This window comes from Struthio camelus, chromosome 2 (assembly GCF_040807025.1).
Source record: "Struthio camelus isolate bStrCam1 chromosome 2, bStrCam1.hap1, whole genome shotgun sequence".
Lineage (NCBI taxonomy): Eukaryota > Metazoa > Chordata > Aves > Struthioniformes > Struthionidae > Struthio > Struthio camelus.
The window spans coordinates 116,519,441-117,672,873 of NC_090943.1; the positions used below are offsets into that span (position 1 = coordinate 116,519,441).

The window sequence follows — 1,153,433 nt, forward strand, 5'->3', positions numbered from 1 at the left end:
AAAAATTCCCAAAGTGTCCAACTTACTTAAGTCTTTTACATGGGAAGAAAACCCATGAGATTTATGCTCCTAATTGCCTAAGCACGTAAAACTGTAGTTCTCGGTAGGTAACACGCATGGAGCACTCCTCACCTGTGTAGCTTAATACCAGGGGCAACTTCTTCAGCACCCCAGAATTGTGCCCTGTTGCCCCTTACTGCAGGGTTTAGTATTTTGAAAGCCACCAACTCAGTAAGAAAAAAGCATCTGCTGAGAAATGCCTTTGGGAGGAGGCTGTCCACTTGCACTCAGCTCTCTCATCTGCAGCCTAATCCCCAGGGATTACACCGGGGAAGGGGGCAGGAGGCGGATGAGCAGAGCACCTGGGCCCATGACATTTTTCTGTGTAAACCTATTCTAGGGCCTTACTGTAGGGATTAAAAAATCCAATTAAGGTATAAAAAAAACCCTCTAGGGGTTTAACAAGACAAAAGAAAATTTTCTATTGTTGGCTTTTAATAGGATTCCCATTGCACAGCCTAGCAGCAGAGTCTTCCCTGTTAGCACAGTATCCGCTTACATTGCTCTGCCAGACTTACTGCTATCCAAAGAGCTGTTTAAAACTCGGTAGTCAGGCTAGTTCTTTCCCCTTTTCTCATTCAGCCATCCATGCACTTGTAGCTGCTGCAGACACTGTTAAATTTGCCTTTCTATGACCTTCTCATCCCACATCTCAGCCATGACCCTGGGCAAGACTAGCTCAGGCACATGGGTGCTCGGTGTGCGAGCAAGCGTTTCTGCCACCATCCATCCGCAGGCCTCCTGCAGCTCTGAGCCGCCTTTGATAGCTGTAAAACCAGGTGCTCCTTAGCAGGTGCTTTGGGTTTGTGCAACCCCGGCCCTACCTTTCCCTCAAAATAGTTACTCCTTAGGGAAGCACTGTCTCTCTCCAGGCTCAGCAGCCCATTGAGAGATCCCTCACCTGTGACAGCCTGCCCAGACACTGAGCGCTGTAGAATCCGTCTTGCAAATTTTGCAGAGGACGCCAGGACTGATTGGAGCCTCTGCCTGGTGTTCGTACACCAGAGAAGAATGAATAACGATAGAAGAAGTCCTAGCCTGGCTTTGCTAGGAAAAGAAATGGACATTTTGAGAAACAGAGGCTGATTTTTTTTTTCTAGAGACACCTCTAGCAGGGCAGTTGTCTCTCTCATCCAGACTTTGAAGGCAGTATGTCTCATGCTCCTGCAAGATGGATAAAAAGATGATAAACAGGGAAGGGAAGCAGACTTTGCCTAAAGCAATTAAGCCTCTCCGGAAAGCCGGCTGGGCTATGTGAGGACTGAAGATATTAGCTGTCATTTCGCATGAAAATTATATGTACTCAACAGCTTAATATTACTCTAGCAGGTTACAGTGATTTACGTAACAGGAAGTCGAAATAAGGGAACCAGGAGGAAACAAAACACTGCCAGGGATATGGTACCTCTAAAGAGAGCAGGAGGAAGCTTGATGGCTGCAGATATGTGGGGCTGCAGGGGGAGATGTAAGGAGAGGAAGGATGGCACAAGCCCCACCCTTGGCCTGGCACAGAGGCGCAACGTAGATGTAGTGCTGCCCCAAATTCAGACAGCGGGTCCCATCCACTCCCGGGGCAAGAGATAGCACCCTGCTGGGCAGGGCAAGATGGCATAAAATCAGCGCGCGGGGCTGGGGAGCTGGGAGAGCTGGCTCGTCGGGGAGTCAGCCGTGGGCCCCAGTCCTTCACCTAATTACCGGCTGAGTACTAGGTAATATCCCAAGGCCATAAGCTCAGGCGCCACAAATCCCTGGGCGAAACCCAGCTATCTATTTCAGCCTCATCAGGCGAAGCTACGACAGACGTCTTCACATCCCTTTAAACTAATTTGTGTGGCAATCTTCGGGGCTGCTCTTGCCCTGATTATTCATGAGGCAATAATTCAGCAGCGCCACAGACACCGAGTGAGCCACAAACCTTCTGAACAGGCTTTTTATTCTGTCTTAGAAGCTTTTAAAATAACCTTAGCTGGACTACAGACCCATCATTTATTTTACAATTTATTTAAGTAATTATAGAGTGTGCTCGGCTAATGGGGGGGAAAAAAAATCTCTCAACTCCACCAGTAGCAATTTTAGAAGATAAAACCCTTGGTGTTTCCAAAGACCCAATAGAAACATATGATATTTCTTGAGGTCGCTGTATTTGCTAATTAGACTAGAAAGGAACTTATGTTTAATTAATGTGATTCTTTATAAGATCGTCTGCAGAATTTCTATTTGCACTTAACCCTCTCCTTCTTGCTGTGTGCTGGCTCACTCTTGTTTCTGTGATTTCCTGCTCTCTCATAAGCAGTTTACCCGGCAAACCACAGTCTGCTGCTTATCCTCAAATACCTTCTTATTTCAGGATGGCCAGCAGCTAATTCTTTGGGCTGGTGTATTTACTGATTTGAAAGGCAAACACCACTTTCTGCTAATAAGGCTACAAATCAGTCATCTGAATTTTCTTCTGCATCATTAAAAAAAAAAAATTACAGCTGTCACAAGGGACAGAAGAGTATTTTTACTCTGTGGTAGCTAGCACTGCATTTACAACTTCTTTAACTTACTTCATCTAGGAGAAATAGCTTTTAAGGGATCAGTATCCCCTCCCACCTGCCCTAGAAAACTGCTCCTGGCAATTATGGTTTTGAAAACAAACAAGGATGTTGCATTTGTGAGTTAAGGCTTCTTTAATAGTCATATTTGCTCTTCTTTGACCTTCTAAACAGTTGGGCATGTTCCTCCTTCTATTCTCAAACTGAAATTCTTGCAACCATTAAGTGAAGTGTTGCAGCTAGAACAAGCATTGGAAAAATAAGTAGGGTGGCCCCCACCTATCATTTTAAGTGTTCAAACTTGGTGCATCAACTTAACGCTCATGAAAAATGCTAACAGTGAGGCTTTGAAACAACTGTGAAGGCACTTAGTACATGATGCCATCATTGCTTCAGGAGCGGGACCAGACACTGCTTTTTTGGCTATGGTACCAGAGAACTATTGGACAACAGTACTTTGGTCACAGCTTATTTCAGTAAGTGGCAATTTTCACAGTGGTGACCTAGAGGCTGACATTTTGACATTGGGTTAATAGCCACTGTCCTAACTGACGTGGGAGAAATAAGACCTCTCCCAGCTTTCATTTGGGGGCTGACCCAACAGCTCAGGAGTTTGTTCTCATCCAAAAGCTGAATTAAACTTCCTAGAAAGCCAGCCATAGCGCAGCAGCACAGGATGTGAGGGAGCTTATCGCTCGCTAGCACTAATGAGAAAAGCTTCTAGGGAGCCCAGAGGGTGCTCTTAAATGACCGAGCTTAAGCAACAGGAAGTCAAACGGGAATGAGCCGGTTCAGCCACAGGATAACTAGTCAGACCAGTCCCAGGACTCCCAGAGAAAGCATGGGGCCAAACAGATGCTACCAGGCAAAATAACTCAAGAGCCTTCCACATCTTGGGGAGGTTTGGGTTCTCAGCTGCGTTTAGTGCTACATGTTAGCCACCAGCTTTACGCAAGCTCTGGTTTTACTGGATTCTGCGCACAATGCAGAAGAGACTTGGATTAACAGCTGCCACGCCATATTTTTGATATTATGTTTACCTGGCTTGTTTTCACTTACATGAATGACTGAGAGCCACAAGTCATAACACCTCAGAGGAGCCGCGAGGATAGGCCCTGCTACCTCTGTGAGCAAGCTGTTTTGCAGAGATCAGTTCAGGGAATTCAGAAATCTTCCCACGGCCTGATCGAGTGCCCGCAGGAGTCTGTGGAGCCCAGCATAATATATGCCTTGCCATTACTACTTTCATGTAAAGCGGCATTCTCCTTCCCTTATGAGTGAAGGGGGAGTTTGGGGGCTTTTTCCTCCAGTTAAAAGAACACGGGAACTCTGACTGGAAATAAAGATCATGAAGCAATCTAGCAGTTTTGTAAATACTGAGGGTTTTATTTCCACTTCACGTGGTCTCCAACAGACTCTTAAACAAGACCAGTTACAATTTAGTACGCCCAGAGATCGCAACATTTTTTCTCAAAACAAAGGAAGTTCTCAGTAAACACTGTACATAGCCAGTTGAACAGTTAACAATAATTTAAAAACTCTTTTTTGTATAGTCAATGCAAGAATACCAACAATAAAAGTACAGTACAGGTAAATTCACAACAATATTACAGTGAAACAGATTGACTCACATTTATGTGATGGTAGAAGTACAGTAGCAGTATATACATGCACTAAAGTGCTAGGACCCAGAGGCATGCAAGTCAAGTATTGTATGTGTATTTTACAGCTAACTCCATAAGACTTTCTGAGGCATTCTTTTTTTACATTTTTTTTCTTGAGTTTACCTGTATTCCCCTCCACCTTAATTAATAGAATTCTAGTGAACTAGCTTAATGGCTTTCTTCACTACTTAAAAGGTACTGCTTCCGACAGTCGAAGCATCTTTAAGAACCTTACCTTTAAAAACTCATAATACTGACATTAAAATAGAATAAAATTAACTTAAGACCCTAGTTTTACATGAAAAAAAAAAAAAACCTAAAAAAAACCCCAAATCAAAATCGAAAACATAACAGTGCAAATATAACCAAAAGGCAGTCGGTATTTGGAGAGAGCGCGAGCACATATTCAAATTCCCTTAAAACTTAATTTACATTTTATTTTAAATCTTACTTTATCTGTATATCATTTTTTACCTTTTTTTTGTTAATATACTGTATGTAGAAAAGATGGAGACAAAAATAGTTTTCTCGGCTATGAAAAAAATTAAGTTATTACAGGCACATTAACTGTTTCATTCTAGAAACGTCTCTGTTTCACAGGGTGGACATTCAGCAGCTGCGTTTGAGGACATTCGGTGACCTCCACCGCTCGATCCCCCCTCTCCGACAGAGACCGCAAGCGGCAGCGGCTCATTCCTGGGACGTGTCTGGCGGGCCTGCGGCACCAGCCGAGGTCTCCGCCGGTGGGTCGTTGCTTCTGCGCTCCTCGGGGGAAGTCAGATCTCCGGTAGACTGTGCCTGGGAGGCCGTGGGGGAATGTGAAGCCCATCGGGACGGCGGGCGCCGGTTCGCTGGTCTCTCCGGCCGGGAGAAGCAGGGTTCGAGGGACGGAGCGAGTGCAGAACAAGGTAGTTCCTTTGCAGCCAAGAGAGCAAAAAAGCGGTTAGTGACTTGTATTAGAGGCGTTTTGGATCTGCGGAGTATTCAGAAAAAAATCAGACTAAGCTAAGCGTCTGTCCTGTCACAGGACAGGCATGCAGCAAATGTATTTCTGTGTGTGGGCTCCGGATAGCTGCATATATGTCCATGATTTATGGAACGGATAAGAGAGAATGGAAGAAGGAGGTTTGGAATGAGCTGAAGTAGCTGACAAACTTCCATTTGCTAATATGCCTTGTGCTAGACAGGAGAAAAGCTGAAAAATATATTTGCATGACAACTGAGTAAAATCACATCGCTCTAAGTGCTGGCCTGGCATAAAAGTGCCCAATTCTGCATTTGCCAGAGATGTGAGAAGCAACCTCTGCCTCCTTTTGTCTGCTGCAGAGTTCAGACTGACATGTAGGAAAGACTTCCTCTCCTAGCAGGAGAATAACGCCTACAGCACTAGTTATGACCTCTAAATGGATTAAAGATGAGGCTTACCTACAAATTTCAACTTTTGGACCATCACTCCTGACTGTCAGCCGCTTGAGTCTGAATTACAGGAATCAGCGGTACAGCACATTAAGGAAGACGTTCACAGAAATCAAAGAAAACTGAAATTTTATTTCTCCACCAACTTTCCACTGTTCAGGATTGGTAGCCTGCCTGTGCAATTAGAAACAAACTGCGCTTGTGATTTTTCATCCTGGCACTAAGTTGATAATTGCTTCTAATATTTATGGACTTTGCTCATAGCACAGCTACACTTCATGCATTGCTTTGCTTGCTCGTTATATCAAGATGACTGATTGTGGGAGCGAGTCTGTCCTGTGATGCCAAAACAGAAAGTCTGAATTTCTCTGCCTACTTTAGAATTTATAAAAGCAAATCAGCTGAGTTTGTCAACCGACAGAAACGCATACACAGAGGAAAAGTCACTGGCGAGGACGAGAGAGTTGAATAAAAATAAGTCTTAAAACTAGAATGCAAATGATGATAGAGACTATAAAACATACAATGCAAAGGAAAAGCTCTGGTGCAGTGAACCGAAGGGAAACAAAGGGAGCAGTGGAACAATGCATAGGAAGAATTTAGTGTGGTTTCACACGGAGAAAGAGAAAAGTGACTAGGGATGGAGGATATCGGATTAGGTAACATGATATGACTGGCAGTGAACAAACAAGGTGATAGATATGCCATTGAATCTCTCAGTCGAATTGCGAGGATCAAACATGAATGTTACATGACATACCAAAGACACAGAGCTGAGGTACAAAAAATGCAGCGTATGGGGGGGGGTGAGGGGTGCGTGTTTTAGGGCAGAGGGCCTCGTCGGACTCGGGTAACTCCCCGCGCAGAGCTGACCGCAGCGCCTTCGGGTAATACGCCACCCGCGTGGCGACCAGAGGTCGCACATCACCGGGCTCAGGGCAGAGCCGTGCTCATCTGCCCTCAGCATTGCAGAGAGCAAGGAACGTGAGACGCGCTGGTGAGCGGCTGCAGGTCCTGCATGCACACAGCTACCTCCGTGCACCCTCCCTCGCCTCCCCCAAAACCTGCCCTGTAAACTTAAAAAATGACCGGCTGTAAAACAACAGTAAAGGCTACACTATAAACCAATGCTAACAAGGAGATTGAGCCTGTGTCCTCCTGACTTCGCCTTATCCCACTGGGCCCGGGGCAGCGTACGGCCTGCGAAAGCTGCCGCTACACTCAGCTTTGTTAAGGGAAATCCATACGCAGAACAAGACTTAAAGGCAGCGTGACGCGAGGAATTGAGGCTATGCGACTTTTGGTCCGGATCTTAGACTCTTTCTAAACAGCAGCCTTAAAATGATTATCTTTACAGCTCTGCTGCTTTCCGGCGGCTTTTTCCTAGTTTCACAGGCGTGAACGAGAGCCGGCGTGGCAACACTTATTTCCGCGGCCGTCTCCCAATTCAGAAAGGATCGCTACAGCGCTGCCCACGGGTCTCGGGCAGGGTTAAGCTCTTATCTGCGGCGCAGGCACGCGCCAGCGACGGCTGTCACGCCAGGGCAGAGAACCGACGGGCAGCGTAATCTTACAGCGGGCTGGCTGCCCAGTCCAGTTTGTCGTCCCCCCCCCCCCCCAACCCTACAGGCTGGTGCCTCCGAGGACGTCAAGGAAACGGAGCCGCGGAGAGGAAACTCTCCAGAACGGTTTTTGAAACCCCAGACGTCCTCACTTACCATATGCCAGGGCCATAGGTACCTAAGCCAGAAATGTTTAGCAAACTAGTATCTTTCGGGTGATTTAGTTTAATGGTTGCTTTTGGAGCGGGGAAGCACTTCTAAGCCTGGACGCTGACACCGGCAAAGATGATTTCAGCTTGAGCTGCTAGTTACTTCCTGGGCCAGGCCGTCCGGCACCACGGCTATGTCTACGTTAGCGGAGAAAACAGGCTGCTCCCTGGCTCGGAGGCGAAGCGGACCGACGCAGCCCACGGCTCCACGGCGTCTCCCCCCGCGCCGCGGAGCGCCCCAGCCGGCACTGGCCAAACCGGGCTGGGACCGGCTTCGCCACCCGCGGCGACCGCCGGCCCCGGGCTGCGGCTCGGGCCCCGCGCCCCCTCCCCAGCATCGCTGCCTGCCTTTACACGGGGGTCTTAAGTTTCGTCAATTCTTTCTCAGGTTCGAACCGACCCCTTCCTCCCCCCCAAATCCGCACGGCAAGTTGCCCTTGGCCGGGCCTGCTCCCGGCCCCCCGCCCCAGGGGCAGGCTGGGGGGGCCCGTCCTGCGCGCTCCCCACAGCGACGCGAGCGGGCAGCCGCCAGGCCCCGGCGGCTCGGGCCGTCGGGCGCCCCGGGGCGAGCGGGCCACTGGGGCCGGCCACCTCCCGTCGTTAACCCGCGCCGCGAGGGAAGCGACGACCGCTTTCGGAAAGGGCTGGAAACAAGGCGGAAAGGACTTACAGCAGTGAGGCAGGCAGGGTTAGAGTCCCCAGGGGGCAGTTAATAAGACAGTTTGGTTCTGGACAGAACAGACAGAAAAGAAAAAGAAAGCAAGTAGGTTGGAAAGAATTGTTTTAATCGAGTATTTTGCAAAGTGAAGGTTTCTTGTCGGCAAGGAAGTCTCCGGATGTTCCTACCCGTTCAGATCATGTTACCGCAGTACCACAGGGGAAACTAATAACGATAAAAAAAAGATAAGCCACCCAGCAGAAACAAATTTAGAAAAGAAAGAAGCAAACAAACCAACCCTTCCCAAACCTAGCAGAGTCTCAGAAGTGGACACGGCATTAAATCAACCCAAACGTTTCTATCCAGCAGAGAAAGCTGCCTTTTATCCTTTGCCAAGCCTGATTAGGGTCGGGGAGGGGGGTGGGGAAAGGCTACTGCGAAAGAGGAGTAAAGCTGTATTTTTTTCCTTTGTTTGATTTTGAGAAAGAATTTCTGCTCAGGAGATCCTTAAAAGGCCAAAAGGCCGCTAACGTTTTATGTTACGGAGATGCCCGTACGAAGCTTTGAGGGCAGCTACTTGCCTCTCCCTTCTTGCTCCTGTGTAACAGGCGCGCTGAAAGGGAGACGCAAACTGAAGTAAAAGCACTCGCTTTCTGCCACCGCCTTCTTCCCTTCTCTTTTCCCGTCTCCCCTCCAGCGCTGCCCGGCTCAGCTGCAAGCACGCAGCAGTTGCTCTGCCCGGGTGGCCAGAGGACACAGCAGCTCCCTTTCCCGTGGAGCCCCGCGGCCAGGCCTTTCACCGCGCTGTCTCCAGCAGGGGGTCTGGCCCCCACCGCCGTATAGCACTGTAACCTCTGTGATTTACACCCTTGCCGGCTACAGAAGAGGAACGTTCCTGCTGCTCTAACGTGGCCAGCTAGCTAAACCTAACCTGCCTTTTTAAGATAATATTTATACATTCTATGATATGCACGTGAGATAGTGGTTTAGCGAATTTGCAGGATAAGATATTACTAGGCTGCAGTGGGTGGATGTAAATTTGCTTGTAAGCAGCTCTGGGCAAGTTACAGTGAAAATATAGAGCTACTGTGAAAATGCATTGCTACTGTGTATGCATATATAGGCACACATACATATGTGTGTAAATATTTTTTATACATATATATATATGTATATACACATATATATATGAACTAGATTTTATATTTGCAGCAGGAAAATAAAAGGAAATTATGTAACTGGAACATCCAGATGCTCAAATTAGAGAAAAGCTGCCAACAGGTGCTCCAAGCAAGTTTAAAAGTCATGAATATGCGATGCCCTGACTGCAAGGAAAGGAAGGCTTTCTTGGGTATGGGGGTCGCTTGCATTGGCTGGAAACCAAGAGGGGAGAAAGGTGCCCAGCAAGGAGGAGCGGAGGGCAGCAGGGCAGCACTGGCTGGTGTGGCTCCGAGCGCAGCTTGCCTCCCCAGAGACCGGCACCCACTGCATCCACTGCCTCTTGCTTGCCACAAAATGTGCGAGGCGTAACTTGCACGTGGTGTAATTTGTGTGGTCAGTGTAATCCATAAATAACCCAAGGCACTTTCAGAGTCTAAACTTCTTTGCGGTTTTGTTTTCAGCACGAAATCCACACTCCCTACGTGCATCTTGTGGAGCAACACCTCAGCTACGAAAAGGTAAGCCCGTCATGTGGACGCCCTCCACCTTCCTTCTCCAGGCACCTTCTTAGGAAAGAAGAGGACCACCCTAAGTTCATAACCTGGGCAGCTAAACAACAGTCCAAACAACCGAGTGAGACTTACAAGGAGGAAAAAGCCTGAGCTCTGAGGTTTGGCACTCAAAAAATTAGGCAAAAGGTACTGAAAATTCACAAACAGAAGCAGTTTTCTACCATGCTGATAGTAAATGAGTTTTTGCTAAACAGCCTTGACACAAATCCCTCCATGCATCAAACTCTGGTACTGACGTTGGCTGCATTTTGCCAACAGCAATTTGCAATGATGTGGGATGACATCAGTTTACTTTACACTTGAAATTTGCTGAGACATTTAAAAGATGCAGGAGGAAATCAAGAGTTTTCAGTGATGCCTTGAAGGCAAAATTGAGGTGACGCTGTGAAGCATACCACATACTTTCTAATAAGGAATGGTAATGCATTCCCAATATTTCAAATTAAAGGCAAAATACAGAGATAGCTAGAAAGATCCAGATAAATGAAGCTTCTTTCCACTTTTATTTTTCTGAGTTTTAGGCACAAAGCCCACTGTCTTTCATTGTTATTTATAATACCCATGTGGTTTCTTTTTTATATATACAAACTTCCACATTTATTTCCTTTTAAACAGCATACAGGTAATATATCCTCAACTTTGGCTGCTCTGCTAGGAAAAACGATTATGCCCTCTGAGTAGTACCTACAAAAGAGGAGCAAATCATATCCATTTAGAACAGCCAACTAGTGAAAGGCAAACTGCAGAACAAAAGCCCCAGCGCCCAGGTTCCCAGAAAAGCCTCTCAACCCAAATGTTGACTGAGAAAATAGCTTTTGTCCCTTCCCTTGAGGCTTTCTGAGGCAGGAGCAGTAGGCGTGAACCCAGAGATGCTGTTGCTGCCCATCTCACCCCAGCAAGGCCAAGGCGGCATGCTGGGGATGAGCACCGCCAAAACACAGGGATGCCTGGGACGGACAGCATGACAGGCTCCCATTCCTACCCTGAGGAATATCGCTGATCAGCCCAAAAAACACCATTTCAAGGCTGTACCACAAAGAAAACAGGCACTGGTAAGCGCTGGCCATAGTTCAGCTCTCTCAGCGCTTTCCCAGACCAACTCTCTTTGGCACAAAGGTTCACTAGAAACAGGAGAGTTAGGCATTGACAGCTCAAAGAACTTTTGTCCATCATTACACCCTCTTTTTGGTCGATTTCTGTAGGATATTCCTATATCTGAGGATCTGACTCCCAATACTCAGGCATATCTGCTGTGACAGATGATAACTGTTAAACTTTCAACAGTACAGTAAAACATCAGTATAGATTTCCTGAGTATTAAATAGGTTTGTGCTTAGACTAGTTGATTCTTCTTATTATAATCACTATTATTTTGCAAGGTAGCAACAATCAATTCCAAATTTCATGCTGTTTAATCACATGTACAGACCAAAGTCAAGCTTATGCAGATACATCCAGAAAAGGTACGCTGAAGGCACTAAAGTTCTGGATCAGGGCATTGCAGTCACTATTTTTAACACAGCCTTGTTAATACAGAATTACCCATTTCTTGCATAGGAGAAACCGTCTACCTTTCCGTCCAGCACAAATACAGAAATTTACTCAGACCTAGGGTCCCTAGAACATCTGTTAATTTGAGATGTGTTTTGTGACAGAAACCCCTTATCCCCTGGCATTCAGTGGAGAACCATCTTTATCCGGTAAAGGATAAAGCTCTTCTGATAACTTTCCAGCCCAATAAGCTGTCAGGATAGAAATTCAGATTCCTTAACGAGTTCTTCAGTGACTAATCCAACAGTTTCGTGATTGGGACTCGCTGGCAGTACCATGACATGACTAGGATATTGTAAATACTCAGTAGGACTGCAAGACATCTCATAATGCATTTGTTCAAAGAAGGGTGCATTTAGCTATAGGAGGAAAAACAAACAAACTCATTACCTCTATGGACCCTGGTTCTACTTTGACAATATCTGCTGTGCTGTTGTCATTGCTAAGGTTTGGTGGGCTGTGTGAAGGTAGCCTTCTCTCTTCCTTTAAGGCATGCTCCAAAAGTTTCTTATTCAAGATCCTGGCAGCATTTTCTGCAAGTGTATACCCTGGAGGAGCAGATAAGTCCTGCCTGATACTTGTCACCTCAATCCCTTCTTCCTTTTGCGTCTCTGCCCCCAAACGGAGAGGACTGGGTGATCTGCCACGGGCATTTGTACACGGCTCCTGCACTGGGCCCAGTTCTGGTCTGGGTTCTGCTGACCTGGATCGGCTGCTAGACCTGGGGCATTTTTGGAAGGTCTCATGAAAGATGGGGCTATGGTCAATAATGTTGAACAAACTGGAGAGGCCATCATTGATGGTGGTATGGACTGGACTCTCCCTTGTAGTAGTTGATCTAGCCCAAGCGGACTCACTGAATCCTTTTTGAGGTGTACCAGGCAAAGTTCGGTTATTTGGCTGGTCTGATTTGGGAAGGATTTTCCTTTGCAACTTTGGAGAGCCGTATTTGGGGGAGCAGCATGTGCGTTCAAACTTAGCCTGGACCTTTTCAATAACAGGGGTCACTTGCCTGCTTCTTAGGCTTCTGGATGGTGAAGAGACAGGAGTGGATCCCCCCTTTGGTGTCAGACACTTGTGTGGACTGCTGGTGATACTGCGCAGGGTTTCTGTCTGCAAGCCAACACTGATCGTCTGGGTGGTCTGCGTCCCTGTCGTCCTCATCCCATTGGTTTGACAAGCTGTGTCCTTAAACTGAGGCTCTGTTGAGTTAGAGTTAGAGCGTATTGCATTTCGGACAGAGAAAGCGACCTCCTTCATATCGTCACTCATGTTTTTGGACATCTCCAAGCTGTGCAAGGGTGAGGCAAAGCCCACAGTAGTGCAAATAGGGCGTTCAATGGGATGAAGACCACTCTCCAGAAAATCCTTATGATGTTTAGCCAGGTCACAAGACCATCTTCCAAACATATCCGAGGAAGCACCTTTTGTCTCACCAACATTCCCCATAGCTTTGGTCATAGAATACAGGAAGTCTGGCTCAACCTGGTTTTTCCCTTCGCTGCCAGCTATCACTGAATTATCAAACCTACGGACAACTGGTGGGCTGTGAAAGACCCGAACCCCCATTTTTTCGGTTACACCATGACTCCTCGTTGGCTGCTTCTGGCAGTGCTCTGGGCTGGTCATGGTATTAGTTGTCATAGTGACACTGGTGGTGAGGTACCATGATGATGCCTGGAAGGGATCTGAAGCAGGGTCATTCCCAGCTTTCCCAATCTCTGTCCTTTCTGCCCAGGCTTCTGCAGGCTTCTCGGCAGCCCCACCCTGGTTCCTCGTGTTACTGTAATCCCAATTTTTATTGAACTCCTCGATGTATTTCAAATCATCAGGAGACAAGGGAGGGGTTATATCGTCTTTTCTGCTAGGTGAAGGCAAGTTTTTTTCTGGGAGAAATGGAGAAATATCCATCAAGCGCTGGAATTCTGACATGGAGGAAACAGACATCGCCCTGGAAAGGGAAGCACAAGAGTATTACTTTCGTGCAAACTCTCATAGAACTATTTCTTTTTCGGCAGAAAACTAACTCAGACAACCCTACTTTCACTAAGGACTTACATATGAAAGTACTTTAGCCCTCTCTTTAGCTAAGGTTTCCTTTTGTTGTTTTTTAAAAGCTGTAAAGTGGAAGCATTCCTGATGAGTCATTAAAAGTACCCAATAGTTTATTAATGGCTCTTAATTTACTATTTTCTCATGTATGGCAAATGTCTGCAATGTGCAGCAGTAAGATGCATTTCAGAAATATATTATTCATGGAAAATGAGACTTTATGACAATATGAGGTACACTTTTCAAAGCAAGTGCGGAGTATTTCTGACTTGCTGTGAAATCTGCAAGTTCACCCCCACTCCTGAGATTGCTCAGGCTGCACAGTTGGTGCACAGCGAGGTGAGACAGCCTAGATGCTATTATATTTAACTGGCTTGGTGAGCTGAGCTCATGCTCTAGTTCAGCAAAAGAGAATCTCTATGTGATTATGCTGGATTCTTGGCTTTCCCCACATTTTGCTAGTTTAAAAACATTCATCTGAGTTATCCTAATGCTTCACTGTAAGAAAAATCAAACAACAAAAGAATCTTTCTGAATGGGAACACTCAGAAATGTAAATAACTAGTTGTCAGAGTCAGCTCATTGAGGTAACTAAAGCTGGATGAGGATTCGGTAAGCAATGATTTTTATATAGAAATGTTCTGGAAGATACAATAAAATGATATTGTGAGTTTTTAATCAAGAGCGCCAGCTGCAGACTTTGGGCGCATCTACACTAGGGTTTTAGTTGAGATCAAGAGTGTGTTTTTGAAGTGAACCTTCTATTCATATGCTTTGGTTTGCATCGGGGGCAAGCTCAGAGAGCACAGACTGGATGGCTTTGGGATGAAAGTGAGCTGGAAGATGTTCTCAGAAGAACAACTAATGTGCTCTAGCTTCAAGTGGGCGTTCAGCCCAGGGCAGCAGAACAGAAACTGTCCAAAGCAGAATATCCCTGACATGCAAGGGGGGGTGTCAGGTCCTCAGCACCAATTGGTTTGCTTTACACATCGATGCCTATAGGTCTGCACTACTTGCTAACATACACGTAGCCTTCAATGTAAGTTGAAGCCTCAGGCACTTTCATACAGCTCAGTCTCTGTGCACCATAGCTGAATGTGGCCCAAGTTAATCAGAGAAGAACAGAAGCATACTGAGACAAATTAATCCCTGGATAAGTAAGTCCATTAATCTGGCTCACAAGCTGATGGGGAGATGGCACGGTTATGCCTCGGGTTTGTGGTTTGGGTGCAAGAATGCTGGAACTCTGGCCGCTGGGTATTGGCTATCTTTCCTGCAGTTTTACTCACCTTTGAAGATTTCCTTTGTGTGTTTCTTCTTCCTGAAGAAAAACAGAAACAAACAGGGGAAGTTATTTCTGAAGCTGTTCATGGCATTAGCTAGTGGGTATACTGTCATTTACTTCCAGGCAGTTCCACCAGGTATGTTCATCTCTAAAAAGCAGCTGACTTTCGCAGCGATAAGGAAACATAAGGTGCCTGTGGGAGTATTCTTCCCTTTAAACATAGGCAGGAAAACTGTCAGTCATCTCATCAGAACAACAGACTGCACAGAGAAAGAGCATGTCCCAAATCTAAAATAACCTTGAACTTTCATAGTCCCATGTTATCACAAATACAAGTAGAGCTGCAAAAAACTTTTTTCCACAAGTACAAAATATTTTGTTGGACCATATCTTTGTGAGTGAACTTGTTCTCTGGAGTTAATGTGCTTTATCATAGAGAGCTAGTTGTGCTGAAATAAGAGATAAAGCACGGTCCTCTGACATAAGATTTCACTATATGTTCTCTAGGAACCAACCAATGGTGCCAGTTGAAACTCATTAAACTAGCTATAATAAACGTGTGGGAAAACTATTACTTGTTTCATAGGGGGATTACCTACAGCTTGCTAGCAGCATTAAGATGTTGTTACGGCAATTATTTCCTGGTGACAATTCCCATAATGAGCTGCTTTTTTAAAAACAGATTCTCCTGAAGCAATTGCTCTGTAGTTATTGTTTAACTGTTTATTTATATTTCTAATAATATGTAGGAAATAACAAAATATGATAAGGAACAAAACAATAATTAGGACCAATTATTTTTATTTGACCCCATGAAATCAAGTACTTGACCAGCACAGAAGTGTGCTTCAGGCTGTGACTATTCAAAAAGAGTGCCTTTTCACTCAGCAAATATCTTTCCAGTATTTATGCAGAGTCAGAGATGAAAAAACAGGAGTGAACTGATTCTCCTTTCACTTACTCTGGTGTAAGTCTGGAATAACATTACTGGCTTCAATGGAGTTTCTACAGAGTAAATCTAATCCAAATGAATGAAGAATCAGGCTGAAGGATGGACTGATTTTTACTGTGGTTAGTACTGCAAAGCAAATACAGTAAAGAGGGATACTCAGTGGGGTTCAACTGCTTCTGTGCATCATCAGCAAAACTATTCATTAAACTCCAATCAGTTTCACTTGAGCAAAGCTGTGGAGGGTAAATGACTTTGCACAGGTTTCTCTAAAGCAGGCTTTGAAGGAAAGAAGCTATGCAAGTACCACCAAGGCCCTAATTTTGCTGGCAAAACTTTTGTTAATGGTGGTAATGTCTGAAAAAGGGAAAATATCTCCAGAGATCTCCATTCTTAAATATCAGAGTGAATTTAAAGTATAGAAAACAGCAGTCAAATCCTAACCAGTCAGTCAAACACAAAAACATAAATTCCTGACAAAGGGATCAACATTTTTCACTAAGCACCTGGGCTTGAATGAAATAATCAGCTGAGAAATAAGGAACAAGGAATCCTATATAGTCACCCATACATTCCTGCCACCGAAGGGAGGGAATGCTAACTGGAATACACACAATAGCTACAGGTACTTAAAATTTAAGAAAGGCAGTCTTATTTCTTGGCTCTCTCAATTTTTTTCTCTGCTTCCTTCCAGACAACCTGACTTTCCAATCCTTTAGCAAAGTAACGATGTTATATGTCTCAAAGAAAAGCTTAGGTCACATTTTCACAAGCTGAAGTGTTCAATTCAAGTCACGCTGGTGAAGCTCCTCTGCAAGGAGCTTGTGATCTGTCCTGTTGTCGAGCTTTTTCCCAGAGCAGTCAAACTTTCAAGCCTGAGTATATACATACATATTTGATGGGAAATTTTCTGCTTCCCTATTAGCTATGATTTGTATACCCAACCAGTATTTATCCACTCAGAGCATGAAGTAAGTGTCTAACTTGTGCACAAATCTGAACTTTCAGGCAAGAAGAAAGTTCTCAAAACTTGCAGCTGGAAAGCAACGAGCAACATGCTGCCTGCTTGATAAAAATCATAACTTCCAGAGTCCTTCTTGTTCTGTAACAGCCATTAACAGTCAAGGAACAACAGAAAACAAGGAAGACTGTAGCTCTCTGAAGCTTCAAAATGCTTTAATCTCACAGAAGCGATTAAACTGCACAGTGGTGGTGAACGTGAAGGATCTCACTGCCACGAACATAATATGCAAGTTGACAGGTTACTTTCTATCAGCCCATAGGGACTGGGGCCCCGGGTTTCATTCAGCACCAATGTAAACTCAGCTGTGAAGACCTGGATCCCGTGACAGTATGCATGCTTTGGTGCAGATTTTAGCAGCTTATAGATGGCATTAACTATGGCCTGACGGCACCTCTTAGTACCGTGTTTTGGAACTTACTAGCTTTTTATGGTGTAATCTGTAACTTTTCTGATGAAGGATAATTATATATTTTTTAAAATCTCATCTCACTGACTTGTGCTAATCTGTTTAGAAGGCAACCACTGTGGGACAATCAGAATTACCTCTCCACAGTACTTACAGTATTACTAGCAAAATAGAGCCCACATTTCTTCATATATATGTATATATTTACAACTGGAAGAACTTTAAGACCTTGTAATTCAATACGTTTTGTCATGTATACTTATCCATGAAACCCGCTTGAGACAAAGCAGAAGAGAACGTACTTCCGTTAAGTCTGTCAAGAATTTCTCCCGCTCCACTTGACGCGCCTGGTGCTCCTCACACTCGTCAGGGGAATCCAGAGACAGCGACTCCAGAAAGAGGTTTTCTGTGGCAGTGCACCTATCGCTCTCCTTCAGCTTTGACAGTGACCGATCATCAAACTGGATGGCATCTGAATCAGAGTAGGATCTTGCCCCCATCGGACGAGGCAAGTGAAGGTTCCCCTGGGTTGCAAACGGACGAAGGTTACTCTCCTTCTGGTCGCAAAGAAAACTGCCTCCTCTTCGTGGGCTCACTTCTTTCTGAAGCTGGCAAGGAGGGAAAATTAAAACAAACAGCAGGTATTTATGTAGACGATAGTATTCTGCATTTCTCTTCTGTAGGATTTAAGCTTTCTGTAGGAGAGAGACACGCGTGTCTTTGGGAGGCAAGTATGGCACGTGGGCTGAAATCACGGCTTAGTTCTAGGGCTGCCAGCTTTGCAGTACTGCAGACTCGAGTATGTCTCGAGGGCTTTGATGCTATCACTCATTGACTTTTGAGGGATTAAATATGTATACACATACACACCCACAGTTTTGCATATTTACATGTTTATGTATACATACACACAAACACATACACTATATATTTGTGTGTGTATATATATATATATATACACATATACACACATATGTATACACTCACACAAAAAGAATGCATCTACTTGTAATCTGATTTTTAAAGAAACAAGTCAGCGCTTACTATTATTTAAAAAAACAATCTTGATATGTGATCTTAAAGGAATACAAGTAGAACCTCAAGGAAGGGTTGGTTACTTGGAGCGTCTTCAAAACAAACACATTTTTCTTCTGGTCAGCAATATAAAGATTGCACTTTTACGTACATCACTCATCCTACATTCTTGTTTCCAGAGGTGGAAAATTCCACTTAACAAAAAACAAAGCCTTTGTTTTAAAAACTGTCTAGAACTAACGCATGGCTAGAAAGTTGGCTATTTGTACACAGCACTATTGTCAAAGAGATGAATTAGGCACACAAAGTATGTTTGAGGAAAATGCATATTTATAGAAGGACCATCAAAGTTATTAACTCTATACTTTGCAAAAGCAGAGTGAAGAGAGGGTAGGAGCATGAGTGAAATGGAACTACTGCCAATCTTAAAATTAGATTATGTGATCAACTTTCCTTTCAGTTGTAAGTACAACAAGATGGATGAAGTGAGTGATATTTTCAAACAATGTATGATAGGAAGAATCTGATACGTAATTCTGATGCTTTGCTAGAGCTGCCTGCTAAGGTCTTTACCAGGCCCAAGTAACAATAACCTACAAATGCCTATGTCATCCCCTAGGACCCTGAAGACTGAGGACCTACAAAAACATATTAATTAAATCTTCTTGGGTGTGTTTGAAAAAAAATAGACATCATATGGCTCAAAACCATTTTTAGTCAGGATGCAAATGACTGAATTTGCACTTGGGCTGCAGTCAGGGGATTTTTATTTGATTTAGGCCTGAAAAAACTGAATGCATCTTCAGTGTTTTACTCATTATTTACAAAATCTGAAACAGTCTGATTAAAAGAAGCTAATTTAAAGTATCCCATACATGCAGGGGCTGGAAGGTTTCTCAAGAGATCCTGGAGTCCTTTCTCCAGGATATGGGTGGGACCCAGAGCAAGGAAAATAATTGCATATATTCTGTATATGCAGTTCCAATTGCAAGCTCTTCTGGATTTTCACGAATCCTTATGATACGATGGTCTGGGAACCTTTATAAGAAAACAATAGTTTGTTGCTTACTCTCCAACTGTCAAAAAACTGACAGGCGAATAAAAAGGACAAATACCAGCCTAAATTTTAAGTGACTACTGATTCTGTGTCCTCATCCAATTATACCTATAAACACACAGCTTTTCATATAGGTAATTTCATGTGTTTAAATATCTGGCAGTGTGTTCCATGCAGAATTAGCTTTGGTAACATAGTAGAAGGGGAGTCTCTAAGGAAAAACAGTGACAGTGCACTTGGAAAGAATAAAACTTTGAGCTCTGTAAAAAGTAGGTCATCATGCTTTTTTTATATGTTAGTAGTATTCCCATAACCATCCAGAGTAAAGTATTTTATATATTTTATACATTGGTGTAAGCTTCCCTCTTATCATACATGTATTATTCAGGAACCGTGTGAAAGCAGACAGGAATAAAGCATTAGTATGAAACTTGGCACACAGGCTTCCATTATGTCTTAGACTCTGTTTTTCAAATATACACACTGGTGTAGTCTCTTCATCCTCTATGTATTTCCATACATGGAATACACACAGAAAAACACTGGGGAGAAGGACTTTAAAGATATACTAATTGCTTCCATCTAAAGCAGGGCATGAATGCAATCTGAGAGGATATTCCACTAAAAGCCTGCAAATATTTGGAAGCTTCCTGTCACACAGGGAAATGTTTGATTACAAGCAAAAATGGGGTTAGGAATTTTTGCAGGCAGACAGCCAAGTCTTCAAATGCTATTTCTTCTGATCATCCAGTCCTTTAAAAATAGCTCGATATCATATTTTTTATTTCCTTATCTATCACTAATACTGTAAACAACTCAGTTGTACAGTAAATATATAGCTGAACCCTAGAGGGTCCAGAATAATAACAAAAGGAATCAGTTCCAGGACTAGTTAATGGCTATTTTGTAGACTCTCCCAAGATGACACTGAGAGGTTACGTCAGGTTTAAAGAGAGTTAAAGGCTAGGTAACATTAACAGGGATTCCTCTCCCCCTCCCTTTACTGTCCCCAGTTCTCAGGGAAGAGAAAAGCAATTTTTAACCAGGTTAAATCCCTTAGGTTATTGAGGATACATCAAGGAGATGATAACATTTAAAAATACAGTTCACAGGGAAAGCAGCATAAACGTCCGAAGAGGTACTAGTGACTCTCCAAACAAAAGGTTGTGTCCATGTCCTTAATACACTGGGAAATTTTCTGACACCTATTTATTTCCCATTTTGCATGAAGAATCCCCAGGAGGTAGTTTTGTCACTGAACCTCAGCAATGAGAGACCAGCCCAGTCAAACCACGGAGAACTCAGCATCCTCTAGCTGTAAAACCTGGGAATCAGATGAGTCTGATGAACTGCTCGGCCACAAGGCCTCCTCGCTCATGTGCACTGACTGTCCTAACTCAGTCAATAAATGTCCCCACCACCATATTGGTCAGGCCTACACATTTAGCAGTGATTTTAGAAATATCCATAGAGTACATTTTCCTAAGTACTTCTCTGTAGATTTAAAAGCTATAGCTTCAACTGAGGTCTAGTCTTATGCTCAGCGTTTCCCATCTGGTGAGTTTTCCTTAGCTTCTTGTTGCAGCTCAAGCATGGGAATGTGAGGAACAGATAACAGACCCTTTTCAGAAACCAGTCATGGAATTTCACCAGCTTAACATGTGAAGCTACTTTGTACTTCATTCAAGTGTAATGCTCCCTAGAGAGCATGTACAAATCTGGTGCAATTCCATTTTTGATGTCCTAAGGACAGAAAGTAATCAGCTAATTGAGGAATCACAATTTTAGTTGTTTTTCTTCCTCCTCCAGGAATGCATGACTCAGAACTGAACAATGTTCAGTCAAAAACTGTGTATTAACTCTCCCTCATTAAACTTCTTTTTTATTTTTGTTAGGTTTCCAGCCAAAGAATAAATCCATTAGGTGTAATTTGGAACAACATTTTCAAATCAGGCTCTAATACTAAGCAGATGAAAGTGCAGATCAGCATGAAAAACAAATGGATAGGTATGCAATTATTAGATTTGCAAATGATAGCAGAGGTGTGCACAAAATTCATGTGACCAAGGTCAGAAGGGTCTTCTGAATATTCAGCACTGATAGCTGCTAATTTGTTACCAGTCAGGGCTCCTCACTATCATTCCCTGGGTTCCCTTGCTAGAGAAGAAGAATTCAGTTGAGGCTGAATAGTCACAGCAGCTGCATCTTTGGTGGCAATTCACGGATGAACAGACTTTTTTTGGCAGGAAGCTATATTTCAAACCTTGAATAACCCTGTGTGTGGGATTGAGTGTTTTAGCATGAAGAGATGCATATAAGCTTTCAAACAGAATGAATCAATGTGACCATCCCTGTCTGGGGTAACTGAAATGAAGCAGGAAATGGCCTTTAACCTCGAGCTGATTTCTCATAAACATTATCTTACATGGATTATGAGCATTTTCCTTTTATTCCCTTGTGTATGTAAACTGCTCTGTACCATGTGAAACACTAAGGTAGCCAAGGAATCAAAATTATTCCCGTGCTGATTCTTAATATAGTTTCTCAGCCTTGGTCTGAATATAGTCACGGTCCAAAGCTTAATGCATGCAGCCAGCCATCAGCCATGCCAAAACCACCCCTCACCTGCTCAATCCGTCTGAGCAGCTCCTTCTTTTGACGCTCCCATTCTCGCCGGTCTCTATCGAGCCTGTCCAGGAGCTCCACCTTTTCCCGATTCCAGTTCTTCTCGTTGTGCTGGATTTGCCAGCGGAGATCCATCACTACGCTATGACTCTCAGCCAGAAGCTTCTTGTGCTCCTCTCTTTCCCTTTTAAAAGCCCCCTTTGCATCAGAGGTGAGGCCTGTTTCTCCTGAGGCATTCTCATTCTTCCCTTCCAGCTGCCATCAAAATAAAACTTTTTAAGGACATCAAACTTTCTGAGGTGAAAGCCTATGTCTGACAAGCAATTTGAGTTAAAGGCGTAACTCCACAAAGATAATAGCAAAATTATGGCAATTCTTAGCTCCTAGTATCTCAACAAACAATCAAAGATGTTCAACTTACAAAAAGTTTTAAAATCAAAACAGTAAAAATCATAGTGAATCACTTTTCCAGTTCTACGAGGTCATGCTCTAAGGTATCAGTGTGAGCTGTCTGATGGATGCATTGGTACGGGCAATGAAGAAACATAGAGCTGAACTCCAGCCTCATCATTATCCCACCAGGATGAGGTCCCCCACCACTGCTCTGCCTTTGCCCTCTCATTCAATGCCTACGTAGGCTCAAGACAGTGCGCTCATCTTCTGAATATTTTTTGGCCAGAGCAATCCTCACCAGCAGCCTTATTGTACAGCTCCTCACAACTTCCAGCAAGAGAGGATGTTACCAGGAAAAAGAGACGTACCTAGATCATCCCCCCCATCTCTGCAGTTTCTGATTCTGGTAGAACTGATTTCTAAGGTGGCCAGGCAGTTAGTTGATGCTACCTTCCCTCTCTTCTTCTTTACTCTGTGTTCAGGGGTCAGTTCAACCAGACCAGAAGATCTGGCCTAAGGTCATAAGATCATGGGAAAATTCAGGCTGACGGGGTCTTGGGCGATCTCCAGCCCAAGCCTGGTTCAGAGCAGGGTCAGCTCTGAGGTCAGACCAGGTTGCTCTGAGCTCTATCCAGTCAGGTCCTGACAAAGCTCCGAGGAAGGAGACTGCACAGCCTGCTCTCCGGGCAACCTCGGCCACTGATGGACTGTTGTCAGGGTCAAAAGGTGCTCCACAGGTTTGTGTAAGTTCAAATGAGTGAAGAATTTATCCCTGAAACTTGACTTTTCGTTAACAACTCGATAGATGTGCGCGAGTGAGTCAGCAGAGGATATATCTCTGTACCCAGACTCCGCAAACAAATAGGAGTGAAAAGCAGTGAAAACTCATTTCTATCTCTGAGGCCAAAGCTTTCTTCAAAAATCAGAGGCAGCAGGTCTGCTGGGAAACACACTCCTTTAGCAGGAGAGAAGGACAACACCTTCAAACTGTCATATGTGGAAAAGAAGCCCAATCTGTCTGAGCAAGCGGAAGTTCAGACTTGACTCAGGAGAAATTAGTCTCTGGAACAAAATCCCCAAGTAAGTGGCAGAAAGCTCATTGCTTGAGTATTTTAAAATTGTAATGAGAGAACATCCTTCACAGCTACTTGTATTGACAGAGAGATCTCAAACACCTGCTTATTCTACCACTAATTTCTGAAGTCCTGTTATTTTAAAACCAACCAAAAAATCCATTATAAAAACATAGGTGCTTTTTTAAACCAAATTAAAAGGACATCATCTCTCTCCCTCCCTTAGCCTGGTTGTGCAGTGGAAATTTGTGGGGCCGGAACGATGCTGACAGCATCTGATGAGATTTGGACATATGACATTTTGTACAGACTCAGATGTTAGAGACTGATGGACATTTGTCTTTAACTATTCATACCTGTAAAATCTTCCTGAAGTTAGATTTGACAGCACTGGGATATTTCTGTCAGTATCTAACTCAATAACTCAAGCTGTCAGTAAACAAACAAAAAGGCAGGTACCAGACTAGGAGGAGAAGAAATAATATCAGCTATGTGGAAAATTTCAAAAACAGAGCAGAAATGTGAAGATTTTAAAAGAGTATTTTTAAGGTGGAATCAAGTATTAAGGATTAATGGATTAATGAATTATGGATTAATCAAACAAAATTAATTTTTTGCTCGAAAATTTTTTCTTAACTTTTCTTGGACTTGAGTCCCACCAAAGTTAGTGATAAAACTCCCACTGACTGAGCGGTAGTCGAGTTTAAGTGGGTGCCGGCAGCCAGACAGATGGAAGCCTGGGGACCACCATGAGGAGTCCCAAAATGACTTTGCTGCCCAACAACTGCAACTCCCACTAGGCCTTAGGGAGTAATGCAATATACCCTATTTCTACATTCCTTCTCTGTAAGGCAAGGGTAACGATTACCTATCTTGTATTATGGGATAAAATCCACTTGCACATAAGAAACACAAAACCAAGAAAGTCCGGACTGGCTCAGACTTTCAGAGCCAGATGTGGTGTCTTTGTGTTTAACATTCCTCAGTGAACTTTGCTTCCCTAGAGGTTGTTCCTGAGGCCTGAATCTCTCCCCGCTCCCCATACTCACAGCCGTGCATGTGAGGCTGTCCTGTGTGTGACTGCATGGCTCGGTTGGGCGCCCACGGTGTTGTCCTCAGCTGCTGGGGCAGCACGCCCCAGCAGAGGCCCCTCTCTGCTGCAGGTCCATTCCTGGAGACACTGCCCCTGAGTGTGGCTGCTCAAGAAGCCATCAAGCTTTGCTGTCCTCCTGCCCGCTACCCCAGCTCACAGCCTGCCCACGCTTCAGCTCAACAATAACCGCTGCCAGTTTCCAAACTCATTGCTAACTGAAGATAATGGCCTCCTGCTCTTTTTGATACATCTTCTTTCTATGCATCCACAGTTCCCCACTTCCCTAGTTTATGGTGCTGCTGGAGTCACAGTTGTTGCTGCAGCCAGGCTCAGCAATGCTGGCACTCATTCTTTCGGGTTTGCTTGCTTTGAGTTTACTATTCTGTAGTCCTGCCGGGTCACCCTTGCAGGTGTCTGCTGGTTTTACTAAGTAGCTGTAACACTAAATAATTATCTATACCAAGAGTGTCACTGCAGAGCTGAGATCAGCCCAAGCGTAAGGGACTCTAAAATGAAGTAAACTATACAGTTTCCTTACACCTTAGCCTGACAGAGGATTATTTAAGACTTGTTCTTTGCAATATAGGCTTGCCTTGCAATATAGGCAAGTCATCTTTCAAGGAGCATTAATGCTGCTGCAGACTTCCCGTCTTGCAATAGGAGCTCTTAGCAGAGGCTGCTGGAGCATCTGGAGTGCAGACTCAATCTTACACTTTTGCTGTCTCCTGGGGAATAATGCCATTTGCAGTAGTAGCTATGGCTAACACGTTAAGTTGCAAAGATATGCCAATGCCTGCAATAAATTCTTGACCTGCCCTGAAGCATGAAAATATCCTACAAAAATGAAAATCAACCTACAAAGCAAAAAATGCTCTGTTGCAATATCTACAACTTGTATAATTATCTTATAAAGCAAATTCCTTCTTCCCTTTTTTTTTTTGAATCTAAAAAAAATACAAAACAAATTGAACCTCAACAAGACATGCCTCTCTCCCCCCTTCCCAAAAACAGTGGGATTTTTCACTTGCCCAGCTGGAGGCTAAGTATTACTGGGATTCTTTACTGGCTGAGAGTCATCAGAATCCCATAGTTAGGAACAATCTCATTATTTCTTATCTTAAAAACAATGCCTTAGGATCCTTCTGCCAGAGCAGATGTATATGCACTTCTGACAGCCAAGATTTTTCTTTTTAATGATATACACTGTGTTAAATCCTAAAGCTCCAAAGCAGCAGGCAACAGTATATGATCTTCTCTGATATGCAGTGCTTTTTTAGCAGAAGAGTTTTCTTCTTTCCTCTTCTTTCTTTCTTTCCTACATAGAGAGTTCCAGCATCAAAACATAAAACCGTTGTCAGTAGCCATTAAGTAGGAGGTGACTCTCTCAAGGAAAACGCTCTAATTGACCTCCTGCTTCACAGAAAAACCGGCAAACAGCAGTAGTGAAGACAGTGGTGGAGATTAGGAAGGCCTCGATTCTCTACGGGCTTGTCAGGGGTTGGGCAGCTCTCTTCTGCCCCAGGGAGGCACTGCTCTCTTGCTGCCAAACAAACTAGCATCGCAAGAGGTCCTCTGCCCACTCCAACATGACACACTGGGCTATTTCAGGTTGTTGTTATCCCACACGTTGGCACAGAACAGCAAAGGCTGTTAACATGACTATAGGTAACGCTGATGTTTCACACGTCGTTCACTAGCTTCTCCCATATTGATTCTGAAATTGAACCTATAACAAAAACGCCCTGTATTTTGAATCGCTAATGCTAGGTTTTGTTAATTCATATTTCACATTTATAATATTTCTATTTTCTATTTTAATTTTATACCATATTTTGTTTTTACGTTGCTGCTTTGTAATTGTAAATTAATACTTGTAAACCAGTGGGACACTCGCAATGTTTGCACTATCCTATTTGATGGTCTAATGATTTATAAGGTATCTTTTTGCTGCCTCATTAGGCACATGTTTTTACTGTGAAATACAAATCTATTTTTGGGAATCTGCTAAGGAAGTCAGTTTCAGGTCTTAAATATTGGTGTTTTATTCTCTTCATTTGCTTCATGAAATAGAAAAAGTAACATCCACCACTCAGCAATTACCATGTATGACAAAGTATTACCAGCAGAACTGCACAACCGTAGAGATGGTGAAAAGAGCCTGACAAAAGCACCAGAAGGAAGGAGGCAGATCTCTCTTCTCCCGGGGGCAGGTATGGGAGCACTTGCCAAACACCAACCAAAGTGGCAGCCTGGGAGCGTATCGCCCATACAAACCTAAAGCATGCAAGCTCTAAATTGGCAGATTTCTCAAACTATCATTCTCTACGTTCTGTTCTTTGTTCCCATGTCTAGGTTAAGGAAAAACTGTTATCAAGGTTTTATTTTGCAAGGAGTGAAAATGGCGATTGCTTTTATTTTCTTTTTCAAGTGATTTGTTGTCTGGAAATTTGCGTGCACTAAGAAGCTATTGATCTGAATTGAGAATCTGAATCCACTGAGAGAAAATTCTGCTAAAATTAAAGCTTCTTCCGTCATTTGTGGAAATAAGCCTACAGTACCTGGACAGGGAAAGAGGTGTTCACATCTCAGCATTGTGCGTCACAGTGAGTCTCCTGGCAGTGCTCTGATGTTCTGTAAATCCTCCTAAATGTACCATTATCTCAGCAGCGAATATTATTATTATATTTATCTTTTGCAGAGATGCTCTGCAATTATGAATCTTTTCTACAGGATCCGAACATATTAATTCTCCTGCTCCTCCCCTCTTCAATGCGGTAAACTAAAGCTTTTATGCCATCAGCTTTGGAAACGAATCCATGTGGTTTTCTGCTGGTTTGTTTTCATATTGCCTCAGAAACAGCACGTTTTCTGTGAATGGCAGTTCACAACACTGCAGCACCTGGCGCCAGATTTTATATATACGTTTCTAATAGTAACTTATGGCTGGTAGCTAGAGCTTTCTCTTCAGTGGCGTACCATCCATCACCAACCAGCAACCTTGACTGCGTGGTTTAATAGTACATACTGATCTGGTGCTTCAGTATCATTAAATTACTTGTTTCTCTCCTATACATCAAATACTGCAGTTCTTATGTGCCAAGGCACAGTGATGAGCTAATTGTGAACATGCCAGCATCAAGACATTTTCTCTGCTGTAAATGCTAATGAATACAGACAGCCGCATGTCTCATTATCGCAGTTGATACATTACCAGGCAACTTTTATGATGAAATAAAACTAGAAGAGGTTCAGTTCCTTTGTCCTGATGTATATTATATAGTACCTGCTCCACGAATACTTGTAGTGGGGCAACTGAAATCTAAGAGGTACTCAAAGAGCAAAGCATTGCTCAGGCATCAGGGAGGCTTTCAGAAGCCAGGCTAAAATGGATAAATATAGTAGTTTACCTGACTGCAATAGATTTTCCTATTCCATTAAGTGACTCAGCCATTCTTTACCGGTATCAGGCGCTGGGGACACTACCTGCTCTAGGTGGCACTTCAGTTCAGTCATTTCCACCTCCCATGCCGCCTTGTCCAGCGCGTACTGCTGCTGGAGCCCATGACGCTCCCGCTCGTCGTCCCGCAGCTCCGAGCGGAAGTCATCCAGCAAGCCCTTCAGAGCATTTAAGAGTTTCCGATTTTCACTTGCCTGCCAGAACAAAGAAAAATAAACGTTGCAACTGTAATAACTTTAGCTTCCAACTTCATTTTTAGGAGGAAAAATACCCACATGTCCATTGCACGGAAAAGAAAGTGCCTGGGTTAAGTTTCACATGGGAAAACTAAAAATAGCAGTATCTTCTGTGTCCACTCTCTCTTGCTAGTCCTAGTTCCGAAGCACCCATAGAAGCCAAGGCTACTTAAAGCACACTGAAGAAAACACTAAGCATCTTTCTGGATTGAGGCCATCTGTAATAACTTCCCTTTTAATACTCTAATCCAAAGCTAGAGTATAAAGTCTGTCAGGTAGCTGTAAATCTCATACAGTCGTTGCTCAGCATCAAACCTCAAACGTGTGAAGTATTTATGAAGAAAAAGGATTCATTTTCAATGCTTTGACAAAGTTACTCTGGAAAACATTTGAAATTTTGAGCTGAGTATCTCTGCTAAAGGATTTCATCAGACTGGGCTTTACGTTTCTCCTCAGTCCTGTGCAGCGCCTCACAGACTAGCTTTGCAGCAGCATCCAGTTTAGTACCAAATTCAAAATGCCAGGTAAGGTACTTTCCCTCTTACAGAATACGATCAAAGAGCAAATCCCCACCAACATCTTGTTGAGAATGCTGTGGTCATATTTAAAATGTCCACTGTGCTAACCAGAAGTCAAGAAAGGAGTCAAATGAGAAGTTTAGCCCACAGCTGCCATCAGATCTTTGCAAGTACTGACAGACATGTATGTACACTTACTTAAATCACTAATGTTTTTTCTTAGTTTTGGCATTTACTTCCTTCAAACTCTCTAGAGACTTGCAAAATCTGTCATTTTTATGTTAAATACTGAAGAACATTTTTAAAAAGTTCATGTGGTATCAACACACAAACAAAAAGTTCCCTCCTACCTTTTTTGAAGTCCTTGAATTAGGAAACAGAACCGTGCAACATGGTTTATTTATCCAAAACCTCAATCAAATATTCTCAATGAGCCTCTCAAAGGAGAGCGGGAGTAGCTAGAGATTGTATCTCTAGCTAGAGATTGTATCTGATAAATTTTATTTTGAATAGAAAAGATTTAGGAAAATTATTATTGATTACCAGGCACAGCATGATCAGAAAAAGTGGGAAGACTTACTAAACAAATTCAGCATTTAATCACTTGACTCTCATAAATATGCTAGCTTTCTTGGGAAGGCCTAACTCAAATTATCTGGCTTGATTCTTGCATGATAGTCTAATTCTTTCTATTTTTCATTCATCTTTTCAAGTGGAGGTTTCCTGCAATTCCTCTTATCCGGTGTTTCATGAAGCAGCTAAGGGGAGACTTCTTTATAGCTAGGTCAAGTAAACAGAGGTACACAAACAAGTAAACAAGGGAAAAAGGACTCAGAGAGACAAGTTCAGATATATATTTAGAACTTGACAAAGTCAAGGTGTCCTGATTTGCCTCACTATAAAAACTTAAGTTGACGGATGTGAAATTCCCTCAAATTCAAGACTGTTCAGAAAAGGAGATTTGGATAGTTCCCCGCGAGGCCAGTAAGAATAATTTATTCTGTAGCCTAATTCCAAATTAAATGTAAAAATTAGGAGAGCAAGCCAGACCTGCTATGCTCTTTATATCTTATTATGCTTTCTTTAGGGGCTAGTTAAAAATTTCTTAATGATCCCTGAAGGCTCAGGGTATTTTCCCAACACACAGGCAACACACCGTAAATTCACAGAGCCACTAAATTTACTTATCTAGGACAAGTTACAGCACCATGGTTTCCTGACTTTTCCTGAGATCTGCTCAGTGTATTATGCTCAGCTCTGCTGGACAGACACGTATGGTGGTATATCAGTACTGCCATTGGGAACTGCAAGGTACCAGGAAAATGACCAAAACAACAGAGCGTCCCCCACAGGAAAGCTGCGTCCAGGAGGGCTGCCCCCCAGTGCGCCCCCTAAGTACCTCTGAAGCAGGGACTCAACATCTGATCCTTCAGACTTCAGTTCTGTGACTCAAGACTCAAGGAATCACAGAATCTAGAGCTCTAAAAAATTAATTATTTGGTGTTGGGCTAATTAAGGTGTACACCAAGGATACTTCCTTGTGCTGTTTTCAATGACAATAAATGCAGAATTTTGCACAGACAGCTTAGCTGACTCCATGTGCACGTCAGATCTTTGGCATCACTGAACCCACCTCACCAACTTTTGTAATCATTAGTCAGACATGCCGTTGCACCTCTTTCTTGGAAAAAAACAAACCAGCGTGGTCTACTTTTTCCAACCCATTTGGTTCATCAGCCAAAAAATGCTAGACACATAGGTAAATGACTGCAGGTGCTCACTGACTGATCTGTAATCTCTTTGGGCTAATGAAATGTGACGGTGTGCAATGTGAGGTTGTATAAGAAACACACCCACGGAAGCAGAATTAACTCCATTAACATTTAATGCCAATTAGCAGTAACCTACTGTGCAGCAGCATTCTCCATTATGCGCATACGATCACCTGCTTTTCAATATGTGATGAGATTTTATATGTTTCCACCGTGAATTTTCATTCTGCTGCCCAACTAAGGCTGGATTCTCCAAACAAGTCCCTTGCGTAGTAATTAGAGCAAGGTCTCTTTTGAAGATTTGTCCTTATTGTCACAAGGGGAGCTGCTGGGTGCTGAGTGCTTCAAAATCTGGCCTCACTCCCTTTGGAAAACCTTGACTCCAAGTGTCTATGGAGTGCTTTTATTCAAGAGGTGCATTCTGTGTTTTCTGGTATCCTGCATCAAACTCTTTCTCTGGCAAAGTAATCAACAGGCTCCACAAGGGAAAAGAGGCAGAAATAAAACCAAATGAAATAAAAGCAAGCGAATTCCCCCCTCCATAGCTTCCTCATTCCTGTGTATGCATTTTTTCAGCTTTAGCTGTAATATTAGGCTTTGTGAAGAAAGAAGCGATCAACTGGTACAGAGAGAAGCCAAGAGAACCTCACTGTAGGTTTGCAGCCTGCTGGGGTGAGGGCATATCTTATCTCTGGACATGTTACACCAATGTCACTGTATGAGACAAGTATCCCAGGTACTCCCCTCGGGCTTGCTGGGATTTTAATTAACTTGCCAATATAAATACAAGTTTCGTTACATTCTTCTAACTCCTGCAAAGAAGTCCCTTTTCCATGACTTTGTATTCACAGTCTGAAGTTGGAGAGGTCTGTGGGATTATTTTTCTGTTTTGCCAAACTGGAGTATTTTTAGAGAACAGACCTGGTACTTTTGAGACAATGCTCTTGGAAATACAACGCTTACATTTAGAAATTTTTTAGTGTTCTGCTGGTGAAACTGTCTAATAGCTTCTGCATAAGAGTAAGTCCCATAGGTACAAAACAATGATTGTTATGGTCTTCCTACTCCTCCCCGGGATGTTTTACTGAACACAGGCAAAAGAAATGGGGCATGGCTCTGACTCCCTGAACAGTCCCCCATGTAAGTAGCTGTCTCTTTAGTACCTTACCTGTCACTATAATTTAGGGCACAGAGGAACCTGATTGACTCACAACTGATCTAAGACAAGAGAACTGAAAAAGCAGTTTAAAGTCTCGTTGCACCCACATGTCAGGCTCTACAGGCAAATGAAACAACAGCTGACAACAAGTAAAAATTTAACGTAGCAAAGCTCAATTAAATTCCAGGACTTCAGAGTCTTTTCACAGTAAAACCCCAGAGATGTGAGCCTCCAGCTCTGGAAGTATTTGGGACCACAGCAACTGTTTGAAGCTTGGTTCTGCTTTTAATCGCAATTTTTCTTTTCTTTGAGAATGTCATTTAACAAGCTAGCCACAGTCTGGGATTACAAGCAGTTTAGTAGAGTAGTGAACTAAAGACACAAGGTCAAGAGCCTAAATAGCAAAAATTCTTTTTTAATGTGTGTTTTCTCTCTGTAGTCACAGATCTAGGAAAAAGTGAAGCTGGGTATTTGTGCAGATCATTTTAGTATATTTAGGCCTTAATTATTATTCCTTTAGGCTTTCTATTAAGCTAAGCTTTGAAAACAAATATATGAGCAAAAAAAAAAAAAAAACCACTCACCTCCCACAGCATGACACATGAGTGTATAGGTTCTTAATGCTTTTTCTATTGGACAGTGGATATGTCAACTCCTTTCTTTTTACTCCCCTGGTCCTACACCACCCAACAGGCATTTCACCCTTTCTACTCAACCAAACCAAAGCACTTCCTTTCTCCGCAGGCAGTTCTCCCTGCTGTGTCCACGCACATGTGCAACTGTTCACTTACAGCAAGCCCTCCTCTACTGCGCCACCAGCCTGACTTGCCTGCTTGTCTCCTGCCTGTGACCGGCCTTTCTTCTTGGCTCTTAAACCTTGCCACTGCCTTGCCCAGCCTTTTCTGCCATGCTCCCTGGTTATCAGCCAAGGGTCAGTGTTAAAAAATACAAGCCAGACCATTAAATATTAAAAATAAATGTGGGTTACTTTGAGTTACAGCAAGTCATTCCTTTTTTTCTGACCTAGTTATTTCAGTCACTTTTAGACCATCACAAATTTTCCTTCCTAATGTGAAACGAAGCTTAAACACTTTTAAGTGCTTACGCACTTCATCTTGGAGCTTGCCCGGCAGAAACAGCAACTCTGGGCTCTCCTGGGCAGGTGCGGTACTGGGAGACCTCTCCCAGCTACACCACTCACCTGAAATTCCCCACATACACAGTTTTTATTTCCGACTGAGAGCTTAAGGAACCTGCAGAAGACCCCAAAGATTCTGAGTGGTTTTTGGCACAGTCTGACCTGTCAGTAGTATAGAGGGAGGTGAATACTGCTGAGATCCATCACTTCAGGAAGGATGTGCTTTGGGTCTGCTGATGTTCACAGTACTTTTAGAGCTGGGATTTCACAAGCAAGCAGTTTTATTTTGCTCTAGTTTTGTTCAGTTAATGGATGCATTAACTAGTGTGTTTTCGGGACTGTATGTGAATGAAGCAGAGCTGAGGTTTATAGGAGAAAGTCTCTAATGTGCGTAGAGCAAGGACCAGTTTCTGTGACCTTAGTGAGAACCATACTAAGGTGCTGGAGGTCAGAGCCTGGCTCTGGCAGAGTCTTGAGCCTACTTCAATCCACCTCTCTGGCATAGGCCTGCAGAAGACACTTTGGATGCCCTGAATTTACCACAGGATCAGAATTAACCTACACTCAGGGTTCCTATTTCTATGTCAAAGAGTATGATAATCCTTCCTTCCCATTAACAACTACAAGCCCAGTAGCACCGAAAACCCTCTTCAACTACTTCAGCTACATGCCTGTCAATAAACATAGCACTTGTTGGAAGATTCAGGGCATTGTAACACAGAGTGAGCGGGTGAAACAAGTAACAATGCTTGAAATGAGAAATATTTAGCAAACTTGCTCACTCTTGCTGTGTTGAAATAACACTTTTTTTTCCTGGTTGGAAGGCAGGAAACCTATTTTACCTTCACAAATCCATTTGGGTGTCATGCACTATTTAACAGAAATATTTGCTCTATCAACAGGAGTCTGTTCCTATGGCTCATTTCTTTAAGAGAGACTAGCTGGAAATATTGCATTAGAACATCATGCAATGTTTATAAAAAAGAATTACATGCAATTCTGCTTACCATTGTTGCCACTTTAATTGAGATTAATCTCCAAGCAATGGTTATTTCTAAGAAGACATATTTTATTTGCATGTTCTAGGTCATTTTAAAGGATATATATGGAAAGTTAGCATAGGACAGAGGTTGTACAGAGATGATATATTGGTTTATATTTATTGTACTCATTTTAGATTAAATCGGTCTACAGACTGAATGCAGCAAAATGAAATGCTCAGGAGCATCTCTTCCACAGCCGCCTTCTGCCTCTACCAGAGAAAAGCTTGCTGAGAAGACAATGGTGATGGGTCTGGGATTGGTAAAGTATGTTCCTGAAAACAAAAGTGTCAGACCTCCCCCAGGATTAGTAACACTAGACCCTTTCCAAATGCTAAATTGATCAAATGAATACTACCTTTCTAGCGCACTCCATATGAAAACATAGCTAGAGATGGAGTTGTCAGCTAGTATTATTAAAAAGGAAAGCAAAAGAGCTAGTATTATTAAAAAGGAAACACGAGCTGAAAGTGGAATATGAAGTGGCATACAGACTGCTCTTCTTTCTCTACTATTTTGCACTCATACACAAATTATAACTGAAGTTGCACCTTGAACTAGAGAGGTAGGTTGCAAGAGAGCCTCTGTGTAACTCCCAGCTTTAGGATGGAGACTTTACTATAGGGTGGAGACTTCCTGTTGCCTACAGTGGATCTACTAGACCGCATGGACGATACGCACACAGACAGTCCCTAGTCCTGAGAATTTGGGGAATTCAAAAAGAGCTCGAGGAGAAGAACGGAAATGCAGACACACCCGCTATTCCCAGAGCCTGCAGTGAGTCCAGCAGCGTAATGCCGTTGTAGAGAGCACGTATTTGTCTGAGAGCTTTTGCTATAGAGGGGGCTCCAAGACAGGGGTCTGGACAGAGACTGTCCATAAGGCATAAGGCTACAAGAAATTTGTCACTGGATATGTGTTTTACCTAGATTTTTTGCTGCTTTCTACCTCCAATTGCAAATAATTCCATATAAAGGGGTGCTGTTATCTGAATATTTTCAATTTTAAAAATATAAGAAGATGCACCTGAAAAATTATGTTAGAAGCCTTAACCTTGTCCCCTTTGAATGTTTGTTATTATCATTATTTTTAGGATTGCTGGCATATTCAATGCATAAAGCAATGCAAAAGCATTGAAAAATTCAGTGTGAGGACATGTGGCAGTGATCAGTACCATATTTCATGTTAGTGGATTCTTGATATTACTCAGAGTACAAATGTACTTGTGTACAAATGATAGAAACTAAAAAAAAAAGGATAATACTTCAATTTGTTTCAGTCTGACCTGTTAGTTTCATACTGTTTTGTATTAAACTTTACCATACTGAGTTTTTGTAGCCTTTGAAAATATGTAAGTCGTCTGGTGGTGAAATCAAACTTCTGATTTGCTTGCTTTTATTGCATGCTGAATGTTAAATTCTCTGCACATTGCTCCGACACATAGAGGCAGGGCGGAGGAGACGTTAGGGAAAAGTCAGTACGAATTCTTTTAGGAATTTAAAAACAAGGTCCAGCAACAGGAAGGAACTTTGGCATTGTTTTCCCATCATCTCTAAGGGAATAATTAAGTACATGTGCCAGTTTCTTAAATTATTTAAAGGAAGTAAAATTACCTCTTCTTGCTAAAAGCTTGACAGTAGAATACAATAGATATGCACAGGCAAGAGAAGTATGTAAATTCTGCAAACCATCACATACTGATAGATGTTTCTGGGCAAATGGCCACAAGAGGAAATAGGATTTTTCACTGACAGTATCTGCCAACAGGAGAACAGTACTCACGTGGCTCCTGATTAAATATAAATCTAATGGATGAAATCCACTGTAATTGCTGTGTAGCTAGAACTGTTGTTATGAGCATGATTCCAGGTGATTTAACACAGCAGCAGAAGAAAATGCATCCCTTACAAAATCCACGTTTTCCATTCCCAGGACATGATATACAAGTGCCTTCTGGTACGGTACCTGCTTCTGCTGCTGCAGTAATTCTGCAGTCTGCAGCTGTGGTCTGTGATCAGTGCTCTCCGCGGTGGGACGCTGAGAATAATCTGTCAGTGCAAAAACAACATCCTCTTCCTCCTCTTCTTGCTCTGCATCCTCCACCTTTTGCTCAGACGGAAGGCCAAATTCGGGAAGGGCCTCAAGATGCTCAATCTAAAATGCACAAGATGGGACATGTCAATAGTCTTCCTGCATTTACCATAGGGAATTAGAAATCTACTGAAGGACTAAGGGAAAGGACTATTTTCTCCTGAGGTTTTCTGGCAGTGCTTTCTATTCTGTAGGCTACTGGGAACAGTCTTTCATATGACCATTGAGTGATACCATCTGACATGTTGCATATGAGAACACAATGCTGTGCAGGTCTGCAAAACAGGGGATCTAACTGTGGTAGCTATGCAGTTGAGGGGATGGATGTATGATCACCACGCACCATGATGGTTACAATCCATCATGCATTAATGAAAAACTATGAGACACTGCTGGTATTGTATGATAAGGATATGGAGACCAGAAAGTGCCCAAATCCATCACTTCATTCTTTCTACTGAATTAACAAAAACTCATGACACCAGTAATGACAGGAGATACACTGACTGTAAATTAACCAGTCAAAAAAATCCAAATAGTGGAAAATGAAAGCTATTTTGATATTAGAAAATGAATTAGCATATGCAGGAGCAAATTAGTACTGCTGAAGTAAAGCAGAAACAAATTATTTCTAAACAGCTATTCATCTCTTGTTTCTGACTCATATTGCCACAGCTGATAAAGATGTTCTTCCACCCTCTATTTGGCATATACAACATTGTAGTATTCTACCTAAGCATACTCCTACCAGACCTGAAAGGTTACTTGTTCTGCCAAATGCAGCAAACATTGAAAGACAGTAGGCACATAAATATCAGGAATACTGGAAAAAATTACTTAGGTGTTTTAGCACAATTTCAGAATTGCATGAACCTGCAAGGATACATCTATCCTTCCCAAGAATTTTGGGCAAAATGCCAGAACTGGCAAATAGATTTTTCTACCTAAACTTTCGTTAGGTAAGATTTCCAAAGCAACTGGTAATTCTGGATGTGGAGCTTGACACAGTGTAGCAGCACCTTCTTTCACAGGGCACTTCTGGAAATCATATCCCTGTTAAGATGTGCCAGCTTGGAGATTCCAGGCTGCTATGTACTTATGAAATTCCTGATCTTAATGTAGTTGCTGCTTGGAAAATCACCATGATGACTACTGGCATAGTGCTGCTGACGGTGATAGACGTGTGTGTGCAGAAAAAGAACAAACAAGAATGAATCACTGTAAGTTCTCACAAGAAGCTGTGTAATTCTCCCGCCAACACGAAAACAGAGCTTCCCTCCATCTATATTGCTGAAGGCTTTATAGGGAACACGTTGTACTCTCACTGGAGAAAAACGACAGCACTCAACTCGCCTAAACAGATTTGACTCCACCAGCTCACTAACGCATTTTTCTTTCCAAAAATTACTCAGGAGTCATATCTTAGAGACCTAATTAAATTTTCATTTACTATGAGAGGATTCTTCAGAACCAGATGTTTGTACTAGCTAAGGGTTTAGATTCAAAGAGAAGTGATCTGTAGCATAAAGATACCATGCAGAATATCCCTTAGCATAAGCTAACCTAAAAAAAGGCTTCATATTTTATTTTTATCCTTTTTAAACCCATGTATGATTATAAAGTTGCTGATGTGACATCATATTTAAAGTTGCCCTTAAAGAAGGGACATCTCACTACCTACATGGCTGGTGGCAGTGCTAGAAACCCCTTGCTTCCTGCAATTTCATTGGGGTAATGAGGTGGGCCAATTACCTCTAACATGTCCTCCCCTTCCTCCTCCATTCGCTTGCCTTGCCGCCAGTGTTTCAGCAGCCACTTCAGCTTGATATACAGGAGGAAGGTGTCCTGCTTGAAATGCCTGAGCTCTTGCTGCAGCAGGCTTTTCTCCTGGCTCCAGGCCTTCTCTTCCAGTTTGTTCTGCAACGTCAAGCTCTGCACTTCCAAATCTTTCCTTCGTAGGGTCTGCATATGCTCCTCCTCCAGCTTTAATGGAACGACAGACACAACGTCAACAGGGTCCTGTCCTGGGGGTCTCCAGCACTTGCACTTAGTTGGGGGAGACGCAGTGAAATCTGTAATTTGCAGCTATTGAGTTTGGCAAGGGTTCTAACTGTTGAGGAAATCAGAGGACCACAGCTGATAAACTTAGCTTAGATAATCATATCTGAGTTACCTGCTGTGGAAGTGGCCCTTTCATTTACTTTAAAGATGCATGAGAACTCTGATGCTATTTGAGCATTTTTCACTCCTCATGCTTTCTTTCCTCTCTTGATTTTGTCTCTGCAGTGTGTTCTCAGCACAGCCTAAACTGCTGCACATAACACACCTGCTAAACACATTTCCAGCCATTGTTACAAAGGTGGGAGCGCAACTACCCTTCAGACAACCAGGAGTATTACCCTCATCTCTTCCCTCCCCAGCCACATGCTCAGCCCTTCCTCCCGCTCCTTCTGGAAGCGCAACACTTCCCAAGGAACCACATCCAGTATCTCAGACACAACTACTGGACCTTCGTTTCTCACAGTCCATACTCGGAGGCATCTGAACAACTCACAATAAACACTTTCTCATTCTAATATTATTAGATAAGGGATGCACGCAGGAACTGAAGAGATAGCAATAGGCTGCAACTCTGCATTCACCATGTCTGAGTTTCAGTACAAGAAGCACCAGGAAAAGCTCATAGTTTGAAGCCCAAGTATAATTACAAGATGTTTTTACATAAGCCGTCCCGAAACATTATTCTTTAAATGTGACTTCTCTCTCAATACGTCAAAACCAAATAATGGCATGACTCTGGTCCAGTAACCCTTACACAAGTTAGTTGCACAACATCTCATATTCTACATGAATATTGTATTTCCACTTTAATCAAGCAGAGGTTCGTGCTGATGAAGAAAAGGCACATGGAAAAGGAGTACAGAGCCACTGTTTACAGATGCCAGTTTCTACTGTTTTCCATTCTGTTGCATTATTCACTTATGTAGAAGAACAGTCTCTATCTCTGCTTACCAACTCCACAGATGAAATCTATGAAAGCCTTAATAAATTAATGACCACAATAGCTTATACCATTGGCACATGCCCTGTGATGAACAACATTCACAAAGTTATGAAGAATACTTCAGAAATCCTTCTTCAGGAGCATGGGAAGGAAGCCCCAGCAATTAATACTGCTAATACATATTAGCTTGATTTTCACAGCAAAATTCAGATGCTTAGGAGATAGCCTACTCTTCCATGCTAGATAGTTTGCTAATGACTCTCCTGCCTTTAAATGATGTGCTCTGGCGTGATGCAAAGTTTCAGCATATATGTCACCATGCCTTTAAGAGCTAATGCATCTTTAACATTGACCTAGACAATCTGGAAGGTTTTTAGAACAAAATTTGTTAATGAATAATCCTTTAAGCAAGTATAAAAACCTGTAAATATATTCCTGATTAAATCAGAATTATTTACGAAAGTTACTTGCTTAAATGGGTTTACAATGCATCTTAAAGCAATCCGAAACAAAATTAGCCCAAAAATGGCCCAAAAAATATAGGCACAACTTCTGATAACACTCATGGGGATGGTACACTGCTAGCATGCATCAATTCAATGTCATTGAAGCTCACCAGAAGTGAAACAGTAAAAAAGGGGGTTCTTATAAATTTAATCGTTTACAGGGGAGACAAACAGATTTTGTGTTGATGCAGGTTTTTCCACTAAATGAACTTATGGTTAAATACAGCAAAGATCTATGAGTCATTTCCACCAGAAATCCTGGAAGATGATAAAAAAGGAGTAATATCAACAGGATGGGCACAATCTGGAAAAAATGAAGAATCCAGAAGATGCTTTTGTTCTTCTTTTTCCACTGGTTTTAAGTGTGAATAGTTAGCTTTGATTCCGCTGCGTTTTTTATTGTTTTACAAGCTGTTACGATCTAAGTCACTGTGGCCACAAATTCTTGCAGAATACCCTGGTGGAGGTAACTTCATAGAGTGTCATGCTTTTTCAATGGAGAGCTATTGCAAAAGAAAAGAATTTTAAGAGGCAGGCACAGTTTCCAGAAAGCATTCATGGCCAGGGCAACTAGGAAGGAAATCAATTTACTGGTTGCCTTCAAAAGCCTCCATGAGAAAGCTCCTATGGAGATCAACTTAAAATTAAAGCTATTTATGATAGAAAATGGGGTAATACCAGTTGGGCATAATGAGATTAGCTGGCACAAGGATAAATGCTTTATACCGTACAGCAATTATGCTGAATTTAGTCTACGAAGTAAATTTAAAAAGAAAACTTCAGTAAGGAGCTAAACAGCCTGCAAAAATTAGCAACAGATTTTGTTGCAGTAGGAGCCAGAGATCCCAGAACGATTGACTAATATGTTCCAGCCTTCAAAAAGGCTGGGGGAGCCCATGTAACAGAATATGATTTTTTTTCACTGATTATGAGCAAGAGGGATGGAAACATGGGGTACTCACAAATACAAAAAGATCCTGATTTGCATCTCACTCACGAGAGTGTAACAGCTCCTCTGCCTTCAGAGCAGTGTTGGATTATCTTTGGTTTAGGAGGGGGCAGAAGTGCCAAAATCGTGCTCCCAAAGAGCACAGCTCTTTCTGAGTTCACAGAGAGTCCGAGTTCACAGAGAATCGGTCTGTCTTACTCAGACTGGAGGCTGTCTGGTGGGAAACACCCCTTATCGCTTGATTTTTCCCTGCACAGCACAATCCCTGCCACAGTTTGAAAATGTTAGGAGCTATCCTGACATCCCAATGCAATGGCCTCTTTCTAAAATGGTCTACACCTAGGGGAGGACTAAGCTCCTCTCTAATGAACAGAGAAGCCAGATTCAAAGTGGCAGAACTGGTTTGAGTTTTCATTTCCTTAATTTCCAGATTCTTCATTTACTCAGATGAGTACAAACGCCAGGGCTTTTAGGACATGCGCTCCCACATTTCTGACAAATAAGATTATGGTCGACATGTTACGGCCACGAGTCTCTCCCAGCAGGTGGGTTACGTATTTACCTGGACGATCTTTTCTGTAAACTTTTCTTGCTCCTCTCGGTGAAGTCTCGTCTCCAGCTCAAGTTGAGCCTGAAGCTCCTGTATCGATACACTCTGTACAGGTAAAACATGGGAATCCCTGAGCTGATCAGCAGGACAAAGGATAGGTTTAGCGGAAAGTGGGTCTCGATAGTGTGAAAAAAGAATGGCAGGACAGACATCTGCACATCTCACAGTTATCAGCAATTCAAACCAAAGCACAATGTGCAAATACATAGCAATACCCTAAATATGTGTGGGAATTTCCTGTGTGGCTTCTTCTGAAAACTAAAGTCATGATGCTCATGTTACATGTTGCATATTCCCTTCAGGCCTCTGCTCTAGAATTGCACTTGAGTAGCTGAGACTGCTCACCACGAATGAAGTTTGCCAGATTAGCCCCTGTTTACAGGATTCTGTATTTGGTGGTGTATTTTTCTATGACAACCAAAGCTATAAAATTTTATATCTGCAGAAGGTATATCTAAAGTATGTATATTGCACCCAATTGTTTATCCATTTGCAATACTTCTGGCTAGACAGTTAATGGGATAGCATTTATTAAACTAACTAAGCACAAAAAGTCCCTTTCTTCAGATACAGAACAGCTCTCTGCACAAGTCAACTTTATTCTGCAATTTCTGCTCAAAACAATTACTCTACAAATGTCATGGCGATAAGCTACGTGTGGAAACATAGAATCTCAGTAACTATCTGTACCAAATGTACTTGAGAAAGGTTTTAATTTGGAATGCCAACCCTACAGACTCACCTGAGATCTAACTATACCTTTCCAATACCTCCTCTTCCAGGTGCACGCTATTTTAAACTTAATACTTTCAATTTTACATTCTGTATAGATTTGGCATCCCATACATTTTCCTGCTGGAAGTTACTTAATTCAAAAATAAAGACCCAAGAAGGCAAAGCCACAGACCTCATTATTTATACTTAATATAATTAACATTTATAATGTTAATTAATCATGTGGCATTTACATTCCTGGTCAGCACTTTCTATGGCCTTCATTTTGCTTCTGTTACATTCAAGCTAAGATTGATTAGTCTGTGGAAACGTGATGCTCAGCCAGACTTCTCTCCTCTTCACATGTACCAGCAGTGTGACAACAGAAAAAGCTACCGCACCAAACTGTTACTTCTCAGAGTAAAGATGCACTTAAAGAAGGCAACACTTCAGGCTTCAAAGTGTGCATAATCCCAAATTCTCTGTTGGCCAAGCTCCAGCACGCTCTAACCTCAGCAGCTGTGAGGATTTAACTTAGGTCATGGGACCACTCTCGCGGGCTGCCCCACCATGTCCCCTATGGCACCAGCCATGGTGCCTTCCCCTTCACCTGCATGCTCCTCCTGTGCCAGAGAGCAAAATCAGGTGCCATGGCAGGCCTGCAGGGGTACTTTTGGCTATTCAGAAAGTATTTGTGACTGGAACAGACGCTCCTCTCCTCCTCCAGGGCGAAGGAGATACGGCAGATGGACGCATCCCTTCGGCCACGCACAGGACTGTGCTCTCCTGAACAGTGAAAGCCATCGTATGTATACTTTCTGGGCCCTAAAAGCCTCTTTACTTCACACACACATTGTCTTGTGCATGTGTCTGTTTTGTACCTGAAAAAGTGACAGTTCTAGCCTTCTCAAATGTACACTGAAGGCGACCAAGAGTGAGTTATCACATCATCTGTCTTGCCTCTTTGTCTTGGGCATCAGTGTGTCTGTAGACATTTTTTATTGTACCAAGGCCAAAAGTCAGTCTCTCAAGTAATCAGAAAAAATGGTTTACAATGGGATTTGCCAAGTTTGCACAATCATTTGTAAATCAAGAGATAGTTCATGCTCAGGTATATCAACTTAGCTTTCTCATCCAACAAAGGAGAAACTACTTTCATCAGTAATTGCTGCACTCTTTTATCCTGGTCAGGCTTCCTTAAGAATATGGTATGCAAGAACTAATGTATGTAATTAATTCAAGTGTAATTTAAAAATGTGCATTCCTTTCTTTATGAATTCAAAATTAGCCAGAACCACACGAAGTCTATCTGGTGAAAACAGTTACAACACTTAACTGAACAACTTAATCTCATGTGCCTCAAGAAAAGGAAATAGGACAATTTATGTAAAAATGTATATATTGTCATTTAAAAATATATAGGCAGTATATCTGATCTTAATATAAACTCTCTTCACAGTCATATTATTACACATTTATGTAGTTGGAAACAATATTAGTCTTGGGATTCCTGAAATTGGAAGCTGAATCAAAGCAGCAAAAATAGCAGAAAAGGTCTGGGTTTTTCACTGTTCACTTCACACATCTATTTTCCAATGAACAATGATTTGCTAGATCTCTTGTTCTAAGGTAGACCAGTATTAATCTGGGGTATTAAATGGAGTTACATAGTTACAGGTGTACTGAGAATGCATTATGTCTCTGAAATTCGGACAAGAAAATAATGTTCTCAAGCAGTTCTCTTGATAAATCTGCAGCCCAAGCAAAGCCAAGTTTCAGGAAACTCAGGTGCTTGGACTGTGAAATTACTAGCAAGAGACTAAAAACATCAAGGCAGATACAGCATTAAAACCAGTTTAAACAATGCAATTTTTTTACCATTGCCTTGTCTATTTATGGAAGAAAGTAGCAGTTGATGCATGAATGCAGAGCTGCACACCTTTTTCCTTCCAACCTGAGGACTCTTCATAGCCTATAATTTCATATAATATAATTTCTGCTAGAAGCATTGGAATTAGTACTATTCAAATCAAGGGAGATCAGGCTGCTTACACTCCTAAGAGATTATTGCTAAATGACTGGATCTTAAATGAAGAACATGTAGAAAGTTATCATATTGAATTTGCATATGCAGTTGAGGTAGCTGATGCTGCATTCATGCACATCTCTGCGTCCATACTTGGAATCAGGCCCCTAACATACAATCAGCATGGTGCAGTCCGTTGCACAGCTGTGGCTTTCTTCTGGCAAACAGTGCTGCTACAAAACTGACACAACTGATATCCTGTTAACTACCATTCTTGGTTTGTCTTCTTTTTTCTCCTTAATGAACACACTGCAACAGGAACATAAAACACTGCACAAATACTTCATTCATCGGGATACCCTGAACGTGAGGGCCAACACACCACATACTAACACTACAGGAACAGACACAAACTCACTACAGGAGGACATGCAGACACAACGCAACGGGAACTACAGGCTAGGGCTAGCTCATCACAACGCTACAGAAACAACTGCACTTCATCTGCAGCGTGACGACTGAAAGTTTTCCACGAATCCTGATTATTGCATTTCCAAAGCTACTGCCACTCTTGTCGGCCAGCGACAAACCTTTGTACTGAGCCCTTTTCCTCTCACCTGTTTTCATTCCACAACAAGCTCATCCACGCCGGTGTCTTTACCTCAGGAGTATATTCAGTGAAAAGTCATCCACACAGTGGGGCTTCACTACACTTTACTTATTGCACCAACACCTTTCTGCTCCCTCTCAGCCTGCTGAAGGCTTCAGGTTACTTTCCTTGTCACAGAATCCTACACTTCTGTGAGGATGCATTTTGCATGAGCGTCATGCACTGTAAGACGTGGTTGCGTTCTATTTGTTTGTTTTCTCCATTTTAGCATAGCTAATTTAAATCTCAATTTGCCTGGAAACTTAATCAGTCTACATGTTAGAACTGTGAACATCAAATTTCAGAGAATCGCTGTCTTTAGCCTTTTTTTCAAGAGGGATTGAGTAAAACAAGGCCTGAGGAGGCAAGGTAGAAAGATGGTCTCCATCATCTGTGTGCAATTCCAGGGAAGTGAAAAATTAAACATTTTGTACCACTCATCTAATGCCATCATTATAATACTTTAATATTGTATATTAACAGTCTAAAACTGCTATAGTTGCTTATACTTGACAGCTGACTATTGCAAATTTAGGATGAATCAGGTTTGATGGGAACTTCCAATGCCTTTTGTATTACTTTTTACATATGATAGACATACAGCTAAATTCTCAAAGGCTGCTTCTGAAGATGTGCTCTTCTCCTTCCCTTAGAAAACAGATGATGTATGTTCCATTTGTCAGTGCACATCAGGCACAACCACTAGTGAGTTTATTTGTCTGTGCTTACACGAAGAGTCTCTGATTTTGTGAAAACACAGAACACTTTACTCCAAGTAGAAAAGAAAAAAAAAGTCCATCTCATTATATGGATAGTATACAGCATCCCACTGAGTCAGTTAGAACTTGGATACCCGGATTTATATCATAATGGGTCTTTCAAGCCATTATATTGTCAACCTTTATGGAATCTTGCATAGCAAGAAAGAATACGATTCATCAAAGTAAATTACTCTTGCTGCCTCTAATCTTGGTGGGAAGGAACACTGTCAGCACCAGTTTGTCTTTCCTCTTCCCACAGTTTTGAACTGGAGGCATAGTGGACACTAAGAAATACAACTTTTTACGTGGTGTCCATTTTTTTTCAGAATTAAGGAAACTCGCAATATATGAAACATTCACTGCTTCCTTTCTGGGAAGAGAAAATATTAAATCAATGCAAAAGAAAAGGATGTGGAAATTTTCAGCACATGGCTGGGAGCCGCTGCAAAAGCCATCCAGCTGAAAAGCTCTCAAATAGAATTACGAAAATTGCACAGAAGAAACACAGACACTCTAAAACCAGCTTAAACTAAAGTATTCAGACTAAAGACCAAACTTTACCTGATGTGTCCAAAATTGAACCATATAGACGATTTGATACAGATTCAAAGCAGGTAATAAAGTGACTTACCTAACTTGCACATCCCTGTATCTGGTTGGTTCACATTTAACCCAGAAATTAATTTACAGTAATAGAGCTGTTTTACATTTGTTATGGGCGTAATAAGTATGAAAAATGAACAAACAGATTATAGAATGGTCTAGAAGAAATTACTCTTTAGTGTCAGCTCTAGCTGCCTTCTTATTACTACATCTTATGGGAAATTTTATTTTTAAGACATTGCTCTCACCTTCCCTAACCTACCTCCTTTTATTTTAATTCTCTAGTGACAACTTACTCCTTATACATTAATTTACTTCACTGATCCCTACGTGTTCACTTCCCACAGCATGGGAGTGACGGAGATTTTGTGGCATTTCTGTACACAGAAATAAATGTGAAAATGTTTAAAAGCTGCGTGTGAAAATAATCACATTATCCAAATTTGAAATGCAAGGATGAACATATGTGCCTCGGGTGACATATGTTTATTCAGGTAAGCACAGAAGCAATACCCTGTGACTGAACAACCAGAACTAAGCAATGCAGCTAGATTTTAGAACATCTGGTATCAAATACTGCAACAAACAGTGTTTGATCATGTGAAAGAGTAAAATCTTTCTTCTCCAGAAGGGCTACTATCTCTGAAGAAAGAGGAAGAAATTCCTCTTTAAGGAAGAAATCCCTGCTTTAAGGAAGCTGCTTTTTGCTTATGGATATTCCATTGGTAGAAAGGATAAAATTCACCAGATGAAAATGTATTTATCCGTTTTCCACTGGTTTCCACTTGTTGCCATACTAATCCTTTGATCCATGACAGGCATTTGCTCCATAAAACATTGTGATACCTTTTTTAGTTCTTCCACGTCTTTTAGTTATGTCAGTTCTTGCTTGCTCACTCACTTTTTCTTTGGAGAGTAAAAAACGAATTCTCCCTCCCTCCCTAACCCCGCTCTGCTAAAATCATGAATAATGTATTGAATATCCACCCAAACTGGCTCCAACCTCCTGCAACAGCAGTTCAATGGCTTGTTTCAGCAAGAAAACAAAGCCCTGCTCTTAAGGCAATTTCAAGATATAATTTCCCTTGCACTGTGACTCTAACCCACCTCTTTAACATGCAAATACATTCTAATAATACTGTTGCACTAACAACTGCAGTGCAAAGACCAAACAAAGGCAGATGTTTACAGTTAGGCTACAGGGTAGTTTCAAGCACAAGTCAGTCTGCATTTATTGTATTTAATCAAACAATTAGGCTCCCGGGATGCTCATTTTAAAAATAGGAAAAAAATGGCTGAATGGAAACTGCTAAGCATTGCTTGGGAAACTTTTCATTTAAAATTCAGCTTGGAAGAAAATGGACTTAGAAAAATGGGTTTGCTGGCTTATAAAGAAACCATTTGCCTAACTGAAATGAAATATGTTCTTCTCACGCTGAAAGTCCTTACACAGTAAAAAGAACATCCATCAATATTGGATAGTGTGAATATTTTCACTTCATAAGTTAAAGCAGATAACAGCTTCCTTGTAGCCATCTCTGCTGAGGGAACGGAATGACTCGAGTTTTCATCTGAAATTTCTGTGGTAAGAAAAAGAACCCTATGGAATTTGAAAAATATATTTTTCTGCTCATTCATCTGGTACAAAAAATGGTAGTTTTTGCTAGTGCAATGTTTGAAATTAAAAAAGAAAAGAATGAGACAAATAACAAAAAATTATTTGGAAGAATCTTCTGCTTCACTTGGGCTTAATTGTGTCATTTTCAAACGGTTGCCTACCCGCTGAAATGTTTCAATGTAAAGCAATGTAATATGTTCTGCTGATTGCATAAACCTGATTGAAACAGAGATCTTAAACATCTTCTCCGTTTGGGCCATGAGCCCCATCCATGCTGACTTTTTGAGCACATCTGGAACTCATCTGGATACTGTCTACCTTTGGTTATAATTACTGGCTTGTTCACTGTCAGGCTATGGTGTGAAAGCTGTCCAACTCCTGTTTAAACACAATTTACTGCACACAGTTTACAAATCATCCCATCTTGGAAGAGGAAAGAAACAGGCTGTGCCAAAACTACCCAAATCCCCTGTCTTAATAAACAGAGGGCTCATAAATACAAGACATAATACAATAAAGAGGCTCATCTAAGGTAAGACGGAGTTAATAAAGACGACAACATTTAAACAAAAATACTGTAAACATCTGCTTTGGTCATTTTCTGACCTAATCTACAGTAATTATTGATCAGTCCAATTGCAAAAAGATCCATGCTGAACTGAGAGATTTCTCTATGAGATTTCTCATATTCCTGTTTTTCATGTGAGGAAGAAACACTTTACCTTTCAGTGAGAGACTTACTGTGTCCTGGATATATCAGATATCCTTTCTGAAGTTTATTAGTGCTGCTAAAAGTGAAAAGGTGGAAGAGAAGTTGCTGAACACATTAATTATTTTAACGCCACCAAAACTCTGTACTGTCAGGATAGTTTAAAACAAATGAAACAAAACTAGCAAGGAATTACCTGTGTTAAGATGATGGGCCACTCCCTCTCTCATATTCAATACAGAATTTATCTGCTTAGTACCAGCTACACTAAAGGTTTCTCTTCCTACTCCTGCTTTCTAATGCATATTATTGCTTAATTACAAATGCAGCTGTTTCAGCCAGCATTCTTCTTTTTCCAGACCATAGTAGTGATTTCAGATATACTAAGGCCTCTGTGTCTGTCTTTAGAATTAAAAACACATTTAAACTTGGCCCCCAGTAGAAGCTACTCTAACCACTAGAGTTTCACGGTGGATTTGGCTTGCCAGTGGCCAGCAGAAAAGTTTCTAAATGCACTAAGCTCACCTTTGCAGGCGACACACTAGAATTTGCTTTTTTCAGGACCTGTTGTGGTGTCTGGACAATCTATCTTCATGAGAAATCAGCTAAAGATATGTTTACAGAGGCTGATATGGCCTCTGCCTGGATGAAGGTTTAAATAAAAATTGATCAATGTTTTTGACAAATGAAAAAGTATTCAGCAGCCATAGCAATGGAGGATTGCGCTTTAAATGGGTATTTTTTGGAAGCTACAGGGTACCATGCTTCCTGATGAGAATTACCATGCATGTCAGCATCAAATTCTCTCCTGCGCAGACTACTGCCAGGCAAAATGCAGAGCAGAGAGAGGTCTCTATCTGTAGACTTTGCAGATTTAAAAAATCTGACGAGGTAAAATCTGGAGTCACACAGGTTATACCAGGGAATGAAACCTCTTCCAGAAATTTCTTCTTGTTATATTTAATTGTATGTGGTCCCTAAGCCACATTTTTTCACTAAGCAAGGCTACTGGGAGCAGGGTGATGTGTTCAAACTCAGGACCACATTTGGCTCCTAGGAAACTGCAGGGGGGAAGGAGGTCACCAGAATTTCACAGCAGGGGTGCTGCATTTTGTCCAATTTACTTCCCCAACCCCTGGCTTCTACTGCTCACATCCTGGCTACGGCAGCAGGAGGCAGTGAGTACGATGGGCTGCTCTGCTGACCTCTAGACTGAAACAGCCCTTGTCTCCTGGCCTGTAGAGTTTAATGTCTCCATCAGCTCTGCGGTGTGGGTCGGTGGTGGCTCGCTGGTGGTGAATCTCTTGCTCCTCTCCACGATCTCGTTTGAGCTGCCACTCCATCTGATCCCTCAGTTTGGACTGTTAGGTGCATGGGCGGTTCACAACAAAAAACAAAAGGACAGGAGGGAATAAAGAAAACAAAAATGGGTAAGGTAGACGACTGAAAAACTACAAGACAAAGAAAAGCGTGAACAGAAAAACCAACTTAAATACAGTGGCATAAGAAAGTGAAGAGAATAAAACCAAAATGAGGATGAGCAAAATGATGGGCTGAAACATCTGAAAAGCAAAAAAGAGAAAGAGAGGAAAAAAGAATGCAAACTCTGGTTATGGGGCGCATGCAATGAGGATGCATGAGTCAAACCAACAGCAAGCATACAAGTCATGAAGGATACGGGATACAAGGCTCTTCCTTCCTTACTTGTGCTGTGCAGAAAAGCCATATCCAGTGTGGCAGTTGTGGCAGCTTAGGCATGCGCCCATTGGCAACGCTTTAGGAAAGGCAGTCCTTCGCTGGCTACAGGGCTTCTCACTCGCTGCTCGGTTATGGGAGTGAGCTGTAAGCAGGCTTTTCAAAACATACCACTTAGAAAACTGTTTTGGTTGGGTTCTTTTGGCAAGGCTTTTGAGAACACGCCTGACCCCTTTTAAGAGAGAGCACAGTAAAGACCTCTACACATTTCTCAGCAAGGCTGCTAAATTACTTTCATTATAAAAAAAATTTTTTTTAATTAATCTCTTCTTTCATGGGGAAACACTGCTGTTGTTAGAAACAAAAAGAACACAGATCTCTACAGCACCAGTGGATTAGCCTTTTTGCCATGAGGAACCGCCTCTGAATCAAAGGAGTTGTGCAAACAAACAAAAGAAAAACCTATAAAGTGCTTGTTTAACATTACATATTTTAATAAATTGCAGATCTGAAATCATAACAAAGCAGTTGTGAAGAAAAATAGCTCTACAGTAAGTAGCAATGCCAGCAAGAAAGAGAAACGATAAACAGCAAGAAGGCAAACGAAGGGCTGACTTACCTGGAAGTCTGTGATTAACTCCTTTCCCAGATTACCAATGGGAGAGTCTCGAGACATGGACGTCATTGTGGATAGAAAACTGGAAGACTCTGTGAGATGGGGAAGAGGAGAGAGGTCCTCCATCTGCTCCTTAAGGCCCTCCCCAACGTGATCAACCTTCTCCAGGAAGGTCTGCAGCTCCTTGCGGAAAGCTTTCATCCTGGAGTTGATGGTGTCCAGGAGCTCCGGTTCATGTTTATCTTCTCCTCTTTCCTCATTGCTTTTGAAATCCTGCTCTGTGGATGGGCTGCCAGTTATATGCACCTTTGCATCATAAATCAAACTGTCTGTATCAGTGATAAGGCGGTCCACGGTCCTTTCAAGCCGCTCTGCCTCGCGTTTGATATTAACTAAAGACTCCGTGTCCTCTTTCACTCTCAAGAGCTCGGTGGAGCACAGGTCACTGACTTCGGACGGTTTTCCACTCCCGAAACCCGACGTCTTCTCATAAACTTCTTCTGAGTCACTTTCGCCCCCGATCGGTCCCTCTCTCTTCGGCTGAGGAGGGCGACCCTCTTCGCTGTCGCTTTCTTTCTTCCCAGCATCGCTGTCAGCATCGCTGTCTCTGGGGCTGGAAGTGCGCAGGCCCAGGTGAGAGGCAAGGTCGTAACGCTGCACGTTGGACATCAAGACCCTGTTCTCATACTGGAGTTTCATCACCTTCCCACTCAGCTCATTGATTTGCAACCTGGCTGATTTCAGCTCTTCTTGCAGGGGCCCGCCACACTTTGAAGCTGTGTCATCCAGCCAGCCGGGCTCCTGACCTGGCTCAAACTTGAATTTGCTCAGCTCGTTCGTTAGCTGTTTATTATGATCCTCAATTTCCGAGATCGACCGCCTCAACAGTTCTGCCTCTTCTTCCACAAACTGCAAGTGACGGCGCAGTTCTGTGGCCGACTCCACAGAGTCGCCGTACGGCGAGGTAGGAATGCTTGAAATGTGGTCCCGGCTAAGACACTCCTTTTCATACTGGCACCTCATGTCCTCCATCTCAGCTTTAATGCCCCTGTTCTCCACCTCCAGTTCCACTATTTTTCTGCCCAGTATGTTGGCTTCTTCTTCCACCAGTTTCAAGCGAAGCTTCAGCTCAGCCTCCCTGGTGCTAGGCGGGCCCCCGGCCTCCCCAGTTGGGAGGGGACTGTCCACATCACCATAGATGGACTTATATTTCTGGAGTTCCTGTTCCAGTTCATCCTTTTCTCTCCCCAGTTTGGCCATCTTCTTACGCATCAGCGCTGCTTCCTCTTTGGCAAATTGCAGCTGGCACTTCAAGTCAGCACTGTCCTCCTGCCAAGAATAATCCCCCCACAACAACAAAAAACAGTTACATTATAATAAAAGCATGGTCAGCTGTTAACATTCTCAAATTTTTGCTTCCCCACTCTCTGAGCTGTATCTGTTGTTATGCAGACAATACAGAGACAGAGCTGTGCAAGTACTCAGGTGACACATTTCATGGCTTGGTCCTGGTTAAGTTGGCAAAGCAGCTTGATCAGAGTTAAAAAAAAAAAAAGAAATCAGTGTGCCAGTACAAGTGCTCAGTGATGGAAGAGCGCAAGAGTGCCAGCACAAAGGCTTTTATTCTTCGCAGATACTGAGCAAATTTTGGGGAAAATACATATGACTCAAATGAAAGGGTGCCATGATTTGTTTGCATTTTCTTTTTCATTTATTTTTAATGATACTTTTGATAAAGTGCCTAGCTCGCTTTCTATTGGGATAGGAAGCACTGCTGTTGTTACTGCTGCTGGTATCATTTGGATGGAAAAGAACATGATCTCTCATTCTGGAAAGGACAACTGTTTAGAAGGGAGACTGGTGAAAACAAATTCTTTAAACTACGGTTACATCCAAATCCATCCTATGTGAAAATCTGAATTTTTCAATAAGCACCAGCCTATTAACTGAGAGAGTTTGATTTTTTTTTTTTTTTGCTGTTGGCAACTCTGAAATACTGCATCTCACAGAAATGAAAACTCCAGTGTGCATTGTGCTGACATAAGAGACAAGGTTAAGTAAATTCTAAGCTGATGAACAATTTCTTTGCATGAATCACTTTCATGAATTGTCATGGAGATACAGGCACTTGGCCTCGTAAGAGACACATTTATCAGCATTAGCGGTATAATGGAAGGCAGTCTTTGAAAGATGATCTCTTGAGACAGCAGATTTCATCATTGTTGTGAGGCCATGTGGACATATGTGCAATTATCTATGGAAACTTCATTTCAGTCTCTGTAGCACCATTATCTTCCACAAGCACCATTTTGTTACAGTTCCTAGTAACAGCAACCAAATCCAGGAGAAAACATGACTGATTTTAATTGTTTGCCCGGATCAGGGTATTAAAAATAAAAGATTTACAAAACTAATTAAAGCTCAGCAGTCTGAGGAAATGATTTAATTTCTAAAGTACACATCCTTAAACATTGCTAATGGTGTCTTTTATATTATCTCTAGATTAATCTCCCCCTATCCTATTTAAATATATAGCAATTATGTCTTAATTTCAGTTAATAATACCTAAACAGACAGAGAATTAATTGGTTGAATATTTCTGAACTCAGTCAGCTTTGCTACTGATTTTGCTTGGAGCAGGTTGTGGCTTTAAAATACTAAATAGTAAAAAAGTTATCTGTTTATGAAAATAACATGAAATAGGTAAACAGTAACGAAACTATATGCTAATAGGTGGTTGTCAGTCATCTCAGTGGTAACCAGGAGTACCTGAGTCAAACACAACTGCAATCAACTGAGTAACTAAAACTGTGGTCTTCCTGTTTCTGGCAACAGTAATCCGAGTTTTGTAACTACAATCCAGATACACGTAACCCACTAACAGTCAGAGTCCTGATAAGATGGGCTTTTTCCCCCCATCTCTTTCTCACATACACACACCCCCCTTTCACACTGTGAAGGCAAATACATTTGCAAGTTGCTTTTCTCTTTATTAACTGTAAATTAAGTTGGCTGATTAAAACCTGGCAAAACTGGATGCAGCTCCCACTGAAGTCACTCTGAAGGTCAGCTGCTTTGGCTGGATAAGGCTGTAAGATTAAATCATCGTCTTTGGTCAGGGCTGCACAATACACTACCTCCGTTTTTCCTATCATCAAGACTTAGTTTATCCCCACTGTTGTAGGTTTCACTCTTAAGGAAATGCACGGAATACCAGGAAGTTAAACCTAGATCAGTGCTGAAAATCAGAACTCGCAGGTGGGACAATTACTCCAGTTCCTTTATTTATCTGCTAACAGCTCGGAGAAAAAAAATGTGGCATCTTACATTTTCCTTATTCTGTCTTTGTAATCCAGTAGTCTTCATTGTGTTTGTTGTCTGCCTTTGGCTACAAGAGCCCGCCAATCAGGGTCACTGCACCTTATTTTTTGCACCTTATTTTTTGCAGGCAGTTGCATTCCCACACACATTGCAAAGGACAGCCTGCTCGCACACCTCCTCCTTGGCTGTGAGCATCAGGGGTCTCCTCCTCCCCACTGCTCACGGGAGGCTCCCGGCCTGACGCCGGCTGGATTTCAAGCAATAGAGGTAACAGTCACTAGGGCACACTCAAGACAACGCAACACACGTGGCAGCTTTCGAAGAGAACTGCAGGGCTTCAGTGGAGTCGGCCTCAGGCCCCGAATGCTTTTGTCCAGCATCGCTGCATAATACAAACTCAGTGCTTCTGGGCAGTCAGGGTGTTATTACAGCAGGAGAACAGCGCAGTTAACTATTCTTATAATGGCACCATTTTTTTGCTAGTTTTTGTGGGGAAAAAAAAAGGATCACATTTGTAAGTTTTTTTTTCTTTTTTCAAAAGCTGAAACAAATCAGATTTTTTTTCATTAAACGAACACAAGCCTCTTACAAAACAACAGAGCTGACAAATGTTAATCTCGCCTACTCAATACGGATTCTATTTTGGAAAGGTGAGAAAGCTAGAGATCTTCCCTGCTTCTCTGTCAGAGAACCGTGGCTACTGAAAAGCCCATTCCCTTGACAGCTTTTCCAAAGGAAAAGAATGGCCAGGAGAGATTTATCAGCAACACTTAAGCATGCCAGATGGGCAGGACTCCAACCTTCATGCATATATCCCTCTGAAACTTTGTGTACAAGAAATATCAGTGTTTTCTTGATCAGATGAAATCAAGTAGAAACAACAAGAGAGTAAGACATCTACATAGACAGTAGAGGCTTAAAAATATCAGGAAAACTAAGGAAAGGGAAAAATCACAGAAACTGAAAATAATTCATTATTAGTTAAACCACAAATAGAAAGGGAAGAAAAAAAAAAGATGGAGGATACAGTCTTTGCATCACTCTGGAGGGAGAAGAGGCTGGGATCTAAGGGCCCAAAGCTGCGCTCTGGCACAGCCCGATTGCATTTCACATCCAGTACAGGGACACTTTCCTGAAAGGTGTATGTATTGGCAGACTATACAGAAAGAGAAAAACTAACGATAGCGCAAAAATGTTCTATCCTTAATGGTGCTAGTCATGGACTTTAAGAGATCGTTAAGGGTAAATGGGAATTAATGATTACTGATACTGAGTATTTGCATGCCATAGCACCACAGCTCTGCATAGCACTTCAGAGGGATGTTAATGGAAAAAAGGCAAAAAGAAAAAAAATAGTGCCCTCCCTAAAGAGCCTACAGTCTAATTCAGGCAAATGTAGACTGTAGACATAAAGAAATGAAAGGGTAACTTAATTAATTATGCAATGTAAATGATGTGATGAGAATGAGGAGCTGATCAAAAACTCCCAAAGATGATATTTCTCTTCTGGCAAGAAGACACAAAGATAGATAGAGACCAACACCATCTCCTCTACCACCACCTGCTTGAGGGTACTGCCAGGCAGAAGATGGGTAAGCGTTTGGGGGTTGCAAGTCTGACAACGGAGCAGTATCACCAGCACCCAAGCACCTGGCGGATGCCAGTACTCCTACCTTGCGCTGGAGAACCACTTTTCTCTGTGTTTTGCCTCGTGCCTGGCATTTTCCAGGAAGCTCCACTTTGCAACTCTGCTGAATAAAAACTTTTTTCTTCAATAATACTAGAGCTGGATAGACACTACTAAGAATTCTGTTTTTACATTACTTTCAACACAACCAATTTTACACGTATTTACTCAGTGTGCCCTGCAATGGATGTGATGTTCCAGCTAATTTTCATGATGAGCTCCCAGTAAATAAAAACACTGCTCTTGCCATATTCTTGGAATATTTGGACGTATGCAGATGACACAGATTTACTGTTAGAATCTAAATTAGTGGTTACCTTTCATTCACAAAACATTTATGGGGATAGAAAAAAAAACAAAAAAAGGAGGAAAGGTTTTATCCTGTGGGCTTGAATAAGTCAAGCCCTCATTTACAAAGTTATTTAGCATCCAGCTTTAGGCATCGCGGCTGAGGAATTTAAATCACTTCAGGGTGGCTGTCCCAAAGAGCAGCATTTTGAACATCCTTGGCTAAGTCTGTCCTCATCGCTTTGTGACCCAGAACCCAGCGGTTGTTTGACCACGCTGGGCACCTGCTACGGGGCGCCCTGGTCCCAATCAGCTCCTTGCTCTGAACCAACACCCTGCTGTGGGGACAAGCTCTGGGCAATGTCCCGTAGCTGGGACTTGGCCAGCACCTACACCTACCAGCTAGGACATGTTGATATATAACGTTGTTTCTCAATCTTTCCTATCCTAAGGAATTTTTGAAGAAAATTCAAGAGCTGCCCAGTGCTGCCCTTCAATGGTTTTCATTTACAAACACAAATCCTTCGTTTGTCTGAGTTACAGTGTAAATGCTTTTTTACCCTGGGTGGTTTGTGGGATCGCTTTCTCCTGTTGCGCATGGTGCAGAGCTGTGCCAGGGCTCAGCTCTGAGCTACTCGGTTAATTTTCTTAAGTCATTTTTAAGGCTTCCCAAGGCAAACTATGGCTGCTTTTAATGTCTGGATTTGGCAGGAGAAAGCAAGCCCAAGGAATTCATCCTCTCTGCAGTTGTCTGCGTTTCCCAGAATGGGAAAGACAGTGCCGCCCACAGACCCCAGCGCACACATCCTGCCTTCATGTATGTTCATTTATAATTTGCATGTGTGCATGTATATATAGTTCATAAATGTATTTCCAAGACCATAGAAAAACAAAGTCTCTGACCTAACTGATGATTTAAATAAGTCTCTGTACCAGGCAAGGCACAAGGAAAGCAGAGCGCCCCTTTTTAAAGGCTGACGATGCTGCACGCGGGCCCACTCCGCAGGGCCGCTGGCTCTGCCTGCATCCCAGGTAAGCAGGACACAGCTCGCAGGCGTCACCGCAGCAAGCCTCTGCCTGCCCGCTCGCCCTTTCAGCTGCACACAGGGATCATACTAAGTGCAGCATGTTCTAATGACTTATGGTTATTATCACAAATCAATTGATTTTAAGAGTCCATCAGCTCAGAGGAAACCTGTAAGTCTTGGCATTAGGCTGGAGGAGAGGAGGTTCAACCTTGCTTTAATGAAGATATGATGTTACTCTTGGCTCCCTTCACCACAAAGCGAAACCCTATCCCTGGCTCTCTGTCTATAAACAGTAATGGTATGGATGCTGGGAAAGGCTTCAGCCCCTACTGTCAGCACAAAAAGCAGAGGAAACCAGGCAGACCGCTTTCCTGTGATGGTCCGGCCTATGGGATTTCAATAAAATCAGGGAGATAAAATCTCCGAAGGGAGGTGAAGTGGATAGCTTAGACTCTACCTGTGCAAGGGGAGGCAGATATTTGATGTCCACGTGTTGTTCACTGCACGGGAGGGAGAAAACCCTGGGCTGTGGCACCAGAAGTTACCGGGTGCTGTTTCCATGGGAGAACTGCATTTGCTGCCAAGACGTTCATTAGCACAAAATCTTTGGCACCACATATAAATTTAGCTGGTCCCTAAGCTATGATCCAATTACTTTGTGAGGCAAGGTGATTTTTTCTTGTAGAAAACCTGCAGCCTTAATCTACTGATACAAATACGACAAACCTGAGAAGCAGCATGGTTTAGAGATCAAATTTGTGTCCTAAATTGCTTCTGCATTATCTCTGGAAGGTCTCAGTAGAGTAAGGCCTACTTGCACTCTAGTTAATGTGTCTGACGGTCCCATAAATATCCATAAAAAGAAATTTTGAATTTTATCATGTGATTTTGCTCATAATTGCATGTTCTTGAAAACCATACCTGGGTAAATGCCTTTTTTTCTTTGTGCATTTCTCTGCTGCCTCTTCTCTTCAGGGAACTCTGAAATAAAAGCAAAGTTGTGCTATTGATAAGCTAAATGCAAAGTCTGCAAGTTTGAGATCACCATTATAAACTGATTGAGGAGAAAGGGACGATATTCTCCAGCGTAGCTGGCAATTTAATTTTTTGTATTAATCACTGAAAAAAAAGAGAGGATATTGCGCCTTTTCTGTGAATTTTTCACTGCACAAAACTTCCCCCCTTAAAAAAGATTGAAATTAGTTAAAAGTTCACAGCGGCAAAAAATCTCTTTTATTCTCCTCAACTTTCTTGTTGAACGGGGCAATGACTTATGTTTGATGAATCCAGGGCAGAAGTCCAAGAATGTTATTCACTGTGGATGTGAAAAACATTTGGGAAACCTCGGAGAAAAGCAATAAAGAAAAAGGGAAGGTCAAGTATGTTTAAGCCATGTGCATAACATTATAGTTTAATCCTTGCTAGCAAACACACTGAAGAGCCCAGATAAAGACCCAGTGAAAAAAACATTCTCCCTTTATTTCTGAATTTATTTTGTAAATGTGATGAGGTTAGCTTTGCAAATCTTTATATCACTTTACAAGCAGTTTTTTAAGACATGCATTTGAGACAGAAGTGACGTCATCACCACTGCTTAGCTTTCAGAAACCTCTCACCACTCAAACGAAAGAGGATTGTTGTTTTCCTTAGGAGCGGGAGGTGAAGCACAGCCGCAGGCTTACTAGGTTTTGCACCAACTCTCTCAGCCTTGCGTTTGAGGGCCAAGTTCAAACCAGCGTGAGCTGGATGTATTTGGATGAGGCATAAATTTGACCTTTGTAGGTTAAAGGGTGTAAACATCATATGGGGACAACAGACATTAGGCAAAAAAGGGGGACGCTAGAAACTATGGAGTAATTTGAATTAGCAGTGGGCTGTTTGCTTTGGTCATGCCCCAAAGTCTTCAGCTCTCCTAGAGCCTGCTCTCTATACACAGGAGAAGCGAATATCGGGCTCTGCCTCAACTTGCAGTTTCTTCCTTCTGCCAGCCGCAGATGCCTTTCACAGCGGTTTATTCCACCGCTGTCTACCACGGCCTTCAGTGGCTCGCAGCACGTTTGCTCAGAGAAAATATTTTGCGTGTTTACCACTCCAGCAAGAAACACGGCAGACTTCAGCAAACTCCGGAGGCCCTATTAATTTTTCAGTCCATAAAGGCAGACAAAGCCCGACGGATGACACCCCCTAACGATCAGTCTGACGCTGCGGCCTCTTCCGTTTACAGCGTGATTATATTATGGCAACCTGTATTTATATTTGCGGCACGAGGGCCGATTGCCAGCTGAGGCAAGCCTTGCGGTCGTTAGTGGCTTGCCCACAGACCAGCTGTCCTCCGGTCGGCGTGACGGAGGCGGCCGCAGTCTCCGCGGGGCGAAATCCTGCTCTCTGTAACCAGTGCTAAGCCCCTGCTGCGCGATGTGCTTACGGGACTTACTTGCCGTTCACAGCTCTTTAACGGAGGATGTAACCTGGTCCTCCTGAGACCAATTCGAAGAAGCCGGTACAGGCAAAGGTCCACAAAAGGTGAGCTGCAGCAGGGAGGAAGGGAAAGGAGGGAGAGGCACCCTGCTCATTAGCTACGTCCCCTCTCGCGCCTGGCCGCCAGCTGTCGCAAAACACAACGGGAACGCCGGGGGACACGCAAGGCGTACAAATCCAAGGAAAGCTTTCCGCGGCTTTGTGGTTTCTGACTATTAAGGTAGGCTTATTTCAGCTATGGAGCTACTGCAAATTATAATTGCGGCACGCTAAGACGAATCTCTCTTTCTGCTCTTTGTCACACGCAGTTAAGCAGTTAAAAGCCATTCATATGCGGCACCATATGCGCAAGACGTGCTACAGTTTATTTTTGTTAATCTGCTCTCTACTTTAATCCAGTGATTTCCTATAACTAATGAAGCTGAGTAAGAGAAATGTGTTTTTCTTCGTAAGGCAAATGTTTTCTTCTGGGTACTGAAACAGTTTAATGGAAAAGATTTTAAACACTGAAAACATCATCTGAAAACCTGTTGCACAAGCTTAGCCAGGATAAATATAGAGCTACTGTGTTTTCTTTTTTTTTTCCCTCAGCACAGCATTATTCTGGGGACAGATGTGATTGAAAGCAGGCACCAGTCAGAGTGGCATCAAGTCCCAGTGGGCAGGACGGGTCGCTGCAATTCAGGAGCTTCGGGACACCGTCCTGGACCTCATACTCCCTACTTCACCGTGTGACTTCAGGCAAGAGTAACTTCACAGAATCACAGAATGGTTGAGGTTGGAAGGGACCTCTGGAGATCATCTCGTCCCACCTTCCTGCTCAAGCAGGGTCCTCTAGAGTACATTGCCCAGGATCGCATCCAGGTCGGTTTTGAATATCTCCAGGGAAGGAGACTCCACCACCTCTCTGGGCAACCTGTTCCACCACTCTGTCACCCTCCCAGGAAAGAAGTTTTTCCTCAGGCTTAGATGGAACTTCCTGTGGTTCAGTTTCTGCCCGTTGCCTTTTTGTCCTGTCACTGGGCACCACGGAGAAGAGGCTGGCCTCATCCTCTTGACACCCTCCCTTCAGATACTTGTACACGTTGATCAGATCGCCTCTCAGTCTTCTCTTCTCCAGGCTGAACAGGCCCAGCTCTTGCAGCCTTTCAACAACTTGAGCAAGAGGATATTGCCTGGTTACTGCATTTAATTTGCAAGCTCTCAGAGTCAGGGCTGAGTTTACCAATTTCTGTGAGGGCCCTCAAAGCACTACTGTAACAAACCGCCAATCATGCCAGAAATGCAAAACCTCGCGCCAAATCCTAACCCACCTTTTGCTCTTATGTAGGCAAAACATTACATTTAGAAATATACAACTTGAGAAACTAGGTGAGATCAACACGTGGGCTCTGGCAGGCCACAGAAAGTGATAAAGCCATTGCTCAGCCATAAGAAATAATACAAGTTAAAGGTCAGGTAACAGAAATAGATCAGGTGATTGGAAAAATAACAGGTAGCAATCTGGCTTTGGAAGTTGCATGCTCCATTCCTCACTGAAAAAAATGGATTTTACAGATACAGACTAACAAGTTCTTAACATAACACAAAGATAGGGCCTCGCTTTAAGCATTTTCATACCGTTCTGTTTGCTTTGCACGAGAACAACCTGCTGACCAGCGTTCGGCTGAAGATTGCTCAGTATTGCCAGGATGCAGATATTGAGCTTCTAGGCTGAGTCTGTCCTCAGCCTAAGAGAAAGAATGTAAGATCTCTGGGGGTGGCCCATAGACCAAATATCAATGGACTACAGAGCAAAACCTCTCAAGCGTCAGAGCAGGACCAGAAATATAGGCATGACAATGAGGGACTACACGACCCATGATCTCAGCGACCTCCCCTACGCGAGAGAAAGATCTCCATTTCACCGCTCAGGGTCTAGGTTACACTCGTGTACGAAACACTAACTGACACAGTTGATGTTTTACCAGGTCTAAGGGCAGAGGGTGTGACTGCAAAAAGAAGCAGGTGGAATACACTACTAGGCTGAAGGTTCACATTTAAAATGGTACAATATAGGAGCATTTCCCTCTGATATGCAGGAAATTGCCATCAGAAGCCAATTTCAATTTATGCTAGAAGGAACATTTTTATACCATTTTTGTACTCAGGAGACCAACCAGAGTTGGCTAAAATGTCTTTCAAAGATGGCTAAACAAGTTTTTATTATTCCTTTGGTTAACAGTCTCTTAGGAAAGAGATTACTCAATGGAGAATTTATTTCATCACAGTTTCAATACAGTTTGGTTGTGATCACATCTCCTGGCTATGGAGAAGAGCTAATACACGGGGTCAGGAAACTGTGTGGCGTTGTAGCAGCTAAACTTCCAAAAAGATTGTTGGATGCAGTGATCACGGTACTAATGGCAGGAAGGGACACAACGATTTTCACTTTGTCTAGGAGCTCAGCAAGTAAAAGAAGAGATAAAGCGTGTCCTTCAGTGAAATCCATTTTTAACAAACTCGAGACGAGTCTTGCAATGTGAGGAATGAGAGCAGAAAGAGAGAATGAGATTACCAAGGTGGGGAACAGTAAGTAGCAGAGAATACACCGGAATTAGATGTCAAGGAAGACACTGAAATAAAGCCTGAATTAAGAGCAATTATAAATGTGAACACACAATATGTCCCAAGTTTTCATACTAAGAGGCAAGGATGAGACTAGAGATGCCCAAAGAAGGCATCTTTGCCTTCTCCAGTAGAGAAGGACTTGGAAAAAAGAGGAGAGAACCAGCTCCTAATAGCTGCCAGCCTGTCTTTTTATTCACTGCTACTAATAGGAGCAAGTCATTTTGGGTGCAGTCTGGCATCTGCCGGCAGGTGTGGGCTTGACATCGTATGTGCATCAAACTGAACCTGCGAAATCAAGGAGACAGCCATTGCAGTGACAGTGTTCGCAACTTAAGAGCAGAGAGGCTGGCTTAGAAAATCCAGCTCTGAAGGCAATTGCTGCTACTGTGGTGTGTGAGGAATTATGCCCAAGCATCACTATAGCTTATGAGCTGCATAAGTAACGTTCCCTGTGCAATGATGACTTGCGACTGATGGCTTGGAAATGGATTATCACATTTTTGGTTTGCATTCATTAGACAGCACTGCCTGTGAGAGATCTGACATTACTTAAAAATGCAAGAGTGACCAAAAACGCTTGCTCTAAATACACCAGCAGCTTAAACAGCCTGCTTTCATATTACTACTACCTCTAAAGCAAACAGTTTCAGAGTTGCACATGGGCATTTCACAGGGAAAGTTAACGTCTTGCTGGTTGTTAAGCACCCTCATGTTCAGCCATGAGCAAAACATCCAGAGGAACACTGTCTCTGCCTCACAGTACAAGCCTGATTCAAAAATCTTTCCAACAGACTGACTCTTTCATACCAGTTTTACTCCAAGGCACATCAGTGATTTAAATGAAGGTAGGTCTGCTTGGCACCAGAGTGGATCAGAAGAAAACCAGATTCACTTGTAACAGATGGTCAGAAGGTGGATTTATCCCCAAGTGATGTAAATCAGTGTTCGTTAACTGCATCACTAATCACTCTTCAGGAGCACGTCACAGGAAGTGTTTTTCTGGCACTGTGCAGGACAGCGTGGGAAGGTCATGGCAGAATATGACAAAACCAGGGGATCTCCTTGCTCCTTAACCAGCAAACTCCCCCTCTGCACAGATCTGGCTCCACTAGCCACTGCAGACAGTTTTCCCCCTAAACTTTTTGCAGCTTTCTACTTGCCAGATCCCAGCATTCGTGGGGTGCAAGATTCCCCTTTAGAGCCCTCTTCCCCGGCTTGCCCAGCCTGCTCAATAAAGACAAAACCTTTCGTGCAGAGATTTGTCGCTCTCAACTCACTAATGAATAAGCTCTTTTAACAAATGCACCACTGGAAGAACGCAAACCAGATGTGCTTCTTAGGTGGGAAAAAGGATATGTAGCTTTTGGCTATCGCACTGTAACTTTCTGAAAATTACTTCCTGCTTCTGTCACCCACCTACCTGGCGAAAAGGAAGCATTTCCCAATTCTTTTCCCTCTTTTTAATGGTAGGATATCCCTTCCTAAGGCCTGAGGTGTATCTAAAGACAAGGTATCCCACTGAAATTTTCTTTTGGTACCATCTGATACTTGTGTATTACAATGGCTGCTCAGTGGAAGCACGGCTGCAGATTTTTCCGTGTGGACTCTCATCTGAACCTATGGGATGGCTAATGGAACCGGGAGATACAATGAAATACTAATTGCTTTTCAATTGCTCTAGGCCCTTGAAAAAGATATCTCACCAAGCCCTGATAAAGCTGGCTTTGACGCAAGCGATCTGTATCTGCACTCATTCCCATGCGTGTTTCATTTACTAGAAACTTCGAAATACTGTGATATTCATCGTTCACGTGACCTAGGCAAAGCAAGCCGTGTCTGAAATATCACAAGCATTACAGTCCAGGATGAAAGCTATCCCTCGAGTGAAAAAGCAGCGAAGCACGCTAGCTTTCAGCACCAGCTTAAATTTCCCTAACGATTTGTTACTCCACTGTGCTAGGCTGATGAATAAGGGCTTTGCAAGAGCCTCTCTTTTTTTTTTTTTTTTTTTTTTGGCTCTTACTAACTCACACACAGCACCGGTTGTCTCTCACTCCTTCCCAGTGCCCTTCACGTCTGCGCTGACACTGCAGTCATATTAGCTGGATTGGTATTTACAAGTAATTGGGTCTGACAGACCTGGGAACACACTGCAGGGAAGGAAGCCACAGAGTTACACCTGCTTTCTGAAGACCTCCGAGGTGCGACTGCAGCTCTAATCAGAGGTGGATGGGAGACAGCTGGGCTGGGTCAGTGTTTGCTCACAACAGAGCACCGCACTTCCTATCTGGTCAGTGGAGGCTGACAAAGGGACCTAAAAGCAATATAATTGTTTTTACTAATGTAATACTTACTCAATAACCATTATAGTAATAACTGGTAAACAATCATAGCATGGTGCTGTAGTCACTGTTATTAACATAATATCTGAGATCCTGCAACAGACAGCCAAGGTCCTAAACTCTAACTGGTGTGTCATTGCAATGCTTCTGACCAAACACTTTATTTGCTTTTTAAGTTCAGTAAAACGTATTAAAAAAAGTCCCCTTGAGTGACATGGTGTTGAGACATAAAATGTCCAAACTACATGGCACATGTCATGATATAGAAAGAAAATTATACTATTCTGAGACCAGATTCCCTTTTTTTGGTTCCTTTACAGGTGAAGTAAACCAGAAAGAAGAGATTGCCATGAATAGCACTGCTTCTCTCCCCTCCTGCTAAACCAGTGATCCGATGCTGATGTGCCGAGAGGAAACATGGCCTTCCAAGCCTTTCATCCCTCTGCATATGCCGCTACTAAATGTGAATTCGCCATGCTGCACCTCTCCTCTAAACCCCGCATCGCTGACACACTTGCTACTCCTCGGTGTTGCACAGCTTCACGACCCGCCCCTGAAACAGAGGAGGAAATCAAAACCGCACACTCCTTACAAAAATACAAGACGGCGGTGACAGCAGCGCTGTCCAGCGGGATCTACCAGGCAGCTGCCGCCAGTCCTCTGCTCCTCCATCTCCCCGCAGCGCGGCGGCCGCGACGGTGCCGTGTGCCAGCCGGGGCTGCCCGCGCTCACCTCCACGCGGGCGCAGGGCTCGAGCGGCAGCGCCCCAAGTGCCCCCCCCAGCAGCTGAACCGGAGCCACCCAGCGCGGGGCACGGGCCGCATCGGCTCGCGCCTCTTTCGGAAAGGGCTTTCATTCACCAGGCAGGGCATAATCCCGGAGATATGCATTGCGCTGACACTGACTGAGCGCTGTAATTACCGTATTAGTATTAGATTGCAGTAGACAGCCCATGAAAAATGTGCTAGGCAGTATATATACCCAGAAGCAGAGCTGCCCTAAAACTGCTTACCAACAGTAATACTGCTTCTAGTCTGCCACGGAAACGTACGTAATGATACGTGTTTGATGCCTGTTGCTTTAGAGCAAGTGTCTGCACGCTGGAGTGGCAAGGAGCAAGCTGAGGAAGAAACAGCCCCAGGGAAGGCAGGTGTCCGGCCCCGGCCCCAGCCATGCCAGCTCACAGCTCTCTAAACAAAACACGGGGGCAAAATCACTGAGGATGAAACAGCTCAGAAGACTTTTTAAACTTTTTTTTTTTTTTTTGCTCTTGTGAGGACAGTTATTGCATCACCCTAGGCAAAGTAGGTAAGTGCCAGAGAAAGCAAGCCCCGTGAAATCACCCCGATATAGCTGCTCTGCCATCAGCGTCGCTCCACCTCAACGCTGCCAGCATCACTCAGTGCTGGCAGGGCAAACTGCATGAAAGCAGAAGGTGAAACATTCCCCTCTCCTCTCTGTTTTTGCTGAGAAGTGCTTTAAATCCTAAATCTTTCTTTAAGGAGTACCAAATGTCCTGCTGTCGTGTTACAGGCCTTTCAGGTGGGAGCTGCTGACCAGCAGCCGGCCAGGGCTGGGTTTATGAAATTGGACTGCAGCACAGGTAGTGCTCAGAGAGGGAATTATGAGTTTACGTTTCCAAAGGAAAGACAATACAAGAGCATTTTAGTGCTGATCAATGTACACACAGCATGGCATTTCCTGTAGCACAGTCACTCTATTATAGGCATAAACGTACTTTTTCCAGAAGAAGACTAAGAAGGCAGTATATGGTCAGAGATAGACACCTGTTCTCACAAGCAGAGGTAGAGCCCTTTCATTCTCTGCTCCTAAAATAAGTTAAAAAGGAACGCTACGTGGCTGTTGGTCCCTGTCTTTGAGCTGCACTTGAGAAAAAAACGTGGAGTTTTACAGTGATGAAGAGAAGCAGAGAGACGTGATTGGGACAGCACTGTTAAAGGAGAGGACGGAAGCAGAGTGCAGCCCCAAGCTTGTGCTAGGTCCCAAGGTTAATGCAGCAATTTACAGCACTAGGAGAGGGAGGAAATATACAGCTCTGAAATCTCTGCAATGTTTAGGATACGGGTGCAGGGAGCAAATCTCAAAGAATCTAAAAACTCCCTATTTTTTGAACTCTCTTTAGAGAGGAGGAAATTCAGAGTCGCAGAATGCCTGTGCTTCCAGCATTAATGAATTAATACCTACAGGACTGTTGCTGGGGAGCAGACAGAAAAATTTTCCATGAGCAGACAACTAAAAGCGCAAGCATTAGTGCCCCTAGATTAGAACAACCTGCAGTTCCTATAAAGTATTAAATGAAATTCTAAAGAAGCAGCGAGATTAAAGGTCAACTGAGATGATCCCCAACGAACATGCCCTAGATAGCCTTTGCAATCCTTGGCTGCCCATCTATTATTTCACAATTGCAAAGGCACTGTCCTCTGACTAAAGCTTTCTATTTTTCATATAGACAGAATACAAAGATGGCAAATTCATGCTAGTAGCTAGTGACATTTTTGAACCTCATATAATCTCTCCCTGTAACACACATTCCCATACATCATTCACACTTACAGGTGGTGTGTCACCCCAAAGATATACATATTCAGCAAGTCATGGGATCCACAGTTCAAGTACAGATAAAGTTAGTTCTGGTACAGCGACAAGGCTATCAACTTGTATGAAAGAAATTCAAGCTAGAATGAGCATTTGTAAATAAGAAACAGAGGAGCACAGGCCAAGATAAGCACAGGTGATAAGAAGCGGAGGCAGCTCCTGCAACCGCTGGGCTGCCCCACCAACCTGCTGGCAACCTATAGGACAGGTGGCTCCAGGAGCAGTGGATTTAAGAGGACCAGGTTTCCCAATGGACTCTGTGGGGCAAAGCTACTGCCATGGGCAAAAAGTGCTAGGCTCTCTAAGAGCCCAGTTTCAGCTGAGAATGGTCAGTAGGGTAAGAAATTATTAGTTAGGAGGGACAGTAAAACCGAAAAGGCCCCATTTACTGAGTGAAACTAGTCTATAAAAGTGTGTCAGGAGCAATGCTGACACCAACTCTATAAGATGAGTATAGCTTCACATGGACACACTTGGAAGGAAATATGACAAGCCCAAGCAGGAACATACTGCTTTAAATCAAAGCGCGCAAAAATGTTATGAAGCTGGCCGTGGAAGCTGACAGCAAATTAATTCTGTGTGAAGCAGTTTTCTGAGGATAACCTGATGTGGGCAGGTTTATAGCTTATCCTTCACCATTATTCCCGCTTCTGGGGTTGGGCTGTGATTGCCTGTGAGCACGATCCCATTGCCTGTGGCCCCAAGCCTTGCTTGACCCTGGGGAATGCTGCTTTCCGGAGGAACTGACCGAAGGAGGAATTTACTCCTTTAGATTGATTGGTTTTTAGCCCTCTCTAAATAGGTACTGCTAGGGATCTAAACTGCTGCACTTTGTTTGGATACAGCTTTGCTTATGAAACATGGCATTTTATCTATTTTTTCTCAGCAACGGGCAAAATAGAACAAAACAGAGAAAGCGGATGTCATATTCTCTTAACAATAGCAAAAACAAGACTAGTTTCACCAGTCTAGAAAACTCCATTATCCATTAGCCAAGGCAACAGTCTTTACTCAAGCAGTCTGCTGGTTATTGGGATACAAGACTAAGGGACTTGGATCATCCCTCTTCTGTTAAGCTCTTACATGAGGTAAAGATCAAAAAAAAGAAGAAGAAAAAGGAGTAGGACAGCTTTGCCTGGCCATGTGCTTTGTCTTCTCACTGTATTTTATTCCAGTACTTCTCTTTAGTGCAATTCAAAATATCCAAATCTCATCACTGCACTTGAGAATTTATTCTAGTAGTCCTAATAGGGGAGAATCTCTCATCTCTGACAACTTATCCTGCTCAACTCCTATTTATTTGCATTTTTCATACTTAAGCAGACACAAGAAGCCTAAAATGCAATAGAGATGCACACCTTTTTTAATACTATCATTCTGCCCACTTCTTGCATTCCCTTGTGTGGGTGAGCTGCGGGCTCAGCCAGGGCTGGCGTTCAGGAGCTTCTGCGTATGAAACCTTAAACCCTCCAGAAACTGCCAGCCCTGCAAAGGTCAGCACAGCTTTTGAGTAGCAAGGCAGCAAGCACAAGGGCACAGCGGCTGCACGGGGTGAGGTTACCTGGGCAACTTTTCTTCTCTATTTCCTAACCTTACGAGTGACTGAATTTGTAACCCCAGTCATGCTTTACACAGTATTTTTATATTTATGGTAATAAATGAAGAGTGACAGCGCTAGGTTTGAAGGGCTTTCTCTCAAAGGCTGTGAAGTTTTGCCCTTTCCTTCGTATTTTTATATACCTGCTATAAAATGTGCCTTTTGCTGAGAACATTTACATTTCAACAGTAAAATGGAAAAATCCCATCATAGCTCTCTGGATTGTGCTGCTGCACATCCAATCTCAAATGCAGAATGAAATATGGAATAGGTAAGTAGCTTTACAGACTTCACAAGTCCCCGGAAGCTGATGCCGGTTGGGGTGTCCTAAGGTTGTTAACTGTAGCCCAAAAGGCATAAATTCAAGACCTTATTGAGCTTATCGATCCTGTTTGCACAGCCTGTTGCTGTTGCAGCATAGCAAAGAGCAGGTCTCTGAAGATGATACAAGATTCAGCTTCTCAAATATAGTTTTCTGACTTTAGCTCCAAAGTCCTTCTAATCTCTGGGTACTTGAGATGCCAAGATACATCAGAACAGGAACTTCCTGACATGTTTTGTATCTGATTTGCCTACTACAAAGAATCTCTTCCTATGTAGAAAGCTTTGCAAAAATGCTCAGGAAGAGTAAAGTTGCAATGGCATGCCCCTGCTGGCGACTGCAGGCTGGGAAAATATTCTGGGGAAATACCTTTTTATTAGACTTATTGACACAGCAGAAGGAAAGGAGGCACTTTTACTATAAATCACCAGATGTAAGACAGGGATTTAACCATATATACATGACTAAATACCAGGTATTGCTATGAAATGTGCTTCTATGCCAAAATTGCACCACTTTAATGGGTTTTTTTAAAGGTTTTCTCATATTTCCGTTGACTTCAGTGAATCTTGGATTAGGGCGTCAGGAAGCATCAAGCTCTAGTTCTCTTTGAAACCAAAGCTTTTAGGAAACTGGATAGCATATTGCAGTTTTTGCAGAGAGGTGTTTAATGGTCCCTAATCCATGACTACTGCTGCTCTGCTGTGATTAAAAGTGAGGCAGCGGGAATGCCTGGTAAAAGGACACAATGAAGTCAAATCATGGGGCAAGAATACAAACCTTGGATTATTTTGTGAAGCTGGGGAAAAAAAAAAAACCCAGCAAGTGCAGATTTGTGAGAGGACTGCAAAAACTTTTAGCTTTTCCTTCACCCCTCAGCTGTGCTGAGCCCCAGCTGCAGCCGTGCGGCGCGGTGCTGGGGGCACCTGGGACGCTGCCCCAGAGGCCCGTAGGGATGGCTGCGCTCACCCGGGTGCCAGCCAGCACCGCTGCTCTTACGTTTTACTGAGGATCCTGCAGATCCTGCTGCTCTAGCAAAACAAAACAAAAGGAAAAAGTCCCGAACCATCTAGCTAAATAGCTTTTCTCTGCCACTGGCCAGGGCAACTGGTACTCTCCAGGCAATAACAAACGTGCCACTATTACTATAAAATAAAAGTGTCTGTCCACACTGGCGGATTACCTTTTCACCTAAAACATGGCAACTAACTGCAGAATAGGATTCATCCTAGCTTGGGTACGGAAGATTAATGACGGTGAATAATATATTTGCATGAGGGTGAATAGGGACAGCCCTGTGAAAGGACTGTCACAGATGTGGAATTTTTCTTTTACATCAGTATTTCTCAGACGACAGAATCTACGATGAGAAATTAATACAACTTTCACTCTTTTAATTAAAACGCTTATGAAAACTGTTTATTTTTGTCATTTAAGACATTGCTTGCTCTTTCTTTGTGTGTCCTAAGCCATCTGGAAAAAGCAGATTCTTACAGGCAAACTCCTTCTTTGCTGAGGGCTCACCCTCACCAGAGGATGGTACAGCATGAATGCTTAGAGTAAGGACAGGACTCGCTATTTGAAGGATTCCTAGAGAAAAACACTGATTAAAGAACTGCATCATTTGGCCCTGCATAAAGGCCAAGTAGTCACACTCGGAAGGAATCCCCTTCTGAAAATACAACCTCCTTCAGGTATTTCAGGTAGGACACCCAGAAAATGTGGACGTGCGACCACGAGTCAGTTGGCTTGTGCAAGTTTTGCTCAGATATGCTATGAAAAGCTACAAACAGAGGACAGTATCGTATTAGGACGTGCATGCAAGAAGCTGCCTTTTGCTGTTCAGAGGCCAGAGTTATGGGCTGCAGCAGACACGATGGGTTTGCAAGATTTCATTCCTGTGAAGCTCCTCACGCTCCTAAAGCAGCCTCACTAGAGCCAGCACACCTGGGTGCAAGCTCTGCCCTACGAGCGACAAGGAAGGGCAATAACACCGCTCTATGAGACTGATCTTCAAACGCAGCTCCTGGTTAGGGATGAAAATGAATTTTAAGTGATAACAGTTTTTCAGGAGCATCTTGAGAACAGGTGTGTTTCTATTCCGTTTTTAGAAACCTTGGTGTGCTTTTTTTTTTTTTTTTTTTGCTTTGAGAAATTGGAAGTCCCCGGACCCTTTCACCAGCTACTTGCTAAGACCTGGGCAATCCCTGAGGCCTAAAATGTTACCGGGAGGTAGAAAGTTCATAAAAACACAGACAATTAGTACCTGGTCTTGACTAAGGCATCACTTCCAACCCTCCCTTTTCTTTTTAGCCCTGCCCCACCACGTCAGGCTCCTGGGAGGGAGCACACGGGCTCTGCCTGCAGCCCCTGGGTGTCGTGCTGCGCCACGAGGAGCCGCGTATATGGGTGCCCGGGCCTTTTTTTGGGGGGTGCAGGGGGGAGGACTGCACTGAACAGGCTAGCGGTGCGCGCTCAGGACAGTTTTTCACAGGACTGTTAAAAACTCGCACGTGATCTGCAGTTTAAAAAAAAAAAAAAAAGAAAAAAAGAAAAAAAGGAGCTCAGCGAAACTCAGAAACTCCAGCTCCCCCCGCCAGGAGCTCAGGCACTCGTTCGGTCTCCAGCGCAGGCGCGCACGCTCGCCAGCGCGCGCCTGTCCACGCCGCCTGCGCGGCCCTCGCCGTCGCCGCAGGCAGTCCTACCTCGTCTCACCAGTGCCAACGCCAGAAAAACACTTACTGGCCGCCCTGAGCGACCCCCCCCGCCCCCGGTTTCCTAACTTGGCTTCAATATTTTCTCTTTATTTTACATCTAACCCAAGTATGAGTTTCCACAGAACTGTCACTTATGTGGGAAAACCTGAGAAAGCTCTTTGTGCTTTGAAGGAAACAAAGACACTTTAAGCAAAATTAGATCTAAAGCAAAGCAAAAGAAAACTCTAATTGAGATAATTATTTTTAATGACTTGGAACCGAACCTCATTTGGATGAGTCCTCTTCAGGCTTTGCCTATTCATTTCCCTGTCAATGTGAAAACGGCAGGTTTTGGCCAGTTTACCGTTATAATGAAAACCAAAATGAGAGCTTGTCGCAACCTTAAATTTTAAGAGGCATAAATAGTCAATTTTAATAGAAAGCATACACTTATCTGAAAACTCTTCCCCCTTTTAAAGTAATAATATTCCTCACACTTTTGGAACAATAAATGTTTGATTCTGTCTGGTGCTTTAAAAAGATCCTTTTCTTTTTTTTTTTTTAACCTTGCTTTCTGTCCCTAGGCTCCTGTACAGCATTATTTGTGCTCTGTAGCACTTGTTGCTACGCCTCCAGTAATGACTTGCAGATACTGCAAGATGAAATAAGGAAGGTCTACATGCCTTTCAAATGATCCAGCAGGAATTCTCTTTAAAAAGAAATTTTTTTAACACTATTCAGCACTACTGAGACATAAAATAAAAAACTCATTACCGCCAATAAGACAAAAGGAATAACAAAAAAGTAAAAAAAACAAAAAACCGAAATTCAATAATCATTTCTATTTCTGCATAGCAAGGTAACTACACAGCATTCCTCGCTTTTCAAGGGAACTTCAGGCCTAAAGGTTGTGCTGCATGTCCTAATGCAAGTGGTTCATTACTAGTCGCGAGGAGGCATCCCACTGACCTCACTTCAGTCGGCATGGCAGAATCACAGCCAATATTTATGCACACTTGTGGCATTTCATGCAGCTTCTCTGAATGACATATTTTCCCTTAGCCCTGCTTTTTCTTCTATTTAGGCACTTCTTTCTCTCCCCAACTTCTATGTTGCTTTTCCTTATAAGGGTGAATTTAACCGGCGAGCCTCTCTGCAAGCTCTCGTTTTACATAAAATTATGTAAAATCATAATTTTACAGTTTCCTCAAGGAATCCTAGAGGTATTTATTAAGACCCCAGGTTGAAATATTCAGTCACACAAAAAACCTGCAAGGGAATGACACTTGCAAACAAGAGCTGAAGGACTGAGCCCAGGGTAAGGGCCTGAGGGAATGGGAGAGTCTTCTAAAACTTTGCAATTACTGATTGCAAAAGTATGCTAAAAATACTCCAGGCTACCAGCTGATTGTACTTCTATTAAATGTTTCAAAAAGCAGCATTCAATGCTTTCCTTTGAACCAGCAGTTATTCCTCCAGTTTGTTTTTTTTTAATAGTGATCTCCATACAAGCCACAGGCACTGATTTTTCAGAGAATAATACAGCCTTAAATCTCAAAGTGTGGGATATTGGAAGTGATGCCAGGTGTCCCTCCACGCTGTATAGGGAAACTGGTGTCTCTGCCACTGCCACGGTATTAACACACTCCCAGCGCTGAACAGAACTTCTGGATATATTTCGCAGCAAGAAACTACACAGGGCCTAATGCAGGAATAAACTGCAGAAGCAGTATTTTCCTTCTGGCTGGGTTTTAACAATGAATGCAAATGCATATAGGCTTTTATAGTCTTTGAAAGTTTCTATTCAAATCTTTCCATTCAAAAGCCTTTTTTCCTCAACCACTGATCATGAAAACAGAACCTAAAAAACAACCGGTCCTTGTCTGAATCAATACTCCGGCTATAATTGTGCAATAGTGTCACCTAAGGGGTTACATTTTTGTTTGGCTATTCCATCCTTTTCTGGATGAAAACAGAATAATCGCAATGTAGAAAATCCTACCCTTTTGAGGTGTTGCTTAGGGAATGAACTTGAAAGTATCCAATCAGAGGGCTGCTCCAGACTGGAGATAGGCTGACGCTTTTAACTCTTCTGGCAATTTTTAACTTTGCAATTCTGTTTCCTTATGATGCCACCGCTGCCTTCCTATCTGTCAATGTGTCAAACCGCAGAGATTAGCTGAAACTTCAGAACCCACCGGGGTCTCTTTGTCCCTTCCCGCACTGCGCAGTGCTGCACATTACATCACCCCCCACAAAAAACTGGCAACAAAGTGGCCCAGAGCCCACAGAGCTGATACAAACTTGTTCAAACCACAAAAGTTTTAAACCCCTGCCATGCTCGGACATCTGCGCATGCGTGCCTGATCTCTGTGCACAGTTATAAAAACTTGCTAAATGAAGGAAAAACACGTTGGATTCTTTCCCTTCTTACTTACAATTGGATGCTTATGATGCAAACAGTCCCTAAAATACGTAGACTTTTCTGCAGAGCCTCAAACAGGCTGCACAGTCAGCAGAGGCTTCTCAGATATTTAGTCTGAAAGTTCAGTTGTAAAGGTCAGGCAGCCACACAGAAAAAGGAAGAAAAATGCACATTTTGGGGCTGAACACACAGATTATTCTGTGACAGAGGTCATGATTTAGACTTCTTCACAGCTCTGTTTCTACAGCTTTACAGACAGACGACCAGAAGCAGCAGATCCAAGTGCAGGTCTGGTAACCAAGAACTGCTGCATGCTAGTCACCACTTGAACGGTGATTTCCTGTGTCACCTAATTTCTGGATTGCACTTTGCCCACATAAATAACTCACAGGTCTGTTGCAAGGAATAAGTCTTTGCACTTTGAGTGTGAAAATATCTGCATATTATATGTAGAATAACAGCCATAGTTAAGGCCACTTGATTATTTCTCAGGCAACAGAAATTAAAAGATCAGCTGATAGCTACCATGCAATTATCTCACATCCCATTTAGAAAAACTCTCTCTATTAACCTCGACTAAAATCTATGCATAGTTAGGCACAACTTAAAAAGCAGACAGGTATTGCAAATAAATATACCTCGGATGATTTCACAGTTACACAAATAGGAGTCATAATTTATTCTTCATTTCTCTTTGATGTTCCCACACACTGAAAACACATGTCACTGCACATTACGGCAGCTATTCTGGAAATGAGCCAAATTCAGCATTAGTGTTAATAGGTGCAACCTGGCGTAAGCCCACCACGACGCAGCTGCTTCCAACAGAGACAGAGTCAGTTCAAAGCTCTGCCAAACTGGGAACGTAAGTAAGTAGTTTTATACCTTGATGATAAGCACGTGTAATTCTGCTCCCCTATTTAATTCTACACTGCTTTCCTGAATGGGAAGTGCTAAATCAAAGCAGGTTGTGCAGAGAAGAGAAAAGGTAAAATCACAGTAGAGGTAAGGAGATTCCCAGGAAAATCCAGTGGGCAGGTGTATAGCTCTGCAGCCCTACTTTTCAACAGCAGCCCTGCGGAGGAGCCTTTCTGATCTACCTATTAAAAGCTCTGACAAAAGACAAAGATCTTTAAATGACAGAAGCGTTTTGAGTTCGGTAAAAGAGGCTGTCGCTGGTAGGAAGACTCGTGCAGAGAAACAAGTATGCTGCGGTGGGGAAAGGGGCCTTTTCCCCCAGGGCAGGGATAAACTGGGCGCAGCAGAGCTGCAAAGGCTGAGGGTTGAGCCAGGGCAAGTGAACTGCGTGTTGCAGATTTGTGCCGGCGGATGACATCCTCGGCCACCTCTGCTTCTGGGCATGAGCCCAGAAAGGCTGCTTCGGGCAGGAGAATTTCGGGTCACGTTTATTAGTTACTACCAGAGGCTTCTCAAGAGCTTGCAGTGCCCAAATCCCAGTGGGATGGGCTGCGAGAGTTAAGCTCCCACCCCGAAAAGGTCCTGCCCTTCATCTGGAAATGGGTACCTGGGAAAAGTCCAGCCCAGGAGAGAAAAGGTCTGTGGTCTGGACATGAGCACTAGGCAAGATGCCAAGAAGGGGTCAGTTATAAGCTCAACCTAATGATAAAGGCAAGGGCAAGCAAGGGCAAGCGCAAGTGGAGAGAGGGGCATAACCACAATGAGAAATATCTGCCAGCAAGAGACAGTAATCACTTAAAATCAGTTTATAATTGAAAATAACACTCTGACCAACAATTAACTGGGCTACTTAGAGTTCCCCCACTGGCTGCTGATGATCTAGTCCGAACTAACCTTGATCTTCCACTCCACATCCTACCAGTTTTTCCCAAGCCGCTTCTAGAAAAGTGAGAGAGTTATTTATTCAGTTATGTCATTTGGTAGGGAAACGTACAGTCTCTGTTCTCTGCTGACATGTGTAACATGTCATGTAATCTCCACATCAGAAGAACAGCAAAACACTCTCCTGTTCTTATTTGCAGATGAAAGTCTGACACCCGTCCCACAATGGTCTGGGCCCTTGACGGTCTCGCTGGATTCCTGGGGATTTTCCACCTAAGGGCTCATTGACTAATCTCCATCAACATAATAGAAGGATGCCAGTTCCCTTTGCACTTTCCTGAACACTGTGCAATCACAGGATGCAATTTAAAGTTCCTAATGACCAGCAATCAGTTCCTCAGACACTGATCTCCTGAACAGTAGGGTGCTCAGCTACACAATAAAGCAAATGCGGGAGAGGGCATTTCAGGTGTCTATTGCTAATGAGCGAACCATCTGTCTGTCGTCTTGGTGAAAATTAGCTATTTATTCTAATATTTCCTTTTCCCCAAACAGTTTTTCTGCTGATGACCATAATATTTTAAAGCAATGTAATCTAATTTTAATGGCAGTAATTGTCAAAATTTAGGGGAAAAAAGCAATAAGCATAACTGTTGCTATCCTAGTAAACAGAAAAATTAAAAAAGTACCATGCCCATAAGGTAAAAAAGGTGCAAGCTGGTCAAGCCCATAAGTTCACCACAAACACGCCTAGCTGGTGATAATTACACTCGTTTAAATAAAACTGTGGCTACAGCTGTGAAATGAGTGACCAGTACTGAATTCTTTATATGGATCATTCTTCTATCACAAACAAAAAAAGGCATTGGATTAGAAAAATCAAAGGAAAAGCTCACTGTCGGCAAAGCCTATCATAAATACATAAACTGGGATGCATTATCCTTTGTCTCTCTCAATCAATTTATGGCTCTAAAAGGAACGAGTCCCTTTCAGGACAGCAAACTGTCCTTGAATGCCTGTAAATGTGAGCACTATTTTAGCAGAAAGGTAAGAAGAGGATATACACCCTAATCAAGTGGTCCATCCATCTTCCAGTATCATGTCTCCACTGCAGCTAACACCAGCTGCTCCAGAGGAGCGGGTAAGAAACCTCATGCTGAGTTATCAAAGGACAACCTGCCCAGGAGCGGAAGTCTCCTATTTATTATTACCAGCTACAGACTAGCTTCAGACCTCAACAGACCACAGAGGTCTGTGGTCCTCTCGAGACTTTCAAGACTGTCTTTTTTTCAAACAGTGCCACTACAACCCTAAATATTAGCCACCAGGCAATGCCTATGCACCTCTAGTAAATGTGAATATTCTGCAGTGTAAAAAAAATAGACTGTACTGACTTGCAAAATGTAGTCTGAAGTACATGCATGGTTTTGGATTTACAGTCCCTTTGATCTGCTGGCTCAAATCAGGAAGCACGGGCCAACTCAGACCTCAGAGGTGAAGTCAGGGAAGGCTGTTTCTTTGGATGGGAGGGTAGAACTTGATGGTCTCTCTCTAACCTCCTCCGAATAAATTTTAATCTCATCTGAGCCCAGACCTTTGTGCAGAGTTGTAAGCCAGTTGGTAAATGAAGAACACTGGATTTGACCTTACATTTGGACTTCCGAGGGGCAAACGTTTCCCCTAAATAAACAGGCTTTCCTGAGGAGCTTTGTCAGCAGCAGCATTTTCTGATGTCTAGGCTGAAATTCAGTTTGCAAGATTTACAGAGGCAAATAGAGAAAGGACAAATACACCTTGCTGTCATGAAGGGGGTCTCACAGGAACGTACAGCTCATAGCTAGATGCAGCCCCTACCCCTTCACACTGAGACCTTCCCACGGGCCTTTGAGATGTTGGTGTCACGCAACAAAAAGAGCGAGCCCAGAGCTTGTGCTAACCTAACTTTTCTGGGATGCAAGCTAGCTGTCAGGGATCAATAGCAGCAGTGCATAAAATCTAAAGGTAAAAATCAACATGGTACATGAGCTACACCTCTTTTAATAACTGTTGCTTAACAAGAGCATTTCCATGTACCAGGAAGTTGCATCTGACCCATATATAAGAAGGAAGAAGCTGGTCACCTCTGTTTTGTACGGCTGGGACAGTGTGCTAAAGCACTGCATAAAGTTAACAGTATCCCAAACTTTTCTTTAATAAAGCAACATAAAATACCTAAAGGGGAACTGCTAACAGTAGCAAAGCTGGCATGAACTTCTGTTCTCACAGTGAAGAACGCTTAAGTAACTCTTGTTTATTTTGCTGTTTTTCTAAAGCACCTTGAGTACGTCTACTTGTCTCTAAAGGCACTTTAGACAACTGTTCCAAAAAAGCTGCTTCACTGAAAGGGAATTTGAAAAAACATTTTGTTGATATTCCTCTGTTCTTCGCTACTGCAACCGAGTGTAAAGTTTGAAGAGATCTGGAAAAATGTTCTTCCTACACAGACATTTTTTTCCTTGTTATTGTCTTTCTGTGCACTGAAAATGCAGCTGAAGGTGTGAAACAGCTGCAATATTGAAAGCTATAAATATGTTACTTATGCAGTAGCACTATTGGGATGACTGGAGCACAGCGCTACACTTTTTTGAAAGGGAGATGTTTTCAGAGAGAACTGACAGAGCAGATTTTCCTGCTCCTCTAAGAAAAGAGAGTACTCCAGGTGCATGTGTTCATCAAATGAGAGAATACATATTTCTGGTTTTACAATCTAGTAGAGGAGGAAGAAGGCCTAACAAAATCTTCACAATACCCCAGAGTATGTCTCAGCAGCTCTCTTCAAAGTAGTTCCTTCTGGGGACGTTAAACAACATGCCAATTTGATTTTTTTTCACTAAATGATGAGCCCAAGCTGCATCGACAGCAGCGTGACCTGTGAGGGAGAAGGATTAAAGACACTCATAGTTACTCATGGGCCCCTGCCACCACATTGGCTAGTCTTATTTGATGTGAGAGCGACTGACCCAGGAATATGGAGGCAATTATTATAAAAAGGCTACGCTTCACAAAATGGAAAAATTAAAGAATAAAAATGAGGGTGTCAGGTTATCTGACTAAAGGCTATATCACAACAAACATAACAACCTGGAGAGGATTAGAGGAGCAATGATAGGTGGAGGAACCCAAGTAACCTAATAAGTGAAAACAGAGCACAAAAATTGGCTACTCCTACGAGCATCAAAGGAGAAGATCGGACCATTGTCCCTGCTGGGAATCCTATGAGACAGCTGACAGGAAGAAACTCTCTTTCTGGACTGCCATGCAAACTATGGGGCTATTGCCTGAAGGGACATAGGGATTATTATAGGATGCAGATGGAAGCAAATTTTAGGATGGTGTAAAACTTACCCAGTTTGCAGCTTGTCAGTTTAGGAAGATGAGATACCAAATTTTGCAGGCTCATCTGCTTAAAATGGGCAGGGAAAATACGTGTAGGGAAAAAGATGGTGTCACTAGACAGCCCTCATACTTATTCTCTCTTTCCACTTGACATGGTTTCTATATCTCCATGGATGAACCCACATGGGCATGAAATGCCCTACATCTGTATATTCTACACATCCTGCATCTGCATATTTTATTTATAGGGCTGAAAAAGGCAGCATAAGTACTTTTACCCCCCTATTACAGCCCTGACTAGCTGTGCTCAATTTCACCCAAGCAACTCCATTTTGACATTAACGTGCTGTAATTAGGTTCACCTATTTAGTGCCCACACAGCAAATGACCATCATGTAAGTTTTCAGGAACGAAAAGTCACTGAGAGAAAAAAAAAAGAGGCCGATATTGCATTCAATAAATGGAAATCACAGGCTTGTTTCCAAAATGTTGTACTGGAAATCCCACTCTGAAGGTTATGATTCTCTGGACAGGAACCAAACATAATCCAACAAAATCGCTTTAAATTATGAATGTTGAACACAAAAGGAGCCTGCTTACAAAGGGAATCAAGAATCGTTCCAGCGAGTCAGGAGGGTAGGTAGCTTCAAAGAACTAATTGAATCTCTCTTCCCATAACTCACCATCTTCAGCAGAATATGGTGAATCTCAAGGACTTTCATCTAACATGCAAGTACTACAATGTTCCCATCCAGGCCTGATTTAAAGCTCTTATATATAGCACCCAGGAGCTTTCTCTAAATCTGTGTACAAGTGCAGTCATTAACTGACAGCGGTATCTGAGACCTCTTCAGAAGCATCCTTGGTGTAAAAAGATCCTCCAAGCCCGGGCATTAGCAGAACGCACATTTCTCAGCAGCAACATGGCAAGGGTACACTTTTTGGTCATATGCAGAACTACAGTTACAACTTCAGACTGCCCTCATTTTTAAGCACTGTACTGACATAAAAATAGAAAGCCGCTTTGAAATCTGCGGCTCAGGTGAACAGAAAGGTCTGTAGGGCCTTGAAATGAGCTGAGCGTAAAAGGGATCAAGGGAAGCAGACTTAAAATAGCAAAGAAGAAATGCGAAGATACATATGACTAACATGTTCACACCTTGGCAAACTCCTGCCTCAAATAGCTGAGAGACTTCTCGAGGCAAGCGAGACTGTTCTGGTCAGGATTATATTGTGGATATTTCCACCTTAGCGAGTGTGATGTTCACTGGCATATAAGAGAAAAGTCATCCTGATAAGCATCTACGCTGTGTTACTCAGCTGTATGGGCTGAGCTGCACCTTCTGCTTCCTAGCAGGCCCTTGCAGAAACGCTGCATGCGCTTTAGACTTGGAATTATTTGTTTCTGTTCTTTTGGGACAAGGGTCTCCTTAATTTAGCTTTGAATTTTGGAAACGAAGCACAACAATTTGTCTAAACCACAACTGCATGACTGCTAATTTTAACATATGTGATACCTGCAAAACATTCTAGAAAATGCCTGCAACAATCTTTACCAGAACTCGAAAAGTAAATGAAAGAATCAAAGAGAGAAACCAAATATTTTTTAAGATACCATTGTCAATGTGCAGGAGGCCAACATGAAACTTCTTTGTTTCGAGTTGAACTTTATCATTCCTAAGCTACGAAATAAAGTCTATCACGGAGAACTATGCCGCAGCCACGTTATAGGGGAATAACTGGAAGACAGAGACTGCAAATGCTGCCAGCCTTTTCCCAGCTGGCAATATACACCCTGACTCACCTGCACGTAGGAGACCTGCCCACAGCCTGGTTCTACGCAGCAGCTTTGAGCAGAGCTTTATTACAATCACTATCAGTGTGTACCCATAAACAAGCACCTCTTCTCTGCATAAATCTGTTTTCACTTCACATTTATGTTTCAGTGCATGTCCCAGAAAAACATTCAAGGATTTATCATCACTAAAATTTCAGATATATTGCAGTCAATAGTTCAGAAAATTACTCATTAGCAGTCATAACAGTCATAACAGTTTATATAAGCCTTTTAAACTATAAAGTATTTATGAGAGAGGACCTGGCTTTTGCCTTTTCTGTGAAGTACTTCAGACATTTTAGGGCCTCATAAACCGACAAGAATACCCTTGCAATCAAGGAGTGCATCCTATGTACTCTAACACTGGGGCGAAAAAGAGGAAATTAAAGTCAGCATGTATCTGCCCCTCACTCACTCTGGCTTATTATCAGGTTTCCAATACTCCATTTCACTGGAGAATCCAGTTTTCTTTCAAACATAACTTGGGCAAAAAGTTCAAACAGCTCAAAATCTTAATTTTGAGGAAACATGCAATTCATAAAAATATTCAAAAAATATTCTTAAATGTTAATATTAAAAAATATTTCACCTTCAAGTGAAGGTCTTGGCAGGCATAAAGATGGCTTTTTTATGTTCTGAAACATAGCTCATTTATGAAAATCTTATGTGCAAAATGCATTCAAAAGGGCATTTTAAAATATGGAATAGTTAAAAGAAATTCAGGTAGCGAAACCTGGCCTCTTATAACGGTTACTCTAACAGGTAACGTGTTCCAGAAGAATTTGAGTTTACCTATCTCTACCTGGAATCGTAAAAGTGAAACACTTTTTCACTTCTCCTTTACATCGTACGTACACAGGGACAATCAGCTTCAAGTTAAAAATCTCTTTATTCTTTGCCTTCACCCTTTCCTAATGGAAAAAAAAAAGGAAATAATGGAAACATTGGCTTCCTTGCCACAGATCAGCAATAGCATGTCTGAGAGTGTTAAGCTTTTATACAATATTCCTTCTGTCTGCTACACACATTAACATTTATGATGGAAAATGTTAAAGACTTCCCAGCTCCAGTTGTTCAAGAACGTCTTGTTTAGCATCCACTGCATACTACAACAGATTTGCTGGAATATACACCAATTTCCTCTCTGCATTCTGGGATGACTACTTCATGCATTTGTGAAGGTCTAAAGGATGGACAGGCCAGCAAGAAAAGGTTGTATACAGCATGGCAGCTTCTCTCTGGTCAGCTCTCGCTTGAATTTCTCTGCTCCTCTTTAATCCACATCTCAGCATGCATCTAGAGACGACCATGCATAATTTCTCTGCCTAGAACTAGAACATGTTTACCCATTTTCCGCTCTCCCTGCACAGCATTCATTATAGCAGATACCCAGGGCATACATGCCACAGCCCACCGGGGACTAGCCTGTGTTCAGCGAAGTCACCTCACTCAAGATTTTATGAGGTACAAACGCAAATACCTTTTTAAGGACCTTCAAATCCTTCAGATACTTTTTTCCAAGCACTCAGTAGCAACCTACTGATCAAAAGAGCATGGGTGCTGATACCAGTAATTCTCCGCTATTTGATGTCCTTGAATATTGGGTCACCAGCCTGCAAAAAAGCTCAAACCTTCAATTTTTCTGCCTTTTGGAATTTTTTGGTAAAGACCCCACCACCCGACCTCTTCCACCTACCCCTTGAACTCTTGCTGAACACAAAGAGCATGAGCCTGAAGTAGCTGTATGAAGCACATCAGATTACTGAGGAAGAAGAAAACAATGTCTCGCTAATAAACTGAAGAATAGGATTGTTTGCAGGTAGTGACTAATCCCTCATTGTCTGACTCGATTTAAAAGGAGGGGTGTGGTAGGAAGCAAATACTTCTCCTAAAATAGCCTTCAAATCCCAGATGGTCCATGCCACTCACCACTCTTTCACACCTGCGAGCGAGGACACCTAAATCAATCCTACCCACAAAGGGGGCCAGCAAATTCATTTCAAGCCTGGCCTGGTTTCCAAGTTCCCAGGCAGTACAGAGAAAGTCAATTCCAGCCTGAGGTTGTGGACTTTTTGGGGTACAAACAGTAAGTACCCTGGCTCCAACTTCTTGTTCAGTAGATCCGAAGTGAGGGAAAAAGCTCAGAGCTGTTTTTGGAAAGGCCGCAGGAGTAATCCCAGGGGTCCCTGTGAGCTACTCAAGCCCATCAAGCCAAAGTGAACATATGCACAGCACACGCACCCAGCAGCGGGCAAGGAGGACACTCGCATCTCCTGTATGTTCACGGGACGTGATGCAAATATGTATCCACAAATGAGACAGCTGCAAAGAGGAGTCCACATTTTAAAGGTGCATCTTCTTTGACAAGGCAGCTGTCTTTAAAATTGTAGCAAAATACATGGATATTTAAATTAACCATGCACATTAAAATGACAAACCAACTCAGGGCCAACCAATGAAGTTAACTGTTTCTGAGGAGAGAAGAGGAATAAGGCTGGCAAGGAGTGTTCACTGTGAAGGGCTACCGCAAGACCAGCAGCTTGAGTAAAGTAGTTAAGCAGTGCTTTATTGATTGAACCGAGACAAAAATCACTTAATCCTGCTTATTCATCAGTTCTAGCCTATAAGGATATGGAAGAATACCACTGATCCTTCTCCCATGTGACTCAGAAGACAGTATGAAAAGCAGAGGGACAATTAATAAAAACGTAATAAAATCCAAAATCTTCTGGGTTAAATTTTCCAATTAGTACTGTGGCAGCATGGGATTAGTTCTTGCCCACTTCTCATTTCCTCCCCAGTTTATACATGTAGCACTTGTTTCACCTAATTACTTCCTTTCACTTTCTACTTGTATGAGAACAACTCCTCTGTGCCTTTATCACATTTAATACTCATGCTTTTCCTGCATTAGATCTGATAAATGTAAAGAGGGGCCTAATAAATTGCGTATAATCCCTGTCCAGAAGAGTTAGAAACTTGGATGGTATTTTTGCATACATTTCAATCATCAAGAAGAAGGATTACAAACATCTCCACATGGACTTCACCCCGTCGCTGGATTCTGCTCACTCCAATCTCACTGCAAAAAATGGTGCTGGCTGGGCTGCGCCAAGCTCTGTGGCACTGCGTCTGTTCCCGTCACCTCCCGGAGAAGGAGCCCAGGCTGAGCTTGGCATCAAATGCAGGGCACCGAGCGGCAGCTCTCCCACTACGCAACCTCGAGCCTAAATCTCCATGTGATCCTGCAGCCCACAAGCTCCACAGGTGGCTGCAGATCTGTTATGCAGCTGTTCCTTTGAGATACCTACCCACGCAAATCCTGTTTACTCCAACTTTGCATGGAAGCCACAGAGTAGCATATAATCCTATTTTACTATAGCCCAGATTAAGCTTTTACATCAGTGATGGCAGTTTAAACCTTGCTAAAAAAGCCTTGTTAAAATCATGTACCAACTAATCAGAAGTGTATCTTTCTAAGATACATCATCATACATACAAGAGACGATGGACAAGATTTGTTTAAAAATTGGGCTCTAGGACTTCCTAGAAATTATCTAAAATTATCTCTGCTTCAGTCACCATTAGGAGAAAATATTAAGACGACCTTAGTTTGGTTGAATTACTGATTATGTTTTCTTCTAGCAATTTCCATTTAAAAAACACCAACAGCAAGCAGTAAGATGATACCAGGTACTTAAACTTAATTTATTTTGCCAGAGAAAAATTACATTAGCGATTGCATTACTTGGATGTCCTATTTTTAATTAAAGTTCCTGAGGAGAAGATAACCATCAACTAAGAAAAGTGAGCCACGTCTGGAAGCTGTATTGAAAATAAAAAAAATCAGATGCCAGAACACTTAACAGAAATAGACATTTGACATTTGAACAAGGATTTCCAATAGCTCCGATGAAAGAAGAATTTGAACGTGGAGTTCCAGTCTAGGTCCAACTGAGATGTAACATACCTTCTGTTAGGGATTTGGGGCTGTGAAACTTCTCAGCTGCAATGAGTATTTTTTTTAGCAAGGTTATGCATATCAAACCAGGAGAGACATCTGTGCCTTCCCTTTGGGAAACAAGCTGGGGGTGATCACTGACAATACCCCAAACAGCTGCTCAAGATTAAGGTTCAGAAAATTCTGCAGGAAATCCCTCCAAGCTAATGGGACCTCAGGTAAATCTCCAAATTCTACATTCACTACATCCTAAATCCAGTGTTGTATTCATTCCTAAAACTCATGGTAATAGTTTTCCTTGTATTACAGATCTAGTTGCTCACTTCATCCAGACGCATGCCTAGTCTTTTTGACTCTCCCCTAAATCCTTGCCCTTAGTGATAATCATGCAGCAGTAAATTTCGCAGACTTGTTTACACTGCCCACAGAATAAGCTATTCTGTAATAGCTTCTGCCTCTGGCGACCCTCTCTGCAAGGGAATGGAAGAGGAAAGTAAGTGCTTTTGTAAAACACTGACAGCAGAACAACTTTTTCTGCAGTCAACACTGAAGAGAAATGATGGGGGATTAAAGATTGCTGTTAAAAGCTGTGATTTGAAGCGCTGTGAATGAAAGGAGACCCAAACAATGCAAAAACTCCTTCCCTCTCCCCCATTATAATTCCCATCTGAAAAACAAAATAAAACATAAAGCTGCATTCATATGTACCCCTGGACTAACTACTATAGCTGCACTTGAAGAATAAGTATTCACTACATACTAGCTGGGTCTCACAGCTCAATGACTATCCCTACTCTAGGGATCAGGAACAAAAAAAAAAAAGTTTAAAATAATTTTGTGCTTTACTTTGCCCCATCAGCAAGTCCAGGATAAATCATGCAAAGAATTCTATGATGTAATTTATTAACTTCTGTGAATTACAGTGAGACTGCCAAATTTGAAACATTCTGGTAGCCACAAATACACTACTAAATGCCAGTAAACATTTTGAAATATTTTCCTTTCCTTTTTGAAAGTAGACAAGAGCTACTCATACTGTAGGTAGTTATATCAGTTAAAAATTGGTTTAAGATTGCTGGAAACTCTTACATACACAACAACCCTTTGTATTCCTGATTTTTTTCTCAATTACTATTTTCTTTGTAGTACCTGTAATAGTAATAAATGGCAGTATTAATTTGTTTTCAATATGCTCTTTCTTCTTTATTAATTTACCTTTTCCTGCTGCTGTTCAAATCCCGTGAAACTCAGTGGAGAACGAGCTCAAGCCTGGCTGCATTAACAGAGTAGCTACCTCCTGCTTGAAATTAGTCTCAGACATTAGATAGGACTCCATGGGTTGGCTGAGCAGCAATTGGAAAGTGGCTATTCTCTGACACACCCACATATGAAAATAAGGCATCAATCTCTGTTTATGCCATCACAGGAAATGCTGTAAACATCATGAGATCATCACAGGGAATTCACTTTGCAAAAAGAGTAGGGAATGAATAATACAGACAGATGAATGCTTCCATGCAAACCAACCTCATACCAAAAAAGGGGGAGGTCTCTTCCAACCTCTGCTGCACCAAAGAACAAACAGCAATTGCAAAAGACAAACAGAGTGCTTGCATTTTGTTAAAGCTAGAAAGAAAATTCTATCTGCCCTCTGTTCATGCCAGCTGAAAGTGAATTTATGGCATAATTGAAATTACATTCCTTTTCTGCTACTCACTTGCTACTCATTATCTAAAGGAGCTGTTCTGTTTCTACAGTCCCACTCTTTGCACCAGCAGCCTCTAAAAATCTGGGCATTGTAATCCTTGTCCCCCTCCTGGTTCCCTTGCACAAAAACTCAGCAAACAATTGCAAGGCAAAAAACGGAGGTGACATACAATCCCAGATAGCTATTATATCTTCTGAGAATTAAAAACAGACTTTCATTGTTACGGGTGAATTTTCACTTTGAGTTTCACTCCCATGGCCCTTACTTCAGCAGCACATAATAAATGGTCTAAAAATACTTAAGAGCAGAAGCAGCCAGAAGAGGAGAAATGGCAATCTGCACCTGATACGTCTGTAAATAGTGCAAGTGCCCCATGCAGTACTCTCATGGCAAATCCCAACGCTGTTCTGTGAGCAGAGCATTTGCACATTGTTTTATTTCTCCCTGATGCTCAGCAAAGAAAGGGAAGGACACGTACTCGCTTCCGCTCCTTGTGGCAGATGAATGACGCGGCTGTTCTCCAGCGCAGAAGTTGGTGGGGTGGTTCCTGCCCTCACATGCGTTACTGTAAGAACAGACTACCTCCACCGACTATAGCAGAGGGTAGTAGATCTGTGCCAAGGACTACAATCTGTTCAGCAGAATTTTTTTTTTTTTTTTTTTTACTGTTATGAACAAACCTGATCCCCTGCTGAGATTTCAGGACTGGCAGTCGTGAAGTAAAGCTATCTAAACTAAACAAATTTACTTTGAAGGCCCTCTTGATCAAACAGTGAGCCCCCGATGCTGCTTTTCATAGAATTTTACAGAGCAGAAATGCCCTTTCAAACCTCGCTCATTCTCAGCCTCACCTAGTCCCCATTTTAGTCCATTACCTGTTGCCACAAAGCTGAAGCCCAGAGCAGCAGCAGTGGTACTGTGGCTGGGGAAAGGGGACTCTGGAGCTGCTGGTTCCCACCACACCATGTGGGCAGGAGTAGGCACTTCACCAGAAAATGTTAATGGGAGGTCTTAAAGTCAGAAATCCCTAGATAAATCCAGCCCTTAAGGAGAATATGCAACTGCGAGGTATTGAAACATGGCTATTTTACTTCGTCCTGTTCAATTTGCCTTATCAAACCTCATGCACCTGTTTTGCTATTGAACATTAATCTAAAATAATTGGTGCTTTGATACATGTGCGTTAATCTGAAGGATTCATGAGGTCTGTAAGAATAATCAGTCATTGGAGACAGAAAAAAATGCTTTTTTTAATAAAACAATCTGCGTCCAGAGATTGTCATTGTTTCCTCTGAAGGCAGGAACTGCCCTCACCGTGTAGCCAGCTCCTCTTTAAAAACTGCAAGCAGACAGCAATCTGACCTTTAACAGCTCCAGGGATCCTGTTCCCTTGGTAATTATGTAAGTACTGCCATTAGTTTCTCCGGTATTTAACATTCACATGAACTGAATGCTGAAGTTCTAGAAAACTTATCATGGATTGATTTTCCCCTTCCAAGTAGTAATCTGACATTTCACTTTACATTTCTTCATCAAATTACTACCCAAGTGCCTTTGAAACACACGCTCAGTCATGAAAAAAGTAGGTCTGCAGCAGAATAAATGAAACAAAGTAAAAAGCCAAAGAGCTATTACACCATGAATTTAAAAAAAAGAATTGCAGGTACCTATGGTTTGTTCATTTCTCGTCAAATCCTTTATCTCCTATCAAAGACCAAAGGATAAATTGTCCCTGATACGCATGCTATAGAGGCAGATTTTGACTGATCATACAGCCGAGCTACAGCAGCTAGGATGGCCGACAAAAAAAACCTAAATGCACGGTCATTATGATTTCATTATGGTAAATCTTTCATTTGAAAATCAGGGTCAGTATTTTAATGGGGAAAATAGAAACTCAATAAATCCTTAATGGTGCCTAGTTGCTTTTATAGCAACAGCGTTCCACAGTAAAAACAATTAGTCTTGCAAACGTTTGACTGCCAATCTAGTTTACGATTTTAAACCTTTATGAGGGAGAGCAGAATTTAAGAGGTAGAGGAGAAATATTACTATTAATGGTTTTGCTTGTAATGGCTTGATTATGGATAAAGCTATGAACGATTGCAACACCAGAAGCTCCTGGAAATTATGACTACATCAGAAGCATCCCAAGGCTTTCTCCTTCTCTTCCCCAGTTACAAGTCTTAAGAGTGGTTACAACCACATCCTTTTCTCCCAGCAGTCCCCGCTTGGGAGACAAGAGTAAAACGAGACTTTGGTGGTGGGTGATTTATCTGAACTATTTCCTCTCACAAGTACTTCAGCATTTCCGGAAATCTCATATTCTTTCCATTCTTGTCTTTGATGAGCAGCTGAGTAAAACTCAATTCCAGTGCCTCAGAGCAAGCGACAAAATGACCAAATGAGTAACCAAATAAGTTTCAGACTAGGAAGCGGATGGAAAAGAAGGCTTCAGTTTTAAAGAACAGATTGCAACACGATGCCACTGACCACCTCTGCATTCTAATTACCGCTCCCGTCCCCTTCAATTATGTCAGCCCCTGACCTGGAATAATGGTGCCAGGATCCAATCAACACCCACATTTACAACTAGTTAACAGAGTGTCGGCTTCAGTTGCGAAAGGACAGTAAATGCCTTTATTAGTAGCCAATCCCAGCCAAACTTGGCAAGCATTACCAGTCTTCATATACTGAGAACTAAACGCTGAGTGTTTCAGGGAACTGAACGTAACGTATGGAAAGTCCTTTGTTTTCTCCCTCTCTCTCGCTTTGTGTTTGCCAGGAAAAATCACGTAAAAATGTTGCCGAGATCTTTCCGTTAATACCAGAGTCTCTGAAGAAGTCTTGTACCAGTGAATATCACATCCGCAGCCCTGCTATTGCCATTACTGCTGGGCAAAGCATCAGTTCAGACAGAATCTGAAGCACGTGTGAAATGCTCATGCCAGTGGCGTTCATTCCCATAAACCTCTTCTTTCCTCTTGGAAAAAGTAACTTTCCCTTTGACCAAGAAATACACTGCCAGAACTTCTCCTAATCCTCTTGCAGTAAAGAAACAGTGCTGAAGTGGTTCACAGCGCATATTCACACTGACTTGGTAGGACACCCTTTTATGCAATGAAATACTTGTTTCTTCTTCCAACAACTTCATAGCAAGAAAGCATGTTCAATGAAACCCAACTGTGAGTGTGCTGTTGTTTAATCTTCCTGTACAGAACTGCAGAAGCTCCTTCTATCTTCCATTTTTTATTCCAAAGAATATATAACAAAATTGTCACATGTGGTTATTACTCTTACAACAGCAGTGGCAAAAAGAAGCAAGGGATATCTTTGAATTTGTGCTCCTTGATTTGCTATCTCCTCTGTGGCTGTGTGGACTGATGGACAATCCATTCAAACAAAATGGCACAAAACCCAGACCTTTCCCCAAGGGTGAAATCAGCACTCCGCAGGATGAAAAAAAATGACTTAATTATTCACTGACATGTTGTCTTTCATTTCCTCCAGTCTTTGCACCTACAGATTGCAGTCAAGACTAGAATAGAAGTGACAAATTATCTCAATAAGACTATGTTCTTGCAGTATTTTCAGAGAAATAGAGAGCAAGCGGAACAAGCAACAGCACAAAAAAAAAATCTTCCTGTTTTAAGATATCTGTGCTTGCCCGATGCCCTGAATAACAGGATCAAAGTCTTCTGACAGCAGCTGTAAAGTAACATTTCTGAATGGCATAGCTCAGCTCGGGGCGCTAGAGACTGCTGGCCCAGGGTGTGATTGAAGCCCTGCTCTTTATAGCTGCCCTTAACCTCCACAGCTGGTGTCCATACACTGGGAAGTTGGGGGTTCAACTTAGCATCTCAATTGGCAATATGCACAGAAAAAGTATGAGGTGAAGAAGAGAGGAACGGAACAAGAATGGAGCAAAGATGCAAGAATCCCACCAAAGAGGGAAGAGCAAAAGGGAAGGGAGGAAATTTTTTATTTATTCATTTTTCAGCAAACTAACCCTAATTTTTTGTCCCTTTTCTTTGTGAAGGTAACTCAGAAACTACAGAGTCACATACACTGACCTTAGCAGGACACGGTGAGGAACTTAAGGGTTACCCTTCCATATGGATAATTTTGGTGGATAATGGCCAAGTTACAAGAGCAATATTTCCAAAAGCAATAGATTCTCTCTCTCTTCCTCTCCGTGAGTCCTCAACCTGCTCCTTTGCACAGATTGAATTACAGTGCCATGGCAAAAAGGAGACTCTTGCGGTGTGGGCCTGAAGATTAACACTTTTTCTCATTAGTAAAAGATCACTCCCCAGATGTATCATCTTTTCCTCCCAACAAGTGATTTCCACCATTTCTCATCTCTGTAAGTAATTTAGGACCTATTTTTCCATCCATCCCCAGGCTAATATTGGAACCTTCCCCTACAGCTGCCCACACAGTTTGTGATAGCTATGGCAATATGGCAAATATCTACTGGTTTGGGAATAACCAACAAATTAATAAAGTCTTCATGAAAGATACAAGGCAATGGGAAACCAGGAGGATCAGACTCTGGATAACTGAAAGCAGAGATGAAAAAACAACCCTCAACTATTTTTGACAGAAAAATTTATCATACACAACAAAAAATGTTAAAGAGAAAAGCAACTTCAATGCTTCAGGAAACTACTAGGTGTAAACCTGCCTTAGAACTGTTTGTTATGTCATAAAAGACTTACTTTATTCCCTCCTTCATCCCTTCGAATTTTTTTGTTTTGACACCACTGAATCCAGGGAAAGGAATTTATTCTGAGCTGTGCACAAAGCACAAAGCAGTGATGAGGAGAGCTGCGTTCACCAATCTCCACACAAGACCCAGTTTCTTTCAGCACAGCTGACTGCAGCAAAAGCCTGCTGAAGAGATTGAACTGTTAACTATTTTGGAGTGATCCCTGAGAAACAGGCCTTAAATAGAGCAATACGTACATCTGGCAGTCTCAGATGGATCATGCTGCTCCTTCCGCCCACGTAGACATTATGCTGATGTCCCTAAATATCAACCCAACTTACCCTCTCCAGATGCAACTACTGTCACTGGAGCAAAAATTTAAAAAAAAAAAATCATATCCAGATAAGAATATCTTGCAAAACTTATGTTCCTTAGTCTCTGGCTTTCATCTTGCAACAAAATATATGGTAAAAAGAAGTGGAAATGTAGAAATAACAGGGACAGGCAGTGAGGTTTTTCTTAGGTTCAATGAACCACCGCATTCTCAATTACTGGTAGTAAAAGAAACTTCAGATTTTCTCACTTCAAGACACAAAACTAAAACCAAATCAAGTGAAGCCTTCAATGTGTATCCTGCCACAGAACAGAAACAGTCTCCTTCCTAGGCACTTCTTAATGGTTTGACTGTAGGAAAGGGGTGACAAAACGTGACAGCCTTGCAGAGCTCCCTGATGATCTAATTGCAAGCAAAATCCATGGGGAGCGGTAGGGTGCAAGCAAGTACATAAATTGCTTACATGTGAATTAGAAAGGGGCTGAAGTGCTACACATGTCACCACTTTGGCATTAGCAAGATGGGTGAATGTGTCCTCCTCTTTGGCACAAAAGAAAAAGGTTATTTGCAGAACACTGTAAAACAAGCTTATCAGAGGTGGCTCAAAGACTCCCCACTGTACAATCCTACTGAAAGTCCTTGTTGAATCCATTAGACTTTCAGCCTGGACAACAGTCGCGGCAATGAGTTCTGCCTAACTGTAAATACCTATACAAGCACTTCTCTGTTTTAAACCGCTACCTAGTAAATTCATCGGGCACCTTCTCACAAGGGGGTAGAAAACTTCTTTATGGATCAAGGCAAGGAATGACACACCACCAGGCTGGACAGTCTGACAAGCAGCGAGGTCTTCAGTGGAGGACCCAGGTTTACAGCACAGTGCCAGGTATACGCAAGTAGGAAAGCAGAATGCCGTAACATGCAGTAACGTAAAACTTGGCAAGACTATCAGATCTTACCCCCTCATTCATTTTCTGACAGCTTGAGTAGTGTGATGTTAATAATTCATTCGTTATCTGTGCAATAAGTTACATTCGCCTTTTAAAAATAGAGCTAGAGAAGCAAGTGTAAATATTTAATGTGCGAAGGGAAGTAATCGATTAACCCTTTCAAAGAAGGACAAAAATCAATGGCACTGACGTTTTCCACCTGTCTAAACATTCCTGGCCAGTACTGCCCCCAAGGTTGCCAATACACTGATGTGACATGTATTTATGTGTGCAACATCACCACAACAAAAGCTGCAGGCAATCTGGGAACTTTGGTAAGACAATATGCGTCTCACAAAACTCCTGCTCTCGCTCCGACAGACTGTCTCTTACTCTTTTCCATCTCACTAACCAGAGCTCCAGATGCTAGGATGAAATTACTGTAGATGTGATAGGAAAACAATTGGCATTTACTCGCTGTTAGCCAGCCAAAGCAAGGAACAAAAGCTGCATGTCACGGGGACAGCGTGACTGGGTTTGCCTCTGCTGCCAGCTTGCACTAAGCATCAAATGAACAGTGCTTTTTACAGGTTATGCCCTTTTTTATTCAGCTGGAGCTCCCTGACATGCCAGAGGCCAGATTCACTTATGATCCATGCTGGCTCCTCTGAGCCTGGCATCCGGGAAAAGGAGGAAAACGAGGGAGGGCAGGAAGCGAGATAACCTGAACATCTCTGAAAGAGATCCCATGGGGTACCCGTCTCCAGCAGCACAGTATGACATCTCCTGCATAAACAGTTGCCAAATGGTAGCTGTATTTCCCCAGAGAGTAGAAAGGTGAGGGATACACCTAAATTGAATTCCAGTATATGCTCAGCTAAGAATATTCCACCTTTAAAAGCTAGCTTATGCTCATAGAACAGGGGCGTACTGAGACAATTTGCTTGCCCCAGGACAAAGTCCTGCCTATAAGCTTGACAAGCAGATCAAATGGTATCATCCTCATCAGACTTCTGCCCCAAGTGAAACGTGATTTAGAATCGGGACAGGAAATCTCCACATTCTCTCTTTTTCCACAAAAAACAGTACTTGAGGATTTGCTACCCATTTTTTACAAGGGCTTGCTAAAAAAAAAAAAATCACTTTAATTATAATTTCGATAGTTTAGGGGAAAGAATCAAAAATAAGCCCCAATTTTTTCCATAAATGTTTTATACCAATGTCACAGTGACTACAGTTTGTTTGCATTGTCACTGCTGAAGCACACATGACACACAGCAGGATTATTTTTGGTAACTGGGTGGAGGATGGGGAGAAGGATACATAATCTGAGCTTCATGGAGGTTGTCTCCATACCAGTTTCACTACTGAAAGATTTCCACTAAATACTAACAAAAAATATGTGACGAACTTAGCATAGGGGAATTTCAGTTATTAAACAAAGAAGATTTCCTTATAACTAACTAGTATCTGGATAATGAAGCAGCTGTGCTATATCATTGTTCCTGCTGCAAATGCCAACACCTAAATGATATTTCTCTGTATGCAAAGGCCAACTGAGGTCCACCAAGCATTCAGGAGCAAGGCAGTGAACAGGGTGATTTAGAGGAAGCCCATCCTGGGAGTGAGATCAATTTGAGTAAGAGGATGGCAGGTTTTTTGCATGATGTAAAAATTTGAATCTGATCAGTAAAGTTACTGTTCCTTTCTCCCCCAAAACCTCAGTTGAAACATTATACAAGTATTTTTAAGCAGTGCCAAATGATTGCTGGCAACTGTGGACTTAGTAACAAATACCTAGAAAATAAGGACTAGCTAGAGCTTGGAGGGAACTTATTTGCCAAATCATAATTACAGATGCACATACTGCCTGGTGTGTGTGTGCACGTGTGGTACTTATGAACGTAAAAGAGAGGGGTATAAAACATTTTGAAAATTGTGCTTGGTCTTGTTGTTGTTGTTGAGATATATTTTTTAAACTTTTAAAAAGAAAAAAGGATAGTGCATTAGAAGTATGCTATAGTACAGTTACTTCAAAAAATGTTTCTTTTCACTGCAACTACTCCCTTTATGCTATATATTTCGCTTGAGTCAAATCCATTCCCCTGCCTTCCCTCTGCTCTATTTTTTGAACGGAATGTCCCACTATTTGTACCGCTCCTAAAATGACGTAATGATTACGAATCATTGCCTGTGCTTTAGGTACCAATTCATTATTTATCACAGTGCGAAAAAGGCACTGGAGACAAAATGATGCTTTCAGTACAACTTTCATGCAGTCAGTGGCTTTACTTCTGATTAGCGCAGAAGACTTCATTACCTACAGCTGTCACAAGCAGCAACTTCTAAACAGGGTTACTGAGTCAACATGATGATTTTAATCACCTTATTAATCAGGCCTTTTTAATGTTATTTGAATCTATACCTTATAAGTCTTCTCTTTGCCCTGTTTCTCAGCACATTCCCATTGGGTAAACTCACCAATAACAATAAATAGAAATCATCTGCAGAAATCAAAGAAACTTCACAGCTTACCCTGTTCCACCCTGGCAAGTAAGAGAATCTCACCAGAGAAATGACTGAAGAACATTATGTGCTACCTTCATAAACATGTGCAAAGTCCTAGCTAATGAAAACATAGGCAATATTTTCTACAAAGAAGTATATTTTCACTAAAGGAATAATTTCTCCACTAATTGTGTATTACCTTGGATCTCATCTATGTATTTACATTAGAGAGAAAAGAGGGGAGAAGTGATGTCAGACTGGCATAGTCATGTTTCACACACACTGCATATATTATGCCCTACTGAAAAGGTTCAAGGCAATGAAAATCAAACTGTCATGCTCAGTCCTAAGAAGTAGCCTCCAGATGTTATTTTGCTGTATTATATATATTTAGCTCTATGGCTAAATTTTTCTATCCAAAAATGCTCTCTACTTCTAGGGATGTTAAAAGTTTGAGTCATGCACATGTACCTTGAAGCAAAATTTATCTCTAAATAAGCCTGAAAGATATTTCAGCTCATCTCGTGTACTTCTATCTCGTGTACTACTTTTTGAAAGTATCTGAATGCAGCTTTTCACTCTGTTAAAAAGAGCAAACATCTTAACAACAAAAAAATTCCTTTGACTTTAAAGCAGCAGTTCTCAGACTGTGCCTCCAAAGCCAGGTGCTGTGGAGAGGACAGGGTAAGCCTAGGCACGACAGCATTGCCACTATCAAGCGAGCCTTGGATTAAAAAGCCTTGAGAGATGCCATTGCCCTTAAAAAGCCTATGGGTAACCTGTGAAATCCCTTTTACTGTTCATGTTGCTTTTTATCTCAATCTAAGCGTTCTAGAGAGATGTGCTGGAGACATTACTAAAAGTCAGTGGACCTGCACTTTGCTCAAATGGAAATGAATGGAAACACTTTTTCTTGCTTTCCCGTTTTGCCTCTGCCCTTCTTGTCCAGAACGCCAAGAGCCATAAGCTGCCGTAATGGTTCTCCACTAACTGCATGTGATTTCCTGAATGGATACACCCGAGCAGCACTTGTGCCCACAGCAGTCCCGACAACCTGGAGGGCCTGAAGCACAAATGATTTCGACTCAAGCTAGGACTTGGCCAAGAAAATCTTGGCATCACAGATATGTCAGAGGTCCTTCTGAAAGAGAGCGCAGCAGCTCCAGGTTGCTCCTCCCCGGTCCTTCTGCTTGCAGCAGCAGTAAGGGCAGACTGTCACCTGCTCCGTAGGGCTGTCCCACAGGCAACAAACGCCCCTTTCTTCCTAGTTACACAATTCTCATTCATTTCTTGCTAAACCATTTCAGAGCTCTCACATCAAATCTTCCCGCAGCTGCTACCCTGGTCCGTAATCCTCCCTGTCTTTGTCCTGCCTGGCCGGGTGTCCCTGCCTGGGCAGCCCCAATGCTGCCACGGCGATGTCCGTCTGTCTCTCCGCTGCCTCACGGCTCCAAGCCCACACAAAGCACAAGGGAAAACACACGCTCAGCAGCTGCAAATAACACCCCGACTCAGTCTCCTTGCAGAGAACAAAAGCAAGTCCTGTGCCTTTTCAGCACATTTATACAATAAATAGCAGAGGCGGTTTATTCTTACCCAGGTACTGAGTTTTAGAGAGAAGATTGCTCTGCGAGGTAGTACTTGCAGGGAAATTAATTATCACTGCATGTAAAGGCACCGACACCTTCCAAGCATGATTTCACTTATTTAAACTTACTCTAAATGTGTATCGTCTAGGCATGAAATAGCTTTGCTCAGCGACTGTCTCAAGCAGAAGGGGGAGGACAAAACTGTTCAAGCATTTACAAGAGTTAGGTGAAGTAAGGAAGGCATCCCATAAAGATGCCCTGGTCGCCCCAGGGAAACGATGCTTAGGATGGGTTAGCTGTTGTGCGAACGATGTTCGCATCTCCAAGTTGAGCCTCTGAGAAAAGATCTGTTCTGTAAATGCTCAGGAGAGACTTGCTAAGGGTTTCACATCAGTGCTGCTTGGCCCATCAGCGTTGGGCATGCTCCTTCCCCTCGCAGCTCCCATACGGCTGTCAGGTCCCACCGGCACCACAGGTCAGCTAAGAAGAATCTGTTTTGGGGGCTGCAAGGAGGGAACGGGGGTTTCCTTGCAATTGTCACTGGGGACACTTAATAGTGGGCACAGGCACTCAGGTTAAGGAGATCCCTCACAGGGGAACAGGTCTCTCCTGCGATTTAAGTAACATTAATTTTAAGTGTACAAAAACTTTATTTATCTATTATCTTGTTCAAATGTATAGAATTAATATTAAGCAATGTATATATTTGTTCACATGATTTTAAAGGAATTCAGCTGACTGAACTGGCAGAAATCACTGGCTAAATCACCTGGGGCCAAGGCACCTTTTCGAGCAATCACAGCCTGTTCTACAGGTGCAGAAAGAATATATTCTTTGCGAAATGTATTCAAACAGTTTGTTCACCATGAGAAAACCAACCAGGGGCTGACAAGGAAGCTTATCTTCTTTTTTTTAAACATATGAATAGAAACCATTCAGTGACCATCAGCCGTATTGTACACTGAGAAAGACAGGGACACAGTAGGAAAAATAATATATGATGATGTAATTAAAAGGCATATGATAACGAATAGGCACAAAGAGACATAATTACAGCTGCACAAACAACCTTAATTTTGAGTTGTCCTAATCTCTGAATAATTGATTTTGCATCCTTCTCTGGTTTGTTTTTTGACATTTCCATGATTTTCCCAATGAAAGGAAACTTTGGAAAGAGTTTTCTGAACACTGGCTGGCTGATCAAGTTGGATTCTTAATAAAGACCAATATTCCTCATGAGCTGAATTCGGAAATCAGGAAAGAACAGTACAAGAAAAAATGGTAGTTGAAGGGATGTTGCTGAGGGTAATCTGTTGGTGATGGTCTTTTATTTATTTATTCTTTTCTAGTAGCCTATTGATTCAAATGCCCATACTAATAACCTAGACAACAGGAGAAAACAGAAAGCGTTGGCAGTGGCACGTATACTTATCGAATCTGTGAGGGTACACAGCCTTTGCTGCTAAAGCTATAAGAAAGCAGCAGCTCTGGTAAGTCACAGAAAATCCTAGCAAATTCCTAGAAGGGACAGCTCTTAAGAACATCCCTATTTTGCAAAGGATTTACTACAAAGAAGTGTTCACAGCGGTAGGAAAATTCAGAAGCTCTATCGGAGAAAGAAATAAGCAGCTGCCACCAAAAAAAGGCATCAGAGGGAGGCTCGAAACCAGTTGAGAATTCCAGGGTAATAAAAAGGAAGAGTTGAAAAAGGGAAACTAAAAAGGTAGGTGAATATAACTCGGGCAGGGGGGAGGGAATTCAGTGAACCACAATGCAGTGGCAGTTAGAGAAGACCGAAGTGGAATAACTTGGTACAGTCAAAAAATACTCAGAGAAACATTATTACCCAGTGAAAGAAACTGCTTGGAAATAATCAGTGGAAGTATCTGAGGTAAGAGTAGTAGAGTGATGACATTAACAATTTTTGGAAAGAAAAGCACCATATTACCCTTTGGCTCAGTTGACTGAAAAAAACAAAGAAGAGTGGCATGATTAATCAAAGTGAATGCCAGGGTGCTGACGATATTTAGAGGAGAATGGGAACGGTATCTAACTGGAAAACATCAGAACTGGATAAAAACCAGCATTATTTGTTTAAAATCCTAATTAATCCATATCTTAGCTCAAAAGCCATCTATAGGAAACGCTGGGCACGCTTATTAAAATAAACTAAAAAAACCCAAACAAACAAAGGAAAGAGCTGGCATTACCTTAAAACCCTGCAACTGGCTCACCTATGATCTACAAGCTCCTTATTTGAATGATCAATAGGAAAATGAAAACCTTTTGATGATGGGGACTATCTGGCAGATACCAGAATAAAGTAAGAGAGTCTCTATACATGTTTTGGATAGATTTCATAAAAAGCTTATGACAGCAGGTCATGAAACTGGAATCCAGAAGCGTCTGGGAGTGGGAGTATATTAGCTACTGCACAGCAGTAGAATAGGAGATAAGAGCACTGTGAAGGACCTTGGCAGGTGACTTCTTGTCACCCTTCCTCTTTATTATAACTTTGTTTCTCTTATTTGCAATGCTGAAACATACCGAGAAATGCTATTTAGTGAATAAGGAGGAAAGCCTATCTCATATCTACTTAATGTGACAACTTGAAACTACATGGTCAGGAGAAGGTGCAAATTAATATCCCAGTTAAAACTGAAGCCTTTTGTGAAGGAGGTAAGAATTTTACTCAGACTGAATAAGCCTGCCTATATTTCACACGCACATGAACTTGCTGAAGGTATCACAGACGACAGAAACAGATACTGGGCTAAAAGAATGTATAACAGCACTGAACACTCTAAGCGTTCAGCAGTATCTTCAAAGGATTATGACAAAAAAAATGAAGACCGCTTTAAAGAAAGAGTATATTGAGAGATGTGTACAATTCTTAAAGATACTTCAGTATGCAAAATACATTAAAGGTAGTCAACACATATGCCATTCCACTGCAGTAAGAAATTGTACTTGAGGGAATTACATAGTAGGACAATGAAAGTTAGCAGTGAATTAAGTAATAAACATGAACTCAGATGTAGGAAAATCACGATGTTGATCAGTGGATGATAGAGGAAAAGGGCTGAGAATAGTCAAGGATATTATGGAAAAAAGAGCATATGATGACAGTAAACTGTACCAGAGCAAAAATACTGTCTAACTGGGTCTTGGGTGACGCTCCAGGACTAAATGGGGAAGATACTGCTTCTAAGTGTCAGCCTTCAGCTAGACAAGATGCACAGGCAGAGTGGATTGCTTAAAAGTCCTATGGACTTGGGGGCACTTTTTCTCCCGATATATGAAGGACTAGTTTTCCTATCAGCATGTTTATAATATATTCTTCTACAGCTTGATATGCATCAGACATTTTTAAAGAGAAATGACCTCTGGTAGTTATCTGAACACTTTTTGAGGCAAGAACATATTTTTCAGATTTTGTCACAACTTTGCAAACACATACTTATCCAACACATGTATCACCATGTTTCTCAAACTTTTGAAAATTTGACTTCCTTTTGACTCATCCATCTTTGTGCAACCTGCTGAGGATCTAAATCTCCATCTTCTAACCTACTGTGACCCTCTGAGATTTTTTCTGACCCCTGGAGAAACCACCACTCACACTACAAAAAAAACAGATTACAATCTATGTCCTGTGGTGCCTTTGGAGCATCTTATCTATCTGTCCATTTCTCCTTTCCCTAGTTCTCCTCCAGCCTTTGCCTCTTATGGGGAGAAGGTCTGCTTCCACAGCAAGGGTATGTTCACTTCACGTTGCACTATACTAGAGAAAAAGTTGAATTCGCTGGGCTTCCTGGCTCTGCTTGGCTGCAACAACGTAAGAAGCAGGACAAATTTAGCCTGGTGAGAGCCAGCCTGAGAATCCAGCACTGCTGGAGCATTTTCTTTGCCATTGCTCACCCACAACTTAATTCTCCAACTGTTTAATCCCAAAGACCATCAAGCAGTATCTAGTGAACTTGCATCATAATCAACAACGAACAAGACATTTACGCACAGTGCATGTCATAGTGTCTGTATATAGAAAACAGACTGTGTACCTTGTAACACAGTATCATATCTATTAAGCGTAGCATTCACAAATAACGTTGAGAAAACAAGAATAGCTAATACTTCATCCAGGCTTTCCTTCTATGTTGTATTTTAAAGTAATCTAAACTACCATAGCAACACTGATGCTTCACCAGCTGACATTTGTCCCATCGTTTACAGACTGCTCCAAAACTCTTGCATCGGACTCCTGCTCCTCATAACTCTCACGCACAGAGAAATTAGACAGCGGTTGTCCTTATTAAACTGAATCAGGGTTTGTGCCAGTTGACATGCAAGCATTGTTTGAAAGATTAAAATAACATACAATTGCACCAGCACTCTAAATCTCACCATGGCTCAGAGGATGGCTCATCATCTTTAAATGGCTCATCATATTTAAATATTCTGTCTCAATCTGGTTTAAAATGGAGCAGAGGCTCTGAGCTGCCAATCTGCTGTACTGTTCAGAGAAGAGAAATACCACCACAGACCAGGATACGGGCTCTGGCAAAGAGCTGCGTTTAGTACTTGGCTTTCCTTTGGTGTCCTCTACTCCTCAGCTCACTTGCTCCCAAGGATCATCGCTTCGTCCAGTATGACCAGGTGTCAGCTCCAATTGAAACAATCCTTTTTCTTAAGAGACAGCGCTTCTGCGCCGGGAGTGCAATGTTATTTATACATTACAGACCACATTCCTGCTGCCTAACTCATGCTGGTGGCTCCCACTGTCATCTGTCAAACCAGCGGCTCACCTATCTGAGCTAACCGTTTGGAGACGTGTTACGCAGATCATGTTTGAGTCTAAAATAGGTGGAATTCCCAGTCCGGGTAAAGGGGAGGGACTCAAACCAAAGAAAATTTTGCTCCAGTAGGAACAGAGGAGCTAGCTGCTAACGGGACGGAAGCAGTGTGAGGAGCACTGCACAAAACCACCGATAGCAATCAACTACCTGTCTATTGTTTCTAAATTCCTAACTCACTTGGTATAAATAACAAAGGTGAGGAGACCTTTTGGACAATTGCACAAGCAGTGTCAGTAGGCATTTCTTGTAAGAATTGGTCTAAGATGCTTGTGTATCAACCTTCCCTTCTAACCCGGGAACACAGTTCTGCATGACTTTCCTGATTATTGCTTACCTCTTTTAACTTGTCCAGCTCATTCTGTAGTGTCTGCTTGGATATTTCCACCTCAATGATTTGCTGGCGAAGGATTTCATTTTCATCTTCTGCTTTAACACGTTTCTCCTCCACGCTTTCCAGCTCGTGGTGCAGTCTGACAGAAACATCTTTGGCTACCTGGTCAAAACAGCACAAAAACATGAAGATGATATGAAATAGGAGGAGCAGCACCTACAGTAGGAAACATATTACAGCCCTAGATAGTGGGGAGATATTCAGTTCAATTATGAGACTGACTGTTGATGAAAGATTCCAAGTCTTTCAAATACCAAATGAATAGTGATTTCTAATAAAGAAATCCAAGATGAAAACCTCGTCGATTATCCCTCTCCACCTCCCTTTCCACGTTATGCTAAGGCATGGACAGCATGTGGAAACAAGCAGATACCAGGCCTGTACATCAAAGTCCCAGCATATCATGCTGATAAAACAGAGGATGAGGAATTGTGCTGTACAGCTGATAGGTCATTGATCAAAGCCACATCCAGGCAGCAGTCTCATCCACCAGAATTTGCTGCTGTAGCAGCAATCACAACCAGGCAAGAGTGATATGAAAGCACAGAAATACACGCTAGCTTAGGATTTCTGAGTCCAGCTTAACAAGAATGAGTATTTACTCCAAAAACATTCTGAAGGGTTATTCATCACTCAGAATGATGAATTACAACAATTCAGCAGAAACAAAGCAAACAAAGAAAACCAGTACCTCTTTCACTTGAATCTATGGACAAGGTGGACAAGTTTTTTTTTTTTTTTTTTTTTTACCAAATAATGTATCATTTTTATGATGATAAAGTTAACATTTGTTTTCTGCCACAAAAAAAAGAAATTGGGTCTGACATCTTGAAAAGCTTGATAACTTGATATGCCACTTTGATTTCCATTGCTGGGAACCAGTAATTCCAAATTCAGAAGGTTTTATGTTTTGCATTTTCAACTACAAAGTGCTTAATAATTCTAGCGGTTAGCAATCCTTGTCTACAGAAGTTATTTTCAAAACAGCTACAAGAAAGCAATATTCAGAAAGACAACAGCAGCAAAAGCTAGATAAAAATTATGCCTATACAAAGCTTAGCTTTGAAAGAAACATTTCTAAAAATATAAAACTGTTTCAGTATGAACAGAATTTTTTAATGGGAATTAGCAGTTTTATTCTCTTTTTGCCCCCTTAAATGTTATAAAAGTCCACTCCTGTATGAGGACCAAAAAGAGGAGCTCATTAGGAACTAAGAAATGCAACTTTGACTAGACTCTTTCAGATATTTGACTTAAGTAAAAAGTGAAAAGGAGGAAAGTAGAATAAATAGGGAATAGTGCATCAGGTTTTGTTGGTAGTTTGGGAATTCTAAGATTTTGAGTAACACAAGCAAAAAAAAACCCTTTAAATCTTTCAAATGCACAAATGCAACTAGACTGCATCTCTTTCATTTGACTCTAAGCACATACTTTTTACTCAATAACACATCTTTTCAGGCTAATAGGCTGAGTATTGTTTTTCTACCGCAGAATAAGGAAATTGGTCCTGACATTTTGAGAACTACCGTCGGTTTCGTATGTCGCCCTCGCTTCCATTACAGGGAACCAAACCACAGTCTACTGCCTTGCACTGTGACTGGGCACATGAATCTCTCACCTACCTTTAAATCTTGTTCCAAGCTCCTAATAAGCTCTCCATCCACTTGGCCTGTTTGTGCAACTTTCAAGCTTTTCTGCTCTGCTTTCCTGAGACGATACTGCAGAATGCGGCAGTTCTTGTTTGCTCGGTCCAGCTCTCGACGGAGCTCCTGCAGCTGGTAAACATCTTCCTCTAGATAACTGTCACGCATTTCTTCCATTTCAGCCCGAAGTTCATCCAGCTCATCCTGTGAAAAGTCAAAACAGTGCTCCATCATACCTCGAAATCTCACCCCTGGGAAAGAAAAGGAATCGTGCTCACTAGGATACTATACTAATGAAGTGATACAGATCGCAACATGCAGCTCCAGAAGGCATAGGAGCAGCAGTTTTAACCCAACATTAAATAATCATGCTGCACTAAATTAATCACAGAATCACAGAATGGTTGAGGTTGGAAGGGACCTCTGGAGATCATCTCGTCCCACCTTCCTGCTCAAGCAGGGTCCTCTAGAGTACATTGCCCAGGATCGCATCCAGGTGGGTTTTGAATATCTCCAGGGAAGGAGACTCCACTACCTCTCTGGGCAACCTGTTCCACCACTCTGTCACCCTCCCAGGAAAGAAGTTTTTCCTCAGGTTTAGATGAAACTTCCTGTGGTTCAGTTTCTGCCCGTTGCCTCTTGTCCTGTCACTGGGCACCACGGAGAAGAGGCTGGCCTCATCCTCTCGACACCCTCCCTTCAGATACTTGTACACGTTGATGAGATCCCCTCTCAGTCATCTCTTCTCCAGACTGAACAGGCCCAGCTCTCACAGCCTTTCTTCATAGGAGAGATGCTCCAGTCTCCTCATCATCTTTGTAGCCCTCCGCTGGACTCTCTCCAGTAGCGCCATGTCTCTCTTGTACTGGGGAGCCCAGAATTGGACACAGTACTCCAAATATGGCCTCCCCAGGGCTGAGGAGAGGAGCAGGATCACCTCCCTCCACCTGCTGGCAACACTCTGCCTAATGCACCCCAGGATCCCATTGGCCTTCTTGGCCACAAGGGCACATTGCTGGCTCATGCTTAATTTGTCCACCAGCACTCCCAGGTCCTTCTCGGCAGAGCTGCTTTCCAGCAGGTCAACCCCCAGCCTGGACTGCTGCCTGGGGTTATTCCTGCCTAGGTGCAGGACCCTGCACTTGCCTTTGTTGACCTTCAGGAGGTTCCTCTCCGCCCACCTCTCCAGCCTGTCCAGGTCCCTCTGACTGGCAGCACAGCCTTCTGGTGTGTCAGCCTCTCCCCCCAGTTCTGTATCATCAGCAAACTTGCTGAGGGTGCACTCTGTCCCTTCCTCCAGGTCATTGATGAATACACTGAACAAGACTGGACCCAGGACTGACCCCTGGGGGACACCGTTAGCTCCAATTAGACTCTGTGCCACTGATCACAACCCTCTGAGCTCGGCCATCCAGTCAGTTCTCAATCCACTCACCGTCCACTCATCTAATGCACACTTCCTGAGTTTACCTATGAGGATGAATTAATGAATACTTGTTACATTCCTTACAATCGCTTTGAGAATGAAAAACAGATCAGGGTTACCAGAATGCTCATCTGTCTCCTGAAACTGCTAACACCTTTATTTTAGCATCCCTAATTAAAATAAAAAGTGCATAATATTTTGTCACTCGCTCAACTGATTCCTTGTTTTATTTAGATTACAGCACACCTATTTAAAAAGTACCTCAACATCCCTAGTGATGTGCCTTTATAGCAATCAGCAATTCCTAAAGATGTAATTATCCCTTAAAAACTTTAACGAATCTGACATATGAACTTTCTGCCAAACACCCAACTGTTCCATACCAAAGCGCTGTCTTGTCTAAGCCCAGCAGCATGGACATGCTTAATAACAGATGGTTTGGGGGGCAAGAAAGTGGTTTTCAGCTGGGTGAACCCATGTGTGAAAGACAGAACGATGGTTGCAAAACAAAACCCTGTTGTGCCAGTGGGAATATAAAGTGGTCACTGCTTTTGGAGGATTGCGAACTGTCCCAATTCCTCATTATACCATGGGCAGCACATGCTCTCTAAAGTCAGATTTAAAGATTTACAGCTGAACAGGATAAGCTCTATCATTCCCGTTTGTTTAATCTGTTGAAGCTCCAGAGCTAAAACTCTTACAAAGGTCTTCCAAGCTCAGGAGTACAAGCCATTAAATTACTGTATGATGGCTCTGAGGAAATCGACAGCTCTATTAACTTTGAGCTAAGTTGAAAAAAGAAAAAAAGGGAACTCTGTCAGGAAAAAAGAACAAGGAGTAGAGTATTTTTCACCATCAAGCCCTGACCAAAATTTTTCTTTTTAATTTTAAGCATATTTCCTTATTTAAAGCTTATTTATAAATGAAATGAACTATTAATCTTTAAATGAGGCTATTTAAAATTTCATTTGATATTACAAAGACCACATTTCCTCCGGAAAGCGTAACTAAAATAAGGTACAAGCAAAGCTTGCGGTGGGGCTAGCTGCGCTGTTACCCCAGTTCAGATTTGTAACGGCCACTTGAAACACCAAGGATGGCTGGAGAGGATTTCACGTTTTTCTCAGGCGGCGAAGACGCCGCTGTGGAATTAGCGCCCTTGCCGTGTCCCCTGCGGGCTGGACCGCCTGCCCATGCCCCTGCGGCACAGCAGGGTGACCGCGCCGCCTGCACCAGCCCTGTCGTCCCCCCCAACCCTTCCCTGTCCCGTGGCCTAACTGGGTGGATGGTCGCTTTTCTCCCAATATTCAGCCTGCCTTCGCCTTGCTCCACCTCGAGCTTTAGCAACAAACAACCAGCAGGCTTTGTCCCCTGACACAAGCCTGGCCTCAAGAAGATGTGCCCGATTTCTAAGCGCGGTTATATTAGAATTGGAGTGTTGCTCCCACCCCAATCCCAGGTGCATATAAAAACTTCATTTTTTACGCAGTCATGCTCTAACCCAAGTTAGCTGAGCCAGCACAGATCAAATTGCAGCTGACCAGAAGGACCTGCTATTTCTAAAATGACCACTCTGAGCTCAGCAGTGAGGCTTTGCTCCCTCCAAGGTCTCTATATGACTCTCCCTTAAACGCTCAGAAAGGAGAGACGGGTTTTCTCACAATCCCACCATACTCATGTATATTCCCAGTGTGTTCAGATTTCTGCAGTGCTAAAACTGAGGGGCATCCTGCCCCGTAATCTCCCTGGGACAGCTATGAGCCAGGTGCTTGTGTGGAGGGAAAAGCTCAAGGGTTACTCCCAGGGGCTAGATCGCTCTCGAGCCTGGTACTGTCTGAAGAGGACTAATGGTTAAGGTACAGTAGCAGAAGACACCTCTGCAGCAATGACATGCTCATAAGTTGCAAATCCATTAATTAACCACAGGTAGCACACCGTGAGGAAGCAAACAAGCTCTGCAGACCAAGCTCAGCAGAATTCTTTCAAAGGGTAATTTATGGTCCAGGCCCTACGTACACCAGGTTAGGATACAGTCAAATGCTCAGGTCAGTTTAGAGCCAACGAACTGGTACAATTTTAAATGACTGATATTTTTAAAAAGGAAGATATAGCAACATACTCCTGAGCGAGTCGGGGAGGAAAGCTGTTTCTTTTTAATATACACACTCTTTCACTATGCTGCTTCACATTTGTAGGCAATTTCAAAATGCAAAGTAAAAAATTAACCATGGAGATGCAGAAGAAAAAGCCAAGGTTTTAGAAACCAGTTAGGGAATATCAGTGGCTTTTGAATCTATGAAAAAGAATACACTTTCATTTTAGCAGTACATTAAGTAGATATTTTGGCTCGAGGGGTGACTCTGAAAGTGCAAACTTCAGCTATCAGAGCCAGTATAGCCTGCTGAGATGAGCAGAAACAGCAGTTACTGCTTAGGGCCTTCAACAGACTCGGGAAGCCTCCTTCAGTTAGATTTAACCTCTATTAACTTGGTAATATCATCCTCAGAAACCTAATGTTAGATTAAGACTTTGGTTGTAAATTGAATATTTTGACACAAAATTCCACAACAAGGGAGAATATCTGTTACCACAAAATTGATGAGACTCAGTTTATAATCTTATGTTTACACCTCGAGAACTAAGCAACAATTTTAGTGGCTTTAAGTGGCCTGCAAAGAGTAATTATAATTTTATCGCTGACACCTCAAACTTTCTTCTTATCTAAACCTGTATCTGAAATTAGCAAACCTGACCAGTTTCTAAAGACAAATAATCCACTACAATATTTGGCTACACAAAGTACATACTATAACCCAAATTGGAAAGCGAAACTCTCACTATTTCAAACAACCCAGTCCCTTGAAGCTGTCATCCCACTGCAACGGCATATCTTCGAACCCGTTCAGGAGGCATGGGGGCTCCCCCAGCCTCACCAGTCACTCGGCCTCAGCAGGAGGCTTGAATCCAATCCCTTTCCTTCTACCAAAGAAGCTCCCAGAAAAGTTGCAAGAGTTGGCATGAATTACATTTCAACAGATGGGCATGTCTTTTACCTCCACTAAAACTTAAGTTTTCTCAATCTCCCTTAACAGCATAACCGTGAGTTTGCAGGTCTGTGATTTTTCTTATACTTGCTTCTGGTTTGGGTTATAAATGCACAATTTGTTTTTCTTCTGGTGCAATTTTACAGATAAATTAAAATTTAGGACACATTGAAGAAAACTGGTCTTTAAAATGACTCTTGTTTCTCTCCCAGATCCTTCTTTTTTCAATCTGGCTGACTAAATTGAGTTTCTTTTTCACTCTCATGCCCAAAAATGTTTATGCAGAAAGCAGAGTGTGTCCTGACCCCTCGTACATAGGAATACAGCAGACTTCTGATGAGTTTTAAAACAGGGCAACATACATCCAAACACATGGAGGGTACAAACAATTTTGACCGTATAAGGAACAGAAAACTAGTTGCACAGGCTGCACACAGCAATAGCCTGCTTTCTGTTGTAGTACTACGTTGCTTGAAACTTTTAATAGCATAATCTTTCCAGCCAAGAGAGAAAAAAAAAAAAAAAGGACAGATCATGCCTTTTTGAGTGGCAAGATGAAATCCTATTTTCATATAATAAAAAAAACAGGAGCAGGTCAAAGTTTTACCTCTAAAATTTCAAAATATAGGATAACTATACGTGGTTCAGATTTTGTATGACAGCATGCAGCTGTGGATACTGGCATTATCTTTTACTAGTCACAGTAAAGACGTAATCCTGCTCTGGACAGAGTACCCAAGAACGAAGGAAAAGATGCAGAGGCTTCTGGTTCTGCACAGTTTAGTCCCCTCTGTAGGAACTCGTCATTCTGCTACAGTCACTGAAACTTTGCATGAGCATCTGCTAAGCCATCACTGCTACGCTTACACCTACAAACCCAGGACAGCTCCAATTCCTGTTCTAAAGTGATATGTGCGTAAAAAAACAAAGGAAGCTAGGATAAAATCTGGGTTTTTTTTCCCACAGTTTTGGCGTGGGGCTATCCTGCAAAGCCACGGACAAGAGGCTGCGTAAAAGCAGGGCGTCAACACCTAGGACTCGCTCTTCCAGCTGCGACAGGCTACAAACCAGCACATGAATCAGTGCGCAGTGGAAACCCGGCATTGGCACGCAATGCAAAAACTGCCCAAAATGCAAGACAAGAATGAGAAAGAAACCTTTTCTTTTCCCAGTCGCCCCCCTGGCCTCGCAGCCTTCCCAGTGGGATCTCCTAGGCACAAACGCAGGACCAAAGAGGCTGGCTGGGAGGTCTGGCTACACACTCTAGCTGAAAGAGTTTTATTCAAAAGCCCGGAGAGGAAATGAATACCGAAAGTGAGGGTTTGCAGGATGATTTGCAGGCCTCACAACAGCCAGGGAGAAAAGACCCTGGGAAGTGGAAATTACAATTGAAACTATGATGGCCCAACTTACTACACTGGCAGTCCTATCACTTTGGAAGAAAATATGTCAGTCATTAGTTAAATCATGGGTAAGTGCAACAGAGACAAAACCTTAACAACTACCAAACTTGGGAGTTCACAAAAAAAAGAGTTGCTTTGGCTGTGAGGCAGTTGTAAATACTAGCTAAACTCAACCCCTGACTTCATTAAAATATATCGGTATTACTGTGAGTGAGAATAAAAGCTCTTTCTCTCAAGAGGTGTTGAGTTTCATACTGTGGACTTCAATTTTTTTAAAACCTAAGAGAGAGATCAGCATAGAGAGATCAGGCAATTAAACAAACAAGTAAGCAAGCAGGTTCTCCTCTGTGCATCTAAAAAAGGAAAGTTTGGTCCCTTCCTTAAACAGGGAGGTCCTGCTCCAAGATCCCATGGGGCAACGGAAATTGCAAGGCGAAGCGTAGCCATGAGCAGCTTAACTTCACCATACATTCTTGAAGAGGATGAAAGCCTCCTCTTGATTCCCTCTAATGTAATGGCAATTACGTTATTAACCTTGGTAAGATCCGCACCAGGCTGAAAGTTCTGGAAGAAAGAATATTGTTTAGGAAAAAGCTAAACTGCTTCCCTTCTGAGCATGGTGACATCTAGAAAGAAAAAAATGGAAGTGTTGGGATAAAGCAACTTTCTAACTGGCAGCTCTTTTTAGACTCGCGCTTGCGCTCCCGCTCCTGAGCCCAGCTGCTCGTGCTCTAAGGTGCTTGGCCCAAATGACTTCCCAAAGGCCAGCTAAATGGGGACAAATGGGGATCACTTTACCCTTAGGTCACCTCAGTTGAGAGGCCCAGCTCATCTGAGTTCACAGGGTGACTGCATGAACGCCGACGCACACTTAAATTTCTGCTCCATTTGCAGGATTCCCCAAGATTTTGGTGAAAAGCAACAGAATGAGGAATCAGGGTTTCCATGTCAATCTGCTAAGGCAAGGCAAATAGGCCAAAAAGGGAAAGCGTGTGTACTTCTTAAATTTCTGCACAGCCCAAATGCAGACCGATGGGGTAATTTCCTATCTTTACTGTGCAAATTGAAGACTTGCCTGTCAGAAGAGAAGCCATTATCCTATTAATACCTTTTATTGATGTCATACTTTTTTATTATTGATTTAATTTAAAATGAAATATAATTAAGGGTAAATTATAGGAATATGCCTTATTTGGGATTAAAAAAAAACCAAAATCCAGTCCTGCAGCTGTTATACTGGGTAACCCATACTCGCACAAACCGTTCCTGCAGAAATGATCAGGAATACTTGCACAACTGACTGGCTACGTGTCTACATCCACACAGGCAGTCTGGCTGGGAGCAGTAGTGAGGTTTCAAGGTAGATTGCCCTGCCCAGGCATTTGGTTCAGCCGCACGCTATGCGCAAACTGGATTCTTTTGGAAATAAAATAAATGGAGAATTACGTCCCAAGTGTGCACCAAATACACTCCAATGGAGACATACGGGCCTGAACTACTGATGAGTCCTCTGGACAACTTTGAACCACACGGATGATGGGGATGTTTCATTCAAGGAACCAGGCTAAATCTGGTCCAAAGTAAAGCCCCTGAACTGCATGTACATACAGAGGTAAAGGCCTCAGCACCAGCTGAGTCTAGACCAGCCCACTGATCTGCCCTTACTGAGCTAAATTACTGGGTAATGTAGAAACAGCTCTTAACTCGGCATGAATAAAAGATTAAAAACTGGACCTTAAACACGACTCAAAAGATGGAAATTTTAGGAACGACTGTTAGGGAGAAATTACATACAGAAAATAGCATAAGTGGTGGACGGACACTAAATTCTTTACTCTGAATCTACAATCATATGTAACGCCAAGCTGAAAGTTTTTAGGTTCCATTGAAACAACACATCAGTGTCCAGACGTTATATACTAGGCTCAGCAACATTGGCAAACTAGGAAGACAAAAACATACAAAATCAATAATTTGTATAGCCTTTAAGCAAGTACAAATAAAGGATGAAATGCAATTGTCTATGTAAAAAAGTAAGTATTTCTTAATTTATCCAGAAGGCATATATATAAAAATCTGCCACTACTTTTCTAAATAAAAGGTTACTTAGTATATACTAAATCAAATGAGAGGACACTGAGGAAGGAAGGAAGAGGAGAAGTTACAGTGGGTAATTGCTGCTGCACTAGGGTTAAATCAGCAGTTCTAGCTAGTCCTTGATAAGTCTAACAGTCATGAACTGGGGTTATGTAATCTTTGTTTTCATGTTTGGAATACCTCAAACTGTCTTTATGTAGGAGATGATGTTACTGCTACGGAATAAGCACATCCCCCGTATCACTTTACCCACTTTAGCAGAATTGCAGTAGGGATAAACGTGCTCTATACAGCTTTGGTTCAGAATAAAGAAACCACCAACCTTTTGGCCTTTTGCAAAATATGTTAATGAACTGAAAGTCCCTGGCCCCCTCATATTACTGTTTAGCTCTCAAACCAAAATACTTTAAAAGTCTCGCACCGATCTTCAAACGTTGTCTGCAGCTTGCATGCCTTTACCAGACTGAATGCTACTAGCACAAAATAAGGTGAGAAATCTCAAAAAAAAAAAATCACAAAGTCATAAGCACCTGTTTTTGTGGGGGCTGTTTTAAATTTGCAGGATAGGAGAGAGAGCCCAGTCTCTGGCAGCTTGTGTGTTTCACTCAAACATTAGTCCTATGAACTGTTTCAACCCGCTTCCTCTCCTGGAGCCGTTCAAATCGTTAAGTTATCGTCTGGCCGGTGCAACATTAATATCACGCACGCAGCACCGCAGACGGCGACTGTTGTGCGGTGCATTACACAGCCGGCCGGCTGCCGCACGGGGCCAGGGGGCCCGGTCGGTGCCAGCTGGGGCCCTTCTGCCGCCGTTCACCAACGTGGCATGTTGTGCCCACAGCTCACTGACCCCCCCGTCTGCAGCCGCGAGCTCTGCGCCGGGGGTTATTACCTCTCTTCTCTTCGCGACTAAATAGTTACTAGGTGGGGAAAGCAGCGTGTCCAAAAGAGCTGGGGGATATCCTCTGTTTTGCTAACCTCTGTAGCCCTCGCTGAATGAAAAAAAATTCGTCCCGTTGCATATGGCAAAGGATCTTTGGTGGAGCATCAGCGACGAGAAGCAACTTCCTGCGGGTTGATAGAAGAAATAAGGGTGCTACTTCTCATGAAATACGTGAATTCATCTGTTTAAAGGGAGCTGAGAAATAAAATATAACCTCATATGACATACACTGTCATTTTAAACAGAAACGAACATCGCTTAGATGCATCAGAGTGGAATAAAGGGACTGGAGCGGCCTCTTATTCAATTTATGCCCAGGGTACGTCACTGATAAAAATTAATATAGAATGAATAAAGACAAAGCAAGACAAGCAAGACAATCATCTAAGAAATCTAGGATATTTAAGAATATGTTTTTGTGCACTCTACACTGTAGCAGCACTTAGAGTACGTTGAACTTATACCAACACGCTCGCAAAGAAAACATCCAGTAAAGCAAAGCTAAGTAAATACCAGTTATATTTTAAGGCCAGTAAGAAGTGCTAGGCTTCACACAGAAGGGTTTTTTACATCGTGTCCACAAAGGACGTAAAGAGAAAAGGCGTGTGTCAAATTTTATTTCATGACTAAAATATCACTTCTGTTTCTGCTGACGTGTCTATTTAATTGAAGCAATCTGAATTAAACTTATGCCAAGACTCAGTAAGGATTTTTTCATTGTTAAAATTTGGGCCCTTTCTGTGAGGATCCTATGTCCTTTAGAGGGATCTGTACCCTGTAAAGAGCTTCTTTCAAAGCTTCCCAGGATTTGCATAAGGCATGATGCTTTTCCATGTGCTCCAGACTTAAAAGTAATCCTGAAAGAGTCATTTCTGTAGGCAGTATTTTGTTATTATAAACAAGACTGGATAGCAATAACTAAAACTTTATCTTCTACTAGAATTTACTGATGACCTTCTGGCTTCACAGAGTCAGCCACTGTGACACAGTTTCGTGTTGTTTGACCTCAAAAGGTACTTAATACCTTCTAAACGCTACTCTAGTATTCCAGCCTATCCGCAGAGGTAGCCAAAATAAGATTACATAGGAAATACACAAAAACGAAATCAAGAATGAAATGTCACAGAGGCAGTAAAAGAGAGACGTAACAATGTAAACACTGACCCTGGGGCACTTTATGTACACGCTTAACTTTACGGATAGTTGAGTAGTTCTGGGGCCAAAGCCTCATCTAGGGTAAAGCGACGGAGTCACTGGAGCTATGTAAGCTGGTAGCTTTATACCAGTTTGAGATCTGGCTCGTAGTATTTAGTCTTAAACATCTGCAGTATCAACAGTTTGCTCTGCAAAGGCTTCCATAGAGCACTCTGGGAGACTTTCTAGTACATTTTGAGTACAAATAAAGATAAACGATTACAGAGAAATGAACTAGAAGGGTTTCTACTAGTAACCCTCCAATTTCCAGTAATCTTTAGCACTAAGCAAGTCTGTGTGTACATATATGTATATACCCTATTCTATATCCTGTAACCTATCCTTAAAGTTATGTGCACCAATTGCAGCATTCCAGATACTGGGAGGGAAAAGGAGTAGTGAAAACTAGAAAATTCAGCATATGGATGTGCTCAAGAAATTAACAGCTTCTTTAGGGATTTACCTAATCATTTGCCTATTTACGGCTGAGAGCTGCCCTATTATTGCTTAACCACCTCTAGTTAAGAGAGAAACAAAGCCTTCACCAAAGCAGAGAAGAGCATTCGCAGAAAAACAAGGAACAAAGTTCCAAGTGAACAACTTACGCAGTGCTGTGGTTTTCATTTGCAGAAGGCTAGAGAAGTGTTTTTAGATGGGTTTACCTAGGAAAGGAAAGTTTCGGAATTACGCCCTTTGTTCTCCTGGGAAATTTTGAACCACGAGGCCCGTTCTAACCAGTCGGACAGAGCAGCAGAACCTCCAAACTGTATGAACACAGGTAGCCAAAGAGAGAGGATGTATGTATACATAGAGAGAGACATGTATTCACTCCTCTCAGACTTGTAGGTCTGAAAAAGTTACAGTTCAAACCAAAATAGAGCAGGGCTGGGACACAATGGCTAGAGGTGATGGAGACATCAAGGTGAAAGACTTGAAGACACTGTCACACAGGGCAAGAAATGAGAAATGACGCAGAATAAAGCTCGCTACCTAGGATCTGTCGATCAGGTCCTCTGGTCAGTACCAGGGGTCCAGTACCCTCACGGTGGCCTGTCCTAGACAACTCAGAGGAAGGGGCACGGAAACTCACAGTAGGCAGGTAACATTCTCCATAACATCAACCCCCCCCCCCTTTTTTTTTTTTTTTTTTTTTTTTTTTAAGTCTCCCATAATTAGAAACTACCTTGGACACGAAACAAGCAGCTTAACACATTCTTCATAATGGTCAGCTTCACCAAGTTCATCACCTGCTTCACAAAGTTAAGTACTGTAAGTCTGCAAACCCTGTCATCTGAAAGGATAGCCAGTTCCTCTTCTGGGTATTACTGGGCTTTTGACCCCAAAGACCAATGCAGTTTAACTATTTGTAAAAGCAATCCTTTAACAAGTCTGGATTTCATTACATGTCCCCTTGTTTCTCTCATGCAGAACAGAAGCTTCTGATAAAGGTTCTCTACGCTATTCATCTTTTTACTGACCTTTATTGCATTTCTCTAGTGCACTACAGAGTCTTCTATCCAATATGAATCTTGTAAGAGCTTTGCTATGCCCCAATAGTTTTTATTGCTCTAGTTCTGCATTATCCTTTTCTAGATGACCAGCACTGCCCACAGTATTCCAGTGCATATAATGGCTATGAATCTATAAAACATTATGATATTTTCTTTGCTTTTTTGCCATTCAGTTTCTAATGCAATCTAGTACTACCTGCAGTTGCACACTGAGCATTGCTCTTTCCACTGTGATGCTCCTGAGTTAAAACAACGCATTTAAAACCTAGAAAAGTATATATTCAGCCCTTTTTCTCTCTGAATGCTTTGAATTTTCAGTACTGAGATTTATTTCGCATCCTCTGCCTTCACTTTTTACCCATTCACCTCCCCTGATTAAGCTGCCTATGGAGTTCTGTCCAGTCTTTGCTGGACTTCACATCAAAAAAAAAATCTGTGTCATCTGAAAAATTTGCTGTATCATTGCTCACTCCTTATTCCAGTTCATGAAGCAGCACCAGACAGCACAGAACCTTGCAGCACCCCTGCTGTTAACCTTTTGCTATGCTGCACATCGTTTCTTGTCTCCTAGCCAAAACTGCTTAACAAGCCTAGTCTACCTCTTCGCCATCCTCCTTTCTCCCAAGGTTACGAAACTCCAGTCCTCACTAGAGCAAAAATCCCTTGGATGCCCATGGTCATTTTGCTTGAGAAGAAATGGTGTTTGTGATATTCAGAGAACAAAGATCGTCCTCACCAGCAGCAGAGTCAAATGGTACAGTATCTGTGGTTACATGATTATCTCAGTTTATTTTATTTATAGATCTTTATGGATGCAGCCTCTTTGCTGTGCCAAAAGATCATGTTGTAAGTACTAGTCCAACAAAAGGTTTCTGCAGGTCAGATCAGCTCAGAGCACTCCTGAATTTAGCTTTCCCGTTTTCTCAGAGGCTGAATGCACATATGTGTGCTTTTCTACCTGTACAACGATGCAAAGACTCCTTTTACGGCTGCTATTGTTACTTCGTTAGTACTTCACAATGAATGGCTTGGCTCTTCAGTGACAAAGTAACACGATAAACAGACAAGACGCTGTCCTCTTTCCGATATCAAATGAGTTGTTTTTTTTTTTTTCTTTCCTGTAAGGGTGATATTGAGGATAACAATTCCTGGAAAGCGAGGTCTCCGGTAACCAGCGGAGTGCTCACTCTGCTTCAGAAAGAGTTTGGGCATGGCTGAGGGATCACGCACCGCCCAGCCACAGCACTCTTACCGCACCCGTCGCGCCGGCCTCGCGTTCATCCAGCCTCTATAAATCAAGCCTTTTGCAGAGAAACACGACCACACGCCGAAGCCCCCTACCTGCCCCTGCGACGCCTTGCTACGGCCCCGCTCCGCGCCGACCTCCGCCCGCGCTGCCCGCAGCGGCCCCGACGGGCGCGAGTAAACCCGGCGGTCCGCGGCGCGGCCCCCCCACCCCCGCCCCAGACGGGCACCCCCGAGTCACCGCTGCCCCGGGCGGGGGGGGGGGTCTCGGCGGGTCTCACCTTGAGGTACTCGTTCTCCGAGCGCAGCTCCTCCATCTCCCGCTGCAGCTCCTCCTGGGCCGCCCGCGGCGGCTCGCCGCGGCCCGGCGCTCGCCCTCCGCCCGGCGCGGCGGCGGCGGCGGCCCCCGGGGGGGCGGGCAGCGGGGCCGCGGGGTCGCCGCGGGGGCCGCCGGGGGGCAGCGGGGCGCCGCGGCCGGGGCCGGCGGCGGGTCCGTGGCGGGGCGGCTCCCGCTCGCGGTCGCTGGAGCCGGTGCCGGACTCGGCGTCGCTGCTGGCGGCCGGGGCCAGGCGCTGCTCGTCGGAGAGCGGCTCGGAGGGGCAGTCGGAGAGGTCGGAGCTGCTGTCCGTGTGGCTGACGCGGGCCAGCGCCAGCGCCGCCGCCGCCGCATGGCCGCTGCCCGCCGCCGCGCCCCGCTTCGCCTTCCTGCCCTTGCCGGGCGGCGGGGCCGCCTCGCCGCCGGGCTGCCGCCCCCCGCCGCGGCCGCCGGGCCCGGGCTCCGGCCCGCGGGCCGCCCGCTTGGCGCAGGGGGCGGCTTTGGCGGCGGCCGCCCGCCCGGCAGCAGCGGCAGCAGCGGCGGCCGCCTTGGCCCCGGGGGCGGCGGGGCGGCGGGAGAGGCGGCCCTGCGCCGCCAGCAGCCCCGCGGCGTGAGGCGACGACGGCGGCGGTGGCGGCGGCTGCGCCCGGCCGGGGAGGCTGGGAGACTTGGGGGGCGCCGGCGGCGGCTTGGCGGAGGCGGCGCGGGCGTGCAGGTCCTTGAGGAAGGGTCTGGCGGGGGACGGGGCTCGGTTCAGCCGCTTCTTCTCGGCGTGCGGGTGGTGGTGGCTGGGCGGCGGCGGCCGCAGCGTGTCCCCGGGGCCGGGGCCGGGGCCGTTCAGCGCCTCCATGGCGCGGGCCGGGGGCGGCGGGGCGGCAGCGGCGGCCGCGGGGGCGCCCGGCTGCGGCGGCGGCGGCGGCAGCAGGAGCGGCGGTGCCCGCGGAGCCCGGTCGCAGCAGCACGAGCAGCCTCCTCCAGCCTCCCCGCTTGCTTTCTCATCACTTCTGCTTCTCCCAGCCACAGCCCTCACACTTTTCTTTCCCGATCCCCCTCGTCCTGCCCTCCCCCTCCTCCCCCTCGCTCCCTCTCTCCCGAGCACTGATTTGTTTCAATAAAACGAATCCCAGTCCCTCGGCGGCAGCTTCTCCTCCTCCCTCTCCCTCTCCTTCTCCTTCCCCTCCCGCTCCCCTCTCTGCCTGGCTCGCCTCGATGCAGCTCAAGTTGTGATGCAGCCCGAAAAAAAAAAAAAAAAAGAAAGAAAAAAAGAAAACGACTCCCTTTTCCCTCGAATCCGATGCAAAGGAGTCTTTCCCGGCTGCCTTCGCCTCCGCTCGCAAATCCTCGCTCAGCCCGCCGGCGCGGCTAACCCCATGGCTCCCCGGTCGGTGCCCGCGGCCCCGGCGCGGCGCGCCCCGGCCCCGGCCGCCGCCTCCGCCGGCTCCTGAAATAGCCCCGCCGCTGCCGGGGCCGCTCCGGCGCGGCGCTCCCCGCCTGTGCGCAGGATCCGCCCCCTCTGTCAGCCAGCCAAGCTGCTCTCGCTGCAAACTACTTTCCTCGAGCTCCCCGCATGCCGTGTTGTAGGGGCGCCTCTGCCAGTCACTTCCTATAAGGAAGCCTGATTTGGGGGTGGGAGGGGGCAACATCTTAATTTCCCAGCCATGAGCTGTATAGCGTTGCGTGTTGATTTTTTTTTCCCTTCCAAGCTAAGACTCCACGAAAACCCTCTCTCCAGAGATCTGCAGCAACAAAACAACAGTCACCGCATTATATCTTTGCTTAAGGCAGGCACAGGTTCACCCAGAGGCAGGGCTGAGTATCTGAGGGAATCAGCAAGTTCCTGGCTGTGGCTAAACTACAAAAGGCACGGACCTATCCTTCTGGAGCACAGGGATATGAAATTAAAGACCTTAAATTTGCGAAGCGTTCGAAGAACACATGAAAGGGAGGAGAGGCTAAAGCGTGGGAAAGAGGCACAGCCTAACTGGGTAACGCACAACGGCAACAGTCAGGGTGTTTCTGACTCCTCCACTCAAGCACAGTGAGACCTTGTACAAGCCACGGTGGCTCCCTGACGTTTATCTGTCAAAGAAAGATGGTAAATGCATGCTTGTCTCATAAAGTTATTGGGAGGCTTAATTCATCTGAGTCTGAACAGCAGTGATTGCGGCATGCTCTGGGCAAGTGCAGTCCAAGTGGGGGGTGGCGTGCCAGCACCCTTGGGCACACAGGGTCTCCCACCCTGCTCGTCTAGGTGCAAAGTATTACCCTGAAAGGCAAAAGCCCTTGGGACTGCTGAAGTCTGAGGGCACTAGATACCATTACAAAAACAGTCCAGGCGGGCTGAGGTAAGGTCAGCATCCGGCTCTGGGGAAAGGGTTTGAAACCTGGTCTCGGGGTGGCAGCCAGGTCCAATGCGCAGAGTCACCTGAAATGGGCCAGTCAGCTCGTCTGGGGAAGAACTGGGACGGCGCTGGTATCCTGGGACTTCTTGTCCTGGTAAACGAGAAGTTTTAGTGGGCAAAACTGATGTATCCTGCTGAAGAGCAACACAGATGCTACCCTATTAGTATGCAACAGGTAGTCATTATTTGTAAAAGCTATAGTGCTGAAAAATTATTCAAATCAGAACTGTATTACAGGTCTCCAGAAATTAAGAGCGGCTCCTCAGTACCTCCCTGGTTAACATGCCAGCCCCGTGAGCTTGCCTGATGACAGGGTTTCGGCAACCACCAGCCCTTCGGCGGCTCCCTGCATCCCGGGGGCAACGCTCAGTGCCTGACGCCTGCGAGGGCTCCAGCACTTTGGTTAAAGCCCCCGACCTGGGGCTGAAGAGCTGGGGGCGCATCCTGGGGTCACACATGTCCCCCACCGAGGGGTTGGCTGCCCCAAGAGAGTGGCATGGTCCTTCTACAAGTGGCTGGGGCAGGAGAGCAAACTCTGCCACAGAGCATGGAGAGATTTTCTTTTTTTCTCTTTAACAAATGTAGCTTCTGCTACAGCTTACAGTTTTCCCTGATTGGCACTGCTGCTGGTCAGTTAAGTTCCCTCATCCAAATGTTCTTTTTAGGTCACATGGCAAAGTATTTTTGAGCAGTGTGGCAAAGATTGCATTTGCTGCTGCCTGTCTGTACGTATAGTATAGATATGAGGCAGATTGTGTGGGGCCAACTCCTTTACCATTTATACAAAGTACTCTGAGGAAAGGAGAACACAACAAGCCTGCTGTCAAGCGTAAGCCACTTTTTCTCCCTCGGTGTACAGTACTAATAATTGATTGTTAATTGGATGAGAAGACCAGTCTATAGAAGCAATACGAAGCAGCTCTGCTAGACTTTTCTCTAGAAGAACAGCTTATAAAATATACACTATTGTTACATTTTAATGCCATGGCATTTCTGTCAGACTACTGCATGTATCAGTCTTTTCTGCTAAGCTGTTGTGTTCTTGGTTTGTTCGGCAACATACTATTGTGCGATTTGAGCAATCCTCCTTTTCTAAATTTCTGGAGTGAAAGAGATGATGGCTGCTGTATTTCATCTTAAGTAATATTAATTATTATACATGTCACCCTAGATGATAGATACAATAAAGGTTGTTTTACTCTAGTACGTTCACTCTCACTTGCTTTTTGTTGTAACCTTTAAGAACAGACAGGAATTCCAGCTTCACCTACTAGATTTTAAATGTTTCTAAGTCTTATGATGGAAGAGGAACTGCTCTGTCATAATTTATGAGTATTCTGTTTTGACATAGTTGCTCCATGAACACAAAAGTTCAATTCAAAAGGAAAATGAAAGGAAAAAGTATAGCTCAAGATAAGCCACTTTTCTACAAACAATAGTTGAGAGACAGTGCCACTGGAGGGGAAAAGACTTAGGAAGGTTGAGAAAAGAGCACATTCACAAAGGGCTGGGAATTATCTGGGGGAATTAATCTGTGACACTTGAGTGCCTGGCAGAGTCCAGTTTGCTTAGGTTACCTTGTAAATTTTACATTGTAAACACATGCATACAGATTGTTGTTGTTGTTGTTATTTTATGACCCTTTTTTCACTAAATGCTTTCTTTCAGCTACTAAATGCTTTATTTGTAAGGTGTCTTGTTATATCACTGTGCATTATGGGCCACAAGTTCCAAAAGACAAAGACAAGGAGGACCTCAACTCAGTCAGACTTACTGGGAAGGTGCCCAGAATCTACTTTCAGAATAACTAAAGGCCCAAGATCTGGCAGGGTGACCTTAGACTAGCAAGGGGACTGGCGATCAGATACCTCTATAAACATTTATCCTTGTATTCTGTATGTGTTCCTTTCACTGAAGTATACAGCAAGGTTTGTTATCCTTTGCATTCAGAGGCAGCATCAGTTCAACTAGGCATCATAGCAAGTGATTTATTTACATTGATACTCAAACAAAATCACATTCGAACTGGAAATGTAAAACAGGAAAACACACATTAGACTGAGACCAAAGCTCAGTCACACTAAGATCCCTTTATATTGCTCTAGCAGTATAAAGAGTTCAATAACAAAGAAATGCAGTATCAATAACCCTTGCTGGGCAGGTGCCTAGCTGGATACAGATGGCGAATTTTTGTGGTACGAGCCCAGCTGTAGTGTTTTGGCTGTGTTCCTCTGTCCTCTGCTATCTATGCAGTGCCATTTGGAGATCCTTAAAAAAGTGGTGTAACTGGGCATGGTGTGAGTGAGAATAATACCCTAATATGAAAGCTAAGTACATACCACAGAAATCTCTATTGGGCTAGGCAAATGCCCAGTAAGGAATACAGGTATCATATTTCTTATTTATTTATATCAAACCATTTCTCCCCTTACATAAAACTCACTAATGGTTCATGCAGGAGCATGCCACCACAGACTGCCTGTCACGCTTACCCTAATTCTCCTCTCCCATTCTTTTTATTTTGCTTCTAATGTCCAATTGTTGTTTCTTATCTTAAATTAGTCATACATCCCTGGTGGTGGAACAGTTTCTTACAGCCTTGTGCAGCTCTTAACATAATAGGACGTCTGGGTGGTGGTTGAATAATACAAATAATCAGACATAACACTTTTACAACAAATTTATTTTGGCAATGCCGATGTCCTTTGCCTGATACATGCAGACTTTTGATAACCAAGTTGTACTTGCACAAATAATTGTGAAAAGTAGATGCTAAGCCTGACTATTCAGATTAGCTACCAAACATTTTACAAAGCATAAGGCACAGTTTGGCAGTGTAGGGCTCCCTAAATTCCTTTCTAGGGCTGAGGCACAGGACAGTTTACAATTACTTAAGGAAGATGTGAAGAGGCTCAATCTAAATGTAAATTTTTCCCTCAGATGGCCCAGCTTACAATAACCTGAGCCTAAGCTGTTATTTTCTCCTATTTCAACGAGATCTATTTCAATGACCCCATAAGAACAGCCAGCTTATAATGACCAGGCTCAGAGTTAAAAGGGAGCACTGATCTTTATGGAGCAAAAACAAAACAGGAAATGTAGACACATCCATGTCTGCAGCCCGTATGGATAAAACAGCACATGTCCAATAATGATTCTATCATCATTCCCTCTTTATAAGTTGCAGATCATGAGGTGTAATTTCTTTGTGGCCACACAGTGCTCTGTGATTATACAGTCCTGGAGGGATCCTTACCAGGGCCAGCAGGTGTTACAGGAAAAAGCAACAACAACCATGCACACCTTCAATAGAAAAATGGATGACGTTTTAACGTTCATTAATCCGAGTTTTACACAAGCTCTCCCTCACCTGTTACCTCTTCATGGGGGATCCAGACCCCCAAAGTCCTATTCTAAGCTTCACTCCTGGTCCCAGGAGTTATAGCCAGACTGTGAGCGCTTGTTACTTATTTGCACAGAAGCCTACCATTGAAGCCCTCAGTTCTTAACCGGAGCCCCTGTCTGTGCTACAGTAACAGTGATACTAATGGCAACCATTCAATCAGGGAGTGGAAATAATGCTATGAGCTTGCTCCTATAAAAGACTAGGGTATCAGAGGAAGGCTACTGGGCACTGCGCGGCCACAGCTAACGCCTTTTGGCAGGGATCGCCCCCCCTCCCCCCAAAACGCAGCAGTAATCAACTCTGTTGAGAAAATAGCAGCCCGTCACCTCTAGCAGAGGGCTTGGGGGCAATGTGGCGGGACAGCAAGCGAAAGGTCTGACTGCAAAGCCCTCCCTAGCCTGAAGGGATTGAAGCCCAAACCCCAGAACTTGAAGCCCGAACGCCCAAATAGCCAGGGGCTGGCACCATTATCAGTCGCTGCTGCTGGAGCTGAGCCTTCGTGTGGATGCAAAACCTCCTGGGGCATGGACGGGAAGCAAACACGGCTTTCTTGCCCTTCTTGTTAGGGAAGGGCATGAGCCTCCCTATGCAAGCAGCAGCCAGCCCCCGTGGGTGAAGCAGCTCCCCTCCCATCTCTCCTCTCCCTCTTCAGCCAGCTCTGGGTTAGTCACCCCTGTCCCAGGCTGCACATTTGCCCTCCTGCATGGTTACATGCTGCTCCGGGAGCGGGGAATAGAGTCCCTGCCGTGGCGCAGACCCAGCTCCCACACACAGCGGGCAAGGGGGGGCTGCTCTGGTCACACAGCACTTGCTGCCCAAACGGCAGCTATTTCCTCTGCAAAAAGATAACAGCTTAGAGAGAGACATCCCGCGGGCTGGATCTGGGCTACCTGGTGCGCAATAACGAAAGGCTCTTTTGGTCAGGGCTCTCAAAACAGATTGGGGAGTTTGGCTTCAGTGACAGAGGTGACTGCCAGGCACGTCCTCTAAGCCTCAGGCTATTGTGTAGCACGCTAAAGGTGGGGAAGGAGGTGGTGATCCCACTGCCATCTCCTCCGGCAAGCTCAGTCCTTGACGTGCAGCAGAGTTGCTCCGACCCCTTGGAGGCCAAAGCTGCTGGGGGATCTGGGGAGAGGAACTAGCCACTAGTTGCTGACGGGGGGTGGGGGGGGTACGACACACCACGCTGAACACTGAAACCTTGTTAAGGGCAGGCATTTCCCAGTGCACATGGTCCTTTTCCTCACATGAGGAAATTTCAAAGGGTCAGAGTGTAAAGTCCAATGCTTCCAGCACCGGAAGGCAGGATTTTTCCAGTATGATGTCTCCCTGAGTGCCACAAAAGTTCATGGTGAGGTCTGACTTGGTGTGTTACCCACTTTTGCATCTCTCCATAGTACAGCCAGCTGTGGTATCCAATAGGGAACCTCACCCCACATTTAACTTATCATGCTATAGGTACTAAGCATCATCCATGGGTGTAAAGCACTAAGAAGCACATACCATGCTGCTAGAATTATTGCCTATTTCAGAGCCAAGCAAGGCAAACATGCAGCTTCCAATGTCAATGAATTTGTACTTTTCCTCCTCACAAACCACCCGTGACCTCCTGCATGCACACTTAAAAATCCATTGCGGCTCTGCATCATAGGTACAAGCGCCTAGGATCTTGTTATCAAAACAGGTAAGCTGAACTGTCTGTGGCATAGCGCTGTGTACTACTCATTCTCCAGCTCCCTGACTTCCAAGGGATTATATACTGCATTTCAACAAGTCTGCCTTTCAAACTAGAGTTGATATAGCTTCTTTGGTATTTCTGGTTAAGCCTTACCTGCTACAGGTGTAGCTCAATTCAGTTAAGCATTATTGTTTTCTTCTTCTTTGTTAACTGCACTAAATCACAGTCATGAAACATTTGATTGGTTTGAACTTCTGGAGTTTTGGTGATGTTGAGAAGGGAGCAACCAAGCAAGTAAAGAATCGTTGCGAATCAAAGGCTGCCTGTAATCAGACGAACCAAAAAGAGAAATAATGCATTCTGTCTGCCTTCATAGACACTAAAGAGTTCACACTGAAAGGTAGCATTAATTTATCAGCTATTCAGTGAGAAAAAAGAAAAACAGGTCATACACTTGTCACTGAAGACAGATGCTCTTCATAGATTCTAGCAGTTGAAACTGATATGCGTACTGGATATGTTGTTGTAAGTTATAGTTTGAAATTATCTCAACACCAGAAATATTTCACACGCTCATGAAACATGTATTTTAAAAGCCTAGGAGGCAGATTAATAAGATGACTGTTGGTTGGCAGTGTTAGTTTGGATATTCCGTAAGGGAAAGTGTCACTTTTACATTGAGCAAAACATCAGTTTTATAATATGATAAATTACACATTTCTAATGTACGGTTGGCCGAAGAAAGCTGCAGAAAATACCATATTCTGCACACAGACACCCCTCGGATAACTAACCAATATCCAAATATAGCAAACATTCAATAGGATTAACTTCCTAGATACATCCGTGCCAAATTTAGCAATTAAAGCTTCAGTATTTTTCCACAGTGTTTCATTCCCACTGAATTATTTCCTCTGACCTCTAGCACCTCTTCAGTTATTTTTTTCTGACCATGATTAAGGGAGGCAGTTCCCAGCAGAAAGTAAATCCAATTTTTTTTCCTTTCCACTTCAACTCCTCCTAAGATGCTGTGTCTCTGGGCAGATCTGCTGCATTCTTTACTTTGTCTTTTTTTTCAGTAATTTCAATTAATCTACCTCCAACCGATCCTAAATCTTTAGGACCTCAGGCTTTGGGATTGGTTTCCTTTGAAGATCTAGCTGGTTTTGAGTTAAGTCTGGTTTTGGAGACAGCTGCTCCCTAGTTCTTGTGTCTGTGAAAGTCCAAAACAATTGATTCTTACAAATACCCTGACTGTGATGGTTTAGGAGTAGCTTTGTCCTCAGCACATCTGCTGTTCTGTTAGGGTTCAGGGGAGCTGCCCGTGCAACTCTGCTTTCTCGACAGCGTTACCACGTGGAATTTCCCCTCGGACGCTCCCATCAGAATTTGGGGCACTTCACTGCATCCTCATGTCAAGCTCTCCACGATGTAGGACCGCGGAGGCAAAGCACATAGCTACATCCTGCAGTTTAGGCTCATCTGAGCCTAAATCAATGATTTTTAAGGAACATGCACACTCAACGCCCACCTGCCAGTGACTAAGTACTGAAAAATAAAAGCATGGAAGAAGCAGAAACCAATGAGTAGGAATGCATTATCCCCAAACAGAGAGAAGCACAAGCAAGTAATACTGGCTTCCATACTTCAGAGGGATGTTTGTAAATGGATCACTGTTTGCAGAGGAAAAGAGAGGACAAAGGCATACACGATTCACAGAAAGCCCAGTAGCAACGGCATATACACAGCTCCACGCTCTTCCAGCAAATAAGTTATTTACTTTAAATTGTGAATTCAAACAAATGCTGTCAGCACCTCCTGTTCAGAAGTCAAAGGATAAGCTTTGCTTTCTTCACTAACTTGTTATGTAGTTAACACAATTAAAATGATATTAACAATACTTGTAGTAAATTACAGCCTTTACCTGATCTGTAGCAACAATGCATGGTTTCCCTGCATCTGTAATAAATGTTTCAACAATGAATCTCTTCACTAAAATAGGGAGTTAAAGTCCATCAAAAATATCTTCAGATCAGCAACACATTTTTTACTGTACCATATCAAGAAAGAAGTGTCCTTAATACTGATGGAATAGCATTCTAAAAAAAACCTCCAAAATTAACTAATGATATAACTGTTATATCTTTTCTGAACTTTGAGATGTTCTGATTTCGCGCTGATTTGAACCAGTTAAATGTCATTTAGTGCTGGAAATGTCCACATTTTACAAAAAATAAGGTAAAATTTGATAGTTACTTAGTGCATCTTAGTTTGTAAGGTTCATTTCTGAAATATGCTGAAATGAGACAGTGCCCTGCCACTGCAGGAAAACCAGGTAGGAGGAAGACAAGTTTTGTATTTATCTTATATTCAATTTCTTGCCTGGCAGAGTGCAACTACAACCCTGAATATTTTCTGTTTATAATTGTGAGGTTATAGCATGGTGCTAGCAGTCATGTTAAACCTACTTGAATGCCTTACATGTGTATAATTATTCCAATATTCATACAAAGATCTTTTTACATTAAAAAAAAATAGAGTTCCTTGGACACTGTCTTGGTCTGGGAGTAATTATAAGTTCCCTGTGCTGTCTTTTTCATACTAACATTGCACTAGTAACTTCTCGAACTAATTTATCCTAACACGGAATAAGAACAAGCAAGCATTTGTCTCTAAAGGGTACTATGGCGATAGGTCCTTCAGGAGTGTTAGAGCTGCGGTAGGACTGAAAATGAGCCCCTTTTGCAGCGTGGGTTTGTGAGCTACACTGCTGCCACCCCGCTGCAGGGCGAGTTTGGTGGAGTCCAGAAGATGACTCAGCCTTAGCTGTATAGTAGACACTAATTAAAAATAGCATAATGAAACCAGAGAGACTTCCATAGAATGACTAATGCTTTTCTAATATGTCCAGGAGTTTATGAAATGCAAGGAAACAGCAATTGCAACTTATTTAAAATTTTCTGCAGCATTTTGATAAATCTGTCTTAGGAGCTGGTTGGAAATCCATCTTGTAATGAACTGAAAACTGACTACAAGGTAGGAAGTATGTAGGAATAATTGGTAAACACGGAAAGCAGTTAATAGTGGAAATTTGTCAAGGAGTATTACAATACAATTGCTATTTTCAAAAGATGATGTGACTGAGGATGCACCAAATTTGCTCAAGACGGACATGCTCTAGGAAAACCTTAACGAAATTAGCTAAGTGACCATTTTGTGAAAAATTTACATTAGATCCATGGAAGACAGTAGACTAGAGCTGAGTTAATAATTTAACTAAAAAGTATTCATCATTTTTAGCACCTGCATACATGTGCAAATTGCTAAAGATCCATCTATGGTTTTCCAAAATTCATTACTTATTTCAATTATTTTCTGTTCATAAATTGCTTATGTCTAGTTATGTCCACTTTAGCAAGTAGGACCTCAAAACACCTGCCCTGATTCCTGTTTCTGGATCGGTGGAATCTGGAAGCAGCAATGCACATTGATTTCTGTGCTCTTAACCCCAGAGTAACCTTCATTTATGCATTGATTAAATATGACAGAGATTTCTTAAAGTTTAGAATTAGCTAGACTAAGAAAAGTGAAAGAGAAATGTATGATAGAGTAGAAAATGACAAGACATGGAACATGAATCAGCCTTTCTTCTCTCTTCTGTTTCTTACCAGAGGGAAGTCCATAGCATTTTAAAAATTTAAGCTAAAACATATACCCTGCACCATGGCCTATAAGCAGCAAGGAAAGCTAAGCTAACAAACTTAAAGAAGATTTAGAAAATTACATGAGTAAAGACTGAATTGGGGGAATAGGTCATAATAAAAATGGTATTTTTGAAGTAAATTCATAGAAAGAATGTAGCGAAGCTCAGACAATTTGTAGAAGTCCAAATGATTGAACCAAGATCACTGTGGCAATTTTTTAGTGTAGTAATTTTATCAGGATTGTCAGGGAAGTTTTCAACAGTTAAGAATATAGCTTTAGTTTGCTTTAAAAAGGAACTATTCTGTGGGTTAAAAGTAAGAAAATTATGCTGGGCAACAGCCTTTAAAAAACCCAGCCATTAGGGCATCTTAAAATACGTGTGCTGAGAAAAATTTGGAGATGAGAAGTAGGTCAACCTTTCACCACTGTTCAAAGATCTGTACCGAACCTGATGGTTTTGGCACACATTACCAATAACTAGTTTTGGATTATAAGTCATGTTGCGCACCTAGATTTCTGTAGCTCTAGCATCACAGAACAAAGTGGAGAATTTGGGTAAAATAGGGAAAGAATCTCGGTGAGAGGAAAAAGAAAAGCAAGCTCACAAATCAAATCACCTTCCACAAATTAATAAAATTCCTTTAGATCTAGGACATACTTTCTATTACAATACGTTAGGAAAATTACCTCACTGCAGCCTGATAGTAACTTGCACTTATCTCTCTACTCATACTTCAGATGCCTTTTCCACGTGGACAAAAAGAACTACGAGAAAAAGGGGAGGAAGCTGGAAGGAGGTGGAGAAGACTGTGAGACACCATGGCCATGTCTAATACCCTCTGCCGGTTTCTCAGTGCATCATCGTAATAGACCCACCCAACACACTACAGGCCTTCGTCACACCAGGATTTTGTGTGTCTCTGCACTTCATGTTATCTGATAAAGGAGCCACTCAGCCCTTAAAGCCCAACACCGTTCCAAAGAGTGCCAGCATAATGTGGTATTTAATGAGGAACATTGTATTGCGTTGATTGTATTGCATTGATTTTAACAGCAGCAAGTTTATATTTGTGCCACTTCTCATTTTTAATTCATTGCTAGAAATGCATTCATTTTGTATCATTTACATCATACATAGAGCATTTCCTGCAAAAGGAACACTAAAACTCCATTATTTTTATATTTTTACCCTATTCTGTTTTAGTGTTACTCACTTCTGCCTTTTCCACACGAATCAATGTTGCTTCTCCCCCAAAACAGGCGTGTGGGACTCTTCAGACAAAGTGCTGGCATTAAAATTAGGGCACTTCCCTTTAGGAATAAACACTATACAATAATGTAAAGCATTACAGTATGACAGCCACCACTTAAAGAACAATACCTACCTGACTCACTCTTTTGCTGTCTGTCAACAGTAATGTATTCATACCTTGCAGTGCTCCTGCATGCCACACAACAAGTTGTGTTCTCATTTCTTTTGGACTCTTGCAGTAAGAATGTTCATTGCCACTCTCCAGAGAGATACATCAGTTTTTATAATACTTCTGTTCTCTGTTGAAGTGCAAGAAAATTCTTAAGCATCTATTAAGTTGGCAGTTTGTCATTATTTTTAAGCTCATCATCATTTATAACCTTAAAGCTCTGTTTAGTTGCTTTAATTGTAGATTCTGTACACTGTACTTTTTCTATTCAAGAAAAGAGTTTAAAATCTCAAGCAGAAAAGAGATTAATTGTATGTATATAATGTACTATTTTAACAAATTCTTCAAGTGATTAAAAAATATGAAATGAGTCCTGCAGCCTAGGCTAACACTTACTGCACTTACGGGACTGCATGAAAGAAATTAACACTCAGAATATAAAAAAAACCCTAATTTTTAGCTTGAAGTTTATCCTCCTTTACTACACTTTTCCTTAAGAATGCCCATGCCTTTGTTTATCTCTGTGTCCTGTCTCCTCGTCTCATCTAACTCTTGTTCATTCAGTGTATCAAAATCATGCTTGGCCTTTGGACCATGTTACTACTCTCTTCAAATCTTTCTTCTTGCCTGTAGCATAATTTTTAAGATCTTATCCTACCATCTTCATGGGTTTATCCCTCCTGCTTCTCTCCACACATGAAATACGAAGGTACTCAATTTCTGATTAGCGGTAGGAAAAATGCCAGAGGCCCACAGCTTGAGCCCACTATCTTTAAGTCTGCTGCTGGGTCAAGACAGAGATGTACGCTGCAAAGCTGCGTTGGGGAATATATTGTGTGTCTGATCTGTAGTAGAGAGGGACTGTGTAAACCACCTATTGAAACCTTGTTGTGATGGAAACTTGCAGAGCCACAAAATATACCATCAAAAAGAGACTAGAGAAGGAAGAGGTCTGAGAAGGAAGGGGAAAATGATGATTGCTGCTCAGTGAACTCAATACCCCAGTGTGCGATGAAACAACGTACGTGCCTTGGTACCAGGAAAACCTGGTCATGGGTGCTTGGCAGTGCTCTCCTATCTTACCTGCTCCAGAGCAAATAACGTGGATTATCCAACTCCCTTGCTTCAGCCGAGGCCTGTTACCAGTCACAGAACATCAGCACGCTCAGTGGAATATCCTACTTTGGTCACCTTTAATTTGTGTAATTAAGCTGGATGCCGCTGGCAGATCTCAGGCACACTGTAAAACAAACAGAGTAGCTCTAGCTCTGCTCTTCATTTCTTACCTCTTCACACAGCAGTGAATACCTTCCCTGGTTTCTCGTTCTCATATCCGCTCTCAGGTACCGCCGGCTTAGAAAACTCCTGCCTTGCCTTCGTACCTCATCAGCACAAACTTTGCTTCAGGCTCCTTGTCGCCAGAAACTCTGATCTATTCCAACAGGACAGCTATGCTCCAGCTACCGAGGGGACGGTGGTCACAGGTCCCCAGATAAAGTTGCATTTCATGGTGGACACAGAACATGGCTTCAATGTCTTCTTCTGTGTCAAAAGCTCCACGTTTTTGGCACTTGCCCTTTCAGAATTTTCAATAACATGTACTAATTAGCTGGATGTATAATTAATTAAATTCTAGGAAGCATAGCATTTGTATCAGTCTTTTTTCCTTCCTCTCAGGTTACCTTTAACAACGGAATAATGCATTCCCTTTTCATGTAATTAATCTTAATTTTATCATGTGCATGGGATATATTGGAAGAAATTAGGTTACAATTCTGCGAAGTTATTAATGGCCCTTCTAGCTAATCTCTGTGATTATATAGACTCCCGGCAGGTTCAGAACAACAGTGCAGGTGATTCTTCCGTGTGTCACTGCGATAGCAGAGCTAAGTCAGCTACTCGCTTCTCTACTGATAAGCTAATTGCCTGCAACGGTTCGGTGCACTGTAACGAGGGTGGCATTTTCTTTGGTGAATTACACTGTTGGGGGAGCCATTGCTACAAGCATAAAGACTAGGGCTCAGGTTCTCCTGATCTCACGTCTTATTTCAGTCCGGCTGTAACAGTCCCGCAGCCTCCGAGATCAACGGTAAAACCACAGGCCAGATTCACAGATTGTGTTTGAACTGCTTGGTTATGAATGCTCTGAATCCTTAAACTTCCGAATACAGGAAAAGTTCAGAGGATAATGTAAGCTGTAAACCCAACATTACTGGATGGCATGCTTTATTTTATATTCTTTGGCATCTTGGTGAATTTGCCCATCTGGGTTGTTACTTCGTGTTTATCTAACAAGTGATTATAAATAATGATATTCTTTTCCTTTTTTTCTCCGTGTTCAGATTTGAAGTTCAACATTTGGTAAATGAATAAAATTCTCCAAGCAAAACTATTTAGTATAAAGTTAAGAACTGGAGTCTGTATTGTCAGCTCCAGGCTACAACACACTTATAAAGTAAAGCCTTTTAAAGGATGCTAAACAATGCATTACAGAACTAAGCTTTTCAAATCAGGATATTCAGGATTAATGCTACATTTAAATCCAAACATCATGAAAGGAAAAAAAAAATGCAGTTCAGCATGTCTCCTCAGTTGTGACTGCCTTATACTAATGTTACGCAAGAATTTACACGAGGAAAAAAACCATCCCTTACTTCTGTCCTGTGGTGATGTCAGGAGGGAAAAAGATATTTTAAAACATTAGTTCATTTTTTAATTTTGTCTTTATCTAGCCGGACACCGTAAATACTAAAACACTGAAATCCAGCCTGTATGGTTATTGTCATCAGAGTGGAGAGCTCATTTTGTTTGGGGCCCTCAGTCATGTATTTTCTATTTTAGCACACACATTTCCCTGCATTAACATCCTAACCCCCACTTGTTGGGAGCTTGTAACTATTGAGATACTTAAATTCGTGACACTTTTGGAATAACCACAGCATATCTGTACTATAGTTTGCTCTTAAGTTTGTGACGGGTATTCTCGATGCTGACTCAGTCTTGAAGTTATTTGTATTTTGGGGCAAAAATGCTAAGATTACATTGCCAGTTGAGACTCTTGTGTCTACCGTCTACATAATAGATGTCTATTTTGTAAGCAGCCTAGGATAAGGACCATGTTTTATATGAAGCGAAGTGCATAACCAATGCCCTTATTTAGTAATAAACCACGGCCTCATTCCTTCCGACTGTAATGTCCAGTGGCAGATTGGGATTTATTGAAGAGAGCATGAGTGGTAACACAAGAACAGCTACTAAAACGCATTCAGGATTGCTGCCTTCCTTGCTGGGCATTGAGGACAGCAAGAAGCGAGCGCTGCAAGCTCCTGCGCGCCTTGGTAGTCGGTATGTATAACAGGCCCCTAGTTGCAGAGCAGCCCTGTGTCATTCAACCCTTCACCTTGCCAGGAAGAAACACTGCGGCACAAACGACAGCATTATCGCACCGCTTCTCCCATCGCTGCCCCGGGCTCCCATAGAAATATGCTGCCTGTGAAATTCACGTGCCAGGATATTATTTAAAGATTTATGGTTCCCGCCTCTTTGCTACAGTTCATCCTGCTGCTTTGTTTACTTGGCAGGAAGGGGGTGGGGAGGCCTGGATTATCCTCAAAACCCAGCAACAAAAGCCAGAAAAGCTCTGCCGTAGGCATTTAATAATCCACGTTTCAAGAGCATTACTAAATATGCCTGAATTATCTCCAGAAAATCTGGCATGTTTTAAAATAGCCATTCATAGAACTTGCAAAGCATTTCACCTCAAAACAGTTTTAAAATCAACAGTTTTGTTCTGATCCAGTATCTACTATGACATACCATAAGACAGTAGCAAAATAAAACAAAAACAGCAGGCTACCGAATTAGTAGAATTAGTTAATATTTAAACTCTCTAAAGTTTTGTGTTACAATCATCTACTTCACAACACCACAAATACTACACAGATAAAACTAATAAACCTGTACTAGAATCACTATGACGGACATACTGGCAAAAGGAGGGGGAAAATTCAGGTTTTTGGTCAAGTGAATAATTATCTTTCAATATGAAAGACCTTTACAATCGGAAGAAAAGTAAAGAATTTCCTTCTCTGAATACAACGTGGGAGAGAAGGATTTGGCTGTTTGTTTGTTTGTTTGTTTATTTATTACGGAGGGAAAAAAACCTAACTAGTCTTTTCTCATGTTATTAGATAAATATCATGCAATGGCTCAAAACACTAATTTGCTTAATTGCATTAGTCCACTCCCCTCCTGTTATGGGAATTCAAGCTTCAATGGCAAATTCAGCCTCCTAATGAGATTACAGTGTCCTTCTCCAAATGAGGCTGCAGGGTGGCAATAAGATGGGCCAGGGAGCCACACGTTTCCTTGGTGACTGGCTGAGTGGTTAACCCTGGTAAGAAAGGGTGGAGGGAAAAATCAGTTTGAGTGACAGTACTTCATCCTTTGAACTTCAGTTCACTGCTGAGCAAAGCAGAAATAGTGCCAAGCAATGACCATGGGGAAATTACCCTTGTTTTAATTTCCGTCTCTTCCAGCTGATGTTAGTAGAAGGGGGACAAAACAAAGGACCTCAAGCTCTGGTAAAGATCATTAAAATGAAACTGCTAGAAGAGTATAAAGCCATGGACATCACTATGCCATCTATTAAATATTATTTTAAGTTGAATGCAAATGTTTTTCTTTGTTATGCAGTTTGATACTATTATTATTATTCTACCTTTAATCCATTTTCTATAGCTTGATTCCTCTTTTATCCTCCTTTTGTAATGAAGGTGCCTTCTAGTCAGCTCCACCAGCTAATCAAATTGCTTTCTCTTCATTACTCATATTGAAGCTTTAGAGCCTAGGAAGGTAACTGAAATATATGGTCTTGACTTAAGTTCTGTGGAAGAGTTGAAACTATGCCAGAATCAAAGTGCATTGCTATGTTATTATTGCAGTCATATTGACAGCTGGTGATACCTTTCACATTAGGGGGTATTTAGCCACAAACAGGCTCAGTTAGTCTACACTAGTAAAATGTAGTTGTTTTTCATTCACTGCCTTCAATGAAAAAAACTGATAACCTTTTTTGCCGTTTGTCCAGTAAACTGTGTTAAGACAAATGTAGGGCAACATTAAAGAGATGAGAACGGAGAAAGACAAGAATTTGTTTGGTATATTACTTTTTTCCAAGGCAAGGATATTTCTGAGTCATAGGACATTGCCTATACACATTTAAGCACTCTGTAACCCATAAACATTGATCCTCTGAGCCCAGTTTAATTCACAGCAGTGCAAGCCTAGAGGACTTCCATTGGCACCAGTAAAGCTAGACTGTTGTGAAAAATGTTTGCAAAGGCAGAATTGCTCCCATTTTCACGAGACTGCTTATGTGAAGAAAGACGGGAGAAGCAGGCCTGTGCGAGAAGTTGAACTAAGGGCTCCAAACTCTACAGGAATCCAAAAGCGACAGCAAACTTACTTTGATCACCATGTACTACTAGTGGCTGGTTTGTCTCTCTGGCACTCTGCTGATGCCTGGGAGGGAGGCACTGCTGAACAGTGTCCTGGTGGCAAGAGGAAGAAGAAAAGGACAGTCCATCACAAAATGAAACCAACAGAAGCAGCTTCTACTACCTCTCGTACACACTAATTCAGCACAAATGAGAGTGCAATCAATTGCTTAAAGTTTTCCACTACTTTTAAATCTTAGGAAGCAAATGAAAATCATATTTTAAAGAGAGAAACTCAATTACGTTTCTTCAGAGCTAGTCGTTTGCCAAATAAGAAGTGGCAAGGCCAGGTCTACATTCCTTACCTCTCTCCTCACCTGCGAAGTTTTCTGACCTCTGTTGCTGACCTGTCAAATGCAAGATCCATCACAGTAGTATTTCTTCTGTTGTGGGTCAGGCTATGATGGCTCCTGGCAGACCATTTTGCCATAGCTGGTCACGAAGTTTAAAATAGAAAAATCAATGGGTTTTTCATTTTGGTTTTTGTTTTTGTCCTCCCTATGCTTTTGGGAAAGCCTGTAGCTCTTATAATCACTTCCCAACCCTGGTTGTCAAGATCTTCTATTTTAGAAGATAATCAAAGCCACCATTACAGCATGGTTAGGCATACCTGCTGCTGCTTTAATCTAGCTGGGTTCAGATTAAAGGTTTCTGTAACCTTTGCACTGCTGAAGTCACTTGCAATAAAGCTGTTGCAGCCCAGCCTTCAGGGGCCTCACTATCCTGCCAGCAAAGCTGGGCACTTGCTTGGAAGGGCCGTGCACGGGGAGAGCCTTTTCCCAACAGCGGCGACCACCCTGCCTCCCTGTGCTGGAAGCACACCTCGGATTGCCTCGAAGAAATACCTCCTTTCCTGTAGCACAGTTACCTGGATTGTCTGTAGTTAAGTCTTCAAAACACGACATTCTTTGGTCCTTCAGCCCCTTTATTAAACGCATAGCCAGTTTTGCTCATTAAGCTTTCATGGTTCCTTCAGGCCGACAGGTCAGCAGCAAACGCAGCAATTATTGTTGTGGCTGTTGGGCACGTCTACAGCTCCTTCTTTTCAGCTCTGGGGGTTTTTTTCTGATAAATTTTCCTTTTCTGCTTTCTTGAAGTTTCTTTGTTGTTTCTTATTTCTCTAGAGCCCAAGACATCCTGATGTACTTTTCAGAAAGTCCAGCAGTATAAGTAAGTTAACAGCTTAAGAAGTTAAAAGATTGGGAAGAAGGAGAGAGAGTCACGGTACCTTTTTTTACAGTATTTACCTTTGATATATAAATTAGAAGACCAGTCTCTCCAGACTCTCCTAAGAGTGAAAGAGATGACTCCTCCTGAGAATGATTTGATGTAGGAAACTAATTTAGGCATCCAGATTTAGATGAGTTAAGTATATGATGCGATGACTCCTTCCCACTCCTGTTCATTTTTCCACAACTCACATGGGTAGGAAATTCAGATGTATGTTACTATTTTTTTTGCCACATGATGTGACCTCTTATTTCTAATGAGAAGAGATTAACCTTTTGAAGTGTAAGGATGAAATTACACTCTCTTCAGGTTGAGACCCATGAGCTAATATAATCATGTATAGCCTAGGAAAGACCTATGCACACACCAGAATCCCGGATCTGAAATTTGTGTCTATAATGAGAAAAACAGAACCTGAGTTATTTAAAAGGGCTCAGGATCACAATCCCAATCCATTCTGATTTGGCCAAGACAGGGAATAGTTAGACAGAGAGTGAGGATGTGAACCCAGATGCAAACCCAGATCTCCACCCACTGTTTCTGTGGGAGAAAAGTCTTCTTCCAGCTAGGTTTGGACACTGGCTAATCCTGCAGTAACAAGAATTTTGATTGTCATGGAGAGGCCTAAGAATTAAAATGATACTTAAAATGCAGCACAGACACTATTTGGAACTGAGTTTTGGGTGTGTAACATACACTCATGACAGTGTTTGGCTGTACTATGTTCTGACCACAGCTGTAAGCACTCATTTAGCCATTCCCTTAGAAACATTCATCTCAGTTACGGAAATATTAGAATTGCTAGAAAATGACTACTAGTCATCAGGAGGGAGCACCTTCATCTGACCACATACTAAGAGAAGAATTATGGAATATGGGCAGTATTATCCGGAAATTTAAAAAGTAGGGGAGGGTAAAAAAAGGCCAAGTTAGACATTTGTTGTGTTGTGTTACCATAAAATAGGAATAAATGGGATAAAATGCTCTCATGATTCCAATCCTGAATTTGAGGAACTCCTTAATTATGGCTCTGTGCCAGCGATGAATGGTCAAGGACACTGCCCTTCTGGCAGCCAGCAACATTTTCAAAGTATTTGACAAGCACTTAGGTACTTGTGCATCCACAGGCAGGAATAAGAAGATATAATGTAATGGCATTAAATAGGTTTAACCCATGCAGAAAATACTTAGCTATATTAATCCATCTCCCTCCTGGGTCTGCTGTCTTGAGCACCAGATGGGATGCCAAGTTAAATATTATAATGCTGGAAAAGCAGGTGCTGCTACTGTTATTGACATAGCTTGAACAAAAGTCAAGGTATAGTTTCTTGTTCCACTACAAAGGTAGCCCTACGTATATATTTTAGAAACAACCGAAGTACGTACATTTGGATTATAGCTGAAAGATGCTTCCAGTCATATGCTAATAATTTTGTTGGCAAGATCTAGTCTACCTCCTTAAAATTGCCAACATTTTTTCCAACAGTTTTTCTCTTCCATTTCAATCTGTCCCCCTCTGTCTTCCTTTTTCTCCATCCCTTCTAATTCTTTTGTTCTCATGTCAGTAGTTTTCTTCCCACTCCAAATTGTTTGCTCTCTACTACTTTTATTCCACAGGATCTCCAGGGCTGCAGTGATCCAGGGGAACCTTCTCCTGACTGGTCTTCTGTTTCCTTCCCTATTTCACTGGAACATCCCTCTCACGCCTTATGCCTTTCCTCAGATTTATATCTCCCAGCCCCACACTCCCTAATCTTAATCTCTCCTCACTCACTGAAATCGCGTAACTGCCTTATGCCCTGACCTCCACTTCCTCTAGTGCTCAGGAGGCTCCTGTAAGCCCTGTCTTGTAGGTAAGAAGCATGCACAAGACTTTCGTGCTGCTTCTCTTTGGATCCTATCTGTGCCCTGCACTATGCTCAGCTATCATATTTGTGACAGGCAGGACACTTTGATGGTTCAGCTGGACCAGGAGCTCCGCTCCAGGGCTGTGAATGCAGTCATCATCCCCACTAATTGCAACAGCCTGACAATCCAAGTTTAACACTATGAGCACAATTTCGCCTTCTGGTACCTCATCAATAATTGCTTGTTCAGTCTTTCTCTCATCTCTTCTATTTTATGCTTGCTCACTTCCATTCTCTCATCTGAATTCAGTCTACTTGTGATATATTCATTTCCAGTCCCCATTTTATTTTTGTTTTCCCCTCAAGCAGTCCTCTAATTCTCTTACCTACAGCAAGAGTGGCCAAACGCACTGAGCAGTTAAAGTATGGATAAATGGTTACTAAGCTCTCAAGCCCTCGCTAGTGCAGTCTTCTCCTTTGCAGTATGGAGTTAAATGAGAAAGGGGACGTGCGAGGTCGTATGCTTGGGAGAAAGGCCACAGTACTAGCCACAGCTGAGACATACCCTCTAAGGAAGGGCTTTTAAGGGAGATCAGAGATCAGGCTGACCAGACGTGTCTCCTTTGCCAGAGGAGAAAAGGAACAGGTCCAGCTCCCTCCAGTCAGCCTTCCTTGAAGCCACTCATCGATAATGATGGGATGTAAGGGAGAAGGAAAGCACAGGCCACTGAACGCCCCAAGTGAAACAGGACAGAATTACTCTTAGCTGAATTACTATTTGGTATGCAACACTTAAGACAGGAGGTTTGACTGTCCCACGTCCCCATTCTCATTTGCATTCTCCATTCCATTCATTTTATTTACTCTTTCCTTTTGCCATATAGGAAAATAGGAATCTCAATACCTTATTAAAAGGGATACCGCTGTCAGAAAGACATTGCAGCAGCATAACCTCCTTTTCTCACTGCTTATATCCTGTTTCTCTCCTCAGGGCAGAGCTGGAACACGTTAGACTTTCTCTGAGACCAGTGACTCACAACAATTTTATGAATAACTGAAGCAAACAAACAAAAACCCCATTTTGATTTGATAGGAATTCACTTTCTAAGTGGTGGAGGATTAAAATTGTATGGCTGATTCAATTAATCAACTCTGATGTCTGTGTACCTTACTACATCAAGCTGAAAACTGATATACTTCAGGAGCTGCTTTTTGACCTCTTCAGAGGTGAGCAGGCACCCAGAGGCAACTGTCTGATTTTCACTTGGTACCCCACATAAGTCAGAACCTTCTTTTCAACCTTCTGTTTTGCAAACATTGATATTTACTTATTTTGAGTTGTGCAAAGCGTGGGATGTTATTGCAGAAAAACTGAAATTCTCTTTGTCCTACTGACCTAATTGCATGGGGTTTCCATTTATTGGAAGAAGAAATATTTACCTGGTCAGGATAGCTCACCATCCTCCTCTGGGTTCTATTAACAACAACATTTTCAATTTCAGCAGATGCCTAAACTTTCTTCAGGGGCTCAGAGTGGAGCCTAGCACAGCTGCAACAATTTCAATCTTTCTTATCCAAACACAATTTACCCTTTAGTATCATATGACCCAGGAGGACATAAAACTGAATTTACTCGTTAACCTTAGCTTCCTGAAACTGCATACTGCCCTGTGGACAGTCAGTAATAGTTCTGACCATGAGTAGCATGCAAATGTCACCAGGTGCTAGATACTGCTAAAAAGATAGTCCTGCCTGCCTACAAAAATCGCACGTGGAATGCAGACAGCAGCTAGAGTGAACAAGCATAAAGCAGTATGCACAGGGATTAAGGAGATGTAAAAGATCGGAATCACAGGAACACACACTTGGGATGACCACAATATTATGTTAGCTTAGGTTTACAGTTACAGTTAAGAGCATGCAATAACTACTCTTGCATTGAAAAGCATTTTCTGGGTGGATGGTTTCACCACAGATTCAAATTCCTCCTCCCACCTCCAAGCTTTTTGAAGTTTTAATTCAAGACGTTAGATGACGTTTTATTTAGTCTAGTACATCTTGTCCCAGAAAGAGGTAGCAAAAGAGACGTGACATTACAAATAAGGACTGGAGATAGCAAAAGCAGATTCAGCTTGAAGCGTGCTTGTCTTTCAACCTTACCTTCCAAATTTTTCTCTCCTATTGAATCATGAGTGTACACTTTTCCAGGCCTTTGGACAGTGTTTTTGCATTTTAAAGCTTGATCCAATATAAGTGCAGATGACCCAGGCCTCTTACAGTTTTATTTTCATATTTCATCGTGGCCCTGGCAGAATATCTCACAATTTGGTTTAGTGCATTTATTATGCAACTTAGTAATCCTCTCCCATATTTGTTTTGCTTGTTTTCCTTGTTGCAGTTCTTATTTGTCACTCTCTTTCTTTGCTAATAAAGCATTCTCGAGTATATACAAAATGCCACTTAAGAGCTGTAATCACCATTGTTATGATCCAATTTAGTATATGTCTACATTAGTGTTTTAACTCAGATCAGGATCATCTCCTCTTCCTGCACTTTGGTTCACGTTGCAGAATTGTGTTGGAGAAGGTGAAGTTGATTCCTTCAAGAGAAAACTAAACCAAACGATGGCCTTTAGGAGCACGATTAACAAATTCCAGCTGCTAACTGGCATTCAGTCCACAGGACCAGACCAGAACTAGTCCAACATATCTCATGCCCTAGCAAGGCCCAGTGTGGATTATCAGCACCAGTTCAGTTCTATAGATCTGCTCCTTTCGGGCCACAATACTTATTAACGTTGACATGGTATATACAATATACATAAGTATACACAAATTTGTTCTATTTTAGCTTTGTGATGCCTTGCCAGGGACCTGCAGAGGAGCTACAGGTACCTAGAGAAAACACTGATTTTTCACTAATATTTTGTGTTACAAATTATGTTGTCGCTTTAATGTGATGTTTGACTAAAGAGTAGTTGCCACATTCTCTTCTTCCTCCCAAGATCAGAGCAAGCCATGAATACAGCACTCCAGGACCTCTCAGCTCCTCAAGAACTTTTGAAGAGCAATTGTGAGCGCTAAAATAAGATTTCTGATTAATTTCCAAAAAGATTATCATCTCCCTAAGGCAATTCATGTATAATCTGATTTTTTCTAAGCTTATTAATATATTTTATTGCTTACTGATATATCTTCACACCTACATTCTAGTTTTCCTGGAGTAAGACTTCTCCGGGTGCGGGGAAGGATCTTGGGCATTTTGGATACCTTTCCTAGACATTTCTTCACTTTCATATTTTGAGACTACTTTGTTTACTGCTCACAGAGTCATTGGATTTTTTTTCCATCCTTCTGATAAAGGACTATTTCATTTCCTTTTTACACTAGATTTAACTAGTTTAAGTAAAGCTTTGATTTTAGACTGTTAAACCAATAACGGCTTGCCAGTTTTCACACAAAGCAGTGAAGCAAGTAGATTGTAGCCAGGATCCCAGATACAGGCTGTTTTGTACCTGAGAGGTACTAGGTTTTGTACCGAGAGGTTGAACTCGTCTTGGTATGACTGGAACTTTGGTTTAGCTTGACTAGTTGTAACGGTGTTTTTCCTAGCGATCAGATGGCTACTGCCCAAACTGTGTACTTTTGCTTATCTTACTATAATCATGTGATACAATAGTTTTTATAGTGACAACTGGTTATTCTGTGAATGAAGTACTTCAAACTTGAACATAATGATACAGCATACGCAGGCACAGTATGACAACAGTGGCCTCAGAACTGGGGACACTGGATGCAATTCAGACAAATACAGGCATGAGTTGCTCAGAGAGGCGGTTCAGGATAATACTAAGGACGCCAGTCTGTAAAGAACTCACCAGTGGTTGATTAAAGATATGCAGACTTTAGAGCTAGGCAAAACCAGTTTTAGCAATAACACAGAACAAAAAAAAAAATCTAGCAGTATCTAACATAGGTAAAACGCACTATATATAGTACACTCAGATGTAACATGTAGTTGCAGACCAGTGAAGAAAGAACAAAGTGTACAAGTGTATTAAAAAAGCACAAAAATAGCCCCAAGTGGAACCTAGACTGACGAGGTAGGCAACATCATTCCTCCTGACAAAGAGGAACCCACCATCAACACCCAGTATACGTGCACGTTTTATGCAACAATTAAAAAAAAATTATTTACTCATGAGATTTATTTTGTATTAATCAATCTGGACTGTGAAATTTTGTACCATTGTAACTGGATTAATCATAGTAACTGCTTATTGTACTCTAAATAAGACTGTTAAAATTTCAATTAGATTAACAGTAAGTTCTTGGCTTCACATACAAGGTGTGTTCCCCTTTTTCCCCATAACATGATCTTGAGTAACAAACTGATTCCCATGAATATTTTTTGTTGTTGTTATTTTGCATAGTTTATGTCTAGATGCACAGAGTCCAAAAGAACCTGCAAAGGTGAGCTATTTCGGGACAGATGTGCATCCAGAACAAAGCCAGTGGTGCAAGTTAAACAAACATAACAAACTTTAAACTTTTAAAATAGCAATATGGAGATTCTCACTGCTTTTAAGCTGACAGAAGTAGTGCAACCTACCTTTGCTTTCCTTTGAGTGGTGAGTTTACATATCTAGTGCAAGAATTATAGATTTTGTCTGCTTATCTGCTTATTAGGCTTCCTATCCCCCCATGCAAATTCCATTGAACAGAGTTCTCTAAGACACATCAGCCTGACATTGACAGTGGGTAAACTGGTAACTATTGTAATCAAAGAACAGAATGCATATAGAAAATTACTGGGAAACTATTAACATGATATCCAGCCATCATAGAGCACATGAACAGAGAGAACTAGTTGATATGATCTACATTTTACAAAAGGTATTTGATCACGTCCCTCACCAAAGGCTCTCAGAGATATTAAGATGCCACCGGATAAGAGAAAAGGTCCTCCTCTGGGTAAGTTACCAACTAAATTATAAAAAGCAAGCAGTAGCGTTGAGTGGCAAGTTTTCTGAAACGAACTGGGAAGTACGTGGAATTCTCACATATTCCTAAATGTTCCAGAAAAAGAATAAACCTGTGAAATGATAAAGTTTGTTAACAATGCCAAATAAAAGAAAAGCTCTGAAGGGAGTTCACAATAAAAGGCAATAAAAGGACAATGTCAACAAATACGGAATAACCCAGCTGAGGAAAACCAGTCCTAAACTTTCACAGCAAATGGTGGGCATTGAACTAGATATTAACATCCAGGAAAGAAATCTTGTTATTGATTATGACATGGAAATACCAGCTCAGTAGCAGTGAAACAAACAAACAGAATACTAGGCACTGTTAGGAGGACACTAAAGAGTGCTGTTATACTATTGTGTTAAGCTATGCCAACATCACATTTTGAATATTGCATGCAGTCCTTTCTAAGAGCCACAAATCATCTTCAGTAAATGCAAAAGTAAAATTATAAATAAAGAATAAATGCTTCATAACTATCTGCTGCAATCTACAGGATATTGGATTCTTCTGCTAGGCCTGGCCCTTACATAGACTGACGTGACAATTTGTTTCAAGAGCCTTGATCTAGCCTTGATCTCTGTAGTAGAACAGCATCTGTTGAACAGCATTTGTACAGAACTGGACCTCTGAAATATCTAGAATTAAACCCAAAACTTACCCTCTGTGATTTTAAGGAATACGCAATGCCTCCTGAAGGATGTTGTGCATACTGTGTCCAGAGTTGGAAGTAAAAAAATTTCACGCAAGGCTAGCTAATCAACTAATTACATAAAGAACAGATTTTAGCAGGCAATTCTAAGGTAAAATGTTGATATTTTGAGTCCTAGTAGAAATACAAGTAATAAATCACAGTCAGGGTTGTTTATATTTTGATTCATTTATTAGGAAAAGAAGGCAGCCCAGCTAGAGACTTCATAATTTCTGAAGAAATTGTAAAAGTGGGTCCTCAGGAAGTACAATTAAACAAATGGCAACTATGATACAGATCACTGAAAGTTACCTTAAAATATCCTTTTACCTCCAGAAAGGATATTTAAGCATACACAACTTTTTGCATGCAGGAAAAAGAGTGTCTATTTTTAAACCTTCAAATAATTGCTTCCTTGTATCAACATAACATGCTAGTACATTTCTTTGGTAATATTTTCAGTGTTCACAGCTATTCACCACTATTAAACTTTAAATTTCTGCTTTTGAAAAAAGAGAAGCTTTGGCAATATAAGTTTATTCAATAGGAAGAAATAAGAAACAATTCCTAATTCAACAGGACACATTACAGGCTTCTTTATTGGTGGCGCTCCCGCGACCCCTAATGGACAATTTACATTAGTGCACCCGCCCTTAAAGAAAATCGAAGTTACATCGTGAAAACTGGCAGTATTTAAAACTTCGTATACTGAACCTCTGGCACCTCGACTTCTCATTATGTAATATTCACATATAAACAGCCCACATTCAAGATAACTGCAATTATTTGGAAGTGACCTTCATACTCGGATCATGTGAAATGTTTTAAGCCAGAGGGAAGAGAAAGAACACACTATATTTAATGCACTTATTCTGACAACTAAGCTATGATAAAGTCAATTCCATTTTTTTTAAAGGAGAGTCAACTGATTTTTTTAATCTCTTTCCAAAAGAAGTGAAAAATATTACGGCCTAACTCAACATTTTGAATTGACCCACTTCTACAACTTTAAAAGGAATAGTTCTGTTCAGCACAATTGAGTCTTTTCTAAAGTTATTTCAAAGATCCAATAAATACATTATTGCTACCTTTTCTCCCACAAGTGCGACTGTACCTACCATTAACACGTCAATAAGCAGTCTTCATTACAGGGCAAAGATTCATTGCTTCAGTAAAACTACTACCTTTTCCACTGAACGAGGAACTACAAACATAATAATGGAGAACGAGGTTCATGCTGGTTGATGTCATTTCTTTTTTCTTTCGCAAACTACAGAAAACTCGTGCGAATGAGCTCTCCATATGGGGGAGAGATTAGGCTGGAAGTGGTCTGCATTCTATACTCTCCTTTGGAAAAAGTTCCTTCTTTACTAGCTTGGTTGTTCTATTCCACTTTTCCTACCTACTTTGTTTTTCTTCCCACCTCAAAAACGTAGCTGCTACAAATCTTCCTAACTCAGATTTTGACACAGGAAGGCAGAGGCACTGGGTGAAACGATTACAAAGCCGAGATGCTTGCACTGAGAGCTGGCAGAACAGCCCTATTTAGACAACACATAATACTAGTCCGATAAGATAACCATTGGCTTCCAGGCTAACTGGATTAACTAGAAATCCTTGCCCAAGTCAGAAAGACCTACTGAATTCCCTATCCTGTTTAAATCTAGCACTCTAAGTAGTGATCAGCTTACCACTTACCACTTTCACAAATAACAACGATAAAGGGGCAAATCAATCGAGATATTCATGTCTTTCCCCTCCTCTGCCAGAGGTTTCTGCCCTGTCAGTGAAGTGACATGAAGAACAGATGAAGCACTCAACACAAATGAGAGAATGCTGAAGTTGCCAGCAAGGGCACAAACACAAATTTGCTGTAGCAAGCTGCCATACCCTGGCCTTTAACTTCCTATCTTTTATTCCTGCTTCTGTTCTTCCCCATTCCTCAGTGGTACCGAACACTGAAATCATTTGTGTACCTCTGTTTTGAAGGAGCAGAGCATCTGGTGGAAGGGAGGCACGACTGCAGCTACACACCACCACACAGCACAATAGCAGCTGTGATAGCTGTTACTTAATACAAGGTATGCTGGTAAGCCAGGAGTTTTCAGCTTTTTCCATATCATGATTCAGTATTACAAAAGATAAAAAATGCTCGTCTTCCTACTTTCCTTCTGCTCATCTATGAAGAAGTGATTTGTTAATAAACCCGCTGGCTGAGCGTCCATTATAAACGGATATAAAACACTGCAGTCATGATCAAATATTTCATCAGTCTATTAACAGAAATGAACTTCAGTTTTGGTACAAGACACTGCAATCCACAGTGCTAACTGGACATACCACTGAAATCGTGCCATTTTAGGTATTAATGGATTTAATCCTAATCACACCAAAATCAGTGAAAACATTGTTCAACGGGCAGGATCTATCTGCCATTATTTCACGAGAGTCAAGAAACTGCTGCTACTTTGGAGCAGAGGTTGCTATCCTGCTTCTGACACTCCCGTGATTTATGCTTGCCATGTTTGCCTTCCAAAATACTGCTGTGTATTTTCTCCAGCATAAAGAAATTGGCAGGAACTAGAGGACCTCACAACATCTGACAAGTTCTAGTGGTACAGCACATTGGCTGTATTAGAAGGAAACAACCCCCCAGCACACACCCTGAAGACTGGAACAGGTTACTCCTAACCAGAATATCTCCTGAAGAAGGATGATCAGCTAACGCAAGTTAGAAAAGATTTAGAACTGTAACTAGCTTGCCTTTTTTCATCTTTTAATCTGCCAATGGTTGTGCAGGCCACTCACTCAAACAGTCCTTCATTAAAAGTTAACAAAGCTTGAGCTGACAGCTAAACTTGCATGCGAGGCAATGAAGCAAGAACAATAATTTTTTTTCTCTTGCACCTTCGCACATAACTGAACTTCGAGTCATGTAAAAGTTGTAGAGAAAAAGGTAGGAGGCAACACCCTCTTCAAGCTCCTATTACAATGGATGGAAAGCAAACAAGTTTCCTGAACTTTTTATGACTTCCAGTGAATAAGCAAATACATTTAAGCATTCTTACATAAATATGTCTTTGTCAAATACAATGACTTTTCATTTTTTGGTGCCAGAGACTGGGCTCCCAATCTACCTGTATACAAACAAACAGCACAGAATTACAAGAGGAAAGTTCATCTAAGTCAGGTTTCTTAAATTTTATTAAATTCAGAAACTTCAGGAAAAAAATTCACAAGTTTCTAAAGTACATGTAAAAACAAATCAGCTAAAATAAAGTGGTTGTCAAGTTAAAATTCATTTTCCATAATTTATCCGTCCTTGCTATTGCCCACAGTACTATCAGAAATCTTAAAAGTGCTTTAGAAATTGGTTTTAATTTACCAATATGATAGTAAACCATAAGTTTACCACGTAAAAAAGCAAACTGTTTAGGCACAAGGTGGCAGAAGACATAAGCACAAATATCAACCATGCTTCCTTAATTTGTTAGTTGAAAACAGTGTGCTAATTACCAATATGGTATTGTACTCAGAATGTCCAAGCTTGTTCAGTGAAATAAGGGCTCAAAAATCAATTTTATTTTTAATGTTAACAATTCTTTGTGTCTTTTTTCCTTCTAGAAAACAGAGAGAAGCTGCTTAAGTCAGTGGTATACCTTACTGGTCAGTACCAGTGTTTATGCTAGAACAGTGGCAAAAGTGACACAACGGGTTCCAGCACCAGAGAATGAAGAGTAAAGAAGCTGCAATCTGAAAAGACTGGTTCATATTTGTGTTCCCAGTGTAATCAATAGTTTTGCAACCACCTGCTAAGGTAGCATGACAGGCAGTCACATGCCATTTGAGGGTATCGGCTGGGCTAGGTCATCCCAAGAGGGCAGTGGTGCGAGCAAACAATGGATGTTGGCTGCTCTTCTGACTACACCTAGAGGAACTGTTACAATGAAAATCAAACCGTAAGAAAATTAGAGTAAAAGTTGTTCCATACAACAGACTTTACCTTTTATCCATCATTTGATGTTTGCCACTCTAATAACAGGTGCAGTTCCACTGTCATTCATAAATACAAAATTTTATTTGCACTTCATTAGTTTAGAAAGACCACAATGTTTTTCAATACCACAACATTCAGGACACACCAAGTTATTCAAATATGTAACTACCGATTTACCACAACTAAACTAAACAGTGCATTTTAATAAAAGATATACCAAAGATATAATTCACAAATTCATTATCAGACAAAAACCTAAACACAGTATATGCTTGATGGGAATAATTTCCACCATTAGGAAAAAAAACATTTTACCTTAAGTTCCCTCCCACCTCCCACCCTACAGATGTCCAGACAAATACACATATATATTCCTTAACACAGGAAAATGTATTATCTTAATTTTTTTTGTAAAGAATTTGTCTAGGACAGCAGCATTGCTTTCTGTATCTTCTTTTAGAGTTGAACACATCTCAATTTTTTATTGAATCTTAATGATTCCCGCAACCAAGTTTATGCTTAAGCAAAAAATTATATACGCAATTTCAGAGTGCAATCTTAAATTTGCACCAAATGGGATGTCTTAGTACACAAAGGGAGGGTTCAGCATTGAACAAAATAAATAAGAGACTGCCAGAAATTAAACTTAGCTTTTCAATAAATCCAGTCAGCAGAGGATGCTACAGCCAGAAGTGTTTTCACTACACTAAAAGGAAATATAATGCTGATTATGGAAGCTTTGTACATAAAGTCCTCTGTTTTAAAAAAATTCATCTTTAAAATAGTTAGCAAAGCACCATATACTTATCTTCATACCAGAAGAGCTTCTGCCTGCCTGTTTATAATAACAAGAACTATTACAACATTTATGTCAAGAATAGGTATAGATTCAATTTCCTCCTCCTCGACTGGAAGTGTGGTAGTTCCCCACAGACTGTACAATATTTATAACACTGGGGCAATAAATGAAATACAATTGTGAGGGAAAGGGGTAATAATTAAATGTTATAGCTGAATCCTACACAGGATTACATATTTGCATATTTACAAATTAGTGTGTAGCTCTGACTCAAATAACAAAGTGCAACAAGAAACTGCCAAATGATTGTAGTGCAGAGTAGTAAGGATACTTTCTTTTCCCTCCCACTCCTATTTTTCACTCTGTATGGAGTAACAAGTCAACAGCAACGGACATGTGGCCTTGGAGGAGGCAGTTCTGGTGGGATTTCTGGCTCTGGTTGCAGGGACAGGATACTGTTGGACAACTCATTTCTTATAACATCCAGTGGCATCTTAAAGAGAAAAAGAACCCTCTATAAACAATCATCTGCACAGAGCTCAGCACAAAAGGAGTTCAGTCAGCCAACACTAACATAGATCTTTCAGTTCTTACTAATAAAATACATTAGAGTAAGCTGTTTTAAGAATTTCTTTCAGGAACAAAAAGTTACAAAACAGTGCTGAAATAAAGCCACTTCCTAAACATACAAATTACAACAAAACATGGAGTAGAAGAGGAAAAGTTTCATTTAGAAGTTGTTTCCATATCAATTCATTGTCTGCATGTCTTCTGATATGCAGGAGTGACATGTATGAAAAGGAGAATGCAATTTATCTGATATGGCACAATTCTGAAACGAGGAACTCCCAAGATCTTAATCATACTTGAAAAGAAGTTGCTATGAGCAAATGGTTTATTCCTAGTCCATCATTTCCCGAACTAGAAATGGCCAATAATCTTCACCTATCTTTTAAACAGTATTTGGCACTTCTCAAAGAGTTATACATTGATTAGACAATTATTAGTAGGCTTTCACTGATTACATGCTTGAGATTCACCATGAAAAAAAATCCTTGGTGGTTTTAAAAAGTTATTGATGTTCACAACACTGTCTTTATTAGTTTGGTTCCAGGATTACATAAATGAAACTCTTCCAAAGGAATAACGCAAAGAGCATTTTAGTTTGCCGTCTCAAAAGTGCAAAGTAATTTTTCTATCAGTTTTAAGCAGTTTAAGACTGTGAACACAGAGCACAACAGACCAGAAACATCCAACTAGTCGACTCATTCATCACTGAAAGTGATTATAATATTGATGGCTTTCAGTAATAAACCACCCTGTGAAAACCTTCAACACATCAGGACTCCAGCTCAAAATTACAAAATGATACTTTTCAAATATGGCGACATAATGTCTCGCTCTAGATATGAAACGTATACTAATGAGTTAAAACATGAATCCAAGACCAAAACCAGCATCTGACAACTGAAAATGGAATCCAGAACTTCAGTTCTGGTATGCTGCTCTTACAGCTTGCACAGAGATTGCTCCTCCACTCTGATAGATCGAGTCAGTCAAGTTGCTGACAGCTTGCTTCCCTCCATAGATCTTAACTCGCATTCCAGTCTGACTCATTACAAAGCAGAGTTTTTTCCTTAAATAATCTGAGGCATACTCTGGAAATTATGGCTGCAGATGAAAGCAAGCAAGCGTGCAGTCAGCTCTGCTGTAAAGTGAAGTGGCGACAAATAGGAGCAGAAGTATAACAAATTCAACAGCCGTATTTATGAACTGGAGCATGAAGTAAAGTCCGGCTCACTATACATTAACTAAAAACTTAGCTGGATAGTGTGTACGTACAGTGTGTACCTTGGCTCTATATGTCCTCCCAACAGGTATCTGAAGCCATTCAGTATTTAAACACTGACCTTTTACATGGTCACAGAAACTACCACCTGAATGTTTTACCTTTTTCAGAATGTCATCAACAAGTTTTAGAAATATTTCATCCACGTTAAAATTATCCTTGGCACTGGCTTCACAGAACCGCATCCCAGTTATTTGCTGTGCAAACTGATGGAAGAGAAAATAAAAGCAGCAGATATACACTCCTTACAAAACTGTTAAAAACTTTTCCAAATCTATGACTTAACACTAATTCAGCTAATATTGAATCTCTAAGGTACAGCAAATAATGCCAGATATATTTAATTTTCACTTAAAATTGGTTGATCGGAAATGGCTTTCTGTCTGGCCTGCATTTTTGCAGACTTAAATCAGGTAGACTTATGTCTTCCATTGACATGGATTGGTGCAGACTGCCTAAGAATAAGATCTTTTCATAAGATTTAATCTCAATTAACAGTCCTATTAAAATGCAGAAAAGGAGACTACAGATGCAAGGATTAGCCTTGGTTCTCTAATAGCAAAGGTCTAACTATCAAAAGCATCATAGGTTGCTGAAGAAAAACTTCCACGTATGTCCACACCAACAGTGCCTGTTCAAGAGGGTGCTACAGAATCATGCTAAGCCATATTCTCTTTTGAATTTTCTTACCACTTCTGGAGTTAGAAGAAGAAAGGAGGAAAAAAGGTGAGCCAAGTAACCAAGCAGGGCTCTTGCCTACCCTAAAAAACAAATGTCTGGAAGAACAATCAAAAAGATGTCCAGCATGTCCTCCATTTGTGATCCAAGACTTCACTATATCCTCTTTCAGAGCCTCCTTGCCAAAAAGGGGTAATAAAGCATCACAGTGAATGAAGAAATTCCAGATGTATGGCAACCTAATACCTCTACTGATTTGGCTCTACTACATGTTTTCAGGCAACACGTCATAATTAGCATCTACTACAGCTTCTCATGGTAGCTTGCCCAGTATTACTCCCTGAACTCCATGTTCATAGATAGAGATGCTTTCTGATACTTGAAAGAGCCTGAAAATAGGAACACCTGAGATGAGCACAGCAACTTACCACTGAAGCATCTATTATACTGAAGATAAGGCTACACTTAAGTTTATCCTGAATAACAAGGTTGTTATACTGAATCAGATCAGGATTTATGCAGCTGTTGTAAAGCCTACGTTGAATCGCATACATGCCTGATGCTACAGTCCACTATAATCATAACTAGTACCATATGGTCCTCTATTGCTCCCATTCTGATTTCCATATAGGTTCAAAGACTCACAAATCCATCTTACAGCTGAAAGCCTACAGCTGTGAAGTGAATAATGGACAGCTCCACAACCTCTGTTCTTCATGCACTGGTATTTAACACTACTCTTTCCGGATTTCTTCTCTAACCCACCTGAGAAAGCAGCAATCAAATTCATCAGATGTTATTTAAGACTCGTTCCCTCTACGACGCACAGGCAAGCCAGCGTAAGGGTAAGAAAAACTTGAACCTCTGAAGCGGGCAGCCTTCACGAAAGGTTTCTGGCTGATGCCAGGCAGAAAAGAAGAATGGCACAACAGAACACTTTTCTATTCCCTACGCTACTGTGTACTGGGAGCCAATTATCACACTTTCAGTTTCTTTATTCTTTAGAGCAAAGACATACTGCTCCAGTAAGAAAGCATATACTTGCACATTCTGTACAAGTCAGTAAATACCACATGGATTTTGACAGAACACCACCATTCTCAATATGCTCCTTAGGTCTAACAGTCTGGACAAAAGTAGCCATGGACACAAAACACTGCTGGCAGCAATGCCGCAACAGTTTTGCTTCTAACAGTAACCAGATTTGAAAGAAAGGAAGCTTCTATTTACTTAGCTGATTCTGTAAGCTCTCAAGCTGAACTATAGTCATGTTTACAACTTGCATGAACTCAAATCTGGATTTGTCTCAAATATAAGTTAACTCACCTGAACACAATCTCCTTCTCTTACTATCCGCTAACAAGGATAACAATTGGATTACACCTGCTCTTACCTTTTCTCCCTGCTGTCGAGTAATCTCTCGATCAACTTCACAGTCCAGTTTATTTCCAACTAACAGAAGCTCTGCATCTTCTGAAGCATACTGCAATTAAAACTTTTAATTAACTAAACCTAGAAACATAAGATTTTGCAATGCCAATAAAATATCAAAAAGAATTGGGCGATTCAACTAGTAAAAAAGGAACCATACCTACACAGTTCATGTGTCAAAGTTTTTCTAAGCACTACTTTAAGAATTTTCCATTTCATTTTTTAAATTCCATTTTAAAAACATTACTTAAGAACTAATTGCTCCAGTTTACCTAAGAGTGAATATAATGGCTTAATTTCACAGACAGGAAAAAAAAAAATCTTTATTTTCCCCCCTGTGCACAGGTAAATGTGTAAGGTTAAGAGATCCACTGACACTTTAATTATGATAACTCTAGTTCATGGGAGCAGCAACAGACTGCAGCTTTGCATCAAAGCACATGAATGCTAAATCCCTACTAAATTTCACTGGATTATTTTAGCAGTCAGCAGTTTAGTAATCGTATCACAATCTGTTTAAAGCCTGACAGAGTCCCTTTGAGAAAACATTACTTCTTAAATAATTTGAAAGTAAGCCCCCCTCCCTCCCCCCCCAAAAAATGTAAAGGCCTACCTTATCGATCATTTTCATCCATTTTGGTAAATCATCAAAAGTCTCCTTCTTGGTGATATCATATACCAATATGATTCCCTTGGCACTTCTGTAATAAGCTGAGGTAATGCTGTTGAATCTCTCCTGACCTGCTGTGTCCCTAAGAAGCAGCAGCAAACATTGGCACAAATATTTCACCAATTCACAAAAGTACAGAGTAACTTTGTTTATATTTTAATAAAAACAAAACCACACTCATTAGACATTCACTATTGAACATTTCCTTCTGGGTATGTGAATTGCCAGCAAAACAAAATGGAACAGCAGTTTCAACTGTAAGCTTTCGTGTCAGAACTACTCATCCCATACTAACTTCACTAAGAAAGGCCACTGAACAGTTCTACATCTGTCTGAGAATGAAGCTGTCTAATGAGAACGTCTATCAGCAGATGAAGCTGGGTTTTTTTTGTTTGTTTGTTTTCCATAAAATAGCCCTGAAAAATGAGAACAGAAATGGAAACACACTGATCAGACTAAGACAGCTGGACATCCAACTGTATTATGAGCAAATGCATTGATCACCATGACTCGAGCTTTCAGAGCCTCGACCACAGCCATTAAACTATGGTTCTAAAACTAATGCAGGGCGTCATGGCAGAAGCTTATGAAAACAGTAAGCATCCACTATACAGTAGGGGTTGTGGAAGTACATATTTGGCTATCAGACTTGCATCTACTAACTTAAGATGTTCAAATAGCATTTCCATTCTAACTTTCAGCATGCTGGGTATTCACTTAGGGTGTATTCAAATGGGAGACTATTTTTCACTAATGATACCACTCTGTCTGTACTTGCAGTTTATATTCCAAAATAATTGAGACAGAAGGGTTATTTCTTACTGAACCATGAAAACTTGTAAACTGCTTTTAATCCTATCATCGAGCCTGCTTATGGAAGTTTAGATAGCAGGTGGATATCCTTTTTCTTAAAATGTGACTAGTATCATAACTGGAAAATAAGTTATACGGTGCTCCAATGAGATCAAGCATTAGTTGCTTCAGTTCAGCCCCCAGAATCAAAGGATAATTTTGAAATTTTACTATTAGAGCGAGTCAAAAGACAGACCAAAACTCTTTCCTCAGAGGGGAGAGAAGACAGTAAGTACACGCGTGTAGGGTCTCTCAGAATAAAAGTTCAAAAGGAACTCCAATCAGCAGTCACATTTTAGAGAAAAGAAGGATGAATTTGGGGATGAGGTTAACGATGGAGAGCTGAAACACTCTTTACCAAAAGAAAGAAGAAAAAAAAGGTCACGTGCACAAAATGCCACATTGATTGTCCTGAAGACTTCATTCTTTTAAAGAGTTTATGCACAAAGACAAGTAGTAGAATAAACTACCACAAACCTATCTTCATAAAATCTTTAGGGATCTTAAGCAAATAGGTTTATGAGTTAAGTACTTGATTTAACTTCCCTTTCTCCGGAAACTGTCACGGGTGTACTAGATAGCCTCAAATGTTTACTAGTGATTTTGCAGAATAAAGCACTGTCCACTAGAAACAGTTTTGAAATATCTGCTTCACAGTCTGTGGAAAAATATTGGCTAATACTTCACAGCAGGCCAGAAGTATTGTAACATGAGACATGGAGTAAGGAGGCAGGAAAGAATGAATTCCTATCACCTTCAATTCCTCTCACTATCACATTCACACACACCTTTGGGACCCACAGAAGGTGAAAACAAGAGTCTGTTTCAATAACGTTGAGCTCTAGTAATACTTAAGACTAATTTTAGAAAATTGACAGATTGCTTTCTTATCACTAGTGAAGCATTTTTATTAAAGAAATACAAGTCCTGGCAGCTGAAACTACATATATAAATATTACTCAAAACAACTAATTCTGTTTTCTCTTCTATTACTTCTTTGCTATGGTCGGATTTATTTTCTGGAAGATTCTTTGCAAGTTCATCATATGAAAAATTTACAAATTCCAGTATGAACCGTTGATTTTCCACATATGGATAACATTGCTTCAGGGCTCATGAACAGACTTCTCAAATTATCATCTTGAAGAACAGCCTCTGCTATCTGTTGCTAACCCAGTGACTGAATGTACTAGGGATAGGATCCCTTAGACTTCCATCGTTCTGAGCAGACATAGCTAGATGGCAGGTGGAAGGGCATAACTGATGTGGAAGAATGCATCAAATCTAGTTTTGGCCAGACTAATGGAAAAAGTTGTCTTTCTTGCTGGCGAGTATTCCCTCCCTTTTCTGTGCCCTTATCAGATCACAGAAAAAGAGAAGCTATTTCAGAGCGTCCTGACTGTGCCCACAGGTCAGCGTTAAGGAAGTTTACCAATTCCATCACAAAGAGCATACTTTTGAGTGCCAAATCACCCAGCACATACAAACAAAAAAACAAAGAGCGGAAATAAACACATTTAGGTATAACCACCCTCTCTGAAGAGGGAGCAATCAGCACATAAGATAAGCTTCTGTGGAAGTGATGGAGTCAACTATGCTGCACTACTCTCTGCTACTCTAGTTCTCTCCCACACCAGGTTTCCCTGAGCCTGCAGTGCCATATCCCCAAGTCTATCTGGTATATCAACCTCTTCTCGCCCCACAACACCCATGGGCTCTTCAGAGCTTCACAGTATCCCTGGCTGCTGCTGCTCCTCGCTGCTGCTGCACCCACAGTCTTGCACTCCCCTTGGCAAAGGTCCTTCACCCAAATACACCTTCACCTTGCTGGCTATATATAAGACACACCATGTCCTGGGGCTGGTTCAAAATACTTATGGCCAGCCGGGCTGCCCGCTACATGTGTTAAATGGCCAGATGGCCACTGACTGTCACCTGCCCATTGCGCTCATCCCAGTGGATTATGCCTGAATTTCTCTGCCTTGCTCTAAAACCCAGTCACTGATTTGCATACACTTTGCATAACCATTGCCTCTACTGCTGCATCAAATTTAAATGAAATCAGCTAACAGATTTTGGGATCCTAAGCATGATCTTATAGTGCTTGTTTCCTTAGAAAACTGGAGGAAAAAAAGCTGATTTTGCATCTTTAACAATATATTAACAGTGTATTACCCTTCAAATACTAAGGTGAAAATGGGAAAATTGCCTCTGAAATAAGTATTAATCAGAGGTGGACATGAGTTTAGAAAGCTATGCCAGGCTACCTAAACAAGCCGCAAGTCTGAGAAAAGTATCAAGATGACCTTATACACGGAGACTTCCAGATATCTCATTTTCTGCTTGGTGCCACCTTCTGTTTTATAAAAACATGCAGTAAATTCTTCCAATATTGAAGAAAAAGTGACACCCCCTAATGCAGAACTAAAATTAAAAGCATATCCACATTAAAATGGCTTTCATAAGATATCTGTCCTGTGCTGGAGCAATTCAGTTTGTTTTTCTATTCTCATCAATTTATTGCACTCCAGCAGCTGGAGTATTTTAGTAAGGACAGCTGTCAAAGAACCAACAGAAAGCAGGAATAAGAGATGAACATAATTTAACTGAATTAACACTATGCAGTTTCAGGAATGATACCAAGTGCTCCTAGTTCTTTATCTGCTCTGTTTGGAGTTAGCATAATAAATCTGTTCTTTTTTATTCAGACTCCAAAAGTCCAAACAATAAGTTACTGCAACTTGATCAATAATTTGGCATCACTTCAAGATGCAACAGAAGACCACTTTTTGAATGCTAAAAGCAGTTTTCCATTATTTATTTTTCAATAACTTATTTTAAACGGCAAAACTACCAGGCATACTACCAAACTATAATCACAAACACACAGCGTACAACTCCTTGATCATTTATCATTTGGAAAAAAAAAAAAAGTCTTGGCAAAAAGAAAAAGAAACCCTCCAAAACCCTTACTTGCCTTTGTTTTTCTACTTCAGTGAGAAACTAGACGTTACTCTAAAAACAAAAAACATTACACCAAACAGAAGCAAATAAAAAAAACCCACAAAACCCATTGTCAAATATTATTTAAACGTTGACTTGTGATAGTGTCACTATTTCAGACTGCATAAAATACAATACAAATACAGGCTGGTATGAATTAAAATAAGATTGGATTATTTTTGTTTTATATAAATGTGTCTATTTAAAAAAGTCGCTTGAAGCAAACACAAATAGACTCAAAACTATCTTTGGCTCTAAAGTTAAATTAATTTGTTTTGAATAGTGGTAAGTGGCCATAAAAAAAGGGAAATATTTTTAAATATAAATAAAAACACTGATTTAACACTTTTACATGCTCTGTGCTTGTATGGAACTTAAAATCAATAATTTGCAGTTATGGACAAGATTTTTTTTTGAATGTTTTAAATCATTCTAATTGAGTTTTTTCCTCCCATAAACATATACACTGAAATATAAACTGAAAATATTTGAATCAACATACTTCAGTATGAATACTGAATCATTTTTGAAATAAGTACTGAACAGCAGGAACTACATTTCGTTACGCTCCAGGACAGGGGGCCTTTTTTCAGATTATTCCTCATTTCAGAAATTTTCCAAAAGAAAAACTTCCCATTAGAAAATGCTGAGCCGACAAAATCAGAACCTCCTATGAGATGCACCAATTCTAATAAATTTCAGAAGCAAATCAGGCCATTTTCTTGCCAGGTCGCTGGCTTTCTTGGGCATTAAACCTGGGGAAGATATCAGAGAGTTCCTTTGGCTACCTGGCAGCAGCCCGAACACAGTGACATGGAGCCACGGCTTCCAGCAACCAGGTGCTGGGGTACTTCAGAGAGGAAGCCAGCATAGGCTGCCGCTTGCCTTAGTGAGGTCCCCAGATTACTCAGGGCACACTCATTTCCCTCTCAGATAGACACCCCCCTGTCCTTCTGAGCAGCTCTTGGCACTCCTATGCTCCAAAGCACAAAAGCATGTTTCTTATTATTCGGTCTAGTTTTCAAGCTTTGAAAAAACAGTAATTTACATATGCTTAGATTCACTTTGACATTTAAGCTATCTGATGGTTCTACTTTACTTTACCCTATTGCCTAAACTGTATACACATGTTACTTCTCACAAACAAACAAAAACACAAAAAAAACCTGAGCTTGTTTCATCCAAGAACTACAACAGAGCGAAGCAGGTTTATTTTTAACTATTTCTTCTGGCAGCCCAAGGGTCACTACTGCTGTTCCAGCTGGAACAGAGAAGATGGGACACTCTTCTACCCTCAGTGCTGCTCTACTATTTCATGTGCTAGGGAGCAGGAGTCTCTGACCAAAAGCCTAAGAAATAAGGGAAGAAGTACAGTAAGGTGACAGGGACCGGACAGGAACCAACAGACTAAGATCAAGAGCAGAGGCCTCTAAGATCTTTAGCATACTGTCTCCTACCGTAACGGGAATTCGGAAGCCAAGTCCAAATTGTATACTCCACTACTAATAGGTAGAGTTGTGAAACCTGCTTTCAAAAGGATGTTCTGCACACCTAGTTGATACATTCAAAATAGTCCTGCTATTTCTTCATAAATTCAAGTGGCAGAGGTCTGTGGAGAACACTCTGCTGATAAATTGTTAGCGGAGAGAGATGTCAAATGACCATAAAAATACTAAACTTTTTTTTAAGCCGCTCGTTTGGTTTTTGAAGTAGAATAATTAATTGACTGGAAAAGAAAAAAAAACTAGCACGCTTGGCACTTTGAAATGTGGCCTTAGTCATTTTAAGGCAATAGATATGCATAAACTTTAGAAATGATCAATTCACTGAATAATACAGGATTCTGCAGTACAGTGAATGCAATCAGGTAAAAACCACCAGGAAGTGCCAAGCATCTTAATTCTGTCTCTTGATCAGTATGAAAGCAGACTGAATTAGGATTACCTACGCGACTTAATTCTGCATTTTAAACTTCCAAGTGTTTGACTTTCTAAGTGGCTTTTATTTTTCAGTCTTTAACACTTGAAGCTACAACAAGTGTTTCCTAAAGATAACATACACACCATACCTCAAGAAACAACTTCAAATTAGTAAAAGGAGTGGTAATCTACTCTGCTTTTCAAAAAATTTACAACTATGCCAAGACAGTTTTAAGGGTCAACTATGAGAACAGCATTTTAACAGCAAATGTCCAAGAGAAAGTGATATTCAGGGGAAGGAAGTTTTATTCATGGATTTTAATACATTTTAAAATGCTCTGTCTTCACATTGTGTTTTGTCCATCATTTTAGCAGGGTTTTGCAGCAGAACAATGGTCACATTTTAGCAACCTATCAATTCTTATTTTAAAAAGTTTCCTATATCCTACTAGCATATTCTCAATATGTGGAAAATAATGGTTTAAACGTGTCTTTACCAACAAAACACCACTCCTATGAAATATTTATTCAACATTAGTAAGTGGTTTGATAAGCTTAGCACATTTCATAGTAAGAACTCATGTTAGGTGTACAGTAACATCTCCACATTAAAAATTTTTGTTACCTCTGTCAGCTTCAGTAGACCCTGGCTAACAATTGCTGGCTCAACTGCCAGTCTTGTGGTCACAGGTTTCCAAACAGGGACACATGATGGATGAAAACATGCCAGTAACATTCAAGTGTTAGGTGACGGATGATACCAAAGATGAAGCAGCAGTTAACTCAGAGGGAAGCAAGACAGACACATGGTGCGACAAACAGAGTTCATGGGGACCTGCCAAGAGGAGTTAGTAAGCTGAATTTACTGCATCCATGTAATTAAGAATGAGAAACCACCAGAAGTAACAAAGGCTATATTCAGAGCTTTTCTTCCCCCCCCCCCCCCCTTATGGCTTGTTAGCAGCTTTCACAGTTTAACTGCAACGTTCATTATGCGCTGTTAATAAACTGAAGCTAAGCTACTAGATAGTAGACTAAAAGACTAGAATAATGTATATTAATTTAGCTGGTTTATCCTCTCATAATAATGTTTATGCATTGTGCTATTCTACAAAACAAAGGAATGTGTAAGCTCAATAATTTCTAAACAGTAAATTGTATTAAACATTGACTTGGAGAATCATTACCAGGAAACACGTAATCTGCTCCAGAAAAGAAAAGCCTAGTTCAGACTTTAAGCTTTCCACAGTAGGACATCAGTACCTACTGTTAAGGAATACAGTCCTATCTGTATGAGATCATTTTACTCCTCAGTGCTGTTCAGAGGAGTGTAATTCACTTACAAGGGAATGTCATTAAAGACTAAAGTTTTTTAATATAGTTTGAAAGAAACAGCACTGCCTATACCAAACCTCAGACACGCAGTTTAGAAAATACTTCATGCTTACTTTTTAACTGCTGTTATAATGAATGTCAGTTTAAAATAGTCAAGAAAATAAAAACTAAAATACAATTTCTCTAGTGTCTTCTATTTAACTTGGTCACCCTTTTTTGTTTGTAGAACTTCTATGCTATTTCTTGCGTAGATGATTTCACTCTTTTAGAAAAAGGGCTTTGAGATCTGTGATGTATGAATATTTGAGTAATTACACTCATAAAGTGTAATTTATAAAAGTCCCTTTTATAAATCTATATCCTTCTTCTCATTTACCCTCACAAAAATCTAGCAGCTATTCATTTTTGCTTAAGTTATGTGGGAAAGGAAAAGAGGAGCAAAAGGATAAGAGCTAAACCAGCTTATAACAGTTAATAGTATTAGACAAGCATATTGATTCATGCTAGAACATAAAAGTTAAAACATACTGCTGGTTGCACATTTGTTTTACTTACCAGATTTGTAATCTAATTTTCTTTCCTCTTAGCTCTACTGTTTTGATTTTAAAATCAACACCTATAAATAAAATACAGCAAACAGAAAACGAGGAATAAGAAGCAAAAGTAACGAGGGTGTAATTACTTCTTTCTGTTTTTGGATAGGTATTTTTGTATCAACTTGCAACAGTCTGAAGCAGGAGGAGGGTTCACACCACTATGGGCCACCTCAGGAACACCACGGGGACTTGACAAGCATTATACAGTCTGTGAGCTGCCCTAATCGGTAGCATCACAACACAAACCCTCCACTTTGTGCAACATTTTCATCAGCAGGTAATACCAACATAATAGTAAAACAAGGGGGCATGACCCCTCCCCCCACCCCCTCCTTCACATATTCACAATTGTCACGGACGAGCCTGATCTACTCTCAACTGGCACAGATGCCCTGCGGCACAAAGCGATACCAACTTCTCCACATCAACTTTGCTCGTCTGTGAAGCAGGAACACCACTTATGTGATTCTCACGCTGGCCGTTTAGCATCTGCAAAGCACTTCAGTAGAAGAAAGTGAGGAACTGTGGTCGGGTTTACTGGGTTTGTCAGCACTGTCATTCTTAATTTTTCTGAATGTGTGTTAGCAAACCACTAGAGTGAGCGAGCACTCAATTTTTTTTAATTCCTGTTATACCTGTATGGTACTTTTTCCATCATCTCAAAACTTCGGCCACGTTTTGAATGTATGCTTAAATATCGCAAATAAAACCATAAAGACCTTCTCTAATACAGTCAGATCTTAAATTTATAAAAAAAATAATGCCAGCAAACAACACACAAGACATAGTACAGTCAAACCATACCTAGACTCAAAAGGATACTTCAACTACAAGCATGTTTAATGGTGTAAGTGTCCTGCGTATTATAGTATTTGTAGATTGTTAACCTGTTCATTTTACTATATGGTTGTACAAAGATTTTTGCTTCAGCTCTTCCTTCTGAATACCATCCCTTCTAACAGTGCTAAATCAAAAAGGAGGTAAAATAAAAAGACACAAAAGCACGGTTCAGACTAGTACACTTAAACTCACACAGAAGTGCACAAGCATACTGTATAGGAAACACTTTTGCTATTTCACATACAAGTGTATACCAAGGAAAAAGATGAGAGTGAATAGGGAGGGGTGAAAAAAATAATAAAAAAAAGAATTTTATTTTCTCTCACAAAAATTACACATACTTTTGCCAGTACCTTCCCTGGCTAAAAGTTAAGCGTCCCAAGTTTTTAACATTAGAATCAAGACTGGACTATAACTTCTACAGAAAGGATCAAATTTGGCCCTTATGTTAGCTTTTCAAAACTCCTGAAAAACTTAAGTAGAAAAAAGTACATTTTGGCACTCTGAAAATAAATTGACATTGTTGACTTGGCACTTATTGCAAAGTGGTTTTAAGGATAATTCACGTCATTAAAGTTGCTGGTATAAGACCAGCTAATTATATTTGCTTTGGATGAAGCAAAGTTGAATGATGGATGAAGTTTTAAAAAAAAAAAAAAGTTACATTTTAATAATGGGCATGCAAAAGATACCTTCAATTCTATTCTTAGTTTGCAAAGTAGACTGTCACTGTTTAGCTAGACTAAATATATGGCAGCATAGCTGATCTTCGTTCCCCCAGACAAAAATCTCTTCAAACAGCTTGGAGTTACACACTACATAGTGATAAGAATAATATTATATTTATTACATTTATCCTTATCCATGCCCTTAAAAGTGTCTAGCACACTTATTCACTAATTCTTAGAAAGCTATTCAACACATATGATGGTTATACTCTGCCTACCAAAACATATCCCATTTGTTTATCAGCAGTACAGGAACTGTACTACCTGGGCAATTCAGGAACTAAGGCAATAAAATTGCAGACTGCACAGTACAAGGCAGTTCAATGGAGAATTTCAAGTATTCGGATGCAAATTCAAAAAATATATTAGAATAATTAAAAATTCAGAATTTTTATTAATCCTAACTTTAAAAAAAATCTTTCCATATTGTTGAAAAACTATCTTCTGTAGGAGTGCAAAAGTGAAGAAAGCAAGAATGAGTGGTTATGCTCTACTATCCAAAATCTGGGAAGAAATAATATAAAAGCAGTGATTAAAAAAAATTAACAACGTGTTTTTCCCTTGTTAAATGCCTTTTCTTTAGATACTTCCATTTAAACTATAAAACGCAACTGTTCTAAAGGTCATAGCTTTGTCTACAAGAAGTCAGCAACTTTAATCTCTAAGGAGATAACTGTTAAAGCAGCATAAGAAATTGGTTTAAACCTCTCCCTTCCTCAAGGAAATCTGAACATAATTGCCCCCGCACCTCAACTCCAATTCCCAACCTTGTCATTGCCTCTCTACTAGATGATTTGTGATTCATCTACTAGATGATCTAGCCTACTAGATGATAGATGATTTGCGATTCATCTAAGAACTACAAAAACAAAAATCAAAACATCAACTTTTCACCTGCCACAAAAACATGAATAGAAAAAACAATCTATGACGCGTATACAGGTGGTACACTTGTCCTATGCTAACAATTATACTTGTAGAGGACAAAGTCAACAGAAATAATACATTTCTGCTGTGTAAAGAAAAAGCCCTGTTGTCACATGGAAGAAGAAAACTATAAATCAACTCTGATTTACAAAATTATACAATATAAATTATCATGGGAATTTCACATAAATTTCATCAACTCCATAAAAAAAAGATCTGTTCTATTTTTAACGTAGTGATTTATGCACTGCTGTCTTACACAAATCCAGAAGCAAGAAGTGTGATTTCTTTTCTTTTTTTTTAAGGAAAATAGAGAGCGAACTAGAGAGACAGAAGAAAAACAGTTCTAATAAATGAAATTTTAAATCCCAGACTTCATGGGACTAGTTGGCACAACCTAGGTGCTTAACTGAAGCAGAGCAAGAGCCTCCACATCAAAAAGACTGTTTCAAAGTAAATACCATGCCAATGGTGTTCTTATTTCAGAGGCAGAGCTTTCTACAGACTATCTTAGAGTCACTCTGGGAAGCTTTTCCCTGCTGCTAGACTTTGCAATGCACAAGGCAAAACAGCAACAGTTTTGGAGAAGTAGGATGTTCTACAGAACTGTTTTGACTTGTTTAACAGTTTTAAAGCAGATGGCTTGCCAAAACTAAGCAGAGGTTGTTCAACCGATTTTTATAATTAGTAATGCTCCGCAAGCATCAACACAATACCAAGCTTCATGTCTGCCAGTACTGAAGGCAAAAAATTGGCAACTTGTCCCTTGCACATGAAGAAATACATAAATTCCTATGCCTGTAAAGTTTCGTTACCACTACGTTTTACCACAGAACAGCCAGAGACTGTTGTTTTTATTTTACATACAGATTAGTAATTTAATAAAAACAACAACGAAACACAATCATTTGTTTTCAGTTTTAATTTTAAAAATCATTTCTTTCTCAAGTTAAAAAAATGTTAAATGATTTAGCCTAAGGTCAAGGAAAATATCTAAATGGGAAGTTTTGCTACCCATACAATTTCTTCAATAATTAAAAGCAAGAGGAAAAACATAGCATTCTCAAAAAATTGATCAGGGAATGAATACTTTCCACCACTACAGATAACACACACTTTTTGGTCTCACATCATACTGAGAGGCGGATAACTAGATCTTTCCATTCACAGATACTAAGCATAAAGAACAGCCTTATAAATTCTTCATAGCTGTAGGGGTAGAAATGCACTATTTGGACCAACTACTGAAATCTCCCACTTCAGCAAAATAGCTACAAACAGTTATTCTAAGCCCTCCTATTCAGCATAGGATAGTGAGAAGTATTTAAGTCCCCTGTTAGAAACAGGTGTGGGGTTTTTTTTTGTTTTTTTAAGGGTTTTTTTAGTGCTTTGTAATAGTCCAGTGTTGATGCCAGCAGTATTTGATTAGTTATTTAAAATCATTGGTTAAACAGGCTCTTAATTCATAGCTGCTCTAAGCAAAAAGTGTCTTTCTTAGTGTTGTTAGACCTAATTCTAAGGCCTGTTAAGTACAGGCAAACTGTCGGAATTCCTTCAAGTTTCACACTGTTTGTAATGAGAGTTGCAGTGCTTCCATAGTTACTTCTTTCTCACGGCAGATCCTACAACACAAGCATAGGCCAAGTTTATAAAGATTGTGCGCTAGTTCCATCTGCGTTGAACTCTGCCAGATGTTGCTCCCATCTTGAAACTGTATAGTTGTACCAGCAGTGTTCTGCTTGAACTAATAAACCCTTCAGAAGGCTGCATACACTGACAGACAGGGATTACTAGCCCTGGCATAATACCCTACTAGCACTGCTACGCAATACTCTCCCCACTGTGTGCACCCAGCTATGGCAAACATCCCCTAAACAGATGTCAACAATAGCTAATACAAACAAGCCACGTCAGCATCTTGTGTCCTTAATTATGCAAATACAACCCAGGACAGATTTATATATAGCTCAGTAAAACAGAGGAATCAATAATTACTGTTGACAATTCCATTTAATCTGAATAACACTTTTAAAAAGAAAGGATTTCAAAAGGCTCTTTTGCTGCTGCAACGCTGGCAAACCACTGCATACCAATCTGTGCTTCACCAAAGGAGCTACCAGGTATTAGCACTATTAAAATCAACTACTTGGATGCCTGACACTATTTAATTTGCATTTTAAAAGCCTACAGGCTAATTTATTCTCAACAAGAAATCAAATGTACACGTGCCAGAGGAGCCAACAGGTGCACGTGTTTTTAATTATTCTGAAGCATGTCCTTTGCCAGGTTGCAGCAATGTAAGGGGAACCAAAAGGCTTGTCATCAACCCCCCCCCCCCAAAAGAACAGATGATCTCGCTTCACGTATCAGCGTGACACGGACCAATGGCAATCGACACATTCAGTTTTCTTTAAAACGATTACACTCGCACTATCAGTAAAAGAAACAGAGATAGAAAGAATCCTGACAGTCTTTTCCCCTTTTGTGAATTCAAGTTGTGCATTTCGGATGTCAGATTTTGGCTCCCATTTTGGCAATGGGAGGCAAGGCCTCCTTCACAAACCAAAACACACATCCCATAAACACTCTGGGTTTGCAAGAACTAATGGAAAAAGATGATGTGCACAAAAATACATCTCTTAGTCTCTGGTTTGGTATTTATTAAGTGTTTCAAGTTATACAGATTCAGCATGCCCTATCACTTGAAACAGCAAAGGAGTTTTTGCTCCTCCCCCCCTTAAGGTGAACATATATATTAAAAAAGCAATTAAGTAGAGCACCACTTATTTGGCTTTTTGATGGCTTGTATGAGATAAGATTTTTAGTTAGGTAGTTTGAAAATTTTACATAAAGAGCATTGTTCTGTTAATAACATGAACTTCACATAAAAAATACAAATACAGGCACAGACACACACACACACATATATATGTATGTATTTTTTTCCTCCATGCAAAGGAGGACACCCATTACAACACATACTCAACTCAAAAGATGCTCTCTCCAGGAAACAATAAAGAGCTACTAGAATAAAAGGCAAGATGCAGTTTTTCTTAGAAGTATATTAAATATAAATGCAAGCAAACTGTCGGCACACCTTTCAAAAATAAACCCCTCTAAAACAAAGAGGACAGACACTCAAAATAGAAGTGCACTAATGAAGTTCTAGATAAGGGCACGTTAGTGAGAACGCCATATCTTCTCACTGAACCAAACCTGAGACTGTTCCAGACTACACCCCTGCCAGAGTCTAGCCCCGAACAGATTAAGTCATACGCATTTCTTACTCCACACAGGAATAAAAAAGTTACCTATTAAAGCACACACTGAAACACACAGAACTGCATCTACCTTCTCTTTTTAAAACTAAAGAAATTTGTTTAGAAATTAAAAAAAACTAGTTAAGAGACTTCTCTTATCACACATTTTGTATTTAGGTTTTCAATAAAAGACTGACCTAATTATTTATTTTGTTTAAGTGGCAGAAAAAGGAAGCGGAAATTGTTTTGCTGAAGGCACACAACAAGTGAGCTTCAGGAGGCCGAGATTTCCTGATTGCAAAGTTTAAGTAGAAGCTGGGAAAACCAATGCAAACAGAGCACACAAAAATAACTAACTAAAATCAATTCCAACAGACTAAATTTTCAGAGCCCTATTAGCTGTTCACATCACAGCAATTCAATCAGTGAAAAATAAATCGGAACATATTTAGAGAAACAAACTGTTTAAAAATGCAGAGACTGCATACTAAGTAACCATTAGAATTGGCATATAATTCAAAGGCTGTGACAGTTTGTTTAATTTGGACATCTTAACAGCGTTATGCTGACAAATTTCCTTGCTTCCCCTACAATCAATGACTGGGATCATGTGCTTCTTTAGGCAAGAACTCTCTGTTACTAGTTTGTACAGTGTCTAGTATAATAAAAGTCCTGGTCTGTAACTAAATATTAATTACAATACAAATACTTATGACTCTCGTATCCAAAAACTACTGAAGTCAACAAAAAGATGCTCAGTAGTTTTGATACCGATTTTTATCACCTTGTGGGGATGAGGGGAATAATGACTATATGGACACAACTCATACAACTACAAAAGGTACGTACGGGCAAAAAAGAAAAAGCTTACAAAAACTGTTTGGGAAAATAGATAAAACTTTTTTTTTTGAAGCTGTAAGACATGCAGTTAATTTTAAAAACTGCTAAGGGGGAAATACCTCTTTCAAGCCACACATTATAAATTCAAAGATTAAAAAAAGATTTGGGAGCGTTAAGTATTAGTCACACAGGAGCCAGTTTGGGGATCATTTTAAGAGGCAGGTAATGCAAGTTGTCCATAAAACTTTCGAGTGTAATTCTAGAATCATTAACATGCAGAAACTTGAGACTGCTTGCCTAAAATAAAAGTCTACATGTATCTGAACTGGCAACTGTGCTACAAACAAGAACGAAACAGACACATCACCAACAAAAAGAAAGGTAATATACGTACAATGGCTAGATTTTAAAGGTATAACGCATTTCTAGAAAACTGTCTGTGCTTTTTGGAAGTGCAACAATACAGTTTATAAAGTTTCCAGATGCTTGATACTTCCAAATGGAACGAAAATGGAGGAAACTATCATTTCTTTTCCTTTTCATTGACATTATGTGACAATTATAAAGCCTTTCACAAAATTTAAACTTTTGAAACTTTTTACAGTACTAAGTTCAAAGCATGGCCTCAAAATGTTGATAGACAGAATGAGGTTGAAGGGGAAAATGGATCAATAAGATTCTCTGGGGCGTTCTTGAAGAAAAGTATTTTTGAAACTCCTGATTACAAACTAAAATAAATAGCGAACTGTTGTTCTACAACTACCTGACATGAAGACTGAAGTTAATGAACTATACTGTCCAGATTTCAACCAAGCAGAATCTATTTCAAAATGAGTACTTAATTGAACAACTGAGTTTCCCACCCGTTGGGGTATCAGAAGAAATAAGCTGTAAAAATGCGGCTATATGTTCCTAAACAGCAGCAATCTTAAACAATAGAAAGGATTAATACTCCTAGTTGTTAAGGACAGCCTGGTGAAGATGCTTTGCAAAGATTTCAAGTGTTTTTCTGTGACGAAAGGCACTCTAAATTGTCTTCCATTTATTAATTAAAAAACACAAACATTCTGCAGAGAGCGCATGCACTACTTTAATCAAATGAAAATTTAAGTTCATAACTTCCACAAAGAAATACGAAAGTCCATAACTGAGAATCATATGCCCCCTACATTTTTTTTGTACTGCTTCTGACACTCTCAGCTGTTCACAGCCTGGACTGAGTTTGACAGCTGCATTCCACTCTCTTACAAACTAGCCTCCTCCATACTCGATTCCATCCAAGTGGGCTCTACATTTTGTTTGTTTTACTTGCCTGTTCTTGTTTATGTACTGACTATGGGCTATCAGTCTTTCAGACAGTCCCGCAGTGTTGACACAACTCAGTACCTGAATATCTCTATCAGGTCGTGATGATAGCTAGTTTACAAACAAAAGAAACAAAGTGAATTCCAAATTTACTCATGTGAACAACCCTGAACCCTGATAATTTTTATAATCTTCCTACTATGTTTTCCTATTTTAAAATATAAGTCTGTTCCCTTCTAAGAGCTCAAATGATTATATATGGAAAAAATTGCTGAGTACATCTAATGCAGTAAAACATGCTAAGTTAATGCATACTAGGCAAACATTTTTTTTTTGCAAGACTCTTTCAGTTGTTGTCACTTCTAATTGACACTAGAGATTGCAACACTGCTAAAAGTAGAAGGCAGTTTCTAGAGAACATAGGCTTCTGCTAAAGGTCCATTCCCTAAATTTATGATTACAGAACGGAAAACAAAGAATTCAAGTTAATGCACGCTCCCTGATTATCTTAAGATTTTTAGTAAAATTAAACTGCTTCCTGAGTGGGTTTTCAGTCTCCTGATCTCTAGTACTTATGGTTTGTCAAGTAACTGCAGCACCACATTAATAAAATATTTGTCAGTTTTATTTATGGTATTCAGCACTAGCTGAGAAAATAATATATAAGAGCAGACATTTTAACCCTCTGAACATGGAAAGATAAGAAGGGCTAATTTTCACCATAATACTTACTATCATTGATCAGAACTTTCTTCCTTTTTCTGTGCAGCAGCAAAGATTACTCAGCCTGAGCACAGAACTGATTTTGGGTATAAAGCAAATAAAAGACCATCTTATTGGTATATTGTCATGAAACAGTAAAGGAAGAGACAGCTATTTCCACCCTTTCTTCCCTTCCCCCAACCCCAGTACTAAATTTTCAACATCCTCTCATTGAAAGGAGAGGAAAAAAAAAAAAACTTTAAAGAAAAACTAAAATGGGTTATACTTGCAAGAAAGTGTCCATGTACACCGACAGAAAGGGTAACAAAAACAGATAAAAAGATGTAAGCTGCTTTTCCAGTTGATGCTTGATGCAGGTATTTTCTTGAAAATTTTACATAGATGATTCTTCATCTCAGATCACATCAAATTACTAAATTTGCTTTTTAAAATGTAAATTTTATTATGATTTACTGAAAAGTTATTTCTGAAATGGTTAATAAACCACATACCATGTTACACTGCTTGTGAGATTAAACACTGACTAAATCACTAAAAAAACTAAGGAGTGACATAAAGTAGCAATTTTGAAAAAAAATGATATTTTTAAAGTGAATAACCTATATCAGATGCTATAAACAAAGTTCAGTATTTCTATTATATTTCACATAATTACATTATTCAAAAGGCTTTTAGGAATGACACATAACATTCATGTTGTTAGTCTACATTTTTTCAGGACAAGCAGAATTAAGAAAGGGGTTGAATTGTGACAAATAAAAAAAAAGAGTATCTATATATATTTAAAAACAGAAGCTGCCTTACATAAGACTGCTCAGATAGAAATTAAGCCTGAAGTTTTCATCAAATAAACAGTAGGAATGGTGGAAGTTAAACATTTGCATGGATAGGCGTATCTTAAATATAATTGATAAGAAAAAGACTACTTGGAAGAAAGAGGCTACTGAGCTCTATGAATCAAATGAGTTTCCAACTTACATATCATTTCACAATAACACCAAAAAAGGCAAAACAAGGTCAAAGACCCTTTCTGTGAAGTCAGAAGCAATCTTCCACCACAGTGTGTTTGTATGCTCTCCATCTGGATCCCACAGGCTACAATTAGCCCAAAACAGATCACAATATTCTCATCCTGGTTCACAACAAAACTTCTCATTTACTAGCTTAGATGAATAGCTGTGCCTATGATTTCACTTGTAAACAGGACTGAAGGAAGCTTTAGTGTTCACTCCAAGAGGTAGCGTAGTTCCCTGTGAATAGCTACTAAAGGAGCCAGCAATGAGCCTGCATGGAGCACCTCAACTGCTCTTACATTACCAAGGGCAAATGCTGTCTCCTGGGATGCTTTCTTACACAAGAGAAAAAGTTTAAGGATAAAACTATGCCTCTGAAATAAGCCATCAAGTAAGAGTAAAGCAGAGGAGCTCAACTTTACTTGAAGGAGCAGGAGAGTCACAGCTCTTAGAAATGAGTCAGAGCAAGGCCTCAGGCTTGGGAGAGTGGGGGCCTCAGGGTCTGAGATTAAAACCAGGACAGAAATATAGTGCCTATGGCAAAATTAGATGGATGAGAAATAACACGTGAATTTTGTAGATCTGTCATGGAAGAAAAATCACAAAAAGATCTGGGAGGAGCTAAGATTTGGTGGATGTAGATAGGACAGATAAGTGTGGCACTGAGCAGTGATTGGAGAGAAGCTGGGAAGGGAAACTGGCTTTTGACAAGTAAGAGAACTCTGAGGAGAGAGAGGACAAGATAGCAGATTCTTCTTTTTAATTAACATACAAATTATAACATCATTATGGACATCTGATAAGACATATTTCTTTTGGGAGAACTACTTTTGGGAAAAAAAAAAAAAGTCAGGGGGGAAGAAGCAAAAGGCAAGCACTCTTCCTTCCACCATCTACCTTCAAACTTTCTCACACACACGACAAGGAGTATTTACTTTTTGTAAAGATAATTCTTTTTGATGCCTAATTTAATATACTTGTTTCTAATTGTCAAGAATCCTAAAAAATCTCCAAGTAGAAATCCTATATTAGTAGGGGCATCAAGGTCAGATAACAAATCATCAGTGGAGATCAATTTTTATTTTAAAAGAAAAGTATACATATTTTTGTGGACAAAGTTAGTATGATGCGCAATATCATCCCTGTGTTCTTCCATGAAAGAAGAGACATCACCTAAAGTACTAACAGCTTATTTGGATTTAACACCGGCATGAATAGTAGAGCAAGTTTAGATCACTGCACATTAAAAAAAAAAAAAAAAAGAAAGTTTCTTCCTCCAAACAAGTTATAACCTAATAGCAGGAACAAACATTCAAGCATACAAACTGTAAACAGCAACATCTATTTCTCAGTTGACACCAGTGCTCCAAATCAGTAAATATTTGAGCATATTGAGTATTCTCAGTACTATGTAAATAGCAGATTAAGTAGACGCAATATTCTATGCAACTAACTTAATGCCCAAAATAAATACATCAAAAGCATTTTAGATCAGCAGCACATCATGTGCTGCTATGAATATTGTGCTGAAATCTGCCAAGCTATTTTTGAACACTTTCAAAGAACTAGAGTATTTTGAGAAGAGACTGAAGACGTGTTGACTTGTTTTTGTTACAGAATTCTCTTTTCCAATCTGGCAACCTAGCCTTCGTAAATTAATATTAAAATACCTTCTTTTTTAATTGAATCTATGCCTCTTATTTTCAGCAGAAACACTCAATTTTTTCAGTGGCCTAGCATTGCTTATCCTAAATACTTGGGGCTAGGAAACAATCAATAGCTTCTAACAAGCCCTGGATATGCAATGTTTTTAACAATCACATTTGCAGTTCTTCGGCTATCAGAGAAGACCTCCAAGTAGCCTGTACATTTTCATATAAAAGATGAAGCTGTTAAACGTTGTTTTGTTTGGCCCACACTTCCAAAGCTAATAGCTTAAAAACAAAATAAAATTTATAAGGTTGAGACTGTTAATATCAAGGTAATATGTATTCTAACATTCTATTTAAAATACAGCTTTACAAATAGGTAGGCATGACAAATGTTAACGCTCTTTCAGTTACGTAGTCTTTCCAAGTATCTTAAGGTATATTCAGCTTACAGAATTTCCTCTGAAACTGAATCACTCACTGAGTTTTCAATAATGTTTCAAAACACATGCTTCATTTACCATTCTGGAAAACCCAGTAAACGGTCTGAGGGGAAGAGCTCTATGACTGGAACTACAGATCAAAGTCTGACCTCAGTTCATTTTGGAGTGTAGATTATTTTCAATCTACACAAAACGCAGAAAGTGGAGGTTATTCTTTGTTACTCTATAGTGCAAAAAAAGCAGGGTGCAACCTCTCAATCATGACTGCGAAAAGCTCTTTCATTTAGCAGTTAAGGGACCTCAGGGTATCTCAACAGCTCACAACTTTAGTCAGGGGACCTTGAAAGAATGCCATTACTGTCAAGTCTTTCTACACACACGTATTTTAGCACAAGCTGGTTTCCCTATGCTGATTTTATGTTGGCACACTTCATACTCAAACATTATGCAATCTTCTGTCTAGCAGCACAGCACCATTTATTTCCTATTTTTTTCTAAAATAAGGAAGTTTCTCTGCTTCAATCACTGTCTCACTGATGTAGCAAATCGGTTTTACTTACAAGGCACCAGACTGGAAGTCTGGACTAGAGTACCTCTCCGCACTTCTCAGGAGTTGCATCAGGATAGGGTTACAGAGAACAGTCCAACCTCGAAGGCACACTTTATGTAGGTCAACCCAAAGAAGATGCACATAACCTTAACACAACATACAGTCCTGGAGAACTTACGAAGAATACATTCCACTACTAGTTCTACTTCCTGAACTGTATCATACGTTTAATTAAACTATCACAGTCCACAGAAGCTGTCAGCATTTCTTCATTCTAACACATCACTTGAGGGCGATGCCTCTAACACACTATCTTTTAAACTTCTAAGAGGTTAGGTTATCGACTTCAAAACAAAATTGTACAGTCACTAACAGGCTGCTGCAAAGAAAAAACACAGTGCTACCAAATTTGCATTTTTAGAGAATCTAGGAAAGGATAAAAAAGCTTGCAAAATACATATGAAAACTAAAATAAGGGCAACTGTGTATTATTCTATCACTGAAAGATAGCTTTAGGTAGCAATAGCTCAGTTTCTAAAAAGCGGCATAATCGCTTTCCATCAGATGCTTTACATTTTGTTACTTTCCAAGCTACAATTAAGTGAAGCCCGTGTATTCTACAATGACACAGATTTAACAAGCGTCTTGTTGCAACACTCAGAGTCTGCATCAACGATAGGCCTGTAATAACAACATCGACTAACTAGCTTGTTTTCTTCCCTTTACACATTCATACATTGAAAGAGAGCAGGCATTAAGTTACCTCAACGACTTGTATGCCTGACTAAACCACAAAGGAGAAGCCATTCTGCAAAACCAGGAGGTTGCTCTGCAGTTTGTTGTATGATGAGGAGCAAAACATCCTGCACACTCAAGATGATACTCTTCAAGAAACAAGACAAGAACTTCCCTGGATCTAGTATCACAGAGGGTTTCTTGAGGAAGGCACAACAAGAAGTTGGAGTTAACCAGACTATGGTCTGGAACAGCATTTGAATGCCCACCAGCTATGCTGTATACACACTGCGCAAATTTTTAACTCCTGAAATACCAGCAAACACCTTGCATTCAACATCAAAGACTTCAAGATGCAACGATGTGCTCCAACAAATATTCCTGATGCTTTTTGCTGGCAATGATTTTTGTCCTCTGTTAATAAGAACGAAACAGGATACTGAACACCTTCTGAAAACCTGCAAAGATAACCAGGACCTCCGTAATCTCTTAATCAAGAGCCAGAAAGTTTGACACCACGGTCTCCCTTATCATAAACTCCATGAACTTCCCAGCTTGCGTTCCCATTACAAAGGGCAACTCCTGCGGCCAAACAACCCGCCCAGGACAACGCAGCCAAACGCAACACGCAGACAGGCGCAAGGCTGAAGAAGAGAACGCAAGGGGACTGCCATGTACCTGCTCTGAAGGTAACGAGGAATTAAAGCCCCACCTGGCACGCAGACGAGAGAGGCTCCCGAGGGGCATGCCCAGGGGACGTGCACGCAGGCGAGGAGGGGGCTGGCTCAAGAGGGAAAAAAAAACGAGGGAGAGGGGCCAACGCGGAAGGCCACCAAACCAACCCCCCCGCGTGTACGTGAGCCGCGTGCGGCGGGGCGGCACAGGCCGGGGAGCACCCGAGGCAGGGACCAACCACCCTTTCCCTCAGGAGGGCCGCGGGGGCTGGGGGGCGGCGCGGCCCGGCGGGCTCCCTTACCCACGGTGGACTTGCAGGCCTCGCAGAAGGTGTCGTCGGTGAAGCGCTCCATGAGGCTGGTCTTGCCCACCCCCCGCGAGCCGATGATGATCACCTGCAGCTTGAAGTCGGCGGGCCGCGGCGGTTGCTTCCTGCGGCGGGCCTGGCCCCCGGACAGGGCCGGTGACCCCGCCGCCGAGCCCGCCCCGAGGTCCAGCCCCCCCCCGCCGCCAGGGCCGCCGCCCCCCCCCGCCCTGCGCTGCTGCAGCCCCGAGCCCGGCTCCATCAGCGACGCATGCGGCGGCGCCGCGCGCGCGCGCCCTCCCCTCCCCTCCCCTCCCCTCCCCGCCCCTCTCCGCGACCGGCGCCGACGACTGCGAGGGAGAGGGCGAGGGCAGGGCAGCGAGGACGAGCGACGGCCGCCACCGGCTGCCTGCGCCCTGCCCCGACGCGAGGGGAACGGGAACCAACGGGAACGGGAACGGGAACTGCGCCGACGACCAGCGGCCCCGCGCCGCCGGCCGCGAGCGGCGCCCCCAACCTCGGGCCTGGCCGCGCAGCGCCCCCTGCAGCGCCGGAGCCGCGGCCCAGCGCCGCAGTGCCGGGGGCGGGGCGAGGGGAGGGGCCGGCCCCGCCCCAACGGTCCCAACGGTGCCGCCCCAACGGCCGCGGGGCGGGTTGGGGCGGCATCGGCTCCGCCGGCGGCTCGTGTCTGAGTCGGGGCGTGGGGCGGAAGCTGCGCGGCCCCGGCTCTGACAGCGGAGCCGCCCGCTGGGGTTTGGGCAGCGGGGCCGGGCGGGGGAGGGAAGCGCGGCGCCGCCTGCGCGGCCCCTTCAGAGGCGCCGGCGTGAGTCAGGCAGCGCAGCGCCTCGGGGCCCTGCTGCCGCCTGGCCGCCCTGGCGCGGGGGCTGTGTCCCCCCCCTCCCCCCCCCGGGCTGGCTGAGGCCGTGTTGTTCCGCTCACATTAAGCTGGTGTTATTCACGGTCGGCAGCCAGCCCGGTGCTGCTCCCTCAGCCTGCTCAGTCGGGCTTTGCCTGGCGGCAGTTGTCGCTGCCAGGACGGTGTGGCCTAGCGTGGGGTGACCCAGGCCGAACGCGTAATGCTGAGGTGGGAAAACAGCACATCAGGCTGGATGGAGGCCCTGCCTGTGTGTCAGAGCATGCGTGTTCCTGTTGTCGGCTGAGCACGGATTGCGTTACCAAGTCTAAACCTATTATCTGTACATGGGGATGGCGTGCTTCCTCCAGGGCTCGAACCTGTTTGTAACAAGAACCTACGCTGGTTTATTTGCTCAGTATGCAAATCCCAGGGAAAGCACCGAATGGGATTAGAGGAAGTAATACCATGTGAATGCAAATGATCAGTGTGAGTGTAGTTTCTGAGGAAATTTCTACCTCTCTAAGTATTCTAGACCTAGAGTTTATAGATTTTTCAAACATGGCCAGTGACTTTAAATCCCCATGTAAGATACAGTCCTGATTTTGGAGGTATGAAGAATTCACAGTTTTAACAGATCTACAGAGACGTAAACAGTTCCTCTGAGCAGAAGTAGAAGCATCCAAAACTAGGAGATATGTGGGACAATTTCGTCCTGTTTTCTAGACTGCATTTGTAAACTACAGAAAAATTAAGAAGGAAATGTGAAAGTGAGCTTTACCCTTAGGGAACCTTTGCCTTACAGGATTGCTGTACTCAAGAGCTAGTTTTCTTGAAGAAACGGCAGACGGTTTGACAGTAAGGCTAAGCTATCAAGAACAAAAAAAAAAGTAAGAGAACTAGCTTAACTTTTTTCTTATTTTTCACCACTTTTCATCACCAAAATAATTTGCAGTTCTGCAAGCAAGTAGAGTGCTTTAAACCTTAAAAAAATTAAAATATTTAACAGATCATTCCCAACACTTCTTGTGCGTTCCTCTTGCCCCACCCTCATTTTCGTGATTATCTGTAATGCTGTGAGTAGCTATGTGAAGGAGCAATCCATCACTGTGAGTTAATCTAGCAACTACCTAACAAGATAACTTTTTCATTCTTTTTTTTCCCCCCCCAGGGTCCTTCCCCCAGAGTCGCAACGTTCTCCAAAATCAGACGCTTGCTAAAACCCATCTGTAACTGAACGCTCAGCTCTTCTTAATTTGCACACACTGCGAGGTATTGCATAGTCTCTTTCCCCTCATTCACCATCAGTCATTAGAAACCCCCCTGTCCCACATATTACGTTATGTCCTACTAACTCATATTCAGAAATAATTCAAACAAATCTAGGTTGACCGCTCTTTCTGTAGCTGCACAAGACATTCAGCAACATCAATATTCATGTTCAGTTCCTCATGAAATGAACTGAACTGTGAATATCTTGTTTCAGTTGGGTAGCCTTGAGCGTTTTTTATTTTTTGAGCAGTTCTGTTTAGCAAGAAAGCTTTTTTCTGATTTTAATGAACAGTTACAGCGTACATTAAGTGAATACCTTTGTGCCTCCAATCTATCGTGTTTAGTAGTACTGTTGATTCCTCTCTGGCTATTTGGAGGGGCAGTCTCAGCAAACATACAGATTTTTCACGTTAGCTGGTTTATAACATAAAAACTTTTCCTTGAGCACCTGCTTTCACCTTTCTGGAACTGACGTGCATATTCAGCTACTGAGTATAGCAATAAGTCCTCTTTTGTCAAGATCAAACGCCAAACCTCAGGCAAAATAAGAAGCATCTGGACAGTCAGCGCTGCAGAAAATAGTTTGTCCTTCCTTCAACCATTTTAATACAAAACAGAGCAAGTACTTTCATAACAACTTTTGTTTTTTTCAGTAGCTGGGCTTGGATTTTCTTTAAAAACCAGACAATACTATCAGTAGCTGCTGATAGAAAACTTTTTTTCCATAGACTTTCGAAATAGTCTTCTGAATTCTGCTGTTTTATATCAAACAACGTCATTCATTGCTCTGAGTGTAACATTATTCCTTTTCTGAGGAATCAGATATGCCAGAATATTAGTTTGCTGGTGTTGGTTGCCATTTCTGGGTGACCTGATCGGCCTTTTAATCTCTCCGGCTGTGAGAGTTGGGAGGGAGTTGAAATCTTCGTCTAGATCTCTTCCTCTCCTACCCACACCAGAGAGTGCTTATTAGAGGAAAAGTCATTATCAAAAACATGGAAAGTGCATTCTTTGGCTGAGCTGGAAAGAGGTGACATTTAGCAATTGTAAAGTATGATCCATGGGATACGTGAATTAATCTGAATTAGGGTTAAACAGAACGCTAATTAGCTCAGTTCATCTCGGACAAGTTTCTCTAGCTTTTATAAGTTTTCAAAATGTATTTGATTTCAGGGTGAAAAAGGGCTGGGATCTGATCTGCACGCAGTTATAATGTGGATTGATTTGGCTGAGGGTATGATTTTTTTTTAAACCAAAATAGTTATACTGATACCATTCCTAGTGTTTTACCAGCATAAAGGGTGTATTGGTATAGTTCATATACCTTCCCTAAATGGGAACATGTATGTATGATGTATTAAGCATATGTGTATCAGTAGAAATCACATCTACACCAGAAGGATATAGTGATGTTACTACACAAATAAAAGTTTTTGTTAAAGCTGTACAACTTTTATGCATACCCAGGCCTACACTTCAAATCATTTTATGTACACAAATGAAATATCAACATGGAAAAGAAAACAATCAAAAACTAGCTTGAAACCAAATAAAGGCCTAGAAAGATATGGGATTTTGATTTCCTCATAATTGTTTGGTGAAAAAAATCAATATGTTAGTAGGTAGTACAATCTGAGTTGCATTGTTTTCATTACAAATCCAATTGATACTGGCCAGCAGAAAAAAGCTTGGGGGCAAAGCTCACAAGATTGGTACAGCAGCATGGTTGAAACAGAAAAAGAGCTTCTGACCTCTTAGAATGTAAAGAAATGAGCGCAAAAGGAGCCCCCAAGCCCCTGCTTTTCTTAATAGGCCGATGTATGGAAAAAACGTTGTTTTAATACATTTTCAAACTCTATACCATTCTTAATCTTATCTCAGTATTCCCATCCCCCTTCTAAGTCCAAGACCTGCTTAGTACAGGTAGTGTGTGTGTTCATGTTTATAAATATGAAATGAGACTTGCTCCAATTTGGTGAGCTGTTTGAAGCTGTCATCTTGTATCTGTACAGTTAGTTTCCACTTTACAGCTTTTCTCCTGTTACCTGTTATCCCCTAGGTCTAAGCTATTTTTTCATGCAGTTTATTCTGCCTTGCTGTATGTCTTTTACTCTTCCAGGTTTGATCCAGGTTGACTTTTTTCAGAAGAAATATTTAAAAGAAAAGACATTAAGAAGTATACTTTTTGGGGGGTGAGGGGGTGGGCAACAGGCTGGGGGAGGGGACAGGATTTATTGGTTAGATCAGCCTAAGTGGCTGTAAAAAGCAGTCTTTCTAAGCTTAAAGGATATTGATGGAAGATTGATGGAGAGCTCATCTCTTGCTGCTCAGCTGAATACAGCAACACAGTTAATTTAAAAGTCTCTTTATTCAATCTTTTTGTAACGTTTTCTGTGATACTTAGACTATGTCTGAACTGTGTCACTATTATTCATTTATCTTTTCAATATCCCTCTAAAGCACCATTTACCCATTTTGTAGATGGGAAACTGAGACCTTGATATTTGTGGTGTGTGTAATTTTGGATGGAAAAAATTAAGAAGATTATTTTAGGTGTAAAATCTTGAGGATTTCCTTCATAAAATGATTGGAACTTGCTGGTTTGGAAGGGGTGGCAGAAATATTTTTAAGACTATTGCAGCCAGACTGAATACAAGTTAGAACTGCAAACTTATATTTGCATGCCAACAGTTTAGAGTCTAAAAAGATTTAAACGTCCCCATTAGAGTGCATGGGAAACGTTATAGCACCTTCAGAAAGGAAATCTGAGAAATAGTAATCTTGAGCTATTCAACAAGAAAAGGTAAATATGTGGATAGAGCTAACGTGTCTTCCCTGCAGAGTTCAAAGCTTTAGACAGCTTCTTCAAGATCCATAATAAAATTCTGAGTTTCCCTCCCGGGTCTTAATCACTGGAGCCCTGGGTTGCACCTGCTCTACAGGGAGCACTATCTTTGGAAGTGGATGATGTGCGTTTGAATCCCTGGAGGTTGAGAATGGTGCTGAAACCTGATGTCCAACTTCCTCAGTGAACGATACACAGTGGTGATATGTAAGTGGAATTTATTCCTAATCTGATCAATGTGGAGATTCGTGATGTGTGTAGAGAATACAAATACTATATATGTTTACCAAAGAGGTGAATTTACTTTTTTTTGTTTACTGCTATGTTATCAATGTCTTTATCACTAACTTATTGTAGATAATGCAGATACAAGCACCAACCCTGTCAAGCCATGCTTTGTTCATTCTAAAAAGTACTTTGAATACCTACCTCCAGGAAAGCACGCTGGCCTCTAGCTCTATAGTGTATCTGACCAGGAGTAAGCGCTGTGACACCTAACTTATTTGTGCTAAGTGCTCTGTTGAAACAAAATTTGAGTGCTTAATAGACAATCTTTTATCAAATGTAAATAGACTCTGTGAGTTCTATACTGCAAGCTTTAATCTCAGGTTTTGTTAACTTCGTTTCTTCTGTTTCTACTCTGTAAGTTTGTGAAAAGATATCAACACTCTAGGTCTTTAAGCAACTTTTTTTTTCTGGAAATAAACAGTTGCCTCTTTTTTCCTACCTTCAGAACCTTCATCAAGTCTGAATATTTTTCTTTCATGGTCATCAAATATGATTCCCTTGTAAATGTGAGATATGCTTTGTAAGTGTTTTTTATTCTGACAAATAACCGCCCCTTTTATTATGCTCATTTTTCCAGACTTGAATATTTTACTTACTGTATAAGTGAATTGAAAGAAGACCATCAGAACCCATTCTCAGATTTGAAAGGAGAGCAGTTTTGAGTGATATCAAGCCATATTTTTGTGTCTTAATATCTTTTTTCCCTAAAAATTCAGTATTAGCATCGTGTCCATGTTGTTTTCATTTTTGACAAATTCCAAACATGCATGGGATATTTATCATCCAATTTCAACGTGTCGGACTGAATATGATTAAATCAAAGAAGAAAACAAACAAAAATTAGAAAATTTCCTGCTGTAAACAGCTCTGCAGATTCTTTATCGTACTATTGATTTTAAGCAGGTTTCCTCATTGATTTCAGTGGGGAGTTTGGTTAAAAATCAATAGTATGAGATGGCCTCTTGATGGTACCTTAAAATTGGTACAAAGGATTGTGGCGGGGGGAGGGACTTTCTACTAGTACCATTAGTGTGAGAGTTAGTGGGCTGCATTCTGATCACAGTCATTTCTGTTAAGTTTTCCTTTAACAGAGCATGCCCCACGCATGCAGAACAGTCTGTACACACGTAGTTCATACCTCTCTTTATGCGGGAGTGAACAGACAACACAGTTGCTTTCCACATCTTCCTGGAAGATGGATTTCTACACATGCAGGGACGCTTGGGAGAGCAGGAAGGAAGTAAGTAGGGAAGCTGGAAGGAAATAAGTAGTAATAAGACACAATTTAGACAAGGGGTAGGGAAGGCAGGCACTCACTTAGTCCCTATTTCTCACATAAATGCAGATGTAGAACGCCCAGTGCCCTTTAGCTATGTCCATGGATTTGCCACAGGAACTCAGTTTTGTTTTGTGGAGGCAAGCAGCTCCTCATCCCAATGCAAAGATCCCTTAGACTAATTTTTGCTGAATTCTCCCGTTCACAAAGAAGCATTTTCGTAAAGGAGCAGCATCTTTCTCTTCATTGGCTTCAGTGGAATGGGTTCATAGTTATAGAGTGGCTTCAGATCTGTCCTTAATTCTATAGTCAAGCTTTATATTCAGCTTTCCAATTATGTATATGTTTTAAAAGTAGCAAGTGACTCATTGTAAAAAAAATTGGCAGTTTTGAAAACTTCAGCACATGTCTAAGAAATATGAAGCGAAACTGCATCCATGCAAACATGTAAGCTGGCTTGTTCCAGATGAACAGTGGGACACAGTGAGGGAGGACAGAGAAGTCCATCCATGAGCAGTAAGTGGCTTGAATGACAGCCGCAGCCTCTATACCAATGCAATTTTCCCTCTTCTTCTGTTGGTCCACCCACATAATGGTCTTTCAGGTTAGCCAAAGCCGAAACAGAGATTGTAGTCATTAACATCTATGGAACTAGAATGGATTTATACTGGTGTATACTTTGTTTTTTTCTGGATCTCAGCTTGCAATAAACTTCAGAAGGGCACTCAAAAATGTGAAGAGTGGCTTTGTTGATGCAAGTATATTTACCTCAGTGCTATTTCTAGAAATGCTTCAAATAAAAATAATATATTTGCTATTGAAGTGAGAAACTTAGCAATCACAGATCAAAAAAAAATCTGCACATAAATGGATTTACAGGCAAATTCTTGGAAGAAAATTAAAGCTAATTATCATATAATTTCTGACTACTGTAATATGATAAAACATGAAACATACCTTTCAAGGTATGCAGTCTTACAGAACTCACATTGTTATAATAAGCGTAGTTCACAAAGGTAGCTCCTTTTCTTTTAATTCTATGTTTTTCATAGCTTGGGATTTTCCAAGCAATTCTGGAGAGCCATTTGTTGGATAGCTTTCAAATTCTTGATTCATTTCAATAGAAATGAGCTCTGATATTTGATAATCGACATTACTAATTATTACGATTAACTTGGAGACTTTGAATTTAAAATTGAAGGGTCAAAATTAGATGAAGGCATTCCAATACTTTACTCACAATAAAAGTAATAGAATTTTTGGAAAATCTGAAGTCATTATATGGGCTGGCTGCATTGTAAACAAAAGCTTTTAAAAACTCAGGATTTTGTTTTCTTTCTTACCTACATCTGAGAAATGAGGAAGAATAAATTCCATTCTGATGAAGATCTAGAAGTCAGATAAAGTCAGAAATTGAATGATTTCTTTCTCTCTCACACACACACACACACACACACACACACACACACACACATATACGTGTAGAGGAAAACTAACACTTGCTGCTAGTTCTTATGCATGACCACTAGGTGCTGCCTGGTCACTGTAGTATATAAAACCTACTCAGTCTCATAGTGAGAGGAGAGTATGTGAATTTTTCGTAGTATCAAACTGAATTTGCTTTCTAATGTAGTCTGTGGAAAAACTCGGAATAAAGCTAAAAATATGGTCGAGGGCTTATGTTCTGTAATTAGGGAAAGCATTTGTTCTACCACTTAATCTTGAACCCTCAATTACTGACATGATGAATAAAAAGGTATCAAGAAAATCCTGCAAAAAGCCCTTCCAATGTTTTAAGAAAGAAAAACACCCCCCCCCCCCTTTTCATATCCTGGCCTGACTGGCATAGAAGGGATTTACTGTTGGGTGATTACTGAAAATTGAAAAATGTAATTAAGGTTCACTTAAAAGTTTCTAATCTCACTTTAGCTCTGATGCTCATTAGCATCTTAAATGTGACATCCTTTGTTTTTTAAATAGCAAATGAAGAGCTGGGCTCTTAGAGTTAATACTCAATCCTTTCTAATATATTTCATTACCTGCTAATTCTGTATATGCAACTTCAGATTAAAGACAGGCAGGAATAGAAGAAGAAAGTTTTTCTGCAATGGTTATAATAGAAAGAAGTAACACAAATCTCTAACTTTAAACAAGCCTATCCATAATAGTTGTAATTATACTTAAGAATGAAATTCCAATGGCAATCACAACATGTGACAAACAAGATGAAACTCAAGGCTGCATGAAATGGCTCAGAAACCTTTGTGATTCTGCTGTGCTTAACAAACCTGTATTCTTATCTTCTAAAAGATGGACTAGGTTGAGAACGAATAAGAGACAAAAAATAGAAATAAAAGGCATGGATAGTGTGTCAATATTAGCGTGTTATGATAAATTAAACTCTTATTGAAATAAAACATAGTATGAAGAAAGCAGTGTTATCACCACTGTCTTCTTTCCTAGTGAAGAAGAGATGACATTTCATTCTGTCTTTAACTCAAAGAGAGCATTTTCTTCAGCAGCAAGAATATCAGGATGTGAAACTAATGTAGAAAGGCAGACTGACCATTACCACAAGTTTATGTAAATATTTAGTTTAGTGTTAGTTTAGTTTAGTTTATCAGGACATGCCGGTAGAGTGACCCTAAGGATGAAGCTGTACCCATATTGTTTTCAAGGTCTGGGAAAAAATACATATTTTAGTGCTTGAGTAAACAGTAAATACAGTTATTAGTAGCCTAAGTAAAGAGATTAACCACCTCTGCAAAAACCTGTCTATTAATGCTGCATGTAAAGATTGCCCTAAGGGCATATGTAATCATGTTACAGAATGCCTGAGGGAGTGGGATAACGGTGAGTATGGGTAAGATTCTGAAGCAAAATTTAGAGTCCAGAAAAAGCTGCGTGTTCAACTCTCAGTTTCCCCGCTCTTTAATAACAGTCTGGAAATTATATATCTCTGAATGTTTTAATCTAGAAAATGTAGCCTGAATCAAAACACACTCCATGTGAGATTTATCAGCTAGAAATCCCAGCTCCACTTAAGCTAGTGGGAGGTTGTTTTTTTCACCTCTGATTTCAGTATGGCGAGAATCCGTCCATCACTGCTTTGGCTGTGCTTTCACTTTAAGCACTGGATAATAAGTGCAGGCTGCGAGCCGTTGCGTGGAACAGGCAACACATTGCTGTCAATGTTTCCTAAACCTTGCCTTTCACAGCCGTAGCCAGGTCTGGGACCATACAGACACAGTGTTCGTTGCTGCAGATGTTCTCTCCATTTGCAGAGCAAGACTTGGCATCAACTATTCATATTGGCAGAGCTGAATGACATTTATACAAACGTGGATAAAAGAAAACTGCTCTGTAGTAAAAGTGGGGAGAGTTCAGACTGTGTATTCCATGCCACTGTTTCATTGTAATGCACATTTTGTTTCCTAGCACTAAAGATGAGTATGACCTAGGGAGGACTCAAGTTGTTTGCATCAGTTCCCTCTCAGGGGATTAGCCAGGAAAAAAAAAAAAGATTTAAATCGTATCTAGGATACTGAAGAAGTACTGGTGGCAGAGCCTACCCCAGGGAACAGTGACTGTCAGTGTGGTGTCAAAGCTTGAAAGTCCAAATTCCTGAAAACCTCTCAGTTAATTTGTTATTTTCAGTTACACAAGGCTAGCTTGACCAAAGGACCTCCTTACTGAACGACACTGTTCGGATATTAGCATGTAAGTGCCAGGCTTATGTATGATCACACTGTTGCCCATGTTACACGCTTTACACCTGTATATGTAGTGAAGCTGTCTTCTTTATGACAGTAATTGTAAGGTCACTGTAATGAACATCTAATTTTGTGGATGAACCAGAATATTTACTGTGGGTGAGAAAGAAGGGTATCTGCTAGTATCTTCTAAAATTAAATATATTTTATCAGTAATTCATATTGTGATAAGATCTTTTTGAAATGACATTAAATAACAGTAATTTTCAAGTGACTCTTGGAAATCTCAGGATATTCTAGTGAGGCTTTTCCAGCATTGTTCTAGAAAGAGTGAAGGGAATTGCTCAGCCGTCTATTTATTTGTTTAGATTGCATACAAATAGTTAGTTCTGTTAAAAATAAAATTGTAAACTTACACTGTCAGTCAACATCACTTCATGATTAGGAAACAACCTTGTGTTGCAAGACTTAAGAAATTCAAGACTTCAGTTGTATTAAATTTTATCAGAGAGAAATTTAATCGCTGGGTATCAATATTTGCACATGGAAAAAATAGCAGTCTGTCAGTGGGCCAAACCCAGCCCCTGGCCATGGCTAAGACTGCGCACCCGAATTAGGCATGCAGTGCAGCTGAGTGACTGAGGACCTGAATTTTGATCTTTGGGCTGTGAGGGAAAGAAATGGCACCTGTATCACTTGTGATATCCTGCGGTATTGCCTACACCATCTGCTGCAGTCTGCAGAGGCCATGCTGCTGGCTGAAGGTCAGTGCCACCTGTCTACCTTCTGCCCTCAGGCACAACCCTTCCTGTGAAACTAGGAGCGTTGATGACCATGGAGGTAACTTGCTTCAGCAAAGCATAAAGTAACATTCGATGCTGAGCCCCATACCGTGTTATTTCTGGAAAACAACTAATTCTTCTCCCGGTTCCACAATTCCTTCCTTTATCTCCAAAGACAAATTTGTTCATGAGAAAACTTCATCTCCCCACAATACTACTTGTGTAATGTGAAACGAAGGCTATCTAGGAGGTAAAAATAATCCAGCAGCCTGTGTGCATAGCTATGTTGGTTACTACCAACTCTTCGCAATGGAGCAAGCACTTATTTATGGGAGTGAAGAGCCAAGCGTCTCACTACCAACCTGTGAAGAAGAAACTATGTATACCATTACCATTAAGATATCATCTGCGTTATGTATACTTTCATATGCCTCAAGTATTTTGAGTTTCACTTAGAAAGGACCAGTTTGACAATTGAACAAATTAAAGTAGGATCCATTTCACCAAAAGACGGAGATTTTATATGGTTAATAGAGTAGGCCCTCTCACTTTGATTAACAAGCTGATCATCCCTCTATTGCTGACTTGCACGGAGCCTGCAACAAAGGGATTCTCTCTCCCCTCCAGTACTTCATACACTGGTGGAATGACCTACAATGTTCCTAAGCACAAATACAAGGCATCGCAGCCTTTCAGAATTTATGCTTTCCAAATGAAAGGGCTTAGCTTTGTAATTTTACGCACTAGAAAGGTAATTTTATGTATACTTGATATAGAACCCCTTTGTCCAAATAATCCTCTGAAACAAGGACATACAGATTGCTCAAATATGAATGATCATATTCTTGGGTTATTCAGAACGAGAAATACAAATATCCATTTTAAAGGACTGCTGTCTTTGCACCAGATCTACTTTTTCTATACAGGAGCCTGTTTCCTCTCCTACTCATTAGCCTGCAGGCAAGGCAGTTCTGTTGGACTTCGTTCCTTAAGCAGCAAACTAGTGCCTTCACCTTTCATGATCTTCCTTGACCTCTAGATCCTCCCTATAAAGCCTTTTTTTTTCCTTTTCTGTTTACCTTCAGTGGTTTTTGAGTGCTTCTTTCAGTAGGAAAAGCGCTAACAGGGTCTGTGGCGATCTATGCCTTCTACATTTTACAGAGTTTGAAAGAGAGTGCCTTTCTAATGGTACCCCATCTTCCTAGCTCCAATCAGAGTGGACTGTTCATTACTTGGTTAGAAGAAGCCTGAGCTAAAATTATTCAGTATTTTGAGAATCAGATCTCTCCCTTTCTGTCCAATCTATCCCAGAGCTACTTTTCTCTTCAGAGTTCCCCCTTGGCTGTACTTCTTTATGCTTTCCCTTCCTCATTTGATTCTTAAATGACCTTCGTCTTATGACTTTCTTTTTATGAAAGCCTACAGTCCACCTAGAAGAAATCTCAGATAAGATGAGCAAAGATTAACAAAAGAAGTCCTGCAGAGCCACTTGCACAACATTATGCTTTTTAAATCTAAATCTGATTTTTAAAGAAAAGATGTTAATTACTGTGTACTAGTCTAAGGACCTCTAATTACATATTCATTTTTACTGACTTAACTGATGGCAGAGGGTGGATCAGTAATGATCTCTGGCTACATAGTGCTTTTTTTCCTTTCGATGAAAGGACGAGAGATAATTATAGGACAAGAAAACAGTTATATGCATACAGAAAAAAATTTTAGTGTCTTATCTTGTACAAAGCTGCCAAGAGAAAACTTTCAATGTGTAGATTCATTTTAGTTTATAGAAAGACTTACTTTTTGTTTTTCCTCTAAACACTAGTTCTTCAGAGGCTGAGAATATTTTGCATGCTGCATTATTTAGTTATTTAGCCCCAGTGTGGATTTACATCTTATGGGAGGGAAAATCTGCCAAAATTCAAAGCACTTTCTGAAATGTTTTATTGACTCTATGTCAGGTGGTTCTAACCCTTTCAGTGAACCACAGATTTGAAAAACAGGAATTTTAAAGCCAGTATAAAATATTCCAACTACTGGAAACTCCTATGATCGGCAGCAATCCCAAATGACATTTCAACTTGTGCTTTTGCTATTTTTAAAGATCAATTTTTCTTATAGCTCCAGTGGCAATGGGTATTATTTGAATTTAAATGGTTTCCAGAATATTTAATAAGTCTTCTGACTGCAAAGAACTATACTTATCACATTAATAAAGCTAGACCATCTGCTTTCTGCCTTGATCAATACGTTAGTTGTTAAGGAAGGGATAAATCTGTGCTATAAATTGTAGCTATTTCTTTGCCCTCCAAGCCCTTTCAATTCAGTTTTTTAAAAAAGCAAAGAGAAATGTGTCCTCCTCCCCAGTCCTTAACAAATATTACTGTGACTCAGAAATGCAATTTGAGATTAGGTTATTTCCATTTCAAAAGGCCCTTTAAGAAGGACAGATATGTGGAAGATGCAAAGCCACTGGAGTCTTTGTGGACCACAATTTCTGAACTGTAATAGACTTTTGTTTTATTTATTATTAATAAGATGCACCACAAGATGGCTCTCTAACAACAAAAATACTCAAAAAAGCCAATGCTGGTTCTAAGAATAGTTGCTGAGTTCTGACTGGGAGCCAGTCTGCAGGCACAGACCTGCGTGTGGTGCTGTTGGAGCTGAGGAGAAGCAGCTTAGCCACCCTTACAGTGCCAAATGCATCACTGTTTTTTTTTCCTGGATGATGTTACTTGCTTGCAGGAGCAATTAGGATGTAACAGTGCTCACTCAGAAGTGTGACAGTAAATAGCCATGTCTTCCTGTGACAAGTTAATGGTGCATTTATTATGTAGAGGCTGTTTAGAGCGCAGGGTGCGATAGCACAAGAACTTGGTGGCATTGGTAGCTGAAGAATAATTTCAGAATAATTTGTTTCCAATTTAGAGTGAAAAAAAAATGAAGCATTTGCTCTTGGTTTGTACACTTTTGTTCTCTACTATCAGTTTGAAAGGAATATAAGCAAGTTCCAAACCTCTGTTTATTTACAGAAATGATGTACACAACTACTAGTTGACCAATGCCCCAGTTTGCTTGTTGGAAATGAAAACTTGCATAAGAGTGGGGAGAGAATACTCAGGTGGAAAATAGATAACCAGTAAAAATATCAACCACGACTTCTGTGCAGTAACAGTCTTAAGATATGCACAGTCAGAGGTGACTAGTAAAGGCTGATCTCCCAATAAACATGTATTCATCTTCCTAGGGATGAAGCACCAAACCTTTATATTCTTGTCCTTCATCTCCCAGGTTATTGTCAAAAAGTGGAACATCCCTCCCTGTCGCCAAAGCTGAGCACAAACTTCAGTTCTTTTGAAGAGTGCAGCCATTTTGGGGGGGAAACTTTGAGCAGCCTCCATAGTTCCAGCATGAGAGCCCATAGAGCCATTCTTGAGGTTTAATGCCCTGGACACCCAAAAGGTGAAGAGTCTAGTCTTACTAGTCTAGTTTAGTTGAACTCCCCTTGGAGTTTAAGTGCAAATTCAACAGGACACCAGAAGAAACACTCAGCATCTCAGACTGAATCCCCAGTTCTTGCTGTGTGGATATGAGCAAGGCCAGGGTCAGACACTTGGAAGTGAGAGGAAACGTCAGAAATTATCCTTAGTTGCTCATCATCATGGATGCTAGCTGCAATTCAGTAATTGCCAGCATGAGCACTTTTGTTCCGTGTGAGGAGAAAAACCATAAATTCGCCTGTTTGAGTTTGCCCTGAGATGGAGCAGAACTGCCCTTGTAGTCAGTTACCAGCTCTTAGGTAGGTACTATAAAGGTAGAGGTAAAGGTGCTATAGGCAAAAAAGCAGATTAGTTCAAACCATCTTCTGCAGCTTGCTCAGGCAGCACATCCTGAAACAAAGTGCTTGCATAGTCAGATGTAGCAAGGGTGTGATGCTAGAATCTGCTTTTCCTACCCTCCTAGCTGCCAGCTGTGACTTCAGTCCCGGTGCCTGGCTGCAACTGTGTGGAAAGGCTTAGTGAGTACCAATACATCAAAAGTAAACACAAATTTAATAGGTTAGTGGGTTTGCTGTGACTGAGCTTGGGATAGAGAGCTTAGTCACAACCCAGTGTTATTATGGCTCTGATAGAGACCACTTCACAGAAGCTTGTGGTGCTAGTAATGAAGTGTAAGAGGATTACTATTTTGGACAGAGATTTACATCTAGTCTTCCCAGCTCTAATAAGGAACGGTGCTAACCTGCCTAAAACCGGATCTAGACTTCCCCAAAGCTTAACAGGGTTCTGAATGGAGACTTTGATTCAGGCAAAGTATCTATAGATGTGCAGATCTGTGGAACCAGGTCTGCTCTTTAAGACTCTCTGGCACTCTGTACAGTTCCCTGTGGAGCAGTCCAGCAAAATTACCAGGATAAAAGCTCTGCCTTGCAGTTTCTCAGCCCTGTCCAGGTTTCTTCTAAAGGGCTCTTGCTGCCTGGGTGTCCTTTTTTGTTACTACCCTTTAGGTAAAGCGTCTTTCTCAGGGGTACCTGCACTGTTTTGCACTAAGGTAACAGTAAGTTGCAGCCAGTGCCAGCAGGGTTGTAGTTGTAACATGGCTATGGGTTGGTTGGTACGGGGAGGATGTGTTAGACGCTGAAATGGCTGGATTAAACTGCGAGCTGCATCTGTTTTCCACACATTATTTCGTGCTTACCACTCACGTAACACCCTGCTTGCTCCTTTCAGTGGGAGGGTAGTCCCAGTTACAGCTTGAAGTAAACTTAGTTTAATAAAAATGGCCCGCTCTAGGTGGTACTAGGACACAGAGGGTCCCTGGCCTTGCTGGGTGGACCAGTCAGATTGTCCCTTGGGACACAGTTACTTGGCTGTGAATGCCTCCAGACCTTCTCTCACCTGCATCCAGACAATGCCCCACCATTCACCTGGTGAGGATGGTTATCCCTCCTCAGGATCTGTGGCTGTTGTGGACTCAAGACTTTGCTGAAAGCTCAGCAGCTCTCGTAGCCGTATACCTACTGAAAGTAATTCAACAAACATGGAGAAGAAAAACAAGACTCTACGCTCCACCAGCCCTCTGCAAGACAGACTAGGTCTGCTTTTCCTTTCATTTGCACCTACATCCTTGGCACAATTTTCCGCCCTCACTGTTCTTTGGCAGGAGCTTCATCCACAGAGGATGCAGCGTCACCTGTGCAGCGGGTGGAAACACTGAAGCCTGGGCTGCATTTCTGCTTTCCTGGCTCAGAACTGGAGTAGCTGGCACAGCGGTGACAACGCTGCCGGTCCAGCAGGTCTAGCATTCGCAGCAATGCCAAAAAGAGTGCTCAAGCAAAGTGTGAATAGAAACAAGAAATTGGTGTCTCTAGTATGGGGATAAGACAAAAGAAAATATACACCCAGTTCCGCAGAAAACCCAATGGAGCACTTTATAACCAGCTGGATCTTTTACATGACATGTGGCACAAGTTGCACAAGGGCTTCCAGGCCCAGATGTAGCTGCAGTGGAAACAGTGGAAGCACAGTGGCTGCAGCAGCATCTTGTGACCTGGAGCAGGTGTGCTGCACTGGGCAGTGCCTTTGAGGAGCTACAGTCCTTTTAATCTCTCCCCTGTCCCTCTTTGATATATCCTAATATGGATTTTTCCATATACTGCAATACCTTCACAAGAACAAAGGGGTTTTTGATATCTAAAGGATAACAAGAAAGAACATGCTGAATATAAATTGCATATAAATTACATATGCTACCCTATTTATTTATATTTAACAATTTATTGTTGAAACTTAGAATGACAGAGGTAGATTGACCAGTTGGAACATGCCAGTATTGCTCTTTGGCAAGTGATGTTTTGTCACGGGACTGTCACATTATCATTACAGTTGGTGTGTCATGGAGACAACTGGGAAAAGATATAACTCAGTGGGAATCTCGTGATCTTATTGTAGGTTAAAACTCACAAATCTTTGCAGATTTAAATGTAGGAAAATGTCTTTCAAAAATTGAGTTGTGATTAAACTGATAGTTAATAATGAAAACAATAACAGTGCCTTGTAAATAGTGTAACAGTATACTCTGTGTGTGCTCAAAAGTTAGCAGTTTGAGTGAACTCAAAAGTTAGCAGTTTGAGTGAACTGAGTATAAATGAAAATAAAACCCAACAGGTGTTATCAGTGGGTTTCAAATTTATCACTACTCTACCGTGAAATTTCCAGTCTGTGACTCAAGTAATGATACTTTGAAGCCTTAAGTGATACAGCACAAAAGAGCAGCCAGTACAGAACACAGAAATGACACTCACGTGGACTCAACATGTAAGGCCACAATATGGAACAACAGGGAACAAAATTATGGAGATGCCCTCATTGCTTTCCAAGGTAATGTGGGATGGGAGGAGTAGACACCTCTTTGAGAAAAATATTCCCTTCTAAAAAAAATCTTACTTTTTGACTTAGACAGTAGTGAATAATATTCTTAAGGTATCAAAGCGTCAGCCAGTGTAGTATTTCATCTTGTGAGATCTGTCTCATTAATCCGTATGTCCCCCATGCCATACTAGGTTATGTGGGTGTATGTGGTTTTCTTAGATCTGGGAGTCTCCAGGAGGATGTCACACCGCTATTAGTGTCAGAAGAGACAACATTTTTTTCCTCCATGTGGGAAGCTTATGGTCCTAGGCAGCTGACAGGGCACCAGAAACCCTTCTTTTTTCATTTTTATAACTGAGGAGTGCCACCCATTGATTTCCTATTGGTGGATACAAAGACAGGCATAGGTAGCAGTTTAGACCTAGCTGGAACACCATGTTAAAGCCATTCCTGAAACCTGATGCTAGATGCGTCAGGAAGAGTGTCTTGCCCCGTTCTCCATTGTTGTGCCAAGGTTTTTTGGGTATTCTATTTAAAATCAATGCTCTGTCAAAATATAGTCAGTACATTCAATGTCTTGGAGATGTTTTCTACTGCGGATGTAACCATTAGCTTAGGAAGCAATCAATAGGTTAAAAAAAATCTGAAAAATCTCTTCATCTAGCAAGCATATCTTTCAGGCTTGTATGCTACAAAATACACTCATAGCAGCTCTTCTAGGGTTAGTCCTGTAAATATGAAGGTGCATGAGTTCCTTCGTGCAGATAAACTGCAGCAGACCTAATTCCCTGGAAGAAGTTACTCACATGCCTTAGTGCCTACAGGACTTGGAGGTTCTGTGTTTGCATGATACAGTTACAACTGCCAAGTTTAATGGTGTATAAGTGGTTAAATTCTTGCATGAAAGAGATTCCATAGTAGTGTAGTAGAAGTCTGTGCATTGGTCCAAGGGATTGTTTTCTACAAAATTCTGTACTAAATTACAATAATAATACTTTATTTGCTTAATGTCAAGCTGTCATCAATCCCATGCAAATTGTTAGCTTAGCAACAAAACACCATGTAATTGTCACTACAATTTTAAGCCTCAGCAGTCTTGATTTTCAAAATACTAGTTCATCAATAGACCATTGTAAAGATTTTAAGCTCCAACAGGACTGCAGTAAGAAAGCTCTTTATCTGTGATGTCAATAAGCTGAGTTGAGACAAGAAACTAGATTCATGAAAGTGATGAGTAAATATATATATTTTAACAGTAATGAATAAATGACAACCCTATTAATCATTTATCCACTCTCAGCTTTAACAAACAGTTCTAGTGATAACGACTAAATTTTGTTTGCATTAAAAAAGTAAACTGACACAGAGCTAAGATAGTTAAAAAGGGCCTAGTTCGATATTCATAAATGCTAGCTTTGTATAAGGAACCGTAGTTGGTAATTGCAACTAGGACTATTCATTTCGTTTTTTAAAAGTAGATACCTGGGAATGCCATTCAGTCATTACTCAGAATTACTTGTTATCTTTGATGAACTTAGTCTGTGCTTTCATCTGGTACCAGACCTCATGCTAATGCCAATCAAGAAAGTAAATATGCAGAGAAAAAAAAAATTGGGATGCAAATTTTAAATATGCATGGTGTCATTTTCATTCTGTTTCCAGTGAATCAGAGACTGCAGTGGCAGCACCTTCTTTGAAAGTGCTACCATTGGGACTAGAAGGGGTATCACTACTCTTAGAGAAATCCATCTCTATTGTTGTGACAAGAAATTTGCTGTAAAAGGGGATTTTTCCTATCCCTCAGTCCTTTTCATTTGTTCCCTTTCTTATACCAATTTCAAGCCACTCACCCATATCCTGCACATTAGAGCTGGTCGGAACACGCTATTCATTTATCTTACGGGAAGTAGGCTGCTTCACCAGTCGGATGTTTTGCAGAAAGGTATCAGTTTTCAGGGAGGCCTTTTCTGCGAAGGTTTGAAAAGGGAGAAGGAGAGCCCATGTCCCAGGACAGCGCTGTAACTGCCAGGAATCGCACACGCGCCAAATCAGAAACCTGGATTCTAGAAACAGGCATTTCAACACTGTTCCATTTTCATGCAAAGAACTGAAAAGGTTGGTTTTTATCCTGGTACAAAATAACAACAGCAGCAACAATAAATGTCACAACCTGAAGAACTGCCACAAAACAGAAATGTCATCCTCTGGTCAACTTCTGGATACATGTAGCTTGGAGACATAGCTCAGCATCTAAGACCAAAAAAAAAAAAAAGATGTAGCTGTTTTTCTGCGATCAGCTTTTGTTTTTCCTGTCATTGTAGCTAAAATACCTATTTAAAGTTTTCCTGTAGTACCTGTCCCCATCCCCTCTAAGTACTGCACAGGAAGTTTTCAAATACAGACATTCAATAAACAACAGCAACAACAAATAAGAATGTCACGGAGGCAATTATTCCTATTGTTGCCTTTGAAAAGCTCTCACTGAATCATTAAACATCCTCAGTTTTCTCTAACCCCAGTACATTTACCAGTGGGGAGATAAATGCTCTTTTGAAGTTATGGGTCATTTTTCAAAATGTTGCTTTCCTGCTATTTTCTGTTCTTTTTTCTCAAGATGACGCTACTCCATGGTGATGCTGGTTAGTACATTAGCTCCGTACCTCTGAAGAGCTGGATGAAGGATTTTTGGCCTTTCATACTTGTCCCTTGTATTTATTCAGTCATAAACTATAGCACAGTTACTATAAAAGCAGGAGGAAACGTAGGCCAGAACTGGAGCAGGCAGCACAGTGCGAGCTTGGAGAGGAGGATAACTGCAAGGGAAACAGTTGTTAATGCTAGCAGACCTGTTTAAACCTGAATTAGGTTGAGCTGTCGCTGAGGTCAATGCATTGTATCAGCTATACCATGGTGAAATGAGGACTTAACCCCACTTCTTCTGCTTTTTGAAGGTTTGGTGTCTTGCTGTTTAACAAGAAAATCACTGCTCTCACACCACCCTTGGAGAACGACTGACTAGGCAATCACCTTGAAGGATAGCTATTTGCATACAGTGTTGCGAATACTGGATTTCTGAACACAGGCTTCTGTTAACTTGTTCCTTCTATTTCAATAAAAGCACTTTAAAAAAAAAGATTTTTTTTTGGAATTGTTACACATTACAGTGAACGCAAATACATTCTTATAAAGGAATATAGTGCTAAAGCTTCTTATGTTAGGATCTGTCACTCAGTCTCAGTAGAACTTTATCCCCTTCATAAAGGCTTAAAATTTTCTACTAACATAAATATAAATCAGCACCTCGTTCTAAGTCACTGAAGTGGTAGTTTGTTTTTTTTTTTCCGCAAAAATCAGATGGGATCCAGTTGGCAAGCTTGCTATAAGTGCCTTAGTGGTCAGCCTAATCACCTTTAATCATTTCAAGCCCTGAGCTGTTCTGACATAAAAAAGGGAAAATCCAGGCATTGCTGTCCACACCTCCATGAGAAAAACTCTGTCCTGGGCTCAAAGCCCAGTGAAGGCAATGGCCTGGGAAACAGGGCCAGGGAGAATAATAAAAAAGTTCAGCCTAGCCTAGAAACGTTCTTCATCACTGAGGGGACTCTCACAAGGCTCAGGAGGATGCTTCTGTTGCCCTTTCAAGCATGTTTTAACCTAAACGGGAAGGTGCAGGGAAAGCAGAGGGATTAGACAGTGCCTCCTTATGTAGTGTGTAATTCTGACTGTGTAATTAAGCAGAGCAGAAAGCCTCAGAAAGCAAGTTTGGAGAAGCTGTCTGACAGGAAGAAGTGTGTGTGTTTGTGATGGCTTACTCCCAGGAAAGGGGCTCTCCATCTCTTTCCCACCAGGGCTTTAATACAGAAAGCCATAGCAAACATCAGGCCAGGCATCAACCTGTTCCGTGGTCTAACTGACCTCAGATTTCAAAAATAGTGTGCATAGCCCATTTTGCTATTTACACTTAAAAAAAAAAAAAAACACAGTTTCCTACTGAAGACTGGGGAGGTTAAATGAGATTTTTTTAACATCTCTGGAATTCCTGCTGGGCCGAGGTCTGTAGTCTGGAAGCAGGTGTTGATAGTGTCTCTGTATGACAAGGAGACAGCATACAGAAATCAAAATGATCGTTCAGCATGAATGTGATTTGTGACTGCAAACTCTGCGGCACCTATGACCCATCTCCAGTCTTGTCGCAATAACATGTAGAGGAAGATTTACTTTGGAAACAAAATGTTAACAGATCTTTTCAAGTGCAGTTTCCACCCTTTCGCTCAGCTGTCTCTAGTTATTATAACAGTAAGAGTTGAGAAGTAGATGCATTTGATTCTCCTCTCCCTCCTCTCTACTCCTCCAACTGTGTCAGTCTCTGGTCGCTGTGCCTGAGGTGCTCTTTGAGCTGACCGATGCCCAGAGAACCACTAGGAAACAGCTTCAGGGGCAGGCAGCAAAGGTAGTGTTAGAGACCACTTGTTTTCAGCCTTCTCTGTCCCGTCCAAGCAACACACAAGACATCCTTGACTCTCTGCATTAACAGAGAGTTAAGGTAGTCCATATAAAGCAAAGGTGCAGCTAAGTTAAAACATGTGACAATCAAAACATTCAGTAAAAAAAAAAAAAAAAGGGGGGGGGGGGAAAATAAGGCCAGTAAAATATCTGAGACTGGAGCATGGCTATCCCCAAGCTAACGCTGATCTGAGCTGATAAATCCACACTGAATGTGCCTGTGCCTCCTGCTTCTGGACACAGAGGAGTATCTCCGTAGAAGTGAGTTCCGATCTACGGCTCAAACAAGCTTGTTCACAAATAATCTAGAAGAGTGACTACAAGCAAGGTGTAGGACCTCTTTTCCACCTGCTTTTCAAGAAGAAGAGCAACAACCACAAGCCCCTGAAATCTGTCCTGTCCTCAGACTGAGTTTTGTAAAAAGCAATTAATAGTCAGACCCTCTTTCTTTACCTGCTGGGTAAACCAGACACATGGTGCCAAGCTGTCCTAGTCTTCATATCAGCAAAAGAAAAGAAAATTCCACACAATCCCTCAATTTTCTAATCCCTCACCCAGCAGGGTTCTAAAGCAAGATTAGAGTCCCAGGCTAATTTTTTTCCATATGCAAATGCTGCAATCAACTCTTGCTCTTTAACAGGAATCTAAACAGCAACCACCTCAACAACTATTTCAAACCTGCCACTGGAGTAACTGAGCTTGAAAATTATTAATCCCATGTTGCAGCTTCTCTATGAGCTCCAGAAAAGAGCAACCTATTATCCATGCTCAGCAACTAGCTACTGCAGGTTTTAGTTGCTCAGTGATCAGCAATGAATGACAGTACACACAATCACACCAGGTGAACACAATTTAAAGCTTGGATGTGAAATATCCCAGCTGCTTAATGCCCTGGCTGAGAAATAAAGGGCCGAGGACCACAAAAGATTCCAAATATTGCAGTTTGATAAACTGAAAACTAAAATTTACTAGTAATTCATTGCTTAATTGCATCATCAGTCTTTATGGTACTTTACTCACCTAGAAGATAAAACTGAAGAAGTTGCTTGACCAACATGTGTAAGAATATCAAATATGTTTGCAAGTTTTCACATTTATCCTGTCTTGGTACACTCCAGTTCTCAGTGAAAGGAAAAAAGAAATACTTCTTAAAAATATTCTTATTAAAAAACACTCTCTGCTAGTAGTTTGTTCGAAATACAAAAAGGCTTTACCATGGGGAATATTAAGTATTACTCTAGTGGGTTAAAAGCAAAATCTCTGCAGTGCTTTGTGGAAAGTATTCTGGGATAGCAGGAGATGGCAGAAAATTCAAGGGGATTTAGGTACAAAACCTTTGGGAGAGACAACAATGATAAGGATTCTTGCAACGATAGGACTAAAACCATCAGATTTCCCATGTTCTACAGGACAGCACCTGCCTTGAAATCTGAAGTCTACTAATTCCCACTGTGTTGCAGTAAAAAGATTGTAACAGTATTGTAAACCCTTGCTACCCACCACAGCTGTCAGAATACACCTTTTGGTGAGTCTAAAATCAAATTGTAGTTAATAATGGAATAGTGAGGGGAAAAGAACTCCATAAATGTCTGGGAGATGCAAAACCCTGAGAAATAATCTGTGCACCTGTATAAAGACCAAACTGTACCACTCAAGCTAGATTTTTTTGGGGATAGAATTACTGAATTAATAGATGATGGGAATGCAATCGATTAAACAGTTCTGAGCTTTCAGTAAGGTGTTTGATATTGTGTGTCACAAAATCTTGTGTGAAAAATGAATATCCATCTGGGATGGAAAAAACTGTCATGAGAGCTGAAGATTGAATCAAGGACTTAAGTAGAGGAAAAAAAGACGTGTAAAAAATAAACAACATGGCAAACCTGAAGAAGGTGTTTACTCTGGGCTTCCCAAATCCTGTGCTCATTTCACTTGTATTTCCTGCCCTATTAGGGAACTTGTTAATCAGAGGTGGAGTTGACAGTACACTAGGAGTTGTGAACACCTCAAGGAAGAAATAAATAATGCAGAAAGATTCAACAGTTAGAAATCTGAGTAGGAATTTGTAGGAAGATGGCTTTCCCCTCAGCATCAGATCTGCTAAGCGTAAATAACAAGCAAACCTCAAAAACCTGAACAACCCCAATACGCTGGGGAAAGGGGAAGGAAACAACTACGGCTGAAATGTTTAGTGGTGTGCCTAGAAGGAGCGGCATGGCAAGGCAGGCATGGGCTGTGGGGCAAGGAAAGAGAGGAAACCCTCTTGACCAGCCGGCCACCAGTTCAGCCCATTTTCTGGTCCAGCTGGGGACCCTCCAGGCTGTGGGTTTTGGGTCTCTTTCACAGCTTTCTTTATCTGACAGCCATGCCCTGCTTGTAAGGCTGAGAATCCAGCAGAGACCTGCAGAGATAGGAACTGAAGACAGAAAAAATTAGCAATCCAACTCACATAGCATAAAAAAAAAAGCTATTCTAAGAAGTATGCAGGACTGTTTCATATCATGTCACAGGAAGGTCCTGTCTGCAGAGTGCTGATGAAACTAGACTTCAAATACAGCTTTGCTGTACTCACATTTCCATGTCTTTTCAATAATAAATAGCATCCTCTTCCCACCTCTCAGGTAAGTTGCACCCTTCAAAAAGATTACTTCTTGACAACAAGCACACAGCTAGCCCAGATCCTCAGATAACCCAGGCAGGGTGCTACCCTGCTCTGTATCAGGGAAGGGAGTGAGGATCAGTTTCCATGTCACACCATATAAAAGGTCCCTTTGCTTAGCCCTTCCCTGCATATAGCCTTTGCTGCTGCTGAATTGAAGATATTTCATAGCTGTGCACATGACATCTGTGCTGCTGGCTTCCAAGCAATTACTAAACAGGGTAGGTAGGATTTTTTTCTTCGCATCTTGGAGAAAAACGAGGTGAAACAACCAAATTAAGGACTAGCGTGGGTCTGTGGCAAAGCCCAGGACAGACCCCTGAGCCTTTGATGCCATACACTGAGTGCCAACACCAGCTTCTTCTCACTTATTTTAAGCTTTTTTCCCTCTCTCCCCCATGATATTAACATTTAATCTGCAATTTGGTTGACTATAACCATTTGTAGCTCTGGAAAGTGCCTTTTATTCCTTTATAAGTGTTTTAGCAATTTATATTCTGAAAGTCTTGGACTTTTTGCAACTCATTTTTTCAGGTGTTTTTTAGATTTTTGAGCAAGTAGCAACTGTGAGTGATAGTAAAACCTTGCCACACAGAGAGATTAATTTTCTGCTGTTACAGAGATTAACGTTTCTCTTTTTGGACACAAAAGAAATCTCTTGGCTGATGACACTGGGATTTTTCCCAGTCCCCTTTGCTATGACACTGGGAGGGAATGGCTCCGGACTGCTATTCTCTTTCTTTCTCCACAATCGCTCGGCAGCTATTTGTAGGATCCTGAACAAGCCAAGAAGTTGTGCCAACTCTTGCTGAGAACTAGTGATCAGTTCTCATGCTGGGGGCAAAGGCTGTAGGAGCTGAGCCCTTCTGAGGGAAAGCTGACTTGTTAAATACCTGCAAGCTGGTGCCAAAACCAAAAAGGCAAACAGCCTTCGTGGGCAGCCGTGAGCTATGGGGGGTGGGAGCTCACTGCTAGTGGCCCTGGCCGTCAAGTGAAAACACCTGGGTTTGGAAGGAGCCACTGGGCCCTTTCTAAATAACCCCCCCACCCATCCCCAATAAAGCACAATTTCCTCTAATTTACCTCTTCTGGTTTTCAAATAAGCAAGTAATGTTGCACCTGCTAAGCAGCTAGAATTATGCAGCATCATAAATTAAGCTTTTTAATTTGCCAAAATTTCTGGCTTGTGCCGTTCATCATTCAGAGCCACCGTGGAGAGAGGCAGGAGTGGCGTTTCCAGCGCGAGAGAGGGGCCGTGCCCCCTCGCCCCGCAGCGCAGGAGGAGGGCACAGATGGCACTGGGCAGTCACTGTCAGCACCAGGAGAAGCTCACTGGGTGGATGGAGCATTAGTGAAGCCATTAACCCCCAGACACTTTAGTGTCACTGCTGTATTTTGTATCACAAACCCACTGCAGTGGCTGAGTAGAGGTCGGTGTCCTGCCCTTTGGGTCACCGTAATACAAAAATGAAGCCTGCTGCAGCACAGGCACTCAGGGCAGTGGGGAAAGCAGTGACGAGTGAGGTGCTTTGCTGCCGTCGGATACTCTGAAAAGATCTTAAAAACGGGGGCACAACGCTCATATTAAGGATGCTGTTCCAGCTGGCTACATTGGCATCAACTACAAACACGTTGCAATAGGGGGAGACAAAGTGTCCTTGTGAAGATGGGTAATTTTAACCTCTCTCCCCCTCTTTGACTCAAGGCTCAGAGCTACTTAACCTGTGAGATAAGCAATGAGAGAAGAGGCTGTTACTACAGATGATTTCACTGATAAAGACTGGCCTTTGAAGACTGATAATATTTAATATAGTGAATATCTGTGGGAAAAATAGTGATGACTCTGGGTTTTACATACAGGAGCAAGGTTGTGTTGGTACTTAGTACAAGCTTCCCAAAAACTAAATCGGAAATGTGAGCTTGTCTCAAATGTAGTCATTTCAGACTAAAATGAGGTGCCTGCAATTTTTTGCTGTGAAAATTTTCAGTGGGATTTCTCCAGTGCTTTTGTTTTAAGACCAAACTCTGAGCACTTTTCAGCATTTGGAGAGCTGTGGTGGTGGTGCGGCTCTCTTTCAAATGAGAAATAAAAACTTTTTTGTGGAATGGAATGGACGGGGTGGGAGGGGGAACATAATGTGGAAATACTATAGTGAAAAAAATAACTTCCTATTAAAGAAATACTTAAGTCACGTTTTTGAACGAACCTGTGAAGAGTTGTCTAGGCAGCAAGCACTACTAGTGAGGTAAACTAACATATGCAGTTGCCCTTTTCCCTTAGCAAAAAATACGTATCAGTACAGCTCTAGCTATATGCAGATGGGTGTAAGAACTGCATTTGGAGAACTGAACCCAAAAAGGGCAGCACTGCAAAGTCTGATGTAAGCAAGTAGTAGATGAGGGTAATTTGTGGTACTTTGCAGAGAGATAGAGTTTAATTTGGATGCTACCCTCTTCTTTCCATTAAACAGCTCTATAGCTGCTGGAAAAATGGGTTGGGAAGGAGCCAGGAAGAATAGCAGTGAATGGCATGAACCCTACAAAGGAAAAACCAGTGCATCAAGGAAATTACCACCGCAGGGTAGCACAGTGCAGCATTGCCTCTCTCCTGTCTGCTTTGCGAGGAGCCCTGAGCGCAGCCAGGAGGCAGGGGGCAGAGGGTGGGTTTGCGTGTGCTGGCCTGGCTGCTGCCGGCCTCCTGCCGTGAATCACTAAGAGCCTTCAGAGCAGCTGCAGCCTCTCTTGAGCTTTTTACCGCCCACTTGATAACACTGCTGTTACAACAGGGGAATATTGCCAGCGCTATGGCCCTGGGACTCCGGAGGGCCTGTGGAGCCGTGCGGAGGCTCCTGTGGAGCAGCATGTAATGTCCCGCGTGGGCTACAGCTGTATTTGCATTCTAGCGCTGGCTGAGGCGGCGCATGCCCTAAAATACTCACAATGAGCACTGGCTAGAAAGGTATCCTAAAAAGGCTATGGTTCCTAATAACGCAAGCTTGAGCCAGGCTGGAGCTATTTGCCAGTTGCTGTTGGCACTGGCTTGCCTCTCTGAGCCCTGGCTGGACAGCTTTGTCCCAGCGCTAACTTAGGGCTGTCAGGAAAGGAGTGAGCAGAGGAGCCACGGAGATTTAAAGATGCACGCGTATCAGATACTTGCATAGTGCATTCAAGGACGTAGCGCATTCACGTAGTGCATTCAGGCGCTAGCACTGCACTTCAGATCTCAATCTGGACAGGCCACAAAAGTTTTAACTTGCTGGGGTTTCTTCTTAGGGAAGACAAACTCTTAATCAAGTAAAATATGCACATTAACCATTTATTATTAAAAAACAATCTTCTACACTACATCCCTGTTGTTAGGGTTAAAAAACCACTTTGTTTAAAGTAAGAGTTGCTGTTCACGTCTCCTAAATTAAGGAATTGTCAGCTTCCAAACATAGGACTAGGGCTCAGAGACGGTAGGTGAGTGAGGAATCATGGTTTTCCAACCCCAGGTGTGAAAAATACAGGACCAAAATTAGGGAGGAAGTAAACTTAGAGATAGAAAGATACTACAGCCAAGTCATAGGTATTCAATGTTAACACTGGACATGGGAGAGTCACAATCTGTAAGTGCACTCATGTCCTGGGCGCGCTGGCACCGCCGAGACACTGCACGTTCCCTGTTAAGCTGCCGGCAGTGCACCCTGTATCCCCCAAATTAGTATGGGCTTGGTAGGCAGCTGGGCTGTAACTCTCAGCAATGCAAATGCATACAGTAGGTGGAAGAGGATGACTTATTTCAGCTTTTCTTTGGATGTGGGTGGCAATATAAAAATACAAGAAGCCGATCTAGTTGTTGGAAGGTAGATAAAGCTGTAAAATGATGACTCAAGAAGAGAGAAAAGGAGACACATGCATAGGCTTCATTGAGGGCATCACCATACACTTGAATTGATTTTGTGGGTCGGTTCAGCAGAGCAGTGCAATTAATTCCAAATCCTATGGCGAAACAAGCCCTTCCCAGTAAGTAGCAACCATTAAACATCTTCTGGAAGCTGAATCAAATAGCAAATAAGTGGAATGCACGTACTTCATCACCATGGGAAATGTATTCAGAGCTTCACACCTGTGAGTTATAACAAAAATATGCTAACATATACAGCAATAAGGTATGATTTGTGATGTTAATGACTTTCCCATATATACATTTACTGACAAAATATATTGCATAATTTATGAAATTGCTTTGGTGCTCAGAGCACAAATGATGCCTCCTGATTGGCTAAATTCAGTGCCATATGTTGTATATAAAATTTATACTCATCCAAGATATAAATTGTAAGGAAGCCTTAAGTACAATGATAAAATTATAAATGCATTTTCCGCCTGTTGAACACAGAATTTATATTTGTAATCTTATCTTAATTGTGTTGCAACAGTCAACTTGTCTTCTATTTTCACCCCAAAGGCTTTCTTCAAATACTCCCTTACTAGAAGAGGTTTTTGAAGCTCTACAACCAGACAACTAAATGAGTGCACAGAGCACAATGATTGGCTTGTGCAATCAGTATCATGTCCTGTGTGGTAATGTCATTCTTCCTTTTAGTTCATTCGATCTTGTGATGTGCTGCACTGAGAGATTTGCTTCCACTTCCATAGTGAACTCAGTAACTGGCAGTTTTGAGAAAACACTTCTATTCCAAAAAATTACATAAATGGGCAAAAGTTTGAAAGCTGGAATGAGCTGAAGTTATCCGGGGATTTTCATGCTCATTAATTGATAAGAGCATTTCAAATTTAATTTAAACTCTACATATATACTTTTATATATATGCGTGTGTGTGTATATATACATAAATAAATTTTAATATATAGTAGCTTAATTATTCAATTCTCCAATTATTAAAGTTATATTACCAGCTAGTGAACCTATCCAGCAGGCTTCAGTTCATCCTTCCCGACAGAATTTGTGTGTAAAATGTGTAAGAGAAGAGGAGAGGTGACGGTGGCCCTTATAACACCTTGTACACCTGTGGAGGGAGACAGACCCCTATGAAGATGCCTCATGCTGTGGCCGCATCTGCTGCTTTCTCTCCAAGGACTGTAGGAAAACAGTCTTGAGGAAGGCAGACTTCCAGCAGGCTCCTTGGTGAGGCGCTTATGATTCAAGTCTACTGAGCCAGAGCCTTGCAGTGTGTTTCAGTTGAAATATAGCTCTCTGACAATCCTGGTAGACACTGGCCAGGTTGGTCAAGTCTTTTTCTATTCTTTTCCAGACAGAAATGAAGATTCATTTAACTACTGCCAACTCTGTTAGCTGATTGATGGGCTTGGTGGCCTGGCTGAGCATTGCTCTGCAGGTTAGGACTCCCGAAAGCAGAAGCAACCCCCTGAGCCCTATGACCACTCTGGCACTTGTAGAACAAGCAATTTATCTGACCCGCTGCTGAATGTATTAATAATTGAAGTTAATTTGTCTGCTTGAATAATCTGGTGCCAAATCATGTAGCCATTTATCAGCTGTAGCAGGAAGATGCCTGACTGCCTTGAGAAGGTAACCAGCATAACCTCCGTACGTTTGACATAGCTGATTGTAGAAGATTACATTGCAATATTGTTCTGACTGCTTGGTTCCAAAGAGCACTTAGCAGCTTTATGTGCAAGGTTTGACCAAATTATATCTCAGTAGTCCAGATGAAGTGTAACAAATTAATTTACAATTGTACTAGCAGTACCAGTTGGAAGAGAGTGTCTTATTTTTTTTTAAGAGTCTCAGTTAAATAGAGGTCTCATGCTACAAGTATAGGTGTTGAAAGAGAGCACTTGCAGCAGAGATTTTGGGAGGGGAAAGAATGCTGTGTTTAAAAACACTGAAGGTAAACACTGTCCAAGCCAATAAAACTCTGTCCACTTCTACCAGATGAAGCTGTGCCCCAGGCTGTACGGCTGACAGACGTGATAGGATAGCAGAAAGAAGAGCAATGCTGTCAGCATGACTGAGAGTCTTAGCTGGAGAACAAACATTTGGCAAAGCTGTCTGTCAAAACAGACGCAGGATGACCACAAACTGATCCTTGAAGTATGTTTGGAGATTCAAAATACGAGTCAGAATAATTTGGCAAGAGAGTACATAGGCAATAGTGAGGAAGGAACAAATACAAGGAAAGGGAAGTACAATTTGACCAGTCAAATTGTGTCATTGGATAGAAACAAAGTACAGTTTAATATCTCAAAATCTTTTACTCAAATCAGTTACAACAGCACTCACTTACTGATCTTTTTGCCTGTCAAACTAGGGCATAGCTCCACATTAGGCAGCCCAGAGAAGACAGAAGGCAAGCTGATAGCAGTTTCCTCATTTATTGTTATTGAAAGAGATATGGATTTGTGCCTGTACTATTTTCTTGCTAGTTCTAGACAGAATCTGAATGGTACAGGGAGGCTGTAAGTGCTGGGATGTGAAGAATATCTAGTTTGGGGATTGGCTAGTGTTTTGCTTATATTCCACCAGGAGAAGGCCAGTGTAAGCACAAATTGAATCTAATGAAGCAAAAGAGCTGTAAGCCACTGGCAGATGTTTTTTAGTGGTGCTGCCTCTGAGGATTTGCTCAAAAGCTGATTGTTTTCAGATGGGAAATGTAAACATTCAAAATAAAAAGAAGATTATTCTTTTAAATTCTGCAAGAAAACAGAAGGGCATTTTTGAATCTATTGTACAGAAAGGAAAAGCCAAGGTGGGCAAGGCCCAGGGAGCAGACTTTCGAATGTTAGGTAAAACTATTTTTATTGCCATGAGGTCACTCTGAACTTGTATAACAAAGGGAGTAGCTGCAAAATTCTTTGGATAAATATATTTAGTGTCTTATGCTCCCACTTACGGAGAAGAGCAGGACTGAAGAACGTTAAAGCTGACATTAAGGCCAACATTTCATTGTTAACAAGAGACCACTGAGTCCTCTTAACTCAGCAGTTCATAAGGGGAACAACACTTTTTTCTCATCTGTATAATTATATATAAAAAAAAACCTTGCCACATGTCTTTTTTTTTTCCCCTGTTCTTAATTGGAATAGTCCAGTAGAGTTCAAAACATAAGGCTGTGACCTACCAATATAGCCAAACCTAGGTTGTTCCCTTTCCCTTCCTCTAATATCATTGGACCGTGTGATATCGAAACAAGGCTACATTTTATGTGATTTATAATACTGATGAAATTCCTGTATATGGCCAGCAAAGTTTGCTCTCCTTAAGTCTGGATGTGTGAGAGTTTCACGGGTGTTCACACTGAACTACACAGAATAAAGAACAGAGACTAGCAGATAACAAAGTCTTCAAGGACTTGCATCAAATTTCATCCCACTTCTCCTGTGGCAAGGCAGTAACTATATTTCACTCTCAAGACGTTTTATCCCCAGTAGGCTTTATATTATAGGTTGATTGTTACATACCATATAAATCAGAATTTCCGAGGGACACAGCAGCAGACTAGTCCTCTATGAGTTGAACTCAGCCTCTAAAGGTTACAAGTACAGAGAGTGACTTGAGACTGGATACAACCCAGCATCTCTTTGCAGGCTGTAATTACTAACGTGGTGTGTAATTTGAGTACTAAGTACGTGATCCATCATGGTGCTCTGCCTTCACTACAACTTAATTGTATTGCATTAACGTAAGCATTTGTAGGACAAGGAGTTTTGATGGCATCTACTCTGGCCTGGCAATAGTATTAATATATTTAGTGAAAATGAGAGTTATGCTTTAATTGTGGCCTCTGAGCACAACTTCACAAAAAAACCTGACTATTAGAAATACCAGAGGTACAAGTGAAAGTCTTCGAGCTGCTACTGAAAATACAACAGTAGAAAAGCTTCAGGAGTGAAAATACTATTGCTTGGAAAGACTGTCAGTGAACACGAGATATTAATCTCCCTTGACACACTCCCTTAGACAGGGTACAGCAGGCACCTCTCTCACTTGTCATTATCGAAGCTGATCTTCTTAAGCTTTTGTGCATTGAGTGCTACAGACAATCTTAAAAAAAAATGCCATGGTGATGTATTTAAAGACCCCTGAACCTCCTCCAGCCTCACATCTCCTTTTTACATATCAAGATGCATGTTACCCAGAAAGAACATCATGTCGATATGGTGAAGGGACTGGGATGGAGGCTCACAGCACAGGGTGCACACGATCCTGGGGTGAGAAGTAGGACTGTGGCCCCAGTAGGCAATGGGTCTTCTCTTAGGGTGCTGTGCTCAGCTAGAAGATTGAGACTTGAAAGCGGCATAGCGGATCACCTCTCCTGTGCTGTACCAGCCGGCTGTGGCGGGGCCAGGAGGAGCGGCATCCCTGCCCTGAGGAGGAGCGAGGAGCAGGAGAAAAGCACCGAGCAGCTGGAGGTGGCACCAACTTAGGGCTTAGAGCAGAAGACCATGTTTCAGGCTTACAGCAGGAGACCAGGCAAGTCTAAGGAAATCACCAGCGCAGAAGCTAGCTTTCCATCCTTCCACAGAAAAGTCTGCTTGGAAATAGCCAGCAGGGGTGAGGAAGGTGTTTTGCTGTTGGCATTTATTGCAGTTTGTGAGGAATTGACAAGCTTGGCTTTCAGAAGGTCCCTTCAGTTGAGGCGGGCTGGATGTGACAGGTGAGTGCCCGTGGCAACAGCAGGGGTGGTCGCAGTGGGCAGGCAGCATTCAGTCAAACCAAGCAGTGCAAGCCGTCTCCTATAGCGCCCTATGTACAGGCTCCCACAGAGACCGTGTGAATGACCGAGGCAGTGCTAATTCACACATGAGCTCACAGTGGGCTAATTTCTCCAGCGAGACAAGGTCTAGGCTATGAAAAACAACCAACAATAAATAAGCTCCAACAGAAACTGCATTATTTTTCACACGGTCTGATGGGCTTTAAATTCTTGTCACCGGTACCTTGTCAAAAAAAATGACACGGGTCATTGGCTTCCTTAATTAGCAGCAAAACAAAAGAACTACGTTGTGCATTTTTCTTTCCTTCCTAGTTTAATTTTTCTTTTACTAAAGCTGAGTGTCTGGCAATGAAAGTCAGACATGGGTTGCACTGGATTTTGTCATCAAATTGCTTTGAGTGAGGGACAGTTTTATTCAGTAGTGTTCCTCCAGTAATGGCCACAGAATCAGGCCCCAGTTTGGCTTGTCCTTGAGCACTGTTTTCTTTCTAGCCTGATATTTGACTCTGAGAACTTTTTTCTTGGACGCTCCAGTCAGATCCCCTTGAATTAGTAACAGTAAACATTTAAAAAAAGTGTAAAGCTGTATGTTCAACAAGGCTCTAAGTTGATAAAATAACTGTGAAAACAACAATAAAGATTAAATTGTGTGAACAAAAGAAAATCCAGCAACAGCATCATTGTGTTATAGCAAGCTGCCTACATAGCTCTCAGCTTCTGAAGGCAAATATGCAACTGCTTGGCAAAGTTACTCTGAGAGGCAGAGCTGCGAAATCACATTTGAATCAGAAAACGAACGTGGCTGCTAAACTTCAAGTGAACTTACAAATAAGAGCTGTAATCTTTCACTCTTTCTTTCATTTAGTCATCCTTGATGGGGGTTGGGGGCGGGGAGGAAATTCAAAACAGCCACACGTGAAAGGAGACTCAATTGTACCTTGTGCTTAAATGTCAGCAGCTCATACTGGTGTGAGCATTTTGGAGTGACTAATGCCAAGGGGCTTTAGGTTTGCTGCTACCCTTACTGCCTCTCCAGGACGCACCAAAGGAAGCTGACTGGAATAGCTACTTCTAGAAGTCTCAACTTATCCTTATTGCTGCCTCTTAAAGAAGAAAAAATCTATTTCTGTCTTGCTATCCTTTATCAACTGGCTAGTGTTGATTGAGAACAGAGATATACAGTAATCTTAAATCTGGGGGAACACTCACAAACAGTGAAACAAGAAGCAATTGTTACAGATACAGTAAAGATGAGCCCTAATCAGAAGAAGGAGAAAATCAAAAGGACAGTGCATGGATGCCGCGCGGCACCTTCAGATAAGATTAAGTCTTTGAAGCGTTTTGAGCCACGCTATGTTCAGCTTGGCGGGAAGTTCTGGTATTTTAATATAAATTGCATTTTCTATGCTTATCTTTTTATTCTTACTATGTGCAGTCCTTAAGCTTTAGGTTAGTACTCCGTGTAGCTACACTGCCAGTGATACACTCATTTTGCTGATAAAGAACCCAGGAAGCTGTGAGAAACACTGCTGTTAAAGAAAAGTTACTGCCAGAGATACAGATATCTGAACGTGATAACCTCTCTCGCTGTCACCGTTGCCACTGTTTCAGAAGAGCTTAGCAAAAATCATCCACCTCAAGTCACCGAGAGAAAATGAATTGGGCAATATATATGGTTAACCATTTAAAGTGGCTCTTTATTCATTTATGCTCTTCTCATATTACTGGGGATTGAAAAAAACATCTCTTCCTCTATTCCTCCTAAACTAAGATTGATGTGTCTGTAAGTTCTGAAACTATACTGGGCTTGTAACTGTATAGCTTTCTAGAAAAGAGAAGTTGGTTTATGAATACTTAAAACGGTTGTCACTGCTGTTTTCTTTTTGTTGTCTCCTGCACACTCCTGCTCTCCAAGAACCTTTCACAAGCTCCACGCTGCTCCTGGAGTGCCTGCCCTCCATCTGCACCGCTTCTTTCTCTTCCCTTCTGATTCCTTAGTTTTTGTTTATTCCTGACTCCTGAAATCCTCGTCTGTTTTTTCTTCTTGCCAAGATACTATTTTATCAAACTCTGCATTTCTCTATCATTTTTATTAACTGAGAGTTGTAGTATGGGAAGGAGGACATCAGAGTAGCTTACTCTGCTTTCTTTGGCTAGCTCCAATTTTAAGACATTATAGTTCACGGAATGCCTTTTGGGACAACATTATACTGGTTCTGTTATATACAGTTGACTACATCTATGTAAGAAGACTAAAAATCATTAGTCATATCAACAGCAAAACAGTAAGAAATATTGAACTCTCTCCTCCCCTGTCCCCTTCCATCCTCCATTCCCCCTAAATCCCACCAGTGCAAAGTATGTCTTGAACAGTACAGTATCTGTAATAGCATCTAGCAGACACTGAAAGTCTCTGTCCTTAAGAGAGATTGCTATGATTCTTACTGCATTTCAATAAATCACATTCACTTTTGGGATCACTTGGCTGGTATCATCTTCTCTCCTACCATTCCTTCAGGGCACTCAGCCATCTTACACTACTTGAACCCATCAGGAGAAACTGGACACACACATGCCTATTTCAAAGAATAGATGCCAGAAACTGGATTTTTAGCCTCCAGCAATTATTACAAAGAAGCATGGTATACCTGGTCTGTCAAGCTGTTTTTGATGAATATGATGTTTGAGGTTTTGATTTGTTTTTGTAACATTACGGCCTTCCTTCTCCAAATAAATCATATTCTGCAACAGGCTATGGTGCTATCAGGGTGGACCCGAGGACCATCATTCTTCTCAGGGCTGGGGTAGTTTTTCATAAGTTCTTTAGTACCTCTGCGCAATTTATAGCAATGGCCTGTAGCTGCCAGCTATGCTTTAATGCAATTTTCTTTTAAAAGAAATGCTTTTCAGCTGCAGAGGAAGCCAATCCTCTTGTCGTCAGATCTGAATTATGCAGTGGTTTTCAACTAGTAGTTGACAAGCTGTGAGTTATTCTAGCCAAGTTGGATCTTGTAGATTTAGAGGCTCTCAAAACATTTTGACTTTGATACATTTATATAGACACTGGCTGGATCTCAGACGGCTGGCACCTTCAAAGGATCTTTTTCCGAGCTGACATATCGTGCAGTTTGCCACTTCCTTGCACTGGGTTTCCCATATAGCTTTGGGAGGCTCCCTCTACCTGGGATGTCTCATTGATATTGATGGGTGAGAAGAAGATCTACAGTTCCAGGGGAGGGGGCAGCAAGCTGCTGCCTGCTCATTCACCTCACCTGCTGCTTCACTGCTGCACCTCCTGCGCTGTGTCCACGAGCAGGAGACAGCTCTCAGCCTGGGCAAACACTGGTGAGTGCTCCCGGGAAAGAGGAAACATCCACCCACTCCTTGGAAGCGAAGTACAACCATTTTCAGGACAGGGAACAGTTTTAATTATGGCAAACTGTCCACTGGCAGAACTGCTAACATTCCTCATAGGAGAACAGTTTTACTTACTTTAAAATCCCGCAGTCATTGCAGTATCAGTATTTTTAACACAAGGAATTAATTTATCGTCACAGAAGTCAGTCTTCCCAGAACAAATACACATTACCCTCATGTTGTAGCAGTGGGCAATAGGGCGAGTGACAGCGCATGGCCAAGGCTGTAGAGGGATGGTGTGACGCATTTGGATACTGCAAGCCCAACATCAGCCCTTCTGTCACAGAGGCGGGCAATTTTCAGATTCCCCATTTGTGCACGTGCATCTGTAAATACACAATTCACTACTTTTTACACGTAGGCATGGGACGTTTTGCTGTTGGCTAAATCGACACTAGGTCACACAACAAACAGACTTTGGAGGCAGCTCTCAGCATTTACAAGAACTGATCTGAAAAGAAGTTCAGTTAAAGGTACTTAGATGCCAAGCGATATTAAATTAAACGAGATTTTATCATGTATGTAATTATTTATTGAGCTGAGAATCCATACAAGGTAAACAAATGTTTACATTATCATACAGTAAGCATTTCCAGGGCTTAATAAAAATGATTGTCACTCACTGTGCTTCACAAAAAAATTCATTTTAATGAATAAATAATTTGATGAAATCAAAAAATATTTACAATATAAACAAATGAAAAAGCTTTGGATATATTAATCTGAGCATCCTGTATTTTGCATTTTCTAATTGTATTTCTATCAAGATCCTCTGAAATGGTACAAAGTGGATAGAAATTACAACTCAACAAAGTTAACATGATTTGGTACATGTGTTTCCATTAGTTCAGATAAGCTACATATGATTCATTTATTATGCACGTGTTGTTAGAATACAAATATAACTAAAATCATATATTATCAAAATGCCAGACAGCATTCTCCACAGAACAGAAATGTACACTAGGCCGTGACAATAACTGAGAATCACAGGCAACGAAATATAACAGAAAAGTACAAATTCCTTCATAAGAATATAATTGTGCTCTCTTATTTACCAGAGGACTATGCTGCTTCACCACATCAATGGCTATGTATGAATACAGTGTTCAACAACTGCCATGTGGTCTGGTGTATGTTCGTATGGGTGTCAAGCAGCGGCATTAGAGTGGAAAATGGGCAGTGCAAGCAGTTTTATAAACATCTTTTCGAGCTCTTAAAAAGAGCCAGTTATACAAAGCAGTATAAGCATAACAGTGAGAAGTCTTCATCTCATTTACATGGATATCATGAAACAACTTGCTTTGTTTGTGGTGGTGAGAGGAGGAACTTTGTCTGTGCTGTTTATGCCGTCAGCCAGAATTCAAGTATTCCAAAGCCACTTCATAGCAGAATTTGTATTGATCCTGAAAAATCAAAGGGAAACCACAAAGTCAGTTACTGAAGGATCTCAATTAAGGGGCTCAATACTTCTGGTCTGCTAACGTTATTTACTATCAGCTACGGTCAATGGGAACCAGTCTGCAAATCCAATTTATATTCAGATAAGAAAATCTTTATATTAACCAGACAATAGACGCTACATGCAGTAACTTATGCTACTGCTCATATTAGATATGTATTTAGCTACTCGTAGGAGAAAAATTGACTATGCATACAAAAATTGACTCGCAATCTTTCAGTCATCTGCCAAAAAGCTTTATCCGAACTGGAGTTACTGAAATTCCCCTCCAGAAATGTTTATCTTAAAATAAACCCAGTCTCTAGGACTTTCCAGTTCATAACTTTTATTTTAATCTTGCTCATGAACTCACTACATTTCAGACTAAGGGCTATTTACTGTTCCTCCTCTACATGTAGTTCAAACCCACACTGAAATACTGTGCTCCCTGAGTTAAACAGATACATTCAGGCCTGGATTCATTCCAATTAATTTTTGGCATTTAATGGCGAAGCCTAAATTAGACTCTTAGTACAGTTTGGATGATTCAGCTCTTCTGTTACCCAGGCTCTTCTGTTACCAAGTTTTCAGGTGCCAACTCTGTACTTCATATACGGGACTGCTGTGTTTATTTGCAGCTCCTTGGAAATGGGGCCAAGCCTAGGCAGATTCCCTCTCCCTGGCACACAGACACAGCTGACATCCTTCAGAGATGAAGAGTCAGGACTTCATTCCCTTCACATCCTCAGCAGGCCAAAAAGACCAATGCCTCTCACTGACCCTCACCTACTGTGCAACTGTAAACCATATGGTAACTGATGGATTAAGAATTTTTAAAGTCCCTCTTAAGTCCCCACATACCCTCTCTCATTTTCATTCTTACTATCAGCAATATTTAGCAATGCTACAAACCTTTAAATGAAACAGAAAAACTGAAAGAAATAGTAGGTGCAGGTCCCCTGAATCCAAGTGCTCTGGTTTCTAAAGACTCAGTTGGGAAATACCTACCAATTTTATGACCATTTCTGTCATTGAAATGCCTCTCTCTTATGCACTTTAATCAATTAATAAAACATAACTGAGCATGTAATGCTGCGTAGTAACAACAGAGTTAACTAGCTGACGGGACTCAGCCTTCACCTGAGCATCTCAAAGTAGAAAGCTTCCAACTGCACTTCACATATACTCTCCTTTTGACTGATGTGAATATTTCAAAAGAGTCAGTCTCTCGGCCCATTAAACCATACTTGTGGCTTTAGGTCACATTTTAGTTGAGAAGGCAGTGCACCTTAAAATTTAAGAGCCCAAATCAAACTATGACAATCAAAAAGCCAGAAAGAAGAATGGACAGTTTCTAAGTTCTTTTACTGGCAGCTGCCACTTTAAAATAAGTGTTAGGTGTTGATACTGCGTAAGTTAGGAGTGAGAAGTATATTAGGTTTTAAGATCCTGCAAGGTTCCATAAACTGCTTGTGTATTCTTCTGAATGGGAGATGAATAAAAAAGAAGAAAGAAAAGAAAGAAGTATTATATAAACTACTCCTTTTCTCCTTTTATTGCATGCATGTTTCTAAATATATGACAATCATTTTATTATTACATAACAGAGATCAAAATGAGATCAGCCACTCATCCGTTTCCATTTTTCCATGCTTACTTTATAGTGGTTTACTGATCCAGCAGAATAATTGTCATTTTTAGTAAAACCAACATCTGTCTTATGGAACAGACATTATTATTTCCCACGGTGTTCACTCATGTGTGTCCTTTGTACATTTTTATTATTCACTTGATGATGGATATTAAAAGTCTCTCTACGTTAACTAGCTTCAGAGAGGAATATTTATTTTTTCTGGGACACCCATTGGTAGATCCAAGAGCACGTATTACAAAACCCTTTGGACAAGCTGTAGTAGAGATTTTGTAACACCAGGCGCTACCTAAAGTGTCCTGATTCCCTTCTACCATGAAACAATTTGCATGGAAATTCCTTTGAACCCTTGCTAATTCAAATATTTGTTCACATGAAGTAGCAGACCAAGAGTGGAGAGATGTGATTCCACCTCTGCTCTGCCAGTGAATGATGTGGTATCTGATCTATCACTGCCTTAGTTCCCCTATCTGTAAAACAAGGAACACAATACTCATCGCCTTTTTAAGTGCTTTGAAATCTCCAAAGGAAAAGGCCTTACAGGATAGGCATTCTCAATACCTGCTCCAATTTACTGAAAGGTATTTTTACATACTAAAATAATACATTTAGTATTTAATTAAAAAAAAAAACAACTCTGCTTAAAAATGGATATAGCTGCCTGACAAATCTGTACTTGGACAACTGTCACAAACTGAAATTTATAGAGAGTATTTTCTTCAGTTGTACATCTTCACACTGGCGATTTTATTTCTTTAAAATAAACGAATGAGAGATCCGTGCATTCTGTGGACTTAAGCTCTGGGAGAACAGAGAACACCAGGACTGCCAAGTCTCTGTCCAAAGCTATATTATCTGAATGAGGGAGTAGCACATTTCTCTTCATATCCAGGAAAAAAAAAAGTATGGTTCTCAGCATGATGATTCCCCTCCTGAGAATATAAACCAGAGGCAGAGCAGCCAAATAAGCTGCTCCCTCCTATCACTGCAAAAGCTTGCTAGTTCTTCACTAATATGAAATTCAGTTTCACATTCCTGCCTCATGGCCCCATGGTGTTTGTTGCAAACTGCCTCCTTGTTTCACACAGCTGGCAACATCTGGCTTCTTTCCATCAGCCTGGCTACAGCCTGGCCTGAGGGAGAGCCTGGGACTTCACAGGTAAGCTAGCTGCAAGCACTGCGAGGGGGGCTGCGGCGGCAGCAGTTCTTCCATGAGATCCCATGTAGAGTAGACAAGATGTTGCAATACAACCGTCTCAGGGAACCCAACCTTGTTAAACCAGAGCTTGCAAAATTAGCTCAAATTCAGTTAGCATCCCTGAAACTGCCCAGATGCTGCTTTCTGCTGCTTACAACGCTAACTCAAATACAGCTGCTTCTCGAGCAGCCACCTCTGTGACAGGATGTTGTAAAACGGCATCTTTAGGGCCCAAGCTTCAGTACAGGGTAGCATGCTGCACCCAGCTCCAAATGCACAACTGCACACCCGAGTGTGAGAACCTGCCGCTTTAAGCTGTCCTGCAGCTCTTGTGGCACAGCAGCTGGCACTTCAGCAATTCTCCATTAAAAAAAAAAAAACACTCTCTAAGAAAATAATTGCACGTGGCCCCTTGTTTCTGAACTCCTTTAATCTTTCTGTGAGATAGAGCAACCATAATTAAATGCAATATTCTGGATGTCAAACTGAAATTCATGGCTTTGATAAATATTAGGCGATTAAGCTATTTATAAAATATATAATTTGAAAATCTGGCATTTCATTTTACATAACTATTATTTCTACCATGCAAGGGCTGCTCTCCACTTGGCTCAGCCTGCTAGAAAAGAAAATTAATAAGGACGTTCGGCTGAAAGTTTAAAACTCTTAAAAAATTCAAATGAACAGAGACAAAGTCTCCTTGGGAAGAAAGCAGTGTAAAAATACTCTTACAAGTGAAGTGACTTCATTATCCCCTTTGAAAATGACTTGCTTGCTTTGTGAACAACTCCCACTGCAAATCTTGGAAGTCTTACTGAGTCCTCTGAGAAAAAGGAACATTTTCTATTTAGTGATGCCGTTAAAATGCTCATACCAGAAGGTCCACCATGTTAGGCTTATTATTCCTCAGTGTCTTCACAGCATGGAATACATCAACAGCCCTCTGATGTCGAAGCATTTCACAAACAATACTGATTGCACAAAACGTCCCACTGCGGCCACCTCCATTCCTACAATAAAAGTGATGAAAAGGCTCTTTTACAATTGACTCTATGTTACAAGTTCTTCTAGCACCAGGAATCACTTCAGAAGGTACCAGTTCCAGTAGTGAGAAACCACAGAATATTAATAATGAAAGCTGTTGAACTCTAAGAGGAACATTGTTTTTAACTGGAATTAGCGGGTCAAATGAGCTTAAACCCATGACTCAGTGTCCAACAGGCTGAAAGCCTCAAGTGACTCAAACGGCCGACTTTTGCACCACTCTTTTTAGTGAACTCTTGAGATAGCACAAAGAGACTGATGAAAAAAGAACAAGGTATTTCTAGATTCAGCTCAACACCCCTTTGCACCGCTAGTGCACGGTGTACCGCCAGTGTAATGGGTATCAGGCCTGGAAATGCAAGACAGGAAGTGGGTCTTTTCATTTGTCTACAAGATATTTTGGTGGCTGCACTTTTAATGTGGCACTAGGAGGTGCTGAGATATTCCAGGAGGCAATACGCTCCCCCTGCAGCACCAGGCAGAGGGACTCGCTACTGAGGAAGGACTGCCTTTAAAAGTGTACATATGCCCTCTCCACCCACAGTTTCAGAGGATGAGAACCCAAAGTGACTTGCTAACAAAGAAGCCAGGCACAAATGTTCATATGCATGATCAAATATAGCACTTAACAATACTTTACCTTCGGTTATTTTTAATCTTTAAGAGAATCTCTTTCTTTCTGGAAACCCTATTATTTCTACAGCTATTCTAATCAGAATCTTTCGGCTGCACTTCACCAAAAATAATAAATCTTAGTAATTACCAGAGCGCAGACTAGTTAGGTAGCAGGTCTTTCAAGCCAGCTTCGCAAATGGTTGATTTTCAAAGGAAGCTACAATGTCGCACATCTGTCACATCCAGGCAGTATGAAAAGAATGCTCTCTTCTGCCAAAACATTGCCTGATATTGTGGGACTGTTTGAGAATTTTAATTAAAATAAAGTCATTTAAAAGGATTATATTAGAGCTTTTTCTTTCTTTAGTGCCTGGAAGTGACGCATGTGTGATGTTGTACAACTATTTAATATCATCAACCACCTCAGAGATAACAGTAATTTGCACTTCAAAAGGGTCTTTTCAGCTAAAGATCTCAAAACATTAATTAATCACATCACACAATGCTCCTTTGATGAAAGTATTATTATCCCCACACTACAGATGGGGAAACTGAAGAGCAAAGATTTGCAATGACTTGTTCAAGGTCAGTGATGGTGGGAATTATTAATACATGTAGATTTTCATCCTTAGTTCTAACTTTTATTAACTACAAACCAAACTTCAGGAAGTAACTGGGTATCCTGCTCTTAGGTCCCATTTCTGAAAGCACAGGCTAATGTGCGTATGTCTCTTCTCCATCATGGCAGTATCTTCAAGCAGGTGTATAGCAGAAGCAGGATATGACTTCAAGCACAGAAGGCTCAATCTCAAAAGCTCAGCTAATGCTGAGGGCAGACAGCAGATACAGTTATTAAGCCCTACCAAAAGGAGGATGGTGACTGACTGAATGAGGGCCTGTACCAGCGGAGCAAATGGGTCACAGGAGGAGAAAAAATTACACCATTATCAGAGAAAGGTAAGTCAATTAGAGGGTCATTGCAACTGGGTCATCACTCCTCGTTTACTTCTGTGATTTATGTTTGGAAGAGGAATCACACTCTCTAGTGCTACTTTTATTCTTCTTCTCATGAGCTATAGCTGACATACAATCCCAAACACAGAAATAAAGAGTACATTGTTCTGTTAGTATACATTTTTGATACACTCAAGGTAAGTACGAGCTTTTTCACTTGACAAGTCACAGGGCATCTTCATAAAATAGAGTAAATTTGCACCCATCATCTTCTTACAGAAACCTCACAGGTTCTCAGGGGTTTTAGCAAAACATAGAAAGGTAAACTTATTTAAAAAAATGATACAATTTCTTGAGTTTTCAAAGCTTTTGAATGAGGAGATGCAGTATTTATTCAGTTCCAAATTAGACAGTTATCTCTTCACTTCCTCATAAAGCTTTGAAAACCTGACACAAATTCTATGACAACAGCATTCCCTTACTCTCTCTCTTTCATTGTCAATACTTACAAACAATGTACAACTGTGCGCCCCTCTCCGCCGTTATACTCTTCCTGCCACTTCTCCACCTGGCGGATGAGCTTTAAGAAAGAGCGTTTCGAAACCGGAGTGTCTCTGTACATGGGCCATCCCAGAAACTGGAACTGCTGCACCATTCGATAGCCATCTTGGGGCTGCAGAGATTCAGGCAACAAGCAGGAAAAAGTAACAGCATTTTCTATGGCCTATTCAAATGGTGCATAATTTAGATACTTGCATCAACAAGGAAAGTTGTTCAGGCAGATCGCTGCTGATAAACTACTAATGTAATTTCAACTGCCCTTGAGGAGTTATGACTTTTAATTTCCGACAGAGTTATTAGAGTAAGAGGTTTTAAACAGAATGATATACAAATAGCCTGGAAGAGAGCAATGGTACAGCTGCAGGATCACGCAAATAATTAATTAATATCATAGCAGGAACTTGGTAGCAAAGAGAGAGCTGTAATACAATTTCAATTATATGACCGCTGCTTTTTCATACGCTTCAGCATTTTGCAGAATGTTTGCGTGCTTCTATCTCTTTTTAAAAGAAAGGTCAAAACTCCTCACGACATTTTGAAGCAGGAAACATTTCAAAAACCAAACGAAAGCCTCCAACTTCTCTAGCTTATAAAAAACGAACTAAATTTTATTTTATTGTGTGCTACTGAAGCAGTCAGAACCCCTCTGGTGAAATGTTACTGAACAGTTGCTTTATAGTGATTCAAAATAAAAAAGGGGTGTAGAACAAGTGTTAGTGGCAGAAAACTGCAGTCCTTTGAAAAGGGCGTAATAAATACACACATGAAAATGGTCGTAGTTTAGGATTTGCCACTTTCACTTCTGTGCAAAGTGGTGCATTTTAGTGCCACTTTAAAATGAGCAACACAGGGAAATGTTGACATTACATGTTTCCCTCTAGAGTAAGTGGTAATAGAGAGGACGTAAGATTAACAAGATAAAGGAATAAATCAAAGTGGATGCAACATTAGGTACATTCTAATTATTTATTATTTTATGTTGCGTAATTTTTTGGGACTGCAAGGCCTCCAAAACAATAAAGGAATATCTTGAGGCTTAAAATCTGCTTCCTTGCGCAGAAATTAGCATTCCAGGTATCTCTTTGGAAGTAGTTTTGGGCCTTTCTCTCTTTGTCCTCACAGTTACCAGACCTTGGGGCGGTTTCTGACTTTTTTGACCGAAGAGCACCGCATAGTTCTGGCTGTGGTTTGTCAGCAATACCATACCAGCGCAAAGGCTCTTACCATCCCAGTGGGAAGGGATGCGTCATCTGTGGCAGCATCGTTTTTTCCACTCAGTTTGAAAAAGATCTCTTCTAGTCTAGTTTACTCTTCTGCCAACTTCATGGGAGCATAAAAGCTAGGCATGAGAACCTGCTTGTCCTTATACACTGCTTACATGTATTAAAAAGTGTGATTAGTGGCATAGGATCTGCACTAAAAGCTTGGGTCTGGTACTGAAAAACATGCCTACTATTGGCCTTCTTTGCATAACACAGCACACACACACACACAAGATGGCTAATTTAAAACTGCTGAAAACAGCACTGATTTCAGCATTTCTTGACTACCCATACAATTTAGTGCATTTATTTCATTTGCATTTAACAAGCTTGACAAATGCATGCGGCTTTAAAACATCTTTTACTGTTCATTACACATACAAGGCCTTTTCCTCATCGATTATGGCATGACCCAGTATTTCACTGTTGCTTTCAAATAAAGAGGCTGAAAAATTAGAATTGTTTTATTTGAATTTAACTTCCTTTTTTTTTTTTTTTGTGACTTCAGTAGAGGCACCTCATTCACTGAGACAAAATTTTTTTGCAAATAACATCCTTACTCTGGCGGCATTATAAATTCGGAATATCCGGCTGATTATGTCTTCTTCTAAATCAGCTGATACGAACTCCACCTGGATAGGACCATGTCGGTGAACTCCATTTTCTGGCCAGTACTGAGGACACAACTATGGAAGACCAAAAGCAAAAAAGTGCACAGTTAATTACTTTGAGGTAAATGCTGTCTGAATAGACTTTTCTAGATTTTTCTTTGTGCTACACTTATTACTGAAGTTCTTACACAATGCCTTTATAAAATACACGGTGCACCATCCTCCACCAGTTTCAAGCCCCCTTCTTTCACTTGTATGGAGCATTTAAACAAATGCCTTTTCACCTAACTGAACCTAACTATCGCTTGCTGCTGCATTTGCTGTATTTGTATATGTATTTGTATTGCTTGCTCTGGTATTTGGAGTTAACACATTTCTGACGTTCGATGTCTATTCTGCAATATGTCATGACAGAACAGGGGAATGCCGTCAAACGGTACAACATTTAGGAGACAGAGTAAAGCCTAAGACCTAAGGCTTGGCAGCTTCAATTCTTCTGAGGCCGATAATAACTCAAGCTACATCGGAACGTATGCTTTATACTATACAGGGTGCATAAATTCTCAAAACTCAGCATTTAACTTTCTCATCTGTTTCACCCTTAACTGATGATATTGGCTAATATCAGCATTCCTTTACATTTTCAACAACTGCTCCATTTCATCTTATGAATGCCACTTGAAAATAGTAATTATGCTTTCTTTTGTGCTCAGAGAACATTACTTCTAGGTATCTAGAGATCACAAAGTAATATTAGCATTATTTTGACCAGTTTTAGTGTCTCATAAAATCATAGTGGCTTAATCCTGGAACCAATCATCATCTCTGTTAATACGCTAAAGAGTAAATCAAGCCTTTCCTGGAAAACTCTGCTTATCCATTTTTCCATAAAGACCCTAATGATTTCCAGGGATATCTAGAGCACTTCAAGGAGGTAGCTTTTGCAAGCATTCTCTGAAACTCATTACGGACCCAGGAAATTTCTGTTTGCTTGCAGGAGCATTGATCTCATATTTGGAACTTTATTTCATTCAGTGAAACAGCTGCGGTCTTCATTCTGCTGCATTGCTGCTGGTGATCCAGAGCTGAGCTGACAAATCACACTTTCCCCAGATGTTGTTTTGCATTTCTTATAACACTTTTTCTTCAACAAAGCTACTCAGAGATGACTACATTTTATAAAAACAGTCATTTACTACATCAGTAAAAAAGAGAACAGACTCTGATTTGCAGGAGTTCACTTTAACAAGTTAAAAACATAATTTCAAAGTAGGAAAATATATTCTCATTTATTTTAAAAAACCCACGCGGTTCAGTCTACTGAACAAATTACTTTCTAAGTATTGTCTAAATCTTACACCAATTTTTTTAATGAAATGCACTAGTGTATGGGATAGTAAAACACAATAAGAGACATGCATGTGCCAGTGCTCAGATCATTTCACCATATGCACAATTTAGTTTTGGTCTTTCAAATAGGTAGGAACACAGTTCTAATAGATCTTTGAAAAATGTGTAGATGATAAGCAGAGCTGTTTGCCAGAGCTGTTTCGGGAAGCCACAATTTTCAAGTTCCAAAGAAATCCAAAAGCGTTTTGCATGCATGTGAGGCTAGCGACTCTCCTTAAGTCAGAGTCACTGTGAAGGGTTGAATTTCATTTTCCAACAGAGCATAACAAGCCATATATATTGTAATATCTTTACAGAAATGTAAACACTTCATCTACACATAAATAATAATAACAGTAATTATTAATAAATCTGAATGTAATGCATGTTTTTAATAAACTCTACCCTCTCTCCACTTCTGTTTGCTCTGAGGGTTTTGAGATTTATTCCTAATGAAAAGATTGTTGCTCACATTAGAGGGAAAAGGTTTAACATCTTGCAGAGGCAGGTGTATTAACTGCATATCCCAATAGCTTTTAAAAGCCTGTGAGGCTAATAAATGCTTGAAATAGCCAAGCATTATTGTACATGCAAAACACAGACCACAAATTAAAAAAACTCTGTTCAGCAGTCCCTAACAGTCTGACTCCCCTGAGTCTTTCCTCATTCACTTAGAAAATAATCTTAGACTCATGAATAAAAGTTTTCTCTTTCATTTCTATTTTTCTCCCCATAGACAGTTAAGGGCTAGTGTTCAGAAATTCAATCTTTAAAATAGTGTGCAGAATTTCTAGACATTCCTTTGAAAGATAAAAGTGAAGATTATCATGCTTTTAAAAACAAATTCTTCACATTAAAAAAAAAAAAGGAAATATTTTTCTAGGTACAAACAGTACTCAACAAAGCTAAAAAGATTCTGAACATATCAAGAATAAATATGACATTGCTGTAAAAAATAACCACTACTCTTATCTGAACCAGTAATGAGCAAATATTTACATATTTGGAGTCGAGATTACCACCACGTTATGTCAGCACTGGGCTGGTGTAATTCATTGGAATAAAGGAAGTTATATCAGCATAAGAATGTGGAATTGCACAGTGGCAAGCTAGGCTCTAGGATGCTTAGTGATTAATGCTAGTGATTAAATTGTCAAACCAGTAGGTACAGTTTTCCATTTTTCTAAAGAACATGTACAGCATGAACAACTCTTTTGTAAGGTAATTACATCTCCCCATATGTTTCTTTGCCCTGTTTCCTCTTCTGAAGGATGCTCAGGCTCCATTCTTGTGCAATTCTTATCTCCTTGCTAACAACGTCATTTTGTGCCAAACGTGACAGATTTTCTTGCTGGGAACACCTATCTGGTAGTAAGCAGACCAAGGTCATTGACCTGTTTCAGGCAAGCAAATGAAAAGCTGTTGGCTTCTTTTTAGGATTTTTGGCTACCTCTGCTCTGTTTCAGATTTGAGTCAGAATTCTACAGCCAAAACATTCTGGTTTTGATCAGCTCTTCCCAAAGCATGTTTTCCTTCCAGAATAAATTATGCGGGGGGTTGGGGAGGGGGGCATGTATGTATGTGCATTATCATTTTGGTGGAGAACCTGCCGACGGACCTATTTGTTCCTCTTTCCTATGCATATCCGTAAGCTACAAATCAATTTTTTAGCGTGTTGGTGTTTAATGTTCTTTTATAAAACTAATTATGTCCTAAAGCAATTCTGAAGCGCACGTGCTGGAACGCTGAGGCACTAGCATTTCTCTGTTGAATGGAAGAGTTTTCTGGACTTACTTGTGCTGGATCCACATCATTCAGCATAACTATTGAAGTACAGTGATAGTCTAGGACCAGTCTCCAGAAATCTTTGACAGTGTTTGGTAAGGGATGCTGTGTAACTATAAAAGCTGAAGGTTGCTTGTAGCTCTGCAAAGCAGAAAAAAGAGATGGCAAGAGAAAAAAAATCAATTCAGCAAAATGCCAGTACTATGCCCAAAACATTAGAAGTAAAAGTATTATTCTTATTTTCTATATAATTCATACAATGTTTCAGCTCTTTCCTGAGATCTTGTATGTTTACAAGCTAATAAACTGTATTTGTGTAGAATGTAACTTCTGCAGGTTATATTTCTGAAACTTATTTTATGCCACAGACACAGAATAAAATCATCAGAGGTTTTTGCCTCTAATGGAACTCCTACAAAATTTTGAGCAACAGTTTTGTTTTGAGCTGTTAATGGCAGATTAATCTCGTCTGTCTGTACTTAGCTGCTAATTTGAATGATTCCTGTGTAAGGAAATATCTAGTTATTTTTCAGAAACACTGTTCAAATTCTGGTCTATCTGACAGCAGCGAGGATACCCAGGGGATAAATTTCCGTACTTTTTCTCTTTTTTTTTTTAATACCAGAGTACGTCATTGACAGAGCTGTTTGGTGGAAGTGTTGAGCTGTGGCTCTCATACTCGTTTTCACTTATGTCCTCCTGAGTGTCAAAGGCTAGTATGGGCCGTACTGTGGCAATTGCTGGGAGGGTTTGTCATTGCTTTCATTAAGGCAAGAAGGGGAGCCTCTACATGCCTTGAGCTGAAGTCCTTGCACCAGGACAGGGCTACGATCTAACCAGCTATGTGCATGTTTCTTTCCGAAAGAGTTGCTGAACACACCACAGAAGGTGAATCTAATTTAGCACAAGACCCCAGCTCTTTGTGTTGGTTTCAGCAAACCGTAACCAGCCGGTATCAGTGCTGCTGTTTTATCAGTCAGCTGCCTTCTGTCCTGCTGGTCCTGAACTGCTGCAAGTTACACGCAGATCAGAACTGCTGGAGGAGCTCTCTGTTACTCCCTGGCTTAGAGCAGTTGTTCTGGGGAAATCACCCTCAGCCTTATTCTGGTACTGAATATGGAAACTTTGCTTGAAGTGAGCTTTAAAGGCTTGCATGAGGCGACCTCACTGCAGCTTGGCAGCTTGACTGATGCAACTGCATAGGGTGAAATGCATCTGCTGGAGATGGGGAGCACAGACAGAGAACAAATGTCTGCATCTGCCCTTCAGCGCAGGGGCTATTGCCGAGCATACCTAAGATGTTCTGGGTGGAAAGGGTCCCACATCCCCTCCTCCCCTGAAGCCTTTTGGCTAGATACGCTTTTGGATCCAGCCCACTGTTTGTTTCAAGAGTAAAGACTCATGAGAAAGCAAGCAGTTTCAAAGCAAATACTGAGGCACTGACCTTTCTGAGCAGTACTTAATTTACAGAACAAAACCATACTGAACTCGGTGGGAAAGAAGACAGCATAATGGCAAGATTGTAAACTGCAGAACAAGGATGAAGCATTCTCATATGAACGCACCATTGACCTACTGTGTGAACCTAGAGAAGTCACTTAAACTTTTATTCTCACTTTCTCCATACGTATTAATAAAGACAACACACCTTTTCACAGGAGTGTTTTGAACTTAGGATTATATTAAGAAAATGCTTTGAGAAACTGGAAGGAAAGAAATGCCTAAAACTATTATAAACGATTATTACTCTAGCTTCACTTTTCAAAAAGGACATTTAAAATGTGTTAATTCATTTCTAACCTCTGTTTTCTTGTTGTTTATGTGTGTGTGACAACCGTAATTACTGTAGCTCTAAAGTGTCAAAGATAAGCTATAAATATCCACAGTCCGTAATGACGGTTTAAATGTTTTCTTACTGATATTCTACTAGCAGGATTAGAATTACCATAGATATATTAAAAAAAAAATTCACACACAAGTGAAGAGGAACCATTCATTCAAACAGAAATAAACAGAAAGACTGAAGTAATGGCTTGTGTACTATCTTGTACTGACAGACAATTTTTTTTTGTTAATTACTGTTCAAAATAGAAGCAAAGGGAGCTAAAATATTGCTGCAAACCTTATTATCCCATTTAACTGCCTTAGTGTCCTAATAGGTTACTCTTTTTATTTCCTAGGCCAGATGGTTAAAAATTCAACAGAAGAGAAATCGAGACATAATTAATTTATCAAGAGTCCCTGACTTGCTCTCTGAGCATGGCTTTGGAACCTTGGCTCTGACATAACGTATGTGAAATCCTAAATTTGCTTGGGAGTTTAAAGATTTTGTGCCATGTTTTTGGAAAATAAGCTAGAAGGATTTCAGCCCTCTTGTGCTGACTCCACTTTCTGGCACTGTTCAGTTCGGAGGGCAACTTATTCCCTTTTATTATTAATGATGTGGTGGAGACTTACATCCATCAGTGCAGCATTAATGTAGTTACTGCTCTCCCCATCTATCGTTATGAGGAAAGGCAGGCATCTGTCTGGTGGCAGAACATCCATACAGCGATTCTTTTCATGATTTCGTGGTAAAAGTGCTATGCTGCAGTCTTCCACACGCAGTGTTGGAGTCACCATATTTAAAGTCTTTCAAAAAGAATAAACAATACAAGAGAAGAATTAACTCAGGAGGGAAAGCATCCCAAAATATTTAAGAACAGATCAACTCAGGACACAGTTTCAGTGGGAATCAAGATGCAGAGAAATGAAAACCCATCACAGTCAGTAGGGTTGGGAAGCAAAACACCTGGAAGCACACACATCTGAAAAATAACCTCAAAGACAACTGCACTGTACTCCGCCTTCTGGAGAAAGGACAGCAGAAGTAATTGACATAGTATTTCCTTTGAGGAAAAAGAAGATTTTACGATTATCCCGTTGCACTCTTTTTGATTTAAAATAACTCAAAAGCAATTTGAGTTATCTTCTCTTTTTTGCAGTTTTTCCCTCAGAGGCCTGGTCCAAAATTCACATGATCATAAGCAAACGCTGAAGTAGAAGCCTTCAGCATAGCTGAACGAAGTACTAAGTTCTAAGTACTGGTAACCACAGCTTACCCTAAATTCCTCTTTGATCTGGCTGGAGTTAGTCTGAGGATCCAGTTTATTCATTTCATAGTAAACAGACCTAACTTGAGAAGCTGGAACAGATGTGTCCCCACAAAGACAGGCTTCCAGGATGGCATCATGGATGAATACATACTGTTCCTGGTAAGGCAATTAAAATAATTACTGATGTAGAGAGCATATTGCTTTTGGTAAATAAAAAATAACACATAAGGTTGGCCCTCTGATTCTCACTGACTTCACTGACACTGAACCAAGCCCAGACGAACAGTAGCAGTTCACAGAACTTTATCCCATACATAGAGAAATGAATAGAGAAGGACGGAGTCAAACTAGTTACAGTTACAAACAGCAGTGCAGTAAGCTCTCTGTAATAAAGCCCAGAATGTTTCTGGTTTCCTTACTCTGCACAGTTCTGTAGGTGCTATCACATAATCGGGCCTCAACATGTCACATCCCAGAACAGATCCTCATTCCGGAGGGGTAACACTCATGAGTTTCCTTTTTCTTAGAAACCATTGCAAGCATTAAGTGCAACACAACTACGCACTTGTTTGGGTAGCGGTTCTTCATGTTTCCATGTGGGTTATTTTCTGCGTATGATTCAATGAACTACTTTGTGGAGGGTGCCTACCACAAAGGGACTCTGGTCCTATGGGCTGGAATAATACCTTCTCTTGCAAAGCGTCTAGCAATATTGCAGTAGATTAACAGTACCTCAGTCTGCACCATGTTAACTCTCCGAGATCGAAGCTCCCTCACACAATTGTATATGTCTACAACGCCTTCTCTTTCTGCCATATCGAGCATGATGTCAATAACAATGAAGCACCCAGTTCTGCCAGCACCGGCGCTAAAGTAAGAGAAGAGCACAGTTACTGTTCAGCAGAGCCCTGGAAAATGTAAAGTGCATGGGTTCATCTTGCAGGTACTTGACCAGTGGGATCATTACTGAAATCAAGCTTTGCATTCAAGCACTTGCAGGATTTCAGACTCAGTTTGGCCATTCTTGTTTATATTTTAGGAAGCAAGCTACTGTGGGTAGAGCTCCAGTGGCTTCAGCCAGGTCCTGCCTATTGTGGGGACTATGCAGTGCAGCGGGAGCAAAATTGGGTTCTGAGTTTAGTGGAAAACACAGTGGAGAAACTCCCGTTCTGCCTACCTGCAGTGGACAACCAGAGGGCCAGCGTTTGGTGGGCTCTTGGATTTGACCTGCCGTACAAATCCCAGCAGGCCTGTCGCATGGTATGGTACACCGTGGTCTGGCCAGCCAGTGAAGTGAAATTGCCGAATTTCTCGGATCTCATGAGCACCTCTCTGTCAAAAAGACAAGGGTTGAAAAAGAACAAGTTGGAACGTGAAAAAAATTTGGAGAGCGGCATCACATGATTGTAACCTTAAAAGCCTGAGTCTTGCTGAAATGCTGCCAATACACCCATCTATACAGACCGTAGGAGAGCTTCCCAGTAGTTAGAAAGCAAGCTCAAACATTACATATCAGCTGGTTTCAAACTCTTACGGCAAAATTCAGTGGCTTAGCACTTGGCTGTTTAGAAACTTTTGGCGACAAGATGGACACGCATCTCTCTATTTAAGAACTAGGTTGCTTTGAAAACTCTGGCCTTAAGAGAGATGCTGTGATCACAAAACAGGTCAACAGCAAGGCCATGAACAGACAGCACAGATGAATTTTTTTTTCCCCACTGCTCTCCACAGGACTTTTGCTGCTGACTTCTGGGACCCAGAATTTCAGCATGATTTTCCTTATCTTTTGTCTCCTCATAGGTCCAAAAGAAACAGCTGAATAGTAAGAAACCTTTGTGCACCTCCAACCATATGGGCTGCATTTGTAGACTCCCTCCCCCCATGCCCACCTATCAGGTGATTTACTGCAGCCTGCAAGGGCATGGATATAGTGAGACAGGTACGAATGAGAAGCTGATTGAGTAAGTAATTTCCCATGCGACTTTCTGGAGCAGTCTGGATATTGAAAGTGTATATGCTAGGTATGATTTTCTTAGTGCTTGTAACTCCCCCTCCCTCTTTAAAATTGTAGCTGCCAGTATTTTATTCTCACCAGAAATCTACAGACCAGAGGCCATCATTTCATAAGCAAACAGCAATATTATGACATGTCATGTCTGGGTTGGACTATTAATAACTGATGGTTTACAGTTTTTCTTCTTAAAGATGTATTTCCTGTCTTGAGCTGGTTTGCCTAAAAAAGGTCTAACTCTTTGCATAATGAAGTAACATAAAATGTCCTAATGTATTGACAGCATGCAAGTCAAGAGAGTCAGAGATTTTCAATGGATGAGAAATTTTGGCCATGCATGTGCTATATGGCCAGAGGGAGCTACGGCCTCTCTTGGAGATCTGGTGCTCTGTTAGCCCAGATTGGGGGTCTGCCCATGCTCGTCTCTTGTTGAAACTATGATGCAAAAGGGCAGGCAAAGGAGAACAAGAGCGGGTGATATGCAACACTGGTATAGACTGAGGAGATCAGATCCTCCTAACAGAAATAACCTTCTATCCTAAAGAACAATTTTGAACCATATTGAAGCCCAGGAACAGATAAAGTGATTTTTATTTCCAGATACTGTAGCAAACACGTTCAAGTAAAATTTGGTCTCCGTACTCAGGAGATTTTAAAGTGTCTTAGTTAACAGATCCTTTTGCTAGTGTAAGCAAGGCCTCCAACTCTGTAAATAGCTGTGCGTGGGAGGGGCATCCATGTCACAAATACTTTTGTATGCCCATAACGCCTGCCCACATACAATCCCCCAAGAAACAAAGATCCCATATAAAAATGCAGTGCCATGACTGCACAAGCGGAGGCCTAAAATGAATGCCCCGCAAAAAACCCTCAAGCTGTAAACAGCCTCGATTATCAAGCAATTCACAAAATGCAAACTGCGCCTCCAAAATAACGTGCCCAGCTGTTGCACAGAGCGCAATACTTCCGATGTAACCTGGGGGCTAGTTTTGCAAATCCTGTCTATCATGCTGACTGTATTTTTGTCTGTCATTGTTGGTTATACTCCACTACTTAGAAAAGATTTTGCATAACGGGTACTTTTAGAATGAGTTTGCTTATTATACCTACAAAAGAACGATTTTCATGTCTGTAGCCTCCCTGCTGGTTTTTATACCCAAAATAGCAACACAACTGCATGAATCATAAAAGCGTATGTTCAGCTTGGAAAGACTGTATTTTTCACTTTTTCTTTCAGCTGAAACAAACAGAAAAAATGGTGTATGTTTCTAGCAATTCCTAGGATGTTAAAGAATCTAGGCCCTAATCCTACAAATACTTACAGTGCTGCTGTATGTTACTAATTCATCTGACGTAACAGTTGTATTGTAATTCCAAAGGAACTGCTTACGTGCACAAAGTAAAAAGTATATCGGAAGTGTTTTCCAGGATCAGAGTGCAATTTTCAATTCAATTTCCCTAGAGTTGTTCCCCTACTCCTCAAAAATCTCTAAACAGCCGTAAAAAAAGTCAATGAATTTATTCCCAAACAAATCAACTTCTAAATTTTATTTTAAGAGCAGATATGAGAATGATCATCTATAAATAGGCAGAGTCATAGAAAAGATGGTCAGAAGGGACCTCTGGGGGGCTCCAGTCCAACCTCCCACTCAGAGTGGGCTGATGCCCAGTTCAAACCTCTCAAGCTGCAACTTTTGGGCCTCTTTTTTTACCATCCACCACCAGCAAGAAGAATTTGGCACCACTGACTTTGTAAACGTCCTTAGAGTAGTTGCTGGCTGCCATTAGTTCCCCCTCACCCCTCTGCTTTCCCTTCTCTGCTGGACCACATAAGTCCAGCTCTCTAACCTCTCCTAGCAGGTCTTATGTCCTACAGCCTTAATCATCTCAGTAGTCATCTTTCTCCTTATTGAATTACTGGCCGAATTTTCAAGCCCCTTGGAACCAAGCCTTTACTGTTCAGTGTTTCAACACCAGGCTTAACTTAGTATTATCTGCAAACTTGGTCAGGATGCGCTCTGTCCCATAATGCAGCTTGTTAATGGAGGTGCTGAACAGTACCAGTCCCAGTAGATCAGAAATCTACACTTGAGAAAATTATAGTGCAAGAGATGTACAGACTTGACCTTTCAGTACTATCAGAACAGCTAAAAAATAAGGTAGATGGGGGTAAAAACAAATGTATTTTACTCAAACTACACTGACAGCGCTTTCAGAGGCTTACTGAAAAACCACCAACTATTAAAGAAGCAGTGACTAAATGAAATCTTTTCAGATGGAGATTTTTTTTAAAGCAATAAAATGTTTAGCGCCTTTTATCTCTATCTGTTTTAATGCACTTATTCAAGACAGTTTGGTTATGAGTAACTGTAAAATCCTCTAGGTCTTTTTTCCACTCCCAGTTAAGAAGTGGAAAGCTAACATCAAAGCATGGGCTTAAAATCTGCAGAATAGAAATCAACCAGTGTCTTATCTACTTCAAAGTGTAGCCATCCTTTCTCATCTGTTTATTAAAAATATCTAAATGGAAGGAAACAACAGGCTTGAATGAATTTGAAGTACAATATATGTCGTGGTATACCAGATACAATATTTCCTTTCATTCAAACTGTATAATTTTATTAACATTACACTCAGGCTGCTGTATTCATGCATATTTAACTACTGGATTGGAGAATAAAACAGGAAAAAAGATTAATTGCTTTGTTATTGTGGATGCATGTATACAGAGACCCTGTTGGGCCCTCTTTGCTGGTTTCATCTACCTAGGTTTTCATCTACTAGGATTCAAGAGCCTTTGATGCAAAAGATTATGTTCTTCAAGACCATAACTGAATACTATTTAATTTTAGAAAGAACTAGTATATCATAGGTATTACTGCCAAATAAAAGGTTGTTTTCTGAGCTAATTAGTTGAAGGTGTACTCATGTAGATACCGAGTGAACATTATTTTAGTGCGCATCTGGGAATCTTTGGTATTCCAAAGCGGCCCTTTCTTATTGTTTTGCAACTCAGAGCTACGTCCTGATACGTACAATTAAAACACTTCTGTCCTTTAGCAAGAATTCTGAATAAAACCCCTGAATTGACCCAAGATGCCTGATATACTTCAGCATTAACCCACCCTACTTGTTTTCACTTTCAGTAAGTACCTTGTTGTTTGTATGTTGTTCATATATTATAAGCTATTTGAGAAAGCTATGTGAGCTAGTAAACATCAAAAAAATAAATAGCATTTTTGTGATAAACAGCAATATAATATGCAGATTGGAACGCCCTATATAAAGAAAGATTCCCTATCGAAAGTGAAATTGTCTTGAAAAGAAAGATAGATGGGTTTGTTACACAAATGTTTCACTGCAAATCAGGAGTATACTGGACCAACAGATTCCAGTATTCACAATGACAGACTTCTGAGTAATAGCGCAAGCAGCCTCCGGTATAGACACAAAATGAACGTGGTAAACGTGAGATGAGAAAATAGCATGAATATGGTTTTCAGCTGATCGCTGGGAGGGAGACTTCGATTTCTCCTAGGCAAACAGTATCACTTCTAACTCAAGCTTGAGCCAGCGTCGGTGGAAGAGGGCAGAAAAGTATCTGCATTTAAAGAAAAACGCAATCTACCATAAGAGGGCGCCAGGTGATTACCCAAAAAGAGCTACCAAAAAACAGGCCGTCAGTCAACAAATTTAACTTTTCCATGTTGAATCTGTATATCAGTTACTTAGGCAGATATCATTATATTTAGAAAACTCAGTTTTGAAACTTACCTTTTCTACTGCAAATGTTCGAATCACATATTCAGCCAGGAGCTCTGTTTCTATTAGGGTAACTTTAATGTCTTTATATATCTCTGTGTCATCTGGCCAGTATTTGCAGCATTTGACCTTTTAAAAATACAAAAGAAATTAAGGTTTATTTATTGTAGAAGGTTCCTGCTGAATCCCTCCTGTATTTTTTGTAGTGATTTATGTTTAAAAATTCAATCATGCACAAAATAAGCATATTTTCTACATGTGCAAATGTTTTATGTTTAGAAGATATTAGTTTTTTTTTTTTTAAAGGCAGCTTTCTGAGTTGCAGGTGGTATTTGTGCTGCATTTAGCTAAGAAAGGCAAATTTGTACCTAGCACAGGGGTTATTTATACTGTGCATAAGCCAGTTACAATAACTGTTCATTTCCTGTGCTTTCTAGCTCAGGCTGTGTCCAGTGGGAGAAACTACCAAGTGAAGCTTTTTTCCCTAATCTCTACTCATTGACTTGTTTTAAAAATATCTTCCTATCTTCTTAAATTAAAATGTGTTTTTCGAACAGGAAGGATCTGCTCTAGTGTTACAAAAATATCTGTTTTTTCAGATTAACTTTTCAAAGGACCTACTGAGAGGTTAAATGGCAAAACTCAACACTTGAAGTCAGGAGATGAGTTTGATTTCTGGGCTTTAACTCTGTTCGCCTAGATGACCCCAAACACGAGATTCATCTCATTCAACTCAGACTAAGGTGGGCAGGACAAATGCCCTCTAGAGCTGCCTTTATCTCTGCTAGCCATGAAGCAATTCCAGGGGACTGCCGGAGCCTGGGTGTTTGCCTTGCAGATGGCTAAAGCTGGGTGAGATGGCTTCCTCTCCTCCTCAGGACGCTTCAGTCTGTACTTTCTTGGCAAGTTTACCCTGGGATATGGAGATAGAGAGAAGGTGGGTTCTGTGACCTCTCTTTCAGATTTTCTGAGCCCTGGTGTGCTCTAGATGGGACGGACTTCACAATGTGTAATGTATGCTGCAGGGAGGCATGCAGTATTATTCTGTTGTTTTTTTTTCAAGTGGGAGGCTGAGGAGATTGTATATTAGCATGCAGGTAACTAGACACACTTAAGACTTTTCACCTCCTTCCTGCCTGTGTGGACAAGGTGTGGGTGGGGAAGCTAACACATTAATTACATAGCCACATTTTATTCTGCTCTATTACGGTAATAGCTATGCTATCAGCGCTGCAACTGGCCATCGTCCAGTAGTGCAGTACGTGCTAGGAGTAGCATCTGTTATACATCTGCTATACGAGATGTTTTTCTCTCTTTCCTCCTTTCTCTCACTGAAGGAAAAATAAAAAACTGCTCTTTTAATACATGCAAGTGTACTGGTTTATCTAAAACTTAAAAAACCCACTTAAATGGGTTGCGTAAAAAAACACTTCAAATTTTGAATGGAAAGTTGATACAAAATTAAAAATATATTAAACTTCACAACTGTAAGAATATTTCTCAAGCCCATTATTATGCCAAAATATTTGGATTACTATTATGTCTAGTCTTGAGTAAGAGGTAAAAATGAAGTACATGTAGATAAGCATACAATGAAAACTGTAAAGCGCAATTCAACAGATTTTTTTATACAAACTCCAAATTTAACATATACAGCATTATGCAGAGAGTTGAACCTTGTCCTGTCAGGCAGAAGAAAATGTTTTCCTCAGAAGCTGTTTCTAGTGAAGCAGCCGATAATCACTAACAACCTCTGTCGGGACAGAAGATAGCTCTTTGCCACACTAAAGAGGTAACGTGCTGATAACAAGAGTTTGTCAGGGCATGGTCAATAGTTCAATAGTGACAACCTCTTCAAATTATGAACCAAAGGAAACTCTTCAGCAAGATAAAACTTAAATCTGAACTGAGAACTGAGTGAAGGTTTGGAAAAACACAGCCCCGTATCAGGATCTTCTGCAGCGAAAAGAGTATCCTTTTATCTTATTTCTCTATGCCTGTCTTCAGACCTAGTAACTGCATTAGTACTGGCTGAGAAGTCTTCTTTATGTTTTCCCTAACGTTTCATCTGGTGTTAAACACGCTTTCAGGTCAACTGGCAAAAAATAGGTCACACAGTCCCCTTCCACAGGAGGAGCCCTGAAGCAGGGGTGGCCAACAGTACTCCCAGCCCTTGGTGCTCCAGGACCAGGGGCCAAGTCTGGCAAAACTGCTCCCTCCACTATTGCACTGGCTGGGCGCTGACAGGGTGTCAGTGGGGATGAGATGGTTCCCAGCATGAACATCAGCCCTGCGCCCCTCTCTAGCTTACAGAGGAGCCATCCCAAAGGTTGCCTAAACCTCAGGATAGCTAGCAAACCTGTTGTCATCTCCCAAGCCTACCTGTTGGCTATAAGCAATGAACAACCATTTTAAAAGTGTTCAAAAGAGCTGCAAGCAGTTTAGTAGTTGCTATTATCTATTGTAGCATCTACTTGATATTCATTTAAATTGTATCTTGTTTGGATATGTTTCCAAAAAACCCTGTGATAAAGGCCATACGACACACACTGAAGGCTCATTGTTTTGTCTGTACTGTTAAAATAACCTAGGCTATTCACATCGTTCAAATCCCTCCTGCCAGCAAACTCATCCTTTACAGTCACTGCTGGGAACTCTCAGAAACAGGTTTTTCCTACCTATGACTAAGAGGAGTTTTTTCCTCTCCACGCAGAATAAGGCAATTCATACTGCTGGAGTGGCCCACTGACAACCTCGTCTCTGGAGCTAATTTCCTTTTCCTGCCTGTTCCCTTATCCTTTCCATAGGTGGACTCCGAGCCACACAAACACGGCCAGCACACGTATGGCGAGGGAAGCAACTGCAGCAGTGCTCCTCTTTGCAGCACAACTAGCGATCAGCACAGCTTTTGTAGCTAACTGTAGCCTTGTTTCTTTCTGATGGGTGCCTGCCATCCTCAAAACAGTGCCAGTTTAGTAAAATAAACAATTAGGGGGCAGAAAAAAAGGAAAAAAACCTAGCTGAATTAAATTGCTCAGCTTTGAAGGAAAACATGCCTGTTTCTATCTTGGTAAGTCTAGACAGTCTGGATTACAATAAGAACTAGGGACACTTAAAATGACCGATTTAGAAGAGCACAGTCCCCACCTTCTTTTGCCTCATCTGCCGGATTTACATCCCCTGTTTTTTTTTAAACCTTATTTAAGATGATCCAGTGGAATAATTCAGGAAGCATGGGAGGATGCGGCGCCGAAGTCATAGACCTTGGTGCCCCACGCAGCTCAGGCTCTCAGGGGCTTTCTCATTCCCTTGCACAAGGGATTTTGGGCACAGAGCAGGCTGGAGCTGAGCAGAAGCATCCATGACAACATAATTTCCTGAAAACTCTCCCTGCTGGAATAGGGATTGTAGCAGCTATGGGAATGGTGCCAGAGCTGCAGTCAGAGCCACAGACCAACACTAAATGACTCAGTCACTGGGAGAAAAAAAATTAAGCTCTTTTTTTTTAAATTCAGTTCTTTTCCTCCCTACTTTTGGCTCCTGTCCTGCAACGCTGCTGCACGTGCTGAGCTTATGCATGGGAACTCTATGGACTCTTGAATGAGCCAAAAGTTAAATAAAAGCTTAAAGACCAGTTTCTTATCTTCTCCAGGACCTCTCAAATAAATACAAAGGGGTCTGAAAGAGGGAAGTAAATTAAATAGTGTAAATGGAAATCACAATTATAAATGTTTATTGGATCAGGGCCTTTATTTGTGTAAGGAAAGACAATTGCAACAAAATAGAATATGTTTCTACTCATCTAACGTGAGAGAAACTGCCGGCAACATATGTTTGTCCAGTTTTTCTTTTTAGCACAGCTTTAGCTACTGTGTCTTGACGAATCTCTTTCCCTTTGTATAAACATTTGGTATGTATTTTACAAAAAAACTACAAACAGAAGGTTTAGCTAAATAATAGATACATGAATGTAGAACTGAATATTAAATGCACTAGAACTGTTTTTTCACACAGTTGCCATCATAACCATAAATTTCAGCCACAAAATAGAAAACATAATTTTGAAACCTCATCTAAGCAGAACTATAATTGAGAGTTTGTTCAGATACACCCCACATTTATATCCTAACATATTGCCAAAAAATACAGATGTTCATCACATGATGAGATAAAAGGGTGATTGCCAGAGACATAATGAAAATGCTCTGGTTTAATCTATTCATTCCAAGGTACACTGCCCAATTGTTCCATACATGCTTATTTTACTAATAATTTTAGAGATTTGGAGAAGATTATTATCTACTCCCCCCCCACCCCCCAAATAACACACAGCAAAATAGTCTAACGTGAGAAACTAAGAATTAACAATCAAAATGAAAAGTTGCACTTGATATTTCTAAATATAACAAACAATGCAGAAAGTAGATAGATAATGAACACAAATTGTGACTTCTGAGGCAGCGCATTTTAGCTATTTGGCAACGTGACACACCTAGCTAAAGGCAGTATGAGAGCCAGGACAGTAATTCACTTCCTTAGAGGTTTGGAATAGGAGGAATATTACAGAATTAATATGTGTGTTGGCTGTGCAATAGACTTTGTAGTTCCTACAGAACAGTTTAAATAACACTGATTATTCAGTGCGTCCAATTTGCTTTGATTCTGAAACATTCTTAGTAAAAGGTGATATAACTGGCTATGCACTGCATAGATCGTCGTTAATGAAGAACTGTATTATATATTCTAATTTAAAATTAATCCTGAACTAAGTAAGGATGGTAAGACAGACATAAATTTTGAAGTGAAATCTCTAGGATGTAAAATGAAAAAGCCAACTAAGCTCACCAGTGAAAACTTTTTACAGGTTTTAAAGGTATAACTAGGCTAACAATATATACTTTTATGTGACTGACTTGAAGTAAAAGAACATCCAATAATTGAAAGTACTTCTATTTAAATACTTCTGAAACAAAAAATATATTGTGATTAAGAACATTTCATTACTTATTAAAGCAATTTTTGACAGAACATAAAATCCAGTCTTTCTTTTTTTGCAAGTTACTCTCTTTCTTTCTTTGCCTTTGAGTAAGTCAGTTAATTGATCTATACCTCATTTTACACTTTTCTAAAAGAGGCACAGAGGAGTATTGAGAAATACAACATTTAAGACACTGCTTGGCACCATCAGATGGATGGATCTGTAGAAAGGCAACCAGCAGTCTTTCTGTTGTTCGCTGCTCCCATACAGGGAGAGAGCTCTGTGAATTTTATTAGCTCAGTCTAATTTCTTCCAGTGATGACTCAGAGCTGGTATCTGTCTCCATCTCCTGCTGCCCTACGTCGCCCTGAAGTAGCAATGTCAATCCAGAAGCGCAACCCTCGGCTGCTGGCTGGATGCCCTCTGATTCAACTTCTGCCCAGAACACTTGGCTTTCCGGACATGTCTGGTAGTAGCAATATACTACCTGTTTTTCACTCGAGGGAATCAGTGTGATCCCTTTGAAGAATCATGTATACTGCTGGCATGCCACCATCTGATAAAATTAAGCTAGCAGGCCAAATACATCATGTGGCCTCTGCAGGCATGTTTTGGCCATAAAATGAAATTATAGGTGGACTGCTTTAGGTGACCCAAGCTAAAGCTGGTGTAGTGTTCCTGCCTCCACTGTAAGTACAACAGAAGAATTTGGATTGCCTCTATTTCATTACTTACGTTTGGGCACTCGTTATTCAAAAAGTCTGTAAATTAGTCCACTTTAGTACAGCCCTGGAGGGGAAGGAAGGCTGAGCGCAGAGCACCGTTATCAAGAAGGGTGGTCCCAAGCCAAGAGGAAAGTCGGTATGATGGTTATGGGATTAGCTGGAGCTCCTCAAAGCCTGTCTTAATCCCTTGCACAACCGTGAAATCATGAGCATATTGCTCACATCCTGCGCTCTCATGGGACTGATATGCCTGCAACTGAGCAGAACAGCAGGCACATGGAAATTTGCTTCCGTTCCAAGAACAAAATCCTGCCGTTAGCTCAGCTCCAGAGCACTGCCAGGTCAGCTTTCTGGCTTCTGTCACCAAAACCTGCTTCTCTGAAGTTGGGCTAGAGAGCTCTACATGTTGCCCTACTGTGCTGGTACTTCCAGGGCCCTTCCTCCTTCACAGAGAGACTAAGTACACTAGACTACTGAGGAGAGCAGACCTGCAGCAGCGAAGCCATTTCGTTAGCCCAGGCATTTCCAAGAGGAACTTGAGCCTGTCTTTGCAAACTGCACTTTCACTTGCATTCAGCAACTTGGCAGCATTGTAGCAGCCAGCCATGGGTATCCTGGTATTTGTGTATGCTTAAACCTCTCTTATTTACTCCTCAAAGTGAATTATCTCAACTGGCTTAGTGAGTATTAAGATATTCATCTCAACTGATTAACATTCTCTGAAATATCAGATGTACTGGCAGCACGGGAATGCAACAAAACACCAAGAGATGAAAGCGCGTCTGCTTTGAGTTACATGGGACAGTGCTAAGGGCATGCAGGTTGATGTCCTGTTCAATGATGTGAGTATTGCTAATCTGTGGACATCTTTATTAAATGACTACAAAGAATCCTTCCTTCTCTTTCCTGAAGAACAACAGCCAATTTTTTTCCCTAAGGATTCCTCCCTCGCCACACATAATGGAATAAGGCCAACTTGTTATTTCTGGTTAGAAGTTTAGAAAGCTAAAATCTGTTTTGACTACTAAAAGGATGCCGTCATTCACTGACTTGCAAGATTAACGACAGTTTTAAATTACTGAATTTTTTCTTTTTCCTTGTTGATACTTTGTAAAACTACTGTATCTAACAAGAGATACTGAAACCAAAAGTAAAACAAAACAATAGAATATAATAGCCATATGCATAACATAAGCATAGTTCCAAGGCTTGCTGCATAAACACAATAAAGAATAGAATTATCTCTAGATGGGGAAGGATACTATTTATAGGTTTTAGAAGTTCAGGTTAGAATTACCTAGAGATAGAGAAGGGCTTAATACAGTAAACTTTTTCTCTCTGGTCTCTAAAATGTTGTTTCTTTCATTCAGAGAAGTTAAAATGAAACCTTTGTCACCGGTGTGCTTACAAACTCTTTGGCCTATCTCCTAAGGAGCACTAATGCCAATATCCTGAACTAATTCCAGTGTAGGTAATTTGGCTCATTACATTTAGAGGCAATTGCAATTAGATAAAGTGTTCTTCCATTTATACTAAACACAAATGTGCTGTTTGTGAGACTTGCTATAAGAGTTGTTCTGTTTCACCTCTGCCATACCTCTGTAATGGGTGAACTAAATCTTAAATACAACCTGAATTTACCTTCATTTGTTAGAGAGCTCTCGCTGAACAAAAGATTCTCAAACCTTGTAAAATGTGAGCTTCGTAATAGGCTTGCATTAAAAAAAAATCTGTTTTATTCTAAAAATAGGTGGCAAGTCCATTGGAAATTTCGTATAGAGGTAGTTGTTATGCTGCTGGAATTTCCTATGAAGTTTTTGTTTGGTTCTTTTAATAGATTTTCAATATGCAGTCTTTGGACAGGGCTTTATTTGGCAGTTTTTCCTGGATGTCTAATGCCTGTCTATAACAGATCAACAAGTGGGTTTGAAGAAGATCTGGCTCAACAGGAAGAGTTCGGGGTTTTGCTTTTTAAGGAAGCAGATTTATATCTGCTTTATAAATGTCCCTGGAACGCTAACCAAGGTGGCACATATGGAGCACCCAAGACCCAAGTGCCTGCACCTGCGACTGCTCAGGGCTCGCCCCACACAGACTCCTCTCTCAGAAGAATAGCTCTTTTCTGATGGGTTTTGTCTCACAACAGAGGATGTTTTTTAGGCAGCCAATGGTGAGGAGGGGTTTCCTCTCTGTCAGCTGCTACACTTTACCTCTGTACAGGTCTTCGTCTTCCCACCGTCATGTAGAACCCCATGCTTTTTTAAGCCTGAAAAATCAAAGCCATCAATACGTTTGTGGCAAAGCAGATGACAGCGCCATGTAGGTATCAACTGCAGGTCCGCTAAAACTAGCACAGGAAAAGCTAAGCCACCAACTTTATGCCTTATTTCTTCTTCCTCTGCACACATGCAGCGCTACTCTGGCCATTCAGTGAAGCCCAGCACAGAAGGATGCTTCTCACACTTCTGGTCACTCTTCTGCCACCCCCCGCCCTCACCCTTCCCCATGCAGCAGTGGCCCAAGCACGTCCTGCACTGAGCAGCTGTGCTGGCCCCTGGCAGGGAGAAGTCACGCAGCAGGACTGTGGGATGGCGATCAGGAGAGCAGCTCTCGTGGCAGTGAGAGGCTGTTTTAGTAACGCTAAGGTGTGCGTGCAGGAGCAGGGGCTATTTACCAGTGCCTGGCTGACCTTTGCTCTCCTGTTTGTGTCACATCTATTCTAGCATAGTCAAACTTTCCTCCTTTCAAACAAAGGGTCTTTTGTGTGCTCATTAACACTATTAGCACTGGCTATTTTCTAATTCCGGATAATAACTGCGGAACTCTAATTACTGTAATTATTATGCTTGTGGCATCAGGTCTTATTTTTTATAATTATATCTCCTGATTTTTTAAAAAATACTTTGTTATATTAAAAGCACGATAGACAATCATGTATCCTAGCAGTGCATTTATATGTCAACCACCTCCACTGAATTTCATCGGCGCATTTCAACATTTATTAATCAGATACTACTAAATTCCTCCTGCCTCAAGCAAAAACAAGGAGTGGGAGAGGAAGCGACTACTGACAGAATCTAATGACAAATGATGTGATATGCCAAGTTTGATTCTGCCAGCTAAGGATCAGTACCAGCCCAACAAGAGCGAAGATGGAGGCGACAGCTGGATGGCAAAATTGAACAGAAAACACTCTCAATCTTCCCGGTATACGTTTTTAAGGAGGAAAGAAATCTTCCAATGTGTGCAAACACTGAAATATTTCAAGAAGCAGCCCGAGATTTTGGCCAACACAAAAAGACCTCAATTCTGTTCCCATCGCTTTCAGCTGGAGGATCTAGCTAGTAGAGCAATCTCTTGGAGTGAGCAAGACATTTCTTGTGCCTGTTTTCTGATTACCCTGCTGTGTTAATTCTCTCAGGAAAAGATGTTGTCTGAAATTAAACTACTATTTTCAGTTGCTCTATCATTTATACATAGGAACATGGAGGCCTTTTGCATTAATATAATCCAAAATACACTATTTTGAAATTGCCCATTATCACACTGGTATATTTTAATGAATCTTGGTTTGGCTTTTTACTCTTTAGTCTGTGCTTTGGAAAATTCTGATTCTTGCACTAAGCTTTATGCATATTATACCTTTAATTACTTGTCATCCCCTTTTTGCAAACTTCATTACGAGTGGAAAGTTGTTAACCTCAGCATGAGGAGGACAGAGACTTTTTATCCTTGTCCCTCAAGGGCAGCTTATTTGTTTAGTTTTTTGTAAAAATTCTTAGGTCAACCTAGGCCAATCTTAAGTTAAAAACCACTTCATCATTTGTTATCAAAGAACTGTTCATGCAACTCAGCAATGATTTTTCTAAATGACTGTGAGATCTCATTTAGACTTTTAATAAACAGTCACATTCTAATGAGGTCTTCATAAAACTGACTAAATATGTTTAGAAATCATTAGCTTAAATTACCAGTACAAAAGTCTCCTTAGGGAGCCCTGCAGATTTTGTGATAAGACTTCTGGCAGATGGATTAGTATACCAGCACAAGTGAGTTCTGAATTTCCACACACGCAGTGTAAATGTGAGTGACTGGGTAACAGGCTACTAGATAAAGAGCTAAATGTCCCTCAGGTGGGTTCATTAAAGAGAGAAAACAATCAAAACACATTTCTGTGCCATTTAAATACCAGGTGCACAGCAGTCTGCAGATGCCAGAAACACTGACAAGGGTCCCTTGCTGGAACACACAAGAGCTTAAAGGGATGCATGGTTTTGACAAGTATGCCTCAGATAATGACAGATATTGGCAGATGTACCCAGACCCTGCTGGAGGGTAATGCCGGGGCTGAGTCATTTGCAGCAGGTGCTTGCGTTAGGGACAGCCTCGTAGTGGTTCCTCCGTCTGCAATTAAAATAGTCCTGACGCATCACGCTCCAGGGCAAAAAGCAAGTTCCTAGCACTGATTTAATGACTATCCAGCCAGTCCTGGTAAACAAATACACATACGCCCCCTCAATGATTAATTCATGAAGGACATACGTTCTGTGGCAAACATGTTAAATAGATATTCCTCCTTTCTGGAAATGTAAAGCTATTTTCCTGGCTCCTCGACATTCAGTGGGCAAGAGGGTTAAAAAAACCCCTCCAAAAATAAAACCCTGTAAACGTTATACCAGCAATAGCAATTGAAATAGAAAAACTCAAGGTCAGGAAGGTTACAAGATTTGTCTTGCAGGAGTGCTACCAAACGGCCCATTAAAATCATTACTAATCAAGGTGGCACAGAGCTTGTGTTAGGGGTTGTGGGACAGATGGTGTGTTTGCAATATGGCTCCTCCTCGCTGATGGCTGCAGCTCTGGGAGCGGGACACAAGCACCAGCAGAGGAGTGACTGCCTTGCTCCGCAGCTCGTTCAATCTCACTTCCATTAAAAGCTCATCTTAATTTCTCCTCCCGTATCTCAGCTATGTTGGCCTCCAGAGCAAGTGAGAACACAGTTGTTTCCACTCCTGTCAGGAACAACGAAGCTGCAGCCCTGTGTCCCGCTAGGACTCTTGCACCCTGAAGAAGCCTGCAGCATGGACAAACCGCTGCTGGCTGCTCGGGGGATGTGCTGTGTAAGTAAAGATTGCTGGGAGCTGTGGCTGCACCACGGGCACCAAGACTGCTGTCTCTCCTGGGTGATACCTGGCAGTTCACTCAAATTGATGCTTTCAAATACTGAAGTAAGCGGCTTCATGTAGCACACTGTTTTTGTTCTAAGGCTTATTTTACCATCCCCTGAAAACATCCCTTTTTAAAGTTGTGTGCTTGGGTACTTATGAATCTGTATAAAGCTTTAATGAAGAAGATTCCTGAAGAGCTTCCTATTCTTAAAAACACATCCATTTTGGATTGGTGCATGACCATCCAACTATTTCTACCCTCCTCTTCACTCTGGGGACTGAATTTTCAAAGTGACCTCCATGGCCTCTGCTCATCTCTGCAATTAGTTGTAGGTATGTTCCTGTAGCAGGTGTTGATTGCAGTCACAAATCCTGTCTTTTTGATATTTAAGAATAACACTGGCACCTGATCTGTTGGCATGCCTGAGCACAAAGGTATCTAAATGTTAGGATTTACATTAACAATTGACCACAGACATAAAAAAGAATAAATTGGATTGTAAAAGTGAACTTGTTAGAAAGGAGACAAGATCTGATACTTTGACTCACACTACCTAAATAGTGATCTCTCTCCTGATGCAAATGTCACAGGGCAGAGGCATATCAGCCACTCCAGCAGCATAAAATTAAAACCACGTCTCACAGTCATGTGGCTCACACCAAGATACATGCGCTTGACTCCTTATTTCAACGCTTCGATTTACAATAATTGCAGCAGCTGCAATAAAAGCAGGTTTTTTTTTTCATTTTAGCTGGGAGCTGGATGCCCAGAGCCCAAAAGAATTTTCCTGAAAAACATCCCAGATAAGATCTAAGACACCAGTGCATAGACCAAGCAGTAAATTAAAAGACTCAGTTATTGACTGTTGTGCCAAAGAAAGAAAACAGTTCCATTCAATACTTGCTGAAAGCAAAATTAGCCACAATGACTTGAGTAGAAGACCTACTTGAGAAGCTACCAAGCAAAGAAAGAAAAGTACATAGCATCAACCAGAGAACTCCAGCCTTCCCTTACTACTCAGCTCCTGAAGATGACCTCCTGGCCAACAAATTCAGTGTGCAAAAGGGTGGAGCTTTTTTTTTCTTTTTTAGGCCAGAGGGCTTACAGAAAGGAAAAAAAAACCAAGCAAATCAGGTTATTTAGATTAACGTACCATGAAGAAGGTGCAATTTCAAAGTTTAACCATTTTTTTCAGAAATCTGTTCCAGAATCACTCCAAATAAAACACCCCAAAAGATGATCATGTACATTGTCCTGTAACAACTCCATGGTTTCCCTTAATAGACATGCTATGACTAAGACTATAAACAAAGATACAGCACTTTCCCTCTTCGGCTGTCTTTGCAGGCTGCGTTGTACAGAATGCAGCTTTATCAGTTACTTTTTGCGTTGTGCTGATGCTATCGAAGCCAAGCATTCAAGGCATGTTTAAAAATAATTGATAATGAACCTCTTAGCAGAGGCAGCCATAAATATTTTATGTGCTAAACTCAGTATATATTGTTGGTCTGCTATTTAATTTCCAAGAGCACACACCTTGGAAGTCTTTCAAATCTCTTTAAGTACAAAAATCACTTACCCTTCCCACTTCTACGAGATTAGTAACCATGATGATGCTGGCTGTGTTTTCATGCCAAACCATCCTCCAGAAGTCATATATTGTCTCCTGCATTGGTCCTGAAACAATAAATCAAAGGAAAGGTTACTTTCTGAAACGTTCTCAGGACTGGAAGCTTGACTCTGGGGAACTTTGAGAGACCATGTCTATACACATATATTCATATCACTATCATCATATTTTTCATTTAGGGTCAATTTCTTTTCTTGTCATCCCACCTATCTGCATTTAAGTAACTTCCCCCTGAAATAGTGCTGTGAAAGAAAGTTAGTTCTCCAACATTCAGGTATTTATCTCCCTAATACCCAGAAGTGGAATTATAAAAAATGGAAAACATTACTCTTTCTCGTAACAATTGGATGATAACCTAGGGAAGGTGTATTTGGAATGAAATGAGCCTCAATGGACTGTGTGGCCTTTCCCGGTTTCTAATATTTTTCTTAGTATATACTACCCATCAAATTACCCCAACTTCTAAATCCTACTTCCTGAAGTGAAATAGAAGTTACAGTTTTTTGCTGCAGTAGATCACATTAGAAAATAGCAGGGAAAGTGGTAAAGTACCTTGGCATGACATGACAATGACGTCCTCTGCACAACTTCCTGAGAAGAATGATTCTGAACAAGCTGTGTGCTTTGTAGCCAGAAATACATGGTTTCCTCTAGTATTGTGCCAAAACTGGGAACATGGTCCACAGTAGCACAGGATATGTTAATGACAGAAGTGTAAAACGTTGCAAATAATCAAATCACTCTCCTATATGCTGGGTCCTGTCTATTTCTAGCCGCTTGTCTGTCATCACACACCCTGCGATGTTCAGTGTGCCAGCCCAATTTTAAACCACTGGCTGAAAATCACTGAGGCAAAAAGAATAAACAAATGTAAAAAATACTACTAATTACTATAAACCTAACATCCACAGTGAATCCATTAATGAACTGCCACACTTCAGTAAGCAATTAGTTGCTTACTTAGCGGAATGCCACAAATCATTTAATTGGAGGACAAATGGATAAATGTATTGGCCTAAATTCTCCTCCAACGAAGAACCCAACACTCTTAAAGCATTACAAAACCTTATAGTGACAAACTAGGGCAGTGTCCAACTGATAAACAAGTTCTGGTACTTTAAGCTCTTGAAAATATAATTTTTAAGATCATTTCAAATATAAAGAGGTTTTGAAAATAAAATTTTAACTCTGAAAGTCAAGCTCTTTGTGAGCAATGTAATACTGGTATTAAAGGCAAGTCAAACGCAACTTACTAGGCCAATAGCATCCCAATTACGACGTAATTTACTTAGAACTCAAGTTTAAGAAAACAGGCAGTCATGGTTTAAAACTTCTGTTTTCTAACTTCACTCTGATTTTCAGCAATTTCAAAGCATAACATTATCTACCCTAATGTGCATAAATTATTTTAAAAAGTTACCTATTCTCTCTCTTACTTTCTTTCTCTGCTTTTAAAAATGCTGCATACAGAGTTAAGTTTCACTGGCTTCCCTAAAGTCAGTGAACTTTTCTTTTACTTGTGTTGGTAATAGGAGAAAAAAAAAACATTCCAAATAATATATAGTTATGACTGTAAGAACACGAGAAATGTCAAGAGGTCTCTCAGTAGATTCCATGTGTGATTCCAACATTGGAGACCATTTTTTAAATTTAAAGCACAAAACAGCTGATGTTTTTGAGAGATTTCCTTCTGAAGTGTGACATATTTAAATCACTCTCTACCATCTGGGAACTTACAGTAAGTATTTCACTTTTATATAAATGTCCTTCATATGTTATACAGAATTTGTCCAGGTGCAATTTCAGATGTTACGATAAGATACTTAATGGACATTATACTGAGTATTTAATTTGCTTATGTTTTAATAACATAAGACTCAATACAGCTTTTTGAGCTATTAAAGTCACAAAACAGCATTAGAAAGGTCTTGGACCAACCTCTCCTACGGGGAAAAGGAAAGACTATTTTACTTATTGTAAGGTAATACTATCTCTGTATAGCTCATTCCTTCCTTTCCAACCTCAAATATCCAGCAAAATTATCACTCTTATCACCTTTGAAATAATGTAACTAATGATAGGAATACAGAGAGACAACTTTCCACAGAGTAATATCCTCAAAGGAGCTTGCAAGTTCATAAGATATACCAAGATATTTAAGCTTGATTACGGACAACCTCCCTCTCCAAAAAACCAGCAACATTGTTGCAACAAGAATCCTGATTTACAACCCGGTTTCACTTAGAAAATCTAAATGCCTCCACTGTATGCTGTCACCATGGGATTACGTGATGTTTCAACACTGTTCATCTGAGTATGTTTTCAGTAAACCTGCAGGGAAACATGAGACAAGATCCTTTGTCTACACAGCCCTATTTTCTTCCCCTTCCAAGAAGGCAGAACCCTTCAGAAACTGAAGTGGCAATGTATCAAGTTTCTTTATGCGTTTCATAAAGACACAGTTTTCTTTCCTACAGATTCACTTGAGATAGAAGATGGTTGGGCCCTACTTTGTAACAGTCAGATCTTTTTGACAGTTTTGGGATGACCTACAACAATTTTTTTCCTGAATTTATTTCCCCAGTCAGCATAATTTGTCTTGTGGTTTAAAGATTCCTATGTTTCAGATCCTGAAATCACAAATCACAATAGGGATCCTAAACCCTACTTCCTTCCTTAGGATTTTGAGTTTGAGTTTTGAGTTGAGAAAAAAAGATAAGAAATTATGACAAAAAGGAATCTTGAGAAAAAGTTCAGATAAGCAGCTGAACTCTCAGAAGTCTTCCAAGCTTGATTCCAAATGATCTTCTAGAAGAAATGTCCTATTCTACAGTGCTGAGTACACTCTTCTCAGTCTCACTAGCCAAAAGGTAAGATAATGATAATTTAAAATGCTTGACAGTATTTTCTGCTCTCTTTGACTATTTTAAAGCATCTTCTTGTTCTTCCTAGCCAATTCTTACAGCTTGCCTCCAAACTTCTTTCACATTCAGGACGCTGAAAGGAACACAACAACCAAAAACCTACCTTAAAGTCTCAGAAAGTAATTTTTTTCTACCTCATTTTTCTTTTCTTCTTGACATTTTTCAAATTATTTTCTGACATATGAATAAATTATTACTCTGCCACTTGTCTCCAGCCAGAATTGAAAAGCATTAGAGGCTAGGTAGGCTTGGAGGATTTATTGTCATGAAGAGCTGAACAATTTGATTCCTGAGATGCATGGTAGGGAGAGAAAGAGCCTACAATTGTTCTACGAATCAAGTTAACAGATGTGAACGCAACAGCCAAAAAGGTTATTCTAAGCAGCTGCCCCCTTGCAGGAGGAAAAGGTCTGACGAGAAGACACTGCACAGCCTACCAGTAAGCCCATGGCATACCCCAGTAGCTACACAATATAGTAGTTGGTATCAAAGTTTTCTGCTGTGAAAAACAAATCAACAATGTTTTGCAACCAGAAGGTGCAAAGCAGAGGAAAATAAGAAAAAAGACCTCAACCCTCTGAGCCCCAAGGTAATTAAATGCATTATTGAAAAAAATTCAAAAGAAATGATCAGTTGAGTATATCACAGCCATCAGATGTATTCACAAGCAGTTGTTAGCTGCTGCTCTGGGAATACAAACATATTAGGAAATGGAAAATCACACAGCTTTTAAAAATGGTTTAAACCCTTAAGAAGCTGTTTCTGTACACAGAACTTTCCAGATCCTCCATTTCTGATTGTTATTGTAACATCCAGTTTTAACAATCGGTATATCTACTGAGGTACGGGAACCATTTGAAAGTGATGAACTAATCTAGAATACAGGAGAAAGTGTACGGATCCAGGAAAGAAAGTAAACACACTAGGAAACAACTAAAACCTGAATCCCGATATGTCCCTAGCATCTATTCAGACTGGGGATTGTAAACCTACAAGTAATTTCTCATTTTCTAGAAAAGAAAACAGCTTAAATAATGAACAAAGTGCTTCTAAAATCTTCAGAAGACATGGTATTTGGTCTACCAGAGACCAAATTAAATGATAGATTTCGGAAACAGAATTGTGCAGAAAATGAACAGAGGTTCCCCAAGGACAGTGCATGGGCAGGAGCAGCCAGCGGCACGTGCTGACAGAGGCAGTGGCTTGACAGAATGCAAGACTCAAATCTTCAGCAGCAGAATAAATTGTGTCTTGAAAAGAACATGATACACCTTCCATCCAGTACTAGCTTCTATCCAGTATGAGGAAGGAGTTATGAAACAGTCCCCTCACCTACCGGGTACTACAGTTTCCAGAAGCAATGAGAACTGTGCTCCCCTTGTACTGAAGAAAAACTTGCTACAAGCACTGTGACTGCCTACAGCCTGCAGACTGAGGGACAACTAGCTAATATGCCTCCATGGAAGGTGCTGCATTTTAGCTCTTATTCTTTTATTACAATGTGGTCCCGTAAAAATGAGCTTGACATACTGTAAAATTTTTCTTGTTAACCAATAGAGTTACATGGCTAAAAAGGCAAAGAGCGATCGTTCCTTTTGCAAATGCATTGTCAAAAAGTGCCCATTATGTAGCAAAAAATGTTCAAAATACATATGAAAAACCAAAGATAAATAAACTAAAAATAATTATCAGTAGAAGAGAGTACAGGCTAATAGATGTTTACGTTCAAGAGTGTTCTTTTCCCTAATTAATCCTTTAAATGTAACAAACTGTTAGCAGGATGACTTATGGAGAATTCCACAGCAGGAAACAAAATTACAGGGTTACTAATGTTCTGCCAGTCCAGTGATCTGATTATCCACAAGCATGTGTTATTTGCTATTTTTTGTAAAAAACTGCAGTTAAATGTTATTTTAAGCTATAAAATTCACTGGCTGCAGACAAGGGAATACCTCTCTGAACTGCAATACATTTTTCCCCTACTCAGTGAGGCACCATGGCCAAATTTTATCTACAAGAATTACACGCATATCTTTAAATGATCAGGTTTTCGTGAGCATTCAGCTCTGTGAGCCTCCCATTTATCTCACTGGAAGTCCTCAAGTGGTCAGCAGCTCTAAAAACCTCAACACTTATTTGTATGACTAAGTGCAGACTAAAGAGTGTAAGATTAGGATTCACTTTTTCTTTTAAGCAAGTCAATTTAAAATAGCTAGCATACTATAAAGAAAACTGATAGATCTTGCCTATGCTCATTTAGCACTACCAAGATAAAAGCGCTAGCTCACTATTTATTTTATAATTGTATAGCCACTGCCATACAGCAGTACAGCTGTATACGGGCTCATGTGCATCCTCCCCAAATGAGCTAGTTTCTGAATGGAAGATGTTTTGTTTCAATCTGATCAGTTGCTCATAATCCAATTTGTCAAGACCAGTCTTTACCATATGCCTCCTAAATACATCCACCAGTATGTTTCACCCTTCCAGGAATTCTGAAGGTTTTAGTGCCTACACGGGGGTGAGTAAGTTCAGAACAAAGCTCCTTTATCAAAACTTTAAAAACTCAGGCAATGATCAAGTAGTCCTTCTGCAACAACCTTCTCTCCAAGTAGATTTGGATACTTATTTTCTACCATAAGATGTACACTTAAATTGATTTTAATTCCTTTTAAAGGCTTATACAAGAATATATTTTTACAGGGACAATATGTATGCTCATCTCCATACTGTGAGTAACTTCGAAGTCTGAGATAATACCATGATTGAGATATTACTAAAGCATAAGGGCCCACCACTCATCAATCGTTATCTAAATGCATACAGAGGAGTCTTTTATATCTTCAGGTGTCAACAAGACAATAATGAAAAAGAATCGGGTCATACAATCTGGATGCTTTTAATGCTTTAATTGAAGTCATCACAAGTCTGAGGACAAACTAAGACAGTAGAGAGGGCAAAAATGTACCCCAACGCAATGCACCTATTCACTTTCACTGAAGTCTCATATAGGCCTGTCACTGTAAGAATTATCATACTAAAAGGCAATAGTCATCAGTACTGGCAGAACCTGGCCATAAATGCTTCAGTGTTATTTATTAATTGCTGGTTCATAGCCGCCATACTTCACTATTAACTGTTATTTGTTGCTTCTGCACATCCCAGCTACAGACATTTTGTGCACTGAAGAATCTTAATGAAATTAAACAAACCCCTATAATGAGCTGAAGAAATACATTCTCGCTTTTATTTCATTTGATTTATACCGTTGATACAGACTATGATGGTATATGAAATGCACATTCTAATTTTAGCCTTAAGCATATTAATAATTATGTACTCTTAAATAGGGCTGTATTGTAATTATACAGTTATGCTGACCTTTCTCATAAAACTTTCCTAGAAATCTCTCTTGCCTTAGGAAAACACAAATAAACAAAGATGCTGATGAGCTTTTCACAAAGTCGGTACACATTAGGTATGTTAAGCCAGCAGGCAGCCTAAGCAAGGAAGCCTGAGGCAACGGCTAGTCTTATGTCAGGTAAGGAAAAAAATACCCTCAGTTTTAAACCTAATTTTAACTGCTTCCTCCAAGGAGCGAGATGCAGAGACGGAGCAGAGTGGTGCCAATTGCTTGCAGAGACTGTAATTAACTCACACTGAGGCAAGAAAAAACGCCATTTTATAGGTGACATTCTACCAGAACGTTATAATTCATGAACAAAAAATAATATTACTTTCAAACCAGACTTAAGAATATACTATCCACATTAAACACTTGCATAATCTATATTTGAAGTAATCTACAGTTAGTCCTCCTTTTTTTTTTTTTTCCGGCCTTTGCAAGGGTACTACCTTACAATGCAAAAAACAGAAAACAATATGCAACAACGCTATTCCACGGTAGGTCACCTCAGCTACACTCAAGCGGGTTAATCAGGACTGAGCTATGAACTTAAAACGGGTTTTTCATGATTTCTACCCTTAGATGGATTGCCAATAAGAAACAGATCTGACTGAATCTTGTTAGCTTGACATTTCAGGAAAACACTGCTTATAAAGCAAGTCGAAATGCTTTACTGGAATAAATCCTGGCCAATGCAGCTGCAGGAAACATAAATGCTTTCTGCTGTATCCTTCGTTAAGGAAAAACACAGCCGCCTCTTATTATTAGCCAAGGACAGCAGAGTGAATAATAATTGGCTGATTTTCAAGCACAAACTAAATCTTACCTGCTCCAAGCTAGCCAGTCAGCAAGCACTGCTGACTGCACATCAGTATATGTGAAAACTGGCTTTCACAAAATGAAATTTTCAAAGTGCTTTCAAGTCCCATTAGGTTTCAATGAGGCTCAGACTACTAAGTGACTGAGGTGCAGGCAGAAATTTTATCTATAGCTCCCACGAGACTGACCAATGCTTTGGCTGGACTTCTGTACCTCCTCCTCCTGTATTTATGGAAGGAGTCAGCACTACATGTTCCTCAGGATGATGAAAAGGAGGAGACTCTTCTCTAAATCCTCCATCTTTTTCCAAACAGAAAGAGACCGTAAAAACATTTGGCCTGTAATGTGGCCTTTACAACGTGTGGTAGCGATGACCCACAGCGTTATTGTTTTATGAAATATACGCAAATGTTTCATTGCTAGCTTATATTAAAAGCCCATTTTTAAGCTCCCAAATAATTGCATTTAAAGACGCTTAGAAAAATATATCCTTTGAACAAGGACAAAGATTATTATTGTAGAGATTTTTTCTTTAAAATTACTTAATTCACAAAACTAGATAATGAAGTTGAAAATAAATATAAGTAGTTATATATAAATATACAGACATATATATAGATATATATATATATAGATATAAAAAAAATTGGGTAGAGTTGGATCCTTTCCCTTGCTGGCATTTCCTCTGATCCCATTCTGCAGCGCTTCTGTGAATAGTCAAAAGTTTTACGGGAACGTGCTGTTTATTCTCTGGAATATCATATGACATTTTCTTTTAGTTACTGAGACAGAACAAACTAGGCTGGAATATCACACATCTCTACGCACTATTTGGTCTGTATTATGGTGCTGTCTAGAAATCCCAGGCAGGGAGTAGAGCTCCACTGTAATAGGAACTGTGTTACATATTAAATACATATGAGTATACAAAAGGTGCCCAGGACCCTCTGAGGCATAGTCTAACCACACCTGGAGAGACAACAGGAAGCAAGCTAGGGTTACAATGAACTGAAAAGGCTTGGTACGATATGCAGCAGCCAGGATATGCCAGTTCCCTAGCCATTTCAGAATATTCTTAACTGTCCTTGCTCCACATTTGTATTTCCATCATGTTCAGAAAAAAGCCATAGATGCACTTAAATATACTGTTAAATCTGAAACCAGACTTTATTTGTGCAGTCTTGGCAGCTGCTATTTAAGACATTTTTATAACACTACCGCTAATGCTACCAGCTAACTTTCCATCTAATAAAGTGTTACATACTTATTGATTGACATTTCTCCATGGCTAAATTTCCAATACTAGCTCAGTTTGTTCTGTATCAACAAAATAAAATGAAAATGTCATATGATTTTCCAACGAATAAATAGCACGTTCCCATAACACCTTTCGACTACTCACAGAAGCACTGCAGACTGGGAACAGAGGAAATGCCAGCAATAGAAATGATCCAGCTCTTTCCAAGGTTAGTCCGAGACCAGGCAGAGCTGAATGCAAAAGGCATAAAAGCCGTGTATACAGCATTACTGGCCACATATGTTGTCATTACGCCATTCAGGGAAGCTGCTTTTTCTGATCCGAACTGAGAAATAATTCAACTCCTTTTTAATGTTGTTCACCTAATACTTTTGAAAAACTCTTCCTTCCATGTAACACATACCCTGTAGGGCAGGGATATTAGTTTGTCCCTCTCATTAATGTTTTTCTCAATATGGACGATCCAGCCCAAATTTTGCATGACAGTAATAGGAAAAGACCATGTAGCACTCTCAGAGGTTGTGTAGGAAAACCCTGGTGAGGGTTATGGGGATACCTGAGTCAGTTTGGGGTCCTGAATGTCTACACTCTGCAGCTCAAATAAGTGCTTTATAGGAGCACGGCTCGGCAATAGCTTGCAGAGAGCGTTCTTCAGTTTTTTCTTCTTATGAAACAGGAACACTTTGAATAACTGAAACTCTAACAACAGGCCTTGGTGTCGTTCGTGCCAGCAGAATGTGCCAGCTACAGAGCAACAGAGCTTTGTAGTCTCATTTGCCCACGTGCCCTCTTTCTCTCTGTGCCCTACAGACCTTTAACTTAACAATTGTTAACTTAACAATTGTTTTAACAATAAAAGGCAAGCATGTCAGGAGAACAAAAGGGGGAGAACAGAGGGGGAGAACTGAGACATCAGTCCAAATTCGATCAGATCCAATAGAAACATGAGATTGCGCCTCCCCATCTGAGGTCAAAGCTCTGATCAGTGGATTATTCCAGGAGCCTTGAGCCCGCAGTTTGCCCAGGAACTCTGTCTTTGTCGGAGGAGTCCAACAGAAAGTTTCAGTTTTGCTGAAGCAATGTTTTCTGATAAAAAAGCTGTTTTCATTTCTTATTTGTATATTTTTCTCAATAAGAGTAATTTGCAACATAGAAATACGAATACTTATTAATCACTCATTCTAAATGGCCCATATGAGCTTGGGAAGACAAACAGATATGGAATTTGTTGTAAACAACATGCTGCCTGTAACACTTCCATCTTTAAAATTTTAGGTAATTGATTTGTTGGAGTAGGACCTTCATACTAACTTGTAATGCAGAATCAATTTGGACGATGGATGAGAATTTTAAGATCATTTTATCCCTCTCACAGATGGTTCCTTAGGGAATGGACAAAAGAACCTAATTAGTCTTTTCCGTTTCTTCTTTCTATTTTTGTGTTGAGTCAATCATATGCAGCATCAGGATATAATAAAATCATCACCATTCTTTTGCTCAAAAATATGAGTTCATTCTGGCTACTTGTATCTTTCCCCAAGGACCTCACTGTGAAGCAACGCTGCCCATACTTGTGAGTAAGATATTCAGAAGCTATATTTTTTGAACTTGTGCTAGAAGTTTAAATGGATTAGGGTGAACACTTTAGTCTGATGAAAAAATAAGATAATTTAGTCTACACTAAAACATAAGTAAAAACGCTAGTGAATCCAAATTTGTCATAATTCATTATCCTCATAGGTATCTCATGAGTGAGATATATCACTCACAACGTATTTTTCTATTCAAGCCTTGAGAATTTTGGTACATTAATTTCTTCCTCTGTCAGCCTCGCATTTATTAATATATTTCAAAAGTCAGGAAATATTCAGAATCAAACAAATTGATAAAGATACATGTGAATAACATTAACAGATATATGTGTATTGGATAATTTCCCTCTAATTTCAGGATAAATACAGTAAAAATGCAATCTACATGACAACAGATTCTCTCAGCACTATTGTCTATTGTTATTTTTGGGAGCACACTGGTTATTTCCACCACTTAAATTAGGAGAGGGTGACTTTACCCTTTTTATTCTATTTTTTGTTATATTTTATGGGGAACACAGTATTTGATGCGTAACGTAAATAAAGAAAGCCATTCTAACATATGGACTGGATATGTGCTTTATAGAGAAACAGTCAAATGAGCATACATGCAACAGAACAAGATTTAGTAGCAGCAGAGGGAATCTCCACAAAGTCTGCACCTGAATTTGCAACTGCATGGAAAAATATAGATGCATAAGGCAATAAATTAATCTAATAAGCTTGTATCTTTATTTCCAAGGCAGTGCTTTAAAATCACCCAGACTGTTACATGCATTGGGAAAGATTTCAATTGCCACAGAAAGATGTAGAATAGAGAAAAGATGAAAGGTTTCAAAGATTTGGGTATGGCCAAGAGACAAATATAAGCTGCCTACTTTGTTTTTGTATACATTCGTTTCTGGATACATTTGTTTCTGAAATACATTCTGTTTGTAAATGTGCTGCACCCTTGTTTTTCATGAAAATCAGAAGACAAAAAGCATTCTCACACCTGCTGCCAAGCTTCCTCCAGGCTGCTGAAGACTGGCTGGAAACCAGACTTGACAGAAAAAAAGATGCTTTGACTGTCTGATTACCCTGGCAACCTCCATTTCTCTGTTCCTTCTTCTGCCTTAGCATTAGGTGTCACTGTGATTGACAGGCATCTTAGCAATACTCCATCAAAAGTGTCCGTGTGCCTTCTCCATCAAGTCCAATTTACAGCTCACTCTTTACCGAGGACGGAAGCTCTATGATCAAAAATCAGCTTTTCAAAATTTGCTTCCCCCCGAAATACAGATATGTGAGGTACATTTGCAAAGGCTGATGTTTCATAAATCTTCCTTGGACAAAAAAAGGGATGGTAGTGCCTGACCTCAGTAATTAGGAGTCTGAGCGACAAATAAACCGAGAAATGGCGTGTTGAGAATGTTCTTTTTAACAAGTGTCTCTGGCTCACAAGGACAGCTTGCTCAACTCTTGAGTTTCAGGAAGATCATAAGTTACTTCTCTGCAGCACATATTTTATAGTCGTGTTTTAAAAATTAGGACAAATATTTCACTCTTCACAAAATCTTCTGTTTTCTGTAATACAGCCTAGAGGCGTTTCCTTTTGCCTAAATGATTCACTGTTTTGTCCACTTAGTGTAGTTTCTCATTTCTCTTGCTACTTAACTCTGACATGCAAAAGTCTTTCACAACTATTCTGGACTGACTTCACAACAGAGGTATTTAACCAATACCTTGTCTTTGAGACACAGATCTATAAATGCTCTGAAGATCTGCATGCCTGATTTCCTACTGCTCTTTCTTTGTGAGGAAGAGAGATTTGAAGGATTGCTTTTTCCTTCCCCGTGGCTTTGACAGTGGACTACAGAAAAATCATCAGTTTTTCAAAATGTTTCACAAACCACATTAGGAAACAAGTGAAAGAACGGCCTGCACAAGATGAGGAAACGTATATTAGCAAATAAATATTAAACAATTATTCAGTATCATTTTCATAGCTTGTTTGTAGTTTCAAAACATTCACAAATGTTTATCAAAGGCAGTGAAGGATTTTATGCAAAATGCAGCCCCCATATGTGAAGAATGTACGTGGCTCTGTCTAGTAATGGATCCATCAGCAACTTTCCTGTGATGCTCATGGCTCCAGTCCGTCTATTCACAAAGAGTTGGAGAAGTGACACACTGCAACATATCCTAAGCCACCTTCCTATCTTATCTTATCTATGCTAGCTCCGCACTTACAGCCTTCTACATTGAATGTAGAGCAACAGGGCATTTCATTCTGTATATGGGCAAAACTGCCACAGAGCTGATTAGGACAAAGACAGGAAAATACGGAAATCATGGAAACGTTGAACAGTCAACTCACAGAGTTAGCACTAAAATTCCCTATGATAAAAAAGGCAGAGTGAAATCCTGGTACTCTCAGGTACCACAGTGCGGTAACTGTTGACAAATGCTGACTTCTTGACAGTTACCGGTTTTCACTACACACTGCAATTTTTTTCTCCTTTAGGCCTCAACACTAGTAAAGCACCAACTTTTAAATATGTAGCCACCACAGAACTGAATGCCCGTCCCTCTTGAATGTTGGGTAGATTTTTTTAGACTTCAATAGGAAAAATAATAAATCTGGATTATTTTGCTGGGAATCAATGTTTGCTGGGAAATTACAGTAGAGAGAGCTTTGGTGAATTTGCCATGTGGCTTCCCAATATAATCTGGGGAAATCATTTCCAAATGTAAAGACTATATTATTCCTGTATGCATTTATGTGTGAGAAAAAAAGTAATTTTTGCCATTGTCATTTGCCACCGCTGCTGCCGACTAGGTTAAGGACATGTTTCAGAAGGACTTGCCTATTCAACAGAGTACTTAAGAACAGGTTTATCATCTCCTTCGCTGGAGACAGATGGCTTCAATCACCATTTCAGTGTCTTGACGATTAGGAAGTAAAGAACGGTATCAAACACAGTTGAATCTTCAAAATTAATACAGGTGGATAACATCCAGTCATCCCACATACACCAGGAAATCTGGCTGACTACCTTTTATTGTGCAAAAAAGACAACATGTATAAAGCTGAAAAACGTGCAAGACTATCTTGCTCTGTTGTTTTTCAGTTCTCTCTGCAATAATTTCAAATGCTAATTTCCATCTGGAGGCTAAAACCACGGCAGCAAAAGTTTCTTTGTAAAGATAAGCACGGAACTTCCACACTGCTGTAGTTCTGACAACTTTCCGCTACATAAAAACAAAAAACATGCCAAGAAAGTTAAGAGTATTATTATTCAAAGCGATACTTCTGTTTCAGATGCCTGAAAGGGAACTTTCAGTTGGGAAGAAAATGTATTTTTGTTTCTGAAAACCCTTATTAAAATGTTCACACAACATACACAGTAGTGTGTAGAAGAAAGACACGGATTTTGCAGAAAAGAGAAAGACAATGAAAGGGGTTATTACAGTGGCAGGTTTATGCTGCTGTAGTGCAGACCGTGTAAACATTTCCATTGTAAATATTTATTTCCAGAAGTTTATAATTCATACGTAAAAACTCCTCCTGCCTGAAACTTGACTTGATGTCTCCATAATCAGCAATATACGGTGTGAGAAAAGAAACAGTTTATCTGCTTTACCATTAGATATATAAAAAAGAGGGAGAAATACATGGGGCTTATTACATCTAAAGCTGCTTTATTTTCAAGAGTAACTTTTTACAGTCATTAAGATATGCTTTGAAGTACTTGCATAAAACACCTTAGATTAAGTTCCTCTATCTGCTGCAGGAAGCAGAGGGAATTGGTGAGTCTGACCCATGAGGAGTGCTCAAAAGTCAGAGATGCACAAATGAATGTACTTCATATACAATGACATGCAGTTTGCACGTGAGTATCTGCTGTTTAACACCTGACTGATCTGCTTGAAAACCAGCCCTGGTGGAAAAGGCAATGAGCCATGCTGCAGTGCTATATTAACATTCATTTGTCAGTCACAATATACACTTGCTGGTAGAGCAGTGGAAGAAGCATTACAAAACCTCTGCGAGAGACTTGCTAGAAGAAGCTAAGTCATAGCTCAGTTGCCTACATGAACTTGAAGGGCTAGAGAACAAGCAAATACACAGAAAGATTAATTTTTGCTACTTAGCAATCAGGGTGAGACATGCAAGATAAGAACTGTCAGCCGATAATAACAAAATCCAGCAGTGTGGGTGACACTAAGCACCGTACAGATATTTAATACAATGCCGTCACTAAAGGACCTAGGTAAAATTCATTGATTACCTAACTCCTGGAAACAAAGCTAGCTGCCGGTAAACGGAACAGCTCGTACCAACGCTCAATAGTCTGCTACGGAAGAATTTTAAAGAATTATATCTGTAGGAACAAGGATAAATAAAACAAAGCAGCAAGTTATAGATTGCACCAGCTTGTTGGTTCTCCATAACCCAAAGCGCTGGCTTGTGCCCAGGGATTCTTTTTTATTAAGGTGACTCAGGTGCGTGTCCCATCTGTTGATGTCAATTACAGTAGATCACCAAGTCTTTATTAGCTCTAAATCCAGTCTACCAGTTACATTATGCTTATCTCATAAAGGAAAAATTATGATAATATTTTCTAACTCAAATTGCACACTTTTAATGTATTATTCTTAAAATAGAAGCAAAATTTTGTTTTGATTATTAGTTGAAAGAGACTCCATTTGCTAAGTCTTTTAAAAAAATGTATCTCCTTCTTATTCAAAGGAGCAGCAGGATGCTATGAAAGCCAAGGTGGAAGATGCCAGTCTACATGTCAAAATCTGGTTAGTATGCAACATAGTAACACTTTAATAAACAGGTAATTATGCAACTCCCAGCTCTGTTAAAAGCAGATTGGTGGTCTATTACAAATTGATTAAATTTGCCACTTTTTCACTTCAAACAATTATATTTGCTCATTACCACTTGATATGTCGAATACACCTTAAGATGAACATAGGACAATTTAATATCAGTCATACTAACTCCTCAGAGATTGAAAACTGACTCATTGTAATGAGTCAGCAACTTTCCTGTGATGACGCATTGTAATGGTGTTTTCCTTCAAAGAACAATGGGCATGTGCGCAAAATTTGGGGTGCAGGTGAAGAGGGAGGATAGGAAAAGTTATTTAAAGACTGATGCAAAGTAGACATTAAGGGCATCAAACATGCAGCTTGAACTGCTGTGCTGCATTGACGTGCTTATACGTACCTACATGAAAATGTGTCCTAAAACAGAGTGAGACTTGGCTATAGGTGCAAGCCTTGACTCATGACAGGCTTACAAGGGAGGAAGACACACAGAAACATAGACTGTTTGGCACACAAAACAGATGCCTTTCTGTTTGCAGTTAACATGGAGCCTTGAAGGAGTTCTAGAGAGTATTCCTAGTTACTTTATCACTTTTGTGAAAGATACAGACGGGGACGGTTACTGGGACGGTTACTACCGTGCAAAGGCTTTGTCAGATGGCTGGGATACTGGAAAACAACACTCACTAGCCGTTACGCAGCTGCATCTATCAGGACATTTCAGACAACTTTCAAACACAGAGGAGTAATTTTAACCTTGTTCTACAGGTGGGAAAGCCTAGACAAAGGAAGGGAATGAAACTCACGATTCTTCATCAGGCCATGGACAGAGCCAGAGAGAGACCCCAAACCTCTTGAGATCAGTGCTTTGCTTTTTTTCCAAAATGGAGCTACAAAACCAACTGGCCTTAGAAATAAGATGTTAAAGATGTTATCCATCAAAAAACTCACAGCCGGATTAATTTTGAATTTGCAGCAAGCTGTCTGCCCATTTTTTAAAGGATTTTATTTTATTATTTGGAGAGTCCATTTCAGGCTCATTGCACTGTGGGAGCAGTTAGGCCTCCCCATGCGCTCTCAGATGCACCTACACAGAAGAAATGGATGAGACCGGCCCTAAGCAATGGCAGCTGGCACAGCCATACATCCTTTATGTCTTGGAAGATGATTTGTTTCTACTCCCCTTATTTTTCTCCTGGACTAGATACCTCTTGACATAATTTTAGAGAAAAACTGGGGCAAAAAAACTGTTGGGCTTGCTGGTGAATCCGGTACTTTGACTTTCAGTTCACTATCGCACCCAATATTTGGCTTTAAAGGCCCAAGGAATAAAATCCTCAAGCTTGGTATTTGCTACTCATATACTGATGGGTGAAAAAGCCATATGTGAAGTTGCCTCAGACAGCAATCTCCTGTGTATCCCAGGGAGCTGCCAGAAAGATCTTCTGGTTAATGTCTTGGAGAAAACAACTGTATTACAAACTGTAAATAAAATGCCAAATGTATCTGTGTATCTTTCCATTTTAGGATTCAAATAAAAGTGAAAAGCAATAGCACCATCAGCTAAAGGTTAAATCAAACAATCCATTTCTTCTCAGAAGAGGAGAGCGTAAAAGCCCAAAGTGAATCAAGCAAATACTCTCCTCTCATCCCAGTTTTCCTCTCTGGCTCATCTGTAAAAAGAGTGGTGGGTAGCAGAAGTGGAAGATGAAGCACATTTAAATGGCTCAGATTTGAACATCTCAAATTCTAAAATTCTAAAATCTACAGTGGTGAGGCAGTTTTAGAAATAAGCTGTGTCCTGCCCCACTGTTTATCTGATAGAAAGTAGCACCTCATCTGGGTGCCAACTGACATTAGTCAGAGAGCCAGAGAGCTGAAATTTAGAAAAGCAGTGATACACAGACTCCCACTGGTAAAAGTGGGGGCTGGTGGCTGCAGGCACTGGGTCAGTTAGGGGGAAATTTCAGTCACAGTAAGAGCTCTTATTTGACACGGCCAACTTTTTCTCTGTCTTGATAAAGTATCACTAAAAAGTATATATGCCCTCTAAATCCAATAAATACGTATTATTCTCAGTATATTAGTCTCAATACCCCAGCTGGTGCTCTTAAAAGACTGGGCACGCGTTGAAATAATGGAACTAGACAACTTCTTCAGATCTCCTGGCAAATCGAGGGAGCTCTGCTATAGATTACCTACTACAGAGAAGAATCCCTCCCAGCAGTGGAGGGGCAATCAAACTTTCACGCGTATGCTATGCAAATATAGGCAGGACACTGCCAAATTGTTCAATATTATGATTAACCAGCTGCAGAAGACTTATCTTTCTTGTCCGTTCCAGTTCTGAACTTGACCAAAAAATAAATAAGAACTGTGTCAAAACAGGCCAATTATGTCTCTGAAGACAAGCGAAAACTGAAAACTTATTTGTGTACTGACAAAAGGAAGAGGTTCTTGCAGCCTCTAGAAGACAGCCTGTAGAAATCTCTCTCCAGAGCCCCCTGAGAAATCCCTCTGCAAATATAATGTGATTTTGGGTCCTCTACTAAAACTTGCAAACTAAAATGTTTTGTAGTCTGAAGTCTAGTTGTCATTAATCAATAAGAAAACACATTTTCATGTCACCATTGTCCCCCTGAAAAGTTTACTGAGTTTATTATTACCCTGACATCTTTTTCATGAGTAAGGTATGGAGTGACTTCTGTCAAAAAAGGGCATATTTTGATTTTCCACCCAAAAAGCTATTTGAGTAAAAGGGTAAAGGACAACTTACATGACATACCTGAAAATCAGATAATGGCAGTTCAACTTGCTTGCTTTTATCTGATTGAATTTACTCTGCCATGGATATTGACTGTGGCAAAAATGCTTATTAAAGAGTATAAACTGTAATCCAAACAACTACTTAGTGTATAAAGCCTCTTAGGTAGACATAGCCAAAAAGAAAGGGTAACAAACTTACCTTGTGTAGCAATGTAGTGATTCGGCCTATGATAACCCTAAAACAAATGGGAAAAATTATAAGCAATGTGCACCTTGGCCATGTTGCTTTCAGTGAAATTTCATCTAAAGTAAAAATCACAACAATAAAGGCAACATATTAGATGCAAAAGTTGTTCTTTCCAGTGGGGGAAGGGTTAGGGAAAAGGGGAACAAGAAGCAAATGCATTTTTCTGCAAGATGCTTAAGTTCCAGCCTTGTACATCAGGGGACAGAGGTAATAAGTCCTGTAAGTCCCTTGTTTGCTCTGCTGAAAATGAACAGTATGAAATCTTCTCTAGCACTTGCAGCTAATAGCATCAGATGCTCATGGAGGCAGAGATATACCTCCAAGCTATTGCTACTGAGTGCGAAGCCAGTCCCTTTTTTAACAGTTAAAGAATGCTAGATTTGCATTCGGATGGGGGAAGTGTGGGAGGATGTCCACTCGGCCCTCTGTGATTAGTTTAAGAACTATTTCTGAACAGTAAAAGGGAGGGTAATTCCATGATTAAATGATTCGGTATGAATACTCTTGTTCATCTATAAATAGGAAGAACATAAAACAATTCTATGTTTCTCTAAAGAGAAGAGCTATTTAATCACAAGCTAGCTGTGCAATAAAGACTAATACTCTATGGATTCTTAACATTGAATAGGAAGCCAATAGGGAACAATACCATTTATACCGTATTTGACTTTCTAATGCGATGGGAATGTCACCAAAGGTTCAGATCACCAGATGCACCACTATGCTGATAAATCCAGTTACCAGTATTAAATTTTCAATACTGGTTAGGTTGCAGTGCCAGTCATCAAAAGTAAGAGTTTAAAGGTGTAGCTCACCATGGCAATTTCTTTACAAGGGAGCAAAAGGACCTGTGGAGATGCTGGGTAGGAAAGACTGAAAACAATTGAAGACACCTTGAATATTACAGAAAAGCTAACACGAATTACAGAATTTATTCCTTTATGTGCCACTGAAGCAAAATTTAGGAGTCTATGAACTGAGAAGCCTTTAGATAGCTGTAGAGCTGCATTTTTCCTCCTACAAGTTATCAAATATCCCTAGCTGCTTGGATTAAATGATTCAGCTTCACAGCACAATGAGGCATGGGGAAAAATACAGCACAACCCTTGCCTTTCCTCTTTTATCCAAGAAAATTTCATCGTGTTTGTGATGGTGCCATTCCCATATTAACATGTTTATTCTGACAACAAGGCAACTGTACTAATCATCGCATGCAAGAGAAACATCACAGCTGCTTCTGTAACAGAAAAACAAGCATTTCCAAAGGAAACCTGACTAGCAAGACTATTAACAAAAAATGCTGTGTTTTATGGATGAGTGTCTTTTGAAGATGACTGCAGCTCTCCATGCTTTGCACTGAAGCCATCTCCTGAGGATTACGGATGAAGGTGAGATTTTTTTCTCATTCATTGTTTCTTTCAGGGCCATATTCTCTCCGTCCTTTTGTATTTCCATAAGCAAAAAAGACTGCTATGAAGCTATCCTATAAGCATTTTAAATGAGACCATATGCTCCAAATCTTCCTTCCTCATTTATTGTAAAATTTTAGAGTCAAATCCAAATCAGAGCTCAGTGACATACTAATAGGCTAAAATGAGAACCATCAGTCCAAACAATTGTGTATGTTGGGGAAGTTTGGAAGTGAATTCAAATCTAACTCTTCAACATGAACTCTCTCTCTCCTTTTATGAGAGAAATTACTCCCTTCAGAGTGTAGTGAGAGTCCTAAACAAACATATTTCCACTTGTGCCTTTACCTCTTGGCAAACATGCTATTTTTTCAGGCAGTAAGGGACTAAAAAGCAATCTAAGCTTAACTTAATGGTTGTTGAACACGCTAATAAACATCAGTAGAAGGAGATATTTTCAGACTATTATTGCAACTGAAATAAGCCCACCTTTCTTGTACAGCTCTATTTCCTCCAAATTCTGAGAAAAATATCTGTTACCTTCTTTTCTCATATTGGGTGATTACATTTGAACCAAGAACTGTGACACCCTATTTCGAAGATATCACTACTGAACAAGAAATCTTTAGCAGACCTGTTTCTTATGAAGCAACAGTTGTTTTACTTAGCCTAACATCTAACGCTGCATGTAGATAATAAAATTATTACCTTTGTTATCCCTATTCTGGCTTTAGATAGTATTGCCTTTCTAATGGTTTTCAATTCTACTTTAGAATTCATTCTTTCAACCAAAACCACACCATCTCTTAAAGAATTTATTCTAATGTAAAACATTAAGTTAACATGATGCAGAATGAACAAAGAAGCCATCTTCAATAATTAAACAGCCTACATATTTAATGAAATGTCTTGCTTGCATTAGAAGTACTGGTTAACAGCTGCAGAATATACTTTGAAGGCGACTTAAAAGCGCAGAGATGACAAGAGATTGCAAATCTCTGCATTAGGCATTACAGAGTTTTGTCACATTAATATGCAAACAGCTTTCTTTTAAATGTGGAATGATGCCAAGTTGTTGACAGAAAGTGAAAATAACATTTTGCTAGTCCATATAAGCACCGGCAGGCAAAGTAGCCATACAGTGATACATGCAAGGTTTCAGTGTAGTGGTAGTTTGAGGAAATCACTCCTTTCATTTGCTTGCTTACTGACAAAAACTTTGAGGCTTTTTTTTTTTTCTGTTAGCGTACAGCTAGCCTCCTGTGACAGTACTTCCCAACAATGTCTAGCAGCTTATACTAACTATGATATCTATTACAAATTAAGAACAACATGCGAGAATAATAAGAGCTGCCTCTTTGATTGAACACAATGTTAATTTTGTTGACTATATCAATATACGCACATCAATATAATTTCCATTGATGTAATCGGAGTTTGTTTCTCCTTCAATGGGCTGCAGTCTCACTCGAGAATGATCGTCTGAAATCGCAACAATGGAAAGAAAAGAAAACAATTAAGGACACATTCAGTAACAAATCCTTCATTAAAATACTACTTTAGAGCCAAACTAAAATCTCAGTACTTTCCAGTTCCTCATTATACTGTCGTCCATGAAAACAATGTATCTACATTAAATCTTCATTTTAGTCATTCATAAGGCTTCCCAAATCCCCTCTGATTTTCAATTTGAATGCCTTAAGCATATCTAACATGCAATAATGTCTGTTTCTCTTCAACATCCCCCCTTTCGTCAATAACATAAATAACACTGAGTTGTCAAAGGTTAAGTCATTTGCAAGTGTTTCTGCCTATCCTCAAAATAAGCTGGAGTGGTTCTACAAGACTTACCGCCACTGTGCAGTTTCTGAAGGAAATTCATTATGTTTTCAATAAGAGAGAAAGCAAAATAAAATAAGGACAAAAACCAAGCAGTCAAATAGTGTGCTTGTCACTGAATTTTGCTCCACTATGGTGGTATATATATCCATCCAGGAATCCTACCAATTAGTAAGCACTTTCAACTCTATTTTCCAAATTCCAGTCCAAAACATCAGAGCATGAGTTAGGTGGTTGTCAGCTGCCTTGCTGTATTTAGGATGCTACAGCAGCGATTAAGGAGTGCTAGAGGCTAGATCCCTCTCATAAAAACTCTGTGGATGCTGGCAGGGCTTCTCCCGTGAGAATCTGAAACGTGCTTCTCCGGGTTCAAAGGTGACCAAACTTGATGGCTTTTCCAGAATGCTGCAGGAGCTGTTGATGAAACAGTGCTCTAGGGCAACTGGAGAGTATGGTTTCAAGGATGGAGGCATGATTGACAGCCACTTTCCTGATGCTTTATTTACAGGCTACCCTTGTTAATTAGATACCTGTGTATTACTGTCATTGACTGCTGCCTGCTGAGTTAATCTTACTTGCAGCTGACGAAGAGGCCTTAGCTTCCAACATTACTTAGTTGTAAATATAAGTAAGCATTAGAGCATCTGAAACTTGCATCCATGTTCTCAATGGCTAATATTTTTCAGCTTAACCCCCTGTAAAATTTAACAGATGAGTGAAATAACATGAAGCGGCCTAAAGATATGATCTCATCATAAGTAGCATAATATTTGCCCACGTCATGGGGGAAGAAGAGGGCAGCGTGTCCCATATCCCTGTCATTTATCAAGTGGTTCTTAAAATAATATCGTTTCAGAATGATAGGCTAAGAGCTCTTCGAATGGATAAGGAAGAAAGGAAGAGGCAAACTGTTGATTTCATTGCCTTTTATGCTCCAAAAATCAGGGACTATAAATCTCGGAGCCATTTATAGAGATGTGATCCTCCATTACATAAACTATGCTTGTCTGACCCTACCAAGCTACATTTATCCAAGTGCTGTGCTAGTCTCTGTTTAATTAAGCTGTTTATCAGTTTCTTCGGAACAGAGGTTAGGCTTACAGGCCCTTAATTCTTAAAATTCATCTTACATAAGAAACACTATATTAGGAACTTTCAAATCTTCAAACATAGTTGTCGCTTTTATCATTTTGGGATCTGATCCAACTTCTGCTGAAGTCAACAGATTCTAGAAGTCAGACCGGCTTGGACTCACGGTATATCTGCATCTGTGTCTCCATGATTTCATGCGCCATTTCCTTAAAAGCATCCTCACCAGAACAAGTCTACTGCTATCTTTCTTGAGTTACTTAGGGCAGGAGTCAGTTGTCTAAATGCAATCACTGAGTGCCACTTTACAAATCCCAGATTATATTGTATAGCCTTCAGCTGCCATGGCCGAAGGGTAGTCTCATGTGCGTATCATGTTATATTTGTTGGTCCTGCATAGGTATTCTGAGACTTCTGAACCCTGGCTTTGATAACTTGAACATCGATGAGTTCCACGTTTGGGCCACAAAAGCTTAAATTGCCTTAACAAGGCCCTAACGTATCTTAAAAATGTAACTTCTTGTTATTCATTTTAGACTGATACATTCAATGGAATACTACTACTCTTTCTTTACTATTTCTGTTATTTAATTATTTCCTTTACTTACTTCATTCTTTCCTTCCTTTTTTTTTGCTTCTGATTGGACAAAAGTGAACATGTAAATTCATGTCTATATCTTCATATCCCCTCTTTGCCCTTCTTTCTTCCCATGTGAATCTTTTCTAGTGCTACATTTGCATCTAAGTTTCAGGGAATTCTGGAGGTAACGGACTGTTCAATGCCCATTAATTTGCAGTGGAGCTGGAGAAACTCCCTTCGTTGATACCTTTGAAAACGCCAGTCGACTCCTTGCTGCATGGCAACATTCCTTAATTTGAAAAAATTCTTTAGTCAATCAAAAAATGTTACTGTGTGTATGCCTGTGCTTATGTCATATGGATTTTACCCTAAGAGGTACACATATACATAAACACATCCAACACACTGATTTTTAAATAGCCTTTAGGTTAATTGTCTAGATTTTTAGGGTGTTTTCTTCCTTTATACCTTAGCTTGCTCTTAACAATTTTTCTTGTAGCCTTTAAATAGACTCTTTTCAAGCTCATTGTTATTTTGATACCCCTCTATTTGGATATCAGATTTAATTCTGCACTGATCACTTACTTACACCTTCAAAATGAGTTATGCTAGAATCTATTTGACTTTGTAGATAATGACAATAGATAATGAATACAAGCATTTCATTCTCACTTCCCTCACGTTACATGCAACATGCATATATCAGTCTGCAGACTGCGATCTCTAATATGCGCTTTGAGTAGCTGGTTGATCAGCATGCCCAACCAATGACACTTTCTTGGGAGGTGCCTCGCTGAATTCTTTGCAAATTGGCGTTCTATAAAAGTCTCAGCTTAAATTTTTAGTTGTTTGTAAAAGCTGTGATCTATATTTTTATTTAGTCAGTGCTGAGTTAGGCAAAATACGTAAATAACCCTTCCTACCCCTAACTTACTTCAGGATCTCTCCTGAGGAAAAAGTAATAGGTTTTACCAAACCCACGCATAACCCTACACACAATTAGGACAGACACATAATTTTCTTAGGCAAAAAAGGTTCACTCAGCAGATTCACATCATTTCTAGCCCTTAACGAGAGAACAGAAAAAAGGGCATGTGTGTTCTGTACAGAAGGAATATATGTTATGTGAGTGACTGTACTGTGGCCATGATTCAGCTTGCTGATATAGCGGCTCACAACTTGTAGCCACCTTCGTACAGTGGGTAAGGCATGCTTGTAGCCAATTAAATGCACATCACTTGGGTAATGTAAAGTATGTTGCTATTTTGACAAGCTCCTGCAACGCTGGCAGCTTGGTGCTATTGTTTCAGTTCCCTCAGAAAGCAATAATGACTACAAGCAATAATGTAACCGTAGTGTCTAGGGGGAAACTTAAACGAAGAGGATAAATGGTCAGAAAAAAAATTACATTAAACTCTCCACAGAAAAAATATACATTTCATTATAATAGTTTACCCATAATTGGAGGTATCTAAGCCATCTGCACTATTTTTGATTCTTTAAATACAGCATAAAAAGGGAATTTACTAAAATAATTTCCAGCTAAAGCCAATACTTTTAACAAACTACCTGGGATAAATTTTCAAAAGTAGACCTCTAAAACTGTACTCTCAAACTCTGAGCCAAGCAACCATTTATCAGTAGAAAAATATGCAAAGTAATTAGACAGTTAACTACTCCATTTGCATACATCTATTCACCAGGTGACAAACTGAGGGCCGTTTTAGCCTCTCTCTTAAGACACTGCCCTTTATTCTAATGAGTTTTAATTTTAACTTATATTCTCTGTGTTTTCACAGCTACACAAATGGGGAGTTATTGATAACAACTCCATCCAACGCTTTCCTTTTGCTAAATACCGACGACATTAAAAGTAAATCGAGATCTAAATGATTAGAGTAACATTTGCCCTCTCAGTGAGCCTGCAGTATTACTTGTAATTGCCATTGATTTGTGTATCTAATATCTTTTACTTGCTTTCCTTTTGCTACTCGTCACTTCATTACCTCAGACATATAGCACTATTAGTCTTCTGTTTACTTCAACCGAAGGGAGTCAAAGTGACAGGCTGCGTATAACACGACATTAAAGAGGGGAGTGACAAAGCCAAACCCTGACTAAAACAGCAGCTCTATTGTCACAGTCTTAGACTGGAAATAAAATTTCACAAAGGAAAAATAAACATAAAAATCTTTGGTATTCTTATTTATGCCTTCAGGATTTTTACTTGCCTAACAATGATAGTAATCCAATATATTGCTATATTCTCACAAAACAAAAAGTTTGTTACGTATTAAAGATTGCTTGGCGGGAAACAACCGTGACCATGTGTAGTTAATTCACCTCCTTCTACCTATGCTCCAGCCCATCATGATATTCGCATTTCCCTAGTAGGCCTCATTTCCTTTTCTAGTAAGTGTCACAGTATGCGGCCCACATACACAGCAATGCAATCATGTCCAGCTTCAATCCGTTCAAAATGACGTGGCAGATATCATCCTCTTGCTCTTGCTCTGAGGCTCTTGCTCAGGCCTCTTGCTTAACTTGCCTCTGTGTCCACAAGCATTTCTTTCCACATCAAATAAGAGATCTCTTTTCTCTTCCTAGACTGTTTCAGCCCAACAGGGCCACAGTGGTATAAGGAACTATTCACAGCACCTACTGGAGGTTGCTAAGTTAGCAGTTGGTCTCTCTGAACTCCTGACACAACTACTGCAGAAAGGAGCTCCTGCAGTGCTGATTCAGAATCATTAAAATGGGCCTCACTTCTGACTCTTTTCTCTAAAAGAGCCGCCCTTTCCTCTGTCATGTCTATGTGGTTCACTGAGGATGAAGGAACCTAGATAGACCAGCGCATGGACAGGCAGCTACACTATACGCTGAAGTTAGGCAGTGTAAATAGTTACCACAAACTCCTTCCACGAGGCCCACCAAGCATTCAGGTAATTAGCACTATTCTTTCTCCTATGCTGTCCCGTGTACCTAGGGCTATAAATGATTTCTAAACTCCAGCAGTATCATTACGGATCCCTCCTCAAAGGCCATCTTCTGTCTTCATGTTTATAAAGTTTATGACAGTGATCGCTCACATGCAATGACTATGGCTTATACCTCTGCTCACATCTGCTTCATGGTTATCTGCCTAGCCCGTACATCCACTTATACTTCACATCTAAATCACTTAAGACTGTGAAGGAACAACCAGGGAAGGGATCATCTCCTACATATGCACTGGGAATTTACCCTTTATGTGCAACAATGCAAGCACATAAATAGCAATATAATTTCACTGAATTTGATATATTTGCTGCCCCAGTGTTCATGCACAGCATCTACTGCCACAGTGTTTGTCAATCTCATCGAGCGAATTTTAGGGGTTATTCACAAAACTATCATCCCCTGAAGCTCTTCATTACTATATCTAGTCTTCATGAAGCTTGGCATTTTTAAGTAAAACACAGTCATCCTGTTTTTTTCATTACAGTCTGTCTAAGGGTAAGAGGGCAAATCGGGATGTCTATCATTCTGTTTTCAGGGAATACCTAAGCAATATTGCCCAATCCTACAGTGTCCAGAACCCAAAGTCACGGTACTGATGAGATCATGGGTACTCTTCCACCAAGCTACCGTGAGCAGCCTGGGAGCTGGGTGCTGCTTAAAAAACAACATTCTCCATTAGCCAAATGTTGATGACAGGATGGAAGGTATACAGCAATCTAGGGGAGAAAATGCATTATATCTGACAGCCTTCTCAAAAAAATGTAATATCTTTCCTCACTTTTATTTTCTTAATTAGAGAAGAGGAATATGAGCCTGAGTGTGAGGCTGGTGGTCATTCTTATCAGCTGCTGAAAGGCAGTTAACACAGTGCACAATTATGCTGTCAACACTTACATGCAATGATATTCCCATATCTATTTTTCATTCTGTTCTCATCTTTCTTAGCTGAATCCCACGGTGCAGACTGTCCTTCAAAGAAACTCTAAAAAAAGGAAGGAAAGTAACATTAAGAAATGCATGCAGCAATAGTTACCATACAGAAAAACCACGGAGAGAGGTAAACAGTACTTACAGGTACTGCTGTTGAAGTGTCATTTAAATCATTTTTTTATAGAATACAAATGTGAGTTTCCTATTTAAATGGTATGCATGCATAGCTCCAAGTTTTATTGAAAACTTAACGCAAGATTATTTGTGTAACAGCAAGAAGAATATTTGCATGTGTAGTGATATGATAGTCAACCTTTCCAAAGTTGCATACCTGCAACGCTAAGAGTCCTTCATTTGTACTATCAAAATTCTCCTGATAGTTACATTCATATGAAGCTGAGTTTCATCATCATTGCTGGAGTTGTTCCAGTATTTGAGAGCAGAATTTCACATTGTACTAACAGTATATTTTTGACATACTCACAGCTTTCAGTTACCTCTTGGCAGATGACCATACATAAACCTACATGACCTAAACATAGACAGGCATTTTTAAAAATTTGGATTAAATCGACATGTATGTGACCTTTACCAAAAAAACTACGTATGACACGACTAAGATGATTATTTTGTCAGTGACTAAAAATGGGATTTTATGAAAGACATAGTCTAATGTTCAGTCAGCCTCTGTGCTGCATTTAATAAATTTAACACAAATAAGAAAGATGAAGGTGCTAAAAATATCTTTTTTCATTAATAAAATACACAGCCTGTCACAGGGGCAGCAAATAAGTTGTTATGCACTACCTGTCCTGTCTAGTCTGTGGTCCAGAACATTTGCTCAATCTTAATTTATACTGTGTATTTGTAAGTCATGTAATATAGATGCATTTTACCATTTCATATTGAAATACTAACCTTGGGTTTAAAATATTTTGTTGTCAAATCAACTAGTGGAATTCTATCATGAGGATGGCTGGTCTTAATTCTTGTTTTGATCTTTTTATTTCAATGCTCAGTAGATTTAATCCTGTGATTCAAGAGGGGCATGAAGGCACAATGCTCTACTATTTTGATAACAGAAGTCAAGAACAGTTAAATTCCCAAACTAAACAGGGAAAACCTAGTGAAGCTCGTCTCTTGCAAGACCTCTTCACATTCTGTGTGGTTTAAAGTAGACAACGCCCATGAAATGCACTACCGTTAGCGTCCTTTGCCCTCACCCTTAAAGTGCACTGTTTTTCAAACCCCCAGGATTTCCATTAGCAAACAGCATAAAAGTCAAAATAAACCCTTAATCTCTTGCTCGAGTCAGTGAAACATGGGGGCATTCAGTGTCTAAAATAAATTTTCTTTTAATCAACTTATGTTCAGTAGAGTGCTGATTTTCAGCTTATGATCTGAAGACCCCTGAGAATCCATGGAATCTAAGAGACCTGTAAGTGATCACTTAAGAAAAATAGGAGTGTTGTCAGAAGGCTTCAACTTGTTTGTCCTACAGCTCTCTACATCTCCTTTAGAATATTTTTAAAGGTTTGCAAATTGAAATGGTTAAGATGTATGCACACAAATAAGTCTCTTCTTAATCAGAGGGTACCATCATGGGGTACAGCTCTGAGAAATGCAAATTCCTAGCAGGATAGAGAAAGTGCAGCCTTGAAAACCTTAAGATGATTTACAGCTTTGTTGCTGCTCGTCAAAAGGGCACCAAATCATTACCTGAGACGGGACTAAAAATCTGCCAATGGTCTCTAAAGCAAGTATTCCAACTCCAGAGCGCTCTTGACCTAGGCTGGATGGGAATTCTTTTTGGTAAACATGACTACACTGAATAAGGAATTGCTATCCCTCGGTAAAGATGCTGATCTATGTCTGAGTTTCTTGCAAAGTTCACACTTATTCTTAGTCAACACTGAAAGATGAATAACTAATCACAGTTGCGAAACTGATATGTTCAGCAATGAAGTTCTGAAGGCAGAACAAAGAAGCTATTCATAACGTCTAGAACTTGTCCAGGTTATCTTCTTCAGGATTTTGCCTTTCAAACATCTAAACCACAGAAGAATTCTAGTTTTCTCACAGTCCTTCTGCTAAAGACTGGTTCATAGATTTGGTTCACAGATTTGATCGATAAGATACTGCCCAGCAAGTGGTTTGGAGTTTAATTCACTAAGCATTACATGTGCTATTACAGAGAAAGGGGTATTGCTGGTATAGCTTCCAGGTCTATTCCTTGAAATATGCAGGATCAAAACATACTCCTAGAGCCTTTCTCCTTCTCCCTGTGCCACTTTTCCAAAATTGCTTTAAACCAACCGATTAGAGTAAATCTCTGGAGACAAGTGGGAAACATTTGTACTGAATTGAATTCAGAGAAGACATACAATAGGCAATGTACTGGTTTGGGCAGCAGATCTACTCATCTCCTAAAGTATAGGTTCAATTTCTCCCACCTGCTTGGAACTTCTGGAAACAACGATAAGCTTAATGAGCCTTATAGATAAAATATCTTCTAATAATATATCTACAAACCAGATGTTTGTAGATAGAACTCTTATATTTCAAATCTCACACAATAATGAGAAATAGGAGACAGACTTAAGTTTCCAGCTACTGTATATTGACTTCACTTTCTTTTTTTAAAAAATAGATTGTAGAAAGAGAATTCCATACATATAATTTTCTTCAGTTTTTTATCAGTAAATCGGTGAATGAAAGACAACCTATGATAAAGAGAAAATAGACTTAATTTTGTAGATCCAGGGTTTTTTACTTCTTTTTGGGATGCACACAGGTATTTCAGTGAGCAGTGTACAGAAAAGGTAATTTGAAAGAAGAGGTATTACACTGTGAGAGCGTGAAAAGAAACCGTTATTGTAAAAAACAGCTGGTGTGTCATTTCCTAAATCCCCTATGTGCTACCATTACGCAAAATGCAACAGAACGATAATCTACAATGAATTATAAGGAGAAATCCCATTTGTCCCACAAGTAAAGAACAGAGCAGATACCTCATAACAGATGATCTTTCAAGATCTTTCCTAGCTTGTGGGAAATACAAGTTTCATTCCAGAAATTTTTTTAATGTCTTTCCTGATGTTATCACTCTCTGGGGACACTGCTGTACAGAAGTCCACACATTATCTTAGTTGCTATTCATTCCAGTTCATCCCTTAAAGTTTCTTAAAAGCATGGACTATAAGGAAGATACATGCTCCCAAGCAGCTTCATTCCACCACGTCTGACAAGGGTAATGGAGAACTTTAAATGAGTGTAGGACATTTCTCAAATCATTTAAAATACGCATTTCTTTAACTCAAATCACACAAGACCTTGGGTAGCCAGCCCCCACGATCTACTTGCAAAATGAAATACTTTTCAAACCAGCTGTTGTCACACCAGGCATTTCAGTATGCAATGCTGACTGTCCTTTTGCTATTAGAAAATATTTTAATAATCAAGATAAAAAAGTTTTTGAAAACCACTGAAATACACAGCACTGCTCTACTCACAGCATAAGAACTGGTCAACAATGCAGCAGCAGAATCATCTTAGGATGAATGTGAAGCTTTTGCTTGCTTTACCTCAACGCTGCAGTGGCTTCCATTAAAAATTAAATATTTGCCAAGGGCTAATTCACTCTGACCCTCAGACTAGAAAATAACAGCAATATCTCAAATAAGAGAGGGAGATAATCATTGCAAATACTGATTTTTTTTAATTATTTGCTTTTCTCATTTGAAATTCATAAGAACAGAAAATATTTGAAAGGGCCTATATAAAAGCACAGTTTGAAGAAGCTGGCATACCGGGAATAGGGTAAGGTCTTCAAGATACATTTTGTTGCTCTGTTGACTACCATTCCTGGCGACACACTTTCTATCCTATAGTTTCTCATGCTTCAAATTAAGGAGAGTAAAACTAATGCATCTTCGTAAGCACTTTAAGATCTACAGATGCAAAGTGTTATATGGAATAACTATTTTTATTATTAATCCAAAGCCAAGCGACTTTTTCAAAAACACTTCATTGTTGCTAGGTGACAACAGTGTAGTCTCCTATCGTGTCATTTACAGAATGCAAGCTCTCACAAGCAAAGAAATAAGAAGTTAAGGACATCATAAATATTGCTCTGCCTACATAATAAACAAACATATTATTTGCAGGTACAAAAAATGCGTATTTCACTGTGTAACAGTCTTAAGTCTAATCTTCGGATTTGTTTTTAAATGTATGACTTTTTATGATGCCAGTTTTGGTGCCTGATTTTCCTGAAGTGACACTAAGTTTCTCCATTGATCATATGACTTTTTCCATTGGCATTTCTTGATAATTAGATTAAGACACACTTTAACAAAATGTGTTATTTGACCTATTCAGCTATAAATGCCTCTGGACTTTTTAGAAACTAAATGCAGAGAATTACTTTCACTGTCTACTCTTGGCCAGAACACACAACTAATGTAGGCCCTTGTCTAAACTCAATTAGCTATTTAAGAAACTAAACTCTTTGAATCACACCAAAATTATATGCCTAAAGTGCCTTAAGCTGAATAGTGAAGAAATGTCACTAGTTTAACCTAATATATATCTATATCGCCCTTTACTACTGTTGGGTCCAGTTTATATGTGGAGGTTACAGATGGCAGAAATAATTTAACACATTTAATAAACTGTGAGTTAAGATCCCAGTGTTGTAGCAGACTTTCTTTGTATCTAACGGTAATAATGTGTTTATAGCCCCTTGTAAAATAAAAATACATTTTATTTTAAGCAATTCCATAAATATTTGGAGGACAAGGACCTTCAGGCTCATTTAATGAAAGGTGCAAGATTTATAAGGTCTGTAAATCTGCCAGTTCATTGGCTTTTCAAAATATTCAGAATCTGCAAAACTTCTAGCAGATGAGGGAGTTCTTGTTACTTAAAAAACATTACCTGGATTTTGAAAAAAAAAGTGAAATCATCACACTTATTTTGTTTATAACTAAAGACTTACTTAGACTCTTAAGGAATTGCAAAGGAACAGTCATGGATCATTATGTTACAGAAATCTGCAGAGAGGTCCAAACTATAGAACAACATTTTTAATCTTCTAGTCACTTTGAGGAAAGATTTTATCATTGAAAATGCATCACCTGCAAGTAATAGATCACCTGAAGAATTTGTGAGTAATGGTAAATGATTTCACTGATGGCAACCCACTGTATGCAAGCAACTCTTCATACTTCAGTCATTGTCTTGGTCACTGAAAGCATCTGTAGATGACAGCGGGCCACCAGAGAATATATTCACCATCAGCTTTTTCTTCTGTCAGCTTCAATCACTGAGAATTATGTCTAGTTTTCAAATAATGAAATTTAAAAAACATTTTACTATGCCTGCCCTTGAAAACTGTCTGTTGCAAGAGTCAATGTGAAAATCTATCATCTAATCAATGTAAACTGCCTTCAGCATTTATAAAGCACTTATCAATGCATTACTCTAACCCAGGTCTGAAAATGGAAGGAAAAAAAAACACACTAAAAAGACTGCTGCAAATAGAGTATACTGATGTCTTCTCCCAAACTTCCTCATTCTGTTTGGAATTTTCTGGAAAACTAGGCTGGCAGCTTCCATAAGGTTTTCTGAATGTGAGAGAAAAGGCACAAAACACCGTTAAAGAAGACAGAGTTATAGCACTAACTGCAGTGACCCTCTAACATTGTTTCTGGTTGTTGCTCCTTAACATGGTTGTATCTCCTTGAATTGATTAAAAAAGAAAATAAAACACAAAAAGAAATCTATGCATATGAGGAGAAGAACATATGAGAAGAGCAAAAATCTTCCTAGTCATCATAATTATTGCCTACATTAAATGCTGAAGAAATAGAAAGGAAGCTGACTACCTGCAGCACGGCTTATCAATTCAGACTTTGAAAAAAGGATGAAAAAACATGTTGTAAGATAAAACATAGTATTAATCCTCTCATTGCATTGGTGTGATCATTTTTCAGAGGCAAGATGCTTTCACTTAGCATATTGTCTAAATTGTATTTTTAAAGTCACAGACTTTGGTGTTCCCTTGACAGCTGACCAATCTAGTAAAGCTAGAGCTGCATAATGACATCATATTAAAATGATGAAACCGCTTTGGTATGCTATCTTTAATGACATAGATACTTGTAGCCGTTAGTGTCAGTTAATCCTGGCTGACGATAGTGATAGCATACGTAGATGAACTTTACTTAACCCTGCAGTGTAAGAGAATAGCTTAATTATAAGACTAGAGAAGTAACTTAAGTGTAAACAACCTGTCAGTCACTGTGGAAGTTGCGAAGGTGCTGAGCACCTTTATGATGAGCAGATCATGAGCACCAGCTAGTTGTTTGGCGCCAAGCGCATCTGAACGAGACAATCAAGAACGGCTATTCTCTACCCAGTCCAGACTGGTGCCTGGCGTCTCCTGGGGAGAGGGCCCAGGGACCCCCTGGCCCTGCACCAGGCCATGGGACTGTTTCTTCAACTTCTGGAGATGTCCAAGAGGACAAATAAGCTCATAGCTGAAGGAGGATGCATGGCACAGCTGGAACCGCTGCCCTGTCCCGTCTGACTTCCCTCCTGGACTGCGTCCCCTCTCCCACAGAAAAGGGAAATCACGTAATTCATAAAACTGTGCACATCTGTGATGAAAATGTTTTGGTATCTGAGTCCATTTAGTCTCTGCACTGTCACTTGGTCTTAAACCACAACAATATTGTAAAAGTAAGTGTCAAGGAGTTTTCTATAGTAATTAAGAGAGAATTATGCACTTCCCATATAAGTTTAGAACAAACATCTTTATGAGATATACTGATGTCATTTCTTATCCTGCTATCTAATACTGCTGTATCTAAAGTTCCCTTGTAAGATTCAACACCAGGAATGTAAGTTTCTATAGACTCTGTGGAGCGGCTTAAAAATTTGGTAGGTAACCTAAATTCTATACATTTTTTCTATACATCTGCATTCTACCTACTTAACTTTTAAGAACCTCATTAGTTTTATTCCTTTCAAATTCTTTAAGCCTTCCCTATAAAGAAAGATTTTAGAAATGTGGAGAAATGTGAATTAGTAAGAGGACTGCAGTAGAACATTCAATTAAAACTGTAATTTAGAAACTTATTCCCTGGCATACCAGTTAGCAATAACTTAACCTCATTAATTTTCCAGATTTATCTCCAGCAGAAAAATATAGTATGTTGTTCGGATTTTATGATCCTTTTTCATAGAAAGGACCCTCTGGGTACAACACAGGCACTTGCACTGTAACTAATGTACAGGATATATCATTTTCAATTTGTGTGTAAAAAAGATAAAGTTAGTCGCAAGCAGTACTTATTTCCTCTCATGCAAACAGATTTCCTGCTTTTGGAGGATTTAACAAATGGTCTTCATGTACAGCCTGTGAGATTTTCGTAAGCAATTCTCCCTGTTCCTCTTGAACTTTTCATTTTAACATAATACGTAATGAAAAGTTTTGTTCACAACTATCACACCTGACACATTTTCAAGAAAGCAATCAACTTGAGAAATACTCATGACTATAATAAATCTGTAAAACAATAAAATGAGCCAACAGAGGCTCCACTGAATACCAGCTACTTCTGTAGTTTGATAGGAAACCTCTTCTGGGGAAATACAGAAAGACACTGATCACCACACGGGCATTATCCATCCTTTTGTGAGCAAAATTATCCATTTCATTATTCAATAACTCTGCTATCTCCTAGCCTCCTCCCCAAGTTGTTTCAAAGGATGTAATTACATATGTCAGTTGTACACTATGCCCATAAAAGATGGTGCAGAGCTACTTTACTTCTTATTGAGAATTCCTACTTACCAAGACACAGATATTTACGCAGGAATTGCAGGATTCAAGGTTATACAGGGTGCACTAAATGTGTGGATAAAGCTTTTATGAAAGAATACTTTTCTAAGATTTTCAGAAGGGTAACATGTAAATAGCTCAAATGACTGGGACAAAAGGAAAATACTCAGCCTGATCACTGCGATATGGTTTGAATGAGGCGAAAAGGGGGAGGTACCTTACATACTGAATGAAGGCAGAGACATCAACCGTGAGGTAATGCAGGCATCCAAAGTGCCATTGCAAACATCTAATTATGACTTGTTCATCCTTTAGTTAGGGGACAAAACAAAACTCATTGACATTTTAATGGGCCTCTTTTGCCTTCATCTTTGAAAACCTACCTTCCTTACCTCTGACAAAGGAGTAGAGGTCCAAAGTACTCAGAAATGTTAACTGGCATCTGGATTCTAGAAAATCGTTTTAGATACCTAGAGCTAGCTCCTCCTCTGAGAATACTATTTTGGATATTTTTGTGCACTTTAAGTTCTAATTCCAAAAGAAAATCTGATAGAAAATTTAAATATTTCTTATGACTTTAGCCCATTTTTCCTCCTAAAGATTAGCACTATGATGTTTGATTTACTTTACAAATAATAAAAGCTTGCCTCAGGGAATGGTTTCACAGAGCTAATGAAATGTCATTAAAGGAGAACATAATGGTACAATGTGCTGTGAAAACAGTAGGCAAGAATTACTTTTTTTTTTTCCCCTACAGTAAAAAGAAGAGTTTGCAATTGGGTAAAAATACAGCCCCCCCCCCCCCCCAAACAAGAAAAAGAAACAACAACATTTTTAAACCATCATCAAAAGAAAAACAAAATAAATATGTGTTTTACTGTAGTAGTGAGCTTTGTGTTATAGTCATTATAACTTTTTGGTCACTCATGTTTTATATCGTTACTGATAAGAAGTACCCTGCTCATTGCCTACATACTCTATGTAATTCATAAAACAAGGCTTAAGCGTTCCAAGAAATTCTCTTTGAACTATATGGGAAATATATCAATTAATTTCCATGGCATTTGGACTGGATCAAAATTGTAGGCCGGGACACTACTCTTTAAGTTTGAGTAATTCTACTGTTTGAATGAGTACTATTTATTTAATATCTGTACATTTCTGTCATCTACTTGCTGAAGACTGTCTCTAATGAAAGGTGATCAACACTGACTTGGCGGTCACATAAGTTGATGAAAAAGGTGGCTTCTGATGTGTCTAGCTAAGCTAGGAATATTTTTTTCTTGATTTTACCTGCATAAATTATTTCAATTGAGAGAGATAGTCCGAGCTGAGCTCGGAATTCACAAAAACTTCTCGTCTTTACATTATCAGCTGACCAAAGCATAGGAAACACGATAACATCTTAAGATCCTCTGTGTAGACATGCTGTTTTTGATTAAGAATTACAGAAATTGGAAAAAATCTGGAGCGTTCCCTGGAATAACAGAAAACAACATGTGAAGAAAGGAAACAAAGGAAAGAAAAGGTGAATTTGAAAAGCAAACAAAACCTCTCCCATCTTCAGCCCAGTTGTAATGTCCATGCAGCTGATCTAATCTTTCCGAAATGATAAAACACCCCTCAGAGTCTGCTCACTAGGTGAGCCTCAAGGGCTTTTATGAGTCTTTCTAGGCCATTCCAGTTAATATAGTTTGGATAAAAGATAAGAAAGAAACAAAGCTCACATAATAAGATTTTAATTCTGCTAAGAGGAGACACTGACACCATAATAAACTACAAGATAAAAGACTGAGTACATTGGCCTGCACAGATGGAACACAGATCTTTTGCATACTGTTGTTTTTCCCAGTGGATAATACAGCACTTTTTAAGGGAAATAAGAGGACTATGGCAGGCTAAGGTAGAGAAGGGCATATTTGCAGAGCCCTTTCGAAAAATGACAGCACTTCATTGTGGTGGTTCATTACCTTTCTTGGTCTTCTCTACAGAAAACCTTGGAGCCTCGATGTCTGATTTCAGTCTTTGCTCATATATATGAAGACATTTATTCTTTCTTCTAGAATCGATCTTTTAGCTCAGCATTTTCCTTGCTCTTAAGAAAAGGATCTCTTTCTATCTACAGCTATGTGTCTACTTCCCAATTTGCCTGGCTTGCATCCAGTTCCAGTGACTACCATTCGCTGCACTCTTCTGCTTGGGGAAGAGTAGTAGTGGTCACACTAGAGCCACTGATGCTTCCATACTATTGGGAGTTCTTGCTGCTTCACTACATGAAACACTCGTCTCTGGCTTTAAAGGTAGGTCTTCTTTTCCCAAACATCCTTCCACAGGCTGTTACTCGGTGACCTCTTCCTGGAAGAATCATTTTCCCTTTTGAACAATGACACACTTCTTGGGAGGGAGTGGGAGAGGGAAGCTTTGAAAAAAAATGGTGTTTGTCCTAAAAAACTCCTTATCTCCCTCAGAAACTTCACTGCAAGTATCTTGCAGAGATGTATTAAAGAGTATGTAAAGATAATAAGCATAAAAGTAATAGTGGTACTAAGTGATGATGATGATAGGTGTTGCGATCCATTGTTAATTTAAGCATTTTTAGCATGCTCACCACATACTAACAGACAGCAGGGCTTCAATACAGCCTCAGCAATACTTATTAGAACAAATAGTGTCTGGTTAGACGGACTAATGAATAGCAGCAGCTCACCAATCTGAACAGTCCTATTTTGATACTTGAAATGCATATATGGCATTTTCTAATCCCAAGAGAGGTACCCCTGGAGCAATTTATCAACCATGCCTAAAACCAGTTTATTCAAATATATAATACATGGGATCATGGGCTACTGAAATGAGCCAGGCTCACCTAATGGATTAAGTGAGGTGGAAGTACTCTGTATTGCCTTAACAATGCTACACAGGAAGACTGTCACTTGAGGTCCCCTTCCAGATCACTAATCTGACAACAGGTATGTGATACTAGCATTTTGTCACTGTATCAGTAAAAACATAGAACACGCAAGTGACAGCTTCACAACAGTATGTATCCACAGTTGCTTTACTACAGACATTTGGATTGTCCAATTCTATTTCAATGTAACCAGCTAGAATACTCCTGATGTCTGGTAAAGAAAATCTGAAGAGCTGTTAGAAATTTTCCGAACCTATACTGACCATGTGAAATACAATGGAGACCTCTGACTGTCCCAGTGCAAATTTCTCTTCTTCCATATTGGGGGCCATTCAAACAGAATGCATACAAAGAATATACTCTGCAAGTATTGGACTACCTAACAGAAAAAAATCAATATCCAGCAATAGTGGTGGAGATGGCAATTCGAGTGCCATCAATTACTATAGGACAGATGTGCAACAAGGATGCCCCTCTCTTCTGTAGTTTGGTAGTGTTTTACATCTACTTTGCTATGTGCAAGTAACAGCATTGTACAGGAAAATAATGAACGAAACAAAACACATAGAGAAAACAAAAACCGCACAAAGAAGGGAAGAAAAGTACCCTTGGTTCATAGGACAATATTTTTCTTATACGAACAATATGATGAGGACATGACGATGAGTTGTTTATGGAGTACAGGAGCTAACCGTGTGGCTGAAAAATGACAAGTTTCATTTTATAATGCAGCCAGATTAAGAAAGCCAGCAAGAAACCTGACAAACAAATAAAGGGCAAGTCACAAAGAAAAAAAGTGCAAAATGTTGTTTACATTCATAGCTCTAAGAATAGCAAAATGAATAACAATAGTTCTGCATTTATATCATATGACATTAGGCCATGTTTTTTTTCCTGATGCAGGACTCTTGCAAACATGTCACCTAGTTAGTCTTTTGTTCAGTCCTGATCTTGCTTAGTATCAAAACAGTTCTTCAGTAATGAACAGTGAGGTTTAATGACTTGATGTATAATTCTGTTTTTTGCAATCTGCTTCTTCATTTTCTCTTTTGCATAAACTGAGCAAAATATAGCAATTTATTAGCTCTCCATGGACATTTCAAGATCTATATACATTGCAGACCTACATTTTTATTCTACATTTCCTTTCATTAGAACTCTGCACTCAAGCTAGATGGATTGAGGCAAGCCAACATTATAAAAGCTCTGCTGAATAGCAGCAGATGCCCTTATTCTCTGCATCCTTTCATAAAGCAAAACTTTTAAAAATTTGAATCTCTATGTAAATATTTCCCTTATAAGACAATACAAAGATCCCAGGCATCTGTCTCTCATTAAGCCAATTACTCGTTGTTTAAAATAATCTGTAAAGTCCATATTTATCAGATTTCTTATTAATGAAAGTATTGCTAGACTCCACAGGCCAAATTCTGCCAGGGGAACTAGGTGAAAGGTGAGCTAGATTGACAAGAGTGACTTGGCACTGAAGCACTGCAGTCCCGAGACTTGGTGGAAGTCCCAACTCTTGTGATAAACATCCAGTGACAAGGGAAGACCTACTGCTATGAGGCTGAGAGATGTAAGTTCAACAGGGACTAGACTTGCCAGCTGGAGTGCTAGGGAGAACACGGGCTATGAGCAAGTCCCTAATAGGACCGCCAGTATCAAATTTCAGGCATCAACGAAGCATCTGCTTCTATTGAGGGCCTTCAGAAATGGATACTTCTCTTGGAACTGGGTACTATGTCCCCATTTTTCTTAATGCTGAAGGTAGGAGTCATTTCAATGCAGATTTTGGTGCTATGATTATTCCTGATGGTTCAGCTGTTAGGACACCCTCCTGATACCAGTGATTCGCAGGATATGGATCACAGTATTTTTTAAAGTTTCAGACTAAATTTCAGACTAAATTTAGGTTTCACACTAAACGGCATCAAAACCAGGAAACATTCTGGAATTACCTAGGATAAGTTGCAAGAAAAGATTTGTCTTCCAAAATGAAATAGACTTCTGGGACATTGGGATGTCTCAGTAAACTTTTTCAGACTCAGTGAACCTGAAATTCAGGTTTTCTGCTATCCTTACAGTATCTCACTGCTAACAGCATTTAAGGTACCAGGAAAAAATTTTCAGTAGCCTTAGGTAGCCTGTACTTGGTGCAACTCTGCCCTGTAACATGTCGGTAGGCGCACTAGCTCCCTACCTAGCCGTAAGTCAACCTCTGTAAGCTGAGGCTTAGATCCACAAGAATCTGTTTTAAAGTATATCCAAGACAATACCCAAAATAAGCATGGTTTCCTTTTTTGTATTGAGCAGCTGGACTTGCAAGTTATCGTTCTCAGTATCTTCACTGTAGTCATCATAGATGGCATGTGAATGTACCATATCAGTTAAAATAGAAGTATTTGATTTGACACCAACGTCAGTTTTGGCACAAACCAAGGTAGCTTTTCTGTCTTTTATTAGAAGATGCGGAAACTTTTACAGACGTGGGCAGACCTGTATGGTGAAGCAAGTACTTTATTGCTTTAAGCATGTACATCTTCACCTTTTTAAAATGTCGTCTCCATTAGTGGCATTAACAACAATACTTTCCATCACATTTTTTTTTCTCCTTTTTCTGAGGAAGTAGAAAGCACAGCAGCCTTTTTTGCTTTTTTTTATATTATTGTATTGCTAATCTTGAGTACTCCAGCATTGGCTCCTCCATCTAAACAATCATGTGGATAGCACCATTTGAATCTTTTATGACACCATAAAAAAATCATGGTACTATTGAACTTCTAGATCAGTCAGTCAGGTTTCCAGAAACTCTGGGACTTATTATTCTCCTGCAAAAGTGGGGAACTAGGACACACCAACAGGTGACCTTACCCTCCCTCAATCCTGGAGATGCAGAATTCCCTGACCTCGTATTACCCCTTCCTACATCTGTTTCTGCACTATGCCCCCTAAATCAGTACATCTTCTCAAGCATTTTTCTGGGGGAAACAGAAGAGTGTTGCCAGCTGAAGGGAGCAAAGTAGGAACGTAATCCACTTCCTGCTCCTCACTTTTCCCTGTGTTAGAGAAAGGGAGCCACACACACACCCCGCTCTGCCCTTGCACTCAGAAGGAGGTGGCAGTAGCAGCGCATGGGTGAGAGACGCAGAGCAGGGAAGGGCTGGACCATGTAGGAAGACACAGAAATTGTAGCATACCTCATATTTTGGTATTTTTTGAAATCACACCTGTTGAGTATTGATACTTGTGGTATCAATAATTAGCTATCACTGTTCCACCCTATGTCAATGCTTTTAAGTACTCCTGTGATAGCTGTGGGACTACGGATGTTTTCACCTTATTCCCCTGTGGTGGTAAGCAGGTGAGAATTGGAGTCTCCACACCTAGGAGGGGATGGGCAAAAGGCAAAGTCCTATCTGCAGGGAAAGCTCCTGGCATTGGAGGGAGCATAACTGGGGAAGGAGAGTAAACATCCAGTAAGCACAAACAGAGCTCTGTCCGTGTGTAGTTAGGAAGACCAAGAGTTTACTAGTTTCGCTAGTTCCTTGGACCCTGGAATAGGACTAAAAAGATCTAACCTTATCCTTTTTGAAGACATTTAAGGTAATTCCACTGAAGCGTACCTAGGCTAAAAGATAACATACTCCTAGCTTTGTCAACAGGAAAGACGTTGTCTACCTAGTGAGGCCACTTTTACCTCAGCTAAGTGAAAAATCAATTTACAGGAGAATGACAGTGTTTTGGAAAAAAGATGGCAAAAAAAAAAAAAAAAACAAATACATAGTCTCAGTTGACAAGAAACTAAAAAAAAAAAATCCACAAAACTGTTCAACTTTATAGAAGCCCCGAATGCTGCAGATAGGATGGCCATTTTTAGCTTTGTGTGTCAGAGATACACATGTTCTCAGTAAAGAACAGTAAAACAAACACAAATGCTGTGCAAAGAACTGACAAATGGAGGGAAAATATGTCAATCTCTAATAAGATCTACAATTAAACATACAAAAAGTACGTACAATATATGTGACTTTTCCTTGAATTCAAACATTTTTGTATGTTCTACCTACTGTCAGTTCTATAGACTTGATTCACAATGTAGTCATCAAGAGGTAAAATTCAAGCTGGTGATGTTGTAAAAGAAGAGACAATGAAAAACTCAGTTGTAAAATTGAAATGTGTATAAAATGTCTAGCAAAGCAGCAAGACATCAAACTTGCTTAGATTTGAAAAGTCTGTCTCAGTACAAAACCAAAACAAATGCTTTTCAATGGTTTGGAAACTCACCCTATTTAATTTCACAATTCATATAACTGCCCCTTTTTGCTCTCCAAAAGGCAAGAAGTGCCTATACTACATTTAATGCCGCTAACTCTATACGCTGGAAGTAGAACCACTCTCTTGAAAGGGTCTAACTAATGTAAACAAGATTCTTTGCAGAATAACGCACTGCTCAGGATTTGACTCCAGGATTAGGCCTTAGCACGGCAGTTCCATGCATTTTAAATGTAAACCATTTCTGGTTTACAAACGTAAACCAGCTGTCTTTCTTTTTTTGTCTTCTCCTTTACAGAATCATCGTCCTGCATTTCACAGTCCAATAGCCAGACAGTGAATCAGGAGAAGAGCGGCTAAAGTAAAAGAAGCAAAATAGGATGCTAGCTAACTTAAAGAAGTCTTTATGTTCTTTGTAAATTAAAGTGATGTTAGGCCTAAAAAATTGACTACTGGTATGTAAAAAAACCCACCATTTCACATCACATTTTTTGCTTTGTATACACAGAAGCACTGATTTATTTTCCTCTTTTTTTATATCTGTTAACAGTCATACTGGGTCAAACCAGAGGTCCACACAGCCCATTATTTTTTCTGCGAGAGGGACTAGTAGCAGATGTTTACAAGAAAGTATGAAGACTAGAGCAAAGAGAGAGTGCATCTTTCCCCAGCATACCTTCCTAGCTTCCAGTAAACAACGGTTTTCCTGAGTAATCTCTTCCTCAGCCAGGGATTGCACACAGCCATTGTGTTTAATAATGAATTTGTCTAGCCCATTTTTGAACCCCTTTATAATTTTGGCCCCACAGCATCTTGAGGCAATGAGCTCCACAATGTAATTATGTGCTGTGTGAAAAAATATTTCCTTTTGTTCACTTTAAACCTGCTGCTTAATAGCTTTGTTGGATACTCCCGATTTCCTATGTTATAAGAAATAATGAAGTAACATTGCAGAAGGAACACTAATCTCTGGCATGGCTCAGAATATCCTAAGGGGATACTACAACAGTCAGGAATGAGTGATATTTCATCATCTTGGACATAAGGTAGAGACTTGGTATTGGAGCTGATAAGGTGGTTCTGACCCTCTCTAAGGACTTCCTTACTCATAGAAGCCGCATGTAGTTTCTTATGCCAACTTTACAGAAGCTGTGTAGTGGCACTGCTGTGCAGAGCAGAAAAGCTAGAGTTGAAGTGTGAGTGGCTGAACGACCAAAACCACAAACAGAAAATGCTTAGTATTACTGAAGTTGTACTTACTTTTTTACTTGTCCAACTTGACCAACAACACCAATGACAAATAGAAACAGCTCCAGATACAAACCAAAGCTAAGTGAAGAAAAGCTCAGCTGATATCAGAACCAAATGCAGAGAATGTTCTGAAATACTTTCCATGCAAACAATACACTAAACTACTCTGGTAGCGAATAACAGCTAACAGCGCTGCAAGAGCAACACTGGTACCATAATAGATAGAAAAACTCTTGTATATGCCCTCTTTCAAGATCAAAAAGCATATGTCTCAACTTGACAGTCATACTTCAGTTCAGAGGATCTTGGAAGGCCAAAAAAAATCTAAAAAGAGTTTTGCACTATAAGCTGTTGCCCATCTATTAAAATTACTTTCTTTCCTAACTGTTCGTGTGGGGTTGGAGGTGGCTGCTTTTAATACTCTTACCTGAGTAAGAGACAGAGGATCCAGCCCCAGCTTTTCAACATTTGCTATGTCATACTGGAATTTTGTGGCTGATGTGTCATCATTCTTGGTAAGGAAAAGCACAGGGATCACTCATGTGTAGGTGTTTCCTGTAAACAATCTGAATGGCAGTATTTTCTCATGTTGAAACTCTAAGCTCTGTAATACAGCCAAATATTTAAGCATCAAGGGCAAAGCACTCCTGTTGCCCTGACATGGATTAATCACACATTTAAACTTTACGCTTAATTCAGAAACCTACACTGCACTGCATGGAAGTTTCTATCTTCCCGGAGCAATTACTAGGAAATACTTAGAAGGGAAACTTTCTGGAGCCGTTGAGGGAAGACAGAGACAAAGATCTGTAATTGCTCTAAAAAGAGAAGAGTCTACTGCCTCCTGGTATTGCAAGCTAGCTTGGTTAGTGGAAGGCAGAGGACTTAACTTTTCCCACAGAAGTTCCTGGGCCAATCCAATCAGCATGTTGCACTGAAAAATCACTCCTGCTGGAAAAGGTTGATCATTTGCTCTGTTAACGGGATGACTACTAAAGCATTTGAGGAAATGTGCAAGAACAAGCTTGTGTTCCAGTCAGAAAAGTGCTTTAAAATATACACAAAGCCACAGGTTACATAAGAATACAAATACTCATTTTCTGAAAAATTTGCAATGGCTGTTTTAACTTTTTTAAAACAAATGCATTACAGGAAATTTATGCACAGTTTAGGTATGCTGTGGATAAACTGTTGCTAAATTAAAACTACTAATAGCTGAATTATGCTAATTTGATTTGAAAAGTGTTCCTCTAACTTCATAAACAGCCAAGAATAATGTTCTGGTCATGAAACCAGCAATGGACTAAAATGCCTAATTATTTGTAGTGAATAAATGCAATCCATAGAAAACACACAGAGTGTATTTATAATTAATAAAGAATAGATTATAATTACATTTAACATCATTTGCATAATTTAAAATGGAATAACTACGTGACTGATTTTTTATGTCTTTTTAAAGGGCACTAATAAAATATGAAGGAGGTAAGGAGGCTTATATGAGTAGGAAGTAATGAATAATATCTTGAGCATTAAAGCACAATATTTTATTCTGTGCACATAAATTGGACCAATTCATTTTTGCAGGTGCAACGGGAGAAGTATGGTACATCAGCAGTTTTCAAAAGTAAATAGTACGTTAACTGAAGAAGAGATTACGGATTCTGATCAAATATTCAATGTCCTATCATCTGAATAATTAAGAAGTCCATCCGGTGCAAATATACAGCATATAGCCTGCAATATTTCAAAAACTTTTCTTTCTTTCAAATCATACTCATAACTAGCATTTGGAAAGTTTAACCTACCATCTTAGAGTTGTGAGAATTCAAGCCATTTCTTCTGGAAACTCATGTTATGAATGAAATTAAGGTCAGTGGCCTCAATCAGTTTTCTACAGTGGGATTCAGTAGCCCATAAAGATGGGCTAAATTTGAACCTAAACCCCAATACCAAAAGATATAGAGCATGGATTTGATACTAGCCAAAGCATAATAGGAAAATCGCTCAGCAAAAATTACTTGTCTAGTGGATAATCAGAGTATAATATATTCTGAGAACTTTGCTTAGTACAGATTGACAATTGCTCAGTCCATGGCTTGCCAAAGGGGAAGAAAACTAGTCGGGCTGGAGAATAATGGGTGTGACAGATTTCACATGCTAAACTAGCCATGTGCCCTGTTGTTTATTAAAAGAATAATCATATGCACCTGTGTACATCCAAAACACTTGAGGAAGCAGTAAGATAGAAAAGGTTAACTCTTTCCACAAAAATAATTTTTTATATATATATATTAAAAAAACCCCATGCTAATTACTTGGAGTTATCAGACGTCGATACTAGATTTCAGAAGTTCTACTTGCTACCAAGGTGACAATAATCAGTGAAACTTGGAAGCTATTTCTGCTATTGCACCTATTTGGCATTGAACATACTGTCAAATCTTCCCTGAACAAATTAAGCAAGATTTGGCAAGGTATTCAGAGAATAAAGGATCCTACTGATGGAGTTGTAGGTCAGGAACAAGGGGGGCAAAATTAAAACAAGTTTTGAAAGACTGCTGTGGCTGCTGGACCCAAACTGGGAGAAAGAAACTTGCTGAAGAAAACTTAGTCTTTATTGCCATGAGAAAATGAAGGATTAAAGCCACACCCACACAACTGCATGCAATAGTTAAAATGCTTCCATTTCAATTGCATACTTATTAAGGATCAGAAATAACAGCAGAAGTGCTTATAATGTACTACTCCAAATGGCTTTTTGATGCTGAGGCCAGCTATGCTGAAATATGGAAGGAGTATCTTCTAAGCATGGAAGAGACTCTCAGAACAGCTTCAGGATGTTGGTAATTGACAGACAACAGCCCAGTTTGCAGAATCACTACTACAGGTTTTGTCTTCCTGCATAACACGATTACCGTAACATCCACTCGGACTGCCAGATTCAGTAGAGGCAGAGACCAATTAAAATAGCTGCCAGAACTGCTACATACCAACAAACTACATTCATATTTTTCACTCTAAAACAGTCTAAAAACAACTTGCGAAGCTGTCTCAAGACTTTTGAGTGGATCAACACAGATCAGCACTGACAGTCTCTGTTTTAAGTAGCACTGCCTAAAGGGATGTGATAGCCTTGGAAAATGCATGGGACAGGTACTAGGTGTTCCTCTTTAATTGTCGGGATAGGCTAAACTTTACTTTGCACACAAAATTCAGTCCAGTAAGCCCACATGAAGAACAATTTTGGGTGGTATTAGCTGTTCCCATTGGGTATACTTGCTGCCTGATGCCTGAGATATACCCAGTTGGGACTGTTCAGGCTACTGAGCGCAGGAGAACAGAAGGTCAAACCCAAGTAAATCACTGAGTGATCAGGACCAAAAGTAGCCACGTCACAGCATCAGCAAACAGATGCCTACCCCCTGAAGAGGGTAATCCTAAGGATATGGAAGCATTCTGGCATTTGCACCTCTGCAATTTGATTATTCAAACAGATAAAACCTGATGAAGCCATGATCTGACTAAATCTATAATCTGTTGTAAGAATAAATTCTAATTAAACTTGCTTAAACAGAAAACAACTTAAAAAGCTCTTCTTGCATATAGATACACTTTTATTTAAATTGCAGGAGAAGGCACTTAAGGAGAGCGGGACAAGGAAACAGTCAGATTTAGAAACTCCTTGGACACCTTGATCACTGGGCGGTTAGCCACATTGCAGCACAGGGCAGGAAGGCAGTGCCATACCAATGATTTAAGAACTCTGACATACTTTTCACCCGTTACTTGCATGCATCCAAGCTCTGCTCTGTTTTTGTTCTGTTAAGAACAAAAATTCACAGCCACTGAGGAGAGATTCAGATTTGCCCACGACTGGCTGAGAAGCCGACATACATTCAGCACACTGAAAGTCTTTCCTCTGAACTGAAGGAAAACCAGACAAAATCTTATCAACTGCCATCCAGCTAAAAATTGCTGAGAATCAATTCCTGCTGTTCCAGGACTGCAAGTCACCCATTCTGCTGGGAGACTTACTAAACATCTAAGGGGCTACTGCATGCACTGGCAAGTTGTGTCACTACTAACACAAGCTACCTATTAGTAAAGGCAGTTTCTGGTTTGGGGTGACTTTATTTTCTATTATTTGGTACTGATTTGGAGTACCTGAGCATTTCTGAATCAAAACATGCTTTTTGGACATAGCAGCTGCCCAGTTTTACAATTGCTTTTGACTTCCCTAGGTCAGATGTCCCCAGTGCCAAGGCTTCCAGCATCCATGAGTCTGCGACAAACCCTAGAGGGAATAAGTTCACCTGGGATTCACAGAAGGCTGTTGCAGATCTGGTGGTAATCTAAGGAAACTGGGGTGTTCTGTATAAAGTATTTTGAGAAAGGGGGAATACCTGTATAGCATAAGAAGCTTTATATCACCAGAAGCTGTGGCTGTCCTTCATTTTGTATGTGAAGGAACACTTCCGTTGCCTATAATGAGACCACTGCCACTTTCAAACATTAAAGATCAGACCTTAAGGATTCAACCGGGCATTCAGGTGACTGTTCTGAGCCTCACTTTAACAGATGAGATTCTACAAAAAGTAATAGCAATGATTTCTAAAGATGAGTATTTCCTACAATTTTCAGCACCATTTTCACAAGACAAATTCCTGCTATTTTACTTACGTTTCCATTTCTGTCATGTTTCTAATCTCTGATGAGTTTTCTCATTATTACAAAAATAAAAAGAGAAAAGAAAGAAAAACAAACAGTTGCCTGCTCTCAATCCTGGAGGACAAGGATGTTGTCCTTAGCGTATTTACACTGCTTACTAAAGGACCCATTCCCACCCTAATGTTCCAGAGTCTTTTTGCTTTCTTAGTAATTTGTGTCTTGCGGGAAAGAGAATAACCTGCACTGATTGTCGTATTGACTGTCTCGGCTGGTGCTGCAGAACATAAAATAAAATGAGGACAAAGGCACAATAAAAATGTACAGGTTGGAGGTGAAATAGGCCAGTTGCTGTCTGTGTGTCACAAGGAACACACAGAGAAAAAGCAGCACCGGCTGGGTCTTGTCAGTGTCTATATCAACCTAACATCAACAAAATACTTATGTTTTCCTACTATTTGCAAGATTTCACAGCAGGGCCCCAGAAGGACAGTACTTAGAAGGAAGTGTCATGCCAGCATGTTCGTCTTCCAACCAGAACCAAACAGAAAGAAAAGCTACGAGCGGAGGAGTGTGTTCGAGTGACAGAATTCTGTTTTGTTATGTATTTGCAAGAAAGCAGAAAGTGGGAACTATATCAGACTTCTGTCCTATGTCAGACAAGACATAAGACTAAGAGTGGTCTGGAGAAAATGAACCCCACGGTCAGCAAGTCTGGTAATCTTCCTCCAGGAAAAATCTCCTGCTTGCCTGCAGCACCTTCTGGAAGACTGAGGATCTGTGCTTCTGCTGTTTCTAAAGAGCTTTCTTTCTTGTTTTGTTTCTTAAAGCCATTTCCTATTTTCTCCACATATTTCACTGGCCAACAGTACACTGTGTGAAAAGCTCTTTGCTTTTATTGACTGTCAGCACGTCTACCTGTGTACCTTTTTGAAGTTCCATTTCAAGGAATATGTTTCTGTGAAGCCAGGATTTCTTTCATACCCCCATTTATTCTCAGTGCTCACCTCCAAATCCTCTTCAAATTGTTCATTTCTTTTTTACGATCACCTTTGACCACAATCCCCCAAGGTGTAAGTGAACACTGACCGTGACCAGATAACCTGTTTTAAAATACTGCTGCCCATCTATAATAGGTGCTAAGAAGTGCTAAAAAAATGAATTGGTTAACATACATTAGATAATATATTTCATGTTCCTGACCTTGATAGGCCCTCTGAGCCTGTAGCCACATAGGTATCCATCCATTTAACTGCTCTGATTTAGAGATTAATACAGTTACGTTGCTGCAACCTCTCAGAGTGGATGCCATACAGCATAAAAGGGGCATAATCAGTACAACTTATCTTGACAGCATATAACTTCACCGTATTTGGATTAGTACTGATTTAATGGTATCAGTATAAAATTATTCCCTGACTAAAAAGTTAAACTGCCACAAAACTCTGAGAAAGGAAGTGTGGGACAGGAAGGGAGAAGAGGGAAGAACAGAGAGAGGGAATAGGGGAAAAGGCCTTAATGTTAAAGCTACATGGAGGAACCTTTTTTAAACCTGGTTATTGACAGAGTCCTGCTAGTGACAGTAAGTGAGGCGGATCTGAGAAGGATACCATTTGCAAATCCTAGCTTTTCAAAGGAACCTTTGTTTCTGAAATAATGGAAGCTCAGAACTCCCTGTCATGGAACATAACGTGAAATTGATTTTCCAAGGCTTTAGCTACACCAAGTTGCACCGGTTTAATTAAAGGTGTGTTTTTAAATCAATTCAGTTAAACTAGTCCAAGCTCCTGTGTGGACACTCTGAAATCGATTTGAGACTGTCTTATGTCAACGAAGCTTAATTTGGCAAAGAATCAATTTACACTGAATAGGCACAAATTTTTGTTGATTCAAAGATCCAAAAATAGGGTTAAAAAAATCAATCCTATTTAAAATGGTAAGATTTTGACGATTTTATCTGTTTCTACCCTAGCTACACTAAGCTACGCTGAGCTCCAGTAGCCTAGTCCATGTCTTAAGGAAGGAGATGAAGTCGCTCTTTGGCAGCAACGTGCATAAGCCTTTTGACAGATACACATCTTTGTGAAAGACACCCTGTGAGTGTAGAGCACTGCAAAACTAGGAAGTCTAAAAGTAAAAGATGGCAGGTGTAATGAAAAAAAAAAGAGATGAATTGTAAAGATCACTTCTACTCTCCTTCCCTATGCCTTTTGTTTTTGTAATGCAGAAAGGAGATGAGCAAATTAGTGCTGAAAAGTGAAACTCCTGGCAGAGGGATCCGTCTTCCTCCATGATCAGTACCAGCTCTCTCATCCTTTCAAACTGGGGAGCAGACAAAATTATGCACAATTAGTGTAGGGGTGCTTGTGAAATCAGGCCAATGTTATTCTGTCAGTCTCACATTGCTGGGATCAAGCCAAAAATCTTTCGTTTCTTAAGGGTCTGGTGGAGGATTGAAAGGATTTTAAAGATCTGCTATGGACTAGCTGTGTGGAAACTTCCCTGAGTTTAAAGATGTCTGTGCAATCCCGTACAATCATTCACACTCCACTAGACGTAGATGAAGGTTTGCATTTGAGTCCACAGCTTACAAAAATGTATCTATGTTATTTCCACACTTGAGAAACACATAGGAAAATGGACAGTGCAGTGAACCTGTCATTTATATGATGCTAAGGACATGCCAGTATTTGCTCTCCTTCTACAGACACAGCTAGGCATAAAATCAAAATCTGTACAGCTTTATTTTAAATTGAGGGCCTAATCCTGCCCTAGAAAACAGGAATCTTCCTGCAGACCATTTCAGGAAGAGATTCAGGCTGTGGAATGTTTCCCTGCTAATAAGTCAGAATTTTCTGAGCTGATGAGTCAAAGACTTACTGCTCCTGACAGGGGAAAAAAAAAAAAAAAGGGCACAATCCTGTAAAGTAGCATATTCTTTCAAATTCTGGTATGTTGGAATCTGAGGACACTCAGTATCTTAAGGGGTAATCACACTGCAGAGTTGAGCAGCAAGTGATCAAGGACCAGCCTGCCCTTGTTTAAAGATGATTTTTCAACCTTTATCCGTCCTTTTGGTTGTTACCAAAAACTTCTGCATGAAGCCAGTAGGACTTAAAAACACACAGGCGTGCTCAGATTGTGCGCTGCAGCCTTAATTACTCTGAAGTGTGGCCCTAATTATTAAGTTTCATTTTAAAGCACTTATAACTATGCATGACAATAACTACTTTGTATCCTTTCACTCCTCTGAAGTGCTGCTAACAGGTAATGCGCTACTTCGCTTTCTGTTCAGTTCAACAGATTTATTTTCAGAGTGAATCCTGTGTGAATTTCTTCTGAATCAAAATGTTTCCCTGGTGAGACTATGTAATCCTGCTGTCTTGTTAGAGCAAAAATCATCTATGAAACTTCACTCACAACAAATCCCCTGCCAAACTATTTCTTCCTTTTCATTTGGACAGTTATCCTTCTGATAATTTATGAGCAAAAAGTTCTTCCATTGCCTCGTCCAACCTTGCAAAGAGGAAGGTATCAGTCTGACAGCAAGGTAAACAAAGAGCTCCTCAATCTTAGCAGTGCTAGAATATATTGGGCAGTTTTTCATTGCATTTAGAGGGAAAACAGTAAGACTGAGGTAGTTCAATGGAAAAAAACCCTCAAAGACATGGCTGGTTATGGTTCACTCTGATTATGAACAATTTCCAAATATAAAGAGGAGTTTCTCAGATGCAGCTGCGATATTTTAAGCCCCACTTCCCTGACATTATTAATACGTCGCACCCTGATGTATTGCATCCACTGGCATTAGTCATGACACCTACTGTCTGTAATGGGCTGCCATGCATCAGCTTGGTAAGCTTAAAATTAAGTGATTCTCCTGGAAATTGTTTCTCAGTAGCATCATTTGATCCGCTGTAGTTAAAAAGCCATGTCAGTGGTTCCATTATAAATTCCATTTTACAGTTGTCTTCCTGTTTTTTTTTAATGTAAGTTAATTGTAGCTTTCCTCCAGGCTTAATGCTGGTATAAAAGGTTTTGGCTGATGAACAAATCTTTTCCAAAGACAAGAATTTTCAGTTCTATCATTTTTAAATAACAGTGTCATAAAAAAATCACAGGAACAAACTTGTTTAAGTCAGCTGCACAAATGAAAGCTGACAAGTGATTAGCTCCTTCTGGGAATTAATTGTTTTCTACATTTTGAAGAAGAAATTGCCAGCAGTAACTTTAGAAGAGGCCTGAAGCATGGGCTTTGAAAGTCTAATACAACAAATACCAGTTTAAACAATTACGTATTTAAGCAATTGTTATAACATGGAGTTGGCATGACAAAGCACAGTAAACTCCAAAAATTCACCATCTTTTCTAAAAAGCAAGCAGCATGCACACTTGGAGAAACTCAACAATGTACTAGTAATGACTTCATCAGCTAAAGGGCCTACAATGGTGAACTCAAGCTTGATATATTGAGCCTCTAGGACAGTGCAGACCTGTGCATGCCCAGAGCAGAAATTGTTGCTTGCCCTACAGGGTGGAAGTAATATAAATGACTTTTGCAGGCTGTCCCTCTTCCTTTTTCTATCAGATGAAAGAAAGAGAAGTGATCTTTTTTGCTGGCTTCTACTTCGAGAAGGCAGAATTAAGATTGCAACTGTATTTTTGGCTTCTCACTGGCTATGTAAGAGTCACACCAGAGCAAGAGCCAGTTACACCTGTTCCTCTCGTTTCTCACTTCCTCGTTTTCACAGAAAGGTAACCGAGGATTGTACTCTGGGTTGGAGATGCAGTGCAATTTGCACAGGTCCCTCATTTGGATAAAAGGATGCTATAGCATACGGAGGCAAATGTAGCCTCCGGCAGATGTGGCCTGCTCTTGGAAATGGGGAGAAGGGCTGCTGGTGATCTTCATCGGCTTCCTAGGCCACGTGGTACAATACAGTTTTTTTAAATCTGATCTCATTATCTTGGATCACAGTCCATTTCATGTATTTAAATACAACAGGCTATTTTAGAGGTGAGAGCTTCCAGTCCACCTACACATCAGACCCTACAAGTTCTTATGCAGCGCATCTTTCTACCTAGGCAACTAAGAAACATCCCATGAATTCTCATACACTCCTAACAAAATTCAGACAATTTATAGTCCGACCCTGTGGAATAACACTGTGTATTTTTCCACTGTGATTTATAGTTTTATGCTACTTGTTTTTGGTTTCAAATCTATTGAGTTCTAATCTTGTGGGAAACTTTACTTGCTGTAGATATCCTATCCACATGTACCAGAATATCCTTGTATGTGAGAACCATTCACATGAATAAACCCTTTAAACTCTGAGCTAAAAGAGAGATAAAAATGGACATTCATTTTTATACCCTAACAATTAAAATATTGGACTGAAGAGATTTTAAAGGGTCTCAAAAAACTGCTCACTTTGGATAAGGAACACAGGCTGAGAAGTCCCTATTCATTCAACCATACAATTTGGAAGAGGAACAGACTGTTCTTGAGACTCTTCAGCATAAGTAAGCTTTTGAAGCCAGGCATAATACTAGCCTTAATTTTGGGCATGAGAGCAAGCATAAGCACAAGCAATTCGCTTGTGTTTTGCTTTTTCACTTTAGACAGACTGACTCATCTCGTAAGGAAGACAGGAACTGCAGCCCACTGTGCTGCATTCCTACAGTCTTTGCCAGGGTGTAGTGGTCATGACATTTAAAAATAAGATGGTAACAGGAAGGAACAGGTCACTGTAGCATGAAATGAAGAAACAGAAGCTGAATCAAAGAAAGAAAAAAGGAGACTGTACGTACCTATGAAAAATAATGAGGATTAAGAATAGCCTCCAGCTAATGAGAAAAGGTTTGGGCATCACAGGGCAGGTTTATAGCCCTATGGGCCTCTCCGAAGAGCTGCATACTTCCTCTCCAAGGTGAATACTATTATTCCAAGAAATACTGCTTGCAGAACATTGACTTCCAAACTAATATCTACCATGTTATGGGACAACTGTGATTAGATAATCTATGATGAAACACTTTGAAAAAAAGGCTACATTCTTCCGTAGTATGGCAAGTTCCAGGAGAAAGCTAGTGGACCTGCTTTTTCAATATACAGCTTTATGTAATTAGAATTAGGCAGAAATTTACCAGAAGTGTTTTTACTTCTCATTCTCCTTTCTGGCTCATTACTATCAGGGCCTTTGCTCACTCTAGAGATGATCCTTTCCATTCAGTATCTTCCCTCACAGGGCAACTGGCTTACCGGGTCAAGCAACTATTTTTTTCTGTTCTGTGGTATAGGTAGCAGACAGAAAACCAAGAGCACAGAAGACATAATAATCAGATCGTTAGACTTGACACTTACTTCATATTCCTCTTTGAATCCATAGCCTTCTGCACACTTCATCTGGGTGATGTGCTGCAGCAAGTCAGCTACACGGATGGCTGGATGAAGCTGTCCAGTCTGGTAGGGTACATCCACTGGATCTCGCTTCTTGTAAGTATGGGACTGGACCAGGCTGCTTGTGTCACTGACCATCGTGTGAGTTTCATCTAGGAAAAGAATATCTCATAATGTACTAGCTCATTTGCATTTATTAACAAAAATACAAAATACACAGATTTCTAGAGGAATGACAGAAATCTGACATCATCAATATTGCTTTCATCTGTGAAGACTATGCCAGATAAAGGTAAATCCATGGAGCAGTTTACACAGGGAAATTGCAAGACTGATTGGAATGAGGCAAAGTCCATGGTTCTACAATGGAAGCATTGCAGAGCAGTCCAAACTATAACATTGCTTTAAATAACACTAGCTGATTATAAACAAGCTCTAAATTAGGCATGTGGTTCTAAACTACACAGAAGTTTCATTCTGAAACTTCATCAAGTCCCACGGAATGAAACAGGACTTGTACTCTTCTTAGATTAGTGAACTGCTACGTTTTATGCTGCAAATTTAGAGCAAATGTTTGGAGTGAGCAAAATAAAAAGACGCACAAAATGGCTTATGGTTTCATCAAGCTAGGACTGCAATGGAAACGTAGATCTGATACAACATTTGAAAACCACCTACAGGAGGACAAATGCAAAGGGTCATCTGCTCAGGAAAGATGTCCTGACTGGCTGCTGAACATGCTTTAGGACCATGGTCTACCATGAGCCACCACTTGAGGCATGGAATGTTTAATGTCAACTAACATGCAAGCCAACAAACAAGAGAACCCAGTGGGTTGGTTAAAATTTGTACGAGACACATACTCTCCCAACCCTCCACATCTCTTCCGTGGGGCAAATGGGCAACTTACCATTGATTGGCACTTTTAAGAAGATACATATCAGGAGAAAAAAGAGGAGGAGAAAAAGGAAACAGGGCATAAGCAACAGTACTACATTAATAATTACAGGTAATTTTATGTTTGTAATTTAGTTTTTACAATAATGTGATTTCTTAAATGAGTCAGATCCTGATCTCAGTTTCACAGTATAAATTAAATTAAAACTACTGAAACCAAGTTATCTTATTGTGAGTTAATTCACACAGATGTAATTGAGATCAAAAATCATTCTTAGTAATTGATAGACGTGAAAATGCACTCTACTTAAGAAAGCAATATCACTTTCTTGCTGTTTAGATGGATTTTTTTATTTGTTCAGACTTGACAAGAGGAAAAACAACCCAAATTCTGAGGTTCAAGTATCATCATAAATATTTTTTATTTTTACTCAAATAACAATTTTAGATAGCTCAAAAAGTTTTTGATTTTTCACTGATATTGCAAAATGCTTTGACTTGGTCAAACTGCTCTTCATTGGCTGCACACTAACCACAGCAAGTGGTTCACAAAAGTAATATCTTTATAAAAAATTATTAGTTTTTAAAATATGTTGTACGAAAGGGAAATATTAAAATAGTATTTCCACTTTTATTAATTAAATATATTACAGCAGAAAGTTCCCCAAATTTGCTGTATAAAAAAGTCCAAGAATCTCATGCACACACCAAAATTGCTACCGCACCTCATTAAAGGTGAGATTCTGATCTTAGTTATACCACTGGAAATTGGTGTTGAGGCCATAAAGCTCAATGGATGATATTTCAAGAATTATTTCAGGTTCTCTCATTTCACAGTGATACGGAGATTTCTCAGATCTGGACCTCAGTGGTCATACAGTCTATACGAACTGTGCATTTAGATATAAACCAAAAACAACAGATAGCAATTTATGGGTATGGTATGGGCATTTCACTTCTTTTCCTACTGGCTTACTAACCTGATCCAATCCACAAGGAAATTGACTTTATCATTAGTCATTAAATTTGACATCCTGTCTAACGTGTGATAAAATTGTACTGTGAAGCACCTTGAGATGTATGGTATGAAACGTGGTATACAAGTGTAGGTACAGTATGTTGCTGCTGAAATGGCACCTGAAAACTACAAGGTGGCTAAGACACAAAAGACAAAAAAGTGTAAGAAATTGATTATGATTTTTCTGTGGTTTATTTCAATTTTAGAAGCAGGTTAGAAAATTTGTTGCTGTTTTTTCCTGCACAGAAACCTTTGCAACACAAATTGTCAGTAACTATTATAAATGCAAAGTTATGAGATATTAAGGTGTTGTGCTATGAAACTGGTAGTTATGAAACTGCTAGTAGGTAATTTCTGCAGTTATTCTACTCTCCACCTATTCACTGCCACAGAGTTCTACAATGCCTGTTAAATAACACATTTATTTACCAGTTATATGAACATATGGCATGGAAGATATCTGCAAATCCAGCTCAATATCTTATCTGGGATAGGAAACTTTTGTTTCTTCAATTTCAGAAATGTGCAAATCACTGCTGGACAAACATGACCTGCATGGATGCTACATTACTACAGATTTAGCCACTACTATGTAAAGCACTTGTTTAGCTCCCAGGTTTTCATCTAGGTTATTAGGCTAATCATGCAAGTTTTCTTTCAAACATATGAACACTTTCACATATCTAAAATTGAGGAGTCAGATTGTTGTCCGTTGTGTCTTGCATCACTGAAAGAGTTTATTGTTATCAGTTAGCTTTTTTCAATTGTCTAAGAATTTCCTAATTTTCATGAATACTCCAGAGATCTTGTTGTATCACATTTTGGAAAGGGCAGGTATATTGTGGCCTTTCTAGTAGTGCCTGATCTCCAAAACTAAACTCAACTATTCACCAGACCTGTTCCCTTCCCAGGAGGTCACAATGAAAGGTTTATTTGGTTCTGACTACAGGCTTAACCCTGTAGCTTAAAAAAAACTTCATTGGGCATTCAAAGACAGCAAGAGCAGATAATAATTGCAATAAAAATCCAGCATGTAAATAATGGAAAAAGATTTTTTTTTTTTGGTTAAAAGCTATATTCCTCTACTGACTGAAGCAGAGCTAATTTGATTAATCTCAGATGGAACACGAGTCCTATACAAATAATCATAGATAGCTTTCGGGAGATAAATGCTGTCTCAGTGGAACAGCAGTTATAAAAGGATACTCAACTTTTAACATATAAACAAACAAAAATATTTCTTTCCTTCACTGAAATAACTGAAAGACTTTCTGAGATGAGTAAGCATATTTTGCTGTATTAGACCATAAAGAACACATCCAGCTAATTCAAGATCTTACAGATTTAGTAAAGGAGATTTTCAGTGTGCATTTTTGTCTGACAGCTGAACTATTTGCTTGGAGATTACTTCTTGCGAAAAAAATCAAAAATTAATTTTAGCGTTATTACTGTATAGCAAAGGATCGAAAAAAATCTGAGAAACCATTAACTAAAATTAATAATCCAAACGTGAAATCTCAAAGTTTTTCTCCTGATAATAGTACTTTTCTCCTTGCCCACCCACAAGGTCAGAAAGAACATCTACTGAATGAAGCGTTGAATGAATGCTAAAGCACACAAAAAAAATCTTAACATCTCAGGCAGTTAAAAGGCGCTGCAAATTTCATTTGCATGCAGATTATTACATTGTTACAGTCACTACCATTACCTTCTCTCAGATTTATCTAATGTATAAAAATGCACAGGTTCCTTCTTAAAGTTATCACACTGAAATACACTTTGCTAATTATTCTTCCACAATAACAAGTTTGCAAAAAATCACCTTCCTAAACTTTTACTTCTTGTATGCTTCACATTACTTTTAAGTCCTTTTACCTTATAGTTTAAAGCTAGGAATCAGTTCAGATTCTTATATTCCATACAGTGATTTGAAGAAAAAGGAGGAGAATGAAAACTATGTATTGTAAAGATATCAATCACTGTAAAAAGAGTAAATAGACAGGCTTAACAGAGGGGTTTGAAATCTTGCTACAGTGCATTGTCTTATCTTTTTTTTTTTTTAAATCTCCCTGTTTACTTTACAGTTAGGATGGGAAGGAGGTCTAAATAAATACAAGCCACAATCCTGTTTGAGTTACTTAAGGCATTGAAAAAAAATGCAATAGTGCCTCATGTTTATTTTATTGTAACAGTCCTGGAATCACTCTCTTTTTGATATTGGACAATAGAAGGTTTTCCTAAATTCGCAATGAAAATGCAGAACATTTTAAACCTACAGCTCTAACATTTTATGTCATTCCTATGACACCTAATGCATAATAAACCATAATAAACCATTAAACCATATGACTATAAGTGTCATGTTATCATTTTGCTGTTCAAAATACGATTTCTCCTCTGAAACTCCACTTTGACAAGCATGTCAGGAACTGTGTGGTAGTTTGAGAAGAAATGATAGCTGGTAGATGGTCAAATCTTTGACTGTTTTTTTTTTTATCATGAGTAGTCTAACTAGGAAATGTTATTTTTAAGAAGTGACATCTTCAGTTCTGAGATAAAGTGGAAAAAATGAGGAAAACTATTTCAACTGCTAGGTTAATGAAATTCTTTTTTGTCACTCCAAATACATGCATAAACATTTCCCCACAAAAACACTTGTTAAAATTATTTCTCTTTTTTCTCCCCTGACTTGCACTCTGACAGTAGAAATTAAGTTTGATAATTGTCCTTAGCATTCTCAATGCAGACAAACGTACCCTCCCTGGAAGCATAAAACTACAACTTTTTGCATACTACTGTCTGTACCCCGAGAACTGTGACTTTCTAAATTACTTCAGCAATAAACTTTGATAAAGGGATAAATGTTCTCACCTAAAATTGCAGTTGGCACAAATGGATCTGTCATACATCATAAGCAGGTCAGTGCAGGAAAGGTAAAAAGAGAGAGAACAGTAAATGATTGATAAATGTTCCCCAGTTTTCTTGCAGAAAGCTGCTGTAATCAACTGGTTATATGTACTAAATATCTATGACAAGGTGCATTGAGATAGAATTATATACGCTTTGATTACGAAAGAGGTCCATTCAGGTATGAAACCAAGACAAAAAAATTGGTTACCTGGGTAATAAGAATTAGGCACTGTTGTGCTCAGTGTGTTAGTTTTCATTGTAAAGGAAGATGGTGAAGATACAGCTGTAAAGAGAAACAAAGCTAGTTAGAGGCAGTGAAGTGATATGCAGCTATTTAAGCTGGGTGATACGAGCGTATGGGATTGGCTTGGTTTCGAGCCTGTTCTGTTGCGTTTGCTGCACTGTCAAGACCTAGGGAAAACGAGGTGCCTCTAGCGAATAAAACGGCTCAGTGAATTTGATCAGCTCCCTAAAATGAAATGTCATCAGATAAAGCATTTTGATCAGCGATGACAAATGTTTCTTACACCACTAGATTAGACTGAATACTGATCCCTAATAAAGACAACACAATGACAACAGGTGCTTTTGACAGAAGCTTTGATCATTAGTAAATTTACCTAATAATACTGCAAATAACATATGGAAATATTTTACTTTAATTCTTTTTTTCTCTACTGTTTTTTGATTTGCTCAGACAGATACTATTATGCCTGTATATTATTCTTTGTTTAACAGTGGTTTTCAGGTAGTGATACACAGACCAATGCTGGCTTTGGTTTTTAATGTTTTAACCATTTGTAAAAGTTATAAGAAAACATAAGGAAACAAATTAAGCTCAGTTAGTTCCTTGGTATACAGAGATCACGTGAATTACCATTATAAGCATAGATACATTCGGCAGGTTAGAGAAAGTTAATCACAAAGTATTAGAGGATGTTCAGCCAAACAGTCATTAAAGGCTTTTGAGCAAAGCTTATTGTAAATTCAACCTTAGTTGCTGTAGGTTTGATTATCCATACAGCTGAAACTCAGACCAGTGAATGCAAGGTTATTCTGGATACCAAGAAGCAGACCACAGGAAAGAAAACAAAAAAGATGACAGGATCTGCTGGATGAGTCGGTCTAAGAGATTACCCCTGCTAGCTTTGATCCCTCTTTTTCTTCATTAACCTTCCAGGGCATTCAGTTGCCAGCCCCTTGTAAGACAGAACTGTTTTAAGCAATGCTGGCAGTTATCTATCCAACAGGTGAATATATCTTTCCTCTGATTATGTCTGCTGAAACACTAGGTGGAAAAGGCAGAGTGTTCTTCCTTTTGGATATGAATGCACAGACTGGTTGAGGTAAGGGCTGCCGCAGCTAACAAAACTGGCTAGATGCAGAATGTGACCAGGACAACAAACTTTAATAGGAGGTAGGAATCTCTTGAGAATAAGATCTTAAACAAAGATTATTCCTAAAGACTGTCAAACGGATTCTTCTGATGACTAGGTTTATTAACGGAAAGTTGGAATTAAAGGTTCTAGTCCTCAATTGGTATAAAATGTTTGTCCCACCAATTAAATTCAAGTTGTTTTAAAGTGGTTTACATGAAAAGAGGATATGGCCCCAGGAACTCATTGCACCCACACTGATTGTCGTGACCATTCAATAACACCATCGGAAAACTACATCATGATGACTGAAGATGAAGTCAAACCTCTTGATCTCTTCATAAAGTAAGCCATCTAATTAACTGCAACGGGATACTCTCACCAGAAAGGCAAGTCAGATTTTGAAAGATCTAATTCAAAGCAAGTTCGAAAGTGACTCAAATGCAAATTAACATTTGCAAATTCTGAGCCTAATGCTGCCGAGGGGGGTCTCATTGCATAAACCTCACAGAAGGTGTTTCTACAATTGAGCTCTTTAAAGATAAGTTCTTAAGCATATTATTAAAGAGCAGGAATTGGGCCCTTCCTTCTGTTAGTACTTCACACAAAATTCAATCTTTCAGAAATTCTGAAGCTGTTCAAAAACACTGGTATGTCCGAAAAACTGCAATTTGTTAATAATTACAAAAATAAAAAATGTTGTCTGAACATATTCATTCTTTTTTTGTTTCTAGCAAATACAAAAAAATACTGTAGTCCTAGTCTATGCTCAGTGCTAATCCCCAGACAGGAGCAAGGCTTTGACTCAGTCTAATACTGGAAATTTTATATCTCAAATTTTATTTATTTTCAGGAGAGACCCAAAAAAGACCCAGGATATTACAGTATCTCTTATGAAAATTGCAGACTGGATAATTCTACTGAGCTCTTACTTTACACAAGTAAGAGAAAGAGCATCATCTAGAATTGGAAATAATAAGACAATCAGATCACCACTATTAAGTTATGACATTCAAAAATAAATTTTACCTACAAAAAATGAAGTGAGAGGAGGAAGCAGCTGAAGGACTTGGGACTGCACAAGAGAGAGAGACTTTTTAACATAATAGAGACTGGGGAAAGGCAAAACTACAGCTGTTCCAGTAATGTCTTTGCTCCTCTACAGAAGAAAAGGACGGAGAGAAAAAAGCTCAATTATCCTTATTATTTTTAAAGCAGTCTATTCTTGATGTCTGACAGTCTTGCTCATTAGAATATACACTGTAATGTACTGCACAGTGGGATACTCTGGGTCCCATGGATTTTCCATGACTGAGTAATGAAGAATATTTTAAAAACCATTTGCACCCTCCTTCCACCTTACAAAAGAAAAGAAAAGGAAAGAAAAAAACTTACATCTCCCATTCAGATTGTGCGTGTCCATGAAAGAGAAAGCTTCATCACAGTTGGTGCCTTGCTCAGCGTAGCTTTTATCCATTGAATTCACCATCACTGTCATTTCCTGCCGTGTACTACTCAATGTCTCTTTCCGCTTTTTAGCCAATTTTCTTAAGAAATGTTGAGAAGAGAACAAAACAACAACAAAAAAACCAAAACCCAGTGAGCAAACATAGCCTTCACATTGTTTAGATCAGCATTATAACTTGTAGCTATATTATTAAATGACATATTTACAATTATTCCTGCTTTTCCAGAAACCTCTACTGATTTCACACGTCATTAAACAATAGCTGATAATCAAGGGGTAGTTGCCTATGCCCTGACCTACGTTGAACAGCACCTTAATCCTTGGGGATCACCACTGAACTAAACGGGAATATGACTCGTATGCTAAGGTGCTGTGAGTTACTGTATCAGAGACTAAACTTGATTAAATACTTTAATAAAAATGATAGGAGACAAAATTTCACTGCAGCTGACAAATCAGTAACAATTTTCACTTCACATACGTAAAACTGTTTGGAGCCGTTTCATTTAGATGACAAACACAGTTAATTGGTTTACATCGTACTATATACTATATGCCTGATCCCTACACATATTGCACAATAACGGGACTTCTAAACCGGCTTGCATTTAATAAAGATTATTTTCTGTCACCTTTGTCTTGATTTCAGTGGGGTTGGTCACAAGAGTTTATTTTCTATTCAGCATAAGTGGTCTAAATGTCAGAGATAAGATCTTGATTCTGATGTTCTTACTGTAATAGTGATTTACAAAGCTATAGGACTGCTTTGGACACATATACTTCTCTATTCCAGACCAGTCTCTTTCTATCTGAACTAAAATCTTACTCTGTCTCACCCACATTTAATCATGCTTAGCTACCATCTCAAAGTAACATGTCTAAGACAGAGCTCTTGATTTTTCCTTCAAGACCTGTGGGACATCCATGATTTCTGACAGTGGTGGGTTCCATGACCATTTCACTTCTCTCCCTGGCCTGCAATACTATTTGTCTTAGACTAAGCCTTTCTCTAAGTCCTTGCCTACAGCCTACATCTAAGTTTTCCAGATTCCTTCTGCATAACATCTTTAAGATATGAGTTTTGCACAGAAACAAGTGTGCCATAGACTTTCATCATCTCATATCTCAGTTAATTCAATACCTTTTCCTCTGGGAAAAACATAATGAACCAGCTCATATTCATCCAGAAAGGTCTTTCATATATCTTCAAATAAAACTTAGAGGAGCTTATTATCTCATCTATGCTTCCTTCCATTTGCTCTTTGCCTACTGTATCAAGCATAACCAACTCGTGCTAACTCTCAGTAGCTTTCTCTTTGTTAACTCTCATTCAGTAAGAAAAAAATTATTTCCACCACCGATCAAATAATTTGATACTAGCTGCCATTAGATTTTCAAACAAGCAGACGCGTGCTTCCCCTCATGCTGCCAGTAGTGCACGGGAAGAGCTTTCTGCAAATCTCCCTACAGATAGCTCACGATACTTCCTCAAACCACTGCCTACAGACACACTGGCCAAAGTACTTACACCACTGCCTACCATGCTGATCAGCACTGGCTCAGAGTCTCCTTGCACTCCCCATCCACCTACCCATTGCCTCTTATCTTACACTTAAATAATAAGCTATTTGGACAGGAGTCACGGTTGTGTTCTCTGTCTATGCAGTACTCAGCTCAGCTGCATCTTAGTCCATGACAAAAGCTCTAAAGGCCTTTGATACCAAAGTCTTCCTACGAATAGAAACAGTAATGAGTGTGGGGCATGGCACTGGATCAGTGCATACAAAGATATTAAGGGTCACATCTGGCCCTCAAATAACTGCTGGATTGCAGCTCTCTTCATGAGGCACGCTCACATGATCGTTATTAACAACCTGCCACAGTAACTGCAGCAGCTAGTAGTTTGTATCTCTTTGCTCATCCCAGCTCAGAAGTCACCTTTGTGAGCTTGAGCCACCATGAATACACTTTATATCGCAACTGAAACAGGGAAGAAGAGCCTTTATGGTCAATTAATACCACCTACTGAATGGTAATCACTTCTGACTGGGACTGTCCCACACTGAACATATAGGTGGGTAAAAAAAACCTCATCAATAAAGGCTCATTATTGGGGATTTCCAAATTTACTATTGATAATGTTACATTACAGCTAAGAAAGAATGCAAGATTTTTTTAAGGCAAACAATAACATGTCACATCCTTCCTGCACACGAAGTTTAACCAATGATTTTGTCATTCTTTTTATCTTTGGTGGACAGCAAAAACAATCTACACTAAACAAAGGTTTTGTTTCTGAGTTTTAATTTAATTTTAATTTAAAGAGGTCAAGTGGAGGAACTTAAAAAGTCCCTTTCTGAACAACACTGGCTTACTTTCTAGACTTGATAACAAAACCAATGCTTTATTACTTCCCGGTGTATAAAGCCAGAAGGGACCATCAGATAATCTCATTTGAGTTCCTGAACATCAAGCACAGCAGAATTCACCAAGTACCATAAGTAAAACAAAATATGTGTATCTTTCTCCAATCTCCCTCCTCCTTCATCCCTAATCATAATGAAAGAATAATATATTATTTAAAGTAGAATTTGAGGTACATCTATTTTTAGACATATCTCCTAATGTAGGAACAATTTAATGGAAGTCCTTTATAAGGATAGGCTTATCAAACCGATAACATGAAAATGATATATTTTTTTCCTCCTCATACCGCTAGTTCTAATAGCATAGACTAAGTCATGTATGGCTCCTCTTCTATTGATCCTCCTTAGCCCTAAGCAAAAGTACATAGAGTTACCTGTGATCTGCCAGCCACTGTGTAATTTCCAGTTAGCTGGCTGGGTTGTGAATCTAGAAACTGAACATTGGCAATGACAGCGGCCATGGAGTGATTACTGAAGCTTCATCCATAAGCTACGTATAGTATTTCTTTTTATTTCACAGCTGTGCAGGCCATAGGAAAATACTCCAGGACAATTCATCAGCAGAGCAACACTTCAGGAACATGCAGAAGTAGCATTTCCTCAAAACACTTCCCTCTGTCTCCAGTTCCACAACGGTACTGCAACATACTGATTGATCTTCATCTTCAGGCTACAGTCAGCAGCTTCTCTTTTACCAGTTATCACTCTATCTGCATCCTTTATGCTCCTCGTTATACTGCAGCATGCTGGCTTTAGAGTATAGTGACCTTCCTTCCCCCATCACTGGACCTGTGAATACTATCTCTACCTACAATTGCTGACAAGTGCACAAGCTCAGCACCTTCTTGTGTTTGAATAGTGTACTGGTGTATAGATAACGACTCCTCCTCAAAAGCTTTTTCAAGAAAAGTTACTAGGAGAATTGCTCTGAGCATCATTATAGTGATACTGATCCATATCTGAAAATCCTCAATATGGTGAAACATATGATTCCAGCCACCCAGTGGGATTACAAAAAAGGACATGTTCTGCAGGAGTATCTCAGGCTGTTACAAGGCTTATCCTTTATTTTACAGTGCTATTTGTATCCTTCCTCAGGAAAGCCAGAGCTCTTGCTTGCTACACCGACGACGTACGGCACACATTTCATAACAGGCCAGGTAATTTTCTTAAAAAAATTGTACTAACATTTTCTCATTTTCTTCATTTTTGGTTTTGATCCCATAATCAAGCTATAGCAGACTGTTTTTATGACAGTAACAACTGTACAGTACTTCTCAATCTGAATCTAATTCTGGAAATAGGCCTTGTGGGAAAACTTCAAATCTGAAACAACTGTTACAGGAAGAGAAAGATACCAGCCAGACTTTTGTACTGTGAACAAAAACACCCACTGGACTTAGCCAAGTAAACTTTAGCCGAATATAACATTTTTTACATCCCTTGTTTTCAGATATTGCTTAGTGCTAGAGTCTCTGCAACTCATCCATTCCTTGGATCTCTCAAACCCTGGGAGGCTCTAAACTGTTCAAGATTTAAGAAACACATAAAACCATGGTGCTTCACAACACCATCACCACTCATGCTCTCAGATTTGAAATAAATTTGGAAAAAAAAGAAAGAAATATCTGAGCATCTTCACTCATGGCAAAGACACTTCATATCTACTCTCTGATGTTTCCTCCCTCTTAAAGGAAAAGAGTGCTACAAGCAAAGGGGAAAACAAAACAAATGGAAGCTCCCATGATGATTATCTAGGAAGAAATTCTTTATGTAAGGAAAGCAAAAACGGCAAACAAACCACACAAAACAGTGGTACCACGAGGAAAGAGAATATGCTATACAAGTATCAACAAGACCTTATATTCGGAACAGCAATCTCAAGGCAAGCGAGGAACTGTTGCTATTTCAAGGTGTAAGAAATTGTGAAAAGTGACCTGGTACAATGGTAAAAATATGGTAAAATGTAGAGCAGATGACCATACAAACTTCCCCACAACTTTGTGTGTGATTTAGGGTATTCTTTACTCTGCTCAGTTACTGATGGTACTAAAACCAGGCTAAGAAGATAGTAAGCTAAGGCTGTATTTTTTCATTTCCTAAATTCACCACAGTCTGTCCTCATTTTAATAACCAGCATGAAATGCAAATGCTGCATTTTCTCCTGTACAGTCTGTTATAGCTGAAAGGATCGACCTACAAAACTCCTACAAACCTAACTCAACACCTTTCTCAAAATCCTTCTTCTTTGTGGTGTCTCCCCTAAGCCCACCAAAAAACCAAGCTGGCAACTGTTAAGATGCTGCTATATTATCATCCTCTGTTTGGTTCATTCTCTGTCCACCTACCTTTATATGTTTTCTCTCTTCTATTTGCACTCAATAACAAGCTCTTTGTGACCTGGAAGGCTTTTCCTTCTGTGTTTGTAAAGCACCAGGCATAACGGGCAATTACTGTAATTAAATAAATATAACAAAGGTAAAAGAAAAAACAACCTAAAGGGTGACTGGGGCTGACAACTTGAACAAACTCAAGCTCTGAAAGAAATGCGTCTTCTATCTTAGTTTAGGGAAAGTGAGAAAAGCACATTTATTTGAATGAAGTAAAAGCCCTCCCTGCTTCCAAATTCAATGATATTCCCATTTTATCTCAGTATGCCTCATTTCTCTCAAGCAAAGAAAGGGGAAGCAAGAAGTTGCTACTTTTCACATCTCCAGTAACATACCACTACAACCCAAATACCAATAAACAAGGTGAGACGGAATTTGTAACAGCACTGCTAAAAGAATTGTGCTGAATTTTTTCTTTTAATTATTTCAATGAACTAATGAACTTAAAATAAAATAGCTTCTTCTTAAATAGCTTAAATAGCTTAAATAGCTTCTTCTTAAAATAGCTTCTTCTTAAATACAGATTGTATCAAGTTTTACTGCTCTGTGGACAGGCTACATAACTGATTCTGATCAGGAAAGGAATTGGGGAATTTAATGCAAGATCCTTTCATAAATTAATAACTAGCTAAAAATACACAATACTAAGGGTAGGACTAAATTGCCATTTTTCACAGCAGAGATTCATTACTAGTGGCTATCCTCCAAGAATGCATTTTGGATCTATACTATTCACCACATACACAAATGATCTAGAAAAGAGGTGAACTGTGGACTCACAATATTTTCAGATAAGACACAATTTTTAACTGGTAGTAAAAATTAAAAATGAAGTTGAGAAGTTGCAAATTGATCTTGTGAGGCAGAATGACCACACATGCACTGAAGATGAAATTCAGTGGATGTGAGGTAATGCGTATAGGAAAAAAAAATCCTAACTATACTTACACAATGGTGGGTCTAAGTGAGATTGTAACAGCACAGAAAAGCAATCTGATAGTCACTGCTTCTCTGAAAACAACAGCTTAGTGCTATGCGTAGTTCTTATGGCAAAAAATGTTAGAAATGATTATGTAAGGAATAGACAACAAAAGAGAAAGCATCATTATGCAACTATCCATGGTTCAGACTTTGGACACTGTCTGCAGTTCTGCCATGTGCCTATCCCAAGAACAATTTCCTAGAACTTGAAAAGATATACAGAGAGCTGATGGTAAGATCAAAGGAACAGATCCTACCAGAAGAGAGAGTATATAGTACAAGGACTCCTCAGTTTAGAAAAGAAGGTTGAAGTAGGATTATAATTAAGGTATAAAAAATCATGAAAGGCAAGGAGAAGGTGAGCAATGAAAGAATAATCACTATTTCTCAACCATGTGAGAACCAGAGGGTATATCTATACATAAAGATTAGAAAAAAAATTTTTTCACACGACACAAATAAATTATGGAACACATTGCAACAGGACACTAGAGATACCAAACATAAAAATAGGTAAAAGAAAAATGTATTAAGATATCCACAGAATGCATTGCCCTATCATTGCTCTATTCCTATATTCTTTTAAGGGTCTACCACTTGCCACTGCCACACAAATGATATTAGACCTAGACTATTAATCAACATTTGATGCAATTTTCATTAAGATTGAGATTTGCCAATCTCAAGGCAACTGCCTGAAGAGGTTACGCAAGAAACAGAAAGTAAACACTTTATTTGTTTTCCTAAGACTTAGCATTAGCCACCTTTTTGCACTGTTTATACATTGTTTATGCTACTTACGATATACCAAGCAGGATTAATTAACCTAGAAATTAATTACTTCTCCCATTTATTTTTGGCTGTCTATGATATGCTGAAAAAAACACCTCATAATTACTTTTGGGGAAACATTCTAATCTCAAATCACCTAAAGAACATCAGTGACTCAGGGATACTCAGTGTAAAGACGTCATTTAATAAAGCCTCTCCACAAGAAGCATATAAGGAAGACTGCTAATGCAACTAACTCAGTCGCTGTTTATTGTATTTTTATATTTTATTTATTATGTTGTAATTATTTTTGCTTTAAAGACAAAACGATCCTTGTTAACTGTGATTGGTCTCCTGTCTTCATTATTGATTCCTCTAAGGCAAGGATAAAAATCCACTTTACAAAAAGTATGAGAACTAATCTGGGGTTCATATTTAGTCTACTGCCTCTGTTTTTGAATACACATTGGTAACTTTGGGCACAATTCTACACTGCATTAAGAAACTCAAAATTCTACTTTCTACTTTGAGATTAACCATTCAGGTCAGGGCATACTGTGAACCTCTGAACAACTCCTCATCTATAGTCTTTATATTACTTCTTATTGTTAGAAGGTCCTCTTAGAAAAAAAAGTTTTAGACACCTGAATATCTAATCCAATTCAACCAAAATGCCAAAGATTTTTAGGCATTACTCAACAGCTCTCATTATAAGTAACAAGTATTTTTATTCTGCTTTATATTGCTTAGCAAAGACCCCTTTCCGTCTCCCCTGAATGGACGGAGACAGAAATATGAAGCAATTGAAATCAAGTGAAGAAGGGACATAGAAATAATATGATAGCAGTGATAGTGAAGTTCTGCTCATAGCAAACTGACTTATGTTATTCAATTTCACTTTTATACACTTTATATTTAAATGTAATGTGCTCAAGAACGCAATTTCACAGTGACATTAAACTGTGTACTGTCAATACTATATCAGATAGGAAATAAAGTTAGGAGAAATATTTTTAAAAGCACTACGTTTTGCAGCAAGAACTAGTGAAAAGTTTCTAACATGCTTTACAAGTTTTCCCCACTTCAGGAAATCATTACTTCTGAAGACAACCATAGGGTACATAATTTTCAAGAAAATTAAAAAAAGAAAAAAGATAGGCAGGATCCTGCTGAACTGCGTTGGTCCTTGCTTAGGATCTCTTGGTATGCAAGCCTGTATTAGATTATGAATATATCCTTTTTCCTTACATGTCCAACATGTATTTTTTATGGCCATTAAAACAAAGCAAAGCTATATAACTATGGAAGACTGGTAAAGACTGTGAGGGTTTGACTATAGCCCATGGTGCATAAGCCCTTTTACTTGACTTTACAAAGGGATGATTTATTACACTTTACACTATACATTTTAGGTGCTTTCTCTTTGCTCTCTTTATCAATTTCCTTTGTCAAAGAAAGTGTGAATATTATTCATTTCATTTTTATCGTGCTCTTGCTTTCTTCGATAAAAACAAAAGATTTAACTTAAACAAAAACTTTAAAATCAAAAGATGCTGCCAGAATTTTGAATACAGTATTCCTGATACCATAGTGTTTCATTTTTTCCCCATATGCCACAGTGACATAGAAATATTTCATTAAAACCTAAATTACTATTGCGTAAGGGCACGCAAGTGAGCAGGAGTGAGTGGAAAGGAGTAGAAAAGGAAGATGAGTAAAAGGTGGGAATTCATTTGACTTACAGAGTTATAAGAATTGAGTGTAAAATGAGTACAGACTTTTAAATGAAGTTTGAGGTTAATGAAAATAGTTTTGATTTATACCAGCATAAACAACGACAATTTTGACTCTCTGTACTTGCCTTTTTACTGGTTGCATATGAGAGCTTTAGCCATCTTCAGAGGCCTAGTGACAAAGGATACAGAGAAGGCAGAGTTGCTGAACGCCTTCTTTGCTTCCGTCTTTACTGCTAAGGCCAGCCCTCAGCAATTCCTGACCCTGGAGACAAGACGGAAAGTCTGGAGAAAGGAAGATTCTCCCTTCATCGAGGGCGATCGGGTTAGAGATCATTTGGGCAAACCTGACATCCACAAGTCCATGGGCCCTGATGGGATGCACCCATCAGTGCTGAGGGAGCTGGCGGATGCCACTGCTAGGCCACTCTCCATCATCTTTGAAAGGTCCTGGAGAACAGGAGAGGTGCCTGAGGACTGGAAGAAAGCCAGTGCCACTCCAGTCTTCAAAAAGGGCAAGAAGGAGGAGCCAGGGAACTACAGGCCTGTCAGCCTCACCTCCATCCTTGGCAAGGTGATGGAACAGCTCCTCCTGAAGGTCATCACTAAGCATCTGGAGGACAAGAAGGTGATCAGGAGTAGTCAGCATGGATTCACCAAAGGGAAATCATGCTTGACCAACCTGATAGCCTTCTCTGATGGAATGACTGGCTAGGTAGATGAGGGCAGAGCAGTGGATGTTGTCGGCCTGGACTTCAGCAAGGCTTTTGACACTATCTCCCACCACATCCTCATAAGCAAGCTCTGGAAGTGTGGGTTAGATGAGTGCACGGTGAGTGGATTGAGAACTGGCTGGATGGCCGAGCTCAGAGGGTCGTGGTCAGTGGCAGAGAGTCTAAGTTGGAGGCCTGTAGCTAGCGGTGTCCCCCAGGGGTCAGTCCTGGGTCCAGTCTTGTTCAATGTATTCACGGATGACCTGGAGGAGGGGACAGAGGGCACCCTCAGCAAGTTTGCTGATGATACTAAACTGGGGGGAGTGGCTGACACACCAGAAGACTGTGCTGCCAATCAGAGGGACCTGGACAGGCCGGAGAGCTGGGCAGAGAGGAACCTCCTGAAGTTTCAACAAAGGCAAGTGCAGGGTCCTGCACCTCGGCAGGAATAACCCCAGGCAGCAGTCCAGGCTGGGGGTTGACCTGCTGGAAAGCAGCTCTGCAGAGAGAGGCCTGGGAGTGCTGGTGGACAAGTTGACCGTGAGCCAGCAATGCGCCCTTGTGGCCAAGAAGGCCAATGGTCTCCTGGGGTGCATTAGGCAGTGTGCTGCCAGCAGGTGGAGGGAGGTGATCCTGCCCCTCTCCTCAGCCCTGGGGAGGCCTCACCTGGAGTACTGTGTCCAGTTCTGGGCTCCCCAGTACAAGAGAGACATGGCGCTACTGGAGAGAGTCCAGCAGAGGGCTACAAAGATGATGAGGGGACTGGAGCATCTCTCCTATGAAGAAAGGCTGTGAGAGCTGGGACTGCTCTGCCTGGAGAAGAGATGACTGAGAGGAGATCTGATCAATGTGTACAAGTATCTGAAGGGAGGGTGTCAAGAGGATGGGGCCAGCCTCTTCTCAGTGGTGCCCAGTGACAGGGACAAGAGGCAACAGGCAGAAACTGAAACACAGGAAGTTTCATCTAAACCTGAGGAAAAACTTCTTTCCTGGGAGGGTGACAGAGTGGTGGAACAGGTTGCCCCGAGAGGTGGTGGAGTCTCCTTCCCTGGAGATATTCAAAACCCATCTGGATGCGATCCTGGGCAATGTACTCTAGAGGACCCTGCTTGAGCAGGAAGGTGGGACGAGATGATCTCCAGAGGTCCCTTCCAACCTCAACCATTCTGTGATTCTGTGATCTTTTTGCACTTTGTTGTTATTAGTAAATTATTTCATTAGAATCACATGAGATCAAAGTATAACGACAAAATTACTTGGCTACATCCAATTTTCAAAATATGAGTGGGAGCTCACAGGCTGAGATGTGGCATGGCTTAAGACATGATGAATCAGAAGAAAGAGAAAGAAAATACGGAGGGGAATGGGAAGAAAAGGAAAAGAGTGGAAAAATAAGGCACAGCTACAGCTACAGACATACTGCCAGATCATCTGTTCTTTCTTCTAAGGGTTCTTTCTCTGGTACTCAACGCATATTTGAAATTCGTTTACAGTGCCATAATTAAAAACTGTTCATTTGTTTCTTAACTTCTGCTTGCATGAACTCCTGCATCAGGTTATGTGCATTTCTGTAAGCGAGGGTTACAGAATTAAATCCAAGAACATCTGAGGTCAAAGGAGGCCTCACACTTTGCCAGCTTTTGTTTAATTGCTAATGCAGTGGGGGAACAGTGGTGACTGACTGACTCTCAAAAAGTAAACAAACTGGAGCTATGTGGTATATCAGATTAGCATAACAACATTTATTTGAAATGGGCTGATTCTTGTCTTAGGTCACAGAGAAAATTAATATGGTAGTCACAATTTAGTTCTTGTTTGTCCACCTAAGAAAATCTCAATGCATTTTAGTATGATTGACAAGCTATTCAGGAAAGGCCCTGGGCTACAACAGTAAAAAAGGAATTTGAGAAGCTTTGGCAGAACTATATGTTTGCAAAGCTCCTGGCAGTGCTATTTCTGGCTCAAGTCAGTCACTGGCCTTGGTCCTTAGAGAAATCTACCCATATGCTTACCCATAAATAAATAAATAAGTAAATAAAACAACCCAAAATGGGAAAGTAAAATAGTAATAAGATGTGAGCAGTGATAATTTTTCAAAATTTATCACAGAATCACAGAATGGCCAAGGTTGGAAGGGAATGAACACCTTCCCTTCAGTCATGGTGCAGAACCCGCTGAAGAGTGAGGCCCCATCTTCCAAATAACCGGAGCGGAGCTCGCTTTTGCAGAGGGATTGTTGCTGCCACCATTGGTCTCTGATGTGCTAGGAGTGCTTTTTCAGCTTTTGCTTGGGGAATAGAAGCCTTGGGCTTCATGGCTTCCTCAGGGGGCTCCAAAGTACCAGACCCCAAGCCAGAGAGGAACTAGAGTATTTGGCAATGGATTAACCTGAATGGAAGCTGTTCTACAGCAGAGAAAGGACTGGAGGCTGCCTGGGCCAGCAGATAAGCCCATATGGAAGTAATTATCTTTCAGTGCTACTGCACTCATGCGGAAAAGGGCTGAGCTCTGGTACTTGCTTGAAAGCCTATTCCTGCATTTCTGTTAAGTCTTAAACTGTAGAAAATACACATTAACTGCAGACTGTGCAAAAATGGCCGCCCTCCTGATTGACCCCTCTGGAGAAGACACAGGCGAGTGTATCAAATGGAGAGAAATATGCCCGCTTTGCTAACTGCTGCTAACCCTGCTCTGTGCAAGGAAAGATAGATGGTCTTATGGTGTGGAAAGCAGGGACCTGTAAAAGCTGGAAGCAGACAAGTGAGGGAAGGGGGGTGAGGGGGGAAATGAGTGGCATGTACCAGAAAATATCACTATAGGCTTTGCCCTTGGAGCAGACCAGCAACCCGGTCTCTCTTTCAGCTAACTGCCCTCCTCACTAAGCCAGTAAGTCATACCGTCTGGTCCAGTCAGTCTTGAATTACTCTCTGGAAAGCAGGGTTTAGTGAGTTCTCCCTATTAAGAACTATGTATAATCAGATGATTAGGACCCTCTGATAGGAAGGGAGATGAGCTTTTAAATATTACCCGACTGAGCAGAGAACTGAATCTGGATATTTCTCTTGACAGACTAGTCCTGGTGGAGGAGAGATTGAGAGAGCTGGTTTGTTTAGCCGGGAGAAGAGAAGGCTGAGAGGGGACCTTACTGCCGTTTTCAGCTACCTAATGGGAGTGTATAGAGAAGACAGATAGAACTAGATTCAGCATGCACAGTGAAAGGACAAGATACAATAGACACAAGTTGCAACTTGGGAAATTCCCATCAGATAACAGGCCAAAATGTTCACCACCAGGGTAGTCAAGCCCTGGAGCAGGTGTCCAGAGGGGCTGTGGGATCTCCACCCTTAGAGACATTCAGAACCCAAGTGCTTGTGCTCCTGAACAACTTCTATTTAGTTTGGCCATGGTTTGAGCAGGGAGCTAGAAAGGAGGAACTCTAAAGGTCCCTTCCAACCTAAATTATTCTATGATTCTCACGAAATGCTTTCGTAATAAGACTTTGCAAGCCACAGGAATTCAAAGGATTCAAAGGTTTGAACACAATCCTAAATTGTGCCCCTGTCTTTTCTTTAGAAGTCCTCCTTGTGAGGTCCACAGCCTAAACAGATAAGGGATAAAACTGAGAAACTTACATACAGACAAATAATTGAAGATAATGTTAGATTCAGAGTTTCTCTCTGGTTATTTATTTTATTCTTGTCACTTTTAATGCAACATGTACCAAACCACCTTCCTAATTTGAAGAACAAAGCTTGTACAGATGTTTTTGTCAATAGGGTTTTTTCACTGGAAAACTACTTTTATTAAAATTGACCAGCATCACAACAATGTGACCATTTTCCTTGAAAAAAGCTGAATGTTTTGATTTTCTAATGTAGTATCAATAACATGTATGTTTTCATTTTAATAAAGCTGAAATGTTCCATTATCCATTTTTCATTGTTTGAGTTGTATTAACTTCTGCTATGTTAATTGTATATAAATGTAATATGATACTAAATTATGTTACATGTTTTCTGCTATGTTATTTTAACTTTCTTGAAATGAAGTATTTGGAGTTTCTGAACAGATTCTTTTCTGAAATGTACGTTCATTGGAAAATTCCACACCTGACCTTTCCTTTTGATTGAGAACATTTTTTTCTTATGAAAAGAAATTTCATTTTCTTAGCTAACTCCATTAAAAACCAGTATATGAAAATTTACAAAAAGATCTGGACTTCCTCTTTTGTTAGCATGTATGTAATTTTACTTACCTACAGTTAATAAGAATAAATAAGAATACCTAGATTATTTTGTATGCAAATAAATACACATACATAATTTCATTTTAAGAGATAACACATAAAAGAAACAATTGAGAGGAATGAAAAATGTGTATGTCATATCAGGCTTACAAAGAGATGTATTTCCTTCATAGCATTATGCAGGGTGAGTATTAAAGATTGTGCACATGGTACAAGAATACCATATTTATAACATCTTATTTAAAAAATATATTTTGCATTTGACATTAGAAGAATCTTCCTCTTTGTCTGAACAGCTCTATTTTTTCTTCCTTTTCCCCATAGTATTATCATATGATCTGAATAAAGAAATAAACAGACAACACTGAGACCTACTCAGGAGGGGGTAGTGGTATGATGTTTAGTGCCAGACAACATAAACATGAAAGCTTTTCACAGAAAAACATTCGCGACAGATTTTGAAATTCTCTTCCTAAAACTAATTATCATTTTAGAAAAGGCTGGCTAATGATGAAAGAGGACACCTTCGTATCCCGAAGCTGTCAGTTTTAAGTATAGCCTCAAACTCCTAAGGTTGGTATGCACTGCAGGTGTCCAGATTTCCTTTGCTTTCATAAACCTAGACAGGAGGTGGTGTTACAGTGATGCATATTTGTTCTGGGATGATTTTCCCCACACCAAATTTTCACCACATTTTCAGAGGTGTTCTCAGTGTGAGGAATTGAAGAGCTATATGATAGATGCATCTATTATGGACTTGTGGTGCTTCATCATCCTCTTTGCCCACCACCTCACCTCTTTGAGATTTGCTGTGATATTCCAGACTCCTTAAGCGTTGTAAAACATGCATCCTTCTTTAGAAGTGATTCTGCCATGTAAGCAGTTCCTTCCACAAACACAAAACCCTATAACCACAGTGCACTATTACCTGAGGACCTGCTGGGTATGGGACAGGTGTTTTCTATACAGCAGTAAAATATCTTGGAGCTTTCACTATAGCGTTAGAAATCTGGTCTTCCAATTCCCAGTGGAGGAAGCAGATTCCAGCTTTCTATGCAGGTTCACTAGTTGCTTCTAGGCTTGCAGAGGCTCATGTTAATAGAAAGTAATAGTTACTGTGGCAGTTTTAAATATAGAGAATATTTTTCCCTCAAGGTGTTTAGATCGCTCCATAGATCTCTCTCTTTCACTGGATAGAAACTAAGGCATCTGGATTTATCAGTATAATAACTTAAAATACAGTCAAAAGAAATTGTTTAAAGCTCTCCAAAACACTCCAAACGGAATTCCCTTTAGCACATTTGGTACTTTAATATATATAGTGGTGGAATGCAAAAGCTAGAGCATAGGTTTTGATAGGCATAACCGATGTGACTTATTCATTGTTTGCTGCTCACTAGTAATCGAGTCAAAAGTGGTCAAAGGCTTTTTGCTGATGAAAAATTCCTTTGTATCGGTACACACGTTCAGCTAAACAGATAAGTATACTGTGCTAGGTACTGTGTAACTCCTGCAGCAGGACATACTTTTGCCTGTCTTGTGCATCTTGCCTTTTACGCAAGACAATGTTCCTTGCTCACTCTGACTTTCGAGTCACAGTCAGTCCTATACTTACCTCCTCACTTGATTAGAGGATTTTTGTCCCTCTCCCAGCACAGGGAACAGCCTGTACAACACGTACAGCTCGTGCTGGTAGTGAACATTCACAGACTCACATATGAATTTTTCTACACTATCTCTACCATGTGCCCTTCATGCAATTATTTCCTCAAATCCATTTTCCACCCTTCAGGACTTCTTCGTAATATTCAATGCATCTCAAAACACCCAACTGCATATGCTTTTAATCAGCCTTTTACAGAAGACTGTCTTCCCTCTCTTCCCCCAAAAGAGATCTATCTCACCAAAAGTCACTGACTAAAAACCCAGAATGGACAATAATCATGTAAGTCACGTAAGAAAGAAAACATCAGGACTCATGTTTCCCTAGGGGACCACTGAAATTGGGCCATGCCATTAGGGTGGTAAGAATAACTAGTGGGATGCCCTTAAGATACAGCCAGAGCGTAGCGTTCTTAGCAGTGCGCTAGTCCAGCAGAGCTCTGTGCTCGTCAGGGGGAAGGAAGGATGCTAAGCAGCAGCTCTTAAGCTGCATGTGGCTTGTAAACCATTCAAGTACAGCCAAAGCATGGCTACACCATGTAATTGGCAGTGGAACTGCGGTGCCAGCCAGACTGCTTGGTAACCCGAAGCGGTGACTGCAGGAGTAAGTGGTCCAGCTGAGACCTCATGAGGCTGACACCATTCAGTCACCCTAAGACGCAGCTGCATCCTCAGTCGCATCCTCTCTCACATGGAGTAAAGGGGCTGCTGGCAGAAACTGTCATCCTCCCCCTTTCTGAATAGTGAAGGAAGTTGTCCTGCCCCTGCTCTTTTCTTAGCAGGCGTGTTTACTTCAGGGGCTCTTTACACCACTGTAGGAAGGGTAGCTGATACCACGGTGGCTTCAGGTGAGACTACTTCAGATACATATATTTAAATCCTTCTGCTTCTAATTCTGGCAAACTTGAACACATATTAAAACCAAAGGCTTTCTAAAAGAGGTAAGAAGGGTGCCAGGGAAAACTTATCCAAATCTTTCTGCCGTAGTTTTGTCAGAAAAATCAGTGGTATGTCCAAGATAACAGTAACACTTGAAAAGACTGTTATTAATGATTGCGTAGGGACAAGGGACTTTTACTCAAAGCTTTGCCACCCACAAGCAATATGATAATCCAAAGACTGAGGAATCAAAACTTTCATATGGAACCACACTGCATGGATCTACCCTTCTATCACAGAAATGCACTTACAGAGAAGTGAACACCTTGTACTTTTCTTCAATTCAAATCCCAAGTTCTGTGAAAATACTTTTTTTTTAAAGAGAGTCAGTACCTTTTATCCCTGGGAAAGGAAAAATCTGAAGCTTTTGAATAGACCTTGCATGGTTACATTCCTTATGAGCAACCAGACTAAAAGCATAAATAATGTCCTAATCCTTTCCCTGCTAAAGATGTCCTTTGTAAATATACTACCTGTATTGTCATGGGTTGCTAGCAATTGCGATGTTTTTCAGATAGTAATAACCGCAAACAAGTAAAATGCTACTGCACCATATAAAATATCAGTTAGTTGAAATTCGCAATTATAATAATAGCTGATGTTCTCATAATATACAACCAAGTACTTCACGTATATTAAAATATTATAGTTTACATGAGCAATATGATACAGGTAAGTATACTGAGCTTTAGAGTTACACAGACCTGTCTGAAGTGATGCAGGGAGGCAGCAATGAAGCCAGAAACAGAGCTCGGGAAAAAGGCTTTCCTGCAGAAAATACTATAAGCTATTGTTTTGCGCTCCTCTAACAACAAGTGGTGACGAAATTTCTAAGATAAAACGTGGTGGATAAAATTAACTCTACAACTCACTATTTACAGAGAAAGGATGTGAATTGTGACAGATGCAAGGAAAATTGCTCTTCCTTTATTAGAAAAATAACAACAGAATTTGATGAGGAAGAAATCAGTACTGCTATTGCAAAACTGGCAGAGAGTAACATAAATGTGATTATGCATTCCTGAAGAATTTATGGTTAATAATACCCTTTTATGAGTTATTGAATCATATAGTGAGCACAGAACTATCTGCTAAAGCTCTACATGATTTGGAAGACGGTACCCTGACGGAGAGTCTTTCTCCATGTAACATACTGCAATTCAGGTCAGGAAATAGGTGTGAGAAGCAGTCCCATTAGCAGAAATCAGAGGGAGAGGTTAGTGGGATATTAACTTGCCAGACACTGTTAGCACCCAGTGATCTATGGATGCAGATATCCTATTCTCCTAAAAAAAATCAATGCAATCTGTTTTCATGGATATAAAAAAAATTCCAGGGAGTAGGAATGCTTCTATAATAGTACCATATTTGCTGTAGAAGGTATTTGATGTTATTTTTGCATGTTTTGGCACAAGTGTTTGTATATTCTCCACTGAATTCGGATGAGTAATCTATAGTATAGTCATTATGGATATTAAATTATAGAAAAGTAGCTGAAAATATCAATGGGGTTGCAACTGTTTTCTAAAGCTAAACAAGTAAATATGAATGCATAACTTCCGATATATCACTTTCATAAACTAGAAGAACATGGCAATCTCTCTTTAATGTCCTATTTGATTCAAAAGCTACCAGTTTTAAGGTGACATGTCAAGAAAATGTTTTGACTAGACTGGCATATCCCAGCCTATCTAGACATGTTGTTAAAAAGCTGCATCTTTCAAATACAATTACAAGAAGAGAAAGATTCCTTGCAGTTGGCTTCATTCAGTTCACAGAATCACAGAATCACAGAATGGTTTAGGTTGGAAGGGACCTCTGGAGATCATCTAGTCCAACCTCCCTGCTCAAGCAGGGTCACCTAGAGCATATTGCCCAGGATCACATCCAGATGGGTTTTGAATATCTCCAGCGAAGGAGACTCCACCACCTCTCTGGGCAACCTGTTCCAATGCTCTGTCACCCTCACAGTGAAGAAGTTCTTTCTCAGGTTCAGATGGAACTTCCTGTGGTTCAGTTTCTGCCCGTTGCCTCTTGTCCTGTTGCTGGGTACCACGGAGAAGAGGCTGGCCTCATCCTCTTGACACTCCCCCTTCAGATACTTGTACACATTGATGAGATCGCCATTCAGTTAGCTGAATGAAGACTTCAAGACGGTGAATTCCCCCTCCATCCTGAGAGCAAGGAGCGCTGCTTCTTTTAAGAAGCTAACAGATTTCCCGCTGCTAACTTGTGCAAGATAAAATGTAAAAACAAGATTTTACTATATATTTGAAGCTATTAGGCAATGGAATCCTCTTAATGAAAAGATTCTGTAAGTGCTGTGCCATGGGTAATTACAAAAGCTGTATAATAAACCTCATGTTACTGCATGGAGTGATACTAGCCTTCAGCTGGTGGTGATTTTTAACAGTCACTAGTAACATTTAAGACTATAAACACTGGATAAAAATTAAGGATTGTGCTGGTTTCTTCAATAACAAGAAAATAAATACATTTAAAGCATATGAATGGACATCTGTACAGTTCATTAAAAACATATGTTGTCTATTTACATAGTACATAGACTTCCTTTAAAATACTGTAATGGTAGGGTAGCTATATGCGGGTAATGCCCTTGTAAAACTATTTTAAAACTATTTTGAGACAGATAGATAGGTGAATTATGCGTCAACAGATACTTTAGGTTTCTTTAGATGAGAAGCAATGATATTTCCTCTAGTGCAACAGCTGCTTTCAGAAATTAGGTGAAGTTCCACAATCACTGTGTAGTTTTCCTATTCTAATGGATTTGCTGGTAACATTGAAAAGAATAGTTTACTCCACCATAAGCAGACAGAAATGTTTTCATAATTTGGAATATTTTTAACATAATGAAATAGTATATGTCTCTATCAAATTCAAGATAGAAATATATTAATATTGTGACTTTCATCTGATAAAAACCTCTTATCTCCCCCATTCAATCACAGCCCTTCAGCTTGTCTCTGCCTCTTCTTTGGTTTCCTTTTTTCTGCGATGATCTATGAAGTGTGCGTTCCTACACAATTTAAGGTCCCAACGCTATTTTTCCATTTTATTAATACTGCACCATTAACTTGCGGAGTTTTAAATATTTCCTAGCATTTTAGTAATAAAGCTTACAATGCTCCCTGTGAAATAAGTATGGTAAGGCGACAGGCAGAAACTACTTCACGCATCAGTGAAACAGATCTGGGAAGGAAGTTAGCCGAATTTTGACAGCAGTGCTATTCCTTACACAAGTTGAAACAGAAAATGGAGAAGATTATAGCACTCCTCTGACAGCAGAAAGGACTTCAGTAGGATGACTATTATTACCTACATGGAGAGCTGGTCCAGATAACGGAAGCTCTGCATTTTCAAACAAGTGTGTTCATTAGCAGAACAACTAACGAAGTCAAGCTTTCCATGGATCAGCGTCCTGTGTTCCTTAACTACTCTCACATTATTCCCAGCACTCCTTAGGGTCCCCAGCACCTGCTCCCCAACACTTCCTAGCTACCTCTCCTGTCTGTAAGACTAAGCAAGCAGCACCAGTTGCTAAGCAGCAATGAGCCTAAAAATGTGGTAAGATTTTAACAGTCTCCAAATATCTCCAAATATCTGTAACTTCCCTTTTTAATATGAACCCAAAAGATGAGCAGAACGCTCTTAGCACTGCACTGGGACAATGACTCAAAACAAACTTGTGGGTCCCAATTCAGCAAGGAATTTAAAGATAAGTTTAAATATAACTTAAGCTCTACAGAGGATTACATCTCAAAGTGCTGAACTTCAAGCAACCATGTAGTGACTAGGTTTATAGCACTTATGGACCACTGACAGGCTGGGAGCTATTCATGTCTTGCCATGGTTACTATTTTATCTCCTCAGTCCAATGGCCCTGTCTTCCCTCGCCTTGCCCACTTTTTTGTATTTAGTATTTTGCATCTCAGGTTCATTTGTGGCGAGACCTTCACTGATTTAGTGTTTGAACAGCACAATTTGGAATAGCTTGACTGAGGTCCTTAGATATTTCTTTATTGGAAATAGTAAATAAAAGTGGGCAAATATATCACAGTAGAATACAAGGCAAGTTCAGTGCCCTCTAGAGGAGTGCATCTCTCTGCAATGACCTCAAACTGAACCAGGAACACTAAGATGCTATATGATGTATCTTTACTTAATATTTAAATTAGATGGAAAGAATCTGATGCTAGTGACTTTAGTGGGACATAATCCTGCACAAAATTAAACATGTTTTAAGTTTGCTGAATTAAGGACAGACAAATGCATTGGCTCTGAATTGCTGAAGGTGATTAGGGGCCTTAAACAGAGAGGTGGGTGGACAAACATCAGTTACATTTTTATTTCAGTACTAGTCACAGCATTAACTTCTTTTCTAACTGCCTAATAAATCCATGACTGGCCTAGGAGCATCCTGTACTGGGGCTTCCCTGCCACTAAACTAGGATGTAAGAAAAAGGCAGAATAATTTCTGGTAATTGTATCTAAAGAACTAGTATGCATGCATAAGCACATCTGAATTATTTTGATCTGTTTCTCCGGAATAATGTGTTTTATTACTTGCAGGTACTGCCACACCACACAGCTTGAGTCATTAAGAAGCAGGAGGTAAAAATAAAAAAAACTCCGCTTAGCTTCTTCTTCAGTGTGTGCCATCATCACACTGCCTTTCTACCGGTTTTAGGAAGAAAAAAAAAAAAGGTGTAATAGTTAATCTATTGTTTATTCAAAACCACCAACAGAAGTTAATAGACAGTTATAAACTAATTGAGTGCGTCTGTAGCGCTATCTCCTCATTCATCTCGCTTATTCAATTTAGCTCTGTTAGTGTTCCATATGGTACAGTGCCCCCACTGCCTGCAACAGTCATTCATTGCAAAAAAAGCCCCTCTAACAACAGGAAGCTAATAGTTTAACTGTTCCTCTAAATTTGTTTGACAAAACTGACATTTAGTACGCCATGTCACGTTGCCAGTAATCTGCAATTTACCCTTAGGCTGGCAGTGGATGCTCATTTTATTTACCTCTCATAGTTAAAAGCGTAATTAATATTCCACTCTGAAACAAAGATTAGAGATTTGACAAACACTGCAATTTAAATTCTCCATTATAGCAAACATTAAAATCAAACATCTTCCACACGCCCCATTGCATAAAGGACACGTGTAGCTGTAATTTAACTTTTTAGTTTTTAATACCACAAACTAATTTCTGCTGTCAGTTTAATGAGCTGGAAAACACAAATCTTGTTGCTCTCTGTGTGCACAGGCTGGGACAGTTAAGACTGTAGAGAGCCTGAATCAGTTTGCCTCACAATGTTTCAGTCAAAATCCCCAGATTACTGTGAGATACTGGCATCTAAAAAAAGAAAAGACTTAAAGAGATTTTTTAACAGTAGGCTTCAATACTCAAAAGCTTCAAGAAAAAAAAAAATAACGTAACACCACAGCCGTTTTCTGAACTGCTGTAGCAATTGCTGAAAAATTCCAGAAATCACAGTCTGGCCTGCAACTTGTCCACAGGACCAAGCCCAGTGAAACCCTGCAAAGATTGCATAGGGAGGGCGCGTCCCACTTTTCAGCTTGTGACCTCTTTTGTCCTGCTCTACACTGAGCGGAGGGTAGGCAGTAGTTTAAATCATTTAATCGTTGGTTTAAGGCAGGAATGCTTTGCACTGATTCCTGTCCTGGGTCAGACTGAAGGCAGAGGGCTCGGCTGGGCTGTGCCTTGCCATCACCCCTTTCCCCTGCCTTCCCTGCTTCGAGGCTGAGCTGGCCCACTCCTCCTCCTCCTCACGCCTCTCCAACCTTCGTTTCAAGCCCACGCACCTTACGCATACAGCAAATTCGGAAACAAGCGCAGTGTTTCCTGCTGACAGCAGTTACGCTCAGGGTAAAACTTCCAGAGCGGGCTGCTTGGTGATGTTTGCGTTGCAGCTGATTAATTGTGCCAGATCCTGTGACAATAGGGCATATTATCAAACTGGCAAAGTAGAGGGAGCTCTCAGAGAAATAAATGACTGCGGTTTCAACTCATGCTAATTTCCATTGGAATTCCAGCTCCATAAATCCTCTGTGACTGATTAAAATTATTACCATGTAGAACACCTTTAGGCAACCACGCTGCCTCATTAAACATGGAAGCCTAGAATTATCTCCGCTGTAACAAATGTGTGTGTGAGCGTGCGTGTTTTGGAGACATACATCAGGAATTTTTTCTCTAAGCGATTTTCCTCACAGCAGCACTTAGAATGCCAAAAAAAGAGAGCACAAACTCAACAAAGAGGCCGCTGTTACTCCCTTCTCAATCCATCCTATGTAGTAACCCACTGACTCCTGACTCCTTCACAAGACTTCATTAGTCACTGCCAACTTCAATCTGCTTCAGTTATTTTACATTCAGCTCCCAAAGGAAAAGCACTCTCCCCACTGATCACAGGCTAAACTAAAGATAAGCGGGCTCATTTTATAACATATCAGGCTAACACGTCTCGAATCACACTAGCATCACAAACCAGGAAGAGAATCTGTGAATATTATTAACCCTGCCACAATGCTAAATAAGAGAGAGATGTACATTTCTAAAACTGGGTCTCCAAAACAGGCTGGAATTCAAATATTAGATGCAAGGAGGTTACTATGAGCATATTATTTCTCTCCTAAACTTCAGAGGATATTTTCTCTTTCATAATGTGTGTTTGTATATAAAAACTCTCTTAATAGTAGTATTACACTTCAAAGGAGTGCTGTTCTGCTGAGGTACAATCTGAGATCCTGTGAACAAATTATTGGAACGTCCCTGTTGAGAGCAAACATTTGAAAAGGTTATTGCATTTGAATGGAAAGTTATTTAGATTTTTATTTTATTCAAAATGAGTAGCAGTTTATGAAAATGTATACATCAGGAGATAATCAGCAGGGTCACAAAAGTCAGAATCACAGCTGTTGATAAAGGGAACATCATTATTCATAATGTAACAATTGCCATATTGGATTAGACCTGAGCTCAACTAGTCTAATACCCTGTTTCTGAAAATGGCCAGTGCCAGATGTTTTGTGGAAAATATAAGCGATATCATAAAAGGCAGATGTGAAATAAACTGTTCCTGAATGCCTAATGGGAAGTGATTCACTTTAATTTTGAAATATGAAGTTTTACACCCCTTCCAAAATGCTTCTAAGAAGCGTTTCAACTCATCATTTTAACAATTTTAACTCAGCATGGTCTTCAAATCCACTCAGATGTCCAACTCACCTTTGAATTTTACTATAATCTTAGCCCAAGCAGCACCCAGTGACAATGAGCTTCATAGTCTTATTATGTGTTATGATAAAGTATTCTCTTCTTTTTTATATTTAAAAGTTAATTCAAAAATCTGCTCCATTAGTGCTTCTATAGGCTGACTTATGGAGAATAAGAATTCCTGGTTCTATCCACCATTTGTTAATTTATTTACTTTTACTGTGCCTTTTTTATCCTTTTCCTTAAATGGCCAACGCTCAGTCTTTGAATTTCTGCTTTTTCTCTCTGTAATTATTTTCAAGGCCTGACTCTGAAACTTCTCTCCCTCTTCAAAACTCTTTCTCTGTTGATGCCTAGCCAAATTAAGAGCAATACTAGAGTTGTACAACTCTATTGCACAGTGGCCCCTTCTAGCCCAAATCCTTTCACTTCCTTATGAGATAGATTGATCGAAGTATAAACTCTTAAAAAGTCGGCTGAAAGCTTTTGTGTTTCTGAAACGGTCCAACAACAACAAGGGCTGGATTTTCTAATAGCAAATTAAGAGACGAACTTGCACTGCAGGCACTGCATATCTCTCCGAATCCTACGCAGCAATGCTTGACTCAACTCTGTTAGATTTTCATCTTCCAGGTAACTGGAAAGCCAAGACGGCCTTCAAGGAAAATTGAAGGGGCACAAACCATGTTGGTAGCCCTCGCATGCAATTAGTGTGCTCCACTGCCTCAGCATTACCATTGTGAGAGGAGGGAGGGCCTTCCTCCCTCGGGAGCTATAGAATGACACAAAATCCATTACATGCTCAGGACACCAAATTGTGCACACCTTCCCTATAAAGGGGAAAATGGGAAAGTTAGACCTTTATTTGAAAAAGCTAATAAACATGCAGGGAATGCCCACAGGTTTCTTACTTGTGTCAAAACTGAAGTCCAGTGTTTGCTTTCCTTAAGAGTCAGGGGCTTGTAAAGGTCTGCTGTATATCAGTGGTGGGCATGGAGATCACAAGGTTTGCTGTAAGCTAATCATCAGAGCTGCTTTGTCTGTTTGCCATGTGAAGTCTGCCCCAAGGGTTAGTCTAGCAGACTTCAAATAGGAAGACTACAGACGTTCTCATTTGGCTTCTCCATGAATTCCGTGGTGAGATTTGCCCTGCGTATCACGAAAATCACCTACAATTATTTTGCCTGGGCTTTGCATGGCCTTCCCTCTCCTTAAACTTCCTCCCTCTGACAATGCTAGAACAGGCTAGAGAAACAACACAGGATGTTTTTCCAGTCAGGAGTTATGTATAGCTTCAAGAGAGGAAGAGGAGAACAAATATATTGGATGCATTTACCAGTTGCTTTTTTCCCCCTCCCTACTTTTAAAAGGGAAATTAAATATACTACAACTGCTGTGGCAAAAGAACAGCAATCATTAAATCCCTGGCATTTTCATGCTCTTCTAAGTAGGTGACACACTCTAATCAAGAGACCTTTAACTTTGATGAGAATGGTCTTTGGAAGAGACAGAGACAAAAGAAACCGTGAATAAAACATCTCCTTTGAAGGTTCTGCTTGAAATGCTCCTATCTTTGAATGATGTCGAAGGTTTGTTTCACTGTTTGTGCTCTAAATGCTGAGATCATATTCATGAAGAACAGAGTAGTGGTTTCTACATAACAGAAGGTTATTCTTTTGCCTAATTTAAAGAACAGCAACAACAACAGATTGCATTATTTCCCGAGCCATCCAAGAAGTTCTTGACTGTAACTGTACCACTCCTTTGAGGTACAAACAACAGAAATCAGAGGGGTTCAAGAAATAATAAAATTCTTACTGACAGTATCTTTTTAGTCAAGTCTGTGGGAATCTACCATCAAAACATTTAGCATATTTTCAGACTGTGAGCCATTGGAAATGTTTTGCTAAAACTGACAAAACTAACTTAGATTTCTAATCTTTTGCCATAAAGCTTCTTCTCAAAGAAATGCAATTTTCTCAACAACGAAAATGTCACCTAATATAAATTCCACTTAGGAAATTGAAATTCATTATACACCTAAAATGAGACTATATCATATTATACAAAATATGCCAACATTATGTCCACAGATGACTGGATACGCAATTAAATATGAAAGCTAACTGAATAAACAGAAGAATTCATTTTTGGCAGTTTAGATCACAGCTAAAAATGTCTTTTTTTTGATGTGTCAAATTACTTTTCAATGTATGTATAATATCTGTCAGTGTGCGTGCATCTTTTTGCATCCCCAGGCTAGTGGTACAGGGCAAAATAATGTAATATGACTTTTTATATTCCGGTTGTATATCCTCTTAACCAACCTTTTCTGACTATAAACCCACATTATATGCAAATAGGATATGCCACAGTTAACTGACTTTACTATTATATATTTAATTTGACGATGCTCAGGGCTTCTTTTAAAATCTTTCACAGTGAACTAATTCATTCCATAAACTTAAATGTGCTCTAGGATAGTATTGCATTGCAAATTGTTTTTTGCTTCTCCAAAGTCCATTAAAAATAAACTTGTGAATCTGCTCTGCTATTGACATTTGGGGAGAATAACTGAGAATCTTACACTGGTAACTCTAATAACGTGAGTGTGTACAATACATGTAAATGTTCATCACATCTCCAGAATGTGTACCTCAAACCCTTTACGAGAAAATTTGCTTTTGTGCTCGCTGCAGTTTATTAAACTGTCCTCGCAATACTGCATTATTCATCAGGACCACTTATCAATCCATTTAAAATTTTAAGAAACTGAAAAAACCCTCTGTGTGCTCTCTCCTATTCCTTCCCAGAGAAGATGACTTACCAGTGTTAAGCGTCGGTGTGAAATGCCCATAAAGCTCTGAAGGGAGTGTTTATACTCCAGCATGATTAATTAAGACATTTATCACTGCAATAGGTAAGTCACAGTACTTATTTATTTTCCAAAAATTTTGGAACCCCTATGGTTTTTGTTGGTTTTATCTCAAAAGAATGGCAGAAATAGAGCACTGATATTACTTCAACATTTTCAGAGCTGATTTGTGTAATTTGTGTCTCAAAAATATTTCCTCTTTTTTGCTGTGGATGTATAATTGTACTGTACATCCATCAACAGTTTTGTCCCAAGAAGAGCACGGATTGAAGCTGTGCGGATTTTGGTGTACCCTTGAAATAAAAGATGCAATATAATTATATCGTATTACTGTACAACTATGAAACAATACAGTGGAAAAAAAAACTTGGGTGTAGATTTGCTGTAGAGAGAGAAACAGATGGCATATTTCATCAGAGGTCTCCTCCAGTGCCAACAAATTCTTTACTTCTAGGTGTTTTTAAAGTTCCTGTTCTTCTGTAGTTTTCTAAGGTGCCTGGCAGGTAGGTGAAAGTCAGAAAATTTGCAAAGCAGCTCTTGCCAGTAAAGTCCTATTAATGCACGCTGTGTTCAGGTTGTGTATATGCTGTGTGAATGTTTGCATGTCTGTGATGGATGAATCATTAGGTAGATAAAGCTCACTGACCAGTACAAAACTGTTGCGTCAACAAATTTAATTTCACTTTCTTCAGATAGTACCAAAATATACTTCCATGACAAATGACTACTCCTGTGACGGTCTGGTATATAGGGCTTTTACCACATGTTAGTCTTCTTTAACGGACTCTATATAGCAGTTCTTTGAACGCTACAACACACCCTCAGCGTTTGTGAACACTCATTGCATTTTGCTCTTTTGGCTAGAACACTGACCTAACTGACGAGCAAATTGAATAAACTGAAATCACTTAACAGGGCAATATTTTGGTCAACAGCAGCATGAAAACATTCCATAAAAGTGGCAGTATAATTATGAGCCGCCTCAGAAATTGCGTATCTTTTTAAAGTTTTCATACCATCTTTTTGATGGCTCTCTCCATTACTAGACCTGAGTATTACAGATCACAAAGAAGAATCTGAGGGAATATGAAGGAATAAAAGTAACACAGGATGGAACAATGTTGAAAAGACATATGTGGATTTATCGGCTGAAGACAATGTATGGATATGCAAGTGCCAATCCAATTACTGCTCCGAATTAGGCTCAGAGTTTTAGACAAGTTTTAAGTGAACTGCAGAAGAATGACCTTTCTTACCACAAGACCTTCCATTCCTTTACCCTTAACAGCACACTTCACTGATGCAGATATTAGGCTATGGGCCATCTCCTTTCATCTCTGAAACCTCCTCCACTTTCCCTTCCCCCTGCCAGGCCTCACCTCCCCAAAAACTGTTACTGACATTAAGGTATGCTCTTCCCTTTTTTCCACTGTTCTGTAGTCTGTAAGAAGTCATTGTGCTTTCAATACTAATCTTCTTTCTATTTATATATCAATAAAAAAAACCTTAGACTGCAGCATTTCACTAAACAACTTCAGGGATTTGAAAAAGAAAACAAGCCTATTTCACTTCAAAATGTCAAGATTTCAATTCACCCTACCATGCTATTCAGCGCACACAAAGAAGGGATAAAATATATCCCAAAGTGTAGTGAGTGACTACCAATCAAAAAATGTCACATTTAGGTAGACAGCTATTGATAAACCTCTGGGAAGAAGAGGAAGAGGTGGGTGCTAACAACCACAATTATACACATACACACCCCAAGAGAAGGAGAAAATATGTGACAATAAAGATTGCAAACTGTATACCTAGAATAAATACTAACTAGTACTAAAACAATAACAAAAATGAGTTTACTATCGGGCCTATTAGGCATCCTCGACAGAGTGATAGCATTTGTCTGTGTTCTGTTCCTTCAGAAACAGCAATAGCAGTTTAAATAAGTAGAGACTTGTTTGAAGATTTTGAAGGTTTCACCCCTTTCCCCCCCCCCCCCCTTCTTATATCCGGAAGACTGTCTCTATTCTAAAGAGATGATTGCAAAATAATCTGAGGAGGATACTTTCAACTTCAGTACCAGCCACCAGAATTCCTCTGTGTCTTTTTCTCCAATTTTCATGACAGTATGTTTACTAAGAACAAATTCATAGATGGTTAAGCTGAAAAGAATAAATCACTCCTAGACATGTAGTGAAAGTTGGATCTGAAAGCTAGTTTTTAAACTATTGGCAAGGAACTAAATGTGGAAAGACTGCATTTCAGCCATTAAAGGTATGTTTAATGTAATTTAGAATATTTAATTATTTACTTATTTATCACATCAACAACGCTAGCAGAAACTTTAGTTGTTTTAACGCTAAGATATTCTGATCACACAACATGTTTTCAGCACGTATATTGTACCATCCAGGGGTTTATTCTATTCTCGCTTGCATTGTATTGTAATGATTTCAGGCAGTTCAAAGGAGTAATCTGAATACTGTAAAGCACACAGAGAAATGCATGATTATTTTCTGCTGTCAAAATATCTACCTTTTACTTGGTTTTAGATTAGCTCAAGATTGCATACATACAGCCAAGAGAAGGAGAAAAGACTATTCAGAAGACTGCATGTCAGCTAAATTAACAAAGACGGAATCAGTGTGACTTGCTCCAACAAACAAGTTACGCCTTATTCTCCTTATCACTGTGAAATCTCTTTGTACGAGTCAAGGCCCAGAGCTGCATGAACCGTGACTACAGTCCCTGAGAACCCAGGGATCAAAGGACAACACTGCCAGCTAGCACACTTTGCCACCTCTTGGTCTCCTAGCTAGCAATTAATATGCACACTATGCATTGCTAAAAGATACTGATGATATGATTTTGTACTTTCTACTATTTAACTCCTTCCTCTTTCCACTGCCTCTGTCCTCAAGGTCCTCAGTTCACCTTAAACCATCTCCCAGTCCTCAGTATATTTATAATGCTTGCTAACTCACCAGCAAACTCCCTTAGCACACTTCTATTTTTTTTTCATATGATCAACAAGGGCAAAACAGCAAAGATCAGTCTCCAGACTGACACTGGAGAACCTCCAGAAGGAGGCTTTGCCATTAATACAACCATTACCATCTCTCCTTTAATCACCTTCTTACATGTCCTACAATTCCTATAATAATTTCTATCTTACTCAGCTTAACTAATACACTCCTAAATGGCACCACGCCACTTATTTTACTGAATTCCAGACAAACTGACCATCTAAGTTCTTGCTGTGTGTAAACCAATTAGATTTTGACACAAAAACGTTCTATTAATTTGGCATGACCGACCCTTGGAAAGTCTATTTTGCTTATGATTCCATCTCCATTTAACCCATGTTCAAATTCTGTTCTTCAAAATTTGTTCTAAAGCGTTGCATAAAAGATGAGCTGAGTCAGTAGCTGTCCATGCAGTTTTTTTCTTGAAGATGGGTGCTACATTTAGTATTCTCCCATCATACAGCACCACACTGACACAATTCTTGCTAGTGGACCTATAATTTCATGTAACAGTTCTTTAGAATTTGTGAAGGTGGATCATTTGTTCCCTCCAGCTGGGGTGCATTGAGGGTTTTGAGTTTTGCTTACACCTTACAGGGGTAATTTCAATTTCCATACCTTCATCCCCATCAGTCACTCTTTGCGACATGCATTTATCCCCATTTTAACCATGATTGTAAGATACAGAAATAGTCTGAGCTCAAGAAATCCCTCTGAGCATGGAGATAGGGTGGAAGCAGGATAGGAAGGGTAAATTAGAAATGGAGAGCAGCAGGTCCTGTGTCAAATGGCTTAACTGATTATACGTGCACCTTTGAAGATTTGCTCGGTGAGTTATCTAGTCTAATAACCTTAACTCAGAGTCAAAGGAAATTATTCTGTGAGGAATAATAATTGCGTTGATTTTGTGGTTTCCATCATTCCTTGGTCTGAGTAATGCTAAGAGGAAATGCAAATATCTTTCTACTGCTACTCTGATGTAGAATATCATATTCTCCCATTGTACAGAGGAACAGAAAGCCTGACTTGCCCCAGAAAACGCAGAAAGATTTTAGCAGAGCCAGAAATTTAACACTGGCTGTGCAAGCCTAGTGCCCCAGCTGGAAAATAGTCCTTTCTTCCCATCTGAAGTCCTAAAGTCGGTGCAAAGTTACAAGCCTACTGCTAATAGCAAGAATTTCTGGTAAAAGATGAGAGCTCATAATATGGAAACGACAGAAGAGGTAAAAGACCTGGATGTATTATTTACCACAGTATTATTATGAGCCGTCAATATGATACAGCCTTAAAAAAAGGAAATCCAATTCTAGGATGCATCAGGAAAGACATTTCCAGGAGAGAAGTATTAATGCCAGGGTAAAAGGCACTGGCAAGACCTCATCTGGACTCCTCCTTTGCCACTTTCAAGAAAAAATTAACTTATATTGGATCAGATGCAAAGAAAGTCTTCTGGGTTACAAAGAACAGAGATCTTATTTAACAGAGGAGAATTAAAAAAAAAAGCCACAAAAGAGGCACACGAGTTCCACATATAACTCAAGTTCAAATATGTGGACGTATTAAGTCTGCATAGAGTGAAGAAGGACTACATATCTGCCGTCTACAACTAACACCTCGGGGATTAAAAGAACTACATAATTAGAAACCAGTGCTGGCAGAAGAAAAATTGTCTATGAACGACATGTGCTGGAAATATTTCTGACTACTGAAGTAGTCCAAGTACGGACAAACCTTAAAAACTAAGGACACTTTAAAGTAGGTAAATTTACGGAAGCAATTTCATGACACAATTACCTGAGAAAATGATCAGATTTGATAAACCATCCAGTCCTAGACACCTATGTTCTTAGAAATTAATGTGCTGTGATAATCAATATAGCAGTGGCAATATTTTCATTCATGAGAATGTGCACACGGGTTTGTACTGATTTATGCAATTTGGCAAAGCATGATGCCTGCCTACAGAGACAGAATGTATGATTTTCTGTATGAGGAATTTTTGTGACTGGATAAATGGTGTGCTTATCTGTTCGAACTGAGACGGAGACCATTCTTTGGCTACTGCGCAAGCAGGTAAATCTGATGCATTTTAACTTCACTAAGTTTTTACATTCTTACAAGCTTTTTTTCGCTGGTTCACCCAGAAAGCAATCCCAAAGTGGGCCAAACCTTACAAACACACAACTAATAATAAGATAGTACTTAATAAAAGCGAAGAGGAGGTAGAATACAGATAACAGGTTAAGCATTTAGCCTGCTACTTAGATTTCACTCATTGTCACCAAAATTTACAGCAGAATTTAATTAAAACTAGAAAATGAGTGAAAAGAGTTTAGGTTAAACTGGGCTGCCCATCTTGATTAAATGGGATGGGATTCATTGAGCATGGGCAGATACTATTTACAGCTCTGTCATGTTACTTGCCTCCTATGATTTATTCCAAACAAAGGATACGTACTAAGAATTTAGTGAGGACAACCCTCTGTGACAGATTTCAACATAAACACATGATTGATTCGCAGACATGCAGTCCTCAGGTCAGTAGTAGGCGTAAACAAAATATGAATTGAGCAATGCTGATCATATATAAGGTTTCAATTTGCCCAAGTTCCTGTGCAAGGTTGTACTTAAATGCCCCTTCATCAACGGGCACCAGACATGCTGCGTGTTCCTGCATCAAATGAATGCCTTGCCTTGTCAGGACAAGAAGCTCTATTCTTAGAAAAGGTCATATAGCATCATATTAGAATATAATTTAGTATATTATTACCGTTAAATTTTTTTTTGTCTTACTTCCCCCCCCGCCCCCCCTCATTAAGAGCATAAAGCTGAGAATTGCAGATTTACAATCACCCCTGACTTTTAGTGAGAGCTCTCCACCCTCAGGTCTCCTGCAATACTGTTCCCTGAGATAAGCAAGCAAAGGGGGTTTGGTGATTTAGTAATACTGTAAAACAGAAACCCAAAACGGAGTCTAACCGTAACAGACTAGAGCTGCCCTCAAAAATCTGCTTCCCAAAGCTGAACGTTTCAAGTTTGGTTCTACTTTCAGGAGTCTTGTGCCCATGTTGACTGGCTACAGGGGTTTGGATGAGCATGATTTAGGCCTTGCATGATTAAGGTGGTTATTTTTTTCCAGGTATCAAGCAGAAAGCTCTCTTCTTACTTCCCAGGAGTACAGACTTTTACGTCTACTGACTTCATAGCGCACAAAGGGAATCACAGCTAAAGCTGTTCATAAAGGCTCTACCTCTAAAATATCTTATTTAAAAGTGTTTGATCAATACATTCTGGCTGTATTTTTCTGCTCTGGCAGTGGAAAATAGCCGTTAAATTTACTTAACTGGATAGTTAAGTCCAGTTAATGGCTGATTTGAATCTCCAAAGTATCCCAAAGCAGCTGGAGTGTACCAGTGAAATCTGGCCCTTACGGTTTTCTTTTAACAGAAACATTCTAATGAGGTTCGCCTATGTTGAAGTATACACATTTTTAACCTCAAGTCTATCTTAAAAGTATTTTAGGGGAATTACAGGATATTGATTTGGACTTGGAGAGCTGCAAAAAATAAAAACCTCAAAATAAAATAAAACTGCTCCTGTGAAGGCTTTATTCCAGTTAAGTTACACATTCTTTATTTTGAAAGTTAATTGTACAGCAGCTATCTCAATTTTTCAATGTATTATGTTCAATATTTTTTATCACTTTACACAAACTGCAGTAGCAAGCAATTATTTCTTACAGCTTTTGCAATTTAATTTTGAACAAAATATCAAGACCTGGTTTACGAAGTCTGGGGGCTCAGATGGAAAATGGAAAAAGGGCTTTCATGTACTCAGAGATATGCCTTTATAGATGATTTACTGAAAAATGTTGAGCTGAGTATTTTATTTTATTTTTAGTGCTGCTACGTTTAAAGGTCTTTAACGTGGCTCTTTAATTTAACAAGCTTACAGCAACTTAGGGGCAAATTGGGAAGACAGGTCAAGATGCAGAAAACCTGCAGCACAGCCTGGAAGACTGACCCTGAAAATACCTTTATGTGGGATGTCTGGTTACATAATGTATTGCCATGGAAGGGTCATTTGCAAATTAAAAGACTGAAAATGCTGATGTTACTCAAAACCGTATTAGCAGAATCACAAGACAGCATGTGGCCCAATTAATCTTATGAACTCAGCATTAACATATTACTAGAACACAATGTAAATTACACATTTATGAGCATATCAACTTCCAATGCAGAGCAAAATATGCCCTGGAGTACTTTTTGAGACTAATTTCCTCTACGCATAAAAATAAAGGTTTCAGAGCAGTGACCAGTAGTACCTTCAGGCTCAACAAGAAATAATGCGGTTATATTATTATCAGTTGCAATGAATGGCTGCTTCAAATTTCGGACTGTCTCCAGTTTCAGATTAAGGCTGCCAGAACAAAGCTTAAAAAATAAATGCATACACAAAGATTTATTTGCTATAAAATCTCCTTTCAGGACATACAGAATTCAACACATATCAGGCATCCATGTGTTGCAATAGTAACAGCTAAATATCTTTAAAGTACAATACAAATAACAGCAGACATACACTAAGGACCTGTAAAAATGATGGTTACTATTGGGTTAGGTACAAACAATATATGGACCACGTTTCCTGCCATGGTTGAATCATCTGTGATTTCTAATGTTGCCTAGGGGATCATTATTGCCTTTTCTACTTTTACTGAAGTTTTAAGTGAAATGTTGAGAAGATGGGTAACTAAGCATTGAATCAAAGGTTTATCAGGAGCAGAATTTGAGTCTGGGATCTTAGATCAGGCCTGATATAATCTTGATACAATATTCAGTACACTAGATCTTCCTTGCTCAGTTTATTCTGATAAAATGGTTTTCACTATTTTCTGATTCAAAGAGATAGATTTGTGTGCAACATACCTATTATTTGGGCAATAAGATACTGTAAAGTTAGCGTTCAGACTGGCTTTGAGCATAGACCAACTTGACCAGGTTCCAGGCCCTCACCTACAAAAGGCCACAAGATCCACCCAACAATATTCAATAAGCCTGACAATGAACATGTCAAACGTATTGTTTACTTTTAATGTGCATACCAACTGTGCTGCAGTGGACTTATTGCATCGGGAACAACCATGTTCTAGCTTTCCAAAATCATTTAGGCAGTCCTATCAACCATGAGATAATTTTCCCAGTGTCAGAGGGTCTGACACAATGTAGAGCTAGAAAGTTTTGTCTTGTCTTTATCCTAGTGTAAAGCTGGATGCCAGTACAACATCTATCAGCCACTTCCATCCAGGGCTGACACCAGCTACAGATGAAACAGGAGACTGAGAAACAGTTCTGGGGTCCTGGCTCCTTGCATCCACTCTGGGCATACCTTGAAACTATACTGAATTGCACCACTGTAATTCCCTTCACCCCTCATGACCTGATTTTCAGAGACAACAAACAAGGAATGATCTGGGTTCAGGGCCCAGATGTTCCCAGATGCATGTTCCTACCCATCAGTTAATACGTAGCCAGCATGATCTAATTTATTCTGGAGGAGAGCATTGACTCAACACAGACCCAGCACAGAAATGTAGGAATGCAAAGATGTTCTTTCCAGCATGCTTGCACAAGAGCTTTCTTTAATGTTCAATGAGGGCTTGGTGTACGGTTGTAACACAACTGATCGAGGTATCTAGATTTTCAGTGATTCGCCTAGTGAAAAAAACTTCCTGCAACTCAGCTGTAAACTGATGACGGTGCTCAGCAGCAATAACCGTCTCATAAACTAAACAGAAGAAGTAAAGGTTGAAGGTATTGTTTATGAGGGATAAACCTCAAAAAGTTCAGATATTCGAAAAGTAATTCAAATATTTGGAAGGTCATTCAGAATGCCAGAAACCTGTGAGGTTACTTCCTGCTTTCTCTATTTCTAAATATCCTAGGATGTTCTGCTAACAAAATACGTATCACAGATGCTCCTACCTTTTGTCTTTCCTGATGTACTGTGCCAGATTCTGAATGCTATCGAAGGCATTTCTGAGTATTCAGGACATTTTGCTAGAACAGACCCAGTGCTTTCAATAAGATGATATACGAGAGTCAGATGAGATAGCCTGTGAGGTCCCTTCCAACCTAAATTATTCAATGAATCCGTGTCTGTTTATCTATTGAGACTCCCAATGCTTGGAACAGCCTAAACTCATCACATACATGGCTATATGTAAATGAAGAATTCTAAAAAGACTTTTCAGGAGTTTCCTCTCTACAGGTCTGGATATTTAGTAGGAGCTTATAGACAGTTGGTACCTCTGTCCCAGGAAAGAAAAAAAAAAAGAACTAAGTCCACTTGCATTTCTGTTTACTACAACTATCCTCCTAAGACACACTTGTCTTGTTCTGACCAAGCTCAAAACAAAGATTTGTTAATGATGTAGTCAAAAACTAGTACAGTTCTACTGAGGAAAATCTGCTTTCCTTCAGAAACAGGACCTTTGTCTACCAGGGTTGGCGATGCACTCAAATACATGCAGTACAAACACACATCTATATTGGATAGAGGAAAATAAAGTGACCCTTTCTTTTAGTACCTAGGTCAAAATGAAGCATGTACTTGAACAGAAAAAAAAAGCATGACCAGCCTGGAATCTCTTAGTGCTCAAATATTATAAATGAGAGAAAACAATCTGAGTGTGGCAGCATTCTGCACCATATCACTCTAAGTACATGCCATTAGCACACTGCGGTGCAGGGAGAGCACCGTTTCTATAGAATAAACTTTTTGAAGAAAGTACCGCAATGATTCAGGCATGGAATGGAGCTGCGCATTGACTCTCATCAGAGGGAATACCTGGGAACACATCAGCTGCAGCAGTCCTACATCCTGCCTATGCTACTGCCAGACTGAATAGGCAATAAATCACCCCTCTGCTACGATCACAACAAATAAGACCTAATAAATATCCATTGCTACTTTAGACAAGCCAAAGAGCGCGCCTATTCATAAAAGAGCTTGCGTAGATCCAGACTTTCTTCTGGCATACTGTGCCCTTGTAGTTCATTATGGAATAGATTGAAAGCATCCTTCTTTGCAATGTTACTTGTTTATAGTTGACTGTTGTATTACATACGTGCATGAAACATTGTACATTCATTTATTTTGGAGGCTTTTTTTTGTGCTGTTTGCTGACATCCAACCCTCCAATAAAATATTGTATTAAAAATTCAGTTTCCACGTGGCTGTCATGAAAATATAGACATATTTGCTATGAAAATACCATTTATGTAACCGGTCTTCAAACAATTAACTGTTTTCCAAGCAACATAAAAATAATCTCTGTGAAAACATACTGCAGCCTGACCATATCACTAAGTATTGAGAACGTCTGTAAAGTGAAGTGAGGTGATTAGCAAACAGTAAGGGTAAGGAATAGGGACTCAGTACAGCTGGAAAATGAGATACAGCCACCTGACTTCAGAAATAGCCTTTTAACTGCCAACTATAAAATGAAAGTAAATATCAGGTGAGCATGAATTCACTGACAGTTATCAAAAGAAAAATGGTGTCAAAACAAGCCAGTAGTACAAAATTGTCATGGTAGGTTGCTTTTCTTAACAACTTGTTCAAGTTGGATTTGTCTTTTCTGCAATTTAATATGCCCTTCAAAAAGAAGGTCTGTTTCTGGCTAAAAGCAACCTACTGAAGATCTGGCTGAATATTATCTTCGTTTGCAGTTCTGATATGTTTATCTTAGACCTACTTGACATAATCGCATATGTGAGAATAATCGTTAGATGCCTGAAATAGGGCTGCATTTATCTGAATGGAGAAAAATGGAAGAACTTTCCTAAATAATAGTTAGGTGCAGTATTTTATAGTCCAGAATTTTCTGTCTCAGGAGTCGGTGCTCTTTTTGGATTTGGATGAAGATTGAGCATCGAGTGTAAGAACGGCAGCATCTGCAAGCCACACATATATTAAAAATGAACAAGAAGGCAAGCATTTAACTGCTGAAGGCTGTGGGGCACATTTGGCTCAAACATTTTTTTTTATGAATAGCAGACAGAGATACAGAACTCTGCTCTAGCTTTGTCTCTGATGTTCTTTGTGAGACTTCATTCATTTTACAATCCTCAACGGAATCTGTGATAGAAATGCAGCCTTTTATGCTGCTACATCAACTTAACTTGTGGAAGCTGATTCATATATCAGGCTTTTAACCTTATTATCATGTGTAACAAGGTAATGATATGAAAAATGCATTTTCCAAAAATGAACATCATCCTCAAGTGCAGGATCACTGAAAGGACTAACTAAAGTACAGTGCACTTTGCTTTCCTTGCGGCCATGCAGTGTTATTTACTTGAGAACTACTCATCTTTCTCACTCCTCATTAACTCATTTGCCACCTGAAAATGGCAGAAGAATATAATTTTGTACTGTTATCATTCCACAATGACATGAAAATGCCTTTCCTTTTGCATTCTCCATGCTGCCCAGAAATACAAAAAGATTTAGAGGTCTAGTTCAGTATAGAGTATCAGTATTCACATGCACATTTCTGGCAGAATTTGCTGCAAAATTATGGGTTGGTTTAATGCTACGGAATAGAAAAATGGCAGCTGCTGCCACCACAATGAAGGGTAGCAAAAATTCCAGCTGTGGATACGTACTCCCTCTTTCAGTGTCACACAAAAAGTGATATTTCCTGTGACTGTGTGTGTAAATGCAATGTGCAACTTTGGCTTGTTTCTCTCTAATCTCATGTGTTCAGCTACTTAACTTTCTTCAGGATTGAAAAAAAAAACATGCTCAATACACCACTCCCACAAACAAAAGTATCCATGGAATAATTAATGAAAGCTGTGTAATTTCTTTTTTCTATTTGTGAATCAACCCGTAATTTCAGTCTCTTCTGATTTCAGTACAAACATTTATTTTTAGCTTCAGAGATGAAAAGCTGACATGCTCAGTAAAGAGACATTCAAAAGAAATAAGGCACAGGAAAATTTTAATAACTATTAGATATAAGCATAAAAATGCCATCTGTATATAAACTCCAAGATGCATACAGGAAGAAAAAAAACCGCAGTTGACACATTTAAATGTCTATATTTCACTGATAAATTAGCTACTGCAGGAAAATTTCCAGTGTCAGTAATAAAAGAAAAGATATGACACTGTCTTGTAGTGGAGCTGGCTGGCTGGACCCCTTCCCTTAGATTTGAGAAGGCGGAAGGTAATAACAAAATGTCTCACTGCACTATGATATGGGCTAAAATACAGAGCTGCCATTTCAAATGTGGGCCCCCCTGAAGCTTCTGTGGACCTCAGCCACCTGCTTCTGCAAAGCTTTTCAAGTCATATGAATAAACAGGAACTTTTGGTACCATGGCAAGGCCCTAATGCATCAGAGGTCTCAGGTTCCTGCTTGCACCTGCCTCCGCTTCAACGACACCAGGAGGCTGCCTGTCTGGCACAGCTTTGGGAGAAGGTGTGAGGATACTGTGCCAAAGGGGAGAAGGATTCACGTTACTTTTCCTCCCACAGCATACCTTTACTGCTATATCACCAAGAATTTTAATCCATGGGGTATTAGCTAATTATTTCCCTGCTAAAATGGATAGTTGTGGGTGTTGTGCTGTGAGGGAAATTTGCCAGCAGCTGAGGTACCGTCAGCTGAGGACTTTCAATGCTTTTCCTTCTACTGAAAGAACTGCCTCAGTCTCACAGACATTTTCTTTCTCTGCTTTGCCTCCTGGGACTTGTATTTCCCTTAGCTGCAGGGTCCCAACCGTACCCAGTCAGCTCACAGCCTACCCTTCCGGGGCATGTTCTTCTCTTGACAAAGCACAGAGCTGTCTCCCAGCCTACGGCTAAACAGAAGAGCCTCGTGGTCTTGGTGCTCCTCGCCCCTGCACTCGGCTACCCACCCTGACAGGTGTCATGAAAAGACATGACACCTGGTGACATGAAAAGAGACCATCTGAAAGCCCAGGGGCCTTGCTTTCCTGGCATGGACTGGAGATATGTGTCATCTAAGATACTCAGGAAACTAGGGCCTATGGCAGCACCTGCCTGTCCTGCAATGGAGTTCTTGCAGAAGGGACGCTGTGGCTGAGGACATAACGGTCTGTCGCACTGGCCTTCCCAAAAGGTATCAAAACTTCAGCGGGACGGCATGGCGCTTTGGCTATTATCAGTTCACAGGCACCTGTCTCACGTCCCACTATGTGATGTGTGTACGCTGCTTCAGGTGTCTCCTGCAATAACGCTGGAAAGCTTTATTGTAAGTGTCTTATGTCTTGAGACTTCTAACAAGCACAATTAAAACTCTTGAGGCTCCCCAGCAGGGGTTTCCAAAATGTCTTCCCAAAAGGTAAGTGTTGAGTTACAAGGCAGCAATTTAAAGGACTGAATGTCTTGCTTCAAAAAAATTATACATGCAGATATTGCCTGAGCTAAAACCAGCATGAACAACAGAGAAGGGAATGCCTGTTCCAAGTGAAGTTGTAGCAGGCCATGCGCCTTTCTGCAGCAAAATTTTACTGCTTAGTCACATGGGCTTAAACCCACCAAAAGCCCATTTCAGAGCGAACATAACATGAACCGTAATGGAATCTGCAGTATTCCTACAATCACCTGCAAAAAAGGCTTATTAGAGAAAGTAACAGGACTAAATTAACAACCTTCATTTTGAAAAGCTGAGGTATACAGGCTATCATGAAAACACTGGCACTTAAAGGTTTAACAACCCAAATAAGTTTCAAATTCTATCCTTCAAAGCTTGATAAAAAGCTGCAGTTCACAACCAACACAGGGAAAAGACTCAAAGGAGGCACTTATTTACTGGTTCTTGGGACAAAAAGCTGAGGAGGTTTATTGTGCAGTCCACACGTACACGCACACCTACCGAGCTTCAGATTACAGCTTGCAAAGAGAACAGAGGTGTGAAATACCTGTCATTAGTACTCTGGCACTTCATTTCCTTCACTTCAGATACATCCTCAAATGATATAAAAATAGACTAGCATTACTTTCTGATGTGACTAAGGATCTTTAGTTTTGATCTACATACAACTGCATTAATAATAGATTAAGGGTTGCTATCAAAGCAAGATCACATGCTCCAGAAGGAAGAAACTACAAAGTACAGCTGTCAAATCACTCTCACTAGCTAAAGCAAGGGCAAACTAACCGTATCTGAACTTCTAGGACATTTGCTGGTCTATTCAACCTCTCCTTAACATTTCATTCCTGAACAATGACTTGCATGCGCCTGATACAAACTGGCATTCTCCTTCTTACTGACCTTGGATAGACATGGAAAGAGAAGATTTTCTCCTCAAAGGTACCACTGCAGGACAGAACGCAATAAAATAACAGCTTGCAGAGAGCGGGAGGGACTTTGGCATTAACGTTTTGTTAGTTGACAATGAAGAAGTAGCAAGTGAAATAGGTTTATTTAGTATCTAAATCCAGTTTCTCAAGGATTACTTGTTAGTGAATGAACGACGCCATTCCAAAAGGTGTAAATCCTGAATAATCCTTTAATTATTTCTTGTTTCTCTGTAAATATACTGCCCTTTTAAATATGCAACCTAGTCTGTCTGGCCTCTCAATATTTTAAAATAGTTGTTTTGGTCTACTGTCTGCTAAGTCTCTGACAGCAAAATAAGCAATTAAAAAAAAAACTTATCACTATCTTTCTTCAGATGGGCAAAGCAGTTCTGCCATAGCCTAATGTAACATCCGTAAGGTGGACGTTTTCCAAAGGCAAATTGAAACTGAGCACATGGAAGTTACTAAAATGACAACAAATGGCTAATATGCATGGAGATTCCTTTTGTCACAAACAGACGGGATTTGCATGAATATTTATGGAGAAGCTCACAACAGAAAAATCCTAGATGACTGGTACTCTGGAGGCCAGTGAGACGTGGGGAAAATAAAGACAGGCCAGCTTAACTTTGAACTTTTGGCAGCTAATCAGAAGTTACGAACCAGGACAACAAACTTTATTGCTGCATTCTCCTTCCTGCTTAGTCACTCCAACATACAGGCATTATTTGGCTTTCACATAATGAAAGACAGAATAGTTGTGCATTCAAGCAAATTCACAGTTCCTAGAATAACATCAAACGACTTTTATAGGGTATCACAACTTTCTGGACTGCTCCAGAAAAAGGAAAAGGTCTTGCGTGTCATTTCTATGGATTCACAAAATCCAAACCCTAAATTTAGTATTAGACAGAAACACGTAAACTATGATTTGGATTTCCTCACTCACATTAAAAAGGCCTCTAAGGAAGACAACTCATTCGACTATGAAAGTAGATATTTCATCATTCATGAGTAATCTTTTATTATTTCTAAGTGCAACTCACCGAGTATATACAGGGTTATGTATGAAACAGGTTTTCAGAAAAGTCCGAGAAGCTGCACATTTCAGTGACGTTCAAAATCACCCACCCATTTTGAAAATCACAAAATAAAGTGAACGTTACATGGAGCGAAGGAAACACGTGCACATTTCTAGTGATCTTAAAGGAACATAGCAGAGCTTTGTGGAGGCTACATCCGTATCTCCTTGATCTCATTGAGTCCATGGAGTTTCTACAGGCCATATTACAGTTCTTACATTTCCTCTCCATGGAGAAGCAGAACACAGCACTGCTGCTGATTATTTCCTTTCTGCTAGCTACTTTTATGATATGATTTTCTGTTTCTTCACAGAAAGAGTTTTGTTGGCTTCTGAGAAGGGTTTTGTCAGTACGCTCACTTTGTTTACAGCTGATACAAAGTATTTCAAACAGTATAGGACAAAAGACATTTTAAAAGCTTGTGTGGGGAGTTTGTGACATTCATGAGATCATTATAAAGGTATTTTCTTAAGATCTTTTGCATTTGACTAGGCACGGCAAACTAATTTCTAGCAACCTGCTCTGCATGATGCAAAACAAACTTTACTCTTGCATTTGACTAGGCAAGGAAAATCTAGACAGACATATACTGTGAAGATCCTACACTATAAGTTTAGCCTAATTTTTCATCAGACCCTGACTCTGGTAGGACACACACAGGAGAAAAAGACAGGAAAACTCAGCTCCCAAAATTCTGCATGAAAGGAAAAAAAACAGTATTAAGCCTATGGCCAAAAGTGCTAACCTATAGTCAGTATTTTTTAAGCCGCTAGACAATAACGTAGGGATCAGAAACACCTATGGGAGATTAAGTGATACAGAAAACAGCATTGCTCAGATGAGTCTGTTTACAACAGAATATCAAAACAGTGACAAATTCAACAGGCTAATGGTGAGATGAGCACTAGGACTACAGTGAGCATTTCTTGTGTTACTAAAAAGCAGCACAAATTAGAAGAAAAGGGAAAAATAAGTTATCATATTTGGATTCTGTATTAGTAATAATAACTTAGTATTCTATATTAACCCTGTATAAATAATCAGAATGGCAGTTACAAGCAGAGCCCACAGCCTGAAGTGACAGTACGATTAACCAAGAGTTGCATGTCTTCGAGTGCTTGTAGGGGACAGTAACCTTTTATTTATTGTTGAGGTTAACTTCCCTTTCTGAGGGTCATTGACTTGATCTTATTTGCTTGACTTACTGTTGGTCTTCTTTAATCATAGCAAAAATCCTTTGTAAGTAATGCCTGTGTGAATGCAGCTAATCTAATCATATGACCTTTTCCATCTTATTTTCACCCTACGGCTATTTGACTCCTTCCAATCAGACAGCAAATTATTAGACTGCAAGTGGTATAGTAGACTCAGTGATTTTGTTTATGCATTTCTGAAAATCATGAAATGCTAAATTACTGCATTATTACTATAGTACTGTTTTCACACCTTTATCCAAGAAGCCTACCACTGCAGTAGGTGGGTTTTAAATAATGATACTTAATTCTCAAATAGTAATCCTTACGCACAAGGGTTCAAGCAGTAAAGCTCAGATGTTGATTACTCCTGCTGTGAGAAAGCAGGCAGCTCTGCAGCCACTGAAGTGTCAAAGCAGCTACTGCCAGAGAAAACAGACTTTACACCTCTCCTGATGGTTCTGCAAGGGCTGCTCATAAGTAAACGTGTTTCTGCAAGTACAGGTGGTTAATCCTGTCTTAGCTGGTGATGTCTCCATTACTAATTTTCAAGGTACTAATTTTCAGACAACATATATTTTCAGGCAGTGCTGGCTCTCTATTTAGAAACATGGAAGACTGAATTTTGTCAAATCCAAGCAACGGCACAGGAAGCCTCAAGTACTTCCCTCCCTCATTATCAGACTACCCCTCTCATTATCAGACCTCCAACAGTCCTGGTATCATCCCTCTGCGGTAATTAAAAGCAATCTGAATTTAAGAAAGGAGGAGAATAAGGCACTAAAATGTTTAAGAGCCCTCATCAGTAAGTTAGTGGCATAAACTGGACCTCCTTGTTCCTAGACTCATGCTCTTCCTGTAACCTATTTTGAAGCTTATTTAAAAAGCAATTGTTATTATTAAATTTTTATGTCAGCATGAAGCCCACAGGAAAGAACTGAACATTAGGATTTCTGGAATGATGACTTCAAAGAGCCACCAAGTTACAGTCCGTGCTGGTGTGAAAAGTTTTGCAGAAATGTTAAGATTAGAAAAACTCTGAGAAAGCTGTTGCCTTGCAAGGCAGGCTTCCACTGAACAGCCAAATTTTCTCTCTGCCACCACAGCTCCACCAATGACCAGTTAACATCCCTTGCAGCAGTCATGGCAACATTTAGAAGTAATCAAAACCTGCTGCAATCAACTTTAATCAGCAATTATTGAGATCCGAAAGAGGGACGTAATCTTGCTGAAGTGATTTGATTACCTTCTTTGTCAGCACTATATCCCTCTTTTCCTTTAATGGCAAGAGGTACAACCTGGCTAGAGATAATTTTCAGAAGTCACTGTGTAGAATAAAAGAAAGTGCCTTATGAAATCAAATTAATATTCTATCCATGCATGCTTTGCAGCAATACATATTTATATGAAACACAGAAATACAGCTAATTCATTACACTATACAGGACAGTGATTTATTAGTTCTTTGCCATGCTTTGAGAAAATTTGGAATTTTAATCTCATATAGTTTGATTCTGCAGGATCTGGGCAATTCTATCCAGCTGAAAGTAGCACCTGCACCTGACCTCCCACAGACCACGTTTCTCCATTCAGCAGGCACGGAAAATATGGATTCCTATTCTTTAACCTTTAATTAGTACTTAGCTACATTATGCATGCTTAGGGCAAGACTAGCCATAAATGCTTCCAGGGGCCCTGTACGCTTACTAGCAACCCTGGCACGTAGACAGTATGTATTTCACCCAGAACGAGCAAGCAGAAAAATATGTAGCGGGGAGGGTTGGACAGCATATAATTAAACTTGTTTTGCATATTAGGTGAGCAACTAAAGTAGAAACCATTACTCTCTGTCTGCAAAGCAGCTCCCAAGGTTGTTACAGAGAGCCACAGAATATACATCTTGCAATGTTAAGTATATGCTGCAAATGACCACTGAGAAATAGGCTTCTTCTTATGGCTGAGACAGTCAAACATGGGACCAGATTCTGCAAGGTGCTGAAGTCAATGGGAATTAAGGGCATTCAGCACCTAACTGAATGCACACAAAATACCAGAATAGTCCTTGTTTCAGGCAATCAAATTTACATGGTTATGCTCATTTTGTTTTACTCATTTGATATAGGTTTTAACATTCCAAAATTTTAAAGCAGCAAAGCTTTCCACTGTCTAGTCAAATTACCAGATGTAAATACGACATTTTCTTTAAGGATATGCTTTTAGGGACCGTGCTGATTTCATTGCATTATACTATGGCGGAAAAATATATTTACAGTCTTAAAAATCTCATCTAATATGAAAGCAATCATACACCAAACAACTAAAGATTCAACTTCTACTGAATCTTTCTGTGGGAATATGTATGGTATTTCATCACTTTGTAAATGTGAATACACCTGCACGGACTAGCACTCACTAACGTAAACTATGAACATTTTTTGTGAACAATACTTTCTACTTCTAGGCTCCATGTCACTGAAGAGTCAACTAATAATGATGCTTATAAATTAATTTATTTCAGGTACAATATAACAACCATAATCAGCTATAAATCCTTTTGCCCTATTTGCATTTACTGAATTTGTCTTAATTATGCTGCTGCCTAATTATGAAGCTCAATCTAGAGGGGAACTCACAAGAACCAGTCATGCAGAAAGCTAAGGACAGCTTATTCCACTTCATGGATTTACAACTTTCTACTACTGCAAACTGGTTGGAACAGACTCCATTTGTGAGGTCACTAACATGTAAAGAGTGTCACACTGAAGACCCATGGCAATGACCTACCATGCTAATGAAAAGTGATATTGAGTTTACTAATTCAGATAAGGGTACACAGATTGCCTTTTCTCTAACACGCGAAGGCCTGTCACAGAAACAAATGCGTGGTCCTCGTTGCAATTAATTTGATTCTTGTTCTTTTAAAGCTTTACTTGTAGATTTAATTAAAGCCCTCATGCAGCAGACACTTTCAGGAAGTATCTATGTTTAATGCCTTTTTCTCTTAAATTAAAGAAACAAGTGAAGGCTATGATTCAGAGAGCAACTGGCAATCATAAAATGAAAAGCTACTCTTAACACAGGAAGCATAAGTAAATACACAGTACTGCGGGTGCTTGAGTATGCTTCTAATAATTAATGTTACATTGGAACTGCCATGGCAACATCATTTGCAATTGCTTAAGATAAAAACTTTCTTTTTTGGGTGCAAAATATTGCATAGTAGATTTCAACCTGGTGGTGAATATTTTTAAAGCCTTAGCAAAATCCAGCTTTAGATAAGCACACAGCTGAGGCAGCAAAAACAAAGCACTCTTCTCCCACAAAAATAAGAAATAATCCCAACACAAAAATTTATCACAAATACATTTAACTCAGCCTTTCCTTCATTTTAACACGTTAAATACGTCCACAGACTAACTATCCAAGCAACAGCCCTTCAGTAAATAAAAAGAAAAAAAGGAATTACAAAAAAAGTTTACCCAATAACAGGAAGATATTCTGAAGTTCTCAAGATTTGCCTCTACCTCTCTTCTACTGAAGCTGAGAAGAGCTGTCATGAAGTAAGGTTGGGGCAGCAGGTGTGACTTTGAAAAAACCATTCTAACATTTTAAGAATTCACTTTTTCACATATCTATTTTACCTTTATCTCATTCTGCAGCTATTCCACCACTTTCCCTTATGCTTGCCCACATTTTCTAAAATAGAAGGAAACCGTTTGCAATTTAAAGGCCTGGAGTGCCCCTGTAGAGTAATGCTCCAGGGGGCAGCTTGGAGGGCTCCAAATAACACCTCAGAAGACAAAGAAAAGGTGACTGCTTTTCCAGGCGGGCTGGGAAGAATCCACAGAAGTTTTGGTTTTCCCAGGGAGGCCTTAGTGAAGGGCCATGAACCCATCTGAAATGGGCTGAGGAAAAAGATGGTCGGGAGCGAGTGGAGTTAGAATGAATGACAAGGCAGCGGGCATTAAGCCCCAGGAGATAAAGCAGAGCACAGAGAGAGAATGAAAAGAAGGATATTTTACAGAAACATTTTTCAGGACAGGACAGACAACGCAGTATCTGTGGGAAAAAGAGGCTAGAGGAAAGGGAAGGAGGAGAGGAAGAAAAGAAAGAGCATAGATGAGAACAGAAAGGTCAGTAGAACAAGAAGGAAGGCCTCAGACCTGGAACTGAAGATTAGAAAAGAGAAAAAAGAAGAGAAAGAGAAAAAGAAGCTGGAAGGAAGACAACAAAGGTAGGATTTAAAGAGTATGTTAGATAAAGCCGTTTGTGGATAAAGCACTGGACAAGAACATTTCATCAGTGGGCAGTGTTCCAGCCTCAAAAGGGATTTACACTGCTTTGAATTTCAACAAAAGGGAGACCAAACTGCAGTACCTTAAAAAACAACAACAAAAAAAATTCCTGACTCCTGCTGGGAGCTCCTGCTGAGAGCCTGTATTAAGACTCTACATGCAACCAGAGTCAGCACCTTGTTCTATTTTTTTTTTCCTTAAGCATACATTAAGTACTCCCTGATGGTTTACTAACACCCCTATTTCCCCCCTCTTATTACTAACATCTCCTCTTTCCTTAATTTAAAATATTTTCTATAATCTGAAACTGGAGAATATTAAAAATGACTCTTTCCTCATTGGTGAGTAGAAAGTAAAGTTCCGCTACCAGTTACAGGTGGATACAACAGCTAAGGATCAGGACCTTATTCTATGAAGCATCATGAACATGACATTGTTACCTTAAAATCCGAGTAAATATGAAGCATTCAGTATTTCATTTGCCTTTCAAAACGTACTGTGAGCCATAAACCTAGTCACTTTGAAGGCCGTAATTCCAGTGACAACCACCAAATAGGACCATAAAATGCAAAACCACATTCGTCTATGCCTAAAGTATAATCAAATACACATTTTTAAGCAAAGGCTGTACATGTCTCTGTAGCCTAAACTGTTACTTGCTGCAGCCAACATGCAAATACTATTGCATCCTATATAAACACGTTGACCAGCTCCATACTGGCTGCTCTACTTTTTGCTGCTGACATCCCCATGCAGGAGGAAAAGCACACCATCATTTTGCAATGGCAGACTCCCGAGCGTGTAACAGCTCTAAACCACGTGTTCCTCCCATTCCCTTACAACGGTGATATGTATAGACTAGAAAAGGTTTTACTTTTCCTTTGGACAAGCCAGAGAGGCATCTCTAACTTGTGTCCACATGATCAGAGGAATCAGGGGGTGAGAAAGGAGAGAAATTAACTCCCTCTGCAGGTGCACTAAGCAAATGCTTAGCTACCTCTAAGCATTTGGTCCAATGTCTCACGTTAAGGGATCTCAGAGATTCATGGTTTGTGTGAGAAATCTCATCCGAAGTGGTACTGAGCTTCAGTTGCTGAAAAGAAAAATAGATTTGCTCCTTTACGTTCATCAGCTCAGTAGTGACAGGAGCTGGTAGCTTCTGGCATAAGCCTATAAAATTCTGCTCTACTCCAGCTACTACCTCTTCTTATTTGGATCACTGCTGCTGCCAGGTTGCACAGGAACTAACCAGAATTATGCAAGATTTTTCTGACAGTCCTGCAGATTTCTGTCTGTAGCTCAGTCTAGTATAATAGCAGTAATAATAATGAAACCTTTCTTGCATAGATGTAAATGAAATAGAGCTTTGATTCTAATATCTATGATAAGTCTTTCAAAATATTTTGTTTTGTAACAGGGCATTTGGGACAGATGAAACGCCAGGCTTTGTTTGATGCGTAAGCAGACGGCACAGGCCTTTCACTTTGCTTGCTTCCTTAGTTCTTGTGAGTCTCAGTTTCACAGCTGATGCAATCTTGCTGGCTACACTTTGCATTTGGGCCACTGCCTTGAAACTGAGAAGAACCCTGATCAGAGAGAATCCCTGCCCAGAGTCTCCCAAAGGGAGGTGGAGGGCCAGAGTGACCCAAGGAGGCAAAAGAAAGCAACTGAGATCTGCTTTCTCACCCTTCCATGTCAACGTCAGGCACTTCCCTGCAGGAAAACAATGGCCAAGAAAAATGACGGAAAGAAAAACCGGAAATGAATGATGCCTTTGGTCTGCTAGACACTACGGCTAGCAACTGTTCTTCCCTCCAGGGATCTTGAGGTGGCAGTGTAGACTTTAAAGGAGCTCAAGGAATACTGTAGGGAAGAAAGGAAATGAAAGGGAGAAGGAGAAGGAAAAGGAGCCAAGATGAGATATTTTCCTTGTGAAACAAAGAAAAAAATGGATAGATGCTACCTTGAGACAGTTTATCATTAATCTAGCTATAAACCCTGCCGATAGGGTTAAGAAAGGTATTTCAGTTGAAGCTGAAGTCTCCCACGGGATTCAGGGGTTGTATGACAGATTACAGACAAGAAGTTCAAACCAAAATATAATTACTCAGAGAAGCCAACGCAATACTAATGGATACGATGCCTCAGTGCCCTACACTGATGTCTCTCAACAGACAGGAACATCATATTACAGTTGTTCTTATTTGAGTAGTAGAAGGGATTAAACCTGTGGTATACTAGAGCAAAGAACTCCTAGGCTGGATTCACCATGTGATTTCTTCCACCTAGTTTCCTGTAATCATTTTTCTTCTGCAAGGCTGAGATATGTACAAAGCAACATCTACATCGTTCCTTGTAGTCCCACCCTTTGCAGACACCTTCTGGTGCTCGGTTCAATATTTCATTAAACCACTCTGAAAACTAACAGCTCAATTTATTACAAAAAACCCCCAGGCCTTTAGCAACATAAATTGTCAAGTGAGTTGTGGTCTTAATATGCAGTATAGCCTCTTTGCTGTTATGTGTTGCAGTATAGCCTATTTGCTCTGATTTACAGTCACACAAAGTGTCACGGCATGTTTTGGGCTTAGGAAGAGTTAAGTTTTCAGTGTCATTATCCCTCTCGTACAATAAACACTAATACTGAAATAGGGAAAAATTTCCGGGATCTTATCCTCAGCATCCCAGTGATGTACCTATCACTTTGGATATTTAAAATGATAGCAATTGAAATTTGTGTTTAGCTACCTACAATCGCAGAAATGCCGTAACAGGGTCAAAAAGGCAGAAATTGCACCTTTTACCCAAGGAAGATTCCATTTTAGCCTTAAGCAAAGTGAATGAAAATGATTCAGCTTATTATACCCTCTTTTAAAGTCTAATTCAACAGTGATGGTACTTTATGGCAAAATCACAGTGCTGCGGACTGTATGTGCATAATTGACTTGGGAACCAAATATTTAGGAAGCTACAAACAACGTCAACAGGCTAAGTGAAGAACGAATCCAATCCATGATTTTATAGAGATGATGGTCCATCCTGCTGAACTGGTGGCACTAACTGAACCAGAATCAATATGGGACAGTAATATAAATACTGAAATAGAGAGGTAACTTCTTTAACACACATATCCTCTCTCCCCCTCCAGGATGTATAGACTATATCCCAGTTTTATTTACAATAAAGTTAGTCTTTCAGGCTTACCCTACAAGAATATATGGAATCCACAACTTCTGAAAAAAATCTCGGAACTCAATTCAAATCCCTGTGTATTAGTTCAGAAGAACAAGACACAGCTTTTATCCATGCAGAAAGAACCAAGTCTAGGGACTGCCTAAGTATTTGTTTTTCCTCTAGTCGTATAAGTTTACATAGTAAATGTCTCCTGCCTTCAGCAAACGAGCAGTGTAAACTGAAACTGCTCCTTTAAGGAGTGGAAACCCCCAAACCCTCAACTCATCTGCAAATTAACTGCTTGACACTGAGGGAGCAAGGACTGTAACTGACCGTAATTGGGTGACCAGCATAGCAATCAATCACTTCTGATACCTCACCCTCACTCTCTCTGTAGTACACATTTATTTCAAAAACCCCAAACTTGCAGAATGTTACAGATTATGGTTTCTCACTCGATGCATCTGGGCTGATGTGGTCTTGAAAAGTCCGGGTACCTTCAGAAATGACTGTGGATTTCCTACTTGTAAGTATCGGAAAAATAACTTGGAGTGGGTATCTAAACATGCCTAGAAAAGATGAACTAAAGCATAGCTATTCCTCCACGTGAGTAACTTTGGTAATCTTATCTCTTGTAGCTCGAGAAAGGTATTTCATATAGGCAGGCCACTGCCCTGGGGTGTTGACAAAACTTCAGAAAGAGCTAATAAAGAAAAGGGATTTACTTACTGGTGGTCTGAGTGCTAAGGTTTATTTATGTTTTTTCTATGGAGAAATGGTAGGGAATGTATATATAAGCCTTGGCTACAAAGCAATACAATCAGATCCAAAAGAATCAGAAGGAACAAGGAATTAGCATAAGAAATAATGACTTCAGAAAGATTTTTAACAATAAGCATGTAGTGTATTTTAATTAAAAATAAAACTTTAGTTCTGAGATTACTTACTATCTCTGCACGGAAGTTAGATATTGTACCTCTGTTCTCAAAGCATGTGGCACATAGCCCACTAATGTATTTTTCAGCTATGGGGACTTACTAGAACACCTTCCTTGCTATTTGGGGCACTGCAGATTATCCAAAAATTTCAGTATTGGCATTACAGACTTTGCCAGATGCCACAGAACTCATGGGACATCCCCTAATCATTTGAGTCCAGCTTACATGACAATTACAGAAGCCCACGTTTATTGCGGGTTACATATTTCTATGATACGAGTCTATGTAACTATGCATATTTAAAGATTCAGAAGAGATCACAAGCTTAGTCTAACAGATCAAACATTTCAAACAGTTCAAATGCATTCATGTTTTCCTGTTCAGTGTGCCCTCTATCTGGAAAAAGCAAACTGATGGGCTTATTCTAGCTTCAGGAGCAATTGCAGTGGAGAATACAGAACTGCGTCTAACATCTCTAGCTATTTGCAAACCGATGCAGAGGTTTGACATGGGATGGGATGACTGCATATTTCCTAAAATTATCCCCAAGTCATTCTTAACAGTTTAAATACCATTGATCTTTTGCAAATGTTATTATTAAAAAATAATAAACCCCTCTGACTGTTAGGGTCTTTTGGAAAATCTGCTAAGCTTCTGCTTTCTGCCACAGGTACTAGGACAATCACAATGGGACTAGGGGAATGAGCTACAAGTTAAGCCTCGGTACAGAGATCCAAAAGCCAGCACTGAAAACGTGCTAGGGAAGAGAAAGACACAGAGATAACTAAACTTAGGATTAACTCCCAGGCTCCAAAGCTAAAGTTAAATACATAGTAAAAGAGCACTTCAACTGGGCCCCAAACTATCAAAAGCTTGCCCAAAAAGAGGGTATGTTTCTATTTGCATCAGGCAACAGGACCTCTAGTCCTATACAGTCCATTTTAGTAATTTTTCTACATTATTTTAGCATTCCTGAAAGAGATTTATGTACAGAGGGTGCATCTGTGATGCACTCCTATCCTAAGACACCAAACCAGATGACTACTGCTGGGATGGACAGTATCAGCTAGATTTGATAACATTAAGAGCCCAGTATGATTGATAGTTCTAGGAATACTGGGAAAAGAACTGTGTCACAATTCCCTGCTTTAGCACAACTTGAAATGACTTGTGATAAGACACAAAAATAGAATAACTAACTGCTGTGCAGCACCATTGTTGCATGAGTAAATTTCAATAATAATCCTACCATACCATTGAATTCAAATGACAGACAACAATAAAAGCTAACTGTGCAACTCTCTATTTTAACTGGGCATACATCTTACTCCTAGCAAAGTAATGAAGCCTTTTCTTGAAAGCAGCTTGTACAGTTACAATTTGCAACTATCTGCACCAGAATCTGAGGCTGAATCCTCAAGTAAAATGAATTCCCCAAATGCTCTACTGGGTGCACCATCTTGAACAAACTCAGACAGTATGAACACTCATTTTTTTTATCTGTCGCTGAGGTTTGCATGAATGCAGCTACGCTAGCTTCTAGCTAATGCTTAATGATCTCCAAAGGCAGACAAAGCCTCTGTCTAAATCTTGGTCAAAATGAAAATCTCAGACATAAAAGTAAACGGTCAGCACACTGGAGCTCACTCTCACCTGAACTACAGGCTCACCTAGTTCATCCACCAGTTACAAAATAAACTAGAACGTATTTTTCCTGCTCTGACCAATGTCACTGGGGTTTTGCCCATCAAAAAAGTGTCAGGAGAAAGCAAAGTTCTGTCAGCACTGGCTGCCATGCTGGGAACACTAGTCATTTCAAGTGCAGATTGTTAATGACATCGTCCCTATTCTGCCTTCTTTCCCACCTAGAATATGCTGCTAAATGAAAAGACCTGCTGCAGAGTTAATGAGCATTATGAAATTTGCTCTGATCTTAAGAACAAAAGAACTCATAGAGGACTGACTACCGCCAGACCAAAAAATCTGCTACCTGATTGAGGAGAAAGGTATAGACTACAACAGTTCTCAGGAAAGGGAGAGTGGGAGGAACGGCTCTGGCAGAGGCACTTAAGCCCATTAACAAGAAGTATAATTCCTAACAGCAGTACTCAAGTTCTTTTTTGTAACATCTCTGGACTGGCTAAGTAGCTAATACAAGACAAAATGGAATAGCTCTCTGCCAAATACGCACAGCTGTAGGTCCACCTCTGATGATTCATTTGCAGCTCAAGGCATCTGCCAATTTTTTCTTTTTTAATTTTAATTTAGGATGGCTCTAGAGGTGGCAGAGATTGCAGTCTACTAGGGAAAGGGAGCCCACAGCACATAAGGAAATCAGCACACAAGACAATGATAACTATTTTACTGCACAGATGCTTGGTTGGATGTCACAGCCTGCTTTTACAATGACTAATCAGTAAACTTAAATATGATACTCAGTATAGAAATGCTAAATTAGCAATGGCAGAGTATTTCAAATGATGCTTCTAAAAATACAGAATGTTTTATAATTCACACCAACTTCCTCAGCTAAAAATAAAATTGGAATAAGATCTGCATTCCTCTCAGATCTGTGTAACTCCACCAATTTCAGTGAAGTTGCATGGCACATAAACAGGTGGACAATTTGGTCCAAAATATTTGCTCATATCGCGGCCTGATTTTGTCTGCTCCTTTGTGGGAACTCACTTCCCTTTTTTCCCCAAACAAGGAGCAACATAATACATAGATTGCACAATTTCTTTTGGAAGAATTGATGTAGCCAAACTACAAAGCTACTACATTTGTGTCACACTAATGAAAAGATAGGTCTTTTCCGCAAGTCATTGTAAGAGCATCCCAAAGGGTCGGGAGAGCCCTATTTCGTCTACTATTAACGCTCTCTGTGACTGCAAAACTGGGAACAAAACTTGTTTATAAAGCTTATAGAAACTTTCAGTTGACATGTTTTCCATTGTCACTTGAAAAAGAGAAAAATTCAATATCTTTCAGTAATGAAAGGGTTTCACTTGATGTTTCCTTTTTTTCAATTTTGTTGTTTTGGCTTAGCCTTGAGACATGAATGATATTAGAATATTAATTTAAACAAATTTAGTAATTATGGCAACAACATGCTATATGACTTACTATATTATACTCCTCTGGCATTTTAAAAATAACATTTAAATGGTCTGAAACTGAATGTTTTTCTGAAGGGGCTATTTCATAGAAAATGTGGTCTTTTCGTTGCAGTCTGGAATAGAAACAACTTGTGAAATACTGTATCTATGGAAGAGATAATTTTTTCTGACCCTCACATTAATACAGTGCCTCAAATAACAGTTTAAAAAACTGCACTCTAAGTAAAGTGCCAAATATTGTAATATGAAATCTGAATTGCAAAGTAAATGAACAGTTCAAATATATTTAGAAGTCTTATGGAATATCACTAAGAGGTTTAAACTTTGGTTGTTTTGATTCATCTGAAGTATGTCTGCTTATAAGATTTTGAACTAGGAAAATATTTATCATTTTTTCTGTAAATTCTATAGAAGAATGTTTGGATATTTATTACACAGGTGATTTTTGCTGCTGGCCAATAAGATTAACAAGCTTCAATGCATCTCATTTTGCAATGAAACAAGACCCCTAACACTGAAAAACTATTATGGCTTCCTTGTACCTGGAAAGTGAGAAAAGGCAAAAGTCTCTGAAAGGGATTTGCTAAATTCACAGCAGAACTCTTCTCGTTCATCACCTGTTGACAGCAGTGAATGGAACTTTTGGGTAAATAACGAATCATATAATGGTACTACTAAGGACAGGATCAAAATGAAAACAATCTTTATTAAAAGTTACGTTTCATCTTGCCTTCATTTTTTGCCTGGGGTATTGGTGCTGTGTCCTTTTAAATCCATCCAGGTGATGATAACTCACATCATTTATACACAGTCTGTTTTAATGGAAAAGTAGTAATACGCACACAGCAACAAATGGAAGAACTTGTACATGTCTAACCCATGCTATATTTTCAGCAGAACTCAGAAAGAAACTGCTAAACAAGTTCTGAAAATTGTTACGAAAGCATGACAATTTCCTGTAGACATGATAGTGATATTTATGGTACCTACTACTTTTGAGTTAAGAAAATTCATAACATACCTACATTCAAAGGACTCTGATGCACAGTATAAGGCATTGTAACTAGCTATAAAACTAAGTATTTCTTTAAATTATTGACGGTGTTATCTTTATCTTGGTACAACTTTTTAAAAATTCAGTTTTCATAAAGGAATTTTCAATATTAGCATTCACTACTTATGCATGGAACAACATGGCAGAAAGTGTGTCTCTGATGACAAAGAAGTTACTTACAGGTAATAAGTGTAGGAGTGATAGCTTCTTCTGCCATGATGGTGGAAGGATTAAGCAGTGGTGGAAAAGATGAAATGGAAGGAAAGAAAAGCCAAATATTAATGTATGAAAAATCAAGATGAAACTGAGACCAGAGCTGGTGGCACAAATGAAAGGTAGCAAGAATGCATATTTGGGCATATCATGCAACGAGTCTGGCACAGACAGATGGCATATCCAATCTCCATAAAATTTTAAGCAATACACTATATAATGCATCTCCAACTGTTAAATTAAACCCGCTTAAGGTAAACCTACCAGCTAAGTAGTGACACTTAATGTATATATATATATATCTGCATATAATGCATACACAAACACCCCCAATTAAAGTGATAAAATACCTTTGATTTACATTTCATCTGGGTTAGGAAAGAGAATGTGGAATTTCTAATATGTTAGTAAGAACTTCAGTAATGAGGAACTTCAGAATGCATTAAGTAGCTTCTCTTCTTGTCGTAGTTCTGTAGAATTTTTGGATGACTCTTTTTTTACTTAAGGAAATCATATGTTAATTTATTCAGTCATTGACAAGACTAGAACTTGTTTCCAGAGGGGAAAATAAATGGCCACAGGGCAATATATTTCAGCTTTTTTAATATTCATTTAGTTTTTGAAGGAAAAATTACTTTGTGTCAGTAATTGTGTCCATATTTGTTATTACAACTGCCTTTAAGTTACTCTACCTTGAGTAAATTTCCCTTCTTCTCACACAAATAAAAAGGCTATACTTAATAATTAAAATTATTTGAGTGGCATTTCCCCATGTGGTAGAGGAAAAAATAAGAACTGATCCTGTATCCCTGTTATTTCTGTCAATGGGTTTGTCACAACAAGCAAGTTGGAGTCCCAGCATCACCATCCTTACAAATACAGGCCCAGCCAGTCCTTCCTGCCCCGCGTCCTGCACACCCAGAGCCTCCATCCAGACAGGCGCTGCATGAACACAAAGTGCACAGGCCCTCCAGCTAAGTTTTTCCGCTCTATTTCTCTCCCTCCTTCAGTTATGAGCCCACTGCAGGTAGGATTGCAACTGTCCGAAAGGGGCAGGTTCCAGCCTAAATGAATTCTATACACTGCCTCCAATTAAAAAGAGGCTTGAGATCTTAAAACATCTCTGAACATAACTTCAAGTAACATTCACGTGTTGGTAGATAAAAGACAAAGATAAAAGAAACTGTGTAGGCATTTATAATTTCTACAGCACATACATACAGCCCTTTGACTATAGAGGAAACATGTAAACAGGGCTTGCAAAGGACTATAACTAATGTTAACTTGCCTCTAGCTACATGCTTCAGGCATTCCTTTGAAAACCAGGCTTTCATCAAATTTTCTCTCTCATCTTCTTTGTGCGAAGATGCTGTTAGAAATATTTTCCAGATTTTATTCCCATTTTTGTGATGCAAACAGTATTGTTCAAACACAAGAGGCTAGATAGTGCATATTTAATTTTGTAGCACATCTGCAAAATGTACACCTGTTAAAACTGAGTTTTAGAAGATGGCTAAGAATAGAGTAAGGGGAAAGCTGCAGAAAGAGTGGCTCACTGACTGCACCAGCACAGTTCCCACTGCGCTCAGTAAGGGTGCTGGACTGGGTCCTAACCAAACGGATTGACTTACCTACTCTATTAGCAAGGGGTTGTTTTTGTATCTGGTTCAGTCACAATTTTATCTCCCTCAGCCTCTCTTTTCAGAATCACTCATTCTCTCGCTCTCATTCAGAATCTCATGACACTGCCAACCCTATTTCTTGCCATATGTTGCCACAATAGGGATTTAATGTAATTAGTATAAATGTTCTCATACTTCTAAAAGTTGTGTAGTAATTTGAGAAACAATAATAAATATAATTAATCAGTTAAGCACTGCTGGTACTTACATGCAGAATGCTGCTAGATATGTTATAGAGATGAATTATTCTGTATGAAAAAAATGCTGAAAATCCATGTTCTTTAATTTGTGACAATATGTCAAATTGAGTATTTGTATGAGATGAGAAAAATTAAAGGTCTCAAGCTTCGGTTATTTTCATATTGTTACAGCTGTGAGATTTTCCGTATGAAAATTCTTGAAAAAACAGCACTGTGGTTTTTGATTCTCAAGAACACCAGACACTGACAAAAAAACAGGTGAAAAGAATGAAATCTGAAACCTATAGGAAACAGAACACTTCAGACTTAGATCACACACAAAAGCATAATTCATGATTGGAAAGATTTAGCTTTGTTTTAGAAAGGTAGAAAAGTTCCATTTTATTTCCTACACAATGTATAGAAACACTGAAAAATTTCTGCTCTCTGAAAAATTTTTTCTGTAAAAGAGACTGACCTAAAGATTTTGGCCAATCGAGGACAAATTTTCATCTGTACAAGGAACCGTGCATGGCTCTCCAGTCACTTTCCACTAGAGATGCCATTTTATGCCAGTAAACTGATTCTTTTCCCAGCGAGAATGTGAAGCACTTTTATATCCCTCAGGACTGAAGACACACATAAATTTCATAAATACGACTTGTAGAATATGGCCTCACTATAAACTGTTATCAAAACCAATGCAGCTGGCCACAGGAGGTTTGTCCCACTAGCAGGGAAAACTTCTGGAGCTGTATAATTACACTGGAGTGATTTCTTTCATTGTCTCTCTTTTGTAGCTGTCCTACAGGGAAGGAAAAGGTTCAAGGGTGGCACCGGCAGAAGACTGGAGTTTTCCTTCAACCCTATTATTTCCAATTTCCATTCTAACTGCTTGAAATTGTTGGCAAAAGGTGTAAAATTGAACAGCCTGATTTATAATCAGGGAATTGTACCAGTGCAGTCCCAGCCCAGCTCCACTGATTACAAAAGCAGTCCTCATCCACTGCCAAGAATCAGGGTCTCTGACTTAAGAAGATGCCACAAATACATACTTGCGAAACTACTGGAAGGCTAAGGCATAGAGACAGCTGAAAACAGAAACTAAAGATATGCACAGGAAACAATCTTTCATGGAGAAATGCAACGATCATAAACTCCATTCTAAAACTGACGCAGAAGCCAATGTAACCAGATTTTAACAAATACTTGCTTACTGCGCTCCCACAGCAGCAGCAAGATGGTGGTCCAGAAAGAAATTGCTGTCCAAAGACATACACCCTCAAGCAAACCTTCCACCAATAAATCTGATTTCTCATCTTCTGCACCTTTTAAAAACTTAACTGAAATAAAAAAGAAAAGAAAAGAATAAAGCAGTAGGATTCTGATTTTTCAAAGTCTTGGTTTAACTGCTACTGCTTTTCCAAAGGTTGTGGAACAGTTCTCTCATTTTCACTGCTCTACTTTAAGTTGACCAAAAGGTGACCTTACTTGCTGCATTTTTTATTTTTTATTTTTTACAAAGTCTCATGAAGAATATCAAAGGCTGGTAGAGATCAAGGGCCTTACATGAGTTTTTATATTCAAGATCAGATTCAAAATCCACTGTACTGTGGAATAATTTTGTGGAAAGACGTGTTGGCTTCCGCTGGCTTTGTATTAACTCTTAAGTGAGAGATGCAGCTGAAAAGAGAACAGTGTACTGGCATTATTCTGACTTTACAGAGAAGGATAGTCTCATGGATATGGCCATACTGATATTAGGAATTGTCTAAAGGTTGCTAGTCCACGAGACATGAAATCTTTATGCAAGAATGTGGATGAATGGCTAAAGAAAAGATGGAACAGATTAAGAACTTGGAACAGCCTAGTGGGGAAAAAAAAAAAGCAAAGCACTAATGGTCTTACCCTGACCCGGGTGCCAGGCATACAAATCTGGGAGTCTGGTTTACCTTAGTCAAAGAGTGACTGTGCAAACACAACAGGTTTTAGTGTCTGTGCTACTTCTCTCCTCGTTACTGACTCCATACCATACACCAAGAGTTAGGTCACCTAATCTGTCTGTAACTCAGTTTGCAGTATAAGAATAACTATTTCAGAAGACCATTATATAGTGAAATTAATAATGATGCCTAATGACTAGTGATATTTGCAGAACCTGTCTACCTACAGCTTTGATAGTGAACATACCCAAAGTATATCTGTGCTGCACCCAAAACTTTGCTTTGAGAATTGGTCTTACCTTTTGGCTGTCCACTGAATTAAAACCCAAAGAGGTTGACCTGTGAAAATCATGTGCCTGGCACCAACCACACAAAGAATGGTTGCTGAACTCAGATGGCTATCCAACCCAAAGGAGTATGTTGGACAAAGGCTTGGTTATCACATACAGTGAAACTGCTTTCTGGTTCTCTTGACAGTGGAAAAGAATGGTTTGAGATGAAGTTAATGAGGCACTGTGAAGCCCCAGAGTTTACCGTAAGTTTAATCCACCAGTGAGATCTGGAGATCAGGTTAAAAAGGATCCATTTCAGTGAAAGAGTAAGAGATAGCGTATGCCTTGAGGTAGCAGCACGTGAATGAAATATTGCTGCAGCCAACTCCAACCAAGACAAATTTCAGCGTACATAGATTCAGCACGGTGAAACCTAACATTGTAGCCTGATGAAGCCACCCTTAATAGCACAGTGGGGAAAGCGGTTCTCACAGGAGAGGCGCCACAGAATTATAAAACGCTGCTTTATTTTTCAGTCAATTCTTTACTCAAGTAAAACTTCTGTTAAAGTAAATGAAATGAAATGAAATGATCAAGTGCAGTAGTCAAATGACACACTAGCTTGATAAGACTGTTCCATGAAGCAGCAGAGAAAGTATCATAAAACAGCACAAACACTACAGCTATACTAAGCTGGCAGGATGATTTACACATTTTCTTCAAACGTATAATGTATATACAGTAACTGAACCAAGGTGAAACCACAGAGGCTCTCAGCAGCATAGTGAATTAATGCACCAATAACAATCTACTGAATAATCGGTTCATCTTTTGCTTAAGTCATGAGTGTAATTGCATTCAAGACTTTCTGTGCTACAGCATCTGTGTTAGGGGTCTGGGACACAATATATCTATCTCCTGAAACTCTCATTAAAGCCTAGTCACATCCTGTTACACTGAAGAGCCACTCTTACTTTTTAATATTCGCCTCAACTCATTTTACGGTTTGCTTTGTTCAAGGCTGCGGCATGATTCTGGGACATGTTTAAAGAAGTTATTGGTATCATTCTTTCTGTACTACACAATAAAATTGTGTGTATTTGGTAACAGAGTTCCTGGACAGGGTTATTGTACTTTCAATACTTTCATCCTTGTCACAAGCAGATTTATTCCAAACCTCAAAGAAGATCACGCAATGCACTTTTTTTCTAAGAACACAATTACTATGAATCATAATTACTCTGCCGTCACGGACAGAAGGAATCAAGTACTCTTCTGCATTAACATCCATCCAAACACTTGGGATTTGAGCCTTCCTACCTCTAACAATTAGACTATCAAACAGCTTTTCCCTAGAGAAGGAAATGAGCCAGAATATTATCCGTTCAGCCACAGACCCTGACATCCTATTTAGTTTGAAAGTATTTGGACCTTCTGCTGCAATGCTCTCTGTGCAAGATTAAGAAGACCTTGTCTCCCTTAGATAAATATATTCTACCTTTGGCACAAATGATTAAGGAGAGGCTCAGAACTGGAAGAGAAAGGGTGATGAATACTGGTCAGGAATAATATGAAGTAGGCTTGACCAGACAGTGCAAGAAGCCTTCCTCACTGCATGCCAAGTGTTGTGACTGCCCTAGGGAGGAGTTTTGGAATTCAGCTGTTAAAACGGAAGAGGTGATTCATGCAAGGAATTAGAAGTGAGAAGAAAAAAAGTACTGCAAATCAGAACGATTTTAACTCTGCTACCCAGTAATTTATTGAGAAGATTTGGTTAGTGGGTCTATTTCATTGCCCCCGTCAGACTTAGCCTGGGGCTGAACTCTCAGTCTCTTCTGTATGGTGACTTTTGACTGCTTTTTCTACCTTTTGTCATGAACTAGCCCTTTGCTCTGGCCACAGCTCACCCTTCTCTGCACAGAGCCCTTCTAACTCCATTTATGGCCCCACTTCTTTCTTCAAGGAAAGCGAAAAGCAGCTATTTCTGTTGCCTGCCCTGAGGCACTGCCAGGCAGCTGCCTCCTTAGGCGTGCACCTCCTCTGTTTCAATTCTGGAAGAATTTCAGGCAGCTCAGGGGTTTGGACTATCTCACACCTGCCAAACTAGTTAATGTACAATTAAATCAGTAGACTGCAGATAATGTTGGGATGAGCAAAATCAGGCTGAGACTGCTCACATAGGAAGAAAAGGGAATAATGTAGGCTGAGCAAGGCTGAGAGGGGTTATGAGACAGTAAAGTGAGACTAGGTAGGAAGTACCAGATACAGAAGGAGAATTTGTGACTCAGCCCCTCTGCAAAGCTGACGTACATCCCCAGCCTCACCTCTAGAGCTGCAAAAGCTCACATCCCTTAGGATACCACCTAAAGCCTTGACTCTTATTTGCTAGTGAATTTTTCCCAATCTAGACTTAGTTGCTATCATCACAGTTTTTTTTTTTCTGATCCCTGTCACCTCTCCAGCTATGAGATATTTTATCCCTTTATTTTTTTCCTTTTACAATGTTGAGAGAAAGGCAACCAGGTTTAAGTCTGGCACTTCTGATGTTACAGTAGTTTTCAAATGATTTTAACAGCACAACAATCTCTACACATGTGTGTGGTGAACCAACATTTGGAAGCATTCAGCACCATTATAACACTTCCATTTGTTTTCAGGGAACGAAGTTTATGCCGAACAATACAGACAAATTACCTTAGCATACCAGTCGAGTTACTGTTTGAGTGAGGCATTCTTTTGTATTCAAGATGGGCAACTCAGATTTCTGCGGGAAATGAAACTATATCTAACTGTCACCTGACCTGCCGGATAGAGTGGAGACCCACCCTTTCAGGATTTGCAGATACTGTCCTATTATTAGAGCCCATCTTGCAGTACTAATGCACAAAGTGCTAGAATCATTAACCTTGAGCTGTTTTTCTTTTATCACAAAGCCACAAATATTAATTCATAGAAAATGCTGTGGCATTACAGAGAGATCGTGGTTTTATAAAATCACAACAAGGCTTTGGGGAGGTGGCGAGGAGCAGTATTTCCTAAACTCCACGGCAAAGGGCGCTGTGGTGGCTGGATACTTTTGCCAGCATCAAACTGCAAACTGCCAGGAGATGCTATGACATAAACATGTACACAGAAAATATCTACTAATTGCTCACCTCTTCTTCATTACCAGCACGACCCCCAGAAATATAATGACGAACAGCAAGATGCCTGCAATGACTCCAGCAATTTTAACAGTATGGTCGGTCTGCTTTTCAGGCTCTGGATCGGGTTTTCGAGTGGCAGCCCCTATGGAATCAGTAAATGTAAAAGAGGAGGGAGAAAAAGAATAAGGATGTTATTCTTCTGATTTTTATACCTTTAACCTATCAATGTAGTAAGTCTTATCCCAGGCCAACAGACATCAATGCTAGATCTTTTGAGAAAAAAAACTGCTTTCCTATGCAATGACAGAAACAGAATTGTTCGTATTATTCCATGCCATTTTGCTGAACCGCAACACGGGTTGGATACCAGAACCAGGTCTGACCTTTTTATAAGAGCCTCTTCCCAGAAGAAAATTTCTATATTTTTATTATCTGTTCTGGCTCCCTGTTGTTTCTGCCATTTAGAAACTTGCTAACAACACAATAACTGTCCTAAGCCTTTATCCAAATTTGATTTGCTGGAACATTTTCCTCAATTATTTTTCATAAATGAAGCCGTAATTCCATTACATATTAGCTTAAACACCTGGAAAAGTGAGATAAGCTCATTTACCATGCATTTTACCAGCAATTGTTTTTTTACACAATAGACTTTTTTTTTTGCCTTTGGAAATCTAAATCTAGGTCACATCTGGTAGGCAAAAAGACTCCTTCTAAGCAATTTATTCACAAAGTGGGAAGCAGCTGATGATCACACCACTGGCACCCACATTTAATATCTGTTTAAATGAGATAACCAGTGCCTTACAGCAGCTACTGTCTTAGCTTTTCCAGCCTCTCCATTAAAAAAAAAAACAAACATCATTTGTACTGTTTACTGTATAATGTGATGGAACGTCAAATCCATGTCTGATGAAATATCCAATTCCTCTACTAAATGAGTTCAGTATGAAAAATTTTAAGGAAGTAATATTCAATTCACAGACTGATTTTTTTTTTGGACCTCCATTTGTTTTAATCAAAATGTGGTAGTATTTATCATTTGAGGCACCATGCCTTAAAGTGGACACAGGGATTTATGTGTGACTTCCCTGCTACAGCCATTTTGGGAAGGAGGAAGGAAGAGTGAAATCTAAAACATAACATTTTAAGGCCATACTCTTCTCACTGTCTGGGTTCCAAAAAGGATTTTGAAAGCATCAAGTATATTTTACTTGTTTCTTCACTTCCTTTTTTGGGAAGAAAATAATTTACTGATCAATTTACATGCAGACATATTTTCTGAAAATTACAAGGAAAAAAATTCCAATGTTTCTTATCAACCATAACCGGCATTTTCAAAGAAGGCGAGTACTTCTCATCTCCAACAATTATACTTTTGGTCTGCACCTCTAAAAGACCTTACCACCATGAATGACAGGAAAACCTGGCAATTTGTACTGATGGCATAAAAGGTGCTAAGCTTTAATCAAAATATATCTGGAGCTAATTGTTCCATGTTCTTTGGAAAACCCTGGCCCCGGCACTTTTTTTGATTGATAAGCTACAGCAAATGACCTGCTTTCTGTCTCTGTGTCCAGCCCCACCACTGCACGCTCTGCAGTTATTTCCACGTCAATACATTATAATTCTGAACTAGTGAAATTCTTACTCCGTATGAGTAAAGGTAACAGAATCTGGGTCTGTATGTTCTGCTCTGCATATGCACAAAATTCTGCTATAAGCAGTTCTATTTTTATTTTCCTCGTCTCATACATAAATGATCTTTATAAGGAAACTCTTTATTACAGTAATCTGCACAGCACTCAAAAGTGTATGAGATATTTAGAAGATATCTAGAGCATCTCCATGCAGAAAGCAGCTGTTGAGTTGAACTTGGCAAACAGGAAGCAGTGAATCAAGTATGATGTAAACATTAAGAGACAATACAGACCCTGCTGTCCTGTTTTAAATCTAAAACCCAAGCAAGGAAGAATGCAAAGTTAACTGCAAGCAACATCTTTTCAAACAGATCTAGGACTGGTTCCTTACAGTCTTGTCTTCCTTATCTCCTTTGGGTCACCTTACTAAAACGCTACTTTAAAAAAAATTCTGCCTTATGGTTTCATTTCTTCCATTAAGGCTCCTAGAGCTAGCTCACTAGAACCATGACTGCTCAACATCAAAAATAAGTGACAGCAGCCTTGCTACACTTAATGTGTTTTATCTAACGTCATGTCTTTCTGTGACAGCACAGGGTCCTCACTTCGGTAGAACTGCTAGGGTTACACTATGCAGAGGAAAGAATATGAAAATCTTATTCAGAGTACATGTTTTCCATATGTCATGGGGCATAACTTTTACAGGATGTCTTCAACGATACCATGCACTACCCCCTTGGGAACCATGGGTAAGCTAGAGAATCCACCACTATTGCAAATCCTCCTGACAAATCCTACCCACAAGGAGAGATACAGAGTCTAACATGAGGACACTGACATTCCTATGCTACATTAGTAGTTTATCCAATCGAGGGATCATCTCAAATGGGCCAGAGAGAGGTGCAGATGATGCTACCCTGAGGTAAAAATGGAATAAAGCTTCCCACCATGACAGTTGCAATCTGATTCATTATAGAGATGGTCTTAAAATGGAAACGTGACGTTTTCATCTCTTTTAAAAACTGCTAGCATTACATGTTACAAAATCTAGATATTGACATTAACTCAATTCGTATTTGGTCGCATTCAATATCTCAGTCATTCCCTGCTTGAATGTGGCTCTCTTCAGAGTGTTAGTGGGTTCCCAGGCAAATTGGGGAAAATAAACAAATTCAACAAACAAATGCATTTGTTTATTTAATTTGCTACCTTTCAACTTTCTTGAGTGTTTCTTGAGTCTTGTAGTATTAGAAATTCCTGATCAATTTTCTTAATATTATCTAATATTGCTTACACTTTCAACATATCCCATGTCATGTTTAAATGCAACCAATCAGCATTATGTCAGTCTTTCGCATTTCCTAAATCTTTCTAGTAGCATTATCTGAATCTCCTGTTATACGGTACTTTTGCTGTGATGGGGCAATCAGTACTGGACCATATTCTAGCTGAGAACAAACAGTTTTTCTAAAATAGGATTTAAAAAAATTCTCTCTGTGGTATTCCACTCCCTTCTTTATTCCCCTTAACTTTCTGCTTGGTTTTATTTTGACACCAGATGGACACCGAACAGGTTGCCGACGCTTTGTTTACAGTGAAAGCTGCATCCCTGTATTCACTGTAGTGATTGATTAATTTTGAACCTTTTACGACTTGAAGGCAATTCAAATTTTCCTCCGCTGAACACTATGCGGCATTTATCAAAACTGAAATTTGAGTTTGTGCTGCTTGTTTATTCAGTATGGTTTTGTCCTGCTGAAATTTCTCACAGCCTTGTGTGAATTCTATTAATCTGAATCACCTAGTATCACATTCAAGAGCTGCTGCCTCAACATTCACTCTTCCATGTGTTTAATAAACAGATTGCATAGCATATAATGTTAACACTTTAAGTACATTAGCTATGATAAAAGTTGGTAGTTTATTTCTCTTCAGTTCCTGTCTGACATGCAGTTTTTGATCCAATGTAAAACGCTCCCTCTCCCCTCAGAACTACTTTTAAACTAACTTTTAACTCATGCCCACATGAACAATTTCACTGGCAGCGTGGAGAGAAAAGTAAACTGTGTCTGGGGATCCGAGCAGCCAGGGGAGTAGCTCTGAAATTCATTTTGCCCATTGAAAAACTGTATTGTCAACTTGTGCTTTTAATTTTATTTGTATCTTTTCAAGACAAATTTGGGAAATGACTGTTTTAAGTTTTAAAGAAAGGTTGGCATTTGGTTCTCTTTGACACACTACTGTACCAACACATTCTAAAAAAACTGAATGAAATGTAATCTTTCTATACAAAAAGCATTAATTGTACACTACTGTATCATGATATTACAGTTCTGGTATTTATTCTATTTATCACTGTTGATTCAACAAGTTTGTCATTTACAGTGATTTTTAAATATGTAGCTACAAGACTAGTGGTCTTGTGTATCTCCAGCAGACTATCTGTTTTTAATGACAGACTACATACCGTTGCCAACAGCTGAGCCACTGTATTTTCCTTACAATACTGGACCTAATGACTTATTGGTTTTTTGTTTGTTTTACTTCTAGACTTTTGGTTCCACTCTTGTATACAAGTGCCTGACCTTAAACCTTGCTGAACAACCTCTCTTCTGCTATCTTACTGAGCCTGTGTGGGGTAGTGGATTTAAAAGGATCAGGGCAAACTGGACAAATACATTGTGGTCCAACTCTGAGGTACAGAGGTCAGTAAAAAGTAGTGAGCGCAGGACAGCTCAAGGGAGCTGTGTAGGAAATGAAGGGACAGGGAAGTGTTTCCTGCCAGTTTGAAAAGGATTAAGGTGCTGACTTTGGAAAGTCCTAACTTGATGAGAACAAACCAGAGAGTTTCCTGCCAGGAGTGAAAAGCAGAGATACGCTCTCTACGTCTCAACAAACCCCAACATGACACAAAGCCCCGTGAAACAGGCTTCCTGCATTAAACTGAAAGACAGTAACGTTGCTTGGTTCCATACCCTTAGCTGCTTACATTTCTAATTAATCTCAGCCTTTTTAATTTCCCTTGTACGTATTTATTGCCCATTCTATGGGGCCTCGCCTACAGTTAGATTTCCAAATGTGAAATATCGTTTTTTTTCTTAACCTAGAAAAACTGCCATTCAGCTGGCCTGATTTATGTCTTTCCGTCATGGTTCTCCTTTTGTTCAGTACCTTACAAGACGCAGCGATTATCTTTGTAAGTAGGATCCATGAAATGCCTGTAGATTTTACTTCACTTATTTTTGACTCTCAGACCTTTTCATCTATCCTTTTCTTTATATTGAAATCTTCCTTTCTGAAGTTTAGTGATTACTCTGCCACTTTTCACCATCTTACCTCCTCTTCAGATTTTGAAGTGAATTCTATTCTAGTCATTAATATTTAGTGTCTGCTGCAATGTGAATTCTTGAATTATTTCATGCAGTGAAATTCCTACTTCTGTACCATTACTTAAAAGATAGGTTAAAAGAGAGGGTGAAAGGTAGAAGGTCTTAAAAGACAGGGTAAAAAATTCCTCTATCTTTGAAGAATTCCTAGTTCTTGGCCAGGATATACAGGTCCAGTGTTAATAGAGGCACAATTTGCCCTTTTAGGAAAATTGTTTTTCCATTTCCTTCAGCGGAAAAGGCAGAATACGTGCCATGCTACTGATCAAAATTGAAACCTTATAAACAATAATCTCCTGTGGATACTTCATGGATAGATCAGTTTAATTATTACTCAGTAAAATGGAAGCAAAGAGTATGGACTGAGTGAAATAAGCTAGCAAAATATCATTCTCTTAAACTACAAGCAAGCTTGTTTTCTTTTGATTTTCAAAACCAATGAGAATTTTCTGCAGTAACAGAAATGGAGCTCCACCAAATTAAACACAAACTCTCATTTTAAATTACCAAAGTTTGGACTTAATTTTGCAATGTTTATGAACTGCCTTCTAAAAAAAAGGTAGTTAGGTCATTGTATAGAAAAGACTGACTATTAAAATAGTTCCTGGGTCAACAGCTTGGAGCTGCTAGTCATATTTACAAAAAAAGGAATACAATAAAAGCTAGAACTACCAAAAACTAGCTATAGATTGTTTGTCTAAAGCAATCTTTATAAAATCCGGACATTTTTTCTCCTATTGTAGCCAATAAGTAATCCCTTCCTTTAATAAAGTAGATTGGTCTCACTTTATTTCCCTCACTCAAGGGTGATCACAGTTGCCTTTTTACTTCCTTTCTGGAGCTTTAAGTTCTGAAAAGGTACTTGCTTGATAAGTCACTCTCAAGCCTTTTCCAACTGAATTTCACTCATAGGTGGTCCAGCGACAGATGTAAAGGATAACTTTAAAAAGCTTTAAGGTAATAACACTGTTTGTTAGTTTAGCTTGTCTTAGTCTCTAGTAAAACTTACTTGTGCTGTTAGTAATCAGCCCATGATTTTTTTTATATTAGCTATTGACCTGTAGCACACAAAAACTAGCAACGTCTCATTGCTTCTCTCTAGAGCAAAGTAAATGATTACCCGTAAAACATTTCAGATTCTTCTGAGGCATGCAATCAAATTATTATGCGGGCAGTGTGATTTGACTATTATCACTTCTCAGCACCTACTTTTAATTTATTTCACATAGTGGGTCAGGAAAATGAAATGTTATACCCCTGTGTGACAGCTGCACTGTGATTAGGTGGCCAAATCATGCAAAATGGTACAAAATAGAACAGAGACACAGATGTGTGATGTTTCCTTTGAACATCCACCACCAGAGCCCTGTTGACCCTGCCATGAAGTACCAGGACTGAAAAGATCAGAGAACTTGGCTTTCAAGATTCTGACCATACCCTCCAAGGTCATCACAAATCACAGGAGTGAACGCAAAGGCTACTATCACTATTACTCTCTGTTATTTGCAGGACAGTAGTACCTAGAAGCCCCACTGTGCTAAGAGCAAAAACACGCAAAGCAATCTTTGCCCCCCAAACCATACTACTGAACAGAGAGAGGCTGTAACAGGCAGGTGTAGCAATCAAAAGTGGGAGAAGAAGACAAATACTCATAAGAAAATGCACTTAAAATACCCAAATAAAGGAACCCCTCTATCCTTCCTGCTCTTGTAGCTAGCTGGTATCACTCAGCATCTCCAGGAAGTATCACAGAAGAAACAGATCTTCAAGAGTGATTTGAGGGACATACTGTTTTCACGAACGACTTTGGTCAGAGTGTTCCAAGGATGGAAGGGAATAACATAAAGGTTCTCCTATGAAAAGCAGACAAAGAGGCGCCAAAAGTGAAAGGCTGGGATAAAAGATAATATGACCGAAAAAGAAAGTACACAAATAAATTGTTCCTGAAGAGTCTGTGAAAGGGAGCGCTCCAGAGAGGCAGGTCTTTCCTATGACTGTAAACTGATCAACAGGGATTTTAGCCCTTTATCACAGACTGCAAAGTACATCTGAATTGGACAGTGGTGGAAGGAAAATGTCCAGTTTTCCCCAGAAGTTCTTCCCCTGCATTTTCCCCCCTCATGACACCATTTTAAAGTCTGCAGCAGTATCACCACTGTTATGAAGAGACAAGCCAGTCTAAAATGCTTCCTATTTGAGTTTCCAGTTCATTCCAGATGCCAGGATTTGTGACTGCCTTGGAGAAGACCCAAAACACATACAGATTTGTAGATGAAATGAATTACCACCCTGGCTAGTCTGTTTACATTGTAAGTGACTGGCATTCAGTCCTCATCTGCTAGCCAGCATGTATTCTGCTAACGAAAGTGTTTGTTTTATTACTCCTGGTAGCACTCCAGCTAAGGGAGAAAGTTCTCCCTCCCCTTCATCATTCCAAGCTTTCAAATCAATGTTCCTATTTCTCCTTTGAAACTGTATTGCTTTTTTGTCCATATGGTGGAAGTTATGAGGTGTTCGTGGGCAAGGTATAATTTGTGACAGAAGGTGGTTTTGATCAGCATTTTTTTTTTCTCTCTCTATGCCTCGAAAATATTAATTTTTATAAATGCCTTGGCGCAAGGTCTGCTTTACTTCTCTTTTTATAGTATTTTCCCCTTTCTGTTTCCTGCCTTCTTTTGGAAGTGCTCATGTATAAATTGCTTTTTTCCATGGGGCAGGGATTATGTTTTCTTTCTATTTTGCTCAGCACCGAAGCCATTTGAGGGTTGAAATCAGTATATCCTGATGCTCCCTGCTATGACATGCTAGCTCTCACTAAATCTATTTTTTGAATGTCTGGGACACAGGGAAAACGGCACTCATATTTTAGCAGGAGAGCTTCTCCTCCATGATTTATGATCGTTGCTACAATACATATTGCCGCTTAGAGATCTTCCTCTCCGAAAAAAGAATTTTGTACTTCCACAAGACAACCAAGCTGATTTACTATGTTGTTTATTTGGTGTTTTTTAAACGCATGAAAAACCTGTCTTGTCAAATGATCTCTGCTAAGAAGGGATTATCAAAATAAGACTCCACTGTATAACAGTAATTATGAATTATTAATTTTGTTTGTGATATTCTTTACAAAAATGTAAATATGAGCGACACAATTGCATGAAAAGAAATGCAAAGAGCTACCTCACTGCTGAATACGCCTCATTTAGCTGACGATCAAGTGAACTGTATCTCTCACTGGTGGCTGCTTCATGTTAGTGCATGTGAACAAAAAGACTTTTTTTAACAAACAGCTGTATTTCTGGTTGTCAGGAATAATAATATTCGTTATAAAACATGCCTAAAACAAATAAAGCTTCTAGGCTGACACATATCTACCGGTCTCACAATGAACTTTTTTTTTTTATGGGATTTTAATCTGGGCTCCTGACACAGACACAGTTTTTCTGGAGGCTACATTAAAAAAAAAAAGAAAAGAAAAAGAAAGGCTTGCAAGAAAACAAGCAAGCATGCCTTGATAAACAGCTCTTTCTCTCCAGGAAAACAAATACTTTATAATAGCTCTTTTTCCCACTTCTCTCTTAATTAAGGAAATTTAACTAACTAGAATTCATAAAAATTCCCTCTCCAGTGGGCAAGCAATCAGTTGGAAGTCCCCACTTCTACTGAAAGAGAGACTTAAGTCTTGGCACTTCCAAAGCTCTAAGATCATTAAGGGATGTCTAAGCCATACTTAACAGCCTTCACCACATCCAGAAATTAATAACCAGTATAAAACACACAGAAATAATTTATTTTGTTCTTTGGGAAAAAAAATCTTAAGGAAGAAATATAAACATACTTTGCAACCTTCACTTTTCAAATTGCCTTAAAGGGTCCCACTTCATTTTATTTTATTTTAGGAGAAAAATCTAGTTACATATTTACAAAATCCCACTCCGTATGGAAGTGGCCAAAGCAGTAGCCACGATGGTGCGCATCACAGATCTCTACCTCAACAAAGGGAAAGGTCATGGCAGCACATGTGAAAAAAAGACCTTGTATCTGAAATAAATGTTAAAAGCCAACTACTATGTAAAGAAGAAACTGGACTTCCTAACAGAACTGGTATCTGATCACCCAAATGCAAAAGAGGTCAGTATGAATCCATGAACTCCAGCCATATACGATGGACTGCAGATGCAAATTCCCAAGGAGGAAGGGCACCTGGTGAGCAATGAAGCATACTTGCATCAAGTTAGCTGTATTCATTAAGGTCTCATATACGGAATACTGAGTGACACTAAAGGGGTAAAGTCTGAGAAAGAGGCACCAACAGGGGCTGGAACTGAACGTATCTCACAGTACTTTGACATGCAAGGCATGTTATTAACTGATGCTATTCTGTGCAAAAGAGGTCCCACCCGCAGCCACTGGAAGTGCAACAGCATCATGTAAGTCTGAGTTACACAGAGCACACTGGGACCTTTAAGTCTCCTAGAAGTCCTATATGTATAATGAACAACAAAGAGGGCCTAAAGCACCTGTGATAGCATAACCTCAAACCAACAGTACTCAGAGTAGAAGAGTGACTCTCAAGTTAGCTCTAAGGAAATGAAAGCAGTCGGTCCAGACTGATCCTGTCCATACCTAATCAATTTCTTAAGCAAGTGAGCATCACTTTCTAGTCACTCCTATTAAAGTAAGTGGCTAATTTATCATCTTCCTCATTATGTACAATTGAATTTCACCTATTGCTGAGGGAGACCTCTGGTTAACTCTCATGTTCTCAATACCATACCTACTCCTGAAACTATACTAGAAAATGTATAGTTATGTATTTCTTGCATACTTATACAAGAAAAATCAGACATCCTTGAAGGTTTATTTGAACTATCTTCTATAGACACAGATTGTTTGAAGTAAGTTTGCCAGTAGGTGGATTGTCACAGACAACAGAATATTTTTTAAGCTCAGGCTTTCTGCATGTTTCCTCAAAGTTCTGCCCTCTTTAGAGGAGACAGTAAGTGGTTTTTTTGCTAGTACTCAGTTAGCCTCCATCAGGCAGGTGACACATGAAGTTAGATCACAGTAGAGAAATGTTCCAACACTTCTGGTGCTGAGTTACTCAGGGTGAAACTCAACTATAGAACTAGACTTTCTTGGCACGGACACATGCAACTATGTCATTTTCTATCCACGAATGCAAGAGACCACCATCCAATATGGGAACTGATTAACATGCAAGCTGCAGGTAGGAAGCAGTAGAGCAAGATATTGTCTTCTGATGTTGCTGCTACTGGGGACCTAACTTCAGGAACACTAATGAACAGATCCAAACAGCAAGACCATGAAGGCTTAGTAACTTTGTTGTTCGGAAGAATATGAGGGGCAAGATGGACAATGTAGTACTGCAATCCCAGTTTTAAGGCTGTACATCAATACGTTTTTTGGTCTGCCTCATAGATGAGGCTGACATTCTTGATGATTTCCACTACCAGCTTCCCTCCCCACTTTATCCCTTAGGAAGGGTTCTTTGGGAACCTTACAAAAACAGTCGCTCTCTCTGAATTTACTTACTACTACTCACCACCAACCTGTTTTCTCAGAGGAAAGTGTAATGTGGCTCACCCTACTCAAAGAAGAATCAAACTATACATGTGATGATGCACATGGAAAAGTAAAAATGTATTTATGATAAACTTATAAAAAGTATAATAAGAGACCACCTCTTCAACCATGAAGACCCACTGTTTTGGGACAGAAAGTTTGGTTAGAGGAACTGGAAATGAGACGCAGCACAAAAAAGGCACAATAACTCCACAGAATTCTAAATCTGTCTTTATGCCAATACAGGGCCAGTACCGCTTTTGTTCACATTTCAGAAACATTTACAGTACTGCCAGTGAAAAAATTGGTCCAAACTGAGGCACGTTAGGTGAATGAAGAATCTAGTACAGGGACAAGAACAGACTTAGGCCTCTTCTGAATGCATAACTCATCATCAGTGACTTGCATTTCATTTTTCATATACTTCCTGCAGTTTGTAGGGGTTAAAGGAAAATCTCAAGACTGTCGTATTTGATTAAAAATGCCTTAAATAGTCATTTTTCTCTTCAGTTCTTTTCATATCACTTTTAATTATTGAAACATTTACTCAACAGAAGCTCCCTAATTCAATAACGGCATACTGCAACGTGCAAAATATGACCACTTTGCTTCAAAAACATTTCATGAATACTTTGTTTGATTTACACTTTTTCCTCTGTTTCCCTTTGAGTTTCAGAGCTGAACTCAAAAGAAGAAACAGAACGTAAAATTCCTGTATTTTCCCTGATCTTAGCGCAAAACCATGTAAGATAGCAACTTCCACACACTTTTACGCAAAACTATGACTCAGCTTTCATTTGCACGGGAATTTTCTATTTACACAGAAACTTCTTAGTGGTCAGCAATAACAGAAAATAAGATGAGGAAAAGGATATGAAAGTTCATAGTTTTGGTAAGATAAACACTTGAAAGTAGGCACACATATTTGAACGCCTCTCACAGGGCTCTAGGGTCACCTGTTCTTGCAGTCTAACTTCCATCACTGCAGAGAAGGACATTTCAGTATAATGTCTGGAGAAGGAGGTATGGAAATCCAAGCAACAATTATACTCATGGCTTTCAAAGTGCTCACATATTACTCCAAGCAGATAAATGCAGAGTATGTATTTATTAAAATTTCAGTTATTTCATGGACTCTAGAAACTGAGTGAATTGCTGCAACATTACTTCGCCCAAAGTTCTATCTTTTGATTTAAGTCAATGATATTACTCTGTTCCGTGGTACAGTGCTCTATTTAACCACAGCGCACCGCAACGCTAGTCTACGTATTCATATAGATGTAATCCACATAATATTGCATTACACATTTATTAAAATCCCTAGTGATAAAAACACCAGATTTTCAGTACCTCAGAACTACAGGTTATTTTACCCAAAGCAGGTCCCACATTTTCTTTCAAATTAAAATTCTAATTGCTTAGCATTTTATGAATACAGTCAATAACTACAGATGGGAAACAATGGAACTCACACTTTTTAAAGATACTAATTACATCTCTGAATTTCTCACTCTGCCCTTATCTCTCCTTAATTTTTCATTGTGGTACGTGCAAAACACGTTCAGCTTGGAACGTAACAATCAGAGGCATCATTTTTTATAATGAAATGCAGTAACAGACTTTGTCTGTACATGATACTGAGCCGTTCTCTAAAAAATTAATTAATGATCTTCTTGTTTTGTTTGGCATTTTCTGCTTCTCTGTAGATTGCTGAAGTTGAAATATTTTGGATGAGATGTGATACTGATCTGTGCCACACAGATGGCAGAGATTCCTCAAATTTGACAGTATTTACCCTGGTCAGTTCATTCGTGTTTTCATTGTTATGACTGGTTTTAATGCTTCCAATCCCCACAACGTCATTAAGAAAAAGTCAAAAAACCCAGCCAACCCAAAACCAACCCCAAAGAGCCTCATGGATATCCTTACATTAAGATGACAAATTGCTGAGCAAATGGATTATTTTTCAAGTCAGGATGAACAAAACAGATTAATCTTTAGTGGCTGAAGATAAATTTTGTTTCAGTCTCTTCACTAAAGAGATACTTGACAGTTTGTATCATATTTTTCTCTCAGCTGCGACTGGAACGCTCAGATTTCCAAATCAGTTAGTTGTGTGCTTGAGGGATGCAGCGCAGCTCCTGTGACCACTGACTATTAACTCAGTGGCACCTAGCTTTTGGACTCTTCCGAATAAAAGATGAACTCTGCTCTCCGCAGTGCAAAACCAAACTCACTAGGCTACTTAGTCCTTCCTCAAGGATAAGGACCGATTAATGCTTCCTTCCAGGTCATGGGACTTTCTCCAGCTGTTCCTGTCCCAGGTGTGCAGCGTTGCTGGCTCTGAGCGCGCCGTGACAGAGCACCTGAAAATCCACCAGCCACACGTATACTGGCTTGCCACAACTGCTGCCATGGCCCGCTGCAACTTCCCAACGCCCCTAATTACACAAGAGAGTTGCCAAGACCCCACTATCCCCAACCCATTCAAAGTAACAGCAGCTGACTGGGAGGAGGTTCTGAACCCTTGACTGGGGCCTCCGCATTTTCTGTAATGACTAGAGCACGTGCAAAACGAAGGCTGCCAATTTATTTTCAGAAAACCTTGCAGGAATTCTTACCACTGTAAAACACGAAATAGAGTTCTTAAACCACTAACAGAATCACATTGCTAACTCACTTCTAACCAATTCAGATGCTGTACTGTCTACAGCTGCAGAGTGTGTGTATTTATATTTTGGGTTGCTTATTTCAGCATTTGTGAATGGTTATCAGCATTATTATTAGGCCCTCTCTGTATAATTGTTGAACTTTAGCTCTTTCTCCAGGTGTTCTGTGGAAAATTTATTTATGTTTAAAATACTAGATGCTTTGGCTGCACTATTTTAAAAAGAGAAAACCTGACATTTGATTCTGTAAAGTACTAAAAAAAAAAAAAAAAAAAGGAAAAAAGGGAACACAGTAGCTCCCATGGCACTCCTGTATCCTCTTAACGTTTTCTTGTAACCATACTGTTTTTTAGACAAAACTGTCGTTGCAAAAATGACAAATATCATACATAAAAGAACAAAAAAGGGCAATAAATCACAAGTGACACTCCAGCACATTAAAATGCATTCAGCTGGTGTTGCAGAAAGTAGAAAGATTTCCCCTTGCTTTACATTCTGCCCAGCTGAACAGGGAGGATGAGAATCCTTGAAGAACCAGCACAACAAATATTGAGGCCACAACATAAGAATAGGCTAGAATTTCACTTTGGAGAGTCCAATCCATTCTTGCTCTGCTCTCCTTGTCACTTGACCTTGCAATAGCAATGTAATAAGGCTTTGACATTACACCATATAGGTGTTCACTCTCCCCTTGATGATTATGCTTAACTACCACGGATGTAAACATGTGGTACGGATGTGCTGTTCAGAAGTATTAAGAGATAAATAAACTCCTAATGTTTTGTTTGCATCCCACATTACTATCTGCACATAGCTGTATTATTACAGATAGTGCTGCAGCATCAACTAGGAAATTAGGGATTCTCAGGCACCCTAAACACTGCTTCAAGTTTCATCACGTCAGAATATATCTAAGCCAATGGTTCAGCATGGAGGAAAATGAACGTGAAGCTCCGTCCAGCCCTTGTTGCTACACCTCAAATGTATTACACTGTACAGGAGAGGCCATAGATACTGGAAAAGAAATAACTCAGTTCCATCCAACAAACTAGATAAATAGGAAAGTAGTCCTTCTCAAATTCACACTGCTATTTTTTGTGTTAATACACAGCGTTGTCAGTAAGAGAAAATCCCTTGACAGTAAAAAATTTCAATGAGGCTGCAATTTAAGCAATGATTTCAGTTGAATTTTTTCACTTTTACATTGGACTGGGTGAGAACAGAATCTGACCCAGACTATTGCAATAAATCTCATGTCTTGAATTTCACATCTGAAGATATCCACATAATTTATTATGCTGATAACTTCATAAGGGAGGAGATACCAACTGCGATTATTTTTATGTCTGCTCTTCACATGGTTATAAAATATGCTGCTCATCTAGACCTTAAGGTATGCAGGTAAAAATTCATTTGAGCTTTACGAATTTCACTACCTTTTAAAAAAAATTCTTCTCAATTCTTAAGTAACAATTATTCTACAAAACTTCTGACATATCTTGTTGTATTTGAATTGTACCAAGTATTTCATTTACGGAGACCGTACAATACAGAACTGATACTTCCAGCTGCATGTGTAATTAACATTGGGTAGTAAAAAGGGTGTTTTATGGAAATCAGTCTTAATAATATCTAGTAAAGTACTGGCTGCTCCACTAAATTACAAATGGAAATATTTTAATTTAAATATAAGTAGCTCAGACATATTTCAACAATCAAGAAAATGCCTGAAAGAACGAACATCCTAACCACAATTCCAAGCATGCTATTTTATCAGAATGCAGACAGAATAAAACAGATGAGGGCCAAGTGAATACCAAATATGGCCAATTTAAAACTAGTACACAAAGTGTCTCTTACAAAATAGTGAGGCAAACTGCAAATGCTTTCAGGTTCTCTCAAAAACATAGATTTGTTACTCTACTCTAAAGCCAAGATCATTCAGTCACTCATATTACCTCAGTGGTAACTATTTTATTTCATTCACTCACATAAGTGGTAAGTTTTTTGTTAATCACATAAATGATTTCAACCATACTGTAAAACTGTATTTGTTTACATAAACATGGAGATGCTGTCACGAGGATCTGACAGTATGCCTCCCATATACACAGTCTTTTCTTCTGGCTGACAGATGTAAGACAGATATTCTCCCTATCTGTTGGAGAATGTGGGTCCATTAGAGTGGATTTCAAGTTTTTGCAAGGTTATCACTGAAAATTAAACATAACCCCCAAAATCTGGGTTCCTGAGTTACTATGCTATTGAATCAGTGATAATAATGTATTCACTAACACTGACAAGATTTATTTGCTTATTTTGGCTTGTAAAAATCGAAATCACACAATTGCCTTTACAGCATGTTATACTGTACTATAACTTCAAGATAAATACATTGTATGCATTTAACTGCAACTGGTAGGAAAATTTCCCTTGCTAGAGGCTCCAAAGGAGTATTGAGCGGCTGTCAAGATATTTAAGGAGAATAGCAGCTAATCCTACAGCTGGAAGTCATCTTATTTTTGTACGAGGAGGACGGGGAAAGGAAGGACAAAGTGGAACTAATACTGAATGGTTTAGAAACTGCACCAGTAAGGACCAGGCTGCGCTGATGATGAGGGTGGGGGAACTAACTGGGAGTAGAATTAGCGCTGTCCTATCATGATCTTCTTGAAGAGGAAGACCTTTCCAAAACATTTATAATATTTAGGAGTGTGGCCAAGAGTTTACATTTTCATTATGCAAGCAGCAATTTTCCTCAACTTTGCCCCCAGGAAATAAGAAAATCCCAACCCTTCTTTTCTCACCTCTAATTATGTATCTCAAGTGCTAAAAGACAGAAGTTATTTCTTGGTCTTAGATCTGATTACTTTGGTGCTGAGCAAAGAAGTGAGGAAAAGGCATTAAATAGAACTAAACAGAAATAGAAAATTCTCTAGCTTTACTTAACAGTAACAGCTGTAAGCCTTGCAGGAACTGCAGTTGGCAACAGCCCTACGATTTCCACATAAAGGAGTCCTTTTACATTCAGAGTCTTTCCACAGTCTGGGAATCTGTAGCAGGAAAGCGTAGGCATAATGTGTATCCTTCCCTGTTCCCTCATGTCCAGTCCAGTCCCTGTCAATCTCCTTTAAGAAAATCTTTGGGTTCCTCACGGATGCAGCAGATACCATTATCGCCTTACTACCCTGGAGTGGGAGCGACTGCCTAAGGCCTCCCTGAACACGGTAAAAAATCTTCCCTTCCTGTTGCTGTCACGGGACGCACCACGTGGGCTGGTGAAAAGTTTCTTCACTTCCTATTACAATTGTGGCAACTGAGCCGGAAGGTATTCAAAGCTCCTGAGGAAGACGCTTCCTCCCTTTTGATCACATGGTCTTTCTAGCATGAAAAGAGGTTACAGAAATGATGAGGGGAATTCAGAGGGTTTGTAATACATTTCACATGTTAGACGATAGCCATGAATGTTGCTTGCTGGTATCACTTGGTATCTTCTCTTTCATTATACAATTTAGTTTCTGTTATAACAGAATTTTTAATAAAAGGAAATAAAAATCACAGATCTGACAGACAAGTAAAAGAGTGCCAATGCTATGAGCCACCAGTGAAAAAGCAACCAAATAAATTCTCAGCTGCCTATCACTACACTTTATTTCTGTTCTCTCTCAGTTAACTACTGTAGTCATTTCCCTCTTGCACAGGAGGTGTATCTGCATGAGTTCCTGTAGCTATCAAGTTTTGCATCAAAACACATAAAAAATAAGCTAAAAAAAAGAGAAGAAAAACATTTAGTTCTCCAAATGGAAAAATATATAAGCTTACTTGAATCCTGTGATAAAGAAATCAGAACTTGTTGAAGTTCAAGGATATGGAAGAGATGGTGTTTGCCTCTTCAAAGTTTTAACCTTAGCTGTGTTGTCAAGCAAAAAATAATTGAGCTATAGAAATGTATGCGAACTGTCCTTTTGCCGGAACAGTAACAAGAACAAGCTAGTGCTTCCTAGCATCGTCTAAACACATTATTTTGGTTAGTTCTTATGTTATTATATAATACATGCAATAATTTTGTCCTGACTGATGTGATAACTTGGGCATTATATATCACTTAGCTTTGTTTTTACAACACATATCACAGTGTAAAAAGCTATAGCAGACGAGTCACTAATCCTGTTATCTTAAGCTGAATCATTTAACCGTCTCTTAATGACTACAGCACTGTGGAGATGTTAAGCATCTGATCTCCTCCTTGCCCCTTACACATCCTGGTAGTAGCATTTAGATGCTTTCCAAGTAACTATGCCAGTATTCTTGATAAAGGTGATTATTTTATCACATGCTAAATGCTGATGGGACTAGGTCTAACTTCCCCTGTTACATATTCCAGCAAACTCACCTTAGATTCCAGAGAATTTAATGCACTTTTCATCTGTTTGAAAATAAAAAGGTTTCCAAATCCCTTACAAGCTTTATGAACCTGTTTATTTTCTGGCAAAATTAATTATTTCCCCAAGTTCACAAAGATTTCCTGCTACGTTTTGAACCGCCCTTCAAGCAACCCTCAGCCTAATCATTGTCTCACTTCTGTACTGAATTTATTTTGATAGTTAAATTTAAAAACTTTACAGCCTTGTTCATTTTCAAGTGTCACTTCCTAGGTCATTTTATTTTAAGGCTAGAACCCGTATCTGATGTAATTACAAGGGAATCAGTATTATTTCTTTATTTTAATTTTATGCATATTGAAATGCTGCTAGAAAATATGATCTTCCCAACATTCTGCAGTAAAAAAATCCATTAGTACAAGATTTTTATTCTAACTTACACATGCAACTCTTGAGCCTAAAATAAATTATCTAGATATCCTAGTGTCTTGAGCTAATAACACAGAAAAAAATAAGCAGGTCCACAGATATATATCTATATTCAAATCCTAATTGAATTTACAAATGGAGCAAGGCCAGATCTCTTCACAACATTAGGCTTGAAGGAGCATTCCACAGATCACACACACAATGGAGACATGCAGCGGAGTTGTACACACGTGGATGTGTGCTGAAGTTCTGGTGCCAAGCACACGATTTAACTTAATGGAGCTAAAGAAAAACTTATAAACAAAAATAAACTTTAACACAGAAAATTCTCTATGAGCAGAGAAGGGAGAAACTATGAGGGAAAAAGAGCCAAAGAAAATGAGACGAAAATGGGCATGATGACTTGTCTATACTTGAACATCTGACCTGTTAGTTGGTCGTCGCCTGCAGCAGGGGCGATGCGAATGTATGGTGTTGTAAGCTGAGTCACGATTATCGCAGCTAAGGCAAAGGAAGATTTCCAGGTCAGCATGCATGAGGGAAAAAAAAGCCAGACTGAAGCTAGGCCAGCAAGAAGAACCTTGGTCAATAGTTTATTGTCTGAACTTCTTACAAATGAAAAAAAGAAAAAAAAAAACCCACAAGTTCCTTTTCATCTTCAATTGTTAGTCTGGTTATTCTGTGATATTAATTAGCTTTTGTATGTGATTTTCATTCAGGAAGAGGAATCAAAGCACACTATTTGCATACAGTGATTTGAGGAAACCGGAGGCGGCTTGTCTTTGCTAGTCATAGCACTGGGCTTCCTAAGTGAAAGTAAACTGCTTATTCAGATTCTCTAACCTTAATTTCTCTGGGTAACTCATACTATTTTCCCTTTTCGTTTTCTTATTTCATCATATTACATTTTTCCTTTCTCTTGAATATAATCTTCATGTAGAATATTCTTGAACTAGTTAAGATATATTTTTCTTGTACCTATTTAGGTCTTTGTTTTGAAAATACAAACACTGCATGTATACTTAACTTCTAGCATACAAAAGATGACCTGTGACTGTTAATATGCTTTGAGTTATGTATGTATGTAACTGTTTGAGCTACAAGTTTTAAATAAGTTCGTATTTTCCTACTAAGATGAGAAAAAGCCAAAGAGCCTGAATTGTCTGTGCGCTTGAACTATTCTGACTTTTCAGTCAGAGCTGTAACAATCACTGACTGGCAACGGTAACTATTACCATAGCTCACATTACTGAAAGTTCATATTTCTTTGTTCGCCAGCAGTTGTATGATTGGTCTCTAAATGGTTAAACACACTATGATACATATATATTAAGGAATATAAAAAAAATTAAAAAGTCAGATCCAACATGATGCAGCTGGAGAATGACGCAAAGAAAAAATATTGGAAAACTAAGGACAAGATTATATGGAAGATCACTAATTTACAGAGAACAGCCTGGGTGCTATTAGAAATGTGGCAACGAGTAAGGAAAATAGATCATCTACCATCTGCAGACAATTAAACTGAAAACTGCTGCTGCATAATATATTGAAATATCCCTCTGCAACACTGAAATGCAGTGTTGATGGTAGCTGTTAGAGTACTGTTGCTATTGGATTTAAAATATTATAATATTCTTTTCTCTCTCATAATTAATGAAAGCCTCCCAATATTGCAGAATTAGAACAATAATGTCTCCCTCTTGAGAGCTAGGATCCTAGGAGATAACAAGATGTCTCTATCCAGACAGTGCTGTGAGTCATATCAGGAAATATAGTCTTAATATGAATCACAAAGTACCACAAAGTTGATAGTAATATACTTAAGAGGGTTTTGGGGATGTTTTCAACTATGTCTGCTGAGATTTTACAGTCATTTAGCTTGAAGAAAGAGTAGGTATATGAAAGCCATATTTCAAGCAAAATACAACAACCTTTATTACCGCTGGTATGAAAATATCTCCCTAATTTTTTGTTTGTTTGTTTGTTTATCTTGTCACAAAGACTGGGAGTGGAAACCCTGAAGTCTCCACATTTGTACATATACCAAATACTCACAGAGATCCTAGAAGCCTTTCTCTACAGAAAACTAAGATCAGAAAACTCTGCCCCATATGAATGCGGAGTCTGATCCCTTCTCCTAGTAGAGTCAGTGGCAAAGGTTCCCTTTGACTTCTGCAGAAACAGGACTAGATCTTTCAGGTATATAAAACCCAAAATTTCTGATTCTAAATTACAATTATATTCATTGCAATCAAGATTTTTATATGATCTCTAAAAAGTCACATGTAATAGAGGTTTTATTTGTAAAGATGTAATGGCCATAAAACAAGATCATTTTGTAAATGTTATCAAATTGAGGATGTTTAAAATGTACTTGATGGAATTATAAAGTAAGACCCAGCTACAGGCCCTACACTTGCCTTTGATCCACTAGCGGTAGGCCGTACTTTTCTAACAAGAAGCCTGTCGGCATCACCATACGCTACCCTATGCACTTTGGCTGTGATCCAACAACACAGTTTCATGTGCACCAGCTGAGCACATGCTTAAGAGTAAGAGCATGCCTTATCCTGTTGACTTCAACTGGAGTGGAAAGTGAAGAGCCTACTACGAAAGGGCTCTGCTGCGTCTGGGGCAAGAGCACTCTGTAACTTTATATTACACTTACTCTCTTATTTTTACAAAAAATAGAAAAGCATACAGTTGACCAAGGACTGAACGTTGAAGAGCTCAGTGACAAAGCAGGTCTCCAATGATCTCAACAAGGTCTCCGGGGCATCAACAACTTTTAGATAACCTGGAGTTGGGATAATTGAAGGAAAAAGAGCTTGTAAGTGATGTAGCTATGCTCATGTCAGGTGTTGAGCCCTGTCTGTTGGCCCAGAGTGCAGACTTCAAACTGGCTAACCTCATGCCCTTAACATGGACAACAAGTTGGCTCGGTCAAGATCAGTTGGCTCAGCAGAGCAGCTCAAAGGTTGCCTTGGACTATCTGGATCCTGGGAAGGGCTGCTGATGTGCTTGGTGCAACCCTCAGACTCTGGGGGAAGGGGACTACAGAAGCTTTCTGTGCTCAAGGAATCAAGGACCAACTGGACAGTTGGCTGCACTGGCACGTTTGTCTGTTTTACAAGGTATATTTTATGGCAAAGGCCTTCATCTAGTAACATCCTTATATTTCTGCTTAAGACAGAATAGTTCCAGTGTCCTCAGTGACATTACTCTATGTGCTCAAAATTAGGTACATAATTGAACTGATGAGGGTTTTAAAGTACATAGTTTCCCACATATGTATTACAGTCTAGAGTACCTCTACTAACTCACGTGGCCTACTCAGGGCTATAAATATTTTCAGGATCAAAGCTTAATTTAAAAAAAAGATTGCATCAGTTTTATATATGACGAATGGCCCAATGCACTTCCTCTTAGCTTTAAAAACCACTAAGCTTCAAATGTCAAGGATAACTAAGCCCAAAATAAAAACATTTCAGGAACGTTATTTGTATACCAAAACTAGATGTTGCAATGGAGAGTGTTTGCAACTTATCTATACAAAGTACGGTAATAATATAGACCAACACAATCAGCACATAATGCAGCTTAAGTAGCTAACTGTCTCATATCTGTATCATAGTCACAAAACACATTGGAAAACTGTGTTTATCTCTATGAGGTCAGCCATTGTGGTCAGAGTAGCCTTTGTGTCCTGGGATAACGGCAATGTGTACACTGTATTAGCTATTCAATGGTAGTGGTGGTGGTAGGGGAAGACTAAAGTCTCTTCTGCGCTGTTCGTTCAGGTGCCTTAGCAGACGGCCAGGGATGGAGTGAATGAGACAGTGTGATTCTGCCTTTCCTCACTGCAGCTGGGGTGACCCATGACCTACAGACATAACCATTTTTGCTATTTTTTCTAGCTTTTGTGGGAGAAGTCCAAAGAGGGCATGGCAGTCTCCTTTTCTCTTAAGTATCTCTGTTACATCTAAAGGGGGAAAAAAATCTGTACAGATAGGTGTGATTAATATAATCTTATTAAAATATGTCATATTTGAAAAATAGTATAGTTGTTTAAAAATGTAATAGAGTTATTAAGTTTATAAGCACAGTAATCAGTGCTCCATAGAAGCCTCTCAAGAAAGTTTTGCAACAAGGACTATAAATGCCATCTAGGACACCTCTTGTTTCAAAGTCTTCACAATAACGCCTCTCATCGTTTTACAGGCTTCATAAAGGTATTATGAAGTCTGAAATGTGCTTTCAAAAGAGAAATGTATGGAGATTTGTTTAAAATAAGAGCTGCGTTTCTCACATCTCCTTTGCCAAGCAGGTTACCTCAACCTAGCTTGTTGCTATGGAAGCTATTCCAGTCCATAAAGTCATCCTCACTTCTCAAATGAGAGAGTAAGATTTTTCTGTCAGTCAAGTAATTGAAACGGTTGAATCTCAACTATTGGTTTACAGTACAAATCTTCAAATAATTTAAAACTCATTATTCTAATCACCTATTATGATTTGTGAGGTAATGTAATCCACTGCTGGCGTCGCTGATGCTCCCAGAAAACAACATAGGATTTAAATTTAACTTGAAATCAATCTCTTCTACATTTTATCGGTTATTAGTGAAGATACAGAAAGTTTGCTATAGGAAGCAGTGAGTTAGTAACTTGGAAATAAAACTATTATTTCCTTCATTTTGGAAAAAAAATAAAACAGTTCAAATAGCCATAAAATTTGCCACATAAGGGATGGTCAGCCTTTTAGCAGAGACAACGATATGCTGACGTTTCAGCTACTTTTAAGAAATGAGATTCTCTTCTACCCTATCTAGATATAGTGGTGGTGGCTGAATTGTGAACTCTACATCTAATGGGTCAATGATGGGATCAGTTATGTTAAAGACAGTCACTATGAGATATGTGTGATCTTCCAAAAGGAACAGTGGTACAGGGCTGAAGAAATTTTTCTTTCGTACTCTTACCAGATGCCCAAATTGCAAGGTAGTATTAACTATTTCTACTCACAGAAGTATTTTCCTTCCTTTTCCTCTACTACAATCTCCAAATAACCATACTATCCCATCATTTATTTTTTAGGCCTTGAAGTTATCACCACCTACAGGTGCTAAAAGCTGAGACTACCAAGACAATCACAGACAAATCCTAGCCTTGGAAGTTAAATGTATCAGCAGTATGCTTTATCTTTCCTGCTTGGGGATCAGACCTATAACTAATGCTGTCTCCAGCATTTGTCTACAAACTTGTCTCACAAACAGTAGTATGATGTGCTGACATTCCAATACATAGCGCTGATCTGTACCATGAAAAGGAGCAGCCTGATTCCTCCACTTTTCTTTTATAAAGCAATTAAGATAAGATAATTGCTTATGAGTAAGTGTAATTTTTCATTACTGATGTCTGAGCAGCCAGTAGGCACTGTGCAATTGGCAATTTTACAACTTTACTATATATAAAAATGTCTGAAATATTTATTGAGATCATATAAAAACACTCAGAATATATTTAAAAAGTGTTCAAGTAGACAATTAATAATGAACAATAAATTTATGATTAAAAACAAACAAACAAACAAACAAACTTCCTAAATCTCAGCTAGAAATGCAAATGAACCATTTAAAATTCGATGTCAGGTTTAGTGATGCCTTTTAGTAATACAAACAGTTCTGGAAGTTTGTAAAGACCACGTGAAGGAAAGGTCAACAGACTGAAAAACAAAACACATGACACATTATGAACATACCTTTTGTGGCTACTCTGACGCAGTCAATTTTGGTTTCCTGTGTCAAATAAAGAGGAAAAAGGTCACATCTTCTGTTTCTAAACAAATTCAGTCATCTATGATTCTATTCTTAAAAGTACTGATAAGATGTGATGAAAGTGTTCATTAAGTGTGCCTCGTTACATATTTAACCGCTTCCTAACGAACTCCAATGTGATTTCATAGTATGGACAAACAAAACCTAATCTGCTAGGGTATCGAATATAAAAGTTTCTCTTAACATTACTCCAAAAGTAGAAAACATGTGAAAGATATTCACAAGAACACAGGAAAGTATTCAATGTTTTTCCTTTGGCACCTTAATGACCTTGAAAGATTTTTCTTCTTCTTACAGATAAGTATAGTTCTAAGCATCATGCCAGACAATTTAAGAAAGAAAAATAATCAATGGTGTTTCACATTTCTGCACTGTCAGTGCACTGTGAAAGGGGGATCATTATGGTATCTGGCAGAAAACACTTCCAGGCTGTCAGTGCAGACAGCCAAAGCTTATCAAGAATTGAAGGGCTCTGGGTAGGTCTGTCCAGGAAATGAAAAACAATTCCAGGAAGAATTAGCCCGATGAAACATGATCTGCAAAGGCCTTTTTACACACTTTTCTTTTCAGTTCCATCTACTTATTTTTCTTTCACCGTTTGCAGAACGGGGAAAAAAAGTTAGCTTCTAATTCAGTCAAGGCAAGCAAATGAGAGAATGGGAGTTCAAGCTGTTATAAACTAAGGTAATGGGATTGGACAGACCAAGACACATGTGCTGAAATTCAAAATCAAGTTTGGCTTAAACCTAACGAAAAGAACCACAACACTTTCCTCTTTAAACCAAGAAAACAAAACCAAAAAGAAAGAAAAAAAAGCTAGTCAAACAGACTTACTGGACAGCTTTTAGACGATAATAAGGCAGAATGGTAAATGTGCTACTCTGCCTACTGTCTATTGAGAAAATGTGCTGTTTTCCCCTCCTTATCTTGTAACCTTTAATCACTAAGCAATACTATGTTAGGAAAACTGTTATTTTTTTAAACTCCACGTGTTAAATTTCATGGCTACTTCATTTTCTCATTCACAACTAAATTGGGCATCTCACTGGTCAGTGCCATCATCTATTTACCTACTAATACAGCATAAAACCACACCTGTCGCTAGACTTACCCCGTTGGCTCTGCTAGCAGCTTGAAAATAGATGCTGTAGCTTTTATGAGGAAGAAGAGGAGTGTTCCAGAAACCACTGTAGGTTTTGTTATCACCAATAGTAAAAGGCTGAGCAGCTTGTAGACTGTTGGCTGGAATCTCTGCAGCAAAGTAGTACTGCGAATTCAAAAGGGAGGCGTTCTGGAAATGAATGGGCACTGGGTAGCACTTCAGGATTTCAGTTGTCTTTTTGGTTCTCCGCGGGCGCTCTTCTTCAACAACTATTTGATAGACACTAAGAGTTTAGAAAGAAAAGAATGAGAGAAAAATTAGGGTTATTTTAAGACTCAGGCACTCAATTTATTCTAAAACCAAAACAGCACATGAGTATTTACAGAAAAAAAGATGACTGTTAAAAGCAAAGGACACAGGAAGAAAACGCCATTTCAACATTCAGGTTGATGAATTTATTCACACTTGCTTTCAAATATTCTGCTTTAGAAAAAGTTAGCCAGACACACCACAGCTTTTTATATGGCAAATACATAGAGCACGTTCTTGTTTGAACTCTTGTACATAAAAAGGTTGCCTGATTAGGGCTAAGATGTAGCACAAATATTATTTCGTTTACAGATGTAAGTATAAAGCTATAGATTCCATCCTCCAATCTGTTTATCTTGTCTGAATGAAATGAGTGGTAAGATAAAAATGAATAAATAAACAAATTACAAACAGACAGGGAACAGTATTTGCTTAACTGTTGACATTCTAACTGTTTATAAAAGCACACACAGAGTAAATTACAGTCTTTTTAATATTTTGGTGCCATATTGACTGTTACTGAGCCAGAATTAAACACTTTTTGATGGCTGCTATTCTCACTCAGCAAAGTGCTTTTACACATCTTAGAGATAACCGTATGTTTAAATGTTCCTGCATTCTGCAAAGCAGTTCAGGTTGCACTTGTATTCTTTGCTGTACTGGGACCTACAGGAAACTGTCTATCCTCCTCCACTATAAAGGTACTATGGACATTCAAGCAGGAGGAAAGAAATTGCAATTTCTGCTGTATATGCAAACAGAGAAGTCTTTATACCCTTATAGTGGCTATAAAATCCTGAGTCAGCGCTTTCAAATTTGTGGAGTGGGAAGTCCATGTCTGCAAAGAGGGCACGTTTGCAAGTTTACTGCTTCACTGGGGACCAGTGATTCTTAGTTATATATTTGTCTCCTGGCATCTTGATTTCAGGTAAGCAAGTCAGTACGGGTAACTGATATTAAAGTGACAATGTGTTTACATTTTTGCATGTCATCAATATCTAGTAATAATTTATGGTATTTCAAGTCCTTAATTCTTAAAAAGCAGCAGTCTCTGTGTAGGATACGTTCCTTTAAGACGAAACAGCCACCCAGTCTTCTGGCATGTTTTCCTAGCTCTGCCATCTGTAGGGAGATCATTGGGTTTACAAAAAAACGTGCCCCAGGTACAGGGCCTCTGTGGGCCTCTGTGGTTCAGTTCAGACCAAACAGGGCTTACAAGCTCAGTCATATCACTGCATGACCAGGGTTATTCCCTATCAGACAGCAAATCACATCTCGACTCAAAAGAGTAAACTCCGTGCAGCTGCTGAGGCAGCTTGTGTCCAGCGCCCTTGTTCGCCTGCTGCAGCCCTGCCGGTCTCCAGCAGCTTTGAACGCAGGCCCAGAGCCCTCCAGCTCTTAAGATCTCAGGGGCCTTATGGCCTCAGCCCACCACCAGACTAACGTACTGCTTCTACACTCAAGCTGGCTTTGCACATTTGCACAGGTGACGCAGTGCTTGAACAAGCGCGCTCCCCTAAAACTGGAGGTACAGGGAAGCAGGTGGATTACTTTGTTTCTATTTCTGTCTGCGAGATCTCAGTTGCCAACACCCAGGTAATGACTATGGACAGAAAAATTCAAGCACTGCAATTATATTTTTATGATACTGCTAATAATGAACTTATAATTGCGCAGCCAGCAGTCAGAATCTCAGTCATACCCCAGGACTGCACAGTACTAGGGCAGGTCTGCACAGCCTTCACAGCTGAACATTACCAAGAGGCAGAAGAAAGCCTAATTCTTTGGTCCTTTTATTGCCTTTTTGTTCCTTTTATTGGTCCTTTTTTTGCCTATTGACCTAAGGCTCATCTGCAACAGGCCTAGCTCACCACATTTTTAAGAGCTAGTATCTCCAGCAGGAGACACTGCACTTTCTATGCTCACAAAAAATAACTGGAAAATGAACACTGAGAATGCTTAAAACATCTTCTTCTGCCTGAATTAGTCCTCCATCGGGGTGGAGATTAGTGTAACATTCAATCAGTTTAACACTTCAATTTAGGTATCGTCATGAAGATGTCTGTACGTCTATAAACTTCCATTACACTCAGTTGAGAGCTAGTCCATACAGGTAACAGACCTTTAAGACCTCCTCAGCTGACCAGTCAGGAGGTGTCTACTTTTGAGCAAGCTTAGTTGCTTCCTAGGCTCTGCTGGCTGTAATAACTAAAGGGTCAGCTCACTTGTAGACACTCACAAATGGACACCTTAATTTAAATAGTTTCATCTGAAGCCAAATCGCAATCAGAAATCTATGTACAAGCAAAATTTGGTACAGCCCGTGAGACAAACAGATGTCTCAAGTGCCCACCTGATGACCACAGTCTGCAAGTTCTGCAGCCCTGTACAAGGAAGTCTACAAACACAACAGAAAGATTTACATTAGTTGATTAATTCCATGCTGAACAGTAAATAAAGGTCAATACATTGCTACCTTTTTTGGTCCTATAAATATTGAACTGTAAAAACTAGCCATGAAAAATTTAAGCTAAAAATTAATCGCTGTCATTACGATCTTGTTTTTTCTCCTCCCAATCAATTTCTGATATGATTCTAGCAACTAATTTTCTAGAGCAGATCTACAATATAAATATTGCTTGAGAATCAAAATGGAGTATTGGAAAAAAGAGTAAAAAGTGATGTAAGCATCTATTTCTGCATGGTCGTGAATCTGGAGGCATCCGTCTAACACCACAGCAAGGAGAACCCCTGGCTTTCACTGAAGCCGGATGGATGGTAAACTCCAGCTTTGGACCGTCGGCAGAGTATCGTTACCTTTTTACTGAATCAGGAATGAATGAGGAATGAATCCTGCATCAGGAAGGGCATTGGACCAGGTTAAGTAGTATTATCTGTTTCAGTACTGGTTAAAACGGGCATTCTTTTCATTTTTCACTCAGTGATTACAGCTAAAAATTGTAGATATTTTAGAAACAAATCTGTCATTAAAATGCTCCTTTCCTCTTTCAAATTCATATCAGTTATACTACATGCACGAGTCCATGTATATTACACTTTAAACGCCTGCCATCTATTCATCTTCAGAAACATTAAAGAAAGAACTAAGTTGACTGGAGCAATTTCAAACTCAAAATGTCTTTTCATCCTTACTCCACAAGACAAATTAGATTTGCAAGCATCTAGACCTCAAATCTATTTGCTCTTTAATAATTTAAGCACTGAAAGGTCAAGCAGCTCTTTTCTCTTCCCCTTTATCAAAGTCCAAGTGCTAATGAAAAATAACTAAATCCTATCAGCTGCCCAATTTCCACACAGTGCTGTTTCTCTGATGTAAATTAACACATTATGAGCACCTGGGTCAATGGAAACCTGACAGAACTTTATGAGTGATACGTTTCACATTTGTATAAATGAGATCATCTTGCTAATGAATTTTACAAAATCACTCCAGTTACAATTATAATCCAAAAGCTTGCTCTAATTCTTACAGTTAAAATTGCTCTCTTGAATACGTAACAGCTGAATTGCCTGTGCTGAAAAGGGTTCAAGCTTAATGAATAGAGCCAGCACTGCGTCAGAACTCTATTATTCCTCTGGTGTATTAGTCGTATTTCCTGCTTGTTTAAAGTTGCGTTATTCCTTTTCCATACCTCTACATTTCAGAGAACAAAGTCTTCCTACCCGTAATCTGAAGAATAAAAGTAGAAGGTTCCAAAAGTATATTAGCTGTTGGTAGGACTTAAATTGAACTTTCTGAAGAAAAGAAATTTAATTTAGCTTTAATTCAAGTTATACTGGTCTACTATAGAATTCCAATGCCTTAGAAATTGAACACAAAATCTACTTTTAGACAGACTGAAACTTACTGTTGAATCAAGAAAGGATAACAGAGGAATTATTTTTAACTCAAGGTTCAACTATTTCAAATTTTGGGAGAAAAAAGGTGTTTGGGAAAAGCAGCATCTTTTAAACTGCTTTTTGTTTTAATAATTGCAAAATGGTTCCAAATTTAAATAATTGTGCAGAGGCACAGATAGAAACAGCATAAGGACTGTAATTTTAGGTTAGCAAGTAAACCTACGAGGCTTCTCTGATGCTTACTGAAATGGTCTCTCAATGCCTCCTAAACATATGAATTTGTTTTCAGACAAAGCCAAAAAAGATATAAAAGGAGAAGAAAATATTTTAACCCCATATTCAAAGATGCTAAGAATATTTAGACATTATACAAGTGAATCAAACATAATGCATTTCATAACAATTTAAAAGAAAACTTAAGTGTATATCTAAGCTTAAGTATATGAAATGATAGGTTTTTAGTAACCCATTTTTTGCTGAACCAGGACATTATTACACATTAGCAAGTGCAGTAAATCAAATTTTAACTAATCAAAGTCTTAATCAAAGAAACACAGTCATTTTCCAGAAGAGGCTACTTGGATATAAGCATGGACTTAAGAATTCTTAATACAAAAGTTCTTAAAATGTACAGTCTAGGTATACATCAATCAAAGCTCATGAATTTATAAATTCTATCTTCACCAAAAGTAACTCCAAACTGGAAACAAAGGGGGAACAAACTTGATTACTTCACCACTGAAATATCAGCCTAGTTTTTCGTCTTTTAGACAGTCTTGATGCTTCACTAAAATGGATGTAATTTGTTGAAGCCATCAGAAATTTTTATATTTATTTTATAGAAGAAAGACAGCCTAAGACTAAGGACCTGAATCTACACTAAGATTATCTGGACTTATTTGCTGGTCTTAGTACACACAACCGTTGTAAGTGACCCTATGCAAGTCAATTAAATTTTCTGTGCCTCAATTCTCCAGCTGTAAAATGAGAATGGGGAAGTTTCTTATCCCCTCTGGCCTGTTTTAACTCTTCAAAACTAAAAACTCTTCAAGATCTTCTCTTCTATTGTCCTTGAAAAAACTAGGTTTTTTTAATAGAAAAGGTACAAAGACTGCAAAGCTGTTAAGCTCCGCTAACACTTCTTCTGATCATCTGTAAACTCTTAGGCTATATTTGCAAATTGTGTGTTAACAGTGATGCTGCTGTAGAGCCTAATTTTAAATTTTCTGTTCTTTATAATATTCCCCTTTTTAGTCTTTTTTAAAATATATATAAGTGGAACATTTTATCTCTGTATCACTTGATTTGCATGACTGCTTTGTTTTAATGCCAACAGAATAAAACAACAGAATAACCCCGGAAATCTACATATCAACTGTTATTTCAGTTATTTATGCCTACAATCTTACTTTATCTGTATGCTAGAATCACTTCACCCTCTTCTTCTATTAAAATACTGAAGTTCCAATAGGTAGCAAGGCTAATAAATCCAAAAAAACACTTTGTTATCTCAGTTTCAAGTCCATTACTGAATTCATTTGTTTCCTCAAACTTTGAACAGTTCAGCAGGTCCCCACACTTTCACCAGTAAGTTATCTGGACAGTGAAAGTTCTTCTGTCAGGCTTGCTGGAGACAGTCCTGCCATTTAAGCCCCACGTTTTTTTAAAAATATCGGTTGCTTCATCCATGTTTTGCTATAACACCAAAACTTCACATATCTTTGCTTGCTATGTCTTACGTAACAAGTTTATTAATCACCATGGCTCCTTTAAAATAAATACTTATCTTTGTGAGACGCTTTTTGGCTATAATCTGCTAGCAACACAACTTCCTCAATCTCAGTTGTCAGAATAGAGCTCTGTTGTGATGTCTTGTCTCTGACATGTTCGCAACTCTTATCTATATGGAATAACTCTGGAAATTTTGATCTATTCCTTTCCTTACACCTATCCGTATGTTGCACTGGATTCTTGTAATCAATGCTGTAACTTAAAATTTTATACCAGAAATTATATGTAAACCATATCTTTCCAACAAAAAGAGGGAAATTACTCTTTAGGGAGAGGAATTAATAAATTAGGGTTAGCAGGTAAATGCGAGAAAGCTACTGGAAAATGTCACTGATTTTCCTTCTATCAAGCCAGGGCCTGTATATTTATCACAGGTGGCATTAACCTCAGGTGACAATGAAAATCCCTAATTTACTGGGTGTCTCAACATTATAGCTACTTAGGCTTCGCCATTGGATCAGCAGTTTTAGCAATACATAACCGATAATGATCAAAATATACTCTGGCTGCTGTCTTCTTCACTATACGTGTGAAGCCCGGGAACCAATTACACAATAGTCCTGCCCCTCCGACCAGTGTGGAATTTTGCAGATTTTGTTAAAGGGATAAGAAGAGATGTCTTTTGTTTGCATGTCAAATAGAGACCAGGGCTGTATTCACATCAGTTTTTATAGGCTGAAAGGACTGGGAACAAGCATTAATTGTTCCCGGGGTGGGGGGGATAGAGCCCTGCTGCCGAAGGGGTAGTCTGAAAGAACACAGAGTGGGTAGTTTATTTGGGAGGGGTGCCTCTTCTTGCCCGAGCAGTAAAAATTAAGCAATCTGTATAGGAGTGTGGATTTTTTTTTTTAAGAGAGAGAACTGGCATTGCCATGGGTGGGATAGGGAGAAGATCAAGGACTCCATGGGATCAAGGCCAGGGAGCTTCTAATTAGCAAAGGGACAGATGAGTATGCCTATTTATGACTGAGAAGCCTGTTCAAGGGAGCTCCCTCCCTTCAGAGTACTAGCAAGAACGTTTTATTTGGGGTATCACAGAGGCCTTTTAAGGTCTGTTCAGGAAGAATCCAACCTGACCTCCAATAGCTTCTAAAATGAGAAAAAATGAAATAACTGAAAAAAAACCCTTGCATAACATAAGTTTCAGAGATAAAAATACAGAACTTACAGTAAAAAGGAAACAAAATTCTATAACAACAATCCAAAACCGCAAATTAAGGTTTCTGTGGCAGTACCAGTAACAATGCAAGTATTGTGAAAGTAATATACTCAGATTTAATTTATACAATGAAAAACAGAAAAAAGAACGGGGAATGTTGCACATATTGTTGACAACACAGAAGCAATCAAAATTCTTGCAACTTAAGTGCTTGATATACCAGTGTTAAAGGTCTGTTCCTTTTTCTTTTGAGTGAAGGGACTCTTAAATTGGTAGAACTTTTTGTTTGCATGTTTACTTGAAGACAGGAAGTTTTATGTAAACAAAAACTTCCACAAGCTTTGATATGTTTCTAAGCCTGTGGGATAGTCCCTTCTTCTACTGTGCAGGAAAGGGAGCAAGACAAGAAATATTTGATGCTAATTACTTGCTGAAACTTGAACAGGATAATTCTACTTCCACAGCTGGCTTTATTTTCTGACTTTACAAGCCAAGAGATAATTCTGATTTGCTTTTCCAAGGCAGGCTCTGTCCTCGTTTTCAGAGACACTGTTACTGGCAACTGAAGCTTTCCAGCTCATGGGAAAAATCCTGGAGAAAGCCACACATCTTTCTGAATCAGACCTAGAGTGAACACAAGGCGGGGGCCTAATATAACCCAGTGCCTCCACTGCCATGCAAGGAGCCATATTTCTCAGATCAGTCAAGGCAGGAATACCTAAACAGCTGTAGAGGAGGAGACAAAAGACAGCTTAGGCTCAGCCCCTAGAGGTACTGCTAAATGTAAACTCTCAGGTGTTGTAATAAGCTTTATCTGCACAGAGCCAAGCCTGTTGGGGGATGGGATCTAGTTTTTAATGTAAAACTCTTAAGCCTCTTTATGACTGCCCAACTATTTCATGTGGACAGTCTCAAAGACTTAGAAGTTCCTATTTACAAAGGGGATCTTCTGGCAAAAAATACATCCAAGCAGAGCTCTCCTTACGGGATATCCCTACGGTTCTTGTATGGGGAGTATTATCTTACCAAAAGGCAAGGGTGTTTGCTCGTCCTTTCCTTTAAGGACATTTGCCAGGGGAGTAGGATAATACATTCCCTGGAGAAAGAAAACGCTTGTCACATGATACCTTAATTGCAGCACAGTCAGATGGGCTCTGAAAGTGGTAAGCACTGGCCACCCTAATCTATAAACAACATGGATTTAAATGCTTCTGCTAAATACAAAAGAAGTGATAAATGTCTCTTTTATTCCTAGGATATAAGGGAGACATCAAAGTCCCAGCTCCAAAAATTCTCAGAAGAAAATCTGCTAGAAACAAGTAGGAGGCAACTTCTGTCTTCTAATGGCCAGACTGGTGCCTGCTGGTCCTGATGACACAATGTATTTCCTTTTTTTCCTGGGTATGTGGATCCATTGTTTTAGAGAATATATGCACACTAACTTAGGGACAGAGAATGTCCAGCAGACCTTCAGCCTTGTAATCTTAGATAGTCAAGTATTTGCTTGCCATGAAATGTCTGCGAAATGAAGGAACTTATGATTTTCTGTATTTAAATTGCTGCACTGCCTAACGGCATAAACGCTGACTCAAAATGTAACTTTGTTTTGTAAGTGAATAAATTCAGAGAGAGAGAGACAGAGAGAGAAAGAAAAGCTTTTTAAGAAATTAACTTTGTAATCCTATATAAAGTATAAAAGATAGCAAACATAGATGTGTTAGTGGATAATCTGCATTAAAAACATATCGTACGCTGCTGGCCTGTAATTTCAACTTTCTCCAGTTAACTTTGATAAAAGTCTTCCCTTTGCCAAATCAATGAATTCAGTACATGTATTAACTTACACTTATTCACAGCAAGTATTAATTTACTATTAGAATAGTCTATTAAAGTTGGTAAGAATTGTTTGACAAACACGTATATGAATAGTGGCTAGATGTAAGGCCAACAATAACTGTGGCACCAGACACTGCTCTGCTATAATCAGGATTCACTGATTGGCAAGGGAATTAAAATGTTCTCTTAAAAAGCCCTAAAAACAAAACAAAAAAACTTTTGATAAATATTGATGAAAAAATATTTCTCTTTTCGCTGCGTGTACAGCCCCATGGTTAATTACTTTTGATTATTTAAATGCTGCCTAATTAGGATTTCCTTCAGAAAGCTAGCTACTACACACTGGTATACAAGCTTAAGAAACTGTATGTTAGAATTATGAAGAAAAGGATGGCAAGGATCCAGCTAAGTCTCCACACCTGTTACATACACCTGAAATTTCTCTATTCTAAAATAAAATAAAGTTATTCCTACCCACGCTGTCCAAGGGACTGACTATTAATATATATTGATGTCATCAATTTGATGAAGGACATTGTGTTAGTAACTCTTCACACTTAGAAATAATCATGTACTTCTACTTCTATTTCTTCTATAAATATATGTATATAGGTCACTTTGTCATTGTGAAGGTAAAGTTTTTAATTCTTATTTCTTCTGCTGAAAGGAAAAGATGTTCCAAAACATTGCAGACCACAAGAAAAACTATTATTAGAAACACTGTACTTTTTCTGAAACACTTATATCCTCTCTGTGACTTGTCCTCTCCATACTTGCAATGGCTTCATGTATTTGGCTGCTTTTCAAGGAAATATGCAGATTTTGTACATATTCTGTAGTCCTGTACCATAATAAAGCGAGTGCAAAACGAAAATAAAATTAAACATACCTATGACGGTACTATTTTATGCTGACTTCAAAGTAATTTTGTACTGGTACAGGGCAAAAGAACATACTCATAACTTGTCTCGGGTATTAGCCACATATTTGCTTGATGAGCAAAAGATATCTTATCTTGTAGATCTGCCCACACTGAACCAATGATATCTAGCTACTAAATACAGGCTGCAAGTGACAACCTAAGGAGGGCACCAGAGATTTCACAGTGTATTTTTCAGAAAAGGAAATACTTATATTAGCAATTAAATCATTATGTAATTAATAACAGGCAATCAATTAAATGATTATTAATTATCATGATTATATTATGAAATAACATCATACACTTTAATAAGATTTCTGGGGAAATTGCTTATCCAAGAATGACTGCTGTGAGATCTCTCTCTACTCATGATGACTTACTGAATTGCTCTATAAGTGTCTTCTGACTCTTGGCTTCTCCCATAAATAACTAACAATGGTATGCACAAGCTGATAGTCCTTCTAATAGCTATGTCGTCATTTTATTTTGGGCCTATAAAGCTTCTCCACTGATCTCTCTTTTATGTATAAGGGATGATAATGTTCCATTTACATTGATCAGGTAGTTGGGTTCTTTAAATGCCATTTGAAACAGAAGGTATTTGAAAGCCTTATAAATAGACTAAGATGCTACAAATTTTATGATGGGAAGTTTAGAACTTTTACCCAAGAACATGCCATAATCCCATCTGCATTCCACACATCATCTGTGATCACCAGCTCCCACCCTCAATCTGCTCAGTTCCTTTTAATATCTCCTAGCTTTCGGCTGGGAAAGAGGCAACACATGCTGTGGCTGCTTCTGAGCTACATATGGGCTTGCTGGTACAGGAGCTGTAGCTGTCTAGTGGCAGACCAAATGACACTAACTACTTCCACATGGATGCTAATTTGGGTCTTTCCTGGGTACCAAGAGATCCCAAACGACGGTTTTCTTAAGAGACCAAGATAAAATTAGGTGTGAACTTTACCTTAGTTATGTTCCAGAAAGTTTAATTCTCATCTTGGATATGTTATGTAGCACAAACAAGCCAAGGGCCACTTTCTCCATTCATTTTACCAGCGAGCAGGTTTTACTCCTACTCAGAGTAAAGGCTCAGTCCCTCTAGATATCAGAGGCTATTGATCTCTCTCTCCACAAGGCTTTATGCTCTGAATTTAAAGCACAAGCAGCATCACACGTAACTTAAACAGTGCTGGCCTAAACTGAGCTAACTGAGCTAAGGGTTTGGCTTATCCAGAGCTTTGAGACTGACCTCGCTACAGAGCAATATAAAATGGGATGCCTCCTACTTCCTTTGCAGTCTGCTCACCACATAACTTTAAAATGAATGAAAACCAGGGATGGATTGTGAGAATAAAGGAAAACATTCCACAAAGCCGCACCACATCTGTCTGGCGGACATGATGGAAGGAGTGGAAAAAAAGAAATAATCCTCACCTGACAATTACCTATACATATAGCTGCTTATTATGACACTAATCACAACTGCTGAGCTGTTCACAACCATTCATACATATTTTTCTCTCATAGGTAAATTTGACAGAGGAAAATGCTATTTCTCTTTATTTTCATTTTGCAGATAGGGATGGAGAAAGAATGAGACATTGACTTGGAGAAAGCTACATAGACTGTCTGCAGCTGAACCAGAAATAAAATCTCGATCTCACATCTTGCTCCAGGGCTGTATCTACTAGGCCATCCTTCCTATAGCAAGACGACTACAACTTCCAGAAATGAACTGTAAGTCCTTTCCTGGCCTTCTGAAGAGGCACAGCAGCTCTTCATCGCTACAACAGTGTAGCGGGGAAGATGGGCTTATTCAGCATCTGGGCTACCCTGCCGTGTACAAACAAAACAAAAAAACTTGTTACAGAGATGTATTTCTCTGAGGTTACTTCTGCTGATATAAATGACAGGAGTCCCTTTTATAAGTATGGAGCTGCTTCTACATTGTCCTGCTGGTGCTCTCATCTTGATTTTTCTCGAGCAATCCCCTATTCAAAGCAGGGTGGGAAGGAGGAAGGGGAAGGAGAGAGAGAGATTGCTGTAAATCCCTGCTGGAATAGGAATGTCAGTTAGTCTCAAATTCTGTGGGAGGTGCTTTTAATGAAAACTACCAATCATCAAAAGTTATTTAGTTTTAGGCAACATTTCTCTCCAAACTTGTTTACAGTTATTGATATGACAAGACTGTCTCCATCTTTCAAAATCCACATTAAGAACACTTTCTTTCCATCAGAAGAGTCTACAGTTATAAAACTAATCTCAGTAGGCAGTGCAGTGAAATGAATGCATTTTGGTTTATTCCAGCTTAAAGAACAAATAGCCTGAGCAAATAGCTCAGATTTTTACATCTGTCATGCTGTGGAGGTGTTCCTGCTTAGCAAAGCTCAGAGAACAGTATGAAACAGTATGAAAGTATAAAAAGCATCTGACCTAAACTGATCTTGTTCAAAAAATGTAATAATGAAAAAGAGATAATAGCTGGTATTGCACAGACCATTTTTGTTAGATGCCACATGTTTGATATAATAAATAGATCCACAGTGCTGAATATTCCATTCTTGTAACTTTAATTTCTCTTTGTCCTGGTTTGCTCAAGATAAGATCAGTCCTAAATTGCTTTGGAATATTAGCTGGGTACCACGAATGTATTTTGTATTCTCTCAGCCATAACTCATTACAAGAAACTTGCTTGGCATCAATAAGTCACTATCGCTTTTGTGTGTGTATATGTGTGTGCGAGAGTGTGTGGCTCAATACCCTGCTGCTAGGCTATTTAGCGATAAAATCTGATATAATAAAATATTAATTACAGCTGAAAGGTTGGGTGAGAAATATGAACTCAATTACAGTCCTATATTGTGAATAAAGGGCAGGGTGGAAAAATCCTTTAGTTATGGAGGTTTGGGATAATAAAAGAACAACTAGAACATTAGACTCAAGCTGAGCGCTCCCTAAAAGGCCACCTGTTATTAATCTTCACATCAGGCATAGAATTTCAAGTAAATTAGGTTGGGATGAAAGATTTTTTCTGCTGATCTTTCTTAACTAATCTAAAGATTTCTTTATCTGAGCAGTTCTTCTTTGATGTCACTGCAATTTAATAATTAAAAATTTGTAACAAGCACAAGGACACAGTAATCATAATTAAAGGTTAGCTATCATACACACTATGCAAAATGATCACCGTATATGGTATAAAATAGACAATATCTAGCAGTCATTTCTAAATGTTTTTGTTTCAGTCAGATAAGACTGCTTCTCAGAGCCAAGCTGAAGCAGATGTGAGCCTACCATCTTAGAAAGCCATTTTTTTCCCCCAAAAATACCAACAGCGCAATGTGATAGATTGGCAATGAGAGCAATGAGATAGTGGCATAGATTTTAAGGCTCTTTTTAACAAACATGTTTCTGTTCATCTGTTCAATCTACCTGAGTGTGGCATTCGGATGAATTACCAAGGACTTTACAAAATGCGACCAGACTGTAAACAAGCACAACTGTGAGAAGAAGTTAGTTCAAATCAAATAATATGACCTTGAAATCCTATGTGTAGTAGTGAATCATTAGAACAGAGCAATCTTATCTGTCATTGCAGGCTAAAATGTGCCATTATATCATAAAATAAGATTTTCATTGTCTGAAGAATTGAATCCTTGATGATTTAAGTTTTTAACAGTGTTTTCTGTTTCAATGAATTCTGCTGAAACTATGGTAATATTTTTGGTACCAGGCCAGAAAATATATTTTCAATTAATTTACATTTATGATACTTGGAACAATCCAGAGACCATTTCAAAGCTTTATAATCAGCTTTATGTTCTTCGCCTAATTTCTTTTTAAATAGAACACAGAAAAATGATAAGTTCATAAATACAAAGAGAAAAAAATATATCTTGGTTCAGCAAGCAAAGTGCTTTTATCAGCCAATATTACACTATTTAACTCACAAGTTTGCAGGTTGCCAAGGCCAATTCATAAAACAAGTGGAAAGCATGGAATAAGGAGTAAAATCATAGATTAGAAGAAACTAAAGAAAGCAAAATTGTCTAAAATCATTTAGCTGAGAAAGGAATGAAGTTAGAGAGGATCTGAATGAAATATTCAAAACTGAAAGCCATGGTAGAGCTGACTGATCCTTTCACTCTGTCTCAGAGAAAGAAAATATTGATGCACAGTGCTACTAATACACAATTTATTCAGGAAGAAATAAAAGGAGATTCTAGGAATCTGACCACATGCAGCCCAATACACAACCACTGGTGACATCATGCAGCTGATCTCAGAATAAGAAGTAGTATTTGGGAAAGTGTATGCCCGACTCTCTAATATTCCAAGAAAGCTCAGTAAAGCTTGCAAATCATAGGTCTGCTTCTGACCAGGCTGGAAAGATTCATTACAACACACTTTCAGCTCTGGCAAAGTCACCGATACGTGACCCGTCGGATTCTGGGGGGTTCCTTCCAGCTGTGCAAGCCAGGGTGAAAAGCAGAAACAAGCTAGTTATTTTCCTCAGCACAGAATATGATGCAATGCTATTCCCCAATCTTCACGATGGAGATAAGGAATAGACTTAGCAAAGTCAAAGAGATCAGTTTACTTGGATTCCTAAGAAAGTAGGAGAGAAAATCCCACGTAATAGGGAAGCTGCTAGTTCTTTAAATCTAAAGGGGATGAATGTGCTATGTTACAGAATCACAGAATCACAGAATGGTTGAGGTTGGAAGGGACCTCTGGAGATCATCTAGTCCAACCTCCCTGCTCAAGCAGGGTCACCTAGAGCATATTGCCCAGGATCACATCCAGATGGGTTTTGAATATCTCCAGGGAAGGAGACTCCACCACCTCTCGGGGCAACCTGTTGCAATGCTCTGTCACCCTCACAGTGAAGAACTTTTTTCTCAGGTTCAGATGGAACTTCCTGTGGTTCAGTTTCTGCCCGTTGCCTCTTGTCCTGTTGCTGGGCACCACGGAGAAGAGACTGGCCTCATCCTCTTGACACTCCCCCTTCAGATACTTGTACACACTGATGAGATCCCCTCTCAATCTTCTCTTCTCCAGGCTGAACAGGCCCAGCTCTTTAGATGTTCTTTAGATTAAATAATTTTCAGATTTGAGAATATCTTTAGGAAATACGATACTATGCTGCTATCCATCTACACTGTTCAGAGATGCTGGATGTCATATGACGAAACACTGTACTGGAATCAGAAAGGACTTAATAACAGAGTTAAGAGGCAGCTGTCATGCAAGAGCCTGCTCGACTCTTTTCTGCATTCATAGAAATCCAGGGCAACTTGCAAAGTACAGGTCTGTTCCTGAATAGCCGTCAAGGAAATTAGAAGCTACACAAAGATAAACTATAAGAATAATGAAAAAAGTATTTGGGAAATAAAATGAGAATAATACATAAATATATAAATAAAGAGAAATAGTCTTAAGGAGTAGGAAGATTTCCTCACATCTAAACTAAAACAGAAACGGTAAGATTCACTATTGCTCATTTTCCTGAACGCAACTTCCAGTTTTTTTTTTTTTATATTAGATGCTGCAAGTGCAAGACGCTGCATCCTAGATCAGTGGTTTTCACTCTGTGCTCTGCAAATTCCTAGGGGAATGCCCAGCTAGAAAAAGGTAAGAAAAAGAAACCTATGGCTTAGAGACATAAAATAACAATGCGCCTTCACTGGAATATTTTTAAGGTTTTAAAAATCTAAAAAAATTGAAAAAAAACCCAACAGACAGATGGGACAATGTTACTATAAAGCACTAAAACACTTCTGTTATGAAATAAAGATTATAAGTAAGCAATACTCTATGTCAATACTTTCCAGCAAAACATAAACGCTTGCAGTGATAGCACTACGCCTTGGAGACTGTGGAAGCTCTATGAATGTAACAACATCCACATGCCTAACTATGGGAAATGGCATAGCTCTTACTCATTTATCTCTGAATGCAAAATAGCACACACATGCAAATTAATCAAGGAGCTTGGGTATTGCACAGAAATGAAGAGGTACTATTTAGAGCAGGAGATCAGCTAATAGATTTATGATACAATGTTAGCGCTAAAACAGTGAGATCTTTTTATATTCCACAGAGCTGTGCACTGGAAACCTACCCCTGAATTGGGCTGGGGAATTAAGCAAATAGATGTATTGAAATGAGTAGTTTATAAATAGAGGGAGAATGCTTATTTTCTCCCTTCTTCAGGGATGCTCTGCAACCTGCTGGTTTATGTGTAGCACAGAAAAAAGAAATGTACTTGCTGAGACAGCTGAATGAATACACAAGCCAATTTCAACAGGTTTTTGATTCAAAGCTTGACAATTGTTTATTGCTCATTAAAGCACTCACAGAGGATACCAAGTTTTCCATCTATTCAACCAGGGGATACAACGTGGTGCCCTGAGAGACTAGCTCAAACAGATCTGCTCTGGTGGTTTAAGATGCGGTTTCTTTTGCCCTTTCTTCTTCTGCCAGATACTATGCCTTCATGAGAGACCTGGCAGAAAGGAGCACGTGCCTGTGCTTCAGTCGCTTACCGAAAAGTCTAGCGTTAATGCGTAAGCAGCCCAAGGACTAGAAACATCTTCTCCTGCCAGCTCTGCTATGGGATTGGTAACCTCTAATAGAAAGGCAGAACAGTCAAGTGAGAGGCAGTGATTTCTTAAATCATCACAACAAAATTCTTGTCTCTCCATGCTATCATCTCTTTCCACAACTAAAATGCAGTGGGTCCTGGTCCAGCAATTTGGAAATGGAGATTACTGCCTGTGTTCACTTCAGTCCTTTCTTCTCTACCAAAGAAGGCTCTGAAGGGCACTTTTAATCATCAGTGCAGAATGATGCAGGCAGATACAGAAAAATAGCCTGTTTTTGTGGCACTGTCCCCAGTTTCTCAGGGCTTCTGTGGATAAATACAGGGCTGACCTTCTATTCAGTGAAGGCATCTCTCTTCCTCCTCCCTCCACTGAGAATGATTCTGGTAGAATTAGGTGGCATAGAAACCCTGGCAGCATGACACCTTACAGCTCTTCCCACAGGAAATCTGGCCATAGATAAAAGATTCTGCACAGTTCAGGATTAGAACAGCTGTTAAATACAGATGAGATTCTTGCCTTGCGCTTCTACTGTCCTATGAGACTAATCTTGAAAACAGCTTCACCTCTAGATATGAGAAGACAGTTAATTTGTTCACCCTCATCTTATCTCCCCACGGTAAACTCTCCCTAAATTCAACATTTTTAGAATGCCTTAGACTTCTATCCTACCACTCTTTGAGATCGTTTTAAGCTGAGGCACTTATACTGCTCCTGACTCAACAGTTGCTAATTTCAGTTGTAGAGCCCAGTAAGTGACTCTAATGTTTCTTTATGTCATTTAATGTAATCCAGTTGAGCAGATTAGCTTTTACTTAGCAATGCTTTACAGTCTTGATGCCTGTTGTAAATGCCAGTGATTTCCCTTCCTGCCTAAATGAGCAGTATAACAGAAAGAAAGTTTTCATGTTAATGTTCAGTAAAATGAATAGTCCTTCAACATCACGTAAGGAAAATGGCAGTGTTTCACAGGGAACACATTCATAACTTTTCTTCCTCTTTCCATGTAGCATTCCCCTTTATTCTTTCACCTCCTTTAATACTTGTTTGCTTGGAACGCATCATCAAAGTGCTTTAGTACAACAACACATAAAACAGCTCAATCAAATATTATTTACACTGAGAGTTAGGAATTCCCTCAAATTACTTTGTCCACAGTTTGTCTCCCATGCATTTGTGTACTAGTAACAGAATCCTTGTTAATGCAGTCATTTATATGAGTTCTTTATTCACTAGCAAATACTAACCTTGCTCACAAAAAATAACTAATACTGAAAGAAAAAATTCTGAGGTCCATTACAGTATGAAAGTGTGCCATTGTTGAAGAATCTATGGAAAAAGCAATTAAAACAGTAGAGTTTACTTTCATGTCATAACTCAAATTAGGGAAAAAAAAAAAGTTGATTTTTGACTCCTTGATCTGTGTGACTCTCTTGACAAAGCTTGGGCTTTACTGGGGAATGACACGCAGACCAATAAAAAGAGATTTTTGGCATCACAGTGCCCTATGACTGGCTTTCACACAATATTACATCATATAATCACTTGAATACATTTATCAATCCACCACCTTTCTGACATTATATCTGTACCTGTTTCAGAGTTTCACTCCATCATTGGTTAGAGACTTCAAACTTGACCTGTTTATTTACATGTTCTTTTAACTTTATTGATAACTCTTCTAACTTCCCTCTCTGAAGTATATCCCTTGCATGCACTTTTAGGAGACAATTATATATTCTCTTAGCCTTAGTTGGCTACTCTAAACAAGTATAGTTCTTTCAGTCCCTTCACCTGTGACACAGGTTTGCCACTTCCCTAATTATTCATGCCCTAATGCTCTGCTGCTGTGGTGCTAGTATAAATTAGCATTTCTTCAACACTGGTAGATCACAAGTGTGCTCAGCAGTCCAACCGAGGTCCTGCCAGGGCTTTGTACAAGTGCATTTATAGCTCCGTACCTTTGTGGGAACCCTCCTCCCCTGCTGTGTATATTCAATTCCCCTTTTCCACAGCTGTGCCATGTTGTGATGATTCAGTCATATACCAAGCCAGCAATACACACTTACCTTTTTTCTCTTCCATTATTTCCAAAGATGAGCCTCTATCTTACAACATACATCTGTGTTATTAGCTCATCTATGCAGAACTTTGCATTGCATCCTATTTCTAGTAAGTTAACCCTTAAAGTTATCCAGTATTTTCTGTGCAACATTCCAATACATTGCTGTAGGATCTATTTTTACTGCAAAACAGATTATAATATGTTTTATTTATGTTTGGTGCATGTAAACAAAACATGCAGAATGCTCTTGGGTCACCTCTCATAGCAGACAATTCAATACTTCACAATACAGCACAATGAACATGTAGCTACATCACGGCCACTGGTGTAGAGCTTTCATGAGGCACTCAAAAATATTTAGCGAATTTAAACGCTTACGAAAGACAAGCAACTAAATCTCAAGAACCATCAAAAACATAAAGCATGTAACACGGCAAAGGCGGGGAAAGACTGATTTGTAACACTGCCAAGCCTTCAGCACTAGCAGAGTTCGAGTAGCTATGACTTCTAGGATGACCTGCATGGCTGGCCTGAATGAACTACCACTAAAAGCTATTATCAGCTGTCTACTTGGGTCCTCTCACTTTGGAACCTAACACTCAACAGCAAAAATACTGATGAGATTCAAACCTCCGGGAAAAAAGAAAAACTGTAGTGAGGTGATAAGCCACACTGTAAAGTCTTATCACACACTGACACCATAGATATGGGAAAGTGACACATGCATAATATAAGTAAGACCAATACTGAAAGCTTCCAGAGAGAGGGAGGTGTTGTATATGCCCGACAGCTCCTAACTACAATTTTACAGGAATTCCAAATGGGTCATTCAGCACAGTCACAAACTGCTAACTATGCTGATAACATACAGATACTGTGCGACAGTTCTTCAGAAAACGTAGAAACGTTGTGCTCCCAAATAGAGCTTTCTATTAGTTTACTGAAAATATAATAACACTTGAGAACAGGCTGGATGATTTGCTAAGACTTAGCTGCCTGAAGTCCACCTAACTGTTATACATATAACAGTAGATTAAACAGAGCAGCGGAACAATATCCTCCTCCCTGTTAAAAGGTTAGAATAGGCCCCAGCAGGGCTTTGGCATGAGCAGGCTATCACTCTCCCCAAAATTTCTGGAAATGGACCAGGGCCCATTCCCAGCTGGCAGTCTGCATGTGGCCATTCTGCCTTGCAGCTGAACAGGATGAACATGGACTGCTTTCAGCCACTTGGCCTCAGTGGCAGAGAACAGTACTGGGGTTACAAAATACACTGGTAAAAATACAGGCCCGAAGTCTGAACGTAAGTAGGCTCTCTGGAGTCTCTGGAGTAGGGTCTCTGGAGTGCTGAGTAGTCCTTCCTTGAAAAATGACCATGAAAAAATGACATAGCTCTGTTCCACGTGTAGTCAGAGACCAACTTGCTCGTTCTAATAAACAAATTTAACAAATTCATGTTTCATCAACGCTGACGGATGTTGGCACTCCAGCCCCAGAAAAACGTGGTATGAGTTTCAAGAGCTTCTCGTTTACCAAATAAACTGCTCCTGGACTTCAGCCTTCACCAGGGAGACCAGAAACACCCAAAGAGCCAAAGGACGTTACAGAACTGACCTGGCTCAATGAGATAATCATGCTGTCGGAATAAGAGGGAACAACAAAAGCACTACAGAGAAGACTGTCATAAGGAATTAGGCAAAGATACGGCCTCCACTGCATCCTACTTAAGGCCAGCATACTGAGAGAAGGTCAAAAAATGAAAATGTGGAGCCTTGTAACAATGCTGCAAATTTCTTAGTTGTCACTTTATATACAAGCCCATGAGAAAGTACTGGTGAGTTACAGAATGGAAAAATAATCTGTTCAGAGATATAGAATAATCTATTCTCTCTTCTATTCTTGAACTGCTCTAGCTCGCTTTATTTATCACATATTAATTTTTAGTAACCACATTGTTAAACGACAGATAACACTACGCGTTGGGTTCTCAGTGAGACAGATTACTACTCAAAGAAATCAAGAATCAATGTTACATTTACCCAGGGGCTGTGAGAGAAGTCGTGGTAAAAGTTATCATGGATATCTGTTAACAAGCCAGGAGGACACATGAAGCTGCACTGAGCGTGCCTAGGCAGCACGTACCATAAATTGTAACTCAAGTCACAGTAAAAATTCAAGGACAAGTTCTACTGCATAGCAAAAAAGAACAACAACATTTTACAGCATATGCAATTACTGGACTGTTCCCTCAATGAAATTGGGATTGACCCTTTTGCTGTAAATAAGTATATCTGTTGCTATAAAGAAGTGACCAATAAAACTCCATTCCCTCAGTATCACAGACATCCTCAAACAAGTTTACTGACTGCCTTACGGGCTGTAAAACAATAATCTGGAAATATAGTTTGCAGGCAAGAGCTGACCCTGCAATTCAACAATACAATTCAAGGCTTCATGTTTACAGACCCTAAAACAATATAAGGTATATTTGTGATAAGCAAATAAAAGGAGCGGATAGTAAGTTCTCTTCATGCTGTTTAGGTCTTACGGTCTCACAGTATTTCAAAAGGCTGTACTTAAACAAGACCGTTCAGAACACTAGTAAGTTAGTAATACTACTTGAACACGTTTAGTAACATTATTTCACCATAACCATTCCTTTAGCACAAATCCACCAAACATCTAGACTGTTTTCATCAGTGAACTCTTGAAAAGCAAAAAGTTCACTTTTCATGCATTAGGAAGCTTTCCAAACCTCTCCCTTCTCATGTATACTTTTGAGAGTTCTCTCCTCAGCTGTGTCTACATCAGATTTTCTTTTTTCTCATTACTGCATTACTACTCATGATATATGTCACTGGGAGTAGAAAGAAATTACAGTAACATGCTAGAATTACATAACACGCTAGGTAGGAATTGTAAGAGGTCAGAGCTAAAAATACAGATATTGTAATGCTTTTATTTGCATGTGCTGTTGCCATGTTTTTGCCCACACAGAAAGCAAAGATGTCTCTTATTGTGCAAATCAGTTTTCCCACATTTCAGAACTCATTTGCTCGCTTATCCTGAATTTATAATCATACTCATGATGCCTGCCTCCTTAATTTATGCATGGAAATTCATCCTGCTCTTTTACCAGGCATTACATAAACGTGGATTGAGATGTCTGTATCTCTTCTTCTCTGACAAGCGGGTTTCAACTTTTAGGCCCCGTCCTTAGTGTGGCATGTACTTGCAACAGCAATGAGAGTGTCCCATGGCCTCTTTAAGGAGATTACAGAAAATATCCTGAAGCTTCTGCATTCAAAGTCCTTGAAACCTTGCTGCTTCTTGGGTTCTAATGGTATCTGCCACTGCCTTCCAAACAACCTGGCAGTTTTTTCTGTAGATTTCTTGATTGCCCGTGAAACAATTTAGCGTGCTGGCCCGGCGAGTGTTGTGATGAAGACCGTAAGCTTCAAGGATAAGGGTAATTAGTGGCTTCTCTGGAAGGCTGTCAGTCAGATTGGAGGGTCCTGCACAAGATCTCTCAAGTTTCACAGATGACCCCTAAGATGTGTCTTTTTCCTTGGAATATGTGAGAGAGGGATGGTAAAGCAATTGCGACCTCTACTTCATGTGCAGTGCCTGGTGTTTCCAGTGGGGCACTGTTGCATTACATAAATCAGGAGTTTGTACTTTTCAGATGTGACAATCACAATTTAATCTACTCCTTCCCACTGCTACTCAGCGAGCAGGAGGTAGTTCTCTTCTCCCATTCATTTAAGGACCATTGCATTACCAGTGCAGCTGAAACAGTGAAGCCACAAACAGAATGAAATGCTACCAGAACTTTGGCTAAAGAGGTTTCTTTATGCTATAAATTGTCATATGAATCATACTGTTCTTACCCTAGGGTCCATATGCAGATAGCCCTAATTCCACGTGTGACAAATGAACCTAGTATTTACCAGATGCCTTCGAAGGTTTCGATTAGGCCAATAAGACATGCAGTTCTCAGAAGAATTTAGACCACCTGAACACATCATGAAGTGTTTACCTGATAAAGTAGTAGAAAGGCGTATACTGCTTTAGATAATACAAAGTTTGGAACTTCTGTGGCATTCTTCAGCTGTACTTCAAAATATCTTCAAAATATCAAAATATATTCAAAAATTAATATGGCTTTTTGGGCCGAAATACAGTATATATTACTTCACCATGGAAGAGGGATTAAAAGTAAGTTAAGTTTCAAAATCAAGCACTGCAGGTAAAGAAATGTCAGATTTATTTTCCTAGTAAAGCTGTTCTTTTTCTGGGGTACCCATTCTGTACGTTGAAGAAGACAGGCAAACTGATGATAAAGGGAATGCATTAAAGAGTACACAAACTGTATTCATCCTAGCATACTCTCATTTCTGTGGTGAATTTCAACTCCAATGATTTGTAGTTTATCTGCATGTGGTTTCCTTTGCATGTTTTCTTTAAGGTTCTTTTAAATTACACTACTTGCAATTGTGACAACCTCTCTATCTCCCTCCGATCCTGCCTGGGCTTTTCAGCACTGTAGCACAGGCTGCAGCCCCAGGAGCTGCAGGAATGACTCCATAAACTGCAGACAGGAACTACCCTGGCATCCTAAAGGGGCAATTGAGGACTTGATGCTAAGTACTGCATCCTGGAAATGACAAGCTGATATAACTAGCTCTGCTTGGCCCCTGTGCTGCAAAAAAGGAAAGGTCATCTCCTATCTACAAACCCACCCCAAAGACCAGAGAGGCAGAGTTCAGTCCGGACAGCCTTGGCTCGTTTCTTATCCTTCCTCCTCCTTCCGTCAGTGTGCTGGCTCTTGCCAGGTGCTCTTGCTGTTATCTGGGCCAAAACCTTTGGGATGTTTACACTTAGGGCTTTTTGAGGACGCGGCAAAGAAGAGCAGGAGAAGGCGGGTACGGTGACAGTATTTTGCTGATTACGCAACAGAGATAAAGAAATGACAACATTCAACCTTTACAGTGGCTAACCTGAACGGAAGTTTATCAGAAAAGGAAAATTTGCTTCTCCCTGCTGAAGTTAAAAGCTTGGAGCAAAATACAGGAAATTTTTCCAGGAAAGGTCACAGAAACCTTTTCTAATGGAATGAGGTGGAAAATCTACAGGGTCACTAGCAGTTCTTTCTAATGTAAATGAGCAACACAAAATAAATATACGCAATCACTGAGCATTACACTTTTCATTCCTGCATGTGAGTCAGATCTTTACAATAAATTAAGACTCCCCAGCCGAAGTAAATGGAATTGCACCGATCTACGTAACTGCAGACAATCTGGCCCCAGAGTCTTTTAAACTTTAGGCTAACTTCCATCGGGTAAGTACAAAGCAGAAAAGAAATTGCCTTGGAAAAGTGAGTTCCTCAATAAATGCTGAATAGCTCTTATATGAGCAATACTTATGATTGTATTTTTTATGAGATTTTTAAAAATCTATACTAACTTTTAGATATATATATCTCTGAAAAAAAAAGTGGTCAGTAACCACACACAAATATATATTATATATTATATATTATATAACAAATATAACACACACAATTTCCACATGGCCATCATTTTAAATTCAAAAAAGCCTAGTAAATTATAGACAGTCTAAAAATCAAAATAGCTTAGCCAACAGTTAAATAAGCAAATACACTCACTGTTACTGAATGCATTACTGCTCTAAACATATATAATTCCAAGATAATCTCCTTGAAATAAACACCACAGCAGCCATAAGACATGCTAGACCTGAAACTGAAGACAAAAGCGAGCAGTATTTGTTGTATCACAACTCTGACAAAATACATTTTAATCAAGTCCAGTTTTATGAATACTAAAGTAACCTGGAATGCCATTTGGCCTTCATGATTAATGTGTACTTTATCATTGTAAACAGAGCCTCCCGAACATTTCCGTTCTATCTACTTTTTGAAGTAACACTTGCAGAATCAACATCTCCCTTTCTCTGTTGCGGTTGTTGTGAGGGAATTCTAGATAAGGTACCAGATATCAGGACTTTTTTTTATATATTTGATTAGAGGGAAAAAAATTAATCACAGAAAAAATGCTGAATTTCGGAATTGGGTATATCTGAATTAGGTATCCTCGGGTATTAACTTTGCTGACTTGAATGGTAGAACTTGTATTGTTCTTACCCATCTCAGGAATTAAAGAATTTTATGTAATATGGCTGATGTGTTGATCAATAAAACAACAGCAATCATTTACACTGCAAGTTTAGTGCAAGTTCAAAAATCTGCATTATCCAAGCTGGTGGTTGTAAGAGAATCAATAGACAGGAATCTTCCTTAGTGGAGTGCATAAATGAACTATGACTAAACTTTCAACACTCAATGAATATAGATTAAGAAATCCGTATGCAGAATGTGTTCTGCAAGCTATGCAATGACAATATGCTTGAGGGCATAATGCACAGTAAAATGTTAAACGTATTAAGAAACTTTTACTTTAATTTTCACACTCTGCTTCACTCAGTATTTATATTGTGAGTTTGCAACCAGCATTCATTTTATTTTAAGATCTCTTGCAGAAGACTTTGCTACACTTGCTGCCATGTGTTCATCTGTTTCTGTCAGTTCTACAGTTTGATGTTTCTTTAAATCCCTCCTCCTATTTCTCTAAGCACTCATCCCCTTATTTTGCATACTTTAATCTCCAAACTAGCTCCTTTCTATTGCCACCAAAGTTTCTGATGTATCACTACTGCTATAGAAGTCAATCATCTTTGGTTCACGATGTAGATAAAAGGAATGAAACTGTTTTTTTATTTATGGTCTAAAATGTTTGTGTTTATACAATAATGACTCCAGCTAGCACAGTTTTAATCCAAATGCTTGAATTCAGAAGAACTGCACTACAGGTTTAGGAAATAAAGACAAACCTCAAATCATTTAATAAACCCATCCTGTTTCTAATCTAATCTGCTAAATCAGTTTCATTAAATCTGAGGTAATTGCTTTCTATTTTTTTCCCAGCTGGTTCAGACTTCCCCAGCACATCATACTGTTTTTTGAAAAACTTGCTGGAATGACCAATGGATTGGCACTTCTTAAAATCAAATATGTATATTAATTATTGTGTTTTATATATATATAGACACACACACACACACACACACACACACACACACAGAGATACAAGTGCGACAATATGTTGCATAAAACAGAAACTAATTCTATTAAACACGGAATATTCTAAAGAAACACAAGGAATATTTCATTCAGTTATTTATGAATATACCAGATCTATACTTCTCAAATCCACAGAAATTACCAAGAATGTCAGCATCAGAATGGAAATAGCTTATAGCCATTCACCACAGACACAAACTCTTCCGAACAGTAACAAAAGGATTAACCTCTACCGAGTCTACTTGATTTCTCAAAAACTAAAAAAAACCCCAAACCTCTGGAAAATCTGTATTTCTCTAATAGGTATTTTGATCTATTCCGGGTATTGAGCTCATGACTGGTTCTCATTCAGTCTAGCCATTCCTCTGTTTTCCTTTCTGAAAAGCGGGCATCTTCTATTCTAATCAGCATAAGACTTGCACAGTACTGTATGTGAAATAAACCACTGCAAACTGGAAACTCATTAGCAGATATTACATAACACTAAAGAATCAGAGCTACTGGTTTTCCATTTTTTCCCTCTGTTTCTGCTCTCATGGTCAATTAAATGCAAATACTTTATTAATCTTTCCGTCCATATTTTTTTAAATTGGCTAACTTACTAAAAGCTGATTATCCTAAATCTGTGAAGTAAACAAGAAGAGTGACTATTAAAGACATAGTAGCTCAGGATAAAAAATGTGATATGCCCTTGAACTTGTAACACTGAAATAAGCAATTACCTTAAAGAAGCCACCCACACAACAGAACTATGGCTTTGTTCCTTATCTTCAAAGAACAAGCCACTTGCATCTGGATCAAATCCTTTAAACAATACATGAGCACTCAACATCAAAGCACTTTCATTTTCCTCAGTTATTTAATTTAATTAGAGCTAATACAGACATGAATTTAGACACTGATTGCTGTGTAGAAAATCCTCAGAAAGTATGTTCAAGAAATTAATCAATTTGGTTTTAATTTTATAAAGATTTTCCCCCAGTACCTGACAGGAGCGCCTCTGCTCTGTGCAGGTTTCAGCAAGACTGTCACAGTGCTGTCAGTTTGATTCAAAGGTGTTTCGAGTTCATATGGTGGCATAGAGGGTGCTAGAATAAGAAAAGAAAAGAGGCAAAAATAATCATTATTTCTGTATTTTCTCTTTCAAGACCTATGTCTTTATTTGAGTAGATAAAGACTTTTGCAAAAATAAAGACCATAGTGTTAGTCTAGCATGCCTTCAGTTACAATTCAAGTATTGGACAACTGTTAAAGCACATCAGCAGAAAAACAAAGAAACACCAGTTCCTTGCCAATTTTAAGACATCCAAGAGATCTTTATAGGAGCAAGCTTTCAGAAAGCAGTGAGAATCCATGACTTGACAGTCAAACCCTTTTAGGTTATCACAAGAGGAGCACCTGAAAACCTACATGCCAAAGCGGCTGTAGTTTCTGAAAACGTGAGCCCAGCTTTCTCAGTATGTCTATGGTATCTGGGTACGCTCGCAGAACTTGCCATTTCCACAGTTTTTACTGGTGTTGTAATTGTCGTGGGGCTATGGTCCACCACAGACAGCACCTACAATAATGAGGCACGACTATCATCACGAGAGCTTATCTTACTTTGAAGCCACACTCAACAGCACCTTGGCAAACTGGGTCTTCATTATGGAATTACAGTTGTGACTGAAATGAATGATGCCTCAGTTATTGTCTTTCATTATTGTTACTTCTTTCGTTGTTACCATACGGTCACATTACTTATATTGGATGGAAGAGTGCTCAGTTAATTGGTTGACCAATAGTCTGTTGGATCCTTATTGTACAATTGTTAATGATGACACACATTTAATGGAGTTAAAGCTTATAAAACCAGAAAGTAATCACTGTAATGATCTTTTTCACCACAGATAGCTATAATGCAGGGCAAAAACTTTCCCTAAATTAATTCCGACTTGAAACAGTAAATACATTTTGAGGGGAGCGGGAGGTATCTTTTCCTTAGTAGGCTCTTCTGGTGGCTAATTATCCTCACTGTTAAACATAGACTCAGCATCTGAATTTGGTTAGCTTCATTTTCCAGTCATTGGATGCTTTGTGTGTACCAGTCTGATGAAGTTAGTAAGAGCATACTTTTGCTCCACATACAGATAACGTCAACCCTTAAGTTTCTCTAATAAATTAAATAGCTCCAACAACTGGAGTCTCTCTCTTTAAGGTGTATTTTCCTTTCCTTTTCACCCTTCTATTAGCCGTTGCACCTATCTGAAAGGTGTATAAACTTCTTTGTCCTTTATCCCTCTTATATTACCCTATTTACTCATCTAAGGATTGCATTAACACTTGTCCATAACACTTCACAGTGAACTGTGAAAAATTAATAATGTCTTCATCACTTTTCATTGGTATTCATCAGTTCTGAGATGCTGCACAAATAAAAAATTAATCTTCAAAAAACTCCTTGTAAGCTGAGAGGGTATTCTTATCCTCTGCTTACAATCCTGGACATAAGGCACAAACGATCAGACTAATCATTTTAAATAATTTGGGTACCCACTTCAAGGCGCTTAAGGGTGTACTATTCCAGGGAACTTTGAAGAATCAGATACAGTGATTTCAGCTGCAGCTTTGAATATTCAGCACTTGTTCAAATAATGCCCAAGTCTCACATTGAACATTCAAACTGTTGCAGTAACTGTAACTCCAAAAAGCTGTATGAACTCTGAACATTTTGGAACAATGTCACTTCTTGTTCTTGGTCTTCCTGCCTACACCTTAACAAGTTTTTTTTTAACCTTCCCAGTTTGCGACTCTTAGCTATCTACTTGCACTCTCTACTAATCGCAGTTTCCCTCTATCAAAACTGTCTTCCTGCTCCAGCAGCGAGCTGTGCTCCTCTCAGCCCCACCTTTTCGTGCTAGCTGCTTTTTCTCTACTCCACAGATACTGCAAGATAAGCTCTTCTCTCCCCTTTCTCCTGCCTGGGTTGGGATCCTTTCTCCTCCACACCGCCCATACGTGAAAGAGGAGCTTATCAGTAAGAAGAGAGGAAACAGGATATACTTCCCCTTCTCATTTCTTGCAAAGGCACAGCCTGGTCTGGAGCAGCAGAAAGCTCAGCCCCACTAAAAGGTTGGGCCTTTGGAGCCGCTGTATGCGTGGCAGGTCACGCTGTGGGCTAGTGCACGCAGAGGCACAGCTCTGAAAGCTAGAGGGCTGGAGGTTATTCGGTGAGGGGGTCCTCTATGGTGATACTAGCTGCTCAATTCTAGCAAGTTTCCACAGGTTGTGTGCAAACCACAACATTTATACATTGCCAAAATCTGGAGAGGTTTTCAGAGAGATGGTAAAAGAAATGCCTCTTCCCTGCTGAGTATCTAAATCCCTGTTTGAAAGGCCTTTGGGAATGTTTTGGACACCAGAATTTTTCATTACACCAGCCACGTTCCTGAAAATGGATGAAATTCTTCTGGGTAAGAGAGGCAGCATGTAAAATTTCAGCCTGCACAGATGACTTTTCACAGCGTTATAAGCAACAGGAAACAGCCTTCTAATAAAGAGCGCCCATCAATTCTGACGGCAGCCGCTGCTAGTAGCTCTGCTTTTACTAATACACATTTACACATGGATCACTTCATCCCTCAGTGGCAATCACACAACTGTAGAATGAAACATGGCAGCTGTTTATGGTCTATGATCGTACTACTCAACAACTTCAGACAGGACATTAAGAGTATTCTATTCAAATGAAAATGCAGGCTAGATTCAGACAAATTAAAATGCAACAATTCGAGTTGGAAACTGGCCAGAACGCACTGTTGCCACATCATCAGTTCTAAAAGTACTGTGAAATCTTTTATCCACAAATATTTAGCATTTTAGTTTCATATCTGTCCAAAATGGAGAGCGCTGACCACATCAAGAGCCTCAAAGCATTTACAGTGGGACAATGGGATTATGGGGCAACAGCACTGCATAAAGAGGGAAACATTCAACACCTAAAATTTTAGTCAGGATTTTTCGATGATCCTAAGAAATGCATGTATTCTGCTTCTAGTTTTATTTCAACAAGAAGTAGGCTTTAAGTACCCAGGATAAGTCATAAGCGTTCCCCGTTTACACAGTAACTAATTAGAAGTAAGGAGAGAGCGGGGCTCTGACAAGACCGCTTGCCGAACCTCCCCGTGTGCTTGCTTGGAGCTCAGTCCCATTTCAAAGCATGCCTGTAATGCCCATTCACACTAATGACTTCTAGTTGGTGACGTACCAAATTTAGGAAAGAACAACAATTTAAGCTCCAGCACTCTGGGCTCCCAAATGCCCAGATTCTTCCCACTCTCAACAGTCTCCTCTCTTCTTTATTCTAATAAGGCCTGATTCTGCCATCCTAACTCATATCAAGTTCTTGCTATGTCAGAAGTTGATTTCTGGCAGAGAAAGGTTCTGCGCACTGCAGGAAAAGGGATGGAAAATAAACTCCGTATTTACTGATCAGTGTTAATTATGTTTATGCTTTTCATGATGAATAATTTTTAACTTGAAAAAACAACTGATTTTTTCTCTACAATCACCTGTATTAACAGTAATTTCCACTTTGCATCAATTAGCCTTTCCTATAATAAAAATTAATTGCTCTATATGTGATTAACACTTTTTTATTACTTTTTTTTTTCATTCCATACTGAGGACAGAAAATGAGTGATGGGAGAAAGTACACAGAATGAGAGTAAAAGAGATAGAAGATGATAAGTTTTGTACCCAAATGCTTTGCTTTACTCTTTCTGAAAAGCAAAGTTGAACACAAATAGATAAGGCAATTTCTGTAAATATTACTGAGGAGCCATAGTGCAACTGTCAGTTTAACTCTTAAGAAGATTGCAGAGAAGTAGAGAGTAAACATTTCTACCGTAACTTTGCAAAACATTTTGCCATCAATTATATAAGCATTTTAGAGTATGTAATAGTATTGCATCCCATCAGCTAGAGGAATAGAAGTGTTCCTCTGCCTCTGGGAGGGCTTTAAAACATTGTTCATGGGTCTGCAGAAGTGACAGAATCATGCTGCTGTTATCTGAAAACCACTAGTCCGGATGTTCTTCTCTAATACAGTTTCCTATCCACTTCAGTCCACACGCCTGCTAGGAATGTATGCAGGCTGGCAGTTAGCTACACTTTCTAAGCAAGCGCTAGACATATAGTATTTCTGCTCTACTCTACTCTCAATTGTTCATGGCTCATTAAGGAGATTTTCCAGCACCGTTACTGTACTAATTTAGAATCATGTCAAGGCTGAATAAGCTCTGAATGGAACCCTCATCCTCATGCTCAAAAAACCCTACGCTAAATGTTGCAACAGCAGCTGGCACTGACTCCAGGCACATAATTCATAGGGTTTCTTGCGTGATAAGTTACAGTTGTGAATAGGAGTTTCAAAGTCCTTATGGTCTAGCTGATATTCAAGCACTTGCAAGTTTTTCCAAGATGTTAGTGCGTGTCACTTGGACATCTTCAGGTACGAACACTTACTCTATCTTTTCAATTTGTTGCGTATAACATCTTAAAGCAGTAGCAAACAACAGGAGAATTACCCATGTCATTATCGTAAACAAATGCTGACATTCTTTAATCAAATACCTGATATTTTAGTGGTGAACTGATTTGTGATTGGTGGTCCAAAGCCTTTAGCTGTGCTGGCTCTTATGGTAAAAGAGTAGGTAGTGCCAGGATATAGTCCAAAAAAGAGATAGTGAGTTTCATTTCCTAGCTTTGAGACTCGTCCACTTTGGTTGGATAAATCTATTTCTGGGTCAAAGGAACTGACTGCTTTGTAGGTGATCTGCAAAAGAATAAGAAAGTTATAAATTGTCTTGAGGAGACGGACAAAGATTGCATCTTTATCCAGTAAACCCTCCTGATGTATGCGCTGTCAGACATTTTATGATAAGCTATCTTACTCTCTTATACTCTTCAAATCCTGAATCCCATGAAGGAACACAGAAACTCAGCCATAACTGGTATGAGTTATTACTTTTATAGATACAGAGACTTAGAGGCAGCTAGATTACAACTGTAAAGAATGGGTTCAGGCTTACATTAATTCCTTTAAGATGCTGGCTTTCACAAAGTCATTTTTTGAATCCATCTTACTGTTGCTTTTGAGCAGTAACAATAACAAAATCAAAACAACCAAGTAAAAATAGATAAGCAAATACCAAAATGTGTGGCTCCAGTTCTAGCTGACTTGACTATAATTACACTTTGCTGCAAATAAGATTATCCCTAGCAGGCGATAAGGGCAGCACAAGGTGAATTCTTCAGAAACTGGGTAAAGCTTGTCTTTTAGTCTGAAGCTTAGATATTGTAACTGCTAAGTTGGAAATTTTCAGGTTATTCAATTGTACCTATGTCAGAACCTCATTTAAAGGTAAAGGGGGGGAATGCTAAGCAATATATGCAAAATGTATACTGTATCATCTGTTCCTTCTTTGATTCACTCTTATTTCTTCTCATTAGTTACGTTAATATGAGTTCACAGTAAAGCTCTATACAAATTTTTTGTTAGTTACAAATTTCCATGCACTGCAATGAAAATTTAAAAATAAGAAATCCATTAAAAACTTGAAAAGTAAAAATGATTCCTTCCTATTTACTTTTAAATAATTTTGCTTGTATGCAAATATGTATAGTTCCAGTACCACTATATAAAGTGATACCTGACATTCTTTTTGTTTATGCACTGTTATTATAATTAAGAAGACACATAATATAATATTTAGATAGAAATATCTAAGTGTTGGCATTGCATACCTTAAACACTCGCAATTTCCTAAAACCTCTAACTCCATGAAAATTGATTTTTACATGACCCATCTAATATAGCACCTATAAAATGCTGAAAATGAGTAATAAAACCTCTGATACTGTCTAGATAAACTCTGATATTCTTTTGTTAGATATAGACAGATCCTCTACAATTCCTCATCCGTAAATTGAGCTGCAAGTGCCTTAAAAATCTCTCAACTGCCCTTCCTAATTCTAACAAAAGACAGAACAAGACATCACCAAGGACCTGAAGTAGAAATTAAGGCTATATATTCAAAAAAAATCCCCCTTTCTGATGGCAAGTGTTGTTATGTCTGTCTGTGGGAGACTGGGCATGTATGTTTTTGGTGATTTTAAAAGACAAGTTAGACAACTACCTGGCAGCTATGTTTTATATACAGCTGATCCTGTTTTGGAATGAAATGAACTCCTGAAGCTCCCTTTAACTTGTTTTACTAAGTTTCTATAATTCTTAACTGGCTTTCCCAGAATTTCAGTTAAATTATATTGGAAAGTAAACCAGGATGCTGGAAATTCTGCAGCTCATGTTAGATTCTTAACAATTTTTACATCTAATCAGCTAAGTGGTTGATGTTCTAAAACAAAATAAGCTCCTCCATGAGTCAGGCAAACCACAATAAATTTAAGTGTTTTGACTGGTTAAAATGAGCTTGCATTGTTTCTATATTTTACTCTTATTTGTAAGATTGTTCCTAAATTTTTTTTTGAAAAACTAATTTGTCACTTCCACTATGCCAGTTGAGCTTTGCAGGGATGAAAAAGAAGGGCATGAAGGTCATGTTTTCACCGGATGTTCACAATTTTTATCAAATTTAGATGAAACTTTATACAAAAGACTAATGCATTTATTCCTACAAACTGTGGACCTGAACTGCTGAAAAAGGAGCAAAATGGTTTAAGAAACTTTTGTCATTTCTTCCTCTAAAAGCTTTTTTTCTATTTCAAGTATTGGTAAAATAATTGGATTTGCACTTAATTTCACAATAGCAATGAATACTTTAATGCACAGGTTTTCCCACTAGATATATTAAGAGACTGTCTACTTCAGGCACTAAAAATAAGTGCTGGGCCCCAGAAAACAGACTAAGCTATGATATTTTTAATAATATGGAAAGTTAGGTACTCAGCATAAGAAATGTTAGACATAAAGGTGTGACTGAGCTTTTCCACTAGCAGCAGGGATGCAAACTAAGGACTGCGCATTAAGTACATCTGTCTAATAGGATCAAGACCCTGAGACCTTCTGAAAGAAGGTGTCTGCTCCTGTAGTCTAAGGCTGCCTTTTGCAAAAAAGGCTACCCAGTGAAGAACCAGCCCAGGAAAGAGCGACCTTGCTTCTAGGTCTGACTCAGCATCTGCAGTTTTTTGTCTTGCCCCAGCTGAGAGTCTTCAACTCTAGACAAGAGGACACGGCACTCTTGTCCCTGCTTTCCCTCGGGCCCTGTGACTCCTTCGTCCCTGGTACTGCCCAGTGGCAATGGAAGAATGGAAGGCGCATTCAGTCCTAGCTGCAGCTCAGCGGCTCAGTTGCTCCCCCTGTGGGCAGGGGGATCACGAATTTGAAAATCCATCAGGCTGAAATGCCTACAGCCCAACTCTCCCATTTACTCAGTGAGTGCTCACCTGTTAAGCCTTCCTCTAAAAGTTGAATGCCATTAGCACTGCTGTTTCTATAGACGTACCAAACGTACCCTATATTTGTCATGAAAGTAGCTTCAGTGGCTCTGCTTTTTAGATCAGTACTGTTCATGTAGGCACAACTAAGGATTTAGATGCCTCTTCGCTTAAACTTTGGTATGCAATAAGGCATAGGCAGGAGCTAGACGCCTCTCTTCTCAAGCTGGGGTGATCTGGAGCTTGGCTGGGTGTGTTACCTTGACAGTGCAAAGATTAGCCAGAGAGGTGCTACTAACATTATGGCGAGTCTAAAGCAATCTATTGAACACAGGTACCTAAATTTCACCTAAGTTGTCTGGATCTTATCCTGTCAGCAAGTTCAGTTAGCCAAAATATACCTAAAGTATGCATTGGGTAAAATGTCCGTGTGATTCATGGTGCATATTTGCTTGCACCCAGGTAGCTTGCCACTCATATTTACAGAAACATTGTGGTACTTTTTAGGCTAATAAGCAATAGCCAGGGAGACAAAGTATTAGCAAACAAGTCTTGAGCAACTAGATATCTGTTCATATTCAGCCACCTGACTGGACTGAGTTGACATCTTCAGAGCAAGGGACCATTTGACTGCATCAGCTTGTTGGTATCTTTTACTTAAAAATTAAATCAAGTTTTTGATTTCCCTGATTGTGTTGTCCCTTCCACCTCCGCTGTATGGCATATTAGACAAACAGTATAAGGAGCCATGAGCATTTTATCTTCTCCGCAACAGTCTCTTCATTATTGGAATACTGGAGTTCTTTTGACATTCTGAGACTTGTACTGTCCTGAATACCTTGCAAAGATTCTTGTGAGTCTTACAAAGACTTGTGATTCTCCACCCCTCAATTCACCTAAACAACTCCCATTACAGTTGATGAAGTTATACATATATATTTACAGTGAACTGCATAAATACAGCGCATATATTCCTCAGCAATATGACTGGACATGCATGCAGTGTTCTTAAGTAGAAAGATCATTTTCCAGTGTTTCTATGTATATAAAGCCTAGCGTCAAAAAACCACTAACGTACTAACTAAAACATTCTGATCCCACAACTGTCTGAACTAGTTAAGAAAGTTAGCTTTATCAAAATCTGTCCATACATTTTCGTAACATTTTATCCCCTCACAATAGAACAGTTTGCAAAACAGCATCAATAGGGTACCATTCAATTTAATTTTTTTCTTATACCATATCTCATTTAGGTGTTTTTTTTTTTTTAAATAAAGCATTTAAATACCGATTTTGTAGTAAGGTCAGGTAAGAGGTTTAACAGTGATTACTGTCTGACAGCTTAATCTGTGCAGTCTTTTGTCAATTTTTCTAAAAGGCATTCAGGCTGAGGTTCCATATGAGGAAAAGCAGCAAATTTTAGACATGTAACAACATATAATTTTGTTGAATTTGCATTAAAAATGCTAGATTATTTTTTTAAATTGTGCCTGCTTGTTTCTGTTACAATAGATTTGCTGTAATGAGTCTCTCAGAACTGTGATGTTGACTGTCACTACTGTGTTATGTCTCCTATTTTTTTAAGAATTCACTAAGATCTGCCTTTCCGTCTTTTAAATATTTGATCTACATTACTAGACAGAATGCTATATCATACGGATCTAATAACAGCTGATAATCTGGGACATTTGTTAAATTCTGGGAAGTTTAAAGCTGATAATCCGGGGACATTCTCGTTCTTGCAGGAATTTACTCTAACATTAGATATTTGTTTTTATTACTTTCCAAGTTCTTCTATCATAAAAAAAAAAATCTTCATTTTCTAGAAATTGACAAAAAATTATTTTTAAAATTTCTGTACTGATTATGCTCTTTTAAAAATCAAAACTATACATGAAAACGAAAGCATGACAAAATGCTTGATACCTCATACAAAGTAATCACACCATACGTTTGCGCTGGCTCTCTCCACTGAAGAAAAATCTTCTCTTCAAAGGTACTCCCTTGAATGGATTCAAGTGGTACAGCACTCGGGACTAATGCATTAAAAAAAGAAAAAAAATACTGTTTGAGAAAAGTTGCAGGAGACGCTCACTGTAGCATTTACACTCTCAAGGCATAACAACAGTCCATCGGGTCTCAATCCCCAGTTTGAAATACAGTTCATATTGTGCAGGTAAAATCAGCATTTGGTAAACTGTGAAACAGATCACTGATGAGCCTCTCCTCTCCTTCACCCTCAGTAAAACATCTCAAATGTATACAAACTTTTAAGAAATAGCACCTGGTATTATTTCCCCAAGACTGAAGGAAAGACCACGGTAGGTCAGTGATGAGAATAATTTATTTAACTGGACAGTGCATTAAGGAAACGTATGTGCCACTTCCAGTGTAAAAAAGATTTAGCAAGTATGGCACTGGCCTAGTATGATGTTACTGATAAAAGAAAAGGACAATTCCGCTTTTTTTAGAAATTAGATGATGCCCCAATGATAAATTCTGGTAAATAACATCTACTTATGATACTTACTCTTCAAAAGTATTAATGTCCCATACTAAAATGGGACACATTTCCATGTTCATGAATGCAAATGGAAAAATACTGAAGTAACAAGGTACCATTCTAACAGTTAAACTGGAATGGGCAGCCTGGGAAGACGAGGCACATTTGGCACAGAACAGTGATTCCAAATGGCGTTAGGGCTGAAGCCTTACAATGGGTTCAACGTACGAAAACCGTGAGGCTGCCAAATTAAAAATCTGATATTATTTGCCTGTCTTAAAGTCTCTACATTTATGAGAATCAAGACTGAAGAGCCATGGTTGGTAGAAGGCTCTGATACTGTGTCAGCTGCTCTCAGATATCTACCTCTGCTTCTTCTTTGTCCTGCAACAGTTTCCTTAGCTCAGAGCCAACCTCAGCATGCTTTTCAGAGATGCATACACAGCACATGGATATGTAAAAGCAATTTTATTTTTGTAATATCACATGCAATGGAATGTGAAAAGAAAATCGTATAAAACTTTGTACCTAGGACTGTACATGCAAAGTTCTGATAAGGAGAAACACAAGATTTTCTAGATGCTTGAGAAGGGTGAAAAATACTTGGTAAAATGGCTGAAATAAATAACTTCTCAGACCCACTATTAAGATTTACCTGAATGGTTAAAGAACAGGAAAATCTGCTTAGAAGGACATCTGCTGACTCCTTCCCCTGCTAGGTCTGGTAAAGCACTAGTCGCCTCTCACTCCTCCATGCTGTTGGTCCGGCAGCTTATGCGGTTTAAGATTTGATAATGACCTCTCCTTATTTCTCAGAGTCCCTTGCTGGTATTCTGCTGCCAGTGGGAAACTCCAAGAACCACAAGTGATGACAGTTTCTGAATTTGCTACCAGTCCTATATGAACCAGTAAGATTGCACCTATAGGGCAACCTTGAGTCTAGGTTCTCCAAAAGCGCTGCCAGTTGTGCTCCCGAGCAGGAGAGAATTGGGTAAACTCATTTGGGATCCTAGTGTTAACAATGATTTATGTTTACAGAAGAACTAAATATAGTGTAAATAAATTACGAGTATGGGAAAACATTGTGATAACTCTCTAAAAACACCTGAAGTCCATAAACACTGAGCAGTTCTGCCATAAGTGAGGTCAAACACAGGAGCTGTAGGATCTCCATCTTTGGAGATCCCTACACCTCAACTGGGTAAGGTCCTGAGCAACCGGCTCTAACTAGATCTGCTTTGAGCAAAAAGTTGGACTAGATGACCTCGGGAGGTCCCTTGCAACCTACATGAGTCTTTTATTCTATAAATTAGGATCAATATGCTTTGTTCTGTTACCTCCACATTTATGCACCTTACTGAAAACATTAAGTATACTAAAAAACTGTAATTTTTACAATATACGCAAAAATATTGCAGTTACAGAGTCATAAGACTTTCAGGCCTAATATTTCAAAATTGCACATTCATATTGTGCAAGGAATATTAAAACATTGTCCAAGGTATTCTTTCAGCCACTGATGCTGGGTTTTAATAGGCCTTGGAATAATATAAAAGTCCCAGAGAGCCAGGAAAAAGCAAGTAGTATGTATAATTTTAAGGCAAATACACAAATGACGCAGAAATCAGTAAGGTCTTTAGCTTTGTCATCATGGAAAAATCTTAATTGAAAAAGGAAGACCTCCTTTGATGTCAGAGCTAACAGTGCTCCAGCAAAGCCTCTGCATGTATAATTAGGATAATATCACATAGGACTCAGGAGAACAGTATAACCTTTTCATGCAGCATTACTAAAGCATTACTGAGACACAGTAGTCTATTCTGCTGTCCAGGCTTCAAGAAAAGACACTGATGAATTATGTCAGTGCTCAACATGAGAAAATGAGAAATCCAGAATGAGAAAATCTGAAAAAATCATTTTAGTCAAAATTTACCAAAAGGAAGAGAATATTTACGTATTCGAATGGAAGACATTGTCTGCATAAGCAACTAACAGGTGGTTGGAAAGCCAAAGCTAGAGAAACTGAAATTGCAACTTCAGAAGAAATCTTTAATGGTGAGATTATCAACCAAAAGAAAAACTTGTGTGAGGACACTGTGGGCAACCACTTGAATTTTCTTCAGACTGATACTGGATCTTTTAGAGGCAAAACACAGTTCAAGCAGAAATACGGGTTTAATGAAGAAATGATTAGATGATGTTTGACGGCACAGGTTATGTGAACAATCATAACAATGCTTAAAACGGCCCCTCTACTGACTGAAAATTGCCGAAAATGCTGGGAAATATTTTATAAACTTTAGTGCAAGTAGAACAAAAACTTACAGAGAAAGAGTCTTGCTAGCTGACCACAGGTAATATGCATGTACAATTAATGAAATACACAAAAATACATTAAAAGTAATAATACTGTTTCATAATTTTTATACAATCTCCTGATTTGTGTAGTTGGTTTCTTGATTTCAATTTGAATATGAATTAATTTGCACAAATTTTTTAAAAAGTAAATACAAAAGCTCACCATCTTCATCAGTTTGTACTACAAGTTCTTGGCTTTCTTTCCGTCCTTCAGGATTCATTAGCACCAATTTTATGCTGATGTTTGTGTACGGTGATAGATTGGTAATCGTGTGCTGCGGATGTGAACTTTCTGTATCCCAGCTTACTTCTTCTCTCACTTGCTCTTGTCCTCCAGCCTGGTAACGGTAATGGACTGTGAGGTTGTATCGATGGCATCGTGTAACATTATATCCAAATGGTTCCCAGCAAATAGTGATTTGTCTAGATTTGATCTCCACAACCTCTAGTTTCCGTGGTCCACGCATTGGATCTGTAAAATTACCAACATAATTCTGGTATCACATTTATCCATATTGAAATTGTAACAGAGGTAATATTAGTAATAACAAGTCACATGACTCTGTAAATATAGCATGTAAGTAGACACCGAAGTTCATTCCTTTATCTCCCATAGTGCAAACACAGTGTAAACAAAATACCAGAAAGTTTTTATCACTAAACTCAAACTGTACAACACAGTTTAAATGATGCTCACTATCAATTATTTGCTAAGACTAACTATGTCCAGTTATGCTTACAAATTAACAGCTTTAGAGCAAAAAAAAAATCCTCATTCAAGCAAAAGAGGTATCTAAAAATATAGGGTATTTTTAGAGGAAAATTTTCACGTACATGGAGAGTTTCTCCCAGGACCGTTTATACAGAGAAAAATATTAGGTTCTTCTTCAGCTGTTTCTGATTCATTTTCAGCTTAGACTGAACACAATTAATCAATCTCCGTTTTGCCAGGACATGAAGTTAATATTCCAATTTCTTTAAAATAGTCTGTACGTTTTTTCCCCCCACAAATGCTAGCTTTAATATCTTGCTTTTTACCACATCTAAAACAATCAGCCTAACACCTCACTTTGTAATAGTGGTTTAGTACAGATTCCAAAGAAACATAGACAAAAGACATCTCAGTTGATATCTTCACTGCAGCTGAGCTTTCCTAGAGACCTCCCAGCTGATAACCAGGCATAGTTCACATCTAACAAAATCATACCCAGGAACATACAGCGATCTATACACAAGAATTTTTTCAACAACGTAATTGTCCAAAGACTGCTGCTGAGGGAAGCACAATTCACTCCATTCCTATTCGCCCCAGCAATCGAGTTAGGAAAGGTGAAGCCAGGTTTCCACCATAATGCAGCACAACCGCTGAGTTGGCGTGTGCCCCACATTTTCAAAACACTGTCATCAGTAGAGCTATTATACATATTTAGCAATAATCTGGTTTTTTTTGTACTGGAGCCTTCGACAAGATTAAAGACAATGTCTGGTTTTATCCACTGCTTCACTAGTTAAATGCTTAGAGGACTTTTAATGAGCTAGAAGCCTCTTATACGTAAACAAATTAATATGCATCTTCCCTCTTTTATGTTTATTAATCAACATGTCATCACTTGGAATGTTCTAAACAATTTACACATGATTTCATTTTTTTTTTAATAACATCCCTGCATGCTTAAAATATTTGTTCAAAGATGTTATTCATCTAACTCCTTGAAGAAAAGGTGTTAAGAAATTGCTTGTTCCCTGTAACATCTACAAAGCAGGGTGTATTTTTTTCTCCTGCAAATCCTCTGGCTTTTTTTTTTTTTAATTAATTGCCACCACATGATACAGCATTGATCAGCAATGTAAAAGATCTGCCAACTGGTGATGAGGTGTCAGAGTAAAGCAAATTCAATAACATACCTACTCTTAGTCTTTCTCCTAGTGACTAGACCGATTGCTAAAAAATCTCCTCACCTGATACTGCCAAGTCCTCACCTCATACTGATAAATCATTATAGAACCACTTGTCCACTTCCAAACTCAGATACCCCGGCTAAGAGTCCTGATGATTGGGATATTTCCTACTGCTACAACAGTTAAGATTAACGAGAAGCAAATCTTAAAGACTGGCAAGTCCTGAGAGCTTCATATCTTCCTTAAGCATTTACTTCTGCATAATTTGGACAGATATCTCATGAAAAAGGCGCTTTCCTTTTTTGGTTTCATATTCTAAGCATTTTTTCTTTCAGGTGAGACTATAAACAGCAAAGATCTTCTGACCAATATTTTCGAACTGCACTGTTATCTGGATGGGCTAAATGGGACTAAAAAAGTAAGGAAATTAATGTGACCCTGAGAGTGTACAACAGTAATGGTTGAACAAAGTTCACAGCTGCAAGAATAATGATCAGCCGGCTTAGCTTCACAGTAGGCTCATCAGAAAACTCAGAGTGGAGCTGAAAAATCTTCTTTATTAGAGACGTAAAACTAATACAAAGCATTCTAAAACAGAAATAAAGCGGCTGTATAAAAAACAGGATTAAAACCTATCCAAGATTTCTGCCCAGGAGAAGGATATTCTTATGTCACGTAATCTTTCTCAGTAAAAAGTACAAGTCAGCTCTCAGGTTAAATCTTGAAGTCACTGCTGGGAGAATGACAGTTAGTTTCACGCTTCTAACAAAATGGACAAGGGGAAAAGAAAAAGAGATTGGACTGCAAAAGGTGAGGACAACTCAGCTTTTGTTGATATCCCCAGGATACAGCTAATTAGACAGCGCAAATACCCTGGTTGCTTTGATTCCTGATTTGATTCTCTAATCTGGAGTTATCAGGTAGCTACTCAGTTTGTATTTGTTTTTATTATCATTAATTCACATATTATGCAACCAAGAGGCCATAATGACCCCTTTGAGGGATAAGTGTACCAATCTCAGCACTAAGTGGAAAGGAGAAAAAGGAGAGAGAGGGGATAAAAATACGATACTGGGACAGGGCAAAGAAAGAGGTATAATGCAGGAAAAATAAAGCAGGCTGTACCAGGTGGGATGACTGCTGGTCTATGAGGGATGTCCACTGAGAAAGTTAGGTTGACTATCTCAAAGAGGTCTATCCCTCAAAGAGCTCTTGAAGATATTGGCCTGTACTCCAAAGAATTTACCTTTTTGTTTCCTCAGTCTCTCTTTTAAAGTCTCAAAAATGGAGCTTGTTAGTGGCATAGACTATGCTCTATTATTTCTTTCATCAAATAAAACTCACTCCTGAACTATCACTGTTTTATTTGCTTTATTTTACTTTCCAGTATCATGCGTCTCTTATTTACCAGACATGGCTTCAGTACAGACCTGAAGATATCAGTGTCTAGAGGTGGCAAACTTTTGTATTTAAATATCTGTTAGTCTGTCTCCTTTCACACTATTCCTGCCATTCTCCTTTGCTACAGGTTTCAGAACTTCTAATCTGCTCTATATAGCGGAGTTCTCAGTCATAACAGATGTGTTTGCTCCAAATACGTGGTAATTTCTGGTTACAGAAAGATAACCCATACAGTAAGCCTGAAAACAATGAAGGAAAACACGTTCACTTTTATCCAGAGAAAGAGGTGAATGGAATTTTTGGATTAAAAAGATGTGGCTCAAGACAGTCATGAAAAATAACAGTAATTGTAACAACAGATATGTATTGTAACAAAAGAGATGACAAGAGTTTCCATTTGATCAGCCTAGCACTGAGCTTCTCTGGAGGTGTCACTGTATATACCCCAAAGGACCTGCTTAATGTGATACGGTTCTGAGGGCACAGTGCATCACTTCCAGTACGCTGGAAAGTATATATTCTTCATCACGAAGGACAAAGGATACTTGTGGAATGAAAACTGTTCAATAACACCAGAATTATGGCTAATGAATTCAAAAGCTATTATTTAAAAGGGAAAGCTGAATTAACTACCACAGCACAATGACTTTGTACAGGACTTTTTTATGCTTACACTTTCTCACGGGTAAGTTCCTAAACTGAAGTGAAAGAAACTTTCTGTAGAGATACTGCTTTGTACTCTTGAGACCTGTGTTACCTGTTCATGCAGTACTTGCATCAGGCGAGGTAAAGTGGTAACCACGCAGAAAAATGTCATTTCTCAGTGCTAATCACAATGGAAATCACATTTCTTACAGCAGAAGGTAAACGCAATACTGAAAAATTGAGATTAACATTCCATACCTATTATATTATATGCAATATATACACCTCAAACAATGATGACTGCTTGCTGACACTTTGTTTTCGCCCTACTTGCTAAAACCCCAGCTGCAGAAAGGGTATAAAGCCTCTCTGCTCGCTCTGCACGTCTCTGGCTAACCTGATATTCTGCTGCTCTCTGTGTTCTAGCTATTACGTTATGCCTCGCCAGCACGAACCACGAGTAAACTGGAAAAACAGGGCCTACCAATTCTTAAAGAGAAGAGTATTTCTTCCCAAAGGAGTGCCATGCCTGCAGCTTAGCCAGGTAGCTCTTACTGATTCCCCTGATGGTGCCTGCAGCACTTTTCGTGCCGCGCTCGCTCTGCCAGCTCAGGCGGGTACGCAGCAGCGAAGCCTGGCAGCTGCCGCTCTGACCTGAGGGACCGGCGAGCCCCGCTGTAGCCGCTGGCGTTTCAGCATCCCATTTCGGCAGTGGTCTCAGCTCCTTCTCTGCTCAGCCCTGTTTTGCGGAGAACACGGCACAGAGACTGACAGGGAGGATCAATATTTCCACCGCAGCTTCAATTTGCAGCTCTCCTCTCTGCAACTTCACGCTTTACCTCTTACTACAAGTACAATGCGTTTTCAAAAACTCAGTTTCACAACCACAGAGCGACTTATAGGTATAATTTTAGCATCCTGTCATTGATCATCAAAACTTGGGCTGAGAACAAGAACTCAGGCTGGAAGTTTTGTCTTTTCTGTTCACCACTGACTGCATAGACCTACTGAAATAAGAGACCAAGAAAGGAATGGCATGGTGATTTTCTGCCACTCCATGATATTATAGTAGCAGCAGATATATATGTTAGGTAACACTTAGAGGACATCTGAACCATAGGAATGAAGAATTTATTTCTTCTTTAGGTAAAGTATTTACATGGTTTAGCCCTGTAGGAACTTTCACGATTTAAATTCCAAACTGGACTCTATTATCCTTCCACAGGAAGGAAAGGATGACCAGGATAAAAAAATATAACAATCATGTCAGATGAAAACAGAATCATCTGAAATGTGTATCTTGTCTTATATAAAAACTTATGATCTTATACATAAAGATCTTCTAAACATGAAAATTAATTGATGATAAACAACGAGACTGAGGAATTCCTGGCTTTGTTATAGGTTTCCTAAGCATTCTTGTATGAATCACTTAACATCTCTTCACATCAAATTCCTCTGAATGAAGTGCGGGAGTATTCCTCTGAGTAGTCTAGTTTCAGTATCAGAGGATGTTACATATAACTTCACGAATGTCCATAAGGAACTCACATACTACGGCAATGGAGACCATAAGCAGATACAGACTTTAGGCTTGAAGATTCAGCATGCTGAATCAGGGCTACATCTGATCCACTTTACTGAATGGGAAGTACCTTCTGCAGAAAAGCAAAACAGAGCTGAGGAGGGGACATGCAAAGTTCACTTCTTCCTGCAGAGGGATTAAAATATGAAACACTAACACTTTCTAACAATGGAGATCACATTTCTCACTTGGTAAAACCTCACCTACAGAGGTTACAAAGCTAGACTTCTCTACTTACTCTGCAGGTCTCCAGATAAACGGTGGCTCTTCATTATTCCAGCTGTTATGTTTTGCCTCAGTGGCATGAATCATGAGGTAATGAAATATTCCCTCTATAGGAGAACAGACTATATGTGTCATGAGCCAGTAAAGTCTGCTTTGTCTTGTTTTTAGAAAACAAATCTCAAGATTTTTACATCTACGGTCAATGCCAAACAAGAAATTAGGTGTAATATTTTACTTGCTCAGCTCCTCTTACTTGATTATATCCAATCTATACACGACTGCAAAGAGTTTGATGTTTACACATTTGGTCTAACAGTTTTGTGCAAGATCATACTCAACTGTGATGGGACTGATTTTTATACTGTAATTATTCTTTGTACGAGTTCAATAACAGATTGAAGCTCAAAAAGAGCTTTTCTTTGCTCAAAATACCATGTGATTTGTCATCGCCGGTAACAGAGCAGGGTTTTTCACCTTCCAGTTTACCAAAAACTGCAGAGTGCACTAAGGAAAGAAACAGGGGGCAAGACTGTGGGTGGTGTAACGTAACAGATTAACAGATTTTCATATAGGTCAATAGAAACACAATGGCTTTACACAGCTGTGCCTTGAATCCAAAGCAGCAGTCAAATGTGTTGACTTGCAGGGATGACTGGAGAAAGAAAATGAGTACCTTACCCTCATTATTGTTCACACTGCCCATTATTTTGGTTATAAAAGAAAGGACTCACTGAAGTAACCAAAGAAACATAGGGACAAATGACTATAAAAAATAACAAAATCAACATTCTAATTTGATTTTGCTGATGTTGTTGTCCTGCTGAGTCCAAACTTTTTAAAATCAAATCAAAGACTATGCTATTAGTGCGCGCAAAGCTGTTGACAATCCAGAAACAACTCCTAAAGAGGGGCACATTAGAAGTCAGTCATTTTACTTAGATAAGAGCACAGTTTGGGGTGACAGCAAGCAACAAATGTTAAAAACAGCAAAGAACAACTATAAACTTGAAAAAAAAAATGAAAAAACAGTTTCATCTGGCATATCTCTACTTTCTTGCAGCCACAGAAATTAACAGCAATAATTACCAAGAAGATTAATTCATATAAAAGTAAGCGACTGCAGAAGATCCTCAGTCATCTCCTTGAAAGATTTCAAGTTAGAGTATTTAAAACTCTTACCAACCTTTCACTGAGAGCTGCTACACAGCATTTCCAAATGAATGTGCCCGTCCTTCTGCAAAAAGACATGCCTCCCATAGCAAAGCAGCACTTCCAGCAGTCTGCTAAAAGTACTCCCTGACACGTTAAAAAATGTGGGGATGCATGCCCTTCAGAGCTGGTATAAGAAAGAACTATGAGGCAGTAAAATGGAAAAGATAGTCATCTGCTATCCAAAGAAGAAGGGACTAGTCAGATATATATAACCAGTAGCTGAAAACTGGAATATGTCTGTTTTTCTTTGAGAGACTTCCAGAAAAATGGCTTTATTTTAATTATATTCTACGGTACATGCCTTCTGCAGTCAAAACGCTAGTGAAGGAAGGCAAACAGATGGAGGTACATACCCTGAAGGTAGCAGGATAACATGAGCCTTGAGCAGTAGCCTGTGAGGATTCCTTCTGCCCCCTCCCAAGTTATTCTGGACTTCAAGAAAATTGAGAAGCAGGAGCAAGCCTCCTGCATAAATTTCCCCCAACAGTTCCACTAACATGATCAGCATGTACAGTGTCACAATGTAGAAAGCATCAATAGGACAAGACTTAACAATTAAAACAACACGTTTCAGATCAAATCCACCACAAATAGTTTTTTGGTTCTGGACCAAATCACTTCCTATCATCTGGGAACCGTGCGATTCTCACATACAGCATGGGCTTATAGTCAGCTTTCTTTTTTCCTGCCAGAGATGCCAGCAATCTGCAGCAAAAAGCAGAAAAGCTACCATCTCTCATACTATCCTGTTGCCAATAAGACTGAAGGAACTGATGCTAACATAAGCATTCTTCAATGTGGAGCAAGATGAAAATAATATCTCTTTTCTCATGCTTCCACTGATTTTATTTTTTCATACACTTAACTAGTATAGTATAGTTAAACTTTACACATCTGTATGAGGTATGACAGTATTTCTCCTGGTTTATATACAAAGAAACTGAAGCGCAAAATGATTGAATTATCTGCCGAAAGTTACTGAGCATCAGCAAAAGCAGTGGAATCCTAATTCTCATTTCTCATTTCTAAGCCATTAATACGTAACAGTCAACAGATTTTCATTTGATCTGTGGTCAGGACTGGTTAGTCTCAAAACCTGGGAGCTCAGAAAATGATACAATACATACTCATGGCTCACAGCAGTAAAATGAGCAGCAAAATTTTTAAAATGAGCCAACTTGAATCCTCTTACTTCTCCTCAAATTCAGTTGTGGGATATAATAAGAGATCTACTTTTTCCAGGAAGCATCATTCTTGTGAGTGAACAAAGATGTTTATTCAATTATAAAGGACCCCCTAGAAACACATTCTAATAAACACACAAGAGATCAGCTCTCCACTTAAAAATAGCTGAGTATAGCTGGTGTTTGAAACCAGATGAGGCACTGGAATTAAGCTTTTAGTAGTATTTTATCACAAGCAGGTGAATGAGTGATATAATCCTGCGTAAGACAGTTTCCTTAACTTTTTCATCTTTTATTCTCCAATTCATGGCTATACATATCCCATGAGGCATATGTCTTCCAGGTTGAAATTCACAGCTGCAAAATATTGGTATAATTATCAATAATATCCTTTTAAAGCCAATAGGATTTTTATATGTCAGTTTCTATACAGTGTTTTCTTTCTTGAGAGAGCTGATATGAACTTTTCACTCTATAATAAAATTTACATTTGAACCAAAGCAAATTGATTCCAGTATTTCTTTATGTTGCTGTCATTTTATAGGTATACTTTAGATGGTGAGTCATTTAAATTCGAATATATTTAAATAAGGAATGAAAGAAAAACATCATTCGATGTATTTTTGTCAAATTACCTACATTACATGATTACTCCTCCACAATCAAAATCAGATTTTAACTATGAGTGATACAAACAAGATTACATTCTGAATCTGCAACAGAGATTCTAGCTGCTTGTTTAAAATGACATACCTAGCTATTCAGTAATCACTTTATAATAACTCCTTTCATTTCTAAATCTACTTAGCCATCAGCCAGTAGTGGGGAAAATGCTGGCAGTGGTTTTTACAACTACACATTAGTTTTACATTTCATGACAAGCTAATTCTAGAGAGTTCGAAAGACAGACAAGCATGTGTTCTTAAGGTTTTCTTTCTTTTGCATGAAGGAAGCATACATCTAACTGAGAAATGAAAAATAAAGGAGTGCAGACATACACTTTTCACTTCACACTTACGGCAGTGACAATTTATCCCAATGTCACCCCAGGAACCGCAGTGAATACGCAAATCAACAAGAAATAAAATGCAGTGATAAATACCTCTCAGCACAAATTAAGAATTACCATGGCAGAACAGCAAAAAAAAAAAAAAAGCCCATCTCTGTATGACAACCAAACTTTTGGTAGATACTTGGATCAGAACTATCCTTGAGGCAAACTAAAACCAAATGACCTATGTTGCATACACTGTCCCTTCCAATTGAATCTGTCTAACCCTTTTTCTGGAGTTGTTCATACGAGTGTTTTACAGTGTCATTACGGTCCCTTCCTACCACGTGTCCCAACATAGGTTCAGCAAGCGCAAATCGTTATTCCCTGATGTGACACACAGGTACACGTTCTCATCATGTGACTGGACCGGGACCCCCCTCCGCGGCAAGTAAGCACAGGAAGCAAACCTCCAGACCATTTTACGCAGTCTACAGCCCAGACGCTGCTCATATTTGGGAAGCCCCAGGCAACGTGGAGGAAGCTGAAGGGCTGTGGAACTGCTCCTGTGGCCCCGGGACCCTTCCTCCACACACTTCCCAAGCAACAGCACTGTCCTGGCTGCACACGGAAGTGTTTGGTAACAAAGCACTAAGGGACGGTGCAGGGGGCTGCAGCATAGTTACGGAAGGCATTTCCCCAGCACTGAGGATATTCGTGGGAACCACAGACATAACTGGACCATGCACCATGAATGCGTTGTAGAAAGCAAAATGGCTTGAACGTAACATACGCAGTTCCACTCAGAGGTCAAAAAACAGGAACCCAAGAGAACAGTATAAACATGTGGACGTTCTGGTGGGGGGGAAAAATGTCTAGGCAATTTTCCCTGAATGGAAATGTCTGGAATACATCTGTGAAATTCTAGTATGGCACACTGCTCTCTTTATACACTAACATAGTACGTGTATTTTTGTATAGTAAGTGCCACAATCACTTTGCGGTGACTGTCATCAATTAATATTAGTGGCAAAGCATGCCTTCTGCACTGGACGCAGGTAAGTATTACCCTCCAAAGCAAACAACGGGGAAACTTATTCTGACAAACCCTTTGCTCTGACTGTCATGCCACACATGAACATGTCTGAGCTCATTACATTTCACGGTACAGCTTCCCCAAAACTCAACTGGAAAAAGATTAAGCCGTGGTGTAAATTAGTGAAGGTTTCAGCTGCTCAATACCTGCCAAGGCAGCAGAAACACAGAGACTGTTTATTATGTTCTGGAAAAAAATAAATGGGTGATGCTGTTTCATAGATCAGTCAGAATAAGATGTAGCAGGGTGTTCTGGTTATCACTGTGGCCTACTGCTCCTGACAAATCACATTAATTCAGGGCAGTTATATACAGCGGTGCTAGCTAAATTGGGGATTTAAGACAGACTTTTATTGAACTCAAGTGACAGGACTCCATGGTGACATAAATCTAGGTAAAAGAGAAAATGCCACCAATCAATGTTACTTATCTGAAAAGAATATTTAACATTCCTTCTAATCAGATATGTAGAGACCAAATGATGTAGAGTGAGATCAGTTTTGAGAAATCAGTCTCAAATGCATAAACCTGATAAATGAATCAGATTCTCTGTATCAACTGATAAGAGAAACTTTTGAGCGTTAAAATGCATATGTGTCACAGGGCAACAGAAGATTCTGTCTTTCCTACTGCACGATTAGGCACTACTATAAAATACGATAGCAAATGAGAGGGGAGTACTGCAAAGTTGAGAAGATCGTCTGCTTAATTTGTGACAAGGCCCTTTTTCCGAAAGAACTTTCTTTTTGTTCTGAGTCAGTCCAGATACAACCTTTAACTTTCCTCAGGTTAAGCCCATCCTTGGGACCTTTCCAGGAGCTTAACACAAACTCGAGGAGTTACCAGCTACTGAGTGAAGGAAGATACTTTTTTACAAAGTACAGTTGGGGTATATATTGACTTTGGACTTTTTCCTGCTATATCATAGTATCTGGAAAATTACTTAAAGAACTCTCTTCCAAATTGGTCCTTCCCCAATACTGCTCTGGCAGATTTTACTGACTCTTCCTGTGACAGCTGAGGAAGTTATTTGCCAACCAGTCTTATGTCCCACTTCTCTGCTATGCCATTCCCTGTAAAAAGCAAATTCAGGCAAACATGTCTGCTCGTGAATTTACATTATTATACTTCAGAATGAAGTACAGAGAAGAATCCAATCTGTATTTGCACAAGGAAGGAAACTTCCAGCAGAGGAGCAAGCAGAACAGCTGGGGAAAAACTAACACTTCAGACTAATACTCTTTGTCCTCCAAAGTTTTGACAGAGTCTTAAGATTCCCATAAAAAATGCATTTATCTGGGACTTTAATGGAGGCCTCAGAAACTGAGATATATGATACTACTGACAGAAAGAGCTGACAAAGGGAGGCAAGCCCAGCATTAAAAAGAAAATAGGAAAATAAACTTGTTTTTGCATAATGCGTATCGCAGGTTTGTGAAGTCACCCATTATACCACACATGGTCTTCAGCCTGTGTTATTTACTTTCTCTCATCATAGAGATTAAAATTTTTTACGACTACATTCGCTATGTTGCCTGCAGCCTTCCCTGTTTTAATTGCTACAGGTCGCTTTGCATTTTTGGTTATGTCCTTCTGCTTCTTTCCCCGCCTCTGCTAAACTTGGTCCTGTCAGACGGATTACAGAATGTTGGCGTTTATGTCAGAACCATAACTGACATGGGAGAACACCAAGCAGCTATCAAATATTCAGGAAAGTGGAGGTTATGGGAGGTTGTTAAAGTACCTGGAAACTCGAACGAAGGAGATTACAGTTTCATAGGTCAAATATGGGCTGTTGCTTTATCGCTGAGACAAAAACCACTTCCGCAGACCCTTCAGGAGCCCTGGATCACAATTTTATCACACAGGTCAAGGAAAAGGTAGAAGAGGTGTCTAATAAAAGTACACCAGAAAATAAGCTGGTGTGGCAAATTATGGGGCTGCATATGACAGCAGTTCCATAAAGCTGAAAACTGTCTGATTCTATCACCAGTGACCCAGGATTCAAAGTCCATTAAGCACTGTTTTTTCCAATTGAACTAAGCTAATGGAAAATAATTGCCACTCTGAAAAAGGTCATACATGAAGTAATAAAAAGCAAGTGCTATAAAGTGGCTATTTATATATTACTCTAATTTGAATTTATAAATTGCTGACATCTGTTATAAATTACAGTTTTCTTCCAGGCACAGGGTTTCTAACCACAGCCTTTCCCCTGTCTATGTCATGATCATGAAAGTAAAGAATTCAGGGCATTAACTTCCATACAGTTTGAGGAGTGTTCACGCATTCATCTTTAAGGGTGCCTTTCACTAACAAAATGAGGAAGACACATTTAAAATACAGGACTAGGAAAGACAGAATATTGTTTTTCCAAGCTACGTGGCAAGTATTTCTTTTGGAAAACCATTAAATTATGCATAGAAACAGGTAGTTAGGTATTCCTTAGGATTAAAAAGCAATGAGAGTCTACAGGACCTCAAAGTCAACAGCTCCCAGAGCTTTCTGTCATAGAAAAGGCATGGAACTGCTCTTACTTAAAAATTAAACTAAAGTTTAATTTCAGAAAATAGGTAATATTCAGAAAGATAGAAACTACAAACAAGTATTTTAAGCATTAAAATTTGTATTTATGTGACAGTACATGTAAGCTCTTATTTGTAATTCAAAATTCAACCATAAGAGATGGCAACAATGGAAAAGCTACTGCTTTTGCATTTGTAAAATGGCTTAAGAGTTGCCTGTTGGAATTCTGAATTATGATGATGCTCATTTTTCTCTTCAGCAATTTATATGCATATAAAAATGGTGTGCTGGATTTAGTATACAGATACACACAAACCCTACACAAACCCTAGAAATATTCATATAATGTATAATCTTCTTAAGCTAGAAGTTTCTCAACAACTAAGTCTCTGCCTTCTGATTGTGCAAGTCTGCCGGTAGTAGAATTGCATTTTAAAATGAGATGTATGTGTAGGAACAAATATTTTTATTAACTTGTAAAAGGCTTTATGATATTCAGAACTTCATTCTAACAGTTAATCTGAAAAACTAGAAAATAGGCATTACTGGGACTTTCTAAACATTATTTATTCATGCTGTACTTTTAAAGTTACTAAAAGTTACTTTGTTAAGCTAACTTGGAGATACCCTATGTCCAGACTGTACTGTAGAGCTTACCTGAAAGTTCTTTTATTTGTTGAGTAAATTATTTGAAACCTACTTGAAAGATACATTCTTATTTGAAAGTATTTTTTTGTGTTATTATTTTGACATTTTTTGCCATAGCCTCTCATCTTTACACTAGTACCTGGCTCAATTTACGTCAAAGGGATATAAGCACAGAGACTAAGCAACACAGCTAATGCATCTAGCTATATTTGGTGAAGAACTGAGTACTGAGCTGCAAGTCAAAGCTGTACAGTTTAAGCTGAACTGGGTCAGTTTATAGGAGTAAATTATCTAAAGAAGAAGTTGATAATTAATTTAGATTATATTTGCTACTTTCTGGAAAGTGCTTTCATAAAGAGTAACTTACTAATGCTGAAAGAACAGTAAATTACTTTGTGTTTACAATGTAGTAGACAAGGTGCAGTTAAACCACTCCTTAGGCTACCTAAGGCAACCTACTCAATGAGCCAGACCTTCAGAAATCCGAACACAGTACGAGTGCTAAACGGTGCAAACACTCCTGTGAGGACTTCTTGGCTAGGTATCAATGGTCAAATGCAGAGATAAATTGGGGTGGGAGGACCCTGACAGAAAGGCAATATAATAGAAATTTGAAGTCAACAATAGCTCTATTTTCTCACTTGCCCCCTTTAGCTAAAGCCTGAGTAAATAGGTATTTTTCTTGCAGATGATATGGCTTAGTAGAAAGACCACTGCACTGGGGATTTTCAAGTCTGGGCTCAATTTCTGGCTTAGGCACTTGTCACTGCAAGATCTTAAAAATCCCAATTCAATTCTCAACACCTCAGATTAGAATAATTAAAGCCTCCGCCTGTAAAACATTTTAATATTTATGGCTCAAAGGTTTACAGAGCAACTAGATATTAATCTTATTTCAACATGTCCTGAAAGCTAAAAAGAAAGCAATATCAAAGTTGGGGTGTCTCCAGCTGAGACACCCCTTCCACTGCTGAGGATATTCATCAATTCATACACAGCAGTTCAAGGCTAAATATAAACAGGCACTGCTAATTCTGACAGTGCTTCTATTACTACTGCATGGCTTTAGGAATGCAGGCAAACTAACGTCAGGGAAGGCAAGAGCTTAATTTAAGACAAATAGGTGAGTTAAGACAGACTTGGTATTTTGAATATTTAAGTTGGATCCAGCTAGCAGTGTTCACTAAGTAAAGAATAAAGGATTAAAACCTCACTAAATGGTAGCCTGAAATATCCACGAGATGTTGCATTATACAAAATTTTTCAGTTAATTTTTGATGAGTTCACAGTGTATTAAGTATTGAAGCATACAGCAATCATTTTAAATTGCTGTATCAGCAATAGTAATGTATTACTATGGTAATTAAAACAATATTATTTTTAAAAGCTACAAAAGACTATTCAGACATATTATCCAAGAAGGAACATCTTCCTTCTGATAATTACATTTCTGTGAGTCTGCAAAATTATTAAAGACACAAACATTTTTTACTCTCGCTAAATAGCTCGTTAGATATGCTACGGAATAACGATTTCAATTAAGAATTAAATTAAAAAGGGAGGTTACATGAACAGAACTTTCAAGAAGCCTTGAAGCAAATTACTGTTGTTTTTTTTGACAGAATATTCTGAGCAGGATTTTTGCACCCCTTCCTTATATTGATTTCACTACCTTAACTCACAGATACAAGTATTCTAATGCAGGAACAGTTCCCAACTGAGCAAACGTAACAAAACTAAGCCTTTTAAGAGTTAAAGCAGAAGGGGCTTGCATGACTTGCCTCAGAAGCACATAGGTCCATTTCAACCCATTCACTGAACACTATATATAACACTACCATTATGAATTTAAGTGAGCGGGGGCTTGAAGCAGGCAAAGTCCTCACGATGATTAGCAAGCTCTCCTTTGCACAGGAGTGAAGATAAAACTCAGTATGGCTCCAGCACGGAACTGCTTAAGCAATACCTCAGAGCATAATGTTTAGTTTGGGCAAATGCATTCTTGATGTAACTCCATAGATCTGAGGCTTCTTCTAATGCAGGCTTGGGACAGTAATGAAAAAGACGCCTTTCTTGGCTAATGTAACAATACGGCCAGACCAGCGATCCTAGGGAAAATCTGGTTTAACCTAGAAATTATGGGCTAAAATGAGGGAAGAAAAATCCTTCCATAAGGGCTGTTTTCTACCTGAGTCTGTGAGTGAATTCAGCCACTGCATACGTGGCTGTTATAGCAGATGCTCTGTGGCCCAGGGCACAGAGAAACATCTCCTTTGTCCTCTCCACCATGCTGTAGCACAGTTATTACCTGAAGAGTCCTATGGTGCATCTGATCCCTGCAGTGGCTTTCTGCCTACGGCAACAGGACCTTAAAAGATCCCAGCCATACTCGAGACCTATTAGTGAAAGGAGGCTGGGAAGAGCAAGTTCTGTCTTAACAGAACCAGAGTGTGGATGAAATGCAACAGAAACAGAGAGAAACAGAACAGACAGACAAACCTCAAATGCTCTCAAGTTTCCCATCACATAACAAATCCTCAGCAAGAAAAGTCAAAATGTGACACTATTACAGACAATGGGAAATAGAGGTGTGTAAGGTTAACTTTCTATTGTACTGAGGGAACTCTTCCTCCTTCCCAATTACGGTTGTGTTTGAATGCACAAATGCCACAGGAGAGGTGGTCACCACATGATTATCTTGTACCCCAGGGCATGTGCCAAAGACTGACATGAAGTCCTGTGTGTTGGAGACATCCCAAGAATTTCCTTCCTTGCTGTCTTGTACCTGAGGGACAAGTCCTATAAAAGCTACTGGCTCACACCAACAAGAAACCATGATATTGGTTCTCCTCATTTCTCTCCGTTGTCCTTGGCAAAACATGCAAGAAGTGGAGAGCAGAGCAAAGGCTCCAGCCCCTGGAAGCACAAGGGACCCACAACACAGGCATGTAACTGGGAAGCTAACTGGGGTGCTCAAGGATGCTGGAAAGTTTTGGTTATTCCTGCAGCCATACAGAGACGCTTCGTGAAAGCTGCAAGTTAACTAGAGTCTATGATAAGACCTGGAAGCGCCAAATGTCTCATCAGAAAATCTAATCTCAATATGTCGATAGTTTAGCAGATTCAGGACGTATGGAAAAATATCTGAATGAAGACAAAGGTAAGATTCATCTGAATTCTGCTCCCATTCAGAATGTCACCTGTCCCTAGAGGGAAGCACCGTATGCCAGTGCTATCAGTGAAAGACCAAAACAGGTAGCGTTTACGTGGAGAGCGCAATGCCACGTTTCATATTTGCAAGAGGGCTTTAAAAAGGCAAAGAAAGAGCTTTAAAAAGCTTAAACCATCATTATGGAGTTTCTGTGTTCTGCCAAGAGGGAAATCTAAAGCATGGTGATGGCATTCATTTTGCCAGTCTATACCAAGTCACCTATCCAAATTTGCTGTAGATAAATTTGCAATAACAAGGTTAAAAACATATACAAGAAATCAGTTACAAACGGCAGAACAAACCCTAAGAGGCTTCTGGCAGCTTCATAGGTATTAATCACGATCCATATATAAAAGGACCCCCACGTGAATTCACATAAAATAAGGCAATAATTCCATCTATGGTTTCCAGTGACATGAACAAATGGTTCAACACTCAGTCCTGTTGTTTATGATGCTGCTAGAACTTCATGATAAAAGTAAAGCCTAATATTTATAACTATGGATATATTATTCCTCACAGTATGTTCGCAGACCATAGGATTACCTTCGTGTCTGTGTTGCTGAAACAATTTTACTCTCAATGCAAACAAAAAGCTCTTTAAAATTACAATAAATGTACCCATTTGCTTCAGCAAAATTTGCAATTCATTTCAAATTTTAAAAATGGAAATAGTTATCCTGATCTTAATGTAAAGCTATTTCTTAATATGGAAATGGACATATAAATGGACACATAAATGAGCATGGACAATAAAATGAATATAGCAACAGTGAAGACATAAGAAAGAGGTGCATGAAGGCTGTCTTAAATATACATGAAAATACTTTGCTCTTGCCTAAGAATGCAATGTTTGAAATGTCCTGGAAGAACATCCTAAAAGCTTGTTTGAGCTTTCTCAATTTCCTTTATTGAGGAAGAATGAAGAAGAGCATCTGAAATATTCCGAAGACCGTCTAGCCAAACACTGACAAATAGAAAACTCTCTGTGTAACACCTAGCAGTAATAATAATAACAACAAATTGTATGAACAAAAAATGCCATTATGAAAACATAATTAACAGTTAGTCAGAAAAAAATCAAATAGTATCATAGATATCACTAAAAATCTTGAGTTCCTTTCTTAATTAAAAAAAATTACAGGATTTCATTGTTTCTAAATAAAGCTGTAGAAGCGTACAAACAATGCTGGAACCAATCTTAGCGCTCTTCTGGTTGTGTATGCCTTTAGTATGAAATTTAGAGGTAGGTATAGATGTATGTCTTCCTAGGAAAAAAATTCAGCTGTGATTTACAGACCACTGGTGTGTAAATATGTTTGTATGTGAATTAATTAAAGCCTGGTAGCCTGTATGGCAATACTAATAGTTGCTGTTTTAATTTAAAATATCCCTGCATGTTCAAAATTTAAATGAGCCAATGTCAGTATACTAGTTTATATCTTGAACCCTATTGTTGAAGTAATATAGAATATTTATTATTATTGCTAATACTGTGATAACAGACAAAATAGTTCATAAGTAACTTGCTGGTTAATTGAGATGAAACTGGATGATTTTAAAAGCTATGGAAAGAAAGTAAGGAAAGACCACAGACTCTATGAAGATGCAACGTAAAGAAGAGCAAAGAGCGAGTACTATCAGGAATAAGGCTAGCACAAAAATCTTCTGTTTGTTTTTATTAAAAGCTTAATTCCACAAAATACAGGCTTCACATTCCTGACTCCCATCAAGTTTGTGGAGGTCATCTTCTCCTATGAGAAGCTGTTTATTGACACGGAAGTGTGGTGAAGTCCAAACCTAGAGGAGACAAAGGAAACATTTTTTTCGCAGAAAGGCTTGCAGAGGTTACCATTAAAAGGCAGAGAAGGAAAGAGAGAGAAGAAAAAGAGGGAAAGGGACAAGGAAAGGGGCAGGGAGAGGGACTAGCAACTTGTCTTAGTAATCGCTCCAATCCGAGAAGCATATGGATAGCACCATTTATATGCTTGTTAGGCTGAGAATAATCATACCTTTTCAGTTTGAGCTGCTTTCTGTAAATAAAATAATTTTTCAGTGCTATTGCGGAAATAGAAAACTTAACTCTCATAATATAATATCTGCAGTTGAAGAAGAGCAATGGCCTTTCTATAAATAAAACATTTGTCTTGAGGCATACCATCTGGCAAAATATAGACGATAATTTTTAAGGTCTTCTTTTCTTTTGCAACTGACAACACTTCCCGAAATGTATTTCTTTCACTTGCATTCAAAACACAAACAACTTCATCAGATGGCAAATAGCTCACCTTGTGACCACAGGCTAACAGCTCAATCTTGTTTTATAGTAAAACATTACCTATTTCAGTACAAACACTCTTTTCGATTCAGGCAACCTGATATCTAATGCATCTCAGGGGCAGATTTTGGCTATGCGAGTGCAAAAGAAATAGATCCATCTTTTCAACAAAAGACAAATTATAAGGTTACAAAGCTAAGCCAAGCATATTGCCTACAGTTCTGCTTGCAAACTGTTCACCTACTGGTTGGAAAGGAAGAAAATGAAGGACTAGAGGTCCTTGTATCTGCAAAAAAGCAGTACTTTTTCCATTAAGTTCTCTTTTTCACGCATGTTTTCAGTTGATGGCTTTCCCTTCTCTACATGATGGTTCTTTAATCTTTCATAGTGATTTCCAGCATGATAAAATACCGTCAGCATCCACTTTCATTAAATATTTCATGATTACTTAGCTCTAACAAGGTGAAAACTTTCTATGATTTGTCCTGTACGTTTCAGATGTTTTGTAAAATTCTATGAATACACCAAGAAATATTTATCCTTTAAAACTTAGCTAGGTATACGTTGTGACACTGAATGATAGCTAGTACGCGTTATCGCTGAGAACTGCATGCACAAGACTGGAGCATACAGCTTTGTTTTTATCCATCCACCATAATGACTTCATGAGTAATACAAATTATCTACACTATTGTGCAACGTTGGTTTGTTTTATTACCAAAAATTAAAATGGTATACCCCATCTAACAAAAGAGTTTGCTATAGCGCCTAACCCTAGAAGCAGTGAGAGGCCTCCATAAATCTACTTTCCCTGGTTTTAGGAAATAAGATTTGCAGTTAATTTTGTTTGTAAGCTCAATCCAGAGACATCTCTGCCTAGGAAAACTTGTATCTACAGTCCTCACAGGCTATGTTCTCTTTGCTGCTTTAGCAACATAACCCTACAAGCTTGTGATTTCTAGCAAATTGATTCGGAGTAAATTTGGTGCTAATAATACTCCTGTCTTGTACCGACTCCCATGTGATGCTTTAACAAATTCTTCAGGAAACCATTACAAGCTTAGGGTTTGAAATGGGTGCAGCGTACACCTCAGAATCGATACGGTGACAAAGACAGTTACGTTCATCAAGCAGTAAGGCTGTCCCACCAGACTGATGACAAATTTAGTCTTGCAATCTGGCACGACATTTTCCCAGAGCAATTCCATTTCTGTGAATGAGCCAGATTTACTCATTTTCCTGCAAGGTAAAAGGGAGGCAACATCCTTTACCAAAGAGGAGTGCATTTGTTCAGCTCTTAATGTCCGCTCTGAGACTGAAGATCGGACCTGCATTTATCCAGTGGGCAAAAGACTTAGTCTATGTGAAACATATGGCTTCCAGATGTGATAAAAGACCAGACATTAAGCTAAAGATCATCCTACTGGAAAATGAAATAGCAGTGAGGAAATAATTTTGAAGATACGAATTCCATGATGTTGCTAAGGTTCTCCAGAGAGTCTAAGACTGTAACAGGGATGTCTAAAGGGCGTTATCATGTAACTCCAGTTGAAGCTAATACCATAAAGCTGTGGAAACTGAACGCAGAATTCAACCTCTGGATGCAGTCTTTTTTTTGCAAGTGTTCGGATATATCAGAAAACTACTCTTTCTGGAATACAATGATTTCTCTTTCTAGAAGACATGGGAATATAAGTATATCCCACCTTTTCAGCTCACTGCGAGGTTTTCCTTAGTAGCCCACGAACTACCTATTGAAACCTAGATACAAAAGGTGAGAATTGCTTAAAAGCCTCATGGCTATGTTTTCAGATGCCTAAGGTATTATTTAACAATGTGAACTGGGTGCCTAATTGGAGGTTTGTACCAAAGACACGGCATGCTTAGCAAAAGCTTTTAATTTATTAGCAGTTTTGATGGGGAAAGCAGGAAACAGTTTCAGCGTCATTTAAAAGATAGGCATAACATGCCTCCTGGTCCCATGTCGGTTCTTCTTCTCAGATGATGTGTGGAGCCGCAGGGAGAGAGCAGCTCTGCACATTAATTCATGTCTTGCTTTGCTTTTGCAAGCAGCATTGTGCTAAAATATCCAGACTTTGCAACCTTACACACTACAAAGGTACAATTAGAATTAAAGGCCAAGTATGTCTGCTGCAAAGCACTACTACTGCAAGCATATGGACACGTCAGTTGTTAGTTGGGAGCATATGACCAACACATCTGTAACTGGGTCCCTACAGAAACACCATTATTTTCATACTGGCCGTATTTCCCACAATTTGCAGATGAGGCTTGTAGCAGCTGCTATTGCAGTTGGTGATACTGGCAGGAGCTGGCAGTGATGGAGCGGCTAGGGCATCTCTTGGTGTCATGAGAGGAGAGAGTGAATGAGACTTACCAAGCAATGGTAAGATAGCCTCAAAGACGACAAACTCCCGGTGTAATGGGAGCAATTGCTGTATAGAACCGCCACTGTTACTAGGTGCTAGATCCAAATCCCCTGTGCTTTCCTCAGAAGCCACAGAGCCCTACAGAGCTTGAAATGCCCCTTTTCCAAAATGATCCTACTACTTATACATAGAATTACTATAAATAGGGTATTTGTCATCAACCATCATACTTTTAGCACATTATTTGAACTGTTTCCTAAGGTTAGGGAGTATAATTAATAGAAAAGATTGATGTGCCACTCAGTCTCATCCTTCCTCTTAAAAATGCCTTTGGTTAGATACGTCAAATTTGACTAGGCTAGGAAAACAGACTGCAGAATCAGACCTTTCTGATACATTGCAGAAAAGCTTCCTATTTATTTTAGTTTTATATGGCACTGTTTTTTTGTCTTTGATTATAAATCACATTTTCAGAAGAACGGTTTTTATTTTTCTGTCAGTGCTTATGAATTTGATAAAGAAACATGTTCACATTTTTCCTCTCTATGCTCTCTTTCAGTCTCCTTCAGCTATTTTTTAATCCTAATGTATCCGCTTAGAGTTTGCATGACTGTATCTGTGGCTCTCTTCTGGGTAGGAACTTTTGCTAGGAACACTAAAGCACACTGCACGGCTTTCCTCATGCCATAATGAAACAAAATTAGCTCTCAGAACATAATGCAGAAGAGACTGAAGAACAGAACATATATCCTGTACTATGAACTGCAGCTTGAAAGAAAAGTGAGGGATAAGGGATGTGAGATCAAAATAGATATAGATGAACAGAAGATGAACATATTATTGAAGGACTCAACCTCACTAGACAGAAACAGTGTTTCTGAATTTTCATTCTCACATACTGTGTTCGACAGAATTACTGCTGACAAAATCCACGGCCTCCAGACATCATAACAGCAATGTCCCTGTCAAACCTGACACCTGTTTTTCATTTCCAGACATTGATTCTCCACCTTACAGCCAACATATTTCATAAGAATAAATGGTTACCATTATCAGCAAAATATTGATTAGAGCAACATTGCAATCCCTACCTGTAAATTTATAGCCTTAATTTGCAGTAGGTTTCATCAGTTATCTTCAAGTAGATGAAGATGCAAGGGAGTCATTAACATGTGTCAAGTAAAATGTTAGCTAGCCTCTCATGCATGTATTAAATTTTAAATAAATGAAAACAATGAATAAATAATTAATTCTATAGAGAGAAATGGAAAGGAATAAGTATCTGTTCAAAGCTGGACAGCAGAAACTCAGCACGAAGTTAGGCAATAACAAGCCACAGACCTTATAGCCAAGTAATAACATGGGCAAAGCCTACAAGGAAGAAGAGCATTACCCTTATTTTCAGATCCTCTCCCCTCCATTAACCCCCTATAAGTCTCTGCACATTCAGCCTTCAGCCTGTTACCAAGGTGTGCTCTCTTGCGTCTCTATGGTATTTCCAAAACCCAGCTTGACTTCAGTCCCTGCATTTATAGAAGCCTTCCTGCTGGAGTTATCCTGGATGAATAAAGTCCTTTCTCTCTGGCCTCCATATTTCTCATATTCCAGCTGAAATAGCAAAACTGCCTGCTGCCATTTGCCACTTTACTTTGATGTATGGTGTTATTAATATCCCATCCATTGTTATATTATCCCTAACCTCCTCATTATGAGGAGGTATTAATCTCCTCTACAAGAGTATCTCCACAGTCAACATCCTCTTAATTCCCTCCTCATTCACTAAGCTTGTAGTAATTATTTTCTTCATCTCAATTCCTCACCCTTGGCTCTTTACTACTCTTGGTGTGCATCAATATGCTATATCTCCTCTGACACTTTTTTTCTCCACCATTCTCACGTTCTGGCAGAAACCTCTTTTTGCTATTCTTCTTTAGAGTCACGGTGTTAGTTAGCTACTGTTGAAAGACCTCACGACACCCTTGCAGGTGGTGCTGCAACAGGCACTGTACTTTTTACTTCAGCAGGTGCCTAATTTTACACGCGCAAGTTGAAAACCTAGGCCTGTAACCTTCTGACCAACGAAGAGCAGGATCAGAATCAGCTCATTAAAGTGCCACAATAGTCTAGGAAAAAAGGCTTTTCGGAGTCTTAATCACATAGGAGGACATTCTCCACCATGCAGTGTCTCTGGGATGAACAAGACCTCTGGGAGATCATGGGCAGAGTGGTTTTCTTGCTATCCTAAAAACCAGCATTGTTTGCTCCTTCAGTTACCAATCATCATCATTAGCCCATTCTACTTCTGAAGAACAAACTGGAACATGTAGACTGTATTTCTAGAAACTAAACTGTTCTGATTTAATTGAATCAAAATGGATTTAAGTGCCTAAAATAAGGATCCAGAGTTTGACTTCTATTTCACAACCTCCATTTTTACTAATTACAGCTCAACAAACAAATGTGTATGAATGTACACATTAGTTGTGTGAATTTTGTCGGTTGGAAACACGGACAAGCTATAAGCAGAAATTTATAATGACTTGTGAAGGTTATTTTCATGAAACGTATATCCCAGAAGAATCTGAAGCTGCAGTACCTGAAATGTGCCAAAATTACAAGGGCACTTACAAGAATACATTTCTCACTGTATAAGACCCACAAACTCATTTTTTGTTTCCTTCCAGGAACAATAAGGAACATGTAATTCCTCTATTCCACCTTGATTATTGAGGAAAATCACACAGAGCTAAACAACAGAACTTAGGTTTATTATTTAGATTTCATACTATAATTTTTACATCTCACTTAAAATACTTAATTATCATTTTTATATTGAAAATGTCAATCTCTAAAATAAATGTATGCAATTTATTTAGCTTTAATAAAGTTGTGTTGTTTTCAATTGCATTGAAAATGCTCTGGTTAGGGAATGAAAATCCTATACATTCACACTGTATTTTTCACATTATAAATAGAATAAAAAGCTTTCCATTCATTAACAGCATGTTATGACTCACAAATGTGAAAGAGCCAAAATAACCGTAAGCAAAAATGTTGAATTTTGGCTATTCATTTTTACCAGGCTGTACTCTATATCCTGGAGCTCTTTTATATGGCCAGACCAAAATTTCTCTGGAAATCAACAACAGACAATGGTTAGATGAGATGTACATGCTGAAATAGTAGACTGTATGCACACTGCATAAAATTCAGGACACTAGTATACAGGTTCCTACGGAAACATATATCTATTTATCAAATTATATGCAAGTCATTTATGCTGCTAATGTTGATATGCGTTTCAGTGCAAGAAAAATGCAATGTTTGTTATGACTGAGTTGTGACTAAAATGAGGGAGAAAGGTCATTACTTCTTCAGTTTACAGTACATGATACATATTTTGCTACCTGTACAAACATTATGCTCTGCTCTATTCTACTGTGCGGGTAGAGTAGCTTAAGTTTGGTAAGACTGACATTTTTCTTTTGAATAATGCTGAGAATCAATACCCTAATTCAGAAGAGAAAAAAAGGGATGTGGTGGGGGACTTGCAGAAAAACTGCACTTGGACTGTGCATATTAAACAAGTCCCAAGAGTCTACATACAGCTAGCTAAGCAATGAGGTCCAAATCAGCTATAGAACTTTTGCATACAGAGACCGTTTTTTTATTTTTCTTTTATTTTTCTTTTCTTTCTTCTTTTTATTTTATCTATGAAATTCTCATGGGCCTATAAAACTTGGAAAAGAGATTTCGTTTTCTTCAGAGCAAATGATGCTTAAGCAGTTATCCAGATTGTTGCCAGAATCTTAATTTTGTCCATCAAAAAATGTGAAAAACTCAGCAGGAAAACTATTCTTACTTCCTAACCTTGCATGCATGATGGAAGCATATGACAAACTAGGTCAAATAACTAAGTATAGATGCCTGGCACAAATAAATAGGGATACAATGATTATCAGTACCTGGAGACCTGCTTTGCTACTTAAAAACAAGGAAAAGCATGTATGTTCAGTATGTGACATCAAGGCAACTCAAGTATGTCACATTTTTTTTATATCAGTCTCCACTAAAAAAATCAGCAATGACCTAATCAAAATACTAATGTAAGGAGAAAAGATCTTAGTCTTTAGCAGTGAAGGAGCAGGCAGGCTGAAGCCTACTCAGATAAGCTGGGTATTTTCAAACCATCTGTGACTGCTGATCATCCTATTTAATTGAAAAATGACTAGTGGTAACTCAAATATATTATAGCATTTATTCTGGGAAATTTGTGGGTGAGACCTGAAAAAGGCAAAAATAATATTCTTTTTTAAAAAAGGATAAAAAAAGGATATTTCTAAAAATCCTACAGAAAGAGATATGAAGAATTACAGACTCAGAACTCATAGAATAATCAAACTACACGCAAGACAGAGAACTCCTCCTCCCAAAAAGTTAGTAGAAGAAAATATAGATTTATTAAGAACACATCATGTGGAAAATTACATATATTTTCCTCCTATGACAAGGCAACAGGCCCTGTCCACTGACACGAAGCAGCAGAAGCCATATGTCTTGATTTTATTAAGGCTTTTGGTACCATTTTAGATAACCTTTTCAGAACCCAAAGAAACTGAAGAAGCTCAGCCTAAACAAAAATACTACACTGTGGGCTCAAAAGAGAACTCACTGGAAAACTATATTGAAAATATGGAGATTTGGTTCTCTGCCAAACTTAAGTGTAGCTAACAGCGATCTGTTTAGGGCCCGGTGGTATTAGACTTTTCATTAATGATATGTGTGACAGAAAAGTTAAGATGATCTTGACCACTGTGCTTAGGGAAAAAAAAATCACAGGGCACAACTCAGTAGGTACAATCGCAACGTACTACAGTTAGGCAGGGATAATGAACCATACCAACATCAGATAGGGAGCAACTGCTTTGATTGTGTTTCTGCAGGAGATGGTATTGGAGTTAATATGAAATTTGAACTGTTAGGCTCAAAGGGTATTGTTCATCAGTTTAAAATCTAACTGACAGCTGGTTACAAGTGGCATTCCTTGGGCACTACTCCTGGAGCTGAGGTTGTTCAGCATATTCACTGAAGACCTGGACAGTGGGACAGAAGGCACTCCCAAAGGTTGTAGATGATACAAAATTAAGGGATGACTTGATACGCGGTAAGGCAGCTGCCATTCAGAGGGATCTCAACCAGATGCAGCTGGAGGAGTGGGCCAACCTCTTCAGTTTGAGAAAGAGAAATGTGAAGGCTTGCATTGAGGATGGGACAGCCCCAAGCATCAGTACTGGTGGTGACCAGCTGCTTAGGTAATAGCTCTTTAAACCCAGAGATCCTGGTGGAGGGCAAGGTGAACGTGAGACAGCAAATGTGCCCTTGTGGTATGAGGGCTAACTGCATACGGGGCTGCATTTGCAAGACCACAAGTCAATGAAAGTGATTGTTCCTCTGTATAAGGCACTCGTGAGGCTGCAGTTAGAGTACCGTGTACCTATTCTGGTTTCTCAGTACACAAGAGATAGTGATGACCTGGAATGACTCAAACAGGGTGGTTAAAGCGGCCAGGGGGTCAATGCATCATATAATGAGGAGAAGCTGAGGGAACTGAGCTTTTTCATTAGAAGAGATATTTTTAATTTCTTTATTCCAATACATGAAGAACTACAGAGAAGGAAGAGCCAGACTCTTCCTGGAGGTGCAAGGACGAGAGGCAACTGGGGAAACGCCAATTAGTTATAAAAAAAAAAAAAATTATTTCCACTGGTCAAGCTCTGGAACAGGTTGCCCAGAGAGCTGTGGCATGTCCATCTTCAGAGATATTCAAAACAGGACCAAAACAAAGCCCTGAGCAACCTGATCTAGCTTGCAAGTTAGCCCTGCTTTGAGATGGAGACTGGACTGGATGACCTTCAGGGTCCCTTCCAGCCAAAACCCTGCGATGATTCTTTGATTTTATGACTTATGAGCAATATCACACATTGCAAAAAACCCAACACTGCTGGGACTCCACTGGAATGCAGCATTCTGTCCCAGGCACTGCAGTGCACTGCATTTTTCAGAAATCTGCAGGCGGAAGGCCAAGGAAGAGCAACAAGAAAAATCACAGAAAATCTGGCACATGAAAAAGTTAAACAAATTATGATCATTTTGCCCAGTGGCCAGAAGACAAAGGTGGGACAAAATAACATTCTTCCACTATGTAAACAATCGTTGCTGGGAAGAAGGGAATAATCTTCGCCTCTGGGTCTACAGCTGATAGGAACAGATATAATGGGTTTATCCTTCAGCAAACACGACTGAGGTTAGAGATGAGGAAAACTTCTAACAGCATGGACTGCTGGAAAAGACAGGCTGAAGAAGCTGCAAAATTTCATTCTTTGAGAGCTTTAAGAAAAAGACAAAATGATGTTAGAAATGAAATACAGCTTACATGCTGTAAGACGAACTTCAGGACACGGGGAGAAAAATAAGTCCAGGTGACAGTCCTTCCATTCTAGGGCTCTATGAAAAGCAAATCATGCTGCCACATACAAATGAAAGAAAAAACCCACTAAATTTTTTTTTCATACAGTTATTTAACTAAGAAATACTTAAATACTAGTATTCCACAGTTATTTTAGCACACTGCTCTGAGTTACTAATGTGGTTTGCTTTGGGCTAGCCCCTAAGAAATATGATCCAATGTTGTTTCCTTGAAAAAATGTTTTTATTAAAAATTATGAGAAATTCAAAAAAGGAACAAAGATAACTGCTTTCTTCCTAAGAGTTTGTCATTAATTGTTCCTTCTCAGTCCTTATTTTTTGAAATGCAGTGCTAAGTTTGGACGAAGTACCTAGAGCTTCCAAAAATCCAGACAAAGGAAAATGTAGCTGCCCATTGGCAATATTTGACATCAGCATTAAAAAGGAAGTGTATGGGCTCCTTTGAGATTATAGTATGTGTTGAACAGAGACAACTGAGAGCTCCAGGCTATTACGCAGAACACAGTATCTTGTACATTTTGTGACTATCGCTTCAGAATTCTACTTACCAAGAGTACTGTGGTCCAGGAATCAAGTTTTAATTTTTTACTTAAAAAAAAAAATCCAAACAGCGGCACTTAAAGTTTTGAGAACAACCACAGCGATGACAATAGCCTGTAAACTGAACAGCCAGTTCTCTTTTAAACAGTCAATAATTTAAAATAACAGGTTCAGGGGACTTAGATCTATCTAACTCTGAGGGCAATAAATTCTTAATTCTAAAACATTCTAAAAATTCTACACATTAACACCATTAACTCCTTGCTCGTGCTGATTACCTCATTCTCCCTTCTTCCCCAAGGAGAGGTTAGTGGACGCTCTGATCCCCAAATGTAGGATATAATCTTAAGACTCTGGAGCGTGTGTGCGGGAGGGGGCTGGGGGGGGGTGCAAGGGGGTGTGGATGCGCACAGCCGTGCAGGTGTGCGGGCAGGCGAATGCACACAGAGGAGCAGGAAGTTTAGTGATCATTTAGAAATTAGCACTTCTCTCTGCTTCAAGGAGGTAGTTCATGTAGAAATTAAACGGGATCCTAGATTTCTCAAGATGGCATTTTCTCTGCCTTCTAAAGAAGCTTAAATGTAACGATGTCTTGCCAATAAAAGTTTCATTTCTTTTTCATAAGTAGGCCAAAGTAGCAGATGTCTAGTTTAGCCTAGAGGAAAAGAGGTTTAATGGTGTGTGACAAATAAGAAGAAATAAAAAAAAAAAACAAGTGAGCAACAGTTCTTAAATTCTACCTGCTTAAAAAAAACGTTGCTTTACTCGGTTATTTAAGCTGAACATCCCTACTTACATTGCATTAGAAGGATAGTTATAATTTCTCATTCAAGACTGGATATTAAAAATCACCACAGTGACCTTTAATACACTTAAGAGTTAGCTCTTGGTTGTTTTAAAATCTTGACCCACCACTCATCTCTTAAACGACCATCTATCAGAAGTGAAGTGGGATAATACAGATAAATACAAGGAATCAATTATTATCATTCCTTTCAGGCCCTCCACACGCAAACGCTGCCAAATCCAGTCAACTCACTTGACTGGTTTAAAACGCAACACTGGTTTCCCAGAGAGGATAATGGACTAGTGTATGAACAGAAATAAAAAAAGCAACAAAGCAACACAAGTGATAGCAACCTTTCAGAAGAAGGACGTCTTTTGAAAGGGAACAGCCACGTATTATATGAAAGTAGTTTTCAACAGCAGCCTACTAATGAAACATGACACTTTAAGTGCATTAAAAATAATAATATGTTATGCCATTAAATGATCAAGACAACAGACAATATTCTCCCAGTAGTGCCAATAATAGTAATCACTTCTATCACCAGAGGGCCTAGGATATGTAATTACTCAGTATGCCATTGACCTAGGAGCTAAACACACACACAGTTAAATGACAGCACCTATCCCCTGTTCACATTCTCAGTAAGACAAAAGATAAAATCAGAGACCACAGAACAGATTCAGACAGAGGGACGGCAGAGTACAAGGAAAAAGTCAGATACACAACATGCACTCTGTGCCAAGCAAGAAAATTCCCTACAGTCTGTATTTTAAAACTCAGAAGAAATAACACCATATATCTATACGTAGCATAAGGATTGGAAAGATCATCCATGATCAGACTCCCCGATGTCTGACAATTCTCTTGCATAAGTCTGTCTTATCTGGAATTCATTTATTTTCACATAGTGGATAAAGGATATTATGGATTTAGATATGGAGAGATTATGATCCCCTTCATCTTCATTCTAGATGGTCTATTTAAAACACAGCGCTATACAGAATAGAGTTAAAATATACTTCTCATGTATTATTGGGGTTTTTTGAATGAAAACGTCCTAGCATGGCTGAGTAGATCCTCTAACTCACTTTGATCCAAAATATTCTTTATAGTACTTATGCAGGAGCCTCGCATATGCTGCGACCTTGAAACAATAAAAGGCACTAGGGCACAGGAATGGAAGGGACAAACCTTGGCACCAAATCCTGTCCTTTACAGTCAATGTTAACTCCACATTCCTACCTTCCCCTTTTAATGTATAGCATAAAAAACCTAAATATGTTTCTCCCATTTTTTGCCAAAGGTCTCTGATTCAGAACCAAAAACTGTCTTCTGTTGTTCAAATCTTAACATGTTTTTATATTCCACAAAAATTCATACTCTAAACTCTGAAAGCCCCTTTGACAGCAAGTTGGAGAAAAGAAGATCTTCATTTAAGATGCTACAGAAAAAAGCTTTAAGATATATGTTTACTCTCTTTTTACTATTTAGAATGAAAAGATCAAAAATAATAATGCAAAAATAATAATAGGTTTTGTAAATAACAATATTTTATTTTGTCAGGTATGTGTTGTGAACGAAGTTTTAAGGCATTTTTTTAAATCAGTGATTGAGGTCAGTGCAGAAAGAACAGTGTACATTCTATTTCTCATTATGCACACATTTTATGACTTTTGTACCGTGATTTATTCAGCAGTGGATGCTCTAAACAACATGTGTAATTGTAGATTTACTGAAAGGAGACATTTTCAGCAGTTCAGTGAGCTTATCAGAGTGAGTTTTGCAGATGAAACTGCACAACATTCTTAGAAAGGAAATCGGAAGGACAGAGATGAGCAAAGCCTTTCCTTCAAGGCTCTGGTGGGCTGCCGGAGCACGCGAGTGAATGTTGTGAGTGAATTGACAATTTTTCTCTGGATTCATAGCAATACATTACTGGAATGCAAAAAATGCTCAACAGTCACAGGGAATGGTGTATATTTTCCACAGTGGGAGGTTTTTTGACAGACTTGCATGTCTCTACACTCATATGCCTCATACACAAAAAAAGTTCCTCATTCAGAACACAGAAACCCGAAGCAAGAAAGTTTCTCTTCTGTCAAGCTTTCCTTCTTTATTGCCTACTCTGATATCAACTTTTTACATTTTGCTTAGCAGTAAACAACTGAGGCATAATGTACCCATAAGAGGCAATTATCCTTATAGTTCTAATTGCTGGTTTTCGCACTCTTTTTCTTAAATGTGAAAGAATATAAATGTTTGCCTTCTACAGAAACTATCTGAAGATGAAGATGCTACTGCACTGATCTATGAAGATTTCACCCACACAAGTAAACAGCAAAACCTGAAAATAGCTGTGCTTTTTTTCATCATTGTTCCTTGAGCCATTTCCGACAGCACTTCAAAAAGAACCAATCACTTTAATTTTGCTTTTTGGATGCTGATGTTGAGACGCTATTATGAGGCCACAGGACAAAAGTCTGCTCTCTAGTTCTATGGCGTGGCTTAGGAATGTTGCTCCAGCCGAATGTGCAGGATTGCCACGGATTACCGTCCCAGTGGCCCCATGTGTCTATGAAACACAGACTGAGACTAAAGTCCCACAAACTGAATCTGAGAGCAACATTTCCCTACAGAGTCATAGGCCTTTGTGCAGGCTAAAATAATGTTTACACTCGAGTTTTTCAAGATTTTGTGCAACATAAGCCATAGACAGATGAATTAGCAGTTTTGTAGGGTGAAACAAGCAAAGAGGGTTTTCCACACAGAAGGTTTTCCAAAGGAAGGAGAGAAGGAATGAAGAGAACCAAAAAAAAAAAATCTGTTCCTATTACTCCACAGAAGAGAAAGCCATTCACTTTGGAAAAGAAAATCATGTGATTTTTTTAAACATTTCCTAAAAGGATAGTTAAAAATATATATATTTGGAAGTTTAACACATTCATGATGCAGAAGGAGGAGGATTTCCTTGTTCTTTACTGACGTGTTCTAAAAACAATATATACAGACAAAAAAGGTTTTTCCCCCCAAGAAATTTATTTTAAGCTTAACAGTGGAACATTTCACCACCTCTCTTCCTCACCTCTTTATTTTCCCATAGTGCTTCAGCAGCTGTTTATTGATTTCTTAGATATCTATTTTTCATTGTACACGACTTCACTATCAACCTCCTCCTGTACACATCTGACAGTCTGCAATTTCCATGATATGTAGGAGAATGATGATATTGGTAGTTAATATGGCAGCAATATTAGCATCTCACTAAGTAGGCAAAGACTTCTTAAGTAATGTTGCTCTGCTAGTTCACCAAATATTCATATTATAACAGGCTGCAAATTATTCATCTACATTTTATGGATCATCTCCATACGAAAATATTTGCTGATCTTTTGAGGAGCCAGCAGGACATATGCCATTTAAAAATCTTGTAATGTGCACAGCCATGCTTGGATACTAGATAATATTGCAAAAATATTCCAGAGACTGAAATTTTGCTTCTTTTCTGATCATTACAAAGATGTTTGACAACATTAAAAACTAAAATGCATCATCATCTTAGAAAATTTGCATCATACTTGAATTAGTATTATAGAGCTTCATTCAAGTAAGGATTTTAGTTTGTTCATATGCCCCACAGTCACAGCATGTCCCTTTCCGGTCAGAAGCTCTAAAACTTAAGACGCTTTTGGGGATTACTGGACTATGCCCTTTAAGTTAATCATTGTAGATTGTGCTTGCTGGATATAACGATTACAGAAATTAGTCTTCTTTTAATTTTGTACCTTTCCTTGTTTCTTAATTAAAGGAGGCTAGAGGTGAATCTCATTACATAACGTCCTCATGGAAGAGGTACTGAAATGACACACAGTTACATAGAACACGTCTGGTTTTTTGGTATGCCACCGGGTTTGGAAACCCAAAAGCTTTCACTCAGACCTCTAGAAAAAAAGCTACAATCCTGATACGTCATTCTTCTAAGAAGCCATTTTGAGCCTACGGCACAGGAGGAGAGAGATTTGCCAAAACTCTTTTTAACAAAGAAGCTATTTTTTGAGAACGGCAAGTGTGTCAATATGGCTCTTTCAAAGGACAACAAGCTTTTAAAGCGTTAAATGTCCCCAAAGACTTGTTCCTTCTTTGAAGGACTAAATCCAAACTGATGAACAGGACTTCATAGCTCACAAGAAACCACATAAAACCCTGGATTTTGTTCCCTGGCTTTATAACAGTTTTACACTTCAGCTTAGATGGGCCGTATTCAAGTGTTCACAGACATAACTTTTTACCAAATCACCTCAGACTAAGGTTGTGGAAACTATGCTGGGTTAGATTTGTTTCCCATCATATGGCTGAGCAGGTAGGATGTACGCCCACCAGTACCTGGATAAGACCAAAGTAGTTCTCCTTATGACTACTGAGAATACCACCTCCCCCCGACCCCAACATTAAACAAGGGACTGTCAAGGCACAGGCTTTCACCGCTTCATATAAAACAGTTTAGCCCTCTGTTCAAATTTGCTTTAGAATGGCTTATTGAGCTTAAGCCTGTTTCTGATTACCTTAATGTTGTCTGAAAATTAAGAGAGTGCACACAAACCTAGCTCAGGGTACATCAGCCTCATATACTAAACTGTATTCACCTAACAGCATATTCTAAGTCACTTAAGTCAAATATTAGGCCATGTTAACACAGCTGCACAGTATGTAGACAAAGTCTGATTTGTATTTGGCCAACCTGTATCTTGTGTACGCGTGCCTTAAAAGCAGTTTAAAGCCACAACTCCAATTGAACCATAAATTACTGTTCCAGTCAAGTTTGCATGGCTGCGAGCAACTAAAATGAAGATACAATCAATCCACAGTTGTTCAGACCAAGGGCAAGAGGGGATAATCGAGACAGAGCAAAACTCTCCAGATGACACAAAATATTTGAGTAAATTAGGCCACTGCATGTTGAAATGAGAACGTGCAACATCAATGTAACAGAGTAAAGAGAGACTGCGGAGAACAGAGGCTCTGGAGCTAGTGCCAAATCAGCCTGAAGGTTATAAGGCACAACATTATGCAAATGTGGCTAAACTGTTTCCAGACCTCAGCTAGCTCGCTGGAAGCCAGCTCAGGTGTCTGCATTTGTGGCACAACATACTGTGAAGCTGGATAATCTGCCCACGGGTAACCATGAGCTGAGTGTGGCTCAGTTACCTAGCAATAACTTAGTGAATGCAGATCGTTATTATTCAGGCTATTGCTGCTAGAAAAACATTAGCTGAGAAGTAAGTAGGCCAAGGGAGTACATGCAAAATAAATATTTACTGCTGCCTGCTTCACTTGGAACTTCTTCCTAGTTTGTACTTTCCACAGCATCACACACTTCCTTCAAATTTTCACCTTTTATTAAAATAGAGCCTAATGAACCTATATTATACAGCTACTCACGATAACAGCAGCTGAATTTTACAACCCATATAAATACTGCTTAGGGATAAGACTACTTCTAAAAACTTCCTTCATTCCCTAGCTTTTGCAGTGACCTATTGGTTAATGGGGTTTGGGTTTTGAAGGGGAAAAAACAATAAAGACTAAGTCATCATATGTTTTCCCTACCTGAATTTCTGAGGTGGGGTCACATCTGTAACGACTGTATGAACTCAAGCGGTTCTGCTTGTTTAAAAGAATCTGAAGCCTTTCAGAACAGATTGGATGTTTAGTCAAAAACTACTGCGTCCTTAATTAGAAAAGTTCTTTTAAACTATAAAGGATTTGTCAGGTAAGAACAAATTAACATGATAACACAGTGGTGCACAAGCACAAAGAAAGCTGTATGCACGCTTGTTATTCACAGACTTATCTTACACATTTTAGAAAGACTTGGCTATACAAGTTTGTAGCAAAGCAGGACAGAATATGACCGCACTGCAAGAACGTGAATTTTCAAAAATGATTGTCTAAGGGAATTGTTCAAGTGCTGAGCATTTTCAGGATCCGTTCCTTCTACTACAGAAATACTGCTCAGCTGGTGTACTTTACAAAGCACAAACACAGCAAAAGCGCGTTTTCCAAACGTTCACCTGCTTTTCATAAGTGGATTCTCTCTTTCTAAACACAATACATGAAAATCTAAATCTTTTACAGTCCATTTTTCTTTTCTTAAAATCATTTACAGTAAGTTACCAAATATTCCTTTTTGGTATCTTGAAAAAAGATACATTATACTTTACCTTTTAAAACATTTAGTTCTATTGTCACTAAAATAAAATTAGTTTAAAACAGGATATAAAACAGCACTCCGACCCTATAAACATTGCTTTCTTCTATGCACAGTGTAAGCTCTATTTTATACGAACCAAACTGCAGAAAAATAACCAAAAGCTTCCCAGTACAAACATCTAAATGCTTCCTGCTAATCAAGCATTACCAATATGGAACATATATTTTGTGTGCTTAACAATGAAAATATATTATGACCAGCAATTGTTACATGCACTCTTTATCTAAAGTTTAGAAAGCCCTTACATGTGGATGAGAACCCTTTTTAGGCTGAGCCAATTTAGGCACAATAAAGGGATACTACTTATCTGTATCTTATACTGTATTTTACAGTAAGTAGAGTAAACGTGGCATGTTTTTATCATGTTCACTGCACATATTTGACCTTGTCATTGTGTCTCCAAATTCAAGCCCTTTGATGAAAAAGCCAGGTTCCTTGTTTCGCATCTGAGGGCACTCCTGGGTATAGCACTATTGGGTGTGAGGCCTCAGCAGGTCCATCTGAGTCTGAGTCCTACTAGGTTTCCCTTGATGTGCTACAATGAGAGTGCATATAGCACTGTGACATAGGTTTTCCAAAAATATAAAGTGTTGTTTAATCTCAATAACAAAAATAGGGGAAAGAGGAGCTTTAGCCCAGCTCACACTCTACAGGCATGCATCTTTTAGAAACACTTAAACAGACCTAATTTGCAGTAACACAAATCCCATCTATCTGCTCCACGCCTGAAATAATATAATTCCTTTTTCCCTATTTCACCTTACTCTTTAGTCATCACATCCCTTTGATCATCTCCAAATGCTCAGTTCCCTTGCTGTTGGTCAAACATCTATGAGGTTTAAGTGGAGGATGCAGAGAAGGGAGAGGGAGGAGGAAGGGAGGGAAGTGAAAAGGCAAAAGTCTATGGAGTTTTGCATTGCGTTAAGAAACTAGAAATATGGAGATGTATCAGACCAGGTCTGAACCATCCTCTAGAGATCTTAAGCAACAGAGTAACAATCACATGGACTCAAAAAATTTGAAAATCGCCGTGTTACCATCTGACTTCCTCTGGATGACAAAATCTGGTATAAACCCTTTGGTTAGCATAAACGAATCCCCAGGATCAACGTTTCTCATCTGAGAATCCTGGGGCTTTACCAATTACTTCTGCGCGACCCTCAGCAGGGAACTCAACAGGCCTCCAGTGGGTGGCCTTACATTCCCTATACAGAGTGTAATATGCAGTAACGGTACATCTGCACAGACATTAATTTATTTATGGAGGTGTGCACATCAGAGATGTCGGAAAAAAACTCACTCAACTAAATGCTTTACCCAAACAGATGAGTGAATCATTGCACCTTTCACTCCCCCTCCATTACTTTAATTGTTCTGAAGCTGAGCATCTAATTTACCAACACAATGAAAGTACAAATAAAGTGCTATAACCTTATCTCAAAGATTGATTTTGAAATTAAGGGAAAACCCCCGTAAGAGAAATGTACTGTATGAGCACTGCATGGAGTCACTAGTCATAGCTCTGGGGAATACCAATTAAAAACAAAGCACTAGTGAAGTTATCTCTCTGCCAACAACTTTACACAATAAATGGTTGTTAATGCTACCTGCACCCGAGGCAAAGCAGCTCCTTTTGATACTCATTAAAGATCAGGGCCTGATTTTCCCTCATTCATGCTGATGCTAATTACACTGATGACTGTGAAACTCCTTCAGATAAAGTAAAGCCTCAAGACCTGGACTTTTTGCCTGCTGTGGAGTACAGCCAGTTCAGCATTAACCACGTATACTCATAAAAAAGCTTGGAAAGGACCACACAATACGAATTTTTCAGAGACCTAATGGTTCAAAGGAAATCATTTGCTGATAAGCACAATAAAATAAAAACATGAAAAATACATGGAGATCCACAATCTAGTCATTGACTCTTTATATAAGTTATTAAGGAGAAATTCACACAGTGTAATTAGTTTCCACATCATTAGTACTATGTGTTTTGGAACCACACTTAACTACAGGTATCATTAAACTTAAGGAATTGTTTCTTTTATGAGCAGAGAAGCATTTGCAGCTCGACAAACCACAGACTAGCCATCAGGGGAAAAATACCAAACATCTGAATTTAATCATATGTTCTTTTGCCCTTAACAAATGAACTTCAGAAAAGCTTAGTACCAATGCAGTAATATCAGTCCAAGCTGTGGAAAATATTCTTGTGGTTAAAATGAACTTGGATGAAACATTTTAGATGTTTTTGCAATTGGAGTTACCATTTTCATATGCCAAGTTTTTCCTGATTAAAGTAAGTTCATAGAGAAAACTAAAACACTTTTTCCAACCACTTTCCTCTTCCCATTTTTATTTGCTGTTTGCATGAATGTAAAACTCGTAACAGAATGTTGACTTTCTGACTCAAAATATTTTGACTTGCAGATTGTTAAAAGGGTGGAACATATTTCCCCTTCCATTTTTTTGTTCTTTTGCTATTAATGCTTTTCCAAGCAATAGCTATATTCTCTGCACTTGTATCTTGACAGCAGATGTGTAGACAAGTCACCATTTGTGCTATAACTCACGACATTTAAAATTTGCAAGTGCTGTTCTCACCTGATGGTCATCCAGTTACTTATTATAGCACAATCTTGTTCTATAAAAAGTAGCAGAATTAATTTGCTAACTTTTTCCATGAAAGGATATGCTATCATTTCTGAATTACCAAAAAATCTTTCAATCCATGATGTAAGAGAAATTTCACTATATAGCTGCATGGTAAGAGGATTTATATAGACTGAAAATCTCTTTTATCATCCCCTTTTAGAAATAATGTTTTCATAATTTCTTCTTAAAAGACTAGGCACTCAAAAAAACTTTCTCTGAGTATGTGAGCTCTCTCAAATTTAACTTTCAAAAGCAACTCACTAAGACTAAATGAAACTGGCTTGTGAAAATTAAAGGCCTTCAACCAAATATCTTGGCTTGTTTCCTTCTAATGAAACAAATGGCTAAAATCTACTTTGGACATTTGGCTATCTGCACGATACCTTTAAGCTCCGCATTTCTAGAGAAGCCATGGAAAATTATGGTAAAGTATATGCACTGCCTGGAGCCTGAACCCAGGCCTTTAGGAAGGCACTACTCCTCCTGATATTTTTCTGCAAAAGTACTAGCTGAAACTCACACCAGGAACTATTTCCTAAAAGATTTCTCATTACTAGGCACCTTTCTCACTCATTCAACACCCTTATGTTACAAGATGCTGAGGCTGGGCTGCCTTCTGGCTAGTGTCCAAATTGTGAAGCTCATTCCTTTTCCGAACGTGCTCTGAATTGCAGAAAGCTGGTGTCTGCCAATGGACTCTCCTCGTACACAGGTTCATACAGGGTTTTGGTCAACTAGAATATTAATAACTGAATCTCAGTTCCTGCTTTTCAGCTGGGAATGATTCCATACTGAAGTTAGCACTGCTTGAGCAGGTGCATGTTTAACACAGGCCACTGTACAGTATCTCTGTGGGAAAAAAATCTAAGTGCGAATAATCCAAAACACCATGCAGCTCTGGAAATCTGTGCAGAAATACAGCTTTCATTTTTCTAAATCTCATTTCTGAAAGACCAGCTCTGTCTCCTTTGGTGTTTATCTAAATCCCTGGAGAAGTCAGTGCTCTGCTGTAGATGAGATTGCTTTTGTCTATATTTATTGCAAATCAATGTGTGCTGAGTTCACAATTCACCCTGGTTATATTCTAAATGACTTTGCTCTTGGATGATGGCTTGATGAAAACGTCATCCAGCTAAAGAAAAAAGTTCACCGCCACAAGTTTCAAAAATGCTTTCCAAATTTCTGGGATTACAGAGAAGCCAAATGGCACATATGCATCAAGTGCAGATGCTCCTTTAATGCTGAAACTATAGGTTAAAAAAAATCCTTCCTAGTTTGAAAAAAAAACATCAAAGAAACTGTCAAGAGTTTCTTGGATCAAATTCAACTCTGAAGTCACTCTTTATTTTACCAGGAGGATTAACTAGATCATGCAGGACACTCAGTTTTCTTTGATTCCTTTGACAGCATTCCCTTTGGGATTCCTCTGATCTGTGTCACAGGGCAATTCTGCTTGAAGCACCTGAGGAGGGCCTACGCTAACTGTAATTCCTGCACAAGAGAGAAGAGAGTTTTTCTCCTTTATTTGTGGACTTTGCCTTTGTAGACTTCAGCAGACCTTGGTCAGCCAAAGACAATAGCCCCCAACTGAAAGAGAGTCACTTGGCTGAAGCTTCACAGTAGTTTCCAGGTCCAAAGGAAAACTAAGGAGAAACGTAGGTGCCCACTGCACAATCCATAAAATCCCCGCCCAGCATTTGGGCGTCTAAAGGCTGGGAAGTTTTTGTGGCCTTTGCTAAACCAAACCTCTGCTATCCTGTGAAAATTCAAAGTACCTTTTAAAAACATAAAAAAGTTTCGTAATTCTACCAATAAAAGTATTACAATTTATTATGTCAAATAATGCCTCAGTACCCCATCTTTTTAAATATTTCTTTTGAACAATTCTGGTACTTTGAGATCTTTAAAATCCCACAGGTATTAGCCTAGATTTTTTTTGTTAACCCACTACCTATACAAAGCTCTAAAAGAAGATTCTTTTCTCTTACCTCATCACACAGTTGCTTTGTTTCTAGAACTTCTATTGCTGGTAGAGCATAAAGCAAACAGACAGTCTCTATCTAAAAACAAGATACACTTTTACATTTTCACTCCATTCAGTCTTACCATACCAAACAGAGTAAAACAGAAAAACATAAAACTTACCACATCCTTCTGGGTGTGGACATTTACCTCAGTGAGATTTAAGTGCAAATGTGATTCTAAGTGCCTTGCTAAACAGGGATGGGCGAAAAACTGGTTCTCTGAATCAGAAGCTATATATGCATCAGGCGACCGAGAGGAAAAAATTGAAGGTGACAGACAAAATAACCAGTCATAAGAAGAAAGGACGTGAAGAAGCAGGCATCACAGAAGGACCTTCTGAGAATACTCTGGTAAACATCAGCAGCATATTTTAAAAAAATTCAAGCATCTCAGGCTTGTATCTACTAAACCTAATGTACTTTGGTAGGGAATGGGGAAGCTTGCCATGCCTATATTTTTTTTCTGTCAGTCTTTTTTCAGCCCCCTACAGACTGTTCAATTGCCTTCTGTTGTCTCTCCTGTCATGTTTGGAGGGTGCATGGCTGAAGTCACAATTTTCTTCTAGCAGCTGTTATCTATGTATAAAGTAAGTCACAGTTTTCATATATCACAGCATCATGAGAACAAAAAGAAGTAATTTATCTTAGTAGCAGTTTGCCTAGCAGTGGTATGTACTTGCAACACATTTTCATGGTTCAGCTGTATAGGGTACAGAAACTATAGTTCAAATATACTTTGCTGGTTAAAACAATGTGAAGGTATAGGTAAAGTACTGGCATAGTGTCATCTGAGTAACCGATTTAGCTACAGCAATGCATTGCATGTATTTGTAGGCATATAACTGAGTCTTTTTTGTTACATCTGACCAAAAAGCCCATCCAACCAACCTCACACATCCATTAAGAACTATTAATGAAGAAAAGAAAAAAAAACAAACAGACTCAATCTTTCTCACCAAGCAAGAAAACTATTTTCCTTTCTTCTAGAATATACAACTCTGGCCTTAACTACTATTGTCAGGTTACTCTTCAGCAGCTAAGCTCCCTGGCATCTCTCTCAGTATTTCAAGTCAGCTGCATAAAATCCATAGCAACTAACTGTTCAGAATTTTATCTTTTTTCTGGTATGGAAATTTCCTTTTTTATATTAGACATCTGTGTAACTTCTAATTTCACTAATATAATAACCAGTATTGTCTTTGGAACACTTGTTGATAAGAGCACAGAATCAAGGTCTTACATTTTAACTTTGGCAGTTGCCCATCTAAAAATGAATGGACACACTCAAGAAGGTTAAGGACACATTTATCTTCTATACTCAGAGTAAGGACACTTACTCAGTTCAGTTTAAGAAAGTCAAAGCACTGTCTCAGGGTATAACACAGAACTTAACTGACAATGGCCTAAAAGTGAGGCTCGAGAAACATGTTCTTGACCTGACTTTACGTTAGCCCCTGGTCAGTGGATATTATGATTGATATTAGGATGTGTCAATGGCTTGGGCTGGTCTTTATATAATCGATAGCAGCAGAAAATCCTATCTTTATCCTAGAACATTTTATTTTTATCACTGAAGGGACTGTGAGTACTTGCAAAGATGCAGGAAGTCAGTCTCCCTAGGAGCATTCCATCATAGCAAAAGAGAAGAGCTTATTTGAAGAATAAGAACACTTAGTTCAGATCCTGCTCTGAATTTCCCTCTTGCAAAGCCTGTCCTTCCATGTTGAAGACAGAAGAAGTTACTGAAGACAACCACTGAGCAGCACAAGCATGATTTCTAATAGTACATGTAAAATCTGAAGGCAATTCTCAATAGCTACCTACAGTTCTGCCACATCTTACAAAGTAAGTTTATGGGAGTAAAATTTGTTGTTTCTATATGGACTAAGCTCTCTGAGGGACCACAGTATTTTCTCACATTATGCATTGCAATTCTGAGGAGAAGTCAGTGTAAAGTTTATTACAAAAATATCAGCAAAACCTTTCCATTTAAGTTTGACTGCATAAGCCAAAATTAGTCTAGTCTTACTGGTTTATTTACTTTCTCCAAAATAAAATGACTTGAAATAGCAGCATGATGCCAGTACAATTGTACAGTGTAATCAGATTACTTATTGGTACCTTGAAAATAAACATTTCTACTTTGCTTCTCTAATTACTCCTAATAAATGTCTTGGACTTGCCTCAGAATTTATTTTTCAACAATAGATTATTATTGGCTTAAAAAAATCTAATGTTGTTTGAATTATTGCTTAATCAACTGTGCTTTTCAGGACTACGCCTACACAACCTATTGTGCAATAGGGCTTACACAAGAAATGCTGCTGTGGTGTCAAACATGATGAATACAATGGGGAAGTTAATGAGAAGGAGGAAAGAGGTTTTCTCCAAGGACACAAGCCAAAGAAAATGCTAGAAATCAGCAAAAATTTGGGCTCAACTTGGAATGAATTAGCAAGCTGCAGCCAAAGCAAAACTTGAACTTTTGGCAGAGCAGAAACTCAAGGGTCTCCTGATCCCTACCTGGAAAGATTCTACCGAAACGGAGCAGACTCTCTCCTCGCCTCCCTTCTCCAGAGGAGACTGACTGCACACTGAATTCTCCCAGCCTTCCCATACACGAAAAGAAGCTCATCTGCTTTCCTTCCTTTCTGCTCCTCTGTATGAAGAACTAGGAGAAGACTGCAGGGAAAGGCAGCTCTTCAAAGTCATAAGCTCAGAGCAGGTACAGGCTGACTGATTGCGACAGCTTCCACATCTGACTACAGGCTGTCTCACCCATAGCAATCTGGAGTTGCAGCACATTGCAGCTACTGTTTTTTAATTGGGAAAAGTGAGTCTGGCCATAATCTTCACACCCAGTTGCATGGCAACACTGTTAGGGCATCCCTCACCCCCAAGAGCAAAACCGGTAATTTTTGCAATCCAAATTGACAGAAATTATTCTTCTTCGTTTCTTCACACGTGCCCTATGCTTTCACTATAGCACCACATAATTGTTCTAATAGAGCTGATCTGAACTGTTGGTAAATTTGGTACTATTCAAGGTGAGTGACATCACTTTTAATTCTTTTTAAAAGGAGTATCTGAGCAGTTCATATTCTTTAAAATTGAATACGGAATAGAGTCAAAGATTTTCCTTGATACTTTAACTGACAGATCTTATGCAGCTAATTTTAGCCTAGCATCATGCATTTCTTTTTGAAGTAAAGCAACTAAATACCTGTGAGAATTAATTTTGTAACCTTAACACTGACCTTTTTGCATGCGAAGTAGCACAGGCAAGTACAGGCCTACAGATACCAATACATACAGTTAAGTTTTCACATACATTTTTTTATCAGTCTGTCTTGTCACCTGCTTGCATAACTGCCAAATATTAACCATTTATACTGAAATGACTCTTTCCTTAGGCTGGGAAACAGCAAATATAGCAAACAGTTCAGCTTCTTCTCAGAATGAGATTAAGATTACTTTATCCAATCTTAAATGTTTTTTAATCTTCATTTAATAGCCCCATCATCCCTTTTGTGCCAGAAATGTCCTTGCATAGCGATTTCAAAAGAAAAAAGAAATCATTTAACTGTGTTTACAAAAATAAACTCAGGTTTACGAGTTGCAAATCTGAGAAACAAATAAGTCCTCGCTTCTGTATGATTCAAGAACTTCATAAAGATTTTCTCCAACCAGTTCCATACCTGTATTAAATGCACTCAAAATTAGTGTTGCTCTGAAGTTTCAGCTTGTCATATCAGCTAGGTACTAGACTAGAAATGTTACAGCAGGTGGGGCAAACTATCCAAGGCCATGCCTCCCAGAGCTTTGTACTTGCAGGACAGCTCCAGCCTTTCTATTTGAACAAAATCCTCCAGTCAGATCCACTATAAGACTGTACATCAAGACAGCTCCAAATGCAGAATAAAATCGTAAGATGTTATCTATTTGCAAACAGTATAGTTGTAACCATCCAGGCATAAGTAAAGAGTAGAGCCTGTAGTCTAAACTAAAAAGAAAGGAATATACCAGCCAGCCTCAAAAACTTGCAGTAATGTACAGGAAGCAGCTAAGTGCACAGCATCAGGATGAATGCAGAGCAGTACTTTCGTGATGGATTTTAAGATATTAACACTGGCTGCTTTCATAAGCAGCGCTCTGTAAGTCTGAGGACTAACATTAAAATGGTAGTACACAAAAAGGTAAATGATCATTTTGAATTTTAGTAGACAGTTTTTGAAAATTATCATTACAAAAATAAACAAGTCGCTTGTTTTATGTACCCAGTGCAATGCCATATATTAACTGCTTAGCAGAGATTGTGTCACTGCAATAAACTAGCTTTGGAAGATTCATACCAAACTATCATGGGATGTTAACAGAGCAGAAATAGATTCATTGTTGTTACAGATTAACACGCAAGGCCAAAGACATTTTTACTTAATCAGTTTTCTGGGTACATGAGAATCTTATTTTGAGAATAATGGCATGTATATTTTCTGTTTATTTAATAAACAGGTGGTATAGTAAGACAGATTTGTGGCTGATGAGTACACTTGTGTAATAATTAACAAAGGTAACAGAAAAACACACAGAATAGTTCTTTAGACATGGAGCTTAAATGAGTATGCTGAATGAGTGAAAGGATCACCTGACATAGGGACCTGAGTGGATTCAGTGACCCAGAAAGTCCCTCTGTTGTTCCCATCTGGCATTTCAATGAGAGCAATTCTGAGCTTTGCAGCTATCTCTGAAAAAGATCTCTGGTGACACACCACTTTTTCAACTCTGTAAAATAATAATCTTTGCTGGAGCTCCCTTTGAAGGACTACGTGCAGAAATGAACAGGGTAGCCTCATAATGTCTTCACTCTTTTTCCCTGAGACCCCGTAAAAGGATGTGGGTTACTATTTATCCTTGACAACGCCTCTGATATAAAGAGATCCCATACACTGCCTTGCCAATTCATGAGGTACAACTTCTCTAGCAAGGGCTGCTAAGATTATGAGTTCAACACCATCAACATGGTGACAATGCCCAGGATTGCAGCTTCTTCGCATCAAATTTACTTTACTTCAACTTTCAGCCCTCTTTAGGTGTCAGCATTAAGAAAAATTCTGATAACAAACAGCAGGAATCTCAAAATTTACATAAGACTGAAACACTGATGTTTGATACAAAACAATGAAAGACTGACTGTGCTGCTCCTATTGCAGGGCTGGGTTCTTCTAACAATATGCCTTTACATCTCCAGATGCTGCGAAAACAAATGATCCTCATGGATTCTAAAGGCAGCACTTGAGACGCATACGGTTTTCTTCACATCTAAAACTAGCCTCCTGCAAGGCTGTGACCTTCTGATGGAAACCTAATTGTTATCTACAGCTTAATCACCTTTTAGTAGGATCATTAGAAATTACTCTTGAAACTTGTATGAAAGCTTCGTGTAAGGCAAAATGTTTTTGCATCATCTTGTAAGAGTCACCACTGAAGCTAACTTTCACTTTCTCCCTTCTGTTGGTTGACTATTTACTTCCATTTCAATGGTCTCTTTACTGTTCTAGGCCCAGGGGTTCTAGATTATCTCGAACTTGTACTATGGAATTTCATTTTTTTCCCATGTTCTTGATGATTGGAAGCCTTAGTCTGTGTGTCCTGCCTTTTCACATACTCTTCCCCACCTACAATCTCCTGTACAAACCAGAATGACTTGATTCACTAAGAACACAACATCTGATAGCTAAAGTCTCAAAATACCAAGATGAAAATATCATGTTGTGTATTCACTGGCTTGTCATTGCTTATTCAATATTCAACTACTTCTTCAATCCTTTAAAACATTCAGTTTCATTTTCTACAATTTTGTGATCTTTTATAGGAAATGTCAGTGAAGCATGACAATTACGAAGTTCCAGTACAGGAGGGCAAAAGGTCCATCTCAGTCAATAATTGGAAAGTTTGAAAATCAGGATATTACCACTTCCTGTATTAGAAACAACTCTGTTCAAGACAAGATAGAGAATACACCAGAACCGTGATAAGATACCATTACAGAGAACCTACTTCTCGACGAATAGTCTTAGATTTTGTCTGAGACAAAGCTAACGTTAAGAAAGAAAAAAACACTGAGAAGCCCTATTTGCATTACATTATGCTGAATTACTGCAACTCGACTCAACCAGCAGAATTTTTCATCTACTTTTACAAAAAATGAAATAAATATCCAAAGGATATGTAGTTTCTTTTTAAAACAACTAACAATGCAGTGCTATTTGGCAGTGAAAGGTTCTTTGACAAAAGAAAGCTTTCATTGATTATCCTGAATTATAAATTATAGCTCTCTAATTCTTCCTCTTCTATAAATGAGTACTCTTCACAATCTAGCCTTACATGTCAGAAAAAAGATGAAACTTTTATAATGGAAATTTAATTATAGTACTATTTTTGCCAGTTGTCATTCTAAAGTCATCTATAATTATGCTCAGGTCATTAAAAGTTATTTTTGGTCATTTACTTGGCCAAATACGCCAGTTATACTTTGGGTCATCCTCTTAAATTCAACACCGCACAACAGTAATTAAGTAAATTACTGAATAGATTTGGGCTTTTTTTTTTACAGCTAATTGCAAACAAAGCATCTGTAGAAACAGTCAAAACAAAGAGCAACTGACAGGTAGTTTGCTTTCTGTTTCCAAAGTATATGCATTTTTATAAATTAAATGGCACTTCTGGGTGCCAAGAGTAAATACTTATTATAGCCTTTTTGTTTTACATGTATTTTCCCATACATATAACACTAAAAGATAACAGTCCACTCTAAATAATTTTCTGCAGTAGAATTTCTGGACCAAAACACCTGCAGAAAACTTTTGGTCAGTTATGAATCATAAATTAATGGATGAAAGTGAACTTTCTCCTTCCAAAAAGAAAATCCTGTTTTATTGTTTACAAGTAATTGGATCAAGATAAACAGAGTAAGTAAGCATGAACTAAACGCGCAGATAGATTTTACTATCTTTATAATAATAGAAATGATGCTTAAAGAATGGTAGATACTGAAAGGCAGCTAAATGTAGACATCAGAATTATAAATTTGCAAACACAAGCGTCAAAAGTATTTCGCATGAGACTTCTCATACTTCTCATTCTAGAAAAGATCATCTAGTGGATGAAGAACATGAGTACTGGAACACAAGAGTCCTCAATCATAACTTTATTGCCAGTCTTATTTTAATCTGCTTTTTATTCTTTTAATACAGTACTTCATATTTATGTTCTGCACTGAATTTCCCAATTTTATTTCTTATTTCCTTTCAGATACGCAACCACCTACTTGCTCAAAATCTTAGCAGTCAAGTGGTCTAATGTCTTTGGGCCAGAGTTCATCTAGCCATGTCAGTATGCAGTCGTGGAGAAGAACCCATAGCGACTTCCCCCCCTGAAGTTTCTGTTGTCTGTAAAAGAGCCTGGAAAAAAAAACTCATTTCCAAAGGGATGCTCCCCCTGCCTATTCAAAGTACTCAACAGTAATAAGAATGCATTTCTAAACAAAACTACTCTTTCAAAGCTAACTAAAAACAGTTATAGGAATGGAAGTCTAGCATTCTTTGAACTGTCTCAATCTCGTTTTTCTGTAGTTTTACAAAGAAATGTGATACACATCTGCTGACTGGAAGAGATCCTTAGACTCTAGGACAGAATTACCTATTTAGAACATTTGATTTGTTAGTATTTTAGGCCAGCAGCCAGATAAGAAAGAGTTTTTCCTCCAGTGCCTGGATATTTCTTCTTCTGGAGCTTCCCTGATTTCAGATCTCACTCTAGATCCTCTAGTCTATAGCCTCGACTATAGAGTTACAATTGTACGTTATGCCAAAAAGCACTAACAAAAAAGCCAGAACCTATAGCACCGTATATTCCTAACAGGAACCTTCTCTAAGTTAGACTGAATCCTGTCTACAACCATTTGTAAGACAAGTAACTTTGCAAAGCCAAAACGCCTCCTGATCACTGAAAAAAACAGTGTGTGTCATTGTTTGTTTTTCTTTGAAGCAGGTCAGAATTAACTCACCATTCAGTCTGCAAACTTTTGGATCTACTTTTTTGTAATCAGTTTTTCTAAAGAGAAAATTAAAAAGGTCCCAACATAAATTGCTCAACGCTTCTATATAATTCCTGGCTGTTTCGTGCTTCACAGATGCTCCAGTAGAATTGTGCAGTACACGTTTTTACAACTGACCAAAGCTGCAAGACAAGATAGCACGAGGTCTGAAAATCCCAAACAGAAAGGGTGAGTATTACAATAATAAAGCAGAGTAGGATGCCTGTGTGTTCATCCATTAGCCACTGTCAATATCCTTTAAAATCACTGGTGAATTTCAACCAAATAGCTTGTTTCAAATTTAACCAAATTTCACATAGGCCTGCCAGAGTTAATATCTGATAGATGAGAGAGACCCAAATTGGTGCACTCATCCAGGAGGCTCAGGGAAGGAGGCAGAAGTCAACCATTCAATATTCCACTTGACAGCAGGCTCCTGGTCAGTCAGCTGCTGCCTCCTCCTGTCTTGCAGCTATGCTGTAAGGACATGGAGACCAGGGAAAATAGGATTACCATCATACAGCGGGGAGATTCAGAGGGCAAACCCTTTGGAAATTAGACTTCCATTGCCTATAGCATAACTTATTTTCCTAGCTGCTAATATAGATGGCTCAGAAGACCACTCTACTTTTTTTTAACGAAACTTGTTCTTGATGACAAATGCAGCAAAAAGAGGCAAAGGCTCTGTATTAAAACTCCACGAAGCTTAGAAGGTAAATATCCTAAGACACTGAATAAGGCCTGGCTATTTGAACTCCTTTCTAAATAAACCCTATAATTACTTCTCTACACAGCCACCTGACTGCTAAATAGCATTTAAATGAGTCCCTTTTTTCTTTACTACAATGCCCCCAAACAACATAGCATGAGGCCATTATCTTCTGCTATCATTGTTGGATGAAATATCTTGTTTCATCAAGGGTTGACTTAGATCCACAAAAGCAATCTTAACGTTATGTAATACGCCACTGGGATTCCTTTAAAGGTTATGATACATCTGCTTCCCACACTCCCAAAAACTCCAGATTAACAGAGATTTTCTTCATTAGCATAGTAGTAATAGATATGAGCTTGGAGAGTTAATGTAGCATTTGTAAAGCTTCCCATCATGCTGAGGCTTCTGGCAGTTCCCAGGCAGTTGGACCAAAACGGTACGTATGCCTGAGCTGTCAACACCGCCACTCTGCAAAGGTGGCAGGTCACTGCTTCCTTTCACCATCTGAGAAGGACTAACTCATTCATCCCTGATGGGCTGGAGAATAAACCTAGACAACACCTCTTCTCATGAAGCCTTCCAAACAACAGGCCTGATGTACACATAAAGTGTGCAACAGTAATTTGCTAGAAGCAGTCTAGCATGATAAATGCTCTCGTAATTTTATAGGTCTCAAAGCCTAAATTCTCTTTGGTTATAGGAGAGATGCTTCCATTCATATATGCATTACGTATGTGTACATACACATTCATACACACCCTTAGGCCTACATGTTTAATTATTATTTTTAGGTAGAAGTTGAAGAAGTAAATTATACTTAGGCCGCTTCAAATGCATAAAATCTTAGTCACAGTTTGTTTGGGTTTTTGCATGCATGCACCTTCTCCACTGACTAAGAGGAAAAGCCATCCTTTCCTTTCTCATTTGCTAATATTTTGCCAAAAAATTTGTCATCAGTAAAGAAGCAAAGTTTGCCTGTAACTCAAACGCAGTTTGGCACGTCTTCCTAGTCTAGGAACAACTGATGAGAAAATTTCCCACAAAAGAAAGAGTAGAAAAAGTACTCCGCAGACAGCTCTTAAGTAGAAAGAAGTTCAAGGCACCTGCAGAACTCTGCAGGGAAGCCACCTAGCCCAGAAGCGTTCCCTATTGTGCATTTCTAATTGCTTTTGATAATAGAGTACCAATCCATGTATTTAAATCTGCAGTAATCTGTATCAATAACACATTTTAAAAGATTCATGCACGATTCATGTTCAATTTTTTCTGAAGAGAATAACATTAAGGAATGCCCTATCAATATATTTGGACAAGTACACCTAATTTACCTCTCCTACTAAAGGTGCTCACATACAGGCCTTTGTTCAAGTCAGTACAGTCCCAACTTGCTGTTTTTTTCATTCAGTACCCAGAAACCCTTCCTAAATCAAAGCTGGATACATTCATTTTTTGAGAGTGTTTTCGTGAGCTTATCCCTATAATTAATAAGAGAGTGCAACAAATCTGGAGATGGAGCTGTGTCACTGGAGAAATCTTATTATCTACTTTTTATCTCAAGGGTCATTATGTTTCTTCACATTCCCTCTACTTGGCAGATGTGAAATTAATAATTTTGCCCCTCAAGTTTGCTATAAGATGGTGAAGGTTCATTTGTCTCAAAGAGCAGGTTAATATCTTCCTCTGTAAATGTTTTGAAATGGGAATCTAATAAAGTGAAGAACCAAGTCTCATTTTATACGACTGCTTTTCACATGATGAAAGACAGTCCTGCAGGACACTTCTTTTTACAAACATTTAGTTTCCATTCCGATTAAAGCAGATATAATTGTCAGGAACAAAATCTATAAATGCTTCTCCACAACGTAACGAATACCTCCTCCAAGCAAACAGATCTAACTATCAGGTTTCAAACTCCATATCCTTATCATCATCAGAATTTGTTTACATTCCATATACACTCAGGCACATGCTATTTATGCGTGTCTGAGAGAGAGGACCAATAGACCTATGCAAGGATTTTCCTTTCCTCTTCCCACATATATAGCCACCTTCAGGTGGAAGGGAGGCAAAATGTTCTGTTCCTCCACTAAGAACTTTGGATATTGTAACAGAACCAAAAATATATATTTGGAGACTGCGAAGACCCAGAATTGCAGGGAATACTAACAGGGTTTAGTGCCTGATGTTATAAAACATGTTTGTACGCACAGTCTGAAGGTTCACTGAACAGAGAACCTGAGCTGAGAACTCCTGAGTGAAGGAAAGACACACTTGGCACGAAGGGGCAGATAACCCGATAGTGTTTTATCTTCCAAAAGGAAATAAAATGTTTGGGTTCTCTATCATTGGCAATCACCTATGTAAAGAAGCATCCAATATGATGTCGTAGAATGGGAGCAGCTGACTATGACACACAATCTTTCTATCATGCTGAACGTCAGTGCCCATACAGTCTTGGGGAAGGACAGAAATACAACACAGATGTTGTGATACAGCCCACCTTGTGAAAAGAGAGTCCAGGAGAACTGAAATGCCACCCTGGTGGCAGCTTCTTTTCCAAGTTTACTGCCGTTTTTTGTTGCTTTCATAAACTTAAGGGACTCATACAGGGGAATTCCAGTCAAACAGAAGGAGAACTGGATTGAAGGGGATTTTTTTTTTTTAGAATTTGGAGTTCTTTCTCTTTTTTTGACCCAAGGTCTCCAGTAACATAAGGGGAAGGCAGCTCTGCAGCCCATGGTGAGAGAGCATCAGAGAAATCAGCTTGGTAAGGAATATCCTGGAGGCTTGTTTCCAGGCAAGTGGCTTCCAAAGAAGAACTCATACAGTAGTCCCATCTGGACAGTGTCTGTGTAGCACCCTTTCCAAAAAGACACATGTCTTTGGATGCATAATCAGACGTAAGTGATAACTGCCACAGCAACATGGACATACCTCCCACTAAATAATATTTTCCTGGAATTCTGTTAAAATTTATCAGCTTATCTTCTGCCTATCCAAAAGCTGCTATTCATCTGTTCCACTGCACAAAATTCCATATTTCATTTTCCTCATCTAAGAAAGTGGACCTCATATGGGAATCGTTTGTACATCAGAAAGGCATGTAGAGAATGGATGATACGGTAGCTATATTTTATTTCAAATTTCTATTAAAACTGTATATTACTTCTACAGTGAAACTCCCATGAAATGGGAGTTTAGTGCGAGCTCCCTGCAGTGCAGCTTCCTGTTAGTGTTTATTACAGCTTCAGTTTTAAAAGGGTGACTTTAGACATAACACTGAACTTTTCCATGGAAAGTGAAATGGTGCAATACCTGCAACCCTCCTCCTCAAGGTTCTAGTGTTTGTGACCCAAGGTTGAGCTCTGATACAACACAGCTGCATAAACTTGGTTCAAACTTCTGAGAAAATTGCTAAGTTGTGAGAAAGAGCCGTAAAAAAGTACCTATAGCACAGCTGAAGTTGATATTCTCTCACAATCACAAAAATAAGTGATGCTAAGACTTTACTATATGCCAGAAAAAAAGCGAACCCTTTCACAGGCAATCCCAGCAATAAGAAGGGAGAATTTAATCCTCAGTGACACAAAGATCCTTCTTTTCTTGAGACAAGAAGGTCAAAAGACTCAGTGAAGCCTCCAAAGACTGGGAAAGCCCATTCACTGGCCCATTTCAGGCTAGAGAAGCTGTTCTTCAGGAAAGAACCCACCTTCCCTAACAGTAATACAGGATGGGCAAGGACATGGAGATAAACAGCAAGTACTCCTGAGATACAAGACAGAACAGAGCGTGACAACTACAGAATTCATGACAAAAGAAGATGGGAAGAGGACACGGGGGAGGAAAACAGGGAAGACCCACTGCAAAGACACTGGATTATTCAGAATCTCATACATTAGGAGCCGCAGACTGCCCATCTTGTAGGTCCTGGTAAGTACTTCATGTCATGTGGCATGGAGTTAGCCGGCATACTTGTGTGGGCAAGAGCATGCTGCCTTTGCATGCAGGGCTCCAGGTAGTTGCTACCCAGGGACACCTGCCTATAGATACCGTTGTCTGACGTTTCAACTCGATGCAGTTAAGTCCACAAGTACTGTAAAAACTGTAGGGACTGTCTGCCTGAAACAGGGGGATAGGGAGAATAAGAGAGTTTTATGCTTTGGCCTTGGATCAGGCTACAGCTTTTGACAGAGTGAACGTACATTTTCTATGTGAATACTGTATTTCCCTGCAGTTTATTAACTGGCTACAGACCTTATACGCTCATGAGCTACTCATCCCTGTTAACAACGGGAAGGAGAAAACACAGAAGTTAGGTAATGTCCCCAAGTAAAAACAGGGTTGTCCCTCTGGTCCATTCTCTACTCCGACCATTTTCAGGATCTGATGACAGGAGATGAGGTCTTAATTGAGCAGATGAGAGGGCAGAGAATGCTCACTCCACTAGCGAACATTTTGGCACGTGCAGATGGTTTCACAATGACAGCGCGCAGCACAGAAAGCAAGGGAGTAATTTTGATGCCTTGAAAAATTACCTAGGTGTAGCCAAAACAGTGAGCAAAAAGAGTAAGAGGAAAATGAACAATCTCTCAGAGTTCCTCCACTGTTCTTCCAGGTTGTGGCAACCTTTCTAAGAGTAGCAGAGAGTTTACAACCAACCTGCCACAATGACTGAAGAGCGAAGTTGAACTGGGAGTAACAGCTTTCTTCTGACAAGCTGAGGTGATGGGGTGGAAGAGACAGCAAAAAGAGCGATGTTAATTAAAATATCCCTGTTACTTCCTTGTATATATTTGGCATTTGTGAATTCGCTGCCTGGAAAATCATTGGTTAAATTGACAGGGATTATTTTTGAAAATACTTAATCGTATAATAATCGTATCTTAGCAAAGAGAAGCAGAGTTCATCTGACTGTTAAAAAAAGATGATTTGGAGATAGTCTGACAGAAACGTCTTTCAGTATTGGACATTCCAGTCCCATAGCTCTGTTTTTAGTAAAATATCACAACAAAGAGGCCATAGGGGAAAATTTGCAGGAACTCGCTAGCGGTTGTGGATTGTCCAGAAGACTGTTTTCACTGGGGCACTGTCTTTCTTCAAGGTAGAGGCGTACGGACTGGATCAAGTTTTTACGGTGCACGTCAACGACGAAATATATTGCAAAGCACAAAAATAAAAAATGCTACCCACAGACATGTTGATAAAGGTAAGAGGAAACTACAGAACACAAAGGACCTTACTGATCCTTTAGCATTCCCATTAGGTTTTGCTACTGATAGTTCCACTGTTTTGGGGTCAGATTTAGAAAAGATTTGGTTTGGGAACTTTTTCAGGCACCCAACGAATCACAGTCTACTTCAGTAAGGGAAACAAATTTTTGATAGCTATTTACTTTGAGATCCTCAGATTTATTATATCCCTTATGGCAGAACCACTGTTGATTCTGTGCTTAGATACAGGGTGATTTATTTGGTTCAAATATTTGTGCAACTATTTAGCTGCCAGCAGCAGCTGGGTAAGAGAGAGAGAGAGAGAATGTGAGCAAGAGTGAGGGAGCGTGTGCGAGCGTGGTCTTCATAACAGTGGCTGGCACTGTGAGTCTGACATTGAGCTAACATTTGTATTTCTCAGCTAATGGTGTCTGAAGTGTGAAGGATTCTGGTGTTCTGCCCCTAAATGACTGTAATTGTAGGCTATTATTTTGAAATTCTCATTTAACAAACAAACAGCAGAGAGAACGTACATCAGGGTAACTCGACATATGCAGTTTTATGGAAATGTTCTGACATGCATCTCCTGCCACCCAATTTTTCCTTAAATTGCAGAACTCTTCTGGGCTCATACCACCATATGAGACGGTGGCAGGGTGAGGGAGGTTTGAACTCAGCAACTGGTAATTCCACTTCCAGTCTCCGAGGAGGCCCTGGTTCCAGACCTTGGCACCAGCAAAACTTTTTTCCAAGTCTGATTCAGATGTGGATCACAACGGTCAAAATCTGTTAACCCTCTATCTTTTTCAAACCTGAACTCCACATTCCAGGTTAAATCTAATCCAGATCTGAATGTAATTCCTCCGCCTTACACTGAAAGAGCACTTACATTTATATGACATTTCATCAGAAGGAAGCAAAGCACTTTGAAAAATATGTAACAATTGCTCCACTGAGGGCAATGCAGCCAAGTCTGGAGAGATTTTTTTCTTCATTTCCTAATTATAGATGGTTTTATTTACGAAAGCCACAGATCGCACTTGTCTATTACAAGTCTCGGAAACCTCATTTTGCTAAAATGAAAACATATTTCAAATGCTTTGGAGAACTATTAAGATTATCTAGCATACTGCTTCAAGTCTCAAGGTGGTTCACTAGGCCCCAAGGGAAAAGGCAAGCCGCATACCGTTATCAAAGTAATTAAAAAGGTGCAATGACTATTCTCTTAAAGACTCCTCTTTTATTAATTCTACGGTATGCTTTGGAGACTGGCATTATTTTACTCCTACCCGGCTTAATTATATTGTCATTAGTTTATCAGCATCTCTTTTTAACCCCTCAGGCCACTTATTAGCATGTCACTTGCTAGCAGTTAACCAATAACCACTACACCTTCAAAGCAGTATCTTCTGCTATAAAAAAGTCAATTTGTGGAGACAGATTTAATATCGCCATTCAATTTAAATTTTTCAGTCAGCCATTACTTTCTGCATTTAATTTAAGAGGGTTACTGTTTAGCTTAATGAAAACACAAATAATGCAGATATATTACAAGAGTTTACTAGGTAATAAAATACTTCCAGTGTATATTGTTTTATGAGATTGAATGCCTGTCTTATTACTCAACAGTATCTACCACTGGCATGCCTAGAAAGCATATGGTGATATTAAGTAAAACTAAATTTCTGAATTTCTCTCTCTAATCCCTTAGCTCAGACAGGCTCTCTTACACAACATCTAATGCTACATTATCTAATCATATGAACGGGGAATCAAAATATGAGAAAAACTGGTTTAATTGTAATGTACCTGGAGTACTTCTGTATTAAATATATACAGCACCTTCTCTAGACAGATAATTTTATGTTATTATGAAAGGCATAGTGACCTAGAAACCCTTGTGAAAGGAACTCTAATTGATTTTATGCCCTAATTTGACTAAGCTGAAGTTATTTTAGTCTAATAAAGAAAATCTTATAAATACTAAATACTTAGCTACTGTGTACTGCCTTTTAGTATTTTCATTAAATGTTACTTTCTTTGTCTGATTATTGGAAAGAAAAAACATGAAAAGAATAAAAAAAACCTGTCAGCACTTATATAAGCTTGCATCTTCAAAATATAACACTAGAATTCTGCCTGCAAATACAATTCAATATATATTTGGCATCACATTGATCAATTTTACCAAAGTGCCACTTAGCCACTGGTAGGTGGCTAGGTGGCTTTCAGAGAAGCTACTTCCTTCCATATGCAATGGAAACACCTAAGTATTTCCATTGAAATATGCAATTTTTTGGGGGACTGTTAAGAAGACTAATAACATTAAGCAGTTCTTTCAAATATTAGGATCAATAAACTAATATCAGTTGTTTAGCTTCATTTCCTGTAGCTACACTTCTGCCTATCTTCCGTCAACTTCACAGTAGCAGAGAGAGGATTCAAAATATTAGGAGAAATTAGTAACAACAACAACAAAAAAAACCCATGTCACAATATACTCTATTTATTTTTCCAGCAGCTGAATTGATACTTTTCCTGAAGATGATTATGCAATTGTTTTTATATAATAGGTCTGCTTTGTATCTTTTTCCGGGAGGAGGTCAGGACTGTTAGTTATAACATCACAAAACAAGAGTCAAGATCTTTATACAATACCACAAAAATCACACTATCTCATTCAATGAAAAGACCTGCTGTCAGTCACTCAAGAAAGCACTCCTCAGCTAAACCTTATCTTCTAACTGAGACGAAACAGTAAATACTTTTGCTGTTACAGAGAATCTCTTTCCATTTTATCTACAGATTTGATATGCCTGACATTGAAAACAGGGGAAAAAAAATCTTATCCAAAACAAATAAAATTCCTATCGAGCTGGAAACTCTAAACTCTAGCTAAAGAAAAAAAAAAAAAGGATAAACCAATCTGACCCCCAAACCTGTACTAACAACAGGAGGTGTAATGAAATGGAGAGATTTCAGCGGAATCCTGTGTCCCTGAAAGTAAAAATCGTTTATCTATACAGCACTCCACACTACTCACTTTCAGGCATGAACAGGTATGATTTGATCTACAATCCACTGCGGCTCTGAAAGTTGGTTTGAAGATCATCATAGCTGGCAAATGCTAATAAGACCAAATGCTTATAAGACCAAATGCTTTTAAGTATTAGTTAATTCCTGCAGCCTGCTGGTTGAAGGTAGATAGTAACAATTGTCGGCGAAATAACCTGTTTTCAACCCTAGAAAGACATTAACAACTTTCTGATCGCTTTCTAGTACTCACCAGCACATTTTGTTCTTGTTTTAAGAGCTGGGCCAGGAGATCCTGTCCCTCCTTCACCTGGTCTTGTAAGTAAGACACTGATTTCATATTCTGTATCAGGATCCAGGTGTCCAATCTTATAGCTTGTCGAGTCCACGGGCTGGATGTCATACCAGCTTCCGCTTGAAGTTCGATATTCGACTTCCCTCTGAATAATGGGTCCATCCCCATTGATGGAATTGGCATTCAATTGTATCCACAAATACGTTGCGCCAACTGAAGACAGCTGAGGTGGAGCAATGGGAACAGGTGGCTCTAAAGCAAAATAAGTTACAAAAAGTAGGAATGATTAATTATACCACTGTTTTTTTCTGCTTCTATAACACTAAAAAAAAAAAAAAGCACTTCTCGCTGTGTTACAGTGGAAGACTACATAAAAATCATGGACAAAAACAAATTACCACTACGGAGTAATTTACTTATTTCCAATAAACTGCAGTATACTCTATTGCTTATGGGCTTAGAGAATTTAACCTGAAGCTTTCATTTTATACCATATAACTTTAAACTGTGTGCAGCGATAATTCTCCTATTCACTCGATGTTAAACGGTGTCTTTTAACTTACAATTTAAAAAGAAAGCAGATCTCAAGTTCTCTTATCAAAATACAATTCTTACTGGATGTAAATATAAGTCTTAGTCAAATCTAACATTTTAAAGTTAAAATTGATATTTTTTTGTCTATTCTTAGACATACAACAATAATTTCTGCATGAAAACAAAGGTTTTTTTTCATTATTTCTCAAAGACTGTACTACTCAACCTCAAGATTTTCAGACTACTGTGTGTGCAGAATAAATACAGTGTCTTTTCAAGTCCAACATCCTGGTTAAATAGAAAGAGCTCCTATATAAGGGCGGGGGGAATTCTTGAGTCTTTACTGAGAGTCTGACTCTACTGCATGTCATGGCTTATTTTCATTAACTACCAAATGAAAGCAGTACTCTCTCTCTCACAAAGTTAGCGTATGCGTGATCTCACAATAGTTTGCACTCTGAAGATGTTAGAAGTGAGCAAAATTTTAAAACCATGTATTATTATGAAATGGACATCTCATCTTCTTTTAAATTACACCACAGAAAGAATTTGCAGACCATCTTTTTTATTAAAGGTAAATAACACAGTCTCCTTTTTTTTCCTACTGATTATCCATGAAATTAGTCTGCTGAGGTTTCATGCATCACATCAACCTACAATTCGCCTACCCATTGGTTAAATATATTCAAGTAAAATGAGACCATGCCACTGTAATAACGCAGTATTTGATCCAATATTCTTAACGCACCTATCAGCAAATACTGCCACCTTCTTAACGCTACACAGAATACTTGATGAAAGTAGAACATTTGTCTTCCTTCAGCTGTGGATTCAGATTTATCCTATTTTTCTGCTAACCATTTCCCAAAGTGTTGAGATACAGACAGTCAAACAGAAAGTTAAATTGATATATTTCATAGTTTTCTCAAGGACTTCAGAGTTAAAGCAAAGAAGGTAAAAGAATGAAGCTCAGGGGAGAAAGGAAATCTGAGAATAGCAAATCTGAGAATAGCTACTAAATATTTCCTGAGAGATAGCAGAATTGTTATTTTAACAAACACATAATTGTCCAACATGTTACCTTTCCGTCTTCTGTAAAAGGAAAAAAAGGGTACTTAACTCACAAAGCATTAAGCTTACTGAATATCAGCTGTGCCTCAGACCAGTGCTAAGTTTCTAACTAGCACTGTTCACTTTTAGATAAGCTTAAATCTGTGTAGTCTGTTAGTAACTGCTGAAACATGATATCTCAAAATAGCAGATATAGGCATTGGAATTATTCATTTTCATCTCAATAAAATTAACTGACTACGATCACGACGAACACGTTGCAGTTGGCAACAGTCCAAAATGTCTCCAAAGATGTCTGTTAATTATTACTCTTTGGAATTGACATAAAACCAGCCCAAATATAGTGCCATAGTCTAGTACATATAGAAAAGAGCAGCATTGTGCATATTCTCAAATCCCTAGGGATAACACTAGTAGATGGCAGCAATAATATATTGCAAGCTGATGTCCTCTTTTGGTAAGACTGCAGTTTTATTGAAATTATAGTTCCTGAAGTATACAAACGATGGCTTCATACAGCGATAGCATATCTTGAAACAGTTCTAACTTAACTCAAAATGATTTAGCCTCAATTTAAATCATTAGGCTGTTACGTGAACCAAGACATGAAATGAAACTTTTATAGAGCATCCTAAGGCATTTACTTAGCCATGCTGAAAGAACAGTTAATTACTTTCGAGTTGCAAATGTTAGTAAAGCCTGTTGAAGTGCCATTCAAAATGCAAACTCGAGACTTAGGTCACAGAGGTTAGTGGTTACACCAATTCATTCCAAGTATTACAAGTACTTGAAATGGACAGTATTTTATTGGTTTTTTTATCCTTTGGGGCATATTTTTCATTCTTCTGTGACCAAAGTACAAAAGGTTAATTCAAGCTGCGTGACTTCAGCAAAGCCTGCATATACTGCAGTTGAATACTAGAAGTGCACTTTAATATTGAAAATAGTCTTCTCACTAGGGACTGAGGTTACATACAACCAACCTATCACTATAAATAACAACGCCCTTTTTAATCTGACCGGTTTAAAAAAAAGAAAAAAAGTTGTTCTTTCAGCTTATTCATTCATTCCTGCTTTAGTCAGAGTTGATCTTGATATTTAGGACACTGAGAAGTTGGAATCAGTTAATCGGGTAAGTGCCAGACCGCAGCACCATCTTCCTTCACTAAAAGCAGTTTTACTGCCAGCCACCGAAGTAGTCTCAGATAAATACTGCACAAATTACTTTCTGATTAATACTTTTACAAAAATGGCACAATAGATCTGTGACTCTATAGTTATGCACATTCAAGGTAGGATCTGTTTTAATCAAATTCAGAAACGAGTTTGTAGTAGTGGCTATTCAGTAGGATGATTAAAGGTTCAAGAGGAGATCTTCCTTGCTGACTCTTTTGAAACAGAAGTAAACAAAGCTACTTGGTACTGAAAATCCCTTTAAAGTTTGGATTTTAAAACAGAATATTCACGTAACTCCAAAAAGAAGGTGTTAATTCAAAATTAACATTTCAAAGATTTTCAGAGGTGACCTCTCCTGGAAGTCTATAACAAATGCTCATGGGCACAAGTCACTTATGGAAGAAAATCCTGGCCACCTTACAAAACCAGAAGGCAAAGTCCAATGGTGGCAGGCAACAGAAAGCTTTTGATTGATCCTGTTATGGTAACCAGTGTAAACAGATCAGTTACAGTAAATATGAGAAAAAGACATAGCCTTCATGATAAGACAAAGCCTTTTCCTACCCAGAGGACAAAATAAATTCAGCCACACATGTATATGAACTATTCATTCTTATGCACTTTTATATTAATTGTAAATACACCTGAAGCGGCGACTCCTTGTTTTACATTGCTCTGTGCTTTAAACTATAGGGAATTTCCAAACATTTTCTGCAAGATCCTAACACTTTTAAGTTTTGCAGTTTAATAGGGAGTGGGAAGGCATCACACAGATATGCCAGTTGAGATCACACAAATCTCTGAGATTTAACCTATAAATCAGAAAGAAATAGACATTTCCTGTTCGCTTGTAGCTCAGAACAGTTTGCTTGAAAAAGAAATGCATTTTAAGAATAGTCATTATATATATATACTTTTCTGAGAGCTGAGAAACTGGGAGAATAGTGGCCATGCCACACTGCGGGGAAGAGGGAAGAAGTATCTGTTCTGCAAGCTAATTTTTTAAAACTAAACAGCAACTGTTAGAAAGAGAATGCCAGGATAAGCCTAAGTAATAGTGTTCAACACATCACGAATAGGTGAAGCAGTAAAAAATAAAGTAGCAATCATAGGCTCTCTAATGCTACGTCTTCATTAATAACTTCTAATGTAATTATTATAAAACTAAATTAAATCAGTATAATTTCAGAGTCCTGAATTCAGTTAAACAGGTTTATTTTAAGAATTTTTTTTTCTTCCATCTTCATCTGCATTTTCATGCTGTGCTCATTTTTTGAGCATGCAAATGAGTCAGTCTCTTTGGAAACAATGGATACCAGTGCCATTTTGCAGCATTTAATTCTGGATAAAGGGCAAAAAATACTCCCTTAAAAGAAATGGCAATGATTTTGAAATACTACAATTATTCATGAAATTTCTTTTCAAAAAAATGTTACTAAATATCTTTTGCCAAAGCATTTAATTGTAAAAAAAGAATATCAACGTTAAACAACACCCTTAAGCAATATTATGTGTATCGCATGTGAGCAAACTTTAAATGTGATTTAAATATAACAAAATTACACTATTCCTTTACTGGGATTGTTTAGGATGAAAAGCTGACCTGACATAATATTCTAACGTTCTTAAATGATGAATTTAGAAGTAATTTTAAGTAATCTTAAGTAATCTTAAGTAATTTTGATTTTCTATTTTTGAGTGAATACAATCTGTACATACTCTGAAACATTACAGAAAAACAAAAGTGCCACTGTACCATACACTAATAAATCTATGCAGGTACAATCAAAGTAGCTGCATATTAATAGATATTCCTGAATTATTATCCGTCCTTAGCCAGGCACAGACCATTCCCTTCCCCAAACACGTCTCCCCCCAAATTCAACTGCTCTGGCTTGTCCGTTCCTGACTCAGCGGCTCTCTGCCCCCTGGACCAGGGCATCGGCCTCCGCTGTTCTCACTCCATCCTCATCCGTTGAGCTGAACGGTGCTAAACTCAGCCACCCTTCCTGCTATCAGCCTTGTTCATTTTTCCTTGTCTCACCACTCTACGGTCGCCATTCCTACATTCACATGCCGCTAAACTCCATCCCCAGGTTTGGTTTTTGCTTCCCTTGGGCTGTATCCATAAGGTTTGCATCTGCTTCTCTCCCCACCTTCCAGCCTGCTGCTGTTCCTACAACCATGCTTCTCCTTAACACCTGCTTTTCCTCTCCCCTCCCATATTTCCACTGCCTTTTCTACTACCCTCAGTCTTCACCCTCATCTCCTACATACACATCTGTATTTATATGTGTGTGGGTGTATACATATGTATGTGTGTATATTGGTTTCTGTTCCACCTTCTGCTTTCCTTTCTGTTCCTACTTTTTAGTGCTTATGAGGTCCTAGTTTTTATCTACCTCCCCTCTCACTTTATTTCAAAACATCTCTCCATTTGTCACACCTTTCAGTCCAACAATTACAAGCTCATTCAGATATGCAGCTTCTTGCCCTTGTACCTCTCTGTCTCCGTATCATGCATCTCACAATCTTAGCTTTACAGAACTTCTGCTCGGAGGGGTGGAGGGCAGTACAGTGGCAAGCTCCTCGCTTTCGATTCCTGTGCCTGGATCCAGCACAACCCAGAAGAGCTCAGATCAGCTTGCAATTTAAATTCTCTTCACTGCATCTAGAATTTCAGGGGAATTTGAGCATTAAACTCAGGAGAAGTCCATGGTACAAATATGAGAAGTGTTCCTTTTTTTTTTTTTTTGGTAGCTTGTAAATTGACTATACTTGAAAGCACATTTTTACAAGAAAGGAAAAACAGAAGTATTCTTGACACAACTGTTACTCTCCTGAAAAAAATCTTATGTTCCTTCTCTAAAGCTTAGAGGCCTCAACACTTTTCTATGGAAAGTTTGCCAAGACGGCTGAATTATCTCAACTGTTTTGTCTGAAAGTTTCTCAAAAACCTTCATATTGAGGTAGGCACCCATTCTGGAAAATATCAGTCCGAAGTCTGTTTGCCCAAATTATGAGAAATTGAAAACAAGCCTTTATAGTAGGAATTGTCAGGCAACTTTAGAAATAAGTCCCATTACCAACTCTGTTTGTAAAAAAGGGACAGAGACAGATAGATCTGAAAAGCAGCCAGTATGAAAGATTAGCTGGGGAGCGGAAGAAAATATGTTTTCTTGTGTATATTTAACATACGAGAACAACTGATACCATAGATAAGCAGTCTTTATCATTTTCTTATTGTGGCTTGATCTCAAAATGATTTTGCCCTCTGGCATACATTCGTTGTTCTAGAGATCCAAAACAGGTTCAGCTCTATCAAGGTGTTCAATCTTCCATTTGAAAAGATGCAGACATCTATGCCCCCAACAGTACAGATGGCTACCTTTCTAAACCCTTACTTAAAAACGTAACAAAACTCCTTCTAACCAATTTGACACCTAGGTTTACCTTGTTTGAACCCAATAAGCAGTTTGAACTCCGTAATAATCTGTTGTCTGCTCAGGCAGGCTCATTCTGTTCTCCTAAATCTAATCTGTGCTCTATCTGTCCACTATTAGAAAAATTCAACCTAGAGACTGTAAGTAGAAGTCTAATTAACTTCCCCAAATACATTTAATCAACTCTACCCCACTATTTTTCTCTTGCTCAATGTTCAATTACTTTTATGTCACCTATTACATACGAACTGTTGTTTTTTACAATAAATGGGTGATGTGACAAGTTCAATTTCATGTCTCCCACTAGATAAAGTGACATTTCAATCCAATTCTTCGACGAACTTACATGAGGATGCTATGAAGTTTGAACACACACAATGACAAGGCACTTCTCTTTTCAGCCTTTCCTACCAGAATAAACATTTGGGTAAAATGAAAACCTCCCCTTCAGGATTTATTTAAATAGAGTGATCAATACTTTATTTCACCATCATCTAAAAGGCATGAAGACAACACAAACAACTTTTCAAAAAATCCTTTTTTTCTCTTTATGTTTAGGGCCAGACTAAACCCTGTTCAGTGACAGGCTTTTTGCTCATTAACTAGATAATATTCATGTTTACAGTTCTTTAATAAGATATCATGGGATTAACTGGCAGATCTTTAATTGCTTTTTTTTTTTTATATGGAGATTAAATATTGCTACAACCATTGCTACTCAGGAAAGAAAGAAAAAGAAGGAAAGAAAGAAAAAGAAGGAAAGAAAGAAAAAGAAGGAAAGAGCAAATGAACACTTGGGTTCTTACATACCTCTCATCTTACAATTCCAGATTTAATCCCTACTGCTTTGTGATTTCAGGTTTGGTTTGTAGCCCCTGACACTAGTGGTCCTTCCACGGATTTCAAAACTTTTTGTATCTGATTTCTTTGCAGATGACAGAACATCATCCCATAGCAGCACTATAAACCTTAAAGAGGTTTACACAAGAAGGTAAGTGGAACCTACTTACAGTAAATTCCTATTAGTCAAACTATGTACACAATTAAGTAGAAAAAAACTGCACCGAGTTGTAACCCACTTTGCTGTGCAAATTCCTCCAAGATCCTGCTTAAAAACAAAGATATTTTAAAAACTCTCAAATTCCGAAGAGGTATTTACTTATTTGCAACCTGAGATAAGTTCAGTAATCAGAATGAAGCAGAGTACAACAGATGGTGAAGAACTGACTTCTTTAACTTACAAACGCTAGGTTTGACTCTCCTGTCATCCTAGCAATGTAATTCAAGAGAAATTCCACTAAAGTCAGCTTAGTTACACCAGTGTAAGTGAGAAGAGAATTAGTTTCATTGTTTCCAACAAAGGGAGGGGAGTAATTACACTACCATTTCTATACATACTATTATTAAGCCATCAGTAATTCCCAAGTATACAAAGCATTGCACACAGTATGGGTAAATGTACATTTTTCATGATTTATTGATGGTAATAGATTAAAAATAGATATATTTCTACAGAAATCTGTATATTATCTTTGAATCCTGCTAAACAACATTGTAGAATAGATGCCAAGGAAATTAGGAAATACAATTTCTTAATTATATGCCATCAATAACAAAGTATATTTACTAATTAGCTCCTAATGCTGCTCTTTCAGTGTAGTCATCTAAGGTTTTACAGCATAATGTTTAAAATAGGTCTTTCTAGGTCAGAAGGAATGACCTGCAGGTGGTCTCATAAAAGCTCCAGTACAGGCAGTGGGGATTACCATAATTACTTTGCCACTCTACAAGTAGTTAATGGGATTACACCCTAAGGCTATCCAATTGTACAGAGCACCCAGTGCAAGTTTTCTAAAAGAATCTGGGTGAGCGCAAACGCTTTAACGATAGACTAAATAATTTCATCTAAGGTCCTGCAAAAGGAACGCTAATTAATTAAAACACCTTAAATCAAAGAAATTAAAAAAAAATCTAACTTCTTTGGCTTTCTATATCTCCTGTCACTGCAGCAGTCAATTTTTCATCTACCTCCTTCATGCACCTCCCTTTCTTCCTCTTGCTTCCACCAACGTTACTCTTAGGCATGAAAGATACTTCACCATCCTGCTCATCCTTCACCCGTCCTTTCTCTCTTTCCTGACTTCCATATGTTTTCATTTTTGGCCCCCCTTTTATTTTCTTTTCATGCTATCTTTCCTTAGGCTGAAATAACCTCAATTTTTCCATTATTCCTTATGATTATAGTCTCATCGCATCCTCTCTATTTGTTTCTTTCTCCATCTGTCCATTCAAATAGCTTCTCTAAGTTTTTATACTATAGTCTGTTTTGTTATCTTATCTTCGTATATTGGTTGTCCACAACCCCATCCTCTTCTCTTGTCTGGTTTCTCTAAAACACATCAACTAAACCCATGTTCTTGCTTTTGGAAGATAGTTCCTTCTTCTTCAAGGGTCTCTCTTGCATCTTCTACTGCTGACGTGGTATATTCCCTGGTCTAATCTGTATCCCAAGCTTGGTCCTCTCCAATCAATTAAAACAAAAAAATCCTAAAGCCAAGCTCATCTCACACACACTATTCTAATCATATCACCTTTCCATTATTCTGTTCCTCAGTTTCTTCTTAAACTTCCCCCTCCATGTTTAATTCAAAAAAAAAAAAAACAACCTTACCTATAGCCTATCCGCTAACCTTCCTATAGCTCTTCTCTTTGTAAACTCTTTTGTTCTTTTTACTTTGCCTCATCTTTTTTCCTCAAAAACTTTTGTTTTGCTTTTTTTTTTTTGAAACTACTTCTTCATCTGATTCTTTATGCATATCACTATTCTTCCTATCTTTCAAACTCCTACTCCTTTCATGCTAGCTTTGTATACACATCTTTCTATGTTGATTTCAGGAACAAGGTCTATGCTAGATTTTGAGCTATAACAGTTGCCCTGCACCTCCCTTACTGCCCTAATTTAGGAAAAGGATCACAACTTTGAAAATGTTCTGAAAAACTCCATGTAGGTTTATAAATATGCACAATTAGTACAGCATTAGGAGAAAGAAAAGAGCAAATTCCAGACCAACTAATAATAAAGCCTCTTATCCAGTCTACTGTGCCTGAAATTAGAAGCGTACAGGCTCTCATAACGCAATAGGTACTGATTCTTTAATTATATGACTAAGTCATAAGAAATGTTAATTTGTATCTTAAACCAAAAGAAAAAAAAAAACCTAGAGCATAATTTGGAAAGCAGACTGACAAGAACATAGTATGTGAAAATTAATTTCTTGGTCTTGTTACAGCCGAGTCTGTAACTTTCTTTAATACTATCAGAAAAGCTATAATTATATAGTCCATGACAATCTGAATGCTATCCCTAAAAGAAAAAAGTCCTATCCAACAAAGGTTACAGTTTCTGAAAAATAAGGTGATGCATCATAGAAGCTACTCTTTCCTCCCTAACTTCTAAAGGAAAATCCCAAACTTACGGTGGATTTGGTTTTGGGATATTCATTTTCTCCTTCCCAACTTGGATCAGACTGTATTCAGAAAAAGAGAAAATGAGCCTTTTGCCCTTCCTCTCACTTCCCACTTGTTAAGTACAGAATTGACCAGCAAGTGAAGGTGCATAACAGAATTACGTGGGGCTACATAAAACCTATCACAGTGCTCCATGCCACTGCCATGTGCTACACAATCTGTATTTCTCCTCTGCAATAATAAAAACAAAATTATGTTCCTCCAAATTACCAGTATAACAACAGGAAGCAATCAAAATGCATTTTAAATATACTCAGTATCAAAAAATTGTTTCAGTAAGCTTCTCCATAATACAGACGGACATTTTTACACGCATTGTATTTAGACTTAAGTGTTTCCTGCTGTTTTTTATAAGCTTCCTCTGTATATGGGAATATGTATATTTTAAGTGTTCTTGCTTACTACAAATAATTCTTTCACATAAATATATTTCACATAAATACATTTTTGGAATGTAATCTCCTCACAGGAGGTAAAGAGCCAGCATTATATTCATACCTTTAAAAAAAAAACTTGCAAATATACTTTCAAAGGCAAAGTTCTAAACAGTGCATTTTGAGGAAAAACTTGTTAATTAGCACAGGCTTCTGTCATTCTCTTGACTGGACACACTCTTGAGATTTACATAGGGAGAGTCTACTTATTGAACCTCTTATTGACTTCAATAGGCTACAGTTGACATCCTTAGTGAATCCTTATTCCACACACTGAACATGGAAAAACTGATTTTACTCTGAAATACCTTTGACTATCAGCTCTGCATAGTTTGATACACCAACTCCTCCTTCAGTCCGAATCATGCAGCGGTAGTTGCCAGCGTCCCTCTTCGTGGCATTCACCACACTAAAAAGAGCCACAAATCGTCGAGAGTTGAACACCTTTATGTCCTTCAGAGGCGCATCCCTTACATAAATGCCCTAGGCAAAGAAATAAAAACAAATAATATTTTAGGTAGTTTTTAAGCAACACTGAACAATAATTTTATTTCTCTCAAGTCTCCCAAAAGGGGAGGGAGGATAAAAACAGAAGTCTGTAGTGTTACTTTTACAGATGTTTCCACTGTGTGAGACTCTTCTGCCTTCCCATGTGAGTTAAAACATTCCTCATCAGTGGGCAACCATTCATCTGGAACAGCTGCTTGCAACTCTTTGTAGATTAACTAATACAAAGATTTAAGAGCAATGTGACATTTACGTGCTCGGCTTACTTTACACAAATATTTAAAATTTTCTGTTTTGAAGAAATATGAAACCCAGCATATTCAATCTCTGCTTTTTCTTCTCCTCATCTGCTGCTTAGCACACGCATCTTCCACAGCCTGCAAAGGAATATAAGTGGATGGTTCTCACCCGGCAGCATCGACACCTGGGACTACCAGTGGCTCAGATAGAATGGACCAGGCACAGATTTACCAAGGGAAAGACTAACAAGGCTGAAGCTGTCTCCATTTCCCACTTCCTCAGCATGGTACCCGCAACTGGGCAATTTCTACTTCCGTGCAGTATCTTCTCCTCAATTCAACATACCGCAGGTGGGGCGTAAGAAAATAAGCTACATAGCAGTCAAGGAGCACAAGCCCCAGCTGAAGTCCCATGCCACTGGCCTGCTCCCTCACGCGATCCAATGCATGTTTGGGGGAAGGAAAAGGGGAGGGCAGTAGAAAGAAAATGGCAGAGATAACATCTTGACACATCATGCAAAGATGAGGGCAGAGGGACTTGGCTCCCGGATCCTCATCAAAATTCGTGCTCTGTCTGCCCATGAAATAGGGTAGGTGTGCTACAAATGACAAAAGAACCTTCACAAAATGTAATAATCAAATTACCAGAGCAGGCTGGAAAAATTTTACACAAACTCTATTCGAAATTTATTTGAACAAAAAACAGTGCACTTTTAACAGAAACGTATGCATTTCAACAAACTGAAGAAACCTATGCCAGTTATCAAAACATCAATAGAAAGAGCAGGGAACCCTAATGGGCACTCCCAGAAGACAGTCTCTCCGGGAAGCCATACGCACAGTTCTACGGTATCTAATGATATCCGTTGTTTTTAGTAGGTTCTTCTGACTTCAAAAGCTTCAAGCAGGGCAAAGAACAGTACAGTCCTGTGCCACCTAGCTTCTATAAACTGTCCAACATAGCTGGCACCATCTATTTTTCTGTCCTGGAATCTGTACTTTGTTCAGCAGAATTTAAAGCCATATATAGAAAATGCTGACCTCAATTTTTTATTTATGGCCCTTACTTGTCACCATATGGAAAATAACCTTAAAATGCCATTTCCAACCATGGAGAGTTGCAAATAACAGCCACGTTAAATTGAATGTGTACATAAATCACAAAACCAAGCCAGTCACAACATTAATGCCAAAGAAGCAACATGATCAACAGTAAATAATGATTCCCATTCTTTTAATAGATACAGTAAGGTAAGAGTTATTTCCTTTTCAAAAGGAAATGTGGGTCATGGACCTCTTATTTGAAAGAAAAAACCTGTAAGACGCCCAAAGAAGAAGAATGTAGTGTCACACCTTAAAAATTACTCAACCTTAAATTACTACTTGAGAGCTACTTCACGTAATTGCCAGCTCCTTAAAATTCCTGGAATTCTGAGCTGGAGATAGACTAGCTTCTCTGACCGTGGCAAGTGACGTGGCAGTTAATGAAAACAAAACTGGGAAAGAAACATTTCAAATGAAACTACTATTTTCATTGGTTTTGCCACTGTGATATCATTCTAGCAAGAATGGTAGCAGATAGCAGGAAGCAAGGAGAGCAGGTTAATTATGATTTTGGAGAATGAATATTATTTAAGAGCAAAACTAATTTATTTTCTTTTAAGACAACAGCTGATTAATCCTAATTATCCGAGTTGTTGAGCAGTCACAGATCACGTGGTTTTGAAGTGTTTTTCTACAATTTTCAGATTATTTAAGGACTCTTTGTGCATAGCTGAGTCACGTGCTGAGCTTACATCCACCCTTGCTAGCTTTTTGGTTTTTTTTTGAGTTGCAACATCAGCAAGCTCTACATAGGCTATTTTATCCTGCCAGGAAATAAGGTAAGTAGCTCTCTAGGGAACGATAGGCGGCCACATATGGATTGATTCTAGTACCTAAACCAGCTCAGCTCATTTTGAGTGAGAACAAATATTTCTGTGCTCCAACCTGCCCTGCAAGACTTACCCTTAGACTCAGGGCTCCCACATCCAGAATTCACTAGGATTCCCTTGGGTTACAAGAGAACTGAAGAGGGAGAATATTTTAAGAATAACAACTTCTGTTCTCTCCCATCTACCAAAGGCTTCAGGAAACCGTCACAGGGAGAACGAGGAGGTGAAGGACGACGGCAAGGTCACGAGGCAGCATTGTTACTGCCTTAAGCTGAGGCCGGGCACATGAAGAGAGGAGACCACGAAGCAGTAGGATGCATGCACACTCCCCTCTTACCCTAGGCAGGCCTGCATGTTGAGTCAACAGGCAGCCCTGCTCACACCTCTCCGCGGCCTCATGGAAGTCCTGCAAAGCGCAGCCTCGGTTGTAATTTAAACCATCAGCAGTCCATGAAAGGAACAGCTCCAATACTGGCCCCAGAGGACACATTTCACATCTTTTTCTGTGCGTACACAGAATGAAAATCTGCACGGATCAATGCATTTCAGAATTTTATAATAAATTATTGTTTCACTGGGGTCTCATAATCTCCTTCACTTTCTGTTTATTCTCACAGTATCTTGTCCGATTTCAAGTATCTTAACTGCTGCTCTAAAACAGAAAACCTTAGTTTGATCAAATAATCAACTATAGGGCTATGCAATACATGCTGTCCATTCATACGTCAATAATTCTGACTGAAAAGAGACAAGAAGCCTAAGCAGATTTCAGAGACGCACATCCTTTTGAACAAGCTGCGTGAGCCTTAAAGTGAACTCAGCTTGCCTCCACAATGCTCTGTTTGAGCATTTCAGCCCCCACCGAAATCCAGATGTGAAACAGGTTATTAGGGGTTGCTTCAAAATTCACGAGACAGCTCCAGAATAAAAAGTCTTTATTATTAACATGATAACACAGCTATAAAGTATATGTGAGATATTATTATTAATAAAGATTATCTTGACTGATTTCTCTTAAACATTACAAACTCACAGAGGCAAAGTGCAGAGTGTCTAATTATATGTTAGAACTCAAACAGTCCTACAGAAATCACTAACACGACATTTCCTACCAGAACTCAAAGAAAAAAAGCAGGCTTTTTTCTTTAGTCTCCTTGCAAAAAAATGTTTGTAATGAAAATTTTCTGTCTGCAATAGACAAAGACTAAAACATCATTCCTTTACTTTCCGCAAGAAATAGCAGTTCAAGAGGGCAAGTTTTCTCTCTCCAAGAATGACAGTAAACGAGTAGGAAGGCAGCCTAATTGAGTTGAGTTTGAGTTCAGTATAAAGGAATGGTAATGAAGGTAACGAATTCAAGTATACGATAAATTCAATCCACAGGCAGTATAAGAGGGTGAAAACTGGCTGCATCGCAGTTAAAACAAAAAAAACCCAAATCTATCTCCCCCTGACATTTATTGCAGCAACAGCCAAATAGCTAAAGATTATTTTTAGTCTGAAAAATGTTGTTTATAAAGCGATACAAGAACACAGAAAGGTTTCTGTTTTAACTGTACCCATATGGCCAGCTTTGCTCTCTTTTTCAGTTGTGATTCACATTTCCTTCTCACTGATGCACTGCACAGCCTTTTCAGCAAGCTACACAGGTATGACAGCGGTCACTCCTACAGCAGAATTAACTCTTAACTCTGAAATTTGGAGGACATCAGTGTTTTTTTTCTTTTCCATAAATAATAGGTCTCTTTAAGCACAATGTATGATAAATGACCAGCTCTCAGCTCCAACTGTCAAAAGCTATTTCATTTAGAATAGTTAGAAATAACATATTTATATCCACTGAGCATTCCTTTATTAAATATATTTGCAGATCCCAAAACAGCTTTTAACAAAATATTTTCAGTAGCAGTCACAAAAAATAAGATTCTTGAGACTTCAACATTCTGAAGACCCACAAATAAAGCACATCAACTAGGATCTATCACCTTAGTAATTATAGTAAATAAAAACTTCATCCTCGTTTTATTAGAATAGATTCTGAAATTCACTGACAGATCTTGCAAACTAGCAGTTTTTATACGGAAGCCTACCTGAGTCTTCACAAATACACCATACCTTACTGAAAATTAAACAAAAATGACAAAGCTATAATTTACTAATCTCATTACACAAAATGGTATAGAATTCATGTTTTACTACACCACACTATGGTGATGGATTCACTATATCAAGTTAATATGAACCTTAAAAGAGGTAGCCAGAGCAACTTTGCAATATCTTTGTGTTAGGTTTTTTAAAACAACTCAGTAAGATAAACACAGTTCCCTGTACTTCACCTGGTAGGTCTGTTTTGCCATGTGGAAGACTGAGGCTTTACTACAGATTGAGACGGCTGGCTCTTCCTGCCACGGGGACTGGGAGAACAGTGTGAACACAACACTTTATCCTTTGGAAAGCACAAATGGCCTTAATCATTTAATACTATATCCGCTTGGACTACGAAGGCTAGGTCCCCCAGGCAGAGCTCTCTAACCTTCGTAGAGTAGAAAAACTTTGACCACAAAATAAAGAGTGGAAGATGCTGAGATTCAAACAAACAAACACACAAATACCACTGGATGCTGAAATTTTTCAAATGCTCAGAGAAGCTTTTGAGAAAAAAATCACACATTCAAAAGTGCTAATTAAGCCAACTGATGGCTATTTAACTGGTAAGTCACTTGTAGGAATAAATTTTCTATTAAATAAAGTGTCATTTAATATACATGGATGTAAAAAAAATCTGAATTTAACGTCACAACTAACACAGCTAGAAAATTCATATACCTAGTACCAGCACATTAAATGAATACAGAGACAACTTAAAGCACCTTAAAATGCACATTATTTGTCCATTTTAGGCAGGCTAGAATGAAAAAACTGGGTTGATGGTTATTTAAATCAGACTTACAGTCTCTTATAGGCAATGAACTAACTCTAAGTCTTCTAAATGAACAGCAATTTAGCAGCAACAAAATATATATTGAACCTTTCAGAAATAGTTTTAACAAAAATGCAGCAGTAATTCAAAGGGATTGGAATTCAAGGATGTTGGATCCAACACTGCCACTACATTAATCACTCTCAAGGCATGTTTCAACTCTTTTTCCAGAAGAGACCTAAGAGAAATCATTGGCCAGTTAGCCTCTCTGTCCATAAAGGCAGATTAAGCAGCTTTTCACATATTTAATAAAAGAAAGGTTTTGCATTATGCCACTTTCAAATATGCACATTTCTAAAATTATGATTAGATTCGTACTAGAGAGATCTCAAACCATATCAGCAATGCCAGAAGTAATTTTGTTCAAAATGTATGTAAAATCTAAATCAAATAGTAATTAATACCTCACTAAAATTGCGTCCTCAAGTTTGGATTTTTCATCCTAATAATTAAGACACGTGGCTCTACCTCTTAATTTCTAGAGTTGCTTTCATAATCAAGACAACTCTTTGTCAATCTAGACTAGAGCCACCACCGATCCTGTGATTATCCTATGCTTATTCCATCTGTGTAAGTTAACGTGCATTTCATTGAAGTAATGAGGCCACACTGGAAAGAGATTATTATTGTCCTATTTGAAATTATTCTACTGTGAGTCAAAATTGCACTCTGCATGTGTAATTAATATGGGCATTCAAGCAAAATGTTGTATTACCTTTCAAGAAAGATTTCAGATTTCAGTACTCCTTTTCTTCAGATCACACAGCTATCTGTAAATCTCTGTATACTACAACGAAAACTAAATGCTTGTTGGAGACAACAGGTAATATTGTGAAATACTACTAAAGTTACAGATTTAGTAGTCTTTTCATCAAATTACCAAATATTAAGCAATGACATCTACCGAAGATACAATTAAACATACAGAAAATAAACAAGGATATTACCACATTTTCTGCAGTCATTAAGCTCAGTGTAATTTACCCAAAACAGTTGCTCTGTGCTTACATACTGAATTGTTTTGTATCATTCTGACAAGAGTAAATCTGTTATTACCACACAGAGATTTTAAATGGGAGAAAACAAAAAAAAAAAACCCTGCTCAATCTTTTTTTATTTTATTTTTACATGAAAATCGGAGTAGTTCAGAAGTGTTAATATTCTCCAACAACTTTTTAGTGCTTGTAAAAATGCAAAAAATCCCAAGCCTTCTTGGAATTCATCTTTACTAGTACACAACAGAATCCAATACCACTTGTAGGGAATTATATCCTCAGAAACATCTGGAAAAAACAGAGCACTAGGAAGTCTCTCTCTAAAAGAAAGGTTTTTACTTCATAAAGAAGTGGCAAGAGTCCACATATCGGCTAAGCATTTTGCTGAACCCACAGCCTCACTTTGGATTGCATCATAATATTTCAATTTGTGTTAAAACTACAAGAATACGATGAATGCCTTGCTGAAAAATGAAGAGCTACATATATGGTTTTAAATAGTCCGTTTCGGAGTTATACAGACACCAGCCGCAAAGGGTCTGGGAAAGAGCAGAGTGTGATGGAGGGAAAATGAGAAAGAAAAGATCTTTAGCATAACTGTCGTTGACACACACAATGCAAAATATACTAATGCAGGCATTTGTCTGCCTTTCCTACCCAAGTAGATTACAGGACAGCGAAAAAACAGTGCACTTGCTGTCCCAGACACTCTTCATGGGCGAAGTGCTAACTTCCCAGGAAGAAGAGAGGCACAGGAAGAACAGAGGATGAAGAAATTCCAGCGGGTAAATTGTGGGGACGACAAGTCTACCCAAAAGTTTAACACCACCAAAATAGCAGGCAAAGCCAAAGGGATACTGGATCCCACAAAACAGCTCAAGGAAGAAGTAGCCAAGAGTGAAAGAACCAAGCAGCCAGGCCCTGCTCAGGGCGAGGCGGCTGCCTCCTGAAAAGGCCTTTCTAAGAGGGCAGAATGAACGGCCAGCAAGGACGGTACTTACAGGAAAGGCAGCCAAAGTAAATGCCTCTACAGTGACGGTGCAATCTGCGAATAAAGATAATCACTAGAGTAATAATCATTAATAGGTAATGTAGTAATAAGTAATGTATACGTTAGTTCATGTAACAGAGAAGCTAACAGAGAGGGAACTGGCTGGAGGTGTTTTAGTCTTAATTACAGTCAGTCACGCAGTTCAACAACTCCCCCGCATCCCCAAACACACACCTCCTCCAGTGCTCTATCTCCTTCCTGTCATCTTTCCTTTGGGCATAATTTAATCCTTGCTTCAGTTCTCTTTGTCTCAAAACAGCTTAAACAGCCCTCGGTCTCAAAAAAGAAGCCCACGTGCAACTCCAAGTTGAACATCATACCTCCCAGCAGTCAGCTGGTAAAATTTAAGTACAGTATTCAGTGTAAAGGCCACTGTTTCTTTCTCCCAAAGGTCCAACAGCATCGCACAGAAAGCTTATTGAATTTATTTCGCCGTTAGCTTGTATCCGTCCCTAAGTGATTCTATTGCTGCCGAACAAGTCACTATGCTCCTTATCAAGGCAGTCTTCAGCGTCCAGAAACAGGCATACTTAACACACCGCTGAAAAGTGAGTTGAATTTAACTGGTCCCCAGTGGCACAAGCGAACTGTTTCATTATCTCACACTGTCATTTACTGTTTACTAGATTATTAAACACTCCAGGATAACTGAAGGATTAACACATCACACTGAGGTTCACAGAAACCGAACACTATGTCAATCACTTTATTTTCAAATTCAGGTAAGAATATCAAAAAGGTTAGGCTGCTAAAAGAAACCAACAGAACATCCCTCAACACCTTTTCTTAAGTATCATGTCACCAAATGAGAACTTGTGGTAGCTGGGAAAGGATAGGGATGGCAGAGAGGGATGGATTCAGTTCAGAACCCTAACTTACATATGTCCATAAGAGATTCCAGTTAAGCAAATTTTCTGCATACCAATGCATGTACTTAAAGTATAACTTCTGACAGTTCCTGAATACCTGAGACACAGTTCTCAAATAGGAAAAAAAAAAAAAAAAAGGCAGACAGAAAGAGAAGAGAACAACTTCCTACTACCTCAGACTTCTTGGCCAAAGTCCAAGTTAAATCCTAGTTAAATAAAAATAACAATGGCTCTCTTAGGTGACACTTCTGACACTTTTTATATCCAAATGGTGCAACAGGTCACTTTCTTCAGCAAATGAGGAGGATCAAAATCTATTAACATTGTGGGGTACTCGGAAACAAACTCTGTCAAGCTGTTTCCAACTATCTTCATGATCTTGTCCATAGCCAAGGCCCTAGCGGATTTCACAGAGCTTCCAGTATTTCTCTAAAAGTGAAACTTCTGCATTCACAGATTTTTCAGGTTTACTGTTTCTCAAAAGTCTCTTTCGGTCACAGGAGATTGCTAAACAGACAAAGGATTACGAGTTTAGAGAATATTCCTGTGATAAAAAGGCTATTTTCAAGACGTAAAATTTGAATACCCGTTAGAAGTTTTCAGACTGCGTATTTGCTTCATAAGCAGCAATGATTACAACATGCATTGAAAACGAAATATAAATTTTAGGGTCATAAGCGTACTCCTGGCAAAGCACTACAAGCACCATAATCTCAAAGCAGGATCCATCCCTCCTAGGCAGCTGCTTAGGTAAGGCCTTTCTTTGGAGAGCGTTACCTTTATTGCCCCTTGCAACCTGACAGACAGGCAGGACTAGCACCACTACAGAGCTAAGCGCCTCTCTCTCTCTTGAATCAGCCATACTTTTGTTCTACTATATCAAAGGCAGCTTAGTTTTATGGTATTATAATCATCATGTTTGCTCACAACCACATAGCTAAAAATTTTTTTTTAATTTTTTTTTTTTTTTTAGTATCGATATCAGTGTGGTCTGTGCTGCTTGCTGATCTAAGATTTTCTGATATATCAAAGGCTTTGACTGATGCCATAGCTAAAACTTTATATTGACTTCTGTTAGGTACTGTCACCATAAATCTAATATTTTAGATAATACCTTAAGTTTCCAAAATGTCTTCTGGATCCCTGTTCACTGAAGAATGGTGGGACTGGTTCACAAGGCTGGGAGTGAAATTTATTCTTCCAACTACCCTTATATGCATGTACTTACTATTATCACCAACATATGCTGACACTTCTTCACGGTTACTGACGTTTTGCTCTTGTGACTGGCTGTGTGGATTAGGAGGCTTACCGTGTAACATAGCTTTGCTGGTCAAGCGGCTGGAATGGTTGTAGCGGGAGAGTACCAGGCTCATTTTTGTCTCCGTTATTACAGTGGCATCATCTTGTACAAGTCATGTAAGGCTAGCAGTTAGATTCAGAGTAGCTTTTGCACCATCTGGCATTTTAGTTTTCCAGCTGTGCATTTCATTGGTCATAGTAGCTCTGTGAACTACAGCTGTGTTACATGGGGAGCAGGTGGAAATAAGATGTCAGTCTAATACCCATCAGTGACTGAACTCGGGCATTGACTTAGCAAGTTGGCCTGTATTTTTCTGTTTATTCTACAGTTTATTCTTCCAAGGAACGTTCAGGAATCTTTTGCAAGAACCTGCCTTGGCAGCACGCTGCTGTGGTGGAAAGGCTTGAGTACGTTTGTATGTAAAAACAGGAGGCTGGTAGGCTGGCAATAGTCCTGTTTCTAGTACTTTTGACTGTATTCCAGTTCCCTGATTTTGAGAAGCTAGTCCTAAACCAACCTTAGCACGCAAAGAATGATGCCAGGGATAATATAAGAGTACACAGCATCTGATGTGCCACTCAGCCTCTCTGACAACAACCTATAAAGGAAGATAGTGTAGAAGGTGGAGAGTGACCTTTAGCGTACGTTCCTACAACACTCCAGACGCTTGTTTTGTAAATTCAGCTGCATGTGCTTTACTGATAAAAACACTAAGCTGGATGGTTTCTGCCGGTCTACTCTAAAATGCTTCACAGATATATTGATCTTGAGATGTCTTGCTGTTTCTTAAATACGTTGGCCAGGAATTATCATTAACAGTGCATAATTACATAACTTAGTCTCTGGCATCATTAATAATTGGAAATTCTGGAACAGAAATCTTAAGCAAGAGTAAAAGATTAACCAAATCCATATACAGATAAGAATGAAACTAATAAGGCCAGGAAAATAAAAGCCTGTCTGGTTTTATCCCTGGTGAGAGACTGCATCGCAAGGGAGAGAAGAAACGGGCTGCTTTAAGTGCAATGAAGCCTTCAATCCTATTGCCCAGACGGAAGCATTGCAGTTGTTCACAGCAATGCTCATCACATAGGCAATGCATTTGTCTTGCGCAAAGGATGAGCATCTAACCTTTTCAGAGGAATTGTGTGGAAGTTTAGGTATACTCATTAAAAAATGTATTTGACCTTTCATATAATCTAAATATATACTGTTTTAAGGTACAAAGCTTGGAGCACATGCATCTGCTGACAGCTAGAGTAGAGCAACAAATATAAGTATATGTACTTGGTTATAAGAATTTACTGTGGGATCTCTAATACATACTTTAAAATTTTATCAAGTTTGAATTGCTGTTCAGCAAGAAAGCTAAGACTTGTTACTTTTCTTTTTATGCCTCTCTTCAGGGAAGAAGAAAATAAAGTAAATTAAACTATATCCTTCTATCACATTTTATCAAAGTTCTTACAACACAGAAGATCAGAACAATTCAAGTTTGTCTCCTAAAAATTAATTTGACAGAGTTTGTGCAAATTAAACCTTGAGCAGAATTCAAATAATCATAAAATCAAAAAACTAATATAAGAGTATTGCATGTAGCTCTTTATAAAACGGGGCTGTAAAATGAAATTATTTAAGTGAGGAACATGGATATGCAGATAACAGAATGCATTGTTCCGCAGATGCTTTAAAGTACCTGTTCTTTGCTTTTTCTTTTCTTCACTTTTACAAAACATAGGAAAAGGAGCTTTTCCCCCACTTTTTACTGTCATTTTATACGCAGTACATGACTGCAGCCTCTGCACTAATGGATGATTTTGTACTTCTGACACTCCTAGCAACATGCTACTCTCCCACATAAATTGCTGGAACTAGAGCGTGATCAGAGGTTTAATAGGTCAGTATTCATTGAGAGCCAAAGCCCCTTCCCAACTGCTTTGCTGTTCTTCTCCTGTGTGCTCTTGTGGCTGAGCATTTCCTTTCTCTTCCTTTATGTCTCACAAATTGTTACACAAGGAGTAAGATACGTAAACTGATACAAATCAGATTTAACAGAAAAGATAGTCCAAGAGGGGAGGAAAAAATAAAAAGGGAAAATGGGAAAAAAGAGGAATCCAATCAATCACTGAAAAATAGTGTGTGCGTTGACACACAATGTCTCACCTCACCCAGGAAATTCCATTTCAGTACTTCCTTCTCAGTAAATTTGCTAAATGTTACAGATAAGAATATTTTTAGTTAAATATTATCACATGGTTATAGAATCACTATCACTGGAAGGGACCCCTGGAGATTGTCCGCTCCAACTCCCCTGCTCAAGCCGGGTCAGCTACAGCAGGTTGCCCAGGGCCATGCCCAATCCAGTTTTGAGCATCTCTAAAGATGGAGACGCTACAACCTCTCTGGGCAACCTGTTCCAGTGCTCGGTCACCCTCACAGTCAAGAACTATTTTCTTATGTTCAAGTAGAATTCCGTGTGTTTCAGTTTGTGCCTATTGCCTCTCGTCCTGTCGCTGGGCATCACCAAGAAAAGTCTAGCTCCATCCTCTTTATATGCACATACACATAATACATGCATGTGCGCTTCAGATAAGATCAGACTGTGATAAGATTAGATCCCCCTGATCTTTCTCTTCTCCAAGTTGAACAGGCCCAGTTCTCCCAGCCTCTCCTCGTATGAGAGATGCTCCAGTCATTTTAATCATTTTTGTGGCTCTTTGCTGGACTCACTGCAGCAGGCTCATGTCTCTCTAGTCCTGGGGAGCCCAGCACTGGACCCAGCACTCCAGGTGTGCCCTCGCCAGTGCTGAGCAGGGGGGAAGGATCACCTCTCTTGACCTGCTGGTGACACTCTGCCTAATGCAGCCCGGGATGCTGTTGGCCTTCTTTGCCACGAGGGCGCTTTGCTGCTTCACGGTTCACTTGTCCACCAGGACAACCCCAGGCCCTTCTCCGCAAAGCTGCTCTCCAGCTGGTCAGCCTCCAGCGCATACTCGTACGAGGGCTTATTCCTTCCCGTGTGCCGGCCTTTGCACTTCTCTTCGTTGAAATTCGTGAGTTTCCTCCCTGCCCATCTCTCCAGCCTGTTGAGGTCCCTCTGAATGGCAGCACAACCATCTGGTGGTGCACCAGATGGTGTGCAACCATCTGGAGAGCACCCACTCTTCCCAGTTTTGTATCATCTACAAACTTGCTGAGGGTGCACCCTGTCCCATCATCCAGATTGTTAATGAAAATTTAAACAGTACTAGCCCAATATCAGCCACTAGGGTACACCACTGGTCTCTCTAATGCAGTATATGCATCTTATCCATGACAAAGCATAAGCACTAAACATAATGAACATTATATATAGGTGCTAACATGCACACAAGTTTTTCTATTAGCCAAATGCAATGATGGTTTTCTTTCCCTTTTTTCCCCCCCATTTTTTAGCTTAAGATAAGGAAATTGGCAAGAATTCTCTGATTGTCCTCATTTGTGTTAGTCCCCCAGTTTTTCCTCTGCCCTCAAAGAACTTAGGATCTGCTGACCAATTTCAGGCATATTTGAAGGAATATTTCAGTTCTGAGTATGCTTGTAAAAATACATGGTACAGTACTGCAGGGATACGCAAAGTTGTGCCATGACAGAATGAAACATAAGCTTAAGTATATTATAGAAATCAGAAAACTCATATTTAAGGCAGATAATGCAGGAAGAGCTTCAATCAAAGCTCACAACCCATTGGACACCGCATAATCCAAATATGAAAACCAGTTACAGGCTTCATATGTTCTGCTGTTCATAGAACGGCTTTTTCTATCATGTAGTATGATTGCTATGCATTCAATGAAAAACAAATAAATTAAAACGGATTAATTAATGAAAATTAATGGAAAAGATACAATATTCAACGTAAGAAAGGCACTAAATAGTTTCCATGGAAGGAAAACCCAAAGAAATTAAGGGAATAAGAACTGAACTGGAAATAACATTAAATGCTTCCAAAAAATTAAGGAAAAAAAGCCTAACTTTAAAAGATTCGATTAGACCCTCTTCTCCCCTTTTGTACAGAGCACTAACTATCCTTCCAACAGTAAAATCACCTCAGGTTATCTACAAAGAAAACACCTCAGGATGCTCATACTTCTGTGTGTACTCTTGGCAAAATCTTTAGCTTATACACGTTGCTAAATCTTTTCTAAAATCTATGGACTCACGCTAATTTCCTGTGGAACAAGGTTGTTTGATCAGTCTTGCAGGAGTGATCTATTTATGAGCAGAAGGAAGAGAGATCTCCAAAATTCCTGCACTCACAAGGCACACAAAAGCACCTACTGATCGGACCAAACAGATTTTTTTATTTTCCAAAGAACATCCGCCTTTGGACTATCGCATTGCCCAATTTACACTAAGAGTGCCACCTGCTTGTGTTACTAAGTTGTTATGTGTGTGAATGGTTTTATTTTTAATAAAGAGAATATTGCTTCATTACCTTAGTACTCAGAAAATGGTTGAAACATTTTTTTCTTAAGTGTTTCCAGACCTACACATGAAAATGTCAATTAAGCAGGTGAAAGCTTCAGTAAGTTTTCAACATGGTGAAAAACGCTTATGAAACTCTTGGACGTGGGCTCACTTCCCAGGATACTTTACATGATTTACATATACAAGCACATGCACACACAGAGTTTTGTATATCCTGTAAATATATTCTGTTTTCATAACTTGCCAGGAGTCATAACACTGGTACTACACTCACATGAGGTTGTTTTTGATATCTCTCATTTGTGTGTGTGTGTGTGTGTGTGTGGGTGGGTGGGTGGGTGGGTGGGTGTGGGTGTGCGTGTGCGTGTGCGTGTTTGTAAGGAAAAAAATTTGCTTTCCCGAACTCTCTCTGACACAGGATCATACATCTTCGTTTGAATAATAATAAATAATGCATACAGGTTTTGCAGTTTTGCAGGAAAGGGGATAAAATCTTTCATCCTCTTCAGCAAAAGATTCTCTAAGATACACTGAAAAAGGGTGAAGGACAGCTTTCAGAAGAGTCAAGAAGAAAAGCCAAATCCTTTATTAACAGGTAATAAACTGTTTACGTCTGGCAGAGAAGGCAAGCCTGTAGAGTGCTTCTGCTCTTAATTTTGTGGCTGCAAAGGAAGTAGCGCATGTTCTGCATGTATAAACAAGAGGTGTGAAGGATTTCAGCCTCTCCCCTTCAATCAGAGAATACTACCATCAGTCTCCCAGTATTGGTAAGTTCAATGCTGCTGTTTATTAAAGGCTGTCAGACACATTCTATCGTAAAACCCTCTTTTTGTTTTCTTTATCTTTGACAAATTTTTACTCTTAGTCTATATTTCCGCAATATAAGGCATGCGTCTCAGACTGTTATTCTCAAATGACTACATGAATTGAAAAATGAAAGCCAGGAAAAAGATATTACTTCAGCTCTTCACTGTTGGAGGAACCTTTCTCTCAAGAAAAGCTATCCACTTTATGTCAAGGTACAAACCTGTGAAAAACGCAATTCCCACATGTTTAGTGATACTACAACAAATCTTTAGAAATTAGTATCACAAGAATTTCATGTTACCTGGATTATCTGAACAGCTATTCCTTTGAAATTTCACTCTAGATCATCCAAAGAACAAGTAGCACAGAGAGGGAACTGAATGAACTGGTTGCAAATTGGGACAAGAACCAGATGGCGAAGAGCGCAAAGTTAAAAGTTCAAGACAGGACTGAGATAAAAGCTTGCATGGGAGAACTCAGTTATGAGTCTAAAAGGAGAGAAGGAAGAAAGTCCATAAAGGAGGTAAGACTGAGGGCAAGTGAAAATCTAAGGAAAGACTCTGACTCTGTGGCAGGAAGAAAAGAGAAAACAAAATGGACCCAGAATCGGCCTGCAGTGAAGAGAAATGGGACCGACTGAGTAGAAGGACTTGGGACAAGGTAGGAGAACTAGGTATTGGATAAGCATCTTGGAAAGATACAATGAGACCGAGGACTGGAGATATGACTGGGGATGACAAAAACCCAGGGAGGTGGGTAGAATACAAATTTTACAACAAGTAAGAGCTGGAAGTGAGGATTTCATGGGCACAACTATTAGCACAAGAAGCTGAAGAGACAGCTTCAGGAAGCAGGTCAGGAAGTAGAAGGGAAAGACTGGAGAAAGAGGTGAAGAAGTTGCATACTGGCGGAGATGAGGAGGGTAAAAGAATTGCAGGCTGGAGATTAAGTCTCAGTATAACAGACAAGAAAGTCTGTGCCCAAGCAGGCACATTCTTTTTCCGAATTTGAAGCCATCTGTGGTCCCAGAGCCTCCTGATTCCTCTGCTGCCTATAATACTGCATGGCATAATGTTTCCTCATCTAATGTAATAATCAATTAGTGCTTTTCAGATTACTCAGCTAGAGTGAATCTGCATAATGTAACTTCAGTTTTCAATCTTTCTCACATACGATGTGTATTTCAACAGCATGCTGAGATAGCATTTCTGTTTTTGTTTTAATTTATCTTTTTGAACTGTGAAATACATACAGACATTCATCAAGGAGAGTAGTATTACATTCATAAAGCCAAGCTCTACAAAATTAGAAAATGTCAGAACTAAAATCACTTAGGAAACTTCTTACGGTCTCAGCATGCATGCACGTTATAACACAGAACTCACTTGCACGACTGCATACTCTCTTCTGCTCACAAAACTACCCCGCACGCATTCAGACCGCAGGATGAACTTGCTCTAGGGATGAATTGGAGCTGCGTAGGCTATGGTGTGAATTAAATAAGGGATCCCTCACTAACTGGTGACAAAAGTTGGAAGTTAAGGAACAAGATGGAGAATTGCAGAATCTATATGATTTCATGGTTAAACAGCTGTGACTTTGTCACAGAGATTTTATGTGATGTCAGTCAAGCCAATTCAATGAAACTTTGTCCAGAAATCCACTAACTGTGTACTCCTATTCTAGATGCCTGGTTTTAGGCTTTGAGATCAATTCTCTCAAAAGCGCTGAGCACTCGCTATTGCAACTAACATCAGTAGACACTAAGCATGGAAAGAGCTATTGCCTCACATGCAGAAAATCAGGTCCAGATATCTCATACTGGGCTTCCAAGACAAAGTATTCCTTTGATTTTTCTGTATCTCTAGTTCTCAACTGTAAAATTAAGATAATATCACTTCATCATCACACAGAAATAACTTATAACTTAGTGTAAATCACTAAGATTAGTAACAAAAGATTTCATCAGAAAATGAATACACCTGCTTTCAGAATGTACAGCATTTTCTAAACAAAGTGAGGCCACATACACACTAGTGTGAAAAAATCTGAATATGAAGGAGCTATTCATCACCTGAATACTGTCCACTACACCGAATGAGCTGGGGATTCTGTGGGGAAAAAAAGATGTCGGTATGTAGCTTGAAAAAAATAGGCTCAAAAGGTTTGAACTTGTAAGGCTGCAGAGGTGTAACTTTTCCTAAGTATTGCCTTGACTATATTAATATTTAACTAGTTTTCATTTGAATTTTAACTTAAGTTACTATTTAATACAGTATTTTGTATACATATTTATTCAACATACGCAATTTCAAACTTCATATACTTGCAGAGAAGAAAATGCATATATGTGTGTTCCTTGGGCTTGGATTGCAAGAGATTTACCTGTTGTTAAGTAATTTCTGAACTTTCTAAGCTTAGTTTTTCCTTGCAAGCTACAGATTAAATTCCTGGCTTAAAGGTGCTGCTGGAAAACAAAACGTTTACTTTTTAAATGGATGTTCCAAAATAGGGCTACTTCCAAAAAAGAATTCCACCCTCTTTCTCCTACAGTACAGATTTGTGTTTCTTCTGCAAATTGACTAAATATGATATTAACAGAAGCTTTCCAGAAGACATTGCTTCAGCTCCTTTCACTTCACCATTTCGTCAACTCTTCCGTATTCTCCACGTTCATTTCCTTCTAAATTCTTACTTTGGTCCCCACCTACAATTGCATCCTTTTTTTTACCTCTTCTGAAGTGTATCTCTGGTCCTCAAGATTCCCAGTTCCTTTACTGCCTATTGCTTTATCTCATTGTTGGTGTTAACTCCTGAAGTTTGTAGTTTCAAAGATAAATTTTTTTAATTAAAAAAAATACAGTGATTGCTATAGTCTTTAGAGTGGAAGCACAGAAAAGAGCACAGGAATCACATTTTTGCTCAGTCACTCAAAAGAACAGAAAGAGTAGTCCCATACTGACAATAATCTGTGCTGTCCACAGATGTGGCAAAGAAAATGCAAGCAGATGAGACACATCTGTTAATTATAAACATTGCTTCATCAGTGTCATCAGATTATTTTTGTGTATGCTTCTGTTTAGAACATAAGCTAATGAGGACGTTGAATTCATAACCATACAATCTAGCTAATGACCTGGACAGTTGTTATGACAACTGGACAGTTGTTACAACAACAAAAACAAAACTTGTATGATGTTGTGTTGCGTTCATGATTCCTTCCATTTGAAATGGTATCACTAAAATTACCCACAATTTGTTGTTAAATTAACCGATGTGCCCGCAATCATAGCTCATGCACCAGGGGGCACTGCTGCCTAGTAGGGTCAGAAAGAATGTATTTTCCTTGCAAAGCATTGCCCTGTTGAATAGGTAACAGCCTTCTGTATCCCCTTCCTCAGAAACAAGCAAGTATTGGTCACAGATAGCATCACGGAACAAATTCCATGGCTCAATAGTATTATTTGGGCAACTGTGAGGTGTGGTATGCTCTACCACCCTTTCAATTGCAAAAACTGCCGTAATATCCCGCAAGTTAATAGACTTCATATTCCAGCTTTTAGGAAATAAAAGTGGGATAGGCTTGAAAAGAAAAAAATTGAATAGATTTCACTTAGGAGTGCTTCAAGGCCTCACTTTATTAAACTAAGAACACCTGTGCTGTTTGCCACAACTATTGAGCAAAGACAAGGAGAATAAACTGAACAATTCAATTACAATTATTCCTTTGTTTTAAGGAACACATATCCCTCAAAGTCCAACAGAGTGTAAAAAGTAAAGAATATGTCTGCCAGCAAAATGTAAACTACTGACGTCTACAGCTGAATAAAAGTTGAGGGGTACTATCTGAAAGAGAAAAAAGGATAGGAATGAAATCCTGCCACTACCTCAGTCTGTCAGAAATATCACAAGACTTCAACTGGTTTGATTTCATCCAGGCGATCTGTCTGTATTTCAGACTAACAGTATGAACCTGGAAAAAAAATGGTACGCACTAGAAATCATTTGGGAGCAACTTATCTCAGAATTTTTTGGTATTGCCAAGCCCAGTCAGATTAGAAGTCCTGGTATGACTTACATGAGAGAAAGACTAACAAATCCCTGATAAAATCATTATCTCCTTTTGTCATCACCAGCACTGGATGGTCAAAGGGGGGTTAATGTCACTGACGGACAAACTTGGCGTATCAGAGCACTTGCACAACCTGTTTGTGGTACCTCTACAACCTCTATACCTATTATTAAGTGCGAGCATAAATTTTTCCACACAGTGGTACTCATTCTGTTCCAGCTCTAGCGTGCCTAAGAACCTCTCTGATTAAGATGTTTTAATAACAGAATATTGGTCGTACGGCTACCAGCAGCCAAGGGCTCTTTAAAGTTCATTTAATCCCAGTCATGCGACATAGAAGGGATCACATTTTCTGATCACATTTTCTGACAGCTACTACAGGTAGATGCATCGTAATCATGGTCCTGTGGCAGTGTCATGAGATGCTACAGCAGGCGTTTATAAAATTCCTCAGTATCACACTAGGAAACCACACGGTCTCAGATGAGTTGATCGAGAACTTTAGGTCTTGGGATCTTTCACCTGATAATGATCTAGCACACTAAATACAGTTAATTCTGGTGAAAATTGTATCACGGGAACTTGTAAATCTCAAATACTAATAACCTTGAGATGCAGCATTAAGACTTGGAACTGTCTGATCATTCTTAGTCTAAGTAGCAACAGAATTTTGTGATAGCTGGCAAATAAGTAAAGGAATAAATCCAAGCAATTCAGGAGACCCTATCAACTTTCAGAAAGTTCATATACAAGGGAACTCCTGGAATTTGCACAGTCTTAGATCTATTACCAGCAAGAGAGTTGCAGTCGTATGGGCAGGCTAAATAAACAGTGGCCCTGGAGGAAGCAGAAACTCCTCAAAAAGTAACTAGCAGCAGTCCTTCACTACCTTCTTATCCTTTATGTGGAGAGAAAGAAACATCTCCTTGCAGTCATGTTTTAAAAAACAATGACTTAACCGAGCTCAGCAAAGATATTCTAGAATCACTACTGCTAAGAAGAAAAATTTCATATTGAATAAGATCTAGAAGGAAATTTAATTTCTAAAATAAAGGAATGACATTCCATCATTACAAATAATTATGTAAATGATAAATTCTATGCGAAAAAGTCAAAGCCTGAAATGATACTGCCATCAAATCTCTGCAAAACTGAGTGGAATCAGAATTTCACCACATCAAATTCTACTTTCAATTTTACAAGAGAGTGTTATGCAACAGTTCAAAGGCACTCTAAAGATTATCACTCATGAAATAACAACCTATTATTTTTCCATATTTGCTAATCATCTTTCATGGATGCAAAGTCATTCTTTCAAAAAACCTCACTGAATTAGGAAGGATAAGATTTTAATTCTACTAATTCAACCGTGTACAACTGACCGCTTAAAGAGCTAGCCGGTTAGAGAAATGTCAGCCTTATATAAGCACAGACGTTGAAAATATCCATACAATACCCAATAAAAATGAAGATTTCCGTTGCGTTCTACTGAATTTCATCAGGCTTTTTCTGGATAGACACAACAGTTAATCACATGCATATACAAAAATGTCTATTTTTGCTTTTCAAGTGGCTTTACTCATTTGTTTGTGGGTTGGTTTTCTTGCAATTTTCAACTTTTTAGCCTGTCCCACGCATTTAAATCATTTCTGAAATCTGCACGCACCTGATGAAATTTTGCACCATGTGCAATAATGCGAAAGGGAAACAATACTACAAGTCTGAAATTGTTTGAACACCAATAAAAAATACACAATTTCATCTCTCTCTCCCACTTGTTACTCTTGCTTCAATTTCTCCCATCCCTCCCTCTCCATGTACTGCAGTTTTGTTGGACTGATTTCCTTAGACGTTGTTGTAGGCAACATTATTTCTGTCTAACAGACAAAGTGCCAATTCTAGCATGTTATTTTTCACATACAGAAAGCATGGGGATCTGGAGGCTGCTATTTCCCTAATGCAAAGTTTAAATAGAGACTATTGTTGGTAGTAGAGAACAGACAACTTTGGAATAAAGGCAGCAAGATGGCTGCTAAATTTGCCTGCCCATTACTAAAACAGATCAAGGAAGATGCATCTGTTTGATTCAAGGCCATGCATATGGATAAGGAATCTGTTTCTGTTGAAAGAAAAGGAGTTTGGTGAAGGTCTTTAAATCAAGATCTGACACCTCTCTAGAAGTTTTATTACTGAATAAGCAAAAATTATGGGCTCACTGAATAAGTATAAGATTCTATGACTCTGTAACTCACCAAGCTACTTTAGTAGAAAGTATTAGTCTAAAGAAAGATAGAGGCAAGCCAAGAACATCATTATGTATAATGTTTCAGTTAGCCAGAGTTGATGCCAGGAGAAAGTGATGCGTTCTCCCTTGGGGATTTAGCATGTGCTCATGATCACTACAGATAACATAAACAGTACCTTTATTTTTAATAGTACATCCCATTTGAAACAAGAGAGGGAAATCTTCCAGTAGCAGTTTCTACAAAAGAACACATGCTACACAGCAGTTCAAAGACACTAACCTAATGTTAATAAACAATCCAGACAGTGCTATTATTTTTCCATATGTTTTACATTCCTTTCAGAGTGGAGAACCTCCCCTCTCCCCCCCCCCCCATATCTCAGTCTATTAAGACAGAAATAAATTACCTGTAACCAGAGCCTGTCGCCTGTATTTGTTCTACCATTGGCAGTGCATTGAAAAGTAGCAAATTGCCCTGCGTTAACTTCCACGCTCTGAAGACGCAAGAAATGGGGAGTTTTTGCTGTTGAAAGAAAAAAAGTAATGAACTTATGTAACGTGAAAGTACCAGTTATAATTAATATACTAGAGCACATGGAATAGCCCTGCTTTAAAACATTTTAGGTTGTTTCAACTTTGTTCTTTATTCTTCTGTACCTGGGAAACAGCAGAAGAGAAGGGTGCTATTTTATTGTTCCTGCTGTGCAAATTATCTTAGCTCGGCACCCCTCTTGCACTAACACTCTGTATTAATAAAGATTATTTTGAAAAATAATTGATGTTTTGAACAAAAACATATTAGATACTTACACTACCAACTAGACAAAACAGTAAGAAGTTAAATGATGCTGTCAGGGAAACAGGTATTTCTTTTTAACCAGGTACAGTTTCTATAGAGGAGGTGCTTTAGAACTGTAGCATACCAAACATTTCTTACCAATTTCAGCTATATTCCTTAAATATAAGTCTTTCCAATGACACTACACAAAACAAAACACGATGCACTCTTCATACCATCACTTATTTTTCATTTAGAATAAGAAAATACTCCCAGTACCACTGAAGGCAAAACTGCTGCAAACAACCTAACCAGTGAAGTATCTATTTGAACAAGAACTGTGTCCACTGATGGAGGAAAGATAGCATGCTTATTTTTGTTTTACTGGAAAAAGTCAACAAAACGAGACAGAAAAGAGTGGAAATTTGATACAGAGAATTATCCTTGAAAAGGCAGTAATCCCAACCACTCAAATCCTATTTGAGTCGAGGGGAATTTTTGCACTGTCTCTACTGGCAGATAAGCCAGGCTTTGAACACTGCTTTCAGTCATGGGAATGTTACAGCTAGCAAAACACCGACAAACTAAGCATACGCTTTCTAGTAGAGTATCTAAACTTTCTTAAAAGAGCTTATTGCTGGGGAAACTGCATTTTTGAGGAGTATATAAAACAACCAGCTACCAGAATTCAAGAAAAATGGCTAGCTAATATCCAGCATAAGGCGGTATAAGAAGGAGGAGATGGAATAAGATGGCCCAAGTTAATATCTCACTACAGGAGGAAATGTTGTCATGATTAATGTCCATATGGCAAAGTCAGGCTGCTTTTTTTTTTTTTTTTTTAAACGTCTGCTTTGAACCCCTGCTCAATTTTTCCTCAGTCTTCCTCAGCTCTGGAAAACAAGCCTTTCGGAACTACCAGGCATGGCCTAAGTGGAAAGGGGATTTGGATAAAAAACAATAAAAAAGAACTCCCACACCCTTTCAGTTCTACATGCTTGCGATTTGTCCTCTGCTTGCACATCGTTCATACAACACAGCCAATGCCTAGTAAATACTTCCATTTCTAATTTTTGTTTGAAAAGTTAATCCCTCCAAAAGTATTTTTTCTGGCAATTTCTGTACAGAATTGAAACAGAAAAAATAGCATTATGAATCTTACAAAGTTTTAAACATGAAGTAATTCTATTCCAATACTCACATTTTTTTTCAGTTTTCTTGTAGATAGTGTAACTGGTTTTATGTCTTAACTTCAAGATTTTAGTTACCTTATCAAAGAACTGTTTCATTAAAGCTATTAGATTTCAACATTGTCATGTTAGCTCTGTACATATACGGGGCATAGCTGGGGTTTAATTCAATCTCCACAGTAATAACAGCTACTTGCAGGTTTTCAGAATTCATCAGTAGACATGCACAGATCAAACCCCCCAAAATCTGTGCAGACAAAATTATTAAGCTGATAAAAATTCTGCTTTAGACTTAGTCTATTGAACTGAAGATAGAAATTCAAAATGCAGCTTAAGCACAAATACTGCCTAACAACGTGAGAGCCTTCTGTGTTTATTAGAACTAAGTGAATCAGAAATAACAGAGCTGCTGATTCTGCATAACTGTCTTCATATTTGAAGAAATTTCTGTGTCTTCTTGCCACTAACACTAAAACCATTTTTATGTGGTGCTTTAGTATTAACCAATAAACCACTTTTTATTTTAAATGACAGTCTTGCTTACAAACCACAAAGGATGCATGCAGGTACGATATGTCATAAGAAGCAGGTGAACAATTATGGACATATTGATGCCTTTTTCCCCACTCAGTCATTTGGTCAGTAAGATTATGATCTACAACTTAGAATGTATGATTTTAATACGTCTTATTTAACAAACAGAGAATACATGAAATAATCATAGCTCATTTAAGTAATCTGTTCAAAGACAGCATCTAGATTACTACATTAAAGCTTTCACTTGCAAGGTTTTATTTTGTCATCTTGTTTAAAAGAATTATAGATAGTTAAGTATTACATATCCTTCATGAGGGAACAAGGAAACTTATGGGAAGCTCAAGGGAATAAAAAAGTGTAGAAACCTAGCCATGAATCCAAAGCGCAAAACTGGGGGAAAGTGCCCTAAGCAATCTTACTTAGCAAAGCCACTGCCTTCTGCCAGCTGAGTTTCCTTCCTCACAAGCTTTGGAAAAAAAGTCATATATATTCAGTTCTCACTTTGTCCATCTGCTCTCACTAATGCCTCAGCTTGTGGCTGCACTGAATTTTTGGTGCTGACAGAAAGCTGGTGAACTAATCTTGATGACTTTTGTTCTGAAAGAGTTGTTAGATGCCCCAGCCAGGGACTGATCCTCATGCCCATTGCTGTACGCAAGCTGCACACAAAAACTTGTCTTTAAAGCCAGTGCAGTGCTCAAATACTAGTAATACTTTGTATGTACTCAGCATATCTTTATAGCAGTGACATTGTTTTCCGACATTTACCTTATCCTTTGCTTCAGGCTTACTGAAGCATGGTGCCATATTCATTTTAGAGGCCTGGCTTAAAAATAGCATATAGGTACTTACTACATGGGTGTCCTAAAACTTTCACTTCATCGAGAGCCACGTATCCAGGGTGACCTGAAGTGACCACTTCAAAAACAACCTGAGAAGTAAAAAGAGAATTTCAGTTAGAAGCTTTGTAACAGAGAAAATGTAAACATACTGTGTTATAAAAGAAAAAGGCAACTCGTTCAACGTTTTGAGAAGTTGAAAATGAAAGACAAGCAAAACCCTTCAAAATGTGTTCTTCTTAATACACAGAGATGATAATATAAATCACATTTTTTCAGGTTTATACCGTTTTTGGAGATTTACCAGTGTGATCACATATAGTTCACAATGAGAAACAACCAGAAAACATCCCAATATTGCACCTTCCAAAATAGTTACGTAATAATTACCTGATGTGTTAACATTCTATTCTGGATTCTTTCTCTTACAGAGCAAAAACCTACTTGTATTTACTAAGTGACACTTATGCAGCACACAGACATCTCTACAGTATCAGAGATATGCATACCTGTTTTCATGAGTGTATTTTCCAGGCTCTTAATCTTCCACCTACTGTAGCGAATTAAGTAAAGCAGATCCATTGGCTGCGGTTTGTTTAATGGCTATAAATAGGTCACAAAATAAATGGACCCTTCTTGTCATTTGAATTAAGCATACTCAAAAGTAAACCTCTCCAAACTTTGGCAGCCTTAGCTTTGCACATCCCAAGAATGTTTATGTAGAATAGAAGAAATTATGCCAGTAACGTTAGCAGGTACATTTTCAAAGCAATGCAGAAGTTCATGCTCATATTCAGGTTGTGAGGGCTTTTTTTTTTATTATCCTTCTCCTTCACTTGGAAATTTAACCCTAATTGCCTCTAGTCACTAGACTCAGGAAGCACACTGAGCAAGATAGAGTTTAAAAACTATTTTTTACATCTGTGCTATGCTTGACCTTGGAATAGATGCAAAAGGACACTATGTACCATATCCTTTACTGCAATTATTTCAGCAGAAAGAGAATGATACAGAATGCAAACATGTCACAGGGATAACATACAGCCCTATCATATTAAATCATAGTTTTCTGCTGCTGAATAAACACGGATAGAAGCACTGTTTCTGAAATTAAAACAAATCTTGAGTTGAGTAAATACTTCATCACCTCTTCCTCTCTCTTATGCCTTGGTTTCACCCATCCCTTCTAAGTCTCGTTTTAAATTCAGTCTCTCAAATTATTATCTCATCCTGCATTATCTCCTTACCACATAATAAAATCTCTCTCTCGTAACTTCTTTCTCAATCTCTCTGATGCGGCCTTTTATTGAAACAATTTTCTCAACAATCATCTCCAGTGAATTCTTCCTACCTAAATAAAGCTTATATCCAACCCTTCGTATATTATAAACTGCTTTTGAACTCTAAGTGTCTTGATCTCTTCTTTCTTGCTTCTGCTTTCTGCCACCTTTCTCACCGCTCCATCAGTGAATATTCACCCGCTGCTTCTCTCCCAGATAGCACAGTATTCATGCTAGGTTCTCTCCATTTCTCCTTCTCAGTCTGACTGGACTGAAACTTCTGCGAACTTGGCTTTAACTCTACAACGTGGACAAGTAATCTACTTTTCATTCTAGTTCTGTCTCCTGTCGAAACAAAAATTCCAGCCTACAGTACTAATGTTGCCTCCCAGGTGAACCAGGCAACAACTGCAAAACGTAAGAGGCAATGAGGAAAGTTCAAAAGGCACCAAGCAATTTTGGCAGAAACAAGTTCTGCTAGAAATGGATTGCTCTGCCACAGGCCCCAGCCTGTGGCTTTCTGAACTGCTGAACCGACTCTGCCGGCACTCAAAATTGATACTCCTGATCCACAGCAACAGAGCTGGGGTATGTATTTGGCTCCCAGCATTCAGCACAGCATTCAGAGTAAGTCCATTCAAAATCTCAAAGCATCTCTCTCCTACAAACAAGAGAGGCTTTTGGTGGAACCAGTCTGATGAACTATCTTGGGAAAAATACATAGAGCAGAAGTAGTACATTGCTCTTAAAATTAACTTCTATTCAAAGACCTGAAAGAGCCTTTCCAAGGAAAATAATCATTGCCCTCATCTTAATAGCCGTGAAACGGAAATACAGAGCCAGAAGTAACTTGCACAAATCAACCTTAAGTTCTGATGGTAGCACAAGACACAGAGCACCGAATTTCACACTGAATTTTGAAAGAAAGATCTTGGGGTATCTCTCTGTATCAACAAATGTAACAGGATCTTTCTCTGTTCTTGGGTTTGTAAGTTCTCAGTTTGCGCCATGTTCTGTGAAAAACACACTTATACTGCTGCCCTCGAGGGAGGAGACCGCTTCATTTCTTGGGGAGCTACCAAGACCATTCAGTAGTCTGAAAGACTGTAGGGCAAGGGAATCATGGCCTAGTCCTGGGAACCTGCAGCTCCCAGCAGGCATGTTACACCCTGGCAGGGATGTTACAACGCAGCAGGGAAGAGCTGCCAGGCAGGTCTCAGAAATGGGGGAAACGTTTCCTGGGGAAATATGCTGCCGCTAAGAAAGTGAACAAAATCCAAGTAGAGAGGCGAAGACGTGCCTGTAAAAACACACAGGGCTGGAGGGACAGCTGTGTCTTTCCTGTCTTCCCTAGTTGCTTTGAGTTTTCTCCATCAAGAAGAAAAAAAAAAATTACCGCCAGATGTTTTAACAGGGTGTTTTAACTAAAAAAATGTTGCACAAACATAAAATGTTGCCTTTTCCAGGGAATTGCCTGACTTCTAACAAAACCAAATTCCTGAACTCCAGAAAACAAAACATGAGTAAGACCTATTCAGAAGATCTTGAAATATTTTTTGTTCCATAACTGGGGAGCTTAGAACCCGTAGGAGAATCTGCAGCAAAGCACTTTATTATTGCAGCATACTCGCAGACAAACAAAGCTTGTAGATTCTAGACACAAACCAGCTTCTTCAGTTCACAGGCAGAAACTGAAACCCTGAAATAACCAAACTGGACATATTTATGACAACAGACAAAGACTCAATGACTGATCTAAAATACCCTGCCATGTCTCTAGACAACATACCAAAGTGTCATTACCAAAATAAGCCAGACAATGTATCAAGAGACGGCCAGCTGGACATGCTATTAAATTACAATTATTGTCATTAAAGAGTGCAAGTTCCAAGGGAAAGTAATACAAGTTGAAATACTATCAAGTTTAATCATGCTTCCATTAAAAGCAATAGCCAAGCTGACAGCAGCTTTGATGGTGATAAGTTTGGGTCTTTCCTGATATAAAATATGCATTTTTCAGCAACTGGAAAGAGACACTACAGAAAGCAGTGACATACCATAGCCAAAAAGACTGATGGGCCTTATACTCTATTTATTCAAGGATATGACACGTACTACAAGTGCAGTAAGATAATTTCCATTCTGAAATGAAAATTCAGGCTCTGAAATACTACTATCTTCTGTATCAGAATCTAGTATTGTATTTTATTTGGATTAATAAAATAAAGATGATGGGCTAAAATATCTGACCATTTTCCCATTTTACACTAAGAAAGAATTTGGTCCTATCTATGGCACATTTCTGAAAGTCCTAGCAATGTAGTGCATACTGTAAGAAACTGCTCAGGAATGGACTTAGATAACTCATTTATTCATTGAAAAGTTTACACTCAGGGCTGTCAGGACTACTCACAAATCTGGATCAGTTTCACTAATGCCTTCACTAATAATTTCACCAGCAATAAAAGCCAGAAATTCAGTTTGTGTCCAGCTTTTTTCCATCATTTCGCGTTTCAAGAGTTGCTCGGCTTGAAGAATTTAACTTTTTCACTCTCGTCTCTAAACTGTGGACCTCATCGCAGCTGACACAACATCTGCAGGCAATGTATAAGACTGCAGTCAAAATAGAAACAACATTCCAGAACAGCAAGCTGGGCAATCCTTTGATTTGTAGCCTAGTGTTCTTTCACCTTATCAGTCAGGAAACAACTGGTTAAAACACTGACTTCACTTGCTCATGAAAACCTCTGCTGAATGTCGCCCTGAGAGATGTTTCACACCAAGCTATACCTCACACGCCTGCCAAACAGGAAACAGGGAAGCGGCTTAACGTTGCACTGTCCCTGATCCTCCCTGCTTCAGTGAAGAGCAAAATTAGCTTTTCATTCCTGCCATTTCCCCTTTCTATGTATGAACAAAGAAACGGGGTTTGCTCGCCATCATAAACGCTTACTACTGAAAATGTGCTACTCGAGATAACTTGTCTCTTGCAAAGAACAATAGAAATAAATAGTTTCTGTTACTACACAGCCTCACTTAGTAAATTCCTGCCTTTGTTGCTGGAAAATTACAATGCCTTCAGTCAAAAGGTGGACTGTACCTAATATAAACACCCTCTACTTCACACAGCTCAAAATAGCTCTCTGAAAAAAGAAAAAAAAAAAAAGCAGTATTAAATAATCTACTGCCATAAGGCTATAACCCCGCTACGGCCAGTAACTCTGCTGAGATTCCTTTAGTTACGCATCCCACGCTGTCTGCGGCGCTTACTGCCTTTCCTCAGTTTCTGCCGTACTTTACTTCCCACATTGCCCTTCTTCGGTTATATTTTACACCAGTGGTTACAAAAGTGTTAGGCACAGTCTCGCTCCAGCAAACCGGCAGTGTATCGGATCCCAGGGGCTTGAGCTCCACTCCTTGATTTGTCTGGAGGCCACTCACTTTATTGCAGGGGCATTACCACAGCTACTACTGCTGATGCCTTTTCAAAGCCATGTCATGGACATTTCCAACCTGGTCCTTCATGGAGCCCACCAAAACCCATCAGAGCTTCTTCACTTGTGCTCTCAGCAGCGTTGCCACATCTGTGACATGGCTTGGTCTCAGCAGTTAGAGAAAAGGACCTTGTTTATGTGACAAAAAGCACATAACCTGCTTACTCTTGGCCTTTTTTAGATTGCTGGGTTTTTTTTTAAAACTTAGGTATATTGTCTACCCTGGCACATATTTCTCAAAATAACTATTCCTAAACCACATGACTCAGTGATTTTGTAGTGGTTAAAAATACAGTGCATTTCAAAGTCTCTTTTGAGTTCAAAGCGCAGCTTAAGTACTGTATGTGCTCAGTTTAATGCAACCCATACAACACACGAGCATGTGAGCGTGACCTTTACTGCACAGGAAACTCAATTCTTTGTCCTTCCTGATGACTTCAGTACATGATGTGAGCCAAACTCCAAGTACAGCATGTACAAAGCAGGTTATGAAATAAATGAAAATTTACATCCAAATTTGAAAACGTAGCTTGGATCTACTGCTTCTTACTCCCTAAACTCCTAATTTACAAGGGAAAGCGTCAGAACGGTAAAGGGTAAACCTCATCTTAGTGTGAAGTGATACCATCCAACTCCTTTGTGTCCTTACTAAAAAAGGATTCTGGAATTACTAGCAAGCTCTTACCCCATCTTCTCATTCCAGTTACACAGGAAATTATGTTTAAAGAAGGTGCACTGGCATAGGCAGCAGCGTACTCCACTGGAAGATATTTTTAATGCTTTCAGTTCCATTTCTGGATTTTAAAACTGCTGTGTTTGTTGTTTTATTTATTCAAGATTTGTTTCGGCTCACTGCTGCCACGACTGACTCTCAGCAAATTACAAGGCAAATAATTCAAAATATAAAAAGTGATAGGGACAGAGAGTAACTTACAATGGTGCTGTGCCAAACTGCCTGCTTGTAGGGAGAAGAGCTGGGAACACACGCCCTAAGCAGGCTCAACCCAGTAGTGATGTTTCACACACTGAAAATTTCTAAAACTGCAAATGCTTCCAAAAATAAAATATATTTTTCAAATACCGTAAACTGCTCTGAGAATCATTAAGTAACCTGAAAAAATTAGAAAACCCAAAATGGAACAAAAAAGAACACCGAACCCAATGTTTTTTCCTCTTGCTAAAGGATCCGAATTAGGAAAAATCAAAACATTCAAAAAAGAAAGAGAGAAAAAAAAGAAAGACCTTCCTCTCCCCCCTCCACATATAGGAACCGGCTTACCAAGACTTACTTTTAACTCAAAGCACCAATTTTAGATCCTTTCAACCCACTGAGCCTGGTCCCCAAGAACCTAACAAGCTCACCGCTACCTACAGATATCTACATAGCATTTAATCCTCTTCTTCTGTCTACAGCCCAATTCTACTTAAATAAGGAGGAGGGTGAAGGCCCTTGTTTTGTTTGCCAGGCTGTTTCTAATGGCATGATAAACTCCTTCATGCTCTTGCTAAGGGTGCACCAAGTAAACAACGGTTCAGTAAAGCAAACAATTTCTCCTGTGACCAGTGAGACAAAGCGGAAGCCAATGCTCTCGTAGGGGAGCGCTCCTAAAGGGATTCTCTAACGCAAAAATATGGCTGGCTCCTGTAGCTACTTTGAAACAAATAGCTCAGAGACCAGGAGCCACAGCAGAAGAGAACAAGCTGTGCTGATTATCTTTGCCCCTCAGAAAATATTTCGCTGCTTCAATCTATGTTGCTGCAGCTCTACTGTAATCAGTAGCTAGACTGTAACGTAGACATACCCTAAAGTCAAAGGCAGATGTTAAGCACTACCACTTAGAAGATCATTAATTAATGAATTATATATATTTTAACCACCAGAATATATGAAAATTTAAGTTTAAATGAGCAGTAATTAAACTACTATTAGTGTTGTTACATGCAGGTTATCATTGATTTACATATCTACTTCAGCTTCCCTACAGGGTGAAAACTATACAAATAATTACCTAGTAAAAAGAAAAGTGCACATGAAAAGAAAATAATTACTTTTCTCAGAGCCTATGCTTCGAAAGAGTCAATTCTAAATGAAAATCCAACAAGAAAGGTATTAATAAATTTGAATAACTATGGTGAATGCTTTGCATGTATGTGTTAATAATGTGTGGTTTAAACAAACAAATCTTTAGATGTTGGATTAAAATCAGATTCACTGCACACTACACAGCCTAATTTCTATTCAGCTACCGTTAGTGGGAGTTACTGTGCCTACATTTTTCATGAATCACCAAGAAAACAGACTACCACCACTGTGTTTTTAAGCGTCCTGAATTGTGTAATATTGCAACTGTGAAATGTTTTCATATAATTTGTCTTAAGGGTGTTGTAGTATATTTTGGCTCTATTTTGGGCTAGACATCTTGGAGGTGTCCTGCTAATGGAATGGAATTATATGGCATTCATAGGTATGCAGATGCCTATAAAGCTATGCAATTTAAAACAAAACAAAACAAATCACACATGTACATTCTTTGGTCCCTTCATCTACTAATGCAGAGTATTTTCCTGAAGATTATTCATCAGTAAACTGCCAACCTTCATAGATGAAACGTTAAAAAGGCTGCTACCATTCCTTAAACAATCTCCTCAGCAGGAGCTTCGTGATTTGGTTCAATAAGATCAGGCTGCCTCAGATAATCCCCGGGGGAAAGCCTTGCAGATGCTGGAGATTATGCGAGAAACGCATGAATTTCTGCCAAAAGAGCTAGTGGTTTTGGAATCAAAAGGAAAGGAGCTCAGAAAACAGAACTGATGTCAGATGGGTCCTCTGCTTTCTCCCAACTGCGCGTTCAGCTATCTGAGCTCTCACCTAACTCCAACACGTGCTCTTGCGAGACCCACATCTCTTGCGAGATCCACATATACCCACTCTCCTCTTCCTGCCCTTTTCCCAACTCTCAACTTCTGCATTTCTCTAACTTCTAACCTGTCCCCAAAAGAGACTCTTTGAAGAAGAAAAAACATGGACACAGAGATGAAAAGAGTTCAGAAACAACAAGAAATTGCAAGCGTGACCAGGCAAGTGAGGAAATTGCATTGCAAATTTCTGAGAGGATAGAGACCACCAAAATGGAGACAATCGACTATAAGGAGTCAATATGGAGACAAAGCTTCCTAAAAAATAAATTAGCTTCTTTACATTTAAACCAGTGAAGCTACAGTATTCCACACTGATTCCTTGGACGCCCAGGCATACCCCTAGAGCATAAGGCATTTTGGCACATCAGCTAAACTGCAGTACCTACTCAGATATAATCTCAGATTGTATGCAGCAAATGCAAGGAAAATGATTTATTGTAGTCTTTAGTGAAAGAAGGACAGATTATGTCAAAATATCTACATCTGCTGGGACTACGAGAGAGTACACGTGTCCGTTACAAAAAGACACAGGTGTCTATTACATATCAGCTGATGCATGGTAATTTGATAAATTGCAGTACCACATCCAAGCATCTGAACCTGCAAATATGGGTGAACAGCCCAGCTAAAATTTTAGCTCTCTAGGGAGAAGTGAAATAGAAAGGTTATCCTTCTAAATATCCATATTCCTCAGACATCAGTTAGCGGCATCACGCTGTTAGAAATCTGACACATTATTATTAATATTGATAACACATTTACTATTGTCTGAACTTGTCTATATTTTTATCAAAATATTAATTTAGCTTCAACTTACTAGCTACAGAGAGTCACAGTTTCCTCTATCAAAATTCCTCCGTCCACGTTACTGTTTTGGTTCAGAGCTACAGTCGGGCTTTATAGCGTATCCCTTGATTGCCTTTATTTACTGAGTGCAGTAGATTTATTTACTGAGTTCACAAAGCAGGTCTGTTGCATACAGTCCAGACTCCTTTCAAAAGAACCTAAACTGGAAGCTCCTAAACTGAGAACCTCCTGCTGTTTCAAGTGTCTCCAAAACACGGTAAGGCCTTGTAGTGCAGCAGAGGAATCCAAGTCAGTGCTTGCCGTAAACCTCTTTTGTTGGCCAGTCAGTTTAGGCTAGCACACACGATTTGTGCAGATTGCCATGGCCTGTACACCTTCCCTCATAATCAATTACCTGGGATTCCTGTTGATACAAAACTTTGCTTACATCTCCATTTCACATGCCAGGTAATGATATAGCATATCATGGATGGAGCGTTCTGCTAGAAGCAATGGCCTGTTGATAAATGTGACACAGTATCACCTTCTCTCTTCTACCTCCATGGCAATCACATGCTTCATGACTGATCCTCTGCTTGCAGGCTGCCCACAGGAACTGAGAACAAAGTAGTTCAGTACCACTGACGTTCTATTTCTGTGAACCTTCAGTCCCATGAACCTGAAGTAGCTGCCCAGAGCTATGCAGAATCTCTGTGAGAGATGTGCACGGCAAGAGGAGCAGGACTGCACCACTAGCGCTCACCCTTGGTGATTTACTGAGGGTGAGTGGATGTGTTGCTTTTTGCTAGCTGGTACAGGGAGAAAAGAGCATTTCTACGCCTTACTGCTCCCGCAGCTGCTAATACCTTTGTGTTTTAAACAGACAGACACACTTCAGCCTGTACTAGCAAGGGAGCAGACTGTGTTCCCGACACAGGGATAATAATTCAGGGTGCCCAGACCACTTGTAGAGAAGGCAGAGGGTTGTGTACACAGCTGCCAAAGGACCTACCTGTCCTCGCTATTCCAATCAAGATAGAAAGGCTCTCTGACATCACTGGAGGGCATTCTCAATGTTGGCATCAAGTCTGTCATGTGCAGCCCACAATCTTGCGGTAAGATGACCAAATGCACATTGTACGTTCACCCTGCGAGAGGTAAAGGTGTGGCTAAGCCAGGCAAGGACTCTGTGATGAGGATATGGCCTCATGCCCTGGAGATGCATGTGGAATGCATCTTCCCCCACATTGCTGAGGAGCACCTGAACTCTGCTAATAAGCCTGCCCATCTTGAAAAGGGGCCAGTATCTCCACTGAGCCATGGGGTGACTGATGTATCATGAGTCCTCCCAGTGAAGCCTGCTGAGACGTCCACGAACTGGATCCTCACCAACACCTCCATGACAACTAGCTGTAGCAATTCTTAGCCACCTTGGGCAATGCACTGGATGTGAATGTGGATCCTGTCAGTACACCTAACACATCCCAGGAACACATTTGTTGGAGGCAAAAGGAACTGGAAGATGATCTCAGACACCTCTGTCACCATTTTATCTACAGTGCAACTGCCTACCTGAAACTGGTTAGCCACTAACAAGTAAGAATCACGGCTTGTCTGGCTTGTGAGCAGTCACTCCTTTAAACAAAGGTACACAACACGTTGCTCTGAACTTTTGTACGAGAATGGCTAAGTTGTGGCGCCAGCTCACAGAAGAGCAACTCAGTAGCGCGCTCCTGGATCTCTAAATATTGCACCCACTGCTGGTTGTCCCACTTCAAAGGATAAGACGGACCCACCACTCCACGCCCATCTCTTGGACCAGGACTTTTCTGTCAATTGTGTGAGATTGCTGCAAAGCAATCACAGTGGGAAGGACTCCAGAAAGTTTTTCAGCTTTTTCTTTTCCTTAGAGAAAAAAGGGTTCAAAATGAAGGCCTTCAACTCACTTGAGATGTCCTCACATACCAGCTGCTGCAGCCACAGAAAGAAGTCCTCTGCAACTCTCTGGCCCAAAACCTTGCAGCGGACATCACCAAACTCATGATGAGAACACGGAGTGGGCAACAAACACCATGGTAGCTCTAACACCACAAGCAGGAACAGAAATAAAGCTCTGCCATGTGTGACAGTGGTGGTCAGGGAAACAAGGTATGAATCAACTGCTGCATGCATACATGTATGCTGTCATCCACTGCATGAGATGCACACAGAGCACTGCGAAAGGACAACACCAGAGTTCCTAGGGGTGTCAGCAGTCAAAAAATCCCTATTTTGGGATAGCTTTCCTTCGTAAAGCTTCAAACCATAAGAGTAGCGATGATGTTCAGTACAGGAGACCGAACTCGGTCCAAATCAGCTTTTCAAGCTACAAATAAAAGATGATGAGAAAAATCTCAGCAACAGCTTTGATCTACTAGTCTGCTCCTATTGTATTTACTTGCTCATGTAGACTTAGCCTTTATTTTCGTGGGAAGAAGGAAAAAAATTCATTGAACTACTGTACAGCATTAAATGACTGTATGATCTGTAAACTTTCCTACAGAAAAGCAGCATCCTAAGGAACTGTCAGATGAAATTCTCACTAAATATTTAGGATGTAATCAGAGGAAAGTTCCTATGATAGCTGCTCTTGAATTTATGATTAGTACTGGACAGAACAAATGAATATTGTATTCAAACTGAGGACTCAAACTGAGGATTCAAACAAAGGACCCTGCTGGCTCTAAAGCAACAAGTATTGCTGATCTAAATCAAACTTGAACACCTGACTGCAACAAAATCTACTGGCATTCAATTCCAGCGTCCCTAATGAACTGAAAGAATGAGTGAATTCATTACAGAAAAACAGAGGCAATTGACTGAAATCAATGACAAAATTTATAAATTGTTTCCATCTTATTATTGCATCCACATTTAGAGCATGTGTGTGTCTGTATAAATACATATCAGCACTTTGATAAATGTCTGTATACATATAAATATATATATTTATTATATATAAAAACAGATGTTTGGCATCATCTGCAAGAATATAATTAAGACAAAGATCAGCATAACATACTGAACATCCTACTTTGACTTAAAGCCAAAATGATGATTAAGAACCAGGTGCCTATCATAAGAAACAGAAATTCATAAAAAAAGTAAAACATACCTGATAGAAATTAGGCCAGAAGGTGCTAATTGCCAGTTCTGCTCTGTTCCAAGTACCAGTGGTAGATGTGTTCCAGACTGGGTTACCAATAGGACCATCATTGACTTTTACATATACATTCAAAGTGCCAGGACTAGATCCGCTCTTGCTTGAAACGTAATAGTGGAAATCAATACAATGTGTATCATTTTCTTTTAGATGAGGCAGCAGGAGGTGAGCTTTCTGTCCAGCAAATCTCCCAGATGTATTCACTAACATGAAAGATCCTGCAAAATAAAGTCACTGTTTCAATGTCTTCATTATTTTATTTTTCCCTCCTTAATACGGTGATTTGTGATTACAGTTTCATTAAAAAAAAAATCACTTTACTTTTTGCTTCAACTAATGTAACAGAAATTTCCATTCAGTAAATATTTAATTTAAAGATCTCAAGGGTCTTTGCAAAAGCTAGTAAATATTAGAATTCTCATTTTACAGGCAGAGAAAGAAAGAAAAAAACCCTGACGTGCTCTGCACAGGGCTATGCAATGAGTCTACAGAAGTTAGAAAGAGAATCAGTTGTAGGTCCCAAGTATCCCAGCATTTCTATAGTCTCATTGAAATCAAGGAGAATTGCAGGTGCATAGATGCTGGGAAGCTCAGTCTAAAATCTTCTTGGTTCCTTAGCCTTGCTCTAGGTAAACACCAGCAGCTGCCTAACACCAGCAGCTGCCTCCTCGACTGGTTAAGTGTGGCAATTGGCCCCTGGCCTCAAGAGCCGAGAAAAGAAGGAAGAAAGAAAAACATCCAACAAACGGATAAGTTTTTTTTTAAAAAGCAAGAAATGTTACAATTTGGTCCCCTCCCCCCTTTTCTTAAACAAAAAATGTTCAGGATATAGTTTAAATACTCAATAGAGTATTTAAATAATCAATAGAAAGATTCAAATATCCTTCACACGAACATCCAGTCAACATACGCTCTATTGTTCAGTGCCTACAATGTGTTTCATTGAAGAGTACCATTGAAACAAATCAACTTTCAGAAAAGATGTACCACTAAAGAATTTGAAGGGCTGAATAGTTATTTGATCAGAATAACACCAACTGTTTTCAAGACACTCATATTTCTGTGTTGAACTAGAATCCTAAACCCAGAGTAAAGAATTTCACTAATATATATACTATGATACCACAGAAGGAAGTAAAATACAACAGGACGACTACTTTGGAAAGAGGATAAATCAACAAAATACACTGGATATTTTAAAACGTGTTTTTTTATAAAAGTCAAAAATGAATATGCTATAAATTTACTTTGGGATACGTGCATAGCGAATTGCTTTTACAAAAACAAAGCACACACATTTCTCCAATGGATATTAGGAAATTAACTTTTTTTTTTTAATTGGATGGGTAATGACCCCTTTTAATTTCAATGAGATGCAAACTCCTAAGTCATTTCTTAAAACTGAATGTAGGTGTTGAGGCAACTTCAGTCCAGACTGCACCTCTATCTTAAATAGATTTAACTATTCACTAATATAGTTTTGCAGTTACTTTAAATTATTTATCAAGCATAATGCCTCATCAATTTTCTTTCTAGACAAAATAACGGAGTTTCTAAAGTTGAGAAAGCCTGAAATGAAGTGTGACACCAAGTAATCTGAACATTTTACTACTTAAAAGCCATTACTGCGTACTAAAATTATAAACTGCTAAACACTACAACATATTGGGACAAATCCTTACGCTTTAGTAACATAAGCAGAAGTCACTGACAAGCTTCTCCAATCAAAATGGTCAAAAATCTCACGCTACATATATAATACAGACCACTGTACATTTCAAACTCATTTCCACTTCTGGGGTTCTCATACTGGCTTTGCATACACTCATAAGGAAAGGGTTTTTTTGTTGTTTATTTTAATTTAGCAGAAAGAAAGAAATATTCTTCCAAGTGCTTTTCTATCAAAGGACTGGTTTCTGTGAGTTGCAGAGTACATTACATTCCAATCTTTGTCCTAATAGCATCTGCAACATTTTACTTCTTGCTGCCTTTCAGTAGTCTGTCCCGTAGGAAGGAGAGAGAGGCACAACCAGGCGAAAGAAAGCTAAAACTCAGTATCCTGGCCGGGGCTGCCAGGAGGTGGTGGCGTTCCTCCCGGCCGGTTGCGAAGGGCACAGCGAGGAATAGCTGCTGTTCTCTCTGCCGGCTTTCCACAGGCGCTCACCCTGTCGCAGCCGGTCCGACAGCCCGCCATACTCACAGCCCGTGCCCGGTGTGCTTTTGACTTGTAATACCACCATCTTCAGCACTTCAGTTAGCTCAAAATTAACTTCTGCAAAGATGTGTTAAGGAGAGGACTGCCGCACTTATTTTCATGCGTGGAAAGGAGACCAACCAGGTTAGTAGCTTTCAACCTGCCCCCTTTTCCCTTTTCCACCTTTCCCTTCAGTATGATGAGTCCTGAATTATTTGTGGTCTTGGGCTTATTAAAACAAAAAATTCACATGAGCTGGAATTTTAGCTCGCGTTGCTCAGCGTTTAACTGGCATGCTGAAAGGTAAAGTATGGACAGGCACATGGCTAGAACAACAGTTAGTCCTGTTTGTTTGTTTGTTTTGAATAGCACATTTCCCTATCTTTATAACACAATATAAGAGTTTAAAATAAAACCAAAGAAAATATACTTGGGTACAAATTTCAAATTTAGCCACATGGATGTCTGCTTAAATCATGAAAGAAACCGATATTCCTTCCATCATTTAAGACACAGACTGCTGTTCAATTTGTTTATGGATATTTTAAATGTAAAACCTTTGAAATATTTATAATTGCTTTACTGATCAAAACAATGTTTAAAGCATTTATGATTTCATTAAAATTAAGTGCTAAGCTTTTTTATATCCTCACACACAGAGTGCCATGCAGAAAAGGATACCTTCTTTTCTTCCTCACCTTAACATTTCATGCAAGCGTATTCATAATAACCCAGCCAATTTTATATTCAGTGCTGTTAAGAATCCTATGGCCCTTGATAGAGATGTATTTTTAAGAGCCATTTCACTTGTGATGTCCGGAATAACATGGCCTATATTTTTATTGCACAACTAACAATGTGAACAACTATCAGTGACCTGAGAAAAGGAGTACAGTCAGCCTATTTTGAAAATGTGTCTCAACTCCCTTGTTAAGAGTGAAAAAGTACAAAGGTAACCAAAATAAATCTTATGGCCTCCATTTACAGAAGCAGCTTGATTCCCTTTTGTAAGAAACGGACATCTGTAATGAGTACGCTATTTAGATGCACTGTTTTAGTCGCGCAGCTACAAATGATCTGGTGAGCTCTTCCTAGTTCAGGAGGCAAGACGGAGGAGACAGTGACGTAAATGCATCCTCCTAACTGTTTGACTAAACTTACAGCGCAGTCTCAGGACATGAGGCACAAATGGCGTAACAGTGCCATGATAGGTAAACTACGCCAGATGGCTTTTTTTTGGGAGCGTTTAATTTCCCTCTTGTGAAGGTCTCACTGACTAACACTTTCAGAAGCTTAAGCTTTCCTTTTGTTCCAGTGCACCTGGAGCAGCATACTGACATATTAAAAAAAAACACACACACACACACACACACACAAAACCAACTTTTAACTGGGTTAAAACTAGAAGGACGTTTACTCATCTAATCTGACCTTCTAAACACAGAGCTAAGTAATACGTGGTAGCTTTTTGTTTCAAACACATTAACTTTAATTCTAGCCTAAAGATACCCTCCAGAGAGCATTTAAAGTCAAATTTCCTGAAGTAAGTGGACATCTGAAGGATGGGTACAGGAACAGCCAACTTCCTGAGAGCCTGGTTTCGGAGCAGCAGAGCTCTCTGCTCCGGATGCAGCCTCCTTACAGCAGGCATGGGGCACGGCTTAAGGCCATCACAAGGAAATCCCCAAAGACCTGTGCGTTAAACTACCTAAAATCAGCCCATTTAACGCAGAGCCATTTTGAGCTAGCCAATGGAAAAACTGAGTATAGATGCACGTTACCCATCTTTGAAACTGTGTGCTTTACTGGAGGTAGAACGTGCTCTGACTACTGTGCTCACACCTACCAGCACGTGGGCAAATCTAAAGTTCAGACATAAGCCACCAGCATGCTGTGGGTGTGACAAAGGTTAAGCTAAAGAAAACAAGGATTATACATTTCACGGAAGCCCATGGTCAATGCCTTGACCCTTTATGAGCCCTTATCCTTGAAAGGCTGCCATCTCGTGAAGGAATTCAATCAGTTTGGTTTGACAGTACTGGTTTTTCCAATCATATGATCTCTGATCTACAAACATCAACTTTTAAAGGTGAAAAATAACGTAAATTAAAATCACGTGTAAGTGAGAGCAAACCCAGTAAAATTAAGGCAAAAATAATGACAAACGATACATTTGGATTTAGGTCTTAGTTTCTACACCTAGTTTAACTATGGAACTCCCTACATGAAAAAGTCTTGATATGTACTAAAACGAAAAGGCATAACCTTTAGTCAGAAACAACTACCCAGATTTTACTTAAAACCATACCATATGTATAAAGGGTAGAAAAAAGCAAAATAAACACATTAAAAACTTACTTATGATGTTTTACAAATTTAATCAACTTATCTTCAAAGTCATGTAGAAATTTTCTCTATTAACTTCTCCTATGGTCATCTGTTAAACTGACTGCTAAAATAGCTCTACGCCAGATGGTTATATAAATCTAAAGCATGTAGATAAATTCAATACACAAATAAACACTTTATTTTGACTGAGAAACAAAACAGAGTTCTCAGCCAAAGGAAAAAAAAAACATGGCATAGTTTGTTTGCTGGTGAGTGTTAACAAGTTTAGTTGGTCAGTTCTACAGAAGGGTTTTATCACATACTTGGGCACCTCACAAACATACTGCAAAAATAAACACATGTAGTCACTGTTGCGTCTACTAGGAAACAGTTGTGTGCTAGGAAACGAACTATAGCACGATTCCAACAGAAAACCTGTAAAATTATAAGCAACTCAGTATTCATAAGAAAAGACAGTAAACGTGCCTATTACTATATATTCCTTTTAAAATGAATGATTTCCCTAGATATATTTGCATGTTAAATAAATGGATGATTACAATTTCCTCACTCAAAAAGTTTAAATGGGATTTTTTTAAGCTTCAGTGCCTAGGTCTATGTTTAGGTACTACATGCACGCAATTCAGTAGCTCAAAAATACACACTGAAATCAAACTCAGAAAAAATCCTCCAAATGTTGATGGTGCTCAGCATCCACTGAATTCAATTTAGGCTTCTTTAATCCATGTGTATTAACAGTCACAAACTTGCTTAGTCACCTGTATTTCATCATTTCATCCAGAGGGTTTATATCAACAAATGGGTAGACTCCTACAATTACTGTTGCTTTTACCACTGGTTCTATCCTTCCTCATTGCCAAAATGCATCAGCAATAATTCACCACATATTTGGCACGTTAAAATATTAACCCTAAGAAGATGCAATACTTGAAAAAGGCAATATAGACTAGAAAGGGTCCAAAGTAAAGAGTAAACTGGCCAACAAACTTCCCTGTAATTCTCATTAGCATCAATAGTAATTTTCTGTGTGGCAAGTAGAGGGCGAAATGAAAATTCTGTAATATTTATTCCACCCGTTTTCCAGTAATAAGTAATACCATGACAGCTTTTATTTAGGATTTTGAACACAAAGTGATGCCCAAAAGATGGAGAGATACAAGAACAGCAAAGAAAACCAGTTTGCTAAAAAAAAAAGAAAACTGACAACTACAAAAGCAATATACTCTCCTACAGAAATGATGGAAATGGCACAAGAGAGATTTTCCAGTCACTTCTGCAAGTTTTCACTATGTCACATCACCTTGTTGAGAGAGACACTTTTTACACTTGGAATGTCAAATGCAATGAAATTGAAAGCAATATCATTTTTCATGCATGAAGAAAATGTGACCAGTGAGCAAAGAAAGTTACTTTGTTGATTTTTCAAAGTCCTATACATGGCTGAGGAGAAATGATTACTTTTCCTTCCAGGCAATGACAAGAGATGTTAACCTATCCAGAAACTGAAATTTCATTGATACAATAATAAACGTAAGTTTAAAAGTACTGAAGTTTAATCTCTTTAGTCATCAGGACATGATGATTTTGGCTCTCAATATCTGGGAAATGTGCTAAATGAAGCGAGGCAAACATTCTGATTTTAAGACCAGATATTATATGTATTACCTTATTAATAAAATGTCTTTCAGGCTGTGAAACATATCTTGATCAGGCTGAAAAGTATGATGTTATTATCAAATACACTGTGATATCTTACTAGGTGGATACACAGGGTTTGTTTTTACTAACAGAACAATGCCAACCAACCGTACTACTATCACTATGAGGCTGCTATTTTCTAACTGTAAAATATCACCGTATCATTTCTAGCCTTGCTCTAGTCTTAAGATATCTGGAGATGCTGAGCACGTGACTCCTGTGAGTGTCCAAGACTAACCAAGTGACTGCCCCAGATACTGGAATTGCTGTGCATGTGCAGATGAATTGCAAGGCTCAAGCATAATGGTTCCCACTTCCCAACAAGGAAAGGTCAACAGATACGTTCTTTTCTTATATTTCACAAATGAAAAACGTGTGCTGACCCACTTGGTAGTACTGCAGAAAGCAGAAGATCTGAATTTAACAACAAATACACCCTCAAGCTCTAATTCCCAAAGCTAGTAAACAGAAGAGTTTCTGTCTTCATTTTATTTCTACCATTTACTATTTTTTCAGAAAAAGGAAAAATATATTTTCTTGAAACATTTGCAAATTACGCAACTGACATAATTTGAGCAGCCTCTCAAATCATGACGAACAGTACCTGAAGATCCAGGAACAAAAATGTGCAGTGAAAAAGAAGAGGCAACAAGATACTTCAAGCAGCCACTCTTACATATGATTATAACCAGAGAATTTGGAGCTGGGTCCTGAAGCAAAAGAGAATCATACAGTTTCTGAAGATGGCATCGCTGTAGTCACCGGTTTAAAGGTGTACAAGAGGAAAGCAGAGAAAATATTTCAGTATTTCAACCCTGGCATTCTGCAACTACATAAAGTGAAGGAAAACATTAAAAGAACAGATTAGGATTTTCTTTAGTAATGTCTAATCACTTGCAAATGGACATAATCTTTTCAAGAGAGTCACATCCAAACGGAAAACATTCAAGAAGACTGCACAAAAGAGTCAGGAATAGAAAGAATCATGCCTGGACTAACGTAAGATGGAAAGATGTATTTTTTTTAATGTGAAGTACTGTAAGAGCTTAAAAATGTGGTATCATCAGGAGTACCTCCCAATGATAGGCACAGACATTTCGCTGGTGATGACCTTCACAGAATATCAAACATCTGCCTTCTTAGGACAGAATGAAAGCAAGCAATATTTATTACCTGGCAAAACAGAACAGTACAAGAAAAATTGTTAAAGGCCATTGCGAACCTTTTGGGGCAAGCCTCATGGCTAGTTACAGATGTTTTACTGAAACAGAAATTCAACATATATTAAGATTAAAAAGTTGTTTAGCAGTAGGGTAAAACTCAAAAATAGGCCATATTATTAGTAGTTCTTCTATATTCAGATTGCTATTGTATGCTTCAGTCTGATTAGGAATCCAGCTACATGGCAGATCCTGCTTGGCTTCAAGTTTGAACCTCGCAAATCCTATAAAATACAACGTTGTCAAAACAAACACTCTGTTCTAAAACACAGCTTTTTTCATTGCAGTGTTTCTACTCAGGATACGTGTTATAGGAGAGCAGACCATTCTTAGATAAACACGATGTTGGCAACAGCACAGGCCCAAAAAATAGGACCGCAGTATTCAGTGCAGTTTCATCTACCACTCACAGTGCCTGTTTTTCAGAAAATACAATCTTTCTTTAACTGAAACTTAAAAGAAAAAATAAAACATATAAGCCAAATTATTGTTTGACATCTAAATTACTCATCCTTCTACATCACAAAATGAAACAAATTGACTAATTCAGAGCAATCTGAACTAAAGTTAAATTGGATATTACTTCTGCTCAGATACATCACTTCAATGAGCCAGCAATGTGCCCTTGTGGCCAAGGAGGCCATGGTATCCTGGGGTGCATTAGGCAGAGTGTTGCCAGCAGATGGAGGGAGGTGATCCTGCCCCTCTCCTCAGCCCTGGGGAGGCCTCACCTGGAGTGCAGTGTCCAATTCTGGGCTCCCCAGTACAAGAGAGACATGGCGCTACTGGAGAGAGTCCAGCAGAGGGCTACAAAGATGATGAGGGGACTGGAGCATCTCTCCTATGAAGAAAGGCTGTGAGAGCTGGGCCTGCTCTGCCTGGAGAAGAGAAGACTGAGGGGGGGATCTGATCAATGTGTACAAGTATCTGAAGGGAGGGTGTCAAGAGGATGGGGCCAGACTCTTCTCAGTGGTGCCCAGAGACAGGACAAGAGGCAACGGGCACAAACTGAAACACAGGCAGTTCCTTCTGAACCTGAGGAAAAACTTTCCTGTGAGGGTGACCGAGCACTGGAACAGGTCGCCCAGAGAGGTAGTGGAGTCTCCTTCGCTGGAGATATTCAAAAACCACCTGGATGTGATCCTGGGCAACGTGCTCTAGAAGACCCTGCTTGAGCAGGGGGGTTGGACTAGATGATCTCCAGAGGTCCCTTCCAACTTTGGCCATTCTGTGATTCTGTGATTCAAGAGGCCATGCAGTATATCAGTACAAATGAAAGTCAGTACAGCTTGCACTTACTTTGAATTGGCATGACAAGAAGTGCCAGAGTGTAACAGTTGGCTCTTCCTCACAGTGCCTCAGCTAGCATCCACCAGTCCTGTTACTTAACTTGTCGAACACTAGGGTCTCAGGTGAGTCATAAGCCATCCTTTTAGCACCACTTATTCATCTTAAGTTTTATGTTATAATTTAAATCATTATTAATTACAATCCTAAAATAAAACCATGAATCATCTCAACCTTTGAAATGTTTACCTTCCAAATTTCCAAACACTAAAACTCTTGAAAAAACTCAGGTTAAACTATTTTATTCCTAATCCTGCATGCTGTTCAAAAAGACAACTCACTTGTACCCATAACTTTAGCTTAGGTTTCGCCTAAGAGCTAATAAGTCTTATAGTTCTTTCACCAAATTCAGTTTCCTCAAATTCTTCTTCATCTTATATGCATAGACACATCTTCCATTATTTTGTTAGAAAAATGGTTTGATCAAATACAAACATGAAATCACATATTTCTGGATCATGTATTTCTGCAGTTACTTTTCCAACAGTTCTAAAAGAACTGCCTTCTTTATGAATGCCATTTCTGTTTTTTCTATCCTTTTCAATATTTAAAAATTTCAATATTTAACACATTTCACTGTTCATCTCATAGTCTTTCTTCTCTTTCATTCATGAACCCTCCAGATTCTCAGTGCATTGACATTCTGAAGGCTGTTCCTTCTGAAACTAATATTACCTCTCTTGCTCTTTTTAAGTTTATTGGCAAAAAACAAGTAATGTACAGAAAGTCCATACACACAAAGTTCACAGGTTATGAGAGAAAACAACTGCATATGGACAAATTCTGAGAGATGTTTAATGTTTCAGATTCAACTTCTGTACCACTGATTACGTTTACAGAAAAAATAGAAAGCAGAGTAAGAAACGGCACACATTATTCACATGTTAGAGTATATCATACTTTCATTATCGAAAACAAAAACATCTTCTGGTGCAGATTTAATTTGAAAAGTTTTTGGAAAAAAAAAAAAAAACCAAAGGTTACAGATGAAGAAAAGGAAATGAAATGAGGGAGGGGGTTACGGACTGTGCCAGGGAAACATATCAAGTAAAGATTCATGACTCCAGGACCCAGAGAGATTTTTAAAACGCCAACCCATCTTGCAGCATCTTCCCAAGACTGAAAAAGACAAATTCAGGCTATTCAAAGCAATCAATTTCAATTAACTAAAATTAGCGGATGATGTGGATCCTTCCAAAGTCTCCTTCACATAAGGTAATATGCAAAGGAACTGCAATCATCTCTACCTCAAGGCTAAAGAGAGAAAGAAGGCCTTTAGCAGGAGGAGGAACTTAGAGTTTCTGAGATGAAGATGCAAAGTGAGGCTTTGACATACAACAGCATATGAGCTGTTATAGATCTGCCCCCCCACCTCCCATCCAGTATGTTTTAGCTGTGAATATACACACCCATTCCGTCCTACTATGGAAAACTGTACACTGAAAATTACTTTCCTGCATCTTTCACTGTCTACATAGCTGTAGAAATAGTTTATGCCAAAAAAGAAAAGACAACAGTATTATCCTACAGCTGGATGGCTGTAAATGATGAGTCCTTCTTTTCTTTTCTTTTCTTTTCATGATGAAAATGATGAGTCTTTCTTTTGCAAACCATACATACACTTAAGGAACGAACACTGCAGAGGACATATTTATCTGAATTAAAAATATCATGCAGAAGGGTATATACAGGGTGCACATATACATATACTTGCATACATATGAAATATATAGAGAGGGAAAAGAAAAGCTCACAAGCTTGGATGCGTTCTTCTACTCATGGTTTAAGATCCTGTAAGACAACATATCACAAACTTCTCAGGCTTCAAGACAGTGGGTCTAGAATCTTGTTTATTCGGAACGAAGTGAAGGAATTTGGAAGGAAGATCAGTGAATACTGGGTTTGTACAAAACTTTCTGAAGGATATGAAAAAGGGACAGCATTTAGGACTGCAATTCTACTCACAAAGCCAATCTGATTTGTTTTTTTAACATAAACAACCTCACCTGCCTGAATACAAGGCAGGTGCAATTCCCAGGTAACCCTTTTTTGGGAGGCAGGGGTGGAATTAGCTCTCCAAGGGTTGTGTTGCTCCTCTTACCCCTGGAGTGCCACCCTAAAGGCAGCACAGCCCTTTCCAGAGCTCCAGCTGCGGATTGGTGCAGCTTTAGCCTAGACAGCACTTACCAAGGAAGCACCAAGGAAGCCTGAGGCACTCAAAAAATGCAATAGCAACTAACTAGCCAAGGTACGCTATGGCGCAGGAGGGTTGGTTTGTTTGTTTTTAAAGGGACTGTACTCCAATTGGGCTTCAAAGAGTGAAGCTTAGCACAGGGCAAAATTGTTTAATTATCTTTCTTTAAAATCCCTCATGTTATGTTTGGCTGCATATGGTGTGTTATAGTAGTTCTACCAGCTCTAACAATAGCTTCCATGGATAGTGACAATCGTGCTACAATCTGCAAAAGCAGTAAATTGATGTTAAAAAAAAAAAGGTACTAAAAGGTACTCACAATAGGCAGCTTCCTACAAACTTATAATAAGCAAAGTTTCCTTCAAATTCTCTCAAGAGTCCTGATGCAGTCAGCCAGATTTCTTTAAAGCTGGACTAATACCTTTTACCAGCTATAACATTTTTTAACTTACGTTATGACTGGATCTCAAACCCATCACAGAGCTTTGAGATAGACCTGTCTGCGCCTTTTCTTTCAAGTGAGCATAGCAAAAAAATACCAAAAGGGCTTTAAAGAAACTAAGTTTTATTAGAGCATAAACTTTGAACAAACTCTCTTCTGTTTGAAAACTCAGATTCTTCTGGGGAAGACAGATAAAACAGGCATTTGAAAACAAACAATTCTTCTGCCCAACAGTGTTTTTGCAACAAGGTCTCTTCCCTCCAGACTGCATTTTACACCAGCAACTTTCAGTGGCCTAGGATTTCAACAACTACTTGTTGCTCTCTGAGTCAACAGAAAAATCTCTCCTCTTTTCATCATCTCTGGCCTGGTATGGTGTCTGCTCTCCACCGTTCTAAGAAAACTGTAAGTGAAAGCTCCTGCCCTGTTCTTCCCTGGGAAAGCTTCACCCGAGGCCAGGTGCTCCCAAAGAAGCAACCACCCGTCCCCTTCCACGAATCGCACCTGACTAAAAAGGCAAGCAGGCAGGTACTAGCCATGGCCGTACCACAGCATAAACCACACACACAGGAAAAAATGAAAAAAATACCTTCAACCATTATCTCCTCTGTCACAGACAGAATGACAGTATGTGCACAAAGTTCTCTGTATGTTCCTTCTGCTTCCACAGGAATAAAAGGAAGTTTCTGACCTTACACACAGAAATCTATTTTTTAACCCAAAAGGCTTTCCCCTCCTCTGAGAGCTACACTCTCGTGGCTGCCTCTTTGGCTTTCTTGTCTTGTCTTGTCTGTCCCTAATAGTGCACAGTCCCACCAGTTAATTCTTTACTCTGTGATCCAGGGAGAAAGAGGTCTGCTAGTCCAAAATCTATCCTAAACAAAATATGGAAACCCAAAATATAGGATTCAGTAAATAAAGAACTAAAGGACAAGAACAGAAAAAGTAACAAACAACACTGTCACAGGCAAAATAGATCTTGTTTAAAAAAAAAAAAAGTGCCCGGTTTTATTGTTGGAGGGGATTACAAGGATAGCCGATAAAGATAACACCTAAAGATGTGAAAGATTTCTGTGAAGTGCTTAACACAGGAAACACAAAACTGATTAAGACAGCATGACAGTAAAAGGCATATGTTAAATGGATTAAAAGCTGAGTAAGTAAAAGTTCTCAAGATGCAACTGTTACTGGGGAAATCACAGTAAATGAGGGATGGGGTCAGTATGAAAAGAGATGCTATTTAATTTCTTTAAGAAGGATGTAACAACAAATGTAACATTGTTTCAGGTAAAAATTTGTAATGGGTACAAACACTGGCAAAACAATAAAAAGTGTCAGAGTAGCCGAATGCAGGGGGCCCTGCGGAGCCAGGCTGACAGCCCCCGTCCCAGCCTGACAGCTGCGAGGCTGCTGCAGTCCCATGTCCCCAGGCCCCAGCAGCGAGGCTAAGCTCGTATTCCCAAGACACACACAGCTGGCCACACACACACACCCCAACACAGACAGAAAAACAGTGCCTTTACCAGCGGCCCTATAAACACACACAGCCCTCACACAAAGAGGCTCATCCTCCTCCTCCTCTCTGGCTAGTCAGGGTTTAAGTCTGCTAGTGCAATGCAAGCTCTGGTCCTCCCCACTGCTGGCCCCGAGACCCACGAGCTCCTGAGGATCACGGTCCCACACTAGTCACTGGCACTCAAACCTCTTATCCGACTCTCTGCCTAGTCTGGTTTGAAGTTCACTACCATTCACAAACACACACGCACTCAGGATAGAGAGTGCAACCCACAAGGAAGATGGCTAGAAATTGGATTTAATATGAATATAGGATAGACTGTGGTGAACAAGCCCCAGGTGCAGTCAGACAAGCATCCTGAGTGGTCACCTGTTCAGTCCTCATCAGCATCTTTTAATCCCTTTTCCCTCTATTTTCTCATGCCTGTTCCTCTCCAAGCTACCTTTATCCCTCCCCACTTTTCCTGCCTTTCGTCCTTCTCCTGAATATCCCATAGTAAGTTTTGCGCATTACCACAACCCCCTTAAAACAACCCATACTGCGTTTTACACAATCCCCAAACTTGCCTCCCCCTGCAGCCCCTAATAAGTTCTGTGCCCCTCTGGGCAATAACGTCCTACGTTTGCACAGCAGTCCAGGAAGAAAGTTTCTTCCCTGCAACTGTCTTGGCGGGTTTCCCTCCAGGGACAACAGCGAAATCTCCTTTGACAGTCCAAGGGAACAGCCAGTACAGTGGTGAGGCTTCCTCCCCTTAACCCTGCTCCTCTGATCCTAGCCAGGTCTTTGTGTTTATTGTGATATATCCTTTAATCACATAACCCGACACAGAGCCTTCTTCATCAGCTGGAATGCCAGAGCTCATTCAAATAAAAAAGTTTTTTAACATAAAAACATCAAATTATACAGAGAAAATTGTCCTGTCAGAACTGATGCCACAAATACGTTTAAGTGAGTCTTCGGAGTTACCACAACATACAGTGTTGCCTTCAAAGTGTCTACTACAATTTGCTGCAGTTATTTTGCACTAAGAGGCTGCCACATACTTGTAATCCCCTTTACAGATGAGAAGATTTAATCCCAAAGGCAGAAAAGAGAGAAAAACTTAATGAGGGAGGTTGTGGGGGCGACCGGACTTTGCGAGGTTTATGAAACTGCCAGGAAACATTATACCCATACATATTTCTTAAGAACAAGAAAATCTGTCAGCATACTGTTTTAGAAGAGCTGAGCTTCCTGGACATTTCTGCCCACACAAAATTCCCGTACCTACCATCATATCAACATAACCAGTTCATAATCACAGAACCTCTGTCTCTAATGGATTAACCTATTTTACAAGGAAAGAAAAGAAATATTTCTTCCTGCTTGTGCTGTGTTAACAGGAAGAACAGAAATATTTTTCACTAGAGACTTGCTGGAGAGAAAGCAGACCTACTCTCTAAGTTCTTTCGTTAAGAAAAAATCCAGTAAATAGAAAAATAGGTTTCGGGAAAGAAGGATTAGAATGATGAATTAATCCTAAAAATTGCACAAAATTTGTTTAGATCTCTTCTGTTCTGCTAACATCACCTCCCATACCGATACTGACACACCCATATTAAGTCTCACTTTCTGTAACATCAGATATGAGGCCTTCTTAAAGGAGGGGTAAACTTCAGTCAGTCCACATGACTATCTGATCAGAGATTTTACTGCGGTTCAGTAAACTCAAAGCTGGATACACAGAACCAAAACCTTTCTTATCCCTTTTCAACTACCTCTCTAGAAGCTGAGGCAGCTGACCTAGCAGTTTTCTCTTAGCATGTTTCCAGGGAAAAAATAGCAATAGCAACCTGACAGCTCTTCGTCACTGAGCTAGACTGAGTGTGTGCATGTGTACGCGTTTAATTCTTCAAGATAAATGGCTGTTACACTACTCACAACCTCTTGTCGCCTCCCCCTGCCCCCGAAGAAATAAAAAACGTGCAAGTAAACACATTCACATGGGTGTTATTCGGTTAATGGTAGCTCCAAGACAAGAGTTGCTGCACTCCCATCATTGCAGCTTCCAAGCATATCCCCAGGCAGAGATTCTGGGTAAGACATCACAGGTTTAAATCACTGTAGAAAGTGAAAAAAAATCTTGAAAAATACTTGAAAAAATACTTGAAAAAAAATCTTCGATTCTTTCACCCAATATTAACCAAAAAAAAAAACCTTACTTTTTGCTACTTTTTTACTTTTGCTACCTGAATATAAGCAGAAAGAGAGAGCGCAACTTGATTCAGAGACTTTCAGCAAGGACCGAACCCTTGCACTGCAGGTAGCAAGCAATACTCCAAGCCACTATAAGCCACTATTTTCCAGTAACTCCCTTGCCTACCAACTTTTACTTTACTGTAATTTGGCATTTAAAGCATGAGACAGGTTTTTTGTCACTCAAGATAAATACCTGTAAATGCCAACAACTAATGCTGTAGCCCCCAAAGTCTCCTTTCCGTAAGCACGGTCTCACTGTTGCATCACAATACTGTCTTTATTGTTGTAAACCACCCGACCATGCCATCCAGCAGTTAGGAAACAATACCCAGGAGATGATCAGACACCAGCTTCAGCATGTTTCAGGTCAGCTCCTGGGGTAAACTATTTATTCTTCAGGTAAAAGCTGAAGGTAAAAGCTTTGGGGAAGTAGAAATAATAAAAATGTGTGTGTGTGTGTGTGAGGGGGGGGGGATATGGGTTCATGCTGCATGTTATCTTTATTGAAAGAGGAGGGGGTTAAGTGCTATTGCTACTTTTCTCCCTTCCCAATGACAGACTGAAAGGTTTGTTAAACACAGAGGTTAATATAAAAAGCTTCTCAAGGCCGGAAGACAGTGAGCTTTACAACTTTTATAGAAATTCAATTTTGTTTCAGCTTTAGGTTGCTGGGTTAATGTTTGACTAACGATCATATCTATGTACACTCTTCAAAATCTGAGACCATCTTAGCACTAAGTTAGTGTTCATTTAGAAACAGGCTGCCATTATACTTTCTGTTTACAGTATCCACGGAAGGATTACTGCAACCTGGCTAATTACCAATTTCCCAGCCACTGATAAAAGCCAACTGTAATCCTAACACTATCAGGTGTGTAAACTAGCAATAAGGCGTTGCGCAGATGAGCATCTGCAGAAACACGGCACACGAGAACGACATCCATCTTTTGAATTCCACTTCCAGAGGTGCTCAACGTCTCACACTTTGTTACAGACCTGTAATATAGAAAACAAAACACTACTATTGCCTGTGGCACTAAATCCCACAACTATACCGTGCCTTCTGAAATGTTGTTTGACATCAGTAATTCCAGAAGCATATTAGCCTCAAGGGCCATTCTGTTACTGGAGTAATTTACTCCTGGTTTTATGAGTCTGAACAAAGATAACACATAAGAAATCTACCTTATCTATCAGAGAGTAGGGTGGAATAAAAGAAATGCTCCACAGATCTACACTAGACTATAATGTAGCATTTAACTCATCCTTTTGAATCAAAGCAACTATCTTTTTCTCATACTTTGAACACATTCATTTGAATGCTCCCTTAACATGGAGCATATATAGCCTAAATTGTTTTACTTCACATAAAAAAACCGGCTCAACAATCAGAAGCTCAGCAATATAAGTAACAACATAAGTAGAGATGTTTTCCTAAAAAATATATATATTTTTTGTTTTTCTGAACTGAATCAGTCATTGAAACTAGAAAACACAGGTAGTGGGGTTTAAATTGGTACGGATTTTAGAGTAGCATTTATAGCATTTTTCCCCTTGGAAAGCATTGCAGAGACCTTAGTTAAGACTTGCTGAGTAAAATTTTAAGCACATCAGGGCCTGTTTAGTGGATGAGCAACACAGCTCAGACCCTTAGTTCTTGAGCCCTTGTTCGCACAGGAAAGCTGCATTAGTATAAGCAATTTACTCTTCTTAACACTAAATTTTATCAGTATAAAAGCAATCAAACATTTGCCCTATGGCAAGTGCAAGATACTTTATGCCTTAAAGCATTAGCTATTGCACTACACACTGCGGATGCTTACCTTTTATTGCCTCATAGCAATCAGTCTGCACACTCATAATTATATTATAACAATATAAAAGTTAAAAACTGATATAATAGTATATGCATTTGGAGTTGTTACTTCAGTCTTAAAAAAACAAATCAACCAACTTTTTCTACACCAAGATTTATATGTGTATATATATATATATCAGCTTGAAATATTACAATAGTTGGACTTACTCTGTACAGGAATTAGAGTCATTACATTTCCATTCCTGCATTCCTTTCTCTCTTTTTTTTTAATGCACTTATATTCCTTAGCCACAGAAGCAGCTGATCACATTTTCTACAAGTTGGTATATAGAGCCATAGTTCTCTTAGGTTCCCTCCTTTTAGGGATCCTGTTATGCTTAGTGACATATCTTAAGTGTTCAGATTTATTTTATTCCTACACAATTTCCAAGTTCTAAAGCAAGTAAAAAGTACAAATATATTTGTTATCCAGTTATATAGGCAACTGAAAGGGTTTCAGTACATGACAAAATGAACAGGCAATAAATTTAAGGCATGAGGATTTTATCTGGTTAAAGAATGAGCTTTACTATTCCTTCTACAAACTTGACATCTCAACTCTAAAATTGAACTCTTCTGCAAAAAACAACTCCTTGGCATTCCAAGGAGAAAAAAGACTCACTCTTGGCTATTTTCTTCCAGGTACATAAACTGTTACAGTACAATCTATCTTTACAAGCCGTTATCTGGAGGAGACTATGTCATATTCTACATCACCAATAATGAGTACACTACAGCTCACCAATCTATCTGTGTTTATTCATTTAATACTATCCTTCACGGTGGCAACAGTCAGACTTTCCTAAGCCAGATGAATACTGATAAAGTGGCAATTTTGCTTTGTATTCTTTTTTAAGAGAGTTTTTCCGAGCCCCAGAAGGGAATGTTTCTAAGTCTTGTATTTCAAGGGCCATTTTCTATATCCAAGTTAGTATCAACTTGACTCCATCTTAACTATAGCAGAAAACATCTCGAAATCATTTAATCAGTATCCATAATGAAATTAACGTACTTAGCTCATAGAACTATATACTGGCTTATTTCTGTGCGGTCCTATTGACGATACTGTTTCATATACTTATTTTCAAGTTCTAGTTTGTCGGAGATGCATTCAAGTATCAATTAGGGCCTGATTCATCACTGAAATAAGCCCTCCAGGTTTCATGATTCGTGATCCCAGGAACTAGATCGTCTCTCAAGAGAACAATGGGGTCACTTCTATTTTAATTTTTTCCAAGGAGGAAAGCATAAGACTTAAATTAAAGAGAAAGGCTTAATAATGTGTTTAAGTACTATTCAGAAAACCACTTAGATACTTACTTAATTCAACTTCAACAGGATTAAGTATTGAGAAGGTACATATCCAGTAATGATATGAGTTCTTGAGTTCAATTGCAGGAACATGAAATTTCACATCTTATTTAATATTGGTTAATTGAAATACCATTGTATTAAAGGATAAATTTATCAGAAATACGTAAGTGATACTGTGCACGTCTACCAATAATGCAATACCATGATGGAGGTCCTAGAGTTGATTTCACGAGCTCTAATTTGTTTACAAAGTACAGCAGCTAGAGGCAGCAATTAAGGAGTTGCAAGCTGTAAAGTCATATTGGTACCAATATATACGGTACATATTAATAGAGTATCTGGACTAGCCCTTGCTCTGAGAAGTGCTAATTAATTCAGCAGAGCTCGGACTCTTAAGTCCTGAAGCTACTTTTTTTAACACTATTTTCATGTCTCTCAGTAGACTTGTAATTCCCAAATTATGAGCTACAGTAAGTAAACCATGCAAAGGTAAATTGCACAGTGTTTTCAGTTAAGTTTTCTATTAAGTTTTGTTGGTGGTCCATAAGAAATGTTAAGGTTTAGTAGCAGTGCTCATGTCAAAAAAAGTTTGGAGAACACTGACTTAAAAACTCTTGAAAATTTTACTCAAGTCTAGAATTTAATCCAGTTGCTAAATATGAAGGCTAAAATCAGCGGTTGGACATCTGAGCAACTCTGAAGGGGGAGGAGGGATAATAACTCTTTTCACTGCTGTGAAAAGGGAATGTGTATTTACACATATTTAAAATATGCTACAGGATAAAGCAGAATCAAACAGAACCCAAACTGAAAGATAAGAAATGCTCCACCCTTTTCCTCTTGCTTTTCTCTTACCTTTCAAGCCTCTGTGCTGCAATTCAGACAGGACAGCAGAATCCCCCAGATGTAATTACATACTATTCAAACCAACCCCAGGGAATTTAAGTGACATTTTTACATCACCTCACTCTTTTCCGCAGTAATTTAAACCCATCATAGCTGCTATTACCGAGACTTGTCCGGCTTCTTCCCTCCCGGGAGCATGTCCCTTGCTTTGAGAGCTGCCGTCCCTGCGGGGCAGACGCAGCCCAAGCCCTACTACCGCTCTTCCTGCACCCTGATCTTCAGAAGGCTCCTCTCTCCCACCACCACCAACCCCTACATACCAGCCCCACCGCAGAGAGAGCTGGCCTCTCTCTGTCTCCTGCTCAGACTCAACACTGAGCCTCACCTCCCCGCTGCAGCTTTTTGGGGCAATTCCCGTGTGGGCCCCAGGCTGCCACCGCTCTGTCCTTTCCCTCCTCCGGCTCCCGCTGCCAAACCAGGCCTGGCCGTCCGAAGGGAAAGGAGACTCCCGCCGGGGTTGTGCCCCGTAACGGAAAGCGTGAGCAGCCAGGAGACCACGGCAGGTAACCGCTGCGGGTACGAACGCCCACCGAAGGAGAACAGAGCAGGCTCCTTCTCCAGTGGGGGGCCGGAGGCCGACGCGGTGGTGCGGAGGCCAGGGAGCAGGACTGGGCAAGGAGGCAACACACGGTGGGGCGCAGGTTCAGCCCCAGCCCCGCACTCCTCCTTCCCCGCCCCGAGAACACATTACATGCTTTCCGCCCAATTAATAATAATAAAAAAAAAGCCAGCCAGTTTCTCTATGAGAGGGCTGCTGAAAGGCTGCAGAGCTGGCCCGCCACCAGGGTAAGCCGTGCCCGGGCACTGCAGCACACGCAGCGAGGCTCACCACCACCACCACCACCACCACCACCACAGCTGCAGCAGGGCTTCCATACACATCCTCTGCCTGTCATTCATTAATAACATGTTTCACATCACTAGCTTTTTATTTCTGCCCCTGCTAATTTTAAAAGTAAATTGCTACATACAAGCAGGCAGCCTTAAGGTTAGCCTTATGTCCAGGTAGCCATTAAGACAAGCAACGTGGAAAATAGATTAGTAGCTGGCATGCCACACCACTGACTGGTTAAATAATGGCTTTGTATTTTTAACATTCAATAAAAAAAATTAGTTTCCAAATTGACTTCTATTTATTTTGTCTGACTGCAATTTAGTTTCATTAAAATATGATTTTAGGTCTCAATTCCACTAAAGTTCTTTTTGTCATCTGTAAACGTGAATCATTTCAACAAAACTTCTGAAATACTAAAGAAGACCTTTCTCGTTAATTTAAAAGCCTGCTTCACGTAACCTAAAACAAGCTATTCCTCATCAGGACAAGACAAAAATCTTCAGAAACATTATGCAACACCATCACAATGAACCTGATTACATTAAAATATTAAAGGAAAATAATAAAATGAGTAATTGCTACACTCAGTTATCCTTCAGGATATAATAAATACTCAGTGTTTCATTTAGATTGCTACTTTGTGTCAAAAGCAGGAACATAAAATATACATAAATGTACATACATAAATTCACTTTTAGGCAAGCAACAGAATCGCTTGACTTATATTAAGACATTGATGAATTTGTTCTCTCTTCTTCTCTCATCTTACTTTTTGCTTTCTTATTTTGCCTAACATAATTATTTTACCTGACATCATTTTAGTTTGATTTACCAAAAACAAAATTACAACACTACAGTTTCTTTTCCTGGAATTTTTGCTGCTGTCTTTTGAAACTTGGCTACTCTACTGTGAGAATGTTTCAAGCCTTTATTTTCAACTGCATTAACAGTGAAGATCCAAATATATAAAATGTGTATAAATTTTAAAATCTCTAATCTGCAATCAGACCAAGAACTTTTTTGTTTAACGTTATACATTGCACATTTCTTTGTTTTTAAGAACTAACATAAACTGTATCCTTAACTCAACTTTTGATCAACTACATCAGAATTCCTTTCCGTATTGGATGGAAAAATGCTCCCTGCAACTTTCTGGTAAAAAAATGTTTTTGTCATGGAAAAAAAAATATAGACTACCATGCTTCATTTCTTCGTGGAACCACATTTCATTTGTATTTTTAAGATTAATATTAAAGATTACATTTGGGAAGACTAATGAGCAAAATCTGTATTCTACAGAAGATTATTGTATAATATATTACAACAAAGAGGTACCTTAATAACCCTGCCAATTAAATAGCTATTATTGCTATTTTACAGACAGACAGAGCAAAACTTAGATCCCACTGAAGACACATCGACTTTAGTCCAACTAGTATTTCACTCATGAAGTTAAAATTCATCATCAGCAAACTAAGAGAGATGACAGTTTGGCTACCAACAAGACTTTTTAACAACCATTTATATAGCTGGATTTTCAGAGTTTCTCAGTTACCATTTCAGTGAAAGCTGTCAAGAGCGTGAAAATCTTAGGTTTCCCATTTAGGCATCTAACTTAAAACAAATCTAAGCGTGAATCTTTTAATCAAATGATTTGCCAAGGAAATCATATCAGTGGCAGAATATGATCAAACTAAAAGCTTTATTTATGGCTCAGCTATTTTTTAAATTAGCTACTATTACCTGTAATACCTACAACAATAATACTTGGCAAAGATGAAAATAATACAGCCTCCATTTTCTAGTGTACTTCATGGGTGTTAAGCAGTACTCTGTACTTAGTAACAGGCAGACTTTGATCAATATATTCAAAGCAAGAAAGGAAAGGAATTGAAAAAAAAAAGAAAAATCAGTAATACATACAGCATTGTAAATACATATTTTGAAGTTGCTTTGGAAGTTGACTTGTTTTGAAATAGACACCCTCTCTCACAGCCTCCTTATCAGTCCCAGCTCCTAAGTCCCTACTTCAGAATGGCTACAAAACAAACTGTAAACGAAACCACTGTTTCCAAATCATGTCTTCTTTTTCTTCCTATCACCTACAAGAGGAAAGTTGAGAGCAGTCTACTGAAAAGCAAATGCACACTCATGTTAGCAGGTGTCACCAATCTTTTCCACATGCCGTACAATTTCGGAATTACAAGTTCAGAGAAAAAGATTCTAAGAACATATTGAAAACATTTGAAATGAAATTCTGGTAAGCATACTTTTTTGAAGTGAGTGCATATTTTAAACAGATATTCCGAGATGCTGAGACGAAAAAGCTGTCATGCAAAGCACAACAAACAGCTAAGTACTGAATGCCATTTGTGCACAAAAAGAACTATCATGCTACAGGAGCTGTACATTGTTGTTCTCATTTTGCTGAAAGTTTACACCAACTCTTGCTACTCTGAAGCACCATCTGATGAAAATTAATCCAGTTTTTACTTTCTTATGCAAGTCTCTAAAGACAGGGAAGGTTTCTTTATCATTTGAAATGTACTTACTCTAAAAAAATAAGTATTTTTCACTTAGGCAGTAACCTCTTCAATTTTATCATACTCAGATTCCATTTTTCATCATTTTTCACTTGATTTTCCTCAGGCCTCTGAGACCAGAGGGGAGGTCTGGAGCAATAAAGACTTGCCCTCGGTGAAAGAAGATCAGGTTAGGGAACATAATCTGGATATACACAAGTCCAGGGGCTTGAAGGGACGCAGCCACTGAGGGAGATGCTCAATATTATTGCAGAGTCCGTCTCGTCATGGTTATCAGGAGAGGTTCTTGAGGACTGAGAGAGAGCAAGTATTACCCCTGTCTTCAAGAAGGGGGATCCAGGGAACCATTGGCTGATTAGCCTCATCTCAGTCCCTGTGAAGGTGACGGAGTAACTAATCCTAGATACTATTTCCAGTGATACGAAGGACAGGAACATGATCAGGAGTAGTTAACATGGATTTAAGGGGAAAGGGGAACTCATACCTAACCAACCTGACAGCATTGATGACTGGCCTGGTGGATAAGGGGACAGCAATGGATGTTGCTTATCTCAACTTTAGTAAGGCTTGTGACGCTGTCTCCAATAACATCTTCATTGACAGGCTGATGAAGTATGAGCTAAGATCAGTGATCAGTAAGGTAGACTGAAAACTGGCTGAACTCCCAGGCTCAGAGGGTTGTGATGAGCAGTATGAAGTCCACCTGGAGGCCAGTCACTAATTGTGTGCCCAAATGGTCATTACCAGGTCCAAAACCATTTAACATCTTCATTAACAATCTGGATGATGGGACAGGGTGCACCCTCAGCAAGTTTGTAGATGATACAAAACTGGGAAGAGTGGGTGCTCTCCAGATGGTTGCACACCATCTGGTGCACCACCAGATGGTTGTGCTGCCATTCAGAGGGACCTCAACAGGCTGGAGAGATGGGCAGGGAGGAAACTCACGAATTTCAACGAAGAGAAGTGCAAAGGCCGGCACACGGGAAGGAATAAGCCCTCGTACGAGTATGCGCTGGAGGCTGACCAGCTGGAGAGCAGCTTTGCGGAGAAGGGCCTGGGGTTGTCCTGGTGGACAAGTGAACCGTGAAGCAGCAAAGCGCCCTCGTGGCAAAGAAGGCCAACAGCATCCCGGGCTGCATTAGGCAGAGTGTCACCAGCAGGTCAAGAGAGGTGATCCTTCCCCCCTGCTCAGCACTGGCGAGGGCACACCTGGAGTGCTGGGTCCAGTGCTGGGCTCCCCAGGACTAGAGAGACATGAGCCTGCTGCAGTGAGTCCAGCAAAGAGCCACAAAAATGATTAAAATGACTGGAGCATCTCTCATAGGAGGAGAGGCTGGGAGAGCCGGGACTGTTCAACCTGGAGAAAAGAAGGCTCGGGGGAATCGTACCAATGCATATAAATTCCTGACGTGGTGTGTGTGTGTGTCTGTGTGTGTAAAGAGGACAGAGTCAGACTCTTCTTGGTGGTGTCCATGTGTATAAATTCCTGACGGGGGGTGTGTGTGCGTGTATGTGTGTGTGTAAAGAGGACAGAGTCAGACTGTTCTTGGTGGTGTCCAGGACAAGAGACAATAGGCACAAACTGAAATACATGAAATTCCACCTGAATCTAAGACAATTTTTGACTGTGAGGGTGACCGAGCACTGGAACAGGTTGCCCAGAGAGGCTGTGGAGTCTCCATCCTTGGAGATGCTCAAAACCTGACTGGACATGACCCTGCTTTATCTGACCCTGCTTGAGCAGGGGGAGTTGGACTGGATGGTCTGCAGCGGTGCCTTCCAACCCCAACTATTTTGAGATTGTGTGACTCATGCAGTCAGACAGTCAACTTGACAGACTTCACCCTATGGCGAATTAATTGTTAAAGGCATGTAAGCTATTTCTATGCTTTGCTTATCACTTTGATAAGGCTTGTCATGATACAGGAGGTAACACTCACTAAGCTATAACAAAATGTAAGTTAATTTGCTGAAGGAATAATGTAAGAGAGATTTTTATTAAATCCTAATTGCTTCTACTTCATTAGCACTTCAGTAGGCGGACTGGCCGATATCTTTATTGTAATGGAGGTCAGTGAGAATGAATTCAGTCCAGCCTTACAAATATACTGCTTCTGCTCATCTTTTTCTAATGTTCTATCACCTTTTTTTGTGTTTAGTAATGAAATTCACAGAGGTCATACTGGGAAAGAGAAAAAGCAATGACTAAAAAATGTCAATGGCAGACTAGCTCTTATTGCCCATTTTAAAAAACTTCATCTAGAACTTTCTTCAGCTGTAAGGGCTAGCTTTTTTGCTAACAACAAGTAATTTAACTTTGATCCTTGTTTGGCAGATGAGAAGAATGTATTACAAGTCCCCCTATTTTGTCAAAAATCAAGGAGAAAATGCTGTAATACGTTCTGATAATGGCTCCTTCAGGACTTCCCTTGTTTTGGTCATCTAGCTCAAAAAGGTAGACAGGAATAAACTTAAAACTCCTGCTTTCTCTATAATACTCTTTTTGTCAGCCGAGCATTTCAAATAAAAGTAGATCAGCACTGAAAACTGATTTAATTGATTACAATTTATAAGCCTAGTTTGACTGATTTAAAAATCCTTAAACTTGATTAGAAAAATTGCTGTCTTGAAACCCCCTGTGTGAACATTTCCTCTTTTGTACATAACACATTTTGTTTTCAAGTCCTTCAGAACAAAAAGCAAAGGAGGAAACAAAGGCCTAGCAAAAGAATCAAATCCTATCAAAACTAACTCCAGTAAAAAATGAGTTCTGTAAAAAATATTCATTTCTATAAAGACCTAGGATTCCTAAAGAAGAGTGCTTTAAAAACTAATTTTTGAATGCATAAACACTTTTGGCCTCATTCACTATGTTACTAACGTACGCTGCCACCTACTTCAGACCTGCAAAATCAAGTTTAAGATCCTCACGCTCAGTGTGCCCAATTCTTTCTCCAGTTTTCCACAGTTTCTTCTCCTGGCACACTCCACCTAACTTTTTTCCATTGGGATGCCAGCCTCAGCAATCCCTTTGATTTGATCTGTGCCATCTCCTCGTGCACCTTTGCTCTGAGTGTGAGCCTTCTCTCTGACTCCGAACGCAACAACCCACCTCCTTTCTTTACTCAAAGCAAATGCTAAGAACACAGGACTAAATCATTTCAAAAGGGCGCTCCAAATCTGCTTCAATAGGAACCGCCTACTGAAGCAAATTCTTGAGTATTGCTCTTCCCTCTGCCTTCACTCTCTGTTCGTTAATTTCTGTTCAGGGGGCCCACTGCTACAATTTCTAAAATCGTACCTGGATCTTATATATATATGCCTCCATACTATCCTTACCTGGTTTGTCCTGATCTTGTGGGTACTAGGAAGATTGCTACAAGACAGATGGAGTCTTTGAGCCTAATGAGAACTGTAAGTGAAACTATGCAAGCAGAAATTAACATATCCCGGGGTCTAAACACATGATCAGGGTCGTAGAGCTTGACTGCTATAGAAAGCATTCACATTCTTAGCTGTTCTCGGTATAGCACTGGATTACATTTGTTTAAGAAATAATAATAAAGTATGAAAGGACGAGAGCACTGAGGAAAGGTCTTTTTCTATTTTAGTATTCAAGCTTACTCACAACCTATCAATTATCTACCTACCAATTAAGTGGGCTAAACTACAGGTGAAAAGCATCCTTTAGGTGAACTCATTTTAATCTTGGATTAAACACCACAAATAAAATTTCATATCTTTTAAAATCTCCAGTGATTCTATAACAGATGGAAAAACAGTGCTTGAGCCAAAATATCACCACTCCCGTTATTCTCAATAGCATCCATTTTATTTCATGGCAGCTAAAAGATTTTCTTCTATTCTTTTGAAGATTAATTCGCTAGTTCGGTCTATTAAAAAAAAAATCTGAAAATCTGAGGATTTTAGGAGATGCTAGTGAATATTGCTTAAGGGTCCTCAAAAGCCCAAGAAAATCACTACCAGGAAATTACTTTTTAATCAAGCACAAGGAGGAAAGCAGAAAGTATTTTACAACAATACATCACATGCTTAAACAGTTAGAAAACATTATTTTCACTTTTACAGAAATCTAACAGCCAGAAATAACTGATATTCCCTAATATTTAGCTTACATCCACAGGGAGGTTAAAAATCATGTTTTCCTGTATCTTATTTTTTCTTACACATATTTAACCTTAAAAACGTTTAGTCCATTCTGCTGTTTGTTTTTTTCCTCTCCATCTGTCTCAGTAAGGACAGCACCCAGAGGAATACACTACAGTACAGGAGACAGTACTGTCCCCTCCTCTCAGGACGGTAAGCATAGGCTAGCCATTTTCCCTTTTACACTACTCCGTTTCAGTTAGTAAGGCTCCCAACACCTAGACAGAAGCCTACAGTCCTTATCCCTCTATCCCTCGCTTTTTAAATGTCTTTGAGAATAAAGAGGGAATGGACACTTACTACTGTAATCACATACTAATGGCCCCAATACTTAATTAGCACAGATAAGTATTATTTTAGGATTGGATATGTCATGAAAGCTCAGATAATATAATAATGGAACAATATAAATATTTGCTACATTTTTAACTAGTTGGCATTTTAAAAGGAAAACCAGTGGAAGTAATTCTACCAAACACCCTATTAGAAGTTCTATAATTTACACATTTTTCCTGATCCTTCTGCTTTGTTCTGCCACAAACCTTCACACAATTTTTTTTTTTAATTTTTAGCCTCAAAATAGTCAAATTGATCCTAGGCCAGAAGAGACTCCCGTGCCTTGCAAATCATCACTGAAGACATTGCTGCTTAAAATCAATGCACATGTCCACCGGCACAGTGACTCAGGCCCTAAGATCAAAGACTCAGAATCGGAGACTTACGGATTTCAATTGCCATAGCAAATCTCTAGCCCTTCAAAAGCAATCTGCATAACCAAGTGACTAGGAAGGCAGTAAGGCATATAATTATACACACACGTACAAATGTAAATGCTTACATTATAAGTTGACCTGATAGTACTTAGAAATCTTTAAAAAAGACTTAGTGCCCTGGGCAAGTGATGTCAGAATACTAACTTTTATGCACGACTGCAAAGGAAATTGAATCTGAAAAGAAACCCTCAGACTTGGAGGACCTGACAGGATGCTCCGTCCCCTGGTAAGGGCTGAAGAGGCGTAGCTCAGGCTTTCTGAAACTGAATTCCCGAAAGAACAAGGAGGCCTTTCTCCAACCTTGCACTAATATAAAAAGAAACTTCGCCTGAGTCAACGGAGAGGTCCAGTGAGAAAGGTATGTTCCATCAGGAGCAAAACTAACATCCGTCATCTTAAGCAGGCATATCTGTATTGCTTCTAACACATTTCTTTACAGTAATTACCAAAGGACAAGCGCCAACATCCGTTATAACATCTGTTATGCTTGTTATACCAGTGGCTCTTTCACTAAAGTCAATTTTTATGTCAATGAAAGTTTGGGTTAAAGGTAGATTGCAGAGTTACAGCCAGCATCACTGTTTTGGAATAGAAAGCAATACATCCGTACTGTTAGGAATCAGGAATTGGTATAAGCAACTCTCAGCTTTATTTCACACTCTGACACTGACTCATTATCGCAAGTGAGTCACTTAACCCACATCAATTAACCTGTCCATAAATTATGCAGGATACCCCGCAGTCTCATAGCTGTTATGAGGCGTTTCTCATTTTTGTAAGAACATTTGACATTCTTGGATAAATATGAGTGCAGAGTTTATTACCGCCAGCTAATAAGAGATTATCTTACGAGAGAGCAATCTATATGCTATGCGACATTTGTGGTTATTTTGCATGATAAATGATTCTTCTGAATAGTTATCAGTGGTGAATATCACTTTTCTCAATCCCTGTGATGTTTTTCACATTTACAAGCTTTTGCTCTAAGCATGTAAGAAGACAGGCATTAAACAAGGACTATGATTGCCAATTCACACAGAAGAATTCAAACAAAAATGATGACATGGCATCTACAATAAATGACCTTTAGTGTCCATCCTGTTCTAGAAAGAAAAAAAAAAAAAGCAACTTTTAAAAAATTATTATTATGCTCTTGCCTAAATTTATTGTTTCCTGAAAAGCAGAAACATCCTCCCTGTATGACTTCAAATACTAAAAAAACACTGTCAAAATTGTTGTGTAAAAGGGAAAACAGCTAGTCTATATTTACTGTTCTAGTTAGACATAGCTCAGAACAGACTAGGATATGTAAGAAATAATCTCCATAGTCACCTACAAACTCAATTGTTTTCTTACATTTCCTTCTTTATATTTAAGTAAAAGGATTAAATGGGTTAAGATTATTTATTTCCACTCCACAGATGGAAACAGCTCAGAATACATGGTTCTACTTGCAATGAAATCCCATCAGTACAATAAATAAGACAGGAAAATAAGAAAAGCATTAAACCTTACCAAGATATTTATCAAAGGAAGATGACTGAATTCGGATGACTTCTCATAACAGGGATATTAAACAGAGTGGGAGAAGGGAATATATATTAATTACAACAGGAAGGAACAAATGAAGATAATGTATATTTTAGAATTTGCTAGCAGTAATAACTAGCAAGTTCAGTACTACTTCTCACACTTCTTAGGTAATTAAGTATGTTTGCAGGATCACATACTTCTTTGGTGCGACTTGCCTATACTTCTGGTGAATATGCATAGATCTAATGGAAGTATTTAAAAAAAATAAAAACATGGGACTGTATTTCCTTGGTAACATACTTCCTGAATCTTCCACTTCTAACTGAACCTTTCACTAAGGCTGAAGCGTTAATCATGACATATCAAGATGAGTATGCAGCCTAACAACACTTTTTCCTCTTAGGTCTTCAATTCTAGTGGAAGGAAAAAATATCTAGTCTATTTTACAACACTGTCAAAACTAGTTTGGGGCATCAAATAATTTCCTGAAAAGGAATTTGCATAGGATTTGATGCATTGTCTCAGAGGTACTCATAGCATTTATTAGAATGAGAGTCTTGAAAAATTAAATTCTAATGCATTAATACAAAACTTCTCCATGGCAAACATTAAATAGATTTAGTGAGCGATGTACCATTTGGAAACAACTCTTATACTGGATAAACAGAGGTCAAGATCAGTCTGGATAACTGGAAGAGACTATTTCCTTATTAAAAATGTAGAGATTAAAGAAACTCAGATTTTTTGGTCAATTTTGCTTTGTAACATAAAAACCCATTTAAACTCACATCTCATACGCGCTTTGTTTCTTCCACAGTGCAGAGAAGTTGGGTGAGGTGGCTTGAGTGGGCAGATAGCTGTATTTGTATGCCCGCGTGATATGTTCAGGGAAGGGGTAAGTAGATCAGACAGAGCATGACTAAGACTACTTAGTCTTAATACTGCTCTTGTTGAATTGATCAGCCCAAAAGAACTCTGTGGAGGATTAGCATAGCAACAGTTGCCATTACTATATCAATGAATAGAGCTAAAATAGTTCCATTTGATGGTAGATGTCACTGTTTTGAGTCAAGTTTCCTGAAGGAAGTCAAAATGCTGCAGGTAGATAGCATCTCACACTAAAGCTGATATCGCTTTTCAATGTTGGATGAGATGACCTCCTAAGTTCCTTTTCAATACAAATTATTCTATGAGCATATGATGAGAGACAGCTACTAGACACAGTTCCCAATGTTATCTTAAATAAATATATATTGAGAAGTACCAGCAGCAGCACTTACCCTTGCAAGTTAGGGATATGACTTCTCTTTCAGGAGGGACACAAAAGCGCTGCGAGTACACACGCCTGTCCTCTTCCCCCTCCCAACACTGTGCCAATAACAGTTTCTACTTCTGTGAGTCTTAAATAACCTCAAATTTTAGTTATGCTGAAAACGTTATGAAACAGGTAAGTTAGCTTAGCTATACACCCAATATTTCTCATAATGTAACTTCCCAAGTAAAGAGTAATTCAGCCACGTGGAACTAAATACCCTCTGCTCTCCCAGACACTGTTCACTCCAGAAAACACACTAACTTTTCGGCCCAGATGACTCCAAATGCCAGCTGCCTAATAACGCACCTCTTTGGCTGAACTCAACCTTCCTCACCCAGAACTCAAAGGGAATTTCCCTAACGTTTCTCTCTTGAGTAATGTGCAATACTGTGATGCGTGCCGGCAAGAAAAACTTTGATGATGATGATGAGAATAACGGAAGCAGCATCTAGAACAAGATCCCTAAGACATCTGTGCAATTGACCCTGCAATACTAGAGAACCACAGATGAGTTAAAAATACATTTTAAAAAAACGTTTAGACAGAAAATATGAACTTCTATGCCACTTTTGCTAGTTTGTACAGGACATTCCAGGAGTCCAGGCCTCTTCAACTTAAGTTCACTACTTATTATTATTTATTTGATGGGTATCTTATGTTAAACATAAGCTCAGTGAAGCTGTTTGTATGTATCTTGCCACAGCGCACAGTTTATTATTGCTTGAACCCAAAAGTGGACAAACTGTTTTCTCCATAGCAATAAGCAAAATTTGGCATCAGCAGTCTTAAGAGATGCCAAGGTCACCAACTTGCATGAGGGAATATGCTTTTATTGGTTGACTCATAGGAAACATCTTGTTGGTATCACCTTTTTTCTGTTTTTTCTTTTTGTTTTGCTTGCTTGTTTTAATTGCAGAGAAATTATTTTCCAGTTTTACTAAATGAAATGAGAGCATGCTGACAGAAGGAAGAAAAGGTCTTTTCTCAAGAGAAGTACTTAAATGCATAACCTTCAATAACCTTTAGCTTCTCTAGGTGTGGCATGAAATTCTGTTACAGTCAAATGGAGTTGTTTTTTGAAATGGGCAAAGAATCTTTTCAACTGCTACCGATAAGCAGGTAATATTGATTGACAGGTAGGAATCGGTTGAAATACAGAAACTAGGCTAGAAAGCATTCCAAGGTCTACCTCTGTAGCCTAATATTTCTTAAAAATTTTGTAAGGTCTCCCAATAGAAAAACTAATTTGAGCACATCCCTTGACTCAAGTGACCGTACAGCTAAACAATTAGGCAAAGCAGGCCAGTTTAAATCACACTTTAAGCCGCTGCGGGCCAGAGCTGCTACTCAAAACACTCCACAGATTCCTATGGCTCCCTCCTGTTTCTTTCCATCCTATGGGGCTGCAGAAGAACCCAGATCAGGAACCACAGGTTTTTTGTTTTCTTTGGGTTTTTTTTTTTGCTGGTGGGGGAAAGGCGGCTGTCAGGGTCACAAGCACACTAACAACTAGAGCCCCAGGAGGGACCCTGGACTTGGCTCACAGCTTGCCGCTGGACCTCGATCCTAGCCCCAGCTTTGCCCATCATGGTCAGGCGCTGTGGCAGGGTGCGTGTGCTGGAGCCACCCCTGAGTCCCCGTTCCCCAGGAAGCAACCGCTCCGACCCGCCCCTTGCTGCACCCTGACATGGAGGGTTGGTCAGGTTAGTTACTGTAAGCATGTGTGAAACTACTGCTTAAAAAATAGACACCTTCCCAGCTTGTGCACAGGAAAAACTGCTGTAGGCACTTCCCCTCCCCTTGTGCAAGTCTGGATAAGTAACGAAATCCCAAGCAATACTGACATTGAAAAGACAGCATTTGCTGGGTGAGATAGCACTTACTGAAACAAAGGGCTATTGTTCCAGGTTTTCTCCAAACACAGTTACACCAAAGTTAAACAAAGTTAAAGGTTTCCATCACAATTTGCATGTTCGCGGTATAAGAGCTCGAGAGCTACTTGCTGATGAATTTACACTGAGAAAGCATATGCAAGAAAGTTCTCCCCATCCCTACAACTGCTGATTCTTCATCTACCTTCAGCAAAACCTTCATGGTTCTCCTGGATTTCTTGCTAATGATAGACCAAGAAAACTAAGTGGGATCAAGATACGGGTCTAACTCCAAGACAGAAAAGAATAGCTGTGTGGTCTGTTACATTTCTTTCTAAGGATGATCTCGTAGGACAGGAAAATAGTTGAAAGTGTAACACGGTCTGCAACTGGAGTTACATGGGTGCATTTCAAAATGTTAGAGAAAGGAATTTCAGGATTAGCAAGGTAGATTCATTTGAAAGAAGCCAGGAAGGCCTCATTTCAACTTTAAATTGCTTAAACTATCAGAAACTACTAGAAAGAACCGTTCAGGAAAACTTAATATTCATATAGATTGGAACGACTATTAAAATATAGAGTTACAACTTCTTATTGGACATTCTTGTTTTGTTTTCTCTTTCTTTCCCCTAAGTCCCATGCGCTACAAATTCTGTTCCAGGAGCTATCAATTCTATTGACCACAGCATGATTTATTGACATGCCCTGCTCAGACGAAAATGTCATCTTTGTCTGCTTATCGTGCACAGATTCCTCTGACTCCTGCCAAAAGTGAAAAGGGAGACCATTTATTAATTGGAAGGTGTCTTGAACTCGTCTTAAATGCTGACTACCAATGGACAGAGTGTTCTGTGAAACAGAAGATTAACAGAGCTGCTTAACACTAAAAAAACCAAAAAACACCCAATGCAGTACCTACTGCAAGACCATAAAAAGGGCAAGTACTTTTTTTAGGACTTTTTTTTTCCAACCATTCTTTTCTAGACTTATGGGCTGTTTTTGTTCTCCCCCTACCTAACGTTAACGAAGTCACACCTCTGTACGTGTGCTTGGAAGTGTGTTGCTTCTGATCTCATTAATATTTCTAACACTCAGAGAAAGGTTTAATAGAAAGCTGATTGCATGATTTAAAATTTTTATGCGTGCTTAAGCAACCCAGTGTTTTTAGGATGTGATTTAGCTAATTAAGAAGGCTTAAACTCTGAGAGCAGCCTGCCTTTGAGCACCAAGTCTGAGCAATGTTCGAGCTCCTCTCCCCTTTCTGCTGAGGGGCACAGCAAACTACAGATGGGGGACGGCAGTACGAGGGTGGATCGGATGTCAGTCTATCCCAGCACTTGGTATCTTGCCTCTGGTAAGAGGAAATCCTTAGCAGGTAGGTGCTACCAATTCTAAAGTAAGCAAATCGGAGAAAATCAGGATTCTTTATTAGTCTTTCTGACCGCTAGTAGTCCAAAAAAAGTTTTAGACAGGAAGAGAGCTTAAGCTCCCACCTTAGTGTCAATGCCTACTACAACTCTGTACAATCATGTTACAGAGTTTTATTGCCTTGAATTTTCTTCTTTAGTTATTTTGTATGGCAACAGGTGGTATTTGTTATATAACCTGCATATCAATAGTATAATCTGTATGTATGAAACTAGTTGCTTTATTAATTGTTTTAAACAAAGACTGGAGTGGTTTTGGTTTTCTGGTGTTGAATTTTTTGTATGGTTTTGATTTTTTTTTGGAAGAAACCTAATACTCCACTCTTGCTGATCTTGTTGATAAGAAATAATACATATATTTGGAAAGCACTGTTGGCTGAGTGCATAGAATAGTAAAATATGTAGTGTGGTCCCGGGTTCCTTGTAAAGAAACAGAAAACAAAATACTTCTCTTCTCCCAGAGGAACTTAGATAAAATCAAGTACATTCCTACCCAAGCCTCAAAACAAAAATGTTTCAAGGATTTTTATAAACCCCTTGCAACTACAAATTAAAGCTACATTTACATCTCCTCAATGTAACAGAGAAGTATAAATACAATCCCCAAAATTAAGGTAGAATAACTACACAGAATAGGCTACTCTTTCTTTATTGCTACAGAAGAAGTATGCAAAAGGGCAGAGGGGAAGTAGAAAGAGAGCAGGAGAAGAAAGGATGATGTAGAAAAAATATTTTATCATATTCTTCTCATAAAAGTTTATCATTACTCTGAACTGCAAGCAGCATATACTCACAAAATACATTCTCTTACAACTTTAGTTGTAAACATTTGCATATAACAAACCTAGTCAATGTGAAATCAATGGCAGTGATGGATGAGGTCACAGGAATTCAGCTTCAGCCCCTAGTCTGATATAAAGCATTATTAAAAATCAACGTGCGTCATTCAAGTTTCAAGTATGTTGTCCTCACAGCTTCAAACAGGAAGTTTTGTTTTATTTTAATACAATAGAACATTCCTCTCCCAAAAAGACTTTTTAAGATTTACTCCGAAACTTCATTTCCAACAATGAGATCTGGCTCTTCTGAAAGACCATGAGAATCGCTGAGGCAAAATGCTTTCTGATATCAAAGAATGTACTAAACAAAGAAAATCAGTAATTATACTTTTAATTACTGTGCTATAATTAAAATGTCTTGTGTAACAAACTTCAGAACTGAAGACAAAGAACATCAGATGAGGGCAAAACGTGGTGTCATCTGCAGCTATTTGCACTTAATTAGCAATCAAAAAATTGCAGAAAGAGGGTATCTGTTTCTAAAAACACACCTTTTCACAGTTTAACCTTGACATGGGAACAGGCCCGTGTTGTGAAACTTTGCATTAAGTACTGAAATATTCCCTGAAAAAAAAGCAGACTGCAACCATTTAACTTGAATGCAAGGAATGCAGTTGTGTGTTTGGAAGCCAAGTCTCTTCATGTGCTCATTTCAAAGCCGAGCCAACTACCTTGCTCAGAATATCCTGTGGCTCAGCAGATGTATTGAAAATAATCAATGTGGTTACATCCATTTGTTAGTTAGGCCTTCTGGAGCTCGAATACATGCAGCCATAAATATTAATGTGTGTGCTTTTTTAGACCTATCTTCAAATGTTCCATCAAATTTTCTTTAAATGAGGAAAAATATAAAGGAACATATTTTAATAGCAAAAGCAAAGCTCAGGCAACTAAAGTAAAAAAGGGATATCCCAGAATCCTCTAGGGAATTTGATAGTCTATGCTTCCCTAGACTCCACATCACTGGTATGCTAAAAGGCAGTACACCAACAAAGCTTTAGTTAGGAAATCAATTTGTGAACAGTAATAATGGTTAGAAAAAGTATCTAGAGTTAGTCGGTGGCAAGGAGAGAAATCTGGCGTATAATAACCAACAAGATATCTGATATAAAGACTAAAGTCTGCGGCTAGCGTATTCAGCAGAATTTAGAGAAATGCTGTGAGGACTCCCTGACAACAGAAATCTCATGCACATACTAAGCTTAAAGTAGAAGGGAAAGAGAATGAAATTCTTGCAAATAAATTCATTCTCTCAAGAAGCATAATGGTGCATGAACCAGGCAGAATAGGAAGGAGAACAGAATCTTGAAGTAACAAATCCTTGAATTAACAAAAATGAACAATAGGCCTCTGAGCAATTAAATTCTGCTCTCACTACAAAAAAACTCTTATCTAACAACAATAGTACTGATTCCTTGGCTTGGGACTCCTGCTAGGCTTTAGCCTTACAGCAGTACTGTAAGACTGGAAGGCTCTCAGACTGCAGGAAAACAGAAAACCATACAGTTTCATCATAAAACAGGTCATTTGAAGATAAGCAGGCTACCTATTAAAACAGTGGCCCCAGGTTACCTCACTCCAAACACCTTTCTTCTTAACATGAGTAAAATTCACCAGTGAAAGAAACTAACCAGCCTGAGATTATACAGGAGGATTTTCTATACTCTCTTAAGCAATTTCCTATACTCTTAAGCAAGAGAGCGGCTCTTTTTTGGCTCTGTTTGCCAAATAGAGCAGATAAATAACAGCGTTCTAGTGGTTGATGCATATAAATTTTTATTTCCATATTATGGTGTATAATGGCTTTTCCAAAAGAGTATTTTTATTTGACTGAAAGTGAAATAGGTAAACAAAAACTCTCGGAGGAGCTCTTCCCTGGAACTTTTAAGGTAAATTCATTACAGGGAAACAAAACCGCAAAACTTTTTATTCATGTCTGGATAACTTCATATGCACATTGCTAAATATCTTTCAGCAGACCACAATAATTATAGATTTCAGATTCAAGAAACAATCTGTTTTGGAGCAGATCTTTTGTGACCCGTTTGCTGCTGAGTTAGAACATTGCTGCCCTTCAGTGAAAGTGATCTCCGCCAGTTTTAAGGGGAAGTGCCTTGAAAGGGTACATCTAATTTAACACTTTACACTACGGCAAAAGTCAAATAAGATTCAGAGACATTTCCAACACAGAAAGCCTGAAGAAGAGGAGGGAATGGTGAAGCAAAAGGGAAGGCTGTACAGGGTTAGCAGACATGGGCGTGTAATACAAGAAATACTTTCACTCTGCTGGTGATGTGCCTCTGTGAAGACTATCCTGAATATAAATCCATTTTACTCACATGGAAATCCTAATCATTGAATTTACTGGTGAATAGATACCACATCCACCTCCAAGGGCTTTTGTTTGTTCATGGACGTTGTTTTTAAATCAGCTTCTTTATGGACTTGCACAGGAGGTTAAAAAGGACCCACTCTAATATTTTATGTTAACTTAAAAGTGCAACTAGATGTGGATGCACTGAGACGATTAGCATGGGTAATTTAAATTCAATAGGCACTATAATATGCCCTGCAAAATATTGCTTTTCCATGCTGTAACTAAAATAATAATAAACTTCTTACTAATTACATAAGTGTTGTTAGTGCTGTACTACAGAGCAAGAAGAAAAATGAAATTTGCCATTCGCTCAGTAAAGCCACTTTACATTTTGCGAGTCACGTAAATAAAATGCCTGAACTGACATTTCCCACAAAAGGTTATTTCTCTAAACAACTTCCTGCCTTCACAAACACCCTAACATTGTATTTATAAAATTAATACTCCATACACTTCAATGATCCTTTCAATACTGTACGGGATGTTTCATGCTAAAATTAAACATGGCAAAAAAAGCCCACCACAGCACTCAAGACCTAAATATCATTGCTGAAAGATACTGCATCTCTTCATCTGTGCCACATCAAACTGCAAAGTGCCAGGGACTCAGGCTGTCTTAGAACCCCTGTGCACATAAACCTTGTGCTGCGGCTGACCAAGTCTTCTCTAGAGCAAGAGGGTTTCTGGTTTCAGACATGAAACCCTGGCTAATGCTGCTATGCCAAAGGCTTCCAGAGGTGTGCTAGCATCTTTGCGCTGTCCTGCCCTGCGCAATCAGGATTCACCCGCACCGGCAGGCACTAGCTCAAGGCTGCACGCACTGTACCCACTGCTCAGGAGACAGCCCTCCTCAGAACAGCCTGCCAGTCAACCCAGGGCGGACCTGTCAAAGGTTACCACTTTGGGAGTGCAGCTGCCTAATAGGGAAACCTAATAAGGAAATATCCAGGAAAGTGGTATCCTTCAAGTATCCTACCGGCTCGTAAGAAAGCACCTTTCCCCAGGCCAGATACAAAACAGCCCAGAAGCCTCTTCTGAAAGCCAGTCTTCTCTTGCAGTGACTGGGTAGGGCTCCTCCTTGCCAAATACAGTGGCAGTGCCCCCTGCCACTTAATAGGACTCAACTCTAGTTACTTTTAACTGAAAACTATTAACACGCTGTGGACATAAGGAATGGAACTGAAGACTCATCCTTCTTCACTTAGTGTTCTCCTTCTAGAGCCTTCTTGAGGGGCCTGACAACTCTTCATTTCTCTTCTACAGACTGAGTTCCCATCTTGACTGCTCTTCTGCAGTAGCCCACGTGCACAAAGGGGGCTAATGACCAATGTCGTTTTTCCACCTTGTGGATAGGGCTCTCCCCAACAACCACAAGACGCAAATTTAAGAAAAGCTTTCAGAGAGGAGCATCTCTAACTTCTCTGAGCAGTGCTCAGATCAAACAGAGCCAATGCAAAAGAAACAACTGCTCTCTCTCAAATTCCTGCTTCCCCTCCTTTCTTCCTTTTGTGGCCTTCACCACATAAAAAGAAAGAAAATAGGTTAAGGATCAACATACTGTTACTACACGCTTGAGATATTTCTTGTGCAATTGCAGCAGACAGACTCTCTGGGGAACATCTAACTTCTGAGTTCAGGCTGGAGACAGATGCTAACATGCTCAAATTCATATGCACTACCAGGCACTTGGAGAACTCCTACTTTACAGCACGACGTAGGTGCTGTTTAGGTGCTTCCAGAAACAGGTGACAATGTGCCACTGTACACTACTCTCAAGGAGTTTTCACGATCGTTATTTTGGACTTGTGTAGCTAAATACCACTTCCATCCTACTGCAGGTTCCTAAGTCCCTTTTGTGGATCTAGGTCTTAGTCTTACTCTTTTCTAATCTGAAAGAGTTTGGGTTGTTAGGAGCAGCTGAATGCCATAACAGCAACTAATGAACCGTGAGGGATACCTATGCAGTCATACTTCAACAGAAACCAGAATGACACAGGAGTTGACTGCTACATCTAGGAGAGGCAGAGAGTGTAAGAGTATGGGGGAAAGCAAGAACTCATAGCTTTGGCAAAAGGAAGTTTCTCCTCCTTTGGGTAAGCGGAGAAATGAAACAGCAGAATTTTTGAGTAGCAATGCAATAATATTTGAACTTAACACAAAAAAATATAGTACATGGGGTTACTGCTAAGAAAAGTGCATCTGTAGCTTCCATGATCTAATATGAATATGTATGTATTCCAAAATGCTTTTTACTGATCACGTGAGAAGCACGGAACTGTGATCATCAATTGCTTGCATGCAATTATCACAAATATTTGATGTTATTAGCTACTGTAACATTATGACTTGGATAATTATCTGCACCTGTTTTCTCGTAATTAAATGGTTGTGTACATCATTAAATTTTCAATGAGGTCCAGACAGTATTTTTTTTTTTCTTTTGTGCTACTGAAATGCAGTTGATTAGAAATGTTGTGACTTCTAGATGAAGAATGCATTATTTCAGCTAGTGAGGGAAATAACTATATTGCTTTAACACTGAGAACAAAAGTACGGAGCTCTTTAATTCAGTCCATGGAATTCATGAAAGCATTTTAATTGCTTCTTCTCTGAGTGCAGAGTTCTGCAAACATATACAAGGGAATTAAGTCTGACACTGGAAAATCTGGTTGCTTCAAATACAAGAGGATTTAAATTTAATATCAAATAGAATCCATCCATTTCGTTTGTACACTAACCTAGCTCGGCAGCTACCTTTGCCACCTAATACGCTGCCACGTAATTGTCCACAACCAGCAAGCAGAACTCAAACAGCAGAGGTTGGAGACATCTGAAGACAACTGCAAGTAGGAATTCTAGGTGACTGTATAGTCTCCTACATGCACTGCTTTTGGCTGAACCAGTTACTTGGATCGAAAAATATTGTTTATGCCCACACACTAAGTGAAGAAAATCTGGAAATATTTCCCACTCTATGCCATTTTTTTAGATAATTTTTCAATGCATTTCTACTAAGTACCAGATCTAGATATTACACGGAGTATATTTCCTGTAAGGTTTGACTAAGGTAAATGAAGTGATTGCAATCACACAGTCCTCTGACAACGACAGAAAGACAATAGGAGATGCTAAAAATATGTTGTTCTAAAACTACACTGAAAATATTTTCTGGTCAGAATGAGGGCTTGGTTTTGACATCGATGAGGAAGACGTTTTCTTTGGCACTGTCTTGTACACCAGAGAAATTCTGAATTCAACCCAAAGAACAAGTACCCCATAAATGACAGGTTTGCCAAATAGCTTTCTGATGCAGCATCTAATGACCTCTACCTCAAATCACTCAAATCTATGACTTTTTGCCCACCCTTACTAAAGTCACAGCTCAAGCTGCTAAGAAAAAGCTATCAGTCTTCAATGCCTGCCAACAAATTAAGTGCTTTAAGAGTGGATGAAAAAAAATCTTCCATAAATCTAATTGAGAAAAGAATTCCCTCCCTCATTTGAGCAAAAAGCCTTAAAATAATACGCCAAGAAAATGATTCCCTGAAGATTCATAAGGGTTGCTCCTAAAAAGGAGTGATGGAGTCCATCTTCCATAAAACACTCACTAGCATTTTAACTGTGATTATGACTACATTCTCTTCATACAGAACTGTCTTAAAAGATAAACTGCTAACTCAGAAAATAACTGACTTGGGCCTTGAAAGGGAGGCAGTCACGTTACGCACTTTAAAGCCTGTAGATGCAATGAAAGGTTTTGATCCACTCTTTATTAATTTCTAAAGGGCAGGATGGATGAGAAGAAATCTAATGGGATAAGCATGAGATTGAAAGAAAAGCCCTGAAGACTGCAAGAAATTAAGAGGCTTTTTTCTTCCAGTAGATTAATTACTAAACAAGAAAAAGCTTATTTAGGAATACTCTGATTATTCCCCTTCCTCCTGATCTTGCAGTTCTGTGAGTGCAGTTCCTGGAGGAGCATCTTCTGACTCACTGCTTATTCACAATCCTCAGGCTTTTTGTTGGTCACAGCTTTCCTCAAAGTGGCTGAGTATTTTCATTCTCCGACAGGAGAAAACAGTCAGGCACACAAGCACAAAAATTCTATTGCTACTTAATGCAGGTCTGCTGAAACTGGAGGTGAAACTGCAGTGGTTTTAATCAGATGCCCTTGGCACTGAAGGTATAGCAACATAGCCTTCAGCACTGAGTGAGCACCTAGGGAACCCTACACTAAATAAAGCATGCGCTGCTTCCTTTATATTACTATGGGGTCCCAAACTACCTAGATTAAAACTAGTTCAGGTACATTTACATGACTCAGACATACTCACGGGAAAAAAGATTTACATTCTGTGTGGCTTCCACCAGAACTAACTGAATGTTTCTTTTCTAGACAAAAATATTTGAGTTGAAAAACGCCAGTTTATCAGATGCTAACAAGAAGGTCTGTTCCAAGTCCCAGATAAAACTACCTTAACCATTAGTTACTGGCCATGCCAAGATGCAGCACTCTCCCCCTATCCTGTTGGGATTCCCCTACTTCTTCTAAACAAACTCATCAGGAATTTGCCAGAGAGCTGAAACAAACACACAAGCAAAATCCCAGTCATTCAGTACATTTCCACTTCTAATTTAGCAGGGCAATCTGAAACAAGACTCTGGCCTGCTTAACCAGCAGGATATTCTCTGGCACTATTGGTGGAATATGGGAGAGAGAAGCGGTTTCCAACGCGTAACAGGAAAACTTTGGAAACCTAAACATTTTCATTAATAAGAAATCCACTCGAAACTCAGCTCCAGTGTTTAGTTTATGGTAGGGCTTCCCAGCATATATTAAGGCAAGTGCTACAGATAACTTCATCAGGAAAAGTACAATTGCAGCAAGTAAATGAGTTAGGCTAGAGGGCTTGCTTAGTACTAGTGTTGACTTGGGTGTGTCTGTGTGGTGCTGCACAACCTCGGCAGGCCACCTCATTGTCCAAGCTGCTCTAAGAAAACTCTAGTTTAGTAAGAACAGAGTTCCACAGACCTTTCAAATAGGCTCCAACTTCTGAAGAAGAGGACAGCTTCCTCGGAGATTAAATAAATAACAAAAATTAAATTAAATTTTAAAAAAATCACGTAATTCAGGATATCATCATCTACCAGTTAAACATCTTTTACAAATCTTTAGCAAGTGTTGACTGGTTCTAATGTAATGTCTCCCATACATTTCCACTAGCTGCAGTGTGCCCTGTGATATATTTAATTTTATGTGCAAACATCAGATGGCTACTGGAATGCACAAGAAAATGGGGCAATTGTTACATTCATCCTGGTAAGTTATAGTTACAAATACTAAAGAAAACCTATTACTCAAAAAAAAAAAGAAATTAAAAGAAAGTCTTTTGTGCTGGGCATTATCTCAGGGATCACACTGTTCATATTCAAAATATTTCATTGCCCAACAGAAGGGGAAAAGTGTAAAGAACGCAAAGAATATTTAATACAAAAAATTAGCTAAATCATTATCATGTTAACTCCACCATTTTGTATCAGAACTAACAAGAACGTAGGCAAAAATACACTCAAATAACTCGTCTAGTTGCCTAGTTAGCAAGCTAGGAACATTGTCCTTCAGTACTGGTTCTGACTCAGTGAACAGAATTTCCTCTTTTTCTCCTTGCAAGATAACAGACACCATGGTGTCACCAATACTCTAATTTGATCCACACCATGTTTGGGGCAGCTGCTGAAATCTACAGGTTAGGTGAGAAATTATAAAAAGACCTTGGGATTCCTATTGCATCCCAGGCAGCAACACCTCAAACATAGCTGGTGGCACTAATCCGGTTGCTGAACAAATTTGCTAGGCACACTGGTCACCGAGTCCTAGGGCATGTTTTTTCCAGTAGCTAGCTCGAAGCTGCCCAACCTGTGGCTCTGGCTGGATACGTACGCTGGGGTTAGCTGGCGCTGGGCTCCGTGCTGTGCCGTATCAGCAGCAACCAATATTGCGTGTGCAGTTAAGTGGAAACCAGCTTGAATGTGTCGCCACGAGTCGGAGCTGCCTACTGAAAAGGGCTCCCCAGTAGTCATCTGAGGCATGTTCCTAACGCTGGTAGCTATTAGCGGCATGCACAATAAAATGCTTAACATGCTACTGGTTCAAGTCTAGAAAGTTCTACAAAAAATAAAATCTAACTCGAACAGAGTGAACAAGGTGCAACTCCCACACCTTGATATTAATTTGCATTTTCTCTGGATAGCATTCAAATGAACAAGCAAATGCAGCTATTTAAAGTCACCTGGGAGAAAGAGCATTCAGCAAGAAACACGTAGAATTCTCTGCTACACAAATGTAAACAGAATAAAAGCATCCCTGCTAACACAGAACACAAAATGTAGTGCTAAAATATATTTAATGCTAAAATACTCGTCGTACTGGAAAGCCAAAGTACCATAACTTTATAGGGTAAGAAGTTGTAGTTGGATTGAATATCGACTAGCCAACTGATTACTTCAAGATTTATCCGGCTTTTAAAAATGGATCACAACTCTTCTATGCACAATTAAACAACAATGTACATTTTTCACTTCACATTCTACAAAATCAAACACTCCTTTAAATCAGGATCTTGTTTTATGGAATGTCTGCTAGCTGTGCATATCCACTAGCCGTGTATCAAAAAGCCCATTTTAAACAATCGTTTGGATAAATATACTTTTTCTATGGACAGTGTGTAGATATTGCTAAGCATTTAGCAATACTAGATATTCAGGACGCTAATAACCATAAAAGACCTTTCAAAAAAAATTACATATAACCATGAAAATTATTTATTATCATCTCATAAGGCACACACAGAATCCTCATACTGGCTTTGACCAGCACAATATTAAGCATTAAGGTCTTTATTGCTCAAAACATCCTTTCTATACACTCAATGGCAGGCTGTGAAGATCTGATTTATAATTGATCTCTAATACTCTCAGTTGAATGAAAGGCTGATGCCAGTGACTCATTATGAATGCAGCGACATCCCTTTAGTGACATCAAACCCACTGCTGCATGGAAGAAAAATGATGCTACTTCCTTTAGAAATGAGCTAGAACTAGGACTGTGAAACACTCTAGAAGAATATTATGCAACTAAACACAATGTTTTGTAACAAAATATATGCGCGTGTGCAGAAATTATATGCAGCAAATGACAAACACAGAGCTCACTTCTGACAATATTTGTATTTCTTGTAGTAATCTGTACAATTCTTACTGCATCACTTTCATAGACAAGACTCATCTCAGCATTATACAAACTAACAAACTGCACTCAAATACCTGAAAATTCTATTTGATCTGAAGCTTGCATTCTTCTCTGTGTTTTTTTTGAGCCACCTGAGCTTTCTCAACTCTGACACGACTCATTCCTCCACCTCCTCCAGATGGTACCTCACTCCTCCTCAAGCACGCGTTGCAGATCTCTGCTCCTGAATTCTTGTCTCTTCACTAAGAGCAACTGGCATACAGATCACCAGCAGCCAACCCTCATGGACACATATGTACGTGTGTTTACAGATATATGACATGTGTTTACATATACATGAATATACACACAGGTATATTTATAATACATTCACTCCCCATCTTACATCCTCTTTCTTTTCTCACTCTTTATCCAACCAACCAACGCCTCTGTTGCTTTCAGTTCTTCTCTTCCCTTCCAGGATCCAATTTATGCACCTGTACTTTTCTGACCGATCACCAAGTGCCAGAGAGATGTTTCACTACTGCAGTCTCACACATTCAGCATGGACTCCTTCCTACAGACATCTCAGGATAAGCAATAGTTTGAGTGCTAATGTAAAGTACCAGTACCATGTGGGACCTCCCTGTGGGGACTCCACAGGTTCAAAACACTGACACACCATGAAGAATTTCACAGGACATAGGCAAAATCAGGACTGTGGAGACAGAGCAGAGCAGGCATAGATCAGAGAAGGAAACTAGTATCTGGAAGATCAAGTAAAAACCAGATTAGAAACACAGGAAGAAAAGCTCCAGGAGACTCTCTATTGCTACTTCCATCGTCATAGAACCTAAACAGGGACTGCTGTATAAACACAAAATAAAAGATGGAATAACTGAATGAAATAATGAAATGGTACTGCTTAGAATCATGGAAAGGGATTTAAGCACGTCACTTCTTTAAATAGGCATAAAGACAAAAGAAAATTTTAAAAACAAGAAGGCTATGTACCCGTTCATAGGGAGCACCTTCCCCGCAATGAGGCAATATCAAAGAAAGCATAAAGGTCTTTCTCTGAAAATATACCAGCTAGATAGTAAAGGCTGTCTTCATCGTGCAGCAGATAACAAAACTGGTATATTGATACTCAGCATGAGGTAACTAAGGAGGGTACAGAAAAGAGTCAAGATGAGTAGTTTGTATTTGATGCAGTACAGAAAGGGAAACCTAGGGAAAAAAAAAAGGTCAAAGTAGCTGGTTGGAAAATGATCTTTGCAACTACATTCCAAATGCAAACAAGCAGTGTAGAAATATGACAGACTGCAAAGATTGTCTGTGGCAAAAACCTGCAGGAATCGGCATAAATTGTACACATACATTCAACAGAAAGCCAGAGCTGAAGATGACACTGATGTGACACGAGCAGGATAAGAACGGTGCTGATGTCCACAGTGATCAAAACCGTTCTTGAAAGAAATAGCATCCAAGAGAACAACTGGATTGGGATTGTTTTTATGAGAAAACAGGCATTCATAACAGTTCCTAAGTGCTACTATCTTGGCATATTTGTCTGAAGACATCTTTATTAGATTACAGCTAGAGGGTGTACAATTAAGTATAATTGTAACTGTATATTATATACACACATTAACAGCAAAGTAACTGCTGTAAAACTTCTGTAGGGTAACGCAGGACGACATTAACAATGAATAATTGTTTCTATAATTGTACTTCTGACCAGTACAATAAACATACATTCTTGGAATAGAAAAAAAAGAGGATAAAGACAGAAGCTAAGAAAACAGAACAGCCACATTTCCTACAGCATTTTGAAAACTAAAAATGAAAAAGAACAAAATCAATTTCAACTGCAAATTCAGTAGTTTTTTCCAGAAAACAACTATTTTTGAAACTAGCAAGTGAACCATCTGCTCATTTATTCCAGCTGACTCACAGAGCCCTTAAAACAGAAGAGCAGTGGATTAACCAGTCTCATTCAAGCCATACGAATATGTACAGAAATATACACGTCATTCCTTTTTTTGGTCTGTTTAATACATTTTCAGGTTAACACTGACTCATTAAATTGCTTATATTTATCAAGAAAATTAGAGTACTAATTCTACACTTACTTTAGTAACAATAACTCATGATATTTCTACTATGGTCCAGGATTGAAGACCATTGTACTAAATATTTAGAAGATTTTTTTAATATAAATTCCTGATATTCAAAAAACCTAAGCCTGGCAAAGAACTAACATTCAATATTAGATAAGTATAACTATGTAGTGTGTACATAAATATGTGCACACATAAGCATGCATGTCATATGCTATTTATTTTGTCCCAGTGAAAAAACATATCACTTAAAGCGAAAACAATTATCTATTTGAAGTAGAGCTACTTTATCTGTCAATAGTCTCATGTGGATTAAAATAAATCAAATGCCGTAACTAGTGTGCTTCCTTCTCACTGACACCAAATTATACAAAATGTTATATATTGACATCAACTCATTCACTGAAGCATATTGCCTGAAATTAGGAATGTTAGGTGCATTAATTTTTCTACTGACAAGGGACTACTGAACTGAGAGCACTTGTTTCAGTCTAGTATTACAACATTGTTGCATAGAGCATTTTGCTGTCAAGCCAAGAATTCCCCACAAACCATTAATCTAAGATGTTCTATTCATTATCATTTGAAGTTATTTTTTCTGAAATACTTAGCTCAGAAAGCGCTGACAAACTAATTCAAATCATTCTTTAAATGTATCACATAACTCTCTGGCTAAGGCTAACCGAAAACTAATTAAAACCATTAAGAAGATGATTTGAACAAGAACAGAATGAAATGTCTAGATGAAATGAATAGGAAAAATTAGACATCATGGACTGGATCATGCTCTTAGACACAATGCTTCTCATTTGCAAAAAAATGAGCAGTTCTTTCCCTCTTGTAAGGCTTTTTGACCTTTTAAGGCACCAATATCCACCACTCTCCTCAGACTAATGTTCATTTTTTGACCAAGACTCTCAAAGCAAATTTCACTTCCTTTATAGGCAGGGATAGATTGTGTTTAGAGTTTGGGAAGTTGTATTTCCAAATTTAATTTCTTTTTACTTGATCATCAGAACATTGTCTTAGTCCTCTATTCTGACAGAAAGGTAGGAAGATAAATAAGAAACAAGCCAATTGACATCTGACAAATAAGATTACACAGACATACATAAAAATACCAGTTCCTACTTTGCCTGAACTCTCAGTTTTGGGGGGAGCAGGGAAAGGAAACAATCTAAAAATCTACCGTCATCACAGAAAAGAACACAGATCTATCCGAACCTCTTCTATCTACCAAGGAGACTAAGTGATATATACTGAAATCTCTTCCACAAATCCAAGCGGGGAAAGTAATGAATAAAACTTGGAACAGGAAGAGCATTTCCAGTGGTATGACTGCTTTGAGGAAAAGAATGCATAGCTTGTGCAAGATAAGCCATGTGTCCCCGTGCATTAGCTCCAACTTGACAGACAGTATTAAGCACTAATGAAATAGTCCAGAAAATTTTTAGCAGTGTGTGCCAAGACCGCTGAACAAGAGCCAATTTAAAAAAGAATCTGCAAAAACATTATTTATCTGGAATGATGAACTCAAATCAAGCCAGACGACAGAGTGCCAGGACTCAGTCTAAAGGAACGTTTGTCTTGAAGTTGAGAGTCCTACCTCAGCCAGAGAAAAGTAAGTGGAGAAGGGAAAGGCACTTCATCCCAACCATCAACCTCTGACACAGCCTTGTCCACCACACGTGGCAACAGGGGCAAGTCTATAGTGAGGAAGGTTGACGGGCTTTCTAAAAGTGAATGGTATCAAGGGCTGATTAGTGCATATCATAGTGCATTTATTAATGCATGAGTGACGAGTGCTTATATTCAGGCTTCGTGTATATAGTCACTCCTAAAGTTTCAAGCTGTTTATCTTCTAATTCCCATATCCCAAAAATAAGCAAGAAATATTTTCTTAGGAAGGACAAGCGTTAATGGGATTTCAGGTGAACCCCCTAAAAGCGCAAGATGCTTTAGAGAACTAATTGAAATGGATGTTAATGAAACAACAGCACAACCATCAGCAATGCGTGTATATATACACAGCCTTCTGGGTATATTTCTATGCCCATAAATCCCCCTACTAAATTATGAGGCCAACATAAAGCATTTAGTGTAGTGTATTAACACAGAAGTAGTCCTACGGTGCGACAACCGATGATTTTGAGAAGCGGCCTCCTCATTTTGACCACTCTTAGGTAACAGCTGCTGTGTGAGGAGCAATCTCTAACAGCCAAAGGAGGTTCTGAGCTGGGCTACAGGCACTCATCCCAAGAGCCGGAGATCAGCGCGTGGGGGAAGCTCTCTAACATGCCCAAAGAAAATCATGTATTTCTGAGAAAAGAATAACGGACAAATTTTAAGCCAGCAAATATTTTTAAAGGAAGGGTGAGAGTCTACACATTTGCATGGGTGAGGTGGTAAAGGAGTAAGTGTATTGGTAGAGGAAGTTTGCAGGTCAGCAGAATGCAAGGGTTGTTGCTACGGAACCGCAGGAAGGACCTTCATTAAATAATATTATCAAAACTGTCCTGTAAACATAAGTGTTATATCATTGAAACGTTTTGTTTCTGGGTATCTCTCCTCTCCTTTTTCTCTCAGTCCTTTTTCACTATTTCTTTTCAGAACAGATTTTGATTAGTATCTCTTTTAATGTCTGCTTTCAATACGTAAGACCATCTTTGTTTTAGCTCTTACGATTCCCTTTGTTTTTCTTTCATTTAGTTCTGTCTGCCAGTTTCTAGTACTTCTTTATATCATTTTCACACCATCTTTCTTTTTTCTTTCCGCCTTCCCAGATGAGCCCAAGTTTCTGTTTTCTAACCTCGTGATCTCAACACAGCATAACAAAGCCTTTACTTCGCAGAACATCCCTCACAAAAATCACTTTGCAGACTTGTCTATGAAAATTAACAAAGTGATTTACATAAAGTAGCATTCTAATAATGATACCAGAAAGAAACGCTAAATAAACACACAAGCTAATATCAAAGAGAAAGAAAGTGAAATAAAAGAAACCAACCGGATGGCATCCATTGATCTGAGGAGGGCTTTATCAGTGTGTTCACCTGATCCCAATTAAGGTCGTCATCATCTGACTGACTATAGCCACAGGAACTAAAAGGCTCATCAAAAGTACAGCATCCTGTAAAATAAATACATAGATAAAAATTAAACCGGGCATGCACATAACTAACGATGAATTTACAAACATAACAAATTCAATTTGTAATTTTAAAATATCTTTTAATACAAGTGATCATACGTGATACGTTTATTAATCATCAATTTCTGAGATGACATGAAACTTTTTGCCATAGAAAACAAAAGGTAAAAGAGCAACTACAGACAATTTTTCTCATAGGATACAATCGTCAGGTATCACAAGTAAGAAAACAAACTAAAAAGCAATCAAACCCCCAGAACACTGAAAGACTCAACGATTTACATTCTTCCGGAAAAAAAACAAACTGAGAATCAACTTTTTAGGAAAAAAAAATAGAAGTGGAGGAACATCAGCTCCCATTCCTGTATCTTGGTTTCCAAGTAAGGGAAGGTCTAGATCCACCCACCCCAGTGTAACGCTGTGCGCTACAAACAGGTCCTGGCCCGGGGTGACTGTGGGATTCACACACGATATTGTACATCTCAAACTAGCTATCTATGCACAGTCTCAAACCTGCTGAAAGAAAACAGTATTTTTACCTCTTTTTTCCCACTCTCTTCAAGTTGTGCAGAAAAGAATTACATGTTAGAAGAGGTTAGATTAGCCCAGGGCGGGGCAGGGTAAAAATCAAACACCAATAATGTAGAACAATGAAATCTAACATTATCCATAAGAAAACTGAAAAGCTTTGTTTTTTTCCTTTGGGATAGAATAAAACTTTTCGAGCTTTCTTATACTGTTCTCTCCTAACAGAAAATTAACGTAGAGTTATAAAAATCTGTGTTTTCTTCTGATGTTTGACATTTTACTCCAGTGAAAAATGACATGTTTTCTATTCCGGGAAACAAGTAAAATCCTAGTCATGAATACTTCAGCCCATATTAAAGTAAATTCTACAGCTGTTCCAACAAAACTAAGCTTGGGGGCTATCCATCATCTTTGATATCTATCCCTACACACAGCAAACAGTCTTGCCAAGCTTGATTGAAATAGGAAACAGACAAAATCTACATAACAAAATGACTTTAAAAATCTAAATTTTCCCTAGAATGTTATAAATAGCATTACAAAATACCTTATCAAGAAATTAGGGAAATGTAAGACAAAGAGAATATACTTTACAAGCTTCATCTAGCTAAAGCCCAGCCTTCCTAATAGCCATTCCTAGTTTATATTTGAGTTTCGTGACCTGCATTTTGCCACCGCATAATCATTAATGAAAACTGTTTTTCTAAGCAACCACTAAATAATTTCATTTTTCCCCTTACAGTGTCATCATTTTTTTTTGAAATAAACATGCCATGTTTGCCCTATAGGCTTGGACACAGGTCATCCTACACCGTTCTCTCTTCTAAAGTGTCCTTATACAGAAACTCTTCATTAGCTCTAGGTATGTCAGGGAAATCAGCACTTCTGGATATAGCATCTTTCTATACACTTTTAAGTGCAGAAGTTTCAATTAGATATTCCACTGGGAACAGAAAACCCATTAAGGCACTTGCAGTTCTAAACTGTAGTATTTCACCTCAAAGGCAAAAACAGAGATAAAAAACTGTCTCCCTCCTAAAGTTAAACAAATTCAGAAATTAAAAATAGATTTGTTTACAGTACACCAAATGATATCTGTCACATTTCTAGGGGGAAGGCTTAGAATATTAGGCAGCCTTTTATATATTTGTTCTAATGCTTGAGTAAATATTATCCGATACGGTTAAAATCTTCCACCAGTTTTTTTCTTTTTTTTAATGCAGGTGAAGCAAAAGGTAGCTTTGCAAAGCTACTGCAAATGATACTTCGATAGAAATATAAATAGGAAAGTTATATAGAGCACAACATAGACTATCTTGGCAAAAAATATACACGCAGATTAAAAAAAGGCATACACTAGGGTTTACAGTTTAAATATCGGATGATAAACTTATGGAAAGCTCAATACCTCATTATATTGTCCTTTTAGTGATAACAAGCCATAAGAAAGTTTAAGGTTCAAATGCAGAATCAGAACCAAGTACTGTAAAATGTCCAATACTAGCAAAAAAAGAAGGGTCTGTGACTCCATACAGTTTATTAAAGGCTTCTCTCCTTCTCACCGCTTAGGAAATTGTCAAGAACACGGGTAACCAGACGACAGTACTATCGTACTCAACCTCCTTGCAATGGGCAATCTTTATCTGCCACAGGGAGAATTTATAAGGTGCTTCTGAACTCCTCGCCCCATTTACAACCTACTTGCACCCCACAACTAATAAACTGAAACAACAAGCCAAATTACTACAAGAAATCAAACTATACAAGCCACCTGAGCAGAGCACGGATCAGCAGCTACAAAATCTTTACTTGCACAGATATCAAGTCATGTCCCTTTCGTGGTCAATGGAAGAATGAGTATTAATGAAAGCAGTTGCATAAACATGCCTTTTTTAAAAAAGTGTTTTGTAGATTGAAATAGTTTACATGTCATATGCATGAGCTGGGAGTACAGAGAAGTTTATAGACCGAATAAAAACAACAGGGAACGTCTGAGTGGAACTACACCACCACCACCACCTAGCCAAATTAGCCAAATAACAATTACTGTAAATCAAGCATCATGAATAGCGCTAATAGCTTATATCTGTGCCCTGAAAATTCTGACATTCACATTCGGCCGTATTAGGAAGATATTTCAAGATACGGTTTTTTAGAAATGGGTCACAACAGTGGACAAAACCCTTCATTTGCATCTATTCATGCCCTCCCGACTGCCATATTCTGTAGTGCTCCACCTATTTTCTGTTCATACTGCTCTTACCGTACAAGATTTCCAGTTCATAAAAAGTCAGCCACATAAGACACCAATAAGTGATGGCAAAAATCGGGAATATTAGAGATCTGTAATGCCGCTCATCTTTTACAGAGTTTGGAAACACTGGTCACCTCCAGGATAGGTAGTTGTTTATAATCAACTAAAAGACTTTAAAACTTTTTGCTAACTTTTACTATTTATTAGAATTTACTTTAACAATCAAAAACACACATTGTTCATTTGCTTAAGTTAGATTTTCTGAATTTAGCTGTTCACAAAAACAATTAAGGTGTGCTAAATTGATCTTCTTTAAATCGTATCACTTTTGCTGATAATAAGAACAGTAGGAACATTTTTTTAAAGCTCTATAGTTTAATCAACCAAAGCAACTTCCCTGCATCTTAAACCGGCATTACAATCCGGACAGCTGAACTGCAGTTTAAAGAATGATTTTTTTAGGTTTACTAAAACACTCATAAATAAAACAGGAGATCTGTATCCTGTTAAGATTCTTTTGCTTATTCTGCATTTTATAGATGTTGGATTCCTAAGAGAAACTGAATTGACAAACGTACAAGATGCAGAGTCTATTGCAACCTAAGGTCCTTCCAAATGCAATTATCCCTTTAACCATCATTGAACCCAGTTCAATATAGCTATGCCATTGTCCAAATGTAGTACTCTCTGTATGTTCCCATTTTTATTTGGTTTACTTACTGTAGATCTTGAAAACTTAACAAGCTTCAACTGGGAAGTTAACATAAGATGAAAACAACTACTGAAAGTACTTGGGATAAAGTACCCTCAGCATTTTTCCTAATGTGAACTGAGTTTTACTTGAAGTATTTTGCGCTTTACTAAGAATAGCGTAACTAAGAAAATCTGTTATTAAGTATTCTTAAGAGAATTTGGGTTAAGTGGCAAAAGCTAAGCTAGATACAAGGGCTCTGCATTGGGACAAAAAACGCATTTAAAAAAAAAATCCTGTGGTTTCTGATCTGCCACAATATCATATATTCTGTTGCAGAGCAGGGGAACTCAAAATTCATTGAATTAAACATTGTATTATTATTATTATTATTATTATTCTTTACCTCCTTTTGGAAAGATTTTAAATGCTCTTGTCACTGAATTTTTAGTTTTATACCAGAAATGTGTTTATGTTGACTAACTGCAGTGCAGCTGTCCTTTGAAACAGGAATACAGGTTTCAATGTCTGATCAGAAAGCTGTCAGAGGGTTTTGGTAAGGTAGTGCAAGATTACTCTCCTATTAGGCAATGGATCTTTTCTTTCTGTCTATAAAAAGGAACCCCTGTCAAAATTAAGAAGATGCCACTCCTCAACCAACCCGGTTCCCTCCTGTCCTAGTAAACATCAGTGCATCCAATACCAATGAACCAAGCACATCAGTCGTATAACACACCAAGGCAAATCATAAATGAAACAACTGAAAAATCTGACAAAACACAATCATTAACTTCCTCAGATTGTGAATGAGTCAGCCTACATCCCCAAGAATTACTGTTCAGGACTGCCTCCTGGGAAAGATGAGACAGTATTACTGTGCTGCCTTATGTTTCCTTTTACATTTTTAAAGCTTAGATTTTTGGACATCCATCATAACTACACACACTCATGACAATTTAACAAAACGTTCTGAGAAACACAGCATTAGGTACAGTGGCTCCTGGGCACCTAAGCCTTTGTGGAATCAGAGAATAAGCGAGGCAACTACTCCTTTAGGGGCCGATAAGAAATCACAGGGTGGAAATTAAAGTGCCATTCTGAATTATAAACTGGTTAGCACAGAAATCAAAAGCAGGAATCAATGGACAATTTTTAGCATAAAAAAATTCAAAGTGCTATCTCTAAACGTATATGATAGCTTTTATTTGCTGTATTACTTCTATTGCAGATAGGGTGATGACAAAAATTGTCTAATACAAAAATCTTCACATCTGTGAAATCAATAAATGGCTGATCCAACAAAGCTTCAGTTGAACTAACATAGCTACATAAACAGACACCTTTAAGAACATACCGAAAAACAGGACATAATGACCTGCCTGGAATCTCCTTTGTATGTAGAGAGTCAGCAGAAAAAGGCTCTATCTGCCCTTTCAATGCTGGTACAGCACAACACATTAAACAGACTTTCCAGGCAGGCTAGCTCAGAAATAGGCAGCAAAACAAACTCTCACAGCCTCAAAAGTGTACACAAGGCTGCCACATATCTGCAATGACATATTCACACCAAGAAGTCCTGTCCACGCTTTACAAAGTGAGCTTTCAGCAGTGGACAGACTTCTCTTAAAACGGAACTTTTTTATTTTCTCTCAAAATAGGCTAATTTTTTAACTGATACTATAAGCAGTTGTTCAGAACTGTAAAAATAATATTGTAATCTAAATTACTGGCTGAAGAGTCTGAAGAACCATGTGCTGCATAAAGTCAATCCAATTTAAAATAGTACCTACATTCATTTTGTCAAGTCTGCATACATGTGGGGGTGAGGGAGAAGAGCAAGAGGAAAAAGATTTTGCAATTAAAGAACTTTTCTGATTGTGGGTGTGCTCAGGGCTTTGAAAAAAAGTAGATGAAGAAAGAATTATCTGAAAAAATCTCATAAGCCAGGGTGAAGATGATGAGGTAAAAGGATGTGGATGGGATTTTGCAGCTAAGAAAAGCCAGATATTAATTCTGGGCATAAGAGAGAATTTGACAGGTGGAAAATGATATTAAATTGTGCTACGATAAGTGAAAAGGATGGCATGAGGACAAGAGTTCAGAGAATTCTGAATCCAAGGACCAATTCTGACAGTATCACAGGTGATGACAGGACATAGGAAAAAAATCACTTTCAGATAAACTTTTAAAGTTGCTATTTACGAGACTTCCAAAACTCATCGCATGTTCATCAAACATTTACAACAGTTCTCTGTTGTATCAGGTCTACCTTTCCCAGGAAATCTGTCCAAATTTAACCAATTCTATGTCTTCTGAAAAATAACTGCCTAATATTGAAAATAATTCAAGATTCAGGCTCCTGACCTCTTTTATGAAAAAGGAGAAAAGCCCTCAGACAAGGAACAACTCTCTCTCTAAGTTAGTCTTTAAATTCTTTTCAGATACAAAGACACAGAAACACACACCATTCACTAAGGATAAAAAGAAAATATCGAATAAAGGCTCATAATATAAATGCTGTCCATCTAGTGCAAGCAAAAAAGATCATATTATCATGTCCTTTGTGCATCAATAAATATTTACGAGCCCCATTGGAAAGAGGGTGTAAATTTACATTTCTCAAGCAAATTTATTTCTGGCACTTCTTAATATCAGTATACTTGACTCTGCAATATTAGCGATACGCTTTTTTAATGTATGGTATGGTTTTATAAAGGCAAGTGCACATGTATGCTTACATGTACAAACTATACATCTGTTGCAGTTATCAAAAAGTGAACATTTCAATATTTCTTTTGGTAGGCATGCTCTAATCTGCTAAGATATAGGATTGTTTATAAATATATTTAGAAAACTCTATTTTGAAAGGTATTACTAAAACAAGTATGTTTGCCAATGTCATTTAGATTTTATGCTTTAGTTATAGGGAAGGCTATCGTGATAGGTCTTCCAATAAAACGGAAGTTAACAGCACCAAAAGAGACGTTCTTTGTACAAAAGTAATTAAAGCTGCTGCAGAGAGGGGTTTTTTGATTCCTTTTTATAAGGGTTGTATCTTTTAAAGCATTATTTTAATGCTTAAATTGAGTTCCTATTCAAGGACGTCACTTTATAAGTGTAATAAGTATTATTATTACATAAATTCTTTGAAAAGAAGCCTTACAAGAAAAATCTCCATTGAACATAAAATACGTACTATGGAATGACTTTTCAAGAATGTTGCTGTCAAATAAACTCAATCTCTACACAACTTAGTTTATGTATTTAACAGAAAACAAATGCTAAATAAAAAAAAATTGAAGAACAAAGAAAGAAACAAATCACTCCAGAACTATACAAACTGAAACAATCAAATTGACCAATAAAGAAACTCTGACCAAAGCATTACCCATTCTGCCAGAAATGACACATATTGCAGAAATCTACTGGTAAATGCCTTGATATAAAGTAAATGAGTATCAAAGCAATCTATAATAAAATGAACCCTTTCTGGCTAAAGACTGAAATGAAACCATTAATATCCAAAAGGTACACTGTACATTTAGAAGTCTCATTTGTAACATATATTTAACCCACAGATGTATAGCTTACTAAAAAAAGATAAAATGGTGAATACCAGGTGCAAAAGGGAGACGGGTGATGTACATGTGTTTTGGAACTGTCCCAACCTGCAGAAATTCTGGAGGGTGGTCAAAAACCCTACAAATGGAATAAATAAAAGACAGACTTCCCGTATGTTCTGTATCTGTATATTGCATATATGTGACAACATTATGCTTCAAAGTATAAAACCTCTTGTATAAACTGCCTCAAAATGTTTCCACAAAAAATGTGACCTACAAATAACAAACCAAAAACCTTCATATACTTAAAAACAGACTTTAAAAATTCAAAAGACATCCTGGTAGTGGAAAAAGCCTTGTGAGGAAAAAAAAATACAACTGAATATCTCTTATACATAACTTTTTATCATCAAATTTACTTATTTCTATTGCTATCTCCTTAGAGCGTACAAAACCCCATCTTTATTAAATGTGTAGAAGTATTCAATCATCTTGGTTATCAAAGAGAGGAGATGCTAGGAAAAAAATGTCTGGGAGTGCTATTATTTCTCCATTTACTTCAAACGAAGGAACAGTGAGGACATACTGGGAAGGAAGGAAACAGATGTACATATTCCAGTAATACACACAAAAGGTAACAATTAGATACACTCTTTTTTTGACAAGTTAACATGTAGTACTTCTTAATGGATTTGAAATGACACCTCTACTTTGCAGAACTACGGTAAAACACATTACAGTAAGTTTTCTGTAGTCTTCCTCAGTAGAGAATAGAAAGAGGGCAATTTTCAATTTTGCCTCTGGACAACACACCAGCCAGTTGCGATTCTGAAGCGGCAGTCAGCAGCACTTCATCCTTCTGTCAGCAGAGGGACAAAACACAGACCACGGGTATCTCTTTCCTACTCAGCATATACGTGTGATTTCTTAGGCTTGACAACAGAAGCTGTCCCCTACTAATTTCATTATTATGTAGAATCTCTCTATCCTTTCCTCACTTCAGTTTTGTTGCAATTTTACCTTCACTCCCGCTTTCAGCTCACTGAGTAGAGCTTTCGCCAAAACATGCCCAAGCACATGCAGCTCGAATTAAAAAGAAAACATCTAAACAAAATATGGAATTATTTGTTTCATTTCTTTTTTTCTTGGTTTCATTTCCTCCTTGAACTACCAGGGCCTAATGGCAAAATGCTAAATTATCTCCTTAGGTAAAATGCTGTCCTGGTGGAGAGGGTAAACTTAAAATCCACTCACCATTAATCTCTCATGATGGTGCTTAGCGGGGACATAAGAGGTTGCACTGATCCACTGAAGAGAGGACGATTTCAACCAAAGTAAGGAAGAAAGCCTTCTGCCTTCAGCAGCTCCCTATTAATTTCACTAGTAATTTATTATCCTAAGAACTGGTTATCCCTTTTCCAGTTCACTTCACCTAAGCACCCCAAAAGCTCTGCATGTCATTCAAACACAGCGCAGCAGAGCCAACATAAAAGGTTTTTTTCAGCTGGGGGAGGGCATTAGGAAACAATACAAAACTGTACAAGCAATACTGAGGAAAGAAATGCCTATACTGGAAAGTCTGAGACGAAACAAAATGCAACTCCGAGGAAAAGTAGTAAGGGGGTGGGGATATCCAGCCTTTCTTTGTTGTTGTTCTTTTCCTTCCCTTCCTCCTGCGCTCTCTCTCTTCAGCTAGGATGAAGGGACTGAAATGCACGCCTTGCATCCACAACCCATCATAACAAATGTCCTACTCTCTCCTCTATACCTCACCTTACCAGGAAACATCCACTCATCAAGACTGGGATTATGAGACCACAGCAGACAATTTCTCTAACTTCAGCTCAGGAAGCAACGTATGAGGCTTTCAGTTTGTCATGGGGACCACCCTTCTCATACCACAACCACCCTATGCAAATTCTCTGTGCAAAGGCAGCCTGATATAAAACAGGCTAACCACCTCCCCCCATTCAATTCCCAAAGCAATTCCCAAAGGTTTCTGACCCCAGCAAACGCTGCCTTGCACTATTATTCTATTTAATAATTCTGAAAAACAACACTTTTTTTTCTTAGGGAATTACTAAAATCTAAAGTCTTCATTCTTAATTTGAAATTAATATAGCACTCGATTATCTCAAAATGCTTCTCCTTCAGCCACGTGAAACAGATGTTATAATGGATACGCTTAGATGAGGACAAGGATAAGCAAGACACTAATCAGCCACCATTCCTCTACGGTTGTGTCAAGATCCATACACGTTTCCGCACGCAAAGAAGCTTTCCGCTAAATTTCAAACTATGAGACTGTGCGAGAAAGGATTGCTGAAGCAACAGATTTATCACATGAATTTACAATTCAGATAAAAGTTAAAAAATAAATAAATAAATAAACTTGCTCTGACTAAAGCCGTCCCCCAAGTTTTACTCCATAAGCAAACCACTTTGTTTACTCCTTCCATTATAATGTTAGGTAAATGGACAGACATCACTGACAAACAATTGCCATGGAGTCACAGAATAGTCAAAACATGCTATTTTAAATTACTATAACTACTATACAGCTGTATAACTGCTATAATGGTTTGCATTAACAGCCCAGTATACCAAATCATATTAGAATGAGAAGTGAATTAGAAGCTTAAGTTCTGATTTTAAAGCTCAGTGTCATCTCTTTCTAAGGTCAGTAAGTACAATGGGGCAGGACACTTCAAAGTTTTCAAACAGGTAAAATTCGGCTGTGAGTCAATGGTCCCACAGCAAACTTCAAGACACCACAAATAGATTGCTAATCCGGTGTAAAATATCCTCAAAGTGAGCCCCAAGACTCATTTTTTTCGTCAGCTTCCACAACATTTATTGAAGGTTAACACTGCCTATTAAGTTAACAGACAGTGGCGCTAAAAACTGCCTGTTCTCTCAAATTCAGTCTTGATAGCCAAGTGATTAACTATCACTTCATCTGACTATCAGGACACTCTGGGCCGAATAATTTTTTTTTTTTGGGCTGTTGTCAGAGAAACTATAATATCCTATTTATCTATATATAAAGGCATTTTACTGAGAAACTTGACAGCATTCTCATCTGCCAGTTGAGCTTTTAAAATGTATCTTCACCTTTAAACCTTTCAAACTAAAAAAGCACAAGTGTACTTGAAGCTCAATCATCCTCCCTGGTGCTGCTCATTTTTAATGAGCCTCTTGTCTTTATGTCTCCCAGAAGACAGGCTTCACAAAGCAGTCTCAGGTGATGTGAAACCAATGCCTGATGTTTCTCCAAACCACTGTCTTTTTGAGCCTGAAATCTTCCTGCTAAACCCATACGGGATTGATGGGCCATTTCAGTCAAACCCGATTTCACTTATTTATCACAAGCTCCTATTTAGAAACTCTGCTGTGGATTGCTTGTAGACACAGTCTGCTTTGAGCTTTGAACTTTAAAAAGGATTTAAGCAGTCCATCTCAATATCATTATAAATCCAACCGCATTACTTTCCTATTGATTGTGAGAAAATAAAAGTTTGAGGCTTGATTTCATGGGTAATCTTTCCATTTGCTTGATGAGTTCTGCAGTTGTTAACAGACCATTCAGTGCATCCTGTTAGATAACAGCATATTAAGCTTGGATGAGAAATCCAGACTATTCACAGCACATTTCTAGTTTTAAGTAAAGAACAAAGGCTGTGTTAGCTTTGTTGGTCTCTGAGGCTTTTCAATTATGCCGCTATTAACCCCCCCCCCCCCAAAAAAAAAACACTAAGCATGTCTGTATAAAGGATTCTACAATCTTAAAACATTTCATGAAACTAATAGCGTTTAAGATGTATTCTGATTTCTTCTGCCTGATATATCAAAAATCCAGACTTGGACAGAATATATAAAAGATTATGTTCTACTTCATAAAAGGAAAGGATATAAATGGAAAAAAAAGGGATATGACATGTTGCTGTTCATTCCATTTGTTATTATATCACTTCATAGATGGTATTTTTGCATATGAATTTCAAGTGAAATAAACAGCCCATTGAATCAGATGATAAATTATGCTTTGAATTTTGATGTGTGTAGTAAGACATTTAAGAACAAAGGTTAAAAATGAATTTTATACATTTAAAAAATAAAAAAGTAGCCCTCTTCCCACCTGCTAATAGAAGAGCCTATAAAAAATGGCTCCCTCCCCGTTTTTTAAATCTATAGGTTTTCTGCCATACTTGTCTTCATTTAATCTTGGGGCTCTCCTTCGAGGTGAAAGGATGTTGCTCGTTTTGTTTTGCTTTCTGAAGCTAATGTGCGTCTTTTTTGCCATGCCTGACTATGGGCTGCCACAGAGCATCCCAGCCTATTTTGTTTTATGATATATCTCTCGTTACTCAATCAATAATTCAAGAAAATACTCCCCTCTCTTTAGTTACTGCTGTCAGTCCAACTCTCTACATCTGGATGAAAAAGAGGACCTCTTGTCTGGAGGTTTTACCTGCGCTACTCAATGAATTAACCTGTAGGAGGTGCCACAAGATGAAGCAGTCAAAAACCTCCAGCAGGCAACTTCATCACACGGGTAATTAGTTCACTACATCAGTAACGCCTCTGGTCGTCGTTAGCAGCGCCAAGGCTGAATCCCAGGTTTGCTTGTTAAATTCAGTCAGCACAACAGGCTTCCCTGTGTCACAGGTATAAATAACGTTCTATTTTTAAATGCAGTTAGCTGCTGCTTTTTTTTTCATTTTTAGTCATTATCTCTTGCAATAAATTATACTTTATTTCATTCATCATATCTACAACCTCTTGCCAGAAGGAGAAGAAATAATTAATTTTAGAAACCTCTGACATTTTCACAAGGTCTGATCAACTATAAAAGGAGACCTGTATTTGAGAGTCTTAAAAGCACTGCTACTGCATGCCCAAGCTTATGTGACCCAAGGAGTGAACTCTCAAATCTCCCATCTAGCAGAACAGAGCACTACCTCTGCACTATCCGGATAAAATAATTACTTCCAATTCTTGCCCATAAGAGAATTAAGTCAATACTAAACTCGCTTAAATCTTATAAAAGAACACAAAGACTAATTGAGGCCATGCGAAGCTTCACGTTTTCTAACTTTGGAGGAACCGTTGCAGATTCTGGATGTGAATTCTGTAGCACCCAGGCACTAACCAACCTAAAGACTGTCAGGCTGATTCATTATTTTTACTTTCCACTAATTCCTACTCCACACCTTAGAAAAGGAATATTTTGCCCAAGTCGTAACATTGGGATAAGCATCTCTGATACTCCGTGAAAAGAATCCAATATTTACCTGGGACCGCCATACCTAACTGAAAGGGGGAAGTCTTGCCCTCCCAGTTCCCAAAGCTCCCTTTACGAGGGGATCGTCTAATAAAACTAAAGGTCATATGCGCACGTCTCCAAACAGTGCAGATTAGCATTGTATCACTGATTTATGACAGTAAATATATATGACAGGTAACATATAGTAGCTCAGAGTTTTCTGTTAAAACACCTGAAAGCACCTATTTATTATTGTAGTATTTTATTAATATTATAATTATATCCTACATTCTACTTATACAGTGTGTATACATACATTTATATATATATACTTTTTATATATATATTTATATATATACACACACACACTTTATATATATATATATACACACACATATATATATATATATACACACACACACACACACACATAAAGTATCTTCATTAATTTACCTAATTACTTATGGAGAAAACATTAAATAGATGAGCTTGCAGAGTAATTTTCTTCTTGTTTAAATGTATGATATTTAAATGTTTTAAAATGTTAACAAAAGCTTAGTTTGGCCTTTATTTTCTGAGGTATGCGATAGTTCTAAAGAAATCAGTGGGTGCTACAAATTGTGCACCAAGGGTCAATTGAAGTCCAAACACAGGGATATTTCAACAGGATGTGAGATACTCATAGATTATTCTGTCATCACCTGATCTAACCCAGCAAACTGCACAGACATCAGGACTTCATGTAATTAATTCCTACCTGAACCAGAGCCTATCTTTTAGTGACATATGTAATCACAGACTTTAAAGATTTTAAATCACGGAGATGTCAGAGTTACTGAGCTAACTGCATTCTCTTCTTCCATAATCTTTCTGAGCACCACTTCTCAGGTCTTAACTCTCAGTTCTCTCATTCATGGGTGGGAACTCTCATTCCTGGGTGGAATTTCGTACTTCTGCTACTATCATGTCAAATCCTGGGTTGCAGTCCCCCTTATCATATTCTCAGGCTGCTGCCAGTTCTGCAGTTCCTCTGCTCTCTGTGGAACAAGAGCAATTGTCCACAATGAACACAGCTTTGAAAAGCAAAAATATTATTTGTTCTGAATAAAAGCATTCTAGAATAAGAGTTTAACACAATACATTGGTGCTTCTTTCATTTTTTTTTCATAATGTTTACCATTTCCAGGACTTGGAGGAATATTCAAACCTTTTTTTTTAAAAAAACACTTCCTTCACAAAATGCCTCTCTGTTTCCACAGGTGCTGGACAGATCCTGATGCTTGATCTACTCTTTATCATTTGAGCAGAAGCTCCTAATGGTTTACAGCCCTCCAAAGTACTACTCCCGTGAATCAGCAAAACAGCTGACTCTCTTCAGCTTCAGGCTCGTAACCATGTCATTCCCCTACAACTGCTTCCTGGTATTTATTTGAAGATTATGTATCTACAGCTATTGTGTTCTTTTCCTGTTTGTCTTCCCTCCCCTCCTCCCTCCCCAAAAGAAGCTTTCAGACAGAGCAGACATGCCATTCCACATCTTCACATCAAACAGGTCACTTAAGAGCATTTGTGAAATTACTACATCTCAGTATTTTTAGATTCTTACTTAACAGGGCCACATATACCAAAGGAAATGTCCATATCAACCCTAAGTTGTTCGAAAAATGAACTGTGTCACTGTTGAAAACTGCACCTAATCCTCAGTCTAAATTTCTTTATTGTCAGCTTCCAATCACTCAGGCTTAGTATACTTTTGTCTGCTACTCTGTGGGTCCTCTCAATTATTAAACAGAGGTTACAGAATCACACAATCGTTTAGGTTGGAAGGGACCTCTGGAGATCATCTAGTCCAACCTCCCTGTTCAAGCAGGGTCACCTAGAGCATATTGCCCAGGATCACATCCAGACGGCTTTTGAATATCTCCAGCGAAGGAGACTCCACTACCTCTCGGGGCAACCTGTTGCAATGCTCAGTCACCCTCACAGTGAAGAAGTTTTTTCTCAGGTTCAGATGGAACTTCCTGTGGTTCAGTTTCTGCCCGTGGCCTCTTGTCCTGTTGCTGGGCACCATGGAGAAGAGGCTGGCCTCATCCTCTTGACACTCCCCCTTCAGATACTTGTACACATTGATGAGATCGCCTCTCAGTCTTCTCTTCTCCAGGCTGAACAGGCCCAGCTCTTGCAGTCTTTCTTCATAGGAGAGGTGCTCCAGCCCTCTAATCATCTTGGTAGCCCTACAGGTTCTCTATAGCATGCTTATAAAACTTGCATCAAATATCTTAAATTTGATAAACTAAATCGCATCAAATGGCAAGTATAAGGAGTTTCAAAGACACATTTCCAAACTCTTAATGGCTCAGCACAGCTTCTCTTCTGAGCTCCCTCAAGTTTGACATCCTTCATGGGTTGTGGATTCCAAAGCTGGATGAATTATTCCAAAGCTGGATGAAATATTCCAACGACATTATAATAACGCCAAGCACTCTTCCTGTTTCAGATACTTCCAATCATACATTAGAAAATACAGCTCCCAAGGCTTTTTTTTCAGTCACTAATTCCATAAAAGTGTTTCCTTAGGCTGGAGGCACGTCTTGGTTTCTGTGTCAAAACATACCGCTCTTTCTTATGCTCTAGCCTTCCAGATCACTTAGCTCTCCTTCTGATCACTGCTTACCATGGCACTAGCCCTGTTGTCACCTGCAAACTTTTATCAGTAGTGATTCTGTATTTCTTTCTCATCACTAATAAAAAGGTTAAACAGTGTCAGTCCTAAAATTAATTGTCAGAGGACTGCCACGTACTCCACAGTGATTACTGACTTCAATTATGGTATTGAGACCTATTAGTCAACCTTTTTTTTTTTAAACAGTTGATATACATTGCAGTTTCTAAATTAACATGTCACATGGCACCAAATCAAATGTTTTACAAATATTAAATGCCACATATCTTTGACAAGTCCAATCTGTCCTCTCAAGACATGTTAACTTGAGGAAGGATCTATTTCCCATAACTTCATGTTGATTGATGTTAATCAGTGAAGAATTAAGGTATGCTAAATAATTGTCAGCCATTCTCGTATTTTGCATTGGATCAGTATCTGCTTGACAGGCTTATAATTACTTGGTCATCCCGTTCATTATCATGAAAGGTCACCCCATTTGGTAACCCCTTATCTTACTAATTTTCTAATTAACTAACTTCTTTTTTTATGCACATAGCTATCCATTTGTCCTTCCCCTCCTTCCCCCACTTTCTCTACATTTTTATAACCTCTTTTACTTCTCCTCTTCAGATGCTGTTTTGACCAGGAAAGACTGTAACTGATAACGGGGTGGACAGCCACCTCGAAGACCACTAGATCTTCCTATGAGACTCTCATAGGAGGCTTAGTTCTAGACTTGCGCCACACCTGCTGGAAGCCAAACTGGGAGAGTTCAGGCACAGGCACCAGATGACACTTACCCACCATGGGTCCCTGGGCACCACCACAGGGGAGAGCTGAGCTGCATGCGTGCATGGCTTATGAGGCACCCAGCAAGACCAGCGGCTTCTCCCTCCCATCAGTGCACAATCTGCATTATACCACAAGCACCATGCTGTTACAGACCGCAACGGGGCCCTGGTGTGGGAACTGCATTTAAGCTGCGTGCGAGATGTGTTCAGCCATGTTCTTAACAAGGATAATACAAATAACTCTGTTTCTATCATTCTGAGTACAAATGTGACTGTTGCTTCTTCTATCAATTCCAAATTCATACTGCTTCTGGAAGTGGAACTAAGCATCTATGAATTGTTGTAAATAAATATCTTATTCTGCTAAAAAGCAACACGCAGATTATTACATTTGTGTGGTAATAATAATGAGTAGTGAAACGTCATCAACACTAGTAAGAACAACAGTGGCCAATTCCCAGGCCAAGAAGGGTTCTAAATTCTGAAGCAGGGAAGCTGTGTATCAGACCTACATTCGCAGAAAAAGAGGAATTAAACACAGAACAATACATCAGATTTATTCAGATAGAACCTACCAGTCCAAAATGTTTCATGAAAATGACATATTTAGGCATGTGCTCAGAACAGTGATCTAAAACAATTATTTATAACATGAAATGTCCTCACTGTCAGTGAAGTCAATGCCCTCTCAAATACCTCCAGTAAGCTCGACTGAGACTCCTGCCCAATGGAAATTTACATTTAGGATCTTTTCCCTCCTCTTTCACCCACCTGAAATGATTAACGTTATTCTGGGAAACACGCTATTTTATTTAGAAAGGCATTGATTTGCAAACAATGGGGCTACAGAAATAAAACAAAGTTTGACAAAAGTAAATAAGTGACTAAATAAACATTCATGGAAACAGGAAATTCTGTGCATGAGAACTTTCTGGAGAAAGATTTATAATAAGCCTTTGTTTTATAAAATTTAAACTAGTAGTCACAAGATGAAAGGCCAGTTTCCACTGCATTTAATTTTTTTTCCTTAACAGATTTTCTTACAGATGCAAAATTTAAACCGTAGTTGACAAAAATAGACCTCTCTTTCACAGTTGGGAGAGTACTACAAACTAATGGACCTCCTTTCCACCAAAAATTGTCTCATTTTCAAGAAAGCAAGCTTCCCATATTTCATACACAAGTTGCGCTCGGCCATATTTTCCACAGTATTCTTAGGCAGTTTCTGCTTTCTCTTTTTACCTAACCTTCAGGTAAGCCTGAGAGGAACCAAGAAGTAACAAAAAGCAAATATAGTGTCACAGAACTCATTTTTCTTATTTTTGTCAATGTTAGCTATCACCTCTTAAGACATATTAACCTTCCAATTTTCTAAGAATGTATTTCAGTCTGATCGCAAATCTGCAAAAGGCATTGAAGGCAAGTGCAGTGTTAATACAAAAAAAACCATTTTCCTCCTTTGCTTTGCAATGATAGACCTGTTCTTCAGTTCGGAAGGACTTACAGCATTCACCAGTTTCCACCCCAACATAGTTCTTTTTTTTTAAATCCTTAGCAAGATCAACATATTAAAACAGAAGAAATGCTAAGAACTTGGCCTACTTACGGACAGTCTTAGCAATCAGCCATACTGCAAAGCCAGCTACAGGGTATGATGGTAATGGGGGATATTGCACATTCGCTCAGCTGCCCTCTGATCACATTTTGCCTTGCTAAGAAAAGCCACTAAAGTCTCCTTACCTGCTTTCTTGTTGTTTATGTTAGTCTACATACATATGGCAACACCCCAAATCTCTGGCATTTTCTTTGCCAGGAACTAATCTCTATGTTATGGTATCTTCAGCACCATGTGGCGCCATTTGACATCCACCAAACTAGACGAGGGAAATCTTGAGGTCTTTTTGCTACAACAAATAGTAATCAGTGTGAAGGTCCACGTTAAAACAAGCAAACAAAAAAACCGAAGCACAGAAGATGGTTTGACTATTTGAAAATGGGCCCAGCGCTAGCAAGCCTAGTTACATGTGAAAAGAGTCTCAAGATAAGGTCTCAGACTGACACTGCTACAGCAGTTCTCACAGATGGTAAGTCAACAACAGCTTCTGTCCCGTAAATCCTGTACTAAAAACTGTAAATCCTTGCCTTTAAGGCCCATCTCTCTGTAATCGTCTTCGCTCATCTTTCACGACATTGCCAAAAGCCCCTAATTAGTATCATCTTAGGCTGCCTTTCACTGCCCTTCATCCTAATCAGTTGCCTAATTACTTACACATATCTCAGTATCATGCTAGAAGATGTTTTCTGAGTGAAGATAAGCACGTGGAAGGAGTCCTGCAACTTCAAGGGCCTGGAAGGCAGCCTGAAGACAGCCACAAGACCACCAGGAGTGGTGGGTAGAAAAAGCTAATTAGTGCCACAGCTAAGGGAAAGATACAGTTGCAGCCATTGGCAACAGACAAATCGGACAGGCCACAAAAGGCGACGACGAGAAGATTTACTGAAGGAAGTCAAGGGAAAGGCTGCATGAGAAAGATATATCGTAGTGGGAATGCAGGGAATGAGACTTTGGATTTCCAATAGGTTATACGAAGGAACATCAGCAGATGTTGCGGTAACTGATACAGGAGATCAGGAGGGCATACAAAAGGGTTTTCTGCAAAGGCAAGAAAAGAATAGATCCAATTTTAGAAACATTTTAAAAAGAATACAAGGAAATATTTGCAGAGAGCATGCGTATATGAGGCAAAAGAAAGCATCAAAGGTAAACTCCTTGTAACATGATTAATGAGCAATTAAGGAGTGTGGGTAGCAGTAGAAAAGGAAACGTAGAGACAAAAACACCTAGGAGGAGTAAACTGCACCTCCCCCCCCCAAACTTATGCGACTCCTCAGCATAATGATGGTAGGTTTAAGAGTAAAGGGGATAATCCAGGAAAGATGAAAAGGACTGGATTAGGAACAGAACGCCCTTCAGACTCTTCTGTGAAGAGCAGACTTCATGGCAGGAGATAAGAGAAGGAACAATTAGATGTACGAAAGCTAAAAATAGTTCTCAAAATCAATGTTCTAAAACTAGTAAGCTTATATCCTGTCATTACGTTTAAGGAGAGAAGAAATACAATATAAGCCTTGAAAAGATATTTTTGGTGATTTGATAAAAATGCCACCATGTGGAAATATCCTAAAGATTCCTGTGGATATTCGGCAAGCACTAAAAAACTTTGAAAACTTCTGAAAAAACACACAAGAGCATTTCACTGACATGTAGTTATGATACTGCTAATTCAGTGTTCACTTAACAGCAGAACAAGTACAGCAAAGACCTTAAATTGATACCAAGGCAAATCTGTGGGGATGGCGCTTTACGATTAAGATGAAACAAAAGTATGTTAATTTAAGTTTATGGAGCTAATATCACTGAAACAAGGAAAACTGGAAATTCAATATCCACAAGTTGTGGTTCTGCCCTTTTTTAATTAGAAGGCTTTGCATTGCGCCTCAGTTCAAGAGGCACTTCAGTGCTACATCTCAGATTATGAACTCATTTGAAAACATAAATGCAACATTTTAGGAACATTTGTGTTCAGCGTAGCTTTCCAGCAGAATCCCATGGCGGACATTTTGCCCAATAGTTTGCTCCATCTAGGATTTCTGGGGGCACATCCTAAGCCTGTTCAAGCCAAGTCACACAGTGCAGAGCGGCTCTGCCGAATCACACCGCTACGATTACACTGCAGGTGGCTGAGGAGCCAGTGCTACGTAAGAGAGGACCTCCAGGTTGATGTGCTGGGTAGGACTGCTGTCAACTTCCAGCAATTTAAAGAAGAAAGCCTGAGAGCACTTAGATTTATTATATTTCATGCCGTGTTAAAACCAGCAGAAGATGAGGATTCAACCCTGCAGCTGGCAACACTGTTGCATCATGTCAATCTATAAACTGCAGATTTGGGCTGTGTCCAGCAACCCATGTGCAGCTTGTCCCGTGGAGTTACTGTGAGCACTGCTGTTGTTATATTCTCTCAAAAACTTGTATAGATCCTCCACAATTAGCAACATGGTCTGGAAGCAAATACTCACCTTAAATCATTATGCGCCAAGACCTCGAACCCAGCATTAGCAAGTCACGGGTTCTTTTATGTGCCAATTTATTGTGGAATATCAGAACTCAGAAAAATGTGTTACCTTCTTCTCTAACATAGCGATGTATAAATCTGATTTGATGTCTAATTTTCAAGTATGTAAAAACAATACTACCTAGCTACCTGATTAATTGGCCTCTCACCTTTATTTTGTTCCTCATTAAAGGGGAGAAATTCTGTACTTTGGCTAAATTATTATACCAGTAAGATAGGATAGTTTACTCATCCCTTTTGCAAAGCAAGAAAGAAACTGCCAAACACAGGGGTTAAGGAAGCTCAGGCCTGCAGTAGGATTTATCTCCAAAATTTTAGACATATAACAGAAATGCCTAAATTAGAAGCTTAGTTCCCTCAAGTCTCTGGTCCCCGACCATATAAATCGAGGGAAAAAACAGGTTCGTCTATAAGGCAATTCAAATTTAAAATACCACTGCTTCCAATTTAGGTTTGGTTGCTGCTATTTATGTGCTAGACACATCTAACACTTTCTGTGCAAGTTTGTTTTTAGAATAGTTTTGAAAAATCTCTAGTTCAAATTAAATGTTTTGTAACAAATGTCAAAACTGTAAATTAGTGAACAGTAGCGGTAAGTGGATATGAGAAGATGTGTCTAGCCCAATTCAATTCTCCAAATCTGTTACGGCAAAAGTTGTTTAATACAATTTAATTCACCCTAGAGTGTAGTTAAATAGTTATGATGGATGGCAGCTTGTCTTAGTCTTTTCCATTTGTTAAATTATGATAGATGAATTATGCACATTACTGAATTTCAATGCAGTCTCTCTGTTCACTGTCCCTGTTTCATGAAAAACATCTAATCAACAAATATTCTAAATCCATCTCCGTCAGAACCATACAACATCCCACAATTAGGATAAAGAAGGTGAAGACCAAAAACCTTTCAGACAAAGTCCCTTGACATTAAGAGCAACAATAAATGTATGCATATAACCTAACAAACACATTTGCTTCTACCTCTGTTGCAAATTAAGTAACTGAACCTGCACTTGGTAAAAATGTTTCTTTGTTACTACCACTTTGAGAACAGGGGGAGGAGGGAAGACCGTAATGAATCTAAAGCCCAGAAGTCATAGGCATTTTCCCTTGACCAATTAGCTAATATGCTATCAAAGTCGCATATTCAAAATCATACGAAAACAATTATTTCATAAAAGATAAACAACGTATACTTCCAAATATAGTAGTTTCTAAGAAAATCTTATTTGAGAAGCTTCTTGGCAGTTATCTGTTCTTTGATAGTACCTGCACAGAAATTCTCAGGAGGTACAGTCCAAGTCATTTTAATGTATACTACAAAACTCCAGAACCCTAACCTAAAAAACAAAACAAAATAAAAATCTATACTGTTTAAATTTTGAAATCTTTTTTACCTTGCAATATTTGTTGCATGTCACTGCATTTGGCTTTTAGCCATTTTAGTATTCTTGCTCTATCAATGTGGAATTTCAAGAGAATGTCTGTTTATTTTGAATGATGTTCTTCAGCTGAACTACATTTTTTAATCAGAGTTGTACAGTGTCTTGAAGGCCTGAATTTGGAGGAATTTGTACAATGAAAATGGCTCACATCAAGACTTTCAGTACAAAAAGAAAGTGTATGTCTCCATATGTATCTCTGCATGTATTAGTAAGCTGCACCGCATCTCAAGACACCTGACATATCTGACAACGACTAACAGAAACCGCTTCTGATTTCAAATGCACTGGTGCGTGCTAGGAGAAACTCCATGCGAAACCTACGGAGATACACCAACAACAGACAAGTCTACAAGAAAATCTAATCAAGCTTTAAATTTGTCTCTCAAACATAAAAAAAGAAACAGAAACATAAAAACAATGATTTCTTCTGACAGAGTACCACATATTTCAAACATTACAGAGTGTTTACTCAGTATTTATTGTTGCTGAGGTATAACGACAGCACCGCTGAGGAACAGCACCGTGCATGTGATTCAAACCACCAATCTGAACCATCTTCACCAATAGTTTTTCATCAAACAGATGCAAGGAGGACTTAGACGTGAAAGATTATTCTTGTTTTTTCTTTTTCTTTAAACTTCACCAGCAAGTTTCTCCATCTTTGAAGAAAAGATTCATGAAAAGTTTATGAAAGTATAGGCATTAGGCAGTAGCTCTGCCAAGTCTCAGACAGCCAGGCTGACTGGCAGGTATGTATCTTCACCAATGCATCCTGACAGTTACATACACTGTAGCATAAGGAATCTTACTTTTTATAAAAACTAAAATTTGACATTTACCAGATTTCTGAGCAAAAAACCTCAGGGACAAATTCAATCTGAATTATCTTCATTTTATCTTGTTTCTCCTCAAACATATTGTCCTGGATTGTTATTTGGATGTCTCCTATTCTGAAATGGACCTTAATGCTTAGGAACCACGTTGTCACATTGAGCCTGCCAGGAGCTTTCAAAAAGCATTTTATCTCAAACAGAAAGTGTTTTCCTGCTTGTGAAATTGGCAATACAGCTGGCAGAATTCCTCATTCATCCCTAGTGATACCACCTACTGCGGGAGGTTAGATGTGAATCATCTTCCTCAAAGGAAGTCTGACAGTTCATTTCAGAGCTTCCTTTTTGTCTTCCAATTTCTAAGAAGAAAGTAGTGTACATTCAGAAATTTCAAGCAGCTGTGCACCATTGTAAATGCCACAGAACTAAAATAACGTTGCTCAGAATTATGTCTGTCATAGTTTAAAGCATCACGAAATTGTTAAGCAATTCTCAAGTGACATTGTAATTATAGAGTGCAGCCGCAGTGATGCTATACTTAAGGTTGAAAGAGCTATTCCTATCTAAAACCCCATTTTCAGCTTCTTGTGAATTTTTCAGAGCCCCTCCTTTAAGGCATTTGTGGCACAGGGCAGTGAGAAGCACACTTTTCTTTGAAACGGGTCTCCTTCACAACATTAGTCTTTATTAATTAAATAAATTCCTGTTCCTCAGAAAGGTTAATATGCAAACAGTAGATGGAAAAATAGCTATAAATAAAACTTACAGAAAAACAATTAAATCAAATGATACATTTTTGTGCCAGTGTACTCTATTTACATGATGAAATCTTGAACGGAAAAAACTATGCATTTACTTGAAATCAAGTTCCAATAGCAACGGAGCCGCTAGGAGACAGCAGGAAAAAAGAGGAATGAAGTGCAGTAGAATTTTGAGGGGATTTGGACATGTAAACCAATTTTTAAAACACTAAGTGTCTCTATTTAGCTCACCTCAATTCAATCAGTGACACAATTTCAGCTCTGTGGTCCCTATAGCTAAGGCTATGATGAGCCCAAACACGCTATAGAAAGTGCTTGCATTGGACTCCATGCACCACTCACCTGATTTCTCAGCTGAACTATCAGGCATGATGAGCTCAGCCCGGTTACTCCCTCCTGACAAGTCTAGCTCATGCTAGACGCTACCAACCCTACTGAGATCCCCAAATGAGATATTTTTAACTGCAGACTCCCGAGACACACTATTCATAACACAGGCCATGCCTAGCATACCCCACAGGGATGGAACGCCACCCAAAACATAGCAGTGGACATCTCTGAAAAAGCAGCAGAAGAGGTTTGCCCTTTCCTTGCTTTTAAACCAACATATCAGACCTCAGTTTACTGGCCCATGTAAGCCCTAAATTCTCTTGAAGAAAGACACTCTCCAATGGTCTTGTTAAAATACAGTACTGTACAGAAAAGGAGACAAGACTCGACAGGCCAAAGAAGAGGAGACAGTCAGATTGCTCATGACACTACAATCTTATGATGACAGTAGTTATCCAGAAAGCGAAAACCTTCAAGCTACTATATATAGTAAGAGACAGGAGAAAAACTCCCACCAGGAAAAAAAAAAAAAAAAGGCAGTAGGCCATTGCAATAAAGAGCAAGTTCTGGACTGTGAGGATGTGAGGATGATGCATGCGCCAAAAGATCTACAGAGAGCTTTTGGAGATTCGTTTGTCTTCAGTGTTTCCCTGTTGGTACATTTGGCAAAGTGAGCCAGCGAGGCTGTCTGCCTACTCCTGTCAACTGTTCTGAAATGTCTGGCTTTCTCTAAGACCCATGAGGAATGCCTAGTTTTCTCAAACGTATTAGGAAGACCATGTTATGAATGGGGAAGACCCATTATGAATCCAGGATTTCACTACAATACCCCGCAAAAAGCTTAGTGGTGCAGCCTCTCAGCTCTTTTAACTTTGTTTACTGGATTTGGACCCAAAACACCTGATATGTCAGGCCCTGAAAGCCAGAAAGATCATCGCATCTTGCCTTTTGTTGGCAAAACTTACTCACTCCTTGCTCTGTCTGGCTTCAGTAGGTCACAGTCAAGACAAGGATTAAACGGTGTTATTTCCCCCTTTTTGTATTGGTCTCCAGTAGGGGAATTCAGATAACGAGACATTTTCTCCCATTCCTTTCTCTTGACCTTTTCATCATCTGTTATTACCCCACAACTTCTCACAGTTCTGTAAATTTCTGGGTTTTCTCAGGCACTTACTAGTCTACAAAGTATTCTAATACAGGAAATAAAAGTATAAAAGCAGGCTCAATAATCCTGCTTTACTGGACTACACAGTTTTGGAAAAAGCACTCTTTGCTGAGACGCTAATGCTGGTCAAAGTTCCCTTCGACCATTATAAAAGGAAAATAGAAAATGCTTAAGGGACATTAAGTATTTATGAGTTCTCTTGTTAAAAACATACTCCTTATAATGCATCATACCATTGGGGTTAGAAGGTTTTGTGGGTATATTCACTACTTGATTTACAAGAGCAGTGGCTTGTAGGGAGAAGGGGAAGGGCAGTAGTTTGTTAAAAACAACTTAACTTTCAATATAATTAAGTGACGGATTGGATTCCAAGGAGCTCTGTGACAGCATCTGAGGTTCAACACAGGGCACTGATCAATACTGTCAATCTTTATATTGAGAATAACTTTTTTCCACTAGCAATGATCTTTAGTTACTTCAAGACAGCTAAAGAACAGAACTCTTGCTATAGCTCAGACACCAATACTCAAACACCAACATCTGCTTTAATAATAATGACAAAAAGAAGTCTTCATATACTTTCTTTCTTAGCAGAGAAATTATGAATTTAAAAAGGGAGATCAACAGAGCCAGTATGCAAATCAATTATTCAGAAATTGTTAGAACAATAGTGCAAGAGCTGATAAGGTCTTGTACACTTGTGAGAGAAATATAGGAAATTGTAAAACTTACCACGAAGACTGAAGAAGCATTAAGTCATAATGAATATTAAAAATAACTAGAACTAATTTTTATTATTATTTCTTTCCAACTTCCCAATGTATAGTTCTAAATAAGTTTATTTTAAACATCTTTGAAATAGAGCTTTTGGGAGAAAAGGATACAAATGGAATAAAAAGCAGCAGGAACATTTTACATATACAATGACCAAAACGCACCAAAATCAACTAAACATTCAGTCATATTAAACTTGAACTAACGCTAATATTAACATACTCTCTGCAACTAACTGTAAAATATGGATTTCAGGAAGACTTTCAAAATTGTTCTTCCTTTGTATGTATATCGAACGTGACATCTTCCCTTCCTCTTGAAAGCAAGAAAGGTGACAATTATTTAATCCCCTTTTGGACAATCTAGGCCCATCTCAATACTAGTTACACTTCACTGAAATAATTTATAGGCTAAATCCTTGCAGTGACTAACACTACGCTGCAATCTTCAATTAGATGATGGAAAGAACACTGTAACTCAATAATATAAGATGTTTTCAGCAAATAAATTAGTCTCTTAAAGATGTAATCTACAGTAAATCATTCAAAAGAGGCCTGATCATAATTTGTAGTCTTGCAGAACAGGTTAATTTAATATAAAGAACTTTTGGAAGCTAATCTGTTTCACAAATGCCAGCTGATTTGTTTCTTACTGCCAGTTGTGGCAGTCTTGGCCAAAAAAAAAAAAAAAAAAAAAAAAGGCCTGGAAAGTTATACTTCCTTTCCTTTTAGGTCAGCTACAAGCATATAATCTTTTCCATAAAAATAGATATAAATGTATAAGATTTAGATAGGTGCAGAACTTCTGGATATGTTAATAACAGAGGTAGTTAAACAGTCCATCTTTCAAAAGATTAATACCTGGAAGGTGATTTTCCTCAATGCCTTATGTCTACTGTCAATGGACGACATATCAAGAACAATCAAGGAAGAGACATTTGCAATGCTTTCTATACAGAGACATTTCCCCAGTAATGGCAATCTCTGGAGATAACTATAAGATACATAGGTTTCCATACAAAACCTGATCGGATGTTTAACAAAATGCTGGACTTCACCTCTACCAAGACTCTTCTGAGACAACATATACAAGGCCTAAACTCTTTGTGTTTATAAAGCATCAAATAAACATAGAGCTTCCCAGCTTATCCAGTGACAACAACCGGATATTATTGCTAGCTTCAAGCTAATTAATACAAAAATAATCTATACATTCTATTTAAAATAACTATCTGTTTGAACAGCCTGAAGATTTGTCTTGGAAAAAAACCAAAATGCTGACACGAGCGTTAGGTTTTTTTCTAATAGAGCCATTAGATTTTTCAAATAGAGTCATTTTTACTAAACCAGAAATCAAGCTTTCTAGCAAACTTGCAATCCTTAGAAAATTAATTGCACCTCAGTCACTACCTTAAAGTTTAGAATGAACATGACCAGACTCCAAAACTAAAAATACAACACCCACTTTATGTATCTTTTCCATTGTAACAATGTCATTTATTCCTTCTGTCTTGGCAATTTGCTAAAGGTCAACTTGTTATACACTAGAAAAAAAAATCTTAGACCATAAATTAATAAAGTGAGTTATATGACATTCCTTAACAACTTTAAAGTTATTCCCCACTAAAAGTTTTTGGGAAAACAATAAATTGCAAGATTTTTATAACTACACCTTCAAAGGGTCATACTTAGTCTTTCAAATAAATTGTGAGCAGTAGGAGGAAAATAATTTGTTACTTACAAAAGACAAAGCAGTGACAGAAAGGATTTGCTTTTAAAAAACAATCTTAATGCTCCCTGGGCACTACAGAACATCAGAAATCCATTCTTTGATGATTCTGTAATGAAAGAAAGTTGCTCTGGTAATATACACAAAGCCTCGGATAAAAGCTTACAGGATTAAAGGATTACATGAAGGCTATTGAAGAGGTTTTTTTTTTTTTTTAAATCATCATCATCATCATTCTGTTTGGAAGTTTAAGTAATAGTTTGTATTTACATTGTGTTTTAGCTTCTGGAATAAATACGCTCCTTATTTTCTTTCAAGCAAAGCCAAACGAGTAATAGTTGAGAAAATAAGAAAATAAGTGCTTAACTTGATCTTCAAATGCACAAGGAAGATTTGTTTGCAACATAAATCTGTTGCACTGACATAGTTTCATTAAACAGAGGTTTTAATTCTGAACTGGCACATTATATATTGCATTTTTGTCAAGTAGTGTCTTTTCAGCATTTCCTCCAATGAAAAGTCAGACCTAAATGAAAAATGGACCTATCAGTGTAATGAATTACACTATTTATTGCTTCTAAAATAAAGAAGTGACTATTGTTAATACATGTACATAATCCATATACATTATGCATAAGCCTCACAAAGTCTACTGTTGACCAAGATTAAATGCACTGTGGCCTCTTATTTTCACATACTGATGAAACTATACGCAACTCATCATTTGAGCAAACTTATTTTAAAAAAACGGAGTTTTCTCATACATCTCAAGTTATCAGGTTTTGGTACATCCCTAAGAGAAAATTCCAAAATTGACAATATACAAGTGCCACCTCAAGGGAGAAATCCTCAAAGTTATTTGGAGTTACTGTGATTGTTTACAAACGCTGCTTGTATCCTACCCACTGCAGTTGCACTGACTGTCACTGTAGTTAAACAGACATATAGGTATTGAATTAATGAGCTATTAACAATACATACTTTCTTTTAATGCAGCTGTGTATCTTGCAATTAAAACTTCACTGAGAATTACCTGATTTCTTTAAACTGTAAAAATAAGAAAATCCTCATTTTTCAGATTCTGTGATTCTTCAGTGAACATTTTCTAAAAGACATACTGATGTTCACTGAGTATTTTAAGGGTATGGCTAGTATTTGAAGAAATTATTTAAGTAGTTAAAGCAACACCCCTGTTCTTCTCCTGTGTAATGAAATACATGACATCTCCTTGGGGATTGATTTGTTTTTAACAATTAAGCATGAATCTAAATCCTTGCTAAGGGTAGATCTGTAAACATGCGCTTAACAACAGTAGTGAAATGTATAACAAAACAGGATAAAATATAAACTTTCCAACTAATATTGACAGAACTTGGAAGTACTATTTAAAATATCAATGTTATCCTTTCCAGTACTCTGTAACTTCTAACCTATTATCCTAATACAACTGTTAGGAAGACATTGCAAAGTAGCCATGCAGTAGCCACCCTACGTTTGTCAAAAATAAATGACAGGCTTTGATTTCAGTGAAAATTATCAAAAAATTCACAGGTATTTCCTTGGCCCTCATTCTTCTGCTAGAGGGAAACTATGGAAAAGTGTACACGAAAGGCGTAGGCTAGAACTTAGGAACAAGTCACATTTTTCCAAACGGTAGCAAGACCCTGGGTACATCAAGATTGTCTTCTATAGGAATATTAACGGAGCCCAAGAGCAACCTGATAAAAGACCACAAAATCCAACTGCTAATTCTGCAGCTTTGCACTGACTTGGATCTGCTTTCTCTGCTGCAGAGTCTCATATTACATTTAACCCAAGACTATAAAGAATATGTACTAGCACTGTTTTCACTATGGGAATACATAAAAGAGCCCAGCGGAAGCAGTGGTAGGTTGAAACCTTGAAAAGTTACTTTACCTGAAAGCTCAAATACATTTGTAACCCAAAGATTTCACCAAAATCTATCTTCTGTAGACAGACAGTACTCATTATCTTGGAAAGCTCCGATACAACTTCTTTGAGTAGTTTACTCAAACACATCTTTGCAGTAGGTGCATTCATAAGCTACCTTTGTCGTATTTTATGCCTTTTACTTGCAATAGTCACCTAACTTGCTCTACTTACAAAGCTTCATATACATGGAAAATGCTGCCTGGTATATGCTAACAATCCTGGCAAGCTTCCTTTCAATAAACAGCTCCAGATGTTAGTCTCAATAATTACACCTGACACCTCTCAGCTTTAGTAATGAAATACTGCTGCTACAATTCCTTGTTTGTATTTCTATGGATCATCTTAAGATATAAAAACTATAGAGTTTCAGCCACATCCATGGGCACTGAATGAAAAACTGCTGAAATGAATATACAGCAATAGCATGATCAGCATAAACAGGTTAAATAGGGAATACAATATTCTACGAGAAAACTACCAGTTACACAGTATGTTTTACTGTTCTGCTTAATAAAGCTGCTCTTTCAAATTTCATATACATATGTATCACTATATGAAATGCAAAATTACCAGTGCTATCACGTTAACACTGTATATCAATTCATGTAATTAGTACTGTACAGCATATACTGTGTATCATGTATCTTAATAATGCATATCACATCATGAAGGTCTGTACGTGAATATAACTCCTTTCTTGAAGAATCAAAACTCAACTATATGATAGGTCTGTTGCCAAGAAGGTATGAGATTTCTAAACTGGTGGGGGGAGGAATCAAGATGCAAAACTCATTGTGCCTACGATTTTACTAAATCAATTGGACTGAATACTTAAAAGTGCTTATGCAAAAATGTGGTTAAATAATTCGCATCCACAAAACTTCATTTCTGCAGATGTGATCTTACAGAATGCAACTCCTAGAAGGTGCATGTTAAAACGTGTGCAGTTTCTACACTGAAAAGTAAAACTGCTCAAGAAGAAATGAGCAGATTATACTCTCTAGGGGTATTTAAATTCTCACATTAAATGTCAACACTAACCATAAAAGTAATTAAATCAGTACACAACTATTGCTGACACTTGAAATTTCAAATATTAATAGTGCTGTCAATGTTGTATGGGAGACATGGAAAGAAATTTATGGAGGAACAAATTTTATATCAAAAATAAGCAATATTTCTTATGGTCCTAAGCCTTGTTAGGTGTCATGTCAATTATTCCTGCCAACATTAATTTATTTCAGTTAAAGTATTAAATAACGATGACAATTTCTTAATGATAATAGCTTTCCCATAAACTTTACAAAAATACTAATTAGGTTACCAGATCTACTATGACTACCTAGCCACATTAAACCTCATCCCTCAGAAGTAACTTTCAGAACCTATCCATCCGCACAAAATAGTTTTCTTTCAAATAATTTAAAATAATATAAAAGTCATTTTAACTAGTGACTTCTATGGGACTAAGATTAAGCTAAAGTCATTCAGATCGGTATGAACTTAAGTGACAGCTAACAGGAAATCTTATTAATTGAAAGCCAGGAAGACACTCATAATTACTCTAACATGCAACTCCACCATTCTCATCATGTAAAACAAAAGCTTCAGCATACCAGAAATGAAAGACCTTCCCCCAAAGGCTACAAGAAACACAGGAAATAGGCTGTTCCTCCAACAGTATTATGGCTGTTCACAGAGACTTGCTATTCTGCAACTTTATACCTAACTAAAAACCACTGAAAAGCCTTCGTAACAGCAATAACGACTGAAGAAAAAGAGGTATCCTACCACTGAACACTGCATTTACATAAATGTAGACAATCATGGTATACAGAAATATTCGGACACAAAACTGTTCACACATATCGCTGCCCAACCCCATGGCAATAAGTAAACCAATCCTGAGAAGCACTTCTGTGAACCCAAGGTCACTCAAAGCAGTTAATGGTTTTTTACATTCTCCAAGTATTTTCAGGTTTGGTGTAAAGTCGTCAGAGGACCATTACCCGTAATTATGAAAATCTCAGTTTGCTAATCATATGGACTCGGTTAACAAGAACCAGTACGTCGAAAGAAGTGCATCAGTGTTGATTCTGTTACTCATGGTAGCATGGTAGATTACATGTCCTGAAGCCATTTTATTTAGCCTAGGTTGTGCTTATATTAACTTGGTGGGTTGGTTTTTTTTTTTTCCTGGTAGGATGAATGGATACAAAAGAAAGGATCAAGAAAAGCTCAAAGACTTGGAATGGAACAGTTTCAGCAAAATATGAACAACGTATTTTGGAAGGAGAGACGTTAGAAGAGATGCATTAAATGCTTCTGATGATTCGAGAAGCTCACTTAGGTAGATGCTACAGACACACTGTAGATTTTAAGATACCATTGTCATATTTGGCTTTCCATAGAGAATCGTCAAGCTCAGAAATACAAAAGTAACGCTGCATATTTAAGCCCAAGTTCACTTAACTCCTGTGGTTGCTTTTTTCACGTAGGAAAATCTGTCTGATGGCCTAGAACTAGTCAGTAGAAAAGAGCTGATGTGGGAGATTACAGTCTGCAGGAGCTGAAGTCTGAACTTCGAGAAGGGGTTAGCTTTTTCCACACAAGGTAGAAAGCAAAGGTCAGCCCTGGTAAGGACTTCTCCAAGTCTCTTTTTTCCCCTTTGTCAACGCTAACCCTCACCACCACTCGTCAAAGTACACTGTGGAGAGGTATAAATTGAATCGCTCAGAAGAAGAAACACATCACAGATAGAGCTTTTTCTCCCCATAGACTAGGCCATTGACCTGTATTTTGAAATATTCACAACACGTAACATAGAAACGTTAAATCTTACCTGTCGACTACACGGGCAGAAAAGATGAGCCAGATGAAGAGAAGACAGTAATGACTACACTTAGTGGAAAGCAACAAAATACACTGCTTTATTTTATTATGCAAAGCAGATAAAGGCATTTTAAATAGTTCTACAGTATTATTTTTTGCGCCTCCTCCAAGAAGAGGACAACCTCCAGCTGAAGAGCTCTCTCTTGGCCTCTCTATTCTTTGGGTTGAGCCTTCCACATTATTAACACAGGCCCAAATTCAACAAAGTGATTTAAATATATGCTTCATTAGCTCTGAAGAGCCTCACTATGTAACTGGGCTGGCCATATAACAAAATGCTTGCATTAGAATACACTGCTTAATTAGGCTGTAAAGGCTGAAATAATGAGTGGAAAAAAAAAAATCTACCCTGCCTCTGAAGGCAAACAGACTGGGTGCTATGTGAGACACCAACTTCTAAAGCCGAAAGATTCTGTTAAAAAATGTTTGATTAGCAACTCCTATTAAAATTGCTTAAAACTAGCTTAAACTTCTCAGCTGAAGAGGACTCTCCCAGGAGAAGCCAATACTCATCGTTCCAAAATCCATCAGAAAAAAATCAGGCAGCTATGGCAGACCCGGAAACATTTCACAAGTAAGTTTTTTCAAAGGATCAAGACAGTACATTGTGAACTCACACAAGGGTACTCACACCTGTATGTTCTTACACAGTATTCAACAAAACTATGCTTCCATCTGTTCCCCAGGAAAAACATTTTGAATTTGCTGTAACACAGACCATCTTCCGTTCCCAGGTAAGATAATCAGAACTATTTTGGTGTAAGCCTTGAATAAGCCAGCATTAAAAAGTTTATAAAAGAAATATTCACAAATTCTTCACAAGTAACAGTACTGCCTTTACCTTTTGAACTGCGTATGAAGGTCTGCACAAAACAAAGCTGCAGCTTCCCCTCCCAGCCATACGGCACTGAACAAGTCGGTTACTCCTTACAAAGGAAGATTCCTATTTGTGGTACTTAATACCTAGGCTCAGCCAGATGCATCCAGACAATAATAACTATTTTTATTACTTGGTTTCAGAGATAAGAGGATTCCGTCATTAAAGTGTTCCCTTATGCAGTGCTTATTCCTGCTTTAATATATGGGCTGGGTTTGGGAAAGCTTGGAATTGATCATAGCCATTTGTTTTAATAAATTGCTCTACTTAACGTCCAACACTGTTATTGGCTTCATTGACAAAAGACATTTGAAATGATGCTGATTAAATGATGTAACTTTTAGATTAACTTCTAATGTGTATTTTAAGATGCAGTATTAATTTATGGTGCATTTTCTACTAAAATATGGTATGCAGATTCCCAGTATAAACGATGTCAATGTAACAAGCTGTTTTCTATTTTCAATAAAATAAATAGTACTTTCAAGGTTAAGTTCCTGTACTCTTGGTATGATGTGATGTAAAGAATTATTATTTTGGAGATCTGATGAAAATGTCTTTTCTTTCTGCTTGTGATATTATCTTGATAGCTGCGTTGCTTGAATATTTTTATGTATTTACATAATCATTTTACTGTTCTCTTGGGTTTTGTGCACATCTTCCAGATAAAACTGTTTTATTTTGATACAGGCAATACTGTACCCATGCAAGCTGAACACAGTTACTCTCTACTTATTTTTTAAAAAGGTAACTCGTATATATGTATTTGCTCCAGTATGCTTTAAGAGTAAAGGCAGAAAAAGATGGTGAACCAAGTTCTTCTGTGCCCAGCAGCTCTCACGAGTGATTGATAGCAGGTCCTGCAACACGGCACAGGCCCAACTCAGCAGCCACTTTTAAAGAACCTGCTCCATCAGTTTTAAGGAAGGACTGCAGTGTGCAGCTAGGAGCCTCACATTAGGACCCCAGTATTGCCACGAGCCTGCAGGACTCAATCCCACCTACCCTCAAAGGCACACAGAGGAGTGGGCATAGGGCACTACCACACAAGCAAGGACTGTATCTACAAATAACAACAAAGGTGTGCACATTCAGTATCAAAGCAGTCTCCTGCAGCACAGATACACACTGCAAGTGAAGGCGGAGGCAAACACCCCAATGTGAACGGCTGGATACACTCCTGAACCTTCCCAGACCTCAGGCTGGAAGCCTAAGACAGACATAAGAGCTGAGCTGGCCCAGAGGTGTGATCTCGCCTCCTCCGACTCTCCTCCACAGCTTTTAGTTTCACTGCATCATGATTATTTCTCCTTTTATCTCTACTAATTCAGACTAGACCCTCCTCTACAAAAAGTAAGGAAAAAATCTGAAAAGTTCAGGTCATGCAGGAAGCAGTGTTGACCACTGACTAAAGCAGAGACAGAGGAAGAGGGAAGGCCTGAGAAGGAAGGGGCCGACACAGCACTCTTCATTATTAATGTTTTATTAGCATATATTTTGGTCAGCAAAGTAGGCCTGAGATACTCAGCTCTGGATTCCCACAATACAGCTTGAACAAAATAACTCTCACTCTTCTATGCTGGTTAAATCAGCTGAACATGCACAAGAATTTGTCGGGAAGTTGGTTTGTTTTCTTACAGAAGCACTCCTCCTCTGAATTACGGAGAGGCAACATACAGGCCAACAATAGTTTAGGATCTAGGATTTGCCTGCAACACAGACTATGACAAAGCTTTTTTAAAGAAATGTCTCTTTTAGAACTGACCAGCTCTTTCACATCTTGACTTACAGATACATACAGTATACTACCCCAATCAGATGAAATTAAACTATTTTAGGAAGAAATTCAACTTTTCAAGTGTTTTCTGCAGCAGTCAAGACCCCTGTGAATTCCTGGTTCTCCTTTTATTTAAGTACCTCATACTGCGAAACAGAAACTTTAAGTCTGACCATTGTAATTAATTCTGTATTACACTGCATTATCAGCTTTATATTCTAACGTCAAATAGCTAGCCAGTATCATTCCAAACATAACTCCCTAAACTTATTTCCTGTATGTTCACAAGAGTATCAGTTTAAGAACACATTCACCATAAAATGTGGTTTTCTGTAGGCATACAAAATACATTTATTTTTGCAGTAGCTACTCTTCGTAAAGCAAATATTGCAACATGTTTTGCAAACTGTTAGGCTCCTACTTGAATTACATTACATCTTTCAGCTTTCTGTAGTTATCATTAACTTTGCCTCTTCTTTATCTTCAATCTGAAGTTAATTCCCTGGCCAGCATGTTGCTTGCCGCTCTGAGGGATTAAATATAAGGGTTTATGAAGAAAAGCAGCTTTTCATACAATGCTATTACACCATGATAGCTTTCACATAAATTGTTGACTCTTGAAAAATACATGTTAGACACACATGTTGTTCATTTAAAAGGAAATACTATCATACTGAAAAATAATAAAAAAGGATTATTTTAAAGCATTCGCTAAATATATACGCAATCCCATTATAAGAAGCGGACAGTAACATACCCATGTTCTCAGCAGAGCAAGCATACGCACATTGGAAATGTATATAAATTATATAATTATTCTTCCAAAATATATTCAAAATAAATTTTCACTTCCAAATCCTCTTAAGAAAATGCTAAGTCCAGGAAAGCTTTCTAGTAATACAGAGTTACACGTTAGTGTCCTGTATGTCTGGATCTCTCATTTTGTCTTGCTGCAGATGAAATACGGCATTCATCAACAGAACTGCATGGAAATTCAGGCCAGTAATTAAATGGTTTATATAATATAATATATGGTTTATGCAATATAATGTACCATATGTGTGCTAATGTCTAAGATCTGTCTAATCAATACATACAATAATAGCAGAGAAAGCTTTTGTGCATTTGTTGACCATATTCCCCTCTATACGTGCTTCAAAACAGAAACTTGCAGCTAATTCTTTAGTGATCAAAATACATCCATACTCTGCCTTAAAAAATGAGCAAATTCAGCTAAACCCACTAACCTATCTGAGCAAGAAGTACAACAGCTCAGACTTTTCAATTACAAACAAATGGGAGAATGTTAGCGATTTAAAGTACATGTGGGATTACTCTCTCTGTCGAGCAGACTTAACCTGGGACAGACCATCAGTGTGCTGGAAATAACTGTATTATCCCTCCTCTCGCTCCCTTTCCCAACAGGCCTCCTGGAAGGCAGGAGGTGCCAAATGGCACAGGAGGCTAAAAGAGACAACAACTGTGCTAACGTTAAAGCTACCAAAAAATTTGCCACAGTTGAGGGAATTTTCCATAGCGTTAACAGTGAGCCTAAACAATAACCTCTCACCACATAATATCACGCATTCAAATGCTGTATTGCAAAAGATAAAGAAAACTGCAAAAGGAGTGCTTCAGCCAACATGCCAGCAAGCCTGCCTGGGTGGAAAGAACATGCTGCAACATTATTTCATCGCACTGAAAATCCCCAAAAGTTCGCCAAATCTATGCCAAAAAAGAAAGCACCTATCTCTATACCCTCTACGAGTGATAATCACTTAGATGTGTTCTCCTGCCTGACGTGCTCTGAAATGCTAAAATGAAGAATATTCCTAACTTTGGTTAATTTGCACTGCATTACAGCTGAGTGACTTAAGTAAAAAAAAATTATGAATATTACATCTGTTACAGATGGAATAAACATAGATAAGCATAATCTTTTCATTGTTTTATGGAACCACAATCCACCAGCAAGTGTACAAATCTGCCTGATATCCTCGAGTGCTGGATTTAAATTTAGGTCTCAGAGAGAGATCAGGGATGCGCAGGATCTCAAGCATGCAGAGAATCTTTAGTTGACTAAACATATAAGCAAGCTTCCAGAACTCATCTGCAGGGATAAAACACGCTTTTATTTCATCATAATCCACATAATTTCTCACTTGTTCCTGATTTACCAACCACTACAGAGAAGAAACACAAGAACGGGTGCTGCATGGGGACTCAGGAATCTCCTGCTCAACGTCGCACCCTGCGACATGCTTCTTGCACGATGTTGGGGAAGACATACATGAAAGTTTTGTTGATGTAGCTCTTCCAGCAAAAGCCCTGATATAATAATATAAAATATAATAAAAATATAGTGTAAAATAAATAAATAAAACACATATAGAGTTTATATAATATATAGGATAGATTACAGAATCACAGAATGGTTGAGGTTGGAAGGGACCTCTGGACATCATCTCGTCCCACCTCCCTGCTCCACCTGGGTCCTCTAGAGCGTATTTCCCAGGATCACATCCAGACGGGTTTTGACTATCTCCAGCGAAGGAGACTCCACTACCTCTCTGGGCAACCTGCTCCAGTGCTCTGTCACCCTCACAGTAAAGAAGCTTTTCCTCAAAATTTTTGGCCCGTACAGGGATCGAACCCGTGACCTTGGCGTTATTAGCACCACGCTCTAACCAACTGAGCTAACCGGCCCTATAAATATATAAAGCCCAGTCCAGCAAAAGCATTTTAGTTCCAGGGTAATTGCACATGTACTGAACTTAAACTAGCACATAACTAGCACCACAGGGTAAGCACAGTATATGAAGTATACAGGATATCAGTTGTACGTATTTTAGAATATGCAAATACTCATAGCTCTTGCATTCCTAGGTGACACTGCTACACTAGAAAACCAAGATGACGCTGCTACGCTAGAGTTTTGTCATTTAGCCCCTGGGTTCAGATCTAAAAAAGTAGTAGCACAAACACTTCTCCTGAAAGAGCACTATGAGGCCTAATAACACTGAAGTTTATAAAAGATCACATATGATCAGACAGAATGAATAGTGGGTGGTCTTACAGCCAGATATTTAAAGCAACAATCCATTTTCCTTAAGTACAAAATCTCTCCTTTCCCTAACTGGATGTTCTTATATTCAGTGAGAGATAAATGCCTTCTGAGTTCACCTCTCATTTTTGAGTATGCTTGAATATGCAACCACAAAATTACTGTTACACCCGTCCACCTGAGATTTTATTTGACCAAGAGAACTTTTCACCTATTTAGTATGCATAGGCCTAAGGGGGAAGATCGTAAAAGGTCCATCACGTCTACATTTTCTTTGCTTCCCCCTAACGCTTCAGGCACTTAATTCTGAGCATTTCATTAAAACTAAAGTTCCATTAAAATGCACCTTTCTTCCTACTGATTGGCCATTCTTTAGACCAGTCTTTATATCACCTTTTAAAGAGATTATGGACAACATACAACTAATGGGGCTCACACCGAACCTAGCAGTCACTCCAGAAATTTTGTGCAGACAGAGAGCTTTGGTCTTCCTAGTCATGCTGAAGAGATTTCACATGAGTGTAATGAAACTGAAGAACAAGCTGCTGGCTACCAGAGATGATCTGGCCTATCTGTTGAAACAGTATTTTGGAAATGGATACCCTTTGCATAATTAAGTTTAACTCTGAATTAGGAGATAAAGAGAAGATAACTGTGACTTCACATAAAGCTGAAGATAGGCCAACAGAAAACTGCTGAAAGCTGGGAGTTTGCGTCTTTGATGAGACAGCACAAGGCAGACAAAGAAGAAAAGGAGGAAGACTGATGGAAGAGGTTTTTTTGATAAGTTTGGCACCACAGACTAACCTTCACATACACTCAGTTTGATTATCACGTTACACACGGAGCCTGGCTATTCTTCCTTTTAATGTCAACAGGGAATGTCTTTTTGACACTGCCCCCATATTTCCAGAATTTAACTTCTGAAACAAACAGAGCCTTTTCATGTAGATGCAAGACATGATAGGGCAAGGCATTTTTTGCAGTTTGAGAATTGGTGAAGCTGTCTGTATAGTAAAACCTAAAAGCAATCACTCAAAGCTTTGCAGAGTCACCACCTGTTTCATAAGTTCCGTATTAATCACTAACAAAATTATCCTCTAAAGGCTAGTATTATCTGTAACTTCTCAGATCTTCCACCTTCCATCCCCCCAGCTCCTCAAATCTAAAACGCTCTGTGCATCTCATGGAAATTCTCCTCCCCTGTGCTCTAACTATCTCCTATCTGCTATGAGTGCCTTCTATAGGCAGAGTCATTCCAAGCGGAGAAAGAAGTCCTGGGTATTTTTCAAGATAAGTGATATCAGAAAGATTACAAAGAGCATTCCAGCTCTTCCACCTACATCTGTCTTTCTAGATGCCATTAAACTTCTCAAAGCTTTCTTTAAAACATTCCCCTAATAAGGTTTTGTCAAGATAGACCAAGTATGCAGTCAACTTAAGCATGAAGAGGTTAATTTTCATATCTCTCTTAGAAACCTACCATCTTCTCACTGGATTGTATGAATTAATGACATCACTAAGACAGAGCTGTAGTTTTCTCAAGGTTTGATTTTACGCACTAGCAGCTTCTCCTTCATTGATACTACGGAAATAAATCATTAGTGAACACCACCCAGTAAAAGGCAGCAAAAGTACAGCCCTAGCAAACAATTTCAGACTCACACAGCTGAATGATGATCCCACCAGAAGCAGTAATCATGCCACTTCATGCCTAAAAGCTACACAGCATCTGACCTTGAGATGTCTCATATACAGCAAACTTGGGTGTTTCTGCAATATACACTCCACCACTTCAAACTTAATGTGGGAGGAGCAAAGTCAGCTATCCATGTCCTGGCAACTCAGACCTACCCTCTATATCCTCTGGGATTTCAGTCCTGTTTTCTGGCAAACCTTGCTGTTTTCTGAATGACCTTACAAAAAGTCAAGCATGCAAACTGATTAATGACGCAGCACAAGAGAAAGGAGTCTCATGAAGACGGTGAAATGGGCCATGATCCAATTCATTCTCAACAAAAGTATAAAACTAATACATAAAGCTGACCCTTTCACTTCCCAGAAACATCAGACTCATATTGCTCCTATCTTATTTTTCTAAGGGCAAGCATTTCTAACTATAGCTATTTTTTCACCCCCATACAATTTCCTATAGCTTAGAGCTAGAGGGGACTGGTCTAGTTTCAGAGCATTCATCTTCACCTGTATGTCCTTACACTAAGTTCAACATTTCAGCTAGGCCAAAGGATTTTAATAACCTGGCAGACAGTGGGCCATAAAATACAGAACAGGATAAAATAAGGTTATCACTAATGACCAAGGCAGAGAACCAAATAAGCAATGTACTGCCCTATAACCTAAGTAACACACTCCAGTAAAAAAAATACTAAAACCCCACCAATTACTTGCTACTGGAGGCTGAGGAAAAGCCTTCCCTTCCATCTCCAAATCTGATAATTAACATGACCCCTAAATACATGAACAACCCTTCCTACCATCCAAGAAGGTTAGCTTTAATAATTCAGCACCTGCTCTTCAATACGTGACATCCTGAAACCTGAGAAAATACTTTGAACAAAAGCTCTAATGAAAGGAAAACGCATGGCTCTTCCTTTTTTAATGAAATTGCTTAGCCAAAACCTCAAGTATATAGTTATCTACTGGATTTTCCTTAATTGAAAAGAAAAGAGGAAGTAGATATGAAGTTCAAAATCAAAGCTAGCAATATGTACTTGGTTACCTCCACCAATCACATAGTCTTGTGATAGCACTGATCTCTCTGAACAATACCCTATGCCTGCACATCGGCTCTCTCAGCTTAAACGTGAAACTTGAAACTGATTTGATTAACTATGATTTTAAACTACTTATCAAGCACTGAAATTTACAGTACGAGTATCCTAAAACTGAACACTAAACAAACGCTTTACAGAAAGCACTATTACAAGAACGCACCGGATAAATCTATGGGGTTTTATACAAATAGCAGATGAATGATTATCTAATTAAGCTTCCCTTTGCAAGTATATCAAAAGAAACTCTGAGCATCTGTTTCTCACAATGCGGAGCGAAAAAAATCCAAGAAAATCTAAGTTAATTATATACCAAATTTTGTCTTCGTAATGCTGACTAGCTACTGACAAATGGCCGCTCCTAAATCCTGCGTCTAAGAAATCTGTCATTTTCCCTCTTGGTTCACTATAACTCCATCTTCAAAACTGAAATAAGCAAGGATAGTTAATACTACAGAGACCTGTAAAAGGCCCTCAATGGCCAGAAAAGTAATTTAAAAATAAGTTAATAGTCCCAAGTCCTGAGAAACAAATGCATTCTAAGGGATTTCAAACTTGAAGCACTTCGCTGAATTAACAGTTATTTGGCTAAAATTTCTGGACACCAGCAAAGCCATATTTTGGTCTTCAATTTTCTGGGAATCACCTGCTTCGTTAGGAATATTTTAATTTTTTTTTTCTCCTAAGCAAGCTGCAATCACAAATTTTTTTTGGCAAAGTTTGATATTTATCCCTCAAAGGTGGTTTAGACAGGAGGAAAATAAATAAATAAAGATCATAATAATAAAGCAGCACCCAAAACGAAAGAAAAATAATGTAGCAACTTGGAGCTTTTGAAAAATTGAAAAAAGAATTAAACACAAATCAGAACTTCCAATCCCAAAGGAAACATCCCGCGTTCTGCAGATCCTATCCAATGGTTGAACAACTTTCACTAATGATAATCTGAAATCATCTGAGAGAACAAGATGAATTAACGTTAAAGCACAGCTTCACGTAATCAATGTCTACTAAAATGTTAAATGGATTACAATAATCTTGTGAGTATGAAAGTTTTAACTGAAATGTTAGCGGAAAATCAGACAGCAGTAAAATGCAAACATGGTACAGCAGTTCAGATATGTCTGCTCTTTAACTCTTCAATGAAACACTGAACAGAAGTATATTTCATGGAATAGAAAAACTAAGGTACCAACATCTTGTTTACGTAACTCAAGTAAAATGAACCAATTTACATAGGACAGAAAAATGCATTAGCAATGAAGACTGGGACTAAATTGCAAGTGTTCTCAGAGTTAACTTTCCTTTTCCATGCACTTTAAGAGACAATGGGTTTGAATCACAACCTACCTAAGATCATAATGGTGGGTTGAAGGAAGCTGGTGAAAATATGGTTGCAGCTACATTAACAACCATCACCAAGAACATTGTAACTATAAATGGCACATTGCCATGTTTACGAAAGGTACGCTAGCAGCCCCTAGGTTTGTGCCAGTCCCCCGTGCCAAAACTGATCCAACCCAGAATACACTTTTTCTTCTTTAGTATGTGCTGAGTAAGATGAGCACAGCTTATACATAAGTCTACATCTGAGAAAGATGCACCTCTGTCACTGCCAAATTTTTTTTTTTTTTTGGTAACATACACGGTACTGAATCCTCTGTGACAACATGGAAACTGCAGCTGGAACAGCATGCCGCAGTTGCTTAATAAGCAGAGCTGCACACTACAAAATTCCAGAAATGTCAGGCAGTCATTAACTTTCCAGGGAGAATTCAAATCATCAGTATTATTTTATAAGAAACCTCAAATGGTTAGTTACCTTAGAGATCACCTGCACTCCTCAACCCAGGCTCCTCTGAGATAATAAATGCATTCTCATAAGAATTACCCTCTCCTTAGGGAAGACAGAATTTATTAAAAAAAAAAAAAATTTACTCTAAAGGCTGTTAATCTTGGTACTTTTTCCTCCATGTCCATTCTTCATTAGATATTTATTTCTTACAGCCTTACAGATCTTACGTAAGATACGATTCACTCTCCTCCATCTCACCTCAGCTTCTGGACAGAACTAGTCTGTGGGCTGAAGTCCTCAAGTGTTCTGTATTTGCTGAAAACATTTACTTAGTACAATCCCTTTCTTTTCTTCTGTGTTTATTCTTTTGCCCACAAGACAAAAATCTAGAGCTTTGAATAAATATCTTTAGAAAAATATACAAGAATATATTTGTAATCAAAATCATTTGGTTCCAGAACAAACTCATCCAGTTAAGCAATGATGTTCTTCCTGAAAATAAATTTTCAATTAGTTCAGTACGAACAGGAGAAAAATCAAGGATTTATTCTACAAAGGAAAAGTGGGTCAGTTTGGATCTCCATTGTTTATAAGCGGAGGAGGGTTTAGCGCTGTGTGTCATGATCATAACTGGTTTCAAATTTGTCAACTGTAGTCTCTCTGACAAGGGATGGAAAGAAGTCAACTTTTATTCTTTTACCGCAAGGCTAAGAACCAAAGAAAATTATCGAAAGAGCATTTAGTTGACCTCATAGTGCTAACTCAGTCCACTTTAAAGTGATAAATGACCAGCTCTATGGGGCACCATTTTGAAGAGCTTTAAATAGCACAGCAACCCAGTAACACTAAAGGTTCTGCCATTTTGACCGTGCCTTCCCTGCACAGGTGCAGGCAAAGGTGGGAGGGCATGGGGAAAATTTTGTGCTGAGCGCAGGGAAGAGAAGCGGATTGAAGTTTTAAATGATTCGTCCACTTAGACATAGAGTATTTACTTGCTTATGTTACTGAGAGCCACAAATACACTTCAATACATGTTTAACCCTGCCTGCTGTCCAGGCTCATTTTCTCCCCTCAAACCTCCTGATATACACATATAGCAAGAGCTGTAATTGAATTATTCCTTCTGGTTTTAGAAGTATAACTGCCAAAAGTTTTTTCACAGAATCACAGAATGGTTTAGGTTGGAAGGGACCTCTGGACATCATCTCGTCCCACCTCCCTCTGCTCAAGCAGGGTCCTCTAGAGCACATTGCCCAGGATCGCATCCAGGCGGGTTTTGAATATCTCCAGCGAAGGAGACTCCACCACCTCTCTGGGCGACCTGTGCCAGGGCTCTGTCACCCTCCCAGGAAAGAAGTTTTTCCTCATCTTCCGATGGAATTGCCCGTGTTTCAGTTTGTGCCCGTCGCCTCTTGTCCTGTCGCTGGGCACCACGGAGAAGAGACTGGCCTCATCCTCTCGACATCCCCCCTTCAGATACTTGCACACGTTGATGAGATCCCCTCTCAGTCTTCTCCAGGCTAAACAGGCTAAATTCCTTGTACTTTTGATAAAATCAAAAATTGTTGTTCGTTTATCATGAATCCCTATTGTCTCCACTCCAGAAGGGGTCACTACTAAATTTTTTTTATAATTTTTTTTAATAACTATTTATTCATATCATTACCATCAAAGGGAACATGTAGCTAACTAATGCAGAATACCCTTACAAGGACCCACTCCTCCCATTTGAGTAAAATTACTGTTTCCTTCTGATATTCAGAATCTACTGAGATTATACTTGTTTTCAGATTTTTACAAATCACAGATACAAAGTAATATGGCATGCCAGCTATAATTTTATACAAATGCCTTCTGAATTTACTCTTGAAGTCTTTAAAATAAAGGCCAAGTTATCCCTAAGAAAATAATTTTGCAAAGTTCATATACTTCACATATCTTCTAAAAAAACCTTCATCTTCATATTCCCACAACTATCTGAAATATAGATATACTTACCCACCTGTGCACATAGAAACTTAGGCTACGAGTACATAAAATACAATCAAATGTAAATATGATGCATATGAAGGAGAGTTATTGACATTTGATGCATTTACTTCTCAGATATACACAATACAATTCTTCCAAAGACACCAGTGCTTTTGTTTCAAATGAATACAAAGTAATACGCATCCACTCATTAAAAAAAAAAAAAAAGTGTTTTCACTCAAAAAAATATTTCTACATACAAGAGGTTAAAAAAAAGAAATTGGGAAGTTGTAATAAGTTACTCTAACAATGTTCTGCTGGACTGAAAGTGTCAAAATGAATAATTGATTGCCTGTGACACCACAATAGCTTGGACTATACAGCAAAAGAGAAAGATCCCTAAGGACCAAAGTGTACATCTTTGTAATAGGAGCAGCTGTAATAAATCTAAGCTGACAAGTATTCGGAGACTGAAGCAATGTTCCATCAAACATTTTTAAAGTCAGTTCTACACAAGTCAACCCAGCTTTGCCTGGAGATTTATCAGACATTTAGCTGGTGTGCATGTGATCACTTGTTAAAGTGAAGAGGAACGCAGAAGAAGGGGACAAATGAAAGAAACCAGACCGAGGCAAAAGAAGATTTTTATGCTTAAGGATGAACTTTCACATTTTGTGAAAGTTTAGAGGCGTCTGAACATCAGTCTTTTTACTTCACATTTTTTCAGTATGTTTTCTTACCTAAAAGTTGTTATTCAGAGAGGGTGAAGGAATAACTCCATTTGTTTTCATTTCCTAAATTTGTGCATATTTTTCAATCACAGTTCTGGAATGATCTTTTTTTTAAAAAAAAAAAAAAAGAGATGCACATCTGAGTTGCTGTGTATTTCCTAACTCACTTGCCCCATTTTCTAAACTTCTTCAGAGAACTTTTTTCTCTTCATAAAATTCTGCTCAGAAACCCAGATAACTAAAAAGTACAAGTAAAACATTTGATTAAAGAGGAATTTAGAAAGCAATACTAGACAAGTAAGGTACCGTTCACGGAAGAAAATATGCGAATTTACCCGTAACCTTCACTATTAGTTTAGACAAAAGAAAAATTATAGAATCACTGTTTATGAAGCACCCCTCTCAAAAACAGGTCAAGTCTATTTAATCCTGGAGATTCCTCAGAATACTTATCAGAAAAGACAACGCGACAAACCTTGATGTCAGCAAAAACCCCAACATTTGGCAACAAATATGCTTACGTCAAGTATCAGCTTATTTGCCAGGCTGATTCTGGATCCCGCTTCCATCTACACTGACATGAGAAGTGTATGGAAATATGTTATGAAGTTGTATGGGAAAAGAATAAAAAGAATAGCTCTCTCTTGCTTACTGTAATTCAACACAGCTCAAATATAGATGCTGTTAAAAAAACTTCACTAAAATTAAGACTGCCGCAAAATGCAGAAATACGTAAAATGAGAAAGCAAGGAGAGGAAAGGAAGAGATGAGGCAGGGAGCGGAGTGATGAGAGAGGAACAAACATCAGCTAAAGGTCATGAAATAAGAAGGGAAGGCAGAATCACGCACTGTTTCACAAAGACCTTTCAAGAGAAGTAGTGGAGCTTAGCACAGTGTTGGACATTCTCTAACGTCAGCCTTGGACTCATAGTCACCCCATGTGCATCCCTAGTCATCTCCTTTAGTGCCAGTAGGACCCTGCTACAGAAACATTAAATGCTAGAGAAACATTAATTTGGGGGTTAGGTTTCACGTAAGTGAAAATTAAAGATGCTGGGGAAAGTTCTTAGGGGGACGTTGGACTGAAAGAGCCCGTCTGCTCCCCAGAACTTCAAGTCCTCAGAATTTAGTGGACCTGAGTCAACTGGTCTAAGGATCCAAGAATCTGAAGATATTTGTACAGAAAGCTTCAGAATCTCACTGCCAATAGGAAATTCTGCAATTCTTCTATTTATTTACATTGAAATTTTTCTACCCAAGTTTGGTGACAGCCATCTACTGACAATTAGGTTTACAGAGTAAACAGAGATGATAAACTGTCACACAAACTGACATATACGGTTCTACTCATCAGACAATGGAAACTGGCATCAGCTTGTCCATATGAATGAAAGATGACAGGACAAGGTGGAGATGTATTCTAAGGGGCTGTTAAGGTCCCTAAAAGCAAACACTAGTAGTTTATGATTGATGAGATGAAGATGTAAGAACCAGATGGATTTCTATCAGCTAGTCAAAAGATCCTCCTTTATGTTCTCCTCTGTTGAAGTATACAAGAGTTCCTGCTGTTGGTGATGCGGTGCTGTCCTAGTACCTGCAGTGCCAGAAACGCACCATTAGACGAGGCAGCCTTCCTGCTGCTACTGCCATGGAAAGCTAAATACAGCCCCTCCCTATGAAAGGAGGTTCAAAATTACCTCTACTAAACTGAGATTTTCTCAGCCGACAAAGAAATGAAGACCAGAGCAAGGTGACAGATCCCGTTTTGAAATATCAATCCAGTTTTTCCTTTTGACATTTCTGATTAATTTTTACCCTAAAGGAACTTCAAGAAAAAAAACTAAGGAATTTCAGAATTTTGAAATTCACAAGCAAGCACTTCTATGGACTTACATGCATCATCCTCAAATCGATCAATGAAGACTAGTTATAGGAAGACTTAGGTCTAAAAAACCCATGTTTTTCCAAAACTGTTACATACCTCTACTAATTGCACGCTTTTTTACTAAGACTCCTCAGGATTATTAAATTATTTACTATTCTGAGTAGATACTAACACATGAACAATGATATTTCACTTCAAAAGTTACTAATACAGAATTAAATGACAACTGCAGTGTCACTCTTTTAATTTCAGCTGTGGAAGGGCGCAGGGACACATTAAGGAAAACGTAAAGAGCATCCATCTATTTCTGTTTTATTGCAGTTCAATACAAGAATGAAAATTATGATGGCCTTGATGGCGTTATTGTAGGCTGGCAGCACTGCGTCTCAAAAGGCATGCCAAGAGGCCTGAGCTGCAAAAATACAGTAATCCCTGACTGGTTTTAAGCTCTCTAAAAGTCTGTTCACTGTAAACTTGTCATTTGTGCGCCCTCTATAATAAAGAGGAGATAACAACTATTTAATTTAATACATTCCACACTAAGAAACTTAGCTAAGGCAAGTGAGATGGAAGTGAAACCCTGCAAGGGGTCTCTTGCCACTAACTGCTGGAGAAGCCTAAATAACCAATTAGACAAGATGTCTAACTTTAAGACACCTGAAGTTAGAAGAAATAAATCTCTCCCCTGTTCACAATACAGTAAAATAGGGCTGGAACACCAAAGAACTTATTTTTTACGATGAACTCTACCTCCAGACAGAAGAAAAGGCTTCAAAAGACAGTGAAAAAACAGAGACTCCAAAATCAATGTAAAAATTAGTTCTAGCTCTTTCTCATACTTGAGAAACACAAAATGACATTTCAAGGCTCCTGTCATTCACAGAAACAGGTGTTCTTGGGGAAAAAAATAGCATAAGGCAGCCAAGACTAATTAAAAAAATTAATACATCATCTTTTTGTTTTTCTTAGACACTTTACACAACAGCAAAAAGGCTACATGGCCACTGCCTATACTGATTATCGCAGAGCACAGAAATAGCTCTAATAAATTTTGTACTTATTTGGTGTTTAAGGCAAGAACTCAATCCTCCAGCCTCTCCAAAACGTGATTAATTTGGGACCACTCACAGCAGTAAAAATATTCGTATACGTGGCTGTTTGCAGAATAAGACCTACAGCAATTTTGTTCTACTAGACGTTCTGTTTTAGGCAGAGAGTTTTTATTTTCCTTACACTCATATTTGATATGTGACAGCTTAAGAGAACCCCACTTTCATCAACCTTTGCACCTTTTTAAAATCCTCTGATGCATTACAGCGCGTGTCATAACATGGCAAATCTTCATTCTCCACTTGAGATAAAGGAGGAGGCTGTTATTTTAAATTATAACACAGAAGAGTGCAATAAAATATATAATTTGCTGTAAAATTATTAACACACAAGATTCGTGCATCTGTTTTTAGATTACCAAGAAAACACACGCAAAGTGTAAGCATGTTGTGTGAGCTGGACTCAAATAACTTAGGATTAAAAAAACTGAATAAGTAAAATAATTATCTGAATAGGCAAACAATAATAGGAAATAATTTTCTTCATTTTCACTTCTCTGAATAATTATACCTTTCGGCTATTATGAATAATTTATGAGTTGGCATGCAGTTTACATGTAGCCCTGAAAGTCTATGCATTTATAATAAGATCATTCCAAATAATTCTGGGGCATACCATGCCTGGTAAGTGACTTCTGCACAAAGAGTCTTCTCTTCAGCCTCAGGATACTTTACTGAATGCCTTGTTCAGCTAACAGAAACTTAATTAGAATACATACACACACACACACACACACATATATATACACACACACACGTATATAAAATATGTGTGTATATAAAATATATATAAAATATAAAATATAAAATATATATAAAATATATATAAAATATAAAATATATATAAAAATTACATATATACACATATGTATGATGTTTCAAATATACATATATACACACATATATATGTATTTTTAGTTTATTTAAACCTCTCTCTCCCAAGTACCATTCAATGATTCATTAAAGTTCAAACTTCCTTAAGCTTTGCAAAAAACTGACTACTTACTTACTATATTGATCTTTACAGTGATTAAATTTTGGTAAAGGCAATATCCTTTTTTTCCCAGCAGCAGACAATTATGCTGTGCAGCCTGAATCTCAACCATTCTGAGTACCTCATATTAGTCTTATAAGCACAACATTTTTTCAGAAACAAAAACTTGACTGCTAATGTCAACGTTCTATTTTCTAACAAAGGAATATACGAGTTGCCTTTAAAATACTTATATGCTGATTATCTATTGACAGTCTTGTTTGCCAAGAAATAGTTTATTGTATACACAGTAAAAAAAATGCAAGAACACACACGAAAATCTTTTTCCTTTTGTCTACAGGGAATTTTACTCTTGACCTGATAGGAAAAAGCCACTTGCAAATATACAATAGGACTAAACATTCTTTTCTCTCAAGGTCATTGCGCAGTATTTGTAAACACACAGTATTTTCTCTTGCAGCATAAGTAAACTCTACTTAATGATTACAAAAGCAGTGCATAAAGAGACAAACTAGAACAAGAGATCTTTTGCAAAATACAATTTAGCTTTTATGCCTCCATTCACAATACTGTCATTTTTTTAAACAAATTTTAGCCTTTTAATTAAAACATTTTTGGTTTGTTTTGTTTCTAATGTATTTATTTCTTGAAGATACAACAGAAATAATATGTACCAACAGAAACTGTATTTTCAAAGCCCATAAATTTATGCATGAATTATTTTCTGCTTATTATGTGACTTCAGTTGTACATCTCAAAAATATGTCCACTGTGCTCCTGTACGCTTTAAGTCCACAGTCTCGAGTTTATCTTTTCAATTGTATTTCACCTATGTATCTGAACATGTCTTCACAGTACACTACATTGTTCTTCTGAAAGCTTTAAAAAACAACAAAGAAAAAGGTTTCTGACAACCACCCTAAGCAGTGACACATCTCTATCTTACACCCACTATGTTTTGCTAATAATATCTCAGCTGCTCAGTTCTCTGAAGATAGAGAAGGAAGCAGATGACACTTTCAGTATGCCAGGAGAAGGAGGGATACAGGGAAGCAGGGAAACACCCGGAAGAAGGAGAATCAAGAGTTGCTGAATTTCATAGCAACTACCAAAAGTCAACTCAATTAGAAGTATGGACTACATTTCCTTCAAACCTGGCTGTGTTAGAGCCATTATTTGCCAAAAACTACTGCATGGATTCTTTCTATGTAGGAAAAAAAAGAGGGGGGAGTGGACACCAAAGTTTGATTTCAGAGTATGAGATATAGTTGGATTGATAAGCCTGGTCAAAACCACCAAAAAACAACTCAAAAGCTTTTCCCTTGAAATAATTTATTTTGTCCTAACATTCTCCATCTCCTCCTACCAACACTTAATTTTCTGTTCAACAAAAAATTGGCCTTTAGCAGCTAGATTATTCTCTCTCTGATGCCCTGAAGAAATACACTGTATAAACCTGCTCCCTTTCAAGAACTTTCAGTAATGCTAAGTGTCAGCTAGGCCTGGTCTTGCTTACCTTCACGCGAAGCAGCTCCATTCTACCACTGCTTTAAATCACTAAACATGCAATAAAAGTATGGATTTTTATAAACAACAAGGTTAGTAGTGGACTCATGACAGAACTTAGTAAACGTTACTCCTGCCAGGAGTGAGGAGCAAGCAACACCCACCCTACTTGGAAGTTGTTGGTATTTGAGAAGCACATCAAGTTCCTTTATGCGAAATTAAAGGTCACTGGCCACAGAACGAGATTCCAGATGTCCTTCCTTGCCTTTACTCTTTGGCACTCTGCAGCGAGAGCGATTGCTCATTTAAAATTCTCCTTCCATAAACATAAGTTTCATCATATCCTAGCACATGCTTATACAGCTTATAATGTTCAAGCACGCTGGCTAGTTTCATAATCAAAGTTCTAGGAGGTTATAAATGAAACAAAAACAAACATTTGAGATTCTTAATTCAGACACCCATTCAGGGTGAGAGGCAGAAACAACATAGCTATGCAACATTTACTTGTGATACAAATTAAAAAAAAATACAAAGTGAGTTAAAAGGGAGAGAAGCAGTAAAAAGATTCTACTTGAATTCTGACTCAGCAACGCAAGCATCCACATTTAATGTTAATATTAATTAGCATTAAATCCCCCCAACTCCCCACTAATTATTGTAGTTGACAGACACAAGAAAACTTCATCATGATTAGTAATACACATGCAATAGCTGGATGAAAATTTTATGTAGAAAGGTATCCCTCTGTATGATCTTTTACGCAACAGCGAAAGATGCTGCTCCATGTAACAATTCCCATCCACAATGGGCTTCCCTAGGCAATTTCATATCCCTCTAGCAGAACAGGCATGCCAAGAAGAGAGATGAGCAAAGTAAAAAACACCAGGTTCAGACATATCCTAGCAAATATGAGTATGAAAAGAATAATTTAAAAAGAAGTAAATAAAGTAAAGCTATGGAAGAGGAAGACCTGTGCACTTCCAGTGCACATGTTCTGAACTGCAGAAGCATAACAAAATGCTGGAGGGATTTAAATTCAGAAAACATGCCCAGGACTACCAGAAAAAAAAAAAAACTGATGTTCATCATAAACTAGGTCTCCTGAGGCCAATTCCAACCTCAATTATTTTAAGCCCCCTTCTCAAAGCAGGGCCCACTAGAGCAGACTGCCCAAGACCACATCCAGTCAGGTTTTGACTATCTCCAAGAATGAAGATTCTACACAACCTCCCTGGGCAACCTGTTCCAATGTTTGTAACTATCATGGATAATTATATTAGATTTAAATTAAAATTAAACCTATCTAAAATGATCGGACTTCAACTAGAAATCTTGAACTTTCTTTTTAGAATCCACCATCAGAGAGATTTAACTAAGACCAAGAAGTTACATTATTAGTGACTGTCAGGAAGGCAAAGATGATTCAATGAATTTGGCTCAATTTTATAGGAACGCTAATTCCATTATACAGACAAGAAAAACCTATACCTGTTTCCCTGATATTACCCTGCAGCTCTAAGTGAAATGAGAAATTTAACATACGATGTCAAGCATTTTCTAAGCCACAAGTGGCACCAAACTTTTGCATAATTCCTCATAGAAATATCAATATTTTTTTCATCATTAGTGAATTAGTGGTCATTCTAAAAAGCAGTTCTTCTTAAAATGGTCTACGTAGGATGAAAATCAGTCAGCAAGCATACTCTACTAAAGCAACCTTATGATTAGGCACAGGCTGGAAAACTTCAAAAATGCCTTAGCAAAAGAGCAGTGGATCTAGGAGGTGGCCTGGACAGCAAGCGCCAAATGCTGACCATCCATTGTTTCTGTGTGATTTACACAGGAACAAAGTATTGCATCATTCTGGTCTGCCACAGAGCAGCTGAGCTCCTTCCTCACAAGCAAAGAGAGAATTTTCATCCTCCTCTTTTGCAAGACCAGTATCCATTACCTACCCCAATCCGCATTTCCTCAGCCTTAGCTGCAAGGAGACACTAAAGGAAGAGAGAAGTCAAGTCACTACTACTCATGAGTTCCTTTTGAAAAAAAGGAAACAGAGTCATTAGATGCCGCTTATCCAACAGAAGAAGCACATGGCACTTCAACATTTTTTAAGTGTGCCAGCCAAAGAAACCATTTTTACCACATGGTGGGTCTAAAATTCAGCTGACACTCCCAATTTCACATGACACTCCCTGAGCTTCCACCAGATTCTTTCCTGATTTAATACTACCTTGTTCCCTAAGTAAGTACTTGCCAGTCTCCAACAACCTATGCTAGAAATCATACTGGGGTAGATAGATTCCACATAGCACAGAGGTCCACTGAATATTCAAGATAGAGTTAAGTGCCAGTAATCAGTCCAGCACACTCAGGAAATAAAACAGATTGCTCCTCAAATGAAACATAAAAGGACAAGCAACCTCTAACACGGTTTTGGATCAAAGGTGTTCTAGGCATGGCAATAGCAAACTAAGCTGCTTTAAAGAAGGCTCCTTTAATAATAGGATGTTACCCTTGTCCTCCAAATAGGGATCTATTTAGAGAGTAAATCTATCTAGCAAACTTATAACTTAAGACTTCACAGAAGTTCTGTTTGCCTGGGGTACTAAGATTCATAGATAGAAAACTGCAATATCTGGAACTTTTTTGGAGCATAAAATACCATCCAATCTTGCTACTTCCATAAAAATCCAGTACTCTCTTTTGCGCATGCACACTGGTTTTGTTTTCTCGTCCAGACATTCATCTAATAAAGAGAGTAATTTTTGTGACTGTGCTTAAGCTCTGTAAGTTAAATATATGTTCATCTTTAAACAAAGAAGCATACACATCTGATTGGACTGTCTACAATTAAGCAAATACCTTAATGTACACTGTCATTTTCACATACGTTTAAAAGATAAACATGCTGCAAAGTAGAGAAAAAACATTGCACTGATATAAAAAAGCCTGTTTACTGTTTAACTGACTTTTGAAATAAAGTAAAGAAAAGCTGTGGGGGGAGGGAAAAAAAAATATATATATAATATATATATATATTATATGTGTGTGTGTGTATGTATATATATATATAATATATATATAAAATATATATAAATATTTATTTATTTATTCAATTTTAACTAAAAGGCAGCCAGCATAAAAGAGGGTCTGATACATTTATGCCATGCAACATTTTACTACATAAATACTGGAAACTAAACCTAATACATTACTAGAAGAATCCTGGGTTTTCTGTATGGGAATCTCATGCTGTATCACCAGATATGAAATCTAAATCCTGTCATGCACAGCAAGATTCTTGCTCCTCCTCAGGGTACAAATATCTGTAAGAATGTAACCTGAAATAAGTAATTATTTTAATGCAATCAGAAATATTATCTGCAAAACTCTTGCTAGATGCCCTGTATTTTAAGTGGTTTATTAAAAGGAAAGCTGGATTATCTCTAGAGATCAGTCTTTTAAATTAATATCTTTTATGTTCTAAATAATGTGGGGTAGCTAAGTAGCAGAGAAACTGGAAAATTTATGAGTAACATTATAGACATTTATAAAAAATTAACCTTTCAATTTTTTTTCCCCCCTCAAAGGAATCCTGCTACCTATTCTTTTTAAACTCTCAGTAAAATATCTGGAAATACTCATGATACTCTTTCTCATATTTCAATGAACAGCTTTTCTGTATTAACATTAAATGTGCAACAGCACCTATCTGGGAGCATGAGCAACAGTCTGCTACTTGCAGTTTCTACCCAAAAAATAAAGGTGAAGACCCAAAGCAGTCACACTGATCATCACAGTTTCACAACCGAGTATAACAAATTCCTCAATGTAATAATAGACAACATGACAAATTTCATACTTTCCAGAATAGGGGATTAGAGATACATGAAAGATGCACATACTTGCAATATCCATACAATACCCAGACTTCTCTCTGCCTTCACAATCTCTCCCATAGCAGCTCAATGTGCAAGACTACTAAATAGACAGCACAAATATACAGACACCCAAAAACAAAGACCAAGCTAGTGATCTATTTTGTCTTTCTTCACATACCAACACGCTTCTCAGATGACTAGCTGCAATTTTGCCCTTCCCCACACTATTTACAAAGGAAGAAAAATTATCTCTCGTTCTAATAAAACACCCTCACTTAAAGGAGTTCCATTAGGCACCACTAGGCATAAGATTATTTCCTGAGACATGCCCATGTTAAAATCAGGAGGCTACAACAATAGAAGGTAACAGATGCATACGTTTTTGTCCTGCTAATAAAGAACATACCCATTATAGCTGTTCACGATCCCTGATGCTAAGTCCTTCAACAATCAAAATGTACAGCTGATGAGCTTTCGTTTCACATTGCTTTTAACGAGATAAAACAAAACAACATACAACACGTTTTATAACGGAGCACGCAACATCTGGTCTTTGGTTTGCAGGTAGGTATCCTCTGCTTAAAGAATCCTGTAGAGTTTCACTGAAATTTCTCTAAACTGTAAGAAGAAAGTGCATTATAACAGCTCTACAAGCTGTTCTACAACAGGGAGAAGTCACAGAATTTTTGAAAGCTCTATTTTCTTTTAATTCACCCTATCAATGCTGTTTATATTTTCTTTTTAGTGGGTTTGAGTAGCTAAAGGTTATTTCCTACTCCAAATAACTACCTTCTTTTGCTACATCAAGATTTAAACTATATACCCAATCTCACAGCAAGAGATAGAACACTTGGCCATAGATTTCTGACACATTCAGTATTTCCTTTTTAAAATTATTTCCTTCTCCTCCTCAGGATACAGAAATGAAAAAGTAAACCTCCATCCAAGTGTAAGCTGAATACGTATAAAGGAGCAATGATTTGAATCATCCAAGATCTTTAGATATCTCCTTCCCAGTTAATGGTATCACCAAGTAACAACAGATTTCAAGCTGAAATCTTTGCATAGTTTCAGTGCTCTTAACCAGAAGCCCACATCGATGTATACCAGTAACATTAACCATAATTATATCTGGTTAAATCTGGCCTTATTTCAGAGCATTCTAGGTATAAGCAATCAGTTACTGAAGATAGTTTTGCAAGAGAAGAGCTTCCTCCTCCATCTTCAAAGAAAAGATGTGGATGAAACAGAGGGCGAAGCTGAATGTCAACAGCACAGTAATGGGAAGAAAGGCATGTATCGCTTACTGGTATCAACGTGAAAGATAGCATTTTTGGTGAACACATCAATTTGGAACTCACCTCCTGCAGTAAGAACACTGTGGTTCTTCTGAGAACGTCATCTCACTCTTAGCAAGAGCATCAAGCCATGCATCACCTTGTCCCCTCTCAGAGACCAGGACTGAGATTATCACCAAGGCACTTCTTTTCTCCACTTAATGACCGAGATGGCCAGCTTTCTAACTCTCTTCCACCTCTTAGTTATAGAATATGCAAAAAACACGTACACATTTTCCCCAAGGATTCTCTCCTACAACGTGAGCTTGTATCGTCTTAGACCTCTCAGGGAGAATGCCTAATCTGTAACATGGATTTGGAAAATGCATGAACACTCACGCATTTGGCCTATAAAGGAAGTTGTTCTGCACTGCACTTTCCAACCTCTGTACTATGATCCCAGCTGAGCAAACCACAGTAATAACACAGAATAAACAGGAGTCTGGAAGATTATTTCACATGCAAAGTATATTTTGATAGTGGTATTGTGATTGTAGTAAATTCAGAAAAGAATTATGGAAGCAATAAACTGAATACCTGCACATTCTTGGGTTTTTTTGCTTCATTTAAAAAAAAAAAATTAAACCCTAAATGATACTTGCATGAGGTCAATCTTCAACTAAATCTTAAGTGTTCCTTTCATGGTTCAGCTAGTGAGGCTCACTTTATAATTTTGCTAGAAAATACAGCATATAAAATGAGTAATGGAGCTTGTATTTGTATTCTGTCATTCTATATTAGTGTTGTGTACAGAAATCAAGATCTAAACAGTTAGTGATGAGCGAGGTGAAGGAGGGAAATGAAAATGTCAAATACAGGAGGAAACTGTTAAATGGCACCCAGTGCCTGGGTGAGGTGTTTGTCTACCCATGTGCTGCTTGTCTTTCTCAATCTATCATCAGAAAGGACAAGGAACCTCAGGAGGGATGAATGTCCTAAGTCAGAAGGATGGAGCGGTCTACATCCTTGACTGCCGCAGGCAATAGCATGCTTGCCCTAAACTGTCAGTTTATGGTCTTCACTGCAATCTGCCTCCTGTCAACGTGAAATTCAGGAATTGGAATATGATGTGACTTGTAGCCTTCAAAAATAAGAAGTACACATTTTTCAAATGATAAAAAATAGTACAATGATTACAGGCATTTTCTAGGGGGATCAGAGCATGGGAGGGAACGTACATTTCAGTGGACTGGTTTGCCCCATTTTTCACTCGAGCTAATGTTGATAGCTGAGAGACTGACTGAAAGTGGTTGGCCCAAATGACCATCTGCCCATAAAACAAAAATACGTGCTAGAAAGTGAAAGGAGGTCCTAGTGGAAATGTAAAAGAGAGAAGCAGCAGTGTCATTACTGTCACTAAGAAAGGACTAGAATAACAGAAGCTTAAAGTTGATCAGAATAGTTAAAAATGAAAATAGAGAAATAGAAACTTGCTAAAGTTCTGCATGTCAGTTCAGCTCCTCTGTTTCACAGTAGCTAAAGAGACGATGACCAGGGGCAAAACTAACATTTTAGTTTTGCTGTACAGTCTAGCTGTACATTTACCATTGCTCTTGGAGATAATACAGCACAATAGTGTTGATTAAAAGACCATAAGGCACCTGCATCTAAAAATAATACAAACACGAACATGTTGGGTAATCTCAGTTTGTCCTAGTTCTGCTTTTCCAAAGTCTTTTTTTTTTTTTTTTTTTAAAATACGTGACGCCATATATGCGAAGGGCCATTCACAGTGGTGGAAAAGGAGAAAAAGAGGATGTCTGAATACATGGCAAAGAGGTTTATAGGAGTGTGCAGTTCAGAACAGCCACTCCCCTTATACAGCATAAAAGCTCACTGAGAGGATTATATCCTATTTCATCAGAAACAGTGTTTTAGATTTTGTTAGATCTTTATTATACCTGGGGATTTCAAAAGAGTTATTTTTTACATTTGCTAAGGATATTTTATAAATTAAGGCACATTACAAATATTAAATATTCTGAAATATTTACAATAATACCACAAATCATGACAGAAATCAACCTTCAGTTAGCCACTGACACAAAGTCAAAGCATAGATGTGACTGCATTACCAGAAGGGTCCATAAAATTCATGGCCCTTTAAAGAAGTTTGGACTGTACTGGGGTCTTGCACTGAAATTATTCAATAAGTGAGTTCTTATTAATTACCATGCAGCCAGTTAATCCAACTGAGTTTTTCTTGAGATTCCGAGCCCACTTAAAACATATACATGATCAGACTTAGACCTTCATTGCTAAGTTTTAAAAATGAGAAAATATATCCCAGAAAAACATGGAGATGAGTAACATGGGGAAAGGCAGGGAAGCAGAAGTGGGGAAGAGAAGCAATACTTTTGTTTAAAATCTCCAATAAAGACTTAATATTTACAGTCACCTTAAAATTTTAAAATCATTTCTGTAACTTGCATAGATTGCGTGCACATAAACCAATGATACAAAATTTCACAACTGTTATTTTCAAAAGCATCCAGTAGATCTATTTCACAGAATGGTTTAGGTTGGAAGGGACCCACCTCCTTCTGCTCAAGCGGGGTCACCTACAGCATATTGCCCAGGATCACATCCAGATGGGTTTTGAATATCTCCAGCGAAGGAGACTCCACTACCTCTCGGGGCAACCTCTTCCAGTGCTCAGTCACCCTCACAGTGAAAAAGCTTTTCCTCAGGTTCAGATGGAACTGCCTGTGTTTCAGTTTGTGCCCGTCGCCTCTTGTCCTGTCACTGGGCACCACGGAGAAGAGGCTGGCCTCATCCTCTTGACACTCCCCCTTCAGATACTTGTACACATTGATGAGATCCCCTCTCTGTCTTCTCTTCTCCAGACTGAACAGGCCCAGCTCTTGCAGTCTTTCTCCAGAGGAGAGATGCTCCAGTCTCCTCATCATCTTTGTAGCCCTCCGCTGGACTCTCTCCAGGAGTGCCATGTCTCTCTTGTACTGGGGAGCCCACAACTGGACACAGTACTCCAAATATGGCCTCCCCAGGGCTGAGGAGAGGGGCAGGATCACCTCCCTCCACCTACTGGCAACACTCTGCCTAATGCACCCCAGGAGACCATTGGCCTTCTTGGCCACAAGGGCACACTGCTGCCTCATGCTTAACTTGTTGTCCATCACAGCTCCAAGGTCCTTCCCCACAGAGCTGCTTTCCAGCAGGTCAACCCCCAGCCTGGACTGCTGCCTGGGGTTATTCTTGCCTAGGTGCAGGACCCTGCACTTGCCTTTGTTGAACTTCAGGAGGTTCCTCTCCGCCCACCTCTCCAGCCTGTCCAGGTCCCTCTGAATGGCAGCACAGCCTTCTGGTGTGTCAGCCACTCCCCCCAGTTTAGTATCCTCAGCAAACTTGCTGATGATTTTTATACTTTCACTGATGTCCACAAGACTCCCATCGAGTTCAATGGCAGCACAGTTAGATCGTAGTTTAAAGCATCTGAGACCTGACTTTACAGGCACATGACAAGTATCAGTGCTGGTCTTTGTGGGAATCTTCAGGCATCTGAAGGCTTGTGACCGCTTCACTTTTGAGGTTTACATGTAACCTATTTATGACTGGAGATTGTGCTAAAACAGAGGCCGCTACTACTCTCATGCAAAACTACAGGTTTCCCTATCTCCTAACAAGACACAGAAGCTCAGATAACCATATGCTGGCAATTTAACAACAGACAGAACAGGTGAAAAGGATGCTGAAAATACAAGTGCGACTACCCCAGCTGTAGGGATTCACATCCAATTACCAGATGCTCTAAGCAGGAATCCAGGCAACCTACCTCCAGCGCCGTTACTACCATTAGGGCAGCTGAAGTAGCATCAGAAAGGATTTTCTGAATAGCCTCCAGAATCTGAAATGGTTGCTGGCCTAAGCGACCTTGGCAGAAGCACATGCTTTCAATGCAACGCAGTCATCAGAAGCTGACTGCTTATTTCTTGACTGCTTGGGAGGTGTTCTCCCAAGACAGGCCATGTTTTCACCTTCTCCCTCACATCAGAGCATTGCATCCAACCTAGTATGTACATACATACACAGGAAACAAAATGGTTGCTGGAAGACTATAACACAGCATGGGTAACTCTTCTGGATTTCTCTAATGGTGCTGCCTGGCACGAAGACAGTAAGGAGTAATGTGTCAATAATTTAGGCATTTGGAAGAATTTTACTTACAGGTTTGGGAGATACCTTCCATTTAAACTTTTTTCTGTAATTCAAAGAAAGCACTGTTTACACGTGAGTTTCATTTTAAGTCTTACTCCTGTTATTTGATCATATCAGGAAAAAGCAGCTGAAGACACAGTCTCAGGCAAATTCTCTCATTTTTGAATTTTCTGGTTTTTAAACATGCAAAATTTTCTTAACATCTCCTCACAGTCTCAAGATTTTTCTGGTTACAATTCCACTTAAAGACACACAAACATATGTGTATATATCCTCACAGGCCAATAATTTGTTGTGATATCAAGTAACAGCATATTGAACTCCCTTCTCCATCTGACAAAAAAAAAAACACTTGAAAATGAAATTATCAGCCTCGCGACACTAGTCCTTGGATCACAAGCCCTAATAGGGGACAGGCTGCCACGAGCCGTATTGGTCAGGCCCCTTCTTAAGATGCATGTGCCAATTCCCATGGGCCATGGGAAGAAAAAAGAAGTCCAGTCTTCAACATCCTGAATAACAACTACAGCTACTGAGCTGCTGAACACCTACCAAGAAGATGAAGTGGCATTATCTCCTGTTCCTCTTCACTGCTCTGGCCATCTAGCAGATACTTCTTTCAAACTAGTCTGCAAACACCTCTGAAATGCATAAGGATCAACTAAAACAGCATTTTCTGGTGAATAAATTAATTGCCAATCAAAGAAACAAACAAAACAAAACAATGAAACTCCACCAATTTGTAAAAACATCTTCTATGGGTCTGGCATAGCTTTGTGCTCAATTTTAACATCTTTACTCATGTCGTGAGATACCGTACTCCTAAAATAATCTCATTAGGTACATTTTCAAATCATTGCCCCAGGGGATTACCCCACCCCCCAACAACACACACACACACATCCAAACCACCCTGTGATTCAGTAGAGTAAGTTGTACAGGTAATAGCACAAGAAGTGTACTGGAAATGCTCCACTGCCCCTCCTTGCTTGGACTGCTCCCTCTCACTTCCGCGATCCCTTGCCTCGGAGCCTTCCCAGGACGTTCCTTGTCTCTCAGCAGCCCTCCTCTGGCTCTCATCTCCTCTATCCATTTCCTCTAAGGACTCTGGCTTTCCACAGGAAAATACGGCAAAATATGCTGATTGAGGCTAACCGATAATGTTTTTCCAAGAGGGAAAGGGGGGAGGGGGGAAGGCTTCAGCAGACAATACGATTTTCTAGGAATTCCCCAACAGTTTCTCAATACTCACTTTCCCAGAAAAAGATGGAAAATAAAATGTCTTATGACAGCAAATTTCTATCATAGCAGGGCTAATCTCCATTTACTCTACTAAGATGAAGTTTCTTTATGGAACACTTCATATATGGCAGGAGATTATTGTTTGCCATCCATCAAAGACATTACTTTTTTTAGCCCAATAGATTTATAGATAGAGCTCTACTGAATGCATGTAATAAAATTGTTTCTCGTTTAGTGGCTTATTCCCATGTGCAGAAATAGCACCTCAAATGTTCAAGTAATTCAGCTTCACCCTCATCCCACCGTAACTATATATCTGTCCTAATAGTATGATCATCACTGACCACATCCAAGTGGCCTCAGGTAATATGAATTTGCAATGATCTTATGAGACTAAAAATAATTTAATTTGAAAGAAAGAAAAAGGCACAGAAGATGCAAGTAAATGGCAAATTACTCAGCTGTTCCTTCTGAATGCAACAAGAAGGGACAGCTCATTTTCAAGAGCACAAGAGAGGGCTAAATGAAACTGTTCTTACATTTCCCACCCCCCTTCAATAGGTAAAGCTTAAAAAGTTTTACAAATATCTTACAAACATAAAATGCAGCTTTTTTATTCCTCCTACTAGACAAAAATCCTGACAGCTTTCCCAATATTTGCAGATTTCCATTATAAAACATTCTGCTAGGTTTTAACGTGCTTTTTTTTTTTTTTAATTATTATTGCTTGCTATTCTCCAAGTTTGGATAGTCTCTTCAAAGTCTTAGCTAAAAGCTTCCATTTGGGAAAACTACAGCCAAGTAGCACACAAAGGAAAGCATTAACAGTCACAAAAATGATAATGTTAACTGTACCAATTTTAAATTTAAATGCACTATGGTGTTACTTTCACCCCAGCAACTCTGAGAAAGTTGCTTAAGGTTCCAGTTAATAAAAGGTCAGTCTGTAGGGATTTTTTGTTTATTTTTTAGTGTCAGAGGAAACCCCAGGGCTGCTGCAAAGAGCTAAGCAAATGCTGTAATATGGAAGCAAAGAGAGCAGCTTGGAGGGCGGCAGGGGAGCCCAAACCTGTCACCGCTTGGGAAAACCCTAACCCTCCAGCTCCCAGGGTGACAGCAAAGACTGGTCCACTGCGAGGACACGTCCCAGCACACAGAGCTGCTGTAGGCTGGGATGATCTCCTCTCAGCACTGTTACCAAAAATCTGCAAGATGTACACTGCATTTCCACAGTCACCTTCTACCTGCTTGTACCATTTCTAATCATCTATTGCTTTAGCAAGTCAGAAGAAGCTTCCGCACTTTTCTGAGCAAAATCTATCCTTCTTACAAAGATGGGGCATTTCAGGTTCAGATTAGCAATCTATTAAACTTCATCATCCAAGATGAGGTGACCCAGAAATTTCACCTGCAATACTGAAGCACAAAGATTACATTGATCTAGTCCATATATTGCATCTGCCAGTAAAACCAACTACACAACTGATCTGAATTACACTTTCCACACTTAAAGGCTGCTTTCAATTAAAACAAATCAACCAAACGAGCAACCCACACACATTATCAAAAAGAAGATATTAAAGGAAAGCCAGAGATGAAAGACTTGGAGAAGACATAAAGGGCAAAATAAGCAAAAAACAGATGCTGCAATAGCTGTGGCCAAAAGAAAAGATCCTTTAACTAAGACAGAACATACGGCCAACTAGGAATACATGGAAAAAACAGCCAAGGAGAAGCAGCAAACGTAAGACAAAGAATACAGGACAGAGGAAAAAATAAAAGCAAAGGCTAGCTTGGACTGGAGAGGAAAAGAAGGGATGAACCAAGGCCAGTAGAAATGACAGGAACCTTTTTAATAACCGGAAGTCATTACAAAATTCATGAAATCATATTAATTTAAATATTTTAAATCAAGTGTATTTCAAATTTTCTACTTTCTGAAAGCAAATGAATTATTCTCCTCTTATTTATGCACAACCAACACAGCACACTTACTTTATGTAACTGTTTAAAACATTTATTGAAATAGGAATGCTGCAAAAGCAAGTCAAATATCACAACTTGTAACTGCGAACCACAAGCAAAATATATTCTAATAGATGAAAATAATCATGCTTAAAGAAGGGTTCTAATGTTCTACAGCTTGAATTAAATAATGACATATGCATTAATTATACTATTATGTAGATAAAAGCAAGTTATGACATGAGGTTTGGAACTCATGTCAAGTACCTGAAAACATGCACATTGATTCAAATAATCATTCAAAAAGAGTCAGAGGACAAGCTGTTGAGTACCGTAAGTTAACCACTTCCATATAGAAAAGCCTCACTGAATAAAACTACTATAATGCTATATGAAAACACCACACATCAATAAGACTTTATACCACGCCTAGACCGTGCTGACTCAACATCACCTTAAAGATTTTTGTTATTTCCTGAAAGTACAGCTCTATATCTCAATTGTTCTTATAACCTGCATATAACATTTAAGCCCAGGGATTTGCTCTATTTCTTCCTCGAGAACAAATGAGTCCACAGAAATATCTTTAAATAAAAAGACAGATTAGGTTTAATTTCCTTTACCTATTCCTCCTTTTACAGCTATGTATATCAGAGGGTGAGAAAAACTTACCACCAAGACGAGAGCTCCAATTTCTACTGTTTAAAAAATATTGACTGAGTTTGAACCAGAATAAATGGTGTGTAATTTTAGAAAAAAAAATTCATAGAAAAGACGGTAAGATAGTTAAAGAAATCTCTTGCTTTGCTTTTTTTTTTTTTTTTTAAACTTGGAGAATTTTTTTTCCTTTTGAGATGACAGATGGAATAAGATACATCATAAAATTCTGAGCTTTTAAGAGTTCATTAATTTGATATTCTACCTTTGGGAAATATCTTTTCATTTTTCAACCAGCTCCTAACATTAAAAAGTACGCTATAAACTTAGACTAGCTAATGCAAGACCTCACTATTAGGATGCAATTTGGCTACTTAAGAGATGCACAGATATTCTCCAACAACCTCAAAAAAGTCTGAGCGCCAAGGTTAGAAGGAGATTGTAGCAACTCAAATTATGAGTGCCATAACTATCAACTTCAATAGACAGATGGCTATAATAAGTGTTTTTATTACATTCAACTTTTAAAATAAATTCTCATGAAAGAAAAGAAATAATTAAATATTGAATAGATAAATAGCAAAATAAGAAGCTCAGAAAAAGTTGAAAAAAAAAAAAAGTATTTCTCTATTCTTCTTGCTATTTTTATTCCCTGAATTCAATGCCACTTCAGTATACAGAGCAGTAAGCTAGCTTTTCTTGCCCAAAAATTCATTTTTCTCTTGTCTAGCTGCTTACAGGAAGACACTGCTAAGCAATGCAATCAGCCTCTGCAGGCAGGCAGAGTAACAGGAGGAAATTGTAATAGGAAGAAACTAATCAGAAGGTACATTCAGCAAGTTTAAAGATTAAAATCAGTATTTTTGCAGAATGAGGAAAAATAAATTAATATACTTTCATCCTGATATATAATATTTATAACAGAAGGTGGTCATTCAAAAACATGGAACCATTGAACTAGGTGTCATAACTTGCACATTTGTAAGCCAGTCTGTACAGCCAACTGTATTTCTTCCCATATCCTTCCACTGAGGGGAAAAGTGAAGTATTCCAGATCAAAGTTAGAAAGGCAGTGTAGCAATCATGGTCTGAAATCAGCTTTGTGCTTCATTTTTCTACGGCCAAGACCCAGATTTTATTTTTCTTCAAATGTGAACATTGAAATAATCATTGATGCCTGTTTCTTCTCCATATTAGAGAGCAGATGCTGAAAGGTAGCCCACACTGAGCAATCAATCTGATTTCTGTGCAAAGCTCTGCAGCCTATATACCAGCAGATTACATCTCAGACCAATTCTCTTCCATCTACATGGGCTACCAATGGCACTAACATAATCCTAGAGTAGACCAGCAATTTTTTACATAAAAGCTCTCCCTTCTTCTAGGCAGCTTTACATCACACTGCTGCACCCTCAAAAAATACAATGCTAGAGCTGAAGCTTCAGTTATACAGCGGATAAAGAGCTAATGTGGTATTTTCTGATTTTCTATGCACGCTGCAATGCCTCTACATGTCCAGAAGCATGGGAGATCTGAAACATTTTCAGGATAAAATTATACTTGAACAGTTGGCATCACTGGTAAGGAGGAGTTTACACAAACGGTCAATTTTTACACAATAAACATATAAATAAAAATTAATAAATATATGATTGCAGAATTCCATGCAACACTCCCTTTTATCTCAGATGACAAACTCCTTTCATTCATTTATCTCAGAGGATTTTTACATTATGATGTCTTCATGCCAGGACCATGATTACCCCAACAGGACTCCGATCTGAAATAAGTCTTTAGGTTTGCCTATAAAAATAGCACGTGTTTGTCAAACCATTTTAGCAGGAGTAAAGCCATTATATCCACTCTATGTAGAAGGGCAGAGGCATGCTACCTGGATGTCGACGCACTCAAAAGATTAAAGGAATCTAAAGGTAAAGAGTTCCATTCAAGCAGATTTTGCTAATTTTTATTTCCAGTTAAGAACACAGCGTACATAAGAAGCCCACACACAGAAAGGAGCACTGATACATGACAGAATCCCACCTTGCTTTGCAGGATAGTTACACTCTCACATCACCTGATACACTATTTCAGGATAAGAATGAAAATCAAGGAGGCCAGCTTCCTTCCCATTCACCCCTACACTGTGTCCAAGAGGGGATTTGCTTGGTCCTAGCAAGGAACAAGGATAAGCCCGTCCCCAACTAAGTCACCACAACCCTCCCAGTAAAGGGAAATCAGGCAAGAGTAAATTTTGGCATGTGCACTGATAGCCTCCAGGTCAGTCATGACCTACTTTATTTTTTATGTAGAATCGGCAGGAAGCAAACAACTACTCACTGTCTGTGAGGCAGAGCTATCGGCAACATTCATATCACAGGACGTGGGGCCACCCGCAGCCAAAGGGTTCAGGAAAGGATTTTCTGAGAAATGGGGCAGAACCCATATCGGCTATGCCTACCTCAGTCTTCTTCATACCGTAAAAGGGAAAGGAAGACAGGCTGCAAAGGATAATTCTCATTTGTTGCAACTTAGGCAGGTCTATTAATTCTTACAGGTGAGGTGAAGGGAAACCGGACTGCCAGCAACCTGACCTCAGAGGCAAAAGCTGATAGATAGAAGGCTGGTGGGCCTGGAGACAAAGTCTGTGGTTGACTTTGCAGCACTGCAGGTGTGATCTGCAATGAGAAGTGGCCTAAGAGACTTTGAGCTCTGGGAAAAAAAGGGGCAGAAACTATTTGGCCATGGTGGATGACCTCTAACTCCATGCAACACAACTGTTAAAAGGGACTTTCTTCCATTCAGTCTTATGTGATCTATCTCTACATTTCCTGTCTCTTCACATGAGCCAAAGAGGAGAGCAAGGCAGATCATTTCAGCTACCACTGCACTTACATTGTTCTTTTGAAAGCGTTATTCAATCAAGTCGTTACATTCAATGGCACCTTAAGATAACAAAAAAAAAAAAAAAAGCAATACACATCAATAAATTCTCTTTTATCTCTATAATGTTAGGGGAACAATAATTTGCACATTTCATATACTGCACAAGTTATAAATTAAATCAACTGCTAGACTTTTTAGAAGTTGCTATTTTAAAAAAACTAGTTCTTCAGCACAGATATGAAGGCCTTCTTCTAAAAGTTTACCAGAAATATATAAGAACTGTTCTGTTCCAGTACAACCGCTCTCTTTCATAAGCACCAGACATTTTTGAAATGTTGAAATGTATTTTGCACTAATAATAATCATCTGGACACATTCAACTATGAAAAATAAAACTGAGCTCCTTTCATTACAAATTTGATATCAGATATGCTTTCATTACGTTTAATATAAGCACCTATGATGTTTCTTACTCATGTACACATATAAAGCTGTTCAGAATGAAGTCCTACAGGGATTTGCAAACAAACTCTGGCAAGTACTCTGAAAGCGCATGTCTGTTGGTACATACTGAAGGTAAGTAGACACGTTTTTGAAAGTCCCTTTATGGAGCTAGGTTTCTTTTAACTTGGTAACAACAAAAACCTTTAGGGAATACGGTATAGTTCTCCGCTGCATGAATGACTTCATACAAATACCAAAAATACACAGCTATTACTCCAATTTATGTAAGCTGCAATACCTATTTACTAGCTTAAAGGTACAAGACAGCAAAATTGTGATTTAATTCTAGAATATCAACCATATGCCATGTATCTGCTTTAGTTTACTGTTCTGCCAACATTCCTGTTAATGACATACTGTAGCCTGATGCATCAGAGGCTAATCCTGAGGTTTAAACAAATGATTCTCTATTATCTCTTGGTCTTAGAAATGTGCCGCATCAGAAATCTGATGGATTAATGAAACACTGCTACTGCTAATTGCTGACATCGGAGTATTTAGGGCACCGAGGCAATCACTGGAATAAAAATAAATAAATAAGTAAGAAATAGAGAAAGAGAGAGAAGGAGGAAGAGAGGGAAAAAAGTTTTCTTGCTTCCCTCTACAGTACCTTAAGCAGTCTTGCTATGTCCTATTGTGAAAGATCTCTAATATATGCTTTATCACTTGGTCCCAAACAAAGTAAGTTGTTTTCTGTATTAAATGTTCTTTGGCTTAGCAGCTGTTTAAGCCAAACATGAAGAATAAAGAAATATTCTTATGTTTACTTCCTATAAAAGTGCATAATGCAGGAAGAGGCCAACGCAAATGAGAAAACTCTTAAACTATATAAAACCAGGGGCCTGATCCTTGGCGGGGGGTGGGGGGAGGATTTGCATGAGTACCTGATCAGTCTTACTTTTACTGACATAAAAGTTAAGTTTGACATTAGAGAGAAAGGCAGACAGACAATTTCACTCAGTACAAACCAGTTTACTTTGCCAAACAACATGGTTCATCATCAAGACCTGTAAATGAGGTGAGGTTTTTTGTTTTGTTCTGGATTTCGGGTTTGCTTCCTTTTAGGTGAATGACTAGGAAAAAGCCCTTAAATCCATAGGACTCTCAGCAGCTAACAATCAAAAGTACTGAGCTCTTCCCAAGCTCCAATTAACCTACTAACAAGATAAGTTTATCCAAATTTAGAGAACAAGTTGTTGTGCTGAAATTCCTTAAAAAAAAAACAAAACAAAACTACATATCCGGATTACAATAGCCATATTATAGAGAAGCATACAATAGACACTTCATATCTAAAGACAAAATATCAGCTATTTTCTGTGATCTGGCCAAACACCAACGTGCATATTCGCTTGGGAAATCCCAACTGATAAAAAACGGGAGAAGAGAAAAGACAAGACGGTCACTGCAAAAAGCAGACAAGCTACTGAACTAAATGGCCATTCAATGATAACGAGAAAGTAAGCTTAGACAACCTCCCTCACTCCATGAAATTAGAAAACAGGACTTTATCCTGAGAGGATAAGGTAACACACAGAAACCAAGATGAAATTTCAAGAGAGAAAGAACATCTGACAACATTTATTTTGACCAGAACAAAATATTAACATCTATGTGGCCTGCTTCAGAGTTGAAGGCAAATAACGACCCATTAATAAAATGTATGTATTGACTAATTCTTCTTGATTTTGTGCAATGATCTTGATATACAGACATCCACTCCTGAACTTCAGTGGATCTTTCAGTACTGTACAGAGTTTACGATTTCTAGAGTTAGTCAGCCAGCTCCTCCAGCTGCCGGCATCTGCTAGTTCAATGCTAAAGTAACGGCAAAAGGCAGCATTTCCGAAGCAAGCAAGGGTGGAGGCTGTGACTGCAAGTTACACCCCAACCTCAGCCTCTAATGACCAAAGCTTAAAGCTAAGCAGGGTTTTTAAACTTTGCTGCACAACGTGTTCCATATATTGCAAGTGAAGTAACCACACAGGCCACAGCATTTAAAGCCTGTGTATCCTCCTAATTGGTCCAGTGCCATTACTGTGGTTTGCTATGGAAATTCTAGTGGTTTTTTATGACCAAAAGTGGTTGAAATTAGTCCCCATCACCAACAAATTACTGCCCATAACACTCACTTTCACCAGTGTAAGAACCAAATTTAGAGCTAGACACTCTCCGACACAGCACTTCTGCTTTATCTCAAAGAACGCCTAATAGTACCAAAAAAAATACAAGTGACAAGACTTTAACAAAAGTGATATTAAAAAGATTTGCTTCCTCTTATCAGTATCATACAGTAAAACCAGATGTTAACTTCTTGCTAGTGTTTTCAAGAACTTCTGAAAGTGAAATAAATGCAAAAAAAAAAAAAAATTTGCTAACTTCAGTGGTCCACAGATGAAAAACAGGACAGGGAAAACGCAAACACAGAGGCTACGTATATTGAAATGCTGATTTCTTTATTATTTTTCTCACCATACATGCTTCTACTAAACTACCATTCATATGTTCTTACACATTATTTTTCCATATTTTCTGTTGTTTCAGTGACGAAATTCCATCTGCTTTTCTTAATTTCAGTGACAGTTCACGCTAATTTCTACTGCAAGACCAGATGATATTGTCTTAAGATTAAAAAAGAATTAAGATGCTTTGTTCTGGAAAAACTGCAGAACTACAAACACTTGCTGTACATTTTTGAATATGCATTATAATAGGCTGAAAAACAATTTCTGTAAGTCCAAAGTTATATCAGTATGGCTGCAGTGACAGTTTAAGTCTGTGTTGCTTTTTAAAATCTACATGTTTATGAAAATTTTAACACCTGGGAATAACTGATGCAGTGGAGGCAACCTCCAAGTATCACGATTCCCAGAATTATTACAGCGTGTAGTCTTTGTCACAGGTTACTAATGTCCAACCCAGTCACACAACTTCTGGCTGTCATTTCCAAATATAAGGAAGTAATGAAGTGAAAAAGGAAGACTATTGAAGATAAGATTACTGGACAAGTCTGAAGCAGTACATTGAATTTGATTTTAAAAGTGATCAAGCAGAATAATTTTAGGTAATTAAAACAAAATTCTGGTACTGATGGAGAAGCAAGAAAACAGTCAGTAGACTTCAGCATATGCTGCAGCTCTGACTTATACTATGTCATAGGAATTGCTGCACTTCAGCAGTTCATCTATCCTAGGAGCAAAAACCAGGATGAAAAAATATATTTTATTAAGTAGAAGTGAAACAGGTTTAGCTTCAGATCTTTAAGCTAATTCAGTACCCCTTCTAAATATATGTTGTTCTTTTTGATTTCCAGTTATTCGTTGATAACAGAAAAGATGCAACCCCAATGATGGCACAGTTACTTCACAGCAAGCCTTTGGTCTAACGATTGCTCCACATTCTCCCTGCAGCGTAGGTACAAGAGTCACCAAGCGCAGGAGCGTTCGAATGAGGTTGTTACTATACGTGTGTGCAGTGGGAAACTGGACTGAGATTACCAACTCCTTTGACCTAAGTCACAGCTCATAAACGTCAACCTCTGGAGTCAGTGCAGGATTCCCACACCTCGTGTTTGAACCAGAGACCAGAATCACTGGCCCTGGTTTAACTACTCCCCATACGCCTAGACAATCTCAAGACTGCTTAGAAAATGGAAAGACCAGAAATTGTAGTTGTACAAGCTATGGAAGTGTTTCAAATATATTATGTTCTTCTCCACCCAAACCATGACATTTCAGGTTCTGAAGTAACGGGATTTTCATTTTAACACGACACTGAACTTTGACAGACACGTAATTTCAATAACTGAAGAGCTAGGACAAGCTGTTGAACTTATTTTAGATGTATTAATTTTTAAAAAGATGGGAATAGGTAACCTTGTGCATTTAGCATGATACTTCAGCAATTTTCTAATTCTCTTTTCAGCCCATGTCCAAATACTACTAATTGCTTAAAATAAATACTCACGGTGACCTAGGACTTTTTTCCCCAGGCCATGTTTCATCTGTCATTTTCAAAGCAATTATTTTCTATGCCTGTTGCTGTGGGAATAGTGGCATAAACAATTAGAACATTGAATGGTGAAATAGGTAGAAGTTGATAAATGGAAGTGAGAATTATGGCCATATAAAAACCTTCAGGGGGTGGGTCAACCTACAAAAGAAGCAACACTCAGAAATGTCATTTAAATTATAAAAAAAGACCTTGAAAGAGAAACCTCACAATTCACAACATTAAATAAGAGGTTCTTTGCTCCTTTAAATTCATCTTTCATTACTTTTTTTCATTCAACAGATAAATTAAGGCACCACTCAAATGTGCCACTGCATTTCTGCTAGCCTGTCCATCTAATTTTATAACAGTAATTTTAACTGAAATTATTACCCAAATATGGCAAATTTGTCTTTTTGCAAAGAACAGATTTGCAATTTTTTTCTAGGCTAGTAATATCCATTATTTGCCATAATTCTCTTTCAGATTACACCATGATAGAAACATCTGGATGCGAATAACGAAAAGATACTATTCCTTCTCATTTCACTACTATTCTTACAGGACAATCACATTACTCACTAGTATTTAGCGTATCAATTTGTGATATTACATCTACTCCTGAATAGAACAGTTAAGTTTTGGGTTAAAAAATTTGTAAGTGGAATATGACCGACCCACTGTTATTTAGCAAAACTGAACCACAAATATATGCATATGAACCTTTATATTTTTAGGCCCATTAAAGCTACTCAATTATTTAAAAATTCAATTTAATTTTTGAGGTCATACACACAGAGTGAATCTTCAGAGACAGAAGTAATGTCTCCTCTGCTTCATTTAGTTATTTAAATTAGTATTGGAGTCCTAATGTTTTCATTATTTGGACTTCAATCTGCTGATTACTTTGTTGATGTAGGTTTATTAATGAATGGGCTCAGTGCCCCCAATTAATGACTTTAATTACTGACTCCTTGTGGGATTTTTCCCTCTCTTTTTGTAGTTGGTGGGCAGCCACCTAGCGTTGTTGTTGGTGGTGGTGGTGGTGTTCTTTTTTTTTTTTTTTTTTTTTAAAAGATTCTTGTTCTGCTTTTCTTAGAGATAGTATGCTTCTGTACTTGTTACAGAAGCAAACGCACTCATAACAACTGTGAACTGAAACTACACTTGAATAACTGGAGCTCTCACCAAGGTCATTTCATTTAATATTGTTCTTTTTTCCCCCTTGTTCTTTGTTATCTTTGTTGCTGATGCTCTCCTGACTATAGCACCTTACTTATTTTCACATCTCTTCTCCATATTATATGCAGCTCTAAAAGTCATGGTGTTCAGTTCCTTAGTCACATATTGATAAGTCTGTTTACTCATGTAATCTCTGATCTTTGCTATATGGCAGATGATTTCCAAGGGTTCAGAGAGCTGTTATTTTGGGGGAAGGGAGGATTATTGGTAATGCCCAAATTAATTTCAAAGTCAGCTACTTAGAAAATTTTTTTTTCTTTTTGTATTATACACCAGCATGGCTTTTCAGCAGGGAAAGCCTACCTCTGCAATTGGTTGATTCTACAAAAATGCACAAAATACTGATCTTCACGGAAAGATGCAAAATATTCTGGTTCTCTCCGGATTTTTTTTTTTTTTTTTTTTTTTTTTTAAACAGAGTGAATGGTTATCAAGAAACAAGCAGATCAGAAGCAGCTGTATCCTTGGGTTCAGAATTGCTCCTGAGGACAGCTGTTCTTAGTACAATACTTCTATTTCTTATATATTATTAATTTATTATACTATTAATTCAACCAGTAGACTGGTAAATATTTTGGAATGTTATTTTTTTCAAGCACCTCAAGTTGCCTTCGCTTTTGCTTCACAGACCCTTGTATTTTCAAATAGTTCTTGAGTTCAAGGAGGAACTAACTGAACTAGTAGAAATTCTTATACCATAATTCCACTTGCATATAGGACCCCCATTAGCTGTCATTCAGTCTTCAAGGAAAAATGATGAGTGAGCCCATCTCCATAGCAAGCTGGAAGCACCGTGAAGGCCTTGGATGACAGGGCCCATGTAAACAGGGAATTCAATGTTTCCATTTTATGTAGATCACAGCTGAAAGCGAACATTTTCAATCCAGAACGTAGCAGACAGATCATGTATCTAATATTTAAACTTAAACATGTAGAATTGTCACTATTTTTTAAATGAACTCCTGTTTGAGATTCCTAGCTTTTTAATAGCATGTGAGTTACTGAGTTTTTCTTTCACCCAACATTTTCCAGTGTTTCAGTCACATACATATCAACTGAGATTCACGTGAAAACTTCTTGTTAGGTACTGCCCAAATTATCTAGCTGCAGAGCTGGCAACAAATGACTTCTGAAAAAAGTCTAGCTGACCTTTACCTCTCCTGCCTAAAGCAGAATTAGTTCTATTCATAGCATAAAATAAAATAAATTATGCAGACCTCAACATTTTTACTTCGGTTTTCTTGTTATTTGGGGTGGGTGGGAGGGAGGGAATGCAGCCTCACTAGAAGTAGCGCTCTTAAAAAGTAATGTAACTTGACAAGAAAACAGACAACCTCTGTATTTCTTTTTCTATCCTCTTATCAGTTTTTGTACCATGGAAACATAATCCATGCTTGTCATGCTGATCTCCTATTTTTGTTTAGGCCAAGATTTAAAAAGTAGAGACAGACTGACCAGCTAATCATATTCAAGCTACTACCTCAGGCAAATGACTTTAAACACTGCATAACGTAATCCTGATTAAGTCCAAATAAAAATATTAATTAATTCAACAATGTTAATATACAGAGGCTTAAGAACTGTCCTCAGGATACATCAGAACATTAAACATACTAAAAACAACTATGAAAGAAAATGTAATACTCAAGAGCCAAAGTATCTTTATCAGAAACTCTCTCTATTACAATTTAAAAGCAAATTTCATCTTACATGTCTGAGTTTTATCAAAAGATAAAAGAAGAACAACAGCACATTGGTCTTGCACACAACGGACCGAGTAAAAATTCTAGGAATCTGGGTGCAACACCCCCAGGATTTTCTGCCACAAACCATCACAGCTCATCAGCACATCCGCACAGCAAGAGCTCCAGGTTCCCCTCAACATTGCCAATGCTCTCTGGTGTCTCCTGTCAGCTCAGCAAGAGAATCGTTTCATGTAACTAGTAGGAACCTAACTACCTTTGAGGTTTTTTTTTCAACCACTAAACACGTAGAAGATCGGCCAGTGAGTTCCAATACTATTACTATGGACCAACAGAACAACACATAAGGACAGTGGGCTAAAAATACAGTGCATTTGGGAAAGCTTGAGCTTTCATTTCTGACTCAAGGCTTACAGAAAAAGTGTACAGCGAAGGTAATCCATCCTTAATGATGTCTGAGATTTCCTGACCTTTGTGTTCAAATAACATGCTTTGTGACAGTAGGGTGTCACAAGCCAGTTTTCATCACAATTATATCGGTATTAATCAGACAGGTATAATCACAAGTACCTTCCTTTGCCTCCACTGCATTTCCCTGGTAAAACTCCAGAGGGACTTGTTTAAGATTACTTAGGTATTACTAAGCTCCAAGGATGGTCCTATGAACCTGTAGAAGTTACTTACTGCTTCGGACCATTCACTAGGGTTGAGGAACTCAAAACCAGAGAAGGATGTCAAGTTACACTGTTCATTAAGTGAAGATGTATCTAAGGTTCAGTTTTACAAACTTGCTTTGCTTTAGCTTGCTTCAGCTAAACGATGAGCACCAGGAAAAGCAGCTAAGGCTGCAAATACCTTACCTATGTCATAAGACAGAGAAGGCATTCCTCTCCTCTCATACATTGCAAAAATATTTTTCAGTAAAAGAGGTTGTTAAACAATGACTAACATCTCACCAGGAGCTCAACTAAAATTATATTGTTAAGAGTTGCCGGAAGGAGCTGACTTAACAGATTTCCAAATCATGCACAGTTATTTCAGTAAATGACTACGTAAGAATTGAAGTCTTTGGAATTAGAAAGTTTCAGAAGATAAAGTTGTGGTGATTCTTAAAAAACGTTGACAAGAACAAGAAGTCTCGCAATCTATCCCCGCATCCTGGTACAATCCCCAGTGAGAGAACAGCTGCTATAACGTTCAAGTAAATGAAACTACTATAACTTAGCACTAGTTTATGGAGAATACCTCAATAAACTGAAGCATAATTTCATCAAAAAGAGAAAATTATCAAAATGCAACAGTTTTGATGCAATGCATTTATTTGATGGGGACTTTAAATACTGAGTCAAGGTAATGAAAATAAGAAAATCCGCATGGCACAATTAAGTTAACTAAACACAAGCAAGTGACATTTCTCAAACTGTAATTTATCAGAAAAGTCATTATCAAGGTATGCTTGTAGTGGGAGCTCTTAGGACTGCCTTATTTAATGTTTGCACTAATAGCCTTTAAGGAAGTGGCACCATCCCCAAGTTGAAACTGGACAGGTCAGAAGAACTGAGAAAAAACATTAAAGTACTGAAGAGGAAAAGGGAGTGTTACACAGCAACTTTCATAACACTAAGCATGTTATACACTAGTAAATAATCATTTTAACAAAAAAATCCAAAACCTGTATTTAGAAACAAAGGATGACTGTGGAGAATGTGGGCCTCCATGCCAGGAAGGAAGGCATTAAAAATAATAATAATCAGCCAAATATGGGCTCTTTGTAGAACCATGGGACCAAAGAAACACTATAAACAGAAGCTGGGAGTTAACTAACTCGACATTAAATGCTGTGGTTCGAGCAAGACTTAACTCCAGGAACCGGTACCACCTAGACTATGTAGGCGGTCACCATCGTCCTACCGCCCCCAACATACCCCCAAGTCCCTTCTGGTAATATAATCTATGAATCCGTGTAAAAATTTCCATAACCCAAACCCCAGATTAGCTTCCTCTGAAAGGAAAGCCAAACAAAAGAAGGAAACTGGCCTTCAGCAGGCAGTTGTTCATCTCCTCTCACCCTTAATTTTGTTTGTTCAAAAAATACTTTTCAGTTTCAATCGACTACTAAGCCCACAAGACAGACCTTGCCTAGTAATTCAAGTTTTTCGTAATAGTAAATTACGTTGTTTTTCCAAACAAAAAAGGCCTCCACAACTTGGCATGAGAACAAAGAACATGGATTCCTAAGGAAGAATTTCTGTACAAAATTTCTGTAACGTCATGACACAAGATGCAGAGGTCAAAAAGTGTGGATACTATCAAAGCAACAGAAATAAATAAAAATGAAAAGCTATGAGTGAGGGCTACCCTGCAGGTAATACATATTCAACTGACAGGATTATATCTGGTATACACTAGATTTTCCATGAGGTCTAGAAGCTTCCAGCAATGCATATGCCACTGCACTATATGCGACTGAGCACATACTTATCAAACACATCGGATTTCTGCTTTTCCAAAATAGTTACATGTATATTTACCTAATCACCAAGAGTTTCAAAAGGAAAAGGTATGAAACTGTCCTTCTGGTATTTATGGAGCAAAGGAATAACGATTGCTGGAGTGTGAGAATGAGACGGTAACATAGTCTTCCCACTATTCTCAGCATATCTCAATATCTGCAATGGGAATTCAATAGTAACAATACGGACCTTTAAGAAATATTAATACAGAGAAAAAAAAAAACCCTAACATTAAGCTACTGAGCTTATTCTACTAACGCTAAAGTGCTAGGCAACAGATGAGCCAAACAGCCCTGATACGCAGAATGTAGTGAAAGAGATTCACCATTCCTTTCTTATCATCCTTAAAGGAAACAACTGATAAATATGAGCAAAATATCAACAGAAAGAGTAAAGCAACACAAGGGAAGTTGGATACTATCAAAGATGACCATTTATATACCAGATCCAGTGCCAACAAGACTGTAAATTTACCATGGCAACAAGAAGAGAACTAGCAGCTAGTCCAGCTAGCTTGCCTCTTAGCATGGATGACCCTGAGCTCAGTACAAAAACCATGGGTTATATAACCTTAACGCAGGAGGCCAGCAACACTTTTTAGTAACACAGCCATTAGGAGGAAGCATATTTTAAAACAGCTCTGTGAAGCTCTGACTCACAGTAGGCAAAACTGGCCACAGACAATCTCACAATTGGTAAACAAAGATTTCACCCTAATTAGGCAGGCAAACTCTACAATCGTATTTTAGATATGCTCTCTTTAGAAAGAGTCATCAAGTCCAATATTAGTGAGAGCGTGCATACTAACCTGCACATACTAGCAGTGTACATTTCCAGAGTAAAGAGAAAAAATAATTTGTTTTAAAGCAATTAATATTTGTTCTTTTATAAATTAGTTAACACCATCAAGTATCCATGCAATGATTTCTCTAAACAGTTGCTGTATTTGAATTAACTGAATTCCTTTCAGTGCCGTTATTCCTCATGACTTACTATTGTAAAAGACTTCAGAATCCACTACAATGACAGCAGTATGCATTGCTGGAATTTTACCAGAGGATTTCAGATTTTTTTCTCATTCACAAGTATGCTTTGGATCAGGCTAGATATTTAGATTCTAAATGCCAGAGCTTGGTAATGATCAGATCACTAAACTGTCCAACCGGAGGACATACAGTGCTCTTCCTGTAAGATTAAGAGACTGATTGTGGTGGTTTGCCCTTCAAAATTTGACATTTCAGAATTCACGAATAAATTCTTTACTGTCCATGTACGCTCACTGCAGCTGAAATAATACTTTTTGCCAGTCTTAACACAAGACCAGTTATTGCGCCAGTGCTAATAATCTGATCTTTTACCCCTCCGCAAGCCCATGTGACTGAACCTCTGAATCACAGTTTGCCTAGGAGCTAACAGATTAAGATCAGCCATCTGAGAAACTACTCTACTTTTCTTTTGACTCTAAGATTCACCAAACCTCTTATCTACAAAGAGTTCATCTTGAACGCTTTACAGAGATATTAGCAAACAGTTACAGAACGCCTTACTGCATTGGTTCCCAAAAGATTCAAATAGAACAAACCTGTCCCATTTCATAGTCTCAATTTTAAAATCTGTGTCTCACTTAGCAGCCGAGGAAAGAGAATACTTGACCTGAAAAACGCCCCTACCTTTCTTTAACTGAGAAAAGAAGCTTGTAAAAGTTGGCTATGCCTGAAGACATGGACAGAATTTTAAGTGTTCTATTTCTTGGATAACGGGAGGCGATCAGTCATTAAGTTCCAAAGACCATTTCAAAGTTGGGCTAGGAAAGTCTCTGAAGACTTTGAAGACTTTACTTTTTAAAGGGAAGTAAATGTAACAGTATCTCAGGACCAGGTGTGCTGACCTGAATAAAACTACCCTTACTTCCACAGCGAGAGGCCGCTAAATGGACTGTTAATCGAAGGAAGCCCTGAACCAAAAGAAAATGAAAAAACAAAAAACAAAACAGCAACAACAACAAATGACCACCCAGCAATATAAAATAACTAAAAGCTAGCAACCGACCATAAGTTTTTCAAAGACTGGGAGACGGACTTCATTTTCCCATTTGCCCATGCAATCTGTGAATTCATCTACCATTTCGACAGTACCCTTATAGCCCAGAACGCATATACGGCTGGACATTTGAGACGTTAATTATCTGAAAGACTTTTAAGGAAGACTTTTGGCTTTTCTTCAGGATGCCCCTTGTTAATATGGCTCTTTCTCAGAAGGAAATAAAACGCTTTCAATTACTGCAAGTTCTACTTTGGCTTCAGCTTCCTTGGAGACAAGTTCTGCTGAAGATGATAGCGCCCTATCATCCTGACAGTGAACCTCAACATGCTTTGCACTTGCCATTGAAGTCAAAATATAAATTATTTAAGAGGAAGGTGAAACAAAGCTGGACCTAAGTGAATGTTCTCTTTACCTGTAAGGCAAACTAATCAAAGTAATTCTGGCTTCATGGCTGACTAAATGCAATATAACGCTAGATGAGGGAGTACGTACTAACGTTTCAAAGGACTAAGAGGCAGACAGAGTACAGAAACTTCCATGATACCATCATTAGTCTTTTTAAAAGTTGCACTTTTTCTTTCAAATAAGAACTCAAGCTCCTGAAGTTGCTGGAAGTTAATCTTTAATTGAAATTATATATATATAGACACATATACACGTGTATATGTATATATGTGTGTGTGTGTGTTATATGTGTGTGTGTACACACAGACACACACACTATATATGTATGTATGTATAAAAAATCCAATGAAAACAACAACCTAAAGGATTAAAAACATGAAGCCAAGGTCAAAAAATGTATTATTGCTGATATTACAGAAAAAATGTTTATCAATAAAATTCAGTATCAATTCTTTTGTCTAGATAAATTAGGAGACTTCTGTATACAAAAGAATATTTTTGGTAGAAGGAAACAAATATCACAAGAAGAACTGCAAGGATTATTGAAGGTCTGGGAAAAATTACCTTCTAATGAGAGACCTATGAAGTTCAAACAATCATTTATTCCAGAAAAACCGAAGAGGTGATTTGCTCATAGTCTAAAGAATTTAAATAAGAAGGAGATTTCTGATAATAAACAACTCTTTAATCAAGCAGAAAATACATAACGAGACACAACAGAGGAGAATCTTGAAGCCTAGACAAATTCAGTCCAGAAACAGGCATTCATTTAAAGGCTCTAAGAGATGATGATTAACCGCCGAGACAACGTACCTCAGGATTTGGCTGATTAGCCATCTTTTGAGCTCGATATATGAATATCTTTCCAGATATAGGTCAAGAAAAAAAAAAAAGGAAGGAAAATAGAAAAGCCTAGATGGATAGACTAAATAGAATATATTAACATATAGTTTGTAAATTTTAATCTATTTGCTCTTTGACCTCCTTACAGATGAGTCACAGCAGAGAAATGATCTTAAGAGGAAAAATCGGAGAAGCTAGAATTTAAGATTTCAGTATCAACTCAACAGTTAGCATATATAGAATTCAAAGGTTGGAAAACTATCTCAAGTTTGCAGGTATTTTACCAGATTAGATTTTCACATTACATTCCAACTCCTTTGGCATATCTTCTCAATAGCAGAAATCCCATTAGCGGGTTTAATAAAAAATTGAACGTAGCGTTATTTGGGGGAGATTGTTTTTTTCTTTAACTGCAATCATAAATAATGCTGTCCCACGTGGTAGAAAAACAAGGAAATCCTAAACATGTAAACTTAATATTCTTTCAATGCTATTAGCCTTTCTGCCTCCCTCTCCTCTCAAAGGAAGGATCCATTCCATTTACTAACTGAATCCTTAAATAATAAATAAATGAGGAAATAAAATAAAACAAACCGTTATAGGCAGGATTGGGAATGAATCCACAATTGCAGATCATCTACACACATTTCTAAATGTCTTATTAACGGCCTTATTAAATACAGTGTGTTTATCCAATTCATCATACAGTAAAGGAATTTAACAACAAAGATATTTCAAATGCAAAGTAATCCCAACACTTCTTTTTACGTTAAAACCTATGAAAAAATATAACAATTGTAAGCCATCTGCACAGAGATAAAATATTCCTTTCTATGAAGAATATTTCTGAATGTTAAATACTTCTCTACAAACCTCAGCTAATCCCAACAGATTTTTTTTTTTTTTTTTTAAGTCATCAGTAAACGTTCCCTGGAGCAAAGCTCACATAAAAACTACAGAACGTCTCCTAGTACTAAACCTTCTGTGAATCAAGCTTTTAGATACTTGCAACACTCCAGCGTCAAGACATTCTTACAACTCTGAATTATTTATTCACCCATCTTTGTGCAACTTCCCAAACACCAACGGAGACCAAGACGATTTCAGCTATTTGATGTTACATCTTCTCAAGTGGCTAAAGAGGCTATAAAGCACCCCATTGCTTAAGCCTGCCATCTCAGTTCCATTAGCAGTAAAGACCTCTCTATTCAAACTGCTAAGTAAATCCTCAGAGAGCCCGGGGACTGTTTCATGCTTGAAAGCAACTGTTAAGAATTTGACAACAACCAAACTGTTCCTATTTAATCCTTCTCCCAAGGTAAAAAGAATTATAGGTAAACATATGCCTTCATTATTTGCTTTGCTGCATTTCAATACTCAATCCCACACAAAATTGCCAGCCAAGGATTTAACGCAATCACTCTGTATTTCAGAGCTATTGCCTTTACAGAATGGAAAAAGCTTAATAAGGGCTATAGAGTTGGTTAGCAAACAACTCTATTTTCTATAACTCACACTAGAGATTTTGCAAAGGTAACTTTAATAATGCACGGGGTTTTTTTCCAAGTTGGGATTTTAAGGTAGGCTAAAATAGCGGTTAATCCATTCTTTCTGGCAATAAGTATTTTTTCTTTTTAATTAAGAGAAACAAAATTGATCTATTACAAAATACAACCACTCTAGTGTTACTAGATATATAGATCTACATAAGCTTTCATTTGAGTTACTAATACATAGGTTAATCAAATATTAGAATATTGAGGAAAGCATTTTTAGGTACACTCTGGAACACATTAAAATGAAAATCGCAAGCCCTTTAATTCGTGAAAGAAAATTAAAGTTTTTCAAAGAGCCTGACACTTTGTTACTCTGAGGGATGTACCGTGCTTTTTGCACATGCATTCAGAATATTTGCTATCTAGTCCGTATTCTTTGTGAACAAACGTGAACCAAGAAAAACAAAAAATGACGAATGACTGAAAATAAACATATAGCTGTGTTGTGGCGCACCGGGCATTAATTGACAAAAGGAGCACGTGAAATCACAGAGAAGCAATTCCTATAAAAAGCTGCCGCAGTCTTGGTAGCAGCATCATCACAGCCACTGTGGTCAGAGGCAATGTCTTTACAATGAAATGGTGCAGTGCAATAGGAGGGCAAAAGGGTCTTGCAGAGCACAACTGCTGATATTGCCGAGCGGGCGCCCAAGCTATGCTCTTTTACCTTGGAATGATTTTAATTCAGTGTCAAGGAGCTACACGCATTAGAGAGTGCTGGGTGCACCCTTGGATTGCATCTCGTGCTTTAGTTTCATCTCAGAAGAATCCAAATTGTCAAGCTCCAAGTGTGTTTCACAGGGCAAACTGAAATAATACTATCTATTATTTATCATATCCCCCTCCCCCCCTTTATTTTTTTTTGGATTTTTTTTTTCTCTTGATGACCAAAACTTGTTATTCATGTCAATAATGCTTCCTAGCAGTAAATAAACAGGTCATAAAAATGAACATAAGTGAAGACACTTGCATAGAATAATTTGCCCTACGATAACTATTTGAAGGAAAAGAAATCCTCCCTCCTAACTGCTAATTATGAAGAAAAAGCTTCTTTGCAGTTGCAAACTTTAAGAGCTGCAGCTTTCCCTACCATTCAATTAGGCCTTTCTTTTTTTCCCCGTACACGATCACACCTTAAAATTTCCATTTTTTTCATAAATATCAAAATAATAAACTCCTTTCCTGTTCTGTGCTGCTTAAGGAAATGGACAGGGTACAGGCTTTATATTACTTCTAAGCTCTTCTGTTGTGTCAGGTGTCTACAGATGTCTTAGTTGTGCTTAAAGCAATACTGAAGCACTGCTGAATACATTATGAGAGAAGTAGCAAATTAAAAGCTAGTACTGTAATAGTCATTACTTTTCCTTTGTGTCAACTGTTTGGAAAGCTCTAAACATTTTGGCTTTAAAAATATCATTCTCTTTCCTTTCTACTCTAAGGCATCTGTTTTAGCCTATGCTTCCTCTACAGTGACACTTGAGCACAGCCGTGCACTAACTAGCTTCCTTTCGAAGAGTGCAGAGCATATGCTCGTATGCATTACACACGAGTAATGTATCATCCCATACACAGGCATGAAGAAACTCAAATAAAGACTTCAACAAACTGATGCTTAGGTAAATATTTTGGTATTTCTTCAATATATTTACTTTTTTTTAAGTTTCTCATTATTCTTCTTGAGTAATGCTGCTCTGCTGAAGAGTTTTCTTGTTAGAGCAAAGTTTTACTTCTAAGGAAAAGAGCTGTAAATTCGATAGGACATTAGATAGAATAAATATGTACAACAAAATCCTTCATGCAAAAAGAGATGGAAGAGAGGCTACTGAGGGAGAGTAAATGAGCTTTCTTAGATGTACCTGCAAGGTATTTTACGTTTGCACGTATTCAAAGTTCCATACCGTATTATCTGTATCTAAAAAACAATTATTAAAGCCATTACACAGTATGATAAAATATTTCCCACACGCCCATGAGTAAAAGGTAAGAAGTCAAACACAAGGTATCTTTATGAACAAACATAAACAACTACTTGCCTAATTGTGTTATTTCTGTATAAAGAAGTTCTATGAAGGTTACTGCTAGACTGAAATTTCTGCTACGTTACAAATATGAAATAGAGCTAACCAGATCAGCGGCTGGTATGCCTGATTTTTCAGAAACTGTCCTAATAAAGCCATTGTGATCAGAGCTTTGCCCTTTGTTTTTTTGACCTTGTCCTTTGTTTTCAGCTTGTCAGCTCTCCTGGGCCAAAAGCACCCACTGCTCCGTCTCACAGTGCCAGCCACAAAGCCTGTTTGGTTCTCAAGTATGGGCCTGCTGCTCCTGATGAATGATAGTTTTATTGCTTTATACATGTTCCCATGTTCCTTTTTCCCAGTGTTTAAGTACAGTATTCCTAAACAGTAATCAAATGCTCCACTACACTACAAACAACGTTGCAGGGCAAGAAATTTGAGAGCTAGACACACATGCATCATGAATATCCCTCCTAAACAAAAAAAAAAAAAAAACTCAAGACTGCATGAGAAACAACTAATTTATATTCAAGCCCCCACATCCTGTATGTTTCTTTCTATAATTATGATATTGTGTAGTCCACAAACAGCCTAAGCACTAAATGATATACTGTAGCTGTTGCTAAGGCAGCAGCAGATTTACACGGGTGACATCTAGCCAGTGCTCCACTCTTAGAAATTATCAATAATTAAGCTGCTGCTCCATTAAGGCCGCCACAATTAAAATCTTGATTTGTTATGAAAAATGTCATGGAAAATAAAATATACAGGTCCAGACAGCAAAGATAGCAAATATTTTTTAGCCTTCGTAACTTGTATCACAATCATTTTTTGAAAGCGCAGCAGCAACTGGCAACCTATGTGACCATTCATGCAGAGCACTCAGAAAAGAAAAGAAAAAAAAACCAAACACACTTGCACCAAAACTGTTTTTTGACCAGTTGCATTGCTAACCATAACGCTTTATTTGAATTAGCTGTGCTGTAGGTATTTTCATCTGTGGATATTTTCAGTAAACTGCTATCACTGTCTTTTTCTGAAGACAGTGCAAGTGCTCACAAGACCAAGAATTTTAAAAACTTTTCTGCAGAAAAAGAAACATAACAAGGAGCTAGCAGTTTGTTCATTGTTTCTTCCTAGCTCAAACAATTTGAGGCAAAGAGTAAAAATAGGAAAAGATTTTAAGTCTGAAACGGTTCGGGGCTAAAACCTTTCTGAACTCATGACTATTCCTGTGTAGTGCATATATACATATAAATATAATTTGATTATAATTAAGACCAACAGTGAATAGCTAAGCTAGACATTTCCAGAATTTATTTGCAGAGAAGTGGCTCTTTTTCCCTTGTACAAAATCTCTGGAATAAAAACTTCCTCTCAATAAGCTGTATACCAGGAAACAAATGCAACATAAACTTAATATACATCAACACAGAAGTACAAAACTTAAGTTAAATTATTAACATCAGCCTGACTGATCTTATTAGAACTTACTGCCATTATGTTAATAAAGAATGAATGGTAAATTAGTAATTCACACTAGCTGCATTATAAGGCAGTCATACTTAGCATACTACTTTAAATGAGACTAGTAAAAATATATTTAGATATAGAAGATTATTTGCACAAGAGGTGTCATAACCAATATAAAACTGGTCTAATTAAAACAAAATTTAAGTTAATTTTCCTGCTGTCTCACCAGATCACTCCTATTCACACATAGATCAGCATTCCGATGTACAGTATATAGTACTGGCTGACAGGATTTTTAAAAATCCTATAAATTTAACATAACCTTCCACTAAATACGAAGTGCCTGCTAAATGGGGAAAACACAAACAATGGAACTACAGTGTCTTCCACTATAGGAAGATAAGTGTCTTCCTTGTGTCTGTGTGTGTGTGCGCGCGCGCACATGCATATATATATATTTTTTTTTTTATTTTTTTTTTTGACTCTCCTCCTAGCCATTTTTAAGGGTTACCCAGAACCGATAGGACACTTCTCTCATATAAAGTCCAATAGAACAAAACAGGGATATCAACTAGAAGACAGAGAACTTCAGTGGAAAAGTATACCAACTTTTTCTATAGTACCTACCAAGTTAAATAAATAATTCTTACAGTAATTCCTCTAATAGAATTAGGTAGCACAGATATAGTTTCCTTTCAAATTCTACAGACCTTCGACATACTGAAGACTAGAAATCCAGTTCTCTTTTCTTGAGCAATACGGCTGCCACTTGCCAACTGCAACTTACTTTGCTGTGGAACACGCAAAGTTGGTATACGGGAGTACAGAAAATAACAGAGACGCTTAAAGAATTATGTACTGCTTCTGAAACAGAGATCAAGGCTGCTCGAAAAAGGAGCACCTTCAAAATTGCCCTGCCTTTGACTTCTTAGTCACCTCATCACACCCTCAAACTGACCCCTCGTTTCCCATCCCAAGTCTACCATACAGCATATTTCCTATATATCATAGATATATACACGGTATATCACAATCTGTTTCCATCCCCACCAACAGCTTCCCAAATCCAGTTAAATTAACGCTTCGTAAGCGTTCAAGTGTTGATAGTCTGTGCCGCGTGCTGGCAATCAGTCCCTGATTCACTGCCAGATCCAATCTCAACATGGCTTTGCATAATCAGCGTCTATCACTCACACTGTACATGGGATACTGCAAGTGTCTTTTCTGGGGTACTAGCCACACCTACATCAGCTCATGTAGTATCATGGTTTCCTAAGGATGCTCTTGAGACCGCACAGTGACCTAAACGTGCCAGCGCAGGCGCTGGCAGAGACGGAGCCTCTCCCACCACCAGCTACAGCCAAGGAGGCTCTCTGCAGTCAGGCCGAGACACAACCACACCATGAGAGGACAGATGGGTTTTGCTGCATGCTGAATGCTGCTAATCTTAAAGATGGAGAAACACTGTTTTACCTGCAATTCCCATACAACAGCTAGAAACATTTAACATTACTGGTTCCTGTAACTGAGCTAATACGATCCTTTTTCTTCCAAGAAGCAACCAGGTCTCCAGGAAGTCTTAACTTCTCCTTGTAATGAACACATTGGGCATTTGTAACAAAGGTCTAATAATCATCTGACAAAAAAGTATGATAGCCTACTTCTCCCTTCATCAAAACAAATAAGTTTGAAAATAGAAAAAAAGAAAAAAGTAAGTAAAATTGTTTTGGCAGACAGTCTTGGGCTATTAGGCACACCCACCCATCAACCAACCAAACCACTTCAGACTTAGAGTTCTGAATATTGTAACCAGTGTAACTAGTCAACATTGTGAATATCTAAACACATTTCTTTTAATAAAATATAATCAAGCTACGCTAATTACCAAAAAGAGCTGAATTCAGCCTTTAAAAATGCCTTATATTTATGTATGTAAATATTATGTTAAAACCCAAGCATTACATCAGGGCGGATTTATTCAGGCTACAGAGTCAAATACCTGAACTTCTAGAAACGTGACGCTCATAAAACCTCACATCTTTCATTTTGTTTGCCTTTTCCTTACAGAACACACAGATTAGATAAAGTCCGACAGAAAGACCACATATGATCATGTGCACAGGTATTGTACCAGAATGGAGGCAGAAGACAATAAAAATCTGGCTTCTGCCATTAAAGACAGCCTTCACGAACTTCAAATATTCATAGTTGCTATGACTCATTCTGAAAAAAAGAAAGAAAAAAGGTGTTGCATTAGTCAATCAGACAGAAGATCAACACCCTTCTATAAAATGAGGAAACGGATCTTCCTTTGCAAACTGCTTTGAGATTTGCTGATGAAAGACACTACATAGCGTATGGGCATGGAGAGAACAGGCCTGTGAAATTATTTGACTGATGTTATCTGAGATCTTTTCAGCTTGGTACCTCTGTACCCTGATTATTTATTTACATAAAAATGATGCACTAGACAGGTGTTTCTTATCTAACATGTATTTTTATGTATGTACCATTTTAATAATAAACATATATTTCCGTTTTTCAAAAGTGAGAGCACTCTTTATTTTTATATGTATTTGTAAATAACAGTTAAAATATTTTAAAACTAACCTTGATAACCTTAGAGCAAAGAGGCTCACAATGAAAACACTGACAATGCTGTGACAGACAACTAAAAGTTATTGCTTATTCCAAGGCTATACTGTTATTAAAAGAGTTACAAGCATTTTGCATATGCATATAAAATTCTGCCTTAACTAAAACAGTATGACTAAAACATCTGAAAAATGAAAAAGCACCAAGACATCACTACTCTCTTCTTAGTCTGTTGTGAGCGTGTAAGTAATCAGAACGTAGCAGCTCCGTTGCTAATATTAGCTCAGCTAAGATAATTAAAATCTGTTTCTCTAGACATTAGAAACTGATCTTTGCAGTGACCCCTAGGCAGATTCTGCTTCACCCACATCAACATCTTGAGAAAGAGCCTGGTTTTCCCATTGCATCCAGCGTAACTTTAAAAGGAACAGAACAAAGAAATATTTCAATTACACAAACCTAGTATGCTTTCTTTATCAGTAATGAATCACACAACAAGCACTATCTGTGCCCATAAATCATCAACTACATCAGAGGAAACGATGAGAGGTCTAATAAACATATGTTTTCAGGTTTCATGAGAGCCTCAAGAAAAATGAAAAATATTACAGAGACTATTAAAAATATACACAATCAAAACCAAACGTATTGGTATTAGGCTACTATTAGGGGACTAGAGGTCTGGTTTCTACTTTCAATCTAGGCACAAACTTTATCCGTAGTATTGGGCTAATCACAATCTTAATACCTGTATTTTGAGAAAACAAGAGCGTTATCATCCACCCCACCTTAAAGGGAGGTAGATCACGTGGCATAATTAATATTTATACTTTGTTTTCTTTACTTTTTCAGAAGATCTCAAAGGGTATCATATTATTCTTATATTGCACCAGTAAATTTCTGAAGAGTGAACTAATGAATAAAATTGAAGCTGGATACTCTAAGAGTGTCTAATTTAGTCCTCAGCAACAGCACTTGAATTCAGCGTACGAGAACCAGACTATATAATACCACAAAGAGTAGAAGAGAATCACTGAAGGTTACATATTAAAATAAGCAAATAAAACAGTCACAATAACTGTAATATGTATGCGTGCTCATCTAACTTTAGTGTGAACTATGTTTCCATAGCTGTTAACAGAAATAAATTCTTGTTGCTGTGTAAACATGTTAGAAGTATCTTGGTTTTTTGTTATTGTTTCTTCAAGTTAGTAAGATGCCAACATCAGCAACAGCTATTGCAAGCAACCCACTAACAGATGGGGAGACCAGGGTGGGGGAAACCTCTAACACCACCTGACCAACTCAAAAGTTTGCCTTGAATCTATTACGGAAGACAATAGAAGCAAAACAAAATATAATAAATACACAGTAAAATGAAATCAGAACTTTAAACCCATTAAAAATACCTCACAAGATACACCAAGAAGTCCCAAGCAAAGGAATTTACGGTAAAAAGCACTGTACAGACTATGTAGATACTTTAGGAGGTGTTGGAACTGCACTGTGAAAAGTGAGACAATTTGCTCCGCTTTGTAAGCGGAGTGAGCGGCTTGTGCCGTTCCATACACTCACCCATCCAAGAGCCTCGCTTGTAAGCTGCTACAGAATTCCTAGCACAACGTAAATTCATACTTTAACGTGGTGTGCACAAAATTTATTTGTGGATGAGCCCTAAATGCAAGATAATTTACCATGTTTTTAAAACGGAGTTATCCACACCGATAGCACGTATCAAGAGGGCATTAGTGCCATCTGAATACACACGCTGCCTTTCTGAGCGCTCCTCTCCTGATGCACATAGGCCCAGCCTTACTTGTTCTTAGCTCAGTAGTGTTTCATGATCTGTACCCGAGAGATCACAGAAAATCATGATCTAATGGTTCCTTCTAGCCTTAAACTACATCATGCTATGCACTTGCAGCAAAACCAATGAGCCAGTGGAACTGCGCTATGTACTTAATAAATATTTAAAATCAAAAAGGTAATTTAGTCATAATATATAGGCCATATTCTGCAAAAGGCAGAATTCTACTTTAAATAATTCATTCCATATAAATGTACCCCAAAAGGCTATATGTAACACTGACTCATATTAAAAGTAACAGTTCAATCACTCAATCCCCTACAGCACCGCAAAGAAATAAAGGACCAATTAAACAAATTCTACCATAGCATCACCCAGGTAAGATCCAAAATCATGTTTCAGCCACTGAACTTACAAACATTTTTCACTGAAGAAATTAAAAATAAAAAAGATTAAAACATTTTTCCCCAAGTTTGCCTAAAGAACTCAAATGCCTGGAATAAATATATAGTTCTTCTACAGCTACAGCCGTTTTATTTTTATAATGTAAATAAAAGTTACATTTCATTAAAATGGGTATGGTTACAGGAAAACATTAGCTGAAGTTTGACCGTGACTCTCAGCCTTCTATAACATCAGTGACAACACATATTAAATCACACATACAGATCTACCGGCCTATTTTGAAACATCAACTATTTGTTTTGTACGTTCATCGTGCCTGGGAATTGCTTTTTCTTAAGCTTACCGTGTTTTTTCCTTTTTTTTTTTTTTTTTTTTTAAATCACTACTGGTTCAGGAAAGCCTCAGAAAGGACAACCAATATAGACTAGCCTTAAATTCTGCCCCAACGTGGGTTGGCCATGATTGACAGTCTGGATAGCACCAACTCTGTGTGGAAACAAATCTATATCAATGCCACGCTCAATTAAAACGGCAGCGGGCTGGCCAGGCAGCCACAAGGGTGCGGGGAGGGGGCGGGGGGAAGGCGTTTGCCTAATTTTAAAGAATTTTTTTTTCTTCAAAGACGAAACTATCTCTCTAAGTTATACCCCTCTGCAAAGAAAAAGTATCCAGAGATGAGCAAAGCAACACTGTCTTATGACTGGTATGCATATGAGGACTTGAAAAATTAACTTGATATCAATTTGTAAAAGAAGCAAATCTACCTGCCAGAGTGAAAAAGGCATGCGTCATCAGGTTCCCTAAAAATAAAAAAGCTATTCAGACATTATTTTATTTGTTTAGATGTAACACATGGTAAATAGTATTATTAAATAAACTAAAAACATTCAGTTGTTTTTTTCATGCCATTTATTCTTTTCCTACACGTAATAAATGAAGTACATACTTCATGTTTCACTTCCCCCACATGTTTGTTTACCCCTTCTCGTCTCTCTGGCTTTGTTCCACAATTTCTGCTTTTCTGCTTCACAGCGTTTCCTATACTGGATTTTCTATTCCCTTTCTTTTTCCAGTTCGGTCCAAATCCTCTCTCTCTTCACAATTCCATACATCCGCCTTCTGAATTAGCCTTGCAATCTCTCCCTTCCGATTGTCTTTTCACAGCTAGGTCAAGGAAGTTTAGTACACGCTTAAGAACTAATGCCAATATGAAAAACTAATACAGAATACAGAACTACTACAGAGGGAAAGTTCCCGGGATTCTAAGAAAAAGAACAGAAATCCCAAAGAAGGCTGTTCTTTCATTACACTGGTCCTGCAGCTCTCTGGCACTCGCGTGCGAGTGTAGAGGCCATACTCAAATTATGCCTGCCACAGCCTATTTTTTAATCCTCCTCCACAGTAAACTACAACAGGCCTTGCTTCTGTATTTGCAGCTAGAGAGCAAAACTGACCTGAAAGCTGACAGTCGTGCTGGTGCCTGCAGTGATATATTAAAATCAGTTTGTCCTCAGCACCCATCTAAGAACTGAATAAAGAGCAACAGAGGCATGGAAACCCTAAGCTGAGCATCACTGTACCTGCTAGCACTCAGTTCATGGTTTTAAGCTTTCCTTTCCAACTCCGCCGTCCAGAATCACTCCGGTACAGCGCTAGTTGAAATTGTGAAGGTGCCGATGCAGCACTAGGCACGGATTGCTTTCTGCTTATCACAATCAGGTGGCTTTTCAGCCATGCCATGAAACATCAAGGCTGAATTTCTCAATTGTGTAACTTCTGCTTGCTGCTTCCATCAGCGGCCATCCTTTATTATCTTCTCATAATCCCGCTGCTCAAGTTCCTCTCTAAAATGAGGCAAGATACCCTCGTGAAATCTTGATTAGACATCCTGACAGCAGTGAGACCAGGATTACAATCCTTCTCTGCTGATGCAGTGTTCTTCATTAACAACTGAGCCTTCCCTGGCCCAAAGCTCCCTTCTCTCCCAAGAACTAAACCCCTAGATATTAACACACAAACACACACACACACACAGAGCACTAACATTACTGTGAATATATTAGGGCTGTTAACTTCTGTAACTGCAGGAATACAGCTACGGAAATCCTAACCACCTTACAACATCTACTCTATGTCTCCCATACAAGGGTAACTTTCACTCTTGCAACTGCTAGTCTATGGGATATAACTACTGCAGTACCACCCAGAATTTAAGCTTCATGTCATAGTAGCATCAGTTGCTGTTCAAAATTTTCTCCTCCCAACAGAAGAGTCCACCAAACAGCCACAATTAATAATGAGAGAAAGTATCATGGTAAAAAGTTTACTCATTAATGCCAAAGGAAGCAGAGCTAAAAGTAGCATGGGTTGAGTCGCAGTACTGTTAAAGAGCGTGCCTGTGAATGAAAAAAAGGGGGAACATAACATTTAGGAGGCTTCTCTTTTTATTCCCCTGCTGGCTTAAGTCAAATATGCTAGCTGTGTGGAAATGTCCACAGATATAATTTTACGTACATCAACTCTAGTATTCAAAATTCTACTTATCTGCAAAGTTTTTTTAAACTACTCATTTTTGTCTTGCTTTGAACCGACAGGGTTTTTTAAATTGGCACTTATGTGCCCATATGTGTGTATGCACACATTCAAACGATAATAGCAGCCAGGTGACTAAATACAGAAGCACATGCTATTTCATCTTTTCTATTTTATCCACTCAGAAGACAAGCCCAGCATACTATTAGCTAAAACTGCAGCAACTAAGTAAAAAAGAATCCCTTTGCAATGTTTTGAAAAGAAAAATATATGTTTTTTAAATGGCAAAAAAAAATTGCATCTGCAATCTTGATTCTGAGGTGTCAGATCAACAGAGCCTGCTGAGACTCCAAACACAGAAAGGAAGAAGATACGAGTTTATTTGAGGCATTCTTGAAATCTCAGCTACAACATACCAACTCCTAATTAGAAGTCTGTCATGGTAATTAATCTAAACATGAAATAACCCATAGCCTTTTCACTGTTCAGCAATTACTAGAAAGATGTTTTTACTGCGACTATAAACTCCAGAATTCGCTCAAAGCATGAACTTTAATGCCCTGGAAATGACCAACATGTGTCATCTCATTACATGGAGCATTTCTGGCAAGAACAAAATTTATTACAAAAAAGAGATAGCCATGGAGACTTTCAAAACAAAAGTCTCAAATGAACTCAAAATCCCTGTGAATCCCTGTGGGCCTAGGATCCAAAGCATGTCTGGTCAGGCCCATTTCTCCGAGTTTTTAATAACTTGGTCTCCACACAGAAAGGGAGGTTTAGGCTTCTAAAGCGCTCGAAGTGAAAAGAACCCAACTGAAGTGAAAGAGAAGAAAAATTAAATTAATAAGGAAAAGAAGCGTAAAAAAAAACAAACAAAAGGTTTGGGCATAGCATAATAATATCTAACTCTACCGCATCAGGAAAACATCTTTGTGTCTGTCCTTCCTTCCTTCCCACAGACTTCTCCAGAGGCATCACTTCTTCCTCCTTCCACTGTTTTAAAACTCCCCATGGAGTCTCCAAGTTAAGAGCAACAACTCCTCTTTCCCTGCCAGCGTTTTATCTGGGACAAGACTCAGTTGAAAATCCTTAGATCTTATCCTTTAACTACTAATTTCTCTCTACAGGCTATTTTTAATTCATTTTTCTCCTTTTAGAAATTTGTTTTCTGTTTAATAACTGCAGGTATTTTCTCTCTGCTGAAGTTTTTAATCGAAAAACCATCTTCTCTGGCCCCAGTGTTCTCTGGTATGAGAGAGGAATGTCGGTACCATACAATGAAAATCTCTACTACGAAAGTAGAAAATATGTATCTTAAATTATTTAATTTTAAAAATCACATAGCTTAAAAATTTGCTTTCTGGAATGAACGAACATCTCTTACTTGATATAGGTCATCGATTTATTATTTGAAAAGTAACATGACCTGGCTGAAGCAGTCACTGGTAAAACTGTATTTATCCTCAATAAAACTGCGCAGAAAAAGTTTACTCTGTGCCACCCTTGAAAGTATCTGTCAACACTAAGAGGAGGTATTTAGAAAGAGCTTCCTGCCAGAGGTATTTCAAATGGAACGTACTCAGAGGCCTAAAAAAAACCTTTCAGATTTTGCCTTTTTAGATTTAAATACTCTGCAATACCTTTACGCAAGAAACTGCCTCTCCTGCATAAAATACGAAGCCAACATACTGGAAATAAATAAATAAACAAAGCTCATATTTTACAAGTCCATATAACCCAGAGAGGTTGTGGAATCTCCATCCTTAGAGATGCTCAGACCTCAACTGGACTAGGCCCCCGAGCAACGCGATCCAGCTTTGAAGTCGGCCCCGCTTTGTGCGGGGGATTGGACTGGGCAACCTCCAGGGGATCCTTCCGACTTGAGTTATTCTGTGAATCTAATCCTTTCTAAAAGCAGCTGAAGTGAAACTGCAGCACGTAAAATGCAAAGCATTATGACTGATCTCTTAACAAAGTCTCTGTGGCTTTTACCTACGCGGGGTATTGATCAGGAAGCAATTTTTCCCTCCACATCTACATTTCAGAGCCTCTTAAACGCTGTTAGAGCAGTAATACCCATTCTTTGAGGGAGAAAAAACTCAGCAAGCGTGCACCAAAGCTGCACAACTGCTCCTGCTTTTGGAACCAAGTCTTCCTTCTTGAAGGTAAGACATGTCAAGAAATATCCAGGGAAAAGCTGACAGCAAGAACCTCATATCCCAGACTTCGATTTAAAAGGAAATAGTAATATTTCCTGGCTCCCTCTTCTACCTCCATCTGGTAAGGCTGTCTTTCAAGATTATGGGAAGGAAGACAGTCACAACAACAACAGCGACGACAAACAGCGAAAGCCTCATTCCCCAAAAGAGCAGTCATGAGCTAATCTCTCTCGTTTCAGGTCTAAAAGCGTGGGCCTCTGGCATCAGCTCCTAACTGTACCTGTTTGAAAGCAGGTCACGTGAGAAGCGGTCACCCACTCCACGCAACGCTCACCCGAATGAGAGCACACCGCGTCTGCAGCTTTTGCCTACTGACTTCTGGCAACACACTGCCCATATATAACAAACTTGACATACAATGAAAGATGCACACACAGGCATTTTTGTCTGATTTGGTACAATATGTACTTTTTAAAGTATTTTTCAGCACCTTTGAAAAATATATCTAAATGATTTACAGTATCAGCTGCTATAGAACAGTGCTCAACGCTTCTTTCAAGCGGGATCCAGCCCTATAAGCAGATTACAGAGAAGAGCAATTTCACTCACACTTAAACACTTACTATGAAGTAGTAGACAGACACTAGCAGCCAAAGTTTAAGTTTAGAACTTAAAAAAAAAAAAAAAGAAAACAACACCTTCAGCAATTCTTTTACTTTTTGCATTCAGTCGTCAAAACAAAATTGGTTCCTCCTATTACATTAGGACTTCATGAGCAAATATTTATTGCACTACATATTTATTTATTTGCTTGCAGACTACAGAATTATATTTTACTTCAGAAGCTATGACCATAAAGCTATTTTTCAGTTTGCTAACTTTTTTTTTAATTATGAAATCACTTATTACCATCTCTATTTTATTGTTAAGAATAAGCAGAGTTTATTACTTAGATCTAAGTTCTTAACTGTGTTCCAAACTGTGAAGTTTGTACTTCACCAAGTAAGTAAAAAAACAGATTTGCACAGGTTTTAGCGTATGAGGTCAAATCACCATATTTTCAAGTGCTGCACGCTGCCTCTGGCAGAAACTATTAACTACACTTTCAGAAGAAGATAAAAAAAAAAACCCTAGTGCATCTAACTAGTTTTGTAGAGCTTTTCTGTGCATTTAAAAAAAAAACCTGCCAATAGCAAGTCTTAAATACTGCAGGTTACCCTGTTAGATAGAAGTTTTTAGACTTTAACAAGAGTATTCTTAATCAATAAAAATGGCAAAGCCAAATTGGTTTCGCTTCTTTCTTCTATTTGACCATACTAACTTGGAAATTCCCTATGCTATAAATTACTGCTTCTAGTCCTCATCCTGTAGAGTACAGTCCCTCTGCTTTTAGAGCAGGGGTCAAGGTAAAATGCTTGTGATGTATAGCTGAAGCCTGCCATTCCCCATTTATCAAGCCCTCCAGAAAACAAAACTGGTGCATTATGAATCGAATACAAGTAACACTAATGCATTAATGACTGACATGTGGCAGAGACATATGCACACAGATGCAGCTTGACATTAATGGAGAGATTTGCCTGTGGTCATACACACGGGGGGGGGGGGGGGGGGGGAATAGACTCACCTGCCCCATACTTTAACCTGGGTATGAAATCAAACGTCAGACAAGATTAATTAGATGCCTGGAGTTTTATTCTCTTCTGTTGATAGAAAAAGCACATTTCCATAATGTGAGGAAGCATTTATGTGGATAGCAAATCAGGTTGACATTGAGGGAAGGTTTACTTTATTGTGAATGCTAGCTGTGTGGTGCTTGTCAGTGCAATTATTTTCTACTCAAGTGGTTTGCTTTTTAACATTTTATTATCTTAACAATAAAAACCCTGGAAGCAATAATTATTTATTATGCTATTTCTTTAGCTTTTTTATTATGAATTTTTGCAAAACCATTAAAACTTGCTGTTTCTCAGAAATAAAACAGATTTATTAATATTCAGCCAATTAAGGGGGGAAAAGAGAGAGAGAGAGAGAGAGAGAGGGCAACAATAATCTCTGTACTGGCAAATTAGTTACTAACCAGTCAATTTGTACACTTATCCACTTCCCCATAAGTTCTATTTTCATTTATTCAATACCAACATTTCTAACATCATTTTGATTGAAAACAACTTCAAAACACCAGGTCCACTGCAGCACTTGTTTATAAATAACAATTTAAGCAGCCTGAAAGGCAGCAGGGCTTTAGACCATTCTGAAAATGCACTATACTCAAGGACTGCATTTTAATTATGGAAACCTTTTAGAACATCTCTGTTTTATTAACAGTAAGTGAAAGACTATAAACAAGGCTTCAGTATGCACCACTTCTTCTCAATCCTGCCTGAAGCCCTCAAGGGGAAAAAGCTCCAATGCGCTTTCACTTCTCCCCCCAAGCATTCTCATCTCTGAATGCCTCTTCTCACCAACTTTAAAATTCAATTTAACATAACAACCACATAGTTACACTTTTTTCTTTCTCTCGCTCTCTTTAAAAAAAAGTGTTCCCTCCTTTAGGAATAAACACCAAGGCCACAGCTCTCAAATTCCCACAGTCTAAATGCAATACAGAGAACATAAGCAAGTCTAAGCAGAAAAGCACTGCAGCTAAATGTACCTTGAAACACTCTTAGCTTGCAATGCTTTTATAATGCTTTCTGTCCATGCACAAACTGCCCCTGCATTTCACGCAGCGACAGTGTTAATAATTCCCTGGAAAACTTCTAGAACAAATTCCCTAGCTCAGAGTTCAGTTCTCTCTGCATCTGAACAGCCTGCAACAGCTTCTTCCTCTGGCAAAGATGCAGTGCTTCAAGGCTTGTAACAACTGCCCTCCCAGCTTCTGCTAATGCTACCAACTCTCATGCAGCCATGCCCAAGACGAGAGACAGGTTTTTCCATTGCTCTCTGCTTCTGAATCAGTTTTTTTTTTTTTTTTTTTTTTTTTTAAAAACTGTACTTCCCACTGGGAGATTTTGCCTGTGGCACTGGGAAGCTCCCTATTAATATATAGCATGTACTGTAATTGGCACTGGAAATCAGGTAATTACCTCACAACTGCTTGTCCTCCCATCCCGACTCCCATAATCACAACCCTTTAATAATAAAAAGCTTACTCAAAGCCAAAACTATTCATTCCCCATTTGAATCGCTGGTATACACGGTAGCCCACTGGATGGACCCATCCTAGCAGGGGACAGGGAACAGCTCTTTGAGCAGCCATAAATCAAACACATTTCCCAGCTACGACAGTCCAAACCAGACAGTGGGGTGGCTCCTGTCACTGAAGGAACAGACGTACCCAGTAGGCTGCTGGCAAAGCAGGGGAGGAAGGAGCATAAAGGAAACTCTTCCAACAGAGCGGTGGTAGCAAGAAGCAGGCTTTGCTGGAGTGGATGCTCTGTGAGAGGACTGAATAAGCTTTGGATGAAAGAACTCTGGCCCACAAAAGGATCTCAAACCTAGATCCAGCCTACGTGGTACCAAGGTTATCAAGGTGGCACCATTCTAATCAAGGTTAATGACATGGACTAGTTGTAGACCAGGGTACAATCACGATAGGCACATAATTTTATTAAAACTTGTCCTGAACTCAGGATCCATGACTCCCTGCTACGAAGCACCCTACCTCTCATCTGCCCTCCCAAAATCATCATCAGCTTCTGCTAAAGACAAGCCACACATTGCAGCAAAGAACATATTTACCAAAATCCGTATTTTGAAATTATATCCCTATCCCAGCTCATTCAGCAGATAAGGCCTTTAGGCCATCACATGCAACACAGATGCAGAAATACACAGAGCGCCTCAGGAACAGACTCCTGGGCTGCTCCATACCTGCACTTCTCATTGCCCCCTGCTATTTTCCGGAACCCATTTCCTTCCCAGCCGTGGAAAGTTGTAAATCAGCAACAAAAACTTTTAAGTATTTGTTTCTATAGTGGGGGTAGCTTTTTAGCACCCAGTTGCTCTTGGAGGTGCCTTGCAGAAAAGCCACTGTATCTGAAATGCTGGAATGAGCGTCAAAGGGAACACAGAATAAATTCAAATGCTACCATTCAAAGGCACCAGATCCACATTCCATTCTCCATGTCTAGAAACAGTATAACAATCAAACAGAGAAGTTCTCCAAAATCAATTAACAGGTCACTTAATTATTTATTTAAATCAGTAACTACTTGCGGTTGAGGAGGAAGCACTTATACACGTTGCCACCACCACAGAAGGACACAAAGCATGACTCAACCTTCTATTCTCTGCTGCGCTGCCTCTAGTAAGGAACGCAGGAAGAACACAAAGAAAACCACCATAAGAACAGTAGTAATGTCTAGTTATCCCCTATCACCCTACCTAAAAAACCTTAACGCCTCCTACGCAAAAAGCCTCAAACCCTCCCACAACTAACCAAGACTCGACACGAGCAAGATTAACAAAAAATCAGAGCAGAATGACACCCTTTATATAGTACGCTTTAAGTACAGAGCCTAGAGAGGAAGCAAAAGGCATCAAGTGGCCAAGGATGAGGGTACAGAGCGCCTTGGAAGTCTAGTTCTTTCTATCCTGCTTATTCACACCTAAATCCATGAGAAAAAGCATCTGCGTGGCCAATCTAGGGACCTGTGCTAGGATAATGAGACAAAGGGATAGCTTTCCTAACAGTCACCAGTGCTTTACACAATAGAAAGCAAAGCAGATGGGAGGGGGAACCCTTCTTGCAGCAGATTAGAATTTGCAGAATAGGTATAAAGTAATTCACTTGCTTTTTTTTTTTTTTTTTTTTTAAATATATACTCCTCTAGTACACGGTTTTAGGTCCTCTCCGGACATCAGTTTGGGCCTAGAGAGTCTACAACATCAATTTAGTCTTTCTCACATGAAGTATGTGCTCCAGTGACCTGCATTCCTCTCTTCTACAGAGGGATCAAAAGTCTGATTTGGTACAATTATCCCTAACCATGCTTCTGAGGAAATACGCAAAAGCTCATAAATTCTGCCATTCCTGGATCCTCAAATTATTTCACTCCCAAATCTGATCCAGTATGAGAAGGATGCTTTGCCAAAAGGTAAATAAGATGCATGCTGAGCTCCAGCACGATTGTCCCCCTTCACCACAATTTTCAGTTGAAGGGCTCTTAAGCTGTGGTCTCAGGACATACACAGTCGCAACTGTATAAAGAAAATGCTAGAAAATTTCTGTAGAGCATACAAGAAATCCCTTAAAATAATTCCATCTCCCAAAATACTTCAATGAACAGCATAACTCATCTGGGAGCGACAAAGAAATGCTTAACAACTGCAGGCTACTACACATACACCTGAAGACAACTAGCCCTTCACAGTGACTTCTGGCTGCTCTACTCACAGTAATGTAATAAATACAGTGCGTAGATTCACAGAACCAATGCACAGGGTGCAAAAAACCCAATGATTCAGCGCAGATCTTTCTGAAGTTTCTCCCTCAGCGCAGACACCTCAATTTGTATCAATATACTCTATAGAGCATATTAGTAAACTTGATAATAAACTAAAAAAAGCTATTGAAGATATAGGTTAATACAACACAAGTTATAGATGCTATTACTTTCATTTATTGTCCAAGCATTTCTAATAGCATTAAAGTACAGCAGTAAAAGCGAGAATATTAAGTACATACAAGACTACAATAATTTCAGATGTAAAATAAGAATAGTTCCTCACAATAGCTTAGAATGCCTTCTTAAAGTATAAAATTATAGAGTAAAATTTGATACCATTCAAATTATCTCTCATGTATATACAGGAAAGTGTGTGGAGCAGCAGTGAATATTTTCTCCTAAAAAACCTAACCTTACCAGGGATGTGATATTCCTGTATCAAAAGCGCAATAGTTTAGGACCATCTTACACATCAACATACAATTTTGTTGCAAGAGATGTCAAAATCCATTAAGTCTTTGTTTTATTTATTACTGAACCACCGCTGGAGGCAATCAGTTCCATCTCCAACTGGGCTACATTAGCAAACTGACTTCAGTACAAAGTCAGATCAGAGAGCATGAACCATCTCTGAAAATAACCTCAACTGAGCCAGCTAAATTTGCACAGAAACAGATGAGGAGCGCTCATGAAATCTAGCAGAGCACAGCTGAGTGACAGAGGAAGTAACCTCCACTTCCAGGTGGGTAGTGAACATCTTAGCAAATAAGTTCAATAAATCACTCAAGTTAGATTTTTCAGAGTTTATCTACCTGAACTCTTGGAGGAATGTAGCTTTACCAAACTCATTATCCTCTCCTATAACTGCAGCTGTTCTAAAGCTTTTGCACGATTTCAACAATTCCCACCCATACAGTTTGAGCCCCACACATAGTGTATGTGCCCACGTTCAAAGTAACCCTTTTACAGAGCTTCATTTCAGCTAAATACAGAGCCTTACTGCTTTCAGGTAACCAGGGCCCCACTCAGAAACATTCAACTGCTCTCAAAGTCATCCTGCATTTCAAACTCCTGCACCCATCCGCCCATCAATAATGTGGAAGCTAGCAAAAGAATTTGGTTGCTTTCTCAGAGCCACGCCAGCTCTGGAGAAAAGACGACAGTAAAGCTTCCTCTTGTCATTAAAAAGAGAGGCGCCAGACCCAACTAGTACTCGGCTTCCCAAAGCTCTGTGATCTAATTCTACACAAAAGGCTTAATAAGGTTTAGACTCATAATACAATTAGTAATTTAGCTCACAAATTAGGCTATCTATTAACACTCCAGCAGAGACATCAGCTATATGAGGATTAAGAAGGAATCGTCTCCTCTCAATATGGAGTGAAAACTTGAATACTTTAATAGATCACTTCAGCTTCTGCACATGAGAACGTACCTTGCACTGTAAAGAATGCCGTAAAGCACTGTCAGCATCCTGTTAGTATATTTAATTTGCATCAACAGAATCTATCTAAATGATCTGGACAGTAAGTACAAAGTGGGAACTGTCAAGTTCATCTTAAAGCACAGCTTAAACTGATTAAATTTAAAGAAGTATTTAAAGAAGTTTCTCACAAATTAAAAGACAGTGCAGAATACATCAGATGCATTTATATGCATTATTAATGCATACAAAAAATCAAGACCAAAATTAATACATCAGATGAACAAAACACAAGTTAAGCCAAGTTACCAATTCTAAGACAAGTCATTCAAGTGCATCATTTGAAAAAAGAAGCAACAGTTTTCTAAGTCTTTGCACACAAAATTTATTCTATATGTGCTAATAAAGGAAGCAGGTGTGTGTAATAAGATTCTGCATGAAGATGAAGTTATTATGTTATTGGGGTTTTTTTGTAACATGCCCAAATCTCTGACTGCATTCATCTTTAGGTTTTGAGTTTTTATAACTAGTTTTGTTTGCATAAACAGTGCCAGGATTACAAATTCTTTTCAGCTTGAAGGAAAAAAAAGAGAAAAAAAATCTTCAAAACGTCAGTTTATTTCACACTCTAGTAAAAAATGTTAACACCCAAATAATATTATGAGTAATGTCCATCTGGTCTGAAATCTAGATCTGGCCACAGTATCTCATTCTGCACTAGCACTGCCTGCTGTTGCTATTAAGTGCTCACTGTGACTGCACTCAGTACAAAGCAATGAAAACCTTAGCCTTCCTCACTTGGACTACATGATCATAACCACGTTCTTTGCTGGCACGTGTCTTAGCACGTGTATGGGGCCACATTGACCTAATTTGTCTCAGCAAAAAGAGCACTCTTGTTACGAGTAACACTGAGCCAGGAATTTTGCATCTCAGCCTCTGCCACAGCCCCCTCCGACACTATATGGCCTTCTCAAGATGTGCACACAGGTCTCGCCACTGCTGGGGCACCACGGTGACCCAGGGCATGGCCACCATCCTCCAGCCTCAGTCCCCCTCCCAGCTCAGGTGCCACTGCCTAGAAGCGGGAGGGGGCAGAGCAAAGCACAATCATTTGTAACATGGCCATGAGGAGCAGGCACAAACAGAGCAACAGGGAAGCAGGTGGAGGGAGCGCAGAAGTTGGCAGCTAAGCAATAAATTCTTAAAGGTGGCCTGGTGGTTAACAGCTTTGTTAAATATGTATGTTATTTGCTGTGGAATAGATGGTATTAAAGTGCAATTTTAGAAGGAACTGAGAGCAGGTAAGAACCCTCCTTTTTCCTCTGCACAAAATTCCAGAGTACACAGCTCTCGCAGATTACTATAATTGGCCAATTCTTTCTTTTATTGCCAGACCACTGTGTAGAGTCAAAGCACTGAAATCATGTGTGAATGGGACTGCTGATGAATGTCATGTATTTGTTCAATGGCAGTTTCAAGCATACAGACCTGATTTTTCTGCAGTTCTGCTTCCAGAGGTCCGGAAATATCTACATGTTCTAATTCTGGCATACAAGCCAGAATTAATTTTTTACTGCTGCAAATCTAGCATGACACTCTGCAGTTTTTGCAAAGCCTCTAACAGAGCCAGTTCTGGAAACGTGCGTGACTTCACTCGCAGCAGGCGAATGGCTTCCAAACTGCGGTTTGCAGAACTCCTGCGACCCACCCAACCATGAGCATGCAGCTGCTTTCAATTTTCATTCATCACTGAGTCATAACAGGTATTTTCCAAAATACGAATTCACTCTTCCAAAGATTGGATCTGTTTCTCTATATGAAATCAGAGTAGGAATTTCAAAGTCGCACACAACGCACACACAACAATTTATGTAGCCGAAATTTTCCTTGAAATGTTATTGGTGTACATTTAGACTTAGCACAGGCAGTCTTTGTCTGAACTTCTCAGTCCAAACACTTGCAACTAACTAAGGCTTCAGCTCTACTCTCAACTTAGAAAGTTACCATTAGCCTTTCAAGATTTCACATGTACTATATAAAAAAGCACAGGTTTTCCATTCTGAGTAAGAGTGATGTGCATATTCAACAACAGGTCTGCCAGGGAATCGATCTGTAAGCACAGGAGTACATTTGCCTACAGCTGAAAATACAACATAAGTAGTCCTGAGTATTATTCTTCATGGGTTATTTCCATGTCACTTACATGGATAAGCTTATGCTAGATATCGGGCTACAAACTGAAGAATATTTTAAAGCTTCACATCTTTTTTGTGGCTGTGGATTTTTCATGTGCGTAACACTTTATTCCCCAATATTAGGGATGTAAAGAAGTAACAGATTCTAACGGACAAACTGACTTTTTCTGTCTAAGCATTTGCACCTGTAAAGCACTGGCTCTGAAGTTTCTGTAAGATCCGTTTACAAATCCAACCCGCTTTTGCTACTGTTGCATGGCTGCTGTGGAAGTCACTAATTTATTGGCCAAGAGTGTTATTTTAATTTGTCTTGGGCTTCTGGGCCCTACAAAATTTCAATGTGTACGTGTTTTAAAGGGTACATGCTTTTCTCACTCTCAAGTAAATAAAACACGCAAAATCCAGTTTTTTCAAAATCCCCAAATGAAAATGTTAAGCTAATTCACATAAATCCCTTACTAGCCTAGATTTATGTAGGCATTTCTAACAACAATTCTTCACGTAAAAAATAAATAAAACACACCTCCTGAACTCTGTGTGGTCTTCAATCCATGTACTCTTCTATCACTATAAACAGGAAACAGTAACGTAGCGCAATACACAGGCTTGCGTTTCTCATTTCCAGCATCTAACATTTTTACATAAATACTAACTTTAATTTTGCCTTGATTTTGTTTGTTTGCTGAAAGACGCTCACAGAACTACAGAACTAACCCCAACAGGTTGCCTTCCTAGTTAGAAAGCTGCTTGCAGAGGTTTTCTCCCGGGCCAGATCTGAATCAAGATGACATCTCTCAGACACAGTAAAGATGGCATCAACTGCACGATGCCTTACAATTGTCACTGGGACAACAATTTATCTTGCATAACTGAGAAATTACTTCAGTAATAGCAGTCTCTGCAAAAGTCAAAAAGAAAACAGTTGAAGTGACGTGTTATGAAAAGTGCTTATATTAAAGTGTGGTATGAAGTATCTTGTAAAATAAACATCTATCCATGGAATTAAGAAAAGGTAACATTAAGCTATAGCAATTCTCAGTCACTAACATAGGAACTACCCCAACAAGTACTATGATTCCTGCAAACGTCCACAGGTGTCTGTATCTCCTAAACACGTGAGATTATTTAAGTACAGTATGGTAAATTCCTAGAGAAGATTTTTGAGTGGTACCTAATGCCTGTTGTAGAAGTTCCTCTAAATACACTGCGGGGTTCTTAACTCTGACCCTCTTTTTTTCTTTCAATGGAAATTTAGCCGATTATTTCTCAAATACGAAAAGCAGTATTGACCAAAACCAGATATAAACCCACAACAAAAAGTTACACAGCCTGCCTACGAAGATACTCACCCATGTTACAGGAGAATGTCAGAGTTGCGAATTAAATCCAGGTCTCCCACACCTAGGTAGGAGTTCTGATCGCTAAGCAACTGACTATTACAAAAGGAATTAAAGTATATGTATCTCTTTTTCATGCTGCACTCCAATGATATATCATGTTACGCTATGTCATCCCAAAGTGGAGCAAAAAAATCTGTAATCTCAGTAAGTTTCACTGAGTGAGAAAGCCATTTCCTGGTTAAGTTAATACAACATGTCTTAAAACAGCAATTGCATACTTTCTCACAATATCATTAACTTCCAAAAATTATAAACATCAGAACATTTTTGATCCTGAATTATACTGTTTCATTTGACAGAAACATCATCACAGTAATCATAAAAAGTTATACATATTCTTATACAGACATGCACACAGTGTCAATGCTTGAAACAAATCCATTGCCTTTTTCAAATTTTCAGCAAGTCCACAAGCACACTCTAAACAGACTATTGGGCTGCTAGTTTAAAAAAAAAAAAAAAAAAAAGAGGACTTATAACAATGATTTTATTTACAAGCACCAGAAGGACGGAAGAGGGAGTAGTTAATAAGGTAATCTGTATTTTCAAACGAAACAAACATACAAATCACAGCCAAGAGAACAAATATACCAAACAGCTACAGAGAGGACAGTTAGGTCTGATCTGGGGCCCACCATAGTTCAATTGAGATAGAAATTCACTTCCATGTTTGTTTTCCACTGTGAGTCGAACTGTATGTCAAAACTACAAAGAGTCATGAACTTGAAAGTAGCAGAAGCGAGATAAACAGGAGTTTCTATGCAGATAGAGAACAACGTGTATCCCTTTAGGAGTTTATCAGCTTCCCCATGAGATATGACCTGGTAACATTCTGTCTTTTTTCAAAACTGGAGATTTGTTTTCTCTAAACACCCTCAGAAACTACGCTGACTTAGTTACACATATCTTCAGGTTTTGCTTACGATCTGATGTTGGTAGATGACCAGATTTGTGGTCCTAAGTTACTGCATCAGCCATGGTAGAATTTCTACGCATCAGCTCCCGAGATAAGGAATTGGTCTGCTTTGGGGTGGGGGGAACCTCTGCCGTGACTGTATCATGAAAAATGCAAAAGCACGCTTTAAGGGGAATATTTCATCAACTTTAAGGCGCAGACATATAAACCACTGCATAGATTACAAGCATATACACAGATAGAGAAGTGTTCATGTTGCGGATGGAAATAATATTCACCAGGAACACAAAAGTAAAAAGCCGCTCTATAGGTTTACTGATAAAATAAGCCCATTATGAAAAACTTAAGGTGCAGTATCCATCCAATTCAAAGCACCCAGAACTTGTCATTCAGACTCCTGCAATACCCTCCTTTTGGTCTTAAGTCGACCATCAGCACAACTACAATTAATTCTTTCATCCAAGCTACCTACCTTTACGCATACAGAATGCCAGTGAAGGGTCAAAGACAAAATTATTCTATTCGGAGTTTTAATTTCAAAAATAAAGAGCCTAAATAATACTTAAGCTTACAATTAAGACTGAAAGAGGTAACAGGATTCAAGCTAATAAAACACTATCTTTCTGAAAAGTTCCCTAAAATAAATATGCCATAAGCCTCAAATAAATACCCTTGTATTAGGCACATGATATTTTCTTTACCTCATTCTGCTAGAAGATGAGGAGCTAAAGTGATAAAAGAGGTTATTAGCTGTTAGTTATTTCACAGCAAAATCACGTTTCTTGGATTAACAAAAAACAGTGCTGTAGAAGATTTTTATAATAGCTTAACACTGAAGGGTGTGGGGGGGGGGGGGGGAAACCACCACCCAACCTGCCACTCAGAAAATCCTCTGGTAGACAAAACTCGCTGCTAAATCAGCACAGAGTGCACATCTAGAAAATAAGAGGCATAAGGAAAATTTTGGTTTTACATCATTCCACAGAAAAAATTAAAGATTCATTAGCATCATTACACTTAGTCGTAAGTGTAAAGCTAATTGACTATTGCTATGTGAGCTGTCAGAAGATACACTGAAGCCCTGAATATATTATTTAAAAGTGTGTTCAAAATTAATATAACAAAAATAAGTAAAATGTGAATAAATATAAATCCTTCTATATCTTCCAGGTACAATTTAACTTAGACTTCCGCTTTTTTATAGAGCATTTTCTTTTCCAGTAAGTCTTTTACACTCCTATAGAAAGTTAGGCCTGCCCTTCCTTCCTACCTCTGTCCCCAAAGACTCCAGCTCTAACCAGTCTTCACAACTCCTTCCTTCTAATACTGCCAGTCTTTTGTCTGAGGAAATCTGGACATTATTTTGTTTCCTGCCATTGCTCCTTAATTGGTAAAGGGTCACTATGGAGTGAAATGGCTGAGACACTTCTGCTATTTCCCTCAAAATCTGGGCATAAAAACGTGCTAGTGAGATATAGAGAAAAATGTCTCATCTTCATTTTCAAAGCAGGGGGGGATTTATCCACTGCAATTCCTAATGACATTAATGGAAGTCACATGGCTTAAAAACTAACCCAACACTCAGTATCCCTCTGCCCCCCCCCCCCCCAAAAAAAAAGGTACAGAATCCCACTGGCAGCAATATCACTTCTGAAAAGAATTATTTTGAAAGGATCAGAAGTCTTCTCATAATGTATTAAGGAACTATACTCACACATCACTTAAGCTTTTACTTAAGACAGATTTAGGGATCAATCAAAATGATTAAGATATAACCTTATAAGATCTCTGTAGCAATAACTCTTGCATTTAAATCACCATGAAAGTGCTAACACTTTTTTGGTCATTTGAAGCATTTTTCTGTATTTTATGTATTAGAATATTCATTCTTCCTTCTGCTGAATATTAACACTGACAGGGAAATGAGTCTTTTTACATATAATCAAAAGTTAATTTGTATTATATCAAACTGGTACAAACAAGGCACCAATGGATTAAAATTCTTTAGGTCACAAAAATTCATCAAGTATTTTCACACCTCCCACATTCCAAATATACCTAAACTCAGTAAAGACCAGTTTACGGTCCTTCATCTTTCTCTGCTTAGAAAAGTGGATTTAGAGATGCAGCTACACCTAGTGATCAGCAGTAGATCACAGCAGGCAAAACTAATGAAGACACATAACGCAAGAACTTCCTTGCATTACAAAAATCAGAAAGCAGTATGTGAAAATATTGGGATGAGAAAAGTGACACAACAGAATTCATTATTAAACTTTTTTTTTAAATATAGCACCACATGCTCCAAGTTGTCCTTTTTTAAAATCGTTTTTTAATATATTGATAACATTATTTATTTTAATAATCAAAATTACCAGTGAAAGATCTGAAAACTATCAGTGAAAAAAAACTCATGAAATCAAGATGACCCTTTCAATTTTTTCATTAAAAAAGAAACGAGGAGATCTCGAAAATTCAGGTACATTCACACATTAACAAACAATAATTTATTCTTGGGAACATTTTCAGAACTAATTCTTTATGTCACAAACGTGAGCTGAGATGCTCACAAACGCACGTAGTTTTCTGTGGAAGCACTTTTAAAAGCTAGTCACAAAGCTACCCAAAAAAGTTTTTTTTGACAATAGTACTGATAAGCTTTAGACACAACCTCTTCCTCTCAAATGCCATTTCCTTTAGCATAAAACTGCAACATGCAAAGGAGGACTAGTTCATAGGGTCCAATCCCGCAACACAGTGGACTTTGTTCAATCAAGTCCGTGCCTACCATCTTCCAATAGGCAATTCTAACTGACGTGAACTACACCAGTTATCTTAGCAATAACATGTAAAACTAAACTGGCCACTACTAACTAGACTGCTCAACACATTTGCTGATCACCTCACTGTATGAATGAGTGGGCATGAAAAATAAACTATCTCCACACCTCTCCACGTCAGATTCGAATGACATTAGTGAGATGGAGTTCAGAAGCTTTCTCACTCTATCCTAACATGTTTTGTGATTTGTCTGCGGATTTGGTCTTCCTATCTGCTAATCTAGCAACTTCCATGAGCACTAAATATATTACCCATCAAAAAAGTGTTCTGCTATGTTGTTTCAGGACACTATAATTTGTTTTTCCCATGGATTCTAACGACTACTAAATTGTGAGACCAAAGAAACACTACAGGAATTTTTCAATGTCATTACAACCTCGTAATATTCTGTAGGGTTTACTTTAATTTCTGATGTGTTTTCATTACTAGCTTGTGACACCAGCACAAGATCATAATAGGTGTATCTGAAAAGTATGAACTTTTTTTTTTGACAAATTGCAACACTTCCAAAGAACATTAGCTGAAGCCCAAGCTCACATTTAATGTGAAGCATGCTACAGCACACCTTGAAGTCTCCCAGTTTACAGAGAAACTCAAATTTGAGCATTTCATCTGCTTCTGACTGTCAGAAGTCATTTAAAAGAAAAAAAACCCTATACATATTTAGAAGCTGATTCTTCAACACATTAAGTAACTTGCTGGACTATATTAAGTTTGACTACTTCTAGGTATAGAACACAAATCAAGTCATTCACTGATGTAAATGATAGCTGTAGTAGCAGCAGCAAAAATATTCAGTAAGAAGTTTGGTTTGAGAATCTTCTCCCACAGTTCATTCAAGTCCACACTACAAACTTTAGTGGGAATAGTTGTGTTGATGAGCTGACAACCATGTCAGCCACTTACAAAGCTGCATTTTCACTAGCATATGTTACTTCCCTCAGGAGGTGCAGGAAGCAGGACTAGACGGATGGGTGGACGGGGAGGAAAGCAGGTGGAACAAGCAATTCAAGCAAAAGCAGAATTTGTCAAAATGAGATATACCCACACTTCAAGCTCTTTGCTGGTGAAGTGATCAGAATAGCTATACCATCAAAAACTTCCAAACATAAGACTCTGACAAATCTGAAGAAACTTTTTAAAAATAGTTAATGATAACAGAAACTTTTTATTTTGTATATATTTCTCTGGTTGCCAGAAGCTTTGTTTCTGCTGGGATAGGACCTATGAAGACTTAATTTATATTTTTTTCTTTTCACTTTCCCTCTTTGCAGTGACCAAGCCAAACGATCAGCACCATCAGAGTAAGTCTCAGCCTCAGCGAGTCAAACTTCTTCCTTGCATCTAATCAACTCTTTCTGGAAAATGTGATTCCTGTTTTCAGAGTGCCTATGAAAATATGAATACAAGGCATAGCATCTGTTCAGAAGGAAATATTTTACGTTTTTATGCAAGGAATAGCATGAAAACTACTATTCTGTAAAAATTGTAATAACCACTAAGGAAAGTAATTTTCAAGTTTTGTACAGCACTTTCCTTCCTGTTTTTCTCCTCACAATTGCCATTAGCCCTGGTACTAAATTAGTTACAAACGGCCTCCTACAAGCTCTTGCAGGCCACCACTCAATAACACTCATCCCTACTCCAAGGAAGAGCTAAAAGCAAATCAGGATCATAAAAAGAATGTGCTCACATACAACCTTCTAGTCACCTTCTATAGCAAATGAGAATAAAACAGCTTAATAATAGGTCTGTCTAGGTCAGGCTCAGGTTGTAAGCCAAAAGCAGCAATTTCAGATGGCTGTGTGCAAATTTAAATCCGTCAGAAACACGAGGCCTTTATAAAAACGCAGTTCTTGAATTCTATTGCACATCTTCTTGCCTTCAATTTCAGTTACCCTTTTTGGTATCTGACAGAACTCATCACACTCAGACCCTTCATTTTATATAAAACCGTGTATTTAAGGCTTACAACGTCCCTTCTAACTTTCCTCATGTCTATGCTTGACCTAAATCCCTTATAGGAATGGATTGCTTTCCCTAGCCTGAATAGTCTACCAAGCAGATCGAGGAAGGAACGCCGTATGCTCAGGTAGCGTTTTATGTGACAATAATGTCACATGTTGCAGGAACTTTTGTAATGTTAGCAGTCAGTTGTCACATGGGCCCATGTAACAACATTTACACTACAATCATAAATACAAATGGCTATATTAAGTATCCGAGAGTTTCTCAGAAAGAAACTAATATTTCTCTACTCTTGCAGAAACACCACAGCTCCTTTCTAAAACTTTTCAAATAAGAAGCATTGTCCGTTCAGTACAGTGCTTTCGCTACCATCACTTCAAGTTCTTGAAATCATTTGCTTCTTGAATTGATGAGTCCAGAATTTTAAATTCCTTAATTAAGGATTCAGAGTAGATCTCATTGTTATTAACTGTTAAGCTGCTTTCAGAAAGATTACTTGAAAGCTTCCAGACTTTAAAGAGCCAAGATCTGATTTTTCAGTATGATCGTTTTCTGAATAAGAAACTCAAATAACACAATAGCTGAAGGTAACATTAGAACGAAGCTCTGTAAAAATAAGCCATTTTAGTAAAGAGTAAAATAAAAATGGAGATAGATATGTCAAAGATTACTTAACTAACCCACTGCTATTCTTTGCTTAGAACATGTGGGGAGTTGGGTTTTTTGTTTACTTTTTTTTATAAGTTTGATCGTATAACCTCCGCGTGAAACAAGGGGCAGCTATTGCGAAAGATAACTACACAACTCAAGGACAGACTTTTCCGTAATTTAATTTCGCTGACACTGATGCATCAACCTTTTAACAAAAGCAATAGCAAATTTCTCCCCTGAGCAAAAATGACTCCCAGGCACACGCTTCAAATGGTAAACTACAAAAATGGAAAATTCATCAATTTTGTTCCAAGTGAGTGCCAGGAATCAACATAAAAAATCTGTACATTCATCTTGTATTATATACAAGATAATCTTTATATTTAATATAGATGTATAGATGCACACGGGCAGAGAATAGGCCAAATTCTGCATTCCATGACATCCTCTGCAATTCCAATGAAATCTGTAAATTGCAGTGTTGCCTATTCAGTACCTCAGAAATACTGGAATTACATATTTTGAGTAACTGTATGCACAGGATATTAAATCACTTAAGGACATTTCTGAATTGCTTGTGTTTGATATCACAGTTCTTTCCACAGCGTGTGGCAGTGGCACTGTATACTAAACAGCTGCAAACCTAACACTAACGTGGGATTGCTCTTCAGCAACACGAACAGCACTTAAACACAGACCCTAGCATAGCATTAATGTGTCAAATGCACAAGTCATGTTAATATCCAAGAGAAGAAGGTTGCCCTAGCTTAACTTTAAACAAGAAGTAAGATAGTTCACGCAGGTCAGCAATGAGCTATGGATTTATCTCAATAAGGCAAAAGCTCTTGCTGAAGTCTGGACACTAGATTTCCAATATTAGTGAGTTATAGGACTAATATACGCGAGTTCAGTCCCATAATTCACAACAGAGGGTAACTTCACCCTAATATGAGTATTTGGAAGGGATTTCATCGTGGTTATGTATCATCTTAGTACAAGAACTCCCGAGCAGAGTTCTTCTGCTCAGGAGCCCTCTGTCTTATCTGCAGTAAAAATACTGAAGAGAAATTAAGGGAAGTGCAGCTGAATACACTAAAGGTTCCTGCAACCTGGCAGGATAATAAAATATTTTTAAAATAATAAAAAGTTTAAAAACGGGCTATCAATTGCTACACATAAAACTTGATTGCGACATGATGCCGGCACCGAAGCAACACGTAACGTACAAAAACACAAACTATTCAGCAGCCGGAGCAACGAGAGAAGTCAGAAGTACTGCTTCCCACCACATCAAAGCACGTTTCGCATGAACTGAAGACCAGACGCCTTCAGTTTCTTCACCGCGCTTTTCAGCTGCGCCAACTTCATGTCAGTAGCAAACAAACAAACAGAGAGCGAATCTGAAGTTACTCCTTCCAACCCCAACTACTCCACCACCCAGATTTCCGCCTCCAACTCTGCGTGCTGAGGCACTACGCGGGCAGGGGACTCGAGGCGAAGGTGACGGACGGGAGCCGTCAGCGGCAGGCAGACGCAGCGTCCCGCCAGCGCTGCGCCCCGCTCCCCGCCGGACTCCCGGCCCGACATGCCGGGGCGACGGGTTTGGCGCTCCGAGCACCCGGCACCGGCTCTCCGCCTCCGGCCGCACCTCAGAGGCGACGCCACGTCTGGGAAGCCGCCGGCGCGGGCAGGCGGCGCCTCCGGCCCCGCACGACTTTCTCCGCCGTGGGGCGGCCGCGGCGGCTCACCTCGCCCTCCGCTCGTCGTCGGAAACTTTGGGGAAGTCGGCGGCGGGGCGAGCCCCCGTCCCGGCGCCGCCTCGCCCCCCTCTGCTGTCCCCGCTTGCTTCCCCCCCCCCCGGCCCCGCGTACGCACCAGTGCCCCAACGGCCAACGGCCTCCGGCACCGCAGCCCCCCCCACCCGCCAACGGCCGCCGCCCCGCGGCGCGGGCCGGGAGGCGCCTTACCTGTGAACGTCTGCGCTCCCGCCGCCAGCAGAAGTCCGGCCAAAGTAACCAGGCAAGTTCCAACTTTCCCCATGTTTCCAACACCTTCCTTCCCCCCCCGCCACCCCAACCCCCACCCGCCTCCTGCTCCGGAGCCAGCAAAGTGCCAAAGTGCTTGCCAAAGTAGGAGGCGCCCCTCCAGTCAGTGGGGCAGGCGGGGAGGGGGAGCCCGGCTCCCCCCCGCCTGGTGCCCCCGCCGGCGGTTTTCCTCTCCTCGCGTCTCAGCGTGGCCACGGCCAGAGGGGTGCGAAGTAGTGCCCGCAGCTGCCCGCCTGCCTCCGCTCCGCTCCGCGCTGCCTCCAGGGCCCTGCCGCTGCCCCCGCCGCTCTCCTTCCCCCGGGGCCGGGCTGACCCGTAAGCCCGGAGTCTCCTAATCCGGCGCCGCCGCCACCGCTAGTCCCGGCTCGGCTCAGCTCGGCTCCTTCACTGACTCGCGCTCCCCCCCCGGCAGGCTACAGGGACCGCGGAAAGTCACGCCCAGCCGCCGCCGCCGCCGCCGCTAGAGGGCGAGGCGGCGCCGGCTCGGGGCGGCGGGGGCTCCGCCGACGGCGCTTGGGGGGCCGGCGGAGGCGAGGCGAGGCGTGCGCGCCCCCGGCCCCTTCCCCTCCCTCCGCCTCTTCCCGGAGAGCCGCTTTGTTTGCCGGCGAGGTGGCTTCGTGCCTGGGCAGGAAGATGTTGCAAGTTCCGAGCCAGCGGGGAAGAAAAGGAGGAACCACAGGAGAGAGAGAGGGGGGGAAAAAAAAAAACAGCCACACACACCACGAACAAACTCACCCAAACGCCCCGGGAGCTTCGCCGCGGACGCGCCCGGGCGGGAGCCGCGGGGTCCCGCCGCCCTCTCCCCCGGGCACCGGTGCTGGGCAAGAGAAACGCAAACGCCCGGCGTTTCTTCTCCGCTTCGTTTTCACGGACGGCGCGGCGTGTGTCAGAGGACACCCCCCCCCTCCCCGGGAGGCCGCTGCTCCTTCTTCCTCCGCAGGTGTAAAGCCCTACCCGCCACAGCACGGGGCTGATGCTAAAACAGAAATTAAGGGGCACATGGGTTTCTCTCTGGGCTGGCGACAGGCAGCCCTGAGTTGTTCATCAATTGCTCTTGTTTCGTGTTGCCGCTAATAAAACTTCGGCTCCTTCGCCTGCTTTCAGTTACACCCACCCTTCACCTCTCCAGAGGGTTTCACTGTCACTCCTGTGAGTTAAAAAAAAAAACAACTCAAGAATGTGCACGATGAGCTATTAAAGGATGAAAGCAAAACCATTTTAAAATGGCACTTAACCTTTCATTATTCACAATCTATGATTTCTAGCATTTTTCCACACGTCAGCCATGAAATAAGTTGCTTGATAATCCGTTTCACTTTTGGGCTTTGGCTCCTGGAGGCTGTAGTCCCCAGACGTGTTTATTGGTTTTAAACTGATTCTTTCTAAATTGGACTGCTAAAGGTGGAAATATTTGTATTGGCTATCACTTTCATGAAAGCTTTATTTTTATTTCAAGCGCATATGCCAGGCTGGATTTAATGCCTGTTTATTCCCTAGGGTTGCAAATGAAGCAGTAAAAATGAGAATCTAAATAATGCTGCAGTTAAGGGCCTGAGTTAGCAAACCTAAACTTAGGAGCTCAGGGTCTCCCTCCACAACAGGCCCTCTGATTTGTGTGCCACCCGGGCACAGCCAGCCGGCTTCAATCCCTGCCTTGCAACTGGAAGCCTGAGCGGCACCCCTTCCCCCTCTTCTGCACGGCAAGTTACAGCACATGCTGATGTTTTGTGCGTATTTTCTGCTATTTTACCTACGATGCTTCGTCCTCCAACTTAGGCTCATAGCTATATCGTGTCCCCCGACCCCCCCCCCGCCATTCATTCTGCCGTCACGATATTGCTCTGCTATGCTTTCACTAATGCATTTGTTACCTGATGCAGTCTTCACGAAGGGACGTGAACTTTTACATGTGTGGGGGTAAGGCAGCGACTTCAAAAGCTAACACAAGGGGGCAGAATAGCATTAATTGTTGTATTTCCTGACGTCAGACTTTTTCTTTGAAATGTGAGCGTTTTCTTTTTTTAATACTTGCCTAGAATTTCCCAGTCTTCCCCCGATAAAAGTTACCTTAATTGCCAAGAACTTTGACAAGCTAGTGTTCTGTAGCGGTGGTAATTCTAATTTTTTGTATTTTACAACTTCTTCCTAGGTGCATAGTTTATGCGCATTTTATGCTTTCTAAAAGCTGAAGTTATAGCTTCTCAAAGTTGGAAACTATAGCTAGTCTTGAAAATGTTACCTTTGTAACAGCAAAACTCTTAAAAATACTCAGGAAGTCTAATAATAAGCAATTTAACTTACAGTAAATTTAATTTTAAAATGTATCTGCTGGTAGATCTGTCACTAAAAATTCAGAAAACAGTTAAATGAGTACTTGTGCTAATGGTGACTTCTCTCTAGGTTCATAATGTCCAGACACACATAAAAATTGTCTCCTCGGCTAATGTCAGTCCTAACACAGTGCAAGAGTGTCATATTCTAACATATTACCTTAACTCTGACCCCATTTTTTTCACAGGCAAACAAAATTTTCCACTCCTGTATCCAGAGGCTCGTAGCTTAGTGAAGATGGGATATAAAGTCACTGAGTTCTATGGATTGCAGAAGAGCATGTAAGAGTCTTTGGTCACAGTTATAGTAGGAGTATGGCTAAAGTCTTCAAGGACGTAGCCATTCTATGTTAATTAGAATAAATCAGAGAAACGGTTAAGCTCTTGGGAAAAGCTAAAACAATAACAACAACTGAAAACACGCGTCACACATAGTTGATCAGGAGTTAAGTTAGCTGTGTTTCACCGACTTTTGAGATTGGAGTAAGTATGAAAACAGTCCAGAAGCGTTAGAAAAAAGAAGTAGAGCATTAAAAAAGCACTGGACAGAACCACAGGTTCACCAGTGATGTGACTGCAAGAAAACTTACATGAGAGGTCATTAAGAGCTAAGCTGCTGCTGGAAAGGGGATAGGAAACATCTGCAAAGAAATTAGTTTGCCTCTTGTTTCCAACTGACAAACAGAGGCTTTGCATCTATTCTTGAACAGAATCACCTCAACGAAATACCTGAAGTCAGGATTTTTCCCCCCGCAGTTCAGGTACATACAAGATCACAAATATTATCTAGTTACTCTTGCTGGAAGGGGCCAAAGAATGAAATAGGTGAGTAGCAAGGCACATGCAATAACAGAAAAATGAATCTGAAAGTTAGCAATAACTATCCATTTTCAAAATTGCAATGTACATGAATAGGAAATGTACTCAAGCAACCTCCATTGCAAGATTTTTGTTTGTTTTTAAATATGGAATTTTTATATTTCCCATTTGGGGGCAAATTACAGAATCACAGAATAGTTGGGTTTGGAAGGCATCTCTGGAGATCATCCAGATCAAGCAGAGTCAGCTAGAGCAAGTTGCCCAGGGCCATGTCCAGTTCACTTTTGAATATCTCCAAAGATGGAGATTCCACAACCTATCTAGGCAACCTGCTCAAGTGCTCCGTCACCCTCACAGTCAAGCGGTATTTTCCCACATTCAAGTGGAATTTCTTGTGTTTCAGTTTGTGTCCATTGCCTCTTGTCCTGTCTCTGGGCACCACCAAGAAGAGTCTGGCTCTGTCCTCTTTACACCCCCCCCCCCCCCCCGCTCCCCGTCAGGGATTTATACACATTGATACGATTCCCCCTGACCTTCTTTTCTCCAGGCTGAACAGTCCTGGCTCATTCAGCATCTTCTCGTATGAGAGATGCTCCAGTCATTTTACTCATTTTTTGTGACTCTTTGCTGTATTCACTGCAGTAGGCCGATGCCTCTCTAGTCCTGCGGAGCCCAGAGCTGGACCCAGCACTCCAGGTGTGCTCTCACTGGTGCTGAACAGAGGGGAAGAATCACCTCTCTTGACCTGCTGCTAATGCAGCCCACAATGTTGTTGGCCTTCTTTGCCATGAGGGTTAAAGTCGTTGAACTTCAAGGACTTAAACCATTCTATTTAATTAGAATAAATCAAGGAAACAGTTAAGCTCTGGGGAATAGCTAAAACAATAAGAATAATTGAAGACTGAACAATGACTGAAATTGAAAATTAAACCACTCGATGATAAATTGTGTATAATTATACTGTTTATTACACAGACTTGACTGGCTCAGCTGCCCTCTCCCTGCTAACGTTTCTCTTGCAGATCCATATCCAGTATTGCAGATATCTAAGCTACTTCAGACAGGTGATTTTTTAAATTTCCAAACTGATAATGTGAATGTTACTGGTTTGGGAGGTCTAAGATGCAAATTCTTCTCATAATGTGGAAACAGAAACAAGTGCTTGACCAATGGCAAGGAAAAGTTCCTAATATATAGGCGTGCGTATATCGTTAACAATTATACATAGTGTGTTTATCTATTTAGCTGTTAGCGTTCCTTTAAGGCATTAATAATATTCATACAGCTATTTGCTCTGTGCTACTGGCAGAAGAACAAGTAAACATATCTCAAATTCCATAAGACATCAAGGCCACACATAATCCGCAGCATGAAGTCACTCTTCCTATAATGCTATGAAGTGGGAACGCTCTCTTGCTCATGTTACAGCACAAATGGAAAGGCAAAGACTCTTATTCAAATGTTGGAGGAAAGCCCAAACATCCTGCCTTTTTTGACCCGTGACAATGCTGATTAAGTGGCCAAGAATGCTGGCTACAAGGGCTGTCACCTGATCTTTTGGATCAGTAGCAGATAACATCACTCACCCAGCTTAAAGCTGTTTTTCCACACTATAGAAGTCAGGCAAGACTGATTTTCACTAGGAGGCTCCATCTTCTTTTTCTAAAGCTCGAACAGATAGATAAAACTTCACGAGTCTTTCAATGTTCTTTTGTTGGAGGGGCAGAGTAAGGACATAGTGGTATCCTTAAAAGATCATGTCCACCCCATGCCCCGTCTTTGCCTTCCTCTGAGGCGCAGCAGGGAACTATTTGGAATCTAAGGTCAGTCCATGCCAGCTGCAAAAGTTGCTGCATACAAAATGTTCCTCCTCCAGTAGAGGCCGATCATATTTCCTGCTTATTGCTCCTGGGGCTTGCTGGCATTGGAATTGATCCCTGATCATTCATTTGGCACTGAGAGCTGCAAATCACAACTGTGGCTGCTCCCTGTCAGATACTGTCATGTGTAACATGATTTCATGCTTTTTTTGGTACTGCTAATGATTTGTGCAAGCAACAATAATGATCCATTTTGTACCAAGGACACCTTGCTTTATTTGCCTGCTCTTGATCATCATGAAGTTTGGTGGCGATAGAAACAAAGAGGAGTTTGTTTTTTAATTGCTAAAAAGCAACATTCTTGACAATACCTACATGGTCACTCCTGGCCTTAATATTAACCTGTGGGTTGGAATTGAAACAGAAAACACATCTGTATCCTTGAAAAATTATTTTAAAAACTGGGAAGAAACAGTCTTTAATCATAACTCTTACTTTTGAGCTAAATATCCTTTTATCACCTAAACCTATTTTGGAAGGGTAACGTGTTGAGAAAAGAATGGGGAAAAGCAGTCTGGAATATCCAAGGAAAACAGTGGGAGATGCTTAGGATCTGAATGTCAGGAAGGGAGTAAAGAGCAACAGATGGCATTGTGCAGAAATGGTTAGTTCAAGCCCAAGAACATGTGGCATTGGTGAAGAGTATCTCACAATCTCACATTTTTCTATAATAAGATGGATATGATAGAGTGTAGCCTAGGCAGGTAGAAGCTTGTAGCTCTTAAAAAAACAACTATATATGCAATGCTGTCTCTTTTGCTAGAAATAAAGTTTTGGTTCCACAATCGATATAGTCTCATTCTACCTACACATTTATACAAATGAGGAAAAGTGTACCTTGTGTCAGATCCTGTTCTTATGTGTTTTGATGTCTGCAAGCCAAATCCTGTCTTGTCTTCTGATCTTCAGCATTTTATGAGAGATCTATTGTATTTAACAGTCCACAAAGACTTAAAATCATTGTGGATTTTTAACTCTTAGAAGTATTTTATCACTGTATAGTATATGTGAGCAGAACTCTTCAAACTCGAACTCTCTGTCAGGGAGCTGCAAGAGCCGGCTGCTCCCTGCGGGGTGGGGAGCCAGGAGCCAAGTGCAGTAACACCTCCTGGCAGGGCAGGGCCTCACCAGCCAGGACCTATGCCACCGCCCCATAAGGAGCAGGGTGGCCAGGTTCAACCAAGGGTCCAGACCGTCAGGCAAATTTATGATGGTAAAGCAGGTCCAAGGTCAAGCCAGGACGTCAATCCAAAAGTCAAACATGGCCCTGTGATTGGGCATCTCCATGGGGTTGGGCCAAGCCATCAGCCCACAGGTCAGGGGATCCATGGTCAGGCAGGCAGTGCCGTCACAGGGCTGTAGACCAGCACCACTGCAGTGTTGTATGGCAAGGACTGATGGCCCTGAGCTGGGCTGAAGTGCGGTACTGGATCTGGGATAGGGAGGTCCCAAGTGAGGCTAGTCAGGACCGTTAAGGCCCATTAGTGAACTAAGCACCCGGACACGTTCCTCCTTTGCATCCCCAAATATATCACATAGCATTAGATATTTTCTCCAGCTTCTCATGCCTTGTGGTGCAAAGTATCCTGACTGTTCTTTTTTACTACTTGTTCTTGACTTCTCCCAAAATGCATAGTCTTTAGCTGTGTCTCAGTCAACAATATCAGGAGGTTCATACCGGACAAAAGAGACTAAAGTAGTTCAAATACCTAATATTGTTAAAGAAACACTTACTTATACCAACTGAGAGTTTATAACCTTCAGATATGTGTTTGGCTGAATGGGATTGGTCAGGAGGCAGAAACAGATGGAAACACTGGATTGATCAAACAGAAATACTTGCAAATATTCATATATTCAGTCTTCAAAGTCTGTACAAATGCAGTTTGTAATATCATCTTTGTCATTCGTTGCTTTGATCTTGTCATTCATCTGGGTTAACATCCTCTTCTATTACAAATTTAGGCTTAATTTCATTGTCTTCAAAGTTTTGTACTGTTCCACCTCTCCTTACTTATTTGAACTTCAAATTGCTGTTCTTTTTCTACGCAGTGCTTCTATAATCAACCGTGTCGAGAAATAAGACCAAAAGAATCAAAATTTAGGAGATAAGCACTGTGAAGTAAAGCTAGCTTCTCAGCCTTCCAAGACAGAGTAATTGTTCCAAAATAAATGAAAATTTATTACATAATAGAAGGAGCACACATTGAGTTATCCTGGCAAATCTATAACATTATATTTGTTCTGCTAAAGATATTCTAGTCCACCTCTCTGCGTAGATAAGCTCTTTGCCAGAGTGGGTCTCTCTGCAGGCTTCTATCAGATGGAACATTCCCTGCAGTCATAATCCTTACTAGACAAAAGTTTGTATTTCAGATGCCTTCATATGAGGCGGAGGAGTGAGGCAAACAACTGGAATAGTACTATTTTATGGCAACAGCGCTAACATTAACTGATCACATCTGCTAGAGTCCTTCAGATGGTGTTTCCAATTAGGGTCAAGAGAAAATATTCTGACATCATAGGTCCATTCCACCAAAGATGCACAGGAGCAAGAACTAGCTAAAAAGCCATGTTCAATATAAGGTTAGTTTTCTTTCTGCCCATGGATTTCTTTTGAGTTTGTTCACTCATATATATTTTTTCAATAGCTTTGAATTAGCATCAGGTAGTAGTATCTGTGCCTTGGCATAAGATTATGTTTTTCTGAAAGCTCATTCTCAGCTGATTAGAAGTTTGTGAAACAAAAGAAGTGAAATATGCAACCTATTTTTTACCCTTCCTGGATCTCAAAAACCAGTGTGTGGTAGTTGAAATTAGAGTTCCTTCTGCCTCTTCATTACTAACACTTATCTACCAATGTAGTGTTCGTGTTGTCAACAGCACCTCTACACCACTTCCTACTATTAGTTTGATGCAATAATTTTATGAGATGCATGAAATGTTATTAAACTGGATCCTATTGGAACTTGAAGTTAAGGGCTTTTTTCTACGATTGTAGGTCAACAAAAGGCCTTGTCTTGTTCTTGTCTTTTGGCATAAAATTGATTTTTTTCCTGTGAATTCGTCTTTGATAACAATTTGTGCTGTTGCAAACACTGTGATACCGTCTCATCTGAGGCAATTCTGAGCAGGCTGTTACAGTAGTCAGTGGTGCAAAATTCATCAAAGAGGCAACATATGAACATAGATGTAAGTACAACCCTTCACCCCACCACCTATGTTGACTTTAGATTTTTATCTTAATATGTTACAATGTTGTTGATAAGTAAGTATATGTTATGATGATTACAACTCTACATTTTGCAGTGCGTGTCAGTCATTTGTAGAATTCATTTCATATTTGTGTGTTTGGAAGTATTTGGAGATTTTTTGGAAAGAAATGGTAATAGCAGAGCAGGGGAGGTACTACAGAATTAAAAGGTTACATGTAAAATCTACGCATCTGATTTAGTATTTTATCTGTTTCTTTGTTTCCTTTTTATATTTTTGCTTTTTTAGAGTGGGGAGGAATATATTTCCATATACTTTTGATTGAATCCTTGTTGGTATTCGCTTGTGCAGAACGATGAGGAGGCGTGAAAGTTAAATGTGCTTCATACCATCATTTTTTCCTCTTGATTGCTTTCATACCAACAGCAGATGTCCAGTGAAGGGACACAAATATTTCCCTTTAGCAAGTCATTCCACTGAAAATAATGGGAGCTTATTTAAGTAGTGTGGCCCTGAGGAGACAAAAGGGTGAGCAAGCATAGGAGAGAATACGAACAGAAATGTACTCAGTCGAAGAATGACTCTATTTGCATGCACTGACATTTTTAGCAAAGTTACTTTTATTTAGCAATAAAATTGGTAGAAATTCAACTACCCATTGATTTGTCAAAGACACTGGGAATGATAACCTGAAATTTGTTGTGACCATGAACACTATTGATTCTCCTGCTCCGTGCATTATTGTGCTAAAAAAATCAATTATTTAATAATTGATTTTATAGTAACTGTTAAATTATTTTATTAAGTCTAAATTAAGAATTACGATGGATACAAATGTATGTGCTACAAACATAATGCTGAAATGGATTGCTCTCACAAGCTTAAGTAACCATTCTGATGAGACAGGAATGATTACCAAAATAAAAGCATGATAAATAAAAGTCAGAAAGGCTTTGCAGATGCGGTGAATCATTAACTATTACTTGGCTTTTCAAAATGAGCACTGATCCTGCTGTTGCTTATTGTGCAGAACTTCAATTAAAGTTAATGGGAATTCTACATGCAGGAAGGCTGCAGTGTGGTAGATCTGTTTTCTCCCATCACACCAGGATTAATGGGAATTACAGGTGTGTTTGGGGGCAAAAAACATGACCAATATAAAAACAGTCTTTGCTAGGCAAATTGAAAGGGCTACATTAGTTACAGCCCTCAAAAAGGTGGATCTCTGGCATCTGAAACAATATTGTTTTCTCCCTTTTTCTATGCATTGATCAGATGTGAGGGTTGCTGTGGAAAATTTTCTCGTGTTGAAGAACTGACCAGTTATTGTCTGAAGCTATAAACTAAGGGTATACTGTTTCCAGAAAGTGACAGATGCTAAATCAAGAGCAGTAGGGTCTCATCACAGTGCCTTGTTTTTATTAACGGTACAAACAGAGAAAATATATTAAAAGACTACCACTAAATATCCAACACCAATAAGTTATAAAACACCTAGCTTAAAGCACTTCTGTAACTTCAGGCCTGTTCCTCTACCAAATTCAAAGGTTCTGGCACAAACAATGATTTAACAGAGCTCTTCAGAATACAAATGAAAGAATTATGTATGGTAACTTTTGTGGTCATAATCATTGCAGATATGAGTTAAAATTTTCGTGGATTAGAATTTCTTCCTTCTGAGCACCAAACGTTTTGGAATAATCCATATTCACAGCTGGAAGTAACTACTTCCATCTACTTCTTGTCTAGACAATCTCTGTAATGCCTCAGAAACAGGGGTACAGAATTTCTGAAATAAATTGAGACAAACTCATAAGGAGAAATCGGAATATTTTTGCTTTTTCATGAGCCCTTTAATAAAAGAACAGGTCTGTGCCTGATTTTTCTTTTAACACTTTTACCAGTACTGTTCCTATTTGGCCAAATCATACTCCCACTGAAATCAGTAATAACGGGTGGTTCCCAGTGGTGCTCACGCTGAACTTGCTGCAGATGTGAGAAATGTGTATTAGAGCAAAGTGGGCAACTTCCCCACAGTTTCACAAATGCAAGCTTAGATAATGCTATCCAGAGACTTGTGCCTCCCTTGCTATATAGGGTTAGGTCACACTGTCCTGATCTTTTTTTATGCTTCTGCTACCTCCTATGCATGTAACCAAGGGGTCAACTAGTTACTGTGTTTCTAGAAGAGAAGCCTATCTGGAAGAAGCAGAGGTCCATGGCACACAGCAACATGATTCAAACAAGTGATATTTGTGCTCTTCTCATGACCCATTGAACTGAACTGTATTTTGAAGTTATAGAAAAAGCCATAAAGCCTTTGCTGCCAGACACAAAGAGCCTGTAAGCAAGGAGTGGACCCAAACAAGAGTATAATAAGGACTCCTAGCCCCATGGAGACCTGCAGCTCAGGCTGGAAACTGTAAAAAAGCCGTCTTCTGATCAAGCCTTCAACTTTAAGGAAGTAAATGGAATGAAAATATGAGGTTCTCTACATTTTCCTGTTCAAATAATCACCAAAACAAGCGGTGTCTGTGTGATATACCAGAACAGATCATGAACAGAAAGATGGACTTCCAGCATCAGGGTGTCTAGCTCAGTCTTTCCCTTAAAGTCAGACTGCAAGAGCCCAGAGAGACTGTGGAATATGTATCTCTGGAGATTTTCAAAACTCAGCCGGACAAGGCTCTGAGCAATCTCATCCAACTTTGAAGTTAAGACCTCCTTTGTGAAGAAGGTTGAACTAGGTAGTGTCCAGAGATCCCCTTCAACTAAAATTTTTCTATAATTTGCTGAGGAGCTGCAATGACAGCTGGTTTGCTTGCTCCTAAACTTCAGTGAGCAGAGAGTTAGGGCAATTGCATTGATTATGAGCAAAACCAGAATCTGAGGACCTTGATATGGAGCAGATCCTGGATAAGAGCTTCTGCAATATCCTGAGTGAGTGTCTCAGTAAGTACCAATGCACTCTGAAAGGCTCATCTGTAGCCTGCAGACTGCAACCAGTTCAGCCAGTCTTTGGCCTGTAATAGATCACTGCTGGTATCGAGTGGGAGAACACTCTTATTGTGAGGCATTGACCCTTTGTGTCTCACCTAGCTTTCCAGAGATATCAGGAAGCTGAGACTTTCTGTCTACAAGCAGTCAGTCTTGTGCAAAGAGTTCTAAGCTGCCATAGTAACAGTGGAAGATGGAGAAAGAAAACAGAAGCTGGGCATAACTTTGTAAATGCTAGTGCCGTGGCTGATGCTGTGACATGCCTGGAAGGCCTGTGTGAGGTGACCTAGCAAGGCTTGAGGAAAAGGAACCATAAATGTGCCATCCAGCCTGACAGAAGACTAAGCATGCTGACCTGCGAGTACCTCACAGCTGCGAACTGTGTTTCTGATAATTGTTATTCAATTTTTAAACGAGCTGTACCCAAAATCAGGCTGCACACTGAGCTATATGTGCAACTCCCATTTTGCTTTAGGCATTTTAGCAGATTGGGTACGTCTGGCTACAAGTAGAAGTGACACAGGAAAGCATGATAATTGTTTTGTACCCAAATAATAAACCACTAGGCTTTTGTATATAGGCATGCCTTTGTATTTTTGCATACCAGCTTGGCGATGCTACGAAATAGCAGCCAGGCTTGCATTGGCCTTTCTCTGGTAGAAAGAGGAGAGAGGAGAAGAGCTAGACAAGAGGGCAGCAGTGGAGACTACCTTGGACTGGCTAGAAGCAGCCTGGGCTTACATGCAAGGGGTTGCAAGGCAGACTGTAGGCATCTGGTGACACCAGGTTCCATGATTCTATTGCAACTTTGAGCAGAAAGCATAGGTGTTAAATATGATCTCTAGCAACAGCCAGGATCAAAGCTAAGGAGTGTGGATACTCATATGAACTTTGAGATCAGGACTGTTGGCCCCCTGTTGGCAGCTCCTCTTCTTTCCTATCTCTGCCTCCTCTGGTCTTACTTCAGTCTCAGAGTGGTGCAGCTTATACCTGAACTTCTGAATATAGCATACCCTAGCTGTTTTAGATTGAGAAGTCCCAGAAGGAGATTTACTGGGTCTTGTTTCCCATGCCTCAGAAACATCCATGAGGGCTTAGAGAAGAATTTCACCAAATGAGTCCTTCTCTATCTCTTATTCATTTGTATGGGATGGGAAACAAGGAATGGCTGATGACATGCTTCTGACTAGTCTGACAAAGAGTAGGTTCTCTGTCCAGCAAGGCTGAAGTGGCTGGTGACTTTGGGTAGTGATACATGAGCAGTTTGTGCAGCCCTTGTGCAAAAGCGTAGGTCTGGGGAAGCTTAGATCAAAGCAGAGCAGGGAGCATTCCTGCAGCTGCAGCAGAGTTGGTTTTTGGCAGCATGGATTATACTTTCTGTTGTATAGGATCATTTGGAAGCTTTTTCCATTATTCTCTCACCTAGTTCTCTCACCAGCTTACAGAATAATCTGAAAGTGGTTGTGAAGCTCTTCAGCACTAGTGGCCTGTACCTTAAGGCCATTTGGCCTTAAGGCTGTCGCTGAAGACACTTTTACCAAAGAGCATAGTGGTACCTATTGAAGTTATAAAAAGGTCTGAAGATCTGATTTTGTTATTTTCTTTTTCTAGATCCAGTTTTGAACTTTGTGTGTTTAGTTCTGTTAACAGTCACTAAGTATAGTGGTAAAATAATATTTTTTATTTAATATATCTAAAAATGGAATCTGAAAAGAGTTGAAGGGGACTGAAGTTGTAAAAATGAATGACTTCTTAATCTAACTTGCTTTAAGTATGAGTTAATGTTTTTGTTAGTCAATATTAGAAAGCACTGATTGTACAAGAAGATCATGTAAAACAATATTACTTTCGTAATAATCATAATGCTACTACATGATTAAAGCAGAAAGCTATTGCTCTGCACATTGAAGAAAAGAAAGAACCAAGATTTACACATAATGACCCGTATCATAACTTGAGAGTATTTTGGCCTGCTTAAGGTGACTTTCTTCAAACCCAATGCTTAAATCTACAGTAACCCTAAGCTGTATTTTAACCGTTTTAAAACCATTTTGCCATGAATGTGCTGCAGCTTCTTTAATCTGTTGCAGCTCACATGGCCATGCGACTTACTTTACTAATAGCAGAACTCCCTCTGTATTAGCCATATCTGTCTTAGACGTAAGTGAAAGTGCCCCTTACATTCACTGAACATTTTAGGTTTTACTAAGAAGAGAACATTTCTGGGCTGATCCTGATGCCCTTGAAAACGATTTTTTCTCATTTTTCATAATTCTTTTCTGTGATTCAGTTTCTGTGAAGAGATTCTAAGAAAAATACAAAAGCTAGGGTAAAGAAAGGTGGGAAGGGATAGCAGAGAAACAAAGAAAGGAAAGGTGCAGGTAAAAAATCAAAACAGCATGTAACACAAGCTCTGATGAAGGAGGAAGAGGAATCGGAGACACAGAATAAAGGGACCAAAAAAATGAAGAAACTATTGTGACTGCACAGAAAAGTGGCAGTTACCAGTGGCTAACATTACAGAAGACTTTAAAATAGGAATGGTCCACTTACTTTTCAGAGTCCTTTCTGTCCATCCTATTTGAAAAAAAAATGCTAGAGAACACTCTGCCAGACACAATGAACAGAAAGTCCTGATTTTATATACATACATACATTACATGATTGCTGATCTCAGTTGATGACATTCATCTTTATGAATTCACTGGGTTCTTTAGGTGAGAGAAATCAGAAAAGATATCATTGGCATTCTCTTGGCTTTGCTTAGAGTAAAAATGTCAGTGTCATTGTGAAGATGGGCTTTCATGTGTTATATATGCATAGTATTGATTTTATAATGAATTGCATTCTATAACATGCAAAGTATTTATATACTTTAAGAAATGGATATTGTGGATATTACTTATACACTAATAACAGTTTTCAGAAGCCTGATCTAATGTTAAAAGAGAAGTTTTTGTGTGCAAATAGTTTTAAAATATTACAAATGGTGGGAAAAGTGTTTTTTTCAGATGCGATGATTAAGTGAATTATAACTTCATCAGTTAAGAGGTCTATTTTGTACTATGCACTGAGGGGATTCTTGGAGTTGGCATTGTGCCTAGAAAGTATGTCATCAACAATAGCTGCCTTGTTTGGAAAAGACATGTAATGCTCCTCTGCAAAAAGTGGTTAATGAGGGCCACAATTCAGGACACCCAGATCACCCTTAAGGATCAGTGATCTTTCTGGACAGATTTAACTGGGAGAACCGTAGATTAGTGTGAGTGGTGATGCTTCTTCATCATCTGTGAACATACTGCACAGAGAGGAGTCAGAGTGGGGTTCTACTATGCCTAAGGGAACTGTACATTGTTGCATAAGGAGAGCTCGTAGATCGGGGAGGACAGAAGAGACTGACCAGCCTGAACTGCTGACAAAAAGCAGGTTTAGAGAAGAGATCAGTTTAGATTAGGAGAAACTGTGCCAAAGCATCTGCAGTTGTCAAGAGTTTTGTAAATTAAACACGGAGGCATTTCTTTGCTAAACCTGAATTCTGTTTTTCTGGCACAGATTCTGAAGGGTATAAACGGATGTGGAAACCGCTAAGTCACACTGTATAACTGGAGGGCTTGGGAATGTGCAGATCCTGCAGTAAGTTAGGCTGGGGGACTATCACATTAAAAAGAAAAAGGGTGCTAGACAAGAAACCTAAGTTCACGAGCACTAGAGAATGTCAACGCTAGAAACTCTAGAAGCTATGACAGGACTCAAACCAGAGGTACTTGGCCTGGAAGCGCGTGGGAATGAACACATGGCTCTATTTGCAGCAGTTTAATTGGTAATGAGGTTAGTTTGTAACTGAATAATCTACCCTGTATTCATGTGTATTACGCTGCTCTATATACTTCTGTACATCTATAGAAAATAAATATATGGCAATAATTAAAACATATATGTATATATGATCTGCACGATCGGTCTTGGCAAGATCATTTGCTCTTGATATCATATTCTTGCTGGGAGAATGCTGCTCTGATTTCAGTTAGACAAATCTTTCACTACTTTTTAATAACAAATAAAAGATTATCCATATGTGAGACAAAGCTATACATTAAGTATATGGCAAAAATGTCACACATGCTGAGGGAAAATCGTTGTCAAAGCAAATGAGCATTTAGAAGATACAATGATAAGAGTAATGTAATTAGTCATTTTCATAACACTGATTTTATCACCCCATTTTCCACACTGTTCCCTCTAGCCATATGCTTTGTTTCCATCCAGATCTACTCATTAAGAAACAGTGTCTAACATTTTGTATTGACAATGCTGAAGATTACGTCCTGAGATTGAATAAGGATTAATTCAGCTGAAGAGCTAGGAACATACTAAAAAAGAAGGGAGAAAGAAGACTGATAGCTGATACTGGAGATCTGAAATGGAAAGCCCACGAACACAGCTGGATGAAGAACTGGTGGGCTGAGGAGACAGATGATTAAAAGGATTTGGAAAAAAATTAAAGGAAGGGAAAATGAAAGAGACACAAACAAGGATGAAAGGGAAAGAAGGAAAAAAGATAAGAAGGGGAGAATGAAAAGGAGCCTGTTAATGGTAGCTGGAGATAAAAGGGGAGAGAGAGGATAAGGCGTAAAATGAGACAGAATTTAATTATGCATACTTTTTTTTTAAATGGCCAGCTAGCTTGGAGTCCCATGGGCCAAGCGTCTGTTTCAATTTGTTTGGTGGAACAAGCAAGTTGTGCATCATAGCTAAAATATTTAGCAACTATGATGTACTGAAAAGAATGCAGAGTTTTCAGAGATGGGCTAGGCAAGATGTGACGATGGGGATTAGATTGCTGAAAGAGCAGGTACTTGAGTAGCATGACTTATCCCTGGACTAGGCTGACAGGATTTCACATGCACTCCTCTGCCAATTTGAAAGTGGCATTTGTGAAACCAAGGGCTCCTTTACACTTTCCAGAGAGTGGAACCATGAACTTGACTATTTTTGCTAGACAGGGCCCAAGGAAGATCTTGTAAAGGGTTCAACACAGGAATTGCTGCGAAGGCAGCCATGTTTCTCTGCGCCACGTCTCTGACTTGAACTACACTCTTCGCCCTCTGCTGTGCTTTTGGCATCGTCGTTCCTTCTCCTCCCTCCAAATCAGATATTAAGAGGTGAACTAAGGAATCATTCTTCGGCTAGAAACAGGCTGGTTTTTTTTTTTTTAAGACTATTATTACTGCTTAGCATATTTACGTAATCAAAGGAGCCTTCTTAGCCTCAAGAGTTAGGATTAAGCCTTCTGTCGTTTGGGAGTTTTAGGATTGGGATTTTATTGTTATATTGAACCGTGATAGAGAAAAAGGCCATGTTTATAAAACTTTACATTCCAAATTTGTGAAGTCCTAAAGATCATAGCTGATATTTTCTGTTCCATCCTTAGATGAAGAGCTCGATCTTCATCCTCTTGGTGTGGTATGCTAGCACTTGAAAGGAGCTACATATCTTCCTGCAAGAATTGCTGGTCAGTGAGGGAATCACTGTCACGACAAGAGAGGACTGACCTATTCAGCTGAGGCCTTTTCTAGGAACAAAATTCTAATGAGCCTCCATGAGGTGCACCTGTTTTTTTGTCCTAAACATCCTTAGGCCAGACACTAAAAATAGTTTACCTTCTCCTGATCTGCTCTCTCAGAGACTAAACACCACTGTCAGAAATGTTAAAAGGATTGTTCTGCAGTCAGGATGACTCATGGCATTGAACTACTCTTCATGATAGGGATAATAAGATTTTACATTTTGAGGTCTATTTTCCAGTTCTATCAGCGTCAGCAGTTCTTGGATCTATTTTTCTTTCAATGTCTCTTGGATCTATTTTTGTTTCGATATCTCTAACAGTGTTATATTACATTAATTTTTAGGATTAATTTTTGTGTAGGATTGTAGTGTCTAGTGCTACCATGTAAATAACATGCGTCGGAATGCGCAATGTACTTCATCGCTCCAGCTGTATGTAACTCATAATAGGACTTAGTCTACTAAACAGTGAGGTTAGGATATGCCCTGGCCTCTTGGTCCCACAGGTCCCAGGATGCAATATAACACCCTTCTTGCCTACATAAGCTTTCCCTTCCACGAAAGGAAAAGACGTGCAGAAACTAGGGGGTAACTGTGGTCAGGACTCACCTTTTGAGTACAGGAGGATGGACATGCACCTGAGGCCACCAATTTAGACATAACCAGAAAGACCAATCTCCATCTTTTTCTCAAAAAGGCCATTTTATATAGGGCTATATTAACCTTATATTAGCTTTCTTTCCCCCTTGCCCGTGCCATCTCATGTTTCTCTGTCTTTTCTTCATTTCTTTAAGCTGTGATCCTGTCTCCCCTAAGGAAAGATTTCTAATAACATCCCAGTATTTCCTAAATGAGTTCAACTCTATTTGGTTTAGAACTCAAGGGCCAGCAGGCCACTGCTGCCATTTTAAACAGCATTTCAGATTCATCTCCTCTGAATATCTTCTGAACACACTTGCAAGGTATGACCTAAGGCCTGATGCTGATAGAACATTCACGTTCTGTTAATAAACAATGTGTACAGTACTTTCCTTCCCGCACTGGCTTGCTCATGGTTTGGAATTAAGAAAAAGCCACAGCAAAAAGGAGGAGCTCAGCTATTGTCCTAAATATTGAGAGATTTGTAATTCTGTATTTTTCTACGCTTTTATGGAATTATCATTGTTTACCCAAGGTTTTGCTTCATTAGTATTCCCTTTTACAGATATATAAGTATAGTGTCCTGTCTTAGCATGGACTTCTTCTAATGTATATTTTAGAAAACCAATTATCTTACTGTGGTGGAAAAAAACAAACAAAAAATTTAACCACCAAAGAGACAGGTTGAGTTCTTTCAGCTATTGGAAAAATAATTAGCAACTGAGTTTGTTCTTCTTGTTTTCCTGCTATCAAGAAGAAAACCAACAAAAGAATGATGATCACAGGATATATGATTTGTCAATTCAATGCCTGCATTTAAGAAACTCATTATAAAGCACTTTTATAGTCATTATGGATATTCTGCCAATTGGATCTCTGTGTTGGCCAAATAAATTTCACCTTCTTTTAAAGTAAGACAAAGAAAAGACAGACAAAGAAGACACTGAATGTTGCCTTAACTGTTAGAGCCAAGTCTAATCTTTGGATTTAAACACAGCCTCTCAAGAGACATCAAGGGAAGATTGGCACAGTCATCTAGCACTACAATTGCATTGAGCCAAAAAAAGGAATCTTCACACTTGGAATTTTGTATTTATCAGGACTTCATACTTACGCATTCAGTGGAGCAAGGAGTGGAACCCAAACCACATTCCCTAGGAGGATGCCCTGACGACTAGCCTTTCAAATGACCCTTCTTTTATTTTATGTATTTATTTATTTATTTGCCTAATGGCTATTTCAATATTCCAGGCAAAAGAAAACCGTTTTATCAGACGGATTTAGGGAGTTTGCTTTTATTCCAGAAAATTTTGAAAGGAGCTATTTTAACAGTTTATTAATTTTTCCTCAAAAACAATGTCTGTTTCATGAACAGACTATTTTAAAGTAAAAACGATTTTGTTGTTTGATTCTTTCCAACAGCTTCATTACTTGTAAAATCAGCATGGCTGCATTGTTGCATTTTTAAGATCATAAATGCACATTGTTCTTTTTTAAGAAGCAGAGTTGAAAATTATTCTTTTTACTTCTGTCATTAAAATAATATTCAAAATGATTCAGATATTTCAAATGCAGATTTCTGGGGTTTATATTTGTTTTGTACGAAGTGGAAAACAAGCCCTAATAGACATACACAATTTGAATGTGGCAGAAGATCTGTCCCTAAATCATATTTTATGGTGAGAGAAACCAGTAAAAATGTTATGCAGAGAAGAAAGAAATCACTGTTGTCGAAAGAAAATGTAGGGTATCTTGTCTCTAAAAATCTACAGTTTGTGCTTACTCAATTCCAAAGGCACATATGGAGATAGCCACTTTCAGTGATCTTCTTTGCCACTATTCTATGGTAAGCGAACATGACGGAAGAAATCATGGGCTCTTCAGAATCCATAAGAGCTTATCTGGAAGTTGACCTTACTGTTGTGTTTCAGAGACGAATTAAGGTGTCATCTGCCATTCCCAGAAATAGTAAAGTAATTAAAAAGCTGTTGTGGGTTTTACTCCCTCGCTTTTAAAATGATCCTTGTGTCCTGAATGGAATAAAACATGGAAGAAATATTTTTTCATCTAAGATGTCTTTAGTACAGGACATAGAGGAACATCTTTGTTCTCCTCCTAACTACTTGAGGTTACTGTAGCAGTTTCAGGCAGCTGCTAGTTTAACTGGCTTCAACCTCAGCCATCAAGGAAGGAGTGCAAGCAAGGCTGCTAGCAGTCAAGAAGGCATGTGCAAAGGTTACACAAGGCTTCTGTATATTAAATAATAACAAAGAAATTATTTTACTTCAAAATGTTAAGACTGGATCTGCCCTGACTGTGATCCTGAAAAATTTTGGGGAGGAATTTTCCTGAAAAATGGTGGGGAGGTATTGGGGGAAAGATGAAAATGCAGAACTAGGTCTATTCAGAAGTTACTCAGACTATTAGAAAGATGTTACATGTTCCCAAGTTCTGTAAATTCCATTTGTAATGTCAATTTAAAAAGGTAACTTTTGATATACTTTTAAAATAGGATACTATTTGAAGATAAAGAAGAAGAAATGTTTCTGGTGAGTTATGAATGCCAGCTAACTGCTCAATAGGTGGACCATTTTGGCAGCTGGACAGTGATTTAACTGGACTGCATCATGTTTCTTTGCTGACTCAATTTTGGAGCATGCCAAATTTCAGTAAAAGCTAGCCAAATATTTAATATGATTTTTCCCTTCTTTCGTAATTAGAAAATAATCCTCCTCTTTATTGAGTAGCAATCTTTAAAAAATGAAAACAATGAAGTTAGAAGTTATTTAATCATAACTGAAAAGTAAAAATAAACAAAATATATGCACAGAGCAATTACTCTGCAAAATTGATGCATCTGTACACATTTAAAATTGTATACAACTTTTATATAGTAAATCATTTAGCAAGTTGTTTCATTTACTGCAGCCAGTCTCCTACCCACGTTTCTCCTCATTCCCAGATAAGCTTTCAAGAATAATAAATACCCCCTTAAGGGGATATGCTTTAAAGCAAATAACCACTGCCAAATAATTTATCACATGTAACCACTGGTCTCCATCCTTAATTACTAGCATTTCATTCTACTGCTAGTTTAACAGAAGTTAAGCCTAATGCCTATTCTCAGTATATTCTTTTTTTCAAGAGCTTCTTTTCATCTTGTATTCAGAGTTTGAACCAGACTGTCCCTTTTTTGTGAAGAAAAGCGTTTCTGTGGGACTTTGCCTATGGGACTCTGTAGCAGAGAGAATCCTATTTAATTCTTGGCATAAAACATATAAAAGACGTCCTTGTCTGATTCAGGTTCAATAAACAATATTTGGTACTTATTTGCATAGGGTAAGCTCTATGCTTAACTTTTGGATAGGTCAGTTTTGGCCTACTGTTCAATATTTATTTCTCTGTCTTATTTGTTTCTTTAATTTATTTAATGCAGCAATATTGGGATGCTGTTTTTCCAGGAATTGAAACAGTTAGAATGAATAGTCTGTCTCTTTGTGGTTTCACTGAACTTTTTTCAAGGTCATAACAATTTACTAGGGCATGACTGTCTGTAAGAACCAAGTTACCAAGAATTTATTCCACTTTTTAAATGGCTTAGCTTTAAAAAAGGGAGAGGGAAACAACAATGCGCTCTCAGTATGTTAATGGGGATCTAGTTTATTTCACTAAGAATATTGAATAACCGTAAGATCATATTCTGTGCTCATCAAACAGATGCAACTCCTCTGACATCAGTGGGCTTGTGTAGGCGAGTGTCTTCCAGCTTTTGGAGCTGGAACTTTCCAGTTTTAAATAGAACTGATGATTTTAAACAGTGTTATAAATCAGTTTTGATTACACAGAACTGAGATCTGCTCCTCTGCTTGCAGTTTATTCGGTTAAAGTCAAATCCTCCTCTGGGGTAATGGAAGAGGCCATTCAGCCATCAGAAAAAATGAGCAGGCTTGATCCTGACTATTTTTGTTGCACAGATGGGTTTAGCTAGTGTTAACTAGTCTTTGAAACCAGCCATCCACCCAGGGGCAGATTCTACCATTCAAATTCTTGCTGACGTTAAAAGAGTCTTCACAGTGAGCCTGGAGGGTTCAAACCTTGGCTTGTAACATAAAATGCTACATATAATATAGCATGTGTTATGCCACGAATGTGATATTTTCCATACAGAGTGCCAAGTGGCTCATGAATACAGGTGGATGTATGACACTAAGAGCTGGACTCTACAATGCTCTGAGTGCTATACATGGCTCAGGTGTGGTATGGTCGCTAGGGAAAGCTCTATATAGGATCTGTATCATCTAGAGAAGAATCTGACTGTGAGCCCATCTAAGTAAAAGTGAGAGGAAAAAACAACATTCTTTCTGCTTCCACCTAGACTACTTGGATCTTGATTTAATGTAACAGAGACAGCATTGAATTCGAGGAGGCAGTGATTTACCTCAGCGACTCCCCACCGGGATATGGCTACAGAACAAGAACAATTGCGACTTCAAGAGGTAACTCTGAGGCCCGATGCCTCTTGGGGCTATACCTGTTCTGCTACCACTGATCTCTTGGTTAGAGAATCTACACACGCAGTCTAGCTAGCATAATCAAAAGTGTATTGTGTCATGAGTAAGTCATTCTCCATGGGGATTGCCAAGGGGCTACTGACTACCAGTGTGTTATCGCGTACAGACCTAGGCTCCTCGTTTGCCTGGGTATTATACCTGTGCATGTGTTTTACACCTATTTAGCGGTCCAGATGCAGGTACAAATTTTCACAAATGCTAGGACTAGACTTTCAAGAGCCCAATATTTTCATCTTTGAAGAGGACTAGAGAGAAAGCTCCTCTTTAATATGAAAGTGGCAATATAGCACTCTCTCTGATGGGCTTGCACAGGAAACAGTTAAGACTTGAAATGTCACTCAGTCTCTGTGGAGGAGAAGTGCACCTCAATTTTTCCTCTGAAGCAACAAGATCCGTAATCAGTTAATGAAATGTTTTTATGAATCAGGACTAGTGTATTTCACTCAAAGTATAGTATAAGATAAAGCTACATGAAAACTAGTTATGTCATAATGAACATGCTTTGTGTTCAAAGCAAAGAGAGTAGGGCTGCATTTCAATAAGCATCAAAGTTAGGTTAATGGATTGTTTCTCAGAATGTAGATTTTTCAAGAAACAAAGCAGTAGTTCTGTTACTTTTTAAGGAAGGCCAATATGGAAATACAAATTATTTTCTCATATAAATATAAAAGAAGGCAGCAGATTTGCAAAGGACTATATTAGAATTGAAGCAGTAACATGTTATAGTACTGATGGATATAGGAATGAATTTTCTTTTCGATTGTTTGTTTCACTTATTCCACCTTTTCTTAAGTAGCTTGAGGATAAATCTGAAGCAGTTTTTCTGTATTTCCCCATTTATTCTTGCCATCAAGTTCCTATAACAAATATCGGTTTCTGCAGCAATAATGATTAAATTAATTCACTGGCTGTGCTTACAAAGAATTGAAACAAGTCCAGTATCTATCTTTGCTTTATCACAGTATACACTCTGCAGATATTAATTTCACAAAATAAATAACTAAAATATGTTCCCAAGTGAAAGATTAAAAATGTGTAAGAAACTGAATTAGAGTGGCTAAAATATTTCACAAATTTGCAAGAAAATTATGAATTGTGTTTTGTTTTGTTTTCTTAGACTGTAGGAAGACATTATCCACAAAATCATAAGAAATAGAGCCAATTTTTCCCTAACAGAAGACTGTGTTAGGAAAAAACAAGATAATCACATCTCCACTAGAAACAAATAGGTACATTCTATGCACATTTTTCTAAAGAACCAAGGGGCAATAGGGCAGTACAAGGTTGTACTGGGAAAATGAAAGCAAACCTCTAGAGGACTAGAAAGATTCAATGCTAACTGCTATGAAGAGTGAAAGTTTTCCTTAGAGAGAAAACACCAGTGAAAAATTATGATTATCTGTTTCCAAACATAAGTAAGAAAAAACAAAATAAATGCAGAATGCAGAAGGAAGTTCTCTAGTACTAAAAGGCACTCTCAGATTTCTCGAATGACTTATTTTCCAATTTTAGAATGCTGACACAAATTAGTAGAGAATTCTTATTCAGTATTGCCTATCTTTATTCTTTATTGCTTATTTTTATAGATACTTCCTCTACTAGCTTACATAGAGGAATTTATACCGTTCTAGCATTCATAGATTTCAGTTTTCGTATTCCCATTTTTCATTCTTTAGAGAGTCTGAAAATCCAACAGACATTGTGGCCAGTTGTCTGGTCTAAGGATTGTTATCAGACACAATCACATAAAGTGTTACTTGAAATAGGACCTGGAGCTTGCATCTTCCCAGAGTGTAGACAGAGCCTGTTTGTTTCTTGTCTGCAAAATGAATATAGATATACCATATAGGTCACTAACGTAGGCGTCGCAACTGCTGTCCATTGATTGCATAGGGAGTCAGCATCTGGCAACCTTGGCCATTTATTAGACAGCCTGAACTACATATTGCTCTATTGAACTTCAGTGCCCATAGTAAAGCTGTCTGAAAAATATGGCCTTCAATTACTTTAAGAGTGCCCTCTCTTCCCGAGTACCAGGACTGCAGTTCAGATAGCTGTTTCTGCTGATGGGGTCGGACTCTGTAGCAGAGAGAACACTATTTATAGTTGATGGCCCTGTTGTTAATTGATACAAACTCAAGTTTACTGACCTTCAGTCAGATACAGATCTTGTCCACTTACTCTAACTTTTACCCTGTAGTGACTGTGGGATTCCTGGAGGCAACATTTTGAGGAAAATTCCTTTAAGTTGATATTTATTGACGTTTGCTGTGAAATATCACACAAACAAGGTTTGACAGACACATTTTTATAAATCTTGAATTAAAACAAAATACCAGACTTCAAAATGCAGTGCGATACTTATTACCCTATCCTACTAAACAGAGCTGCATCTAAGAAATATGCCCATGCAAATACTGGGTTATGGACCCAATGTGCTATCCAGAATCCTGCTATATGGACTGGTATTCAACCATATGTTCAGGCAGTGTGCTAACTGAGAGCCCAGCTCAGCATTCTCTACTCACATTTTATTGAAGCAAAACTTTTAGTAAGCGTGTCCTGGTCTAACTGAAGCCTGTGGGAGTTTTTCAGAACAAGTTTCCTTAAAATAACAGGATTTAATCCCTGTCACCCCCGCCCCCCCAAAAAAAAGAAAACTGGAAAACACTTTAAAATTATTTTGGCAATGTACTACCAATGGTACGTAAGTTAATCTAAACGCTTGCATTACATGGGACATATAATGCAACATTTACTTTCAGTACTTCTTTAAATTGTTTTTCTTAGAACTGAATTTTTAGTGGCAATGTTAAACAACCAAAATGTTCTTTTTTTCTTCATGATTCTTGGTTTAATTTAGAGGAGTACAATGGTGGCTAACCATCAACTATCCTAGAGGACAAAACTGAGTTTTGAGATCTCCTAAATGCTGATACTTTCATTAATTCCCCACTCAAATGGCTCAAAGCAAAATAAGTCAATGATTTAATTCACAGGATGGGTGAGGTATGCATACATTTTAATATATTACATTTAATAATCATATAATGCCTTTTCAAAAATGCTAAAACTTCCTGATTTCTTATACCTCAGAACCTGTAAAATATCATAACCCACAGAAACCTTTTCTATGTTTCCTCACAAATTGTATAAACCGTGTCCCTTTCAAACTTTTATTTGTCAACAATAATGCTAAAATCATCAAGTTTAATTTTATTTACTTTCTTACTATATGCTTACTGTTATACTTTCCATGTCACTTCAAGAATCTTAGTTTTCCTACTAATCAACATTGAATTGACTGAAATAACCAGCTACTTCAGTCACTATAGAGCATGTTAACAATCAAGCCTCTATATATTAGAGATGTCACCAAACAATGATTCAGGTCACCTAGGTCTAAAAATATAGTGTTAACCTCTTACTGTAGGTCTTAAAAATATTCAGTTTTAAGCTGTAAGTTAGGTTTTTTTTCTACAGGACCTTTTCCATCACCATCATCAGGTTCATAGCAAATAAAGCTCAGAAAGGAATTGCCTCTACTTCCACAAGCACAAGTAACATAACATTTAAAGGTGGCAAAACACATGACAGGCTAAAGCCAATCTTCTTGCTTTCTTCACTGCTGTTGTATATACATATGCCTGGAAATCATTCCTGTATTACCACACACAATGACTTCTTCTTGATCATATTATGGATCCATCATCTACGATTGAGTGCCATTTGAATGATGTGTGAGGAGTACTTCACCTGCTTCATTTCTATTCAAATGCATACTTTTACACATTAAGACACATTACTTCTTCTTTTGTTGTGTTTATGGTTTGGTCATGCTTGCAAGATCGTCCTAAAGCAGATAAGCTTTTAATTTCATATAATCTGTACATTGATTATGGGGTCAGATCTCAATCTAAAGCTAATGGGAAAATTCTAACAAACCTCCATGAGAAAAGAACCATCTTTAACATAAGTTAGAATTAAAAGGTATTAATCTCAGTAAAGATCTCTCTTGGACCTTACTCTCTGAAAAATGCTAAGGCCTTTGTAATTTTAACTATTTGCTTTCCACCTCCTCAAAATTCCTTGCCTACTTTATTTTATTATCTGTCCTATATTTGAAAAGATCATGACACAACAATCCATCACACTTAAATCTGACTCAAGGTTTGTGAAAATCCAAATATGTTAAATCTGATGGTTCCCTTTTCTATCTATACCAACAGTGATTTCATTAAGTACTGTAAATTGTCTGAGATAATTTACCTTTCACAAATCCATGATAACTCGTACTTACTAAATTATTCTCTTCCAAGCTGAATGAATATTTAAGATAGCTAAAAATAGCATCTCAAAAGTTCTGCTACTATTGGCTTAGGCTGTGACATGCTTAGGCAGACTCCAAAGTATCTTCTTTTACTAATTTCCAGTTGGGATTTCTTTTTCATAGAAAGTTATTATTAAGCCTACCTAAAGGTGGCAGAATCTCTCTCATGGATGTTATTCTTAAGGTTTGATATGGTGTTAATCACTACAACTTCTGAAAATGATGTATTTCTGATCTAGGTAACCTTTCTTTTCAACTAGTAAGACATTTGTGAGTGTTTATTCATATTATTTTGCAGATCTAACTATGTAAGGTATATTAGTTTTCATTCACAAGGATGAGACATTAGAGATATTTTTCTACTTATCTATGGAGAGGTGAAAGAGGCTTTAAAGCACTGGAAAGACTAGCTGTAATAAACTATATGAAACTATCTGAAGAGTATTTATTTTACTATGTCCCTTGATAAGTACAAAGTATATGTGTTTTTAAAAATGTGTTTATTTTAACATAAGGCTGTGCTAAGCAGTTTTGATTTTTAGAAGCTGCTGTTTCCTTATCTTTTTTTGTTTTTCATTTGTCACAGACTTTTGATACGTCTTTCCTGAACCATGCAGTCCAAGTTAGGAAAAGGTTAGCAATGCTTGTGGAATCAGTGCAAGACTTTTATCACAGTTGTTGTTCAGGCTTTTTATACAGTCTTTACTTCTTCCCCTGTTGTACTCACTAAGTTAAGGACTCTAATTTAGTGCCGCCAGGTTTATGTAAACTGTTCGAGATTAAGAAATCAGAGCTGGACTGGAAAGTGAGTCAACATATACTGGTCTCCAAGCCAATAAAAATTAATGGCTTATAAAGGAAAGAACTAATGTCGGAAAAATGAATCAGAGAAACAAGAAAACAAAAAGAAAGAGCATGAAGGCAAGGTGACCACGGTAAAAATGAAATCGTAATGATTTAAATTAATTTTTATTTATCTCAACAGGCTGCGCTGTTCTAACAGTAAATTTCCTAAAAAACTAGAATTTTCTCTAAGACAAGATGCTCTAGGAAACATCTCTAGTCTGTGCACTGAAACATATAAAACAACCAGTCACTGGCACCTGTAAAGATTGGAGGCCTCTACTCTCACTGAAAGTTTCTCATATTTATGAATACATCTTCTGAAAAACAAAATTTGCCTCATTAATTTCCTTGTCAACATCACTCAGTAATTCATTGAATTTAACTAGAAAACCCAGTAACAACTCCTGCTCCCTGCTCCCTGAACACTTTCAGGGCATTTTTTCTTTTGCAACTCATTACTATAGAAACAGTCTTTCCTAAAGTATTTCAGTTTCAGAAAGCAATGCTGTATTAAAGCCATTCTGCTTATAGAGCAATTTGTTTCTTATTGAAAATGTCTCAGGTGAAACGCTCCATGACAATAAATGTTTTCAAGAAACAATTTTCCCAAACACAAGTGAAATGAGCATTTACTGCTATGGCAGTATCATCATGGTTTCCAAAATAACACCAATGAAGGTCGTGTAAACTTTCATCTTACCCATTTCATGTTTCATCTAGCTCTATATGTATGTGTGTGTAAATTTAATACAGTGTAGAAATACAAGCCTGGGAAGATTTGCACCATACAATTGCTTTCATGAAGTTATCAAGCACCACCTTAAACAAAGGCAGAGGGTTTGTCTCAGAGTTCCCACTGGGAGGGTGCTGCAGAACTTACTTAGTTGTCAGGAAACTTCTTTTTCTTAGAAATACAAATTTAATTTCCACTATGATTTTATCCACAGTTAAGTTTCTACCTACTTGCTCTTAGGCACGTTCAGTCCTTTAGTTTAAGGAATTCTGTTCTCTCCCGAGTATGTATCCTCACAGTGAAATTATAGACAGCAGTAAGATCCAAATGCAGTCTTCATCTGCCTAAGCTTTGGAAGCCACACCTCCTACTCTTTCGTCATAAGAAAAGGTCTCCTTTCACAGTGCATTTTAAAATTTTACAGGGATTTGCTGCCTCTTAATCCTCTTTGCTCTTTTATTTCACATTGATGCCTCTACATTCCTGCTTCTCTCCCTCTTCAACGCATCTCTTCGTGCCTCTTCACTCTTCCATCTCACCAAAGCTTTCAATAGCTATCTGCACATTCGCTTTCTCCCTTACCTGCCATCACAGTGCTAGGCTTCAAGCAGCAGCTGGCAGTCTGTTCCTCAGCTTAATTAATGGTCACCCTTGAACTTCACAGAAAATATCTGTATTTGGGTGCTCTGGACTCTAGCTGCACTTGGACCCCTTAGGCAAGTTTTTGATACAATTCAGTGAGTTAATATTGCTGCTTACTGACACTTCCAAAGTGTGTGCCAGAATCAATACAACTCCATGCTCCTCCTTCAAAACAAAAAAAGAAAACAATCCCCTCCCCCAAACCTCCAGTAAGAATATTTATTCATTAAATATAACAAGTTCAAGATATAAATGTGTGGAACAGAAAAAACTAACCCAACGTATGCATTTTGCTATGTGAAAGTAAGTCTTAAAGAATAGCCAGTAACTGCTCTGTTTTCATGAGCTAAACTGAGTTTTGCACTAGCAGCTCACAAACCCCTATGCCAAGTAAGATGTTCTGAGAATTAAGGAGGAAAGAAGTTTGTGGTTTGGGAGGAAAGGCAAATCCATTCTCTCTCAAAACCATCTGACAAATAGAAGGTTTGCCATCTTCTGTTTAAAATCAGTCTCCAGCTGGATCAGTTTTAAGTGTCACACGTTCCAAATATGTGTCATATATTTGGACAAAAGTATTTTAGTGCCGTGAGTCCTACTGAATCATCTTTTCCAGTTGTATATCCAGGACTGCCTTCCCTCACCCCTGCGGGCTGAGAGCAGCCTAGCCTGCATTTGCATTGCCCCTGTAGACACACGCACTTAGACTGCATCAATGACAACTGTACAGCAAGGAAAAATTCCGCCTGGAACATAAACTGCAGAGGAAAATCCTGTCCAGTAATTAGCATCACAAACAGCAAATTAAGAGATGCTTACAGATATAATATCTGTGAGCCAAAGAGAGGAAATTGTAGTAATCACCCATTGTGTTTGAGCAGTACTTTGTACTGTGAAAAAGCTTAGCATGAATATGGTATATAGCTATATTGCAGCAGGCCTGTCATTTGGAAAGTGGGAGGGAAAGAATTTATCCTCTTCTCCACTCCTAGTTCTTATCTCAGTTTTCTCCTTGCAGTTCGTGTCAATAGCAAACAAAAGCTCACAGTGCAATAAGTGTGATGATAATCATCTTTCAATGACACCTCCCCCCCGCAAAGGATTTTAAATAGCAGGTTCCCCTGAACATAACACAGTTTTATCAGAGTGGTTTGTTAAAATGGGGCTCTGCTTTTGATGTTCAAAAGCAAACACTGCTGTGCATTGCTTGCAAGATTCAGGCATTCCATTGGGCATGTCAGTCCTTGGAAAAAAAGGGGTCTTGCACAGGTATGGGAAAACTCAGAGCAGCCCTGTATACCCGTGTGGGGACTGGTTACATGCATACAAGTGGAAGCTGTGTTTTCATTGTTTTCATTGAAGTACAAGCAGCTGCCACTATCCTGTTCTCCCGGCACAGAACTAGAAATGATAACACAGGAAGTCTGCCTCCACAGATGCAAAGTTTCATTTGCTTTTATCTTTCATGTAGATTTTATTAAAAAAAGGTGAATTAAAAGAACTAGGCAACAATTGGAAGCCTCAGAAATAGTTTAAATTAAAAAAAAGCTATTTCCTATTATGTGAGCATAGCTTGTGCTGGATTTCAATTGCCAAAGAGTAAAGGAGCTGTCTGTGAAAGGTCCAACATTCTCATCTGGAAAAACGTTTACGTTTTATTCCTTTATTTGGCATGAAACAGGGCTTTTTTTGCTTTTGTTAAATCTTAAACTGAGGTCCGGACCACAGCATAAGTAAAAGGCAACATGCTGGCTAGAGGCCATCATTTTACATTTTAGAAGAAGAATTTGGAGTGAAAACAGATAAAAGCTATGGGGGCCCTGGTCAGATGGCAGTCAAAAGATCTGCAGGAGCCAGAAGGAACAGAGTCCAGCATATCTGAATCCTGGCTCAGAAGTAGTCAACGATCGGCTGAAATTGGGGATGATGCAAGGGAAATTTAAAAGCCTTCCTTGAGGTACTGCTTCAGCACGTTGTCTAGTGAATAATAGAAAAATACCATCAAGAAGAGATTTTTTATAATTGCGGTGTCAAGAAGTTCTGTGAAATGTTCATAGTAACCACTGTAACTCCAATGATATTTCCATAAAGAACAGAAACTTCAGAGGCACAGAAAGCGAGGGATGTCTCATAACAAACAAGAAGACCTGGAAAACTAGAAGAGAGCAGAGAAATGACTAAAGAGTTGTGCAGAAATCTGGTGTACGTTCAGCACCAAATGGGAATTAGAGAAGCAAGCAGGGAGGAAGCAGACCGAAGAATTTAGTTTGAGGAGCGCTATGTTAGAGAAGATACTAGTAGAGGTCATTGCTTTTGTGAAAGCTAATGAGTCAGTTAACATACAGCAGCTCCAAACTTGAGGCCTGCCAGGCTTACAATGCTCGTGTTTAGAAAAGACATAGAGGTCACAAATTGCAAAGGAACCTTTTAGCTTCACTGCACAGTCTTAAAGAAGCACAGACAATGCTGGAAACAGTTGCAAGGAACAGGGAGATACAGGAGGTATGCCTGGGGAAGGACAACTATCCCCAGCTAGTAGCTTTTGCTTTCTCAAATTTTGAGGATTTTGATTGGAATGGGTTAAGTGAAAAAAAACAGCTTCTGAAAAATACTTTTTCTTTTAAAACTGAAATAATCATTGAACACCTTGAAAATTGCATTGCTTCTCAGGCGGATTTCCTGCTTGGAAAAGAGGAGTAGTCTTTCAGTCATAATGGTACCAAAATATTGCTTCATATGTTAACTATATTATTAGAGGTATCTATATTGTTATTTTTACTCACTGTGCCGTTTCAGTCAAATCCTGTTTCCACTGTCATCAACATATGGTCAGTGGAAATAGGATATCCTCTTCACACCTTTGGGGCACAGTTTTGCTTCCTTCATTTATTAGTGTTTCCACTGGCAGCTTATATGACCATGACAAGCAGGACTGAGCCCTCTGTCACCTTTGTGCTCCTCAAAAACACCATGAGATGGATATCACCCCAGAAAAACCTCAGTAATTTCAGCTTTTACTGCAGTGCTGTCATCACTCTAAGTCACTTTGTTTAAAAAAAGTAAAAACAAACAAAAAAGAATGTATTGTCTCACCTAACTATAACTGCATTAGAAGAACTTGGACACTGAGAAAAGACACGCACTGAGGTTTTATCTTCAAGGATTTAGTACCATTAAACGAAATGTTTTAAAATTAGACAAAATGTCTAACCTTCTACTCCACACATATAATCCTCGATGTGCCTATTGATGCTCATGAGTGTACCATGTGCAGGATTTATTTTTCTAAACGCTGCAGCTCCTGCTATCATGCAAAATTATTGTATAAATTTACTTGGATGGGAGGGTAAGGGGGGGAGAAGGCTGAAGCTTAGAGCTGACCATTCATTGTTTCAGAAATCCATCACTAACTCTCTCTCTCTCTCTATATATATATATAAAAAATCATTTAAGTAGTTTTTCACATGTGCTATTGTTAAAGTTTTTGCATGTCACACAGGAAGATGTCTTGTGTTGCTGCACCAGGCTCTTGAAAGGAAATGGAGTAGTTCAGCCAATCACTTTTCTTTCTTCCCCCCCCCCCCCCCCCCCCCCCCCCCCGGTTTCCATCACTATATCAAGGTTAAGGTGTGTTTTCCTTAAGGTTGCTAATTGTAAACAAGCACCTACTAGCACTGATAGCCTCGAATTTTGTGGTTTGTCTTTCTCTGTAAAGTCTTTAAGACTGAAGTTATGATGCATGCTTCAATCTAGCAGCCCTTAGCATCATATTCAAAGGACATTTCCTTAATTAGAGAGGTTTTCTGCAAGGAGAAAAATGTAACTAAAGTCTCTCCAGAGAGATTTTACTTTTAACTGGTACTTGCAGCCAAAAAAAGCCCGAAAGCAAAATCCTGCAAACAGCCCTGGCCTTATACACACACACCTTGTTGCATGGCTACGTATAGCTGGACTGTTTCTATAAAGAAGAACTAAATAATCTTTATTTGTAGAAACAGATTTTGCTAGCGGAAATGTGCATATTCACAAACATTGCATTGGCTAAAATTTTTGGAAGTACAAAAATAAATATTGACTACAGTTTGTTTAGCAATCAGAAACAAATGAATTCTTATTATGATAGTGCATCTGTGTTTAATCATACAAAACCATAAATAAATGTTAGGCTTTTTTCTTTCAGTAGAAAATCTAAAACAAATGCACAAAATTTCTCCTCTCCCTCATTCTCCACGAGTGTAGATAGAATTCCGTAAGAAAAAAATTATTTTCCGGAATACTACATTCTAAAGATCATTGATTGTTGCAACTGTACTACATTCTTTTTCTGTCTTCTTCTTGCACTGGACACATCCAGGACACAAATTTCTATTGCTATTATTATTGCACCATCTCGTGTTGTTTCCAGTGGCTCACATGCCGTGTATCATCAAATCCTTTCCTATACCTACTATTTTGGACTTCATTTTCTCCCTTTTTTGGATGATTTTTCCTCAGTAATTATTTGCATTCCATGAAATGTATCTCAGATGAATAACTTCTTAGTATTAAATACCACATAATCTGTACAGATAACACCCAACCAGTGTTGGGTTGCCCTGGTACAAATAGGTGCAGCATTGTTCATTTTGCCACATTTATACTCAATAATCTTTTTCTGAGCAGTCTCATGTAGTCTCTACTGTTGCAAAGAAAAGCCTTGGGACCGTAAACAAAAATTTGATGTTGGTCCGAGTCCACAGAGAACAATGAAGACAAAGACAATATTTTAAATATTTCCCTGTTAACTATTTCAGTGCCAATGAAGACAACAGCAGGCATGACCATAAGGTGAACATTTGCTCCCTGGCCAAGAGCCTCACATCGCAGTTTGGGGACTCAAAGGGACAAGACTTGTAGTCCTATCTTCTTTCCTCTCCTGACCCAGCTTAAACATTGACTGAACTGAGCTTAAGGCCATTCGTCATTTAAGAACCAAGGTCATTATTAAGGCAACAGCTCGCAGGATCCAAAGTGTGCTAAGCACTTTACAGAGATATGGGGCCAGCCAGGCCTCAGTCCCAAAAAGCTGATATGTCAGGGTCAATTTTAGACACAGAGGCCAAATCTGCCACTTCTCCCTCTCCCTCCTTGCCTCTGTCTGGGCTGTATTGCCTGTCTAGCTCACTTGCAATATCAGAATATCAGAATATGCATTTAGCACCAATAGCTTTAGGAGACTGAATTTTGCCTCAGCTTCTTAGTTTTGAAAACATTTACCTAAATACAGCTATTTTGCAAAAGGAACGGAGATTAATAGTAGATTGTGGAATCAGTCACTTCCGGTTGTATGTAAGCGGAAAACCCCTTTGACCAGATCAGGAGCTAAACAAACGTCAAGAATAAGCTCTTTCTAGATCTAGCAACAGCCTCTTCAAGTAAAGGCTCAGCATATTAATAGAAATTTATACTACTTTTCATGTTTAAGATGTGTGGGAATGGTGGCCATCCCAGCACTTATCAATCTGTCATTAAAATTACTTTAAACAAACAAAAAGAAGGAACGCTGCAATAATATAAATCATATTTTTAAAAAGAAGCTTGATATAGATTAGTTCCAACTTCTCTGTGAGACACTGGGAAAAAAAATCAGCATTTTCAGAATCTGGGCTTTTCCCTCTTACATATTCTATCTCTTTTAGTGAATTCATTGGAAATGACAGTTCAGTGTGAACCAGCAAAAAGTTGTTCAGTCTGGATCAAAGGTTAAATCTTCAGCTCCTCTCTCTAAACATAAATAAAGTTTTGAAAACATGTTTTGGAAATGATATTTTATGAAGTGAATTTCAAGGTGGCCTTTTAGGGTAGCCAGTATTACAATAGCTAATGTTGCACACATTGTGCAGGAGAGGGAAAGAAAGAGCTCATGTATAAAGGGTTTAAGTAAGCTTATCAGAAATGCTGTTGCCAAGTTGTATTTTTCTCCAGCTGAACTCCTGCTCAGTGGCAATTTACTGATTGGGTCCTCCTCAAATTAAATCTGCAGTTTTCATTGCGAGGGAGGGGAAAGGTCTGTGAGGGTACAAAAACTGATGAGGTATTCTTTGCACTACTGATATCTTCATTTTTAATTCCTTTGTCACTGTTATGCTTGAAAGGAGAAAATAAGGAATGGTATTGAACAAATAAAATGAAAACAACCCACCTGGTGAAAAGGAGGAAAGGGGGGAAAGGAGGAAAGGGTGAGTTAGTGATTCCTTAAACATTTGCAATATCTGTAATTTTTAAACATGAAAATTGCACTGAAACAGAGAGGGGAAAGTGAACGAATTGGGAGAGCGTGAACTTCTCAAAACAGATGCAGAATGGCAGCAACAGGAAAGAGGAGGGTTCTTGCCTGTTTTCCTTCCCTGGTTGCTCTGCCTTCCCTGCAGGGACAAAATTGACACAAGCCTTCATCTCTCAGAGAACTCAAAATGTAGTCAATTAAAACAAACAGTTTACCTTTCTCAGTCTAGATGCATCCCCAAATGCCTATATTATTTTTGAGAGATTTTAAAATCACATTATCCTAGGTCTTTTTTTCCTCCTCTTTTGTTACTGTGTGATGTTTTTCTCCCTTTCCTTCTGCAACCCCTCCCCAGCCCCCCTCCCCCGGCATAACAGAGTGACTAGACTGAGCAAACACTGAAACACACAATACATGGATTGCTTTCACATGCACAAAAAAATGAACTGGCAGAGAAAAAGTGAAAAATTGATAGGTTCCTTTTCTCCCTCTCTAATCTCAGGTGTTATTATAGCAATGTAGGTAAAATATTTTCAGATGGAGGTGTGATTTTAAAATTGGTAATGTCTGTAAGTTCAGACAGTGATTCAGAAGTTGCAACTCCTAAGCTTCTGTTTGCTAGAGCACTGGCATGTTAGGCAGAATCAAAAGTGCAAGGGTGCTCTGCTGAACTGTGCTCACCCATATCTTCACACATGATTAAGGTCATGCATAGCCTTCTTGCAGGAAGGCACATCTAGAGACTGACCATCACTAGACTATATTTAATTTGGTGAGCCTTTTTGTTACACTCACCTTACCTCTTGATTCTTTATGGCTTCTTGTGAGTCTTATCTAGAGAGCCATTCCAATGTCTAAGAAATTAATTAATGCTACAGTCTTGCTAGGGTTGGTTTTCTGCTGCTACGCTTAACTGATTATTTGTCTGAAGGTGGTTCTTGAGAAGCAGAAACTTGATTAAAATAAACAACCAGATCAAAACAGAACATTTTCTGGCAAGTAAACATTTTTAGTGAACAGACAGGCATTGAATACAGTATGTGGCGTGCCACATGGTTACATTTGTCTTTAATGCAGATAAGTAAAATGGCTAAGAGTCTTATCCTTTCTTCAGAGATGCTGCATACGCAGCTCTGGCTTCAGTGGGGGTTGTAGGACATCAGTACCCCAAAAAATCACCTTACAGAGGGATAATTTACATTCATCCCTTCTGTTCTACATGAGCAGGCATGTAAAAATATTTTCTCAGAACCAGAACGCTTCCATAATCTCCAAGTTCAGGATATTTGAATGCTGTTCCTATGCATCTGTCTCAATAATTAGCTGACACTGTAAAAAGCACCATTCATTTTGCCTGTCATCCAATCCCTAGACACATCTCTACATGCGCAGTAGAGGACCTTGGTATACATAAGGCATAAGAACTGAAACATCAACCTGTATTTTTGATGAGATAGTGCAGAAGGTTTGGATTTGGGTCTAAGTCTAAGAACAAATAGAATTTATAAGTAGTTTGAGTGAAATAAAAATCTTTTCCATGCACTTTAAGTTGTTTTCTTTCAAGCCTCAAAGGATCATTGTCCGGAGCCATCAAAAAAAATCCCTTTCTTATATGACAGACCAGAACTGGAAGCAGAACATCTCTGTTGTGAGACTCACTGATCTGGCTTTCATAAATAATAACAATATGTATCTTTACAGCCCCTCTCACTTTATATTTGGTAGATCCTGTAATTGGGTTGTGAACATCACCTGTCTTGCCTAGATGTCTTGCAGATTATCCCTGAGACTCAGCCAATCAGTGCAAAAAATGAACTCTCACCTAGGACTCCCGTGGATTTTACCTCAGGAAGAATACATGACCGGGCTTTAAACAGTGAGCATTCCGTGTATTAATTCACTATAACTTGCAGGGAGCAGCATGTATTCTTTTTGTATCCATTACAAATCTCAGCACCTTTTACAAGGATAAGATATTTTCCATTACAGCGCAGAAAAAAAGGATCTTGTCGTGAGCGTCTAGTGTCCTACACTTCCATTACAGAAAAATTGATTATCCGTCAATTTTGTATTTGTCTATGTAACGCTGAAGACACCAATTAAGTATCTTTCTCCTATTAATAATATCTACACTGTGCTATGCAGGAAAAATGTCTTAGTCAAAATTAACAAGACATAAAGTACTAGTTGAATTGCAATTAGCAGACTGTCATTGCCATATCTCACTAATAAGATGAAACAGGAGAGTAGGAAATGTATGCTGTGTCTCTAATGTATGCTGTAGATCAAATAACATTTCAGAGATTTCTGAAGTAGTGTAAAGAGAACGACTCCCTGTTGTGATAAGTCATCTTGGATCAATGGTGGATCTGGAATAATCACTGCCATGTGACTGATGAGGAGAATGGAAAATATGACATTGTGAATTTTTTGTTATCAGATGAACAGCTTCATTAGAGTCTGCAAGATTGTTTGACCAAATCTGTACTGGGTAGGAGACAAATACTAATGGGGCTGGTTTGTTTTTGCAGATAGATGTCTACAGTGCCACCCTTTCTCCCTCTTGTTGCCCAACCTCAGTCCAAGACCAACATGATTCAAAAGCAGGTTTCACTTATCTAACACCCACATGTGCTGCTTAAGGGGAGAGAGGCTTAGATAAATGGTTGGGGTTTTGAGGTCATCTCTGTAACAGGATTAAAGATATTAACTGGCTCATAAATTTGTTTTACCAGAGTAGCATTGCCTGACTAAGCGCGTATCATTTTTATTGCTAGCTACAGTTATGTCTATTGACAGACATGGATTATAAAATGATGACACAAAGCAGTAGTTATTCTGGGTTCCAGCAGGAACAATAAATTCGCTGCCTCCAGTTCTGGAAATGTTTCAAGGCTTTTTCTACATGAATAGTTACTCTATAAAGCCACTGTGTTTTCTTGACTAGCATTACTCATTTAGTTCACCTGTGCAGCTCCAATCAGTAGAAGAGAGATGCAAAAGAAAGAGTGGCATAAAATTTACAAAGCTCTAAATAAAGACAGAGCTAAAATTATTGTTATTATTATTATTATCTGCAAATAATAATAGATGCCAATGTCAAGAGCAGATTCTCATTTGTCTAGGGATATTTCTAAACACAAAAAACCAAACCACCAAAAAAACCAAACAAGAAAGTTTGATAAACATAAGTAGCTTTTAAAGGAACCCCCCCCCCCCCGAAAGAAATCTCCAGAATATCTACATTTCTAGATACACAAGAAAGGGACTCAAAATCAAATATAGATCAGGAGTCTATTGAACCTCAAGTTTCCAGATATTAGTTATCTGGTTTCATGACCTTCAGAAATTGCAGGGTGTTTTCTGCCCAGAGCAAAAATTGAAAAGGAGATGGCCAACTTCACTTTCAGCATATTTCGGATGCCAATTTTTTCAAACCTATATTATTTTTCATATCCCCTCTTTGACTTTTTAATCTTCATTTACATCTTTCTCAAAATCTGAAGCCCTGAAACTGGACATAGCACTCAAATTGAAGTATCACTTATCTCAAGAATAGCTAAACAGTTATCACTTGCCCCCCTTTATAGATGAAAATGTATACATCCCAGAATAAGATTTTTTTTTAAACATAGTGTCACACTGTTGCCACTATCTATGTCCCCCTAATTTCTAACTGCTTTTCTGGCTTATACTGCTTTTTAACCAGTTTTCCCCTATTCACATATGTGAAGCACTTCTACAGCACTCACATCTGCTGTTAGCAAATTTCATCCAGTTGGCTTTGGAAGATATTTCCGATTTCTAGAGCTTCTTCCAAATTTAACAGCATCCTCTTCATTTCATCCTCTAGGTCACTGATCAAGGAAGTATTGAATAGAAAAGGGCTCAGAAATATCCCATTTTAAATATCTTCCCAATTTGATAACAAGCCATTGATAGTTTCTCTTTGATTTTGTTTTTCAACCAGCTGTGAGCCTTCTCTGCAGTGATTTAATCATATGCCTTAATTTGCTTATGAGAATGCTATGTAGGAGACTCAAGAGCCTTACTGAAGTCAAGATATATCACATCTACTGCTTCCCCCTTATTCACTTATCCTGTCAAAGAAAGAAATTAGATTGGTTTGATACAATTTGTCCTTGACAAATTCACATTCACTAGACTATCATTACCCAGGAGGTGCTTATAAATTGATTGATTGATCCTCCAACCATACTGTTTCAGTTCAAAGAAAATCACTTCCCCAGCATCTACTCAATGTGCAGCTTATTGAACTCAGTTCTGTTATTTCATTTCTGCTGCTGGCTTGGTATGGTCCTCCCAAAGAGGCCTCATAACTATCTCAAATATACATTTTTTTCAGTCCCAGAGGTAAGCAGGTTATAAGAGCTTTACCTGCAGTACTCAGAGCACCAGACCTCTAAACACTGTCCATGCTTACAAAAACAAGTTGCCCAGAGTGCATGAATAATTTTGTTACCACATTTTTCCAAAGAGATTCCAACTAAACAACAGAACGATGTAGTTGGAATTATTGGTAAGCAATATTTGTAATTTACGTAAATGAAGCTGCCCAGAACTGGCTCATCTCCCTTTTTCCCTACAAAGGGAGTTCCATTTTTCTAAGCCGTTTGACCCTGGGGCTTACATTTGGAATTCCATGCTAATAGACAGTACATAATTATTATTTTAATTAGAAATGCTGCAAAAATATTCTACTGAATCTCTTTAATTTGAATAGCAAACTGGCACATAGAACTTAATCCTACAATGATTTCAGCACAGAGTTATACTGAACACAGTTGTTTTTTTAGTCAAAACAAGGTCAATATTTTGGCATGATACACTCACAGCGCAGAATTAAGTTACTGAAGGGGTTCTGGAAGCCAAACTGACCACACTAAGCATGCCACAAGTAAATACTGCAAATTTGACTTTCGCACTGATCATTTACGAGTAAAGGATTTTATTAAAAATGTTAAAACACAGATACCTAATTCTATAGTTTTTACTCAGCCAAAACTCTTGCAGTTAAAGAAAGATAGTTGGAGCTTGGTGTGGCCCTGTTTTAGGCTCTGCTATTGCCCATAGTATGCATAGGAATTCATTGGGACTGTGCCCACCAATAACTAAGATTTTTAGAATCACTGAACCACTGTTTCTCATCTTTGGAACATACATAAGTTATATTTTCCTACATCATTATGTGAAGATTTGGGATAGAGTTTTAGGGGCCAGAGAAGTACCACAATAAAGACGATTTGTTTCAAAGATTATGCAAAACCTGAACAGGTCATTATAGTATGATGTTAGCCAAAGAAACATTATGATATAGAGTGAAGTGAATAGATTAATGATATAATTTTGCTAATTCTTTCCTCAGTGTTTGCAAATAGATAACTTTTTTTTTTTTTAATTTCGGCACCTACCAGTGCAAATCTATCCTTTTGCTTCATTTTGTGAGTGGTTAAATAACTCAGCTTCCTTATATACATTTGTGAAAAAAGTAAGATTTACATGCCTTCTTCCATTCCTAAGTAAGGGTGCGTTTGTGTTTTGCAATGGGTTATGGCATGACGCCTGAAGCAGATTTCATTCCAGCTCATATGCCCACATATTATTATACAGAGCCTTGATGCTAACTTCAAGTGGGAGCAAGAGAAGTCTTAAAACACAGCACTGTATCTGCACCAGCAAGCCTTGCCTCTCAGCTGCTGGCCTGGGAACAGGACTGTGATGGGGCTGGATTGCTTCCTACTACTCTTTTCCATGCAGACCTTCCCTGAGAACATTCCCATCACTGTTTATGTCCCTGCCGCAGGTCTTTCTACAAGATATGGAAGCTAAGGTTATATATCCCTGCAGTAGCCAGAATGAAAAAACAAGCAGATCCTCAAATGTTCCATTAAAATTAAAGAGCTTTATAAAAACAGCAAAATGAGCTCAGAGATGCAGTTCAACTTAATTAATTATTAATTTGAATATGAAGTTTGAACCATAGCTTAGGTATTCACCATGGCTTTATCCACCCAAGAAATAACAATGTGGGCTCTCTTTGTGACTCTGCAACTGCAGTTGGCTAAGAACATTTTTCCCAGGGCTGTGTGTGCCCACCCTGACAATGCCAAGGTTACTTGTGAATAAGAATCACATTTGCTTCTGCTACCGCAGAAAACAATTAATCTTCGTTGTTTACCAAACAGAGGTTATCATAGAACAGTAGGAAAATAACCTATATTTTCTAGGACCTGTGAAGGTATTACAAAAAACGAAGGCAAAAATACAAAGTACAACTGAGGAAAGCTCCTAGAGGGCCTCTTACAAGAAAATGAAGAGGAAGATATTTTACAAACAGTTAGATTATTTGCTCTACATTTTAGTGAAGACATATTTGATGGTATAGTCTGGCAAAGGGATCCAGAACACCCTATATCCCTATCTGCTTTGGAAGCAGTTAAAGCCAGAGCAGTTACACAACAGTTGCTTTATTCTGCTTAGGTTAGATTTATAAAAGCAATTTTAGTAACACCAATGGTGAAATTTGGCCCCTTTTTACTAGAAGAGAAGAATATTCCTATGAGTGAGCAGGAACGCATGTGACATTTAGCCCCTTTTTACTAGAGTGGAAGAGAAAAGTATTGCTATGAGTGATGAGGAATGCACGTGTAAGGTACTAACACACTGCTCACCACTATAATTATAGGGGTAGATAATCATCTAGATTTGAGCAAACTGCAGAAATTAAGAGGTGAACTGCTGACTGTAAATTAAACTGAGGGCTAAAAGCAATAAAGGACTTATATGTTCGCAAATTAGGCACTGCAATGCCCAACACAGAAGATAGCTGCTTCACAGAGCAGAGATTAAAAATCCAGTGGGTCCAGAAAACCTAGAGCAAGTACATGCTTTCAGCTAGCTAGTGAGAAACATTAAATCCCAGGATGCATGTAAAACAGGACATAGGCGCTTCGACATGGTAGGGATCTACTGATGAGCTGAGTTTTCTTCTTGGAAAGGCACAAGGAGAAGATATTCCCACTGAGTCCTTGTAATAGGACTTTCTCAGGAATTGCATTCAGATGCCTTCTAAGCCTGGGAGAAGAGAAGGGAAGAGGGTGATCAGTGTTGCAAACAAACAAACAAAAAATTGCACACATACACAAATGCAGAACATCATCAAGGGTGCTTCTGCAAGAGCCTAGTCCAGCCCCAGAGATGTACTAGTCTCTCAAAAGAATTATACTGTGGTTATCTCAGTGGGAAATGAGTAAGAGCCAGGCCATGCTTCCTTCATACCCTTTAGATACTGCTGAGTAGCTTCTGAGTTTTTTTGTTTTGGGTTTTTTTTTTGTATTCTTTAAATCAAAGTTTCAGATTTCTATACCTAAACTGTGCAAATACAACAGTAGGATCTGGAGACCTTTTTTGGCTTCAGTGGCATAGGTTTCACACCATACTTCAGGACTACGAGCCACTAAACTACAATAGTCTGCTATAATCCACTATACTATGATGCATGTGAGGTTTCTCTAGTGTGCTTTACATGTGTGCCACGTAGACTCGGTATCACTTTAACTCAGTCATAACTTCCTTCAGCAGAAAGCACTGAGCTACAGATTGGCTTTCTGAAAAATTACAGACTTGGAAAGGTAGATCTTGTATAAATTTTAGGTGATAGGCAGTGTAGTAGAATACCATTTGGAAAAACATGCTTACAGTCAAACCAAAAATGATTTGGTTTTGTAGTAAATACCAGCAGGACAACAGACTCTGTTTCTTAGATCCAAATCCTGGGGCAGTTTTATATACATCGGTAAAACTTCTTTCTATGTGTAAGTTCTTCTGCAGAATTATCCTGGGGTATCTCAGCCTTGTAGAAGTTGCCGTCAGCTTCCCCACTACTCCTACCACTAGCTGAGAAGTCAGCTGAAAGCTCGATTGTGGGCTTCTACTCTTTAATGCAGTATTGCTTTACTATGGTTATTCAATGAACGCTGTGACAAAGACAGGTTTCAGAACATAACAAGAAATACCTTTGTAAAAGTAGTCCAAGCCTTAGGCCTGATATTATGTTGTTCACTAACGCTTGCGGTCTCTTGCGATGTTGCTCCTGTGGGCATCAGAATGACGCAAAACTCCTTAGACACAATATGGGGTTTGAAATGGAGGACAAAGTGACAGGAGCTGGGGAGAAGATGACATTAGTTACATGGTTATTTCACATGAGTCAGAAAAAGGGTAGATGAAGAGAAGGACACTAGACAGATGTGCAGCAGCAGTCCTTTTTTAAAACAGTAAGCTGTGCAGGCATGCAGTGCTACTCTGTGAGACACCCTCGGCTGAGACATGGTCATAGCATGGTTAGCATCCTGTGCAGGTACTACTGATCCTAATAGATCTGTCCCACCGATTGGAATGGAAGACAGTATATTGCTATGTCAAAGGGAGTTAACAAAGGGAAAAGCTAAGAAATGGGGAAAAACTAAGAGAAACTTTAGAAATGATCACAAATTGGATTAAGGTCCTGTTCTGTTGCCAAATAGTTACTCTGCTGGACAGCTTTGTGCTTTTACCTTGCATACTGCACAGTGAAATTTGTTCTAGATAGCCACTTAAGGAGCTGAAAAAAAATATGTTTTAGGAAAGACAGTCTTCAAATAAAGTGAAGCAGAACTACTCAACAGGCTGGGAATGCTTTGGGACAGTCTGCTAGGACAGATGGCTGTTAATAAGAATGGTCTCTTGACCAGGTTGCTCTGTCTGCATTCCAGGTGCCTGCATGTAAGGAAGCAGATCACATGCACTGTTTAAAATGTGTATCGATTTGCCCGTGGGGAGAGAGAAAAAACTCCATCTTTGATAAAGAATTTGATTTGATGATCATTTACAGACCACACCACATGAAGTCTTGACACTGTTTCTTCACCCTAATTACTTTGTGAGCCATCTGGTGCACCTGCTGTTGCAGCAAGGCAGGAATAACAGTCTTACGCCCTCCCTCCCTTTTCTTTTCCTTTTTCTCATACTGAGATGGATCTTCTAAGGGAACATCCACCTGACATGGCCAGACAGTGCAGATGCAGACGCAGGTGCAAACTCGGTCAGCCGTGCCTCCAGATGGCTCTTACTTATTAAGACAGCCAAAGTAATAACCACAGACAAAGGACCTCCAAGAAAAAAACCAAGATCATCCTGCAGGAAAACATTAGGTTTAGAGATGGAGTTTATAAGGATCCTGAAGATGTAATCAGCTTGAATTTGTGGTGAAAATAGGCCTGGTCGAGTCTCCTTGAAATCTGGGTGAAATGACAGATTGATAATTAGGTAATCAGCAAAGTGGTTAAAATGCAATAGTCTCTCCTAAAGGCCGATTACATAAGAATAAGTGCCAGTAACTAGATGCCAAGATGAAAGCCATGGCCTCCTTTTCTCCTGCTGAGTAATGCGCTATGCAACTGAGAAAGCTAAGAGAAAAAAGCAATAGGATATTTTATAGTCTGACTTCTTTTAAACATCAGAGGAATCAGACTTCCAATGGCTGAATTCCAAACAGATAAACAAGCAAGCAAACAAGCAAACAAAAAGAAGCAATTGCACCTTCCCTCAACCTCTCCCTTTAATATCTTTAATTATTGGCCCATAAAGCATGAAAGTTTAAAGAAATGAATTCCAGGCTTGGAAAGCTGATTCACTAAACAAGGTTGTTTGGGCAGGAGAAGTTCACAGGAATCCAGTAGCCAGCTCTGCCTCCACAGTTGAATGAGTTTCCTCATGCTAACACAAATGCTCCTTAGGGGAAAGGTATCAGAAAGAAAAACATCTTTTTCAGTGAAGTGTTCCAACATAGCTTCTTTGTGAATATCACAGATCATTTAGGGTTTCTTAGCCTTCAGGGGCAGCATAGAGGAGCCCCCTCCTCTCCAATGTTCATCTCAGCAGCAATGCTGCCTAAATGAGTGCTCCGCCAAGCAGAATTAATTGATGCTTTCCACCTGTATTTTCTTGAGAGAGGATCTGTGGCAGAGTGCCTAGCAGACACTGTGCTACTTGGGAGAGTGGGTCCAAGAAAACAGCATGCAAAAGTGATGGAAACCGCATGTGCAAATTCAAAGGCAGGACTTCTTTGCCCCTAGCATTCTGATAGCAATGAAAGTGAATTTTGGCTTGGCCAAGGAATGCAATCATCCCTCTTCTAAGCACTATGGAAAGTGAGAAGAAAATGCAGAGGGAGGGGGCACAAATGGGGGATGTTCTTTACAATAGCACAGCTTAGTGAGAGGTGGGGTTACAATACAAACGTATCAGGCCAAGCTTCCTAGTTTTATTCCAAAATGTCTATGAAAATGATGTAGGACTATGTCTCTTCTAACAGAGCATTCTATGAATTTTCCTGTCTAGACTGCTCCTTAAAGCCTGAGGTATCAGGGCCCTCAGCCTAAAGCTATATCATAAGTCCAATGTAAATACCTTCACCAGAGCTACAGTTCAGGTAACTTTACTCTGCAAAGGGTTTTAGTGTGGAGGAGTCTGTGGAACAGCTGATACATCAAAGAGAATCAAATTAATTCCAAATCTCTCATGTATCTGGAGAAGAATAGATATGTATCCCAAAGACCAGCCTCCTCTTTCCAGCTTCCTCCCTTTCTCAGAGGCTCATTCCCCTTCTTCTGGAGCAGAAAATGGTATAGCTTTGACATTGTGAACGCTATCTCCTTCCTTTCCTATTTAACCAGAGCTTCCACTGAACCTTCCAGTTGGGTGCTAGAATATAAAAAGTTATCAGAGGCATAGGCAAAACAGGTTGAAGGGTAGCAAAATTGGTAGAATTTGAGAGGGAGGTTTTCCCTACATCGCCAGCCCTTGTTCAGACTACTTCCATAAAGTAGCTAGTCACATCTGGATAGCCAGGACCATGCTGATAGGCCTTGCCCTGCCTTATTCCCTGTCCTTCTGCTGCTTGGAAGGCCCCCAGGAGTCCTGGGCAATGGAGGGGAAGATGGAGTTCGAGGTTGCCTGTGCTTCCCTTCCATTACTTTTCCCTCCTCTCTCCTTGGTGTCAGTGGGGTCAGGCCCACACACAAAGCAATCACTAGGAGATAGGCTTCCTCAAGGAAGTGAAGAGAGAGGCAAGAGCAGACCAGGACAGTATTGACTTGACCTTTTGTATGAAGGTGTCTTCCACTGCTGCAAAATACAGCTTTGTTGACATAGTTGAGAAGCCTTGAAAATTACTCTTATTCACAGAATTTAGAACTTTATCCATGGACCAGTACTTATTGCACAAACCCAGAACGATGAGGTATCTCCTTAGTACACAAACTTTAAATGTTATGCATTAGGCAATAGATGGAGACAGAGGAGTACGAGGAGACAGTAAGACAGTCCTCACCAACGTGGTAGACAGTGTTCTTAGCTCAGCAAAAAACCAGTCTGTTGCCAGCTTTTTATAGGTATGCTGGAAAAGGAGAGTTTGACGGAGCTTTTGAAAGAGGATAGTGCAAACAAGAAAGGAACCATATTCTAGATTATAATGCTTTCCAAAATTTCTTCTTAATACAGCACACAGGGACATCAAAGCCTTTTCTTAGATCTTGTAATCTGTGCTGTGTTATGAGAATAAACCTTTCCCAAGAAGCCCTGTTTTATTTATTACCCATTCAGTTTGCTAACCATATGTGAAGCTAAACATTTGCTAGTCTTCCTGGAAACTAAGTCAGCCAAACTGCTGAAGGGATATATTTAGGAACGGGGAGCAGTAAGGGACAGCTGGAACATATCTTATATACTTCCTTACTGAGGTACTGTTTAGCCTTGTCAGTGTGCTCAGAGTGAAATAGCAGGTACTCATATTTTAATGAGGGACAGCCAAGCAAATTCAGATGAGGAAGTTGTGTTCAGCTCTTTCACAGAATAACAAAAATTTAACTAAATCTATATTTGATATTGGCCTATAAATATATTGCCATATTAACGACCTCACCCAAAGGTAGCCATAATACCGGAGCAATTTGTTTTTGTGAAATCAGGGTTTGCACAGGGCGCTTTGATTTGCATGCAAAATTCAAGGAAAATGCCTATGCTTTTTGGTGCTGGATATTCACTGGGCAATTGCTGAATTCACTGGGGGGTAGTTATCAGCAGTACTGGGATCTGCATGTCAGGGCTGTGCTGTGTGGGATGGATTTGTTTTACAACACTATCTCTTTTTTGGACTCACCATGATCTACAGTACATGTATATCAATTTGCATTGTGCATTCTGAGCAGCTTGCATTGGCAGCAACACAAATTTTATATCCCTTATTAGTGATATAAATCAAGCATTTCAGCTCCTGATTAATGATTAAGCTGGGGCCCATAACCAGGAATAGAAAAATTAGGATCCTCCTTTCAGAACAATGGGATGATTCCCACAGCAACTGCTCTTACTGGGCTGCCTCTAGCTCACGCTTTTTCTTCCCTTTTTTGTCACTGAATTTCCATTTGGAGAAACAAAGAGGAAAGCCTAAGTGAGAGCCTCTGCAATACACTATAATGCTGTAAGAAGCAGCAGGAAGATCGTACAGCCTGGCTAAAGCAACATAACTCCATAAGAGTTCAGCATAAGAAATTAGGACTGAAAATTATTCAGAAATTGCTTTCAATAGCATTAAAGTTATAGTTCTCGTAGAGGCAAGGTTCCCAGTGATTTCAGATAGCTGAGGGACAAACTCCACTGGAGGAGATTCCATAGATTGCACTGAAGTCAGAAGGATTACTGCATGTAGGAATTTGTCCTTTGGCGCTCCATTCACACTTAATTTTCTGTCTAAACCCATGATTTAATTTAAGTGAATCCTGATTTATAGCGCTATGAATAAAGTGGAGCTGAGGCCATCAGTAGTACAAATAAAGTCTTCACCTAGTAGCAGTCTTGCCTGCGTGAGAACTACGGGATCAGGCTGCGTAGCGCTGGTAAGCTTTTTGGCATTTGATGAGCAAGTTACCTTTATTTATAACGTGGTACAGCAGGACGTGTCATTGTGATTGACTTACAACAACTGCAAGGTCAGAAGTTTGATACGCTGAGGGAAAAGTGTCCTGGCAATGTATATCTGTAGATTGTGTTGAATCAGGGATATGAAAAAGGTTAAACAGGGTAAGTCTAGAAGCTTTGTTTTTTTTTATATCTCAGGCTAGCTTTTTAGAAACATCCTTGGAGGATACCAAGGAGCGCCTTCCATAGCAGAATGCTGAATTCACCCTTTTTGCCACCTTCTGTGACCTTTCCGCTACTTCCTTACTTGTGCTTTGTAAAACAAGGAGCACTAAAACAACCCTGTCATCAATTCCACAGCATCTATTCCTTCCCTGATTCTTGACAGGAGATAATAAGCTCAGCTAGGAACACATTTTAATAATTATATAGCTATAATTACCATTTTGGCTTTGCTGGGATTTTCGAAAGATAAACTGTGCGATCTATTTATAAGCTTGATAAGCAGGAGAACCTAGTGCCCTTTTCTTCTAGTAAATCCACGGGAAGTCTCATATGCAGAGTGAAATCATCTAAAATAGCAGCAAATAAAACAATAGGGCTATCAATTAAGCATAATCTTGCAACAAGTGCAGTGCAATAAATACTCGACCAGTATAAGAAAGGAAACCCATGTATTTTATACAGATATACAGACTTCTAAGTAAAGGCTTAGGCATGTGGTAACCTTCCATGAGTAGCCACATTCACACCAGCACTTATCCCAGGACAAATAGTCAGGCGGAAAAGCTATTCCAGTAGTACTTTTGGTGCATGCCAAGATGGTACATTTTGAAAGAGAGCTCTGTTTTACTCAGCCGGTTAGTTACATGATATGTATCTACTCATTTGCAAAATTGGATTTTGTAAGCAAAAACAAATGGGGAAAAATAGCAGCAAAGACAATGAAAAATGGAAACACAATTTCAAGGATGTCAGAGCAGGGGCTCAGGGTAAAGTATGAAAGTGGGCCTTATGGGGTCCTGAAAACTGTTTCCTAGCAACAGGAATACTATTAAGGGGGATGCTGAAGTCCACTTTAATACATTTATCTGGTGCTCTGAAGGATAAGTAAGTAACATCAAATTCCTCACTTTATACAGGGCTAATCAGTCAGTTTCTGTAGCAGTCTTTATAAGAAGATATATATATATATATATTCGCAGAACTGATTTGTTTAGAATCTATATATGTATATATGTATTATATATATGTATTTAAGCTGACCCTTTCTAGCAGAACAAGGAAACAGTGTTATTTACTGGGATACCTGCTTTCAGTTATTTAATTAGATACAAGACTGCAGATGAGTCAAACGTAATTATATGAAAGTAAACTACAATACTTTCTTCTTTCATTTTTAGGCTATCTAGACTGCTAAACTCATAAAAAAGTCTTTTAGGGTATTTACAACTGACTATAATAAAATCCAGTTTATGACACAGTTTTAATATAGCTGAGTGTAATTATTTTTAGCTTAGTTGTGAAATTGCTTTAAGTAAAAAACTGCAATGTTTTCTTGTTTTATTGTACTTCTCCTAATAATGCTAGCCTAGACTAAAATGATACTTCTCTGTTAGAAAGTTTTTCAGATTAAAGAAATATTAGTGTAGAGATACAAAAACTATAGGCTGAGTAACATAGCCCATGTTATATTAAAATTCTGTTTTAAAGCTCTGAATGGGCTTTCAACAGGAAAAAAAAAACCAAAGGAGAGACTAACCATGTAAACTGGCCCTTTTGGGAAGGAATTTGGTACCTTGCTTAAAAATATTGCAAAATTCAGTAAAACTTCTTAGAATCTCAATGCATTAACCATATTTATGTGTACATTAAAGTGACCAAGTAAGATCAAAATTAAAGTAAAATCTTAGAAAATACAGAGAAAATGATTAAAAAGTTGAGCACTGAAAATGTTAAATGCTGGATGTCATCAGGTTTATGTCCATACAGTCTTACTTTGCCAAGCTTCAAATGCAGATAACTGATGATCAGCTGTAGCCTCCAAAGCCAACCCTCTGAGGACTACAGTAGAATTTCCATGGCAAACAACCTTTGAGGCAGACTTCTCACGCTTTTTGAGAGGGACAAAATAAAGTAGGATTTAGTAAGTTTTTTACTTCATTCTTCTGCTGCTCAGGTAGAGGTTCTACTAAGTACTTAACATTTCTTTTCCAGAAGTGTTTCAAGAGTCTGATTCTCTTCTTCAGCATTTGGCAGCTCTCTAGCTCCAAATAATAAATACTAAGTTCCTTTCATTCCACAGCCTAAAATAAGAATAATGCAAACAGGCTGTAAGACCCACAGCCATCTTCTACAAAATTTAGAGTAACCCTGGGTAGGTAACTAGTTTGCTCTCTCTAATTTGCCATTTGAAATATGACATTTGGTTAACCCACAGAAGCAGAAGATTAGACAGTGGCACTATTAGGCTAGGACTGGCAAATTTTCAGGATAAAGCAAGGCAACAAACATTTTTGCTAGCTTTCTGGATTCCCTCCATTTCTCCAAATGGAAATTATTGACTGTGCCTAGCCCCCTCTTAAGGAGGGGTCTCCAGAAGGACTAGAAGACTGATATACCCCCATCCTATCCTATCCCATTTGACAGGAGACCTCATGAGCAACCTGTAGATTGCCTGAAGAAATGCCTGCAGACAAGCTATCCAGGTGGGCCTGGTGGTGTATTAAGCTGTCTAATGGCATACTAAGCAGCTGGGATTGCTTGGGCCATCAATTCAAGTGACTCATACTGAAAGTACCTGCATTTTCACAAGCTGTGGAAATCAGTCACGTCACTTTTTGGGTTCCCTGCAAGGAATGGAATGAGACAAAGCTGGCAGCCACAGCAGAAACATTATTTCCCACCTAATTTGGCAGGCTGAAAATCATGCAACCATCTTTCCTTCTGAAAATGTCTCCATGCTTTCCCTATATGTCTCTCTGTGGAATTCTGACTAGAAGTCTGTTTCCATCACTTAAAGTATAGGACATACACCCTTACATAAAACAAGGCAGCAAACAACTGCTTTTGACTACCCAACTTCTAGAAGTGAAAGTGTGTTTTAAGAAACTGTTCTACCTTTTATCCTCTTCTTGAAGAAATTCCAGTTTTTGCCAGAAATAAACAGATTCTGAAGAAAAGAAAGTTGAGGTACGGATAAGATGCATACACAGAAAGTAACATTCAAACCATGAAATCACTTTGTTACTTTAAACTCATCTCCCAAATACCTTTGTCTACTGCATCTGTAACCTTCCCACAATAAACAAAAACCCTACCCAAGCACTCCTCTCTGTAGAGCTTTAGACACTTTAAGTTTTTAGTGAAATTCCCAGGATGCTTACATGTAGGATCTACCTTCACACAGTTAAAGGAAAGCTAATACCTTCCCGTGGTGCAATACATTTGATACTTGTAGTTACAGAGTCTACAGTTCCCACTGATGTTGATCCTTTCAGTGTCAAAAAAACCCAAGGACCTATGCTACCCTTTTATCTTTTTACCTGAGCACTTGCTCACAAAATTGTAATGTTAACATAAAATAAACCAAAGGAAGGAAATAGCTGATGTAGTCCTGAAGAAATAAACTGCATGAAGCTCACAGGAGTTCAACATTTTGCTATTCTAGTTAAGAACTCAGGGAGATTGTTATGATCTGTTCGTTTTGTGGCCACGTGTTTGAAAAATGACAGTGCTTTCCACCACCATTAGCTAGGTGAGCTGCTTTTTTATCGTAGTAGAGGGAACCGATATTTGGGAGATCTAAAGATGTCAGGTTTAAGTCCCTGCTGGGATGGATTCCTCACAAGAGAACAGCAAAGAAATGTCACATGAAGGATTTTCTGTATTTGGCATTTTTATAGGATGTTACAGGATGTTACAGAATAGTTTATAGAACATCAAATGATAAATAATCTTTAATTTCCTCTTTTAGCACCTAATCCTTGTCTACCTCCTTGAAGCATGAACTACAAAATCTTGGTAGATCTAGTAGGCCTTTTATATGTACTTGCAGAAGATCATGGACTGGGATCCCTACATGTTGATATGAACATACTGTTTAGCAGACCTCTGCCTAAATTTGATCACACTGAATCTTTCTGCCTGCATTTGACAATAAATGCCAGAATTTGTTAATTCTGGTGCCGCTAGTGCTTAAAGATGTTGACAAACCAAACAGGAGCACATACATTTTGTTACTTCATCTTACTGCTTCTGCTGATTTAGAAACAAACACTGAAGAAGCCTTCACATGGATCAGACACAGTGGAGTCCATTCTTTAGTGCATGGTTGTTATTAAAAGGTTATTTGGGGGCTCTCTTATTGGGGGTATCTCTGGATTAAGGTTTTATGGAGATAGACCAAGGATTTCTTGGTGGGTGCTTAGTAGTTACATATGTTCCATATGTTACTGTTTTTGAAGTTTCCATGTGTTTAGTAATAATACTTTTTGGCTTTTCCTTAGCATTATTTATGGTTAGGTCAGGGGTCCAGTGTCCTAATCCCTGATCTGAAGTCATTGCAGATAAAATGGTATTCAGATCCAACAGTCTGCATTAACTCTGTATCATGTAATGACCAATTACCAGGTGAATTTAACCTATAAATAGATTTAGTTTGCAGGAGGCAGATCTGATCTCATCAGAAGAAGCAAATTGTAGAATATCACTTGTCAAAAAGCCCCTTAAGAGTCATTAGGAACTTCATGAAACTCATAGTAAAATTCCAGTTACCTGCACCAGCATGGAATCACGTGAAAAAAGATAAAAGAAAAAACCTTACCCCTCCTCAGGTTGGAATGATAGTGATTTCCAGCTCACAATAGTCATCTCTGCCTCTGCACCTACAGAAAATCAGTTGGTTAATGATGAGCAGATAGAAACACTTGATATTTGCTTATCCACTTAGACAAAACTGATAAACACGTGTGCATACCCACAAATAGACTTACATATGTCACGTATATTTGACTGCATCCCCCTTTGATTGCTAGTTTTCATTTACCACTTATCTCCTGAGATAATAAATACTTCAGGATTATGACCCTTAAAAGTTTGACACAGTTCCTACAATAAAGGATTGATTCCGCTGCGTTGAGTTACATATGCGTTACTTAATGTGATGACAAACTTCAAGAGAGTTTTTCCTGTAAGGGGTTTTTAGACCACAAAAAACCCAATTATTCTGTCAAAAGTGCCTTGATTAGAATAGGCAGGAGCCTGATTTTCCCCTGCTTGCCTCTTTAGTCTGTGTAGAGCAGGTGTGAAACACTCTGTGATTGAGCGAGTGGTTACATCTGTTCTTAGAGTCCCAAATGATATTGTTAAAAAGAATTAAAGAATAAATTAACTGGTGAGGACTGGAGACAGGGAAGAGTATTTTTCTTCCATGAAGTATTGATTTTTTTGATGCTGCTGTTTAGATTACTAAGTGCTCTGCTCTTACAGGTCTTTGTCCATGACTCCTTATTAGATGCAAACATTTTATTTTGGAAGCTCTGCTGATATGGTATGATTACAGATGTTGTCACTGGCAAGTGATGGCAGATCTTCCTGTGGAGCTGTTTCTGAGAGCATCACTCTACTACCAGTATTAGACTGTGGCCATTGTGGCGCTGCTGTGACAAATTTTAAATTAAATTTAAAAAAGGGGGAGGGGGAAGATAATGATTTCCAGTAAATACTGTGAAATTCACTTCCTGTGGTAGTAAAAGACACACAAGTTACAACACACTAAAATTTATACATTTGCTGCAATTCACCTTTAAGGAACGCAAGAGGAAAGTTAGTGATTTTGAATAGATGATGAGTTTTATTTTATCATTTGGAAGCATGCCCGTTATTCAGGATCACAGAACTCATGAATTGATGATCCGAAGGGAGGCTGTTTTACTATTGCACCTCATGCGTTGCCTCTATAAATATCTTTTTTTATTATTATTCTGCAGTTTTTGGATTTGTTTTATGGTAGTGGTTATTAATGTTATATCTCTGACTGTTAAGAGAATTCATAGCTCTGTTAGAAGTCTGACATGTTTGGGAGATTTGCTTGTGTATGTAGTTTTCATGCAGTAAACCAGTCTGCTGGACAGGGAGGGGAATATTCTGTCTTTGATAGCAGGTATAATTCTGATTACAGTTAGTGGGAATTATATTGTGGCTTCAAACAAAACCAACAGCCCCAAAAGCATAAATTACTGTAAGTGCATGTTGTGTCAGCTATTTGTATATGATTGCATAGTCTAGACAAAGAATGAGGAAATAGCTAATGCTATTTATTTCTCCCAAGGAGAGAAGACTGGGCATGAAAATCTCATGGTCCCAATTAGCTTCTCTTGGAATTTAGTGGATTGTCCAGACATAGGACAAGCTCTGTCTTTACCTCACCTAAAACTGCATCTAAAGGAAATCAGTGTTACTAACGGCATTAACCTTTTATTGTTATTAAAACCTCTGTAGTTTCTCTTTCTCTCCTGCAAATGCTATCATGAGCATATTGAGACTTCCGTCTCCTCCCACCCTCAGGATTTCTCAGAGCCAGGATGATACAAAAATCCTAGAATATGTTATTTTGTATTTTATGTGCATCTTTGGGGTGTAGTAAAATGACAAAATACAATGATGAAAAAGAATGTGCAACACTATGGCAGCAAAGACTTTAATTTTTCAAACAAGACATACTAACTTGGAGCCTCAACCTACTGCAAATCATCTCCAGAACACCAAATAATTCACAGACATTTAGTCAGTAAGTGGACAGATGCTGGTGCAGCAAGCTTGATTGTGAGGTCAGGCGGAAGCTGATTTATCCATAAAGGCCACGGTAGAAAGAAAAAAAAAAAAAGGCACAATTTGTTTTTAAAGAGTAACCACCCAGGAGGTTAGGTGGCTCCTCTCCTCAAGGAATGACTTGCAGAACATACATTTCTGAGTTTGTTTAAGGTTATTTCCTCTCACAGAAATCTCCTCTTACTGGAGAAAGGCAGAGGAAGAAAATATATGCGATGTTTCTCCCACTGTGTTATCTCAAAATTTCATTCCAGAGGTGATGAGGATGCCTAAGGCAACTTTGCACCTGGCAACTATGTTTAAAAGTAGCAAAAACACCTTTCAAAGAAAAAGAAAGGCTATCCTTAAAAGCCATATCATCACATTTAAAATCCTCTCCTCACCAGGCTTATTTTGTTTGCCCTCCAGCCCTTCTTCCTTCCTGAGGAAGGCATATCTCTTTTGACAGAAAGCCCCCCCAAACAAGCAGGAATGAAAGCACTTATGGTTCTAATGAAAACAGCTGACGATATGGTTTGGGGTCCGGCTTTCATGGGAGCTTTGCTATTGACTTTAGCTGGGCCAGGATTTCACCCATTGCCTATGTCATGTTTGGCAGGGACTACTGGCATGAAAGTGATCCTCAGGGAAGAAATCAGACTGCTTTTCTACACAGATGTCCAAATGTCCAATATGTATGAATAAAACTACAAGGATCATAAAAAAGACTAATCTTTTAGATACGCTTAGTAGGCCTAATGATGCTCCCACTGAGGCTGTGGGAACTAACTTGAGAAACAAGCAAAGTATGCCAATATGAGCTCTTCATCTCTGTCTCTTGTCAGGTTTCCTTTAAAGTCATCTCAGGGCAGCTATTTCTTCATTGTAAGGCTCCAAATGAAGGAAGCTAGAGTGGCCCATGAGAGATTTAAGCTGGTCACTGCAAATTGATTCATGCAAGTGTCTCTGGTGTGAGGATGTGCTACTTTTTAAGCAGCAGGAGAGGGGGAAATGAAATGAAGAGGTTGTAAGGCTGCTCTCAGGAGAACAGCAAGCTAACAGGAGCAGATTGGTGTTAATTTAGCTGAGAAAAGAAGCCTCTTCTCTTTTAGTGCTTGAGGATTTGAGATTCCAGCAACAAGTTGGTGAGGTAGGCAGAGGAAAAGAGTAGGAGGGAGAATGCTTTTTCTTAAGCAATTGCAGAAAGATGGAACTAGGTTATGATAAGTTAGGGAACAGGAAGAAAATACATAAGCAAAAGGGAAACACAAAAAAGAGAGAGCACAAATCCAGGAGAATGACCTGTTCTTTGCTGCTTCTAAAGCCTCTCCACTGGGAGAGCAGGGCAGAAAATGGCTGTTCTGTTCCACAAAATTAAAAAACACTGAAGAAATCCTCCCTCTCCGGAGAAGGAGTCTTTCAACAGGGTACTGTTACTGCTGGAGCACAGTATGGCTTTGGACCCATGTCTATTCTTATCAGATAAGACTGGAGGATGGCATGAGCAAGCTACAGTTTTGCCTCTATATATCAGCTCAAGAAAACATGTCATGTAGCCATAATTCCATATATGCTTGGAGCAGTTAGCTGAGTTAGGTAGTTACCACTGAAAAGGTTGTTCCCTATTGTGTGCTCACCAGTTCCTCTATCTAGTTCAATGCAAAGCCGCTAAATAGCCATGCCAGCGTAGGCCTGAAAGTGTAAGCTCTGTAAGTGAAAGGCTGCAGGAAAGGACAGAAATTCAGCAGCTCTTTGAGAGTCTTAAAGTGCACCTGAAACTATGGCCTAAGAAAGACCTTTGGTAAAGATCAGAGAATCACAGCCTGAGAAGTATTCTTTCTGGACAGCCAGGAACTTGTGATTAAAAGCTGCATTTAAGAGATATTAAGCATAACCTTGAAGAGGAGTACAGCTACATATCTGATAACATGGCATAGCTTGTGCATTCTTTAATACAATATTTCATGTATATCTTGATAATAATAATAATAATGCAAGTGCAGATGATTTTGAGTCGTTCTGTATTCTGGGGCTATTGCTATTGTGGTTTGTACTGTCAAGATAAAGATGAAACAAATGGTTACCCAAGTGCTAAGTATTCTTCAGAGAGCTAAAGAACAATTTTCTGAAGATGGAGAGAAGGATAGATTGGTGTGAGCTAAAAAAGACACCTGCTTCAGCTCTTTTTGTTGATCCAAAGCTTTCTGTTGATGCAAGGGATAAAAGAAGTCCCCTGATGGGATGTGTCAGGAGGCACTTTTAATCTCTTTTTGCTGGTAAGCGAGAGATCCTACTGCCAATCCTTGCGGTATGAACTTCATCCAGTGTTTATATTTAAAGGGACGAAATGAAGGCAAAGGGATGAAATGAAGGCAAAGCCTTCCCTGCACCCCTCAGACTTAGTGATGAGCCCAGGCTAGAACCTAAGATTCCAAATCTTTGATCTTTCAGAGAAAGTATAGAAGAGAGATATGGATCAAATCAATAAGTTCAAATTAATGTCTACACCTCTGGATCTCAAAAGACTCTTATTTTTAATCTTAATATGGCTATCTGCTGAAGAATGACTAGTGTATTGCAAATTTAACTCAGTGTTGTGAAAAAGCAGCTTTCAAAATGTCAGCTGTTGAAACACTGAGTGAAGGTGAAGCCTGGAGCAGCTTCATAAACTTCATCCTGAATTCAGGGCACAAGGATAACCAAACACACTATCTGGAAATTCATAACACAGGCCTGTTTACGTATGAGAGATTAATGTCCTGTTACAGCTCTCCTCTGTGGAGGATAGCGGTTACATTTCCTGCAGTTTCCAAAGAGGTTAACTTGCATGCTGATCTGAACCGTTAGATGAAATGTTGTCTGGTTGGAAGAGAAATTCATGCCAAAATAAGGCATCCATTATGCATTCTGATTTACTTTCCCTGATTACAGCAGGAATCCAACAACAATCACTATGAAAAAAGCCACAGAGCGCTGAACAAAGAAGCTCTTTGAACTAGCACCCATCCCAAAAGCTCCCCAGGCTTTTTCTCTGGAGCCTTTCTACTTGTTCTCTAGCTGATTTTTTTTTTTAATTTGTTTATTTTATTGTTTGCTTCCTACTTTGTCCAGCTTCTCTGTCCTTTCACCAGTTTCTCCTGTGGACACAGAAGATTTCCAGTAGAACAAGAACTGGTGAGTCAGTCCTGTTCCTGGGTACATATGCTCTCTGTATGGGGTGCGGAGGAGAAGCCGCTATGGTATCAGCTCTCCCATATGTAAAGGAAATCAGAGCCACCTGCTTGGTTTCTTACAGCTATCCTGAAGTGAGAAATTGTGGTTAGACATTTCCCCAGCCGCAGGTTTCAAAGAGGTTTAACCTGGTGTGTAATTACACAGCTATTTCACCTTTACTGCTAGGGGCACAAAATACCGAAGGCAATTCCAGAGTGCAGTCACTAGCAAAGCCTTATGTGAGTATGACTTTGTCAAACTTGTGAATTTTCTGTGGGATGCAGTCAACTCCTTTGTATTTGGGAGATTTTATCCCAAATGCTTTATCCTAGACAGAAGAAAACAAAGTGAAACAGAACAAAACAACAACAAAAAGAGAAACCCAAATGATTTAAGGCATTAAAGTCAATACGTTCTCCAGTAGTTTTGTAATTAGAAGTGCAGCCCTGTTTGGACAACTTAGTCACTTCTTGTGATAGAAACCTACTGAGAAATTTGACACCTCGTTCCCTCCCCAAAATTATTTTCTATAGAGTATTTAACCTATCCATTGTTATATCAGACTCCTATATACACTTCGCAGTATTGTCACCTCCAAAGTGGGTCCTTGATGTTGACAAAGAATTAATTTACCAGAACTTCTGTTAGTGTTACAACATCTTATTTACCTGTTGGGTAAATTTCAACCATGTTGGGAAATATAGTCTCATCAAAGTATACAAAGTCATCAAACTATATGTTAGACTCAACATGAGAGTATGTATACTCTCATCAAACAGCAAATAATGATTCTGCAGAGGCTCAGTCATGTCTCATATACTCCCACTCACAAAGTACTGGTGGAGTGAGCTCTTGCACGATTTTTAATTCAAACATCCTATTTTCTGGTCAGTTTTCTACATTGTGCCTACATTCCACCCAGCAGAATTTTCTCTCAACTTAGCTAAAGGCTTTGCAGCCCCTAAAAGTCCAGGAATTTTTACAATCATCATATACCTTATAACTTCATCTCTGCTGTTTTTCATTTTACCCCTCCCTTGACTCAGCTTGTATCCTTTTAGCTTTGGATGAATGAGCAACCCTGGACATCAGAGAGAGGCAAACACTGCAACATTTTCATGAATATTCATTTATATTTTGAAAGGGGCTCTGCATTTCCTTGTTTTTAATTTTCATGCTATAAATTTTCTGACAAGTAACATGTGTAAAAAGTATTTGCCAAAGCAGCATATACTATTAGAATTACATCAAATAGCACTGGAAAGTTGAAATTCAAATGAATAATTGATATCAACAACAAAAACCTGAATCAAAAAATTATCCAACTGAGGAAAGAAGATATGCCATGTGATCTCTGTGTTAAATCAGATCAGTCTGAATTTCTTTTTTAAAAAACTTGCAATACACTGCCTGTGAATGGGCCTAAACTTGAGTTTCACTCACTGTAAATGATTCTGAATGACAAACAGACTTGCAAAAACATGTTTATGGACAATTTTCAAATGGAAAAAGAGGCAAATGCATTAAAAAAGTATTTATCCTGAAATATTCTTCTAGCTGAGCTCTTAGATAAGTTGCTGTTTAGAATTCCAAAATGGTGCTTTCCCTTTGTGTTCTGTCTCTCTCTCTCTGTTATATTGTGCCAATTCAAGGGGCAAAACATTGTGCTTTGACCCTGGCATGCCAATCTTCTGCTTATCTATGCAGAATACTATCTCTCAGTCAATGCGCTTTCCTCATTTAAAGTACTCGTTCACTCCCTGGCCAAAGTGTGCCCATATAGGGAGTTAAATTATCTATGAGTATTCTTGTTTCCTCCACTGACTTATATTACTGTGACCATTTCCTGAAGTGATGCCTTATTGGTATTTCTGCTCCCAGTAAATGAGCCCTCCCTGGGCTAAAATGCCCTTTATCATTAGAAGAATGAAAAAAATATCCTTTGCATTTCAAGAAAGCAGCAGTATGTACTGGAGTGGTCACCAGTAAGAGAAAATACAGTCTTTTTGTGCAGAGGGCATCTTCACAAAATGTTCTCACTCACTGAGACAATAGGTTAACCCGCAGGTGAGCCAGCACTGCTTCCTATATCTGCTGAAAGAGAAGGAGAAAAGTTAGTACAAAAATGGGGGCAAAGGAAAGGTCCTGTAGGCCTTTAGTAAGTTGAGCTAGTTCTTTTAAGTCAGATGAACAGAAGAGAAAGCAGAGGAACCCTTGCAGGAACCGAACCTTGTTGGATTGTTAACATGCATTTATGGACACTATTTAATAAGGTGGGCTGGTGCAAGGAGGCAGTAATGAATGGGGGCATGCTGCTGGGGTTCCTTGGGATTGTCTGTCTGTACGGTGCAAAGGAAAGGCTGGAGCGGCACCAGCTTGTGCGTGATCACCTCGGGGCAGACATGTCCTGATAACTCACCTGGGAGAAAAGGAGGTGATTGAAGCAATGCTGCAGCCCTTTTAGCAAGAATATGGAAGGGATGACAGGCTGCTCAGCCTGTTTGGGCAGGCCACGTGCTTCATGTAGTCAGCAGTGCTGCCAAAGCAGGTGTAGCTGACAGGAAGCATAATGAAGGCAGCAGGAAAACTGAATCTGAAGGAGGTCAAAACAGCAGCAGGCACCGGGAGAAATAAGATGACTCACAGTGAAAGATTCTGTGTGTTCGAGGAACTGCTCAAAGGAAGGGTTATAGTATCCATATGACACCAGAGGGTTTAGAAGTCTGATTGGAGTATATTAAAAAAAAAAAAAATCCCATATTGTGGGGCAGGAATAATACTTTGAAGGATTGTAGTACACTACCTGGCATGGCAGGATGCAGCTCAAGTCAAAAGCCATCCAAGCAGGAGACAGGCTGATAGTCTCTAAGCTTCAAGAAAGACAGGTGAAAGAAATGGTCTAGTGGATCTGATCTGCTATGTTTTTTTCCCAACTTGAGCACTAAGTGGACTAGGGAATTTAGGTATCCTTTTGGTTAATTCAGTATCCTTTTAAGAGCCCTGCGCAGTGCATGAGTATAGGACATCCTGTTATAGCTGTTGTTACTTTATCCATGCCTTAAAATTAGTTGTAGCCTTCCATTTAAATTCAGGTCAAACGCCCATTTGCCCTTGCTTTTGTGGCCCATGAGCTGCATGACATCAGAATCATTTTGAGATACTTGCAGAAGTCTGGTTTTGACGTCACTTCTCTTGTTTTTTCTGTCTCCCCATATTTGAGCTAACAGAAGAGCAGACAAACAGCAGTACAAACCAAGCCACAACAAAACCCTGCACTGAAAACATGTGGTACCTTATTATTTGGAGAGAGACCTTTCCAAGAGCAATCTTTTCTTGCTGCGATCTTTACATGTGTAGAATTGTGAACTCTCCCACTATTCCCAAGTGAAGTAATACAAGGAACTGGTGACAGTTCGCTGCAGCTTTTTAAGATAACTTGCTTGCAAGTATTCAGTGCAGAAAGATGTTATTAGGCAGCATATTTGGGACTTATTTCATCTTCCTACACAACAGCAAAGCCATTTATGAGCTGAGATCTATTCATTATCCTTTCCTATAGGACAATACTTTTCTACGTAGATACTGCCTTCCAAAACCCTGGCCATACTGTACGAAACAATAAACATTGGAGCTATCACTGAAAAGCATCTTTCCTGGCTTTGCCAGCAAAGCTTTCCTTCTGGGGAAATATACGCAGACAGGATGCTCCTCCTTTTCCTTCCCACTGACCTCCAAGGCAGCAGCTGTCTGAGGATGAGGGGCCACCCGGGCTATTGTCATTGCTGTTTGGCTGGGCTTTATAAGCCATCTAAGGGCAAGTATGATATTTCATAGGCTTCTGCCATCCGTGCAAATTCCGTATTATTTTTCCCTCTATAGAAATGTTATTACAGGCAAAAAAAAAAAAAAAACAGAACCAGAAAAACAAAATCCCTCTTGCTAATTTGTTTACTCATTGACTTTCATGTAATACAGGAACGGGCAATGCGGTCCCTGAGCTAGCTCTTCCAGTATCAGCGCATCAGTATTCAGGAGTCCAACTGTTTCTGTTTGCAAAGCTGTGTAGATGAATGCAGTCCAAAACGTAGAAGTGGACCTAAACTTTAAACACTATTTGCTGTAGAATTAAAGGTAAGTCTTGAACAAACAACAAGTGAAAATTGTGCATCTGCAGATCTGAACAAATATAAATATCTGATGTGAATATGCTAGGAAAAAGAATTTTCTTGCAGTTTCTGTCCCTGACATCCGACTGCTTTCACATACATTTCCTCTCTGTAGATCTATCTGGACTTACAAATGTAGGTCTTGGAGGCTATGCCTTTTTTAAGTCGTGGCATTAACAGTTACTCACTTGAGTCAATGTCTTTAAAGGCTATGGCCAAAATTCTACGGTGTTGAGGAAGAAAATTATGCAACTAAAGCTAAGTCTGAGCTCTTTCCTCTCTTTTCCCTGCCTGGCAAGGCACCTTAGCACATGCTAAACTTCATGCATATAGGTATACACAGCAGTGCCCCAAAGGGCCTGGGTCTGACGTGAAGAATGCTCTACAATGACTTGTGACATGAAGTCTTTCAATAAAGCATTATTTTTTTCGCACTTGCTGAATATTACATTCTCTTGGTTTTATATGACCTTTTTTATGTATCGTGAGCTTTCCTCACTTCAAGTATATTTTGCTGTATCAGGATGATTTTAAGCCCTCTTCTAATTGAACGCCATGTTGCATGTCATGCAAATGACAGAGCAAGGCCATCAGCGATATTTATTTGTGCTACTAAAATACTTGAGCTGGACAGAGGAATTTCAGAAAGACATTTTGTATACTAACATTAAAAATATCTCACCACCTGGTAGATTTGGAGGCTAGCCCAGGGTAAGAGTGGGACCTGTAGGCACTTGGATTTCACCCTGATGGAGCTTGAGGAACATCTTGACAGTGGTGGAAATGAACCCTAGACTGAAAACTGGAGTGGAGAAGAGCAGTTAAGCTAATGAAACGGCTATCCAAAGCACAGAGTGTCACTAGAGTCAGCTGCATCACAACTCAGATTGCTTGTGAAGGCAATGCCAGCCTCTGAAGGGAAAAATCAACAGCAGTGCCCCTTCCATTTCGGCAGAGAAATACTTGGGGAAGATGCATATGTGGAAATATCCTCCGTGCTTGAAAGCAGACCTATCTCCCCAAAACACACTTCACAGGACATTGATACTATCTTCTTTAGCACACAGAAGTTAGCGTGCAAGGATTGAAATTTAAAGGCACTGGTAAGCTGTTGAAGCAGTTTTAAACCTCTTTGGTCTCACAGTAAAAGGAGAAAAGAAGGCAGTGGGTAAGATGAAATATTTGTTGTCAGTGTAGGATTTCAGTGATAATAAGAGGCCTTCTGTGGGTAACCTCTTCATTGCTCGAGCGCTGGACATGAAATCGGTCAGATCCCGCATTCAGAGAAAGGGTGGGTCTGACCTTGACTAGCCTATTAGGTGCCTGTCATGCTCTCTATGCACAACCCTACCGAGCAATTTGGTTCTGCGATAGACACCACACCGCAGCTGTCAGGCAGCTCCTCCATACAGGAGGTGTACCTGGATCCCCACCTTTCAGCACTCCGCTAATCAAATCTATCCTGCCCTGCAGAGAATTAAGTATTTAGTTGTCCTGGAGCAATTCACAAGTATAACTACATTTATTAGTTTGTGTCAGTTGTGAACGGGGCTGTTGTACCTTTCGCCTAGTGTCCACAGTCAAAACATACGCATACATTCTCAGATTGACAGGAGTCAGTTTGGACTTTCTTCTTCCAGCAATTAAAAAGAGCAAAGGAAATAACTGTGCTCTCCTCAGATCATCCCATTATCCTCCCATCCCTCAGATCATCCCATATTTGCCTGCTTTTGCCTGGCCATATGCAGCTTTTTTTAGAGTGCTGGATCTACCAGAGGGCAAATAGGGCTTACTTTTCCTACTGCTTCTCAGAGGAGTGACTGATGCCTCTCATTTGATCTAAATGTTTCTCTGCAAAGATCTGTAAGATCTCTGCGTATCTGTAAGATACACATCTTGCATATCTTTGTTCCTCTGAATGACAAACACAGAGAAAGAGTAAAGGGGGTTGGCCAGATATGTGTCATATTTATTTGTAAAGGTGATTGGTAGAACTGAGAAAAAAAGTCAGGTTCTACAGTAAACTACTAATCAAGTATGACTCCAAATAACCCAGTATAACCTACAGGCTCCACTTAGGTTGAATTATGAAATTTTAGCATCTGATCCAGAAGAATGGATGGATGCCTCATTTTCTTTAGACAGTAACTGCTATTTTGGATGTCTTTGGCTGTAGTTTGAAGTGTAATTGGCATTTTGATGTGTAACTTTACTGTTTCAGATGTATTTTGCATCTGCTTGGGTCAATTTGGAATTTAATCTGCAATGGAAAAAGAGGTGGAAGTAGGACAATTGTTTAGGAAACTGAAAATACCGAGTGAGCTCTTGGTTGCTTTACTTCTCTTCCCCATCTTACTTCATGCAAATAACAGCTTTTCTTACAATTTCCAAAAGAAAGTATTTGGAACACTCTTTTTGACTTCCTGATTTGAGTGTATGCTTGACTCTCTGCAAGTGGCTATAGTTACCAAAAGCATTGAAACATAATGCTATGCCTCAACATGAATATTCAAGTTCTTTCAGGAGGACACCGCTAAGATCATTACAATTGCTAATTATAAAAGTGGTAGCCAAAACTCCCGCTTCCTTCTATTATTCTTACATCCTGCAGATGTCCTGATTTAGCCTGTTAATCATCAGATTCTCTCGGGAATCATCTGGTTGTTCAGTTTAAAATAAAAAAAAAAAATTGCTTTGAATTTTTAGTGTGGTGTTTCTCATTTTCCCAAATGTTATGTTTCATTTCTTAAATATTGTATGTGATGCTGCATTTCTTAAACACTATGCTAGGCATGTGTGCATGTGCTAAAAAGGTCCCTGAGCCATATTTTAGTTCCTGGGAAAACAGCATGTATCTCTTTAATCAAAGTAGATATTTCATTGTGCCTTCAATCATAATACCACCTGCCCACTCACAGCTACAGCAGGTCTTTCGATAGCTTTGCCATGTGGGTTTTGTAGGTTTTGTTTATATCTTAAAATCTTGCTCTTATGTGCGGGCACTTCTGAGAACTGTAGTAAAGCCTGGGATACGCTTGTGGGCTGATATTATGCCATTCGTTGGAATGGAGCCTTGTGAAATGATGTTTTGGGAAATGATAAGCAGAGTGAATGATCTCCCAGAGTCCTCTGGCTATTCCAGCATTGTTATGCTACCTGTTGGCTGTGGATATCTGAATTACAGCTTATCTTTTCAAATGCTCTAATTTTCCCACAGCTAATGAGAGAGCATGGAGCTGCCACACCATAATCGGTGAGGAAAAGGATGTGAAAGGAGGAAAGGTCACCTATTAGGAAGCCATAACCCTGAGCTCTACAAACATGTAAGCGTTGTGTTTTACTTAGCGTCTTAAGAGGCTATATTTGTAAAGCATTTATGCTGTATTATGTTTGTAAAGCACTGATGGTGTGGTATTCACTGCATGGCATAGTCTGACACTGTGGAAACTCATATCCTTTGAAAAGGCCACTAATGGAGAATGGGAATAGAGATAATTACAAGAGTTGGCAGGACTAAACCATCAGATCACAATAGCAAATTTGGCCACAGAATTGATTAGCAGCATGAGAGACTCTTCTGTAACTGAACAAATTCTATTTTTTTTCGTGCTCTCTTTCCAGTAAGCCAAGAGAGCTCAGCTCCATGTTCGCAACAGATTCCACAGATTATTTTATTCCACAGATTATTTATCCACAGATGTCTAACCCATCTATGTGGGGGGGAGGTCAGTAGAAACATGAAAGCTATGGGTTTATTTCTTGCATGTGGATTAGCGTTTCTAAGAATAAAATGTCTCTCCCTGCCTTGCCCATGCACAGACCTCTACACTACATTACAGCTATGGATTTGAGTCCTAAACTGTGCATGTAGGTGTGCAAAGAACAGATCTTACCATGTTTATGTTATTTGCTCATTTTTCAGTCAGACTTAAAACTACTAGTAGGTCACCTTCCCAAAGCACTGGAACTCACTGTTCAAAACCCAGCCGAGGGATATGAGACAGGCTCTTCAAAAGTGATAGCCAAAGTGATGGGAAGAGGAGAAGCATGAAAATGGAAGAGCAATGTGAAAAGCGAGATAGGTGGATAAAGTGGGTGATAAAAGGGATAGTAGGTGGGGAGAGAAATGAAAGAGAGAAGTAGTGCTAATGAACCTTGAGAAAAATCTCACACAAAGAGGATTTTAGAAAATCCAGAGATGTCAACCAGTCTTGTTTATTTATTATTTTATCTGCGGATGAGTCCAGAGAAATATGTACATATGTTCCATGCATGGCACTGCTCTGAAATTCATATTATCTAGCTATTAGGAGATTTACCCTCATTGCACCCCTATGGCTGTGTGATTTATGACCCTGTTTTAGAAAATGGGTACTGAACCCCATAAAGAGTTGGAGTTTCCCCTTGCTAGCATCTTGCATTGCGTGTCATTATTTGCATGAACATGAAACACTATCTCTGGGATTCAGCAGCAGCAGCTAACATTTCCTTTGTGCTAGAGTAGATCCCTGCATAAAGCAACAGCACTGGATGCCCTCAGCATCCTCCTGTCCAAATTCATTTAGCAAGGCCATGGTCAAATCAGCTAAGCCCCACTTTTGTGTCTGAACCTCAGGACTGACTCTCCCCTCCCACAGTCACGTGGTGCACCAAGGTCCCATGTCCCAGCTGGTGTGCAGGACTGAGGTTAAAGGCTGATCAAAGTCTCCCACAGGGAGTCAAAGTAAACCTTTCTGCCCAGGTTTCCTTTTATTCACAAGTGCTGAGGGTATAAAACATATGAACAAGCAAGAGATGGGCATTTATGATGCCATATGAACTCCAGCATGCTCATCAGTATATTAATGGGTATTTGAGCAGCCCTTAGATTTCCTGCTAGACGCGAGAGGCTTGGCAGTTGTTCAGCAGCACTCCCCTTCTACTGGATTGCAACCTCCTGCATTGCCCATCCTGCTTATCTCTTTTAACCTTGCCTTTGTGCAGTATTTCATATCTGTGTTATGTAAAATCAAATCCTTAGATGGCTTTCTTAATCATGGTTGAATTCATTAGCCCAAATTCTTCCCTTGGTTGCTTGAGGTAAACCCAAATGTTCTCCCAGGTGCTGCTGGGGGAAAAACCTTGCTGATAATGTTTGGGAACCTCTTCCTTTGATATAACTACTGGCCTTGGAACAGTCTTTCCCTGCTTTTAGAACTTATTTTTTCTCCTCTTGGAAATGCTGAATAAAGCGAACAAACTTGGCAGCACATTAAAGCTTATTTAGAAACCACACACAAAAGATTTTGTACAGCTCAAATGCCAGAAAAATGTGTTCACATGTGATTGATCATGGAAAGATTAAGAACATGCTCTTATGAAAACTTTCATAACTTTGGATGAAAGTCAATGCAACAAGGTACCCATGATGAGAGTAGTTAGCAGAGTGGTGTCACTGTTCTACAAAATAAGCAGAGTTAGGAGGAAGATTTTACCTCACTTTCACTGTTACCCTGTATCTATGCATGAATATAAATTTTTAAAGCTTGCAGTATTAAAGCTAAATATTTGTGCCAGCAAATTGTACATAATCTGTTTGTAAATATTAGGAACTCTAAACCCTTGGGCCAAATTCTGCTATAAAATGCACACGTAGAGCTCTGACCATCTTCAGCTGAAGTCATACATGAACAACGGAAAGCGTAATTTGACTGAGTGAAATCCATTCCTTTTAGTAGCCTGAAACATCAGAAGAATAAGTTGGGCTAAATTTTGATCTCAGATACATTATTATAATTGAAATAACAACACAGTCAGCTAAGTTGCTGTCATTTAAACATACGCTGGCAGAAAAGAACAGAATTATAGCTTTTCTGTTATAAAGCCTTACAGAAAGGTCCTCCTGCTTGACCGGATGCTGGGTCTTCAAAAAGACCCTCTAAAACTTCTGTCAAAAAACTGAAATTCCTACCTATATTTGTGCATGTTGATAGAATAGAACAACAAAACATTAAGTGACCAAACATCTCATAAACAAATTTTTCCCAGTCACTCCACCAAAGGAAAATTTTGACGCCAGCGACATTGGCGTGTGACTTGCCTCACTAGTGAGATGAGTAAATGAGATTAGCATTCTCACCCAGCATAACCTAAATAAGCTAAACTGATATATTCCTTGTCAGAAATGTTCTTAAATTTTAGTGCTGGCCTCATTTTACAGTCAGCTCTCTTACAGAGTTTGCTATTCTAGTGACACATCTGTACCTCATGAAATGAAAAAAAAACACGTTTAGAACCTTCCCATACTTCTGTAATTCTCTAAGTCTCTGGAAAGGTACCAGTTCCAGAAAACGAGTAAGAGAGTTCAAGATGAAATTTATTAAACAAGCCACCTTGCATGCTTTTCCTCTGCATTGCGCTCTAACAAATTCTTCCAGTTCCCATTTTCATGAGCAAGGAAATGAATTACATAGTTCTTTCTTAGGAAAGTCCTAAATCAAACAATTTGGTCTTTGACATAGAATTTAAGGTGGAATTATTTAGATTTTTTTTTGTTTTCATTTTCAAGGAGAAAAACTTCCTTTTTAATTTCATTTCATTTTGTTTTTTGCAAAATTAGCATATGGATATAGAACTGGATTTTAAAAACTGTGGTCAGGAGCTATCTGGTCCAGGGCTTGAGAACGAGTTAATCTCCCTTTATCTCTGTGATTTATAGCATTTTGTTGCAAGGACAATAAAGTATTATTACAATTCAATGTGTGTTACTACTCTCTGAGGAAAGGGCAACCTATTAGCAAAGGCACAAAACCCAATGTAATTTAAAAATAACATAGCATAACTGATACTACTTTAGAATATGCTTATATGGAAGGGAACCAGAGGTTAATTGTGCAAAATAATATTACTGCACATCCAAATGCCATTTCTAAATGTTATCATACATTAAAGGATACTGCAGTGAATTAATAGCCCTAACAGCAATGATAAGCATGGCTGGACTTGAGGAGGTATCCTGCAGCTACTTTCTGTCAAATACCAGTAATATTAAGGAAATAAGCGTACAACTGCTTTTGAACAGTGTTAATAAGACATTAACAGTAAACAAAGCTACTTTACAACAAAACTTCCTTATTTTTATTTTAATAAGATATTTCTGAACATTTTTCCTGTAGTGACAGAGATGGAGTGACCTTGTAGAGGAATTTGGCAAGCCTGTATAATGTATGTGCTCCTTCCCCATTTAAGGTGTCACTAGCAGAGCTCACTCACGCGAAGCAAATTTCCATCTAGCTTTGGGTGGTGCTACCTTGGCATCTTTCTGCACTTTGACACTGCTGTCAATGGTAGATATTAGGATAATATCCCCAGGAAGCCTATACTACTTCCCAACAAAAGTGAAGTCAGAACAACCAAGGCCGAACAAATAATTCTAGCCAATGGTCATGTCAAACTAGTGGCTTGCAATTGCTGAGGTGTTATGGGAAACACAGAAGCAAATGGTGGCTGAGCATCTGTCTCAGAGACCTTTACCTTTTAGTGTCACCTGGCTTGGAGTGGTAGAAGTTATCTTTAAAGAAAGCTATTCAGTGCTGCACCAGGGCAAGTGAACTTTTATGGGAAATTTTCTATGACAACGAGAGGAGTCAGATGCCTTTTATCTTTCTTTTCCGTAAGTGTGGGGCACGTTCTCTGCTTTTGAAAAATTTCCCCTTGAATGGTTGCAGAAATGCATTGGAAATGTTATTGCTTTCTGACAACTTCATGACTGGAGCACTGCAGCAGGGCAGATCTAAGGGAAGGACAGAGACAAAAGGCTCTTAATTGATTGCACAGTGTTTCAGGGCACTTATAGTTTTGTTGAGAAAGCCTGTCTGTTGAAACCCAGATTACATAGGTACAAGCAGTCAGTAGCGTTCCAGTCAGCTTCACAGCCCAACCTCTGTAAAGAGAGATGTGCAGTTCTCGCCACTGCTTGCTGTGGTTCAGAGCTGCGCGTTCCTAAATTTGGCTGAATAGAAGCAGCACAGAACTATCTGCTACAGAAATAACAAGTCCTGTTGAAAGAACTTCTCTGAAGATTACTATGCAAGTTATCATTGAATGTTTGTAGGAGGAAACTTAAATTTCTCTGAGTTTCACTTTTATCTATCTTAAGGACAGTTCTTTCAAGAAATAATGCACAGCAATTTCCTTTGACTTTCATATATGTACTGATGTATTATTGCTTTAAGCAGAAAGGTTCAGGATAAAGCAAAGTAAACAACTGCATTACAATGCAGTGCACACTCTAGAGCATTGTAATTGTAGGCATAATTGTAACAGCAGGTCTATGTTGTCCCTCTAAATAGAGATCTGTAATTCAGACCATGCAGAAGGCAATGTGGCTTGCACCTCTCAGTATCATAAATCTAAAACTGGAATTTCACTCCCAGTAGGTAACGTTGCAACCTTCTTCTCTCTGTGATATTGTCATCAGCTACAAGGGTAAGCTTTTACATCAAGTCAGTGCTAATAGGACGCACTGGATATCATCACCAAAGTGTTTCTGGCCAGTTAAAGTTTTTAACTTAGTCAATCCAGCATAAATATTCTTTAATACCAATTAACACACTCCATTCACTATTATGATAGCTTTACAACTGTGACAGTTCTTGCAGACCTTGGAATATATACAGTAAGGAAAAAAACCCACCTGAAAACCCAACTGAATGAAACATCATCTTGTTATTGAAATAGCGTCTTGATATTTTTACATGCAACGTGATATCAGAGGAAGGATGAATGTTCCAAGATGCATGTTCAATTAAATCTCTTGTTTTCATTCCTGAAAGAACACCACCACACATTTTAGATTGTTCTGCTGCACTATATTATTAGGAGTAAAATATATCATTAGGCTTATTTAAAGAAGACATCTCTTCCCTATAAGTGAGTGGTCCTGGGAGGGTTTTGGGGTGTTTCTTTCAGTCCCAGTGATATTACTTCCCCACAACAAGATCATAATTACAGAGTAAAGAGGAAAAACAGATTTACTGCTTGACAATAGTGAAAGCAATAATCCTAACAAACAGAGGACAGAGCCTTATAAAAAAACAGTTATGATTTTTGCCTTGTCCCTGACTATGTAATTTCCTTGTTCTATCTGTGGGAGGACACACACTGCCTGAGCTACTCCTGAGGCTCTCCAAAGTCATCTTTCACTCTTACATTTCAGCAGCAGGCACTTACAGCTAACTTTCATTCCATCTAACAGCTGCGCATTACCTAAGAAACCTCAGCTGCAGAACTGTTCAGTGTGATTCTTGGAACATAAAAATGATTGTTTTTCATTGAAATGTTCTGGTCCAATTTGACCCACAGAGACCAGCAAATAGCGAGTGCCTGAAATAAAGCACTTTCAGATGATGGGAGAAAAGGACTGGGAATTAGGAGACTGAGGGTATTAGTTCTTGCTCTGCCACTGGCTGCCTGCACGACCTTGGCCAAACTGCTTTCTCTCTCATGTTTCCCTTCCCCTCTTTTGTCTGCTTCAATTGTCAAGCTTTCAGCATTTGTTTGCACAGACAGTAGGACAGTGCAATTCCATCTAAAAAAGGGCACATTTACAAAACTAGGCAGTCTTTCTCTCTCATTAGCTTTGATGGTCCCATGTTGTATTTTTTTTCCTCTTTTTTCCCCTTTTTTTTTTTTTAGGGATGAGGATTGGGAGTGGCAGCTACTGAAATTGTATCTTTTTGTTTTGGGGAGAAAGTAATTATCTCAATTTCAAGCCCACTCCATCCTCCCTGCTGAGCTGAGGGTGCAGCAAGGTACGCATGGAAGGGGACACTTGTACCCCCCCATCACAGGCCACTGGGAACAGTGGCTGGTGACCACCAGTGCCTTCTCCTCCCCAGTCTATCTCTTCCCTCATAGAGTGGCTTCACTGTGGCCTGAGAGGGGATCCCTTCACCTGGCTTCAGTAAAAACACTGCTTATATGGCTCAAACATGTTCAAATATGAATTTGGTAGAAGAATTACATGCAGGGTAGAAAACAGAAAAGACATAAAAGCCCCTTCATGCCTAGATTGCACTGGGATTTATATCCAGACAGTTTTTCAGCCCGCTGCAGTCATTGCCACGTGTAGAGGACTCAGGTAATTTTCCCCTCCATCACTAGACTGATTGAGATAGGGTGAATTTTTCTGCCTTGCCCAAGAACCTGGCTGGAGCGCTAGAAAGGGTAAGTTCAGACAGGCCCATCTCAGCAAGTGGCAGAAGGCCGCTTCAGGCACTTGCCTGATGAGCAGCCTGGCACCTTGCTTGATGAAACCAAATCAGAGGAGACCGTAGTGAAAAGTAGAGCTCCTACTACACCACTGTAAGGAAACAATCTCCTTTTCATAGACCTCTAATCTTTGGATGATAGGAGAGCTCCCACATTAGGCAGGGGAATAGCTACAAAAAGAAGTGAGGGAGTAGGCATGGGTAGGGCAGGGAGCTGAAGAGTGGGTTGGCAGAGAGGGAGGAAGGTGAAAGGAAGGGTGTCACTCTCCAGCAGGTGAAAACAATTAGGGAAGAAATTGTGACCTATCCTGCACAAGTTATTAACAGTAGTTCCCAGGTGATTTTTATTAATAAAATTGTGGCCTAATTATATACCACCTCCCTTGAATTTTGTTTTACTTTCTATGCTTATGGGACAAGAAGCAAAAACGATTCAGGAGGAATGAGAAGATAGTCTGGGAGAGAAAAATCCCTGACATTTTTAAAGATATATTAACCAATATACTAGTAACTTTGCTCATGGGAAAGCAGACATGCTTTGCTCCTGTGAAAGGAGATGGAGGCTAGAAAAAGATGAAGTGGAAAGAAAGGAAGAGCAGAGCACTGTGGAGGAAATGAAGTACATAGTGCAGCTTCTTAACTCGTAAGAGAAGAAAACACTATTGTCTAATATTGTACGTAACCTATATGAACAATGAATACTTGCTAAATCCTGTAGAGAAGTGTGGACGGTATGGAAATGTCTGTCAACATCTCCTTTCCTAAAGAGATCCAGCCAGCCAGGGAAAAATTATGCAGATAGCCTCACAGGAGCTTGCTCTGTGGAGACCAGTTGTCTCCCCTTCTGTCCTCTAATGTTACTGGAAACAGGGCCTGGAAAAAAGTGGCTTTTTTATTCTCAACAATACATCAGTGGAGTATCCAGTCCTTAATTTGTAAAGACTCATTCTGCATAGTCCTGCTATAACCTCAATGGACTCTCCAAAGTGGAGAAAGCTCAAAGACATTGCCGGCTGAAGATCTCCTCTTGATTTTCATTTTATTTTTAGGTTGCAGCTTGCTTTCTAAAAGGCTTGTGTTACTACGGTTGTAACTGTGATGGTCAAAGGACATAGACAAGCTAAAATTTGCAGGCCTTTACTGGAACAACTAATACAGCAGGAAAGAGTAGATAACTTTCCTGACATACAAGCCCTCCCTGCCTATTTTTCCAATTATATTTGTTAGTTTAATAAAATATCCTACTTCCACCTACAAACCTTACCTTGCCTGTGAAAAGGCAGTTATTCATTTACTTCTGTAAAGGCCTCATAATACTATTTTTTTTATGCTGGAACAATTGGGAACAATGTGCCTGTGTATTTGATAGTCTAGATTTGAAGCACAAAGGCAATCTGTGACGTATCTCGCTCAGCATTTTTTTTTTATTTTGTCCCTCAAATGCATAGCTGAACTCATGATCGGAAAGTAGATTTACAAAAACCATTGCAGCTTTAATAGTTGAAGAAGCATTAGCAATTTAGGAAAAGGTAGTAGATAAAAAGACTGGAAATTTTAGAAAATGCTAATCCTTTTCCTTACTGAAACACACTTGCCTTGCCCAAGGCACCGTTTCTTGAGAAAAAAACAGGCTGCATTAAGATTTAACTGCTGCGTTGAATTGAATTTTGTTTTATCACATTTGTACATGGTAAGTGTATACGAATAACTAGTCCTTCCTGCAAAAGGTATGATCAGAGCCTTGTCTGACATGTTTGTAATTATTTATGCAAAGACTCTGATGAGCGCACTGGGGAATGCTATATCCTAGCAGTGGCAAACTGTGCTCGATCCAGTATAAAATAGACTATTGGTAGTGTAAGTGTGGGAGCTTAAGGCACGTTCGTTGCTGCTTGTGCAAGAACAGCTCCTCTGTTCAAACGCTGGCAGAAAGTGAACACAAAAGAGGCATTTTGCTCAGTTGTAGTATTTCATATTATTTACATTTTGGGCAGAATCACATCCTGTTTTGTTTTTACGAGAGCATTAAGAGTGTTTTTGATAATGCGTAAGTAGTGAAAAACAACAATGTTAAGGACATAACAATATATGCTATGTACCTATCACCGTAGCAGACGAGCACCATGGCAGATATGGATAGCAGAGACAGACATTACAAATTCAGCTGTCATTTTATTGTATCAGCTTACCTTCTAAACCTGTCTGAAAGAGAAAGGGAATAAACTGCTGTTTGACATGCATGCAAGCAAATTTGTTCTACTGCTAATGTACGTGTAAGATTGAAGGATTTCTTTTGGATTTACAATTAGCATAATTAGAAACATTGCACTCTATCAATTTGTTAAAGTAATCCTTGTTGTTATTATAGGGCAAAATAGACAGCGGGATAAATCCTTTGTTCGGTTAAATTGGGACAAATCCAAAATAATCACGCTCATAACAAGTTTACTCTGGAGTTACACTGACCTAAATGAAATTAGAAAACATATTGCAAACTCACAGGTATTACCAATAGTAATAGGTGCCTAGCGCAGGAAATGCAGCATTACCACTTAACTCACAGTTTTACCCTTCATATCATTTTTTTCGGTGATTTTTGCTCATTTCAGCTGCTCAGAAGACTAACATCTACCTGGAAAAACAGAATGAATTTTATATAGCCAATATCTTGTAAATCCTTGGATTTTCAGATTTCACGCTTCATCCAGTGTGATTTCTTGGGAGACCTGAAATCTACCACCTTTTAAACTGACAATATTATAGCTGAGGCAAAAGTTCAATAGCGCTCCTAGGACTAGAGTAGCATTTTTCTGGCAAAAAGGTAAAATTATATTAACAAATTTTGCCAAGGACTTGCTACTGGTACTAAGGGAGTAGACAGTCTAAGAAACAGCCGGCATCTCCAGAGAGGTGGTTAGTCATCAGCTGGGTGGTTCTAAACGTACCAAATTGTTTAAACAGCAAATGATTTTAAATATGAAAGGAGGCTTCTTCCAAGAATTGTTATATTGAGCATCACAAAACTGCTGTTTTTTTCCCAGAGAGCTAACCTCCATCTGTTTCTGAAAGAGCTTAGCATTCATAAAGTAACAAATTATATTTCAGAGCATAGCTCTTTATCACTCACCAGTTAATGGGGCTAAGAAAAGATTTCAGACAATTCTCATGACTGCAGTGCAGGCTCAGAGAAAACAAAAGGAGCAGGATGGAGATGTTATGAAGGCATAGTTATCTGGCTACAACTTAACCTCTTGCAATCAGAAAACAACAAAAGGACACATGGCATTTAGGGCTCTACAGAGAACACTGACATTAAGCTGGTTATATGTCAGTGGCATTCAGAAGTCTAAAATATTATTAGTCAAGCAACAGATTGGAAGGAGTATAATGAGAAAAAGCACTGAAAACTGCAAGAGACAAATAACAAAGGATACCATCTTTTAGAAAATACACAATTTCCAATTTCCTCCTCTTAGAAGAGCAGAGTGTAAGAAAGCAGCAATTATCAGGTACGTCACAGACCAAGGTATTTTGGGGACTCAGGACTCTTACTTGCATGTAACTGTCTCTGAAAGTGTTGGAGACTTCCACTGCATATTAACCACCTAACTCCAGAATCACCCTCGTTTGTTATTGTGGCAATATTGTTGGTTGGTTACTGTATATTCATGGAAAATGGGGAACCAAGTTCCAAGTTCCCCTTTATGCGATACCCTCCGACCAAATCACCTCTTAGCAAAACTCTATTATTTCTTGCTATGGGTCATTAGGAAACGTATTTTTGGTGTTTTTCAGCTCTGGTTGGTTAGCAACGGAAAAATTTAGCCCTGAGATGCCTTTTTGATGACTGTTTCGACAAAACCACTGCATTTGCACAAAAAGTTTCTACAAGGTGGTATGAGTCAACAAACATTGTGTTGGCAAATTTCCAGGCCTACCTTTAAAAAAAAAAAATCTCTAAGTAGTTGCCTTTCCAGTCTTATTTTCTCATCCCCATCCTTGCACGTATACACTATAACATGCTTGTAAAGTCTGCATCAGACCTTTTCCTTAGGTTCTTTGTCTCAGACAAGGCGTTTGAAGGGTGATGCTCACCCAGTGGATAAACATTCAGGGCATCTTTCTTATCCAGCCATTTAGTGGATAGTCCTATGTGTTGCATCATCTGAACCTTGAATACTACACAGAATTATTACTTTCTGTGTAGGCTATCTTGTTTTTAAAAATTATTTTAACTCGGGCAAAGAAACACGTTTTCCCTTTAATTTCTTTGCCAATGGCTGAGCTTGCTAACAGAAACGTTTCCTCCCCCAACCCCCAAAAATCAAACTTCAGGCATGAAATATACAGAAAGATTGAAAATGGTAAAGTTAAATGCAACTGAAAATCTGGATTTGATAACAGACAATTTTCAGCGCATATGCCACTGCTGGTAATACACTAATCCTTTTGTAAACACTCCCACACCTCTCCATAATGTACATAGATGAATAAAACATATAGTAGATAATCACAAATGTTGTAACCATGGCAGTTTTATTAGTGCTAATAATACTGTTTTATATACTCACAAAATATATAGCAAGCAGGTTAATACTCTTAAATAGGCTGAATCTCTCTCGTATGACAGTGGCATGCTTACCCTGAATTTCCAGTAGGATTTATTACGTTTGGTCTCCCACCTTCAGGGCAACCATTTAGAAGTACCCTGCAGGGGCTCAGCATTTAGGAGCTGATCAGCATTTCTAACGGCAACTTCTTTAGAGGTAACTCACTTCAAGGAAGTCGTAGCGCATAACACATATACAGCACTGCCAATAGCATAAGAATGGCTGTGGTACTATTGAGCTGAAACAGGGAGAAAGGATGCATTTAAGGAGACACAGTACATTTCTCTGGTTGACTTGGCATAACCTGATCCGATTTTCCTTTCAATTTGCTTCAGTCCCACATGTAAGTCAAACAGAGCACTAACACATGTATCTGCAGCAGCTGTAACAATAAACTTGCTTGGTCATTGCTGGCTTTTTCTTCAAGCACGCGACTTCTGTCGTGGCTTCAGGATAGTGACAGTCTTTAATTTTTTAATAGGATACATTTTGACCTAGTGGTGTGCTGCCCTTCTTGTTTGAAGGGTGTGCATTTACTAGAAGACTAATAATATTTTCACGTGCTTCACATAGGCAGACAGATGGGCAGGGTTCTTAGTAAACTGAGGGTAAATCAGAAGAGAAGGCAAGATTTCTGAGGTTATCAGGACCTTGTTGCTGCATGCCATCTCTTTACTGCTGGCATTCCTGCTGGCTGTAACCCCACTGGCTGCACTACGCGTGCTCGGTTTGAAGGAGCAATGGAAGGTCTCATCTTTCCATCTAAAACAACATCAGTCTTCTCCATTGCAAAAGCAACCTGCAAGACTAAAACCTTTTGAAAATCCGTCCACTAGGACTAAGAGAGTGTCGTTCAGCTTTTAAATATCACAGATTCTGAAATGCCCGTAAACCAGGGGAGAGGAGCAGAGGGGGCGTTTGTTCTTTCAGTGTTGCAAAAGCCCCGGCCGCAGGCTGCCGTGCCACTGCTCCAGGAGCATATGGTCCTAGCAGGGAAGAGGCAGCTACTGAGGAGCTTTCAGGTGGTCAGTCAGCGACTAGCACTTAAGAGATGCTGCTGGAAATCCTTGGCTGGAAATCTTGTTGGACCTACCAGTCTGGCACGGATCTCAAACCTGCTTCTGAAGAAACCTTAAACCATTTGTGCCCATAGACCGAAAAAAAACAAAAATAAAGCCTTGCGTACTTTCCTGGCACTTTCAGTACAGTTAGAGCACAAAGCTGTAGCCTGCGCTGAGCAATTCTGTTGTTCTTTTGGGGCGCCTGAAGAAACGGCTGAGAGCATCCTCCTCCTCAACGATCTCCCTCCTAAGTGTTCAGCAAACAAAGGTTTGCATTGTTGCTAATGGTATATGATTTCTCATACCTTTTAACTCTCCCACGGTGAGTCTGGGGACAAGCTCCAGAGACAGCAGTAAGAGTTTCTGAAATGTGGGGGATAAAGATGCTGAAGTCTGCAGATGCAAATGGTTTTGAATAAAGAAAACTGAAAACAAAAACAGTATCAGCTGAGGATACTTTTGTAGTTCTACAATCCTTATCCTTTGTGAGGGAAAAGAAAGTAAAGAGAAAGAGTTTATTTTATGCAAAATCAGAAGAAAGCTTTAGCCTTTTGATTTTTAAAAAGTGAAAGTCTAGGCCTTATTATATAGTTAAGAGCTGAAAATAATCACCTGAAAGGAGAATTTTTTTGAACAAAATGACAAAAACCTGAAAAACCCAACTAAACTTAAAATCCCTCTATATCCAAAACCTAAAGTTTGAATACAGTAGTAAGATTAAGTGGAAAGCAGTTTTGCACTAAAATAGAGAAAAATGAATCATTTTACAATTCAGCATATATGTAGCAATTGCAGGAAATAAAAAATACAGAGAGAGAGAGAGCGCGTGTGTGAGAGAGAGGGGGGGAGAGAGAGATAAATCAGGAATACATAAAAAACGCAATATACAATTGACCCTGAAGCTGCTGTGATTTTGACAGATAAGGCCAGCTGAACAGGAGTTGTGAGACATTATGGGAAAAATGTTTCCTTACCTGCCTTTGCTAAATGCCTTTCCATCCCCAAATACTTCATTCTCCATTTTAGCAGAAGAGAACTTTGCTGCTTATTTTCTTGGAAGCACTGAAATGGACTTAGGCATACACTGTTTATTTAAGACTTAGAGCTTAAAGAAATAATTACTACCTCATTCAATAGCATTAATGTTACTACTGTTATTATTACATTTCTGTTAAACAGATGTTTCTGGTTAAATGTAATGCAGAAGTAAGTTTGCTTTTTATAAATCATAAAGCTAGCGGAAACACTTCCATGGATTTCCTGCTAGAACTGTAGAGATAAAACAAGAAAAACAAAGACAAACGTAAGAAAAAAAGAGACCACAGAAATCCAGATTTTGCTGCATTGTGCTGGCATTTAGGAAAAATAATTTGAAGTAAACTGGCAGTACTAGTCTCATATCTTTTAATATGTCCTAAAAGACATCCACCAATATCCGAGCACCCTCAGCTGGCTCATGCCTAATGCCCAATTAGGGGGAGCCATCAGTGCACCAGAGGGCAAGGCAACAAGCTGAAGAAAGGGGGCTAATGGGAACCTCAGGACAATCAAAGGCAAATGCAAAGTCCTGCCCCTGAGATGGGGTAACCCCATGGCGCAGCACAGGCTGAGGCTCTGCAAAAAAGGACCCAGGTCTTGGGAAAAAACAGGTTGCACAGGGGTCAGCAACGCACCCTTGCAGCAATAAAGATTGACTGCATACTGGGCTGCTTCAGCAAAAGCACAGCCAGCAGGCCAGGGAAAAGGTTTATTCCCCTCTACTTGGCACTGGAGAGGCTGTATCTGCAATACCATGTTTGGTTTAGGGCCATCCAGTCCAAGAGAGATAAACTGCAGTGAGTTCAGTGGGGGGTCACTGAGGTGGTGAGGAGGGGGAGCTGCCATGGTTTTGCCTGGAGAGAAAGTCAAAGGGAGATCTAAGTGCTATCCTCCACCACCTAAGGAGGGATTATAGAGAATAGAAGCCAAACCCTTCTCAGAGGCACACAGTGAAAAGACAAGAGGCAACAATAAGTTGCATCAAGTGACTGGATATAAAAAAAAATTTACAGTGAAAGAGGCTAAATCTGAAGTAGGTGCCCAGAAAGTATGTGGAATCTCCATCACTGGAAATTTTCAAAACTTGAGAGGTAAAAGCCCTGAGCAATTCTTATCTGACTTTGAAATCACCTCTGCTTTTTGAGCAGGAGGTTGGATGAGGTGGCTTCCAAAAGTCCCTTCCAATCTAATTTTTCTGCGATAGTATGATTCTTTGAAATGATTTATTCACATGGAAAGTTTAACTCTCCAGCGTGAAAGAAAAGCAAAAGTTTAAAAAATCTTGTAAAACTGAGCAGAACTAATTTGAATTAGAAAATTGTTTCTATATCATTACTCTGAACTTCTGACTTTCATCCATAAACCTACTTTTGCTAAAGCAAGCAATCCCAAGCAGTAGTAGGTAAAGACCTACATCCAAAAAGGAAGTCTAAAGCAACAATATAGAGCATTACTGTTCCTAATGTTTAGGTTTCTGTCCCAGCAGTGAGATTCAGAGTTAAACATAAGAGCTATTTTTAATGTTTCCCCAGCAGAATGCATATTCCCAGGCATGGCTTTATGCTTCTCCATTCCTTGTTATAGGTTATTTGTAGCTCAGTGCCAATGCACCTGTAAGGCAGACAAAGCCCAGCTTTCTACATATCCTAGCTACCTGTATTGCATATGATATTGGACTGTCCTAAGGAGGACCTCACGTCTAACGTGACTTCCTAGTACTATGTAAAGGCATCAGTCCAAACACCAGGAAACAGGAGAGGCCTACATTTTCTGCCCCACCAGTTTCTAGAGATTGATTAAATGCTATGTCTGAGTGCAGGTTTGCATCCTGACAGTTTGGCTAGAGGGAGAATTTGAGCCATAATTCCAGCCTAATCTGTGAAATGTGATGAGGATCTGCCTCTAGGCTCTTGGTGGAATAAATGCAGAGATCTGGTCACTCAGAAAAGAACGGACTGTGCCAGAAGATAGAGCAGAGCTTTGTGAGCAGAGCAGGTCTCCACCTCCTGGCAGAGATAACATGGACAGTGGGAGTTCATATACCCCTCTCTTTACTCAGGGTTTGCAACCTGCCACCATCTCCTGAAAGTGGGCATGTACAACCTTTCTTTCATAAACAGGTAGGCAAAGTGGAGGACACTATCTTCAGTGCCTCTTTATACCTCAGCACAGAGGTTAGTGAGCTCACTGTGGAAGTAGAAGGTGCTTCCTCAGTAACAACCTCCCTGAAGCTTGATGAGCATCTCATGTCTTAGAAAGTGCCCTAATTACCAGCCTACAGCCTGGTAAGGGAAGGAGGGAAAGGGAAAGATTCCCAGCTCTGCTGAAAGAGTTGCTCTACTGCTCAGCAAGTAACCCAGGTTTCTTCTGGAAAGGGAAAGGGAGGGAGAAAGTTTGTTTAGTCTCCTCTCAAAGGCTTATGTTCTGCAAAAAAACATATAGATGTCAATAAAGGCTGGCTCTGTGGCCCTTACTAGTTTTTCACTGGGTAATTACTTATGCAAAGACATGTATACAAGCCAGAGAGCATTAGAGATGTGTTTTAAGAACTGTGTTCACAGAAACGTGCACAGCCAAGCTCACGTAGACAGGTAGCAATTACAGGCCCAGCAGCCCCATTCAAGCATCATCCAGAGGCACCCTTACCTTCTGTATTTTTATGAGAGGCAAGAGAAGGAGCTCATATATTTCACAGGTACAGACTATCTTTTTCTTTAGGAGTGCTTCTTCAGGTGCATTCCCCAGTGCAGGGAACAAGAGAAGCTACAGTGCTGATTGGACACAGGAACAGTGACTGCGCTACCGAAAAGCGGTGTGAGTGGTAGCTCCTTATATTCACAAGTAAATATGTGCTTGAGTACTGGTTTGTGCTGGTAAACTGCGGCCTGTGCTACAGAGTAATTCAATACTGCATTGTTGTCCTCTATTTTGGAAGTGGCAGCATAAGCCAGACCTGCTTTCTTGTCATAAGATGAGAGATTTAGCTATGGAAGTCTCTGGTAACTGGATCCAGTGTGTTTCTTAGTTTTTCACGTTGACTAACATATATTCTGATTCCACTTTATCTACTATACAGCATATTTACTTGTGCAGCAAACTGAACAGAGAAATATGCTCTGTGTTACCAGACACTTGATTCACTAATGCCCTGTGGCCTTAGTATTAAGTTATTTCAGATTTATAATGCCAAACGTATGCTTACTTTGACTACACAAATAATTCTATGTAAACTGACTTGTCCTCAGAAAGAGATCACTGTTATCAAATATTTTACTTGTTTGTTAGCAATTCAGAAATATTTATTAATTCAAGAAAACTCTGAATCCAAGATGTTAACAATGAACTGATTTGCAATGGGTGTCTCTTCCAAAAGAAGATGATCCAAGATGGCTGCTTAAGACACAGGAGTGACATCCAGGAAGTCTGAAATTCGCATTTTCATGAAAGCATGTCCTTACCTCCTGATTTCTGTCAAATCTGCTCATGTTCTTCACACGATGTACCATATCTTTTCCTTCACAGAGGTGAAGTCCTGGGCCTACCAAAAGAGGTAAAATATGAATTAGGATAAACAAGAATATGTCATTAAAACCAGCTTCACCAATGGGCATCAGTTTCTAGCTTGTCCCAGTTACTGTGACAGCTTCAATCCACCTGAAAGTTCATTGTTTCTTCTCAATTTATAAAAGCTGCATTTACATTATGAAGCAAAAGATAATCCTTGTGAGCTAAGATAAATCCATAGATAGTGCTCACTTCAGTTCTTATTAGAATCTGGAAGTTTATTGTGGAAAATGTAAGTTTTATGATTCAGTGTTTCAAATTGTTAAAATTGTCTATATTATTTCTATAAATTTTTATTTCATATATATATGTATGTCTTTATATAAAGAGGATTACTAACTTAAATTCTGTATCACAAACACTGATCCATACAGTGAGGCAATTACATTACAGCAGTTAAATATGTAGGGACATAGAGCTGTTCCCACGACAGTCAATAGCAATTTAGCCATTAACTTTAAATGAAAGCAAGATTAGGCCTGTATTCTAAAAGAGGCAAATGCATTTATGTAGCTACAGTTAATGACAAAGTTACGGTAAAAATAATGGGTCAAATCATTCATTTTGTACAACTGCCACTGCTATTAAAAAAAGAAAAACCACCAAAATGAAAATTTTAATTACTAGTGACATCTTATATCACCAATTTTGGAACATTTAGAACATCCAGAAAAGGTAAAAATTACTTCATCTGGGATCTAAAATTCAACTTTGTCTAAATTGTCCAAATTGCAGTTAATAGGGGCTCACCTTTTTCAGACCTCACAGATGCTAAAACTCTGCAAGCTGCTGAGGACTTGTGCCTACAAGCTCCCCATATGTGCAGAGCTTAATGTGGTAGATGGGCTCTGAAAATACTAGTTCTTGTTTGCCAGAGCAGGCTTCCTATTAAACATGGAGTATTCACCTGTTCTCCTTAAAAACAGATATTATGCTGCTCCCTTTCCATCTCTAAAATACCTAAGGCTGAAAGCTCTCACCTTGGATCTCTGAAGCTGAGGTTCAACTCACTCCTTTGCTATGACCCTGATGAAGGACTGATTGGCCTAGCTAATAAGCCTGGGGTAGAACCTGGGGTGGAAACTCCTTCTTGGCTTGCTGTGCAAGCAATATTATCACACGGAAAAAGAACTGAGAAGACCCAGGGTAGGCATGGAAGAGACCATGCAGAAGCATCTGGGTAGTCATCTGCAAGTGAGGCAAGAGGAGATGCAGCCCATTTTCCAGAGGCTGCTTATGTATTTTAGCGAGTGACTCCCAGAGGTGTATGAGACTCTTGCTCGAGATAGAATGGCTTCACCGACAGCCTTAGCAGCTGCTAAGGCTTTCCTACCTTGGTTTTTCTTAGCTATTCCATGCAATTATCTTAAACTAAGTGTATACAGGGCGTTTCTGGGAGGTGGAAAATTAGGTTTCATTTTTCCTGGGCTGTAACAGAGGAATGAACTTGTGTTTCTCAAAGCCCATACTCTGACTTTGGCAAGGTGCTACATTTTCTAATCACATCAGGGATTTTGACAATTTGAATACATATTTCTGGCTCCATCTCTGTGTGAAGTAAACCTGTACAACTCTTCCCTTAAATTATTTGTAAAAGTGGCGGCTAAAACCTGCTAGCTTCCCAGGAAGGTAGCGGTAGGTCTAAAACAAAGGATGAGAACTACCAGGAAGCACATGAGAGCTGGCAGAATTGGGAGGTAAATCCTGGTTTCCACCTCTGTGCAGATTCCCAGAGGCTGTTAGGCATTTTGTATTTTTGCAGAACATTGCCTGTCTTTGCAGGGCAGAAGATGAGGCAGTCTACTCAGCCAATATAAAGACAGTCTGGCAAAATTCAGTATACCTAAGAGGAACGAAAATGTCAGTGTTTTCTGCCACAATAAAAAGCTCGAGATTAAGTAAGAACCAGATTGACCTTTTCTTGTGTCTGAAACCAAACATTAGTAAACATTTTTTGTTTTTTGTTTTTTTTGATGCTTCAAAATACCTCTTGTATTTCTTTCTTATGGACATTGCTGAAGAAATGAGTAGGTAGTGATGTATTCAAAGCATGTCTCATCATGTCTAATTGGCTATATAAAGAAATCAAGTAGCCTCCTTCTTCAAAAATATATAGCATATTAATAATAAATTATTATTTTATTAATAGACCTGTCTTGATCGGCCAGGAGGAAAAAACCAATTTTGTTCTTGAAGCTAATCAGGATCCATTTTTTTCAAAATGTTACAGAGAACAATTGTCAGTCAGCTGTCTAAAGCATCCATCAATCACTTGGTTTAATAGAAACAGTGTCATTATAATAAGACATTGTTAAAGAATACTTGTCTCGTAGTTTGAAAAAACATGCCTGTGACTTTATTTTATAACTGTCCATGATTTGTCTTGGGTTTTTTTGATCTCAGAAATGGAGGCCATTCTCTTATGATAAAGTTCTAGCCAATTGACATTATCTCTTAATTATTTTTATAATATATTCATTGCAGAATTTGTTCAAGTAAGGAGTTATTTTTTAATTTCCATGATGGATATGCTCATTTCATCAGTATTAGATTAGTGGAGAGTACACAATTTATATTAACATGTATATGTCATTAAAGAATACATTATTTTCCAGCTATCTTCAAGCAAGAGTAAGCCTATGACATACCAGCCTTTCTTTTGCAACATCTGATCATGTGAGTAGTTATAGTTAATATTGTTGTTCGTGTAAGTCATGACCACAAAATTTGATCCATAGTTATTTAATTCTTCTTTGGGCTGCCTTATTTTTCTTTTGTGTTCGTTCACCCACAACACACAATTTTTTGAGGTTCTTTTCATAGTAAGATCCATTTCGATGCTTGAAGCAGACAGAAACAAATCAAAAGAGCAACACTTCTTTCTTAAAGGTGGTGGCAATTTCTGTGCTGTAAGGAACAATCTCGCACTTTGAGCAAAATAGAAAGGATGACCTAATGATAGATCTTCCATTCTCTACATTCTTTTATATCAATTAACTCCTATAAAGAACAGAAGGACTGAACATTTATAGGATGACAAAATGGCACCAGACTCATAACGTTTCACACCTGATTAATCATTACTGTTCTTCGCATTGTCCTGGCAGCCAGGAGGCCCTATACCCACAATCATGGGTGTTCCTAAATCAGCCGGTCCATTGCTCCCATTTGAATCCCTGAGAAAGACATTTTATCATTCTTGCCTTCAGCTTCATTTTGATTTACCGTTCTCGAAAAGAGGGGAGCTTCAAGTGAATAAAAAAATCTGTCCACCCTGCATAGCTGGGGCTCAAATGTGCTTCTAGCTCAAAGCTACAAGCCAAAAGTGATGAGGAAGGTAATACTTCCAGTAATCCTGCCCCTGCTCCAGATGCAGGCTGGGATCTGGTGAGTCTCACTGCACCCTTCTGCAAGGAACTGCAGGTGCAAAGGGACTATGAGAAAGGATGACAGACAGTTCAGTTTGTCTCAAAACGGCAGTCGTATATGACCATGAGTTTCCCCAACACCAGAAGCTGGGTAGAACTCCCCAATAGTATTGACATAGCTTCTGTTACTAAAACAGGATTTAGCACCTAATTTCAAAACTGTGACTGTGAACTCAGCACTGAACAGTCACTTAATCCTGGAGGCACCTTCACTAAATACTTCCTGATGTACTTTTGCCCTGAAGTACTGAGAAGCTGGGCTTCACAGAAGAATCGCACCGAGGCCACCTGAGGGGACCCCAACTTCTAGGTCAGGCTTGCTTTGATATTGTACCTTCCATGAATGTTATATTTCTTGCTGTACTATTCCACTACTTCAACAGGAAGAGGTAAAAATAGATATGAACACTCTCAGCCTGGGGGAAAGGCTTCCTCCTTCTCGAGCAAACACCAAGTATGTGTAAGCATCTATACCTCATTTTCCTGCCATATTCAGAAAAAATGTGATCTGTGTCCGCCTCTCTCAGAGAAGGAATGAGGGTCCCTACTTCAGAGGAAAGTCCTACCCATGGGATCCAGAGAGGTGGCAGACCTTGCCAGAAACATTGGTTCAGACAACAGAGTCTGAGCGGGGGGGTGTGATCCAGAGGCCTCTCTGCGCTTGAGGTTTCCTATAAACTGGGGTGGGCAGCTCCTGTTGCCCTTATGGGACACATACCTCTCTGATTAGAAGCTCTGAACTCTCTATTGCACTATATAAGGGTGGTAAACGGTGGGGTTTGGTTTCCATGCAGGTGTCCAGGCACCCCAAGATTAGACATTATGGCACCAAGCCTATGCTCTTTAAGGATATAGCCCTATTCGGGTATGCATTTGCTAAGATAGGCATAATGCAATTGCTTAGTTATTTTTTTTAATGACTAAATCTAACTTTTTGGTTGCCCTGATGCTGGTTGATTTTTGTAGAAGCTTTCAGCAGCTCTCAGGGTAGAACTGCACTAAAAAGGCAGCTCATGCATATGCAGCTAGTGGTAAATAAACAAGTATCTGTCTAATTAAAACACCTCTAGGAAAGTCTAAACTAATTTAATCTCTAAATGACTGATGATGAAAGGGTAAAGAAAAATCAGAAATATTAGCCTTTTAAAAAGTTATTTGGCATAAGAATTGTAAATTGAATGCTTATCTCTATAAGCATCAACCCATCTAGCATGAGAATCCAAATTAAAAAAATTGCTGAGACAAAGTTATGGAAAGAGATAAAAGTCTGTGTGTATTGTTAGTAAAAAGATGGGGCAGAAACGTGCTCAGCTTCCCCAACATACTATTAACATCTAAGACAAGCACTACGGAAATGTTACAAACTAATTAAACTGGGCATACAAGGGAGCCAATGGGAATAAATTATTATGCAAATACAAGGTTTTTGCTACACAAAGCAACTGCTAGGAGTCAAAGTGGCATTAAGCAAGGAGTGGGGTGAATCTCTATCTTCCCGCTGCCTGAGGAGGTGGCACTCACACAGAGAGCCCTGGTACCCCAACACTGCAGCATTCTGGTCAGAGGGACCTCATTACTGAAAATGATGTAAAATCCTGTATAGAAGGGAGGAAGAGAGAGTAGGAAGGAAAAATGTACCTGGAACTTCCTACAAAGGGAAAAGGATGCTGATGCAGGACTCCTAAAGCAACAGTGCCACCTGCCGCGTATTCTCTTATGGTAGAAAGCTGATTTTAGCTCTGTCCTGGCCTGGTGCAGCAAGAACAGCAAATCTGATAAGCCTCGATGTAACGCTGAGCTTAGGAGGGCAGGATCAAACCCAGCTATTTCCCTGGTCCAGCCATGGTACCCATATGTGGTAGACATGCCTGCCAAAACAATTTCAAGAAATATTTCTGGAGTGTCTTTATTAAAGATGTTGCCTGTTAAAAAAACTGTTTTTCTTTCTTTGGGCATAACGCGACCCTGTGCTCAGACACCTGGTGAAGGATCAGTCCGCTCTAAAGCCATTCTTCAGCAAGATACGCATTGTGAACGGGAAAGCAATGGAACAGCTGCTGTCCAATCTCTTTCTAAGCTATATTCCTGTTACCTTGTAAAAGGGCTTCCTGTTACTTGTGGAAATTGGGTGCCTATTAAGTCTATGTTTTTATGCACAGTTCTTTTGAAAGTGTTACATCTCTGGATGCCTTTATATGTTATATTATCATCTGAAGCAATTATAACAGAAAAGTCTAATCAATATTATGAATTTTTATAATGCCTTTCATCAGTAGCTCTCAAAACTCATTTATAAAGATTGACCCTGACAAACTCATAAAATTCAGGTGCAATCTCTCTGCACAAAATCCTAGCAGATTTAAACTCCTAATCCACACATCCATGTTTACTCATCAGATATTTTTAGCCTTTAGATCAACGCCTTTACTTTTTTAAAGAATTTCCCCAAAAACACGTCCAGGAGGAACAGCACTTCGATAGTGTGATTCCCTGTCCTATGACCTCCCTGGAGATCTGAGCATCTGGAGATGCTCAACTTACACCATAAGGACATTTTGTAGGGGGGATAGTCTAACACCCTTAGTTCAAATGGTATTACATTTAATAGTCCTGTTAAAAAATCCTTGTTACTGGGACATTCATCTTTAGAAATGTTTATAGGGGAAACTGTTCTAGGCATTTTCCAGAAACTACTCATTTTCCTTGTTAGATAGTTGCTCGGGCACCTATTCTTTCTGCACATGCAAAAATTCATAGCATACAGAATCCTTATGATTTATCTGCTGTTAATCTCTTCAATTTTCTGCTAATTTGCAGACTTCCAAGCTGTCCTCTATGTCCTCTGCTACCGTTGCTACACTCATTAATGAAGTCTGGAGCCTAGGTTTTTGGAACTACGGAGTGTGGGATTCTGGGGCAACAGATGCTCCGAGATGACTCAGAGAGACGTTATATTGTAGACCTCATCTTTACAGTCAAGGGTCTAAATTTGAATTTCAGAAAGAGATTCAACTTGTGCTGAAGTTTTTGCGATGCAGAGAACTGAACTCCAAGAACTGATCAGCTCCTGCATGCGTTCAAAACCTGAATCTAAGGCTCTATTGGTAAGAAATGAACTCAGCCTGTCACTAAGGTACCTAAATCTGTGCCTTAGCATATAGGCCCCTATAGCATGCATCAAGGATGTATCTCTGTATCGCCTGTGACTTACTTTTGGATAGTAATGTCTCTATTTTTTTTTTTCTCTTTGGAATTTACATAATTACTTTAGATTGGAATAGTTATAAGATTTGGAGCTGCACATTAATTATTAACTTGAGTATCTAACTCTTACATTTTAAGGTCTACAGCTCTGAAAGAGGAGACACTATTGGTAGAATGTGCCTTGGGAGTTTTGAATTTATTATAAATCAGACTAATCTATACTGTCTCTACCTCCTTAGCAGGACTTTCAAAAATGAAGAGTGGAGTCTTTGTTCTTTAAAAATAGATTTAACGAGATGATCTGTTAAAAATAAGAGATATTCATTTTGTGCAAATTTAGCCAACAGATACTTATAATCAAAGCGTGATAACAAGTTCCCATTATTTGGTTATAGCCCTCTGCTGGCTGAGGTTCCACAGTGAGAATTTTTGAGAGAGTTCTTTGTACTCAAGCGCTTAATCAAAAACAAGACTCAGCTCTGTATTTCCTCTGCAAAGCCAATGGACTAAACTCAACAAAGTCATAGGGATAAATTTAGCTCAATGTGTCTTTGTTAAAATGTTTATAATGCAAATGGTGGCTATTCACAAAGGAAGTAACAGAGAGTCTGTAGCTGGATTTGTTTGTTTGTCACCTCAATCAGCAGCTGAAAGGTATCTCCAGAAAGAAATACAATATATGGCTTCTTATGAGTCTGAAAAAAACCCACCCTCCTATTGTGTAAGCTCTTGGCTGCCCAGTTCCAAGAAGATGACGGGCATCTTTGTGCCACGCTTATTAGCTGTAGTTAAGAATATTATTAAGAGCTCATAGATGCAAGTTATTCCAGGTGCAATAAATAAGTAAATAAATAAAGTTATGGACAGTTCCTCTGAAGTCAGAAGATTCAGCATTTGCGCTGCCTTACTTCTTCTGAGGGAAAGCAACTGCACCTTCAGCAAGGCCTTCACTGGAAATGGCAGTCATAGCAACCTCCTAAGGCATGTGAGGATTGCTCTACTGCCTCTAAGGGATGGCCAAGCCCGTTCTCAGGTGTCTTTATCACAGCAAATGCCCATGGGGACCCAGTTTGCCCAGAAACAACTTTCTGCTGCCAGCAGCCCTCCACTTGGGATTAAGGCATCTGACACTGATGTTAAATGAACCAAGCCTTTCGTAGCAGTTGAATGCTGGTGCCAAAAGGCAAACTCTGTGTTAGAAGTAAATAGTGAAGGAGCTTAGACAAGGGTGCAAGAGGCTGTACAGCAATATCTTTCAGCAAGAGCCCCCCTGCTTTGGCTATTCCAGCTACTCCAATTGCTGATGTTTTTTGTCAGCAGTGAGTTAAATTCCTAACACTGACAAGGCTGAAGTGCTGAACAGTTCTTGATTTCCAGCTTTGCAAACACCTTTGACCAGTATCACAAAGTATAACTGTCTGAGAGCATATTAATGAGCAGCTACTTCCCAATGGGCACTGTTATATCAGCATTTCTTCTCTGTTTTGTTTCCTGTCGCTATCCTGAGTGGTGACACAGAGGTGCATGAGCAGCTTGAAGATGACTGTAGCAGTGAAGGTATCTAAAACAGCCTGGAGGACTTGGGATACAGAAGCAAATATCCTAACCTTGGAATGACAGCTTGCTTTCATCTGAAGATGGGGTTACGAGTTATTATTTACTGTTATACCTTCAAACAGAAATGATGACATAATGGACCAACAATTCTGCTGTGATTCTGCAGCTATGAAAGCGCATAAACTGAAAGGCCAGGAGAATGAGTTTTAAAGTTAGCCTTAATTTCTGCATAGATACTGAAGTATAACAGGAAGCCAGAAGTGCACATCTACAATGCCATATTTAACCTATGGGAGTCTTTCTCAAGAAGGGCTGAGCACATTATGTCAGAAATTATATACAGTGCTAATGATATATTAAATAGGAGATAATAAGCCTTTTAGGGATTCCTAAATGTATTACTCGTTAATTTAGGAGGTGAAACTCATGACGTGGTACCAATTTAAAAGGTATCATGAGTAACTCAATTTGCTGGAGGGCCAAAATGTAAATCCCATTGTCCACCAGGGAAAACAAAAATGCTCCTCCTATTAAGTCTCTGATCTGTCCTTTGCTTGCCACAGGAAATAGCATAATTTAGAAAGCTGCCGTCTAGGATGTTGAACAATCGTGCCTCATCAGTGAGCTCTCTAGATTATAAATGTGAACAATTTTACATTACTAGAGGGATTATTATGTCTTACTTAATATTCCATATATTTGACATCAAACTACCAACTAACCAGTATAATGTATTAAAATACCCTTCTAGTCATATTACTTGACCACTTTTATGTAATGAGGGTCTAACTGCATTTGCTCTGTGATACTGTACAGTAATTTCATTTGTATTTTGTAGTGTTGGGCTGAGAAGGGATATTAAACTGATTGTGGTTAGCCAGTCCAGCTCTATTTATGAATTTTTAAGGATCCTGAAACAGCAGTTCCTCCTGGAGGAAGAAGAGCAGTTTTTGTCTAATTCCCCAAAGCGCAGAACTGATACACAGTCACCTTTTGTGGAGTGGGCTGCACCTTCAGGCAGCCAGCAGCTACCGCGAACGTTGTTTTCAGTCCCATTTGATGCCAGAACTAGTGAGCTGCCCTAGCAAATAAATTACAATGTCAACGTGTCTTATAACATGCTGCCGTGCATGCCCTGGGCCCAGCCACCTTCATCTCTGCATGCCTAAAATCCCCACTGAATTCAGTGGGAGCAGTTTCCTGCCGGGAGGGCTAGATTTGGCCCCATCCCATTGCAGTGATTATCCCACATGAGCAGAGCTCAAAAATCGCTGGAAAGATGTGGCGCAGCGGTGCCAAGCTTCCGACTACACACGCGTGTCCACTGGGTCCCTCCAAATCAGGCGAGCGAATTTATGCTTCTGGATCGCATGTTGTTGCCTTCCCTTTTTTTATCTTACCCTTTTATTTCCTGTCCTGAAGTGAATATCTCTCTGAACAGCGCAATCGTTACCGCTCTGTGTAATTGTATTTACGCGTCATTGCTCCAACCTCAAAAGTGCACCCTCCTTTTTAAAGGACTGACACTGAAGATTAGAAGTGTTTTACACGAGGGTGAAAGGGAGTGAGGCGGGTATACTTTTACAGTAGAAATGGAGAATTGCGCATTAATCTCACCTTCTACAGCACTTGGTAAAATCTGCGACTGGTCAAGAGAATCAGTTCCTGCTTTTATATGTTTCTAAATCATTCTGTAGCAACGTGACACCAGGAGGACTGATATTCCTCATTTCTAAAACACAGGTAACAGAGGCAGGGAATTTATCTAGGCTTCACTGAGAAAAGGAATGGGTCTCTAGGGAATAAGTCAGGTGAACGTTTTTTGTTTGTTCATAGCTGCGCCCGGAACCCACAGGAGACTCTTTCCTATGTCTTTACCATTTGCAATAGCCCTTCAATATTTGGCTAACTTAAATATCCATCCAGAATTGTATTGGAGACTGAGGATTTACGAGTTACATGGGCCACTAAGTGGAAAGCATAGTTCTGCTCTTTAGGCTAGTTACTGTTTCCCGAGGCTTGTTAGCCACTTTTTACTTCCTCTACTTGCTGTTTTACTTTTTTGTTGTTATTGTTATCCTCCAGTGAACTGCTGTGTAGTTGATCATGATAGGGCTCTATTAACGGTTAACTTGTTTTGGAGAGCAAATTCAGAAAAGAAGGGTAGAACTGGCATCAGTCAAGCAGTCAACATTAATTTAAAATGCCAAAACTCGTTAATGACAAACAAGGAGGAAAAATAAAAAATGGAAGGAGAGTGGGTAGCAATAGAAAAGACATAATGTAATAAAACAAGGAAGGGCAGAGCAAAAGAAAAAGACAGGAGAACTAAAGGGAAAACATAGATAACTAGTATAAAAGAAACTTTACATAAGCTGTCTTAAGCTCTTACTGAAATGACTGGATGTCTAGCAATATCCTCTAATCTGGCAATTCTTTTTTTCCCTTGTATTTACCATTCATCTGACATTTTAAAATATCCTATTACCAGTCCCCTATGGACAGGGCCTGGCAAATTTAGAGCATTTCTGCTGGGTATTTGTTGTTGGAATACTACAGACAAGCCCAGGTCAAACTCAGACCAGCAAATCGCTGTTCTGGGGAGCAGACGAGAGAGAAATTGTTGCAGAAATCCCAGCTTGGTGACTCATCACCCTTGGAAGACTGGCAAGAGAAAAGCCATACTTATCTTTGTCCAAATCTAGACTACACTAAATTGATGTAAATGTGGAAATGCTTTACCCAAAAGAGCCATTAGCTTCATGGGTAAGTCTTGAAATGTCACAGCTTTGCAATACATTAGCCTACATAAAGCACATTAAATGTCATCTCTAATAGGTACCTGATACACCAGAGAGAATTCTGAGTCCCTGGTGAATTTCCATGTCTTCCCCGAAGGCTAGTCCTGAGGAGGATTTGGCCGTTTTGGATTAATTTTGTCGCTCATGCACTCTAATTTCTGCATGCCTGGCTAAGGAAGATGAAACATGTTAGCTACTGTGAATTCATATACAACTGAATTTTTGAGCAAAAATAGGACATAAAGGAAACCTATCCCTGATCTGAGGTTTGCAAAACCAAAGAGTTCCCAAGTCTAACTACAGGCATTTATTTGCTATCTGCCCTACAAACCTTGGGGGAACATTTAAAGCAGAGCAATGTAAACACCACTTTTATGTTTGCCCTCCAAGTAGGAATCGAAAATGAAGTACCTGAAGCCTGAGGGACGCTGGTTTTATGTTTCCATACAGTGCGAGAAGAAGCTATTATAAGTAAGTCTGGGAATAAGGACTGTTATGTTGACTTTTCCAAATAAGACGGAAGTTGAAGGGGAGGGGTAAAACATATACATTAGCTTTTGATAAACAATCAGTTATTATTAAAGTTCTGAACTCAAACTAAATTTTGTACCAAGCTCATTTCACCTGTCTCTAAGGATAGTCCAGGGAACCAGATGGGAAAATTCTCTAAACTTGTTCATTTGAAACTCCTGCAGACATGCAGGCTAAATTAAACTCCCAAGTATTATTTGGTACCATATCTATGAATGTTCTTCGATCAGGTTGTGTAGAATTTAACTTCTTTTCCATTTTGATGGGCTAGAGAATGCATTTCAAATAGTTCATTGTTAGTGCTACTAAACTTTTAGTGCCTATGAAACAGAAAATGAACATTTCTGCCTCTGTGATTACTGATCAGTAAAAAACAAGAAAGAATGCAATTTGGAATTCCTCTGTGTTTTTAAAATTCCTACATTTCTTAATAAAAGGTCCCAATGAACTTCTCGATATCTGAATGAAGGTGAAAAGACACCCAGAAAAACTAATGTACAAAAAAATCAAAACCAACAGAATTCTGCACTGTATGTATTTTAAGTCCTGCTTTGATACCAAGGTACCAGCATTTTATTTGCAGTGACATATGCTATTATTCAGTCAGCTCACACATATCTCTTAGATATTATATTGCAAAATACTGTGAAAACCTCCCAGATATTTCCAAACATGCACATATACACAACTCTACACACACATGCTCAGAGGGATTTTTTTTCTTTTTTAACAAATTGATTTCAAGGTTCCTTAGTATCTTTGTAACTTCATTTGTATGTGGACAGAACACACAAACACCACATTAGAATCTATTCTTCACAGTTTTATCTCCCAACTGGAAAGAGGCTGAATGCACGGAAAGATATACAGGATTGTTGTGCATAGAAATGCCTCTGAAAAGGCATTATCTTAACCAAATTACACTTAATTGAATGAATTTTGAAAAGTGAGGGTATTCTTCTGGATTCTTCAGCTCTCTCATCAGGGGAGGCCTGGTGCTATTCACAGGGCAATATATTAGTCCACTGCGGCGAGACTTGTCTATTTACACAGACAAACAATTAGGAACTGCTAGTAGCCTCTGTTGTCCCCTATAGGGAATATAACTATACATGCACAGACATTCAGAAACAAAAGCGGGTATACACATGCACACACACAGACTTCCATGATGTTTTTAAAAACAAAAAGGAAGGACGAAGAACAAGCAAAGAAGGTATAATGAAAATAAATTTGCTTTCTAGGCAGAAGGGATTCATTCTCTACAGGTTTGCTAGTATGCAATTAATATTTTTTTTAAACTCATTTTGGAATGCTGTTCCTAAAAACTGCAGAGACTTCTTGAAGTGCATCTTATTCATCCTTATGTTAGGTGCATTTTAACAGCTAGAGAGAAAAAAAATCCTCTGTTTAAAGGTAACTTCAAGGACAGAAGGAGTTTTTGTGACTCTCAATTGTCATTTGAAAGATTTGGTGCAGGGCATTGCAGATGCTTTGGCGTTTCTCTGACATATCTTCCAACCCTTCTCAGCGACTCTGACCACTATATCATGTTGTGAGACTCTGCTTGTTGTCCTGTGCACGCATGCTGCAAAGCCAGAAGGACACAGGGGAGGCTGCTTATACTGCGCAACCTCAGGGGCTTTACTTTAGATGACTAAATAAGGCTGGAGATATCGCTGGGCTGTCTCTGGGAAGAGAAGAGATCACAGAGGGCACCACGCAGCGCTTCGATCGGGCTCCTTAACCAGCTCTCTCCCTAGAGGCACTCATCTCTCCCTATTTACTACAAAAAACAAGTAAGGGGACTAGCTATCTATCTTAAACTGCTAAGGCAGGTGCAAAAAGTGGTGTTGTGAGCATACCTCCTGTTTTGGATTGGTTACCGAGCTCGTGACTCCTGGCCATGGAGCCTGCCGGTCTCCTCTGTCCTCCCCCTCCGTACGCGGGGGGCGAGCGATCCGACCCTCGACCCTGGGTACGTTTTCACACCCGCCCACAGCCAGCAACTCCGGCTTTGCAGGAGGGAAGAAGGAATTTGTTACTTGTAAATATGCCCATGAGGCCGAGGAGGCAGATGATAAGGAAGAAAAAGAAGGAACATATTTTCCTCAAGGACTCATATCAAAAAAGAAAAGAGAAATGATTTTTAAAACGTCTGGGAAGTGGAAATTAAATATAGGATATCCATCAGTAAATTTATGGCATCTGAAACTCCTCTGAGCCTTAGGAAAACATAAAGCTCTGCCCTTTGGTCTTCTCTTCAGTCTGCCTTGGTAAGCTCAGTTTATGAGGCAGTATAATTTGCACTGACCTTTTCTAAATCTGTTGCTACACTTCCTGCTCCACTGGAAACTACCTTTTTAACTATGCATGACTTGACTCCAGATATATTTGAGTATAAATTTCAGGCTTTGTCACCAAACCTTGCACAGTAGCCTAGTGTTGGAGGCCGCTGTACCAGTGCAGCATGCTACACCGTGGTACCTGTGGCTGAACTCTGCAGAAAACTCTGCTAAGGGATCATCTCTGAAGGCTGGGGGCTGTTGTTCAAGACAGATGAATGCAGGGAATCAATGGTGGGGGGAAATGAGAAAAGAATTTAAAACTAATAATGTCAGGAGTCTGCTTTTCTCTGGATTGCTTGGAGGGAGCAAAAATATTTCTTATGTAATTTCCACTCTTTTGAAATCTTTATATGAACTTGATTTCCTCTTGGGATATTCAGGGTATTCAGATAACCTAACACATTTCTAAGGAGAACTGTTTCAGTGTCTCTTTCTTCATCTTTTATAATTATTGTTCTGCCTCTTACCTGTACAGAGGAAGGATTATGCAATTTTATAAAAGGATTTTCAGACTTACTCTGCATGTGGGTATTAAAGTATACCTCTGTCCCAATATATCAAAAGCCTCATGCACATTTAAACACCTACTGAGTTTTTAAATCTTGTTTTTCCAGTATATAGAATGGCAAATGTGTATATTCTCATATAAATGCAGGCCCTTCTACAGTCAAAGGAAGTTTTCTTTTGGCTGTAATTGGTCCAGGTCATGCTGGTCCAGTTGGTTAGCTCCCATGCATGTGGACTGCAGAAACCCTGTCTTGTAGAAAGTTATATATTTAATATAAGGTGTAAGGCAGTCTGAAGCATTCCTTGAGTCGCTCAGGAACTGCTCTCTGAAAGTTGGGTGGGAAATTCAAGAATTAAGTGAATCAGTATTGACTAGACAATCAGCTTACTTTCTTTGATTTCTTTATTTATCTTTCCTGTGTTTATACTGGAAAGCCTGAAGTCATGTGAAGCTTCTTTTTTAATTTGGTTAGGGAAACAAGCTGAGGTATCAATGATTTTTCTACTTATGGAAATTGTATGTTGTGATCCATTTTTTCAAGTAATGTGCTGGTCTAGCAAAGTAAAGAATGTGTTTAGATCTCTTCAGGATTAATGTACTATTTTTAAGGTGCACCCTCAACTACTTGAATGATGATTGTAAAGCTCTTGAAAATGTTAACTGAAAGATGTTGTTTCCTGAAATGACAGTGTAAGAGTAGGACCTGAATTCAGGTATATCCTAATATATTAAAGTCATTGAAACCACAGAACGCATATGTTTATAAGAAGAAAGACCAGGAAATGTTCTGCTTTTTTGATTTAAAATTTGAGGAATTCTGAAGAAAATGAAGAAAAGTATGTGGAAAATATTGGTGAGTTAGGAAACAAATTGTAAACATTTTTCAACCAAAGTAGTAATCGTAACACCTTTAATCTGAATTTCAAGAGCTTTCAACCTGAATCTGAAAAATTCTGTTTTGAAATGTCACTACAACATGTCTTAGACATTGCTCTTCACAGGTTCTTGTTGCTTCGCTCACATAATGGGCTGGTGGTCCTACCTAGATTATATGTTTGCGGGTGGGTGCACTACAGGGCTGCTGAGACACTGTAAAGTATTTTGGCAAGTCACTAGTCACGAGGGTTGTGAGAGATTTTGTCCTTGTAGAAGGTTTGGCCAAAAGCAGTTGAGAAGTAGGTGCAAGACATTTCAGGGTAACCTCCAGTGAAGGGCGACAGCAATAGTTCAGATTAAAATGTTTAGATTATTTCATCCAAAGGTTGAAGCCAAACCCCCAGGTTTGGCCAAAGTCCTGAAACCTTCCACTTTTCAAAGGTTTTACTTGTTTACTGAACTTTCAAATTTTCCTAGAATGCATCTTTCTTTTTAGTTTAAAAAGAAAAATAAGTTGAAACCGTCCACCTCACCAAATATACTGCCAGTACATTTTGTGCTGCCCAGGGAACAAGTTGTATAACTCTGTTGTATATAGCATTTACTTTAAATGTTTGACTCCTGACAGTGTTCCTTCTACTTTGTTCTTATGCTTTTCCCACTGTTTCATCCATATCAAGAATTTTTCTAACCTTCAGATTTTCGAAAGCTTCTCTGAGCAATAGCCATAAAAAAGTCATCTTGCCAATAGAATATCCTTTTCCATGACTGCCTCCTACTTTTTCCATTCCTTTGAACAAGAACAACAAAAATAAGGAACAGATGCACCAAAAATTGTACTGACGTGAGAAAACTTCAGTGAATAGTAGAAACAACAGCTTCCAGCATCACGTTCAGGGCATGATTCTCTGAAAGACTGTAAATCAAAACCGTATCACTTAATACACACATAGAGCTGATACTATCTTCATATATTATGGAGTATGAATGCACTCCATGAAGCATTTCAGCTTCTTTTTTCCCTGTAGTATACACAGCTAATATCAAATGACAATGCTGAGTTCCACTGGTATTTGCTAATGCTCTATTCAAACCTCATACCAATAGAGTCAGCGCATGACATCATCATCTGTTTTCTACCTCTCTCTTACTCTCCTCCTACTTTCTTTCTCTCTCTCTCCCCCTACTCAGATGCAGAAATGTGTACACGTGTATTTGCTTCCTATGCATATTTCTATACACTAAAAGTGATGTGCAGTCTTCTCTATTTATAGCAAGAATTCAGAACGCTCCTTTTGCTCAAATAGGATCATTTTCTATATCTCTAAGAAAACTATTTATAAGGGTCTTAATTCAGGAATGAAGGAAAGACTACAGCAATTCAGTATAAATGATCTTTTTAATGTAAAAATCTGAATTATACATTAAAGTACCATTTATGCAATGAATTTTATTATTCCATTTAAAAAGGCAGAGACTTTTATGTGTTTCATATGCTTACAAAGGTTTATTAGCTTGAGTAAAATGTTATTATTCAATTTAATAATTGAATTTTAAATTATTGGTGTTCCACTTCATATTATAACTGCTTTTCCAGATGCATTTGATTATGTCAAATTTGCCTTTTAATCCACTGTCTGGAGACCATTTTCTTGAATCATGCACTACTTCTTATTCTCTGTAGTGGCATCCTAATGAATACACACAGTCCAGGCTCACATCTTCCATATAAATTACCTTGCATACCTCTTCTAGTCAGATCACATCAGAGGCTATCTGGTGTCGTATAATCCTGGATACTGATATGTGGAAAATCTTTTCAGGTGATTAATATGATAGGCATTTAAATTTCCTGCAAAGCACTATTGGGGGACTGTAGCGTTTACGTGACATGCAAGACTTAGGGTTATGAAATGGACATTTAAAAGAGGTAATAATCTGTGCCTAATGTCTGGCAAAAATTATCTCTTGGTACTTCTATAAATAATTACAGCATTATTTCGTGTTGCTAACTGAATCACAAAATTTATTCTATGTATTGTGCATTAAAAAATGTGGAACTTGCTGTAAATCCCGTTGCAGGGGTGAAATAAATACATGTAAAGCTAGTTGCAGAGCTTTATGCATTTTAAACATGCATTAAAAAGCCACAAAATAATTGTGTTTTTGTGTTTATTTGCTTTATTTTTTTTATTTGTTTGCTTTATCCTCAAGCTAACATGCCTTCAAAAAGGTTTCCCTTTCCTGGAAACATCAGATTTGTCCTTGACTGCACGCTTGGAAAGTGCAATTGCTGGGCATAACACTGAAATTCTCTATTAAGAAAACAAATGATATGCAAAACAATCCAACATAATAAAACAATCAGAGTAAGCAGCCCCAGAATGACATATTCTGTGAGCATAGGCTCTTCATTGCTACGTTCAGTACTGCACTGATAACATTAGGATAGTCAGAGGTATGGGCTTTACTTGCATGTACCTATGAATTACATAATTGTCTGTTGTTATCACTGCTTCTATCACCACTGATGAAAGCAGTTTCCCCTCCGTCAGGTGCTGTCCATTAATTTCACTAGAAGCAAGATCAGCCTTGTGCAACCTGCCATAATTTTGAACAAATTATGCTTTAGAAAGCACGTATTGATTCCTGAGATTTGACATAGAATAGAAAGTATCTTAAAAGTGGCTTTGAATATTTTTAATTAGTTTAAAAATTATGGGCTCATTCCACTTTTATGCTGCCATTACTAGCGTCTATCTCAACTGATTTCAACAGAGTTGTTCCTGTTTTACACTGGTATGAGGAAAAAACCAAAAAACCAGGCAGCATAAATTGTTAACAGCTCTTTCATACTGCTATTATTACTTAGCAGCTAAAACTTATTACTAGCTAAAACTTTGATGAAGGACATGCACTAAAGATCAATATGAGAAATCACATCAGACCTGACTTTTATGCTCCCAGCTGATACTGCAAAATCAAAGAAATAACTATTTGTTTTTGAATCTCTTACTTAAGCTGATGATTGGTTTGATACTGCTTTTCCTGAAAGAAATATGGTCTCATTTCAACTTTAGGAGGTGTTCTGCCTCCTGAGTAAAGTTACTTGGTGGCTCTGATTGCAGGGAAGTGCAAAAAGGACCCAAACGCCATTGTTCATCGGGTGATGAGCATCTGCATCTGACAGTCTTCAACTAATGGAAGAAAGCCCCACTGCCATTTCTTTCCTATGTGTGTATGCCACTTGCAGCTGGCACGATGCACTTTTTTAGGGACTCTGGCAGGTTCCATGGCAAAGCCCACATGTCTCAGAGAGGGAACTATTTGCCTTGAAGAAGTTTGTGATCTTCTTCCAAAGAACTGGGCAATCCCTTCACCTCCTGCGAGCTTCACCTGTAATTTATATTGGCTAGCTCACAGCTGTGGGATGAAACAACAAGTGGTATTGAACTGGCCGGTACTGTGTTGTCTGATGGCTAATATAGCTCAGGATATATTGAAAGTAAATTAAACGTTTTCCTTGAGATTCACTGAGATAGCAGGGTTTGTTTATGTAGTGGTTTATCTGCATATGAAGAAGTGAGCAGGAGCTAAAGTGCAACTGCACATCACATGCAGTAAATCCAATTTATATTAATATTTCTCCAACCTAACAGCTGGCAAATATACATTTCTGCAGTTCCTGCAGCCTACCTTAATTTGTTTCTGTCAAACGAAGAGCAAACATTTTAGCATAGCTTTTTTTTTCCTGAAAAAACAAACAGTCCAACACTGAAGGTTACAGAGATGAATATTTTCAGAAAGTTTACTCTTCACACACCTAAACAAGATCATTATATTTTACTTGCTTTCAGCAAACCCTCACTAAAGCAAGCCATAGTGTTCAAAATCCAAGTGTTATGAAGTGGAAATGATTGACCAGGAAAGTGCACTGATACCATTGAGTCTTGATGAAATGGTTAATCCCAAACTCAGCGAACATCTAGCTGTGCTCCTTTTTCTCTCTGAGGTAGTTGAAGAGGACGTCAAGTCCTCCCTCCACAATCTCCGGCAGTGGTCGGGACAGAGGGTTGTGTGAAATGTGGAGTCCTTTGTCCATTGGATTCCATGCAATTTTTGGCAGTCTGTGCAGCAGGTAGAGGTCGTCCGGAAGAGTCTGAATAGAATTGTAATCTACGTTTAGTAACTCAAGAGCTGTGATGAAGCAGAGAGACCGTGGCAAAGTGCGTATATTATTATTCTCTACAATAAAGATTTGCAAATTGACTAGATACTGGACACTCTCTGCAATGTTTTCAAGCCTATTGGACCCTAAGTGCAAGAAGTCTAAACTCCTCAATGCAAAAACGCAGAGAGGAATTTGAACAAAGCGATTGTTACTGAGGTTCAGTTTCCTTAGTCTTGTCAGATCGGTGAAGCTTGAAGGCAGTTGTGAGATGCAGTTGTGTGAGAGGCTCAAAACTTCCAGCTTCCTGCAAAAGCTGAGCTCTGCTGGCACTTCCATCAGGCAATTCATATTGACAAATAAAACCTTCAGGTTCCTGAGCAGCCCGATCTCTTTAGGCAGACACTTGAGGCAATTGCCACACAAGTTCAGCACTGCCAGTCTGTCCAGTTTTCCCAAAGAAGGAGGAATCAGCACCAGCCTGTTGCGCGAAAGGTTCAATTTCTGCACCTCAGGCAATCCCCATAAGAAGTCAGGCACACTGGTCATCCCTTTCATTATAAGGCTTAAGCTGATATAACGTAATCCATGTTTTAGCAGCGACTTGGGCTCTTTTCCTGAGAGAAGAGCATCTTCCCAAGCAGGCAACTTCTGACCTTTTCTCAGAAAAAACATGCTTCTTCGCCTCTCGTTCTTTGAATGCTCAGTTCCCATAACACACTAGATTGCTCCCGAGAGATGAAGCTAGATTTTCTTCCCTTGCAAAAGCTGCACCAACATGCAAATGCCGACAGAGGTTGGCAGCCTGCAGAAGGCAGGCAAGTCAAAGCAAGGAGTTAAGAAGGAGCCTATGAAGCGCATCTCCGTCCATCAGGGCAGTTTCTGTAGTTCCTAGCGGAAAGCTTTACTTTTGGGGGCTTATGTTGTTCTTGGTGCACAGTCTGTAATGAAATACTTGCTCCTGACTTCTGAGCAAACCTGTTCAATTCAAAGTGAATGCCACCAGGCAGCTGTCACTGTCATTTGGCCTGGGCTTTATTGGACAGATATGTATCTTCTCTGCAAAAAGGTCACAAGGATGCTGTATATAACTTCATCATGTCAGCTTTCTTGGCTATCTGGTGCATACCGTGGCTGCAGGACAATTAACAAGAGTGGCTTCAAAAAACAAACAACTAAGCTATAGAAGCAAGCAAGCCATCATTTCAATTCAGATTAAAAGCCATTTTCAAAATCATATTTATTTTGATGTCTCTGATTTCACTGAAATAGTTATCAATCCACCAGAACACTTTTTATTCAGAAGTAGTAATGAATCTTCATGTGAGTCCTTGCTTTCTGTCTAGTTAAAAAATAAAGTTAACGCTTGTGCAAAGTGTGAGCTTTTATACCAGCTTTGTGGTGAGGATGGGCCTCTTTCTCTTCAGAAAGTGCACCACATTCACTGCAGCAGTGACATTTTCAAGTGGTATCTGCACCCACTGAGATGACTATTTGCTATCCAAATCTCTGAGGTGAGCAGTCATACCACGCAGTTCTATCCAAATTACGGTGTCCTAAATGTCCTGGGCTACCTCACATCTAGCAGTGGGATTCTGGGGCTCTGGTTTGTTTGTGCTGCAAAAAATGAATCCGCTCAATGATTCTTCCCGGTGAACTTTGCTTGTCTTTCTGGGACATTCTGGGGTACAGGAGGATGAGCAGTCAAATAGCTCAAACTGTAAGTGACATTTAACTCCAGGATAGAGGGACTGATGGGAAAGGAAGGAAGCAGTGAGGTGTAATAATACCCAACAACAGCTGAAGCTAACTCTGCTGATGAAAGGAAATTGTAATGCTACAGTAATATGCAGTGAGTTTAAACTCAAAGGAACCATGGAAAGTATATGCAAAGACTTCAGGCACCATTTAAAGTGAAAATTGCGGCAAATAGTACAAGACTTTCAGGGCTTTTTCTCTCCACTGGATCCATGATGATGAAGATACTGTGCATCTGCCTGACAGACCTGGTGATTGACGTACATTCCCCACTGCTGCATTTCAGAAAGCTTCACCTCAAAACCCTGCATTAGTTCTCATGAAAAAGGACTGCACATGAAGCTGCAGCTGGAGTCGGGGCCTTTCAGCAAGCTGTTTTGAGCACAGTCCCTAGAGTTGCTTCTTTTTGCCAAGCATCATTTAGTCTCTTTTTAATTTCGGGTCCCTCGTAGAGTTGCATCTGGCTGGGAGGAGAGGGGAGGGAGAAAAGGGCATCCATGTGGCTGTGTCTAGCATGAGAGGGTTCTACAACATGAAAGGAGCCAGGACCACAGAGAGAAAGCATGAGATGGTAGCCAGCTGAGTGAGGCTCATGATTAAAGCATGCACTGGCCAGCTGAGCAAGACTCACGATTAAAGTATACACCTTAACAAGTCTGCATGGCTTAAAAACAACTAGCCCTTTCAGAGGTGTGAGGATGAAATGTTGCATTGCCTGGAGTTTCTGGATGAGCCTGAAAAGGACTAAGGCCAGTTGTTATTGTTTGCTCAGAGTAGGTTGGCAGCCTGACTGAGAGCCCCAGATCACTTCCTCGCAAGCTCTTTCTGCCAATATTTGCTAGTTTACAAACAAACATTATATTAAATCCCATCATAGTCATAAACTCTGACGCGGTGTTCTCGTTAATCATCAATGAAAAGCACTACCCAAAGTGGTAGAGATAAACCTACCACTTAGAGAAACCACTCAATGTCAGAGAGGAAACTCAACCACAGGCCAAACATGGGCCAAATTTGGCCTTGACAGACGGAAGAGAGGTAAGGCTACAGCACGTCCCTTTAGCCCTAACAGGTGGAGAAGCCAAAATGAGAGCCACTCATGAATCCTGACTCCGGGTTGTCCGCCCAACTGTTGTTTAAAAAGTTTCTATTATCACAACGCATGAATGAATTTAAACAAGGCATTCCTTTCTTCAGTGGCAAACTCAAATGGAAGAAAAAAGGCTTTAAGAGAGCATTTACAAAGTTACAGATTTTCCTCCTCTTAATCCTGCTGCTGGAACTAACAACCTGCTGAAATTCTGCCTTCTGGCAGGCAGGCGTTTCTACCCCGCGCTGGCTTGGCTAGCCCGCGTACCCACATTCCCACTGTAATTGCAGAGCTCTTCCTTCTCGAGTTCAGTTTTAGTAACATGAAAACAAAACACAAGGGAAGCCCAGTCTCCTTGTAGCCACAGTTCCCCCTCCCTGGCCAGATATTTTTGGATGAAAATGCCATCCCCCTCTTGCTCTCCGGTGTAAGTCAGAGTTAACTGCCTGGGGACTTGGCAGGGCCCAGTTCAGCTTCTCAACACAGAAATCCAAATTTCCTAATAGTGTCACTCAGCCAAAGCACTCTACTACCCTTTCCCAGTTTTGCATCACACTGTCTTATTTGAAGCTAAGCCTCTGATATGACGTGGTATATTCTGGATCAGGCTGTTGCTGTAAAGCTTCTCTTATAAAGTGAAAATCCTTGCTCTACTTCAATCCAGCAACTTCTCCTGCTATTATGTTGCTGTGTCTCCACTGTCTATTACGCAGGAATGGCGGCAGCAGTGGGGACGTTAAAAAAACATCCCACATCTGCAGCTTCCATTGTCCAGTTCCCTTCCTGCTTCTATGAGCAACACAACCAGTGTGTGAAAAAAATAACCATTTCCTTTTCTTTGTTCTCCAACAGAAAAACAGGCTATTGAGCACACTTTCAGTTAGGGAGACAGGAAACTCCGAGGTAACCCAATTAAATTCCTTTCTTGAAATCAGGATAATAAAACCACAGTGGCCTCATCTGGACATCTGAGGAACTAAATTTGTGAACAAAATAGTCCTAGCTGTTGGTGTCCTGAACTGTTTTTGTTCAAACACTATTCAGTTCCCCTTTTTTCTGAGCTGCTATGGATTTTTAGGCTAGCACTTGGAAAAAAAGGCGACTCTAATGAAAGCAAAGGTCTTTGTATCCTGCCATAAAGAATTTCAGGGGAGTTTCAAGTTCTTGTTCTTGTCAAAAGAATGAAAGATGAAATCAAATTTAATTCCTCTGACTTCTGACAACCATGTTCTAGTGAAGCATATTTGCCAGAAAAGGCACAGGAAACACCTAAGGCAAAATTCACCTCATAAGTATCAGCTAAGTTCTCAAAACAAAATCTGTGGATACTTCTTTGCTGTGCACAGCCTCCCACCTGCGCTAACTCTGGATGAGATAGCTGTGTTGACGAGCACCCCCGTCTTAGTGGCAATAGTGCTCCCAGGGCCAGGCCCACCATCTCTGCTGCCTGCTGTTCTGTGAGGGTATATTGATTTTTCTGATGCTCTCTTTTGTGTCTCAGCCAGTGAAATACTGAGCCGTGTTGATATAGCCTGGCCTTATACAAGCTGGTATGAATTTCATGCATGCAATGTGGGGGAAAGAAAAACAAAGGTATTTATATGATAGAAAGTAATTGATAATTGTTGAATGGATTCAAAAAATTTTAGCATATGAGGAAAAAATGACCCCAAATTTACTGAACTGAAGAACTTTATAGCTCAACTAATATGGCAAAAGAAAGCCTGCTACTAGCAATGAGAAAAAACTGACAATGACAAAAATGACAAACTATATTTTCTGAAGTTCTTTGACAATGCAAATTCTTTTTCTTTGTAAAGGAAGCTGGATTGTCAACCCTGAAAAAACTATAAGACATGTTCACAAAGACATGGAATTTTAAAATCTATTACCTACTGGATCTTTTGTATGCCTGTAGATTTAGAGTCTCCAGAATATGCTTGGGAAACATTTTCAGGCTTTTCTCTGCAGCCAGGAGGGCTGGACAATTGCATTGTTTTGAAATAAAAGCTGAGATGATTGTCAGATAATTTCACATAGTCACAGAATCACAGAAGAGTTGGGTTTGGAAGGCACCTCTGGAGATCAGCTGCTTCAACCTCCCTGCTGAAGCAGCGCCAGCTAGAGCAGGTTGCCCCAGACCATGTCCAGTTGGGTTTTGACTGTCTCCCAGGATGGAGACTCCACAAGCTCTCTGGGCAACCTGTTCTGGTATTCAGTCACCCTCACACTCAAGAGGTGTTTTCTTATGTTTAAATGGAATTTCCTGTAATTCAGTCTGTGTCCATTGCCTCTCGTTCTGTCACTGGAGAAAAGTCTGGCTTAGTCTTCTTCCCCTCTCCCCCTTGCCCCATTCAGGTATTTATGCACATTGATAAGATTCCCCCTGAGCCTTCTCTTCTCCAGCCTGAACAGTCCCGACTGGCTCAGCCTCTCCTCGTATGAGAGATGTTCCAGTCATTTTAATCACTTTTGTGGCTCTTTGCTGGATTCACTCCAGTATACCCATGTTTGTTTTGTCCTGGGGAGCCCAGCACTGGACCCAGCACTCAAGCCCTCAGTGGTGCTGAGCATAGGAGAAGAATCACCCACCCGACCTGCTGGCAACACTCTGCTTAATGCAAGGCCAGGATGCTGCTAGCCGCCTTTGCCATGAGGCGCATTGCTGGCTCATGGCCAACTCATCCACTAACACCCCCAGGTCCTTCTCTGAAAAGCTACTCTCCAGCTGGTCAGCACCCAGCATATAGTGGTGCCTGCGGTTGTTCCTTCCCAGGTGCAGGACTTGGCATTTCTCTTTGTTGAACTTCATGAGATTCACCTTTGCCCACTTCTGCCCTGAGCTGCAGCACAACCACCTGGTGCATCAGCTACTCCTCCCAGTATTGTACTGTGTGAGATTTTGGTGAGGGTGCACTCTGTCCCATCATCCAGGTCATTAATGAAGATTTTAAACAGTACTGGCCCAGTATCGACCCCTTGGGGACACTGGTAGTGACTGGCATTCAGCTGGATTTTGTACTGCTGATCACAACCCTGTGAGCCTGGGAGTTCAGCCAGTTTTCACTCTACCTCACTGACCACTTATCTAGCTCATACTTCATCAGCATGTCTATGAGGATGTTACTGGAGACACTGTCCAGTCACTGCCTTACTAAAGTCAAGATAAAACATCTGCAGCTCTGCCCTATTCCACTCAGCCTGTACTCTCATTGTAGGCTATCAGGTTGGTTAAGCATGATTCCACCTTTGTAAATCCATGCTGACTACTGCTGATCACCTTCCTGTCCTTCACATATCGGGAAATAGTATTCGGGCTTAGTTGCTTCATCACCTACTCAAGGATCAAGGTGAGGCTGACCAGCCTCTAGTGGCCCGGGTCCTCCTTCTTGCCGTCACTGAAGACAGGGGTGACATTTGCTTTCTCCCATCCCTCAGGAACCTCTCCAGATCGCCATGGCCTTTCGAAGACGATTGAGAGGGACTTCGTGGCGATATCAGCCAACTCCCTCAGCACACATGGGTGCATTTTGTTGGGGCTCATGGACCTGCGTGTGTCCAATTTAAGTGTTTCCTAAATTAGGCAGCAGTCCCATATTTTATCTAGCCTTCCTTTTGCTGCTGATGCACTTTCTTGTTGCCTGTCACACCCTTTGCAATTTTCAACTCCAGGTGAGTTTTAGCTCTCCTAACTCCATTCCTGCATGCTCAGACAGTATCTCCATATTCCTCCTGGGTGACCTGTCCTGAATCTGCCTCTTACTTGGTTCCTTTTCATGTTTGAATTTAATCAAGACCTTTTTGTTCATTCAGGCAGGCTTCCTGCTGCCTTTACTTGATTTCCTTCGTGCTGGGATGGACCGTTTTTGAGCTCGGAGGTGATCCTGAATATCAGCCAGCTCTCTTCGACCTCTCTTCCCTCCAGGGGCCATAACCCATGGCATTCTTCCAAGCAGGTCCCTGGACAGGCTGCAGTTAGCTCTCTTAGGGTCCAGGATTGTGATCCTGCTTTTTGCCCTGCTCTGTCTCTGCAAGATCCTGAACTCCACCATCTCATGGTCGCTGCAACCAAGGCTGCCACTGACCTTCACATCTCCAACCAGTCCTTCCTTGTTTGCACGTATGAGGTCCAGCAGGGCACCTTGTTGGCTCCTTGATCACCAGCATCAGGAAGTTGTCACCAATGCGCACCAGAAACCTCCTGTATTGCTTGTGCCCTGCTGTGTTGTCCCTCCAGCTGGGGTGTTTAAACTGGGATGTTTAAAGTCCCCCATGAGCCTGCGAATGTGAAGCTTCTTCCAGCCATCTGAGGAAGGCCTAGTCGTCTTCCTAACCAGGCGGCCTGTAGGATACACTCACCACAATATCCCCCTTGTTGGTCTTGCTGCTAATCCTGACCCAGGAGCTCTCAGCTGGCCCCTCGCCTGTCCCCAGGCAGAGCTCCAGGCATTCCTGCTGCTCTCTCACATAAATGGCAGCTCCCCCTCCTCACTCCACAGTGCGTACTTCCTAAAGAACCTGTATCCAGCCATCGCAGCATTGCAGTCATGTGAGCTATATCCCACATCTCTGTGATCCCAAAGAGATCATAGCCCTGTAACCGCACAGAGACTTCTAATTACTCCTGTTTATTCCCCATGCTGTGTGTGTTAGTGTACAGGCATTTCAGAGAGGGACCTTGGCATGCAGACTTCCTAGAAGGGGCATGAGAGCTTTCTCTATAATATGGTCCCACTTTTGTATTTACATGCATACACCTGGGGCAATTCTACTTCAGCCCTGTTTTGTTGATTAAAAGGTCTCTTCTGTTTACATCATCCCAGACCCTTTGAGCTTTTAATAAAATATCAGATAGCATCAGACTTGTAGTGAAAGCATAACCATCTTGCCACACAGAATTGCTAGGCCTCCTGCTCTCCTTTAAATTTCTGATAATCTGTGTTTTCCTGCAAAACCAAACTCTATCATTGATGTTTTTTAATTGGTGAGCATAAAATACATGGCTATAGTTTATAGATTTATATCTATAGATCTTAATTGATTTTGAAGCACTTTCTTGTCCTCCGGGGAGTCAAGATCTTACATAGTTCCTCCGACTTAGCCTTATTAAAAATGTATTAGCATAATAAGGAATAGTTAGGTATTTAGGCATAGTATTTTCTAAAATTCTCACTCTGGGAAGTTTAACCCCCACTCTTGCTGAAGAAATTTTCATTTTCATTCATTATCTAGGTGTTATAGTAAACAACTGGCTCAATGAGGGAGCAGAAACTACCTAACTCTTTCTGCGACAGGAAAGATGCTTCAGCTGAACAGTGTTAATTTGTTTCAAGTTCAGCAAAAAGCAACACTCATGCCAGGAACGCTGGAAGGTCTCCCTCTTAATAGAGAAATCTTCACTGTGAATGCAACTGCAACTGCTGAACCATCTTCTCTGTGCTGCTGCTTTCCTCTGAAGTAAATAAAGATTTTTGAAAGTTTCTGTGCAATGCAAACTGTCAAAGATCTCCTCTGGTCTTAAGAAGCGAATTTTTAAAGTTTTAACTACTTTTTAGTGGTTTGTTGATCCTGCAGCTCTTCTGAAATAACAAGTCAAATTTCAAAGGTAGTTCGAGTTTTATGAGATGTGACACAAGCAAGGAACAATTCTTAAGGCAATTTCAGATTTCCTGTTAATTTGTTTTTAATTATAGTGCAGCCTTTAACACCTGTGTGTCCATGGAGCTTTCCTGGAATGTTTTATGAAGATCTCATGTGGAGTTGCCTGGCCATCTGACCCATGAAGAACTGAACCTAGAGGTGAATAACTGCTTTTGTCGGGGCTCATTTAACAAGAACTTTGGCAGACAAACAAAGTCTTTCTGCCATAACAAAAGTGAAGCTCAAACTATTGGTAGTAGGGAATAAAAAGAGAGAGATTTGTTTGTACGTACGTACGTAGAGTATAAATGACAGGCATGATTCATCCATCTATTCAGCTGCCAGCAGGGACTCTCATAGTCTATTGAAATTCCAGAAAATGCATAAATTACTAGTTGGTCAGCTTCTATGTCTGCCACAATTTCCCGGAGTGACCACAAGCCAAGTAGCTAGTCTATCTGGCTTTATCTATATGAGTCAACTGAACAGAGCCACCACAGTCTCTGCACTCTTGTATTGCCCCTGTGCCACAGGTTTATCCCATGCCCATGAGCACGTGGGAAGCATTTGCCAAGAAGCATTTGCTTTAAGCACATGCTGTTCTGGGGAAAAAGGAGAATTTTGCATATGGACACTAACTAGTTCACACCACCTTCCTGCAGGATCAGAAAACAAGCACTGTCCCACTTTATTCAGTAATCTGCACACAGCCTCTTTGCCCCAGTCTTTAATGGCCAATGTGGTGATAGATTTGGCAGCATTTATAAAAGTATTTCAACTCATTGCATGGAGGATTCCTTGGCAGCATATAAAGCATTCACTGTAGTATTATTCATCACAACCCAGCCCCTACATTTATAAACACACAAATAAATGTGTTAATGCCATCAAATTGAAAGAAAAGTTGGAATAGAGTCTCCAGAATGGATGAAGTAATTCTAAGTAGTATTGCTGCCACATTACCTCTAACACAGGTATTCTTTTTTAATACAGCTTTTAAAGGGCATTTTGTTACATTTCAAATACATCAGAAACAAGAAAACAGGAATTCATGGAAAGCAGAAGAGACAATCTGAGTTAGCCTTCCTAAATCCAGTCTGATTTAAAAAGAAGAAGTACATCTTGGTCTATCTCACAAAAAGTGTTTCGTTATTTAAGTGCCCATCCATGCCTACCAGCTTGATCTTTGTGCACAATGCATTGATGCTTTCCTTTCTTTCTGTCTTTTCTTGTTTTAGGCCACATCTTTTCCCGTCCTTTTTACAGTGCCTAGAGCAGATTCAGTTCACAATTCAGTGTACAATCCTCAACTCTGTCAAGCATGCTGCAACCACTAGGCTACAAATTACTCTGGGGTGGGGGAAACTTTCTACCTCTCCTAAAGCTATTGCTCAAATCTGCAGGGTTTTCTGCTGGCTAATGGGTGCAGAGATAGTCCAAAAATAAGCCTGACTCCATGGTCTCCTGGCAGAACTCTCCGTCACCACAAAGGTCGGGACATTTGGATCCCAGTCCCTCCTCCAAAGTCTGTTTTGCATTTAACAGGTCACTGTAGTTACCTGCTTCTCTGACACTGGAAAATCTATGCTCTGCTCTTGAAATAGAAGGCAGAGACAACACTGCGGATCCTAAGTAAACCGAAATATTTCTGTGGCATCCTAAGTGCGCTATCTCTAATTGGAAGAGAGATGATATTTAATCTAGACCACTCATTTAGCATTATCTAATGAGAGTCTTAAAGAAATTCCCTGCTCAGTCTGCCAATATGCTGATTTTGGTGGACTGTTTTTGAAATAACTAGTTCTCTCCAGGCATAGTTAATACGAATGAGTATGCGTCCTGGCTCCATGGGATTCTGCATGGCACGGTAAGGACCAGGTGACTGAAGGTTAGACATTGCAATACTCACTGCTGCTGTGCCCATTTCCCTCTTTTTTATTCTAGTTTATAATCACTTAAGAGTTTTTGAAAATGCTGTTGAACTATAAAGTCTTAAGGGACAAAACCAGATGGAAGTTGTAAGGTTATTCTAGAAATAAATTCAAGGACCAAATGATGCAGTTTTTCATGACTGATTTTGTGTTTAAAATAAATGTGTATTTCTCAGACTGAAAGCACAAAACCTTTTTTCTTAGACCTCATGAAATCTGGCAAATCCAAACTGCAAATCAACGTGACCCAGTGTGAAAGGGCTTAGGTACTTCCCTCCACAGTCCATTGCAATAATGAATGCAAAAAAGAATTTAGGAAATAATTCAATCAAAGCTGCCATGGAGCCTTAATCCCAGATCCATGACTATTACACAAATTTTACTGATATAAGAAGAAACTCTGCATTTGCCTTGATATGCCTGATAAATGATAAAACAGAATCTAATTAAAACTCCCTAAAACACATACCAGTGTCTCAGTTTGGGATTTATCAGAGACATTATCAAACGAAAGGGCAAGCATCTCTCTAGACATTTGAAGACTCAATGCTGACAATTAGTAGCTTGACTTTTAAATTACTGAGCTCTGACTTAAGAAAATATATTGAATGCTTAGCTTCAAAGGGCTTGAATGAACAAATAGAACTTCGAGAGCAATCAGCAAAGTAATGTATCTACGTATTATTCTTATGATAGCAGTATTTCAAATCCCATGAAATTATATGGGTCACTGTATGGTTAAGCAAAGACTGGTGAGATCTGAGTCAAGTTGTAGTTAAGGGGAACTAAGGGCATCTCACAGAGCACAGCCTGGAGACAGAAAATACAGCCTAGTAGGGAGAAAAAGCACATGAAAATCAACTTGCACAAAAAATGCCCTAAAAATAATAAAATAGAGCAAATCAAAGGGAAAACAAGAGCTTCCAGCTTAAGCGTAGGCAAAAAAAAAAAGAAAGGAAGAAAAAAAGAAGGAAAAAGAAAGGCCCACCCCGAAAGGCCCACCCCAAGCAGTCATCTCTCTTATTTTATAACCTCTAACGAGCAATTTCCCAATGGAGAGAATCAAATATGAAGCTGTTCTATATCAGAACATCACAAAAGATTAACAGCAGTGTATGAACACAGGATTTCAGTCCTTATTGGACTGTGGGGAAGACAGGGTACGGTAGTTAATGATTCCATCTGAGCTGGAACGGTGCATTCAACAGCCCTGGAAAAAAGTGGAATGCTACTGCTGATGCTCTAATGTGCGGCCAGGTCAACTAATAATAAGGTGAGCTTTTTCTCAAAGCGGGAAATGATGCATGTCCTGAAAGGAACACAAATAGCAATACTGAAATTTAAGAATGAAATAAAAACAGGAAATTGAATTTTTCTGGACATTTTGTTTTGTTTTGTTTGTTTTTAATCTCATCTTTCTAGATCCAGGAAGATCACAGCAATATCTGGAGAGGATTTAGAAGAACAGTGCCAGCTTGTGCATTTTTCATGAATTTTTTTTTAGATACAGAGCTCAATAAATGAATAAAACACATTGTACGATATTATTACCTATGATATCTAGAGACTAGACCTGATGACCCATACTGTTTCTTCCTGTACTATGGTCTAAAATGTGACGCCCTCTCCTGCCATCTTCATATCCCCTCATGTGCAAAATTCAGAAGCTTTGGTTCACAGGTCATGGTATTCACGTTATCTTTGGTGTTGATCTACATGTTTTCTGCCTCACTGCGTTTCATTTGTAGTTTATTGGATTTGAACAAATGTAAGCAATCAGAGGAAAATGCAATTATAATAGAGCTGCACTGAGTTTTCAAAACAATAAGAGATCTTATTCGCAGCCAGGGACAGGTGCAGACATAACCTGGGCTGGTGGGCTCATAGCAACATATTGGCAGGTACTAACAGAAGGTTATAGTCCGTTTCCCCCTCTCATCCACTCTGGCAATGCTATATTTTTCACAAGAAGATTCAGGCTTTCCAGCATTAATGAACTTTGCTAGGCCGTTTTGTGAGCCCAGGCTGAACGCAGAATGTATTACGAACGCCATAATTAAGCCAGTTTGGCAATCTTAATAGAATATACATACACAATCTTCCCGACATATATTTAACCAGCAGTCTGGAAACCACTAGCACTCTGTGGGTTTAGATAGGTAGCTTTTCAGGAATACGGATTTTGGCAGCTTAACTTTAAAAGCCTCTGGTGAAATGGACCAGTAAGAAAAACATTTCTTAAAATTCTGTTTTTCCTACCCACTAAATGATGGTATCATAATACTGGAGTAATATTTCTTCCTACGGTGACAGAGGAACTGCGGTATTCGGCCACTGATAAGGAAGAGTGAACATCGTCTGCAGCCACCTGCTCTTGAACTTCTATAACTGTACTTCTTCACTGTCTTACTCTGGGGCAAACTACATGCAATACAAATGGAAAAGAGCTAAGTGCTTTTCCTTGACTGGAAACTGATATGGAAATACTAAACATTGTATACTACCTGATATAAATACAGATCTAAAAGTACAACACCTTCCCCCCAGACCCTGACTTCACATCATAAATGAAGCATCAACAGACCCTACTAAGATGGAGGCAGAATATTTACTGAATTTATGATTAATAAGCATGTCAAGTTTTATAAGACCATCCTTATGCGGACACAGCTAATGGCCTTAATATTGCTTCCAGAATCTAAACTGAATGGGTGAGTAGACTTTGCCTGAGGAAGGCCCATGGTGATAAGGAAACCATCAAAGAAAATTGGTATACACATTTTTCAACCTGTCAAGTGAAAAAATCACAGATGATGGTAAGTCAAGGATATGCCCTCTCCTAGATGAGTTGTAGAATGTTTATGCTGAACAAGGCTGCCTCCTAAACAAAAGGGAAGAGGTGAAGGCACACAATAGAAAGCTGAATGATGATCTTGCAGATTACCCTCATCCAAGAGCAATAATTACTCTAAATCAGCATTTAAATAGGGAAAAGTTTTGTGCTTCTAAAAGCTGTGAGCAATGGCTAACTCTTTGAGAAGCAGGAAGAAAGCAGCCAGTAGGCAGTAACAGCAAAAGGGGGGGGGGGGGGCGCAAAAATGTGACTAGAGCCATACAGATACTGAAGATCTGTAGGTGCAGATTAATGTGGAGAATTTCAACAGTCAGCGCTAACAAAGATTCTAGGGGACATCTCAGGCAGTGAGGACTGAGCCAGGCTGTAGCTGCTAAGGATCAGGATCCCATCCTCAGGTGGTGAGGAGGTAGGAGGGCTGTCTTGAGGACCTGCCAACTCTGATGGTTAGTCTGCCTTTCCTTGAGGCATCTCCTGCCATCTTGCTGCTGGAGGCAGGACTACACACCAGCCAGGTCCCATACAGAAAGACCTAGGTACAAAACGTGTTTTTCTGTTTCTGGTCTTAAACAGTGAAATTATGCATTAAAGCACGGGCATGGGTATGATGGAAAGCACTGAACATGCCACTGTTGTCTTTTAATATTGATAATTTCTGATGTTCTCCCAGCTCAGTCTTCTGGGAAGGCAATCTACTAGTTGGAGATATTATTTCTGTCCGCCTAAACTCTCCCCAATAAATCTCATAAAAGCATCTTAACTGTTACTGTAATGCTTACATGCTGCAATAGTTTTTAGATAAATGATCTGAATAAAAAGCATCTTGGAAAGGTAGAAATCATAAATTAGGAGAAGTTCACCATCAGGAGTGGTATATAACCACAACAAGGCCTTGCAGAGGTGGGTATCTGGATAACTTACTGAAGTATTCAGACAATCAGTGAAAAGCATTAGAAGATGGACTGTCATTTGAATTGTCTACACAAAGTATATATCATCTGCTGTAAAAATGATGACTAGCTTTGTAAGAGATTTTGTTGCTATATAATAAGCACAACTCTAAACTATTGATTTATGAGAGCGTCAGCTGCAATAGTCCATCAATCTCTTTTTAACACCCACACAAACTTCTTTCCCATTTTTCTCTTGTTAGGAAAGCCTCATAGATCCCCTGTGAGTTTTTAAGAAAGAACAGAACCAGCTGCTTCAGAGGACAGGGGCTACAGAAAGCAGTTAGTTTTCCTAACTAGCTCCTGAAATGTGGCTGTATTCTCTGAAGCAAACGGGTCCATATTTCTTCCACAACTGTATGCACAGTTTATAGGAAGTTCTAATCTTTACTCTTACAGCTTAAAAAAGAAGGCTGAAATAGAATTAGGCAAGACACTGCAGTAATAAACCCCAACCTAGTCATGATGTGCAGCATGATGGGTTCTTCTCAAGCCCTGGTGACCATAATTTTCATTATACACCTTAGCTGAGACCTAACAGTTTTGGCAGCACAGTAATTGCTAAGGCCGAGCCCGCGATTAGCTCTGTGCTGCTTTAAGGCAAGAGTGCCCCCTGATGAAGACTTCAAGAGACATTTAGGAATTCGGGGTTTTCCAACACAACTGCTGACACAGAGGGGCTTTGTTTAGTCTTTCAAATATGAAAAATAGTACAGTGATGTCGTGAACAAAAAAATTAAGTTTTTTGGAAGCAAACATAGTGCTAAGTTTGACTTCTGGTTATATTTCTTTGTAGCTGGTCACTATTTTCAGAGTTACTTACAAGTATGAAGCTCAACTACACCGTATATTTCCAGCATAATCATTTATCTATGCAGACTTGTAGAAAAGTCCCAAAAGAAGAGGGGAAAAAATAAAGCAAACCAGTAATAAATATGAAAATCAATAAATGAAATGGTAGTTTTGCTTCTGAAACATATAAACCCTCTTGTAAAAGGAAAAGAATACCCTACGCTGAAACAAGCATTTCTGTGGTTTACAGGTGGCATTTGTTAACTGGGAAACTAAGTTCCTGTTACAAATTTTATTTCTCAATAATAGCCTCTCCATTCCACCTAAAGAAAATACATCCCACAGATTTGCATGTATCTGATCTTCATTCCACATTCACATTCTTCTAATAAGTTTTAAAATTATGATAAAAAAATGTATTTCACTGACTTTTCAAAGATTCCTAATTTGGGCTCACACTATCTCCAAATGGATTTAGTCATAGACTGTAATTGTTTTGTTTTGCAGAAAATGAAAACTTCTTTTATTCTTAAACTCATGCCTAGATTTGCCTTCAAGGTGAAACAGCTATGTTCTTTATCACCCTTTTGTCTGAGATCGAACCCATTTCTTAGACAATAAAAGTCTAATGCATACATTCATTTCCCTGCCAAGTCCTTTCATAATCTTTATAACTAAAATATAAGTTCTTACTTTTTTCTAGAATCAAATAACATTTTCATGTATTCCATTGCATTTAAATAACCTGAGAACACCTGTTACTCTGTGAAGGTATTTTGTATTCTCGCCTTGGCATTAACCAGCCAAAAATATTTTCTAAACAACAGACCAAATTCAGAATCGATGTCAGTCAATGTTGTTTATTTTAGAAGTCACACCTGTTAATTCCCATTTGGAATGTGACCCTCTCGCTTTGCCTCTGAAAACATTCACACGTATCTCAAAGTTAGAAATGGGGGAGCTTTCTTGTGGACTCTTGTGATCACATCATTAAATCCCTTTCCTACTTCTGACACTAGAAAGAGCTTTGTCTACTAATTAATAGAAAATTATGGCCGCACAGCTAACTTGCTTTTATTTAAACTCTGTGTTGACATTTTCGGTAGGACATGACTATACAACATCCATTGAACTTGTTCAGTTGTTGAGGCTGTGAAGGTAGCAAGGACAGAAAGGTGTGAGTCTTTCCAGCGCTACTGAATAGAGATTTGCACACATTGCTGAAGTTATTACATGTACATGGTATAATTTATTAACTGAAAACCCATTAACTGCTGGCAAAAAAACAGGAAAAGGAGTCACAGTATAAATATTTAAAGTATTAATTCAAAGACTTTTAAGGAAAATGCAGATGATAGTAGGGCACAAGGACCAGGCTAGGTGCAAGGCTTGGCATTACTGTTGTTTGTGAGATTTCTCTCTCTACACCACTGAGCATCCTAGCAGAGCATAAAGAAGCCAGTGAAATACATTACTAATTATATGAGTGGGTACTTAGATAGAAATATGTACACTTCAGTAGCTGGTGTTTTACTCATTAACTTGAATTCAGAATAATGATGATAAGATTAAAACATACAGTCATGTCTGTTTTCAGGAAACACTAAAAATCTATATGCATCCTGATTAGAAAAAAATAAGACTTCAAGCGAGTTAAAATGCCCTGACATGTTACCATAATAGCTTTTATTCAGAGAAGTATTGAAACCGGGATCCTCACTGTGGCTTTAGTGCCTTGAGGCATCACCCGTCACTGAGTCTGACAAGCGTCCCTCGCTCTTCCGGCTGGAATGAGTCTGCCCACGAAGCAGAACCGCACGCATTTTTCCTTACGACAAGCTAAAAAGCCATGGCACTTGCCTAGGCTTGGTTACTTTATCTGTAACCGAGGCTTGCGATTTTCAAAAGAGGTGATGCTATTTGGAAACACAGAAATGAAAGATTCAACTCTATGTGAAGGGTAGGTTTTCAGCAAGAGCACTCTGGCCAGAGGAACGCATCCCGCTCACCCAGCAGTGTCTGTGCTGTGTTTAAACAATTTTCATCTTACAGTTAGCTCTTCTCCTAAAAATTCCAGACTGCCTTCTCCACCTCTGGAGGTGAAGAAGGCCAGAGCCTGGGCAGGGGGGAGCAGGCAGCGGGGTCACGCCGCCCACACTGCCCTGTGCTGCGGACACGGGTGGGAATCCGCTGGCCGGGAGCACGTCTGCCGGGGAGGGGGCGGGCGCCTCGCGCCTTGTGTCGGAGGTGTTACGCCTGGGTTAGCCGTGCCACTCTGGGTTTATGTGCCCTGGGTCGGTGACACACGCCACTGCATCCCACTTGAGTTACAACCCGGGTGCATTTTGGCATATCCTGTGTTTCTGCAATAGGAGCTGAACTGGTGTATTGCTACCACTAGATTAACTCCCTCCTTCTTCAAGCTACCGGCTATTTTCTGCTTCTGTCTTGTGAAATCTCACACATTGAGCAGAAATTTGGGAAATTCTCTATTCGGAGAACACGTTGAATAGTGGTGGCAGAAACGTAAGTGCTCCAAAAGTAGTTCCTCGCAGTGTCTCAGCCCTGATTCAAAAAGATCACTTTGAGAAATAAAAGGATAATTCAGTCCTCATTGGGTTTCTCTTCCTTTGAGAGTCCTGGCCAGGAATGATATATTGAAAGTTGTCATGATAGGTGCTCTGTTTCAGATATTCAGGCTGTTTCATAGTGGGTAGCCAATTCATATGGAAGAGAAAATGAACTTTATTTTAAAGTCAGTTGTTTTAAAACATGTTTTAGAGAAAAAAAAGGCATTTGAATTTAAACTGAATAGCTATTAGCTTATCTAGACAGTTTTTTTTAGTAAGAGTTGTCTATTAATTATTTACCAGTAACAAAAAGATTTGATCTCAACCAAAATTCTTCAGATTTTGTTGACTTTACTGGGATCGCTGCTGCAAATTTTGGCACATATTAATTCCAAATTCAAGGTTCAGTTACTCACTTTTTCCTGCGTTAAAATTCAGACTGACTTTAATGAGAGATTTGCTTGAGTAAGAGATGTGAAATTTATTCTTCTGTCAATATGACAGAAAGCATATAAAAGTAAAAACAGTCACCTTGGCAAAGTAACGAAACCCGTGAACTTAGAAGACTTTCCACTTGTTAAATGCTGACATGTTAGTTGCGTATGGTGACAGGAAGAAACAAACATCAGAAATCTGGAGGGAACAAAGGCCCCATGAAAGTTATTTTGCTTTGTTTTTTAAAGAGATGAAGCTAGTGTGGCATTTTGATGAATTAAAAGGCATTGTTCTCTTAAGTGTAGATAAAATGCTATAGACAAGAGGTACTCATCGTAATTGCCTTAATTTTCAATGTTGCACCTACTGCATCTTCATCTACAGGTCTGCAACCTTTGCTGGACTCTGTTACAGAAATGCCTTCAGCTGAGCAGCGTATGAACTACGCCTGACACTGCGACTCTTTGCTCATTATACACGTGCAGCTGATAAGTTACATTAGGCTGATGAAAAATACACTCATGAGTCTCATACTTTCTGAAATCAGCTAATGCTAAACTGTTCAGGAGCAGGAAAATTCCCCTACAGACAGCCTGTCTCATCATTTTTTCCATCCGAGTGGCTATTTTGTCTGCCTGAAGCGTCCAAAGCTGGCCATCGTCCCAGCAGGCACGGTCAGCGTGAAGCACTGGCCTGCCGGGCAGCAATTAGCAGGGGCTGTGTAAAGATGAATCTGATTTTTCTACCTGGCATTATGAAAGGTGTGAGAAATACAAAAAGTGAACGGTAAAGTGGAAGCTGGAGGTCTCTGCTTTGAAAGCACAGGTTGCGTTTATTTCATTAGCACAGTTAAGGAAGGATGTTACCGGGGAAGGTGTCAAAGGTTTTAACTTGCAGTTTTACAGTGCCATCCAGTGGTTATTTTAAGTGACTGCAGAACGGAGTCAGGAAAATTTGGAACTTGCTGAAGTAAGATTTCAACTTCCCAATAACTATGTAGGTAGCAATACTTTCTGACCGGCCTGAAAGAGAACATAGGTCCTAAAAATGAATTAGATTAAATCAAAGTGCATTTTAAAGTGCATTAAGTGCATTTTTTATTTCTTTTATTTCTAATAATTATTTTGGTCTGCAAGTATTTAATTACTCTTTAACGTGCTTTAAGTACTTCTTTATTTTTTAAATAAATAAAAAGGTATTATTTGAATTAGTATTAAACAATTAATTAATTAGAAATCAAATCTAAACGTCATGTAACAAGAACGCAGCACCCCAAACCAAAGCACGGCTTCATCACAAATAACTTTTAACACCTGAAAATTGAAATAGTTTTAAAAATTCTCACTGGGAGATCCTTAACCCATATGCTGATGATCTGCTGATTTAAAGTTTAATTTTTTCCTGAATGGTCTTGTGTTTGTTGCTTCACTGTGATGCCAGTTAATGGATTCATATGAATTGTCTGTGTCTTCAGCTTGCAAAGTTTATAAACTACTTTGGAAGTGTTATAAAGTATTCACCAAGAAGCATTGACTAAACTTTATATATTACCTTGTTTATTTTATAATTGGCTCATTTTCAATCACTCTTTCATAGAACAACTTTCAAATTTGTTTCAGTTCCTGAAATTTTATCAGAAAACCTGCAGCAATAGTAGCTCTTTTTTCCTGCTTCTTGTTAGCATTTATAAAAGTCTTGAAAGCAAAAGAAAAAAAAATGTTTGCCTGGGGTTGTCCTGTGCATATGATTCCATGCAGTTTTTTTTCTATGGGAACAAACTAGAAAAACCGAAAAAGAGAGAAAATGGTGATTTCATGGCCACCACAAGCTTCGACACAAAAGTTATCTTCAAGCTGATGGTGCCTCTTACCAGAAATGCGCATATTCTCCTGGAGGTCAGGTCAGGCTGCATGACAACAGAGGGAAAAGGGGAAGGAGAACAGAGCGTTTTGATGACAGGAGAATTTTAAATGCTGCTTGGAGGATGGCACCTCTCTCCTTTCCCTCTAAGGAATGAGGAGGTATTTCCAAAGAGAAGCAGAGATGGGCAGGAGGAATTTAAGACGACATTTAAAGGAATGGTCCTGAAACATCTTTACAGTTAACGATTGACTAAAACTTGATAGAGTTTCCATTTGTTTAAGCACAGGCATTTCTTGATTGAAGTAGCAGGCAAGCTAGAGAGCTCACCTCTTGAGCTCTCCCCTCATCAAACTGATTGGCTTTGTGTGTCTCTTTTCTTCAAAACAAACCTCTAATTAGCAACTGAGTTTACATAGAAACACTACTTAGTAAATACAGCCTGACAATCCATCCATCATGTAGTATAATATTTATGTAGAAACAGTTGTCTCTTCTTACTAAGCAATTCAGATCCTAAACATTTCCAGTATCTCATGAATTTTTAATTATACCTCTTTTTAATGTGGAGCTGATACCTCAATGGATATTAAAAAACATTAGACTGAGTCTTCCCTAATATGCATTTGTTTACACCAGTACAAAAGACAGAGAAAATGCTATTGTCAGACTCAGTGGAATTTAACACTAGCTTTGCATTGTAGATAACTATGTATTTAAAAAGGGAATCAGAAAATAAGTTCCAGTCAGTGTAGTTTAACTTGTCGGTAGTTAACAGAAGATTTCCTCCCAAGTTTTGTCCTTTTACATATTTTTATTTTCATTTGATTTTTTTGGAATTAAAAGGGCATCAGATTTCCCCCATTTTCCAAATCAAGCTATTCTTTCAACACAACTTAAAGGTTGAGCTGCCTGTATTTAATTAAATATGAGTGTATTTAATTCAAAATCATAGGTTTTAAATAATGCAAAGTTAATTTTAAAGATAAAATATAAGCCTTAGCTCTGCTTCCTTTCTATGTATTAATAGTAATGTTTGGGTAGCAGAGAATACCTCTAAATAGCATTAGAAAGATGGAGCACAGAGTCTTCAAGTCAGCACTGTCTGTTTTTAGCTACTTGTGAAAAAGTGGTCAAGCAATGCTTAAGTCATCAGAGGTTACCCATGAGGCAATAGGAAGACACATTCTTCTGCTTTCATGAAGGGGAAGAGTTAGCGCTGGTTTTGAAATGATGCTCCCTCAACCTTCTATTCGGAAAGTTTTCTCCTTCATTGTTACTCTTATTCTTGTATATCGGGAACCTGACATAGTTTTTTGGATTCTTTTTAAGAAAATTGGCTTCTTGTTTCACTTTTGGGCAGGCTTAATTTCTTGAAAATGGAAGTGGTAGATTACTTGATTTGTTAATAAGGGCTTCCCTGAGAGGCGTAAGGCCCTTTTTTTGCAAAATATCAGTAATGCTCATTAAGCTATAAAATAGCTACCATTATGTGCATATTGTTTTCTCCCACATTAATGAAATTACGTTACCTCGCCTCTTGAATTTAGATTCGATGGCAAATTTCTATAATAGAAGCGTAAAGTTGGCAATAAATCCATGCTTAAGTATGTAAATAAGTGACTTTATTTTAAAAGCTGTTGAAGACAACAGAAGATGTTTAGTGCTCCACAATTTGGAGGATGAAGCCACATATTTAAGTGCTTGCCTTTCACCTTCTACCTTCTAGGAGTTTTGTTTCCTGCATTATCTCTAGATATTATTTTTTAAAAGGTGGTGAAACCTTGCTAATCTCACAGCAAAATGATTTATTTTAACATAGATTTTGCATAGGCAGGTATATTTCTGTGACCAGTAGAATTCTGGCACTTCCTTTTGAAAACTCAACCACTGACATAATATTGACATCCTTCAGATCTTTGTCAAATTGCGCACCCCATGACATTTGAAAAGGAACCCAAGCTCACTGAAGAAAGGATCAGAAGATGTGATTAACTGATAAATTCCTATTTAATATACTTTTTGAAATAGCAAAGAATCAAAAATTAGTTCCAAACTTTAATCTGCTCTCATAAATCAACTGTGGTTTAAAAGTTGGAGCTGAGTCATTTTATAAAAGAAGTTCTCTATCCATTCAGAAATATTTAAGGTTTTAGGACCCCTAATTAAATGCCATTCAGACGGCACTTCTCTAGGAGGGCAATGTTATATTCTCTCCCCTTCCTAATACAAAATTTGGAAGTGTTGTTTTGGAACCTTCAGGTCCTACAAGTCCTTCCCAAAACCCCAAGATCAGCTTGGAGATGACGAGGGAGATTTAAAACTTTTTCTTTTCTTAACCTTTACTCTTCATGTTATAGATGTCTGTCATGAACCTACCTGTGGCCATTCCTTCCCCTGTATGGACGGCTGGAGCCCTAAGGTGCTTACAAACACTTTAGTCAAGGAAAAGCCCATGCACAGAATGCATTTCAAATTTAAAAAGACAGATAGATCTTAAGTTTACCAGGAGGTTCCCTGCTGAAAATAGCATTATGGAAGGGTTGTTGCTGATTACTAATGGTGATGGTAATGTCTTCTGTATTGTCTATGGATTCCATTTTTCCAACAGAAGAAAGAAAAAATGAGGTAAATTCACTGTAATTTTGGGAGGGAATATATTCACTATAATACAGTATGCCATCCAATCTCTCCTGTTGGATAATAATCACAATTTCCAGCCTATGAGCTAATTCACATAAAATATGTTGATTCTTGCTTTCAGTGTTATTCAGAGCCAATGTTTCAGTCAGTTCTCATAGGAAAACAGCAGAAATAAATAAACAGGAAAACATCATCATGTATTTTTTAGTGTAGAAGCAATGACCTTAGTGCAAGTCTTATAACCTATTTCCAAATGCGGTCAACCTCTGCAGGCATAAGTCAGCTTCCAGCTACCCAATGTCTTCTGCTCCCCATAACTCATGCTTTGGTAGGCATGAAGGGACAGGAGTTACAAGAATTATTTTTGAAGTCTCATGCCTAGGCATGTTGCAAGCATGTGATATATATATGGCAGACTATAATGAGATAGTTCCCTCTCTAATTTCAAAATAGGGTGTATTGGATAACTACTCCTCTGCTTTTTTGACTCTTTCTTCTCAATTTCTCTCACTGAACTGTAGCGCTTTCCTTCCTACTCTCTTTCCCAAACTCATTTTGCTTTTCTTTTCTCTGACCCAAGAACCATTTCTTCCTCTGTCTTTTCTCTCTTCTTTTGTCTGCTGCATGAGGGAGAAGTCCACCTCTGCAGGAGATAGAATGGTCTTACCGAGTAGTCCCGGACCGAACAGCAGCACCGACCTTGCCCTCCATTTTTGCAGAGGGCAGGGGTGCAGTTTTGCACCATGCAGTCTTAATGACGTTCTAATAACGTGTGCACACATGTGCATGCCTATGCCTGTAAATTCCTCAAAAAAAGAAAACACTCCATCGCACCCACTTTTTCCCAGGCAATAAAAGAACAAAGAGGATCGCTTAATACACTACGGAGGGCTCTTAAAATGGTAGGAGAGCAAAAAGAGGACCTGCCCTTGCTACCATTTGGGGTTCTGCGAGTGGGAAAACGTGTCTGTGCCCCACCGGCTGCTGTCATTTTGGGCAGTGATGGCTCACTCCCCCCTTTAGTCTCCTAACTTTGGCCGCATCTCTTCCTTGGTAGAGCTTTCCACCTTCTTGCTGCAGCCCCTGGAGCCTTTTTCCTGGCAGCCTGGAAACTGCTGCCCACCCCTGCCTTTAGCACCTACACTGGCATCAGGAGGGGTGATAGAAAGAAATACCTGGGGGTTCACAGGTGCTGAGAATCTGAAGAGAAGGATACCCAAAAAAACCTACAGGCTGCCAGTGCGAGGAGCGTGCAGCTCACGAGAGCAGGGGCATGTGCATAGCCTAACTGATAGCATAGACATTAAAAATCCCTCTGTGTTTTGAGCGCTGTCGTTCTAGGGTGGCGTAGGCATTTACGTAGAATTTCCCATTTTCTCTCTCCCTGTTTTTCTTCTCCTCTCCTCTTTTTGTGTCCAAGCTGCCCTAAAGTGCCTTCTTCTCTCCAAACCCAGGTTTCCTCTCCCACGGGCAATCAAGCCTGGACTACTCCCTGGGCCAGTGAAGTCCACGCTGCAAGGTAGACAGGCCCTTGAGCAACGTTGTGTCCCCGAGCTGGCCCACGCTGTGCCTTTTCCGGCCAGGCTGGACCCATTCAATCCACTTGCTCCTTTCCCACTTGACTGCGACAGCGTGGTGTGGCCTCCTGGAGCAGCTGCTTCCCCCATTCCTTTGAGACAGCAGCTTTTCTTTAATCCTTGAAAAAGCCTTTGTCATCTCAGAGCCAAATTATTGTAACAGAGATTTCAAGTTACAGCTTGAAATCACTTTCAAGAGCAGGAAGGGCAAAGAATCTTGCTACCGAAGGGGAGCGTCGCGTTGCCAGCACAGGAACGGCAGTAGGGAAGCGGGATGTGCCTGGCCCACGCCGCTGCCTTTGAATTGCACTTCCAGCAAGTCAAAGCCGTAGAGGTGGTGTCTCTGTCCAGAGGAAGATGTAGGCAAGCTGTGCTGTGAAGGGCCTTTTGCTTTGAATTTACCCTTCTCTTTGGTCTGTCACAGCTCAGATTTATTAACCTTCTGGACGCGCTTTTCTGAGCGAGGGAGAAAAGCGCTTGAAGGGTTTCTGGGGAACAACTGAAGGCTTATCTAAAGCAGCTTTTAGTAGTGAGTGAATGTTTATTAGAGGCAGCCAGGCAGTTTACTGTATTGTTTTTTCCTCTGATTGTAAGCGATAATATTTTCCAGAACGCTTTTTCAGGAGTCTTGGGTGCTGCTTATGAGATAATGAGACAGGACAGATTACAGGTTTGTGCAAAAAAGCCCAGCAAAAACCCAAACAGCTGACAATCGGAGAGGCCCTTTGTTGTAGCGTACCCCTATTAATAAAAACCTTACTTAACCATTAAATGTAATTTTGGGCGGGACAGCGGACTGGTTAAATCAGTGCACTTCTTTATGAAAGTTATTCAAAATTCCCTACTCCACTTCCATCACGTATTGTGTCAAAAGTTTTCATATAGTTGGATTGCACTGATATGCAGCGAAGAGAAAGGATCCCTGGCAGTGGGATGGGTAGTAAAGTGGGATGGTGAGATGAGCAAGCTGGTAAATGCTAGGGATGAGGAAAACACAGCCCTGCCGACAGCTATGAGTGCCCCCGCTGCCCTTGAGGGTCAGGAGGTGACGCCGGGCTCCTGAGGGGCCCAAAGGGAACCTGCCATTAGCACAATAGTCCTGTCTTAAGCTCTGCAACACAGACAAAAGCTGAAAAAACATATTTGGTGTTTGCTTCTAGTTTACTTAGGTGCAGGATAGCAGAGAGGTTTCCCCAGACTTTGTATCTTTCTCCTATTTGAATTCTCCCAAACCTTGTTTTTTGCCAAAGGCAATGTTTTCATCAATAGGTTGTTATCCACAGATGGCTAGATTAACGTATTCAGTTTGTGCTACATAATCCTAAATATGAGTATTTTCCATTCCCTTGCAACTGAAATACTTAGTCTTCCAGGCATTTCTAATCTATGAAAAATAGAAAATAAGGGTTTAAGATATTTCCTGTAATCATATTTCTGAATATTTTCTAGGTTGTAAAACTGTAACTGTAAAGTTAACTTTTTTCCTTGTTTTACATAGCAAAAACTTTTTTTTTTGCTTTATTTGGGAGTAAATTTTAATTAGCCAAACAAATAACTGTGAAGTATTCAGAAAATAACTTTCCTAAAGATTGTGCCATCTCTATTTTTCTTTCAAGAAAAGTTGGAGCAGTAGCAACTTAATCGTTTTATAATCTAAACTCTGCTGTGCTATTTTAATTTTCAGTGCTGCTGCTTATGATAAGCAAATATGTTATAGCAACGTTCAGAGTATAGCAACGTTCACAGCTTATGCATGTGATCTGTGGAAACTGTATAAACATGCATGAAAGCACAGTGCCCTAAAACGCTCTCATTCTCTCACACACTTCTTAATTCACTCAAGATCTTACTTGTACCACAGCATTCCATTTTCACATTGGATTAGTTTGTCAGAGATTAAGAAATTTCTAATCTTTCATTTATGATACTTGACGCACTCAGTGTAAGGGGGTAGTGGCATTACACTTGCTTAAGAAACTGAGATTCTCATCTAAAGGTATAATCATTTAAAGCTCTTTAGAAACCTAGGTTAGGAAAGGATTATATTAATAGAGGTATGTCTTGAACCGGGGATCTTTCTGACTTTTGGTACTTAGTAATAACAGCAACGAACTGTGGAAAAAGGAATGATAGAAAACACAGTAATTCTCTTATCTAAGGAGAGGCACATGCTCAAGTGAAATTCAATGAGAGTCAGTTTTCTCAGCGAATGGCTATAATAGACACTGAACAATAGGGATATACTCTTGCAGACCAATGCCATGTATGCTTTTCAATTAAAAGCTGCAAATAGATGTTCAGTTAAACTACAATAATCTGGTCAAATGATACAGTCCAGCTAGTCTCAATATACATTCTCTAGTTCTTTTGGAATACTCTGATGAGGATAACTGCACGTAGAAAAGAACTGGGACTTACTCATTGCGTGCATGCTAGAAAGTAATGGTCAGCTTGTTGGAATTTGAAGGAATGGTTAAACTGATCATAAAGCTGAAAATTGGCAAGATTTTACGTTGCACAGATGCTCCTCTTTCCTTTGTACTTGGCTCCCAACTGGTATTTGCGATCCTGCACAGAGGATTCTTTAACCCGACCTCTATGATTTTAGAACTAATGACACTTTGGCTCTTGAAATTTGTTGACTTTTCTCTCCACAGATGTTTTGCTTTCCTCCTTCTTGCCTGTTCTGAAATTTAAGAAGTTCGTGGTGTGAGCAAAGGATTGTTCTGTTGGAAGGGACAGATGTTGAGTGTTATTCATGTTAAGGCTCAAAGGCCTTTGATAATGTTTTATGACAGAACTTTTTCATTTTTTATCTCCTTGAGCTGTAGATTTTTCCTGTTTGTCTATGTTTTGCTTGTAAACATTGCAATGCATTCTGAAGTCCAACTCTTAACTCTGTTACGTAGCAATATATAGCTTTATTTTATATAAAAGATAAAAGCTACTGCTCTTTTCCTGAATTTCTTTACTCTTATCAATAAAAACAACCTGTCAAGTTTGTTGACACTGAACACTGAAGTTTGGACTCCACCAGCGGCTCCCCCAACTTCAAGAACGCACTTGCAGCCTAACCCTGCTCATGCAGCTCGCTGATATTATTGCATTTCGAAATGTGGTTTAAAGAGCAATACGATGCAATGCAACCTAACGCTTCCCTAAAATCTCAATAACCAGCCATGTGTTGATAGCGGGGATTTGCATTTGAGACATCGTATCTTTTGACTAATATTCCCCCACCTCAATCAGTTCATTTTGTACTGTGCATCTACACAGTTGTTTTTGCTCCAGGAAAAATTCATTCTTCGCTGCAACTTTTTTGGAGGGCACATGAGTTGTGTGACTGACAAGCGTAAAAATAGGAAAGCCAAATCCGAATTAACTTTCACTGAAACTTCTCTAATAATGAGAATTTCTACACTTTTTTTTTTTTTGCATTTTATGCTAATTTCAAAAGGCTGCTGATCATTAAAACGTTACGAAGACTTTCGATAGGACGAAAGCGGGTCATTTGAAGTATTTCAGTTTAGAAACACGGCAGAATCGCTGTGTTTGTGCGGCGGGTAGGCTTGAAAAGCATCAGGGCGGGCACGAATTTTCAAAGGGGGGCTGTGTGTGTGCGTGTGTGCGTGTGTCACAAATTTACGAGGAAAACCTGCGCAGCTTCACGTTGAGAGCACTTGCCAATAGGCGCCGCAGAGGACAGCGGTGGGGTGCGCGGTGGGGTGCGCGGTGCGCGGTGCGGGCGCGGCGAGGGGCGGGCCGGGCCGGCGGGGGAGCATATAAGGGCGGGCGCGCTCGGGGGCCGGGCAGCAGCCGGCGGCGGCGGCGGCGGCGATGGGGAGCGACGGGCGGCTGATGCTGGGGCTGCTGGTGGCCTCGCTGCTCTGGGCGCCGGGGCAGGGCCAGCCCCGAGGTGAGGGCGGGGGGTGCGCTGCCGCGGGGGTGCGCAGCTCGCTGTGTGTGTGCGTGTGCAGCGCTTACATGGCTTGTTTGCAGACGCGAGCCGGGTGTCTTTGGGGGAGCCCTCGCGGGGTGCCCCTTTCCCCACCCCGCGCTGCGGGTGGCCGGGGAAGAGGAGCTGGGGGCCGGCAGAGCCGCCCGCGCCGCTGCTTTACTGTGCCCTGCACACCCCCCCCCCTCCTTCCTCCCCATCTCCGCGGTTGCCCTCCCCCTCCGGGAGCCTTTTTTTCTCCTCCGGGCGGCGGGGGCCGCCCACCGCCTTTGTGGGAGGCGAGAAGCGCCGCGAAGCGCGGTGAAAGCCCCAGGGGGCGGCCCCCGCCCGCCCCGTCGCGGCGGAGCCCCCGCGGGCGGCAGCGGGGCCCCGGCCGGGGGGGGAGCGGTGTCCCCTGGCGAAGGGGCAGGGGTCGGGCCCGAGGGATGCCTCGCGCTGTCGCCGGTGTAAGCCGAGCTAAGCTCTGTTGCAAGCGGGAAGAGACGATCGGAAATATTTTCCAGGCGTGAAAGCGAGGTAGCATAAGAATGTAACAGAGAGAAGTGATAGAGAAGTTTTCTTACCTTGCTTGCATGTGTTACTTAACACATTGCGACTGAGATGCTGGAGCGCTCTGCGGCGGGTTCTTGCTTTGTAAATAACTTCACACTCTCCTCCTTTGTTCAGCGTGGGATAGCTTCTGTCTGTCTTGTGCGTCTCCCCAAAGCTAGTGAGCAGCAGTAGTTCACCCCTCACTACTGGGCCAGCAGTCGTTGACTGTGTTGAGTTATGAGGTGGAGCACTGAGAGAGACCGGGCACCTCACCTGTGCCTTGGTTCAGCTCTCGACATGCTCAAAAGCAATACTCCTACTGATCACTGTTCCCTGTACATTAATTTCCAACCACGTTAGGTCTCTATTCAAAACCGAGAATGGAAAATGGTTGGAAGGCATAAGCTGTGCAGATGCATGACTTAATTTTCTTTAAGGTGAAGTGTGGTGTTTTAAGATGGGTATAGTATGGGAGCTTAGCGTCTGGAGGCTTACCCACCGCCGTAAAAGCAAATAGGTTTATTAACATTATTGTGCAAGCAAAACTTCGTTCTCCAGGTAAAGCGCACAAAATCAAACCCATGTGAATTGCTGAGTCCATATATTTCAGCATGTAAATAAATACACGTGGCCTTGGTTATGAAGAGTTTACTTTTGGAACCAAATGAGAAGATGGACAACATGATGCAAAATTACATTTCGTTATTATCTTTTCCATAAGGTACATCAAATAATCTCCTTTCACTATTAACTCCTATTTAAGTGTATGTTAAAACAGAGCTTAAAAAAGGAATTTTGCTAAAGCTGGAAAAACATAGCTGACAGAGCCCTTACCCTTTTTCATAAAAACTTGCAATGGTCACCCTGCAAAGAGTTTAGTCCTAATATGCTGGCTTTTATACAGCTGTTCAAATCTAGAGGCATCTTGATAAAATGCATGTTTTTACATCAATGACTGCAGCTACTACTACATTTGATTATACCTATACCACCTTTCCTGCAACTATTTGAATATGTTACTTTATATTTTTCTAGTTAAAAGCTCAGGTCAGGAGAGTATTCCTTCTATTAGATTAAGTTGTTAGACTCTTTTTTGCTCTCAGCAAGAGGACACGGATCATCTGAGGAAGCAGCGAGTATCAAACCCCCCTGGTGGATAACTGCCTTACAAAAAACAGAATTCAAGATAACTGATCCTAAAACAATGTGAAGAATGTGATGCGGATTGCAATGGCTATGTTGTTTTTGCAGAGAATAAACAACTTGAGCTCAGACTTTCAACATCAGGATGATATGAAATGCGGTTTGTGGTAAAGATGGAGAGATTGCTCAGATCGTTGCAGGGGCATTGGAGAAGTTTCGACAAAAGGTATCTTGGCATGCCCATTGAAAGTGCCTTGGTAGAATTATTTCAGCATTTCCTGTTTTCCAGTTCATGCTTGCTTTTATCCTGTCAGCAAATCAGGAAACAGGAGAATGCAAGGGTCTGCTGGAAAGTGCTGAAGTCCAGTCTGAGAAGGAGCAAAAGAGTAGCAGAGTTACTACGCTGAACAACTTGGAAGGCTAATGATTGAGTCCTTTCAGCCTAAAGATTAATAGCTACACACCTATAAAATGTAGTTGGTATTTTAATTGCAGGTGTTTTATTAAAATATCCCCTTCATTTTGAAAAGTTGGGTTTGCATTTTCAAACTGTAGTTGTGGACTTAATCTTTGCTCAGCTGCCTCTCATATCAGCTTTTTTTGTAAGCTACTGTGCTGCAGTAGCTTGCTCTGTTGTTCCTGTTGGAGGTTTTGGAATCAATATAAGTGTTTGCTCAAAATATCGAATGACCCCAGAAAGGTGCTGAGGGCAGCACTGAACATGGACATTTCTCATACCTATCATTTGGGTTTCAAACTTACTTTGCTTCAAGAATCTGGTTTAGTAAGCGTGTTTAGGTTATTACTAATACACAAATTGTAACATTACATTCAGCAGTCACTTTTTTTCTGAAACTTAAGTGGTAAGGTTTGCATGCAAGTCTGATGGCTATAGCATTTGCCCATGAAGTGGGAGATTTAGGCCAGATCTTAGCTTTGGATGGCTTCAAGTCATATCTGGTTTCTCAATAGTGTCTTATTACCAGGTTGTTTCAACAGGTAATGCAGGGCTTGGGGAGGATCATAGGAAGTCTCTGCAAATATCTGTTTCAAATGGAGCTACTATGCAGCAAGTTTAAAGGGTGCAGAAGCAGAACGATCAAGGGGAAAAGCCGATGGTGTAGTTTAATAGTTTGGACAGTCAAAGATGGAAGGAGACTCAAACTCCACGCTTTCTGCTTCTGTTGCAAGCAGCAATTGGGCATCTTAATTCAGGAGTGAAAGACAGTTTTTTTTTTTATTGTATTTATCCCTTGTTTTTTACTGGGTCACTCAAGCCTGGCGCTACTTGGTGGAGTGGCTGTGCATCCCATTCAGTGCAGATGGGTATTTTGGTGTCTAGTCTGGGGTGGTAAATTCAACTTCAGAGTTGATGTGCTTTATTTGTAGGTGCAGGAACACTTGGCAGCATGGTATCAGAGCCCTTTTTTTAGGTTTAATTGCTAGTCAACAAGCCTAGACAGGTGAACCTTAGTGTTCCTAGTACCCAACTACAGCCTCATTCACTCAAAGGTGTCTTGTGGGTTGATACTGTGTTTGAAACCAAGAGCCAAACTTTCAGAATTTTACTGAATGACCTTAAAACTTTAAGATGAAATCTGCTTAGGCTTTCAGGATGAGCTAGATGTTGCTTCTGCAAACACTTTCTGTATGATGCAATCTTTTGTTTCATAGGGACTTCAGAAGTGCCATACTGTATTGTAGTTTGATGTGTGCTAATGGCTTGAATAGTAGTTTCCACCAATCCTAAATGCCAGATGTTTTGAGGGAACAGGTAAGAAACCTGCAGCAAAGAGTTATGTGATATTCTGCTCCCAGGAGCAGTTTCTGCCTGAACCTCAACTGTCAGTAGTAGACACATCTTTTGAAATTTGAAGGTGTCTATGCTATATAATGTTTTTGTTCGTTTTTAAATGTTTCCTTTTAACAAGTCTGCTATGCTTGTATTGGTATAAATATTCTTTCCTGACAAGAAAACACTAAAATAAACTCAAGTCCCTTGAAACTGGTAGAAAGCTTAAGAAGCAGTGCTGTTTGCAACTTGCAGTGTGAAACAGGAGATTGAGCTGAAAAGACAGTAGGAGTCCTAGACAGACTCACTTAATGTGCGTGCAGTGGTTTGCTGAAAAACTACTTGTTTGACAAAACTGCCTCAAGTCCCCATTTTCTCCCTATATCAGGAGCCTCAGAGTGAGCCTGTACACCCCTCACAGGTCTTCATGTGGGTAGCTGGCTGGGGCACAAGATTTGTATTAACTGTCCAAGCTATGTTTAACTTATGTGATAAATTCTCATCTCCACACACAGGAAGGAGCACAGAGGAACAAGGTGGGAGAACCCTAAGTCAGGGAAAGGAGCCCTGGCCCCTCCCAGGGTTATTGTGGGATATTCAGGGAAGGAAGAATCAAGGTGGTTTGGGGAGGAACAAGTGTGGGAAAGTAGCAGGATAAGGGGATAAAAGGGGTTGGTCAGGTGAGAACAGGTTGCTGTTCAGTACGCCTGTCCGGCTATGTCGTGCACCTCATCATCAGTCTGTCTTGGCCAGTTACTGGGTAGACTAAGCATTGGAGGCCAGTGACTGGAGCATCCATGCTGTATTAAATAGAAATGAGGCTCCATCATATAGGAAGGAATCTGAAATGTAAAAAGAGTAACGTGAAAGGTACTGAATCTCGACTATGTACAAACTTTGATCATTGAAGTCTGAGCTGAGCATGGGTGAGAGGACAGAAGAACCAAAAGAAGTTTCAGTTATTCTGGTGGTCTGTGCAGAACACCTTAGGCCACCTTCGGAGAAAACATTAAGTGCTTGGCCTTGATTTAGTGAGTCCTAAATTTCAGTTCTTCCACTTCTTTTAAAAGAAAGTCAGTGCTGAAGAGCCACAGGCTATTTGTTGTTTCCTCAGAGTACAAGGGTATGTGAAGGAGAAAAAGCCCATTAAAGCATTCTAAGTAGACTGAAGATAAAGATAAAAAAATTGTCATAAATATTTTCCCTGTTCCCTGAGGGCTTAGAAAATGCATCTCTGGAAATTCAGGATTATCAGTGTACGTTGATCAGTTGCTGGTATTTACAGCACAGGATTTTCAAATGGGGTGTGCCTCTCTCCTGAATCTTTATCTTTTTTGAAAGGGGCTGAACAGCTGCTTTCTTCTAGGCGTGCCTTGCTGAGGTGTCCCTTCCTGAAAAAACAGAGGAATAGTGCAATGCAGAAATTTTGCAAGATGAGAATGGTTAGGTCAATTTGCAGGAACTGTAATTTGTTAGTTGATGTAAACCTGTAGCACACATCAATCAAATTTCTCATTTATATAATTTTTGGGGTATTGAGTGTGGCAACTGTCGAGCTTATCCTAGTCTCCAAGGCCTTGTATAATGGGTACTGCACTCTGGCTTTGAGGTTTGAGTCAGTGCTTTGGCTGGTGTTGTGAGTTGAAGCGAAAAAAGGATAGATACTTCTATCTTAGTTTAAAATTGCTTACTTGCATTATTTTTAATTGAGGACTTTGTTTTAATGCATTTGCAATAATTCTGAGCTTTCAAAGATTTAAAAAAAAAAAGATACTTTTGCCCTGAATTGAGTCATTATTTTGTACACATTATTTTCAGGTGTTAAAACATGTATGCATCTATATTGTTATGAGAAGACTAGAAGGCTTGATTTTGTTAGTTACAGTAGATGTAAACAACATGGTAAAAATTAAAGCCATAGAAGTGTATAGCAATATAAAAATACTGTTGCAATCTAAGCCTTTGATATCCTTAAATATTGAGAATAGATGGGCATAATTTAAACCTCTCCTCCCAATGTAAGTCAGTGCTTCTGATTCCCAAGAAATTTTCCTTTGTGCTCCTGGCAGAACAAAAGAGGAGACATGGATTTTACCAAAGAAGCTGTGTGTTTCCCTCCCCCCCCCAACTATCTCTCTAAAATCCCTTTTGTTTTAAATGCCATGAGAGTTCATAGACCCTTCCAAAGGGACATACTCGGCAGTCAGTCCCACCCACTGCTGGGCCTGACCTGGCCCTTTCACAAGTGACCCAACCTTGCCAGCTATGCAAAGCACTTACTAAGGTGGGTTAATGGATGGAGGAGTTTTGTCTTTTGCTACCAGCCTACCTGGTGTAGATCCTGTTCCCTCTTTATGTAGATAGAGTAGATCTGAGCCTTTAGCAGTTCCATCTGTTTTATTAGCTTTAACTTGTTAGATTCAAGTGATGTTTTTGTAAAGCATTGTGTTTTTGTAAAACACACTAAAGACTCCATCAGACATATTCCCTAACCAATTCTTTTAAATTAAAACTTCAGATTTCAAAGTTGTTCTGCAAGCATAATTTAATTTCTTTCGAGCTCATTTATTGTTCTGTGAGATCCAGTCCTCCTCTTGATTCCCGCATGAGAATAAAGGTTAAAAAGCTGTTTAAGAAACAATCTTCCAGAAATGCAAACTTTGTTTTCCCCTCAGCTCTGTCTGCATTTTTATTGCTGTTTTGCTCCAAAATGACCTTGAAGATAGACCCATGTCCACTACCTCCTCTGTCATATTTGTTTAAGCTTTTGTTTGCTAAAAGGCTACAGGAATTGTTGTACTGGTCTGGCGGGAAGGAGTCAGTAGGAAAGATCTCTATAGTTAATATGCCTAAATCCATAAAGTAGAAAGGTCTTTCATGTTGAGTTGAATGAGCCACGCTCAATTTAAAATGCTTTGAGTTGTCTTGGGCTTTAAAGTTTCTACGTGACTAATACCATAAGCACCTTCACCAAGCCTTGGGTTAATGTTTAGATGCTTTAGTCTTGATTCTTTTTTTAACAGTAAGCCTCTTACTAACCTGAGACTAGATGGGCTGCATTCGAGTTACCTATCTTAATAAAGAGACAAATCAGTCTTCACGCACTGAATTTAGGTGTTAGCTATATACATGTTCATTGTAACAGGCTTGGAAAGTAGTGTTTTTTTGAATGATCTGGGAGATATCCTGTATAAATTAGATCCACATTTTAAAAAAAAATGTTGGAGATTTGCAGCTCTTCAAACTATTGGGCGAGAGTGGAATCAATAGCCAGTTAAGTTTTCTGCGTAAGACTGAGGAAGACTTCTTTTTCAGAAGGCTTGCTAATGATCTAGACTGTTATTCAGCAAACTTATTCCTTGACAAGAAATGGTGATACTTTAAATAGTGAAGAGTGTAAAGTATTGCAAATTCATGTTCTCGTACATATATATGTGTACATGGATACCTACACACAGATTTATGTATATGCATGAAATTTGCAGTTCCTGTTCTCCTACCCAGGAGGTACAACTCAGTGTAATACTGGAGTGTTTTTCTGTAACAAAGGCATTTAACAGTAAGCTCATCTTGGAGTGAGTTCCAAAAAGTTTTCTTTTACTGTATCTCAATTTGTGATTTGTGATCACTTTACATGCTTCAAGACTGGTGCCACATTAAAAAAAATTACCCCCCTCCCCCCAATTAAATGTTAGATGAAGAGTAATCTAGTATGCTTGAGTATGCTTGGGAATGCCGGACCACTAATACAGCAATGTGTGGACTTTAAGAAAAAAATGGAAGAATGGATGAGGGGTACTGTGACTTGCACTCCTACAAAAACTTAGCCCTGAAAAAATGAAGCAGTCAAAAACCTACTGCTTCAAAAACCTTACGCAAAGCTAGAGACAGAAGCAGGGTAAGTGACCATTGTGGGGTACAAGTTGGGAGAGGGCATCGTGTTCTGGAGGACCAAAGCAGGGGAGGCGTTACAAAGAGCTTTAAAATGTTCTCCTAATACGGTACATGTCAGTTTGATAAGCTGTGATGCTTGCTTTTATGGAAAACATTTTCTTCCAATGGTTATTTTTTCTTGCCTACAACCAGCATACTATACACAGCCTGTATAGAGTAATTCAAAACAACTTTCTGTAGTCTTGGTTTGATTATGGGATACTTTTTTTCTCATGGACCTAATTAGTGCTTTACCAGCAAAATCCTAGCTCTTTGGAAATTGGTGGCATAAGCTATACTGACTTTACCAGATCTTGGATTTCAACTACTAAGCATAAATGCAAACAGGAATTAGTGGTGTGGCTCCTGATGCTGAGCTAGTTCATGTTGATGGCTTATTCAGTTTTCTGCACGTGTTCACTAACAGCTTTGCCTTCTGTCACCAAACATAACTGAGCTGATCAAAGAAGCAGCATGTAAAGAATTGTCTGCGTGGAAGGGAGAAGGGAAGAAAAGCAGCCGTTGGTACTTCTCTGCATTTTGACTGCAGGAGAGTGCTGCTCCTTCTGGAACGGCTGGAGCAGGGGCTCTTGAGTTTTCCTGTTTCATTTATACCATGTCAGCCAGGACTAACTTCAGGGCCGCAGCTGGGGCAAGCTGGGCACCCGGCAGTGCAGTGCATGGCCCCGAGCGTGGGCGTACCACGCGTCCCCCTGGGAGAGTCCCTTTTGTGGCTGACCGCAACCAGCCCTCCTGGCCTTGGATTGCAAGCACAGTCTTTGCAGACTTCTCTGAAGTTATTTCTGATGCATCCAGAAGAGAGTATCTAGACAAAGTATTTGAGTGATTGGAGGAGAGTCCAGCACGAGTCATAGGCCTATGCTTGAAAAGCCAATTAATCAAATTACATCTACCCTCTTGCTGGCAGTTGCTTTACTGATGTGAGAAAACCAGTTGCTGGGAGCATTTCTCTGCTAGTAAGACTACAGAAAAGAATCCACTAGATTGTCTAGTTTTCCCTTATAAACCTTTCTTATTCAAATATATGAATAGCTAGTATGTGTTTTATCCTCAGTGGGACGGCCATTCATGCAATATATTTTCTTTAATAGTGCTCCTTTTTGTTCATATCTTGCACCGTTGAAAGAGGAGAATGTGGTAAATGACTGACTGTGTTGCTAATGGCTCTGATTAGGTTGTTTCTACTTTATTGGCTGAGAAAGGCTAGATAACAGAAGACTGAAGAGAAGGCTTCTTTGAATTGTCAGCATCTGTGGAAACCCTGGTTTAAATTAGGGTTGTGAAATATATGCTGTTGAAATTTCAAAGATTCCATTCATTTGCTTTAGCCTGTAGAGTCTCTAAAAAGTATACTAAATATTCTACCTGAAAATATCCTTTGTAGTGTGCCAAAGACTTAAAAATTTTAGTGGGAAGCAGAGGGATCAAATGAACTCCACTGGCTTCAGGAGAGTTAGTGTGAATTTAAATTATCCCATAAATGCAAATTAGACTAATTGTCCTTGGATAAATATATCTCATTTAGGGGGTAAAAAACACTTATTCAAATAGAAAGCAAATCTATGTCATGCATCTAGAACCATGTGGCTTGTGAATAAAACTGGGTATTGTTAAAAGCTTGTTTTTGAATGTTAACAATAAACTTTTTCACTTGGTCAATCAGCATTTTGGAAACCATATTTTTTTTCCCTAATGCAAAAACGTCAGCATGTTATTGAAATGGATGTTTAGAAGTAAACATGAGTTTTAATTTGAGACTTACAAGACTCAAATCCTTTCAAGCCCTATTACAATTTATCTTATTTATCTTCCTTGAAGTAGGTTTACAGTGTGTCTGCCAACATCCTCCAGAACAAATCTATCGTTGCTAAAGGCGTGCAGCAAGTACAAACACTAGGGTCAAATGAATGACCACTTGGCTTCAGAGTGGTCTCACAAGGGCAGCTTAGTTCCTGGTGTATTTCGTAATATTCTAATGGGAAAATTTCTAATCGGGGAAATGAATCAGCAAAGTACAACGTGGATTTTCTGTGAGGTGGAAAAGGCTGTTCTCTGCAAGCAGTCAGAAAGAGAGGTATGTGGATGTGCAGGGAGCTTCAGACTGAATTGTGTGATGACTAAAGGAGGGTAGACCTTTCCATAGTGATGGGCAATATTATATGATATCAAGGCAGTAATATGGGAGACTGTACAAATCGGGACTACTGGTGGGTAAATATATTTGGTGCATATCTTGGCGTGGAGCAGAAGTTGCCATGCTGCTGCTTGCCTACTTGCAGTGATATGCAAGGTTGCTCACACTTATTGCAGGTATGTGGAGTAAGGACGTGCTAATGCTGTACTGCCACAGCAAACCCTGGCTACTGCAAAATCAATGTTTGAGTGCCTTTGGTAGGCTCAAAAGCCTATTATAGTGATAGGCCAGGAGGGTAGTCACAGAAGAAAGTCAGGATATTTTCCCAAAAGAAGAAAAACCTATCCATTTACCACATACACTATGAATCACAGTATGATGCGATCTCTAACTAAAACCTGAGTAGCTCTCCTGACCTTTTCTGTTTTTGAGGACATGTGAAAAATATCTGATGCCCCTTCTGCCGCTGTACTTTTCTGTGAAAAATATCTGATGCCCCTTCTGCCGCTGTACTTTTCTGTAATCATTTCGTTTGTCATGTTAAGTCAAGCAGAACATTTGGGCTGTTTCAAGGTAGGGTCCAAAATGTACTCTGCAGTTCTTATTAGTGTCAGACTAGCTGTGCTGAATTTGAAGTTAAAGGACTTCAGCTGCCGCTCCAGGTCTCCAGACTGTTAAATTTTTCTTAAAAATTACCCTTTGGGCTGAAATGCATCATTCTTCTTCTCAGGCCAAAGGCAAAATACTTTCAGGACACTTGATTAAAATTCCATGTGGATGGCTGAAATACTGAGCATTGATGGAAGTATGGAAGATAACTCTTTACTTTGAAATATTAGTTGTTTCTTTCCTCTTTGATTTTGTGCACTGAAAATTACACTTTTTCAGGAATTTATCGTACATGAATATAAATGCCTTTGACTTTTTTTATGAAGATGTTTACAGTAATATAATAAAGTACAGGTTTGAAACTGGTGAGGGTTTGAAACATAATGTACAACAAGTGAGTTGCATCTCTATACTTAAATATTAACAGCAAGATGCTCCCTGTATATTTGTTGCATGTGTATCTGGTGATCAGCAAATTTAGATAAACAGGAAAGTAATTGCAATTTTACTTTGCCTTGAGTAAAATGCCCAGAAGGAAAGTAGCAGAATGTTTTACTTGCTACTAAGAGCAAACGCCCCCTCTATAGCGCACTGAACAATTGATTGTAAGTGGAAAAAAACCCCACAGAGGAGTTATCCAATTAACCATTATAATCTGAGCTGCAAAATCTTGACAATAGAAGTAAGGGGAATGATCAAGTTATGCATGTCTTAAGTGTTACACAGTTGCAAATCCTCTCAGCTCCATTCAAGCTGGAGGAAATGCCCTCCCTTCCACCCCGGAAGATCTGGCAGCGATACAGAGCTGTGTGCGCCCCGATAATGGCTTTGTGCCTGCTGGAATGAAAACTTGTATGTCTGAAAAAACAGAGATTCCTAAGTGGGGAGGGAGAGCTGGTAGTCCTGAGGTGCCCAGAGAACCCTTAAGCTGTTTTTTTTTTTTTCAGTTAATGGAAAATTTCTACTTTAAATAGAAAACTTAATTTCTTCTAAGGCAGCTGCAATTTCAAATATTAAGATAGTACACTTACTTATATTAGGAAAATGAAAAATACCTTGTATAAACTTTGTTCTTATATATGATGATGAATGCACTTGGATGAAATCAGTAAAAAATACATTTCAAAGTTCCTTTGCAGCAGTACTACATGCTGTAAGATTTGGTTTATGATTACAGGCAGATGCCAGCTAGCTCAAGGGGTCTTTCTTTGCTTACATGGGGAAAGGAATGGTAAGTTTTTTGCTGTTGTGATACAGGATCACAGTACAGAAATGACTGGTACCACTTAAGCTTTTATAATTCACTTCAAACTTGGGTCTCTAAGACTTTGCCGGGAATAAATCTAAATTTAGAGCCACAGGAGTACTAATAGATATTTGAGTCACAACTTCCTATTCATTATAATAAATGATTTGGTGTGAAGCGCCTAACGGTGCACGTTTATGAACGCAAATGTGAGTCGGATTAAGCCCAGACAGGTTGTTCATTTACGGTGAAGGCTGTTGCTCACGTTGGAAGTTGGTGTTAAGAAAGAAGTGCAAGGTGAACTTCTATCTATTGAGGTAGTCATAGGGACTGAGGTCCCTAATCTCTGATATGCCAGTCACACTGCCTGTAATGTTGTCATCTAAGCTAACATTCTTGCTTAGGCTGAATATGAGGGGAAAAACTGACAAGACACTAAAATACTTAATAGCGTTGGGTTATATTTACCTCAAGGTTGAGTGCAAATTGTTACCAAGATTAAGGTGCCTACAGGAAAAAGCTAATATAATGCTCAATCAAACCCCAAATCCAACAACTAAAAAGATATAGACTCCTCAGTGTCGAAAAAGCCATTGGTGAACAAGAAAGAGCTAATTTCATGGTCTAGCAGGTTTGTTTTTCCTTGGCAGGCTGCCCATCTGTCAACCTTTGGCTCTTCTAGTTTGTAAGTGCTGTGACAAAGTTTCTAGGCAGATTCTTCAGCAGGCCAACATGATACAAAAATCAATGCTTACGAGACATGACCTAAGGAAAGGAATATTATACTTTGAAAACTCATGACATGAGTAATTTGAGTATGCTTTATGTAACTTTTATCAGTTATGCTGTTTTGTTTTTTTCCATGAAATTTAGCCATCTCTTTTCTTCCTTCTTCAGATTTCCGTGTGGTTTGTTCCTAAATTACTGTACATCCCCAAAACATAAGGCTGAGATTTCGTTCCTTTTAGCTGAACTGGCAATACTACTCACAGACTGCTTTTTCTAGCTTTTCTTATATCTGCTAGCTACATCACAGAATGTCTCCAGCTATGCTCTGCACACGTCATAGAACTTTTCTATATCTGGAAACAGCCTGAAATAACTGGAGAAGACTTTGCAATATGGACACTACAGGAGTACACTAGATAGTGATACATCTGCACCCCACCTCACTGTACAGCCACTTACCTACTGTGTGTTGTACTGTTTATTTGTCTCCAAAAGTTTAGCAAGAAGGGTAGAGAAGTTGGGTATCTGCACAGTTGAAGAAAGAATTTGCACGTTGGTAATACCTCAGTTTCTTCCTGTGCTGCAAGGCTGAGGCGGCAGCAGCAGCAGCGAGGGAAAGATGGAAATGCCTGATGGTCAAAAATCAAACTTCCCACTACCCCCAGTGCCTTTGGGAAGCCTGTGAATTACCCGCAGGGCGAGCAGTATCAGATATCTGGGCTGTGTACAGCACCTAGCTGGTATTGGCCAGAAGACCAGTTTGGCAGGCTGTTGGGTTTTCTTAAAGCTGAACCTGCTTCCCTTGGAATATAACACAGCTATGCACTACATTTTATAAACAGGATTTATTTTCCTAACATTAACCTAAAACTGGACTTTAGTAGATACAGTAGATTTGCATATATGAAATGACTGTTTTCAGCAGCATTAGTGGTATTTATCTCTTTGACTGTTGGCTTATCCTTCCCCATCCTTTAGTCCCACTTTTCTATACTCAACCATTCTTCTGCGAAGTGAAATTATACCTTCAATTTTCTCTCTTTGAACATGTCCACAAATGTATCTTTTTTAGTTGAAGGAAAGTGGGTAATTAATGCTAATTTTGAAGTTACTGAGAAATTTCTGTGATGAAAGTTTTGATTCTTCTTTTATCCCCAAGAACCCAAACTTCAATCTTTTGCCTCAGGTCTTTGAAATTTGTTAAGGATGAAACCATGAAGCTAGAAATAACATATAGGGTTGCAGTGTAAGTTATTAAATTTATTGTATTCCCCGGTATATTTTTTATTCCCTCAAAATGCTGAGTTTTCAGCTAAAGGCTGTCAAATACGACAAGCACTACTTTGGGAAGCGGGGTAGCGTGCTGCAGGGATATCTACATGATACTGAAAGCAAGTTGCTCAACTTCTTCAATGTTATGCAATGGGACATTGATATGTTGGAGGCTGGTAAACAGAATTTAATGTCACTTTTTCCCTTTAACGTACCAAAAAATGTTCCCCCTCCTTTAGAATAATCAAATAGCCAGAGTTAAATGCCAAATTTACCCATATCTTTCCTTCTTTCTGCTCTCTACTTCCCTTTTGTGTGTATACACTATGACAGGGTCTCTGCATGATCTCATTCTAGGTTTTCAAGCCCAGAGCACAAGATATGTCATACAGTAGTTTAGTCTAAACACTAACACAAGAATCACATCCTTTAGGTTATGAAGTCAAGTGCTACCAAGTTAGAAATGCAATATTTACCATGGCCCGTCTTCCCTTATGAGTCTGTCTATGGTATTAAAAGCCTCATGCTTGGTATAATAGATTGTGTAGCTAACAGGTGACAAGCTTCAGTCTCTTGTGTAGATGTGTTCGCATTGCTTGGCCCCCTGTTCTTCTAAACATTTAATCTGGAAGTCTGCATTTTTCCTCATCGTGGAAGTTTTTCAGTGAGCACAGTCATTCCAAAACCTGAACTCCCCATCCTCTGGTACTGCATGAAGGGATACCTAGCATCTTCCAGTTAAGACTTGAATGGGGTGTAATGCTTTTTTCTCTCTTCTTTTACCCTTAGTTTTACATTGCCTTTTATGCTGTCCATGCTTCTTACACTTTGGAATGTAAAATTTTATTAAGGTTCAGGGCTTTCTTTTTTTGGATGGGGGCGGGGAATTCTTCCCTGTTCAAATTCTTTGCTTCGTTTTGATCATCAGCCTGGCTGTATGCTGATGTTTGAGAAAATGAAGGCAGGCATGCAAATTATCTTAGACTGTCCTTTTTAACCTTCACGAACTACATGAAGGAAACTAATGGAGGGAAATAGTACAGCTGATGTTTGTTCTTGAGTAAGCAAACTTGTGGTCTTTCTGTTTCTAAATTTGAGAGAATGCATCTTTATTTGCAGTGTTACACTTCTTTCAAATAGATTTCTGAGCATTGGCTGTTAATTAGCACATGATCTAGCCCCGGACAGATCCAGTAGTTAAATGTTTATTGCTGCTGGTGCTGTGTCTATGTTAAGGCTCTCATTAATTCTGTTCAATGCACATAAGCAACAGAAAATGTTTGGCAGTGAAGCCCTTCCTCATTTGGGCAGAGGAAGGGACAGGCTCTGGTGGTCTGTAGCTGTTCGTGCTCTAGCAGCTTGCAGGGTTCAAGTGGAGTATTTTTGGTCACATTTACCGCGATGCGATGCATCCCTGTTCCTCCTTCAGGGGCATGTGTTCAATTTCATTTGCAAAAGTTATGACATCAGAACTGTAAAATAATCAGCAGTTTTTTCTAAAAGCAAAGGGTTGAGAGCATTCAATAAGTGGCTGCAAAGTAATCTGTTTTACAGATAACCTGAGCTTGTCGCCCTGGCTGCTGTAGATCGTACTTGTCCCTTTTGTGGCTGGGTAGGCAGCAGTACAGCAGGGAAGGATCTTGCCCTTAGACTGGAATGCAAACTGGACAGTAGTGCAAATCCTGTGCTGGGGGGTATTAACAAAAATGCCATAAGTACTGAAGAAATTATTCTACTCCAGTTGGTGCTGATGAGGTTTGAAGAATCCCACTGCTGGAGAGATGCAAACTGCCAGGAATTCAGAAGGATAAGAGGTTTAGCAAACTGACTGAGGAGGGATTGAAAGGATTGTTTCTTTCCTCTGGAAAGAGAAAAGGGGACCTGATAGCCTTTCAGGTAATGGAAAGCTGTTATCAGGAGGATCGCAAAAGACAGGCATAAATGAGTCATCTTTGCTGCAAAGATGTCTAAGAGTTGGTATCTTTTCAGGTGATAAAGTACCAGCATAGACTTTTGGGGGATGTTGAGGAGTGCGCCTCTTTAGAAGTTTTTGAGAACAGAGTAGACACCGAGTATGGTGATACAGTCAACATAGATTAAGTTGATTAAACTCAAAGTCCCTCCTGAGCTAACATTTCTGTGATTGATATTAGTCAGCTTTGCTTTCCAGTAGAGCAAAGTAGTCTTCTACAGAAGAAGTGACATGAGACAGTTTTCAGGAAACTACAGTCTGTCATAGTACTGAGGTTTTATTTTTAATATGAAATAGTCTAGTCTAAACTTACAGTTGAAAGTGTGTAGAGGCGCTGCTTCCTCGTAACCGTAACTTCCTAGTAAGCCTCAAACTTTGTTACGCTAGTTAAAATTTTTTTCTTAGGGCTGCAGAAAAAATGTGTGACATGGACCGTATCAGTTTTCAAAGTGATTTCTACTTAGTTCCTTGCTGCGTAAGTGCATTGTGTATTTTGTAGTGAAGCTCTCCACTTTTGAAATGGGTCAGTGCTGCAGCTGATGCACATTTTTAGGCAATGCCTCCACGAAATGGACAGTAAGGTTGGCTGCATGTAGTACTGAGTTTCTTGTGGACCATAAGAACAGGGAGTGGGTGCATTAATTCTTGCAGCTAACTGTTAGGGATTTTTTGTGTTTTGATACCAGACTACAGCCCAGATATTCACTGATTACAGAACTGGATTCCGATAAGTGCCTAGAAAAATCTGAGACATTCATGGTAAATCTTTTGAGCAAGCAAAGAATTTGAACCTAAGCCTGACTGTTTTAGTACTCTTCCTTAAACTCATTTGGTCTAGAACTTGAATAAGACTGAACAACTAAAACTAAAATCTGTGCTATTGAAAACTGTCTTTGAGAATGTTATGAAGAATGTAACCTCAACTTCTGCAGTATAATACTAATACATATTTTATACATTTTAATGCTTTGACATTTTATTGCATTTTGGTTCTTAGCTCTTTGTGTCTTCCCAGAGTGCATCAAACTATTCTGAACAGCTATCACTGAGTCCTCTGTAAATGTTTTCAATAAACTGAAGATTTATTGCTTGTCAGCAAATTTTAACGTTGCCTGCTTGTTATGAACTGTCAATTGTTTTATATTTTTTTAGAACACTAACTTGTGAATGAGATTAGAAATACTTGAAGGGGTCTATGTTCTGAGAAATGACAAAATAAAAAGCTCATTGTTACTGCATACATCAGCTCTTTGTTTTTTTCAAGTTGCATTTACTTTTTTCACTGGCGAATTACTGCTTTATTACTCAGTACAAAAAGCCAAAATAGTTGTGGAAAAATCATGCTTTGCTGAATGCATCAGTAGAATTGCTCACTGAAATCTGGTTCAGAGTCTTCATTGTATACAATGATGAAAAATCCAGAAAACATTATGTCACCTTCTAGATTCGGTTCTTGGCTGGCTTCAGATAATCTTTTGCCTTCATTTCCCATAAGCTTTAAAAAAAGAAATCAGAAGACAAAAAAAACCTCCCTAATTTATTGAACTTTATGGGAATTTTAGACAGATAGTGAATGGTTTACAAGGAAGAATTTTTTTCAAGCTAGCTATGTTGGTCAGGATATCAAGAAGTAATAGCTTAGCTTATTGTTAAGCTTATGCTTACTGAATGTATTTAGTGACATAGGTATGCCTACATAAAGCAGAATGCTGTATGCTTCCTTCTGTTTCTACAACTGTATTTGTAGAAGAAATGGATTTAATATCAGCTGTACTTCTGCTAGGAAAATCTGTCTTTTGAGGAATCTTTTAGTTTTTACATGTGCCATCTGTAGGCAAAGATAGAATGAACAGACATTCAAAAATACAGACAACTTATAGATTTTTGCCAGCATGCACAAAACCACTCGCCCTCGTCCAGGAACAGAACAATGAGAAATAACTATTAATTTCCTGAGTGATTTGGTTTGCAGTTTTTCTCCCTTGTAAAAAAAAAAGTCATTAATCAAGAATGCATTTGGAGTTTAATTCTGATCTTGCTGTACATCCAGTGGCCTGAAATGTCTTAAGGCATTTTTTTAGTAGGAGGAAAGAGCTTCTCAGCATCCTCAAATAGGAGGCCTTCTCATCAAATGAATAGGTTTTATATTAATATCTCCTTCACCAGGCTGAACATTTAACATAAACATCTTATTTTACTGAAACGGAACCATCTGTTGGTAGCTCTGAGTTGTTCAGATGATTTTCGAGTTCGTTGAGGGGTATGGAGCACAAACTTTGCTCTCCATGTATTTTGATAACAGCAGTCTAGGATTTTTGAGGATAAGAACAACTGTTAGAACAAAGGGTCAGAACAAATTCCAGTATACTGTTACTGCTACATCGAATATTTGAAAATTGGCCTCTTAATCTGAGATCTAGAAGGGAATTGCTAGGAATAACAGACAGTAAACCATGGTACAGCAGTGTACTTTATGCAAAATTGTACTGTCAGCCCTAAGGATGCTCAGGGCTTTGAAAATAACTACTGCTGTTGGTGGGAATATAGGGGTGGTCAGCTCCTGTAGAAAACCAGGAGCAGGGTTCTGCATATGACTAGCTCACTGAAAAGCCTCAGTCTTCTGAGAAAAACTTAATTAGGCACACTGTTCTCATACCTTGTTTTTATGAGGAAGAAACACAGATACTTCAGAGCCCTACTGAAGTAAATATCAGCCTTAATCTTTGAGGCTGGGATTGCTGAAAGCTAACTAGTTAAAACTGTTCTGACTTAAAGTATAAGGTTTTCAAAGTGAGAATCTTGGATTAATAGCTTTGCATTAATTTTTGCTCCTCAGTCTAAACTAGGTGTTCATCTACTCTGCTAGCCACCAAATTGGCCATAAGATTTGTACAAAAACATATTAATGAGTAAATCTTTATACCTTCAAACAAGTGACTGCTATTGTTTGAGCTAACTTGGCAGACCTGCAATTGCAGCTCCACAAAGTTCTTGTCCATGTGCCGTGACAGTACTGTCTTAGCTCTATTCTATCTCCATCCTTGGGCTTAGCTAGATGTAGTCTCACTATGTAAATATTGGCTTCACCCGGGATCAAGCTCTTTGTGGTTCCACACTCTTGCTGAAGTACATCATCTTATTATAGCGCTGTTGTTGTAGCAACAATTCATCCAGCCTTGTGCAGGTCTGTTTGCCTGGAGCTTAGCTGACCTGAAAAAGTGGTTTTTTTTTTTTTTTTTTTGGAAGATAAACAATGGGCTACATATGTCTGGAGTGTTTGCTAAACAGCAGAGGAAGATCACACCTGCATGTGGCTGTCATACATACATATCAGAAATGGAAATATGTGTTGTGATCTGTGAATGTAGTTTAAGTCTAATGTCTGGAAAGTACACTGATATTTCTGTGTATGTGCAGGCTATCTGAGGTAGACACTATGTTCAGTAAGTCCAGATGTCAGATTTACTATGCAAATACAATAGAAGTGATCTACTCACGTGCAGCAAATCAAGTGTATCCGGAATGTATCAATACATGTGCATCGGTTCTATCTGAAATTTTGCATTTTCCTGGAGTGGCCAGAAACCTAGAATCCTGAAGAAACATCCCAAATCCGTGAAATCCTTTTTCGGCAAAATTTCAGGGTTACTTGGTAGTCTTATTATGGGTTGGTAGTAACCATACGATTAAAAAAAATCAATTAGCTGAAGAAAACTTATAAAACCACAAAGGATTAAAATGACTCTCCAGGAAAGATAACGCTAGTCATCTCTGTAACAAGGACCTTGTGAAGACTTCTACAGAAGTTGAATAATGCCTAAGGAAGCCCAGGCCATAAGGCCGTTATGTTTACAATAGGAGGATAGCTCTCCTGGATGAAAATATCTTTTACTGAGGCAACAATGTATATTGGTTCATTATTTTGTGTGAATAATCCACGCTAAGGCTCTGCCCCAAGAAGCTGCATGCTCCAAATTACGCCAGTCTTTCAGAACAAATGGGGGTGATTGGCACATTGAAGCATATAAAATAGAGATGTTTGCTACCTCATCTTCTTAAAAGCTCTTTGCCTATCTTCCTTTTTCCTGGCATACTTTGTGCTGACCACCTGTTCAACCATGGTGCATTCACGTACATTACAATTGGCTTTGTTATGAGCAAGCTTTTTTGCTGAGTGAAATGTTAATATTATGTCCTTCGCTACAAGGTCTGCTTGCTGAGCAATGCCTACAACAAATTTGTCTAAACTTTGCCTCTTCCTTCTTGTCTTTTCTGTAAGACTCAAACATTATGAAGTGTTAGTATGAAAAATTCTGCCATATCCACATTACTAAACCTTATTAGGGATTTATGATTCCCTCTTCTTTCTCTGAGCTTAGGGCTTTCTGCCTCTGCCCCTGTAAGAGAGCTTTGAATAACATAATTTTTACAACATACACTCAGGCACTCCAGTAATTCATTTTTCCTGTAGTAGATTTTAGTCAGGTATCTGACGAAAACCACATCTCTACAAGTGAGAGCAACTTGCTTGAATATTTAATGGAAATAATATGTTCCACTTTGGTACTGAATTATTATTCTTTCTTAAGGTCAAATTAGCATCTATACACAACAACATTTTCTGGTGTGGGGTGGTGTGTGAATGTCTCTGGTTTTGGCCTACAAGGCAGCTGCTGAGTAACTGAAGGAAAACAAACTAAAGACTGCTTTATCATGAAAGGGCTAGCCAGCAGCCAGAAGTAAGCAAATGTGTTGGACTTAACAGTTCTTCTACCTTTCCTCAGGACTACAGTAATCTTTTGTGAAATGCTGGATAGTGGTTCCCAGAGATGGGATCAGCGGTAGAAAGATGAAACAGCAAGGGCTTACAAAGTTGCTTGCAAGTTATTTTAGTAAATGGAATATAGTCAACCAAACTAAATTGGTGAGCTGAGAAATCTACTGCTGAATTCTCTACATATTGTTGCCATTCATATGCAGATCTATCAAGGCCCCTTTCAAGCCTCCCTGCTATGATTGTGTAATGTGAAAATGGAAACAGTGAGGATTTTGTATGTAGCACTTCCTTCCGTTCGGTTGAGAATAAATATGGTAAATCTAAACCATTTGTGTTGAACTTCAGATGATAAACTGTAAAAGTTGCATCAATGTCATTCAGAATCCAAATAGCATTTGCTAAAAGTTCAGTTTAAAGATACATGATATCTTCTGCCAGTGTTTTGTATCTGTTATGGTGACTTGAATTTTATAGCAGGATAGGGTGACAATGTCACCTAGTTATCTGTAAATGGCTCCTTTAAGTGGCTAATTCTGTGGTTATTCTTCTTTATTATCCCTTCTTCTCCTGAAAAGGTTAATGGAATGTTTTTATTTTTCTCTTCTTTTTTGGTAAAAGGGTGTGCCCATTCTGAATACTTGACTTTTAAGAACAGGCTGAATAACTAGAGAGGAACAATGTGCTGTAAAGATGCAATTTATTTCTTCTAAAGGGATTTTTTTTTCTCCCTGATTTTCTGTATAAATCAGCTCCTAGACTAATCTCAGCTCCCACTGAAACCAGTGACCACACCTCTGGAGACTGACTTGATTGCCTTAAAAGAGAATCAGAGATGAATGTAACCCATTAGGATTTGAGGAAGTGTAGTACCTTGCAGGATGAAACTGAGAATCTCATGTTTTTTTTTTTTTTGAACTGTGGGATAAAACTCTAGTTGGACTGAAATGCCCTTTCCTCTTATGTCTGTGGGAGCCAGAAAACTCGTCGTGAGACCTTAATGTCACCATTTCATTATTCGTTTCAATATCAGGCAATGAATTTGTTAAAGTGAGATGCTTGATGACAAGCAGACAAAAGGGCTGAGGTCAGAGCGAATGGCCTGAAGGATATTCAGCTTTGCTATGGTGTTTGAACCAGATTTGAGCCTGGGATTTTGGAATGAAACTTTTCCAGCACAGTGATTGCCATTAGCGCTGTTTCTTTATAGCTTCACTTTTCCTTTGACACAAATCCTGTGACTGAAGGTTGTTGAAGGCGCATTATGACGCTGTAACAAATGACCTTGGAAATCAGTGGTAGGGCTCTTCTGTAGCATGAGTGAATGCAATGAATGACCTGGGAAGTTAGTAATGGGGTAGCTCTTGAAGACTTGGCTGATAAGACACCTATGTGAGTGGCAATGAATACTGAATGCAGAAGATTTTATATCGTTAGCGAGTAATGTAAAAGAGGGTGCCCTCTTTCATCAGTGAGTTTTCTCATCTAGTAAGAAAACTCCTTTCTCCTTTGCCTTCAGCTGCAAGTCTAGAGTGATACTGCACCAATACTGCAAGAAGTGAAAGGAGACAGTGCAGCATACATGTTACCAGAAGAATATCCTCACCAAAGTGGTCAATAGTATTGTCTTCAGTGTTCCCATCTGCCTCAAATTTGGGGTATAATGAGAACAAGGAATATGGTCTAGTCTAGATTTAGCTTAAATGAGTTAAGGATTTGAGAAAATAGAAAGCTCTGCCTCTCTCTTCTAATGTTTTGAGTATAGCACGATTGAAAACACACTGTATATTATACATACTGTGGTAAACAAGGTTAAGATTTAGCCATGTTTTCAAAAGCTGAAGTCAAGATTTAAATAGCACTAAAACTTTTCTCCGGGCTTTCCAAGGTAATGCAATTACTGCATAGGCAAACTTTTTGATTAAGTTAAAGGAATACTGAACTTTGCCATGTTGAGATGTACGGCTAAGAAAAACAGACCACTAATATTACAATCCTATATATGTTGTAGATTAATGAAGTGAAAGAATTCATATAGTTTTACTAGAGAAAGAAAAGGCATATACAAACATACACAACATGACTGGATTTTTTTCTTTCTGTATGCGGAATTCCTTAGAATAAATGTATACATGCGTACATATATATATACACACACACACATATACATATATGTGTACATATATATATACACACACATTCACACATACACCTTTTCAGAACATGGGGCTTTAATACCTCACTATTGCAACAGTAGCAATTCTTATAGTGCTCTTAATATGCTATACGAGGGCTCTAGCTTTGATTTCAGCCCGTTGTGTTTAATTTCTAAACACAGGATTGTTTTTTCCAAAATTGTTTCTCTTTTTCAAAGTTACCTCTGAGTAGAAAAGGAGTACCTCTTAATTGTTACAGAGATAAATGCAAATGTAATTGTGCCAGAAATAAGAGGTTTTTAGCTCAGGAAGCAAAGCTGGAAAATGATACCACGCATTTGCGGAGGAGCTGTGCTTAACATCTTCCTGTCGCATGGAGTATTCTTTAAATTTTATCAGTAGCCTTCAAGCTAAAATAAAACCTCATTCCTTTTAGAAATACTAAGAATTCCAGATCTGGTAGCAGTAAGCCTCAAAGCATTCATCTATTGTTTCATTATTCTAGTGCATGAGAGCAACACTATTTGGAAGGACTGTAAAGTGTTTGTGTAAAGATTAATAAACAGCAAGCAATATTGCCCTTAGACTTTACATTGACTTCGGAAAAGCCGAGAGCAAAGGTCTAAAATGCAATCTTTGTAAAACTTGAAAGTTCGGAGTGTGTGGTTCAAGTCACTCGTATTTCTGCTTCTGAGACTTCCAGTTAAATGTCATTTTCCACACCAACAGAGTGCTTGCTATATAGCGCCTAATCTCTTCCGGCAGAAGGCCAGCTTGCCTCCTACTTCTGATAAATTCACGCTGTGAAAAGATGATTTAGTAACTTTAGAAAACGAACTCTTGCGTTCCTCAGTAGCGAAGCACCCAAATGTGGAGTTGGGTTACTGCTATCGGGGCACCCGGGGCTGCTGGGGCCTGTGTCAGGCCTGGCCACCAGGGCTCATCCCCACCCTGCCCCGGGGCAAAGGGCCCCGGGCGGTGGAGGGCAGCCCAGCCCGGGGAGCGTCAGGCACTGCCACAGGGCTGGAGCCGGCACCGGCACCGCTGCGGTGTCCTGGGGCAGCGACTGATGGCCCTGGGCTGGGCTGGGTGGGGGGAGGCCAGGGGTGGGCAGGGATGGAGGGGGGGGGCACGATGGGAGACCTGTCAATTGCTATGGTGGGAGTCAGTATGGTATGATAATTTTTTTCATAAAACAATCTTTTTTTCATCGTATTTGTTTCTATGAGATACAAGTATGATGAAAAAAAGATTGTTTTAAACATCCAGGGTTTCTATGAGGAACGTGAGAGATGTGTCTCAGAACCATGATTATTTTTTGCTTGCCTCACTGTGAGAAAGACTGACAATGTTGACTTCCTTATCTAAAGGTCTATTCCCTGCCATCCTCAACCTGGCCAGCAACGCCCATATCTCCACCAACGCCACCTGCGGGGAACAGGGGCCGGAGATGTTCTGCAAGTTGGTGGAGCATGTCCCAGGACGGCCTCTGCGCAACGCCCAGTGCCGTGTCTGTGACCGCAACAGTGCTAATCCCAAAGGCAAGCTCCTTTTTTTTTTTTTTTTTTTTTAAATTGCTTTGTGTGGTTCTTTTTGACCCTTCCTGTGAATGCAGGGTGTATTGGGTCAAATACTTAGTCTTTTTAGTCTTTTTAGTCTTTTTATTGCGTGAGTGAAACTGTCTTTGAGCAAAGGGCCAACAGAGCGTATGAATACCTTAAATCACCCTGAAGTACTTCAGGGTCTAATGTCACCCTGTCTGGAGGCGATTTTCAATTTTTACTTCTTTGAGAGAAAATAATTGTACTCAGCATGGAATAAATGTACCGTATTGGAGAAAATACACTGAGTTATATTTTTAAGAGATTTTTATGGTTTTGCTTTAAAACAGAGCAGCACCCAATTTCTAGTGCGATTGATGGTACCAATAATTGGTGGCAAAGTCCCAGCATTCAGAACGGGAGGCAGTACCACTGGGTCACCATCACCTTGGATCTCAGGCAGGTGAGTAGCATTGAGAACTGTATCACTTATTTTTATGTAGGACATAAGCTCATGCAGCTGACTGCAATTCTCTGTGAGTTTTCAGACTGTAGGATATTTAGCAGTTAGTCATTCAGTAACACATATGAGCCAGATAGTTAAAGCTAATATGAAGCGATGATTTTAAATAAATGTATTCTTCAATCATTTATTCAGGAGCACCTTGGAAATGTTATTCTTATGAGATGGAGATGGGAGTGACCATGTTTTCAAGCAAATGGAGCACAGTTTTTTCTGATTCATGAGACTGCAATGGTTGGGCGTATATGGATGAGAGAGTTTACAACAGCATTCCCTCTGTCCTCATAACCTCCTCCTGTCTGACCCTGCTGTCTTTCCCCCAGTAAATCTCTGATTTTTTTTTTCCCCTCTGCCTTTGATTGCAGGCAAGTTGCTTGAAGGTCTAGAGTATCAAAGACTTATTTTCAGGCAGGAAACAGTTTTTTCAGGATATAGTTGTCATAGGTGGAGATATCATGTGTCAGGATACATCTGTTTCTGTTTATTAACCGTAACTCTCAGCCTGCCACTAACTGTACAGCTTCTTAATAAAAGAGAGTAAATGGTTTGGAGTAGGATATAGTAGAACTGTTTGTCATTACTGTAAGAAAGCAGAACACAATATATTTCCAAATATGAACTCTTTTGATCCATGGTTACATTGTAACTCAGATACTGAGCTTTGGAGGAGGGAATTAAAGCAAGTGACCAGGGGGACTACTGTTTTTACATCAATTTTCTCACAGTAGATCTCAAGTTAAACTCTTCTGTTCAAATTACATATTTTTCTCAGTATTTTTGCATATTTACATTAAATATCTAAACTTGTTAATGCAATGCAGTGGTCAGACTCAAGCCTAAAACGTCAGAAAGTTCAATTGCAGGGTCTCCAGAACTCATGAAACACACAGACTCTCCTGTCAGCTCAAGGATACGATCAGGCCTAGAAAACAAAACACACTTAAATGGGGCAGAATTAATGTTGGTGAAAGAAAATGTTATTTGCTACTTTTCTTGCTCCTCTTCTGACTGGCCCTGATAATCATTTTGCTGGAAGAAGCGCTGGGGAGAAACAGTCTGGGTTATTTCTTTTGTGGACTTTTGCGCTGAGTTGTCCTGACGAGTTAGGGATCGTATCGCTAAGCAGAGATTTTGAGCCTGGGGAGGCTGGCACTATCGGGAGAGAAGGCGGTTCCTCTGCTTTGGCATTTTACAGTTGGAAGGATTTTTCCGTCCTTGTCACTGATAATATTCTCGGGGAGGAGGCTGCTAAGCTGCACAGACCATTTGCTAATTGGTTAGTTTGCTAGTCGGGCATGGGAGATGTGGAAGTCTCTTACCCTTTCCTTCCGAGAAGAGACAAAATTGTTTCCAAATCCCACATGCTTGTTTACTTTTTCTTGTTGTTTTGCTTTGAAGAGATACATGCCTTGGCCTGTGTGAGCTGTTTGAAGGTCACAGCTTGAAAATGGTAGGGATTATTAACATGAGGATGCTTCTAAATCTTGGAGAAGCTGTATTACTGGCCAGGAAATGCATACTTGAGACGTACAGTTGGTAAGCTCTAGACTCGAAGTGGAAGTTATTTTAGAGGTTAACACAGAAGGTTTAACTTTTTTTTTTTTAATGAAGCATAGTTAAATGAATGCTCTGTTTGCTCTTTAATTAGAAAGGAGAAACGTTGGGAAAATAATCATAGGGTGCCTTTTGTCAGCAACAGAAGGTTTGGGTAGGACTTTCTTGTTGTTTGAATAGTTCACTTTGTGTTTGGTTTGGACAAACAGGAAGGAAGAATGAGGGAGTGGGGAATGCCTTCTTTTTACCCTCCTAGAAGATTTTTACTTTGGAAGCAGACCAACTGGCTGCCCTCTAAATTTTTATTCTCCGGACTTAGCACTGTTGATGTTTCCCTGAATACATATCTTTCCTCTCCTGACCCATGCTCAGTTTCACTAATTTGGTTTGAAAAGTTTCCCCCAAGGGGCCTTTCTTCTGTATTTTCCTTAGAAAGTTTGAGAGACAGAAGGCATGTAGGACTATGCAACTTGAATGTAAATTGCTGCTCTGAGAGGCAGGATTTGGTTAATAAGATTGCTTGGAGTCAATGAGTTATTAGAGTTGGCTGGGTGTACTAACTTTTAGTGAGTCAGTGCAAGTAAAGAGTAACAAAGGATACATGTACATGAAGGACTTTAGTGATTTTAGTAACTGTTTACTTTAAAAATTTCCTTTGAACTAAGATACTCTTGTAGAGTATTTTACATTTCCCATTTTAGTGGAGCTTTTAGAAGTATTGCTGAAAATCAGTAACTAACTGTATAAATTGCTGTATATGTTGCATTGATTATTTTTTTAAAATTCCAAGCTTTGTGCGTTAAATCTATGTGTTAAAGTGAATACGGCCGCTAGTTTTCCTCGACAGAATGCATGCGCACCCTTTTGTGATGTGAAGAATGACCGTCTGATCATTATATTACTGACAGTTATAACAATAGGAAGAATGAATCACTTCTTGGGATTGTTGCCACTGTGCAGCATGCACAGCACAGAGACGTACTCCAGCAGTCAGGGGCTGGCGAGTGCTGGCAGGTAGCTTCGGCTGGTGAACGCTGGGAAGCTGATGAAAACTCTTCACTTCAGTTTACTCTAGGCAATGCTCTGGCAGCAGTCTGTGTCCATTGGCTGTGTTTGTCTCTTGGCTTGAAGTTGCAGGGACAGAGAATATTCTTTCAGCTAATATTCTACCTTGCACTTAGTTTATTTAGTCTAAAAACAGATGCACGGAAGAGCAGCTTGATGGAGTCTAGTTAAGAAAAGAGAGCTGGCTAATAAAATCAGGGTCTACAGTGCTCTTTAGATCTTTCTCCTTTGGAATCTGTGTGCTGTTTATAACAAATGGTAAGCATTTTGTGTGGGTACATCACAATTTTGTAGCTCACATGGATTGTAAAAACTAGGTACATGTATTCTGCCTTGTCTTTCACTCTTCCCAGGCCTGGATGCATGATAATCTTTTTCTTTTTTCTTTTTTTTTTTTCATTAAATGTATGGCAAAGATCCAGAGCTGAGGAAAGAGGAGTTCAGCAATGAGGTGTATTATTGATATACAAGTATTGATATATCAAGATTTGATTTATGACCTTTTGTTTCCTATGCTGGCAGTTCTATGGAGACAAAATGCACAGCAGTGGTTTAAGACAGAAACAGCATTTATGCCTGAGTATGAGTTCTCTGTCCAGTTACTTTGCAAAATGGTAATGAATTTAAAAACTGATTATTATAAATGTCAATAGTGTGCTTGGTTCTCCTGTAAAACCTTTCTCTGTCACACCATTAAATGGAGAATGCTTTCCTCAGTATTACTACTGTGCTCAAGGCTTTCAAAGGTATTTATGGGTGCTTTGTGCTAGGTATAGCAGAAAGACAGAAGTTTGTACATCACAAAGTTTTTGAACTGGAAAGCGAGATCAGTTGTTCTTAGAAGGCCCCAAATATCAAGTTGTAAAAAACTCTCCAGTTCTAACTAATTCATAGCTCATGAATATTTCATGAATGTTAGATTACTACTCAGAGGCTGATGTAAGATTAATTTGTAGTTTCTGCTATCAGAAAGTCAAATATAGTGGTAAAAATATTTACAATTTGTACAGAGCTTTCATCTTGAAATCACTTGGCAAGAAGAGATTTCTGTAAGGACAAATCCTTATCTGATGTAAAAAGATACTGTTTGGTTGACTTCACTGGACCAATGCCAGTTTATGCTGCCTGATAAGTTTCCTTAAAGCCTTTTGTTGCTTTAAAACTGATGACGCAAGATTCAAGGTGCTCATCCTTACATTCTTGTAAAACACTTCTTGAGTAAAATGGACTTATCCTCTATTCCAAAGAAATTATTGCACATAATGAATCAAGATCATACAGAAAAGATGATTCAGGAGATTAGAGATCCTGCTGGATATAGACTAGTATGTGCTCTAACATGTGCTCTTTCCTTGGAGGAAAACATAGCAAACAATTGCTAGACCTCACAGTCTGTAATAAGAGCATGAAGCAAAATTAATTCCTTTAAAAGACAGTTCTATGAGCAGGATACTCAGAATATATATATTATATAAATATATATCCTGTAGGCTCCTACTTTCTGAACATTTGTGTAGATTCACTTTAGCCTTTTCTGCCAGTAAAATGAAATCTCAGAGAAGGAATCTTTCCTGGCAACCAGGTATAGATGTGCTGACACCACTGAGCAGAATGGATTTTATACCACAAGCCTTGTCAAGCCATTTTGAAAAATATTTCTGTTTTTTAGATTGCCTTTTTACACTAACCCTGAAGGAAAAGATTTAGCTGAATATATAAAACTTGAAGAAACCAGTCTGCCAAGAGCCTTGCATTCTTCCAGGCTTGTTCATTTAGCAGCCTTCTGCATTATATGGTTTACATTATGCTAGTGTGGTTTCAGCAAGGTATGCAGTAGAACACTGGATGAGATCCTGACATCCTGAAATTATATCTTCATTTTAGTTTTTTTCAAGGTCTGGTGGAGTTCGGATTTGAATCAGGATGTAGATTTGAACTAGCAGTTAGTCCCTCTGTTCATAGTAGGTTAAACATTTCTGAAATTTAGGAAAGTTAATCTGGGACTCATCTTTCGCTGTAACTTTTCACTTTTGGAGACTGGGGCTCATATAGCTTTAGTTATGAAAAGACAGAATCTTCTGTTACGGTTCTCTCCATTATGTAAACTGGAAAATATAACTGAGAGTCTCCATCTAAAAGGACTCCAAGGAAGATTGTGCTTGCCAGGGCATGTATTGGTGTGGGTTTTAGAGCATTGACCGTGCCCCTGGAAGTAGGGATGTTTGGCTAGCATCTGCTGCATGGCCACTACTGACTGGGTTTACAGTCTTGAGCAACATGGTATGCAAAATTGCCTGTGGAATGGGGAGAAGGGTTTGTTTATAAATCTATTTCAAGCATAATGCGCTTGGTGGTGCTGGATCTGCATTCAGGGAAATAAGATTGTTAGGAGAAAGGCTAAAATAAAGCAGAAGTAAATGATGTTACCTTGGTATTGCTGCTACAGAGGTGGTGTTCTTTGGTACAAGTTTATTTGGCTGCTCTTTACAGTCAGGACTGAAATGCCTGTAAAATGACACTTTCTAATCTATGGCTGCTTGGGAATTGCTAACTTGCTTTGGCTTGCCCTCTTTACCCTTGTAGCTCAACAAGGAAATTAGTTCTGGGAAAGCTACACAGTCAGATTAAAATGTACATGTCATTAGCTCATGCCACACAGCTCAAGTTTATCAGGTGGCCAGTTGGTGGCCAGTGAATGGAAGTGGAGAGTGGTAGGAAACAGTCTTCAGTGCTGTTCAATCCTGGAGAACTCAAAAAAGTAATCTTTAAGGAAGCGCTCCAAGAACGTTGGAAAATCATTTTGCAGTACGCACAGTTGCTGGTTCAGATGCCTTGCAGGTTGCAGAGGCTCTGGGATGTAAGGTCTCCCAAACGTCTACCTGTTGACCTTCCTTAAAACTTCAGAATATGCAGCCACTGGGGACACCTATATCCCTGCCTCCTGCTTCATCCCCTTGCTTGGAAAAGCAACCGCTGAGAACACAGTTCCTGCTGCCTGGTTGTCCTGTGACAACTTAGGGGCAGGAGCATTTATAGAAAATTCTTTAATTCATGTTTTTAACCTACATGGTTTCAAGGGCTGACAAATTTTCCTGATGTTGCTGATATTCGGTATCCTGTGAATTTACTTATGAAGTATATTTAGATACTTATGGGCTACGTGTGTAAATGGAAGAGATTCCAGAGGATCCAAGAGAAAAAGACGACAACACTTTTCTATGCAGGCCTACAGCATATACTTCCATGTTTGCAGAACTGTTAGTTGATTTTGGATACCTCTTTTGGGTTCTCAGCTTCAAATATCTTCATTTCAGCTGTTGGTGAACTGTAGATATGCAGGAAAAAATCAGTCCTTAAATGAGTACTAAACATGGTTGCTATACTTCTAGAAAAAAATTGACTTTAAATGATGTGATGATAAAATGAAGTAGGATACATGCACGACTGCTATGAAAATCTTTTTCTGTAGTTGACTTTCCCCATCACTTCTCTCTAATTCCAAAAAAACTAAATTTAACCTTTATACTCTTGTGAATATTATTTACTTTTATTTCTGTAGAATTGGCTGCAGTTATAGTTTGTGATGAGGGATAACTCATTGTTACTAGTTGAAACTGGATTGAAAACAGGCTACATCAGCTGCAGACTATAATGGGTCTTGAAAAATCTCCATGTAATCAAAAGTGGATCGTTTGTTGTTCAGCCGACTGTGTAATAAGCATGGAAGCATTTTAGTTGATAGCAAACAGAGAAGAAAAATAAATAAAAGAGGTATAAAGAGGCTTTGAGGAAAACTTTATACCATGACACTGAAAAAAAATTGTTGTTCTAGTCTTGCATCTTTTGTGCCTTTGAAAGAGATGATTAACTTCAAAGGAACTTTTAAGTGCATGGCAATTCCTAGGCTCAGTCAATAAAACTTTCTGATTTTTAGTAGCTTTCTGCAGTTTTCTTCTGTGTGATGAAGAAAATGCACATACAAATAATCAGCTTTTCCTGGCTTCAGCTTAGGGATATTGAAATGATGACACCCAAAATTCTGCTTGTGCAAAACAGGTAAAACAGGTATATTTGTCAGCTACTGCCAACAGAATTAATGAGATCCAGGTGAGGAATTATTAGGGAATTATAGTTGCTTGACTCAGTTTGCCTGAATTCCATTCTTTTCACTTTAAAAGCATATCTATGAATGTTTTCTCAGCTGGAGCTTGTTGGTATCACATAAGTTTTATTTAAAGGTACTCTTCCCTGCATGGAAGCTAAATTATAGTTCTTTGTATTCACTTAACTTTGATCAAATTTTGAGATTGTGCTATAAGACAGAATTTGCAAACCCTGTAGAAATTGTATTTCTAAGACTGCATGTGATGCTGTGACTAAACAGTCAGAGAAGCTGGCTTCTCTTTGCTTATGTCTGCTTTGTATTGCTGAAATGCCACAGAAGTCAGTAGACAAAATCCTCGGTTTGTGGAGGATTTTCGTATTTATTGGAACAACTGGAAATACTTCTTGATGCTTGATGTCCGGTTCAAAGGATACAATTGGAGTGCCTGAAAAGACAATCAGACCAAGTGAATATCAAGTTGTCAGTTATGTCTGAATTTTAATCAAAACTGAGTTTATTTGACTTTTTTTTTTAGTATGTTACATCTAATGAGTTAAAATTTGAAGATAGGTATCACCAAAACATTTTCCCTCTCATGTCTGCGAATCTCCTAAGCAAAGCTCTGTTCACTTAAAGGATTTTTTTTTTTTTTCAAAGTAGCTTCCTGAATTGCACACACAATGCAATCACTATTTTTCTCTATGTGTTTATTTCCTTATTTGGCTTTTAGATGGCAAGTGCTATTCTGGCTCTGGCTTCCATCTGTATTGCAAAAAAGAAATAGATCTATATTTAAAAACATCTGAAAGAAATGATTATGGTGAAATTGGAGCTGAACCCGGTGTTAATAATGCACACGCAGACAGAAATTATTATAACTACACCAGCCAACCAGGCAGTATACTCAAGTGAGAATATACATCTCTGAGATGGCTGAATAACATGGCATTTTTCTTTCGTCTAAATGTGGCTGGATAACGTGGTGCATGTAAAACATTGAACTCATATAAGGAGTCTTACAATTTGCAAAGACAGCCAGTTTTAAGTGAGGTGACATAGTAGGTATTGGGTAAGGAAGAAGACAGTAGCTTTGGAGTAAGCGCACTTCGGTGTCAGTGGCTGATGCTATAGCCGTTTGGGGGCCAGTGCAGGTTATCTAGCTCCCATGAGAGGCTCACTTAAAAGATGATATAAAACTAATTACTGTTCTGCTTACTCACAGAGGTACTGAACAGTGCTGTTGTATGGATGTACTTTGGTCTTGCAATTGTAGGAAAATTTTCAAGCTATCAATCTAGCTGAGAAACTGCACATCTTAAAACACCTACTGTTTCTAAATAAGGTTATCACAGGTGTATTTGTTACACACATCTTATTTGTCTCTGTGCTTTTTCAGCAGATGCTGTAAATAGGCCTTTGCTTAAGTGACTTTAACAGAATGCAAATGGAATGCACAGAAAGAGATTCTTAATGTAGGGTGTAAAAAGCTTATCAGAAATGCTATTACTGAGAGGATTAAACTCCCAGCTAAAATGTGAAACAAAGAGTTGTTTGGGCTGCAGCTGTTCTGAAAAAAAATCACCTCTTTGAAGCCCTCAGCAGTTCAAAAAAACTAAATAGCACTTTTCCCATGAAAAGAATGTTATATCCAGCTAATCCTGAAATCTACAGTCTATGTACATTTCAGCTATTGCCTTATCACAGAAAGATAAGCTGAATATATTTAGGGATTTTAGTCACATAAACAAATATTTTGTTGTAATGTTAAAAGTTTTGGCAAAAGTGATCAGTATTTTTGTTAGTATCGTAAAAGATTAGACTGAGCTGTTATCAAAGGTTTGTGAAAATTTTATTCAGAGTCATTCTGCCAAATTTTACTCTCTCTTAAAATTTTATTTAATTTTAGTACCGAACTGGCCTCTGGTGGTCTTTTGTACAGCAGAATGAAGTGTTAAAATTTTCTTTTTTCTTTCCGCCCCAAGGTCTTTCAAGTTGCCTATGTCATCATCAAAGCTGCTAATGCTCCACGACCTGGAAACTGGATTTTGGAACGCTCCATCGATGGCACAGAGTTCAGACCATGGCAGTACTATGCAATTAGCGACACAGAATGTTTAACTCGTTATAATATTACCCCAAGAATTGGGCCTCCTACGTACAAGAGAGACGATGAAGTGATCTGCACCTCCTACTATTCCAGACTAGTTCCCCTGGAACATGGAGAGGTATGTTTGCTTTCGCACTTGCAGTCTGTGAGTATGAACATGGACTGATTGCAACTTTAAAACATCTGAATTATGGTTATCCAGTTCATCACCTTCAGCTCTGACAGAGGGTCTGTTACTCTCCTTTAATGAGAGTACCTTTATATCATATACCAGTATAGTAAACTTTTAAATGGTGGGATAAAACATTTCTTTGGCTCTACATATTCCTGTTACTAAACTCCTGTTTGTTCTCTCTCTCCACATAATTTGATGGTGGCTATTAACTGTGAATTATTAGTTACTCTGCCCTGAAAGATTATAACAGAGACTCTATGTTCTGCCAGGTTTTTCATTTAATAAAGAAAATCTCTGTGTTAGGAACACCTGGTTGTGTGAGATAAAGCTGCAAACACAGTTGAAGTGCTCTGCACAGCTGGAGCTCCTAAACAAGCTTTGGCATTGTTTCAGGGATGTAGCATAATTAAAAGAGCTATGAGTTGTGCAGCCTCACTGTTGATTGTTCTTTCTTCTGACGAACTCCATTCATGGTACTTGTCTAATTTATTTCATAGAGGCAGCCACATAATGAAATGATGCATTAAAACCAGTGTTTATTCTATTGTGAATGCTCTTCTTATGTGGTAATAAAATGCAGTGTTATCCAATGGAGAATGCTAGCAACTTTTAATTTAGTAGAAGCCAATATGTTTTTGTTTATTGGTCAAAAAAGGATTGGAGTGTACATAGCTAACAGCTGAAGCATGTCAAACTTCTTTTTTTCTTTTTTCACATGAACTCCAAACTGTGCTTCAGCAGGAGAAAATGAATTAAATTTAGATGACGTCAAGTCTCATTTATTTTAATGACATATTTGTTGCAGTGATGCTAAGCATATGCCGTACAGATCAGATGGAACAGATAAAAGAAACCTAACCTGGCTCTCACCACAATTAACCAGAAAGCCCTTAGGGTAGCTGTGCAAGCAGTACCTCTTGCAATAAATGCCTGACAGGCAGTCCAACTCTGAGCCCAGGAATGCCAGAGATTCAGATTAGTGATATGTTGTTCTCATTTATTTTTCCTGATGTACCCTGAATTGAGTGATTCACGTATAGTCAGCAGCACTACCTGGAACATTGTTTCATCTGACTGTAGTAAAAACATGATTAAATTGCTCTGTACCACACAAGAGCTCCGTACCACAGAGGACCAGCTGCTCCTTCATAGCTGTAATGGCAGACGGGGATATTCCCAGCACGGAGAACCCCCAACTGGTCTTAGTGAATCTTACCCATTTTGAAAATATATTTCAACTGCTTCCTAACTGGTTCTGGCCAACCTATTAGACTTCAGTGTAGGGGTTATAGGAAGTTGTGCACGCCAGCTGATCTCTACGAGCACCTGCCTATACCCAGCGTTCATCGCTGCAGTGCAACATCCCAGTGTTCTGCAGTCAGCTTGGAGCTGCCCTGCTGTGGAAGAACCAGGAGGGTAAAAGGGCCTCATTTCTAAATGGGGATGCAACTTACTAACAATGTTTTGTGCCAAATCAGAAAACTCCTGACATTTTGCCAATTTGGCCGCTAGATTTTTAGCAGGTTTAAAGAAATATTGCTCCTACTATTTAAAGAGCACTTACAGCTGTAAGCACTGATGTTAATCTCATGTACAGTGCTTGAAGATCTGCTTCCAGAAATTTTTGTAATGCAGTCAGGGCTCGTGATGAATCATTGAAATGAACTGCGATAGTCCATTAATGCCAGAGTTACAATGTTGGAACTGTGAACTCCTTTTCCAGTGTCTGTTTGTATACCTTTGAAATAACACAATTACTGTTTAGAAAGTCCCTACCTTCTGTAAAATATTACAAAAGTAATATTTTTAAAAAGTTACAAAAACTTTAGAAATATTTTCAGTGGAAAGATTTTGACAGTAGCAGAGAAAGCTTAAACTTTAAATTCAAGGGGAATACAAAAAATTAAATTCAAGGGGAGACAAAATTACTCTGCGTCAATGCATAAATACACTCTAAAACATCACTTTGAGCCCAAAATCAGTGGTGACGTGAGTGTTCCTCAGTTGCATTGGAAAGAAGGCAGCTATGAGGGGCTGTTGCTAGAGTAAGTTGTGCAGCTCAGTACCAGAAGCCCCCTTACTGAGGCCCACTTGGGAGGGCTGAGATAGTAAGATGGAGGTGGCAGCCACCTGCTTTCTCTTGCCATCTTTGTTGAGGCTTCCCATTGCACTACCTTAACACTGAATATTCCTTATTGATTGGTAATGATCGCAGCAGGGCATAGGATCATCTCATTAATTCTCCCAGACTGAGCATGTGTGCAGTATTACATTTTGCAGTAGGGTCTTTACAGATTGGATTGCGTAGGAGACAATCTATAAGGGCAAAGCTGTGTTTACGGTCAGAGGTACCCGTTCCATCTCAATTTAGAAGACCGGAGGAACTGAGGACTAGTCTGTGGTACCTTTCTTCTCTTTATGCTATCTCTACAAAAGTCCTGGAGACGCTGGACACTCTAAACCAAGAGTGGTGGTTTCAGAACTGCATGAGTCATTTTACCTGCCAGGTATGAGCTGGGGAAGAAACAAAAAATCCAGTTAATTTGACACCTCACCATCCTGAGATGCTGGAAAACAATTTTTTAAGTTCTGTTTTTAATTCTCATACTAAGGTGTTTGTTGTAAATGGATCACAATTATGTTTATATTTAAGACAGGCTTTCTTTCTAGATTCACACGTCGCTGATCAATGGTAGGCCTAGCGCTGATGATCCTTCACAAAAACTTTTGGAGTTTACTTCTGCACGGTACATCCGCTTACGACTGCAGCGTATCAGAACCCTAAACGCTGACCTTATGACTCTGAGCCATCACGATCCTAAAGAACTAGATCCCATTGTTACCAGAAGGGTAAGCTGATTGTTCAGAAATGCTATTCAATACCACTGGATGGAAAAGCCTACTTTGGTCTATTTGAAGAAGTACTTGATCCTTTCCATTCATAAACTGAGTTATTTTTAAAGGTTATTAACCAATTCTTGCCTTCCTGCTGTTATTAACAATGTACCTTGGCACAGAAAACTTTGAAAAAATATTTTTAGAAGTTCTTTTGTTTGCTTTTTGTTTTACATGTTTGGATGACTTAAGCTGGGAACAGCTTTTCTAATACTTCATCAGCAAAAAAAAAATATGATTTTGCTGATAAAAATGTCACCTGGGGGTGCTCTTGATGCAATTGTGCAGTACATTTTCTGGTGTATTAAGAATTTGAATTCCCAGTGCTCTGATTCATAAGGAGTTATTTGAAAACCTTGCCATTGTGAATGTTGATGTCTGAGAAATTTTCTTTTTTAAGGCTGTTTGAATCAAATTGTATTTAAGCCCATGAATTAATAATGATACAAAACAGTCAGACTGAATTTTCAGAGTATTAACTTTACACATTTAATATTGAAACTGGGGAAACTGAGGCACCAAGCACTTAAGCTGACTTGTTCAAGTTCTCACAGAAATTCAGTATCAGAGCTTCTAACCACACTGCCTGCTATGTTTAATTTTGTGCAATATGCCTGCTTTGTATTTTGCCCTTTTGTCCGTCTGTTTAATTTGCCTGAGATCCATAGGTTAGCATATCAGTATTTTCATGTACGAAAGTGACTTTTGCATCTTTGAATTTCTATATAATTTGGGCTTCCTGAAGAGAACGGAAGAATATGAAAGGTGTTTCCTCTTCTCCTCCCTTGTGAGCTACCTGTCTTAAAGAGCATCTACAAGCAACTAGCTAAGCAGGGATCCATGTCCCCCGGTTGCACAACAGGACTCTTAAATTTGTGGCTTCTCTTGTACACACAGTGCTTTTCCAGTTACACTGCTTCTCACCAAACTCTTGTGTGTGGAGCAGTTGGCCAGCATGTTGAGGAGGAGAGCACTAGTGTGTGGTGCGATGAGGTCTGGTCAAGCAGCTGGGCAGAGAAGGGAGAAAAGACTGGTCTGGCCAGGTTTTGGTGGGTGAGAGCATCACAAGTAGTTTCAAGGCATCCCCACTCTCACCTTGATCAGGGAGGTGCTCCTTCAGCTGGAGCATCCCTGAAGTGCGAGACCTGGATGTTCTGCTTGTTCCTTTGGCTCCACAGGGATTTCCCCTAGCCAGGGGACTGCAAGCACAAAGGACTGGACAGCAGCTCCAGCTGTGCCTTGCTGGCCTGAAAGAAACTGTTAATCCACAAGTTGAGCTGCTGAGATGATCCCGTGGAGCAGGCTGGTGAATATTTGTTTGTGATTAATATTATATCAAGAAAGGCACCCAAAAGGAAAGGCTGGATGTGGAAGCATACAAATGCACAGCTTACCTAAGAAATAACAGGGTGATGAGGGCACCTGTTGCTTCCCGCTGCTTTCCTAAGCCACACAGTTGTGCAGCCCGGGGCTTAGTGCTACCCTACTTAGCACTGCTTTGGGGAACTGCATACTTTGTATGAATAGCTACATATCTTCATGTTCACAAGAAGTGGGTTTTGTTGGGCTCGGTTCACAAATCCTGATGTCTCACTTTGTCTCATCTATTGTGCAGCTAACTACAACCAAGGTAATCACTGCCAGCTCTCTGGATTCCATATTTGATGTTCTTGAACCCTTTTACTCCAGCTGTTGATACTGATTGTATTAGTTTCTTGTGCATAGTCTTCTGAAAGGGCTGATGCAGAACTTTTCTAAGTGTTCGACAACAGGGTTATTTAATTTCGGTGGCATTTGATTAGCATTGGTCTCTTGTTCGACTTCAAGCTGCACGTGGCTTGTGTTTGAAGAGCACGCAGTGAGTTTGAAGAGGACAGGAGAAAGGAAGTGAAGGAGGGAACGCGGTGAGCTTCCCCAGTACTAACAAATACAGCTCTCTACTCTTAGTTTTCTCGCCTGGACTTCCTTTTCTGTAGTTAAGGATTTAATGTTCAGCGTTTTTTGCAATCCAAATCCATAACAATAAAATCAAATACTAAAAAAGTAAAACATAATAAAAATATAGACGCATACAAAGTTGAATAGGGAATCAAAGAGGCTAGTTTGCTCCAGCTCCCGGCTCCTTCAAAGCAATAACAGTCCATGAGTCAGCAGGTCTGACCACCCAGGGCTACCTCCTCTTCGTGAACCGGACGACTCTAGGGTTGTTAGGTCTGAGAGTCTTGAACTATTTTCTTAGAAGTGTCCTCAAAAAGTATTTCTTTTTCATTTCCCCTGTAGCACATACTTCCAGGATACAAACAGGCCAACCCTGTTGATACTGCAGCTGTAACTGAACCCAGATGGGTCATTTCCTGCCTCTTCCTTGCCTTGAAAGTTAAATCCTTTCCTTATGTATGTTGCTTTTGTTCACCACCTGGCGATATTAATTTATTCTCCTCTGCTGTATTACCATTTCTGAAAGCTAAATATGTGGGTAGACTAATATACTACATCTCACTAGGAGCAAAGAGTTCGTCTGGAAGGAAATGCACAAACTGGATTTAAGGGAGAGCAGAGTTCCCATTTTAGGAAAGCATGCTCTTCCTCCCCAAGCTAAAATTCAAATATAACAATGTGTTATGCTTCATGGCTTCTTATAGGGTAAAAAAGGGGCTTTTTTGCAAGCAAATTCGGACTTAGGTCACATATGGTAGTCTTCTCTGAAGCTTAGGAGTTGTGTATACTTATTTAAAGTTAAAAATCGGTCTGTTTTTTGTACCGGGGAAAAATGCAAAAATTTACACGATAAGAATTCCTCAAATTGCAGAAATTCAAAGCTTGAAATAGTTGCTTGGATTTTTCTAGCCACAAAATAGTGGAATGCTGGTACTCTGTTTTCCAGTGTGTGTGGGAAATATGTAAATACATTAAAATATCTCTCCTTCATCCCTTTTTCCACTTTGATTTTTGTAGTACTACTATTCAATAAAGGACATCTCTGTTGGTGGCATGTGTATTTGTTATGGCCATGCTCGAAGCTGCCCGCTGGATGAAATCACAAAGGTATTCTTTAATCTCACTTGTTTCTTTTCGCAGAACAAATTTTCCAATTAATTTAAAAAAAAAAAACCCAAACAATTCTTTGCCTAAGGAGAATGAAAAAGAGGAGGGTTAAAGAGATCTTACCCCATGATGCATACAAATGATTTGCTATATTTTGTCCTTTTCTCCTTAAGCATATCTAGGTCTCAGGTAGTACTACTTTTTTTGAAGTGAAGTTTTTTTCTGACATTAAATTAAAAAAAAGTGGGGGACACTACAAGAAACAAGCTGTTTTGCAACACAGGAGACTTGTCCCTTCTACTCTAGAAAGGTTACTCCCCCATGTCAATATAGCATGACTGGACAGTCTCATGCCAATTGCGGGGTATTTGTGGGTCTAACATTTTCTGGAGTAAATTTGATATCAGGCAGACTTTTGGGAACACTGAGCAAATGACCCATATAAAAATATTTAAATAAAGTTAATTTTTTTCATAGAAATTGCAGTGCCAGTGCGAACACAACACGTGTGGAGAGAGCTGTAATAAGTGCTGCCCTGGGTACCATCAGAAACCATGGAGACCAGGAACCATTTCTGCTGGGAACAAGTGTGAGAGTAAGTATGCACAGAGGCTTAAGTAATTTTAAAAGGCTTATTATGTTCTTGTTTGAGGTTGCTTTTAGTACAGATCTATACCTATTCCCAAGAAAAATTAAATTGTTTTCATGAGATTAAGTGAAGGCAGAGGAACTACTTATAAGGACAGTAATTTAGGTCATTTTAAATATTCTATCTCACATGACTGTATGGCTGGTGGAGGTGTCATGTAGTGATACTTTCAGGGCGGATCAGACAAAAGAGTCTTGGGAATTAATTATACTCCAGGAAAAACTAGCAGACTTGCATCAGTCATTTTGTTAGCTATTTGAAATTCAGATCTCTTACGCTGATCATAAATTTTGCGTGAGAAAAACAACATGGTTCTGGCAACACAAATGTTTTGAAAGAAACTTCCTTACTGGCCAATTACATTTCAGATTGATATCATTGACTTAAGTTGTGCCAGTAGTTCGATACAGCTCGGCTTGTTGCTAGGGCTTGTTAGTGCATTTTTCCTCTTCGCGTTGCTAATACCTGGCACAAGCTGCAGACAATTAAGAGCCTATTAGATAAAATTTATAGTTGCAAATGGAGAAGTAGTGTTCTTAATACAGCTTTTAATGCCACTCTTTAGCAAGTAGGTGTTTACGAGTGTCTGGACCCAACTATCCTCTAACCTAAATCAGTTTTATGCTTGTGTACTGGCACTGGTGACTTCCCTGGCTTTTGTCTATGTACAAATAACAGAAGAATTAGGTAGATTTTCTCCTGTAATACAGAGGACAGAAAATGTAAAAATAGCTACTGGTAGTAACGCACATTGCTACTGATATTTGACACTGACATCTCTCTGCTGACAGGATTGTCTTAATGTGATCTACAGAATAGTACTGAAAATGATGCTATTAAAATGGTGACTGTGGCTTTGAAATGTGCTTACTTGCTAAGGAATACAGTGTATTGAGACTGCAAAAGCATATAGCGTAGTTAAGGGGAAAAAAACACACTTTTGAGATGGTTTGATATGCTTTTCTTGCATTTTACTCTTTGTTAAATTTCAGTATTACAGGGACTGTTTTACAATGTAAATGGAAAAAAAAAAAGTGGATTTCTTTTCTCTTCCTTCTTAGAGTGCAACTGTCATAACAAAGCAGAAGATTGCTATTACAACCAGAGTATTGCAGATCAGAAAAGGAGCATAAATATTCATGGCCAGTATATAGGAGGTGGCGTCTGTCTAAACTGTACTCAACATACTACTGGTATCAACTGTGAAATGTGTGCTGATGGATATTTTAGACCACACAAAGTAAGATTTAGAGAACGTTATTCTAGTGCTTTGTTGATTCTAACATATTACAACATGATATGATAAAATGTGTATTTCAGTTCATTGTATGTTAATACATACATATACATATATATATGTATGTATATAAAAATATGTATAAAAATATAAATAAAAGTTTTTTTTTTTTAACCAGTTACAGAAAAACTGAAAACTGTAGAGGATATTTGCAGGGAAAATTTTTAGGGAAAAACTTAAAATGTTTCTTGAATTGCATGGAAGGGCATGTCTAATTGCTTTAAAAGAAAGTGATGGAGGACAAAAGAATAGTTGGAGAGGAAACTTGAAGTCCTAGTATGGAAATGTAGACATGCTGATAGGAAAGCTATTTCTCCTATGGATAAAGCTCTAAAAAGTGCCAGTATTCATGTCTGATGTCTTCAGAAATGCCAATATTGCATACCATCCTATACCAGCCCATTCCAACCAGTGCTAAAAAGGACCCTTACAGGGTTCTAAGATCAGACTCTTTGTCTGAGCTATTGCAACAAATATGATTCTTCATATTGTCATGATTATTGTAGAACATGTTCTCTCTAAGCCTGTCTACCTTCCCGTTTATCTACAAGTCTTACTCTTTGGAAACATGACCTAAACTCTGTAAAAGACATTTGTTAAGATATGACTAAACGGGTTAAACATATGAACTTCCTGCAATGTGTAGAGGTTTCTATAACGAGACGTACTGAACCAGATTTCTACCCCACAAGGTCTTGTTTTGGCAGGGTCATGCATACTTTGGAAAGCCTATGCTTTAGAAATCTAATATAAATAGGTGCAGAGAGCAAGGGTGAGTCTGGCAGGTAAAGCCTATCCAATAGAGAAGTAAACTTGATTCTGAGATTCTCTGATTCACTTACTGTAAGAATCATTGAAAGAAAGTCTTCTATCAGCTTGTAGCCAATAAGTAGGTATCTGGAGGTCATTACTGATTTGCTTTAAATCTGAGGCGCTCCAAGGAAAGTCTTAGGCTTCCCGGAAAAGGCCTGAAGAAAAAAAATTCAAATTTCCCTGAGAAAAAAAAGAAAAGAAAATCCTTGCCATATGAATTGGATTGCCTTATAGTTCAAAGATATATAGATTATTAAAGTCAGAATGAATCCTCATGCTTAGGTAATCTGTCCTCCTGTTGAATGCAGGGCCAAGGATTTCCTTCCTTTCCTTCCTCTTTGAACTAGAGGGCATCTTTGCAGAAAATATCCATTCTTGACTTAAAGACTTCCATAATCTTTGGCAAACCATCACAGTGGTTAATTGCTGTTGCACTTAAAAATGTTGTATTTAGGCTGAATGTGTCAGGCTTCAACTTCCAGCCCATTAGCTGTTAGTATACCTTTGTCTGCTCTGAAAACCAAATTTGTTTGCCAATTTAAGTTTTTTCTGGACTGCGATCCCCTGATCTTCTGTCTGCTAAAATTAAACAGATTGAGCCCCTTGATCTGTTACTGCCTGCTAGCTTTTCCAGTCTTCATTCGTATCAGTTCCAGTGGTCCCAGACAAGAAACAGATGCAGCTTTCCTCAGTTAATGACTTGAGAATTTGACCGAGAACGTTTGCTTTGTAGGTTTCTCCCTATGAGGATCACCCTTGCTACCCGTGCGGCTGTGACCCGTTTGGGTCTCTGAGTCCTCACTGCATTAAAGATGAGCACCATTCTGACACGCAGCGCGGTAAGCCAGTGGGAAACGCTTTTCCTCTGAATGTGAAATCTGGCTAATGTCTCTGGGCACTGAGGTCTGAGGGAATATCATCTTGTCAGTGCCTGTCAGTTAGGTAAATGTTAGGGAGGGAAGAGTTGAGGCATGACGTACTTATAGGCATTTTAAGATACTTCAGGGCTTTGAATATATGCCATGTTTTCCGGGGATGGAGGGCTTTGACTATGTCAGTTTGAAGGATTGAGATCTAACGTTGTTCTTCATGAATGCTATTACAGCTGTCAAATAATCCATCCTGGTGGAGTTTCTGTGCATCTGGTGCTAAACACGAAAAATGGATGATGAGGCTGACATTATGCCAAGTGTCTGAGTGGAATGTAACATGGAGCGTAGTAAAAAAGGAATGTTAAATTCCTTGCACACGCTGAGACATCTTGAATCCATCCTTCTGCCGGCTCTTATTTGTTTGTTTGTTTATCTGTTTTTGTTTTCAAGGGACATGGCCAGGTCAGTGTCAATGCAGAGAAGGTTACGCAGGAGAAAAATGTGATCGTTGTGCGTTTGGATATCGGGGCTACCCTAACTGCCTGCGATGTAACTGTAGCCTGATTGGTAGCATTAATGAAGATCCGTGCACAGAACCTTGTCTTTGCAAGGTAAGTGTCTCTCATTTTTATTTAAAAGGGAATCTGTGGATGGATTCACTGTTAATAATAAGAGAAACTTCTTCATTAACTGGAAAGATCACTTCTTTTATGACAAGTAACTTGGTATAGTTAATCACCCAACAAAAGAGAGTTTAAAATGACCAACTAATCTCTCTACTGAAAACATGATAATTTATGTTGAGTAGTTCTGTATGTTACAGATGTAACACTTCCTATAAAAATGGGTCAGGCTGGCATTAAAATCACATAGTATCTGCACATGTCTGTAAATGTGAGAGGGAATCACAGAGAAAATGACAGTATGACTAGCTGGGTTTGGTTTCAGGGATGGGCTGATATTTTTATTCAAAGCCACTGATCTCATGTAAAGAAAGGATGTTTATAACATCTGCTTTCTATGAAGTAATGGTAAGCATGTGGAAAGAACTTTTGGAATAATTAAATTAGACCTGTGTATAAAATCTGATTTCATTATTCGATTACAAAGTATAAACTGTCAAAAATGTAAACAAATAAAAGAGCAGATTTTCAGCCTTCTTTTTTACTTTTTGGTAAATACACAATCCCTTTGAAATATCTTGCAGCTGTAGATTCTACTGAACTTTATTAGAAGGCTGTGTGTCAATATTTAAAGAAGTTATACTTAATTTTCTGAACCAAATGTTAGCTAGTAGTTTTTATATTTGTTGCCAAGTATGACAGTGAACGGCAGCCAAAAAAACTGTGGTTTGTTTGACAGCTTTTCTAAAACTGCTTAGTTCTTTTGCATAATTTGTCTGATCCAAAATAGCAAACATAAATAACCAGAGTCATACTTCTGGAAGAAAGAAGTAGCTCCAGTGGCCAAGTTAAAAAAGAAAAAAGAGATACAACTGCTTTGCCTGTTTTTGAGCTAGAGTAATGTGTTTTTAGCCAACGCAGCTAAACTGGTTAAAATTTTGGTATAAACTGAGCAAGAAACTATCCGTCTTAGTGCTGTCCTGAGAGTGAACCTGGCATACAGAATTTTTAGGTGAGATTACTGAGGGTGTCACCAGCCAGCAGCACACCTGTATGGAAGGAGGAAGTTGTGTGCTCCGAGTGTTGAAGGAAGGAGGCAGGATTTCTAAGCCAGTACAGTCTCTGTGAACACAATAATGCAAAACCACTTCTTTTCGTAGTTTGGATTTCATACTTGCTCTTTTTGTGAAACCCATTCTCATTACTAGGTAAGATTTTCAGTTTTCTTTATGAATATACTTGGCAGTGACAAGCGAGATGTGTGTTGAGAGACAAAGTGAAATGTGTGATGCAAGTGCATCCTGAAGACTGAGAAATAAAAAAAAGCTGAAAAGAACACACAATTATTATTTCTCTAAAATCCAACATTTTAAAGCCGTTACCTCAGGTGGCCCTTTGCCTGGGGCTGAAAGCAGGCATCCTGAGCCTAAGAATCGAAGATGTGAGGATCTACATTTTTCTGATGGTTTGCAGAACCAGTTTGTATTTTGCTTACAAAAGCAGATAACCTACCTGTTTGGAGAAGTCTTACGTAACGTTCACACACCAAATGCTGGTCCATGAGAGGAGACAGTTGGTAGTGTTGCCATGAAAGGGTTAAGATTTCTCTCCAGTGAGCTGGAAATCAGCTATATGGGACCAAATCTAATATAAGGCTGCAATCTGGAGTGATTTTCCTGGCCAAAGTGGAAGGAAGTTACACCCTGGTGTAGCTGGAAGCACAATTCATCCCCAGGCTTTGGGTTTAAGTTAGACCATGGTGCTCATACTAGGCTCCTCAAAACGGCAAGACAGGTTTGCTTCACAGTATGCTCCACAGTCCTGGCACCTTGGCTGTCTGTAGCAGGGAAATTGTGGGGTGCACAGTAACACCCTCTTTGCCCTTGTAGCGGAGTTTCCTCATAGTGCAAACCAAAGGGTGAGGTGGGTAGTCATATATATCCAGGTTTTACCCTGATAGGAAACTGGGACATGGCCAGAACCTTATCCCCGCTGCAGAAAAAGTGCTGGGTCTCAGAGCATAGAGATACAGCTTACACAGCTGCATGGGCTTTTACAGAATATTGTCTTTACTTGTTTGCTTCTCAGTAGCTTTTGTCTAAATGTTTTTAATAAATAGCTACACAATGTCAGCAGAAAGCTTAGAAGATTTTAGTTATAGAAAGCTGGGTGCACTGGTTTTGGGGTCTTTCTTTTTTCCCTGTAAATACTGCATTAAAGAGCTTCATAACAGTGTGCTCTGGACTACCCCGTTTCTGTGGTGAGGATGCAGAAGGCAGTGCTAGGAGCTAGCAGGGGTGGAGCCCCTCTGCTTTCAGAGCAGGAATTTCTGGATCTTAGCCAGAGCAAGTCAGGAGGAAGAGCTGCCAGCTAGCATATGCATACGTGCTGTTCCTGTAGGAAGAGGTGGCAGTAGTGGTGGGGTTCGCAACGCGAGTGGTAATAGATGGTTGAGGACGTTGTCTTAAAACTGGCTGTGGTAGCTCCAGAGCCTGGCCATCAAGGTAAGCTATCCTGTGGGCCATCTGGATGCTGTAAATATGGGAACTTTTTCCCCAAAGCAGCCTAGAAATTCAAGCTACTAGAGAAAGAGCCTGGCAAAGTAGCAGAAGTTTTGCAAAACCTGCCCATGTGCCAGAATGTCATTGCATTCAAGCCCTTACGTGGCATGTTTAGATTTTGATTAACAGGCAAATTCTGATGAATTTTTCCAATCAATTTTAGTTTTAAGCTCACTGAGTCATATTCAATAGGCCTGCTGTGCTGAAATCTGTTTTCTTTTATAGCCTTCTGAATGTTGTTATGCCTAAATCCCATCTAATCCACTGTATTTGTTACCATAATAATGCTGATGTGAAACAAATGTTATGTACCATTCACAGGAAAACGTAGAAGGTGAAAACTGTGACCTCTGTAAACGAGGATTCTACAATTTGCAAGAAAGAAATCCTCAGGGCTGCACAGAGTGTTTCTGCTTTGGCGTTTCTGATGTCTGTGACAGCCTAACATGGCCCATCAGTCAGGTATTTATATGTTGTGTCCATGACCTAATGTTCTTTCCTTAGGTGGCTGCAAAATGTGCTATATTTCTCTTTTAACGTGCACCCAAGTTAACTCCAATTTCTGGCATGTGCCTGCATACAGAGGAATGGGTTTTCAGTGTCAGTGGATAGATCTGAGACAACCAGCATGTCACCCCAGTATAAGTGGTGTCCCCGTTGGGTTGCATTGCAGAAATATTGGCTAGTGGAGTCTGTGGTAATGCTCTGGAAAGTGCATTTTTTCTGACCTCGTTGAAATTTCTTTGCATGTTGAAGAGAGGAGCCAAAACCTGCTCCCTTGCCCATACCTATTGGGCAGAGGTAATGTGACCTCGAGCAATACTTCCAATGCTCTTGCTTGGAAAACATCAGGATTATAAATATCACTATCTTCTGAGCAGACATTTATTGAGTATGCAGCTTTTGGGGCACTGTTTTTCTCAACTCCCTTCCACATCTTTGCACAGCTAGTCACATTTCAGTCCCCTGACTTTTTTGTGTGCCAGGAAAGGGAGAAGAAAACACCTTGAATAGACTGAAATTCTAAGGTGCTCATATAAAATTATTTCAGTGAGAAGAATGAAATTCTGTCTTCCTGCACCTTCCTCAGGGACTGTGGATTTAACTTTCCTCTGACTCAGTTTTGTCTTTACATGGGGATGTTAGGCCTCAAAGTCACTGATGTTCTGTAATTCAATGTCAGGCGATTATGTAGGCGTAGAGCTAATTTTATAAGGAGGATACAAATCACACTCATTCCTGCCTAGCAGGGAGGTAGAGACGATCCTAGTCTGCTTATAATGAAGTGGCGACCATTTGCATGTATTGGATGTCAGACTGGGTTTAAGAAGGTGCTATAGATTCATTAATTTGAATGAGTATCTAGGGAAGGGGCAAGTTTAATGACCTCTTTCTCATTAACATAACCTTTCTTTTTTGCAGGCATCAGATATGACGGGGTGGCTGGTTACTGATCTGTATGAGACAAAGAGTGTGCAGCCTCAGCGAAGCCAGTTTGATGGACCCCATCAAATAAGTATCAACAACACTGAGGCTGTGAAAGTACTGAAACACACTTACTACTGGTCAGCACCTGAGCCATACCTGGGAAATAAAGTAAGTTCTCAGTGAGAAAGAGTCAAAACTATTCTATAGTTTCCTTATCTTAATCATACTGTGTTGCTGTAAAAATGTCTTTGTACGTAAACAGTAGACATATAAATATCTCTGCTTTCCAAAATGTTTCATTACTGAGAAATTAGTATACCATGAATTCTCCTCTGTGCACCTAAAACTTTGTTCTTGTATCTTTCCTGTATGACGTAAATCATTGTCCTTCAGTTTAATATTTTCTTTACTGTGCACTGAAAACCTTGGAGTTGCTATTTGTCATTCCATGCACAAATGCAGCCAGTGTCTGTTCTTTGGTTAGGTTATGGAAAGTAATTCAAATTTGAGTGTGGTTGGAATATCTCATACTTCCATAATTATAAATTAAAGATAGAATCCAATATTAACAGGCTTCTCAATCTGTCTCTGCTCTTCAAATCATAGTGTTCATGGCCAAGTTCCCCCTTCTCTCTGCACTTGCTCTTACAGCTCGCTTGCCTCCCCATTTCCTTCTCTGCCCATCTTCCATGACACAGTATAGTCTTTCTCACTTTCTCCTGGCTGTTATTAATCTTGGTGCTTGCATTCCCCATGTTTTGGCTCCCAAGTCCAAGCTTACACCCTTCACGCCTCAATAAATAGCCAGAACCATTAACTTCCTTATATCTGCCTCTTGCCCCTCTCCCGTTTCAGATTTATCAGTTACCAAACAACTAGTCTTAATTTTTACCCTGTTTACTACCCAAACCTCTGTGTCACCTAGCTTTTGATCTGCCTGCCACCCCACTACTTTCATTGTTTCTCAGTCCAGTATCTTTGCCCGCACAGCCCTGCTCCTTGGTATAGTGGCAGTGTAAATGGACGCAAGGCTCAGTGTAATTTCAAGGAGTGGTTCTGCACGGGGCAACAGTCCCTCCAGTTCTGATCTCCTATCCTTCTAATATAGGTTGATACTGCTGATACTACTCTTTAATTTACTTTGAAGTACTCAGCAGCAGATCTGGGGCTAAGAAGCCCAAAGGTGGAATATGGATTGTGAGTAACGCCAATCTGCTGTACCCCTTGGCTAGAACGGTGGTGTAAACCTGTCCTGTTTGTTAAAAGTCCTGTGAATGTTGCACTGAATGAGGGCACGTGCCTGAATCATCAGCAGAGCCTTCAGCTTGCTTTCTCCACCTGCACAGCAACAAGCCAGCACTTGTCCCCGTGTTAATATGCGTGCCGTGTTAAACTTGCTGTGGAAAGTGGTGTTTGTACGCCTATGCACTCCTTTAGTTTGCTGCAAATGCATTGCACTATCCTGTGTCCCTTTGCGTTGGTTGCAAGCTGCTTTGTTAAGGCTTTGATTTTTGTTATTGCAGCTGACAGCTTTTGGTGGAGACTTGAAGTATACGGTGTCTTACGACATTCCGATGGAGAGCGTGGACAGTGATATAGTATCTAGCGTGGACGTCATCATTCAGGTGGATTTTTGTTCAACTGGCTACTACTCAAACATTATTGGGAATCTAATAGATTAAAAAGGAAAAGAGAAAGAATATTTCAATATTAGTAGTTTTCTCTGTTCCTTCTGTTTCTCCCTTCCTAAAAGTCGCTCGCAAGATTTTTCTTATTATTCAGCGCTCTGGTTTTCTGATCCATTTCTCTGAAATTGTAGGTATGCAATACTAGCTTTATATAATAAATATCTATAAATTAATCTTTGTGAAAATAGCTGAGGTGGTGATTGCTAAATGAACAAAGCTCTGTTTACAAAAGAAACTACAATAAACTGGAATGGTTTCTATTTATGAAACATGAGTATTCTTGCAGTTTGCTTAGTTTTCTAGAAAGATTTATGTTGCAGTTAAAAAAAAAATACTATATGAAATCCAAGCACCCCCCAAAAAGTATAATTTTGTAATAGTAATAGTTAGCAATTGAACAAGACAGAAAAGAGATTCTATTTTGTGGAGGAGCTTGATTTTTGAAATATAGTTTAATTCTTTTCCGAAAAGAAAAGCAAGTATTTCTGAAGTCTCTAAGCTAGAAGGGAATGAAGCCATGGAAAGTGCAGCCCTTTTACTTATTTTTTTCCTAGTGCAAGAAATGCAGTTCGGTTGCCTCTTTTCTATGTTATCTGGATCTATATCATTTCCCCAAGTCCCAGGCCAAGGCAATCTGTTAGGTTAAGCAGTAAAGTTGGCCACAATCACTTAATATGAAATTTAAAGGCAGAAATGCTCATATTCATTCTTTGTTGCTTTTAGGAGTGAGTAGAAAGCTACGCAGTGTGCATGTAGGATAATTACCTATATGAGGTCAACTGAGAGTAAATATAATTGCTAAATAAAAACTGCATGCAAATACAGCAAATATTTGCTGTCTTTCAATTTCAGGGCAATGGGCAGACTTTGAGTACGAGAGCAGCAGGCTTGTCATTGCAGCCATATGAGGAGTATTCTAATGCTGTGAGATTTGTGTCGGAGAATTTCATAGACTTCAATACAAAAAAAGCTGTGGACCGGGAAAGGTTGATGACTGTTCTAGTAAACATAACCCATCTTCTGATCAGGGCCAACTACAATATTGCCAAAAAAGCTGTGTACAGGTGAGAAAGAGAATACTCAAATTATTCCATATACTTTTATAATTTTTGTAATAGGAAATGCCACTGATAGTGGCAATAGTCCTAAAGTTTTAAGTTCATAATTTTCTAGAAAGAAGCATATTGGATTAAATTTTCTCAAGACTGGTCTTGTACCTAAAATTCCAAGTGAAATATGGAGAATAACGCATTTTGTTGTTTTAAAGATAGCAGAATCATTGTTTTCCACTTTAAAGGAATACTGACTGAAAGTTTCATTACAATGACAGCTCTGTTGGAGGGAAATACCTCCTAAACTCTCAATAGTATGCTTGTTTTGGTATGCAGCAAGTTAATCCATCACTGACTATTGAAAACCTGCTAGTAAAGACATTGGCTGTATTTTCTTTTAACGTCTCTTTGCAGATGTTACTGAGGCTTGTCTCTAAGGGAGCACTTAATAGGAAAATCTAACTGGAATGAATTAACTGGTCATACCTTAGTCTCAAGTTAGAATTAGCAGTATCTGTAGCAGCCCTTACAGATCTGTCTTATTTCCAAAGTCCACAGGAATAAGACCTTCTGTGTGCACCTACCAGCAAGGACCTGGTGCTCTTTCTGACTATGCAGCCACCTGTGATATGTGTCTGTTTTAGACATGGTCCAGTAAAGCTATTTTATTTCAGGACTGCAGTAGAAGGCTGCCCCACTGCTATACCTCTGATACCATGGCAGAGGGAAGTTCTTGATTAAACCTCTCCACAGGAGAAGTCACAGAGTTAACGGGAGTAATCATAATGATAACAGGCTGAGGGCAAATCTGCTTCCAGCTCAGAAATACACACACAGTGGTAAAGCTATGATCATAGTCTTTTTACAACGGAGATTTGTGCCTGTGCCTCAGCTGTCACCACCAGAGAGCAGCATTTACTTTCCTAGAAGCAAATTATCCTGTTTAAAATCAGCTTTGGGGAAAAAAATGGTGTAATGTCTTCCTGTTTGATCCTAGGCTGGACTCTGTGACCTTGGATACTGCAAGTGCCAATGTTATAGACCTTTCTTCAGCACCAGATGTGGAATTCTGTGAATGTCCTCAAGGTTACACAGGCATATCCTGTGAGGTAACCTCTGCTAGTGTTTTGTGTATGCAAAATGCTCTTCCTTTTTGAAAGGATCTAGATAGTAAAGGCAAGCTGCCTTTAATTACACTGCTATAAAAATATATATTTGCTGTGGTGAAATGTTGTGTACTATATTGTACACAGTGCTGTTGATATTTTCTTCTAGGTACACTTAATGAGATTTTAAACTTATTTCCTGAATTCTGTTTGGTGGCACTCAAAGGTCATGATACATTTCAGAGCATCGGTGTTACAGAAAAAGAGCAGCTGTAAAAGCTGTGCTAGGCTGTTCTCAGCTTACCTTACTCATTAATAGCATTCTTCCTGGGTCTGAATTGTGCACATCTTATTTCTGTTTTGTATCATTAGGCTTGTGAAAGCAATAAGGGACCTTAGCAGGGAGCAGTGCTAATCTTGGAAGATCCCACAAGGGTCAAGTGTGTTATGCAAGGTGATGTCTTATATATCTATGATTAGAAGATTATGAAGACAGAGCACCATGTGCAGAATAGCAGGAATTATTTTGACAAATAATTTCAGTGTGAAGCTCTGTGCCATAGCATCATTAATGATTCTGCAGAGGAGGTAGAACATCTGCTTTTTATTGTCTCATAGTAGAGAACTTCACGTTTGACCTGCATGAAACTTAACTTATATGCCTCCAGAGGGCAAAGGGTTGAATGAAAGTTTCATGGAGTTAACTCTTATCCCCTTTACCCAGTGCAAGTAAAAAATAACCACCAGAAAAGAGTTGCAGAGACATCAGTGGAGCTGAAAGAGCATTCAGTTACCAGAATGTGAAAAAGTCAGTTTGTGGGTGGTCAGAAGTGGGCTCTCTGGTTATGATTTGATGTGTACTTCTAAGGTACATAATGCTTCTGTTTTCCCCCCTCTGCTGTTTCCTTTCAGTCCTGTCTCCCTGGGTACTACCGTGTGGATGGAATACTCTTTGGAGGTATTTGTCAACCCTGCAAATGCAACGGGCATGCAACTGAATGTGATATTCATGGTGTTTGCTCTGTAAGTCATCCTTCGTTTGTATTTTAAGCATCTGTTTAGGAATTAGAGAGGCTTTTGGCTGTGGGAGACAAATTTACAATCTGTGCGGATTTCAAGCTATAGGTGTAGAACTTTTTCTTCTTGCTTTTTATTGTTTACTTCAGTATATTTCAGTGGGCTCCCTTAAAGTGTTTTGCATTAAAGAATTTGTTTTAATTTACCATTTGAAGTGGGGAATAGCCAGCAGTAAAATAAAAATGTCAGTATATACTGGCTAATCTCAGCTTTGCTTGCTCAGGTCAATAAAAAAAGCTTTTCCTCGAATGAACAAAAAACTAAGCAGTGTTTTGGGTGAAGATCTGTTGTCACATATACATGCATCTCCTATGACTGACATCAGTGGAAATTACGCATTCCTTTCTGAAGACAGAACTTTGCTCTCAGATCTCTTTCTTCTGAAATGAAAAGGTCACAGAAATAGAATGGCTAAATACCAGTGAGAAACATACAAGAAGTTTGTGACTGCGAGTGTGTGCAAAGTGTAAAATTTAAGTTTATGTATTAGCAATGTGGTTGTTTCGTGATGTAGAGTACCCTCTAAAATTTTGGAGAGAAGTAACTAGAAATTGTTGTTATAACTCAGAAAACCCAACTTATCTTCAAAGTTCTTCTCCGTTCTTCTTGCCCTCTCCTTGAATGCTGATGCTGTACTGCATGCAGACTCCTGCGGAGATGCCTCAGGGGTTGAAAAACTATCAAGAGTAAAAACAAAAAAAAATTTTTTTGTGCCTTGCAGGCTTGTCAGCACAACACAACAGGACCTTTCTGTGATCAGTGCTTGCCTGGCTTCTACGGACATCCATCTCAAGGAACTCCTGAGGACTGCCAGCCCTGTGCCTGCCCTCTGAGCTCTGCTGCAAACAAGTAAACTGCTTGTACTTCTTTTGCATCGTCAGCAAAATCAGAATGTGGGAGAGAGAAAAGTGTTATGAAATGTGAAGGAGAGGGAGACTTTTCTTCTCTCTCTCATTTGAGTCAGAAACATTATTTTGCCAGGTAGACAAATGTATAGATTAAGGGAGGCTGAGTGAACTGGTACAATTTGTACATGAAGAGTGAAAGTAATGTTTAGACCTATCGCTGAACTTGGCAGCAAAATCACAGTTCTCTTTCATGTTATTTCAGAAAATAACAAAAGGACAGAAGCATTGAATGTGAAAAAAAGGAGATGGGTACAGAGTTTTGACAGATTTGCTAGAAAGAGGGCTATATTTTCAGGAAGTTTTAAAATCTTCCTTTCTTTTAAAAGACAAAACCTTGAGAAGAATTTCTAAAAATGATAGTTCTGTTTTGACATGTCATGGTTAAAGCATTGATGTTAATCTATAAAAATTTGCAATTACAGGGTTATAAAAATAGGTGCACAGGCTTGAGGGGCAGGTATTGAATGTTTGTAGACGTCTGTAATTCTGTGTATTGATATTGACTGCCAAAAATATTGTTGGTAGTTTCAGTCCTACTTGCCTGCTGAGTGAAGGAGGTGAAATTATCTGTGACAAATGTCTTCCAGGCTATACTGGTTCTCAATGTGAAAGGTATGTACACTAGTTTTGGATAAAATATTGATATCATTGTCATCACTAACTATACATCATCCTACCTGCCTTGAATTGTTTATACCACATGTACAAAAGACTCCTAATATAGCTTTCCTTTCCGTTTTGTCTTCACAGAGCCTCTTTAGAAAAAAAAGTTGATTAGGAAATACTCTCTTGGGTGGGAAGAGTATTTGATATGTCTTCATTCCAGCTGATAAAGTTTTCAATCTCTTGTGCAGATGTGCTAATGGTTACTATGGGAATCCACTGGTGCCTGGGCAGTCGTGTGTTCCCTGTGAATGCAATGGCAATGTGAACCCTGAAGAGGATGGCCACTGTGATACTGTCACAGGACAGTGCCTGAAGTGCGTGGGGAACACTGGGGGTCACCACTGTGAAAGGTGTGCTGATGGGTATTATGGGGATGCAGTGACTGAGAAAAGCTGTCGTGGTAAGCTACTATTATTAACTCTTGTGTTTTAAAGAACATAAAAATGTGGTGTGCATGTAGCTGAGTGGATAGGGAGATATATGCCTTTTTTGAAAGAGTTGACCTTCTAGTTCAAGTTGTGAGTTGACAAGTGCAGGTTGAAAGCTATATGGTTGGGTTAGCATGAGGAAGGAGTGTATTATGTTGGGGGTCTAACTCCTCATGTTCCTCAGACTTACTGGCTTGCTTAGTACTCTCCCTTCAGTTACCTGCTGCAGATGTTTCCCACTTCAGAGTGTTACGTATAGGGCCAGAAGAAGTGATTGACTCAAATGCATCTCTTCAGAGTTGTTTTTCTTTTGGCCAAAATGTATAGTACCATCATTAATGTGATGTGTTGACATCTGTGGGATATAAACAGGTGAAACATACACTATATACTGAATTTGGCAGTCCTGTATAATAATGAATGCATATAGATAGATATTAATAGAATACTTTTTGGTTTTTTTTTCCTAAACATAAGCCTGTGAGTGCCATGTGAATGGTTCCCTTTCCAGTACTTGTCATCATGAGACGGGCTTCTGTCAGTGCACGTCAAACGTTATTGGGCAAAGATGTGATAAGTGCTTGGTAAGCAATATTTACCTGTTCCTGACGTCTGCATTTTCTTGTATCTTGGTCTGCCTGTTTATCTGCAGATGCTGACATTAGTGTGAAGAGACACAAAAGGAAAGCTTTTTCTGTTTGAATGTTTGCTATATAAAGTTTATTTGCCACTCCCCAAAATTCTCTGGGAATTTGACCTCATGATCACTCCATAGAAAACCAAAGGCTTTTGATCAGTCTGCTATTTTCACTTATGGCTTTGGCACAAAACATGGAATTCTTGGTGGATAGTTAGGTCAGAGGTGCTTGAGGGCTTGTGGAAAAGAAACAGAATGATTTTTGGCAGTACAAAATGACAGGTAATAAACTTGGGGTATAAGAAAACTTCTCCGCTGATCTGAGACACCATGAGAAGGTGGAAGACCTTGAGGGTGCTACAGGATCATAGGAAACCTGTACCTTGCTGGTGTGGTGCGGCTGTGGAAGAAGCAAATATGGTTTAGGATGTGTCAGGTGAGCTGTTTCCAATAGGGATAGACAGTAGTAATGCACCAGTAAGACAGTAGTAATGCACCAGTAAGGTCTTAACCTGGATTTGTAAGTAAAATTCTGGTCACCCTTGTTCAGGGAGGGTGAACTCAGACCAGAGCAGGTGCGGAGAGAGGCAACTCAGATATTCAGGGGAGAGTGGACCTGTTTTTGGAAAGGAGAGCAAAAGTTTGTCTGTGCAGGTTTTTGCGGTTGTGAATTGCACTGCCTGTGGTCTTTGCAGATGTGAAGCTATGTAGTTGGCTCAGCGCTCTTCTGAATCGAGCTGTACAAATTAGTGCCGCACTAACTGACAGGGCACAATCATGTCGATTTACCGAAAAAACAAACCAAACCACCCTGGAAAAACCTGAAGGGATCTTAGCACAGTGCTTCTGCAAAATAAACTCTGAGCAGGAATATCTGAAGAATGTGGTTGGGGATAATAAATACATCATGGCTGACCACCAAAGAGGGGTTCAGCTAAAGGACGGACCTGTTACAAGAACAAATAGATATACATGAGTGATATAAAACAGCAGTCCCCAACTCTTGCTAAGTGCAGGGTTGCCTTAGAGACCGGAGCTGGCAGTCTCTGCCCAGCTGCTGTCCCTGTGCCCAGGTGAGTAGTAGTCAATCACATTTACCTGAGTCACTGACAGGCTCTGTTCTGTGCCTGATCAACACAGCCCACCCTTGCCTCATGGAAGTGTTTAAATTTAAATATCCTCAGACTTTAAAATGTAAAGTCTCTCTAATGAGCTTTAGAGGACCACATAAGCATGTTGATGTTCGGTTTTTCACCCAAACGCATACTCGTATATAGCTGGGAATAGTGAAGAGATGATGTTTCTCCAGTGGACGCATAAAGTCGATTAGTATTCATGGAGGTCAGACACCAGGGAAAGTAACCAACAGCAAATGAGAGCATACTTCATATTTTTTCACTGAGTTATGAAATATAGCTGAAACATTTCTTTCCTGTCCAACAGAATGGTTATTATGGCCTGCTTACTGGAGTTGGCTGTGTTTCCTGCAACTGCAGTCAATTTGGCTCAATCTCCAAGGATTGCAATGATCAGGGGCAGTGCCACTGTGTACCGGGAGTGACTGGAGAAAAGTGTGATCGCTGTGCTCATGGCTTCCACGCGTTCCAGGACGGTGGCTGCACACGTAAGCTAATCCATGATCCTTTCAGGGCCTATCTGGAATTTCTTTCAAAAGTATGTTTTATGCTACACTTCAGCAAAGGTCGGTTGCTTCAATAAATATTCTGAAAAATGTGGAGAATGGTTTCCCAATACTTTCATAAAGCTAGGGAACAAAGCATTTTTTTGATGGCTTATTGCTTAGTTCCTCATAAAAGGTGGTGACTATGAAACAGCAAGTCATAAAAACTTCGTAAGAGAAGTATTGCTTTCTAAAAAGCTCCTTAGTCTCTTTTTTTTAACCAAAGTCTTTCCAGCCTCCTGAGAAAATAGAAACTTTTTCCTCCAATTACAAAAGCTAAAAGCTACTACTGTAACAGATTTTCTACCTTATTTTTTTCTGTATAATTCTTGCAAATTTATTTTATGCTTTGATATGTCATTGACTGTATTTTCCCATCATCACCTGGGTATGTACAATTTTTTGTTATGGTACAGAGGGAAACATTAATCCAAAGTAAGCACATGCCATCAAAAATACTTGATTTATCATGTTAATAAGGAGCCCTTTTCAACATGTTACAGCCAACGGAATGCCATCCTTTTCTCCAGCCTGACACAAACATTTTTTTTAAGTCTCAAGTAGTACAGTAATGTGAAATATGCAATAAGATTATGTGATAGGATTGTGTTTCTGAACATATTTTACGATTTAAAACTGGGTTTACTATGACCAAAGACCTTTAGGTACCTCTAGCAGTTTCAGTCTTGACAATTTTGTAAATACCATTAAAGCAATTAATAGAAACACTTTTCTGAATCTATGCCTTTTAGCAGGAATAGTACTATATTTCCTAAATAGACAAGTGCTTTCTTGCAGTAATAGAGTTATTATTAAAATAATTATCCTTTCCTATTATTCACTAAACAGTTCCTTTAAAATTACTTATTCCTGAGGTTAATCCTTTCAGCTGTTTGAGGAAATTATTGTATCACTTGATGAGTTTTGCATCCTCTGCAGTAGCATTTTTCCTACAAATTTGCTGTTCTCCATAGTAATTTTGCTTGGCTCTGTTGATTCCCCTGAAAATGTAGCGCTGCTTTTTAAACCAGAAAACAGGCTTTGCTGACAGGTATAATGGACTTTCAATAAAAGATGAAATGTCATTATGGTCATAATTTGTTTTTCAGTGGTTAGGGCTGGCATTGCGTTCCTAGTGGAATGGACGAACCGTATCGCGTAATTAAGAAAAGGAAGGATATCAGTGATCTTGAAGTTTGTTCTCTATAGCAAAAGCAAAATCAGTGTTAATCATTTGGTCTCATTTCTCTTGCAGCTTGTGACTGTGCTCATACTCAGAACAACTGTAATGCAGATTCTGGTCAATGCATTTGCCCCCCTCACACTCAGGGACCAAAATGCGAATTTTGTGAGGAAAATCACTGGGGACTCTATCCTGAGCTTGGCTGCAAGGTATGGTAGACTGTGAAAAAAAGCTATGGCTATTCAAAGAATTCACCTTATACTAAGGTCAGAATTGGCCTCTTGATTTGAGAATCTTAATCTTTATTCTCTGCTTCAAAGTGTTACAGCCAGATGCTCATATTAAAAAACAAAAAAAAGACTGTAAAGTATTTATTGAGGAGCCTTCTGAGAAAGCTCTCTTTGAAAATACTGATTGGAGTGACTGTACTGGGTAGGTGCATAGATCATATTAAAACCTTGAGGTATGTCTTCTAACTCTTAATTGCTTAAATAGTAATGCTGGAACAGATCTGTTGCAGCAATTGGCAAGAAGGAACTTGGTTTCTGTGCTAATCAAGTAGTGATGATATTATGGTTTTAAGAACAGTGAAATCTAGCACATCTTGAAAGTCATTGCAGACCTTTTTTTCTGAATATTTAAAATTAAAATAGAATAAGGTAGCTCATGTTTCCTGAATGGAGCAAAATGCCAGCCTCAGGTCAGATCCAAGGAGCAGCAATGATTTTAGGCAATTAGGTTCACCCAGTATATTCCTGTCAAATATGGCATTGGGCCAACCTTTATTTTATAAATGCTGAGATTTTAAAAAGCCTTGGAACTACCTGAGTATAATGGTTGATTTCGATGGAGAAACCATGAATATAATCAACTTGACAACATCTGTCTTATACATGGTAAGAACTTAACAAGCACAAGCATCAGCCAAATTGAGTTGTTTTTCCTGTCTTTAATATGTTAAAGTAAGGATGATAAAACAGTCCTAAAACCTCTTTTCAAAGTTTGTCATCTTAGTGATTTATAGCAAATTACTTAGCAGCCAAGGTTTAAACAACTGCTTTGTCAGCTATCAGCTACTACCATCCTTACCTACTGTTCTGCAAATACAATGTGCCTGGTCTGTGTGCACTTCCCCTGCGTAGGAGGTGGTGGTAGGAGGCTAAAGCCCTTTTAAATTTTCCTTTGATAGAGTGATTCCTCTGCACTTGCCAGAGATCAAGTTTAATTAAATATGTGACCGCTCATTTTTGTTAAGTTGTTAACATTTCTTTTGATTACAGTTTCACAGTAATTAACGTGGAATTATTTTAAGGTATTTTAGTTACTTTCTTGGTGCAACAAACAATGCTGTAGTCTGCAGACAGCAGCCCGACAGAGGCTCGCCCATGCCGAATGGTCACTGTGGCAGGCTGAGATCCAGTGCGGTCTCCTGGCAAACCCTGGAAAGGCTCCCGCATGCTCACCAGACGGATGGTGCAGGGGAGATGGTATCAGACGGTGCAGCTGATCTGTCTTTGCAACACAGACTGTGTTAGCGGGATATTTCATATGGCTCTGTTACTATATTTTCTTGCAGCGTTTTCAGTACTTGACACCCCTTTCTGGGTTTTTGTGATTGAGCAGGACTGCAGTCATGTTCTGCTTACAACCTGCTTCATCTTGTCAAGTGGTTCAGCCCAGCTAATTGTACCTTATAGCCCTTATTTGTACTTATCGCATATAGATAAAGATTGAAATACATGCAAATTATTTCTATTTTTATGGTGCTTTAAAATAAAGCTTAACATTCAGAGCTGTAGATCTTTAAAGGTACCTGGGAGCCAAAGTTGTAAACCTATATGGTCAAAAACTCTATAGGATTAGGCAGAATAGCATGCTACTAGAGTAAAAAGTCTGCTTAATACAAAGAGTGCTACCGGTGAGCAGCAAATACGTGTGGAGAGTGCGAGAGGGTACATAATAATGTTAATAGATTTTGTGAGCCATTGTGTAGAGTGCTTTACAAGCTAAGGCTCTTCACCTCAGAGAGGTGAGGAGGAGAGAAGACTGAAGTCAAGACATGACAGATTGAATGTACTTTTCTGCCTGCACTTTTAGAAATAACCGCAGAACAAAATCAGGCTTGTTTAAGTAACGACAGATATGAAAATAAGACTAAATATTACATCCGGACTGGCTCAAAAAAGGATGACAGATTAAGTACACCCACTTCCCATATTTGTAATAGCAGCTTCATATTACTGATTGCATAAGGAAGGATGGGCTGTGCCAGGGAACAGTGTTCTGCTGGTGATGAACTCCTGTGTGTGCTGAGCTTCCCACCTTCTAACGCAATAAGACCCTCGGTTCCTTACCATGTTACGAATGAAGCTTTAGCAAGATTTGGACCTTGTTAGTGTTCCTTAAAATCTTAAAAGAATGTCAGCATTAAGATTTTTTTCTTCCTATTATATTTCTAAATTTATTCTACTTATAGATTACTTTCACTCAATATTTATATTATTTTATTTTGATTTATTTGCTGCCCTCAATAAATAATAATTTAAATAAAGTGTTTTGAATTTTTTGTTTTCCTAGAACTGATTCCTTCAACTCCTTTGGTTCTGAAGCTCAGATGTGGGAATCAACAGAGCTTCTTACTTTTTACAATCCACTGTTACTGGAAATTCAGCTCTTTGTTTAAAGAGAAACCAAACAACCCCGTTTCTATTAGGAAGTCCTTCCTTTCTGTCATTGTATAATAAGTATTGACATTGTACAATAAGTATTGGCAAACACTGCGTTTTAATACCCGCTCTAAATTGACTGTGCCGTTTCCTTTGTAATAAAATTGTTTATAAATACCTATTATTTATGAACATTATCTGATTTTCTCTAAGGCTTGCAACTGTAGCAGCATTGGTTCAGCCAGTCTCCAGTGTGATGTGTTGACTGGTCAGTGCCCATGCAAAGTTGAGTTTGGAGGACAAGACTGTTCCAGGTGTGCAGTAGGCTACAGGGACTATCCAGACTGCGTTGCCTGTGACTGTGACTTGAGTGGAACCAAAACGGAGATGTGTGATAGTGCTGAAGGACTCTGTGGTTGCGAGGAAGATACTGGCATCTGTACCTGCAAGGTACTGAAATATTCAGAAGTTTTTGGGACAACATTGGTCACTTTTCTGGTCACTTATTTCGTAAAAATCATGGAAATCATAGGGCTGAGAGGAACCTCACAAGGCAATCTGCTCTTAACCCCTGCTCGGAGACATTTCTGAGTACACCTAAATCGTCCAAAATGGATTTTCTGTGTCAGTGCTAGACAGTTCTTATAAGAAAAGTATCTTTTCTATCCCAGCTGGAGAGATCTGATCTTCCCTTTTATTTCCAAGTTTCTTAGGTGCTTTTTTTTGGCTTTCACAGACCTCTGAAGGCTCTGTTGACAGAAAATGGAGCACAGAGATGGAGTGGGTGGCCCCTTGCTGTAGAGTATGGCTAGTTTATCTATTTCGAGCAGCTCAGCTTTCTCATTGCCAGATGTATCTGACTGTATGCTGTCAACATAGTCCTTGTGTTTTCAGGTGCTGCTTGCACCTGCTAGCATGCCTGGTAACTTGGGGCTCCTCCAGCAGGCAGCTCCTATTCTGGGTCATTTCTCTGTGTGGTGTTGTTGGCCAGGGACACCTAAAGCTCTCCAAGTTCCCGCTGGGATCTGGATTGAAAACTGCTGGTTGAAGTTCCCGGTTTGGGCAGACCCACCACAGCTCTAGGCATCAGAGTAACCAACATGCCACTGTCGTTTTCCCTCCTCAGGAACTGCTATTATAATAGCCTGAGAGTTTGCCTCTCCTACCTTCCTCTGCTTTGTTTCAAGTTGCCAGGTAACTTTGTTTTCAGCTTGTGGTCATCACATCATTGTAGCACTGTACTCCAGGTCTCTCTTAGGTAAAACTCATGGAATTTGATGTGGATGTGTGTTAAGAAGACAGGATCACACCTTGTTGTATGCTCGGTCATAAAAAGGATCATTTCTAGCTGGCTACTGTACTGAATTCTTGCAAAGTTTACTAACAACGAGTACATCTGATAGAATAGTGATTGGTTTCTTTCCCATCTTGTATGGGATTTGGGTCATTTCACAGTTGCATTCTCAACGGCAGTCCCAAATTCAAATGCACAGAACTAATACACCTTTGTTCTTTCTGTTGTTTGTACTTGCTCAGTGTAAATTCCATGTGCTTATCCTGTATGAAGTGAATTTCTGTAACCACATCATTCTTACAGTACACAAGTACCCTTTTTTCATGGATTAGTTCTGTCAAGTAGAAATGAACGAGGATGCATTTGCCTTACTTTTCCTCTTTGCTGCTAGACTTCTGTCTGCCTCACAAAGGGCAAGTGTACTTTCTTGAGTAGGACAAGGGCTGGCCATGAGTTCCGAGACAAAATTTTTGTAAACCTTATGAAATATAGGGGAATAGTGCTCATGATTTCAATATCACTATATTCCACTGTGTGTACATGCCTCTGATTCCAAGCACAAGTCCATATGAACCATTTTTAATGATACAATTTTTACATGTTTTATTTATTCCTCTTATTTTTCTCTGCAGTCTCATTTTGCCTTGCAAATAGCGCTAGTAATAATGTTAATCCATAACTTGTATTTCTTATTTTTGATTCACTATTTAAAAGGTTGTTTTCTCAATACATATAGAAAATTGGAGGAGAATCAGCTTGTTCTATAGAAAAAAAAATGATTCTGACACAATGAGCAATAAAGATAAAATGTTTTTACCTCAAGCCAGGGAAAACTATTGCTTCACAGAGTCTACGATTATTGGGCTGCGGGAGTTGCACTTTAGAGTGCAGTCACATTAATTGATGTCATCTTAAAGTTTCTGAGCAAACAATCTCTGATAAAAAGGTTATTTTCTTTCTTAACATAAAAGCATAAATTCCCTACATGCTGTTTTCGCAGAAAATTGCTTCATTCTAGAGATAGACAGCTCCTCTCATCCCTAGATGTCAAAACATGAAAAAAAAACCTAATTAAATGTTAGAAAACTCTAGTGAAATAGGTATTGTATTCTTATCCTCATTATGCAAGCGGAAGTAATGAAATACAAAAAAGCTTTTTCTGCTCATACACACATGGTTTTATTAGATTTGGGAACAGCACATTGATTCAGGTGATTGAGGCTGCTCTTTTGGAAAGGAAAGAAACTATAATGACAGGAAAAAAACCAATAAACACAAAACAGAATCTCAGCATTTCTACATGACTTAATACGACGGTGTTGCAAGTCCAAATTTCTATTTTCTCCACTACAACCAAGAAAATGCTAAAGAATAACTCAGGTATATTGCTAGTAGTGAAGTCTGATTTCTAGTATTAAAAAAAGAAACATTAAATACAGAGATTTAGGAGTATAGATCTTTCTGAAAGGGTAAGAATCTATTCTTGAAAGACTGAATGATAGAGAAGAACTTTCTTCAATCCTATAAACATGTGTGTCCATAGTCTCCAGATTCTTATACAGGTGCCAATCAAGGCTGTAGTTTTTTCCAGTGTTTCCTCAAGCTGGACTTAGCAGTTAGGAACTGAGCTCACAAGTAGACACTTGGGACTAGGTCCCCTCATTGCAATTCATACTGAGCAGTTTCTTTGGTTTTGAGAGCCTGTTTTTCAGAGTGGAGGAAATTGTGTTTTCTATCTTTAACACATATGTATTGTTGCTAATTTTAGCTAGGAATTCAAATATGAGTTTTACTTAAATGTATATTTGTTCCAAGTTTAAATAAAAAACAAAACAGTAATGTATAAAAATGAAAAAGAAAGAAAACTTACTGCATTAGTAAAACAAAAGGGACAATAATTGACTTCCAGTTTTGTAGTTTGTATAGCTAGTAGTTTTTCTTCCCAAAAGAGCCATCTCTCATTCAGCTAGCAAAGTCACACGGGTGATCCTGTGGTGTTTTTTTTTTTTTTTTTTGGTTTTATTTATGTCCTCCAGGAAAACGTATTTGGGCTGCAGTGCAGTGAGTGCAAACCTGGAACTTTTGCTCTATCGGCTAGCAACGCGCTGGGGTGTACTCCGTGCTTCTGTTCCGGGATATCCGCGTTTTGTTCGGAAGCAGAAGACCATGTGAGAATTCCTGTAAGTAAAGTGATACAAATGTGCACAGACAATTTGACGTTATGCTCATGGTATCACACTGCTGTGTGTAGAGTTGTGTGTGATTCATGAGTCAGGATGAATGTAATGAGCTAACTTAAGATGGCAGTGGCTTAGGGCAGAACAGAAAGAAAGCACTAGTTAAGTGGTAATAGCCTTGTTTCTGAAACCTTGTATTTCAATCCATACATTTTTTATATAATTATCAAAAGTGTTTCCAAGTTTCTTGGCCTGAGTGTGTATTACTCTAAAATGGACTAAAGACTATCTGAAAGAAGTTAAAACTGTTAACAGTGTATTACACTGGGATAGAACAATTTTGTAAGATTAATCTGTTGCTCTTTGTGTTGTAGATAACCCTAAGTCCAGATCAGCCCATTCTGCGTGTAGTATCTCAAAGTAACCTGACTGGAACAGCGGAAGGTGTATTTTTTCAATTTCCTGATGTTTTACTGGATGCTGCCATTGTTAGAAAACATTTAAATACAGAAACATTTTACTGGAGGTTACCAGAGCAGTTTCAGGGAGACCAGGTAAGATCATTAAATAATTAGAATGCTTTATAGATCGTTCCTTTATTGTATAATAGTCACTTCATCTTGATAATGTTTTTCTGAATTCGTTCTATTCTTGTAGGTAATGACATTAAGAATTTTCAGATTGAATTTATTTATAGCAAGAACAAATATTTACATTACTCTTTCCTAAGGAGATTATTTTTGTCACTGCGAAAGGGTAACACCCATATTTAATTACTGTGTTACTCAGAGATTGCACAGGGGCAAAAAGAGTGCATGTAGTTTTACTTTAGAAACCTGAAAGAGCTTTCATCCTTGACACTGTATTCAGTATTTAGCTCTTGGAATTTACTGCTCAGAAATTAAATGAAAAATGAGGGCACACCTTGAAAAGGCCTAGAAGAAGAACCTGTGTCTGCGTTTTAGAAATGCACATTTAACCTTGATGCAAAAACTGCTGAGTTTGAGTCAATTTTTATATTTTATTGCCAATTCTTCAAAGAACTGACAGTTTTCAAGTCTTGATGGCATTCAAATATTTTCAGCTAGTAGCTATAACCTTGGAATAAATAAAAGTAATTTTTTATCCAAACAGCTCATGGCCTATGGAGGAAAGCTGAGATACACTGTTGCATTTTATGCCTTGGATGGCTTAGGAACCTCAAATTTCGAGCCACAGATTCTAATCAAAGGGGGTCACACCAGTAAATTGGTCATTTATGTAGACATCCCTTCTCCAGAAAATGGAGTCAGAAGTAACGAGGAAGTAGAAATGAAGGAGGTAAGCTAAAACATTGGTGTGGAAAAGGGGACAATTTCTTTATTCTATGACTTTTTACAGAAAAGCCCCATATATTCAAGAAAATATTTAAAAAAAAAACATACCTGACTTCAAATAGGCAGACTAAATACAGTGCTGGATTAAAAAGCATCTAGTGTAAAGAAAAAATTGGCCGTGAATGTCATATTATAGAGGAAAACAGCATTTTGACTTTGTTTTCTCTATTGGAAATGCTGACGGTGATAATACTGAGGGAAACTTTTCAAACATAGATTTCAGTGATAAATGAAACGTAGTCCGATGTTGCTGCTCTTAGCAGTTCACGCATTTGCATTGCCTGTATGTTATGCGCTCGCCCAGGCATCATCATTTGGGTCCTGAATCTTGGCCTGGCAGGAGCAGTAAGTTATAGTAGTGTCCACAGGACAATTTCAGAGGAGATAACAGAGACCTCATTTGGTCTTTAGGAGGTGAGGTCTGGAATAAGCTGCCTCTTGACGGGAGGCAGGGTACAATTACGGCTATTTCTAACTGCATGTGAGATGAATGCTGTGGAGTCCTAGTCTCCTGGGCATCTGTGTTCCCCAGACCTAGCCAGAAGAAAACATTTCTCACACACCTAGATTGCTTTTGTATAGAAACGGCTCGGAGGCGGGAGGAAGGGAAGAGAAGGAGAGGAGAAATGTTACAAAACCATGACTTGCTCCAACATGGAGCGAGATTTTGAGAGGGATTTTGGAAACTTTTCTGGGACCTAGAGTTTAGACACAGTGACTGTGTTTCTGACAGTGTAAGGCGGAAGAGAGTGTTACCTTTAAATAAATACATAGGTTTAAACACTGGTGATATAATGAATTTGTGTCATGTTCCCTTAGGATTCTTGGAAATATTTTAACTCCGTGTCTGAGCAGCCTGTCTCACGCTCTGACTTCATGTCTGTGCTAAGCAATGTTGAATACGTCCTTATCAAGGCCGCCTATGGCCAAGGATTACAGCAAAGCAGGTAAAACAATCTCTAAGTTCATTTACGTATATTTTGCATTTACTGTAATTTAACCTAGGAATAGTCTCAGCTGAGCTGTACAATAAAGACTTAACTCAAATTAGAAAAACTTCCAATTTCCTGTTTATGACTTTCATTCTTCTTCTGCTAAGAAAGCATTTATTACCTTTTATGGAAGCAGAATCCCCCTTCAATTCTTTCTGTAAAACACTAAGTACCTCCTGCTTGCTCTGATGTAAAAGCCCATTAAGAAGCACAAAGACTTACGGATTGAGGCAGTATTCTGCAGGATGGGCAATAGACTTGCATACTTTTTCTAAATTACTTCTTTTCCGTTCTATTTTTATGGGTATTGATTTTTTTATTTGTTTTCCATTTTACAGTGGAAGAATTGAAATACATGATCCTCTGAGTTCTTAAGTTCATAGAAATGTAGGGCTCTTCTCTAGGTTTATGTGCTCTAGGCAGTGGTTGCAAAATGTTTCTACCTCAGGGTGGTAGCATTTTACTGCCATTTTAAGCTGAACTAGCTTACTGAAAAATTAGACTAACAAAAAGGAAGAGAGGGGATCTGATCATTGCATTTGTCAGTTTGAAAACCGATGAGACAAGCAAAGACGCATGCAACCAGAACTTAAATTCATACATCTTCACACCTGTGAAGAAGTGTAGTTCCACCCGCAAGATTGGGAATATTTTTAATTCACAGGCCATCAACTATCTTTGTGATAGCTTTGTCCAAAAGTCACTGGACAGAACTGCTCAATTTCTGTCTACTGTTTCTGAAGCAGAAGTTGCTCTTGGGTGGAGGATTTGTCAAGTTTTTTCTAGACCAGTGGGAACCAGCCTGTATTGTTTTGAAGTACTTTTGGTTGCTGTAGGTCTTTCATATATGTCCTATACATATGTAAACAGTTTTCAGATTTCATACATATGTAAACAGTTTTCAGATTTCGACATTGGGATGTTCCATGTGGAAAAGGAGACCATGGGAGAGAATGTTTCGTAGCCCTACAGCCCTATCTGTGAAATGTAGTATGTTTGGATCTTAATTTTGTTGCCAGGATTGCTCTAGACGTTTATGCTCTCCTCTCATCCTTGTGTATCTTGCAGAATTGCAAACATCTCAATGGAAATGGCAGTGCAGTTTGAAGAAAAGCATCTAGGCAGAGCTAGAGCTCATCTTATAGAGCAATGTAGATGTCCTGTTGGTTATGCTGGCTTCTCCTGTCAGGTACAGAGTCCTTGAATCCTTTCTCTGTGTCTAATAACAAGAGATTAATAAAGTCACTTAAAAGTTACCTGGCTTTTAGAAATGTTTTAAAAGTTGATAGCCGTGATTTTTTTTTTTCTTAATTTTACTCCCCTTACAAATAGAGCTGTGCTGCAGGATACTACAGGGGGAAACATACAGAACTCGGTGTGAAGGAGCACACTCTGAAAGCACCTTGCGTGCCGTGTCAGTGCAACAACCACAGTGAAACCTGTGATCCGGAAACTGGAAAGTGCTTGGTATGTGCATTTTATACATTATTGTGCTGGTTTTGCCTGAGCATACAATGGCAGTAACCTATGGAAGGAGTTTTGGGGAGAAGTATATGGCCGTGCTATTTGGATAAAACATAATCTACCCGACCTGTCCCCTGAAAAATGGATTATAGGAGTAGTGTTTCCCTTAGGATCCAGTCAGTGAAATTATCAAGTGTTTTGGACATAACCTCCTCAAAATTGTTAGTTATTTTGGTTTTGATTTTCTTTTAAAAGTAACTTTTGTTTATCAGTTCAGTTTATCTGTTTTCTTTTGAGACTTTTAAGGTTCTCGCCCTTGGTCTGGCTGAGCTCTGCTTAATCACACAAAAAAAGAGAAGTGAAGGAAGCAGTATGCCGCATCACACCGCAGAGACTAGGTCAAAGTCAGATTCTTTTTCTCTCAGGAAGAAAATATCCTTAGCGTTGCTGTAAGTGAGGCTTTTTTTAACACCCAGAGACTGAAGCAGTATTAGGATGTTCCTCAGCCATGCTGCTTTCTTCGTACTTCTTTCACTTTATCCTGAAGGTTGCAAGGAGGAGGCACATTTGACCAACATGTTGCTCCTCTGTCATGGAGTGACAGCCCTGTGCAAAGCTAATTCTCAGCTAACCGAATGAGGCACATCAAAGCTGTTTTCTGGTACTGGCCAGTGACCAGATGTCCTTTCCTACAGTTTTTCGATTGCTTTGATTTTCCAGTGATGAATCTGTTAGTTCAAAGTTAACTTTTGCTGAATTCTCTTGAATTCAGTTTTTTTTTTCCTCTCAGGCTTTTGTGGACCATTCTTTCACTGCTAGGTTTAGCCTAAATGATGAATCTGACACCATCTTTTGAAGTTTGAACTTCATGAGTGAGAACTGTGAGGTCAAAACACATAAATCTTTCACACCGGTGAAACTAGTCTTTCTTCCACTCCACTTCACATTGCAGGGGTGGCAAGTCACCCACATATTAAGATTACTGCTTAAGACGTCCAGCCAAGTAATGTCGGCAAAATAGATGATTTTCATCTGACTTTTCTGGTCCTGTGCAATAGGAGATTACATTGCTACTGCTTACTGTCCTCAACTAACCTCTAAAATGTATATGCTCCCAAGAACATAAATCATAAAAAAAAAAAATAGTGATTCATGTTCTCTTAGGAGACTAGTAAAATAAATTATGTTTACAATGCTGATTTAGAGTTTTAATATTAATAGCACCTCTTACTGATCTGTGCTGTTGACCAATTAAATATACTTTGTGGTTCTTAACTGTGAGCGGTCTGTGGTTTATAGCTGCCACATGCCTTTGCTGTAACACTAACTTTGTGTTTTTGGTCCAGGTATCCTGTTTAATTTTTCATCAGTTGCTTTTCTGGGGGAGGGGAGGTTTGTTGTTGAAGTTTTTTTTTTCCTTTGTACAGTCATTTCCTGCCCTGAATTGGATTAATAGAAGCAGAAATGTATAAACCTTCGTGGAAGTTAAGAACAGAAATTAGGTCAGCATGCCTGAGAGGGCATTCACATAAGACAAAATATGCCAGCATTCTGCTGATTTTGGCATAAAAGGTTCCTCCACCCGGACAATGCTGGCCAATGGGCGGTGACGTTTAGTGATGCTTATTGAAGACCGTATGCCTTTATTGATTGGAGAGAAGATAAAGTTCCTCTTGTTGTTTGTTGTTGTTTTAAACTGTCTGAATTCCTTTTTGTGCATCAGGACTGCAGAGATAACACAGTTGGTGATTACTGCAGCGCTTGTGCCCCAGGCTACTATGGGAAAGTAATTGGATCTGTCAATGACTGCTCTCTCTGTGCCTGTCCCAGAGCCAACCCTGTTAGGTAACCACAACTTATTAAATCCAGTGTGCGTTTTAGCATTATAATTCTGGATGCCTTGTGCCCCGGTGATAACAAGACATAGTTATAGTTACAGCTCCTTAATTCTAGGTGTTTGAAAGCTATGTATTTTAGTAAATGAAACTTGCATTCTGAGTTGTTCCTGGTTAGTGGTAACTTTGTGAGGTTTTAAAAGCAAAATGATTAATGGATGGCCCATGTCAAATCACTCTCTGAAATCTGATCAGCAGTCACATAGAAGATTTTACAGGTAATGGAGTAAGTTCTTCTGACATATTTCAGTTTTAAATTTGGTTCCCTTTATTTATTCTGAAAACGGTACTTCTGTTTTTACTAAGATTCAGGCTGTTCTTCAGTCAATGCAGAAACTTTTCATATGATCATAGGTGTAGAACAAGTACTCTTTTGCTTGAAATTTTTGCACCTGTTTGGTAGAGGAGCAATCCAGCTATTTCAAAAATCAAAATTTTGTGCAGGTTATTTTTCCTCCTGAATTTTGAAAGGCGTATTTGATGTTTGCTTTTGGACACTTGAATCAGAGCATGGGCCTGAAATCTCTAATGTTTTCGTACAAGTCTCAGCTAGATAAATACTATAGGCCTATTGGTCTAGTTTTCTTTACTCTAGTTTTCTCATATATAAAAGGGTGGTGAGACAAGGGATAGAAATCTGTGTGCTGATTTATTTGGAGGAGTATTTCTGGTGGGGAATTCTGTTGTTACAGAAAATCCATTACCTCCGATATGCTTAAGGTGCTCATCAGTGGCCATATAGAGGGCTAAACAGAGCTGGGAAATGGCCCAAATGGACAGGGTGGGCTTCAAATTAAGCACATCCTCAAGGTGGTAATGATCACAAAAATTGTCTTGCTGCAGCAGCAGGTGGCTCAGTGTCCTTGCTGATGAACAAGAAGCCAACTAACTCAGCTGCTCTGGGGGGTAGGACGTGGGAGAAGTCACCAGTATTAAATGATTCGTAAAAGGTCTCTTAATTTAGTGACGCAGCATCCATTTTTAGCTGTTTTATCTTTCAAAATGCAGGCCTTAAGCTGCTTTAGCATGCTATACAGTGATTGAGTAGCGTTGAGAAAGCAAATTTTAAGGAAACGAATAAATTCGAAGCACAAATTCTAGAGCACTGCAACAGATAGAGCAGAGGATGCTGTTGCTTACAAAATCTGTCCTGTGTGCACCTATAGGTCTGAAACAGCTCTCTGTCTGTGTATGCTTTTCCGTGTATGTCCTAGCCAGTGTTTGTTTATCCTTCCTTCAGTTTTAGTCCCACTTGTGTCCTGAAAGACGTTCACGATTACCATTGTGATGCTTGTCTCCCAGGATATGAAGGACAGTACTGTGAAAGGTGAGTTGCTTAAGCTGACTCCATTTATCCCCAACCCCCAAGGACGGTTTTGATTAATATAAGGCATGTACTTGGAGTAGATTAGTCAGTTCTCATAAGTAAACATACAAATAAGCGCTGAAAGACTTTGAGTGATTTGTTAGTTACTGATAAGAAACCATTAATTACAAATCTAATAGTGATTCTCAGAGATAAATGTAACATCTGATTATTTTAGGATTTGCTAAAGGATAATCCCCTGATAGCCTGTGTCCCGTTCCTCCCCGTGCAGGTGCTCCCTGGGGTATTACGGTGACCCTCAGGTCGCCCACGGCAGCTGCCAGCCGTGTCAGTGCAATCCAGGCGGTTCTGTTCACGTTAACTGTGACCGTGCCAGCGGCCAGTGCCTCTGTAAGCCAGGTGTGACAGGGCGGCTCTGCGAGGAGTGTGAACCGAGACATCTTCTGGTGGAAAACGAGTGTGTCTGTAGGTGGCTTGGAAGTCCTTTTCTTTCCCAGTGGGCTTTGGTCTATTGCAGCGGCATTTATGTGCACGCGACTATTCCTCAAGTGTGTTTTCTAACATCAGGCCTTACTCTTCCTGTGAATGGTTTGTCGAGGAAAGGAATTTTAAGAACTCTGGTATCTCTATAAGGCAAGGGGTTGGACTAGACGATCTGCAGAGATCCCTTCCAACCTCAGCCAGTCTGTGATTCTGTGAGCGCAGAGGAAACTGCAGTACCATCAGACAAGCAGTTAATCCTTAAATTGCCTTATGCAGTGCTACAGAGAAGTTTAAGAATTAGATAATTTTAATAATTATTTATTCGCTGTCAGTAGCATACATACTTGTATGTATTTGAAAATGTTAAGTTCATATGTTATTTACCTGTTAGCATTGAGATTGCTGTAATGCCACCTTAGGAGTCATGTCAGTTATGAAGGCATACTTCACCAGTAGTTAAACATGTATGTATGGCAGGGTAATAGAAAGACCAATCAAGTACAATAATCTGCTTTTACAATGAATTGGGAATTTAGACTCAGATTTTGCTTTATGTGAGTGAAACGAGCCCAAGAAATAAAGGGAATTACACTACTGTGGACCTAGTTTTACTCTCTTCCTACTCTGTTTGGGTGAACATCAGCAGTGTCACCCTGGATTTACAGCAGTATAGCCAAATAGACTTAATAAGCCTATCGTATAGCCGACAGCTTAATAGCCAGCAGGATTTATAAGGCTTGACTGGGTGCCAAACTAAGGAGACTATGTTTGGAATAGGTCCCCTTTTGAAATATGGGGGGGTGGAGGCACAATACTGCAAATTATGTATTCAAATTTGTTATATTCAGTAAGTCTTAACACAAGTGGTGAGGGTACGTTCTCTGTAAATCAAAATAAATTTCAGTATTTGGTGGCTTCTTTTTAATTTACTAATTAAACTAATTAATTTAACTAACATTATTTGCTCTTCTTAAAATGATTTCTTTAGCTTGTGATGACAACTGCACAGGTGTTTTGTTAAACAATTTGGATAATCTCGACAAAGCAATACTTTCAGTGAACCTCACTGGTGTTGTCCATGTGCCCTATGGGATATTGTCAGAGTTGGAGAATGCCACGAAACGTCTGAAGGTAAAACAAACATACCGATAATAGAAATATTTATTTGCACTTCTAAAACAAAATTTGTAGATGCTCATACGCCAGCAATCTAGCAGAAGTGCTCCTGAAGTTCATGGCTTTAATGTGTGTGTGTGTATAAGTGACATCAGACTGAGAACATGTGATTACATGTGATATAAGAATATATTTTATGTCCTTTAGCTGCTTCTGTTACTTTCTTTTCATTTGTTGTACTTTCATTTAAATGAATATGTCAATATATTTTTTCAATCTGCAATGTGATTACTGTATGCTACTATGTGTATGTGCTTCACCTTGGTATTCTGAGATATGTTCTCACTTCAACCCCTGGAAAGACAGTTATGCTCACTTAAGATTATGCCCCTTACTTGCAGTAGTTCTGGGCCACTATTAGGGATCCGTATAATCCAGCAGTGGAATAGTAGAAATGTCAGGCCAGCTTGTTTCCCTTTTGGCCCTTTTGCCAAAGGGACATCTCCTGAGGCCTCAGTCTTGAGGTTGATCCCCTCGAGGAGGAAAGGGTCCAGCAGGCTGCTTCGCCTTGGCACCTTGCTTTCCTTATGGTTATGTGGCAGTGGCAGATGCCTTCCTCTGGCCTCCATCCCGGAGGACAAAAGCGGGGGAGAATTCTTCAGCAATCAGAGGCTTTCAGGCTGCCTGTGGTTTGAGCCTTTCTTCTAGCCTCCTCTCGCCCCATAAATAAAGCCTGAAGTATCACATTTTGTGGTCCCATCTGAATATTATTATTAAGGTGACTTATTGTTGCTGAGGTTTAAGTTCCCGGGCTCTCTGCACAAAGCCAGAAATAAACAGAATCCTCCCTACTTCGTGAGCACTAAAATAAGGACATTTATTGAAAAGAGTCTGTTCAGCAATAACTAAAGCAAGAGAAACTTGAAAATAGAAGCAAAATTTTACTCTGCCTTGTATTTTACCATGTCCTAGCAAAAATCAGAATAATTCAAGCTGCCTTGTGCGGCTGGATTATGCAAATTAAAGAATTGGAATGAAAAATTTCTTCTATTTAAAATGTGAGGCAGACTGAATTCTAATCAATGTACTTAAAGATTTTAATGATTACAGCATCTGAAGGCTAACTTCATTCAATTTCATATTTATGCTTCAGCAGAGATACTCTTATCCTTTAGTTTTCGATACTGACATTTTAGTTACACCACTTCAGTTATGCTTACTTTGCTTTGTGTAGTAAATGTGTAAAACATATTGAAATAATGTCATATTTTAAGGCTACGGTTGACTTGGTTTCTGTAATTGTTTGGTGTTTGTATAGGAACATCATCTTCTAGGGTTATAAATACTCAATATCTAGCAACTATTTATCACTTTAATTATAAAACAAAAAGTCAACTGTTATGTAAAAATTACAACATTTTAAGTTTCTTCTTTAGAGTATACCTTTTCATGCTAAAATCAAATCAAAGCCAGCTGTTACTCCCTTGGAAGTGAGATGTTTAGGTGGTGCTAAAAATGGTACAAAACCTCTTGGGTCTATGATGACAGTATTTACATGTCAGAGTTATACGTAGTCCTGTTGTGGCCCGTCCTGTTATGTGAGGCCACGTTGTTCTTAACTTAATCTTCAGAGTAATTTGGTAGTAGTCTCTTATTTTTTCTCTGTCTGGAAGCAGGTATTCCTCTCTTTCTGACTACTCTTAAGATTCCCTTCCCTTTTGGCCTGTACAAAAGTAGCTGTAACTGGAAGCCAGAAAGCTCCCAGGTTTATTTATCTGAATTACAAATCTTACCTGAAGTGCTGTCCACTTCACTGTACTGCACCTTTGCCTCATGCTGGTTGCTCAGGGACTCAAATATTCCCTCTTTTCTATGTATTAGGTGGGGGTCTTCAAAAATGAGAAAGTCATCAAATCAAACCATGTACTTTGCATTGCTTCTGCATGCTAATGGTTAAGTTCCTTCTGCTCTGGCACAATGTCCAAAAATCTGAGGCCCTCAGTAATTCTGTGTGTGGTATTTTGTTGGTTTGTTTGTTTTTTGTTTAGTTGAAGCCTCCTGCTTTATTCCTCCTAACATACATTGCCATATTTGCTGTCCTGTTCCGGCTTCCCCCACTGGGTTCTTAAAAGTACCTTGCCGTGCTTTATCCTAGAAGGCCAGGAGCTTCAGCTTCTGCCCCTCTTGCTTGTTCTTTCCTCCTGCTAAGGAAAAGACTCTGAAAGACCCATTAGAGATAAGGCTGATGAAAAATAATCCTGTGCTATTTCTTTAAAAAGTTGGGCGAAATGATACTTGTTATATTTAAAACGATTAGCTCTGAAAGATCTGGAATCTAAATGTAACCTTTCCCCAGACTCACCCGCACCCTCTTTGTAAGAGACGCCTTGCATTTCTTTGCATCTCTAGAGGAGTAGTATTCTGTTGCAGGCCTTGACTGTATCAAATGTCATACGCTTGCATACAGTGGCCTATTTACTGCTATACAGAGCAGCCTAGAGGTGGCCTTGAGGCCAAATATGGCTTATCAGCCTCCCTCGCTCGTTAGAGGTTCCCCAGGGCCAGCTGCTTGTGATCCCCATCATGACTGGAGCAGCAACGTCGCGAACTCGAGTGCCATGCGCTGGGTTTTGATGTTGAAAGGCAGAGCACTGTAGGGCCATCGTGACATATGTTTTGACAAGATGAGTTGCCAAATGAGTAGCTCCTGGAGGACTGTACAGAAAACATTTAAACTGATGGGCCTTTAAGTGGAGCAAATTATTTGGCCAGCTCAGACCTTAGTGAAGCTGAGAATCAGGAAAGCAGGACTACATAATACTTCCCTCTGTCATTACTCCACTGAAAGTACAACATGGCTGGATCCAGAGATTTGCTTCCCTATGTCAAGAAATAACATATACCTCATTACATCAGTTATATGTATGTAATCACTTCATGTCATCTCATGGGCCTTGCAAAGCAGTCATTTTAAACGTATAAATAATGTAAAAGGTGTGCATAATTATTTTCTCCAAAAATTTTCCAGACACAAAGAAAGTCGTTAAATTCGTGTGCTATTTCTTACAGGGGTCTATAGTTCCTAGAGAAGATCCGACTTACTCATTAGCTACATCAAAAGAAACTCTGTTGAGTTTATCAGGAGGCCTTGATCAGCTGCATGAAGGGGTAGGTGCTTGCTTCTCTTTCTTACCCTTGTGGTAAATACAAATTTGGGGGGGATTTCCATAACATTGTACAGAAACGTGAGAGAGTTGTTGGGAAATTACTTTAAGTCTGTAGAGTTCCATAAAATAATTCTGTCCATTCTGTAGGCTTTCAGGGGAGGGCGCTTACCTGGTCTGTGGAATTATTTTATAGATTATAGTGTTTTGTGATACTACGCAGGAGGCTTATATGTTTTCTACTGAAGAATACCTTTGTACTGTAATCATTTAAGAACTAAAATTGAAGAAAAGGAGATACCTTCTCACTGATTCTAACCTGTGGAGCTTATTTAACATTATGCCATTGCTGAATACTTACCAAAAAGTCTGTGTTTAAAATGGCTTCAGTGGAAATAAATCGACTGAAAATGCGCAGAAAAATAAGCAACATTTATATCCTTTAGTCACTTTTAACATAAGAAAAATGGTAGGTAGAAAATTGTGGATAATGCTTCAGCCGTTAGAGCTGTTTTGCTGACTGTGTGTGCTTATTTTAAGTGGATGCTTTCATTAACAGTGTTGTCATTGCTAAAGGTGATGTATCCAGAATAGTGGTTTTTCTTAAGATAGTTGCATTAATTTATGTTTAAAAATATTTAGTGTTTACTTTGTTAAAGAAATAGCTTTGATAATTGTGATCATATTGATTGTGAAGTTAATGGATATAACAATTTTTACTGATATCGGAGCAAGAAATTTTCAAAATAATTAAATTGCAGGCATCTCAAGTACCTCGAAACATCAGAGACTTATGAATCAACTAATATTGCTTTATCAAAAAACATTGATTGCTTACTCACACAAGGCATTTTAAGCATTGAAAAATAAGTGGAAAAACCATAGCGAAATATCATGAACCTACTGGTGTTTTAGGAAAACTGTCAAAGATTATCTCTGATTTTATTCTAGTCGGCTAGAATTTTGAAAAAAGCTTGGCAACTTAACACAGTGACTCAGGAAACCAGGAATAAAAGTCAAGAACTGACTGGATTTATTGACTCAGTGCATACAACCATCAAAGGTATCCTGCTTTTAAGATATTTCCCCTTCATTACAGAATTTAGAAGGGTATTTCCACTGCAGCTCTTCAAGAACTATTTATTTACAGGGAAAGTGTTGCAATTTGTGCAAGGGGTTCACACATACTCTTCTATTAATGGTATGACCAAATTGTTTGCTCTCCTACTTAGTACTTGCTGAAGTGGCTCTGTCGCTAAATGAAACACTGGGTCTGGATCTTCCGCTGTCAATTGCTACGTCTCAGAGCCTGCAGGATGATATCTCTGTCATGCTGGATACAATGCGCAGGAAAGATTTTGTTCAACAGCACCACAATGCTACAAGCATGCTAAAGTAAGCATAGTCTACTGGAGTCTTTATTTAGCCTGTGTCTGTACTGTGCAAAGCTGCTTCTTGGAGAGGTTATCTGGAGGCAACGTGCCGTTAAAATATCTTGTGTTATGGATAACTAGCCCAGGCAGAGCTATATGAACTCTGGAGCTGGAGTTACGTTATTTGGATATCATTTGCACATCCCTTATGGAACGGCTATATTCAGTATCGTCAAGGATCTGTTTATTTGGACGCATTACAAAGTTGCATTGCAATAAATAGAAAGGCGTACTGACTTCAGTTTGAATCAGATCTGGCCCTAAAATACATCTCCCTTTGCTTTTGGCTAGAAGGCATGGTTCGAGCTCAAGTTGGTCTGTTGCGAGATGAAGACTTACCAGGTCTGGTGAAGGACATGACAATGTATTGTCACTGGTATATGTGTCACATAGATTAGCAAATGAAACCAGGGCATTTATTTCAGCACTCTGAGCCACTGGGTGGGATTCATACTCCTCTGTCTTGATTTGTTCACTTTTTAAAGGGTATTCTAAAATGGCTTTTGTTTTCCTTGTTTATTACTACTTGTTGCTGGACTTTGCAATGTAAAACATCGACTCTTTCAATAGCCAGTAAAATTTCTGCTGCAACTTCACAAATAGTCAGTACTGCCCTAGCGCTGTTCTCACCAAAACCTGTAAGAATGTTAAGGTTGGCTTCAAAGTATACAGATTTAGATGAGAACAGAGTGCTTCTGAAAATCTGACTTTTCCTTTCTAAGTGCTTTGTATCAGAAGGGACAAAGTGTTTGTTGGGTAGTATGTTGTTCATCAGTGTCCCCTGCCTGTCCTTTTACTGAGTATTAAATTGTACAGGACCTAAATGGACATAAAAATCAACTAGAAATGTACCATTTATTCTTATATTTATTACGAACTTTGAATAGCTTTTTTAGCACTTATGAAAATGTCTCAATATGTCCCATTGCACAGTAACAGAGTGTTCTGACTTTCAACATCAGCTTGAGCTGTTATACAAGGCATTTGTAAATTAGCCTTTTCAATTGTAGGCTCTCTGCTGAAATTTCTGAAAGTTCTCTGATAAGTGTACTCTGACAAATTGAAGAAGAGAGTTAATAAGATTTATGAGAGAGATTTATCATGCAATGCAGCTGCAAATTCAAAACTCATTTAAATAAGCAGCTTGACAGCCCATTTTTCAGGGAGCAGTGGTTACCTCATGGCTCATAGTGGACTGAATTTGTGATGAGAGACCATTAAGCAACACTTGTAACTGAAGTCTCACCATATTTGCTACATAGGACAAAGATCACAAGGCATTTGGAATATAACCTTTCTACTGTACACTGAAATCAAAGCCATTACTTTCTTGCAAAATGTTTTCATTCTTGTACCTTTTATAAGTTTATGGCTTCTAAGTGGAAGGACTCTGAACTATTAGTTTAAAGAAAAACATGCAAATACAGATCTGCTATTCAACGAGAAAGATGGAACGTGTTTTGCCGTTTGTAATCAAGATATAAATGAGGTTTCTTTTGCTTCAACTAAAGATATATGTGATTTGAAAACAGATTAAAAGGGACAGATATTTATGTAAAAGTATCATTATAGGAACTGCATTAATAAGGAGTAATAAGCATTTTGCAGCTTATGTACAGGAGAAACAAAGGACTTGCCATTCAGGATCACCTTTAGTTCAGTTTCTTCGGTACTGGAAAGTGTTTGAATGGACGTGCAAATATTCCCAAACAGAGTAGCTGAAGCAATTAAAAACTGACTAATTTTGAGGGGATTGATATTTCCTGGAACATGCCTATTACTGATTTCAGAGCTCACTCATTTCAGTGGTCATTTTAATGGGAACATTTATTTTTATTAGGTAGCTAAACCTTTCAAGACATCTGCATGTCTGTGCTATGGTTACTTGTTGCTTTCCAGTGTCACCTCTTAAACTGATGTTTTGATTCTACATTCAAAATATGAATCCCTGCAGTTAAGACATAGAGCGTTGCCAGAGGGATGCTTCACAGAGGTTTTCATGCAGGCAATATCCCAAATAAGTCCAAGCAAATGTGCTCTATACTAGCCCTTTTCCACCTCTAAGCAACAAATACAAAATTTTTGAACTCTACTCCTCTCACCCCACACAATTGTTTTCTTTTTGCATGGAAAGACAAATAGCATAGTATGTGTATTCATGCTAGTATGGAAAAGATTACAGGCTTTTATAAGAATATACCTTTAGATTAATTTTGGATAACCCCACTTCTCCTCAAGAAAGCATGACTAAGTCTCTCTCCTTCTCCATTCATTTTTTTCTGCTTCCTGTCTTTGTCAGAGCTGCAGAGAGGTTGTTGCTCCAGGTTCAGAAAGAGTATGTTAAACCCCAGCAGGAACTTACTGAGCTAGAAAAGGATGCAGGCCATTTCTTATCAAAGCACAACAGCAGACTGCAAGAAGCCCAGGACCTGATGAATGAGGCGCTTGCTGACATCAATGAGACCAACCGCTTGTTTCCTCTTATCTCTAGCAACCTGGGAGACTTAAATGTAAGACTGGAGATTCAGTGTTGTTGTGTAAGGAATATCAAATACAGAATTATTTTAAAAGGTGCTTTTTACACTTAAATAAAACTTTAGACTTTTAAATATGTTAATATATATGATATCTTAAAAGCGGAAACAAAATGAGAACCTTGTTTGAAATCAAAAAAAGATTAGGTAGTGTGTGAGTTCATCTGCAGTAGTTGACTTTACAGAGTACTGTAAAACGATTTATTCTATAGGACAAAAAGCTCTATATAAAAGAAGGTAAAGAAGTCTCCACCTTGCTCATTAAAGAAGGGAAAGTCCTAGTGAACGTTGCTGCTGCTCTTGCCAAAGATGTAAAGAACTCTACATCTGTAAGTTCCTACAGAGTTTCAACAGCCTCTTTGATGTTATCAAGTGAATTTTATTATTTTTAAAAAAAGGAAACCGTTTTGTTGTGTAGAACCTGGAGGCTCACCAAGACGAGCTGGTCCTATGGAGTACCAAACTGCGGCACCACGTTGACGAGCTGGTCATGCAGATGTCCATGCGAGGAGTGCTGGACCTGGTGTACCGAGCCGAGGACCACGCCACCCAGTTCCAAAGGCTTGCCGATACGCTAGGAAGGTGAGAAACTCAAGAAATATGAACTCAGGAGAGACTAGTGCTGTCAGATTTAATTTAAATAGGTAATAGCTTAATCCACTAAGGGAACATGATCAATTTTTCTCCCCCATTTCATTTTAATTGCTTTTCACTTTTACTGTAGTGCATGGTGTTTCTACTCCATGACACAGAGAGGGTTGATTAGAGTCTTACATTTCATGTGAATGTCCTGCAGAGTAACTAATGAGTTACTGAATGCCCAATGAATACATCATGGTGTGGCCTGAAAAGCTTGTGGTCTGTGCATGAATACTTCTTTGACAATATATCTCTGAATATCATTAAGAAGCTATGCCTCCATTATTGTTGCTTTCAAAGCTTCTTACAGAAATGGGTGAGTTGCGGTCCCGAATGCACTCAAATGCACCCTTAGAGCTTCCAACTTGGAAAGCCATTCCTGTTATCTCAGTGAAAAAGAATTCTCTGTCCCAGTTTTCTTCCAGGATTCTTGCTGTTTTGTCTTTTAAAATCAGTACACATATGTGTAAAAAATTAAATTATATTAGAGTGGAAAATTTACATATATTTTAAGCTTGAGAACAGAAAATTCTGCGTTGGATAGCACTTGAGCAACTCTGCTGACTTCAATTCAGACAAGTTCAGTAAAGCAAAATTTGATAATGAGTAGCTTTCAGATGCTCATAATTTCCTCCTAAATTCTATATTTTTCTACACTGCTTTTGAGCTCCGGCTAGGAACTTGTTTCTTTTCTGTTATGTTTATTTTATGGGATTTGCTTATTCTTCATTTAAAGTGTTGCATGTGGCTAAGTGGCCTTATAAATTGAAAAACAGATCATAAACAAAAGAGGATAAAATAGAAAAAGAATATTTAACATTTTCAGCCTAAAATAATGAACTGAAAGCCTATGCAACCTAAGGCAAAGTATGCTTATTTTTTCTGAGCACCTTATGTTATTCTAGAAACGCATCCTATAATTGAAGACATGGAACTTGTTGCTTGATTATAAGTACTCTCATGAAAAGAAAATCACTTGCTAATTCTCTGCTTCAGTGGCCTCTCTAAAGTAAGAAATGTGACTTTGAATGCAACCGCTGCGGTCTACACCCACTCCAGTATTAAAAGTATGATTGAAAGAACAGAGATTTTGGCAGATGATGCTTCTAGAGTTGTGAATGGCCCCTTGGACTTAGTGAGTATCTATGTTAATATCTCCAACTCCTTTACCTTTTTCATTGTGGAATGTTTTTTCTTACTCTTTTTGCATTTGCTGAAAGCTGCCTTATTGACTGAGGCATCTATGGCAGCCTGAGCTGCTGACTGGTACGTGCTGTATCCTGAGCCAGTACCCTGAGGTACCTGACTTCACCCCCTGTTCCCCTTGCTTTCCTCTCTGCCACAAAACTTTTCCTCCTTTTGTCACGTCTGATACATGCTTAGCTAGACTGGACTTGATTCTGTGTGTGTTCATTATCAGTTTTCTCCCACGCGTTCCTTCGGTTCCCAGGCCTCTTGCACCGTCTTCCATCTTTAGGATTATTCAATTGTCTCCTTATTTCACATGTCCCTTTTCTGTTCGTGTCTAGGTATTCCCAAACACAACTGTTTTGCTTAATTGAGGACGTTTCATAACCAAATGCATTTTTGTGCCTAGTCTGTGAATCCTATGCCATACCAGATTATCAGATTATTTTTAAAAGAGTAGATTACAAAGACCTGATGAGTTACCACTCTAACCCTGTTACTTTAATATTATTCCATTTCTCTGTTTCATCTTTCCATTTTTTATGATTTTGAATCCCAGCAGCCCATTGAATGGGTTATGTTTTACAAGCGTCTTGCACGCTACACCTGGAGAAAAAAACTACATAATGTATTTTTTTTACGTGATGGCGATCAAAGTAGTCAGCATTGTTTTTTAACCTTGTACAACAGTCACGTAATTTGTAGCATTGTTTTGTTAAAAACTTCGAAAACATGAATAACAGCTCTTCCAAGGTAGTTTTCTATGTTTTCCAGAGGGAGAAATGGATTAAAAGAAAACTTTAAAGGCTGGAATTTTCAAATATCTGACTTGAAAATGCTCAATTTTGAGAATTTTGTCTTAAAATTGGAACTAGAATTAATAACATTTCAAAAGATGGCATTGAATCAGCAGTAGTGTTCAAACTAGAATTTCCTGGCTTTTGTTTCAGTCATCTTTTTGCATATTGAATCACAAAGAGTTTCAGTGTCACACTCCTGGACAAACTGTTACAATTTGAATTTCTTTGTTCATTCTTAGTAAGGCAGCGAATAAAAATCTGATGAACGAGAATGTTCAGTAACTTAAAGCAGGCATCTGAAGATACTTAAATATTTTCAGTTGAAGTTCTTTCTTCATATGTAGGAACTGATACTTGTTCTTTCAGCCAGAGGAGTCTTTCGGTCTTCTTGGAAGAGAAGCTCTACTGCTTAGCTCCAAATTTCTGAATGAAGCTAAAAATCTGAAGAAAAAAAGTGATGGTCAGTTTTTAGAATTTACATTTCTGTTTCTATTTCTTCTTCTATTTCCTGTTTTATGGTGAGTTTTTTGAAATGAGCATAAGGTAAGGTAAACATTTGCACATGGATATGCATGTATTTGCATATAATTAGGATTAGCACTGTATTATGGAGTCATTTATTGATCTACCTTTTTTGGTAAGAATATAATTTTCCTCTGTAAACATTTTTAAAATTGTCCTTTGCTGTACCTCATTTACCTACAAGCAATGCTTTCTTTAAATGGCTGGTTTTCCAAATCCAATGAATAAAGTCTTTAGTGGTTGGGCAGTAGATGAAGAACAAAATGAATTCCTGAAGAAATCCATTTACCCAGGAAGAAGTCTGTGAATTTGATCTTATAAATCATGGATTATGCAAGTATGTGGAATAATATATTTAAAAGCTAATGTTTTCTTTTTCTTGCTCCTTCTACACAGGTGGAATGTGACAAGCTGAACTTTTTCTGTCTCTTTGTAAAAACTGCCTTTTGGCTCAGGGTCCATCTATAAATTATAAAATCCTTTTAGTTTTGTATTACTCAGAAGAGGTCAGCAAGGTATTGGAGTCTGCACCATAGAAATTCAAAAGCATTTTGAACATAGACTTTATTTAGGAGTCTAGCCCTAAGGGGGGGGTTTTGACAAAACTGAACAGAAAGTGAATGTTTCACAGAGATCAAATTGTAACTGTAAAATGTACCTGATTTTTCAATGTTAGCAGCTTTACAAATATGCATGAATTCATATAATTCAGATGTACAGAATACATACCCTTTCGTTGCTTCTATTTTACACACTTTTTTTTAGAGATAGGATTCTGCAAACAGCTCACAAATAAGTAGGAGGAAACCACTCACCACTCCTGTAGGATATCACAAAAAGTCAAGCACATCGTTGAAATTATAAGGTTTTACCATCTTGGAATCATTTTAATTTATAGCTTTTTACTAACTATGTTTCTACTGTTTCAGTCTGATAGAATTGGCCAAAAAAGGATAACTTTGAATGGAACAGTGCCCACAAGAGCTTATCTCTGCATACTGCATTCATTTTGCATTCTGTTTGTAAAAGGCTCTTTCTGTTTAAGAAAACAAAAAAGCTGATTGAATAAATGAATGCTTATTATCTCTAAATATGAGGTTTATGTGGATAGTATGGTACTAATACTTGTTTGTGCATAAAAAAATCACAGCTATTTCTTCCAACAGGCCTTTTATCTGGATTGAATGGATTAAACAAAAGGGTAGAAAAGATTCGGGAAAGTACTAATAAAATTGTCAACCAGCTTAATGATTCCCTGTTGACACTAAGAGCATTGCCTAATGGTAAGTGAAATCTATATTGACATTCTCCTCCTTATTACAGAATGGTAGGTACAATCATAGTAAAATCCTATTTGTAGTCTCACGGGAGAGGCCTAGCAATAAACTAGATGGGAGACTCATTTAGCCTCCTGCCTTACAAAGAATATTTTCCATTTATTTAGTAAACCCATAAAATATAACTGGCTTATGATATAAGGTCTGTAGCCTAATTCCCATTTCACACTGCTGTAAATCAGGAAAAGCTCTGAAAGGAATGGAATTATGCTGATATGAGAAGAGAATCAAGTCCTGGCATACTTAATCTCACATGGAGGGAAATTTTTGTATTAAACAGTAACTTCTTTATTTTCTTTTGATAGCTTGTTTCAAACTCATCCATACTGTGCCGTAAATCTTGTCATCTATATCTAAAGTTTTGTTGTTGTAAATTCTGATTTCATTCAACCAATTGCAACGTTCTGTCTGGGTTTTTCCAAAACGAAATAATTCTCTTTTTTAAAAATGTCAGTATTTTGGATAAAAGCAAGCCCTGGTGTTCATGGAAGCTAGTACAGTAAATTTATTCAAAGTTTTAAATAAGAAGCTCTGAAATAGTTTGCCGACCTTAATAATATTTTTTTAAGGTGTAGGAACATGCATAAGATCCTGCTGCAGGGGTGGTTGTTGTCCAGATTAAAATGCTAGTCCAAAACTTTAAAATTTTACAACTCATGCTCTGAGCTCGCACTGAAAGGTAATATTAGTGATAAAGTTACACTGGATATTAATAGCAGGATGCTATCAGACTTCAAACTACTCAATGAAAATGAAGGCATCATTAAAGTCATAGGACAATTCTCCCTCAGTGACACTCTTTGATTTTAGTGTTGCTGTTACATTTCTTGAAGTTTGCTCTATTTTTTGGGGCTGGGCAGAGATTGACAGTGATATTTCCCTCTGCGCGGGGGACTGGAGCTGAAGGAGGATCCCTGCAGACCTTAAATAGGCACCTTATTTTGCCAGCTGCGGCAAATCTGCTGACTTTTCCTTGGCACAGGGGTGTAAGGGGCGGGCTGAGGATAGGAGCGGTATGCTCACTGCGGAAGTGATTGTCGCCTGAAGCAAAGGGGGTTATAGCCCTGCAGCCTCTCCAGGTTTCTGTAGGATTCAATAAATGAGACTCAGATTTGTGAGTCTGGGTGCCAACACTCATTCAAGGGTTTTGAAAGCTGTGACCCAGATATATCTATATGATATCTTTGTTGGGATATAGAGTCAAGTTCCTCACCTGTGCTTATGTCATATTCATAAGCTGGTCAAGAAAAAAGCCATATTGCAGAAAAAAATCTTATTTTTCCTAGAATTCAAGAATTTGGATTGATCAAGTCTTTTGATTGAAAGACTTGACAATCTAAATTGACCAGCCTTAACGAAAATCACTGTAGTTTCTATTATTTATATATATGTGCAATATATTCTTTTATTATTTACTTATGGGGGTGTGCGTGTGTGTGTGTGTATATGAACACACATACCTGTGTGGACATCAGTAGCTATATCCATACCTATATGCATATAGCTCCTAACTTGGGAGCATTTCCCCATTCTTTTGTCCAGAGCCGTAGCCGTGGCTATGTTCCAGTTGTATAACTGATCAAGTTGCAGAAGGTTTCACAGAAGATAAAGTGGGAGTTATTAAGCCCTGGGGCGTTCAATAGCTAAGCTACTCTAGATAACAGCAGGTGCTTAGCTTGTTGCTCCCCTCTCAAAGAAAAGTAGACGAAGAGACAAAAATATAACTCTTATTACAAAATGAAGGTAACTGGCAGCACTGGTAGTGTTTTCAGTATGTTTGTAACTGTGTTATGAACCTGGCCAGGAGTTGGTTACTCTTAGGTACTGGTGAAAGCTGTGATTTTTTTTTTTTTAACCTGTGTACTATCACGGTGATTCAGATACAAGGAAGTACATGCTTGAGGTGAAAGAGCTGGCTGTGTCTGCAAACACCAGCGCTGTGGTGGGTTTAAGCCGCTACGGGGATTTCAGTCAAAAGCTGCTGAATACTACTTCTGCGTTGTCCCGAGTTAATGACACGTTGAGGAAAACTAGTGAACTTATAACTGATTCGTCAAAAGCCGGTGAGTTTGCTGCTTCATTGCTCTGTAGAAATGTCACTGCTTGCAGAAGCAGTACTAATATTCAAGTTTAATAAGCGTTAAATATGAATTTGATGACTGAAAGTTTTTTCCGAATTCAAAAAAATGAGATAGCTTTTTAGAAGACCTCTGTGGAAGTCACATAGAATGCCTTTAAATGTGCATATTCCTTACAGATGTTTATAACGGCTGAAAAAAAACGTTATCAGAAACTGGCCACCTTGGCTAGGCACTCTAGAGATAGACAGTACATTTCTTGCAGTCTGTCTCAATGTTTCACTAATGTTTTGGCAGCATCCGCAGCTGAAAAACAAGTTAAAGAGGTCGAAGCACAAGCCAGCCTTTTACTCGATAGGCTGAAACCTCTGAAAATGCTAGAAGAGAACCTGAGCAGAAATCTCTCTGAAATTAAAGAGCTCATCAGCCAGGCCCGCAAGCAGGCAGCATCTGTAAGTACCATGATCTCTGCAGTTCCTCTGTTGAACTTAACTGGCTTCATTTTCACTTGTAGCAGAAAGCTTCTTTGAGTCAAAGAGCCTAAAAGTTATCTTCAAGGTACCTGGTTGCTCCGTTGTCTTGCTGAAGTCCACGAGCACTGACAGATGCTAAAATCATATACCAGCAGGACTGTTGGTGTGTTTTATGGTTTTATCTTCAAGTTTCTTACTGCTTTTGTTTGTCAAATTGTCAAAGCAGCAAGGCAGTAATTTATTTTCTGTTGCCTTTTATTTCCTATAAAAATAATAGAATGCAATATGTCAGAAAGCAATCACAGAGATTTTTCGATGAGAAAGACAGGTGAGTAGATGGAGCTGCCATTCTTTTTAGGACAAGATGCTAATTTCTAAGCTTACTTTAGAGATCGATGCGAGATGCCTCCCTAATAGCATCAAGTATCATTAAAAACTTTTTAACAGAATATAGATTCTGTCAATAAATGTACAACAAAGTCCATGTATTCTTTGCAAGATGCTGCTGTGCATCCAAAATGTTTTGAAACAAATAATATACTTGTCATTTGGAAGCTCTCTGCTCCCCACTCAAAGAAAACAAAAGTGAATCAATTGTATTATGGACCTCATTAAACTGTGAGGGGAATATGAAAATGACTTTGCACTCAATAACTTTTCGTATGCCTCTGGCTTTAGTAGGGGTATATAATTCTAAGATTTAGGGAAGTTTTGTTTAAAAAAAAAAAGGTTTTTGGTGCTTCCTGCAAATCTCCTTAATTATATGGTTATTGCTTCTCTGTCACAGTCTGCTGAAACTTAATGAATCCACTGCAGAACAGTGAAGGATCATAAACCACAGAGGTTCCTGGCAGAGGGGAAAAAAAGCGTTAGCAAAATCCCCTCTTCCAGACTGGCAGGTTCATTTTGTTGTATTGTAAACTTCTGCTTGTTACAGATGAGGACGCATGAGTATATGTGTATGCTTTATGTATATAGTTGTTACAAGTGTATTCAGATAATATGATGGAGTTAAGGCCTTTCTGTTTTTACAGTGGGAAGGAACACTATCAAATTCCTTGTTCCTTGGTGTTCAGCTGGTTTTAGCTTGCGTGGATGTGCTATCTTATACTAGACAAAATTCAAAGGAGTTAGTGGTATCACAACAGTAATGTGAATTTCTCTACTTAAGCGATAAATTTAACTCGTAATGTATTCCCAAATGAATTTTTGAATAATCACGTAATCAGTGGTCTGTGGTGTTAAAAATTTGAAATAAACACAAATATTGCAGACTTCTTTTTGTTTTGTTTTGTTTTCCTCTGAACATAGACTAGAAATTATTTCCTTTTTTAAAATGTTTTGAATTTCTAAATCTTTTCTGATGTTGTTATAGTGGCTTTTGCTCATTATATGGGCTTCAGTCCCAAGATGTTGTTATTGTGAGGTATTTGAATGGTTTGTTTTGCTTACTTGCTTGAAATTTCGTAATTGGATGAGTGAATTAATGATGTATTGCTTTCTCCTCTATTTGTGAAGCTCTCTTCTCTTTTTTTGAGTGATGCCTAGGAGGCTTAAGATCAACCCTCAGTAGCAATACTTAGATCCCATGAAAGTATGTCAGTGAATTGCTGGCATTGGTTGGTCAGAAGCTAAGCACATATTCCAGAAAGACGTGCCATGCACATGGAGACCTGTTTTGATTCCGTTTCTCCCTTTCTCCCTCCCCAGATTAAAGTTGCAGTATCAGCAGACAGAGACTGCATTCGTGCCTACCAACCTCAGATTTCATCTACGAATTACAACACCTTAACCCTCAATGTGAAAACTTCTGAACCAGATAACCTTCTTTTCTACCTGGGTAGCAATGGAAAGGTGAGTTTTCTGGGGGACACTCACTGAAGGTGGTGGTAGCCAAATGTTATAAATGACCATATATACGTTTTTGGCCCTCACGAGTGTGATGTGTCCACCCACCTGAAAAAGAGCGTGACAGCACAGTGTCACATTGCCTTCCTCTTCCTTCCCTCTATAATCCTAATAAATGCATGGCTGTTTTAGCTCCTGGTGGCACTGTACTGTGTGACAGTATTTTTTCACAGTCACATCGTGTACTCACACACACAGAGAGGAAGTGCATTTATATGTGTATGCGTGTGTGTGTGTGTATACTCATCCTCTCACATATTTTTATAGATTATATAAAGGAAGTATTCACCTACCTAGATACAGGTTGAGTTTGTTGGTTTCCCTCTAAGTTTTTCTTTCACTGGGCCTGATTTGCTAAAATAAAGTCCAATAACATGGGATGTAGGGGAATGAATCTGGAAAGACATTTTCAGTGTCACACATGAAAATTAAATATACAGAACAGAAATAACATATTCAATATCGTGTATTAAAGTAAGGACTACTGTTTTTTCAGATGGACTTTCTTGCAGTGGAGATGCGACGTGGTAAGGTAGCTCTTCTTTGGGATTTGGGCTCTGGATCAGCAAGAGTGGAATATCCTGATTTTCCAATTAACAACAACAAATGGCACAGAGTACATGCAACCAGGTAATTTAAGTGTGAATGGCGTGGATGTTGGAAGTCCAAAGAGGCATCCAATAGCAAGTTCAGTGCATACTAGGAGTTTAATTGTTGTTGTTTTAAACAAAACAGCCAGCTGATACAAATGTACTATGACTTAGTGAATCAACTTAGTGTAAACCATACGAACCATCTTTTGAGTTTTCCAGTGACGAGGTGTTTCTTATCCTTGAAAAAAGAAGTCAATAGCATATTTTGATTAAGCCTGGTGACTTCTAAAACTGTTTATGATTATTTGTAATTGGCAGGTTTGGAAAAACAGGTACCCTGAGTATACAGGAAATGAACTCCAATCAGGAACCTTCATCTAAATCTGGAACCTCACCTGGGACAGCTAGCATACTGGATGTTAACAAATCAACACTAATGTTTATCGGAGGACTTGGAGGGCAAATCAAGGTTAAATTCTAAAATCAGCATACTGTAAAATGTTGGTTTTATTCAGTTTGAGATACACCTTTGGCTTGAAATAATTGCATGAATCAGTTATGCAGTCAAGAAGTGCCAGGCGTGATGAACATAAAACAAAGATGTTAAAAGGATATTCCCTGGTTCCTGATGTTACTTTTCCGTGGGTATTTTTGTATAAGATGAAAACCAGGAGAGGCTATGTGTGCACATGCATGATGCACAGGAGTTGCCCAATGAATTATTTTCCCTTCTCAGCACCTGCTTCTTTTAGTTTGCTGTTGTTACTCATGCAATGAAGAATGTAAACAGGTCAAGGACATAGTTATTTTACTTTCTGCAAAACTAGTCCATTGTGATTCATATGATACTGATTAACAGTTATGCTAAAACATATTGTTTTTTTTTTAATTATGATTTATATCTAACCAAGTTAAAGTTCAAGCAAAACAGCCAAGCAAAAATTTGGCTGGATAACTTTCAGAGAATTTAACATTGTTTGTATTCATGAAATGTTTCTGCCCTTACAGAAGTCGCCTGCTGTTAAGGTGACCCATTTTAAAGGGTGCATGGGAGAGGCATCGCTGAATGGCAAATCTATCGGTCTTTGGAACTACTTGGAAAGAGAGGGCAAGTGCAATGGATGTTTTGGAAGGTATTTTGTCTCTCTCTCTTTTTTTTTTTTAATATATTTGGAGTAAAGCTGTTTGTACATGTATAGCATATATATCTGTTAGCTATAAATAGTGGTGCATTCAAACAAATTGCAGTGCTTCATCGATGATTAATTTACAATTCTGAACATGCTAATCTGAGCAGGTCAGTGGCATCAAATAATTTCATTGTATAGAATATTAGTTTATTATCTAATTTCATAATTGTTTTTATGGTTTGCCTACTTTTTAAGTGGATTTCTGTAGTTGTGGTCTGTTTTGCGCATTGATAGCAGTGACTGCCAGTCAAAAATATGTTTTGGAATGTTTGTTTTCCAGTAATTTTCAGAAAGATTTATCCTCTCCTAGGATAAGAAGCAGTCTAAAAGTTCATAGTGAAATTGTAGCTCCTGAGCTTGCTATCATTCTTGTAATCGTTCTGAAAGGGGATTGTCAATTGTACGCTTTTCTTACATTTAAGGGATTGAAAAGAAATATGCTTGACCGTATTCCTTTTTGCAGAGTGTTTCATGTAGAAACAGCAGAGGGTGCTCTATGATCGTATGGGATAACTTTTAGACATACTGTATTGCAGGGAAAAGGGCTAACAGAACATTTATTAGAAGTGCAATTATGCAAGGCATTTTGATAAATGCTTAGCATGTTTTAAATAGGAGGGCATATATTGTAGCAATCAGATTTTCCGTTAAGAAATTGTTATTTTCCTTTCATACATCAGGGAAGAACATTTTTTATCTTGTATACATCCTTCCTTATGGCTAAATTAGGGATTGTGAAATTCTCTAATGAAATTGGCCCTTGGCTGCAATCCTTTAGTTATGCAGAACATCAGGATTCAAATTTCTTTCCGTATTTCCTAATTATACTGCCTACAGGCTGCACCAACTGATCTAACTTTTCTTAGATTTTATATAAAAATGACTAGAAAACCACAAATCTTCAGTTAACATTTTAGCTCTGTTTTCCACTTCCATAGCCCACAGGATGAGGACACTTCATTCCATTTTGATGGCAGCGGATACTCAATTGTGGAGAAGGCACTACGCTCAACAGTGACTCAAATAATACTGTTTTTCAGCACCTTCTCACCTAATGGGCTCCTGCTGTATCTTGCTTCAAATGGCACTGTAAGAAAATAGATCAGATTGTTAAGCTATCAAAAACTGTGTTTGGATGATGTGGTGATTCTTTGCTTTGTCCTATGTTATCTTCCAGCTAACCTAGCTTACACCTAGGTTCTTTATATAGATTATCTTCTGTGATTGACATCATTAGCCAGAAGAGTTAAGAAGGAAACCCTAGACATAATACCTTAGAGCAAACATTTGCATATACAGAGGCCAGAATTAAGCAGTGAAAAAATTAAAATTAATGCAATGAAAAAAATGAAGCAATTAAAAAATTAAAATTAATGACTGTTCAACTAAGGGCAAGAGCAAGAAACAGAGGTACGACAGACTAGTTTTGTTCTATTGGAGGAACCTTGGTAGAGCACAAAATCTTTTGGAACTGAACTTTCAGAATGGCATTATAATACTGAATAGACATACTGAGTTAAAGCCATGAAATGGGAATTCAGTAAACCGAAATAAATTAAATAAAACTCCCTGCAAAAGCAGCATAACCTAGACCGATCTCCAGACCTTCATTGTCATGCAGTTCACCACTTGCTTCACTGGTGGTTTCCTTTCCCTGAAGGAGAACAAAGCTTTGTTTGGATATGAATTGTTTCAGAGTTACTGCAATATTCGTTTGGTTCTTTATGTACTCACTGACTATGTTGCACAATGATATCTGACTGCAATTTTACACTGAGAAGGGGCACTTCTAATATAATACAGGATGTCTTTTATTTCTGTTGATCTGAATGGATGCGAGGAAGCTTTTCACTTCTTGCAGAAAGAACATTGTAGTGTTTGATCATTACGCTAACAGTCATATCTAATTCCTCTCAATTTCATCCCCCTCCCCCAAAGTAAATGTGACTTGTGTTGTTTAAACCTTCCTCAGCTGAGTAGTCAACCCTGATGGTGCGTTCCAGTAGGAGAAACAAACAGCAAAACAAAACAAAACGGCATCCTTGTGAGGCACACGGAATTTAATTTTTCTGGACGTAGAAAAGATGAGTGTCCTGTGCCTATCAAATAGTCTAGGTAGAAGAGTTACTGAACCTTTAGACCACATCTGCCAAGTATGCATCCTTTTGGAAGATTTCACTTCTAGTGATTCAGTCTTTTTTTTTTCCTCCTTCCCTACAGAGAGATTACTTGTCACTTGAACTTGTGGATGGCAAAGTGAGACTGACTGTTGATCTAGGTTCAGGACCCCTTGCTCTTACAACAGAAAATCGTTACAACAACGGAACATGGTATAAAATTTCATTCAGTCGGAACAAGAAACAAGGTAGGCTCCAGGCTGAAAAAGCAGGTGTCTGCACATTTACAAATAGAAATAGATACGCACAGAATGTCACTGCAACCAAATTTGGTCACTTCCAATATGGAATTTCTTTAGCAGCCACTCCTATGTTACCTTGATTATGGAAGGGCAGCAGTGTGAATCTGCAGCTTGTTTTCGCACATCTTTTCTGTGGTTCTTATGAGGAGCAGACTGAAACATCTCAATATTCTTTAAACAGTGAAAGATTTTTGTCCAAGTCTGTACATGAGGGATCACGTTTTCTGTTCTTCATCTTCGCAGTGCCGATTTCAATGGAATTTTGGGGCCTATCGTTGGGAAGTAATGCGTTACAAATAATATATGCGTAATATTTTATGTATGTGTATTTTACTGTAGACTTCCACGGATTTGACTTTGGCGGAGAAGAGTGAATCAGATTAACAAAACAGCTGAAAGTACAATAAATTACTTATTCTGAAAAGAAGACTGTTTACACAAGTTTGACTCAATGAATACATTTTCCTTTATTAGGAAGAAGACTGCCAAAATGGAAGACAGTATATTAGTGCCCTTCTCCTGATCTTTACTCTCATTTCTTTGCAGGAATTTTGGCAGTCATGGATGCGTACAACCTTAATTACAAAGAAACCAAGCAAGGAGAATCTCCTGGGGTTGCCTCAGACCTGAACCGCTCTGATAAGGACCCAATTTTTATTGGCGGACTGCCAAGATCAAGGGCCGTGAGGTAAAGTGTTCTCTCATTTTCCCTCTTTGCTAAGATGCTTGTAGAAATACATTGGTAACAAACTCTGATAGCTCCATTGAAATTACTGGAAATTGGTGAAGTCTTGGTTATGGCCCTGTATGCCGCAGAATTATTGTTTCTTTGCCTTTAAACTCCAATGTAGTGCTTTTCACTGGTAGGTCTGATGCTGTGGTTCAGATCAGAGCTAGCCTCCCAGTTTTTCCCTCCTTGGGTGATTTTCCCAGCTGCCACCTGCTCTGTGTGTCAGACTGCAGCAGCACGGCTGCCTGCAGCAACGCTCCTCTGACCTCTACCTGCATGAGCACTGTGTTTTCCAGCTGATATTTGTGTGCAAAATGATGCTTCAGGATAAAACTCCTGCTTCGAAAAGGAATTCTTGTCATTCAGTTTTGCAACTTGAAATGGAAGAGAACCAAATGTAATAGATCAACAGAAGCCACCATAAATATATAAATCCTAATTCTCTACTGTATACTTTTTTATCGCCCATCCCTGCTGAACGTGTAAAGCCACATGTCTCCCAGTGGCTTCGCTTGGGTGCAAGGATAAACATGACTGAAACAAAATATAATTAAACTGTCTGCTAGCTCCTGAAAGTAGGGTGAATTACAGGACATTATTTGTGTCTGCGTGGTTATTGCTCTCAGATGCAGATTCGATGGTCTTTGCTGGCATAGCAGCCTGTAAGGAATTACGGCAGCACAAGGTCTTACATTTCTCTGACTTAAACCTGGGACCAAATTCGGCAACTTCCAGACTTAAGAAATGAAAAAGAGCTGGCACATAGTATAGTGCTACAGCTCTCACACGGGAGGTGTGACATAACAGCTGAAGTTTTAGCTCCAAAGCTTTGGGAATAACCTGGCGTTGCAGCACAGTGCCACATACTTGTGTGTTTCTATTTTGGGACAGTGCTCTCTGACTCTTTTTCGGATCAAAAGTAATGTCTTCTAAGGGTAAAACCCAAGTTACCCCTCTTTTCATTTTCACTGAGCCTGACTGTATCCTTTAAATCAGATGCTTACTTTTTTCTTCTTAAAGAGAAATTCATGTTTTATCCCAAGAGATTCTAGATTTTACTCCTTGGAAAAAAGCCTGGTTTTGTGTTTCAGGAAAGGTCTTAATAGCAGAATATATGTGGGATGCATCAAGAATCTGGAAATATCCCGTTCAACGTTTGACTTGCTTAGAAATTCATATGGTGTAAGAAAAGGCTGTGTACTGGAGGTAAGAGACCTTAGATCTTGTGACGTGATTATTACCGTTATTGTTTGTGAAAGAATATAGCAAGTTGGAATGGGTTGATCTTGAAAAATTCTAAGCTAATCTGTCCTTGAAACTGTATTTTTTACTGGGTTCTATGTAGGGACAGTAATTATTTCTCTTCCTCGTAAAATAGCCTATTCGTAGTGTGAACATCTTGAACAATGGATATATTGAGTTGACACCTAAGTCCCTAAGTCCAGAATCAGAACTGATGGTGACTTTCGCTACAAAGAACAGCAGCGGTATCATCTTAGCTGGACTCAGCAGGGGGCTGGAGAAGCGACGACGCAGACAAGCACACTTGGCAAGAACCAATAACAATTTTTTTTGTTTGTTTTGTTGTTGCTATTTGCATTTCCAAATGTCAAGTCTAGTTTATGAATGTGACCTGGAAAGTGAGAAAGAAAAATCTGCTTGGCTTAGGAAGACCCAAATGCAGAGGCTAGCTTAGGAGCAGAGGACTTTCATCGTAGCAGAGGGAAAGGTGAAGGATCAGTTAGCAGAGACCTATTATAGCTGATATCACCTAGAATGTTTTTGGAACAAGGAGGAAAAGTGCATGTGAAATACACATGGAATATTACTTTTCCCTTCCAGTAGTAAGAGTAGTTGCTGAAGGTTTTGAGGAAAACTGCTATGTGGTCGGCTGTTGTAGAACTCCTGCAGTCCAAGGACAAACACTTAGTAGCATTTGCTAGACCTGCCCCATCTTATTCCCTTCTTATAGGGGGGATTAAAAAGAAGACCTACATTTTTACCCAAATTTTGATCGTGAACAGGGGAATTTTCATCTTTCTCATCTTCCATTGGAAGGCTTTGCTCTCTGAGGGCTACGAATACATGTCCGCTAGTCTGCCAGAGATAAACTTGTCCAGGCTATCTTCGGTTTAAGCGATGAATGAGTGAAAGGAAGTTGAGTTGCAGTTAAAAATTAATCTCCTGATTAAATCCACAGCCCTTCTTTTCCATCATGCTGATTGATGGTCATCTTGCAGTGCATGTTAATGCTGGAGATAGAGCAAGTACTAGAAAAGTGATTCTTCAGTCGGCTAATGGAACATACGGTGATGGACAAGAACACTCTGTCATCCTAATCCGAAATAAGAGGTACATGTGACTGCGAACAGTACTGCCTGCTTAATTATTGTTTGTCGTTGTCACTTCACTGTGCTCTCTGAGAAACTATCTTTGCTAGCTCATTAGGTGGAATAATCAGGGCTATGTTTTTCTGCTGTTAATGGAGGTGTTCTGATTGTCATGGTAGTGGTATACAGCACACAGCCACTGATGAAGTTGTATTTAAAAGCTCTCTTGAAATCTGTAGACAGTTTGGGCTACTTGAGTAAAGTGTGCTAAAAAGTGTTAGAAAAAATACAGCTATCAAAATAGTTTAGACGCTTATTCAACAAAACTCTATGTTAAAAATATCTGAAGGAGAAGGTCTTTCAGTTTTAAGAACTTGAAATGATCATCCAAGTCATGGAATCTTTATTTCTTAGAACTTGACATTTCTGAGGCTGAATGAATGTTTTCCTTTGAAAATAAAGTCTAAGGTGCTTGTTGAATGCTTTTCTTACTTTATCTTTTCAGGATCATAACAGTACAGGTGGATGAAGGTAACCCTGCAGAGCTGAAGCTTGGTTCATCAGCAGAAATGAGCCCCCTGAATATTTCCAACTTCTACGCTGGTGGCATTCCAGCAGGAGAGGGCATCTTAGGGCTAAAAATGGCTGGTTCCTTTCATGGCTGTATCAGCAATCTCATTTTTAACAAAGAGTAAGTCAGAGTTACTGTTTACAGAGCCCTGTTTTGGAAAACTGCATGTACTAATTATTAATTATAGTAATGTAAGGATTTGGGATTTCACCTCTTAAAATGTAGGCTTTTTAAAACATAGGCTTTTGGATTTCACCGCTTCCATGAAGTATGAGCATGTGGATATGGACAGCTGCTTTCTGTCAGGGAAGCCTAAGCCAGCCATACAGCCAGAAGACATTGAGATTCAACCTGAACTTCAGGCTTTGCCGGTTCCCCTGAGGCCTCTTCCAGATACAAAAAAAGTATGTATTAAAGCATAGCTCTATTGCCTCTTTTAGGAAAGCACTGAAGGAGAGCAAGATGCGTTTTAGCTGTGTGGAGATTTTTCGAAACATGGACTATAAATGTTTGCTGCTTCTGTGGCATGGAAGGAATCAATGAATGTGGATTTGAAATGACAATTCCTTACAGAAAAACTGTGATATAAACCTGCATAGCAGCCAGCTGGCCTTTGGGAAGGGAAATGTGATTAGGTTTATCATTGTTCAGCCAGCAACACTAAAAAAAGAAAATGAAAGAAAAAGAAAAGTAGAGTGATAATCCTCCAGCAGAATGACTCGACAGTAGTTATCGTCTTTGGTGTGTTCCCTGCCAAAGTGGCTCCATGCTGAGATTTGCATTAGCTGTGCAAATCTGCATTCACATTTTACTGGTCACACGCATGCAGTCTCTGCTCTGTGTCAAGGAGGAGGCACAAACCATTGCAGAGACAGTGTCTGAATGCAGCTTGCATGGCACCTGTCTCCTCTTACACGCTCCCTCTTCCCAAGAGAGAGTACAGCATTACTTCTCTCCTCCTGCAGCTGCACATCTTTGTGATGAAGTGTTTCCAGAAGATCTTTAATCGTGTTTCTGTGCCAACAAAATGCAGGTTTTTTTATGCATTTCATACAACTCTGGCTATTAAAAAAAAAAAAAAGCTGTCCTCCTTATAGCTAAGGCATAGCTTTGGCTCATACTCTGTTACACAGCTCTTCATCCACTAAATCATAACAAAAATGTGCGTACTCACTAAATGGGAAAATATTTCTAAGTCCATAAGATTTGCACACTGAAATTACATTCCGTCTTCCAGCATTTGCAACCAAATGGGCTATCAATTAAGAGAAATGATGAATGGCTACATTTCAAACGAAATGTTTCTGAGTAGAAGAGACCTATGCTGCCAGTGAGATATAGCTTAATCATTATAACTGGTTCTCTTTGAGCCTAATAATAGCTCAAAGTGTTTGGGAGTTTAGCTAATTGATGTTACCGTATACTTTGTGGTTATCATGTGGCTCAGTTTTGCTTCTTACAAAATTTAGCGCAAGCCTGTTGCCGTTCAGTACTCCTAGTCAGCATCGATGTATTTGATGCCTCCTGATACCATTCTTCTTAATAAAGTGCTTTCATTAACAGGTAGTTTGTGCAAAAGATGAGATACCTAGTCATGTTCAAGGTGCCCATCAGTTTGGACTTGCCAAAGGCAGCCACTTAACACTGCCCTTCAATCAGTCTACTGTAAGAAAGAAGTGAGTATATCCTGAATCACACGTGCACAGAGTATGTTTTCTTCATTAAGCTACAAGAAGCACGCTGATGATTTTCATGAAAAATCCACTGCATTATCAGCTTTGAACATGGCTCTCGCCTCAGTTTCTGTGAGTTCCTCATGGAAGAAGGCATCATAGCCACTTCATCATAATTACATGTCCCTCTCAGGTTTGTGACCATGAGTTCAGCTCATGAGCAGAGTTCTACATTTTTTCCCTTCAGGTTTAGGAGCCCTGTTGCACCTACTGTAAGTATTCTGATTTCTGTTTTCCACATACAGAGCTACAACTGGTCCCTACAGCTTTGGCTGATGCAGATAACATCTAGCTCTCTCCTCTATGTTTTCTGCAATTGCACCTCCCATGTCTGCTTCGCTCCCAGGTGGCTGAAGGAGCTAAGCCTGCTGAGAAGGATCACTCTGACTCCCTTGAGTAAACTTTTTTCTACTCTCATTTGTGTGAAACAAGGCCCCCAAAACATAGCCTGCAATGCGCTTCCATATGCTTTTTTGGACTCATGAAGCCTCTGTAGGCATTCAGAAAAGATCCTTTCTCCTTTTAGCCCTTATGTTGCAACCATTAAATGTAAGAGTATTGCAGAGGATTGATGCTGTGAAGTCCTAACCTCATGTGCCCCTGTGAAATGGCTCCTCCATGAAGAGCTAGTCCATAAATAGCTCCTTTACTCTTAAGCTTTCCTCTGTTCTCAGTCTGCCCACTGTATCGCAGCAAGCCTGGCTAAGAGCGATGGATGTCACCACACCGTCCTGGAAGTCATTCCCTTCACCTGTGGCAACAGAGAAGGCTGTAGCCACAAACAGCTGAGCCCTTCCGCCTTAAAGCCCTGCTCACAAAGGCACTTTTTTTGTCTCTGACAGGCACTGCCCTGATTTCTAGTATCAAATATGTTATAGGTCATGCTTTCACAAAATCAATGCGAAATTTACTTTTCTGGCCTTTATTTCCTGTTGTAATAATAAATTAGATGAGGCTTTTCTCTGCCTCCAGAGAACCTTTTAATGATGTAGAAAAAATAACTGTCAGTAACATTGTATTTTTATTGTCTAGACTTTCAGTCCAGCTGAATCTCAGAACCTTTGCCTCCAGTGGGCTGATTTACTACATGGCTCACCAGAACCAGGTTGACTATGCAGCCCTACAGCTTCACGGGGGACAGCTCTATTTCTCATTTGATTTAGGCAAAGGAAAAGCAGTAGCTTTTCATCCTGCTGTTATCAGTGATGGAAAATGGCATACGGTAGGTACTCACCAGTCTTGTACTCCCATCTTCTCTTCCCTGGAGTTACTGGGTTGTTTTTTCATTGTCATTGGGCACTTTTTATGTCCTGAAGGCAAACAGGTTTTAACCTAGTCATGAAAGCAGTCAGATAACTTTACTTAAGTAAATTCTCATTAATTATGCAGTCACTCCAGAATCTAGGTACTGTCAAGTATCTCCAGATTATTTAGGAGGGAAGTAGTTCACAAACTATGTAATAAGCACAGTAGTCATCCTCACTAGCTACAGATTTCAGGTATCAGGTAGCATTTGAGGCCTTCTTCTGAGCTCCCCAGCTCTGCTGGCTCTTACATCCTATTTGAGAAATGTTTGTGATGTCTGCTCGCATTTTAAAAGAAACTTTTGCCACATAAATTTTCTTTAGGCCAGGTGAGGATGACTATATTCATCCTGCTAAGTTTCCCTTCACTCTTCCACCTCTGCCACCTCTCCTAGGTGCCCTGGAAATCATCAGAGTGTTATTTTTGCCTTTCTAGTATAACCAGCAGAATAAAAAAAAGAAGCAAAAACTAACACAGAGGAAGCAAACCTGTACTTATGCGTGATATCTCTCTCTGACATAAACTCTGCTGCCTGTCCTGAAGGGAAGAACTCTCCAGAATTATAGCTGCTTGTTTAAATTTAAACATACTCACATAAAAGCTCATTCTCTCACTGTCAACCTTTCAAGAGATGAACAGATTCTGTGTGTGATTTATCTTTGCTATACATGGCATAAAAACATGAACTTTAACCTTTTTGCTGAGATTAAGGCTGAGTCACACCACTTCAGAGCTGAGGATGAGTACTGCAATAACTTTGTGATCAATTTAAGGTGACTTGCATTGCTGCCAAAAGAAACTCTCTCTTTGCCTTCTCAGCCCTCTGCTTGTATCGCTCTACTGAACCACTTTCTCCCTTTACCAGTCCAAATGTTCAAGAACCCTCATGTTGAACCCAGTCAGGATTCTGGTTGGATGTAAAAGTAATCAAGGAGGAATAAATGGTTAGCCTGAACTCAAATTATTTCCCTCATCTCCATGTGAGCGCTTGTTTTAGTGCTGGAAAAGCACAGGGGCATGAATGAACAAGGACAGACTAGACTGGAAATCTTTTTGCTCATAGGAAATTCAGCACTGCCCATAATAAAATTACAGCATAGGAGCATGCACTTCAGAGATAAGGTATCTCCGCTGGTGAACAGCACAATATTCCACAAGGTTGGTTTTCAAATTTGGCCATGTACTCAAATCCCAAGACAATAAACTAGCAGTTTTAAATAATAATCATTAAGACCTTGAAATGCTTACACAGGATAACAGGCAATCATTGTGGACCCTTAGGAAGGAAAGAAAGCAATTTAGCTGCTTAGTTGCATATTCTGAAATGACCTCATCTTCAGAGTGAATTTCAAGATGATGCCCTAGTACAGTAAGTCACAGCAATCTAGCGTTTAAAAATCATCTTGCTTGCTTCCATGGTAAGTGATGACTAGATAACTGAATCAACATACTGTTTACATGCTTCCATTTTTTTCCACAGGTAAAGACAGAATACATTAAAAGAAAAGGTATGATCATCGTGGATGGAAAGGAATTAGTAGCAGTCAGTGCTCTGGGCGATGGTAGTACTTTGGATGTGGAGGGAAAGCTCTACGTAGGAGGACTCCCCCTGGACTATGTGACAAAGAATCTTGGGAATGTAAGAAGGTTTTGGGTTCTTTTCCTCTGTTATTTTGCAGCATTAGCTAGGTGTACTGCATCAAACCCATCTAACGACAAAAAACAAGTACTTTGGGAAAGAAATAACAAATAATAACCCTTTGCCCAAATAAATCTTTCCAGTATTCAGTGACTCCTTGAGCTAGAGCTTATATCCTCATGTCAATAGCCCTTGATGGATTTTTCTTCTATCAATCCCTTTGTTAAAAAGGGATAAAGATTATAAATTCCCATGCTTCACACTATGAGATAAAAATATGACCTAAATCCTCACAGACGTTTTGGTACCTAAATCCTATTAGGTACCAAATTCCTGCCTATTAGATCCAGGTAGGAATTTGGTGGCTTAAATGAAAGCCTTTAACTGTCTGAGATTAAAGCACACTTCCTACACGTGCTTTTAGAAGGTAGGTTTTGTCATCTTTCTCCTTGTGCAGGCCGTTATCTTAGAGAGGATTCTGGCATTGATAATGGTGTTTGTCAATTCCTGTATGCACTCTCTTCACCCTTGCTTTTTTTGCCTAACGAGGCTTATAAATACTTTAATATTTTGAATCTGTAGTTAAAATAGTGAGAAATTCTAGTGAGTCTTATCACTAGATAAAACTGGGGATCCGTACTTGCAATATATCTTCGAAAATCTTGCTTTACATATTTGTTAATTTAAGGAAGCATATTTGGAATGTCTTTAACTGCTGGGCATCTCCCAGCTTTCATGGAAGCAAATAAAATTCTGTCTATCGAAGAAGCATCAAGCCCTTTATAATGCAAGGCAGTCTGTGGCAAAGCAGTTTGCTCTGTACGTTATAGAGAGTATATACTGTGTTTCTATATAATATTTATGTTACCTCTGTAAGGCATTGTGTACTTTCGTAACCTTATATAAGCAAAGGTGATAAACAGAAATGTAATTATGTAAATATTTTAGGTCCTGCTGTGTCCTGTTCAGAGAATTTTTAATCTACAGTGATATCAGATGGATCACTTAGAGAGCATAACAGCAGTTTGTATTGCACATTAACGCTTCTATTTCCATCTGCTTAGGTGACTCATAGCATTCCTGCCTGCATTGGCAGCATGACAATTAACAGCAAGCAACTGGACAAGGAGAGCCCTGTCTCCATCTTTGCTGTGAATAAATGCTATGGGACAGTGCAGGAAGGCACTTTCTTTGATGGGAGTGGCTTTGCTGCTCTTGGTAAGTGTCATTAAATGAAAGCACTACCTTACTGAATTCGTGTTAATGAAAGCCATTTTAGGCCTTGCTGGAATGGTACGTAATTAATTGATCCTTCGCTCAGTGACTGAATGGCTTGCTGACTGGTAACCCTTCATAACTTGTCTCCAAAAGTGGGTGTTTCTGCCGAAAGGGCTTTCCTCTACAGATGGAAGATCTAGTGACTCTAGCACTGAGGAAAACTTCAGCGTATTAAATCTAAGCAAAGTAAGGAAAACTTTAGGAATTTACACACACGCACACACACACACACACAGAGAATGTGAGTTTTGACTTTGAACAATGTAGGAATAACTTTCCAGAGGTCCAGCAAGATCCTATCCCAGCAGGGCAATTAACATACCTTTCAGGCCTTTTAATGACCACTCATATATTCTACTCTGTACTGTGGGTTACAAATCTTCTGTTAAAAGCTTTTACCTTCTCTCAGTCAAAGAAGGTTACAAAGTGCGGTCTGATGTGAATATCACACTTGAGTTTCGTACCACTGTGGCGCATGGCGTTCTCCTTGGGATCAGCAGTGCTAAAGTCGATGCCGTGGGACTGGAGGTTGTAAATGGCAAGGTAGGCTACCGTGTGTCAGCATACTTACTTCACAAGGCTTGCTTAAAACGAGGAGTTCAGAACTGTTGGACAGCACTAAACTTACACCATTAAAATGTAATGCAGGCAAAATATCGGAACCAAGTCCCCACAGAAGTAATCAGGGATAGAGTTTCAGTCCCAAATTTTCTCACCGTGATCATATGTTAAAATGTGAGAGTAGCGTAAGTCGCTGGAAATTTTTGTCTTTTTAATTGCTGTTATTTATGCTAGCCTGCAGCCACTGTGACCTCCTTTGTATTATACTTGCTACTGCACTACATACTTTATATGATAGAGTAAATAAATTCTTTTCTCGTAACTTAATAGCTTTTCCATAAAGCTAAACTTGGCTTTGTCAAGTATATTCTTGCATGCGCATACCCCTCTGTTTTGTAGTCACTTCTTCAATATTCATGGGCAATACCCATGGCAATTAACTGTCTCTCAGCTTCTGCTGGCCATTGTACTTCATAAACCAACACAGAAAGTACCTGTTATCTGTCGATACAAAGTTCACCACCCATCCCCTGCACAAAAATGTGTATTTGATTGATTGATCTTTAGTATTTCCTTTTCTCAGAAATGACTGATTTTTTATTCAAAATTTCCTAGCTAGAGAGACTATTGACTATCACTCTTTCTGTGGGATGCACTTTCTCTGTTAATATTTACATATTCATCCTCATCACAGAGTTGAGGAAATGTCTACTGCTTTGAAAAATTAAGTACATAAAATAATACAGCTATTGGCGATTAAAAGTTATTTCAGTCCATTTTCTTTGTCTTCAGCTAGGTGCAATAGATCTTCTTTCAGATCTTAAGTCTCAGCTTCTCTGAGGAAAAAGACTTGATTTATATTTGTAAGAAACATTAAAGTCCCAAGTAGAGCATACTAAGGTAACGAACGGATCATTGCATGGTTAGACATAAATCTTTTAGATTTTAAAGATAGTTCAGTAAGTATTCACACTCATTCTGTCAAAATAAACATTAGCTTTGCATAAGTACCAAGCATTTATTAAAACGGAAATCTCTGCAGCACCATGATTGTGCTTTTATCTAGACAAATTAGTTCATGTATTCTTACTTTCTATCTTTATTGGCATCTGACTGTTTATACAGGTTTTATTCCATGTTAACAATGGAGCTGGCAGAATAACAGCCATATACGAACCACAAGTTGCAAATAGCTTGTGTGATGGAAAATGGCACAAGCTTCAGGCAAACAAAAGCAAACATCGTATTGCGCTGATAATTGATGGGAATTTGGTTCAAACTGATAATCCCTACATCCAGTCAACATCTGCAGATACAAACAACCCCATTTATGTTGGAGGCTATCCTGGTAGGTACAATAATATTTCTCTTTCCTTCTCTCTCTCGCACATAAGAATGAGTCATGACTCTCTCTCTCTTTCTGTCTCCCTCCCTCCCTCTCTCCCTCTCTCTCTCTCTTTGTCAAAAAAAATGAGTCATGAAGTTCATGATTGAGTTGTAACCATTTTCCAAGTTGTCATGAAGATCACAGCCAAATAGTATTTCTGTGTACTCTCTTTGTGGAGGAATGCATTTAGCTGTTAAGTGTGTCAGTGAGACCAATTGAATTCATTTCACTTCCCTAAACAAAGCTACTCCTTAACTTTTGAAAAGGATTTCCTCCACATGCTTTCCGTTTCACAATCTGTCTGAAGCTTCACAATGTCCTTGCCCATGTAGTTTCGTGTGTTTGTCTTGCATTCAAATTCATATTAAGGCTTTCCTTTACATTTTTCTGGGTAAGGTTTTACCATGCTCTTCTCAGTTTCATTTTTGCTAACGTTGCATGTTGAGGTTGTGCTGGCAAAAATCAAGCTGTGGCAGGTGTACATATATTTCCTTGCTCTGTGCAAGTTTCCTTTTGAAGTAACTGTTTGTCAGTCATAATATGATGGTAATATAAAAGGATGGTATTGCAAAAATGTAATTGAATTATTTTTAAATTCAATTGTGCACCTCATGAATTGATAATTTGAGCCAAGCCAATTTATTCATTAGGAGGTTTGGATTTGTTATACCATGAGCTTGGCCTTTTTGCAGGCAAACACAACAATATTTATTTATAACTTTTTCTCGACCACATCAGTACTGAGAGTGACAAGGTTTCAGACGGTTTGCAGTATCTCATGTTTTTAAATGTAGCATCAAATATCTGTATAAATTTGTCTGTGAAGCAACAGTTACAGTTTATGAGCTCAGATATTTCCATTTGTGTGAAAAGTTCAGGGTGATGAGGTCTGGAGGGCAAAAATGTTTCTAAACATTTGGAAAGCTTTAGGGATAATAGCTTGAAATGTTAGAGCCTTTTCTTGGTCAAGGTTTTGGTGCTTTATGAAAAATGAATTAATGCTAATTAACCAGACCTTGATTAATATTTGTTTTTTCTAGAATTCCTATGAGGTCTTATCAGCATCATGTGGAACTTTTTAAAAAATAGGGTAACATGACAGTAATTGTTGCTCTTTCAGTACTCCATCTGGAAGAAGTTAAGGTTCGCAAAGAAGAGTGAAATGCTTTAGTTCAGTTGACTGCTGCAGAAAGTACAGAGTGAATCATTTCCCAGGTTGTATGCAACAAGAGTTGGACTCTGTACCAACCCCATGTTTTTGTTTGCCAAGGGAGTCCATGGCTTTGCATAGCTCAGCTGTTGCTTCATGTTCTGCCAGTCCCGATTTTTACATGGAAGACACCTGTGTAGAGTGGCTATCCCCTTCCCTTATCTCCCATTGTACCCTAGGGCAAATTATTTCTGCAGCCTCTGTGTAAATTAATCTTTAGTGTAGCTCAGTGTATGGCTCATGTTTGAAGGCAGCAATGACTGCCCATGGTGGGAGCATGCCCAGATCATCCAAACACGAATGGAACTTGGTGATCCTCAGACGTTATTTTTACGTCTCGTATGAGAGGGAGGGGAAGAGATTAAAGAATAACCTGGATCTTTGTGTTGTTTCAGTTCACTGGGAAGAGATTCTACATATTTCATATTTGTTTTTCAGCTGATGTGAAGCAAAACTGTCTGACAAGCAAGAGCTCGTTCCACGGCTGCTTGAGGAACCTCATACTGACCAAGGGCCAGCAGGCAGAGTTGTTTGACTTCAGCAGAGCTTTTGACCTGCGTGGAGTCTTTCCTCATTCCTGCCCTGGGGCTGAGCACTGAACTGCAGCAAAGCCTTTCTGGATTGAGAGAGAATTTTTTGTTGATCTGTTATTTTTCACTCTCATTTGTTAATGAAAAGAAGTTTTTGGTGAGGGCTTGCATCTCTTTGATTTTTCTGGTTGTTTTCCATCTCAGGTCTTTTTTTTTTTTTCTAGTCAGAAGCTCTATGTTTGCATTTTAACTAAAAAATTTTGAACAACGAATACCTCTAATACAATGTTAATGGCATTAATTGGGTATTTTTCTTTTGGGAATTTTTATTAATCAGTGTTTACAGTATGTGTTCTCTTGATTACTTGACAGTATTTCATTTTATTGTATGTTGGTCTTTTTATAAGAAGGTAATAATTTTGGACCACGTAATAAAATTACAATAAACTGCATTATTTCATGTAGTTTAGTAATTTGTACATTTCAGTTAGAAGAAGAAAAGGGCCAGAAGGTATGGAGTAGAAAATGCAAGTGGGTAGAATCCAGCAGAGGGAGCAGGAGACTAATGGCATAATTTTGAAGCTATCAGATTCAGAGTCTAATGAACAGAATTTTCTGATTTTTACTTTATACGATAACTCTGATCCCTTTCCTTCTGCTTAATATCCAGTACTCCTCACCCCCATTAACTATGTTATCTAGGAGAATCGTGTGCCTGTTAGGTTTTCTGAAGAGCCACAGGACAAGCTGCAACTCCACAGCAGAGACAGGCGAAATAACTGTGTTGGTGAAGAAACAATTTAGGTATGAGTTATGACAATAAGAACTAATACAGCTTATCTTCTTGGGAAACCAATATTGCTTATAGGACATGGGGAAGCACCTTTGGTGCCCTGCAATTCCTAATTCACAGGTTCAGCAGTTCTGTCTTTACTTTTTCCTATTGTGTCGGCCTCTTTCTGAAATGAGGTTTCCAGCTGTTGCACTTGAGCCAATTTGGGGAAATGCACACTTGTGGCTTCAGCAAGGGCATCCATTCATTTATCGACTAGATCACTGAGCAGCTGTCAGATGTAGCTGGTACTTGAATATTGATCTATAATAAACTTAGCTCTTTACTTACCTTTCCTTTTTCTCTCTTTAAACTAGCAGTATTTTTTTTCTGCTTCTTACAATTTTGTTTGGCCTTTACTATGCATTTTTAGAATTCATTTTAAGATCAATTTTGCTTTACTTATTTCATAGTAGTTAAAAAATACTGACTCTAAGGAAACCTGGAAGCAATTTGCCATTGATTTCAATGAGGCAGGATTCCAAGCAGTGTCATTTTATACTTTGATTCAGGGTAGTCAAGAGAAGAGAAAAGGTCCTGGAGTGAAGAACGGCTTCCCTTGAGCAATGATGGCAGAATATGGTCCTTTACAGTGCTTTGCAGTTTCTCAGGTGCTGTAACAAAGGAGTTGCTTTTACAATTCACCACCCATTTTCCCAATTTCCGTCACCTGCTTCTGTCAGAAAACCATGTGTTTAGAGTTGAAGCAGCTATTTTGTTTGTATTGTTTTTATTTTTGACGTGGCTACAATACAACGAACACATTCTACTGTACAAATACACTAATAGGTGGGTTTACTTCAACAAAACATTTAACATTATAATGAGGAGGGTACGGGGAAACATACATACAAACATTTTGCTTTGATTAGTGGCATTGTATTATTTTCCAGAGAAGGCACACATTAATGGAAAGCTATTGAAAAATAAAAACTGAAACATAATATTTTTGTGTTTCTTAGCTCTTAACCCCAATATCTTATCTTGCAAGGTTCACATTACAAGCAATAACTGAGGCAATGTGGTTTGGACAAGATTACATCTGTATCTTGAAATACATATTTTAATTTTTTTTTTTTTTTTTTAGCTAATTTCCAACTCTTGCCCCTTGTAAGGAGAAACTGTTTATCAATGTAAAAGACTGGTAGACACATGTGAAATTAATAATATAAAGCTTTGGAATATGAAACCTCAAAGCCAAAATCTTTTTTCCTGGAAAATGCAAAGTGAGGTAGTTTACAGTACACACAGACATTTGCACACACACGCACATTATAAAGACATTAGCTGTATAAACAGGTTAGAACATTCCAGTCTGTTTCCAATACCTACTTCTTGCAATACTCTAAATATGCAAAATGCTATCTTTGTAGAACCATGGAGTATGTAAATGGTTTGAGGCATCTTTGGAGTTTGCTGAAAAAGTTTCTCCCTGCATGCTGCTACTTTCTTATTAATAGCTTTCCACATATGTTGCTTTGATGACAACACTTATAACTTGAGATTGACTGCAACTGCTGTTAGGAGGAACAAAATTCCAGGTGCCTCCACCAGCGTTTTAAAAAATAAGGTGTAAAGTTGAGATGTCAAATTTAAAAATATCGGAGTGATTTTTTCAGTTTACTGCATATTAATTCAAGTTAGTGTACCACAACAACACAAAACAACTTAATGTGTAACCGTATTTACCACAATACACATGGGTCATTAAGTCCTGCTCTCGTTTGCATCAAGAAAGAATTCTGCCACTCTGATTCAGAGACAGCAGGTGTTTGGCTGTATTGTAGTCATTTGGGCACTGTATGTAGACTCTAATTCATCTGCTAATATGCATGTCTTATAGGCAATTTTAATATATAATAAGTTTTCATAGGATGGATTTCATTTCATCAGATTTGGCTTTCCTCAGTTGCAAAGTAGGAAGGTGAAGGTGTTCCAAAAACCCCTTGTATTTTTTGCAGAGTACAATGAGTTTTTTTTTAAGAAACGTTTTTGGTGAAGTCTTCATTTCAGGGTCCAGAACAAACCAAGCTTCAGTCTGAACCTGTGGGTCCTCAGTACAATCTTTTCCCTTGTATGGCTATTGAGAACACAGAATGAAGTGAGCGGGCAAGATGGAGATGGTCAACGCGTCTGTCTGAAAGTAACTGTAGACAAAGTTACCTTGTTTGCTACAACATTTCAAATTCTTTAGTCAATGTTCAGGCTTTTTGTATAGTCATAAAAGCTCTTTCGTTGGTAACAAATACAATGATGCTTAGCATTTATATTTTGCTCTTCATATGGTCCACATAAAATCCCTTTGCTGAGTTTGTCCCTCCTAGATGGATGTTTACAACTTCTGTTGCACTCAGGGAGTTGGTTGGATGTGTCTGAGAATTGAATTTAACTCTGACTAATTCTCATATTACCTTTATAAGGAAAATACTAGTTCTGCTGGACAGCTAAAAAAGGAGGGCAGCATAGAAGAAAAAATTATCCCTGGCCACAGAGGGAACTGAAGGGAATCAGGAACAAAGCATGTGACAGAACATTAATGCTTAGTCCTATGAACAAATGACAGATCTACAGTCTCTCATATACTTAAAATAAATAGTTGTCTAAAAACACAGTGTATTTTATAATACAACTGTCCTGGTCTTAGCCTGGCTGCACTTATGCATCCATTAGTGTTAAGAAAAAAAATACTGGAAAGTTAAAAATTACATTGAGCTTTAAGGAAAAGAAAGAATAACATTGCTAAATTTTATCAGAGTTTGTCTCAAGAAGAAATAACAAATAACTATTTATTGTTGCTAGTAAAATTACTGATTAGAGGTTGATTTCTCTCACTGAACTCTAACAGAGAAAGTTAAATGCCAAAGAACAGAAAGACAAAGAACTTTGAACCAAAAGTAGGGTTTCTAAAATGTGAAAATCACTAGCACACTGTTGCAGCAGATCCTCACAAGTTAGAGGCTTTCTCTGCAGGACGAAGTACTCCATGGTCACATGGGGGGCTTGGTTCCTAACTGTCTTCCATTGCTACCTGGTGGGTGCAGCTGGAGCTTCTGCCCTATGTGTGTGTCCAGGTCACAAACTCAACCCACTGATCAGACTGTGGGTGAATCTGTTGTGCAGGATAGTCATTCAACAGCAGGGATGTCGCATTACATTTGAAGGCATTCGATCCCAATTTTTGCAGAAGAAAAAGATGAAAAAATAATTCTTGTTTTCCAGAGACTTACTTATGATTTCAATACTTAACAAACATGCTTAGTTATGTAAAATGTAGCCCCCAAACACCCAATTAGTGGAAGAATGGTGCTCACCCTTGTAACAGGCTCTGGGGACATACTCTATTATGAGTTGTTCCTAACACAGTGACAACTCCCTCTTTCTCTTGTTGGCCTTTGTTTTTTTATAGACGGCATACAACCTGTGAAAGGAGCTGGAATTTGTTATTTATTTGTAAAACTCCTAGCACAACTAAGTCTAGCTTAGCTGTGGTCTTTAGGCCCTAATTTGTGAATGTTAAAGAGTATTAAATCCCTGTGCTCACTGGAAGCTCTTAGTCTTCTCCATGCTGTATTATAAAAGATCCAGATAAAGATCTTTCTTCTCAGTGCTGCTGAATAGTATAAAAGTTGCTTACATATTAAAGCTAAAATAAACAAAAGAAAAAGATTTAGGTTACAAATTAAGAAATGATAAGGTTTAACAAGGTGATGTCCGTAAGTGGCACCATTAACACATATATCATATTATGGCATTACATAGACTTAGATCTCTGTAAAAGATGTAAAAGGTCTTTTAGGTAGATACTAAGTAAAAGATGGAGCTGAGGGACTATGTCTCCTCTTGTCTAGCATTTATCTCCTGAAGCTATCACTTGGTGTGTTTAAGTGGTAGGGGAAGCAAGGAGAAAAAAAATGTGCACAGTAACATGATCCAGACAGATGGTTTCAGAAGACTGATAGACTGAACAGTGCTACATACATAAATCGGTATAGCTGTTCTCCCCTCCACCTGCCTCCCTGCCAGCGTCAGGTACCAATGAGGAGTGACTGAGAGACATAAATATTGCAGTAATTCACATGGTACAGGTTGCAGCAGAAAGGTTTGATTTTTCTCTAGCAAACAGCTGCATTTTGGCACTGCGGTAGATGGAGCTCCTGCGTTCCATGTTTTGTAGATACCTTCTTGTCTTGAACGTCTCTGTGATACTTTCATGGCCGGTAGTGTTTCATGCATCCTAGGATGCCACTAGAGTGTTCCCTTTCAAAAATACATGTTCTAACACTAGCTCAGGAAACAAAACAACTCTGTATGCAGCAGGCTGTTTTCTGTGCCTCGGTACCTCGGTCCTTCCTCCTGGCCCAGCTGGTACCAGTACAATCCATACCAAAGCATAACCGATGTGATGTTTTCCAGTGCTCCAGAACCTGGAGTGGTAATTCTCATACCAAAATTAGTACATGGTGAACATCGGCTGTACGGTACGGTAGGAGGGAGTTGTAGCCCGGAGCTACCGTTTTACTTGAATATGTGGTATGAGCTTCGTAAAACGGCCGGCATTGCGCTTGTCCTTTTGGCCTTTGTCCAGCACACTGCTGCCTTGCGCTTCAGCTTGCTTTTGGCTTTATCACCCATTCTGCCTGAGGATTTGCGCGGTAAACATCTAACATGTATGCATCCGGGTCCAGACAGTGCTGACCTGAGCCAAAAACAGACAGCCATGAATCACACCAGTTTTCAGCATATTCGTAAATGGGATAGAGCTACGTTAAAATGTTCTTGAACGCATCTCCGATTTGTACATGGTTTGGTGGGTCCTTGCCTATGTGCAGGTGGGTGTTTGGGTAGATTTACCTTTCAGTATTTTTGCTTAGTGAGATCCACAAATTCAGTTTCAGATAGGGTGCTGTGCTCTCCATGGAGTTATGGACAAGGCATTTAGTTAAATGTTGGACAAATATTATGGTTTCTTTATAACTGCTAGCAATGCTATTGCTAGAGGTACCATAGGATATATATTTTTATTTTTTTGCATTTACTGGGCTGGGATTAGAACTCTGATTTCATTTCTATGCTATTTTTAAAGGCTGAAAAAGTAGCTTGTGAAACATATGTTCCCACTCACGTAGGAACTGATAAAGAAAAATATGGACTGCATCAAGTTTTTTGGCAGCTGCTGTTTTGCTGATTAAAAAAAAATACAAGAGTCCTCCAAAATCTAGCTGCTTTAGGGTTTTTTTGGTCAGGTGATGACTGGAAATGGGAGCAGGCTGCCTGGGGAGTCCCAGATACCTTTGCAACAATTTGCCTTTGACACAGAAAGAGGCATTTGGTTCTTGTTAATTGAGTAATAAGGCAATAAAGTCTTGAGTTAAGTTGATTTGTTGGACTATATTGCATTTAGACTAGGTGATGAAGCTATTTAACTGGTGAGGTTACGCTGCTGTGACATTAAGGATTATGGTAAAATTTTTGTTTGGTTATTTAGGTTATTGGGGGTCCTAATGATTTTACTCAAGTAAAAGCAATATAAACAAATTAATGCATAGGGAATGGAATAAGGAACCCCAGAAGATCTAGGGCTATAAAAACTATTTTAAATGAACATACAAATTAAACAGTCAGATTTTTGAAAGAGCATGTTGGTAGTAAGTAGTTGGGATTGTTTCACAAGGCTTACAGGATCCTTTCCTACTTTACAATCTGTTGGTCATCCTGCTTAGCCAGGCCAAACAGATCACTAATCAAGTTTAGTTTTCTAACACTATGACTTTAGTAATAAAGACTGTTCATTTTACTTCTTGAAAATTACTGAGACAAGTCTGTGATGTTTTGCAATAATTTTATAGAGGCTGTTCAGAGCTGAAACTAGAAAAAATAATGAATGTAATTAGACAGTTGACAGAAGATTTAAGCAGGGCACCCAAAGGATTATAGTATGAGCAGAGAAAGGAGCAAGTCAGAACTGTGTAATATCAAATTAAAATCGGGTTTTGACCTTTAGGCAAAGAACTTTTTTGTGGTGAGCCACTGCTGTTATTATTACAAAAATGTCACTGCATGAAACACAGAAGAAGACAAAATCCCTTCTGCAGAGCATTTACACTCTAAATAAAGCACACAGATTAGTATTATACACAAATATATTCTGTGGCTGAATTCTTAGTTCTTTTTTTTTTTTATGTGGGGGAGGTTAACCCTTAAATACAGTCAGAAAAAAATGTATTTTGGGAAGACTTAAGAGCAGGGTGGAATATGCTTGCAAGAGGAAGGCTAAGGATCTCTTTAACTAGGGAAAAAAGCTCAGTTATGAGAGTGAGAAAAGAAAGCAAAGGGTCAGATGAATTTGGCAAGCCTACAGCAGCCATAAGGAGTCCTGCTGAGATCTAGCCATCAGGTCATTTTCTCCTGTGGGGAGGTCATTTTCTCCTGCGGGGAGCCTTTCCAATCACGCTGGAGTCAGGAGGGGTCAATACATTGGTTTTAACAGTTTTTAGATCAGAAACCTCCTTTCTTGCAGATGGACTGGAAGGCAGGAGAGACCCAGCTGTGTGAAAATGGCAGTGACTTGTGGTATTTTAAGAGACTAAGGATGTTCAGGAATGAATTTTCAAATATGAGACATACCTATATTTCCTCCAATTTCATGTAAACTTTGGATCTGGGCTCCCATGTTCCGTGATGATCCGTGGCTAAGAGAGAAAAAAAAAAAACCTTCAGTTTTGTCTTTCCTGTTATAACCACTGCTATATCAACCATCATCTATATTAAGCAAGAATTATATTTTTGCCCTTGCTCTGATGAATGTACTTATCAAATGTAAGGCCTTCTAACAAATTAAGCACTGCAGAATACTATCTACTACAGAGGTAGTTCATTATGCCACAGTTAACAAAGCCTTCTATTTTTCTTTAATTATTTATTTAAGGAAAAGTATTATTTGGTAACAGGAGAAGACTCTGCAGAAAAGACTTTCAGGATATAATTTCTCATTTCCCATTACTATTAATAATTATTACTTTACAGAAATAAAAACATTACTGTTTTATGGGCAGATGTAAGACAATTCCTCTGGGTTCCATATGCAGCAAGTCTATAAAATGTATGTTTTTAGTAGAAGCATAACGTAGAGCAGATAGATAGATTGATTCTGTATAGGAGCCAATTATTAAGTAACATACAAAGAATAAAAATCAATGGTTAGATTTTTCTTGACCAACATTATCGTAAATTAGCAATTGTAAGTGATAAAAAGAGTTCTCGTAACACAGTGAGTCTCTGAAAAGGGGACAATCTGTTCATTAAAGGTTCTGGAAATATTGTTCAGGAAAAACAAAAAGTTCTGTTTTACCCACCTGTTTTCACAGTGGAATCGAGCCAGGATGTCTTTGGCTTTTGTTTGGCTGTTGAGTTGAATAGCCATAGAGACTTTTGAATGCAGCGGAGCATAAACTCTTATCACTCCCTCAGGTATGTCAGACTGCAGGTATGGGGGAAAAGTGACCGCTCCCTAAAGTCAATATTCAGTAGAATAAGTCTAAGGCACATATTGCTGCAGCTCCATTCAGAAAAATCTCTGCAACTCTTTCGAGGTTGCTTGCAAAAATCATGGCATGAATTCACTTAATTATTCAAACTATGTATTTACAATCCTATAATCACAAATTTATAGGTACAATATAATAAGATACTACACAAAAACAAAAAACTCTTGGTAAGCATCACCTTAATGCATGCAGAATAAAGTATCGCCCGTGAATATTAATTGCTTGTAGTAATGTTCTAAGTTAAGTTGTTATCTGATATTTTGATAGGCTATTTCTGTTAACGTTGGCCAATGAACCAACTGCTTATTTAAAAAATAAATGTAAATATCTAGCAGTATCTGTTCTTCCTTTTAAAGATGAAATTCTCCTGAGGCATTAATGAAGGTCCAGTTCTGCTTCCGCTTGCTAGATCTTCAACTAGATCGAAGCTTATATACATAACATATATACATATGTATATACATATATAATGTATATACATATACATTAAAATATCAAAGTACCAGATGCTTTCTGTTAGTTTGAAATTTGACCTTCTGCAGGGTTCAGACAATCATCTATGAAGTTTATGCACTCTTCCATGATTAATGGCAGATAAATCAATTAGCAAGGTTTGCATTCCAATTCTAATCCAGTTAATACCATGCTGAGTAGAGTAGAACAGTCTCTCCAGTCTCTGCCCCTGTGTAATGTAGAACATCTGAGACCTAAGGTTTATGTTAAGTGCTCTCAAAATTCAACTCGGTTATCCAAACAGAGTTTGCCTCCAATGTACCCTTCATATTTCAGCTACCTGCCAGAAGTGGTCCCCTTTTTATTAAATATAAAGCCTACTGCAACAATCAATGAACTTGTCTTTCAGACAAGGGCAAGGTTTGTAATAACCTAATCTGCTTAAGAGCTTTTGTTGGGCTCATTTCAAAGTGAATACAGTTATGGTGCACAACAGTGTACACCACCATTTTAAACAAATGCATACATCTGTGTCTGCAGCACAAATGTATACCCTACCCATAAAATGTTTCATTCACTGCCGGCAAATGAATTAATATGGATTCACAATTCATGCATATGTCCTTTCTCTTTCTATTTTTTTCCATATGTACTTTCTCGCAGTTTCTGTTGTCTGTTAGGTGTTTTCTTTTCTATTCCTTACAGTCTCTTAGTATCACTCCTTCCTAATTTGTCTTTTCTTCTATTCTATCAACTTGTTCTTTAAGGACTAGAGATGCCTTGACCAGTTCCTTCATTACTCCTCTTACAGTTCACCAGTCTCCATTCTTTTAAACCAATAGGAAAGAGTAACGTCTTTCTGTCCAGGTTACTAAAGGTTGTCATTACATGGAGGTACTACATATAAGCTACTATAGGAACTGCATACATTGCGCATGTGTGCACAGCATGCTGTGCTGCCTAACTGGTATGTTATGCCTAACGTGTATGCTAATTTTAGGTGGGTATTGAAGCAGTGTTTGCCAAGTAAGTCCCTAAACTATTCAGGCAGTGGAAAAAGTTATTGGCTTTGAAGACCTCCAAAGGAAGTTTTTTCTGTCAGATCTTCTTAAGTCTGAATGGGACCTGGAGCTCCTCAGAGGTCTCCACCTCTCCCCAGTGACTATATGGGGAACATCAACACAGATCTGAGGAGAACTGCTTCATTAGATACTTAAAATTTAGACTCAACTTTGGCATCTGTGTTAGGCACACTGGATTTTCTCTGTGCTGAGAGAGATAGCGCAAGGCTACAAAACTACAGCTCACAAGGAGAATATCTGTTGGCTTAGCTATTATATCTGGACATACATAAGTGCAACTGATCCTAATATGGACCATACTACTACTCAACTGCAAATCAGTGCATTTGTTGACTATCCACCGAACGCTGCTGTAATGGCCAGTCCACCCATGATCATTTTCTTATAAAACAGGTATAAAACCTTCATTACAGTGTGCATGACTGTTTACATCTTGGGCTGCTAAAAATTATTTTGCCCAGCATCTCCTTTTCTGAATCAAACCCCAGTGCTTTGTCTTATCAGAATATTGGGCTGGGAAGCACATCTCTCAAGATAGCTCCCAAATCAACTTATTTTGTATGGCAAAATATACAAGCTGCTGTCTGACTGGAGAGTTCAGGGATTTTCTATGTTTAATTTTTTTTATAAAACCCATTGGTCTAACACCTTCACTCACCACTTCTTCCTCTGGTAAAATGTATTTGATACATATATATATGCATTTGAAAAACTTAAACTTATCTACATTATTTCTCAGAGTTAGCGGAGAGCAAGTTCCCTGTCTTATGGGAGACTGCATAAGCAAATAATAAAGCTGACAATCGCTACCATGGGGAATAAAGACTATATGGCAAATGAGACGCAAGAACGAACCTAAACAGTCAGGCACTTAGAGGTGGTGAGGGGTGGATTATGTAGCAAACTGAAAGAGAAAGTTAGACTGAAAGTCTGACTAACCCCAGATGGGAGCGTTTAGTTAGTGGAAGAATGGAAATTATTTTTAAGGAAATATTTAAAGAAGTGCTTTACACACCTCTATAAGAATTTCTTCCCCCCACCAGGAGATTTTTAAGAGATAAGAAGAGAGGCGAGATGGTTAAGGATACCAGTTAAAATGGATATATTTTAACACACCTCTGGTCTTTCAGGTCTCTCTCTCTCCATGGTCTTTCTCCTCAGAAGTTTTCTCACCCCTTTGTCAAACATCAGCTGCCTCTTGCTGTTGTTCATTGCTGCCTCATTCATTTTTCTCACCTGAGAAATCAGGAATGATGGGACCTAAAGGAGGGAAAATGGAGCTGAGCATATACAATAGATTTTCCCCCCTAAAGCTGGTCTTGGGGCTTTAAAGTGATGCCAAATTGTATGCACCAGAAGCTCTATTTATTCCCTGAAGATACCCGGGATTGTCAGTTTCCTCTACCATCCCACAGTTATTCTTTGGGTGAAACTGCAGGTCATTTTTCATACCATATAAAACTTTTTAGTCATGCTTGCAATTGTAAGAACTTCATTAGAAGGCTTTGTCATCTCCATCAACCTTCTCTCTGTTCTAAGGAAACAAGCTGGGACTGTCAACATTTTCAGGCTGACCTTCAGAAGTCCAGCAAGGAAGAAAGACTTTAGGCCCATATTATTTTGGGAGGGCTAAACTTTAAACAGTCATTTAATCTCATTCAAGTCTCGGGATCTCAGCTAGGCATCCAAACTTAAGTCATCTACATCCTCCTATATAATCAAAAGTGTGGGATCGGTACGTCCAGAGGGCAATTCATCCTAAAAATAAGTTAAGAAAGATCTTAGTTAAGGTAAATCTCCTTCCGGAAGTATCAGTCTCCCTTCCTCATTCTAGAGATAGCAAAGCTCCAGCTAGTTCCCAAAGAGTAGCAAATAATTTCTTCTTGGAAGATCTGTTTACATTGATTTCTACAGAGCTGCAGCGTATCGCAAAATACTGTTCTATCCTGGAGACATAAAGAGGAAATCCTCATTACTCACTGTCCACAAGATGTCCTGGTACCTAATTAAAAGTCGCACAATGTGTGCGGTGGTGGCAGCTGCTTGCATTTCTTGTTGGTTTGCACGTTTGCCTTTGTAGATGAAGAGGTTTGGTGCAACAATCATAGAAACATTCCACAGATTCATTTTATTTTTCCCTTCATTGGCAACGACCTTCTTTAGGAACTGAAGAAAGGCCTGGAAAAAAAACACTTTTTATACTCAACCTCACAAAAGATTTTACTTCTTAAATGCAGCATTTTCAAATGCACAATGTGTCTGGCTAGAAAGCTGCAATATTTGCACTTGGAGGTGAGATTTAGGATTTTTTGCCTTCTAGCTTGAATTACCATGATATTCACTAGCATAACCACCCTTGTCAATCATAAAGGAATAGGATATCAAATATATACATTAATACATTATATACCACTTAGAGCATATCCCAAACCTATTAAAGTCAAGTACAGTATTTGCACTAAGGCTCTAAAGCTTCTAGTGGAGGAAAGGTATAAAGGCTTTGCAATAGAATCATTTATTTCTTCATAGGATTCAGGCTGTCCTTTTTGATGGTCAAGGCTTTTTTTCATGTTGCAGACATCTGGGTGATCAGTCTGTCTTTAGACATGCATCAGTCCCATATGTGATATAATCTGAGGCATTTCTGCTAGCAAACCAAAACTAGTTATGGGATAATGAAAGTAAGAAGTGCTCAGTGGTAGCTCTTTGAGGCTACTTCCGCATATGCATGGCAGAGTCAAAGGAAATTTGTTTCCCTTTTAGCCAGTTTATTCAGGACTTTGCCTGAGTGACTGAATAGGATAGATTTCTGTTCTGGTTAGAGCTGGGATCACCATACTGTTGAAACCGCTGTCTTCACACCCTGACATTGCAATTAAAACATTTTTACAGATCAAAGAAATACAAAACAGAAACTCTGTTGGAGAAATTTCTAAAATCTCATTATAGATGGCAAGTAGAGCAGTATTCCGTTTTGTTGTCATCACTTCTATTTTAGTACAAAACCCTAGGAATTATGAAAACTACTCTTCTATCACATACTGCTCTCTATATATGTATATGGACTTTGGTATGAAAAATAACCCCAGTTCTTCACAGAGCCATAGCAGACCTCCAAACACTTTAAAGATGTGGTCATTATTCTTGTCCTGTACCCACGAAGAAATATGGGTAAAGAAGACACCCGAATTCATAAAGCTACATCTAAACGGACATCTAAACTGACTCTCCTAGGCTCATGAGATAAGGGAGCTGAAGAAGCATTTAGGGGCTGGCTCTCAGGCAACTCATTCACCCAGCTTTCTCTCACGTGCAAACAAGTCCAAAGATGCAGCTGGTGTCTCTTAGTGTCACAGCTGCAGCCAGATCTGGGGGCTCCCAAGCACTCAAAATACTTGCAGCCGCAGTTTCTACCACAGGAAGTAGTACAGGCTAATGGACATGGGTTTGCGAAGCACATTAGCTGAGACTGAGAACCTGACATCCATGCTATAGATACATGTTTCAGGGGTTTTTGCTTTGGACTGCTTCCTCTAGTCCGGACCAGCAGACTTCAGTGCCCTTCAGCACCCAGAGTGCCCTAGGCGAGCTCCTGGAGTGCATCTTCTGTTTTAATTTTATTCCAAAGTTATACAGAAAACCTAGAAACTCAATCTTTTTTTTTTTTTCCAAACTATGGGAGGAAAACACATCTTTAAGATGGATATTTCAAAGCAAAAGATGTCCAGGAGTCTCCACTAACAGCAGTATTTGGATACTTCCAACAACTATTACTAATTGCTTGTAAAAGTAACTGCAGCCAGGGAATAGGAACACCTTTTACAAGGAAATTATAAGAAACACAGATGAATACTTCCATTGTGAAATATCTGTTAGAAATAAACTCCGTTTCTAATTATAAGAAAATAATTATATTATTATTAATAATAATAATTATATAATATTAATAATAATAATTAATAATTATAATTAGAAACTCCGTTTCTAATTATAAGTCAAAGGCACCACAGATGGCAGGTAAAAGCAAACAAAGCACATACCTTGGCTGTGTCTCTGTTGGCTTCAGGCAGCAGCATGATCAGCAGATGCAAAGCCTGTAGCTGTAACTTGATCTTGGAGATTTCTAAGAAAATGAATAATTAATATTTTAAGTCCCAATTACAATTGGTTTGTGCTAAAAGCCTTGCTGATCAATTGTGTTAGAGACACAACAACCACTAGTCAGTTGAGACCAGTATGTTTAAATACAGATTAGCAGTAACCTTTTTGCCAAATATCATACACTCAGTTTGATGAGTGGGTTTTTCCTCATTGTCTTGTGTCTTTCTCATAGAGTGAGACAATCCTATATAAAATTCTGCCTAAATAACAAATGTTCTATATTTTTCAGCGTTAGCCAGTTTCTCTTTGGTATCATCATGAGAATGTGTTGTACATGGACCTTGCCATTGTAATCAAGTGTTTTCTTCTTTCAAACTAGAATGGGTATTTGTTTTCATAAAATTTTCAGACTGATATTGTTGAGTAATTTGCTGAACCCATGCGCCCTTACACTCAAGCTTGATTGCTAATAACGTTAAAAGTTTTTGTGCCTTCTAGGAACAAATCTAGCACTCTAGATAAAGCAGAGCCCTGTGTCAGTAACAAAACATCATATTTTCAATGGTTGGTATATATTCATAAGGTGTAATTCTCCATAGAAGAGCTGGGGTGGAGAAGATGGGAAGGGCATACACTAGCTCTACCATTCACTTCCATTCAGGGTGGATGAGAGAGGTTCAGGGGAAAAAATGGAGTGCTGGAAACAGTGTCTTTTATTGGGAATAAAGTCACTTTCTTCTGTGCAGATCCCTCCTATTCAGTCGTTTCTCCCATGATAAACGACTGTAACTGCATGCAGCCTGGGACTCATAAGGAGGATGCTCAGGTATGTGAAGGTTACAGGAAGGTGCCAACTCTTCGTGCCTTTTAAAACACCTCATGGAGACACAGAAAACTTGGCTGTAAACTCGTAGAAAGGTTCTCATTTTCCTGTACCAACTGATGGAAGCACCAATAAATGCACCATCCTGATACTCTCACTCTATCTGAACCAAAGTGAATTTAAACTAAAGTCAATAGGTATTGCCAAGTTCTACTACATCCTTCATTGAAGGAAAATGAACAAAAAGTACCAAGAATGAGATGCTATGTGTACACTGAAAACAAAAACAAACTGTCTTCCTTAAGAACATATATTTTTGTATAAATATTCTGATCTCAGCATAAACTTTAAGAAAAATAAAACAGATCTAATAAAATATTAACTAAAGTGCAGTGATTTGAACTTGTCTTGCAGAAATTTTCATCTGTGAAATCTATAATTTCTGTGAGTCAGAGTCTATATATGAAAGACATCATTGCTCAACCATCATTTGCTCACAAGGTTCAAATCTCACACTAAATAGCTGCGTCAGTCACAAAATGAGTCTATATTCTTAGCTAAATACGCAGACTTTTTTCCACCTGAGAAGGAAAGCTTGCAGAAAAATTAAATGTTTAGGCAATGCAGTTGACCTCTGTACTTAAAACATTTCTGCATTTCATCCTGAGCAGTTTAACTCCTTTTCCACCTACTTTCTACTAATGTGATGAAAGCAGGTAGATATTCTACTGTGAAGAGAGGGCTTGGGAGTTCTCTTATAAACATTTTCAGCAGTCCTGCTGCATCATTATTTCGTACTTGGTCCCAGTCGAAAGTGTCCTCGTAAAATTTTGCCTCAAGTTCTTGATGGAGATTCTGAAAGATAGAAGAAAGCATCTGACCCTTAATCATTGCTTCTGACTTGACCGTTTGAGATCATTTCATAAACCTTATTACAAACAACAGCGTACACCATAGCTGAGTTAAAGTAGCCCTAAACCAGTAGTAACAGTCTCGATACAGTAGCATGGAGTTCAGAGCAGACTAGCTAATCAAATGCCTGGGGATGTTTTGCAAACCAGGCTAAATCTTGTTTGTCGTAGCTAGATATCTGCCAGTGAGATATTTGAAGAAGTTTACAGCAAGATTTCTTTGCGCAATGTAGACTTTGAAACAAAAAAGTCAGTTGAATCAGGTTTTTATAACAATTTTTTTTTTAATTTAAAACACTCTCCACACTCTCCAGAGGCTTTGACCCTTAAATCATAAAGGATTGGAATATTCTTCCTTATTACCAGTTAACTTGCTAGAGAACCTGTTGGTATTTTATTCTATAGGCCTTAAGCCCGTGATTTTAACCTCAGGGCTTCTTGTCTTTAGACAGGTGGGGGGTTTTAAAGATAAGAATCATTAGATTTGATTACTTCATAGAAAAATAAAGGTATCAAATCATTACTGTCAGAAAATCTCCACTTGATACAGGCCAAAAAAACTCCTAAAAATCTAAGAGATATCTAAGCTAGAATCCACTTTAATCCACTTATTCTCCAGTGTCAGCATTTTGCTTGATAATAGAAGTCTATTTAGTTTTGGAGGCTAACTAATCAACTTTTTGTGCATGCGTGAAGGGAAATATTCAGTAATGTTCCAAGTGGGAGGAGAATTTGGCTTCAAATCCAAATTACTCTTTGGAAAGTGCAAACTCGATCAAAAATTTGTTGGGTTAATATGATTGAAGGAGGCTGTTGTAATACAAGGATATTAATAAATTATGCCGCTTCCATAGTTGTTACTGGCCAAAAACTTTGCCTTACCTCCATTAACTTTGTTACTGTCTTCCATGAGACCATCTAAGAGAACGTAGATCTGTAGCTGACATTCCGGTTTCAAAGCATGGTTTTTTTTAATCAAATGTTCATTATTATTATGCAAAAAAATTAGTCATTTCAGAGAGAAAAGCTTTTAAAAAACGAAGTCTGTTTACTGTTCCTCACATGAATGGAAGGAAATTACATATCAAATCTGGTCACACATAATGAAGTGAAATAGTTGGCACAAAAGGAAATACAAAGTCATTCAGGATTTTATGTATAAAGTTACAATCTCATTTTTATTAGCACATTTTACTGGTTGTAATCTGTGCTATCTCAGCTTCCTCTGTATTCACATCCCTTGCACATAATCCATACAAATACTTGGAGTAAATTCTCTCCTGATAACCGACTAGCAAATGTGGAACAGAATTCCTCACCTCATCAAAAGCACAAAAGGAAAGAAACTCCTCAATATTTTTCTGCTGAGAATTGTGAAAAAGCCTTAGAAATGGAAAGCAAGATTTTTGAAACATATACACTATATACCTATCTGTACACAGGCAAGCTTTACACTTTACGTGTGTGTGTGTGTGTGTGCGTCTATAAACACACATATTTTTATGTATGCATCTAAATATTTTTAAAAAATACTTTTGTATAGCAAGTTTTTTTTTTTTTAATTTAATGAACCCCACCGTAGACTAGCATGCATTTTTAGTTTTTTGGAGCTTTTGTTACAAACCATAGACTAGAGAGAGAGGAAAACCTGTATTTATTTTTTCTAGTCTTTGTTTCATAGAAAAGTAACCTTTAATCAGTTCCATATGCCTTTTATTTCTCCAAACTAGACTGAAATAAAATTGGAATGCCCTCAAATCCTAATGTCATAATAATGTATGAAGGCTTTGAAGGATGAAATCTGACTCTGCTTTGGAAAATCTTCTCTCTCTTGCTGGTTGGCTCATTGGACAGACATAAATGAATCCAAAACTCATATAATTTAAAACTGTCGTGTGGGAAGTTTAACTTACCACCCAGTAAAGGAGAGTTACACACGCAGAAACTCATGTCTCAAAGCAGTTCCCTGGATATAGTTGTGAATAAAAATAAGAAATAGTACAGATACAAAGAATATGAAGATGCAAAGAACAAGGAAGTCATTTAATAAGGCAAGAGTAGAGCCCTGCTGTGTAATCTCCCTCGGGATGTTAGAAAAACTGGAGATTTTATGAAATAATATTTCAAGTATTGCATGAAAAAATGAGGAAGTTGAAAAGTACAGGCCAAATTAGGGGCTCCCTTCTGCAAGATGTGGCACTTTGCAAAGTGTTGAGTGCTTTTATCAGTCCAGACTGTTAAAGGGAGTTGGGATGCTACTGCCTATCTTTGGTGCGTGTCACATAACGCCTCTCTTTCTCATATGGTGACTTTTAATGACCTCCAGCCCACCAACATTTAGCAATCCACAACATTCCTCTTTTCTCCTTTGTGGCTGCCACCATGTTGCAACTGCCTGCCTTGGATAGGAAAAACAGTTTTCTTCTGGATGAGAAAGTGGGAGGTTATCGCGATGAGAAGTCGCTTGAAGTAGACCAAAAAAAAAAAAAGTGGGAAAGAGGTAGACATCATTAAGTCCAGAAAAAATCTAAACTTCCTAATGATTTAAAGAGGATAAGGCATCTCAGACAAAGGCTTCCAGCTCCTAGCATGAAGAAGGAGTTAGGATGGAGAAACAACAGCAGCTCTTACTACACTGCAGTTACAGATATGAGGTTATTGGGCATGAACTGCCCTGTGTCCATAGCCAGCAAATAGGCTTCGAAAATTTAGTGTTCTAGGCTGTCAAACTGGGAATGCAGCCCAAATTTCTCTCACTCAGGACATGAAATTGTAATATCACAGAGGATAAGTGAGAAATGAAATCACACAAAGGTTGAAGTGACATGGAATAAAATCTTTATCTTGCGTTTGCTCAGTTTGGCAGCTCTGGATTTCTGAAATAAAGTAGAGATAAGATCACAGCAATTTTGGATGACAGAGATAAACTGAAAGGCTCTCTCAATGTTTAGTGGAGAGAAATTGGACTAAATATCAAGTCTATGCTTTAAATAGAACATTAACAAATGCAAAGCAATAGCCCACATGTTCTGTGATTTATTGGTTCCCAGGAACCAATCTGACCTTTTGCTAGTAGGAATGGAAATGCTGATCTATACACATCAGTATCTATGTGCAGGGTGTATTTATGTGCACTGTACTATTTTACACAGAATCTGTGCCAGGAGACAGAAAACTGGGACGAGCATGTACCTTAACTCTTGAAGCAGATCCAGGCACTCGAAGAATTCCTTCAGTTTCTAAACCTGTTTCCTCAAGCTTGAGTAACAACTGAAAAAAATAACCCGGAAAGATAATCAGAAGTATTTAAAAATACTGTTAACTTTTTTCAATCTAGGTGTCCTTGAAATTAATTTGAAAAAGATACATTTCTATATAATTGGCTAATGAAAACAACAGAGCTCGTGTAAGTAATCATTCCTAATTTGACTTCCATATACCTGACCCTGAAATACGGAGCTGGAGAGTACGGAAACAGAATAACACACTAGCCCCTTCTATCCTTGACTTGAGACTTGGCACTGCTGTGGAACAAGTAACATTTATATGTTACTTGTCATGTGTTAATAAAAGCGCAGGTATATAGGCTAAATCACAATGGTGTTTAGAGGGGAAATTTAACCTCTGAGACAAACGTTGAGAAATATCTCACATCGAGGAGCACCAAGAGAGGACTATAGGTAACATATGCTTCTGGGAACTGAGAACTCAGATTAGAAAATGATCCCAGGATATTTTATTTTTGAATTTTCTGTGAATAGAGGCATAAGCTTTCCATTTAATCCTGTATAAAAATTAAATAGGTTTTGATTTAACAGAATGTAAAATGAGCAAAAAAAGAAAATAATTTCCCAGTATTTATTCACATAGCTTTGGATTTTCACTACCTATTCCATTAGATTCCTGCTGTAGCAGTTGGATCCTTCTGATTTCCTATCCTAACTTGACAGGGAAGCTGGTGGAGATGATTGAAAAGACATGTAAACATTCAAGTTATATCAGTCTTAAATATATCAGTGGTCACGGTCTACCCCCTGACACCTTATCCTGCTTCCCAATCTGTCAGTATTTACAAAGAAATTTATTGTAATTTGAAGTCTACGTAAATCTGTGTAGTTCTTTGTGTGCTTGTGCTTGTGCGTGTCCAAGGCATCCACTGGATGTCACTGTATTGTCAAGTGATTTATTTAAATGACATCTTGTCATACAAACCTTAAGGAGAAGATACCACTTCCAGTATGGAGGTAGTATCTACAGTTTGAATTCATATGAAATTAAAACTCCTGAGAGAATTTCTTTCTGCTCTTTCTGCACCCACACACCATTTTGCATGGCTCTGAAATTCAATGAGAAACGGGAGCAGAAAGCCAGCCATCAGTGTCCTGATGTTTCCTGCATGGTACCATATAATTCCAAAATTGGAAAGAGGTCCTTATGATAGATAAAATACACAAAAGGAGCATTTTTTTTCTCCATCTCATGAAGTGTTCAAAACACAACATATAGACAGAAAACTTATAGACAGCTTGTAACCTGTAAAGCCTTAATCTTTTACCTGATTTGTGTGTCAATGCTAATCACGGAAATAAATGTCTGAGTGGCCAAACTGGTTGTGTTCTACTCACTTTTTGGAAGATGAGAGGAACTTTTATGCCAGGAACCTTCTTCTGATCGTTATCCAGCAGTACTGTGAGAGGGACTCCAAAAAGACCATTTTCTTAAAAAATAAAAATAGCCAAAGTGAAAGAGAGAACATACAGCCTCAAACACGTCTTCTTACCAACTCTGAGAATTGCCCAGATGCCCGCAGTGCAAACACCGTGGTGCAGTACCTCGTCCTTTGATTCTTTCCATTCTGTTCCTCTTCAGTTCCACCCCCAGAGCGTCATAGAAGGCTGTTAACTCAATCAGGGAGAGGTAGCGGATCTTCTTCATGTCCTCAGGAGAAAGGTCTCCAACGTCTGTCAACCCAAACCGGCTTTTCCGAACAATGAATTTCTGCAGTAGAGATGGGTTGAATATTTATTTATATAAAAATTACAGTGAGTGAATTTTGTTTTTGAAAGATGTCCATATGTAATAGGAAGACCTAGTAAATCACCAACACCAAAGAGCTGATCTGCACTCCTATATATTGGCATGACATATTGACATAACCTTAGACAATCTGGAATGTAAAACTGAGCTTCTTACTCGTTACGTTCACTTGAACTTTGGTTGGTAAATTTTGCTGGAGCAGAGATGTCAACCTCAGTATCCCAGCCATATTCCAGTTGGGAACAATTAGCTACATTCTAATTAAGCTTTTGCCCAGTCTCCACTGGATATAACGCTTTGCTTTGTTTCTGCCTCTCCCGGAAGCTGATGAAGTAGCTGACGCATTTCACCACAAATATAGTCGTATATCAATGATGGGGAGGAGGCAGGGGGGAAGGGGGTGAATCCTTATCTGTTTGCTTCTTAGAGTCAATTTTTGAGGTCTTACGGGAAAATGAAGGCTAAGTATCTAAGTTAAAGTCCCAAAGCAAAACCTCTTAGTCCTGCTGCTAACCTGCCGTCTACTGGCATATTTTATTACTCAAAAAGCATTTAGGCTGAGAAACAGGACACCTAACAGCTAAGAAATAATTTATTCAAGTAGGCTTCATGCATCTTTCACATGAACTAAATGATACTTAGCAATTTTGGGGGCTGTGAAAATGTTTATATATTTTAGAAACTGCAGCAGCATGCACTGGAGTCAGCAATGTAGCATTATGCCATAAACTTTTGCGCAAATGTGAAAAAGAACCAAGACCTATCAGTTTTTGACATAATTGTTGTAAATAATAACAATGCTATAGTAAAATATATGCTTCTCAAAGCAGTGTGGATCTTGGTATTGTAATTTAAACCAGTAATTGTTAGTCATAGGTATAAATAAAAAGCATTACAAATCATCTCCTCCCTTTAGGGAGCTGAGTGGAAATCAAGCCTTTAGGAGTGCTTCGCTTCTGGGAATTTCAGCACAGTCCTCCCTTCTTATTAAACGAATTTGGGCTCAGTAGATTTAACTCATCTCTTGATAAAGCCAACCAAACAGATCAAGAAAAAGGCAAACAAACAAAAGAATTTATCACAGACCAGAATTCAGAAGCAAGAGAAGACAAAGAGGAGCTAGATCACATACGTCTATATCACATTCCACATTGCCTTTCAAGTAGGAACTAGTTTTAACTAGAGGAGAGAGCGTAGGGTATGGAATTACCAGTTTATACAATGTATTACCAATTTTAGGCCAGAATCTTCCCTCCGTAGAATGTGACATTTCCACTGTTACTTTTAAGCTGAGACTTAATAATGCAAGTAAATCTACAGGGAGGACAGTCTTCCAAAGATACATAAAAAGCTAAAGAATTTCTATGTATTTTTGTGTTCCATTGATGCAAAAAGCCCAGAAGCAATCAAAGCATAATAAATCATTTTGAAAATAAGAAAAAAACTGCACAGTATACATATGTTTTCTGAGAGGAGGGAGAAAAAAAACATAGGCAATAATAAAGGCTCTTTGCGAGCGCACTTGCCAAGAAAAAATCCCAGACTCTCCATAACAGATTACAAAGAACAGCTACGACGATTTTCCATGGTGGCTGGTTGTCTGCTAGGGTCATTATGATGTGATACAGTGTTAACACAAGGTTTGCGGCTGTGCCTCTTTGTAAGAAAAATAACTGGAAAAGACACAACAAACAGTGGAGTCATAACATTATGCAGTATTGAAGGTGGCTTTGGTATTCTGAAATTAAATTACTAGCATTTTGGATAAAGATCGTCCCTGATACTGTTTGACGTATTCTTTATATGTGGAACTATACAGTGTACTTAGATGGGCTTAAAACGCATACTGACTTTTAGATCTGTAATATCTTTGACTGAGTCACGTGGATCATGGTCCCATGTTGGGGAAATTACACATAAGACTGTGAGGGAAGGAGTGCGGTTCTGGCACTTCCTTCTCGGAGTCACACAAGACATGACATTATTTAATGTATAATGTCTCTCCCTGCAGCTCATCCATCAAGCTGGCCATATGACTGTACCAGACCTGCCCTGGATGCCACACTAACAAGAAGTTGTGACATTATGTAGACTTCAGTCTGTCAATTCTGGCCCAGTTGGAGGATGAGGGGCGGAAGGGATAGTTCTTCTTCAGTGTGCAGGCATCATTCTGTGTAACAGAGCAAGAAGTGATTTTTCACTAGTGCCCATTACAGTCTGAGCTACTATAGGGAAAGAACAGATACCAAGAGTGGCAGCACATGAAGTAAGAGAAATGCCAATGTCAACAGCTACAATTATTGGCTTTATTTAGAAAGTCTTCCTCTGTGATCATCTAGTATATTTCTCACATACTCTGAGCACTCAGAACATTGCTCTCCATGCAGTTCACCTTAAGCACATTTCTGGCCTTTTCTAAAACTAATCATTTATTCACCTATAGGTCCATGCTCCTCAGTGTAGCACCTTCTCTTCCCTATTTGTCACCGATCTCCCTCCTTTATCATCCAGAAAGTTAGCTCCACAGCAGTTGCAGAGAATAATTTGTGTGTGTGCGTTGCAGTGAAGGCTAGGGTCCTAGGTTTTCTACTACAAGGAGCAAGAAGGAACCCTCATTTTGCCGTAATCATGATGAATACAGAGGTATTATTATTCTCCTCAGGGCACCAAGCTTATTCCCACCACAAAACAACCAGACACACTAAAGCACAGCTGCAATCTGTTTGGTATCTAGTACTCCTTTCAACAGGAAAGCTTACTTCTGCATCTCAAGTCCTTCATCCTTAGTGGGGCCTGAGATAGATAGACAAATGGATAATTTGCAGTGAATTCAGTATCTGTGTGGACAGCAGCAATTCTGGATTAGTTCAGGATCTCAGGATACCATAACATTCAGGAAATGCTTCCAAACAGTTAACAGCTATTTCATACATTTCACTAAAAAGGTGGTATCTAGAGCACACACCTCATGCTCCCATTTTCAGTAGCGAAATTGTGAAGGCTGATGGAAAGAGAAAGTTATCTAATGGCTTCAAGGAAGAATTCAAGGTAGCTGCATAACCAGTCAGCGCATGTCTAGTTGGATGAAAAGATATGATAAGCTTTCCTTTAACTTTTGACATAGTAACGCTTACATCATAATTGTGCTGACTAGTAATTGGAGACAACCGAGCAGCAAAGGTTTGCTTTTCCCCTATGGCCACAAAACAACTTTAAATTCATATATTAACAAATCTGTGCGGGAGTAAAGTACGAAAGCAGACCAAGTAACGAAAATGATTGCTAGTATTGCTACCAGTAACTTGTCTTTATTTCCAGGTGAAAAATGTGCAGACGATGCTGTTTTTGTGGACTGAGTTATACAGACTAATTTGTGATGGGTACAAACTAAGCCCATGCTTGAAAATCCCGTTTATCTTTGGTGGCCTTCTGGGAATCAGAGACGTATGAGGTAGGCACCCACAGCAGGAAGTCTCTGCGAAGCACACATAACTAAGAAAATCTAATATGTCTTAACAGCCTTCAGTGTGCTGGAGCTATAAAGCAGGAAATTAATGGGTTAAAGAAAACAACTGAGGAGATATTCAGAGAATAAACTTACAGGCAAAGCGGAGTCGTCCTTTTTGAATCTCTGGTTTTTCTGCCATTCTCGGGTTTTTGGAACGACTGTAATGGACTCCGAGAAAGAAACCTCGTAGGAGAGCTCTTCTGTTACCGATGGGCTGCCTTTATCTAGTCCACAGTCTAGACAGCTATTAGCTGAAAACAAGGGAAACTATATATGAACACTGAATGTATGTTGGCTTTCAGTACAGAGACATTAAAATTTTGACAAGGATGACAAAAATCTTGAGAAAGTAATAAGGGAAGTGCTTCAAAGAGGAATTTCAATGTAAAACACAGCATGTTCCTGTTTTGTCTGGAGGAAATAACCCCTTGGAAATAAAATCCCTATTTTCATTTTAGATTATTTTACTTGTTGCTTTTCGTGAGAAAGACAGTCAAGCTGTAACTTCCTGTTTATCAGGAACTACCAAGTTTTTGTACTCTGTCCTTGTCTATCCAGGCCAGGCAAACTATGTTGGTACTTGTGTAATGAACAATTAAAAATAAAAGTTCCTGACAGAAAATGCTGTCGACACAGTTTCTCAGTTTCTCAATAAGTTGACTTATTTACACTCAGAACACATTGTGTGTATATTTATATATACTCACATACATAGGTACTCACATTTCCCACAGTTGCTACTTTAGGTGTACAGGACCAAAACAGGACTCAATGTACAATCTTCTAGTTTGCAAAACACTAGTTCTACTGGAATTTCTGATAGAGATTGTGAAACAATTTATTGCTGTACTCTAAAATGTAGTTGCCTCCTGAAATTAATGGGTGCCACAGGACAATTTTTCAAATCAAGTAGCGAGTACAGAAATACTCTATTGTCATGGAGTCCAAAGTGTAATAATATGCATGAGTTCCAGTGGTGTCAACTTTCACGATTTATCTCCCACATCTCAGGACATTTTAAATTTTTCCCTTAAGATCCAGCTCCTAGACTCATGCAATTCGAAGATAATCACAGCTTTCATTGAAAGTGAAGTAAAATTTCAGCCCCGAGGACTGCAGCATTCAAAAGCCATGGAAATCAGAAGGTGAATTAAAAATTTTTACATGTTTTATAAACATGTGCATGTCCCATGATTTTTGAATCTTTATGATTGCAGATACAAGGACTTTTGCAACACCCTTTGTTTTGGCACAAATTGAAATTTGGGTATAAATAAAGCTAAGTGTGTTATTAAATAATTTACAAAATAATGTTATGCTTTTAGATCCCACAAACCTGGCTTCTGAACTGTGGCCTTAGATTGCAGCCTTGTGTTATATATTATCTAATGGCCAAGCCATTTTAAGATATTTTCCATCCCTCCTTCTCAGAGCTGGTACCACAGACCCTCCACTGTGCCCCTGGCAATTTACTCCCCATCTGTTCTAAGATAATTGCTTGAGCAGCAGAAGTATCACCAGAACAGTGAAATGATAGGGCTTCTGCGACCAAGGAAGATGTTTGTGGCACTATATCTATAGGCAAAAGTATAAGGGACTAATTTAGAAACTCCAGGATTAATATCCCTTTAGGTAAGTCCTGAAAAACAGTAATGGGATGAGCTTTCAAAATAAGAGACAGTCATTCACCTGGAAAGCTGCTGACAGTTATTTGGATGCTAAGTAGGGCACAGTCACGATTTTTATTAGCACTGCCAATCACTGCCAGGGCAGTGTCCAAACTGACACCATTAGTAGACCAGAATAATAGGGGAGAACCAGAAAAATGATGAATTTCTAACTTTACAATTTCTACAGTACTGGAGAAGAAATACGAAGGAAATACGCATCTTTCTTATTATGATTCACAACAAGAAAATACGCTGCTGACATATTTTGGGCAAATTCTTCATCGTGTTGTTTAGAGGTTATTTTTACATTCCCAGCACTGACAGGATCAACACTTCTTAGACTTCACTGCCTCAAGGGCAGGAGTCGGTGTCTGTACAACATCAGTTGTGAATGGAAAACTTTGGTTCTTACATGACAATAAGCTGATAATGATCTTAAGAAAATATATTCAGCATGTCCCCAATGCAAAACAGGGGACTGACCTCACCACCACAGACGGATCTTTCTGTCTATAATTTCTAGGAGGAAGTGAACACTGGTTACACATTGGCATACTCACAGCTAACTGATTTCCAAACTGGCTTCTGCCCAGGAAGCTGGATACCATTAGAAGGAACTGGTGACACTGGAACTGTCTCAAATGTGGGCTGATAGGCAAGGAAAAATGATCAGACTGCAGTGAAAGTAAAAGTCTATGGACAGAAACCGCTACAATTCAAGCAACAGTGCATCATTCTCAGCTTACATTGTTTTGTGAAATTTAAACAACCTATTGTGATTTGCCAGAGTACATTTTTCATAGCAGAGCCTGAGAATTAATCTTTCTCAGGCTGCACAGATATGGATCATGTTGAGGTCAGTATTATTACAGCTCTCTGTAGCTAATGAGTCCTGCCCTACATAATGCCTGAAATTAGCTAAGTAAATTGCTGTGTGTAATTGTACTAAGTGAGAGGTTTTTGTCAAATTGTAATCCATCCTGCTTTTAATCACTTTGGTCACAATTCTGTCTGAGCACCCTCTGACACATGTTGAACATCTGCTGCTCCCAAGCACCTGTCAAATCAGGCTGTTCACCAGCTTTCCAGATTTGGGCACCAGCAAATTACTAATGGATGGCCATCCTTCACTGGGTTATGTACTCACACTTTGTCAGAGAACTGCAAAAACAGTTTTTTTTGGGGGGGGGGGAGACCTTTTGTGTATTCAACTTCATTTGTTCCTGTTCCAGAAATTATTCTGCACTGTGGTAAAAAATGAGGCAAGAGTGTGCAGCACAGCAGAGAAGGGGCTCTGAAGCCCAGTGGGTGACTTTCAAGCAGTATCACCTTTTCTTGGCTGCTGCATTTTGTGCTTGTGCTCAGCAGTTTTGGGACTTATCATAAAGACAAATCAGTGTGAACGTGTTAGGGGGAGGGTAGCAGCTCACCTGCGTGTTCTTGGGTGAAAAAAGGGCAGGATATAAAAAAAACGCTCTGAAGGGCAAAAACGTCTAAACTGCTCCAAACCAGCCTTTTTTTTTCTCTGCTCTTTGCATCCCACTGGGAGCTGTTGGAGTCCCCCTGTTTCTCCAGCCCTACTGCCTCACACCTGACTTTGCTATCAGATGCCACCACCTCCTAACAGAGCCTAAGAGCAGCCCCCGGCCTTGCTAGCTGAGCGTGCAGCTGAGGGCCCCAATGAACCCACTAGAGTCGCTCTTCAAATTGCTCTTTAAATTGCTCAGTCGGCTGCTTATCAACAAGCAGCAATGCCTCAGGGCATAGCATTCTGTCTTCCCCATTTGTAGTCAATGTACAGGAGCAGCTTGCAGGTGAATAAAAAAGTCAGGTATTTAAGAGAGGCAGCCCTTCCAATTGGAAGCCTGAAATAATGTGGTGGTCGTTTTATTCAGTCTTATCCTCTGAGCTATTTGGGTAACAAAGTCAAATGTAACATGAATAAAATCTCTCCTGAGAGAGTCTATTCAACAGCCTACAAACTTGATAGCAAACAGGATTTGAGTCACATGGATTTCCTTTGCCAGGAGAATGTAAGGACTGTTGATTTTTTTTTTTAAGGAGAACCGTCAGATGCTTTTATAAGAAAACCTCATAACATTTATACAAATGGTTTTAGGACATAAAAAAGCAATGCACATTTCAGGTGGGAGTATGGAAGTGGCGGGGACAGTTAAACTTGCCTCTGCAATTTGGGCAAATCAAACATAAAAGTAATTATTCCACTGCTTAAGATCCAGATGGAGAAATGAATGACAGACATTAGCAACTGGATCATCTACTTTCACTGCCCATAGTGTGTGACCTTGAAAACAGTATTCAAAATAGGATTACAGTGAATCTAAAGTATATTTGAAAAATCCTTCCAGTCTTGATACACAGGTGAAATCAACAGTGAAGAAGCTGCAGTAAGCAGTTTTTGCCAAGTGCTGCAGAGCTGAAAGAGGGGAGCTGGCAGCAAAACTCTGCCTCTCACCCAGCAGTGCTTGGAGGAGCCTCGAGGCTGCTCTAGCTTGTTGCAGTTGAATATGATGAACCATGTACTTACTATACCAGGATTGGTGGGAAAAACACCATATTCTTGCTGTCATCTCCCAGACACCACGGGGAAAGTAATAAAGAAGCCAAGTCTTATGATTATTTGGTAGGAGTGTCTTCCAAACAGGATCAGGATTTTTTTTTCCCCTCTTCTCCCTCTCCTTATCTTATGTTTCTATTACACAAGGAAAGGGAAGACTGGAGGGGAAAAAAGCTTTTTAATGCATACATTTCAGAGGTCTATATTGTTTTTTTAGCAAATAAGATTAAAGAAAAAACCTAGGAAGCTTATATCTTGATGAATGTGAAAGGCCAAGAGTCAAATTCTGTCCTTCGCTGAATTGGGACAGCTTTACTGATTTGGCTGGGGCTCCAGTGAAGGCAAGACTTCACATATCCTGATTTCTGACTGCAAGTGATTCATTAGACACTTCTCATTATCTGACGCTAAAAATGAGCCCAATGTTTACTAGTACAATGTACATAGGAATTTCCAATGGGAAGAGGAAGCCAGAACAGCAAGAAAAAGATGGAGATGAGATGGATAGTTAGTTCTTTAGTAGCTGCCTTCATTGTAGAAGATGTAAAAACAAAGTAGTGCAGCATCAGAACAACAAAATTCTATTGTCAGCCCTGCAGCTAAGGGAATAAAAACAGAGGAGGTTAGCTTTATAGATCCATTCAGGATATAAGCTGCCAGTGCTTTGGATATATTTGTATTTTCAAGCGCTGTCATCACAAATGCCTTTTCATGCAAACAGCTCTGGGTTAGTTAGTGATTCTTCTTCAATTAGGACTGATTTCCTCATGCATCGCCCAAGCAGAATGCTTGTAAAACTCCTGAGGAGTTTTAGCTGATCACAATGTACAGGGCCGTTAATGAACACGGCACTTCATTTCCTCCCCCAATAAAAATAATAACAATTATTTCCCCCATTTGTATTCTGCTCTTGATTTTCCTGGGCTTTGAGCACCAGCAGATCCGCTGGCCCTTACTGGAAGCAGCGGGGGACCAGCACTTGCGAAAATCAGGCCACTATGATTAATAAGCCTTCCAGTTTAACTCTACCCTGCAGCCCACAGTGGTGCCTTGGGCTCAAGGCTGCGGGATGCGGTGCTGCAGCACTGCAGTCGGGGCGGGCAGCTTTGCCCAGGCACTGCTGCTCCCCGGGGGATCACAGCACCTGCCCAGAGTGGCCAAAAAAAAAAAAAAAACAAAGAAAGGAAAAAGAAAGAAAGAAAAAAGAGAGAGAGAGAGAGAGAGAGAGAGACTGAAAAAGAGAAGGAAAAAAAAAAGCCTGGCTCCGTTTCCTTTCACTGCAGCTCATTTGGGCTTGCCTCCGTTTTTACCAGCAGCGAAGCTGAACACCATTCTGGAGGAACAAGGAAAGAAAATAGCAATAAAAGTCTAGCATGCAGAGCTTTTTCAGAACAGAAGGAAGAAACTAGGGAAAATCTCTTTCTTTTCCTCTAGATGACAGCTATTTATGCAGCTTCAGCGGTCACCACTGTAGTCCTGTAAATCTCATCTCAGGTGATCCTGGTGAGCTAATCACCTTTTCTCTCATCATTAGCCATAGAAGAGAATAATCTATCCTGTGACCCACCCCAGGCTGCTGTATTGCTTAAACTGATGGGAAGATGTAAATCCAGTCTCCTAGTGGGTAGTATTATAGAAAGAGTTACACAAAGCAATTAGAGCTATTTTTGCACATTAACTTTTCAAAAATCAGGATGGGAGAACAAAAACTCCTGCATGCCATTTCAAAAAGTCTTTTTTACCAGCTTTTTTCCAGCAGCTGTGCTGAAAAGATTTTCTCTCCCTACCCCCGGTTGCTCTTGGTTTTTGACTGGGTTGTTTTTAATCTACACAACTTTCCCAAACTGATTCATCGTAACGACTCACCACCAGCTCTAGTGCCATAACCAAAGAAACAGCACAGCGATGGGGACAGTTTAAACTAATTTTGCCTCACAAAGAACTGCTCAGGAAACTGCACGTCCAGCTTCGGATACAGACACCCACTAAAGTGCTGCACTGCTGCAGCAGTGATTCAGCAAATGCCTCAGTTCCTGAGGAAAGAGGTGATAACTGGGATAGGCTCTCTAAATCCCACGGTGAGTAGCAGAGATAGTGGCAACGGGGATGCCCAGAGGGCATTGGGAACCTAGCAGACCTTTAGAAACAAAATCCCCTTCCTAGCCCATCCTAGGGAGTTGAGTTTGTGCTCTGCAGCTGTGTTTGTGTATCAGTGTTTAACGTTTAGGCAAGCACCCTGTAGAACTGCATGTTTTTGTGGGAAGAAGGAATGAGAAGTCTTAACAATTACGTTTGCAGGCTTATCTTTCAGGCTTTCACAATGCAGAACAATTAAGTGAGCTGAATTTCAGAAAAGGTAAAATGCTGATTTGAAGGACAATGGTCCTGGAGCTTCCGATACTTTAGCAAGTGAGAAACAGAGGAGAAAAATAAGCAGGTCAGAAAAAAAATCAATAATGTGTGCATTCAAGAGAATGCGTACAACATCCATTTGGCTGACTGAAATTTAGTAGAAAACTTAAACTCTATTGCAAATTGTAAATGTAGTAAGGTTTGCAGAAATCTGAAACAGGACAAATGTGCTAATCTAATAAGTGCCATCAGCTTTTTAATATTCATGCAAACATGCCTGAGGAGTTCTCATGCAAGAAAGTCTGCCCACAGGAAACTGCTGGGTGCCTCTGGATATATTTGTGGGATATGAGCACAAGGTTCAAAAGAATCTAGATGCTTACATTGGAGACCAATAAATTAAGCCCCCCAACCATTATATTTTTGGAATCCTAATATAACAATGCCTCTATGATTTTGTTTCCCAATGTTTTAAATTCGGCTGGAATGGCAAGCTTGGGAAGAAGGAAAGGCAAACAGAAAGGGACAAAGCAAATTTACAGAAAGAAAGATTTTCTTGGGGTTTTGTAAGGATAAAAGCTTTAATATTCATTTCAAAGATGAGCTTGTGAGCTTCTCTGTGACTCCTGTGTAAAATAACTTGAGTCACATGTCTAAAGTCATGCATGTTGCTTTGAGCATTGGAATAAATTCACACAGTTGACTGCATTCCCCAAAATAAAATGTGTAGGGATAAGAATTGGTGCATTTAGAGCTATCCGCAGGGAGAAGTGGATGAAGCCACCAGAGGCAATGCTCATTTCTAAAGCCGTGAAACAAATGAACAGTTAATAGAATTTTGTTTGCTATATAAGTGAAATGTAACTGCCAGTGTACCAGTTGCAATCATGCCGGCAGGCGTTTAATTTCATATTTATATCTGAACCCCAGTTGCTTCATTAGAGAAGTTTTACTTCACTGCTGAGGCTGCTGAGTAAATAGCAAGTGTCCCCAGAAGCCAGCAAAAGTTTGAATAACCGCCAAGAGTAACTCACCAATTTCCAAAAAATAAGGGAGTAAATGTTAGTCTTGATAGGAGACTGCAGGAGGAAGGCTGGCAATAGATACAACATTATGATATAGGTTAGTTGCAAAACTGTGCACCATCTATTTCAGGTGGTTTCTTCGTTTCCTCTCAAAATGTAGCAAATACAGTATTAAAAGTCTGCACTTAGTGCCAGAAACTGCTATGACTGTCTGTACACTGTCAGCAGAAAAGGTTCCCTCTCAGGTAGAAGCTTTTATGAGCTACTTGCAAAATGCATAAAAAATAAGTTCAAAAGCATTCACTAGGATGCATTAGCTACTTACAGAAGAGTCATTGATGCCAAAGATGTCTCGCACATCCCTGACTGCGTGCTTGTTCTTCTTCCTCAGAGTCTGAGTGTAGGTGTTGTATCTCTTCTGCACTGCAGCAGCTTGTGTTCGGGTCAGGGTGGACAGCAGGGCTTGGCCATCCTCCTCTTCGGCTCCTGAGATCAGTGTCGATAAACCCACGTCTTGCAGCCATTCAGCCTCCAGCTCCCCTTCTGTGGAGGAAGAGAGCGTGTTACAAGGCAGGAGAGGAGGCAGTAGGGTAGTTCAGTGCGTTAGCCTTCACCTCAAGAAGTTTCCATTTCCAATCTGTCTTAAGCAACAAGTATAAGTCAATTTAGTTTTGTCAACAGATTGTCAATTTTCAGTTTGGCCGTATCTGCACAGGACAGGCTTAGCAGAAGAACAGAAGTATTTTTAACCTATGCATTAACACACCTGTGTGAAGAAGGCAGTATAGTTTCTAGCCTAACACAGCAAGATCCCTAAAAGCTAGTCCCTCATTCAAGAACAGAAAGGAAATCTCTTCAGTTATACAGGTGGAAGCCATCTGGCAGGTGGTAATTTAAATGGTGTTCCAGTTAAAACAGGAAAAAACATTGAAATACTGTATACAATACAATAACATATTTGCTATTTTGCTCATTAAGGCTGAAAGGATTTTAAATGCTTAAAAAAACCTAGGGAGTCAGCTAGCAATCAGGCACTTCATGAAGATGCCACATTGAGAGAAACTTGACATCCATCTAGTCTAACAGCCAGTTTTGGACAAGGTAATTAAGGTCCAGAACCACTCACTAAAGAGCAAGTGTTAGGCAGGGGTAGGTATCGTTAGGTAGGGATGCAAGATGCAGAAATAGCTGTCCTTGCATGCTAGGTATCATCCTGATTTCAAATAGTTAGTCTGGCTAGCAACACCCCAGGGTTTCTTAATACTCTGATTAGTGACCAATACCTACCTGACTCCTGTTCGATACCTACTTCTTAACTGGTTCAACGCTGCAGGTCCCCTGTCACTGTGAGATAAAGTGGCATTTCCAACCTGCCTTCTCTGAATCACTTAGTAAATTTAAATTTTGCTGTCCCTGTCATTTATTAATCTGTTTTCTGTGGTAAACAGTCATAATCTTTTTAAATCTCTCTTCACATGGGAGTTTTCGGGGGCCTTTATTTTAATTGCATCTTTGAATGACAGTAATATGTTTTTTGAGACAAGATAATCAGAACAATAACTGTACTCCAGCTTCGACTGAAGAGCAGCTATTAAAAATAAACATGCCAAACAGGAAATGGATTAATTTGCAGAATGTTCCTTAAAACAACTGTTCACTCATTGTTCTTGTCACAGTGCTGCTCTTAATAACAGGCTCGTATTTCCACTTTTCCTTTATTGCCCCTCCTTGACATCGCCAGAATGCAGTTAGATTGATAGGCACCAGTTTATTGCACTTTGGCAGTTAGATTCACAAAAAGGAAATTACAGGACGGGTTGGTCCCCCAGCAAATGAAAGCATTTTACACATATGCCATCACTGACTTCACTGTTAACTGGCTTGTTTCTTTACAAAGCTCTAGGAAAATACCTTCTAAAAAACCTTGCTCTTTGTTAAGACAGCAGCGTGACCAGCTCCATAACCTATGAAACGGTTTCCTTCCGCTCCATTTCCTTCTACATATAGGACGACAGACTGTTGCTTTTCCTCTTTTGTAAGTTTTGAACTAGCGGTCCTTCTGCTGTTCTCCCTCTTCTTCCAAACAAGCTCTTTCCATTCCTGTGTGCTGCTGTTCTAGCCACAGCCATTCACGTTCCTGTTTCTTAATTACATTCATTTTGGCTTTTGTCCTGAAATTCTTTCCAAGAATTTAGTGTTTAATCAAACTTGGCTTTCGTGGTGCTCTGAAATAATAGTAAAACCGACATGAAATTCTGCCTGCTTACGTGTCACCCCTGTGACTTGCTCTCTCTGGCATTTTCCTTTTTTCTGTTCTAACCACTCCCAAACAATAGGCTGAGAAATAACGACAACAAGCAAATGAGTAAAACTGTTGCAGAAAATGAATTTCTGTATAAAATGCCTCAAAATTATGATACATAGGTTTAAATGAGGGCTAATAAAACTATGTTGTTTGACAAAATATTATTTTATAGTGGTAGCCACTTATGTAGCAGGATCTAGACAACGTGGTTCATTCCGTCCCATGAGAAGACAAACAGATCCCCAGTGGTTGGTGATTCTCTATTTCTCTTAGAGGGTGTCAGGAAAGACATGTGCCTTTTTTTGAATTTCAGATTTAACCCCAAATAATTCACAATATCCCTTGAAACACTAAGTGTTAAAAGCAACTCTGTGCATATCACTGTCATCTTAAACACCCATTTACTTCCTCTTCCCCTACTTTGTCATTCCTCCTGCCACTTAGTGTGATCTTTTATTCTTCCTTACCGAGATCAACAGTACAAGTGTCATGAAGCGACCTTGCAAAAAGCAGTATTGCGGTTTTGACGATATCACTGGTTTCTGGTTGCTATCACCCCTTTGCTTCCTTCTTAAGCATTCTGCTTCTCTTCCTCTCAATGACATCTCAAAAGGGTGATGAATATTTGTTTTTATTTCACCCTGAGGATTTCCACATTGATTTTCTGTGTTTTGATCCTCAGCAAAGAGTATTAGCCTAACAGTATCTTGATAGAACTCATAGTTATTTCCAAGATTTATAATCCCAGACTGAATATATTCCTAAAGTTAATAACTAGAATGAGCACTCCCTGGTTGCTTCTGTTTACATGTGCATATATGTGTTTAAAACAACAGTACGGAGATAAATGAAGTGTGGAAATGTATCGCATTTTACCTTACAGTCTCATTTTTAATTCAAGTCAGAGAGGAAAAAAAATCAATTCAATGTAATGAGGTGCAATCAGACAAAGGATAACCTGGGACTGCGGTACGGTTTGCACAGTTGTGAACATTTAGCTCAGCAGCGATGAGTGTGACTGAGAAGCCTCTGTGAATAGGGAAAATTTGCCCCTGTATTGCTGTGACCTGGTAATGTACCTGGCTCACAGATCTGTGACAGTCTGCTGGCCCTGGTGACAAGTCAGGGACATCCCAGTTCACACTGAGAATTGTATGAAGGAGACCCCGTGTGAGATGAGCAATTTTGCCTTTCTGGGGTTTCCAAGCTAGAGAGGGCAGTCAGAGAGGAATTTTCCCAAGAGGGTCAAGCTGATTGATTGAGAGAGATTGCTTTTCTGCTTTCCCCATAGCAATACTCATAAAGTTTCAATTTACAAATTTGATCTTTTTTTATTTGAGACTGCAGGCCAGCACAAAGAAGTACACGCTGGATGTAAGCTGCCAGAACATAGCCCTCCGAGAAGACTTAGATTTCGGGTGAACTGAGATCTTCTCCTTTTGCTCACAAACAGAGTCCCTACCTGCAACTAGTGAGCAGTATTCCCCATAAAACCAGTATATGGTTGGAGCTAGATGTGAGCTACTTACCATGACTGATTACATATTTAGTTGCTAAATAAAGCAACTTTTCCCCTTCTTCACCCTTTTTCCTGGTAGCAGAATTAATGACCTCCCATTGTGTGTGAAGGAAAGAAAAGTACATCATCACTCACGTTAATAAGCGCATGGAAAGCGCATGGAAAGAATAGCCCATTTTTTTACAAAATCTATCCCTAGATCAGTTGTTCCTAGACTAGAGGTCATGATCCCAAACAGGGTTGCAGCAGTTATCGGTGGGTCATGACCCCAAAAGAAATTCCATTTCATTGTATAGTGGTATTTTGTGTTGCACAATATAATGAGTCTTTAAGTAGAGTCATAACTGGAAATAAATTTGAGAACTGCTGTTCTAGATGTTATCAAGTTATCCAACACAAAGCTGTACAGCAGCAAGCTAGTGCAGATTATTACATGTTTTTCCAAATACATTATGAAAAAGGAAATGGGAAAATATTAAGGTAACATAATAAAGCAGTAGTATCTTCATCATAACTTGTGTATGTTATGAATGGATTTTGAAGAGTGAGGAGGCTGAATGATGTAGACATCCATAAATTCAGACTCTATCTCTCCTTGAACTGCACCCAAATTGGGCAATCTCAGATAAACAGGCAGTTATCAAATTTCTGATAGGGCTAAATGATATCGAACTAAAAACTGCTTCAAGACTTTCATAACTTCTGCTTTATATCCTAGAAAAAGCAAGGAAGTGGAAAATTCCAGTAAACTAATTGAACTTTTTGGTCCCCTACATATATTTTGATCTGGTTTATTTAATGCTAGGGATAAATTTTTCATTTAGTTCCTCTCCTTTCTGAATTACACATTAACCGTCCTCCTGAAGCACAAATAAAATCAGTGCAGAAAGCCCTACTTCAGAAATCAGGTTACTAATCCCAGGCCATAAACCAGACTGAATTATTGTTTTTCTCCAGTAACCTATAGTACCTTGACTATAGGTTCAAAGTGGAGCAACAATGACCATAGACCCAGCCTGGTACTTTGATGATTCAAATCAATATTACAGCAACATAGGCTTAAACTTACCCTGCAAGTGACTTTAAGGGAGGTTTAAAAAAGATTTCATACCTTCTGGCTCAATGTTTTAATCATGTTCATGCTGGGTGATGGGAGGAAGGCGATCAGGGCATCGCTAAAGAGACAAAGCAAAGCCAAACTGTGAGGAAGAAGCAGTGTTCGTGCGCTCACCATCAGCAGGTTTGAACTCCAAGAGCGTTGGTTCTTCACATCCATCTTCACTGCTCTCCTTAATGCTCTCCACTTCGCACCAGAAGTCTTCCATGGAGGTGCTGTCCATGGACACCTGCGAGTTGGAACGACTGAACGCAGGAGGAGATGCAGGCTCGTTGGAAAGCATCCTGTTAATCCTTCGACAGCGAGAGAGAGATTTTCTGAAACGACAGAAAATAAAAATATGTTATTTTTCTAGCGTGCTAACTTGTATTGTGCAGACAAGCCATGCAATTGGGGCTTCAAGTAAGGCTGCACCAGGGAGGCAGGAACAAGATGTTAGAAAGAAAATGCACAGTTCTGGTGGTCTTAATTATCTCTGCTCATAGCAGTTATGGTTGTACACTTATTTTGCATTTAATAATTTATCTCTTTATTGATCTTTAATGGTTTATACCCTAGTGGGATACTCAGGAGATGCAATTTATATTGCTAGCACTGCTAGCCATATAATGAAGCACTGAAAAAGTATTTTAATTTCTTTGTGCCCCAACTTCTCTTTCTGTCCCTTCTCTATTCTGCTTAATGGCTGAAATGTTTCATCGAAAACTTCTCTGGAGAAAAAATTCAGACTTGGGAACACTGAAATATTTTAAAAATTCATCTTGGCTTCACTGATCGTGCATATTACAAAGAAAAGAATGAAAAACTTGAAATAGTTCAGCTCAGAAGAATAATTACCTTTTATTCATTTTTTTCTTGAATTACACTAAACAAATTTGTCTTTGAAATAAAATGCTATGTTTCAGGCCAAACAGCAGATTTTGATCTCTGCACTTTAAAAAATTTATGATTCACAAAAAGTCAAATTTCAAGGTGTTATTCAACAGGGATTCCTCCACTTAACATTTTTTTAAAATATAATTTTTAGTAAACCAAGGAATCAGGTCATCTTTAGTTTGTTCGTGACTGTTCCCACTGTAAATTCTTCCTGTTGAGGACAGTTATACAAAATTTTATAGAACACCCACCACAAATGTCTTGTCTAATTTTGTTCTTTCACATTATTATGTGATTGTAATACTGTAAACAACTTTTGTAAGCATAATTACAGTAAACAGTAATAACAACCTCCATAATATTTTAGTACAAGGGTCAGGAGGTAACATAACTATGGCAGAGAACTAGACTATAGGAATTAACGGAAAATTCTGTCGTAAGGTCTTCTGGCCTTAACTTATCTGAATTAACTCAAATGCAGTTTCCCTTTCTCTTCCTTTTCTTTATGCCGTCATTCTGCCAGCAGCCCTTTGTTTAAAACCACAGACATCACTTTTACTCCATTAAAAAAAAAAGATACTCCTTTTCAGTATTTCCCTTCTTGTCAAAGTTTTCAGAATGGATGTATAAACAATATAGTATTTAATAAAGCAGAACGGATGTACTTTTCCCCTTTTGCACTGCTGAAGCTGCATTCCCACTCCTTTACCCCAGGGCTGGCTGCTTCCCTGAGATTACTGGAGCCTTTCACATCATTTGGGTGGTCTAAGGCAATTAGTTCTGAATTAGTTTTGAGCTCAAGGTTAGAGAGCTGGGGTGGAAACAATGGAGCACAACAAATTCCAGCTGTGGACGTTATCAGTGCTTAAAAAAGCAAGGCTGAGCTCCTGGCCTTTGCCTCTTTTCAAACACAGGGACATGTAATATAGACAATGCACTTGCCTATTTGTTATTAGGCAGATGTTGAGAATCACAGCTTTCAGATGCATGAAAATATTTCAGCAGAAGAAAATGTACCACTGTGCTATGGAGACAGGAAGAGGAATGCTATATGCAATGTTTCCGTCTTTTTTTCTCATAAATGATGAGTGTTTGCTTTTAAACAGAACACTGAAACTGTTATTGTTTTAATTAGGACAAGCCACAGTCAACAAATGCAAGAATTCCTGACACAAATGTGGTTAAAGTTATTTGAGCGCTTCGCATGCAGCTTTCCCACTGGGGAGATGACAGCTTTCCAACTGGCTTTAGTTCACAAAGTCTCAGATGACTGAGACACCTGAAAAATCTTAATTGGTGGAATTATGTATCTGGAAATTGTAGTCCCTCTTTTTTCTGGATTCAGTGATGTTCTCCTCTGCATCAGCAAGGAAACAAAAATGCAAGTCTCACAGTATTTAAATATCATGAGATAATATTGTATCAAGTGGCTCTAAGCAGAAGTTTTAACTAGTAAAACAGAACACCTCAGAACCAGCCAGAAAAGCTCCATGCCTTCAGCCTGGTGGTGAATAGGGGAAACAGCTTTTGCAAGCCAGTCGCTCACTGCTATGAAAAACTGTGCTCTTTTGTTTAAAAGGTGAGAGTGAACATAAATAAGGACAAAGGCAAAACTTCCTGGCATTCTAGCGGCACTTGGGGCCCCTTTGTACCAGGCTCTGTTCAAGCAGATGAGAGAGACAAAAAATTCTGGGGCAAGGAGTAAAACGGGTGCTCTCTTTCCAACCAGCTGCCCATCTCTTCCCTGGCTTTCTCTTTAGCCCGGGGCTCTGCCCAAGAACCCCATGCTGCTAAACTGCCTGCCTGCTTGGTAATCATATTGCTGCTTATTATAAACCTTTGCTAAAAATAAGCCCTTACATCTGATATACAACCCAACTCACAATTCCCATAGCAGCAATCACAGGAATAAAATATCTTGCCATTCTGGAATCACATCTATGCTGGGAGGAGAAAAGGGCTTTTTCCCTGATAGCAAAGCTGGCTCCAACCCTTTAGTCATGGTCAGGGAATTTAAACATTTCCTGCCCTCCCAGTGCGAATCTTGACCGTGACCCTTGTGCTCTTCAAGCACCACCAGACTGATCCTTGGGCTTTGACTCCATCAGCACTTCAGCTAACTCAAACCAAGGCTTTTTATTTCACCATATTAGGAAGAAAGAAGCTTGGTGGGTAGCTCTTTTCCCCCAACAGTGAGTATGTTATTTTGTAATATTACCATACGAAAAAGCTAAATGCAAAACAGACCACGTAGCATGGCAACAACTGCTGTGACAACCAGCGTTACCAAACACGTCTAAGGTTACTGGGTAATTAACACGCATTTACAACAATATTAAAAGTACAGAACATAGTTGGAAAATCAGCTGAACAAAGTTTCCTGAGAACTGCATATCTGAGACTTGTTATCTCAGCCCAGATTAAAGCAAACTGTGTAAGATTCCTGTAATGAGAAAGGTTAGGCAGAAATACTTTATCCTTGTTGGTAAACAACTGAAGCTTGCTTCCAGGTGGTGTGGTACAAACTGTCTCCAATTATTTGAAGTCTCGCTTTTAACAACTCACATGTTTCAAAAGACCTCCAGCTGCTGTTTTGACCCATATACCTGGAGCTTTTTGTCCTGGAGGAAGTGGTCCTGCTTCTATGGGATAATGGCAGTTGTCTCCATTTCCTCCAGCCAAAGTTGCTCAAAGCAGTTTCAGGAAAAAAAAAAATCCTACTGAGGAAGCAAAGTATTTTCTTTGCTACTTCTAATTCATTCTTGAAGGACACTGAATGAGCACTGACTCAGCAAGCTGTCTGCCTGTCTCGGAAATAGCTCAACAAGCCTAGGCTGCCCATCACCTGGGAACTCTCCTCGCAGAAAACCTATGTTCCCGATACCTTTTTCACCCTCAAGGCTTTCTGGTTTGTTTGCCCTTTCCCTCACTGTCCAAAGAGAAGTTTACAAGCATCAAATGTTTCTACTAAACTGATTTCGTTGTTCTAAAATAAAATTCAAAAAGAAGTTTTGCTAGGTAAGTAGTAATCATGAAGCTCGCGCTCCAGTTCTTTCACTCTCTTACCCACTCTGGCAGTGGTGAGCTAATCTGAAAGGTTTGCTAAAATTAAAGAGAGGAAGGATCTCAGATCCTGGCTCCCTGGATGGAAAATGCTGAGAGAGAAATATGAATCTTAAACACCAAACAAAAATTACTGTGACTCCACCGAAGGAGCTGAAACTTTTTTCAGGGTGGAATTAAAAAATATTAAATACCAAAAAGCCATACACACATAAAACTAAACCCTTGAAAAAGGAAAGAAAAAGAAAGAAGGGAAAAGCATACTACAATGACCAGTGTTACCAGAGAGCTCCATTATTACTGGACATTGGTCACGCAAGAAAGGGTTAAAGACTGCCAGTAAGGAGAAATGTGATGATATCATGTAGAAAGCTTTCCACGGAAAGGTTGTTGCAAAGGAGCAGGATATTTCCAAGGGACACAAGGGGTCTGATCAGCTGTGTGCAACTCTCGTTTTACACTGGTATATGTTTACAACACCAATGAAATGCAATAGCAAATTAGCAAATACTGAACCTGTATTTTATATTCTGTACATAGGACAGTAGTGTGCTGTCCAGAATCTGATAGCACACATTGATTTTGGGATAGCCATGTCACTGCACAATTCTTTTCCTATCCCCAAAGTGAAGATTAGTCAAACCACACAGAGAGCTGAATCAGTGACACCTAATGATTGTTCACAGGCTGATTAATGACAAAGACATGCTAGTGTTTTCAGTTGAATTAAGCAATGGGTGGTAAAGAATCTGTAAAAGAGACAGGGAGCAATTAAGCCACCTTGTAGTTAAAAACAACATCTAATCCTTATTTATACAGAGACAGGACACCTCATTTTTGTGGATCATTATGTTTCATTTCAATCAGCAGGTCCTGAACCTGCTTAATCACAATCAGTCACATTTGTAGAAGTGGGGGAGATGGAGGAGGCCAACTCTCATGGTTACTTTAGGACTAACTGAGATTTCTCTTTTCGTATTGTAATCATTGTATCTGCCTAGCTGCTTTATTCAATGAAGTCAGTGACACCAGAGTAACACAGAAGCAGCTGAGTACGATGTTGTATCTTCTCCCCAGATCCTTCTGTTCTTCAATATATAACAGCAATTAACCAACCCCTGACAAAAAAATAATTACCCTTCCTCTACTCAGTTCTCCTCAAATGTAAAAAAGGGGGTGGTAACTTGCACTGAAGGGGAAACTAAATTTCGTTCTGTTAATTATGAACTAAGTATTTTTCCATTCTGAAATGGAACCAATCATGGAGCAACATTTCTCTTTCTCTCTCTCTTTTTAAATGTTTTTGAAATTTCAGGCCAAGGAAGACTCCAGCAATTGGAAGTAATACCTTTGTGCACAGTTCACGGCTTGTTTTTGGCCAGCACTCTCCCCCAAATCTCTTGTCTCCTGGTTGCTTCCTGGAGACCCATTCCCAGCATTGTGTTTGCTGTCTGCTTGCTTCCTTCTCTCTGTGCTTGGTTGCTTCTGCTCACAAAGGGGCATATATCTTAGACAATATGCCCCTAGCTCCCTGCATAGCTCTGTTTCAGATTACCTTGCAGCTGTTAGGCAAGCTGTAGGCAGAGGATCCTTAAGTTTCACCTTTCTTGTGCTAACACCTAGCATAGCAAATGTTTAACCTGTCATGCTCATTGGTCTCATGGAGGTGTCACCCAGCCTCCCTCAGAACAGAATATTTGAATGAGAAGCAAAACAGAATTTCATGTCATGAATAGTGTTCTCTTCCTGTTGCCTAGCAGAACTCCAAAATCGTGTTAGTCTCACTGCTCTTTCTTAAAAATCTGGTTTTGAAAATAAGCGGGGTTATCACATTGCTGTATCAGCTAGACTTGGAAACACAGGCATTCAGTACTTCATATGTCCTGGTATTCTGCAGAACATTCCACAAAATATATTTCTGTTATTTATTAATTTTATATCTACAGATCTTTTTCCACAAATATATTTTGGACCAAAAAGACATTTTTAATGTCCTTTACTGAGTCTTACATAAAAGACTGAAAAGAGAAAAGTTTGTAAGACTTAGAACAGTCTTATTTACTTATCCATAAATCATCTGCAATTCAACAAGGTACTAACGAGAGTTAGTAAGATTCAACTGTAGAGTTTGCATGCCAGTGTTACCTGGCACCATTTAAAAATGCATTTCACCGTGGGTTCTTTAGTTCTCTCTTACACAATTTTTTTCATAACTGGCATGGAAGTCCTGCATTTATAACAAGGGCCACATTGTGACTGCTCTGTGGCTGAGTAGTGGAGACTAGTAGAAGAATCTCTTTCTGTTTATGAGCTTCCAGTGTGAGGGCTTTCACAATCAGACCCTTTGAGCCAGGAGAGCGCAAGGAATATACTCCCTAGGTATTGCCTGCTGGCAATGGTGACCTTGGGGGACGTGACCCAGACCTCTTCTCCACACTGGCAATCACATCACTTCAGGGTTGGCCTAATGCACCCGAGACAATGCACTGCATGGTTTGAATGTGTCTATCAAAATCTGAAAGGCACTCTATTTCTTCTTCAGTCTTAAAACAAAGCTATTCTTAAAGGGCAGCAGAGATTCCCGAATGATTAGCAGTAACAAGAGTACATTCTGTTCACCATATTTTTCAAGTGAATTGGAAAACGATTCTTTTCACATACATTAAAAGGCAGCAGAATATGCTAGTTTTGAATGCTGAAGACTTAAACACGTGAGCAAATGACGGTAGAGTATGTTAGATGTAAGTTTTGATGGCCATGGGCAACATAAAAAGTATCTAGACATGGGGTGCATAGCAAGCAAAAGCTGCTTGTAAGAAGCCAATTGAAACATCTTAAAAAATTCCAACATATTTTTGTTGTTAAAGGTGACAAATTCTTCTGTTCCAGTGGTGCTTGCTTAAGCCCTATTAGTTTTGTATGAAACAAATCAGCATATTTAGGGCAGATCAAGATTTTCCAAGAAGAAACATACACCACACACTGCAGGCTTAGGAAATCCCATGCTTCCAGGAAATGTTTGATCTAGTGTGCATGTGCAGTACAAAAGATTTGTGTCTGAGCATTGAATCTAGTCAGTCTAACAGTTGCCTATACATTTGCTAGAGAGCTGATCAGGGCCTCCAGAAGTGTTGGGCAACTGCCAAGTAACATGCGCCATATCATTTATCTGTTCACGTGGAGTGGAGATCTCCAAAAATTCCAAACGTCTGGCCCTCACCCAGACAGACTGCTAGGTTGTTGAGCTACCCAAAATACAAGACAAATTCCACCTGGACAGAACTTGAAATCCAGATGTATGGCAGTCCTGGATATACTATTGTTAAGATTACCTATCCTTGGCATGAGTTATTTGACTAAGCCACACAGTAAGCATGGGGCAGATGAATTTCATTTTACAGCTGGGTGCAAGCAGTTATCTAGCATCTCATCCAAAGTAACAAGCAAAGATGCAGCAGAGGCACAATAATGAGAAGGAGAAAGGGAGGCATAAATGTGCCACATTCAGTCTAATCTCTGACACTACGCAAAGGCTGACTCCAACAGCCATATCTTCTTGGTCCCTGCACAGAAGAGTAGAGAGAGCATAGGACTAGCTGTAGTAGAGAGGAAGCTCTCACGAAAGGCTATGGAAAAGCCATATGTCTCTTTTGCTTCCTACGGCTCCGGTGATGTCACTTCTAAGGGGAGCAGTAACCCTGCAAGCACTCCCCATGGATAGTACCATCTCCAGCCAATGGGTGCCTGTGAGGCCAATGTGCATGCATCTATGTGCAAGTGCAAACACTAAGGAGATTAGGAAGAGCAGGGTAATGGGCAGACTAATCCAGAATCTTCTCTCACAATAAAATTGATAAGCCTTTGCCAGCAACTCGCACTTAGCCAGACTCATTATTTACAGTATAACTGGATACAATTAAAACTGCAGCAAAGGTGCAGGTTCTAGAGCTCAGATGAGGCCTAAAAAAATCAGCAAGCAAAGAAGAGAACTATACAAAAAACCCACAGGGGAGGTAAATTGGTCAATTTTCAAATATTTTTGGCTCCAGAAGCACAAACTAGATTTTCTAAAGACGGAGAAATATTAAAATGCTCATCAGGCACAAAGAAAGTGCTGAGACATAAAAGGTCAAACCTTCTATAGCTCTCTGTACAGCTTCCAGTGTTGCCTGTATATATGTGGTAACTGTGCAGGAATATCTACATATTTTTCTAGTTCAGTTCACTCTAAAGCACCTATCCTTTCAACCAATTATTATAATTAAAGTGATAATGTTTATAGGACTTTCATTAAAGTGATAATATTTATGGGACTTTCTATCTCTGAAGCACTTTAGGAGATAAATTCAGCCATTTTGACTGAGTTAATATAACAGCATAAAGAACTAGACCATGCTAACCATTTGAGGTCATCTAATGCAACTACATACATTGCAAGTGCATGCTTTTTAGGGTCCTGATATAATCAATGAAGAAAGTGAGATAATTCCAGGGACTGAACATCTAAAATAAAGAGGAGCTAGGAATCATGGAATATGTCTTTGAAGTTTTCTTTGTGCTTAATTTTAGGTGAACTACAGCTGTTACTTTCTCCCTTCCTATAATTAACCCCCTTTTATTTAATAATAAATGTCACAACTCTACTCTTAATTACATTGTGTATGAAGCAGTGGCTTCAGGTCCTAACCAAAGAAATAGTACTTATTTTGATGAGATTCTGGGTTTTCCTTGAACTGTATTTTAATTTATATGGGAGGCAATGTTTGAGCTACAAAATATGAATATGTTAAAGCTCTAATGTGTTCATTTACATTTTAGTCATGAATTCTATCATTTACATAGCAATCCATTAATAAACATTTTGAATATTATGTTTAATAGTATCCGCAGTGCTGGACTGAAGTAATGTAAAGCAACACACTGAACGTTTAAAGCTGTTTTATTGAAAAAAATGCTCATGTGGGGATGATGCTGTTAAATCTTTCTACAGAGTGGGGACCAACTTGATATCATCACTATAAAAATCCTGGATCAGATTCTCAGATAGTTATAAACTGTTACAACCCCACTGGCTTAATTTATCCCATATGCTTAAATTCAGAACATCTTTCTTTGTGGTACTGCTAATGTTGAAGTTACTACAAATCACAGGAACTGCATGAACAAATTTACTTCTCACCATTTAAATTTTTCTCTGCAGCTCTGGGTTGGCTGTCAGGCAATTCTGAACCCTCAGCTTGTATTTTCCATGGTGTATTGTACTCTGTGGCATACTGAATCAGTGAGAAGGAATGAAGAATTCACTGGAAAATGTTGTAGCCGAATAAAAATCAAGATGTGAGCATAATTGTATTTTTTGCCGCTCAAGCACACTTGTAAAGATTATATGGGTTACTTTGGAAAGGGTCCCAAATTTTCTGAATAGATTATAGTGTTCTTTTGTTAATAAGATTGCTTAATAAGGCAATGTAGATGTGATATCTGGAAGAACTATCTCAAAGTGCTATGTTCCCACTTTCACCTGGAGAAAAGCAGTTATACATTAGCTAACGTGGAAACTACAAAAGAATAGATTTTTAGCACATTTTCTGTTGATTATTCTTGGTCAATGGTTCAGAACAGCCTGTGACTCTATTCTGGATGGTTTGAGGCAACATGAAGCCTCATCTCTATCTTTATCCTCCTTTCCATCCTTCTGTCTGAACCCTTCCCTGAACCCTGTCTTCCATTCCTCTTGCATTTTTCCAGAAAGCAAGTGCTGCTGGCTTAGCTGGAGGGAATGCAGGGTGACACACAGAGACCAGACATCTTGGGCAAGGAGGGGGGATGGCACATGAGGGGTGTGTTCCTGCATATTTTATCAAAGGTATTTCATTGTCATATTTCCTTATCAGAAAAAGTAACCAGACTTGCTTTCCATGCCAGTTCTAAATAGTTATGAAAAGCTCAGAGTTCAAGTAGCTAGGATAATTTACATTCTAGAAAATAGTTTACCAAAAAAATCTCACATAGCTAGGCCATATTAAGAAATATAATAATAAATCCTCTTGGCTCTGCTGAAGCCAATGGAAATTTTGCTAACGTACTTCATATTTCACCTTCAACTTATAAAAAGCAAACTACGTTAGAATAAGCTTTTTCATCAACTTTTTGAGGAAAATAAAGCACAACTTGCTTATTTCTTGCTAATTCGGTCATACTCTTCATGGTTAAAATTTTAAGGTGTTTCACTCACTTTAAAATTTAATAACAGTTTATTATCTAGTGACCTCACATTCAGGACATCAATAACTAAATACACATAACTGCGTAACCATAAAGACAAAGCTGGATTTAAAGGAAAAGCTGACAGCAGATTCCTAGGTTGGTCAAGAGAATTTTCATTTATAATATAGCTACAGAAATGTATTAGCAAGACGCTCTTAAATTGCTAGGTGAATCTAGTACTGTTAGCAGAACTATGAAAGGTGATGGTGAGATGACTGGAGATGTAACCAGAAGACATGGCAGAGCAGAGTTGAAGGTGGAGAACAGAAGCTTAAATTTGGTGGAGACAAACACAACGGTCAAGGAGCACCAAGCATAAGGTCACAGGTCTTTAAAGCACAGACAGTCCGTTTTGCAGAGGAAACAGCAGAGCACAAAATCAAACTTATTTTATTATATTCTCCCACCTTCAACAGAGGAATGAAGAGGGAAAGGAAAATACAGTGCATTTTCTTACACTTTGACTATATACTTCCTATTAATGTAGCATAAAAGATCTTCAAGTCATGTCTAGGCTTATGCTAAAGAGATAGAAGGAACATCTTAATGGGGATTGTGAAGGCAGTACCCTAAACTTCAAGTGGTATTTTTCTAATTTGGGTTTGAATTACTATGTGCCCATGGATAAAATGACTTTCACATGTAAGAAGCCAAATGGGTCAGTAACGCTTGCAAACCTGTTCTTGGACTCTAGTGAGAGCTGGAACTATTTGACTAAATTACTCTTCTCTGCAACATCCATAAAAAAGGGAAATGACAGAGTAAGAAAAATCACCTCTTAAATAGGAATACTGGTATATGATGCACAGCAGCTTTCCAGTTTCCTTCAGCCACTTCTTGTTTCCTGCTTGTTTTATTTTAGAGGTTTATCTCAAATATTTAATCCATAAGCACTCTGAGGGAAGCTGCAGCATACCAGGTATTTCAAAGCTAGCTGTGCAGATAGATTGCAGCTCTAGAAGCTCCTGGAGCTACAGGGAACAATAATATTTGCAAAACATGATGCCTTTGTCTGCAGTTCCTGAGTGATATGAATAATTCTGAATCCTATAAGTATCCCTGTGGAAATCAACTGAATGATTCTTATGCATAGGGTTTGCAAGTTCAAATGTCTTAATATTGACATCGCGGGAGTGAGATGTAGCTTTCGGAAATCTCTGAGGAAAACCGACTGTCATTGGAGGGAAGTATTCAAGACCCAGAAGAAATAGAGAGATGATTTTATCTTAGCTTCAAGCACTTTGATATAGGTGGAAAGTGTCTATTCATGTTCTCCTGGGAAGTAAGACTGCAGACAGCCCCGAGCCACTCTAGCGACCTATCATAGATACCATGTTTTACAGGTATACATTTATCATGGCTATTTTACCAGTTGCTGGTTTGTTCTGGCTTGTTCTAAGCTGTTCTGGATTTGCAACAGCTCATGTTGGGAGAATAAAAAAAGGACTTTGGAGAATTGTCTCTTCAGCTGTGTTGAGTGCTCCTCGGTTGCAGTTGAGAGTCTGAACCCAGATATCAAAGACTTTTCATGCTGTGGATGAAGACAGTAGAATCAAGCAATCACTAACTTCTGAAACAACCTAACCACCCCAAGTAGCATTTAACAAACTGTATAGGCAAGAGTTATTTAATTGGGACCACAGGGAGGTTGTCAAATAGGATTATGGAGGGAGATAAAGTGTTATCTCTAAAATCATACAGATATTTTGCCACAGCAGAGGGTTAAAATACAAGACAGTATAAGTAACAGAAACGCTAATCTTCTGTAAGTCCTTCAGTGTTTGGCTGAAGTTCTTAACTGAGCATTTTCAACCCTGTACATATTTCTGGCTCCACAGCCTATAAAAAGTAACTAACATTGCTATGCAAACATAGTGAATCATGTTTGAAAGCTCACCGGCTCATGTCAAACCGGTACAACTAAGCTGCTGTTGTGCTCTCTATCATCACACACTCCTGCTCCTCTTCCCACTGCCCCTAGATAAGAGCCATGATCCATGATCGGAGGTGAAGATTCACAGGATGTTCATCCATCATTTTAGATCTCTCGCTCTGCAGGCACTTTATGAATGGTGTGAAGCTGTAATGCTCTCCATCCCATGAGGACACTGAATTGCTTATCTATGCCTTTTATATAACACATCTTGGCTGAACTGTGGCAACTTTCTCATTCTAGAGCATTTCCAGTCAAGGGCTGTATTTATGTCAGTTACAATTGATTCAAAATTCTTCTACAGGCTTTTTGAAACAGACTAACACATCTCCACATGTTTAATCCAAAACAGAGACACGAGACTGCTTTTCTATAAAACAGCAAGGGAATAATTGTGCTTCTACCTCCAGTTCCTTCGGTTCAGTTGGTATCCTTGGTTGGTATTCCACCTTTGCTTGGGCCAGTATCTTTTCTGTACTTCCCAGAGACTATGGGTTATGCTTGCAAAAGTGATTAAAGAGGTCAGCCACCTAACTCCCATTTCCAGAAACAATTGCTGAATTCAGGAACGCAAGCTCTATTGACTTATAGGGAGAATAAATGCTCCTAAGTGCAAAATCAATTTTGAAAGTGGCAATTAGGCTTTTAAGTCTAAAGAGGCACTTTTGAAAATCTGAATCCAATTTACTTGTATGCTATTATGCTCATTGTCTTTGGAATTATTTTTTTTCTGTGAGCATCAAGCTTGCCTAGTTTGATGGTATTTTCACCACCAACTTTAAGCCTTATCTTTTAAATTTGCCTTTGATTAACACAGCTGTTATTTATTCTTTTGCTTGGCAGAAGTTTCTGCAAGATTGCCATAAAGTCAGTCTGTTTGTATTGTATTGTTCTATTTATCTCTTTTTCCTTTATGAAATACACACACAATACCCTAAAGGGAAGATTACTATACATATATATGGATTCATAGTCATGTATAAATACATATATGAATACATAACAAAAATCAGAACAAAGAGAAGGAATATTTTAGTAGTCTCCTGTGCGTCTTTGTGAAAAGTCTAGATAACACACAGAAAGGAATGTTTCATAAGGCATGAACCAAGGGAGCAACATTAATCGGTTGCCTAATGGAAGTGTAATTCAAGATAAAAATTGAACAGACTTTATTCAAAGTAGTTGGAATAATTTGGGTAGGAGAAAGATCTGCCAAATTAAGAGGCTACTATATCATTCTGTTCGCTTACACATAGTTTACCACTTGAAGTTTTTCAAAAGAATGTATTTTAAGAGACTTTCCAATAAAGAGTAATTAAAAGAGTCAGGAAAAAAAGAATGTGTCTTTAGTGTTGCTTTGTTCATTTTCAGCATAATTTGGCCATTATCTTGAAACAGCATCAGTAGCAGGCAATTTCTATCTATCTAGAGAGATCTACATTTCTTTTCTGAATTAGGAGCCACTTTGCAGTCACAGTGCCTGTAAAAGCCTTAGGACCTAGGAGTTCCCACTGGGCAGAACAGCCATTTCAATGCCCAGACCTGCCCAAATGTCTGACTTTCCTAAGAACAGGAGCAAAACTAGTGATGAGAGATGTCTCAGAATTCTTCCTATTCAGATAAAAAAGAAGTCACAGAAAGCAGTTTGGACAGTCATTTATGTCAATAAGCCCTATTTCCTGTCTTGATTGAACACTTGTAATGACTTTTAATGACACTATTTGATGAAGAAAATCTATTAGTGCTAGGAATATAACTGCCCTGTAGAAATTTTACCTCCTGCTGATCTACTTCCCTCTTCTAAACAAATCAATCAAGAAACTAGCTAGCAAGAATCAAATCTCCAGGGATAGTAGCTGCCTGGATTTCCTTTGAGTGAGACTTCATGTTTTGACATAGTAAAAAGAAAGTACTTGCTCTTTCATCCTGATCAAAGTCAACTAAAACCTATTATGTACTCATCGTATTGGACCATGACCATCATGTTGGGCTGCTTTGCAGCATGTGCTGCCATTTGAGACTTCTCTTTGATCCCCAGTATAGGCCTTGTGCTGTTGCTACAGAGGGAATCACAGGGGACGAAAATCCTTGAAAAGTTTTCCGCAAGGCAAGGAGTATTATTTCTGTTGATGGTCATGACCCTGGCTCATGATATTTTATTGCAGGGGAACTTTGGAACTGGAGAGATTGTGTTGGCCATTGCAGCATGTGCAAATTGCCTTGGAGTGGAAGCTGCTAAATGAACCTCTCCAAATGCTCCCAGTGTTTGTTCTGGAGGTGCAGCAATGTCAGCATCACGGCTGCCAGCCAGCGTGACAGAAAGCCCCTGAAACTCCAGCAGAAGGAATGAGACAGTCTGTCTGTGTGTGTGCTGCCTTGTTAGCTTACTGTTTGTATTTTCATTTATTTAGAATAGATAAATAAGCTTCTGATTTCAATGGAACGATGAGGGCATGTGTTGGTTTCCAGCTCCCTTACATTTTTCCAATTTTTTATTAATATTTTTAACTGCAGTTCACCACCAGTCTACCGCTGCCCCTGGATTTTTACCTAGTTACCAGATGTAAACACCTTCAGACTGAAATTGTCTGTTAGAAAGAGCCTGTGCTGCCTGTAAATCCCTGTCTGCCAAGTGTACAGAGCTAAGCCAGATCTGAGCACCAACTGTGGATTTGGATAATGTATTCGTGAACACAAAAACACTTTTGCTTTCACAAAGCAGATCTGTGCAATCTGTATGAATGCATCACTTCAATTGTCAGACCTGGCTTTCCTCCCATGAAATGGTATGACTCATAAGTTTCTTCCCTCCTTAAAGTTAGGTTTGTGTGAACCACTGCTTGTGCAAGTTAAATTACATTCAGGTCACTGAGCTGAAATACACACCAATATCAAAAAAATATATGTAACATCAAAAGGCAAAAGTTGAAAAAGGTGAACTTCTGATGCCAAATCAAATGAAAGCAAAAATAGAAAAACCTCTGATTAACCTAATCTGAAGAAAAGACTCTGCTACCTCTAAAATGTTACTCTAGTGTCATGTATTTTTAAAACAGGGTAAACAGTGAGGAAAACGTCTATAACATAGAATAAATGTCATATAACAGAGTATTTCCAGTAACTACACACCTTGCTTATAAAGCCTTGAACGGACTCAGGCTAATAGATTTTTGAGGTGTATTTTTATACTGCTTCAGCTGGAATCAACACAAAGCATGCATATGCCTGTCCTGCCGTTGCTTTCGCTTGCAGTGCGTCCCATTGTTTCCCTACAGCGGATCATTTTTTGTCCCCCCCTTTCCTGCCCTGTAAAGCTGGAAAATTCCACTAGTGATAACTCTGACAGCTTGCTCCCCCTCCTGTCACTCCTTGTTTAAGAAAACAAGAGGGAGAGAACAGGCTCTGGAAGGCTGAGAAGTTACTGATTAGTAAATTCTGTAAGTCTTACCTCCGAGCAGAATCAAGCCTTGGTGTTATCCTTAAAGGAGCAGGGCAGAGTACTTCTGAAACCCAACTTCTTCATGCTCCTAGTGACTGTATGTCCTTCCTTAGCCTATGATCACAAACTTGCATATTCTGGGAGCTATCTGACAGCTGTGATAGGATATTCTGCCTCTAGTCATGCAAAAGCTGGAGGAACAAATAGCCGTGGCACTTCTGGCCCTTGTGGGAAACAGACTTAAACTGCTCCATCACTATTTAAAGAGTAGATGCCTTCAGGATAAATCCTCTTAGTGTGTTTTCCTGTTTGTGTCAGAGCTTAAACCTTTTATTCATTTCCTAGGAGGAGAAATAAAAGAGTAATCAGCACTAGTTGCTCTGTAATTCAGGAGAGTCCCTGTCTGTGGCTCAGAACAGTGTCAGTGTCAGAGCTAATTTATGTGTTTTCTGCTAAAAGGATGTAAGACACTACCCATTAACATGACTCAAAAAATTATAAATGACCAGATGTAAATTAACGAGGAGCTCTCTCTGCACGGAGGCTGCTACTCCACCCAGAGCAGAGCCACAGTACACAATGCCATCTAGGAAAAGCGAAGCAAGCCAAAGTACAGCTATTAAGAAATCAAATATTTATGGGGCAGCCTCTTTGATTTTTTCCTGAGAAAGAAGATCAGTGGGACACTTAGATGAGCGCTGAAAAAAGCATGCATGCGTTTTCATAGGAATGGTGGCCCAGAATTAAGCTTTCTGCCACAGGACAGACAATGTCTCAAAATTCATGATTGACTGGGGCTGCAGCTGGGGGAAGGCCCATCTTTAGAAAACACACGCTGCAAATAATTCCTTACCACAAGCTATTAATGGAGTCGAAGGAGAATTCAGAAATAACTTTTACATGCAGAAAGCATTTGAAATGATCAAACTTCACTCCCTCCACCAAACTTTTACCTATACATGGAAATGCTTAAATTGGTATGTCAAATTTGCAATGTTCCTGTCATCATTTCTCCAGCCCAAAACACAGGAGGAAAAGTTTTTTTATATTCTTCACATCCTCCAAAGACATGGCTGAAGCCCTTCAGTGGAGAGAGTGAAGGGAAAAGAAAGTCTGAAATTATTTAATCAAGACAAGCAGAGAAAGGTTTTAAAAAAAAAGAAGAAAAAAGGGAAAGGATTTCCTGAATCAGACACAGCTTTCCTGAATGGTCAAAAAAGGGCAAAACTAGAAGTGGTTTGGTTTTGTGATTCATCTTGAAGTTAAATTTGTTTTCTGTTTTAAACTTAATCTCGTCTTTCCCTTTCTTCTGGTGAACTTTTTGTATTACACAAATCCTTGAAAACTTTGAAGACTCTTGAAAACTTCAGATAATTTACCACTGTCTGTAGGCCTGTTTAGGGACTGGCAGGTGATGATTTGAAGGATAAACTGCAGGGAAATGGGAGGCTTAGGAATTCGGTAGTGGACTAGGGGACTGCTCATGCTACAAATGCAGCTGGTATTGGTGGTCACTGGAAACCTCTTGGCGGCTTTTGTTGCTTTGCATGAAATGACATGGGGGTCTTAGTCCATAGTCTCCCAGCTAAATATCTCTATCCTCTCACCTCCTGCAGGCAAACGTCCTGGAGGACAACTCCAGGCTGAATACTCACGAGACTGATCTCCCCACATAGTTAAAGGAGCTCTCTATTTTCTCTCTACTTTTAATTAAGATATACATTGCTGCCACTTTCACTATCCCTGATGAAGGAAGAAATGAATTTTATATAATTCTACGCTTTGTATAAACAGTTAGATAAATATAGTTTTAGGATTGGCTTTTTCAAAAGTTACTCTATGATGGAACTTAAATTACTCCTGGTAACAGTACTCTAGGCTTTCCTATGAAATAATTTGGTTGCATTTGATAAATATGAAGCAAGGTTCCCATTTGCAACCCAAGCCTTTTGCAGCTAGCTGCCTGTATGGTCCAGAGAAACGTGGCTGGGGGCAGAGCGGAGGAGGCAGAGCAGTTCACAAGGAGGGTATCTTCCTTCTGGCTGCTGTCGGCAATTCAAACATTTCCCACGTTTCAGTAGTGCTGGATCTCCAGGTCTCATCTTAGACACTGAACTGTGAGGTGCGAGCTAGGGCCCTAGTTTGCTGCAGGCTCCTATTCACAGCCAGCGGAAAGAAAGTCATCTCCAAGGAGCAGTTCAGCTCCCCTGTGAATGGGATGGCTCCTGGCTGTCCCTCAGTGATACAGGAAGAGGACAGCAAGGGACTCCCTGGAACGCTATTAAATGTGGCAAGTGTCTAAGTGATCACCGGGCACTAGGTATACTGGAAAGTAAGGGAACCGTGACCTTCTCTCTGTCTGCTTTTCCTGACTGTATTCCGAACTAGCACAATGGTGAGCCCTAATCACAGCTGTATGACAAAAAATAAACAGCAGTGAACTCGTATACACAGGTGTCCTACTGAAGCCAGTGGGGATTTGCATGTTACAGAGATCCATCTGCACTAGTATCTTTGCAGATTTGTCTTTGATTTCGCTCTGTTTCATGGTTTGCACAAAAGTTGTTCCATATACTGTTTCCCTAGGGGCAAAAGGATGAAATATTTCAGAAGCAGAGATGCTAAATGTCATACCCCTTACAAATACTGACACTTACAGCTTTAAACTATTCTTTTCCTAAATTTAAATACAAAAATATAAAATAGACCTGCTATTGAGTACATCTTATGATCGCAAAAATACATAGATTATGCTAACAAGAAGACGAATGTTTAAGCTCTTTGCTGCATCTGGAGGTAAGAACCAGCAGTAAGCAATAAACTATGTAAACAACTGAATTTTCAGGATTTTAGACAAACACATAATTGAACTAAATTTTCATTTAAGCTTGATCAGAAACAAAACCATTTGTTTTTCTCATAGAAATCCAGAAGAACAGTAGTCAGCTTGCTCTCAGAGATTTTTACTATGTTTTACTTTTTTTCTGAAAGTTAAATCTACATAAGTTAGAAACAAAACATTTCACTTAGAAAATGTTGCAATGAAATATTTCAGCTTTTTCCGATTTTTGCCTACTTTTTTCCTTGCTCAAAAAAGGGCCCCGTATAGTGTGGTCAACCCATTCATACTTTTTTTTTTGCTGAAAAAGAAAATGTTCCTCTTGTTTTTGGGCCCAGTTCTAAATGCAATCTCCTATTTTAACAAGTTAGTGCTGCTAGGGAATTGCTTCAAGGCTTGACAAACTGATGTCATATGACAAGCATGAAAATAAAACTACAAGGAAGGAACTAGAAGAATTATTGTTGGATTATTTATTCCACAGAAATGAAATTGGCATGATCACAATCATGTGGTGGTTTCTTCTGAAACAAGGCTACTATTTTCAGGGACTCTATATATTGATCTATTCCAGCTGTCAGTGAGCAAAAAAAGGAGGCTCTTCTCCAGGCAGGATTTTACATTAAGCACGCATGCTCCAAATCGGGCATGTTTTTCATAGTAGAAAAATGGCAATGTCCTAAAACTTAATAAGTGATGTATTTTAAAGCAACTGTTTAGATAGGAAGAAGATAGTCATTCATGGCTAGACAGTCCAGCCTTGACATCAGCTCCTCAGATGCCATGAAAGATTAAACCTTCTCTTAGGAGATTTCTGAAGATCTGCTTCTTCTGTCTGGACTTTGGTAGGGAATTTGTGAAATTTCTCACCTACAATTATGATCACTCAAGATTTAATTGTGGTCTGAGTTCTGCCCAGGAGGCTGTAAATTTACACTATAAGGATTATTTAAAAGAAACTATTTAATCTCAAGACCATTTAAACACAAAACCAGGCCAGGCAAGTGAAGAAAGTTTACAGAGCATGACAAAAGAAGGGCTACAAAGTGTGCTGTGCCAACACTGGAAAACCCATGGATAAGAAAAATCCTCACAGTGCCTGTAGGAACAATTTTGTTTTGCAATGCCACTGTGCTTCACAGGAGTCCTGCTGCCACCCCACGTAGCTGAATTTCTTAAATAAGCTGACACGGCATTCTTTATCTGGAGCAAAGCACAATGTTGCCTAAGAAGGTCACCTTGACAAATGAACTTGCCTGGTGGAAAAAACCTCCTCCACGAGTAAATTAACAGGAAGGGATCGAGCTTGTTTTCCAGTGCCCATTGTAAGGGCCACAAGCCAGGGCCATATGTACACTGGAAACAGAATGTAGAGCCATGTGAGTGAGGAGTCATTTTTTGTGCTGAATTTATAAACATTTTTTTTTCAGGTGGCTCTCTGATCCACATAAAGAGCATTTTGCACTTTAATTTTCAGTCAGCTGGTGACTTTTAGCAATATTCTCCCATTCTCACTACAACAAAAGCCTATTTTTCTTCTTACTTTAAACTAAATCATATAGAAGCTGCTAGTTACCATAATCCCAAGGATTTAGAGTACAATTCCCAAGAGAAGCCAACTACTATCTCACAAAACCATCATTTCTTTCAAAGCTAAACAGAAACAACAGAAGGCCTTGAAGAAAAAGATGATGGTCTGATGGAAGAGTTGCTGAGTGAGGAGGAAACAAGTAAGAAACTCTATCACTCACATAGCAAGAAAATGAAGAAAATCATTACTTGCCAGTATTTCTGAATTTCAATGTATTTTCACTAGGAAAGAAGGACCTGAGCTGCTAGCCTCAGCAGGTAGTTCCAGCACTACCATTTCCTAAATTCAGCGGGGCCAGTATCTAGCTTTCAGTCCTCTGTAACAACAGTCTAACCATGGTCACAGCCTGGATCAGGCATGACCCTGAAGAGGTCTTTGTAGGTAGTTTGAATCATCAGTCAAAAGCCGGGAAATCGTGATCCTTAGCAAAGTCATCTTTTTCCCTTATCCTTCCCCATTTTGCCTTTTCTCATTCAAAACTGTCCTGGTCTTTCTTCTGCTTCTCTTTGATGTCACTCCATGTACAGAGTGACAGAGTACACAGAAATGATAGAGCTAGGACTGTAGCAATCCAAAATGATTGTTTGCTTCCCTTCTCCAGAAAAAGATAATATTCATAACATATGATGTGAGCTGATAGTTCAAAGATTATTATAAAAAGCATAGAAATCCAGAATGGATGACATCAAGTGCTGAAGGATTACTGCAGTTTGAACAAAAACAGAGGAACTTTGTCTAAATCCAAGTAAAGGCAAGCAACGGGTAATAGTCTTGGCTTACTGGCAGCCAAATGTAAGACATTTATTTCCCCTCTTCCTTTAGATGTTAGCTAAACACTGCTAAACTAGCCACAGCTAAACCATTGCAATGTATCAGAAATATTTTTATCTTAACAGATGTGCTTCGCTATGATGACTTTAAAAGTAACTATAACTGTGCCAAATTCGTATTTGGCCAGTAATCATTATTGTAAGAAGAGGTGAGTTTCTGGTTAGTTTCTAACAGTCTATCAAGCAATTTACTTTTCCTTAAAGATGAGGATTTAATTTGAAAAAAAAATCTTAGTAGTTTTACCCATTAAGTAATGCTAATTTAACCAGCAGTGTGTTTGCATAATACTTAAAGGGGACTGTAAATCAGGAAGTGAGTTCCACTGCAGTGACTTTTTAAGACATCATTAGCTAAATAGGCATTACATCTGAAAATTCTATTGGACATAAAGGGATAAAAGAAAAAGAGATTTTTAGTTTCTGTACGTAATTATGGCTCTGAAAAAGCTCATAATTACCAGTTTAGTCTCTGAAGTCCATTTCTTTAAATAGAAACATATTTTAAGCAAAGACATATCACATCAAATTACCATGTATAACATAAAAACTAGGTTAGTCTAAAATTGCATTAATCGTTTGACATGAAAGTAGACCTGGGCTTAGCAGTCAGGCAGAACTTTGGAGGCCTGTCTTGGACAACACAGCAAAAAAAAGGGCAAGGAGAAAGGAAAATTTCATTAGCAAATGTCTAATCTGAAACATGCAAAGGAAGAAATCTATGTTAACCACTCCACTGTGAACCCACAAACATTTCAAAATGAAAAGTAAAATACACGAAATTAGGAAACATTAGCAAGAAATTAAAAAATAAAATACTTCAAAATAAAAAATACAGCCCCCGTAAAAACTAAATGCAATAATACTGTTTACTATAGCTGCCACAAGTCAATGCCATTAGGAAGGTGACAGTAGCTGAGGCTGTGGATCTCCCCTGCTGTACTTCTTACACAATCTTTGCAGGTCCTAAAATCCAGAGACCTAGAGTCCATAGTGTTTAACAGTCCACAGACACAGTATAGCCAAAGTCATAGCAGTGCCACCTGAAAAAAACAGTACTTTTACTAGCACAGGCAAAACTAGCATGGTGTTTTACCCTTACTTGTGCAGGCCTGAAGGCTGTAGTAGCTGCAAAGTAGCGGAGACCCCGAATGCTCTTTTATCTGTACTTTCTAACGGAAAAGGGACAAAACTCCTTTTCAAACAGACAAGCTCTCATAGCAGGTTCCTGCCTGCTTCCAAGATCAAGATTTGTAAACCTCTAGATTCAGTATCAGTGTCCAAATGAGACAGATCCAATGGACAACAACAGTGTCCAATGGACAGATCCACAGTTTTCACCAATTACCATGTACAAAAGACCACTCTTTCAGGGCTAGCAGTCACCCGTCATTTTAGGCGTTTCATCCTCAGTCCCTCACGCGTGCACAAACCCAGCTGGGAGGCCTGAGGAAAGCAGCTGTATGACACTGCTGCAGATGTCACATCGTCCTGCTAGATGACTATCGCAAAGCTATTTCCTCTTGGAACATTCCCCCCTGTATCAAAACACTTCAACTCCCTGTTGTTCATGGAGCAGTTTTTAACAACTCAAGTACACGGCAGTTTCACAACCAGAGCTTTCTGGGCTTTGGCGAGACAGAAAAACATGCTGATTGTTACTTCCAGAAAATGCTGGGTCAGAGAGAAGGAAAGCTCAAGAGCTATGGTAAGAGACCGTGTTTCGAAAAGGCATTCCTGGCTACGCTTTCAAAAATACAGCAAGGGCCTCCTTTACCGGCCGTCGTAACTGCTGGCAGTGCGGTGTTCTTCGCTGCGCTGCAGCGCTGTTCAGGTGCTGTTGCATACAAGTGTTGCATATAGACCCGGTTTGTATTTTCCTGAAGATTCATATGAGTCAAGAAGGCAACTTAACTGTCTTCCAGGACATGTATTATCGACTTAGTGGCTGGTTACAGTGGATGTGAAAAAGTAGGCATTTCAAAACCAGCATTGGGAGCCAGGGAAGCCTGACAAGGTCACCCACAAAGGTTGGGCGCAGGCGCTGTGCGACGACGATGCCCCTTGTTCCCAGCCCGCCTCGCGCAGCACGTGCGAATGGGGTAGTGACGAAAGGTGGACGAGCGGCAGGCAGCCTGGTGCGAGGAGGGCGAACACGGCAAAAAAAAGAAATGAGTCTCGTTCTTCAGACTGGAACTGTGGAAGCGTTGCAGGCTGCTGGGCTCTTCCTAGTACCCTGGCCAAATCCCAGTGGACGTAGGCAACGGCTGCCTGTTTACACTACTCCAAAATTTCAGTCCGTTGCTTACGTCACCTCTGATCACTGTGTTTGTTTCTGTGTGCCGTGAAGACGATGTTGTTATTATTATTATTGAGCACTGGAGGTCTAAGTCAGAAATAAAAGCCTCCTGGGTGCTGTGTTTTGTACCATGTGCACTGAAAAATGGTCTTTACCATAAAAAGCTTGCAGGCCACCTGTGCAAATGTGGGGTGCTGTGCTCCCTGGCCGTGTCTTGACTGCTGCTTAGGCATAAAATGTCATTTTGTACTCCTAAGACGGCTACACTTCAGAGATGGAAGTGCTTCATTCTCCATATATAAACTCAAAAAGTGAGAGATATGACACGAACATAAACATAACAAAAAAAAGTCAAAACGTCTTTCCTGTATTCAATAACACAGCAATTTTAAAGCTGGTGTTCCTACTAGGCTTGTAACTAGTGCTCTGATCCAATCAAGAATTATTTCTAGCCCTGGAGGGTATGGACATACGCGTGGACGCACAAGGCTTTAATCTAATCAGCGATCCAGGACTACACTTTGTCTTTTCTAGAGCATAGGCCAATTTAATTTTATGACCGAGGAAAAGAGGTAGAGAGGAAAGAAGGAAAAGATTTCCTGCATTTTTTCTTTTTTCCTGGCCAGCTGCTTAGAAAATTTAGCAGCTGTTTGAAGGTGGTCGGAGGTTTGCAATCCTGGTAAAATTTTGCTGAGGGGAAGCGGAGAGTGAGCAGAGTGCAGGTAAGGTACTGCTGCTGCTGCTGAGTGTGGTGTCTCTTAGCTGACTGCAGTTTTCCATACAACTAATATTATGGGTGTCTACAGCTATGTACCACAGCAGATAACGCTGTGCATGACTAATACTGACCCCCGCACATGTATGTATGGACACAAAAATGTGTGCAGAACATGGGAGAGACTGTATCGCAGAGCATGTGCACATTTCAAGAGTTTTAAAGAGCTGAGTAATGATCAGTTCACAGGGGAATTATGCCGGCATCAGCGCCGGTCTAACTGTGAAACTGCAACCCCGAACAGATTTGCTCTGACAGCAAAAAGCTTCTCTGCTCGCTCTGTCATTCCCTTCTAATTATCATCTTCAGACTGACTGCAGATCTGGTTATACACTTTGAAAATTTGTTTAGGAATTGTACATTATGGCTACTCTTCACAAATATTCTCTCTTATTGGAGAAAAAGGAAAGCTCAGTACACAAAAGGTGCACATCTTGCTGACGGTCATGTTCAGAGTGGCAGAACTGTAGTAATTCCTACAATGCACATTGCCAAGCACCACGAGTTCCCATTCATCTGGTTTTCTAGGGATTTTTTTCAATCTATTTAACAGTCAGTTGCCCCTTTGGAATATATGCTGACAATACTTGAGATTTTATTACGTATTCTCCCATCTTCTCTATAGCTGCAGATCAGGAGGTTTTTACTTTTCACAGCCTGAACAGAAGGAGTTTTAAATAACTTGGTAGGACCTCAGTTCAGGCTAAAATATTGTCCTCTCTGGGGACTGTACTGGAATTTACGCAGAAGGCAGAGAGCAACATTTTAACTAGTAGCCTGGATAACTAGTGGCTTAGTGCTGCTTGGCACTGACTTTTTTTTTTTTTTAAATATACAAAAAAAAAAAAGGGGGGGAGAGGTGGAAGGAAAAATCTCAGTCAGAAGTGCTAGGGCTCAGAGCTGAAAAGAATTTTTCTACAAACCAGAAAAGTGAAATAACCTCCTGTGAGGTGCTCAGCACTTTGGCCACGATCCAGTAAAGCACTTAACATTAAGCATGCTCTGGAGAGTGCCACAGAAAACAGCCTGAGTACTAAGTACCCTGCAGGATCAAGCTCCAAATGGGAAGCAGACATAAACCAGATGGCATTATGTTGGCTTTGCCATATTAATAAGCTGTTTGGTTTGCACTTCAACATCTCTCTCTCTCTCTCTCTCTCTTTTTCTTATTTTCCCCTTTTTTCTATAAAATAATCCATACGTTCCCTGGGAGAAGAGAAGAAAATGTAGAGAAAGTTTGCCGTGTCACCATTTCACAAGCATGGAGTTAAAGCAGGAACTTGGAAAACTGCTGCTGCTGAATTTTAATGGAGAACCAACTAAATTAGCAGTGCTTGGACAAGGACCATCAGGAGTTCAGAGCTGCTGGTTGAAGGAATTAAACTGCTGACTCTGTATACCAGTGAGTTCCCAAACTGCATGTACTAAGTGTGTAATAAGTGTGCCTTTGCATTCGAGAGCATCGGTGCATTTATCAGAGGTTATTCCATAGACCCGTGTTTTGTGGTAGGTGGCCAGTTAATATGGCTGAGCAGGTACAACAGGAGATGGATCCCTATCTGCTCATAAACTGGTTTCAAACTGAACTCAAATGAGTCTCCTGACATCCTGTGCTCATCACTCGCATATCTGCTGAGGTCACTTGCCAGACAGCACAGGGAAGAAACTAAACACTCATTGCTGTTGTGTTTTTTTAAGCAAGCTCCTGGTTTTTCACTTCTTCCTTTCCAGCACAATGACAACTATCTCCAGAACTTCCTCAGAACTGTGATTTGTGCAGATGCAGGTTTTCCGATGAATGTTTTTGAACCTGAGAGTTGCCCGCCTGGAAGCCTGCACAGCTGCAGCCCCCTTGCCTCGGGGAGGGTACCGCTAGCTGCCGAGTCCGGGTGCGCTCACGGGGCTTCGGCACTGAGCACTTCCAGGCGGAGCCGTCCTGCCTCAACACTGAGGCTCACGGCTTGAATTATGCAGGTCCTTCACTTCTCCATACGGGTTAAGGGTATTTCTTCCACACAGCTGGTAGCGATCGCTTCTGCCAGAGCGGTGCAAACACGTGAGTTTGCGGTGAGACGTCTAAGGAAGTTTCTGTGAGCATTTTAGCATTCATGCAAGGGGAAATGGAACTGGCAAAGGCTCCCGGCCTTTCCTTTCTGGGCTGCAGCAATCTGCTCCTGGCCTCGGAGAGAAATCCTAAATGAACTTCGCACATGTTCTGAGAGCGCTTTCTTTCTGCAAGGTGCTCGTACTGCGGCTCCTGCACTGACAAATGATTATGCCAGCTAATATAGCTCAAACGGCATTTGAGGATAACATAAAATAATCATGTTAGAGAGGATGCCTAATGCTGTTTTGTTATTTAAGAAGTCGACAGTGAATACAGTGGCCCAGAACTTTTGAAATATATTGCTACAATAATATTATTTTGTGTTGCAAACGAAGTAATTGTTTTTTTCAAAAGGGGGGGGAATGGGAAAGAAATAATAATGCCCCTTTTTTCATACCTATGTATCACTGAAGAAAATTACTTTCTGAAGTGCAGTTACTGAGTTCTTTTGGTTGAGAGGAAAGATATTCCGGTGCATCTCATTTGAAGTGCTTGGACAAACAATGTTTTTACTATTGCTGGAAAAATTCCTGTGGGACAGCTGAGTCATAGTAACTCTCATGTGAATGGTTAGACCATGACAAATGTGGCATAATTCAAAGTTAGTCTGCCATGAAAGAGGTATAAGCTTGATTAAGTCACTTTTTATTTGCTGCATGTTAAAAGCAGGTCCATGGGCAGTTACAAAAGCTCACATTGTAAGTGGCAGCTTGTTAAGCCATTGCAATTTGGTTCTGTGTCTGATTTCTACTGGACTAGGAGTAAATAAAATTAGTTTGAAGATATACTGGCCACCGGAGAGCACCTGTGGACTAGCGGGAGTTTGTCAATAATTTTTGATGAAATAAATAATAAACTAAAACTAAGCCATGTTCTGTTTATAAGCTGCCTATTCCTGTAAATTTTCCTCCAGAAAACTGTGACATAAATACAGTTGTAATGGCTCCAGAAGATACATAAGCCTATGGGCAGCCATTTTATCTATTTTTCCCACACTTTCTGTGAAAACATCTACCATAGGCAGAGCTACAGTTCTGAACGCTGCCAGGAAAACTTTTCTGGCTTCACTGTAACTCTCTGAAGCTATGATGAGAGCTGGGAGGTGGGTCAGGGGGACCCCAAGGCACACTCAGGCATATCCCACAGTCAAGCTTAGATGTGACCTGCGTCTATCCTCCACGAACAATAGAACAAGACAGTTAATTCCCCCAGGTGTCCATCGACGACAACAGTACAATTCAACCCAATATGAGACAGAATATGGATAAATAACGAATAAATAAATAATCAGGACCAGCAAACACTACAGGAAATACAGGACAAGTGCCACTAAGAATAAATTTTATGATAAAGTTTCTTTCCAATGTAAATTAAAACACTACAGCAGCTCAAAGGTGCCACGAAATTTCTCTCATTACTTACTTTGTTACTAGAGTTAAAAACAACCCATCAACCAAAAGGTGCTCAAGGTGCTTAAATTGAAAGCAAAAGTCAGAAAGCTCTCTTCAGTCAACAAGTGTATAAGTCAAGAATTTCCACCCAAGATATTATCTAATTGGTTTCTTCATGCAAAAAAAACTAATTTCATTTTCGTTAGGCAAATATTGGAACACAGCATGAGATCATTGCTAATCAAGAAGCTGCTCTCTTATCATAATCTCCAGGGAAGCAGGACTTTTCTATTTATATATAGTACAGGATAACAGTCAGAACTCAAATATAATGTAATAAATAATTTGAATCATTTGACCCTAGACATTTAAAGGGTTATATCAAAGAAATGTACAGACTTGATCTTTCAAAAAAAGTTCTTCTATCAAACCTGGTATATACAAAGTGCATTTTCCTATGCTTTCTTTGTTGAAATACCTGGTGACATCCGTGTGTTTCAGCTATTTGTTTAGGCCTCTGAGTAACTATTTTCATCTCAACACAAAATTAATATTTAGTATTCTAGTCACAAACTTCCTTTTCCACATAATCCAATTACAGAACTTTTCAACATCGTTGATTTCAACAAGTGCATGATCAAATCAGGAATTTAAATAAAGTACCACATCAAAATTAATTGTTGAAGTTAAGATTCATTTAAGATAAGCTTCAACTAAAGAAATCTGTATGATCTTTCATCTACTTTCATCATATATTTTTCTTCTGTCCTTCACTTCACTTCTTCCAATGCTACCAAACACGTCTCACTATCAAAGACTGAGCAGCTAAATTTATGTTGATAGCAATATAAATGCAAAAAATTATGCTCATCTGATTAACAAAATCATTCAAATGACTATATGGTTGTTATAAAAGAAGATTTCAGGTACATTTTCTGTTTTACAAATATATTTCCTATTTCATTAACTAATAGCCACTATATCCTCAAGTTTTCTCTCGAGTTCTTTTAGCTTCACTTAATGACTGCAAGATTCCTTGGTTAGATTTCTGATTGGCTATTTTGTTAATTTATTTTATCTTAATATAAGTGATACGCTCAGAAAACACAATAGGATGAGATCATTCTCCACCGATCTTTTCATCTTAGGAACCAAACAATTACATTTTCATTCATTTGAACTGGTGTCTACAATAAGAATCAATTCAATGATTCAACCCTAGAAGACACAACATCAACTACAAAGATGGAAATACTTTCTCACTCTCAAAATCTATACAGTTTATTGCTCCCCCCCAAAAGAGCAACTTATTAAAAGTCAATGGTGCCATTAAAGCATAGAGGAGATCATGGGTAGAGGAAAAAAATCTCGCAGCTTTATACTTACAGAATTTCTTAAAATCTAGCCACTTCTTTCCAGCTGCCGGCCAGAGGATAGTTGTATATGAGGCAGAGACAGTCTAAATCTGAAACAATACATCCTTTGTTACCTGTTTACATACCTATTTGAAGCCTGCTAAAGGGCAAGCTTCTACGCAGCTACATAATGACAAAATAACATGAAGGAAAAACACATACATGATTTTTTGTCAGCTCTTTTGCTTTCTGTACAGTAATTCCCATGAAGATGGCAGCTCAGGATATTTTTTGCTGTTAGTTTTGCTCACTTTGAGCTTTTATGGTTGCTTGCAGATCCACATCATTGTATTTGATTTCAGCTAATCAAGCGTACAAATGAACAGGAATGCAGACACACAGCACCGTAAAACACACAGAAGGAAGTTTTTTCAAACAAAATCCCTTTATTAGGCAGTGGTTCCAGTGATGCAATCAGAATAGGAAGGAAAGTCTGTGTTGCTTCATTGTTTTATTTGGATTTTGGGGTCCAATGCTAACTTGTGATAATATTTCCATTTGTAAGTATATTTCTCTGAGGGCAATCCAAAAAAGTGTCTATGATGAATCTAATAGGAAAAAAAATCCTATTGAACTCACTAACTTTTTCCATTATGAATAACCATTACAGAATTGCCCCACTCTATTATCTTTCCTGTGTTGCTCAGTAAGTTTGGCTAAGGCATTGTTTTGTATCCAAGTCCTATAAACGCATAAAGTGGATTCAGTGCAAATGTAATTATAGAGAACTTTAATAATTATATCATGCCTATTAGGAATTTAGAACATTTAAAAATAAGGGGAAAATGGAATGAATACTATAAATGACTACAGAGAAACACTGCAATGTGTATCAAGGACATAGAGTTAGTTGCAGCAATATTGATACAGTACATTTAGATCTTTAGAGACAAGTCCAAAGCCTACTGTAGCCAAGAAGAGTTTTGGATCTGGCCTTAAATGTTGTGAGATGTCAATTACATTTGTAATCCAAAGATTAAACTCTCTATAACCTCCTCAGTTCAACAGTTAAAACAAACATGCCTTCTTTGCAGACATTACTTATCTGATCTGCTGATCACACCACCTAATTCTAAACAGGATTTTCCAGGTGGCATGTACTGAGCACTATATCTTTTCTTGGGCTTTAGGTGGTATGGTTTAAATGTGGGAAAGGCCCAGTGGTGGTAGAAACGTTAGTTTAAACAAACAGCATTTTTCCTTATATCTCCCAACAATAAAATGTACAGCAGCAGTTGGGCAAAGTGAGCAAATTCTTTTCTTCGTGTGTAAAATTGATGCTGGAGATTAAAAAAAAAGCCTCCCCTTCTATGAGAGCATGCCACTCCTCTCAGCATATGAAGGTATGTGTTGTTCATTGTTTATCCTCGAGACTTAGTCATTGCTTTCAGATTGTCTTCAGATGATGCTGAGTTTGATCTGCTTTAACTTCATTACTTATCGTATAGGTTGTCACAAATGATGGAAAAGTGCTATTCAGAGATTTTAAATAAATGTAGTATCACAGAATAAGCACAGAAAAATAAATACTGAGATTATTAGCTCCAACTATACCAGTTACTTAAGTATATCGATGTCAGTGAATGTTATAAGGCCCTATGAGGATGTCTAAAGAAAATCCGCCATAACTATATGCTAGCCTTCTGTAAACACAGCAAAAAACTCATCCTACTGTCCCTTGCTCTGTTTCTGGTACCTGGTGCAAACTGCTTCAGTTTCCAAGGTGAATTCAGTACTAAGTTTAAATGTTTAAAGTCTTTCTTCAAAGATCTCCTGTCAAATGTTACTGATACTGCTACATCCAGTGAAGTTGTGGTGTGGGTTGTGGTTACCTTCAGGCTTTCAGGTAGCCCCATAAATATGTATTGTTTCAGTGTTTGGTTCACTTCTATTAAAACATTTGCAAAGCCTGAGGTCCCCTTTGGATTGGATAAAAAGTAAAATCTATCCTAGTGATGGAAACTCATCACTGATTGTCTCAAAGGAGGTAACTTAATCTAACCCTCCACTCCACTGATATAACGAGGAATGCACTTTGTCAGCCTTTGAGGGTTTAACTACAGCTGGCTGGCTTTGAGGCAGTCTCAGAAACCAATCTGTTCTTAGTAACAGCATTGCCTTCACAAAATTGCAGACATACTTTCAGCAGATATACCCAGCTAACTGCTAAATGATGTTTTTCCACCCACTTATGCAGTGGTCAATGTCTCTTTCAGCATTACTGCAGCCCTGGATCAATGCCATCAAATGATTCAGAAACCAAAGGCTGAACTGACAGCTCAAGAAAAAGGCTATGAACCTTATTTAGGGTGTTTGAATATAGCTCAATTTAGCCCCTAAACATCATCATATTCTTCATCCAACTGATGAGATTGTATTAGAAAAGGCATTCTAATGGACAATCAGATGCTGACTGGCCTGTCTGTTGCGAGAGTTTTTAAGAAATTAAAGATATTTTAGGCTTAGGAAATTCAGAACTCTACTCTTCACATGGGCTAGCTAAATCGGGGGAAAAAAGTTTAACCTAACAAAAACAAAATGTTCTTTACCAGGACTAGTTCTGTCTCCCATCTGTTGGACCCTGCATAGAATCAGATGCTGGATTTTACTGGTACTTTCACAATGTTGTCAATAAGTGTTGCTAATTGAATATCATAGCCAGCAAGTCCTTTTTCCATGGGTTTTGCTCAGGCAGGTATCTGATTTGGAAAAATGATTGAGACAGATATTCTGTTAAAGTTCAAGTAAGTTGGATAAAGTTTCCTCTCCAGCTTGTAAAATATTCAAGAAAAATGCAGCATAGCTTTTCACCTATTTACTTTATAGTGCTAGTCCTGAAAATAGCCAGCCTAACCTATTAATCAGCAGAGCGGCCTGCTAAGAAAAACATACCCTTTTTTTCTTATCAGCTATGAAGCATGAGTCTAAACACTTTGAATTCCAGCCTTCAAGATTCCACGTAAAAACATGTCAGCAGACTGGACCCCCCCCAGTTCAGAAGTCGTATAGCTGTGGTATTGCAGCTCTGTGCCTGCTTATTGGCTTAGGCAAAATGCTGTGCTAACATAGCTCTACAGCTCCTGGACACAGGCAAAGAGAGTCTGGATTTGCTTGCAGCCACCTGTGAAAAGATATCCTGAATTCCTATGTTGTAATCTTTAAGCGGTAATCATGAAATTCACTATAGCATGGATTTATTACCTTGCTATTAAAGGCAATGCTATCAAACTGATTTTTTTTGTTTGTTTGTTTTTTGTTTTCATTGCTTTATTTGGTTCCTCTTGTCCTACAACACATATTTTCAATAGGTCTCAGAATACACGCATTACAATTGGGCTTTGCATGCTCATAGATCGCACATTTTAGTGTCCTGTCTCTGACAGCAACCAAAAAGGACTATGAGTTAATATAAGACAGTATGTCTCCTTCTTGCTTCAGTAAGTTTCCATGTAACTAGGAGAAGTTTACTCTGAAAAATATTATTTACTTTATTGTCTAGAAATTGTGGTAGCACTAACTCTTTTAATTGTAGGCATTTTCATTATCCACAAGAATATCAAACTCCATACTTGAATCTAGAAAGGGAAAATTGGCCTCCAAGGACATCGTGTGACAATAAACTCCTTTACAAATGGGCAATTACTTATAACTACAGTGACTCATTGGTGAATGACACATGAATAATTAATTGCAGACTTACTTGTGCTCAGTATAGACTGAGGCAACTTAGTTTGGCTTGCTCACTCTTACTGCATTGCTGAGTGTGTCATAGTTAACTTCAGGCCTGCATTTGCAAAGTCTTCTAAAAAAATTCAGCCATTAAAAACAGCCGTAAGAGCTGGAGTCCATTAAGGATAAAACACATCCTGAGCATGCAAAACCGTTGCAGAGGCAGTGCTCCTCCTCAAAATCTGTGAGTACCTCCTAAACACAGAACCTGAGGTCCTATATCCTGAAGAAAGCTGTTCAAAAATGGACATACTGAGTTCATTTGTTTGTTTATTTTTAATTGCCATACACCATCAGAGGCAATAGATGGCTTGAAGAAAAGTGCTGAAAGAATATTCTAGTCAATTTTTGACTTTATGGGCTAGTAATTCCAAAGTTTGCCATATATTCTGTGAATTGCCAATGAAACATGAGTAGCCTTAAGTTTCATTCTCCATCTATGGATTTGTGCATATTTTATACACACATACACCCACCCCCCCCCCCACACACACATGAAAGCACAAATAAGTATTAATCTGTACTTCCAGAATTTCCAGTAATATTATCATTAAAAAAATCTCGTGACTAATTACGAAAAAGAGAAGGAGGGAAGGAGGGCATGAAGAAAGGAAGGAAGTAGGTAAGGAAGGAGGTAAAGAAGGAAGCAGGGAAGGACAGAAGGAAAGAAAACAAGCAAGTTAGGCAGCAGTAAAGGATTATAGTATTTCACTGGGGATTACAGGGAAATGTATCATCCGAGTGGAAGATTTAAGAAGGACCCTACACAATTGTTCCAATAAGAGGCTAAAGACCGCCAAATATTTAAAAGATCCCTCTCCAGTGCTTGGCTAGCTGTCCCTGCTTCCTTCTGCCCACCTTGTCTCCAAAAGTGAGCACTTTCAATGCAAAATCCTGCTGCTGTCAGAGTGCAAAGGCTTCCCTTGTCTCTGTCCATCAGGATAAGTTTGCTGTTTCCTTTCACTTCCTTGTATACGCATGATCTGGGCACCATCTGGCCCAGAAATGCTGAAGGACAGCCAAGCCTGCAAAATATCTTTAGAGAATGCCCTAGGCTTCCTCGCTTCGTGTTTCACCTGTAACTACTGCAACGATTTTATAGTCCTCTCACTTATGTCCAGACAAATATTTAGAACCTGAGTTTTCAATGTATTTGAATGATAAAGGAAAACATTGAAAAAGGAAGACAGGCCAAGTTAACGAAAACTTCGTATTAATGTCATATTCAACAAGAATGCTATTACATAGGAAAGTTAGCCAGAGTTGAGACAAGAGATGATCTCATCAGAATAACCTATCCTCTATAAGCAAAAACATAAACAACAAATCTGATTTCTGGTAGCTTGATCCTCTTGCCAGTAGATTCGGAGGTAAAATTTCCATTAGCTGCAGTGATAAAATGAGTCAGTGTGTCTTCACATCTGCACGTTACCTAAGTATGCATTAACTTGATGCACACATATGAACGAGACACATATCTCATTTGATTTTCCACACTAGGATTTATTACGAACCTATTATTAAACTAGAATGCAGAAAAGACATATCATTTCATGTTACGACTGAATACCCTAACTATTCAGGTCTTGCTCTTCTTCTAATGTTAACCTTAAAAAGTATCTGACTTTCTCACTTTTAAATTTCTTCCTGACCATTAGGCATGATCATCGCTTGACCAGAAAGTAAACCTAGATGATATCTTGTTCTTAGCTTTTATTGGCCAGAGGAAGAGACACTGAAGCACAGGAGGCTTTCTAGCACCTCCCCTAGCGTTGGCATAGACGAGTTCAGAATCTGTGTATTCCTGCAGACTCCCTGATGTCTGTAGTGAAGTGATTAGTTAGGAACATATTACTTAGTGAGTCAGATTCACGCTTCACGTGTAGATCTGTTGTTCCCTCCCCAAATCTGTTTAATGGGAAGCTAATACTTTTCTGATTACCTGCAGTAAAATGCGAGGACTTACAGCTCTAGAGCTTCTTCCATCTTGGACAGCAAACTGTGAGAGTGACCTCGTGTCTGATATCCTGAGGTTTGGCCTATAGATATTTAAAACAGGTTTCCTCAGCTTGCCTCTTACTCTACTTATGTTTCAGCTGGTGAACGATGTCAACCCAGTTGGACTTCTGCATCTGATAGCATTTTTCAATATATACTCCCTTCTATCTCTCTGCACATGTAAGGAGGATCTGCTATTCTCAATAGAAAGTCTTATGCTCATTATTTTGCTCATTATACGCTCAGAGCAACTTCTACAGTAAGACATGTTATAACTAGCTTAATCCTCAGATGGAAATGCAATAATGGCAACACTTAGTAGCAGAGTTTTCTGTCTCTTCTTTTTTTTAGTCTTTTTCTGTCTACACATGCAGTGTATGTCCACCTAACCTGGGTGATTTCACACATCTGAAAATGCCTCAGGCTCACAGTAGTTAAGTGTTAAACATAGCATTCCAAACATGAAAACGCAATTGTCTTCAAAAACGAACGCGCTGATAATAGGCTCTCTACTCCAGTCTCTTTCCTTGAAGACCGGAGGCTCTGTAGATGTCTGGGAGGTTAACAGATACAGACAGGGGAAGAAATGAATTACAGAGCCAAGGGATCCCTCACTGAGCATTAGTCTTTCCCTTGCATTGCTTACAGGAGAATGCCAGCTGGAGCACTTCTGCTGACCTTGGCTAAAATACGGCCTCAGGATAATGGGGAATCTTTTTTCCAGTAACCTGTCTTTTAGACCATTTCAGCTTTTGACAACAATCACCACTTCAAATGCCATTTGGGAGCCACTATCAGCCCATGTCTCTGGCTTAACTTGAGGGTCAACTGCAAATGATTTTGCCACAGTGCGTGCTCTGGTGGACATTTTCTCACTCCAAACCCTTTTATTTGCACGTGAAAAGGAGAATCAGCTCATATATAACTCTGAAGAAGAGCTAGTAAAGTAAACTTATCTCTTCTGCTCTGTCCTCATTTGCTGCTGTTGTTCCTCTTCCTCCCACCCGCTTGCTTTTTACTCTTTCTGCCTCTCTCTGGAGTCCATGGCACACACAGCAGGACTTGGAGGAGCACTGTGCACGCTGCTGCGACGGGGCCAGTTCCATGGAGCGAGAACAAAGGAGGCAGAAAAATGGGCCAACTGCCTAGAGAGGATGACTGGCTTCAGTTACCAGCTTTGGACAAGGCCCTGGCAACTCTTCCTCCAAGTTTCCTTCCAGCGCTCTTTTAAGATGCTTGTCACTGCGGTGTTTGAAAGCCTGTGCGTAGCATGGTCCCACCCCTATGGCGACAGTGCTGCCTGCTAGCCTTGCTCCACTGTGCTGCCTGGCCACCTGGAGCAAAATGAGGCAGTGGGCCAAATGCTGGGCAGGTCCTGTGGATAGCCAAAATCCAGGATGCTAACTTGATTGTTTGCAATGGATACTCAGCACTATTTCAGGATGCGATTCTATACTTGTACAGTGCTAACCAAACGCTTTTCAGATACCGACTTAGCTAGAACTTTTGTTAGTATTCCATAATTATATCTTGCAGTTCCCTTTCTCTGCACATTTTCCACACATTTGCACTGAATCATTTTGATCTGTGCAAAAACAACACTGCACAGATCTTGGTTCCTGGCTGTTTGTTATGTCACACAGTCAGCGTACCAGATGCAATCTGAAGGTGTCTGTACAGGGCACAGAAGGCTCTTAGGTCTTACGTTTTTTACAGGCAGCTCCAACCATCATGTGATCAGAGATAAGTGACTTAGCTGAAAATGAATGGGGCAGCTGGCTAAATGCTCAACCAAACAAAATGATCAAAGGGACCGTGCCAGATGTTTTCCATCAGCTCTGCATATGGAGGTACCAGGGAGAGCAGCAGGCGCACCAAACTAGAAAGAAACCAGAGAAGCCAACTCTAGTTTCAACCATAACACGAAGAACTGACTATAAATACTACATTCCTCTGTGAGGCTCTCAGAGGACCTTCTGTAGGTATTTCTAAAGCTTACAGGAAAAGCGTGTCTACTATTGTCTGACTTATTTATACGCACCCTTCTGCTAAATGTTTCTTGATGAATTATCATTCTTAGCATCTATATGAAATATAGTTTTAAAATCATATTTTAGGAAGCAGATAGGAATTCTAAAACGCCTTTGTTTTTCCACAAAATGTATTTTTCATCCAACCTGTGCCAATTTAACATTTTCCTGGACCTACTATTTTGCAGGGTTTTCTTCTACCCCATTTAGTACATTTTAAAATTCTAATTGCTTACATTTGAAGACCAAGCTCCTGCAAGAGACCCAAATCATTTCAAGATTTGCTGTGGAAAAGGAGCCAGCTTTTTATTTTTGTCTTCTGAGGAAGTTTACAGTAGAGTGAGATAAACATCCAAAATAGTTAAGGTTGTTTATCCTGCATCACTTAGAAAACATTCTTGACATCACTTGCGTACAACTGAGCAGGGGAGCTGCTCAATCAGTGCTGACAGTAATTAAGCGCAGCTTGCCCAGCCTTGGGGCATACAGACCTTCTTTACTTCAGTGTGATATAATCTGCTTCTGTTGGGATGAGACCTGAACTGCTCATATGGTGCCTCTTGTCACAAGCCAAATTTTGGAGTGTACGAGGCTATTCCTTCAGTTTTATTTCTTCCAGAGGCACAGTTGTCATTTCAGGACACTTTACTCACCCTTACATGCCCCTGTAGTATCTGGGAGCTGGCAAAGGGGGATGAATATTGCAAAAGGATCTAATGCCATACTTGTCCACTGTAATGGCTTTACTATAGGCCTCAAGTCTGTGTGTATTAGACTTGCTGAGCAGGGACCCTGGAAGCTGCCAGCAGGTAATTTGAGACAACACAGAAACTTCAGAAATTCTTCCTGTTCTTTTTTGACTACAGTTTAGTGATGCCTGTTTGAAAGTCATCCCCTGACAGCAGGAGGAGGGAGACATGCTGAACATACAGCAGAAAGGCATTTCCCTGAAACAACAGAAACTGCCCAGACTTTTTCTTGACTCTCAGACAAAATAAGAAGGGGGCCTGACTGCACTGGTCAGGGTTGCTGAAGTTCACTTTGTCCTCTACCTATGTAGTAAGCTCATAGGTTTGGTAATACACATTCCTTTCTTTGGATGATTATTAGTTATAAGGATGTTTATTCCACGTATAAACAGCTTGATGTGCTCTTTAGAAGATGCTCTAAACCTGTTCTGCAGGAACAAAGGCTGTGAGTGTGCCTTTTCTTTGCTCTTATTCTGATCTCATGTACTTTTATATGCACATTTATTTATACAGGCTTAAGCTGCTCTTTGCTGTGGAAATACTTGGGATTTACAGTGTAGGATGAGTTTTTCACTCATAGATATGTTAGTAACAAACGGACTAAGGAATTCACTAACTCTCATACTTGAGTCAAAAGAAAGCTTGAGCATGACTCACTGAGGAATGCTTTGTACTCCCCTAATTGCATAATTACCTTAGAGAGCTTACTGGCCATTTGGCACTGGGGTCATTCCTATTTCCTCTTAGTGCAGGGAGCCCTAGCTTCTCACTGGATGCAAGCAGGACAAAAGGGAGATGTGGGGAAAATGTGTGGCCGTAGCCCCACTTTTCCTCTGTATAATCCAGGAAGAGTACTTGTGCACAACTACAAAGTCCCTCATTCTCAGGAGGGAGGCTGGAAAAGCTGGCCGTTACTAAACATAAATTAGTTGTACTAGGATATTGTCTCTATCAAATAGGATAATGTGATATTCTGAGGAGTTTGGCACTGGTACTGTGACTTTTGAATTCTAATAAATGCGATAAAAAACAGAGAAGGAGATGCTGCAAACATAGGAACCTTCCTTGCTGTTCTCAGTTAGACTATTAGTTAGACTAACTGCTAAGGAAAGAAAGAAAGGATCTCCTCAATATCTTATTCTCAAAAGCAGTAAGTAAAAAAATGTTATGAACAATATAAATAGTGTAAACAATCACAATGATGTAAAGCAGATGACAAACAAAGTGAAGGGACCTAAATGTCCAATGAGGAAAACAGAAAATGAAGTTGCTAGGTGCATTATGCTAGAATGTGAGAATTAAAGGAAGATTTGGCTGCAAAATTCTTCTGGATCTCTAGCAATCTCAGAACTGAAATTTTCAGCATTCACCCCGTGTGCAATTCATAAAGCAAATAAGTCTGTAGATGGAACAAAAACAATAAGATAAAAATGAATGCTATAGATAGCTGAGGAGGAGATATTTAAGGATAGCTGTTGAAAGTCCTCCTAATATTCTTTTATTCTGGAGAACGGCAGGAGTTTGTGTTTCCTTTTCTTAACATTTCAATGTTAAGAACATATGTTAAGAACATCTTTATGTTATCCAGCAGTGCAAAATTCATAAGCCACTTTGGAACACAGAATCTTCTGCAGATTAGTGACTGTATTACCATGGAGCCAAGCTTTCATACAGCCCTCACCTTCTTTACACTGATGAATTTAACACCCTTGCCTGCACAGTGACCTATCTTCCATTTGAAGCACCTAAAGTTCTCTTCTCCTGTCCCCCTTACAGCCCCATACTCAGTATCACCCAACCTGTAGCCAGGTGGTTATGACAGTCTCTCCAGTTGGGTTCATGAGTGAAATACAGCTGATGTCAATGCTGCCCATGTATGTTTTTGACATTCAAATAGGATGCCTGCCTGCTGGGCTCTTCAGGGAAGGTAGACATGAACCCAAGTGGTGTGGTGCAAGAAACAAGGGCCAAAAATTCTTGGTTCAGGCAAGACAGAGACAATCCTGAGCATAACATGGAGTTCTAAATACATGAGTAACTTTATTAGTGTAAACTTTGGTGTTCATGGACTTCTCTGCTTGCATGGGGTGGTGAGATTTTTAAAAATTTCTCACTTAAATCTTTTATATTTTTTAAAAAATCCTCTTCAAACAGGGGGAAGCAGAACAGTTTAATACAATCTAAGGCTGCATTAGCTTCTCCTTCATGTAAGAAAGCTTCGCTTAGAAGGTTCGCAAGGTGAAAGTGTCTGCAAGAGACAACATCACAGGGAGAGACTTGTATCCAAGCCTGGCTTTAGGAGTGAGGTTGTTGTTCTGATATAAATGGAGCATGTCTCCAAAGCAAGAACAATGTTTTGGGGAGGTTACAGAAATGAAAGATCTTTTTTTCAGTTTCCTAAGCTGATAGGTAGTTGAGCAATAATTTACCAAGTCGAAAGACAATATCCAAGACTCTGATTCTGTTCTCACAGATCTATATCTGAAGTACTGACTTCCTTAGAGCTACATCTAGCTAAAACCAACAGAAGTCAGAGGAAAGTCAGGCTTTAGATCCCAATTGTCATAGTTATCAAATAAGCAACACGTGACACCTTTGTTTGTTGTACACCTTTCCAAATCATTGCCCTACAGAGTCAAGGAATTAGAATACTGTCATGGGGGCGTTTGCGGTAGGGTTCAAGGAACCTCAGGCAGAATCTATAGCAAAGCTTCTTGCGTGGCTTCTAGCATGGCGGCAGAGGAAACTCTGTAGAAAATGCAGTCCAGGAAAGAGTTCTTAGAAGATGAAGTAGGGATTAAGCTGGAGCCTATTTTACCATTTGCTGAAACGTTCAGTGCATTTGCCTTCACGGATTCTGCATTCCAGAGGACTGCATGCTGAGTTAATAAAATCCCTCTGCTGAACAGGCTTTGGAAACTCAGATAGTTCCTGACTGCCCATATGGCAGAATTTGGCCATTGCTATTAGACAGCTGCAAGAAGTTAAAAGACAAGAAAGGGGAGACAGCACCAAAGTCCTAGGGACACACAGACATGTAGGGAGACATATGGCTTTGTCTCATGGCAGGAGCTTCCAAAGTACGTTCCTCATCAAAATGCCAGGATCCTCTTTTTTTTTTTTTTTTTTTTACTTTTTCTTTCAGGAACTGCAATTTGCACTTCTGCTTTTCTTAGGTGATGTGAATGTCATTTAAGCACTCATACCTTCTGGGCTTCAGTTTCAAGCCCATTTTAAAACAATTAGCACACCTACAAGAAAAATAGCAAAACAGCACATTTCCGTTGCTCACAGACATAAAAAGAGATTCACTTTAACATTTTTCCTTGGGGAAAAAATGACATGTTCCCCAGTAACCCAGTGCCAAACCACTACTCTCTGATTTGAGTAACAAATCCCATTCTTACTGTGTCTAAAAGCCCAGACTGTGTGTTTCTTTTCTTAACATGAAATTGTGTATTTTGGTACTGCCCTCAAATAACAGTTTAGAAGAACAAAGGAGTTATCTTTATGAGACAGCCAGGGAAATACACAAAGAACAGGAAGATGTAGCTAACCTAAACAACGACACCGAAAATAAAGTAACCATCAGCCTACAAATACACAATATGAAATAAATATCATTATATTTATTAACAGGAGTCACAGACACAATTCCTTACTTAAATCTACTATTTCCTCAGACTTTAGTTCTACTTTTTTTCAGTAAAGTCACTGAATAACATTTTCTTGTTTTCCCAACTTTCTATAGTATGTATTTTCGTACCATTTATTTTGGAGAAAATTGCGTAAACCAGACGTGTGTTTAGGTGAAAGGTCAGATTTCCTAAAACAATAAAATTGCCCAAACTGCTGTTTTTGAATGGTGCAAATACATGAATTCTTGCAGAGCAGGGAGGTAAACACACACACAGCTACATTAATTAAGACAATACTTAATTTCCTGCAAAACAAAGGATTTTTTTTTTTATTTAGACTAAGTCTTTAAGGATACAGTCTCCTATTGTGTGTATGTGGGTGTGCAAAGCAGCAACTATAATTTCACAGAAAGGCAAGGGCTGGTTCTTGACCTGGGGGATGAATGGGGAAGGAATTAAAATAAATAATCATCTAAAGCAAAACCAGAATCAATTTTCTGAAAATCAGTCTCAGTCACCTCAGCGTTTCTCAGTTTCTGTAACGCAGTCTTGAACGACCTGAGTAAAAGCCTGATTCATGAGCTTTTTTCCTAGGAATTGTCCTGTTGAGAATCTTGGGTAGGACGCTAACTTGATCTATTGACTTACAAGATTTAAAATAAGCACTTGAATTTTCCACTCCTAATCATGACCAGCAGCACCGGGTGAATCACTTCCCTGATGGAGGCAAGTAACGTGTAAGAGCAGAGGGCTTATGAAGTGGCCAAGTGATTGGAAAACACTGTCAAACTGCCCGGCAGAGTAGCAGAACATACACACAGTAAACCAAAAACAAAAGCGAAAACAAACAAACCAAAAACCCCACCCACAAGCAACCCAGGCAAATCAGGAGGACACGGTACCAGTTAGGATCCTTCGCGCTTTACCTGCTGGTGGGCGAATGGCTGGAGGGGATCTCTTGCCCAAAGCTCTGCTCCATGCCCGGCATCCTAGCCGGGCTGTGGGGATGGTAGGCTGTCAGGACCACGCTGCCTGAGTCCTTTATCTCCATTATCATAGGCACATGCCTTCCCGACCGCCCGGTGACGGAGACCGCTACCGGCGCTGCCTCGCCTGAGAGCACGAGCGAGCCAGCCTGTCACCCAAGCGAGCGCATGGCCTTCGTCTGTAGTAGCCTCTCGCCACCGTTTGCTGTCAGGAGAGCTGTGTAACGCCGCCGATGCAGCTCTTCTCCCCGGCAGGAAAGCTGAATTAGCATATATTCAAAAACACCGCCCACAAAACAACCCATGGGGAAGTTACTATGTTCCTAGGAAACTAGAAACCTGAGATAATCCTGCATGGCACAGAGCTACCGCAGGGGAAAACTTGCTTTGTTTCTTTTTAAGAACCGATTCCTTAATATTCCTCATGCTCCTAAAATAGGCATGGCTAAATGAAATGATTTGTCAGTTAAGCAACAGGAAGAGTAGAGGGCACTACTCAAACATCAAACGTGGTTTGGCAGAGCAGGGAACGATATTTAAAACGTCTCTTACAAGAGAGATCCAGAAACTAAGTAGGCTGTGCTCTGTTTAAATAATCAGGGAACAGTAACCTGGATTTCCTGTATGCCAGGTCATTTCTGCAGCAAAGAACTGCATTTGCTTTCTCCTGAAAACAGATTAAGCTTTCATTTCGTCTAACATCGCTGTGTACCTAATTAGAAGGGCACCGGGAAAAGAGTAACTTCTTTTCACAACAGTGTGTGTCGGTTTGGCACAGATCCATCAGCAAATATACTCCAAAATGTTTGATATTTTCTCATATTTACATGTGATCTTTGTAAGATGATTATATGTTTTCACTCAAAAGAAACAAACAAATAAAAAACTCAGGGTCCAATTCTGGAGTCACTTCTAGGGAAAACTCTGCAGACAAAATGAGAAAACCTGCACAGCCTTTCCTTTTCCCCTCCTGCTTCTTTAGTGTTAGGGGGTTTTTTTGGAAATAAATGTTACTGATAAATGACTATTCCTGCGAGCTGTTGTCGTGTTTAGGAATCAGTGGTAAGAAGTCCCTTATTTTACTCTGTGACTCCACGTACTGCTTTTCAGCCTCAGTTCTCTAAGCACCTGGTGACCATGGAGGTGAAACACCAGCCTCTGCGCTTGTTTTTCATAGCTGCTAACAACACCCCCAGCACAGGTACGGTGTAAAACACCTGCCAGGGTCTTCTTTCATACCCTTCTTTAGATAAGCTGGCTAGTTTAGATAACGCTGGCTTATGGCTGCCTAACTTACACTGTAAGTCGCTTCAGCTGGAAAAGCAGCCCAAGTTTGAAGAGCACAAAAATGGTTCAGACCAGCTAATTTCCACCTTTGCCCTGAGCTCTGTGTCCTGCTGGTAGGGACATGACTATTTCAGTCAAATATGTTGCTGGGACTCATGTAGGCAGTGCCTAGAGTTAATTTTAAATTAGCCAGCATAGGACACTGATAACAATATACTTGGCAGCACTGCTTGCCATACTCACCCAGGAAGCATAAATATTTGAACATGCCGATCCTCTAGTCTAGCTCTTGCTGCACTGTTAACATGTCCTGGATTAAATATTTTAAAGCCAAGTTGCACAGGATAAAATCGTGGTTGCTTCCGCTGCAGTGTGGAGGTCCTCTTGGAGTCATAGTGCAGACACGTAAAAACACTAGAAATGAAGAAGAAAGCTCTGAGCAAACTCTGGAAGCTTTGCCAGCGCTGGTGGCATCAGGACCATATCCTGAGGTGCCATCAATGAGGACTACGACAAGTGCAATAATCAAGGAAGACCTCGTTGCGCTCTGTGATTAATGCGCTATTAAGAAGAGGGAAAGGGTCTAAAAAAATTAGAATAGAAGCCTTCATGAATCTCATATGCAAGCTCTGGAGCACTGATTGAATGCTGAGATGGAGTTGCCTGGCTGGATGTCCAGGGATGCAGCCGACATAGTATTTCCCTCTTCCTACCCTGGCTTCAAGTTCCCTTCCTAGACCAGGAGGTGGGAACTCCACTTCTCCAACACAGGACTGGGGGGAATTAACTTACTGACACCCTTTTAAAGGCACTCTCCATAGTTCATTTCAAGAAACTAAACATGTAAGGAAACGCATGTAGCGGGAGGGACCAAACACCATCAAGAATGCAGTAGGCATCTTCAAGGAGATCAGACTGAAGACCAAGCATTGGCTGCAACTCCACAAAAGTCTCTTTTCTCTACGCTTCCTCCCTTCTTAGCATCGTAGCATTAGGCTTTGTCCAGTAACAGCAGACAACAGGACAGTTATGTGCTTTAGGCTGTGTATAGGTAAAAGCCCACACTAGAACTGCCATATGTTTTAGCATTGTTTCTATTTCCTCTCTTCCTATAATAAAAAAATTAATTATGGCTCAAAAAAAATACAGATATCCTCTCCATGGTAAAATGTATAAAAAGGAGGCTCACATTTGTTAAATGGGATTTTCTCTTAAGAAAAACTTGGAAGATTTTACTTGGAGATTTATAAAGTGCTGGTGTACAAACTGGATGCTTGAATGGAAATGGCAGATTGTCTGGCATAAGTACAAATAGATATTTTGAAAATTAATCAGCCAATATACATATATCAAACTGAGAGCTAAACATGTTTATGTGCGTAATGGCTCTTGGGGTTAGATAAATGCACATTATTAAAAACACTAAAAAGTTTGCTGAATCGACTAGAGAGGCACATTAGCTATTTAACAAAGTTTTAACTGAACTGGTAATACAGCCCTAAGAAAAGTGTACAAAACAAAGTGGGCTAGCTTCTTCCTTCGGTAATATTAGTACAGTTGTGTTAGTTTATGGAGAATTTATTTATCTGGCTTCTAAACAGGCAAATGGGGAAATATTTTAATGCAACAAACTTTTGTTTCTACAGGCTCTGCCTAAATACAGTATCTTGGAGCACTCAAAACTACAATACTCCTAATTGTTTTTTCAGGTGGTTAATAGCTCCATATAACTTTCAAATACTATGGAAGTACTGATCTGGTGAGAAATAATATTATGAGAACTCTTTTTAGTGGCAACCACTAAAGTGAAGCTACAGAAAAAAAAAAAGACAAAGGTAAGGCAAAGTTAACAGTCATGTACTGATTTTGGGATTATGCCTCCCACTTTGCACTTTTGGTCATGAAAGCACAAAAATCCTGATAGTTATTCAGTTACGTAGTAATATTTTTCATGTATTTTTTTTTTTCAGCTTGTTTTAATCAATCTTCAGCACACATCCTGCAGTAACTTTGAAATCCAAACAAGGACACAATTTTTTGGACACAACTGGGGTAGGAGTCAGATTACTTTGGGAAGGGGAAATTATCAAAGAATATGCAGCGCTGAGCATTTCTGCCTGTGCAGAGAATGCTCTGTATTTGTTATACAGCAGACAGCATTTGGATGGTTGGCATTCTAGCTGCTGCAAGCACAAACACTGATTTTCATATGGTTATGATGAAAAAGCTGGCGTCCATAGACACCCTTTACCAGAATGTGGTCTGCACACAGGAGATGGTGTCACGTTCAAATATTTTACTATATTTAAGTGCAGATGTCTAACTGCCTGTAGTGCTTGCTGTATGCTCACTTCCACTTGTAAGCACTCTGATGTTCTTTGGAGTTCACCAAATTGGCCTTATCCTATTTGCCTTAAGAAAGCTAGCCTGAGCAAAATTCATCATAGACAGAAAAAGCAACAACTGCAACAAATCTGCAACCTTGTCCTTGAGGCTGAAAGAATTACTGCAACGTCAGAAGTCCAGGAGAGTAGTTCAGAGATGGACCAAAAATTTAGCAGAAGTTTAGGGTATCGAAGCTTCGTGAGGATGGGCCTCCTATAAGCAGTCCGGTCTAACAATGAAAAGAGAAAAACCAAGGAGTCACAGCTCCTAGCTTCTGTCCTAGATGCACCATTAGAAGTTGGAGCAGTTGTTTTGGTGAAGCATTTGCACTAACTTCGTTTGTAGCAGTATAAATAAGGAATAACTATGCTTTAGTCAGAGGTTTATGCCAGAATAAAACTGCAGTGACATTGACCTGAGATCAACAGAATCACAGCCTGCCAACACACAAAATGTTTATGATCCCACGTAGACAATGTTTCCTATGGTCAAGAGTTTCAAATAAATCATCATTAACCTTTTAAATCCTCAGAAGGACAGTAAAGCTATTTAATTTATTGAATATTCAAGATCAGAACTGCTGACTGTTCATCCTCTGGAGTATCCTCATGGACCAGGTTAGGTGGATCAGCTAGTATATCTACTAAAAATCATTGTGTACATCCTGGATTTTCAAAAAAACTCAGTTGCTGGGTTGCATTCAGAGAGAGCAGCCCCAGCAAACTCCAGCTGTCCTGACTTTCTCTTTGTGTCCCATCTGCAGTGACTGAGATGAAGCAGACAAGTTGGGCTGCGGTCATCCCTAGAAGGTTCTTGCCACCACCTGCCACCAAGGACCATAGGACTTGCACACAGCCAGAGTCCAGGCCACTGATAAGGACAACGTGAGGACCGGGTTGACACCAGAGCCCTGGTTCAGCATGGATTTCACCAGTTTGGTGAAAACTTAAGGCCTTGACTTTGCAGTGAGATCTGTTAACACAGATGACATCGGGGAAACTGTTGCTGCCATGAGTGTAGATATATGACTTTTTTTGCTAGCAGTATGGTTCTTGCAAATTTGAGGAATGTATTAAAAAGGATAATAGGTGAGGAATTCCCTGTGATGCATTACAAAGGTACCTTCATGCTATAGTAATTCCTCCATGAAAGGAAACTTTACTTGTAAGGGACATTAATGTCCCATTTCATTTCTAATGTTTTATAAAACTGTTCAGAGGAAATTAATGGCTCTCTGAGTGCCAGATCCCAGGGTATGGGAACAGTAGGGGACCATAAATATATATATAAAAAAAACCTTAACATTTTCAGGCAGCTTTCTGACTTACCGTGAAAAATATCTCTTATTGACCCTGAGCCTAGTGATGTTCCTCATTAGAGACTGGAATCTAAAATAAGACCAGAAGAGTTAGAGTGTTTTAGATGAAAGATCATTGCTTTTGAAAACATGATTTGTACATTCATATTTAGTTCTCTGCATTCTCTCCTCCTTGTTTCAGGGGTATTTCTAGGCAAAGCCTCTTTCCTGATCTTTGAGTTTGTTCCTGGATTTTCCTCTCAAGAAATGGGTGACATTTCAGTAGGCTGGGCTCATTTGCTTGAGCAGAAGAAAGGAAAATAAAAATAACCAGCTGAAAAACTGGAGTTACTGGAATGTATAATACTCAGCATTAAAATGGCACAAAAGTGCTTGCTTATTTATAGCTCTTGTTTTGAGACACAGTGAGGCATGGTTCAGGCACTAGGTACAATGGCTCACCCAGGAAAGTGCTTGGCCTTGCATTCTGCGTTTGAAAGCCTTTTGTTTGTTTGTTGCAGCATCAGTAATTGCCCTGGAAAATGGGGCTCACTCAGAAGTTTGGCTGTCTATTTTATGCAAGAAAATGCCAGGTTTTACATGCCAGTTTGGTCTGTAACCAAAAACTTAGATGTTCAATAAGGCACTAGGTAAAAGCCTATGATTTCTGTAACTCGGATTTATCCATATTTCTCTGCCTTTATATCTTTGCTGAGATATGCATGATTAACATGCAAGAAAAGTGTTTTCAGTATAGTAACAGACCTGTAGTATCTCATTCATCAAATGACAAGTCTTTGAGGAGGACAAAACACTCCCAATTTACTGGTATCTAATCTTTTTTTCATGTGCCTCATCGTCCTTATTTGAGTCATACCAAATTACACTTAATAAACTCTGAGTTTGCTGTTTTCTCTCTTTTTTTTCAAGTTTCTTTCTTTTTTTTTTTTTCGGTTCAGTAGAAGATTATATAGATTGAAGTGTCAGAGACTAGAGCAACTGGAGAGATGCAATGAAACTGCTATTTGGAGGGAAAAAAAAAGGGAGAAAATTATGTTGTATATAACCTGCAGAAGACATCTCCAAAAGAAAGCAATATTAGTAGCAGTCCAGAGATTTTGATGATTTGTGTAAATATAACCCAAGCCTGATGCTGCACTGTGTGGCCTGATACCACACAACACTCCTCTGCAAGACAATTCAGTAGTGCTAGAACAGTATGTTTGATGGGCTAGAGTATATCCCTGTAGGCACGGCGTTCACACTGTCCTTGTGGCAGAGCTAGCAGCAAATCTAAGTCTTCATAAATATAGAAGGCAAGCTGTGTTCGTAGATGAGACATGCATTTGTCCGATACCTCCTGAACAAAATGGCAAGCAGAGCCGTCAACTGAATTCAAGGATGTACATGAGGTATCGTTACTGATCACAGATGAACTTTGAAAGATAGAAAATCAGTGAATATATTTTGATTTCACTTGTGGGTAAACTCATGACGCCTTTCTACTTAATAAGAGCAATTTATCTGGATCAGAGATGTATGGAAAAACAAAAATGAGCAAAGCCGTCATCATCTGTATTTTTTTATTTCTAAGCTACATCTGACATCCGTGGTCTCTTGAGTTTATTCTCCAGTGTTAAAGGGACAAGTCTTTGGAACTCTATTTCCCTAAATAAGACCCAGACCTTAGTCACCTTATAACTGCACATAATCACCATCACAAAGTGAATATAAATAGCATTTTAATAAAAGACATATTGCTTGTTTTTTCATGGCTTCTGATATCTCAGTGCCCCTGAATAAAAACATTTAAATGATAATCAGTGTTTTCTATCTGCATCTCTTTGGGAGGGCCAAATTTGCTGGAAACAAAATCTTATTATATATGGACACCTCACATAATCGTTATTCTCTCTAGTTTTATGTCTTTCCTACTCTACAGTAATTATTAATAATTTATTCTGAGAACAGAGGAACATAAGGACAGGAAGGTCAGTTCAGTGGTCCGCCTAGCCCAGTACTCCGTCTCTAACATTGGCAAGAGAAGATGCTGGTTGGGAAGAGCACGTGAGCTGAGCCACTTTCCGCCAGCCACTCTCCTCATGCTCCCCCACCATCCACAGTTACTGGATTCAGGGTGTTTGAGTGCGTATGCCTCCCTCCTCCCTTTAGTCCTTTGAACATTTAGATAGTCATTTTGCAGAAACAGCTAGAGAAAGTCCATGCCTTTTTGAGATTGAAACCTATAATCAAGCATGACCACAAAGGTAGGATCAAAAGCAATAGAAAGTAAAGTAGAGAGAGGAAGGAAAAAGTTTCTGAAAAAACTGTGTGGTGATTCAGCAAGGCACAGTCCCTGAAAAAAAAAAATACTCTGAACTGAAGCCAAATAATGAACACAGTCCTGTGGATTCATTAAGATACATTAGTGCTGCAGCTTTCCCATCTGTTCCCTGAAGTCCCAAACCAAAAACAAGTCATCTGCAGGCTTGGCTTCTTCGTTGTGTGAAATATTTCTCTATTAAATTAATCTGGAGAAAATTGATCCATTTCATCCCCGGTGGGACTTTGTTCTATTTTAATAGAGTTGCATACCATGGATTTTAGCCCACTGAGGCCAATGATAAATTATATGTGAAGAAAAACAAAAACCAAATGAAACAGATAAGTAAAAACTAAAAAATAAAAGTAGTTTTTTCCTCTAACAGCAAAGCCTTTAGCTTAACAGCAAATATTTTTTTTTCTAGTGTTGAGAAGGCTAGTAATTTATACGAACAAAACTGGCACAATAGCCCTGGGAATCCTTATTTTTTGATGAACAATATACATGGCAGCACAAAGTTTAACACTATGTTTCCATATCCTCAAACGCTGAAGTATCTTTCAACTATGAAACAAAATTCCTGATGCCAATATCTCAGAGGGAATGGCTTATGCTTTGATCTTGTTAAGCTAAAAACTGGAAAAGTGCCCCACAATGTCCCAAGGTAGCAATTCCTGGATGCTTTATGTTGCAGAATTCCCTCCTGTCACCCTCTGATTAGCACTGCTCATTCAGCTCATGCTGGTGATACACTTGGAGCAGTGGAAATCCAAGAAGTTATTATAGTGCTTTTAAAACATATTTAACCCCATGGTGTTCAATACTGTGCCTTTGAAATAGCCTAGAAGCATGCCTGCTAATGTGCTTGCAAATTTCTATTTATTTACGTGCTTGCACTTAAGACTAATCTATGTGATTTAATGATTACTGGATGGAACTCCATAACTCCCCGGTGGTTTCCCTAAGCATCCCACCAAAATTAGCTGTAGAATTTTAGAGAATAAGCTTTGTAGAGAATAAGCTGCTAACTAGCTACTGGAAAGGTAGATTTGTCATTACTGTAGCTCACATGGTACGTTCTCCGCATCTCCTTGTGGTTCTCTTTGTGTCAGTGATTAAATGTATTATCTTTTTCACTATTCCTTTACAAAAATGCTTTCCAAGCTGTTGATTAATTAAGCTGCTTCTTCACATGTGATTACGGCACAGGACTGTGAGTCAGGCAGTGTAAGTGCCCTGTATGGCTATGTCACAGGCATCCTGCATTTTCCTGGGAAAGTCAGTTTAAAATCTCTGTTCCTAAAACTCACAATGGTCATACAGGGATTAATGCTGCCTTCCCATAGGTATCTTTAACCTAGTAATACCATAAAGTACATGCATATCTTTAATAATATGATGTTGTCAAAATGCAAATGACCATTAATAATTGTATATGCCAGTGATTTTCCACTGCATATTATTTTTAAGGTATATTCAAACTGCTTTGTTCGTAGTTTGAGAGCATTCTCTTCTCATTCATTTGAGAGTATTCTTTTCTCATTCAAATTATAGAGGTCTCAGAATTTCATTTTAAAGCTATAAGAAACTTTTTGTATAAATTATGGTTTTGCATTCACTTTTAATTAGGTGAAATTAGTTCCTTCTCTTAGTGAAACACCTTTAGAGCTGCTGTAAGTCAATAGACATCTATTTGCTGTGGGAAAAGATCTAACTCTGATGTTATCAATTTATTAAATGATCTCAAAGCAAATAGAAAAATCACTGAGTGACTCACTTCATTCTGCAATAACTGGGATATCTAGAAGGAGTGACCAAAACACAGAACACAAGTTCACAGATTTCTGTTCGTGACCATGACAACTTTTGAATTTGTTCAAAAAGGAGAATGTGTGTTGTGTGAAGTTCTTTAGTCAGCCTGGAGCATGCTTGCCTGTAAGGTGATGGCAACATGCTCACAGCATTTAGAAAAGTAGGTAGTACTCAGAGTAGTCAGATGGATCCACTTACCTCCACTGGATACAGCCCAGACCTACTGCTTGAACACCTACTTCATTCGTCGTCTTGTCATACAAAGACTACATTTTCCTTATTTTCCCCCTTACCACTCAGCAATACATACATGGATATTTCAGATAAGTTCTGAGAGACTATGGCTGTGTGACCAATATGTGAATAATACTCCTCCAATGATCTCAATTACTGCTTTAGTGATGATATTGTAGTACCATGAAGAAATCATAAGAAGAATGAGATAAGAAGAGTAGTTTCTTCATTCTTCAAGGCAAAAGTAAATTTAGTTGAAAGTGGGAAATAACTTCAGGAATTCAAGTCATCAAGCCACGGAAAGCCAAAGAAGCGTGAAGACATAAGTTATGCTTTGCTTTCCAGAAAGAACTAAGTGACTATTTCAGAAATACACTGCTTTTCTCTGGCTGGGCAGGAGACTGAGGCTTCTCCTTTTGAGAGCAGATTTAGGAAATCCAGTTGGTGGTATTGGCCCCTTTAATTTTACAAGGCACAGTTCTTGATTTTAAAAAGAGGGGTACGTCATCAATACAAGATAGCTGATGTTGACATGTCTCTGGTAAGGTTCTTGAGAAACATCAAAGGTTCATGCTAACACCTCTCCACTTTGCTTCCTCAATTTTTGCACATATCCTCAAGAACAGAATTCAAAGTCTGGATCAATTCACAGACTGGTGTTCTGGTGACTGTCTCACTCGATACGACTTTCCAATACATCAGCAGAGCCTAGCTCTCCTGCTGGCCTGTGGGAAACAGACTCCGATATGAAACTGTGTGATAAAAGAAATCGTTGGCATAGTTACAGGGAAATGCCAGCTATGCTGTATGTAAAGCCTTTCTTAGAAACAGAACAGCTAACAAGTTAACGATGTTATAAACTTGCTGAATGTGAAATCACTCATGATTGTAACAAAAAAGGGGCTACAATCTTTTTCTTAATAATTTTGCCTTCAGATATTCTAGTAAATGGACACAGTTATGGCAAAGGTAGGTGAATAAAATATTATAGCCTTCAGAAAACTGCATTATGCTTTCCATTAGCATTTTTAAAAAGTATTCTTTTCGTAAAAAAGAATACTTTTTTTAAAATGTTTGAACACTGGCTGAAGAGAGGGACTGTATGTGTATGTATGTGCATATAGAGATATTTCCTAAGCAACTGTGTATATATGTATATATCCATATACATACAGCTGCTTAAGTATTTGACTGACCCTTGGAAAAAGTTAGTTTTTAAAAGATAATGTTATAAAGCTGTATCTGGTTAGCTTTTATAAAAGAAACTATCTTCCTATGCCTTTTCATTGCAAGCCTGATTGTATGATGTGCAATACGTATATTTATGAATATATCTATAATTTTAAGCATCAAATATATATATGGTTTCTAATCCTCCCTGTACTAAATGCAACCCACTACCCTGATTCTGCTTTTTCAGAGGCACCGTGATGAAAATACTCTTTGCTGTCCACCCCTCGCTGTTTTTTCTGTTCCATGCTGTAGTGACCAATTCCTATTTTCAGCTTGTGCTTACAGAAACGTTTTGGAGAAGAAGGCAGCCTCTCCCAGTGCTGCTTTTTCTCACTTGACCAGTTTACCACTCCTTGGTGTAATTTTAACCTACTACCTCAGAACAAAAAAACAGACCACAGCATTCAGCTGTGGATGTCAGCTGTCCCAGCTGAAGTGGTTAGATCAACATGGCATGGAGGAGTGTGAACCTAATGGACGAATGAAAGGATATAAGCTTTCTCTTAAAGTAAGCTTCCAGAAAACCCTATTGTGGCAGACAGATTAAGGAAGTTTCCTTTTCTGTACATAATTAACATGGGAGTAATATATGGGTAGTCTAATCTGGCCTTAAGAGAAGGAACTTCTGAACTCCTAGAAAATAGATGTAGGTCATTAGTAAGCAAGCAGCTTTGCAAAGTTGTCTTAAGAATTTTTTTCTATGCTTTTGTGTCTTTTTTAAGATAAGAGAATCAGAGTAAAGCACGAAATAAAAAATGACCATGTTAAAGTTCACTGAAGTATGAAATATAATTAAGTTGAGCCTGGGACTGAAAAATGCCATGCTATATTTAGCAAAGATAGAGTTTTTGTTTCATATTCTAATTGAAAGTATTTGAAACATCACTAATTGCCATGATCCCTGATTTCTAAACTCTTCACCTAAATACTCTTGCTACTTAAGCTGTTTGTAAAGGACTAGCAGTGTTTTTCTCAGTGTTGCTTTTAATCTCAGTTTGAAAAGTCATGGAAAGCGGACTAAAGCAGATACTCCTCAAATTTTATTTTTGGGCTTATGAATTTTTTAATATACTAAAAGCGGTGGGTGTGTTTTGATGCTACTGGTGTCCCACTTATTCGCTCACATTCTCAGCTACCCACACAGACTCCTTACCTGCTTAGCAGTAGAAAAGGAAGTAGTCGTTGCAGCACTGCAGGAATAGAAAGCACAGAGTCTAAATCAAGCATTAACCTACCAAAGACTAATTTTTAATGCTGCATAAAATTCCTTTAGGGTAACTAGCTCTCAATTTACAGTGCAAATTTTCTGGATAGAGGAGTTGACCTCTTCTCAGAGCCTTTTTTCATCTGCGATATTGGTACTGAGCAGTGGAAGACTCTAACGCCACCATCCTTGTCTTTATCAGAGACCTGCGGACGTCCTCGGCACTTGTTGCACTCCTTGTCCTCAGGGTGTTCAAGTACTCATTGCATGCATCCAAGTTTCTGTGTGATGAGCCTTTCTGCCTCCTTCCCCTGCCCCCAGACTGCATGGAGTCCCCCCCCACCACCAATGCATGGAGAAATACAGTGATTTGGGGTTTGCTTTCTTTTACACAGATACAAAGTTTATTGCATGCTACTGCCTAAAGAAGAAGGATGAGAAGATCTAGATGCTAGGATGTAATTTTTGTGTGTACTGTTCCACTGTATGTTTCCTTTGATTTAATCAGTGAAAAATGCTGATTTGCACAGCTTCCCTTTAAAACTTAATCTAATCCAATTTCACATTAAATTGGTCCAAAATTAACGTCAAAGTTTTACAAATTCTGTCCAACTTTGTCCTGGTTGACTTAAGCCAGAGGCTAGCAATGAAATTCAATACCAAGAGATTTTTGTGTAATTTGTAGTTCAAAGAGGAATTTTGCCCTTTCAAGACTCTGTGGAACTACTCTCCTAAGACATAACGGCACAGGCATCTGCCGTCTCAGGACGAGAACCCTTAGCTGGCAGTTCCCCTTCCATGCAGTGACAACCCCTCTTGGACTTGCCCAGAAAAGGCTGCTCTAAATCTACTTGAAATCTGTATTAGTTCCTTTCTAGGCAGTAACCATTAAATTTGCCACACACAGCGTAAAGCATTAACCTGCCCATCACATTACTGCCATGATGATTATTAACCAATATTATACCAAAACATATTAATATGTTGGGGCTGTCACAGAGACTTTTCCATGAGAAAACATGCCGACTTGATCATACAACTATATTCCCACCAAAAGAAGGCTCTGAAAATACAGAAAGAGGTCTTTAACCAAGGTTTTCAGTCCAGTTTCTCAAAAACTGAGCCCGCTGATCTGCTTATTTGCCACTTTTGAAAGTGCAAAGCACTTCTGAAAGTGCGAACCCTGGCCTGGACACAATATAAAAATTGAAAGCACAAAGCCCTTCCTTACCTCATATAGGCTGATATGGCCCTGTCAAACCCAAGGGAGCAATACTGGCCCAGTAGCTGGCCCCTAAACTCTCTGTAGGTTCAGTAATGAATCATATGTTATTCCTTTTGGGTCAGATATTGCTCACTTACATTTTAGGAAAGGCCTAGAACAGTAACAGTTATCATACTTATGGAAAGAAAAACACAAGAGAAAAGTATTCCTTTTCAACTGGAGTATATGGGTAGAAAACAGAGAAGGCAACATAAGAAATACTCCGCACAGGGACAGGAAGAGCCTGTCCAAGTCAATATGCCCAGCCTTTTTTTCCCCCCTTGTTTATCTGAAACTAACTTCCCTTCTTTTTCACTCTGCTCCTCTAGCTCATTCTGAATATGTCTTTAACTTCCAAAACTTTTCTCATTAACACTACATGAAGTCTTGGCATAAAGTAGTTCTGATGGAAAAGTTTATCAGTTACTCTAATTTTTGAACTTGCCTGTAGTTTTAAAGTATGGTGCAGCCAGTAAACAAAGTTTTAGTCTGCAATTTGTCTGGGCATTACAAGTAGCATTACAATATTCTGACTTTTAAAATTCTTGTGCCAAATTAGATTAGCCTGGAAGCTGCTCTAATGAGTGTTTTAAATAACCACAAATGCTTGTGGCCTTTACTTTTAGACCAGCGTGACACTGAGATGTTCCACAGGTTTTTCTTTTCCCGCTCACGCTTCGTCAGGGCAAGGGAAAATCATAATAAATCCATAATTTTCCTATGAGATCAAATTTTAACCATTTGGGAAAATTCTGCCACAGTTCATGAGACAAGTAAATTTGTGGTGGCTGAAAGACACAAAGTGGACATATTCCATTGGAAACGATGGCCCTTGATTTTTAAAAGTCCTGTTCAAATTACTCGTAACTTAATATTTTTAGAATGTTTAAAGCATATATTTGAACCTGCCATAATAAGTAGCCTCTTTTACTCTTAGGTAATAGATGTGTATCATTCTCCTTTGTACTTTACATTTGGAGACAATTTTTATCCTACACTAGCTCTTATACTTTGTTCTATACCTTTTATCCAGTAATCTTTGATGTGGAACAATGCTAACTATCTTTTGAAAACCTAATTAAATTAGAATTCTCCTTATCTGTCATGGCAGTAATATCTTCAAAGAATTCCAGCAAGTTAGTTAAGGTTGAATTCCTTTGCTTCAATATGAGCTGAGTGTCTTGAGATGTTATCCCTCTAACAGAGAGCTCTTTAAAATAGCTTTCAGTAACTTTTTTAAAACAGTCTTTAAAATCATTGGATCACTCTCTCATCTTACCTCTGCCATGCAGCCTTTTTGATAATTGACCTTAAATTGTCCATCTTTGTTGCTTTATGCAAGGATGTCACTGTAAGCTAGTGAACTTTATATCAAAATAAAAATAAAATAAGCATGTTCAAAGGTTCTCTTTCTCTCTTTCCCTCTCACTCTGCTCATGGAGGTTGTTCTGTTTGTTTAAATGAAATTCTACTGACCACTTGCATTATCCGCCTAACAGAATATATCCTCTTTGACTTTGAAGATTGATTCCTAGCTGAAAGCAATTTGCTTTATATCCTCTAAAAGGATGGAAACATAATAAAGATTTAATAATTCTGTTATTTTTAATCCCATAATAACCTCCCAATTTTCTCTCTTCAGAATTCCAGTCAGTACAGCTGTGCTGGTTAAAAACATATATGGAACAAGACCAGTTGGACCCAAAGGAGACCTAAATATTGAGAGCTGTCCCACCATTTATAGTTGATTTCTTTTCACTTTCATTTCATGTTTTGAATTATTTGTTTTTTTCTTTTGTTCCTAAAGCTCTGAATGTCTCTTCTTCTCAATCGCCTTTTGACTTCCATAACCATAAGCATACTGTAAGTTTCTGGTTCCTGGAATAATCTCATTTTTTTCTTAGCAATTTTGCCTATTCATATGCAGAATATATTCAAAACTTTACTGAGCTAAAGCTCCAGTTGGGCTGACTCCATTTCTGCCTTTGCCTGGCATTTCCCAGCACATGATGACCTTTCAGTTCCTTTTCTGTACCTGCTGTATTTACAGTAACTCTATGCCTCCACTTAAAATGAGTGAACTGGACAGCAAAGTTGATTCCAGTGACAAATAATAAAGCAGCAAGTGGAATCTGTAAGAGAGCTTTTGCCCAGCCCTCTCTGGAGGGCAGTCAGCAAATCTACTGTGGTTTTGCTGCAGGTTTGTCCATGAGCTGGGAAGCATGGGGATACAGACGTACACGAGGAGGAGAGGAGCAGGAGAATCTCAGGAGACTCTCTGCTGCTGGTGCTCCATGAGCGCAGAAGGAGGAGACAAGATGTGGGACTGCAAGATACCTGCTGTCAAACAACAAAGGCCACATCCTTGCTTCATCCAAGCCATGCTATTGAAGCCCTGCGAAGCATGGTTAGCAGGCAAAGTAAAACTCAGACCCATGCAGCACTCTTCAGCCAATTTCCTGCACCAGGAGGGTCATCTGGGCCCAAGGATGAGGACCAGGATGGAAGCAGGAGCACCTCATTTGGTTGCACCAGGGAAGCAGAATCTGCAGGGCTGCAATGGCCTCTGCATTGTATAGGCCCTGAATTAGGGGATAATTGTTTTCTGCTGGAACATCACAAATCAACTGTGATTATGCTTTTGTTTACTGGTACTCTCTAATCACTTGTATTAACTTAACAAAGGTTATGAAAAAATCAGGAGTATCTTGAGCTGAAAACCTACTTTTGAGGCTAATGTCTGTTTTGTTTAAGTAGGATATCCTTTTTGGCAGATTTACAAGCATGTGTCAGACAAATGTTTTACAACAAAAACATTTTGCTGTAATCACAGGCTGATAGAATGACTGATTAGCATTTAAGAGACCCTTTGTTCTGACTCCTCAGAGGTTTCCTCATGTGCTTACAGTCTGAGATTCATTCCTCTCTGAAATTGAGTTCATATGTTCTGGAGAAAAAAAATCCATCCCCTCATTCTTCTACTATGAGGTTCTCCCCCTCCCCCACCAATGACTACACAGTAACCGATTTTCATAGCCCTAAATTAAAATTTTAGAACTTCGGTTACTGTAGCTCCCAGAGTGCAAAAATATGAAGCTCAATCCCTGGAAGTCAGGAATTGTCTGGACTACCTGTGGCGCGCTATGTGAAGATACCTATGCTAGCTTTGAAGGAAGTGCCTTGGATGCGGAAAGCAACCCAGCTGCAGCTTCACAGAGCAAACTCCCTGCTCTCATCACTACTAGCACAGACCTCAGGCACAGATGGTAATTAATAGCAGCCCTCTAAGGTAGTGAAATGTTATACCTATAAGACTTGCCTGCAGTCACAAATTGTAGCAGACCCAGGAACTGAACCCAAGCTTCGAGTTCTAGTCTGGTGCCATTGACCACTTCCTTCTCTCACACGACTATTTATATTACTGACCTCTGGAAAAAAAAATAAATGTTTGTATATGCTTATATTTGCACACAGGGTTTTGTAACATCCTTAAAACCACTGCAGTCAAAATTTCTCTGTAAACCCCGTTATGTCCAAGGGAAAGCGCGTATTGAAAATCAAAATTTGAATTTCCCTAACATTTGAATAAAGACTTAACCAGCCTGATAAATGCTGTTTTGTCACATTAATTCCCTTTGGCACAGAATGAAGGAATCTAGGGATAGCTCCGGCCCCTTCTTGGAAAAATAAGCGTAACGGTGCCTTTGGGCAGGAATAGTAGCTTAGCTCTTATAAGGATTTCAGTAGCATGATCTTGATGAATTGCTGATATTGCCAGAAAAGAGAGGAGAGCACTTCCTCCAGCAACAGAATTCTCCCAGTATCCGGCAACACGTTTTCCACAAATATTAAATACTGAGATGAAAATTTGGTTGCATGTTACTTTTTTTGACATTGATATATGGGAAGTACATGCTCATTAAGTAAATTTATTGTTTATACCAAGTCTGCTATAAACAATGATTCAAATTTGACAGGGTAAGAGCAACTTTGCATTTTGAAATATGCAATTATATTGCTGTATCTTATTAAATATCCAGTCACAAGTGTTTTCTTTCTTTTTTTGTTTCAACCAACAGCTAAATTCCTTGGGTTGATATGAGGGGAGAGAGTGAGACTTAGAGAGGCTTTAAAAACAGAATAATAATTTTCAGATTTTTGGAGATTGATATAATATTTCTTTCCCAGCAGAGTCAGCCTAGATCATTTGAAGAGACCTAAGGAAATGATCTTACAGTCTTTACAATTCAGAGAGACAAGAAGTCAGAATGTATATGTTTATATATTTTTTAATTTCTTGAAATACTGCAAACCAGACTTTAAATGCTTCTTCTGCGTGCACTTCTGATAACATGGTAAAAGTTGCTCATTATCACTTAAAACTAAAGCTTTGCAGTAGTCTCAGCTGCCTCAAATAGTTTCAGTTAACCATATGGTGAACAAGCTGTCTAATGACTTAATAGAAATAAAAACACTATTACTTGGTTGTCCTGTTCATGCAAATTTGCAAAATGTTGAATTTATTGACTCATCAAATCTTAATTCGCTCTTCGGGTCTTTATGCCTCTCTTTGGATATTATGGGACGAAAAATGTTCGAGCTGGATTCTGCCACAGAGGCAATTACCTAACGCTTTGCAGAAGCCACACAGCGGCCGTGTTGGTCACAGCAAAAGCAGCCTATATTAGCTTATGCCTGCTGAGCTGGGTCCTGGACCACCAGCCTCCACCACCAAATGCACGAATTTTGGCTTGGCGTCATGGAGACAGCGAATACATACAGTATGGCAATCCTACAGTTCCCTGACAGTCTTCTGGGGTCTTTAAAAGCCGGTGTAATTCACAGCAGTACTTATGTCCTCCTGGAAAGTGAAACCACAGTAAAGGCAGAAGAATGACATGCAAGTGCTCAAATGAAAAATATAGATAAACAAAAAGGAATGACTTATCTCTCTGGGTTTTCCGAGGTAACGTATCTAGGAGTCTCATGAAACCAATAGGATGTGCTGCCTTTTTGTGCTGTTGTGTATCATAAATTAAACTGAAAAATTTGACTAAATCTGAGAGTGAGTGAGGATTTCAGCTACCAATCTCTCAAAAGCTTTCTCAGGGAATTCTACACACGACTACTTTCTCAGTTCATATGCAATATGCAAGCTATTTGTTGCACGTATGCAAAACATAAAATACTGCCCCTTAAGGCTATTACATTCTAACGAAGGGTATGGTAGTCTGGGAGAAAAACAAAAATTTCTTGTATGGTACAGAAGCCCAAATACACAGATGATCTTTGTGTTCATATGTACACACACCTAGAAACCAAAACACAGCTGTAAGGTCTAATTTTAGGAGCCACCAGCCTTGACCATGCTCTTTTAATAATCTTCCTATTAGGGCATTCAAAGATCCAAGGAGGGCATGACCTTGAGAGATTTAACCAGACCTTGAAACTGGTATTCACAATGTGTCATTAATCTGATTTTAGAAACAATATTATCAGATTGCACTGGTAAATAGTGGGCTTGATCATGAGGTGTTCTTCTGGTGTAGGTACAAAATTAGGATGTCCTGGAAGCTGAAACTTCATCGCAGATATAAACAACACAGAAAATTCCATAAAAATTAAATTATCTCAAAATCATAGATACTAACAAAGCTTGGAACGTTTCAGCTGAGAGAAATATGCTAGGAGCCTGAAGCAAAAAACCCACATTCATAACTCAGATAAAAAAGCAGAAGTAAAAATCTCTCATCCTCCAGATTCTCCCCCCACAACCTGAAGAGGAACTTTGTTAGGGTTTTCTGGTAAATAAATGAGGATTTACTGAAAAGGTCCTGAAATTGACTTTATACTGGAATTTTCTTTCTTTTCCTTCAGCATTCCCAGATGAATCATAGCAAATTAAAACTTTTATATGTTTGGGACCAGATACTGGATTCACAAAATCACAGAATTTGCTATTTTCAAATGCACTATTTATTTGAAACCTTCTTAAATGACAACTGACTCACAATAAGTGGACAAAAAGCTCAGTTAAGCAATAAGTCTTAATATAACCTTTTTCAATTAGAGAAACCTGTGATATATAAAAGGAATGAAATAAACTACTTAGTTTGAGTTAGATATGTATCTATCTAAATATACAGCAAATTGGAGTTCTCAGTTCTGCATGCAGTCGCTGCAGTGATATGATAGATCCATGGCAGCATTTGAGTAGAGATATGTACAAACAATCTAACGATGCTGAAAGGACAATCTCCATGCACAGTATCTCTGCAGCAGGAAATAAAGCAAAGCTGAGTCCAGGATGGGTTAATCCTTTACCCATCATATAGAGTATTCACTGCCGCTGCTAATAATCTAGCCCCCGAGCATCATCTGAAGTTTTTGCATTTGCTTGTGATAGCTTAGATGAATAGTGTTCCAGGATGGTGCTGCGCAGAAGCACCCCAGCAAAATCCACTTCCTATTGCATTTCTACCTTGTGAACATAAATCTGTACAGTCCCTCTCCCACATAACTGCTCAGTTTTATTTCAGAATCAGAATGATTCCCAACATTCCCGGTTAGCACATTCAGAAGTTAAACATAAACCAGAAACCAACATTGACTATCATTAAGCATTCCTGTGTCAAATACCTTACTGAAGCGGAATGATAAAAGCTCAGCACGTCATTCTTGGCAGGTGTGACTGAATTTTTCTTATGTTTCTATAGATATTTTACTATGGTCTCACAAATGCTTTTATTCATCTGTATAATTCCACTTTGTTTAGTCTTGTGAGCCATTATTTCTGCTATAGTTCTGTGTCATGTACCAAAAAAAGCCTGTAGGAGGTCATAGCTTATTATAACATGTTGTAATGAACTGCTAGGGAGCTTAGCATTGCCACCTACGCAGGCAAAATATTAATTGAAATCTAGCTCTAAAAGGCAACTAGAGTAAACATGCACCTATTTACTCAGATATTTTTCCTTCTTAACTAGAATGTGCCCAGGCTCTGCATGGCAGAGAATATTTTGCTTTCTCCTTTCTACTCAGATTTATGTCTGTTAAAACATACTTTTCCCATCCAGCAGTTGAATACGTTTTCAGGGACTGCTGTCTTCAAAATATAGGGACTTTTTTCCTGCTCCTATATCCCCGGAGTTCAAGGCACTCCAGAAATGGGTGCACAAGAATGCAGGTCAGTACAGCTCCAGGTCATGGAGCTGAACTCGTTTTCAATCATTTCGTCACCAGTTCAGTGTTTAACCCTGTTATTATCACGGATTTCTTGCTTGCAATGTTGTCAATCTATGAGATTTTCTGAACCGAGTCCAAACTGGCATGTGGGATAAAACTATGAAACTAAAAAATATTTACTGAAGCCTATGGAAATAGTACAGACACATCCGGGATGACATACCGTCATTCTCAGCTGTTATAGCCTGCTGTTTCCAGTGTTCTCCATGCTCTGGGGTGTTCATGTAGATTGCACATTTGAAGACAGGGAGGAGTATCTGTCTTTGGAACATTAGCAAATTAGATTAGGCATATTCATTGCTCAAAGAGTAACATGCATTACCAGGTCTTTCCCAACCCCACTTCCTTGTCTTCCAAAATTTGATAAAAATGAAAATAGTGTCTGTACATAAATTACCTGACTGTGCAATCCATTCACTTTCTCTTCTATGATAAGTACACTATTACCGTAATTCATAACACAGTAAGTTCTAGTCATGGGAAAACTCTGCATTTTATCAGTTCATTTTGAGTCTAACAAGGACTGGCAGATGTAACTTCCAAGAAATGTTGTGAGATACAAGCTGAATAAATCTTTGTGAAAAGATGAAAGTCCTTTGGAATTCTCTTCAGGTGGAAGCTGAGACTGCCTTTCTGTTTCCCGACATTTACATTTTCCTTATCTTGTTTATAAGGGCTGCTTAGTATAGCAACAGGGAAAGCACTAAAAAAACTCACAAAAATGTATAATACATGAAGTCGTAGAATCCTTTCTCAATAGTTGAAATAGTTTAAAATATTTTGACTAAAATCCCTCAAATCTGACTGTCTGTAGCAGGGATCATTGAGATCCTACATAAGAAAAATAGTATAGTGAAAAAATGTGGCTTGCTTAGCTCTCTCTGAATTAAGATAAAGAGGTTGCAAAGGTCTGAAAGCCTGGCAACCAAAAGATGTTATATGCTTCAAGTTTCTTTAAAACACTGATTTCGTCTCTTATTTTCAAGCTTTTTATGAAAACAGCCAACCAAACAAAAATTAAACTGACTATGCCCAGATAGTTCCTTTACAAGCATAAACAAATGCATTTTTCCATAACAGAGATTTTTCACCTCTTCCTTCTAATAACACTAATTCTGGTTAAATAACAGTTTCAATATTCAAAAGCAAAGAGGACTCTCCCCTCCTCCCAAAAAATCTCTTTCTTTTCTTTCTAGTTGTCCTATCATAGACACTTTCTGTCTCTCACCAGAAGATTGGACAATATTCTCAAAGTCAGAGAAAAATTTTCTCTAAGGGGGTTTGCATGGTTCTTCTCTTTGATGGAGTTTTTAAAGACCCAAAACCAGAGTAGAGTTTCCTTGCTACAGAGAAATCCCCCGAAACACTACTGGAAAAAGCTACAACTAAGATTAAAACTTCCTTTTAAGTGATTTCTTGCCTGGTAAACTCCTCCACTATAAGTCAATCATAACACTTCACTTCCACTTCTAAAACATTTCTCTGCATTTGTTTGTTTCTTTCATCAGCTGTTTTTCCCCTATAAGAAGGGAAATTCTCACATATTTTGCACTCTCCTGTGCCTATTTTGCTGTGATGGCCTAAAGCTACCATTGATCTTATCAGCTGCATAATTTGGGTAGTTTAGAACTTAGCTCTTGGAGAAACAAAACAAGACAAAACAAAACAGTGTTTTGCTGTTCAGAGTTCTTCTATGCATCCATTTAACATGTGCTAAGAATTTTTGAGAGTGGTAGCTCTGATCCTGGATGCTTTCCTGACTACCACAAAAGAGCAAAACTAAGCATAAACTGTTTGGCCGTGGACCATAGCATTAGAAACGGCTATCTTTTGAAGTAAGGTCAATATTCTGTATGTGTGCATCCTTATTTGTAGTAGGTCTTTGCTTTGTTCAGGAATGTTTTTCCTTCCTCATCTGCTCTTTCACAGCTTTCTACAGTGAAAAAAATTAATCTGTAAACCTTTAAACAATGCAAAACACTGCTTATGAACTGCCTTGCATATAGATAAACTTCCATGGCTTATCTGTTCTTCCTATTCAAATTGATATTATGCACAACAAAAATGAAGAAAACTGTTTTGACCTTTTCTTAAGGATATATGCATTTACCTAAATATTTAAACATTTAAATCCTGTTTTCATTTAGCTAATGTTAACTGGAGTAACTGAGTTTATGTATCTTGCAGTGTGAGATCGGGCACTGGGTTTTTTAGGATTGCACTGGATTTGCAAGGCTGGTAAGCAGTTAGCAAACTGACCACCAAAACTGTCCAAATCGCCTAATGAGGCATTAGACTGACAGTTTAAAAATTTGTTTTGGCTGATGTTTTCTGCAGTCTTGGTAACATTCTCACAATGAAACGGTCATCTTTCTCACCATTGCTCATTGGCAACTTGCTTTACCTTTCCTCTCCAAAATAAATATGGGAACAGAAACCCATAACAAAAGGTTTCTTGGCATCTTTATTTTTTGTTCCATAGCTTAGAGAGCATCTGTGAGGAGACTGGCTCCACGGCCAGCTCCTGCTGTGTGCAGAAACACTGAGATGTGCCCCCAAGCATGTCCAAAGGCGGGCTGTGCTCTAGAGAAAGTCTCATGCAGGCAGGCCTTGTTGTCCTGAAAACAAGTAGTTCAGAGTGCCAAGGCCAATGAATCGGAATAAATAAGATTCAGAGAAGCAAACAGAATTGGAGATACTGGGCTCATCTGTGCTGTCAAATAGTGCTGCTAAAATGGCCAGGCTGATGTCTGTCTTCTTGTGCCCAAGTTCAGATCTAGCTGGAGTATCCTTAACTAAAAAAACTCTTACCAAGCAAGTATAGCTTAAAAGATAATGTGTTCATGTGCTTTGTGAAACAACATTAATGCAGACAATTACTAAAAGTATATTGAGTTGTTAGTTGTTAGCACTTTCTCATATGATGTCTAAATCTTTTTAACTGTCCACAGGTAACTAATCCTGTCTGCTGTATTTATAATGTAACACTGAAATGTGAAACATGCAAAATATTCCTGGGCACATTTTCTTGTCTACAAGTTCAACATTACTGAAAATAAGGGGACATTTGGTAATATGGGAAAAATAGCTATGATTACTGGCTCCCCATATCAGATGTCCATCCTGCTGCTCCTCAGTTACTGTTTCAACTACCAGGACTTTGGTATATGGAAAAGAAATACTGAAGAATTTGCTCAAGAAAGTGATTTTGATTTAGAAAGAAAGTAGCTGAGTTTGAAATGCCAGTAGGGGGACATGACAGAAGTAGCAGATGTAGCTCTAATACTGATTTTGTCTGAAAGGAGAAGACCTTAGGCAGTAGACACTTCCCTCTTCCTGTGAAGCAGATGTGGCTATGCAAAACATCTGGCTGCAGGTTGAAATACCTGTGGCGAATATAAGCATCTGTTTCTAAGTAACTGTTAATCCTCTGTCACATAGGATGCAAGATGTTGTTGGAAGAAATTCTGCATATCAAGTGGGAGAACTTGTAGCAGACAGTTCTGACAATGCAAGATAGCCTATTGAACACAGAATATGCTCTTGAACATTTTTAGCCCTACTTAGAACAGCTATAGAAATAGAAATAGAACCTTACTAAAAAGTTTGAATTACTATTTCATCACATAAATGTTGATGCTTATGACATTATCTGTGATGGTTTATTTGATTTTTTTTTCTACTTTTAAATCACCTTATTAGGGCCATGCAATTTAATCTAGTTAATACTGCAAGTGCAGAAATCCATCTGTTCACTTTACACGTGAAACCATTACATGACCTAGTTTTGTAAGAAATATTAGTATTAAGCTTAACATACTTTTCAGCAACCCTGGGCTGAAATGAAACCTGAACCGTAATAAAATATGAAAGCAGCCAGTCTGAACATAATAACCACTGAACAATAGTCTGACATGCTGCACTTAGTAGAGGACAGTGGGATAGAGGTAAAGTGTACGGATATCATGAAAGCCTAGCATTTTCCATTTGTAAAGGCAAAAAATGTTCAATCTATTCTGCCCTGCTGTTTATAACCGCATGGGCAGACAGATCTCAAACTAGGAGAGATCAATAAAACAACTTCACCAAAGTGGACAGAAGTTATGATGTGAATAAGCTGTAAAATGAGACCAATTAAATATAGCGACTAGGAAATAAAAAACAAGTTAATATAGCAATATTACTTTGTCATAATAGATGATTGGTAGCCAACAGGATCTGTAATTAGCAATTAGTAATGACTAGCCTTTGGAGCCATTATTTTTTCCTACTGTAATTAACCTTCTTATTTTCTAATCTTAAACTCATTCTGAAAGAACTAAGAATAAGGCTGCTCTGAGACCGGGAGTCATTTCTACACTGCTGACTAGTATGACATGATCTTTGTTGATCCTAGGAATGGTTCTCTGAATGGATATTCAGCAAACAGTAGTTTTTTGCTTAAATTTGAGGGATGAATGACAGAATGACAAATTTTTCCCAACATGATTTAAGGACCGGAAAGCCATAGCAGAAGCAAATTGGCTAGATGAGAGAAGCCTGTGTCACTCAGGGGGGGAAATTCAAATGCAAAGCATTTCAATCCTTTAACCGATATTGCTATTTTAAGTACTGGCATCTCTAAAGTGGAGAAGGTCATTTTAGAAAAGGAATAACAGCTGCTAATTTGAGAGCTAGAAAGACAACCAAAGGTATTTATGGTAGTTGTAACAGTATGAGGCATGACCACCACAAAGTCTCAAGAATCTGCAAGGAACTACTCCAGAATGGACTACTCTAATATTAACGAGGCTTCAAATACAACCAACACCCCATGCCAACAGTTGTCAGTGGCTACCATAGCAATTTAGTGAGCCTACAAGGATGTAGTATAAGCCTGGCTCTCCGCACCCTAGTTGCCAGAACTTATTTGTTGTTAACATTCTTACGATACCACTGTAAGTTGTTCAAACATAAAAGGAAGAGATAGTCCTTTTGCCAAAAACATACAGAGATAGAACTACCTGGTCAGATTACAAATATGCTGGACAGTCAAGGAGGAGGGAGGAAAGTATAACGATTTAGTGAACTTCATGAGCGTGAGTTTTGAACTCAAGGTTAAAATTATGACATTAGCCTGCACTCGTTGCTCTAACAGTTACTGTCTCCTGAATGCCTCTACATTCACATATAGAGATTCACTTCTGAGAAAATAGTTACCTTGTCACCTGATTTGGAGAGAATAATTAGATATCACATTTTAAATTGTCGTTAATGAAAATATAGCATCTTAAGAATTGGATGGCTGTGTCCTGCCCAAACTTGATTGACCGTTGGTCTATTGGGGGCTACCAAAGTTACCAAAGACTGAACAAAGAAGTTAAGAGGTAAAGCAGGGATTTATAAAAGGATTAACAGGGAGTAAATCTCATAGATATATGGAAAGCATTGGACAGGAAAGTCAGAGCAGTGGACCAGCTTTCACAGTAGAAGAAACCCAATTTAGCTATTGTCTGATACCAGCCAAGACATGCCATAAGTCTCCCTCCCCCTGAACACAGTTGCTGTACCCTCAAAGATCCTCAAGGAGAAGGGGAGCTAGAGGTGAAACATCATAACCTTACCTGTTGTTTTTTAAATGATCTGCACTTGCTTGGATGGTAGACAAGGGTCTGCACTCCAACTAAAAAAGCCCAATAAAAAAGAAATGCCTTGTGTTTGTTAACTCAAGCTCACAAGGAGATTTTCAGTGGATGAATTCTGATCAGTGTTCGTGAGAGAGGGCTTACAATATTCTAGCCTCGAAACTCCATGAAGAACAGAGGAGTCATCTCTAATTCTTCCAATGGTTCAGCTAGGCTAAGCTATGGGTTTCACAGTAAATGTCCTGGAAATTAGTCCTGGTCACAATTTAATTTTAATTCATTACATGAATTAAATGGGCTATGTAATGTCTGCTTACACGCACTTTTGTGTTCCATTCACGTATACTCTGCACTTCTGTAGGACTTCCTAATGCTGTAAAGCCTTTACTAACAAGGATGAGTGACCTCACTATAACCTATAAAGTAAGCATTTTATCCCTATTTTATGGGAATCTAAGGCACTGGATGATTAGATGAGTGACCTGGTATTACACTCAAAAAAGCTATGGCAGAGCCGAAAGCAGATATTGATCTTTTCCAAAGGCTTATGACTGTTGATGGCAGAAAGTCAAACTATGCTGCTTGGTTTCCTGTTCGTTTATATGCCGTACCCTCAGCCTCACTAATCTGCCTACTGATCCCCTCCATACCTTCAGATTCATCCTCCCACACATTTTTTAAGAATTCTCAGAATTTCTTAGAATTCCCAGCTGCCCTCATTTTGCTATCAGTGGTCCATGAAGGGCGTGCTGTAGCCTGGCCAGCAGGTTACAGGCCAATTGGCTAGTCAGCGGGCAAAACATAATACATGACCTGAACTGATAGTTTTGCTCAGAAAGAGCACTAACTTGGTTTCTCTTCTCTAGTAAGTTGCCAGTTTTCATGAAACTTGCCTAAATTTAACTGTCTTTAAGATTATCACTCTTCTATCACATCTGCTTAAACTGGTCAATCATTTAAAAGTGATTGGGGAGGACTGAGGATAAAGACAACATGAATGAAATACATCTTGCCTCTAAAGAAATCAGCTGAAAACAGATCTAATCTAGTTAAAATATAACCTTCATACATTAGGGAATAAATAAATCTATTCTGAAAAAGTAGAAATGAACTTTTTTGTGATTATTCCTAAAACAACCTAATGCTGCCTTTTGTTATTTGTCAATATCAGAGGCAAAGAGTGAGACTTCAAAAGTCAGGACACAGATCCTAGGTCCTTATTTTTTTTCCAGTCAGAGGAGAGACTTGTTCATCACTGGGAGCGTAGAATAGATTCCATATGATGATTCATCTATGAACCTGAGCTTGATTATTCAATCTTTCATCCCTAATTATTGGATAGATCCATTACATACTGGGATTTTTCATAGCCAATTTTTGACTAAGAAAAATGCCGTTACTTGACGCATGGTTTTTCTGTTTCTATTGTTCTGTCTGAGCCTCCTGATCCTGTCTGGCATTAACCTTGCGTTTGGCTGAGGTGCAGGTGGGTAGTGTTATTACATTGGGAGTGCTTGGCTTGTATAGCTATGTTTCTGTCACTATTTATCATAACAAATACTTTTCCCCTTTTCAGTAGATTCCTAATTAGAGTCTGAAAGCTGGCTCAGGGCTGTGTCTTAATATATCAAGGGCCTCATTCTTCTTCCAATTACACAAAAGTAAGTTCAGAGCAGTTAATGTAATCAGTATAGGTTTATGCCAGTGAGATCAAAATGTAATCCAAGTTTCTGTCCAATACATTTTCAACTGTTTTGGGGAAATAAATAACTTGAGATATTAGTTATGTTAGCAACTTGAGAAGAAAATAGCAGTTTCCTTGATAAAGATGATTTTCCCTCTACTTTGTTCCCACAAAGGACGTCTGGTCATGACAAAAACCTACTGGTCAGTGTAGCCTCACAGGCTAAAATGCCTTTGAAAAGCTATAGCATGACAACATAGTGAGGACAGGCATACTAGCTTTCTGCACATGTGGTGACAGGATTGTCCAGAGTTGCGTGATATTGTAGGGCATCTCTACGTAGATAATTTAAAGATAGGTAGAAGAAGGACATTTCTTGTAGGACTGTCTCAAAAGCAGAGAGTTACCCTGAAGATACATTCACAGCCAAGCAAGCATGCTGGAGTGAGTGCACTGGCTCTTGGGATCTAGGAGTTTCTCCTGAAAAATACCAGCAGGACTTCAAGCTGCCTCCTCTAAAAGAAATCTGGCATTCAAATAATGTAGGCAGAGAGGTACTTTTTTTTGGTAGGAGTCACTTTATATATGTAGATGCACTGTGAATGCATCCACTGAGGGTTGGAGATATTCACATAATCTAGTATAAGCACACACCTGAAATGAAAACCCTGGTCTTTTTAGACTGAACAAGAGACACAGGCTCCTCCTGATCTATCAAGGTCATGCTCAAAGTAACCTGAGCTTTTTTTTTTTTTAAACTGAATTAATCCAAAATAAGCATAGGTGATGTTGATTATTTCCAGCAAAAAATGAAGAAGTCATACTCTTTCTCTCATATGGATTGTCATAGAGACTTTTCCTGGTAAACTCTTATATGGGACTGAACTTTGAATATGACAACATTTCTTCTCCTTTAAATCACTGTGGGTGGAGCTGTTCATTCCCAAGAGCTTGCTATTTTTTGATTGCTTAATTTGGTACTTCGTTTTAGATTCCTAATTTAGTTTGTATATGCTAGTTTATTTTTGCTACAGGACATCTGAAGTTAATAGTAGTTTTGTCATTGAATCCAACATGCAAACATGGAATTAGGGCAGTAGAGCAGAAGCAGATGTCCAAAAGTTTACTGCAAACCTTAGACTTAACTGTGTTTAGCTGTCTTTTACTGTCTTTTTTCCAGGGTCCGCCTTCTGACCAAAAGAATGAAATTAGACTGACACCATATGTATTCCAACTTTTGATAGCTAGATAGATCATAACAGACAAATCAGTTCGTGATAAAGGGTAAGTAGGCAGGAAGACAACAAACATATTAACAGACTTGGTCAATGTTTCTGTTAAGGAACCCCTGAAATAGGCTATTGCTTCAGATGGGATAGAAATTTTTTTTCTTGGAACCCCAGAACTACAAATCCAGCTCATGCTACACTTTATGACGTTAAGGCAAGTGCATATTTCTGCAGTAAAAATCATGCTGTTCATGTGGAATATTATGGCAGGATCTGCATCAATGAAACTTGGAGTTGGTATTAACAATTCCAGGCACATGAAAGACACTGAGTGTAGCGCTCTTCAAACCACTAGACTGTTTTTCAGAAGTACTGTGGCCTGATTAAATGATTCATGCCTTAGTTTACAGGAACCAATTGATCCTAGGCTGTGATATGCTGAACAGCACATTCCTGAAAGGAATTTGCTGATATGTTAACAAATGGTGATCCCAAGCTGTCCTGCTCTAAACTTGATCAAAGTTTCTTTTCCACTGAGCACTTGATATCCTAGCCACATTTAAAAGGGAGGCTGAGTCCTGAGAAGAAAATGAATGTAATCATTTGTGGAACCGCAGTGGCATCTTGACAAAGGAAGCACGCTGATGTGGCAGGGTGTATTCAAAACTCTTCTTGAAGACAGATGTTCAATTGAAAAAGCTCTGATTTTTCTGCAAAGTTGCAGGAGGAGGCATAGGCACTTTGAGAAGTAGATTTGTTCACAGAATCACTTCTGTTTGATGTTATCCCTTCACACATGGATAACAAACAAGACAATCAAGCAAATGATCACGGCGGTTAAAAACCAACTGTGTCAGGCAGAAAAACATGTGCTAGGAATTTCCCACAGAGATGTTTTGAATAATAGAGTTACATTGCTGTCTATCATGTGGGTGCCTTTTCTGTTTCTCCTAAATTCTATGCACTGTATAAAGGCATTCCACATAAAATCCAAGCATAAAGGATTCTTCACTTTTTTAGGTTATTTATAAACATTGACACAAAATTCAGCATCTCTGCATCACAGAAATGGCAATAGAAAGGTAAGCTTAACAAAGTTTTGCAGAAGCAAAATACAAGTAAAGACTCTGGCGATTTACAGCCTGTCAGTCTCATATATCATACTAAAATGTATAGCAGAGCATTGTTTTAAACTATCCGCTAGGATGGGAAATTTCTCAAAATTGCAACTTCGGGATGGATTTCTAACTGTTATGTTACTCTGCTATTATGTGTTCGTTCTGCTGAATGTTGCCTCTCTGAGAAATTGATAATTTCTCATTGTATAATATTTCAGCTAAGATCCATCCTTCCTTAGGTGCCATTGCAGGATCACAAAACAGAGAGCTTCCATTTTCTGTCACTATTTTTCAATATTTACACTTTCAGTCAGTTTGGAGACGACATATCAGTGTTCCCCTCGCCCAAATTAGAGAAGAAACTTTGGCATATTGTTTTTGAAATGCGTTGAAAAACAGGTGAAGTATCAACTGATTTCCTCAGAACATAAATTAAAACATAAGGCTTTTTACAAGCTTCAGAAAGGAGCAGCCATATGAAAAGCACTGATATTCTCATGGTAGTAAACGTTTGCAAGAAATGTCTGATGTCTGACAACAAATTGATTGTAGTGCATAATAAATCCCAAATACTCTCAATGTTTACAATAAGTCTGTGCCCTGGAGTTAGATTTTCTTATTGTCCAAATCAGCCAGAATTTGTTGAACTTTAAGGCATGTTGAACTTTTAAGTCTTATTTGAACTTTAAGTCTATTTCCTTTCTCAGGACTTTACCTAAGGATGTGGGGGCAAGGTTCTTCCTGATTTTCACAGATGAAATCTTTATCTCTGGTTAATTAGTTTAATCAAACTGATTTGGCACTTTTAAAATTATTACATCCATTTAGGTAATTATAGTGAACATACCATCATCATTTAATCAGGTAAATATTTCAGCATTTCAGTGAGGAAGTGACTAGCCCTCATTTAGTGGAACAATGCTGGACAGATTTCAAAGTGCTTTTTCACGTTCCGTGTACGAGCTAGATAAATGAAGACGAAAAATGCTACGGTTGGTAATGTTTGGTTTTCCACTGTGGAACCAAAAGGAATACATATCTTAAGATCAAATTGCCTGTGTAATGCAGCTGTTTCTGGCCTCCTGAAGCATTTAGTTCTTGTTTCCTGGCAGCCATTTGGTACATGCAATTTAGTTTAAACTATAAGCTGTAAGCACATCTGGGAGTTTCTCTGAGGTCCTCCACAGGGATGGACGTCCTGTGAGATCCTGCCTGAATTTGTGGATGATCGTGCTTGGGTGAGATGTAAATCAACTCCTTTCCTTCCCAAGCTGAACTGGAGCCTGGGAATTCAGGCAAGGTCTGTAGGATCGTGGAAGTAGGATGGCATGTTCACCAAGGAGCATATCCGTCCTTGCAGTATAAATGCAATCTCTGCAACTCCAATCCTCAAAACAAACACACCTTCTAGTAGAGGACCACTTACACTTAGCATCCCAGCAATTGCAAAAGTGAAATTATTAAAAATCCAGAGAAAAATCACACAGAAACCCAAACAAAAAGTCTGTGTGATATTTACAGAATTAAACAATAAATCATCCAGCATAGATATCTTCTCTGAAGCAAAAGAATATACTTGGAAAGAAACCGTACAAAGAGAAGTGCAGACACTTTTGTAAATATTGGAGCTGAAGCTGCTCAGACATGCAGAACAGTGCTGAACATGGGTCTATGTTAAAAGTACAGTCTGGCTCAGATCATTTGAGATAAGAGAAGAGGCAATGACGGCCTGAAATACATTGTATATAACATTTGTAATGAAACACAATATGACTAATTATATAATAGGTAATTATGCAGCTCTTTCAGTAAAGGATAAGTTTACGACTAACTGAAAGCGACAGTCTTTTTTGTCAGAAATATTCCCCTTTTTGCCTAAAATTTGAAGCAAGAAAAGCTTAAGCCATGTTTGTTTATAAACCGTGATTACACTCAGCTGAGTGCTGTTAAAAGGAAACTTGTTTAACCTTGGCTCAGACCTGCAGAATCAGCAAAAATAAGAAGCCACCATTCAAAAATACAAAATCTATGAAATGCCTATCTGAGTTCTTCAGGTAGGACATATTAGAATGCATGCTATCTAATTTTAGCTCTCTAAAACTAAGTGTATGCTTCAAGTTAGTTATCTGTGTTGTCTATTGCTCTAGTCAATGGCAAGAGAGACGTGTGTCCAAAGGGCCAATTCATCCCAATTGAAAAAAGATTTCTGGATTGAGAAAGTTTCCTGCACATTAGATAGATAGGCCAAGAAATAAGCCACAGGATCACCCAGTGTGTGTACGTTCAGAAGGGTAAAAGGTAAAATTTTCTGAAAGTTACATCTTACAGTCAGGATTGAAGTAACATTGTAGTTCAGATTCAGATCTGCGGAGTGTAATGAGATAAACGTTAATTGCAAAACCGTATGCTTTAAAGTAGATATAATAGTACAATGTAGTATTATTCTAAGGAAATTATGTTTTGCTGTAACTATGGAAAAAGTAAAAATATTTAAAGCAAAATTTGTTTTGTGTTCAGAACACAAGTAAGAGTGTGTACAATAACTCAAATATATTTTAGAAAATAGAATCATTTTACTTTGTAAACAGTAGATACAGTTGTATCTCATCTCTTAAATCCTTAATCTCCTGTTCTAGTAAGACATTGGAAACTGAATTTGCTGTAAATGTCAAAGAACCATGTTTAGTATGCAAAGATCATTTTTTACTTCCACAGATATTTTCTGAATCCTAAACAGTAATTCATTCCAGTGATCCTTCCCCAACAAAAAATTCACTTTCTCCATTCAGCAGAGTAAAAGCTAAATGTGATAACAGCGGAAAGCAAAAACCTTTATGAATGAGACAATAGAACAGCCTACAACTTGAGTTAGTTGCTGATTGTACTTGCAAAGACAAAATGAGGTTGTGAGTGAGGCATGCAGACTTTAATAAAACTTCATCGTTTAAACATTATCTTAGAAGATTTCTTGAGGCAGTGCAGAACTTGCAGAAACAAAATTCACTTGAGTGTATCTAAATGCAACGTCGGATTTGCATTTAGAGAAGGGAGCCTCATATTCTAGTTTGTTTTATGTATTATTTGAGTATTCTAAATTTAAATCAAGGTCATTTGGTATTCTTTTTAGACATAAAATATTTTAAAGAGCAATCATGCAGATCATGAATTGCTAGCAGGCAATGAAGTTACAATAAAAAAGATGCAATTTGGATAAGGAACCATAAAAACAGAACTGAAGGATTTATGCAGATTTTCCAGTGAGTAAGAGAAAAGCAAGTCAAAAGAAGTTAAGAATTAGTCTAACAAATCAGTCTACCACACTCTTATCTATTATAGACATATTTTGAGCCATGAGAGCTTAAATGAAGATAAAAGTACAAGCAATAGATGATCTAGCTGAGGAATCTCAGGCAACTGCTGAGAGAAGCAAAGAAGGTAGTATTGCAGTTCTGCAAGGCACAGATAAGGCAATAAGGGAACACTAGTCACTGCCAGGAAAATCACTGCAGGCACCAGAGCTAAGGCCATGGTCCTTAGGTACAGAACGATCCAAGAGACCAAAATCGCCGGTATTGCCAAGTCTCTGTAAAAGCGGCTGAAGCTGAAGTCTCATCCGTTCACTGAACTGTGATAGCAAATGCGCTGATGCATCTTTAATCAGGGAAGTGAGCGTAGGCAAACATTTAACTATATTTGATACAAACTATGTTTTTCCAGAAATTTGAGCTTAGATTTGACTGATCCAATCTTTGCGCTTGAACAGTTTATAAAAGTGGCACAGCACCACTCCTGACAAATCAGATTACCAAGTGCTTACCTCCGGATTCACAAGGGCTTATTGGACATGACACAGTATACGTGTTAAAAAGTTTAATCACATCTGGTGTAGCACAGGCAGACTTCAGAATGTGCCATATGACTTGTTAGTCATCTGTGTCTGTACTACACGGGTCAGACAGGTATTCTATTAGCACATAAAATTGTATGTGCCAATAATAATAGTTCCTATTATAATAATAGTAGCAGCAATAGATCTAAAAAGAACTTTGATCATCTAGTCCATCCCTTTATGAAAATACTTCAGCTAAGAGTTCTCTCCCATAGAAAAGAGTGAAAGGAAAATAGATAATAATGTTTTTTATAGATCCTGGTTTGTCATTTCCCACCCCTGTTTTTTCATTTAAGAGCCTGACATTGCTAGTTCAATTTTTGGTCCACACTATCCTCATGGACTTTTTTCCTGAATTCCTTTTTCTTCCTCTATTTGAGTAATTAATTAGTCCTACTGCAATTTGATTTCTTCAATGACAGGGATTTTAATTATTTAAGAACCTTTGGAACTCAAATTTTGTCTTCTAGTCCGCTTGAAACCCCCTCCAGGCTAACTGTTACCTACAAATTTGAAAAAATATCATGTTAATTATCCAGACCATTAATTTAAATGCTTAATAGTGCCAGATCCAGGTCATATTTTATAGAATCTTGACTTGATACACTGTAACTTTTTGATTGCTGAGATCCTTAATCCCAATTTGTACAAAATTATCTATTTCAAATTTTAATCATAAACTGTCAAAAAAGGAAGCTTATTCACAGAAATACCTCCTGATTTTTACAGACTGAGAACCCCCAGAATAAACTTTTTACATTATATTAATAAATATTCGTGCATCTGGGGATAAAACTGGACCATGTAAGAGCTCAATTAAAAATTAAAGGAGAAACACTCAGAGGACAAAAATAAGGGTTGAAACCTGCTGAATATTGGTTTAACAGTTCAAGAAAAAGAAATATGATCCAAATATTGGCAAATATTTTACTTTTTTTTAAAAAATGTGCAGTAGTCTTGTGCCGTTTTAGACTAGCATAGTGCATCATTTTTATGTATTTTTTTTAATAAGCTCTCAATACTAACATATGAGTTGATGAACTTGGTTGGTGCAAGAAAGGGTACAAAAAATACAAAAATAATACTGGCATATGTGTTGATAACATACTAAATTGTATGAACAAGGATTAAAAACATAAAATTTGGAAGAGTTCCTGATGAAGGCATATGCCGACTCTTAAGGAGGGAATCACATGGTCTTTGAGCAGACTATCCTATGAATTCCTCAGTCCAGAGTTCAGAAAGGTGAAATTAGAAACATAATATAAGATAAGACGGAGTGCTAGAATAATATTGTACGACAAATCCAACACCTTTGTATATAATCTGATGAAAAACAACACAAAAAAATTGATTTGTAAAGCTGCTGAAACATTTATTCCTCTGGCTTTGCAAGAGAATATAATTTTTAGCTTCTAGTTAATGTATTGCTTTTAGTAATTGCTGCTGCTGCAAATTCGGTCATGTAAATCAAAATATTTTAATAGCATTTTATTTAGCAGGTAAATGACCATCACTATGACATTCTTCATTTCTGCACAACTAAATATTGACAATAAAAAGCTTTATTTCCCAATGGTGCAAAAGTTTCTAGAAAAAGCTCCCTTATTTAATTATATATACAGGTATGTAGTGCTTTGTGCAATTACGGACTTAAGAACATAGTGAAATAAAACATGTAAGTGTTTGCACTTAGAAGAATCCAATCTGCTTTTTAGTTATCATAGGAAAAAGTCCACAAATAATATATGTCTACAGATACTTTATAATGTAAATAAGAAAAAGCCAGTTGCCATTGCTGTATGGCATTGTGTTCTTTGGATCCAAGATAGCATTCATTTATGACAGCAGCATCATTATTCTCAATATAATATTAATATGCAATTCAGATGATAGCAAAAAATTGAGAGAACAACAACATCTGTTCAGATACAATTCCTGACTGATTCTATAGCACAGCAATATCCACATTCAGTTGTGGTTCAGTTCTTCAGATTTTTAGTTGTGATTGGTATGTGGTAAGTCTTACACATACAAAAACTGAAGATATATTTCTGCATTAAAAAAAGTAGATTTTTTTTTATCGGGGTGGGTTTCACTGCATACCTCACTGATTTGCCGATAGTCACAAGTCAAAATATGATCCATGACTGTGGTGTTTTAAGTCCTACCAAAGTAAACACGCAAAATGCAGAACATCATAACCCAAAAGTTAGTGCTCTTACAAGAAGGCACATGCCATATCTCCATCTGTAGTTATACAGTCTCTGCTAGGGACACTGAATGGCTGAACGGCAGCAAGTTAATGATTTTACACAAACGTACATGCATTAGGTATAAAAGTAAGGAAAAAAGGCCATAAATAATATTCAGGAACATTGCTGGTAAAAATGAATCACATTGCAAAGCAAAACGGATGAACAAGCAAACAAACAAACAAAACTGTGAAATTGCTGGAAACATCTAGAATACATGAGATGCTTCAAGGTGATTTGTCACAAAGCATTAAACAACTTTTTTACAATCTAAAAAATTACACACTTCATGTTCTTTCTAAGTATAACAGCTGATACAGTTACATGCAGGCTTGTAGATGTAGATCGTAATGACAATAACTGTGATTATTCTCTCCCTGGCAGAAGACTTGGCATGCTAAGGTTCAGACCTTTTTTGTCTGAATGTAGAACCTACAAAGTCTATCGTAGAAGCAGTTAATTCTCTGTCCGTTATTGGAAGCCAAGAATGTACCTTCTGAATAAAATGTATTTTCTTAAGATGTACTTACTCACTAATTTTAATAAACGACTTTTGAAATGTCTTACTCTTCCATGTTTAATAGTTTACAAGTATAGATATATCCTTTATTAATTTTTTACTCGTTTTTTCAAGGAATATAAAAATAACGATTTAAGGAATTTATTCTTTTTCTGGCTCATACTTCTCAGGCTGGGCTTTATTTTCAACAGAACAGTCCTCAAATTTCCTAACCTCTGAAAAACCTCAGGCACAACAGATCAGATCTGGAGTATGAAAGAGCCAATCCCTTTTCCTAGGGCTCCCCACAAAACCGCACAAGAGCAGAGATATTCCTGGCACTGTTTATGTCCTGAAGTCAGGCACGGCTGCTCTAGATGTGATTTGGTGCTATCTTGTGGATACTGCATTGACAGGAAGTGTAGAAATGAGAAGTGTGCACCGAAAACCCATGGCCAGAAACATTTAGGGATTCCCCTTACATTGCTCAGAGGCAGGGTTAAGGACAGAGACACACCTTCGCACTGTCCTGCCTGCAGCATTTTCATATTTTTGCCTTTGAAGTTATCTATCTTGGTTGTTGCGCACCTGCACTATCTCCTCCCCTTTCATATGAGTGCATATGCTGTATGGTGCTTGTTGAGGGGGCATTAGCTCATGGTATTCCATGTTGGAGAAATCACTATATATCTATATAAAGTTTATTAGGTGTGACTTTAAGGCTGAGAAAACCTTAAGGTAAGTACCAAAATGCAGTATACAATGGAATAATGACTGAATAATTATTTAAATAGTCAGGGTTTGCCTTGCAAGGCTGGTCCTTCTTAATCCATGGTATAGGTCTTCCAGAGTTTTTCCTCCATTTAAAATAGAGCACAGGCTCATTATAGAAAGATAAGGGTGACATAAACATTGTAACTAGCTATAACCCAAGAAGGATACACATATATTTCAATGAAAAGTGGTAAATCATCTGCAAAATCTAAAGTCTTTCCCAAGGAAAAAAGATACTAAAGATCTCAAAATGGATAATTGTCAAATGACCTATGAAGTGCTATCGTTAGATAATTCAGTATTAACCTTCAGTATAGGAAGGAAATATGCTTTCTGAAATGTCAAAAAAATGTTGAAATGCTCCATTGTCTAAACCTCTGGGGCTAGAAACAATATTTATCTGAAAAAATCAAATATTCTTCTTCAAACATGCTAAATATTTGAGAAGATTTATTTTGGAATGTATGTACCAATTTTTTTTTTGTATAGTATTCGGCATATATCATGGATTTTCATCATGAGGTCCAAAGTTTACTTCAAAGGTCCCCAAAAGAGATTAAATAAAGTGAATCTATTAAAGGGTCTGTACCTCCCCTGCCGAATTTTAATGTCTCCAAATAAAAGTTCATTTAAATTAACAGTATTAAAATATATGTGTCTGTCTGTTTATATCTATTGCCAGCGGACTTATCTGAAGACAAATAACTAGCTTACACAACAGCACATCCCTCTCTATGTCTGCTCATGTCAGTTTGCACTGAACCTGTTACAGCTTACTGTAAAGTGTGATACAGGTATGATAATGCTCTAAAACTTGATGCTATGGGTTTGTGCTATGGCTGCTCTTTAATGGCTTCTATTTAATGAGGTGAATTGGCCAACTTTTCTGCTTCTATTTTCCTTAGGCAAAGTTGTTGTAGTTGCTTTAAGTAGAAGTTTCTTATGTGAATCAACTGATAGTTGCTTTGAAGTAAAACAGTAATACGACTACACTAAATCACTTATGCATTTATGCAAACATGGTAATGGATCACACAAATCAAAACTTTGGAGAAAATCATTTATAAACATATTTTCCTTGCTTTCAGCACAACTGCTGTTGAAGCTCTTTATTGTAATCTGCCTTCTAATGATTGAAAACGATGATCAGATTCATTTTACCAAATTAGTCCCTTTAATTAAAAAAAACTAGGGTTTGCATTCGTGCTTCTAATTCAGTTGGAAATTTTAATCCTGCAATTTTCTGGTAGTGCCTTGCACTTACTGATTTTGCATTTTATGGTTCTAATATTCAGTCTGGAGTTTTTGCATATGATTCATTGCACAACATTTGTCAGGAACGCAGTAAAAAAGTTTTAAACTTTTAATATATTGAGATGCTTTTGTTATTTATAAGATAGTAGGGAAAGAGTTTCAATAAATGTTACATATTTAGATACCTAATTTGTGAAAATCCCTTTAAAATCGGGTTACTTTGCATGATAATGATCTGGTTATGAGAATACATTTAGGATGCTGTGTCCCTAATCACACTTTTTAGAGTTCTTCCTTCCTTTGCATACTTTTTCCCACTTATTTGTACTTCACTGTCCTTTCTATAGCATTTTCCAAAGTGCTTCATAAGATGTTACTAAAATTTGCAACCCTTGGAGACACGGTATTAGCGTTCCTGTTTTACAGCTGGCAACTCTGAAGTCCAGGCTTGCCCAAGGTCAGCATGCCTTGGGGGAAAAGCACAGGACAGAACTGACTGGAACCGCCAGACAAAATCTCTTCCTTGGGGCACAAACCAAAGCCCAAGCTGATCTTCACTTTGCTCTTTGGCACGCATCTGGTTATTTTATGAAGTTTCTTAAAGTTTAATGAATACTACAAGAAATTTCAGTTAAATAAGGTTATGCTGATCAAGGACAACAGGACTAAACACCTGTTTCAGCAACAAAGGTAAGAAACCACCCACGCGTTCTGGAGTGACAGAGGCAGTAAGTAAGAAAGTATGTGTTCTTTGAGCTTTTGAGAGCTATGATGATCACCAGAGCTAAATAAAATGCAGAATTCCCTGAGCATTTGACAGTGTGAGCCTTCAGAAGGACATAAAATTACTACAAAAAAGTCTTATAAACTTGGTCGCTAAATCCTGCTTGCTTTCTCTAGCAGCACTAAATTCTCCATGGAATTGGCTGTCTAATCTGTCTAATCTTCCCTCTTCAGGATCAGATAAGGGAAATGAGGTTACTATATCACACACCAAAACAACTGTATTAATGGCCTCCTTTTCGGATTAGGCCAAAAGGTGCCTCTGACTTTGTTATGCTGAAGTTAAGAGAAAGCCTGTGGTAATCACGAAGCCCAGGGCCAATAGGCTGGGTAAGAATGCATGAAATGAAGTTAGCAGTAACGTACTGATCACTGTTAATAGCAGATGGTAATATTCAGCGTGAACTGGTAAAATTAGTCAGCCTAGTGCAGCAGCCAAAATCTTTGTCAAAGACCTCTTTTCCTCTGAATGGTCATGTATCTCCTAGGAAAAAGCTCTCTCTCTCTAGCTATTGCTCAAGACACAGAGTTTATGAAATCCCCTTGTGCAAACCCTTCCCTCTTGCTTTCCACTCAGGGAGCTGCTTCTCCATTCATTACCCTGACTCAAGCTACTCCCACTGCAAACTGAGCAGGCAACTAAGTTGTCTGCCGGGACTGGTACAGGGCCTCTCTAACCTCTGGAATTCAGCAATTGTAAGGCACGCACAGAGTTCACTTGGGTAAAAATAGTTTGGAGATAAGAAGGGTAGTTCTTAAAAAAAAAGAATTTTTCTCTCTACTTACAGTCATTTAAAGAGAGGGCTAGGGTTTACTAATTGATAGAACCAGCTGATAGAACAGGAGCATCTTATGATGCTTGAGAACAAGTGTCACAGCATTATTAAGCTTTTGACTGTATCCCCCTCAACATCCTACTGTTTCCTACAGGGTGAATCTTGCAGAAAGTCTATGGAAGCGCTATGAAAAACTCTCCTCTTCTCTCGCTACCCCAAAATATACCCCAAAATACTACCCCTCAGCATTTCTTCCTGCTTCATGTGCCTTTCAGGTCCTAGGCCCCCATTATCCTATGCTACAGATTTTTGCTAAAACACAAGCCAGTATCTGCTGCTTCTTTTTATTGCTGGAATATGTTTTAGATAACACTGGTGAAGAAAAAAGGGATTTTGGAAAGCACATTACAGCCAGGGCCAGCCCTGCCCATAGCACAGCACAGTTGTTGCGTTCACTTGTGGATAAAGAGACAGAATCCAGGTCTGAAATATTGTTCAGAATCATAGTTAGAGGACTGGTTAGATGGGTATTTCCAAAAGGAGAGCTTTAAAGAAGCTAGAAACACAGCATTTTATTAATCAGACAAACAGATCCCAGTCATGAATTCTTCTCAGCTATTTCCTCTTGGCCAGCCTAAATTCAGCTGAAGATCTGCTGCAAGTTGGAGGCAGTGTAGCTACATCAGCTCATTCCATCTGAAAACTTCAGAAAAGCAGAAATGTAGGATAGTTATACTGTATTCTTAAAGCTGAGGTAATTAAACTGTAAGGTAGAATTCCTATAGCTCAATTCCAATTTCCTGTTTCAAAAAAAAGGTGAACTGGCACCAAGAATTGCCTTTTCTGTATAAATTAGTTTTTAAAAGTCAGATAAACCTAAGGACTGGTTATTTGAATAAAAGAACAATGAATGAATGAGAAAATATATAATGGCTGATTGGTCAGAAGGAAGGCATAGATAGGAACAATTGTAGGGAAATAGCGCAGCCATTCTTTGTTTTAAAAGCAGGCACAGCCAATTTCCCCTTGCAAATTCTACCTAACAGGAAACCACTAAGTACAGAGAAGTAGGGAAAAGACGTGTGACTTATGAAACCCACATGCAATCCGAAGACTTCAATAAAGTAAGAATCTTAACTTTTAATTGAGAAAAAGTACAGAAATAAAATAGTGGTGTATAGTCTACATTCAAGCACTGGGAAGGATCGAGACACTGGCCACAGCTGCTAGAAAGAGGTTTTGCAGCACAAGTAGCATCAGTATTGCTTTGCTCATGCTGGCCACGACAAGGAGGGAGCGATTTGGTGAGAACAGAAAGGAACAGGGAAAGCTATGCCAGTTCAAATTTGGACTGTAGATCTTCAAAGATTGAAGCCATCTCTCATAAAGTAGATTGGCTCTGAAGGAGATTGGCTCTGAAGCTACACCAATTTAGCCCGGGCTGGAATAGTTTGTGGATTAGGAAGGTAATTGACTCTCTACATCTTTTCCGTTCTCCTTTTCTTCTTGCATTAAGGATATCTTGGGACGGAAAAGATTCTGACCTGTTATTTTCATACTGCTGGAAAGCTCAATTTTCTAAGAGCTTTGAAAAAGGATCTTGCGTTAAAATATATAAATATATAAGAATTGGCTTTTTATTTTGTAGGATAGCAAATATATTTCATGAAGGGAAATGTATTTTTTCTATCTCCTAGATACCAAAAAGATTTTTCAATTTATTTTGCTTATTTCTAGTTTCTTCTAGTGGGTTTTTTAGGATAAAAAATGATGAGAATTGTAGTTATTCATATCTGTGAATGCAGATCAACAGAGTGATAATTATTTACCTTACTGAAGTCAAGTTAACTTTTCCCAGGCAGACCATATCTCTCAAGCTTTCCATTAGTTTGATTGGTTTTACTAATTTACTGAGTAGAAAAGTTGGACTTACATGTTTCTTGGTCCCTCTGGAACTTAAAAAAACCCTGATATTGCATTTTCATACACCTGTCCTTGGGTACCAAGGAATTTTTAAGCCAGAGGTTAAATAGTACTGTTATTAATTTAGCTGTTTCCTCTCCGAGATTTCTTAGAACTCTTGAGGGAATATGATTCAGTCCCGGTGATTTTTTAGAATTCTGTCATTTTGTTCCACAACCATTCCTACAATCACTTCAATTTTAGACAGATCCTTTTCTGAATCCACTCCAAGAAGGGTGGTATGGAGTAGGAATTTCTCTTCGGTTATTTCCACAGTGAAAGTCAATGCAAAAAAAATGTGTAGCATTGTAGTCTGATTACCAGCTGTGCCTACTAACTGTATACTGGGTTTCTTCTGCTGATGTGTTTGATGTGTTTTGTTTTTTCGGATACATGGTCTTCAAATTCTGTTTTGGGATGCCTTATTTTTCTTTTATACTAGATATGCCTGGGCTTCTATTATCCTACTTTATTTTCTTAATTTGAATATTATGACTTCAGGATTTTGGAAGATGTTTTTCTACTTCTAATAATCTCCCTGTCTTGCTATTTTGTCTTCCTTTCATCCTTATTCAAGCCTTTCTTAGTATAATATAATATGCATGTCACCCATACGAATTTAATTCTCTTAGCTTCCTCCTCTGACCTCCTTTTTAACGAGCTTCCTCATTTTTGCATAATTCTCCTTGTGAAGTTGTGGTAAACTTTAGCTTTTGTTAGCCTATAATGTTTTGGAATCTAAGAATACGATGGAGCAGCTTCAGTATCTTCAGCTTCAAGCTTGGGAGTCGGAAGCTGTGCACTTTTAAGGCCACTGAAGTCTTCACACCCTCAAAAATCTTTACTGATGTTTTCAGTTGGTTCTTTCTTTGCTATTCATTTAAGACAGACTCCACAGTTAAACAGCTTAAAACATTTTTTAGTTTTAATATTTAAGGCTGGTAAGTTCTTGATCTCAGAGCAAAAAAATACCAATATGTATAACACAAGATGGAGTCAGCTTTGCTAGTTCATGGAAACTGCTCACTTGCAATGGCATCTGTTACCTTCAAACTACCTTCTTTACTTTGAACCAGCCTGAATCTATGTATTATGTATAACAATGTTATACATTAGAATCTTAGCCAAAGCCCTTCCTGCAAAGTCAACACAATTTTTTCAAATTATTTCCATATCCTTTAGATATGTTCACACATTCTTCAGTTAGCTTAACCTGGCTGACTTCTTTCCATTTTGGGAGTCTGTTTCTTCATGACTTCCTGTAATAGTTCATGAACTGATAGAATAGTTTTGTGTGTACAGTTTTTTTCTTGTAAGTAAAAAGAAAGGTGCATGAGATTATATGTGATTTTTATTCCCATAGCACAAATTTCTGTTTACTCAAAACAACATGACTCAACAAAAATGGAGTGGACAACTTTGTGAATAGTAGCTGCATTAGTGATAGTGCAGAATGATGGTCCAGATGCAATCTCCAGGTCAGGAGGATGTTAGAAAGCTGATTGATTGCTGGAAACTGAGACGGTATATGAGGGGAGGGTTATATATTACCTTTTATGTGCTCTCTTTCTACTGTTCCACTAAAAGCATGCCAGTCACTGTCCAAGATAAGATATTAGGGCAAATATTTTTTCGGTACAACTCCATATGGTGATTCTTATAAAAAGTGGATCTGTAGAAAAGGAGATGCTTCATGAAGTTAGCTGGATTTCCCTAGAACTTTATTTCGGAATGAAACAAAGGAGAAAGTTGTAACATTTTGCAATTATTCATTTTAAAACTACTTTTGCATTTAAAAGTATCTATTAAATTATGAAAAAGGCAAAACTGGTTTGAAACGATTTTGTTGTAACAAAATGTTTCTATTGATCTGAAGTCTTTTTCTCCCAATATCTTCCTTTAAGAAATGTCCAACAACGGTCGGTTTCTGATGCTTTTCAGTATCACAGACTTCACAAGTCTTGAAAACCTTTACAAATCAAAACATTCAAAGCCTTGAAAATGCAAACAACCTTAACAGTGAGCAGAACATGAAGTTCATCCTGGCATATGGGGAGAAAATATCAGGTTATAATGAAATGAAAAGTAGCCTTTGGTGCTTTCTTACAGTTTTTTACTGTAAAAAACATTAGGGCAAAGCAGATCAAGGAAAGTAAATTGAAAAGCAAGCTACAACCAGGGTGTGACTTGGAATGTTTTCGTCATCTGTTATGAGGTTCCCTCCCCAGCCACACTCTAGTAATCTTCATTACAACTTGAAAGGTGAAAACCTTTGTGTCTGAGTAATGTTTCTTTCTTCGGAGGAGCCTGGTTACCTCAGGCCCTGCTTTCATCCTGCTAGCAACATAACATTTCTTTTTTTGAAAGGCGTATGATTATTAATGTGACCTGACCCTGAAGCTATTTGCTTGTCATCAATTTGGAGGAACACACACAGTGTTTGTGGTGACTGTGGGCTGTTTCTGATGGTCTGCTCATACCACCTGCTCCACTGGTCACTCCCGTGAATTTGGAGGGCCTATTTATTTGACCTATTACGGAATGTAAAAATTCTGAATGACATGGTAATTTTTAACTATGAATATGCCGATGCATTCCTAACTGCTGCAGAAGACATGCCTTGCTATATTGTTAAGCATAAGGATGTACTAACTTTAATAAACATAATTAACTAACATATTTTTAATTTACAATTTTATATTATATTATAATTTTAATCATAATCTTAATTATAATTAAATCCCATGAAGAGAAGTAGAATTTGATCCTTCTTAAAAAGTATTATATGGCTTTGAGCAGAGCAACATAACTGAGGTAAAATAATTGCCTTCGTATTCAAATATAATGCTATGAAAGGAAAGTTTGAAATGGAACCGATTTTACTATGTTCAATAAACACTCAAGCTGCAGGGAAGGCTCAGTACTTTTACTGAAAGAGCTTTCAACTTAAACTACTGGGAAACAAAAATTCGTACTAATGCTTCACCTATACTCACGGACTTGAAAATATGCCTGATAGGAAGAGGTCTCCATAGGCACAGTTTGTATGGGGCACTCCCTAACACTGGTATTTTGATAACCAGCCCTACAGTAATACTTCAAGCGCAGATTCACAAGGGGACATACACATTTCAGAATCCACAGTGCTGAGTTCATTTTCCTGCTGGCATTCAGCCTCACTTAAAAGCAAAGCATTTTTGAAAGAAATCAATTTACCTCGGTAAAAAAGACCAGAAGTAATATTGGATTTTCCCCGACTTTGTGTCAGGATCTGAAGTCTGCCTTTATGTTTTCCTACATTTTCTGTGAAGCCTTCAACCAGTTCTGCTCTTACTTACTGCTGGTTTGGCTATAAAGCAGCTACCCAGCTGTCAGCTTGTACAGCAATATTTTTAATAGCTCAAATATCTCATGCTAACTCTGCTTAAGCTTTCAGGAAATACCTGTTTCGCCTCGGATGTGCTCAAGTGAATGGCATAGTTGTTAGCGCAGCCACCCTGTGCTAGCTATCGTTTTATCTGTTAAGTTGATAGTTTCCCTCGCTGTCACGAGACAAGAAAGTGCAGCCTTCAAAGCGCTGCCTCAGGTCATTGACGCCTAAGTCATGCACATTCCTTGCTTCCTAACCCATCTTTCTTTTTTCTTGTCCTGCGCCATTTCTGCTGGACCCATCTGCTTCCTCCGCCTTGGTCAAATGTCGTGCACCTGTGTCCATGAACCCTCACGAGCATCTGCAGGTCAGCGCTCGAGGAGGGTGTGAGTGCCTTGCACGCGCTCGCTAACGGAGACGTTTTAGAAGTAAACCTTCATCCTCCTGGCATAGGAAAAGGATGCAAGCAGAGCTGGGAAATCTGGGAGAGGCCTGAATCAGGCGTTTGCTCTGGGTGTTACTGTGCAGGGGTAGTGCTACATCAGGACGGATGCGACCGTCCTTCTCCCCACCATTGGCGGCAGAGGGCTGCTGCTCCCAGGCGCACCAGCCCCTACATCAAGGCTGCAGATCTGCAGGCAACTGAGGAGCAGCAGCATCGAGGGGGCAGTGCTGGGAGGGAGATGGAGAGATGCATCCCGGGTGCTGAACGGAGGGTCATAGGTCTGGGTGAAGGCAAATAGGTTTCACATGAATTTGAATGTCTCATTGGGGTGGGACATTGCTAGGTCCTGCAGAGCCGTCCCTCGGCCCAGCAACAGTACTGCAGGGAAGCTGTTGGTGCTACAGAAAGGTTGGGACATTCCCTCCAGCCTCGGGCTTGGAATAACTGCACTTTAATACTCTGGTTCAGTGGCTCCTTTCCAAAGCTTTGGGTATTCTTGCTGTTAAGCACACTCAAGGTGTATGTTGATTGCTTTTATTTGACCGAGAGTTCACAGTTCTTTAACGAATTGGGGTATCATTTTTTCCTGTGTACAGCCTCAGACACTTTTCCTCAATGTAGATTGGGCTGCAAATTGCCAGTGAAGTATATAGCTTTGTGTTAATTCTTGGGGCTTTTATGTTTGTTTGCCCCAAAATCACAAAAGGCTATTCTGATTGGAAGCATCTGTTTTCAGATGCTCCTTGTCATTAAACAGCCGGAATTCGTGACTCATGATTTTTTTTTTGATTTAAAATCATTGTTTGCAAGATTTTCACTGTCATAACAAGAACAAAAACATAGATTTTAAAAAAGATAATCACATTCTTACATAATAACAGTAGGAACAATGACTTTAACAAAGGAAAAAAGTAGTAAAATACTCAAATTGAATACACAGCTACATTTTAACAAGAACATTTTTGTTTTTGGAAGGATTTTTTTCATTTTTTGGATCTGTCCTATTAATGAAAATTTATTTTCTCATAATGTCCATTTCTAATGGGGAGGAAACATCATTTAAAAATGTTGATTACATCTAATTTCAGAGTTTTTCTAGTTACACAAGGACAGGCTTGCCTATGTCCCCAAAATAAAATAATCTTTAAATGTGATAATTTTAATGTGTACATATTCTCTCAAAAATGTAAGTCAGGGATAACTTCATTGACTTTATCAATCCTAATAGCAGGTTTACCTTGATTTTAAATCCACAAATGGCTCATTAAAATAAATGGTGTTTACTGAATATACTTTAACTCACAGTCCAGACAGATATACATGATTAATCTCTCTGCCGGGTTGAAACCGCAATATTCGTAATCTGCCAATTTTATCAAGTAGATTAAGTATAATTATAGGTTCTTAAATCCTATTTTTTTTTTCAAATGCCATATTCCTGCTTTGGAGCAGAAAAGTTTTGAAAGGTTCTATTTAGCTTATACAAAGAAAATGTTTTCTTTTCTCATCCTGCACCAAAGCCAAAATTTTCTCTTCATGGAAGATTGACCCTGATTGTCCTCCTCTCCCATCTCCCATCTCCCATCTCCTTTTAGTGTGGACTAATCCATCTTCTATACTTTAAGAGCTAGCAATGTAAAAATTGTGAGAAAAATTCTAAAATGAATGTAGAGAACACATACAGTTACGTTTCAGTTTCGCTGCACTCTGCATGAGCATATTGCACAGCTTGAAATCTACAACCTTTTAATGACTCTTGCAAACCGCTTATTGCCGTCATAATTTTTGTAACATCAGATAAAACATTTCTAGGAGGTTTCTCACAGAGGAACTCAATAGTTTAATGTGCTGCGTACACGGAGCACTGTGCTAACAAACTGACAGAAATTCCTAACTAAATGTAGAACAAGTTGTGTACCATAGTGGTTAGTAAATCTGTGTCACTGACCCAGGAGATAGGCACACTAAATTATATATGATCACCCCACCTATTTCTTAGTGTGAAATTTAAAAAAGAAGATGCACAAGTTTAACAATTTAGCAATAGACAATTAAGTGTAGGCTTAATTCCCCTTTTAAACACAGAAACTTTTTAAAAATATGAAAATAAAGTTTAAAAGTTTGATTATTTTAGCAGAAAATGCCCTCACCTCCCAGGTGAACTTAGTCATTAGAAAAACAGAAAGCTCCAGTTACAGGAAGTGAGAATGAAAAGCAGTACATTAAAGTCATGCACATTAAAGTCATGAAATGAAGTGTGAATTTTAAAACGGGTGTATCTGGAGCAATAGTATGCATCAAACAAATCTAGTAATGAAAACTTATGTTAGATGGCTTTAACAAGCAAAATTATGTTTTGAGGACTTCTATTTCTACAGAAATTGGAGATATTTTTAGTGACAGAAAAGGAACTAACACAGGGGATCGTTATTCTGAGGGATGAATTACTAATATTCTCTTCCTTATCCACAGAACATGTTGTGTAGCCAACAATGAAATTAAGCGATTAACTTGATTTAAAGCAGCTGCCTTTACTTATTCTGCAAATACAATTCACCAGCACTTCCCCTACAACAATCTTGCGGTATAGCAAAACACTGAATAGGCAGTAATAGATAGTGTGTGTGTATGAATTTATGCATATTTATCTATATGTTCAAGTATATTGACTGAAATTTAGCTCCCTTGCACTATTTGAAAAGAAGTATTTGAAAAGTTAGGGTTTACTGAATAAGCTTAAATGCAGAATAAGGTCTACTCACAGACAGATCGATCTACATTTTATCAATACAGTCTAACGACAAGTATTTACTGTTTTTTTTTTAACTTGATGTGATAACCATAATTATTTATGTGGCTAAATATGTATGATATGCTCTAAAGCCCATTAACTATCCTGAGAAGACTCCCAAAGACTTTGATGAACTTTGGATCTGGTCTTCAAAAAATACTGCATATTAAAGGACATTGACCCCTCCATTCACAGTGTTTTTTTCTGCCATAATATTGGAAAAAATGTAGCTAGAAAAAAAATGCAGACAGTTTACAGTGCAAGGGTCCTTCAAGAACCTTTGAGTTATTTAACTTTAAAAATCCAAGGTGCCTATAATTAAATATTAAAGAATAAGAAGCAGTATTTGAGACTACAAGCAAATGGTAAAGATACATTAGTAGCTGGGGTACTACCTGGTCACTGCCATTAAATGTCCATTCTTCTCTGGAAAAACCTACATGCACAGTTGACAGAAGGTTTTTCTTGTACAGAATCACTTTAATTTCTTAAGGAAAACCTCTGAATTATTGCTCCTTTACTTTATAAATAACTAAATAAGGCTAAATCTTCTTTTATTGCAACTTTGAGTACAAGCTATTGTTAGAGACAGTATAAGCTTAAAAAAAACAAGAGCTAGAGTAATTAATATGCAAACAGCATTTGTATTATTTCTTGTACAAGCTAACCTGCAATTTTTAAACATCAGTGCAGAAAATGTGAGGATATTTGACAGCACAATCTGTCACAAAGGGACAGATTTTTTTTCCACTGATAAAATGTATGATTATTATTAATGAAGGGACGTAGAGTAAGGAGTAGTAAGAATTAATATTAATAAAAAATAAAAAGCATTAATTCATAGGGTATGTAACATTTCTATAACTAAATATTTCAGTTGAATGTGATGTAGAAAAGAACATTAGTTATAACACAGTCATGTATTGCAAAAAAACAAATATTCTGAGAAACTGGGAGAATGATTGATGCTAATCTATTTACAAAAGTGAATGTGAACTGTCCCCAGATTTTCTTTCACACAGAATTATACCCTGTATTGTTTTAAGAAAATGACTGTGAGGCTAAATGCTGTGAAAAAAACTTTTGTGCATGCTATACCGGTAGTAGATGATAATTGCCTCTTTTGTTAGGTGAAGATACACAGAAATATAGATGAATGTGTTATTTTTGTGCTGCATTCATCAGGATAACACAAGCCTGCTTGTTCTTGGATCAATCTCACTGTGACACTTGGCTAAATAACTAATTTTAAGTAATATTACTTGAGCGCTCATCTCCTGCTGAGACATCCTGAATCTTGAGGAGTTTATTCTGCAGACCTTTAATGAATAAACAAGCAGTGGCACTCCTTGAGGCAAGACTCCTACTGGAAGTCAGAAGGTTCAGAGGAGGATTAGAGAACTGAGTGCTTCTCCGGGACTGTTCAATGCACTTTCTTGATGCAATCTCTGCCTTCAAAATCTCTAAATTGTTGCTGACTAGAAGCTGAGAAGGAGATAGACTTTTCTGTGCTTGCCATGTCCATCTATTTTTCCCTAAACTTACGCTCTAGATGGCTCATTAGTCTCAGTATTCCTTCAGCTTTTATGCGTCTGCTTAGCTGTGTGAAAATGGGTAAGATTTTTTTCACACACTTAACAAGGGGGCAAACTTACTGGAACCACAAGGCCACTGGATGCACAACAGGAATTGACCTGGAATAAGTTTTCACCAGGCAGTAATGTCAGGGAATGCTATGCAGAGTGACCCAGAGGTCATATGTCACTAAGTAACTATATTTCTATCCGGGCAGCTTAAGTGAGATTCCCTTCATCTGAGGAAGCACAAAGAGGAATCCTTTAGATACTATCACGTGAAGGAAATCTCTTGGTCATCCTATGCCCAGAAGGCCTTGAAGGGTCTTGGATTTTTTAATTATGAAAGGTTAATGAGGAAGGTGCCTAATCTCTCTAGTCTCTCATGCAGGGAAATCCTCTAATGACGTAGAGCTGGAACAATACAAATGATCAAGCTGTTTGTGTAGCCAAGGGTTTAAGAGGAGATGATAACTTGTGAAGGTATCACATTGAAATTGCTTATTCACGTAGTAACACAGCTTAAAATAGTCTCCACAATCACAGCAGATTCCAGAGGTGCTTTGGTACAATCTTCTAAATTAGAGTTGTTGGCAAATAGTTTTAAGCCATGATAAAATGACGAAGGTGTGGCACTAAGTCAGCTTAAACAAACCAGGCAACTTGTTGCTGTACTCTGATTGCCTCTATGGGCAACAGATATGCAGACTCTCATTCACCAAAGTAAAAGACTAGGCTTCTCTTTCGTTAATTGATAATTAGTTCACTCATGAAGTGAAAAGCTTGAAAAATAATTGCAGAGTAGTCCCATGGAGAATTTAATAGCTTCTAAGTGGAGATTTTTCCACGTGTTTCTATTTACAACACCTCTATACTTCAAAGACCTCTGCAATAATAGACTGTGAAATGAAAGACGAAACTAGTATTTGTAAGCTATAAAGCTTACATTGTTTGCATTATATTTGTTTGCATACCAGGGTCATTCCCTGGTACTTGTATGAAAATACTGTATATTAATTTGCTAGAAAATACTAGGACAATCTTCTATACTTCCTTTCACATGATAATATTTCTTCCATTCTTACTCATGTTGCAGATCATAGTAAGATCTGTCTAGCAGTTAATCATTATAATTATATTCAGATGCATAATTATTTCATGTTAAATAGTTTTAACAGTGAGCAGCTCTTTAGCTCAGAAGTATTTCAGTCTCTACATTTAACTGGAAGCTTTTCTGTGATGCATAAAGATGCTCTCTTTGGGCAAACGGTTTACATATAAGGTTTAATTTCTTTTCAGCACAGTCCCATAACATCCTGACTCTCATTTCCAAGACTCAGACACAACATGAGACAGTCTTGCTCTCTCTCAGGGTGAAACTGCAGATTTCCTTCCTGGTTTAATTTCGGAAGTCAGATGCAGCAACCTTGGCCTCCTGAATGCTGCTGAGCCCAAGGTACCTAATTTGTAATTTAAGCAATGTTTCATAAGTTTTAATGTTATGTTAATGAACTTCAATCTGTATTTTAAAAAAGGCACACTCCAAGCAAAAGTACATTTAAAATGCAGCATTCAAAAGACTTACATTGCTGCACCTTTATTCAAGCAAGTAAAATCCTTAGTAAATATTTGTATTTCTTATTTCAGATGCAATGAAAACTGGGAGGAGGGTTACCTGCGTGTCAGACAGAGAGTGAGGAAAGCAACACAGTTCTTGGGCAGCTTCAGCAAGAGACAACCAAAAAGCTGCATGCTGAAAACTGGAACAAAAAATTTGCCTTTTCCAACTTTTTTCCAAATTCTGTGTGCTTCGGAATGTAAGATATGGAGGCTATTCCTTCTGCTGAGGAGTCCTTCCATCAATCTCTTAAAATCAGGGTATTCCTGCAACCTACATGGGCTACAGAAATAATTCTAAATGCCATCTTACCTGCTGGGAGAATACACCAATAGCAGCTCTGTCTGCAGGTGCTCTGCTGTCAGAGCTCAGACAGAATCCATGTCTGCTGCAAACAGTTACTGCTTGTGTGTGACAAACTCTCTCTGTGCTCCTCGCTCTTCCACCACCCCAAAGTCATGCTCACATATACATAGGTCCTGCAGTGTAAATATGAGGTATCCTGAACAGTATTGTTGCAAGGGTACTTTGGGCTCCAGAAAGGCAGTAGCTCAGGTTTATCTCCACCTATAAGATGTTTGCTGACTGGGCAGTTTTGCTAGTAAATAAGACCTACTACTCGCCTAATAAGGCCTGACCTCCCTCCACCCCTCCCTCCTTAGCCTTGACTGAGGGAGCATATGCTTCTGCATCACATGAATCCTTGGTACCCTTGGGACCAATGCAGTCAGCTCTGGCCTTGCAATACGCTCTTCTAATATTGACACAGCTGGCACCGGCAATGGTGTGAGTTTTGCCAGGATAGCTTGTAGGGACTTCCCTCAATGAAGTAAGATGACTGCGAATTGAACATTTTGCTCGTCTGACTAACTCACGTAAACCAGTAAGCTGAAGTAATATACCACTAAAACATTGTTTATGCATAGACCTGACCAATATGAACCTTGCAGTAATAAGCAGAAGAATTCCAAAAGAAGAGGCTGAGGCTGAAGTGATTTGTCATTAATGCCCTAAGGCAAAATCCAGGCCAGCTCTAAACCTTGCTCTTCTTCCTCCTTTTTACAGTCAGATCTTTGCTTGCTGCCCACACGGCTAACAGCCTTGAGTACGGTACTTATGCTTTTCCTGTCTGGCTTCCTGCTAGCCCACGCTTGCATCCACAACCCCTCCATAGCACAGCTGCTATGATCATTGCCTGTGTCCAAAGTCCCCAGTGCTCATCAGAGTCAATAAGGGAGACAAAAAAGGGTGAGAAATTGTTGGAATTGTGTTAAAGGTGAATTAGGATTTCATTTGTGTTGAACAACATTGAGCATAACAAAATAGTTCCCTGATCAGTCGTTTTATCTTAAATTACCAGGTTTTTGTGTTGTAAAATATTCTGCAGAGATTTCAGTGCTCTCTGCATGTGTGCATGTACATATGTTCTCAGAGAACCAGGTCCACACACACTTACATGGATATATAAAGGTATGTATACTTGGAAAAAACATGACCTTTAATTTGGTGCTTTTTTTGCTTCTTGCTGTAAATGGTGACCTTTCCTGATACTGAAGTTCAGTAAACACAGAATTAATTCAATCAATACTTCATTAACAGGAAAAATCATGAATAGGCAAACTGGTATCCTTAATGAGTGACAGTGAATTTCCTGATTTGACTTGTCAGGTACTGTTTTGTTTCAAAGTTGATTGACATTCCTTTGGTTCCTATTTACTTAAGTACTAGCTGTCTACCAGAGACTAAACAAAATATAATCTCTATAGAAATCTGAGCTGCGTATATTAAAGTCAGATGTGATGTAAAATTGAGAGTTTCTGTTATTCTTGGCTCAGTAATATGCGATTATGTTAATTTCTACCAGCATACTCAGTGCCTGTCCTTTTGTCACAAAACAGAACAGGCCTCGGCTCTGTTTCTATTTCTTTAGTGACGTGATGACTTAACCACTTTAATGCAGCCTAGAGGCTTTCTGCCTCAGTGTTGACTTCTCCTGCACTCAAGAGATAGATGAAACACAGGGAGGGTTTTTGAAAGTGAAGTGCTGTATTATGCACCAAGGCACATTGGTATGTGAACTCAGCGGTCATTATTATTCCCAGGTGGCCAACTTCTTCCTTGCATTAATGGCTGGCTCAAAGAACGAGGTTGCTGAAACCCTGTTAATAGCTGCAGATCCAGCTAAATTTAGCAGATTCCTGATAGAGGCTCAGAAATCACTGGCAGGAGCTATGTGCTGAACTGTACAGAATCAGCACACTCTGTTGTCCTACAATTTGTGAAAGATTCCTATAAATATGGGTGAAGGAGAAAAAGACTTTTATCTGAAATTCCAAACTCTACTAAGAGGAATAAAGATTTAAAGAGTAAGCAACATTAGTGGCATTATTATAAAAATAACTTAAGTAACTACTCATCTTCAAGTACATGACTAGACCTCTTGAAATAAATGCTGTAGTATGAAAGCTAAAAGATTAAAAAAAAAATCTACTGTTCCATCTGAACATGAGGAAAAACTTCTTGACTGTGAGGGTGACTGAGCACTGGCACAGGTTCCCCAGAGAGGTTATGGAGTCTCCTTCTCTGCAGATATTCACAACCCACCTGGACGCGATCCTGGGCAATGTGCTCTAGATACCTGAGCAGGGCGGTTGGACTAGATGATCTCCAGAGGTCCCTTCCAACCTTGGCCGTTCTGTGATTCTGTGTGATCCTATGATTCTTTACTACCAATCAACCTCACAAACAGAAAGAGGGTGAAACAAAAAATGATAAATGTTGCTTTGCATCCTGGGTGAGAGGGTGTTGAATTCACTCTATCTATGATACAAAAATGTGGAATTAAGGGAATGGAATACCATGTTCTCAGAAGAGAGGACATTTATATTTCCAATCAGCATAGAAAGTGAAAATAAACAGAATTAGAACACAATTAAGCTTTTCTTCTCACCTAGAAGGAAACAATATAAACAACAGGAGAATGATGTTTCATTTCTTTGCCAGGCATGAGATTCTTGTTATATGTGCCAGAGATACCTGAGTAACAATATTGTTTCTGTTTTCATAGTTTCATAATGTTTTCATCGTTAAACATAGAACCTACAATTTGCCTGGAATACATTTCCTGAGTCATAGTCACCATTAACTTGAATTATAACTATTTAGTCAGAGCTTTCATCCATTATAAATGTTAATATTTTCTAGAACCTAGCAATATTTTGCAAGATAAATATTGTAGAAAGATGTTATTCCTTCCTCTAAATGATCAACTTAAGAAACTGGATACTGGAGTACACATAAGGATAGAATTCAAATTGACTAAGAAACTGGCATTTGTGTCAGCAAATAAGTAGTAGTTTGCAGTACATACTCAAGAGGTTTACAACACTACTATCCCACCCAGAGGAGGGTGTGATATGTTCCATGTTCTCCAAAACAGTTGGTTGCCCATGCCGAGATAGAAAATGCAACATTTACCTCCCTTAGCGACTTGCAATATTTTCAAATTATGAAAATTACGTGGTGGTAAATGGATTCACACACTGGCAAATGTTGCTGTTTTTTGCAAAGGATCAAGCCCTTACTCTTAAGTAGGCCAATTACGTGGACAGTGATGAAACACTAACGACATCATCAATGTACAATTAGCAGATAATGAAAGTGCTATTTAATTGCTTAGTGAATTTTAAAGGGTACCGTCATGGCTGCCTGCTGTATCTTAATATTGTCACTGTGCAGGTTTGAGAGCAACCACAGCGCAACTTTATGTCAAAAATAGTCAACTGAGTTACTTGTATTTCCTATCTGTGAATACTGGCCTCTCAGAAAGCCTCCTTTTTCACAGTGGATGTTGCTGATAGTGACTCATCAGCTGGCTGAATAAAATGATGTCAGTTTAAATAGATAAAAGAACAAAATACTTTTACACAACTTTATGAGCACCTACTAACTCTTCTGAGTATTTCTGCAAAGTTTGTGTAAAGCTTCTGTTATTAGGTTGATTCAGCTCAGAGGGACATGATATTTTGCTTTCATGACTGTGTATAATACTTTGCCCTGCAGTTCAAGATAGATTGTCCCCTGACTCACAACAAATGATGAATTACAAGGTAGCGCTGCCAATTTTCCAGTACACACACGATGAGAGATATAAACAATCATTTCCTCATAACAGCAGCATGAACTAAGCTGGGCTCACCAAAACTGAAGAATCTGCACAATAACAGAGTTAATTCTTTTTATGGGCTATGAATTACTGTCTCCTTTGGGTCCCGTATTTGAAATCCTGGATATAAAAAAATGAACAATTCATTTCTATACATGACTAACTAACCAAAGACACATGTAGGTAACATTAATCTATACATATGAACATGTACGTACTTCTGTGTACATACATACATACACACATGTTGTCATTATTATTAAAACTCCACAAAGGAGGATAACTAGGGGCCATAGATTCTTTAGCCCTGATGTACCTGCTCACAGTGAGTCTTTTTTATTCTAGTTTTAAAATTCAGACATTCTGACCCTTATATCAGAACGATCTCTTTCTGACGGCCTTCTTTTGCTCCAAGTTTGAGATCTGCTAAAAACTCTTAAGAAAGCCTCAGGAGTAGTTTTTCTTTCCCTCAGAGCCTTATTTCTGTATTTTATGTCAAATGATGCTTTACCGAAATTATTGTTTAGTCATAACCTTTTTCTTAGGGCCAGCCTTTAAGTAACGGGCTGGTGAGTGGCTTCAGGACTCTGTTGTGAACGCTCTCTTAATCACCGCTATGTTCAACATCTGCAAAACTCCCTAGTCTGTGTAATCAAAAATTCAAATTATCCTGTAAACTAAGGCATTCAGGAAAAAAGACACCTTGTAGATCAGTAGGAGAAGAGCTACAGATATGTCCAAATATGCAAAAACACAGAAATGCTGATGCCTGCACATGCAAATCTTGGAAAAATTCTATCCCATTCATGAGGCTTCCTCTCACTGCCTTCACTATATGTTTTTCTGAGTAGCAAATATCATGCTCTTTCACTATCCTTAACCATGAATGGTGTGTATATGTGAAAGGGTATAGCCCTTCCTTTCTACAGTAATGAAATTATTACTGTTATGCACCACAGTATCATCTAAGACTTCTTTTTCCAGGTTAACAGTTGAAAGCTTCAAATAGAGTCTCTTATGAGGAAAAGAGGCAGAGACAAGAATCACAAGTCAGAATGAAGCTGAGCTTTGAAAGTGAGATAAAAAAGACAGAAACTAGTACAGAGATTTGAAGAGCAAGTCATATCATTGCTGACTACTAGGAAGCAATGATTTTGGGCTGTAATGTTTTGGTTGGTCTGAAAAGAAAACTGTAGAAAAAGGATCTGAAAGAAAAGGTTACAGCAGGTGATTAACCATGATAGAAGAAACCATGTAGAAGAAAGAGGTGAGAAGTAGGACTTAGTAAAAAATCAGTTTTGAGCTGAGAGAGCAGGTGAAAAGCAAAGAGTTGAAAATAACATAAAAACAGATGTATTACTGGCAAAGGACAATAATAGAGTAAGCGGCTGGAGAGAAGAAGTGAAAAGACGTACCTATGTAAGCCATTTCTCCATTTTAAGCAAACCATGATGATTAAGTCTACCAAAAGCTTGGATCAATAATTGAGGTTGCACTGCAAATTCTGATTAAATACAACACTGATTCAAATCTAGGTGTTTGGAAGTTATGTATTGCCTTCAAATTTATTAAATAGGCAATAGAAAGAAGATGGGTGGGCAGTTATAGAATAATATATCTAGGCAAAAAACTACGTGAAAGTTGTATGCACCATGAAGCAGAGATGTGGGTGAACGGCAGGAAATTTATGCTCCTGCGCACACAGAAGAGGTCTTACATAAAAAATCTTTTTGTAGCTCAGTGTGCATGTGGTTGTCAAAATTTTGCATTCAAAAATGAGACAGCGACAAGATATTGGATGTATCAATCACTTATTGAGTAAACTGTCAGGAAATTAGGATTTGACTATATTTGCCTTTCCTATATGCAAATTTCTGTAGCACAAGAAGACGTCTGACTCTGCTCCTTTGGTAACTCTGTCAGATTAGTGGGAAGCAACAATTTTGACTAGGATGTTTTGGTTAAGATGAAAAGAAGCCAGCAGAATAAGGGTCTGAAAGATATCAGTTGAGAGGATAAACGATTACTGCCAGGAGAGTTGTGTTTCAGAAGATTTCCCCTTCAAGCAAAGCTGTTTTAGCTAAGCCTTGTTTGCAGATTGTCTGCAGGCTCAGAGCTGAGATCTGTTTATGCCCAGGACGTGATATACTAAAACTACTACCCTCCTGAAGTTCTGAATGTGCAAGATATCAAATGATACCCAAGTATTACGGTTTGATACTGTCCCTGCACCCTCTGGTCCCCAGCAAAGCTGGCTGTGTACGTACTATTAAACAAAATAGGAGCTGTATGTAGATGCAAGTGTTGTCCCACAGTCATCCAGACATACTTCCTGTTAATGCCAAGTTGCCCTCTCCCAGATAAAGCCAGGATATATTTGGGAGGTAGCTTGGGCCAGGGACTTTTCTGAATAGGTAGTCTGGATGAGACTGCAGGATCTATGCTGACCATGCTCTGCCTCTTGCCCTCCAGGATTTCTCAAGGCTGAGGACTGGCTTTGCTGCTTCAACCATGGGAGAAGGGGCAAAGAGAGAGTGAAAACTCCCCTCTCCTTCCAAACCTGTTTAAATAAGCATGATTCATTTACTCGTGGCAATGAAGTTTCGTGTTCGTGCAGAGCTGCAAACAGCTACTTCCTGAAACTGGAGCCTCTAAACTGTGTAATAGAATTAAATTTGCTTAGAGTTAGAATATATCTGGCAAAATAACTAACTGCAGAATATTAATTCTAATAACTGAGTGAGTACATACATACGTTTCTTATATAGGAAGGAAATATATTCCTTACACAGGTCCTTATACCTTGTAAGGCAAGGTGAATATGGGGATCAATATATTTCAATGTTTTACATGTTCGTGATGAATACACTTTCAATTAATAAAAGGTACTAATAAAGGCGTTAGTGAAACTGAAGTGAGAGGCAGTTTTGACCACAGAAATTTGAGAAGATGGACATCAACGTGATTATCAATAGTAGATAATTTTCTGGAAGTTCTTGATTTTCTTCTAGTAAATGTTTTTAAATTTCATATTTCATTCCAACTCTCTTTTAAAAAATGTGATTTCGCTAAATGGAATCTGTAAAACCTTCCAATTAAAAAGACTCAAGGTAACTATGCTCCTTGAGATTCACATACGTTCACATTTCTCATCCTATGTACGAAGCTAGAGAAATAAGACTTTGTTTGCAATCATCAGTGATGACACAGGAACGCATTACAACCACCTTTCTACACTCTTTTTGCCAAATCTGAGGGAATTTTGGCTAAGAAGAGAAAGAAAATGCATGTTAAAACCAAGCTCTGTAACTACCTCTACCCATGACTCCAATACGGTCCTAGCAATAAACAACGCTATAATCAGCCAAGATTCTCCCGTAATTCTCTGCAAAAACACTATCATGTTTGTTTACACGTTTAAGTACTTTCGGTGCATCTCTTGTTTTATTGGCAGTTCTGAAAAGGGCACATTCTTTAGCACTGACACGCTCTTGGATTCTGCCACAAAATGCATCAGACTGCGCAGGATATGTTGTTATCTGCTCTGTAACACGTAGACAATAAATTAACTGCTCTCAGCCAGAGGATGGACAGTTAAATTGAATGTTTTCACATAGTTTTCCTTAATTGGCCATATTTCTTGATACTTATCTTTTCTGATATTAGTCCCATATCAGATGTGACAAGATTAAGTCTATCAGAACAGGGGAAATTATAGACAGTGAAGATATGACACTCCATCAGTGGCAGGCACTTTTCAAACTAAGGTCCTCTAGTGTATATTACGTATATTCACAAGCATTCATTTCATGGTTTTACGGATGTATTTTATCCTATGAAAAAAAGCTATCCCCAGCTTTCTAAAACGCATCAGCAATTACTCTGAGCCCTTGAAGAGACTGAAACAATTGTATTCTGAAGTGTAATATTTTTAGGAATGCAGAGAAAAATTGGGAGTACACTTGGGGGGGTTGTGGATACATTTTAAAAAGTTTTTATGACTTTTCAATTCTGTACAACTGAATTCCTCATAACAGAGAGTTTCAATATATACCTGAAGCTGTGCAGACAGAAGATCATTAATGCACAAAGTATTATTTGAGAAAATTATCCATTCAATCAAAGTTAATAAGTAAGGAAATAGTAGTCAGAAGAATGTCAAATTCACTCATTCCCTGAAGACTAAATGATATTTTTAGCGCATGTGTCCTAGCTGTTAGCTTACTGAAGAACGTCGTATGCTCCAGTAGTATACACTAGACTTTTATATTGAAATCTGTCTAGGAATTTCAATTTCAGTGAAAGTTTCTTCTTCTTGCTGTAACTCATAATGTAGCTATGCCACCTGTCATGAAAGTACTAGGGTGGACCAGACCCCTATGACATGAGTACTTTTGGTACTATGTAAAAATCTCTATCCTGCTCTTCCATTACATATCCCTGTTAATTTTTATTGCAATACCGATCCACGTTATCTACACAGCTGAAACTTTTAAAACAAAAATTGCAACTTGTTGTCACACCAGAAATGTTGTCTGCTGCAAAATCCAAGGAAGTAGTGATGTTACTGCAATTACATAGACCAGGAAGGCCTGTTAGTGTTGTTACTAGCAATTATTTTTGTGTGAAAAGGAGTTTCCTGAATTATTGCATATAATGACATTTTGCTACTTGTTTTACAGACGCACTCTACACCTCTGTAGTTTGTGGTAGAAAATAACCATATCACGAACAAGTTTGTACCTTATGTAAAATGTTTTTAAAACAGGATTCACACACTGTTTTGTAAGGAGTAGCCCCCTTGTACCATTGGGAGTAGGGTAGAAAAAACTTCACAGAGTCCAAAGCAAGGACTCCATAGACCAGAAAGTTGCACGGTTGCTGAATGAATGTTTAAGAAGGCTTTATTCAAGGTCATTTAGCATGTGCATATTTTAGATAGAGTGTATACAGACTTATTCTATTTTAATATTGTCTGTATCTCTTATTAAAATGCTTACTTTCTTATTTCTGCATTCTCATATCTTATTTTATATTCATGGCAATATAAGGTTGTAATTTTCTTCAAATTCTCTTTGTCTGTAGTTTCTGGCATTTGTGTCCTATGGTGACAAGTATATACACTCCCACTTAATAGGCGAATCTTGCCAAGCTTTTCTTGACTTGCTTTCCATTTACTTTTTCTATTGGCATCTGAAAAAACTCTGACGTGCTTTCCTATTGGTTACCTCTTACATCATAGCTTTGAGATGAGGAACGTTTCCTCGCCCTGTGTGTCCCTTAAAATATGAATTATTCAACCACTATACTTAAAAACATTATCTATGTTTTTAGTTCACAGTACATTAAATGCTGCAGTGACACCAGTCAATTGACTATCGTGCCGTCCTCAAAACTGTAAATGAATCAAATTTCAGCTACAGACAGAACTGCAACCTTGAGTATGCTGTTTCTGTAGGATAGCACAAAAGAAAAACCTTATAAAGTAAATCTCTGTGGAAAAAAATAAACATTGAGATAGACAGAGTGACACTTCCATAAACAATTCCAAGAGATTTGTTGTTTGATGGAAAAATCCCTTAAGCCTATGTACTGATCGACATTAGCCTTGACGAGCACATTCGACTGCATTAGATGACCTCATTAGCCAAGCACAGTTCACCTCAAGTAACAGATGCTCTTCGGAAGGTTAAAACTGATAATCACTTTTTGATTGCAAAATGGATGTTGAGAATAAAGGTATGCAGTCTCCCTTGGCTCAAAGGCTGAGGGTTTTTTATTTGTTTTTGGGTGGTTTTTGCTTTGCTCTTCTGGAAGTAAAAAGCTAAAAGCTGGCAAAGAACATGGGAATTTAAAATTAATAATGCCTCTTCTTCTCAAATTATTTCTGTTGATTTTGTAGCCCTGTACTTGATAGCTCGTAAAAACAACAATAATTTCAATGCCAAAGTACAAAGAAAAAAAGAAAATAGCCTAGGGTGAAAATTTTCCAAAGCTACAGATACTGCAGATGCTGAAGTATATGGGAAAAAAAAGGATTGTTATTGGCAGAACATGGAGGGCAATGATTAATCTCAGGAAGAAAGGGGCAGATGTCAGACATTCACCAGCATTCAACACAAGTTAATAGCATTTAGGAAAACAAGATGCTTGTGTTGCCCCAGGATGGATCATCTTTCAAGCAAATATGGTAAGCATGACCAAATCAGCATTTATCTTCAAAATGTCTTCAGTGATGGATGGCACAATTTTTCTTTCCTTCAGTCCTTTCTGCATTTCCTAGAACATGTTGCTTCTCTGAAATGAAAGAAAGAGCATCTGAATGCAGTCTGCCATATATGAATTGTACAATGGGAAGGCAAACAGGTTTATTCATGTGGATATGTTTGTGACTTCTTGTAGCCCTTGATGCATATTCCACTAGATAGACTTATTGGCTTTACTTCATCTGCTGAATTATGAAAGCATCCTCAGAGATCCGCTGCAAGTGTTTCCATGTAATATTGCTTCCTGCATTTGTGCATTAAACCTCAATTATCTTAAGGTAGGAAGTTGAGGCACATCTGTGTCATGATAAATGCTCATGAGTTTATGGGTGCTTGTTATACTGCTTTGGGAGGGAACATTTTCACACTTAGATGGAGTTCTTTGTGCAATGGGGTTGGTCCTCTGTACTCTAAAGGCCATTAACAAACATTTACACACAAGAGTGTAGACAAGAGTGTCTGTTGCTGTGTTATTCTCCTATGGTGAATATTTCATCACCACATACTGCATGATGAAGGAAAATGGTGAGATGTTCATAGTTTTGTTTGGTGTTGGAAAGATATGCATTTTTAAAGTTATGGGAATAATGAGCTTAAGATTTAGTTCTAATGCTCCATATGTTTACGTGGGAAATACCCAACTCTGGACAAATATAAAACAGTTTAGGTCTAAATTCTCCTTGGCTATGGCTAAATGGTGTTGGAGAACACCAGTGGTAATTTGTGTTGGTGAATGATTAGGACAGTCCTTCACATGATTCAGGCCCAGATCATTAGTGGTGTAGCCTACCAGTGATTCCCTGCACAGCTAAGGAATTAGTGTGGGCCAGGGAAAAGGCCTCCACGTGCATCAATCTTTGCAGCACCATCACTTTCTGAAGATCAGGCTGGGATGCCAGCCTGGTGAGAATGGGCTTGATGCCACGGGCAGATGGAATATGAAGACATTCTGAATTTGGTTGTTGTTACCGCTGTGAGGACACAGGCAAGTGAGCTACACTTCCCACATCTCAGCAACGTAGGCACCATTCTAGACTTCAGCCTTTACATCGTTTCCTCTTACATTTTTCCCTGTGGCTGTAAAATTAACCATTGACTTTTTTTAGGGATGTGTGGGTCCAAGCTGCTTGACACTGAAGCAAGTTTCATATGAGCATGTCTGAACTTCAATATTGTACAGCAGAAATATTATTTCAGACGAAGAGCACAAGAAGTGAATATTCTCCTCAAACCTACACTTCGTATTAGTTTATACTTTTCCCTCTACCTTTTAGAGACCTCTCAGTTGGATGACCTTCCAGTTTTACAGCTACTAACCCTTCCTATACTTTACAGTGACTATACTTCAGGTTTTACAGTATTATGCAAGGAGCAGGTAGCAATGCTTATGAATCAGCCTCATGAGCTCAACTACAGCCTGACCCCTCTCGTGGCAATGGCGTTTACCACTTGTTGTTCACTCAGCTTCCAGATAAAATAACCAGAAGTATGGAAAATGTCTTGAGGATGAGTTCAAAGCTTAGCCTTCAAAATTTCTGTTCTCATAACAGGAAGCTTCAGCAGTAGGATGTATAAATTTGTGACAGGGATTAATTACAATATAGAATAAAAAGGCTCTAATAAATGTTGGAAGTAATCACAGCAGGGCTATGATATATGTAACATGAACACATCAGTCAATGAGCACCCCAGATAAAAGGCTAAGAGCACTTGGAGAAGAAATTTCTCTGATCAGCAATTTCTGCTGATCAAATTAAATCTTTTTTTTTGTAAATAGATTAAGCAATTTAGGCTGCCGGACACCAGAGGAATAACTTTACTGAAATATTGCTAAATGCCTTCTGAAAGGCATACAGCAGAGATAATCTCTGTGGCTGGGAACAAACTGGATTATGGAAGTCCTATCAACTAGAAAGATTATAATGATTCATGCAGTGGCATCAAGCCGATCCGCACTCGTAGAGAAATCAAGCACTGATTTAGGTTTAGGCCCATTCCCCGTTCTTACGAAAGTGTCCAGGAAGCATTGTAGTTCACAGTGAGTGTTAGCAGAAAAACGTCTTCTATCATCTCTCTCTAATTCACAGTAGATAACATCACTTTCTAAACAGTTGCAATTCATTGCTTGCTGGCAGACTATGAAAATTACCCATCTTGGAGCAAACTGAGATTTTTTTTTTCCCCTTACAGGGTTTAGCATGCTTTTAGTAAAAGAATAGAGAATTAGGAGCAGAGTTTTTTGCTATATGTTCCATGTTTATTGCATGTATATGTTATGTGCAGGATCCGTGTGATCCTGCACATAACACACATCTGGAAATCCAGAAGTAAGTACATATATCATGTAACACTTGCTGATTACCTTCACTGTGGAGCTATAAGGAGTCACACTGAGACCTCACGAAAACCAATTGCTCTTCCTTCCCTGTCTCTCCCACCTCATTTGTGTACTTAGCCAAGTTTTGGCACCTGGAGTCATCTGAACCTAGTATTATAGCCATCCAGCCTATCCACTCCTCCCATATGCTTGCAATGTGTAGTAAATTTAGCTTTCATTATTGGTAGACCTTATGAGCTGTGATTAGGCTGTCTTTGTAGGAAAGATTAGGTGAATACTTCTACGGCAAAACACTGTGAGCAGTTTTGCGAGGAAATAAAACACTGAAAGTCACCCTAGGCATTTGGGAAGAGAAAATCAAAATTCCTTGGAAGCAATCCTATAAAACTACTGGAACTGATGTTATTTTTAGGGTCTAATTTTGTGAAGATCTTTGAGGAATGCACTGCCAAGCTCTGCAGTATCTATGTCATTTTGCAAAAGTGGACTGAAACATAATCTTTCCTACCATAGGAAGGCCGTCAAACTTCCTTACCAGATACAGATGTTTATCTGCACTGCCTTCAGCATCCTAAACCCCAAGTGTTCTTCAGGGCCAAATCTGGTAAGCATGGTCTGAGAAAGACAAATCAGATTGGGCCGTCTAGGTCTTTTTTGAATCCTATGCTTAAGCATAAGTTAGCTACCTTGATTGTCAGCATTGCCGGAGATTTAGAAAGGTGTGGCTTTGCTGAGAAACAAACCGGAAAATTTTCAGGAAATGATATGAAGAGAATTTAGGAGAGCAGGGAACTCCAGCAGTTCTTGATTTGGCCCGCCACTGAGGACTTTGTGGGATACACATTTGGAGGTGGTGATTAGGCAGATTTGTTCTTTCATGGACCTTGGTCCTCAGTCTCATTGAAAGCTGATGGGACTTAGCCCTCTTCATGATCAAGTCAATACCAAGAATGAGTCTTGGTGGTCCAAATCACTTTGATCTTGTACCTTTAAGTGAACTCAGAGCACATTCACATTTGCTCTCAGAAGAAGGCGTCCAGGCAAGGCCTGGTCATGGGACAGATGGATCATTTCTCCTGATGGCTGAAAAGGAAGGGTCTGGGGGAGAAGATAAGGCTAGAAGCTCTTGACTCTCAGTGGGAGGAAGAAGAGATTTCCTTAGTGGGAGGTACCTGCATGGACTAACGAGTGAACTCTACGTGCCAGCTTTTATCATGTCTCATCCCTCCAGGCTGAAACTGCTTACACAGACCTTATGGCATTTCCTTTCCTTCACAACCTCCCCCTTCCCTGTCATCTCCTGGTGGAGCAGAAAGCAAGAAAATTCAGTGCCCTACCTCCAGCTGCCCTTTCTTCTCCTACATGGCACAGTGTAGCTGTTTGTTAGTAACATTTTTCCCTAGCAAACTATTCAGCTCTAGCCGTGTGCGGTGTCCTAAGGGCTGCTAATACAGCACATTGCAGTGCACAAGAAAGGATAGAAAAAGGTAAAGAGGTCGGAGAGGACAGAATCAGAGTAAGCATAGGTGGTGGACTGAGTTGTATCATATGTGCATGTATGCGGACACCTGCAATATTTATACCTTCAGCAATGAAAGCCCAAATTGCATCCTGAAAATAACTACCATCCTAACACTCAGAGTGCTTGATCCTTGGTATCCTAGTCTGGAGCAGAAGAATGAAACAACAAAGTGGTTGTGCAGGGCACAGCATGGATCTGTAATTCAGATGGTGCTGGGAATATTTATGTCCAGTCACTTGGGAATCATCACTTTGTAGTCAGATTAATTCCCCTAGGGTGTCCTCCCAGGATAGCTGCCACCCACGCAGGATGAAGGCCAGCTTTCCCTTTCCCATTACATCCCACCGAGGTGCATTTGGTTGATTAGCAACCAAACCTAAAGTCAAGAAGTATGTAGCCAGCAGGCACTGTGGTTTAACCAGAAGACACAGAATGATTAAGAGCAGAAATAAATCTTGCCTTGTTAAGGCCTATAAAGGAGGTAGTGGTAGGAGCAATGATATGCTAACTTTATGTAAATGGGAAAGACAAAAAAAGGCAGGATGATGATAAGATGCTGAAAGATGCTCAGTCAAGAAGGCAAAGGTTTGCAGGATAGTTTTTCTTTGAACAGCCTTGAACCGCCTGCATAGTGGGGAAAACTGATCAAGTACACCAGACTAGATTCAGTTTGAAGTAAGATCCTCAAAACAGGTAGATGTAGGGTCCTTTGCACCAGCTTCTTCAGTTTCCTACACTTCTTGTTAATGTGGTGACAAAGCCTCAACAGACTTTAGAAAGATCTTGTCCTTTCTTGGAAACAAGATCTGGGATTAAATGCCCAGTTCTTGCTCCTTATCTAGAAAGAAAGGACTTCAGCCCATGAAAAGTAATTATATGATGACGGAGGCAGCTGCAGATTGTGAAAATCTGTGGCCAACCAAAACAGCCAGAGCAGCCGTTCTTGGAAATTTTGATGCTGAAACCACATACCTCCAAACTCCTGCAACTTCTGACAATGTTCGATGCGCTGTCCTGGCTTTGGGTATAGACCTTGACAATCTTAGAGGTTCTCAGAGACTCTGCAAGAGTAACAGTGATAGAATAATATCAAAATGAAAAATTTCTTTAGCACTCGTCTTTAAAAATCGATGTCAGCGATGAAGCTGTTTGACAATGTATACCAATGATATGCAATGATATAGAAGGAAAAAAAATATTGTTGGATGGATAGCATACACTTAAAGGAAAATGAAGAATAAGGATTATGAATGTATTTAGTATTAGCACTCTCACTGAAGTGAGGTTTACTTGTGCTAAAGTCAAGCTGTATTTCTAAGTTTGGCTGCTGAATCGATGCCATCTAGTGGTGGTATTTTTTGGTGGCGTGGTCATAGCATAAATAGCCAGTTTAAAATCGCCAACATTCTACCTAATAAATAGAACAATTCCTTGATATCTTTCGTGCTCTCGTACAAACAGTCTAAATTTTCTTCCAGGCTGAAAAACTCAAAGCCACTGATACATAGTGATCACAAGATATGCACTAATTTAGAAATGCTTAAATTTCCATTAGTGCAAATAGCTGTATACATCACAGACACTGATGTATATACATCAATAGAAAATTTATTTTCTGTTGAAGGCGACATTGAATATCCAACACTATTAATTTTAAAATAATACCTGTGTTTCACTATGAGCTGAGGAGATAGAAACATCAAACTGACCAGCATTAACAGCCTATATGAGTTTGTCTAACAAAAGATATTTCCTCCCACAATAGCCCTTACAGTGGGCTGCATTTTATTGCCTTGTAAGTATTACCATCAAGTTTCCAGGTATTTGTCATCACACCTATGCATTAATGCAACAAATTCTTCTACGTCAATAAGAGTTGACAAGAGCAAGAGCTAGCAAGCAGGATTCATTTCAAAGCTTCAGAGGAAAACAGAAATGTCCCAAGCCCCCTGCAGTCATACCTATGAAAAATGTTTTACTTTGGTGGTCTATTGTTTGCTTTCAGGGTATTGGCAGAAGTAAAAGGTCAGATACAAATGCAGTCTTTTCTCATTACCCCTAAAAGTTGATGGTGTTAGTGGATATAAATGAGAAGACATGCATAGCTGTGAGCATTGTTCTTTACACTCATACGACAGGAGTGCTGCAAGTGCATCCTATGGATCAACTGATCATTTCTTTAATGTATTCCTGACTCACAAACTTATAGTGCAGTAGTTCACAAATTTTTCTGTATTCTGTTCAGTAATAAGTGTCAAAATGCAGCTGCCAAACAGATAAGTTGTTGCTTTAGCTTGTTCCTGACGTCAGCACTGGTCTACAGTTGACCTTACAATGGGAACAGTGGGCAGGACATGCCAGTTCTGCCAAAACGTGAAATGGTGGCATGCTGAGTACTGAAATTCAGTAGGGACTGAGTGCCTAAGACACAACTAAAGGGAATACAAGCAAATAATGTGTTAAAGAATGTGTTAAAGCAGCCCTGGGAAAATTGCAGTGAGAAGATTCTTCACTTTGCACTTATGAGACTACCCTTTGCTAAGTCATCCTCTTTTTATGTTTACCCCTACTCTTTTCTTTTTCCCCTATGGGTTCTATGAGGCTCTTCAGACGTGTCCTTTTCACAGAGACACAAAGTCAGCCTGATCCTGTAAACAGTGCTGGTATAGGAGATTGGGCTTTGGAAGGCTGCTTGCTTCCATGAGGCACTAAGAACATTGTTCGTCTTGAGAAAAAAGCCTGTGGGATTTTATTAAAGAAAAAAAGAACCAGTGGAGCTACAGTTCCTTGCACCTGCAAAGCTCTAATACATTTTTACAAACATAAAAAGTGAAAATTTAGGAAATTTTGTCTGAGCAAATTATCTTTACCTATCTAGTACAAAAGAAATGAAGATCTGCTACTTGTACATGTACATAATACGCTTTCTATAACAGACTGGGATCATATACAATTCTTGTTTTCATTCCAAAATGTTGTTGTTCATATTATTTCTTACAGTACTTTAAAGAATTAAGAATGCTGTGGTGTGCCCTTGAAAACAATAAGCAACAAATGAAGAAAAACACTGCCTGTGACAGATGCACTGCCTCAATGTGTTTCAGTCAGAGGCAAGACATGACTAAACAGAATTGCAGTTACCTTTCAGAGGAAGGTAATTTTCATCATTTCTTGATATCTGAGCTGCATAAACAGTACAAATTGTATATAATCCCCAGATGAGCAGAAGCACCTATACCATTGGGCCTGTAAAATCTTCTCTGCATATCTCCATAGCTACATCAGCTGGGGATCTAAAAGAGAGAAGTTACTTTTATTATCAGATGCTTTGCTTTTCCTGGGCATAAAGTCATAGATTTCCTGGTTGAACTGGATGCTCGGGAATTACTTCAGAGGAAGTTTTGAACTTTGGGTTCAACACCCATAGGGTGTTGTCTTAAGAATGTGGTACGAGCATGATAGCTGGAGGCTATTTGAAAGGACTATAGTTGTTGGTACTTATCTTTTCTTGTATATGCTTTCCAGCATTTATTTTAATACTCAGACTTTACCACAACCACCTTTGCTTTTAAAATCTTGAGAGCCTAAGAGTTGATTGATATTTTTTTCCAGAACTCCAAAGCTGTTTTAAGTTTAGGCTGAGCTCTGTGTCAAACTTGCCAGATGCCCAGTTGAAACTCAAGAGCGCATTAAGTTAAGGGTTTGGGGTGAGCTCTCCACATGCTCTGGGCTTGGCCATTGCCCTCTGTGCTCTCTGCCTTGCAGTGACCGCCGGTTCACAACGTTGACGAGACGGGTGGGCCTCTGGCTGCAGCACAGGCCGGAGCTGGCTGCAGCAACCATGTGGCCGTCCCTAGCTGCCTCCTCAGAGACCGCGAGTGAAAAATGCTCACTAGTGAAAATGTTTCTCTTGTTATTTACCACAAGATGCCAACCGTGTCGCCATCACCAAGCCACCAGAGTGGAACCTCTGCCTTGGCCTACGTTTGCCCTCTTTTGACCGCGTTGTATCCTGACATTAGACTAAAGTGGCCAGATCTATCTCTCTTGCTCTAAATTAGGTAAATATGTTCTATTTCAGCAGCTGGAGTGCACCCCACTGTGAAGCTGAGCCCTCGTAGGTCTTGAAGGCGGGCTACTCTGACATTATGAGGTCACACTGCAGGGCTGTGAGGAGTGGTGATGAGCCGGCTACTTCTGAGGGAGTCTGAGACTGGGGCATTTTTACTAGTTGCCTCCTAGCAGTCCTAGACAGCTTCATTTTTGTGGATAGCATAATACTTCGGCAACTCAAAAATGAAAAAACATGTTATCCTTCCTAAGGTCCCATGTGACAACAGACAACTGAAAGTTTCTGGGCTTTGGAGAAAAGCTGCCCTCTCCCTTCCCAAGCTTCACGCCGACACTGTTTGTAATTTTAGAGGAGAAACAGAGGATGCTGAGGGATCCACCCTTACAGTCTGTAACGGCTATTATGATCTAATTGGTTAAATAGCACTGTCCTCTTTTGAATATGTTTGAAGACACTTTTAATTATAAAATCCAATGAAATATCCTTCATGCTTCTTTAAGAAGCAAGAACTAGTAGCTGCTGTTATGAAGAATTTTTTTACTGATGGAAGAAAATGAATGTCAAATAAAAGAATAATGAAATGACACTTACCCTTTTCCTCCTGTGAGTGAATGTGGTATTAGAGTTATATTTCCACAGAGCTTCCAATGAGCTTTTGGTATGTATTCATGGCAGGGAGCTCACTGCGATTCCTCAGAGAATTACATAATAAAGATATTATAGGGTTGCAGTCGTGCCCTACTTATATACAGGGTACCCAGAGGTGTTTTCTTGATCCTCTTCTCCTAATGTCCTTGTGCTTAATATTTGACTGATTATGGAAAGCCCAAAGAAAAATGCAGAATGCCTGCATCTTTAGATGATTAATCTGAACCTAGGACAACTTTGGTCAAATTCAAATTAATTTTTGTTGTGTGGCTGTTGGTTAGTACCATTTGCAACTACTAATGCTGTGAGAGGACAGCCTCCTTTCATGACAGTAAAAGAACACACCTTTGCTGATGGAACAAAACTCTGTCAATCACCTGAATACAACATTCCCCTTTTGTTTTCGGTCACTGTTCCAAACTCACCTTTCTTGACGGGTAGCTTGTAAGATACGACTGTTTTCCATCCAAATATTATATAACTTTAAGGACCTGCTGGCTGATTAGATATCAACAACACAGAACCTTTTAAAATCACACGTCCATGCTGCTGCTTAGTGAACAGTATTTTGAAGGTGAAGGATAAGCGTTACATGTGTGCAGCGGCATTCCATTTTTCTCTCTCAAGTATTATTTTTTATATGGAAGACAACTTACCAAGTAGAAGATAGGCATACCCTAACAAAAAATAGCAGTAAAAATACATTTACGAAATATTCTCCCTTTTGCAGAGGGGCTCCTTGAGCCCTTCAGCCCTTGCACTTGAAATCCACTTGGCATTGTTACGTTTAGTATCCACATGATGCTGTGATTCAAAAGCTGACTGGAGACTGGCAGACAACTCTAGAAAAGAAGCATTGAACAGATGTAATCTGTTCCTGACACTAGGTAAGGTAAGTCAAATCTCTTTTACTGCCAGATAAATGATTTTCTCTTGGCAGCAGTGCAGCTGATATCACATTTCTGATTAGACACAAAAAGAGACTGCAGTACATATTTCTTACAATAATAGCTGTTCATGAATATGTGTGTGTATATAGGACACTGATAATGTAAACAGGCTTTCTTTCTTGGAGACCTTTGTAACAAAGTCTCCATTATTTTTACAGCAACTTATCTTCAAATAAATATTCTCCTAAGCAATGTATTTGGCCTAGTTTCTTGGACTAGGCAGCTTCTGACCTATATGCCATATGAAATACAAATCTTGTATTTCTGACTTCAGGAAAGATCTTTTCAGAAGTTCTTCATCAGTCAGCTCTTTGTTTTCTTGAAAAGAAATCCTGCATCCTTTGAGGAGGAATAACAACCATTTCCCCTCAATGACATTCATAGAGGATTTAGAGCAACTCAATCAGTGCAGTCGCTTATGTAGACAGACTTGTTTAGCGTGTGTGGATATCCTCCAAAGATGAAATTGCATTTCATGAATTGCATACCTAAAGCAACCCTCCTGCTCCCAAATGCAACACTCCCTGCTCTCTCTCTAAAACCACAGGATCTGTCTCAGCTCAGTGCAACCTCTGAGAAGGGGAAGAACAAAAACTGCTGTGAGCTACCTGCTTTGCTGGGCCTGGCTGTCAACGTTGTTGTCACAAAGTAAAATCTGGGGCTTAGCAAATCTCTGGGACTCCACAGCTAAAGAAAGCTCTAAGATGTAGCTTGCGAGATTGTGTAAGAGCTCTCACAGTGCCCCTTCTTCTTGCCAGACTTTTCAAATTCCCTTTATGTTGAAGGAATTTGAATAAGGAACAGCTTAATATCAGCACTGCCCTTAGTTTCTTTCCATACGAGGAAAACAGCAAATATTTGCCATGCGGGCTATAAGTATACTTTTGCCCCTGTAACTAAGCAGGCTCTGATTTCTGTTTCTGTTACTACTGCCTTATATAAACAGAAAAACTTATGTTTTTTGAGCCAGGCACATTTAAGTATTATTTATTTGTGAAATCTGAAAACAAATTCCAGATACATTAAAAAGATAGCTATAATTATATACTAGTTTTTATTTTAAGTGACAGGAAAAAGAAGTGAGAAAACTTGCGTAGATTGCAAAGGTGAGTAAAAATTCTTAGAATATGCTGCTAATAAATATATCTTGCAACTTAGCTACGCTGTTATTTCAACCCATGACAAAAAGCAGTCTCACGACTACCAGAAAAAATGCATATACATGTATTTCTTATACATATTTTCCAAGTGGCAACTTATTGTGCATTTTTCAGTGAAGAAAATAAAATCACTATAGCATGCTAACCAGAGTCATTAAAATTGTAAATATACTCCAAAATTGCTCTTACAGAAAGGATTTAAATGGCACTATGCTCACTACAAAATAACATGAATTGGAAACCAGAGTCAATGTAATGATCGGATGAGATCACTGCAGCAAATCAGAGCAAGAAGAAAAATAAGGAAAATGCTACCTGATAAGAATAGAGATTTTAACATTAGCCTGAAAGCTTTTCTATATTGGACAGAACCAGAAGCATCAGGAAGAAGAAACAGTAGCCAAAATATAGGAAATATTGAGTAAGATGTTTTGAACTGTCACAACAAAACTGCCTATTGTCTGCTAACCAAATTTGCTTAGATGTTCACATACTAAACTTCAATTAAAGTAATAAGAACAAAGCATTCAGCAAGCAGTACAGAAAAAGTTCAATGTTGTTCTAAGAATTGCATTCTCTGAGACCACTGACCACCCAGCTCAATAGCCTGTCTTTGGAGGTGGTCAACTGCTAATGCTTCGGGGAAGACTGAAAAGCAAAACAGAAGCAAAGCAGAAATTATGCTTTAGGAAAAACATCCTCTTTAGCTCTACCAAGAAACTGAATGAAACACTGAAACTTGGGATGTAATTATAATATTTGTTTTACCATAAACCTACTGGTGTTATGAGCATGTTGGGAGATCCAAAGGAAGTGGATGAACATGGGAACTAAGCACCTCACATTTCAAATCCAGATAGACCACGGCTGTTATCTGTCCAGCTCCCCATCTGGTGCACTTCTCCATGCACAGGTTGGAGAATCCCCACAGTAGCATTTTGGACATCTTTCTAAAAGAGATGCTGTTTCATGGCATGGATTCTCAGTGATATCCCATCCATCACCCTTGTCCTTGGTTAAACAGGTCGAATGATTAATCAGTTTGGTTTCTCTAGCTTCTAGTTGCAGCAGTTGGACCTTCTTACTAGCTTATCAGAAAGTTAAAAAGACTTCATATTTGTTCATGTACCTAAACACAGTGATCGAGTTTCTTGCAATCCGTTCCTTGGGCAACTGAAAAAGACGAAGCCCTTACGTACCTATTAGAAGTCATGTTTTCCAACTCTATGGGTCTTTTAGTGGATTTTGAACTTTCTCCAGTTTCCGTGGCTGTCCTTAAGCACAGTCAACAGGTTAGCAATTTTGTCAATGCTGCAAACTGAGGCTAGACCATTCCTTACTTTTACTTCATTGTTCCTTTTTATATCGAAGCTACAAATTTCTCCAGCCCTTCATTACCGAGAAAGAATCAAGTTGCTCATTTTGAGGTAATTACCTTTTCTTGTGAAAATTTTTGAGGTTATTGCCTAGTGCTTCCTGTAGTCACTGCTTTCTGTGATTTCATCTCCCATCCCATAAGCATTTAAAATCCCAAATTTAAAACATCCCACTTATTGAGTGAAACTGCACTAAACTAGTGAGTATCTATTTGGTTGGTTCTACTGATAAGTGGAGATATTTCTAGATATCTAACTTCACCTATGAACTTAGAAAATAAATACAGCTTCTTAATACTAATGAAAGTGGGTCGAGTTTCTTTTGGAGTTCATACTAAAGATAATAGATTGTTGTCTGATTTTTTTTTAACCTAACAAAATGAACAAAAGTTACTAGAAGAGACAACTACAAAGGACTAAATGATTGATTTTATACCATCATTATTGTGTAGTTGCTTCTCTCAAGACATTTTCTGTTTATTTAAGAGAGTATATGGATTGAGAGGAAATGCATCTCCCTGAATATCTAATCTTGTTTTAAAGTCTGCACAATTTTAGACCAAAAACCTTGAAGAGCTTGATGAAATGAGTGCTCTCATTTCTAAAGTTGTGTTTGTTAAATCTTGCAATTTCTTGATGCAATTCATTTACATTCACTTCTACATGATGATGACTTCTCCACAGCTTAACAAGAAGGCACAGATGTCCATTCTCAGTAATAGACTCAATTCAAGACTTAGTTTTTTTCATGAGAGTGAAGACTGTATCTCTACAGATGTAGATCATTATACATAAATAATAATAATAAACTCAGTTTGCTAAGTGTCCTGTTTACTGCAAACAATTACAATAGCTAGAACTTTATTAATACATACAGTAAAAACAATTGCAAACAACATGATGTGTATATCTTTGCCAGATGGGTTTCTTCCATGTTGTGTATGATGGAAAATCTCTCAACTTCTACTGCTTTTCCACATTTCATAACAGCAAGTCTAAAGTAGATCTATTTTATACAGTGTGTAAACAGTTATTTAGTAGTCAACAGCGGTCATTCTTTGTGAAAAGATGCCATTTCTTAGATCAAATCTGAGGTAATTTGTCCTAACACTCTTGAAGATATGCGCCAGATACGTGTGCTATTTCAATAAATGCGAATACAAGAATATACTTCAATAAATGTGAACTGAGAATATACTTCACCTTCAGATATGAAATTGGTTAAATATTTCAAGCAGATACAATTTCATGGAATAGCCACAGAAATATGGACTTGTGGCTTTTTCTGTTATTTACACAAGAAGAACACTATGTAGACTGCAAATATTTAATTGTCTTAATGTTAATTAGTCTCTCTAGTTTAATGGATTACTTCCTCTTTACCATTCCAGCTAAACTCTGAATACTAAACAGCCAATGAGATTGGCAGCAGCTACAGCTATAAGCAAAGCCAGATTTTGATTATTCAGATTGTAAGAAAATATGAACAGGATAAGTCTACAGTAAGAAGATGCGAACCCTTGTTTACGGAGACAAATACCCTAGCCATCAGAATTTATTCTCTAGATCATGACTAGATTATGATTATAGTTAGAACAAGATTATAACCTATTATTTAGTACAGTTATTTAGGAAAGGGGAAACTTGGATTTCAGTCACCTCAGCAATTAACCCTTCATTTAAATACTTTAATGTAAGGTCAAATCCTTCCTGCTCCTGGAAGCATCCTTCATGCTCTTTTTGAAGACTTTTATTTTGTAAATCCTTGGGGAGTCCATCAAAACAAATCTTTTCCTGCTACTAGTTATGTTAAACTTTGCTTAACAAAATTTGGTTGACTGCCTATTTGCCATTCTGAACATGGATAAGCAGAATCTCATGCTTGTGCTTACTGGAAGTGACCTCAGTTAATATTAATTAGGAGTCAGGATGTGAAAAGAATGCCTAAGCAACTCAGAAGAAGAAAGGCATATGTTTGAGCAAATCTGAAAAATTTAAAAAATTTAGCCTCCTTGTGAGTGGAATGTATAACAGGTAACAGTGGCATAGGATGAAAAAGGCAAAAAAGGAAAGAAATACCTATCCAGCAGAAGCAAGAAGAGTTGTGAAGGCATACATCATTTAACTAATTAACTGATTTTGCATTTGAATATTGTACCGCAGGGAATACTGCTTTTCCAGGAAACAGGGCAATTTTGAAAATAACATTAAAAGATTTTCTATACTGAGAGCTTTTAGATGAAATTACTGAATGCCAAAAATGTATCCACTTGCTAAAATATATCTGAATGTGCATGGCATGGCACTTCAATATCAAGAGCAACTGAGGTCAGACATGCAAGACAATGTAATACATGTGAAAACTATTATTGTTACTAATTATCATAATAGAGTTATTTAAATCAATCCTTTTGCAAGGATTATTTGGCATAAACTATTAAAACTGCAATCCATTTGGGTAATATTGGTATCAAAGATGTACAGAACTTAGAATATACTTCACCTTCAGCAATTATTTCTGGAGGATGATACTAATAAAAATAATAAATTAAGCTTTAATATACGTGAAATAAGGGTTGGATTTTCCATTCAGGAAAGAATATTGAAGAAAGAAATGGTTCACTCATTTTTCATTTTGCATGAATTCTTCCCCCAAACCGATCTATATAAATTATAATTTCTTATTGTAGAGAATTCACATTTATTGAAACAGCATACACTGCAAAATGTTTAATTAATTTACCTAGAAAAAAAGTTGAATATAATTTTTTAATAATTTTCTAATCTTTCAGTTTTCAGCAAAGTTGCCAGAAGTGCTGATTACAAATGGCATCTATGAAGGAGTCTTCTTTGAAATGTTTAAGAGAAATATAGCTTTATCAAAAGTAAAAAACAACCAGAAAATATATTAAACATTGATAAGGATTGTGCTATCTTTGTCTCTAATACGAGGACTAAATTTGAATTGTTCAACACTACAATGTAACCTGCCCAAAGAACACATTTCATGAGTAGATGCCAAGTCCTGCACAGGGGAAAAAAGAGCCACTGGCAACGAGACAGGCTGGGAACTAGCTGCTTGGGGAGCAGCTCTGCCGAAAAGGCCCTGGGGGTTATGGAGGACAGGGAGCTGAACATAAGCCAGCAGTGTGCCCTGACAGCACAGGAGGTTGTACAGCACCCTGGGCTGTACCTACAGGAGCATAGCCAGTAGGTCCAGGGGAGTAATTAGGCACCTCCACCCAGCACTCTTTAGAATAGACCACATATGGAGATTGGGGTCTGGTTGTGGCCCCCCTGAGTACAGGACAAACATCTCCCACCTGGAGATAAGATGGCTTTGGAGGCACCTAACAACAGCCCCTTGGTACCGATGAGGCTACCTAGAAGACAGAGCCAGGCTTTTCGCCTTGGTGCATGGTGGGTGGATGAGAGATGATGGGCACAAATAGGAACAAAAGACATTCAGAATGGATTTAAGGAGACAGTTTTCTACCTTGAGGACAGCTCAGCAGGGGTGCAGGCTGCCCAGGGAGGCTGTACAGGCTCCGTTCCTCCTCTCTGGAAACCTCCATCCAGAGATTTTCAAGATCTAGCCGGATAAAGCCCTGAGCAACCTGGTCTTTTTTCAAAGACAAAAGAAATCTTTTACTTCTTCAGAAGAGGAACAGAGGCACGCACTCACAATCAGCATTTTTAATTGAGTGGAGCTTTACAGATAAAGGGGTATTAGTGTCACAGGCAAAAACTACCTAATTTTATACAGAGCTACGTGCTGATGTGAAAGTTCTGAAATGCTTTCTCTAACTAACATATGAACATACCCCAGGGAAAAGGATTTACAAATTAACAATCTTATTTTCAACTGCCTGAATACAACAGAAGCACTATTCTCTTTCTCTTCAAGCCTCTAAGTGGCAGTAATTGTTTTTGGCCAAGAAAGAGTAGGTAGGAGCTTTTAGCTCACTAAACTGAACTTGGTAGGGAAATGTATTTTGGAAAAATATTAAGTCTGCAGTAGCTGCTGACCTGCTAAGTAGGCAAATGGTCTAATAAAATCCACTCTGAAAGTATCACGGTGTGATAATCACGATACCAAGCCAGTTAGTTATATAGAACTCCTGGCTTTCTGCTGCCAAAAGCTTCAGTAATCCCAGGTATCCATGCTTGATGCCAAATATATTAACAAGCTGTAGCCATGCAGCTACAGCAGTAATTTTGTTCATATACAGCATACAGAAAAAGTGCTATGAATAACAGCTGTCTTCCAGTAACACTAATACTTCAAGCTTCTGTTTGCCACAGATACACTGAACAAAATAGGATGTTAGATATTCCATGAAAGCTGGGTCCTTTACAAAATCTGTTCTGCATTCAATGTCACCTCTGATAATGTAAAACGTGAAAGTATATGTACAACTATAGCCATTTGAATGTTTTTGTCCCAGGAGTGTAAAGGGCTTTAGGGTAAATATGAAGGAAATAGCTGACAAGATGTACAGCTAATTTTGTGTTGAACAAGCTTCTGAAACATCAATTAATGTAGTCAATAGTAGGTCCCATGCACACCATTCTGTAACAATATTAGCCCTGCTGTATAATTTTGTGCTTATGAATCTGTCACTACGCATTCTTTTTTTAATAAACTAACAGAAATGTATGGTAGTATAAGCAACTGAGAAATTCTAGCCTTACAAAACGCTAGCCGTATCTATAATAATAAACAAAATCAAAGCATATTAGTGGCTTTAACATTCCATTGTTTTCACTACAGGAATTCCATTGTTTTCACTAGGGAGCTAAAGAAGTTATTTTCTGTGTTTAAACAACCAACGCATAAGAATTGAATCTTGAATTAATTGAAATCCATGACAAAACTGTGATTTATTTCAAAGGGTTTGAGATTTCACCCTAACTTACATTGCGAGTTTGAGGGAAAGGCTGCCAGAAGATACTGATAAAAAGCCTAAGGGTTGTGAAAAGTTATTGTAGACATCCTTCTACAACAAGGCTGAAGAATTAAATAGCAGATTCAGAAGTATGTTCCAAGAACCTTACATTAATTCATGAGTCTAAACAGTCAATAAGCCAGTGCTAATGTAAATGATTATTACAAATGTATGCTTTTTTTATCCAGAAATACCTGATTTTTAATCAGAAATATACTTCTTTGATAATTAATGGTATTTAAGGGCACATATTCATCGGTAGATTTACATGTTGAATATTATAGCAAAGCATTTAGTCTTTCCTTTTCTTTTATCAGTCATGTTATTCTTTATAATTAATGGCAAGAACTTCTAATGAATGACAAAAACTAAATGGCCTCATAAGAGAGCATCCCAAATTATTCAGGGTTTAAATATCTTAGCTGTCAAGCTTAACCTCAAACTTCACGCTAATCCTGTAGACACAAGAAGACTAGTTGGCCAGCAAACAGAGGAGCACTTTTTGGCAGTTGGTTCTACCAAATTAATAAATGAACACTAACTACATAGCCAGCGAAACTTTACTTGAACAAGTGTAATTCAACAGATGCTGAGGTGACATCTTAAACTTGATTAATTTAAACTAAAAAGGTTTTTCAAAAATTACTGAAAATTTCTAATAGCATGTTTTTGCACTTTCAGAGATTCACTGCAAAGGATATTAGGCTGTATTACTGAGATTTTAAAAAGCTGCATGAAGAAAAGCATAGAAAATAATAAAGAAGCACTGTTACAGAAATCGTAGGCATATTTTCAGAGTGAATAGGCTATACAAAGTTGTGGTCACTGTGCCAGAAAAGATACCACCACAGCAAACAAATGCCCAGCAGTTCTGACAAAAAAATAATGGCTCTGGAGATACTTTATGTAAAAGAATGAGATAAATACCAGCACCACCACATTTTGAAAGAGCAGATGTGACAGATATCTGTGAAAATGCATGGTACTTAGACTGCCATTCAGGTGTCCCAGAAACATGGGAACACAACAGCCCATGATGAAATAGAAGGAAAGGCTCATTAATGAAATATGTAACTGTGAGGAACAAGTGGCTGGAAGGTTAGGAAGGAGAATAATTCTTAGCATTCCTAATGATTTCAGCTGCAGCCATAGCATGGGCAGGAAGAGCACTTTTCTAGAGAGTATTTCTGAATAAGGTAACTTCTCCACCAGCTCTGGTGTAACACTTGGATGGCTGTAAATCTCCCTGTGCCTTATAGCTCCCATTCAATTCTGTGTCCCGAGTTGAACCCTTTGGGTTCAAAGACCATCTCTCTGTTGCGGGGCACCACGTCTGCCTGGGGCAACAAGGGCTTCCTCTAGGGATCAGGCAGTCTCCCTAATGGCTCTGATGTCAATCCCTGTTCTTGGGGCTAGCCAAGCTGAAATCAGAGCTGGTTCTTGAGGAGTGAAAAGAGATAATGCAGCTCAGCTCCAGCTTCACAACTCTCCAACTCTAGATAATAAGTGAGAATATTTTCATGCTTCTATAACTCACATACAACTGTCTATCACCCACTAGGACATTTTTGACAGCCAAGAACTGACGGAGCATAAAGGCCCTTAGACTTTGCTTTTTCCACCCCAGCCATGCTGTCTGATCTGTCACCCACTGATTCCATTTACACAAGGCAAGTTCTCCAATATTGAGTTCAATTACCTTTCTGATTGCTTCAATGGGCATGCAGCGGGCTCTGACCCTATACACTTACATAGATTTCTCCCTATGTTGTACTCCCGCAGGGGATCCTTTAGTTCCACTTCTCATCTTCCTTTCTACCAGCATAAGTCAGCATTTCTTGTTGCATCTTGTCTTCAATTTGGCCCACAGTCTAAGTGATAATAAGCATTTGCAGTATACCTGCATCCTACTGGCTCCTATTAAAGTATAGTGAATTCTGTGAGTCTTTTGGGATGTGACCAGCAGACTGTTCCTCTTTTCAGTGGTGACATTTGTAATGCATCGTGAACTTTTATAGAGCTATCAGCAGGAAATATATAGTGTAAACAACTGCTCTGTGCCATCCCAGCACCCAAATCCTAGCTTAGCAGCCTCTGTGTGCTGAAAACCTGCACACAGGGTATTCTGAACACGTGTAGTATTTTTTATAAGAAATAAGTTCTGGGCAAGTTGCGTTTTTTTAACATAACAAAAAAATCGTCTGGGGAAATTTCATTGAAAAAGCCTGTTCCAAAGATGATTCTTTTCGTTTCAGACTATTAATATTAATCAATAAACAGCACACCACTTTTACATTGCATGACCATAGTGACCCTTTGTTCTGCTAATCAATGCACTTATGACAGGTTTAGAGGGGGCAGTTTTCCTGAATTTTAATTTGGGTAGGGTTTTGGATAGATTAAGGAATTTACGAGTAGAAACAATGATTTTTGTTTAGTGCTCCATCAGTTCAGATGGTTGCAAAGAAGATAGCCAACGTATCTGTCATATAGGGACTTTTTTATTCTTACTTTCTTGTTCTCTCAAATGCAAACCTACTTCAGAATGAAATGAACTTTTGAACATAGAGAAATCTAAAAAAATCTTTCTTTAAGTAATATATTTGACTTGTTGAATTCAAACTGTAATTTTTCAGGACACAAATAAGGTAATTCTATTATTTTATTTTCATGTTTTTCAGTGGAGATACTATCTCCAGAATCAGGCATAATAATCTCATTATGATTCATTTTAAAACCTGAAAACAGCAAACATGTTTATATATGTGTGTGTGCATGTATATACATACACACACTTCTGTGCATGTCTATTCATATGTGTGCTTATATTTACACATATACTTTATATTGCTATGGAGATGTCCACATTTCACTATATGCAGATTGCTATTCCTATTTAGAGAATCTAAACCGAGAGGAAATGAGTGCTGAAACTGATTTGCACTTCCATACAAATACTAGATGGGAAGGACCTGTTTTGATTTTTGAAAGGAAGAGGAGCGTGGGGACAGTGACAAAAGAGACTAATCTAAAGATGTCAAGAGCATTTGCAGCCATCTGGTTTGCCCTGTCCCTTGATATTTATACGGACGGTTTATTTTAATCAGCTCTCAATGAATCCTCATGCAAGAGTACTGGTGAGGCAAAAATTACCCCGCATTAAGAGCGAGTGCATCTTGTAGCTGGAGAATTATAGAGAAGGAAATAAAGAGGAAAGCAACACCCAACACGGAGTTCAGAAGCTGTAAGTTATATGGGTTTTACTCTCTCAGAAGGCTTTTAAAAGCAGAAAATCTGCTGCTATGCTGCACCAGCAGCCCTCTAGCTAAGTGGGGCTAGGAGTAAGAAGTGTATGAAAAGAAAACCCAGAGAAAAGGTGCTCCACCTTGACCCTTGGGCTAACCAAAACGGGAAAGCATGTGCAACGGGAACGTGGCACTAAATGTTGCCTCCCGGGTGCTTCTCAGTCAAGTACAGGCTGCTGCCGAGGGGCTGGCTCACTTCTGCGGGAGGGTAAGAAGGGCATTTGCCACTATTATGCCATTGCCATTCACATAGTGTTGGGATACCAGTTTGTTTCCTTTAGTGCTAGTGGGGTGAGGAGAGGCAGAAGGGTAGGGCCAGTGCCAAAAGCTGCCATTTCTTCCCAGATGTCCTTTTCCTATAAAACACACACAAACCGTATTGCAAGTTCCAAACTACTTTTAATGATTGTGGTACTCAGTTTTGTGTCTTCCAATTGCTTTTGCCTACCAAACGATTGACTCTGTGTGTGTATGTGTGCGTGTTTGGTGTGTGTGTTGTGTGGAGGTGGGGAGAAGGCGTATATGAGAGACTTTGGAGCATAAGAGAAAGCAAGAAGGAAAAGGGAAGTAACATTTAACACCCTTCCTTCCTGTATGCTACATTTGAGTATTGGTATCACAATGGTTTAAATATTGCCTGCTGCACTACATGCTGTGCTGCCTTTAGCATAAACTGCTTTTACTGATTTTTTTCCAACTTGATAACTGGAGAAGAAAAGCAATAAAGTAAATTCCAGCCCAAGGGATAACTTTCTTTGTGCACATTAATAGCATAGCTCTTAATAACAACACCTAATAAAGAAAATGAATAAAACAGTAAAATTTCCTGTCTTTTCCATTTAATGATAAATTTACCATTTGCATTAAATAAGTAAAAAATTCTCTTTTTTCACTTTTGAAGTAGCATGTAATCTCAATACAAATGTGATTAAGCTTTTCTTGGACAGAATAAACTCCCTTTCATGGGCAGTTGCACGGACTATGCTTTCTGTTCCCACAGCCACAATTTGCTCTGTTCTTAAATGTGATTATTTCATATTTCAAGTACACATAGCCTCGAAACAGGAAGACCTTTTTTGATGGCACTTATATTGCAGAAAGAATCTGAAATTGTCCTAGATACTCAGATGCATATAACCTTTCAAGGGTTAAGCCCCAGAATTGTTTTTTGCTTTTTTCCAGCACATTTCTGAGGTAAAAAGTCAGAGAAAACTTCAGAAAGGATCACTTAGAAATATTACAACTAATAGAAACATTTTATTAGTGCTTTCCTCTCAAGGTAAAGAGTTCAAAGCAAAATAACTGCAAATTTCTGTACTGGATGAAAAAAATACATCAAATGCCAAGTTCAGAAATGGTACCTTATCTCATGCTTAGCATCATATTCAAGAATAATTCTTCCTACTGTCATGGAATAAGAAACATTTTGCTTTTCTGAATACTTTAATGATGTTTGAAAGTGTCAGATGGATCCAAGCCTTTGAAGTAGAGAGATTGTCATCTATAACACTGTTAGTCAACAAAGCTCATCGTTAGACAAAATGGTGTTATAAAATGACATAGTGACATTAAGTTGTCTTTACAATGGAAGTATCAAAGCAGGTAACTAAAAGTCACTAAAAGTCACTCACCTGGGAGTGTGCTATCAGCTGTTTTTCTCAGCAAAGTTTTAATTTTCAGTTCCAGGTAATGAACATTTTGATTAACATTTTCCCCTCTTCTCTGTGAGAGATTTTGTGACAGGAAGAAAGAAGACTAGCATTAGGTACTGAAGAAGATACAAGAATAAGATACCAACAAAACTTCCTCTTCAGGACAACGTACATATGTAAACTCCAGGGCTGACTGTATTACATCTTTACCTCGTTGCATCCAGGAAACAACTGTATCAAAATATGCTCATATATTGGACTTTATAGCAGATGCTTTTGAAAGTGAACATAAACATTCTTTTCACTGAAAATAAATGATTTTGTATGTTGCCAATTTAGTATTTGTGATCTTTACTGAGCTTTACAATTCATCTTCTTTTTTTAATTTTATTTCCTCTTTGTTCATTGTTATGCAGGCAGGGGTTGAACAATCGCAATAGGCTCATAAATTCTGTGCATTGTTTTTGCACAGGTATATGCAGTGAGAATGGTTTTGTAAATTGGGCTTTGAGCCAAGATACACATAACTCAGGTCTGGATATACATTCACACTGCCAATACTTGTGTAATACAGCTTCCCCTGGTACTACAAATATATATTTTCAATCATCTTATGGTAAAAAAGTTTCATAAATCTATCTTTGTGTTCTCAGCTGGGGCACTGTCACAGTAGTTGGTCACACTAGGCTGTTCTCTTTGTAAAGAAGAAGCAGTCATTTTGAAAACAATGCTGATGGAAAGAACTGCAGAAGAAAATTGTGTATGTATATGCATATATGTACATATAAACATAGAAATTCAGTTTAAAAATGATTGGAGAGTGCATATGCAAAAAAGGTGAAATAGCTTGCAGGAGCCTTATTTTCAGGAAGGGCTTAGAATATCTTCTGTAACATTCTGTAATTTAAATTACTAAAAAAATAACTCTTTTTTGTTGTTCTTATTCTTAACTTAAACTTTCTTTTGGGCAAAATTGGGTAAATTTTGGGTAAAAAATTTGGGGTAAAAAAATAGTTTTTTACCTTTATTTACCTTTATTACCTTTATTATATGTATTTATTTATACATATTATGTTTATATTTATGCGTATTATATATATGTCTCTCTCTCTCCCCATAAATATGTGTATGGGTGTGTATATATATGTGTGTGTGTACATATATATATATATGTATATATACACACATATATATGTATACATGTATGTGTGCACATATATATGTGTGTGTGTGTGTATGTGTATATATATATATATGTACACACACACACACACACACACACACACACACACACACACACACACACACACACACATGTACGTACTAGGTAGAATAACACCACACTTTTGGCACAGTTCACTGGAGGCTGAGAGTCCACATCAAGGATGTATGATTTATGTCTGCTCCATTCTTATGCTCTTTGCTAGACATCCACTGTTGGTTGTTGCTGAAGACGAGCAGTAGGTTAGAAAGAACTTGAGTCTTATCCACTATGTCTGTACTATGTGCTTATATGGCTTGTTTACAAACACAGCTTCCATGATGTGTCAGGTCCATTACACAGAAGCTCAGCAGCCACCAACTGACCTGTGGCATAAAGGATTATAGGAACTTCAACTAAAAACCTCAGAAAAGCATTTGCATTCTGAACCACACCAAGCTAAACATCCTCATACTTGGTTTGATTTAGTCTCCTCGATCAAATCGGAAGCCCTTTTAGGCTAGTTGTCCCAAAATGAAAAACAATTTTTTACCAGATGTGGTATGGTGGTGAAAACTTTTCTACTGCAAACTGGATTCCTCCTAGTGATAATTTTAGAAAGGCAGACATTAGCAATACCTTAATTATAGGTAAGAGTTCCTCATACAGACAGATTCCTCCCAGACATACACAATTTTAAATACGAATTACAAGTTTGTTCAGCTTTAATTATTAAAAAAAAACATTTCCTGCAGTTAGGTGGCACTGTTTCCTTTTTCTTAATAAAGCTTTAAAGCCTTTGTAGTCACTGTGCTTCAGAAGCACTTAAAAAGTAAAGCCCTTTCCGATCTAGTCTTTGCTCTGAGAAGGAACTGGACAAACATCAGTCCGTCTCACGGGGTCTATAATTATTCACTTCCCTTCCCTTTGATGCTGACGTGCGTCTCCTACTGTCTTTATCTATCTCCTTTTATAATGTGCTACAATTACCGTGGGTATTTTCTACCTTGGAGAAATGCTTGAGGGTGAAATTTCCATCCTGTCCAGGTGCCCTGCCCATACCGCTGTGCCTTGCTATCGCTGTGCTTAAACCTCAATACCATAAGAGTCCCTATGTTTAGCTCATATAGATCAACCAGGCTGAGGATCTTCAACAGAAAAAAAAGGGTAGGATTCATTCAGGTACATGTTACCCTGTCCTCTGAAAGATGCTAACTTCAAGCTGCTTCCAAAAGACCACATCTACAGTAAAATTGCAGCAGTAAGGGGAAGAGCTGGCTCCACATAAGCCGTAATTTTAGTGTGATGGCATATACTTTTCTTATCCATTGTAAGCTAAACTATTTGAAGAGAATGGAATTTAATATTATGGTGGAGCTTAATGTTGCTCAGGATCATTACTTTACAAATTTAGACCTGCAAAACTCAATTTTATGTTCTGAAATGGCCAGTTTAGGAATGACTAGGAGCTAGGCTGTCACCTCCTGCAAGAAGCTAATTTGTATCCCATTGAAACCAGAATATGAGAACCTCTGTGGATACAATAGGTCAGAAAGAAGCTTTCATGAAAGTATCAGAACCCCACTGTATTTAATACAAGTTGTAGCTGCAATATTCACAACTGCCTCATGTTATTTCACTAATATTTCAAAATTCCTCCTTATATTCACTATTACTGCTTCAACTAACTTCATAAATTGTTTCATCATACAGGAATCAGTTTTTGTTAAGACGCAGACTATCAGTCACCAAAGAGCCTTTTTGGCAGTGTGCAAACAAGAAGTGAAAAGGAAGTCCATTTAGCATTCTGTTAGGACAAAAAACATGACTGAAATAGCCAACTAAGAGGGCTGAGAGATGTTGGGAGGTATAGTCTTCCGTAAAGCACAGAGGTCTAATGTCACCATTCATAACACAAATTGAGGTGAATAAGCGCTGAAGGTGTTCACACCTCTGGAGCTCTGTTCCATATTTTGCATACTGCAGCCTGGTGCAATGTCTTATGTCAAAAAATGCAATTCCCTAGTCAACACGATCCTTCTTTTTAATTTCTAGGCAGCCACAACAATGGCTGCTTCAGGAGAGGTTTCCATGGACTCCTCTAATTAATTCCGAACCTCTGATATTTGTATTACCTAGAATCTGCTGAACTGTGCATGTGGAAAACAATGTTTCATAATTTCTGGCCTTCTTCTTCACAACATGATGGTTCACTGATATAAATCAGCTCTCTGAATATTTGCTTAACCTTAGTAAAGCTCTCTCCTAATCCATACAATTTTACAATATTATATTTCAATAAAACTGCACGATTGAGTCATTGTTCATGCCTTTCTAAAATAAGTCTGAACAGCTGCCTTTTTGGATGTAGCGTATTCTGCTGTGTAATTTAATTCTATTTTTTAAATATGAGCTAATAAAATATGTAACAGCTTGACTATGATATCTGAGTCTTCTTTTTGCTCTTCCCTATCCAGCCTTTTCCACAAAGCTTTCTTCTGTTCTTTAATTTACAATAGTCTGCAGTGTCACATTATGAACTTAAGGAATAGCAACTATTAACATGCCATAAATTCCTGAACACCATGAAGAAAGTTCTGCTCGTCTAATACCCCTTCTCTTCAAGCAGGCACCAGAGAATGCAGTGGACCTAATGAGGTACGCAGACATTGCTCCTATAATTTTTTTAATATGCATGTAACTCAATTACAGAGAATTTTTCCCAGAATTTGCCTAGGTCTTCATAAGTGATAAAGCTGGTGACTAAACTTTCTCTCAACTATAAGAAATTTGCCTGTACCAAAAAAAATCAAAACCTCATATCACAGGTCTGTAAGCCTTTTCTGAGGATGTCTGCAGACATTTCTGTTAGAAAACCTAGCGGAATGCAAAGCATCGGAGCAAAAGTAGTGTATTTCTCCTTATTCAAGGGCAGTGCCTCCTCAGGGTTAGCGGGCAGCAGTTCCAGAACTTATTTTCAAAGAATCTGCTGACCTCTGAGGGAGTCAAAGTAGCTCTACGGTAGGGAACTAATAGATTTCCTCAGCTTGTTAGATGAAATCCACTGACCAAACTTACTTCATTTCTCAACACTACTGACTCACTTTGTGCAACAAAGTGAAGAGAGGAGTACTCTATAAGTCAGATATATTGGATATTCTGTCTCTTCTGCAGGAAAACACATGTAGGAACTTCTGTGCTCTAGGACGGTCAAAAAAAGACCTTCTCAACTATAACAATATTTCTTTGGAAATCCCTCAGTAATAGCTTATAATTAACCAATACAACATTTTCCTCCAGAAAGAACAAGTTTTATTTATGATTAAGTAAATCCTATAAAAACAAATCCTTCCTCTGAAAGAGACATCTAAATACTCAGTTTCAAAATGTCAGGTAGGGAAAATTGCAGCGTTTGAAATAGGTTTCCATTCTCTCTGCATACAAAATGAGCATTTGCGGAGAACACAAACTGCCTAGTCTGCCTATTCAAAGCAGATGTCCTTCCCAAAAGCTCTTGGAGATCTTCAAGTCAAAGAGCCATTATCATACATGCTAAATGATAGGTATACAATTCCATATACAGCATAATTCCATTTTACACTGTCTATGAATATTATATTATCTGCAGTATTCCTGAGTTCTGTATAATGCATATAGGAGATATATAGGCCTGTTCTCTTCCTTTATTCACAGAGTTTCACTGGCTCACTGTACCTGAAGAAATTATTCCTTATGGCTGTGTGAAGCATCTGACACAGAGGAGCAGAAATATTAGGTAAAATGGAATAACTTATTAAATAAATAAACTTTAGGTCTATGGTGGATAGCTCTTAAAATACTCTGAGGTCTCATATAATTACTGTTCTATTTTTTTCTTGTCTGCTTCTATTGCTGTTCCTTGAGACCTGTATGCACATAAATTAATGTAATTCATCAATATGACAGCTGAATTTTAAATCTGGGGTTGTTGTTTTTTCAACAGTTGTTCATTTTAATGCTAACAGTGATGCAGGCTCTACATTATGTACTATTTGACACCTTTAATTCTAGATTTATGTACCATAGATGGAGAGGAATATATATTCCTCAGTGAAGCAGATATTTTTATTTTCAAGAGCTCTTCCTCAAACAGCGCCTTAAGCTGTTCTGAAGTCACGAGACTGTCCATGTTTAGCTTAATCTTCTCTGGGTCATCAAAGTGACACAGGAGTTACTATAAAAGCTAGAAAGTCACACCTACGTGTCCGTTTTGTGCCAGTAACCCTGCCTGAAGGCAGAGGTTCAAAAGTGAATCCCTCTGCTTCTGTACGTTTTTCTTCCAAGGGAATATGTGAAAAATATACTCACTCTTTCTCTTTCACTGGTTGACAGTACAGTTTTCTCATTTTTTGTCTTTACATATCGATCATTAGATCTCTGTAATGGCTAGTTTTTCAAAGAAAAAAAAAAGATGCCTATAAAAACCAATGAAGAGAAATGTATTATATAATCCTCTGTTTTTCAGTATTAGTGAAAGTAATAGAAATAGTTACAATCTTTTGCAGCATGTTTTTGGTAAATTTTATCGTTAGCAAAGACAAGAATAGAATTTGTACGGCCTGCCATTTTCCTCTTCACTGTGTTAACCTGTTAGGAAAAAATAGTATCTGATTTCCTCACTGGAGGGAAATGCAGCTCTTTGCCTTACTGAGAACAGGATCTGGCCAGTTATCCTGAGTCTATGACTTTGCTACAGGACACAGCATAACCATGCCACTAGGTTGCAAACGTATTTTTCATTATTCAGTGGAAACCGCTGAGCAAAGTGTTACATCATCGTTTGTTCTGAGTAGCACCTTTCCTTCATTTCCATCTCATTGAATTTGCAGCAAGGCACAGCACAGTGCTAATGCTAGTTTCTAAAGAACACTTTCCACAAAACAACAGCTATTAGGCTTACCATATGGAAAAAAAGAAAACAACAGAAAATATATCCAAACTTGATAGAAATAACCTGATAGTAATGTAGCAACAACAGGAAAATACTTTTATAGTAAATCGGAAAGAATAACTGCAGAATTAGCTATCAAATTAAGCAATATTTTTCTTGAAAAATGTTGGAAACCTTTAATTTTTTAAAAGGAATCTTTACTTCAGCTATCAAACTGATTCCTGTTTTTAGAGTTCTTAAAAAACAGACTATAAAATGTTCAGACAAAAATCCTTCTATTAAGGACAATGGGCATTCTTTGCATATTCTTACAGACCTCTTTATGCGCAGTGTAACCAGCTATAATTAAATATATGCAGATATCACAATAATAAGAGCTTGATTAAATCCATTCTATAGGAAGCTCCATATTAATTTCCATAATGCTTAAAATGAGATGAGTTCCATCTGAATTTTAATGTTTTCCTCTTGCCAAATGAAAATGCTAATTGCACTATTCAAATGTTTGAAGAGAGAATTGGGAATGTTTAGTAGGGACAAAAAATCTATATTGTTACCATTTTAGCAGTACTCATGTGCCCAACTTAACCAATCACGAATGCAGCCCTTTTACTTAAATATTTGGGAAATGTCTAGTACATCTTGACAAATGAAGGTTTTTGAAACTCACCTGCAGAGAATTAAAAGGGAATGGATGCTTTCTAAATAGATTATCGTGTTATTTATTCTTTTTGAGAGAGAAGGTCAGTGTAATTTAGTTTAAAAGAATATTGGCTGAATTTTAGATGCTTATCTAAGTCTTCCTTTACAGATATTATACATGTTTTGATGTTATTATTGTCTATTGGTTACTTTTTGGTATAAAAATTTATCCTGCATCTGGATTTTGAATTAGCCACATATTAAAAATTATTAAATCAAGCCAACATATATTATGATTACAGCAACTACCACAATACTGGAATCACAATCCGATTTCTAAAACAAACATACTAGTATCGTAGCCTATTCCTTTGTCTGAACTAATTTCTAATAGCTAAGATTCAGATCTGGCATTCTATATAGCTTGTTTCTAGGAGAACTTGAAAACTTAAAATTCCCCTTTGAGTTTTTGAGGTTTGTGATTGTTTTTTTTTTTCCCTGCTTAAAACTGAGGCTGCTAGCTGCTGCATTAAAGACCTTTTCAGTTCTGGTACTGGGGAAAATACCCCAGCCAATTTCATTCCCAGCAGGTATCATACTGTTAAGCTCTTCAGGGCAGTAACGCATTATTTTATATTTCTTCTGGAGCTCCTAATCTAATCTAATATAATATTTTTAAATAATGACTGAATTTGAGCTAATAACTGTGATGATTCCTTAGTGTAACAATGGATAAAACAACAAATATTAGAGGACAGACACTGTGACAGCAGTAGAGGATCTATCACTTGTTCTTAGTCAAGCTTCTCACAAAACAACTATAACTTGTTTTAACCCTAATGTTTTAGAGTTCAAAGCCATTTGAAGTGCCATTTTCATTTATACCGTAGCCTTTGGTGAAGAGAGATGGTGTGACGCATGAGGCATTACCTGAGGAGATGTAGCAATGATTGCAACCCACTACAGTACAAACTAATTCTTCTGCTCTTCCCTCCTTCCTGGCTGATGCTTCAACTTGCTGATTTCAGGATATCAGCAAGTGTCAGCCATTCATTTAAAAATCACTATGTCTGAACAAGAGCAATACCATATAAATGCTATAAAAATTATACAGGGTTTAACTAAATCTTAATCACTGAATTTCTGAACAGACTGATGATGACAGCTATCATGCTGAAAAATGTCATAATTTATGACACACAGTATGTGTCCTCTGAAAGACTGTAAACCAGTACTTCTGCTTTTAGTAGTTATTTAGGATGCAGATTGCTATTTTACATAATTATGGCTGCCAGAAAAGATTAAACTTGTACTAAAAATATGTATCACTAGCTAAAAGCAAAATATGTTTTGTTCATTGCTTTCTCTCCCTCCTATCTCCGTTCAATCCCTGCCTCATTTCCTCTTTGTTGCCCTGCTTCCATTCTCTTTCCCATTTGTTCTTTGCTTTGTTCTGTTTTCCCTTACATCTTTTTTATTTCTCACCTGCCCCTGAATTTATAAATTATTATTTAGTTTGGGGAATAAAAGTTTTTTTAATCTTTTTTTCTGATTTAGTAGCATTCTCTTTGCCTTTGTTTGTCTCTCCTTCATTTCCCTGTGTTAATCTGAGCCTCTCCATTTTGCCTCTCTGCAGTTTGAAGCGCTTCTCTGTTCTAGACTTCATGCTTTTCTGTGCTTTCTCCAACCAGTTATCTTGCTTCTTCTATCCATTGACTGCGTGCTCTTCTACCGCCAGTGAAACATGTTTTCTTCTAATAATCTATCTCTCTTCATTTTAAGTAGGATTCACATAACCTAGAATGCCTTATACCGGGGAGAAATTGTGCCACCTGCAAAAAGCCTTACACTAACCATAGGTATGCGTCATATTTTACCACTCTGTTCAATGACGAGCAACAGTAGATCACACATTTGATGAAGAAAAACTGAAGAAAGGATTCTTAACATTGTTCAAGTAAAATGAGGCTTTAATAAAAGCAGAAAAGCAAAACTGCATCAAGAGGAACTGTTTGGAATTTCTGTTTTGACCAGAGAACAGCCCAGGTTGTGGACCTGGGATACAGGCTTGACGTAAAGCTTTCTAAAATTTCCAAGCATTTAATATTTTTCACTCGAGTCCCTATAGGAGCAGCCCCTCTTTTGTTGCCTCAAATTTCGCCCTTGAGCTTAAACAGGAGGCTAGGCTAGCTTCTCTAGGCCTTAGTGCATACACTGTTTAAATAAGTCTAATTCTCATTTAACTGTCTTCCAAGGGTATTTACAGTTAGCGTTTATAAATGACATCAGGATCATTTAATTACAGATAGCGTAAATGCAAAATATAACCATTTTCAGCAGGACCTATGCCCTCAGAATTGAGTAGGTAGTTACTCATTTAAACATCTAGCCCTCAAAGTTACTTGGTTTAGAAAAATCTATTTTTGCATTAGGTATTACATTTGTGTGACAGAAAATTACTTTGTTACTTGCCAACTTGTTATTAGTATGTCATGCACTGGTTCTGAAATATCAACTTACTGTTAAGCAATTATTAAACAGAGAAAGAAAAAGAGAGAGACTTGCAAAAATTACACAGGTTTCAAGTCTTGCTTTGTGATTCTCATACTTTATGCACTGACTATTTGCATGCCACAGTGCAGAAGGTACCTTGGAGGAATCTAGAAATCAACCAAACTTTCAGTCTCTAGCTGACAATGGCAGTCTGCTGTGACAGACTGCAGTATGCACAGCCCAGTAACTGAGAGAGAGTCACTAGTAAGGTCTTACCTCCTGCCGTTACTTCTTATTAGCAGTTCAAAAAAAAATCTGTTAGTGCAATCCCAGTTTAAAGGCTATGATATTAAAAATGTTGGCTGTGAATGTTTAATGTTGTTTAATTAATTTAAATGTACCAACCATTAGCTTGCTAAGGCATTCAGTGAGGGCTGAGTTATCAAGGGCCTTGTAAGTAATTAAGACTATGAAACAGGAATTGTGATCAAGAAAGTAGCGCACTGGTGCCATTTTCACTGTGGCACCTGAAATCATTTTGAAATGTATTTGAAGAAACAGATAGCAGTAGACCTATTTGCTGCAAAATCTTTTTTGTTTGGCATTTTGTTTCAAGTGAAGTCCTTTTGTTCTGCCTCATATTCCTGCTCAAGGTAATGGCTCCAGTAGGCTACTGTATATCCAGGCAGTCCTCATAGCAATCCTCAGTGGGATTTTTGACACTTACAGTATAGTCATCTAGGTGCCCCATTGTGGTCAGTGATGGGAAAATGGCCAGGTCAGCAAGCAAAACTTCTGCTTCTAAAGTAGGTACCATATGGCAAGTGAACTGCCACCTAAAACTACAGTGACTTCTTATCTAAGGATGACTGCCTTATAAATATAGGGAGAATATGAGAGAAGAATTACCCCTAAATCCAGTTTCTGTTCCTAAGGCTTTCTTTATTTCAACAGTTGAAGCAACCAAAGAGTTAGGATAAAGGAAATATTGGTATTTTGCTAACATGGCACTTAGGCAGAGACACAGGACACCTCTTGGCCTAAGAGAGGTCTGGATAAAGCCCTAAACTTAAGATCCTCAAAGGATTTTGCATTCAGGTTCAGCTGCCTCACTTCCAGCTGCATTCAAGGAGGTTTGGTGCCTTTGTCGCCATCAGTGAGGGCTACCTGTGGGCCCGAGGCCATGCGGCAGCTGAACTGGGGCAGCGCTTGGTCTCATAGCTCATTCATCCTCTTGGCCTGTGAGACTGTCAGGACATAACACAATTTTTGCAAAGTACAAATATCAGCTTCTGCAGTCAAAGGTTAGGTCTTCCAGGCCAAGTCTGAGAAACTGAACACAGACCTTACTGCATATGTAACTGTAGTGAAATGAGCACATATTGTAAACGATTTTGTGAGGAAGAATAAACTTTTAAAGTTTGTAAATGAGAATGAAGAAAAAGAAGAGTGTAGTGTTTGAGTCTTAGTTTAGTTCAAATCACAACGAGAATTTAAATTATAATTAATTTTTTTAGATGTCGGTATTAACTGCAACTTGTTTATGGAACTTCAGTTACTCAAGAGCTGATCTATTATTATACAGATCTGTTAGTATGCTAGTATCTTCATCAGCAATTAAAGGCCCCTCATTATGAATTATTTACCCAAATGTAATAGATTTACAGGCATAGTTTATATTTTTAGCTTTTTAAAAATCAGTTCTACATGGAAAGAAAAACTTTCCCATTGAAACAAAAACTAATAATTATATGCAAAATGAATCTTCATTTTTTTTTACATATTGTTTGAAATGTTGCTTGATATATATGGGTAATTTTAATGAACTTTTTTCTAATCCTAAGATCAGTCCATAGATGTTAATTATGGCCTCAAATTACTATCATCTTCATTTTCACTGTTGTGCCATGCTCTTTTGAATTTTAATACTTATCCAAGCTATCAGAAAACAAATTAGTGCAGAATACAAAGAAATTCAGTCATGCCCAGGAAATTTCCATTGGATTCAGGCTATGAGAAACTGGCTATACATGTAAAATGCCTAGAGCAATTCTGTCTCTGAAAGCCTTGAAAAAGGTACAATTTAAACAGTTTAGTGTTCTTCTGCTGAGCCATTTGAAATAACATGTCTTTTCCATTAACACAACAGCAATAATTACATTCCATATGATGTAGAAAGACTTTATGCAGAGGTAGGACAACAAGGCCCCAAAACTAATTTCTCTGAAATGAAATTTTCCATATTAGACCAGGGATAACATTACCTTCCTTCCTCCAAAATGCTTGTATGACTAATACAGTCTTTCCAGATTAACCATGGAATTGTTTTTAGATGAAAATAAACATATATCTGACTGTTAGCTTGTTATAATTACTTGTTTTCTATGTATAAGTTGCTATATAAATGCAAACTATTATTCCTTTTTAAAAACAGTGTATCATCCACACTTCTGCTGAAGTAGTATCTAGGGGGATGTAAAATTAGATCCTAAGAAGGTCACTATTATGTCATGTTTTTAACTTTTGTTGCATCAAAATGGCATTTGCCTCACTGTTGGCTTTTAGTACTCCCTTCAGTGTCATGCAGAAAGACAACTTCCAGATGATTTAGCTGTCAAATATTTTTCCTGAAAGCAGTACTATAACAGGAGAAACAATAGAGCATGGGACTGGAGGTGGCCCCAAGATGCTGTCTGGTCTGTGACGGTTGGTCCAAGGTAGGGCCAACTGCTCCTAAATCGTGATCCATAAGTAGTTGTATAATCTTTTTTTAGAAGCCTAAAATGATGGCTCTGTATCGGGTGAGATATTAGGAATTCGTTTCTAACTGTAAGGGTAGTCAAGCAATGAAATAGCTCACCTGGACAATCTTCCTGACTGGGGATTTTTAACAGCAAGTGAGACAAACATTGACCAGGAATGATGCAGTCAGTGATAGCTGGAGCCTACTTTGGTCAAGGAGAAAGGATTAGATGAGTTCCGAAGCTCATCAGGGAAGTCATTTGACAGTCAAACTTAGTATTCCTATCTGAAGCATTTTTGAAGCTTTTCCTTGTAGCATTCCCAGTCGCTGTGTGTCATATTCTGACAGCTCCTAGAGCAAGGAACCACCCCTATTAAAGTCATCAAATTAGAGTTCCTACTTTTCCAGCCCTTCATGTTCTTTTTGTCCATATTTGTTTCATCTTTTGCCACACGGCCCACACCACGAGTCATTTTTTCCAACAGCGATGCTGTTCTCAGCTACCAGCCTTGGACTTCGGTGGAAGGGCTCAGGTGACAGAAATTGTCTAACTTTGCTGACTTTGCACAGTGTCCACCATTAACAGCTCTCAGCACTGCTCTCAGTGTCCTGTACCGTGCAACATGGCTTTTGCCCGAGTGGCTATGTATCACCTGGATCACTTGGGCTGTTTTTCACCATGCATTTTACATATGAAATTATGTGATGTTCAAGACAATATGTTACTTCTTATTGCTACATGGGCTGAAGCTTGGGATAAGTGCGTACTGTGTGACTTCAGTTCTCAAGAATGTTGCCTAAATCAGGTTGCTTAGGCCCTGCTAGCAGAGTAGTTAGCTGTTTCCAGATATAATTACAACTTCAGCTGCAGTATGCTTTCCCTGACATTCAAGGCAGTTAGGTTAAACCTGTTTGTGCTACTGAACATAAGCAGTAGTGTGCTTCTGCAGTGAGGAAAGCTAAAAACACATGGGGCTGTCCTGGGAGGATGGTAGCCAGCAGAGCGAAGGAAAGGATTATGCCCCTCTGCTTGGCACTGGTGAGGCTGCATCTTCAGTACTGTGTTCCGTTTTGGTTCCTCTCTCCTCAGTGCAATAGGAATACAGATAAACTGGAAACAGTCCAGCAGACACCCATCAAGATGATTAGGGAGCTGTAGTACATATGTTACAAGGAGAAGCTGAGGGAGTTGGGTTTGTTCAGCTTGAAGAAAAGAAGGTTTAGGGAAGATCTAATTACTTTCTTCTGGTACCTAGGATAAGATGAAGCCAGGATCTTCTGAGTGATGCACAGTGAACAAGGCAATGGTCACAAGTTACAGTAAGAAAAATTCCTATGGGATATAAAGAAAAATATTCATAGAGCAGTCAGGCTCAACAGGTTGCTCAGAGAGGTAGTGAAATCTCAGGTCTTGGTTTTTCAAACCTCAACTGGACAGGTCCCTGAGAAACCTGATTTAACTTTGATGTTAGCCCTGCCTTGAGCAGAAGGTTGGACCAGATGACCTCCAGAGGCTCCTTTCTACCCGAATCTTTCTGTGATTCTATTATGTACTTTGGTTATTCTTTGACCCTCAGTAAAGAGATGTCATGGTAAATGACCCTAGAGAAAGAAAATAACAATTTATATATTTTGTGTGAGAGCTGCTTTAGTTGAGTAGTCTATGTGGGAAGAAAAGTCATGGGGAGACTACATTTCCACATTACAGTATATACTGAGATCCAGTCATTCTTGGGACTCCTGGTGTGTATTGCAGCATATGATTATTATAAATAACAACTCCTGTAACATTCTATTAGGATCTAATTTGTCCTCCACAGACTAATAATAGCTCTATTAGGGTAATTTTGAAGGGATTTGATCTAATCTGGGTATGAGCTGAGAAACTGTGGCCAGAGGAAATGAGAAATTGTGGTCTTTTTAAGAAAACTGCATTAAAAAATGATCTACAGTTCAAACCACTATTAGCGTTATTTTCTGTAATCCAAAGCCATTTTTCTATGCCGTATTTTGTTAAGAAGAGGCAAACAGGTTCTTTCCTCACCAGGTAAGATACTGAATGAGTCTGGTACCTGCAATGTTTAGAAAGAAATTGTAAGCATGTGTATTTATCATCACACAGAAACTGTATTGCTCCTTGCTGTTGTAATCACCGTCCTTTGAAGCCTGGTGTCCCATAGTTGTTCCATAAAAGATCAGTTATGATTTAATTTTGGTTTAATGTAGAAAGTTATGTCATTGCCACTACTTGCAGCAGTTATCCTTTTCCCTCTCTAAAACATATACGTATATATAAGGTATTTTAAGCTTCTATACTAAAGAGATTTCATTTTGCTTCTGAGAGTGAAAAATCACTTAAAAGTACTTCTTTTCGGAATCAGTTAGGTCAATACATACTGTTATACTATATTCTAATTAATACTATACCTAAGCATATAGCAAAATTAAATGCATAGATTAGCTTATTACATATATACAGACACCAAAATGATCTCCATTACATCTGAAGTAATTAATTAGCTAGTGTGTTAACTGGAGCCTAAGAATAGTTTTAATAGAAATGGCAATATAAAGGTTGAATTTATATCTTTAATTTGTGTTTTATACTTTTATTAGCTAGACTTTACATCTATAACCTGATCTAAATAAGGAACAGCATTTAGTCTTGCAGTATCCAAATAGACTAGGGCTTTTTGTACTTTTGTCCTCTCTTCCTCCCTACTAGTTTGAAGTTGAAATAATGTTCCGAATACATGTCCTTTCACACTGCTTTGATGTGCTGGACATACAATGCAGCCCTCTGAGCCAGTCTCCTTCTGCAAAGCTTCTGTCCGTGCTTGCTGAAAAGCATTAGGTGAAGAGCCCATGCCGAATATGGCACTCTTCAGTCTTCCCTCCTTCTATTGACAGTGTGCAAGCAAAGAGACAGTTTTGTCCTGTATTACTTGTACTATTTGGCACTCTAAATGTTTTTAGGAGGCGTCATACTGTTTTATCACCGCTGTGACAAACAGATCATTCATAATTCATTTTGGCAGATATGTGAAGTATTTGCCATTTTAATCAGCAAAGAGCCTTTTAAATTGATAATTTTGTGTGGTAGAACAAACAGCATATTTTTGTGCACTTATCTCTAACAAAAGTTTCCCATTTAATCTGAGAAACTTTGGCATTTGCTGCACTGAAAATCATTTATCTCCTCTGAAAATTGCTTTTCGTTTGTAGAAGAAGTTAAATGAAGCTGAAAAAGGTTCAGCTGCATTGAAAATTGGCAGAAATATTTTTCATTTGCTTGCATACGTTTGATTTTTTTCTGTGCATTTCTGACAGCCCAATAAAAAGATTACCTATAAAAAGAGATAGAGAGAGAGAGAGAGACAGAGAGAGAGAGAGACAGAGAGAGAGAGAGAGATTTAAAATATATGTATAACCACGGCTCAATATCTAAGATGGCAAAAACAAAATATAATACATTTATCATTTAGTAGTTTTTTTATTTACCATAATTTTCTGTAGGTTTTGCTTCTTATTTCAGCTTAGAGGAACAGCTAGGTAACTGAAAGTCACGAGAGAATGGCCAAACCAACATAAAGCTATGCCATCTCACAGTTTTCAGGTTCAGTCCGATGTTCAGTTTCTGATAATGTTAAGCCACAGTGGACTATCAGCAAAATACACTAGAGGAAGTCATGTCCAGTGGGTAGGTTCGTGGGTCGTTCAATATTCTGGAGTTTGCTTCTGCTTTTTCAATAAAAGCATGAAACACACACACACACAACACACACACACACACACTCACTCACACACTCACTCACTCACTCACTCACTCACTTTGGCCCATGTACAGTACAGATGAACCTTTACCAGTTTCTCAGTAGTATTTGCAGCTGTGATCTGGGTCTGAACAATGGAGTGGTCCATTTCCATCCTCCTTAAAATAAAAAATACAGCTATGTCTAGCTGTTGTTTGGCCTGGCATGGGCAAACAAATAGGATGGAGGGAGGTAAACGGTCATTTTTCCTGTTCTGCAGATGCTGTACTTTATAACCTGAGATATAATAATACATAGATGTGTTCATATATGCAATTTCATATGGAAGATTTCCTTTAAAAGAATATATCTGTGTGCACTTCCATACATGACAGTTTCCAGTAAGTTACCTACAGAAACACCTGCCTTTAGCCTGTGAATCGTCCATATGATGTGAAGAAGACTGTATAAACATAAATAGTCAGGTTCATGGTTACATGCTTCACAGTACTGGGCTGAACCCACTGAAAAGGGTGTCCGCAGATCTGAATCAGACCCATTCACTATATTTTGTGTTTTTCGTATAGCTTGCCCGGTAGAGGGCTGAACAACCGGAAGCACTTTTGAGGCGTAACAAGCACCTATGACAACCTGTGTTTTGATGAGCTCATTCTAGATTGCAGAAGTGCAGCAGCTGCACACTTGCAAAGGGAGTCTAATTTTGTCTCAGTAGGCCCAGCAATGCAACCGTAGAAAAAAAATGGTCTCGTAGGGTAGACGGATGCCTGTGAGTTAATGTCATCTATTATCCACAGATGATATTGGGGGCAGATTCAGCCTTGGATTAAATTAGAGACAAGGAAGTGAATGGCTGCAGTGCAAGAACGAAACTGGTTGAATTTATACCTCTCCTTCTCCTGTAGCCCCCTCTCCTGCTACTCTGTCCAGATACCAATTTAATGAGGTAGTTAGTAAAGCAATGTGAGCTTACTCTGTCCAGATAAAAATACTCTTTGAAGATTAGCTGAAGAAAGTTGAAAGGAGCTCTTTCAAGGAGTCCTGGGCTTCATTAAAACTGGATAGAACGATGATAATGGATAGTCCAGGGAAAAGGCTAATAGGTTCCTCAGACCTGCTATAATTGAGAAATAGCAGTGTCTGTAAACTGATTACTCATGTGCAAAGTTGGTGTTGTCATAAAAGATGTTAATATCTCACATAATAAATAGTAAGACCAAGAAATTTTCTTAACGTAATCCACCAATATTTTGGATTAAATCCTTTAGATTGATAGGATCTGATTTGTGTTTAAATGAATAAATAACTCTTTGTCCGTGTGTTAGTAGATAATGTGAGCTATTTTATTATTTCCATTTTGAAGAATGAGGAGGAATCTGATTTCAGCCATCCTTTCCTCTCTTATTCAGATGGGAAATATTATTAAAACATCATTGACCAAACTAGCTATATTTTCTTCCCAATTTAATACATAGCAGCCAAGATGGCTTCATTTAAAAGCATACTCCACTTATAATGACAAGTCTCTTAACCTCTTCGCTTTGTCTGTTCACATAACAACTCTGTGTAGCTCTTCTGCCTACAGAAAAGGTATTTGGTCTGCATGGGGAAGCAGTATTTAAATGAACCTTCTTAAAAAAACAAGCATGGACCTCAGCTACCTGAAATGCTTCATCCCCACACATACAAAAAGTAGAAAGACTAAAAGACACTTGTAAATGTTTTTTGAGTTACTGGCGCTTGAATTATTCAGAGATGCTGAAGGAGGTTGCTCTTTTGCCAACTCTAGTGATATATTTTCCAGCCAATAAATAAACAAATGACACTTATGCTATTAAAATAGTCAATACAGATCATAAAATTAGTCAGTATGTAGAAAATATACAACTTTCTCCTTGGAGCACTTCATTCTTTTTGCCAGTTTCATATATATATATATGATTCTTTTACGTTCAGTTCAGATTTAAAGGGAGTTCTGATAAAAACAGAGACAGTGCCAAGTTCACTAATTCCTGCATAAATTACTCTTTCCAAAGTCATTTTTATTATAATTGGAAAAGACACTTTTTAGTGGTAAGATGTTAAAGTTACAGCTACGTTAAAAGTTCCTCAGATTTCATTTCGCATATTTCTTTGACAGATATAATAATGAAGAAAATTAACCCTTGAAAAATGATTACTTTCCCTGGACAGCTTAAATAAATGTTCTCTAAAAGAGTAACCTGCCTACTGAAAATTGGATAATAGAACTTCTTTATTTTCAACCATCTTCACAATTTTAATTTCATTTGGCATATTAAGCTAGGTAAGTGTTTATTCCATTTCAACTCACTGTTTAGCACCTAATTTAAACTGTTTTTTGTTGCTGATTTCCTATTTTTCCTAGAGTGTATGTTTTCTCAACTGAAATATTAATATACCTATTTATACTTTTCAGATAATCCACATTAATAAAATATTACTACCCAAACAACTCCATGACATGCAAATGTCACTGTTTACCTAAATTCCATTATCTTTTGTTACATAAATGAACAATAAAATAATTTAGGCTTTCAGTAAGCAGGAGATTCCCTTTTTAGATGACTGAATAGTATAACAGGCTCATTAGCTAATTCATTAAAATGCAAAAACAAATATATGGATTCAAATAAACTTAGCAAAGTGATACAATAGATTATACTTCTATATTTGGCTCAGAGTACAAACTTTTAACCCTTGCTAGCACTGACATTTTATGTCTCTACTTTGTCCAGCATGTCAATCTTCAGCCACAAAGATGACTTGAATTTTGGGCAAAGACAGGGCATATGGTGGGACTGACCGGATACCATATTACCTAACCAGGTCTGTATGAAGCAAATGCCGTTAGCTGAATAATAGTTTCTGTGGCTCACACTGCTCAAAGTTGCTGAAAGCAGCCAAAGTTATATTCATACAGAACAGCCACAATATAATACTTTGTTTTGGGTGGGTTCATGCTTTTCGCTGGAAGATTCGGAGTGCTTCGTGTTCCTATTAAAAGGAATAAACCTTTTAATAGGCACTTTTAACAGGTGGTGGCCCTTCAGCGCACCCGAAAGAAAGCCTGACACCATTATGTTCGGAGATCACTGTCACAGTCCACTGTCGCGGATGCAAACACAGAATGCAGTGTTGGACACACACCTTCTCCCTGCGGTCTTTCAGGCTGGCTGACCCACATCTGCTCAGTCTTCTCTAATTTCCGCCCGTGGAGAGAATACAGTGATAGTTAGGATCTTGCTTGGAAAGTCCATTGTTCTTCTACAACTTGCACGGCGTGCAAAGGATTTCACCCTAAGAAAGATCCCTTCCTAAAGAACTTTAATTACTTTTTCGTTCTGCTTCATATCTTTTCTTTATGCACATAAACTTTTAAAATGTTTTGCCTTTGGACCCGTGTGACCTGCTCTTTGGTAATGTGAAGTTCTTCAGTGAAAATGGTTTACATTATTCATAGCAAAGCTCATGGGAGAGAGGGAGCAATAGAGAGAAAATATTAATGAGGTTTGCAAGTGAAGACTTTCCCGAAACATTTTTGGTGAAGGGTGAAAGACAAAACTGTGTAGTTAAAGAGCAATTAGGGCACAATGCCATTTTGTAAGCCTATATGGCTCTCCCAGTAAATCTAGGTCGGTGACGAGGATGTCATGTGTCTGCATAAACCCTGTGTCTCCCTTCCCAAAGATACATTCAGTCAGTAGCATGGCAGTTTTGGAGTTATATTGGCAGGACTTTCAGAGCTGGTAGGAGCCCTCAGTATTTTACGGTGCAGCAAAGTTGTGTATGTCATCTCTTCCTTGAATCCTACAAGACTGATTGGGAGGATTTTATATATATATATATCTCTGTATGTACATATATGTATATATGTGTGTATATCTGTATATATATATATGCATGTGAGTATAAACACACACACAAGCATACATACACACACACACACACACACACACACACATGTGTTTTTATATATATGTGTGTATGTATGTATGTATACATACCTATATGAAAATCCTTTGACATCCTCCTAGGTGACTCTGCTCCCCAGGCGTGGGTTGTACATAGAGCTGGAGAGTTGCATGCAGCTCGTTGAACAATTTAGGAGAAGAAAACGGTTATTCCAGAGCTGCATGCAGCAGGAGGAGATCTTTCCACGAAGAATATCTTTTATACTCATTTGTAATTGATATGAATTAGTTCAATAATTTATTTTTGTTAATATCTCAGGGAAGGAGGACCAGACTTACCTAGCCAAGAGACAGAGAAATACCACTGAAACTACCAGGAGGAAACCATCTGTATACGTATATCGCCATCTATGCTTAACACTCTAGCCGCAGGTGTCAAATGATATAAACAGCTGATTTTCAAGTAAGAAAAGCAACAGATTCTGAAAACACTCCTACATTTGTGCGCCCTTTTTTCCTTTAACATGCAACACCTAGAGCATGACTGAGAACTGTAGTGACGAAAAAAGTTCACAAAAGCTATTACCGTACAGGATAGGCTAAGCAGGTGATGGGATTTAAGTAAAAAGCAAGAGTTTCTGGGGAAGTTACAGGGATTCAGATTTTTTTTAGGCTAATGCCAGCTGATTTTAGAGAGGATCGATAAAGCGTTGTGTCCAGAACTTACAGGTTGTGTTCTTAGTTATTAAGTAATACTTTTCTTATGGTGCTCAGGTACTATGAAGGCTTAAATTATCTAATGATGAAAAACCTTAAATAAGAGTAATACAAGGACACTGAACTGTAATGCCTTCTACTGTCCTGTTGAGAGCAAGCTGAAACAAAGTAACAAATAATCTTCATATTTATCTTAAGTTTTTCAGTACTGGTAACTCCATATGAAAATGAAAACAGTGCTTTTTTTCTGAGAAGAATTTCATAACTAAAAATAATTATTTTTTTCCTAACAGCTAATAAAAGAGATCTTGATGGATATTCAAAAATCAAGTCAAGTCTGAAATTTGCTGTCTCTCTATCACAAATTAAAGTAGCTTTCTCCTATCAATGTATTTGTAATTAATTTCAGTCTCTTACAATAGGATGTAATCAGATTACTCCGATTGTATCAGTTTATCAGATTGTATTCACTCAAAAGGTTTCAAGAACTTGCTATTCCACCTTGTTCTAGCCTTAGCAAATGAAGCTCCTCCTTTGTCCTATTGACCCTTTCTTTGTGTTTGCACTGCACTGTTCACTAGCAGCAAGCTGTTCTCCACAGGTCTTTTGACAGAGGTGGAGAAGGCTGTGCAGACTGCAGAGACCCTTTCCTAGCCTACACCTTGCCTGGAGTTCTCTTCTGCCTGAGGGCAGCCTTGAGCAGAGCTGTGACTGAAAGCCCTTGCAATAGCCACTCAAAATTTCAGTTCTTTTTCTAAAAGGTAACTCACTGGGTATACATAAAGGCCATTAGCAGTTATTAACAGCAATCTTTCAAGCCCAGGGATTTTGCTCAGATATCGCACCTCATAGAGCAGTCCGTATGCCTTCATCAAAGTTCTTTTATTCCCTTCAACCAACAAGTCTAAACTTTTCATCCATCCTCTACATTCATTTTTAGTTGTTACGAACTCGGGGCAAAAATTCAGTGCTGAATTCCTTTTCGCTTGTTTAAAATTCAGACCCTATACTTGTGGTACTTGTGTGACTTCAGACTCCGTTCTGGCCAGACTGCTCTAACGTTTTAATCTTCAAAGGTTTTTGATCTTAATGACCATGCTGTTGCAGCAACATACCTTTTAGAGATGGTCTCTCAGACACTGAAACAAAAAGTGCTATGCTGGATAAAGCGCTGTCATTTCTTTCTGCACCTGTATTAAAGTCAATGGAAAATGTAGATTTAAATTACAACAATCAATTTGAGCACTTCACTCAATTAAATAAGCGTTATCCTTGCTTTCAGAGTGCCAGCACCCATTCTTTTTTCCTTTTTAGTTTTATTTGGCTGAAGGGAGCTTCTGGCTCCTGAAGAAAAATAGATCTGAACAATTATACAGCCACAATAAAAAAGATTTCCTCATGAACTAAATCAGTTCAAGCATTTTCATCTCAATCATAGCCTAAACAAGAAAGGTGAATTTGTAAGTGAAAAAGAATTTCCCTGCAACTATCACTAACTGGTCAGATTGCTGGTACCTTCTGCTGCCCGGGTTTCCCTACAGTGCTTAAAGAGCTCTCCCAGTGCTCACATCACCTTGTTTCTTCACTTGTAAGAAGCAACAAGCTGCCAGACTTTTGCAGGGATCTTGGCTTTGAGCCGGAAAGACTAAGTTTCATAACTGTGGTTATCTGTGTCAAGCCAATGAAGGCTCAGAAAAGCAGGTTATATATTATAAGATGTACAGCCTTGCAGTAAGAGCTCAGGCTTGGGTTTTCAACAATATTGTTCTGTCTCCCTCCTGGCCTCATGATGCATGTTATTTTGGCATACTACTTACAGCGAATCTCAAATAAAACACTGTCTATCGCCCTGGATATCAGCTAATTTGTTAATGCTCTTAAAACACTTCTTGGAGTATATCTAGCACTTCTTTTCAATGAAAAGGGAATAGAAACAGAACGTGTTATTCTTCCCTCTAATAATAATAAAGATTTTCTACTTTATATAAGTAAATGATATTACAAACCATCTTCATGTGAGCATTTATTTAGGTTTCTTTAACTGTTTTAATAGCTTTCAGTACTCCTGAGCACGTATGTAAGACAGGGAGACCACAAGGAGTCTTTTATTCTCTCCTTACATTGCATGTGAGGTTCAGGCATAATTATAATATCCACACAGAGGGGAAGACAAGGGACTGCTTGTCTCACATCCTCAGAAGTGCACCAGGCGAAGGAATCTGCAGATGCATCCTCAAAGGTTGCATCTACATGAGTATTTCAGTTCAGATCAGGAGTGTAGCTCTCAGGCAGCTCTCCCAGTTGTCTCTGTGTACAGTACTTTAGGTCACACTGAGGAGCAGCCTTAGAGCCCTGGGTTCCCTCTGGAGGAAACGAAGACATGTTCGAAGCATATATGTAACGTATGCCTGTGGCTAAGGAGTTCAGCCCAAGTGGCCAGGCTAGACTAATCTCAAGCAACCTCCCTGGGATGCTTATAGCACAGATGGCAGTGCTTCAGCAACTGCTGTTTTGCCCTTGAGAGCTATTCGTATTATGATGTGCTACTGTTGTGTTTCTGTTCAGCTAATGCTGGCATAGCGGAAGTTGTACAAGCGATTGGAAGCACTGGAATGAACAAGGTGTGTCAGGGAAAATGTATTTTTGAAACATAACACCCAATCAAGAGTGGAGAAACAGTGGAACACTCTCTATGAATATGTATTCCAGCCAGATCTCCATTAAAGTATAGGTTCTTTATGCAATTTTTGTTTGCTTATTTGTTTTGAAAGGAGAACAGTCTGGCATCCAAAATAATCCACATGGGCCTGCATGCTCCACTTCTTGAGCTCATCCACAGCAACATCTCTGGAAATTCTGTCCCCAAGTCTATATTAGTAATGTCTTCTTTGGTGGTAATATCACTTGGCTCAGGTGGGATTTTCCTTTTGGTTAGAGGTTGTCATTTTATTTCTTAAATGGGTTGATTCCCTAGTGTGGAGCCAACTATTCCAGAGACCTGAGGTCTTATGCCAAAATATCAATAAAATAATTTCTGTTCTTTAAGAAAAAGCTCTCTATTACATAAGATTTTATGAAATCATTCAGGACTAGGATATGACTGTCATTTCATGCTTCTCAGTAAAGGCATACTCCTTACTTGGTTCCAAACAAACTATGCTTATATTATACCATCAGAAAGAGGAAGTCATGGGGTGAGAGAGGGAGATGATACGTTTGTATATATATACTAGTAGCTGCCCTTTAAAAGCTCTCATCCACTCCTTTTTATCACGTTGCCTGTGTGATAAGTGTTTTGTGCAAAATCACAAGTGATCTTTTCCTCTTGAATATTTTTGCGTGCCATTTCCTGTGTTAGTCCTCAGTCTGTGACACCAATCAGCTATCAGTTAAATCAGCTATCTTATAATTCCCCTCTTTATACTGAAAGGCCTGAAGGAACAACCGTGCAGTAGTTATCATGTGTTGTTTTGTAGAATTATCGGTGAAATCACAGTATCTTCTAAAATGCTGAGTCTTGTAGATTTGTTTCCTGTTTCAGATAGATCCCTCTGAGAGTCCTAAATATTTCTAGCATGCCCTGAATAAGCTGCAAGGTAGAAGAGAGAGAAAAAGAATGTACAAAGAATCTTGTTTTAGTGTGGCAAGTTGTGAGGAATCATTAATTATTGAAAGTAAGGTAGGCATCAAGACAGTGTTCGTGATACATGGCCCAGGGTTTGCAATTGTGTGCCACAGGCATAAATACTAAATTGTTCACTTGCAGAGAAGGGGTGGATTGATAAATTTCATTCAGAAAGCATGAAATGAATCTTTTGTCATTGTATTGAATTTATTCAGCCTACCTCTTCCGGTCTCAACAAGCAGACAGTTATTGGCTGTAAATAATGATTTAAAATAAATAAATACACACATGCACAAAAATCAGACATAGTAGCTTCATATCATGGTCTTTTTGCTATTGTCATTTTTAACTGAAAAAGAGTATTTCAGATTATTTTTGGATCCACGGTCTCCATTCTCAGAGGTTTCTGTGCATGTGCACCAAAAGGTCTTATGTTTTTGTATCACTAATTTATTTTAGTTCTCACCACCACCACCGAATAATTAAGAGAAAAGGTGGACAGTAAGTGTACAATTTTACTGTTTATTGTATGTTTTTTTTGCCTAAAAGAAAACGTTACTGCTAACTGTTCTCCAAAGCTGTTTGCAAATGCCTTTTGAGAGTATAAAAAGCATTTAGCATTATTAATGCTTTTATTTTATTCTGAGCTTTAACAGATCATAGTAATATTTTCTGCAATAGCTATGTATTTCACAAAGAATTTTCTATGAGTTCTCTATTCAGTAACAAAAGGTAGATTATTTTATAGAAACTGAAAGGGTTTTGGAAGAGATCTTTGAGATGTAGTTGAAATACAATCATCCAAAAAAACTGGTTACTGCTTGCTAATCAGAATTACCATCCATTCAGTGCTTTCATTGAGGCAAAGTTGCCTGCAAAAAAAGAATACGTTCTACAAGTAAAGATTGTCAAAATGTTTATGTGCAAGGGGTATGAATTCAAATTATATAATTGATCTTATTTTAGCATTTCCTAAGTTTGGAGTTATTGACTGTTCAATTACGCTTTTTTTTTTTTGGCATAAAGCTTGATGCGTTATAAGAATTACGTCTTGGTGGCATTGTAGGGAAAATAACTTTGGATACGAAATCAGCAAAATCAAGCAGATAGATACAGAATTAAACAGACAAAAATTATATGAATGTATGGTGCTCATCTTTACAAAACTTGCAAAACATTTAGACTAATATTATGCAATGTTATTCAACTTAATTTTGTTTTCTTAATGTGCAGTTCATTAGTATACATGTATACATGCATTTTTCCCTGCTAGAAGCAAACTCTGAATACCATAAAATAAGTAAGAAACTCTGTTTGTTAGGTTTTGAAAGAATACAATTATATCTTCTACCTGCAGACAGGTTCTATAATCATGAAATCTTTTTTTGACTGTAAATCTTCCTTTAACATTTGTCTTGATTTATTCAATGTCTACAGAGACCTTAATTCCTCTTTGCTATAACCAAGGAAAGTACCCAGGTGTTTTGTTTGGAGACTCTTGCCAGCATCCCTGCTGCCCGGGGTGAACTCCAGCTTTCCTCTAATGGGAACAGTTCGTCCAAGAGACATCTTGAGAAAATCTTTATGTTTCAAAAAGAGTTACTCAATATTAGATTAGACTAAGCCATTGAAAGATAAAGTGTAGCCCTTTACCTTCCAGCTTGGGATTTCTCTTATTTAACTTCAGCACTGGGCTGTGAGCTATCTAGACTTATCACATGGTCTCTCTAAACCAATGGCATGAACAGATGCCACCAGAGGTAATTTATCCAAACTACCTTATTTTCCTCTAGTGATCATAGTGTTTAAGTTAGTCACCCTAAATTCCTTCAACACACCTCATTTTTTGGTGAACATAGTGAAATGACCCTCAAAAAGAGATTCTGAAAATAGTTATAAAAATATTTTAATGATATTAATGTAATTAATGCAAAAGAAAAAAAAGCTATGCCATGATTTTCACTATTCCTTTTTCATATTAATACTTGTGACAATGTAGGTTTTGTTTATTCATTTACATACCTACTTAGTAATCACATATCCCTTGAAAATATTGTCTGAAATGTAAAGAAAGGTGCTTAATAGAGATATTCAAAGCACAATTACACATTAAGGATGGAAGTCCTATGCACGTTCAGTGGCAGCCTTTCAATCTTTGGAAAATCTTTTTTTCTCTTGCCTTCTGTTTATATTCCTTCTTATTCTTCTCTTTGAAGCATAAAAAACATGAACTAGTGAGGAAGGTCAATAAAAATCACTGCATATATCTATCTGATTTAGCCATAATTTCTATCATATATTTACTGTCTTTCACAAACAGATAAACAGGTACAATTCCTAATTTCCTACATAAGGCAGTATCTGTACCATATTGTTAATGTCCAGTTAGGTCAGATCCCAACAATCGAAGGAAAGCTTGCAGTTCTTAGTCCATAAAGATTTAAGATTTTGAAACTGCTTAGTAAAAAAGAGGCTAGTTTTTAAGCAAAACTACATTTTTAGGTAGAGATAATATCTTTCGGCAGACCAATTAGTATAGCTGGAAATGTCAGACAAGCCTTTGGGCATGCAAACTCCTCCTCATTTTACAACATATACGTGCTTGAAAGTTTGTTATTTTCCAGCTATACCAATCTGTCTAATGAAAGATATTATCTCTGCCTAGAAATCTTGCCCTGCCAATGATTTTAGATAGCCATGGCTTCATCACAGTATATCTAATTATGAATTAATTTGTTAGGTTTCATAGTTGATTCCTTTTAAACGTTATCATAACACTTACTACAGAACATTGTGTTAGTACAGCAGAGTCTTGTTAGAAATTTCAATGTTTTCACTGCTAGAAATCAGAACTGCAGATAATAGAACTTTTATAACTACGATAACTGACTTGTAACTAACAGAACATGGCTAAGTTCTTTCATGCCCCGAAACCTGGCATTCAATCATTACAACTACATTTGAATATAAAGCACATTATCATCTACGGTTACCATGCTATTGTGACAGTACAAGCCTATTTCAAAGACATAGATTTATGCAATAACTCATAAGTTGTATATGTTAAAGCAACACTGGTATTTAGTCTAAGAAAAATCACATATCATGCCTTGATATATGAAAGATTTATTATCCAGCTACCTAATCAAGAAAAATCAGTTATCTTCTATGACAAGGACAATCATCCACATATCATTTTGTCTATGCCATTTATCAATGCTTCAAGGTGTTACTAACTTAAAAATTACTGTGTGATTTAAGTACTTCTTCTTCTTTATTAATTTAACAAAACTTTTGAAACGTTAATATTTTAAAAACTATATCTTACTTCAGGCTGAAACATTCACCTTAGGGTGCTCTGCATCTTCTGCATCAGCAAAACTCCTAAGGCAGGGGACTCAACTGGCTATGCTGCACTGAAACGTATCCTGACTTATACTAGTAATCCTGACTTAGGCCTTTGTGCATTTTGTTCTTTACTTTCTTGCCAAGGGAGAAAAATCTTCAATTAAAAACCTCCTGTAGGTTATTACAGGGTATATTGGCCGACTGTAAAGCCCTGAAAGGTTGATAAGACAATTTATAAAAAGGATAATATAAGAGAACCCTATAGTGAAGAGGAACATGGAGTAAAATTACAGATTTCTACCCTTTTTTTTTTTTTTTGCTTTGTTTGGGGGTAAGGTAAATGTGCAAGATTGTACAATATTTAGCATTGTGTTTTTCATTTTTTTAACATACATATTTCTTGAGCATTCCTTGTATCAGTGGAGAACAGCAAAATCCATATTGCTGCTCTCCACTGTATCAATATCAATTAACTAAAATTGTCATCATCAAAAAAATCACATGTTCCCTTTTTGGAATGCAAAGTGGGACAAAAGTTACAAAGGCGACAAAAATGTACTGAAACTTTTAGCACAAATTTTATAATTAACATCAAGGTGTGTGTGGGATGTTAACTGGTCCTAATTTAGCCCAGAGCTATGCAGGGTTTTGACAAATTAACTCAACGAGGAGGGCTACCAGTGGTGAGGATGCTTTAGTGTGATCAAAGAGCCCTCAGACACTTTTGTTATAGGGCAAAACTGCCACATGTATCACAAAAGAAAACAGCTTTTTTTAGGAAACGAGCATGCTGCTTCAAGGAAAACGCATCCATTCCTTCTGTTTCTCCAGCATCTTCCACCAGGGAAGGGATCAGCATGGGCTTTCAAGCTGAAATTTTTAAGCCTGCTCTAGAGCTGGACTGCATAGGGAAGGAAGGCAATGCAAAGACATCTGTGCCCCTTTACTTTGAGCAGAAAATCACCCCGGCTGCCCCTAGCCACTCTCCATGGCACACAGGAAGGAATTTGCAAGGCCTCTTCACCAGCAAGGGAGAATTCAGCCTTGCCAGCAAGCCACCTTTAATGATAAGCAGATTTACATTTTCAGAGAAATGCTTGAAAAGTCATCTGCCTCACTACGGAGAAGTGCAGTACGATAACTGTAGTGCTGGAGAAGGGATAAAATGAGGAAAATCACCTGCTAGCCCATTATGGCCATCTCCTTTGAAGCTCTCAGGTCACAGGTACTGAAGAAACCTACAGAGCATTAGGATGAGTAAGGAAGGTGAGAGAAATCAGTACTGAAAATATTACCTGACTATTACCTAAAATATTCACCCTCGATGTGAACTTTATTCCACAGCGGTTGCCATGGACCAAGCAGACGGAAGAGGATAGGTTACAGAGAGCTGCTGTGAGCAATTTTGACCCATAAAATGATTTCCTCACATAAGGAAGGGATTATGTTTATTTCCAAAAATAACAGGAAAGATGTATTCAAGTTAAAATACATGTTTCTCCATATGAGAAAGTAAGAAATTTCGTTTAAGGTGCTGAGCTTAAGCTGTCATATAGTACTGGGAAAAATGTAGCTTTTGTGGTATCAGCCATAACTGTATGACAAATAGTCTTCTGAACTTAAAACTTGCTGGGCATTGTCCTAATTGAAAACCTGTTGGAAACAATGGAGAAGTTCCAGTTCAGTTAGATATATTTGCATTAATCCCCCAAAATGTTCTCAAAAATATTTATTTGAATTATTTACATTTTAAAAATGACATTTGAGAACATAACTGTAAATGCTTTACCAGTTAACCTTCAAGCCAAAAATGCTTCTCTTTGACAATTGGATTTAGCGATAAACTGCCATACGTATTACAGTCTGGCAGCAATTGAATAGAAAGCTAATACAATAGTTTAGCTACAGCCAACATTTTTAAAGGTGACCTATAGATATTTTTACCAAATTATCTCTACTATAACAAGATGAACTGGACAGCCCCAGAACCAGGCTGATAAAAAAATATACTTCAGAGCTTTCAGGGACGTTAAAGAAATACTACTCTGGCAGAAGGAAGTGTGTAGAAAGATTTGCAAACAGTTTATAGTTTTGCCCTCTGCGCGAGCTACATCTGTGTAATTGTTCAATGAAAGATAAAAAACTCCCATCTGCTTATGCATTAATTTGGCTGATTTGAAATACTTACAAATAAATAGCAGGTAGATTTTGCATTATGTAATCTGACAGTAAAGTACAGTAATGAACTAAGTTCCATTTTATGTCTCTGCTAAAAAATCAGAGGGCGAAGTACCCAAAAATGTCAGAGACATGAAGTGTGTTTATAAGCTTCTGATTTTCATACAGAAGAAAAAACAAAAAACAATGAATATGTGATTAGATAACTCTTATTCCAGAGAAATGTGCATAAAACTTAATACTGGCAGCTGTCATTGAATATCTTCTTGATTGCCCTGTTTGCAGAGTAGCAATCTTCCCCAATGTAATATACCGTGAGTGGCTTTACAGGAATATATTAGCACTCATCACTTTAAATCAGATGTGCATCAATCGTGTTGTTCTTTGGATAGGTTCTCTGCTCCGTTTTGTTCCCTTGCAACGCATTTAATGCCTCGCACCTGGATCTCAGTCAGATTTTGAGCTTCCCAAAACTTTTGATAAAAAATTCAGTTCTTACACAGCAGAAAGCTTTTTTGAAGCTATACAATGCTGCCAGCAAAATGCCATTATGTATTTTTTAAAGATAGTGGTAGAGTTCTATGGAAAGGCTTTATTTTTATATTGTACATAAAAGAAAGATCTTCTTCAGGGTAATTTTCTTAAAATATAAATTTTTCAAGGATTTCAAGAGAGTTCTCATTTCCTCTACTCCCCGTCAACATGTAAAACAAATGTATGGCCCAACCTGCCAAGTCACTGCCTGCCTCTTGGCACTCAGCATGGGGGAACGCAGTGGAAAGGAACACCTCATAAAGTACATCCCTTCCTCAGTAATTTTGATTATCAGGTCATAAACTGCTGAGGTATTCTAAATATAATATATAGCTCCATTCAGCTTTCATAATAGGAAAGTTTCTTTCCCCTTAGTTCGCTGTGCTTTTCCCTGTTCGTGGCATGGAGAGCTCACTCTCTTTCCTCAACCTTCTCCAACAGGTTTAACTCTGCCAAGGGGAGTTCAGGTCACACTCTGGAGCGCAGCACACACTCATTCCTTTGAAAATGGCTTTATACAGTACGGAGCTACGCCCCTTCCATTTCCAGTTTTTGCTGTACTGTAGTAGAAAGGATGATCTGTAGCTGAGTTTGAAACTCATTTTTCACGGGGTTTATTTTCCTATAAAAAAGTGAGTAATATCATTGATGAGGCAGACAAATTATTTTCCACTGATCATGTAGCAGATGTTACATAATCTGTATGAACCATTGCCTGCTGCATTTTCTTTCATGTTCTTCTTTGCTGGATATTCGAATCTAGTGTGAAGCTCATGATATATATGCACACATTAAAGCAAACGAAGCACTGGTAGCTGCTGGGCAGACTTCTCTTTACAATGCAAACAAGAAACCGCAAAGAGAATTGGTGCATGAGCCTAACATAAAGAAGGGAAGGGGCAAAAATATCCTGAAACAGCCCTCCTGTACAGCACATTTAAAGCAAAACTGTGCACAGAGGTATCACTGATTCTGGTCTGGGATAGGAGGGATTGGATGACTTACTCCATCTCTGAGCACCTCTCCGAGGGACAGGGTGGGCCGGAGCCCCTACTGCCCTTAGCCAGGGGATGGGCTTGCCTCTGGCTCAGGAGCAATGCAAAGGGTAAGGCTTCTGCCCAAACAGTAACACTTTTTTCTCCTTTCTCCTAGGGATGTGTACGAAGCAGCACATCGGCACCTCAGCATACGCTGTTGATTCTGTATGCAAGACACAGAGACTAGGTTAACATATTTCTCCAGATTTTTTGTGTCTCCGCCCTAAAAATAGCACAAGATTGACCAGAAAGAACTTCAGGACATACCAGGTATTGCAATATATAGATTAGTGAATTCCCCAAGAGTGCTGAGCTAAAACTACCTTTGGCATCCCCTTGATATGTATTATTTATAGGAGCAATATGAATTACTGGCATGCCACTGAGTCTCCTCAAAAACTCAGAGAACCTTATGGATATACTGTCTGTATAAAACTAGATGGTATACTACAGTTCTCAAACATTTTGTAAAGGTGGGATAGTATCCTATACTGACTTTAACTGGCTGAAAAGAAGTTGAGTGATTTTCAAAGTCCGTGATAGCTATAGAAGACTTTAGAATACAACTCCAGTCCTGGTTCCCCTGGCTGCAAATGCATTTACAGTTCTGCTCCTCACTTTTTACATAGCTATTCAGAAACAAAATGTTAGAAACTGCATTCCTGTGTCTTACAACATAAATGAAACAAAAAAGGTATTTGAGAAATGATTTGGTCATGTCTTGACAACTTTAAAGTTCAGCCTGTACATTTCATGTGTTCTTGCGTCTCCACAAATCTTGAGGCAGAGAAGCTGAACTGTGAAAATAGATTTTGCGTTGTTTACTATTTCCATGCAAAATTGTCTGCTGAATGTTACTATGTTATTGTTAGACAGAACCATATGTTACAAGGCTTAGGAAATATTCTGATTTCAAATATTTCATCTACTTTATTTTTTCTAGTATATAAATCTTTAGGCTGACTCCACGCATCCAAAAAATGAAAAAAAAAAACCCTACGTACAGCAGTTTGTGATAATCTAGCAATATGTATTATAAACTGTGCTCCAATTTTTCCACACCAACACATCATAACTTTGTTACATTGATGTATCCTTGAAAACATTTAGGAAAAAGAAGAACAATAATATGTCACAAAGAAGCATCAACTTATCTAGTTATCCTATTACATTGTTTTGATGTCTATTAAAAACTGATTTTTAGCATTACTCCTACTCATTTGGTGACTTATATACAGATGAAAAGACCTGAACACACTTTGCATTTCCCATGACAGAATGACTATCAGGTGATGCAAGATTTTTAAGCATAGCAAGAGATATTAGGGGATTTTTTTTCTTGTCCATGAAATCATAACTCCTTTGAAAACAATGGGTATGGTGTCACTTTTAATGAAGCCATAATTTCACTCTTTTCATTATAGATTATTGCACGTTTCTTCCTTTAATGTTGGAGATCTTTATTTAACTTTCCTGGGCCCCAAGAGTTTGTTATGCCTTATTGTTTTAGTTGATTAAACCATTATTCTTGTGCCAAAAGATGGAGGAATGGCTTTAGAAATTTCTATTTACAGCTTTGAAAATTTTAGTGACCCACAGGAGAAGTGACAAATTTGAAGAAGGAGCCTGGCTGAACCTCAGTAGGCTATGATTCACAGAATCACACAGGATCACAGAACGGTTGAGGTTGGAAGGGAGATCATCTAGTCCAACCTCCCTGCTCAAGCGGGGTCCTCTAGAGCATATTGCCCAGGATCACATCCAGACGGGTTTTGAATATCTCCAGCAAAAGAGACTCCACTACCTCTCTGGGCAACCTGTTCCAGTGCTCTGTCACCCTCACAGCGAGGAAGAAGTTTTTTCTCAGGTTTAGATGTCACATAACATCGCTGATGTCACACGACATCATTTTTATGCCTCTCCTACCACTGGAATCCACACCATAGCAATTGTGTGATCTCTCACTCCTATTAAATAAGGGGAAAATGCATGCTTTCTGTTACAGGCAAAAGTTAATGCTTGCAGTATTTTTGTACAAAGGCCTGTCATGTATCTTGCTGAAAAAGAAAAGGTAAGTGCATTAAATTTAGTAATTGTATAACTAGGATACAGTTCTGTTTAAAATGTTTTAGCTGCATTGCAGCGGAATTGCAAACATGATCTTTTTACGTTTAACCCTAATAAGAAAACAGTCCCTCTCTTAGCTGTAAAACTCAAAACTACTGCACTTTGGCACTCCTTTCTCTCATAACATTATCCTCAAACTGCTGAAGAAATTACTATTGTTGTTATTGCCTTCCCCATACTTAATAATTTGATCTTCTGATACCAGACTGTAGCACCTGTTTTCCCCTAAAATTAGAAAGAATAAGGAACAAGGTGAGCAAGCCTGACTGAATTCAGACAACTGTGGTTAGTGTTCAGTCCCTGACTCATGTTGTTATGTAATCTGATGCTGCAATTAGAGCCCATATACGTATTTTCTTATGTGCTTCTGTTGACGTGTTTCTGCTGCTGCTGCATTTACTCTGCAAACATTCCTGTGGCCATGGTCCAAGGGGAAGCCACATTCAAGTCTGAGAGCAATTCTTCCCAGGGCTTCCAGAACAAGGACTATTTTTCAGTGAATAGTTTAGTGAGAAAGAATCAGCCCAGGTCCATCACTAAACAGTGCTGAGGCAGGTGGGCTTCTCACAGGAACTTAGCATGGGATTACAGCACAGAGGATGCTTTTCTTACACTGCAAGCCTGATCAAAGAAAAGACATTTCTCTTGCTGAGTCAACATTAATTGCAGAGCTGAGCAATGATATTTATTAGCCAGTGGGAAAGAAGGAAATAAAAATAGCTACTGCCTAATGGATTGAGTCAAAACCCAGCTTCCCTAGCTGAAAAGCTGACATGGCTGTGTAGGGCAGATGGTACTTTTTCTTAGACTATCCAACAGGGACTGGAAAAAACAAAATCTCATTTTAAAAGGCAGATTCCAGACTGGGTATCTTTCTCTGCAAAAGGTTTGTGACCATAGACTTTTCAGATCTTTGTGTCCAGGGAACAGTGAATCAAAATTTTTTGTCAAAAAAATCTATATGTCAGCCACCCTGCTCTTTAAGTCAGAAAGTATATAGCACATCCAATGACAATGTTTATCAAGCTGTTTTTCTTTCTTTCTGTAGGACATGTCTCTGAATACCTATGTGAGTGTGAGGAACCAAGTTAACACCCATTTTGTGTCTTTCCATATCCTCAAGCAGGCCTGTTCCTCCTGGCGGCAGTGGAATGCTTAGGGAAAGTAAGGAAAGGTGTAAGGGAGCGCTGTGAGGACGGTGAGCTATTTTGTTGAATAAATAATAACAGAAAGTGGGACACAGGGCAAATGAGCTGAATCTGTTTAACAATACTTTGCAAAACAGAACTTGTTTTCGTCCCTAGTTAAATTAATGATAAACTGCCCAGTGGATACCAAGGGAGCTAGACTGAGCCTACTGCTGTGAGATAAAGGTCTGATTAAAAATCTGTTAAAAACAACAACAACAACAACAACAACAAGGGAAAGGCTCCTGTTCACCTCAGTAGGGTTTGGATTAGGGCCCACCTGAGCTGTCCCCGTGTCCAGACTATATATAGAATTCCCTTGTGCCTTCAGGTAGGCACAGCCGAGGGAGCAATATTTTCAGACCATGCAACGAGGAACAAAAGCTTTCCTATGTTTACAAAATAGCATTTATAAACAGGCATATCACACATTTATGTTATATTTTAGCATGGCTATGTATTCTATAGATGCCTTACTCTAGAGTTAAGCACTTCACACAGAGTACAACACCAGCTGCTCATACAACATATCAACAGACGGAAGTTCAGCCCTTAAGGGACCCCAATGAATTGCAGTGTGCATTGCTGTAGTGTACTCTGCTTGAAAAGGGCCTATATTCATATGTCTGTAAGTTAAAAAGCTGATTGTGGTGAACAGTGTCAAGAGGTGGAATATTCTGTGGACAGAACTGTGGATCAGTGCTTCAGTCATTTCAGGAAATGCTGGTGCGTAGAGAGTGAGTACCGGTCTAGGTCCACTTACGTATGCTAAAAACACACTTTGAGATTGTGAGATGTTACCAGTGAAGTCTGTCCTTGATGAGATATTGAGGGTATTCCCACATACGATATTTCTGCTGACCAGTATTTATTGATTGGTGACATTCAGAGTTTGGACTGGAGTCGGGAAATATCATACAGCTTTTTGCTATAGCAAGAAGAAACAGGCTGCAGTTCAGAAGAGAAAAGTTGCCAGAAAGGTTTGCAAAGCAATTGTTCTTTGCAAGGCTGCAAAGAAAAATTCTAATAGATTTGATGGACACCTGGTCCAAGGACAGAGTTTTTCTCATAAATATTCTTGTGCCATTGGTTAGTGTAATAGAATTTTCTTTCTATTGTGCTCCAGAATTATGCATTACTCTGAAAAGAAAACAGATATTTTAGGCTAGATGTTCAAAGTCTTAGTTTTAATACAGAATCTTTTGGTAAATATGCTCTTTCTATCAAAATCATTCTGCTCTCTTTCAGCCCAGATTAACACATTTCTGCACTGAACATTAATTTCTTTAATTATACTCTTAAATACATCCACTGTTAAGCAGCCATATTTTGAGTTATCAGCTGAAATGGTTGCATTCTTTCTGTATTATTTGTCTTTCTTGCCCAAAAGAAGTAGTCTGGCTTCCAGGCTCTGCAAGTCTAAGAGTAACTGTTTCATTTCAGTTAAGACTCTTGCCAGATGAAACTCAGACAAAACCCTCCCAGCTAACTGCAGTATAGTCTTATCTTTGCAAAGAAAAGAGGCTTAGTCAATATGCTTATTTGCCTTTTGATCTTAGGCTGATAATCTACCAAAAAGCCTTGGCTACCTTCACTTCTCGCTCTTCACAGACTCTCTCAGTGTCACTTACCACCTGAATTTTGTTTGCCGCTTAGAGTGAAGATAATAACTTATGAATTCTCAAATGTGAAACAGGTGTGTCAGATCTGTGTAATTTAGATGTGCCCAGAAAGCCTCAGGCTTGGTAAGTTCTGGCTTTTCAGTAGAAATTTTAGATCCATCTTTTGTTTCAGCTCTGTTATCTCACCACCAGAGAAGTATACTGCTATTTGTCTGTGATGACTGTAATTAGTGGCTCTGGTCCTCACTCAGTCTTTAGAGGGTTGCAACTGGATAATTCATTCTCTGCAGTGCACTAACAAAATAATGTATCTACTTGCCCAAAATGACAGGACAGCTCCTATATACCATCAAACAGTTGTTCATATTCACTCAGGAATGTTTTTAGGTTGATCTTTGTTTCAGCAACCAGTGAAGTGATTCATCTTAACTCCTCTGGTTGCTAACATGTGTGATCTACACATTTTTCTCCTAAAAACACATACTTTTCCTTCATCTTATAAATGACTTTTAGTTTCTTTTTGGCTTCTGAAGGACAGCTGCACAAAGCCACTTCTAAATCTTCTTTTTTTTTAAAACGTTTTCTAGAGTCAAAACACCTTTTAGCAGATTGCAACTGGCTAACAGTATTCCCTGAGCTATATAATAAAGGTCTATGAAAAAAAAAGAAAAGAGTTCATAAGTGCTAGAGACTGTTCCTAAAGAAGTTACCTCCTCTGAGATATCTTTCTGACTTCCCAGGTATTTGAATAGGTCATTATATAAATATATGTTTTTTCTTTACGTCCACAATTAACAATGAACAACTGCTGTAATCTTAATACTGTATAAAATACTTATGGTAAGCAATTAGCAATAGATGCTGGATAATAACATTATCCACTGAAAAAAGGATTCCAGACTTAATGATTATTTCAGCACTTCTGTATCAGCTATCACCATCGTAAGGGTTTTTATGTGAGAAAATAGCAGACGGCATCATGAAATGCATCTCTTCTGCTGTTGGGTTTGTATAATGTCGTACTCATCTGTTTCTGTTGGTTGCATAATGTGCCCGTTCTTCTATCTGATATCTGGCTTCCCGTTTGACCTTTTCAAGTCTGTCAGTGATAACGCAAAAAATAATTGATACCTTGGAACGTAAGAAAAAAAGAAGGGAAAGGATAGAATTACTGGAGAAAGGAGAAATCCTTAGGGAGCTGCTCTGAGACAGAGAGTGTCACAAGAGCATGTCCTGTCAAACAATGCAGCCTCAATAGCAAGATCTTTCAAAAAGGCTTAAGGAGTGAGCAGGATGTTGTAGTGTTTTAATAACTTATTTGCACCTGTTTCCAGAACACCTAATTAAACCATATGTTTATCAAAATGTTTGTCCAGTCATTAGTTCCCCTTTAGTGCCAGATTTAAAAACAAAACAAAGCTAAACTTCCCCCGAAAACCCCAAGCAAGCTAGAGTATTGGTCAAAATGTAGGTGAAAAAAAAAGAAAATGGATCTTTGAAAATGGTGAGACATCCTCATATTGACTGTAAAATTCTTATCAGGGTGGACTAAGAAAAGCGTGGCAGAGCAGGAGTAGATGAGTATAGAGGGGTTACTCCTGTCTCTGAATGTTTACTGACTTAAAATAATTGACACAGAAAATAATTGGACAAAAATACTTGTGAAAAGTAACTATATAAAAATATTGCAAGAATATCTCATAAAAGAAACTGCAATATATGAATGCAGGCACATATTAGATCTATCTAAAGTTTATGAAACCAGTATTACACATTATTACACATTAGGATATAATACCTGTTGGGGGCATTAGTTTAAATGTTTTTCCAGGAAGTGTTTTATTGTTTTTTGCTATCAAGTAAAAAGCAAGAATATAAGTCTGTGCTGAAAAAGAGAAAATAAAATAAACTGTGAAATGCACAGTCTCTGTCACTCTTAATAAGAAATGTTCTGTGAAAAGAAATGGAAGAGAGAAACAGAAACGGAAGTGAGAGCTAGTGGTGGATGGCATGATACCTACCTTCAACTGTCTAATGCAGGCATCTGCATATGAGCTAGTCAGCTAGGCACCTATTATGGCAAAGAAGAGAAGCTAGCACTAGCTGCTAGAGCAGCATCAATCTCATCCTAATTTAGATCTCTGCATTCTAGTTGTTTACAGTGGTGAGAAATGAACCCCATCCTTGACAGTTATTGTTTACGTATTTGCAGCATCCTGTTTACCGTGTTTGATTCAAGAAGATTTATGTACCCACACAAATAAGTCAGAAATAATTCTACTCACTTTGATTTTCAGTGACCATAAAGGTATTGATGCTGAGCTCAGTGCAGTTGCCAGCCAAAGGAAGAGGACAAGGGAGAAGGTATATAAGGAGGAATGTGTTTGCAACAGGAGCAGTTCAAATAGTTCCTCCAAGTAGCTTGTTTATCTGTGGAGAATGGAAAGTAAGCACTTTTCAAGGACACACAGCTATTTAGAGAATGAGCAAGGCCATAACTAAGAGTGAGAAATACAAATTATGGAGAGCTAGGAACCCAGTTTTGAAATTATTTGCCAAATTTGAATCTGGAGGTTACTGGCTCAAAAATATTATTATTATAACTATAATGAGTGGTGAACTGTAAAGGAATATAAAGCAGTTTTTCATCATCTGAGCCAAAAAAAATGCATGAATAAGTTCAGTGATATTTATTTGTTTAAAATGATCTGTTGCCATGTCTTTGGACTATATTTACTGCCTCACTATTTTCCAGCTGATGTCTTTAGTCTGTAACGTCTTAAATGTATATCATTACTGTGTAATTTTCTTTTCTGATTTACCAAATATAACAACCCAGACAGTACGCACCTTACCTAGACCAGTACAAATAGTAGCTAATGTCACTTAATTCAGAGCAGTTCTAATGCTGTAAAAGCACTGTGAAACTAGAATTGGGCCAATATATTGTGAAAAATTACTCTGTAAGATTAGAACTAGTTTATTCAGCTGATCAAACAACATATATTCATACTCATATCTTAACTGGTGCCAAAAGTAAGCATAGTACTCCTTTCTTTGATCTTGTGTGCATTTGCAAATCAATACAACTGTGGGAACGTGAGCTAAATGCTCTTCCAATTTTTATGTCATTAACAGAATACATGACTTCATCGAACTTCAGCCATCTAATAGTTAGAAGTTTAGGTTATATTAGACATCCAGACTCTTTTAATAATCATCAAACATCTCAGCTATCTGCTTCAAGTACCTATCCTGAAATTAAAAGGTCATCCTCTGGAGGTTTCCACTGCTATTAAAGCTGTATTACGTAACAAGCTTCAACTAACCTTTAAACCACTAAAATTAAGTGAGAGGAGTCTCCGTCTGAGATCCTCATCCCATAAACTGTTCCACACTAGTTGATCATTGTACCCATTTCAAGGCATCAGGGAGACGGGCTGTATGTTGTGCATTTACAGGCCCAGAGTTCAAATTCATGCTGCAGGATCTATATATGACAAAAAAGGAAGCAGCCGAACATGCTGATGCTTGACTGATTGTGAAAATCTGGCAGTAAATAAACAAAAATCGAATTCCAAGTTTTTTTCAGGAAGCTGCAAATGCACAATGCATTTTTATAGAAACATTGTTCAGAGTAAAAATACTTTTTATGTTTTTGTTTTCCTAGAAAATTTGGAAGACAGTCTTCCAGTTTTCACATAGGAATATATTTGGTACTGTATTTCTAGCCTTCATTTTCTACTATTCATTCTTCATTTGGAATCAGAGGATAGAAATAATATAGCATTTCTAGTCTATCTGAATTATTTCAAATATTGACAACTACAGTGTTAGGAAGCAATCACTGTATCATTCTTTCTTTGCAGCTTATTAGCATATCTTTAAGATTTTTAAACTTGAGCTTTGATGTTACTGGTAAAATGTTCACTTAAACATCATCATAGTTAATAAAAGACCAGACTCCAAACAATCCGTGTCCTAAAGTACATGGGCAAAACGTGGAAAGTTGTCTTTTGTAGACTAAAAATATGAAGAAGAAATAAGCACAGTGGAGTCTAACTAAAACTCTTTATCTTCCATTTAGAGTAGGCAAAGAGTTTTAACTTTTGCAGCAGGGATGGAAGAGTCGTATAACAAGAGAGACATGATTGAATGTATATAAGCACTTGGTTATCCTCAATTAGGCGCTCACCACCGCTATTGCATTTTGTAACTTATGATCCTCTTCTTCTAGAAATATGGAGATGGATCAATAGAGATCCATCCTAAAGATGTATGACAACTGCCTCCAAAGGCAAGTTGGAAATGTGGCACCCTAAAGTCAGGAGATCCTCGAGCACGGTGTGCCTGATACCTGTTATAGATACTGGGTAACGGTTCACATGGATGACAAGTAGGATATATTTGCCCTGTCTGAGAACATGGTAGTAATTACAGTAATTTAACGGAGGAAATTTCTTCACTCAGGCTGATTTTAAAAAGCGCACAGAAGATGAATGATTTTTATGCACAGCAGTTTCCACAAAATCAGTCATTGTGATGCTTAGTGGAAGTAAACATTAGATATAAGTAACCCTTGCTGCTTGTCATTAAGAACTGTGCTAGGGTAATATATTAATTTAAGAGAATAAAGTTTATGTTGACTTTATGGTAACTTGTACTGCATGTATGACAATGTTGCTCTATTTCAGTTCTAAGAACCCAGTTTGGTAAATGCGTGCTGTACATGCAGTTGCAGGTGACTTTATATTTCAGAACACAACCGTATGGATTCATGAAATACTTAAATCTTCTGTACTGGAGCAAGAACAAGTTTTGCTCTCTCAGCTAGACGTCTTTAGGAAACGCTATTGGTACTCAAGTAGCACAATTATTCCCACAGGGATTTCTTCAGGTAGGCAAAGAGCACTTATGATGGACCCTGCACACTTGCACCACCACTCAGCTTTTCCCAGTTTTCGGTACCCATCCCACCACCATGTCATTGTTAACAGCATTATTATCTCTAACAGTCATAAACATTAATGTTTCAAGGAGACTCTTGGCTTGCCATTTGCACATGATCAGCTGGATGTGCAGCAAGACCACCACAGAAATGCATACTTTTTTGAGCACTTGAATGAATGAGGACCAGAGATCTGAGTACTTCCACCCTCTTTCAGCTGTCTGCCCTGTAGTAGTAGTAACAAGCTGATCATCTGGTTTATCATGACTGTCCACTGGACTTGTGGCAAGTTTTACATTTCAAAGTCACTAAGATAATTTACATGAGTAAATAAAACGCTTACTCTGGACACAGAAGTTCATGCTATATTTATATTTAAAGCAGATGGACACATGAACCAGTAAAAGAACTGTAGATGTTGAAACTCGTAAGATCTGTGAAACATGATTCAGCTAAGTGGTTCCTCACTTTATAATTGTTATACTTGTTATACAAGTCCCATTATCATGAAAATCTTTGACCTCCATTGTCAGAGCCTTGAGGGCCTCCCCTTCACTAAGGCCTCCATCTCAGCCCAACCCGGGGCCATCAATCCCTGCCCCATGATGCCACAGCAGCGCCGGCTCCAGCCTCATCACAGCCCTGCCTGAGAGCCCTCCGCCTCTGTGGCGCCCTCACATCTATTTCTGAAAGCAACAGCTTCTAGCATCTAGCATCTTTCACTGGCTGCTGCTTAGGATAAACTAACAGATACTACCCCAGAAAACCACTTTTTTAACCTTACTATCTTGTTGCTTATGTTAATGATGTATCATGTTACTGTAAGATTTTCACTAGGACACTAAAATAATAAGCATCAGCTCTTCTCAAGACTAAGACTTGTGACTACAAGAGGGATTGCAGTGATTACACACTGGACATCAAGCCTGACATAAATTCAAACCTTCGTTCTAGTGTGTAGGGACAAGGCCCTTGCAGAAGTGGGTTTCACATGTCTGGAATCTGCTGACCCTTGGGGAACCTGAAGCAACTGTTTTCCTCTGCAGTTATCAGACACAGTTATCAGTATGATTTTGCCTTTCTAACTCATTGCTTCACAGCAGTAGTTTTCCAGGGTGAATTAATGGTATTTGGAAAATTACCACTACTTTTAAGTAGTTGAGTTGGCTCCTGCTATTTAAAACTTGCCAAAATCAAGCACCAACTCCAGCTGGGAAAAGTGACACTTGGCTAATGTTTGGCATTTGTACCTTAATTCTCTTACCCAGTCATCTAGCCTTTCTTTTTTTCCAGGAAGTGCTGCCGTTGCCCATTATAACTACCAAAATTTTTTTCTTGTCTTCATTTGTCGTGTCAGCCATCTCTACAGTTTTGTTTATTTCTATTTTTGGCAGCAGATACTTCTGAGACTGGTTGTTTCAAAAAAGCCTGCTTTCTTCACAGTTGCTAGACTTAACTGTAACATGCCTCTGGGTCTTTTTATTTTTATTTTTTAGTTTTAAATTATTTTCTATCACATTGTGTGAAATATAAGTTATTTCTAGTGTTTCCTGTTGCATAGATGAAAATTTAAGAAACATTATTTTCTTCAAACAAGATATTGTTGTCCATTACAATCAGCCTAGCAGCAACAAGTTTAGTTTCCCATTTTCACTACAAATTTGCTTTTGTTTCTCTTAACTGCTATACCTGAGGACTTGGGATAGGGTTTGGTTGAGGACAGCATATCCAATATGGATTTCATCTAGGCCTAATTCAATCTCAGTTGGCAGTGCAGGCAGCACAAGGGCAAGAGAAGAATCCCCTTTGGCAAACAGTAATTCTCCAAGAAATGATTAGCCAGCAAACCCCAATTACTTGTGCTCTTGTTGAAAGTCACTGGGACAGCATGGTGTGATGTGGCAGAGCTTTGCCGGTCCATCCTTGGTGCAGATCCCCTGTGTAACCGGCATGTGCTGATTAAGAGCAGCAAATAAGTGACACTAGAGGACTCCTGAACTGACTAGCACAGCCAAGCAGTAACTGTCATATTTCCTTCATGTATTCTCAGCGTGTGTCTGCCCATCTTACAGACTTCACCTTATGGAGACCATGAGCTATGTTTTCTTTTTGCCTGTGGCAGTCACATTAGTCACAGTTTGGGGACTGTCCTTTGAAAACCTAGAGATAACCTCTCCCTCTATGTCTCTTTCAAATAGCCGTAGTGATCATTTATGAAAGTGGTGCCTGTGCTCCCTTTTGTATTGGCAGAGTCAGCTGAAGAGATCTCTAAAGTGAACAATTGTCCAGTGACTTCTTTCACAAATTGTATAAATTTATCTTCTTAGGGCAGGGTCTGAATCCTAGATGCGACAATGATATAGCCCTAGAGCTTCACACAACACACTTCAAGTTCAGGTTGCACTGGTATTTTCTCCAGAGCTATTCAGGGTCCTACACTGGAGCCTGTTGACTGTTGTGAATCCCAATATACCTATGTCATATACCTAATATCAAGGAATTTAGCTGCCTTGATTATTTTATATGCCTATATTATTTGTTCCATTCCTAGAATCAGATGTTTTAGACATTATTTAGGTACAATTCTAAAGTCTGTTTGATAAAGCTGATCGTTTTATTTACTTCTTTAATTACATGAAATGCCAAGACCATCTAGAAACACCTCTTTCAAAGTACTTTCCCTCAGACAAGCAGGCTGTCAACAGCAAAACCCACCCAGGACTGTGCCTGTCCTTCAGACACTGTGTGGGACTTAGCAAATTTAGCTATGTACAGTACAGTTGTTTAGATCTGAGCTTGTTTTGTAGATACCTTTTGTATGCAGTGGAGAAAAAAAGGCATTCCTGGGCAGTGATTCATCTAAGTCTAAAATAGGTCGGATGAATTAAACTCTTGGATTTGGGTGAAGTGAACCCAAATGAACTTCAGAGAGTTTTTCAGGGGCTGATGCCAAATTTGGATGATGTAAATGTCACATAAGTTTCTGCCCCTAGTCAAAGAAGAGACATAGCTACTTCTTAATTCCTCTGAAGACACACTCCCAAGATGCAATAACGAAATGAGTAGGGAGCTGCAATCCTGTCAACAAAAACACAAACAACAGGGAAATAGATGGAGTGTAAGCCATCTTTATTTGTAAAGTATACATGCTCTGGAGAGATGTACTTGGGAGAGGGCCTCCTGCTCCATGATGGGTCACTGCTGCCGGGGCAGAGAATGACAAGCGTAACAAGGCGTTGCAGGGGGCAGCAGTGCTGATCACTAAGAGCCTCAGCTGAGTCCTAGAGATAAAGCTGCATCTTACCACCTTCACAGCAGTGGACATGACATCTTTGCTGCACAGCAGAGGCATATGTTCTCCTTAAAACTAAACTGTGAAAAGATGCAGTGCTTACACTAAAACAAGAAAAAAAAGATATATCCATTTGCTTTATGTAAACAGTTTTATTCTGCAGAAGAGGAAAGTATTCCTTTTTCCTTGGGGGAACTGGTTTCCTACTCCTATCTAATGGCGTCTTCAGAAATGCATGCAATAACAGCAATCATTCTGAGGAAGACGTACACAGATTTTTGGTATTCTGTTTTGAACATCCAAACTTCTACATGTTATAAGGCATGGTTTTCAGAAAGAACTGAGCAGTCCTCTTCACGAAATCAGTCTCTCCTTGTCAAACTGGGGAGTCAAAAATGGAGCCAATCCTAACCATAGTCATTCTGAAAATCTGAGCCCTGACTCTTCAGTAATGGATTCAACACTGCTGCTTTTTTTCTGGAACTTGAGGTACCGATGAAATGCAATAAAATTGCACCGTATAAAAGAGCATGAACAAGGCAGCAAGAGATCTTTAAGTTAGGAGAATACCCTCCAGTCATTTGTTTAAAAAATCTAGGATCATTCTACTTCCTTTACAAAACAAAAATCACTATTTTTTGCCTCAGAAACTTATTCTAATAGGTTATTCTCCAGATTAGACTTTTTGTGAAAGTGCCTCCTGATGCTTTTTATGTTTAATATGTTTCTATTATCCTACACCCAGAGGGACAATAATAACAACTTTGGTTGACATTTGTGTCATGTGAGATAGTGAGTACTTTCTTCACATCCTGCCTCTTTGTTTGATTAGGAATGTTTAGTCTGTAGCCTATCTCTCTAGGTCATGCCTGTTATTTCCAAAAACCTGTTTTTATCCTCCCACTGTTAATTTTTAGAACTACTTCTGCCAGCTGCTAAGAGACTCTAAGTGTCAGCTCTTGGAGTATCTTGCCCTTTGACACCTGTAAGTTACAATCCTTTTTTTTTTCCTTTAACCAGGACACTTCCCTTTGCGTTAATGGTTCAGCTCTGCTTTTATCATCTCTCTTTCTTTAGCCTCTGGCTTTTCTTCTCTTAGCCCAGAGGAGGTCAGGTAACAGCCATGAGTTGAAGCTACCTAACAAAGCAGCCTGAAGCAATTCAAGGGACCCGGTGCAGCTCATCCAGGTAGTTCCAGGGCAGTCCAAGCACATGGGGCTGTTCTTGCTTTGCAGCCCCGAGTGACAGGGACCAGCAGGTCTGGCTGCCGTGAGGAAGTAGCAAGAGCCAACTGTCACCCTGGACTTGTGGTGAGGGCATTCCAGAAGATCAGTGGGCCCATGGGCTCAGTGGACTGCCTGGGCTGCTCAGGGCGTCATGCTGTGTAAAATGCTAATGTTAAATATTTCCTATTATCACAATTACAATATGCGTCACATTAATTACAATTAGTTTACAGTTGATCTCCCTGCATAAACCATTTGCGCAGATGAGAAATGGTAAAGGTCTAAGCAGTGACTTCTAAGGCTCTTTCTAGACTCTTAGCTCCAATTTGTCCTAACTCTGCTTAAAATGTGGTTTATTCTCTTTTATTAGAATGTCCCTACGTGGAGTACTTAGGTATCCTCTGAAGAGCTATAAGTTGGAATTTTAAATATTCAAATATATATAATAAAACTTTTTTCAGACTTTCCACTTGGTAAGAGATTGAGTTGTCAGAAGAAGGAACATAAGCCTTATCTGGCCCATCTATAACGTAGATGAAATTTTATATTCATCAGATGGAATCATTTTAACAGGGTAGAGTATAGACAATGAGAACATAGTTTTTTTTTTTCTGGAGCTTGAGCCTTTTTTCCCCCGAAACTTGTGAAAGAGGATGGATCAAATATAAGCAAACTGCCAAAGTCATGGCTACATGCATTGCTTCAGGAATCACCTAATATGTTAAAAGGGAAGCCTGAATAAGTACGTCTGTCACGTATACACTACACCATGATTAACAGCTAGCTATAGGACTTGCTTTTATATTGTATGCAGCATCATCAAGCTACCTTATCATCTTGCTCAAGCAAATTCAGATGCTCCTATCAAATTGAGCTTTATTTCACAGAACTCTACATTAGCTGCAGTTTTACATTCATTTCTTCTTCTGTTATAACAGCAGGGGCTGTTATATGCTTTACAAGTCTTGTGTTTTCCCAGATTCATATGATCTCCTTTTGAATAAATAGTATGATGACTAGGAACAAGTCGAGAGACAGACATAACAGCTTGAAATACAAATACGCAATAATCTCACAAAAATGTTCCTATTTGAGATGGAGTGATACAAAACTCTACCCTAGCTTTTTAAAATGGGAAATGCCATGCCAGAAGGTCTTTTTGAAGGCTGTTATAAATGCTATGAAAACTATGCCATGTAAGGATTTTTTGTCTGATTTGCTTTTCTTTTTTTAATGTTTGGGTGTATTGTTTATTTCAGAGAACGGGAACTTTTCATCACAGAATCACAGAATAGCTGAGATTGGAAAGGACCTCTGGAAAACATCTGCTCAAATCCTTCTGACCAAGCAGGATCAGCTAGAGCAGGTTACTCAGGATCTTGTCCAGTCAAGTTTTGAATATCTTCAGGGGTGGAGACTCTACAGCATAGGTAACTCTGAATGGCACAAGCAGCTGGTATATCAGCCACTCCTCCCAGTTTTGTATCATCTGCAAACCTGCTGAGGTTGCACTCTCTTCCATTATTCAGGTCATTAATGAAGATGTTAAACAGTATTGCACCCAGTACTGATCCCTGGAGTACACTACTAGTGACTGGCCTCAGGCTGGGCTTTGCTGATCCCTTTCCTCTGAGCTCAGGAATTCAGCCAGTTTTCAACCCACTGTCCACTTGTCTAGGCTGTACTTCATCAGCTTGTCTGTGAAGATGCTATGGGAGACAGTGTCAGAACCCGTTCTAAAGTCGAGATAAACAACATCCACTGCTCTCCTCTCATCCACCAAGCCGGTCATCTCATCATATAGGGTTATCTGGTTGGTATGCGGTTCATGATGTTCCTGATCCAAAAAGCTCGAGTTAATAATTTCCAAAGAAGAAAGTTTCCTACCTGCAGAACATTTATGCAGATGTTCAAACCAGAGCACTGTTCAAATGATGTTAGCAGAATGAACCTAGGTGGACATTGCTACCCTTAAGGGTTACAGAGTGAAACACACACAGCTGAACTGTTGGTAGGTTTGCTTTTATTAAAACAAGCCTTCCATGAGGGATACTCTTTCATAAGAGCTTACTTTTTGACATGGATACCTCCAACGCTCTAAAAAGTCTCTGGAACAAAAGTTGGACCTCAGTCCAGCCATTGCCAAGGTGGTAAATTTCTGAGCTGAAACATCAATAAATTATGCAACATAAGCCTTTGTCATCATCTCTTTGTGGCTCTTCTTCTCCTTTCCCCAGTAATAAATAAACATGCAAATTCCAGACAATACTAGATTGTTTATACTGCAGCAATTTCTAGGAATCAAAGGTTTGCTATACTTAGACCTGAACAGAAAGCACATGCAAAAAGTTATTCATATTCACTGCAGACAACATGCAACAGGTAGGCAGAGGAGGAGTTATTGAGGTAATGTGATAATGAAGCGCTTAGAGCTGAAAAGCAGATATTGCAGCCAAATGCTGCAATATCCAGATATCTAGGCCTGATTGTGGGGTGAGGCATTTAAAAAAGGATTAAGTGAAGTATCATTTTTTTCAGAAATCTTGCTTCTGTCCCAGGTGATCATTTGAGAGCATGGACATTTTTGTGAGTAGGAGATCCTCCCCAGAATCTTGTGCACCCTCCCGGAGATATGATCAAAGGAGGACATATTCTTCTCCACAGAGAAATTAAAAAAAAGATTGGGGTATCTCAGACCCCATAGCTGAAGACTTGAAAGAAAAGCTGGAATGTAAATATTCTGCCTGAGCCAGACCAGGACCTTAACACTAAAAGTCAAGGTCCTTCAGGGATTTGTAGGTTCAGAACAGAAAGTTTTAATTGCCATCTGGGGGAAGGGGTTGGAGGAGAGGGAGAAGGACTGTAACCCAGGAGAAAGGAGAATATCATTGGGGATTAACGGGCAAAAAATTGCACTCTGATGGTAGAGCTGCCAAATCAGCAGTAGATTAGTTGGAAACGGACTTGTCAAACCACACGTTAAAATGATGCTATTACACTTATTAAACTTAGTAATATTATAAGTGGCTTGTTTGTGTTTTCATGTTTACTTATTTGTATAGCAGGTATGGTATGTGTGGTCTCCAGAGATATATCAAAAAGATATTGATGCTCTGCCTATGAATATGAGATCTCTAACCTGACCTTGCGGCCAGATCTTGCTCACAAATCCTTAAATGAAAATATTAAATAAGATCTCTTCTTGCAAAAGAAACTCTGCTAGTTGCCTAAGTCTAGGATCAAGACCTTACTAGACAATATACACATAAAAAAAGAGCAGCTCTGTCATTTCCACTTTTAAAGAGGTTGTTGTTCATCTCAGTATTAATATTCATATTATTGGAAGAGAAGCTTGTTTTTAAGCATGAATATTTGAATAAAAAGAGATTTACTTCATCCTTTTCCTGATGTATTCACCTTCTTGGAGGCTGTGATCTTGGAAGAAGACTAAATGAAAATCAAATATAAAGCGTGACTTTATTTCTAATATTTTATTTTGCATGTCAGTGTTTACATGGGTAATTTGGTAACCTTCTTTATCCATCAATAAAAACAACACCTAGATTATTTTATCACCTTGGAAATAACGGCTTATTGTTGTGCTTTATTTGGTGAATTATACGGGAATTATCAGAAATCGTTATTACTTCTGCTTTGCCCCTAATATTAATGCTATATTTCAGTGGACTTCTTTGACAGACTCATTAAGAGAGAAGGGCAGGCTGGAGATCAGTGCATCTTCCCCTGCATTTTAATATTGTGACTACATAGCAGGTGCTGGTTAGAAGTGACACATATAAAATATTTTACAGTTTGAAAAAGCTAACTCCTTCTCTGACTGTGTCTTGGGTGTTAAGGATGAATGTAATATCCTGTCATAAATAGCATATAGATTGCATGGAGAAAAGATGACATTATTCTTTTATTTCTTCACAGTTTCTTGTAAGATTTCTCAGGTTTCAGAGTTGAAGTGGAATATTCTAATACTTGAAATATTTTGCCATTACAAACTACTTATGAAGTTACTCTTCTTAAGGTGTGGTTTGTACTTGATTTTGCAGGGGAATGGTCAGTGCGGATTAACAGCATCACCTTTGGTTACTATCCTGTTTTAATTGAGCAGAACCGTACTTTATAAAAGAAGTGTTTTATTTTCAGAGGGATTTTTCAAACTTTTTTCCTCAAAGGATTCAACAACAATTTTCTGACATTCTGGGTTGTAAGGAATGCACTGGTCTCAACAAGCTTTGTATTTGTTTAAAAGTGTCCATACAACACCATTTCTGCAATAACATAGTATAGCACCTTTAAACTCAATGTATCTGTTAGCAGTATTTGTGTTCTACTTAAATACTGCATTTCCTTTTATGAGGCAAATCTTAAGGCTTCTTTTATTTATCTCTAATACTGAAGCAAAATGGGAAGTTTCTGGTAAAGACTGAAAGACAAAATACAGCTAGTCCTGCATCCCCCAGAGCAAAGACATATCTAATTTCTAACTGACAGAAAATGTAATGTAAGTAGTAAAACAAATATAAGCATCAGCAAAACAGACAGGAGTCATATTAGCCAGCTGAGTGTTCCACGAATTATGACATGTGAGCGGAAGATCAAGGTGAGTTTAGCATTTGCTGAATGTGCATATATCATAATTGCTTGGTTTAAAAAAGAAACATTGTCATGAAACACATATTGATGTGCAACCCTGTAGAATTGCTATATTTATCACTTTCATGCAAAGCTGGCTCTTTGCTCACATGAGAGCAGTGTTCATATCCCAGCAGTAATCTCAGGAGAATGAAACTTTGTGGAGACCTTGCTATATTAGTGTTACAAAGTGAGATCTATGAACATGCATTGGCAACATTATTTTAATTGAATGTTGTCAAGGCTTCTGCTGTTGAGGCACTGGAAGGTCAACTGTGAGATTTAGACTGGTATAATGCTTTCAATTCAAAGCTACAGAGACCACTTGCGTTTTCTATTATGATATTATGATGAGGCGATTAGTCTAGGAAAATTATTTTATTTCAAACCTGAACCATTAGAAGACTCATTTATACATTACGGGCCATTATGATATATTCTGACAGTGTGATTATTTCTGTATTGTATTCACAGTAAAATAATATGGATTGGAAATTGAGTATCTAACCATGATTTTTGCATAGCATTATAGGCAAAGGCAGAAAACTAAATGACAGTACATTCCCTAGTACAACAAGAATCTGAAGATATCTTAGATGGTTGAAAAATAAAAAAAAAAAATCAGAGAAAGATAATATCCCCAGCAAGAGCTGACTAAAGAAATGGATGGTAAAGGAATAAGAGAGAAAAAATACCACCATTAATAAGTGTTAGAAACTTAGAAGCACAAAGTCATAGAGCTGGAAAGTGCTTCAAAAATCTTCTGATCCTAGCTTCGTGCCTCAAGGCAAGATCAGCTATACCTATGTCCTTCCTAACAGTTATTTGTCTTAATTCTACTTAAAGACATCTAGGAATAGAGTCTGCATAATTTCCACAGGCAATCAATTCCAGAGCTTCACTATTTTGCCTGTTTTGCTAATATTTAAAGTGAACCCTTTTGTCTGCAATTTAGGCTCATTGTTTCCTCGTTATGTACATTGTGCATCCTCCACATGGGAAGCAGGTTTTTGTATTTTTAAGAACTATTTGCAGGTTGTCTTCATAGTGTTTTTCATTAGGCGAAATAACCCCTATTCATCCTATTATTTTTCAAAGGTCATAATTCTGATCCTTCTTATTGTGCTCTGATTGTTCAACATCTTTCTTGACATGCAGTGCTCCAAACTGAACCAATTCCTCCAGTTAAAGCCTTACAAGAGGTAAGGTCAACTTCACCTGTATTAAAGTACAAGCAGAAAAAGAAATGGTAGTTTTCCGCACAGAGAAGAATGACTAGTTAAACTGGTGAAGCATATTCTGATAAGAGGTTTTGGTTACTTAAAATGCATGCCATGCACACATCAGCATGGCTTTGAAAGGGACTTGGAGGTGATGGTGGGAATAGGGAACTAATGTCTCTGATATTTTCAAACTGAAGCTGAATGCTCCTTTTTTGAGAGATTTTTTTTTCCCCAAGCTGGAACATTTTCAATTTTCATTACTATGATTTTGCAATTAAAACATGAAATTATATACAGGAAAATGTCTGTTCCAGCCATGTTAAGTAACATTGGACTACCACAAACTTCCCTTTTGCAACAGCTGTTATATTTAATATATCTGATCCTGCTTTGGGTATTGTGTATACTTTGGAAAAAAATTATTTGTTATGTGACAAATTTAGAGCTGACAAATATGTTCTTGTTACAAAAGTCCAGGGAATATCTCCAGCAGTTCAACGGAAGTTGATGAAACTAGGTGAATGAACAGCACACAGGAAGTCAAAGCTGACAATGCATGTTGCAGTGTTCATTTGAATTGCTCACACTCATCATCTCATTCAAAATTAATTGCAACCACACAGGGGAAATGTGATGTCATTGTGGAAGCTCAGTGAGAATTGCAGTTTAGCATGCAGCATCAATTAAGAAAGTAAAGAAATTGCTAGAATGACTAAAGGATGAAATAGGATGGAAAATAGTGAAGGTTTGCCACTTTATAAAAAAGGATAGGTAAACTGTACTCAAAATACTGGTCTTGAGTCTGATCCCAAAAGTGGGTATATGAAAAAAAGAAGGACAGCAGAGATGAGAACTAAGAATATTTATTAAAAGATACTGAATGTAAAATTTGCATGAGGAAGGAGATGAACAAAATAATCTATGGTAGGAATAATGAAACTAATGAACTATGCTGAGAAGGTAAATCAGAAATCTCCATTCACCCTTTCCTCATGTTAAAAAGGAAAATAGAATATCAATGAAAAAAAGATTCAAAGGAAAGTCATACCTATCAAAGACAAATCTGTGATATTTTCTGTATCTAAAAGATGGGACTCACAATTCTTCCCCACTTCCAGAAAAGGAGTGTGTGGCTCATACAGGTCCCACCAAGAGAGTGGAACAAGACTATAGATTTTCTTTCTGGTTTCTTACTTTTCAAAGGAAGGAAACCCATGTACATGGGTCAAAATGAATCCATCTTGCCCAGGGACCCAGCTGGCAGATCACATGGTGGCATGTAGTTGCCTTGCTCTCTGGTCATAGGTACTGTGACAATATAATGTTGATATCAACAGGAGAGGAGAATACATAATGAAGAAGTAAACATGTATAGGGATAATGGCACCATGCTATTGTTATTAGAAGGAAGGTAAACTTCACTTTTTACAGAATGGGCTAACGTAATTATATCATTTTACTACGTATTATTATATCATGAGATTCTTAGCACAATCTTTAGAGTGCCTGTTCCAGATCATTATAAGAGATGTAGAATTAGCAAAGGGATCATCTGTTTAATGCATTATGGCAAACCTAAGCAAGGTAAACCTGATTAATAAAATGAGAAGAATCATTGCTTTAAGTGTCTAGGTAACACTAGCTTCAGAGAGCTATTTTTCCCATTGATCTGTTGTTTAATTTTGTTTTTTACATTTTGATCATATTCACTCCATAACTATCTAGTGACTAATACGCCAATGTTCTCCTAACAATAAGGGCTGCAGATGGTGCCGTGCCTAGAGGTGGAACCATGTATGGAAATTTCATTATAGCATAAGAAATGAAACTGTCAATTTAGATTATGCTATTATTAAAAAAAATAAGTTTCATGCGATATTAGAATGCTAGAGCAGTGACAAAAATATATAAGTAAGGGAATGCTGTGATAAGATTTGCAGAAAGCCTTACTTCTCCCAGAAACAAGTGCAACTGACACAGCCCTTTGCGCTCCCTGAAGGGCAGTTCATTTATCACTATGGATGTTAAATTTGCCAAAAAATCTAGACTATAAGACTCTTTAAATAATATCTTTTATTTGTTATTGTCACTGCCTTGTGACACCTGAGAGAAATGTAAATTGAAACACTCAATCTCTTGTGTAGCACTGCAAATTTCCACACACCTGTGATGAGTAAATTTTCACAAGGGTTAGTTTTCCTCATGGTATGTTTGTCTCTGACAACTTTGCAAGTTTCTCCACCACTTAATAACTTGTTATTTTTGATTTCGGTAGTGATAGCTTTTCTTAAAAAAAACCCAAAACTAAAAACAAGATAATATTGTTATACCTAACTTTCTCATTAATTTGATAGAGTTTTGTAATACTTTTGGTTCCTACACATCACAAAGCATATTGCAATGCACATCTCTAAGCC

At 39.1% G+C, this 1,153,433-nt stretch overlaps 6 protein-coding genes, 1 long non-coding RNA gene and 1 other non-coding gene across 33 annotated transcripts; 2 read left to right on the top strand and 6 right to left on the bottom strand.

Annotated features, from left to right (window-relative positions):
* Window positions 1-3,962: 3,962 nt before the first annotated feature.
* On the bottom strand, window positions 3,963-117,334 carry MTCL1 (microtubule crosslinking factor 1). 10 transcript variants are annotated; one of them, XM_068932209.1, is made up of 16 exons: window positions 116,450-117,334; window positions 103,281-103,509; window positions 101,606-101,760; window positions 57,499-57,558; window positions 55,248-55,322; window positions 50,257-51,582; window positions 49,148-49,303; window positions 40,815-40,907; window positions 37,546-37,776; window positions 35,668-35,856; window positions 27,866-28,033; window positions 21,824-22,078; window positions 17,409-17,714; window positions 14,732-14,763; window positions 11,781-13,341; window positions 3,963-5,176 (listed from the first exon to the last, which is right to left on the bottom strand). In XM_068932209.1, the coding sequence occupies exons 1-16, from the start codon at window positions 117,332-117,334 to the stop codon at window positions 4,952-4,954; spliced, it is 5,946 nt and encodes a 1,981-aa protein (XP_068788310.1). In that variant the 3' UTR covers window positions 3,963-4,951. The 10 variants fall into 10 exon arrangements, with proteins under 10 accessions (XP_068788310.1, XP_068788309.1, XP_068788311.1 ...); XM_068932208.1 differs by having other exon boundaries at window positions 40,815-40,937; XM_068932216.1 differs by lacking the exon at window positions 55,248-55,322 and adding an exon at window positions 8,119-8,176 and having other exon boundaries at window positions 5,044-5,176; window positions 40,815-40,937.
* Window positions 117,335-144,630: 27,296 nt separating this feature from the next.
* RAB12 (RAB12, member RAS oncogene family) lies at window positions 144,631-174,787 on the bottom strand. Its single transcript, XM_068932218.1, has 6 exons — window positions 174,508-174,787; window positions 160,478-160,538; window positions 152,757-152,895; window positions 152,106-152,195; window positions 150,136-150,240; window positions 144,631-148,678 (listed from the first exon to the last, which is right to left on the bottom strand). Exons 1-6 carry the CDS (start codon window positions 174,770-174,772, stop codon window positions 148,565-148,567), a joined length of 774 nt encoding a protein of 257 aa, XP_068788319.1. The 5' UTR covers window positions 174,773-174,787; the 3' UTR covers window positions 144,631-148,564.
* Window positions 169,866-195,025, top strand: LOC104139109 (uncharacterized). The gene is made up of 3 exons (XR_011139144.1): window positions 169,866-174,220; window positions 176,169-176,253; window positions 176,535-195,025. It is a non-coding gene; the product is annotated as an uncharacterized lncRNA (long non-coding RNA).
* Window positions 195,026-211,804: 16,779 nt separating this feature from the next.
* On the bottom strand, window positions 211,805-700,516 carry PTPRM (protein tyrosine phosphatase receptor type M). Of its 14 annotated transcripts, XM_068932219.1 has the most exons (35): window positions 700,050-700,516; window positions 586,881-587,003; window positions 537,516-537,781; window positions 525,896-525,974; window positions 522,946-523,061; window positions 501,375-501,549; window positions 490,839-491,132; window positions 433,640-433,948; window positions 430,542-430,651; window positions 425,793-425,994; window positions 421,165-421,267; window positions 394,470-394,743; window positions 393,283-393,319; window positions 387,949-388,023; window positions 369,440-369,572; window positions 362,176-362,205; window positions 306,694-306,845; window positions 304,131-304,205; window positions 303,884-303,910; window positions 300,008-300,019; window positions 299,062-299,249; window positions 271,705-271,792; window positions 265,708-265,784; window positions 262,846-262,882; window positions 245,007-245,104; window positions 232,568-232,684; window positions 227,960-228,114; window positions 227,515-227,650; window positions 226,789-226,938; window positions 226,145-226,318; window positions 223,697-223,828; window positions 220,463-220,588; window positions 218,589-218,752; window positions 216,341-216,476; window positions 211,805-212,582 (listed from the first exon to the last, which is right to left on the bottom strand). In XM_068932219.1, the coding sequence occupies exons 1-35, from the start codon at window positions 700,120-700,122 to the stop codon at window positions 212,529-212,531; spliced, it is 4,497 nt and encodes a 1,498-aa protein (XP_068788320.1). In that variant the 5' UTR covers window positions 700,123-700,516; the 3' UTR covers window positions 211,805-212,528. The 14 variants fall into 14 exon arrangements, with proteins under 14 accessions (XP_068788320.1, XP_068788326.1, XP_068788322.1 ...); XM_068932225.1 differs by lacking the exon at window positions 387,949-388,023; XM_068932221.1 differs by lacking the exon at window positions 362,176-362,205.
* Window positions 624,080-624,153, bottom strand: TRNAI-AAU (transfer RNA isoleucine (anticodon AAU)). Its single transcript has one exon. It is a non-coding gene; the product is annotated as a tRNA-Ile (tRNA).
* A 101,366-nt stretch (window positions 700,517-801,882) lies between the features above and the next one.
* Window positions 801,883-802,926, bottom strand: LRRC30 (leucine rich repeat containing 30). The gene is given in 1 exon segment (XM_009667123.2): window positions 801,883-802,926. A coding segment is annotated over 1 exon segment (1,044 nt).
* Window positions 802,927-829,951: 27,025 nt separating this feature from the next.
* Window positions 829,952-938,032, top strand: LAMA1 (laminin subunit alpha 1). Its single transcript, XM_068932233.1, has 63 exons — window positions 829,952-830,081; window positions 853,803-853,973; window positions 854,324-854,436; window positions 863,203-863,445; window positions 866,173-866,352; window positions 869,353-869,442; window positions 869,920-870,037; window positions 871,153-871,331; window positions 872,935-873,040; window positions 873,524-873,684; window positions 876,579-876,719; window positions 877,680-877,853; window positions 879,209-879,310; window positions 880,226-880,437; window positions 881,423-881,534; window positions 882,444-882,554; window positions 883,330-883,457; window positions 884,042-884,128; window positions 884,371-884,582; window positions 885,088-885,194; window positions 886,691-886,871; window positions 888,184-888,320; window positions 890,991-891,227; window positions 894,108-894,251; window positions 894,623-894,802; window positions 895,383-895,568; window positions 896,444-896,571; window positions 897,685-897,805; window positions 897,949-898,083; window positions 899,804-899,925; window positions 901,216-901,302; window positions 901,574-901,767; window positions 902,774-902,916; window positions 905,971-906,069; window positions 907,017-907,128; window positions 907,298-907,460; window positions 909,798-910,008; window positions 910,245-910,361; window positions 910,451-910,614; window positions 911,668-911,806; window positions 913,026-913,119; window positions 914,348-914,464; window positions 916,399-916,581; window positions 916,894-917,048; window positions 918,780-918,923; window positions 919,474-919,607; window positions 919,889-920,039; window positions 920,579-920,703; window positions 921,699-921,849; window positions 922,981-923,125; window positions 923,726-923,867; window positions 925,001-925,115; window positions 925,288-925,458; window positions 926,110-926,261; window positions 926,745-926,930; window positions 927,052-927,214; window positions 928,374-928,486; window positions 929,576-929,765; window positions 931,329-931,487; window positions 932,552-932,705; window positions 933,175-933,308; window positions 934,452-934,674; window positions 936,362-938,032. The coding sequence occupies exons 1-63, from the start codon at window positions 830,003-830,005 to the stop codon at window positions 936,520-936,522; spliced, it is 9,288 nt and encodes a 3,095-aa protein (XP_068788334.1). The 5' UTR covers window positions 829,952-830,002; the 3' UTR covers window positions 936,523-938,032.
* On the bottom strand, window positions 938,024-1,015,808 carry ARHGAP28 (Rho GTPase activating protein 28). Of its 4 annotated transcripts, XM_009667119.2 has the most exons (16): window positions 1,015,203-1,015,521; window positions 1,002,104-1,002,182; window positions 973,425-973,627; window positions 968,695-968,912; window positions 962,975-963,062; window positions 960,838-960,995; window positions 957,032-957,197; window positions 956,825-956,916; window positions 955,392-955,469; window positions 951,981-952,143; window positions 950,405-950,487; window positions 948,345-948,542; window positions 947,481-947,624; window positions 944,638-944,792; window positions 943,910-943,974; window positions 938,024-941,981 (listed from the first exon to the last, which is right to left on the bottom strand). In XM_009667119.2, exons 3-16 carry the CDS (start codon window positions 973,591-973,593, stop codon window positions 941,890-941,892), a joined length of 1,869 nt encoding a protein of 622 aa, XP_009665414.2. In that variant the 5' UTR covers window positions 973,594-973,627; window positions 1,002,104-1,002,182; window positions 1,015,203-1,015,521; the 3' UTR covers window positions 938,024-941,889. The 4 variants fall into 4 exon arrangements, with proteins under 4 accessions (XP_009665414.2, XP_009665413.2, XP_009665415.2 ...); XM_009667118.2 differs by lacking the exon at window positions 1,002,104-1,002,182 and having other exon boundaries at window positions 1,015,203-1,015,808; XM_009667120.2 differs by lacking the exons at window positions 1,002,104-1,002,182; window positions 1,015,203-1,015,521 and adding an exon at window positions 988,898-989,317.
* Window positions 1,015,809-1,153,433: the final 137,625 nt, after the last annotated feature.

What these genes read in the sequence shown, in the direction of transcription:
- LAMA1 (XM_068932233.1), top strand. Translation starts at nt 830,003, where the DNA reads ATGGGGAGCGACGGGCGGCTGATGCTGGGGCTGCTGGTGGCCTCGCTG. An exon ending in AGTGCATACAACCATCAAAG is followed by an intron (nt 907,129 to 907,297) that starts GTATCCTGCTTT and finishes TCTCCTACTTAG; the next exon opens with TACTTGCTGAAGTGGCTCTG. An exon ending in ATCCTAATCCGAAATAAGAG is followed by an intron (nt 926,262 to 926,744) that starts GTACATGTGACT and finishes TTATCTTTTCAG; the next exon opens with GATCATAACAGTACAGGTGG.
- MTCL1 (XM_068932208.1), bottom strand. Translation starts at nt 117,334, where the DNA reads ATGGAGGCGCTGAACGGCCCCGGCCCCGGCCCCGGGGACACGCTGCGG. An exon ending in AAAAAAAGGCATTTACCCAG is followed by an intron (nt 55,323 to 57,498) that starts GTATGGTTTTCA and finishes TTTATTCAGCAG; the next exon opens with AGTTGCAAAGTGGAGCTTCC. An exon ending in TGAAGTGCCACCTAGAGCAG is followed by an intron (nt 22,079 to 27,865) that starts GTAGTGTCCCCA and finishes TTTTGATGGCAG; the next exon opens with CTGGAAGGGAAGAATGAGAA.
- RAB12 (XM_068932218.1), bottom strand. Translation starts at nt 174,772, where the DNA reads ATGGAGCCGGGCTCGGGGCTGCAGCAGCGCAGGGCGGGGGGGGGCGGC. An exon ending in GGATGAAAATGATCGATAAG is followed by an intron (nt 152,196 to 152,756) that starts GTAGGCCTTTAC and finishes TTTTAATTGCAG; the next exon opens with TATGCTTCAGAAGATGCAGA. An exon ending in CTCGACAGCAGGGAGAAAAG is followed by an intron (nt 150,241 to 152,105) that starts GTAAGAGCAGGT and finishes CTCTTCCATCAG; the next exon opens with TTTGCACAGCAAATAACTGG.
- PTPRM (XM_068932219.1), bottom strand. Translation starts at nt 700,122, where the DNA reads ATGGGGAAAGTTGGAACTTGCCTGGTTACTTTGGCCGGACTTCTGCTG. An exon ending in AGTTTTAGGACACCCATGTA is followed by an intron (nt 523,062 to 525,895) that starts GTAAGTACCTAT and finishes TTCTTTCAACAG; the next exon opens with CAAAAACTCCCCATTTCTTG. An exon ending in GAATTTATAATGCCGCCAGA is followed by an intron (nt 218,753 to 220,462) that starts GTAAGGATGTTA and finishes GAATCTCTGCAG; the next exon opens with CCCCAAGATGGCTATCGAAT.
- ARHGAP28 (XM_009667118.2), bottom strand. Translation starts at nt 1,015,333, where the DNA reads ATGATAATGGAGATAAAGGACTCAGGCAGCGTGGTCCTGACAGCCTAC. An exon ending in AGGACGACTCCGCTTTGCCT is followed by an intron (nt 957,198 to 960,837) that starts GTAAGTTTATTC and finishes TCTCTACTGCAG; the next exon opens with AAATTCATTGTTCGGAAAAG. An exon ending in CGATTCCACTGTGAAAACAG is followed by an intron (nt 943,975 to 944,637) that starts GTGGGTAAAACA and finishes TTTCTCTCTTAG; the next exon opens with CCACGGATCATCACGGAACA.